At 38.5% G+C, this 948,885-nt stretch overlaps 8 protein-coding genes and 5 long non-coding RNA genes across 28 annotated transcripts; 6 read left to right on the top strand and 7 right to left on the bottom strand.

The window, feature by feature from the left end:
- Positions 1-331: 331 nt before the first annotated feature.
- Positions 332-4,158, bottom strand: Pop2 (CCR4-NOT transcription complex subunit Pop2). Of its 2 annotated transcripts, none has more exons than XM_072004551.1 (7): positions 3,978-4,158; positions 3,481-3,575; positions 2,220-2,405; positions 1,987-2,146; positions 1,641-1,917; positions 1,429-1,569; positions 332-1,346 (listed from the first exon to the last, which is right to left on the bottom strand). In XM_072004551.1, the coding sequence occupies exons 2-7, from the start codon at positions 3,494-3,496 to the stop codon at positions 1,218-1,220; spliced, it is 909 nt and encodes a 302-aa protein (XP_071860652.1). In that variant the 5' UTR covers positions 3,497-3,575; positions 3,978-4,158; the 3' UTR covers positions 332-1,217. The 2 variants fall into 2 exon arrangements, with proteins under 2 accessions (XP_071860652.1, XP_071860660.1); XM_072004559.1 differs by lacking the exon at positions 3,978-4,158 and adding an exon at positions 3,063-3,233.
- Positions 4,159-5,743: 1,585 nt separating this feature from the next.
- On the bottom strand, positions 5,744-7,049 carry LOC141445961 (kunitz-type serine protease inhibitor Bt-KTI-like). Of its 2 annotated transcripts, XM_074112215.1 has the most exons (3): positions 6,905-7,049; positions 6,484-6,646; positions 5,744-6,345 (listed from the first exon to the last, which is right to left on the bottom strand). In XM_074112215.1, coding segments are annotated over exons 1-3 (249 nt in total). In that variant the 5' UTR covers positions 6,990-7,049; the 3' UTR covers positions 5,744-6,344. The 2 variants fall into 2 exon arrangements, with proteins under 2 accessions (XP_073968316.1, XP_073968317.1); XM_074112216.1 differs by lacking the exon at positions 5,744-6,345 and having other exon boundaries at positions 6,483-6,646.
- Positions 7,050-82,557: 75,508 nt separating this feature from the next.
- LOC139989754 (uncharacterized) lies at positions 82,558-84,004 on the bottom strand. Its single transcript, XR_011800401.1, has 3 exons — positions 83,864-84,004; positions 83,488-83,790; positions 82,558-83,366 (listed from the first exon to the last, which is right to left on the bottom strand). It is a non-coding gene; the product is annotated as an uncharacterized lncRNA (long non-coding RNA).
- Positions 84,005-116,386: 32,382 nt separating this feature from the next.
- LOC139986638 (uncharacterized) lies at positions 116,387-118,014 on the bottom strand. The gene is made up of 3 exons (XR_011799693.1): positions 117,867-118,014; positions 117,651-117,783; positions 116,387-116,646 (listed from the first exon to the last, which is right to left on the bottom strand). It is a non-coding gene; the product is annotated as an uncharacterized lncRNA (long non-coding RNA).
- A 5,102-nt stretch (positions 118,015-123,116) lies between these two features.
- LOC141445960 (uncharacterized) lies at positions 123,117-123,814 on the top strand. The gene is made up of 2 exons (XR_012453425.1): positions 123,117-123,715; positions 123,774-123,814. It is a non-coding gene; the product is annotated as an uncharacterized lncRNA (long non-coding RNA).
- An 88-nt stretch (positions 123,815-123,902) lies between these two features.
- On the top strand, positions 123,903-125,608 carry LOC139985969 (uncharacterized). Its single transcript, XM_072000903.2, has 4 exons — positions 123,903-123,919; positions 123,981-124,186; positions 124,405-124,446; positions 124,542-125,608. Exons 1-4 carry the CDS (start codon positions 123,903-123,905, stop codon positions 125,009-125,011), a joined length of 735 nt encoding a protein of 244 aa, XP_071857004.2. The 3' UTR covers positions 125,012-125,608.
- Positions 125,609-161,260: 35,652 nt separating this feature from the next.
- Positions 161,261-658,187, top strand: Kug (FAT atypical cadherin kugelei). Of its 7 annotated transcripts, none has more exons than XM_072005734.1 (25): positions 161,261-161,667; positions 319,015-319,934; positions 320,873-323,586; positions 591,066-591,172; positions 592,657-592,861; positions 605,774-605,835; positions 629,538-629,693; positions 632,649-632,759; positions 635,748-635,900; positions 636,535-636,748; positions 637,743-639,303; positions 639,696-640,266; positions 640,529-640,700; positions 640,778-641,002; positions 642,192-642,215; positions 644,518-644,754; positions 646,181-647,233; positions 647,425-648,071; positions 648,310-649,707; positions 649,952-650,089; positions 650,185-652,887; positions 653,136-653,469; positions 653,847-653,987; positions 654,328-654,453; positions 654,865-658,187. In XM_072005734.1, the coding sequence occupies exons 2-25, from the start codon at positions 319,135-319,137 to the stop codon at positions 655,413-655,415; spliced, it is 14,403 nt and encodes a 4,800-aa protein (XP_071861835.1). In that variant the 5' UTR covers positions 161,261-161,667; positions 319,015-319,134; the 3' UTR covers positions 655,416-658,187. The 7 variants fall into 7 exon arrangements, with proteins under 7 accessions (XP_071861835.1, XP_071861830.1, XP_071861852.1 ...); XM_072005729.1 differs by having other exon boundaries at positions 654,307-654,453; XM_072005751.1 differs by lacking the exon at positions 632,649-632,759 and having other exon boundaries at positions 654,307-654,453.
- LOC139988535 (uncharacterized) lies at positions 348,501-349,901 on the top strand. Its single transcript, XR_011800158.1, has 3 exons — positions 348,501-348,584; positions 348,942-349,611; positions 349,672-349,901. It is a non-coding gene; the product is annotated as an uncharacterized lncRNA (long non-coding RNA).
- Positions 429,401-504,121, bottom strand: LOC139988537 (uncharacterized). The gene is made up of 2 exons (XR_011800159.1): positions 503,436-504,121; positions 429,401-431,815 (listed from the first exon to the last, which is right to left on the bottom strand). It is a non-coding gene; the product is annotated as an uncharacterized lncRNA (long non-coding RNA).
- A 306-nt stretch (positions 658,188-658,493) lies between the features above and the next one.
- Trap1 (TNF receptor associated protein 1) lies at positions 658,494-661,747 on the bottom strand. 2 transcript variants are annotated; one of them, XM_072005971.1, is made up of 13 exons: positions 661,598-661,747; positions 661,332-661,427; positions 661,189-661,271; positions 660,859-661,086; positions 660,572-660,738; positions 660,355-660,464; positions 660,210-660,283; positions 659,789-660,135; positions 659,552-659,699; positions 659,303-659,430; positions 659,054-659,235; positions 658,685-658,983; positions 658,494-658,605 (listed from the first exon to the last, which is right to left on the bottom strand). In XM_072005971.1, the coding sequence occupies exons 1-13, from the start codon at positions 661,710-661,712 to the stop codon at positions 658,504-658,506; spliced, it is 2,079 nt and encodes a 692-aa protein (XP_071862072.1). In that variant the 5' UTR covers positions 661,713-661,747; the 3' UTR covers positions 658,494-658,503. The 2 variants fall into 2 exon arrangements, with proteins under 2 accessions (XP_071862072.1, XP_071862082.1); XM_072005981.1 differs by having other exon boundaries at positions 659,060-659,235.
- Positions 661,748-662,724: 977 nt separating this feature from the next.
- Positions 662,725-912,600, bottom strand: Mam (neurogenic protein mastermind). Of its 6 annotated transcripts, none has more exons than XM_072004426.1 (8): positions 911,463-912,600; positions 845,274-845,390; positions 746,666-748,372; positions 682,669-683,007; positions 677,486-677,663; positions 674,797-675,102; positions 673,858-674,112; positions 662,725-673,015 (listed from the first exon to the last, which is right to left on the bottom strand). In XM_072004426.1, exons 1-8 carry the CDS (start codon positions 911,952-911,954, stop codon positions 672,774-672,776), a joined length of 3,636 nt encoding a protein of 1,211 aa, XP_071860527.1. In that variant the 5' UTR covers positions 911,955-912,600; the 3' UTR covers positions 662,725-672,773. The 6 variants fall into 6 exon arrangements, with proteins under 6 accessions (XP_071860527.1, XP_071860538.1, XP_071860549.1 ...); XM_072004437.1 differs by having other exon boundaries at positions 746,666-748,369; XM_072004448.1 differs by lacking the exon at positions 845,274-845,390.
- A 2,162-nt stretch (positions 912,601-914,762) lies between these two features.
- Elp4 (Elongator complex protein 4) lies at positions 914,763-916,848 on the top strand. Of its 2 annotated transcripts, none has more exons than XM_072004510.1 (6): positions 914,763-915,022; positions 915,124-915,261; positions 915,339-915,374; positions 915,441-916,060; positions 916,143-916,355; positions 916,428-916,848. In XM_072004510.1, exons 2-6 carry the CDS (start codon positions 915,144-915,146, stop codon positions 916,533-916,535), a joined length of 1,095 nt encoding a protein of 364 aa, XP_071860611.1. In that variant the 5' UTR covers positions 914,763-915,022; positions 915,124-915,143; the 3' UTR covers positions 916,536-916,848. The 2 variants fall into 2 exon arrangements, with proteins under 2 accessions (XP_071860611.1, XP_071860619.1); XM_072004518.1 differs by lacking the exon at positions 914,763-915,022 and adding an exon at positions 915,045-915,062.
- Positions 916,849-916,997: 149 nt separating this feature from the next.
- On the top strand, positions 916,998-924,103 carry LOC139987812 (CD151 antigen). Its single transcript, XM_072004531.1, has 6 exons — positions 916,998-917,627; positions 917,816-918,034; positions 919,795-919,977; positions 920,661-920,873; positions 921,924-922,131; positions 922,202-924,103. The coding sequence occupies exons 1-6, from the start codon at positions 917,565-917,567 to the stop codon at positions 922,258-922,260; spliced, it is 945 nt and encodes a 314-aa protein (XP_071860632.1). The 5' UTR covers positions 916,998-917,564; the 3' UTR covers positions 922,261-924,103.
- Positions 924,104-948,885: the final 24,782 nt, after the last annotated feature.

Raw genomic sequence — 948,885 nt, 5'->3', positions numbered from 1 at the left:
ACTTAAATAATTAAAACTGTCAGGGGAAAGAAGCACTCTCGTATCTTCAAGGATCCTACCTTCGTTTCACCGATCTTCGGTGAGTATCTTCTTAACTGGTCAAGTTTTAATGGACTCCTCGAGTCTCTGATGCACTCGGATTCGGAAATTTCGAAGGCCTTAAATTTACAATATTTAAACCTACGCACCTGAGAGGTGAAGCCGCGGAACTTTTAGAAAATGTTCCAATTTCAGGTTTCACGGGTTTTTTATTATATTATTTGCCGAGTAACTCGGAATGTTCTTTTTTTTCTTGTTTTGGTTATGTAGTTGATATTAAAAATCACAAAGCTTTTATTTAAGATGTTTATTGTATTTTTGGAACGATGTGTTATTTACAAAAGAAATGTATTTTACGATATTCATTTTTGAAGTGTGGCAAAAGATCTTCCTAGTCACGTTACTAATTCGTTTCACAATAAAAAGTACGTGTAAGAGAAATACTACCTGAAAAATAATGTAAAAAAATGAATAGGAAATTACTTGCTGATTGTATCTACAAAATAGGATAACAGAATTATAGAATATGTTTCTCAAATACTACGCAACAATATTTTATTCTGTTGATCTAAAATTGCACAAAGCGTAATTTTGATGAATATTTATTAAAACACTAATTATACGGAATTATCAGGCATAAAAAGTAGTAATCTATAAATGCATTGCATGATAAATGTACATATGAACACTGATAAATGTACTTAAACAATGCAATCTTGCACTTGTTTTTCTTAATTTTTTTGTTTTTTGCATTATTCTTAGCCAAACTTCTATATCCCAATAGAGATTTTGCAAAACACTTAAAAGTAGATTTGTTTCCGTTTTTTCTTTTGTACTGCAATTGTATCTTGTATACCAATATTGTCACAAACGCTTGTAAGGAAACTATATTACATATTTTATGTTGCACAGTATTGTAAATGTTCTCGATTAATAGCACGTATCACAGAAGAAACCTACGAAAGACTCAAATTGAAGGATACAAAAAATGCACAAATATGGAAAAATGTTCCTATAGTTTCATTTTCAAGTAGTAATATTTTTTAATCTACAGCAGTGATTTGAATGTAATATTGTGGATATGAACTATACGCTTGACCATTAAGTGAAACATTATTTATAACATTTTATTTGTAATGAAATAATCTGTTGCGACTGAGATGTGGTAGTTTTTAACATTACGAAGACGAAGAATTATCTCCATTACTGTCTAGGTATCCTCCTGAACCGTTTACGACAAATGATGTTCCCAAGCCATATAAATGGCCACAATATTTCGCATCATCAATATTATCTTCAAAAAACATCTAAAACAACATATATAATTATAAAAATAAAACAATATACAACTTGTTGGTTAATATAGTTTTATTCGAAATATTTGTTTACCTCTCGCATTTTAAAGAAAACCATTCCCGTAAGTAACGAATCAGAACCAGCCTGATGTTGGGGACCAACTCTTTGAATTTCCAATTGCTCTGCTACCTCTTGTAGGCCTCCTTTCAAATTTTTGCAAGATTTCATTAAATACTGTGAACAAAATGTCACATATTAGAGATAGAAATAGTTTTTATTACAACAGATGTCTATACAAAACATACTTTTACATCATATATTGTTGGAAAATATATCCTAAGAAGTTCAAAGAATTCACTTTCTTCTTGGGGTAAATTTTGATCTGTAAGAAGTTTTAATAGATAGCCAAAATCGTAACCAGAATGAAAGGATAGCCATTTTATGTCGTCAACAAGAACAATTCCCGATGTCATTAATAATTCGGCAAAATCTAACGGATCAATACCCTCTTCTTCGTGTTTTTTAAACTGTATACCACTGTTTTGCAGCATATCTATACTATCTTGCGCATACATATCCTCTCTAAAAAATTGTTCAACATTAGTATTGTTATATTTTATATTGTTCTATATCGAATTATGTATAACTTACTGTAAATTGAATTTGAAATTAAATTGCCATGTCGTATAACTACCACCAGGTGTATTTCCCGATTCGTCGAGAAATGTAAGACCAAGTTGGATTATCCGCAAGAGATCTACATTACATCGTAATAACTGATATTGATAATCGGCGCTAGTCCTGAATTCGCCTATAATAAAGTATCATATTTTACTTCACAAATAATTATTGTACAACTAAATTATAATTTTATTATATTATACCAATGGGTCTAGCAACTACTCCTGGAAATTCAGTGTCCATTGCGATATATTGATACTGCTGCACGACTTGCCGAATTGTTCGAAATTCTTCTTCGAGATTATGTCCCCAAACATCTCGGATCCCGCATTCTTCATTACTGGGCATAGTCGCCCCACCCTTCTGTTGCCCTATGGGGTTATTTCCTCCTGTGAAAATGTGTAAAGATATAAGTATTATTTTACATGAAACAAAAAGAAAAGAACTGACAATGACCATTATCAGTATTTCATTGGTCCGATACTAATAATAAACCGATACATTATATGTGTAACTTTTCATGTAGTGTTTTTCTTTCGCTATTTGAATAGTTAACGTTAGGTAAATTATACTTTATAGTGTAATTAATTGTATCATTACGATAGCAGGAAAAACCATTTTTGGTTGGTACTGTTTGAATATCCATATCCACTCTTTTTAACTGCCTTGAGTAAGCATTAGTTCTTGAATAATATAAAAATAATTTGATAGTATTACATATAGGTTCAGACCAACCATAAATGAAGATCTTAAACTGTGCAATATATAATCATATCTTAATATAAAAATTGAATTCTATTGTTATATCTTAATCAATGGTCATATACCTTATGTTATATTGACATATAAACTTGTTACATAAAGATTATTTAAACATGTTTCTGTACCAAATTATATGAAATTATAACAGATACTATGCAGTAGTTCGTAGTATTTTTTTATAAATTAAAAATTTTATTATTTATCTTACAGAGCCTATATAATGGCTCTATAACTGCACCTTCTAGGATTTGTGCATTCTTCTGAAATTCTCTGAAAGCGCACACCTTTTCTTGCAGCAACAGCGACTGAATATTTCTTGGGAACTTCATTGCATGTTTTAATCTATTCTACTACTTTTAAAGAGGACTTCTATTATGCAGTTCTTCTGGAAGTATGTTTCACGTAATATCATCCACACAAATCCAAAGTACTTTATTTATTTTGCTTCACAGTTCCTGCAATACGTATGTGCCACATTGATTATATAAAGGTCATATATTGGTATTACACCTTTGGTATTCATTATACGATCAATTATCATTTAATTTCAACAAATATATGTCAAGTCCAATACTTCTCAAGGCTTACTTTGATAAATTTTACTATAATAAAGCTGAGGAGTTAATATAAAAATTATTTGCAGAACAGTACCTTTGTAAAAGAGATAAATAATTATATATTTAAAAGCTGTTTAATACATACCGGTAGCTGAGGGCATAAGGTTAAATATTCTTGTCGTCACCGGGGTTATTTTTATGTTTAATTCCCACTGTCACAGCTTTACCTTCTTCATATCACTGTAAATATACACATAACTATTATAACTTGTTAAATCAGTTTTACTACATAATATGCAAATTTAATATCAGAGATATTGTTTATGTATATTACAAACATGGAAAATTAAAGAACAATAAATAAATTTGAATTCTGTATAAATAAATAACATTTCTGTTTACAGGTTAGAAATCCGCGCAAACAAGTATTATTCTCTTATAATGATTGTATGCTAAAGAGAAATTCAGAAATGTAATATTAATGCAAAATATGATAATAAAATGTTATTAAACAATAAGAAATTGTCTTAGCACACGTTACTTTATAAATAAATTTATAGGTGAAAACATAGGTTATGTATTTCAGATAAACAAAAGCGATTTGTTCACGCGAATATGAAAGAAATAAATGTTACAATGTACCTCTTGGTATGGTCGTTTTTCCACACGATGTTTTCTTACGTACTAAGCGAAATAAAGCTTTATAAAACACTTATCGCGCTTTTAAATCTTCTGTCACACTACAAACAGGTTAAACGAGTGTCCAAACTTAAAGCAATTCCCTCTATACATATACATACTAACACTGTCTGAAGTTAGGGCGCCAAAATCGCTACAGCGGGCATTTTTGTTCGTGGCGTTGTTAACATGCTAACCTAACAACAAAACCATCGATGAGATATAGTCAATTGCTAGGCAATTTAAAGCAGTATGTATAGAAATTATATTTATTTCAACTAGCAAAACTGATTAAATCAATAGAGATAAAAATTTGCTACATTCCTATATAAACATCACATATATTATGTACCACAAATAAAGTATAAAATAGATGTGACACTCAATGCATTTTTAATACCATGCCATTGACTAAATACAAAATAGTTACGACATACATTTTTTATGTTTCATATTTTGGTGATCATCTGACCTCCTTATCATCATCGTGTCACATGCGACGTTATCGATTCAGTGTAGCAATGATATTAACTAAATGCAGAATAGACGTGACATTAAATAGGTCTTTGTGTCTCAGGTTCTGAAATACCGACCTAGAAAAAATCTCAGTGTTTCTTACGCCCTCTACAATTTGCTACAGCGAATATAGGAAATATTACAGACGACTTGTTTGTAATTATATTCAACTCGTTTCATTTCTATTTCTACAACGTTCAATTACCCACTATGGGTTAACAATAAATATTGTTTATGTGTGTTATTATTTATTAATTATTTATGGAGACAAAGGATTAAAGAAAACATTAATCTTCTAAACTTGAAAATTTTGTGGGATTTAAAGAGTAGGTAGATATAATGTTTAATCTACGATTTTACTTACAAAACGTCGCGCAGGATGGTTTATGTCTTCAAATGTCATAATATTCTTCTCTACGACTTCTACGAGATAAGCGCTACTACCTATGCATCGTTCGATTTAAGGATCCCTGTGTACCCCGTTGCTTAGGCTGATCTACTTTCGCTCGTGTAAGGAGGTTTGCTCGCGCACAGGGATATTTCGGCTAATTTTTAATTGTTAATAACTAAAAAGCAAAGCCAAAAGCGCAATTTTTTAATTTTTGATTTTCATCTTATTTTAGCTTAAAGAATTACCCTTAAATTTATTTGCACCTGTAGCCAAATATCCTGTATATACGAAAGATAAGTGTGAGAATGTGAAGATTTATTTTGTATGAACCATCCTGTTAAATTTCGGTAAAGATTAAAAGTTTGCGATATCCCAGTACCCGTACTGGCATCTGTTGTTATGATTTATAGTAAATAAACTGGATTAAGTGCAAAAGTATCGTTGAGTATAATCAATAACTGCCATATTATGTCAGATAAGGATAATCTTTTTTAAACAACACAAATTTAAACAAATAAGCAGTAAATAATGATCAATTGATAAATAATGATGATTAATGTATTATTTTTGAACAAATGAGCGGTAAATAAAATAGACCACAACATGTTTATTGATACGAAGTTAGTAAATACTTTTAATTTTCTCTTCATAATTTTTTTGTAAAATCACTATATAATACAGAGTTAGTCGTCGAATTGGAAATGAACGATGTATACACAATAATTCAATGTTACTTAATACATAATCCTACTGGTTCACCCTCATTAGTCCTTACATGTTTCGCATACCATGTGACAGTGCATTTCTCTAATTTTATTGGAAAATGCTGTATCCCGTTGCGCTGAGACGTAATGTCATTGGTATCAACATTAATTGTATTTGACATACATCAATTATACATAATATTATACATACATGATGTTCGAATGTGTAAGAATGTCTATAGTCTGCTCAACGAGTCGAGATAACAGCTATAAGCATCTGTACGTGATAGTATTTAAACGAGACAGGTACATAGTTCTTATAGTACTTTCTCTGCGAACAGACTAAGAACTTTAGAGTTTGACAATTCTATCCCTGATGTAAATAAACAGGCTTTAATAGAATTGATATCAGAAGTAGTGTCTTCAACTTTTACGTAGAACTACGTATTTTCAATGTAACATGTGATTAGTGTGTGTAATCGAATAGGTAGAAGACGTCGTAGTTTAGAGAGTAATCCATTGTATCAAATTGTGTCGAATGCATCTTCGATGTCAAGAAATAATGCTGAACAATATTTCTTTTCTTCTGATCAGAGAATTTGTTGAACCATACGAAGATTTTCCTCAATGGTATCGTATTTTTTTTGAAGGCCGAATTGATGGTTTGGTATTATGCCCTTGTTGTTGACAATAGCAGAGATTCTTTCGTGTATAACTTTTTCTACAAGGTTGTAAAGTTGGAAGAAGGTTAAAATTTGTTAAGCAGTGATAGTTAACTAATTTTGCTTGGTACTGTATGCGCAGCTCTCTCCTAATCCGTTTTTTCAAATGCTATAGACTAAAAACAAACAGGACTTACTAAACTAAGCATGACTGCTGACAGTCTTGCATAGTTTCGAAATTGTTCGCGTTTCCTTCGCAACCTCCATATACAAAATATACGCATTGACCCATATCTACATTGTATCCGACTCTCGTGAAATGACCTCTGCACGTGCCCGTTATCAATGGTAAAGTACAATCTGTTAATGATCGAAAAATCCTTGTTATTAAAAGCGAATATTACAATTATAAGACTAGTGTAGAGAATATAATCTTTAAGTTTATATGAATTATTTTATAATATTGACAATACACTATTTCACGAGTAAGAAATTCGTTTCTAAAATAATTTGAAAACCTGCTGAACTGGTCATTCATATCTAACAAATTTTTTAAACAAGAAATTTAAATACAAATTATGGCATATAAGTACGAAATATAACAATAAAGTTCCTTACGTGATGGTACTTCGGCTGACACTTGATGCACCGTAAGAGCGCAGCAAAGGACGACCAAAAGTAATGTTATGAATTTACCATTCATTGCTACTTGTTGATTAACCAGCGCAACTTCTAATGACTGTGTCTGCTAATTCTGATGTGGAATATATATATACGTGCCGATAACATTTTTATCGCTACAAACCTTTTTATATAATATGTATTGATGACACATGCGGAAAAAGTGAAGCACTCGAAAGATTAAATATTGTTTGTGGGAACTCATCTCTGCTAGTGATAAAGATAAGTACTTCTGGTAATTTAGAATTTCCGAGGCAAAATATGTAAATCTTTTTAAACAGATCCTAATGGATAAACAGCTAGAGAAAGACTGACAATGTATGTATACAAGAATGATAAAGAGAAAGTACCTATGTATATATATATATCTGTAATTGTATTATTACGCAGTATATGGAAGTTTGTTTCTTTGATTCACTTTAGCGTATGATAGCCTGTCAATATCGGAAACGTATAGCATTCATATGCGTATGCATGACTGACATTTCCTGACTATTCAAAATAACAATTTCTTTGCTACAATCGAATGTTGGAAAGTCCCGAATCGTGATCGAGGAACGGTCACAAATGCGTGTCGTGTAATATCGTCCGAGTGTTATGTGTGTTCTATTTGTTGAACCGGAACCGTACGTGTCGCTGGTGATACCAGCTTCCACTCATGTTTAAAATTATCCAATTTTTCTATTATCGTCGCAAGCATGGTACGTGCGTGCCACGGGAATGCTTATTATTTGCCACACCTTAGCCGAAGAAAATACTTTAACGATCGCATACTGGCTACTATACCCGCTATTTGTTTATAACTCGTATAATAGATCATGCATCATCGTTTCACCGACATTTTAAACCATTTACATGATATTACATTGTTTCATTGTGTGACACGTTAACGGTCCGACGATCATTTCCACGACTTTTCTTTAATGAACACTTAATGTTCTGACGTGTTAACAAGAAACGTTAGCCATGTTATTGGTTTCGTGGGAGTAATCGTGTCAATATTGCACTTGGACTTTGCACGTGTACTTTGCGCCAAGAAGGAAAGCGCCAGATTGCAGTGTTGGAGAAATTTGTTTATCGAGATATTAAGGGAAAAAATTATTCAGTAATAAGAGATTAAACTCTTTTACATTATTCATATAGTTTTGTTAATGTTATATTCTTCGATCTAGCTATGTATGCAGTTACTTATTATACAGTATATTACGTTATGAAAAGAAGGGTAAAAAAACTATCCGCAAATCTTGCCAATATGAAGTTTCAGGTAAAAGATACGCTGGCTGATCTCTGATTAGAGATAGGTTGTGCTCTCGTTGTTTCACATTCGGTGTTCCAGGTCGCGATAATCTTACACACATTATGAATTGAATGCATGATCGAACAGAATGTTCTCGTGGCGTATAACGTCACAACGATTCACTTTTAACGATCTTATCGAGCTACTGCACCACACCGCACCGGCTGTAACACGTTCCACTCGTTTCCCGGTATTTTATTGACACTCTGTTTACGCTTTTATCGCTTGCTTTCAGATTTTTCGCGAAAAATGTAGAAACTACGAAGAAAAACAAGATGCCAAATAAAGTCTTTCTAGAAAATCTTTATTTCTGAGAGGTTTGAAATTTATGATCTGGAACTTAATTCAAGATTTCAAAGATACTGTTCATCGTTCCCTTTCCAACTGATTGACGTTTTGTGTAATCTTGTATTTCTATATCTCAACTAAATATGTAATTAAACGATAAAAATATCAGAGCATTCTTTTCTCAAATACTTTTTCAGATTTTGCTATTTTCTCAACACGTGTCCCTAAAATAGGCATAGTGCGAAAAATTTGGTAAAATATAATCTATTTTGGAGCCATGACGACGTAGCAAACTACCTTAAACAATCTATCTCCGTCAGGGACGGTGATTTACATACAACAAGGCACCGCAATGATTGCCTTCAGAATACATTAACTCGCATGCTCTGGATACAAGGGAACAAGCAAACAAAGTACAACCGAACTCGGACTCTATACTAGCCGAAGACATATCGAAGGAGTAACAATCGAATTCAAATCGTCGCGCGGCTCAATTGCGGTGTGCTTGAAAACAGCACAAGGCTTTCAGGATCAGTTTCTTGCACAATGTTTTACTAGAAAACAACATCGCACACGCATGCTATACAGAGATAGATAAATTTCCTCTTTCAAGTTGTAACCGTTGATTTCCCTCCAATTTGTTGAAATTCAAATTTACTTTGCCTGACCGTGGAACATCGGAATTTTCATTAGGACATTATAGCATATACGAATAGAAGTATCGTAAATCCACTTATTCACGACATTTTTCGTTCTTGTATTGAATAATATCGTTGATCGTCCGAGTCTTCGTCTCAAGATCTATCTATCGTCCCACAAATCGGAACGTGTACCCACTTTTAAGCACAAACCTCACTTGCAAATTTAAACCTACTTTATACTTGCTCATAAAATTTTTCTTAATTTGAATGCCATTCTTTATAACAACGTTAATCCAATTGTTCAACAAACTGAAATAAAAATTTTGTTCGAAACGGGTCAAGGAAATACCATCTATTTCTATGCAAATTTCTGGACGGTTAATTGAAAAACCGGGTACCCACGTATCGTAACGTAGTATCCACCATCTACCTTCTAAATATAATTCCATTCTACGTAACATTGCAACGCAACATGTAAGTACATAGATAGGTATGTACGCGTGACTAAGTTTCCGTGGCCGTAGATTAAGTCGCGAACGAGCTCAGCCTATCGCGGGCCCCCCTATTAGAATTACTTTCAAGCACCCATTGTGATCTGCTGGTTTCCATAGATCGCTGACACAAAAGAAATATAGCGTAGGACACGCCGATAGTGCCTTCGGCTATTGCCACACACGTGGCTGATAACCCGTACGATCTTTCCGGAGCAAAGACGCTGTAATTGCATGAGTTCCGCATTTTTCCACCGACATAGAGAGAGACCTGTCCTTCTCTATCTCCGTCCGTTCTTCTTCTCGAGCTTCGTGCTTCCATGCTCGCTGTCTATAACACGCTCTCCTCTCAAACACCCGTTCGCCATTGCTATTGCCCCTCGTACTACTTATCGGTACCAGCTTGAGGCGTCTGACCGAACCTAGAATCGACTTGCGGTTCATTCATTCTTCCAGTCTTTATTGTTCGTGTCAGAATGTCACGAATTTTCTGTGTATCGTAGTCTTATGCTCAAGATATCGGCTAGATATTCCTCGTTGTTTCATCGGCAGTGAGTATTAATTAATTTTAGTATACATAAAATAATATTTCAAGCGTTCAGAAACTACGTATATTGGCCTATTTCATATATCGAAAAGTAGAGAAGAATAATGATGTCACAAGTATTATTTTTTACTTTAATTTGCTTTAGTATTCGTTACTACTTATGCCATCTTCTTCCGATAAATGAACTTATGGAAATAAGACATTTGTTCGTTGACAACTGAACATTAATTATTTATCAGTGTTATGAAATTGGGAAAGTTAGAAAATGCAGAGTTAGTCAGTTTGACTTCTGAAATGTTCATCCAATGTATTGTATTTTGGATCAACTTGAAGACTTTCTCTTTGTAATTTGTAGCTTAAAATAGTAATCGTAAAGGGAAAAGTGACGAAGTAGATCTACCTACCTCTATCTTGAATTTACTTTTGTTCCAAACAAAGACTTTAAATATACCAAGGATACAAAAACGGTAGTCCAATATTGAAGTGGTCACCACTTCTAACAAAACTCTACGTCTGGTCTTTTTAGTTTTCTCAAGCACTGAAGCCATCGACAGCGTATAGACAAAAGACAGGGATGAAGGCAGACCATAAACAGTAGACAGGCGACGATGGCTTCAGGGTTTTCAGTCATAGGGTAACACTACTAGCGTGTGGATCTGGACCAGCTTAAATTATATTCCTACTTGTATTTACATTTCTGTGTTAAAATATATTTTCTACTTTACAATTTATCCACACGTTCACACATCTAATAACTTCAACATCCAGTATCAAAAATCTTGCGCTAAAATTCACACAATATTCGAAAGCCTAGAACTGTTTGTCCGTTAACTTTTGATGGTTGATAAATTGCTGTAACAGCTGAGGAGACAGTGAGGTCCGCGTCCTCCTGCAAGATTCACGAAGCGATATTAACGATAAAGCCGTTGGTGAAATTTACGAGTCACGAAAAGTATAAAACAGCGTGTCACTATAAAACCGGAGGCACTATTACCGATAAAACGACGACGTCAACCGATGGGGCCAGGCCGAATCGTGAGCGAATCGTGGGTAATCCAAGCAATTTTGTCGTCTAAACGGATACAAATAGAACAGCGATAATGCAGTGACACGGTTTTGTATCGGCTGTTCTGTATCTTCATGATTTAATGGACGTCGAAGTCGGCGCTGCACAGGTAACGGGTGTTTTACGGTAATATTATACAGAGCCATGCACTCCCATAGACGCAACGGCATTGTGCCCGAATCTGTGAAAATAGGCTTCCTGACTCTGCTCTGGAACCATTTTCGAACGTAAACAACGAACGTTAGGCTGATTATTCATTCTCGAATACAAATGTTCATCCGCTCCATGACTGTTGTTAATTTACTGTTCTTTGAAAGCAGTTAGGATTACTTTTAATTACGGTCAGTTTTTGATTTGTGAATTTGGATTTCCTTTAGGACAGCAAAATAACTTCTTACTATGCTTCTTGCGAGAAAAGTAAAATAACAGAGAAGTGAAAAATTTGAGATTCTCATTTTACAAACAGCATCGTTATTCGAATAACAATGAAAAAATATTCAGTTGTTAAATATCAAGATTTGATAAAAGTCGCAAAATAATTTCACTCGAGACGAACCGAAATTGGTTCCCGACTGTTTTCTATACAGAATTATCGCGTGACTAAAGTTAAGTTAGTTTCACTAAATCTCACGAGTTCGTATTAGGTTCCTAGTTATCTTGGCGAATTGAGAAAGTATTCGCAACTATTGGCAATTTTCCTTATTAAGCGTTACGCTCGTTGGCACGTAGAAAAGTTATTGGGACAGGACGAGGACAAAAAGAAGGCTGCGCAAAGTTCCTGTAACGCGTTAAAAGCGGTAGCCTGTAATCCGAGTTTCGGGGATCGTTCAGAAGAGTAAAACGACACACGCGTGTACTCCGACGGAATTTCCATAATTAGTGGGTGGCAAAGGTACAACTATTAGCACGCGAAAGTTGGCAAGTTGCTAACTGATTTGCATCGAAACGTGGGCCACATCGTATCAACATGGGCTCGTTCTACTTTCGTTATTACTTCATCAAAGCGTGCTTTTCTTGGCTGCGTCGAATGGACGAGAAATTAATTCGTGTCGGGGGAACGCGTTTTCGAGAACCAATCGGGCAAGAAAAGTTCCGCCGCCACTGCTGGAGGACACGCGTAATCGTCCGATTTATGGGACAATTTGTGGTACCAGAGAAGGAGATCAAAAATAATGATCAATATATAAATTTGCCTCTTGTCGAATATATCCTTTATTGGAGCGCTATATCCATTTTCTGCAATTTATATGGACTAATTTAGTTCGGTTAACGATCCCAAAGCACGAGAAATCGCCCGAGATTGGGGACATATGGCCCACTCATCAGCCTCACGCTATTTTGTCCTCTTAATGGCGTTTGGATCATATATAAAATTCTTTATATTAATGAAACGCGTCCAATATTTTATCGCTAAAGTATCCGTTTGTAGAATGTTTTATGTTTACGAAGTTAATGTAACGAGATTGTCAATGTTATAAACCATAGATTTGGAAGAAAAATAGGCGAGTAGATTTTTGTTTGTTATTTAAAAGTTATTCTGAAAATGTAAGATACGTTTCACGTTAGTGTTCGAATTAAACGACATACATTTGCATAAGGAAGTGTTTAATTAAAATCGAGTATCTTGTTACGATACCATGAACATTTTTTTGTATCTTTTCAATATCATATTCCAAACTTTGAAAAAGGCAACAAATTGGTAATTTTTTGGTAGATCATCGATAATTTGAAACGAAACGCGATTGCAAAGTTTGCATAGTTATCATTCGGTTGCACCAATCGCTGTTAAGCGTCTCTCATTTGACGGTCGACTAGTTACTGCGTTTATGGAATATGATTTACGGTAGGAACGCCCAAGGAAATTATGGCGTCTTGGGTTTCCATAATGCCGAGATTTGCCACTCCTGGAGCCACCTAATCCAGCTGCATGCAAGAAGATCCTCTTATCTTGAGGACACGTTCCCTAGCCGAGTAAGACGATTATCTTCGAAACCTTGCGTGAAGAGATACCCGGCCTCCCGATGAAATTCAAAGAACCACGCGATGTTATTTGTACCTGCCGTTATTTTGCTCTGATGGAAATTTTTAATTACTTTTAAGTCAGGTATCTCGATGATCGCTGACACGATTGAGAAAGGAATGGTTACTCGAACAGGACGAATGAAAATCTAGGATTGAATTCTAGACACGTTCTAGTCAGAGTGTCGAACAAGATCGATTTACCAGCGAGAAATTATATTTTCCGACATGGTGGGACTGGTATCGATCTGCGGATTTAATTGCACAGGAGCAAGCTATCTTACGGTTTACACCAGTAGGTTAGATCCTGATCCTCCATAAGCTCTCTTCAAACTGGTAACCTGAGATGCTTCGGTATTACGGGAGAGATTTCTTGGACATTGGAGAACCCTTTCAAATCTACGTTTGTTTACTTATACAAGTATCTTACGGACTATGATATCGATTCCAATGATCAGCATGCCAAAAGCAAAACTATGCACACGAAATATAGTTCACTAACGAAAATAAAATATTGATTCTACTTTTCGCTACCATTGATCCTATCATTTTTTAAACTCTTCGATACAGAACTTTTTCAAGCTGATCGTTTTATTTTCCATTGAAATTTTGCTGAAATTAGTCGTTCATTTGGAAAATCAACAAGAATGTACTTATCAGGATCTTATCTGTGATTTTCAAATACCAACAATTCAGGATTTTGTGAGTACCAACATGATGGCTAAACACAAACGCGTGCATCTATGCGGGTCGGACTCATCCGATGACAGGGCCAAGGCTTTGACCTCGAAACTCCACTAAAGATGCCCTTATATCACACAACATAGACCACGATGCGCATAAATGTTTACTGGTGTTTAGTCTTCAGAGACGTGTCATTTGATTTACAACATTCTCTCGCATTGATTCAGCAGCTGTAGCAGTAGCAACGATGTCAGGTGTAGGAATTGTGGAACAACAGCAGGCGTCTCCTCCTAGTTGCGCACAGAATTGTGCTGAGTTCGTGCTGGCAAGGCGACGTACGAGTGATTTGCATCGAACTCGCAACCCACGGGAGGAGCGAGAATAACGGGCCGGTTAGCCACTCGACGCCGTTTCGTGTCTGCCACTTGGTCACCGGTAATTAACAGGCTCTGTGAAGCACTGTATGAATCGAGTGGCGGCGCGCGACATGCTTCTGAGGCCGTGTCAAGATGCTCCCCGGCCGAGACGCGTCGGCTTTCCTTGTGCCCTCTGCTACCTGCCATCTCACCGACGATTAATTGCCACGGAAACGCTGTTGTTTCAATGGAACCAAGCCCCTCGACCTTCTTTGGGCATCTATATAGTATATAGTATATCGGTTTTTCTAGGTTTCTTTGGAATTTCTGGCTCTACACGTTTGGAGAACTTTTTGGATCGAATTTTATGGTCATCCGAATTCACATCGTGGTCGTCGATGATCGTCTGTTAACTTTATGAGTCCGAGGAATGAGCGAGTGTTGATTCTTATTAGAAAATCGAACATTAGGATAGAACATTGTTACGAGTACGTAGATCTTTGTGGGATTCCAATATAATAATTGTTTGATTCTTACATCGGTACTGATTAAGTATAGAAATTAAGTATGGAACTCCGTAATACAACCTATCGAGAAAGGTATTATCGAATTTATGAGTGAAATGCTTAATATCGGGATTACTGATAGTTTTCTATTATATCGTAATATTTTTCAATCTACGATTAAGCGTTTGTCGATGTACTCGTATATCGTCAAAGAACCTCTTGAACGTCTGTTCGCTTCTCTTTCATCAAGAACGCACAATGCGATCCATCGAGTCGTCGCGCCTTTAAACACTGTATCATTCCGCTGAATCAGGTTGAATAAGTGTGGAGAAGTTGCCGGCGGGCTGTTTACTCGAGAGGCTTATAAATTGACTTGACGGTCGAGAGAAGGCATGCATTTCCAATTTCAAAGAGTGTGTCTGATTGTATAGAGGCGACGTGTTTGCTAGAGAAGCTGAAACAGAAGGCGATTCTAGTTGCTAGAGAACAGAGTCGCCCGTGAAGAGGATTCCACCTGATACTCGGCTATCTTCTCGCGCCACCCAGTATTGTGTTCCTGCCGTGAAACCCATTTGCTTTCTGTTAGAGGGCCGTGTAACGGTGGAGGCGGAGAGGACGACGTAGCAGCCTCGGCTACTATCACGAGGACGAGAAGAAGAGTGAGAGAAGAGCCGGCTTCGAGAGCGACGACGGTGTTCTATTTAATTAAGTTTGCATTGTATCGAAGTGCATGCTACAGGAAAAGATCGTTATCGAACTTTCGCGAGATATGACGTTCACTGGCCCACCACACTTATCAGAGCCGATCTTCCGGAGCAAATGAACGGCCGCGTTCGAACGCTCACTCCTAACGAGATCGAGAGCTTCCTTCGTCGGCTTTCTTCTTCTTCTTCTTGACGTCGTCATGTAGCGTGCTCGTTTCAGAAGTCTAACGTGACTTCTCTACGCTTCCACATGCAGAAATACCTCTGTTCGAAGGGGAGTACTTACTTGACTCGCGGTGCAGCGACGACATCTGTATTGCGGAGGCGCGCGGGTACAATTAACATCCTGCAACGTCCGACGTTGTGCTAGGGAATCTCGTTTTCTGGAACAAATGTGCCTCGACGGGTGTTTCGACGTAGATATACTGCGCTGAAAACGATACATAGGAAACGGCGACGATGAAACCGGCCGAGTTACTGACAATTGTGAATATTGACGTCGAGAATGGAAAGGATGCTGGACAAAGCAGTTGAATCGTCCGTGTAATCTCGTTACACGAACAATTGATGTTGGCTGGCGAACGTTTGAAAATCACAAGATACGAGTGTTAGGGAATATATTAATCTTTACTTTTAAAACTGGCGTGGAGATGGCGACATTGATTTATAGAAGTCATCAACTACTTATGATCTTTCTCGAAGTTCATATTTATTATTCAGCTCAGCGTGTCTTCGATGCTTCAAAATGTCTTTTAATAACATTTACAGCAATAAAGAGGTAGCTTCGATGTTTGAGTTCTATTTATTACGTTGAATTAAGTTTGAGTTTGATTATCAGTCGAGTTTTGCTGGTTTACTCAAATTACTAATAGAAAGTGGAGCCGCTTCCTTACTGCAACAGTAGAGTATTTCGAATTCGAATTTTCAATTTCTTTCAATATCAATTCAATTCTTTTCTTTCTATTTGGAAAAAAAAATTCGACAGACAGGTTCTGAAACAAGCATCAAAGGGCATGGCATACATCAAAGCCAAATTTTTCGAAACGATTTTAACATTCGGGGAACGTGCTGATTCAAAATGCGGCCTGATCACGTACATTATATTAAAAAGGGTTTCGTATACGTGTAGCCTTTTCAGCGGCGCGTATTATTGCGAGTTATTAGCCCGATGCATCACGTGTGTCGCGTTAAACACGCGGGCAGATTATTTGCATTCATGAGTACGCCGTGTGTCAGTAAAAAAGTAAACTGTTTTCACGATGGAATCGTGACAAAATATTCCAGGAATGCAACTGTTCGTCATACATCGTGATCACGTCCCGTTTGAAAAATTTCTATACGGATAATTAAAATCGGCCGAGTGTACGCGACATAATGAAACGCATGAACGCGTGCCCTGGACGTGTTCGAATTTCTGTATCACGACTAATTGAAACAAGAACAACCGCTTTGTTGGAAGCTGCAGATAATAAAAGTTTTTCGCAAGTCGCTTTTAATAATCCCGAACTATTATGAAGTAAACTTTTGCGAAGAATAATATTTCAAGTATAAATCTCGGGAAGTTTCGCGTGTTTTAAAGATACCAGATGCTTGGAAAAGTTTTATCGTTACTAGATGCAAGACAGAAATTCAAGCTTTTAAGACAATTTATTTAACGTCAATTTAATGTGTTATATACGTACAAGTTTGTGGCAGATTCGTGGCTCCTGTAAACTGATAAAAAATTAAAAATATAGTTTTAGATGTACTTGTATAAATCATGATAGATACTTTTATAGTAGTTGTTCTCGAAAGCCTGGAACTGTACAACAATTTTCACAAATGCTTTCATAGTTCAAAAGTCATTCAATTATATATAAAAAATGAAAAGAAAAGACAAAAATGTTATTTATGGTTATAAAAGTATGTACATAAAGTATAAATAAAAATAAGTAAAAAGTGCTCAACTATAATTTTATATACTCAATTTGCTGTATTTAATATAATATACTCAATTTTTATCTGCTAATGAATAATGGCTATTATTTAAAAAAAGCTATAATATAATAAACTACAATGTTTTTCATTGTTGATATTTAGTCTGTTTTATTAAATGGTTTGAAATATAGTTATCAAATATTTATTTGTAACGTTCCCAATATTATTGTCAAAGATAAAACCATCGTTCAATATCCAGTCGGAAAATTTGCAAATTGATAATGTCAATGTTTATTACTTTCGGACGCTGTGTGTATATAAGGTTAATTTATCGTAATATGCACATCAGTTTGCTGTCAAAATCATTCTACCGAATATATATCGAACCAGAAACTAAGGCGTGACGTTACTTTCATGCAGAATTGCAATTTTCCTATTGTAATATTTATGAGTTGCATTCATTTTGTATCGGCCATTGTAAAATTCCTTTATTATGCATAGCGTTGTTTCTGAAATCGCGGCAAACGAACAAAATTTTAATGCGGACGCTGTTTCCAATCAATACGATACCGTTAACATAAATTACGACATAAAAAGAATAACGAAATCTCATTTTATTTAGTCCTTTTTGTATGTTAAACTTCGCACAACAAATATAAAATTCCAAATTCGGAGCGATGGAATTGAAAGAGACGAAACATGAAATTTTGAATAAATTTTGAAAAATTTCTGTAACGATTTGGTTATTCAGATTTCACCTGACTGACGTTTAGAAATTGTATATTTCCTGCCCACAAGATACAATGACAATAATTTACAGATTAGACGAGTCACGGTTATTATCGATCATGTTAAATCCGGATTACAATGATATTTGGGTTATCAGAGCAAGCATAAATGATCCGTCTTATTATAATTAAATTACAGATGGAAGTTGGTGATAATATTCAGGAAGTATCTAAATAATCAATGAAACCAGAAAGCAAACAAACATAGTTGATCGATATAGCGATTAGATCACAAATATAATATTCAAACTTAGATCTGAAGCAAAATCATGCTCAACATATAAGATTTAAATCAGCACTTAATTTTTATATTTTCTGATTGAAAATTTCATTTTCTTCGTTTCACATGCTTATTACCATTTCTGGTGTTTTGTGTCTTTTGCTTACAACCTGATCAACGTGTATTACAATGATTTGCCAGCTCATTCGATAATGATGCTCTCCACACAATAAAACGCGTCACTCGTTTAGACAGGGTTATTGAACAAGAGTTAGTCGAGTTGTAGTTATGCAACAAATTTAATAGCAACGAACACAAACGTGGCCTGTTTCGTTCAGAGTAATGCAGTAGCTTGCGAAGATCATCTCCTGTCGTCATAACTGCACGGTTAAATGCCTTTTCATGGCAGTAATGAATTTCTCGAAAGATTAATTCGAAAATCTTCATGCGTCACGCAATTTAACGAGGGCCCGCGACATGTGTTTCAGTTTCGGCTGTGCACACGCGCCCCGTATGCGTGCTTCATGCACCGACATGTACTTTATCTACCACTCGAATCGTAAAAAATACGCTCTAATGAGCCGGCCAGCATCGTTAAAGTAGCCCTTTAAAGATTCAGTGATGATAAATCATTGTGATTACCTGTCAAGATATCAGGTCCTCTTTCCTTCCGGCAATCGCCGATAGGTACAAATTAAAAGGACATCATCTCTCTGTCGCGGCGTCATTAATTAGGATATTTACGCCATTAGTGAAATTCTACGTTTTTTTTTTAATTTTCTTCGCGATAATCTTACTGTTTGTTTCGTTCGAAATTTTTAATTTGCAAGTATATTAGGTCATAAATGTGCTTAATATAGACAATGATGATTGTTAAATTAGGTAAAACAGATTGTGATGAAACTAATATAATTGTTGTGATTAATCTTACACATATATTCTAGTGCCTCCAGATGCTGTAGTATCAGGAGTCAAGAATAATAGGTAACATTGAACAGAAGGATGAAGAATATTTATTTGTAAATCGAAGAAAATTGGAACAATTTTTCTAAAAATTTTACAACCCACATTAATTCTGAAGCCAATACTAAATTATTTCCTCGATAACAAGATTCAGGTTTTATTAAACCGGTGCTTTATTCAAGCTAATGGCTCTGTTAAAGTCAACAAGAAAAAGAGTTTCTCGCTCTAGAATGTCCTTAGAAAGTTGCCGTATAGTCGTAAAATTGGCACGTTCCGACTTATATCGTCAACGAATTATCCGGTCGTGGTAAGTTGCGAATCTCGTAGGAAATTGATGCAGCCTAGTCGTCGCAATGCTCTTTCCGGCTTAACGCGGATCTAACGCGTAAATACGCAAACCAACGTCGTCCTGGCGAAACGTATCACGAACCGGTCTACACGCCACTTAAAATGTATGTCTGAACGAAACGAAAGGGAAGGACGCTTAAGATTACGTTTCAACTGTGGAACACTTAATTGTATTTATGTTATGTCACGAGTCCTGTAAATTTCATCGAAGTAGCTTGTTATAATTACCGTAGAATTCAACGACATTAACGCGACAGTATTAAAGTTAGCCGCCGATCAACGTTAATCGCGTGCTCATCTCCGGTTCATTAGCTGCTACTGACAGAGTTAAAGAAGAAAAGGCTAGTTTCTAAGTCGCTTCTAAGTCTAGAGGCTTCGGGAAGATCTGGACAAGGAGCGGGAGAAATTGGCTTGGAAGATTGGTTAGATTCGTTGAATATCGAATTTATGGTAATTATTGGGTTGTGGGGTATAAAACGTCTGCCTGATGAAGGCTTTAACGATGAATACGAAGTTAGAATCTCAACGAATGCAGTAAATAGACAGGAGGTTCGGGTTACTCTTTCGTATAAAATTTGACTCTACTATATACTATTTTATATACCCTGTATATAATATGAATTTGACAAGTGGAAATTGGATTATCAAATTATGTTATTAAAAGGCTTGAAAATGTGAGAGAGAAGTTTGCGAGAGAAACGAGCAATACAATAAAGCGATAAAAGATTTATATTAATCAAGAAAATTAGATATTGTATCGCTTTATTCAGTGACCTGCTGGCTTCGTTTACCATATATTTATATCTTGTTCCACCATCGTAAAATCCGATACACCTATTACAAGTTAATGATACGTAATCAAGAAAAAGGGTTTACTTCAACTCTCTTCAACGCAAGAGAAAAATAGTTACCTGTGTCTCATAAATTCACAAACCCGCAGCCTAACCATGAAACGAAAAGATTTGTTTTCCAAGATTCAGGGAACGATCACGAGACACGCTATCCCTCGAACAAATTTCCCGAAGAGTCCCTAATCAAAAACCTGTAACGATTCGTCTTCCCTCTATCCAAAGTCGCTGGCATTCTACAACTTTTGCAACTCGTTCGCGAAAGTGTCTCGGCTTAAACGTTGTATACCTTGATTAATAGAGCCGCTCAGTTAAGAAGACAAAGTGTTCAAGCTATTCCACCGTGCGCTAAACTTCCTCGGCTCAAACGAGGCAGTCTTTACGATGGCGGCACGTCGCGTCGTATGGAGGTGGCATCGATCCGGGTTACTGGTCCACGTCGGAAGAACAGTCTAGGTTCCCGGTTGAACAGAGGTTGGGCCCTATCTCACCGGGGTTAAGTAATTTGTCGTTGCCGATGGGTTAATGTTATCCATCACTAAGCGGGAATTTACGATGTAATAAGGCCACAGACCGACTTCCACGATCTATCTCGGGAACGTCTCTTCTCGATCCTCGATTCTGTGGCTCGTGCTGTTTCCTTCGGTTCTTGTCGCAGTTTCCATCGTATTCTGTGTAATTTTCCTTGCCCCGAGGAGTGTCACTGCTCCATCCAGAACTGGATTTCTTGCCGTGATTTAACTGGTGTTCCGTTACCTATTAATTAATATGATCGAGACATGGATGACGGACAATAAGAAAATATCGTGGCACCTCATAGCTCTCATGTACGCGACTGTCAGAGATGCTTGTGATTCCATAAGCTGCAGAAAACTTTAGAATCCCCAGAATCCGGAGGATTCTAAATATTTGGAAAACCTCGAAGAAGGTAATTTAGTACAATTAAAACTTCTATGTATGTTAGTAATTAGTATTCGGAATTCCTTAATGATCAAATCGATATCGAATGAAGTACAACAAAATTATCGTATCCTCTATCGTTCCTCCAGATTCTAAAATAGGAGTTTGGATGAAAATATCGACGAAGTCGAGTGTCTGAAAAATGAGTGGAATTGTCGGTTTGCTGAAAGTTTCTCGAAAAGGAAACGACGATGCTTCTTCACTGTGGCAAAGGAACACAACTAAAACGACGGTTTCTTCCTCTACGAAAGTTTATCGAATTGCGGAGTCTCGAGTCGGACTCCCTTAAGTATCGTCAAGCGTCGAATCGAAAACATGACGAATGCACTTCTGTCCGGGCTGTCGCGTGGGAGAAAAAAAAAGTGCAAGTTAATTTCAACCGAATGGAAGGAGGAGGAAGACACCCGACGGAATAAAGTACTCTGACGGTTTATGCAATGAGATTTATTCTCGATCCGGGACTAGCGACGAATAGTACTGTGACTGTGGTGCTCGAAAAGCATTCGACTTCCGTGTTGATCATTTTTACCGAGAAATGTACGATAGGCACGCAAGTTTTATCGTAAATCCTACGCGTCCCGCGGCGAGGCGGAAATAAACGCGACGCCGAAGATAAGTTGGACGATCGTCTCGTTATAACGCGTCGTGGCAATTAAAAAATGACAAACGGGAAAGTTATGAGGTGTCGCTACAAATTCAGATTATCCGATAAGCGTATTATTATTTAATGAATCGTGACTAGAAATGTCGTTACACGTAATATAGCTTTTTTTCGTTGGACCGCGCGTTTTGTATATTTTGCGTCATTCTACGAGTGTAATATTTAAACTTTCGCCATAATCGTATACCAATCTTCTTGGCTGATAATGATATAAGATATACTGCAAGAAGATATGCGACGACATATTCGATACACATTCGATACTTCTACAACATAATGTAGAAAAATATTGTAGAAAATTAATCGTATTAAATCCACGGTAAATTGCGATTCAAAGGTGAAATAAGTATTAAGCGAATCACAGTATTCTACGAATTGAAAATGATAGATTGACAACAGTACATATAATATATGTTAGTAATATCGATTAAAAGGACACGATTATAAAATTTGTATTTATCGGTCCAATGTGGAATGAAATTTATTATTGCGATGGCTACTTTCTACAACATTAACTCGACAATTCATGAAAATGTTCTTGATTATTTTCCATCATTTCTCATCCGATAGTAGACTATCAATTTACAAATAATGAACAAATTCATTAGAAAACCATAATTATAATACGAAAATTTTTCTTTATGAAATTACACACTACCTTATTAGCGAAATTGCTGCAATAGACTTAATGAAGTAAAAATTTTAATAGATACATTCTAAAACCTCATAAAATCACACTTACTATACATGTATGGCGTATAATCAGCGTCATTCCAATTCATGAATTCTGCTTTCAATTAGTAGTATTCGCTGAAAAAACGTGCACTATCAGGATCAACGGCCACGTTGATCGTAAAGACCAATGAAAATTGCGCGAAGGAATTGCGTTTCGCTTTGAAATTGAATAAAAAGGAGTCGCGACACACGTTGCGTCGTTGGTGAATACCGAATGTTCTCTCGAGATTGCTTTTAATCCGCGAACGATCAGGTCAACTCTCGTTAAGTACGATGTCGTAGTTTCAGCTCATGGAGTTGGCTTACACGCGTCGTGTACACGCGTGCAGGCGTGCTCATATAACGCGGTTGCGTGATGATACCAAAATTAATTGGAGCCTTCAAGAGAGAAGGAAAGGAGAAAGGAAGGCAAGTCGGCGTTTGTAGCAGAGATTACGGCGTGTGTGCGAGCACCTTACGAGGGCGATGCCTCGTTAGTCCTATTCCATGTGCCACGTGATACGGAAAACGCGCGCGCGGTCAGAGTGGTCGAAATAAAAGAAAATCGTGAGATGACGCGCAATCCTGGTGGTCACGTGTGACCGGATACTTGGACGCGAAACACGACCAACATGGCAGAAGGCTCGCTTTTTCTTGTTCGAGCTGTGAGCTCGAGTTTCAGATTTGGGGCCTTCAAAAAGAAACGTACGTCGCGTGAGAGAGACATATTAGTTTGGAGGAACGTGTTTGCGACATTAAAAATAATCATAAGGATTTTAGAGTTTGTAGTTGTTGATATATCGAATTGAGAGAGCATACATAGTTGGCTTAAGTTTGTTGGGCAACTTGTGTTTCGTGGTATTTGATAATTTCTTGGTTTCACGATATACTTGACTTTTCGTCGAATTTTTTGTAGTTTTTTGTTTTTTATATAACATATTAAAATTCGAATTTATGCAAAAATATTAATATTCGTAATTGAATATTTATAACATATTTAACATATAAATCACCGACGATTACTATTTCATAACATATTTGCAAATTTATTTTACTTAAATATTTTTTACTCACACCTACTGGTTAATTTAAAGCATATAATGCTTGTTCTTAAAAATCAAGTTCAGAATTGAAGTCTCCAAGAATAAGGGAGATATTAAGATATTGGAAGAAGAAAAGAATCTTAATTTGAACAGTCCACGCTAAAACCAAACTTTCGTTTAAAAACCAATATGAATACTTTTTACGAGCAACTGCAGTACGGAGAGGTACCCGAAGGAGGCAACCGACCCGATCATGTCGCGCTACGTGAACGCCGTATTAATTGACATTTAGTATCGATGTAAAACAATTTGAAATCATTGCTCGAAACGTCAAAGTTACGGTTATTGCTAGTGGTACACATGTCGTTACCCTCCGGCCCGGCTGTAGGGGTGACTTTATGAGCGCATCTACTGACGTGTTGCCTCGTTATCTGGCACACGTAAAAGCAGTAATTGATAATAGACACGGTGGCTAAAGGTACAGCATCATACCTGGTTATTAACTCTATTTGATGTCCAACGTGTATCCGACGCAGATAAATGCCTTAAATCGGTAATACTCGTTTATGAACATTTTCTCTCTGCTAGTACGTCAAAGACATGCAACGTATTATCTTTTATCTTGTTAGAGAAAATCAAAACAAAATCGTCAAATGCGTAACATCCTTTACTTCAATAACTCATTTTAACATTTCTATCTTTTAAATCTTGAATTTTCTGTAGAGTACTCACACTGTGTGACAAGCGTATCAGATTAACAGATTAAGCAAAGCCTTCAAACAAATAACGTCCATTATTTCAATAATTAATTGTTAACATTTCTCTCTTTTAAATCTTAAATCTTAAATTTTCGTGCCTACTAACACTTAATTATATAATATGTTAATATGATATGCACAGAGAAGAGATGACTAAATAAAGAAATGCTAATCTGATTGATTATTTCTGGTACACTCAACGATTGAGTAATAATATGCAATACTTTATTTATCTCTGTTCCGCTAATCGTCTTCCTAGCTCTGCAATATATATTTATAGACATAGTACGCGCATGTGACAAAATTGAACAGTTAATCTCGCGAATACGTCGAATACCGATAAGAGATATATCAATACTTGCAGTTAAAGATTGGATAAAACTCTTCGAACGTATAGTAATAAAACGTACAGCATAACGATTTACAAGAGAAGCAATTCAAGGTGCATGATACTGCGAGACCTCGCGAAGAAATGCTTCCATCACATTCGTGAAACACCGGTTACGACGTGTAAATAACCAGATAAGATACCATTTACGTTCAACTATTCGAACAACATCGTACATCCCCGCATTTCTCAACGCCAGATATCTAGGTACATGGATATTTTCCAAGTAATGTACGTGCATCGTTTCCATTTCTAGAATAATCAATTCTTTAAATCCGTGGTTAATGAACCGGAGTGAGGACGTCGCTGTTCACGGTACGTGTAAACGTGATTCGCGTTGCTTTCACGATTCGATCGACCCGTTAGAATCGGGTAGAGGTGCGAGCCAGGAACCGATGAGTTCCTGCAACTTGAACCCTTGTTGGCCGTGATTCCCGCCTTCCTGACCATTCAACTGTCATTAGAGTTATTTATCGGCTCTGAAATGAATTACAGTCGGTGTAAATTCTAGGCTGACCTACCTGACCAATGGTATTACCGGATGAGGCGCCATGAAATCTTAATAATGACGACAGCGCGTCTATCCAATCGTTGCCGCTGTCTATTCCGGACTTGTTCTCTCTATTTCAAACGAAGTGCTCAAAGAAGAGCGTCAATCCACTTTGTAATAGAAAGAAAAAACGGGACTACTTGAGAGAGAATAATATGAAGATGTAAAATCATCGTATGCTAAAGGACGAAGAGTGAAATGAGAATGGGACAATCTAGTGAAAGAACGTTGTGTAATTTATTAATTTTGATACTGTTAGATCGAATACGACAGTAATTTTCTTACTTTTCATATAGAATAAAAATCAAAGATTAATGTGAATAGTACCCCTTTTTTTGAAGAAAAAAGATTTTTTTTTAAATGGAATAAAATTTCTACTACATTGGAATCATATAAAAAACAAGAGAGTAAGTTTACAAGAACTATATGTACTTTATCACATTAGAATGTTTGCTGTATAAGAAATTCATAGCAATTACATAAAGAGACTCGAATTTGTACAATCATCACGAGTGCACGGTACGGACCATGTTCTGAGCAGAAACCTATGAGACCTAATGTCTTTTAATATAATAAATTAAAGGCCGAACTCAAGCTATTGATACTCTCACGTAGAAAAATTAAAAAGACAATGACCTCAAGTAGATTCGTGCTTGCAGTGAAAGCTGAGATCTAAAAACAAAGAAGATTGAAGAAACTAAGCTGTAATCGTATCGTTAAACCGCAATTGTAACCTTTGATCGTACCATCGCTTCTCAAACGTTTCTTTATCCTCTTTAAAAATTGAAAGATTTCAAGAGATTACGAATAGCTAGATGCAATCTCTCGAGTTAACGATAGAATCTAGTGCGCGTAATTTAATGATGATATTTGTACGTCGATTAATGACGTTTGATGAATTTCCACTATTTGAATCATTCTGTCGATCATGCGACCGGCCAAATGGATTATTATTTCGCTTCTATGAATTACCATCGACAACGTCAACTGTTCGGCGCATGAAGCCATTCTCGTTCATTTGGCTGCTACACGAATGTGTCGCCTATATTTGAAACTGATTGGATACTTCAACAGCCAGAATGTATGTTTCTCTCGTTATTTACCGACGTTCCAATATTTTGTTCGTTTTTCGTGAGAGCTAGCTGCAATTAACATGCAGCAAATGCGGGTACTTCGTAAACAGAAAAAATACGCTTAACCCTGGCGATATCAATTACGGTTATTTTGTGGAAATTTGTGTCGAGAGTTTCTTTTTGAAATATTCATTTCTTGAAAATTGTTTAAATACAATTTGGAAAAATGTTGTCATTATGTAAACGCATAAATATTGGCTGATGAAACTTTTTAATACGAAGACCAGGGGTTAATCAAATATTAATAATTTACGAAGAAATACCATTTATTTAGAATATGACGACATTCTTTAAAATAATGCAACGTGCTGAAATAAATTTTATACTATTAGTGTACGTTGAGTTGCTCTCGTAATTCTCTACGAATCTCATCATTCTCTGTGAATTGTGAATGTGTTTTTCATTGATCATAAAGTCAGAGAGAACTGTTCGCCGAAATAGGATTCCACGTAATTGAAGGTAGACAGAAAACTGGAGTTTGGTGTTATCTACCGGTAATAGAATACAAAATTCCATTTTATACGGATAGCCCAGTTGAAAAAGGATTATGCAAACGCAGTCTCGCGTTACGTCCTAATATTTGTACGCAACAGAAATTATACTTATTCAAATTTATTCATAAGGTTTTTCTATCTCACGGACATAATTGATACCTACCGGTGCAGCGTAGAGTCTCCGAGTCTAGAATGAAATTTATCGATACGAGGAATGGGCGAAATTTTCTTGGTAGACAGAGGAAAAGAGAGAAAAGGAGATTGCGTGTCAAAATAAGAAACAAGTGCAACAAAAAATGAGAAGAAAAATGAGAACGAAAACAAAAAAAAAAAAAAGACGGGAATGAGAAGGAACGAAGAAAGAAACAAGAAACGAAACGAACGAGTTACCGTAATTTTCGCTCAACTTCTCCACGGTGCTCGGCCAGCGTGCGTCCTTTTCGTTTCATTATGTTTCAACTTTCGTTAAAGGGGGAAACGAAAGTAACGCTCTCGTAAATGAAAAGGGAACGGAACGAATATTTCTGCGGTATAATGAAAACTTCAACGCGCTGGCTCATTAGCCGCGATATTACGTGACTGTTTTAACGTGACCGCGACAAAATCGTTCCTCTTTTTATTTTTCTTTCTCTTTTTATCGTTTTCTTTCTTTGTAACCAATACGTACGTATTACAACATGTGTATGATGGAGTGCAGGAACGTGCCGAAATATGTACAATGACAGGAATTAACGGCGGAACAAAAATGCACGCGCCGATACTTCTGAAACTGAAGTGCCGTAAAACGCACCAATTTAATTAAAAAATGTTAGCACGCGTTAACGTTGATTCCCCGTTACAATAATATTGAGAATATTGAATACACGACGAACTCTCGAATGCTCTGTTTTTCTTCTGTAATTTATTGTTTGTATTGCTGTAATAATAAAGTTTAAATAGAGAATTTAGGATATAATCAATTTCATTGGATATTGAATATTCCAATATCTATCGAAACACGTGTAGAGCAAAACGAAATGTTCCTGTTTCTTTGGCCTTTTAAAAACATATAGGCGTTTCGTTTTCAGAAAATAGATCGACGTGAACCATGTGTCAATCGCCCAATTCAATACAACCAGAAAGTAATTTAAGTTTGTTCAATTTATTGGAGGATGTTGGCTGTTCTTAATTCTCGTTACAGCGATTTCCAAGTTTCCCAACAATGCTAGCTCTTACAACAGTTTAATTGAAATCCGGAAATAATCGGCGAACGTGCGTGGAGTTCGAGCTATTCGCCGTTCCAATTGCCCCGTTTTTACAATTTATTGAATTTGTTCAAGCTGGAAGAAGCACTGACTGTTTGGTTTTCAAGAGATTTGTCCTTTCTTCGTTCTTTAAATAAACAATCATTTTTTCATATATATCGCTTGAAGGGGAAATATCTGCCGATAGTTTGAATAGATTGATTAATTGAAAGTTTTTCGATAAATGAAAGATTTATTTTAAAATCATAACTCGACAATCCGATTAGTCATTTCTAAATATTATTATATATGTTTTATTTATTATTATTTCGATTCATATGGTTAATTTACATATATGTATATCCTGTTGATACAATTTCGTAATGTTTGTAAAAACATTATTGTCGAGATCCACCCTTGTGTGTACATGCATATATGTTTTGCTTTCTTCTAAAGATATAACACTAAAATACTTTTCGTGGCAGTCGTACCTATGTAGTTATTTGATACAATTATTCCAATTTTCCTTGATTTAAGTCGATCTGCTGTTTGAATAGTGATAAAAGAATTATTAGAAATATTACAAAAAGAAAAAAACGATGATTTTATACTAAAGTAATTTTATGACGAATTAATAACTATAAATTTTTGAATGTTATTTTCTGAGAGAAAACGGTGGCCTTGATTTTATTTTCCGTGAAAGTTCTTTATTAAATTTATTAGTATACTCTTTTTTTTTGTTATTGTTTCATTTCAATCTTGACAAGAGAAGGAGAAAAAGAGAAATAACCGGATTATTGCGCGAAATTACGTTCCTCCGATTGGAGCCAGCCTGATATTAGGTTTGAATCGATGTCGACGACGCACTTCTATGTGCTCGCCAATTGTCAGCTAGGATACAATCGTGATATCTGCATGTGCCAATCCGTCAAATTCTGGCTGATTTGCCCACTTGCTATGATTACTCTGCCAATCTGCGTCGCGACGATACGTTAATTTGCTGATCGTGCGTCAGGAATATCGAAGCAACATTCTCGAAATGTTGTGCACGTAGTACATAACAGTTTTTCCTGCTAATTGCACTTTCTTTCATAAAAATATGCACGTGAACGAAAAAGGTTTGATAACAGGTTTCGATAAATTTTCTGAGTACTTTGAAACAGGCATAGTCATTAATACTTTCTAAGGAACTTCTTGACACGTTTCTTAAGGAACAACCTCTTGTCATTAATGGCGGTTTTCTGAGAATATAACTGGTAAGTGTTAATGATCCTGTTTACGGAGAGCTATAGTTCCTAGGCGAAACATGTAGAATACAGCCTTAGAACAGATAAATTGGTTGTAAGAAAACTTGTTTGAAGGCAGTAAAATGTGTACCCTGTCAAAAGTGAAATTCCCCTATTTTTACTAAAAAATCGAAATTTATTAGTTTCTAAATCCATTGTCATATTTTTGTGGGGGAAACAAGATCTAATAATTAGTGATGTGTATTTGCATCTATGTGTATTTATTTCTAAGCTGTCGATTCAAACAGAACATATATTATTGGTAAGTTTGAACATTTTATATTTGCTTGCTCTATTGATTAAATTTACCATCGATTGTTTCTTTCCAACAAAGTGAAGTTTTCAAATTTATAACATTCCTCTGAAACATTCCAAGAGCAAGGAGAAAAGGATTCCTTTCTAACAAGCATAAAAAGCACTTCTTAAACGTACAAGATTTAAACTTTCAATAACTTTGAAATACAACCAAAAAATGTATAAAAGTCGAACTTTTAATCGTTAAATCATAAAATCCGCGAGTACTTTTTGACCGGATCATCGTATGAACTTTCACAATTTTAATCACAGAACTGAACATCTCGTGTATTAAACAGTCATATTCCGACTTTTCGCGTGAGGTTATACAAACGTAGTTGTTACGTACTTATTACACGTGTTTGAACAGAATGTACAAGAATAGATATTCATGACGAATAAAAAACTGGAATTACGTTCACCATCCGATATTGCATACGCCATGAGAGACACGTTATCCGAATGTGCACCGACCCTTTTCCTCGCGGTTGAATCGTTCCTGTCTCTCTTATAGAGTTGGCCACAACGTTCAAAATTATTGCTCTCCACCTACGAACAACTGGAATTCGTGCATTCTCTCATGGAGAACAAAGCTAGGACCACGATCTGCAGAAACACGTTACGCTGGTAGCAACAGCACCTTTGTGATGGAGAAGATGAACCAGCGGTATCATACAAAGCTAGTGTATTCTTAAAACGTTTTATATTTCCTGGCAGTTCGCGGCTGCTTAGTTTACGTGAATAATTAGGAACTCTCAGAAAGCTCTATTCCTACGATCGAGCTGGTGTAGCTGTATTCTTCTTTGTCATGACTTGGTACCAGTGTAGTAAATCAAAAATTCGTGTAGTTCGCATTCTTGGATATCATAAATTACATTTCATTCTTCTTACGGCGCATTGTAAAATCCCAGAAAGCTCGTAAGCGCTGATTAATTAAACCAGCACTGGAACATTGGTTAACCGCGGCTGGGATACACTGAAAGTGAAATCTAGCCCGTGGCGACAAAACATTAATAAGACGAGTAATTTGCTTCGAATTATCGAAAAAGGTATAATACCGTTGCTGTTACAAAGTCGTTTTTTTAATGTAAAAATTGGTGCGTTTGAAGGCACTAAGCTTCGATATTTGATTTTTCAATATACAATTTTTGTAGAATTTCGACCTAGTAAGACAAATAATATTGTACGTTTTGGGTGAAACGTCTACGAACACCACGGAATTTGAATTTTCCGTATTATTTTGCATAAAATGACATTCTAAATAGAAAGGAAGCCTAAGGTTATGGAAAAAATATCTAAATCTCCCCATCAGAAAAGTTTGACTTAAATGTATAATCTTCTTTGGATTCATAAACAAAAAGAAAATATCCAAATAAAGGAAGATCAAATATACGTAAAATTAAAAAATGACAGGGTATCAGTCTATTATTTCATACTGAAGTTTAAGTTACTAAATATCAGATCTCGCTTCGCGGCATTTTAAGTATTCACCCGCGCTACAGTGAGTCCGGGATCAAAGTGGCTCTGTTTCATTAAATTGCAAAGCATTTCACATTGTAGTCAAACTTATGCGCCGTGAACATATCAAATTTATTATACGAATTATACGTGAAATTGGATTCAGTCACATAGCTCTTGACGTAACAAGTGTTCGAGAATCACAGAAGCGGTACACAGGGACACCGGTGATCCTTGAAAGGAGAGAAGCAGATAGAAAATAAATAGAAAGAGTAAGAGGAACGTGTGCATGCAACAGAGAGGACGTACAGTCTCGGTCATCTTATTTTTTGATCGTTTTTGACGACTCTCCTCTCGATGGGTCGACGTGGCCGTTAATTAGACCGGCTGGCGACTTGCCCTCGGCTGCACTTGGCAATTGCAACAGCGGCTTAAGAATTCAAGGTGGCGTAATCTCTCTCCCATGCGAGTACGGACTGGAAGAGGCGTGCGCAGGTTAAAATAATTCAGCGTATTACATGCATAGTTTAGCACGCGAGCCGACGTCTGGCGTCGTAACCACCGACCTTCTTCACCGTCCCTTCTTCTGTTTCCCCATTCCTTCTTCTCTCGATTTATATTTCCCCTTTCTCTCCCATCCTTTAGTTCTCTCATTTATTTCTTCTTTTACCTTTCTTGAACTTTCCCTACAAACACTGCACTCTGAACCACGACTTTAGTCCACCATGAAAATGGTAAGCAAACTTTCAAAGCTCTGACTGAAGTGCTAGATTTTACGTTGCTGGTTACCATCAACTACTGGCAAGTATCAGCTTCGTGTATAGTTTAAATAAAAACGAACTGTTCATGCCATGTGGACCATAGGTGAGATACGGTAATCAGCGGAATACAAATTTTCATTAAATGAATAAGTACTCGTTCAGATAATAATGTATGTAAACGAAGATCAGTGTTAAGAATATAGCGTATTTTCTCTTCATTGCTTAATTATATAGGATATTTATTCCGACACAGGTTTTTTACTACAACTTAAAATACCTTACAAAACCTTTAGCTTTCTCTTTAATTGTTAGTCGTGTTTCTCCTCCAGTCAATAGATACGCATCTTCGATAGAATTAGTGAATTTACAACGTCCTTGTTTCACGAGATTGAAAACAGCGCTTTTTCCTGATACGGTTTTCAATAACATTAATTTTATCGAAGTTGTAACTGAATTTGATGGAAAGACGAGGAGGAGGAGGAGTAACTGGAAATTCTATTTATTTTCATGTATGTACTACCATAATTTTTATACAGAAATTGGAACTGAAACAAACGTTAAAATCATTACAGATATTTCACAGGTATACCGTGACCCATAACGGAATATTTAGGACCACTGCTTCCACAGGTTAATACGGAACATCATCGAGCCGATCGATCGAACCCATAAATTCTGCGACCGAATTCCCCATGACACACCGTGCCGCTACTTCGGTTCGGTCCGTTGTGTAATTCCGGCAAAGACACGATTACAAAGTCACGTGATCGCAAATGGTCGGCCCAAGTCCGCGTTGATACAGGCGCAGACGCGCGAGTATTTAATAATGTGCATTAAAAAATAATTACGCATTCCGTAGAAAGGAGGCTTTTAAGCCGCGACATACATTACGAGTACGGCCTGCCCAGTCGGATTCACAAAGGGTCCCGCCACATGGAATTTTTCATGAAGGTTAAACCCCTCTGAAATTACTTATTCGCTCCGGCTGTTCCACTCGAATAAATATGCTTTGAAGTGATACTCTGACCGCGTCGCTTTATTGCGAACACCAGTGCCTGTTGACGTGAAGCGCCACGGAGATATATACGTATGCACCATCAGAAACAACGAAATCTAGGACTATTGCGAAGGCTGTTTCCAGATAGACGAAATGAGAAACACGTATCGTAGAGTCAAACTTTAGATCTCTTTACTTGAGTTTGTCGTATTTTGTTGATTGTTTGTGGATATAGTCCATGTTTTATATATAATACATTATCGGTCATAAGTATTGAGACAGCTGCTGATACTTAGTACAGGTTGAATGTTTTTCACTGCTTTCATTTCCTAATTATTTTATTATAAATCTGTTCATTCGTGTAATACGAGGCTTATAATATAAAATATTAAACGACTTTGTTAACATTTCTCAATCATTGTAAAAAACAGAAAGCGATATTCATTTATTTGTTAGCTATTTCTTGTATAGTAGATAAATGTAGTTTCAAGACATCTTTACACATAAGTAAAATGGAATTCTCTATTTATTTCAAATCGTCATCATCCATGGTTACGTAAAACCGCGTAATTGACCGAGTAACAGAGAGTATATATATCGTTGAATCAATAATTATCGTGCACCTCTGAAAGCAAATTTAAAATGATGGCCTCATTTTTTTTCCGTAATAATCCGCAATATCGTTTGCGAATCGTTCGTCACACACGACAAACGTTTTTATCATTATCACCTGATGTTATTCCTTTTTGTTTTTTCTTTCGCGAACTTACCCGGAGCTTTATACAATATCATTTTTACGCCGCGGTTTAAAAAAAATACACCAGCGAGAGAGGTCGATACTCAATACAGCGAGCAACGTTTCGCCGTGCGAAAAAGAAAAATTGTCACGCAGCGAAATTGACGCGAATCGAATCCAATGGAAAGAGAGGATCGCGACCGCAATGCAACGAGGCCGATGTCCCTGCAAGACGAGATCCCCGTGAGAATACGAATGGACCATTCGGTATAATATCCGCGGCCCTGTGGCTTCGTCGAGCATTATTATCCCCCTCGAAACGCCCTTCGCGCGCTTCTACGGCCACAATCTAAATCTTACTTGTTAGTTACGACTTAGCAACAACCAACGATTATGGTTTTGCGGTAATTATAATGACGGACAACGTAACAGCCCCTTTGACAATCTCGCCAACCCTATTGCAGCAACCATGACCCGTGCACTTTGATATCCGACCCGTCTTGTTTCGCGGCACAAGAAAAGACCGGTCCTCGTCTCGAAGGCGAGCCAGTCTCAAGGCGCGCTTTGTATGAATTTGTATATACGATAACGTGCTCGGATACTTATTGCATCCTCTCGATAAAGTGTGGATGAAGAGAATGATCAAGCGAATGAATCTTTGAGAGGATTGCTTTTTTGTACACTTCTTTTTGCTTGGTGCTGCAGTAGAAATTTATCGAAGAAGTATTTCTTGAGCAATCGTGGATTTAAAGGGTGAAAGTCGATGTATGGACATGAAGTTTGAGATATTAGCTGTTAATGGACTGATATTGTTGCGAGAAGTAGCTATAAATATACTTTATTTTGTCTTGGAATCGTGTTCGGCCGTAGAGTGTTTTACATTATGAAACAGGTAGATTGAGTGTTCAAATGATCGGTTAATGAGTAGTTGGATACTCACTCGACGTTACATAATGACTTATGCAGTAAGTGTTAAAGTTCCTTTCGATTAAATAATTGTCGTTAGATGTAGGTTAAACATATTAAAGAAAATGTTAGAGATCTGCGAATATATTGTTGTAACAGATTCGATGATAAAGGTGTATTTATACCATTCTCCGTTGCTTAGGTCAGATTTAAAGTAATAAAAGTTGTTTATATAACATAAGACGTCTCTAAAAATTGAATAATGAATCGCTTAAATAAGAACCGCGTTTGACCTACAAATGAAATCCCAGTCCACGAATATATCACGAAGTAACTTTATTCCCTAGAAACCATCCTTCCATTCTTCCGTGGCACCATTGACTGCAACGTTACCCATGACCGCAAAACACGACAGTATTTCATAATATCGAAAGAACTACATCTGCCGGTAAGAACTTGGAAGAGTCAACGGAATTGGCAAACTTTCGGATCGGGACAACACGTATCGAAGGAATATTCCTCCAAAAACGAAACATAGGAGCGTTTCATTTTTCTCATTATCTTCCTACGACGTAAGAGCTCTTGAAACTCGTCGCTGAGCGGTGTTCTTTCGGCCGCATCGAGAAATTAATAATCCCATAGCGGAGCAACTTTTGGACGTTATCGCAGAACTGTCGCCACCAGCTCGGTATCGAAGAATTCCCGATAGCGTGTCGGTTAATTTGGATCCTTGCGGAAGGCAGAGTAAGAAATAAATATAAAAAAAGGAGAGAGAAAAAATCGGGAGAGGCCTTCAACGCCGCTAACGATACACAACGTCCGTTTGAAAAATAACCGTGCCGTAATGGCAACTGGCTAAGTACCTCCAGCCGCGTCGCTGACTGTTCGTCATAATCTGTTCACGTTCTCTGGTGTGCTCGGATAGTTCAAGCTTGCAACAATGTCAAGGTGGGTCGCCGTGGGTCAATTGAACAAATCTGGAGCAGAATTTTTGAAGTCTCTGTTTCAAAGAAAGTTCCCTTGACGTTTGACGAACGAGACCAATCCCTGGTTTCTCGCGAGCTCGAGTCGATGCCTGTGAAAAATCGTATCTTCGTGAATGGGGGTTAAATACGTAATTAATGTTCCAGCGAGAAAAGCTGTATCATTAGCGGCAGCTTTATTTCGAACGCTGAACAGTGTTTGGTTTTAATTATTTTCAATGGCGCTGCTTTGCGAAGTCGCTATCCATATTTTATCCCTGTCCAAGAGTGTAATATCGACCAATTCATATTGTATCCACGCTTTTGCGGTCTTTTTATATTTGAGTATTCCATTGTCCTATTTGTGAGATCGCCCGTTGAAACTGATTGTTATATAAAGTGCGACCGTGAGTATTTAAATGACTACTGATAGTGTGGTTAGTTCCTATAGTGGATCAATTATTTGATATTGATATCAGAACATTTTAATATTTGAGGAGGTTTTCAAATTCCTGTATAGAAATATTTTCTTTTTCAGCGAATGATTTTTAAAAGTTCTCGATACTTGCAAATTTCTATATACGTGTATGAAAATTACATATCTAGGATTTAACAGAATATTTCCATGTGCGTTGATCCGAACGAGTGTTCTAGTATTTTACTCAAAGACGAAGAAAAACCGCAATGTTAATAACTTCACTTTCTTGCAAGGTTTGTATTTTACAAGCAAAGATCGCACAAGTTTAAGAGACGACAATGTTTATGGCTTATTTTACTAAAGAAGTTTAGAATGCTCGTCAATCATTTTTAGTAAAATTTATACCTTACCTGTCTATATACATAAATATTTACGAGGAAAAGAAATACTTCGCTCGTATTAACATTTACACACGCTATACGATTTGTCAAATAGTCGACAAAAAATATCGCCGTGTACGTTCTAAATACATTAAGCGTCTACGATATTACACTTTTTTCCGTATGATACGCACAGCTCCTATTATGGTTCTCAGTAATAATATTCGTAGATTTACGATCACGTAAGTTCCACACCGAAATACACAAGTGCATGTGTATTACGAGCAAAAAAGCATCGTTTGCTTGCAGTAAAAACTAATGAAGTTGTAAATAGTTCCAGCTTTAATATTAATATCGGATTAAGAAGAGAAACGTTTTACGATTTATTACTCGCATCTTTTACGTTCGACACACTTAAACCGTGTCAGTTTCCGCTTAAGGAAAGCAAATATGCGTAGAAGGAGGATCCCGTAAATTGCTCCTGAACGACATCCGTTTTTTCGCCATTTCCGCCTCGATCCATTTCGTTCGTAAAACCTAGGAAACCACTGTCAAGACTCATTTGCGATAGTCAGTTGCTTCGTTCAAGAATGATAAGAAAATCTAATTAGAACACTTTTTAATATTTAAACGAGTACACATGGATTAATGAAATACGTATTCAGTAATTTGCGCAAAACTTATTATAATCAATTCCATCATTTTCTGTTGCTGTAACGCAGGATAAATTTTCGCTGTGTCGATGATCGGCACGCGTTAATGGTAGCGATTAAACATTATTGATTCGTCGTTAGCGCGTTAACAGGTGCCATGCCCGGGGAAAATTAAGCGTTCTGGCAGAATTTCAAAATAGAGAGAAAAGGTGAGATGGAAAAGTTACACAGAATTATTTAAAGTCCCGATATACTAATCCTACTTTTTTCGTACGTACATCTTTTACTTACTCATCATTTTATTTAAGTAACGTTTATAAGAAAAATCTATCTTTACTTAGTAAATCCTATTTCTATTAATTATCACGAGTTATTGCGATACGAAAAATATTAGATTTGATTTCAATTTTGATTGTTAGACACCTCCTTTATCGATTGATATCAATTTCATTGCATATCTCACGCGTGACCGATTGTTCTGGTTAGATATTGCACTATGAAACGCATATATGACGTCGTTGCCATATGGCTGGAACATGTTAAGATCTACCCTTCGCGACCAATGTTACGACAGAACGTGCGACAAGTGAACCGTAAAATAACGATGGCGTTAATATTTATTTCTCACGCTTTTGTACTAAGCGTAGCACCCACCCATCGAGTACAATTTTATTCGTTGCCTTGCCCTGATTCAGCGTCGACGCCCTCTTTTAAAGACTGTTTTCGTACCTCCAGTTTAACGTTATAATGAATGCCGTTTCCGCAAAGCTGGATGAATTTAATCTCCTCGTTCATGTTATTCGACTCCACTAATTTCTGCCGAGCCTGGCGTTTCTATTTTCCCCTACTTTCCTTTTCTCTTCGCTCATCTTTGCTTTTTGTGACTGGGCCACGAAAGCTTGAATAGAAGCCGGATGAGACGTCGAAAAAGAAAAATTCCCGCTAAAAAACGACGTGCAGGCGATTAACGAAATACGAATAAACTACATAAATTAATAGATATATTTTTTTACGGAAATGTAAGGTATGAGTGAGCTTGAATTTTGAAGCAACTCAAAGACATGGATACTTAAAATACTTGAAATGAAGATTTTCACGTTTCAGCGAATAGTTTCAGGGAATATTTTCAACCGTACAAAAACTCTTTTTTTGCGTTAACGTTACTGTTTTAAAATAACAAGACAGAAAAACATTTTATTATTAAAAAAAAAAAAAAAAATGATAGAAATGGTTATCGATCGTGTTAACGCAGTAAAATAGACCGAAAGCTTGGTCAAGAATCGTCCGTTTCCAAATATTTTCCGTTCGTTTCGGTGTTTTCTCTGCTCAAGCACGATTATTATTGATTCGAGTATCAGCGATCGTTTAGCATAACCAACTGTAGCACACGCGCTGTTCAAAATGCAGCGGAAACGACCCGAATACATGCACGAATATATTAACGCGGATTCCGTGCTCTTTCGTCGATGGAATTTCTCGCATGCACGCCGACGAACGTCACGAACGATAGAGACGTACAAAGGGTCTTATTTTTCAATTTCTTCGAGTTCGAATCGACTTTGAAATTGCTTTTCTTCTTTCTTCCATTTTTCGTATTGCTGTCTTTATCCCTTCTCTTGGAAGGGTTCTAGACACGCGACGATAAATGCCGCTTTATCGAATATTAGACCGGCATTGTTCAATAAAAATAAAAGTACATTGTAAATCCCAATACGTTTGAGTTCTTTGATTATAAATTCTCAAGGTATTTTTATTTCATGGAAGTTTGGTGATTTTTATAAATTTTTATCTTGCCTTTTTCTAAAAACAGTAGTTGATAATTTTTTAAAAAGTCGTGACTTTGTAATTATCTTTTACGTATTACATATTAAAATTATCGTACCTTGCAATATTTTCAAAATATATTAACTGAGAAAAGATATATTTCATATTATTTCGTTATTAACTTATTCGATAGAATTTCTACTGTTAGTTACAGATGACCCATTGTTTAATAATAGATTTCTCGACAAATTCTCAACAAGGAATGTCAAGTCCATTGCAATTGTATTTTTACACTTCTTACAAATACTTTCAGGAAAGTACCAAGATTCTTGAAGCAATCGGAGTTTTTGTGGAACGCAGTGAATTTAATTTTAATTTTGTGGTGTGCTTTGCGGAGCGGCATCAATTAAACATTCTTTGCCGAAATTTTGCAGACGGCCCGCAATTTTCGGGGTAACGAAGCGAAAGGAAAACCGCTTGTAATGAGGGAACCGACGTTTCGTGTTGCGAACTACATGAATTTGTGGTCGTTCTCGCTCGTGTATACAACATTTCTACTAGGTTGAGCTTGTAGTTTCTTCCGCCGCGAAAGAAACATTTCCGTCGTGTAGAACGTCGAAATATGGAAGAGAATTGCTTTACTTGCAACATATTGAAAGACAGCAGGAAACAGAATAGAAATAATAGCTACTTATATCATGGAATTTCTACGGAATTTCAATGAAATTTCAATGAAATTTTCTACGAATAGAACGTAATATGTGCTGTGTGTTCGTGTATGTGAATGAATAAAACATGAATGGTGTTTGTAGCTAAAGTGTTACTTTCGTTCTTTTTAATTAGAAAAATTATAAAATCGTGCTTATACGTGTGCTAATTACACATTGAATGTTTTTGAAATTATTAATTAAGTTCAAGCTGTTAGCTTGCCTTAATCAGAAACTATTGTGAGATTAAAAATTCATTAATTTCAAACTCCAAGAATAGACTTTTGCTACTAAGACAATAGATAATTAATAATCTCTAGATAAATAAATTACTATGTTCAAAAGATATCGAAGAAAACGTCTTCAACTCAACGGTACGAATTCTCCGCAAGCAAAGTCCAACGTACCCTGCACTCTTTGTATAGTTTAGCCATAATTTGGGCGAATTTCGCGAATGCAATTTTGCTCCAAAATTCGTGTGTAAGGTGGAATATCTTCCTATTAATTTCTGTTTGATCTACATTCTAAAATCAATTTAAACAGATGCATTTAAGCTCAGTACTTGTGGTTTAAGTTCAAACGGCGGACAAACGAGTGTATAAATCAAGATCTTTTTTCTCATTAATTCGCCAATTAAAATCCCATCGATGATTAATGATCCATAACACTAACATGAATACTCGAAGCGAAAGACAACCATAAAGCGCACATCAACCTTAACGAGCCGTTAAATTACAAGCGAAGATGCAACCATGGTATTAAACATGTTTCCGTTTCCAAACACAAATATCTTCATCGTCAACAACTTGATGCCCAAACAAACGTTCTTAAAAAGTTCTTAAATCAATGCATTTAATATCTTTAAATTATTTTCAATCCTCAAACGAAATATTTAGGACGTAGTTTGTCCATAATAGTTATATTTGCTTAGTCTTGCTTAAATCAATCATCAATAAATTACATCACACATAGAACACGAGTGAAGATTAAATACTGTAAAAATATAATGTAGTGGAAAACTTGAACCTAAACTACCTATCAAATATTATAACGATTACTGCACATTGGATATTTTATATATTTTTATATTTCTTCATTTTTGTACCTTTAAATTCCTCATAAATAAAAAAAGTCCGTGGTCCATCTCTATTCAATCTAAAGTTATATCAAGAGGAATAACTGTTTAGTGACCGTACTAATTCATACACTATCGATCGCAACAGATGTCTCCTCTGAGCGGTTTAATTATTTTATCATCGGAGGAGAGAAGTTCAGCTGCTACTCCGTAGATCTGGTTCGAGGCAAAAGAGAAAAGAAGCGGATACAATTAGACGTGACGTTCCTTGAAGATCGTAGCGCAGCTCGTCTATGCCGGACAGTTATTCTTCCACTGACGTATCCATCAATCACGGTTGCCGTGCCACGTTGTTTCTTCGTCCATGCGACGTAAGAACTTTATTGTTTTAATTAACCCGCCTTTCTTTCTTCTACCAGTGCGCGTTTTCTTCGCCGTAACCGCGAGCAGTCGCGCACGACTGGCTCCCTTATTATCGCACGGCAATGATCGTTTCGACGAAGATCATCACGATCCGAAAACACACGGCATTCCTCGCGTCCGTGGATGGAGCAAATGACTGTCTGCAAGCCCCGATACCAGGTCGAGTCGTGCTCGTTTACGGAACATACGGTTCCTCCGTTTCTACTTTACTTCGTCTCCAACTCGTAGACTCATAGCGGACCACAATTGTTAGAATCTCTCCACACGAAATTTTTGGAACGTTTTAAGTGTTGCTTCTTGTAGATTATTTTACTATTTCGTTTAGTAATTTGTTTGTCATAGTTTGTTATGAATATATGGTTTGTAAAAGTTTACGATGATCAGCTATTTTTTTGGATAGTTATTTCTTGATTCTTGGTTCCCCATTGGTATCATTTCGAAGATATTGTTAAATATTTCTTTGACAGATTATATTACATTTTACATCGGTATAAACTGATCGGTATCAACTGGGTATAAACTATAACGGTATCTTTCTTTTTATTTTTATTGATCACGTATTGACATGTATTTCTTCCAAAAAATTTGCATCCTAAAAAAACCGTGCTACATGGTTCCACGCAATATCAGAGTTTTCGATTACTTTTTCAACTTTGTATATTGCACTATACTTCCGTCCACTGGCATTCACTGGCGCGATACAACGACGAGCCCAACAAACGCAGAGAAAGTAACGCCGGCGGACAGCGTTCCCTGAAATTTAACGACCGCTAAAACGCGACCGCTCTGCTCCACGAGGATACCAATTACAGAGGGATACGGCGTCGAAAGCGTGAAATAATGCCGCAAAGAGAAGTTAACGGGCGACATTTACGGTACGCTAAACTTTCGTGACGATCGAGTCGCAGATACAGGCCAGAATCATTTTCGCTACTTAGCCCCGTAACTATTCACGAGCATCGTCCGTGCATCGGTTAGAAAATGTCACTGGTCGTTCACGATTTGTCACGTTTCAAACGAAATCAACGATGTTCGTAACATCGCTCGACTACTATTCTGCGTCGTTTGGTATTTATTGGTCCCCTAGTAGAACGTCTCTATTTGCATCGGTGCCAGTGAATAAACGTTCTTTTAGGCGCAAAAGATGCAGGATGTGTCGGGCCGAGAGTAAGAACTTTGATAAATTGCTCGAGAGATTGTTTCAAGCAAAACGATTCGTATGAATTGCAGTTTTAAACGTGTTTGCAGCTAAGAGTGTTTAAAGTACGATCATGATTATGACGGAAGGTGGTATGCTTGAGCTTTTAATTGTTTAAATATTAATTATATAAATTGTATAAACGTCGTCGCGTTATACTCGATGTAGTGTTTATTAATGATATAAATCAAATAAAAACATGAAAATTCACGTTTTCCGCTATTTTGAACGGTTACGCGCTTCTTCCTGAAGATTAATACTTAACAAAACATCATTGCAGACTCTCTCTCGGTAGCTTGTAGACGACTTCTCTATTCATAATCATAATTATCATACCATGAAAATAAATAATACAACCAATAATACTTAGGCGGCAAGCTAATATCGAATTAGGGAAATAAATCGTCCGAAATGATTAACGAGCGTCCACAGACCGGTATGTCTGTGCGGTTAATAGCTTTCCTCTTGATTGCCTCGAAAACGAAGAAATTAGACCGTGCTTTTATAGAGTTAATAAATTAACACCGTTCGGAAGGATCGGCGGTGAAGATGTGCTCGCTAATTGCTATTCACCGCCGCAGTCGGTTGGCAAAATCGTATGCCAGAAAACAGACGATCGTGATAAACTTGCCATTACGCGTCGTTATTTTCTCGCGTTTCAATCTCGTGGCATCGTGTGCACGTTCGTTGCGCGATTCCCTGCCGGATGAACGGCGTGTCTTTTTCACGACTCTCCTTTTAATGGACGGCAAATATAACGGTGGACGGTCCCTTTAAGTAGACTGCGCACTTCTAGAGATGAGGTATTAAATTAAATTACTGCTCTTCCGTCTGTGTTTTCACGGCCTCTTTAACGACTAGCACTCATTAAAATTCGCGGTACGCCCTTTACGAAGACGACTTATAGAAGAAGAAGACATCTTTTACGAAAGCGTAACCGGAAATTATTTGGTGTACGGGATTTTCCTACTGTATCTCAATTTTTCACCGCGTCATTCAAGAGGACTTCTTGCCTGTTTCTCTGTAGGAGAATACAAGAATCGCAGGTAGCGAAGCATGGGGAGCTTGTTCGTGACAGAATAGAATCGAGCAACAATAGATTTTAGGATATATCGTGATCCAGGATTTTAATAACATCTTTTGCTTGATAAAGAAAGGCGTGAATTAAAAGATATTAATGAGAAATCTTTAATAACGCGCACGGCAATTAATGAATGTACAGTGCTTCTTCGAGTGACGATAAATTTCGTGCATATTGCGCGCTGCTGACACGAATGATAGTAGAAATAATAATGATAATAATGATAATAATAACGGTAACGATAACAATAGCAATATCAGAAATATTGTACTGCGACAGGTTACGCTCGACACACATTCGAGACGTAAACACCTTAATAACTTAAAGGTAAAGACCTTAATAACTTTTTGTCAAAATTGCCTGCTCAAGATTTGTATTATCATAATTTGTTTCAGATTATGTGAAATAACATTGATTTTTTAGTTTTTGAAAAGTTCTTTCGAATAATTCTTTATTTCCACTTCCTTTTCCTTTCTTATCTTTTTCGTCTTAGGAATATTTTATTCCATATCTTGCATACTTTAATACTCTATATATTTTATTTAATTTCAGATATTTTTAAACAGCAATTTAATCAATGAACATTGTAACAATCGTGATAATGACCATTGTAAACGTTGCAATCCATCGTTTCGACGGCGACGCAACATTTTTTAATGTTACTGAACGATTATGCACGTTGATTATACAGAACTCTGAAATTAAGAAAGATATTTAAAAAACGAAGGAACACCTTAGAGGATCAAAATGATCGGCGATCAAAGGCTCGAATTAAGACATGATTTAATAGGTAGTAAAATGTAATGGCGACACGAGCGTTTTATATCCTTCGTGAAACAAGACATCAATAACAATAAATTTATTTCAAACTTCACTAATATAATCATGGTCATCGAGTCCCATAATAATGCTAATGAAATTTCAAGTTTCGTACACATAACACAGATAATTCAGCCATAAAAGGTGTCTACAATTATTCGAATATTTTCGCCAATCTGTGTACATGTATGTACACTGTACAGTGACTACCAAAAATGTTGACATACCGTTGCATTTATTACAGCATTTACATACCAATTAATTAAGTTTAAGTATATTAAATTTCGTATCATTTGGTACTCTCGTATGACTACAAAAATTATGACAATATATATTAAGTATAACAATGAAATATAGAACCTGTTCAAAAAATCGTTTCACCGACAAATAAGAGTGCGCGCCAATACTTTTTAACACCACCGTACAACCCTTAGGAGCGAAGTAAATCGTGCATGCTGTACGTTAAAACGTGGTCGTGTTCACCGAAATTCCTCTAACTGTTTCCAATAGCGACAAGCGTGGAAATAAGGAGACTCGTGGCCGAGGCGACGCGCAGGCTAATTTATCGCGTCTGTCCGTTCCATGTAGCCGATGTTTCGAGTTTTCGAACGTGTCCGACGCCGACTATTACCGCGAGGGGCGGGCGCGAAGAATGCGACAAGTGGCACACTATAAACGTACACACAGAAACATTTCCATCTATTCGTATAGTTCTTCGTCCTTTGCATCCTCGTCGTCTTCGCCATACACGCACGTCGTCGTAAATCTCGTTACGGGCTTATAATTTCGTTCTAGGGAAATTAGGCGCAACGCCGCGCCATAGAGTGCGCGGCGCAAATTGAATTTGCATAACATATCCACCGATCACCGGTAGACGAGGCTTGTGCAACGTTCGACGCGCATCCGTGCCTCTGTCACGCAGTTCAAAATAGGTCGTCAGACGGATCCTGCTGCATCAGCCGATGCGATCGCCCGAATCGTTATCTTCGCGTTCAGGATCCGTTATATAGTGGGACGGTGGAAAATTTTGCGAGATATTTAGAATTGATTTGCATTTTGAGTCGGTGAACGGAGATCCTGCTTCTCTGGGTCTTTCACGGGGTTTAGACAAGAGGATGGTAACTGTTTGGCTTATGAAATTCAGAGAAAGATATGTATTAATAGATGGAATTATAGAATAGAATGGCTATTTGTTTAATTTAATAGAATTAAAATTATCATTAAAAGAATGAAAGATAAAGTAATATTCTCGGTATATTTTTCCTGATTATTTATTTTTTAATAATGGTACTTTGCCTTCAAGTTATTTAAAGTTTTAGTTTGTTAAAAATTTTGTGACACGATATTTACATTATTTAATAACGTATAAGTTAAGTATTATGTCACGATATATTTGTAGTAATTTTGCGTTAGTATTATGTAGTAATTAGTGTTTTAAGCTACATTGATTTAGGGAGAGCTTTCACTGAATAATAACTGATGAATTGAGTTGAGAGAGAAATACACTCGTTTCATAAAACTCGCGCGTGTTAAATTTTAGATTAAGTTTCAGTTCGCAGCTCACAATTCTTTATTGTGATCATAATAGATAAATATTGATACTATTTCATTCGGTCTTATTTTTTTAACGTAATGTATATTCTATTATAAATTGATATTTGAGAAGCAATAAAACGATTAGTTGAATCGCAATATTCTTAATAAATTATTGTTCTCTAATTGTATATCATGTTTCGTAACAACATAAATACAACCACGTGGGAAAATCAAGTTGTAATAAAAGAGTCGATAAACAAGGAGCTTTGGCAAAATGGCGAGTGAGAGGAAGGAAAAGGTAATTGAAGAAATGTTGAGTACGTTGAGCTGTAAAAAATATTCAGAGAATATTAATTATTCGTGGTGATAAGATAATTATTCCATTTTTAAAGCTGAAATTACACAGTGCTGGGACGGAGAGTTCAAAGTACAACGTGTACGACATTTTACGATCAATTGGTTGCAACATTTTCTCCTTTTATCGTGAAAATTTATGAAAAGAAGACAAATTCCTTCCGAGTAATTACACTTCGTTAAGGTTAACAAATTACCTACATTAATTCAAGAGGAACAGCCGTAAAAGGTAAACCGAAAGTATGCAAATTCATAATTTCTAAGTAAATTATTGAAATAATATTCGAGTTTCTTCTTTAATGATAGTACTTGAACTGATAGCCTTGATCGTTTCTACTTTAATTATTACATATTTATACGTAATTATAGGATATAGATAAAACATATATATATATATACGTATAATATGGATAACAAAAAGTTGATATGCATATGAATGCATAAAATGAATTGCGAAAATCTTTCTACCTTACAAACCTAAAGAATTCCATTCTACTACAAAAAATATTCTAATAGTTTATTGCTATAAATATAATCATTAAAGCAATACCACTTTATTAGATTCAAATTTCGATTAATACACCATTTTCTATCAAGAAAAATGTTTCTAAATTTTCCAATTCAGTTCCGAAATGTTACCGTCATTATTCTATTATTGCTGTATCCCGTTTATATGTTCTTTCCGCGAGTATAATAATATCGATAGTCATTGATAAGACAAATCGATAAGACGAGGCACGATTTTCTTTATTTCAACTTCGATGCGGATAATCTCGGTCATTACACGCGTCTTTAAAGTTTCGCGAAGTATTTATTCAGAAGTCGCCTTATCAACTGGAAGGCTCTAGCGCTTGTAAAAGGATACGAGCCAGCCTGTTTGGAATGTCAAGTATATATCCGATATAGTTCACGGTTCAACTAGTTCCCCTCTTTTCTCTTCGAATCCCTGGACCGTTCGAAACTTTTGAGACTTTCATTCTCCGCCTTTCGGAAAATGTAGTTGCAGGTGCACTCTTATTCGAAGCAGAAGTTCATGGAGTAGACAGCGAGATTTACTATCCGGATCGTCAGCGTTCCGCCGCGAATGAAGATTACGGGAACGTCATCCGCAGCGGTATCGCCCGCGCGCTGATTAATTATTCAATTAATCCGCAGCTATTTTGCTCAGTCGTTGCCTGGAGAAGTCGTCGTCTCGTTTAGAATTTTACTGTCTAGCAACGGCGCGGCGGTCGATTACGCGATTAGATTCGAGCTGAGGGATTACGCATATTAATCAATTAATTTAAAATAATTGGTTGAAATCAAATGTAATGGTCTTTCGTCATTTGCTATCCATAAGTACGTTTTTAAAATAGTCAGGAGATTAAATGGACACTTATTACTTGTCTAAATTACAAGTGAAACTAAATTATAATGTATTTCCAAAATTTTACCAAAATGTTATCTCGCAAGACGATGTTACTGAAAATTTATTTCATAAAATTAATAATAAATAATGTGATAAATGTTTGATGACCTACGACAAATACACATATGTGAATTATGTTATTTGATATATTTCAAAGAAACGTTGACTACGAGATTCTCGATATAAATCCATTTACCTGTACATCATGTTCTCCGTGAACAGTTCCCATGAATATCTACGATAATATGATCGTATAACCTTTTTAGTATGAAGTTAAAATTATTTTTAGCACTCTATTCGTAAAAACTACACGGGCGACACACACACACACACACACACAGATACATACTTTCTCGATGGGAAGAGACGAAGCAAGTTCAAAATTTGTTCTCTACAAATAAGGACATTATCCAGTTAACGCTGGATACAACTTATTACGATGGTAACTGTGGTTATCTCCTTTTAATGTAGCTTTGCCAAACACGACGACGTTAGAGGGGATTAAGAGTCGCGGTTCCACGACGGGAATGGATGAAACTGGTAACAGCTAATGTGAACATAACGTAATGTGACACTACAGATATCCTACGTCCCCGAGACCCGTTTGAACACGTAGCTGTATACTGTAGGAAACTCTCCAGCACTCTTGGGAGTCGACGTAGAAGAAAGGAGGGAAAGAAAGGACGAGCCTCTCCTCGTTCTTTAACGGCAGTCAACCTCTAGACGCCTATTAGAACCAATTATCCATTGCTCCGTAACATAGAGAGAAAATATCGCCCTGCCTCCGGTCAGCCATCTTCCATCGTTAATGTCCATCATATGGGTCAGCCGAACGAGGAACTAGTTCTTCGCGTCTGCGTGCCTATAAGCGGAAACGAGCGCCAAGTGGTTAGATTTCGACCTTCCTTTCAATCGAAATATCTGTGCCACAGTGTCTATTAATATTCCTGACGTTGGCCTGCATCTGTCGATACGCTACGATGACGATTTAATAATGAATCGACAGAACCAGCAAGAAGCGCGAACAGCCATTTCTCAATATTGTTCGGGAAATTGACGATAGCGTGCATAGAGAGAAAGAGAGACACTCTATTAGACTTTGGATATTTTTATCGTTCCTGATTTTAGGAGAAAATGGATGGTTAGAGTTTGATGATATCAAGGCAGATATTATGAACGTGAAAATGTGCTCCTCCTCTTTGGCAAAAATGAGAAAAAGGAAATGACACTTTTTGTATAGTAAGGTAGAGTTATTTGAATTAGCTGAGTTCCAGTATCTTCAAATTCAATCTTGTATTTTACACAGAATAATGGAATTTGTTATATTATGAGAATTATGAGGATATTAACATTGGCCGAGCACATTTTTCTTTCAACGAGTAGAAGTTATATTCTCGTTGAAAACTATGGTTTTCCAGGTGTTAAAATAAGTGCACGATATATTTAATTATTTGTAACGAGTTAAATAGTCTCTCTGCTCTCAAATAATTTAGATAATCTAATTTGGCGAATTATAAGGTAAATTACTTGAAATTACTTAACTTATCTCAAATATCCTAACTCAAATAACTTTCCTTAGCCGGCTCGAAGGAGAAATAAGAAAGTTGAATATTTCAAACAACCAATGTGTTATCTTGATCGTTACGGTAGAAACTTTGTAAGAAAGAGTCGATGGTTAAAAGTTACATATAAACTGTAAGCTTTTTGGTTATCGAACTGTGGAAACTCGCGAGAACAGCGGTTACCAGAGAAACGCAACTTCTCTAAAACTTGTCGTTTGAAACGCGTTCCGCTGCAAACGTATACGCGTATAAGGCATAACATAGTTTTCTTACCCTTTACTTATGCATAGTTGCTGCTTTCGTATGTATTCATTCGCAAACAACGCGCTGTCTTACTTTTAGCCGGGTAAACAAGTTTATCCAGTCGCGACGACGAGTTCCACGAAAACTCTGCCTCTACTTTTACATTATAAATTCTCGGTTCGTGCTCGTATTAAAATATGAGCGATGCAGAGGTCGGAACAGGCCTGTAACCGCGAACGTTTAAGTTTCCTGGGTATCGATACGAGAAACTGCGGGTAACGGTATCAGATCGACTGAGGAAAGATCAATCGATTATACTATCCAGATAGATAATTCCTAAGAAATCTTCAGTAATTTTTAATTGAGAAAATTTTTTAATCTTCCTTCTATTTGTTAGATATTTAAATATTTTTTATGAACACAGGTGCATAAATTTTTGTGGAAAATATTTCTATAAATTCTATGTATAATTTGTTTCTATATTTCTGTCTTGACAAGTTATATTTTATCTTCTATATATTGGTCTTAGTATACGTATATTCAAACAGGAAAGAGCAATAGAGAAAGTAATACAAATTAGAAAATAAAATATCTATGTAAAGATACATTAAACAAGAGATAGTAAAATATGACTTATGATATAAATGAATAGAATGAAGAATTATTGCAATCTAGTGAACTAATTCTACTAAGAGTAATTTAATTGACCAATCCGTGTGAGGATTATTTGTGTTGCGACTCGAACTAAAAAATATAAAAATATATATATAGAATTTTTTAAAGTGAGATACCTTCTATACCTTTATATCCGACTGTCCAACTTATTCTAAATGTCAAGCTTTACACGTGATCGGAAATAATCACATTACCGTCGTTTTCGAAAGCAGCGCGAGAAGGAAGAATCTGTCGATAACCTGGATAATTCTGTTCATAGAACGCTCGTCAACGATCGATTCTTCTCCTTCACAGACAAAGGGCAAAAGCAATCTCGAAGAGAGCTCGATGTTCCCGATCTTTCTGTTTCATGAAATGGGACACGTGTCGAAATAATACGGATAAATACGTGGCTTGCCAGTAGCATTCTCTTTGTAAATCCCGTTAATCAATCTCGTTCACCATTGGTTTGCGGCCACCACATGGAAGCCGATGAGAGGCATTTCTAATTGGAAGTCCTTGATCCTTGATTACTTCCACGACCTCTTGTCCACGGTGTGTAGATACGATATTGTCCGGTTTTAATGGAGTTTACGAGGCCGATGCAAACGATTCACGTTACATCCCCTTTTGCGTTTTTCTCGCGCCATCAATGAAATCGATTAAGCCAGATTACGCGTTCTGTTTCCTTTGCATAGCTTTCTCGGCTTGCGATGAACTTCCTTGTATTAGATTAGTCGAAAGACAAACTTGTTTCATCAAGAGATTGACTTGACTGAGTGGTACGAAGAGGATTGTGCTGTTAATAAGACGAATGAATTTCCAAACTTGAAATAAGTAATGTAGGTATATTGGTATATGTATTATGTATCTATTAGAAGATAATTAGAGACAAAATTGAAAATTGAATTAACAGATTATGATAGGAATATTATTGTTAAGCAAATTTAGTAGTTTCGGTTTATCATAACAGATAATGTACGATGATAGGAGACTGTGGAAATTTGTATTTGTTTCTAGCTAGGATATTCAGTTAACGAGAATCATTAATAATAAATTATGCTGAACGAAATTAATGCTTGACGTTCTACACACTATGATATATAATCTATTTCAAAGTCCATTAATCCTGCCTTCAGCTTGGTACTTAGCTTGACCGCATTTTAAAGCTACGTTTATCCAAAACGAATAATTATGTACAGAACTTTTGATTTGCACATTCCAGTTACCTTCTCCCAGAAGAACCGCCCTACTTTTTCCTTGTTCCATCATTTTTAACCCATCCTCCGTGAACAAGAATCAAACATTCAAGGCAACACACCTCCTGCATTCGAACTAATACCATTTTTCAAAAACTCCACTGCATCTCGTATAAATCAAGAAGCACCGAGCTTACGCGAATAGTTCTTTCACGATCGATGGATCCTCCATTTTCATGATTTTATAAAAAAGAGTACAGAGAAAACGAACGATTCCAATATGTATGTTATTGGAGAATTTGCAAGTCCTACACAACAAAAATTCTATCGTTCTACGTGATTTGTCGTTTCAACTGAACTTTTCCAAGTATTCTCTCCATATTCCTATATTATATATTCTTGGTTACAGCAATTCTCTGCATCCTGATAATGTCTTTCCTGAAATTACAATTTTTGTACTGATAGATCGTTGTTGAAAGTAAGACGCGATATGTTTGGTGATTTATGTAACATGCTTTTATTCATCAGCAAGGTTATTCATGTAAATTTTATTTTATTTTCAGAAAACAACAAATTTTAGATAAAGATAGTTATTCTCACTTCAGAGGTATCGATTAATTGTCTTCCTTCCTCAACTGGAACTCAGACATTTCCGTGACCATTCTATGCTCAAAATCAATTATCCGATTCAGGTCATCTCTTAGACTTTGAATGACAATCTAAATAAAGCATTCATTCACGTAGCTTCTATATAGAATACACCATATATTTCGAATAAAGAAGTAGATATAAAATATTGATAATTATCTTACGTATAATCATATTTTTTAGAATATTTAAATGTTTAATTACGCTATAAAATTAGAAAATAAAAGCCTAGATCTCACGCACCAAACAAGCTCGTAATTCATGAAAGGACTAATTAATTCGTGTGATAGTGGACCATGCACGGCTACCTTACCAACCGCGTCCAATAAATCGAATTCGTCGATCGAATCCACGGGAGTTCACCGTTTCACTTTAGCTGGTTCGGAATGTTTCCAGTTTAGGAGCGTTCCACACAGGAGGCAATCACGGAATTGAAAATTTATCGGAGCGCCGAGACAAACTGTTCCCCCCTTTTCTTCTTCTTCCTCTTTCTTCGTCGTGGGTGTCATATTTTCTTGCCTTTGTTAGTCACCAGACGAACAAGGTTCGAATGCCCTGCAGAAAACTTTTGTTCGACTTCGAAAAGGTTTTTTTCTACTGCCAACTGTCGTCTCACAGCGAACACTTGCTGTTACGTTTCTTGTGGGTAAGATCGTAAGATCGCTAAATTGTTCGACGACCGGACACGTACGAAAATGTCTCCGAAAAGGATAGCTTCCTCCAGGCGAAAGCTTTGAGTAGTAAAGTAAAGTGATCAAGCTATTACAAACACGGAGGCCTTAAGGTTTAACGAGATAAATGTTAACAAAGGAAGAATCCGAAGAAAGTATCGAAAGTATGTGTTATAATACTGTTTGGATTTTGTTCAATTAAAAAATTTTCCCATTGAATCTTCTTGTGGAAATATATTGTATAAATTGAACAAACGATACAAATAATTATCGATAGTGTATCATGATAATTTATAAAGTTATCAACCATCATATAATCGATTTACATTCCCATTTATATAAGAAATATCTCAATTGTGTAATACTGGGCTTATTCGACAAATAAAACATTAGTTCAATAAAATATAGTCTTTATGGTGTCTTCATGTCGCACATATTTATTCTAATTTTTCTATTATTTATATGAAAACCTGTAAAATACCGTATCTATAATGTCTATAATGTGTAGTGATACTTTCAGAGATTCTACATGATTCTGAATATTGCACATTGATATCCCATTAAAGGAACGTTTCCATGTTCGAATACATTTAATAATATTGAAATTAATTTCTCCCATAAAAGACTGTCTTCTCTAGAAACAATCCATAGGAAACAAGGAACGAAACGAGCTCTTCCTTCCCGACCTTGGCGACGTTCATGAAACTATCGAATAATGAAACATTACAGTATAGAGAATCGAGAATAGAAGGTAAACGATTGACGGACATAATCATACGTTTCACTCGTTATCGGTCCATTAATCGATTTAGTGATCGGTCCATTAATCGAATTACTAGAGCATGGAGCCCAATGAATAACAGCAAGATTCGCCATACACAAGTATCTACACACGTTCGAGATAGCATCTTTTCGAACGTTGAAATTTACATTGGAGCTTTTTCGAACAGCCATAAAAGAACGCGTGCTGTTATTACTTGGAAATTCATTTATTACATTTTTTCCTGGTTGCACGATATCTATCACACGTTATCCGACCCTCAATTTCCAGGCTCGACTCTCGGCGATCATTTATTTCGCCGCGTTTATTGCATCATAATCACGTAGAAACCTTCACTCATATTTTAAGTCAAGTGGCATCACGTAATCGCGGCAGCTATCGATCTTCCTAACTCGGCTGTCTGCCGCAACTATCCGTCCAGTAAAATGCAACCTCGATAAATTTTATTCATTGGAATATTACTCCTCTAACCTCTTGCAGTAATCATATCGTAGAAGATGTCGGTGAACCTTTCAATCTCCAGTCTTTGGTGACATTAATCGAGGGAAAAATCGGGAGAAATAATTAGTATTACGTTTATGCTTAATCACGCACCACCAATCGCTCGTCTCTGAGAAGATCTGACTTTTTATTTCGTTATTATAATCTAGAGAGGAATTTTATTTTAGTCAATGGCTGCAGATTCAGTTTACGATATAATTTATATCTGGCTGTACTAATTATAGCTAACATTGTATGCGTGACCTTCGATGAAAGATAAAAGATTAAAGCTTAAATAAAGAATTAATGCTGCAGAAATAAATCAGATCAAGGAAAATCTCTATAACTATCTAATCATGGTACGCAGGAAACCAAATAAAACCAAACAAAAGGTAGGATGTCTAATAAACATGTGTTTACAAGGACAATGTGGTCACAATTATAAAAAAAGAAATTATCGAGAGAAGACAGTATTATTCGACCAATCGCGTGGGGAAAGTACGTACTACGTGTGGAGAGAGTATTCCTTGAAAGCGCTGTAGATGGTAAAGAAGAAGGAAAGAAAGCTGCAAATGTGAGAGAGAACGTCGAGGAGGAGTGCCACACAGTTCTCATTATCCCAGATCGTTTTAATCTTCGCCGGTGGCGGCGAGAGTTATAAACAGAGAAAACCAGTGAACTTGCATTACGCGACCGGCCAGAGAAATGAAATGAAAGAATAAATTATTTGCCAGGACTGTTTGCACCCGATCTCCTAGCTTTATTTCTGTATCGTGCTTATTCGTATGTAATTAGCATGCTATAGGTATTGGGAATTATTCAGGTACGCGACGTGATATCTCGCGAAGATTTCAACGGGTCACGCATCGTCGACAGCCAATGGCTCCTCTTTCCTTGCTTCTCATCACCCCCGTGACGAGACGTGCCATCCTGTTTTCCATTTTTAATTACGATTTCCGCGACGATAACTCTCCAACTAACGCGACCTCTATCGTTGAATAATGCGATGAAGGTGATGCGATGCGTCTGTCTCGAAATATATGAGCAACCACAAATGGTCGATATATCTATCGGTATCTTCGCCATTTTTCTTTAGACTTTTGGACCTGTTGACGTCACATTTGGTGGTAATTCTTATAAATTTAGAGTAACAGTCGTAAATTGTTGCCTTCGTGAATTGCAAAGAATTTTGCGATTTATAGAACGTAGTTTTCTTTTGCGGTAATAGCAAGCTAATCTAGCTAACATTATCTTCATTAACACAAAATTTCACAATCAGGAGACTCTCTGTCTAAGAAGCGAGCCAAGCTAACAATTCGAAGTCTCGGACATTTTTATATAACTGTACAATTTCAATAATTTTATCATTTCATAACTTCTCGGAATTTTTCATCATTTTAATTAAATCCAATTTATTCCAGTTCTAACTTTCTACTTTAATTATTCGATTCCAATATCTTTTATCTGCAATTTCATCAACTGAATGGTCGCATCGCCTCCGTACCTTTGATCTGAATTCGCACGGCAAACGTAAAAAAGCGAAAGAAAGAAACGATTATTATTGCCATTATTTAAGAATGGTTCTCGTTAACAAACGCAATATCGATTAACAATGTAACCAACGTGGGTCGGATACCGGTGTGTCCACTTTCACCCTCGTCAGTTTAATATCTCGGGCGGAAGTTTTTGGTTTGCCCAACTGGAAATATAATGGCGTGTTATCGATAACCCGGGGACAAGCTTCGAATTTCGATTCGACATTCTGCACGATTTCGACGCTTTGATGTATTCCGCCTCTCTTGTTAACGCGAGCAACCGATCGAAATAGTTGGCTACCGAACGAAAAGCAAAAAGAGGGCAACACGTAACACCGTATTAGTTCCACTTGCGTCACGTTCACCCCTTTCTCGATTCCTTTTTCGTTCTGTAAGGGATTTCTAGTTCGCTGTACGATGACGCGTGTCTGCCTCCAATCGGGTTAAGAGCGACAGCTTATGATACTTTTCACGCGAGCTCGAAAGATCGTAACGCATATTTATACAGATATAAAATGATCGTGGAATTATATTCGTTTAATTCCGTTGGTCGTGCACATGACAATGGTTGATTCCAATGATTCCGATAATTAATTAATTTACAGAGCCGCCATTAATTAATTATCAATTAATTAATTAATTAATTTCCTCGTAGCTGCTTTACGTTCGCAATGGGACATATTAACGTTATCGTTGTATTTTATTTTATATCCTGAATTCTTCTTTCCAAATCTATTATTTTGTTCGTCTGTTTGTACTTCACGTTAAAATATTATTAAATAAAACAGTTAGTCTCTTGGTACATTATTATCGTAAAGATGGAAATATGAATACTTCTCCTGTAATACATCTAATTTATGATGACTACAAAGAGTATCAAAAAGCAGATTTCTGGCTGAATATTGAAATACTTCGGATATATCGACTATCCAGGGAATTTTGTGAACATTTGAATTAATCTTGATTTATATGAAATAACAGATTTAATGTATTAAATGAAAAATGACGACAATATTTCTTTTGGTCAAAAATACCATCGATAATACTAACATATTTTACCCTTTCCCGTATTTATTCGTAAAACGCGTGCTTGCGTCCAGGATTGGAAGCGAATACGTTTCTCGAAGGAGAATTAGCGCGTGTTTGCATCAGAAATGTTCGTAAAAAAAGGCGGACAGCTTCGATGGAAATCCTTCAGGTATAATAAAAATTTATACCCCCGCTGTAACTGTATTTCATCTTAGGCAGATTCCGTATTCTCCTGCTGTGCCACAAGGAAAACAATTTATCCGAGGACGAGCAACTTGAACGCAAACTTGCTTGACGTGTCGAAAAACAAAGAGGAGGAAGAAAAAAATAAGGAAGACACCAAAAGAAAAGGGAAGGAAAGGGAAGAACTTTAAGAAGACTGGACCAGGACGCGTTCGCATTTTTTCATACTCCAAATTGATATCTGCGGTGAGCCATGTATGCTTACTTCTATCAAAGCGATACGGTGCTATAAAAGTATAACCTTCTGTCATGTTACAGCTGACAGTTACGATGGACATTATAGCGAAGCACTTTTAATAATGCACTCTCGTAACAAATGTGTTGCCTTAAAATATTCCGTCTTTTTTTTTTCTTGTCTCCACGCCCGATATTTGCATAAGCAAATACGAGTATACCTTGCCTTGGTGACAGTAAAACAACGAAAATACATAATACAGCAGAGGCGCGTTAATTAAACTTGAACCGTTGAATTAACGAGTCCCTGGTGAATTTCTCTCCCAAGGATTGTTAGGGCTTGGGAAGATACCAATGGAAAATGCATCCAAGGGAAAACACAAATATCCCGACTATTGTAGAGGATGGACGATAAAGGAACAATAGAATCAAGAGAGAGAGAGAGAGTCAAAGAAGAGTTTTTTAATTTTTTGGTAAGGAAAATAGAAACACTCGTTATATTGCGATTAATCTACAGAGATTGATATTATAGATATAGTATCATACTATACATAAATACTGTGGGTAGACAAATATAATATCCACTTTAATTAGATTCTTTAGTTAATTTGTTTCTAATGCTTGCAGAAACGAAATCCAGATGATTCGATTATTCAAGTGACGCGTTTATGTAATTAAAAAATCAACTATCACCTAGGATTTACGTGGGAATCAGTTAGCGATATACTATTAGAAACGTTATTATTAGAAATAGAGTTACTAAATTTTAATGTTATTCAAGTTTTAAACTGAGTCGAAAAAGCCACATTATTTTAATTTCCATTAAATAAGCAAATATGTTTAGTATGTATACATTTAATGCAGCTGTAGAGTACACCGCGTAAAATTAAATTTAAAATTTAACTGATAGTGCAGGCACCTGCTACGTAGTCTATACCACGTAAATCCTCGGGAATAGAGACGCTTTCGTCGAATTTCGCGCGTTTTAAGCTGCTTGTCGAAGAAAGCTCGCGCGGATTTGGTACGAAGAAATAGAACGTTCATCGTGATAAGAAGAAAATTGCGGCTGAAACGTGACGTGTAACAAACGAACGCAATTCTTAACGTCAAAAGGTGGCTAGCAAGGAAATAATGTCCGAGTTGTTCACATTCTAAAGAGCGTACAATAACAATCGCTTCAATCATCGATCCCCGTAACGTTGCAACTTCAGTCAAAGACTGTAATTTGTTTCATGATACTGGTCACGCGAGTCACAAAATTGTTTAATCATTTCACGACTATGAACCGACATATGGTTTTAAACGGTACAACCCTACGGTTCAAAGACCTATATTATTTTTTCTTCCAAAAAGTTATTAACGATTCGTTGGACGAAAGATTGTTCTAAAATATTCTTGAAAAATTTCATATTAAAATTCATTAAAACAACGAGATTGTGGCATTTTATTTTGAAAATTTGAACTGCAGGAGATATTCGATATGCTTCAAAATTGTCCTCTATACATTTTGTAAACCACAAACTTCATGGATTTACCTGGTGGTTCCTGCGCGTTGCATCAACCAAGTTTTTAATTAGATTTGCATATTTGTGACATATCATGTTCCTCTCGTTTTCATTAGATCTATCAAGAGATAATAACTCAGCGAACGCTAGATTAAAATGTATTTCGCTAACTTTGAAATTAGATGAGCTCTCTGATTTAATTTCATTAGACTTGCGTTGTATTCGTTCATACTGAAGGCAACAGCATAACGATTACATCGATGTTTTAATTTACGTTGAAAGCTTTCAATTAACGTAATCAATTTTCGCAAATACTCGATCGTTAAGATAAATTACATTATTTATTTAGTCATTTCTTAATATTATTTATTGTTCATATACTCAACAATCATTATAATAATAGAGGAAATAATAAAAACTCGTTATTCGCACGATATTGAAGCTTTTGATGTCCTCAGGTTTAACAACGTATATTACGGTCGGAGCATATGACTTTTTCTTCATTTAGTGGAGCAAGGACGATAAAGGGATCCATTCGATTTTGCAAGCAGATCGTTCGAAGAAAATGTAGACATTCTTATATGAGTGTCAGGGAATAGTAACGTTATCATGATGTACAGATCAGTGGCTAATTGCTTAGTATGTTACAGCAAAAAGTGGGGTACGCGAAGTTTCATGGTAAGCGCGTACCATATGGTGAGAACTTGTATCATGATCGAGGTAATCGAGCCGATTGTTACCTTGATTGACAAGGGTAATAAAGATGTATGTATGAGCAATGTGACGAACGCTATTATTAATATAATTACACGAGTTACATAGTGCTACTGTATAATAGGTAGTTGCTAAATTGTTCCAAGAAAATTACCGTTCGACGCAAAATTAAAGTGTATCACATCAGAAACGATTTCGTAGAACGTTGTCGGATAACGCGATCAGTTCACGTCGGTCTATAAAATAAATATAAAAATTAATTAACAGCGCCACGTGATTCGTTAAGGCGCCCAACCTGTAGGTTTATATTTCACAAGTATTTTGATAAGTAATAATTACAGGCTTAATCGACGTTAATCTTATCAACGGTGAATCAACCGTTTCAATTGTCCCTTTCCTTTCAATAACACAGCCTTTTCTTCTCTTTCTTTCCTTTCTTTTTATATTTTATCATTTTTTCTTTTCTACTTTTTAACCGCGTTAATGATATATTGCACGAAGAAGGTGTATATTACAGCTAAACGACGGAGCAGGCGTTAATTAAAAGCAGACGTCTTGGAATTTTGAGTGCGTCCCAGATGTTGAACCTCGATAGGCAGAAAATTAATAATAACTTTAGCGAAGTCCCGGAATTCTTCGTGAGGCGAACACGATATCGCGTGGCACAAGAGAATGTGGCTCGTAACGAGTTAGAAAGCGATAATTATTGGATTGGACAAAACTTTTTTATTGGGCTTTCGTGAAATTACGACAAGACGAGGGAATGGTTAAACCTAATTTGTGCTCGTTAATACATTCGTTGGAGATAATTACCTACAGCGAGTAATATCCGCGAATAAATGGAGGGATAAATTTTCGAGAAGTCGGTGGGGGTGAAAGAAACCAGATTTTGATTAACGAGTCGATCGATGCGTCGCATTTTTCCCGATCTCGATAGCCTACGAGCGTGGACTGTTTCTTCGAGAACTATAAATAAAGCTGACTTTTACAGCTCCCGCCGGATTCATTTGTTAATTTACCCTAATGCGTTCCACCGTGTTCGGTTACACGGGGACCATTATTAATTAAATTATTGAATGCACTACGATTCAATATCCGCTCGCCTACTGTCTACTGTTGTTTCCTTATCGATATCCATTATGGTGCTTGTTGTTTATCGGTATCGATTAACAGAAATTACGAGCGTCTTTGCCCATTTATCGTTAAAGTTTGCAGTTAATTATGTTGGATTTTTTTTTTATTTTCTTCAATACGAGTAGTAAATACACGTTATAAATATGATAGTATGAGAAAATTAGCTTTATTATACTTTTCGAACTTTTTACCTAAATATATTGTCATTTGATGTGCGTATGTGTTTTCTATAATATATAATTTTGTGTTTGCGTTCATTACTGTTTCCCTTGTTTGTATATTTGTGTTATCTAATACCATAATACTATATCAACAGTGAATATAATAGTCTGTATTATCGGTATTTCGGATACACACGTAATAGATATTGATCTATGGCAAACACTAGTTAATGTTCATTGTCAATACGAAGTCTATTTACTTCGACGAAACAAATGAATATGACATCGATCATTATCGATAAACAAAATTGAGAATACTAGAGGATATTTAATAGTTTAGTTAATCAATTCCAATCTACACTTCTACGTAAACCTAATGATTGAAACAAATGTGAAGCTTTTCATGTTTACCTACGAGACAGATGAAACTTTATTTAGGTGATACGACAAGAAGGATGATCTAACAGGAAAGATTCTTCTCGGTGTCATGCTCGAAGTATGTTCAACCCCCTAAACACGACGTCACTGTGGATGCACTGATTTTTCTTCTTTTCAACGGAGCGTGAAGCACTCGCGAGTGGAGACAGACGGAAAAGGAAGGAAACGAGGAAACAAAATTTTGTTGGACAGCAGAAAATGTGGTGTAACGCGAGTACATGCATTCAGCGGAGAGTTACGTCATTGGAGAACACAAGGACGCACACCCCGACGAAAACAACGTGTTGCTGGTCAACAAAACTTTCCTACTTTGCTGGAGACACTGACCAAATATTAATCTTCATCTAATGGTAGAGTTAAAATTCCCATGAACTCGTTTTCCTGATATTAGTTGGATAATAAACGTTGGATAATAAAGTCTTTTAGGTAATATCCTTTGTGAGATTTAAAAACTTAGACAGTTTTAAAGTAGAAGAAATAAATTTGAGAAAAGTGTCGCTATGTACCTTAAAATTATATTCTAATTCTTTGATAATTATGTTATTTTGCACAGGTACGTTTGCATTTATGTTATAAATATTTTAAATTATCTGTTCATTATCTAGTACAAAAATACATGCACTTTTTATGCAATAATGCAACTGTATTATCGTTTTCGAATCGAAACATCGACATTTTTTATTATTACAGAATCGACAGGGTATAGTTCATTTTCGTCTATCTGAAACTTGTTTTTTTTTTTTTTCGAACTTTGATTCAAATTTAGGAGTTATTTTATGCAAATTACTTAAGTTATGTTGTCAAAACATGATTATCGCAAACAGGTGTAATAATACTGGCTCAATCATTTACATACACAGACAATAACAGACAGAGCATCATATCATACTGTGAAGTTAATTAAACGCGAGGTACGCTAGCAGAATACAAATCGCGTAAATTTACAGGCGATGAAACGGTGTTGGTCTTTCAACTATTCGAGTTTCGCCACGATACGTACGTATACCTGGTATAATAGAGGATCGAGGAAGCGTCTCTTAATTTGAGATACTCGCTTCGTGAACGGTGAGTTTGCAAAATTACACGCTACTTTATCAAACGAACCTTGAACCGGCCAGTATGGAACAAGATCTTTTCCTATTTTTGATAAAATGCCCATAAGAAGATTATACTCTCTGTTCTTATATTTTAATACTCGTCAAATCTTTTCTAGAAATTTCATCGAGCTTCAACTAAGTTTATAAGTTAAGACCTTGTTACATTAAATTGTGATGTTTGTAAAAGAACCGAGTTAATCAGTTTGACATATGCGCGAATCAAATATCAAAGCTCTTGTATTCTTTATGTTTTCCTAAATTCTCTGCTAACAAGTAAGTAACCGAATCGAATTAATAAATCTTTCCTCTAATGCAATTTTGTTCTATTGCAAAATAAACTTCTCGACGATCACAGTGCATGCTTTTATTTTTATTAGAAACCTACATCCCACAGAAGAATGATAATGAAACCTGAAGCAATACTACTAAATGATATTAGTCGAGTATGACAACAGTTAATGCAATTTCAAGGAATATCGTTTTTAACTGGTCTTTCAACGCTATTATTCTTTCCATAGAGAAGGTATCTGGTTTCTGTGCGACGTTAACGGATATTTATTCTCTTATAGCGGTACTTTAGATTTTCAGCCATGAAGATGATTCACTGGTAGAAGAAAGACAGAAGGAGGACGTGTATCGGCCGTATTTATGCGCATGGAGGTAATTAATAATTGTTGTCACCGACATACGCTGTAACGTCCATAAATTAGCACCCTTCCTCTCCCATTTTCTTTTCATTCACCCTCTGCCACCACCCTTCGTTCAACGATGTTAGCATTGAATCTATTGCCCATTCTTTACGTACCTAGATGACAAACTCGTACCTTTATTATTAATTGACTCATAAATATTCTGCAATGCGCTTTGTCTTAGGGCTGTGTCTGTTATACCTTCTTCATTAAAGAAAATTCTTCTTCATTGAACTACATAGACCAGTTATACCCCATCTTCTTTTCATAATTGAATATTTTTAATATGGATATAATTAATATTTTCTAAACTTACTCTTTCTATATTTTAGAAATTTAATAGAAATTAATCCACTAAGAAATATGTTCTTCTATCGTATAATTTGATATCAAAATAGGAAATTTAATACATCCGTAAAAATCCAAAAGATTTTAAATTTGATTTTTATTCTTACCAATGAAGAACAGAATATCTGCAATAGTTTTATTTATTAATTCAATTAAAGTGGATTCTTTTGGTCATAAGATATAATATCGTGTTATAAACACGTTATCCGAAACAGTGTCTCATAAACTATTGAACCCGTATTGTAAAGATAAAGTTCTGTGGCTATTATCATGTTATCTATCTATGACACCAGCTGCTATCAATGCCACGTAAATGTCGGCGAAATCAATGATATCATTAAACGACGTTCCAGATAAGATTTGGTAGCTTTATGGAATAATACGATGAACTCATTATTCATTATTTTTCCTTTTATTTTATCCACATATTTTTCCTGGAAAAACGCGAGATAATTGTAAATTGGTTAATCACGCCAACAAAAATAATTTATTCCGATTCCATCTGAAAACACGATATTCATTAAAGAATATTTTCGAAAATAATTATCACGAAAAGATAAGCAAACGGATAAATAAACGAATGAATCGTATATAGAAAGAAATTTATAAACAAAATTGGATCGGCATATGTTTTTAATATGGACAATAAATCGAGTGGCTCTGCTTATGTTCGAAATTAACTCAGAAGCTATTATATCACATGAATTCCATTATATTAAATGTCATTAGTTCCGACAATTTTAACCTGAATCGAAACGCAACGAAATCTCGATTGATTGTCCCGCCATCCGTTTAAAATATCGAACGCCTGCCGGGAGCCGCGTTTGTGTGTAATAAAAATTCGTTCCCTCGTATATTTGAAAAGCCAGGATTACCCGCAGATCCCCCGGGGAGCAGCAACAATGTTCCATATCGATACCGTAAGATTAAAAGAGACTCGTATCGTGCTACAATTTTTCAATATTGCCAACGGACAAATTCCTCCCAAGTTTACACGTCGTGAACACTTTCTAACTTTATTCGACGACTAATGACGGTTAATTAAAAGTCTCATCAAATGATCAACCGCAACAAACGATTACAACGCGATTAATCGTGAAAACGCTCGTTGTTAGGGACAGGGTGAAAGTTTAACGCGAAATTCATTCTGCTCCCTAAACCGGCAGCTCCTATTAGTTTGTATCATGTAGTTCTAATAATCGATGTTGTAAATAATACCTCGTGAAAGCGCACCTTTCGCTCCTGGTTATGCTCGTTAAGTATATACAGTGTATTCGATATGCGTTGATCACCCTCAAGGATCACCCTTGCAGTCAGACAGGAATACCGAGAAAACTTATTGCTGTAAGGAAATTGGTTTAATGGAACAAACGTGTAGATTCACCGTAAATAATCCGGTGTATCGTGTTTGTGATTTATAGTCGTGTTATTATGTGTGCATTTGCACTTGATGATATTTAATTCGAAGCAAAGTTGCGGTTCGGTTTAATGATCAAACATGTTAGAACTGCTTGAGATGCATTGGTGATAATGATATACGTAGTTAATAGAATTTTTGTAATAGATTTTCTGCCATGCATATTTTAGTGCAGTATATATGTTTATATACGAACATCAATTCCCTGTACGTAACCAATATAGATAATTTTCGAGAATAAAAATACTTTTGTACCAATACATGAAGTTTTCTACTTGAAATACGTATATCGAAGAAATTAATATACAATCGTGATTAACTTGAACCTGTCTTTCCAGTATTCAGAGAAATCGAATCAGGTAACTCAAATAAAAATAACACAACATACTCATTGCATTCGCTCTATATGTTCTATACATTTCTTCACATTAGTTCCACCATATCCATCATGCGTCTTTGCTGTTCAAAATCATGTAACCAAAGAATATCAGTAAATCCTTTATAAAATTCATTTTATCAAGTGACAAATCAGAATAATAAAAATAAAATAGGATCGATGGACCACGAATAAACACACAAATATAATGGCATAAATTATAATGGCATAAAGCCATTTTCGATTTCGACCTTGAAGACGTATAAACGATGGGCAGGAAGATACGTGCGATGGAAAATCGCGAAACGAGGCGATGAATGTGCGAAGTTCGCCAGCTCAGTTCGTACTTATTGTCTGGGAGAATTTTTCCGTTTCAATTTTATTGACTCATCGGGACTTTATATCGGTAAAACGGGAACGAACGACGCGGGGAGGAAAACAGGTTCGAAGCGGGCACGAATACGAAATTACGAGCGGGAAACGAGTCCCACGGCTGTTCTCCGACTTCCGTTGATGGCGCTTTTCGAGTGGTTCGTAGCGACGCAATATCCTTAGGGTGCCGAAAGTCACATCATCCTCGCGACGGTAAACGTTTCGTCGAACTTCCGTTTGCCGCGCACGCCCATCTAGATCCCGTGATTTTGTCCTCCACTCTTACCGCGCCAAATGCTTTCTTCCGTTTGCTACAAGTCCAAGTGGCACGCGCATGAAAACGAACGATTTTTGCAAGCTGGCATTTTCATAAGATTCAATGGAGAAGAAAGTGAGGTAGTTTTATGTTTCTATTTAGATACTCATAGGTATCGTCATCTTTAGAACAGTGTCTTAATAATGGTTGTTGTAGTTAAGTGTTAAGTAGAATTTGAGTCTTGTAATTTCTACAATTTGAAACTCGTTTTGCTGGAAGTTAATGAGCCAAATATAATTTTAATCTGCTTGAATTCATAATAATATAGCTTAATAATATAATTTAATTACAAAAAAATAGAAGTTAAATTTGTACCTATAGAAAATGTTTCATTTATATTAGTCAGTGATATTGTTCGTGATATGGAGTATGTAATTCCCATTGTTCATAAGAGAAATGTAATTTTTTGGAACGTCCGAAAAGGAAGAAGTTGTAAAGCACAAACAAATGGTCCGCTTTTACAGAGTAAAGAACACTAATGGCCATAGGAAGTCGAGTATTTAAATTCACGTGTGTAGCATTTTCAAGATTAATAATCTGACGCGTATTTTAAAATCTTAAAAGCGTTACACCTTCCGGATCGTGTTTCACGAAATATTAATATAATCGCGATGTCTCATTAACATTCTCGAACGGGTAAAACGATACACGGAAGTATTCAGCTCGTGCAAAACTAACAACCGATTCAACGTATTAACCGATCATTGCTTTAACCATCCTTTGCAAACTTTGATCATAAATTCTGCTTTTTTTTTCTCCCGTCATCGTATCTTTTAATGCAAATAAATGTAGTGAACGTCCCCAAGTGGCTGTGTACTTGGAGCCAACGAGCATAAGTTTCATTTCCATTTGCACATTTTATCGACGTTTACTAACGAAATTTGAATCCGTGATGTGCCTTTTGCGTTAGGTAAAAATGTAAATGTATGCCAAATTATAGGCAATGTGCTTTGTTTGCTATTTTATTTGATGTAATGTAATAGAGTAAGTTTGATCGTGTTTCGAAATATTGGTGCTGTATTGCATTCGCAAATTTTATTGTTACGAATTTTCGAATAGTTATACGTGCGCCGATTGAACACGTAATGCAAGCAAATTAGAAAGAATATAGTTGGACTAACAAATATGAAATTGTTTTAAACGTAATAACATAATAAATAATGAATGAAAATATTAGATAATACTAATAGCAATTATATACATATATTATTAAATCTCGGTCTGTTATTGGGTATTTCAAACAGTAACAAATTTACACGAATATTGACTACAAAATTCTATGTTACGCTGTTTACGATGAATATTCATTTACTGTAATTAGTTGAACACGTCATAACGATACATCTTTGAGAATATTATTACGTATCATTATAAACAATTCATATATTAATACCGCAATGCTGATTTATTGTAATCAAGATAAATATCGCGAAGCAAATGAGATTGAAGAAAATCGATTGGAATTCATTCAGCCGAATGTAGTCATCCGTAGAATTCAATGTAGACGATGTTGTAATTATAAAAACCATCGCAGACGATTTTCAATTAGCTGAATTCGAAGCGGATTATAGCGGATCAATGAAATATATTACAAACATGAATACATATGCATAAAACTCTCACAAATCGAGTCGTATCTATAAATCTTAACAAAAATAATGCAAAAACAAATGTTTCATTTTGATATAAGATGGTTTAGTGTCCACTGTAAACTGTCTAGTATTTTATGTCATACGCCTATTATTCATTGCTCCATGTTCAGTATTCAATATTTATTATTCATTGCCAAGCGTCTACTACCCATTTTCCAACTCCAGTACCTTCTGTCCAGAATCCGGCGTCCAGGGAGCAGTATATAGATTGTAAAGTGCAAAGTTCAGAGCTTCCTGAGTCTCAAGATGATCCCTGCATATGACAGAATTACGATTGCGTTAACGGTCTTCTAAAAGTTCACCGATTTTATATCTCACATATTTCAAGCGACTTAATAGTTTAAAAATTATCAGCACTACTCGTGAAATATTGCTTCATCCATGAAAAATTACACACACTTTCCTAGTTTTTATTAAATTCCTATTAAACAAATGTCCGTTTCCCGATATCCTAAAAAACGTAAAACTCAGTGAGAAACATTTTCAATCATGTTCGACGAATCTCATAAAAAGAAGACAAATACATCCTTCTGGATGGAACTCCATTAATAATTGGAACAAAGTTGCAAACACGTGTAACGGCAATTAAAATATGAAAAATATTCATCAAACGAAAACAGGTTGGCAAACACGCGCCACTCGAATCATATTTTACACGATCGTATCATTACGCGTCATTGCGTGTACTACAATTAAAGTCCGGTCGCTTGGAAAGTTTCGCCAACGTACCACGATGTACAACAGCTGCAAACAGTGTGAACACTGCCTAAAACACGAGCTTTGGAACCGAAGACAAGAAGTTACAAGCCGCGCATCGTTATCCGTGACCCTGTACGCATTTACCATACGCCCTGTGCAAAAGGTTTCTTCAGGGTTAAACGCGGGTATTTGTAGGTACGGTAATTTACGAAACGACAACCTTGGGAGGTTGTAACGATCCACGGGAGGCGCTATCCACCGCGGAGAGCGTCTCCTGTTTGTTTTAGAGGCCGTTATGAGGAACGCGTAAGAATCACCGACTCCGCTTTAATGGCTCATCCGCCGATTTATCGCGAACCTTCAGACGCATACCTTTATGGATCGTAAAGAATCCAAGTTTCGACGGCAGCCCAATTACTTCGACGATAACTTTGAATCGCGGTCACATTGTTGCACGCATTTACTCTCTTTCGCTTCTTAGAAAAGCGTAAGCCGCACTTTTCGCTTAATGAGTATGTAGGTATGTACCCAGAATCTGTTCCTGTCACTTTGGAAAGTATAAGTTTTAGCTGTTTCTGTTTAGCTTTTAAGGTAGACGTTCTTTGCTTCGATGAAACTCCACTTACTTGAACCTGTTGAGGGACAAACAGTTCATGATTCTCCTTGCTATCTACAATTGGATATATATGGGGTTTTATCGTTTCATAATTTATCTACTGGTTAGATATACAGAGTCGGTGAATTGGTGGCGCGATGGTAAAGATGAAAACGGTACAGATCTCGGGGATGGAAACATGCGTGCTATATAAATATTTTCGAGTGGCAGAGCGGCCAGATTGAATGCAATTTATTATGCACCATTACATAAAGGCTGTGGTTCGCCCGGCACGAGCCCTCATATTTTATGATAAATAACAGGTTGACCCCTCGACACACTGGATATATGGTGAATTAATGGTCCCCGTTTGGGTAAAAGTACATACGTCCGGTAGATTAAAATTATTAGCGGTGGTCGCGAGTCGAATAACTCAATGCACGGAATGTTTCCTTTTTTCGCTTCTTTTTCTCCCCAACCACGACAGGGGTTCTCAAAATTTCGTATTCTTCAGGGAGAATCTCCTTTTTACTAGTTCCGTGCGATTCTCCTGCAAAAGGAATATTTATTTCTTCTTTTCCTTTTACCCTCGGACCAACGACTGATTCTCTATGGCTCGTAAATCATTCCGGGTGGCTCGTCGATAAGCAACTCCCGACTCGAACGTTCCCCTCGCGATGTTTGAAATTAAGAAACAAACCACGGGACGTGTGACGAGGAATGCTCTCGAAACGTAAATACGTACATGTATGCATGTCACGTTCGCGCGATAAATCACGCGGACCTTCCGGAATTCCTGACTAACAATTAGATCACGAGGAAGGACGACGATTCGTCGCTAGAGTTCTAGATTTTCCACGGGTAGTCAGAGCGAGAACGAGGTCGAAGAGAAATTTTGTAATTGATTAAGACACGCGAAAGTATAATAAACGACGAGATCACGAGAACCGGAAAAAGTAGGTATGGAAAATTTAATGGAAAAAGTAAGTGGAATAGAAATGACATTTGTATTTGAAAATATGCATATTTTATACAACAAAAGAAGGAATATATTGAGAGAAAGGAAGCTAGAGAAAAGATGAAGCGTTAAAGAGAGGTGATAATGAGAAGGAGAGAAAAGCACTGACGAAAAAGATAAGAAAAAGAAACTAATTTGTGTATGCCCTTTCAAACATCCGCCGGGTATACCATCAATAACTAAATCCAAGAAGAAAAAGGATCGAGCAATCAGTTTACTGGACCGACACTCGAACCCGAATCATTCGTTTGATGGACGATTGCTCTGATCAATTGAGCTGTCCGGCCGGTCGAAGGATTCTTTCTTCGCTAAGAATAATACTTCAAAGTGGCCACTGCCTATTAAAATCAATCAGTTTTTCGATTACGGTCTTTATTAGCAAGTATCACTTTGCACAATTAGCGATTTGCGAATGACTTGACTGTTCGCCGAGAGTATCCATCGAATTCTTAAGGTAATGCTGATTCATTCGGTCGGTAAATAAAGGAAATTATAATTTCTTTATTCATTAATAATTTAATAATTTATTATGATCTTTATAATTTCATCCAATGAAATACGTGTAAAACTACTTGTGTATATTTTAATTAATAGAGACAATTTTTAATAAAGATAATTGTAATACAGATATTTGGATTCAACTGATAGTTATGTATCCAAACAGAAGGAAATTTTGTATACTCGTTAGATTCTTTAACCAACTTCGGCTGACATCATTACGATACTCTTTGCGAATGAAAATTGAACTCTAAAGCCTTAATTTGTTTCTCTGCGCACTGAAGTTTTGGCTTTCTAAGCGAATTATCGTCATAAATTAAATATCGATAAATCTTCGTTTCAACTTATAAGGAAAAAATGGAAAAGGTAATAAAGGGAGAAGGGAAACGATCCCAGGGAGAGGTAAGGATATAAAGTGGAAGATGATCGAAAAGACAGAGAAGATACGAGACCGAATCAGGAAGAAGAACCGAAAGATGGAAAAAAGTGTTAAGAAAATATATACATTGATAGGAATGAAGGCGTAGAAGTAGAAGAATCATAGAAGTATATGCAATGAATAATTACACGCGGACTTGGTGGTGCAAATAACGAATGATTGATCGTCCGTTGCTGCGGGCGGGGAAATGTGAATTCGAAATTCCCTAAGGTTCTAACAAAAATAACATTCCGCTTCTCCAGAAATTTCCACCGACATATATGCACATATAAATATATCTATATTCATACATACAGACCCAAGTATTTATGATAGCGTACACGAGCGGCAGGAATAGGCGCTCAAGAATAACTGTACATAATGTGTACCGAAGCGCAGGAACGCGAAAGATAACGCGAATGAATGATTGTCTGAATTCGTGTCAGACCGTTGAATAGCTTACGATAAACGATCGTAGGAACTGTACTGAATATCGAGTCTAATCGTCGAAGAGGCTGAGGAAACGTTAACACGGTGCTTCGGCGTGTCGCGTGATTCGTGATGAAACCTAACCGAGTACTCGAACGATCCTACAGTGGATCATCATGGCTTGCGATTATGGCGAGGATCATGTTGCAAACTTTCATGAGATTTCTGCTAAAATTTGCTTGAAGTATCTATGTATATAATTAATTGGATAGCGAAGAGTTTTTGTAACAGAGAATTGTGTTAATCTATGGATTCTTAATGATGTTAACGGTTGATGCTATCTACGTTGGTCAATTCGATCCACGAATATGATCGGTTATTTGAAAGGAGGGAAAAGTCTTTCCAGAATTCTAACGACAAAGAAGAATAATCAAATTTATACAGATATAGATTCAAATCTTGATTGATGCCACAGCAATATGTCCACAATGACATTTTGACACATTGAGGGTAAAAAGCAGAGTGTTATAAACATTCACATATTAATCTTCTATAATGCCATATAGCTTGGAAGTTACCGTGTACCTATATTTTATACGTATTATCTTGTTTGCTTATCACTGTTACTAGTATGTATGTTTTATGGCTGTACTACTGTGCTGTCACGAAGCAATTAATTTGGAATTATTCTACCATCAGAAAGAAAAACTCCAACCCAGCTCAATTTCGTTTCTGATAAGGAAACGAAAAGTCCACTTACGAGCATTAGAGTATATAATTCACTTAATAACTTTTTTGTAACAATTGCAAATTAATCTGGTATCAACGTCATCCAACGACACAATGTGCTTGATTTTGCTCTGTTAGATCTAGAAGCCTCAAACCTTTACGAAGCTGAACGAAGACTTCTTGATCGCTCGTGTCGAAGCGCACTCCGACAGCGAGCTACCTTCATTCCAATCTCAGTCACGTTTTCCGATCGAAGTTTCTGCCGCTTTTATATATGATATTATGGCAATCATTAAGGAAGAGGAAGACAGCTTTCGCCCGAAGTGGATCACTTTGAATTTTAATCAATTCCCAACGTCTTTAATACGTCCATGGGGCCGCGATTACGAAAAAAAGAATCGCGACACGTCCTGCGACGAAACGCGGCGCCTCTGGCTGACATGGAAAATTCGTTGCACACCTCGACCTGCGGCCATTCATGCTCCTGGCTATCTAACTCTCCATCTCCAGATTATGGGAGATCGATATTTCTATCATAAGCTATTCGATTCTCCGCGTACACCAAGTGCAATTAACCCTTTGATTCCTAAACTTCACTATAGTGCTCTTTTATCAAGTGTTAATATTTGTTAGGAACGAAATATTCTCGTAGTGACGATGTCGTAAAGAATTTTTCAGAATGAAGGAATACATATTTTTGCCTTATACTTTTTATTACAAGCTACTACTAGAGTGAAATGTCTTAGAAATTTTTAAATCTAAAAATTAACTCAAAACGTGGACTATTTTCTAGGATAGCAGTGTCTTTATTTTAGTGCTTAATAAGAAGAATGTGACACACGGCAAACCGATATCTTTTTATTGTTAAGATTAAACTTGAATTTTAACCATTTAGAATTATTTCTTGCACGACCATGAATAGACAATAGATTTCCACCTTCTTGAACATCACATCTTGCGTGATTTCTGAGAAATATGATGGCGTAAACTCAACATGTGTAATTGAAAGAAGAATCATTAGCAATTAAGGATAAAGATAGGTGTTGTAAATGGGACATAGCGGGATTTAAACTCGGAGATGTAAGAAGTAGGTACATCGACTTGGTAGCTTCGGGCTTCGTTTTCAAGAAAATCGAGTTTGGAACTTAGTTAGATAGATGGCTATTTAAGTATTAATAAGAAAATTATTTTTGTTATTTGCCGAGATTTTATGTGAAGTAAAGGGGACACACCTAACGTAATAAACAACCTCGTGATACTACATTTTTGAAATATAAATTACACTTTCAAGTATAAATTAAACTATACTGGCTTTCCAAGACCTTGTTCAGGACTACCTGAAGAAATATTTTCCTCACAATTACTAAGTGTCCAGTGACTTACGGATGAACATACATGAGAAATTCTACGTAGAGACACTAATACCCTAAGCTGATTATCTAGTCATAAAACCCTGCTATTTGTTTGCAGTGAGCGAACTTCAAGTGGCATTGAAAAATGATCAACTAGCCACAATCATAAATCGTATTCCGGAGAAAAGAACCGGTGACTTTGGCGACTGTAAAATTCATAAAAATCTAAGAAGTACATTACACGTCACGTGGCTCTCCTTAACAATCTGCTGCTGACGCTCGTCAAATGAAGTGTTGCTTTTTATTGAACCTCTCTATTATTATTCGCCGTTATACCGGTCCTCGTTAATGTTACAGCAATGAGAGAGTTCTCCAGAATGGTATACGATGTTTGAAATGCAAGGGTTTTCAGGATGCCTACTTATGTGCATTCGAAAGACCAAGTGACCTGCCTGCAACACTGATTACACGGCATACAAATGAATATTTAAAGGCGAATGAAACGAAGAAGAGTTTAGAGAGTTTTTAAAAAAGGATCTTTATAGCGTAAAAACAAAATTTACATAGCGATTTAATGCTACCCTGAAAAGAGAAAACTCAGTCTTGAATTGATTATGAGGCAAAGTATAATTGATAAGGAAATAAATGTGTTCGCTTATAATACGTTGGCCTCCTGGTCGGTCCTCGATCAGAAAAACTCTGATTTGAACGACGAGGCAAACAGGCAAAAGATTTATCAGTTTCAACACGGCTTAGTGTTGCTTTCACTTCGAAAGAGATGTTCGATGCGAATGCCGTTAACTTCAATGCATTCCTCAATGGTATAAACGTATAACTATGTTGCACTTTCAACTGTTCCTCGAGTGATATACACTTCATAATCCGGAGCTACGAAACGGTATTTTTTATTGTCTAACATTTACATATATCAATTTCTCGGATTAACCTTCACCGAGATATCAACGCTTTCTAATCTAAAATTTCTTCTTCTTATTTTTGAAAGACACAGTAGTAAATAATATGTAATCACCTAATCACTGGACAGAACGTCACAAATTTCCTAATTCAAAAGTAATTCATAAAAAATACAAATTCTCAGTCACTTAATTCGTGTCTCAATTACGATCTTCTGCCCAGAACAATATCATCTTACTCGTTTCAAACAAACGAACAAACCGTACGAACCATTTGGAGCAACGTTCGCGAGAGTTTCAAGAACATCGTTTCTTGAATTCTTTTAACGTGACAATTTACGACACAAGGATACTTACAAGCATAGTACGCGACAAAGGCAATTTCTCGCCAACAAAGATACAGACTCGGTATTCAAGCATTTCATACGAGGCTAATAAATGAACAGTATTTCGAACTTTGCCACTAATGACGTTAATTTCGCGCCGTCTCTTTCTCGTTTGAACTTCCGCGAGAAAATCAGATTTATCACGATCTCTCGCTAGAGAGAGAGTAAGAACTCGTGAAATTATATCCGCGTAAATAGCGGCGCGGAAAGCTCGTGTACCACCAGTATCCGCGTATTTCATGCGTGGTCGTCGCACTGGGCGCTAATTTTTCCTCTCCCTTTAAACGTACCGCGATCTCGTACGACCGCAACAACTTCGATGCTTCGACTTCGTTAATAAAAAGAAAACGGACAAGCTAATTACCGTTATCGCAACTTACGTAAGCGTACTAGTACCTACGTATCCGCAACAGGTAAATTGTATTGCGATTTACTGGTAGGGTCAACATCGTTAAGAGCTTGAGGAGGCACGTTATTTTCACGAAGGCTCGCGAAACGCGTCGGAAGAAGAAGGATATACCGATTGGTACATGCTTGACGATTTTCCCAATTCTCCACATCTTTTCAAACCGACGTCTGTGGTTACTACGACAAATTCAGTTGCGTATAGGGCCGCGATTATTATCGAGACACGAGCTTTTTCCCTAGGTCAGAATGGAACATCGATTAAACAGACATTTTGCGGTCCGTAAAACGAAATTACGTTTCGAGATGGTTTCTTAGAAATCTATTGGAAACGTTTACGACAAGACGCGTTCACGGCTGAAATTTATTTTCTAAATCATTTTTTGCTAGGAAACGTTGTAATAGCGCGACCGTTATGAGGTCATTATGCGTGCGGAATCGCGAGAGGAGGTAACGCGGTGTAAATCACCGATTTTAACGAGCTTTTGCACGGCGATGGAGCTTGAAACGGTGGAGCTAATGATATTGTAATTTTAGGGGCCGACAGTTAATAGTTTAGTAGATATTTAATGTACGAGTTTCTAGAGCTCTTTAAATGTCGTAATAGATGCAACGATGATTAACTGAGTAAGTATCCATTGTTTTTACGTGGAGATTCTATTTGCATCCTGTGATCATATTTAGCGAAACAGTTACATTTTAGTACAGCGTGTAATTACAGAAGTTAATTTATTTGTATGAGAATGTTGCCAGTTTAATATTAACTTACACTGCACACACAATATAGGCTATAAAACATTCCTGTTAATATTTTTTGATACTTCTGTAAGCAGAACTAATTTTCCAAGCATTAGTTTTTATTACATTTATAATGTTAGCATAAAAGTAGACTTTTACACAAATAATATTATTTCCTTCGTAAAATTTCTAAACGCACTCTTTTGTATAATTAGGATATTTATACTAGAAGATTTTACTCTATATACAATGTTAACGGACAATATTGTTACGATTATTACACAAAGTTTTTTATAACTTATAAATTGATGAAATCTGCATTGGAAATACAGGACCTGTTTAAATGGCCCTGGATACAGCATCTATAATAGATACCGTTTCGAGGATCAAGGTGGCAAATCTATCCTTTTATATACAGCCTCCTACAACATGACTGGCATTTAGAGGGTCGTTATTAAGTCTTTTAAACGCCTGCTAAAAATGAAATCACGATCAAATTCTTGGCAAACGTCGTAATTCATACATCTAGACGTTAGGAAGTCTTGAGACACGGGGATAAATGAGCGTTTCATGAACATCGTCCGGCCCGTCGTGCTTCTTAACGATCGTAATAACGACGTCCGATCTATATTTTTCGCGTGGCATTACATTTCCCGCGGGGGAATGTAAATTTCACTAGAACGGGATAGAGCTTGCGGAATTCAAGAAGACAGCCGGCGCTGTATCGCGGGTAGAACTGTATAATTTATGTGGTATCGCGTATCATTACCGTTTCAACTTGGAGCACCAATCGCGGTCTATTTAAACGATGCGCGGAATCGATCATATAGATATTTATGCGTTCGTGTGTCGGCATATCACGTCCGGTTAACCCCCGAAACACGATGGTTATGGTATTATTTTGAAACGTGTATACAACCGTGTATAAATATATCAACCGATGGGAATTCCCTTGGAACTCGAAATCATGCTATGAAAATATACATAAATTTCTGCAAATTGTGGTTCTAGGAGCTACGTTGCTCGCGGTAATCCCGCGAGGCAGTCGCTTTAAAATTAATGGAAGCTAAAAGCTAATACCACGCGTGGCTTCGCGAGTGGTTTCGCTGTTTCTTTGCGGATCAGACCGAGATCTTGAGAAGTTAAGCGGAAGAACAGGCTAGAATTTAATAAAGAGGAGAGAACGTATATAGATTTCCGTTACGTTCTCTCGTTATTTTATTTTTTCTGTTGTCCGTGGTGAAAAGCAGGATATCCTTTGACGTGGCGGATTCTCGTCGCTGCATTGCCCGAGGGTTTAACCGATATTAATTAACATATTATAAAGACGAAGGGGGCGTATCTGGAATTATCATAATTCCTCAATTACCTCTTAATTGCAATTACCTCTTGGTCGATATCTTAATTACGAATCTATTTACCGCCCATTTCCTTCACTATCAATAAGCCGTGGTGCGTGATTTAGCTGGTCTCGAAGCGTCGTCGGTGAGCTCGCTGACGCGCGCCGCGACGTTGAACCACTTACCGGTCGAAGTAAAGTAGTGCAGCGACCGGAAAACTTATAAGAGCTAAATAAATTCAATTACGGACCCCAACGTTTCCCGTAAGAAGCTGTATCTGCCGCCGATCTTCTTTCTACCCACTGATATATCTGCTGTAGCTTCTAGAAAAGAATAAGAGAAAGTCAAACCGAACCAACAGTCGGAAGAAATGTAAATTTGCAAGAAACGCTGCGCTCGTAATGTTACGTTGCAGCCGGTATTTGCGAACGGGCGAATAGTCGTTCGTAGCATTGTAAACCCGGGGCTGGAACGTGGGAACCAGCTACGTGCGATTTCCGTCCGATTCGTTCCGCGAAATCGCCAGACGCTCGCCGATTTCGAATATTAGACCCATGGTGAAAGAATCCCTGTTCGTTGTTGATTCGGATCGTTCAATCGACTGAATAGTCATTGGAAGAACGAGAAATGCAAGTCTAACAATCGACTCGATTGCCCGATTTCTTCACCTTTCCTATAATTTTCACGAAAGGCAGATTCGATTTGCATTAGAAATTTTGATAATCGTTCCTGGGAATGCTTGGTTTTACTAGGGTGTAATTATTTATAATTTGAACAGGTGTTCTGGTAAAAGTGAAATACTACTTTTCAATTTGATGTAATTCAGTCGAATAATTATATGGATAGTTAACATCGTTGATTCCTTGATGGAGTGATTTCACCAAGAAATTTTACAGAAAATCAATTTAAAATAGACATTATATCATTGCTGTCTTAGTAAATATTTCACTGTTAATTTGTTACAAACATCTGAAGATTGACTCGCCGAAGAATGGTGTCATTGAATAGTTAAATTGATTTGAACCGATGATAAGAAACTTTCGTAAATTGGAACCGGAAATTGGAAGCAATTACCAATGATATAAAAGATAACGGTACCATAATCTAAATACGTCTCTAACCAGTCTATAATTATTTTATGTGAAAGATATACTTTAAACGTATTATTTATTTTAAGTAATCTATTTCACATCCTTTCCAATTATCGTCCATTATAATGATCATCAACGTGTACCAGTCGCTCGATCCATCATTTAACTTGGCAACAATCGTTTCAAACAATCAAACTTTCCTATCAAATGAAACCGCTCTATGCAGTTGAAAAATTCGAATATTTGAAAATTTCTCTATTCAATGCCTTGATCGATCGATTCTTTTCATTCTGACGAAATCAATCTTGACGTGAACCTCGGAGCTGCGCTTTCAGACGCCCACATCATGTTATTTTCACACACGGACACGACAGAATATCACGACTCAAGGAGGTACGATATATATTTAACCAAGAGAAATTGACCTTTTCTTCCGATCGAACAGAAACGTCGACGTTTCCGCGAGCGTTTGCCACAAATTCGCGGACCTCGCCAATAATAAGCGTGAACTTCCAGTTGCGTATCTCTGCGCTTCGTCAAAGAACGAACAATCGACCGACGAGGAACTTTCTAATAATCACGGGCCCGTGCCGCTTTCACGATCGTGGCGAGTGTACGTGCCAATGCGTTTCATTAAACGATCCGATGGTTTTCGTCCGATCGGCTACGAGGAAATTATAGATCCGCAGATGGGACGGCCCTATCGATATCGGTAATCAGAAAATACTCACAATGCCCGTTCTCTGAAAGATTCTTCCTATCTAAAGCCAGATTCACACATTTGTTAAACACGAATATTGGACATTCATTATGATCCACTGACCAATGCTCGTTGTATGATTTGTTGTATGCAGTATCGATGATTTCTATCTAGATACATATATCTATTCGTTGAAATATCAATGCTTAAAATTCCAAATTCCATGCAATGGAGTTATTGACAAAACGCCATGTTAGAAGATTTTAATATATCTGAGAATAAACCAACAATATGGAATCATATTTATTTTCTAGAAAAATGGAAGCAACGCAAAGATTGATAGAGAATATACAAAAATAACATATAATGCGTACTTTTAAAGCCAAAGAAAGGATAAAAAATTTTCGGGAAATTGATCAGCTTGGCTCCTGAATATTCAAATGTTTGTCGAAACGTATATATTATACGTTTCTACTTATTACGTTCCTATTTTAAATTCGTTAAACATCAATGTGTGAATCCGGCTTAAATGTAATGTTCACCCTTAATGATACACCAGGCTATACATACAAGATATTCTCGTTTCGCTGTTATTCACAGTGTTTACTTTGTACCATGAATATCCGTGGAATGGTAATAGAAACATCGGCGGAAGAAATTTAAAATGTGTACACAAAGTACGTCCGAAGTTTGCGCTTATCCTACATGTACAAAGAACGGTATGGGTGAGAAAGAAAGAAGAATATTGCTGAATCCCTTCAATTTGTTATTTTTCAACGAGTCTCCGAGCTTTTTCCTTGTCGGAACTGCAGTTTGCATGGACGTTGTCGGTCACGAATGTACGAAACACGTTTAATATCGAATGGTGATACTGGTTTTTGCGATTCGAAGCAGACGAGTCTGTCTTTGTTCTATAATAACGCGATTGGTGCGCATCATTGCATCCTACGTAGCATTTCGAAACACATCTATGAAGAATCGGAAATATCTAATTGCTTCAAGAGCAATTCATTTGGGACTTTCAGGAATTTCTAAGTCGGCGATATTATTTAGCTCGTCTACTTAATCTACTTTCCGCGCGTATTCTTTTTTCATATAAAATATGTTTTATATCGCTCGAGAAAGGTATAAGAGAGTAGAACTATTGACATTTTCTTACACCATGTTAAGGATTTATTTTTTTTGAAAATTTTGAAGTTTTTTTTAAAAACAAGAGCAGGAAGCTGTTATCAAAGTTAGCATCATTCGGTGAGTTTGAATCGCGATGGATAAGCTTTCAAAACTTTCTTGCGATTGAAATTATTGTAGAACCGTATTTGAGATAACGCGCAAATTAATCGAAACTTCTTAAGATGTATGGTACGAATCTCAAGGGACAAGAGGAAGTCCGCGGGTCAGTCGCAACTACATTTGTTACGAGACCATGTTCCTTTCTTCGGCTCGTAAAAGGACTTTACGACCGTTATGGATTATGCAGGTTCCTTTTGTGAACGGCGAACTGTAGTCCAGACTACGTTCTCCACTAACCCGACTGCGTCTTCGGGTGTTAAATCCCTCGATTCTTAATTCGTGACGCGGTGTGAAAGTTCATCAACGTATTCTTGGCCAGAAAGCATTTCTGTAAAAACACAGTTCCGAATGAAGGTTTAAGTACGTGATTCTTTTTTATTCGGTAGTGAAAGATGCTGAGAATCACAATGATATTGAAGAAATCGAATTATGGAAAATACTTGATGGGAATATCTATCGAGTTATTCTGTGAATTTGAATACGAAAAGGAGCAAAATAATTTCAAATATACTCTCCTCGTAAGGAAATGGTTGGCGACGTTTCGATATTGTAATTATTCTTATATTATGTACATACTATATTCGTCCGATGTCAGTAGCTTGGACTAATGTTGCTAACGTTAATTCGATGGCAATTGGACGAAAGTGGCGTTCGAATGAATTATGCGAAGAAATAGTTTAGCCTTAGGACTTCTGTGCGTCTACCGTATTTTTATTGCGAAGTATTACATTTTATCTATTATAATGTAATTAAGCGGCAAATAATTTATCAGCGACTATCAAAATGTTACTTTAAGTACTTTTAAAAGATAAGAGATAAGATATCGATAGATAATAAGACGAATGTAACTGTATCACCATTCAAATTTTCGATGTGTTGAGCGAACGAACGACCACGGTTAGTTTCGCTAATTGTTCGTTTCTTGCATACGACATGACGTCTTCGTTTACCATGAATGAAACGCGCCGTTTATTCTCGTTTTCCCGTTAAACAATTTAATTAGCGACGTGTCGCGAAAGAACTTCCGGCCTCGAAGCCAGTCTCGCGACTTGACGAAACTTCTAATTGCCTTCGCGAGACCGCGTTAACAAGCAGAGGCATCCCTGCAGAAAACGCTGATGGATGCGGTGCGCCGGCATTGTTGCGCGATCAGGCCGCGTGAATGCGGCTTTCGAAGTGACCTGCCCATCAAATACGATCATTAAGCTTTTATGTTACTGTTCTAATGACGTGAAGTATGAAGATGAATAAAGCAAAGATACAAGTTGCGTCTCTATTGTGTTTAATATATACCGAAACAAAGATAATTAACCGAGGAATTAACGAAATTTAAATTAAGCATACAGGAAGTTAAAAGATTTAACACAAAAGTAAATAATATTCATGGAACAAGATAAATCGAATTTGATTAATATTTTCTACGTTTTAACTTATGAAGTTTGTTCACGACATTTTTATTGCGAATAGATTCTGTTGCTTTCTTACCACGCTGTGTTGGCTGTTTTTGCATAGTGTTGATCTTAGTAATAATTTCCAACAATATGTATGTATGTTTGTAGTTTCAAAAGTAAAATTGGAGTGTATGAAATCTGGCGCCAGTGAAGTTTCACCGCGTCTTCGGCTTCCTGTTTAATTGAACTGTTGGCAAACTCATTAGCAGACTCTAGACAGTGCAGTTCAGCCGAGCTTTAATCTAGTTTTAGTTCAGTTCTACTTATAGTTGTGCTGCTAGGTTTTAGATAGTTCAATTATCTTGTAAAATTTTGTACATTCTAATAATTGCTTGCAACTAAAATTCTCTAGAGAACTAAACACGTAATGGAAGAGTAAATTGCTTCTTCATAGGTATACTCCAGTTTATGTTCTTGCAATATACAAATTTCATACTAGCGCATAAATATAGAAATATCGCGCTGAAATAATCAGAAAGTTTTTTAACCTAAGACTTTCCAATGAATTTTTAATATACTTTCAGCGATGTATGTCATATTTTCAAAGTTTATAAAAATATTATTTTAATCTTGCCGACGATCGAAGGATTTTACATAAAGAAGGAAGAGCGAAATTTGATGCGATATAGATTTCATGAACCTTCAATTTCATCATGCGTCGCAAACTGGAACGATGTTATGCGTACAGTTTGTTACCGATGCTATTTCCACGGAAGCATGTAGCCGGAAGCATAGTACGTGATAACAGACATTGTCGTTTTCGTTGCATGTAGTTTGATGTTGCCATAACGGAACTCGAGAACTACTCTCGATATTAGTGGGTGGAATGCGTCTTTCTAGCATAGTAGATTAAATTCTCACCAATGTTACCGGTACGCCAAACGATATTTTGCACTAGTTCAGTACTTAGGTATTTTAAAATATCTGACATTTTTTATCAATCATATTCTATCGAAATAATCATTTTCTACCCCTATAAACGAAAAGTATCCTTCCATTTTTCGTGTCTCTCCCAATTCCGAATATTCTCATATCTCTCTAACATCTCCTGTTTAAATTTTTCTAAAATTCTCGCGTAATCATTCCATGCATACAAATACATCATCCAACTTAATCATCATCGTCCATGTATCCAACAATAAGTGCACACAACGAATGAAATACATTCAGCTCTTCTTTCTCATCCTCTCTCTTCCCTCCGTTTCTATCCATCCGATTTAAACCAATAATTTCATTGACTAATAATATGCAGGTGTTCCGAAAAACATTCAATATCGGAATACAATTTTATACTCTCATATACACTGTGTGGATCTACAAACGTTCAAAGATCAGTATTCATGATCCGATTCAATCGCGACAGATATAACAACGGTATCGGTGTTCAACGCGAAAATTGAAATAATCCGCTGAATCTTTTCTCCTGCGATCAGCAAGCATTCGAGGCAATTCGTACAGCGCACAAAAGGGATCTCTGCAGCGGCGTGATCGCGCGTCAGTGGCAATATTGAAAGGATGAAATCCCCATTTACGCTTTCAGCGATCGTCGTTGATACATCATTCCGTGGACTAGCGACAGAGTTTCATGGACCGTACCGGACCAGACAACAATGGTTGATCCGGGCGAATGGTATTTTTATAGTTTCAGGGCCTCGCGACGTTGTCCGGATGGACGAGTAGAGTCCAGACGCGTTCGCGCGCTTATTCGTTTCGGCAACAACAAAAGCTCGGCAGATTGATGCGCGATTGCTCTGAGGCAAGAGCTTGAAACTTTTCAGACAGCAAAATGGTTTTTTCATAAAAATACGGCGCAATTCGTATCGTCGCTCACGTTTGTACGCGTACGGTTGGAAATTTGTTGTTCCTCGAAATAAAAAAGAGAACAGAGAAAAATAAATGAGGAGGTAACACATAATCGATAAAATAGAACTGTTAATGTACACTTACAAAGATCGAACAAAGAAGATCCATACGAGTACTATCGCGTAACAAATTCTATAAAAGAAAATACAGAAAACGAAAGAAGAAAACAACACCGGAAGCGAGTCAAGTACAACTAACAAATGACATCCGCAGTAGATGCTCCTAAAGAAGAAATAAGAAGAAAATAAGGGATGAAGTAAAAGAAGGAGGAAGGTAAGAGAAGAAAAAGACAAAACACTTGTCGTTGATCAAGGTGAATCGATGAACGTGTAAGAGCACATACGTAGTTGGACACCGGTTTAGTTGGGTTCGATCGGAATCGAAGGGGGTGACGCGTGTATCGGCCTTAAACGGCTGCTCGTTTACGACATCGTGGGGCCAACACAGTAGCTACATCAGGCGGTACAGGCTTGGTGTAAGTGGCAAGAGTTGCCAGTGAGCCGGAGAAACCCTTTTTAGGTTAATGCAGAATGGTATAGTGCACTCGAGCGCGCAAGAGTGTCCCAGCGGCACTTAAATTACACCGATGCGCCTGTAAAAGCCTGGTCCCATGCAGGATGAATGCAACTAGAAGTAACGTTGCCGGCTACAATAACAAGGTCAACGTTTTTTATTCCGTCTATAAATTTTCCCTGGCTAACATATAGGGCTGCAATTACGCATTGGCGTTTGTTGCAAAAATTGCATTTCGCTTATGCTTACGCTGTTGCAATCTCGTTGTAGGAACGATATTCGGGAACGGTGCACTAAATATTCCAGCGAATTGCGCTAACTTCTGACGATTTCTTCGATTAACGCATTCGTACATTTCGCCTTTAAAATCTCTCTCTAAAAAAAAAAAGAAAGAACAAAACTATAGGTACATATTTTTCTTGAATGTTGTTCCACTTAGAGCATGCTAATTTCTCTTAGAGTTTCCTCTGTATTTAAGAAGGAAACTTGGAATAAGGAAGAGAGGATGCAAGAAGCAGCTGGAATTATTTAAAAATCGACAACAACATCAAGTAGATGTTTTTGTTGAGGAAGTTTTGTTTGAAATCAGACAAGTGTAGAACAAGATTAAATCGGAGTGTCAGACTTCAATGGGATAATTGATTATATCTGCCATAATATTTTATGAATGATGGAATAGTTAATGTAAATGATTCGTTTATTGAATAAGTATATTCTCAATGACGTAATCTATTTTTCGAGATCCTCTTAACATTTCCTATCCCGTGTACTTGTCACTAACTTTAGTATTCTTGCGCACAAGGATCACTGTTTGTGCAAGTTACTTACAACTAGTCATTTGTCATTCGCTATCTTAAAGTAACTTCTACATAAATCAAGCGTCATCGTTTAATATCTGATTCTCTGTACAAAAAACCATAATCCAATGCTGCTTCACTCGTTTATTAGAATCATATTCGTCGAGTTTCATAATTTCTATATCTACAATATATTTATATATATTTCCATGTTAATTAAATCCGAATATTTTTTATTTTAACTTCCATTGTTCAATTTCATGGCAAGAGTAAACATTTTAATGAAATCTGAAACGCTATTAAAATATTTAATTAGAGGGAACAAGCGTTTGCGCTAAATTCTTGGAATTCTCATATCCCTTTACTCTCACTCTGCTTAAACAGAATAATAAATAATATTTTTGGATTTTACATTTTCGTTAATTATTTTAATAAATATATTTTCGCCTAACACTATTTGAGTACTTTTATACAAATTTTATAGCAAACTTTTATCACTTGTAAATAAAATTTGAAAATCATTTCTTCGCGTACTATTTTTATGATTCACAATGCGAATGGATCGGACTTAAATGATTGTTCTTAACCGATGCCCCGGGTCCGTTCATCGACTCAAAACGTCGTAGTCAACGTTGGTGGCAACTGGTGATGGTGAAAAACGGGTTTAGTCCGGACATCGTTAGCTGGTTTATTACCGATTAAAGACTGAACGAAAGACACACGCGGAATTGGCGTATTTGGGAACTGATTGCGACACGGAACGATAATTATAAATTACGCGGTTCTTACGCTTTACTGCGGTGGGTTACGGTTCTCTTCTCCTTCGACTCGTAATGAAAATCATTAATTCAACCATTGTGCGTGATCGTATAACTCACGTGTTTGCCGGTCAAGGTCCGGGAACAGCTATTTTCAACCACGACGAATACAAAGACGATTGTTCGTTCGAAGCGTAGATCATCGACAACATCTGTTTGAGAAATGGCAATGCCTGTTTGCTCATTGACTTAAGATCGTGGAGTACGTTTACGAAATAATGAAACTTTATTTTCAATAGTTTGAGCGAGATAAAGGGAAAACGATTAAAGGATTTTAACTGGTGCGGTGCAGGAGTCATTGATTAGATTCTCTAGTGGTGTTATGAAACTTTCTACTTTAACTTTATAAATTCGAATAATCGAGTGTCCGCGCTTCTATAAACCAAATGAAATTCGAATCTCGCGTGCTTGAATGTTTCAAATATTTGGAGATCGTATACTTCATAAACTCGGGAAAATTCCATATTATTCAATGTAATTATGAAACAAGTATTTTATTAAAATGCGAAGTTCTTCTTAATCATAGATCCTCGTAGAACGCGTAGTTGCCTTTAACATCTTACAGAACCTTAGATTCCCTTCGATATTCCTCCATACGAATCTCAACGTTATTAGAAAAATGAATGCACTGAAACTAATTTATTCTACTATGTCATTAAGAATCTATGCAAAAGCCATCTCTAAAAAAATAAATTCAAACCTCCGAATGTCTCAAGAATTAATCCAAACCGCATTTCGTTAGAAATAACCCCCAAGCTATGAGTATATCAAATAAATGTACATACTCATCTTCCAATAGAACGTCTAAGCGAAGGAACGAACCAGTTCCTATGCCATACACCGACTATAATTTCACCGTTTCAGAGACGTTGGAGTCGAATTCTGGGAAATTCCGGCTATTGTCGATTCCCGTACATTCCCGTATATTTCTCTCGAACCGTTTCGCGAAGAACGTGTTTGCCAAGAAGAAGACGGCGACAATCCCGACGTTCGTATTTCGATATCGAGAAGCATCCTTATTCACTGTTCACCATCGGATTTATGCGACGACTACAGATATGCGCGTGTCGTAGCTAACGGCGGATTTATCCAACTTAATTCGAGCGAAACTCCCTCGAGTTTCGTCGCAACATCGCGTCGCGCGCGACGCCTCGACTACGTCGTTATCCGCGCGACGACGCTCGAACGAGCCTCGCTATTATTTAATGGATGCAATAATCCGTAGCTTTTTCCCTCGTCGACCCTCGTTCTTCTCTCTTTCTCGCTTCTTTCCTCGTCTGGTCGGCCAACTTCCACGTTGCTGTCCGTTATCATCGGCGAAGAACGTGGCGCAAGTTAATTAATTTCCCTGTCGCGTCGTCTCTCGCCGCGAAACGTGTGTTCCGCCGTTGCGTAACGCGACGAAAAGACGCGACGGGATTACCAGAGCTGCAACTTTTAGGATTACGCAACGACGTTAATTAATTTCGTGAGAACGATTCGATCGATGAGAAACGCGCGGCGAGAAACGACGACGAATTACGAAGTTCCTTCGATGCCATGTGGTTCACGGATTTATGAGCGAGTTAATCCTTCCTGAGAGCTAGAGATGGATGTATCTACGATCACGCGGTTGGCAGGGGTCATTTTGATACGTACTGGAAACATTTTCGCCCGTGTTCAAGGAGCAATGCTATATTAATCTTATATAGGATGTTGTCACAGTGATGAGCGAAATTTTTGATACAGATCAAGTTTCCTGGCAAAGCCTTGTATAAACTTTTGAGGATTTTTAATTCAATTCTTGTTTGTAATTATTGTGTCATATATATACTAGTATTCTTCATGTGTATAATTGCGACCTTTTGTTGCATTTTATTTTAATCTATGGATTGTAACAGCATTTTGCTTTTTATTGTTCGGAATATATATGTTTAAAGGTATTATAATATCAGGAGTAGTGTAAATCATAAAGGTTAAAACCCGATTTCTTCGAAACAACCGCTTAACTGCCTGTCGGAGATAAAACCATTATACCTCACATATATTCTGCGTTTTACTATCTCGTTATTTAAGTCGTAACGAGAAACAAATATAGGTATAATTATTTTCCAGAACATAAACTTTATTATATTAAATAATACAAATCAACAGCTACATTCCCATTTACATTTCAATTTGTCATCAACCAGAATCACCCGAATAATTATGTTTTATCGTAGCGACAAAATTTGCAACACATCCATCAAGCTAGACTTAAACCAGACTTTGCTGACCACGTTTTACCGTGGATAGGAAGTGACACTGTTTTAATGCATAATTTAAAAGTGTACTCTTTATCTCCGCGAACCGTTCTTTCCTCCACCCGGCGACTTCTTATCGTTCCGTTATCGCCGTCACGCTCGGAACAAGAATATTTCGCTAATGAACCTCCTCGTCTGGGAATCTGGTCGTGCGATCTAAATCGTAATTTTCTGTGTGCGTAATTTCGCGGTCTTGACGTCGTCAGACGGAAAGAGAAAGAGGAAGGGAAAAAGCGGAGAGATCTCGGACGAGTAGAACGCAATTGCGTGACTGAAACGATCATTCGTCGGCCTTTTCATTCGAAAAGCGGAGTTCGAAAAGAGATTCGAGGGCAAAACGACGAGTCAAAGCGCGAAGGATCCTCTTGAAACGACGCGTTCGCTGTTCATTGAAACGCGGACCTCCAGCTCCTTTCTTAGACTCTCTTTTTCACCGTTTCCCCACCTTCTGCATAATACTCGATCAGCACGCGAAATGAAACACGTCGCGTGTCCCGCTACAGGGTAGAAAAATAGAGGAGAGGTGTATATGCACAAAGAAAGAAAGAGAAGAACGACGATGGAGCGCGATAACCGGCGTCGAAACGCGTCTATAAATCTTGGCGATGTGTTTGGCTGGTGGCGCGCGCGCACAGCGACATAATTACCGCCCCCATTCGCCACCCCGCGAGATATATCGCGGCTCTTTCGTCGGTAGGCAATCACGTTTGTTTGTACTTGGCGTTCTCGCTTTCTTATTTACGACAACCGCGATCATTCATAATAAATATCTTCGCGGCAACGATATAATGAATGACTTCCCCGATCTCGGATCGGTGGAGAAGAAACGAGGGGCAGCGGTCGAGGACACGCGAAACCGAGAGAAGGTATAGCATAGGTACGTACTCGATGTGCGTACAACGATAAAACGAGAGAAAAAGTCCGGTTTCCTCGAGGGGCAGGGGGCAAGGTAAAAGAGGAAAGGAGCGAGTCTACGAGCATAGACGTATACAGGTATTAAAGCGAAAGAGGGAGCAAACGGTGAGAAAAGAGGAGGGGAAAAAACGCGAGGCGGAGATCGCCGGAGGCATCGCGCGGGTAGGTACGCCGTTTTTACGTGATTTATATAGAGGCGGTGGAGCGAGTAAAGTTGCTAGAACATAGATATTCTAGTTAAGAACCGGCTGAGTCGATCTTCGAGGAAAATTGCCCGCGAGTTTCGAAGTTAAGTTAGGACGAGCGACACGAAAACCGTACGAGCCCTCTACGTTCGTAGATGATGGATGGTCGCAGTGACATAGATCAACCAAGAGTCGAAATTTATAACAGCGGACGGGATCGGAGATCGTTTCTGTATTTGCTAGATATGTGGTCGTTTTGGTTTATGCGTTGCTATTGGAAGGTTAATAATTCTTCGTTATTAATTTTGGCGATTACTTGCTGTTTGTATCGGGGTTGGATAAAACGACGGGATTCTGAAATGAATAACTCTGTCGATTGTAAACGATCAAAGGAATAAAGAAGATAAATGTGAAAATGAATCGAATTCTCTGTTTTCATCAAAGCATGATGTATTGCCGATAGCGTTGAATGAAAGTAACCTACAAGCAAAGGATCTAGATTTGAAGTCGACATCAGTAAATCATACGGTGCGGTTCTTTTTCTCTTGCGGTGATACGGCCTTTTCACCGAGTTATTTTGTTATTACACGCGTATAACAAGATTTTCTAATATAAGGTTTCGGAGTAGTTCGAAGAATGAATCTGTCGATAGCCTAGATATCTTAACTGGTCAGTGTGACAAGCTGTAAATAAGAGGTTCGGTGTCCCATTTAAATAAATTGTGCAACTCAGTCTTATTCTTTTATTTTTTAATCTGGATTTTTAACATTTTCTTCTCTCGATTGCAGATAATATCAGTGTAAAATGCAGATTCTGTATTTAGCATTATTATCTTGACTCTAAACGTTTTGTTACCATAGAAATTAGTTTCTTTTCTATTTAAAGTGTATGGCAACTTTTCGAAGCACATAACGCAAAAGATTCGTGTACTTTTCTCTAAAAAGTTTCTTGCAATAAAATAAAACTTACCGTCTAACAAACTTTAGATACTGAAGAGGAGTTTGAAATCTTTCTTACGAGTCAAGAGTATTTAAAGAAACGTCACCGTTCTGTGTTTGTGACAATAAATCTTCTTCACCCTTCTCTACACGAGAGTCTCTTTACAATCAACTATGCTCGAAGTGTCTGTAACTCTTTTATACTTTATTTTGTAACAGTCTCCATGCTTCGAAACAAGAAAACGAAATCTTGGCGCGATTTAACAGAACGCCGCTGAATTTCTTTCTAGTAAATTGTCAGAATTTATCCAAGAAACGTAAATACCAAGCTCTACGCGACAATAAAGGAAACTTCGCTCCTTCGCGACATGAAACACAATGGAGTTCGAAAGCGACTCAACGATTTTCTTACGCGAAGTATTTGTTGCAAATGCCAATTTCCAACTATAGGTTTATCAATGTCGGTATTTATCGAGCAATATTGGTAATCTCGCACCCGTTTCAAAATACAGAAAGGCTTTCAATGTTTTAAAAATCACTAAGTTAACGATAACAATAAACGATTTTAACTTTAGTCTTTAATTTATCCTATTTCGTTTTATTTCTTTTTTATTTCTTCTCACCCGGTCGATTTTCTTTTCATGCAACACTCGTATCAAAGCTACGTGTCACCGGTCCCCAGTGTCTGCTGAAAATTTACCGCTTCCTCGAGACGAGCGTAACCGTAGACGTCGCGTTTCCGCCGTTAATTCGCACAGCCGTTCTGCGGGTCGCAGTGTTCACGGGCCACGGAGTGGTCGTGATTCAAGTGACGCGAACATAATAAGTAGCGTCGACTCATGGCAATTCATCGCACATGGATATTTAGAGAAACAAGTCAGACACGTGAAATGAGGTACGTTAGTCTCAAACACACTATGCCGAGCTTCTAAATTAAATCGGCAACTAGCAGCGCCAATCACAGTGATGTAAGTCAGTCAGTTAAAATTTGTAGAAATCAACGCTTTGCGTTTATTATTCTAAAATCTGATAATTTATTGAAACGTGTTTTAGAGAAGAAATTATCTGCTGTGGAAAAGAAATTTGATATGAAACTAAACGAAGCTAAATCGTAAAAATAAATTAACCTAAACAAACGACTTTTGGGAGTTCAAAGACACGCTTAACTTAGACTCGTACTTAAAACATTGATTTACACTACTGTAGTTCTCGTTTCGATAATTATGTAGGGACATTAACGATAAAGACAGTGGTTTACGTTTTTTCGATTGGAATAAAAACAAGACTGAAATATAATACGAGTCTTCTTTTTTCCACGTTTCTTTCGATTTACTCGTCCAGGCGCTCCTACCTTTACATTTTGTCGGTTGACCGATTCTACGAACTCGCTGTAGTAATGGCGGAAATTGCTACTCGATACCGCCGTGGATAAGGTGTTGCGGTCGTTTCGTAATATTTAATCGTTGATGGTAATCACATACAGCAACCGGCAAAAACGTCTCTAATCGATTTCCCATAATTATCGCGACGCCTGCACCCTGATCAATGATATCTCGTCGACGGTAATAACGCTCTCTAATCCGCGTGTCGAATTTCATTCGATCGACCGCAACACTATTGCCGCTATCTAATTATGCATGGTACTGCTCGCCGGAATTGCACTCACAGTCGTCCGGCATGTAGACGCGATTCGTCGCGACGCGTTACAACATGCGTAATCGAGATCGGTGAACGTAGATAATGTCTGTTCTACATATTATGGTTTTCAGATCACTGTGGAAAAGCATTTGGCCGTGATGTAGTACGAAGATATAGAATTATGCAAATGTCTATCTCATTTGTATAATAAATAATAAACTTCCTTTTCCAAGATATCATGCTAGTTTTACTATTCCCTTTGCTAGAATCTTTCAGGATTCCCTATCTTTCTTCTTCTTCTTTCTTTTCTATTTGAACTTTGATGTTCCCTCGTCCTTTCTTCTACATTATCTCCTTCCGCTCCTTTCCATTTCCATTTTATCTCTTTCTTTCTCTAAAGCTTTCCAGTACCAAGTATTATTATAAAAGATTCTAATGAAATTAAATCCCTTTTATTACTCAAGTAACGCAATTAAAACAAACCACCCCGTTTCAAACAAAAAATTAACATTTTTAGGGAAAAATTGCACTTTTCTTTCCTCGTCTATCCCTTCTTCGATCTCCTTTCGTTTTCGACTCCTTCGTTATCCTTTCATGAAAAGAGGCAATCATCGTTGTAGAACTATCGATAGACGGAAGGGTGCGCTGGACGTAAATTAGCCCCGAACTGGTTTAGCTGAATGTGTTAATTGCATCACTCTCTCGGTCTTGATTCGCAGACCGGCGATTATACGGTCGATTCGAGGCTATACAGCCAGCAACAATTACCTCACGAGTTAGTCGAAGCTTCTATCTATCTACGTGTGCTTCGCGCAGACCAAAGGACCTATCCTCGTCTCTATTGCAGGCTTCGTAGGTAGGTGCATGTACTCTGATGGAGAGGATGAGCCGCGAGAATTGGACCCGATCGAACAACGCGTTCTGATATTACTTTCCGTTGCTCACGAGATGCTCGTCGTCTCGCGTGTCTTAACCCTCCATTAAGCTAAGTACCTTGGGTATAACGATTGGCCGATTCCCCATTGGAAAATAAAGAAAACATCGAAAGAAAAAGACCAGACACTAAGAGGAGAGTATACGCAAGTACGCCAGGCTGGAAACGCTGCCACGAAGAGATTCCTTTCCTCGATTTCTTCGTCGTTTATCGATAAAGTCGGCAGAGGGAAAGAACTTCATTATATGGAGTAATAAAAGATCGTCAGCTCGTCCCTCTGGGCTACGAAGACAATCGAGCGAGAACCTTGGATTATTACGTAAATGTTGCCCCTGATAGCGAAATGATGTTCTCCGGCTTCGGCTAAACGAACGAGGAAAAGTACGACCGAGACTAATCGTAAGATTTAATTACTCGGGTGCCTCCAAGCCCGACGATAGTACTGACTTTTTAGTTATCTGATTCGAGGCAGCCGTGGTTCGTCGCGATTGCGAGATTATTACGTAAATAACGTTACTTTCTGCGGTGTTGCGAAAAGGGAACGACGGAAAGATCGCGTACATCGATGCAAAAGCGCAAAGACAAAGAATATTGTTTGACGTAATAACTACTTGCTGGAGGAGGTACATGAAATTGTACAGCTGGCTTTAAAGCGTATGAAGCTCGCAAGGAATCGCAAGATACGAGAAATCGCATTTGCCTTACAACGTAGCGAAGTGTAATGCTACCGTTGATATCACTCTGTGGAATACTCTGTTTCGAAAGAGCTGCTGGATTCAGTAAAATGGGTAAGGAAAATGATAGCGACGATTATCTGGAACGGAGATACGAACAGTGTGTAACCATAGCTCGAGATGAATATAGTCGAGGCATCAAAAGGGGAAAGCATCGAGAATGATAGATCATAGATATTAATAACGTTAAGCTCGCGGCGGTTTCACGCAATTTTCAACAATTTCATTTTAATTTCTGTTATAATAGGCCCGTAATTACGGCCTACTTGCTATCAAGATGTATTTAATTTACACTGAAACGTACGATACTTTACGTTGAACTCAATTCAGGAAAATACAGAATCTAGAATGTAGCGAATTAACAATGTAAGAGAGTAGAACTAGTTGTAACCCGATATATTTAATGAAAAAGGAACTTTAAATAAAAGATACAGTTGTCAGAAAATTGATCGAAAAGACTTTAGACCATCGATAGATGAGATCGATAGATACTCTATCTACGCTATCCCACTTCCTTTTCACAAATCTTTCTACTAAAAACGCTTCTATACATCAGACTCAGGTATACCTTAACAAGTGCAATTAGTCGTTACATTCCTATATAAAGATCTTCAAGCTGAAGAAGCTAATTATTTTAATACGATTAAATCTGAAGGATTGAAACAAATTTCTCTGAATTTTATTTCTATTGATCTCGCGAAGCTTTTTATTATTAGGTTTTTCAATAGGTTAGCGTTAAATTAATTCGTAACATAGAACGATCGACATCATCCTCAATAATCTTAAATTGAAAAGACAGATCAAATATCTTTCTACGATCTGTAAGCGGTAGCATATTTAGAATAAAACAATCAAAAATAAAAAATTAAAAGAATATTTACGATACCATCATCCCTAACGGAAACACGTGCGTGCATGAATGATTTCTTGAAGGAGATTCCAGGCGCAGAAACAAGTCGATGTCCGGCGCCATTTCGTTTCTGTGGTAATTAAAAAGGAAACGGGCCAAGGCGCGGTCATCATTCCGTTCACTCGTGCCAGACAATATATGTAATACACGCTTTCGTCCGTGTCACGTACAACCGCGTCAACTTTTTCCAATGGATCTCGTCGACTCGAGCCCGAGGCAATTTCGGGATTTCGCAATTTATATCGCTACGTTAACGAGAACACGATGGCAAGGAAGATAATTCCCTCTTCGAGTTCCCCCGATAATGCACAGGTCGAAATCAACCAGTGATCATCGGAAATAAATTCGCTAATTGATGCTTCCGTATAAAATGTATTATATGCATCGATTATACAGCTGCGAGAGTAATTTGCAAATAATTCCTTCGCGAGCAGCGATTGCAGGAGTTTTCCAGCTGAGTTATAAAACGTAGAATATTGTGATGCAACATAAAAGAAAAAATAAATATTATACCGTATGAGCGAAGAGTGAGAAGACTATACAGGGCGCAGTTAGCTTACTTGTTATTACTTTTAATATCTGATTTCTGTCCATTTTACTCTTTGGCGGATTCTTTGTGAGTTACAAGTGATTTTGGAACACTTCGATACGCGCGATCATGTGCGTTTTTCATGGTTACATGATGTTGTAAAAACAAGAAGTTTAGATGTTTGTATCGATTTCTTTTCGCAAGAAAGTTATGCATATGAGATTAAGAAAGCGTGTTGGCCGTGAAAGGACTTAAAAATGATACAAAATATAATAGATTCTACATGTAATTAATATAACCTTACCTCGTTCTGCAGAACATGAAAATATTCAAACATAAACATTATGCAGCATCTGAAAAATAAAAGCGATACAACAATAATGATAAACAACAACGTAGTTTGTTAAAAGTTTCCTCTGTTAGTTGAAAGCTACGATTTGTCACAACTCTGTTACAACTTTGTTACGACTTTTTCTCATAAATAGGAACGTGTTACGACAATGAAAAGATCGGTTACAACAAGCAGTCAAACGACGAAATTCCTGCGTTTCCAGGATCAATTAGATTATTCGAGACAGACGACGAGTTGAGAAAGACACACCATGACAGTACGCCTGTATTCGCAGTGAAGAAAACTCCATCTCCCAACCGCTGTTCATCATTGTCGAAACGACAATGTTCTTAAGTATATTACGACAAAGAAGGGAGTTCAATTTACTGCTACAAGACACGAACCATTTTAATGGCGTCTTTTAGGAAGCCACCGGCGTGATTCGAGACGACAAAATATTAAATTAGCCGACGAGCGAGAAGGATGCTGTCTGGTTCCTTCGAAATTTATACTCCATGCCGAAAACTATGCCGAAGCGTCGCGCATCGTTCGTGATAAATCGCCTGCTTGGAACTTGCTGTTGCGCGACGCGAATCGACGAGCAACCAGCAAGAAATTATCAGGGGACGTATCTCGTACGAGCATACTTAATATCTAGGGGGAAATTGGGTCGTCTAATGTTTAAAGCAGAGTTGAGAACTCTATTTCAAGGCTACTTAAGGAAACGCAAATGGAAATTTAATGGAAAATATACTTGAAATTTATGAATACATTGCAAAATATTAATAATATCGTGCAAAAGGAAAATGATAATTATGTGTTTATTATAATGAAAGTTAATGTTATGTTAATCTTGTGAAAAAAGTTTGGATACTTTTATGTACTAACTGGAGGAAAAAGATTTGAAACACGGTATTTTGACAAAGGATAAACCGTAGGAGTCGTACCATATCATCACGAAACAATTAACTCTTTCATAATTCTAATATCTATAGCATCTTAAAACTTAAAACATAGAGTTTAGTTTCACAGTCTTTAAATGGTTTGAAACAACACCTGCGGCTCTATAATTTTCTAGAAAACGATGCCACAATACTTTAAAATTGAAAACCCCTCGACTCGGCGGTTACTAACAATAAGTAGGACGGTATTTATTTTTTAGATCATCCAGAACTAATTTTATGTCCTCGTGGCGATGCACGCGAGGCTTCGTGACCTCGATATTGTACTAAGTGAGTCTTGCGGCTCTAAGGTTATAAAAATTGAAGTCATAATGCTCTGAGACGGTTCTAAATAACTTGCATAGCTTTTTGCTTGTTCCAGATAATTCATGTGAACTCGAGATATCGTCGTATAATTCGAGATAGTTCAAAATGAATCCTACGTTCTCCATAAAACTAACAAACACGAACATTTTTCTATAAAGAATTTTCTCTCTAACAACAAAATATTATGGTACTTTAGCCTATTTCTCAAAATATTGACACTCAATATCCTCGTCAAACTTTTTTGATCAATTAAGGTCTGTCTCATCGATCTATTAATTCATTCTCACAAATTATCACTCGTAATCCTATAAGCCAATCGGATTAAAGGCTCTGAATCGTACACGAACTAATTTCTCGGAAAAGATGAAGGGCTAGCGTTCAATCTTATCCACGTCAATGTGTAATAGAGAGAAATGACATCGTCAGGTCGAAGGTACCCACGGTTTCCAGTGAATTTTTGTTTCGCAAGCGTCCGGCACAGTTTCCGAACTTCCTATCTGACACAATTATATTGAGAGAAGTTTAGATAGTTCTGGTTGGTGAATCGGGAAATTGCAGCGTTCTGGTTTCGCTTACAATATAAGGAAATGTCGGACGTACCGGCGACAATGCCGCTTGGATTTCATTATAACCCGAGAAAACGTTTCTTTGTCGTCGTGCGTATTGAAGGGAACATCGATTGTGCCCGAGAAATATTGTCACGAAACAATGAAACGTACTTGTTCTTTCAATAACGAAATTTCATCTCAGGGTTGATTTAACATTTTCTTCGTGACTGTAGAATTTCTATCAAATTTTAACCCTAACGCGTTCTACAACCTTTACGATCGCTCGTCGACTGATTACATCCAGTTCGTTACTACATTGTTGAAAAGATTCAGAATTATGTATCTTGAAATGAAAGCTACGACTCATTGCTGATACAGTGGTGCATGTTAGAAGGGACATAGGAAGACTATAAACTGATTCTAGAAGTTCGTTCATTAATGCATCTGTTCGCTCTAACGTATGAAGACTGAAATATGTAAATGTATTTAGGGATAATCCGTTCATACTAAGTTCATACTTTAAAGGAAAGTTATCATCCGATAAAAATAATATGAAATGAATTTATTCAACTCCTATACACCGCATATGGTAGCCATATCGAACCGTGAACAAATTTTTTTAATCAAAAGCATAAACAACTTTATACATATGATCGTTGTAGTACCTTGATTTTATTGGCAAAAATAATACAATCTAACATACTGTATCTTAACGAAGTAGCAGAAATAACATTGCCAATGATCAATGTTACGCACATTACATCGGCCGTTCAATTAAGCTCCCGACATATTTAAACATCCGCAACAATTCTCGCAGCTTCGAACATTCCCTTACTGTTCTCCCTTAACGAACCTGATAACTTCTATTCGCCTACGATAAACGAGAAAAAAGGTAGAAAAATCATTCGTGCAACAAGATTGAGATAGACCCGGAAATTGACGTTCATCGAGCGCATCGCAAGTCGATTTCACGGTAGCTAGTATGTAAACCTGCCAGAAACTTTGAGCAAGAATTTTTTTGTTGCAACCGTATGCGGTTATTAGGTATGTTTCGTTTCAATCGGCGGTTTTATTAATTTTTATTTAGCCAAGTAATTAAAGGTTTCCGCGTTTCGCGGCTCACGTACGATATTGCCTGTCTAGTCTGAAGCCGGGCCGGAAGGATGGCCACAAAAGATTTATCAAACCAGTTTGCCGCGGCGATTATCAGCCGGAATGAGTTACGATCGGCTGCTTCCAATCTCTTTAAATCTCGTCCGCTCATCACGCGTTATCTCCGGCCAATACGTTTTCCACTTTCAAAACTGTTTACATCTATTTGCTCGCAATAATTTAATGATTCGGTGTTCCGGGGGAACGATCAATGCCGACGACGCGATAAAACGCAGTCGCAGGATCAGCGAATAAATTAGAACGCGTGTATAATGCTGGCATAAATTATCCTGGTCGAGATACACGACCGCGACATTCTGTTACATTATTATATTATTAATAAGCGTAATTTGTACGGGAAAATTAATATTTCGTCGCGAGGCGCGACGACCGCAGTTCGGAACATCATCGAATTCTATCACAGCGACGCGCCATAAAATATTCCTTCCGGAGGACGAATCCGTCGAAGGCTAGATCCTGTAAGATGAATGTGCGCCTTACTTTGTTTTGCGTGCACCAATCGATTGTCCTTATTCCTTAAGAGATGTGTATGTAGACGCAAGATTATGATTTCAATGGTCTACTTAATTTCATCCATCCACACTCGCTGGTTGTTTGTTCTTCTTTTATATTTATATTACATTTCGTTGTTTAATCGATAGGTTGTAACGAAAACATTTACTGTTATTGTTTGGTACTAATGATTAACAACATTCGGTAGAGTAGATATATTAGTCAGATATATTAGTCAAAAATATTTTGATTAAGTTGATCATATCTTTTCCGTGGTTTACATTAATTATTTATATTGATTCGATATAATGAGAAAACGCACTTAACAAGACCCAAAACCTTTTGAGAAGATTTTAATCGCTTTACAAGGATAATGCTTCTCTCGATAGACACAAACAATCAAGTAATTTCAAATAGAAAATAGAAACTATATCGTTATATCACAAAGATCGTGACAATGCTTCAATCAGTTCGCGCCCCTTTTAATCCGTTAGAATGGCAATTCAGCCTAAACTGGCAAGCGACGCTTTTCACCGGGTTAGGGAACAACAAACTTTCGGCGAACAATTCCAACAAACTCCGTGAGAGAGGCAGCCCTTTGGCCTTTCTGTTTCTCTGGCTCGCGAACGCGGTCAGATTTCAGACTTCCGGTTACCTCGATCCTGCCTCCATCCTCCTTTCGCACAGACCATTGCCGCTGTGTGCCGTTTACCACGAAGGGAGAAGTCTCGGCTCTTCTTATATCGAAGCTAAAAGCTCGTCCCGTCGACTTCCAGAGCTGTTTAAAGAAAGTCCCTTGTTGCAGGATAACGCCGGAGGACAGAGAGGACTCTTGTAGCAACACGACAACGGACAGTCCAAGAACTAGTAATTTTTTTCTTCTCTCGCGCGTGAACCGATTTTATCCACTGAAAACGTCGCTCGTTAAATCCGTCCCTCGACCGCTGTTCTATTCCGCTTACTGAAGGAAGTAGCTTGATTTTTTGCGGAAAGGGAATGATGTTCTTTTGAGACGTGTTGTTGCATTCGTGGACTTTTATATCGTTAACACACGGAACTGAATTATTCTACTTTAAATAATACCGTGTTCATAAAAATATACATAAGTACACGAAGATTCTTATGTTTTACTTCAGTTATATTAATTATCGTTTGTTATTTTATACAATTTACTTCTCATTAGTCATTAACATTTCCTATAAGAAGGTATACGAACTCGTACGTAGAGATAATGAGCAAGAGGAACGAGTGCATATTATACATATATATCTGATGCTAATGCAAATAAATTAATCGATATTTCCTGTAGCAAGAACCGACAGCTTCCTGTTCTTAAACAGGGGCAAGTATTCGGCGAAATCCACCGTGTAATCGCAACGATATTAATGTGAAACGTAATCGACTCAACGTAATATGTACCCATTTACTATAAAATTCCTCTTTCGTTTCGGAATTTTTATCCTTAATCGAAATCGTCGCAGTTTAAAATTCGAGACATTGTACGGCGATAACTTAAAAACTTCCTTTCAGTTTAGTCGAGAACAGCTTTTGCGAGCCAACGAAAATCATGCTTTATACGCGTCCCAATCTTCCATTTACGCTTTTACAGCGTTATTCGCGAAATGATCATGTCCAAGTTGAAATTCATTTAATTGCACATTGTAAAGCGATATTGGCCGTAAAGGTATTCGGATAATCACGTTAGATACCCTGATCACGGGCGAGGTTCGACGAGAAAAGATAAGCGATACTCCTCCAAAATTGAAGCTATGGCGTCTGACTTTACGATCCCGTTGTTCTTTTCCGTCTATAAACCGGTTTCACGTATCAGATCGAGAAAGAGAGAGAAACTGAAGCGGACCTGCCTCCGCTACGAGTACAAAGACCATTGCACGGGATGCAAAGGTGCATCTCTCTTTTCTCGGTAGAGGAATAAAATGATGCGTATCGAAGCAAAAATTTATGTACCCCGACCACGTTCCCCCCGAGATCCACCATAAAAATGATGACGCTATATTATCTCTCAATTGATAGATGAAGTATTTGTTACATAACTGATAGGGCATACGAGATTCCATTACGACATAAAGTAGAGGCGAAATGCAAAAATAGAATGCTACCTGAACGATTGTTTCCGAAGTTCTCACTATCGAATCAGATTTCGAAGAATTTTTCAAGTAAAATTTTGATACATATTCTAACTAGATCAACGCTAAAACTATCCGAATAATAAAAATAGCCAATTTCTAAGTCTTCGTAGAAATTTTATAGATTTTATAGATGCATTTCTAGGACTTTCTATGATTGTACTATGTAAGGAGAATAAAGGCTTGTATTCCTTTGCATTATGTCTTAACATAGGAACCGTTTCGTGGTAGAATCCATTCGCGATAAACTGTTCGTTTACAATGCAATTAACCAACTTTACAATTATCATAGATCTCGATGAAGCTACGCTTTTAACGTTTCAACAGACTCCGATAAAAGCTACATTTACTCAATCCTTTCTACTAGACATCCTCGCGGCTAAATGTTCGATTCAAGCGGCAATGGCGAACAAGCCGCGTTTCCGTTAAACGTAACGCAATTATTCACGAATCGTTATTAGACAACCAAAGTTGACTTTCTCCACGATTTATATGCTACTTGTGCTCGTTCGACCGCGTTTCGAATGGCGTCTTGTGCACCGCGACCCGCGCAAACTCCACTCGAGACTTGAATACGCTGGATCACGAGAAATCGAAGAACGCGTATACGACGAATCGAGAGAGAACGAATCGAAACTGGCCGAGAGAAAGCCAGAGCAGGTTTAAGGGATCAAACGAGCATCGATATTTTATATTAGGAGCTTAAACCTACGTCTGACAAGGAAATCTGATTTCACGAACCGGGTAATGCCGCGTAATTGCCCGCTCTTATTACGACGCCTGCCTGGCTGTTACTTTAACGACGCGTAATCCGGAACGGAATCGACCAGCGATATCTGACCACGCGGCAAATTCTGTTTTCCGTTTCGATCGGCGCTCGTATTACGCTGCCACGCCGATGCTTCTCGATTGAATAGCTAACCAGCCAGAAAATAGGATGATCGATTCTTTCAGAGATCGCCCTTGCCTCGCTTTTTTCTTCTCTCCTCTCTTCTTCTTTTTCGAGGACGAGCAATTGCACATTATCGATGACTTAAAGCGGCGCGAAAGTATATAAAAGTGTGCACTGGAGATCTGTGAGGTTGGTAGATAAACGGAGGTTACTCGATTGGAAATCAGCGTTTCAAGTGTTTGAAGTTTATTACGTGGATTACTAGCTTCGAGTATTTATATTCGATATTTCGTTGAGGTAGCGCAAGGAAGTTTTATAAAATACAAGAAAATTGAATCTCTCTTGAAAGTAAATTGAATCTCTTCGATTGCCACATTTCTACGAATATAAACGCTAATGAGTGTTCTGGTTTGCTATAGGAATTCTAAATTAATAACGATCTGTATTCAAAGTATAGTAAAGCTTCTCAGGGATTTATGTAATAAGAGCTCCCCCACTATTATCTTTCATTAAATAATAGGAATTCACGTTCAGATACATAGATATAACCGGTCGGAGTTCATTCCATCAAACAATAGCTAAAATTTCGTTTAATTAAATGGAATCTTATTAATACATACTGCAGTAAAATTACGTTGATATCAAGAAAAGTGCATCGCCGCTAATAAATAATCCTCAAAAAAATATACGTAGACTCATCCTCAATTTATTCACTCACGTATAACTCTGCACTATAAATCGCTATAACACCGTTCACTTTCGAGTTTTTCTACCAGTGTCGATTTCATCCGTGAGAGCTATTCGACTGAACAGTGTAAAGTCTAACTAATAGATAGGTGGGAAACTTTTCATGGTTGAACGCATGGTGACATCGGCGCGGCGCGACGCGATATTCTTCGCTAACCTAATTTCAGTAAAGGATGATATTTTAGCCGAAGACGTGTCTCGAGGTTAGAGAGTTAATGGGTGCCTTAATAGGCACCTTCGACTCGAAGAAGATAGGGGGTACCATTTACCAGTCGACCGAGCGCTGAGCGCCACTGAAAACAATTCAACGTAACGGAATAAGACGAGGGCGCACCTGTACGGAACGATTGTTCTCTATTCACTACGTCTGCTCGATACTATCTCCCACGGCATCTGCCTCGTAATCATTTCTCTCGATACGCGAACCAGGCAACAGCTGCATCACTCGGCATTTGCGAAAACATTTCTCAAGATGACAGTCGATTAGCCCGATGAGCTTTCCATCGACGATTCTCCCCGCCACTTTCCAATCTACTCTGCACATTTTTTCACGAAGACTTTCTCGTTGCGTCAACGTTCGGTCGTGGTTTGCCTAACGACGCGAGGAATCCCCGTCTGTTTGCTCATATTTTACCTCGTAATGTTTTACGATGCGTCGGCATAGGAAAATGGAATGAGTGGTTTTTTGTTAAATATTATCGTAACGCGCCTCCGTATCGTTGAAACCATGCTAAACATCCTTTGAATCTCAAGTTCTTCGGCCATTCGGATGTTTTTCTTACGCGCATCGTGACTCTGATTTGTTTGCTTAAAGAATGTCATATGTTTTGTTAACGGCGTTCTATGATACAGAAGCGGCTGGAGTGTTCTAGAGAGGAATTTTTGAAAAATATAGTTGCGAGGAAGGTTTCCCTTGAAGATTTAACCAGCCAGATAGCCAGTTACGTCAAAAGTGGAAAGTTACAAATCGTTTATAATTTGTTCCAATAACAACGAAGCTATTTATTTAATAGTTGAAAATTCCATAACCCGATAGTTCAACAATCCTATTACGTAATTCATTTTTTTTTCTTTCTTCAAACTTCTATCTGCAGCATCTGCAACTATAAAAAGACGTCCAATTTCTAAAATTAATCGAGCAGTAATCATGTACCTATATAATTAAAGAAGCAACTGCAGTAACTAAAGAGATAATTCTGAATAACCTGATTATTTCCTATCGCCGCTTATTTAAAACGAGATAGAAACGAGCGTATCGAAATTACAGAGAAAGCAAGGGAAATCTGTTAGTGGAAGCTTTAGAAGAAGGAGAAGAAGAATCACGAGAGAATATTTTATTGTATCAATTGTTTTTTACGGATGGCGAGGTCTGAGAATGTTCGTACCGTGAAAAGCGGTGCGGCGAAAACGAAGGATCTCGTGGTAACTCAATCGAAGAATCATCGAATGTGCTCGACCGGGCCCGGCAGTCTGTTTGCATGAGGAACGTCCTCCATGGCTGAATACCGCAGAAGTATCACTCCGAAATCTACAGGCGCGCTTCAGAACATTTGAGAACGGCACTGTACTTCGTTAGTATAACCGCAGAAGTGGAACGTGATCCAATCGTTCCTCTCTTGTTGCCGTGACTGTGGACGATGCGGTGCAATGCCCGTTGCACTTCGAAACACAATATCAGCAAGCACGTATGATACGCGGCCGCGCGTATACACGTCGAATAGTACCAAACAGAATAATTGACGTTCCTCGTCACGGGAGTCATCGAAAGGTCGACCGTGAAATCTCACGAAGATGCAGTAATTTTTGTTCTCATTTTTCTTTCTTTCTCTAATCAATCGTGAATAGGATGCTGCGCTACGAAGGCGGTAAAAGGAAGTGCTTCGTAAGCTATTAAGATTTCTTTTTGTTTCTCAAGCATTTAACGTATCTTATTGTTAGTGTTATTTTACTAAAAATATAACACATAGTATGAAAAAGTGGCTGATTGGTTATCAGTTTCATTGGGTATCCAAATTTTGATTAGAAATTGATCATTAGAAAAGAAGTTGATATCTAGTTAGACATAAACTCTATAGCTTCGTTAATTAGGAATAATATAAATTCATTTATTTATCGTAAAATTTGTGGAAACGGCGAAGTTTTTATCGGATTTGAATTGAGCATTTTTGTGCACAAATACAAGATATTTTGTCGATTGTATCAAAAGAGATTTGAGAATTTCAAATTACAAAGGAAGTTTTTGTTCTTCCTTTGTGATTTCCGCAAACACTCAGTCACGCGAAAGGAGGCAACAATACATAAAACATAACTCGTCCATGTTGGTTATGATATCGTTTCATTTCGAAATATGGCAGAATACACAATATGCGTCAGTACAGTTTCTCGTTTAAATACCGTTGCACGCGCGTCTATCTAGTCCCTTTTCTCTAGCTACTTATTAAATGTAGGTTGTCACTCTTAATAGCATCGTGCACCGTTCTCTGGCAGAATTAGCGATGCATCCGGATCTAATTCATGCAATAAAACGAGAAAGAAAGCGGAGTAAAATTATACAACTAGCTACAAGTAACAAGAGAAAACCTACCGATAAATTAATTTGATTACTCTTTCTTTTAAAGTTCAAGGATATTTTGTAGTTTTGGTTTTCTAAAATTACAACTATGTTTAACCATTAAGAACATGTTTAAATAAATATTACGTCAAAAACATTTTTTATTGCGATTTAAATAACGTAACACGTATTTTTATATACGAGATATGTTGTTTAAGCATGTCTGTATGAAACCATTTTAAAAAATTGTGTATAAGAAGTCACATATTCTTCCGACATCGGTTAAAAATGTTTATCTTCCTCGTACAGCACTTGCTTATCACTTCTAGCTACTATTATTCATTTTATACCATGGAATTACGTAAATTCAATTACGATCATCTCCATAAATAAAACACGATATACCAAAACGGTTCCTAGCAACAGATGTTTATCTTTATAACGATCGAATTAATACATTCTAGAAATCATTGAATTCCAGCAATCAAGGATCGGCACTTACACGAATGAGACGTTCACTACATTCATTACAATTATCGTCTCAATATGTCTCCTTATCTATCCCACACATGCTACAGATCATATATTTTTATCTCTTTCCTCCGAACTAGTTCATCAACAAATGCAAAAAAGCAGACTGTAAACCAGAAAATATTACCAATTTCGTATCTCATATTCACCGCAAAATTCCAACGAAATTTTTATAAGATGCAGAAAAACCAACTCGCCCATTCCACAGCTCCTACCCAGCACATTGCACGATGCACCCTATGCACGTCGCGACGGTTCCTCCGTTTGGCATCAGCTGAAAAATCAATTTCGCGTGGTCGAGAAAGCACATCCATCGCGTGCTTAAAATTTCTTCGTGAAGACGGAATTCAGGGTCGACGATGGTACGGCCACTGGCAAAAACGAGGAGGCGTTTCCATGGTGGAGCGCGGCCTCATGAGAAATCGTATACGGAGTTATCGTTGAAATTTCAGCCAGGTCCATTTATCAGCTGGCTCCGCGGCCTCCTTAGTCCTGGAGTCCGTGGTGTGTATCGTGGTGAACCGACCTCAAAGGAGCAGAAAGAGAAAGAGAGAGAGAATAAGAAAAGGAGCGGGGGGAGAGGGAAGAGAGCGATGAGAGAGCGTCCGGTCCGGTGGAGAAACGTTACGTGGTCGGTACCGTCGGGCGCGGACGTTGCCCGGCCGATAACGATCTCTCGCGGGGAATTCTCAGTAACATTATAACTTCTCTGCTTTGAATAGCATGGGCATTTTATAGATTCCGTGAACGGCGGACTCGTGCTACTCCGGGAGCTGTCGACGCGAGCCCCTCTCGAGTTTCGTACGCGTCAGCGAAAATATCAAAAGGATAAAAGGCGGGACCGTGTCCCGTTGTCCTTCGCGGATCCGCTCTCGCCACTTCCGACGGAGATTCCTCGAGTTCCTCGATGTTCACCGCGCAAGCGAGATACGGCCGCGATTTATAAAGCCAACCGCTTGGTAATTGTCGGCGTCTTAATTACCGCGGCAAAGAAATGTCCGTAGACTTCGTAAATGTCGTGTTTGCGATTTCAGGTGATCACCGGCCATCTGTCATCTGCGTCAACGGCGCCCTGCTACCGGCCGCGTCTCCGCTTTTAAACGTGAGTTTGTGGCATGTGGTGATGAGAGTTTCAGGTAAATATTGGAAAATATGGGAAACGTGTTGCGAGAAAGAATATAATAGCCTTCACTTTGTAATATCGAATGGAGGGCTAAGAATCATAGCGATGTAAATTAATCTACCAATATTTTTCATTACTTTTGTGTTCACCACTACTCTATTTTATTTATAGTATTTTTCATAATTTTTATATTTATGATAGCATAAATCCTATACTTAATAAAGGTAATTTTATGCTGCACTAAGATAAAATTTAGGAAAAAAATTAATCGATTAGTATTTTTTACATGTAACTATTCTTGAAACTATTTGAAGCAATATAATTTGCTTTTACACAGTTTTGCGAATCATTAACCATTCATCCATTCGTCACAGGTACAGCTTCTATAAACATTAATGCTGCGGCCTTCGTCAGAACTGCTTCCAGTGTTTCCATGTTGCAGCGATGTTCACCAGTTATATCAACAGATAACAATTCGCCGTACCTGTTGGCAGTCTGATAAATAAATTGTTTCGTTAGCTTTAGAGATTTCAGAATATTGAAATTGAAAATCTCTGTCAGCAATTTGTAACAGCTGCACCGTGCAATAACAGCAATATGGTTTTCTTCAATACTTCATTTCATGTAAACGTTGATTGAATTTCAACGAAACATGTTTTGTTTTTGAACGTTCATTTGTAACTAACGATGATTTTCGGAATTTTATGATAGAAATGTTTTGCTTTTGAAGACCAAATCTATGGAACGTTACAATCCACATATTTTGTGTTCTTTCACAGAAGAACAATTTAAAAATTTAATACATATTCAGTCAATCCCATATCACCAACATTGTCCTTTCATGCAATTTAAAAATATATTTTAGATTTAAAGATATATTTTATCAAAACTATTAGTCATAGCCTATTTTTTAAATGATTATTCTTCAACCTAACGAATTAATCTTCTTTTCGACAAATATGTCATATTAAAGCATACTTTTTTCCCCAGAAAATCAACAAAAACGAAACTAACTGATGGTTTTTCCTCCATAGTCTTCATATAGTACGATCGACTCAATCAAACTGTCTACGATCATTTTTTCAATCGGCGGAAAAGTGATTGAAGACCGATTGATTAAACGCCTTCATAGGAAAACCACGCGATTAATCTTAAGAATCCCGGAATGATCGATGGTAAGACTACAAACAGAAGCTAGTTACCCGGGACATCTCACCATTCGTCACACCTACAGCCCAGTAAATCACAGCCTCCCTTCACGAAGATCGCGTTCGATGTGCCATCGACTTATCGAAGGGCGACCACTTAATGAAGCGTACCGCGATAATTTAACAAGTCTGTCCGGCAGATTGGCCACGTTCCACGGCGCAATAACATTAATTAGCTCGGCAAATGTTTCGAGTGTCGAATGGTCGAAGGATAGGCGCGAGGCACAATAACTCAAACTCCGCCCCGATCGACGAAGACCGAGCCGGCTTTTGCGCTCGATCAGCTTCAAAGAAGCGCATTATCCGCTCACGGTGGATCTAACCTGCGATTTACGCGTTGCTGGTGCTGAAATTGGCTAAATATTTTGCCGGTTGCAAGCTACTTCACTTCAACATCGCGAGTAAGATGCGCTGAATCTTTTTTATTGTATTTTATTTCACTGGTATAAACAGAATATTCGAACGATGCGATCGCACGAATTTCGTAACATGAATTGTAGCGCTATTAAAAATAATTTGAGCAATGGAAAGAATTGATTCAGACTCAGGTATCTTGATTAACACGATAAATTAAATTCTATATACATGCAAACTCATCGACCTGAAAAGAAACTACGTTTAATGAGTGTCTTTTATTAAAAGAAAGTCGGAGAGAAAAAAAAAACAGTTATCGCTGCACCGATGTATTGCCTGTACAACTGATGACGTAAAACAATGTCGATTATCTTAATTATCTCGTCTCATAGACGATTAAGGAAAGAATGTTTGTCGTACGCGTACACGTAGATTGTAATTATTCGCAAGTGTGAAGTATATTTTATGGAAATATAATTGCCTTCGAGGTACGTTCGGAGAATAAACACACGTAGATTGAATACGAAGCATCGTTAAAAATGCTATATGGAAACAACGGTTAACGATCCAGGTGTACGTATCTACAAACATTTCGAAAATATAATGAAAAATTGATATGTATCTATTAAAAGCTTCAAATTTTGTATTTATTCACTCGTACTGTTTGATTGTACTCTTATTTACTTTCTTCCTTATTTCTTAATTTATTTTTGCTGCGTACACCTGCTTTAAAAAAGGCATGTTTAAAACGATCTTTATAATTACATTTCCAAAATGATTACTTGGCGAACGTTTGCTCGTAAATATAGAAAGCGATTTCGTTTGAAAGTAACCGAATCGAACTGATCTCTGCTGTCTGTCGTAATTACTTTATATAATTTTTTATTAATCAAACTTTTTTAATTGCTCGAACGAAAACTCGTTGCCAACGTATAAATTTCGCAGTCCTCTCAATGTTTTGCCAGAAATTGAATTTCGAGATTAATGCACTCGTTTCATTTTACTCGAAGATTTATCAAAATTGTAGTTTCGAACCTGCTCGACCACGTAACTCCGACTTCAGACATCTCATTGTTCGTTTTCCATAAAAGAGAAACTAAGTAACATTACTGAGGAATCGAAACGCCGATCTGACGTGACACGTGTGGTATTTTAAGGTGAGAATTTCAGGAAGTTGAGTATGAGTCTCTTAAGATGAATCATTTCTGACTACATATATGCCTGTGTTCAATGGCGATATACTGAGAATTTCTACTTTCTTAGTCATCACCGCCCAAAATATTAATTTTATCAATCGTTAATAGATAGTAGAAACTCGACGGTTTGATTATAATCGTAATCTTCTAGAATCTAGAATCTTGGAAATCCATAGTCACTAAATCAAAATTTCTAAATGTATAATGCCATAAATCCTCTGAATGTGGCCACCGGTATACCATCAAGTTCAGCTAGTTTTTGCGAAATCTTTCCTTAAATAGATCTTCCGTGGTAAATAAGGATTCCCATCTATAATTCGCTGGACACATTTTACGAAGATAAATACTCAAGGAAATTCTGGATAACATAAATTCCTTTGCGAGATAAACTAAAAGAAAACGTACATATAAATTCCACGCTAAAACAAATTGAAATAAAAATCCGTAACTATAACGATTCCATTCTTCCTTGAAATTTATCAACCGTCCGATCCCGGTGTATATTTATAAACCGCTAGAAATTCACATACTTCCGTGGTTCGTCGCTCCATCACGAAGAACATTTCATAGGAACTTTTCCGCGATTCGACACGCGTTACCGTGAACGCTACAACAGCCGCGACTAACGAACTTTTTGATCCAAGTAATTGGCCGACGATCGTCCAACTTCTCGAAGAACGGTACGCGGTGATTCGACTTGACGAGCGTCCGTAAAACCCGACGGCGAGAGTCCGGAAACGTTCCGCAGCGTCATAGGGCGGTAATTAATTCAATTCGCCGGCGTTGGTGATCGTTACACGATCTCGACGATTGCTATTAATCACAAGCTGGTAAGAACGTCGAACCGATGACCGACGAAAAACCGGAAGCCGAGTTCGAATCTGCCTACGCACCCCGCAAATATTAGTCAGCCAAGTTCGATCGCTATTTTGGTATCGGTTCCTCGCACGTCACGCGATCGATTTCACAACTAGCCACGCTAACGAGAACGCGTTCACCATCTTTGAATGCTCCTCTACGATAGCGCGGTAAATAAATATAATTTATGTGCTGTCGACGCAGATTGGCATTAATTTCGCTTCGTTCGGTTGCGCAACGTTGGTTGTTTGCTTGGTTCGTCGAGTACTAGGATATTTCGCAAAGAAAACGGAGGATGCCGATAAAATCTGCTCACCGTCGGCCCGCTCTAGAACCGACGTCGACGAAGACTCTGTCATTGGAAGAGTTCTTCCTCGGAGCACAGCTGCGCCACGGGATAAAATGTTTACGAGCGAATCACCGCCACACGGAACACATATCAGCCGTGCGACACGTGTTTGCGTAACTTCACGAATATTGCCGGAGTTGAGATCGCTCGCGCGAGAATACGTAACGATATCTGAGCAATGATCTTCGCGTGGACGCCCCGGCAGCGAGCGTAAAGAACAATTTACGCTGGCGCAGAGTCAGTCGGTTGCAGAGGGTACGTACGCTCATGAGCCTGAAAAGGCCGGCTTGCCTCGTAAATGTTACATTGCGTGTAATCGAACCGTGATAAACAGTCTTGTACTGTTTGATAATTTATTTGCTCCTGCAAGAACCGACGTGAGATCTATGAAAGACTTGCCTAGTTTCTCGTACTACCGAAGATCGCAGATCGCGATGATGATAATGTGTAGGTAATTGAATGTTCGACAGCGATATTCGCAATTCTGTGGAAGAATTGTTTGCAGGAGGTGGTTTGGGCAATTTGTTACTATGGTATAGAAATTTGTTTGGATGGAATTGAGATAGTCTTTTGCCGTTCTTTAAATACCATTGGCTATGCTGGAAATTTTAATACGTAGAATTCAGTGGAAAACGAGATACGTACGAATGAGTAGTAGAGGCGTGGCTTGCTAGTGCGTTCCGTATCTACTTGACGCTCGCGCAACCGATAACGCGGCATGTATTACTTTGTTTAGCGAACAAAAACTGGTAACTGATAACACTGTACTATTCTATAAATTAATACTAGCGACTGAGATACGAGCTACACGAAATTTTTCCGCTTGTTCTATTAATTTTGACTAAATGGGAAGAAAGGTAGGTGTAAGGAGACAGAGATAATGGAATGGGCTGAATGATGCATCTGTCTGCAAAGGAAAGGTAAATATAAACATCATTAGCGTAAATTAATCTTTTTGTTTGTTAATTTAAAACTTTTAATACTTTGCCTACTTTGCAAGAATGATCATCCTCTGAGTTCTAGCTAAATATACAGTTTGTAGAACTTCAAGTAAACAAATTATGTTTCATAATGATACAAGGATACTTCAGACTATTCTACCATGAATAATATCTACCCAGCAGACAAACTTCAATTTTGTATTACGCGAAGCTCGTACTCGATAAAATTTACAAAACTACTTCTAGTTTTAAACTTCGCTACAAATCACGCAAACACATGAATTGTCTAAGTCGAGTGTAATTCACGTGGAGTTTAAAACCGGAATGGTTTGCAACTTTCAATTTTAATCGTTAAAATGATCCAATATAAGCAGCTCAAGAATCGCTCGAACGCGACGAAGGAGCATGCTCAAGTATTTTGCAATCTCGTGTTCTCGTACTCTCGAAACTCGAATCTCGAGTAACAAGCGTCCCTTTCGCGCGGATCTTGATTCAAAACGCACAACTAGGAGAATTGTAAACTCGCGCATCAGTTGATGAGCATTTGAATATGTTAACGAGCATTTGTGACGAATATGTGTCGCGTATTTCAGCTTTGAAATGTTAATATAATAAAAACGTTTGTAATTACACGAGCACGAAATTATATCCAGAAAGAAGAGCCGCTGTAATTATCTCTTATTCTTAAGAATTAAAAGCTGGTAGAAAAAAAGGAAAAAAAGTTTTCTTAAGAGCTGTACGGCAATTGCTTGATAATATAATACGTTGTCTTTAATGGAAAAATGTCTGCTACTTACGTTCAGAAGAAAATTACGATTTAACGCGTATCCATCCACATCCACTATCCAAGCAACAATTATTCGCCGACGTTCGTGAACCACTTGCTCCACCGACAGATAAAAGTACTGAAGAATCAGCACGATCAACGCGACGAAACATTAGAATCACGAGCAATTTCAATTACGAAAACCAGGGACAAGCGAATCGTGAGATTGCCAGACGGTAAAGGAGTGGTTCTTCTCGGACGAGGATGGATCGTTTTACGAGTGGTTGTCGCGGCTCGTTCCGCAGAAAGCGCGAGGCAGCCTTGCAGTCCCCGTAAAGCTAGGATATTAGAGACGTTACCTGGATCCACCGGTGTAATGACTATTTAAGTAATCCAGAAACCAGCTACTTCGAGTTAATCTAATTGACATAACTGCCCGTTAACGGATCTATTACGAAAGCCGCACTTAAGCGTCGGTTTAACCGGACCGAGCTTCATTCTGCAGCAATTTTGAAATTTCTGCTGTACCAAGAAACGTGTGCACGTATATACATCTCAGTCTCAATGACGAAATGTCTTATCTAGCAGATATCGATTCTCAGACCACGACAAACAAAGGCCTCCTCTTTATCGAGCGACTTAATTTCCTACTACAATGTAGAGTGCCTGTTTGAAAGTTCGTTTTACCGAGTTAACAGAATTGAAGTGGTCTCTTTTTAATCTTTCTTCTTCTTTTCTTTTCGGTTGCTGATTGAAATCGCGAAAGCGACAGTACGTGACTGTTATTCATCGTGATAAGCGAGTCGAGAGTTTCACCGATGATCGCAAAGTTCTCAGGAGTGGACCGCGTATTGACCGAGAATGCGACAAAAGCCGAATTGAACCAGGAGGACACTTTCGGATTGAACAGAGTATAACATAATTAAGGGGAAAAATGAAACTTTCAAAATTAGCGCCGCACATAATGACCGGCCCCGTATTAAACACAGCGACACATGTTCTTTATACGCGTGTACGAGCCGACGTTAATTACGTGTCGCACTTGCGATATCAACAACAGCCGCACCGCGTTTTATTTATCGCTGCGAGCGCGTGATATTCGTATACGCGCGCCATTTCGAACACAGTAGTTAGCCTGCCGTGCTCGATGAAAATTACACGCGCGTAATTTCTCTCCGGCACAATCCTACTTTGACGCGAGAAGAAGCTGCTCTCTCTTTTCGTTACTGACAATTTACGACTTAAATTCGCAGCGAACGCGCGACTCAGTATACAGGTGTTGCGCTGCCTTTAAAAAATGACGATGGTCATTGGGGCTTGCTGCAATTTTCAGGTTGCAATTCGAATGTTGTAAATTTCGAAATGTTCTCTTGGTAGTCTTTTTAAATATTCTGAATAAATCCTTACCTTTTTTAAAGAAAGACTAAAGAGTTCTGAAATATTTCTTATAATATATACCGTGCAAGAGCTCGCAACGTTGTACATAGAGGTCATTCGTAAAATTTATTAAATTTCTTCATTTTTTTTTCCGCGATTCTGCAAGTTACGAATAAAACACCGGAAGCTAATAACGAAACGGAAAGATTCTGAGCAAAGTGAATATTCTTAAGAATCATATACTAATTGATAAAAGAAATTAATTCATCGATTCTATCTTAGAATTACAAGAAGCTCAGATTGATAGCATCTACCGGACTCCCAGTGAACACAACTACGAGCAAATATTAGCACGATATTAAATCCACAGACGTAACAACACGCGTTATTATGATTTGCAAACCACCGGCTGTATCTTCTTTTTCATGCAGGCTGAATGCATTCATCTCAAACGATCCACTCTCTTTCATTAACACTCTCACCTCTGGGTCGGTCCAATTGGCCGCTCGTCACATAATAATTACCTTTACGATTAATGGAAGTGCAGGGTGTCTCGGCGGCGTGGCGGACAGAAGGCCGATGAGAAGCAGGAAACTTATAATAGTCGGAGACCTCTTTTAAATTCCGCCCACGAGGTTGCAGTTGGCGCGATGGCCACCAAGGGCCGAAACCGTCTCTTGGCAATCTGCCGGACGAACGTAGCGTCCTTCTACGTTTTATCGTCACCCTTTTTGCTCTTTCTTCCTCTTCCTCTCCCTCTCGTTACTATGAAACATCTTTCTAACAAGGACGGAAATCCACTCGTTATACATCTTAGAACGTGATGTCCAGAAGAAAGAGATACGAGTACATGGAACGAGCCTGGATTTTCCGGCCGTATCTGTATTACTCGACTCTGTGACGGAATTAAGCTAGGTTCTACCTATGTTAGTAAGTGGATTAGCGACCTTAAAATACGCAGCGTGTTATATTTCATGTTGTGATCCGCCGGTGTCGTGGTAATCCGTCTCTGGGTTGTCGAGTCAGACATGGTTGTAACGCGGTTCACCAGGGAAACAGATGATTTCGTGTTTGTCGAGATAATTTAATATTATGAATTCGAATGTCTTAGTCTTTGTACCAGAGTGTGTTTACCTTGAAGATTTAGGAAGACGACGGCAATTCACGAATTGTCTTTGAAATAATGTTTACGTAGACAAAGTATGTACATACCCATTTAGAACGAAGAATTAAAGAAACTTTTTCGTCGAACTTGCATTTATGCGAAGGTAGAATATTTTATACAAAAACAAATCTGTGACATCTGCTAGTATATTAGGAAAATTACATCGTATTTTTCTAACTTTGAAAAAGAACGAGATTTATACGGACTCGTTTAAAATAACACGACAAGAAATGTTATATTACTCTTAATAACTTCGCAGCAGACCTATATTTCAACGTAAGCTTCGAAGCCTATAGTTCGATGACAGAATGCAATTGATACACACTAAATCGAATCATCGTAAATCTCGTGATCGTGAATATTGGTTAGGCCTACACTGGCGATAGATCGTCGCCGTTATTGCGACCAATTAGTCATGCCGTTACGATATAGGTCGAGACACATTCTCACACATATTTTCAGACACGAGAATCGTGTAGGAAGGAACGATGTGCCGAGTTTGCTAATCGAGAAACGATGCAGGTAACTGTACACGCAGTCAACGTTTAATCGAATTGAATGGCACATTGCATTTACTTAGAATAAGGTTTAACGAACTTTGGAAATCAAATGTTTCTAATAATACACTTACAAAACATAGGAAGCTCGCATTTCTCGAATTTATTTAGAATTGTACAGTGCAATGTTTCAGAAATGAATAACAACGAGTGCTAAAAAATTGTATCTCACACTCCACACATCGTATTTTCATTTTCCATTTCAAAGTTTACCCAATTTCATATTCAATCAATAAAGTTTATGAATACAGAAACTTTCGAAATAAGATAAATTGAAATGAAAAATTAATCTTCGCGCAAACGAATTTCATATAAGCCTTGTACAATATTTTATAAAAAAATCCGCGATTTCTACGAGAACTTTCTATCAAGGATTGCTATATCTTGTACGAAGAATCTATGAATTCTCTGTTCTCTATTCCCTCAATCACGGTGTTCGTTTACATTTTACCTCTTTGTTTCGAGCACCGTCAAAAAACATCACCATGATTGAAAACACGTGCATACGCTCGTATCCGTTGTCTAAACACACGCACACGGTGACTAACTTGGCTGTTCTGGCTTACACGCATGATTGATACGAGAATGGCGATCCGGTAATTTAACAGGATCCCGGTTATCCTTATACATAAATTCGTCGGTGACGTTGAAAAGCATCATTTAAAACTAATGCGTCGCGATATCATAATTCATGGTGCGCGTACCGCGCGGTGCTATATATTTTGAAACCGGTATGCGCGCAGTGCGAGCGTGCGCGGTGCAAATTTAACGTTGATTTAATCGTTGAATTCTGAATAACGGAGGCCGCGTTTAAAATAAATGAAATACACAGGGAACTACTAAATTTCGCATTTCGATACTGTCGTCGCAATCAATTATGCTCTCCTCCATGGTTTTTGGCTTGTTTTCTCGCGAAAGCCCGCGAGTATCGCAACATAATATACGCACCCTAATCGCGTGCGTTTATCGCATAATTTGCAGTGGCTTTACGCGACGGCAATATCGTTAAGAGGAATTGATCGAAGGTGTGAGAAATTAAATTTCGGCTCGGTCAATTGGAATTCCTTGTAAACCTGTGTTGAATATTTGCATAAATTTGTACGAGGGGTGGCAAGAAATGGGTGCGATAACGTTGGTTAATTATTAAGGCGACCTATCTAAATATTTCACATTTTCGATCACTTTATTTCCAGTCATTTATTAGTCGCATCGCGAAATAACGTGTAGGCTATCACGTGGTTTTTGGTGCGTTTCTACGTTCACTATTGTAGGTTCAGCAATTTTTAGTACTTAATATTTTCCGTATTTTGTTAAATAAGATAATGTTTATTCATTTTGCTATTTCTTTAGTAATATTTTCTCTAAATATCTGACAAATTGAGAAACAGCTAACATTACAAAGAGCTAAATTTCCTTCTCGCCACTCCCTCGCTTTTTCCTTCGTTTCTTTCAGTTCGCTTTAATAACTTCTTAAAAAAAAAAAAACATTAGAATTGTTGATATACATACTGTATAATATTATATTATGTTTGCTCCATCGTGTTGTGTAAGAACATCATAAATCTTCTCGAAGTAAAAGTTGACAAGATCCTCTAATGTCGGCGTCAGGGAAGCAGACTCTCATCTTACAGTTGTTGTATTATGACAAATGTCGCGTACATTTTCTTGTTTCTTATTACAATCGTTTTAAAAATAAAACTTTTCTTGACTCGACACGGAGTTTTCTTCTGCTGTCCTGCAAACAAACGAAACATTTATTTGTAGGAACAAGAAAGCGAATCGCTCCATTTTCGCTTGTCAAGACTTCCATTTAACGTAATAAATCTGATGAATTAACCTGCAGTGAAAAGAGTTACTCTGACACTATATCACTAGATAATTAATCAAGTATCAGTCTAGATGATGAACTGTTTTCATCAAGTACGATTGTTCCATCAACTATTTCGATTTAGCTTACGTCCATAAAAGAAAAGAAGATAAAAAAAAAATTGTAAAATGTAGTTTTTCTATAGAAATATAGACAAGCGTTGCTCGTGTGTTTCACGACAATGCGATTAACTTCTTCACAAATACAATATTGTAGTATGTCTATTATTTTGGACCCAAATTATAAAATTTACCGCGGCAAGCCTTCTAATGGCTCAACAGGAGAATGGGATCGATCGTTCTCGTAAAGAGCACTCTAAAATAAATCAGGTTTATGAGAGATTCCGAGGAAATAGTTGCTTAATAAAACTACGCGATGAGTTAAATCCACAGGATGATGTAATGCTTAAATTACTGTTAAGAGCACAAAAGCGAATAATATTTCATTTTACTATTGGCTTACTATTTCTCAGAGCAATATTTACTACATCTGTGAACCTGTATTTGTGAAATCGAAATAACTATTCTTTTTAAAGAAATTGCAGCAAGTAACACTGATAAGTTTGTTAATTTAACGAAAGAATCTTCGTAGTGTTTCAAAATTAACAAAGTAAATCGTTATCCACGTTGTTCGTACGATGAAAGTATGCCTGGTCTTCCAAAATTACACGGAAAATTTGTTCTTCCATTTACACTTGCACTTCGATAAACTTGGTACAAGCTGGTACAATTCCAGCAAAGGAAACTTTCCAAAACTCCTTTAATCAAACACCACAGATTCCGAGCTACGTTTAAATATCGCAACCTGCTTATTCGAATCCCATGGAATATTTACAATGCAGCAATTAACTACTAAATCCACATCGATTACACCTGATATGCACGTACAATCCCAAGATAGTCCACGTATTTCTATCTCTGTACCACGATGGATAACTGCAAACAAGAAGCGCAGCTACAGATCTGCCAAACGTGTCCGAAGGTAGCTACATCCTGTCAAGCACCGCTATAAAAGGCACAGCTATATATTATTCCTCGAGTTGTAGGTCGAGGCTGAAGCGGAACAGTGCTTTTCTTAAATCACTGCACCTTGCAAAGGCCGGTGATCGATGGCCGGACGACGAGGAACAACGCGACACGTCTCTGTAAGCTCCTCTGGAACACCGTCACGATCGTTGGGACATCGTGTAATAAAGCGAATACTATTCGTGCCTACGCATAGATCCAGCCCGGAAGCGTCTTTTAAAGTAACCCCTCTCTCGGCTGAAAAGGTATCCTTAGACTAATTATACATGCTCGTGGCGATTACACGTTGCTCGTAGATGCAGATGTAATAGCCGCATACATTAGCCCTATGCACCAGTATGAATATTTCAACCGCGTCGAGGACACGACATATCGACGATGGAAAACGCAAATTATTCGCCAACTTTCGTAAATATTGATCGCGTCGTCGGTTCGGTAACAAATCGAAGGCCACTCGAGTCGAGTCTGGGCTCCCGTAGAACTGTTTGTTAACAAATTGTAATAATTCGAGAACTTCTTGACTCCGGGCAAAGCGTTCGACTTCGCGACTCTTAACAACGAAATTATTTCAGAACCAGTTTACGCGAAACGTTAATCGTCGACGAAATAATTTTCCGATGTCAATTTCATGTAGCTTACTTGTTTAACGTTGCAAATCGTTAGCAAACTGTTAATTGCGACAGGAAATTATGAAACTTTGGTTAAAAATGTGGCGTAAAGTAAAACGAGATGGTAAGAAGGGAGGAACATAGAGACGTGTAAAAGTTGAATTTACGGTCGTTCGTTAGGAATCAGTTTCAATAATTCTCGAGGCGGTGCTTCCCAACTGGAGTTTGCCGTAATTGCCAGTTCTGAGTTCGCGATGCCGCCAGAGAAAATTTTTGGATCTTGATAGCGTATAAGTAAGGAGCCGCGATAGAATCTTTATGTCGCGCCCTAAAAACGCGCCATATTGCTTGTTTTATACGACAAAAAGAACATTTTATCGCGAGATCGTCTGCTCGATATGCGACATCTTCTGCGAGCGTGTCGGGAATGAAAAAACGCTAAGAGAAAAAATAACCCTCGTATGTGGTTACTTGAATCCATCCAGAAATTTATTACTAAACTATACCTCTCTACCGTGGCTGGTTATACGTAAAGTATGAAAGTTTGGAATATTTTACGATGGCTAATTTTATTTCTTAAACTTCGGATATGTAGAATTTCCATAAAAAGAAATCGATATCGTGTCCACGAAATAGGTTACAGTAAGTAAACGCTTCATAAAAACAAACGATGAATTTTTTACTCTTTTACTTAGAGTTATTTAGCCACAAAGTTCCCTTCCTGCTTACAAAATAATCCTAAATCAATTACGTTTTATATTATCGTCTCGTATGTCATCTACGTTCTACAGAATTAATGAAAATAATTGTAAACGATACGCATTCGTCACTGTAACTGCTCAGCTTTATGTTGTTCCAAGTGTGTAACAAATGTTTCTGCGACACTTTATCAGACACGTTTCTGTACACGCATGCCATCGATTGTAAACCAGTCATCCATCATTTGAAATTCATTTGCGTCAAAAGTGGTGTTTTCGTCGGAAATGAATTTTCTTCGCGTTAAACTTTCGCTCTCTTATTTATGTTATACGCGTATCACGTCACTTATACGTCCATACGTGTATATATTTTGCATTGATGATATATACTTGATGATTCAGGTCTTTTTTATTCAGCAGCTCACATCACTTGCACTCTTCCAAAATATGTACATAAAAGATACCGCACGTTCGATAAAATGGTGACGTATACGGTCGATATAAATCCAAACGATGCGACATAAATATCTCAGCGACACTCGAAGACCTTCGGGTTGTCTTTCGTGAAAGTAGACACGGTGCAGTTATTTACCACGACCATACGTCTCAATCTCCATCTAATCTCGCGGAACACCCTCGATCGATCGATACCATACCTGCTTCTTGCATTACTCTTCTATCTTCAACCTTCTACACTTTTTATTTTCATTCTGCCTCCTTTATTTCCCTCCTTAACTCTCCTTCTTTCTAATTTGAAATGAAAATATATGCAAATCGACGAAGAAGAATTTTTTCTGGCCTTCTCACTTAGTTTATCGACACCGCTAACCGTATTAATTTTCACGGAAGAACTTGAACGCACCACTTAACATACGAATCGTCGCCGGTTAGCGAGAAATATCGTCGACGGGAATTCCTTTATGCATAATATGTACCATACAGCGAACTATTCCTCTCTCGAACGCAAATATCACGATGTTCTAATTACTTTTATCTCGACTGCGACGACTGCTTCTTCCCAGGAAACTGCTGCAGAGATGTCTTGAAGATCGAACTAGCCTCACCGTGCTAACGATGGAAGGAAGATTTTGTGGTTGATCGTGTCCCAACGAATTCCAATAATCTTATGAAAATACACAACGCGTGAACTTGTTGCTTCTTCCTTCTTCCTTTTTTTCTTTCTCATCGGTGTCAAGTATAAGTAATATTTTCAAAATTATTAACACAATTAGTTATACAATGATCTGGTCTGATATTTATAATTATCCTGTAATAATTTATACAAATATATAATTAATATATGTATAGAAGAATATATAAAATTTAGTCGAAACGTTATATTCTATAGAAATGGTTACTGACTGTAAGGACTACAAATATTAACTGTGTCGAACATAAATTCTTGTACGATGAAACGCAATTAATTTGATAAATAGCTTTGTTTAATGATTTCAAGGTAGTGTACGAATATCCAAATATTTGTACGATAATTTATACTTTTATTCGCTTGTATACATATGTGTACAAGAATCCAAGCTGGAATTTCGACTGCTTTAATTAAATTTATCTTCGCAAATGCAACAAAAATAACTAAAAAGATAAAATGTTAATGAAACAGAACATATAGAACAGACGTAAAAGGAGGATAAATACGTTTCTCCTCGCAAAAGCGTAACAAATCATCAACGATGTTTTACAAATTTAATATCACCTCATCAATGAAAAATTGGAAAAACCAACAGATCTAACAGATAACGTATTATTTTTTACGCTAGCGAAACATCTCCCGACATTTACACTGAGCAATTACGGATTTTATTTTGATTAATACGAATTCCTAGAAAAACTGCTTTCCCTATATTGGATTGCCCGGAACAATAAAAAGTCCTACGGAAAAAAGGAGCAAGATATTATTCTTTCATTGAATAACCACGCTCAAAGCGGAAACGGGGAACGACTTCGTTGAACCTGCCTTTCATTCGTATAATAAAATACGGCTAAAACCGATTAATCGAAATGTCTCTCAAAAATTCATATCCGCACCCGTATGCAAATGTGTGGCAATCCGAGTCGACATTACACGCTATAATTTACGAGTTTGAGGGCTCTGTCCGTAACTTGAAATATAATTGGTCGCGGTAACGAAATAACGTGTATGTCAGTGCGGAGAAGACGAGACTCCAGAGACAAACGTTTCAGTGGAATTCCTCCGGACGATAAATTCACCATTGTGGAACGAGACTTCGGGCTCTGTAAACGTTAATGATGCATTGACTCAGGCTCGTGGATCGATATTAAGATGATTCACGCTGTTCTAACGGTTGGCCGTGTTGAATAACGAGGACTATATCGATGAGAAAGCGAACATGGTGCGAAGCGATCGATGTTTCTACGTGACTTGAACAGTACCTTCTCGAAATCGAGTTAGTATTACCACGATCGATGCGACGTTTAATACGATTAATAATCGTACGCCGCGACGGTTCAACGACCCAAAGTCATTCGTTTCGTCAATTAGTAACGATTATTGGCTCGTTTGACCACAGAGAACTCACCGGAGAAAGTATTTGTGAGTCTTCGCTCGTCGCTCACCCTTCGGAACATCCCCGGTAATACCTTGAAACGACTCAATCGGCTTCCCTGGCAAAGATTATTTACTCGTTAGGAAATTAGTTGCTTTATTATCGAGCGGTATCGACTGATTCTATCTACGGCATCGCTCGCAATTTCGCTACGTCGCGTCGTAACCGATCGCCAGCTATTACGCGCCCTGCTGTAGCTTTCATCGTAGCTTTTTATCCCCTCTCCCGTACCGTTCACCGTGACGAAGTAAAAGCCGGTGAAGCAACCTGTTCGAAAACTAATTTTTACCTCGTATCGGCTGGTTGCCATTAAATTACCGATCCGATCGATCCCCCTTGGTGCGGCCAACGAACGAGCAGAAACATTGCACCGAAAGGAAAAACCGGCACTTTCGGGTTAATGCGATAGCCGTACGTTTCCGCGGAAGCTTTTGCTGAAATTTTATTTCCACCGGTATCGTTTAGTAAACACATTAGATCTGATTTAACCGGCTATCTGGTCAAAAAATATTTCTCCGCATCGGTACACTCCCACGAATTCTCGCTATCCCGACGAAGCTGTTCCCTTTATGGAAGAACGTTTCATTTTCGACGCGGAGAAATTGTCACGGACCTGAACGAACGGGAATGAAATCAAACGTGAGACGAATATTGTCGAATCGCGTTCGTTTCGGCTAAATTTTAAGAATTTTTCCTTCGATATATACCTTCGGTGCATGATGGGTACGACGACGACGACCAGGGACGAACAAAGTTCCTTGATCGTCGCACATAACGAAACAAGCTTCTTTTCCATCCGCCTGGCGTTCCTCGTATACACTAGGTACACTCACTTTCCAAGAGTGAAGAAACGACGAGACAGGAAAAGAACAGAAAGACTGAAAAAAGAAAGAAAGAATGCCGCTTCATCCAGTGCAGCCGAGCGGAAAATAGCTAATATTCTAAGACATGGGCGACATCGTGCTGGAGATGAGCTTTGGCTGGTAGTCTGTGTATTTTGGAGAACAACCACCCCTTCCGAACTATTTATTCCGACAGAGAACGAAATTCGCCAGCAATGAAAGGCAACTCTGCCACGCTCTGTACGTTTTTAATTTTAACGTTATCATTTGATTCCACGATAATATTCAAAAAGCTTCGCATCAACAATCTTATTCAAAATGTATATTAAATATTTATATAATACCCACAGCATACGTATGCCATCTTTCTGCAAACATAATTTGCAAATATTTCAAAATTGTATAATAGACGTTACATCATTCGGTTAACATGAAAAACATGAAACAATACTGACAAGCTTTACGAAAGACGAAATCATATTGAACGGTATAATATAGTAACATTGATTCTAAAAGAAACACGTAAAGTTTCGTTTATCAGTTTGAAGCAAATTGAAATATTCTTTATATCGTTATATTATAAAGTTTAATCGGGAATTTGCAGGAATACAATTGAAACAATTGTAATATGAAATATGTTATATAAAATACACGATAAATTGGGTTGGACGTAAAAGAATTCTTTTTAATACAGGATACATAATACGATTTTGATCATCGGCGAATATTTGAAATAATCTTTATTGCACATTTAAAAATAAATATAACAACAGAATTCTTGCATTTTCGCAATCCATTCCAATTAATCATGACATAAATGCATAAACGTCTGTAAAAATATTATATTTCATGCCCAATTACCTAAAAGCAACATGTCCTCGGATTCGATGTGTTGGAAATCGATCTGCGCCAATGAATACGATAAGCACATTAAACACTGTTATCTTGCCAGAGATGCAAGTTTCCGGAAGCCATAATTTACACCCTCGCTATTATATTCTGTGTATTAAGGTGTTTTTGCAACTGTGAAACGGAGTATATAATCGAGTAACTGGTCCGTAACCATCAGTAGTCGAGACCTGGCGTAACATGAAAGTGTCAACGATACTACTGGTGTATTTTGCCTCGTGGGTACAGGCCCATCCAGGTCTTCCGCTCTCGGAAAAAGTCGAGATCCATTCGGTATGTAATACAGTTAACATATTTTATAGCGTTTTACTAAATTCTATATAAATTATAGTTATGTTAATTTTACGAATTAGAAAAATTGTTATCCATTCAGGAAGAAGAAATAGCAGAGAAGCAAGAGAAGGTGAATGGATTAATTGGAAATTTATTATCATTGAAGGATAAATTTGTACCACTGGAAATGTTTGAAAATGGAAAGTTAGGAGAATTGGAGACACTTAATATAGCACAGCAGAGTATCGGTAATGTAGTACAAAAGATTAAACTTAAAATTAGACAAATTGATAATATTTGTGTTGTTTAATTACGCAGAGAAATATGGAGTTCCTCCGTCACCGATAGCGTTCTTTTTTGATACGGACAATTTCATCATTTCGGCGATATTAAAGGTGATTGGAACAGCCACAGAAGTGATTGGAACAGCCAAAGAAGTGGTGCAAACAATCAAAAACAATGTTCAGAAAGGTAAATCGATTCGTATATAGAAACACAAACATTTAAGTGCAAAATATTTCTTTGCAAAGTACACGTAGACTTCGATATTTGAAAACAAATAAAACGATTCTGTAACGCGAACAAACAACTAATTCCCAATCAAATGGGGCTGAAAAAAAGGAAATTCGATAAAAATACGGGAACAATACAAGGGTAAAATTAATGAAGATGCAATTTATATTTTTCAGTGATAAAGTTTCCTTTCATCAAGTACGAAGAAAAGACACCAGGTAATGTAGAAAGCCTACCTCCAACGTTACATTGAAAAAGTTTACTTTTAAAGGAGCAGACAAATAAAGAAACAACTACATATTACTTTTTAAAGGAGCCAGTCTGGGCTTCGATAAAATTGATTCTGCTCGGTTGAAAGGGCATGAATCAAGTGGTAAAGACGATTCTCGACTATCGACAGGAATTGAAAGAATCGATATAAACGAAGTGAAAGAAGGTTACAGCAATGGTTATCGGAAATCAACAGAAGGTGACGCAAAAGAAATTGCTAGTGAAGAACAGGTTATTCACTCTGCTGATTCTCCGGTATCGTCGAAAGGGAATGCAAAAACAGATACCAGCGAGGGAAAACACTCGGAAGGGTCTCAGATATCAACGAAACTGGAAGAAAAATCAGCTAGCACAAAAAAGCAGAGTCATTCCGCCGAAAAAGCTGAGAAAAAGTCGTTAACTAGCGCGAAAGAAGAGACTTCTCAAGGTCCGATGAATGTTACGGAAAAAGTAGCTGTCGACGAGAAAAAAGACAATTCGAAGAAGAGTAGAAGAAGCGTAGTAGCATATTGACCATCGATCGATCGAACAGAGAAGTAAATGCATTAGATAAGAATAACACGATTGTTCGTTTTTGTCAAAGTTAAGAAAAAATTTTCCGGAAAGTAACAAGGAAAGCGAGATAACCGGATGATAAAAATTGATCAAGAAACGTTTATCGTTGAAAGAGAAAATAAGAATGCTTCGCATCTATCTGGAAAAATTGCTAAAAATTTCAAGAAAAGACATAGAAAACGCTGACACAACGACATCTGTCGAAAATAATATAATCACGCAGAGAATGCTCGAACATAAAAGGATGAACTCCATCGAGTGAGAAAATTGATGAAAAATCATCCGCTGTCATGTAACGATCGATCGGCTGGAAAAACAACTACGACCAGAAAAAGGCGACAATCTTTACAGACTATTTCAAGACATCAACAGAAATTGATGAATAAGCAGTAATCGAGGAGGAAAAAGACGGCCGCTAGCGGAATTTTATATCATCAACTGGAATTTCTAAGCAAGAAAACTAGAAAAAGACGGTCACTGGAGTACCTCTAGTGAATCGACTAAACGTGTCATGCAAAACATAACTTTCAGAAGAAAATAGTTTTAAAGTATCAATCGATGTCGTCGGAGATGGAACCGAGAGCATGGAAGAAAACGAACGCGTCAGGATTTCTTGCGTATTACCTAGAATTGATGAGTAAGCAATTGTGGACAGCATTGATGTCGTGATAGAACGATTGTGAAGGACTTTAAAGAATAAACGTCAAGTGCATAAGGAGGAATACTAACTAAGGCTATTCAGAAGAATGAATAATTATAAAATCATTTGCAAATATCAAAATGTCATATGTTTGAAATATTAACAAATGCATCTATAATCGCCATTGTATAAAGTTGTGAATAGTATAGTTAATATTGTATGAGCTAATGGACAAATTATTTCAAACGTTATGGTCACAACTTGTAATTTACAAGTATATGTATTAGTAGCCTGGAAATCTTAATTATTTAATTATATAATCTACGTTACATGTATGGATGTTTCTTTATTTTTATGTATCTTGAAGGTAATACATATCTTGTGTAGGCATTACCTGCTTGTATTTAATTCGTCTATTCACCTTGTTTTGTTAATTTAACGCTAGTTATTAATGTGAATATCTAATATTAATTTACCGCGAAAGTTACATACTGTATAATTTATATGATAATTAAATATAATCCAATAGAGATAATGGTTTCTGTATTTCGGCAAAAGGGAATATATTTAGGTTCGATATATTTTCAATGATTAAATTCTCTAAAATTTCTAAACTCACCTGTCTATATAGAAAAACAGCACGACAATAATTAACTGTAAGCTTCACTTTGGCTAGTTTCTTCGTATTTATCGAGTTGCATTTATGTGATATCGCAAGTGTGACAATGCGACTGTTACTAGCTGCAATTGCGGATGATCTATATCGAATGTGAACGTTACGCAGCATGTAGGAAGTTCTACGGCGGCGACCAATTACGCGTCTCCGGATATAAATCATCGGAAATATGAAGCCTACTGACGCAACCCGTCCATTGATACATTGTTACCATTGTGAGAAAGTAGCGGTGCATCTTTAAAAATGTACGCCTCTAAAATGTCAACTAGTACTACGAAACGCATTGCACAATATTCAGAATCCTTTCTCTCGATTCTAACGGAAGAAAGTTTTCCTTCCGTCAGAGTTTCGTAAAGAAAACGATAAACTAATCGTTTTACGAATTCAAATTTGAAACGAAAATATTTTACAACTAACACATAATATAACGTTTGAAATGTTTCATGGTGTCGTGTTCCAATTCTAACATTTCAAAACATTAGATTTATTAATCACATACTGACCTTTCAAAGACTACAGCAGACAATAATATATACTAACGCTAGAATGTTAGAACTCTTTCGTTCGAACATACTTCCTGTTGACCGACGGATACAATGTAATGTACAATTTATTTCAAAAAAGGGTTACGAACATCTACGAAAATGACATTAACTGGTTTATCCAAGTTTAACATAGGTCAGATAGAAAGTCGCTTACAATAGACATAGTAATTTCTTGAAACGTTAATCTCGTTCAAAGCTTCGACAGAATCGGAACAATAATCTACCAGGAAACCCAATTCGTCTCGAAGCTTCTACTAACTAGGAGAGTGCAAGCTTTTCGCGTCACCAACTTCACTGAAAGTTTGCGCGCGAGTAGATTCTATTTTTACAAAGATTACTACAGACTATATTCTAGGATTAAATATACGAGATTTTATGAAACATTTGTTACCGAAGGTTTTCTGGATTAAAGTACAGTTACATTATAATTCTAACAAAAGAATAAAACGAATACATTAAAAACTCTTTCACATATACTATATCAAATCGTTAAAAATATTTAAAGCTTCTATCTAGCTTATAGGGAAAACGGCACAGAAGTCGACGCTGTTTCACAGGAACGCAAAACAGACAGTTTATAGGCGTTCGATTTTCTGGAGGTTAATAGGCGATCGATAGTCAGTAACTAGCAGCGACGCAACGCCAGTGGCGTTTTTCCCGCGTTTATCTGGTGTCGATTGGTTTAAATCGCGATCCATCTCGCGGTGGGCCGCTGTTAACGCTCGGCCCGGCGTGAATCGCGCGCTCCGCTGGCGGCCCGCAAATTACAGACTTCGTTAGAATCCCCGTTATCTCGATACCTCATCTCTTCCCCGGGAATTATAAAAACAATTCAGATTTATACCTTACGGCTTATCACGCGGGAGAAAGTTATCTACGTGCGCGGGCCTGGTTAGTATGTTGCGCAGACAGCGGTCGATAAATCTCCACGAGGGAAAGGTTTTGTTTCCAGTAAAGATTACAGCCGTTCGATAAAAAGTCATTGTACTTGGTCAGGCAGCGAGCAAGAGAAACTCGGAAGGAAAGAAGGAGACGCAACATGTTCGCTCGGAGCCAGGAATTAGAGTAATTTGAGTAAAGATGGATCAGAAGAGACAGGCCAATTAAATTCGTATTTCTCAATCTATTTGTCAGATACGTAATTCGTTGATACTGGCTGTTACAGTAATTGCAATCGATCTTGTAACAATAATGAACTGCATGTAATAAAAATTGAGGTAGACTTTGACATCTCACATGCATTACTAACTTGCATTAATTGTATCAACAAAATGATAAATACAATGCTTAGTACTTTAAAAATATTTCAATTCGAGACGTGTTTTAAAAATGAAGTCCACCTCCTTCTTGTTCTGCCCTACGATGTAACCATAGAAAAATGATGGAAATATCTGCCAAATTGTTAGGCCATGGGAAACCTCGATTTCCAATCGTCCGTTCATCAGACACACCGTGTGTGGTGAACGTGCGAAGGAATGTATGTATCCTGGCGCCCTTCGCACGGCAGCAAATTTCGCCAGACTCTCCGTCTCGGGAAGCCATTCTGCCTTCAGGAGAGGATACGGGCGCGCGAGATGGGACGCGTACATTCGAATTAATAAACCTTTCATAACGAGGCAAACGTTACCGTATAACTAGCTGCGCGTACACGGGACCCTGTCGCGGTCGCAAAAATACAACCGTGTACGAAATTTACGCGCGTCGTGCCGCATAAACTGGCGGTGGCCGCGTGCCTTCCCCTTCGTGAATCGGGACCAGCGCGAGTACAAGGTGGTGCGACAAAGATACGCTTCCTCGTTACCAAATGGAGATCGAAGCTCTGCTCTCTATGCCCCCACGTGCTCGCGAATCGAGAATCGTAGTCGGCCCATGCACGAGATTTATACCGGTGCACACGCATTATGGCGTTGTTAATATGCAAGCCAGCGAGCTAAGTGTACGTGTGTATGGCGCGCGAAATGGAGAAGGTAGAATGCGAGCGGCACACGAGTCAGCGACCAGAAAGAGAAGAAAGAGGGAGAGAAAAGACACAGCTGAGCCCGCGTACTTTAGTAATTTATTTAGCTGCCGTGCCGTAATCCGAGATATTCATCCGGGTAATGGGTAATCGTAGACGCACTCGCAACCGTGCCTCGGAATCGCGGCAATTATAACTGTATACACCGACACATCGGTGATACACTCGCGTACGGGTTGCGGCTACGAGAACACGCGAACGCACCACGCTCGATCTTGCACCACAAATCCAACGATTCTGTCTCTTCTATTGCTCGACGATGTCTGTTTAACGATCGGTTGAGCCGCAATTTTGCGTTCTCGGCTAACGTGCACTCTTAACGTGGATACTTTCAACCGTTCTATTGTCAGATATAGAGTGTTTGGAAAGTTCAAAAGTTCAAGTAATTTGTAAGGGTATTTTATATTTTGAAGTAGGATGTCAATTGAATTTATAAGGGCGTTCTAATGGACATGAGTTGAGCAATCTTGTGTTTTATTTGACAGACTCGTGTGCAAAAAAGAAGGACAGAGAATGAGAACAACTAAGTGGTATGAAATCTGACCTTATGAATTTAGAATTTTAAATTAGCCCGAGTTAGGGTTAATCTAATGCTAATATCGAGCAAAATAGCTCGGTGAACTGTATTAGTTATATCAAACAGGACTTAATGGCAGGTGATTTCATAGAAGACATTTATAGCAGTCTCTCCTGGAAGCCACACGTGCGTTGTTATACATAATACTGTATATATGTGTGAACCGTCACATGCATTCTAACACGCCCGCCTGATTCCAATTGAGTTGCGCGCATTGATCAAGCATTTTTGCAATTCTTGTAATGTTCGTATCACGCCAAAAATCGATATCACGATATCTCTGCCATTCTATCTGCTTCTAGTTGTATAATATGTCTGCAAATTATTCAACAGCTCTTTCGAAACATTTCTTATGGTAAACTTACCAATCAGAGGATGAGGTTCATGAGATGAATAAATGTCGAAGACGATCGTTTCTAGATACTCGTAAGAAATTAATGTTCATTGTTTTGTTGTTTGACGAAGGAAAAGTTGCTTCGTCGAAAGTTAACGTAAGTCGACTGAGATTTATACCGGTAATCCGGTAAGCCATTTCGAGCAATGAACAGCGAAGCACTCCGGCGACGAAGCACCGTGGCGAGATTTAGCTCGAGATTAAAATTTTAAGTGCCACGGAAAAGCCGATGAAACGCTCGCGTTTCAACGTGATTCACTACCGTATCGTGTTTAGTTGCATTTGCGACGAATATGGAGGTTTCTTAGAATTTCTATACGCGAAACGTAGAGCCAACTAAATAAATGATTGCGAAAATACTCGCGATTCAAAAAGAAATACGTAGGTTGTAACGTATCCACGACTACGAATTTTTAATATCGAACATAGAGTATCCACAGGCTCGACCTGTTTCTCTTCTCCTCATCGTTCGATCAATTTTTATCATCAAACTGAACGTAGTCCGAAGGAGACCCGTAGGGTAGGCGAAGGTTAAAAAAGTCATGGAAAGGTCGCCTTATCGAAACACGTGGGAACCATTGATCTAGGTAATACGTACATACAGGCGAAGTTGGAAACATTGTTGAGGTTGATCCATCGGGGAAAAGGAAGGAGGAAAAGAAAAGGGGAGGAGGAAGAAGACGACCCACGCGCCTCAATAACGATCACGATGCGGTCGTGGCACTAGCCCGAAGCGGGCAACGAAGACAATAGCCGTAAATACTGGACACGAGATGCTCGTCATCGTACAGGGAAGCAAGGCATAATTCACAATGGGTATATCTCTTTAAATCGCGCGAAAGCGTAAAAGCTCGTCGCGCGTTCGCCCAGCGAGACCGTGGCTGCACCGGCTATGATATATTATCGCGGCTGAACTTTGCACGTTTCACCGGCTGCGATCGAACGTGACTTTTCCGCGGGCAATTGAACGCCGTTTCGCGCGAAAAGACGCTACAGGGATCAAATACGTACGAATGATCCTTGACACTGCAACCTGCGACAGGAGAGCAACGAAGGTTGATAAATTAATCTCGTGCCTAGTTAACGTCAGGTTCTCCATTCTTCGGCCTTCGGAAAACGTGATACGTGTACGTGAGCCTTTTATATATCTCTAACGTATCGCGACGTGCGTTAAAAAAGAGTCTGATCAATAATACCATGTGCCAGAACGGCGATTATTTTGCAACATTTAGGATCGTTTTAATAGAAACGAATATCCTAGGTGATAACAACATTTCGATATTCATGTACAATATCTTCTGTGTTACATTGCAATTTATTATTAATTAAATATTCATAAAATACATTAATTAAAAGTGAACATAATAATAGCGTTTCAATGCAACAAACGATAGAGTCTGTTTTCACACATATAGGAATCGTGTACCATATTTTGCATAGAAATTTCTAGAGCATCGGGTAGTTAAATGGACAACGATATAATGGAACAGACCGCAAAATAATACATTTGAAGCGTTATTGACACGGCCATTAATTTAGGCGTAACAAAGGATAGAAAGTACGTGTTTGTTATAACTAATGAACTGAACGTCAAATCGCGATTCTATATCGCGGCCGCGGCATTGTTTTTACGGGTTCGTTTGAATACCGACGTGGCGCACCGCGAGACGAGTCGAGCGAAGTTTCCTGTGGAATGGAAAACAGATAGCCGGCGAGTTCAATAGCTTCAGCAAACGTGACTTTCGACAATGTCGGCATTCAGCCGGTCGACTACACTTGTCCCTCCAACTGCGACCAACGTCGATTCAGTCGCTGCGTCGTTTTCAACATGATAATCGTTTCCCGCCGAAACGTGCATTCGTCTGTCACCGTCCGCCAAATGAACACGGTCTTTCAAGCCGGTCTGAATCGCGGCGCTGCCTTGAAAACTACATCGAGCAAAAACACAGTCATTTAATCAAAACCACCAAGCTCCCCGTGAATACGCCACCCTCTTTCGCTCTATCTCGCCGTCACTTTTTCTTTCTTCTCTTTATTCGCCATATCGCATGTTGCGAAGCACCGAATTCAACTGAATTCGCTGGAACGCCAGATTTTCGTCGTTAAAATACAATCCGACTGTAAACTCTGCCGTTGACAACGCGCTCGCGTGATTTTACCATTTCTCGCGACACGTCTAATTAATTGAGATGATAAACGTATCCGATTCTCGAGCCAGTTGGCGCGGTGTGTACGTCGTTTCGAGGCGATCACTCACCGAGACTGGACAAAGATGCGATTTCCGTTAGCCACGCCGCCATTGAAACTCTGCCTGCCGCAGCTCGATTATAAGTCGAGGCTTAAGAAGACATCAAGCGGTATTCGCGGCTATCGCCTCGTATGTCATCTACCATTCAATTCATTCGTCATTCCTCGTAGGCATAATACCACGCGTATACAGAGACAAACGGCGCCATCAGTTCAATTAAAATTGACGACGACTCAAGTTCCAGACGTAACACCGTGAATTGTACGTTGTGTATAGGGAGAGAAGGATGTCAAGGAATAAAATAAATTCTGCGACGCTTTCATTGTAAGGTATTTACGTTGAAAGCATAAATTTGCTGAAATTATCGAACAGATAATATGTCAGGATACAATGAACTATGAACAGGTTCGATCGTAAAAAAAAAAATAGAACTGTCAAAGAACGTTGAATTTAAAAATATGCTTAATAAAATGAATCGTTTGATGCTTCGAACGATTGATAAGGAAAGTTCGCGAACGACGAGTGATAGTGGTGGATAATAGGTGATAGAGAAAACTAACCACCTCAACGTATAATTTTCCTATTCGTTCGTTTGCAATTTACTGTCAGGTGTTACGACGTCTTAGAAAATTGCTCAGGAGCGCCGATCGCGGCTACGTAACTGAATATATTTAATATTTCTTCCGTTCCAGGATAATTTAAAGACGAGCCGCGTTATTTCGTAGCTATCGAGCCTCGAAACTAATTGCCGCGGAACAAACGCGACTGACAAGTGAAAGTGTTCGAGGAAATTATGCGAGACTAAATTGAACTTTATTAAACTTCGATACGCGTTAAGAGGGAACGTTGGAGGAGGATCGGGCCGGGCATTTAGTCGCTTTCACGTCGAACGTTATTGAAAACCGCATGGAAAGCAATCGAGAGAAAACAAATACGTTGCAATTTACGTTAAGAAAAAAGGAAGAATAAGAGAAAAAGAGAGCAGAACGAATCGACAGAAAGTGGAGAAGAAAAGGGGTTAACTGCAAATCGAACAAGCGTGATTCGTCGAGCAAAATAGTCGACCCGATCGAGGATTTTTCCCCATGAAACGCGACTTTGCAATATCCGTCATTCGTTGTTCATAATTCATCATTGCGACGTGTATCATGACAAGAAAGTATATTGAAGCGTGAGCATAAAACACCAGCAGCGCTGAACGATTCATGCATTATAAATGTCGCCAATCAAGCAAGTCGAAACGACGTGAAAAGACCGAGACGAAGGAAAACTTGTCTAATCGACGTGCATTCGTCGCGATAAAAGATGCAACGGGATGGTTGTACCGTAACTGGAAGGGAGCTGTCGTCGATCCTAGACACGACGCTATCGTCTGTGAAAGACTAACGACTATCTGGGAATAAGCAGCTGCGGCGTAATGTGTTTCGTTGTACACGCTGTTTGACATTCGCGAATCGTTTTCAGCGTCCGATCACTTTTCACCTGGCAGTTAACTATACGAGGTATCGTGGTAAATGTTAATAATAACTTTCGACCAAAAATTTGCCGTAAAACGACATATAAATTTGTATTTAGTATTCTCTTAGAAAATTCTATGCACGCGGTTTATTATCATCCGTATAAGAGGTAAAAGTAATCATAGAGAATTTTTTTTCCTTGTCTCCGTGTCCTCTTCAGATTGATTAGGAACCGAGAATTACTAAGCAACAAGGAAGATGACCGTGCACTATCGAAGTTCCCACTAACAAACCGTGTTGCAGTAAATGACGCGTACAGATGTGCGAGTTTATAAATTATGTAACCATAATTTAGAGGATAGACGGAGCTACATATTGTCAATCGAATTCAAAAGAATCCTAACACACGTCTGAGAGCCAATCTTTTTAAAAACATTGAATTTTATAGAAATCAGTAAGACTACGATACAAGCGTACACGTAATCGCGCGCTCATTGTCGGTGCTCGCCCATTCGATCTGTTATCATCGTAATCTAAATAGCGATTCGTATCTTCCGCATCCATAGAAATAAAATTTTATTCGACAAAATCGAACGATTCTACGAACTACAGGGCGTTACCAGACTTTAAAGAAAGTATCCGCTACGTGCAGTACGCGCACGTGTGCATTTATTGTTTTCGTTGTGGCGGACAGTCATTAGGTGGGTTGCGAGCTCGACTCAATCCCTCGCGCCAGCGAATCGTTCGTACGGCCGTTTTAATACTCTCCGCCGGTAAACTGGGAATTTCTCCTGCGGGCCGGCGTGGCTAACGGTAAATTAACAACGAGCAACGAGCGAACAGCGCCCAACCAGGATCGAAAGGCTCTCTCCGTGTTTCAGAGGAGAGACTTGCGGCCGAAACGCGCGCATCGGCGCCGTCTCATCCTCTTCCCCTGGAACAATGCGAGACCCGCTTACCACCCAGAAGTAATTTCGCGAACGCGTAAAAACTTTTTTACGATACTTTAATCGTCCTCTTTGCCCCCGCTTTCTCCACGCTGCGCCAACGACGAAGATGACGACGACCGGTCGTTTCACCGCACGTTTTCAACCGTGGCCGAACGATTCTGCAACGTCCTACCACATTTACCGTGGACAAGTGTAACAGCACGTAATTGATGATGAAATACGCGATATTGTAAAGATTTAACGTTTCTATGCTGGTTCGGGGTCTCCACGGATGGAAGTTCATTGTGTTTTTAATTTTATTATAATTCTGGATTACTGGAAGCTGGATTAATTTCTCGTAAAATTGCGACAGCGTTGTGAATCGTGGTTTGAAAGTGGAAATGAAATGTTAAATCCTGTATTATGGAAGAATCTGGCCCTATTTAACGTTCTGCTCACAAAAGCTAGGGATTCGTATAATTCCTGCGGACTGTTTGGTGAGATTCAAATATTTAGGTACGAAGTTACGACGTACGCGTGATTGAGTATGCACATCTGTGTGTACGATGTGAAAATCGGGTTAACGAGTATAATATGAAAACAGGGTAAAGGTTAGCTTGGAATGGAATTAAATACTGTATAAGCCATAAAGAAGAGAGATAATTGTGAGGAATTTTTATCTTGTATTTTTTAAAATTGTATTTTTTTAGCTGTGTTCCCAAAAAATTCAGAGAAAGAACTCCTATTTAACAAAATTTATTCTACTGAAGTCATAAATATTCGATGCATTTGTACAGATTATTCATTTAACTGCAGTATTTGGAGCACCGATTGTGACTAACTGTGTAGAAACTTGTGACACATCTTTTAAGATATTTTAGATTAGAATTGATATACACTATTTACGTTGATACTATTCGGATTTTTCGTGTACGTATAATACACAAACATGTTAATTTCTGGAAATTTCTGGAAATTTCTGCAAAATTTTCAAACTTGACGAATCAGCGAACTTTTCTTCTTAGCATTTGCTCGAAACTTTTGCTGTTGAATTTGAAGTTTTTCTTTCAGCACGAATGAAGTCGGAAGTCAAGCATATAGAAATTTTTCTAAAGAAGATTGCAGTACATTTGTGATAATTTCTCTGTTCGTTAAAAGACATCGCAAGGAAGTAAATGTCTAAAAGAACGAAAGGACAATTTCTGTCAAAAAAGAAATTGTTCTGGGGACATGTCTGGAGATTTAGATACATCTTGTTTCTTTTCTTGATTAGAAATATTAAAATATTTAATGCATTCTCAAATATTTGCATAACTATTATTTTGTATTTAATTTATATTCTATTTAAATTATTACTGAAATTTTAACTTCTGTAATCGTCGATCACTTTAATCATTTCATAATGTAACGGAATAACAGGATATACGACGTGAACGTTCCTTATCAACAAAATTTCTCTTGCTCGCGGCATCAGATATAAATAATACACGTCACGTATGACATATTATTAGAATTTAACTACTTACCGATCTCTAGATGCATTATAAAAGGATTAAGCGGTGTATATACGGATATACACAGGTCCATATAAGAAGAGCAATGATCTCGGATCGATCTAATTTATTCTCTGTCGTTCACTTGCAACCCATTGGTCAAACTCTCTACAAAAGAATGACGAACATCTCGGTTGATTAAACGTTAACCCGTTTCAACCAATATCCGTACACTTACTTTACGCGGGGAAACGGAAAAGGAAAGGAAATCACATGTACACAACGCGTGGCACTGTACCAGCCTTCTTGTACAACGTGAGCACCATCGGCGAGAGTTGTCGGACGTTCGAGCAGCTCGGGACCAAAGGTAAGGAGACGGTCCTCGAATCGTTTCGTTTATCTCGAGCAACGTCGTTTCGCGATGAATAAACAGCAGCGGAGCTTCTTCGAAACAATTTAATCTACATAAGCTAACAGCTACCTGTCTGGCCTCGTGGCCAATGGGGAGATTTGAAGCACTGGCCGGAATATAGCCCGGAGCATCGTCTACAGCAAGTCTTGGGCCTGTATGTACGTTCGGAAGGACACGATAGCCACGATATCGTGACTCGAAACACGAGAAGAATCATGTAGACGGAGGAAAGTGCGTGGACAAAGAGAAAAGCACAAAGGGAAGAGCGTTTCTGAAATCTATGAGGCCACAAATAAGAGATAAAGCTGGCCTGGCACTTCCTATCTCGGATCTGGCCGTTGGTATCACCGAGAATCCAGGGATAAGATGGAAGACCTCCCAGCGGAGCGTACACCTTAGATTGAATTATCGAATCGATCGATTCCAAATTTAACCTTGCACCGTTTTCTCGTATGTCGGCAACGTGCTTGCAATGTGCTTGCAACGTACTGGCAGTGTGTCGCGTTGTCGTCTATCGGCGTTACATAGTTCGGCGAAGTTCAAACGAAGGAACGTCGTTGAACAAGCAACAATTAATCGTTCGTATACGAAGTCACGGTACGCCGAGTTCGACTCGAACAACAAGTCACGCGCAAGATATTAAAACATATTACGCGCGGTATTAAACGGTAGGTTGTGGGGCCCGCACGATCTTCGAGAATGTTATTCGGCTGTGAAATATCAAGCAAACGAGCCGCCCGCGGCGCACTTTCGAACGGGCTAATTGAAATAACAAGTGCAAACGAACGATTTCCACGGGGGCATTAATCTTTTAGCGCGATTAATTAGGGGTGGAGCGTAAAGCTCTTTGATAATGAAAACGTCGAAGCTCGTTAGTAGTGTTCAACGATCATTAGTCACACATTCGTGCGGCGTTCGTCGCGGAATGAAACGAATTTAAATGATAAAAATTACGGTGAAACCAGTCGCCGGTGTTTCGCCCGAATATTGATCATCCTTCATTAACGGATTCATTAAAATTTGACAGACATATATTTTCAATAGGCTCGAGTTATTCTTTCGCTTGCTAGTGATTAAACATACTCTTCTCGATTACGACAGTGTGATCGTTGAAAGGTAACTGAGAACGTTGAAACTCGAACAAACCTACGAATATGTGTATGTATACGTAATCTTACAACCGAAACGTGACTGTATCTCTTTGCAAAAATTAATTATCAAGAATTACCGATGTGCAATATGTACCTAGATGCACTATAGATACATAGACTATTATAATTGAAGCGTATAAAAGTCAATATTAGCTTTGTGAAAGGTGCGTGTACGTACATTTCCAATAATTGCAAAACCAAAATATCTTATACTCGTCGCTTTAACGTTGAAACACTTGTAAACAATTACATTTGTCGGATAAAATCTCCATATGCATCGGACGAGGACAAACGACGTCGATATCCTTCTCTTCGTGTTCGGAATTGGCAGATTGACGGTTAATCCTCACGTTGTATCGATAATGTTCGTCGAAGTAGCAAAAACCGGCCAGAAGTAACGTTATCCAGTCGACGAGGGAACAAAGGCGTTGAAGTTATCTTCTCGATCCGTGTCAACTTGTCTCGACTCGTCACGACCCACACCGAAAATGTCTGAACTCATCATAATCCGGCTGAAATCGTTTTCAGCATACGCTGACTCGTCGCAACCGGTTCTGGCCCGTGTGCGTCCGTCCTAACCCATCTCGACCCGTCCAGATTCGTGGCTCGTTAAACTCGTTTAAACCTTCCCAGACACAGTTCGCCTCGCGTCACCCTGTTTGGATACGTTTACTTTTGCCGTTTAAATTGACCTGGACCTTCTTCTTTAACGTTTCAGATCACGTGGATCAACGTGGATTTGTCTACATTAGCTTGGATTGTTTTCTCGTCGCTATTATTCGCATCAGACGTAATCCCTCGCGTCGATCTTATCCTGACGATGTACGTATTCCGAAATTTCTGCATTCAATGACTGATGGTCTCCTTGATCGATTCGATACAGTGGTTTCGTGAGATATTTTTATGTTTATTATTATACATATAGAAGCAGATAGCGCGATATTTGCAAATTTTCGATTCGTTCCGCAAACGTAGAATATACATACGAAATAAATTTGGAAATTGCAGGAGAATGGTTTGAGATTGCAATATTCTATTTTATTCAAGTATATTAATTCAAGTAATTTTTCTAGCAAGTAAAATTTGTATCAGAAAAATAACAACAACAACAACGATATTAATATTAATAAATTTTACTTCTGTAATGGAAGTATTATTATCGTCTCGCTGCTCTACATACTTAACATAAGCTATTATGCTGATTCGAATTCTTTATAATAAGAAAAACCGGGTAGATAAATCAGAAAATAGATCCATATGAACAAAAGCTTTTGATCTTCTATTTCGGTAGCCAGCAGGAATTCATAAATTCATAAAATTTATCTCCAATTCAACTCGGCTCGCTAATAAAATTTAATTGGAATCGGATTCCCATTGAGCGGAGCGCGCGATGCTCCTAATAGTTAAGCAAAGGACAAGAATTTCGTAGCTGGACGTGTAGTAACAGAGAGAGAATACCGAGGAACGTAATATACGCACGGACGTACAGTAAGCGAGAGAACCGCCCGTTTTTCTCCGTTTCCCGCAGCAAGGTTTCAGGGTGGTTCGAACAGCCAGCAGGGGTCTTTAATTAGCGGACTATTTAGCTTTTATCTTATCGCAGCAGAGGATCGGATAAGTTACGTGTGGCCACGTGTAGCTTTCTATCTGGATAGCACGTCGACGGAGGAAAGAAGAAGAAAACTGTTCGTTGGACGACCTTTTAACTCCACCGTTGAGGAATATGTTGGTGAAAGAGGACGACAAAAGTGGGAAGAGGAACCAAACGGTAGGATGCAACCGCGAGGCACTTACCTTAACAACTCGACAGATTTGTGAAGCCCGCCTTGATAAAAACACACAATTACCGGGACCGTCCCGGCACATACGTTCACCGTAGCCCGAGCCTTTAAGCATTTTTACCGAGTCATTGCTTTATGCGCGATGGCCGACATTATTTCGAGTTTCCTGCGGCGCCGTAAACGTCTCCCCCTTTTGCTTTTAAAAAGAAATCACCGTATTCATAGGTCGCGGAGAGAACGAGCGCGCGTTTTTGCATAGACCGTGTCGCAAACCTGCGACTCTGATTCGTCAAAACGTAGTGAAAATTAACATTTTTGCGTCGCGTGCGCGATACGAATAATCGACCGTGCGTTTAGTAAATTAAACGAAAGTTCATCCGACGAGTCGAGTCGGTGCAAATAAAGAAAAGATTCGCGTGAAAACACGCGACTAGTTGCGGTATCCTCCGCTATGCCAGCAAATATTGCTCTTGAATTTATATCATTATAAAGAAATATTAATTGCTTTAAATTTGTTATTTACGTTCATGTCGATAGCGATTAATTTCACTATATGTACTATGAATATATTAAGATTCAAAAAAATAGCTCTTTATTTCATGGTGCGTGTAGAATATTATTATAACGTGTAACACATCACAGGAATTTCCTCAAAGTTATTAACTGGACTCGTTAAACAAATTATACGCATTAAAACACACCGCTATTTGCGGTTAATTATGTACTTGTTTTTGACCATCGATCGTGTGGTAGATAGTAACGATGGTCTGAAAATGAGCAAGATTTTTCTCCAACCGGGTAAACGACAACGATCGGTAATTAAAGTCCGTTAATGGATTCTAAACTGTAAATTACGAGTTTTTAGCATTCGTTCACGCACGATATCGCCTTTACCTACAAGGTTTTCATAGCGCATAAAGATCGCGGAACATGGAAACTCGTCCGTTTGCAGCGCGTAACTTGTAGTTAGCATCCCACGTAATTCGTTAGTCGAGCGAGACAAGCTCGTAGAAAAGCTGTACCTTAGCCGGAAAAACTGGGACTACATCGAACGACGACTATACTTCACCTGGGATCGACATTTACTCAGAGTTCTTATCTGGGTGCGACAAAAACGGTCCTTTTTAACGAGCTTTAACGCTGTTCTAGCTTTATCGTGGATATTTTTCGCGTTTCTGCGAGATTTTCATCGATGTTGAAATTGCTCGGATCGTAAATATTAATGGAGCGTGCCAGGTACTGCGCGGCGGTGTGTTCTCGCGTTCGATTTGCGTAATTTGTCGATGTTCGATCCAGCAATAATTATTGACAGCGGACGACAAATTAAATCGTCGCGTGTATCTCGATCGAAGCCATTCAAGATCCGATTAAATACGCGGATGATAAGCATTAGATCGAATTCAGGTCTCTGTTGGCCATTGAAATGAGACGTGGCGCGCAGTTTTCCATACGATACAGCTACGTATAGCCGGCAATTTCGTCCGCAATCATAGAGACAAATGAGAATTGCCGAGTGACATTAGCACTGATTACGAACAGGATTGCTAATCTATTTATAATTGTCCCGGCTGCATCGTGTCCCTAAATGCGATGCCAATTAACCGTTGGAATCGTTTGTGCGCGCATCAAGAATAGTCTATAGACACAGGATGCGCCAAATGGTGAAACTTGCACCAAAAATGGGACCACGTTTACATGATCGAGCATGTAATTATCAATCGACGTTTATACGAATCGTTTATTTGATCGTTAATGTGTAAGTAAACGTAAACTATGTATAACGTAAATTAGGTTGAGTCTTAGGAATGTAAGTGGAATAAACATACCTGAAATTCATCTTTCTAATTTACTTCTTGTTTTTTTAGAATTTTGTACTCTTAATCGCCATCCCTTTAAACTTTAGATTACACAACTTAGTACCGCAAAACACTTTCTGTATAGTTAAGGATTTATAGTAGAAAAATCCAGAATAAGGTCTTAGTAAGCGCATTTCACGTAAAAAATACAACAAATGTTGATTAGAAAATGAATTTTACAATGTATCTTAACTGAAACTCAAAGAGATATTTATATTTTAAAGACAATATCGTATAAAGATTTATGGCGTATAGAAAACGCTTAGACAGTTCAAAGGCAACTCTAACGCGGTTATTAAACGTGTAGGTACTAAAGACGTAAGACTAACTGACAGTGAAATAGCAATAATTTGCTATCATTAAACGAACGCTAAATAATCACATTAAACGTAGCCAGGGTTTCACTATCGCTCGTACAATCTTATTGTCTTTCTTTCCCATATAAAGTAACAATGCATTCAAGTAGTCCCGTGCCTCTAAATGATTGTGCACGCCCACTAACAATAAAACATGACTTGTTGTTGTGCATACATAGATTATCAAACAATTTAATGAGACATCGAATTAGAAAATTGTTTGCACGATTGACAACTTTACACGCGAGGTTCTAACATACTTAATTTGAAAAAAAGTAAAATAGATATAATTCAAAACAAAGTTCCAAATAAATTTCATCCAAAAAAGTCCTCTGATTTTGTTAAACATCAAAGCAATAATTTTTTATCAATCCACCCAGTACACGATTTGCCTAACGTTTACTTAACATCTTCGGTCAGTTAGCCAGGGCAAGCATTTGCTATCCGTGTTTGAAGTTGTTGCTTCAGGCAATTATCGAACAGTTGCGAAGTTTAATGAATGCGACTTCGCGACAGGATTTCTCGATTTTAGATCGAAATCCGTCGGACCTCGGGACCGCGTCATTAATTCCCTGTTCGTTTCTTGTAGGGCAAACTTGAACGAGATTTCTCTACGAAATTAGCACAACGCTGTTTGCTGGTGTCACCGCAAAAAAGGATTCCATCCAGAAGAAATTGTTGCGCTCGGAGGCTGCGCTCGGTCGGATAGTTACCAGTGAGATTGCAGCTTTGTCCTCATGACACGCTATATGCCGAGAAAGCAATTTTCTGAATTCGTTTCTTTTTTTTTCGTTGGAGTTTTGCATAGTTCGAATAACGAGCGACGATAACGCGAAAAACGACACAATTATTTTGAACGAAGTCTACGAGGCGAAGGGAGGCAAAGAAGGCGCTCGTGAACGACATAAATGGAAATTATATTGCTTTTGTCCGCGTTTACTACCAGAGAACCGAACTAATTTTCTATAAGCATCCTCGCGATAATAACTTTGCAATTACCATTTTCAAGAACAATATGAAATTCTTGCGCGGTGTTACACGCGAGTTAAACACTGTTTAAAGGTCGTTTTTGTCCCACGACCGATCTGTTCGATCGTTCGGCTTTTCAAACTGTGTTTAAACCGCTGTTATATCTAACCTGCTTGTAAAGCATGTTAACTTTTAGAAACATACAATTTTGTGTTTCCCTGCGTGTATAGAATCCGATAGAAGAATTTTTCCAGCCTTTTTCTAAGATATTACCGACATGAAAATATATATATAGTTTCTTTTAAACCGTACTATCTCATAATAGATAGTATTAATGAAACAGATTGTAACTGTAACGTAACCAATACGTACTCGATAAGTCGCTCTACCAGCACGCCCATAAAAAAGAGATAATTGCAAGATTCGTTAGTAGATCGTGTGGATACTGTCAGGAAGATGGTACACGATATCGTTGAATTGTGTGAGAGCCAACTTGTTAACCGTACAACGGATCGTGAGTGTTCTTTCAGTGGAAGGACCGATGTAGTACGTTATGTTCGCAACAGTAAGAAATCGAGACTAATAATTTTGATTTAATAGCCAAGGAATGAAATAACTTTAGCCATGATGACTCGTAACAATTAAAACTTGCCGCGTTATCCTCTACGACTTACCTTCCATCTTAGACTAAGGGGCACTATCCGCACTGGCAAACTTTGTATCATGATCCACGGTTATAGCGACGTTTTCATGGGATTACGATGGTACTACTCTTTCTCATTTCGTCGACCAACCAGGAGGATACCTTATTGAATCTCGATAGAAACCCACTTCTTCTCTCATGTATTGAAGCAACCATTTTTAGTGATGATACATATTTATAGCCGTATGAGGTAAAGTGCAGTTCATCTGGGATCATGTGCCGTGTAAGAACGACAGACTGGTCGTGTTGGCGCTTTAATAATGCTTGCTACTGAAATATTAACTTTTTTAACGTAATGACTGATATTCATCGCCCAGTTTTTTAAAGCAATAAAGTTATTATTATTTATTTATGTATCATAATGCACATTTGCGTATAACACGCTCTCTAATTTTGAGTGAATTAAAGCACAAACAAAATCGAATAACGACTAATGAACAGAGGAAAGAGTTTCCATTTTGATTAATTAATTTTTGTCCGCCTTTGATTTTAAAAGGCTATTGTGCACTTTAGCTTCATAAAATGATAGTTACGAAAGCGTGATAAAATTATATCAGCCTTAGGATAAAAATTTCTCAAATTTTTTTCATTTCGTAAGTGTTCAATCACGAACGGTATACTAAATAAAAGAATTAATTTCATTTGAAGAAAAACCTGTTGCTATACATTTACCGCTATTGACACCTAATGACCAGATGTTTGATCGCTGAATCGTTGGAAGCAAACGATGAATCAGAAATTCTGCTGACTCAAACAAACATTCTTTGCCCGATAGAATCCTTCCTCTCAGCCACTTGACACCGACACTTCGTCGGCTCAAATGAAACAGTAAATATCCGTTTAGTTCATTCATTCATTCAACGACAAAGGTTGTACGTTGTACTATACTGTGCGAACAAGTATCCAATCCATCCAGATAAACGAATCGCATTAACCTACACGTTGCCTATCGTTTAAAACATTGTTCGTCAAAACGCTATACAAGACAATGAATAAGGTCGCTTACACGGCCCAAGACAACTAATAAATTTGTATTAAGCTTTGTGAAAGTACAGACAAGGCGGTATCGTATTTCGTTGCAGCACGCACCAGTAGTTTCATTGCTCACGCTTTCGCGATAGTAAATACGTTTCGGGCCTCTCCTTCCCTTTCAAAACCTGCGTACCTCGTAAACCGGATTTTATTCGAAACACTTATCTCATCAACGATATCGAGTGCAAAAGTCTCGCGTTCGCGCGAATTCATCGTAAATCGTTGCCCGGTCGTTCGTTAAGCGACCAAGAACTCACGGACAGTACGTATGACGCTCAATTAAGCGTATTTCGTGCTGTGCTTCTATGCGTTTAATATTAAACGAGTTACACGCAACACGAGAAGCACATGGAATTCGGATAACGTGCAACTAAAAGTCGTGCGATGATTGTTTCCCGGTAAATAGTTAAAACTTTAATCGATTACGGTGAAATATGGTCTGTTTCGAATAGCGAAAACGATTATCGCGTTTCACATTGGATAACATACTCAACGCGTTTATTCGATAGACTCTTCTCATTCGTTTACACCCGTAAATCACCACGTACATGTATTTTACAGTGTTATCGTTTGGAGATTAAAAGTTTGTGCTATGAAATTGCAGATATAAAAGGTTGAAATAAAATTTCGTTTTCGAGAGAAATTAATCCAATATGTTGCAAATATAATTAACGTTTGTCGGGATTGGACTAAAATCTGTACCGTGAGTGCTATGTAATTATTAAAAACGATTAAAAACGTTTTAGAGATTTACTAGATAAATCAGAGAGAGAACCGAGACTCCGGATCTCCTAAATAAAAAGATATCTATCAAACGAACATTGTGTTACGCGCAGAATGTCGTTCTTGGAAGTTTTCATGAGTTCTTGCCAGATTTTCTCTCACTAACGCTAAGCTTCTTTTGAGTCTTAAAGTCCGGAGATAAAGTTCTTCCTAGTCATTATAGAAGAATTTAACAAACAAGATGACATACCGGGTACTTAAACAATCCAGCTCTTGACGATTAGGGGGGTTGCTCAGGTTAACTGTTCCGAGCACGTGCGAGACGACGTGAAATTACGGTTTAAACTACAGACGAAGCTGATGAATAAAACAGACATGTCGCGGACTGAAAAGTCTCGGCCTCTCGAACCGTTCTAAGATGGACTTGCATTTCAATGCAAATTTATTATACAAATGTCGATATTAACGACAGAGAAAGAAAACGTAAGAAAGAAACTGAAATACGACTTTGTATGCGATTTCTTTAAAACATGGTGAAATTAATTCTACAAATTGATTGAGCTAAAATAGGCTAAATTTCTTTAACGCTATGTGAAATTAACAAGTTGTCAAACGAAATATTTGACAATTATTTGAACGTTTTAATACATAAAAAATTTTCTATTGGTCCAAATATAAATTTCTACGATACCACTGTAGAGTTATTGTTTTATAACATTCTTTTATAACGTTCTTTATTATACGCGTCGTGGAAACAGATTATTCTCTTTCTCTACGAAAAAGAAGAAAGCTTCAGTGTTGACATTATCGTAAAAGCTTCTATGAAACTGAACCGCGTCAGATCTTTCAGCAAAATTTGCACCTTTAACTAAACGTGCGTCCGAGTTGCGCCGTGACCAGTGTGGGCGTAACCTGATATCAGAATACCATGCGCGGAAGTAGAACGTAAAGGCAGCTCGTTTAGTACGAACGTTGCATCACAAGAACGATAGCACCGCATAATACTATGGATGAGAATAGTTTGTGAGCGTAACGTAGAAATTCGCCTAGCTTCGTCTGTTATTTCGAGGTATTTTATTAGCCGGACTGACCGCTTCAAACGTAAAACTCACCCTCATTCGCGGTCGTCTAATAAAAAGCCTTGTAATTCCTTGCGCCGTTTTAACCTTCAATTATATGCATTACGCTCTACAGATGAGTCGAACAACGCGGCACGATAACAGCACACAAACAACGATCTATGGGACGATCTATGTTCCGAAGGGTTTTATGATTTGAACGTCTGAAACATGAAAACGTTAGCATAGACGTTCAAAGTCTGTCTAACAATTTTAGAAGATTTAAAAATTGTATTCTTTCATTAGAGACATTGTCATCGATTGCAAAGCGCGTTTTCACAAAATAATAATAATAACTAGATTAAGAAAAAAAATCTAGCTAGTCACACCATGGACAATTCAGAGTAGAAATGCTAAAACTTTATCTCCCCCAAACCTTCAATTCGTACATCATTCCCTCGTTTTATGAACGATGTCCTTGAACTCTTTATCAGAGCTTGTACTTTCGCAGCCACTTTCTCGCGTTCATCTAATTACATGCATCTAGGTGATCAACCCTCTCGTCGACAGCGTAGATGTTTCACGGTCCACGTCCAGAGTTGGCACAATGCGATTTGCTTAGCTATGGACGGAAGTAGGATGTCGTTTAACACAAGCGCTGCGTCGTAGCTATGATAGCGCCACGTAATACTACGGATGAGACTATCTGCAGAGCGTAATGCAGCAGTAGGAGGGCTCGGGGGAGTCAGGAGCATGGGAAGTCGAATGAGTGGGGTGCGAATATAGGATGATTATGTCACGGTATGATGTATGTGGGTTGGCAAGCAGCCACGCGGTCACCCAGCCGCAGCATAACGCTCTCTTCTCGTGTCTTCGTTCCACCATCGTCTTCCTTACAACGCGCCACTACCTTCGCCGTTTATCCGAGCATCTTCCTTCGAGCACACTCGCGCGGAAGTTCAAATCTGATTTGGATTCGTCAGACTCTTCTGTGCCGTAATGAGAAGTTATTATCGACGAACGTTATCGGATACGAATTTTAACGAGGATATCGACAGAACAAATCGATATCCTCTTTGTTAGCGTGTATGTACTAGTGTATACCGCGAAGATGCGACATAGACAGAGACCTTAATGTCGTGTATAAGTACGAAGCAGATGATGCACGATACAAAACCGATGTGCGAAAAATTTACACGTACGCGTAAGAATTCAATTTGGTATTATTTGCATCGGTGGGCAGGGAAACTCGCTTTGCGTGTCTTCCGGAAGCTTTGGAAACGTTAAGGAATTCGTAATTTAATATCATCACGAGAAACCACTTTGAAACTACGTAATTTGAAAGCTGCGTGTGTTTTAGGGCCGCAGCACCACCGTTACGACATCGTATTAGGCTTATGGCAGGTGATCACACCTCGGTGAATTGCAAGCAGCCGTTCTTCAGGGACGATTCTGATATGCTATTATACCGTTTTAATATACCCACGCGAGATTCGGCTTACGAAACTTATATGTACAGGCTTGATTCCTACGTAAATGTTACAAACAGGTTCATTCGAACGGAGACGGGGATAATGTCGCTGCGGCCGCAACACGATAGCGCACGTGAAACCAATTTCTCGTAGGAACCAAGGCTTTCCGAACATTGTCGCCATCTGTTCTGGAATTAATCGTTCGTTCGCGTATTATGACAACGTTGTATATGGAATTTATGGAAATTTAAACGGACCAAAAGTTCAACCTATACAGTACGGCACGCTAGTTGTATTAATGCTCACCCACTTTCCTGCGCGACTAACCCAATTAATACAAACACTACAAATAAATTTCGATACACGAACCGCTATACCCTGTTTACTGTTTCATCTGTACAAATCATTTTCGTTAATGGTCGACATTATTTTCTCAAATACTTGACTCAACCACGAACTAAAATGATTTTATGGCATTTCACAGAGTAAACTGATTAAACAGAAGAAATCGTTAATTTAATTAATTTGCGGATCGCTAAGCGATTTCGGAAATTCGCCAGTGTTTCTTGGAAAGTATCGTGGCCAGTGCCTCCGCGAAGAGGTCGATCGGTGCGTCCCGTGAGTCATTCATTCTCACAAAGGGGGCAAAAGTGGCGCCAAGTAGGAACACCTTACGAGGTTTACGCATCCAGATAAGACATACACACACGCGTCTGTTAGCGAAGGAATCGCTACTTTCCCCTTTCCCCTTTTCTTTATCTCTTCCTTCATTTTTGAATTTATCACACGCGCGTCCCAGCTGCATTCAATTTAATCGAACCGATGTTCCGTTACCTGCTAAAATACTGTACGCTCTTTTGAATTCATTTGAGTCGAGAGGGGCGCGCATCAGCGTCGCCTCCGTGTTCCGCGCTCGTATTTATGAGCCGTGGTTCGAGTTATACGCGTGCATAAACGCGTGTACGAATCAGACGCGAAGCAAGCAAGGGGAGAAAAGAAGAGAGAAAAAGAAATGGAAAGGAAAGAAGAGAGTATGGTGGAGGCGGGAGAGGGTTTCGTAAAGCAACAACACCGGCTCTGTTGGACAGTTAGAGTTCTTATGCCGGTGCTGTGCATTTATTACATAATGCTTACAAGCGTACATAAACGCTCGTTCGTGACTACATGTTATTACACAGACCGTACAAGCCTTCAGATTGGACTATTCAAAGAGCCTCGTGATAAGCTTGAATTGCTCCGTTGACAAGTAATTCGGATAATTTAATTGCGCCCGCCACGCTGTTGCGTCCTCGGCATTTGTGGAAGAAAAGAAAACCACACTCACTTCTTTTACCGTGTCGATCCGTGTAATGAGAGCGACGAACCAGAGCTAATTTTAATCCTGGTCAGGTGGAAACTGTGGCTCGTCTTTTATTGATGGTTATTATTTCGTCGTCGTATTGCGCTCACCTCGAATTACGAGCATTTGCAGATTGCTTTTTATTACAGTGTAAAACGGATGGCGGTTTTGGCTGGAGACACGTAGAGGCTAAGATTTCAGCGACGATAATTTAGAGTGGAATAAAATGTCGTGGATGTTTAAACGTCCGTGGTGACAGGCTGCTCGGTGTGCTCGAGGTGTCACGTTTACAGTACGACGGGCAATTTGGCCAGGTCTACCTGTGTACATATACACATATATATTTACAATATCGACAATGCCTTATTTCTTTGACTCGTTTGAAGGCGTTGAATATAATCTCGATATTTCCTTGACTCTTTTATTTCCCGTTAACATTGTTATCGAAAAAGAGATACAAAGATTGGCCATCTTTTCGCGAATGTTGACATCTTCGCTCAACGAAACGATATACATAACACGTACAAAATTCATTTATAAATCTAGACGTAAAAGCACAAAACACTTATACATCATGAACCACGTAACAAAAGTTATACACCATATTTCCATGTAACAGAAGTTATCTCGATTCCACAGACGATTGCACGAGCAAAACCGTGTCGTTAGACAGCAAGGGAACTTGTTGCGCGATTCTGTCTCCGCTAATGGCTTTCCTAGTAACGATGATCGAAGAAACAGTCCCTATGTCGCGCCGCAAGGATTCGCTGAACTATGCGTCTCGCTGCGAATCCCTGGTCAATGACGAATTCCTGCGGAAGGAATTAAAAAAGGAAAGAAAAAGGGGAAAAACGGGATCGCCGTCGGTGCCTGTTAAAGTTCACGAGCGGCGCGGCGGCATAAATTCCCGCAAACGATCACGGATCCTAGGAATTCCTGTCCCACGATCGTGAGATCGGGGAAAAACGGGCCACAGACGGGTAGGGTCTTGACGGGACTTCGCGGTTTGGAATCGCGGTAGTCGAGGTGACACCTTCTACCCCGAAGGCCGAAAGGAGTCCAGCGGGATGACTCAACCGGTCGTGCAGCGTGCCGCAACCGGTCTGCATAGAAACCTGTAGCATGCTCAGCACCGAGTATCTGATTACGCTCCGAATTTGGTAGTCTTTTGTGCGTAGGAGCCAATTAACGTCCGAAATCGGTGGACGAACACGGAAAATCCCTGGGATGCTATTACACGCAAGCTTCTACCGGTTGATGCTTGTACACGTTTACGACGAAGGAAAACGATAAAAAGACCTCAACGGATGTACTATAACGTATTGTCGAACTGTTGTAAATATGGGCTCGTCCGCTCGTCCGAGAGTCGGTCGAAACCAAGCATAGCCACGGTAATCGCGAGCGCTCGCACGAAAGAGCTCGAAGTTGGCGCGAGATAAGTGGCGAATTCTTGGCGTCGTGTCGTACACGAAATATGCATTTATGTTGACCTACGTATCGTTGCCTCCGCGCTGGGAATCACGGTCGACTTTTGCGTTAACTCGGAACCTTCTGCTGAACGACCAACACAAATATATACCACCAGGAAATTAACTTAATATTTCGCGATTGTGGCCATTGAACGCTATAAATCTGGTAAAACGAACTTGAGATTGGAACGAAAAATTCGTCGCGAAATAAATCGAATCGAGAAGGTAAACGCTGGTTCGTCGGCTTCTCATGACAGCACCGTTTAGCTTTCTCTTTTTCAGAAGCTGCCGGCGGCGTCGTTCGATAATAATCCGATACCTCAGGAGTACACGTATTTCACAGCGTCCAACCATCAAACGAAACGTACACCGGCGAATATTGCTCGAATTCGCACGGTGATGGTAGGCGCGGGATACAAATGAACGATTGAAACAAGCGAGCAGTTGCATTTACACGGACGTACGTATCGGTTACATTAATTAAATAAAGTCTGGCCCCTGGTATCAGGCGCAGCGTCAGTGGTCGAGCATGTATACCATGACTCTGGTATACGTTACAACATTTATTGCACGGCATGCGATTCGCGAGGGCTCGCTATAAGTCTGGCCACACTATCGGGGGTTCCGATCACGTAGGCCCATCCACTCCTGCACTCGAATACTTCGCTTCTGAATACTATTGGTCGTGGCCCGATATGTGTGCCGACTTACACTACACGGAACCGTGTGTACGCGCAAACATGATCGTGAACCGTGTATCCGTTTTCTGCCTTAAACCACCGTAATCCCCGGACGAGGATCGTCCTCGTGTCCCGATGCACCGAAGTGGCCGCTCGCTTGCACGCTTTACGAGCTGGACCAGACGATCGACCTCCTTCGATTAAGCACCACCTCGTCGCCGTGCGTGTAATTAACACGTCGATCGCGAACCGGCCACCTGATCCCCTTTGCGCTTCAGGGCTGCTTCCACGTACATTCCTTGGTTCGCGGAACTCAGAGAAACCATCGTATGCAACCGTATATACCTACATACGTGTATGTATGTAAATACATTTACTAGGTCGATCTCATGAGGCCTGTCGGCAGAGAGCACCGCATGAAACAACCGCTTTCAAAAATGGCCGACCTTGTCACGGCATACCTCGTCATGGAAACTGCTATTTGCTTTGCAAATACATGTTGATTATCGATAGTCGATCGCGTACCGCTACGCCAAACAAATAAAAGGAACATGTTCATATATCGGTCAGAGAAACGTTGAAAGACGAAAAACAGCGGGCAAAAGAAGAATAAGAAGAAGAAGGCAGTTCGTTCGATTGGAACAGACTTTCAGTTAGTTCGCAGGTTGATATAAACACTTGGCGTTTCCGCAGGATACGAACCGCAACTTGAACATAACCGTTATAGGGTATAACCGGCTGGTATCGAGCAACGTTCAATTTGAGCGTCCCAATGGTGAAGTAATGGTACCCCACGGGTGCGTCTACGAGACCCGAAGAATCTCGCGGTGCATCGTCATTTTCGAATACCGGTGTCTAATTACGCGTTAAGAAACACTGGCTCGCGAATTGACGCTCTCCGCGCGAAAGAAGTGCAAAATCGTCGCGCGAACTGTTTTATACGCGGAACCGGCGAACGTACACGTGTAAGTACGCGTCGAGAGAAGCAACGAGGAGACAGACTTAATCACACGTTTCGCGGCATTATTAAAATTTTCAAGATTTACACGGACGATAATAACCTATAACCGTACTATTAACTACGTTAAAGGGAATTTTTACGACGCATTAAACAGATAGACTCCGCGCGGCTCATAGCTACCGGTAATTATTCTTTATCGCGGAGTATTATCGGTCGAGAGACGCCGTTGCAAAGTGGAAAACGAACTAGATTAAAGTGGACGTGTACACTGGTCTCGACAAGTCCACCGGTTAATAGGAGAGGTGTAACAGATCATCGTGGAAGAGGCGCGTGAAATTTCTTTTCAAGCACCGGTCGCGTTCTCTCTCTCTCTCTCTTTCTCTCTTCCTTTTTTCCTTGCGTCAAGATGGCGTCAGTGATAGCGATGGCGATGGCGGAGAGCATGATTTTTATTACGATCGTTCGAAACGCCGTTAAAAATTAAGGCATCGATGCGCCCGGCTATGCCATGTTGAAAAATAATTCAATTCGTCGACGGCAGTATCAAAGAGCGTTTAAGACCGCTTAATTCGCTTTGCTTCGAAGCGGTACCGGCACCTGGTGCAGCAGGTTGAGCGGGAGACGTTGACAACCCCTTACTAATGTCCGTAATTCCTTATTCTCTGGGGATCATTTATAAAATGCCACTGGCTGCGTGTCCGTCGAGATCCAGGGATAATTTGTTTGAAATTTGGTCCGTGGATCACAGAAAGTGTAACACCTTGATTAATATTGTAACTAACTTCGAGAGTTGAGACCAAGCTGGATTACCAAGTAAAACGTTACCTGAACACGTTTGATTTGTTCATTTCTTTGCTTTCACCTCTGCTTCGCATTGTCCCCTCTGTTGCAACACTGACGCGAGCGTCGATTACCTCATCCAGGCTTTCGCTCTTGCGTTTGAAAATGTTTCCTATCTTGAATAAATCTTCTTAGACAGGATTGTCGTTGAATGACACAAGAGGGGAAATTTTACTATATATATTTAATGGTAACCGTAACTGACAATTTTAATTTAATTTCGCCATAACAACTGGAAACCTCGTTAAATCCCGACCGATTACTATTCTTCGTAAGTACTTATTACATGCCGCTGCAACGTCCGGCACAATTATTTCTTTATTAAATAAAAAAGTTCTAGATGTTATAGTGTATTAAAACATCATAATTGCAGGCTAGCTAAGTATTAAAGCTAAAATCTCCTTTATTTACGATACAAGAACGAATATAAAGTAACGTGACCGATGACAGACGCGGTCGATTAGATACCATTCGCCGCATGTAATAACTTTAAAACGATTATATATTGCTTTGCCTTGTTGTTTTATGACATTTTCTAACTTAGAATAAATGTTACGATTCAATTATTTATGCGTATATCAACATGCTATAATACGAGGATAAAATATATTCAGTTACTGTACATATATACAATTCTGCGGTACTTTCAATATCGTAATTACTGTTACGTCTTCTCGATGCAAATCTTATTCTTTTTTTTTCTATTTTCTAATTTCAAAATTAAAAAATTAACGGAAATCGTTGGTCGCTAAAGCACATTCCTTTATCGAGTCGATGTAACAGCAGTAGTAAATTACAAGGAAGGAAACCACTGAAAATTAGTCACGCTTTCGCGGTTCTTTGTAAGTGAACTCCGCGATATCGAATTAAAGAATCCTCTCAAGGCAAAACCATCGCTTCGAGTACCTGTAGGAAGGGTGAAATCCTCCTGGAGCGAGTCCCCTTTGAATGGAGATTGAGCGAGAAACTATAGGGCGTCGCGTGACTCGACGAGCTTAGAATAATTTCGAACGCGAAAGCGATCATTCTCCGTTCTTTTGTCGCGACGAGTATTCCGCGAAGCTTTGAACGAAAGTCTTTCACGAGCGATCGATCACACTGAACGAGACTCGCCTTGATTTGTACCCCGATCATTCGCTCGCCTTTAGATTCCTCTTGGTAAAAGGGACGCAAAACGCGAGGGGGATGAGGAACGATGGTGCGTTCGCGATAGGAATGTACGCCGTGGCAAATGCTTGATATATGATGGAAATGATACGAGAGGGAGTAGAAGACTGGATGGGCAAGGTCGTCCCATGAGCCACTATCCCGGCGTGTATTGAAATATTTGCAATGGAATTCCTGTAAAAGGTAGCTAGAATACGAGTGAATGAATGGACGTACGACCGGTTTACACTCACACCTACAACCTTTGCACCATTGGGATTCATAATTCTTTCAAGAAACTTTTTATCGGTATTTTCCACCTGTACGCACCCTGAGACATAGGGTTTCGTCTTCGGAATATCTTACGGAGGTCGAATCTTTTTCACTGGCGTCTTTTCTCCTCGGTTACTTATCTCGCTTGAAAGTGTTCGCGTCAGACGAAAACGTCAAAGCAAATCTACGGTGCTTTATTTTTGTGATCCGCTAGTCATTTACAATGCAAAGGATACAGTCCTGTTACGATCGTGATACACGTGACAAAGTACGAACAGTGAGGTAGTAATTTTCGTATTCCTATATAAACAAAGAGAACCTGTCTCGTTTTGCCACACGATGAACGTACTTGTAGGTTCGAATAAATCTGAATAATTAAACCGTACACAAATTATCGTTCAAAATAATGAGATCACAACAAGAACATCGACGGACAGAGCGTGTAATTACGTCAGATTCGTTTCCAATGAACAGCATTCCATGTAACATTTATTTCCACTCTTGAATCTACGACCAATCCAACAGTGGAATACAGTCAAATCCAACTAACTTCTTTCGAATGTGCGATTGTCGATAAACTTTTAAGTTATCCACGTTCAATCGCAACTACGAACCACAACCGCCATCGGTTTATTTTACCTGGCCATCAGAGACAGAAAGACGTCTCGGCTTCTATCAAATCCTGTGGTTGACAACAATAATTACAGTTTTAATCGACATTCTACTCAATTCGTTTTGTTAGTAGTCATTGAAACGTTACGTGATCGCCGTATATACGAATTCCAGAATACGACAATCGATTACTATAATCGCATCGAGCGTTTACAAACGAACCGACGATTAACAAAAATTAATTCAATCCGAAATCAAAAGATTGGCAAATTAGATACGTGGGGAAAAATAGCGAACGCGCTCGGTCGCCTACGATCGTTAAACGAGAGAGCCGATCGACTCCGGAAAATGGGTAATAATGTAATCAAGTATGCGTTGAACGAGATACTCGAAATAGCCTAGAACGTATATTGCTTTTAGCGAGGATGAAAAACTTGTTACACTAAGGAAAGTGATATAGAAATTGCCGTATGTACATTATATATACATTACGTCTGTCTATAAGTTAGCTAAAAAGCTTGTTCTTAGAAGATGCTTGAATATCTCGTTCGTATAAATGCATTTCAAATTCGTAACATTAGTTAGCGGCTAAGTAGAAGTAAAAGCTTCGATAAAATGAAAATGCAGTCAAAGGCTTACCAAATTTCCATCTGATGATAGTAATAATCGATAACTTGCTCGTTAGAAAGTTTTGTGTATGCACGACATCGAGGACAGCATAGAAGATAACACAAGCTTCGGAACAAAATACGTCGGTAGAATTTTGAACATCATGGTTGTTGAGTTGGACTCCAAGCTCCGAAAATCACTAAGCCGTAAGGCTCACTCCGGATCATCGTAATTCCGTGAAACCACGAAATCCATTACTTCTTCGCTGAAAGAGCAACTGCGGGAAACCAAAGGTCAGTGCCACTTCAAAATCCATGAGACGCCACACGACTACTACAAGGCCGAACTCAATGATCCTGGAATGGAGGAGTTGCAACGCAAATTCCAAGGCTCGTGTAACTGAAACCCCAACACTTCAGCTCCATAAGAAACAACATGGAAATCACACGGTCTTCGGAACGAAGATTTTCATTATTCTCAGTTCGCAAGTTTTGTTCTTTATTATTTTCGATTTGGATTATTTTGGATTTAAAACGGGGCTCACTTCCAAATCCTGGATCGAAACTTCAAGTTGTAACTTTGAGATCACAGGCTCCAACACCGAGACGTCAGAATACCAAAATCTAAATCTAAAACCTTGGGCCTCAAACCCATGATTTTAGATTGCAGACCTCCATTTAAAACTCCAAATTTAAGATTCCAGGCTGGTCAGGAATCTAAAATCGTAAACTTGGAATTTTGGCACTGGCTACTAAGATACTCATTTCGTTTAAATTAAATAAATAATGTAATCGTGTCATTAGATAATCTTATAAATGAACAATTGTATATTCTATAATATATATATTCAATTATGTATACTACTGTGTATGTATATTCAAAATATATATATTCTGATGAATATACATAAATTAAAATTTTTATAAACTATGAATTACAGATGTAAAGATCCAATGTAACTTAGTCAAATGCGGCATAACTATTTCCTACTGCTATTTTTATCCCATGGTGAAGATGAAAATCTTAATGCGTGTAATGTTAACGTTGATTACACTGCCGCCCATTTTAATCAGTTACGGTATTCAAATATCTAATCAACGATAAATTAATCAGTCTTCATCATTTTCTATACAAGCGCAACAACATACCTGTAGCAAAGGTTAGTTAAGAGTAATAAAGATATTACTTCATTTATACCGAAAAATCATCGGACGGCGCTTAATGTTGAGGTTTGATTTTTTTTTTTTTTTGTTTCGTCGTTGTAAGAATGTACATCGCGTGTTCGAATTCGACCTGAATGATTACGAGCGGAGTCACTACAGCTTTCCCGAAATGTACGTATTTACCTTTACACAGAAATCGAATCGATAGTCTTAATGGGGTAATCTTTCGGGACTTTGTACAATCTTAGCTGGAACCGACAAGGAGACTGTTTCGTATGCTTTCGTGGCGAATATTCTCTTATACACCGACGAGTAATTCTCTCATCACGCAAGCTTGCGATGTAATTTCGCCGAATGATTTATGACGGCTATAATGACCCAACGAAGGTCACGATCCCGACGAGATCTTCTGGAATCGATCGAAGATCGAGCCATACCGAGCGAGCCGCACTGTTGTACACAAACCAGAAAACTCTATTTAGTATTGCTTTTCGTAGTTGATTTTGTAGCTGATTTGCTTTCAACAAGATCATTTATGAAGAAGCTGTATAAATTACCTTACTCTTTCTTCATGAAAATGTTAAAGTACATCGACGCAAATGCGTAACCTTGAACCTACTTTTCTTCCACTTATTAAGCTACTAGACATTTCATATAAAAGAATATTCTTCTGCCTATAAAAGCGTTATACATATATGTATACTTGTAGCTTTTTATAATATATATCGTTTAAGCAATAGAAACACAGAAAGAGGCTTGTTCTCGACTCAGAGACGAATCTGGATCCAGCCTATATCCTAGTATATTTTGTTCCCACCGCTTGACCGGACTAGTTTTTACGATCGGGCATGACTCATTGTGCGCGAGAGATGAACCTGTTAGCGCCACCCTCTGCGTCGAACCGATGTATCTTACCACCATCTTAGCCAACCGTTCATTAAAAAAAAAAAGAAAAAAAATCCAACAGGTCCAACGAAAAATGACCGTTCCTCAACATTCTCTGAAGTTATAGCCATGTATAATACAGGTAAAAGCGATGGTCGTGATCATATCGACTGTGGATGCTGAAATGATCGATCAGAGCGATCAATTTCCAATGAACGAACCAAACAATTTAATGGGTCCATTAAGACAGGTCCTCGTCGAATTAATAATACGCACTCGCTGAACGTGGACGTATCTGTATACTCAAATGACGCGCATTCGGCGAACGCGATAAAAATTCTTGCAATGCAATCAGTCGGCTTGCTTAGGACCGCAAAATTGCGGGCACCGAGGGTAAAATGCCAGGGAATGGGTATGACCCTTCGGACGTGTATATGCGGACAAGGGTCGCACACATTGACAGCGCAGTAGTTAATGGAAGCTTAGAGGTTGATAACCTTGAGTATGTACCGCGGCTGGTCGTGCCATGGCCGACCGATTCTTGGACTCTCTCTTGGGCTCGTCCGACTTGACCGCTCTTTACCTCTAGAAATCCAGCCGCTTCTCTCACCCTCCTGCCAGCTGTCCATCCCATTCCATCCCTATTTCTGCGGCTCGCTCCTTTTCCAGGCCATCTCACTGCTTCCCTACTCCGGATGTGTTGCTGCTACAGGAACGCCAGCCGGCATTCCACGTAAACAGCGAGAAGGTTTTCGCTTGCCAAATTGGTCGGATAACGAGTCGACCGCTAGAGGGATAGAAGATGTATGGAAAGCCACGCAGGATCCCACGCCGTTGTCCTAATAACCATTCTACAATGTTTCCCGCCTAAGGGAATATTATTATGTATTAGCTTCCTGTAATTCCATAATTATCATACTAATTTACAACTTTACAGCATTTTGTGTATGTCAACAATTAGATCGTTAACCTTGAACCGTGATCATCATAAGATTTCATATCTTTCACCGGGGCAAAATTAACGGAAATTCGCTTTAAGAAACACTTACGGGAATGCGTCCAGGAAAACTTGGCTGTGACCGAGCAAGCAACGCTATCCCAACACAATTTCAAAGCAATGAGCGAGGATACTTGAGAACCAGAAGCAAGAGGGAACGAGAGAAATATATAGGGGTCTTTGATCTGTACACCCTTCCTGCAAGTTCCTGGTACATGGCCGGTCCGTTACTCTAGTCACTACCAACTACTGGAGTAAATAGTATCGTGGTCACGTGTTTGTTCAGATCCGGACGCAATTTACCATCGTTCGCGGTGTCTATAACTAGTGTTCACGATAGGTGTTACGGTGACCAGTATAAAGGACACCGTAAATGAGACATTTGGAAACTCGAGATTACGTTCGTGAATGTATCTTCCTGTTGTACAAGATATAGTTAGTTAATTCGCCCATTTATAGTGGCTCGTGTGTCATTCAAAATTATTTATCAACTACACACACCAGGATAACGAGGATTTATCGAAATCAAATTTTACGCACATTAACGAGATACGAAATCGAACAATAGGTATTATGGTACGGTAAAATATAAACGGTATTCGTTTTTCAAATGACAAATAACAAATATTAATGCAACAGTTGGAACGAGCAGAGAGTGAGCTTATTTTAACTACTATAAATATCGTATTCCTTCTTTGAAATGGATATCATTGAAATTCCAAATCTGTTCGTCCGAGGCGCATAAAGATATCATCTTTGCTATAGAATTTTCTAAGAATTGGCTTCGCATATAAATTACCCAAAAACATAAATCTTTATTGGTGAAAGAATTTAAATAGTATTAAAGCTTTAATCAAAGCAATATTCTACATTATCAATTTCAAAGTATTAACGAAATCAACGACAATTGTCGGCTATTCGAACTTTATATTGCGAACAATATATTGGTCGATGAATCGCGTGACCATTGTTAATACGATAAGTTGGTTGCAAGGCAGTTCTAACGAGGCAGTAAATAAAAGAAAACTAAGGAAACACAGGACAGTAATAAAAAGAAAATTGAGGTTATAAATAATGGTTATGATTAAGTGAGGAAGAGAGAGGCAGACTGGTTGATTCTGAAGATTCTTTCGCTTACAAATTGGCTGTCCAAAAAACAAGCATAGAGTTTAAAACCAATCCTAGAGGTTCTACTGGTTCTGAAATGCCCAAGGGTAAGAGACAGTCGAAAAACTTTCTTAGTCATGCAAGATATAGGTCGCAAAATTTCTGAAGGTGATTTCAGGAACACAAAATTTATTTAAAATGTCTCGAAACAGAAACTCTTATTGTTACCTCGCTTCCAATTTAAATTAGCTTAGGATACATTATTCGATCAGACTATCGTCTCGATACGTGTAAGTCGTATTATGCAAATGTTTTTTGTTTCAATTTTTCCTTTACTGAATGACAGAACTTACGTAAAAGTTGCTCGGTAAATCACAGCACGAGATAAAATAATTTCCTAACATGTAAATTTGACAGTAACGATTCAAACATCTGGTCGATCGACAAAGGAACTGTTTAATATCGCTCGCAGATGTTAACGTTAGCCATCGATGATTTCTCGAAACGTCAAGATATTGTAATCGTAAGTACACTGATACGCAGCGGTACGATACAAAGAACTCCTTTCTGGCGCCATATCGACAGCCACGGGATTCTTAAAAATTATGTCATAATACCTCTATAAATATCGTGTTGCGACGGTACGATGTTGTCACTTTGGAAAAAATGGTATGTCGACATGATATAAACCATACTAAATTTCATCGATGATGAAACGATCTCACGACAGCTTCATATTCAGACTTGTTTTCTTCTTTCAAACGACACGCAATCGAATAAACCAAACGAAATTTATATTCTTATTTCATTCTTTATGAGCAATCATTGCCCTTTCAGTGATAGAACAGTTCATGAGAGTACATTTTATACTAACGTACATCATAGGAATTGATTTTAATTCGGAGATAAAAATTTTTGGCGAATGAAACTATACGATACAGTGTATCAAATTTATAGAAAAATTACATGGAAGACTAAATTATTTCGAACCAAATTATTTTACCCGTACGGACACTGGTACAAAACTGAACAATCGAAAAACAGACTTTAACACGTTCCTAACTAGAATTCGTGCTACCTACCCGTTCGTCTCACTCTAGCGTCATGAATCATGTTATATGGAGCAACTTATATTCTCCATATCCACACAGAGGCCATCCATTCATCAAAACTCCGAATATCAGGTCGATCGGCGTTGGTGAGATCCGCGTACACCAGAGAGAGTATCGTTCCCGATGTTGCGTGCACTGTGTGCAGTGGTGCATAACGTGGCCGAGGTTCTCCCAAGTGGGGAGAACGAAAGAGCACGGTACACACGCTGGATGTGGATATTCGTGCCGGACTAGAGGGACTCGGCTGGAAAAGGGATCGGGTTGGTTGGTCTGTGTAAAAGATCGTTCGTGGAGAAGGGATCGTCGTCGGCTGTGGAACACGGTGCAAAGAGGAAGGGATTGCGCGTGAAGGGGAACTCTGGGTCCGTAGAGGGGAGGAGGACACCGCGTAGACAGAGAGAAACGGTGCGACGGTGGGAAAGAGAAACGAGGGTGCTAGAAAGGAAGAGAGAGAAGGAGAGTTGCCGCTCGAGAGAGATGGGAGAAAGGCCTGCTAGGCTCGCCTTCGTTGACTGCCGCGCGGCGCGCTAGTTTCGGCTTGCCGCTCCGACGTGACGGACGCTCTTTTCCAGTGGTCGCCGGCTTACACGTGGAGACGGCCTTCTCCGGTGTGTCGTAGTTTTCTTTGTTTTGATCGCGTGTGATATCGGGTGCACGGCCTCGACGTACAGTGAAAATTCGGTGTAATAGTGAAAACAAACGAATTACATGCGGTAATTTCGTTTTTTGACCGCGTGTACGCAACTCGAGTGAGTTCAGTGAGCACAATACGACGCGTTGAAACACGCGTTTGTGAGACTCGGACGGTGCGTTTTATTCGAGTCTGATCGCCACCAACTACCTCGATTTGGATTACCTGAATCTGAAGCATCGGAACGTGACGAGAACCGTGAGGGAGAGAGCAGCCAGAGCGAAACTCGACATTCAAAAAGGTGCGTCTCGCATTCATACAAGTGTCTTGAAATGTTCGAACGTAAAAACAGTCAAGGATATACATATCACCTCAACCCACTTGTCGGGGGATCATTAGTAAAAATATTCTGTGTAAAGTGTCTGGATTACGTGATCGGTACTTGATTTCGATGTGCGCAGTTCTAATCGTCGGTGATCTCTAACTGTTTTGGTAGAATGTTTATTTTGAAATGCTCTTGGAGCTCAGTTTATCGATCAAATATTCGATCGCGTATATGCCACAAAATGGCGTCGTCGATCCACTATGCCATAGTCCTATGGCGCGGGAAAGAAAATTAACAATTTCAAAACGTTTTGTAGTAAAACTTCTTTCGGTGCAAAGCTTTCGTGAAATTTACGCTTTTCTTATTTCGTGCACTCCGAAACTTGTTACAGAGAAGCCAAGAGTATTGATGGTAGATTTTTCGATAATGAAATCGCGACAACCGATTTTCGTTATGATCAACGGCAAACTCGAGTGACCAATCAAAAACTGTGACGTATGTGTATCCTCGACTGAATGTCAGATCGTTAAATTACGAGAACTCCGATTCGTTGAATTTATTCGATATCTTGATCCAGTATCAAATGTAAACATATGTATACGTTTTGTTTGGCGGTGAATTCTTTTTAATCTTAAAATTAACCTGGGGCGTATTTTGTAACAACAAACATTGTTCCATTTTGCGCCGCAGATGGTGTCTGGCGATTCTGGGAATTTTAGATTTAGGGGAACACCTGAACCATTTGTTTGGCTTGACGAACCTTAGCAATGACATGTTTTTACTAAGGGCATCGAGAATGTGCTCGTCTCGTATACAGTGTCAACAAACTCGGTCGTTCGTTTACTTCGCTCGTTGCTTTGTGCTGCTCGTAAAAGTATTCATAAAAAGAAAGAGAACGTAAAAGAAAGTAAAGTTACATGAAATTTTTAATAATGCTTTTTCTGAAATTCGAGTAAAAAAATACAAGGGCGTAGATAAAAATATAACATTGACGCAGTCGGAAGAATTTTAAACGAATATGCACAGGAACTCCCGAGGGTTAGAGTGTTATTTTACGATGCTTGTGCTGTTTTATCATCAAGAATGTTATTTTTTCATTCGTGAGAATCAAAAAGAAAGAGAGGAGTCGCGGAGGAAAGAAAATGATAGATGCGATATTTATTCGCATTAAATTAACGGACGACGAGACCGATCCGTGTTAAGGCTTAACGAATGTGTACCTTTCCATGGACGTTGAAATCCTTCAGGGCCACTCTATTATGTCGGAACGAGTTTCTTAGTTTCAAAAACCAGTTCTCGAAAAAAACATTTTTTTTTTACCGTGTAACGCGTCGTGCAGGCAAGAAACATTGGAATTCGTCAGGCGATGAGCAAACTTTTCTTTCGCCAGCAACGACGGAACCACGACGTTTTAAAGCGGATAGATCGTAGCTATAAAAGAATGTCTATATTTCATTATCCTTTAAACGCGAATTGTACGCACGTTTAAAAATCACCATTCGAGCATATTATCGTAGCTACATAGATCGTACCATTGAATATGTATGTATTTAGATAAATTGTATTCGTGTTTCGACGTTCAGAGAAAATAATTTTGTTACAACTTCAAATGGGTAAATATATTCTAAAGTCACATGTAGATGGAGAGATATTGCAAAATTTTATTTTTAGGATCGTTTACCATTTTTGTATACGTGATAAACGCAAAATGGTCCAATGGTTTCAAGTGTTATAAAAAATATATCTAGCAGTTCGTTTTTCAAAAAATTGGCATGGAATCGGAAAAAAGGTTTCCGAAAGTGGTTTTAGTTCTTTGCTTTATGGTTAAGGTTGGGTAGGAAAATAGATCGTTTTAATTATGGAAAGGCAATAGTTTAAACGTTGGACGTGAGTAATATTCTTTGATTTGATTCTCTTTATTCCCTGTATCTCATAAACTTATTATTATCCGATATTTTTCCTGTAATTATCATTTCGTTGGCCGAAACAGCTAAATCATATTTTTGAATAATTTAAAAGAACGCATTAAATGTCAAGAATAAAAAAATCAACGTGTTCAATTTTCTGATTTATACGTAATACAGTAGATCATTTGATGTTTCAATTGCTTTATTACACAATTGTCCAATTACTTTCGAGCAATATGCTTCAATAAAGAGTATAATTCTCCGTTTGCAACCAATTCCTGATAAGCTCGGCAAGTTTGTATATTTTAACAGTAACATTGAGCTAGAATAGCAATTTATGTATCTGATCAGGAATTTATGTATCGCTGTTTTTTAAAACTGAATAGATGTGATAACGCGTGCAAGCCACTTTACGAACCACTAGAGAATATTATAAAATTCAACACAGCAGAATATTTACATAGACTGTATATAAAAATAGAAACATAATTTTAAAATGCAATATACTGTCATCCTATTCTATTTATTATCAAATAACTTATACTTTTACTTAAATATTAATATTAATATAATATTATATATATTAAAATAATATTATTATTTTGAAGTGAAGTATATATATTTTCTTTGTCCTTTTGAAAGGACCTTTCTTTGATCAGTTGTCATAACATCTTTGAACCTAACAAGCTTTCGACTGTATCATATTAAACTACTTCCATTCAAAATCAGAAAACCAAGAGAAATGGAGTTGTCATGTATTCGTCCACAGCTGTCTTCATCCGATATTGTTCTTCGTAAACTGACTGATATGTTTGCGTGCAAACAGGCACCACCTAAATTTGTCCAACGATAAGATTCACCGTAGAGAAATCATATAGGAATCGAGGATAGTGGTATATACTTCGAAATTGTATCGTCGGTTATTTCGTCTATTGGTAGGGATCCACGTTGTTAAAAGCTACGTACGTAGTTTCCACGGGTGCTTTGACCTCTTGTCTTAGTCCGCATGTTAACGAGGCTTCGTTAATTACACCTCGTGGGATTACGACAGGGACAGGTGGCCGACGATTATCCATTATCCGTCCTAGAAACGTTGCTCAAATGGACACAACCAAGCATCGGAGATAACCGCTGATTAATACAGTCCATTCGTGACGACGGAATCGATGTCCAATTGACCTGGTCGGTTTAACAGTCGAATCTATAGAAATGAAAAAGTGGTAGGACAGGTATTTTACGATTCCGCTGTTTTATCGTGACATTTCTCGGAGCTGCTTGCCTAGATAAAAATTAACTTCGTCAAATGAAAGAGAAGAGAGAAGGAAAAATTGTACCTATAGATCGAATTTCAGAGAATTGAAAAGTAGGTGAAAGCGTTAGTTAGGATTCGTAAAAAAACACCGATGCCAATAGGAAAGCGAAGAGAAGGTATCGTAAACTCGACCAAGACAATAAATAAATGGTCGAGTAGAAGCTCGGCTGGTATATAAAGACGACAACGATGGGTCGGCTCTAATACACGGGAACAGCTGGCACGGTCTTAGATTCAGCCTCTCGAGAGTGCTGATCCGAAAGTGACAAAGGCTAATTTTACGAAGGGAAGAAACACGAGTGGTAAACGCTCTGCTCGAATTCGTACTGGCTATTCCATTCTTTTCGTGTCTTAATCGATCGAGATTCTGATTTTTATTGAAGTAATATATATTCTTTCACGACGCGGACAGGGGTATTGATTGTCGTTGTTATCGTCACCTTATTTTTGCTTTGTTACAGTTCTCCATTGGTTCTTTCTTTTATACGTCCTTTGAAATTGATATGTTCTTTTTCAAATGGAGCTACAGCTCAATTGTATTTTCATATGTAAAATTGCTTCCTTTTATGCGTCCTTTGAAGTTGATATGTTCTTTCTCAAACGGAGCTGCAGTTCAATTGTATTTTCATACATACAGTTGCTACGATAAATAATTTCAAATCAGACGTTGTTATAGTTTGTACTACGTTCTCGAACGATCTCGTATCGCGCTTTTAAACGCTTGTAAGAGGCCGGTGCAATCTGAAGTAAACTCGCCTCCACTCGTATCGTAACCAGAGCATGAAAAAGGCGAGGACCAAACAGCGACACGTGCATCGGTGGAAAAAAGATGGATTTTTGAAATGCATGCTCGAAGCATAGAGAAATGTCTGACGCACGAGCAACGTGGTCTAACCCAGCCTCGAGTTCCATGGATTGTTCGACGTTCATTGAATATCCTGTAACGAAGTTTTCGGCTCGATTAAGAACGCCGTCGAGATCGATATTTTGCACGCTTTTATGGTTCAACGGCGTCGGTCGCGCAACCTTCCGTTTAATATTCTAACGAACTTCCATTCCTTCGCGCCTTATTTTCGCGTAACTTGGTCAATCACGGATTTTACTTTCGTTGCTGGTTTTTACATCTTACAAATTTAGTTGTTTGATAGTATATGAAGACACTTGGGTTACGATCCTTAATATTTTTAAAGAAACGAAATATAGGAGTGTTGAAATAATTTTGTAAATTTATGCGAGATTATATTTATAGTAGATTGCACGTACAATAAAAACAAATGTCAGATGATAATATATGTAGGTAACATATTTATTTGTTATCCTCCTAATATTTTCAAGATTTAATCGGCAAACTTTAAATATAACATGGCAAAAAGCAATTCTCCAAATATCGCTAAAAATTTAATGAATACATTTTTTCAGCGAATAATTTTACTGGAATTAATTCGATCTATCCGCGAGACAGTATAGTTATTACCATCGAGGTGGTATTGCTATCCAGAGAATTAGAATGCGTTATAAAAATTCGCGAGTAATGTTCGAACGTAATACATGGTGTCCTCTTTATACGGGAAGAAATAATAAATACTTGAGCGTCATACGTTTGACCGTAATCGAGGAAACTGCCGGAAATGAAATATTACTTGGCGTATTTACTGACATTAATGGCATCGCGGAAAACGTGGAAATTCATGGTGTGCGATATAACGATTACGTGCATGGTTTCGCTGGGAGAAAACTGCCACCTTACATTCTCGTTAACATTTATAAACTACGTCAGATTAGCAGGAATTTTTCTGGTCTCGGCAATCTCGTATACCCGCCGTTTCTTTGTCTCTTATTTGTCTTTATTTTTTTCTTTTTTCTTTTTTTTTAAATATCTGCCTGTAACGTACAGTAGCTCACGAAAATATTCGAACACATTTATGAATGTATAATCTCATTTATATTTTTCCGAAAAAATGTGACCGATAATCATAATGAGAAATTTCGGAGAAATCTCAAAGGTAGACGTGATTCGATTCGAGCCGTCATTGCTTTTCCTTTTTATTTAAACTCATTTACCGCGAAGAATGGGAGACGGTTTCGGTTGAATAGGGTAACGTAGCGTTGTGCTCAGTTTTGCAACAGGTATACAAAGTATTCAATACGAGATACAGCCACGGACAATGCGTTTGCTAGGTGTACGCATTTTTCTTTTTCGGGAAAAAATTGATCGAAAATCGGAACGTAAAATGCCTATAGACGTGACTGAAATATGAAATCGTTTTGCTGCCTTTTTCGTAAGAAACTGGTACAAATTGAAGATACGAGATGGAATATTTTCCATGAAACGTGCATTTCACGAGCTCTTATGCATTATATGCTACCGAGCTATACTTGGAGCTCCTAAAAGATATTCTAATGTGGAAGATAGATTCTTCTCTGTAAGATGCACTTGTATTGTTTCTAACTCTTCTTATTCTTGCCGTCGCCGTTGTGCGTGGAATGTTAACGAAGAAGATACATTCTTCCTTGATTTTTATATTCATAGCTATTAATTTCTAATATAGCATAGAAATAGTTTGACGTTGAATAAACAGCGTCGGAAGGTTTTTCTTCGATTGAAATGTGACAGGGTATTTCGTCAAGTTTAATTAACTTCGATATACATAATTCGCGATAATGCCCTGAAGAACGTATCATCCAATAACATGTACTAATTGAACGTCATTTGCTGTAATGTATACAAAATTAATGACATATAATTAAACATGAATTGTGTTAATTAATTTGTCATTCGTAATACGTTAGTTAATTGAGATATATGTTAAACAAATTAACCGTGGTTTCATCCATTCTCACGTTGTTTATTTAATTATGTTCTTTGACTTGTAACGACCTATTTCACATGCGCTTCGATCTGTTTAATATAAAGAGAGAAAAGTCACTGAGTTACGAAAGCTATAATCCTCAATCCTTCCATAAATACTTGATTTAGTAAACGTCTGTTATGTCTACTTCCCCCTGGATCTAATCTTGTTTCTTACAATTGGTTACAGAGCCGGTAGATCGTTTTCCATTATTGTTAAAGAACGTTATTGTTTCGAGATTATACATATACGAACATTACTGTTATTCGAGACAGTTGCTAGTATCCGAGAAACGCCAGTTTTTTTTCGTTTTTCTCGGTATTTCCGTGCCGGTAGCCGCACGAGTCAGCACGAGATATATCGTACCTTGTAAGACGTGTAGTTAATAAAGTATTATATATAACCCAACTCTGCAATTTTCTTACCTATGCAACAATTATCAACTAATTCCACCGCTATTCTCGGAGTCGAGCCACTCCCGGCATGAATATTTCGTAAAAGTACGTTTCAGATAAATGTTGAAGCACTTAAAGTAATCTGGGCTTAGCACGGTATTGCGATTATTAAGCTAAGTCCACGGGATGTGCGACGAAACGATCGCAAATGGGAATGCGCTAGAACTCCTGAGCTGATTAATAACCTGGAAATTACGTAGACCCGTCTCTGTCTCCGCTTCCCATCTTCTATTATCTATCGCTTCCTGCTTCTCTATATTCCTTTCGTTCTTCTTTCTTTCAATTTTCTATCTTCGCCTCGCTCCTTTTTGCTTCTCATTCGTTTCACGTTTTGTTCCTCTTATCGTTCGCAACAAAATCAGATCGTTGAAAATTGGTCTGCGATGAAGGTGAAGCAAGAAGTGCGAATACAGTTCGCTGGATGGACCAATTCAGTCGCAGACGCGAAGACGCCGGTAATCGTGTCGTAAAAAAAAAAGATAATAGCTCGACCAGTTTTGCGCCGAGTACGCCTTATTACGAGGCGCTCGTGAGATCGCTCTCCTCGTAATGAACAGAGATGCCGTTTCTTTCACTCAGCCGATGATCGTTGCCACGAGGAATATTTAAAACCCACTGTTCCATAAATAAATTTTCGGTTACTCAAATACCTTTTATTGTCGTTCGAGCGGTACATGAAATCCGTATTCTTTCAGCGTTTCCTAATTTTTGTAGTTAATTTACGCAGGGATAGCTTAGTTATATTACCGACGTGGAAACAGTGCGCTTGAGTTGAAACATGTAATTGCATATTTAATTAAGTATTGGAAAAAGTGACGTTTGTCAGGTTCTGTTCTTCCCATACCACTTCTTGCGTGTGACTGACAACGTATATCTGTTAGAATGTTTCTCACTTGAGGTTTTGTATATAAGATAAAATATTCATTGAAATTTGTAAAGAGAATTTGCTTCTTCTTAACCTTTTAAATTACTTGTATTTGTAAAATCATTGACATTTTCTGTCGTCTAAAAGAAAGAATCAGTTTCAAACATCAATGCATTAAAATCTTACTAAATTATCTTAAATGAACAAACTATCTATACTGTAACATTGTGTAAGGAAATGATTCAGATACCTTGATACCACATTTCCTTTTCCCAGTTCACACCAAATATCCTACGTCGTATAAACGTCTTCCTTACTTGTTCCTACAATTCCCTCGGCTTTGCGTTTAAACCGACACAAATCGCTTAGATCACTATCCCGACCATCAAGGCGCGATATATAACACCAACTGAGACGGCCGTTACCCATATAAAAGAAGCTGTGAAGCAAGTGCTTTACGATTCATTCTCTTGTGTCTGATTCTTCGTGTCGTAGACGTCTGCCACGCGAAGCCGTGTTGCCAAAGTCGAGGGAATCGGCGACAGAGTCGTTGACCGCCACTCCGAGGAAGCCTACGCGTATTCTGCACGCATAGCTGACCCTATATAACCCACGTAACCTCGTTCCTCGCAACGAACGAGGAAACGAATGAATGAACCGAGCTAGTCACCCGTTCACCTAGCGTACACGAACGACTTAACACGGTGGCGTCTAGTTTCTACTCGGCGCGACAGGAAATCGTTGCTTTAAATTAGAAACAATAACCATGTCTCGTTGTAGACAGAGAAAGAGAGAGAGAGAGAGAGAGAGAGAGAGAGACGCATAGCTGGCTCTGGCGCTTTGTTATACAGTTATCTATAGTCGTGGAAAGTGCGGCCGGATTATAGAGTGCACAGCTACAGCCACGGTAATAAGCTCCTCTAATTCGGTACATGCCGCTGGAGTAGGTATGCGCCATGGTACGAATGTCGCTAATCTTCGCCGCTACCTTCGCTCGTTTTTATACCAGTGAAACGCCTTACGTAAACGATCCGCATCTCGAAACCGTCTTCGGTGTTTCTTGGTTAAACGAGCGCCGCTCGACAGACCGGTCAGCTTTTTTCGTTGCCACCGTTTTTTGTCACGCTTTCGAGACGCGTACATGCTTCTCTATGTAGGTACCTACCGGACCGAAGCAGCTTACGATCGTTTACGATTCGTTTTACGACCAGCGTTTTGCGAGTAAATCACGGAACGATGATGTACATACTTAGTACGCGAGGTATCTGGATAGTGTGTTTCGTTATATGTATGTACACGTAGTTGGGTGATGATTGCTGGAGCGAAGGGGAAAGAATTTGTCGGTAGGTTGGACGACTCAATTCGTCGTTGGTCGGGCTAAGCTGTTGGGCTTAGGGATCTTCCCCCATTTTGTCTCTATTATCGCAGGTCGAAAGCAGTGGGTGATGCCATGAGCGTGTTGGCGAATACAATGGATTCTTCGGAGAATCGTTGGGTTTATATAAACTTGTAGTAGCATGTAGGAGATATGTGATTGTTTTTTTTGTTGTGGACGGTATCGGTACATAGGTCGGAGGATGTAATTGAGGGAGAGATGGAATAAGCGTCCTTTGTAGGGAATTTATGGTGCTTTTTATGATCTCCTTTCGCATTTATGGATGCATTGCTATGTTATACTTTTATCGTCCAAGTTTTTACACGCTCGAACAAATTCTATATCGAATAACAAAATAGTGTAGCATTTTTATGAAGAATATTTTATTTTCATTTCTAAACGATTTCTCCTGGTAAAATTTTAGATAGTACCCTCCGTTTATATGAATTTTATTTATTTGAACGAGCTCATACGTATAATGTCGAATTAAATGAACGAAAAATTGTAAATAGACGATGGAAAGAATATGTGGCCCTTTATTATATATCACAAACTACTTGTCGACCGACAAGTTCATATAGATGGAGTTTACTGTGTACGCACTTTTCATACAAAAATTTTAATCGTGATCAGATTAGTTTCTACTTATCAATACAGATTCAATTTCGATTCATCAACACAATCCAATAATTCCTAATCTTCGCAATAGAAAAATCTTCACGCGCGCTTTCAGACGATGATTCCTGACACGACGATCCTAAGAAATCGACAATGGACGACCACAGGGGAAATCTACTTTATTGGTTTCTTTGAGACGCTCACCTCGTCATGCCCGCTTTTGTTTGTTGAGTCGGCTTGCGAATTTTATCGTCGGCCATAAAGCGCCGGTATAAAAGCAAAGGATACGAGAGTAACGATACGAGGGAACGAAAGAGCTGAGCTACCTTGCTTCTCTGGCACGCACACGCATGTGCGTTCTTCGTACTTACACGCGAGGTACTCGCCGGATACACCGGCCTAGTACCGTCAGACTCGTCGGCATTGTTCCCTACTAGTCGAGTTACGTGTTCCGCGAAGAAGTTTCGCGTTATTTCTATAATACACGCGATACGGCGTCCCGTGTATGGAAGCACGACTCGCGCGATACCACTTCGCGTGCTCTTTAGGCCAGCTTACACGCACGAAGCCGACCGAGAGACACCGTGAATTCTACGTCAAATCTCGGTTTCGTGCGTGATGGAACTTCGTTACAATTTAATTGCATAATCGTGAAATTAAACGGCGCTTTTTTCGGACTAATAACGGAACCGATTTTATCTTGGATGAATTTTGGGCAAATCGTTCGGTAATTTTGCAGTTTTAACTTTTTTGGTGTGTTATACAGGATGTAATAAAAATAAGCGTGGAATTGTATATGATTGTGTATTAATGAAATTATAGTGATTACGGAAATTGGTGGAGTTTTTGGAAAGATTAAACGGAGATGGTTTTACCTCTGATGAGTTCTAGATGAATCGCTGTATGATACTGGTGATTTATTTTAAAGTAATTTATTTTTGCAGATGATGAAAAAGTAAGGAAATAAGTTTGTATAAATAGATGTTCTATAGGTACGACTTGTTTTTGTGTTACGGAAATTTATTGAATTTTATTAATTCTCGAGTGGTGCACGAATGGAATAATTTTTCATATTTGTTTTAGAAATAAAGAACTATGAAAGTGCTACGTAAATTTATATGAAAGGTTCTCTGTAACTTGATAACAAGGTGAAACAGAACACACGTCCGTGCAAATCTTTTTTATTATCTTTGAGTTTAGAGAACGATTCTTATCTCATATTCATAGTATAGTTAGATTCGATACAGAAAATTGAACAACCGTATTGAATTAATAGACGTTGACTCAGATTCAATCTACAAGAGGAAACAGATTATAAAGCAAGCACTAGGATCGTGAATATCGCAGTGGCTGGAAACTACCAGTCATCGTTTCGATTATTTTAAATTCATTGCGTATCGTTCGTAGCCTGTAATAGAGTATTAGTCATTAGTCTGTGCAGTATGCAGAGCAGGTTTCAAATGTTCATGGAAGAAAATACATTTATATCCAGATACGTACTGTGGAGGTCATACGGTTTAGATAGCTGGATCGTTTTTTCTAATTCGTCACACTAGTAAACCACAACTTGGACACATACACGTACAACTTTACTTTTATTATTCCGTATACACCTCTCAAGCGTTAACATATGTTTAAACAAGCATTTTACAACTTTACACCATTACAGACGCAACCATACGATCGACGTACGAACGTGCATAGCCATACAGTTGCATTTTATTGCACACGTTCCTCGAAGCAGTATCTTGATATTACATTGTCAATAACCATTCCCTGAAATAGCATTCTGTGTATTCCTCGATGCTCGTTGTCATTTTTCACCAGCCAGGTATTAACTATTTTTTGTATTCCTTTTTTCCCCTTAGATTTATCAAAGATAATGAGTCTCTGTTTCTACGCTTTCTCTCCTTCGTTTGCTATCCTGCTTTTTGTTCTTTTTTCCAACGTCTCTCTCGTTTTCCATCGCGACGTTGCCTGTTTGATCTTCAGGTTTTCTTATCGGGCATCGCGACGTCTCCACTCGAAAGTTCATCAATATCGACCTAAGATGCTGCCCACTCCACGCTTTGCTTGTCCCATTACCGCTTCTACTTCTGAAACAATTTCTTTGATAATCTTTACACGGATCCGTCGATCTCTTCCGCTGACGAAGACGCTCCGCCGGCATTGGTAATTGGTTCGAGGGGAAAGGACTATTCACGATCGGCTCGCAGCGCCAATTATTCATGTTCGTGTTGCTGTCCGATTATGATTAATGATTCACGAACATTCCTATCCTTCGATTATGCGCTTGTCCCCTATCCTTCCGCCGGCTCCAAAGCCATTTTCACTGTTTCATACAAAATGATATCAACGATATCGCTTTTTGTATCGATAATACAAAGTTTCGAAGTCTAAAAAAGAGAAAATTTCACCTAGGATCACGAACTTCTAGATGCGTTTGAAGAATGATTTTTAGATTATTATTTAACTTAGGTACAATCTGACTTGTTAGAGGTATTGATATTCTCGATAATTAATGAAATGTATGCAAAATAAAAGACAGTCATTGTTGATCGTATGTACAGTATTTAAATGCAAATTGTTCACTTATAGGAGTGTATCCGGAATCGTGAGTATCTCTCTTGCTTGAAATATTACACAATTTCTACGGTGAGATACCTAACGATGATAATATCAATGTGACTTGTCCCAAATAGAATTTGGGTAGCCGAAATCACAGTAATTCCTGTTACCGATCATATGTCAGTGTCACGCGCTTTCGAAATCGTAGTCCACGAACGGAATGCCCGATGCTATTCAAAACTTGATATTCATATACATGTTTCTAACTGTTAATTCAATTTTCAATCGAAGCAGGAGCAGATAGCCATCGAGTCGTTTTTTGTTAAAGCCAGATGTAGAAGGGAATAGCCTCTTTTACAACAGTATATATATCAATGTTTCTCGCTATCGAGGATTTAAATAAATATCAAGAAAACTAAAACGAATTTCTCCAACTCCAAACGAATTTCATTTGTCTGATAGACAAATCATATAACAGAAGTTCGTTGATTCTCTCCATTACTTGCGACTTTTCCTTTGTACATTGGTTCGTATCTAGATAAGTGAATTCCATTGTCTTTTCTTTAATCCAATTTTGTTAGAGATAGAAAAATCGAAGTTTTAATCAATTACCTGTTTAGAATCCGCGTTCGTAACATTCTGTATAACGTGTTAAAAATTCGGGCCAGTTTTGTCGAAAATAAATCAAGTTGAAGGCTTACTCGACCACTGATTACATAGAGTTTCGTTCCAATAAACGAAGTTTCACTGTTAATTTAGTAAAACGGTACTACAGTATCGAGCAAGTTCTTTTCTGGTCGTAATCTATAAAGGAAGCATATCTCATTGCCAAGGTTCCGCTAATATACACATTCATCGATACGATATAATAGCGTTGCTCCGTAGATGCTCATGGAGGCCGGTAAGTCGTGACAACGACAACGTGAAATCCGGCGAGTTGACCGTTCGCTTGTTCCGACTGCAATCTAGCGTCATTACCGACATCACAGAGAGCTCGTTAGTCTCATTTATATTCACGTTGCTGGAGTACAACTTATGTTGCGAAGGAGATGAGGAAGTTGGCCTGGACTCTCCTGCGCTATCGTTGCGCCGAGAGTAGACTATGTTGCTTTTGTTGCTCTAGAGCGAGCAGCTGACAAAGTGCTGGCCGGTTCCGGCCTTCCGTATGTTCTTCACGTTCCGTATAAACTTTCCAACCGGGTGGTAATGCTGCTTTTAACGAAACAACCACGTTCTCATGACCCGTTGTCGTTGGCGTCGTCCCGTTCGTCGAGATTGTTTCGGAAACGTCTTAATTGTACGAGGGCTGTATTACTCCACCGTGTACCACTTGTGCTCTCTTGAAATTCAATTTAAGACACAAGTTACAGACAGACCCCATTGAAGAATCCCGTTTCACTTCCGCGTATCGATACTCCGATTATACCGCTTCTCAGATAAAATTGGCTAGCTAAGACTCATCGCTTTTATTTGATTCTGAAGTTACACATGTATTTTCAAATCTTTTCAAACTATCGAAGCTGTTAAAATATTTCTCGTTTTATTTTTAAAGAACCTATCTTTGGACCAAATAAGTTATTTTCATTTTCAACAATGTGATACCAGAGTTGTCTTGCTTAATCAGAAAACCGATAAAAAGTTATTTATGTCTTCCTTCCATGATCTTTATTTTCTTATTATCGCTAATCTTTCCATTTTATTCGCTTGCAATCTCGTCGCTCGACCTCTTGCTACATACCAGCTCACCGTTTGTTTTTTTTTTTTTTTTTTTTGTAAACTTCAGATACGAGTATATACCGATATTTTTGCGTTAAACCCTGTTCCAATCGCGACACAGATCACGATAAAGCTGCACCCGATGGTACACACGCACTTTGATTATATCACACGATTATACACGCGTCCCAATCGCTCTCTTCGTTCTTGTCCGCTTGGATTTCCCCGGGGCCTGATGCGACTGTAATTAGTAGAACGTGCCTGGATAGCGATTTCAGCGAACACTTCGGCAAGGTAGCGCGCAAACACGGTGAAATTAGTAAGCCTACAAAATTTTCGGTCCGTTTCCCCCAGATTATTCGGCTCGATGGCGTTTACGCGTGCTTAAATTAGATGATATTTTAACCCCTTGGCGACAACGTCAGGGTGATGGAAAGAAACCCCATCGTGCCGCTGTTAAGGCATGCACGGGCGACTAGGTTGTTGTGTTTAGATTAAGCTTATGTTTGCGTCGTTATGTTTGGGCAGGTTGTTTGGAAACTGTTAAGTTTGGGTGGTTTTATATATAACATATTATACAAGGTACAAAGTAAGTTTTCCTATGTTTTTTTCAACCTGCCTTGTTATATAGAACACTCGTAATCTAATATCTCTTTTGGAATCAGACTATATATACTTACACGAACCAAGTTCACGAAGAATAACGAGCACGTTAATAACGAGATCGCAGTACAAGAGTTTCCAGAAAAATTAACATTTAATCTGCACTTTCAAAGGAAAATTCCAGAATTGGCGAAAGCTCTTTCCCTATTTTGTTGAGTGCAAACATTTATTCTAGCACACCGTTTTAAAACCAGAAATCGCAAGTTAACCATCGGCGAACTTTCCTCCTCCATTGTGCGTAATAACTCCAAAATTTCTCCTCTAACAAGAAATAATATGTACGTACTACATATTCTAAAACTAGCTACGGAATTACCTCAGAACTGATTCGCGTGAACTTACCACGAGTCAAATCGAATGAACAGTCACATTTAGAAAATTCTCACTCCTAATACCAATAACTCTAACAAACGAAAAGTACGAAATAGCGTAAGGAATAGCTAGGCGGTCATGAGCATATTAACGGCGAGTGTATTTCTGCATGAAGATAAACGCCAACTGATTCTCTATGTAGTCTTGTTACCGCGTGATTTCGTGGCGCTATCGTGTAAGCAATTTAATCGTTGTGAGAGTCCGGTGACGGAGGTGCATGCTTGCTTCTCGTGCAAACGATACAAGACACAATTAAGCGGTACGGGTGAATCTCGTTTGTTTCGCTAAGATTCCACGTTACGACGCAGTTTGTCAACACCCGAGTTACGAAAATCCCCTTGTAACTATCGCGAGTTATAGAGCCACCCCTGAAACGAGGGCGGTTTTCGCGCGTTCCTTTATTGTTCCCGAATGTGCCGGACCTCGTACTGTTTATCATCGTGTGCTCCCTTTTCGAAACGATGTACGTATCTTGTTAAGGGAGCCCGACCCCCGGGATGATGATTCACTCGTGCATCTCCATCCCTTCCAGAAGGGTGGGTGGGAGAGACTACGTTTAGGAATATGCATGGTAGTAAGCCTCGCCCTTGGATACAAAACGAAAGGAAATTGCCATTGCCGCGAAACTTCCCCTCGGTACCCTTCTTCGTTCGGCTCGTGCCTGATCTTCTCTTGACCCTCCGCTTTTTGTTTCGCTTATACTGGTCCCTTCTCTCGTGAAGGCTCAGGATATTAAGTCACATGGGGAGCTTGGGTGGCCGAATCATTCGTTTGCTTGTGAATTGATATCCTTCGTAGAGTTGGGATGCTGTTACGTTTAGATTATCGTACTGCAGAATTAGTAAAATAAATTTTTGTTGGTATTAGGTTTGAGGGTGATTTTATTTTGAAATTTATTTATTTATTATTTTTCGTACTCAATATGAATCCAATATTAGAAGGTCTAAAAAATCGAAAATCAAATTGATCAATTCCATTTTCTATTAATTTCTTAATTTCATTATATAAATATAGGATTGATATTTAATTTTCAAAAGTCAAATGACTTTGTTTCATAGGTTCGTTCATCGCAAGACATAGCATAAATTATAGTAGATTCTAAGATGAATTTACGAAATGGTGTTTGTAACGTCATCATTTATGGACTCCATCAGTGTTGCTTCTGAATGGCTCATAATTGCATACCGACTCGTATTTGAAATAAATAATTCTTCGATCCGGCGCATTGCAAGACAGCATGAGACGTGGCGTATGCTGCAATGTGAATGGCACATGGTTTCCGCTTTATATACATCGCGATTGTAAACGGCCTTTGCACCCTTTCCTTTCCTTACATTTTTCTCTTACATTTCTCTCTTTCTCTCGTATTCTACACGCACTACATCGCGTTGTCCGGCTTTGTTTGTCGTTGCGACAAAAGCGTTTTGTTCAAACCACGCGCAAGCCCCTGCGTCAACATTATTATAAAATGCCGCACGCATTCCTTTCTTCTTTTTCGCTGCTTTCCAAGAGACGACAGATGCGTCTGAGAGAAATAAAGCCACCAATTCGCGATTCGCGATGAAGATTTACGTAGCGACCGCTGTTTTCAATCTCCCGCGGGAAACCATCAGTAAACGGAGTAGGAGGGGCAGTCCAGAATCAGGTTTAATTAGACTTAATCAGACTCTGAGTTCGTTCGAGGTTCTTTGGAGAATTAGAGTTGGAGTTGGATATTGATTTTTGAATGCTTGAGAATGGAGAGTTGAAGGGGTAAAACGCGCCTCGAAGGGGTTGAGATGACTACCGTGGTCTAATGTTGTATTTTTCGAAAGTTAAGCTCAACGTATAATAGTCGATTACTGTAGAGACAAATTAAAAAATTTACAATATTAAAATATGTAATTTTAAATTTAAAGTAAAAGAGCAGAATATAGTAAGAACAAATGAAATACGATGTCTTATATTTATTTTGTGCATCGGATAAAGTTTCGTATCAAAGATATTATCAAACGAATGAATAATAATTTGTATATTAAAATACCTACCAGTAACTGTGTTTAGAAGCTACTTCATTGTAGAAAATCAAATATTTCACAAGCCATTTACGCTCTGTTTAAACAGTCGCGTAAAGATTTAACGTTTCGATCCGATATTCATTGTTCACAGTTATATAGAACTTAATACATTTTCCTATTTCACGTTATCATATATATAAATCGGAGCTGAAGAAACTGATAGAGATTCGATGGAAAGCGAATATTATTAGAAACGCCATTTCGAATTCTTAGTACTCATTAACATAGTGGACCTATAAAACGGTGTGCAGTGACACTTTCTGTGACACGTGCACTCGTAAAAACATACATACGTTACTCAAATACAGTATATCAAAGTAACTAAAACTAGTACCATTCTTTCTTCACGATAATACGTATTCAAGAGGAAGAGGCATCCTCGGCAATATCTGAGACTGTATGTCGGACAGAATTGGCTGGATGCCAGCCAAGAGCCCGGAAATGTGGTCAAATTAATTGATATCGACGTGCCAGAATTGCGCGAAGATAGCGCCATTGCTTCCGATCACATCGTGTAATGCTTTCAACTCCGCTCCTTTGCATAAGGACAGCTTATTTGCTACCGAATAATCGCAGTTCGTATCTTTTTCGATTTAATGGCAATGTTCGACGAATAATCGATTAGAAGTGTCGAATAACTTCTATTAGCGATGGAAAGAGAGGATGAACGATTCTAGTCGTTAAAAATGGCTATGAAGTACGTCCGAAATCTTTTTATAACATCCTGATGTTATCACAGTTTATATCTGGGATCCATCGATCCACGATGAGTTTACAATGTGCATTGAGAGACGCCATACGATAAATATGACGTACGCGATTCTTATCATTGATTATTCGTGTTTTGTCTCTCTCTTTCTCTCTTTTATTGGATATTGTATACATTACGAGGTATGGTTCATTAAGCAAACGCAAGCTGCGTTTCTACGAAGCGATATGATACTCGTATCGAGACCGTCTTGTCTGTTGCAGTATAAGTACTATCGGTCGCTGATTTATTGTGACACCAAGCAATAAAAATGAAATCGTAATCGTGACCGTGTTAGTCAGCGATCACGATAATGGCCGTTATTTTGTCTCTTCTCGTTTATGATATCTGTTGCATCCACGACGTAATTAAATAGCGCGTAGCCAGGTCGGTTTCACATTCCGCTACTTTGCCGAGCAGCGTTCAACGTTATGTCATAAATCAACTCCTCTAACCACTTAACCACTCGACTAGTTGTCAACGCATGATCTCCATATTTGAAATTTCGCCACCTAATCAGGCGATAGATTGCTAAATTAGCAATTATGCGTGTCTTTCTTCATCGTCGTTTTCAGTCAAAAGATGCAAACGTGAACAAAAGGCAAGAAAAACAGAAGGATTATCTCGATCATTAATTACATATTAAATACAGATTATACGCATTGTTTATTACTTTTTGTTTTACTATCTATTTTATGCGACTAAGTCAATGTTTCGAAATGAACGATATTTTACGAGACACGTTAATGCTTCACTGACTATCGTCAGTCATAATACAATCAATCAAATGTAATCACAATTGAAACCGACGTTGCCACTATAACTAATGTCGTAACACGCACCTAAGTATCGGGAAATCATTGTAAGTTGCATTACGACCTTAATCTCGAATATGCTATTTGATTTGTTGAAACAGTAAACTATTAGCACGCAAAATGCGTGATATAATATGTTATGATACTAACATATAGGCGAAGGTAACAATATTAATGTTGAACACGAATATTATCACTCTAACTAATTAGACAAATATTTCTAAAGACATAAATTCTAACATAGGTAGCGTGTTAATTTTAGTTACACTATACGCTTTGCCTGGAGTACCAATAATTCTTCTCGCCCATGACATCCAACGATATCGTAGCCATGAAAAAAAGACTTGAAATATAATTAAGACGGAGCACTTGGATCTCGTGTAGATCTTAACTAGCTTTCTCGAGGGTGAGCGTGCAATTTCCAGCGACGAATGGCATGACTTTGATTCTTGAGGGCTGAAACTCTGGCGCATCGATTGTTTCTTTGCAGCGGGCGTTTATCATCGGTTGGCCGTTGACATCCAGCTCTTCGTGCTCGGAACACGCCTATTCGCCGGTGACTCGCAACTTTTCTAAGATCCCACCCACAGATGCTGCTTGCCTTACCCTTCCTTTCGTGAGTGGTAATCCGAAAACTTCTGACGATTTGATAAAGCCACGGGCTGCCTTAGATTGCACCGTGAGAGCAACGTGGAAAAAGTAAGAGAAGTAATCGTTTCGCGAGATTTACTGTAGCACTTAGGAAGTTGTTTCGTGTGTACGAACGCTTTCGTCGCTGACGAAAGACGAAACCGCCGTACCGCCCCTCAACTTTTACCGACGCTCGTGTTCCGAATTTCTCAGATTTTGTCGCGTCAGAGCCTCGAGTGAACTTTTGATAAGGGGAATACTACTCGGCATTAGCGTTATCGCGTTACGACGAGAGACAGACTTCTCGGCGAATTCAAGCGTGTGCCAATCCCTCGGGAGAGTAACGAGGTTGATCGTATCGATCGTACGCGATGCTCCAGATATCGTTATTTCGGTGGTTACCTGGAGTGTAACGAGAAGTAACGTTATTCTCGTATAACCTTCGACTTACGAATAATTCGGACAAATTTTCTTGGCTCTATTGTGCTCTCTCACGGTATGCGGGTCGTTGGCAAAAATCTGAGTACTATCAACCAGACGCTGTTGCATTGGTTAAATTATGTACATATTTTGCATGCAATTCTTAGGATATTATTTGAAAAATAATTGTATGTAGGATGATTTCGATTTTCCAACGGCGTTGCCAGGGAGTTAATTATGCAATGCAGACGATTCAAACGAAGCGATACAACAAAGCGATAGAAGGATGTATAATTTACGATCGACATTGTACGAATTTGTATCGACATTGTATCGACAAGTACGAATCTACTTTTAATTATAAGTCCCGTTTCACAATTTTAGTACCTAACATAATTAAATGTTTCAATAGAAGCGTAATCACAGAGTTGGTTATTCTCGATCGGCGTAATGAATTTTAAAAAGTAATCTTCCCCTCACGAACTTTTTATATGAATTTTAATCACCCTTTTAACGTACCGATCTCACGTTATCAATTTGTTTCAAGATAAAGTTAAATAAAAATATGCCTCTTTAATGGAATGATCTCGTAGAAATAAACGTAATCGCGAATAAAATAAAGAAAAAAAGAAAAGGCACGTGAAATGTACCGGTGTCACGCACGAGACCTCGCACGATCTCCAAAGGTGATAGCATAAATTCTTTCGAACCGGATCTGCTCGCTAAATACCTTGAATCGAATTAATTAAGTATCACCACTGGCGGTGATAATTTTGCTTAACCGTGGGATCAAACGACTGTTGTGCATTAACGATCCCTTCGGTGGTCTGCCGTTTTATAGAAAATTCAGCTATTTGTGGCGGATGTACCGGAGTATTTACAGAAGGAAATACGTGCCGTGCCAATTGAATAGCGATTAATATTAAACGTCCGACCGCAACATGACCTGTGAATTCGGCAAAGCAACGCTCTGCTATCGAAACGGTATCTCTCTCACCCTCTTTCCTTTTCCCCGCTTTCTCTTCATTTTCCGTCTCTCTTTCGCTTGTTGCGGTGCGCGCACTACGGTTCACTGATTTGCTATTTGCGAATTTACGCAATTTTGGTTTTAAATTAGACCAATCGACACGTACCGCTGCATACGATATAATTAACAAATATTTATCTAAGAAATTATCGCGCGCACACTTTTGCATATTGCGCGCCAATGTTTTATTTATCATTACCATAAAATATGCAGTTCTAATAAACGTGTTCGCCTAAGAGGACCATCGATATATAAATATCGCATGCGATAATCTGAGTGCGATATTTATAAACGCGATTAATAATATCTTTAGTAATATTGGTCTTCGACGAAGTTCTATTCACAATCGTGAAATCTATTTTCTAATCTCTACATTATCAGATTGCCACTTTGTGGCCAAATATAATATGGTCAAATATATATAATATAATAATATTATTTCGTATGTAGGCGGCACATGAGTCAGCGGAAGATTTGAATCGGAAGAGACTCATATTATTGTACCTCGAAATATCAACGTTGTTTTGGTTTGCTAGGTTCAAAGGTAAATGAACTCTGGACAAAATATTATTGCCGTTATTTGTAATCGTCAACCGGAGTTACTTTCTTTAATAACACCGATACAAATAGACGAACGTGTACTCTAGGACAGGCAGTACAGCGAGTGAATATAGCGAGTTATACAGTCGAATAGCAAGCGTATAGTTGAACAGTAGCATTGAGCGAGCGACGATTACGACCGGCATACAATATTTCTAAATTTGTGAATTAAAGTGATTTTAATATACACTGACTATTACAATTTTATCACTCGTCTCCTTAATAAACTAACCAACACGTATAATAATCCACCTCATGTACGAATTAGAATTATCATTATCAGATCGTAGAATCTTAGTTACCATTTCAGCTAGTTCGCAATTCAGTGACGAAATCCGACCACAACGGGCGGAGAATGTGGTCCAATGGTACTTTGACCAACTCTCTTTAAACATGATTTCGCAAAGCAGAATCAGCGAACGAGCGCTACATTAAAAAATTCTGCGTGGACAGTGCCAAATACGAGCATGCGCTCGTAACCAGGATTTAGACGGAATGTAGGGGAGCAAACATTAAGAGAACAAAGTGGAACTCTAGGAAATATGCTTCCGCGAGAAGTCGTTCGAAACGAAAACGCGCGTAGTAACCTTAGGAATTGTGTTGCAGTGTAACTGTTTTTAAAGGAGGGGAGCGCAGAAATATTATGTGTAGTTTTGGTCCGTACTATTCTACTGGGAATTTTTGGTACAATGTGAATAATACAGTACACGGACGTGAAAGTAAGATATTTTCGTAGAAATGGTATTTTACTAATCTTTTTTATGGTTTTATATTATTTTCATATTAATAAAATTTCTCTAAAATTCGAATCGTATCGTTAATCCATCGAAAAGTAAACGCAGATTTAATTATGCTGATTTAATTATGTGGCTTATAAAAAGTTCAGTGATCTAAAATCTCCAATTATGTGCCTTGTAAAAATATAAATCTTAATAAAAGTATCTTACTTTCTTAGCAATTTATTTATACCAAATGTAAATCGATAATAGCATTATAAAACTTCAATGAGGCATAATGTACTTACGCGATATTTATTAAAAAATGATGCTTTCAAAATAGTATATTCTATCTAGTAAGTATATCTATTTACGTCTTGCTAATAAGGTCGTCCGGTCGTTCGACATCGTCTCGCATACTCGCCGGGGAAATTAGTGGAGTACAGTCTCGGAAAAAACACCGGTGGAATGGCGAACGGAGTATTGTTAGCTAGCCAGACACCGATTTAATGTTTGGTTGAACTACCACGGCCTCATTAAACCTCGGCCTCGTACGTATTTTCCGTCTCCGAGATAAGAAAGTAGGAAAAGGAGACGGAAAAACGTTTCTTGCGAGAGCGCGTCATTGCGTACTTTCGTTCTTCGGGTACAGGAAACAGGGGTAGTAATCATGCTCGTTGTTTTCACTGATCTCTTCTCCTTTAACGACGAAAAGCACTCGATGCTGTTTCAGAAGATATTCATCGTAAGGTGTTCCGTTCGTCCCCTTTAATAATAGTTTCTGTTGTTGGGAGTAAATAAAAGTCTCATTCTACTTTAGCGAAGAATCTCCGTAATCGTACTCGCAAGAAAATTAATGTCGCTTAAGTAGATAAGATTTGCGACAGAACGGAATTTCTTCCGGTATCTCAGTCTCTGCTTCTTTCGCACGTAATTAAAGCCATCTGAACGTTGAATATACTTGAAACGTAGTTCCTGTTCTCTCCTTTCGCTTATTTGACGGAGAATTACCGAAATTCGCATAAATATGAATAAATACTCAAGATTCCTTTCTTACGCTGATTTTTACTCGTTTTGCGTTCCCTCGTCGTAAATACATCGCAACGACTTATCGTTTGATCTTCCTCGGCTACGTTTAAGTCGCGATTAGTACCGGCAGAGCGGCAGCCGTTCACTTTAACAATGACGAATGTTAGGTATTACGTGTACGAAGGAAGATTTGCATTGCAAAGGCTGTTCGGTACAGGGCGCAATTGGCAACGTTTGCCACGAAGTGGCACACACGGTGTATCTACTTGCGTCGGGTATACTTGACCGGCAAATAATTGCGGAAAATTTGTATTCGTAATTTTTGTTCTCTCAATTTCAAACGTTTTTCTACGAACCTCGTAGAACGTACCTGGAAGAACGTGGAAAAGTAACGAACGAATTGCGTTTGATTAATAAAGAGAACAGGTTATACTCGCGGTGTTCTCGTTTATTAAAGTACGAAGGGGATAATGATAACGAAGAATAAAAAAATTCAAGATTAACTGTCTATTAAAAATAGGTTGAGATTTTAAGATTAATAACGACACGAAGTTCATTCAGATCATAGTATGTTATTTGGTCTGGCAGTAAATTCTGCATAGTCGTAAGAAACTCGAACGAACGACAAAATAAAATAAGATTCGTACGAAACGAATTTCATTAAAAAATATTCTATTCGAACCAAACATGAAATATATTTCTGAATTTAACACTTCTAATGAACATTGTCAACTGTCTCCAGAATAGTACACACAGCGGATGGACCTTTTATAGAGCAGAACGGTTAAATCGATTATCAGAACAATTCTCAACGTATCGATGTCTCCACTCGGCATTGTGGTTGCGAGCAATCTTGCGCATATTGATCCAAGGAATTATAGAGACACCGCAAGTGCAAACGTTCTGATTTACGTTGATTAATTACGCGATGTTTGACCTAATTGAACGTCTTGCCGCGCGATTCGATAATTCCGTCTTAACGATCCAACACAACCTGCATGTACTGTACACATATCGTGCTTGCTCGATGATGGTCGCTATTAAAATTGAAAAGCCAGGGGAACACCGGGTCGTCGAGAACTGCGCGGAGAATTAAAAATCGTGGCGCAACGGGTCGTTTTCGCGAGAAAGAAATTGCGCGGCACACTTTTTCCCACCGCCCTTTTATATTTCGCGAGTTACGTCATACGCGTTTAAATCAAGCGCGAGCGGCCTGTTTGCACACACTGGCATTTTTCTCAAGCAGGAGACTCTACCTTGGCTTGAGGTTGGTTATATTACATGTTAAAACGGGCGAATTATGTTGCTCGTTGTTCTACGAACGGAATTTGCAATAGTTGTAGCCAGTGTAGGTCATTTTTCCCTGTGTAGTCGCGAACTTTTTCAAAACGAAGTTTACTTCCAAAGTTGCTATACTTTATCATCCAGTGAGCCACTCCTGCGAAACAAATTTTATTCCGCCGATTTATTTCTGCCTCCGTTTTCCTGCTTTTTCTCTCGCCTGTTCTTCCTGGCGTTTCACTCGTAACGAGTTGAGAAAAATTAAACTGTGATCTCGATTCGTAACGCACCGTGAAAATATTTTTTCATCGATCGATATATCGGACAGATTGCGATCGTTTTTGCTATGAGACGCATGACGTGTCACAAAGTTGGCATGCGGAAGGAATGTTCGATAGATCCACCTGTCACAGGATCATAAGGCACACTAATTTTTGTTCGTGACCAAAACTGTCGTATCTCGAATCGAATGATAGAGCATCGTATGACAAAGAGAATGAACGAGATACATCTATCAATTCAGAGGAATAAACAATTTCGAAGTATTGGAACTACTACAAACATAAACTCTGAATCCTAACCATTAATATACCATAAAAACTGTGAACACACGTGATCTATCTTTGTATATCATCTTATTCCATCAAGAACCTAACAGGTTTGGGTCTTTCGAAGTATCAAGTTTCTCGTACCTGTCATTTTATTAACCATCTTCTCGTTTCTATTCCTTCAAACTTGTCACTCCTTCAAAATCAAAATTCATACGATCTATCATAAATTTGTTGTCCAGAACTAATTACGCAGGATGAAATTCTGACCAACGTTTTTATCGTTTGCCTGTGAAAAACAGACTCAAAATTGTAACATCATTGATACGGTTCGTTAAGTCACGTTTTTGTTAGCGACGCATTTTCGGGCTCTGAATAGTCGCTGCGAAGCTCGTATAATCCGTATGTTTAAAATGATACCCAATTATTGGACCAATTACTCGGCCAGATTCCGCGTTGCAGCATTTGCCTTCATAAAAGATACAGAATCGGCGCGCTCTGATAGCGGTGTTAATTAAACGAGAGGTTGAAGGGCACGCGAATTCCACTGCGAACTCGCCGGGAATTCCCATGGAAACATCACCATCGGTTCGCGTTAATAACGTCCTCGATCGATCTTTATGTACAAATGACTTGCAAACGATGATACGCGTATGGATACTTACTATAGACTTACTGTTGCCACCAACGAGTAATAAACGGGCTTAACGCTCGATGGTTGATGTTTGTTGACGGAATCTGACTATGATTCTATCGATGGAATATAGGAACTGGTATTTTATTGCAACCAACCGGAGTTGGATCAAGAGAAGCAGCTTGTAGTTGCGAATGGTTTTCCGCATGGCGTGAATTCAGGCAAAGATTGATTTTTTGGAAATCGTGATCGTTTCTAGAGGATTAGAAATAGAATTTAAGTTTGCACGTACATTTGCTGAATATCAACTGTTTAACATCTGGTATAGATTATGAAAACTCGAGGATATCTTGCTACGTACCTGAAATTAGTAAACGTAATGTATAAAGTCATAAAGAATGGCATACGCTTCGTTCCACATTGGTTTAATACAAAAAGACCCGTCACAAAGGTTGTTTAGCAAACTTGATTTACTGATAGATTGTTAATAATTTACTTTATTTTCATACGACACTCGAAGGACAAAAGTGAATCACGTGCTTTACTCAAACAGTATATCTTCTAAATCAACGTTAACTGAACGTATTTTGTATAATTTAGCAGAGATGCCCGTAAATGAATTTTCTTCGTAACGTACCGTATTACATGACTGGAATACAAGCTTCCGTTCACTTCAGATACTCCAATTGCAAGTATGTATATATTTGAAAATTCACGAAGCGTAACATCCAACAACCCACAATTAGCATCAATCTGCTCAATCATACTGCCTTAAGATCTGTCTCATACTGTTTGCAAGAATATTACCATCTCGAGACACTTAGAGAATAGCGCTATTTGGGTTTCGCAAGCGTTTGCTAGCTCCAACCACAGGTCTCAGGTTACGTTTGTTACGCCAACTTATATATGTCCGCACGCAGCGAACATTCGTGCGAGCAGGTGGAATGTGCGCGAGTCGCATACTTAGGAGCCAGATATCTGACTGCTCGTTAAATAGTGGGTAGATGTTAGACTACCCGAACACGCCGTGACCTATGTGTGTTACGTATTACAGTTCTAGGCTGTTGTAATGTTCCGATATTCTTCTTCGTGGACAATCCCGCGTGCAGCGTGTGCATGCATGCTCCACCAGGTCACCGATAGAATAGAGGCTGACGTGAGCAGATCTGCAGGGGTTCTCTGACCTTCCCCTTCGTAGGGTCGCATGTCGAAGCTGGCCGACTATGTTCTGGAAGCTTTATGTGGTGCACTGTTGTGCTGTTCTCTCGTGACCCTATTGGAGCCATTATCAAACCGTGCATTTTCTCTTTTCTCCTCATGTGCTTTTTTCTCATAAGTCAATGTTGTTTCTTGGTTCCTTGTCTTAACGGCTCGGCTCAAACTTCACGGGTGTTTAGACATTACGTCAAATATTTGAACTGGACTCTAGCTTTGATTTATCCAGACTCCATCAGCGGGTAATCTGAAACCCCTTGATCCCGTATAGACCGCCCTGGGTTCCTCTCATATCCTTCCAGCCTGAATTAGTTCCGACCCGCCTGTGAACCTGGCCGCCCTCGATCAGTTTCGCCTTGTTTGGATCCACCGTCTTCACGGATGGATTCTTCGACCTAGCAACAGTTAGGGAGGGTCAAGAAAGGCCTGGCTAGGTAGAGGAGAATAATGGAAGGAAGTTGCGGAGGGTTCACCTGCGAGGGTATTCGTAAAGTACCTCATAATCGGTTTATGGCAGTCCCATTGAAAATATTCTTTAGTCCGTGTTATAGAATTTTCAAGAAGATGAATTACACTTCTCCCTTTTTTCTTTTTTGAGATTTGATATTTAGCTTTAGAAAGTAAGCCGATGTAACGCTGTATAAATTACCTTGTTCTCTTCTTAAGGAAACAAGGAATTAGGTGCTACATGTAACATCTGTTAGAGGAAACCAGAATCAACCCAAGCGAACTACGTATTAAGTCACGTGACACGTGATTTCCTGGTGGTAAGGATCCTTCGATAGAGGCGCCCGGTTTAATCTAATGGTGTATAATACACGGAGCTTTTGACATTCAGGTGTGGTACCGTTTTAGCTTTAGGATCTTGGGTTTACCTTTGAGGTATGTAGCGGTTTTAGTCACGAACTAATTAAGTCGCGCTTCATCGTAACGCTTGGCGATAACTGTTTGAATTTCTTACTTACAGAATATCATTTAAATATTGAACTCGACATTTAATTTCTCGTTCATATCCATAACTCCTTCCTTTTTTTATTAATTTCTAACCTTCTGCCTCTACCATACCAGCAACATGTATACTGAAAGTTGACATCAATGCTATACCAAATTAAACATAATAACAACCTATTAGCCCAACATCTTTTCCAAAAACATCAACGTACCTCGTAAAGGTTCTCGTATCCGTATATGTAAAAGAATTTCTCCGAAGAATTCAATCCGCCTCTTCCCAATTAAACATCGTAAAAGTCGAGATTCTCCTCCAAAATTCCACGCTTCGTAGTAAGAATACCACGCGTGCAACGGTTCGTCGGTTTTTCTTAGCAGGTATGCATCAACAGTCGTTTCCTATGAAAAGGGGGGCCTGCGACTACTTTTTAACGGGGGCTCGGTTGTAAGCGTTAGAGAACAAAGGTGGTTTGGACATGCAGCCTTACATAGTGGCAAAAGGGTAGATAGATAGATCGGCGGTTCCGTTGCTTGTTACGTGGTATGTCTGGGACAATATATGCGTGCACACACGAACCGTACTCGCTCCGTACTTATACGGCATTACCATTGCAGGTAATCCGGACGATAACGTACCGTATCTTGCGCTCTACGACTCGTTGTTCGGCATTATGAGCGGAGATACTAATACGGACGGTCGCGAAGATATTGCGCTCCCAGAAACACACTATAGAAATCCAAATCTCCGCGCAGATGGCAGATATTTCATAAATAATTCGCGTAGTGTAACTCTGGGCGCGTGAGAACCACCAGGGGACGCTTCCTGCTCGGGGAACGTTGCTTTCAATAGGGTTCGCTTTTCCTTTCGCTCGTTATCCTCGTTGTTCAAGGGTGATTTTTCGATCGTAACCTCGATAGCAAGCGATCAAATGTTAAGTATCGGCGGATGTGTTATTGAGGTATTTATGAATGTTCGTGAAACGTTATCGAATTATTTTCTCTATACACATGACGTTCACTGTGTAGGAAATTGTCATACATTGAGAAACTTGGAATAACGGAACTGGGATACTGTTTTCACGTTAGAATAAATTAGAATTTACTCTCAAATGTGTGTAGTACTTCATGTCGTATGTACGCGTAGACCGGCCGCGAGATTTCCTGTGGTAAAACATTAATGTTGCGCTGCGCTGTTTAAATCGTAGTCGATATTTTAGTTTCAACACGTGGACACTTTATCGTTTGTACACTATGTTTTCGGGGATATTTGCATTCGTATTGTGTGTTTTATGTACTACATTTACATTGAGAATGAATATAGTGACGTAGTGGATTTTAATTTTACTTTCCTGTTTCTCAATTAGTAACAACAGTTATATTTATGCGATCCAGTTAGACCGGAAAATGTAGCTCCTATAAGATAGCTGATTTTATTGTCTACGTTTAGTATACGGAAGAAAACTGATCGCGCAGAGATTTGGAATTTTTCCTTCTTGGAATTTCGTCATTTGGACGCGCGCTCGTGATTGGCGTCGCTGCACAATCAGTGACCGTTGAACAGTCCAGACGGTTACGCTCGACCGAGCGAAGAAATGCACGCGCCCCATTGATTTATTTATTGTCGAACGCATGAACCGCCCCACGAGCCTCTTATTCCAAGTATTTTAATTGCCTGAATAAAACGCACGAGTGTATCGACCACGTGATACAAGAAAAACGTAGTACGAGTAGTTTGGAATGCGCTATGGTCTTTCTTCTGCACTTTCCTTCATGTTTCGTGTTTACTTGGTATTTTCTTAGTTTGACATTGAGATTATTATATTATTATATCGTAATATATTTTTTTTACATATATCTTTCTTTCTAATATATCTGGTATAAGTTTTGTGGTTTAGTTGTCGGCAGTTCCATTAGTCGGTAGTTAAATTATGAGTTTGCCTGAAATTTCATGGGGATACCCTATGGGATACTTTAAAATTAGACTCTTAGCTAAATAAGTACGTTTTTTAGTCTAATGGATGCGTGGTGCCAGTTATCAGTTGGTTCTTTACTAGTTACGTATTACAAAAAAACGTCCCACTTTCTTGCGTAAGTGCTATGACTAAGTGATAAGAATAAATGTGGGTTGAAAGATATGAAATAATTTCAGGAAATAAAAATTCCAAAGTATTTTAAGAAGTAGTAGTTGTTCAACGTAATAACGTATCATGTTAGAAAGTATAGTTAACAAAGAATGTCTATAGTAGATTAAATCGTTATGCAAATCGAATGTAGCAGTTGTAACGAGAATAAGGCAGTAGAATTACAATGAGAGAATTCCGTTCGAATACGTATCGTTATGAATATAGATAAAAAGGTATATTGAACCCGAGCGAACATGACTTATTAATATCGAGAATAAAAATAGGTGGTGAAAAAATAGAAATTATATCAACAAGAAAATTACTTGTGTACGCTACGAGGCCATTGACTTATCAGGTCCGATATTTATAATTGCAAGTTGAAGTTCAATAGTTTCGATAAAAAATTTTTCATTAATTCAGTAGTTTTTCAGGAATAAAATTATTCGCACTAATAATTATTGATACACCGAACTCGGAATTTAAAAATTTTGGTTGAGAATAGTTATCTACAATAACCTTCCGAGCATCACATGATTCAAGAATTATTCGTAAAATAAGATTAATTTTTGATCGCTATTTAAGTCAGCGCCATCCAAACTTTTTTCCCGAGAGACAAATGTCATCCCAATTATAATCTTAACGAAAACATCGCACTTTCCATTTGTTAGGCTGCTTAGACGTTTTAGACCACGAAATCGTGGGTCTCTCATGGTTGACCTCTTAGCATCGTGCGGTTTCTTTGATGGCGAACGAACACGTTGAGTAAAACAACGGGTGGGAAAGTATCTCCTCGTTTGCATATATCCGACTACTAATTAAAGACAGTATTAATAATGAAACGCACGGAGCAACACGGTGAATTCTATTGCGCGAAGATTATTCAGCAACGGATGGCGAAACATGGTAAAACCTGGCTACGTCCACAAACAGGAAGAAATTTATTGCTAATTGATTGCACCAATTAACGTGGCCGATACTTTCTAATTACGCTATCCGTCCGTTTTTCCGCTTGTCCGTCCGTATGACAGACGAGAAACGTTTTTGCAAGTCAAAACAGCTGTTTTTATAGAGCAACCTGGAGTGATAATTGCGCGAAGCAATCGGCGCGGCGCGACGTTCAATTTCAACGAATTGCCGTGTGAATGCGTGATAAAGGCGAACAGTTATTTGAATATTTTACCGGGTGCTCATTAATTATGCAACGGTTGCCGTGTTACGAGTCGGAGCAAAGCTCAATTGTGGTAATCGCTCGACCTTAATCGCGCCGTCGATCGATCTTTGTCGATCATTGCGAAATCGATTAATGGTGAGGAGAGCAGAACGACGAATCTGAAATTTATTCCTATTTTCACTTTTAAGGCTATGATTACACTGCTTCGAATAACTGTCGTTCTAGGCGATGAAATAGCTGGAAAACGATATTATGCGCGTATCTATTCTCATAAGGATCCATGTATGAAGATCGCTGGGACAATAGTTCATCAGAAAACGCATTCTGTGCAACCATAGCTTTAGTAGCGATGGTGACAAATTTCTGGAAAGTACGTGATAGTGATCAAAGTCAGAAGCTTGACAGAATCTACACGAATGCCTGCAGGCTAATGCAGTCTAATAATTGTCCAACGTGGACGTTGAACATATATCTTTGCTTGCAGCATGGATGCATTAGAGATATCACGTATCGACCCGATTGCAGCGGCGGAATTGGAAATGTTGAAGCGTGGCGATGCATGATTTTGCAAATTCAAGTGAAAGTGAAATTACGTGAATTAGGCTTCGACGCAATGAAAGATCCATTCTATGTCGGTATCGGTATATGACAAAGTTGAATTTGTCTGTATGAAGAAATTTGCTGGTTTAATATGATGAATTATCCTAACCATGCATAGATAGCAATGTCGCTTTCTCCCTGAATGGCTGTAAAAAATTTCAACAAAAAAACACTTGGCACGTTATCTTTGTTCATCAGCGCGCGTTTTTGTACTATTGATTTTCATCGAAAGTTTAACGAACCACAATATTGGTGGCGTGTTTTACTAAATATTAGTTTGCTCATTGAATTCATTTCGGGATACTTTTCCATCAAAATAAATGATACTATGTTTAAGTAGACTTCTTTTATTAAAAAATAATTCTTCTAATATCGTTAGGTCATCTATCATCCATCGAAACGTATTGGAACAGTAATTATGAAAATAAATTTTGCTTCCAATCTACAGGCAACGATGAATCGACGACGGATTTAAAGCAGAACGCGTTGTAGCTCTGTCGTTTATATCTCGTCCCCTTGACATTGCCATTGCATTTTGTAACGCGTCACAGTGCTTGTTTCGCGCGTGTTCGCCAGTCTGCCGCCAGTTTACGCATGCTCGCGTGATGTTACGGTTAAGAGAGTGCTCACGATCCACGATATTCTATTTCTGATCCGTCACGCTGGACGCGAAGATTTGTCGGACACTTTCCACTCGAGATTGCGAATGTACAGATGTCCCGTGCTCTTACTGCGCGTCACAGAACGTAATTTTCGTTGTATGACTTGTTCCGCTCAGAATTTCCATAATTAAACTAACTAGGGAAAGATGGATGACTTGTTAAGATAGAATTATTGCACTTTGTCCAGTTTTCTGACACAAATTGGCTAAATTCTAGGGAAATTGAAATTTTAGAACAATTGAAAAATTATTCATATATATAACCAACATGATCGATGTGAAGTAAAAGTTTTTGAATCAGAAAATTTTAACAATTAGTTATATCGTAAGTTAAGATTTCTGGGTATTCGTGTAAAAGAAACGATATCGTTGTTTGTATCAAAATCCACGAATGAAGACCTTTAAAATTTACAAATGCTTTAGTCCTTTACCTTTACTACATTTATTAAGAAAAAGATTGAATTTTTAAGCCTCTTCTATTACTTTACCCATCGTCTTTTTCCACTTGTTAGCTAAAAAGTTATGAATGAAAAACGATTCATCATTTGTATCCGAAGTGAAGAATGAAGCGATCCAAATAATAGAGAACTTCGTTGATTAATAATGCACTAGCAAAGGAACGGAAAACACGTTTCAGAGTAAGCGAGAGGTGAACTTTCTGATTTAGTTGACGGGAAAAATTGTCAGCAAAAATGTTTACATATCATTGCCTGTAGCAGCGCAATATATCTGGGATGAAATAGAGTTGGAGAATTGTTCGCGGATCCCATTTCCCTTTTCTCGCACGAGCAGAAGTTTTCCGGTAGTTGAAGATTGCCTCGAACTGGAAAAGAGCTACATAATGCGGCTGGCTGAAGAAGAATGAACAAGATGGTACTTTCGATCGCGATTGTAACGCAAGACGATCCATTTATTAAACCTTCTGCTCCTTTCTATTCTATTTTTCTCGAACGTTCTCTCGTTTCGATAAACTTCACAGCGAATTCCAATTGAGTTTCGATCGAAAGGAAACGAATATAGCGGAACACGACGCATTATGTAATACTTTCTTAAGAAATAAAAGAAGAAGATTCACATCTTTCGAACTCTGTGCAAAGCGCGTTTCTTTTTCCAACGAACGTTTTTATTTTCGCTCAAATAATTCTTTGAAGATAATACGCTGTTAGAAACGATTCAAACACATTTATACGCATTTGTGAGCATACAAACACCGGTGAGAACATCTCGAGCGTTTTCAGTAGAAAAATGTCAAATGCAGAACGGCTTGGTCGTGTCACCCGCCAGACACAGCTTCGAGATTTTGGCTGCTATGAAAAACACTGCTGTTGTCAATATCATTTTCTCGCGTGAACTGAAAGGAAACGAAAAAAGCTACTCGTAACTTGGTCACTTTGAAAAAGTTGAAGTATTATTTATCTGTTTTTCCAATAATGATATAAGTATCTGTAGGAAATTATCACACAACATAAAAGATTTTAAGAATGCGAACGCGTTAGTGATACGACACGTTTGTCTTCTGGTGATTCTTACAATAATCTAAATTATATTCTTTGTATTCCTATATATATATATATATGGAGCATCTGAAATATTTGATTCACAGCACACCGCTAGATAACATTGAGGCACTCCTATAACGTATTGAGGCAGGTTGCCAGTGAATTCGAGCAATACTTGACAGTTTCGAACGAAAGAGATCTACGATAAAACGTTTAAAAGCTTATATTCGAGTCTGGAATGTGATCACTGGAAAAGGTTTCTATAAGACATGTAAACAAGTGGTACAAACACGGGGATATATAGAACATCTATTTATATGTGAACTATTCATTTATATGTTAAACTCTTCTATCTGTAGTCTACAGTTTTATTAATATATATATTTATTTCTATTTTGCACGGATACACACTCTCATACACAAGCGAAGTCGGTGAATTTGATTACTTAGACGGAACGTAGAGTTGATATGATGCCCGATTGTCGTACGAACAGTTGACTTGACTGTCGCGAGGGCTTGAAGAGCCAAAGGAACCCGGGAGATGTGTGGCACAGACTGGCCTAGACTCGACTCTCAGTTCGTTCTTTCGCCATCTCAGGAGTAGGAGACTTTCTACCGTCTTAGATAGTGGATGATATTGTTTTTTGGGATGAAGTCCCTTTTTTCTTTGTATACACATCCGCTCTTTCCGTATGGCAGATACCTGTTTTATCCGTGATTGTTACCAGCACGTAATAAATTCCAGGTAGTGGTGAATAGCCCGCTGCAAACGTAAAGTACTTTTTGGGACTCTACGTCCCGTAATTTTAATGCAGACCGATTGACCCATTAATATACGTTAGACATTATTTATTATTATTTATTTATTTTGAAACATATTATACTTATTATTACCTCAAATCGATAGAAATCCACGGAACATCGCAATAATTACAGCGTTTCGATCGAAACCAAAGTATCCGAACGATACGCGCGGTATAAGGAAACAATACTCCCAGAATCCATAAAGTATGAGTCCATTGTGTACTAGAACGATAGTTATTCCGGAAAGAAGCATTATCGGTCAACATTGATTCGGAACTATACATCGTACATTATCCTTTCCATAAACGAGTATCGACGCGGTCACGTCATCATCGATAATAATCGTATTAATCGTAAAATATGGTGTTGCTCGATAGAATTTCTCGCATCTATACGATCTCTCTGGGTTTCACGCGTCGAACGGTAAAACACCGTACTCTCGTGCGTATCGCCGGCAATATCTCGGGTTTGCTTCATTTCGAGACGCAAACACGGTCTTGTGTGCTCATCCCTTTCTCCTCTAATTGCGTACCGAGTACGAGGCAGACGTTCGGTTCAATTTTCTGGCCAAGGAGTCGGACGGGGATTGTCAGGATATGATAAATACCGTGTCTCGGTTTCACGGTGCGTGAGACAGCCTTATCGTCGGCATCGATCGTAGATTTATCGGCCGTTGTTCGTTCGACTCTTCAGAAAATCAATTCCACACGCGCGAACCAGGGACTCCATCTCGATTTCTCGAGCGGAGAGACCGACTTTAATACGGTCGTGAGTAGTGGACCGTCCGTAATCGCAACGAGGTCATTAATCTGGAGAGCATCGGCCACATCGTGGCTCTTCTGTCTCCTCGGAGCACCTACTGCTCGATATTGATCCCTTGGACCGTCTTGGATCTCCAACACCAACTTGACTTTCCGTGGCTACTGTCTTCGTTACACGTCGTTTTCCTTAACTTCGTCGTGTCCTCGTCGTTGTTTTGAAGAGGACACGTAGGTATAATCAAACGCACGATGGAATAGCCATTCGGTAACTGTCGTGCCAATGTAAGGCAGCAGAAATGTAAAGAGAGAGAGAGAGAGTGAGCGAGGGAGGGAGAGAGAGGGAGGTCACCGACTGCAGGGCAATCTTGCTTGAACGTCGGTCCCCGCGGTACTCGAGATTGGATCAGCGATTTGAATGGGGAATGAGAAGAACACGGTCGTCTCGTCGAAAGGAACAAGCGTACGCGCATTGGAAGAAAAGATATCGCGGGTACAAACGATCGAATCGTAATTTCGGTAATTATCTTGACAGCGATAAGGTCGGATGACCGTTACGACGGGCAGATTATCTATTCCTTCTACAAGACGACGGTTGTTATTGAATTTCTTCGTGTTCCATTAAACGACCTTACCACGAGCACAAATGGAATACGGGTGGGAGGACGGTGCCACGACCGGTCAGCTAGAGCTAAAACGAGTTTCGAGTTATTGGGTAACCCGATAAAACTCGGCCCAGACATGGAATTACTAAAATTTATATTTCGCAAGTTTCGTCTTACGATAACGTGCAACGGCCTGGAATCCTTTCTCACATGCCGTTTTCTCATCCAACTCGCTCTCTCCGTTTTCGTTTTCGTTTTCCATTTTTCCCTCTTCTATTAACACGGGCTATTCGAACGGGCGCGCGCGTGTTACGCTTCGCGTGGCCAGCGATAAACCGTTTCGGCTAATCGCGCCTGATATCTACCACTTCTCGCGTATACCGACGGAACTTTACACCAGATTTCCAACATGTGTAATGGAGTTAGGATAGCGGGACGATAATCCAGGGGAAATACTCGGCCAGGTAAAGTTTCGCAATTGCAGCTGAAAAGTTCAGCCGCGATCTTTGTTTCATCGAACGATGGCTCGATGGCTAGCAACGCCATAGCACCTTGATCACAAGGAAACCCTTTCAATTCGTATTACGCGCTGTTCCTGGTTAATTAGAAAATGAATATTGTTTCATTGGAAATTGAAATAATATATTTTCGAAACTAAATGAAATATGTGGTGTATATACTACTCCCTATGGGATCTCACTCGTTTGGAATTCTGATATTTTCAAATTTGCATTGAGATGTCTAATTACTTCAAAATGAGAGGTGCTTTGAGGAATTCCCTAACACAGGAACATTTAGGTCTTCCAGAAGCCATCTAATAGCAAAGGTGTTAATTCTTTTACAACGAATAGTAATTAACATAACGATAAATATTTGTTCACAAATACCATGTGCTTATACCGCTATAATTATCCAAGAAATTATATGAAATTCGTGAATTGTTTATGACAGCTCCGCAGTTTCCACATAATGTGACATTCTTTTAAAGTTCAAACATGACGTTCCATAAGTAAGGTACCGTTGCGTTTGCGCGACAAAATTTCGCCTCTCGGCAACACAGCGCTTGCATACTTTGCTCGATTATCCGGAAACGAACGACGAATGAAATTCTGCTTTGATTTGACCCTCGATCACCGAGGCCAACGGAGCATAAAGTGTAACGAGCCATTCGCGGTTACAACACGCGTGTACGCGAACGTGTGTACACGTATGCGTGAGTTTGCGTACGGTAATAACGCGTTCACTTTGACGAGACGTGTGTAATAATCAATGGTTCCCCCCTTTTTTCTTCTGTTACAGGTGAGACTGACAAAGGGCTCATTGAAATTAACGAAACGTCCGGTAGTTATTGTGCCTGGGTACAAAAGGACCCCACTTCACACGCAGGTAGACGATCTTGTCCGTTTTCTCTCGCGCCTCTTTTGTGCTTTTTAAACGTTCCTCGTGCATTGTACGAAAACGCATCGGATCTCGTATGCTCGAAGAACGACGCGTACTTACACGATCCCTCGGGTTAATCGAAGCATCGACCGGTCGATCGAGGAGCTATAATTATCATTGGCTCGGCGCGTGATCGTTGAAGAGGAGAATCGAATATACCGGACGCGGAGAAATTTAACTAAATACAAATTCACCGCCGAATCTCTTCGATACGTAGCCCGGTTTGCGCAGGTCGTTCACCTAGGGATGTTTCAAACTCGCGTTCCGCCGGAATACCTCGGATTAGCACGTGTTTGGAAGATTTCGAATTTGCACATGCCCGGAGATTCCATTGTCGCGCGTTTACTCAAGATAGCGTCTACCTGCTGACGGCTCATATTGGAATATTTCAGATGCGATCGCTCAGAGATAATATTGGTGTAATCGCTAAAGTATTCACCAAGTTTCACGAAGTAACTATCTTATAAACGAAGTATATAAACGCGTAAACTGTTGATTAAAAATTCCGCGCGAGTTATAATTGTCGTAATTAACGGAAGAATTAACAAAGACTTCTATTAATAGCAGTATTCTTTTCTCATCGTTCTAAATATAGTAACAAATAAGAACACGTTGTCACTATTTACTTACTCAAAATAGTTGCATCTGACTAAAACCTTCGTCTATAATAGCGTACCTTTCCCATCATTCTAAACCTAATAACAAATCGAACTACACTGTCATAATTTAATTACACGTTCGTCTCATAAACACACTGATGCGGACATAGGAAAATCATTCGTTTCGTTGCTTATCTGAATGATCTGCCTACGTCAGAAATCAGCATACAATGCCGCGAACATCGACGGTTTCCGTGGACATTTACCGGTGCCGTACCCACGCGGCGAGGACCATCTGTTCTTCGCAACGCTGATGGAGGTTTCACCAGGGGGAAAACGAACGCATCTCAAAAATCAGCATAGTCGTTTGCGTGCGGGGGAACGGTCGGTCGACGTCTGTCAAAGTGATCTATGTTAATGCGAACGCGTATTCTAATCTACATTTTATGCGAGACCGTCGGATTTGTGATTATAATCCTGGAGTATATAGCCGGAGGCGCAACCTTGCCGCGATTTCTTGGTCCGTTTCTGCCCTGTTCCGCGCGAACCGTCGATCGCGCACGAATCAGGAATATAATGTCTCTCCTCTCTCATTTGCGATTCCAGCCGCGACGGAAGGCCGCGAGAGATGGGAACGGAAAAGTGACTAAGCCGTGTTCGCAGAAAACATTGAATTTACCGGGTATTCGACATTCCGGAATCGATTAACGCTCGAACCGTGTCCTCTGTGACGAGCGACGCGACTGCTTCTTGTACTCGGCCGGGGTTGACGCTCGAACGTGCGCGGAATCCTGTCGCCGGTCCTTTTCCAATCGAATCGGCCTATTTGCGAATCCTCGCAACTGCCTAATGAATGCGAAACGATAGAAATTGGGATTTGTTCCATTTGATCGATCCAAGCCTGTTACTACGTCTAGGTCATGTAAAAACAGAAAATTTTCTCGGTTTTGTTTTATTGTCAATTCATATTTCGCATAAATTCGTATCGAAGAAAGGAGACTTACTTTTTGCGAAAGAACTCGCGTTTAACCCATCGAATGTTTATTAAAATAACCAAATATGGTGGAAGGAGAAGAGAACTTTTTTTACATCTTGAATTTCAATACGTGTGTTTCAGTATATTTTAATCTTCCTCTTTTGTTACTTTTTTGTTAATTTTTAAATCTTTTAACAATTTTTAATGATTCCCTTTTATTGCATTTGATCTATGGACTATGCATTCAAAGGGTTAAGAAAGTTTGCTTTATGACATTGTCAGATGAGCATAATGAAGTTTATTTTTACATCTCATGTCATCTGTCCTCGTAAGATAGTATTCTTTAGAAATCTCGAGATATACGAGTGTAACTCACGCGACTGGGAATGTGTCAGGATATCGCGATGTGTATCTGCTACTGATTAAAACTCGTACCACGTCTCGTTACCTTGAACGGATTAATATCTAGAAGTATTACCTACGGCGCAACGCCAGATGCGGCTATAAATATTGAGATTAAGATTTCTCGGTGTTACCTGATATTAATATTCCTTAATGATAGGACGGAATCTAAAAACGGATGAATGAAAATGAATAACTATATCGACTGGGACAACTTTCATCCTTTCTGCGTATTCTTTTTTCATACAAAATCGTATTTCATGGGTTTTACAAGCGACTTTTAACTCAAGGTGTTCTTTCTTTCTTTTAAGTTGTTAGCGCCAGACTATTCCTGGAACTTTCACATTCTCCGCATTCTAAACCATCTTACGCTTACTCTTTTCAGAAGAAAAAGCTGTTCCTTTTCTCAATTTATGAGATGTTCCCGTTTAAAATGCGCATTAAGGAATCTTGTAAAAATTTTGTGTTATACGTTTCTGCTTATCTTTCAACTCGAGAACGTATTAACCCATTTAGGATCGAGCGATATTCATCGTAATGTTTGTAAATACGTTGATTTCTTTAAGTTCCATAAAATTGTAAAATCTAGTAGATAGTAGAAACAGTGACGTAAAAGATGTCGAACCAATCCTTGGAATTCTTTTTCATAGCTACAACGTTAACAAACAGGATGTCGTAATGTAAATTGATTGAAAAAAGTTTCGAATGAAACGTTGCGTTGAAGCAACGTTGGCCCTCTATGGGTTAATGCATTATCCTACATGAGGTTAAAAATATAATTCTGCTGGATAAGTTATTATAATAAAGGGAAGATTTCGTAATATTCGAGTGGTATTAACATAGTTTGCATTATTCGGTTTATTTCCCTTTACCTCGATCGTTTTCTCAATATCCTGCAAGTTTCTCAAAGATTGTAATAACGCGGTAATCTGCCATGTCAGATTCCTAATTAACAGTGAAACGTAAACGTAAATATTACTCGAAATTTGATATTCGTCCGATGTTCTTTAATTGATTCTCGTTTTCATATCGACCAAAGACGCAACGTTTTTACAAGCAACTGGTATTTCAAGATTTGTAGCGTTGATTTGCGTTAATATTGGTGCTATCTAAAGACGTCGTCTAAATTATCATAGTTGATAACTGGTTTGCATGCGACGTTTGAAGAAACATAGAGAAAATTCGTCTTTGACACTTTGCTGGAATAATTGTCTTGTAACGTAGCGCATATTTATCGCCGTACGACTGGTAAATTAATAAAACGAACGAAAAGAATGAGTTTTTAATTATTTCAAGTAACGTTCTTTTATTTTTTGTTCGCATATTTACAAGTTCATATCTATAAATAAATATTTGATTAAGGGTGTATAAATAGTCACTCCACATAGTTGAGACTTGTGCATATTGGAATTACATGTGTAGTTTAAATATTGACTCGATAATCGATCAATGTTACGAAGACTGAACTTATTGGATTGGTCGATGTCGTCTGAGATCGACGGTCGAAATATCATATGTTAAACGTCTTCTCTACATGGATTGTGTATTTGCGCGTATTTTTATATATCGTTAACTTCTCTACGAATTTACCATTTAAACATTTAAGATCTATTTGAATGAAAGAGCAGAACAGTTTCTTTGCGAACAAGTTGCGTAATCTGATTCAAATATCCGACATTAAGCTCCTAAGACAAGCTACGAGTTTCTTTCGATTCTGGGATTCACAGGCAGCATTAGAAGCACCGACTAAAACGCTGAAACTATTCCAGGAGCATGGCCTTAATTGCCGTTTCCCTCGCGAGTTACGCGCTTGCCATTCAACGGAGGCTAGCGGGTGACCGTTAAGTCAGTTCAGCAATTATGACTTCTCGTTATTCTTCTTGCCTCTCCATGCGCGGCGAACGTTGACAATCCCACCAGCCCGATAGAATGCAAACGATCTCTCTCTTTCCTTTGTAATGAACGCGCCAGCTATTTACACCTTTCCTCTCTCTGCTAAGCTCTCGAGCTACTAATACTCTTTTCCCTTGATCCGCGCGTTTAACGTCGATTACAATGGGCCGTATTTCTTTCGAAGCGCGGGCCAGACCTTTGTGTGCAAAGTCGTTCGCGCGCGTTATTTGCAGTCGCCAGTTTCCAGATTTATCTCGTTGCGCCGCTTCTGCTTATACCAGCTGCTCCGCTGTTTACCTGCAATATCTGCTCCCGGCCGACCCTCATTACGGAATGTCGTGGTCGCGTATACACTTAAATTTCTCACACTTAAATTTCTTTCGTCAGATTCCACCGCCCTTTTTCGCGCTGCCCTCGTAGTCAGGCTGCCCTAGCTGGGCTCCTCCTGCGCGCACATGAATCTGCAGCATGGATCGTTTGTCTTGTCGCGACAATGCTTCAGGTAACACATCCTGGTTAGGTCTGTGGCAGCCGACACGATGTTGGTTGCAGGTGTCACGATGTGGTTTTACATGATTTTCTGTTCTGTCCATGGCTCCCTCTCGTTCTCGTCGTCGTACTTTCTCCCTCTGTCTTTGTCGCTCTCGCGTGAAATTCACCTCGGTGCTCGTGACACCAGCCGTGTAGGCGTGAAGCGAGCGATATTAATGCATTTATTCATGGGAGTAATTAAAATTAGCGCGAGACAGGGAGAACAACGTTCATATACAACACGAACGCGACGCGATCATTATCGCAATCAGGATGAAGTATTATCACGCTTGCCATTAGTTCGTACAACAGCCTCGGCCGCGAAGATGCCCAGGATACCGAGTAACATCGAAGCGAATCGGCTTGTTCCACCGGCAATATCGTGTGTGGCTTTGCGATTTTGGTCTTTTTATGCGCGCGTTTGGGAGGATGCGTGGGCTCGTCGGGGAAAAAATATGCGTCGTCACAGGTGTACGCCGTTAGCAGAATCAAGTCCAGCCGAGGCTTTTATGCAACGAAAGCAATGTCAGGAAATGGTAACGAGCGACATATTTTATTGGCAGCTAGATGAAAATATAATATTTGACCGATCGTACGTATCACGTGCGATTTGTGGAATTTGCTAACGTACTGTGATCGAAACGAACCGTGTCAACGTACAGATATCGAAAAACCTATTGCTTCGATTAAACAACCGCTTTATTGAACAAATACCATGAATGATTATCCACGAGTCAAGCATTTGTTGCGCAGTTCTCGTTATTTAATGTCAACCGCCTTCAACAGCGCGATATAACGCCGTCTGTGTAATAACGTCGGTGATTTTAGCAACGGGGTTTGAAATTTAATGAAACAAAGCGGATGGGATTCACAATGGATAACATTAACGTTCTTTTTTGGTTCCTGCCTGTTGTATTGATTCCCCGGAATAAATATCTCTGCTAGTAATTGTTACAATAATTTGTCAACCATTAAACGTGAAATATCGATGTCGCGTATAACAAAGAGCATAACAGGCGAAACAGGATGCTCAGTTGGTTCGTAATTATAATAGAAACTGAAATTGTCACAGCCTGACCAAAGAATAAAAGTTGTATGCGAAAGATCACAGTATAGAGAAAGTTTTTGGTTATCTCTACCTTTTCTCACGCCGTGTTTCCTGAGACTGACTTGTCTGAGACAGGAGCTCGAAGATTGCCTCGTCACAAAACTTTTAATGAAAGTTCGCCTAACCCCCGCCATCAAATCTTACCAGCTAATTCACGGTATAGTTCCGCGTTTATCTGGTTGCCAGAGACCACAGGGAAGCCGCTTTTCTACGTGGTTTCACAGGACAAGACGCAACATGCATGACAAGCTTTAGGAAATATTAATTTCCTAGAAGCTTCTACGTTGTGACTTCATTATCGTCTAATGCACGTTGCATTTGGTAGTGGTACGACGAAGTATAATCCATGTAACGTGGTAGAAGTGGTTCGAGTAAAAAATTTTATGAACTTTTTATAGAATAATTGATATAAATTCTGATAAATTCAATATTTATCTTTCTTTTCCTTTTTTCCTTCACTCTCTTCAGTTTTTTTCTTTCTTCGGTTAATTGTCTTGATACTTGTTGAAAGTCATGATTGTGTTACATTAAGGTTATTTCAGTAGATAACATAATCAGTTGATTAAATGGTGTCTGCGTGTCAAGATTATCTCAACGTTTATGGCTTATGATATCATTCGGGCGATAGTTGTGACTTTATCTATAGCGGTTTTATTGTTTCTTAATTTGTCAGAGGAATTGAAGCTTATCAGCTCTACTTTTCATTCGTATTGCTCAAATATACTATGCAAATTCAGAAATCATGATATTAGTTTGTCATTAGTTGCATCGATACTTAAATTCAAGAGAGTAAAACACTGATTTTCGACAGAGTGGAGCCACGTTCTTAATTTTCATATAGCATTCCTAATCAAGCCGGTGAATGAAACCAGCTACAATTGTACATTTTCACGCGTGACCTTTTATTGGAATTAAAAAGTCAACGTACTGAATACAAAGAATCTAATTTCATAGTAATCGTGCGAGACAAATCAAGTTCTAATTTTTCCTTTATTTCGTAACAAATAATACGATCCGATTGTTCTTTAAACTATTTAATCACATGGAAATTGTTTGCATTTTACCTTTTTCTTAGACATGGCAATTAACGGGACGAAAACCGTGAATTGGCACGCGCGTGCTAATTTTCTGAGTTAATTGAACGATAACAAAGGCTGTAACTTGTCACGAGTTTTGTCGAGTACCGACGAAATGCGTTTTAATGGAATAGAAATGCGATGGACGTGGTCCAATGCAAACATCGAAGAGAACAAAAGTCAGTTGAAAAATTACATACGAGACTCGTCAACTAGACAACGCAATTTCTACGTATTTCCGTTGCTTGTATACGCCAACTTTCCTTCGCCTGCAAATGTTTGACGATGTATCGGTTTCGCGTCGAAGAAACGTCACGGATGTTTTATTGAAATTGCTCGTTTGAACAGCTTAACTTCTTCTTCCCCGTGTTGTTTCGCCGATTACGAAAATAGTCGTGGGAAAGCTGCGGCTGGGATAAAAATCACACGCAATGTGCCTGTTAAAATTTTAATTACACAATATTCTTCTTTACTTTGTAGATCTATCGATTTTTATTACATATATCATTATTATTAGGATAGATAGAATTATTACTATTATGATATTGTTGAAACTTTTCTATATTCTTTTTCTGATTTTTATCGTAATATTTTCATTAGAAATCTTGAATCAAAAGTCAATCAAAGCTTCAATTTCTAATCAATCTTGTTTCTAAATCACAAAACAAATTAGATCACGTATTTCCACTTTTTTTCAATTAGTCTCAATTAGTTGAATCGTAGGTAGACCTTTTGCAGTAAGTTACACCACCTCGACGTGACCGAAGCAGCTTATTAGCGAGCTGCTTTCTCCTGTTCGACTTTGCGTTGGATTATACGTGTTCGTGTGATCCCATTGATTCAACGCCACCATTAAAATCTGTCAATTAACACGACGCGACGGTTCGAATATACCACGAAATCAATAACATGTTGAAAATACCATCTTGAAATTTGTTTTACGCAAAGTTTCGTGTTACAGAATGATTAAATATTAGGCACTGATCCTAGAATCAGATTCTGTTAAATCTGTTAAACAACATGTAGGTTACGCGTATGTATTTTTAGTCGATCATCTAACCACTCGTCCATCTTATCAACAAGTTTTCTTATTACGAACGCTTTCGAAAAACCTTGTAAAAATATTTGAGATGATTCACGTTATGCTGACTCGGTATAAAATTACAACTGGAACTGATATCAATCGCGCAACAAGAACCATTAATCTTTCAGTCGGCACATTTTTTGATTACAGACGCTTTTCGACCGAGTATTAAATCGTATCTCTCCACTCCATTTATAGCACACGTGATTCTTAATGCGATGCCTACCATAGACGTATCAATGTTAAAAATAAAGACATTCGTTGACTAATGATAAAATAACTTATTCAAAAAAGGAAGTATATTTTCAAGTAACAGGTCAACTCGTCTTCGCCAGTTAAAATATAAACTTCTGGCACATCATACATCTTGTACTTTTCCAACTTTAACATATACATCCACTTTGTAGCAAGTTATGACATAACTTTGTAGCAACTATGTTGCATTAACTTGCAGTACAGATGGCGTACGAGTTTTCATCATCATGATGTACTTTACTATACATGATATTACCATTGAAGCCACTCGTAACTTATCGACACGCAACAATATATTTAATTTCATTAAAAACCTCATTGAAACCTTCGTTGAAGCCTTTTAATAACTATAAGTCTTGCTATCGATCACCGCAATGCAAATACGCGATAGAAGGAAACCAACGTGGCAAGGGTCCTAATTTAATAAGATGGTTCTCCGTGTACGCGTTGAAAGCAGAGAAATAAAATAGCCCGTACAAAGTATGAGTTACGCTTATACTTATTTCATGAAAGAGCTTTCGTCGTAATAACGTATAAAGTAGCTAACACCCGAGCAGGTCGAGTTTATCCGCGTTGACGAAGTTTTACGAGACACTACTTAAACGCGGACACGTAGCTTGCAATATTATTTGTGTATCGTCACCGCTATCCTTGTTGCACTTTTAACCTTATTATCGTCTCTTAACCGAGGTTAACCATCTATTAAGGTTAACTCAAATATTACTGCCAACGACGAAGATACCAGAAACGCCAATCTTAGATCTTGCGCCACGGGAAGAGTTCAATTGTCGTTTCTTGGATACTGCGAACGAAATGAAATTATTGCAAAGATTATTCGATCTTCAGAATTTACACATATACATATGCGAAAATTGTTTGGAAATTTTGGTTTTAAATATATTGGAATTAACTGAATACTACAATATATGATACTAAATATTAGATTGTCTCGTTCAATTTTTACTGTTGTATAACAATTATGAATTTCTAGTAATGTTTCCTTTTTCCGTATCATTAATTTTTTGTCACGCCATTAATAATATCGGAAATAATATCAAACACGACGTATAAATTCAAATGATGAAATTCAAGTCGATCGCTATCAATTTTTGATAACTCTTTGGAACTTACCGCACCATATAAACCAAACATACAACTTCCTGTCACTATCTCATGACTATCTTTTCAACGATGCTATACAGTACAACCTAGCAAACTTTCCAAAATCTTTGTTCCACGACCAGTAGAGTTACGCGAACTTTCTCCGTAAATATGCAAAACACGTTAAAACAAGCATGAAATGCAGGGACACGAGCCAGCTGGAAGGCAACACGTGCGAAAGCCAGCCAATAAAGCGAGAAATTTGTTCGCGCGTGGTGATAAACCGGTCGACCAGACGAGAGTATCGATGATCTTGATTTTGACAGGGAAACACACGGCGTGGATGGGTCTTGCTACCAATAAAGCCATTATCGAACAGCGGTGTGGCGCTATTAGCGGTGACACTCGCATGCACGAACGGTGCGGTACAACTAGCAATGCAAAATAGCGGCGCGGAGCGAGTCTCTCTCTCGCAGATATATCGAGGTCCGTGTGCCGTTTCATCGTCGTCGTTCAACGCCGTAAGTTTCACCAGCCACGGTTGCCGGTAGCCCTGCGACACCCGAGAAAATCTACTCTCTGACCGGGACGCGATTAGGTGTATCGTGGTGTGTGCGCCTGTGGACAGGGAGAATCGTCGCCGGTCCGTCGCATAAATCCTTTGTAAACGGAATAGACGTCCGCTGCATCGAATTAGCATCGGATTAGCCGAGTTAGTGCTCGTGCCGGTCGGTATCCACGGTCTAGAGCCTAGAGTCTAGAGACTGGATAGTCCCTAAGCCGGCAATGGGACGATGCGAGATCGTGAATTTATGCGGCGCACGTATCACTCGTTTCGGTGCTGCCGCTTGCAAAACCCGCGGACAAAAATCACGCCGCTTTGATACGTCGTTGCTTCTGCTACCACTACCGAGCGCCGCCGTTCCTCCTAGTACTTTTAATTAGCATACGATCGATCCCCCAACGTCGACGCTGCCTCTACTTCACTGTTTCGCAACGGTACACGTCGTCCGTGCCCCTGACTAGCGCGTTTCGACCTGGTTCTTCTCTCGATTTTCAGTGAGTGCGTGTATTGCAACGAGCAAATGGAAATTTCATAGATTGTAGAAAAGACACGATCCTTGGTCGTATATTCACAAATTTTATGACAAAAATTCGGCGTATCTTATAGGTAGTCGGTGCGTGTTTTTTAATATCCATATGATAGTTTGACTCTAAACACATGTTTTAAATTAATTGGTAAATATATTCGTGCATTACGAAACACCGTGTGCCTTTCTCGTATATCTATTAGATGTCCATCGATTGTAACCTTTGATTGCTTTCTGGAGTCAGTAGTCATTCATGCGATTCTGACTACGAACACACGCACAGAGTACAACCGGGGATAATTAAAGGTGCATCGAGTAGATTTACGAAAGTACTCTCGCAAACGCCGCCTGTTCGAGTATCGGGGTTACGTCATCGCGTTGAAATGTCGATACGGTTCGACCGTTTATCGGGACACCCACGGAACGCGATGTAAGCGCACTTTTTTCCTACAGTCGAAATACACCTTTAACAGATTTTCTAGGTACGTACACCGGCTCATGGAGGTACTCGAACATTTATCATAAAAAATTCTTATAGATATATTGTATGCGTTATGCGAAATTTTTTAAAATTTCATTGCAGTGTAATAAGACACGACTATCGTGATTATAGTGGCAAAATATGAAACCAATTCGAAAATGTACTTGGAAGTTGCAAGGTGTTTTCGTAAATATATATGATACTAAAAAATTAGAATACAGTACGAATAGGCATCTTGCTGTTAAAAACTGTTAAAGATGATCTCACTGAATATCAAGACTTATTAGTATAATAGATAACTGACTGACTACATAACTATTTAAATATTTTTGTGATCTTGTACTTGCAATTTTTAGATTCGTTTCAAATTTTACCAGTGTTACCATGATTGTCGTGTCTATACATAAAAGATGTCTATAAATATTCAAATATTTTCGTGTATCATCGTACACGGCACAGAAAAGTACTGGTCGGATATAAACAGCAAAGCTAAAACGAACATGGAAAGGTTCTGCAGCGTATCTTTCGAAAAATTTCACCAAAGGTAGGTGAAACGTTGCGATAACGTTACACAAGCTAGATGACAATATTTACCGATATTCGTGTCGACCATTCTCATGGATTTACCTTCAAAGGTTGAAAAAGATTTTTATCGCATGTTCATATATATACTATGATGGAAATCACTTACGACTCCACAACGTTCCCACTTTTCTCTTCGATTATTTTTCGAGTTCGTGCTCTCGTTTGTTTGTTTTGGTGCCGGCGTACCTGCCTTATTCGTCGATTGCCTATGTGTAATTTAGGCAGCTTGGATCTTGCTCATGGCGTAAAGTTTTAATTAGTGCTACGAGAGTTATTGATATTTTCAAGTATTTTCATTAATAGTACGCTGCCGCACTGGTGACAGTGATCGATGGCATACCGCACGTTTTACTATTTTAAAAAATTTTAATTTTTGACAACATGTTTGATTCAATTCGACGAAATAAAATGCACTTCAGAGAAAAGAATGCGACATATATAAAGTAAGAACAAGAATTACTAAAAATTTATTTAAAAGAATTATGCGAACTTTCTCACACGACCAACATACTCTCTATCCCTTCCAACTTTTAATTATAACTATTTAATACCAACAAACTTGAACCAATGACCACCATCGTTGCAAAACGAAAAAGAAAAAAGAAGAAGAAAAACGCACGCACAGTGCTAATCATGCAGTTGTTACAACAGTGAATTAGATCTCTGGCGTTTCAATTGGTCGTATCCTGGCTACGAGATAGGTTCTTGACTGCAAGCTTTCGCGAGCGTAGCAGCAGTAATGAAGTCTTTGACGAATCTGGTTGCACGCGATCGGCCGGTCAATAGAATTGGCATCGATTATCAGGAAACACAAAGGGGAACGAAACCGGCGAGGTCAGCGATACCCCTTCAAGCTAGCTACGCGTTTTGTTTCGATTTCCTGAATAGTGTAACCGGTAGATCCAACGCGAACGGGTCGATTGCGGATGTAAAATGTTACCGTCCAAGCGTCCGAGAAACAGGTGTGCGGACTATATGCAGTCAGTCGATTAGACGGGTGTCCAGAGCGCATGTCGCCTAGTGGTGGAATTGTACGGTCATCGTGTGCGTACCGTGACACACGAGTCCTCTGGTACATACCGCGGTCCACAATACCATAGCGCGGTATGCTCTCCTCTGTAAGATCAGCAACACGTATATCCATGTACTTACACATAGACACGTGTGTATGTGGCGTGGTCGTGCGTAGAAATAGGAGGTAGCAAGTACGAGGAAGCTGAGAGCGGAGAAGCATGGGATTGAGCATAACCAGTTTCTGTTACTCGTCGACCGACCGTGTGGCGTAACGTGGTCAATTGGTCAATCAGCTCGCTCCAATATACACAGCCATACCGCTCGATTTTCTCGAGAAATGCACCGCGCTCTCTGCGAACGTTTCAACCTCTTGCAATAAAAGGTAGAAGAAGATTCCGAAGCTCGCCGGGACAATCATTTCACGCCGCGTAATTGCATGGCCAATTACCGACGCCACCCAGTTGATCCACGCTGATCCGACCGGGATCACGGTTATTGCTTCTACTGAAAAAAGTCGAACCGCTTCTACGAAATTTGCGGACTGCCAGGAAACTACCCTGATAAGATACCTGCTGCGATTAGCCTTTTTGTTTCTTTTTAGTTCTTATCGGCTGACTGACTCTTTTATTCTGACAACTTTTGTTGATTTTTCTCATGGTTGCTGGTTTCTTGCTGGTTTTCTTTCTCTGATTTTTGAATAACTACGAATAGCATGATAGAAATCCTTACAGTACAGAAGATGCGTGTACTGTGTTAGGTTTGGTTCAGTGTCAAGTGTTCTTTCAAAAAAAGTGAAAAAAATTTTTTTTTTAATCAATTGTTGATAACAGAAACACATTTTTCTGATGTTTCCGTCGGAAAAACATCATACACAGATTTTGTGAGGAGCGAATGCGTTTGTTGTTTTGATAGTTAATACGTTGTTAAAGTAGAATATTGTGTGGATATACGGAATGTGGAAGAATTAATAATAATAGGTACCTATATTTTTCAACGTAATTGTTCCAGTTTAATATATTAAATGATATACTTAACGGTGCAAAGTGTATTTCGCAGCATTTAAAAATTTATTACGTTCGTTATGCGGAATCCACGGTAATTCCTTAACTACGCTATACGAGGGCTCGCTATAATAGAAGATACAGTGCGCGTTATCTTGACATGATTTAAATTGCTCGGGATCATTGTATATGAGTATGTTTAGTTGAAATTTAGTTGGTAATTGTCGGATGCGAGGCGCGAGTACATTGATTGTCACGTGGGTAATCAGCGTCCAATGATACTTACCAGGTACGGAACTTTCATTGTACGGGCGAACATATTTCGGATTTCGATAGTCGAGTAAAGTAGAGATAAAACGTGGTTATGAATTATTTAACGTAATTTCTACTTTCCTATAATTAAATGCTCCGTTTCTATCGGAAACCGCAAATTTTAATTATCTTACGATGTAACGGTTAACGCGCGATTGTATGCGTTACATACATGGAAATATTTTAAACTAGGGAGTATGAAATTATGTATCGTAGTTCATACTCTTTAAATAACTGTTAAACGCGATTCTTTCTTTTATCTCTGTTTGTTAAGAAGGGAAAAACTCGTTGAAGATTGCTATAATAACTTTGACCTCGTAGAAAGAAGATTTTAAAACACCTATATCTTCAACGTATAGGAAATTTACCTGTTAAAGGGACAAAGCAAACTCTTATCTATCTATATCTAAAAAGAATCTTTATTTAAAAAATGAAAATAATCTACACCGTAACTTTACGTATAATCACTTACTAATTTATCTTTCTTAATGACAGTACTCGAAGAATAAAACGATAGATACTCATCATTCACTCGTAACGTGTTAATTAGCAAAGTAAACAATTATCGCCTCTTCTCTAACGATTTAAACGACCTACTCATCTGACTACGTTTCAGTCGTCGTTATTCGTCCATTGAAGTTCACCTGTTAATCTTTTATCTCGGCACGAATTGGTCGGGACACGGGAATCGGCTTGTACCTCCTGTGTTTTCGGTGTCGCGTCGATAAGTCTGACAGGGCCGACGAAGCGCATAGCACGCTCGGTTGAGCTATGGGTGGTAGGTGTTTTCCATACCTGGATCCAAATGGCTTATCTGGCCTGAAACGTCATGCTGCCAAGGCTAATGTACCTATGTACGTATATCTCGACTCGTTGGAACTGAAATAACACGAACGATGATGTCATAGTTGCGCCGCGTGTTCTCGCGCGCGCCTTTATACGCCAGACTCGGCAATGAAATACACTGTTTGCCTATGTTAAAGCGTGCTGCATCGCGATAGCGGTAATCTAGTCGCTTAATGAATCTCTTCATCCTTCCACGTCGTTCCGCCGATATTCCGGCTTTTCAAGACGCCACATCTTACGTCATTTCTCGCGAATGCCTCCTCACGGCGCACAGGTGCGCCTTTATGCGGCTAAAACCGTCGTCCATTTGCATGCGAATGAGCATCCTCGCGTCCCCATGCCTCTTTCGTGAGTTCCCTGAATTTCACGATCGTTACAGAAATCATGGCCCTATCCGGTGCTCGTCGTCGACAGCCACGAGTATATGGCAAATGGGGAAACTGCGGCGAATACTTGTTGCTTTCCCGGTTCGCTCGCCACCGGGTGTATTCAGGCGTGGATGATGTTTTTAGCGAGGACTTCGAGTTTAGCGAACATGTTACTATCGATGAAATTTTCAGAAGAACTCGGAGGGTGTTATTCGATGAAACGGCGAACGTTAGAGGGAAAGCGGCACGTGATGTAAATTGGCAAGAAGGCGTTAGTAGAATCTGTGCGGCTTTGATCGCTCGATGAGAAATGGTTTTGTAGGATATTACGGTGTTATCTCCGCAGTGAAATATCTGGAATAAAAGCGAGGTGTGTTATAGGGGACTCGTGGTCGCAAAATGGAACAGCGTGAAGAAGAGAGGAAAGGGTGAGGCGCGTGTAATCTCGCGTGTCCAGGGGATACCGTGGCGTTCGCTATGAAATGAAATTGTCGTTCTTCCCACCTCGCTCGGGATTGTACTGGTAATAATGCCAAACTGCGCTTTACGTTGATCATTTTTGGCGAGGGAGATTTAGAGGTTCGTTCATGTTGGGGGTAGGTAATCTTTAACTGGAATTATTCTTTAATCCCTTGATAAATTAACACGATGGTGAATATTCAGACGAATATTCAGGTCTTACTGTGTTTAAAGAAACAAGAAGCGATGGGCTCCTTTTCTCGACTATATTTTATAAAATAGTTCTGCAGTTGTTTTCTCTTATCTGCATCCATGAAACAATGCTATTTCAGGCTGACACAAATAGAATGCAATATGCTCGGTCTATCATCAGCGCAGTTAAAGCACCAGCCACTCGCTAGAAACAAAACCAGGTTCTCAAACGTGGAAAAACGGTACGCGGGACACACGATAGACGTGATATACGATTTTGTTTTTTTACACCCCTCTCGATTTCCACTCAGACGTTCAACGCGTCACAATAACGTACGGTCGGACAATTAGAACGCATGGGAGTGCTAGCCAGTGACCAGTTTAATTCTCCGGCAATCGCGTAGCCATCCGGCGTATCGCGAATTCACCGAGTTATCAGAGGTTATAAAGGGAGTCTGTCAGGAGATCTGTGTAGATTCAGAAAGCATGAAATCCGCGGTTTGAGGAGCATTCCATCGTTTTAAATCCATTCGTGCATCTGCACAAGCTGAATAGATCTAGGGGCAACTCTCTCGAATTTTGCACTCGCACCTTGCGGCATTTCCTAGTTCCACTACACTCTACGGCATGGACATTTATTCGAACGCGACCAATACAATTCATTTAGCGGGATTTCTGTGTGGTACCGAGAAACTGCATTTCTCCCACTTTCTTTTGGTGTGCTCTCGTTGCTGCTCGAGTTTATAGATCATCGTCGGGGACGGCTTTGTCGTATTATGTTCGAAACGCGCGCAAGTTTGTCTGTACGACTCGCCAGCCTTGCATAATAAAGTTAATCTTTGTAATATTGTTGGGCTGTCTATGTAAATAGGTATCGATCGCGATACCTATTGTTGCTTCCTAGTGAATTTGTTCGTTGCGAACTTGATTCGAAATACAATTCTACGGGTGGGTGAAAAGACTTGCATTAGAAAGTTCCGTCGTGCAAGTTTGTTCGCGTATAATACGGACGTTGACCAGTCACGTTTGATGTTTATAATTTTATTCAGATTTGAATAACGAGTATATAACTTGACGCTTTCCTGTCTACTTATGCAGATCTGCCCGGGAACAGATAATTTGTATGATTGAGTCATCTTGCAGAATTATAGTACTATCATTAGCGAAATTTTACAAGTCACTCGTGAATTTATTATTATTATTAGTTGGTAAATCATATGGAAGAGCGCTCACGAGTTCATCGATTCTCCACGTTACCTATGATTTATCTTTCAATTAAATATACGGAATATCGTCCAATTAAATTTCCTACATGCAGAATGTTCATATAACTAGTACCTAATGTACCACAAAGAAGAGCTAAAAACGGAAATATCTTAATATCATATTCGAACAAGTTATTTAAATCGCTTAAGAAGATCACAATGGAATATCTTTAATTCTCGTCGAACAAACTCGGCCACGAATACACTAAATATGGTCTAAATACGCACAATGGAATTTCGGTTCGTTACCGTTAAAACTAGTAGTTTTTTAACTTGAGTTTGTATTACGGGGCTTTGAATTGTACAAAAGAGGGATATGCCAGTACCGTAATGTTTCGTGGATGCACGCGTGTATTGTTATTGCCTTCAAATTTGATTGAGCGCGGTATCCCCGGCGTTGCGATGCACTTGTCTCGGGTTTTAACCGTGAAAATATCAATAGCAGGATCAACCATTGCCCGGCAAATGGGCACTGAATTGCGGTTTTATACGTACTTGGAGCTGGAAACACTGGCGTGTGCTGCATTCGCACTCCTGGATTCTGTCAATCTATTTATTAGAAAGAAAAACACGTTGCGCAAAAATAGAATACGCGCTGGTGAAAATCCGGTCGGCAACGAGCACCCTTTACTGGAACAAATTCGCACGGATAATCCCGGGACCTGTTTTTCACGCATTTACATCTGCTCGCCACCTCTCCCCCCCTCTCTCTCTTTCTCTATCTCTTTCGCCCTCTGTCCCATCATAAAGAGAGAACCATCGTGAACAATGATTTGGCTACCATTTGATGCGCTGGATTTATTTCCGTCGGTTTGCGATTCTATAAAAATACATACATATCGGATCTTTTTGATTTGGCTGGCTTTTACGCCTCCCTTTTTTTCCCTGTCAATGCAGACAGTCGGTATTTCATTTGCCCGTGAAATTCAAACTAACGAATGTATGTATACGTGTGTACGTGATTTTTCGAGAATGTTTCTTTCCTCGTTAAAATTGCTCGCTGAATGTCGAGTTTTTAACACTTGGCTTTGCGTGATTTCGCTGCTTGAAGATTCAAGAGTTGTTAAGATGAGAGGCGGGGTTTCAGTTTCTTGTAAGAGGTCTTGTCGTTTTGTGTTACGCGCCCAGCGATTTTTATTGTATCATGTAGGTTAGTCATGTTTGACGAGAGATCGCGCTCCTGATATCTGAATTCATTAAAATAAGCGTCGATGATAGTACGCTCGAAGGTTGCTCAAGATTTTAAGATTAAATTTTTCAAGTTAAAATTGAATGCAAAGTAGAATGATATTTATGCAAAGATGGTTATTCAAATTATAATTGCTTCTGATAGAAATGCATAGATTGGAAAAGCGCTGTGTAATTTAAAAACGTTCTTTCCTATTTAAGACATGGCTGGCGAAACCATTTCAGGTCGTGAAAGTCATTTTTCCCAACTTCCTTCGTTGAATCTGAATTTGAATCGCCATTAAATATCGTCTTGGCAGGCCAATAAAGGAAAGGGGAAGCGAGCAAAAGCGGTATGCGTTTCATCCGAAGCGTGTTAATAGACTCGCCAGTAAGGCCATCTAGCATTGTCCTGGACACAGGGATAATCGACATTAGGACATCGGAGCTATATCAGTTCCATTCTTGGTTAGCTTGGGAAGCAAATTACTTCTCCCCCTCTGTCTCCGTCACTGTGCCATAGAAACGGTGTGCTTGACACGGCATTACACGTATGAGAAATGTATACTCCCCACTGTGTTTCCAGCAAAATCTATTGCTTTTAATAACGGTACATGGTGGAAGTCAAAGCAGCAAGAGAAATCAAATATCAGTGATCTAAGAAATAAATATCAATGGAAAAATTTATGAAAAAATAACTATAAGATATGTCAAGAATAAAAAAAAAAGGTCGTAATATAAATTCACTTTGTGCATAGTTTGAGAATAAATATTTCTATAATAAATAAATATGTGCGAGGGATGTCATATTTTAATGCAATACATGTACAATTTCCTCAAATTTTTTAAAAGCATAAATCGTTAAGAAAATCTGACTTGGACATAAACGATCCAATTGTTTATGGAAAGTTGACAATCAAGTAAATATCATAAACGCACCGAACCGACTTTTCTAATCTCTCTCATATATTTCATCCTATAGTAAATGTTCGTATAAAAATCGCTATGGTCTCGCGATCCACGGAAGTATACTTTCGCATTCCCTTTGGTTTCCTGTTTTGCTGTTCGTGGCCGATGACGAAACAAAAGGGGAAGCAGCAACAGTGAGGCGGATTCCGGTGGTAGAACGGAAAAGGGAGCAATTCGCGGGCAACATTACCTAAAAGCAATCTTCGTGCTAAAGTAAATCGCTTTCGTTTTTGAGGCGGCCTGACTGCTTGCCGCATTTCATATACTTCCCATATACATACGCGCGTATGTACGAGTCTTCTCACGTGGGTTACACGTAAATGTGCTTTACATACAAGCTCGCGAATGTATTCGAACATTTGCAGGCAACTTGTACGCATGAATATATTATGTGTGTTATGCGATACATTTAAAAGTTTCATTAGCATTTTAATGACACCATAATCATAATTAGAAGGTGTGAAATTTGGAACGCGTTCGAAAATACCTAAGATGGCTCTGTTCATGCTATATTCTTACTAACTTCTTACTAAATACAGGCTTGCAATAAATATCTTGTAATTTCTACATAGTGAATTTTTATATAATTGGTTTAAAATTTGGCCAATGTAATCATGATACACAATATTAATGAAATTTCAAAATTTTTTATACAACATAATGCGAACATCAGAGCTTTCTATCGTAAGTGTTCAAATACTTTCATGTGTCACGTATACGCGCGTGTTTCTGTTACACATGTATGTACACGTGTGCGCAGGTTACAGGCACATGTATAAGAGTGTAGGTTGTTGCAAATAGGTAAGCAACGCAAGAAGATTGTTAGCAGTCAAGCCAGCCTTCTGGCTCTCGTCCAGAATCGATAAACCGTCGCGTCGACTGATGAATGAATAAACAAAAAAGAAAAAAATGCGAAGAAACGGCGGTCGCGCTCCCGCGTAACCGCACAGCATGGTTTAACATCGGCGTCGACGTCGCTCGTTGCTCCACGGCTTGGTTAATCCGTGAGATCAGCTTAAAGTAACCACACACGGTCGCCTCGGCCTTGTGTAAGCGCGAACGTTAGACCGACGTCGTTTTAATCTTACGGCGTCGATGAAAACACAACGTATTCCGTGTGTGCCCGGTATATCGGCTGATTCTCTACTGTGGCTGGCAAACATAATTTGCGGGCGGAAAAATGGCGAGAACGAGCGGATTTCGAGGAATTTCAGTGAATTTCGCGTGGAACGTACACGGGGTTTATAGCGGCTGGACGAGACGATTAGCGAATTCGTGTTTAGTAATGCTTACTGTTATTTATCAAGCCGCTAATACAGGATCTGACCACGATAACGAATGCGAATTTGATGATTCATTGTATGAACATGGATGTACCATATGTAAAGCGCCATTCGGAAAATTAGAGCTTTGCAGGAAGAAAAATTTGTTGAAAGAAAATGGTCTCATAGAAAAATATTTAGTAGGTATAATAGAAGATTGGGTATGAATTTTAAAATATCTAGTTGTAATATTCCTGTGTAAACTTTAGATGAAGATTACGGAGATATAAGGGCTCAACATGAAATCTTATTTTAATTACGATTTCTGGGCTATAGTTTATACACTGTATTCGTGATATTCTATATCTACATGATTTGTACGTTTGCAGTTTGAATCAGAGTAATATTTCTTGCTTATAAACGCAGAATTTAAACTGTCCTTTCATCTCTCGAAGATGATTCATGGTGTATATGGCGATAATTAATAGGTAGCCTGTGTTTGCTCGAGGCGTTACTTTATCACGATTCGCCGTCGCTATGAGACTTGAATATGATTTAATACTCTATATTCCATACACTTTTGTAACACGAGGTTAAATACCGTCAATCTTCAGCATATAATTCTATGCATTGCGCATACAGCGTCAATTACGGTTCTTTGATTAGTATTGAAAGGCCGTTTTACGCATTTTCCTTATCGTTTAAGATCATTTACCTTCATATGTTATCAATCTCTATAATACAGGAACTGGGGAATTCTATTCCTTTATTTATCGTTTTTATATTGTAAAGTTCGATTAATTACCAGTCACGACGAAAGATAAGTCTCTGAATCAAAGTCAATCACGATGAAACGAACGAGACAAAAGATTATGAAGATTCACAGAGTTTTAAAAAATTCTGCCTTACCTTCTAATAATCGTGAAGAGATTTCGATCAAACGAACGGTCCTCGTTAAATTGCGTTACATTTCTGCGTTAAGTAGTCTTACATTTATCCCCTTCCCTTCCTCTCCGTAGATAAAATCAAATAAAAGTTTCTCGTTAATTGAATTACATTTCTGCGTTAAGTACTTTTACATTTGTCTCTATCTCTCTCTTTCCCCGGATAAAATACCAAGGCAATTTGCAAATCTTGCTCTCTGACTTTCCAATCGATTAATCATTTTTTTATCCCGTACTATCGATGTGATAAATTACTTGCACTATACAATGTTACACGCATATTCATTATCACGTCGTCCTTCGGTTTTTTGCAAATCGAAAATGGACGTGACGCGCGACCGGTTTAGTTCTGAAACTTTCGATGCGTTAATTTTATCGCAGTTATGGCGTTATATCATTCAATGCCTCAGGGTTCTATCGTATAATTACGTGATTTCAACGGCGATGCGCTTTCTGATAATTGCTAGGATTTGTCTGTCCTCTTCCTCTCCCTGCCGGAGTTGTCTGTGTTTATGCGTGCACTTCGAACGCATTTATTTCGAACAAGCGGAACCATGGGTATGTTTTATCCACGCGATGTGTTAATTGGTAATCAGTCTGCTGCAATTAATAAGGCCGGTTACCGTGTTGCGTTGCCGCCGATATCGCGGAATACGCATCGATGATTCTGCTACGACTATCAGAATGTTATCGCGGCCAAATGAGTTTAAAAGGCATTCAACTGTTATCCACCGTGTTACTTCTTCTGTCGATTTCGGTTGTCAATTATAAGAGCGTTATCTATAAAAAAACATTGCCTGCTTTTAATCTACCCCTTGCTTTCTTAATCTTCTCATCTCTTGTAAGATATTGTTTGACCAGTATTTTATATTCGAAAATTCGAGCAATTCGAACAAGTATCAGTTACAGTTAAAGATCAATATTCATGGACAAGAAAAAGATGTTGCGAAACGTGCAACATTAGATACCAGACATAATTGGAATAAGCGTTTTTAGAAGTGAATGTTACGTTCGGTATTCCGTGTTTTTTTTTTTTTTTACACCTTCAACTTTTTAATCGTCGGTATCGCACGTTCCACTTTCCTCACGATGTGAGAGAAGTATCCCTTTGAGCTTATCGACGAAACAACGTGCATGCTTCGCTGACGCAGATTTAGAAGTCTGATAGGGTGAAACGAATCTCGATGATGTACTCGTGTGCTTATTAAGTATCACTTGCCGTACAATTAGGCCAGCAACAGAGGCTCAGTTATATTACATAATAGAGCTGAATAAGAGAGATTCGCCGAGACAGGAAATTGATTAAAACGAAATTTTGTTTCGTTCCTTTTGCATTTTTATTCTTTCTGAATGGTTTCATATCAGAAACATTTAAGCCCAAACATACAAAGTTGCAGAATAGAAAACAATTTAAATTATATAGTAGTCTCTTTTGTGTCTTTCTTTCCAAATTTTTTAAAGATCGGAATCTATGATAATAATTTACCAAATTTTGCAATGTAACTGAAACTGTTCAATCTATTGCCTAATATAATCAGATATTTATGATTATCCTAGTGACCAATTTATCTGATTTCTATTCATCTTGACGAAGAACAGAAACGCAGAAGACGTTAGACGAGTAAATCCTAATCAGGAAATATTCGCACACAAATTCTAAAGAAAAGCGATGTTATGGCCAGAGTAAAGTTCATTTAATGTATGCTACTAATTAGTTCGAATATCTGTAGTATGTCGTCGAGGGGTTTACAAAGCTGACATTAAGGGCAGAGAGCGCAATGGCTCGGGACATGTAATTAACCGACGTTGATTCGTAAATATTTGCACGCTCTCGAGGTTAAAGTTACAAAGCTATGACACGCGTTAGTACATACTATATGGGCCTTGACTTGAGTTGTACCTAATATTCCGGCTAACTATCGTCAGGTTGCTGCTCTTTATCGACGTCAGAGAACAAGGGGATCAGTTACAGAGGTGAAAGTTACGAGAGGAATTTGACAGTAATGCGATTATTAGTTAAGATGTTAGTGATAATATTATATCATTTGTAATTCAACGTTCGTCGTTGTCATTGATAAGATAAAGTGTGATTATCCGAGTATTCGCAATCGTGATTAATACGCTTCTTCTGGTTTGGCAGTGATGGATCATTGGTGTTTATCCAGAGAACAGTAAAGTTTTCGGTAGTTGCTTTTTGTTTGTTCCCTATGCAATCCATTTTCATTGGAGTGGCTGTTGACTACAAGCTTGCTAATAAACAAAGAATTACTAATAAAGAAGCTTTATCATCGTGTTGATATTTAATCATTCATAGACGAACAATCGAGATCTCAGTCTTGGAAAAAATTCTTAGTTTCATTGGAAAAGTTCGTACGATTATTCTATTACGTAAATTTGTCTCCGCGATATCCAAGTGTAAAAGTAACGATTCTCTTCAAATTCTTGCATTATACCTAAAGTTTAATAGCGAGTCGTGTCTCTTCACGATTATTCTTCGTAGCAGTGAAAAATAGTAACCAACTCCGAAACAAAGCGCTTTAACACAAAAGATCCACGACCAACATGTAAATTAATTACTATATCCATCCTGATTTCTCGCTGTCGCTGGTGAATTGTACTTTCTGAACTTTAAGTAAACGTAACCTATGCTCTCTGAAGAAACGTGCAAAGAAAAGGACACGACCGAACGAACGCGTTTGAAGAATATTCTCGTCGAGCCAGCAAGATTTTACCATGACGCGATCGTGTAAACGGTGAACGTAACCGCGGGAACATCGGACGTCTCGTTTCTCGGTCGGCTAAAGCGAACCGTTCGCTTTAGCGAGACATTACTCGCGCCGTAGTCCAAGATTGCGTACGGATTGTAGGATGCACTCGTTATACGCTCGATGCACCTTTATGGCCGCATCAATTCGAACGTAACGTTCTAGAATAATAACGCGGAACTTAACGTATGTGTACTTGAACGCGTCGTTCGTACGAAATGATTCGTTTCCTTTGTTTACCTCCAACTTCAAAAACAGAATGCATACGATTTTTAGAAGAATAGTCAATCACTGAACAGAAGCATGTTCTTTATTAGAACCGTGTTCTTTCATTTTTCTTTTATTTCCTCGTAATGTAGTCATTATTGATGCTGTAAATATGTACAGAAATAATCTGTAGAATATGCTTAACGCGTCAAAGTGCGATAAATAAATTATTTCCACAAGTAGATATGAGCTACTTGTGAAACAGTAACTGGATCTTAAAATAATTGACGTATTTATAAGTAAGTTTTGTATAATATTTGGTAAATTTTAAATTTTCTCTAATTTTTTAAATATCATTCTCACAGTATCTAACTGTTATATCTAATGATATTTCTAATAATTTATTTCTAGTAAAACTTTTAAGAATTCCCCACTTTGCTAAAAATTCTTCGAGATGAATGATTGTCATAGTTTCTCCATGTAACAATAGAGGCTTCGATGTAAATGGAACAAATGAATTCCTCTGTATACCTCAGACGCGACTGTTGGGACACATTTGTCTAGAAGTGTCATAAATACAATCGCTTACGCGTCGTGTCTATCTCCTAGCGGTTGCTGTAACCTATCCATCTTGTCGATGCATGCTCGACACTGAGAGGGTATCAAAGTGACCGCGAGCACGTCGAATAGACGCGAGCGAGTGCTTTGCTTGATGTACGATCGCGAACGCAGCGTGTCGCATTGCTCTTGCCCTTTGACGTGCAATAACACTGCTCGATCGCTACAACAAAATGCGTGTAATACCGTAGTCTCGTTAACTGCCCCGATTTAATGGCAAAATCTCCATACCCTTTTTATTTGAGTACTATTATGAGTACTATATATATAATAATAATACGATGCATTAGGCTTTCGTGCATCTATACATTTTGTTTATTGTGAAATGAATTTATCGTTTCTCTTATTGAAAATTTATTATTTCGAACGATTCAACGATGACGCGTGGAAACTATAGCGCGATGTTTATTATATTTTTTATTCTCACACAAAAGTGGTACAGAATTCTAAAGTGCGAATCCAAGTCGAAGAATACTCGAAATACTTTTCTTATAAATTTGTATTGTTCTAAGAACGAAATAAGAAATTACTAAAAAGACAGTGAAATCTTCAGTGTATAATAGCAAGCGAAATCATTCATCATCGTGAAAAAACATTCCGAAGTTGTAAAATATGTAACAATGTATAGAAATGTCTACAAATCATTTCAGAGTAAAGTAAGTAACGTAAGTGGTACGCGGTTAAGTCATTTGCAGCGGCGGTCGTTGTAGGATAGTTTAAACGTTTTGGCAAAGTTTGTAGATAGACTGAATATTGTATATCAGCAACACACCAGTCTCTGGTGGCTTCATCGCGATCCTGAGGACGCTAGTGTCCGATGCAGGTGACTTAATGCACTTTTAACTTTTGGCTTTAGCACGAGGTAGCTTGAATACTCGGTACATATTAAGAATTGCGATTTATTATAACAACATCGTACTACCGCGCAGCTCTTCTACTTGTTCGAGACGTTTAACGAGTCTGGAATAAACAGAATAATCTACAAATATTTTGTATAAATCATATGAAATAGAACAGATATTTATGCGAATTATTTTCATTATTTTTAAGAATTGAATTCTTCTTTAATTTGGGTCGTATATTTAACACACAATAATCTGTAATTTGATATAGATAATAGTGAAACTCCACAAATACAGTGAAAATCAACATTTTCCGAAAAATTTTCTACATAACCGTCTCTGTTCGAATAAAACAAAGTCGTCGCCCAATTAGGACGAGAATCCTCTCAAACGTAATACGAGAACCTAGTATTCTCATGAGCTACAATTTAATATCTGCCGCAAGCAATTTGCGAGATCCTGTGTTTGTGGGTTCGTTATAACAGCCCGGATAATACCGGCAAGCAAATCTGTTCTCCTTTCCGGCCGTGACTTCAGCGTAGTTCGAAAGCTCCCGCGACAGCTAACGAAGAAACGTCCCTCGACGGCTCGACAGGACGCCTCGACGGATCGCGAACTTGAAGGAAGTCGTAAATTAACCGTCGTCCGCTATACTCGCGTTTGTTGGCGCGCTACCGAGCGTAAGACGCGGCAATGTCTCGACGAAATTGCACCGGTACGGCCAAAGCATCGCCAAACAATGCGCTCGGATGTCCAAAGATGGATAGTTGCGAGCTGAATGGTCCTCGACGAGTCTTTGGATGTATACGCTACACGTGGAACGCGGGAAACGCGAAGGATAATTCCCCTGCTACGGTGGATACGAGGTTCCTTGCGAATTTCTAGGCGCACGTGAGACCAACGATATTTTTGAGAATAGCAAGCGTAAGATTTTTCGTATTTCGAAGCACACGCGAGTGAAAGGAAATTTTTCAAATAGGTGGATATGAGATTTCCCGAGTTTGAAAGTATACAGAGCAGACGTAGTGTATGAAAGTAGCGAGTATAAGATTTTTCATATTCCAAGGCACACTCGAGACAATGGAAACTTTTGGAAACAGAATGGACGTTGAATTTGTTGAACATTGAAACGCATAGTGGAGAAGTCGAGAAGCATTGAAAATTTTCAAAGGAGTGGCTATGAAAGACCTTTCGCTACTCTCATTCTTAGACACTTACGCTTATTAGGATTAAAAAAATTTTTTAAGTAAAATTCTCAGTGGTGTTTTATCGGGATTATATCTTGTTCTTTAGGAAGAATTTTAATAACGCGCTAATAATACGATATTGCGTAATGAATATCTCTGAACCAGAAGTATCAGCACGTTCTTTGAGACCTTACGAAGTAACAGAAATGGATTAGCTTTATAACTTTAAGAGATCTACGAAATTCGAGAATTTTGAAAGCTTCGTAAATACAGATTTTATAGTTAACCCTTTGGAACTTTCGAGTCTCGAGATCTCCGGTCTTTGAAGTTGTATCATAGTTTATTGTGTTTGCGAAAGGCAGCGTTACCAATCTTGCCTTGCCAATCTACAAGTGTAAATGTATATATATTTACCGCAAAGTCTTTTTATACAGATGATGCATACACTTGAACCCCTTAACTCCAGTCCGTGTCTTACTGCAGTTGTAATTGATATGCTTTTACCAGCGATTTATTTATTGCAGCAGTTGGAGTAACCAATGTTTATGATACATTGAGATAGTGGATCTGTGCCTTGCAATTAGACTGCCCACACTTCTCATTGAATACATACATCGCTATATAAAAAACAGCTGCAACATTCGCATTCCAAGTTGCATTTCTTACGGATCAATGTGATACAATTATTGACATTTGTATACCGTTAGAAAATCTTTATTTTAAAGAAACTTGTTTTTCGTATTTATAAAAGGACTGTCACCTCTTATTTGCTATTTTATGTTGCGTTTCCTTAAATTGTTAAAAAGGTTGCATCGAAAAGTTCGATGATTTTTAGGTTGAAAGAAGCACGAACGTATTAAGAGTCACAAAGCTTAACGGTGCTGGTAATTTTTGCTCGCATATAAAGACTTCCGGAAGTAATGACTTAATATAACGTTCAATTGGAGAATGTCCGTGAAACCTTAAAGTGATAATAAAAATGGGTAAAATAGTATATGTACCGTTTCCGCCAACAGGTTATAGTGATCTTCCAGGCAATAAGGAAGAATCTCGAGTTTGGTGCCGGACGGAAATTTATTGCTGGCAATAGCCAATAAACATGAACAAGTAATTTAACCGTTTGCACGTAACTGTGCTTAACATACACACCCGTAGTAGTCGCATAAAAATAAAACGATTCATCATGCTGCAATAAAAAGTACGTGTATTTCATTTCGAAGCAGTAAACGTGGGAAATAATGATTTAAAAAGCTTTATACGTTCATACGAAATAATTTTCTTTCGCCATTGTTCGATCTCACTTAAATACCGTATTTCCTATCGTGGCGCACAACGACCACCGATAAATATTAATTTAATATTCATAAATGAACTGCATCCGCCGACCCACAATTAATAAACCATTTTGGTATTTCCTGTTGACGCTGCTTTCACCATCGATCAGTTGCTTATTTTTCAATTAATCTTCCACCAATTCTCAATACTTTGCGCTCGATATGCATTCATTTATTTAATCCATCGATGATTCTTCTAAAAAGGAACGTCACAGGGTGTTATTTCCCTCGATGCATTCATTACATTACCTCGTTGATCTATAGAAGCGCTTATTAATTTGCACGAACGGAGGAAATAAAAGGTCCGGTGTAAATGAATGGGATTTGAGAGAGACGATATTAATATGGATGTGGAAACCTTTTATATTTTTCAAACATTTGAAAAATACTCGTCCTGTACTAAACTTGATATTCAATAATTATTTTAATATTCCTCATCATCATTTTATTTCGTATTTAACCTGCGTCACAACCGCAAGAACCTTTGATTCCTACGAACACCAAATCACTAATTCTAGATTTCTCGTCTTGGTCGACCTGAAAAGTTGAAAAGTCCAAGTTCTTGAACAATTCACTGATGAATTACGTTACACACAACACAACGGAATGTCTTCGCGGCAGCGCTTCATTGTTTTAGCTGACGGAAGTCGATTGAACTCGCGCGTCGAAAGGAAGAGCTTTGTCGCCTAGACAAATAATGGGAATCCGTGGGTGTCTCACACCGGCACATGTATTCCATGGTGAACACTGGCGAAGTTGTCGCGTTACGGACGACCCAGTCGCCTGTTCTCATAATTAAATTCCGTTCGAATCCACGGTGGCCCCGGGCTGACGCGTTTTGCTTATGGTTTAAAATCAAAGATACCACCAGCCATCGAATACGGTCTCGCCGGAGACAATAAACCAGAAACTCGAGCAAAACGTCCTCGCTTTAACTGCTCCGTGCAGACAATACACCCGGGAAAACCAAGACGACCGTGAAACGCGAAGTATGTACATTTTCGTGTCTTCCTTCTTTCCCAGATCATGGTCCACAGGATTTACGTACTGATTCGTCGTTGCAGAAAATATTATTCCCTTTATTGACGTAAACGTTAATAAAACGTATAACGAGTGATGGATTTCACGTGTTTTAACATTTTTGCGGAATAATAAACGTTTATTCGTTTTGTACGTAGGCGAGATTAATATTTTGATTTCAATAGAAGTAAAATGCATACGTAGTAGGAAATATTAATCGGTTATTTATCGTTATGGATTTACGTATTTCGTAATATTCATTGCATAAATGCAAAGGCAAATTGGAAAGACCTGTTGATATCGACACACGAAGTTAAGAAAAATAGGACTAACGATATGGCAATGAGAAGTAATTAAAATTATTAAAAATTCTTACAAAATCAGCGATACGATATTCTTTTAATATTGCTACGCTAGAAAAGAATTAACAAGCGTCCTGAAACTTTGAACGTTAATGTAGATTGTAAACGGAGTAGAGCGAGCGGTTGGAGAACGATCAGCGCGCAAGAGCGCTACGTTTACGAATTCTTTGTTCAGGAATACGGCTACGCCTGGGGCGCATAAATTCCCAGAGGAATTCGCGAGGGTCGACGTATTGGAAAGCAGCACGAAAAGTAATATTGAAAGAAGAAGATATCTCGTTTGAGTTATAGCCATGCGGAATCGGGGCTACGCTTCGCGACGACTATCGTTTTAATAAAACGCAGTTTCGCGATCCGGTCGGCATGTTCGTCGGTTCTTTAAAGGGGATGAAACGAAAGGAAAAAGGTTGCGCCGCGGGGGATGGCGGGGTAAAGAATGAAAGAGCAAAGGAGTGGAAGAGAGACAGAAAGTAGAAAAAAGACCGTGTAACCGCGGGCCACGCGGACAAAAAAGAAAGGAAGCAAATAAGGAGAAACGGACTGGAGAAAAGTTAGAAAGAGGAAAAAAGACAGTGGAACGGGCAGAGAAAACGGGCGAGTAGGATGAAAGAGGCCAGGCCAAGCTCGCTAACTTGAACAATATCTCTCAAGATGCCGTGCCGCCCGGAGATCTAGGCTCGAAACTTCCTGGGTACGCGCATCTCGCTGCCAGCCAGCGAGAGACCGAGTTTTCTACGTCGGAGAGAAACTTTCACATATTCCATTCACGAGCAGCGTTTTAGATCGGTGCTTAAAGAGAAAAACCGCCGACGGGGGGTAAAACGAAGCTAGAAGAGAGAAAGAGAAAGAGAAAGATAGAGACAGGAAGATTTCCGAGAGAGGCAGCCGTGACTATCTGCCTGTCCGCTTTTCAAACTTCCCGTTTCTCTGACCCATTCAAAGCGGTGGTAAACGATCCAAGAGATGCCGAAACGACTGGAACTCGTAAATAAATTACGGTGGAACGCGCGAAACCTCTCTGTTGACGGCCTTTCAATTCTTCATTCGATTCCCTTGGCCCCGAAGGAACGCTCCGAATTCTCTTCAAGGGGATGAAATTACTACCCCTGCCGTGCGGCTACGACTCTCTTTCGGGCTGTTTCGCGTTCGACGCGAGAATCGCCCGCTTTCACGGTGATTTCGCGCACCGCGTAAAGTCCAAAAGGTAATCCTCCTTGTTGTTCGTAAAAGTTTTATTTCAACGTCGTCGAGTACCCCGTGCGCAGATTCTAACTCCCTCACAAACAGCGAGCTTTATTTAACGCGTCAAACGACCGCTACCGGTCGTAAACTTGGCGAACGATCGACATATGCTACACTGGCAAACCATCGACGCGCTTTTTGGTCCGTAGACTCCGCGACACGATACATGCGAACGTGAACGACGCTCTGTTATGTCTGTCGCGGCACTTTTTCGTTGCTTTCTGAACCAGCATAGAGTGGAATGGCCTTATTCTTCTACTGGAATCCAGGCAAGAGGTTATTTCCGGGTTTAAAAGCATGATTCTTTAAGCTGTTGTAAGATGTTTGAAGTTTGAACAAATACATAAGAATGGCCCTTAACTTTCTTGTACTGCATGAACAAAGTAGACTTTGAATGAGTTTTGATATTGAGCAATTATTTCGAGTAACGTTGAAAATGTTTGCGCTCGATATCTTTTTGCATTTTTTTATTTAGTCAACCATATATGAAATGTACTTCAACTCTTATTTTGTGGTTTCTTTTCTATTACCATTCGCAAATATCTATCGCAAACAATGATATCACGTTAAGCTAATTTAAGATGTTTATACTGGTATACCTACAATTTGTCGATGCTCTCTGGTAACTTGTACAATTATCGTCCAAACTTCAAGAGTTCTTAATTTATGCTGTCAATATTGATGTACGGTATCTACTAACGTTACGAAACAGTTTCAAATGTACCTTTTTCTTTACACCCACTCGAAAGATTCGAAGGAATTTACGTTTGTTTTTAGCCGAGTATTGCGGATTCGAAGGTGTAGGCCACGGTCTATTTGTACTTTTCAAATTGAGATCCCGTTACGGTCGAAAAGTTTCCTGCTTGAAAAGTACGAAAGTCCCTTTATTACCTTTCTGCTTTGCCTCGACATCCCCCTGTGCCATCTTTCTTGCATCGCATCAGACTACTTGACTCGAAGACGCCCCACACAGTCGTCAGAGTTTCGTATTACTATTCGCATCGTTTTTCTCGTGTATTCGTAGAAGCTCCCATCTCTGGAACGCGCAAATCCAGTGAATAAATTGCGCAATCATGTCGTCGGCCGAGACAAAAAACTGCTTCAGGAATCGTTTTCATCTCTGCCGTTTTCATATTCTCTCCAATTTTTGTCTCAGAGGGATTTTCTTTTATAATTTACGTAATACTTATATTACCTCTGATATATAATATCTGAAATATCGTTACCTGTAACGTAACGTGACATTAATAATTTTCTGTTGTAATTATCAACTATTTAATCGATGTTATAGAAAATGTATCGATTAATTTAATTTAGTTGTATAATTCCAGTAATTGTAAAATATTTTAACATACGTAGCATACTTTAATACTAACATACGATTGAAGATTACAGAGGAAAAGCATAATAAGTACGTCTTTGTGTTTTGTTAAAATTGTTTTCCTGTACAAAATGAAAAACGTGACTTGTCATGTACTTTTGTGTATCTGCAACTGTTAAACATAATGTAAGTGATTTTTATATGCATAGCGATATGAATATTTTAGTGCAACTAATAATTAGCACACAATTCAAGAACAATTCCATTGCTTCCGATTTTTAAAATTCCATAAACTTTTTAATTACGAGGAAACGTTGCAGACTTAAGTTTAGTTGAGAAAGGAACTTCCAATCTCCATTGTCAAGCACAGAGTGTCTATCGCAAGTGTAACGCGTTCGAATAACGCTAACGAGGGACACCGGCCGAATTCAATTGGCTGTGAAACTTTCGTCGTTTCCGCGTAGAGTTTCGACCCCTGGTGTATTTAAAGGAATCGGATTTATAATCCATTATACGGCTAGTGACAAAAGTGGCGTCGCGGAACGAAGTTTCCGAGGAAACTGCTCGATTCATAACCGGTCGACGCGAATACGCGGCGAGCGTCCGCGCCACTTCCAGCCCCGAAGTTCAGGGTGAAGTTAAGCGGGCGTAGCTTTATTGAAATTTCATCTCGGTGGCTGACACGAACCCCCGACTCTTCTCGTTCTCGGTCTCAGCCCGCGGGCTAGTTGCAAATAGTCTCGTTTCATCTGCATTAGTTCATCCGGTTCTGTGTCTCTGAATCATCTGAAATCTGAAATCAGTGTCACGTTGAGCGCTACTACTTTCATCCTAGAGGCTGTCGTAAGATTAGTTACGCGATGATGTACTATGTTTCGAAAGCTTTTACATGTACTTGGATATAATATTCATTTTATTTGGTTACTTTCTCTATCATAAAGAAACTGTAAAATCTACTCTTTTATAATTTCTGTATTTTAACTAGTTTTTGATGCAACATACAATACAGTATAGCGTTTCTAACCAGCTTTGCAACGAAAAAGTGAGTTTACTTTGAAGCGCTTAAACGATATGTAATGTAAGAAATGAAAAATTTCACAGAGGATTTATTACGTAAAATTGTTATTCAGCCTTGTGTTCGGTAAGTCATAAAAAAGCTTATTAAACGGAACACTTTTTGTGTAAATTTACTATTGACAAATATTCCAAGATATTCAAAAAAGAGGGATACCCAAAGAGATGCAAACATGAAAAAGTAAAAAAGAAAAAGACAGCAGGGTTGAGCTATAAAAAGATTCTTAAGAAATTATTAATATAAGAATTCGTAGATTACTTTTGAAATCGAACAACAATCAAATTGACGAAAGAAGAGCATACCGAACGATAACAAAGTATCTAACCAGTATCGCGGAATCTACAGCTAAACGATCTTGATCGATCAATTGATTTCAACTCGTTTATAGCTCGAAGCGCCACGTCTGGATCGAGAAGTCCGGTTCGTGCTGGAATTCGATGAACTAGACTCGTCCGTGTGACAACGCGCGTTGGATCGCGCGCGTGGATCACCCACGCTTCTCGCGCATAAGGGCAGAGCGACGGGTGTAAAACGGGCATCACGTCGGTCCGTTCGTTCTCGAGATCGTTAAGCCTGACCCCCCGGCGAGCGAACGTTAGCTACGGAGAAAGAGAAACGAGCCTCGACTACCGGACGTGCAGGTCGGGCGACGTCGTTAGCGATCCACCGCTTGCACACCGACCAGATATCGAGGCTTCCCGCGAGATCGCCGTCTCACCGTATTCGAGTGTGACCGCTTTCGCTTTCCAGAAAGAAAACCTTTCGTTTTTACGTAACAGATGTTGTTGCCTTATTAATGACCGCTTTTCTAGAACGAATCCGTGGGAGGATAGTATCTTCCTCTTATTAACAGATTCTGTGAGCCACTTGTTACTCGCGATATGCATCAAAGGATGATTTGTCTAGACGAAAGGATAGGTTACTCGATCTGTTGTTCGAGATCGATATTTTTAGTATAACTATATAGTATTCACTGAACCATGCATCTTTCTCCTCTTGACTTCGTTCCTTGACGATCATTCGTTTCTACCTTCTGACGTATCTAAGTTGCAAACAATCGCTGATACAAATACCAACCCAAAACCGAGGAGGTACTGGCCCCCATAAAGAAGCCAAACAATCTATGTGTATCAATAAATCTAAAATAAAGATATTGAAATATACGTCACACTTTGAGAAGAATTAATTTGTCTCGTTCACGTTAAACTTGGTCCATCAATTCCATCGAATATCCAAGTCGATCCTTTGCAGTGCAAACGCGTGGCATGCATCTTGCGACCATCTTCGCATACGGTGGAACGCTTTAAAAGATAACGCCCCGCGAGCGAAACAGCCAAGAGCCGTTAGAAACGGAATACATTAGCCGTAACAAAAGGTTATTGGCGAAGAGCGGCACGAGGGTGAGCGCGAACGTTGCCAGCACAATCAATGCGGCCGTTGTGACAGAAGGAAACATTATGCACGCCTGTCGAGCCTTGCACTTCGCCGTAACCCCTTCGACTGCTCCAGACGTGTATTTACGGGCAAACTTTGCTCATTGGCCGCGCTTGAAAGGTATACTCTCTTGTCGGCAGAATAAATACTGCGCAATGACGCCATGACGCCTGGTTTCGTTCGGCTCGCCCGTGTTCGCGCGCCTGTATATTCGATTCTGGCGTGCAGTATTTATCCAACAGCGCGGCTAATATCAGTAAACACAATATACGAGTTTATCGTTTCCCGTTCGAATCGATAAAGCGCTATTGCTTTTGCATAATGAGAGGGGCAGAGGTTAACGTAAATACGTTTCTCTAATCTGTACTTATTAAAAGGAAATCTATCCTTGTCTACGTTTATCTGCTCGTGCGACGACCTTTTCAGATAATAATCGATACACGAGGCCTACGATCCAGGATAAAACGGGGCTTGAAATAAGAGCGAAACAGTTTGGCAATGTTTTCATAGTTACCTTAGTGCACCTGGATTGTAGTATTTGATTGGAATATATGGGATACATATGTGTATGACGGGATTGATGGATTATATGGAACATAGGTTAAGAACACGAAATTAAATCTTCTTTACACGAGATCCTTTAATTTGTCGAGTAATAATTTGTATAGGATACAAGAACGATATTTTTATCAGTTTATTACTTCACGAAATAATCAAATGAATGAAATTCTTCAAATGATTAACGCGAACAGATATGGTAGACGAGTTTAATGAATCAAAATACTCATCATTTACCAAGTGAAAATGAAGAGTGAAAGGAAATAAAATGAATGATGCAACTTTAGAACAGAACGAACGCTGATTCGACTGCTGGAATTCGATCATTCACCACTTATACCTACTAGCTCGCCTCCACTATTATCGCTATAAATTATGACTACGTACAAAATGCCGTACACTATGTACACGATCCTCTGTGTAATCAATCTACTACACTTCAACATTTACAATCTGAAATGAAACTGCAGACTGACTATCCTCCAATTTCGATGATTTTTGGATATCTTGTGAGACTCAACATTTCGAACTTCTTCCTACATATAAATATATATGCCGAGATATTCACGAAAAACTGCCGGTACGAAACATTGAACTCTGGCTATATTTATGCGTCTGTGTCAGCGTATGCCAGTATTGGTTGCCAGGCGCCGTGAAGCGGCCGGATAAAATAACACCTAACTCACGCCTCATTCTTATCTTTTGTTTATACTTTATATAAGTTTGGGTTGGGTGTCATTTTATCCGGCCGCCTCACGGCGCCTGGCAACCAAACTGACGCATAAGCTGCGATAGACGCACAACTATAGGCGGAATTCATCGTGTGATGCTGGCAATTTATCGCGAATATCTCGAAAACTAAGGGAGTCCAGTCCTTATGTGTATAGGAAAAAACTGTTCGTCATATCGATTTCTATAATATCGTTATCCAAAAGTCACCGAACTCGCAGGCTAGTTTTTCTACGGTTTCACTCAATCTCGTTATATCTTATCCAACTAGGTAACCAACTAAGTGAATTGCCACTGTATATGCTAATTTACTACATAGGTTAACATAAGTTAACAAAGGAGAAAACTTGATGTCGTATCGAAATATAGTTTTCCTCACGTTCTACCACACTCGAATTAGATATTTTTACACGATCCAGTGAATTTCCGCAAGGCAGCGTTTCGATAGTTACGGTATTCGACGACACGGTTGGAAGCGGTGAGAACGAAGAGAAGCGAACTTACGACCAGACGCGATGATGTAGTGGGTTAGCACGAGCATCGCAGCACGCGATAAGATAGACTAAATAAATAATTGAACGTCCGGCTGTTAGCCAGCCGCGGGTTAAGGCGTTGATAACCCCAGGGTGAGACGACTCGGTTCTGGGAGTTTATCTCGGATCTGTCCAAGTTGGACGACTAGGGATACGTCCCAGTTTATAGTCGTCGCGCCGCAGTCGCAGACGACAGTCACTTCGTGTGTCCAAAAATTAGAGCCATCTTCTTCAAACGGATGATTATGAACGATGAAGACGAATAGCTTGTTGCTACTATTCTGAGAATAATAATCGGCAATGTGGAACGCGTTGAAATCCAATGGAAGGGAGAGAAATCTGTTAGCCTAGTGACTTATCGTGACATTTTTTTAGGATTGTCATTGTATCCGAGAGTATTGTAATTTTAAGAAACTGTAATATTTTTGTCAAACTTGTTGTTCGAGTTGAAAGATAACTTTGAAACATGTTTGCGATGTGAAATGTAATTAGAAGATAGAACCTCCTATTCAACTTGGGATTAAAAATTAATAAACAGAACTTCGCTTCTGCCGTTGAAAATGCGAATACGGTATAACGTATTTTTAATAGGAACATAAGCGAGTAATAAAAGAGTCTCAAATCTCTAAATCGATAAATCATTACGTCCAAAAGACGTAAATCACTTAATCTGAGAGTAAAATGTGGGTCAAGACTTTCTTTTAATCGTCTTTCGTTTGAAACAAGGATTTTCAGAGTATCTCGCAAATAATAAGAACGAAAGAGAAGTTAAAACGAAGAGAATATTGAATATTGAAAACAACCAGTAATATCGATTCGTACCGCTGCAATCACGCGTATATGCAAAAGCAGAAACTTCGAGTGCACAGCATCACGAGAAACAAAGTTATTAACCGGAACCGAGGTCGTTCAACAACGGTACGCGATACTTCGGGGTCTTCGAACTTTCGAGATGCAGTTTTAGAAATCAACGTGAATTGCCATACGATAATAGACAGATAGTGCCATTTCCGTGGTGTTGCCGTGTTTTTCAGCCTAAATCTTGGGGGATCGATAGCGCGAGCTACTTCTGCATGGCAATTGCAGCGGATCGAGTTTATGCAAAAGTTTTCGAGGTGGCGAACGATACTTACATGGTCGACGGCGACTGGCGTGCAATTTCGTTATACGATTGTTAAGAGTTTACGACGTTCCTTGGAAAGAATATATCTAGGAAAGAATAGATGATTTTTCCAGGAATAAAATAAGCTAAGGGACTCTTCTACGACTTTAACACCGAAATTATCAACCTGCAATATAATAAATATTATAGTTGAATCGTTCAGACGCTGGTCAACTTCATAAATTGTGGAGGACCAGATATTACAAATTTTAGTTATTAAGATCTACCTTGAAATGTACGATTAAAATCTACCTTGAAATTTGCGATTTAAATTTACCTTGAAATTTACACCCCTTCTGAGTCGCGAGTAATCTCACAGAAATAAGATATTTACTTTCTGAGAAGTTGGACGCAAATCATATAACTAGAAAGTGGAATTGAAAAGTGTATAAAAAGTGAAAATCAACATCAATTTTGCTAAAATCGTCTGCATGATTTCTGGTACTTGTAAAAATAAAAATTGAAAATTCCGATATTTTGATGGATTTGATCGTTTTAGTGTTACTCACATTTAGATCATTTTCTACGGTTCATTCAGGATGAGAGAGATCTCGGTTCGATTTCACCTTCATCACGTTAGACGGTTAACGCAAGACGGGAAAGTCGTTTTGATCGACTAGACACGTTACGATATCGTTTCATTTTACGGCCAAGCGATATATCGCCAGATTATAATTATTAGATGTCAATATGTGAAATGTCAGCCGTTAGACAGTTTTGCAACATTTATGTATTATAAAATGTAATTAGATATAGTGTTTGGTTACTCTGTTTCTCTTTATCTGACTTTTATCGGCACGGTTTCTGTTCCTGACGTAGAACTAACCGGCATTTATGAAAGAAGCCGATCTTATCGGTTTCCTTGGAAATACTCGACCCTGCCTTTAGTAGCATGGTAAGGAGACAAGTATCGATCGATCATCGTCCCACTCACACGGAATTTTTACTGCTACCGTTTTCACAAATTATTTGTATCCATACTTCTTCTTTCCAAGTGTCTTGCTTAAAATAATGAGCAACTGTCAGCTGTCACTAGAAACATCCTACATTTTCTTATGTGCATTAATTTGCCTTCGTGATGTTTCAATATTTGTAGAAAGTTTCATATTCAAACCTCTCAGCGCCAAACTAAGCAACTCCACTTTTTATTAACTCCTTAATTTCATTACGTAATTACATACACGATTAATATTCCATTCCGAAGATACAAATGACGTACTTTCATAAATTTCGTTCATCGAAAGAAGATAATATAAATAATGGTAAATTTGATCATTCGTCATTTTCATATTTAAATTCGATTCCAGAAATATCTTCCGCATATCTATTGATACTCCGTATATACATAGTACTGTATCGTATAATAAATATATAACGATTATATAAAAATCGTTAACTTAGAAAGAAAGTGTCCTTTGAAACGGTGATCGCAAAGAGTTCACTCATCGCTAATGGGCTTCAATCGGATCCGCAAGATTTCTATCCAGGCACGATAACATAGATTAGCACGCGCGGCCCTTGTGTGGATACACATACCGGATATATATACATACATATGATGCACGTGCGAACTCTCGACGCGGTTGTTCGTAAATCGATTTCGATCGGCGTGTAATGCTAGTGCAATTCGTATCAGCGATAACCGGCGCTCGGCACTCCTAGCATTAAGATTAATTACGGTGTACACGGATCCTCGCGTGTCGATGGAAATGCGCGTTTGATAAACCCGCCGCCGTGTGAAAATTAATTTCGACCGACTATCGAGGAAGTAATCGCAATTACGGTAGGCTGATACGTAGCGTCGCTGAGATTGCGAACAGATACCAAAAATGACGTACAACGCGTACACGTTTGATTAAACGGATGAACAGGCAGACGATACATACTCGCGTAATCAGAGAGGACGACAACCCCCTAGCGTTTCACCATCGTCATTCGTTTCGTCGTAGTTCAACCGATGTCTAGTCTGTAGAGGACATTAGCAGTTGTTATCGGTTTTATTTAAATAAGCATCGATAGAGCCTCTCGAAACACGATACCGTGGATATCGAAGTACAATCAGGAATCCCTTGTGTACACTGGATGTTATGTCGGTTTATACATATGGTTGATCTTAATCTTCAGTATACACTGGTCGTGATGAATAACTATGCGCGTAGTATTAATTATAAGGACTGCGTGGTTGGAGAAGATGCAGCCTCCTGCAGAAGTTGGTACACTATTTGTTACGGATAAGTCTCGCAGATGGAAATGGAGCTGTGAACCTTGTGTTTGAGACACTAAAATTTGCCATGAATTCTATAGTTTGTGGATAGTACTAAACGAGCAGAATTTAAGTTGTGAAAATTTTTAGGTTAAAAGTTACTTCTATTTCAAGAGTTATAACGAAGTTGGAGGGAAAAAATTACGAGCAATATACAATTTTACCAGATTCACGTTGCACGAGCATATGGAAATTAATCAAAACTTGATGCAACGATGCTGCATCGTTCTCACGGAGCAACGAAATATGTTGTATATTTTTCGACCTTTCGCGCTTCTTCCGCTGTAATCGATCATAATCGAGCCACTGCGACCAGCGTTCAAAATTAATTTAGCGCGGTCGCGTGAATTCTCGCGTGTCAATTGAAATGCGGCTCGCTTCGTTCCCTGTCGTATAGCGAGAATTAATTCGGAACAGATGCGGGATAATCGTGGGCGTGCACGTCGCTGGATAATTGCGATTATGACTTGTAATCGATCTCCGGACCGTCATCGATCATGTTCGTGCTTGTGCACGCGTGATCGCGTCGATCGAAACTCGTGCAATCATAAGACTAGTCATACGTGTAATTTCCAGTAGGACGATTTTAATTTGAATGCCCGGCTGTTATTTCCTGGGCCATGATTTCTTAGTTAAACTTTAAAGTTTCTTCGACTGATTGGAACCGGAATGCAAATACGTACGATATCACGTGATATCGAGAGGAATATTAAAATGTAATCGAGCACTTTTGTAGGATGAAAGAAAATTTTATTTAGATGTGTAGTTTCTCGTAGTTTTAACCTTAATCCCAAACTAAATCTAGACTCTGGGCTCTAGACCCAGAACCTAGAGACTTCTAGACTTTCGAGAGACTTAAACCTCAAAATCCAGATGTCGAACTCCGAATCCGAGGATTCTATATTCGGTTGATCTTGGTGATTACCGCGAGGTAAAGCTGAACCTCAACATTGTACGCTCATAGCGTGGCTCGTGATAGGTTCCGCAATTTTAGATTCGAGTTTCGTGGTCTTGTGGCCTAGGAATGGTTCCCAAGATAGGTTCTATATCTCTAGATTATGGTTTTCGAGTTTCAACTATCTTATAACTATTCTAGACTTGAAGATATCTTATCACCTTTAGCTTGCAGACCTTCTACAACTTCGTGATTTGAAGTTAATCGCGTATCTTAAAAGCACAAGGTTAATAATCTTCATAATTATCACGAATCTAATATGTATACTTTTACGCAAGCAAGAATTATACCGGTCTTTTAAAATAATATTCCAATTTTCACTAATTATAATTTCGTTTCTTCGTTAATATACCGCCTAAGCCTTTACTTTCTCGGTTCTCTAATTCCACGTTCATTTTCATTATGTTCACAGGTATGTACGAATTAACGAAAATTGAATTGGACAGCATTGCTACAGGGTGGAAACTGACCATAGTCACGCGCGACCGTCAGTTTCGAGCGGAAGAGCGGCGGGCCAGCGATGAACGATAAGTAAGGATAAACGTAAATCACACAGATTGACTGTACGTCGCGCACAGGTTGGTTCGGTCGGTATCGATGCGCGCGGTGTTATTCAAATGTATATGACGTGCATATGCCACGAGTAGGTCGTACTCGTGCACGTGGCCACGCATGCACGCGTTCGCCACGGAAGTGCATCGTAATGGATGCGGTGCGCGATACATGGCTCGCGTGTCCCGTTCGATCTTTGCCTATTTCGCTTCATAAATTTCGGCAACGAGAATTTGTTGTAAAACGCTTGGAATTAGATTATCCTGAAACGTCCTTCGACTTTATCGCGTTGGTTGCGTATCGGTACGCGTTACGGTACTTGGCGTTGTTTAAAACGCGCGTTTAATTGTACCCTATTGTGTTCGCGTAGTTGGCTCGCGACGATTATGGCGCGTGACGTTCTTTAAGCGTTCGCTTAATTGCGTCTCATTCGCCACTATCTCGGTGTGGCAGGATCGATCAGTAACGTTCGGCCCTCGTTTCGATTCGTTCTGCTCTACTGCCACAGTGAACCTTGAGATACAAAAGCGATTGCCGCTTTTTCGAGTGTGAAACTTCTGCTGAAAATGATGTGTATATATTTAAACTTAAAAGAGCGAATCGCTCCGTCATTTTAAAGTAAAGCGTGAGGGTATCGATGTCTGTATCGTCAATGTTGGTAATACATTTTTGGGGGGAATGAAAGAGCTTAAAAGGGAAAGTAAATGAGGTGGGAAGAGAAGAAGAGGAAGGAAAGAAAGAAAGGAAGCATGGATGTAAGAGGAAGAGAAAAAGTGAAAAAAAGTAGGTCGAAGGAGAATGTAGAGAAGCAAAACAAAATTAAAGGGGTTGAAGAGAAGAAGAATAGAAAAAGGAAAGAAAGAATAAGCAAGGGAGAAAAGTGGAAAAATGGCAGATAGAAAGAAGAAAGGAGTATGTAAAAAGCAAGGGTAGGTTATGAATAATTGAGAAAGTAGTACTCTGTTAGGTCATCCGAGTTTTCCATGAATGTCTATTTATTAAAACACCGTAAATTTTAACTAATTGCCAATTTTTTTCTGTATTAAAATTGTTATAAATTCTTCCAGTATTTTCATCGTATTTCCAGTTTCTCTTCTAAACGACTGCCTACCATTTCTCCTGATACACGGAAATCGTTCGAACAAACTCACGGTCAGTGATTCCTCGTTATCACGACGTATTCAACGACATTGATCCGGATGCAACGCACGGCGAGATATCGCGTTACGGCTGGCGAAAAGGTGTATCGCGCAATGTCCTCTACTTTTCCCGACACTTCTGTTTTCCATGCTCCGGAATTCAAATTCCAGATGAAATTCTATCGCGACACACTCGTTAACCGATGGAGTTAGATCGTGATGATCGATCGAGCAATTTTTCGCGATTTATTTGCGCGAGATGTGCGATTCAAGGAAAAAGAGCGGGGCTGTGATTCGCGGCAGTGATAAATTTCGATCGTTAAAATTGTTCAACGAGATATTTCTACGCGTATACATGATATATTATTAGAGAAATATTGGTTAAAACTTTCGACGTGGATCCCGTTGGTTATAGAAAGAAAAAAGAATCGTATTGGTAATGTTAGTCGTAAGATTTAAGAATCTTTAAGAAACAGAACTTACATGATTTCCTTTTATTGATTATTTCATACAACGGGTTGTTCATGTGTGATAAGAAATTATAAATTTTATCGTTAATAGTATTTTTCGTTTCGAAAAATCAAATTGAATGAATTCTTATAGAATAATAAAATAAAGTTTGTGCAGAAATTAAGTATAAAATGACGATTTCTCCGTAATTTTTTCTTAGTGATATATATTTGAAAATAGTTTTGTTCCAAGTTATAATTATATACTTACAACTTTTGCTTCAAATTTTGCACCTTCATATATAACAAAACTTTAAACCAACACTTTCGATACACCCTGTACACCGACCTAGCCACACGCGGTACAAGGAAAGATATTTTATATGTTATTAAAATTCTTCGGTTTATTATAGTGTTTCGATAGGATCGACGTGAATTTACAGTTCAATATAACGTTATACGTGTCAGACAGAGAACCATAAAATGGCGTTTTGAAAGGAGGTACTGTAACGTGTAGCAAGATCACAGATGGAGGAAATAGGGTCGATAATTCGAGTTGAATAACCATGATTCGAGATTAAATTGCGTCATACTTGTATCGTAATTACGATCTTTTCCACGGTAACGCTTTCGCCTTTTGCCCGTTTCATAATCGACCATTTACAGAAGCTTATGTCGATTCAGTTCGAACAAAATACAGTCTTTTAGAGAGCTATAGAGCTGGAAACTGTGAGATACGCCGAACGAGCGTTGTGTCAGAAATAAAAAGAACAAGCGTGATATTTTTAGAATGTTGAGATTTCTGTAATGCGGGAATAATGTTCGATAAACGTTGAATGAGAGTCAAATATAACACACCAGGGTCACGTTCTATATAAAGAGCTGTATTTATATGAAGCGAATGTAGTACTAATCTGAGACGTATCGGAGAATAATAGCTCTTTCTTGCTGTACGAACGTCTCAATACGTGAGATTTGTTAACGTTAAAATGCATGCCGTGTTTATTCTTCTTTGAAAAGACTAGATCTACGGTGACGTCTGTAGAAAAAAGGTGACAGTGCGTAGGTGGACAATTTCTAAAATCATAGTTGTCAAAAAGGAATTTGTGTATTCATAATCGTTCGCTTCGTGCGTCTGTTGATGTACGATTTTATTATAAATCAAGGAAGAGAAAAAAGAAGGAAAAAGAAAAGTTTTCGACAACGATCGTAGACGTATGGTTGGCAGGTTGAAAATTTGATGGGCTTTTTCGTAGAACCGGAGATTGGTTTTTGTCCACATTAGAATGGAGAATTGAGAATCGTAAACTCTAGATTGGTACAGCATACAGAACTGCGTAAATTTCAGGTAGGAGAAAAGTTGCAAAGAATTTCTCCCTTGCAAAAAATGTAAATTCGGGATTCCAGGAATCTACCATTTAACGCTTGAATTCCAGTTATGTACTCCACCATTGAAAAAACATCTCGTTTCTGTGGCAATCCAATTAACGAAATTTTGTTTACTATTACAAAGTTTAAGGAAACCACAGAAAATTCTACTTGTATATGAAAATTGCTTTTCCACGAATGTAGCTAAGATTCTCCTTTCAAGCTTCAAAAAATAAAAAAGAAAATAGGGCAAATTCGAAACGATAAATACGAAACAATACTATAAATATATTACTTAAATCCATTCAACGGAAGAGCAGTACAAAAATGAATTTGATCGATTCGAAAAATTCGTACTATCGAATCGATAAATTTCGTGTTTGCTTGCAGCCAAAAAAAAAAAAAAAGAAAGAAAAGCGAAAAAAATACGCATTTAAATTGAAATCTCTCGTGAGTCAATATAAATATATACATACATAAATAAAATCGCTAACGAACTCGACTCCTTCGTAGCATATCTTCTCTCTCGCTTTCTATCAGGTTTTTCCACTCTCTTTTGCTACTCATCTTTGAGGTGAGTCGCTGACGCGCAAGAGGGTAGTCGGCCGCACGGTTTACCGATTACTCGGTTGGCGGATAGAGTTCTGGCCTTTAGGCGCGAGAGGGAAGCGTCGTTCCTTGCGAAACTAAGGGGTGAAAAGCACGTGCACTCGTTCTACTCTGTCGAGCGCTTAAATATGAATTCAGGTCAACGGCGGAGGCTGCGTTGCAAAATAATGCGCGAAAACAAGGGCTCTGCAATTGCTATTCCCATCAATTATCTTTGACTCATAATCGTAAACAGTGATTTACAATGAATTCTGTTTGTGAAATTAAATCGCAAGGGACGCAAAAGATTCCTATGACGATGCAAGTGCGTTTGTTTTTATCTTTGCTAGTATTCGATATCGTTTTGACTTTGTGATTTTAATTGGGACTGCTATAAACAGACACAAATTATCTTCTTGTCATTTTCGTATTGCGGGGATTGTTTGTGTACAGTATAGGATATTTAAAAATATTTCCATCAAACTTTAAAATGGTGTTCTAGAAAATAAATAAAAATATTTACAAGATGAACTCCAAATATTACTTTTTCATGGGCGTGGAATGAGTATGCGTGTTTGTTTAGCAAGAATATGAAAACAAAAGGACTACATTTTTTCTATTATTTATTATACTGACGTAAATATACATATGATAATACAGCGTATACTTATATTAGTAACATCGAATAATATTACGAGGAAACAAAAGGTAACTATGGTATACACTTCGTAACTTATGACAATAGAATATTCACAGTTTATAGCAGTACGCAAATGAAAACAATGAAATCCAACACAACGAGATAAACTTGACAGTACTGAAACGAGAGATGGATATTTCGAATAAATATTTCATTAAACGTAATAATCGCGTCTTGTCACTTGGAAATAAATGGTTCTCGTACGCACTTTCTCTTTATTATTACAAACGTTGTATGCCTTTCTAATTTAATACAACCTCTTTTAAATCTAAAAAACCATCTTCTTCCGATCAAATCAGATCTCATATTTTCTTTGAAGATTTATCGTACTTCTATTATCTCAAGCGTAATAGATTTTCCAAATCGTCCGATACGCACGCGCGTCCTGATTACACGAATACATACTTATTTGTAGACATTAGCATCCAAGGGATAACATTTTGCGTTGAAATATGTACGGAGCATGTCTAACGGTAAGAGATTAAATTCCGTTTGTTTCAATGTACGACTTCGTAGATGAAACAAGGCGCCAATCCGCGTTTCTGTCATGACGATAATTTTCTCGCTCGAGCGATCTTGCTATCTATGCTTCTGCTTAAAATATTTCTTCGTACCTTACTAGGTATACATAGATAGACCCATAAAAATACCCGCGCACTTATCACAGGAAATTTTTATCGATATATTATTACGAGTATATTACATATAAATACTTGCATTACACATCTTGTAATTTCTATACATACATATGTATGCATGCTTTTTCAGATTTGTTTAAATCACAGTCAAGTCGCGTAACGGCGCTAATGAAATTCCAAAATGTTTCGTAGATATAATCTACATGACATATTCATAAAACTTTTCACAAGCGTTCGAATACCCTCGCGAGCCCGTGTATATTCAAGAGCCTCCAAGCAGAACATACTCTTTCCGATCTATTTTCTCATTCGATTTCTTTTTTATTTTTTTTTTTTTTTTTTATCTCGACGATCGTATGCATTTGTACGAATAGCACACGTATGTTTATGTTTGTGTTTGCGTTTGCTTTCGTGTATCTGAAACTAGAATCGATGAGAGTATCTGGCTGCAAGGGCATCTAACGGGTTCCTCGAGGCTCGTATCAATACGGTCGGTTGGCACGCTCCGCTTGGAATTTCCTGTCCACGACTGGTGTGTAACAACTTTCAGTATTTCTTCCCTCCGTGACACGGGGATGTGACGCCGGCAACCGCGTTTTTTCGCGATAAATCGTCGCGTAGAAACGATGTCTCGTGGCTGGCGAAAAAAGCCGCGCGGCTAACGCGAATTAAAACGAAGCCCGCTTCGTGAACGAGCCTCGCGAAATCCTGATAAATAGCTGGATAATATTGTGCAAACAGCGTGCAGTATCCCCGCCATACGTCTTCGGGTGGACGCGGCGGAAATAGCTTTGATACGCTCGCGTACTGTCCGCTCGAGCCTTCCGCAAATTATGCTCGAACGCGCGCCGTAAGTGAATTTAATCGGCTGTAACCTCTTCGGCCGACTGCGCTCATGACATTACCTGTTCATACAGGACGATCATGAAAGTATACTGAAATATATTTAACCATCGTCAATTCGTTTCGTTACTGTGGTGGTGGATACGTGGGTGCTCGAATCGTGCAATTCGTAAAGTAGAACTTATGAGTAGATTAACTTCGAGATATAAAGTTTTCGTTCTTTTTTCAACACCTATGTATAAAACAGTATTTGATCTTTTACGAAGACTTTTTTTTCATCAGTCAATTGGAGATCTTAGAGACATCTCATATATTTCTATGGTCTGGTATAATGAGTACAATAAAGTATAGTATTTTGTTGATGCAAAAGTTACAATATCAAGAACTTTTAAGTGGTTAGTTTTAAAATTGGTACTGAACTGAAACGTTCATTTACGAATCGAGGAATACATCAGTAATTTAAGTCGATGAAGTTAAAAATGTTTAGTAATATTCTCCTAGGTGTATGAGCATATTATATCACCGTTAAAGCCAAACTTAATTTAATTTTGCTGTTTCAGTATCTCCCGAGCGATAGTAAAATGAAAGTTTTCATAGCGCTATGCACCCATAATGTTATAAATATTAGGTCAGCGAACTTTTATGTGGAGGGTAATTTCGATGTCAGTGAGTTGACGGTCAGCTACTTTTAACTTCCGTTCTCTTAAGGATCATCGGCCACCATCGCCCGATATAACCTCGTAAAGATCTCGTTTTCCGTTCCCGAAACGCTGGCTCGTCTCGTGATAGCGCAGCCTTTCATCTTCTCACCTTTTCATCCTAGATGTTGGTCATGTAAAACTACTCGGTTTCATTAAAGCTCGCGTGTTCAACTTTTGACGTGATACGCGATTAATCAACGCGGCGTTAATCACCAGAAGAGAAATACTTGCAGCCTCCCCTGGTATCTCGTGCTTGATACTACTCGTCCACGTGTCCTTTTTCTTAAATTATGTTATACAACATATATGAAATTTCAAAATATTCCGTGTATCGTACATATTATCTTAATAAAAGAGAAGATAAGATACGCACGATACATATATAAAGGATGCATTTAATTTTCATTAAACTTTTGCTGTTTTTGAAAACTCAAGTTGCTATCATTATCAATCATGCAATCATTATTACAGTGAAAATAGGATTTAGAGCATGCATATTCACGATAATTGATTGTAAACCGATGGATGGAGTACATATACGAGATAATGGTTCATTACATAGAAAAGTAGTTAGTGTTTTGTAGATTTAATTATGTCAGTAAATCTATAACGGGCATGATCGCCATCGCTATAAAGAATATATAAAATACTTTCGGAGTAATTGTTCATTTCCTAGGAGAGAGGGAGTATTTGAAGAGTACTTGCACCGTAAGTTTCTGAAGCACCATTGTCGGGTAGCTTTTATGACTTTCGGGACAATAAGATTGAGAGTTTACGAGCGAGCATAAACATCCTCGAGACCGTTTTATCACAGTGTTAGAGAATATCGACCATATTCTCCTCATATCTATCAATTAGATACGTATAAATCAGGAAATAATCAATGGGATCGTAAATTCTTCTAGTCACACTAGGTTGCCTTGAACTTTCCATGTTTCACTAGTTTCCCTTTCCACGGAATATTATCGTCCTTATCACACGTGGAATACGCTTCCATGGTGAATAGAAAGAAATTAAAAATTAGAAACTTGATTAGAAATCTTTGTAGTAGTAGTGGGAGCTTCTACGTACATATTCAAATTTGTTTGAAATTTTCCCAAATAAACAGGATAGTCGTGTTTCGTTACAGCGGTAATAAATATACATAAATATATATAAATTTACAACGCTAATAAATATATTCATAAAACTTTATATAAATGCCCAAATATTTTTGTAAGGCATTGTACACACGATAGCCAAAAGATGACGACGCATCGTGATAAAATCCATCATGCCCCTACCTCCACCATGTTCCACGGAGATTGCATGACATTGTAAAATTTTTTAACCATTGCGTCTGGCGATTCTCTCTCTCTCTTTTTTTTGTACGGATTCTCGACTGGTTTTCAGAGCTTTTTTTCTTTGTTCGAGGCGGCGGTTTCGCCGCCTGGTTTCGAGGATCGTTGATGTAAAGACCTCGAAAGCCTGGAAACTCTTCCTCTGTGTACTACAGGCTGAATTAAAGCAGCTGTGCGCGAACTTTCACGTGGGTCTGGCTACCATTGCCGTGCATCGGTCTTTCGCGGACCAGCCTTAATATTCGCCGCGTAACAATGGTCCACTAACCCAGATGCTGGCACACCGGTCGTGATTTACAGTTTTCTTTCTGGCCAGTTCCGTCGTTTGTGTGGTCACGTGACTTTGTCTTCGCTTTTTCGAGGCCAAACCGTGTGTACTCGCAACTCCGCCCTCGCACGGGTCAAGAATGTTTCCATAGAATCTTGTAAAAGGCCCGGAAGATTTCTTTCAGAGATAATATCAATGAGAACGTCTTTCATGTTTTCTCCTAAAGGGGCAGCTACCTTCACGTGGATAGAGGAACGACTGAGCATCGCCTTCATGTTATAATCAGGAACGTGTTTAAATGTTCGCATGTAAAAGTGAGACTGTTGGGAGAAGCGGAGGCCTCAATAATTGAGGTTAAAAGTAATGATTAGAGCAAAATTAGATGGACCGAGCTAAAATTAATAGTACATTAATCATTAGAGAGCGGTGACCCAGGCGGTGAGTCACCAGACTGACACTAAAGGTTGGGGGCTCATTGTCCGGGTCATTTGTAAAGATTTATGTTACTAGCCAATTTTCGGATTGCAACTGAACAAGGTCGTTGAGTTAGAGAAAAGAATCGCGAAATGAAGAGTCAGGAGCATAAAATAGATGGCTTTAAACTTAGGTAGGAAATGAATATTCTACTCAGCTACTGGGCAGAGCCCCGTTAGTATATGCCGGTCACATATGTGTTAAGATCGTCGAACTTGGCTTCTGGATAAAGTCATTATCTTATCAATTTCCAGGTTTAATATTTATTCTTTCGTATCCTTGTTCGTTCACAAAATATCTCGCATGTTTGTACTTTTATATTTCACTATATTTTTATATATCTACGGTAATAATCGGATAGATAGTCAAGCGTGTGTACATTGGTAAGATAACGAGGCGACAGTTGCGCGTGGAATGTTAAAAAGTTGCATTCTAATTGAACGGCATGCACAATGACGGAGTGTCAGCGCGAGGGTTGAAACTTTTCTGCTCGCTAACGCGCGTTTACCTGTTTGCCAGCGGAGAATAGCGCCGGCCCCCTCGGGGCTAGGCTCCGTTGAAGCTAGACAATCTGCTCTTTCGACTCTGTTTATGAGGAAACTTCGCGACGAGTCGCGGCGAAGAATAACTTGAACGAACACCGGACGGTCCTTTTGTTCGTTTAATTGCGTTTACAGTTGTACGTGTTGGTTGTTGCGACGTCTGGTAATTAGACAGACTTCTCCGTTGAAATAGGTTCAAAATAGTTTTATTCATTGTCACTATTTCATATTTCTTTTATTTCATAAATAGGTTACGATGATTAAAAATATTTCATAGATTTAATTAGATCAAACATTACGTTTCCTAATAATAAATTGTTCGTTTAGAGACTTTCGAAAATCATTGAAATATCTTACGTGACAGTCCGGATTTTTAAAAAGTTTGTTACGAGTAAAATTTTTATTTGTCGTGGACAAACTGTAGTGGACTACCACTACTATCTTTGCCAGTAGTGTGTCTGAATATTATAAAGCAAAGGATTAAAACTGTATTCAGTCTAAGTGGAAGAGTATGTTTCTGAAAAGTAGCCTGACAAAAGGACGCTTCAATTTTTAAAAGACTGTCTTGTATTATTCGCGACAGCCTTCAAGTTTCCAGGTGTCACGAGTCACGACGCCAGGTCTCTCGCTTCATGACGTATTCTTTGTTCGAATGTATTCTGCGTTTGTCTCGCGGACGGATCAATATGTTTGTCGTTGGGGGAACATATTTTTCCACAAAGAACTAGAGACCGCCATGAATTTGTATTTGCAAAGTAGCGCGAGAACGAACGGCATTAAAATTGATAATACCCATTGAGATGCAAAGACTGTATTTTAACGACGCTTTCACGTGGAAACGATCCTTTTTGAGTTGCATCTGGTTTGTCGATAATTTTGCGATACATTCCACGATTCTGGATTTTCATGTTGGAATGTTGCGTAAAGCAACCTTCAATGTAAAACAGCTTTTCCGTTGAAAATATCATTTGTAAATATATATTTCTTATATTACAATGTAACCACAATCTTGCACAAGCTTTAGAGGCTCTTAAATGTCAGACTGAAATAGATCTGGATAGCAAATTGATTTCTATGAATTATAGTGCTTTTACATTTAAAGTTACAGATATTTCTGCATTTTTACTGTCATGATATTAAAACACCATGTGCTTGTAATCATAAGAAAGAAACAAGATCGGTGAGTTATTAAAAATTATGAATTTTTCCCACTAGTTGATTAATCTTCCTTTCACAATTGCCTGACATATTGATGATTGATCTTCTTTCAGTGCTCGCCATTGTATGGTATATCGACGATTCAGACGTTGCTACGTCACTCTTCTTCAAAAGCAATATTTGTCAACTTTTTGAAACTAATGATTTATAATAAACCCGTTACAAGATAGTAATAGTTGCTTTCAATGATTTTCTAAATATTTAACAATCTTCATCAGCACGCATAATCCCACCATATAAAACCTGTTCAAATCTTTCCTAATATTCTATGCCAATCGATTCATAAAATCAAACCAGAACAACAAATTACGTGTCATTTAGCGTTCGAAATCCGTCAAGAAGCAATTACGCGATCTCGTAGTATTGTTCGAAACAAAAGCTTGGCCAGTCACGGTTGCCTACGAAGCAAGAAGAAATAGAACGAGCTGTAACGCGTCGGAATGCACGCAACAATGCATCTTGGTTGGTTGATTAGATACGAGTGGAACGATAACGGTCGTCGGGCAACCAGTCACAATTTGCTGTCAGGCAAACGCTGTTGGGACTCGACGCCACAACTACAGTGGCTGAGGAATGATGGCGCCTTCGGCCACGAAGATGCGCGCAGACAACGTTGCAAATTCGTGGCCATGGTGCACGCGAGCTGACTAATGCACGCGTTCCACATTAGGAAGTGAACCTCTTGCAAAATGTAACACGGCTGAGTCTATTAATTTCTACCGATCTTCGACTTCTGGATCTTCGATTATTATTCTTGATCGCGTGAAACAAATATCACTTCGATCTATCCTTCACATATGAAACTGGGCGAGAAGAGAATGAATCGGCCGGGGAAGCTGAATATTCGTTCACGAGTGAATGATAAATAAATATAAAGCTCAAGTTACAATTATGGTTATCGTTAGGAGCTAAGTATTACCTATTATGCGAGTATAAGATACATATTTAAGAATCGTGTTATACTTTCCGCGTTGCATTTATCGCAACGCACAATGTGAAAAAATTGTATGATCTAAAAATCCGTTGCATCCAGTCATTGTATTTATTGTAATTCAAGATGAAACGTTGTTACGTAGAGTTTAGGTGAGTGATAGCTCAGTCCGTGTTTATTGCAGTAGGTAACATTTCTACGAGTCTTCTTCGAAATGAATTGCATATAAACTCCTTGTACATCGTATACAGAAAAACTTACTTATCATTCAACGGCAATCTCTCATTGTAGAGAAATTCTAGACAAAAATTCCAACTTTCAAAATCTAATTTCTTCACAGTATTATAGAGCTCTTTCAAATGAACATAAAATCAATTTTGAACGTTCAAATTTTGAATGTTTTGAAACATTCGAAGCGATATAATGTTATAGAACAATTTTTCTGTTAACCAGATACTTAACAATTTCTCAAATACACCGTGATACAATAACGAAACTCTATTATACCTCAGTTTTATTCCTTGGTCGATCATTAAGCAGAACGCTCGTGTGTCGTGTATTTTGTTTTTGCGGGGCGTGCAAATCGTTCAACGGGGGATTTAGCTAAAATCATCCACGAACGTCAGCGATCTTTGACCTTTTGTGTCTCCGGTCCGTTGATCCCGTCGGCGTTTCGTCGAGGTGGTCTCGAGCAGCGAACTTTCTCCGATGCTCACGAATTACACGCTTCGAGGTGTTTCTGACATTCGAGCACGTGCGTCACGCTGATATACGCGCGTCGAGTTCTAGATTCTAAGCGCGCGACGCTCGCGGCACGATACCAACCAGCCTAGCCGAGGCCTCGTCGTTAACCTTTAACGAGCGCTCTTCGTGTATTTGGAAATCTATTAAACGCGCTACGCTGATCTTTCGCCTAGCTCGAGCTCGCGCGATCTAGCCCGAGTGCTTAACTGTTTTCACGATCTGCTCGACGTTGATTAGAAATAAGATCTTTGAAAAGATTATCACAGGGTGTTTCTTAGAATATAAATAATTATAAGGTTTAATTAAATTATTATAGGCTATAATTACATAAATAGAAACATAAATAATTGTAAGGCTTGAGTTAGTCTGTCGAATTTTTGATACTTCTCTAAAAATAGCCTTCTTGAATAAAACTCGATTTGTATTTTTCTTGTTTAAACAAGTTTTAAGATACAGATGTGAAATATCGTCTTCCAGTTTTATGGGATTTTCCTCCCAACAGAACTGAAATAATTTAGATATAATTTACAATTTTCAATTGGAGTAGACGACAAAGATTTTTAGAGGCTACCCTACCTTCCACTTCCCATATCTCTGTGTGAGGGATAATACGTTAACAGGAAGAAAACGCAATGGACAAAATATAGAAACAGAAAATTTCCACTAGGATACAGCGTTAGAAGAAAAGGAACGAAACTTCGTGTCCAGCTACATTGTTAGAGATTTGAACCATTTGTATATAATACACGAACTACGAGTCAAAGCACGTGATGTGACTGTAAACGTGGTCCACATACTCGATCAGAGTTACACTTCAGGGAATAGCTCCGAGCGATTAAAATCTTTGATTGTAATCGTCACGCTCTACAGATTTTGTCCCTTTAAGTATGTTATCATTGCCATTATTGCAAATCAAACTAAACACCGGATTCCAAAGCATCTAATACAGAATATCTTAGCAATGTATCTAGTGGCGCTAGATAAACATCGAGTCGTTCTTTCAAAAGCTGGCATACTCGATTCTCTGCTACTGTATAATCACAAAACCGTGAGTTGTAAAAGCACCGAAGAATAGAACACGGTTCATTTGTCAAACTGAACGAACGATCAAGATAGGAACAAGTATGTACTTCTTCCGCTTTGCGGTTTTTATACTTCGTTGAACAAATGTGTCGTTATCGATGATGATAAATAGTACATTTATTTAGTATTATAAAATACCAAAGATATTAGAAACACAACGCGGAAAATATCAAAAATACCAAAAGTATAATGCACAAAGTGTCAAGAATATCGGAAGCATAGCGGAGAAAATATCAAAAAAGGAAAGATAAATATAAATTACACATATAGCGAGGAAAATATGAAAATTACCAGGCGCCAAATATGTCCATCTTTACCTACGATATCGCAGCAAAAATAAATCCATTAATTAATTCACACCTTTAATCTTCGCTTTGGAAAACAATCTAAGCAATACTTGACATAGCAGTGCCAGTCGTTTCCATAATTGCAACTCGTGTTCAATTTTCCAGTGGTTGTAAATCACCTGGACGTCGTTGGGCTTGCGGGCACGTATCTCGTCGGGGGGATCGACGTTGCTTCAATTGATATCGCGACCGGTCGCGCTCGATTCTTTAAAGCGTGATTAACGCGCGACTAATAGGCGTCATTAACTTTCGCCGCGGCACGATAATCAGCGACGACCGGGTTCAGGCTCGTGTGTTACCTTAGCGACGCGTGTGAAAGGTGGCTCGACGACGTTCAGAGGAAGAGAGGATGACTGTCGAGGAGGAGGACGGGGCTAATGAAAGATAGATGCGTTCGTAATTATCGGTTCCACGCTGGGAAAATGCTGTTGGTTCGATGCGTCGCGGTTTTTCACGGATAGAGACGCGGCCACGGCGGAATTTATCAAAGCGGAGAAAACGAATAGTCATCGTGGTAGCTATTTACAGGATACTATTTTGCAACGTTTCCTGGCATCTAATAGCGTCTGCCATTCGAGAAAGGTGACTGTGGATCGGCTACAGAAGATGCTAATGATCGAGACAGTGGGTTTTTTTTTTTTTTTTTTTTGTAAGTGTGATTGAAACTAAGAATTTTCTTCTTGCGAGTTTGTAAACACTTTATTGGCTGTACATATTGCGTTTTATCAGTGGTAAATTCGTTGGTCATTGCATATCGATACTTGCAATGTGATTACGATGTCATTTATGATTGCGTATTATTATGAACTTGGTTGAATGGCAGAAGTAAAATAATTTTTTCGAGAAGCAAATAAAAGAGGACTAGATTAATTCTTTCTTACTTTGTTGTTGATTTATCGATACACAAAAGTATTTAATAAATAAAACAAATTTCAGATTAAATACTATTTTTTTAGCTGCGTCCATGAAAATATGAATTTGCATGAAAATCCGCTGTCAATTAACTCATCGTCGTTATTCGCAATAATAGAAATTCCTACTCACAAACAAAAAGAGATAATAGGAATATTTAATCGACTTTTATACGGATCGAATGGCAACGAACGATTAAGCGTAATCGTTCCTGTTTCGTGTTCAAAGCGAGTCGAGCTTTGAACACCGTTGAAGTGTAACCTTTACTATCCTACGTGGCATTCTATCCTTTGTATTTCTGCACGCCCGTTTACTCCACCCTGTTATTTGTTTTAAGGATAGAAATTGTTAACCTGCAGGTACTCTTTCTTCTCACGCGTATTGAAAAGCGAGACGCGTAGTCGGATTACAAAGAGTAATTTCTGATTACGGCAATGCTGCTTTAGCGATGTGGCGAAAATGATCCTGAGAAACTAGTTTATTTTTAGATTGTTACCCGTGGAAACTAATCAAGCTATAATATAGTGGTGGACTTGTTCTAAAATTGCTTACAGAGTCGATGTGCTACCCATACAAAAACTTGCTCGTATCAAGCTGAATATCTCGTCCTGTCATTTGCACGGTTGCTGGAGCTTTTACACGAAATGACATTTAACCAGTGTTGTAAATCCTTGCAACGAGATTCATTGATCCTCGTGAAAGTAGAAAATTGAATAAACGTCGCTTGATCGTCTAACTCGATCGTATGAAAATGATCTTCATCTTGATGATTTCTCTGCTTTTCGGAGAGACAAACAAATAACTTAGGAAAGTAAATAGATTGAAAATTCCAATCAAGAAATTTTTACCAATTTACAAATTGCAACAAGGGAAGGAAAACACAGACCGAAGGTTTCATAAATTGCCTAAGCTTCTTATTAGATACCATCTAAGGATCCCATTAAATCTACCCCATAAATATCCGCTGGATGTTCATTTAGGAAAATATCCATGACGTTCCTCTCGGAATTACAGAGCTTCGGATCATTCCACGACTTCGGGCAAAAAACTTAGTCATTTCTAAAAACTTCAACTCGCGGGGGCAATTACAAAAATCAACGCAATCAACGTTCCTTTGGACGATCAAGTAAAACCGAAAAACAGCAAAACCGATTCGCATCCTGGGAAAAAAGTCGTGGTCGTGGTTAATGTTAACACAGTGACGTGACAGGGGCTCGATATCATTGAGTAAACACGGCCGAAAGCGAACACGAAGGCATGAGTCGGACTTTTAAAAAAACCTGTTCGCGACAGCTATATCTCGCATGGTCGACGACACCAGTGTCCGTGAATGGCGATGGTAATATTTGTAACAATGATGGCTGATCCCCGGCGTCGATGAGAGGCTCTGCTCGCTTCTACCTGGACGTACAGGCGTAGAATCTTTGTAGTCGATAGTAGCGTGTAGTGGTCGAGGCAACACCGACGGTGGATTCGAGCAAGGAAGGAGACTCGTAGAAGGGCGAGAGAGACTCGAGGTAAACGCGAGACGTCCTACCGAGTAACTGGACGAGAGTGGAGGCCGCTACTCGTCAAACCAGTTTTATCGGCTACTTCCTTCGGGATGAGCAGGTAGAACGATATTCAGCTCGAAGCCACGGCACCCACCTTGCGCCGCTCGTTTTCGTCGACTACAATGTAAACGGGCCACGGTGGTTTCTTTTATGAGGAAAAAGAAATTACCGTGCTCCGACTGGATGTAGGAAATTCCACATCGAACCACCAAATTCTCTTGTTCGTTCTTCGATCCCCTTTTTCATCGAACGCTCTTTTTCCTACATCGTGGAATCGCGTTGTCAGGATTCAGCTGAAAAATCCCTGAACATTGTGTCGAGTGTCGGAGTTTGGGGCAGATTTCGTGATCCGTGCGACATGGGTTCGCGTCTAGCTCCATTGAAATTCATTCGGTGGAAGCTGGAACGATCGTGTTGGAACTGGTAGTCGGATGGCGACAAAGAGGCCGTCTACGCGCAACGACCCATCTCCCAGAGAGTCATCGAGAGTTGCGTATATGTACGTATCCTTGGAAACTGCAGGATTTTTCTTTCATCGAGTTCTCCGTCTGGAGGCCGAGTCAAAAGGTCAAGAACGTCCACGGTTTTGCTCGAGGCTCGAAGTTCGCTGTGCCAGACGACTAATTAACGCGTGGATCGAAGCGTAAATAGAAATTACGGTAACCGGATAGATAAGCCTTGACGAGAACTCGGGAGTGTCGAATAAGCGTTCCGCGCGCGGCGAGCTCGAACGCCACGGGGATTATCAATTATGAGCTACTGTGTCGAAACGTGATATACGTGCACGTTCATGCGTCTCGGTACGTGGCCGCATTTATGCGCGCGGATTATACGCGTGCACGCGCCAATTGAAGCGGGCCTGTGTCGGTACGCGCACCCGCTCGCCTATGAATGATTATTTGGCACGCACTGTTACGCGGAGCTGATTGAATAAGTAAACTGATGGACCGCGGTAATAATCGATACACGCCGCTCGTTACGAGTGAACGTGTCTCGGTCTAGACATTGCGGACTTTCAATTGGCGCCCCGTGTCTGACGAGAGCAGCCTTAGGCACGCCGCTTGATAGAGGCGTTGTATTTTTTTGTCTCGCGCGGAACATGCACTGGGAAAATTGGGTGAGTTATAATACTCGATAGTGTTGGTAGTACGAGCTTGTGTGTGAGACGAAGCAAAGGAGCAATGTCATTTCTGTTGGTTAAGGGAACACGAGTCGAACGAACTTTGATATCTTTTATTCAATGGTGTTTTGATGTGATTCGAAGTTGTCAGGCGTGGTTTATGATCCTTTGGAAAAGATATCTGACGCGAATGTTTAAAGATGTATGAATGAAGTACGGTTACGAAAGATTTTGATATTAGGATTATGGCGTTGCTTTCACGTTTTAGTTTGTAACATATATTATACATTTTATATGAGAAATATTAGAACGTATCTATGGTAAAAATATAATTGACACATATATAGGAGTATAGTTGCTATATTCAAAAAGTATTTGTCGGAAATATTTCACGGAAATCCAACAATTCCTTTTCTTATTCAAGATACGCGACACCTGTCGCATTCGCCACACCAGACTCCTCTACATCAATTCTCTCTCCATCTGAAACCTCTTATTCTAACCTCTCACTTTATCGTCGTATAGACTCTCCTTCTAACGTCCCTGGTATAACGCCGGTATCTCTAGGACACTGATCGCTAACAGACCTTTACCATTCTACCCATCTTTTTCTCCTCTCCTCTCCGATCTCTCCATCAAATTCTACGATCGTCGAATTATTCGCGATCATCGTCCATCAAGTTCTCTGATTCACTGATCGTTCAACCGTAACAACACCGAAATAGTCGGAACATTCTTGAAACATTTCCTGTAGCCTTTTTCTCGCTTGAAAATCACGGCGACAATTTGCATTGCATCGCGACATTGCGTCATGACGATTCTCTTCTCGCTGTAACCGCTTGCTTTCTGTGTTTCAAAGACGTTCCGACGAATTGTCTTCGAAGGAAAACGAAAACTCCGAAGGACGTAACGTTGATTTCGCTACTTTCGTACGCCGCCTGTTCTTTGCCTTGAAATTCACTCCGGTCGTTCCGTGTACCGTTTCGAGAGTGGTTTCGCGATATTACAAGCTCCGAACCTGTTCCCGACGCGAGCGGGATATGAAACGAGCCCTTGCTCGCGACACACGCATCGTCTTCTCTATCTCCGATCCGCGGAATGTACAATTGCTCAAGAAGACGGTGAGGATCGCTGGATGTCTGCGCGATGACTCATTGTTGGTGAGCAACACCGAGATCCAGAGACCGGTTTCTCGCGACTCGCAGGCCTTACGATCAAGGTCAAAAATGTGGAACATTTTTAAGGGATCGATCGAAGACAATAAAGCGATCGAGCAATAAAGCGAACGATCGAAGCCAGAGAATTGCTCGATCGTCGATGATTGCCGTGCCGATGCTGCAAGAGGAAGTATCGTCGTGTTGGAAGGATTTCTTCTCGGTATGCTGGATTTACGATATAATGTGCAATGGATGGTCATGTTTCGAGGGAAAGATTGAGAATTTGTACGTATGATCTGGGAAGTTTGACGAAGTTTGAAAAATTAAATAGATTAGAGAGCTCCAGGTTGTTTGATCTTATAGCGTTTGGTTTGATAAAATGGAATTCTTTTGGAAACGTGAATTATGAAATACTTTAACAGGTATTTCGGCTGTAACACATATTTTAAGAAAGCAGATTGCCAACTTTCGCAAGTTACACAAAATTCTCTTTATAATAAAAAGAATATTTATCGAAAATTCGATATGTTTGAAACGATCGAGTAAATATTTAAAGAACGGGTAAACAGCGAGTGAAAAGGAAGAATCGTTTTCAATAAAATGTTCCAAATTTTAAGTCGCACAGATAAATTTGCATTCTACATGAACAATGTTTATTATTGTCTTATGTTTCACGAAACAACGACAAATGTTCGAAGCAAACGATCGATGTTTCTTCGAGAAATGCAGCCAGAGTTAAACGTTAGGATTGAAAACAAGGAAGATAATTGGTATTACCATGGAAGCAAAAAACGATCATAAATTGGACGCACGCAAATAAGCGCAAGTAAAGTCCGCGTATGGATCGGTGCAACGATTGACACGATTGTCGCGTTGACTTCGCCTACGTTCCCAATTAACGAAACAGAGAGGTGTAGCGCAATTCCCAAGGATGTTGATCGAATCGTTGTGTGTTTAGCTTGCAATTAAGCTTTTACGGCAGGAATATACAAGCTATTGACGACATACTGCGAACCGTACTACTAGTATATTTAAACAACCAGGACACGATACCGTTCAGGGAGGTTTCAGCACTAATCGAACGACTGTTTGCCATCTAATTGACGTTTGTTCGCTCCAGAAAGAGCTCAGCTCGCCTTGTAATATCTTGAGTTTCACTTCCAGGCCGGCTACTATTTGAATTCTGGCTGTTTCTACTTGGTTAGCTTGCTGAACGAAGGAATTTGATCGATGAACGGTAGAACGTGTCGATCGATCGCCAACGGTTGACGTTTCACTGAATGCGCTTTTTGTCGATGTCTGTGCAACTCTCTAGGAATGCAAGTGGCAAAGATTTATGTGCGGGAAGTGGCCTGAGCGCGACGGTCAACGAATGGTCAGAGGAGGATTTAAGATTGACGTATCGTTCGAGTTTTCTAATCGATGCTAGCGACATATCCGGTGCGCGTTGTCTCTGAAAGTTGTTTGGAAAAGTAGCACGAATAGCGCATATGTATATACGATAGGACGACCATTCATCGTTGGCTGACGGACAATGAGAGATAACTTGTTTGGATAAATTGGAATCGATGTATCGGTTATCGATTGTCTGAACCAAGCTTCTACATAAAGGGAAAGATATTAAACGCAACTTTACTAGTTCGGGAAATAGGAAACTTCTGTTAATGTATTTATCGCTAAAGGATTAAGGTTTTTTTAGAGAGAAACGATTAAGACTATCTATCATACCGCTTCTCTTCATACTTATACGCGGTGCTTATATATTTCTGTAGAAAGAATTGTTCCAACTGTAATTCGTTGGCAAAGAATTTATGATAAACGGAAAGTTCGCAGGTGAAATTGGGATCTTTTCCCAGTCGAAGACACGGTGCAGTTTTGTGTGGTAATTTATGGTTATCCACAGCAATTTCCCTGCTCGCTGATCAAACAGCCGCGTAATAAATTTAACCCGGCGCCGTGGAAGCTTGTAAATAGTGCGCGAGGGCTAAAATGCCAGTACCCGGCCGAGGTGGAACTTCGTCGAGCCTCGTCTCTTTGACCTCGGCAACGGCTTAACTTTCTAATTAAAATATAAACTTGCCTAGAACTTGGTCTGCTTACACGCTTAAACAAGAAAAAAAAAAAAAAGAAAAAAAAAGGAAAAATAGCGAACAAAAATCACTTCTGTCTAGGCCTCGCAACCACGTTCCTGCATTACGTACTCGAACATATTGTACACGTTAATCTGCAACAAACAGGAAGGCGGAAAAGGGTGTAACTCGAGTTCTATCCTGTAAATTCCTAATCTTGATCTGCTCGTTATCTCATGTCGCTATTAACGTTGCTTGTTCGCGAATTTATCGAAAGTCCGATAACTAGCTGATTTTTCCTCCTCGTTCGACCTTTTCTCTCCGCGACACGCGCCTTACTTTTCGTTTTCCTCTTCCTTTCTTCTCGCAAGATAGATCCCGCTTCTATTTCGCCTCCATTCCTTTCGATCCGCGGTCTTTCTTCCTTCGAAACTATCCGAAACTCCATCAGTCGTTAATCTACGATTGCAATCGAATGCGTTATCAAAGGGGAACTTGCGGTCGTTATACTCGACCACGTTTCTATCTATTCGGCTATTAATCTGCGCGAATCGTTCGCCTTGCTTTCCCGCGACCATACCTCTGCATAGCTTCTTTTATCCGTGGCTGTATCCTGTGTCGATAACTTTTTCTTTGCTTTTTAATTTTCTTTTATAGTCTAGCCGTTGCTGGTTGGTTTTATTCGAGTGAAAGTAAAATATTGTTTTAAGAGAGGCGGAGAGTGGGAGCAAGTGGTTGGCCTGGATATTGTACTGTCGCCGAGCAATTAAACCGATGAGAGAGAATTTCGGAAATTTCTCTGTGATTTTACACTGGCTTTTAATTTCCTCGGTAGAGATTTGCAGATAGTAGTCAGAGAGAGTTTTTGTAAATGTCCGTTTCATATGAATTTGATGTGCAAAAAATTATGATGGTGAAGATAGAAATTCCTTTAATCGTAAAAAGTCATAATTTAAATCCTTGGCTTCCTGTGGCTGTCAAGATTTGCGAAAGTCTTACGTACTTTATGATCATTTAGTTTGAATTTTCGTATCTCCTTTGTGATCATACTTTTTACATTACCTCAGCGTTACTTTACGTTTCTTTCACTCCAATATGCATAGAATTGACACGCCCCGTTCGAGTCATCGCTATCTACAATATCATTAGAAAACAAAGCGATATTGAATTGCCCTGGATAATCGTTCACAGGTATATTATACCTAGCGTGTAATCATTCAAGAAATTTCTATTACAAACCATCATAAACGCTAATAAATGTTATTTGCATGTACTTATATCTGACATATATCCACGTCTAAAATATATTTACTCGAGCGAAACAGAATGAAGTCACGTTCTTATATATAATATTCTACATTTATTCTCATAACTGTTTTCCGTGCACGAAGGCTGAATCAATTTTACAAATTTCCTCCTACTGTTCATGCTAACAGACGTACAAACGTTATTTTTTAAGATCTATGTATAAAAGCATTTAGTAACTACAAGATTATCTTAGCACTTGTTTTCCAGACTTAACACAAATCTGAAACCTTGACGATACTTTTAGATAATACTTGTTAGGATGACGCGTTTAAAAAGAAGTCGCATAGAATGCGCACATCGATCGTGATCAACTTCTTAGACGAATGAATAATCCCAATCCCTCTTTCATCTTCAGATTTCACACTTAAATTATTTACAACGATAATGCAACTCATTAATTATTCTCATATTGACCTTTCCCAAACCTAAATCGATCAAAATTCCATAACTTTGTTAAATCGCTGTATCACATGTCTGCTTAAATCACGTATAGTGTCTTTATTATAGACACAGATAGTTGCACAACGTTAAAATTGCGACAATAACCGTGATCGTTAAATCACCTTCGCACGACTCACCGATACATCAGTTTCGTTCAATCTCATTTTGCTCGATCCGGCTTTCCCAATTTGTTGCAGCGACGTAAGAATTACGGCTAGGTCTCGTTACCGAGCGCGTTGAAGTTACAAATGTAAGCTAGTCAGGGCAGAAATAGATCGCGTACTCTCCCGTGGCTCGCAAAGATAAATCATCCACGATCTCGATGAATTTCTCGGCCGACACTTTGACACTGTCAGTCACTGCTTATTAGTTTAAGAGTCGCTCGTTCCCCAGTCACTAATTTAACTTAACGAGCCTTTCATACCGTTGCCAGACATTTCGTAGGAATCCTGGCTAATAAGGCGTGTTCCCGCTGGTTCAATTATCATTTCGTCGGGGTATCGCGTGCTTATTCTCGACAATTCGTTCGTTTGTTCGTTACCACGTTGAGCACCATCGGCTGAAATTGCCAAGATGAATTGCGATCGCGTGTTTTGCCAAATTTCATATAATTATCTTCGTTTGATTACACTTTTTTTCACGTTACTCGAAGCTCGAGAGTGTGAAAAGAATTTCTTTATGGCGGTGTCCTAGCGTTAAATTTGAATTTAAGTGTAGGTTGTTATGATAAATGAAACGCTATCTAAAAGAATTTGCAGCGAAGAAACGTTTCAGGTTATAATAGTTAAAGATTGATCCGATGAAATTTTCAATTTTAACGTTCAATCTGATCCTATTTAACCCTTGATCGTTGGTTCATAGCTGATCGGAGTTACATAACTTTAGAATATTTAACTTTATCTTATAGGAGAAACTATCAATCACATTTATGTCAGATTCGGAATTGAGTAATTTCTACCAATTTCAGATTAAAAACGGCCAATCTTGATTAATAAAAACCTTGTTATGTCACAGTTTACAATGTAATCTGTCAAAATTCACCATCTGTTCGATCAAACCGATGTAAAATCGCTCACGAAAAGGATTACCGGGAACAGGTTCAAACGGGGGATTGTCAATGATTACACAGTCGACGACGCCAACTTATTTACGTAATCATTCTCGTTTACTTGAGAATTTTTCAGTGCGATGTTCCGTTGCCATGAGCGTACGGTTACGTAACAGCTAATATTTGGTTAGTTTATTATCTACAAACGCTTTTTCTTGTTTGAGAGCACGATGGCTCGTTACGTCGGATGCCAGACGTTAAGTCCGTGAACCTTGCATTAATCCGACGAAGTGCCAGACGTTTGTTACGCTCATGCTTCGTCATAGACAACCACGATAAATCTTATCGGTTTTAAGCGCCAACAAATTGATGAGCTTTTCTATGTTCCATTCGAAGAAATGGACAACCAACTAAACGACGACTATCCAATAAATCCACGAATATAATAATTGTAATCGCTCAGAAATTATAGCGAATCGTTAAAGTGTCACGTATGATCGTCTAATTTTTCAGAAGTAGAAACCGGACGCTTAAGAGGTTGATGTTTTAAGAAATACTATAATAGCTATAAGTATGTACTTAAGACGGGAAATCACGCGACGAATGCACATTGGAAACGATTCTTCCTAACGTGCCTCGAACTTACGAAATCTATCAAACGATAAAGAGACAGAATTCGATCTAAATCGAACGATTCAAACAATATAGATGGATTAAAGAAACCAATTACTCCACCTCTTTTCCAAAACCACTTTACTCTCTTCAAACTTCATCGCTTGCGGAATCGAAACGATGTTTCTGAAAAGCGTTTCGCACGCACGCACGCGCACACACATATGTATATTTATCGCGTGCGTTCAAGGAGGATCGTGCTCCGCGCGGAAACGTAGCGGAACTCGATTACGCTCGGAAGCAGGATGACATTCGCGGGTAGGCGTAATAACATTCATGGTAACGTGTCGGTGGTAGCGCGTGGCAAGGGATACGAGGGAAAATTCAATCGCGCCGCGGTCGTAATAAAGCGATATGTAAATCCGTGAGCGCGCGAGCCCCGCCGTTGAATTTGACATTGTTCGCATTCGCGGTGTAGCTCGGTCGCTTCCTCTTTGCCGCACGACCTACCCCTAAAGAGCTTTAATTGGAAGCCTGTCGCTTCAAATTACTGTCACTAGAGACGCTCCAGTTACTCCTTTCGACGCTTCGTTCCCAGCAGCAGCTTTTCCAGCTGCACCGCGGCGAAGAGGGCCGACATTATTTCAACAGGAAGTAGGTTTATAGGTCGTACCTCTCTCGCGGGGACAACGCGTTTACCTTCTCTTCCGTGGCGCACCGACCGCGTCGAAAGCTCTCGTTTTGGATTCCACTTGTACCTTCGTTATTTTTCCTCGTTTCTTTCCTTGGCCTTGGCGCTACGCTAACCGGGGAAAATCGCTTTAACGTGATATCGACTCCCGACGACCTGTCGGCTTTCTTTCTCTCGCCATCGTGTTCCGCGGAGATTTCAGAGAGTCGAGGGACGTTTCTGCGAGGAGGTTGTTTGAAGCCGAGGTTCCTTTGTGTCGAGTTAGAGGATGGTCGAGGTAGCCTGGTTAACGAGCACCGGATTTTCAGGATTGCGTAATGAAATGATTTCTAGGTCGATCGTATTGATCAGAGTTTATCCACAATAGGGTTTTTAGTCGAATTTAACGAGACAATTTCTTTCACGTTAAATTGATCGCTGATCTCAATTGATATGGGCGAAATTCTGCTAGAATTTTGTTACATTTAATAGACTAGAACTAGGTGTCATTAATTTAAGTTATTAATACGGGGGTACAGTTTACGACTTTTTGCCTTTCACTATATATGTCAAGGAAGAATAATGGCTGACAGCCTATGGTCAGCCATTATTCTCATTTATCACGACTATTTGTTATGTGAAATGTAGGAGTTATTTTACGCAACAGTGGTCCCTGTTATCTTTTATAAAAGCAATCGTACCCTTTGATTTGCCTTGATAATTACGGAAATTGTAGTGTGCATTTTTGTAAAGGTACAACGATAATACGTACGTATAGCAAATATTTCATGTTTGTAATACAGTAGTTGGTTTTGATAAGTGTGAAGTTTGATTATTTACGACAAATTTTCGCCCTGACGTTAGAAAATCGCCGCGAATTGAAATTTTTATTATTAACATGGCATTGCACGTTCGGTGCGCCTTCCTCATGTGCTTTATTTATGCTCGTTATTGTTAATAACGACATGCATACGTGCACGAGTACCAAACAATAATTCTACGCAGCAACTAAATTATTTTGTAGCCAACTGTTACCGACATAATTAATGAAAACAACTTAAATTAAGCACGGTATCCCGCGGAAATAATAACCTGCACCAACAGTTGAAACTCTGTTTATGCTTTGCATCATTGTCATGAATATAAAACTACAATGTTCGCAACTTTCTGGGTAGTTCATTAATATTCCTATGTTATATGTTTGTGTACAAATAGAAGTAATTTTCACTTCCCTGACCATGAATTATTATACAAAACAATGAAAATAAATTTTATCAATTTTTCTACTTCTGCAATTTCTGCTATTACCTGTTAAATTACTCTTTACTACGTTCGCGCGAGATCAATGTTCTGTTGAAGAGGTCGTGTTCAATTGTTCGTTCGTTTATCATTTCATTCGTTCCATTCATACTTCCATCGCAGTCTGCGTTGTTGCAAATTACCCGAAGCAGGATTTACAATCTCACGAAGTCCTGAATCAGGATTTTATGTACTCGTTGTTACAAATAGTGGCGATTTTAATTTCTCACAATTGTACAAAACAAAGCAGAAGGAATATACAGAAGGAAGTGTTATTAGACTTTTGAAACGCGTAAAATGACATGTTCTGATAAACATCCAACTACAACTCCTTTCAAGTTATGAGATAACTCATGCTTGAAAATTGACGCGAATGACATTTGGTTCGAGTTTCCGATACAATCAGCGACACGACAGATCGATTTGAATCTCTCTGTCTTACATATTTCTAGTATCTCGTAGTTATATTTCGCTTTATGTATTACAATTTCCGTGACAGACAACATTCTTATCTATAAGCCACTAAATACGTACTTGCTAATTTTCAACGTAATGTTTACCGTGATAGATAATAGTTAGATTTTAGTAACAAGATATAATTCCTGTTTTACTGAACAATTTTCTACAGACTTACACCGGATAGCGTGCGTGTCTAAACTTTACTTAAAAATTCACCCTCTATATATCTATCAAATCATGTAGCGCTTAGTAACACTATCCGAAAATGAAATAAATGTCACAATTTATCGTTCTATCTATCCTTTAAACTCCCCCTAAAATCCCAAGAAGCCATTTGACACTCAAGAAACTACCTTAAAATAGAAAAAGTCACGTTCCACCGAGATGTCGCGTCGCGTCATTTCGCTCACCCCAACCTATAAACTACAAACTCTCCATCAACCTTGCGCGCAAACACACCAACGTCATCTTACAATCACCACAGTTCCTCCCCTGTGAGCAGCATCTAATCCTCAAAAAAACTAGTCGAAAATAAAAGAGGTGACACTCCATCAGTACATGGTTCGAGGGAGTGTTCGAGCCAAATTGCCCGAACACGATCACCGCGCGTGTAATTCGAGCGTTTTGCGTGTCGAGCGTCAGAAAAATGCACAGCAGAGACTGCAGCAGCAGCAGCTGCCGCCGCGTTTTTCGTCGCGATGCGGCCGCATCGACGCGCCCTTTTAAACGCCGCGCTAGGACGCGAATAGAAGCGTTTTTATCGAGCTCGTTGAGCGTTAGTTTTATTCTGGGACGACGATTCGAACGCATGACTTTGGCCGGTAGTTTTCGTCGAGTGCGCGCAAACGACGTTCACCACGTTGTCCTCGTCATCGTGGTCGCATCTCGCTGCGAGACACACACACACCGGTGACTCGTTAAAGCGACATTCACGACACACGATTCCATGGGAGAGCTTTTTGCCCGACGTCGTTTGTCATGCTTTTGCTCTCAGAGGCTGTTGTTTCACGGAGATAGGACGTAGCTCCTTATGAAGCGCGCCGAAACTCCGGAAATTCAATTTTATACTTTTGCTGCCGGAACACGATGTATCCGGCCCACGCCTCTTTCGCGATTCGCCGTATCTTTCTATCTGGATCTCCTTGCGATTCTTTCTCTGTTAGATCGCTATCCAACGATGTTATGGAAATTTTGTTTGACGCTATGTGTCGTAAATTAGGCGGACGACTGTGCTTTCTTCGTCCTTCTTCGAGTAGCGACACGATTCGGTGAACAGTTATTGAGAGGAAAATTGCGAATGTCGTACTATAGTAGATTTTTTGACAGAGAATATCGCGTAATTTAATTTAGTTTTCCAAGACTTTCAAACATTCATACGCGAACATCTTTTTCCAGAGTGGAAGAATTTAGATACTTTGTTTACGACTCTTCTAGAATTTTCTAATTTCTTTTATTGCGTCGATGGTAATATTCTTTTACCTGTTTCTTGTCAAGAAACGTACCTTTATATGGCCAATTTTAATAATCACGTATAGAACAATGTCAAACACACATTTGACTCGTTCTTCGAGACTACGAGGGAGCAGAAGTTCAGATGTCAGAATATTACCTATCTGCAAGAGAGAACTTATCAAAGAGACAGGAGGAAAACCGTACAGAGAATCTCGAGTTGAAACAGTATTGCGGATGGTTCGTGTCTGTCGCGTATCAATTTTCTCCCGAGCGAAGCGTGATTCACGCCTTTCCCTCTCGATGTCTCTCACCTTTCCTTTACGTTTACACTGTTTGATTAGGTCGGATAAGCTTGTACGTGTATCTAGCATTCCGGCCAAGGTTTATCTGGCTGAATTAGAGATAAACTCGAAACACGGTCCTACGTTTAGGTGGAACGTCTCAACGTCGAAGTTTGTCGACGCGATAACGACCAGGTGAAAACGTATTCCGACGCGATGAATGTGGAAATCTTGTAACGCTTGTATGCGATCTGGAAAACGAGTAGATTCGTTTCAATCCGATCGTTGGCTAGCTGCTGTGTTTCTGGCTGCTCTCTTCTGGCTCTCTCGACCGCCCACCGTCTCATTGATTTACTGTCCCGCGTCACGATCCAATCGGTCGATAAAATTAATCATAATTGCGCTTAGCACACGGAATGCCGCGGCTTGTGCAATGCTCTCCGCTGAGAGTCTCGACCGAGTCTCGGCTTATAGATAGAGCTAGTGATATTAATTAGTCGTTAATAACATGTTGCGCGAACGGCTCCGTGTTTCCTTGGTTTTCCAGGAACTGCGTGATTGTCCGGTTGGATATGTTTCTCTTCTCTTTCTCGATCCTGAACGTGATCTTGTTACGAAATAACGAAGAACGATTTCGAAAGTGAAATTGGATGAATTCCTTCTCTGGTGGAATTTCTGAATGAAGTTCTGTATTGAACGTTTGGCATGAATGGAGTTACACATGGGGGATTTAGATTGATGCGAGTGACGAGACATTGAGATTATGTCGAAGGGATTAAGTTAATCTGTTTAGATGCGATGAAATGGAAATTGGTATTTTGCGTTCACTTGTTCTTGTCATGTATTGTCTTTCTTACTCGTTTATTTCTTTTTTTTTATGTACGGTATTTTTCTTACCCCTCCTGACATATTCAAATGATTAATATAATATATTTATATCGGAGCAGATGGTATTGATTAGGAAAGACGTAGACAGTAGGCTAATTCCTAAAAAATGTACTCCGTTGTTTCATATATTTAATTAAAATGTCAAATAATTTCACTATCTTTTTATTGATGAAATAATGCACGTTTATATAACACGTGATTAATTTATATTTCTAAATGTCGAAGACAACCTAGTAACAAATAAGATATAAAAGTATATGTAAACTAGAACTTAGAGGTTGACAGAGAATAGTAACATAGAATCAATATCTGTTCCCCATTTCGTTAAGTTCCATGTAAATTTCTGCTACAAACATAAGGACGGTTATAAATTACAACATGCATCTTCCTTCTAGAATCCGAAAGAAAGAGCTTTCTTAATACAGAGATAAAATGGCCAGATTTATCCCGATTCAAGTTAAGTAGAGTCTTCTTCATAATCCAATTAGTATCCTTCCCAGAGTTACATCGGTGATAATTTTTCCGTAAGGGAAGCAAATTTCTCGTTTGCAAAGAGGGATCCACGACAAACACGACGAAATAAGACGATGGAACGAAAACAGGCTGAGCGTGCAAATTTATCGCATCGCTTTTGGATTACTGTAGGAGCGTAATTGAGAAACGATCCAAGTTTCGCGGGCTCCTCGACGATCGTTTAATTGAATGGGTCGAGGTTTGCAGACTGTTCCACCAGCACGTTCCCGTAACGGAACGGTTGCGATAAATTTTCATACGACTCCGTTAATGCAATTATATCCAGCGATGAATTGTCGTGACGAGCGCTTTGATAAAGCTAATGCCTGTTTAGGCTCTTGCTCTCCCCGTTTTCAAGGATATAACTGTGCTTAGGAAAAGGACGATGCTTTGGCTCGGGAGAGTTTCAAAGAGATCAGGATCATTGTGAGGTCCCACTTTGAAATTAATTCTTCTACCTTGTGAAGTATCGTAATGCTAGAGTTGCGAAATTTTCTGAAAATTGAGTTGGCTAATTCGACTTTCACGTGCGAAGCTCACAGGGAAAATTATAATAAGTCAAATTATCGAAGAATAAGAAATTTTTATTTCGTCTAGAGAGCGCATATTACGATAAAACGTTTAAGAAATAATTCTTTTTTTCGATATAAATTCCTTCCTACAAAATGAAGTTACTATTACTTATTACAATGAGATTCAAATATCTCTTCTAATAGAAATATAAAAGGCTTACTAAGGATTAAACTACTCAATGAAAACTATTATCTCGAGAATCAAAGAAATTTCAACGAAATTACACGAAATCAAGGTACATTCGATACACCATAACTTAAACGCGCGGCAATTGACGCGAGGATCGATGACTTCGCAAATCTATCGACGTGGCCGCCAGTGGAAGCCGGTTTGCACGCGATCGTGTGGGTGTCGCCGCTATGCAGAAGAGAAAGTAGTGTGCCGTTAATTTATGTAATGCTGATTTATGTCCATCCAGGATGATCTTTTTTAATCGACCGACCGTTGACGCGTACAGCCTTTGTGCAGGGCCATCGTCGCGCTCGAATTACGTTCATCGTCGTTCTTCAAGAACGACCTAAATCGACTTAAATCGAAGATTTGTCGACGGAAGTGTGACAATGTAACGATGCTCCCTATTTTTCATATATACTTTAATCGTCGCGTTCCCTAAATACCTTTATCACTAATTCTATATTATCTGATTAATCAATTTCTCAATATTTGTTAATATAAGAATTTACATAAAGTTAGATGGACAAAAGAAATAACAATGAATGTACATGTTCTAAATTAAGTTTTGAAGCTGGTCATTTGACCAGGTCTGGTAACATTGGTATTAATGTTGATTGATTTCTGATATAAATAGATTAGTACATTTTATTCGATGATAATATGATGTGGTGATATAAGAGAGATTAATCGCGCAAGAGAATTAAATGAAATATGCAAGGAATAGTAGATTTTAATAAAATATTTAGTAAAATTGGAATATCGAAGTTCGATTCAAATGATTTATGGAAATGAAAAGTTGGACAGGAAATTGCGAGGATAACGATTGGCAGACGAATAAATTCTATTCTTCGTAATGAGTGTGGGAGGTGTCACTGTAACTGGAATAGTCGCCTTACTTTCACTGTAGGTTAGTCACTCGCTCAGAGCACTGTTAGAAGGTGAGCTCATATCGAAGTCCTATGTGGGTTCTTACGTTGCGAGTTCCGAGTATAGGAGAGTATGTATGTAGCATTCTTTTTGCTTCCGTCCCATCGCGTTTCATTATACTACGTGTCCGTTGAACGTATATTACAGATGATTTTTAAGAGGTAGTCGAGATATAGAACGTAGATGAGAATAATCGAGATATAGATTAAATAGGTTTTAAAGAACACGAACCAAAGAATGGAATTGTTAAAACAGCCTCTGTAGAATAAGACATATCTTGCCTAATAACGTCCAATTACGATGTCACGGAGATTCAATATACATTGAAGAAACTTGGGGGGATCAAAGTTATAAAGATAGCTACCAGCATCCAGAAAGTGACACACGAGGATCATGAGGGTTGTGCATTGTGTATCCTTCTTAGTCTTCCTTCTTTACAATAGCAACTTTACTATTCAATTTTCCATCATTGTCTTCACAAAAGCAACGGAGAATGCTATATCTGGTCCTTAAGGGAACGCTGCTCGTACCGAAGAGCGTTCATAGCGAAGAACTTAAATAGAGGATACGAGGACCAATACCGGAAAGTTTAAATATCACGATCCTCCAGGCAATCTAAGGTTACCGAGGTGAGATCAAGTGCGATCGAGAGAGAGGCAATTTTCGGCGAACGAGGAGGAAGTCGGAGCGGGATAAGAAAATCCATACTCCTCCTGCCTCTGACGCGGCTCGAAATCCGGCCGTAAGTCGATGATCCAGCCGCAATTATGGGAATCCACATCCTCATAACGTTGCATCCCCTCGCGGTTTGCCCGTTGCACCTGCCGCTCCAGCCAGGCTGGTTCTCCTCCAGCCACTCCACCATTCTTCTTCTTCTTGTTTATCTCTTGCCATCCTGTGCTGCGCGCCCTTCCTCTCTCGTGGCTCTTTCTCCCTTCCTGTGCCGGTTCGCTCGTTCGTTTTTGCCTATCGTCCTCTCGTTCCGCGTCTTCCTTTCGCCCGTTGCCCTTGCCGTGTTGCACCGACTGCTCCTCGGAAAGAACCTTTTCCTCTCTTCTCCTCTCGTTCTTCTTGCCTCCGAGGCAATGCACCTCCGAAGAACGTTGACCTCGCCTCCATGGCTTCACGGCTCCGCTGGTTCGGTCTGTGTTCCTCGCCGAGAGTAGGCCCTACTCTTCTCTGTGCCTCTTGCTGGCTGCTGCTGTTGCTTACTTGCTCGCTGTTTGCTTCTTCTTCTTCGCCCCTACTTCGTCTTCACTCTCGTCTACTTCTATTTTCTTGAGCTTCGCGTTCAGTGCCGCTGCCGCCGCGCCGCCAGGAATAAACCAAGCTCGACGCGAAGCAACGGCTCTCGCTCCGGGCCATCGGCGAAGAATCTCGATAAGCCGCGTGGAGAAATTAATTGGCTGGCCTCGAAAACGAGCCTACCTTCCCCCGAATCGCCGCGGATCGTTTCGCTTCGTCTTGAGAATCGCTGAATCTCCTCTCCTGGTTCTCTTAGAGGCGGTACCCATAGGGAACGTCGGATATAAGTAAATTGGTACCGATCGCTCGAGCTTCGATGCCAAATTGGATGCCGTTGTTTCTTCTTCTTTGCGTCGATATCCCCGCGCTTTTGGGATTCCAGTTATGCAAGAATCAATTGCGCTTGATTTTTTTTATTCTAATATAATTGATATCATAAGTGAAATTTAGTTGCGTACGTAGAAACAGATACCTAAATAGATTTCGATAATTTATTAATTACTCTTTCATGGTATTTCATATTTCGATTACAAAACTACAATTTAACGAGTTGGAGCAAGTAGTATTTAACCCCTTCTGCTAACAAGAACCTAGATATCGCGGTGATTGTGTAATTAAAGAAAGCTCGTCTTTTCCCTAATAAAATGACCTCTTTTGCTAATAGACATCCGAGTACCGAGGTTATTAGTTAATTACAAGAGACACGAGGTCTTGATTCATAATACGTCTTTTCCAGCTAGATAATTTTCTTTTTAAATCTATTCCGCACGATACCCGTTATCGTTAACGCTTTAACCATCCAACACGAAATCTCTGAATACTTTTCACGATTTCTCCAATCGCATACAGCTTCCTAAGATATACGACGAACATCGAACTCTCTGGCTTTAAGATTTGAACCGAACGTGGCCCAGATGAGTGGGCTAATTGCAATTAAGGACGCTGGGACAGAGGTAGGAGGGAGAAACAGACAGAAGGTGGAGAGGAAGGACAATCCGTAATTGTCATTCGCGCGCTCATTATCCTGAAATCCGTGGAATCGGCTGAAGGTGCATTAGGAAGAGGCCGCAAGGAGAATTATCCGAACGGGCAGATATGACGTTAAAGTCTCTATTGTTCTCCGTGTCGCGTTTAAGGCGCGAAGACGAAATTGGGTCAAATAGCGATTAACCTCATCCAGAGTACGTGAGCAGTTGAACAGAGCGAACTTGTTGAAAGGACAGGCACCAAACCAGACAGAAGGGGAATCCGTCTTTGAGACGTCGATCGTCGAACGAAGGAAAGGCTAGTGAGTCGATGATAGCGCTCTTCAGACACCAACCACACGATGTTCGTGATATCGGAATAAGAATCTGTGGACGTGAACTCGGCTCTCAATGAAATTGCGAAACCTGGAACGCTTTTATGTTGATTAAAACCCTTAAAAGAACAGTGAATTGTTGTTTACGCTCCGCATGGTAATGGTTTTTTTAATATAAAAGGTGGAACGACAATTCGAGAAGTTAGATTGGAAAATTAACAGGGGGATCTGGGATTTTGTAGAGTCACAGTAGAGTAGCTGAGAGGAGAGTATGCTTAATTTAAATTCTTACAATATTTTATGTGGATACTTATATGATATTGATTATTTACTGCTCGAATATCATGGTAGATAAAAATATTGAGAGACTGTGTGCACAATCTATGCTCTGCGATCCTTCCAGAAGAACTGTAAGTAGAGTTTTTTACAGATACAACTCGCTTTTGTCGAAGTAAAATTATAATTCGTGTTACAAGTACTCGATATCGTAAGAGATATTTGTTTTCTATGAATAGATTTGTGTCAGATAACACGTTATCTCTGGTTTTATTATCAGCATATAGTTCTTGTTAGGAGACGACTCTGAATAAGCTCTTGGTGCTTTACATCTTAGTACGTGTTGCATCAATATTATCTCATTTACGAGTTCGGTAAATGCGGTTGTAGAGCAAGGTTAATTAATACCGCGAATACAATTAATATTGTCCATGTAAATTTAATTCTATATATTTAACCTAACAAAATTTAATTATAATATAACCGAGTATATATTTTCCAAAAGACTAAGCTACTTAGCTCACCAGGAAGATAATTCTACTTTTTTCTGAAGATCCAATCTAAACCATAAATCTACAAAGTGACTTACCATTTATTTGACTGGAACAATTTATTACAAAATGTGAACGAGCAATTCCACCTTTCCAGCGAGTAACTTTTATTTCAACGTAACTGAAACTTCAATTACATTTGGACATCTGTTTCCACGCGGCGACAGGTCCTCCAGAGCGGGTTTCCGAGATCGCGGTAACCTCCGGCATAGCAGCAACGTCGTCGATCAAGCGGATCATCAATCGCGAATGATGCTTCTCGGAGGGTCCTCGACGGGTTCCGTTTACACGTCAGGAACATTGAAGGAGTGTCTGCTCTTCACGTCCATCAGTAACTTGACAGATTCCATCGGATCAAAGGACAGACCAACACACACGTGATACCGTTCCATGGATTCAGTTTGTTCTGGAATCGAACGATCTCTCCCTTTCGCTCCGAAATTCCAAGAGCCACCAGCTACTCTGGCATTCCCCTTTGATTGGCTACGCACACGATAAGATGACTCGATATACGTCAAGGGTGAAATAAAGAAGAAATCCAAAGATCGGCGTTTACGATTCTCCGATTCCATTGATTCGAATTGCTTCCATTGCGGAGTAGATTTTGCAGAACTGACACAATTACGATCTACGCGTTCAAGTATTCACTCGTTCGGAATTTATGCGCTCGGTATCTACGCGCAGAATTTACATGCGCAGAATTCACAAGCGCAGGATCCACGATCACGCGGTTAAAATTCACGTACGCAACAGCATCCATATGTTCAGAATTTGTGTAAGCAAAATTCGCTTGCGTAGAATCTATGCATGCGGAATCCGTGCTTTTAAAATCCACGTGTGCAGAATTTGCGCGTGCAAAGGTCGATTATCGCGAGAGTACGCGTCATCGAAATTCGTAACACCTCTATTATCGGTAAAGTATTCTCTAATTCGCGATAAATAATCGTAATTGGAACGAAATGGCCGAGCACTCGAATAACGTAGATAACTCGTGCTCGGAGAAATATGAATTTACTTCCTTAACTAGGTAATCTGCGTGGTTGCGGCGCGGCGTTTGTTTGTCTCGATGACACGCAGTTTGATTTGATACGCGCAGCAACAGGTTACAGACCTAATCGGCTCGTTCGATTATGTCGAATATAGCAGGATATGTTTACTGGGGGATGATCTTCGTCATCGTTGATCATTTTGCAAAAATTGGGGAGTATTTGCGAACGTTCTTCTTCGAATTTACTTTTCTCGATTTGAATTATTCCGTGACACGTTTTTCGAACGTTGTTTCGCACATGGTTTGATAAATAAATGAAAATGATAATTTAATCGAAATACCAATTTTACATTGGGATATTAAATCAGTTGATTAACGAGTGTTTGGTAAAGGATAAAAGATAATTTATATGCACCGAATTCAACGATAATTTAAGCAGCAACACGAATTGTTGAAATATTTCGTAAGTCTTACTAAAATACATAACGTTCATATCAATGGAATTATTCGGATTGTCTTGTTTTGAAAAATCAACGTTATTCCGTTTAATCTTCGAATATTTTATACGTCGCAAATATCAGGATGCGTTTCAACTGGTTTCAGAAATAATTACGAACCGCAAGGAACGGTTACATCAAATACAACGTATAGAATGGTGCACAACGGGAGAGAAAATTAAAACGGAACAGCAATCAACGTTCATCCAATCAACAGACTCTCAAGTCACGAGCAAACGGTACACGTATATACCCGGAGCCGGCATTGCAATGACTCATTAACTTTTGCCGTGACCCGTTTCGCGGTTTTCGGTTCCTACTTCGTACAATAATTATCCATTTTCACGACGTCTCGTTATCTTCCCTCTGTGACACGATTACCAGTATGCCATTCAGTTGCAGTGTTTCTATTCGACAGAAGCGAAACGCGACCCGAATATTCGCGCCAAAGTAAGAGTGGGCAAGGAGAGAAAATGAAAGGGAAGGAAAAAAAAGCGAAAGAAAGAAAGAAAGAAAGAAAGAATGAATGAATGATAGGGAAGAGAATGAACGAAGGTAAACGGGGAAATAAATTACGCGGCTGGGAAAAGCGTTCAAACAATCGACACACACGGTGGCTTAACTGCACGCGCACCGGTGTCTTTTCAATTCTCCGACTCGGCCCTTTGATCACCGCTCGTCCGTCATTCGCGCGGAATTTTCATTGCGGACAGAGTTGTACCGCGTTACGCGGATCGCAGCCGTGTCATAACAAATAGAGAACAATGCAGCCAGCGCGCGGATGGATAATCTTTCACAGTTTTGCGTACAATAGCGTCACGTTCTAGCGCGGCGATGTGTCCCTCGGCCCTTTTTCCAGCCGGAGCTTCGCATGCCACTGCCACCCGCGTGATCTACGGCCGTGGAAAGTCAACGCGTGTTACTCTGTTTTATGGAGAAACGAGATTTCAAAAAGAGAAAACAGCCGGAGCTCTGCTCTTTTTTCCTCGTGTAGCGTGCACGGTCTTGCTTTAATGCCGCGTAATTAGTGGTTTGGGAATAGCGTGCCTATACCTATACCAATTATTTCTAAGAAATTTGAATGTGTAAAGATATAAAAGATACACGTTCGACACCTTGTTAAACATTTTCCTCGGTTCTATCAACGTGTTCAGAATCTTCAAACTTTATCGAATTCTGCGGCAGGTCACGAAAATATTGGAACATTTATAGAAATTCTTTGAATATATTAATTATGCACGTTATAAAAAACATTAACACACAGGTTCCAAAGTTCTTATAAGCATCTTAATGCTTTTTACAAGCCTGTGTCTGTTTACGTTCATGCATTTTACACTTGTACGCTAATGGAACTTTATTCTGTATATAAAATAAATGAATAAATAACGCGAGGGAATATAGAAGACGTCCATTATGAAGTATAATATTTAATGGGTTACGTGAATCTTTATTTGGTTTCCACTAGCCCTTGAAATATGTACACAAAAATGACGTAGACAGTGGAAGGTAAGAATGTTCTATACAACTGGCCTTCGAAAGAGGAAAGAATACTTGGAAGAAAATGGAGCCATGCATTTGAATAAATATTCATAACAAATAATATTCGTACGTACCATCCTGAACTTTTGCCATATCCACACGCGCGCATCGAAAATGTACGGTGAGCGGATGTCCTGGCTTTGCATCACGTATGAAAAATTTACGAATATTTTAGATAGCAAAACGTGATCTTGCACTTTTGAACGACAGCGTATTTCTCTGAAATTCCGGCGGTCTGCTGTATCACGAACCATTTCGGGTACGATCTGTAAGGGGCGAAAGAATGTTGGGAGAAACGTCGGAAATTTTCGCCGGAAGACGTGAAAAATTCCAATATTCATTAATTATATCTCTTACATGGAATGTAATGTCGATATTTCTATATTAGCGCGATAAAAGCCAGTTTGAACCGACGTGATTCTCTGCCACGAATTATATTTTTATCAGGTTGTGTAATCTATCGTTTTTTATATAATAATATAAAAATATTCCCCAGAAAAAATGGTGTCGAATATTTACATGTCGACTTATCCACAAATCTGTGAGTGTTAATCCTTCGGGACCGAATTTAATTCAATACCGAGTTTTAAAACAATTGTCATACTTTTTAAGCCGCTGATGCTCAAATAAATCTTTATCGTTAAAAAAATGTTTTCTCCGAGATAACTTTATTATTGAAAAATTCCACATACGGAGCTTAACTTCTCAGCCTGCATTTTGCTTTTCACATGATAATACTTTTATATTTCTATTTTCACGCTGTAGCTTTTAATTTACAATGTTCTAGGACAAATTGCTAAATACACAGCAATTTAAACCACGGGAACTTATTATCTTCACAAATATTTTATAACCCAAAACCATTTAGACTATTCAGTCAGCAATGCTACCATCGCTACGAGCACAATAAATAATATATTTATTATTCTAAATTAATGAATCATTTCGGATGTCAAGCCCTTTAAGAAATTAATTTCTAACCTTCAAATCCTTCAATACTCGCCATATATCTTCAAACATGACACAATAAAATGAATGTAGTCAACCTTACGAAACGTAACCGATCAAAAAATTCAAAGCTTTAAAGTTAATCGCATATTTACGTTCTACGTCGAAACGATGCTCGGTCGAGGGTCGTAACATCCACCTGCGGACGTATCCGAACCTTGATCGATTCCCAGAAGAGGCGTTCTTGCACGTTCCAACCGAGGCGAAATTAAAATCTTTCGTAGAAAGCGGGCAAGAACACAAAGCCGAAGAAACCGAGAGAGAACAAGACGACCGAGGGATTCAGCTTATCCACGGTAATCGCGACCACGTTTTTGGGCTCCATAAATCTCATTATCGTGACAGTTTTTGCCCCACGGCGCTACGTTACTGTTGCACTTCCCTCACTCTCGTTTTTCTCCGCCTCGTCCTCACCCTTACTCGGACATTTGCAAGGTGAAGCTCCTCTTCGTTCCAAACGACCTCTTTTCTTTTCTGTCGCGTAAAGCACGCGGCGAGAAGCCGCTGAAAACGACTCGCAAATTCGTCTTTCTCCCGCCGCGTAGCTATCGCATTATCTTCCCGCGTCTTTCGGGACCTCTTGGGACTTCTCGCGAGTTCGTTTCACAGGCGGCACCGCACAAAGGTGCTTGGTTTCGCGGCTGGTAATTACCAAGCGGCCGAATATCCTCTTTCTTGGATGCGGCCATAATCGCAGCTACCAGAAACACACGCGTGGCCGCGAGCATACGAGCAACGCAAAAACCGTTCCTGTTTTTAAATCCGTCCCATATGACCGTGTAATCAGGCCGACTCTTTTCGCGTAATGGAGTGGAATTGAGAAAAGTACCGAGAATTCAACACGAGTACAGGTGCGAGCTGGTTTTAAGCTCCGCGCGAATCGAAATGGCTCCATTCGTTTCCAGAACGACTTTTCAGACCCTTTGCGGTTTGTCCTGTTGGGTAATTGCCGAGATACAGCTGCAGTTGGTTGATGTTTTCTTATATGCCACTTTGCTACAGTATGAGGGACCAATGGATTCTCGATCGGAAATAAAAAGATTTGCTGATGTATTTAAATTCTAAACATTCTTTATCTATGATCAACTACAATTGAAAATTCTAATTAAGCTTCAATCTCGAATCTCATTCAAATTATTAATCTATCATCGCGTTAAAGTACCACTTTAAAATCACTCAGGATTCTTAATTACATTCCTTCACTTTCTCCATAAGAGATTATCTATAGGATAAATGGCCAGACTTGAAGATGCTTCAAAATACCTACGTAATATCATACTCTAAACACCACACTTCCACGTTTCCCGTATCTCGTGGTACGCGCAAGATAGCATCGGTACACCTATATCTGTTTGCTAATAACCGACATGACTCGCGTCCGAATGAATGATTATTTCATCAGACAACGTAGCTGCGCGCAGATGATATCGTGTCGCATCACGCGGAGCGTTGCCAGTCGCTAGTTTCGCGACGAGGTTTAATCGTTTTTCTTGCGGATAACGGTGCCACGTCTACGCAACGGATCCATTGTTTGCGCTAGTGGGGCGCGCAATAATTCATCGAACGTACGATCCCGTATAAAACTCTATTCGGAGCCATCCAATAGTTTAGTGAAGCTGTCCCAGCTTAGTCGAGCAGTTTAGTGAACTGGTTTGTCCACGCGGATTATACAGCTTGGTCGAGTGATTTAGTCCAGTTAGAATCGCCGTCCTTACGAGTTTCAGGAAAAGTGCTTGTTTACGATGGAAGTTGTTACTGTATCCTGGTTGAGATTTTATATCTGTAATCCTCCGTCAGACGTTTCTTTTATTAAATTGTTCGTTTTATTTCTTCGTTCGGTATCTTTAATAGCGCTTTAATCCTGGAATACTTAATTTTTAACACTGGCCATTTTGATTCAATGCTATTGCAAAAGTTAGATGATATTTTCTATTCGATTCTTATTGCTCTAATATGTATCGTTCGAAGATATGTTTTAAAAAGGTAATTACTAGTTTTCTCCTAGTTACAAGAAGAAGAATGAATGAAACACCCAAATAAACTCAAACCATTGTAAGAAGGATCCTTTATCTGTCATAAATTAATCCTTCGTTGAACCTACTCGACAAGCAGAAGCAATCTATGTACATACACCTATTAAACTTACTGGTTCTACTAATTTAGTCGAAGCTTCGTTTGAAAGCTACTTGTCTGTCAAGCAGACAATGTTTCGACTAAACTGGTAGAAATGTCTAAAGCTGTCTCTCGACGAGTAGAAGGCAAAGAGCGTGATCAGGCAAGAGTTAGCGTGGCATTTGCTTCGACGGCGAAAAGATCAATTGACATTTCAGCGCACGAGAGGCGTCGAGTATTGATTTCATCGATTGCACAAACAACACGGCTGACTCGTGACTGAACGTTGCAAGGGGTGCGAAAATATTTCACCACGATTTCGATCCGAGGCGATACCGATCCTCTTTTCTCGCGCAATGTTTCCCAGCATCGAACGTTGAGCAATCTGTACATCCCAGCAAGTGTTTAACAGTTCTCGATGGGAAAGTTCTACGTAGAAGCTCGCGTTTCTGAAGTTAATTAATCCGAGCGTCTACGGTTTCCAATAAGGTTTGGTTCTCTGGTTGGAAAACCGAGAATCTACCAAACGCTCGAAATATTCCGGAGTATCGTCGATGCTATTCCAGCTTAGACGGATACCAAACGTTGATTTTATGATAATTGCACGTCAGACTGAACGCGGCCGCGGGACGTGGCGAGCATTTGAAAGGCAAGGCCAATAGCGTTAGCCTTCGACGAGGAACGCGCTCTTTATGATTTATGCTGGCAATGAAAAGTGCCAGGTATTATGGAGGAAAAGGTGAAATAGCGCTAGAGTTGTCGCTTGCACGGTGAATAGTGGAGGGTGGGTCGTTTGGAACGAATTTCTGACGCGGTTGATTAGTGTTCATGCAGGATGTGTATTCCAGATGATGTTATTTGAAACTGATGGTTTCTCTTGTAGATGTTACGTAAATTTGTGTATGTGAATTTAATAGATAGAAGTGATTAATTCGATCAAACTGTGAAATGTCACGTCAGCTATACCTGACAGTTTTTGACGAGCACTTTATCGGCATTCACGATTATTTTATTCAATAATGTAATAGTTTAATTTTCAATCTAATCTTGTGATCTTTGTGTGTTGCACATTTTCAGAATGTTTCGTGACATAACTTTTATGCGTCTCACGTTTGGAATTAACTTAACAATTTTAAATTTCAATTTCAAATCGGAATTCAGATATTAACTACACACATACTATGCGGCGTCGGAAGAAAATTACATATCAGAACCAAAAGCAGAATCGCAATGACGAAGAATCCACATCAATCATTCCTTCCCACTAATTCCAGTACTATTCACCTCGTACCAAGATATCTGATACCCTCTATCAAGAATTTCGAATCATCCTAGTACCTTCAACACGTTAACACGCCGTTACACCATACACCATTTTCAATCTTAGAAGGTGATTTTCAAGCGAAAGGTACATCGTCCAACGTTCGCGATTTCTGCCATTAATGTTCACGATTTCAACCGATGGACAATACTCGCGCAGGTGAAGTCAAATCGCGTGGCTGTGGTTAACTATGGTGAAACGTCAATGGACGCATCGAGAATAACCAGATCGTATATCAAAACGGTTTACGCGTCCCGGATCTCCGATCTTGCTCCGCGAGCCCTTTCACCTCGTGACCAAGGTTGCGGGCCAACGTTACGAGACTCGTTGATTTGTGCACCGACTTCGCGGTCTTCCCTTCAACTGGCCTTTCGGTCGTTCAAAGATCCGACTCTCGATGCTTACCGCATCTACATTCGAAGATCTTCTCTGTACGTTGTGAATCCGTAGCCTGGCTGATTCGAAACTTAAGCTGCCTTATTGAACGATGGATAACGCGAACCGCATTTCACGCCAAATTGCAATTGACTGCTCATCGATTTCGATTTTAGCCTTTGAATTTGGTATTCGAAGATTCAGATTGATTTCTGAGTGGAGTATGATGAGCACGTCTTGCCCGTTAGGGAGATTTTCAAGGTGGTTGTGCGTGGAATTCCTTTAGGAGTTCTCGTTTACCGAGTAATCGAAGAATGGCGCTTCGTGAGAGGGGTTTCTCGCAAGGGCCGTTTTAATTTTACTGTTAATTTAACAGGTGTTTCCATTTACTTTTCATTTGGAAACAGGCGTGTGAATAAACACTAAATAAATACTGGTGTTATTTTGTTTTCGCTGGTGTCCATTTATTTGGTATTTTTTCATCAAACTGCGAGAGCTTTTTGAAATCGAAGGATTTTGATGAACAGCGTAACAAGTTTACTCGTGTTGTATGATATTTTAATATGAGACAAATAAAGTGCAAAAGTAACAAGGTTTTAGTTACGAGAAAATATCGATAAATTGTCGTGTATCAAACAAGAAGTTCATATTCGAAGCTAACAATGCCTATGCATTTCTTCACTGAGAAGAAATTTTCTCTAGACTGTAAAATAATACCAAAAAAAAAGAATTCCAAAAATACATATTCTCCAACATGTAAACGAAGATGTTCATGATCGAACAAAACAGCCGCCATAATTTATGAAAACCGTTCGACGTTAAAAGCTGTTGACGACAGGAATACCGGTCTTTTTTCAAGTCGTGAAAGAAATCCCAGGCCGGACAGCAGTTTCCATTCCATCGTTCATCCCCGCAAAGCGTCTTACCACTGCGAACGTTTCCTAGTGCCCTGTCTCGTGGAAAATTCCGTCTTTCCGACTGCCAGCGTGGAAGCCCTCCGGCTTTACTCCCGGAGTCATAGTTTTTTCCGAGCTTTGATCAGAAGTCCCAATCAGGATTCATTGCTCAAGATGAAACGGAATCTATTTCGCGTCGGACGAGATTACGGGGTAACGCGGGCCAGGTTGAATGTTAAATCACCGACCGTCATTGGGTTGACGTGTCCCAGAAAGGCCGAGAAATGCTAACGAGCTGCCGATGCGGCGGCACAGCAATCGCCTTCAAAGCTTCTAAATCCACGATTCCACCACGTGTCCGTCTTGCTTTGCTTCTTCTGCTTTTCGCTTTCTCCTCGTTCGAATGAATTCTCCTCAATTTCTGCCATTCGTTCGCCTGAAATTTCGCCGAGTCTTCGCTTCAGCTGGCAACTAAGCTGGTTACGACGAGTCCGAACATCTCGTGGATTCGATGAATCTGCCCCGTTAAACTATCGGACCAAAGTGGAACAAAGGACCGGCGCTCAGCACCTTCTCCCGTTTTCTCTCTCTCTCTCTCTTTCTCTCTCTTGCACATACGCTGTCCTTCTCTTTCGCTTTAGTCTGAAAATGAGATCCAAAGATATCCAGCGAACAACAGCGTCTAGAGTTAACCGAGAGTTGGCAGAGACCGGGGGAAGTCAAATTTCGAGCATCTCCGCTTTTCCAGCGCGCCGTATCGAAAGTTTCGAGTAATTGCGCCACCGAACCACGTTCCATATATCCGGATACTTGTTGCTCGGCCACATAACGATCTAATTTCGCATTTTTACCGAGGCACGCTTGTTACCGAGCGCCAACTGCGTTGTCGAACCAAGTCGAGGGAAAATCGCTGGTGGAAGTCCTCGGAAAGCGAGCACGAGGGGACACATGGAGGAAATTTATCGAGCGTGGAACTCGGAACTTGTCTCGAACCATCGTAAATAACCGATAATCCGGGTGTAATTCATATTTTACGAGGAAGTGGGGCTGCTTCGTTCTTCGCGGGTAATCGAATGTAGTAAACGTTACTGCGTACGGATTGCATCGATTGATCTATGTATCCGTGGCTCTACATGATGACTTACGTGGTCCGTTCAGCTCGAGTTGGAGGATGTATGTTGAATTATGTGAGGTAAAGTGGTACATATAAGTCAAAATCGAAATAATTGTTTCATATACAATGAATACACAAAGTGCTTGCACAATGTTGTATTTAATGCAGTGTATAGTTAAATCCAAATATATTGAATTTCGTATCATTTAGTAGTGGATACTTTTATGTGACTAAAAATTTCGATGGTCCTTAAATGAAATGTAGGATCTGATAAACAACGCATCATTGAAAACTAATGGTGTGCGCAAGTATTTCTGCAGCCACTGTATTTTTTAGATTGGAAAAATGAAAAATGTTGCAGCTAATAATATGTTCTTGAAGTTATTACCACTAGAGCAAGATTCTTTTAAGCAAAATAATGAGTTCCAGGTTTTTTTCCAAAATTAATGCTAGCTGTTATTAAAATGGAAGCTTTATATACGTCCTTTTTTTTATGATATTGCTTTAATTATGATCATTCGTGTATGGAGATACATACATACACATATGTATATATGATCTTGCACAGCAATAAAGATATGGAGGTCGTAAACAGCTTTATGGGTGAAACAAAATGAATGAAACGGTGAAATAAACATGTATTTTTAATGGGAAGAAAATAGTGGCGAGGCTTTTTCGTTTAAAAATAGAATTTCTCTACCGAGCAGACTAAAATAAACTCGAAAAATTTGGACGTGGGTTTGATTTGATACAAAACAGAATGCATACGTGCGTGTGGTTATTGCGAATGAAAATTTTTGCGTAGGAGGTAACTTGAAACTTTGGAATTGCGACAGCTGTGTCAATAGTGGACAATTTCTCAGGCTATTAGAGGATCGAATTACGCGCAATTCTATGAGTTGATACGAAATACAAGCAGTGTCAATCACGCGAGTAACTGATGAAACTTCATAACTGTCCGCCATACAAATAATTCCAGTTGAAGCTCGGCTTGATTGAAATTACCCACAGTTTGTTACGCGTGTCGTTTCAATATTGTTTGCACGCTTATGGAGCTTGTGTTACACCTGTATGGATCATTGTAATTTAATTCGCAACACGAACATGTTAGAAAATCTGTTTGATTTTATTCTGATCATTCTCAGTTCGGTCATATTCAATTATTAATCATCTTTCTAGCATTCCAATGAAAGTTCATAAATTTCCTTAACGTTCTTTTTATATTGTAGAATACAGTTTATAATTCTGTTCATGAATACAGAACTAAATTGCAAATATTTTGGAAATAAGTCACAGACGATCTCTTCGTTATTCTGCAAGCTATTTAAACAACCGAAAGTTCCATCGCATCAGGAAAGAATTAGAGAATTTCTACTGTAATATTTCACCAGTTTCATAAAATGACAATTTTTATAAAATGCCCCATCGTGATTTACGAAATGCTATAACAAACGATATATATAATAAATATCATACTATACCGTTTTACCACAGTCAAAAAACAGGAAATAGTTGAGAAAATAAATAGTCAGGGGACATATCGAATATGTCGTGAATTTGGTAACCACCGAAGAGTTTAACGAGTGTATGACCGACTCGATAGAACTGGCACATCCCGGGATTCGTCGACTCGTCACCCCCGCCTCGATCCGGTCAATCGAACCCGGAAACTAATTCGAAGCCCCGATTCGAGCACCCGGCTTCCGTGAAAAACCGTGCTCCTGGGTGTTCTGTATTATTCGAGCTATCTCGACGATAAATATCGGCGTGCACGCGGTGGCAAGCTCGTGGCGAAGTGCATGTACCCGCCACTACCGGCCGGGGCACAGGAATATTTACACGGCCGTTCGATTTATCGCATGCTCCGACCGCACCCTTCCCTCCGGCACTCCGCCTTTCTTTCCCCTGTCCCGATCGCGCGAAAATTGAAATATATTTCTGGCGAAGCCTGGCCGATTTTATTGCCCAATTCGATCCAGCTTCAGCCTCAGCGATTGTTCGTTGCTGTCGCGTCGCGACGCATCGCGAGGCCCAATGTGGACGAGATGTTATCGTGATTTTGTAATGGTGATGTTGGATGATTTGGCAGCTTTGTGTTTTTTATATCGAAGGATTGTACGCTATTGTGCGCTGTGTTTGGTCAAAAAGTTTCGTGATATATTCGTAAAATATGGAGAAATTGTTGTTGGAGAGAGATTTGATAGTTACTAGGGGACTTTAGTATTTTTATTGCGAATGGAGCATATTTTGTCGTGCTAGTTTTCCTTATTAGGTATAATGGAGATGGACGACGACGCAACGTTGCAATTTCACAGCGGCGATGCAGTGTAGAATTCGCTATTTCTACATTTTGAATAGCAAGGTCGTCGCATGTTCGTGCATCGCGTCACGTTTGCGCCTGAAGAAATCACAGATGAATAAATCAAGGATTTGGAAGAAGTTACAAGCGAATGCAACAGCGACAGGATGATACAGGTTTATCTCGACTCTGTAAAACGATTCGGCCGGATTTCCTTCCGGTTTGGTTCCTTTCCTTAGCCCAGTCGCGTCTCGACGTCTTTGCCAACGTTTTCTTAGCGTCACCAAGCAAATGTGTAAAACGCGACTTGAAGGAAAGTTCGAGGCTGGATAAATTCCAGCTACCGTAGGCTCCTTTGACGGTAGTTTGTTTTATCGGGATCGATGCTGCTTCTATCGGAGAATTTTGGATGACGTTAAGTCGAGTAACGCGGAGACTTAGCACAGTGTAGAATAACGATATTTTTATGGTGGTAGTTTAGTAAATTTGTAATTTTCCTGGTTGGAAATTTTAACCTAGTATTGTATTTTTATAGATTTCTTTTTTGTGAAATATTAATTTCTAGATATACTGATTGATTTTTTTGCACAGGTATATGAAATATTGAATTTAAGTTTAATTGGATTTTTTGCTGGCTTTATTCTAAGCTGAAATCGATATCAAATTTTAATAGAAGTAGATATCTTATATTGAAGATCGAAAAGAAGACTAGACTGAAATTGTGCAATTCACTTATTCAATTTACCTAGTTAACTCGTTAAAGATGGAGCAATAATTTGTGACAGTGTTACAAACACCGCAATTTCTTAAATTTCATAAAATCTAAGTGCTAGGCATCCATTCAAGTGAAAGAAATAGCGATGAAAAAAATATTACGCGAATTTCTGTCCAAATAGTCCTAAAAATTGTCATGCTTCAACTTCGAACGTAAGTAACATTTTCTATCGCTGGAGTCAAACATTCGTCGCATTTTTAACGGTAGTTATTTGCCGGACGTCGATCAAGCGTCTGGCGACACGACGTGTACTCGAAATACCGGGCGCGCGAGTGGGCGTAACGATTAATTGTCTCGACGTTCAGGGATGGCGTCGATTACGAGAGTTCCGGACGCACGTGCGTCGACATGCAAGCCGCTCGTAACCGCTCGACGATGTGAATGAGCTGCCGTCACGTCGTCGAGTGCCTCGAACAAGAAAAGACCGCCGTTCTCCACGAAAGAGGCGTCGCGACGCCGACGAAACGCTACGTTCGCTACGGCGTTTTTAACGCCTATCGTCGACGCTCTATAAGCTGTACATTCAGTGATCAATGGATACGCCTCGACAACACTCGTCCTTGTGCCATTGAATCGCGCGTGCTGAGTTTTCTAAAGCCTCTGTTGGAATATATACGACAGACCGTAAAGTGAATTTGCGCGAATGAACGTCGGGAAGCTGTGTCAGCGATGAGACGGATGAAGTATTATGGAAAATAAACATTTAGAAACAAACGAGACATGAACAGCGACAGGAGTTGTACAGTTGATAAGTGAGACGGTTGTACCGAACTTGTCATCGGCCGATCGTTATGATTTTATCAATGATCGAGTTTGGAATGAAGAGATCAATCGAAGCAGTAAGGGATGCAGACATTGTTTATGAATCGTTTATGGAAAGCAATCTCAGTTATTATCGTCAGGAACTGAAATATCGCGAGAAATTATAATATTAGATAAATATCGTGATAGGTACTTAATGAGAAGAGAATGATCTCGTGATATCATCGTGGTTGCAACATTTGATTTGATGTGATTGGTAGGTACGTTCTAAAAATATTCTGTATTACGATATCATCGAGTTCTCAATGAATAATGCATTATGATTCTCTGTAAGCGCCATCATAGATAGTTCTCGACAATTGCTGACGCCTTTCTAATGGTAGTTATAGTTAATGGTAGGTTTTCTTAACGATCGTATTTTACGGTACACTGAGTAAATATTGCATATTGTATGATAAAATGATTATGACGAACTGCTAGAAATGTATTAATCTTGCAAGTATTTGCATTTTGTTTCTATATCGTTCGAGCATGTATTTGATCTACTGACGACGCAAATATTCGAAGAAACATCGATAAAAGATCAAAACCTTCGCACCGATAAATCCAAACATTTCCTTTGTTACTGAACTACGTTTCAGCGAAATAATCAGATTTAAATCCATTAGAATGCAGAATATAAAATATATTCACCCAACGGTACGTAGTTATAATCTCAAACGCGATTATTGAGGATTAAATTCTCTGCTAATGATTCGTATCTCTTCTCGAGACGGTTTTAGCTCCCACAGTTTCAAACGAACGCCGTTCTAAAACGTTTCGAAGCGGTCGGAGTCGCGTGTGCACGTGCGAATAATGCAGGGACCCGGTGCACGCACGTCACTGCGAGACAAAACGCATCGCCGTCGACTAGCTACAACGCGATGCGACGGTGAAACGTGCACCGCGGTTTCTATCCTGGAAGCCCGTCGCGGATTATGAGCGTCTGTACCCGATGAATCGGCAAACAATAAGTGCGACGGCTCCCTGTGCACTAACGCAGAAACAAAGGTATATTCACAGAAAGGAACGCGGTGATTTTGTCTTACACGTCGCTGAAAATAGTCTAAATGGATAAACGTGAACCACATACCAGTCATGGAGAATAGAACGTGCTGAATCAGTTTGAAATTCGATTGTCGAATTTATTGGAAATAAAACTATGATATATAGGAAATTTTCTAATTTAAAAGTTTGGTTGAGTGAAGAGGAGTTTTACGATTGGAGTTAGATTAAACGTACACATCTGGACGAACTGTGAAATCAAGTCAATAGTTTTAATTATTTTTGTCTAGTAACTATCTAATAACACGTCTCTCACAGAAGAATTTGCATAGGTAATTAAATTTAATAAATAACAATAAAAGATTGTTTTGGATATATTATTGTATGTATTAAATATATTCATGTACCTCTGAGTACTTATCGATATAAAAACATTTAACTATTGTAATATAATTTAAAAAACGTTTAATCCACATTTACGACATATTGTATCTACGCGAGTGTAACGATATTAAAATATTTGAATAAAAAATGTATGAAAAATTATAGTAACAATCCTACGAAGCCATTAGATAGAAAGTATAAAGGACTTCACGTTTCTATACAAGTTTCACAATTTTTCCAATAACAAGTTCACACTGTCATGCGACGAAACGATCTTTGCAACTCGTAATACTTCCCATTTCAGAAACACGTACACGAACGAACACAGCTATTCCGCAGTTCCTATGCGGAAACGAACCCTCTCCATGGAGAACTACACCCGATGAATGGTTGGGCGGGACAAAAAGCCGCGCGCGTGGTACGAAAGTGAAAATAATTTAATTCGAAAGCACGTCGTTCCGTTTCCTTTGCACCGGCCGATTGTCCCGTTGAATGTCGCCTTCCATGACATCGGTATAAAACGGCCGACATTCAGAGAAGAAACACGGCAGAGGGATATTGATGGCGTGGAAACAGAGAGACCGACGTGCATCGCGTATTGTTCCAACCGACGAACAAAAGGGCCCACGATAAACAATTCCTGTTACACCGGCACGCGAACGCGCGCGTTCTCCACGTTCCAAGATAACTTCTGCTGTTCGTTCCGGCATAGTTGACAACAAGGCGTGGAGCTAGTAGCGTCCGTGTATCTATTCAGATTTTCTCATGTCACGACGTGGGTTTTCGCGTTTTAACGCTATAATAAGCGGTGACGCCACGGTGGCAACACGCGAGGCCCAACCGTTAGTTAAAACCATATTGGTATCACGTAGGTGTTTCATTGCTAATGTGTAATTTCTATTACTGAATTTTGTCAAGTTTACTTATACGTTTCTATTGGTATTAAAAGATATTGTACTTTTCTACAAACATAAAAAGCCCACCATTGTGTGAAGCGAATGTCCATGTTTATGTTATGTTTCGAAGGGATTAGGTTTACGCGGCTTTAGGTTGTTCTCTACGCGTGAAACGTGAATTTCACGGTAATTCTTACTTTGAATAAGAGATCGTTGAGTTGGAGGGAAGATGTAAAATGTTTAGGGTTAGATCAATGGTTAGGGAAGGGGTACTTTAAAGCATTTGACATTAGGGAGTTAAAGGAAGAGTAGAAAAACAATTTAAGCGTACATATTTGGAGTTTACGTTCGGATAAGTAGATTCAGTCGGCAACAGTTCATTTGGTCAGACGCTGAGCAAGATGTTCCAATACATAAAGTTCTATCGTAGAAATGTACAGAAATGTACCTTCTTATACATCGTAACGTAGCTTTATGAACTTTAATGTACTTTTATTCTCATTTTCCAAACATACGATATTTCATTACACTACTTATCAATATACTGTTACATTTTCAATGTATTTTGGAAAAAATAATCGTTCATTAAATAATAGGAATATTTCTTCCAAATCAAACCTTTTCGACTAAAATACAATCTTGAACCAGAGTAATCACCAGTTCGATTTTCTTGTCTGTTACAGGTACACTGACTAAATTACAAGCTCTCCTGTCAACAGCTTCATCAAAGAGAAACATTTGGATTGGTCGACCTGGCCTTGCTTTAGCTTGAAAGGTAGTCCCTTCAGTTTGATTGTACACGATACCCGTCTTGAATCTCTGGATTTCCTCTGAAGGAACGTTTTGATTTTGCCAGTGGGAATTTCGATCGCAATCTCCTCGTAACGAATATGTTTATTCGACCGGGTTTGCGCGTAGTAACGCAAATCGATTTACTTAAGAAACGCAATGAGGATGGTTGACCTCAGTAACTTTGATTTAGCTTGTGTAAACGTTTGTACCTCGTAGCGTTAGTCTTCGTGAATAATCGTTGAATCGAACGAATAGTCGTTGTCGCAAATATATTTGTCCAGTGCGTAAATGTAAATTATGATAGAAATTGTGAAAAAGACAATGCATCGGTTATTGGAATGAAATTTTAATTCAGAAAAAATTTATGCCATTTTAGTTGTACTGTTCTGTATAAATGTTACTAACGGAATTCTATTTGGGTAAAAAAGAAAATGTTTAGAGTGTCTCTGTTGCCATGCTATATGGATATCGACTAGATATTATTTGTAACGAATTTAACGGACAATCGATTGTTCCCAACAGTCGTCTTAGTGGTCTATCTATAGGCAGCTTTAAATTAATCGTCTCTATCTTCAATTCACTTTGACATTCTCTAAGTGCTTTTCTTATAATTCGAGGAACTCACGATATCTGATTTATGCATGACATCAGCGTGCTAAAACAGTATTCGAACTTAAATGTTTTGTCTATTCGATCACTGTTCTCAAATCGAAACTGATAAATTCTCTTCCTTGAAACTATGTCAAATCTTAAATCTATTATTATTTTTCACAAGCAAAAGTTCCATTTTTAAATTAAAAACTGCATTAGATAGTACCAAGAAGAATAATGATCGCTAGTTAATTCCCCCATTTTTATGAAATGTATAATTACACTACGTCAATCCAATATGTAAATGTTAGAATTTTACTGCAAAATTACCGATGAACGTACCAAACCAAATATTACCTTTTCATAAATCTCTCGAGAATGAATTCTTCGTTGATTATTAGCTAATATACGTTTCAAGTTTCCATCGAGTGTCTCAGTTTATACCAAACGTTTATTGGATCAATCGACGAACTACGTGAAGTTCGTTCGCTCGATCGATCATAAGCCGCTCAAGTATCTTAATGGATTCATCGGATTAAGCGAATTCGCAAAGTTGTAATTACTAGGTTCTGGGAATTTTTGGTGACTTTCAGCGAAGCTTCTTGAGAACGAACATTAGTCTAACTCCTCGGTGGTTCGGGAACTTTGCTTTTAGTCGAAGTTGACTTTCATCGGGAGCACACTCGGAGAAAACTCGAAACAGTTTCTTGATAAGTGGTCGTAGTTCTATCTGGACGAATTTGTTAATCAGAGGGGCCAAAAGTAAACTAATAAATAGAGCGCAGCTTTTCTCTCGAGGATACCGTATCGTTGAAAGTGGTGCTTGTATCAAAAAACAAAGACTATTCTGTATCGAATGTTTGTGCTTTTCGAAAATTGTGAAAACGCTACAGGGGGCAAATAAGTAAAACAAACAAGCGGACAGAAAAAAGAAGAAGAATATCGATGGAACATTCAAACTCTTCTCACACGAAACTTTTTCGCATTTTTAATTTAATTGCCCGTGCGAATAATTTGAGTAGATTGAATAGACGTGTGTTTCAAATTGAAATCAACGTATTTTTCCATAAAATATTGCTTTTTATATTTTGTGCTGATACTTAACAATTGGAAAATCTAGTCGCCCAATGTCATGTAACTGGATATAAAAAGTTTTTTGTCTCTTTTTTCATTGAGTGGAATTACCGATTCGAGTGTAGCGGAATATTTTCTCTGCGATGGGGTATTGTGTACAATCGATAAATAAACCCTGTCGGCGAAACACTGTTTCGTTTCCATTGTTACGTAACGAATTTTTCTCGAGCGTTTATATCCCGGGTCGAAAACTATAAACTATTCAAGGAGCGACCTGTTCCCACTGCGTTAAAGCGTAACCTTCCTAAGTCGAGCAAGCATTTCATGCAAATCTATCTATTCTCAAAATGGATTGAACGAGTTAGGATAACGGTTCAAAGTAAGAAATGAAATTTGTATAAAATTGAGAAATAAAAAAGAGATAATAATTTACTTTGCAACTATCTATAATACAGTAGATCAATTAAATCAATTTCTTAAAATACTAAACACAGAATTATAGAGAAAATACGAATAGGAAAACAAATTTACTCGCGAAAATGGACACATAATTTGTCATCCTGCAATTTGTAGTTCTAACACTTTCGAGGTACTACGAATGTTTTTACTTGGCAGGCAATAATTTTTCCACTATCAGTTACACCAAGTAGATAGTAGTTTCTTCTAATACGATCGCAGACCGCTTGTCACAGTTTTAATCTCATTATCTCCATTAGCGTGAAGAGTAATAAAAGACTCTACTTGCTTCTACTCAGAGAGTGTTCACCTTTTAGCGCTAGTTAAATGAACAAAAGAGTTCCATTGCGATGCAAAAGGATCACGAGTACAAGCCCGTTCCAGTAATTACCTGACTATTGTAATTAATTCACGAAGCAGTTCGTTCCACGCGACTGCATCGAAATCTCTCGCTTCCACCAGCCAAACTCAACTATTCACATTTACAATTTTTATGACCTGTTACAATGAAATCCTTTTATTCTCCAATCCCACGGTCGCGTCATCCATACAGAAAGAAAATTTCGAATAAACTGCAAACAATATTATAAAGTATACTTTACATCTTAATAGACATATTGTAAATAGGAAATTCCCAAATGAAATATATTTCTAAGGATTTTTTCGAGTTTAGTTTCGTTTAAGCAAAAATAACCAATTATGCCTGCATTAATTAATTTTTTGAAATAATATTAGATACACAATCCATCAAACGTCATTCTCTTAATGAGAAATTAACGCTGAAAACTCGCGATTCTTACTCGTTCACCTTTAATTAAATACCCCTTTAACGTGAAAATTAGTATCTGTGTAAAAGAGAAAAAGACAATTTCTCGTTAATGGTTATTTCTCCATTTCGTAGTGCATTCACTGAGAGAAATTTTAAATTATCACCATTCCATATTATTCTCCATATTATTCCGTATTGTTTTTGAAATAGTCGCTTACTTATTCATCTCGAGTCAGTTTCCATGAGGATATTTTCATCATGGCTGCATTATATAAGACAAGATAATTTCCTCTCGTCCTGCGACCGGTGCAAAATCAAAAATTTTCTTCGAAATAACGCGACGGGAAAAGTCGTAGGAATTTCTACTAGAAGGATTTATCGAGGCTGAAATCTTCGACTGGAATTTACATAAGGAAGCGGTTGATCGCCCCCTATCGAGACACCGAACTGTTTGGGTGCGCATCACTGAATATTAATTTATGATGAAATTGATACCTCTGCTTCACGCCTCTCATCTTTTTGAGTTACAATCTTCTTTAACCAATAATTTTGATGTATAGAGTATACCGTTCAATTTGCGTGGGTTGAAGATATTCGTCGATAATGTACGAAATATTGATTAAAGGTTACATTTTTTTAAAGGTCTTCAAAAGAGAATAACTTTATTTTTGTGTAGTCTATTTTTATTCTTCGCTTGTAGTTCTATGTAAGCCGTAGTTATTCCATAGCTTGCGTCAGCTGCTGATTTCTTTTCAGTTTCGCAATTCTACAAAAATGTCATACTATAAAAGTGAAGGGTAGAAGCTCATAAAAAAATGCGTTATTGAAGAATGAAGGTCATCTGTAACTATTATATTACAAATTCTAATAATATAGTAAGTTGATTCATTGAGATTCGAGCAATGTTGTAATAGAAATATGATTACAGTCGCGTTATTGTCAAGTTTTCGATAATTTCGCAACATATAACTAAAGAAAAATGTCCCTTTCATTTCATGGCTCTAATTTCAATTTTCCTCCCTACTAATCATCGAACATTTTCGATCTATATTCACACATTTCGCATGAAACGCGATAGAGAAACGAAGTTTCGGGAAAAAGTAAAAGGGGATATGGTCGATTAAATATGGACCCCGTCTAACCCAATTCGATGGTCACAGGGGCCAAACCAATAGTAGTAGACCTTCCCCCATTTAACGCGATTCGTGCATTGTGCAGGGGCCTTAACGGGCTTAAATATTCAAGGCACGCGCAGCTGCTGCCATTCGTGTGCCGCACGTATGTCGTTCGTCTTGGCCGTAGTCCCCAAAAACAACTCGTCTCCGATATAATGCACGCGAGAGTATTCACGCGGGTACTCTCCCACACACTTGCGTGAAAATTCTTTGCTGTCACGTCGATGTACGACCGAAATTGTATCCAAATTTATGCTAAACCGTTGGAGAGTTGGAGGACCGAGCGGTCATCGTGTGGTCAGACCACGAATTTGTTGCGAACCGAGTTTGATCGAAGGGTAGTTGATATATGGCAGCTAAGTCGAGCTGGATCTTGTCGTCGCGTCGCTGCGGCTAAACGGCAGGGACACGTTTATGGTAATCGATGCGAGTACTTTAATTCCTTGGAGCTTAGTTTCCTATTAGAGATTGCAGTTTGGGAGAAGAAGCTAATAGGATTGGTGGTTTCGATAGTGGACGTTGATGATTTCAGGTATGTTGATCCTTGATCCTTTTAGAATTTGGTCGGAGATTTCGGTGGAGATGTGGTTTAGTTAAGTGAACATAATAAATAGAATGAGAATGTTTATGCAAATTTATTTTTATGAATATAACCGAGGAAATATTGGAACTTACGCAAAAATTTGTTTCACGCAGTGAATATTATAATAAAGTATTAAACATAGGCCTAACTTTTTTTAATTTGATTGGACAGCCAGCATTTCTTGATTTTTGAGAAGGAAACTCTGCAGTTTCTAATGTCGAATCGATATTTTTAAGTACAATTACAGTTATGTGATTGACATTCACAAAGTAAAAGACAATGAATTATTTCGACGAAAACTAATCAAGAACCGCTGATGTATAAAGACAATCAGTCACGACCGAAGTCATCCTCGATATACACAACAATTATAATCATTCAGTAACGAAACAGTTAACACAATGGGGACAGTGAACAACTAGAACGTTCGATACTCTCAACGAAGGAAATCCGTAACTGTATAGCAGCGGAGGCCAGTCTTAAAAGTCTATTGTAGGGATTTTTAAACTGGTTTTCAGGGGTTACACAACAAGGAGTTCGTAAGGTTTCCACGACGTGATCATTCGACGCTCAATATATACACACGATTTAAAAAGAATACTAGCGCTTTTGAACGCTTATGCGCAATTGAAACAACGGTAACAAAATTATTGTTGAGGTTATTAGATGTATGTGAATACAAAGGAAAATGTGGATAAATTCTAAGGTAGAAAATATATTTTTTAAATACTGAAGTGTAAATATAAATTGGAATATAATTGAGCTGATCCAGATCCGCACGCTAGCAGTGTTACCCTATGACTGAGAACCTTGAAGCCAACGTCGCCTATCTACTGGTTATGGTTACGCAGTCTTTTGTCTATACGCTGTCGATGGCTTCAGTGCTTGAGAAAACTAAAGACCAGACGTAGAGTTCCCTTAGAAGTGATTACCACTTTTACAATTATAATGAATAATTTAAAATTAAAAAATTGCAAAATTCGAAAGCTCGTGTACCTACTTAATTACTTAAAGATATCGTAAAAGAAAATTTCAACAATTTCCTGTAGTACACTAGTACAGAGAGTACAGTGATTCTTGCGAGGTTTGAAGCAAATTTAAAACAATGAAAAGAAAACATATAAGAATGAATTCTGAAGGCGAAGCGACGCAGCGTGCATGCTTGTTTGACAAAGCAGAAACACGTAGGCTGTTCGATTCGGTGTGTGCAGTTCGTGCAACACCTGGCCATCGAAACGCAGAGAAATAAAAGCTGCTTCATCGAGTAACCGCTTCGAAAGTGTTAAACTTTCTTCGGCATTCCAATGAAGTGTTTTCAGCCGTTTTGGTCAGAATGTAAAAGCACTTCGTAACCAGTATCGTTATAGAATCAGCAGGGTAGTTCGAAAGTGTTCGCAAACCAATGCAGACGTGCAATCGGAAAAGAAACCTCGTTTTTCTTCCTGTAATTGTTCCGTTGGATTTTTCATCTCGCGTCAGATTCTAGCATTTAATTATTTGACAATTACATCCTTATTGAAATATAAATTTCGAATACACAAGTTAGTTTATCGAAACATCGGATTTGAATTTTACATTTATATCATTTATCACATTTATTAATCATCGCAGACGGTTATCTTTTTTCTCGATTTTAACGTCTGGCATCATAGATAATTAAAAAGAGGAACAAGGAATAATTGGAAAGGTATCATCTAGAGGGTATTTGCATTTTTACATAATTTTACGCTTCGAACAGCTGACATCTTTCCAGCATGCAAAGATTTATTAGAATATTTAAATGCTAATGGATGTTCGAAAAATTTCAATTCGAATGCTTCGAAAAGCTTGAAAATTCAATATTATCTGAATCAGTCCAAACAGACTTGTTCTTTATGAAGCAACAGATAACAAGTTTGACAAACTAGCACAACTCGACTCATCGACGCCCGATAATCGATACAATATACTTAATGCACATTGAATTAACCATTCCATTTACGCGTAAATATTGCGCGTCCACCCCATTCGTAAATAATTTTCATATACGCCATTAAAGAAACGGTGTCGTAAACCTTTCAGAAAGCTCCATTTCCTATGTTCTTAATAACATCGTGAGACGATCATCTCGTTACATAACTACATTTTCTCATTCATAGGTGAACGGGTTTAGGCGGTCGATGAGGAGTCGATTAACATAACAAGCTGGCCGTTTGTTCGCGTCCTAACGGGGTACGGGTATTATCGGGGTCATCGTGATGAAGCTCGAAGCTACTTGTTGTCGGGGTGGAAGTATCGGTTTCCTCTCTGTTGCCAACTTAACTAACAATAAGATACGAACCCATCGTAGAAAGTAGGGAACAACGAACGAAAACTCTAATCTTGCTCCACTGTGCTCGTATACACGGAAGAAGACACTCTGTACAGTTAATCGACTTGGAGGCCGCATTGCCGATAATGAAGTACGATGTTGCTGCCCCGAGCCAGCGATCCTCGAAAGGTTCGTTTGCGTGGCGTTTGTTGATTTTTCAAATGGCCGCATCTTTAGTTCGCGGACGCGCAATCACTTTGACTTGGCTGCAGAAGTTTCATTGGCTGTATGGGATGGAAAACAAACGAAACGGAACCGCGAAACCCCATGTGCCCGATATTTCGTTAAAAATGAAAGATACACCGTCGTAGTTACGCGAAACGAACTGTTCGAAAAACAAGAACGATCAATGCTGTAAATTGGAAAGCAAAGAAGAGCGAGGATATCGCGAACGTTCTTTCTTAAGAATTGACGAAATTTACACAAAAAGATAAAGTTGATCAATTGAATTTCAAAGAGGTACAAATTCATTTCTTTTTCGCTTCTGCATTGCATCTCGGTGATTCTGAAAAATAAACGTTTCCGTTAAGACGGCAAACAATAAAATACGCGTCTTACGAACTGTTACGTGGTTACACTATACCGTAGGAGAATACTCATTCGTAATCCTCTTTCGATTCTCCAAGGGTGTTACAGGTAAACCACATTGTAGAAACATGGTATTTATTCGTGTTAGCAGCATCTACTAATTAATTACTCGTCTATATGAAATCATACACGCGAAGAGCTACAATTTAACTCAACGATGATTAACAGTAAAAAAAATTACTGTCCTCGATACTTCATTCTCTCTCTCTCTCTCTTTCTATTTCATAATACCACGGCGCGTTATACGCGCGCAGCGTTCAACGTTTAAAATGCTAATAACGAGGCTGTTAGCGTAATGGCACGGCGTAATCCGGACGCTTTCGAGCGGCGAAATCTCGCGTGTATTTAGCCTGGACTTGGAGGTAGACGACAAAAGCCAGTCAGCCGCGACAAAAACGTTTAATATACGTAATTACTCGGCCGGATGCAATGACCGTTCTCGGAAACTATCGATCTGCGCGCGAAATTATGGAAAACAAGGATGGAAATCGGCTGGAAAAATGTCACCTGATCGTCGCTGTCGTAGAGAGGCGAGAAACACGGGGGCATGTTTTCCACGGGGGTTTATATATCGGCGCAGCTGGTCGAAACGCTCGTTTTTATGTCAGTCAGAACGGTGGCTCCACAGGACGAAATGTGAAACGAATACGTGGCTACCGTACTCTTCGATGCCAGCCACGCTTTTGTCATCGTCGATTAAATCCGCTTCATCGAAGAATAATTACGATCGAGAATATCGGTCGTGTTGGATCATCGATGGCGAAATGCGTCAATCTTTCGACCTATTTATTCCACAGAAAATAGTTCGACACCGCCTCATTTCGATAACGCATCCTTCCCGATAGATTTTCAGTCAGGCTTTTTCTCTTGATAATACGCATCCGTCCTCCGCGCGTTGCCATTTGTACGTGTATCGTAGTTTACGAATGATTGTTTGTGAACTTGTTTTTAGGTCTCTGAAAGGTGCAATAAAGACGCTGTGCTTTTTTATAAATAAAATAATAGTAATAATACGTACTTGTTTCGTGATTTTATCAGAAAAAATAGTATGCAAAAGTATTCGCGCTTCTTTCCTGTGTCGTAGAAGTAATCTTGTTCCTGCTCTATTACTATGTTCAATGATATTGCTGCCTAGTGGTTCTTCGACTGATGCCTGTTGTTACGTCTGAATCACGTTCGTATCATCTGTCGTATCTGTTTCCCAGATTCTGGATGCGATTTCTCAATCCTTCTATCAATGTTTCGATGTCGCAGCTGATCGGCTCGGTGTTCAATCTATATTTCCTATTATATATAAAACTACGTCTTTAGAAATCGTTTGGACATTCCATTATATAATACAGCAAGAAATATACTATAAAGGAAGCTATAGAATATCTGTTCTTTATCTAAATATTATCCTTATAAACGATCGATTATTATATAACTGTTCGCAATACGGTTAATCAAGTTTTCATATTTTTTAGTTTCATGTTACAATCGATTCGAAGAACCATCGAATGCAACTTCCACCAAATTACCAGGCTTCTTAAACGTGCAGTAAACGTAACCACATACTGCCGCTAAAATGTAACCACAGAACGACTTGGGCCAAGTTGCATTAAGCCATCTTGATGTATTAGCGGGGTACCACCACTACCCAGTTTGATTCTGATCGGCCATTAAATTGAAACTCGGCAGAAATAATACTCATCGTTCCTAATTCAGCGCGTACCTCTACATATGGACAAGAAATTAAGCGCTGCAACCGGCTAATGCATGTAATTGTAACGTTATAAGTGGACCTGAACCGAAAGTAACGACGGCTTTGTTAATCGTCCTTTTCTCCATCAGTTTGCGTCTTTCTTCGAAATAGCTTTGACCTGTACCTCTCTTCCTCTTTTTCCTTCTCCCGATTGAAAGTGCAATGAAACGCGTCAGCGGCGTACACTTTAATTTCAAGCGGAAAGTCGAGGAATAACTGTGGTTTCAGCATTTTTTTTTTTTTTTTTCGTTTTAACTTAAAGCAAGGTTTAGTGGATTTTTTGTCAAGAAAGGAACAGGAACGATATCGAACGGTGTAATTTAGCGCTAGAACCATCGATGCAGACGAAATAAACGATTTCTAGTTTTTAATAGAAATTTTATAAGTTTTCTAGGAAATTGAGAAACGATTTATTTTTGATAGATCTGAAATATATTTTTTTACAAAATATATACATGAGAGCCTCTATTTCTTTTTGTATTATAATATAACATTTCATTTTGATTTATTTGGTACGAGTCCTATAGTTGATTCGTCGGTAGCTCTACTGTTAATACTTCGCGATTCAATCGCGCCCACGGGCATCTTCGTGTGTTCGCAGCGCGAACACGACGTGTCTTGGAAGTGATATTAAAATTTAGATTAGTGGTGCTACGAGTGTAATGAATGATACCGGTTGAACGAGAGCAATTCACGAGAGTAAAGGCGAGGGCGAGATCGAAAAGTATTAAAATGTAATTTTATATTCATGCCGCGATTCGTTTGGTTATCTTTCAAGTTCTCGCTCGAGGTTTGTAAACGACTTTCATGGCTGTCGTACTCTTTCTGATTTATGCTAGGGTTTGCCCTATTTATCTTACGTTTATCTGTGACATTTTATATTATTACAACTCTCTGATTCTGTGGAGGATATAATTAATAATCCGGAATGGATCACTTAATGAATTCTTTATTATACAATTGTTATGATTAATTGATACTTGCGGTTTACAATCCAAGTCAATCCAATCTTCTGTTATTCTTGAAGAGAAACAACTTTCCATCTAAATTCTACTGTGTATACATGTAAAGATATTTTTACGTGGCTATACATATCTAGGACCCAGGGTGTGTCGTACTCGGTTATTCGTTTCATAAATGTCAATAAAAAAGAAACTTTCAGTAAAGACACCAATAAGACGCCGAACATACCGAAGACCTATAAATCAACAAGTATCATCCCACTTGGCTATCCTGGGACCGCGTGTATTCCCGCAAAAATGCGAGCGCACGCCTCGAATTACGTCGAATACTATCCTGTCGAAACGCGAATTGAAAAATGATAGACACGCTCTCTCGGCGAGCGGAAACTATGACCACAGGAATTTAATATCCCCGTTGAGCTCTCCGTATACAGGTTGCTGTATACATTCCCAAAGAACACGCATCGTTGTCGTCGTCGATGTCGTCATCAAATTTATATTTCACCGGCTGGCGGAGGACCAGCAGGTGCCCATAGTGGTCTGTCCGTTATACTCGTTCGAATCGACATGGTATACGTGTGTCTGTGCCGTAGGCGCGCGCAAAAGATGGCAATCATTATAAATAACTTAGCCGACAGCGACGTCACTATAGTACAATGGGGGCTGCGCTCGCGGGGGAAACGGCCGCGATAAATAACTGGGTAATAATAAAAAGCCGCGCGAAAGGGGCCAGAGATCGGTCGTTCGGTAAAGGAGCGTTATTTCCGACGAACGGGAACGAATCGGGTAATGTACAGGGGCCACGGACAATGCGTTGCACACCGAGGGAGAACCAGAGAGAGAAAGAGAGAGAGAGAGAGAGAAATCGAACCGCGCGTGTCCCACGGAATCCAAGTCCCGATATTAAACGCTGCGGCGAGCAACCCGTTCGGAAAATCGTGAACGAGACCTGTGGACCGTGGAACCAATGACTCAACTCCCCTCTTCCGCAACCAATTGGATCCGAGTCGAACGATGCGGGAATCTTGGTACTCGCCGTGTTCCTTGTGACGTTTATAGCTCGAGCCAAAGATTTAGGCCGCTCAAGGTCGCTAGTCCCCACCACTCGGACCACTGGAAACGATCGCCAGTTTTATGATCTCGTTAGGTCTTTTCCTGCTTGTTACTAGCGTTATGAGTGTAGGTAAATGATTTTCTTCCCAGTTTTATTTGTCTCTTTATCGTTTTACTTGCCTCTTTCATGATATGATGATATAGGTGTTTATGTTAAAAGAATAAAGAAAATTGAATTTCTTTTTGTGCGGTGAACGTTGGTTATTGGGCACAGCGAATTTAGGATAAATTTAACGTTAAACGTCCCCGAAGAAACCTTAAGAATAAATTAAGCCTCGTTATAGGATTCTTTCTGAAAATTCACGTTCGCTATTGAAGGTTTAAACCGACTTCAGAATCTGAAAAGGTGCTTTCCAAGCGTTTCAATATAATCCATTGAACGGAACATGTTCTCGAGGAAACTTTCGTTCGGCAAACTTGAAATTTAAACTCGAAAATTACTCAAAGTTCCGGAGGTAGGTAGAGTCTATCGTCGAACGACGAGGCGACAATCAGTTCTGTGGAGAAGTCTGCCAACAGGTAAATACCTTTTCAACCCGTAACCCGCTATGTTTGTTCCAGATATTGGGTTTATTTTAGCGTCTGTTAACTATTCGCGAGCTATCGAGTATTCCCGGCTTCCGACGCATTGCGCGCAGAATTCGTGGCTGAATTGAATTATTTCGAAGACGAGGCTAATGAACTCACCAAGGGATTAATTGACTCGACGTTTAAACCGTATAACGGAGTGCGGTGGAAAAAAGTTGAATGGTAACTCGTCAGAATATAATTGCCGCTCGCGCATACTTGCGAGTTATATTCAGAATCGAAACGGGGCCGTCTCGAAGGTAACGAGTCTGTTTTAAGTTCATTAGCGCCCCGTTTCTGATTACATCCACCGGCAAGGAATTGAATATGCATCGACGATGTTTCCGTTTCTAATTAAGTAAATCTGATCGCTGACTCTAGCTACAGGCACGTTCTTTCCAGTTGATTTTACCTTTGCTATTTGCCGTTAGGCGGTTCGAAGGATGTTGATACACGATATAAAATCTTGAATGTGCCAACTTGCAAGCTGAAATTAGACCAGAATATATATATATATATATATATATATATATATATATATACTGATAGCGTTCTTTTACCGTACGTAATCTTTGTTTGTATTTATCGTGTACGTTTCTAGTTTATTAATGGAAGAGGAAATATCATGGACCGACAGTATCAGGCAATCTTACTCGACATAATTAAACTGTGAGATTTAATTTTTTAGAATACGTAAGTAGATATACGACTTGTACAGGGTAGAATAGTGACGGATTACAAAGATATTTAGATCATAGTTTTCTCAATTATGTAATTAGTTTCTTAATATGAAGTACTTTTGCGTTAAAGACAGAATAAATGGTTGCAAGTTGAGCTTAAATTAAATCACCTTTAGATTAATTCTTTTTAATATTCACTATGTAATTAGTGAAAGCTTACAGGAAATGTTGGTATATTTTCGTGCTATCTTTCACTAAACTGAAGACAAATTTTAATAATTTCGAAATAAATTCGTCGTGGATATGACGTGATTCGAATAACAGAAAAATCTTAGTTTGTTTGAAAAATGAACTTAAGCGCCAGATAGCTTTTATTTTTGGATTTACGCGGAACAAATTTTTAATTAAAATTAATTTACTGTTAGTACGTATAAAAGTATAAAGTGACGCTGTAAATTGTAATTTTACCTACTTTTTAAAGCAGTGAACAACAGTAAATATTGCGTGACAACTGTGTATAAAGTATGGTAGAAATGTGCAGTGAAAGCTTCCGCTAACAACTGTTTTGTGTTCCTTGCCGCGCGGTTTTGAGGATACCAGTGAGAACACAAAAAGAATTAATGCTCAGGAGGCGAATCCATTTTCAACGCTTTCCCCGTAGCTTTAATCATTAACGCTCGGTGTTTCTAACTTGAAATAAAATATTAAGCCGACGTGGTGCGGCATCGCGGAAAAATAAACCGATAAGAAAAAACAGCTTAATTTATTACACGGCGTTCTCTTACGAAAATAAACACTCGAAGACAATTATTTCGTCGAACGATAAATCAGACGTGCAATTTAAAAAGTCGCATATTTTACGGTGATATATTCGCATTACCATAACTATCTACAATATTTATCATATCATTTCTACAAGACTACGACCGAAGTTAATGATATCAAAGTTAAACCATATAACAGTCATGCAACGATGTAAATTTCATACGTAAAATATTTTTCCTTTCATTTGACGGAAAGAAAATATCAGCTGGACTTTTATTCACTTGCTGTTGGTTTATTATAAAATGCATATTATATTTTTTATTCTCGCGTAAGAGATAGCGCATGGATCCTAACACTTGCAGATGTTAAAAAAAAGAATAGGTCGTACAAACCGCAGCTCATTTCCATCACTTCTTCCAGCTAACTTTCACCGGGCTCAGTATTTTATCCAACTTCCTCGATCGAACCGCGTATCCTTCTTACCCTCGGCATAAAGTGGCGCGATCGGTACTTCGTAAACGAGCTCGTTTTCGATCCAACCCCGGATGAGATAGCAATTGAAGTAACCAGACTCCTTTGCCGCACGTCCTGAAATCCTAATATCTTTCGTAGAAAACGACGAAGTTAGAAGAAAAGATAGACGAGACTTCGATCTTTCGAAGGGCGGTGTTTTCGATTTTCGAAATGGAAGGGCGCCGTTTTTCAATTCCAATTCGATCTGCTTCGAATGACGCGGACGACCAGCTACTAGGGAAATACGCGTCGATTTACGTGCAAATTACAGCTCGTTGTTCGTGGCCGAGGCTTTCCAATCGCGCGCACGCCGAGAACAGCTTCGCGGCCGAAACCTCGTTCCGGAAATTGCAATGTATCCGGTCGGCGAAGTTGCCGGCCGTGTGTGTGCGCTTTGCGCGAAAGTAATTAAAGCTTTCATGCTTCCGGTCCATTGCCGCGCAAATTTGTTGCGTCAGAACTGACCTACTCGCTATCGAGGTAACCGTGCGCGATAGAACCAACAGTTTCGATCACCATGTCAAGGAACGAATCGCTTTGTTTCCTTATCGAGTCGAGCGTACCGTGAAGCGAGTGAATTTTCGGGTACTTTTTTCTTTTTCGTTCTGTCAAATCTGGGATATTGTAATGCAGTACACTACGTTCCTAATTTATAAAAATAAATATAAATAGTTTCTTTCAAAGATTATATTCTGGTTAAAATATAAATTAAAACACAGTAGAATTCCTTTTATATGAACTGAACATTTTTATAATCAGAGTTTATAGGATAGGAGTCTACTAATTGTAATTATGATTTTTCGTTAGTATAATAGTAGTTCACGTTCAGATAACCATTGTAGATTCAATCCAGAGAACTTCGTTTAATGGAGTAGATTTCGTTGAAATAAGTGGAGTTCGTGTAAACGAAATTCTACCGAAGCATAAATTATTAGAGAAAATATTTCATTACACTACATTTTTGTCAGATATATATACTGTTACCTTCATATTTCAAAGAATTATTAATATTCTCTAATTAAATTGTAAACTAATATATTCGTCATCGAATTACAAATTCAGAAACAAACATTAAATTACAAATTCAAAGATGTATCTGTTCGAATCTGTTTTCGAAAAAACGATCTCTATTCCGCGTTGTCTCTTTTGACGTGACTCGAACAAGGTAACAATTTTCATGCCACGATTGCTAGACCGATCGGCCGAGTCGGATCGCGGAAAAAGAACGAGTTTGCAGAGGAACGAGAAGGGAGAGTTGCGCGTGGAATTTTTTCGCACACTTGCTTTATTGAATTCGATATTGCATTTCAAAGTAATCCTCTACCTATGTGGTGCATGCTATCGACCAAAACATTTTATATCATGTTTAGTCTATGAAACGTTCTTTGAACGTTTACGACAGTTTACAGTAATTTACTCCATGATGTTGAAAAATCGGTATAAAGTATATAGAATCCTTAGTACATGGACTAAGAATCGTGGTTGGATCGTTTCGAATGTTAAATAAAAAACCAATTTTCCAGGAAAGGACAATGTGAATATTCGTGTATCGATCTTTCGGAAGTATCGTCTCACGTGGTACCTACTCTTTCTAGTATTTCGGAGCGATTCTGCGTGTATGTAATTCAAATATTGGATCAATGTAATTGCACGGAGTGTCGGCGACAGAGATAAAATTTTGTTCGACCGATGAAATAGTTTCATTTTGGAAGCATAAACCTATCTACCATTTGCCTACCTACAAAGTCCAAACTCACCGCTGCAACTTCTTAATTTCCTTTTTCCTTACTCTTTCTGTTCGCTTTTCACTAGCGTAGTCTAGAATTATTTGAATTTATTTATCTTAAAATTTCAATTTTAACTCACGTTCTTTCATATGGATATTCCATTTTCACCAAGTTCTTGAATTCTTACGTTTAAATTCAAGAATTTGCTGGCGATCTATGTATGTACGATACAATATCCTGAACATAAAAGTAACGAAATATTCGGCAAATTATGTAAAGTTCGCGTTTCAAAATTATGAATTTCCATCGCGAAACTCTTCTCGTGAAAAATCGACTCTGTTTGAGTTACACGGCTTGTTAGCATAATTGTCACTCGCTGAGCTGTCACTTTTCGCCGATTTAGTGTCGCGGCGTCTCAACTTGGAAGCTGAAGGAACAGGAGATATCGATTTAACGAGTTGGGAAGCGTAGACGCGAAGCCAGACACGTCTACTCACCCCCTTCCCGGGTATCGTTTAAACTGGAGCGAAGCCCCTTTGCGATGTCTTAACCGGAATTTGGTCGCGGCGAAGAAGGCGAACAACCTCGAGGCCGCTTCATTTATATCTACTGTACGTGTTCCACGTCCCGTGACTCGTTTGAGGGATTTGTCTGTACCGGGGAAACAAAATAAAGGTTGACAAACATCCCCTTAGTCCTAGCTCTCGAGATTCAAGAGAACGAGAGTCGAGGATAGATTGGCTCGTGGATTGCTTTACGACCTCGAAAATAAAAGGATATTTTCGTACGGCTCGCTTCGTGCTTTTAACGTGGAACGTGTTACGGACCGAGCGTGGGATTGCTCGTGTGGATTATGGGGGATAAAACATTTGGGTAGGAGAAATTTCGGATCAGCCACTCGGAAAATAAACTGATCAACTCTATTTTCCGGAAGAGTTTCTTAATTTTAAATATAACCATACGTAATTCAAGTTTAATTCTTCGAAAATCAAAGTGTTAATTTCGATATAGTTAATATAGTTTGATTTCTATATGGCTCGTTTGTCCAAGTAATTTTCCGAGAATTTATTTCAGTGGATATTCGATGGTTATTCTATTGATTAATTTATTTTTGCAACCCGAGAAGGAAAGGGAATATTTTGAGAAACAAAATAGAGGTTCATATATATTTTACAATGTATTCAAGTATTATTTCGCGTTTGTATAGTTTACATAGTTTACGCAACATTCTAATAAAAGGCGCATCGAGTCCGTTTCAACTTCTCAAAGCATAGTAATTGAATCAGTTCCTCGGGATACCCTTCGTTGTCTATTTTCTTAGTAAATTAAGTTGCTTTCGGATTCTAGTTTCATACCGAGGGAAAGAATATCAGAATCCTCCAGATGGATATTGTGTTCAGAGGATCATAATACGCAATCGAAAGTATCTTAGAAAACTCGAACGAAAGGTAAAATATCATCATACTATTCTGGGTATTATTGCTTTAATTTACATAAGTTTGCGCTATGTCGTAAACGTTGGTATAATCTCTTGTGGAAAATTAGTTTTCGGAGTAACGTCATATCCAGAGGCATCCTGAAAAGCGTCGTTTCATTTCGAACCGAATTACGCCAGACAAAAAGCACCACTGAGTCTAAGCAGCGACCGTCGAGAAATTATTCCTATTAATCGTCCGCTTCCTGCTTCGATGCTCCTATTCATCGTCACCATACGATGTCCATTGGTTGTAATACAGTTATATTTTAAATCATATTAAACCATATTAGGACAGATAGAAACGAAATAGAATTGATTAATCATGACGTAACCATTACTGATGTACCATGTTTAATAACATGTCCATTTGATCTATTGTATTATATCTACAATATTTACATATATATGTATCATAGTCTTCCTTTTTATGTCACATTAGAACAGCTTCAAATAAGGGTTGAGACACATTTGATAATGTTGAATGAAGTCCAAAGACAAATATACACTGAGTTGACCATTATTATTCTTGTCGGTTCATACACATTCTCAAGAAAAAGTCAATTAAGTCACTATCCTCCTTGATCAATCTACTCGAAACTTAATTTTCAAGTCCCTTGAACACCCAAGGGAATGAAAATCGTTTCGTTATTTTCGTCGTCCAAATACCTCAGCTTCGGTCTCAACGCGTGCGTTTAAAACAAGAAGTTAAATCGAATATCCGTGGGTGTATTAAATAAAAATAGTTTTATAGAGGTCGTTTGTTGCTCTGTTATGCGTTCGGTGCGACATGCAATTAAATCTCAAGGGAGTCGGTCATTTTGTTGATTAACGTCTCTGGCCGATTTGAACGCCCACTGTCTCGATAATTACCGACAACAAAATTCAAGGCGAATCTCGTTGGACGTTTTATCACCGGACTTGAAGCACGCAAAAGGAGAGAGGCCTGACCATCGAGAAGAGTTTGGAATCCCATTTGGAACAGATGCAGTCGAAGCTGAATTTATCGTCGAACCAAAGGAGCACGAAGTCCTTCGAGCAGTTTTTCCTTTCGGTGACGATTAACACAAAGAACGAACTGGCTCGAGCTTGCTTTAGTATAATTACCAGCCTCAAAGAAGGTATAACCGGTTAATCGGCGGAATTGATCGTTGAAGCGCTAAAATCGTCATCGGAGGTATGGAAGGAACGTTTGCGGTGGCAAAAGCAATTTAAACGAGCGAATGGCTGTCGATCGTTCGACCGTGCGTTGCTAGTTAATAGATCCTGCTCCTTTTCAGTGAACGCTTGGTGAAAAGTAGACGAGACGTGGATACAACGCGTCCAAAATCAATTGCACGTTGAAGGTCGTCTCGTCCTTCTTCTTTTTCTGTCTCACCGTCTCCAACACGTTTTCACTGTTATCTGATACATTTTAAATTGAGAATGCGTGTCTAAATTTCTCGTCGTTAAAACGAGTTATGTGAGAGAAGTGCAGAGAAAAAGGAGGTAAAATCGGGATTAAAGTTGTTGATTGGTACCGTGAGATTTATTCCGTGGTACATCGTGGCGTGCACGCTCATAAAATGAGTATTATATCGAAAATATGTTCGATCTTTTATTGAATGGAATCGTAACTCTATCTGGTACAGTAAAACAGGTTCTACTGGAAAGTTATTTCTCACGTGCGAGTACATCGCTAAATTCTAAATAAAGTTCGTGCGCTTATTTTTATATATTTTTACAGATTAGTAAAATCTTTCGAAAGTATAGCATAGAATTATTAAATACCCATATAATTTAATAAGATATTCACGTTTATTTATAAAAATATTCTCTTTCGTCGTAATTGCCAATTAAATCTTAAAGCATCGGCTTATTTTAAATTTCATTCCTTAGGAAAATTGTTTATTAATTGTTAAATAAAACATTCTAATTTCTCTACCAAATGAACGGATGCATGTAGAGAGACAGGGCGTATCTTCTAGATTGATTTAATCGTCAGCGGCTGTTTGTCAAGGGTGACGTCCAAATGCGGGTGGCCTGTCACCCCTTGCTCTCTGTCCTTCCTGCGGAACGCGCTCTTCTCTCCCTGGGGAGCCGGCGACTCGATTAGGCTACTTATAGCTCGTTTGTCAACGCAATCGCTTTGCACCGACTCTCCACGGATCCTTCCTACTGGTATCCTTAACTTTAACGAATCCACTCGAGTTTTGAAGCCAAGAAGTTGTCGCTTTAAAGCTGTTTTCTAGAAAAGTTTGGGAAAGTTCGAGAAAGAGGAGCTTGTTTAAACGGAATTTGATTAGATCTTCCGTGCATCGAGAGGCTTCTAAGTTATGTATTGGAATCTTTCCCTTGGTGCAAAGTTTCTGAATGTTTTTGCGAGAGAAAAGACACGACGCAACAATGTTTCTTGATTATATCTAATTCATATGAATTTCTTCTTGATATAGTCGGAAGCTTTTCAGAGAATTACGTCATCAGTCTTTCTACTATTGATAAACGCAGACATGTAACACTCTACGCGTGTTCATAACTATGCAATGATGACGTACTTTGAACCCATTGGAAGTAATTTTATTCTGCTTCGTTCCACCATTTTCCATATCTTGTAAATTCTTTAACGAGCTATAACTACGATTATTTGAAATTGAACGAACAATTTGCTCATTCGTAAAAAATCTTTCGAATTTGTCCTGCTTAATTATTTCTGCGAGTTATTTTGAAGGCAATAATCCAATTGAGATTACATCGTGATTACATCGTGCCATATATCAAGACACTGCATCATCAAGATGTTACTATCTCTACGACTTCATTATTCTCGCTCACCTCATTTTTGCACCTTCCATCTTTTATCATTATCGCGATACGGATTGCCACCTGGAGGCTATACCGTTTCGAACTAATAAATCAATCATCCTTTCCACCCGTCCGTCCAGATCGTCGACAAATTCATCCTCCGGCTCCTATCTCCGTTATATAGTTCGCTTTATGAATGAAACATTATCATCCGTAAACGATAGCAGCTCGATTCAACGCGGGCCAAAATGCCGCGCCCTATCGACCACGGCCTCGACACCTGCCAACTGCACGGAGTCGATAGTAAGACACGTTAATCGAGCCGAGTATCTGCAAAGGTCGAACGTGGAAGTCGATTCGATGGCGTGGGAACGGGCCAGAACTGGATCGTTCGTGAGAGACGTTACGTTGTCATCTTTGAGAGCTTTGGTTGCTGATCTAGTAGTGGTACTAGCGTTTCCAACGTCTGGACACGTTGCTTTCCAGAACAACTGAGGAAAGTTTGTAGTAGAGACGATTATTTGAGCTACGAGTTATATACCTTGGCACAGAATTACCTGTGAGTAGACTGCAGATTTTTATACATTTAAAGTTAATGCACTCTTTATAACAGCTTATAGATAAAATAAATTTCTGGTTAAGAGGTCTAGTTCTCCATGTTCATAAATATATGACATTGCATGAATGTCTGTAGTTTCTTTATAAAAGTACAACTTTTTATTTTCTTTATGTTGTTACACTGTTGCGAAAACCACGAATCGTATGCTTTATTTTTCCAGTAGTTTTGAACTGTACGTACTGTATGTACTCGTTCGTTTGGTTTTCATATAGCTAACTGTCCAATCCTTTAATTCTTCGCGATCATATTATCTGTTCCAAGTTTCAATCCATTCTCTGTTAAACGTGAACGAGTTGCATAAATTCCGAACGACATAAATCATCGCGATCGGGCAATAGTATACATAGAATCTGACCAAACACCGTGAGAAGTTACATAAACAGAGTTTCTTCTACGGCTCCCCAGGAAGCAGACACATGCTTACACCAGGGCTCACTCTTGAAAAGACACGATAGTTGGAAGTATAGCGACCCAGTCGTGGTCTGGTGATAGTGAGAATTTGATAAAATGCAGCCATGACAACTAGCGGAGAAAAACCATAAAGAGCACTCACGCGTGGCGGAAATCCGTGCACATGGAAGTTAGTCAAACACCAGTTCAGACAGATGGTAAAATAATGGCTTTTCCGGCTGGGTGGGCGACCGGGACTGCCGCGAGGTCAAAATAAAAGCAGCCCCGGTGCCGCTTTGATAGAAACCGCCAGCCGCGTTAGGATTATCAAATACTGAGAACGCGTGCGCGAGTTCACAAGCTTCTTGGCCAACGGGAAAAATAAGCGCGAGCCTCTGAACGATCTCTTGCGGGTGTTCTTGCGACTCGAGGGTCTAAGGCTGGCTGCTTTTTTACTCGTCTCTCCTATTTGCCGATCGCAAAATGGAAGAAAAGATACTTGATACACGGAGAGTTCTTTTGGGACTCGAACGTGTGATCCTTTTGTAACAACTGTCTTTTTAAGAAAAACGACAGCGAAAACGTTGGCAGGTGCGATTCTTTTTCAATTTCAGTTAGGATTTCAATGATTTCAAGTTTAAACTTACGCCAGGAATTATCTTGATTGCATATAATTTTCTTGATTCTATGCATATTTTTAGCGAGATTTATTGTTTCGTCGTACCTGATTATCAAATGATATTCGACAATTTGTTAGCCGATGAATTCTTTATTTTTTATTGGAACGAGATAATGTATCGTCGTATAATTTACAAAAATTAATCTGTTTGTTTCATTTAAAATTCTGTACATGTCGGAGAATATTAAATTACAAAGAAATAATGATTTTAATCTATTGCAAAGACTTTATGTTGAAAGTTGTTGGCTTTAGAATTTGAAAGTACAGCTGAAAGGCGAGATAAATGTTGCGGTTCTACGTTTCTTATGCTATTAAAATTCAACAAGCATTCCATAATATTCCTTATCGGTTCAAACAAATGCTAGCTTTCAATGTAGCGGAGAATGATCAACGAAGATGACATGGGAAAAATAAACAAGGAATTAAGACATTGGTTACAGAACGTATCGAAACAAGCTTCTGCTGCCTCAATATCGTGCTTCTAGTATCACTGAAAACGTTGTCGTATTAATCTGACAGCGTCATCGTTCGCATCGACAACTAGATATACAAGCGTCCACCTGTTAATCGGATTTATTCCGAGTCATACGCGTGGCTCTCGCGAAATACCGACAGAACGGTTAGTTTCCTCTTTTATTTTTACACCGCACCGTGCACGTTGCAGAGAAACGGTCGGTGGCGGATGGACGACGTTTGCCGAAGCTCAAAGAAATTAATTCCACGCTCTGTCTGATTCCTCCACCGGTCGTTCCGTTAACGAATGCGGTCGCACGTATCGTACGGCCAAAATACCGACCGTGGTCCGGTTTACCATTGTTTTCATTCGTCCTCTGCCGATTCTTTGATCGCAGTTGGAAATCACCTGAAACTTTGCCACTTTTTCTCTTTGGCCTTCGCCTTAACATAAATTTACGTTAGCTCCAGTTAAAACGTTTTATTTAAATTTAATTTCTTAATTTATTCATTTCTCCAGATATGTTGAAATATTTAGAGTCCTCGTGTTCCTTATTTTTCAATGCAGCGTTTTACAAAATAATTACTAAATAGTTTTGATTGGCCAAAGGAAAACATAGACGATGCAAAGATGTTAAAAGCTTTGATTTTCTTAGATTTTGATATAGTAAATAGAATATTTTAACTAATGTCTGTTGCAAGTATATTTCTTGATACAGAAAGTTCTTTTCTAAGAATTATCTAATTCTTAAATCGTACAGCGTCGTCAACGTTGCAAAATTATATATCATCTGCACTGTATCTAATATTTTCATCAGCAGAATCACACGATCGCTCGTGTTGCATCATTAGAAGTATAAACTTGCTGAATGGCAGAACATCACCGCTGTCATATCGCAACGACATGGCATTTCTCGTCGGCGCTAAGCTCGGTTTGAAACATGAATTCACTTCCCGGCAGACTTAGCTTGCCGTTGATGTATCGGGATCAGTTGCGCGTCTCCGTTTCTTTTCAGCGACGTGACGCGAAAATTTATTTTGCCAGCTGACATCCCGCGGGACCAGTCTCGTTTTCGTCGCCTTGGTAAAAGCATTGTCTCATCGGAACTCTTATCGTGCCTCCTCACCTCGTTCACGAGGCCACCTTACGAATTGGAACACGCCAACACGAAGAAAATGTTCCTCCTGATAAATGGTTCAAGGTAAATCACTGGAGGGTGGATGAACTCCTCTGGCGTTCGGTGGAGTGAAGGCCGTTTAAAATGGCGTTAAAGTGTTTCGTCGGAACCCAAGGTATGAGGTATTTCATTTAATACCTGTTTTCAAACGTGCCATATTACGTGTGCGATGCATTTCTTGGGAGATAGAAAGATGCTGCTACAGTTCTTGGGAGATGTTCGGTTAAAGTATATTAGACTTCTTTTTAGTATGCGAGCCAAGTTGTTCCTATTTTCTTCTTGAATTTTTATCTTCTGCAATATTGTACGATTGTGTCTTGTATTCGTATTTTCCTCTCTTCTTTCGTCTAGCATTTTCCGTCTTTTATGAGATTAATTTTTGCAAATTGGCTTCTGGGTTTAGACATGAAAAAATTAGTACCTTTAGAAATAAAACAATATGTTCCATCGGATAATAAACGTAAATTAAAGAATACAAATTCGATATAAAAAAAAACTACAAGACGTTTTGACTATCTTCGTTCGTTGTTTAGATCGACTGAATGTAAAACGAAATTTGGCTATCAAATTCTTATTGAAATACTAAATACGATATTAGGTATATCGATTTTTTTTTAAATTATAAATTTCTAAGATTTATTTCTTACAGTAAAAATGCACATACCATTATTCAGAGCTATGAAACGAGAGAAAGAAGATGTTTTGACATTCCCATGTTCAATAGTTTCACCGTAACGCTCGTCTCAGCAATATACAAGAGTCAAGCAAAGCTCATAATAAATCCCATAGGTGTTTTGCAACTATCTGTGTATACCACGCCCTCCGTCATCGGATCCTGCAGCAACTTAACACGTCGCTCGCCGAACATTTCGTATCGCTAGCACGTACGATGCCGCTTTGACGAATCGAAATGAACGATGCGAAAAGTTGGTTCTTGGTACAGGCCATTCTCATAAGCAGGTGTGGAAAACGGGCGAGCAAGGTTGTCTCGGAAGGTTGGTTCAAGGTTGGTTGGTCGTCTTGCCGAGAACGAAACGTGAATGGCTGAGCGGCGCCAACCTGGCGCGCTCGCTATTCTCCGCTCTCGCCTTGTAACGTGGAAATCTCGAGAATGCCTAAAAATATACACCGTCGTTTTGGCGATTTTTATCTGAAACAACTCGAATCATGGACTGTTTGTGCTGGTGGACAGGTTCGTTTCCTCTTTGGAAAGTGCGAGGAGTAAAGCGAATATGTCTCTGCGGGAGTTTAGCGAGCTCGTTTACTGAATCTAAAGTCACCTATCCACTGGTCGAACAAGCAATTCGCGACCGTTTCTTGCAATGTAGATAGATACGACTACAGCTACGAACACGCAAACGTTTAAAGTTGTCTGAACTTATCTCACGTGTAATTCAATCGTTTTCAAGTATCTAAGTGTTTGCGACTGGTATTAGAATTTTTTAAATTTGAGTTCATTTGAATTACCTGTCCGTATATTTCTGCGAATAATTTCCCTGTTCGTTGTTTAACGTGTAAATATATGCGTTTACCTAGCGTACTTGACTGCATAAATATGTATAAAATGGTATATTTCGGCGAATATATATAATGCCGAATATTTTCTTCGTATTTTACAATTGTCGAAGTACGAAACTGGTTTTATTTTTATTCCCACACATACTACAATAATAATACTACTAATAATAATAATAATAAGACGTACGCTGCAGGATTCGGCTTTATCCACTTGTCATTAAAATTTATTTTCTCTCGCCGTGAGCATCGACGATAAAATACACACACGCACACACATATGTATGTATTTTTAATATAGAAAATACACACAAGAAGTCAGATATTAAAGAATCTTTTTTCTCTCTAAATTGATAGATGCTTTTCAAGAATAAGTGACAAAATTAATTATACACTGTGAAAGTTAATTTATTAAACTAACTTTGTGCGTCGTTACATGTAAATTTATCCAGATGTTGGCGAATGATTTTAAACATTCTAGACAATCAGCGGTTACGCTGCTTATGAGTAGCGGCGTGCGCCGTAGCACGATGCTGTTTATTGTAGTAACTGTACTGATAATCTCGTCGATTTTACACCGTGTAAGAAACCTGGCGAGCGGCGTGGAAACGCACCGCGATAATTAGCCGGTTTGTCTCGAACGTTTTTCCTCGACGAGGCTAAACGCACCGTTAGCAGGTCCGACTTTTATGTTCTGTAGAGGAAAACGTTGGTTAGAGCCTGTCCGGAGATTTAGCAAAGAAACAAGATGAAAGGGGGAAAAAAGATTCCAGTGTACGGCGTCTTACCAGCGTCTTTTAGTTGTCTAGGCGCGCGCTTTGAAGTTGAAAACTGCTCTTGGTTATACTGCGATCGCGTATTAACCGGTTGCTCTTTGCGATTATACGGAAATAAAGGCTTGTGTTAATTTGAAGAACAGAGAAGAGGTTTAGAGAGTGGAAGATACGCCGGGTTTCTGACGAGAGTCTCCTTCGAGACACAATATAGAAGCAAGTTACATGGAAATGTAAAAAAATTATTATCACTGTTTGGAAAAGTAGCGACGAAGAGTTATCGTTCATTTATTCACTATAAGGGAATCATCGAAGTTCGAAAACTGCAAATTTCAATGTTCTAGAAAGTTAGAATATTTAAATGTTTGAAATTTCAAACATTCGAAAATTCGAAAGTTAAAAAAATTCACAACTCGAGAATTCGAGAGCTTGAAAATTTAAAAGGCAAAATGTCATACTTGGAAACGTTCCGCAATAGTCGGAGAGAAGCCTGTGCTTCATCGTCGTTTCCAAAAAATTCGTACACCAATCAATACGAATGAAGTAAATAGTCGGCAACACGAGAGCCTACTTCATTTGTTTATATTCGAAACGGAACGCATTTCACTGCTTTTTCACCAATCGATGTATCGATATCGTATTTCCGGAGCTTCGCCGTAGCCGAATATATCGATCAGTTGGATCGTCGCTGCTGGATACGTTGCGTGCCAGAGAGAAACTACAGATTGAAGAGTGCGAGCGCCGATCGAGAGCTTGGTCGTGGAGCGTTCGAAGATAGGTAAAATCGCGGCGCCTGTTATCGGATCCGACGTTTTGCATTGTTATCAAACTCGACTACTGAAACTGTCACGGTCGAAATATTCGCCGGCCCGGCTAGAATTCGGATGAAAATGTTTGTGCAATAGTATGACACTTCACTGAAATTTGCCGACTCTGTAAGAGCGTAATTGTGATGTACAAGTGCGATCAATTAATCTCAAAATGGAAAGTCGTAGATTGGATGGGGAAAAAGAAAAATTTAGTCACAAAAGTTTAGATCTTGATTTGTATTGCTTTTATAAATATAGAAGAGAGAACTGAAAAGTTTCCTAATTTAAATCCAACCACATTATTGTCTCGTTTGTAACTATTGTTGTCAATTATTAAAATGAGGGAAGTTGCTAATCAAATATGAATTGAATGACATTCAATTTAAGACAGGATTAAAGTGGGACAAGAAACAGTGAAATTATTATGCTTCGTTGTCTAGAACGACCAATTATGAATTAACAAGAACAGAGATATCTTTAGTGTTTCTATTCTATTTCAAGTGATTCTATTGAAACTCAGTAAAACTTTAAAGGCATTAAAAGATAGATATGAAAGTTTTGTTATTAAAATATACATGTAGTTTTACCAATTCAATTATTCCTCTATAACCCAGAAAAACAATTAAACGTATTAAACGACGTTAAAAGATATTTATAATCTTAAAATGGCGCGTATGTATCTTGTCCACCTAAAAGCAAACGTACGAGCTCTATAAAAGTGAAAAGCAAATAGCAAAAAAGAAAAAAAAAATATAATACGCGAATTAAGTTGACGATAGATCGTTTGTGCGTAATTGAACGCAGCGGCGTCGGTTGTGCATCAGATTTACTTTTCATCGCGCTTAATAGCCGCGGATATCGCTCGAAATTGAGCGTTATTTTCCACGCTTTTAACAATCCTCGTTTCTGGATACGCGTTTCCAATTGATGTCAATTATCGTCCGACTATTGAATTCCGGCTCCGGTTACGCATGCTTCCAAAAAATTATCGCATGGCAAAATCAAAGCTCGATAAATTCATTAAGCGAAACGACAAATCGATAGTCGTGACAAGTCCGCCACGAACGCATTATATCGTGCTCTCACCGAACATTAATCGAACTCACGTATCGAACTGGTATTAATCCTAGAACTAAATTTACAATTAGAATTTCCAATGAATCGTTTACGTTGTCTGCCATCGTTTGCATTCCCGTGAAACAACTTGTCTGTTACACCCTCGGGCGGATCGATTCTGTCACATTTGTAGGGAAGTCAATCGTACCAAGTATTTAGTTAACAGAACCTCTTATATCTTGTCAGATGGTTGGTTAAACCGCGATCTTCACTTTCTATGTCTGGTGATACCTCGAAAGGATTCAGTTTATCTTCATAGAGATTGCTTCGAAAAATATTTTGAAATTTATTATTATTACTCCTTTAATCTAATCTACAGTACAATTAAAGTGGAAGATAATAGTCGTTAATTTGTCATGAGATACCTGTACTTACACGTAAAAGTTCCATTTGGCTACATTACAAGATTCGTTGTTCCGCAACGCGTGCATCGATCGAGCCGCTCAAACCCCATCACAAACGATATAAACTCTTACCCTTCGCTGTCAATAGCCCTTTCCTTAACCCCTTCGGGTAAACCATCTACTCATCATGCTCGATCGAGCGGAAGCCAATAGCTGTCGTCAAGGATAACCCGGATTTAGCGCAGCGACTGCCACTTCATCCGAGCTTTTCTCTCGAATCGATCCCCTGGTTTGGTTCGGCTAAAGGCGAACGACGTAAAGGACGTCCCCGATTTTAACCACCATATTATTTTCTGTTCACAGGTTCGGCCAGTTCAACAAGGACGGAAAGCTCAGACCACGGAGCCACGGTTCCCTCGTCCAGCCAGGGAAACGACGGATTTCACTGGCAAAAACCGCTGACGATGAGCTAGCGACACGACGATGAGGAGGATGAAGCAGCGCGTGCTGCTCGCCTGGCCATGGTTGTGGCTGTGGCTGTTCGCGGCCACAGCGGGTTCCCCGTCTTCCGACCCTTTCGCGTCGACCACGTTTTCATCGTCAGCCAGTAGCAGCAGCAGCATCAGTAGCTCGAACGCCAGATCGTTCTCTCCGACGCTACCAACATCCACGTCCGCGTCGTTCACCGAAGACTTTCCCTTCCCTCCAGGTCACAAGTTCCGCTTCACTCTGCCATTGTACAATGTGTCGATTCCGGAAAATTCGATCGGCAAGACGTACGTGGTGCCCGAGGAAAGAATGGGCATCAAACTCGCGTCGCCCGACTCCAATCTCGACATTCGTTTCCGCATAATGAGCGGCGACCGCGACAAGTTCTTCAAGGCCGAAGAACGCACCGTCGGTGATTTTTGTTTCCTGTTGATTCGGACTCGAACCGGTAACGTTGACGTGTTGAATCGCGAACGAAAAGACCGTTACGTGCTCGAGGTGCGCGCCACCTTGAATAAAGGCGACGGAAAAAATCGGGTGACTATCATGGAGGCGGATACCACGGTCGTAGTGACCATCTTGGACACGAACGACCTAAACCCGCTGTTCTATCCGACCGAGTACGAGGCAACCATCACAGAGGACACGCCTCTGCATCGCAGCATACTCAGGGTAATAGCCGAGGACGCCGATCTCGGCAGGAACGGCGAGATTTATTATAGCTTCGCCGAGGAGACCGATCAGTTCGCCGTTCACCCGGTCAGTGGGGTAATAACGCTCACCAGGCCGCTCAGGTAGGTCCGCGTAATAGAATTCTCGTGTTTCGTTTGATGAGCTTGAGGATCGTCGGTCCACGCCTCGAGATACTCGTTTGCCTGATCGTTTACGATGCCTTGCGATGCTTTAGGCGGATCTTGTCATGTACTTGGACGGGCTCTTATTTTTCCTTCTTTTTCTTTTGATACAATGTTATGCCGAATGCGTAAGGAGAATGTGAACACACTAACGAACAAATCATTTTTCTAATTTTTGCATGATCTTGATTGATACTCGAACTTCTTGCTTACGACGGGATATTATTTTTCAAGGGTGAATATTGAATCATGAAGTATACAGGAAATGCCTCTGAAATAAGCGATCGCAGTTCGGAAGCGTGTCAGCTTTGAAGTTGAAAAATTGACTTTTATATAAAACCTTGCAACAGAATTATTTCAGAATCAATGGTACACGGCATCCGTATAAATTTATTTCTACGATAATACTCCATTTATCTGACCTCTAATTGGCGGAACATTTTTCTCATTGCCTAATTTACTGAATTTCTGAATTCGAGCTATGTAAATCCAAATGGCTTCAATTATGTAAGATTTTGCAATTCTACTCATATTACGAATCAAGGTATATTTGAATTCAGTTATTCCAATGCAAACTCTGGTTATTTGAACGAAAAGCTATGGGCAAGGGAAATTAACGAACTGCTATTACGCAAACTTCAAACTATCCAGTTATTTGAACTATTTTATCTTCAAATGTAATGAAATAAATGGAGTTGGATCGTAATTGCTCAATTATCTATAGATTGGTCATACTAAACCATAAAACATAACCAAAGAGAATTACCGCTATACTAAAAACTTCTATTAATCGAACAGTCAAAGAATTCAAATCAAATCCCCAACAAACTGATGCTCAACTCTTCGAATGTAATTTATTATTATGTATTTTCACCCAGATACTCGGAGCGAGCACTTCACGAATTGGTGGTGTTAGCAAAGGACCGTGGAGCCCTTTACCGCAGCGGAGGGACCAGAAGAGCCAGCACAGCCAAGGTGACCATTAGAGTTCGTCAAGTCAATTTACATTCACCCGAAATCTACGTGCACCACCTGCCAGATATCGTAGAACAATCGAACGCCGACATCTACGCGATCGTTCGGGTGGTCGACAACGACGAAGGTATTCACGGTCAGATCGCGAGTCTGGACATCGTGGGCGGTGACCCAGCCGGTCACTTTAGGGTACGGCCAGCCGGTGGACCACATTCGGGCGAATACAATATCGAGGTGCTACATTTGCTGGATCGCGAGACAGCGGTTCAGGGTTACAATTTGACACTCCGTGCAACAGATCGGGGCGTTCCGCAACGTTACAGCTACAAATTTGTGCCCGTCCATCTGGCCGATCTGAACGACAACGCGCCAGTGTTCAGTCGAGAAATCTACGAGGTGAAGGTGCCCGAGACTGCTCCTATCAACACGCCGGTGATCAGACTGAAGGTGACGGATGCTGACGAGGGGAAGAACGCGTTGGTGTTCCTGGAGATCGTGGGTGGTAACGAAGGTGGAGAATTCTACGTGAACGCGGAGACGGGAATGCTGTACACCGCGGTGAACTTGGACGCGGAGAAGAAGGCGTTTTATACGTTGACAGTGTCCGCGGTGGATCAAGGGAACGCCGGAACGAGGAAACAGTCGTCCGCCAAGGTTAAGATCAACGTGGTCGACACGAACGACAACGATCCGACGTTCGAGCAGTCGGAGATGGAGGTGTGGATCGACGAGAACGAGCCAGCCGGCACATCGGTCGTGAAGATCACCGCGAAGGATCGTGACTCCGGCGAGAACGCCTACATCTCGTACAGCATCGACAATATCCAGAAGGTGCCGTTCGAGATTGACCATTTCTCCGGCATCGTGAAGACCAAGCAGGTGCTTGACTACGAGACCATGAAGAGGGAGTACTTGTTGCATGTGCGGGTGAGCGACTGGGGCTTGCCATACCGGCGACAGGCAGAGATGCAGCTGCACGTGAAGGTGCGCGACGTGAACGATAACAGACCGCAGTTCGAGCGAATCGACTGTACCGGCCACGTGCCTCGATACGTGCCCATCGGCTCCGAAATCATCACCGTCTCGGCCATCGACTTCGACGCCGGCAACATCATCAGTTATCGCATTGTCTCTGGCAACGAGGACGGCTGCTTCGCCCTGGACTCGGCCAGCGGCGTACTATCCGTGGCTTGCGACTTGTCCGACGTCAAGGTTACCGAGCGAATGGTCAACGTCACGGCCACGGATGGATCACACTTCGCGGACGTGAATCCCGTACACATGCATCTGGTAAATGCAAAGCGGAACCTAGGCTCGCAGGGAAGAATTTTAACGGATCAGAGCGGCGCCTTCGAGTGTCGTGACACGGGAGTCGCTCGAAGATTAACGGAAGCCATCGCTGCCGCAGAAAGAAACAACATGCCTTCCAAAGACGACGAATATGCTTTGACACCAAGCAGATACGGCGAGAATATTCACGCGCCCGAGTTCGTCGATTTCCCTAGCGAAATAAAAGCCAACGAATCGGTAAAGATAGGAACGACTCTCGTCAAGATACGTGCCAGAGACAGAGACTTGGATTACAATGGGAAATTAGTGTTTTGCATATCCAGCGGTGATCGCGACTCGGTATTCGGTATCGATCCTGACACGGGCGATTTGAACGTCATAGGCTACCTGGACAGAGAACGCGAGAGCGAGTATTTTCTGAACATCAGCGTGTACGATCTGGGCAAGCCACAGAAGTCTGCGTCGAAGATGCTCCCAGTCACAATTCTCGACGTGAACGACAACGCTCCGAAATTCGAGAAGTCCCTGGCAAGCTTCAGGATTTCAGAGACTGCACTGAATGGAACGAACGTGTGGCGGGCGAACGCGACTGACGCGGATCTCGGGGAGAACGCGCGCGTCACTTATTCCCTGGTGACCGAGACGAACGATTTCCGTGTAGACCCGGTGACGGGCGTGCTGACCGTTTTCGGCAGATTGGACAGGGAACGACAGGAGATCTACGAGCTAAGAATACGAGCGCAGGATAACGGTGGCAAAGGGACCGACTCGCCGCCATTGTACTCGGACGCTTTGGTCAGGGTGACGGTCGACGACGTGAACGACAATGCACCCAGTTTCGCGTTGTCCACGTACACTGTGAAAATTCGAGAAGACGTACCGATATGGACGGTTGTGGCGGTCGTGGACGCGACCGATCCCGACGAGGCATCCGGTGGCGATATCGAATACTTCCTGTCTGACGCCATGGAGAGCGAAGGCTACTTCAAAGTCGATAAAATGTCCGGCACTATTAGGACCACCCAGAGCTTAGACTTCGAGGAGCGCCAAGTGCATACGTTGACGATTGTAGCGAAGGACAGAGGTGAACCATCCTTATCCTCCGAGACAATGGTTATCATAGAAGTGGTCGACGTAAACGAGAATCTACACGCGCCGGTGTTCGATGATTTCGTCGTGTCCGCGAGTGTATTTGAAAATCAACCAATCGGGACTTTAGTGACCACTGTGCGCGCTAAGGACGCGGATCCGCTAGGAGGAGACTCCAGGATTGGATACACCATTAGGGGCGGCGACGGCATTGGGATCTTCTCCATCGACAACGAAGGTAAGTACTTTGATTCATTTATTAATTTACGTAGGATAGGTTTATAAGTTCGATCGTTTTGATTAATTCTGTTATTTTCGGAAATGTAGAAAATATGAAATATATAATATGAGGAAGGTCAGATTTTTTAAGGATTTCGAGATCAGTTCTTTTAAAGTAATGTGGTATTTATTTTATCCCGAGGTTAATGAATATTTGCATAATTTCAATGGGCTGTTAAAATCAATATCCATACACAATAACCGTAATTCTGGCATTAATTCATTGAAATGAATTCGATCAAGATAACACGTGTAGCTTTCTCTGCATTCGTTAAACATCCTGACCTCTCGTTGTTCCGCATTATTTCCACAACGATTTTCCCGACATGAAAAGGAAAGTTGCAAATCCACTGCTCTGACACGCGACCTGCTAAAAGTGCTAAACGCGAAAATTAAGCAGGAGGAGGAATATTAACGGCCGGTAGCGTGGTACGACAATATTTAACTTTTTCATCCGATTAACTCCAATCCCGCGCGATAACGCAAATATATTGGCATGGAAAAGTTGCTGTTGAACAAGAACCGACAGCGTTCAGCAACCGGGTTCTTCGTATACCCATAAATTAATTGTACTCGATTTAAATTCGATATTCATCAGCTTTTTGTAAAGCAGCTTCTATAGAATAATTTCACATTCCGCTTCCCTATATTGCGTATATGGTGTTCCAATTTCTTTCACCATACGTTTCTATAATCATAGAATATTCTGACATAGTTTGTCCCTTTGAAATTGAGAAACATTGTTTGAGAAATGCAATGAGACAAGTGAATTTCACTTTGTGATGTTTGTGTCGTTTTTTATTATCGGTGTTTAATGTTTTAATTCCAAATTTCGTATACATCCGCTAGTCATTGCAACAAAGGTTTCTCAGCTACCGTTTATTTCGCTAAAACAAACGGCTGCTCTTTTACGAGATGTTCGTTAATAGAAAATTTGAATTTTAAACGAGGAACAGAAAATCAATCGGCGTGTCGACGTAAACGTTTATTTAAATTTTCACTCGCCTTTTGACGAGCACCCGCCGCATTAAACCATCCGGCTGTCGAACCTGTCGTTTGCATATTAACCTTTTTTTTTTTTTTTTTTCACCGGCAACTTTTCCCCCAGGCGTTTCCGTCGCACCAACGGCCAATTTAAATTCATTTCTTCCCGACTTTGAAATTTCACGCGCGAAATTCTTCTCATGTACCGTTGGAAATGGTCGATAGTTCCCCGTTCGAACGCTCCATGAAAATGTTACTCAAGTTCTCGCATGCTTTTAGGCGACAACTTTTGTGTAATGCGTTCAATTCGGTTAGTTCCCAAGTTTCTTCGTTCGGAATTTGACAGTTTCACGATTGTACGAACTTCGTGAATGCGTCTTAGGGAAAAGAAACTTGTAACAACGATTCTTTGTATTCCTTCACTCCTACGGGTGTAATGTTGCAGATTATCTTTTTCCTTTTAATATAAAATTTCTGATATACGACAGTACCTATCGAGCAGTTAAATTTGAATTTCATTCTTTCAAACTATTCTTACAATTTTTTCACTCTCCCGTTAACAAGATTAACTTACTTAGAACCATGCAATAAAATAGTCTAAGTAAGAGCTGCGTAAATGCAGCTTCCTCTGATAGTCTGAAATTCTAAGAGTTCTAAGAGTAATTTAAAAACAAATACAGAAAATTACGAAATTTTTTAAATCACCAAATTGAACTACAACTTAATAGTATCCCCTATTTCTCTGCTACACTACATTCTATTACTCACCAGAAAAAAATTAATTCGACTAATTCGCAACAGGTCAATGGGAAGGTTGGATCTCGTATCCAGCGAGAAATCGAGTCGAACGAATCGTGTTTTCGCCTCAGAGGGTTCGTGTTTTCGTAGATGGGGATTCCGTTCGATGCCCGGAAGTAGATTCGAGAGCAACAATAGTTTACTTTAAAGTCGGGCTGTGGAGTTTGTCACAACCGTGTTCCAATTTATTCTTCGAAACGGACGAGCCGTACGCCGTACACCGTACGCCGTACGTCCGCGGGACATGTCTCTTTTCCGCTTTGCTTGGTTCGTCTATTTTGTTCCTTTCCTGCTTGCTCTGTGCCGCTATTGATCGATCAAAAGAAACGAAAGAAGAGCACGAAGAAAATGAACGAAGAAACGAAGGGGAAGAAGAAGGAAGAAGAGAGAAAAACGAGTGAGAGAGAGAGAGAGAGAGAGAGAGAGAGAGAGAGAGAGGAGAAAAATACGAACGAAGGGGAATACACGCCCGTTGTGCAGCGCTTTTACATCGGACAGGCGAAAGCCGATGTTCCGTGGCACCAGTCCAAAACGAAGTTACAGCGTCGCGGCCCATTAAATACCGACGCAGTGGGTTTAATTGAATTATGGGAGTCGCAACGGGTCCCTTTTTTCCCGGGCCAAGCCTGGTCGCGCATTAAATTCCTACCGCGGTCTCCTTTCACCGCGAAAACTGACTCGAGAAATAGCACGTCATCCTGTTTAATAGTTGATCCCTCTCGATTGGACCGCGTTCTTCGGCCACTTAACTCTGCAACAAGCTTCTCGCGGTCCTTTTTCAGACCGATTGCGACTAATTTTATAAAAGGACGATATGGAATTAAAGTAACGTGTGCGTTCCGTGTCTTTAGGTACCGTTAAAAGAGCATCTTTGTTTATGAAACTGTTTTATGAGTTAACAGATTTGATAAACAGCTTTTAAATAAAAGAGAACAAGGGCTTGTGTATCCAGCTTAAGCTTTTAAATTCTGTATTTTCACTCGCATTTTGGTCTACGGTTGTGTTAAACTAGTAAACATTAAATAGGAGCTGTAGTTTATTTGCTCTCGTTGAGTGTACAGACGGCGATATAAACGTGACTGAAATTCGAGAGACATTTAAGAAAGAAGAGTTTGCTTATGCTTTGCTTAAACATTATGTATTTAGTTTTCTTATTCTCCTTTACTCTTTAACAATGGCAACCTGATTCTTAATTTCAGTTCCAAGTTAGAGAAAGAAAACAGAACGGAGTTCTTTTCTTTCGTATTCATAAATAGAAGCTTATATTTATAAAATACAAACAGACGTACAACTTTAATCTCATCCTAAAAGGCCTAAAACAATTCTATATTTTAAGAACGATTACACCGGAGTGCTTGAAAAACCTTCTTGGACGGAATCTGTCCTTCGCGTTGTTTTCTGCAAGACAGTCGCTAGACGTCTAATCCGAGATTGCTCGTCGGATCTTCTTATTTTTCATTTGCAGTTTAATCGTGCCATTTTCTGGAACGAGCCCCAGGAAAGGTTGAGACCAGTCCGGATTACTTGAAGCGCAGCCGGCTGAAAATATCTACTAAAATCTCGTCGTGTCAACTCATCCCTTTCACCCTTCTTCCTATCTTTCTGTCAGGGAAGGAGTCTAATTGATATAAACGCGATGCAAACGACACGGAGCGCTGATCACTATCGCAAGCAAGCCCGCTTACTTTTTTCTTCCCTTCTTTTCTCCTTTTTTTCTTTAGTCGCGATTTATTTGCTAATGACTAGTCGGCGGTTAGATTCACGGAGAACGACTGTCGGTCGGTGCACAACCATAAATCGAGTCGTGACGTTTCGATTCCAGTTGTACATTTCGCGCGATAAAATACACCGGTAGGAGGTTGAAAAAAATACAGTGGCCATCGTCCACGTTTTAGTCACGATCGACGAGTTTCCATCGTTCACCGGAACAGAATGCGGTCGTGCGCGCAGCGCTCTCTCGCTCTGCACCCCGTGGCCTCGGTGCTCTCTTTGCGAATAAGCTTATACACGGTGAGCTCGTTCGAATGTTCCGTGACGATTTTACGTCAATATCGTTATCGTCCGGGACCGATATGCCACGAGAATATCTGCGTGATATTGAAACGGGAGGAAGAACACGTAGAGAAATTTTTTGGAAATGTTTTGTCTCCAATTCTTGCGAAGTAATTTGTACGAGAACAGAATCGAAATATAAATGTTATCGCAGTAAAATTAATCTCGTGGAAAAATTTATCACAAATCGAATTGTCATAATAAAATTTGCGAAATAGTTCAATTTTACCTTCAAGGTTTCAAAGTACCTACTCTTATAAAACTTCAAATCCATTTTTTCACTTCTAAAATAGCACAATTTTTATACAATAAATCTTCTCAACAAAAATACCAATAAAATCGACAAAAATCGTCGAGCCAAATTTAATGCAGCAGAATCGGAAAAATAGTTGGTGACTTTAAAACGCCTCTCTATAAAATTCTAATTCACGCTGTCTCCTTTAAAATTACACGATTTTATACCGCCCAACTCGTCAAGAACCGCTGATTTTAACAAGAGGCATCAAATCGAATGAGTTCACCCCGTATACGTGACCAGGTAACCCGCCTACTTACGTAGTTCTCTATTGCGCGACTGTATCAAATGGCGGGAGTCGGTGCGCGGTCGAATGTGTGCCGCGCGGGGGTTGTATCGATCCCCCGTCGAGCAAAAATAATACATTGTCAGTGGTATGCATATTCAACCGGTGTAAATATTCATAAGTTGTGCTGGTGTATTGCCTTCGTGTTTGAAACACGACCGATCGTAACGTCGTTCGCGGTATTGGTGCAGTTCCTCGACTGACAAATCTCGCGACTGTAGCTCGCGTTCTCGTGGGCCGCAATGGAGGATATTCGTTGTGGCAAGATCATTAGAATCGTTCGCGAGTTTAACAAGAACCGTTCGCCGAGCAATCGTAGCGTTCTTTTCACCGGAGAGTGATTGCCTCCTGTCGTGTTTGATTACGAATCTATCACATGTTTCCCAATGTGTACGCAAGTTTGTTTTCTAGTCTTTGGCGATGAAATTCACGTGGGATTGGCTGTTAATCAAGTTATGATATCGTTTGTATTACTTTTTAATTGTAGCCTTTCGAAACTGAATTAGAACGTGACATTTACGTTGTATGATTTATTGACGAGGGAATTTATAAAGATAGAGAGTGAAAGAGTTGGTGTAAGAGTAAAGTGGGTAAATAAGGCACAGTAATAAGAAGATGAGTTTACTACTGCACTCGTGCGTACACAATTTTAATACTTTATTGCCTTCTGTCGTATATTAGTCCAACATATTACGATTTAAAAATCGTAAAAATGTTCTGTTATGCACACGATTATTATAGTTCACAGTCCTTTGTTCGCATACATTCTACATTACTATTTATCCTAAAGTGAACTTTGGTCACAAACCTACGAACCTACCTCTTCTATTTGCAACCACGTTAACAAACAAATAACAAATAAAAGGATAAAAGGCAACGATCATACACGATCATACAATCTTCCAATATAACAATATCAATCATCAAATTTCGGAAACCATTCAAAAGCCTATACCCACCAGATATCTTCACGCGCATGGTTAAATCAAACCTAAATCAGGTTTGTCACGAGCGGCCGTTGATTTCACAGATACGGAAGATTACATCGATGAAATTGGAGCGGCGCGTAGATCCCGCACACCCGTATGAACACGGTCGTTAGTCGACTGCGGATTCACTCGTCCGTTAGACGGTTCGTTGCGAGCGAGCGACGTCGCCGGACGATAGACTAAATTTGCCATGACGCGGTTTACCCGGTCGCCACCGCGAGGAAAATGCAGTTAAACTCCGATCACCATAGAAAACTGGCGCACCTAGTTTGCGCGGAATGGAGCGGAGAGACGCGCGTTTTCCAGTAAACGAGCTAACGCATTATTCCGCACGCCGCTGTCCACTTTGTCGCCCGCGGCTCTGGCGGCGTTAGTCCATTAATAAAGCGTCCTATACACGTGCACCTGTGCATACGCGCCCATATTACTCTCGTTGTTCGGACTACATCAACTATATGCGACTCAAAGCTCGATCTTGGAATATCGTGACTCTGTCTCTCTCTTTCTCTCTCCCTCTCTCTTCCTTTCTCTCGACTTTCTAAGGAACGTAACTTGAAAAATTCGAACGAGTGAATTGTTTTATTTTTTTGTATTTCGATCGTTTAATGTGTGGTAATAAGTATAGATTGTGGGTGTTTACGCATTTTAGAGAATATGAATATACGCGCAAAAGATTTAATCATTGAAACAATTCTCACGTTTGATTCCATTTCTGTTATTGATTGGATTTATAATAATATGAATTTGCATGAACATGGTTTAATAATAATACTGTGAATGTTTATGTAGAACTGCGCTGAATGCGCATATGATATGCAAAAATGTGTGAAATGTCTAAAGATTAGGTTTCAGTTTTCTAGTTACGTATGCAAGGATATAAATTTGCATAAACATCCGCAATAATAGTCAATGTAGTGGAATAACATTACGCGCCTCTGTGACATACATCCACCTTTTAAACGAAGAAAGAATTTTCGCACGTGTCCTTCGAGTGATGTCTACAGAATAAGTAGATTAGGCAAATGCGTTTCTGACTCGTAGACGTGGAATAATACGTTACACAGTCTACTGATCAGACAAGATTGATATCAAAGATATACCATACAAGCGAATATGGAAGTACATAATACATTATGAAGATTTGTAGACTCAAATTATGATCGAAGACTGTGGACTTTTATCGTGATTGAACACTTGGTGACTTATATTATGATCGAAAAATGTACGGTGGAATACGATGTTGCTCAATCTACTGATTTTATATTCTAGCATATAGAAATACACTTTATAATTGTGTTTTATATGTTATAGTATTCTTTTCTAATTAAACCACATTTTCTGTTTATCATACATTTTCATACAGAAAAGTGTAACAATACACGTATATTACATTTTCGTAAAATTTCAATTATCGCCAACTCTCTATATTTGACTCCGAAACGCGTTCAGGTCTGCCTTTTACGAGCACGATGTCTCGTAAGGCAAAGGGAAACGTTGTCGCGCGGTCAGACCGCGTAATTTCAAGCAGATGAATCGGTATCCGGAAACGGTTGACCTCACCACCTTTTCCCCGGTTGGGTAGCTGGGACGTGTTCTCTTTTTCTCAAGCTGTGGCGAGTTACTGTCTCAGAGGCAAAAGGTCCGCCACGATTTGCAGCACTCACCACGATAAGACCGGTGATCCATTACGACGGGCATTCGAAGAATTCCGCGGACAACCGACATCGGAATGTAATCCTCAGTTCCCCTTTTACAAGAAAGAGCTCAATACGAAATATTCTCGTTGCAAATTAATGAGAACTGCACGTCGCGCGCGTTTCTCCCTCCCATCGAGACTCGAGCAAATTAATTAAATCATTCGAGCAGGTCGCTGAAGATCGTGGATTGAAATTTCGCGAGTAGAACAATTTATAGATTTTCTACAAGTTTAAAAAATGTTCAATATATTTTCTTTTTATACCTTGTCAAATTAATCTCGTTCCGCTTATCCCTATTGCTTCGCTCTCTGATTGCTTGCTCTGATCTCTCCATTTTCCAGTCTTTAATCTAAACTATTAAAAACCTCCACGAAATCGTGTCTCTTTATTTCCGCTTACACTGTAGGTTTTCTTTTCCAATTTTCGTAAACTGAAAATGAAGTTGACGTATTAAATTCAACTCTGATAAAGTAGCCTCGTCATCGTTGCAAAGGAATGGATCAAGGACTAGCTCGATAAATACTAAGCTACTCGTCGGATAAACGAATTAAACGATTCATCTGATCGAACATCTCATTAGTAACGCCGGCGTTATAAAGTAATTATCGGTGGCGATACGTCGACGGGACGATGTCGATGGAACGAGAGAGTTCCGGTGACGTGAACGCGCGAGGAATTGGACAGGGAAGGAGGCCTCTCTCATCCCCATCGACGCGGCAAAAATCCAATTTAGCCGACGAGTGGTGCACAAGGCTGGGTATATTCGTAGCAGCTCGTGAATTATACCGAGCATAACGATCGTGCGCGCACCCGCCCTAAATTACCTCTATCGACAAACGCGATGTTTTTATTCCCCTCGAAAGTCGTTTCGTTCGACTACGTTCCGCGCTCACCGCCGTTCCACGTCCGCGTTTTGCAATATTGGACGATCTATCGATCCCACTCGAAGGAAACGAAAGGCCACACGCAATCGATGATATTTTATTTACGTTCTGCTTTCGTATTAATTCAAAGCTTTTACGATTTAAAATGGCGAGCAGCAGCGGAATTAAAGAAAATAGTACAAGCCCCTGAAAGGGATGGTTCTGAAATTTTGCAATTTTTAATCGACGCAGAGTTTAAACGTATTATTTTAATGATTACCTGAATTGGAGGAATTAGATTAGATGTTTGCTTTCCAAGTATTTTTGGAGTTACAAAGTTTTTGAATTTGAAAGATTAAGTGCACCGTAGATTTCTCCCTTTTATCTACATTGCACAAGTTATTAGATTATTGGAAATGAACTTCCAATAAAATGATCTGTAAAGATTCTACCAAGAGAGGTAGAATTGAATTATGTAAGATGTTAATACTATTTGTGAATTGACTTTTTTTATTAGAGTACCTTCGATATCGATCGACATGCTTGACCTGAATTTATTTTACGTAACTCTGCCACTTTGCAATGGTGAATTCCACCTTTCGCCACATATTCTATTAACGCAACTAATTACGCTATAAATACTCATTCATAAATAGATATTCGTTATCTAATGTTTATGCATTCATAGGATATTTAATGATCTAAGAAATGTACATAATGTAGGTACTATTCAAAAATATATAAAATATCAGAAATAAAACGTTTATTTTGATATGCGACGAGTGCAAGAAATTTCTACTCAGATTTCGTTTCTTTAATCGCATTCGTAAAAACACGAAATTGCATAAAGATTAACGTTCTAATAATTAGTGTCGTTATCTACTAAATCACTCATTTATCGAACCAAACATTAAATAATTCCAAGACCCCGGACATTCCTTTTATATCGTAATGAAGACATTCCATTTTCTCAGAGCAGAAAAATCACGGAAGTCAGATAGAGCGTCATCGATGGTGGTCAAACGATTCTAAGCTGTCGTTGGTTCTTGTCGTTCCTTGAACGAGCAACCCGGCATTCGGCGCATTGTGTCGTCGGAATTTCTAGCATTGTTAGCGGTGTTTTGCTGCTTTTTTTTCCAGCCCTCTGCCAGGTGGGAAGAACAATCGAGGCGACATCGTGGTCGGGACAGTTCCCTTTGCCTCCTTGCGCGCCTCTTTTCTTCACGGGCAACGTGCACTTACTTACGCGTCTGTCTCTCGCGACGAACACGCTGCGTAAGCCGTACAAAGGCTCGAGAAACGCGAGTACCGTTTTTGTAGTTTGAACAAGACGCGCTGGTGAACATCGTTACGATCCCAAGAAGAAACCCGCGATTGGAAAAACACGGTTTTGTACAGAGCTACTTTGTTTTAGTTTAGAATAAAAAGCAGCTTGTTTTAAAATAGCTGCGCTGGTATTTAATTAGAATATATATATATAAAGTATAGGATTTTAAAATTACTTTCATACGAAAAAATAAAAATATGGATTATCTTGGTTTTTCCGCGTCTTTGATTTATTCTGTCATTGGAAATCTGTAGAAGTTCCTCATTTTAGTGGACGAACGTGATAGGTAGATAAAAATTCTGATGTTTGATGTATTAACCCTTCACAAACTAAATATTGGTCTTAATTCAATAAAAAAGTAGATGAATATTTTTTTGGAAAATATACTTTTGGACCATGTTAGTATTTTCGTGAATTTTTTGAAGGACATAGAACTTTAATATACTTTCCTAGAATACGAAATTAAATTTTTTGTTCAGTTACTAGAAATTCCTACGATATTAAATCCATTCTTATTTTACCATAATAAAAAATGTCGAGCAAGCCACATACGTTTGAAAAATTCAAGGCATTTCATTATATGATCGTACTATAGCTCTATCTTGCAGGATGGACCAGGCAGCATCGTGACGAGAGAAAACATCGCAGTATGCAGAATGAAATTTTGTTTGTACATTCGTTTCGCGTGAGCTCCGACGAGCGGTACACGATAGAAATGTTACTTTTTAATTTCCCTTTGAAACTTTAATAATCGTTTAATGGATATCCTTTTGACGCACAACGAACTTCCCGAAAAGTACAAATTAACATTCTTTTAGCGCGAAACTGGACAAGATTCGCTCGGCTGATGTATGTCCGGCCACGAAGCTCTACTTAAATATTGTGCTAGAATTAACAGGGCCGTGTCGAGCTGCAACGAAGCGCAGAAAACAAACGAGCACAACTGGAATAACGTATACTTACGCTCGACGATATGTTCGCGCCTCGAAAGACTGACCACGGTTTGTAACTGTCTTGGTATTTCTTTAATACGCTGTCGTTATTATCACGTGGTCGAAAGATGGGCGGTTTAATGCTCTCGGTGCTCCTCGCGTGTAAATTTAATCTTCCGTTTGTTAATTTTAACGAGCTAATTATTGTCTCTGTTTTTGATGCAATGATATCTATCATTACTTGAAATTATGGAGAGAAATGTGATAAAATTAGGACTAATTACTCTTTTGTGCGTCAACTTCATTTTATTTAGGATATTTCTTCAATTTTCTTTTTCTATATAGCGATCAGAATATTGAATTACACGCAGAACTTTTTTTAAGACAACTATTTCAACCTCGTTTAGGTATATCGCTTTGGCGAAGAATATTTAACATTTTGTCAAAGTAGCTTCGTCGAAGGTCTCTAGATTTGTTCTGATATTTTTGGTTTTCAGTTGCAGGGGATGAGAGATGATCTTATAATAGGAAGCCGAGTATTAGTGACTAATTGAGAATTAGCTATTTGGTTTGAGTGAAATACCATTGAAACGATGGAATACCATTTTAAAATAAAATTACTTACATCCAAAACCATGAAGTAGAATTTAATTAGACTCGCGAACAGTTCAATTAATTACCGAGAGGACTAATTAAAATTGAATTCGCTTCTACGAAATTATCTCTATATATAAATCCGATCTTCTTTAAGGCGCGAAGGAACGTATTCTCTGTATTAATTCCAGATTACAAAATGATTTAATATATCGAACTTAATCTTCTACAGTAGTATAGAATTTATGACCCCTTTAAAGCATCTCGAACACGCGGTTCGCAAGTAATGTTTCATATTCGGGAGTGAAAGTATACCTCAAAACTGATCGTATTAAGTATTCAATGTGGTTCGGCAAAGTAAATCAACGTCGGAATACGAACGTCCTTTTACCGATGAACCCTCAATCGACAAACAATAAAATCAAACTCCCATTAACCTTATATCCCTTCAAGTAATAAATATGCAAATACGAATTTTGCCACATAGTAGAATCCGAATGTAGAAGAAAATTCGTCGCGCGCGAAATATGATTTAAACGCCACATTAAATTCCGGACGATGTTCCGCCACGTTATCGATATTATTTATCTTCGATGAATCGAGATTTCGTGTATCGGATACTGACGATACGAGAACAATATCTTGTCACCATCAGATGTCTTTTTTCTTTACAATTTTATAATTTTTGCGTCAAATGAAATAATCAGATAATGTATAATTTGTAAGATTTCATTTATTTCATTATCAAACCTTTTTATGTTAAACAAGGGTATTTATTAATACCCGTAACTTGTAACTTGTGGTTTATAAAATTTTGTTAATATTAATTGCGCGAGTTGTCTAGGCAAGCTTTAAAATAATTGAAATCACGTATATCGATTACGTTTGTCTCTTTCTAGGTGTTTCGAGTATTCTGTAAAAGTAAACTATAAAAGCAAATTGTAAAAGCGAAATTTTTAACCTTTGATGGTATCGAATAGCACGTAAAAGCGTTATCGGCAAGAAACGGGAATCGTTGAATCGAACGTAACTACAAAGGACATCTTTTTCAAGTCCATAAACTTAATTATTTACAAAAAGGCTCTGTGCACACAGCCTGCAACACGGAGGAATTGGAAAAGTAAATAGTTGAAATGCGCTTGTTTAGTTTTTTTTTTTTTTCTGTGTTCTCTGAACATCAAAGCGCAAGACAAATTATTTGTTCCAGCTGTTTTTAGTTCGGTAAAGCTACATATTGCTCCCTGTTTCGTTAAATACTAGAATATCATGACTTTTCTATTTTCGTGACCGAGCTACACGAATGCAAGCGTTATTTCTGTCACTTTCAAAACGAGATAGTCCGATACTCGTTGTTTACGGTGTTTTTCGATGATGTATATAATTCGATCTAGTCATAAAAAGATTTGGGTAGAGCGAATAATGTCGATACTGTTTGATTTGAAGTTTGCTTCAGTTATCGCACCTGGCGAAGCTTTTTTTCAGATTTCTGTGCTAGTTTTCGATATTGATATATTATTGGCATATTTCTTGTGACGTGTAACATGAACCTATTTGTTCATTTACGTGTTTCTATTATCTCTCGCATATCGACGTTTACCTTACGATACGATCATTGTAGTCTATCTCTGATAACTTTATTAAAATACAAGTTGATGTTCTGTTTCGATGTATATCGAACATTTATCACGGAAATTTAATATCTAGGCTGAATGTTTGTAAAACAATTTCCATTCGAAATTCTACATAGAACGGACATAATTGTCGTTAAAACCACAAGTGAGACTGATGATAAGTGTCACGTTTGATGTATAATGTATTAAATGTATAACGTCAAGGTTCCGGCCGACGAATGTAACGTTGTAAAACACATTTTCGACGGGCGGTCGTGCGTGACGCGCGTACGAATTTTCATCTGAACTTCTTATACGCGAAGGTGTCATCAAACTCGTGTCATTAAGTCCACGTATCTTCGTAAATTGCTCGCTGCGTTTAGCCAGCCTCGAATAGAAGTAAAGTCGGTCGACGAAGGTTGGGCCACCTGTGTCCCAGCGAAAGAGGCTTTAAATCAGCGTCGCTGTAATGCACGGTGATTTTCACGTAAATTTCGGAAGGAGAATTCCAGAAAGCGAAATAATCATTATGGCGAGCAATAAAATGTTCGCGATAAAATTGAGCGATAAAAGTTGGTGCGGCTGTACGGATAATTAGATTTCATTGGTATCGGTTGGTCGATCTTGGTGCACGATCAATTAAGTCGTAAATGATGGTAGAATTCCAAGACCAAGTGTATTGCTTGAGAACAGAGTCTGGTAAAACGTGAAAAAATCTTGATCCTTTAGTATCAGGAGACTCCTGTAGCACCAGACTGTGATTTTTTATCATTTCTTCTCGCGTTGCTTCATTTTTAATATGTTGCTCAAGAGCCCTGCAATAAAAAGTAATTCACCTGTATGTATATTTAACATTTTTTTAGAATGAAGAAAGTGGTAATAGAAGAGTATGACGAAATTGCTATGACACGTGTCATGTTAAACGTTATTAAGACAACATCATTACGAAATAACCATACTTATATTTCTCTAGTTATACGCTACGTTAGCGCAGATTTTATGGAGGCAGTTAAATATCTAGTATTGCAAGCTATTAAACACGGCTCGTTACATTTTGAAAATCTATTAGCATTCTTAACAAGTTTATGATCGGGCGGAATAAATCTTGGGTATACATATGTATTGAATAATTGAATGCCACTTAAATATTAAATACATTTTGATAATGCAGTGTTATATAGTATACTATAATTGTTCCGTAACCAATTTACATTATATTATTTGTTGTAACTCCTATGACGTAGAATGGTGAATGGGCACGCGCGCACGTCGGTATATTATCTGTCATAAATTAACGCTACAGCACAATATCGCAAAGAGCCGAATATGTTAAGTCAGCTTTATTGTCACGTATGATTATCCGGGTTTTAAAGCAAACAAGCAAATGGATAGAGAAATTATGCAAGCGGAACAGTTTATATTTCATAGGGTTGTATTGTTACAAAATGACGAGGATGTTGATGAATCTAATCTACGCTGTTTGTAACCCCTGTTATTGCGAGGGATGATTACAACCTGTGTGTCATAGAGCGGCAATAATTTAATATTCCGTAAAATAGGTATCCTGTTATAAAATCTTACGAAATTTTACGTACTTCATTGTACATAGAAGAAATATAAAAATACAATTTCTGAAAAAGAAATCATCGAGAAATGTCAAGAATTAAAACGAAGTTATAATATTTTTGTCTCCGCTGTTATTCGGAAACATCTACACGACGCCGGCGAAGTAACGACCGAGGCGTGAAATAATAATAATAATTATTATTATAATAATAACATAGCCTTTTAAGTTCTCAAGTGTATGTTTAATCTAAACTTGCACATCATTTGCGTCCGTGGCATTGATACAAAGCGATGCTTGCATATTTCGACGGGAACGAGTTCGCTAACGAGCTTGCTGAAAGCATTAAGGGGTACGAACACGAGCCGTGTCTTCGAACGAAAAAGGAAACAAAAGAAAACAAAACGTTAAGCGGGACACAATGTGTCAGTAATTACGAAGTCGTCGCGTACTGGTTGCGTGCGAAGCCGTCTTCGAATCCGTCACTCGGTTTCTTTACACCAAATAGTTTCCGTTTTACCTATGTGCAGCATGCATACGTGCATGTACTTGGGAAAACGTCAGCTTTTCGTCGTTTATAATAGACGACGTCGAAAATGAAACGGTCGTAAGTCACTGACAGTGACTCAATTTGGAAGTTATTATTGCTATACCTGGCTGAACGGGCCGAACGACCTGAATATTTAATTCCAGCCGTAGCTACCAGACAAGCCAATTGTCTGTTAACTGCAGCTTCCTTTGTCCGCCGTTTTCCGCGTCGAGTATTTTAAACGATGAAGTGCAATTTGCCCGGTGAATATAATAGAAGGAACGCCTCTTACCTCTGTTCCTCTGGAAGCGTTATTCGCCTCGGTTTTCATTTGGTTTCCATTGTAAAATACCGTTTGTCGTTGAAATTGATTGTGTTACGCACTGTCTCTTCGCGAGCTGTCCATCAGACAGACATCGTACGCTATGCCATCGTCTAACGACTCTCTCTAGTCGCATTCTGACTTGTGTTAAAACCGTAACTTTTCTTTCATCCTCCCGTCTGTCGCTCTCACCCCTACTTCTTTTCTAGATTTCCTTTCTTCTTTTTTCTTCTTTTTTTTCTCCTTTCATCTCTCGACTAATGTTCTTCCCGACTATTTCCTCTTCGCGCTAGCCAACATAGCGTCCGTCAGGAGGAGGAAGAGACCGACGAAACTTTTTTAATAAGTCCACCGGCAATGAAGTTAGAATCGGCGCCCCATAAACCGGTGCACGTTTCAACGTGCAAATTTCATAACCGATTAAACATCTCGTCGAGACTATTCCGCGTACGCGAATCAGCCAAGACGGACAAAGAGCTCCGGGGATAGACGGAATAAAGGCGAACGAAAGGCGCGTCGCTCTTTGACGAAAGATTGAGAAGAATGTAACCTGCGCGCGGATAAAACGCGCTCGTAATTGACTGTCTTCTGAAAACGAGAGAAAGACAGGTATATATATATATATATATATATATATATATATATATATATATATATACCTGAGCATAGCCAAAAGAAAGGATTGTTTAGAGCGGAGCAGTTCCCGAACCAACAGCGAACTCTCTGTGTATTAAATAGAATCCAAACTCGGGTGCGTTTGGAAGATTTCGACGTCAACCCTCTAGAAGACTCGCCGAGCTAAAAGCTGGCGCGAGTAGCTTTTGGAGAATGCTCGCGGTGAAGATGGCGGAAGGGTAGGAAAAGAGGAGAGAGAGAAGAGGAAGCCAGGATGGGTCATTGTCTCGAGACTGTGCAGGCCGCGATATACGCGTGGCCCCTATGTGACGTCACTTCCGCCGCCCCCAGCCTCTGCCTCCTCGAAAACCGGTATAGAGAGAAAGCGTGGTTCGCGAGAAAATCTCGATGCAGCTCGGCTCTGGCGTGGGCGGTGTTTCACCGCTTCGGGGATTAGATTCACGAAGAAGCGCATACCGGTCATGCTCTCCTCACCCTTATCCGTTGCATTACGAGCACGTAAGTGCTGAGCTCTCGTTTCCTAGAACATGTACCGGCGGCTGAACGCGCTGAAAAGACCAACGATTTACCCCTATACACGTGTGCCTCTAAGTATATCGGAATCGCGCCGCGGCCGGTTATAGAGCGGTTCTTTTCACGGGATCATCGAGTTTTTTGCCTATTTACCCGATGTGTGTGTGCTTGTTTGCCTTGTACGTATTCCGGTCGCGTCGAGGCTTCCATCGTCGAGTTTCAACGTTTCTGAGAGTTTGGTCTTTCTCGCTTTCGACTCGTAGATCCAAGATCACGGTGTTGGGCCAACGTGTGAATACACGCGTTTAAATTGGTTTATGTAAACGGAGATACGGTGTCTCGTCGCGGGTTAATCCGAGCAAACCGATAAATTACAGCCGGCGTTCGAGTCTTTCGGGCAATTAATGGTATCGTGGCATCGATGCATTACGCGCGCGTTACGTCGATACCCGTACACTGATAAACGGTGCGCGCGTGTTATAAATCTCGCGATGTCCGACCTCGTCGCAGGGGATGGCTATGGCAGTGCAAAAAAGGGCCAGGATATCGAGGATATCGTGGTCTTCTTAGAGTCGTATCCTTGTGTGAATATGTATGAACATTTTCTTTTATTATGTATAGTCCATTTTATTCCAATAGAACAATAAGGAGAATAGAACAGTAATTCAATGGAATAATATGAAACAAAAAATGTTGTGCATCTACTATCTCCTTGTAAAACGAAAGAAACTTTTGGGACAAGCTGATATTAACCATATATCCATCTTGCATGCAGTTTGAAATTCTGTAATCTACCTGAACCAACAAATTGCTTCAGCAAATTCCTATTTCCCTTACCTTGAAGATATTCTTATATATATTATCAAAAATATTCTTCACAGCACATGCGATTTCTATCTCTCGTATAGAAACATTTCTTTCGAATTTCTTCCGACCTTTCCGTTAGTCGCAAATCCATCTTTTACATCCTACGAATCGACATCACGTGAATTGTTCGCGAGGTAAAGGAACGCGCGGTGCGAATTCGCGAAGGAGAACGGCACGAACTTTCGCCGCGCCCATCGATATACATATATCGTAAGGTGCGGTGGGTGCGTGGACGTGGCGCATACATCGACTACGCGGGGATCGGCTACGTGGAAATGCACGGTTGGATGAAAATTATACGGTCCGCTGGCCACGGGCCGGCGGCGGTATCCTATGCCCTTCATTGCTTATCACTTCGGCTCGATAACCGGCGAACCGTGGAAAAATCTTCCTGTCCGATTTGGAACCATCAATTTTCACTTGGCGTGCGCCCGTATGCGCGCTGATATTGGCAGCTCCGTGCAAAAAGCTCAGCCTGACTCCAGCCGATACGCCTAGATAGATTCTATGATGGTTCGTACTATTAGTAATCATCAGATGTTGACTTCAAATATGATCGATGCTTGGATACATTTTGAGTTGATAACTTGGTGACTCGATATTCATGGATTCATTTTATTTCGTCGATTCGGAAGCAATTCTCCATGAGAGTTCTCCTTTCGAAACACTTCTTATCGTCCGCATACCAAAGAAATCCTATTTAAGAGACTTTATCGAAGTTAACCACTTTCTTTAATCTTCTGAAACCAATTTGTAAGTATTTGATTTCCCACTTCTGTTACCAGATAGCGAGATATTCTATAGTTCTACGATATTTTAGAGTGTAATAGGGAATCGTATAGGAGATACCATTTTGGGGCTAATGGTCGAAAAACCTTTGAGTGTTGCGTAACAGGATGAAAATAAGTAAATTCCATCAAACTAACTCTTTTATTCAGCGTGGAGAATCTTTTATATAATTGTTAATGATTAACGTACTACTCAACCAAGCGTTTTCGAAGCTAGTATTAGTTGTCGAATAAATTAAGATCTCGATAAACTTTTTCTTCGAACTCTAGAAATATGCATTTCCAACTTGTTTACTACGTCCGTAAGGAACTGGTGACCAGAATTCCCGATATATGTACGCTTGAAATAAAAAAGTAAATCTGCGCTCTAAATCGTTCGAAATGGTACTAAATTGTATCTTTCATATCTGGTCAATTATCGTAAATAAACTTCTCACCCGACGGCGATTAAAAACGAATAATTAAAACGAGCGCTCGTTCCTCACGTGCAAATTCTGCATTGAAACCTTTCGAAATCTCCTGGCCAGAAGCCATTACGATGCTGGTTTTTAGGCTGTCTCATAAATCGGCGTCAATGTGCCGTCAGTTATACCATAAAATTTTACACGATCGTTCGCGACACGATCGTTGCATCTAGCCATCGTAATTGAAGCAGAAACTCGTAAAGATTAAAAATTTCATAGGCCATCTGTTAATATTATACTTTGGATGTTAGGAAAACTTTGTTATATAACCGCGAATGTTATTCAATCGTTCGAGGTATCTTCCATCAAAATCTTTTGTAGAATTTTTTTTTTAATGTTCCATTACACGCAGCAATTAGTCAGTCTTCGCCTACAATATGTTTTTAACATGTTTCGTGCTACGCGACTCGTTCGTCATTCGCGATAACCATCAAGTGTAAAATTTTCATTAGACGGATAAAGATGTCCTTTGATTCGGTGTTCAAGCAAAACTCGTATGAAGCATTAAAGTACCCAACGTTGGAATTCAATATTATTGTTGCTTCTCTGTAATCAATTCTATCCTTTAAATGCTATCATATCGTCTTCGTCATCTATTCCTCATTCAATTTCCTACGATTTCACGCGAATGCGATTAATCTTCGTGCATAAGTATCTTTGTTATTAAATGGTAAAAACCATCGTAATTATCAAAACATCGTTGCCTCGCGTGTCTGCTCATATTACCGTAGACATTTTTCTTGGCAGCTTGGATAAATGAATTGCAAAAAACTAATACAGTTATGTATTAAAAATTCCGTTGCTTCATACGTTTACTCGTATCACGGTACTACATTTTCTAAGTAAACTTTCCTGCCTGATGGTACTCGAGGTTAGGATAAAGATAAACGATCCATAGGGAGGCAACGATCGATGGTGCCCCGTCATTTCCATTGGAGCAGGGTGAATCGTTGTACGAGCACGCTTTACGAGCCCTTCCCCAAGCTCGTGCAAATGGTATACATCTAACGATTAGTCGGCAGAACGATTAACCTAAATTCGCTGCGGGCGCACCTGCACGCGTTGCACGGTTAAGCCGGTCTTTTGTGGTTAATGATACACGCTGTCTTGCAGGCTACGTAACTGCCGCGCGTTCACTTGTTAACATTCACCGACTTTAGGCGAAGGCAAGCGAATCCAGCTAGAACGGAAAATTTGGTTACCTCAGATGAGGTGTGTGCCGTCGTCGTGTTCCGTGTCTCTCATTTCTCAGCCAACATCGGGTTAAGCTGCGCATTATTCCGTCTTATTATCAATTCCAGAATTAATCTCGACGAATATTTCGTAGGACTTTACTAACTTCGCTATTGTTTGGAGATTTCGAAGTGCGTGGAATGGAAAACGTATCACTTTGGATGGAAGAGGTCACGTTGCAGAAATTTCAGCAAGTATTCACAGAGCTAAACGGAATTTACTAACGGTGTTTTATCAAAACAGTGTTTCCAAAGTATCGTATTATGCAAAGCTTGCTCAATTTTCTGGCCTTCTTATATCAGAGTCGTATTCCCAAAGTACCACGCCGTATAAAAGTTAGGCGCGTTTTAAATTAAAAGTGTTTTATGCTTTTTACTTAACAGAACCGTTTCGTTACGTCCGAAGCATGTAATAAATTGTTATATCGTTCTTTTTTTCTTTTTCTACTGACAAATAATCAAACGAACTCTTATCCTTCAAAGTCATATAATAATAATTTGAATTATCTTGCTAAAATTCTCGCCACTTTAATTTATGTATTTGAAACACGTTCCACGAAATATTCTTCTTATATATCCAAGGTATGTGTCGGAAAAATTCATCGTGTTCAACTATCTAAACTGGCGAAACGTCTCGATAAGATATTTCCTCGGTAACAAACTTCATCTCAGACTCGACAATTGTATCTCGATTCGTTAGAAATTCGCGACACTACAATACAAGACGTATTCATCCAGTTTGAAGACCTATTCTTATTTCTCAAAAGCGGCGCCGGAATGTCGCAACGTTAACTTCCGCCATAAATTTATCTGGAGTCTCGTTAGTCTCGCTTTTATAAGCTTCCCAACGTAAGCGAGCAGTGACGCTGCAATGTGAAAACAATGTGAAATTGTTAGTATCAAAAGACTTATTTCGGAGACCGTACCGAATATTCATTATCAAGACTGACTTTCAATCGCTTGTGGTAACCTACACATTCTCAAGTTCCACAGAAGTGAAAAAATTGACGTTCCGTGCATATTTTTTGATTCGAATTGAGTTGAAAGATTTATTCTCTTTTTCCTGAATTTATGAACGGTTCGATGTATTCTAAGCATCGAGTTCGATAACGTTACGAAAAGCTACAACGATCGATGAGCGAACTTGGCGAGGAAACCGTTTGTTAAAATATCAATAGAACGGTATTTTACAAACTTCGTGTATTCGTAGATAACTGGTAACATTGTTTCGACTATGTGAAGCTCGTAACTTTTTTCGCGCGCGCTAGGTAAAGAACGTTAGTCTGGCGCGAAACGTTTCTTTCTGCGCAGACAGTAAATCCTGTTTTGATTATGACTATTACATCATAGACACGGAATGGACAACAACACGCGATGCTGGGGAAAGTTTTACAACTCAAGACCGTCTCTCGTTCTTTTCGAATTCCCCTTAAAAAGCTTGGAAACTGTCGCTCCGTAGTTTATTTCGGTGGTCGCCTTGGCTCAGCCTCGCGACGCTAAACTTCCCTTTAACTGTCGTCGTTTCAGCGAGCTTTTATGCCACGTTCTTCGCGTTAGCTCTTGTGGATCTGATGTTTTCTACCGTTCCATTTACGAGGCTGTTATGAGAGACGTGTCCCTAGTCTCTGCAAATTGTTTTTCGTATTTTTAAACGACCCCGACTCATTTTAAGGGGTTACGTTACATATACGCTTTTACGCTTATAATTAAAACCAATGGTAGTTTTGTATTTCGTTACAAATACGTATACATGTATACGTATAATTTCAAAGTATAATTTTGTCGGAAGTTTTATGAATTTTAATTCGTAACTGGTGCAATGTTCTTTTTACTTACGAAATTCGGTATGAAGAATTTTATAAGGATCAAACGAACGCTATTTTTTAAATATAATGCACTCTATGTGTATCAGTAATCCACGAAGTTCTGTAATAATATTGCGATAATTTATATTTACAAAATGTTCAACAGGACGCTTCCGACAATATTTAATCCTAAAACATAATTTTAAAATGACTTCATCAGTTTCTAGATTTCAGATCAAAATAAAAGAGTCGTAATCCATAGCAATTCTATTCTCGAAATTCGAGTTATGGAGGGTTTGGAACGAGATAGAGTTGACTGATCCGTGTCGGGTAATGTCACGTACGGGCAGAGGCGAACGAAACTAATGCTTACGATAAAACCGGGTGTCGAGTGCCGCACCGCGCACGTTTCCAACTTACAGAGCCTCGAAAAATACGTGATACATGCCGACGATCAGTCTCGTGATGGATGGCGTTTCGTGGTAACCGTGTGCCAGCCTGTACACCGTAGAAACTTCCGCTTCCCTTCGCGCACGATCCTCGCCAAGTTTCCGCGAAATCGTTTCGACGGCGGCGAAATTTCCTTAATTCCCTCTCATAAGCCCCGTGAACTCCCTTCCTGAGGAAAACCGACGTTACGAGAAAGATGCTAATAAATACTAAAATGGGCAGGGTTATTCGGCTTAGAGTTGCTTTATAATTGAAAGTTTTAAAGTAACACAAGCATGTTTGACGAAATAATAGCTCGTTTTAACGAGTGATCTTTCTCTGGCAGTGCTGAATTTCGAAAGTTGGAAATCCTGTTTAAGCGAGGGTGATTTAAAGAGAGACGGTATAAGAATACTTCTAAGAAAAGTTCAGAAAAGATAGTGAAAAAGTGTATCGAATTAGCAATGATTGTTAAGAAAATCGATTGTTCTTTGGAATTTGCGTTAATTGGTCAAGTAAAACTTGTTGAGCTCTTCCAGCTTATAATTAGCCTCAGAAACAAAGCTGAAGTGTAAATTTTGATAATTTAGACGAAGAAAAACATTTAACACGTTCAAAGTTCTACTCTGGCCATTCGCTATTAAACTGATAGATTGCGGTTTAATAGAAGATTTTTATATAACCTCGTGTACTTTTAACTCTGAAAAAACATACAATGTTTCCAACGGTTCAACGATTCAGACTAATATTACGCATTCTTAATATCGTCAAATACAGAACGATTATCCCATTCCAACTTAGCTTCCTAAACTATAATCTTAAACCTAACTCTGCAAGTCTACACCTTTATCCCTTTATATCTTCTAAATCGCTAAATTTTACGTGCGAAATATAATTCCAACTAATTCAGCGCGAAAACACCACCTTCGGTATGTACCACGCGGACATTCGGAAGTTTCCTCGAGAGACTATCGACAGGAGTTGGACAGAGAGGCGATAACGCGATGATGCATGTTCGTGGCCCTGCCTACGACGCGCCTAACGCCTAAAATATGGCGTAGGTAAGGCGCGAGTCCGGTCCGGCCCACATCCGCACATCTCGTTCGCGGGTCGCGGAAGTCGCTGCTTGCAACTGCAACCGGCGGCGGCAGGAAAGAAGCTCGGCTGGCCCGGTGTCGGTGAAGTTCGCACGGAGGAAACAGACTGTGGAGAAGGAAGAGAGAAACGTGCACGTCGAGCTGGGAAGACGAAGAAGAAGGCGGAGATGGAGTCGTGTGGGTACCCGGATCCGATGGCGCATGCGGTTCGCAGAACCGATCGGGAGAACCGGTTTTAGGACGTGTTTCGCGCCGTATATGCACGCCGGATCGTCGATAATGGACGGAAGAGCTGTCCGCCGACGGTGCCTCTCGTCTCTTTTTTTGCAGCTGAAACGCAAGCGGGAGACTCGTAATAATCCGCAGATGCGACTAGAATTCGATCTCCCGTGAGCATCGAGCCCCTGTCTCGGCCACGTCTTGTCCACCGGGACGAAGAGGAAAGATCGTTTCTTTGGATGGCTGGCTGGTCGCGACGACGACGATGACTCATCCCGTAGACCCATTTCTCGTGTTTACGGTGCGTAGGTTCGACGCGTTCCTTCGGTTCTTTCATCTTGGCGTTCGTGAAATGATAAGTATTGTTGGGTGTACTGCTTTTTCTATACATGTAATAAGTAGCTGGTTAGTTTCGCATGTTAACTATTTTTTGGTTCTAAAGATTAAATATACGATTTCTTATAGGTTTTAAGATTGAAGGGGTTGCTGCAATAGGAAGATAGAAACATCTTCCTGTACTTTGAGTAATTCAATGAAAACCAATTGATTAATTTACCTTTCTTTCATTCGAGTTTATAGTTTTATAATGGTAATGATAGTCATTAATGGGGCGAAACGTGTGAAATTTGTTCGATGCTTAAAATAAAATCGTGGAATGTATAGATCGATCGTCCCTCGGAGATAAATTCGAATGATTAGAAATATGTATATGATTAATTGTCGATATATCTCTAGCTTGGTAGAAATCACTCGTTACGTTAACTGATCCTAATAGATCGATTGATCAACCTGACAAATAACCACATAGCCCGAACGCGGTTTATTGATTGAAAACTAACTATAATTGCTCGCCGCTTAATTAACTAGAAAACCTTGAGCGTTTCTTGATTAATCCATTCGTTTGTAATATTAACTACAATCACCCATCATTAAGCTTATATTAGCTGCAAACGTATTATTATAAAGAATGCTACTTTCACCGTAACAAAAACTACGATATATACGTTCTCGAATTATAAAGTAACTTATCCAGAGGATTATAGTTACACGAAAATCGAAGAATCGATTGGTTACTGACTAAATTCATTAGATAATTGGTTTGTTAGACAACATCCTAATTTGTAACAGCATCTCGAGAAGAAACTTCGGCAACAACGTAATGGCATTTACTGTAAGATCTTTGATCCACCACAGCATTTATGTAGAACCGTCGTAGCTAATCTCAACGTTAGCTTCTAAATGAACCGCATCTTTGCCTTGCTATAAATACAGTGGCTACGAAGACTATTGGCACGCGGCTTTATTTCTCAATGAAATATTTTTTCTTTAAGTTCTACATTTCATCTTCAATCGCCAGTTCACACAAGTATTCAGACATTACTGAAATTTTTAATTGTGTCGTATAATGCATACAATATATGCATATGTATATAGACAATTTTTTTATAATCAAATTTTTAGAAATTTTGGATGAAAGAATTATTAAATGATGCGGAGTTTAATATACATGGATCTGATTGATTAGTATGTAAATGTTATGATGGATATAAAGATATGGCAATATTTTTGTAACAATTGTAGGAAATGGAAATTGTAAAAACGCTATGAATAATAAATTTCGATTTCCACCGGAACGTTAGGTCGATGATAAGTTTTGAAAAATGTCGTCGTTGCATATCCGTGAATTTTGCGTACTTTTCAATGTGGTATCTCTTACCTGCGTTTTCGGGAACCACTGCAAGTGGCTGCTTTGATTTATATCGGCGTTCCCGTCTGCACGAAGGAAAATGGGTCAGATAAAAGTTACATAGTTTTAAAAAGGACGCGAAATAGATGAAATAAAATCTTCCTCGGTAGAAGCTCATGGTTTGCGTCTTTTTTTTTTTACAAGATCCTCTGGATAATATAAGGGTAGATAGAGAGAAATTTTGAGTAAGAGATGCAAAGTAAAACATAATAATGTGGGAAATTGGATAGTGAAACATTGATTTATACATTAGTTACGTGAAATCTCCTATTGGAAGTGAAAGATAATTTTATCTTTCGATGGAACGTTGAAAACTTTGTAAGTAAACCTTCATAGCGATGTATAACAGACGCGGTACATTAGAAAACATATATTTTAAAAATGAGCTTTTACATCATTGAAGAAGCTTTCAAAGCATATCGTCCGACCTATTTTAAAAGATTCATTTTCTTTTTGAAATCATATCCTCTTCTTTCGAATTAAGGCTTGGTACTTTTATAAAAATCGTTAATTAATTGAAATTACTTTTCTGCAATTGAAATTCAGGTTAGAATTATGCAATTAATAATGTATCGCGAAGCTTCTCCGTAATAAATCTCCTCGTTTGGTTAAGGATCGTAAAAGAAGATTAAGCCCGCTTCTAATTTCATGATATAAACCCAGCTTGCAATTTAGTTTGAGATATACATCCACCGTAATCCGTTAAAAGATATAATAATCGATGCAGCGCATATTTTCAAGCTTTCTTAATAATTTTTAAAATGACAAAAATTGCCGAGGAATGGAATCGCAGAGCGAACGTTAGCAGCCGGATAACATGACCGAGCTCGTGCTACACGAGAGAAAAATTAATATCCAACGAGATAAGCGGCAGGAAAATATAGAACGGCGATAAAACTGTGGCAAACGTTCTTTGGCACTTAATGTCCGGCGTGTAATTTACCACGAGTTCGAGGTAGTTAACTTCCACTTTGAAGTACGCTGGCCCGGGAAATTAGCTATAAACTCGAGTTTATCTGTAAACTTTTCTAGTGGTAAAACCTACCACTAAGGCGAATAATAAATACATTCTCCCGGTAATTATTATTTTTAATTAAGCGTCGCGACGCTACGGCGAAGCGGCGACGAGTGAGAAAATTTCGTCGAAGACTATAATTAAACACAGAAAAAAAAGCATTTTTGCTTAAGGTGAATTAAGGAAGATTGGATATTTTATCAACATTGCGAAAGTTAAACAATCTATCAATTAAAATTTTTAATTTCAAAGTAAATATATTTTTAGCTTGTGCATTTAGTAGTTGCATCGAATTATCGGATTATGTTGTTCATATTTTATTCTGCTTAGGTAAATATCTTCTTCTCTCGGAATTTTTAAAGATATATATTCGTAGAATATTATTTCCAGATACACCAAACGACGTCTGACTGACGTTCAAAATCTACTTTAAGCGCACTGTTGTCCAGTTAACAACAATCATATTTTCGGACACGGAATCTTATTCGTGGTATGGATTATGGATCAAATACGACAAAAGCAGACTATTTATATCAAAGTATGATCTTAACTTTATATGTATGTGCTACTTGAGAATAGTGTTCAAGCAGCAAATCAGTACTTCCAAGAGAAGATTCGCCATAAAAATGGTTAGAATGACACGTGAAATTGCCAGACGAAGCTAAATAACTTACGAATCGACTACGAGTTAAGAGCATTCGTAGATTTTTCTTTTTCTGCCGTTTCTCATCCGCAAGAACACGTATCCTGGTTACGGTACTATCCTCTCGCGAAAACTGCTAACACGTATATAGTCGAAGGAAACGTGGACGCGCGGCTCGCATATGAAACTGTCGAGACACGTGGAACACTAATTCAACGCACGTGTCACCTCCTGACATCGCGGCACGTGCAAGTTCTTCCGTGACCACTGTATGTGAACATTGTGAAGCAACTTGCCGACACGCGATAAATTTCGTCGTTTGCAACATCCTCGCGAATTGTCCCGTGCCAATGACACGCTACAACGCTGAATATTGCGCTAGCCGGAGGAAACTAGAACTCTATTTGATCATATATGTTCCCTTAATCGTGACATTAATCAAAATTGAATTATGGTGTTATTGTTGATCTTGACAATTATTATTTTATGGTTGATGAAAACTCGAACATGCAAGAAAAATTCATCAACTGCATCAACTATTGTACATATTAGATTTTTAAGAAATGAAACACTAATCGTATATATTATTATTAAAAGTGAGAAACTTTTAGAAAATAGGATCCATATTTCGATTTTTAAAATGATCAAGGTCATCGGAACGTCAACTTTGCTTTCGCTATAATTACAGCTCGTGTATTTTACTCATGGACATCAATCGTTATAATCGCGCGAGTTCTCCAATTTCGAAACTGTTAAGGTTTTTTCATGCACTCGAACTTGGCTCGATCGGCTTCACGGCCAAAATCATTCAAAGTCTCGAAAGGCCTCGCATGTGTCGTCTGTGCTCTCGAAAGCCGTGTAATTATGCCAAATGAACGGCCACGCGGAAATTGAGACAGGAAAAAAATCGATAAGTACGTAATGACGCGTTGCAAACTGCGTACCGTCAATTATCAGTAATACATTTGCGTATCGATACGTCACGTGAAACTATTTTTGTCTCCGCGGTTGTTTTCGACATACGAAGGCCGCCTTCCCTCTTACTTTTACCTCGAAATTAAACCAAGATGCATTATATCCTGTAATATTAAACTGTCCGTGGTTAATCTGGAGGAAAGGAAATTGTGTCCAGAAGGAGCAAATCGATAGAAAAATATTGAATTTGGTCTCGGCTCGGTGAACCTTGGTTTGGGTTCTACTCGTTTTGCCGCATGAACGCGTGAGAAAATTCTGCGACATTCAGAAATCGTCGGGAATTATACATCATCCGCGAATGATAGCGCCGTGCCATGAAAGTTATTCGTTTCAATGCGTACATTCATTGCCGTGGCTGAAAGCACCGACATATTCCGCCTGCTTTTTCAACGCGATCTCTGTCTATACCGAACGAACTATACTTACGAATTTTCTGTAATTTATGTTACGGTAAACAGAAATCAATAAACAAAATATATATCGAAGAATTAGAATTTGCATCGTGCTTTATTTTTATTGTGGTGTAAAAAAGAATATATAATATTCGATATATAATAATAATATGTTCGATATGTCCAATATATTCGATAGAATTCGATATACTCTCTTTTTATCGAATTTTTATCGAATATTATATTATTTAAAATACTTGAACATTGTAACAGAAATAAACACGATTCTTAAAATTACATTTTTCCTCATCTCGAAAAGAATAGATATTAATGTGGCAACTTTCTCATTTCTTTCGACGGATTTTATGTCCACTGAGACTTCTTCATATCTCTTTTATGAAATGTTCCTATCTTGCGAACAGCTTTCATTCAGATCCGGTGGATTCTTGCTCACAAGAATTTTCGCTTTCCTCCGCAACTATCAATGGTGAATAACTTTAATGGAAGTTGTTCATCATCGCACGATACGCCTCATCGTGGCAAGATCGCTCGTGATCGGATACCTAATCGAAAGTCACGGCACGTTTTCCAGCCAGATCGGCATCAAGCTATTTCGATCGCGATCATCGAACCGCATACGGTCAACAATGACCCTGTTGAGGTTTTCTGTCCATGAAACGAAACGTTTCACGTTCTTCGCGTAAAAGGAGGACGTTCATACTCGTTGAGACTTTCTTTTACGGACATAACGTTTTAAAAGTCGAAAGTGAATAAATATAGCGGAAATTTGTTAATTTTTAGATATCAAAATTATTTTTAAACGTAATAACTTATCTGAATTATTTCTTTTTTTTTGTCAATGTAAAAATTAAAAATTTTAGAAGTACCTTAATGATTATAAACCGAGATCTCCGAGTATTTAACTTAATTAAAATGGGATAAGAAATAAGAATAATTATATTTCAACGATATAGGCGAATCAGAGAACATTGTAGCTTATAAACAATTTCACGACGCTCGTCGTAATTAAAACGAAAATATAAACGTGATTGAATTAAGACTGAAGCAAATCGCGAAACGCTTTTCGTCGTCTCGTTGTCGTCGTCGTCGTCGTCGACGACAACGTAGCTTCTAAATAATTTCAGTTGCCTCGCGCGAGCAGTAGTTGCGTTTCATTCGCCTTTGTCGTGTTTAATTCTCGACGAGCCTGAAGAAATCACGGAATCCCATCAGCGCTTGCCAGGGCGAAATTCAATTCGCTGAAAGAACTTTCATTAAGACAGAAATTAAAACGAATCCAATAAAACCCGATTAAGTATTAATTGTTTCATTCGACTATTTGCCGACGGCCGGCAAGAATTCTTCACGGCCACGCTCGACAGTTAATTTTGTCTGCTGCTGCTTCCAGCAGATGCGACCATGACTTTTTAATGTTTCCTTCGGAACGCTAATTGGAAGTGAATTTACAACACGAATGAAGCGTTTGTCGTTTTTGAGACGTTGAGCGTCAAAACTTGAATACTTTATTCAGTTATCATTTATATATAATATAAAGGTTTTGAAAGTTACAAGTAAACGCTACATAATCGCAGCGTACATTTTTAACAACGATAAATATTGTAATAAATATAAATTTAATATTTAAATGGAAATATTTACGTTTACCTTAAGCTTTAGGTAGATAGAAAAATTCCAAGAGAAAAGAAAGATAGAATTTTTCTATAAAGCCCAATTTCAAATTTCATGGTTATTTTAGTTTACTGAATCTTTCGAAGCATGTAGACGTTGATCAATTTGAATCGATTTTCGATCTGATGCAACTCTTCACAAATATGTTCGTGCACATGCTGATCCACTAGGATTACTCGTATCCCGAAGTTTGTATTTGTATTACAACGTACTCTTGATACTCGCATTCGTTCGGTATTTATTCATATTTCCAACGCAATGCAATCATATTTGATCCATATTTTCGTGCGTACCATCAATAATGGATTGGTAGATAAGACGATTAAGATGGTCGCTGTAAATTACGGCTTTGATTTTACGTGAATGAGGTGCGATTTCACGACGTGAACGATGAAGCAAATATTTGTTTCTCCGCAAGCTCTTTCCGCTTATGAACAATTGAAAAATATCGTAATTCTTTATGGAAATTTTGGGGTTTTCAAAAACAGAATTAAATAAATTTAATAGGATTAAATATATAATTTTTAAAATACCTATATGTAAATTAATTTTTTCCAATTGTCTAATAGATGATATCATAGAACGTACACGTCCGCTTGTTATCGTGTCCAGCGATATCCTCCAATAAATAACGTAACTCGTTCACTAAGTTTTCTTAATTAACTGGATTTTTCAAAGAAACTGCGTCGTTTGCTTGTGAACAGGTTCTAGAAGGCGCGAGCAACTTTGTAAACAGAATTCTGCCAACTACTTGTTAAACGGTTGATGAAACACACGCAAAAGAAGTGCAATTGCAGTTTTCTCTTATTGCCTTTCCTCTTTCTGTTTCTTTCGTTTTTCATTCGCATCGTTAGAAAACTTCCAGCGATTCAATTCCTTCATAAAACCTCGAGTATTCGAGTGTCTTCCCCGCAAGAAACGGCTCATTTTTTGATAAATGTAGCACATTTCTCGTATCTTACGAGATTATGAACTTCCCCAAATTTTTACTAGTCTCATGAAACGGATCTTGACTGTTCTCCAATTAAATTTAACAATACTACAGAGAAATTAGAATTTGTTTGTATAATTTGCTGTTATAAATATGGAAAATTAGTATAATACTGTTTTATGCATGAATGAACACATTTCATTAACCTTCTGTAACTAGCATTTCGTTTTCATACGAGGGGAACAGGTTATAGTTCGTTACAATTCGTTCGTTTAATTAAAAATTTAATATTAACTATGCAAGTAGCAATTGTCGCAAATAAATGATTTCAAATGTTCAAGTACAGTATTGTATTAATAAAATATATAATAGCACAACGGTAACCAAATAAAATGACATTAAAGAATAATTAGCACACAGTTATACAATTTCTGTATCACATAACGTTATAATCTTTCAATTAATGTTTAAGATATACTTTAATCGCCAGCCATTTAATATTGCTCCAATTAAAAAATATACAAATATAAAAATAACCTCCCATAAGCATTGTTTACGTAACATAATGTATAACGTGAGAAATTGAATAAAGTATCAAATAATCAAACCACAGATTTACAGTATATATTCACCTCTTATTTCAAACCCTTCAACAGCACACTCTGACCCAAATACAAACGAAACTCAGTACGCTGTAAGCTCGATTCGTCGAATCCGTAGAAGTTCCTGATTTATTCGGTACGGTTCGCAGCTTCCGTGTCAACAGAAATCAGCAAGCCTGAAGTTTTTATCGGATTCGAGCTATCGTTGCGGGTTAGGTCGACAGGGATAGCCTATATTCTAGTTACTGTAAAATCGAGAAACCGACTGGGAATCGCGTTGCGGCGGCACATCGAGACATCACTCAGAACAGTGTTAATTAACGAGGTTCTAGGTCGTTTTGCGCGAAAGCATCGCCTGTCTGTCGGATGTGCTCGGGGAACAATCACAGTTGCCAAAGTTCAAGCTAATCAAGTTGCACAGTTTACAGGTCGGTGATGAAGCGACAGCATGGACTTTGACTAATTCATCAACGTACATTGAAATACTTGGCTCGTGGACTGTTCGAACCGTTTCGATTATCGTGAATGTTCTTTCCTCTCTTGGCAAATGATACATAATTCGTTCTAGAAAATATGTATATGCACAACGAAGGTAGTAAAACTTCAGTGAAGTCGAAGACGAAGTTCGAGTGGATCGTGCGTGACTAGAGTTCGTTAGCTAGAAACTTTACAATCCGAAGTCGATGGAGCACGTACCTTTTCTTTACACTGACAGCAATAACGAGTTGGATGGTTTAGTGTCACGAAACGGTGTATTCATCGGATCAGATGACACGTTGCTCGTAAAAATTAAGATTTATTTTTCGGTTGTGCATTGTTTTAGGTGCTTGTACATTTTTATAGCGTTTACGAAGTATTCGATAACTTTGATTTATAGACATTATCTTGTCGAAATCTTCTTTCGATTACATATAAATTAATGCAGATGTAAATGACTGTACAACGCATTGTCTCGGAAAGTCAGAAATTAACGCAACACTGTTGTATAACTTCGGAAGTTATTCAAAGATACGTATTTTAATTGACATCAGAAGGCACTATTTTAAAGACACTAGGAGTTTCAACATTGAATTCGTTTTAAAGAAAACTCTTTCTATTTCGTAATCTGTCATTTCACCTGTCGCGCTTCTACTCAACAATTTCAGGGACGATGCAACACTTATAGGTTATCTTCTGAATAAATTTAGCAACAGAAAAGTGTCCTTCTTTTACGAACACGTCTTTTACAACAACGCATCTTTATACAAACTTGAAACCTAATCTGTGATCTTTATTTTGATAGAACAAAATGGATCATACGTAATTCGATAAAATAATATAAAACGGAAAATGTCGTGCATCCATTATTTCCTTATAAAACGAAGGAAACTTTTCGGACGACCTAATACAAGCAATCCCGTTGCATTGCTTGGAATTGCCATAAACATTTTCTCTTAGTCACGTCACTGCAACTCGTATTTAATTGGTTTCTCGGCAGGATCGTGAATTTTTTCGGTCATTCGATAATCAGCGAATTTTTCGAGCGGGGAAAACAACGAATAGTACGGTTGGCTAATAATTAATTAGGAAGCGGCCGATGCTCGATGATTGGGTCGGTGATCGCGTTATGGGTATAGCGGCGTAATCATCCGAAAGCATTAGGAGCATGCGAATAAGCACGGTATTATCCAGGCTAATGGGAATAAAATTATTGTTCCTGTGAGTCGATCGACCGTTCCAGCTAACGTCGCTGGTTTGTTGTTTGGCCTCGTTTGCGATGGTCGATTTCAGCCTTCGACGATCGCCGCTGATAACCGAATGATCTTCATGGTGTGTGATTTTCAACTCGCCTTTGGGTTTTTAACATCGAATTACCATTTTTGATGGTCCGCGATAGACTTTATGGTCGTTTTTGCGGTTTTAATGAATCTGTAAATCGGTGTTCCTGTTTCATATCGAAATTATAGGTTCTCTTGTACGGGAAACTATTAGTATTATCACAGTAGGTTATTATAATCCGGGTTCATACTGGATGTTGTACGAGTATTATCAAATTTCCTTTTTCTCTTATCTTCCGAGAACATTGTAACAAATTTTTAACATTGCCAGGAAACTTCTTCGTAAGATAAAAACCTTTTCGTTCTTAGAAATACATTATTCGTAAATTTATTATTTTCTATTTTTTTAACTACATGTTTTCGTTATACTTTGTCTTTCAATTACGACTCATCGATACACACATACATATTTCCACTTATTGCAATGCATCGTGACCAGAGTACATTAAATTTCTCACTTCCTGATGAGCCCAAAACGGATTAAAATCGGCTAGTACTCAGTCAACTACTCGAATTATGAATTATTTCCTTCATTCGTTAAATCGCGAACCGCAGTTAATTTCACGGCGGGTCGACATATCCGACATACATTATCGAATTAAAGTTACTCTTTTTCTAGCATCCAGCAGCCACGAATTGTTTCTCCATTAAATTAATGTTTCTCCGTACACTAATCCAAAGCGATCGATGATCGAGTAAGATAAGCCTGCACACGGAATATCGTGCGTTACCAACCTGAATCGACTATGTTTTTTCGCGTTTTCCATTTAACAAACTGAAACACGAGGAGCCGCGATGCTATTCGCCAGATAGAGGAGGCGAAGCTCGGTATATCATTGAAATAGCGCCAAGACAGAAACGGTAGGAAAAGGATTTCCAGATAAAAATTCAATTAAAACGAAACCCTTGGCCAGCAGTTGTTCTTGAAACGTGGCAAATAAAAATTCGACTGCATCGTGTTATTAGGATGCATTTAGAAGGCTCGGCGAGAAAATAGCTTGTGCGTATCTTTTTCTAAGAACAACATAAACACATACGGGAAACGATACATAGGTCTTGTATTTATCTAGAGAAAATTTTTACAAATGTTTCTTTATGATATTAACGACATTTAATTTCTTAATATTTAGAAACGTAAAATTTCATTAACTTTTCTCACAATTCCTTCAACTTAATGATCTTATCTTAATAATAATAAAAGATTGGTATCATAAACCGATTGTCTCGAGTATATCATCGAACAATAAGCAGTTTGAACGTATCATCAATTTTAATAGAACAGCCTACACAGACGGAAATCATATTCTATCGGTGTCGCATCGTACTGTATCCTCCTCTCTAGTTTCTCGGCTTTTATTCATTTGTCTCGCATAATTGCCACAAGACAATCGATGTATCAATCTAATAATAAATTCAGTCGCTTCAATGGCGTAAAATGATGGTGAAAAAATGCAGTAGATTGAAAATATATTTACAGTTACGGAAACGATCTTCGTAACTTGGTCGACTGCTTTTACAAGAGGAAAAGTCGACGAGGACGGTGAAGGAGGACGAAATTGGAATTCAATCGAGACACCGGTGAAATCCTCACAATTGAAAAGTACATCGGGAAATATAATACTAATTGGATTGTTACCGGGATTGTATTGCGCAAACACAGTCGTTGCCAATAAAATCAATCTAAAAGCAGTTACGATTTTCGTCGCTTAATAACGTCGATTGATTTTACTTTTATACCTATTTTTTCTGTTTTCTCTGTTGAAGTTTAGCGGAACTGGTATTCGACCGCACTCTGACGAGGCAATAAACGTAACATACGCTCGGAAAGCTATTTGTTTAAAGGTTTGATTCTTTGTTAAATTTTATACAAGTCACACTTATTTTATCTGATATTTCTGATAATAATGCGGCATCGACGAGATATGAGATATTACTCATCCAAACGAAGAAATTGATAGAGGATAAGATGACGATTGATTCGTGATCACAATTAAAATAAAGCTGGTTAATTGAACTATTGGTACGGCTAGTCGATGTATAAACTGATTTCGACGTTCCAATGAACGAAGTAATGTACGAATAACGTCGATACTTGTAAAAATAATACACTGAGAAAATAATATCCAGATGAATCAATTAGTAAAATTACTTGTAGAAATACAAGATTTGCTGAAATATTGCATATTCCATTCGTTCACGATATTTCAAAGAATAATTCTTTATGCAGATTATGCAATAATTCTTCTGCAGGCTAATATTACCTTAAAGCAATATTTTATTTGCAATTTGTTTTATCAATTTACATTACCGAATGCTGCCTTTTAACATTACTGTTATAAAAGGGAATTCTAGAAAACCATCATTATTCCCACTACTTAGATTTTACAATTTCATGAAATTTAAAAGACCTAAAATATGTATAATATTACGACAAGCCATTGTTTGATCGTTAACGGATTAATCTTCTTTTTCCTATCTTCCATAGTAGCAAAAATAATTTAGTTATACAATTTAAGCGAGACTCCCTTCAGGGAGACATTCGCTTGTAGAACGAGAGCATCATCTTGTTCGAAACAAAGGTGTAAAACAGAAGATAGAAGTATTCGAAGAAGATAGAAGCTTGACCGAAGTATCTGTGAAGGCATCCTTTCGCGTGTAAATCTCACAGGCGCTGGAGCAGGCGAGTTTGCGCGTCACAAAGCTCGAACTTTTACGTTTATTTCCCATCGGCGAAGTAGCCGTTTCCTTTGCCTTGTAACCGAAGGCTAGCAGCCGAGAAAATTGTTTCTCCGATTGCTGGCGTCGAATTCGACTTTGTCAGCCACTCGAATAGTCTACATAAGCTGGCAGCCGAGCAAAAGGATAGTCGGGCTTGGATGCCTTCGACGTGAAACTTCTCCGACGCCAAAGAGGAATTCGCGACGTTCCTTTGCGCGTATTCGATATAGATACCTCTTTTCCTCCTTATTACCATCGCCATTCACCATCTCCCTCTCGAACGTGTATTTATCAGAATGGAAGATCCGAGACTGTTTTATCGCGTGTATCAGTGTCGCTGTGCATCGAATTGAAATTCAATTAGCGCCCGGTTTTCCCCTCGTTTGCACTGGAAACGAGATCCAGATGGGCGCGATCGGTCGTGTTAATTCCGTATTAACGTGTTGGCGCGAAAATACGGGTCGTACTGGCTGGTTTTTCGTTTCGATTAGCGTAGGTGCACCTTTGCCCTCTGTCTCGCGAAGGATCACGTGAAATGAAAGATTAGGGAGATTAGTTATATTTGGAATGAGAGAGTTAGATACGAACCACTTCGAAACCATGCTTCTCTATAAATTCAAATGAATAGAATAAACACAATTGTAAAAAACATTGTTTCTAAAAATGTTCCTTTAAAATTTGGAAAATCAGACTTACAAAATATCATTAGCGAAATTTTACAAGTCGCTTATAATACGCCGAGTAACAGTGCTAATAATGTTTCTTGTATAACAGTAATAATTTTGATAATAAATCAAATGAAATTTTGCTATCAAATATTACGGACCGCGAATTGTCTGATTATCTTATTCGATATAAAATTGTAAAATTATAAAAAGAAAGTGTATAACTCGTACTCTGCAAGTTATCAATTTACCACTATTATTAGTTGGTAAATTATTGTATTAGCGCTGAACATCTACATGCAAAGAATTAACAGACAAAGCAATGATTGAGTGAATTGCGATAGAATAAAGAAAGATTCGTTTCCTCAGTCAATAACGATAGACGATGGAATCCCGACCTTTCCCTGTTGTTTCGCTTGGTAATTGAATTTTTCCCGCTGCAAAGAGAGACGTAAGGCAGTACACGCTAACGTTACGTAACATCGGACACAATGTGTATACAGTGAGTTTGAGCGTTGCAGACTGACCGAATCGGCAAACCAATAATTTCAGTTGGTGTAAATGTTTACGGACGTGGATAGGTAAGCTGCATTAAATCGTACTAGTCCAATGTGGTAACCCGCGAGTGTGACGTCACATCCGGACCAGGATAATTCGTAGCTGGAATGTTGAGCGGTACAGATCACCCGAAGATCAACAGTGTACAGAATTACGATGTTAGCGTGCTTGAGTAATATCGAAATCGAAACGTTTGTTTAACGTTTTCTATTTGTTCAGATTTATTACAGCAAATAATATTTTAATATTATCAATATTTTAATAGCACGGCGAGCGATATTTAAAAAGATTTGTTTAAATATGAAAGAAGAAACACATATTTAGCTCCAAAATCAAATAAAAAGACAATTTTGGTAACACGGGACAAATTGATAACATACTATATTTTAAAACTGCTTCTCTCTAAATGATACGTTATAAGTCTGAAATAGACAATTATAGTTATAGATACCTCATCAGCATAAGAAGCCGTAATATTTTTACGGTCAATATTTCTTTAATATCATAAATATATATATAAAAAAAAAAACGAGAATGAAAATTCTGACTTCATTTTCCTATAAAACCAAAGTCTTATCTCCCACTTCTCGGGGAAACGGGGTTGATTAGTGTAAAAAAGATGGTAGGATCGATAAGAGAGTTCGATCTCGAAACGCGTAGCGAAACGTTGGTCTGCGTCATGGAGGAAACAAATTGAGGACGATAGATAGAAGCGGCGGACCACTGTCAGGATGGATAGTCACTTAAATAAAAACAGCGAAAGGAATCGAGGCAAAACGAGTAGGAACGCTGACCCGCGTTGCGTCAGGTGTTAGGAGATTCATGGCCGTCCGTTCGCTCACAAATGACGTCGTTACATAAGTACACCCTTGGCCGGGGCCACTTCCGACGATGAAAGACACCCTTCAGCGTAGAGGTAATGGAAGTAATCATTCTATAAAGTCATTTGAATTTTTATCCCCTGGGAAATCGCCGGTCGGTTTATCTTCCTTGATACGCTGAGACACCGGTTACTTCACTCTAAATGGAGAACGCGTTCTACGTGCCTGAAAATAATATATCCTTGGCGAGTTAACCACGGTTGAAAAATCCCCGAACGATTAAATTACTTCCTCGATTACGTTTTTCCCTCTCCCGTCGATCAATCGCCTCAGAATTTATAATGGAAATTTATTTTCTACTTGGTGAAAGGTAGACCGAGTTGTGCACTGTGTTTAATTTAGAAAAAACCAAAGGAATATGTTTAATTAGGGATTGGTAATAAGCAGCTGTCGAATCTTCGATGAAATTAAAACGATTAACTAATTCTGTGTATATCCGTCCTGATATTATCAATTATTCCATGTAGTATCGTATCGGGGCTCGGTATGCGACGATGAAAAAGATTCGATATATCGTAGACTTCATCTTTGGAGACCATTCGTTTTATTTCTATCGCGTCGAATGACTCGTTTCGCGTGGAGGTATCGCTCGTTGAAAGCAAGAACAACATCCTCGGATACTCCGCGACACGTACCTCGAGCCGATGAAGGCTCGAAGGCAACCGCTACTCAGCGGGATCGAAAGTAATTCCAGCTATTTGGCTTGCACGTTACTGTACGGTTGATCGACGTTTTGTCTGGCGGATAAGGTGATGCTCCGATGAACCGTTTGATCAATAATTGTTCCTCTTCTAAGATAATGGTTACAGTGGCTGGATGTGTTCGAATGAACTACTCTGACGAATACATACGTCACAGCAATTAAATGTGTATATAGATTCTTACGATTGTATGCATCTCGATCTTCAAACGTTTCGTTCGTCGACATTTATATAACGAAAATGTTTACAAAATTCATGAAATTAATGTATATGATATTGCAACGAATACATCACAATGTGGAGAATTAATAAAGATTAATACAAGAACAAAGATATCAAACAGAGGTAACCAGATTTGTCTAGAGCACCGTAAACACCCTCGTAAATGTTCTCAGATCATTTTTCCTTGCTCCAAGACACGACATCGTTCCTTCTAAATTTCTTCCCGTTTTTGCGTTCGAGTAATAAGCAAGAGAGTGCTCTCTACCGTGCTACGTATCAGGATGCAGCGAAATCGTTTTTCTGGCAACCTTCTGTCCGAGGGAACTTTGAAATATCTGGCATGCTAGTGCCTGAGATGAACGGTCTCTCGTAATTAAGCGACGCCAGCGGGGGGGCAGCGACGGCGCGAGTACTAGCGAGGCGATTGCTCTTCCGGAACGAGTCGCCGCCGGAAGGAACGTCGATCTTTCTCGCGTGATTTTATTCCTTCTCTTCGTCTCAATCTCCGGTGCCCTTCCTCTTTTTTCCACCGATCGAGAGACGCAAGAGCGAAAAAAGAGCGTAAAAAGGATGAAAACAAGAAGCAGGATCAGTTGGAAAACATTTTCATGAAAATAAATTTGTTTTTGCTATTTTTCCACGGATTGAAAAGTCTTTTGGGACGAGGAGAGGGGCAGAAGCCTCTCGGACCGTGAATTGGATCCCGACCAACTTTGATCCTTTCAGACTCGTCCCAAACTCCCTTCCTTCGGAAATCATGCCTGCCATGAAAAGAAACGCCCAGTCGACCACTCCTTCCTCTTCGAATTCATTTATTAATCCCCTTCCAACGACTTCTATTTACCTTGTTTCCTCTCCTTCTTGTTTGTTCTAACTGATAGCTGTTTGTTTCTCTACCGAGTTCTTTGTCACTTGCGTTAATTTAGTCAATATGCACGACGGGGAATTTTATTCTTCGTCGTACTTGATAATAAATTATGATAGCGCAGAATCATCTAGGTGTTCCTTTTACGAAACTGCAAAGTTATTCTTAATATTTCTTTTATAATGGATGATGATGGATCTTGGAAGCTTTTGAGCTGAACGTTAAATGCGAAACTCTTTTTGCCACTTAACTCTAGTGCAAGCAACCATTTCTATATATTTTTTTAACAATCTTTTTATTCCTCATGCTGATCCTCTAGGTATTTTTATGTTGAACTTTGCTGCAAAGGTTTTAAATATTAAACTCGGTAATCTGCAGCATTGAGGTTGCCTACTTAAGGGTCAATGGAGAATTCTGAATTACCTTTAATATCTGACGTATTTCCATTGAAATTTTATTGTAGAAGCTTCATTGTGTTCTCCTTTGTTTTTGTACGTAATGAAATATTTATCAAAAACCCTTCAGAAAAACTCGCCCGACGACACGTATATTTAACAGAATCTGATACTTCCATTTTTACGAAACGTTCAAGCACTTAGATTTATGGATTCTATAATGGAGCCGGGAACGCTTAGGTGACAATTTTGATTGCCTTACAGTTAAGTTGTTTGCTCACGTCGTGGAAAGAGTTACCCACAAAGTTGCCTAATCAAAGAGAGCGGCTGAAGATCGACAAACTCCGTTTTACGCTGTGTATGATGTGTATATAAGGAGAAAATTTCAAGCAAGAAGCAGTAGTAGACTTTCTTGGTTTTTTTGTCAACTGTTAGAAGGCCCTCTTTCGTGATTGGAAATCTTCGGAAGCTAACTAGAAGTCACCGAAGTTCGTCTTCGTATCGAGTTGAACTGCTCGTAATTTCGAGAACTTCCTTGTCGATGGAAGATGAAAGAGAACGAAATTTTTCATAAGATGCATAAATACGTAAAAATATAAGAAGGAAGACTTCGATTTTCTGGGAAAGAAATCAAAATCTGTTTACGTACATTTTATATTTTACGTATCGACTAGTTTTAATCCGAGCTTTACACGTTACTATTTTTATACAATTTTTATTAATACTACGATTATTGAATTATCTTCTATAAAATACTTTCATTTGCGAAAGATATCCTCTACTGAAAGAATTTATGATAATTGGATTCGATCTGCGCAACTTTCTACAAAAGTGTAATTTACTCTTTTCTTAGAAAAATTCTTCATAAGAAAAAAGAACACGTAGGGAAATGTAAAGGAAACGAAGAATTTTCCAGTACGATGTTCTTGGTGCTTTTCATGCTTCTCCGCGCGATTGTTCTTGATACCTTTAACGTTTATTCAGTTTCAAACTCGATTCAAAGTTTTGCCTCGTGCGGAACATGTTGGTCAGTTTGCAATTCGAAAAATAATATCCTAGGCAAACCGGCGGGATATAACTGCGGACATCAAGTTTGTCAGCTTGTCGAAGAAAGTTCGGTCTCTGGAGCATCTCTGGTAACCGGATCCGCTGACTTCTATAAATAATTCTTATTTGGATTTATGGATGTAACGTACGTTCCAACTTTGGAAATCGACTTCTCGCAGGGCCGGCCGTGCTCGTGCGAGGACTCGCCAACTTCTTAACGAGATACCGATGTTTTTCTGAAACGTATAGTACGTGCTTGAAATGTGGTCGAATATGGTTATTACGTGTTACCTCTTCCCATTCGTAGAAAAATATTTACAGAATTATGGAAACATTGAAATGTAGAATTTATCGTAGATATTAATGGAATAAATTATTCCTTTTTATGTATTTTATTCCTTATTTATTCTATACATTTCAGACCGCTTAGGACGTCTCCTATAGTATTCAGTGTAGCTTATGAATTTCAAATTGCATTTACGTTTTGATGAAGACGATGGTATATTTGTAGCCTATACGTATGTTTTCTTCATCCTATAAATATTATTTTTTAATGGCCTTACTATGTACTTAATGTGTCCAATTTTGAAGCTAGTATAGATAATATCCGGAAACTTTTGAACAGGAATGTATGTAGAATGTAAAAGACACTTCCTTAGGCTTTCGTATAACGTAAAAAGGCTTTTCGTGTAACGTGAAAAGACGTATAACGAGTTTCGTAAAACCCGTATTTTTCGCGTTTAACCTGTAAACCTTACCACGAATCTCGCGACAAAGGATTAAAGGGACAAATTTTCATGTCGCTGTAATCGCGAGAAATCCTCAGCGTACAAGGAACGTAGCTTGAACGCGTCGCATTAAGAAGAGCAAAAAGGCATAGACGGAATATAAGAGGATAATAACTTGTTTCGTTCGTTCCACTTGACGAAGTGGCAAAATTCTAACGTGAACACGGGCGAGCGAGCATTTTTTTGAAGAAAGACGGCTACGATGCTATGAGACGAACCTTTCGAGGAAAAATCAAGGTAGCCGAGTTGAAAACGAGTAGCCCGGAAGATTGAATCATACTCGGTCAGGCGATGCTGTCCTGCATTATCCTCGACGTTTTTCCGCGCGGAAATAAAGCTGACAAGGACCGCGAAAGAAAGGTTGAGTAAGTGGAGGAGGATCGAGGGACGAAAAGAGTTGGAAAACCTCGAACGAAAGTCGTGAAGGTGGTAAACGAAGTGTACCGAAAGAAAGCCTCCTCCTACCATCTTTTCTTCGTTAAGAGATTCGTCGGAATTAAAGCGACGTTTCGTTCTCTGCTTACGAGGATCGGCCACCACCGCCGAATTCTCAGAACCAACCAGGAAATCTTTTAACAAAGAATCAACGGAACTGGTATCGCGAGTCTCGTAGACTGTTTCCACGAACTTTTCAACGTTGGGATCACAACCGCTCAGCAAGACGACTACTACGCTGGCTATAGTCCGTCTGAAATCAATTGGTCGCTCCAGGCCATTCATGGCTCTACTCTAGCCCCACGTTATCGTGTCTTGACTGTAACTAGGGATCGCGATTTTCACGAGTACCTCTCGAACGGAATTGCACTTAATCTTGAAAGTTAATGGCCGGAAATAAGTTTTCGAATATTTTTGTCTGTTTCTCGATTTAACGGTGCGCGAACTTCGTATATAATAATAGGATACGTGAGAGTTGAAAGAGATTGGACGAATAACGTGCAGGTTATTTTACGATGAACATTACGAGCTATAGAATTGGAAATGTCGAACCGTTAATTTTATTAAGTAAAACGAAGAGATGTTTGGGAAGGACAGATGCTTAAGAATTTGTCGTTGAAACAGAACTGTACAAGTAATTACTACCTTGGAGAGCTATTTTAATTGCTCGATTATATCCTTCCTACTACAAACCACTGAAATGTAATATCGTTTCAAGATATCGATCAGAAAATGGCTTTAAACAGCGAACCATAATCTTGGAAATCACAGTGTTTGGGTCTTCGACGGTCGATGGTGTGTAGCTCTTCCGGTCCGTTCTCCTCCCGGAGCCAAAGCGATAGCAAACAGGCTTTCCCTGGCGAAATTCCATCTAATTAATTTCCTCGGCTCGGCGTAGCCAATTCGAGTTGACGACGAACGGGCGTGGTCGTTCTAGTCGCAACTGTTTTCCGGATTTCCGTCGTCTGGAACGTGAGAAGAGAAATGGTAGAGAACTATGGGAGGAACATGAAAGCGAGAAAGCGAAAGGGTATCCCAGAACATAGAGAGAGTCGACTGTGTCGGTGTTTGTCCCGGGCTAACCTGTGTACACACGTGCTTCCTCTCTTTCGGCGGCCATTTAAATTCAATGTTAAACCAGCGTGTTTCCTCTTCTTCCATTCGTTGGTCGTCTATCGCGCTACTACGAAGGACAACGAATGGATCGTCGTCTTTGTCGTTAGGAAATCCTTCGAAAGAGAGTGTCTGCTCCCTCGAATGTATCCAGCAAGAAGTATGTCGACTATCACGAAAGGTGGCAGACATCGTCTTCGTTCGACCGGAGAGAAAGAGAGAGAGGGAGGTCGAGTATGCAAATGAACAGCCCGGGAAGGTGCATTGATATGCAGGTGAGGCGCCATCGACGGGCGTCGAGGTGGCTGTGAATGCTCGTTGCATTTCGCAAGAGAATGAGAACCATTAACGCGCTTCCTGGCTCTCGTCTCCGTTGCTCTCCGCCTCTTCTACTACTCCTACCGGCCGTCGCGCATTACGTCTACGTGTCGTGCCGCGCTTTGATTGACTAATAGCTGTTTCCTCCGAATTGCTGTCGCTCGCCTTAGTCCGTGTCACCAGTATACGCGTTCATCCTAGGTGCATTCGAAATGTCGACGCCCATTCGTTCGCTATTCCGAATGAGAGATTCCTTTATCATATCACCGTAGATGCCGTTTTCCAAGTTCGTTATCTACCTATCGCTGATGTATCCTCATTCTACCGTGCCAATCGTAGTTTGTTTAAAATTTATGTTCAATCGTTGCGTAGTAAATATTCACGATTGGTGCAAATTACATTGTTTTAAATTCCAGAAATATAATTCTACCTCCAAATATTCCTCTCTTCCTCCAAGAAATACGTATTTCTTCTATCATTTTATGCGACCTTCGACAAATATGCCCAGTGCCTTATCTATATTGCAACCTTATCTACTTCAAAAACACCATTCTCTGTCAGTGATTACAAAGGAATCAAATATGCATCAGTTTATCGCGACTATTATTCTTCTCCCTTCACGAGAAGTAGAATTAGAATGTGGCGCATTGTTTGCCACGAGATCGTTTCGCGTTGTACAATAAGATCTTGTTCGAAATCCAGAATTCTTGGCTGGCTCGCGGTCTCCGAAGAACGAACGATCCTCCGGCAAAGGGAACGTAAGAACCAGCTTCGCCGTTATTGGCCGCCATCGCGATTTATCACGAGCTCGGGGGTACGAACGGGGAAACGAATCGTTCCCTGGAGCACTCAGCCAATAGGAGTTCCGTATCTCGTTCCGTCGACACTTACCGCAAAGCGCATTGGTATCCACGCGCAAAAACCATGCAAAAACAATTTCACGAATGCCAATCGCGGCTCCTTTTTCTCTCGATTTTCCTTTACCGTCTCTATCCACTTGCTCCCCACCCTGATCGCTTCGCGAACACGCTATTAACGTGACTGCACAGGAAAGCCAACCAAAAACTCTCGGATACCGAATTTTTAGGAATTGAAAGATGATCCGATTTGTGCTCGAAGATTGATGCTTTGGTTGATGGCTCTTGGATGGTATATTATGTAGAGTTTCACTCGATCTTTTCTTCGGAAACTTCATGGCAAATTCTCCATATTTTAGAGCTTTCAGATATGTCTTCTTATAATGTAGCGAGTATATTACCCTTTGTGAATTGATATTTACTCTGTTCACTCGTGTTACTCTATCCGAAGATTTGATAAATTTGAAGAATTTGTCCTGCTTTCTAGCGATTAGTTTCTTAGCGCTATACGATAAAATTATATAATTATGGATATATCTCTTATGGAAGGTAGAATATTATACGATATAAATATGGTAATATTATTAAATATGAACATATGGAAATTTAAGCTGTAAATTACCACTAAAAGCATCGTGATTATAGACGGAGATTCCATTTCACACGAGGATTAAAGCAGAACTGTAGAAACCAATAAGTTGTATCAGATACGGAAAATAATAATCATATTTTAATCTTTCGTTAGTTCTGCAACAATCTTCTTTGAAAAGTATATTAACAAGTATTGCCAATTAACTGATATTTACCGCAGATCACCAGTAACCAACCTACATGTCGTAACCTATGCATAATGAAATCTTGCACAACAGTTATTCTTTGAGCGTAACAAACGTCTCTTGCTTCCAGTCACTGTGATAATAATGCAGCGTTAGTACATAAATGTAATTTGACCGTAACGAAATGCTTAATAATTACATTTCTCACGCCCAATCTTCTAACATCCGTCCGCCTATAAATGTCTGTTTCTACTAGGCGTTGGAAACCTGTCATCGAACGTGTTTGTATATGATTCACGACGATGACGTACGATCTATAAATACACATACGTATACGTATACCTCGTATTTCATTCATCTAGCTCTTGTAATACCGTTCGCAAGAGCTTATTTCGAGACTTTGGAAAAATGTATTTTAATCATGAACGGATAGGCATATCTTTGCAACTTCACGTATGCGAATACACGTTTTCCTATCTACAGATTGTAATAAACAAAGATGGATAGAATTATTGTAGCATAGGTATTTAATAGTCCAAAATTAAACGACAACTCGAAACATCTCTTTTATCCATTCACATACTACTCAAACGATCCTATCCACAAGAACATAAACAACTAAATACAATATTCTATCCCAGATATACTAAACTAAACAACATTCTACGCGAAATCCAAAATTGAAGCAGCTGCCGCAATAAGAAGGCAGTTCCACTTTTCATTGATTTGAGAAAACTAACGATATCCATCTCAAAATCTATCAAAGTCAGACCACTTTTTGAAACATAATCGATTAACGCTTGTAGCAATAAAGTTATACACTTTTGAACATGAAACCTGTACCTTTCTTTCTCTTCCAATAACTACAATTTAAACGTTGGAGCAGCCACATTTTTCTGCGAATCTTTCAGTTCTTCTTCACCTGTTCGTCCAAATTGACATTCCTTGCCAAACTCTATCCAACCGACAGCTAACCAAACCGAACATATCCACATTTCTCACCCATAATTGCTTCCTAAATCAACACGCAACCAATACTCGACCGAGAGCGCATCAATAACGTTCCCGGGTAACCGATCTTCCTCAGGAACTAGACACGACACACGGTTCGCGCGCGGAAACAATTTCGTGGCGATATCCTAACGTAGTCATCTATCGATCGCGAGCCAGCTCTGTAATTTGAATACAAAGGTTCCGAAGCGGTAACGATACGATCGATGCTAGGAGAATTCTCGATTTCTAACGTTCCATTGAGAATAGCGCGAGCGCGGAATTCGAGGTGTAACGGAGGTTTGCTGGCGGAGCGACGGAACTGTGTCAGAATTCGAGCAAAATTTCCAGGATAAATCTCATCGTGTGTTTGTCGATCCATAGCATGGATCGTAACGTTCCGTGAAAAAGAGGCAGACGTAGACGAGGTTCAGCCGTAGATCAACCGGTTTTCGATCGCGTTTTGAAATATGTAATCAACGGCCGTGATTTATCCTCGCGTCCTGATTACTATCCTCGGCTGATCGGCCGGCGCTGATGCGCACCGCAGTTCGCGATATCGCTTGTTTACCGGAAACGAGTCGTGATCCGCTGTTTCGTTTCTGTGCTCGGTCTGGATGGTCGTGTTATGGGTCATTGGACAGAGATCGTCGAGTTTTTGACGCACACGTAGCGTTCTTGAACGTGGTTAAGGTTTAGCCAAGGTGGAATCGCTTAAAGAGTCTGTTATATCACAAGTTGAGCGGAGAGCTTAAGTATATTCATAATAGCCACGAGTAAACTATGAATTTTTGTGAAAATTCATATTTTTATGAATAGAGATTCCGTTCACTCTCTAAATATTATAATGTAAGAAGTTTATTTGGATAATTTTATATAATTTGTAGGATTAGGTATGTAAAGTAAAATTACTCATGGAGTGGCTTGATAACTGGAAAATTCGATTTAGAGCGATTGTAATTGGTAACCTATCCATTACGTTCTCAATAACATAATCAGAATATCAATGTTTCTATTAGGATTCATCTAACCCGTAACAATGGGTTACGAATAGCAAGAATAGCATTCGATTCACATACAGCCTGATGGAATTTTGAGGAAGCCACGGTTGAAAATTACATCGCGCTTATTCCCATTGAGTGGTTGTAATAGCGTTGCTCTGTACCGCGTTGGAGATCGTAATTAAACAGACTCGCGGCATAAATGCACGTCTGATTAAGCGGTTGTCGCCTGAATCGGTTCGTTAATTTGACATTCGGCGAATGCGGAGTCGCGAGCGGTGCGATTCTCTCTACGGCGACGTTTGTTATTTCCGAGCAGCTGTGTCCCGGATCGGACACGTTAATTACATCATTGCAATCGATAATAATCGAAATATTATCAAAAAATTCTATTTCGCGTTAATTCGAACATCTTCCCGCTAAAAGTCTTTAAGCTTATTTTTTGTTCGCTGAGCCATCCTAGGATAACCATAAATTATTAGCCATCTACTTGCATAATCAGATATTTATTTCAGTTTCAGAAACTTTACGATTATGTAAGGACTCATCAGATAATCAACGTTACATCATGAAATCTATCCTTGATAGTCTCACACGAGACACTCCTATGACTTACATTATTTAACACGTGCACTGTGCTATGTAACACGCTGACATGTCACACCTCATCTGACCTACTGCGCCTGCCGACATACCGCGTTACATTATGGTATATCTTACTTTGTATTCTAATGTAACAATGACATGTTTCACTTTATATTCTATGTCTTACATCAGCTAATAGAACAATTTATTGTGACTATTACACGGCGTGTAGAATCTATTTCATTGTATCTCATTTTCGTGATTTGAGGATTGCTTTTACTTCGATTGAAGAAATCCCGAGATAAATTTATCATTTTGTTTACTATCGCACGTAGAGAGAAAAATAGAAATTGCAGGAATTGTATCCAATGTTAATATTATATAAGGTTGAACATAGTTCCCGTCATTCTATCTTCCTGGCGATTTTTCCGCAACCAACATCACCGTGTTCCAACCACAACGCTGCATTGCATTCTAACGAGACGTTTGTTCGTCGATTAATCGGCCTTGATCCGGATCCAGCAACGGCAAACAGTTTGCACGCAACGTAAAACGACGACCAATCACGTCCCGGAATAATAGAACAGTCAAATGTCACGACGAGCCGGATGACGCCACTCTTCCGTTCGGCCACTTTACGAATTCGCCGCGCAATTCCGTCCTCGCGCCGATGATATAAGAGGCGTCGTTGTTTCCCGCACACGAAATGGCCATTTGGAGCTATCAAATACGAACAATCAACCGTTTTATTTTCCTCTTTTCTGTCTTCTCCCACTCTCCTTTTTTTCCTGTTTTTTTTTTTTTTTTTTCGTTTTTCAATTTGGTCGTCGACGATTCTATGGTGACGATTGATTATACGGAAACAGCAAGACATCAAGCAAACGCAAGCTCGTTCTTGGTTTACAGTAAACTGTACGCGTTATTACCACGCAATAATGTGGTGATTAATTAAACGTTGGTTTATATCGGTACTACGTTGCAAAGGAGACTAATTCACACGTAACGAGTTCGTCCGTGTATCGATAAATTTTCGAGTGGTTAATTAAAAAGTAATTACGAACGAAAAATAATTTCATCGGTGGTGATTTTCATGGGGCCGCTGCTCCACTGCTTCTTTAACGAGACGCACGCGTTGCGTATTGACACGTTATAAAAGTGTTATAAAGGCCTCACCGTAATGCTAGTTAATTTTCGAATGACATTTAAAATATGTTATAAAGTGTATTTAAACATGCATGATAATCGTGTAGAAAGTGATCACATATTTATAGATAAACGCACACGTATATACAAAGTATTACGTAAGTATCTTCTTTGTCAGAGAAGTTCGAATCCTCACGGCTGATCGTATCTCTCAAAGCTGTCTCCTCGCTCGGAGAAGAACCGAATCCACCACAGGGAATTCGAAATTTGTTTCTTATCGAATTCACTCTGTCACATACCGAGCAGGCGTGCATACACGAGAAACAGTACGAGAATCGAGACACGTAAAGCACTGTTGCAGAGGCTAGCCGGGTATTCCGTCTTTCTATCCTTCTCTCAAAGTGGCAACTCGAGTTTCATTCGAAAATTGCAACTCCGTTGAAGAGTTTTTGGACTCCAGACATTTTGGAGGGACCAGAATTTTTCAGAATCGATAGTTTTCCAATAATGAAAGTGCTCCAACCGGTTTGAAATATTTGATGCATAGCAGAAATAGAAATTAGAAATATCTTTCATATTTGAAGATGCTCAAACGAGACATAAATCTCTTCTTCTGCTTCTCTGTAAAATCTACAGGATTCCGTTTCGGATCTAGCGTTTACAGAACTAAGAATTTGCCGCGATTAAGAAATACAAAGAGAAGGCAATCAAAGGGTGAGTCGTGATTGTCAATGACGATATTCGATTCATACGTGATAAATAAATTGGAAAACAGAGCACTTTCGGGGTCGAATTGTTCATTCTACGACGATGTTTGAACGCCAAACATACGCGGCACAATTCCACAATGGATATCATCATATCGAGTACCATTATCGATTTGGCGTCAATAAACAAATGGCGTTTGTTTTTTAACGAGCCAGCTCCAAGGAGGCGAGTTACGTCATCGATTTGCTCGATCAAACGTGCGAAATAATCGAAAATCACAATTAGTTGAAAGAACAAGTTTTTGAAACTACATGAGCTATTGCTTCTTTAGACTTCACAATGGTAACGAGTAATTGCAAAATACTGAAACCAGAATTCATTCGTTCCTTTTCAGTGGTACAAGTAATTTTCATAGCAAAATTTATTCTAATATCTCTCTATCCCAGTAACCCAACGATTTTCTCAACTGTTTTCTGTAACACGAGAAAGATTCAGATAAAACATTAGACGTAGCATTATAAATTTCACATCTTAAATGTCATCATAACGCAATGATTATTAATATTTAGGGCGTACAAGAATTTGAAAAAGTATGCATTTCGTACAATAAATCTTAAGCATAGAGAAACAATTATTTTCCAAGTTTTTCATCCTGAATTTATCGTCATTTTCATTATACTATCAGAGGGTCGAAGCTTCCAAGAATCAACTGTCAAGACACAAAATCAATCTTAACACTTTCCCAAGAATTCCCGTATATCTACCATCATTCACGTCCAAACTATTTCTCGCTATCTACAAACAAGACGCTCAACAGAGTGGCAAATCATATAGACGTTCCTCGAACACGTCGAAACACAACGATCCGCGTGAAATCGCGCGGCGCTTCGAGCGACGATAAAAGACACCGCTGTTCTCCGTTTCTCTCCAGAGAGAGCGGCTTTTCATCGCTTGCAAAACCGCGTGTTTGACATGCCAGATTTAAGGTATCCGTCGTCGACAACCGCAGAATAATAATGTTCCCGTGGAAGTGAGCTACGAAGTAGACGTGTCTGCTCACGGTGCTTGGTGTAGATCTGCCACGTACGATCGCGCACCTCGACATGGCTGGCACATATTGAAAGCCCTCGCTAGGGGCTTCGCCACGATTTGCGGATATTCTCGTCCGATTTCTCCAAGAAAATACGTCGAATGTCTAAGTTCTCCTGCTTTCTAGTCGCATTCGGATCGAGCCGATCGGCAGACGATCATTGATGATCGCCAGCGATGATTCGCGCAGAAGGTAATCTCTGAGAGAACGTGAATTGGTGGACTGGTGTTTTTTACTGAATTTCGAAAAGTATTATTACTATACTATATATACTATAATTTTGAATTTCGCAATCGTAGAAGTTTTTGGTGAAGAGAAGTGATCTAGTTAAGAAGTTAATTATAGAAATACTCATTTGTTAAAGGGAAATAGGAAATCTGTATAATAATATTATAATTGTAACAAAACTATTGACTTTTCGTGGACCACTTTACTTGTATGTACGAGTATAGTGCGTCAAGTTTGAAAAAATTAAAAGTTCGGGTGCAAAAATTAAAAGCGTTCATTGAGAATTCCGATGAATTTGCAGGAAGTTTTAATTGTGACCAAATATGGGTTTCCATATTCCCTCGTACAATAATTTAATAATTAATAAATATTCGAAAAATTGGGAACTTTTCAATCGAATTAGTTCAAATATTTCTGACAAACGTAAATCTCATCGTTCTTGTGACATTTAAGTGAAACAAAGCATCGACCTACCAAATAGTCAAGTCTCTCTCGCTCGACCTAGCTCCGTCGCAGGAAGTCAAATAAAAAAGTCGCTGTACGAGGTTGTAGTTGGTGAAGTATGGGTTGGAGTATATTCAAGCGAACTGAATTCTTGTTTCAACGACCGGCTGAAAGAAGTTCGAGAGTAAAGGATCCGTTCTCGAGAGAGAGAGAGAGAGAGCAGAGAGAGAGAAAGCACGCGCGAGGTGAAATTCAGGCCCTTCGCGGCTCGAAAAGGTCAAGAGTATCCTGTGCGTTTGCAGGCGAAACGACGTGCAAGGTCGTAGCGCGAAATTCAAACGTTGCGAGCCCTTGTCCCGTGAAGGAGCTTGCTCTTGTACCCGGTGACCGAGTTTCCGAGTGCCGCGATTATCGAAACCGTGTCTATCGTTTTTGTCGCTCGTCTTGGTTTCCTTTGCACCGCTGAATCGACCCAGCTGTAGCTCATTAGGCCTACCAACGGAAAAAAGAACGAAAATCTCCGCAGCATAAAGGCTGCGTCGTTTAATTTAAACGATCAACGAAGAATATTCTCGCGGATATTCGTGACCGATTTTCCCCCAAGAATGCGAGAGTGAGAAAATGAACTTGTAACGACGTGTTCGAGCGATGATAATATGTAGTTTAATCGAATGTTAAAAATTCCACATGTTGTGAATTTGTTATTCTGTATTAATACACAATCAATGATAGTTCTTTTGAATATGTTATATTGCTAGAACGATTCTCTACAATATGTTAAATACTATTAATTATTTATGAGTAAAAGTTTGGTTACCTTGGCATATTCTAAATAAGAATAGATTGGCAAAGTAAGAATGTAATGATTGGAGTTATAAATTGTACGTTCCAACTCGGAATAATTCGCATAATAAATATCGCGTCAATAACAATGCTGCTCACAATGAAAAAAGGTAGGTTAAAACGCGCGAACACGGCGGAACGAAATTGAAACAAAAGAACCGCTCTTTTCCGCCGATTTACAGTTTTCTCTTTTTTATTCGGTCGATGGTATATAATTAGTGGAGTTCTTGTGAGTACTCGACAATGGCGGATCGAAGCGAAAGAACGACTAATTAAAGGGCGGGCTAGGAAATCACATGATCGGATAACCGAACAGATGCTCGTCGTCGACTTATCTCTATACGATGAGTTCAAGAAGCGTTCCTGCTCGGAAACTGGCCTTTCCCTTTCTGGTTCTTTGATCCGGAGAAGCAAAGCGCCAGCTGACGATAAGCGTTAACGTGAGAGGTTGTCGGATAAACGGGGGCCGGAAGCGTTATTTCGGATTGAAATAGTTTCCGTCAGAAGCGGCGCCAAGGTTTCCGGTATCATGGGTTTCAATTAAAACGTCGGTGAAACGGAAAAATGTTGATACCTTGCATCGTTTTACTCGATGGCAATTACGCGGAAACGGTCGACGGAGTGAAGAGACGAGGGGCCAATGGGAGAAATAAAAACGTGTTTCCCGTGACGGGTTCCCTGCGTTCTCAGTCGAGCAGAAAATTATATTTTGTCGTAGTTGGTTGTTTGCTCGAGTCTCGTTAAAAATTACAATTTAGTTTATGAAACGACAGACATATTGACTGACTCTTTCTAACTCGCGCCTTTTTTGCTTGACGATTTGCGAACAGAGAGAAATTTTTAGGTAAATACATAATGCGTTACAGATGATTTTACTTCGCGCTTGTGGTTCTGTGGAATATGCTACAATTATATTAGAAAAATTGAGGTGAAGCGGTATTATTGCCGAAATTGACTCACAGCAAATTGTTCTCTCTTCACACATCCTTCGTGCTACCATATTTCATAAAACAGCAAGTTTAAAAAAATCTACTACAATAACAACAGTCGCAAGATCTTATTCTCCTTTGAATTTTCTCTACTTTTAATTCTTCCACATGACACAAACTATTAACTATCAGCCTCGTAACCTCCAAAACAACGTTATTCCTTCACGAATCTCCCATCTTATTAAATTAAAGTACCATTAGCATTCCTTGGCTACGACACACCCCCCGGCTTGCATGAATCTCCATTGCCGTGGTCGTACGTATTCGTAATAGCGTCTTTCTCCTGTCCTCTCTTCTCCGTTCGCGTTAGTCGCGCAGCTGGTTCGGAAAGAAGCCGCGGGCGTACACGGTCGCGGCGCATGCTTGACCTCTCGTACGCGCCCGTATACGCGGCTGGATAATTTGTAACGCGGTTTTGCCGGTCGGCCTCGGTAAAAAGCAACCCCGAGAGAGGTGTGCACCTTTTTCCTACGTTCGACTGGCTCCACCGCTACGGAAACCAGCGGCAGGTTACCTCCACACCGAGCTTGCTTGCTCGTGCACAAGCTGCGGCTTTATCGCAGTTCACATCAGTCTTGCAGCTGTCTGTTTATCGTTGGCTCGTAACAACGCAGCAACTCTACGTCGAATTTTCATCGTTTCGAGAATCAATCCTGTCTTTACGTAGCTTTTGTTTCCTTTTAACTTTCTGTTATAAGAATAGGAGAGTTACAGGACGAATCGGTAGCTTTTATATTATTTTCTTGCGTGATTGATATTTAATTCAGAAGAAGATAGATAATTAAAAGGTTTGCAGCAATAAGAAGCTCCAATATTATTTCATTTCTTCTCTGTGTTAATTCTCGTGAAACAAATAAATTTGATATGCTTCGATCCAATACTATGTAGAAAATATACCACTTTCTAGTACGTTTTCGATTTTTCCAATAAAATAAGGTCGTAATTATTCCGTAGCTATTAGCAGTATTTGTATTTTGCCTCGCAAACCGATGCACACGAATTCTTATAACGAAGAAACCACTTCTTATTACGTAGATTGTAGATACTGGTCTGTTTTGCGATTCGGCGTTGAATTCGAATTCCAGCAGCGTATGGACCAATATTTGCATATTCTACTCTCAGGTGCATTTCTCCGGAAAATATTCCGATTCTACGGATCATTTTCCGCATCTAGGACAAAATCTAAATTTATTGTATCTCGTCTCTATTGGACCTTTCCTTATATTTTGTTTCTCTTCCTTTTCTTTTGATTCTATTATTTTTTTTTTTTTTTTTTTTTTATTGAGGATTAAAGTTTAGATTTATTGAAAGAAAAGACTAAAAACGTAAAATACTAAATGTTAAAAATTACAGAAATTTCTTTCGTACATAAATCTAATAAAATGCAGGTGACAAGCGTTCAGAATTTCAATATAAAAAATTAGGCATCAGTTGATCGTATAAAAGCTTTCCGAGGCTTTAATCCGACTCCGTGTTCACAATAGCGGCAAGCATAAAAAATACCGACAACGGCACAACGAAGAAAATTTCCTGTGGTCTGTGTTACGACAAAAGGAAGCGTTCCCTGGGTGGGCCATAAGCAAGAAGATATGTGAAGGAACCAATTTACTGCTCAACCTGCCCTCTGAAACCACAATCCAGTTCCGAGTATATCTCACTTTCATGAAAAGTGAATTTAGCGCTAGATTATATCAATTTCTTCTCAATCTTGTTTGCTTTGATTGCATTTTATCGATTCCTCTGAATCCCATTAACGAAACGTTCGAAACGGTGCATTCGACATTTTAAATACGAAAATACATGTCGAGGTGAATGTTGTGGACAGATCCCGGAATTCGTTCGCTTTCTTCGCGTGTCGCCTTAACAAGGATTTCGATTTCCTCGAAATTTTATTTTCGAAGTTTACCAGGATGCTCCATTTCCGCCGTGACACGCGAACTTTCGCACGCCTTCGTCATGCAACGCGCTCGTTCAGCCCTTCTTCCAGAACATATTCACGTGACCTCGCTCCTCAGAGACCGTCCGCGAATATCGTTTCGAGGGAGCATGACTCTACCTCCTAATTTGAAGACTTGAAAACGTGACTTTCTTCGAATTCCAAGCAAATGCGTTTGAATTTCAGTCGTGGAATTCGTTGTAATTCATCCAACTTAATCGAACTTATCTTTTTATTCTATTCTTCACAGGATTATTTTTGCTCGAACTCTTGAATTTTTTTTTTTCTTGTTTTAAATATCAATTTGTTGAAATTAAGATAAAATTTCTATCTACAGTAGGAAATTTTATATACACGCGTGAAGTTGAATAATATAAGTTGCATTTAAATATTAAAATACAAGGCATACCGTGTAGGTATCTTGCATATTCAATACGGTTGGTAAAAGTAGAATACAAAGTACGCGCGGAATTGGTGCAAATAAAGAGATTATAGATTTAGAGCTGATAGCTATGTAAGTAATAATTTTTGCAACATAGTTGTGAAGTAGCTGTCGTTAAATCTATATCAATGATTTAGTGTCGAATAACGAAAAAAGGCTTCTTACCGAAATAAATTAGAGTTTAACGAGCAGAATTTTGTAAAAACTTAGCCTAATCTATTTTCGATAGCATGTAAACGCGTTACAAATCCATCTAGGTTCTAGAAAGTAACGCATAGATTAGTTAAGGAGATTAGATTGCAAGTAAATGGCTCGCTGAGCTAAATGTCTCGGTGTTCTAGTAATTACAGTGTTGTTCGATAAGCCGTTTAATTAATGAACTTTAATTAAGAGTCTATCAATTGTCAACGCAAGACATTTAAGTCTTCGAAGAGTTAGCTGATGTTGTAAAACTAGTTACTTACTTGGATCTGAACTAGTTATTGATCAAGCAATGTCAATTAAAGTAAAAGGAAATTGGCTCCTACTAAGTTAAAGTCAAACCATGAAAACTAAACTTCCATAATTAATAATTTTGCTTCTTGTTCGTTTCAGGTAATGGCAACTCAACGTTTAATCAATTTCGGGTCTTCGGTAAGCTTCAAACAGTACGTCAAAAATGAATATTTTTGACAAAATTAACAGAAGTTTCAAGAAGTAAGTCGATCTTTTACATATAAGTTTTATCTACAAAAATCATTACAAATGCAGGACTACGAATTCACAGTTAGTATTACTAAATTATCTCATCTTGTCGTCATATTTTCGTCCATATAAAACTAAATCCAAATCGTTAGAAAATTAATTACACAACAGTACAGAAAATTCAATTTCACTGCAAAGAATTTTACAAAGCAAATAGCCATACAAACACACCTACATAAACATTTTCCAAGCTGAATTACCAGCAAAATTCTCCGAAATCAGCGCATAACTCTTTCTTCGTTGTAATCATCCAACGATTCGAGGAAACGAGTTACTCGAGCCGACGAAAAATTAACTCGAACCCTCTTTCCTCCAAGCAAAGCTAGTCGCGACTGGTCTTCCTCGTGACTGAACGCTTTCTCTGGTTTGACCGCGGGACGATATTGAAATTATGCGCGCAATGCCCGAAGCGGCACGGCACAAAAGGGCCCGGCTGCTCGGGCATAAATTGGCCGGTCGAAATTCCTCGAGGCCGTGCCGACCGATACACGCCTCGAGTCGTGGAAATCTTCGGAGGATCGCAGCTTCCATCGAGTGGTTTTCAAAGAAGCTTCGAACGAAACGAGATTACGAATATATGAGAGGAGGCCTATTAGGCTTTTGTTTCTTCGGTTTCGAATCAACGAATAGTTTAAGCTTCCACGGTGCCATTTGGCGAAACAGCTGCCGAAGATTCCGTTCGACATCTGTTAACCGCCCGCTCCGAAAAGATAAATGCAGCCACCCTTTGCCGATTGTAATTCTTCTCCCGACTGACCTAATGGCAGAGAAAATTAGGACCCTTGAGCGGTGAATGGTACTGTTTCGTGTGCAACGCGCGAGCGCCGTATCGCACCTATACTTGACACCCATTGTGCCGCGGCCGGTTGATGGATGTCTATCCGTAATTTCGTTCGACGCACCCGCCTGTTTTGACGAAACACCCGTGTGTTTGATGACTCGTGATGTGACAATGCTTTTATACAGTTCATTACCGGGTTCTTTGTGTCCTTCTGTTTCTTTTATGCAACTCGGCAAATCGAGCTTTCGGTGAGAGTTGTAACACGTTCGTGTGCGTGCATCCTATTAAGAAGGTGTTTACTGATGACTCTATTGGCGAAAGTAATACGAAGTGTTACTGTGGCATATGTGAGGTTTTGCTGATTACTACGTAACTTGGTACACACCATGTTTTGATCTTGCGAATCATATATCATCACCTTTTTCATCATCATGTGGAGGTATAAATTTGATACGTTTTATTCAATTCTAATGTATATTTATTTAATTAGTATTAAATCTTACAACTAATACTGAAAGAGCTTTAATTGATCGTAAACATATTCATAAAGAGAACACTGCCACTTTTAATCGCCTTTTAGCTGTTAAAATTTTCCAAATTCGTATACGTTCGTTCCCGTTGCGATCGTAACTCGAAAATCGGAAGTAATCAAATTGATTCTCGGCGAGGCGGTAACTTTTGCTGATTTTACTCGCGTCGAATTTACGAGTGGGCTTCGATCCCATCCAGGTTCTATTTACGCGCTGTCCACGACGAATATTTCCAAGTGGTATCTACCGGTGGAGCGATAGTCCGTGAACAATTACCCCGGTTAGCGTTCGCAGCCGCGATAAGTCGCGGAGAGTAAATGCGCTCGATATAAAGTGAAATAAGACTGGGAGATTTTGATAGACTATCTCGTTGGCCGGTGATTTATAAACGTGCGCCTCTGGTTCACGGCTGAAATTAGTTATTCCCACTCTCTCCCGCGCGGCTCCCCGCCGTCGGTGAAATATGAACAGAAAATGAAGCCGGTTTTAGTGAACATTATGTCGTATATCCGGCGCCGATACGTAATCACATGAATCGATCAACGCGATTTCGAACGGTTCCGGACAATTTGTGCTTGAGGTTTTAGCGAGATTGTTCTATTTAATAGGAAATTTCGGGTGATTGAGGAAGGTAATGCAGTAGTAAACTGCGGCGATGGAGATCGTAATTAAATGGAAAAGTATATGTGCGGCCGAGGTCTAAACTCTAATCATGAATTTTTTATTTATATTAAATTAGGTGCAAATTTCGTTCTTTGATGTTTGAGTTTGATGAGCAAATATTACCAGTTAAATTTTATCCTATTACATAATTTTGTCAATTATTAAATAGCTACTTCAAAGAACAATAATTTGTGATAAATTATGTAGATAAATTCTGTATACATATTAGAACATTTGTAATAAAAATATCAAGATTCATGGCGCATGTGGCATATATATTTCTTATGATAAAATTGATAAAATGAATACCGTATATAGATATTAAATTTGCCCCTATGAACAGTAGATTCAAGAAGAAGAAATCAGTTCCGTCAATTTTCTATCAGCCTTCTGTTGATGATTTCTTACAAAAATTATGCTTGTATCGGACATCGTGACTCTCGATCATTAACAACGTCAGATAGATATACATACTTGTTCAACATGATATTACGAAGGCAGTGTTTCGAATTGTATCAAATGCTGCGTATTTATACGTGCAAACTCTACAGATATGTGATACAGCGGATATAGATGGATCATAAATGTCCACTCGTACATATTCTCCCAAGCACAGTGCGGTATTTGTAAATTATTAATGACTATCAAGGCAAACTAGTCGTGTCGTTTTTGGTCGGTAATTTGACGTGAATCGGAGCTAAATATTCCAAAGAGCACTGGCATATCCGCGATATCGTAATTGTATCTATTAAACGATATCGATTTATTCTCCGTCGTTCATATATTCTCCTAACAATTATCTCCAAATTTTCAATCTAAATGTACTTTTAACGAAACGAAATCAAAGATTCCAATTTATGTACGAGCAATAAATAAATAAATAAGTCAATAAGAAATAGATCTAAGTAAAGACGAACAGAGAAGGAAAATTACATATTTTGTAGCAAAATTGTAATTCATAACTATACTCCAGCATCTTCTTTCTACACCGTCGATATTCATCCGATTACATCACCTTGTCAGTCGCTTTATATTGGAAACCTTCCCTCCGATCGATTCGATCGGTCCAGTCGAGAATACTGGTGGTTCTGAGCATTACACGAAGCCCAGGCTGTCGAAGGAAAGCCGAGTGAAACCTTAGACTGCTACGTCACCGGAGAACAGAATCCATATTGAAATGGAAGGAAGCCGGGCCGGCTCGTGTCCGCGTTCAAGATAGAGTTACTCCGCAGACGACGTAACAGTGTGACGATAATAAAGCGGCATGAATAATTCATAATTTTCACAGCATGTCCAACAGGAAAGCTCTCGTGGTCGGCTACGAACCGATGGATCGCCTTCAAAAATTCATAAACCTGTCTCTCGATAGTTCCCTAGAAATCTATTCTCGATCTCACGGAACGCTGACATAGTCTCGACGAACAATGGTATCTGAATTTTACAAGATCTTTAGGAGACAACGTTCTTGAAAACTATGAATTCACTAGTCTACACAAGAAGATGTAGCAAACGCTATTTTGAATAATATTTTAGATTAAAACCAATATAGTATTCTGTATTTATAAATCAGTTAGTGTTTTATATTCAAACATCGCTCGATTGAAAGACACTATAATGCTGTTTAACAGTCCAAGCGCTGTAGATTGTCCAAGTTAGATCATCTCGCAAGTAACGCGATTTTCTAATAAGTTGAGTTCAAGTCAATCACTTAATGGTACTCATCGTTGATTAATTTTACCAAAATTCTTTATCTTCGTTTGATATACGTACCCGAATGAATCGAATTACTTAAAGAATGACCCAATAAAATAGCAAGCTTAACCCACAAGAACCGTGACATAAGCAGAATCGTGCCCTCTCGTAGCGCAAATACTCGCCTGTAGAACAATACGAGAATCTTTTCCTGCGAGCGCAATCGGCATGTTTCTCGTATCATTCGTATCATCGAGATTCGATAGTTGGCGAATGGACGGATATGTTCGACTCGATCGCTGCTTACTCACGTGGTTACACGCCGCCGCTGTCACGAAGATTCCCGTCTGTTTGCTTTATCCATGACCCTGGTGGCAGGCTAACAAGACCCCGGGGCCGGCGTACAAGACATCGACGATTCTGTGGACTTCGATTCGCCCAGTCATTACAACTATTACAACGGGACCTTTAATTCGACCCCTTGAGCGGATTAACGACTTCATCTTGCCTGACGGGAGAACACTCTGTCGCCGTGGCACGTCGCGCAGTCTCGCGTCCATCACCGACGATTGTTCCTTCGTTTCGTGGTTTTCTCCTGTCACGTGAACCTTGGTGCTCTCGCGTAGAGGAATTCGCGCACGGATGAAACCTGACAGGATTTATCGAGCTGCGTGATTTATTTTAAACTACGTCTCCACCGTGGAGATGTATGTCGAACGAGTTTTGTTACTGTCGAGTAGGCGGAGAGTAACTCAAGTTTTTCTAGAATACGCGATGCAATAAATTGTCGAAGAGGTATGACTTGGTCTTCAAAACGCTCGGAAATTATGGCGTCGAAGGTGAGCGTATTTGCGTTCAGGATGCAAGACACGCGCTCGTTCTTCGTATTAGGATTACTGCATCTTGTATTTGTTATTGGCTTGTGTAACTGGGGATTTGGATATCAGTGAAAAATGTATAGTCCTGTAATATTGAAAAATATGGAGGAAATGGGAAAGCGTTAAACGTATTGATTTTCAGTCGTGTCCTTCTCAATGGTGATTACCATATAGTAAAACTAGGCGATTGTCGAATTTCGTAAATACGTGAATGAGGAAATTACGATCGAACTGTTGAATGAAGCGTGTGGAACATGCGTATGGCTTACCTACGAGGGTGCCTATTCTTGGTCAGGGTGATTCATAAATGGAGTTTGTGTGATTTAGGGGAGTGTGAATAACCCCATATTCCCTATCGTCGTCAATGATTCAGAATGTTTAAAAAATTATTATTAGAAACTGATATGCACGAATATGAAAAGCACATTATCTATAAATCTTTATTAATAATTACGTGCAATTTGAATTTATTTTAAAATTATACCAGCATGACTGAAGATCACGGGAATCTTGTTTACCGAATATGTTCGTATTAAACGAAGAAAAAAGCTATCATAACCTACTTCGTACTTACTAATCAAGTAATTCACATTTTTCGATATAAATACATACTTCGGTTAATTGCAGGAGATGGTAGCTTACCAAAGAATGGATGAGCGAGCATCGAAACGGTACTCGGCAAGTACGTATCGCTCGAGCGGTAAGAAGAAAAACAGAGAAGGGAAATAAACTCAAAGATAAATAAAAAGAAGTAAGCCACATCGTATCCGTTGCAGTATCTCGAACTAATAAATCATGGTTTTCGATATAAATGTTACGTGGTCGAGTTACCCCGAGGAGACGTAACTCGAGTTCACGCTGAAAAATTACCCGCTCTTAATTCCCGCCGACATTTAAAGGAACGCACTTAATTTTTCGTAATGGCCAATCATGGTTATTTATATGCGCATTTATGTATGAACCATCCAACGATGGAGAAGTCATAAATGAGCGTCGTCGGGCGTTCGAACACCAAATTTTCCTTTCTTTCACCCTTTCATCCCGCTGTTCTCCCCTGCTGATCAATAGTTAATGTAAACGTGGCGTAACGAATAAAACTGGCCTGTCTGCGGGGGGTAAAACGCTTGATCGTCGTCGTATAATTAAGCATTTTGGCGTGGGCTCGATAAGACACGCTACAGAGGTAATTAAACGTCGGCGTGTTTTCAAGAAGCGTTGTCTGACGTCTCGACGCATCGTTCCGTGTGGCCAATGTTAAGTTAAAATTGAGGACGAGTTTATTGGGCGGTATAATTTTCTGATTAAATTTGATGATGGGGGCAGAATGATTTTAGTACTAGAGTTATCATAGCGAGAATTGAAAGATGGATAGTAAATATTTAAATTTGATAAGGGTCGAATATAAGACGATAAGAAAAAGCAGAATATCGTAGGTATAAAGTAGTATGTAATGTTATTAAGAAGAATTTGATAATTTATGTTATACGTGGGCTATTTAAGGTTATTGGTGCATAATGGAGTACCTATATACAATACACATTTTGTCTCGTAATTTTCCAAAGTACATCCTCAAGTTTCCAGCACCTCTCTTGTGTTATATCTCTATACTATACCCTCTGGATTATTCTATTATTTTATCATAAGCTCGTAAGATGGACCCGCGTAATAAATCATGAAATTCCTTCTAAGGATATTACTATTGTATAAAATATGAAGTTAAGTAGATACCACTCTGCGAAAGAATATGTTCTTCTATTATTATACGATATTATATTGTACAATATTAATTTAGCAACCTAAAACATATCGATTAACTTCGTTACAGAACTTCCGTCTATGTACTTGTACAATCTGTGATAGAGGTTTTAAATATTGAATACAAACAATAACACACACCTTATCCAAAATTACGATTACAATTCCAGAATAACATTTTTCCAAAATTTGGAGCCAGAGGTATGGGAAATATAAAATTTCAGAAAAATATTCATATATGTACATTTCAAAGGGAAATTCGACTACTTTGCAATTTTATTCGCTACTTCTGTACTAATCCAGCAATTGAATGTACCGTTACTTTCCGTTTCTGTTCGATTTCCACTTTTCGCGTGTCGTTGTACAGTTCACGGGCCATCAGAGGAAAGAAGAAGATGCCGCGTGCGGTAAAAGGCAAGATTCGATATCGAAAGCGCTGTTTGGTAATCAAGGAACGGTACTCCGGCGTGGGTTCAAGGGTCAACGGTAAGTGGCATTGCGCCAGGCCAGAAAAACGGGACGAATGTGTAATTATCGGGATCGAGGGAACATAGTCGGATAATGAATGTCGACCAGATCGCGCGGTACCTTGGGCGCAGCTTTCGCGGTTTGTCACGCGATCGAAATTTTCAACGGTATGCAAAACACGGTATACCACTTTCGTCTGTTGCTAATGGGACGAGCGTACACGCTCGAGAAGACGTAACTCGGGTTCACACTGAGAAATTACACCGCCAACCATTCTTTCTCTGTGTTTACTTTGATTTTTTTGCTGTTTCTTTTTAATTGTTTTTGTCGACTATTTTTTTTTATTTTTTATTTTTTTTATTTTTTTTTTATTTAAAAAAACGAAACGAGATAGTCGATTTTGTATAAATTGTTGAATAGAATCGTAAAGGCAGAACATTCAGGGTTTTCAAGCTTGGATAGAAATAGATTGAAATCCATAGAAAAGTACTCCAATCTGTAGTATAATCAATGCACTGAATAGAAACGAGTATTTGCTTGCGTATACTCCATATGAGTATGTTATTTGCTACCATGCAACTGACCAGAATATACATCGCGCGAATAAATCTTTCAGTTGGAAAATAATAGTTTTTCATCAGTATCATTCTTCTTCGTTCGTCGAGAGCCATTACAGTCACTAGATACATCTCAAATAAACAATCACGAAATTTTTAGAAAACCATCTTTTTTTTTTTTTCTTTTTACACGTAGTACACACACGTAATATACGTACAGTTTTACAGATATTTTTTATACAGAAACAGATCTTGCATGGAAAATCGCAGAGCATAAGTCATAGAAATTCGATGAACAGTGAACGCATTGATCTAGCATGATCCGTTCTTTCAAAATACACACTTTGTATCGAGAAATCCCTGGTAAACGAGTTATCATGGTTTGCATAGGAAATAGTCGTTGATCCTACTGATCTTCGCTGATGCGCCTACAGGGAAGAAAGTTTCGATCGAGCAGATTCACCGGTAGAAACGAAACTATCGCGTGTAACGTCAATCGTCCGGTCTTCTTTAGGTTTTTATCCGGCGATGATATCTCTCAGTGGGGCATAATTTCGCGCGGACAGGATCGGCTAAAACAAACACGCGGGGCCCATTTAAAATTTCTACTCGTGACGTCTTCATTTCGCGTGCCACGCCGCCACAGAAATAAATTGTTCGCCCGTGGCCTGTCGAGATCGAGTCGCGTGTTCATCGATTACCATCGACTTTGCATGGGAACATTACGGCCACGGAGAAAGTCGTTCGTAGGCGTTCATGCTCCCCTCGTAACAATTTCTAAAATCCGCTGTTGCGAGACCTCTTTCGAAGCTGTTTACCTTTTTAAACGGTAATTGCAGGCCTGCGTCTGGTAATTGTCCCTCTTACGGAAGGGACACTCTGTTATTTTTCCCCTTGAAATCTTTCGTCGTTGGTTTTTTACGAGGTAAGAAACGAGGGAAATAATAATAGCGTATTTTTCGAACGGTAAGTAGATCGTGTCAGAAGAGCCAAACATCGCCGAGAGCATGCCTTGCACGGCGTTCTCTTTGTATGATCTTTTTGCATTCTTGTCAATCATAATAATCGGACGATGTAACGAGGCGTGATGCAACCAGGGAGAGAGGACAAACTTTGGACGCGTAACTTCGCTCCACGTATCGATAAGAGCCTTTGTATTTTAAGACTTGTCTGAATGAATGATCTGATGGTATTGCTTTTGTCTTATATAATTGCACGTTTAAAAGCTGCATTAATTTGAGAGGTTTATTTTAAAGAAGAAGTAAAATATGAAGGAACTCTTACAATATCTCTAGCCTGCACAAATTGTTCATTACTTTATCAATTTTAAATATCTTGATTTAAATTACCGTTTAATCTACGATATCATAAAAAATAAATCGAATTTTTACAAACGACTCTTTACCAACTCTTTCCCTTGTTTACACACTTAATGAAAAACATGGTGCCAAAAGTGTTCATCAAATAGGAAGAGACAAGACGAATACCTTGACCAGCATTAAACGACCGCGCAAGTATATAAACCAAATAAAAAATTCTGAGAATAATTGTCTCTTAAGTTGGCCGACAGCCTAGATGTTGAGATATTCCCACCGGTGTGGTTTCCGGTCCCGCGGCCAATTATTATCTACCCCGGGCCGGATGCCAGGCGAAAGAAAACCACTTACGTGACACGCTAATAATAGGTCCTCGTACACCGGATTACGCGGAGCTTTTGTTCATTAGCGTACCATTTCGGTTTAATTGACACCTCTGACCCCGTCGGCGTCGGCTCATAGGCAAATAATGGATATCCTCGTCACTTTGTGGACGCCGGCACCGGTGGTCCACGCCAAAACCGATCAACCGGATGTGATTTTCCTTCGTAAGCCACGAATACATACTCCGCTTCTCTCGGCTTGCTGGTCAATCTTTTACCTTCTTTTTTTTTAGTTTTTTTCCTTCTCTGGTTTTCACAGAGTAAACGTCAAAGGATAGAGTGGCTCGTTTGGTAGCGATTAGAAGTCGTCGTTAGCGATAAAAGTGGATTGGTCGGGGTGTATGGCTTTGATCTTTGATTGGTACGAACTAGTGCTTGTTACGTAGTTAATTGCGATCACTGGAATCACTGGTCGAATTAATAGTAGATAATTTATTGCTTCGAGTTACGTCTTGTATTATATTTAATATGCTATCTTTTCTTTTATTAAAGAGACTAGAATATTAAATGGATAATAAGAATATATTGTTATCTATGAATCGTATTTTTTTCGAAAAACGGCTCAAAGTTAAATTATTAAATCCGTTTGTTTATCGACATACATTTTTAAAACGTACCATTTTAAATCAATATCAAATGAAGATCTCATTTTCAGCCCGCTGTGAAAAACAAGTCTCTCGGATTAATGACCAGCCGCACGAAATACAAGGTATAAAACTTCCGATAATGTTCCAGATAAAGTAAATGGAGCGGTGAAAAAAGCGGCAGGCTGGCGACCAGAGCCAATCAAACGCGATGTCCTAAAGTAACAGTGTAAATCATTTTAACACCAGCCCCATTAACCGACGTCCAATTAAATAATAAAAATAATTAACGAAAAATCGCTGCTGCGATGCTCGTCAGCGACAACCGGGTTGATCAACGAGAAAAAAAAGAAGGACAAGAAAAATCGAGATCAAAGAGGAACACCGTGTGTATCGAGAAAATGTCTCTCGAGAATCTTGTTTCGACACTCCGGAGCCGGTCCATTAACGAATTAATACAGGGAGAAACTTGGTAATATATTCATGACCGGTAGTCGATTTTCTCGTCATCGACTGGCCCCTTTTGTACGCACCTTTCAGCCAGAGATCACACACCACTCCGGTTAATCACCGTACTCGCCTCGCGGGATTATTAACCCTCGTTCGGTCGAGAAAGAGGCGCATTACCGGCGTGTTCGAGTAAAAAAACAGTGCAGCTTTCTCGTCCAGCGTTTCATCGATACGTGTACCGGTACAGAAATCGATCGATTCCTTCGGCCCTTGCACGCGAAACCGATTGTATCGGTGATTTCGTCAGACACAGCCTGGTGCACGTGTATCTCCATATTTTCTTCCCTCCTCTCCTCTTCTTCTTGCTCTTTTATTTCTTCTCTTTTTTAGTTTCCTTTCATTGTTTTTTCTTTTCTCTTTGACCATTCTCTCGATGGAAAAAAATAATGAGGCAATTTTTGTTCGGTCGCGTGTGTTGACGCAATGGACCCGCTTCTCTTAGGCAGAATTTTAAGCGCTTTCACTCTTGTTCGATCTCGTCCCAGTTTTTTCTCCTCGGCGAAAGTCTCCAGAGGGAAATAATAACCGAGAGAAAAGGTACATAAAATCGGCGAATCCTTTTAACGAGATCGCGAAGCGATTGTGTAGCGATGATGTGTTGCGAGTTCGTCTTGTGTAATGGAGGAATGGGATAATCGAGTATTGAACATTTACAAGTACAAAATTGAGAAGTAGGAAATTGAGAAGTCGCCTGTGTTATTGTGCTGGCAGATTATTCTTGTGAGTTTTAAGTAAATTAGTTTTTGATTGTATTTATTGTTTCATATTCAATTATTCTTGAAAATCTAATATTCTTCTCGCATCAAGATATCTTCTTACGGGAATAAACATTCATTTTAGGAATCTTAGGTGATATAGTAAAAAACTATATGCATTTTTTAATATTCGTGTCCTGCATCGTATCACATTAAAAAACCACAATCATAGGTGTATATATTTTCTAATAAAAAGATAATTATCCTCGAGATCTCAAAGTCACATTGGTATCATAAATCCTAGCAAGAACATCAATAAGTCAAAACATACTATGTAACACTCATATTTTCGCACTACTTTCTACCTATTGCCTGAAAGAAAATCCACCGAAAATATATCAAAATAGATCAACTCGATACAATACTGGTCTAATAACAATAATTTTTACCAACCCGTCGAAGCTTCGTTCAAACCTCCTGAACGAAGTTTCCACGCATAAATTGAAATAATATCTCCGCTGGAAAAACAACGGCAACTAAAAAGTGGTACTCCATAAAAGCTTAAGCTTCTCTAATATACCACGAGACAAAAAGATTAAATGACAAAACGGGTAATCAAGGATTCGAATGAACTGAACGCGATTCGTGAATTGTCTGGCGAGCTGCTCACGCGATATGACCCGGCGGAACAGGACAAACGGGAATTGGGATAACTTGCCATTATTACCATGACGAGGCGACGATTCTTTTGTTTCGTCCGAAATTGCTTTCACGTATATGCGCAACGTAATTCCAGTTGCAGACCGAAGAGACACGGGGCGATTCGTCTTCGAGTTGATGAGAAAACGTCCTTTCCCGTGGACGAGCTTATCTCGCCGCTGCCAGAACCACTTTCGAGAAATGAAATAACATGGTAACCGTGTCCCTTCAACTGCTGGAAGTTGTGCGACGACATCGCGACGTCCTATTCGATGAACGTGTAAGTAGCAGCGACAGCAGCAGCTTCGGCCTCTCGAGTGTCAATCCTCTTTGCATATCGGACGAGGATCACCGAAGGAGCTACCGGTGATATCGTGTTTATGCATAGAATATTTCTATTTAACGTCCACGAGAACAGAATAACTCAATTAACGCGATTGTCGCTAAGAGAGCACATCTAATAGACGATGTCTGCCGTTGAAAGGGCTTTCGTTTCTGGATTTACCTTGCCAAAGAATGTTTCGGTATATTAATTTTACTTCGTCTAGTTCGTTCTTTTCGATTGTTCCTTAGAGGAGTTTGTTTCGGAAGAAAAAAGATTCCACGACTTCTATTACATTTTTTACGTTGCTGTCGATTCTTACATTGAAAGGGGAATGAATTTTATTTTTCATTAGATTAACATCGAATTTCGTGCAGCGAATATAATTACTTTATAAGTCTACTAGATCTTTGGTGTGAAACTTATGCATGTGACAAAACATAAAAATACGATTTACTTCATTTTGTTCGTCCTATTTTCACGAATATTAATCGAAGCATCCAACACCAACGCTAATCATAAATTAAACATACGCTTTGGAACTGACTCGTTCTAAACGTTACGCGGATACCAAACGTCAAAGTATCAGGAAGGTGAGACTTTCACGTTCTGTCAAAGATTCGCACTCTCGATGATCGTTGGTAGTTGAAGTTAGCATTCCCAAAACCGTCTATTACAAATTCCTCGTATTTACATAAAGGCGATTAGTATGTACATAGTCAGCGGGCCAATTGACGTGACCGTAGCAAGCAGAACACTAATAAATAACCAAACTTGATCTAATTATCCTGCCGTGCGGCAGCGTATTGACATGTGCATCGAAACGCACGTGCTGATTTCAATTCTCCACCCCGACGCGTAATTGCATCTATTTGCTTATGCTCGATTGGCCCCGGCGTTACTCGTCGCAGTTCGTTTCGTCTGTCCATCACCGGACAACGCTGTGCCAATCGTCGCCCCCGTCGTCGATCATAAATACATTTCCATTTGCGAGACACTTTTTTTTTTCTCGCCATATTTTCAATCGTCGGGGTATCGATTGACCACGTACAAATGTTTGATAAAATATCGCGAAAATATTGAGTCAGGACGATTCATGTTTGGATAGTTTCAATTTAACAAAATTTCAGAGATCGCGATACCAGGGCCGATAGATTTCCACGAGGGAAGCCGACCGTCCCGTGTATTTTTACGGCCAGCTTTATACGATAAACGTCGTTTTAATAATTCCCTGTACGGGGCCGCGCCCCGATTTATTTCCGTGCCATTCCACAGCCACGGAAAACCGCGCCGATACAACACGCTCGATAATGATCGTAAATATTTGAAAGCAAACATTTCGTTGCCAAATATTTAATATGTTTTCGCTGGGGATTGTGTTAAGCGGTGTCGTTCGATCGTTAGAAAATAATTATCGCTAAAACAACAGAGTTATTGCCGATTGTTAGCGAATATTATTCCCCTTTGCCGATATTTATCTACGTATCAAGCGAGATTCTTTCGTCGAACGTAGCAGATTTTTTTTTTATGTTTGATAAACTGGAAAAAGAAAAATCGTCCCACAAAAAGATTTCCTTGTTCGGGGATGAAAAACAACGAACAAAGTAGCCTTTGAGACTTCAAAAATCGCCGCTCCTATATCCTACGAAGGAGAATCCACGTGAAATCTTAATAAATCCGGTAGAGATCTCGCGAAAAGATTGGACACAAATAACACTCCTTTTTTCCTTATATCAGATGAGAAACGCTGCGTCATGCTCGTGACTGACCGCGAACTCCATTCACGAAAACTAGGTTACGTTCTTCGAAGTAACGATAACAGTGACGAGTTATCGTCTGGTTCGACTCGTTCTTCAAAGACGCGAACAACGATAACGACGCGACGAGCGAGAGCATCGCGTCTTGTTGGCGGCCTTTATGTATCACCCCGTAACCGCGCCCCTAAGAGGCCCATTCTCGGTTGCATTACTTTTTGAAAGTGCGCCATTCTTGCCGCGACTCGTAGTGAAAAGCTCGTTCCATGCTCCTCCGGCGAGATACTATCGTTGTGTACGACCTACCCTTATTATCGGACTGCTTTATCGGCTCCATACTTACGAGTATAAGAGCGTGAAGTCCGCTGCACTGTTGTTACTATGGTTTGTAGAGGGTTAATGCGAGCGTCGCTAACGATTTGATGGACTCGTGTGTTTTGTGCAGCGTGTTTAAAGTGGAATGCTGCGACGTTTAGATCATGATGAACGATCGTTTGATTTTGATGTTCGTAAAGTCAGTTGTTTGAACATTCTTGTAATCTGACCGTGATTTAGGCTACCTGTTATATTTAGTAGCATTTAGAGTTATAACTGTATTTCTCGAAGTTCGTTTTGACACTTGAGGATAACGGAGATTTAAAAATATAAAAAGAAATTTTGTTTAATTTAATCCTTGCACATTTCAATGCGGTATAATTTACTTTTGTCGTTCCAAGTGACAAATTATCTCGCTTTCCACGGTCGATAGGTTAAACAACAACGCATCACCGGCGATTAGCGAGTCGCGACCTTCGTCGCATTCCCAGTGCGACTCCGACAGTTATTCTCGCGGTGAGGATGAGATTGGGCGACTCACGGACGCGTAACGACATTAATTATCAATCCTCGAGGAAACGCAATCAGCATTTATTGTCACGTGTGCTCGGCGTGGACGCTGGCAGGTGCCAAAACAAACGAACCACCGACGCATCGTTTCGGACATGCACGCGCGGTTAAATTGGCGGCATAATCTGGCTAAATCGGATAAGCAATTAGAACGATTCACTTGATACGCTCGTTATGCGAGGAAATAAGAGCCTCGTAAAAGTAGCTCGTAAAACGGTCGATGCGACCGACTGGGAAACACGGTCTTTTCCCCCTTCTTTTCTTCTTTTTTTCTCTTCCTTTTCGCTCTCTATTTTTTTGCTGTCGTCCTACCCCCTCGTTCTATTCGTAGTTTGCGGAGTGGAGTCGACGTACGCGACAGAGGGATTTATTTACTACGTGCGGGGTAAATTCAGACTTTGACGAGCAGCAATATTTACCAAGTCTCGCACCAGGGATAAACTGCGACAAACTATTGGATTAAAACTGTGAAATCGAACGTATGAATTCTACATCGCGATGGAAGATAGGATTTCCTTCGGTTGGTTAAACGTATGGCGCATCTTTCCGATTGATTTATCTTTTGTAAAATGCTCTATGTACTTCTGACTGGTTTTTAATTGTCACTTGGGACTTTTAAGGGCTAAGGATCATTCTGTTCCATTATTTTTATATGTCGATTTGAACATTTCAGAAGCTCGACGGATAATGCAGGAAGAAATAGACGTCGAACAAGACAGATCAGGTGATTATCTAGTCGATATTTCATCCAATTTATTCTTCATCGCGTAAGACACTTTTCACTAGGTCAAGCTCTTCTTTAATTCCTTTTCCATCGATCGATTTTACACACACACACCTGAGAAATAGTATTTTAACATCATTGAACAATAAGAATCATTCTATTTCGTTTCGACGTGTTTAGGACTGTACGTGGAATCGTAATCGAACTCTATGCATTTGCAAATGCGATTACGTGTATACATATTTACACGCGATATTTTTATTTGTTCGTCGAAAAGTCTGTAGGTCCATTGTAAGTTGAAACTTGATTACGAGGCTACACAGAAGATATCGATAAAAAGCACAGAACCACTCGTGGCTAGTCGTTGGGTCCATGAAAGCAACCACGTACATTGAAACTCTGCCACGAAAATATACGACGGTCTGGCTGGACTAAATGGACTAAGTGAAAGAAGATTTAATTGAAACGAGCTGGCCAACGTTGAAACTTTGCTTGGTCGGAGATGGATATATCGACGAAGAAACATCTCATAGAAGTGCGATATAGTTTCCCTTTCAGAGACTGTAAGAGAGTAAATCTTATTAGTTCTCAAAAATTTTTTTTTTATTAAGATACACATCTTTCAATAAGAGCTTAAGTCACTCAGTCCATGAGGGAAGGTATTGCAAAACGTTCTCACAGAATAATTTGTCAACTAGTAAAATCGGTAAATTAAAGATCAAGACAAGTTATAAATTTTAGTTAGACTTGTCTTTCATAACTTTTCAATTCTGCGTGGAATAGAATATTCAAATAACCTCTAACTTGCAAAGATTGACGCTTGTACAATCATCTTGCGCTTGTGAAATTATATTCACTAACTTCGTCCTTATATTGTAAAACAGCCAACTAACTTCTGTAATTAATTTTCTTTTGCACAAACGACGAACGAGCTATCTCTTCTTCCGCTATTGTTTTCCCTATGTTTCGCGACGATGTTCGTGAGCTTACGAATCCTCAACCAGTCACGTCCGATATAATTACCGGCTAATCGAGCGGCGCGTAACGCGGCACAATCACGACGCGACTGCTCCATTCGATTCTATGAGATAATTTAGCGACGTGACATCGACGAAACATCGTTAGTAATTAAATTCGTTCGTGTGTTTCGCGTTAGTTAAACCCTCTAACCATCGTTGACTCTACGTTTATTTCATCGATTAATTATAGATCATCTTATTTTCTTGCGAATTGTCGGAAGATACATCCTCGATTGATATTATAGGAATTATTATATTAACAAGGTCGCTATTATCATCAACTGTATTATTACAATTTGCAAGCATCTTCAGCATTTTTCACCTATCAAGGTTGAACGTTGCCATAGCGTAACATTCCATTTATAGTCAGATACAATACCAAATCCTAATCTGAGTATCCATGATCAGCTTACTTATAATCTCACCAGCTACCCGTATGAGAACACGAGCGAATCTTCTTCTTTCAATTCGCGTTGGTTTAGTTTCGTTTTACCCCTCGCACGGTCCGATACGCTTGACCAGGCCGGTTTTCCCGTACTTTAGCCGCTCGCAGAGCGGAAAAAGCGCCGCCGGATTTGTCTTCTCACCCCATGGTGGCTAGTGGTTCTCGCGAGCTCGTAAACATTGCCGGCAACGTAGTTTTTCACAACGTAGAACGTTACGGAGGGCTGATAAGGCGAGAAAGATAGAGTGAACAGGCGTCGTTGGTAATACACGATCGATCGAGTCGTGTGGACGTTGATAAATCCTTCGTTCGATAAACGATGTACACGAGGCCTCTCGTGTTATGACTAACTCTATAAATAAATCCTGGTTGAGATGATCGCGATGTGGAAATTAGCGGTGTTTAGCTTTATAAGCTCTCACTTAACGCAGCGAACAGTTTTGGAAAAATATACGTGTCTGACGCGAGGATATTATTAATATTAATAGAGTACTAAATTTTAATAACCTAATATCTTGTAGTAGGATTATGACATATACATACATATGTATAGTGTAATAACTAAGGAGATGGTAGTGTAATATTAGCTTTTCAGGTAAGATACGAACGACCTTTTTGTTTTCAAGTATCTCAGATTCTTCCTGACTGTTTCAACAGCTTTGAATATTAACGAAGCCATCGGTAATGAAAGAAGATTTCAAGCTTCCTTCCTAAACTTCTATAAATTATGCATTAGTTGCTCTTAACGTTTGTACTACGAAATTTACGATTCCTGATAGAATCTTAAAAAAAAAAAAAAACTAGGACTACGCTACGAAACTATATTACAATATTTATGTGCTAGAAAGATGTATTTTAATGTAATATCTTCAAACATAATTTCTCGAATTTTTTATAATTTGCATTTCGATTCGGATCCGAAAGAGTAATATCCACATTTAAGAATATGTCCAATTACGATAACGGGACAAATTAAAATTCATTGGTTTAATACAATTTTTAATCTCTTAATCTCCATTAAATTTCTTAATCTCCAATTAAACGAGTGACCCACATACACGACTCTAGAGATACCAAGAGTTAGACTTAAATTTCAGGAAAATAAAAAGAAAGGATTGCTTCCATCTCCTTAACGTTACGCATACGCTCTTACGAATTTCCATCTTATCCGTCCGAATTCCACTCCATCCTATTTGCATCCCAGGATACTGAGAACGCGTTCCTACACAAATGCAGCGATCTCTACGTAAATTTTATCCATCCGATGAGAAGTGACGCGATGCAGTTTCCATAGGAAAACTCGAACGTGTATCGCGGCGAATTTTACGATTTACGAAACTTTTTGACGCCTTCAGTCACCGCTTGACTGACGAGTCTATCTAAACTCTGCTGTCGGGATACTGGAAATGTTACCAAGCGTAGACGATAAGCGTATCCGTTGCTGAAGTTCTGATTGATTCGTGTGCTCAGAATCGATAGAAATAGTTTGGAGTACAAACTTCGCATGGCGATGTCGAATTTTGAATATTTTGATTTTTAATGTAACATTTTGGGATGAATTCAGACGTAAGGAGTGAATTGGTAGTCGTCTGGAATTGTTAACTTTAGGTGAAATTAATATTCGTGCAATTAGTCGAAATGCCTTTTTGTAGAAATTTATATTAAATAAAGATATTCTTTATAACGTGACAGTGGTTTAAAAAAAGATCTAAGAATCAATCTAAAAATCAGAATGTTCAAAGGAAAATATGCTATCAGAATTCCTTCCAAAATTATTATTCAAAAATCTCCGGTAACATTGGAAATAGTCGTTTTTCTCTCGTTTTTAATTTTCCGCTCGTTAATCGATCGTTCCACGCTCTAAACCAAAATTTTAACGCGATATATCAATTTCCGAATCTATTTGAAAATCTATTTTTTGTTACAGCGATAAAGGGGCGGGAGCAGCGCGAGAAAATCGTCGAGGTTTTTGAGTGAAATCGAGTGAATTTCATGTTGCAGGGAATGCATTAAACTCGAATGACACCGCGTCCAGGCTGCAGCGCACGGAATAAAAGAGCAATTGCTGTAACGGGTTCGGTATTCATTTCCATTGAAACGCGACGTTCGTAAATGTTTTAAAATGAAAGACAGAGAGAAGCGATACCCACGATTCAGGGGATCGAGAAAATGCCGCTCTAAGCTTCGTATGATTCGTTTTACGTATCATGCATGCATACATTTCGATCATGTAAAAATACATTTGGACCAGGTGTTCGGTTCCCAAAAATTATTCCGTTTGGTTGCTGCAGGCGATACAATTTCGTGTATTATTGCATTACGGATCTTGATTCCATTGTAAAATATCGGTTAGGAGAATGCCTCGTTGTTTCTTCCATTTATTCTATTTGAATAGACTTTAACATTTTAAAATTTTGGAACATGTCGTGAAGCTTGCGAGGAAAATAAATGGGTACACTTAAAGATATTAATCTACCTTTTAATGATTTTCATTGTAGATAATTCCCAGAAATGGAGTACGTAAATAATAAACGGAAGCGTAAACGTAACAAAGCGTAATAGCCTGTTCATCAAAATCCGATATTCAAACATTCAAACATATACCGATATTTCGATATGTAGCAGCAGCTTGCCCCGCTTCAAAATTAATTACTCCAAAAGGAATATTCCATTAATACAATATTTCAAATTGTTATCGACGAATATTTAGTTTGTAATGCAAATATTTCTGTATTATCCGAGAAGATTTTCTGTCGATCATTCTATAAGACAAACTGTAAAAAGAAAGTTTTGTAACATACATATGTACCAAGGAAGTAATCGCGCAAAAGAACGCTCGTAGAGTGAAGCACTTTTGCATCGGGTCGACACGTGACACGAAACGAAACGAAACTAATGTATATACAGCTAAGAACGAGAATGGATATATAGCAGAGAGGAAAAAGCCATCGGGTGTCGTCTTTCGTCCGTTATGGATCATTCTTGGTCCGCTGATTTTCCACGACATAATAGCGGCTTTAGAAGGTACGCGAGCAGGATACGCGCGCCATGATTGAATGCCAGCGACGAAAAATAAACCAGGTCGACGAGCATGAAACTGTGCAACGTGACGCCATTGTCCGGCGAATAGAGTGAAGCGTCCCCGGCGTAGCCACACGGTGTCGTCCTGTTGAAAAATGCGTCCCGTTGACGCAAATAAACTTCCTCAACGTGTAATGGATATACCCCTGCGCACCGTTTCTGCCACTGTCGACCCAGATAATAACCCCTTCGTCCTGCCTGAAACCGTTCCTTCCACCCCACCCATCGTCTTTTCTTCTTTTGCTACTTTTTCTTCCTCTTCGTCCTTTTTCTTCTTCCTCGTCTTCGACCTACTGCTTCGCGCATCTATCGCGGCGACGCGTGCGACGGGACACGTCGTTTCTTATTAATGGTCGAAGACGCATTCGTGGCTCGAACCATCTCCCCTAGCCGTGTTTTACGGCTTTTAATCATCCGCAACGGTAATGGAGAACTTCTAAGGTCGACGTCCGTGATACGTTCCTATGCGAGACACCCCGTGTGTAATTAGATGTTGTTAGGTGCTTCGCGTGAATCTCGAGTACGCACGCTCGTGTCGTCAATTTTTGGATCTTGCGCGGCTTTTTGGTAGAGGGATAGTGATTTGAAGCTTTAGGGTTCTTCTCTTTTGTATTTGGAAGATGTTTGGTCAGTTTGGAGTTAAGTTTGAGTAAGATAATTATTGGATTTAGATTAGTTAAGATTTTATTGTATACTTGCGAGGTGTTCTGTTAATTACAGCATTTAATCATGGTTAGTAGGATATATTTCGTTGCAATGATCTCTTTCTCTTTATTTACGACTTACTGTCGTAATATTTAATTTCTCCCATCATTACATCGGAGAAAAGCCATTCCTATGGAAATTTTGGTATTTTGATACCGACTACGTAAGGATTATTTATGAATGAAATAAAACTTATTTATAACCGTAGAATTAGCTTTTGACCAGCCGTTTACCCATTCTAGTTCCCATAATTTTAGTTGCATAGAAATGAGAAGGTTAGATGGAAAAGCGAAATAAAGTTTATGTGAGATGATAAATATTATTAGATGATTATAGACTAAATGTTCATGGTTCGTTTCACTCTCTGACCTCTTTAAAGAGTCTTCGAAGAAAAACTTGAGTCTTGTATACTTAAGCAAGGGGTCAAGTATGACAAATCGGTCAGGCCTGACCACAGTCACGTATACCCGATCATAAACTTCCGTTTTATGAAGGTATAGAGCTTGCCATTAGATTTATGGGGAGGCATTCATTTGTTAAGAACTCTGATTTCTGTCCGTTTAACACGTTTAACATAACGTGACTCACCAGTAGGTCACGACGTCTTGAAATTTCTGTAACAATCAAAAATACTTGTTAGAAATAATACCGTCATATCATTAGATATATCTATGTATGCGTGCAAATAATCTACAGTTTAAACGTGTTGATCTAACATTTTATATGTATTTATAACTTTCTTCATGGTGAAAAATTGTCAAATTTACTAATACTAACTTCTATTTCCTTTGTATAATATCTGTCCCATTTTCTGGAGTTTGATTTTCTTCAATATATATCATACACAGAAAAGCGAAGTGGTTTTCTTCGCTTTCATCGAAATTCAGCGAACGTCGCACAATTGTCCGCATTGTGGAATTTTACCATGATTCAGACAGGAACGCGTCGATCCTTGTTTCCCTTCTTATAGAATATCATGGACAAATCACCTGCCCAGGAAAATCACTCATTCGCCAATATCTCGTATCCCTGATCTCCCTTTCTAAAGTCGACCGCCGCGTTCTACTGGCGTCCAATAAACTTGCCGAGAAACCTACGCGATCGAGACTATAAGAAGCAATCGACCCAATCAATCTTTGCTCTACTGTGCATTAACCCTTTCATCAGTGCTTAATAAAATGGCGAAAGTCGAAAGCGTCATTTTTTGAAGCATTTAGATTACTTCTTGTTGATACGAATAATGTATGTTTTACGTATACATCAGTGTACCATAGTTTACAGTCATTGTATTATCTTCTATTTTTCTAGCGAATTTCTTTTCTGAATAACAGATAACAAATTCTATTGTTTCTAGTTAAATAGTTGATCAGGTTGTAGAATCATCGTCATCAAAAATCTTCATATTTTCCCATTGTATTTATAATAATGTTCATTCAATGCAATATTATTTATTATGGATCATATAGCGATATAAAATACAGTAAATTATTTTTCTATCGTTGGATTAAATTCGCCAAGTATTCTTACAAAAGTTTCAATCAATCCTTGACAACGCTCAATAAGTACTTAACGAAAAATTATGCATCTACAAGTGAAAACAGCTCGGCAACTCTTCTATTATTTTTCCAAAGCACGCTTATTTCAAGACTTCAAGTACTATTACTCTCTGGACTTCACCTTCCAATAAGAATTTCATGCAAGATATTCAAGCTCTTTCTCGCGCGTACAGAACTCGTATCGATACTTTCGCGCGTTAAACTTTAAAGTTGGTGAGCAGAATGGAACCGTTCGAGCGTGCTGTGAAATATTCGTGCCGGCTAATAACGCGGCAGATACGATCGTTTCTGGCTTACACTCACCAGGAATAACGGTTCCTGTATCCATGGAATAGAGCTGAAACGCTTCCGATATTCCTCTCCTGATACATGCTTAACAGTAACTTAGTAGTGTCGTAAAACATGATCGAATTTGCATCGTTCGGAGAAGAATGACGTAATCGGCAACCGGCTCGATATCGATCCCCGATCTATCGTTAACAAAACTTAGCTTTGTGTTACGATACGAGTAGAGAATAATTTTTTTGATTTATTTTACGTGTTGATATCTGCGTATAAACATACATAAAATTTGGGTTCTATAGAAAATTGTTATATTAAATTAACTGTGTACATTAAAGTGAATAAAATGGTTAGTTAGTGGATAATTTAGTAGTAACTTCAAGCAGATGTATAATTGAATAATTGACTATTGTATGAATATATTTAGTTTAGTTAAGTAGGGATTAAAGAGAGTTCCGTTGATTAAATTGTGCGCTGAAAATTTTCCTATTCGTCCCAGCAGAATGATAAATTTAGTTAATAAATTTAGTTCGTGCAGCATGATAAATTTAGACGAGGTTAAAGAGGTTGGTTAATTACAGTCCGAAATAATTTTTTTAAAACTTGGCTCCGTTCAAAGTATCTCTCTTTATAAGATTATATTTAAAAAGTAATATTCCAGAATCTTCTAATATCGTAGAATAGTAAGATTGAAGTTTAAATTTAACTAAAGCCTTCAAAATATAAAATTTAATTAACCAACGTTTGAAGATTGAAAGAATTATTACTTAATACATAAAAGTTACGAAGCCAAGATTAATTACTATCAAAGGGCACCGATTAAAAGATGAAAGGGAAGAATAAATCAGTATATAAGAATTATCGCTTAAAGATGAAATAATACAGCGCGATTTTCATCCATTGTATCAGGGCTTAAATTAAGATTCATTACTTTTCCTGTATTATAGAGGATTCCAGTATTTAACCTACCTATTCTTTGTCCTTACACAATCTATTCTCTGTACCCTTAATATTGTTAAATGAAGCGCCTTAATTTTCTCACCTACAAAATATATCTACCGTTTCTTTAAAAAGAAAAGCGAAAGAAATAACACGAGTAAAATTGTTAAACAACATTTCCCTTACTTTAAAAGTAAAAAACATAAAACTCATCTATTATGAAATCGATAATATTTCACAGGTCAGATAAGCTATCGATCTATAAAGGATCGATACCATTGTAGCGTTGATTTGGCATAGTCGAAGGAATTGATTTATGAGGCGATTTGCAGTGTTGCAACTCGGTCGCCTTACAAATTCCAAACCATATATTGCAATGCAGGGGAGAACATTATTCAAGTATCAAGAATAGAACATCGCAAGAAATTTCGCGAACTCGTATTGTCGAGCGCGTTTGCGTGGAACATGCGGTACGATATATCACGTGGCAAGTGGACGAGGATTCGGACGGAAATTAGTCGACGCTGTTTTTCAGAGACAACAAAATAGGTGTGCAGGGACAGGTAGATACGAGGCTGGACGCGGTTAAAAAGAAGAAGAAGGGCGGAAACGAGGGGAAGAAAGAGAAAGAGAAAAAGAAGAAGACGTTTGCCGGGTGAAGTTCTCGGCACCGTTAAACGAACTTGGGACTGGTCGTATTTTTTCTCCAGCTCATTTTTCCTTTTACCCCGGCAACTGCTATCCTTCGCGCTACCCGGCTGGGATTCATTGTCGCTGCCGGAAAAACAGGAAAAAGAATGGACAGACGAAAAGCGACGAGCAAAGGCGTCGCTTTGCACGCTTTATTTACCGCCGAATCTTGGACTCCGTTGTAAATCAAAATCAATTGTTTGATCCATTTTGAACGATTAGATTAATGTTACTAGCTACATTTTACAAGTCACGAATATTGTATCGTGAGATTCAATTTATAGAGTTGACAGAACCTTTTAAAAGGCTCGTATAAATATCGAGCGTATTTTCCATTAGTCAAATAATTGAATTATTATGAAATTATAATTTATTTTGTACATATAAAAAGAAGAAAGCTGTTTAACAATCGTAACAGTTATCGATTCACGAACATATATAATATCAAGAAAGTAAAACTAAAATTTTCAAACTTTCCAATTTCCCCAACTTCCTATTTTGTCTTACGTACCTTTCTTCCAGAAAACTTTTCAATAGTAAAACTTGTTGAATCGTAAATCTTGTCAAACTCTTGCCATTATTAAATTCCTCGTTCAGTAGATATATGATAATACCGATATAATGATAAATTGTCAATAAATTGAAGGAAATCTTGCAAAACGTACTACGAGTATATTCCACTTGTAGAAACGAATTGCGATTCGTTGCACGCTAGAAGACGCTGAGGGGTACTCCTAATTCTCCGACAGAGCTTCCTTGACGATTGTTTAGCCATGAAGAAAATTACATGTTTCCACGAGGACGATTCGCTTTTCTCGAAACGTAGCGAGCACACGGCCAACCATCAGATTTTTCAGTAGGAAAAGAACCAAGTCCGGCATCAGGCAGCTGCCTGTATACGTTCGAATCGTTTTAAACTGGAGGCAGATATTTCGATTTTTAAACGGGGAAACACGTATCGCTGCTTTAAGTCTAAGGGGTTAAAGATCAGATAACCGTAAACGCTGCGGCCTACGTGTTGCTCTTTCCATGGAAATGTTATCCGCGAATGATTTCCGTTCGTTTCCGTCGATTGGTGAAATTGATATGCCAGGATATCTCTGTATAGCGGCGGAGAGGCGATGAATTCATGGATTGATCGTTGCGCAATGCTACGTGGCCTTAGGCTCCTATTGCTTTTTCTGTTTTATTCTCGGATATAAATAGCAGTGTAAAAAACGTGTTCTTTCTAGTTTCAATGCAGTCGATGTATTACATAAGCTTTTAAGCATGCTGACTTTTTCTATTCAAACAATTTTTCTTCGGAATAAAGACTTGGTAATCTGTTCTGCTGTTATCTTCCAACATAGTTTAAATACAGAGTATAATTTTCTTCTTCAAAGAATCTAATTCTTTTAAAAAAACTTGATAATATATAATGTAAGTTCTTTGTACAATATATTACTGAATTTTTGTGGGAATTTAACTTGGAATGGAACGTTAGTCTGAGCGGTAACTTTCAGCAGCCACTGCATATGTATCCCAGCCATACTTTCAAAAATCTCTTTAACGTCACTTTGAAAAGAAACTAAAAGAAAAAAAAAAAAAAAGAAAGAAAGAGAACCGCATCACTAAATCCCGGTTACTCTAGCTCAAAGTTCCGTTAAAAGAACTTGTTTTCGCGGCTCATTCACTCCGGCGCGAGACCAATCAGCTAACCCGTGCACCGAGACAGCTTCTTACACAACACAGTCATTCATGGGCGCAATTACCGTTTTCGTTCATGTTCCGGCTCGCGTATTACACCTAATAAAACGCGCGCAAACGAAGGACATTCACGTTAAACCAGGCAGAAACCGCACAATCGTAACGTGGTTGACCATCGAACAAAGCGAAACAAATTCTGACACGGGCCGGTCCAGGCGATGAACAATAACGGATCTTCGTTGAAGCACGCGTCTTCGACAGCTGACGCGAAGGATTAAAGAGCAGAGAGCGAACGAAAACGGTTGTGCAACGAGGGAAGAGCGTAGAGAACTCATTGAACAAACGGCGCGCCAGTGTGAATGACCTTGCCGCTTATTGCTCACCAGTCGAACGGGTTGACAGCGGATATGCAAATCCCGCTCATGGCCTGTCAGAGGCTGTCCTTCCGTCCTGCTTCCTCTCCCTCTATTTTCTTGCGCGCTGCCAGACGCTCGAAACTCGTTCCGCGCGGAACTGGGACTCGCACAATGCCCGGAGAAACCGAATCGCATTCTCTACCTTGTGTATTGTGACTGCGTTTATCTGCACGGGACATCTCGGCTGAGAGCATCGAATCGAAACGCGACGCCAATTCGGTTTTGCGAAACAGGAAGCAGCGGCTGCGAATGCCGAGGGCGTGTTTCTGTTGAAGTCTGGAATGTCGCACCGAGATGGTTTTATCGTGGTGGTTCCGCGAATCTTCGTCGGAGAATAGCTCACCGACCATTTGTAGAGGTTCTTCTGAGGAAGATGGCGATGAGGTTTTTGTACGATTGTTTCGTGTACTTAGTTCTCTGTATGTACATAGTTTCTTGTAGTATTCTATCTCTTGTAGGTTCTTTGAAATTGCTGTCTTTGATATTACGGAACTCGTTTCTTTTTATGTATTCAAAAAGATAATGGAGAATTTTATTTGTCGTTTCTATTATCTGTATTTTATTTTCTATTTATCTTGTGGTTATTCGTCGTTTAATGGATTCGTAATCTTTAAAATTGAAAAACTTACGAACAGTTCTTATTGTTTGTATCGTACTTTCTCTTTATCTTGTGGTTATTTATTGTTTGGCGAATTTATAATCTTTAAAATTGAAAATTTTCGCAAGAATCAGTAATTAGTCGCATTTTGTATTATCAAGATAAACTATTTCTAAAGAAATAATTCAATGGATGCACAATCTCACAACCACTGCTTCCCTTTAGAAACAACTTACCTCTCGATACAAAAAAGTCTACGATCTCAAAGAAGAAACTTCTCGATGAAGTCGACGCATTCCATTATTCCTTTCGCGGACTCGAAATCGAAAGCGAGCGGGAGAGGCTGGCGAATACATACATAAGTATACTTGTTCGCTGCACGTTCGAGCAGCCGTAACACACGTGCACACGCACGTTCTCGGACCGGACCTACGCAGGCGCGTTTTCATTCACGCGCGTTGCCACTCGTGAATGGTACGGGAAACCGTGGGCGGACGTCCGTGGCTCGAGCGTGCACACAACCCGAGACTCTCAGCTTCTCTCTGGTCGGCTTCTTTTTCCATGAATGAATTTACACTGAGTACGTCGCTTCTTCCTCCGCCCGTTCGTTTCTCAACCCTCGTCGTCATTGCCCGTTATACCTTTATCTCCGACGACCCGTTCCGCTTCTCTCGTTTTCTTCTTTCTCCCTTTAGCGACTCGTTCTACTCGTATGTGCTGTGTACGAGTGCAGCATCAATGTCGTTTCGTGTTTCACGAGCGAAAAAGATTACACAGATTTGGCTGATAAAATGTGGAAGATTTGGTTAATATCATTGTTTACTTATGGACATTTATACTCGAAGAATGAAATGTAAATAGAAACGGCAGAATTTTTACAATTACACGTGTAATAAAGCTAATGATTACGGCGCGTATAGTAAAGTTCGAAGTGCGAAGTAGAGTTTCATACTTAATCATTTATGCGAATTGTTGTACCACTGCATTGCGGAAGAGTAAACTAAACCATTAACACAGATATTATGTACCTTTGCAGAAAGATAACCGCGAGAGAATTTTTCTTTCTATTTTACCATTTTCCTTCTGCTTGAACAGTTGAAATAATAAATGAATAATAAACAACGGGAGAAAATGTAATCAAATATATCGAATTAAAATTGCAAATGAAGGACGCAATTATTTTGACAAATATGAAGAACAATATTTTTATATCGGAGATGTGCAAATACCAACTCGATGCAAACATGCAAAAATTTAATGAACATATCCGATATAAATTCCAAATAAAGAATGAAATCATTTCGAAAAAGATCAAAGAATAAAAGTTTGCATATGTATATGTATACAAAGAGTACCACCTCCCTGCAAACAGAGTTGAAAAATACATTTGCTTGGACTTCGAAACATCCTGTGATTTCGAGCCAGCAGGGCAGAGATCGGGATTGGATTCTTCTCCCGAGGGGTCGCGAGATACGTTTTACCAGCGTAGCGAAACTTGCCGCCGATTTACGGCGCTTTATGGAAAATCCGAAGCGGAAGAGATGCCTGTTGTTCGCCGCGTCCGTAAACAATCCGCCTATGATGTATCTATCGCGGAAGTTTCAATGGAAATGCCGCGAAACTTCTATCCAATTTCGTCCACGTTGGCTCGCCATATCCATTTATGCATTGCGTCGATACGAGGCCAAAGTTTCACCGTCACGCAGTGTCATCGATCATTTGTTCAGCACTGGTTAACTTGTCGAGACTTTAATGGAAGGAACGGCGGTATCCCCCCGAGGAATAAGAAGCGAATGAATAGAAGTAACGACGCCGGAAACTGTCCGGAAGTTATGCACTCTGACTTTTACTTAAATTTTTCGTTATGGCTCGACTATCGGAATTTTGGTCGTTCGAGCACGTCAAAATACTTCCATTAATTTTCTGTATCGACCTTTATATTGTAAAGCGTATGAATATATTTGAACATAGTATTGATTTTTCTTATGGCTATGTTGATTTTTTCACAGTTAGAGGTTCTTTGGAAATTGAAGGTGTTCGTTTTGCACCTTTTTGGATTTCAAGGTAGTAGGATGATATATTAATTCGTTTCGATTACATTTTATGATTTAATTATCTTTTGTGTGGTTGAAAATTTTTAACGATTATATTCTACGTTCTAATATAATATCGATCTTTCTTACAGTCAGATTAGAAGCTTCTAACATACAAGTTTGTTCGTCTATATTTTTACTGATTTTAGAGATCGAACTAGCAGGATAGTCTTCTACTTCGTTCAACTTTGGTTTTATGGTTCAGAACATCTTTTACTACAATTGTACTCCAAATTCGCCAAATAAAGATACTGATATCACCACACGTAACAACAATCAGAATCATCCTTTTAATTCCAAAACTCAGCTCTTCATTTCCTTCCATCTTCCAGTCATTGATACGTATCGAAACTAGGCAACGAGGTCAGATATTTCTCCACTCTTATCTTCTTATACCTTTATTTCACACTTATTCGACTATCTTGCTCTCTCTCCACCCCGACGTTTTTGCGAATGATCCGGATGATCCGATCCCACAGGGAAAGCATCGAGCTTCCCTTTCGAGGGGTTGGCTTATAGACTTTACGTAACGTCCCTGACGACGAGTAATGACGAACAGCTCCATTGAGAGATACTTTAGCCGGAAGATCAACGCGTTCCTCGTCTGCTTTGCACACTTCCAGGGGGTGGTTAAAGACGCCACTCACGTGTCTAGAGAGAGGTTGTCGCTTCGAAAGGCTGTCTGCTCGGTCACTATGTCCCTCGTTAAAGTAGTCAGGCCTGCATCATCGTTGTACAGTGTCCTGTTTGCTTTGGCAAACCTGCCATATAATGAAACCTCATGAGACGAAGTTGAAGAGAAGAGAGAGATAAACAGTTAGGGAACAGCAGCGTAACGCAACCGTGGAATTAAAGACGGAGAGTAGCTCTGTCACGGAACAAGTGTCAAAGCAAATAATTGCAATTTGCAGTTTAGCTCGGCACACTACCAGACTTTAGTAATTAAGGCTAGCTCGGACAGCGTGGAGACGTTACCGTTGAAATAAATCGTTCCGCAGCGGCAAGGGACGACGAAGATGCGTTCAATCCTCGACCAAGCTAAGCGTGTAATGAAAACTGTGGACTCCTCGTTCAGCGAGTCACGACGAAGAATTTTACTGGTTAGATGGAAAGCACGGGTATTGAAGTTTTTTCTTTTTCGCGGATTTTCGTCGGACAATTTGAGTAGATTAAAAATGCTAGCGGTGAAATTGTAGAAAACTTTTGACAATTTTAATTAACTACTAGTTTTGCGAAGATTATTATGTTAGGTAAGGTATAATGGAAAATAAAATATTATAGGAAAAAATTACATGAAGAATTCAAGTGCAATGATAATGAAAGAATAGTATAGTTTGGGGTAAAATATAATATATATAATATTATGTTGAAATATGACACGAAATAGAAATACGTAAATTCTAAATTGCTATCAAAATCCGAAAAGTTTGTCAGGATTAAACTTCGTCTACGTAGACGTCTTCCCTTAAAGTACGTAGGTAAATTTTCCATAAGTCTTACGTTCGTACTTCGAACTGCCATGTCTAAATACTTTATAGTCTCCTTTTGGACATCATCCACGTGTTTCGAAAAGGAATTTACCCGAAATATCCCAATTTCAATTCTCACGCGCTGATCTTTCTTTCAGATACTTTTAACATTTTTTTATTACAATAAACGGTCAAAACAATAGATATTAAACAAAAAATAGACACGTGAATTTACATTTCCATATATCGTTCAAACATAAAAGTTGGAAAGGAAACCTATCCATATTCGATGGGATCAACTTCGTCTCTCAATTTACCGACGGAATATTCGGTAAACAGATAATCGAAACGCAATATGTTTCTCTGTATACGATTCCCGTGGCATTGTCAAAACGTTTACTCGATGGAGAGCACATCAGCGTGAACGATATGGTTCGAACCTGCGACCGAATAGAGAAGACTATCGCGATTTCGTTCGCCGGAAGCGGAGAATTCGAATGGACCGACGATGCTTGACAGTTTGAATTCCGTGTCGATACGAGCTTGCGTTGGAATTTGCGTTCGCTAAATATTCGCTCGGATGAAACGGTAAAATAGAAACGCGTCGCGGTAAGCGGGTTAGTGTCAAAACGTCTTTCACGATTGAAAAGATGAGACGGGAACGATCGATAATTTCCTTGTAATCGGTGTATTCGCGAGGAAACTATCGACGGTAACGTGTGAAACCGGAAGATAAAAGAAGATTAAACGAGGTAATTAAAGGGAATAGACAGAGGTTGGAAAGAATCGACGTGATATGTGAATCTTTAACTCTACTTACTTTGACTATCGTTTGTACAGTAGGATAAGTACGTGTAGGTACAGCAATATCGACAAGAGTTGCTGCGGAATGTGCTTTGCAAGTGTTGTGTGTGTGTGTGTGTGTGAGTGAGTGTAGTTATTACGAGAGGATGAGAGATTGATTCATGGGAAATTTTCTGGATGGCAATTCGTATCTTGGTAAAAACGTAGGTATGGATACCTATATTCACGTAGATATATTGCTATTGGGTCGTGTATTACGTAATTTCAAATTTTCTAAGGAATAACTATTGACTGAATGTACGATCAATAACTCTGCTTAATTTTTTTTATTTAATATTTAATTATTGCAGTATTTTTTAATTTAATATTGTGTACTCTTTATGACGAGTAAAATATTCAAATATTTATTACGTAAAATGTAAAAATGTCTTTCTCCACATGCAATCTGCTGAATAGCATTATCAAACAAAATTCATTAAAAATCTACTTATTCATCGAATTATTCTAAAATAAACATTCTGTATGAACGTCAATTCAAACAATCAATATGACGATGTTTTCTAACAAGAGAACTTTGATCGATTAATTTCTCCGAAAAAATAAACAAAAAATGAAATGAAACTGTACAAATGTTCCGAAATTCCATGCCTTCTGCAGCGTGGGTTGGCAGCGTTTTCTCTGTGGAATCGTGCGCTCCTCGGTGAATAGAATCTCATCGAGAGGCTGTCGTTGGTGAATATAAAAACCGAAAAAAGGCAAGAGGGACGAATGGAGCAACCGCGGTAAACAGTCGACGAAATAGCTGTTCGTCACTCGGTTGACCGCAGACTGCATGCTGAACGTAGTTTCCCTTCACAGCGACCTCGTCAGAAGTGCACGCCGACCTGCCATTTTTCTAGATGATAAGGATGATGCCATGGGTCGCCGTCGAGGATCAGTGGAAACGAAATTGTCGGGAAAATTATGGGAACCGTGTCCGTGAAGCTGGTTGCGGTTGCAGGTTACATCTTTGAATGTTCTGGGTGCTTGTAGGAATTTTGACTCGAGAATACACGATCTTTCTTGTAGTTCTAGTGGACGAAGATCGAGAGATAGTTAGAAATACCTAGATACTTAGATCTACTCGTAAACGATGAAGCTTCGACGTGGTAATTTTGTACAAATAAATTTTTAATAATTCTGTCACTCTTAAAAGTAATTAAATATTGTTATTGTAAATTAAATTACCTTCTATCTACTTTAAAAACATTTTTAGATGAATTTTTTTGAGTTGGAAAGTTCCTATTTGTTACTCCGTTTAAATTTTGCATCGCTGAATGTCAAACCAACTGGGTAAAATCGTTTCATACACTTTTTATAGCCACAACGGTGCCTGTGACGAATGACTAGAGCCGCACATATTTAGGAGAAAATTTAAAGCAAATACAGCGATATAAAAAATATAAATCTAGTGCTCTAACTCGTACATCGTGAAAAAAAGATTTTCAGTGGAGGTATTAATCAAATATTTATTGTTGCTTTATTGTACCTTTGCGTACCTTTAATGTACCTTTGCACCGTACATCACGTTTTGTGAAAGTGTCGCCGTGCATATTTGGCGAAATATCATGCATCACTATTTTTAATTTTGTATCATTTCTATTTTTGTCCTTACTGTTTAAATATAGGTTTTTCCGCTGCAATTGCAAATATACCTCGAAACCCTGAACACTTTGCAAATTGCATGCATCGAGATAAAATTGCACATTGTATATATAGATTACTAAATATAAATATATTCATACTCTATATAGATAGAGATAGAGATTTTTATAGGTATTAGTTCGTAGTTTGATTTAAAATATGGACAAAGAGTATCACAAATAAAAACAGTTTACTCACTGCCTATAACCTTCTTTATAGACTTTACCTTCTTTTACTTATTTTTATTATAGATAGCTATTGCACCAACCCGAGTTGCAATCAATTTTTCACGTCATCGAATCTAATTATCGGAACTTCCATCCTACAGGCAGGTCGTAAACGTGACGTTAACATGCAGCAGACGTGTAGAACTGCACTTTCTCGTGCCATTCACCTTGTTCTACGCTCACCTGCTACCAACTGTGTTCTCAACTTGATTGTCAATGCCCCTAAATCAACGTAGTTTCCTGCTTCTCGAATTAGCCATCAGGCATCGTGATGAGACGACCGCTTTAAACATCTATCTCCTCCTCTTTCGTACCCTCTTCCTCTCATCCTTGGTTTTGCTGTCAATTCGACGTAGTCTCAATCAGACGTCGAAAAGCATCGGAAAAAGCGGCTTCTCGGGAATTAGTGTCTCTTAAATTGCACCGAATTTAGTAGACGCTGTTCAAAGGCTGTTCGTACGTACATTTGCTTTGTTCCACTCAATTCGGACAAACGACTTGGATTTGAGATTTGTGTGTTTAACGAGATCTTGATGAATAAAAACTTTTTGTAAGTTTCTCAATTTTATTATCTGGTTAGAACTACTCAAAGAGCTTCGTAAGTATATTTCTCACAAAAAAAAATCACATAAATATGAGGAAATTCTAAGGAAATTTTTAAAAACGTTGGTTACATTCAACATATTATTTTTTATTTTCCAATTTATGGTGTTCGTCATCAATTCCGCGCGATCATACCTTGGGCAGTTCAAATAAAATTTCTATTGTTTCATCTAAAGTTTCATGATGGCTCACTGCACAATCCAACACTCCTACAGTTTCAGCTCTCCTTTTTACTTTTCCCCTGCTCGCTTCTATTCGATCCAACTTCTGTTAAATACACGAATTCGTCAAGCGTGTAATTAAAGCGGCACTATTGTATACCTTAACGTTGTAGCAGTTGCGACGGAGTTACAAAGCGAAATAACGAAGCAGAGTAAAAGTAATGAGGATATCATTTAGTATATACCGTTGCTACTAAACATCTTTATTCGCTAACGATATAGTTCGAAATTTCTCTTTCTTTGGCGTTTAACAATCGACGTTACGATATTCAATTTGAGATGATAGAACAGATGATAGATGATGTTACAGATGATAGAAAATTTAGCCCGGAACAAGCAATTTCTAATCCACTCTACGTTATACATTCACGAAATTACGATGGAGCTAGAGATAAGAGCATCGTCCAGTCAGGGGTTCGTTTATCTTGCAACGATCGCCCGAAATTCAAAGAAATTAAACAAAAGCTTGATTTATAAGACGTAGGTAAAACGTTTCTACCGTTCTTTAAAAAACGAGCACTCGATTCCTCCTCTTTTTAACGAAAACTCAAACATAAAAACTTTATAGTACATTTTCTATTTATATTTATATGAGCCACTTAGTTTACTAAATAAATTAATTCTACAAAACTGAAAGTACGGAAAATTGATGAAACTAGCATTTTATTTTATTAGATAAGCATCAATCAATCGTGCGTTGACGCTAAATCGTGAAAAATTTCAAAAATTTTAAACGACCACTTTATCCTGTAAACGGCTCATAGATGTAGATGTATTCCTTTCGCAAGAAATCGACTCTTCCTCGGTTACATCACAATTTCTTTTCACGATTTTATTGTCGATAGTCATCGATCTTGCAGACGTTTGAGATAGGCGTAATAAAGTACGCGAAGTTATGCAGGCGCACGGCCACTTCACGGCGGATATGCACTTTAGCCCGGGTGAAATTAAGGGCATCATCGTTTTAATTAAAATCCTCCGGTCGCGAACCGCCATCAGTTTATGTAAATCTCGCTGATAAATGGCCCACCGTGATATACGATGAAGTTTGGCCGGTTATCTCGATCCTCGTAACTAGCTCGGTCACACTTTTAAACGCCTTCACATTTTACAACTCACTCCTGTTTCATCGTACCGTGCGCCACGTTACCACGCTTCTATTTATGGGGGTGGCTACATCCCTGTTGCCTCCGTGTTTACATTCACCGAAAGAGAGAAAAAAAAAAAAACAGCGCCCCACCCTAGCTCTGACTTTCTCGCTGCATTTCATCGAAAAATCGCTTTTTTCTTCGCCGTTGCGAAATAGGAGTTAGAAATATATTACATGGGAATGGAACATTAATTACTCGAGATCGTTTCGCAAAACGTGGCGGTTGTTCGAGTAAATTTTAGTCGATGAAAGGCAATATAAATGGCGTGTTAAAGTGGGGAAAAATGGGGAATGTTATATAATTGGTGTTTGAGATATTATTGACGTTAAAAGTTGCATTTGTGGAAGATGTATGAGGAGAAAGGGAAAACTTTGGGCTTTTACGTAATTTCGCGTCTGGTAGTGTTTCGTGTTTCGAGTGAGAGATGAAGTTACCGCGGAGTAATACGTTGGTAGAAAGTTAGCTTAGTCTGGTCTCGTTTATGTTTTCATAAATTGGTTTGGCTTATCATTTCTGGGAATATTGTAGCAACTAATGAAAGAAAATTGTAGTGTAGTAAAACATTATCTTTTCTGTTACATGAAATAATTATATTAAAGCTAATTGTATTAAAAGAGTATAATAAAGCATATTAAGTACGTATTAATCATCTCTGCAACAGTTACGGTTTCCCATGGTGTTTCCTGCTTCTGGGTTACTGTCTCTACATCATTGTCTCGCCAAAATTCCTAGGATAAAATATACAAACACTTACGTAATAAATTACAATAATTCCAACGGAATAATACGCAGAATAATACGTTCGATATCTTGTAATAGGAATTACAATAAAAATATTTTTCTTGGTACAAATAACTTCAACTATCCTTATTAAAAAGTGCCTCTTGCACTCGTACGTTATTAACTGAATTATTAACGCGATCAATATTCTAATTATAGTCAAATATTTATCAAATACTACGTTACATATTATATCAATATTGTAGCAAATTAGTATACCCTCATAATTTCATCTTCATAATCAAAATCTAAAATATACATAGTATAATAATTGAGGCAAACAGGTATATCAATGAAACATTTTCTACCATAAATTGAGTCGCATACAGTAGATCATTAAGTCCACAAGATCGCTTATTCGGAGGCGACATTTTATTAAACCCAGCAACTTCATTTCTCTTTTTCCCCATTTCGCATTTCATTCCGTGCACCGCTAATACTCCGGCCAAAAACGCGGCCGTTAAAACAATATACAATCCCGTGGCGCAGCTTCTAATAAAAACAATCGCGCGGCAAGAACGCAAGGTAAGCATCGAGCGTAATAAACGAGGCGCCAAAAACTCTGAGCCGCTTTCGCCTCGTCACTTTACCAGAATACGTGAGCCAAACCTTTCCATTTCTCGGGGATGGAAAAAACAACGAACTCGCCGCGCCACCCGATAACGTAAATGCAAAGACTAAAAGCGCGTGTTCCTGTTGACGTGTATGCGAGCATAAGTTTCTGATAGGCCTATCGTGTTGACTGCGCAGTCGGTTCCGGTTCACAGTTTGCGTACGTCCGCGACGTCATCGTGGTATGCAGATCTCGTGTTCGAACTTGGCTTTAAGTGCCGCGTAATTCAGTCCACAAGCGGCGACCCTTTGCCTGCACCGTTCCTCTCTTCTCTTCGTGTATTTTCCACTTTCTTCATTTTCCTCCGTATAATATGATTTTCGACATCACAATTTTGGAGAGATAAATAAACTGAATTATAACACGTCGGATCTTACAGGTGGTGTTATTTATTAATCGTCGCGAAAAATTTTATCAATGAAGTTAGCTAACCACCAAATCCATACAAGTTTCAGATGAAAATATGTTATCCTATAGATTTAATTAATTTTTTGTAAAGAATCTGTATTGAAAGTTACATTTCGCTTTTCACTTGGCTTTCGCGATTAATTTGAACTTCGCGAGGACTAAAGCAAAACATCGACGTCCCGGATCATCGCGATCGAGCGTAACGAAACTTACAGCATCGTAAAATTGAATACACGGAATCTCGGTTCTTTCGGTACGTGTTCCTTTCTGTGAAAAACAGACGACCGCTTGGCGTAACCATTAAAATGGCCACAGGACTTTCAAGAAGGCACAGTTTGTCTCGTATGAAATATTTTTTTTCCAAGGCCCGATCGTCCGACAGATAAACGGGCAAGATTCGCTCTGAACCAGATCCAGCACCGCATGCAGAATGATTTATCGCAGAGACGTGCCACTTAAATCGTTTCTTTTCGAGAGAAGACAAACGCTACAACATAGTCGATTACTGCCCTCGTATCGGTGCAATTTAGTTTCCGGTGCAACTTTTGGTACACGGTTAAATGAATTCCGTGAGTTATGGACGGCGGTTGATGGAAGAATTGGTTTCACGATTGTAGGCTCAATGCCGGTGTTTTATAAGTCGTTCGAATTTTTGTTTTCAAGAATTTTGTATTCGTGATGGTACTCTAAGATTTAAGATTCGCGCGAACAGAACGCGTTGATCGAAACTTCTGAACATCGTGTATATACGTTACAGCGATAGGAATTCGGATAAAAATTTCCCACTCAATTAAATTGAATATAATATCCTCGAATGCGTAAAAAATTCTAAGATTTACTAGCACGACTAACGATTAACGAAAGTGTTAATTAAAGTTGACCTGGTAGCTCGATCGGATCAAGATTTATTAAACAAGCCTATCGACAAGATTATTGCCTACCGATAATTTATTGTCGTCGAAAAAGATCCCTGGAAGCGAATCTCGAGCAATGATCTGAGAAAAAAAAAAGGAACCATGCAAAATTCTCAACAGAACTACTCTCCGTCCAGATATTGATTTATTATCTGTTTATATCTAGCTTTATCGGCGAGTGATATCAATTCGCGTTAGGCGTAACTCGATGACAAGTGTGCATATGTGCTTGGTACCGTGAGTCTCGCGAGAAGGGGTTCGATTTTTCGAAAAAATCGGCCGGATTCTGGTGTGTAATTTAAAATGCAAAGCGCACATTGAAAAAACTGGTTCGCCGGGTCGAACCACGCGGTTGCGCTTATAATTACACGCATGATATATCGCGCGTCCAGGGTAGCAGGGTAAGACTCGTTATATCGACGTGTCCAACTTACTCGATTCTCGATAATCGTGATACGCTTTCGTAATTTCTCGTTCGACGTCTTTTTTCATATTTCTTCTTTTTAATCTTTCTTCCATTTTTAATTCTCCTTTCGAGTCAAACTTTTTTGCCCTCTGTTCACGATTTTAGACGAATTACGAGCAGACTGCCAGATAGATTTCGTTCGGTATTATCAATCATTGCCTATTAAGCTTCACCGTCGTAAAGACCACTGCGGTTTATTATTAAAAAAGCAATCTCGTTCTTCATCTCAAGCCGCTTAAGACGCGGCGACCGTTCAGATGCAAAAAGGACACTCATGCCCTGGTCGGGTGGTTTTTGAATTATTCATAGGTTTTAATACGAAGTGCACGCCTTCGTTTCGTCGATTTCCATTAAATTGCGATACTTTCATTTCGTTTCATTAACCGAGCCGTTTTCCCGGCACGTTCGTTCGTTCGTTCGCGGGGCTACCGGTTTTCTTGGGTTGTCGTTCGTCCCAGTTACGTCTCCTAGCTTCCTGTAATTGAGAAATTTCTTATTGCACCGGATATGAACGACGTCCGTTTCGATTTCAACAGCCATTGCAAGAATTAAAACCATCTCGAAATCTATAATTCCACGTTTCTCCGGTATCGTGTCTTTTGCATATTCAGAGACGAAGCAGCTATTAGGAAAAATTTGACCGAATTTTGTTTTCAGTATAGAAAGATATATGGTATTTTATTGTAGAAATCGCAAGGGAGAAAGTTAGAAATCGTAGAAATTTCTCGGTGAATCAAAGAAAATTGTCAAAGAAACGATCGAGCAGTTTGAATATCAATAGATTCGTTTAGGTTGCTATTCGAAATAAGATTTCCGTTCATTAGAACAACTGAAAATTGACGAAGATGAAATGAGTGTGGATATCGGAAATGAAAAGATATTCAGGTCTGTCAGTGGTTACCAGACGGATCGAAAATCGATAGGGAGAACAGAGGGAATTGGTGGAATGCGAATTGCTCAGTTGGGAAATTCCGTGTAGAAGGGAGGTGTAGAATTTGTAATAACAGAATGTAGAACTTGGAGAATTTAGCGTAATGGTTTACTGATTGCAAAGTGCACTTTGGAAATAGAGAGACAGAAAAGATTCTTACTTATCTTTGATAAGAAACTATTTCATTACAAATTCATTATAGCAGTTGCATATTGCCAGAAGTTTTGCCTCAACTTTTTCCTATAATGTATATTTTCCGATATCTTTTAGAATTTACCAATATAATCGTAGTAACTATGTATCATTACAATACTAATGTTTCAAAATGTTTCAATGTACAACACGCATAATATTATGAAAGATATCTACGAGTTTTCTTATAGAAGTTGTACACTACAAGAGTCAAAACATATATAACATTTTTCTCTCATGACTTCTCATCGTAATACGACGTACGTATTACGTAACATCGTAATACAAGAGCAGTTGCCAATCTATGGAAAATATGGGACTTTTGCGCGCGGAACATCGCGTTAACCAATGCGCGCATTAATCCTTAATTTACGTTTCAAAGACGAATATCTGGTGTATCTTGCGTGTAATTTGTAAAGCGAGCACTGAAAGAGCATCCGATTAAGAGTAGCAAGCTACGATCGGAGACTGCGATACTTCACGACGCAGGATATGGGATGTGGTGTCAAGCATCCTCCTGTCTCGGATTAACGATCGACTGACAAATTAAATTTATTGCGAGATTTCGTTCGCGTGATGCTTAAAGTGGCTAAACAAGCGTGAAAAGGACGCTATTTGCTTGCACGATTTCTACGATGCACATAAATTAAAAAATCTAGCCGTTTGCGCGAATGATCGAGAACTCGGATCTAATACTTAACATTTAAATCTAGCGGGAGCCGAGAATGATTTGCACTTTGAAAAGATCGTCTTGGATATAAGTTCTATATTCGAGTCGTTCACAAGCCACGTTGATCAACTTTATCGATTGAAATTATTTTTAAAGCTTATCTTGGAATTTGCTGCTATTTATGTCATCAGTCTTTTAATAAATGAACTTATGGAACTAAGTACATATTTAATTTGGTTTCTGAGGGGCTGATTTATTGAAACGTGTTGCAAATCTTCCGTATATATATATAATGGCTTTGATCGATCAAGGCTGATGGTAGAAATGAAATTATCGTATCAAAAATTTCGTTTCGCGGAGTCTACGTAACGAGAAAATTCCGTGGTCGTTGATACGTTGTGCAAGTAAACGTGCACGCTAAAAATCCAAAATTCAACACAGCGCGAAGAAAAACAGACAGAGAGAAACGGAACAAAGCGCGTATCAAAAATTTTCATGCATTCGCTACGTTCAGAGGTAGACTATGATAAAAATTTTACACCGGCCATGACTACGCGTTCAAATTTCGTCCACGAGACACGCGATGCACGCGGGCTTTATCGTACACCCAATGTTTCGCGGGATGTACACGAACCACACTACAGAATTAAAATACAACAAAAACACAGCGTACCTATTTTTGCCCTTTGTATTTTTCTTACTTTTATTTTGTTTTCCATTTCCTTTTTGTTCGCGCGTTTTGCCTCGCGTAACCTGCGGGAAAAAGCTTTTTCATCCACGATATCGTGGTGGGATCGCAATTATCGATGCATCGCTTATCGGAATTTCCCATTATACGAAAATCTGTTAGTCGAAGTATCGATAATCCGAAACAACGAGCGGTCCATGGAGTTTCGCGTGCAAAATATCGGCCGCGTCGGCTATTAAGGCTTCATCGATAGGCTAACGAATGCAGTTTTACGCGAAATTCGTCCTCTTTTCATGAACTCTCGACGAACGACAATGAGAGAACCGAACAATGATGCCATGAAGATTAACTCGAAACCATCTCACCGCCGATACCGATATACGCGTGTCGCGATTTTTTTCGAGATAAACAACGAAACTACTGATCACTGATAATGTTTATTTATGCAAGCAAATTTTGCTTTTTAACAGCGTTTTTTTTTTTTTTTGTCGGAAAATTGTAACGTTTGTTCGAAAGGGTAATTTTACGGAATGGTAAGTTCGTTAGTGAATTTGATGATTTGTTGGAAATAAACGACTGTATTATCGAACACCAAGTGCTGGTAAATTGACTGTAAGTGGAATTGTGTGCAAGCGATTCGTATTAAATACTTGTTCGAATTAGGGTTTAATTGGTGTAGAATAATATGATAAAGGTGCGACAAATTATTCACGTTTCTTTTACGTAGAATACGTTTTTCATTATGAATAATAATAATGAAATATAATAATAATAATAATAAATAAAGAATAATAATTTTTGTTCGACAGAAACAATTTAGGCTGTAAAGACAGCATCTTTACGAAATTGCAATTTACCATAGTAACGCAACATAGTATTTTCATTTCCTTCAGACAGCGTAAGTCACAAAGAACTTTATAAATAATTCTACGAACGACAAATATTAGTCACTGCGATAAAATATTGTATAATTGACTGAAGCAGCCATTCTTCCGTATTTATTCTTCCGAAGAACACGATGCTCGACTTTCAACAACGTCGACATTCTCGAGAAAAAAAATTCATAGAGCAGTAGCATAATCCGCGATCAGCGCGTAGCAAAGGTACACATAACGTTTCTCGCGAGCATCACATTCTCCGTTCGCATTGTTCGACATTGCATTCTCCGTGCTAGCGCACGGCTTCTTTTCAAGACCAGGTCAACTCCTTGCTACATCGAAGCAGAAAGAAAGAGTGGCTTTATCTCCTGAAAGGCATGGTTGGATAAAGCCACGGTTGGATAAAGCCTTTCACGACGCGTCGAACTGGCTGTTACGCGACGCGATAATGCAAAAGCTTAGAATTTGATGCGTCGATCCTTTACAAATAGCCATCGAAAAGCAAGCATCCTCAAGGATCGTGCAAATCAGCTCACCATGGAACGAGTTAATCATGATTGATATGGATTTGCTTATCATCTGTCCAATCTCTATTATTCTGTCTCTTTTTCGTCACACAACCTCTTTTCACGCTTTCTTATACTTTCTGTTCCTCGTTCTTCCTCTTCAGATTAGTTTCTCTCTATTGTTGCTGTATTTTCTTTTGTTGTCTTGTACCTTTACTTTTCACCAAGGTTCTTCGCTTGAGGTAAATTAAATTTTCAGAAGATTCGATAAAAGTCTAAGAAGAAGTATTGTGATTTATTATTAGTATCGTGAGTTATTTTTAACGATGGATAATAACGATTTACCTATAGCATGGCACGTTGCTCGAGGTAGATGTGCATGCAAGCTTGATATATGTGGAAATCGTTCAATAGTCTTTGCTTCTTTTTACTGGAATTAGCGGCAGGATAGGAATGAAGCACGTGAAAACATAAGAAACAGATGTAGAAAGGATTTGGATTGAACTACCTACGCAAAAATCAAAGCAATACGCTTTGTATTAGTGTCATGATTCGATAAAATGATTCTCAGACATTACGCGTTCTTCTCTTGTTTCACACCGATTCGAACATTCTCCTAAAACGCAACGCACAAAAGATTAAAAAATTATAAGCACTAACCGGTCAACTAGCACGTCACGACAAGATGTCGTTCGACGAGATCGCAAACGGGGAAACGGAACGTTCGCCATTCCGCGAACTCTACATCACCGTAAAGCTTCTCAGTTATATTCCGCACTATGAAGCCGCGTAGATAGCAGCAGCTTCGTTGTCGTTTAGATGCTAGAAAAAGGCCGCGAAGCCCTTTCTTCGCCGGATAACGTGGAGGGTGAAAAAGAGATTAATTCCATCTGCTTGTGTATCGCAAGCAAACGTGGCTAAAAGGGGTTGCCTGCCCTCTTTCTCTTGCTCTCGCTTTGCTCGCCTAAAGAATTGCTAATTAGCCGAGACTTGCTCTTTTTTGCCGGTCGGTGTTACACGCGCGTGTTTTCCCTTCAACGTTCCAGCCTCTTGCATCAATTTCGCATCTCTTTCGCCTCTGCCATATCTTTGCGAACATCTTTTGCGTCCATCTTACCGGACATGACTTTTTTGGACGACGGTTCTTAGGAAGCCGGACGGTAAACAGTTTTCGGAACGTGTTCACGGGACCCAGACCGGGCTGAAGCTTTTGGAAGGAAAAAGGTTTAGGAAAAGGTTGTTACGTACTTCGAATGATGTGAAATAGGAAAGGGACGTTTGTTTGGATTGCGTAAAATGTGTTTGGAAAACGCTTATTGCATAAGGGATAAAGAACGAATTTTACAGTTACTGGTGGACCTGATATTTGTGCATTTATGGGAAATTTAAGGGTAAAAAAAAAATGTACAGACTACGTATGGAGATCACAAGATCGAAGACGTAATAATTTCTTGCTAATTTCCTGATGTTAACGATATCTTTTCTTAACTACGATCGACTGCGCATATGCAGGGACTTGATTAAATAGCGCTCAACTAATCGTCGAGAATCTCATTCCTCGCACTTTCACTGAGATAATATCGACGATTTCACCGGTAGCTAGTTACTTCGTGAATAGGCGTGGATCGATCTTTTGTGTTCTTTCTTTCTCTCGTTCGCTCAAGAAGACAGGCCTTTGTTTTGATATTTGCGATGTTGAAGACAGGCAAAATAGTTACATTAAGAGATTGCATAAAGATGAGAGGAAAGGTTGGCAAGTTTATGATTCTCTGAAAAGAGATTCCCACGAGGGAATCAGACAGGCGTAGTTTCATGTTAAATGAAAGTGATTTGTTCGTAGATATTTTTATGTTCCTTCGAGAGAGATGTTTAACATTTGATATTTGAGAAGATGCATATTGTTACGAGCGTTTGAACGCGTGGAAGGAACGCAAAGAGCAGCGGCGGAAGATGCATATAAAATATTTGGCTGAAAGTAAACTTCGCTTAGATATTCTTAGATATTCTAAGTAAAGACTATGTCGACCCAGAATCCTCGAGTTACCGTGGACGATTCCGTGAGCTGTCAAACGCGACGCAAACACTAGACAACTGTACAGGCAGCACATGACATCCAATACTGATAATTCGGGATCCGTAGAAATTGATATAGCTCTGCTTCGTGCCGTTAAATCCGATACAGATATTGCTAGGGTCATAGAATTCGATATAGATCACGTAAAGTCTAGGAACTGGATATGTACTAAACCCAAACCTGCGGGATCTCATCTAGACTCCGTCAAACACGCGAGAGCAGATGTAAATGATTATTAACCCAGGAGATGTTGACGGAAGCAAACGGATTCGTATAACCTAGCTCCGACATCAGAGGATTGGGCAGACCAGATAGAGACGTTACCAGATCCATAGAAACTATCATATGAAAGACGTTCCACCTACGAAATATAATATGTGAAATATATGCGTATAATATAAGCGACCTTTGGTACGCAAGATACAATATAGAGGATTTAAAATTGGTAAAATTACACATGTTACTAGATCTATCTATGAAATTTAGACGTCTCCAAAATTGTGCTGTTACGTAATTAAACGACGGATTTTTATGTATTTGTTGGAAACTTGAAAGATCTAATAAAATACACATAGTATGGAGAAATTTGTAAAATATCCAAAGTATAGTCTTTTCTATGATACTTGACGGTTAAAACAATTTTCTACCGAGGTTCTATGCTTTTTAATTATATTCTCGGAAATATGAATTTGTATAAAAATCCGTACTCTATCTGTTAAATTCTATATTATAGTCACTTGTTCTATTCTCCGATTCCAGTTCCATCTCAATTCTCTTTCGATAAACCCATTATCATTAAGTCGATAGATTCTATCGACACATGTAAGTCTAAATCGTCGGTCAATGGACAGTTTGCAACAAGATCTGTACGTTCAGAGTCATCTGTATCCTATTGTATAAACGTGACATCTGTATCGATTCTCATGAATTCGAGGACGTTTGTGATGTGTCCCAGGAGTACATATCGTCTGGTCTAGTAATCCACTACTTACACGTGTCGACTTTCGTTGATACATAATGTACCGTTGTTGTCTTACCTTATATGTCCGAAAACATTCGTTGTGCTTATAACTGTAGCTTTTAGTGTGTACAGTTCCAAGTCTTGCAGCAAATACCACTGCGTACTGGCGTTAATTATTCTTTCAGCTTTTTGGTTGAAGTTTAACAAACATGTAATGTAAATTGTAAGTCCAACACAAACTTGAAAACGTAGAAACGCACTACGAAGAAAATCATGTACATATTGTCAGAAACATGTAAGAAATTAATTAATATCGTAGATTAATACTCGTACGTTTTACCTAAAATTTAACTCGGGTCTAAGCAACCGGGAATCCATTTCTGTACTTCTTTTAAGAACTCTTTTATCTCTAGAAACTTTAAAATATTAAAAAAACTTATTTTTACGCTAACTGAATAATCATAGGGTTTCGTTGCTTACATAAATTTCAGATCTAAATAAAATACATTACAATGCACAAAGCTCTAAGAATATTTTTACGACAGAAAAAGGAAAGAAATGGCAGTAACAACGATGGAAAAATTTCATAGGCTCTTTTGGAAAATGTAAAGGCAAAGTTTCGGTGACTTATAGACCATAACTGGTTGCCTAAGTTAAACGACTGGAGTTTTGCACCGGATAGTGACACGATGGATTAACGATTCTCCACGACAGCAGAAAGAAACTTTTAATTTATACCGAAACGGGCCGTCCCGTACAGAAGAGCCTTTCCTTCGCGATATCTTCGTCCACCCATCTTCCACCGTGACCATCTGGATATGGGACTTTTATTTTCCGACCAGTGTCCGCGTTCTCCTTTATATCTTACCAGCAAACGTCAAACGATGTGGAAACTAAGATATCCTTCCTATCGGACGTTTCTTCTTATTCTCTCACCCAGCCGAATATCATCGATTGCGACTTCCCTTCAGGTTTCGAGGAGTTTCTACGATTTCTCCACCAGACTTCTCGCGATGCTATATTGCCTAGTTTTTTAAAGCCTCGAAAGGAGTAGTTGAAACGTGAACTTTCGTTCGAATGGATCAAGCCTCTTGGTTATTGAGAAATATCTTTAAAGATGGTCAGTCTTCTAAGTACTTTCTTAGCTCGTTTTTTTACTGTGATTATCCTTCGGCGTGGAAATACAGAAAAAGGAGAATTGATTAACGAAGAAGAACTTGCTTATTCTGAAAGATATTCGGAAGTTAGACTATGTATCAATAAAGAATATATATCAAGACTATATTAAGATTCTATCCGGATGAATGAGAAAAGATAGATTTCTGACAACACGAAAGCTTTAGAAAATTAATTATTTAATTAAAATCAGATTGAGCTGTCGGAGAAATAAGAAATTTCAAGAGTAGGTAGTACAATTTTCCTTACGAAGACCGAGTGCCGTTGACAATCTAACAATAAGTGAAATCTCTCTTTTCTTTCGAATTTTCGATTTAACGAACGATTATGTTATATAATGCGAGAGATACGTCGATAAATATTTCAGAATCTTTTTTTAGATTTCTGCAAACTTATGCCAAAAATTTGTTTACCCTTGAAACATTATATAAAATATAAATTCTTTTTAAATAATTTTTCTATAAACTGCAAATCAGTACAATATTATTTAATATTTTCTGTGATATATTGCAAATGCCACTGCGAATTTCCATCAGTCTATTTCACTCAGTTATCAACTATTAACTATCCACCGCAAATTACTTCGTTAATGTTAGCATTGGATTCTCGTGATGGTTTCTTTGACTAAGATCTTGCTACACTATTCGCACTGAGAGAATTTCTGTTGTGAAACGCTAGTTTCCACAAGTTTCGAGTTAACAATCAATCACTTCGCGTGGATCAGTTGCCTGAACGCCAGGCACAGTTGCATTTAAAGCACGAGCTTTAGCTAGTAGGCGGCTTACTGGCACAAACAACCATTTGCTCCATTCTCCGTCATCGTTCCGATATATCCCATCGTTATCATTTCGTTAGAAGTCATTAGTTTCTACCTGGATTCTTCACGCTAAGTGAAACCAAAATTTGTACCATCATATGTTAATTAATATGTTAATTTCTATGATTTTTTCAAGTACAAAAATTTCATCAGTTTTTCATAGTTAAATAGATTTTATAGAATAAAGTAAAGTGAGTCATAGAAATCTCGTTGAGAAATTAATTCCTATACAAGACTGAAATGTTCTACAATTATTGCTTTAGTGTGAGATTAAATAGAAAGGTTTGTGATGCAGTGAATTTAGGTCAATGTAATTCTCGTTTGATCGTACTCCCAGTACACAACGTAATATCGAAAAGGGTGAAATATATGAGATCAAGTGTCTGCACCTTTCTCTTGCTACGTTGAGAAAACAATCTACGTTTTCTTAGATTAATAATTTAATACAATAATTATTTATTTAATTATAGTAATTTAATAAAATAATTTATTACAATCTTCTCTCATGAAACCTCAAATCCGGCGGTATTAAGTCTTCATAATCATATAATAACAGATTAGAATATTCCAAAAATCCATTCATCCTTACTTCTAATCTCCCTGAATCGCACGACACAACAATCAACCCTCTTTCACAATCCCACAAACGACATAACCAATTGCTAACTCCAATTCACGTGGCAGTCACGTCAAACAGTTATAACCCGTTTCGTTAACAATAGATAAGCCCGTCGTTCACATCGATGAAACAATTATTAAAATTCTTCTTACCTGACATTTTCCACGGCGAACACTAGGAACGTTTGCGATTCAACCCGCTGCGACCCTTGCAGTCGTAATGTATTCGCGTCGTACCAGAGCGAGCAATATTTCAGCAGAGACTGAGATAGCGTCAATATGGCGGCTACCGGGCCCGACACCCATTGACCCCGCATCCCACTCGTTCGATCTTAAACGGTTCATTCATAAACGGACGGTGGGCGTAAATGAATCGTATTCCGGCGTTGTTAATATCGTAACTCGGTGGCGTGGGCGTGGTCGCGGGGTTTGTTAATCGAGCGTCGTATCTACGGACGCGGAGAAAATGTATTACTTAGCCAGTCGGAAGGGCGTATCATAAATTTCCCAGTGCCACAGCCGAGATTTATATGAGACACGGTCGAACGCAGCGTCGCTCTACCACCATCTAATCGCTTGCCCTTCTTATTACATTTTCTTACGACCTCTCTTACCCCCTGTTTCTTCGCCGTGTTCTTCACCACGAATTTGTCCCTTGGAGAATAATCGTTTATCCAAGAAAACGATTTGGCGCGGGTCTGAATGATCGACGAGGAAACGTTAAAGATGGTTACACTTGTTTTAAGAAGTTTTTGAAATCTCTAGAAATTTGGATGTCCGTCGTTGTTGGATGTAAATAAGTTTGGTTCAGGGTACCTTGGTAGTGATTCTTTCTGTTCTTACTTGGTGGAGTTTCAGTTGATAGTAGAAGGTTTCAGACACTTTAACTCGAATTAGTGATTTTCAAATGAAAGGAGGAATACGTACTACGAATCATAATTTGCATCATAATCGCATATTACACTGATTTGTACCCTAGTTCTGTCTAAATAAAAAGTTACCACACAAATTGTTAAACTATAATTACCGGCTGCTTAAGCAACTAATTTCTGCCACATTCAATTTTGTAACAGTATCGTAGAAAATTAATAATAATTAGAAAGCTGAAAAGAATCGCGACAGGGATACTCTAGCTTGATTAAGCTATTACGACAATCAGTAGAAATCTTCTTCCTAGTAGTTTAATTGAGTTTAACTAACTGCCATTTACAATTCTACGAAATCAAAGGTCGCTGTTTGTTGCTTGGAAAAGACAGGTTGTAATTTGTAAATCATCTTGAAACGATATGACAAAGGGGTTATACATCTGCTAGTAGGTTGATAGATTTACTTCGGTTGAATGAAGATATATCGATTGAACTAATGCGTATAGATCTCGCTTGATCTGATAACCTGAATTCAGTCCTACGATGATCAAAGTTGTGTTAGCTTCTTAAGATCTATTGTCGCGAAACGCTATAAATCCCGACTCTAGACCAGGCTCTTGACGTTCTATTGTGCAGTGCTAAACAGAATTTCCAGTTCGATGGTTCACAAATATTTTACTTAAAGGCAGTGATATGGATCTTATCTATTGCAGAAAAGCATTAAATCGGACTATTCTTTCCTTCTTCCTTTACTACAAAGGTATGAAAATTCTAAATTTTATTCAATGAATTTTCTGCACGTTCACACAATTCCGCTCCATTTTCCTAATTTTCTTTGCTTAAATACCAAATTTCACGACAGGCTAAATGCCACATAGTAAATCACAAACCAGAGGGTTCTTGAATAATAATTTACCAACTAATAATACCAGTAAACTGATAAATTACAAATTGTAGATTACAGACTTTTTTTTACATGACACGAGTTGATCAAATAATTTGCAAAATTTATTGGTAATATTTTATCAATCCTATCAAACTCGTTACTCTGTTAAGATAGAGAATTTCCCAATATGTGTTTATATAAATCGTAGTTTATGACTTGTGTAAAGTTTCATTAATAATACTAATTCTATATACTAATTATATACTTAGTTATATAACGCTAATTGTGCAAGAGGATCCAGAACTTGCACAAAAGAATTACTTAAAAATGGAAGCTTGTTCTAAAAATAGAACTCTAAATATAGAAGACTAACCATTATACACATACATTCGTGGCAGTTGTTGCGGCAGGTAGTCAGTTGAACGAATCAGGCTTTTCCCCGGTGCTACGGAGATAAAGTCACTGGGACACATCGGGTAGGTAAGACAAATAGAGGACAGCTCTGTCGGGCCTCCCGGTAAAGCCGACCAAACACTAATGAACCCGACGAGTCCCTTGGAATGGTATCGGTCTGGGGACTCGACCACGCTCTGGGTGATTAGTCGTTAATGCTTATCATTAACCCCCGGGGTTAATTCCCGCATTAATTACTCGGCCGTGTCGCCTGTTGGAAACTATCTCAACTCGGTGCACGCGTGCACACGCTGCCACACAGGTGCTTCTGGTTTCGCGTGGTTCGTGTGCGCTGCCACCGTGAAAACCAGACCCAACCTCCTGTTCACGAGAACCAGAGATCGTTCGTCTTCGAACGAATTACTTCGCCAACGATTTATTTTCCTTCTGATAATTGTAATTTGAAATTACCCCGTTAAATTCTACTTTTAATTGAAACATTATTTGTCCCTATGTTTGTTCCTTTTTATTGAAATTTCCTTTTTGAAATCTAGAAGCTAATTTGTTTATTTACTAATATTATTAATCGGTAAATTATTACGTAAGAGATTTCAGCAAAAGATAAAATTTGTGTACCGTTTCTATGTAATAGATCTACAATATCGATCATCATATTTGTTGAAGATCATTTCCAAAACGCGTTCACGAAAAGGTATTTTGAGCAATTATGTTACATAATGCGCCAGTCACAACTCACAAAAGGAAGGAGTGAACTTTACGACATACAGATATCATCGGTCATTATATCACACTGATAATTAAGGCATCGCGATGGTCAGCCAGTACGTATTAAGAGACCTGGCGTTTAGATCGACCAGAGCAGTTTAAGTTCAGCGAATCGCGTGTCGAGAAAATATTACGACTGGCCGAGTTGGCCGGAAATCCGCTTCTTTATGCCAACGCGATACAGGTCCCCCACGAGGATCCTTTAATTCTCCAGAAACCTAGATAATACTAACAAACAAAACAACTATATAACAACCGCAAACGACACTCTCCAAATAATGTACTCATTAAAATGTATAAAACTCTTTTTAAATCCTCCCTGAAAGCTCTTGGTCACACGTACATTAGTCTGAAAATTTTCCCTGCCACACAAAGTATGCATTTCTAACTTGCGCTTTGCTCGAAAATTTTCATTGCCCTATCATTTCGTCGCGTGCGTTAATTTGTTAAAAAAACCATCGTGAGTCACTCGGATGTTTTCAACGACGAAGCAATTAATTTGATCACTTAGTCACCGGCCGATCTAATTCCTATCGAACCCTTTGTTGAGTAGAATTCAATTTGTCTCGAGAACAATTTATTACTCTTTTAGGGCTATAATTCAATTTGTCTCTGAAGCAATTTATTCTCGTAAAAAGAACGACGGAATGGTTCGAACGAAAAGCTAATTACGTCGTGAAATTTGATAATGCGCCATGAATAAGGAATTTGCTTTCCGTTTGACGAAAAATCGCGGATGTACTCCGGTGACGTAACGCCAGTGCGACGTATCGGATATCCGGCGTAATAACTTCGGCTCGCGGGACAAGTTTACGAGGGAACTGTCATGCAATAAAGATGTACAGTTCGGTAAATAGCATTTGGAATTCAATGCAATGTGTGCCGAAGGCATAATACACTTGTAACCGTCATACAGAGCCAATAAAATTTCTCCTGCGATCTTCGCCCTCCCGAGTGAAGATGTCTGCTGTGAATAATCGTGCCACGAAGTCGAATCAATCGTGCGAACGCGGCTTAAATTCTGAAAGAAGTAGCAGTTTGTTGACCCTGAAAAATACGAACGTCGTTTACAGCTCGAATTCGGACTGGTTGCAGATCACTTGTTTAAACCAGAATTTTTTTCAAGATCTCCGTCTGTTTTGAATTGCAAATGAATGAATTTATAACGATTTCATTTTACCTTGATGTAGCAAGAATATTAAATTTAAAAGAAACCTTCGTCAATGTTTTATTTTTTAAAAATTTTTACAGTAACACGAACGCCACGAATATAATAATAGAATATTTAGAAGAATTGATTTATAAATGTAGCCTTCATAATCAGCAGTTTTGCCGTAATATTTTATGCATTCTATTTAAATGTTCTTCATCAAGAATTTTCCTTGTAGGTTCTTTTACCCAAGCACCTTGGCGACTTCTCACTGTGAATCAGGTTTACCGTTAATCGCACAAACAACCCGTCTGGCCTCCAGATTTTTTCTTCGTACGTTCCTCAATGTTCAACCATCACACGTTCCTGAAACATTCAACCAAGAAGATATCCAACATATTCTTTCGAAATTATTTGAATTACACTTCACATGTTTTTCACATGCTGTACACTTTTTAGACTGTTGTTCATTTTATTTACTATTATTATTGCTTCCTATTCTTCTATTTACATCATATTGCAAACCTGTAATCAGCTTGAATAAAGCTCTTAAAGTAATACGATCAATATCGTTGGTAAGCAAATTACATTCCAGCAATAGAAAAGTAAAACGATTCGAACAAAACAAACAAGACGATACTAAAAACGCAGGTGTTTTTTTAAGAAAGGTGTGGCAACGGTATCTTTGATCATTTGCAAAAATAGGCAGGCCGCGTCCGCTGTAACTTTTCTTGAGTAGAGATTTAATCGTCCGCAGCTGACCGAAAATATATATCGCCTAGACGGGTGGTGTACGGAGCTGAAAATTTCCTTAATTTCCCCGACGAAATTGCGCCGACCTCGATGAAACCGGCCTCGCCGGTGCCTCGCGCCGTATATATCCGAGCATGAGACCGGTCTTTCCACCCTCGAACGAGGGTGATGGCTGGATAGACGTTGCCAAGCCAGTCGGGGTAACTTGAAGTATGCACTTGTCGCATGCAACCTCAACTACGCCGTGTATTTTCGAGCAGACGCGGAAGCCTATCCTTCTTTTCTCCTTTCCGGAATCCTTACCTTCCTTTCATTTTTCTCCCTCAATTATTTAACCCGCTGCCGTCTATGAAATGTTTGGTGTAATTTCGACTTCCTTGCTTTTTGTATATCAAAGAAATTCGAGATCTTTTATTGTATTTCGTAGAAACTAAAATTAATAGGAAAATTTTAAGTAAAATTTACTTTAGTCGTGTTTTGGAATAGAAATTCTAGGCAATTGAATTGACGGATACATAGTGAATGATATTATTAAAAAACGTATCGATCGAAAGTAAATATTTTCAAATTTATGACCAATAGTTTTCGGTATTTTGTTGATGGACAGTAAATAGTCGCATAAAAAATGACTAAAGTTCGTGGATTTCTCTGTGTTAAATACGAAGAAAGTTCAAGTACTAAACCTGAATTGTGAAAGATTCTGTCTCTGAGATACAATTACTTTGAAAATCGTTCCCTTGTTGTTGAACTTGCAATCTTGTCTTATAGTTGATCACTTTGAGATCGCTTTGTGTTACTTAAAGCGGTTTGGACACGTAGTTGCTCTGTACTCTAGTAATCCGTAAGTACTGTGACGAGAAGTTTCCTCACGGGTAGATAGATTGCAATGGACCAGTTACACGGTCTTCCTTTGGAATTGTAGTATATTTTGCTCCAATACAAACGCCTCAAGAATACAGAAGTGCATAAAAGGGACTATGTTCCAACTAGAATTGTTTTATGTTTCTACGTCTTACAACTTTAATTCTCAAACACCATTGTAAGATTTGACATGATATAAAATAGTAGTTAAAAGTACGAAATATACGAATTTCTATAGTGTGCGGAAATAAAATATTCGTTAGGCGAACAAATATATTCCTTAAGTACACTGTTCGTGTAGATGTAGGAGAAGATGAAAGTATCAAAAATTCCTCTTCCTCTTCCTCTAATCCTTTGACATACAATTAAATAACAAAATATTCTACATAAATAATACTGAATTTCATCGAATTCTCCATAGAAAAAGATGACCAAAACGAAAGAATTTGTATCATTTTAGAATTCAATAAAAAGTCGATGTTCTTATAGTACGAATAAAAATATTTAACTTGTTGGCTGTTGTTTGATTTAAATATTTCAACTTAAAGTTCTTCATTCCGACACCTGCTGCTGTCTGGTCACGAAAAGTGTTAAACCACGTGATTCGTTCAAACTTATCCAAAGTTTGAAAGTGGTGTTTCGCCCTCCGGTCCTTTGGTTCGCTATCGGTTCTCTCCCTTGGAGACACGTGTATCTGTCGACGCTCCGGAAGTTCTTTTCATCTTTCTTCTCCTCTGCCTCCCCTCGAACGACACCTCGAGAAAAAGTTACGCCTTGGCCAACTTGTTCCCCGAGTTTCTTGTGTCAACCAGCCTCTGTACATGGCTTCCAGCGGCAGTTTGGCGATTGTCAAGGCGGTTTGCAGTTGGTTTCGTTGTCGTGCTAGGGGACTCTCGTAACAGTGTCGAATTAATTGGCCGTCGTCCCGTCAATATCCAGTTTCGCGCGCGTGTTAATTGATACACGAGATTTACGAGGCGAAAGCGCGAAAAAAACCAGATATAATATCGCGCCGTGGTGGTTCTGAATAATGAGTCCGATATCCATAATTGTCTATCAAAACTCGTTCGCGCTCGCGTGCACCTTGATCGCCGATTAACCGTGGCGCAGCGAATCGTTTCTTCTCGATCCTTCGCTCGCTTTAAAATAAAAAGGAGAGGCTAGAGACTTCCAGATTTGTGAAAAAAAGAAAGAATTATGCGGGAGTTACGTACTCAGTGTGGGTCAATCCAGTAGGCGTTTAGTCGCGAAAAATCCTACAGGTTTTGTTTAGCTTGTTGGTGAAAGTTTCGTCAGGTTTGTAAGTGACCCGATATCGATGAATAAATTAGTCATTCTCGAGTTATATGAATTTCATTGATACCATATCCTTTTATTCTACTTAGAATATAGGAAGAAAAATGTTGGTCCGTTATGTGTACGAGATCTCGATCTCTCACAATTTTTTAGAATTTTATTTCTTTCCATGTTGTAAAGTGTATCGCCTACTTCACATCGTAGGAAATATTTATTGTTCTCCAATTTACTCACAATGTTAGAACATTCTTGGTACTATTTCTATATCAGAATTTCGATATAAATACCTCCTTCGTAAATTCATAACTTGAAATATTATTTCTCTCAAAGACCAAAAACCAAATGGCCATCGGCCGCAGTCACGGTATCCGACACGTTGCAAGTTCAATCTCCCATTCAAGAATCAACCGCACTCGCGATTTTGTCGTTATTACACGTCGTTGTAAACGAACCAACGGGACCACCAACGTGTCAAAAATTTCCGCGTATTCCGGCAAACGCTACATACGTACTTCGCCTGCGGCGTAGCTCTGTCCGAAAACGAGTGAAACAAACAGCGTTATAGACTCGCGACGATCACCGGCGGTGAGCTCGTAAAACGTCTGGAAACTTGTGTGGGAGGAAACGTCAAAGTTAGTGAATGGTCCATTCAATGCACTGTCGCGTCCGGTCAAACCGGTCCACGATCTCTCGCTGTGTTTATTTGGTAAGCTCGCTATCCTCGCGCGGACGAGACTGCGACGTGGAGACCGGAGGAAACAGAGAGGCCGTGAACGACAAGAAAACGAGACACGGAAACACTATAGAGGAAAAACCGACGGAAACGTATAAGGGACAGCGGAGAATGAGCGTTCGAGCACGTTTATCGCGAACCGAGCACGAGAACTTTCTTCGTTTCCAAGTGTTATCGATTCGTCTCGACAGGAAAGGAACACTATCGAAGGACAGGAAGTCCTGCTGTCAGCTGGAATCAGAACGACGGCAGCCAAGTTCCTTAGCAACACTCTTACTGTTCGAAGACAATGGCTCGTGACTATGGCGCGTCTTCGAGGACCACCGCAGAATATTGTCTTCGTCGCTTGAAGCACAACTCGAATCGATTGGCTCGCGAGAGTTGTCGAGCACCGGATGATTCACCGCGTCGTTAGCATCCTTGACGCGACATGGATCGATTCGCAGCTGGTCGTGGGAAAAAGACAAATTTCATAGGAGCACGAAAATGGGCCAGGGATGATGAATGTGCATTTCGAGGCTCTCTTCCCTGTCGCGTTCCACCGATCTTTCTTCCGATAAAAAATAACGTCGCGTCCGTGAACACGTTTTTCGGACCGCGCACATGAATCTTTGCGATTTGTTCTCTTTTTTCTTTCTCTTTTCATTTAACTTATTTGGAATTTGTCGAAATTGTCCCTGGAAATCCTCCCTTTTGATAAGTTCGATAAGAAACGTTGCATACGTTTCATACTTTTTAATACTTTATATTGTCGTGATCATGTCGAGTCATATCCATTTATATCGCCCATATTTACATTTATACGCAATAACCAGCATTACCTTTTAATTTGGATATTTCGAAAGTGAACGTTATGAGTTCATCCGTTCCGCGTATCAACCAAAGGAACAAAACGAGTCGTTTAAAGCAAACATTTCTTAATCCAGTGTCGCGTTTGCTTATTCGATCGACTTACAATGACCATCATTTTTTCTGTTCCAGGTAAGCCTATGGCAAAACGTTTTTCATTCGCTCGATCAAATTCAACATAAGCCGTGAGTATTTGACGATGAATAGAAGTAAAAGCGTTGGAGCAGAACCTTCAGCATGTGTTCATAAACAGCGGTTCTCATCCGATTTTCAGTCTACAAGTTTGCTATGTTGTACACAAAGTAGAAAAGAATCAATCGATTTAAAATATTTGACCAAAAATTAAATCGTGTCTTTTTAAAATTACAAAAAATCGTAGAATCGTGAAATTCAAATTTTTTCTTGATAAAGATACGAGTATATAAAATGTCGCGACGTGTGAAGTCATACCGGTTTATACCGTTCTTGTCCGACAGGACTATGCACTCGCGATCGTTCCGAGTCGAAATGGTATCGAGACGTTGTCCGTCTTGTTTCAAACTGCAAGCTTATCCAATCGAACTCGAGTCGAACGTGCTGAGGGCAATTGTTATTCTCGTATAACTTAATGCCTTAATCAACAATTCAAATCAGACCTCGCATAAAATGCACCAACGACAGCCGCTATCTCTGGGGTTGGATATTTCTTGCAGCTGTAAAATTGCCTTCTTGCTGACTATTGTTTATTTACGGAACTACTGCGTAATCATCAATTATGGATGAAGCTACGAACCGAAGGAGAGGAAAGAATATGACCTACTGAGAGGAATGTTTTGTTGGAATTGAAATTGAAAGGATCGTAGTATGTATTTCAATGAGAAACGTTTTTAAAATTCTTCCAATTTTTACGTTGCGAATTGGAAAATGATAATTTTAAGACGTGATCCATCAAACGATTCCAAATTTTTTATATGGGAATCTTAAAGTAACATCTTAACGTAGGATCTTAGAATTTAGCGTTCTCCTGTTCTCAAAAGTTTGTCTAAAATTCAAAGTAGAAATTATAATTATTTTCCTGAATGTTAGAAGACACGTAATATTAAAAGTTTCTTTCTTAAATTTATGTCAAAAATTTCTACAGTCAAGAATTATCTTACCCAAACTGCACCAATATTACATCAAGTAGTTAGTGTCAGTCATTAGTCAGACAGAAAGACAAAAAGAACAATCATGCACTAGTACCTTTTTCCACATACGTAATATAAATTGTGCGTAATTTAGATCGACGAAAGACACTATAACTATACGAAATAAACCCAGAAAATTTCTCGAATCGAACGAATAATAACTTTCGAAATGAGCATTTTTGTTACAAATGACAGACGTACGAGGAGAAAGTCAAAATAAATTCAACAATACGAGAGACCAATCATTGTCAAGATCACAAAGAAGAAAGACCGCGTCATAATACCATACAGACATATGTATTCGTCGCAATATACTTTCTAATTCCTCAACACCAACACACAGTCCAAAGAATCGGTGTGTAATACCCTTTGACAGATTCCTTTCGTCATTGCTAAGATCATACACCGTCCTCATTATCGTCGCTGTAAAAGGAATAATAATTTGCCGATCGTTGACTGATACAATTACGAAACTTGGACGAGGACGTTGATCCTTGAACGTAGGCGGAAACATGGTTCTGGAAAGAACGCGTTTCTGGCTTCTGGCAAGCAGAGGAGGGCCGAAAGGCGGTTACACGACTGGACTCGCGCGTGTTACTAGACCAGCGGCGATCTAGTATGCGGATACAGACATTAGCCGTACACGGGGACCGATAAAACGCTATGCGTGTCGCGTTTATTATGCACGTTGTTGGCTTGTCGTGGAATCAGAGCCCGCGTCGTCCTCGGAATCTCGTTCCTCTCTCTCTCTTTCGATGCAATTCCCCACGGCGTGTTCCGGTTTTACGTAGCTCGCGTGCCCGCCCGCGAATCGCGTGCGGAAAATCGCTTGCCGGCACGCCCGTTAACGAGCGTAATTAACTTACAATCGGTATCACTTGCCAGATTGCGAGGTTCGTGTCACTGAATACGATATCATCGATGCTCTTCTTGGAGATTGATTTGAGATATGAAGAGATTCCTCAAATTAATTTGAGATTGAAGGAGATTCTCAGGGAGAAAGCTAGCGGGTGTTTGAGTTTTAGCTGATCTTTTTCTTGCGTGATAGAAAAGTACAGATACGTGATATTTTCTATATTGAATTGTTTTGCAGTGATTTTGTAAGTGAGTGCTTTGTTTTGTTTGTTTCTTTGTGCGAGGATATTAATTGTAATGGTTAGTGACGTAATAAGACGGGGCGCTAAAATATTCGATGAACTGTTAGATAGGAAAGTTTGGAAAAAAGCAACTGTTCAGTAATTTTTTTAATAGCTTGATTGATTAAAGTGGTTACTAAACAAGAGGAAGTTCCGAGTCGCGATTCTGATACCATAATCCAGTCACTGATTACTTGAATTCATAGAATTTTACAATTTTTTATTTCGCTTTTCGATATACACTCTTACTGAAGTATTGCTACAAAGAATGCAAATATTTTTCAAAGATAAGTATCGACACGAATCTCCACTTTCGAAGACAATCGCACTACATTCTGCTCCAGGTACGAACTACCACTGTTCTACTGCATACCGCAACCAACATTTCCCACAAGAAAAGCCAACAAACTTCCACGTGCACCGTTGTAACAAATCTCACTAAAACTATTCACCATAAACGTTCTCTCGTTACAAATCCTGTTCACGGCAATGTCTGTCACGCGATAAACTTTTGCACTCGATCAACCAGCAAGCGATCGAGCGAATAGGCACATAATGTTGCGTTCACACTGAGAACAGAAACACACAAGTGATAAAAACTTGGTGATTTGGACATTCTCGCTGCGAATTCGTTAGCGAATAGCTAACGCTTTTTGTCAAGGAGGCGGTATATTATGATAAGTTTGCTTTTAAGTTGTTTGCAAGCTCCGTAATGCTACTATTCAAAATACATTAGCACTGCATTTATCTTAAACCATTAAAGAACGAATAATTCGTGTAATAAATATTTACTGATTCGGATAGCTGAATCTAAGCGGCAGGATTATCAAGTTTTAAACTAAAATTTTGTTGCAATAAGTAAAGTTGAGTAAATAGAGTTCCACTGTAGAACACGTTTACTTTGTGTAGTGAATCCACAACTCAGTCATCTACATATCGGAGCAGCAGCAAACGTAGCATATCCCTTACTCCTAATATAGTGAACTTAGTTCTAGTATAGTAATCTTACTCCAAGTATGGTACAGTAAACTTCAAACCAGTAAATTTCCATCCACGTATGGTACGTCGGTCTTCGATTTGTAATTAAATCGAAGTCGGTAGTTGATATGAGATTGATGATGATAAATATTGTTGCGAAAGTAACGAAGGTTGGGAAATAATTTTTTGATGAAGGACACAGAAGAGATGGAATTACATAGCGCAAATGAGCAGTCGTAAAATTTAACATTTCTAAATTACTGAATCATTGAAAAAACCATTGTGTTGTCAATTCGTTAATATACGTTATCGATTTGTAAAGCACTGAATATTTTTCATTTGCTGTTGAGTATTTTTAATTCGAATAATATTTTTAAAACGAAAAGTACCTACTTTCGATCACGACCACCGTGAAACAAACGATACTCGAACAGTTCCGATCAATGTGAACGCTGCATAACGCCATCTCCTCGTCACAAGGTCCGAAAAAAATCGGTTGGATGCAGCAGCCACGGCGTTTAAGCTTCGATAATTGAATTCGTCAATATTAAGCCGTATATTTCGTATTAAAAATTCAGGCTTGCCCACGCGTAGCTCGGTTCCGCGTGGGCGATTTGTGCGAGCTTGGAGCCTCTTTATCTCGAAACCGCCTCGACCCTGGGATCGAACGACATTCGAGGGATCGTTACAACTCAGATAGCATCGAGAGAGAGAGTCGCGTTATTACTGCGACGGGATGACACTCGTGTCACGCATTTTATGCACGCGATGCCAGCCGTGAAGCGGAAAGTTGACATTCAAAAAGGGTCGACGGGCGTCGAAGCGATTTTCGTTCCAGGTGTTTAAAAGGAATCGGACATCGGTTGTGACATGGCATACTGGCTACTGTGCTGATCGTAACGGGGACTGGTATTAAGTTCCAATTGACGTTGAACATTTTCTGACAAAGATGCAAAAATTTAGAGAATGCGAAATTTCATGATATGCAAAAATATAGAAAATATCGTAAGTGCACGGCTATTATAACAAAGACAATGAAATGACGAAGATGAAACGAATCTCTGTTTAGATTCTATTTTTCTAATTTTATAAAAATATCTTTTTATAATAGTAGAAATTTCTGAGGAAAATCTTGCGCGCTATAATTATAGTGAACAGAATTTTTTCTATAATAACGATATGCTATTATAAAATAGAGATTTTTATGAAATCTGATTGCACAAATCAACGATGTTAACAAAGCAAAAACTCTCATTTCACGAATGTATTGTTTGCTATGCCACGTCATATTCAATCTTGGACGCAATATGTCACAATCAATCGTGAACGCGTTACCAAAGAACGGCAATCAACCGACAGAAACGTATCGAATCGTGACAGTTCATTCGCTCATCGTTGGGCAAACGTTTTTGGCATTTCACGTACGCGTAGTATATAGAGTTATTACAACTGCCACGAGTCGCAATGATTTTGAAACAAGATTTATCGGCACTATATTCCATGCATGTTTGCACGAGAGAAAAAGCTTAATTTTTGTCAACCGCTATTTTTTGCTTGATGAAGGCATAGTTCTGAAACGTTCTCGTGTCAAACAGCAAATGAAAGTTTGAAAAACATTAATCTTTTTCTTCTCTATACGCGCTTAAAAAAGCTATAAGTTAAAAACTGCTAATGAATTATTAATACGTATGTATATTCATTTTTTAACAATACAATACGATGCAACGTAAATCATCACTGGTAGCAAAAAAAGGAAATGGAAATGACAGTCAAAAAGAAGAATCGATATCTCCCGTAGTTGTCTTAATATTTCGTAGCTCGTTTTCGAGTCATCTCGACGAAGAGCGTCAACGTTTCCTTGTCGTTTTTACCTCGTACGAAAGTCACACACTTTATCCAGTTTCGCTGTACGAATCATAATTAATTTCGATGGGAACGAATCAAGAGATTTCACGGACGTCTCGTTCGCTGGCGAGAGATGCGGCGCGCGAAAAAATAATTTACCGCGTGGCTCGATCGGACCGGATCGGGGCAATTTACGAACGGGTGAAAGTCATCGATTAATTTAATGACTGACGGCGTCGACTTCGTGTTCCTCACCGGCGTGTCTCGGCCAGGTTCGTTCGTTCTTAAAGGCGACAAATAATTCTCGGCCGAAAGTAGAGTGTGCGTTGCACGCAAGAACATGTGGTGAAACTCTTTTCTCTCGCGGCGTTCTTTCGTACGGTAAATTAACGAGGCGCTTCCCCCCATCCAGGCGACCAGTAAAATCGCGTAAAATGCCGGCGTCCGATTCGTAAATAAATTATTTATACCGCACGCCCGGGGTAAATTACAAACGCTGCCAAGTAAAACGGATTACGCGCATCGTCTACGTTCAACCGTAATTAAATCATAAATTTCTCGGTCGTAAGAATCCATTGGATTACCTGATACATCTCTTTATCGTTTCGACCGACCGACTCGTTAAGACGTGTAATTAAATTTTGTACAAATCGACGGGTAATTGTTCATTATCCGGCTGTTTTAAAACGAACCGCATAACGCTCGATCTTGCGTCCGTCGCTACTCATCGTTCGTTTGCTCATAACAGAAGGTGCGAATGTTCTCTGTACAAATCGTATACACCGTGTTTTATCGTTGCGATTAAAAGCATACTTAAGTGTCAAATTTATCTGCATTATATTTAAGATCAAATCAAAAACTTATCAAGTATGAGCCATATTGCCGATTTTATAGTAGCGTTACGATAATATAAATTTAACTTTAGGATGGTTTTATAATTATGAAACACGATGCAGTTACAATTAACGGTGTATAGATACTTATAAATTTAACTCGACATATCTAATAAATTATTTCAAAAAACACTGTGCTGTTTCCGTAAGTCGTAAGTTGTTGAGTCCGTGTGTATTTACATCCAGATATTAACATACAATTTTCTTGACGTAAAATATTAAACGTCCAGCTCATTTATTGTCACTCCTTCTACGTTAATAATTTCACCTCTTTCACGTTTTACGATGAAATAATATGAATATGGGATAGAAAGCGAGATGCAAACAGGGAGAAAAATTAAGGGAGCGGTAAAAAGAAGAAGAGTTGGCCTGCAAAGAGAGACGTTTTTGCTGTTTATGAGAATTATCCGATTGCACGAAATGTCATCTCGTCTGGACATTGTCATGTCGTTTCGCTCGATGGCACCGTTTAATCCGTGCAACGACGTATCGCGATCGTTTTCCCGATACTTATTCGTCGTCCGGTTTTATTGTAGCCTCCTCTTCTTTACATGTTGAAATTAATTAGAACACCGATATGGCTGGATTAACGACGTTCCGCTTGACAGGCCACTGAGATAGCCAATTTCTTCTTCGTTTTCTTTCAGATCTCTCAGTTTGTTTCGACGTTTTTTTCTATTTATAATTATCACGGAGAGTTCAATGAGAAGTAATTAAGCGTTATGATAATTTCTTTTCTTTGAGACGATCGTCTTTATGTTTTTTATTCTATCACGAAGATCTTGAGTGATAGAGTAGAGCTTCTTTTTTTACAGATATGATATTTCACAAATTTTTCCAATTTTTAAACGTAATTTATCATTTCCTTTATCCCGCTATCTTGTACGTGTTTTATTTGCCATTAAGACATTCAACGTTGATATAAGAACCAATTTTTAATTATGCATTGGATTTCCCGTTGAAAAATGCCGTATGATATTTCTTCTTAACGTAGTTCATTTTCCCTCAACTCCTCGCGTATGTTTCTTCCATAAATAGATAAAAACGTCCGGATATTTCAGTAACTGAAAAACAAATAAATCCGAAACCCATCGTTTTAACAAGGAATGCAAATTTTCCTTACACCGGAGACTATATTTGCACATATTTATAATATCAGGCTAAACCCCTGTTTCCTCCAATAACAAAAACGTCCAAGTCTAACTACCAAAACTTTTATATCGACGTAACAACGCCATAAAAAATACCACTTGCCCGGCCATTCAGTCGACCATGCTCCCTAAAGATCCTCAACGAATTCGATATCCCCTCGACTGAAAATCGGCCGATTCGCCCAACGAGGGGAGAACACTGAATGAATCGATAAGAGCGAGTAGCGCGTGGGTCGAAATCGCCGGCAACGTACTACACGCCCGTCTCATTTCCCGTCCTTTTCTCTTTATTATCCGGTTTTTACCCATCTGTATTTGGAATTCCGCGTAGAACCAGTTTACCTTATGTTCCTTCCCCTCTATTTCACTCTGATTCTCTTTCTTTTTCTCTATTCGTTCTGTAACACAAATAAAATCCTCGATTACCAACGACGGAATAATTTCTCGATAATGCGCGCTGAGTAAATGTGGAAAATATCCCAGCAATGTTTACGTCTTAGGTTTTTAGAAAACGTATTTCAATAAATTTCAAACCTGTAATATACTAGACAGGTATAATACTAGGCTATTTTGCACGGCTTTTATTCGGATGGCACACTGGCGCTTATATGCACGCTCACATGCTTACATGCTCAAAAGGCACGTCGTTAACCGCCAATTACTTGGAACCAAATCTAGATTCACGATGACCTAAATGACTTAACAATTTCAAGAGTGGTCGATTTATCCGTGACGCATCCTATCCTAACTTTACGTTCCGAGCTTTCCTTTAACTGTTTCAGCTGCATAGCACTTCTAACGTACAAACACACGTAGCTATCTCTAAATACCATACACAAATAAATTACCAGAATTACGAACATTAATGGTTGGTATTTAGGTTTAATTGTCGCAATATAATTAACCAACGGTCTAAGTTCCGTAGAATCTCTGCTACTTCCTTAGACAAAAAATTCATACTCTAAGAAGCAATTTTTCTGTTGTCCACTAGAAGGAGTGGCAATTACCGGTAGTTTAATCGTGCTGGTTGATTTATGATCGATATAATTATTCGATTACGCCGGGCTCGAACGTCGAGCCGGTTTTATTACGTCTCGAGCGATGCTCCAGCCTCAGCCTCGATACGCGTAATTAGGCTAGAGACGATAGCGATTTTAATTGGCTTAGGACACACGGCGAGTGACGAACGATTCAAACGGACGGGGAACAGTCGGACGAGATGCTCGTGTTCTCGTAACGAGATTAGGCGAAATAAAGCGCTGCAGGCGACCATGACGCGTTAACGACGCGTCGAGAGGATATTTCGGCCGCGATGATTGCCGTTTTATTCTTACACGGACCTTTGTCGTTGCTTGTCGACGTTAGGCTCGATGCGTATGTTTCTGCGTCTCTTTATCTCTTTCTCTTTGTTCCATCCCAATTAGCAGCGAGTTTGTCGCGATCTCCCCACTTGTTAATCTCTTGAGAACGATGACGTGTATCGTGTTGGATTCAAAATGATGGATCTTGCTGCGGTTAATAGCGATTCTTAGGTAATTTAATCGAATTGGATTTTTATGGATCGATGATGAGATTAGATAGATATTAGCCAAGTGGTAAGTAAGGCTGATTTCAGAGAGGAAATTTAGAATCGATATCTTTGATCGTGATTGCATTATTAGTCTGTAAAGTAGAGCTGAGGTTTACGATGGTATAAAAATACGGTGCGCGGAGATGAAAGACATGTATGAGTTTATAGCGTGACTTTAATACTGGTATTTCAAGGTGTATCTACAGAAAGGATGATATAATATTGAAAAATTTTCAAAGAATGTTGAAAAAGCTCTCGAGCGAACTAATTAATTCAATTTAGAAATTCGTTCAGAACTGAGAAGTCCAGAAATTCTCTTATTGGCTAGTTGTATGTATTATAGGTTTCGTGTGATTCTTATATGAAATGAAAGATTACTTGTTTATCAATTGGAGGATTTAACGAAGGATTTAAAGTAAAGATATATGTATCGCTTTAATTATTGCAAATTCGCCTCTCCAGTATTTATGAACTGTAAGCATTACTGAACGAAATATCTCCGACGGAAGAAATAATATAGTATTAAAAATACGTTTATTACTATTTATTATCCAACGAGCATTCTCATTGAAAATCTTAAATCTCACTATTGTCTGAGTTTCAATTCGACAGTGCAATCTCTTCCATAATTAAACTTATCTTTGTATCTTGATATTTCATTAATATTTAATACCCTCGTTTGTATAAAATTTCAATTTTTAATCCGTAGTCGCAAACAATTGCTTTTGTCATACAAATGACGATGTAAACGAGTATTCGCTATAAACAACCATTTTGGGCACTTAATTAAGGTGAGAAAGAATTTTGAAATAACCTTAATAACGCGATTTAAAAATCGATTGCCTGCCAAAATTTCTCTTTTCAATCGCAATCTATTGGCCTAACCATTTACATTTAAGTGCACTGCTTAACCAAAAAAGGCGAATATAACATTTTCAACGCGCGATGCTCCAGCCTTTTGTATACCAAAGTACAATAGATAAATAGGAAAAAGAAATTAGTACGTCTATCCCTTCGCTATTATATACTTCTTCATGTTCCATCAGATATTTATTTTCAGTCAAATTTTATTTGCTTCTCCTCGGTAATATAACCAGCTTCATATTACAATTGATCAATGGATAATTAAAAATATCTCATATTGTCATTGGTATCGTGAGCATTTTTCCCAGTAACACGCAACAAAATCATCGGTGAACAGTGGACATTGTGATTTCTTTACGACTGTTGCGTGTGATTTTTCAGAAGAAACAGTGTGACTCAGCACTTAGAAATTTCTTATCTTTTAACTCCTCTCACAAACTTCTCCTTTTCTCGGTTTAAAAATATATATCACGTTTCAATTTTGCATTCAACTGCGTCGCTTAGTCCAAAGTGCTCCGGAATGCGTCACGAACAACAACGGCGATAAGAAAATCGTGAAAAATCTTCTCTGTTGAATTTTTCACGATGCTTAATGGAGCCGCGTGTGGTAGGAAAAGAACACAATTTCGTTGTGTAACGTAACAGAGATACTGTAGGAATGGCGAGTCGGCAGAAGAGCCTGTGTTTATAAGAAAAGGGAATCGGTACGAATGTCGTCCCACAGGAACGCCCACCACGGGACGAGCTTTGCCGGGCGGACACGTCAGACAGCCTTGCCTTATACGTCGCTCGGCTGCATTTCCACGCTTGTAACCTGCGACACGGCCCTTTGCATCTGTTCGCGTCTCCGCGGTTTTAATGGGACCACCTCTGCGCGTTCTGTCGCGACACGCACACTGACAATACGCGGCTACGTTGAGAAAAAAAAAAAAGGAGCGCGCTTATCTTCTATAACCAAGGTGAGAACAGAGAGACTAGAAAAGGTAATCACAATGGTTTTCTGTCGTCTCTCACCGAGTCTTGCGCTGCTGGATGAGCTGAAATGACACTGATACGTTTGTAATTTCTATGCTTTTTCAGTTTTAATATCTATGTCTCTCAACATTACGCAGTACAGTTGGTTGTTTTCCCGGTGCATAGGCGATGAATAATTCTACTATGTCTATTTTATTCTGTTTCTAGTTTATATACAGTGGCGGGCAAAAGAGGGTTTAAAATTCATACTTGCGTATAATAACTACACTACATTGATAGTAACATTGCAGTACTAAATATTTTCTACCATGTTGATGACATCGGCGACAGTAATTTATATTTGTTCGCCATTTAATTGTTTTTATTAATTATAACTCCATTTTCCAAAATTGTGCCGTTTTCGTGCTTACCCTTTGAACTTTCTCCTTTCTTCCACTGTGTATTGTCATTCTTACTCAATAGAGTTTGCTGTATGAATGTTGGTAAAATATTCACAATCTAGACTTCACATACAGAGAAAATGATTGTGTGTGGAAAAACAAATGAAGCTTGGTTTACGCTAGCCCAGCCGCTGAATCCAACGACTGCGTTCCAGTGCTTTGACTACAAATCGATCTACATTATTTCAATCATTTTTAAACTGTTGATGGTGATATTATTACTGTAATAGTAATGAATTCACGCAAAAAGCGGTAAAACAATACATATACGCTTCAGCTAGCACTGGATATTAAGTCGTCTAGACGATTCCAGTAACGTTGAGACGTATCCTCGATGGCGGAGGTAAGTACGCTGGATTAAAATGTACGATCCAGCCATTGACTCATTCTTTCGATCTAGTCGTTGAATTGGATTGCTTTCTGGAATGACAAATACTGGAAGGAAAATGCTGTTCACATTATTGCAGTTACGATCCAGCGCTGCGATTTCATTGAACTGGAATGCTATTGGAACTCTTAAATCCAGCTTAATGAAAAAGATGAGGTGTTAAAACAAATCACGAAAATAATGGAAAAGAGGCTAGATTAATATATCAGAATCCAAGTTGAATCCTTCGATCCGATCATCGAAGATTCGATTCGATTCGAGAAGAAAGACCTCAAAGAGATGAGATGTAAATTAAAGGAGGCACTGGATTAACGGTTGAACGGTATGGATGCATTGTAATCGTGTATGTGCGCGCATGTACGTCGGTGTGAGACCAGGCACCCAAGGGAGTCACGTTGATCTTACGGATGTCACGTAGACGCTACGGGATCAAAAGGTCAATCTGTTCCTCTTTCTTCTCTTCCATTTCGATCCATGGCACATCAATTTCCTCGCCGCTGTCATAGAAGCACGTAACTTCGGTGTTAGTCCTCGCACTTATCGCCGGATCGAAACCCTCGTGGAACTTGGAACTTTTCATTTGCGTTGCGGCGCTTCTCTATCGAGCAAATACGAGTGACATTCGATCTCTTCTCTTTCAACACGGTAACAGTGTTCAGTTGAAACTCATCGCGAATTCTCGACGATTTATCGTCTTTCTCTTACAGATATTCGCAAACGGATTGAATCAAGCGACGAATATATACTTGACAGTTGCACGGAAGAAAGAATTATCTTTCTACGCTCTTGCAGCAGCAAGGAAATTGTCTTCACGGTTGTTAAATCAGCTTAAAAGCCTTGGACCTTTTAGATAGGTTTGGCTAACTCGTTTTACATAGGATATCTATTGGAATTCCTAATTTTTCAAATTACAAGATAGAATAATTGAGAGGTTCTCTTGGAAAAGAATCCATAAGAGGAAATTGTGAATCGAGCAAATTACTTTGGAAGTTTTAGTTCTAGCTTTTAAATATTAGATACGTTTGAATTGATAATTGTAATAGCTTCAAAAGAAAAACATCCTTTTTACACGATAGAAACTTTTACAGCTTGATAATAATTCTATGTATTTGTCATATTCCTTTCTTTCAAAAGTACAATGAAAAGATTGTCTTGTTTTCTCAATAAAAATTGATATATATGTTTCTTCTGTTTGATCCTCCCACGAATAACGAATATCCAATAAATAATTTAAATCAATATCTCGAGTATAAAAACTGTTCGTTTAAAACCAAAGTAATATATAGTTAACGTTTATTTGTAATATAAAACTTTGTCGCAGTTCTCCTTTCCGCGCTTGTAATGAAACAGAATATTAAGCTTAATTTTCAGCGAATTTTCTAACGACCAGAACTTTTTACGTTTTCGAGGAACAAACAAGGCAATGTTTTCTTTCCACCCTGTTCTTTGCCATTCGAGCTAACCCGAAATAATTTAGCGCCGCTCGAAACAATGCTCGAGCAACCCGATGAGAGTATTTCATGCGATTACACGCATTGTGGTAAAACACTGCTCCCATTTCCGTTTTAACCTGATTGTATCCAATTACCGGGAGTTTGTTACCAATTGAACGGTAAGTTGTGCAACATTCTTACCATACACAATGCCAGATCGCTGACATTCAACAAGCCAACCTAGTAAGCAACGTGTTTATTAGTAATTCACAAATCGTATAACCGATACTGTACTGTAAATGACGTTATATTTTATTACACGTGTATGCATATGTAAAGAGTATTGCATATTTAACAATGTCACGGAGAGGCAAATGGCGAAGCTTCGTTACGTTCGCAGCGTTGCGTTGCGTTAAACTTTAGGATGATCGCTACGCGTGCATAGAATATTATATTTGATAGTATCATTAATTGGTATCACGTGCTCTCAACTCCTGACACGTTTAGAATTTAATTGGATGCAGCGAAACAAGTTACACCAAACGAATACCATTTCGATAGCGTATTTCTTTTATATAGGGAAAATATGTATTTCCCTTATGGAAATAGATGTTATAGGAAAATTCTATATTGAAATTTATTGCGCAGAAAAGATTTCGCGGAAAAGTGACGAACGAACCGAAAAATGTAATCACATATCGTTCGTTTGGAAAAATGTATTTCAAGCTCTTTAGAGATTAAAAATATTTTTGACGAAATAATTGTATACACTGTTGCTTTGTGCGCTTTGATATCTTTTCATATCGTTCCATTCCCATATTTTTCCGCCTTTCGTTCGTAAAATATAAAACCCATTAAAATCCATAATTTTTGTTATGTAATTTAACATAGATATATTCTCAGTGAAATAAAATTCACAATTAATTAAGAAACAAATTCCGTGATATCTCGACAATTTATCTCGACAATTAAAACTACATTTTTTAATAAACAAAATTCTCTTGTCGCACGATGTAACATTCTTTGATGGAAATTGTGTAATTCTCTATTTCTTAGATAATACCCATCGTATACGTGACGATAACTCGCCACAAATTGCTAATCGACGCTCGAGAGAGGAAAGTTATCGATAGAAGCTGGCGATATTAAAGTCACGGAACAACGGTGCCGGTCGACGATGCGGAGGACGATACAAATATCGAACACGTCACCGGCCATTAATCTAATGTCCTGTAGCTTTATCGTGCCGTCTAATAGCGGCTATCGGCGCCGTGTCCGGCCGCCGATGTCTTCCTCTCTCTGTCGATCAACGCAGCTTATTCGCCACCTGCCGCTGCACCTGAGTGCTTGAAAATCGTTAGCCTCCGACGTGGATTTTCTCTATTATGCTATCGTGCAACATTAGGCCCGTTTATCGCGAATACTATGACAGTTTGTAAAACGACGATCATCGAAATGGAGTACCATTTTCATCGTTACAGTATTGGTTTCTGCTTGATTAGGCAGACCATTTGTTCACATTTCGCTAATTAAAATTTTAACGTAGAAATTTGTGCAAAGTTTCGAAAATTTAAAGGTTTGAAAATTTAGAAATTTGAATGTTTGGTGATTTGAAAGTTGGAACATTTGAAAACTCGAAAATCTTGGAAGTTAAAAAAATTTATGAATTTGAATTTTTGTTTCCAAGTGTTGCAATCTTTCATATAGCATTACCGATTGCCAGATGATTATCGAAATCTGTTCTCGTTATCGATTTAGCTCTTGTACTATTTGAAACATATAACCGTATTCGAGTCAGGCATCATTGATCAACGAGTCATACGCGATACCCAGCTTCTGTATTTTTTTTTTTTTTTATATTTCTTCATCCCTATTGTTATCTATTTTGTTTATCCACCCTTCACGGTGCTGAGATATGTCTGTTATATTTTTTAAACTGCATTCTCATATTTCTCTTCATGCTTCTACATTTTTCCACGAAATTTCCAGAAAAAATTCCACAACGGGTTTCGTTGTTTTGGGATAACGAAAATAATTTTAATATCGCCTCCTTTTTTTTATGTAGAAATAAAGTTTTAATATAACAGGTAATAAAAGAAACGGTGAAATTAATAGCAGCCAGCCATTTGAAAATTTAAAAGATGACCAGCCATTGTGGAATCGTATTCAGCGAGTTAATTTTTCGAGAATGTTATATCAGCAGAATTGATAACGTTGAAATTCGAAATTTATGAATGAATGCAAAGCGAATTGCGATTCGATTTGGACGATAGTAAAAAGTAGCCGTTAGTCAGGCATGGAAATGGCACGGGTAATAGTTGATAATGGCTTGTAATATCGAAGCAAGGAATACGTATTGCGCGTGGAAATGGAAGGCCAAAAAGTATTATATGACATAATACTGCCGAATAGTCAAACCAGACCATGCAATAATAATCTGACTGCGCTTTGGTACGGATACTAGCTACTCGTTGGAATTTTATTATCGTAGCCACATATCGGATTGTTTTTCGATCGTATGTTATTATTCCCCTCCTACGTGTACTAATATTCTCGATTCACCGAATGAAAACTGTCAAAAAGAATGATAAGGAGTATTTCATATTATTTAAAGTCGTCGTAAAAAAAAGTAAGATTGATATAGACACGGACTTATAAATGTTCGTTTTCGAATTATAAGATTTCTATGATGACTTTTATATACAGAATATTTCATTTGTATGCTCTGTGATAATCGAAATGGACTTGCGATGTGAAATTTTAATTAACAAGATTTTAATAGAATATTCTTTTTCATTACAATTGGAGTTTGTACAAGAACCGCATTTATATAATTAGCAACAGAGCATAGTGATACAAGTACAAAACTAAAGTTGGAACTTTTATCCTATATATAATTCTCATCAGTATGCATCTATACTTCCTTGAAGTTTATGACTAATACAATTAAAATAAGTTGAAAGGGATGACTCAGATAAAAGCTCAGCAAGATGTTGGTGATTCAAGGAAGTGTATTACAATTCAAGAAAATCTACGGCGTGCAATTATCCCTCGAACTATATTTATTATTCGTAAAAATGTTTCGAACAGCGATAGATGAGGCGAGGAAGGTTCATCGATAGACGCCTCCATAGGTTACTCAACTAAAATATTACGAGAGACGGGTGCACGTCGTTTTGTTCCGATCGAACGCGTCGTTCCGTAGGCACGCACGGCCAGCTGCATGAATACGCCAAGATTTATGATATTCTTTCCGCGTCGAGGCAGGACGAGAGGCTTTGCAATAAATAACATTTCACCTCGAGGACACGCATACGAGCCACGGCGTTATCGATGCAAATGCACCTTGCCGCACCTACTCACGATGGAAATAAACAGGGTCGAACGATTTTCGGAGAAGCTCGGCGACACACGCGATAATTTATCTGGGAAAATTTTCCAAGATCGAACTTACGTTTCACCCAGATGTGTACGAATGCTAGCTTTTCGATACCGTAGTTATTAACGATGTGCGCGGTTTAAAATGACGGCGCCAAGCCGTTTCAAGCGTGTGCTACTCGATTCTCGATGAATTTTCACGAATTCATTTCTCGCCTCTTTCACTTATTTTTTGTTTGATTTTTTCAATTTATTTCTGTTTTTCTTTCTTATTATTTTCGTTTGCGCTGCAGGATATTGAAACAAACGCGTCGTACATTATTGTATCGATCACGATGCTTTTTTTATCGTTTCACATAGAACGAATTATTTTGATGACGAAGCGATGAAATTTCAAGGTAGATGGTATGAAATGTTTTTTTCATCAGTCTACTGGATGCATGAAAACCGTTAAAACAGTACAACTCGTACGATCTATACAAAATTTGAATAATGTACATTCGTACACTTTATACAAATTGTTACAATTTTAATTGCATAAAAGGAAACTGCACATTTAAAAGAAATTTATATCAAAGCCTGTAAAAAAGTCTTAAAATATCTTCAACGAGTGTAGCCGGATCATTTCGAAATAACTGCACGGTATCTTCCTCTGACCAGTTGGTTTAATCGGCAAAGACCATGACCACGCTTTTACAGCCCTTCTGAATATCTCCACAAAGAGCGATTAAGTGAGATGACCGTGGTCGAGGACCGGTATATCGACGCTTCTAATTGTCCGGTCGTCCCTTTTAATTTTTCCACCGCGAGACAATACCAAGTGACGTAAGTCCCCGTTGAAACGTCGTCCGGGCAACCGCCCACAGCAATCATAATTCCGCCTAATTGCCTCGTTTATTAGCTCCTCCAGGCATCCGGCTATTTATAGGGAGCTAGAAAGCCTGTGCCTCGCATCTACATTATATCACGGTATAGTCGACTGTTTTTTCCATTTGCCTGGCCATGTCTACTCGACGAAAAATCATTTCGAATGCTCATCCACCTTCGAGCGTCCCTTCTCTTCCTCCCCCTTTCCCCTGAGCAGTGATCGATTAACTTCTAATTGACTCTTTTCACAGACTGGTCGAGCTTTCGAAGCTGGCAGACTCCTTGTTTCACCGCGTTCTGGCCGGTCCATTCCAACGAAATCTAGTTAGACCGTGTCCGATTGGTTCTGTACCGGCCAGCCCCCCCCCCCCTCGATGCCGCCCTTCTCTAATTGGATTCTTTTCCCTTCGTGTTCTCTTTTTCTCATCCGCCAGCCGATTCTTTGGCTACTTGTCCTTTGTCTCTATTGCGAAACGGTCTGGTTTAACGCTGGCGCCCTGCTCCGTCTTTTATTTATCGTTTGTGAAGTTACTCGAACGTAACAAACGTATAGATATTATGGTCAGTGTAACAAAATGTTGGAAACATTGACTGGTCGAGATTATGGGGAGAAAACATGGCGATAGAATTTGAGCTCAAATTCGGATAGATGATAGGTGTAAATATACTGTAGTATTATGTTAGGCTTAATATCGTCGAATCGAGATTTTTATTTCGATCGATTCCAACGATACCTGGTGTTTTGAGCAATGAATCTGATACGTGTTGGCAAATAGCGGAGATTCGCCTCCTCAAGAATACAACACTATTTGTAGCACGCTAGCAACGCTACAGAAACATGGTTGGTTAACTTTTGCGGTTAAAACCCTATCAGAGGCCACAAACGGTTTATCTTCTAACTCTGTAATAGTCGAAGGCATTTCCATTTCGAAAACAAACGACCGCCTAGCCAAACGACGTTTCGTTTTGTTACCATTAGAACATCGCAAACCTAACCAGCTCGAATCGTTCGAGTTTCGTCGATCGTAGAATCGTCTCTTAATCGTGGCATCCGATCGCAATTGTACGCAAACGGGAATTTATGGTCGCTCGATTCCCGTGAAATAACATTCGCGCGGTGCAGCCTGTCCGCGTCGTTAAACCGGAAACTGCTTTCTCTCTTCCTCGTGTGTTTATCGAGTCAATAAACCCGACCCCTGTGAATTTTCCACGGTTACGGCTGGATCCTCGCCGGAAATTATTCTCGTCGGTCGGCTTTATCCTCGCGACATAATCGACCATCGGCTCGACGACCTTCGAATTTTCACTGGGACCATCTTCGCCGCGTGCTCGGGACAAAAACCATTCCGTTGCCAGACGATAGCGATGACCGCGCGGTTCGTTGAACGTCGAGCGTTGGTAATACGAGCGAGTTTTCACCGAACGTCTCGCGGAGCGTGCACCGATTCAACAAGAAAGTTGGCTAGTGTCCAGATACCGGCAGACGCCGCCGGTAGTTTTCGGTGTTTAGCGCGATCGCCACGATTGCGCGCGTAATCTCGCGTGCCAAATGCCTGCTGCCCTTTCAGCACCGCCTCCGTTGTTCCACCGTTCCCGATTAGTACTCTGCTCTACGAAATATGCAGCCTCGTTCCCTGGAATCGATATTGCGTCTCTGCAGTTTCGCCTGATTCGCTTCCGGTGAATAGACAATGGATCGTCTATGGAGGATCTTGTAATTTATACGCCTGTACCTCTGCGTGATTCACAAGTTACAGGGCACAGGGGCGGCAGTCGTATTGTTAGGAGTAATTAAGGTTTTGTCGGGTTTATGATACGAACGTGGTTCCTCTGATATTTCTGACATTGCAACTTTACTATCCGTTCTTTATTTTTGTTTGTTAATTTCTCTACGATTAACAGAAAATTCAAGGTTCTTGTATCGCTGCATAGCAATTGACGTATCATGAACGTAATAGAGTCTGCAGTTCTATCGTTGCAGACGACTAGTAGATACTATCACTCTGGGTTTTTCCTAGCTTGAGTAACTTTAATATTCCGAAGACGATCAATACTTGAGAATTTTACTAATTTCTTATTGATCAATGCCTAATGCCAAATATCTGAATAAGAATATTAGAAATAAAAATTTCGTATATCGTGTACTCTTATAAAGGAGAGGAATACGTGTAATGGTGGTCCTACAACGCTATAAACCAATTAGATTTGCATTCCTTTCACAGATCAACTTTCCAGCCACGAACATAACACTACGTAGTTAGGCTACGTGCTTCTTATTACGTGGTCGATGTCGATGAGCGAGGTTCGAAGCGGAAGTTCGATTCATTGTGTACGCCAGAGAGTTGGATGAATGAAATGTGAATGAAGAGTATCTATTTGAAAAGTTGGCTATGAAGCAGAAAAGTGATAAATAGTTGCGTGACATGGTGAAAGAATTATGTTTGATGTACGTGACCGAATGATTTTTAGAAATGTACGAGAAAAGATTTAAAAGAGTATAAATATGCGTGAAGCATAGAGGACTGCAGGAAAGACACGAAAGAAGTGACAAGACAAAGTGTCGGGAATCAGAGTCTCAGTTAAGGAATTCTAGAGCATCGTGGGAAAAGACACGAAGCTTTTTTGCAAGTCTAAGAACTCGGCAACTAGGACTTGTATGAGTATAAGGAGACTGAACGATTTTTGTTGGAATTTACATAAATTCCAAACAAGTATAATAACGTTATCATAATTTAGAAAAAAGACGACGCGTGTATAATATTATATTTCCGTGTTCTGTAATTGTTCTGGTATAATAAAACGGAGGAATTCATAAATTAGAATCAATTAGCGTTTGCTAATTTGTACTTGGATCAATACGAGAGACGCGTATTAGAAAAATTATTTAGAAAAAGTTACATAGTTTGTCATAGTGCTTTAAATTCTTCAAACTTGAGTACTGCAATTACTTCGAAAGTTCATAAAATTGTAAAATCTCGTTGGGAGGATAATAACGAAATTGGGGAAATTCCTGGGATTCCTCTTCATAATCATAGTATGAATTTGAGAGAGCTTAATCGTGTGAATGGACTACATCGCAAGTATCTGAAAAATGTTCATGAACCGTTAGAACGAGCACCTTGTGTATACGCTTTGTGAAATCGTGCATCGTCGAGACGAAGGCGGACTTAGCCCTTGGCAGTGAAAGTAGCGGTAATTTTATCATCGCATCGTCAGGATAGTTTGTCCTACGATCAGGTACTACGAGTTAGTAGAGAATTGCTTCTCCAACAAACTTAACACAACGAAGGAAAGTTTCCCTTGAAATTTACACAGTTTTTCGATAAAAAGAATATTCTGCAAGCGTTGTTTTCGAAAATCCTCCCCAGGGTAGTCAGATTCCTTTCGAAACGCGAATCTTACTAGAAGCAAAGAGCCGTAAATTTTGCCATCCTCTCATCTGAATTTCCAAAGCGATGTTGGCAACGCGATACATGTTGCTTGGTTCGGTTCGATGCGGCGGAAAGCGAGACATCGGTTTTTGCTCCCTTTTCCCGGTGGAGAACTTTTCGAACACGTGCGGACGTACGGAAATGTGACAAGTTACGTTTCGGTGACGCGAGAGACACTCGTTATCTCGAAACTTAACGCTTCGACTGGAGCTACGTGCTTGACGGACGCGTATAAATATCCGATGATAATGATCTTCGTTTAAAAACTGTCGACCCTCTTCTTCTCTGTCCTTGGTTAGCACGAACCGACTCGAAAAATCTTCCGGCCTCTCTGTACTTTTACCCGCAAATGTCTTTTTTATAATTATATAAATATAATTGTAAATCGTAAATGTAATTGCAAAATGTTCTAAGTATAATAATATAAATATTCTCATCCTTCGATTCTTCTGTCAAGCCTAATCTTTAAGATCAATTATTAAAATTCCGATGGCATAGAAAACTAAGAAGTGGCGCCAAACAAAACCCATATTCCAACGCTTTCGTTTTCCTTAAAAGCGGTGCGTGCACCCTCTTGATTCGGCGTTCCAGAGCTCGAACAACCGGTCGTTTCACGAGTGATTTAACTTTGCGGACGAGAGAGCGTTTCCCTGGGAAAACTGGGCTTTTCCTAGATATTTCATTGGGTATGTGCGGGACTTTTTAATGCGAGCGTCGAGGGCCCGTTCGAAAGACGGCCTCATTAGGGAAATTGGGACGACACGCGACAATGAGCCGACGAACGGACCGTGACGAAAGCCACAGCGATCCCGAAAAGATATTCCCGTTGCTGAAATGCATCAACCTCGTCCGAGACGTGCTCGTTTGTAGCGATAAACGTGACCACGACCCGGAAATTCGACCTCAACGAATTCACTGGTCCTTTCCGTTGACTTCAGATCTCTTTGGGTTTCGAAGATAGAGGTGGATGGATTTCAGAGCGAATGACGTGGCAAGCGCATGGTTCGAAGTATACGAAGAAGCTTTCTGGCGAGACTGACGATGAATGATTGGCGTGTATGAGTTTCGATGGGTGAGCTGGCGCAAGAACGAAGGTGAGTGAAGACGCGATAGCTGTGGTTATGGCAATGGCGAAGAGAAGCAAGTTCGATGTAAGAAAATGTTCCTGTGAATTTCTGTTTGATTGATATCTTTCTGTTCGAAAGCTACAGACGAAGAACGTTATAAGATATATTTATTACATTTTAGAGAAAAGTAGTTGTCAAATTCGATACATTTTTAGTGAATAATAAAAATATATGGATATAATGGATATGGATATAATATGTCAGGAGTAAATATTTGTCTATTTCTTCTTTCTTGTGTCACAATTCAAATATAACTTATTTTATTTAAAAATACAGACTAAAATTCTTGAACGTTGGCGGAAGGAAAGTACCACTTTTCATCGCATAGGTGATACTTCATTTTAGTAAATTTTGATCTCCGATATTTTTCGAGAACTTTAAATTACTAACTCCGACAACGTAGAATTCCATGAAAATGGGAAAAATCTTCTCCTATATTTAATGACAAATAAGTATATAAAAATATATTACCAACTGGCTACTATTCTTCAAATTATCCCTGTCTATAAAATGCTTGGTTCTCTGGCGGACGAGAGTCAAGTTCAAAAAAACCTTATCTTTCGTTGAATTTATTTTAGCGAAGATAATTTACGAGGCGTGAAATTTTCATGGTAACGTACGCGACGAAAGTGAAGTTATGAATATTCATTCCACCGACTGTTACACGATTCAGAAAAAAAAATCTATCTCCTCCAGCTGTAAATATTCCGAATCGATATTCCTCTCTGGTTATAAACGTGCTTTTCTTTCTGGCGCGCAAGACGCTCACCAACACCGTCTATTGTTGCGGAACCTGAATAAAAATAAGAAAAGACGCGGCGAACGAGCTTCGAATACGCTTTCACGCCTCGGGAATCGACTAACGAATAACGCTTTTCGCGAACGTTTGAAGACGGACCGAATAAAAATTGTCGCGACGCGACGCTTTAATGTGACGTAAAACTGGCGGGAACCCGTCCGAGCGTTTCCGCGTTCAACCCAGATCCATCTAGGCTGCTCTTTATACACCGACGAAGAAGCACCTGCAACGAACGATACGCTGAATAAATCATAACGAGGCAAACACGGAGGTTGCGACCGCGTTGCCCTCCTATAACAGTTAATGTCAGTTGGACAATTTTGTCATATCCTCGAAGAAAACGTTAGAGCCTTTGCGAGGATTATCAAAGAGACCGAATCGAGAACGCGGTGTATATTCATCGCTAGTGGTCGCTGTTTTTAGATTCGGTGTTTGCATTTTAATTCGCTACGACGGCAGTACTACGTGATTCTTTTTCGGACTTATCGTAGGTTAACGTAACAGTGAAACACGTGCTCGTGTGTTCTGTGAATTTATGTCGATTCACCGTTCAGATACTTGTTTCGTCTTTGGAATCTTTCCGCTTTGGAAGTTCAGAGAAATGGCGGATTTTTAGAAGGTACAATGTAATTGTGTCTAATTTCGTGAACGTTACAGAATCAATGGTACTGCGAGAGAAAGTAAATACTATTTGGTAAATGAATATTCGATTTGTTTGAATATAAAACGATTTGTATTTTATAGCATATGCATTTTCTAGCATTTTCATTTCTGAAGGAAGAAATTCGAGAGTAACAGGGAAAAATAAAAATAAAATAGTAATCTGTAAATTATAAGTGGAGAATGAGAAGTGGACAGATCATGAATAGCGAATATTATAGATTCAAATACGTAAATGGTACACGCGTTAAATTCCAGTTCGATAGCGTCACAGCTATATTTCCCTCTAAATCGAACGATTTTTATTTAACCGGTTCTTCCTGACAATTTTCAATCAATTTCCGGAAAAATTTCACTTCGATCTTGTTCTCGTTTGCATATTGATTGTATATTATCTTCGTAACTGCTGTTTTTATTCATCCACAGAAACGATCCTTATAAAAGTTACTGAAAACGTTTTTTCCTCTAATTCGTGCATTAATGTGCCATTAAATTTGGTTGCTACGAGAAAAAAATAAACGACATAAAATTCGGATACGTACAGGTACTCGAAGCACGCGAGCTGCGCAATTGAACGTGGATCACACTTAAAACTCAATAAAATAGCTTTGTTTTACGCTGGCTGAAAATGTACCGCGGCAAGTTTTAAAGTGTTCGACCTTTCGGCTCTCTGGCATCGCGGTACTTTGTTAAAGGGAGACTCTCGAGATCCTGGCAATGCAACGAACACCGTTACCGTGAGAACTCTGCAGCCTCCACCAACTTCGTTAAGTTATAGACCTTCTTATGCGTTACTACGTTAAAACCATACCCTAGCCCGTGGCCGCAATAAAATTTTCAAACTTGCTGCCGCTCCTAACGCTTTCGTCACGTTCTTTCCTTTCACAACTTCGTTGTTTCTTTTACAATTATTTGTCCGCGGTTTGTTCCCTGTTTCGGCACATGAATTTCGTATCGTTTAACTTCCCTTCGTTTTCCTGTTTCAGTTTAAGTAGGTCTTCTCTAACGGTTCTTTGAATTTTTCTCTGCCTTAGCTGGAAAACACAATAAGAAGAAGATTTCGTTAAACGGGAAATCTTCGAGTTTAAACTAGAAGGTTCGAGGTTTTTTAATTATTTTTTTAATCATTTTAAGGATTTTCTAATAGCACCATCTATTTTATATAACTCCAATCTTGAACTCCAATTATATGACCTCAACAACCTGCACGTGACCTAATATGAATCATTAAGTGACCGTGTTGAATCCTAATTATATGACCACATAGAATCTTCAAAGCAACTGCCACTCAAAGTTTAATAAAACACCAGATCGTAGTACGAAAAATCAGCATTAACTCTACAATTTTCAATCGTCGATATCGTCATCCAATAAAAAGCTTTAAGAAAACTCATTTCTTAGTGGGGAAGGTGGCGAGGCTGGTTTCCCAGACCCAATTTGCCGGGAGTCCTTTGAAACTGTAACGCGTGCAGATCCCTCGTCTCTGTCAGGGGGCGCGCTCGAAGACGATAACATTTATCATTCAGTTCTCGCCGGGGGATGGTCACGTCGCTGCCTATTACTCGATTGTTGCCTCGACTTCGCCCCGATCGAGTCGTTCTTTTTTCAATTCCCTCTCTTCGAACTCACGTTCGATTCCCCGCTCACAAAAGAGACGAGAGCGAGATTCTGACACGGCACCGGGAACGAGTTTCGATCGCCGGCATCCCCACCCTTTCGCTTTTTGTCGTTTCGCTTTGCATTCGCGAGGTCCATTTTCCTTCTTTCTATCCATACCGTACAGAAGGGGGAACGGTGAAAGAGGCGAAACTCTGTTCTTCCGCTCAAGTACCGAAGAAGGAGCTTTTATTGTGGGTCGATGAACGCGGAAATAAACGATATATACGCGCGAACGTGAACGTTAAGGCAACCCTTTGCCCTCGCCCCTCTGCTGCCACCTACGCCGCACCCAACTCTCCATGAATGCATTTCGCCTCTCTGCGTAACAACAATTTTTCCGCGAAATCGCTCTTACCTGGAATTCTATCCGAGCATCTTTTTCTCTCATCGCTTTTTTATCTCACAGGAGATGTGGATGATATCATAGCATCATAGGGGATGTGAATGAGTTCATAACGCCCGAGGATGGGATGTTTTCCAGTACCGTGTTGATATTCAGCTGACGTGGAAATGCTGGTTAGTATGCGGTATTATCTAAAGAAAACGCGTGTCGGAGGGGTGCGATCGTTTCTCTGGAAGAAAGATCGAGTCTGCGAGTTTAAGTGGCAATAATCTATTTTATATTATACCCATGCAAATTTAGGTGGATGGATGGTGATAGTATACTTTGTACGATGGTACATGCTTTGTTTTTTTTTTTTTTTTTTTTTATCACTTCTATCGGAAATATACAAGTAGGCAAGTAGAGCTTTTTTTACATTCCATGAGCAAACTAGCTAGCTTTTATTCAAACGAAATTTTTTTCAGGGAGAAATCTAAAAAATTCTGGAATACTTCACAACGTTCCGTAACCACGTTAGGTACGCCATAGTTCGCGAAGTCAAATAGCTGGAACTTTTTTCAATTAAAATGAAAACTTTTCGTTGAAATTTAAGGATGAAATTTCGCCAGTTTGCCTATGAAAAATTCATTATACGGAATTTTTTTCTTCCACTATTTTTTGTTTCAGCTGTTAAGATTATAATTATCTTGCTTGATCTCCCACGATGAAAAATAAGAACTTCAAGATAATAAAATTATTAGAGAGTCGTACACTGCCAATCGTACTTCTTGTAACAAGCTAATTTTTCCTATTCGTTCTGTGGCTAGCGGTGTTTTTCGACATTAATTTTGGCGCACGTTTTGAACGCGAGTAATTTTAATTCAATCTGGCCGACCTCAAAAGCAAATTGACGTTCACGACGGTAGTAGAGCCATGTAAATACCGCTCGGTACATATTCATGTTCTCGGCACGGAGCTTAACATGACTATTTAATTCTGTATAATACCGGGAGGGACTTCAAACACGACCTGCATAGCAAATAAATTGTTAAAATCCGTGGTAAGCCATAGTGAAAATAGCGAGAGTTCGCGACGATGGTGCTCCCATGAGGAACAGAGAAAAAGAAACACTTTTCCTGGCAAACAGTAGCCGCGTTACGATTCTCAAACTACGGATAAAAATACACATACACCGTTAACGAATAGAATCTCGTTAAAAATTCACTTTTTAGTTTCAAAAATACCCTTTTGTGTATTATCTGGTTGCGATACAATGTGTCTCTAATCCTACATCTAAAATTCTCTTCAATTGTCTTTTCTTTATTCCCTAAATATTTACATGGCTGATGATCATATTCTATGATTATGTGATAAATTAAATTTACCTGTCTATTTTATAACTTCGATGTTTATTATTAGCACGAGAGGAAGAAATCGCGTATCTCAATGGATATTGACGTTAATTAAAATTATCAACATGAATAATACTCTCTCTTGTAATATTTCACATTTAAGAACCGGAAGTCAGTGCTATTAATAGTGTTTTGTCATGCGTCGTCGTTTTACTACTTGTACGCCATATCTCTTACATTTAGTGATATCAAGCTAAAAGTTTATGCTTGAGAGAACTTTATCCAAGACGAGTGGAAATAAATGTGTTATAATTATCAATGTATGTTATGCTATCATCGGTACTCGCGCTTCATTCACTGATACGTTCATTCACCTCTCGTTGCAAAAAATACACCATACTGGGTGGTCGTCGAGTTGATCTCATCCATGGCAATTAGATCGTCGGCAAAAATACATAGCAGCAACTTGTGCGACCTATTGATCCACGCTTATATATTATCTAGTAAACTCGATAAAATTAGATCAGCAGTCAATACGATAATTTCATTTGTTTTAGAATAGCGAAATAACATCCTGGTAATGGATTGCACAAGTTTAAACTAATAAATATCGTACAAATCGCAAAAATAAGAGGCGAGATTAAACAATTTTATACGTCAAACAATTTAATTTGAGATTTTCAAACGTAGAAGTCATTTATTTAGTTTTTTACGCTGTAGCCACGATGCAGGACTCGCGTAGTTCTGAAACCACTTGGCCATGAATTCACTAAACTCTAATCCCTAGAAAGATCTAAGGATTTATCATGCACCAGGATGCACCGAAATTAAAAGAATTCTGAGCCAAACAGATCGCAGATCGAGTAGTCCTTAGGATCAATGATATCTTGACGACCTTGCCACTCTCAGCATCAAGTGGTTCCTCTATCTAAATGGATCCTTGAACCGTCAAGTATCCCAAAAGTCTGAGTCATTCCTGAACTTGAGTAAGGCCAATACAAACATTTCTTATAGACTACTCAAACGCCCCAACAAATTATACGACATTGGAACCTCTGATATCAAACTATCTCAACATCACGAACACAGAAGTCTACATTTCTACAGTGAATGTTAAAAAAATTGTGAACGAATGGAATCGAAGCGATGAAAACGCGGCTTATAGTTGCGAATGTTCGACGTTAACGCCCGAGGGTGGCTCGTTATCAAATTTCTTCAATTTCATCTCCAGCAGGAGGGTGGATGGTTAACGTGGAATTACCGGCTGAAATTACTGAAACCCTCTCTCAAAGAACGATCGACGTCGTAGATCTGCTTTCACTTGCCGCGAAATTTCTCTTCCCTTGTGAAACATTCCCCGCGTCGCATCGTCGATGTAACGAAGCCCGCGATTAAATTCCATTAAGATAATCTCCTTGCCACGCTGATCGTCGTTATCAGGGACAAGCGGCGAGCGCCGATGGCACGATTAAATCGCTGTCGGGTTATTACATTTCACGAGCTCTCCCTCTCTTCTTCTTCTTCTTCTCACATCCCTTGTGGTTCTCCCTTTCTTCGTTCGCGATTATTATTCCTGCCGTAGTCGATTTTTCGCGGGCCAAACGAGACGCGTTGCCGATCGAGAAGGGGGTTAGACCGAAAAACAGAGGTAGGCTCGCCAACGGAGAAAACGGGAACACCGCCTCCGGCTGTTCGAGCCGGTCGGAATAATTGTTTGTAAATTATCGTGTGGTGGTGGTGGTGGGAGAGCCGGTCCTCAGACGCAGCTGCCACCCGTCGAGTAGCCCGCAACTCGAGAGGCTTTTAGCCCCGAGTGAATACAGAAACTTCGTCGAAATATCAGACTCTGTCTCGGTTTTCTCATAATTTCGTACCCCCTTTACCGTTCCGTCTGGATGTTCTCTATTCGGCTCGTCTCTGTCGCCTTACTGCTGTTTATATTTACGCGGCGAACGACAATTTTGCATACTTCGTTGTACGCTTGGTTTTCGGAGAAACTGGAATTTGGTGCCGTGATGAGGTAGAGTAATTTTGATGAAGTTGCTGTACATAGTGATTGATTGAATGTATGCATGGCATGTTGTTGCTTTAATATATTATCCCTGTGATTCTTGTTGTAGGCATGTATTTATTGTTTCAGCGCAAAATTATGTTCAATGAACCATAGTCTTAACTTCTTCAACTCTTGTTAAATTAATAGTTCACTTTAACTTCGTTGTATGATATTTGATTGACTCACGACTCGAATATGAGTCGATATCGTACAGCTAGGAGTTAGGTCGACGATTAAGTGATCTGAAAGTATGTATTCTTCCCCTGAAATTTATAATGAAATATTCTTACCATAAGAGGATTTAATGTTATCTTTGACATCGATATCTTGATTTTATTTTGTATTTTGGGGTACAAACGAAATTTAAAACGTTAATTTAAGAAACATATTGTTTATTCCTCACAACTAGGTAGTGATCTTGTTATAACTTTCCTAAATATTTAAAAATCTATAGATATAACAAATAGGTATCTGTGGGTGTCTAAATTCTATATGAATCTAGAATAAAACTTTCTAAACGTATTCGTTTTAACCTGAATTTTCAATTGCGAATGAAAAAAATGTTATCGGTGTTTAAATCATAAATAAGTGACAAAGATTGATCAGTTGAGGGGTGAGTTCGATTTTTTCGATGGGTAAACCGGGGAGAAGTGCGCACTTCGTCCAGGGAAAGAACAGGGCCGTTGATTTTCTATCGCAATCGGATAATTTCTTTCCGGTTGGTACGCGGGATTCTGCTCGGAAGATCCTAATTAGACACGATTCGTTGATTGTCTTCAGAGAGCGATGTTACGGTACCAATGGCTTTCGCGCAACCCCTACAAACGTTTTAAGAAACAAACATTTTCCTGCCTGTTTAATTGAAATTCCTTTATTCAACTTTTTATTTCTTAAGACTTTTCCTCCTCTTTTCTTATTCTTTTTCGTCCCTCCCGAAATACTTAACTATCGCTAGTATGGGGAAATTGAGAGAATCTACAACGATCGGAAGGTAGTTTATGTTTCATCATTGGTCGATCTGATAATATTAATTTTCAATAAATGAATTTAGATTCGACATAGTTCGTATTAAATTTATGTTTTTAGAAAGATACTTTTCTTTTTCTTTCGTCTAATTGACGAAGATTTTGTGCCGGACGCGAAAGAGATCGTAATGCTTCCCACGACAGGATACGGAAACTTGTTTGGAAGTTGGAATCGTTGCCATTTTACATCGCGTCCACAAAGTTGCCTCCTTTCAGGAAAAATTTTTCTCCTTCGGCTGTTTGCCTCTTAGCTTCCTTCTATCTGTCTCGTCGTCAAGGTTTCTCGATCCCCGGATATCATCGGGAGACGAGCACGATAATTAATCCTTTTACCGGAAGTCCGTGTAAACAACCGACAGGGAAGGGGATGGTGTGTACGCCAAGTTGCCAGGGACTAGTCTGACTTTCGAAGATAAACAGTTCTGCCGACACGGATATCTCTGACAGTAAAATCGTGTCCTGTCTAAAAGGCTGCCAACTGCCGCAGCGTTCGAGTTGTCAAAGTCACATAGCACTAAAATGATTAGGGATTATCCGTGAGTGTTAGCGCGGGACGTCGCGCCATAAACAACCATTGCGTTTCACTTGAAATTGTATTGATAATTATTACGATCGTTTATGAAATTATCTTCGTTCGAATTGATCGGAAAGATTGATCACGTTGACATATGTAAACTGTGACGATTCGTTTAAGAGGATTTTTTGTTTCAATCTTTAGATATTAAAACTAATCTCAAGATATGGGTTTTCATATTAAATTTGTGATTATTCGAGGTAGACTTTTCTCTTTTATTCTTTAATCCTTCGAAGTAAGAGCACTTTTACGAGGACTAAGCTTTTATGTTCGTTTTACATTGTATCTACAAATGAAATTTCTAAGAGATCTACTTAAAGGGTGGAATGTAAAACGAGCAGATGCACAGATGAATAAAAGATTACATATAAATACAGAAAAACTGTACGTGGTGCTTTGATATTTTCTTTATTAAAGTTTCATACCTTTGCGTATCAAACAATCAAAAAGCAAGTTATAAAAGGTGATAATATAGATAAAAAAAAAAAAAAAAACACCTCTGACGCATGTTACAAATATATGAAAAGAAAAATCTTGGTAATTTACGATGGTGCCTCCAGCTTTACGTAAATATGAAGGGAAAAACGAAGGACGTTCTACAAATCGTCCTTCTAAATCATCGTGTAACGTGATATCGGGTGGAATATTACGTGAAATAACGAGCCGGTGTTGGTTGAATCGATATTAATTACGATATTACCGATTACCATTCGGTTTGCGAAACCTAACCAGCACAGCGGTTATATAATATTATACGATCAAAGCGTTGGTTAATGCAATTGGTTATTACCTCGTGTGCACTTGGTGCGAGGTGAGGATCGAGGAAGCGTGCAGAATACGCAAAGGATGCTAATATCTTTAGAGAAACGCAATTGAGAATTTATACAAGATTATGATAATTATCAGGACGAACGATTACGTTTGTCATCAGCGAGTCGCGACGTTACAGAGTTATCCGAACTGATCGACTGTATGTTATTTAATCGCGTTTAATAGAAGTATTAATATTTGCCAATATGTAGGTATAGGATACGGTTATAATGATAACGTATTGTATTTGCGATAATCGCGATTATTATTATCATGGCTCGTAGTTTACCTTGCGAATAAACTTTGTAATTACACCTCATCGGGTAATTAATATTTTATACCGTTCGTGTAATCGATATTATATGAATATAGATGTTGTGTAATATCAGTTCGTTCTTTTAAAGTTAATTGATGTAAAAACAAAGTAAAGGTGTGAAAGTTATTTTTTAATAAGCTTATGATAATTAACTGTTTATTGCATATAAATTTCCATTCGATATTCAGTTATGATTAAAATGTTACCAATACAAAATATTCTATAATACATGCAATGTATTCTATCGAAAATACGAAATGTAAACTTGCTGATACTGCAATCTAGCTGAAAGAATCCATTCCGTACGTGCAACGTGCGCAAAAAATGTTTACACATACCTTCTGTTGGTAGTTGAATCCTGCATTTTTAACATTTTTATTTCGGAACACTTTTAGTTCATGGAAAATTCAATTCCTCTTACCGCTTCCTACAATGAAAAATCATCGCTGTTAGACCCTACAAATCAAAGTTAAATCATTCTAACATTTACATAAGCTTCTTCAACCGCTAAATCCATACCTTCAGCAACTTTTACAGTGCATTTCCCAAGTTTAAACTCATAAAAAAGTTACGCGAATATCCGGATGATTCATGCCGTTAAACAATGAGGTTCCCAAGAATTGTATTACAGTACTTCTTAAAATTCAATACAAGTGTAATATACATAGTAAATTTCTTTTTTTTTTTTTCTTTTGCTACTGTTTCTGACAGAAATTGTATATCGATCAAAATTCAGGACATCGTATTGTCGACGTTAACTTCAAACTTTGAGAAAATAATGCTACGAATTAATCCATCATCCTATTCACTTGCAAAAAAATCTGAATAGATAAACAGGCAGTCGAAATAATCGATCGTTCGAGAATAGAAAAACAAGGAAAGGAGATGTTTAACGAAGAGTACGTCGAACAAGAAGCACGAAACGAAGGCAAATGGAAGAAGTTACATCGCGACGAAACGCTAATGCAGACGTCGGATCAACGTTATATAAATAACGATTACCAAGGAACGAAGAGAGAAAGCAGGCACGTTCGCCACCGGCAAAATGCTTGGATCTCACGCGTTTTACCGCCGCCGCTCTTATGCTGATTTATCGCGGCTGATAAAACGCGACCGCGAATATTACGCCGCGAAAATTTATCCGAGACACGAGGTAAGAAGAAGCGCCGACTCGAGTGCTGCCTTTCAGCCAGCCTTCCACAGCCTGGAAATACGGCTGATCTTTATTGTTTCAAACAATCGGTCCACGATGCCGTTGGAAATACCGCCGCCATTTTGGAGAAGCACGGAAATTTAATTTCACTATGAGTTTACCCGCAACTCTTATAACTTCGTTAATATTGCGAATTTTCTGATAGAATTACGTATACTGTACGTCCTAAACATTATTTACTTTAGGTAATCTTTTTCACTTCCCGTATCTATCGTCGTCATTTTGGAAATCTATAGGAATTTAATTTCGGTCTGAATTTATTTGAAAACTGTAAGTTTGTTACTATGTACTGCGATGGAATTACATAGATGTTCTGTACATCCCAAACATTATATCATTGTATTTATTGTACTGCTCGAGCATTTCGTTACAACAGTTCTAAGCTGTTTATTTTATAAAAAAAAAACTTGCGGATCTTCAAGCCAGACATCGGTTTCAGAGTATAGTCTTCGGTAAAATAAAAATCTTCTGCATTCTTGCCTTTCTCAAAAAATGTCTCTCGAACAGTAATTTCAATAGAAAATGTTCCCAGACGCGAAGGATCAAATACTTGAATTTAAAGTTCGCGGTTTAAAAATTGCAACTTTCGTTGCAATTTTCTCTATGACACGAAACTCGTTAAAGGTTCTCGGTAAAGACAAGACATTTCACTCGACGATAATTAATTTTGCTGGTCGGTGGGTTTGCGTCGTTTTTAACGTCTCCTTCGGCGACAGAAAACGATTTAACTGCGGTCGACTTTTAATTCGAAACCGGACAAACGTTACGCGGGCTGTTGATTGCGCGCGGTTAACGAGTCTTTGTCTTTAATTGCACGTGTTCAGCCCAGCGGAAAGATGGTTAGCAAATGAAAGTCGTTATAAAGTATTCTATAGCGTACTCTCAGTTATGGAATTTTTTCGCTATTGACTGTTTGCCTCCAAGTTTATGTATCTATGTTGTCACCGATTTTTGTCGTTTTCGCGTTCGAACGTAACAGCAGAGAAAACCTGTTCGCGTTCAACAGTCAGTTTTGCGAACTCGATGACCGAGGGTTTGATCGTTTGAAGATTGGAACGTGGCGTTTGATGGGCGTGAAATTCGTCGACGTGACATTTGTCAAAGAGTAACGATTGTAAAACATCAACGCTGTCTCTCTTTGCGTTTCCAGGGGCGAGAAAACATCGCGTGTTCCTCGAACTGCAAATGGTGAATTCTTGGAATCAGGTGTTTCGAGCTTGGTGTACAAGAGTATCGATCTACCGCTTTGTACACAGTATATTGAATATCTCGAGCTAGTATTAAATGACGCTTTGTTCTAGAATATTGCAAAGTCGAAATTATTTCAGACTACCTCTAACTTTTACGAGAATATCGAGGATAAAGTTGTGGTAAAGAAGCGCGGCGGTTTTAACGTCACGTCTATTTGCGATTTAACAAGAGCAATTAACAAGAGTTTCCATGGAAATTAATGGCTTCATCGGAACTTTAAAACAAAATCAAAAAATGGGTTCTTTAATGACAAAAACATGAGAAGTTTGCAAAATTTGTTTTACTTGTCTCGTATTTTATCTCTGATGATTGATGTTAATATAGAACATAGAACATAATATTTGCCTTTGAAATACATTATTATTATTTGCATACATATATTGCTTATTTGAGTTGTATTTAGTAACAAATATACATATATATATATATATTAATAATAATTTTAAATAAATTCAATATTGCAGTTCCATTACATACCGTTATAAAAGCAAGTCTAGAACCAGAAATATCAATACCTATTTGTGAACCAAATAATGGTAACGTTTAGTATAGGTCAGTTAAGTAAGTATACGTTTAATATAGATCACTAAGTACCTATACATAGATCACTATTCTTGGCAAATCAGAATCATTCAATTTGTCGACACGAATGCTCCTAACAACGTCGTCAACTAAAGCTTGAGGGACACAGGAATATTTTTTAACCGTTTTTTAACACCTAACTGGTCTCACAAAGCAATGGCACGCGAAAGAACTTTGATAACGCTTCTTTTCATCTTGCGCAGTCGAGCATAGCTGACATATGGCGGCCCGTGTCGCATTTGTCACGAACCGTATCTGTTAAATCAACGTCAATTGAAACTCCTACATCTCAATACCGTTCCCCACTCTTCGATTACGCATGCATTTCATCATATTAGGTGTGAAGGAATCGTTACAACAATGGTAACAAGACAATCGGTACTTCAAACCGCGAATAATCGGACTGTCTGCCTCCTGACAAAAGCCACAGATACGAATACATTGTTCTCTCGTTGCGTCGTTGAACGCTTGGAAATTCGCTAAGATGCATTATGATCCAATAAATATTAATTATTTTCAAAAGATTTATTATCAGACTTGTTACAGTGGTACGAAGATAATTATTAATATCCGTTGGTAACGTGTAATTCGTAATTTGTAAAATTTCACTAATAATATTAACTGCATTGCGCAAGGTGGCTCTGGTTTGCTTGACTCTCGGATTTGTGTCTATGCCGCCTTTGATAAATCAACGCGGTTAGAAATTTTGTGGCCCAGTCGTCGGAGGAATCGACGAGTAAAAGGATCCGGAGATGAAACTCGCTTGGTCGGTCAGAAATCTCGTTTCCGAAAGTCGATATCGTGACTTCCGCCGGAACACGGCCGGGAACTGTCGTAACCCGCAGCCGTGAACCTAGTGGCTGTAAAGGCGCGTGCAGTGAAAAGAGTAGGGCGTAACTTAAATTTTTAGAAATGATGATTGTACGAACGGTACATAGAATATTAGGCCGAGTGGAAGAAAAATGTAAAGTATCAAAATATCTGTTAGTACTTATTCAGGATGTATCGTATTTAAATTAAGTTAATGTTTTTTACATTTTAAGATCATTTTAAGAAAAAAGTTCTTTTTATCGTAAAACGTAGAGAAGGGCATTTAGAAGGATGTATCGTCTAACAGTAAGATCTGGTTCTATAATATTTCAATTACCCTTTTTTTCCTTAGATATTCTTTCATATCAATAAAAATAATTAAAATACTGTTGAATCTAATCTTAAAATCAAATCTATATTAAAAATTTACTTTTCTCAAACTTAGAGAATACAAAACATTGAGAAAGGAAGAATAGTACGATTAATTAGGAAAAGATTCGGAACCGTAATCAAATATAGGGTTAAACGCAGGATCGAATACATTTTACCATGCATTTGCGTAGACGAGAGATGAACGTCGGTGCAACGTAACAATTCACGCATCTCTTGTTGCGGGAACGCTGGTTGAAGCTCTGTTGAACCGGGAATCTGCAAGCGAAACGTCCGTCCAGCTTGCGTTAGCCGCGTACGAGTAGACGCGTTACCGCGCTGGCGAAAGATAGAGAGCGGCGTGACCGCGTGTCCTGCCGAGCGTTTGGTTTATGGCAGGTAAACGTATTTGCATGTAAACTCGTTTGCATGGAGCGGGGACGAACGCGGGATTCCAATTCCAGAGGACCACGGGAGTGCTCGTCTTGATGCGCTATCGGCCTGGGATAATTCCCGTGATACACCGCAGAAGGTACTTCATAATACCGTGTGCGATAATGACACGTTGCTTTTGAGTCTTGTTCTCCTTTCTCTTCGACACGTTTCAACTAATTACGCCACCCGTTCGACGTATAGAGATGTTACGTATTCGCTAATGTGGAAGAAAGATCATTTTGTCATTGGGATATATTAAATATCGTCGAATGGAACGAATGAACTTGTGGACGCTGGACTTGAAGACTTTTAGATGCTCATTGTTATTACGTTATTATCGATAGGTAGATTGGTTATCAGTGGTAGAAGAGAAGCGATGTATTGAATTATAATGAAGATATTTGTGTATATTTTGACTTAAGATTTGTATTTTAATATAGAAGAGTAAATATCGGAATCTTTTAGCACAGTTTTGGATATTTTCGTATGCGACGTTAAATTATTCTACGAGTCTTGTAATTTAATTAGTAATTTAATCGCATTTATTCGATAAATATACGTGAAGAGTTCACGGGAAAAAAAGAGAATTTTGGCATTTCTCACGAAATGAAAATTTATTTTTCAGTATATAATATCAAAATTTCCTATTTTCTCGCAGATACTATATCAAAATAAAACATTTTATTCTCCATTCTATTTTCCATCATTTACAATTTTTGTGTACAACTGTAAATAATATATAACACATTAAAACGTAAAAAAGTGAAAAGTACGTTGTATACTTCAATTTCTTATAAGTTCTATAAAATTCAGACAATTGTAATTCAAATTAATACGACATAGCCGCTAATAAATAGCAGATACAGGATCATACGAATGAATATTAGTCAAAATTTGTTAAAAACGACATTGCCTTTTTTCCCCGTTCATATACAATAAACCTGATAAATATAATATGACTAACAGTTAAATATGACCCGTTCGTATCGATCAGGTCTAAAAATCAGAAAGTAGAGCATGTTAAGTGGTTCAGTATTTTTACGAATTTTTAATAAAATTTTGAGACGATGGTGTGGAAATCCTACATAAATCAAAGATAATTCTGTGCTTGGGAACAGATCAAAGGCGCCTTATAAATTGATTTATCGAGTCAACTTTCATGAGTATTTGAAGACTTAGATAGATGATAGGTGAATAAACGTAAAGATTGCTATTTATTTGTATAGAAAAAAGGCTTGACGAAATACTTAATGCGTCTACGTGGTATCGTACGCTAGAATTCACTTCCATTGGTACATTTGATCCACTGTTCGTAGGCAACGATAAAAACAGTTGATTGCGGCAGCAATTTATTGTAAATTAAGATGTGATCACAGCGTACCTGTCATCAATCACCCCGGATTATGTTAGTGTGTGACGTATACATCTCTGTAATGTACGTGCGTAACATATAATGAGTTCAAAATCGTAATACGAGATAAAAATCACCTTGTCGGTGTAATTTAGATCGCATTTCAAGAAACAACCGATGTCTACGAGAAATGATATTTATGATATTTATTTCTGTGACGTTTATATTCTTCTCTCGTGTTTATCTAAATTCAAGAAACTTCATTTATTTAAAAAAACGTTCTACATATCTTGTATTCCGCCTTATTGTATAATTTCTGATAGTATCGTAATATTCGGTCCACATTCTACTTAATTATACATTTTCCAATCTTATTAAAAATATCTCACACTCTATCCTACGAATCGCGGTAATTCCCGAGCATTTGTTGGAGCAGTTTAGATAATCCTCGCTCCCGCGATCGTTCATTTTTAGAGGAGGAATAATTATACATCCGGTCGGAAGCGAGAGAATCGGCACAGTTTCGAACCTATCTCATATTAGAGATCAGAACGATAATTTTAATCGACTATAGCACGTTAGACCTGTCCATTGGGGAACGTTCGCTGTAATGGGCCAATTCAACATTCCATTTTTGGTATCGATATCGTGCCAAAAATTCCACGGTATCGTCACCGTAATATCCCACCATTGCCTATATCGAATACAAATCAAACGACCGCGATCAAATTCATTGGCAAACTTTTGCAGTAAGATGTTTTAGTCTCCCAAGGAAATCGGAATTCCCGGTATCAGGGATCTCTTCTCGACTCTCCGACAGTTCGTTCTTCGAGTTTCTTTAAGCGTTCCCGATTACCATAGATGCTTATCGATCGAACAAAGCGATATCTTGTGGAAACACGATCTCCTGATACGCTCGCCTCCCTCTGAAACCACGGCTTCGCTGTTCACTGATCAAATATGGCCTCGTTCTTCCGAACAGCCGGCTTGTTCGATGAGAACCACCGATCCCAGGGGTGACTCGTCCGTCCACGAGGGGACAGTACGTTTCAATCGAATCGAGGAGATATTGTTCGCACCGGAGGATTGAAATTCGATGAAAAGGGGGAAAACGGGGCAAAAAGGTAGGAAAAAAGATGGCTCGTTCTGAGCTTCGTTTCGGACACTGGCTCTTGATTGTTACGAAGACGCACAAAGGCGCGATGTCCATTAGGACGAAATGGCCTAGGATCGCGATGAGTGCGTCGTTTGCTGCCGACAATTCTCCAAGCTACCGTTGCACCGCAAATAATTCTCCTTTCACCCTCTTCGCAAATAATTCTCCCCCGTTCGTAGTTCGAGTATTCGAGGGTCGAGTATTTGCTTCTTCATCCGCCTAGGGGAATTCGGTGTTACTTCAAGGTGACTGTGCAACATCTAGGAAGCCACGTCTTTGATTTAACTACGTCTTTGTGGTTCGGTCGTGGACAAATAGCCGCGAGCGCGATAGGTGTCTTCCCGGGAAATCTCATTAAGATCCGCTTCGTGGCGGTCAGATAGCGGATTCTGCACAAGAACGCATTGATGATGGGCGTGTTCCAAAACGAGGAAAGTTATTCGCACGTAAAACGAAAGCTGATTTATATGCTAATCGCTGACTGTTTAAATCGAACGGATTGGATGGTTTATGGGTCGCGCATGGCTTTCTAAATTCTATTCTGAAGGGATGCGTTTGACGAATTTTGCCGATTTCCCTTTGAACATGATAAATTATATTATTACAAGTTTTGATTGATGTGGTTATTCGAACGTAAAAGGTTCAACGATTGTTCAACATGGGAAATGCTGGATAATACCAGGGAGAGAGAATGGTAGAATACGCGATCATCTTCCAATAAAAGCGTAAATGGCAGCCAGAATGGAATTCGGTTCGATTATAAATTATCGTTCGACACTTTTATCCCGTAAATAATTATTTTATACCAATACGATATCTTCGCTTGAATTCCTGATATTCCAGGAACAATGTTCCGATTTTCATCATTTTCGAACGATGCAGATCGCATTTTTCCTCGATTTCGTAAATATCGAAGTACTTCAATATCGAATATTTGAATATTTCAAATAGCACGTAAATAGAAAATTGATTGATCGCTCAAATTCACACGTGTTTTAATAAAAATATATCTACGTCGCGAAACTTCAAAATAAACACGAACTTCGAGTATTTAACTTCACAGTCTTTTTGTCTCGTCGTTCGTCGACCTTTCGTTGAATGGTCACCAGCAAATTCTTATGAATTTTTTTCCGGATGATAACGATCGCAGCGTGAGTCGAACGAAAGAAGGAGAAGTAGAACGCGGGACGAAACAATGCGGTCGGTAGCGTTAACTTCGCCGAGAGTTCAGTGACGCGACTTGAAGCAGCCGAGGAGTTACGTGACGCGGCCATAATCGCGTGCAGTTTCGCAAACTTCGGAACAAAAGGGGGTCTGGCATAGAGGAGGCAGCGCGCAACTCGACAAGCAAAATAGAGGTTCGCGATCAACAGCTTAGCTTCGTTGAGAGCCAGAACGTCAGCCGATTTCTGCCAGTCTAGCGTCTCGTTGCTGATATCTCGCTAATACGCGTCCCATAATTTCGAACTCGCGCATCCTACTTGGACGAGTTTAATAAGTTGGAGATAGAGGAAGTTGTTCTAGAATGATGTATTCCAAGATAAGAAAGTAATATGGGGAAAATAGTAGTAGAATTGAATTTTGTTTATTTGTAACCGTTTAGTTCTTTGCCTAGTTGTTTCGATGAATTTAATTCAATAAACAATTTTTTAATGTCTGTGAGATATTTTTTCGGCTTTCGAAAGGTTTCTCGCTTTTCTCATCGACGTGAGATTTTTCTATAGCATATTTAAATTGAGTTACATTTATACTATATAGTATAATAACAATTTCAATCCGGTACCCGACCATTAATAACGCATATCTTCGTTTTTCCATCTCGTGCTATATTTCATATTTCGTGTTGTGCTATAGCAATTTATTTAGACACGAAAGGTATTAGCAGATTGATCAGGACTCGAGACGTAATCCTCCGTTTGCGAGAGGAAAAATCTTCCAGTTGCTAATAACAATACCTATCCATCGTATTAAAATACGAGCGCGGTTTCGGGCTTTTGTTTGAATTCCCCGCGCTACCGAGAATAATGATGATAGTAATTCGACGCGATTAATGTTAACGCTGGCGACGGTTACGTCGGTAACGTTCCCAACAACGGCCGAAACGTTGATTCTTGTCAGCCGAATTGGCCTGCGGTCGACCGAATAATCGCCATCCTCGTAATTTTCCGGCTATCAAATCTCCCGCGCTTTGCCGCGCGCGAAATGCGCGACGGTCGTGTTGCTTCTAAATTTGTTGTGACATGGTCGTGAAAGGTTAGGGGAAAATTGGAATGCCAGCGATATTCTATAAATATATAGTAATTTTTGGAAGAAGATAGAATAACATAATGACGTGGGTACGAGACGTAGGTAAATTTTCTGCTCCTGTATTTAATATTCTGCGATTTATAAATTTCGCGCATGCAGGTTAGCGAAATTTAATATCACGAAAATGCGATAAACGCGATCAAAATTAATCGCACAATCGATTTGATTATCGAAAAGTAAAAAGTAAAAATTCGTAAACTTCGAGTATAAAGTAAAACAAGTTCCTTGTCTTACGGTGATCTCACGTTCGTACACGCATTTCTCACATTTACTCAAATAAACTTCTGTGCGTTCCATCGATCGCGGCGTTATTTTTGTATTATTGAATTGTTCCAATTCCATTGGAGGAAGAACCATTAAGATATCGAAGATAAAACGGAATGTTCCTCGCAGACTCTGTTCCCAGAAAGACTCTTCCTGAGAAATGTTTTCAAATATCACAATTCTGTCGCCGCCATTGCAAGAGATTTATCTTAGAACGTACCTTCGGTTTTTACCACCCCCGGTTCTAGGTGCTTTTCACCAGATGAATCCTATTCGTCTCCCCAATCGATGACCCATTCTTCCCTACCGCGACTTCCAGATCAAATCCATTTTTCCACCGCGATTAATGTCCGAGAAATCCGGTCGGAACGCGAGTGGACGATTAATGTCGTCCAAGATGACCAATCGGTGGTGCGCGCGGTGTATCCAGCAGAACCAGAAAGCGGACACCATATTCTTTCTCCATTGTACTCCCACCTTTTCCTTGGTCGGACAACAAAAGCCTCTCCTTAAGATGACGTCCACGGATGTGTCTCCGATGGCACGCCTAACGGTTCCGTGTCGCGGAACACGGGCCCAAGCTCGAGCGCGTACGGTGCCATTATTTCAATTTCATGGGTGACCCGCGGTGGATTCATCTTGATACACGCCTAATGAGTGTTGGGATTGTCCCTGATGCGGCAGGGATGAACAAAGAGCGGTTCAGCCTCGGCACGCACGAGCTGCTCATTAGAGGAAGCCCTCCCTGGAACGAACACGCCCCTACCGTTCTCACGACTCTTTGGTAATCGTGAATCGGTGCAAAATTGACCGTTTCCATTTACCTTTTTCTCGGCCCACGTACATCTTGCCAGGTGATGCTCGTGCACGGTTAATGCGTTGGTACGTTGGTCGCGACATTATGAAGCGGAGGAGAGTCTTTGGAAGGAGAGTCGTCGTTCTTACTGGATCGTCGTACCTTCTTTCGAGATATTATCGAAGAGAGAAGAGGAAGAAGAGGATTCTTGAGCGAAGGAACGAGACGTGTTCGAGCGGAACTCGGTCGAGTTCGAATTATGTCTCGGCATGAGAATGTAAGACGCCTCTCTCACGAAATGGATATCGAAGTCGCATTTAACACGCTTGTCATTGGTCCGCGGCGAGATGGCGTTTCGAATGAGCCGTTCCGTAAGGGTCAGCCGCGTTATTGATGGCCTTGCGTTGCTCCCGTGGCGAATCTTAAATGGCAGCGAACTCGCCTGGAATATTGAAGGTTTATTGGGATTACGAATCGCGAATGAGGTTGTAAAAGTACGCTTCGTGAAACGGTCCATCGGTGCATTGACGCGAGATGCGGCCAGACATAGTTGCTGCGTGAGGTATGTTTGGTGAAATTTTCATGGTAAACAAAGAATTAGAAGCTCTTTAATCTGTATTATTTTTCTACTTACATAACTTTAGATTATGTATTTTATCATATATTATTCAATTTGTCGAAGGTAAGAGAATTAATTGTATAATAATAGTAATTGATTCATGGAAATATCATTTTTTTTACGTTTCGCTATTTTCTTAACCAATCATTTTTCTCATCAACACTTTTAAACACAAGATGATTCGATGACAATGCAATTCTTCTTAAAAGAGAAAAGGTAACAACGAGTCTTAAAACATCGTTTCGCAAATATTTGATCACGATTCCTTTCATTTCCAACATTAAAAATAAAACTACCTATCAGAGATCATTTGATTTTCGAATAAAACATCTGACGAAAGAAACGATCATTCCTCCACGGTGTTTTTATTAAAATCAATCGACGGTAGAGCATTAAATAACATTGGTTCTGGGAATGGCAATGGTGATCGCCTTCGGCGAAACGTTGCGAAGTGTTGTATCGATTTACCGAACAATAGAGACAGGACGGTAGAAAATCGTGAACGCTAATTCGCATCATCGCAATCGTTCAGATTTTCTCACGGATCATCGATTACGCGCATGTTGCGTGTCAGCCGTGTCGCGTGTCAACGACCGCCACCGCTCTTAATATTGTCCAATTCGAAGCCAACCGCGTCATCGTCTGTTCTCAGTAAACGACCACACGATTCGCGCGAACCGTCGATCACTCTGTGCTCCCGTTACATAATTCTCCTTATTTTGAAATTGCCACGACCGCTCTAATACGGGTACCTCCTTGAAAAATTTCAGTATTGTCAGAAATTAATGCACACGTGATAAGACATGATACTCGTATAATAATTACTAAGATTTTATAAGTCAAAATACTTGAAAAATTTTATACGACGCCTATTATATTTAAGGAACACGAGCAGAACATCATATTGAAGACCATAAAGTGACGATGCAACGATTACCTTATATTGGTGATATTATTGAACCACCTAACGATACGCAGACGGTCAAAAGCGGAACAAGGCGAAGCGTGACGAAAGCAATCGAAAATCCGCTACGAATCATAAAAGGAGTCATTAAATGGCCCCTGCTAGTCGTTCATCTCGCCCACGCGTCTCACCTGCAACGAAACACTGGACGGTGGAATTGCTCGTTTAGCCAGATAACGTCGTTGACTCGTCCTCTATTCTGTCCCTTCTCCCTATCTTTCTCTCTCTCTCTCTCTCTCTCTCTCTCTCTCTCTCTCTCTGCCTGTTCCCCTGTGCATCTCTTTAATGCCACGCTCGCATAAACGGCGCGCTGTCTTGCGGACTGTGACGCGGCAATTTAGGCATTTGACCCGAAGGGTCCTCGCTGGGTTCAGCCGTTTAACCTCGATGCAATGTCTCTGTCTGCGGCCGTGTCGGCCGCAGCGTGCCTTGCTCCTCGCGAACGCGCCCACACGATCTCCCCTTGTGCATTCTTCCTCGGCATTCCTCCGCTTGTCTTCCTCCCCGCGCTGACCGACCTTCCCGAACCCAAGCGTCGACTGCTTCGTGGTTTGACCGCCTCCACCTCATCCTCCTTCCCCTACGATCAAGTTGCATAGCGTCTCGTTAATCCTTTCGCGACAGAAACGCTACTGCTTCACCAGAGGATGTTTGTAGAGCAACGATAGACTCCTTTTTCGCGCAAAGTTACCGAAATTTGTGAGATAGATCGGCTGACATCGTTAGAAATATCGATTTATCGAAATGCGTGAAATCTTTTTGCAACTGAACGCGAAACATTCAAAATGAGAATTTCACGTTTAAATAATAACAACACGTGCGTGAATTTCAGCTATATGTGCGAATATTCCAAATATTCTGGCGGATGATCTTTAAACGCATCACTGTCCGAGTGAAGAAAGAACGGCATCTCGCGAGCAGCGAGACTTTAAACGCGTTTCTCGCCACCTTCAGAACGAAATGGCTTTCGAAAAAAGTGCGCATACTCCGAGGCTACATAACTGGGTCTTCGTAATTTGCCGCTCCCCAAAAATATCCTTAATTCTCCGGTCTGGTAATAAAGCACCGCTCCATGCTGTAGCTCTACTCCCTTTTACCATTTTTTCTCCTTCTCCCTCTTCTGTCCGAGTTTTCCTTTTTTTTTTCTTTCTAATATTATCCTGTAATTTTTGTTGGCGTTCTTTTAAACTCATTACAAACTGAAACTGCAGCCGGTGCTTTTGCGTGCTTCGAAGAAAATTAGGCGTCTAGATTGTCCCGAAAAATATACGCTTGCTCTTGCGGAGTAACTGATGTGGTCCAAGGATGACGCTTGTTCGAAGTTTACGACTTTTGTCATTTGGAGCGGAGCTTGTTCGAGGATGCGCAAGTAACCCATTAAGAATCGATAAACTTTTTGCGTTTCCGAGTAACTTGTTCGTCTGATACGCTGTTAGGTATGATAAAGATTCTATTATGTAACAGTGTTGTTTTATACTTCACATCTAGATTCTTTACGAGTGCAGTATTATCAAAGTTTTACTCAAACTTTCAATTTTTTATTCGCTGTGATATTCCAAAGATACTTAGATGCGAAATATATGCAGTAAACGTATTCATATATTTAATAGCAGCTTATGAAAGAAGAAAATAAAGAAGAAATTACTATTTGCTGAATTACTAACAATTATGATTTTTAATAAGATATTTCGCAACAGCAGAGAAATTTCATAAAAGGCAATCAGGGAGGAATCTCGGTAGAAAGTTCAAACGTATCTTCTCAACACGAGTCATTACTCAACGAAAGCAATTATAATGATTCAAAGAACTCTACCTCCAACAAGACTTCTTTTCTTTTTCCCATAAACTTCATATATCGCGAACGTTTGACGGACTTAATTTTCTGTAAGAACAGACTGAACACGGTCGTACAATGCATCTTATTGTATTGGTCGAAATGCAGTAAACTGCATAACTGCGCAACACGCGTTCATCAGCATCGCGAAAGGATTGACGTGACGCTCGCATTGGCACAGACCATTCATCAACGCTGACCGACGGTGCATTTCGAAGCCGGATCATTCGTTTGTCGAACGACAGGTTCGACCAATTGAGCTATCCAGACTGCCGGTAGATCTCCTCCTTCCCCTCGTAATGCTCCAAACGAGCACCACCTACACGACTCTAGACAGGATTCCTCGACTAGCGATAATTTGCATAACCGCGTCTATCCGTCGAATATTAATACCAACGCCGCATTGCCGCTGTTGGAAATATAAAGCTGTGGAAATGTGCAGTATTTGAAAAGATTTAAAAAATCTCCGGAAATTGCAACAATGTTACATCATTCGTTTATACTCGAGCTTGGTGGACGTTCTTTTACGACCACAGATTCGAGCGAAAATACAATTTCGCTAATCGCTATCGTATCATAACTCTATCGCCACAAAATGTTCGCTATCGCTAAGAATATTTTGCCCTACTTTCGGAGATCCTTAAAATGGGTTCAGCATCCACGGGTTAATCGCGTTTAATGATACTTTCAGCTACAAGCTGCGGCAAGAAAAATTTCCACGAATGTGGAAGCAGAGCGTTATTAGTAAGAACGAGGGTAGATATAGCCATAAATCGTAAGAAAAATTTCCAAGTAATCGCCGCGAATTTTTCCTGGTTTCCCCCTTCTTTTTCCTTGTTCTATCTTTTTTTCTCTCTTCTTTTTTTCTCGGTTTGCTTTCGTAACGCGCTCGTGCATCATCCCCAACGGCCTTCCAAAAGTGCAGCCGAGCAGAGCAGCAACCTTCAGGGGACGGTTAACCGCTGCTCCGTGAAACGGTTTGGCGCACCGTGAGTGCCTCGTTAACCCGTAAATCGAGTGTCTTCTCAAACCGAAGAGAGTGCACTTCGGTGTACTTAATGTCGTCGGCGAAAAACGTCGAGCTTGCCGATAAGCTATCAACGATTAGCGCCTTCCTCTTCTGGTGAAACGTCTTCCTGGTCAAGCGCGTTAACACGCTGAGAAGGTTCGAGCATCTCTCGAGGAAATTTATCTGCTGATGCGAGCAAGATTTTCGTAATCATACTCGAAAGGTTAACGAACGATATATGAAATCGTGGAGCTATTGTTAGTGTTTATTTTAAACACAATATGTTAACCGAAGCAGACTTATAATAATATCTTCGGATTTTCTTAGTGTCATGATCAAATGATAGCGTAGGTCAGCAAAATCTATGCAAAGATTTCCATAAACCTTCGTAATTCATATTTCTATGCTTTCTTCCTCAGATTTCTATTTCTATATTATTTACTGGGATGTTCACAGTTCTATTTCAATCTCGGTCTCGTTTCAACAAACGACAAGAATTTCGATAATTCGAAAAAGTTCGTAGCGCAAAATTGCAAGGAGAAATCAAGCTTATCAAAAACGATTTAAAAGAATCTTTGAATAGAAAATAATCCAAGAAACACGGTGGGATTAAATATCTAAACTTCCATCTAATTTCATCCGTCAGGACGAATCAAAACACGTATCTCCTGAGAAAGCGGAATGTACTTACATCCTACATACGCATTACGCTTAATCTCTCTACAATCGCTGAACCGTGACTGAACTCAAGCTCCAAAAGTAGAATCTTCGGCATCTAGTGTGCTCTAATGCTGGCACAAAGGTGTCACATTGTGAAAATCAGGAAACTGGAAAGGACAACGGAGGTCCTCCGCCTAGTCTGGTAATCCTCCTTGCATAATCCTCTTGCGAATTTCGACAGTGTTCTACTTTGCCCCGTGTTCTGTGCATGGAACAACATAGAAACGATACGAGTTACATTCTAGAATTTAAACTCCGTGTTATATTCTCTGGATTCCGGATTTTGATAATTCGAATAATTATACACGTCTCGGTTAGCACATTCCAAGCAGTGGAAGCTGGTTCGCGAGGAGAAAATGATCGTGGAAAGTGTGTAGATGGATACGTTTCTCCGTGGGAGACAAATTCTGTGTCCAAGAGGGCATGCGTGGGTGGGATTACATCAGCTTAAATGTCGTTTGGATGTCTTCGTGTATGTCTGATGGATAGATAATGCTCGTGTTCATTACATTAGTCGTGTATGAATATTAACTCGTTTAGGTAGAAGGACGTGTCTCATTTGCCTCGTGACTATAATAACGAGAATTACATCTATCGTACGGGTCGAAGATATTATGCCTCTTCCGTCTATCAGGATTTATTCTGAGGATTTATCAAAGGTTAATCGTTTATTTCGAAACACCTGGTATACCATAAAAATTAGATAACGTTTTCAAAGTTCTATAGCTCTTGTAACAAATTTTTCTTTTTGTTATTGGAACGGTTTAAATCCGGGTTTAAATTAATGGGTTAATAACTTTGCCGAGGCAAATAGTTAATCATTCCATCACGGGCCAATCCGACACGACGAACTTCTTCTATTTTCCGCCACGTCGTACGTAATTAGCAAAAAGCTACTTATCGTCTTCCTTAACGTTGTGTCCAACACAGGTCCAACTTTTAATGGAACCGTGGTTAATTATGTACAATAGCGATTTTCACTAAATGCACAAATTTACGGAATAATGCAAACGAACGTGGCGGTATTGAGAATTTAAGATTCTTTTACACGCAGACTGACACTATCAAATAGGCTTCGATCGAATCCCATTAAACAATGTTACCAATAACAAAACAACATACCTATGCGCAGTAATTATCGTAATTTCGTTTCCTATGAAAGATCGTTTGTCCAAGTTGTACGGTCGATCTGTTCCCCTTGTTTTTCCTTGGGTTTCAGAGTCAAATATCGCGCAAAGTCAGGCGAGGCATAGACGGGTTAAAGTTAAAATTATCCATCGACGAGGTCCCTACGCGGCGAGTGGCGCTTTAACAACCGTCTGGAGTAGCAAGTAGTGCTAATGACGAGTCTGAAAACTGTGAAGATGCTAGAAGGGTGCAGTGAAAAGAAGGCTCTTGAAGCGGAACGTCGGCGTGGTTGCACGTGATGCATGAAGATCGCGTGCCATCGCTGCTCGTGAAAAGGAAAGAATAACGTTGCGTAGAAAACCGAACTGATTACACACTTAGACAATGACGTCTGGGGAACACGAGGCACTCTCGAGGTCGTGAGACGACGCTAAGTCCCTTGAAACGCGACGTTTTGTCGTTCCCTTCGCAGAAAAGACGCTAATTTCCATATTGCGTTTAAATTCTTCAGATGATCGTAGACTCGACCGTATAAAACCCGAGCTCCATTGAGGAATTACCCTGTTGTGTGTTATTACAGGCCTACGGAGAACCTTGGTTACGTGCAAATTGTAATGACGGTACGCATAGCGTAAATTACGCTTTCTTTAGCCTTTTGGATTTCTTTCGTTCATTAGCGCAATAGGGAGTTTCCTTTCTTTCGAAGTTATTTTAACAAGCCGTGTACGTTCGTCATATCTTTTTTGATGCGAGAATTTATGGTCTTTCGTAAGATTTACTATAGTAAAAAATCATTTCTTTGGATACAATATCCGTTGAAGAAACACACTGAAAAAATCAAATAAAGAATTTTTTCTCGTTTATAGATATTCTGATAATCCATTGCATTTCATAAACCTTTCTGCTAGAAAAAGAATCTCCTGTCAAATTTCACATGTCGCACAACAATGTCAAACAAATTTCACAAAAATGTCGCTGCCATGGAATACACGCTAAAATTGAACAAAAACATAATTTACTTTTGATTATTTAGAATTCATTGAAAGATTTGCCACGTAGCAGTTTCATGCACGCGCGTCCAGTCAACGAGGAAGAACGTTCTTTCGTATATCGAAGAATCGAGGTCGCGTCGCAAGCCAATTGCGCGAGCCATGCTTTTTAAATGGTTTTCCATGCGAAAACGTCCGGTTGACGAGCGTTCTCCGCGCTCCGACGACCGGCAATCATATATTCAAACTGCGCACTACCATTTACATAAAGAGTCACGGAAGAATGATTCCTAGATTTCGAGCGTTCGCCTTCACAACGTTGCCTACGGTTCAGGAACGCTTATTCGACGTAGCATAAAGCAGAATTATATGGCGGCCTTGGTTACGAATTGATTCTTACGTTCTTCTTACGATTCCTCGACTCGATAGATTCTTATTACTCTACGCAAATCTGCGATTCGTGATATTTTCTTTTCGCCACTTGGTATTTTCTTTGTCGTTTTCTAGATTATATCGTAGAGTGGCTGAAAAGTTAAATAAATTGGCTTGCGAATAGTAATTATATACCTACTTGTGGTGGTATTTGGAATGTCTGAGAGTATTAATGTTTCTAATTGTAAAAGGATATACTTTGTGTAATTTTATCATTTAATTTTATTCAATTAGATAATTTTATGGGATTCTGCATTCCATGAGATTAAGCTGCAGCTGTTAAAAATATTTCACCGTATTATACGGCAAGCCGAGACAGCCTGCCTTTTTCCTTTGATAAAATGAAAATTGCGCTTCACCCCCGAGGGATATTATATAATTAAAGTGGGAAAACATATTTTCAAATGTTGAAAATAAGAGAGATATTGCACGTAATAAAATTGGTGTATCCAGTAGAAAATAACATCTGATGTAACACCTGACATGTTCGTGAATAGATATAAAAGTCTGCTGTACTCGTATGCACTTTATAAAAACGAAGAATCCTATCTGTTAAATTGACTCGTATTTCATTACGTTTCCATTCACTATCATTCTATCATTGTATCGTATATCTAAATAATTACCAAGAAAAACCGTAACCTTTACAACAATACTCCAGTCAGAAACATTGACCTTTTCACCTCCATGTCTACCATGTATATACGATCCATGTAAATCAACGCCAGTGTAAAACACCGTCATTAATGTTGATTTAACGTAGCGTTCTCTCGCTGCAATACTCAGCTACGAATCGAACGTGTGGCGCACCTATTGCGTCAGCTCTTCCTATTTACGCGTTCGAACGCCAATAAAATCGGTCTAATAACGATCATCTACGATTCTTTAATGTCGTAGCATCTACCGTGGGATCGGCGCGTAACTTCCACTGGTAACTGGATGCTTCTTTATGAACACGATCGCGGTTTGCACTCGGGGGATAAAAAAAAAAAAAAAAAAAGAAAGGGAAAGAAATACAGGGGAGACTGCATCGGAAGCGAACGCAAGGTTATATTATGCTTCATTAGCCGAAGAAGAGAGAGGCCGCGGGAGCGTCTCGAGTACAAAACGAACGCGATCGAAAATTTACGGGGGATGTCGAACCGTCGAGAATATGGAAACGGAAGCCTGCACGATCCAAGTTAATGGCCGCTAGGATCGCGAACGCGAAATGAGCAGCCTTCCCATCGGCTTGCTGCGCCCGCTTGCCTTTGGTCTCATACTCGCTTTCAAATGTCACTGTGCGGTCTTTAACGCGGGCGTAACATGCGAACTTTGCACACCGATAACGAGGCGAATCTTAGCGGTATACCTGCTCTTCGTCGTTTAATCTAATGATATTAGAATGAGCAGGGTAGTCAATGTGATCAATACGTAATTTACTATTGAAATTTCAGAGATCAAAAACGATTTGGGATTAAATTACGTTCTTGAAGATTTTGTATAGTTTTTTGTAAAATATATTTTCATGTAGCTTTCATTTATTTTTCAATTTGGTTCTTTCTGTAAAATTCAAAACGAATACGAAAGTAGCGCCCTACGTTTTTCCGTCTTTCATAGTTTCACAAAGTTAAAATATCTATTAAACTAATATTTTCGACGTAAGTAGGTTAGTAATTTTTGATAGAGAATTTCGAACTGTATTAATTAATGTATTAAAAAATACATGATTCTATCAAAAAAAGTAAACTTGTCCTTCACGTGAGCCTTAAGCACACACTTGCAGAAAAATTAATATAATCAGAGTATGTCCCCTTTGAAGTCATTCAACTTTTGTACGAATCATTGATCGATATAATTAATAATATCGAAAATATTTCAGCTTAAACTCTTAAGTAACTCACCCTGTATATTAGTCATGTGTCGTTGAGTTTGAAAGTCTTGGAGTTCTATGTGAATATGTTTGGTTTGCTTTCTATTTTTTTTTCTTTTTTTTTTTTTTTGAAAAGTGGAAATGGTTTGCAAACTATATATGTGAAATATAAATGGAGATTTAAAAAGAGCAGAGGTGGTAGCGGAATAAAAAATTTTATGAAAATATTTGCGTGAAATATTCGGTGGTAAAAATAACATTCTTGTTTGCTCTGATTGATCTTTTTTAACCTTGCATGATTTTTGAAAATGTTTCGCTAGAGAGAATTTTTGGTTTAGTACGTTCGTTTGAAAACGAAATAGCAACTTGATGAGATAAACGAATGTTCTGCTTCGGACATTTTGCTCTCGAATGTAAAAAAAGAAAAAAAAAACGTACGCATGATACGCGGGTTTTCAATTACACATGCATTAAATTGCGTTCTCAGTTAAAATTGCATTAATTCAAAAATATTAAATTGAAGGTACACTTTGCTAGAATAAAATATTTATAAAATCTACGTGTTTATATTGAAATATATTTTACACGATTTATTGTTCAAATAATAATATTAATCCTTCGTTCCGACACTATCTGCATCGGAAAAATTCGAGAAAATATTTAATGCAGTCGAAAGATGGAAATACGTAGGATATTTCGTAAGTCTCGCGTATCTTGTCATATAAAATGTATCTTTTTGCTTCTCAGAACTCTGTAAACTTTGCGCGTTTGTTAAACAACTTCCTACACGATGTCACAAGTTTACGGCATATCAATCATGATCGGATGCTACGATGCAACATGGAGCTTTATGAAGCAACTTCTAGAATCTCTCCTTTTTCGACTATAAATATCAATCACTTTGAGTCGCTTTTACTTTTACTTTTATACTCCTTCAAAATTCTAATTTGGTATCCTTCCACGCATTCGTCGTTAAACCTTACATAAAAGAAAGATCAAGAAATAGAGAGATAGAGTGACTACATCGTTTTCTAGATTACAGTTTCATTATATGGTTGCAGTACACAGGAGTAGCTACACTATCTCGCAGCAATCGTGAGAGGCTAATTGATTTTAGGCGCAGCACGCTGTATGTAGTCCGTGGAAGAGGTATAAAATAGATCGTAAATTCGAGCAGGCGTCAAACTATAACATGTTTCAATTACCGGTTCCTCTCGAGACAAGGACTCAGAATCGTATATATTACATTCCATTTCCTTGTTAAGCACGTAGTGATACGCCTTTGTAATGCAGCTAATAGCAAAGACTGAGAACCAAAACATTAAATTCTATTCCTAACTTTACCCTTTCTAACATTATACCTTTCATGAATATTATGCACGTTGTACGAAACATTCTTAACTTTCATTATTTCATTTTATCATACAAGCAAAGTTTGAAATAAATCTGAAAATACATAGAAGCTACAATTTATTCTTAGAAATTTACAATTATTTTTATATTAAATGTCTAAACACATTTAACGTCTGAATACAACTTTTACCCTCCATTCGAAAACACGCATTAAATTCCAAATCTTAATACGGCCGGCACCGCTCTAATAAACTTCCTCCATATAAACCCGCTTCCAAACAATTCTCTTAATAATTACATTGCCAGTACCAAACGAGAAAACGCAATTAGAGACAACACGCTGGAACTCTCGTCGATTTCCTAACCAAACACTCCCAACAACCACCAACGATACTTAGGTGCGCGCATCCTTGCTTTTACCCATCCTTCCATCCCAATTAGTCTTCGAACCACTTTTACCGCGGCGCAAGAAGAGTCGCGGAGGAACTGCATACCTGCAGTAGTTTCGAATAAATTTCTCGGCGTCACGTCGCAGCCAAGTTGCGGTTTCGTACGCAGTGAACTTTCTGGGAAAGATGTATGTATATTGTATACCTCCCTCTGGTGGAATCCGTCGACGGGACCGAAGTAATGGAAATAGCGAGGCGGCAGTGGTCTGCACCGTAGATACGTGCAGGAGATGGCGGTATCTGACGAGACGCAGCCTCGGGTCTCAAGCGTGAGGCTTAACCATGGCGGAAGTGCCGCGAGATTCTCTCCGAGGAAAAAGAAAACGTCGACTTACGCACACGATATCGGGTTCCTAGCACGCTCCATGTATTTTTGAATCGACCTGGCTACGTGATCCAACACGATCTATCGTTCCGCCCTATCAACCATTTGCTTCGAGAATACCAGCATTCCACCGATTACTTGCTGATGGTGATCGTGTATTTCTTTTTTTTTTTTTTTTTTTTTTTGACAATCAACCACCGGTCTGATTTGTTGTGGCCACGGACAGCCAAGAAATTCACTTTTCGACCTCGGTATTTAGATACGGCTCTGTGGTAACCCGTGTCTGCTCGTTTGGTTACATTGGAGAAGCTTGACGGTTATGGTCTTGTAGGAGGAATATGAGATGTGCAAAGGGCGAAGGAAATGTTACAAGCGAATGGTATTCTTGCTGGTGCTTGGAAATTATGATCCGTTTTATGATAAGCTGTTTAAGCAAGGGTTATTGAGCTATCAATAGTGTGCTTTAAATTTTGGTGAAGATTTCGGTTGTTTGTAACGGAACGAAAGCACCTTCCAAATAATTCCTAGAAATATTAATTCTCTGTGATGTCAGATACATCAGTGTACATTCGCTTGAATCTACATAGCTCCGGCTATATTTTAATGTCTAGAAACGTATCAAGCAGCAATATAGATATTCTAGATACTAAAACTGGAACAACTACGAAATATGTCGAGTTCAATTGAACACAGAATGTCAGGATTTTAAAAATACTCCGAGTCGGACTACGACTTTTAACCTCTTGGGAGATATTCGAACGCGTGTGCATTTAGTTCTTCTTTAACTCAAGCATAATTTAGGAAGCTACAAAAATACAACAACTATGTATCTTCCCCTGGAATTTTAAATATTCATAAAGTTAAACATCATCAGTATCTTCGTACCGGTCACGACGTTTCAAAGCGAATAAGTATCTTCTAACTTCAATAACCATAAAATAAATCATGAACTGAGGCGTTAATAAAGCTACAATCTCTACTTGCAGCGCCATTCTAAACACCTGCAATCACCAATGAATATCTAACCTAGAAATCCAGCGAGAACCAGAAAGAAATAGAGAAAGTTCGAACCGCGATGCATCGAAGTTCGCCAGACGATGAAACCGGACGTCAGGGCACGAGTGTCGATCGCCATTGTGGGAACGAAGTTGCAACACGCCGCTTCCATCAAACCACGAATCTCTTTCTTTCTCTGGTTCTCTATGCCTGGTATGTTTCGTCAGCGGGGCTCAGGCCGTCGATGTCAGTCGGATACGAAAGCGCCCTGGTGTTTCAGAGAGGCAAGATGACTGCCGGAAAAAATTAGAATACAGCCGGGCGTGTCCGGTAATACTTCCAGCTGAACTACAATGAACCGATGTACCCTGGAAAGCGATTGCTACACGGAAATAAGCGTATATGCTGGTTGTACCGGCTACACGTATGATAAATAAGGGGAGAGGAACCATTCCTCGGCCTTCTTTCTTTATTTGCTCCGCTCTTTACCGCTCCCTCCACCTTCTGGAACATCGCGCGGATCGTTCCTGCGATTGTTCCTACGAGAGAAACTCGCTGCTTGCCGTAACAACCGCTGGTCAACGATTGTGCAACCGCGATCTATCGTTTCTTCGTGAAATATGCGCAGGATGCTTGTATAGTTTTCGTATCGATTATCCCAAATTGAACGAATAAAATAATTTCTATTGTTCTATTATTTTTGTTTGTGTATTTTTTTATGCCTCTGTATCGTTATATTTTATTATTGAAAAAATTTGTGAAATGGTTGTGCAATCGTTGAGTATCGTTTCACAGTGGTTTTATTATATGTTATCGGAAATTACAGTTAAAAATTATTTCTCGTTTCGCTTCTACATTCGTGCCACTTCTACTGTACAGCATTCTGATTTTTTAATAATCAAGAGTCGCAATTATAGCTTCCGAGTAGCGCCAAACTTCTTATCATTCTTTGGATGTCATTTCTGAGACCAAGCCGTTTAAGCAGGACAAATTATAATTCAGAAAGTTGAGAATCTCGTTTCATCTATTATCGACTTTGTTGATTCTCCAGGGAAAACATTAATTTCTCTCCAGCATAACTTATATTGCGTTCAACACAATTTTATTATCAATAGCTAAGAGCCGATTTCAACTTGTAGATATTTCATTAATTTTCTTATAGCAAGCTACTATCACTTATATATGTAGCAATCATTTAATCATAATATTTTCACAAAATGAATTCCAATAAGCTTTGCAAAATTTCAAACATGAAACTGGTCTAAGAAAGACTACAATTTAGAAGACTAGTAACTACTCAGTGTAGACGTAACACTTTGACAATATTTTTAACATCTTTTTAAAACTCCTGGAAACCACAATTGTACCTCGTTTCTCACCAAGAAGAGATCTGCTCTGTAAATGTTTGCCTTGTCTAGTCCCGAGATGAAATCGATTAAGTCTTTTTCTATCGATTCGAGAACAGGGTTTCGTCCAAACATCTGGGTTAAGATATTCTTTTATCTTTTCTTTATACTTTCTCCGAAATTTTTAATAGGTACACAGACCGCGTGAATGTCAATTTTGTCAGAAACCGTGCGGCCACGATGCTACTTTCTTCAGGGTACTTCATTCTCCACTTTATTTTGTTATTCTTTTCTCCATCAGTCTCCGTTGAATAATACATGGCCGGAAGGTCCGACCGAGTTGTAATTCATTTATCAAAGTAATAAATCAAAATATGGTTTCCGAATTATTAATAGCTTCCACATTTCTGGTATAAGTACGATTCGCCAGAACGCGGATAAAATGCGAAGAACGACTTTCTCGCGCTTCCTCGAAACGCTTTTCGTTTCTTGACATCTTGAACGTGACTCAATTATACAAAATTTATGATCTTTCGCTTATGAGCAGACGCGAGAAAAAAATATGTTTGTAGCAATTATTGATCGTAATTAATTTAATTAGTCATCGTATAATAAAGTTGGAAATGCTTCCACTCATTAAGGATCTAGAAATAACTTTCCATACTTATTTAAATTTCATAAAGTTGTAAAATCAAAACAAAAGAAAAATGGTGACGAAAAAGCATTAAACAAATGCTTGAGATTAACTTTTAGATAGTTTGTAACTCTTAGATAGCGTTAGAAAATAGAATTCTATGATGTGTATTTTTCTTTATTTCTTTCTTCTCTTTTTTCCTTATTCTTCCCTTTCTTTTTCCTCCATTCAATCCTTTATTCCATACCCTTTTTTTCAATTTTCCCTCCTTTATCTTTCATTCTTTTTCATTTGTCTTGTCTACTTTTTCAATACTGCTTCTGTAGAATTTCTTCGTGAAAAATTTCTTCGCGTAAAATTTCATAAAAAAATGAATATCTTCGAACAACGATCAGGCCAATATTGCGTCTGTTCCAGCAAACCCGTTACTGTATCCTTATTTAATGCAGCGTTCGGTGTCGGTTCCCCGTGTACGAGTTTTCCCTTGGAAATTGCACGCAAACGGCGCGCGAGGAGGGCGTGTGATCAATAATTTTCACGTATACCGACGTTTTTATCTGCGGGAATAATTCAAACGTGCGCGTCGACAACTCTGTGTATTAAACGCGTGCACCACACACGAGCGTCGAATGCGACGTTACCAAGAAAAATGAACCTTTAAGCGGGCCGCAATCGTACCCGTTTTTATTCCCGTTTATCAACGTTGCGCGATACGTCACACGTTGACATTGTAGTTGCTCGCTTATCGCGTTGTTGCGATTCAACTTCTCGTTTTGCAGTTCCATTTCGCGTTATTTTCTGGCACCGCGTGTGCGTTGCCGGGTATCGATGGGTCAATTGTGTTAACGTAAAACTGCATCGCAACAACCTAGTATACCGATGATAGTTGCTGGCATGATGTTTATCTCTTCGTTCGTATCGAAGTGACACAAAGGCATGAAAGAGAGGCTGCAAATATCGATGAACGTTATGATAAAATCCCACTAATAGAACGAATCCACGTTTTTATTTATTTTTCGGTTATAGAAGATTAGTTTAACCGCGACACGGTACGTATTAGAACGTTATGCTTTCTGTCGTAAAAATCCATTTAATGAATTTTCATCACGAAATTTCGGAATACAAATATCTTGTAACAAAGATTATCAAACAATTATTAAATAATTTATTAGCTATTAAGAAGAAAGAGATAACAAATTCTATTTAAATATTACAGAATCATCCTTTGACCCAACGTCTGCTAACCACAGATACATATTAACCACGTTAAAATAATAAAAGAAGTTTCTTCAAAGCTATTCCAGCATCCCCGCAGTGTTCCAACAGACCCCACGCAGTCAATTAATTTTGAATCCCGAGCATAACCGTAAAATTCGCCTGGCGACTGCCCATCAAGATCCCTCGCGTCCCCTTGGAGGGTGCGATATCCCGCATTATCGCTTCGTTAGTCGTTGAATGAATCATTAAACGAAATGGTCCGCGGGTAGGCCGCCTCTGAGACTACTTTCGATCGATCCGATAAACAAAGCGTTCGCCACGCGTCCTTTGTGCGTCGGGCGTCGTGATTAAGCCCCAGCCAGCCCCGTGATGAAAAGGGCGACGGAATTTTTCACGCCGCGAAAACGAGAGAGGGCCGTTCTCGCGTTCTTTCGGCCAGTCCCAGTGAGCCCCATCGAGTTCTACTCTTCACCTGGTACACCTCTTTAAGACGTTCTCTTCCCGTGGCCTGTAGGCGCGTCATCAATAACGTCCTTTCCATTCTCTCGCTAGCTCGAGGGCGAGAGAAGCACCGACGTAAGTAGGAGAGGCTAGTTCGAACCAAGAGAAAGGCACGACAGAGAAAGGGATAAAAAAAGAAGAAAAGAACGGAGAAGTCTGGCGTGGCGCTGGTTTTTCGTAGGGAAGAAAGGGTGGGCTTGATCGCCGGGCATTATCTTCCTAAATTGCCCTGGCGCACCAATATCCGCATAAAGGCTGCACCAACCAACCCCAACGTCTCCGGGTTCAATCTCTTGTGTACCGAGGCAAGAGTGTCGAACCGGCTGGCGCGCTCTTCGAGAACGAGCTTCTCGCACCCTCCCCGTTATTATTATTATTATTAACGCTACTTCTCATCTGCGTTCCGTGGACGTTCCTGAGGCGCGTTACAGTGCTCAATTCAACCCCTGGTGAAGTTGTCTGGTCTTGGACCTCCAACTAGACCTTATGTTTTCCTTATGTTCGTTGTACCGTGACGAGCACATGGTATTTGATATTGATAATTTGGAACTTGAAATCATTTGGGAATTAAAGATGTGCGTTGCGTATGTGGCCTAGCGAATGGAAGATTGGAACTTCAAAGTTTTATTGCAATTAAGTTCTTAATAGCATTCTTAATAGCACGTATGGATGCAAATACATATGATTTATCTATTCGTGTCACTTTGTGAATAAGTGGTTAATGTTCACATCAACGTTACACTTAATTTAAAATACGCAACAATTTGAAAAAAGTAGTGGAAAATTTCTTCGAAAATGACCAATTGATAAAGTGTGTATATAAATATGATTGGATTAATGATTAACAAAGTCGACTATTTTTAGAATCTCGTTTCGCAAGTTGTTCGTTAGCGAGACGCCACGTGTGCTTTTACCGATCAACTCGCGCGTATGCGCGTGCAACCAGTCGATCCAATCTAATGCAAGTAGTTTTTTCCGCTTCGCTGTTCGCTCGGCAAGTCACGCGCGGAAGTACACCATTAACCTGTCGGTGACTTATGGACAGATCACACATAATAGCGCGTTGATACACAGGGGTCACGTGGTGTAATAATACGGAGAAAGGCCCGCAGGCATGCATTAAAATAGTCTAATCTGGCGTCGATGCACGCATGCCCTGTTACGAGCCGGTAATTATTGTATTCCGAGAAGGTCTTCGCAAAGTGGATAATGACTGGTAAACTTCATTGGCTCCTCGAACCTCTTAAACGCCGTCTGAGAAAATCGTTTTCTCGCTTAACAAGAATTTTCGCTCTTATCTAGCAGTGAGCGGCTCTTTCGATAAGACCATGGAAAAGAAAAACGTTATCTTGATTTTATATCTTATATCTTGGTGGAAATTTAATTAAATGTAAAACAAAGGAAAATGTAATTTTCTACCGTACGTATCTGGAATATTATATGCGTTATCTAACGATGAAGTTATTTTAAATTTGTACTGAATTCAAGTCATGTTACAGTGTTGAGATTCAATATGCCGTTCAGCAAAATCATCGTTTCGTGTTTCAACGTTTAATATGTCGAAACAAATATTTTATCAATATTTAATATTACAAGTTTTTAGTTTAACTTATTAAGGTCGCACTTAATATCACGAAGCACTTTGCTTGGAAACATTTTGCCTCTTGATGTAGAAATATCTCACTGTAGCTTATTCCTTGCTTAGTAGATTATGCTAACTAGTATTTTAAAGCAGGTCCAAAAAACTACACGTGTGTTTGTACAAAATATGCATACGAAGAATAGGGTTTAAGATTAAGTATGTTAAAGAAAACTCTGCTTTGTTAATATAACAAAATAAACTTCAATATTTTACCATTGAATTATGAATTCAGTTTATACATATTCATTGAATTAATAAAATAAATCGTTCAACGTTACTACCTTCGTATAAGCTAATATTAAATATAAAAAATATTAAAACTAGACCTTAATATCTTCCCATGTATTTTTCATGTTATAAACGTAATTAATATTCATTGAATTAACAAAACAAGCTTTTCAACGTAGCTATTTTCATCTTACATATAGCAATATTTCACGCTTCCCGCAACAAATCAATTTGCTAATTACACTTTTCTTTCTCTGCTTACAGGTAAGAATTAGCAACCCTATATCAATACCAACGACTCGTAGTCACAGGAAAAGCGAAGAGCACATGGTGAGTACAGGCTCACTCGATCATCCGAACGATGATGTATAACCGGACGGTTCGTCAGCGATTATGAGGATCTATTCTTAACGAACGGTACTCACGACCACCTTGTCAGCGTTTTTCCGTGATCCCATTCCCGCGACGTGACTCTACTCGTTTAATATTCGCGTCTCGCGGTGAAGAGTTTTCCGGTCAGCCGAAGAAAGAGAGGAGGAAGCGTGAAATTCTATGAATTCGCAAAATTCTTCGCAGACACCGTAGCAAATGCTCGAAATTCGTTTCTGATAGATGGTGCACGGTGTACAGCGTGTATTTCATTTCCTGTATTCAATGGAAATTCATGTGCCCTCGCTATATCATCCACGTGTTAGTCGCAGTAATATCTTTCTGCTTAAATGATATATTCCTGGCGGACCATTTGAGACCAACGCGATCGAATCGACATGATTCGGAACATAGCTTCCGTGGTTTTCATTAATTGAAACGTTAATTTTCATTTGGTTGGAAGTTTCCTTTCGATCTGTTTCGTGTACTTATGAATTTGTTAGAGCGAAGTATTTTACGCGTATTTCGTTTTACACGATAGTATAGTCATTTATGATTCTTTGTTTTTATCGTAAAAAAAGTACATTAATGTTCGCATGTCAAATACGACCTATATATCGTAGCACGTCCGTTCAGTATGCAGTTTAGTAACCCCACCCCATTATTTTCTTACCTCTTTACTACATAATAAGAAGCCATTATGGAAGTATTTATATGCTAACCGATAGGGAGTTATAGCGCTGACAACATTCATTACTTCCCATCTCGAGCCCCTTCGTGTGTGCTATTTTTAATTCCATTACACGCTCATTATATTCAATGTTAATTACATTTCTCTTTTTACGCTACACGTAATACGTCGTCTCCGGTCTTCCCCCCCCCCCTCTCGCTCATCAACTCTATAAATATTCTCATTTTTCCACCCTTCCCACCTGGCTTTATCCCGCTTCGAACGATCGAAGAAAACTTACATCGACGAATAAAGCCTCATTTTCGTGTTCCGTTCGATCGTTATCCTCGTAGGGACGTCGTTACAAGCGATTCAATTCGTTTTATCCGCGGATCTGGAGTCGTGTTCAAACCATCGACTTCTCGTCGTTTCAGAAATTGAATGCACGATAAATGCGAACGGGAGAACGGGAATATGGAATTTCAGGGAATACTCGCGACGTTCTGTAATGGCGCGCGAAACGTCGATCCCTCGGTCGTGCGACTCCGGTGAACGATAATAATTAAGGTAAAAACGGGACGGTTTACTGGCTGTTGGTGAGGGCTAACCACGCGGCTGATTACTATAGTTAGAAGGACATCAAGAGCGGCGGTTTTCATGCGAGGGAACAACGTAAATAACGCTAAGTCGGTCTCCATCGACGGTTTCTTTCCTGCGGGAGCCAGGCGCGAAAGCTGTCGAGGATAGTAAACACCGGTACGTATACATAAAACGAAAAACAAAAGCAGCCGTTTCGAGAAACTACTTTGTTTAAGAGCTGTACTTTCATGGTCACGCGAACCTTTCAGCTACCACGGCTGTCCTTTCCTTTCTCTAGACTCGAGTTTAAATTGTTCTACTGGCTCTTTCAAAATCGTCTGTGGTTCTGTGCTATTGGTTAACAGAAGTTGGTAGAAATAGAATAGTATTAATCCTCTACACGACTGTCATCAGTGAGCGATACTAAGATTTGAATCGACTTTCAGATATGGAAATTTTATCGATAATTCTATTTCATAATTACTTTTCCTATACGAATAATTCAATAAAGGTTCGTGTTTATGGTACACTTCTACGGCATGCCTAAAGGGTTCATCCATCAAGTAGTAAAATACCATGTAAAGCTTTTGTTTTCATAAGTAACTTCGAAACACAATGAATGGATTTGTATTTTCAACGAGGAAAATGATCGTTTTGTAATAAACTGTTCCTAGCTAAAACGCGTATGAACCTCGTTAGTGTTTGTTAGAAGATAAGATTTATACGTTAATAAGTTAATAAATTCGTTATAAATACTTCCCGTTAGAAATTCAAGGAATTTATGGAAACGTAGGGCTACAGGTGTGGTAAACGTCTTACAATTAGCATATTCGTTTTTTGTTCAGCTTGTCGTTTGGGTTGTAGAGTTATAAAATTTCTTGCATTATTTATACTGCCGGGTACTTGGTATAGTGCTTAGCTTGGCTATAATGCATAGAACTAAATTATAGTGCGCCGAGTAATTAATCGCCAGATGAAGTAACTTTATTGCTCCGCATGATGTTACAACCTACGTGGCGATTTAACACTTGTAACAGGATGAATATAAAATCAGGCTGGTAGAATGCGAGAACAGTTAGCTTCTAGGTGATGAAGAGCACGTGTTACTATTCTGTTCGAGTGAATACGGGAAATTTTCAATGAGGATCGGTAATTTTCCATTTATTGTACGATGCAAATGAATCTGAATGAAGGATGATCAAACGCTCGTGTAAGCAAGTTTGTTCGTAATAAAAGAGATTTATTAATGTTCTAAGAATACCCAGCTTGATAGCGGATTGCTTAATCTTAATCGAGAACTGCATATCGAAATGCTGCTTACGCTGCGCAAACGACTTTGTGTCGAGAATAACATAGAGAGACTCGTTTATTTTATATTCCCACGTTTCGTTCCGATTATTATTAGTACAATATCAGCGTACCAAGAAATCGAATGTTAAAGAGAAAGAAGTTAGACATAAAATTTATGTAATATTTCTTTCTTGACATTTATATCAACCATGTACATAGAATCTAGCACGGAAATATTTTCAAAACATTATTCTAATTAGTTTCGTTATCGATCTTGTAGACACATATATGCGAGAACAATCGAAAGCATCATCGTAAATAGCAATTTTGAACGTACGATGCGAAAGTTACATGGATTGCAGTTTTGCAGGCTGTCGAGGCGGAAATAGCGGGTGCAGGTGCACGCGGCGTCGTATCCGAGAATCGTCGAAAGGTGAACAATGTTTGGAAGTTAGAATGTTACGAGGAAGAAGGTATATGTACAAAAGAGTGTTGCGATAGAAGCAGGAGGAGGCAGAGGGGAGAGATATATAAAACGCTAAGGGAAGTTGGAAATAGGTACGAAAAGTGACGAAGAAATGTGCGAGAAGGGAAGGTAGAGAGCAAGAAAAAAGCAAGGAAATTTAGAAGAGGACTAAAGGGGAACAAATGATGGGGATGGGGAGGGCAAGAGAAGAGAAAAAGAGAAGGAACGAGGAAAAGAAAAGCGAACGGAAACAGAGGGATGAAAGAAAGGGATTTCAAGTGGGGAAAAGGAAAGAAATAGGAAAAGAGCAGGACAAAAGGATGAAAGGGGGAATAGAGAGAACTTTGTCGACAACTATCGCTGGCTCGGAGCCCTGCAGGCACTGGGGAAATATGCGCTGTGATCGGAACGTGTATTGTATATCAGCGTAAAAATCGCACGACAGAGATGCCGAATCGATTCCCGCGGAACAAATCACGCTCTCTCCCAGGTTCGTTTCTTGCTCTTGCACGGAGGTGTCTCGCGAAAGGGAGAATTGATTTCACCCCGGTCGTGTCACTCGATATTCGCGATAAACGCCGCGAGAATACTTTATCTAACGAGCGCTGTGATCCTTTTCGATCGAAAGAAAAAGAGAAAAGTAAGAGGAAAACTTTGTACGTAGTCGGTGTATAACGTGGTTCGGATTATTCGAGTTACTTAAATTCGAGTTTGCGTTCGAATAAATGGAGTTACATGACTTGAAATCGTTTGAATTCAGATAATTTCACTTTAAGTGGATAGTTATTGTTAGTGGAAAATGGATATCTGAAATAGCCTGTGGTTAAACTCGATTTGGTTTAGAGAACTAATATTTGGGCGAGCACGAAACTGGAAATAGTAGGGAGAACTTAGGCCTCGCTCGAAACTTGAAAGAATATTTCAAGCGAAATAAAATAACAGGTTCACGAGTTGTTTAACTTTGTATCATTTGGATTCGAGTAACTTGACTAATTTGTATGAAGTGTAACCGGTAACGAATCACAACGTTTTAATAGAGAATAATAATAAATTGTACATCCGCGTTAGAGAATGTATAAAGGTTAGCGTCTGAATTATGCAATATACCTGGTAAATACACCTGGCTTATTAACGTCTCGTATCCTCTATTATATCGTACACGATGGAACATTTGAATGGCGAATACTTGAAATCCTTATTCGAAGAGCATTCCGGAAATTGCAAGGGTCCTATCGATCTTCCTTCTTCTCTTTCTAAAACAGCACGATCGATGTAATTGTTTCTTCAGCCACGACTCGTGAGAGGAAAAAGTACCAGCGAAAACGTACGGTACGCGCGAACACGTAGCCGACCGGCAAACTCATTAAGACCTTAAGTGCCGGATTAAACAAACCTTCCCGAAGAAAGCAAGCAGATTACAGGCTTGCGACGATGTAAACGAGTTGTTTCACGAGGTGTATATGTATACATAACTTCACGTAAGATACGTAATTGCGAATTAGTTTTCTTCAACGAATTCCTCGGTTGGCCGCTCGATAATCCTCGTTTACACGCATGATAACTATTATTAATTTCCTGTAGCCTAGTTGGTCGATACGGCGCCGGATCAGCACGAACCCTAACCGAAGCGAGAAGTACTACATATGTACATCCCGCTGGCAAGCTCTGTACGTAGACATAGCTGTATTTGATATGAAACGAAACGCCTATAAAGAAACTGGCTTCCATTAAACCACGCGTATTCGACACCGATAGCATTTTCGTGTTCAATTTCCTGGTCGATCCACTTTTTTCTCGTCTTTCGGTCTCCGAACGAGCACCAACATAGCGAAAAATACGCCGAGGCCATTCGATGAGTTTTTTAAGCTCTAGACATAGCTATATCTCCGGAGGACCTGCTGCGCGAAATTGATATTGTAGGAGTGGTTGGTTGAGCTGCCGGTATGCGAATAGTCTTTTGGTTTTCCGGTTATAAATTATAATAAAATTTCTCTGACTGACTGAAGATCGAGAATAAAGATATCGTGGCGCATTGGTATCTTAAGGGAAATATGATAGAAGTTATTTTAGAATCACATGTTACGGGTTCTACGATGTTATTGCAAACATATAAAAACTTTTCCCTATGGTAATTCCTTGAGTGGCATCGTATAATAAAAATCTAACAAACATGGAAACATGGAACTCAAGTTTCATAAAAGAAATTTTCAAAAAATATATTATTATTTTCTATTACGTCAATCAAAATACATATACCTTCAGAGTTGAAATAAATCTATCCTATCGACAAAATAGAGAAATGAAATATCAACGAAATTGTAAAATTTATTACTTGACTTTAAAGCGAGCATTTTAGCACAAGTTTCGAGAATCATTGCAAGAGACTCGAGCGTTTTTCCGCCGCAATGGCGATAGTCGAACTTTCTTTTTACGTACGAGTATCGTGAGTCGAGGATATCGTCCGCGACACTTATTATCAGAATCATTGAAAGTTCCCAAAAGTCGTAACCCAACGGGCGTATTTCATCCGTCATGGCCAACCGCGGACCGTTATACCTTAACGATCCTATAAATGGACCAAACAGCGAGACCGCGGAAGCGGAACACTTCTAACGAGTTTCATTGAAATTCACGAGAATCCTGGCTGACCCCTCCATAGTACGATGCCCGGCGGAACTTTCGAATAAAATTACCTTGGACGCACAGTGAATCGCGAGTGTGGCAAAAGGATGAGAGCAGAGCGTGTTCGTATCGGTATTTCGAGAGCGTAGAGAAATTCATCGGTGGAAATTCATCGATCGTCGTTCATCGATCATCATCCACCAATGACGCGATGACAATTGGTGCCAATCGAAGCTCTAGAGCTGCATATGGTCGCCCAAGAAAGTCTCCTAATGAAAGATGGCGTGCTAACACCGCGAACAGCAGAAGGATGTTGCACGAGTAACAGAAAATAAACGAAATTTCGTTTCGAGCTGAAATCCGTTGTGTCAGCAGTATTTGAATAGAGATATCTCGGGTGATAAACGTGTGGATAAGAATCTCTGTTGAGTAGTGACTTATTAAACTTTTTTATTTGAAAATTCCTGAAATTCTCAAGATATTTATATCGAAATTTTAATATCTTATATTTGGAATAAAACGTCAATATTTGCTTAGGATTACATTTAAAGTTTAAACATGATGAATGGAAAAATAAAATCAGGAATTACGCAAGCCACGCCTAAGATTAAAAGTATCTCACAGCACCTTGCTATCTAACTCTATGAATACGTATGACGCATTCTATCTTTGTACATGTATAAATTTATTAGAAATGTGATTACTCATATTCAAATGTTACTTGCGCAGCATTTTACCAGAAGTATTTTATTTCGTAACATAGTGGCACGTACTTATATACTTATAAATTATAGACGAGTATTGATAAATAGAAGTATTAAAGTATATTCATATCGCTTGCAACTTTGTTCCGCCACATTCTCGATAACCCCATGGAGAGAGTCGTTAGATCTGATAACCGATAAACATAATATGCGTGTTACACGATAATGCCACAGGGGGTCATGGTCTTCTTTGAAAAACGGCGCCAGAGTTGCACAGCGAGATACTGTTGCAGAGCTTAGGCCCTCATTCTCATACGTGCTATATGTGACGTATAAATATACCCGCATAAATTCCCATCCTCTTTTCCAATTGCACGTAAGTACGAGATTTTGATTCGAAACAACGTGCATTCCATTCTTTGAGCGTTTCAAGCTGTACGTTACACTTCTAGAAACATGCCTTAAAGGTAAATTTTTCGTAGCCTTAGACCGCATTCTTACACGTACGAACCGTTACTCTGTTTTCTAACTGCACGCACGTAAGAATATAATTTTGACACAGAACAAGAGTCCCACTTTGCACGTTACGTGTACAGAAACACGCCTTAAGGAAACGTTCTTTCATTCTTCTTAACCTAAACGATTCTCGGAATTCCGTTATTTCAGAGTTTACATCAAACTACTGTATTTTGATTTACAATTCCGAGTATCGTACAACACTTAAAAAAGATAAGCTTTCAACGTGTGATTTACTTTAAAAAATAAAGCTTAACTAAAGCTAAAAATAGGGATTAGCATTCAACACTCACCAAAAGTCTAATCATGTTGAACGTTGTATTCTTTCACATTGCGTGTAGCGTCAAAATTGATGTCTATAGAAAGGTTCGACCTTGTTTATCGTCCAAACATTACAGCGATGGAAATTCGGCTTTTTCAGTCACGTAGTGGCTCCGGTTCTACCCGAGGCCCAACAACACTTTCACAGTTCGGTATTCTCCCATAGCGCAACTGTATAACGCGATAATCGCATCATGCTCGACACACAATGGCGGATTAGTTGCCGATTCTCCCCACGGCGTACAGCCAGTTAGTTGAAACGGTTGCACAAGCAAATTGATGCGTGATCGTCACATTGTTCCCGGAACTAGTCCTCGGAGACAAATACGGCAAGATTTCGCGATGCCGTTACATCACAATCCTATGCACAGATCCGACAAAAATTTCTTAATTTATCTGCTAAACTGTAAGGTGCTTCAATCGTTAAGTATAAGTTGTGTATGTCAGATGTGTACAACTACATATACGTTGTTTATTGTTGTGCGGACGCAGCGCTCTATGACTAGCGTTCGTTTTGTAAAACACACCTTATAACAGTAAGAATCTTATTCCCACCATAATAGTGTTGGATCCGTATAATTAAGTACGAATACGTGCGTTGCAATCGAATGTCGACTAATCTTTTCAGGGAAATATCGTATTTACTTGGTCGTTCGAAAGACGATACTGGACATCGCGCGACCGCTGGTGATATTTCATCTCTTAATGTTCCTCGATCGAGCAACGGAAGATTAACCGTCGAATATGGCTGCTGCATAGATATTTCAATACGTATAATGGTTTGATGGAGTACACACAGACGTTAGTAAGAGGATTACTGAAATACACGGAATGGAAATGAGGTTAGGTGAGAAATGTTATCTCGTAAGATAAGCCGCCAAATGTTACCGTATTTTTCCTGCGTGGTTATATACCATAGTCTGTATCTTTTAATTTCTTCCGCCATTTTCTTTTCTAAGACGTTCTCTCACTGACATCTACCGTGTCCTCTCGCAAACATTTATTGCATATAAACTTTAAGTACCGTATTCCATTTTGAAATCCGCTCAAACAGTGTCTGTGAATTCCATAGAAATTATTCCGGTAAGAAACATCCTTCGAAACTAGTGCTCGCGAGTGCAAGCCTCCCGGCAATTCATAAGTCGATTTAACGAGATTAAGTGGCAGGGGACGGCGTGATTCGTACATACCGTGAGTGACGAGACGCATGGCGTCGAGAACGGTGTCATTCGATCCGACGTGGCTCGTTGATTTGTTCGATAAATGAAATTTACGAGGTACATATAATGTGCGCGGAAAGTGGTGACGAGCACCGAAACAGCGGATCAAGCGATTTTTCCGAGTAGCATCGTCTAACCTCTTCCGAACGACACGACGACGACGATGACGATGTTGACGAGAAGAACGGTGTCAATGGACGAAAACGCGAAAGGCGAGAGAGAAGAGGGAGGAAGGAGAAAGATGGGCAGCGTGTACCAGGTAATGTATTAATGGGATGCAGAAGCAGCCGAGTTACCCAAGTAAGTGTCATTAATCTTTCGCTGGCGCCTCGCGCGCAAAGTGTCAGCTTGTATGGGTTGGTTCGTGGTGCGCGTCCATAGGTGTCGGCTGCATCGACCGGAAGTCGAGACAGTCCGACAAAAGTGTTCCCCTCCTTCAGATCGGAACTTTTTGCTGGTAATTAATGACAGGTCATGAAACAACGGCGCATGCAAAGAGATCCGTTAAGTGTGTACTAAACGCAGCTTTGTGAGCTGCTCGAACGGTCGAGCATCGAAGTGACGTTGCACCGAGAATAGAATGTGGGCGTTTTGCAAGAATGTGAGGATCCCTTGGACGAAGGGAGTGTATAAGGTGTTGAATTATTTTAGGTAAATAACGATACATTATTTTAGATGTGAAGGTGAGGGGATGCGAATGTGTATAGGGATTTATGTTGTTACTTGAAATACTGAAGTAGAAAGTAGGTTCTTGTAGTACGTAGTATGTTGGTCTACATTGATAAATCGGGTGATTAAGCGTTGCTTAAATATGGAAAGCATTTAAAATTAGAAATTTACATCAAAGCGAGTAAGGATCAGCCTTGATGTATTGATATTTGTACAGAAACAAATTCAAACAATTTTGTCAATATTACTAGTAAATTTTAAGAGAACACTTCGTAATTGTATATTTTCTATTGTACAAAAGTCGAATAAAATATAGCATCAATTTTCAATAAAATTTTCCATATATGTGAAATCATCACAGATCCAACGCATATATATGTTAGCCAATAATATTGAAACTTTTATAGCTGAATCAAAATCCAAATAGGTCGTAGAAATTCCTCTTGAAAGTTCTACAACCTAGGCCATAAAGATCTCTCGAATAGCTTCTGCAGCTGGATGTTGATCGTTGGAATTTTCAATCATAAAAAATAGATGCATCGAAAGCTGGATAAACTCAAAGTATGGCATTATAAGGAAAGGACAAAGAAAGAGATCCTCTTTACACGTCGATGATAATATGTATCGAGAAATTCTCGATAAAGTTAACATTGGTCGGCCGACACATAGCAGTTACATATTACATTCGTGCATTTACAGACAGATTCGATACGGTTATCTTTCATTCTGACGCAGATCGCTCGAATTGATAGCGTATGATCCCAAGGAGAAAGTATGCCGCCATCTGTGGTTTTATCCTTCGAAACAAGGCTCGTTAAATATGAGCCTGACATCCTGGCGAACTTTCGCCATTTCGTCGGTCCTTCAAGATTTAATAAAAGCGTTTAGTTGTCTTTGCAAACCGCCATCTCGTTCCAATCACTTTATGAAGTCGCGTTAATCCTGTAATATTTGCCAATTTTTATATCTTATAAAAAAGCGTAACTTTTAGAATATGAAGGGGTTTGATAACTTTTTCGCAAAAACGAATTTTTATTATAAATATCGGGATGTGATTCATATTATTAACGAACAGGGTTTATAATATAACCAATTTTAACATCTTACAGTTTTTAAAGGTGTTGCGTAGGTTAAACAAAAGTTTCCAGATTCGAAGAATATGATGTCGAAATGATTATCAACAAAAATTTATGAGAAAGATTTACATATCTCAGAAGTTAGTGTCTACACTTTTTATACTTTTTGAGATTGAAATTGCATTTAGAGTTAACCCTTTTAGTGCGATCGAAAGAATTGTACCTAAGCGAAGAATATCGAACCAGTTTGATGTAATTTGGTAAGGTTTGAGAAAATTATTATCCAAATTTGTGGAATATCTCACACAGGGCTTCTGAAGAGAAATTCAACCAATTATATCGTTTTATAAATTTATTTTGAGATAAAGTTCTCTCGCGATGCAAATTGTAAGACGCCATCGCATACGTAATGATGTATCGTTATTGGCACATTTCGCAAGTGTTGCTAACAACGATATATCGTTGTTCAACGCTAAAAGAATTAAACAAGAAAGTATTATACGATTAATGGGTTTTAAAATTATTTAAGTAACTCGTACTATCGAAAGTAAATTACTTACATATAAATTCCACGTAGATACATATATTCTATCGGTAAATAAACTCCTGAAATACAGTTTTAATTATAAATTTTTTCCATGATATTGCAAGATATTTGCCATTTTTAGGATTCAAAAAGTTCATTCACGCACAACATTTATATGCAAAGCATATTTTCAACGTCTTTTCCCTTTTCTTGAAATTTCGATTTTCAAATGATATTCTTGGCGAACGAGGAGTGGCAACTGAGGATCACAAGTGTAAATAATGATTTGATCGCGAGGAAGAGGAAGGGAAAGATGGCATATTCGCGACATGGTGCAACGCCTATCGCTTTTTATGCTTCCGGTGGAACTTCTTTGGATATAGGAAGGATAACACGCGGTATAAAAGTGCGTTCTCGTAAAAGTCAATATTGTAGCGCACCGTGTGTGTCTGTGTATCACTTCTTTATGCTGTAGATGCACTTTTTTGTAGCGTTTCAATAAAATCACTTTATTTAATCCGGATTACTTCTACAATATCCCACGAGCTACCAAATTTTTTGGAGGCAAGGGTCTGTCTAAAATATTATGTCAGATCAAGTTTCTATCGCGATTTGCAAATTCTAATTTATACTCACCTCCGACTATAGTAAAAAAAAAGGACCTATTAAGTTTGAGTCTCCCGATTTCCAGACGTTTCATGTTACGGTGTACCTTGAAACTTTTCGGCAGGGTTACTGACAGATCCGACTACCAAATTTCAACCAAGCTTCTGAAAGTTGTTTTTGAATGCAAAATTGTTAGCGTTCGCTGGATATAACGCGTGAATATAAAGAAGAATTAAGGTTGCATATTTTATATGGCGAAATTAAGTATTTTGCAGTGAATAAACATTCTCTTATGCTAAGCACCTTTATAATATAATATCCGCTCAATGAGCTTTATTTAGAGCTTTATTTACAAAGTACATACATATTTTATACATAAAAGATAGTTATACGTTACTACTATATCATATATTATTGAATAATTCATACAGTTGATCGTAATTACAATTTTTCTTGAAACAGGAAACCTCAACCAAAATCACTGAACATTTAAACGATCGTCTTACGTTCACCCGAATTTCTTCCAAGACTTCGCAACATATATACATCCACGATCCGCTGCAACCATAAAAGGTCTAAAAGTTAAAGTCCTAAGAGGATTATACAACGGGAGGATCTGTCGCTTGGAGCAAATTTAAATCGCACATTCGATCCACGAATGGCGCGTTTAATTATCTTCAGCCATCTAAATGTGACAGCGTGCATGGCAACGTAATAAACTAGCCTCGATGTGTTACGCCGATGCATTCGGTGCGGTTTTATTTGCCCAAGGAAATCTCGAAAACCGGCTCGGGTATAGCCGGTTGGAGGCCGCTCCAATTCCGTAATAAGATCTGAAATTCCCGGGAGACTCCGACCCAATTTCCGTCTCGGCACAACGCGGTTTCATGCCTTCAACCGCGAGCGGATCGTTTAATTCGCTTCCTTCGACCGCGGGATTATCGCGTTATTGCTCCAGTTATTTCGCTATTCATGACCCAGAGGCAAACTTGTCTGTGTCGAAGGTCTTCTCGATTGCTGTCCTGTAAGTTCCCCGTGTACTTTTTTCCGATTGATTCTTTTATGCTCATCCATTTCAAGTTGGTCGAATGTTACTGTGGTCCTTGATTCGTAGACTATTGATGAAAGTTGGATGGAAATGTGTTGCTGCGTTCCTTTTTTGCAATTGATTCGATGTTAATGTAATGGCAGAGGGAAGATAAAGGTTGATTGAATGTAATGGATGAGGCGTGGACTTGCTGAGGAGAGGTATTGTGTGTTCAGGTTGATGAAGGTCTGAAAGTAAATGGAGAATACAAAGCAGTATTAGGCTTCATGGTGTTGATTAAGAATATTTGAGGTATATTCTTATAGTAATCGTTGAGGTTGGGAGTTATTTTTGGTAGGTGGTTAAATATTAGATTTCTGAAATTTACCTTTTAAACTTTTGAAACTTGATCTTTGTATAGTATTGGGATTTATATATTTTATATTAGGTTGTCCTAAAAGTTTCTTTAGAAGAAAATAATATATGGACAACATTTTTTGTTTTAATGCAAACGAAACGTGTCCTACGATAGCTAGAAGACGATCGAAGATAAAGACCACAACATTTGACAAATTAGGTTTCATGTTTGTATCAACATAGCCAGATAAAGCAGCTGCCTACAGATAGACATTTTTGGGACAACAATATAAATATTTATTTATGCATAGTATTGATTACTAATTCGTATCTGTATGAATCCAAATATTTATTTAAAGACGATGCCTCTTTCTCAGGGAACATTCTCAGATATATGAACCTACAAACTCACACACTTTGCACACAAAAAGCATTTAAAAATTTTCTGTCCGTATCTTGCGATTATCTTCAATAGACTTTCTCAATTAGAAATAGCTATATTCACTGGTTTACCACCACGATACCATAAACCATGTATCGAGTATACCTGACAACATCCTCGTTACTTCGTACCCGATTTTCTTCTCGTTTCTCCAGGAGCGTGAAGCAAAGGCGGTGATTTTAGTTGGAACGTTGCTGCAAGGTTGAGAAGTATTCCCCAAGTACAAGGATACTCCTTTCACTTTAACAGCAGGAGCTTTGAAACTCTAACCTAGCAAGACGCGTTCGCTTTATAAATACCAGGGTATCGGGTTCGCTGGTGAATTTATAGCCGAGAATTTTGCGGACTAGAGATTACCTGGAAGCTACGGCTTCATTCGATCCGTTTCTGAGGTAGAGACCTTTAGTGAACCTATAGCAGATGTTCTTAGTAGATTTTTGGAAATTTTAAAGTTGAAAGTAGCTGAGACTTTTTACATTTTTCTGTCTATCTCTATCTCATGGTATTTTTAACGTATTAAAATTTAATATTTTTCTTTAATTTTTCTTTTTTGAACGTACTGTGAGTTCTTTCAAAATTCTTCTTTTTGGATCGATTAGAATTGTTTCTAAGAATTTCTTGCTGGTTGAAATTTAGATGTTACTGACTTTTATTGTTCAAGTAATTATATTTTATTTATAGTCTCGTTACTAGAGACGAAAATTACTACAATAAAAACACCTAATGAGGTCAGTTGATTGCCAAAGCAAACAACTAGACGCGCCGCAATCGTGACCAATTCAGACACAGAATAATTTCAAAGGGATATTCATTAAGAATGGAAATCAGTTCACTAAACTGTACGAAATGAAAGAGCCTACATACATAATGCACATCGAGCTTTATCCAAGATTGCTTCTATGGGAAACACTGTTAATTTAGTCCATGAAATTAACTTTATGAAACTTCAGAGTTCTAAATTCACATCTACAGGCCCTACCATGAAATCACATTAAAAATTCTGAATTAGAAAATCCTCTTTAATTATTACGCAAATTCTTAAATCAAGGGAAGCAAACAAAAAGAAAGACGCAGAGAGGGAGCAAATAGGGAGAATTTTGATAAATATTCTAGAGAATACAGGAAGGATAGATACTGCAAACTTCCGTAATCGTCGGTTCGTTCGTTTTCCATGGATAAAAGAGGAACGACAACGTTCCCGTTGAACCAGTTTCAGAATTGTAATATCCAGGACGGGCTAATATTTACCGAGCTGATGCAGCACGCGATATATGCTCCCTTTCGGTTACGATTTTCCAGAGTAGAAACGGGCCACTCTTAAACAATACGACCACCGGTAACCACGTTCGTTCGCCGCGTTTATTGTGATTGCAGTCCTCCGTGAAGTCGTTTCGCGACGTCGCTAACTTATGCGAATATATTAGCCTGACGGTAATAGTAAAAATTAATTTCGTGTCTCTCGTTCCGTGACCGACCTCCTCCCTCTCTCCCAAGACTTCCTTCCAAGGATGATAATCACGTCGTTCTCCTGCAAAAATGCTCGTCCATCTTCACTCCGTTGCCGATGACAATGTCGGTTAACCGACGGCATTCCCCAGAGACGTGGATACAACGTTGAATTACCTTTCAATGTAGCTGCTACAGAACGAGAACGTTTTCAGTGGTGGAATCGTTTCGACGTAATTTGTTGCTTTTCAGGACGTGGTCTAAAGGTTCAAAGGTTAAACGATTTTGTAGGATTGTTAAATGCCAGAGGGAGATTTGATTATCGTACAGGAGAACGACGAGGCTGAAAATTTAGGTTTAATGTACGGGTAATACGTCGCTCTGAGAGGTTTTGTGATATTCCTGGCGCTTTCACTTTGGTCTAATTAGATAATGAACGCAACGATCCTCATTTATGACTCTTCTTAGCTAACAAATTTATTGAAAATGATGAACTGTAGCTCTGATCTACAGTGACTACAGAAAGTATTTACACGCATCCCTATTTTTCAATGAAGTATTATTTCATCAGATTCTATGTATTTCGTTTTTATAGTCATTTCGAAGTATTAAATAATACAAAATTTAATATACTTGGATCTAATTAATCGGCGTGTATATTCTATAATAGATGCAATGGTGACACAATACATTTTTTAGCCAGATTAATTTCTGTAAAATACGTATAGCTTTGTGTACTCAGATTTTGAATTTTAAAGCGAGAATTTTAAGAAAAGATACAAAGTGAGAAATATTATTATTCATATTAGAAAATCTGTAAAATCAAATCAAGGAAAGATCATAGATCATACTTTATCACTGCTGTTCACTCTGCACTCTATCGCTTAACTATTACACATGTTCATCGTATTCCCCTTTAATTTCCAATTCTTCCTTTGCAAGTTTCAACGAAATGTACATACATTTAATCCTTCACCCATGAGATTCCCGCGAATTTTATGCATAATGCGTGCGTACAAAGCCTGGTCGCGGTCGTTTAATTAAACGCGTAACGATCGCGGCGACGCCGATGGATCACGCGCGACGCGAGTCAGGGTCCAGCGTGACCCCCCGGGGCGGCCTGTTCCGCTTTCTCCCTTCCGGCGTGTCACGTTCCTACGTTCGGTTCACCGGCGGTCAACGAGTTCCTTTAACTCCGGTTTCGCCTTTGTTTCGCGGTCTGAAGCACGTGCTCCGTGACTTAGCGTCATAGTTTCCCTTCGGTTGAAGAGGAAAAAGGTAGAACGCGAAAGTTCATTAAATAGTCCTTCAATATACGCTTCCGAATCGAATGAGAATTTCAAAGAGAGCCGCCACCGTCGACGACCACCGAAATTCCTTCGTTTATTGCGTTGGAACGTTACGGCTCGTGACGCGCTCGAAACTTTATAGGTGGTCCTCTACGGCCTTCAATTTGGATCTATGTAGGTATACCGAGCTGTACAGGGTGTCTTATTGTATGTAGGACCCACTTCAGGAATTGTATAGCCGAAAAGAATCCACTACGGTCAATTCATTTATTTGGAAAGATTTTATTTAAAAATTACTTACAAATTTCGGAGAACACAAGAATGCATTACAAAAGTCCGGACCAATGATAAGAAGTCTATGATCTTATCTTTAAATATAATGTATGCAATTATTTTGAGCATCATCTGTAAAGATAATCAGATAACAGATGAAGAGACAGAAGACTCGTATTTCAACAAATAGAACGTATATATGTATGTATGAATCTTTTTCACTGTGTGTTCAGATGTCTAATTATATAATTTCTGAAGTAGAACCCACACATTGCAGGACACCCTGTATATGTAGATATCCTTTGACAGAGGAGAAAAACGAGAATCTTCATTTTTCGACGTCCCTTTATCTATCTCGTTCCTCTTCTCGTTTATCCGAACTGATGATTCAGATTGGCGAGACTTTGCTTTATGGCGGAAATGCCACTTCGAACAATGTTCCAAGGGGATGGCATCTCGAACCGCGATGTTTGTCGAGTTACATTCGGATTACGGTTTGTCCGTGGCGTGTCGTCCACTCGAGTGGAAACCAAGCAGTAAACTAACGTTTGCGGTGCCATTGGGTTTGTTACACGACGCTTTCGTGTTTGCCTTGCCCTGAGGAGACTCGACGATATTTCTCTCAGTTTAGATTCGAGCATTTTACCTGCTGCGCCGTTTTGCTTTGGTTAGATGTTTCGTCAATAAGAAAATTAATGATATTTTTAGATATAGATACAGAAGATGACATTTCAAAATATCTATATGGAACACAAGTGTCGTAGCAAATTAGTACATACATAGGTAATTGGAACTGAAGTTAATCAATTTACGAGCTTTTTTCATATTTGCATTCAGTCTTGAACATCAATGCGTGTATATGAAATTCCACGAACAACTAGAGTTAAATGGCGGAAATCAAAACGAAACTGCATGGTTACAATTCAATTTAACTCAGGAAAAGAGTTATTCTCTGTATTTTTGGTGAATTCAGTGAAGATTAATTTGAAAAAATTTAGAGAACCTCGGTGATATTTCATTCATAACTTCGAACGATTTTGAAAAATCGGTTTACAAATAACCCTTTGCTTTCAATGAAATAAATTCAAAATTGAAATAAAGGCAGAAGGACAGAGATAAAATTAGCTAAAAACGATGAACCTATGGAAAATCAAGTTCGTACAATTGCGTGTATCAATTGCTAAACATCTTTCTGACGCTCTCTGGCTACCCGTACCGTGTAAATAAATTAATACCACTTAATCGATCGTAAACGCCGTCGACGATAAAGGGGACATTTGCGAAAATTCATTTCAGTCGATGGCACGCCGTGTTCGCGTTTAGAGTGAAAAAAGAAAGATGTAGAGGCGTAACGTTGCAAACACTATATTTCGAGGGGTCCAACAATATTGGTAATCAACGTTATGTATCACACTGTTAGCGCGTTGCAACCGAAACTGCGTTTTCCAATTAAAACTGAAAAAAGAATGGTAAGAAAAATGAGGCCCATTCACTGTAAATGAAAATATGTCGACCGTCAAAAGGTAATGGTTTATATATGTACGTATCTAGGTATAACTTTGTCTTTCGTTATGATGCACGTGAAAGAATCATTTAAAGAATATTTACGCTCCAAAGCAATATTCAAAACTAAAATTTAGACATATTAATCAGGAAGTCAACATTTCGTTAAGGTAGATTTACTTGAAAGTGGAAAGTAATGTGAAATTAGCTAAATCTGTTAACCTTGTTTGTTCCTTAATCAACAAATTTCATATATAGTCGTAAAATGAAAAATTAATAAGAACAAATTAATTAGAATTTAAACAGTTCTTATAAATACGAACATATATAATACATATGGTAATTTATTTTTAATAGAAATGAAAAGAAAATTCCTAAGAAATTATTATATTCAAAAGAGTAATAGTCTGCTTCAAATATGAAATTAAAAGGCTCTACCTTCTAACCAGAGATCCTCAGAGATCTAGAGATCTAGATCCTAGGCAAGAAATTCAAATCGAAAACGCAAAACGTAAATCGTACAGTGGATGCATGCAATTAGTTGAAACTTGCTAAAACAATTTCTGGAATTAACGGGCGGTAGAACCATCCATCCGGTGACGAGAATTCCAGAAACGTTCGTTTGTGTTTAAACTGTTTAAAGTATCAAAGCGACCGCGTAACGTGGATTATTAACTTGGCGTGCCAGCCGATTACAGACTGTGTAATAGTATCGCGGGTAGCTGAGCAATTTTTTTTCGCGGTGGAATGTAACACGCTCAAATGGCGGAAATTAAATTAATCAATAACATTACACACTCTTTGATATTTTACTTGCAATAATGGCCGGCCATAGGGATGATTCGTTTCGTTCACGGACTATTTGAATTCCAATTCTCTTTTATATAGTCATGTGACAAGTTTACTACGTTATGATCGTACTGAATGTATAGAAAATACGAAATATAATCATTTAATTTAACTGTTATGAGAAAAAGGAATTGAAATACTATATTTTCTTTGAGAAATTTGTGGAGATTTTTCGTTTGGAAATATGTTTTGTGCAGTTATATTCGGAGATTTAAATGTTTGAAGTGCACGTATGCATTTGAGTTGTAATAATAAATTTGGAGGCCAGTGGCCTGGAAAGCTTCCGAAATAACGCTCGTTTAGAATGCTAATTCGCGTGTGTTTGACAGATCCCAGAATCGCGTGCATTGGAAAGATTCCAGAATCCTGTATGTTTGACGTAGGTATTTGGAATTTGCGCGAGTTCGGTAACTTCAAAGTTTCATATGGATTAACGTTAAGTCTTAGCTGAATTTTCATGAATTTTAATGAATCTTAATCGAGCTTAAATATGATGGATCTCTCTCTGATTGACGAATCACCAGATTTAGAGTTGGCCAGAATTCCAAAGTATTTGCAATATTAACAAATATGCTTAATATAAATTTAATACAAACATATGTCACGTAATATCCAGTGACGTATAACTGTAATAATAATATAGGATAAAATCATCATTGATATCTATTCATATATTTGTAATACTGTAATTGCATTACCTATATCCTGTCACGATATGTAACATTCAGTTAATTAATACTATTGTAATCAAACATGCCATCAAAATGATGTTCCGAATTTCATGGTACACAAATATTAATGTAATAGTATCCTAAATAAATGTTCGGGCTCTTTCGAACAACCTTATAAATGTTGAACAAATTCTTTTAATAAGTTTTCCAGATTAAATGCGAAAGTTTTCTCCGTAATAGCTTGTCTTCTTAGTTAGCATACATTGGCGAGCTTTCGTGCTCTAAAAAGTTCTGAAAGCTTTCACTGAGATACCATTGACTGGATCGTCCAACGATCTTTGTTGGCTCTCGTTGTGTTGCGTTGTCTTAAAGCTATCGTAACTTCAGCAGTTTCGCGGTTGTTTAAGGAAAGATTTTAACGTAATCATGCTTCTCAGTTTCTTCTCTGTCTGGCTATTCTCAAGTGTATTTTCTTTGCGATCTGCACACAAGCTCGGTCCACTGGCGTGGCATCTCCATAATTTTTTCCCACTCACAGGCGCGCACACACATTCCTCGCGACTGTTCGTCGCCGTGATCCCGAAAGTTATCTTCTAAAATTGCCTTTCCGCTTACACGACGCGAAACTTTTTTCCTTTCCTGCCTTTTTCGGACTTGCCTCTTCTTCCCTTTTCTTCCGACCGACGATCAAATTAAACTCTCGTCCGGACCGTTTGAAGTTACATATAGCAACCAACCCTCGTCCATTATATGTAAAAATTAGGATTCAAATGATCGTGTCCGAGACGTTTCCGTGCTTCAACGAAACTTTCCTCGTTTACGTTCGCGTATATCCTCCCTTAGATATTTACCTCTTTTTACTGCCAACCTTGTTGAAACTTTTTTACTTTTCTCCATTCCGTCGCATGGATTGTATGGTAGGTCACTGCGATTGCATAAGTGAAACGCAATATGACATTTCGATTATGGAATTGGAATTTTTTGGACCCAGGTAGTTTTCAAATATGTTTTTTATAACTACCGTACAGTAGATTTTCATCAAAATTTATTGTTAGATTGCTATATTCTTTTCTTTCAAAATAAATCATTCCAGTGACAGTTGAAAATCGTTTAGAAGCATTTTCTTACAATATATTTCAATAAAATATATAACATTGTTAGGAAATCTTTAAGTGCGAACGCTGTGAAAAGCGTCTAACAATAAGTAGATGTAGACGTTTGACGTTTATTGCAAATCCCATTTTGACAGATATTTGATACATACTTAAATTAATACTCTACATTCGTCAGTGACACAAATTGTATTCAAAATGAAAACCAAATTCTATATAGATCATTTTGAAGATCATTCATGATCGTTGGGTGTTATGAAGGGCGGTGCGAAATTGTTCACGGTAATTGAATATTTTTTTTCGCACGAAATCCTTTCGACGTGGTCAGTCAAGCGACGATGCACGCGCAGTAGCGGCAGTCACTAACGATCACAGCTTTTAATCAAACAAAACGTCCGGTTTGACGGACGTGTAAACATAGGGCTGTGAATAAATCGTGGAAAAATAAACGGGTCGGCATCCGAAATGCAGGCACCGCCTGGTTCGTCTATTCTATACCACGATCTCTCTCGTCTTTCTTTTTTCTTTCTATTTTTTTACGTCCATTATTTTGTTGTGTTGTTTTCTTCCGTTTATCAGCATTTTTTCTTTCGTGTTTTCGATAAAAAAAATTTCATCGATTACCGAACAATATTTTATCAGCGGGGCATTATGAAGAGAACGCATTCTCGCGTGTTTCATTCACTGAGGAAATGGAAAACTCCCGCGGATGATTGGCGAGAATTTAATTAATTTTTCCGTTTCTTCGGCATTTAACCCTCCATGGAAAAAGCTCATAGGGATGTTTTCACGGCCGATAAGGAAGCTCTTAAAGCGAACACGCATTCCACCACATTTTCTATCGTCTCGATGGCTGCTTTCGATGTGCTTCGCCGCATTTAACGTGCCTCGCGTCCAACGATCGTTGAGGGCGAATTTGACGAACAAATCGAAGTTTGGAATGCTGGGTGGATTATTGAAGCAACTCGTACAGCGTAGAAATAATTTAGCACCGTGGTTTCGCGGTGATTAATCTGTTAAATTGTTGAATTGACGTTAATGGGCATCGAGTGCTTAGCGCTGAGCGAGGCAATTAATCAATCTTCGAAACGGTTCAGAAATATCTTGCCGAGTTAGAGAAGCTCAAGGAGAATGAATTGTCTTTCTCTTTTGTCGAATATCTGCCACTTGCAATCTCTGAAAATATACAATGATATTATTATTAGTGTCAATCTTTTTATTTATATTTATATTATAATATTAGAAATTTATATTATTAGAATTAGTTGACTGATCAGGATTCGAGGAGTATTCAGAGGAATAAAACTAAGAGGAAGTGACATCAGAGAAAAATATCCGAATACATTCTGCATTCTTCAACTTAATCATTCTACTTATTTTCATTTTCTTCAACTCATATTCACGTTCTTACATCACCAGTCATTACATCTCGACGCTTTTTCGTAATAAAATTATTATTTTAAACGCAATGATCAAACATGTTTGTAACTCAATAAACTCTTCGAAAAAAAAAAAAGAAAAAAGAAAAAAACAGACCAACACAAGAAGCACAAAAATGAAAAGAACGGGTTCTCGCAAGATCTACCATGAACGATCATCGAATGGAACAATTTCAATTCGTATCAAAGCCACGTCGTCTCTCGAAGGATCCATCGGCTCAGTTTGGTCCCGTTAGCGTAAAAACCGCTAGAAGTAGCAGCGTGTCGAAACGGCGGATAGGTCACGGCAATAATCGTAAACAAGCATAGAGGTTGGAAAGAAGGAAAAACGATGCGGCGAAATCGCGGGCCATGGCGCGGTCATTCGTTTTAATTCGGTGTGGACCGCTCGATTGCAGGGAATTTTACAATCTGTCGGCCGCAAGAACGCAGCGAAAAAACGCGGCAGAACGAAAGGGAGAGGGCTTCTCGTTCGTGGGAACGTCGCGGCGAGAGTTTGCCTCCGTTCGAAACAAAGAACGACCGCGAAACTTAACACCGGTCGCGGAATTCAGACAGAGAAATGGAGCTCCGGCGTAAAACACGGCTCTGGACGTGAAAAATAGAACAGAAGGGTGGAGGGTCTTGCGAAGCATCTGGAGGTCGAAGAGTAGGAAGTTAGGTGGAGGTGGTTGCTAGGTGGTTTGAAATAGTGTGAATGAATTGGAATCTAGATCCTGGTCAGATTCTTTGGCCAAGTACTTTGAGAATTTTAGTACTGTGCAGTAGGACTCCAGTGTCTGAATTAATAGGGATACATTTACAGGCTAATTGAAAAGGTATCTATTCTTCTTTCTAATAATTATTTTGTACTTTATAAAGTATAATTCCAGTAAGGAAGGAATAAAATGACGAGGTGATGTAAATTTAATATTATTTGAACGTGTTATAAGTCCAATATTTTTCTTGCTGTTAAATCATCTAAGTTTTGAATACAATTGAGTAATTGGAACAAGATAATACGCATAATGTGCCTAGAGCTATAATACAATATAATACACGGATATTACTTTCTTAAATTTGCTACAATCCTCTGAACGTCCTCACTTAAAATTGCACCGGTGTATGTACTCGTGTAAAAATCCAAAACTAAAAGCCATTGTAAAGCTGCGGATGCAATCGAGAACTGTTTTAAATAAAATATCGGATTTCCTATTCATTCGTAATAACATTCGGCCAATCATTGCTCCCGAAGGGGACGAGTAAACGACGAACAGGGAACGTTTCACGGACAGTTGGTTCGCAGACACAGGCGGTCAGTTTAAACGCGAGCACACAGTTAGAATACGTTCTTCGTGTCTGACAATCACCGATGTAAAAAAAAAAGTAGGAAAGGTTTAAAAAAAGGAGACAACTAGAGATATAGAGAAAGAAAGAGACAAAAAAAGAAATGAAAGAGCGAACCAACTCGAATGAAATAACCGAACAATCGAACCTCGCGGAATCGTCGTGGAACCTTCAGCGATGCAGAAAATTGTTTACAACGTATTTTTTGTTTTTTTTTTTTTTGTGTTGTTGTTTTGAATTTTTTATATTTTTACACACGCGATACAAGCCAATTAGAGATGGGACGCGCTCATCGAGGGAAAATAATTATATTTGATGAGCACCAGCTGCACGTTTCGCGTACTTTCCAGTTGGATGTCGTTGTTTCCGCCCCCCATCGAAGCAGTTGATGCCTCCCTTTATGAGTTACCGTAAAAAGGGACACGTTCATTCACTCGCCGCGGAATCTTTTTTACGCCTCTCTTTAATTTTACTACTACTCGTACGATCGCACGCTGTAAAACGATTCACGACATTCGAAATCGAACAGCGAGAGTGGTCTTCCATTGAAAACAGGCCGTTTCTGTACGATGATCGCTGCTTCTGTACTTCGAAACTCGAAAGCAGTAAAAGAGATTTAGTGGGAACGAATGGATGATTTTAGATGGCATGTGAAATTTATTTCAATCGTGAATTAAGTGTTTGATATACACATTTTACGACGTGATGGAATTTTGTTACGTAATTTGATAGAATCGACGAGTAAACGTACATACATAAAAATATCGCGTAGAGTTTATTCATGTTTCTGCTCTATTTTTTTGCGTTATCGTTGCAATTTTATTTATGTTCGCTATGGTTATTTTTCCGTAATTATTGTTTTACGCAAATATTACAGTCTACGTATATTTTGAAATTTTTTTATCTAAATGTTTATATCGAAACTGTACTACTAAACTTTTTTACTACTTACTACTTTGAAAATGCAGTTTGAATAAAAGAATAAGAAAAATAAGAATAACATAGGATGATAAAGGGTTGTTAAGACTGAACAACAAACATTTAATTTTAATTTTCATCTTCATTCATGTTCCATTTGCCATTCAAATAATTTATTCATACTTATAATATTCTTTATTGTATTACTACTAAATCATATTCTTAAACCACAATCTTACATTGTTGAGATTATTAGATGTACGTGAATACAAAGAAACGCATAGATAAATTGTAAGGTAGAAAATATATATTTTAAATACTAAAGTGTAAATACAAGTCGGAATATAATGTGAGCTGATGCAGATCCACACGCTAGCAGCTTTACCCTATGACTGAAAACCCTGAAGCCATCGTCGCCTGTCTATTGTTTATGGTTTGCCTTCGACGCAGTCTTTTGTCTATACGCTGTCGATGGCTTTAGTGCTTGAAAAAACTAAAAGATCAGATGTATAGTTTTCTTAGAAGTGATGACCACTTCAACGTATATCAACCAATCTATCTATCTATTCAATATATAATACTAGCCAGTAAAGTTTTATCTGCAAAACACGGCCGATTATATTTTATTCAAATCACCTATAAATAAAACTACTAAACCTTGTTCATCGAAGTTTTGATCCAACTAAATTTCATATACGTTTAATAATCGAACGAATCCCATCGAACGTAATAATTTCCAAATATCCAAACCGCGAACGTCCTGGTCGAAATAAAATTCAACACTGATAAATCACTTTTTACCAGTGTATCAGTCTCTGAGCGGTTGTTGGTGGCTTAATCTCTAGAGAATCGCGTATTACATCGCGATAGCGAGCTTGTGAAATCAAACACGTCAGAACATACCAAGGATCACACACGAGATCGTTATAATTATCAAGCTTGTCGCTAATTGGCGTGTTTAATTAAAAATCGGTTAATTTTTAACCGCAGGTAATACGATTAAAATACGGATGGTAGCCTTCGAAACGCGAAATCGACCTTCTTTTCCTTGGATTTTCATGGCTCAGATTATTACATTACATGGGGAATTTTGTTCATTCTGTATCTCTATTGTTAAATGTTTCGAGACTTTATTTCGATACTGTACAATCTTTATCCTGAAACTATAAATCTTCTCATTATTGTAGCCAATGGTAGGAAAATTTAAATCGATAAAAAAGAGAAGTGAACGAATTGTTTGAGATACGTTTTCTAAATAATTGCACTGTTCCTTTAATTATATGTTTAATTTAGATGTCCATTCTTTCGGAGAATACGTACGTTGAGAAATAAGAAAATAAAACCAGATATCTTGAAGAATGTAATCGTTAAAATATTTTAGAATCCACTACTATATAAATTTGCTTAGATTATGAAATAATAAAAAATCTTGCCTGTAAATATCTATGAGAATCGGAGAATTAATGCATCGCTGAGAACGGAGTCGTAATTTAACGTGGATAACGTCGTACGTATTTACATTTTGCAAAAAAAAGATGGAATAGACGCGCATCAGTTTGCATAGGATCGGCAAATATATTCGCCACGAACAATTCCGCGGCAAAAAATCGACGGAGATCCGTGCGCCTGATGGAAACCGCCCTCGCGACCGGGGCAATAATTTCTTCATCAAAATTCGACGACATAATTCGCGACCGTGTGCCCGCTCGCACAACAATTGGCCCCCTTCAAAAGCAGAACGCCACTGCGACCGACCAGCGACCATTTCCATGTTCCATCATCCGCGCGTACCCGTGATTCGTTCTACGTTGGGAAATCGCTATCGAGGACCCACTAAAATCGAAGCCCCTTGTTGGGCGAACGTGTTTGAATCAACTTCGAATCGTCGAAAAAGAAGGGTTTACAGGGACGGCGAAATTTTCTTGTGAAATTGAACATTTGCGATTTGGAAGAATTTGATTGATCCATTGAAAATCAATGTAGACATTTTGGAAAAATTTAAATATTGTTTTGCCGAAATATAATAAGTTCAGTAAAGTAAAATAAAAGTCAGGGATACGAGAAAGATGTCTATGATTTGGAAAAAGGAATATTAAACCAAGAAGATTAAAAAGTAGAGTTCGGTAATGTAGATTAATGAGAAAAATTACTTATGAAATGTTGTGTAAATACAGCGTAAATTCTCGATGGGATAAAATCAGTGGTGCTTTTTTGTTATTAAATATAATTCTAGCATAGACCCCTTTACGCTATCTATATATCGTATATTTATGGTAACAATTTTTCCGTTCTAAATTCTCAAAGTGCACAATTTGTTTGAAACTATATTAAAGTACTTAACCAACAACCTCGAATAATAAACTACCTAATAAACTACCTTGGGCAACGGTTAGACGGTCGAGAGTAAGGAAATTACGAAAGTACAAGCTTCGTGCTCTGTCGCAATATTTTCGTTTATATAAAAAGATGAATTTTATAGCCGAGATTAGCGAATAATAATAAACACGGTCGAATATATCGAATAGATAATTGTAATTATTAAACGAGATCTTATGAAATGAAAAGTTTAATCAATAATTATGTACAAATATTTCATATACCTCTAGTATAGTATATACTTTCCATCAGGAAAATAGATTACGAATTTGGAACGAGTTAAAAATAGCCTCGATTTAGAATAGTATTGAACAAACGAATGAAACGTTTTTACACGTTCTCGATACTTAATCTACGTTAAATCATGTGCATACATTGCATATAAATTAACGATAAAAACTGTGGTAATCAATCGATTGCCGTAATTAACAAGCTCAAGTCCGGAGTAGAAAAGCTGATAACGGAGGAAATTACAGTGTAATCGCGGCACATGTCAGAGGTTAATAAACTTCGAAAGCCGTGGATTGGAAAAATTTATGTTCAACACGTTCGGGTAACGTGAAATATTTCGTGCACCTGAGGATCGTTACGAGGAAATCTATGCAACAGTCGCGACACCGTTAACGAGTTATAAAGAGTAATTAGGGTACTGGACTTCTTAGAAACTCTACGGTTGTAGACATAATAAATTACAACGCTCTAATGTCATTATACTCTTGCGGAAGACCGAAACCTGTAAGATGTAAAAACTTTGTAAAAAAAATACCATTTTTACTTCTGGACAGTGCAAAGAAAACAAAGTCAGGATACTCATCGATAGAGCCTCAGAAATTCTAGTTGACTCTCTCCCTCCACGCCAATTAGAATAAATTACTTCTCACAACGATAGCAAGGAGAGAAGCGCGATATACCGGGTAGGAAATCCGGATTGCTTGGTTCCCTTTGTTTCCCTGAATATTCATCAGTGTTCGATTCGTTCTGCGGGATTTAAATGGACTGCCGAACGAAAGAGAGGACGTGATCGCCGGAAGTTCAGCCGAATTCGATCGATCGTCGTATCGGGCGGCCACAGCTGCGCGATACCAACGGCAAAGATCGATAGATCACGCGTTATTCGACGCGTACTGACCCGCTAAAAGTGGATAGCGCACAGTTGTTAAACTCGGGAGAGCATAAAGGCATAGTATGTGCGCGCAGACACCGAGGAATCGTTCACGGTGGTTGAACGCTTAGACTAACAAGCTTACTGGTTAACTGGATCCCGATTGAGCGAAGTCGCGCGCATCTCGTGTCACGAATTCGCGAATTTTGATTGCTCTGAAAACACCCATACAGGCAACCTGTTACAAGCGTGTTGGTAGGCTGGGCTACTATGTTATCTTATTTAAATTTAGAAGATGTCGAATAGGAAATATTCGCAAAATTTAAATTAATCAACCCCACTTTTTATTAATTTTTTAATTTTACTATATAGACTACAAAATTTAGTATTCAGTGCCCAAGAAATGAGTTAGTTCAGAGGATCAGTCGTCGCAACAGGATGATAAAAATAATGGTAAATTCGAAGGTAAATTTTAAAAACGATGATGCTTGTAACATTATCGCTTGTCTCTACCTTTTAATTCGTAGAATCGATAAACAGAAAATAGTTCAATTATAGTTAAATTTTTCTTAACTTTCCCTAGAATTCTTAATTTTCCAAACAACCTAATATTTTGGTATTAACTAAACTTCTACAACAGAGTGAAAAACATAAAAGACACATCGCGCATATTCGTAGTAAATTTATCATGTTCACTGGAAATCAGAAGATCAATCTCGAACAGCGCACATATATGGAGCCTCCTGATTCCCACATTTTGAGTTGGCGTACGAGCTTCAACTTTGGAACGGTATTCGACGACTTGTTTGGCAGTTTCCACCATGCAGTATTACTTTAAAGCGTGTCGCATGGTTGGTTCTCCCATCAGTTCCGGCAAAATGTCAGAGCCAAGAAACCTGTCAGCGTCGACAGATGCGTTGCGTATCCGCAGCGTCATATTGAGCGTGCTCGTTTCAACGGTGCTCGCGCGCGTACTCGGGGTTTCCGCGGTGAAATCTGAATACCAGTCGCCCTACTGAAGGTAACGGTGCAAAATTTCCGGCCGTGTGCTGCTAACCGGGTCCAAATTAATTTCTGTAACTGCCACAAACTCGCGGACCTTTGCTACCCGCTGTCTTAACCCTTTCATGACTAAGAAGTTCCATGTTGTCGTGTTCATGCTGATATGCGAATGGTGTACACGATACTTACGTCGCTATGAGTCAGATTCGTAGAGGAAGCTGAGAAGATAAAGGGATTTCTAAACATAATATGTGTAGATATTTGGTATAATTAAAATATTATAGCTTCGCGAAAAGTTTTCTTTTTCCAATATTTTTTGTAGACTGCTCGTGTTTCGTTGTAACTAAAATGCGAAATAATATTTGGCTACCTTTTTAAAAGTAAATAGTTAAAGAATGTAGTTTAAAATATATTAACGAATAGGCAGGTAATTTTCCTAAAAAATATTATATATTCACTCAATATATGAACAGAGATAAATATAGATCGCTAGTATTTTAATCTCGACAACTAAAAACTGTCCAACAACTAATATTTAATCATATCGTTTTAATTGCGAATTACATCGAATAAAAACAATTAAAATAGCGTGACAGATAAAAAAAAGTACAAAATTCGAGAAAGTAGTAAACATAGCAAAAGACAGGAAATAACAAAGGAATATACAGACAAGAAACGTACCGCGATTGCCTGTACGTGTATCGTCTAATTTCGCGGTGGCTAGTTTTATGAGAACGAGTTTTGTAGCAGCCCTTGCGCGTGTTACCCGCTTCTGCTCGTTCGCTAGGCTGGCGCGCGAGTCTTGATTACGTCGCTGAGTCACCGACAGTGTTGGAAATTTATGGCGCAGCGAACGATCAAATTTTTTTTCGTCCCTTTCTTCCCCCGCTCCCAACCCCCTAGAGTCGGATAAACGGGTCACTTCTGTCCATTAATCCGTTTTCGCGGCGTGCGCGTTCCACTTTTATCGGCGTTGCGAGATTTACAACGCATTCAATTGTCCATTGAAGGCAGGGGAACCCCGCGACGCGTATTGAAAGGCCGAGAATCGGCTTTTATGCGTTCCCCAGCCCCGCGAGGGCACTAGATAACGCTCAGGAAGAGTTGATAGTTATTAGACAACCATCTGCTGAATGAAATACGCGCTGAAATGATAAAAGGAAGGAGAAAGTTAGGGTAAATTTTGGCGGTTTCCTACATTAGAAATATTAGTGTAGTTTTTTGGTAGTAGATATACCTAAACTTAAAAATGTTCATTGAAGAATAATCTATTATTATTTTAAACAAGATATCGAGGAACGTTTATCTTCCTTTGAGCATGAAAAGCTTGCAAGTAATTACAAGTTATTAATCGAAGTTAATGCATCTTGGAAAGTTCGATGATTTCAGAACCCTATACGTGTGTAGTGTTGGTTGCAAAAGTATTCGTTCACATACTGTTGGATTTTTTCAACACACTATGATAGCTCATTCAAGTTTTCGACGTTGTATAACAATTGTGAATTTTTAGAAATATTCTTCAAGCACAGAAAGTATTTGATTAATAAACTCTACAATTTCTTCCTCCATAGGGGTTGAATTCTTCCTGCGAACCATCTTAGATCTTTTTATTTCACGCGACTAAAGAAAAGGATAGCCACCGGGAAAGAAATACGACGCTTTAAATCGCGTTTAGAATAATTTTTGCAATTTCGTTCGCCTTTATTTGCCTCGTAATTGCCACGAGTACACGGTGTTCGCCAGCGGGCTCGCGAGGAACGGCTCATAATACTTTTAAATCAGCCATTTCCAGCACACTTGCACTCCCTTCCCGTCCAGTTATGTTGAAAAACTCTCTCTTAGCGCGCGACGATTTATTCGATCCCCAGCTTGAAATTATCACCCACGGAAGCAGTTGACCGAACGTGTCAGCACACCCTTTAACATCGAGTTCATCGTGGTTTGTTATACGATCAGCGGGCATAATTTCATGATTAACCGATACACGGCCGCAGATTAAGCGGCAACGTGTCGTAAATCGCTTAGAAAAGCCACAATGTGAATCTAAACCGTGCTGTTAAAACGCGACCCTTCGATTTCGATAGTTTCCACAACATCGTATATTTACCGTGTTACTAAACTGCTGTAATTCTCAAACGAATCGATGTTTGGTATGTTTCTTCGCTGTTTTACTTGCCGAAACGTGAATCACACTGAAAATCACTAGAGTGAAATCTAGTTCTACCAGAGGGTATCGACTGCGTATGTAGAGCTTTCCTTAATATAGAGCCTGTTCGAATAATAAATATCACGCAGCCATTTGGGAAATCGATGGAACTAAAAACGAATCGTGTATGTACGTAGTTTACAAATCCGAAGACTGGAATGCGTTTTCATGGAACATATTGCTATTCGGGGAATGCAAGTATTGAGAAACCTTGTAAATTGTCGTCGTTTTCTTTGAAATTAATTGTCCTATTTATTTGAAATATATATTTATTATACATAATTTATTTTTCTATCGAATCCTTCATAGAATAACAATCATACTGTTGTCAAATTTATATTATTACTATATTAGAATTATAACTGTGACAACCTTACAATCAAGTCCACTTCCATCATCTTCGGTTCTATCGTAAATGAACATAAATAGTATATAATACAAACTCCCAAACGCTTCTCAAGATCTTCCAACCTATCTTCAATCGTTCTTCTGCAATCTTCTTTCCCTTACCTATAACCAATCTCGATAATCCCTCAAGCAGTACCCGACTCTTCAAAAACCTATTACATCTCGATGATAAAGGAACGAAAAAGAAATCGCGGGTATATTATTTATTACCATAGCAGCAGTTTTGTCACTTATCCGGTCCATGTCTGAGGGTAAGCCATCGTGAAGAGGGATCACGAACGCGATAACATTCGTCTTGTCGATGGTTAGCATGGCGGTGTATCGGTAGGCGTTTCCCTGGTAAGATTATTTGCATGGAAAGAGCTTGTTACCGAGCGTGTAATTTCGCGAAAGTTTTATCGGGGGCTGGGTCGTTCTGGAGGCCGGCCACGGGGATGAAGCCACGCGCACGTAGACCAAAGCTTAACCCTTCTCTCTGCTTTTGCTCGGTAATAATGTTGGCAGCATATGACAGTCACGACGTAATTAAAGAGTGGCGGAGCGCGGGCGCACGTTCTCTCTCTGCTTGCTGTCCACGACGCGGCCATTAAACGTTTTCTTTTTCGCCAGCTGACGCTCCTTCCTTGCAGGATACGTCCTCCGGATGGTTACGTGGCACGGTCACCACTTTGACTCGCCCACTCCGTGGTCGAGCAAGCGACAAAGCTTTCGCGCCGCGCACCACATTTATTTTTCTCCTTTTCTTTTATTTTTTTTGCTCTTTGTCTTGCTCTGCCTTTTCGTCCGTCCTTTTTCTTTACCTTTTCCACGCTAAGAACATAGGGTTTAGAGTTAATTTTTGCTAATACCGGGAAAAACGCAAGTTATTTAAGTCGACTGCAGATGGTAGAGTCGCTAGTTTTAACTTGTTTCCAGCAGTGAGGATATAAATCGCCGAGATTTCTCAGAGATGCTTCGTTCGTTGCGCGGCGTTGCTTTTCGTTTGAATAAAAGAATCAGATAAGTTTGCTGGAATTTGATAATTAGTATCGTTTACTTGTTTAAATTTGAATTTGTCTGCATTTGTCCGGACCATTGAGTATCTGCAAGCATAAACCAGGAATTCGAAAAGTCTCCGAGAATTTTTTAATTGTACCCCCCCCCCCGACCTCTCTAAAACCACTACCTCGATCATACAATAAAATCAGCCAACTTTTCGCTTTCTTAAAATCCATTACAGAACGGCGCAACTTCGGAATCGACGTGCCTCGAAACGGCGGCACAAAGCTAACGATCTAATAACCGTGACATACGGTTATAGCGATGCGAATTCGCCATTCGTAAATTCGCGAACCTCATCCCCGATATCGAAGGAAACGACCAATAAGCGTGATAGGAATGATCTTTATTGGCACGATTCGCGTCGCAATAAACACATAGGGTAAACGTTGTGCCACGATAATTCGAGCCGTTTCGAATCCGCCGGTCGAAGAAAAGAAAATAGGAAAAAAGAAAAGAAAAATATCGTTTATCGGTTGTAGCAGGATATTTCGATTGGTTTAACGGAGTATATGCCGGAAACGGTCGATGGCGAAATTAAAATTCAATTTGTACAGGTTTAGCCAGATCGTATCGAGTCGAAGAAACTGGAAAAAATCGGTCTCCCCCTTCGAATTTACATATCTTTGTTTCTGGAACATGGTTACGGTAATGGGCACCCTCGATCGCCGCGAACGATACGCAGTCAACGATCCTTTCGCTCGCGAATCACGAGATGGAATAAGCGCGTCGATTATTTCGGAGATAATTGAAACCTGATATTTCCCGGCTAGAAATTTATAGCCCACCTGGTTTTTACGTTTCTTACGAAGAATGCGTTTTTACATTTACTAAGTCGACTAGGCTCCTTTCATTCGTGTGGAACACGTTCTTATAATCGGAGAGAGGAAAAAAGATTTTCTTTTCTCTCTCTTCCGGTACCTCATTCTACTTCCCTCTTATATAGTTCATTAATCACTTGGTGCGTCTCTCGTCCGCGTTATCCGAGCAGATCTTCGCTTTACTGCTCTTGCACTTCCGCTCATCTTCGAGTTTATTCAATCGTTTCATCTCTCATTTACGTTTTTAATTCGGTTCTTCTCGCGCCTGTGCTCGCAGAGTCGCTTCCCAGGCTGTGTAATTTCATTAAGATTGTTTCTCCAAAGTAATTTCCGCAAGGGTAATCAACCTTGGATTTTGCTCTATTTATGCGTTTCTCCCAGGGCAAACTGTTCTTAATCTCTTTGATAGCTATGGTAATTCGATACACTAGTCTACAAGAGTCGCAAGAAATTACCCTTTATCTTTTTTGGCAAAGTGTAGCTTCTAAACTTTCGATGTACGTATAGAGTTTCGAAATTATATACTGAGGGCGGTGAAACAGGCAATACTTTAGATCTAGAAATAAATGACAGGAACTAAGATAGAAAATTTGACCTAAATATCAATGTGAAAATTGATTAACTGGTCGAATTTACTGAGAAGCGTGTCGAGCATAGGGAGAATAATATCTGATTTTGTCGCACATAATCTATGAAACTTGTATTATAACATTGAACGTGCGATATATTCTTCCCTTGTCATACAGGTTCATTCAGATCAATATTCGAAAAGGAATATAGGTTCTTATAGTTGCTCATAAATATTTCAATATCCATGAACAGAGCCGTATATCGGCATCAAAGGATTAATCCTTCTATCTAAACCGAAATGATATTCTCCATAAATCTTATCCTTTATATTAAAACGATTCGATATCGACCACTATGATGACCCAATCAATTCGAATCGAACACAGGTCTGCCTCATTATCGCGCAAGTTGGTTCTAGCGAGCGAGTTGGCGCGTAAGATTTAATTAGAAAGCGGATCGTTTAGCGCGTACTCGCGAGCTTTTCACCGTTAATCAAATCCTGGAGCAATGGTAAGTAATGCCTGGAACGAGCGAGTCGCCGCAGGAATTGGACCGATCCCAATACAAACGGCAGGTGCCGCTAGTTACGCTTAGGTAAACGAGTTCCTCGAGGCTGATCGACCAAAGCCTTCTTTTTCGTGGCTGCTATCTGCGAATTCCATTTCTGCTTGGTGGAAGCTGCCGATAAACCGCTAGACACAGTCTTCTGGCCCTGTTTTCCTTCCATCCTTTCCCTCTGAAAGTCTGAAATCCTTTGTCGCTACTTGTCGCCGCTTTTTCACGACCCTCTAACTCGTCCGCTCGAAAAACAAGGAATTCCGGGAAAACGGATGTTCCAACGACGAAAACAATTTTGTAGCCAGCGAGTCTATCGAAAAGGTAGCGATGGAAGAGTCTATCGATTAGACGTTGAATAATGTAGCTTCGATTACTGACTCTTTTCCCGTCCCTTTAAAAAAGAAGAATAGAATCGATGCGCGCCGACGTTTCTTCTCTCTATCGTATTTACTGAATCGACCTAAAGTTCAAACGAGCCAAGCTCTCTTGTCTCTTCTCCTCGCTTCTCGCTATCTCTTTACGAAGAAACTTCATTTATTTCGCGTGAATGGGAGAGGCTGATCCTTGCGAGCGATTCTCTGGGAATCGCGAGGATCCCCGTGGCATTAGTCAAACGAACTTTCGAACGTACCAAACCGTTTTACGCCGTTCAAACGACGCGAGCTCCTTTAATCTTTGACTCGATCGCCTCTGCTGGATCGAGAACTCCACGCTGAAAGGGGAACGAGACTCGACCCTGTCTGCTTAAGCGGTATATTTCCAGCTCGCGCCTAGAAGAGGGTGAAACTCGGCCACGTTGGGTTCTAAGATAGAAAACAAGTCTCGCAAGACGGTTTCGAAACCTTTTTACGATCCCCCGTCTTTCGCTGATAATTTTCACGCTCTACCCGGAAAATCTTCGATAATCCACAACCCCGCTTCGTCCTACTTTCTTTTGAACCTTTCCATCATCGTCGTCCATCGCGTCTTTCAACCTCTTTCTCCCTTCGTTTCTCCAATGGTTTATTAATCAGAGGAACCAAACGGCTCTGTAACCGTGTCGAACAAGAAACTTCAAAAGCCTACGGTTTCATTTACTCAAGACTTGCCACGTTGATACGTCAAAGACATATTAAGGATGCGTAAGAAGCTCCTTTCAAATTCGGCAAGGAGTAAACTCTAAACAGATAACTGGAATGGCTAGATTCTTTGAGAAATACGCTGATAAACGAGATGCAATCTTGGTAGAATATTATATAGACATCAAAGTATGTTATACGAAACATTTTACACTATTATGAAATATACAATATGAACATAGAAGCTTTTCCACCATGATGAGTATTTAATAAATAAGTTCATCAGCCACTGTATTTGTTACAAAAAATACCAAAATGGAAGATATTTAAAGAATTATTAAAGATCACTGTTTTAAGATTAAAGAGCTTCGCTTTGTCAAAAGTCGTGGATATCACGACGCGATTTCTTGCTCCAGGTTTTGATAGAAGTGCTGTTTATAAAGGATGAAGCGCTGACTCCTGTTTTCCACGCCGGTGGAACAATGTGCCACGTCAAAGCTCGTAATGAAATATGATAATTTTATGCCGCTCTTTGTACTCCGAACTCGCTCTGTTTAAAACGCGCCTTCTTATTGATAGCATTGTTGCAGCGGATGTAATCCATAAAATTTTCGCGAAATGAACTCTCCTCTTATTCTCCTTGATATCTACAAAGTAATAAATAGCTAGTTGAAATGTTTCTAGAATTACTTCTTTTATTATGTCGAATCACTCGGTGTATTTTAAATATTCATACTTAGTTCTTAACTGTTAGATTCCACATGGAATTATAAATTTATTTAGGCGATCCAAGATTTCAATAGTTCCAATTGCTATCATTTAAAATTATTTTTATGGAAACACATTAAAAATGTTTTTACATGTCCCCGTTCTTGACATCTAAGGAGTAACTTTCTCTAAAATACATCTTCCAAATTTGGAAAAAAACGACTTGGTTCGGAAAGGATTCGTCGAAATTTTTACCAGGTATCGATCAAAACAGGTGTCTACAAATTATCAATTACTCATCTCACGTATTACCGTACGAAACTCATTTAATCTTAAATAACAATACTTCGATAATTTTTCGAATCGAGGTAATCAAAACAACAATCTCGATTTACAACCCTAAAGAATTTACCTCTTTCCAAATGCCAAAAATCTTAAATCAGACTCAAAGAAATATCTCTCTAAGCTTTTAAACCAGCTGACAGTAACATGTTCTAAAATCAAATATTTCTCACTTGTGCAATTTGCGTGGCACGTTAATAAAACAAATTGGGGAAACGGGAAGCGGAAGTTTCCGGGTCTGAATGGCTACGGCCGTGGAAGGAGAAGCGGCGCTCGTAACGAGAAAGACGTGCAACTTCTCAAAAGCCGGTCGTCCCTTATTCCACGGGTATCTCGAACGAAGACACCGAGCGACAGCCCAACGGAATAATTAATTGGCCCATTTGAAGCGGCTCGGACCCGCTGTGAATTCCATCCTTCCGGTTAGAACGAGAAACTGTTTGGTCGCGTGAAAGAGAGAGAAAGACGGATGAAAGAACCGGTGGATCGGAAGGTCTGTGATGAAAAACGGTGAATTCGGGGTTGGTTCCGCGTCTAATGAAAACTTTTTGCATAAGACGGACACCACGGAGACGCGTAATCAGCCTTAATTCGAAAGGACGTCGCTAATTTGTTCGACAGTAGAATTGGAAGTTGAGTCCCCCGAAAAAATTTGTCGAAAAAGGACGTGAAAGAAATTTGTTCAAAATTGTTTTATCGCTTGGGAGATTCGCGCGAAGAACTATGAACACATCAGGAAATTCAGAATATTCGATACGAAGATCGCAAAAACAGAAATAAGTCACATCCTTCACCTCTTGGAGGGACAATTTTAAAATTCAATATGTTGTCCATGAATTTTGTATTTACCAATCTTTTTATATGATTCTATTATTAAATGTATCTTTGCTACTTTCTTGAATATTTCAGAAATGTTAATTGGTATAAAATTATACTACATTGCTAGCAATGAAATTTCATTTATCGGCTAAATCTTAAGAAAGATCATTCTCTATACCATCGACATTCCCTATCAAATGTGGAAGCTTCGAAGATCGAATCTACCTCCTGTTTCCACTTGCCATTCAACCGCCAATCGAATGGAGCTCTTATCAGTCGCTTAGAAATTCCGTTATTTCTTTCCTTATCGTATCGCGCTCTGCCCTAGAAACTTACATCCTGTATCGTTTAAAACTTTTCTCCGGTGCAAACAAGAAGAGCAACGGAAAGGAGGGAGAGAAAAAAAGGCGACGCGGCATATCAAACAGGGTGACGTCTCAAAGGGAGCAAACGAAAGAGAATAAGAGAGAAAAAGAGAGAGAGAAAGAGAGAGAGAGGAGCGAGCAGAAAGCGGGACAGAAGTCGTGGCGAGCGTAACGAGCTTGTCACAGCGTTGCTTAAGAGTTTCGTGTGGACATATCGGAGTGGAAAGAAGCGTGAAAAATGAGCATGCGAGCGCGCATAAAGCGTAGGATATCGCTGAGCGCACAAAACGTATGATCGATGAGCGAGCTCTCCGGACCAGAGAGAAGGTCGGTCCCTTGGAAATTCGGTCTCCGCCAAGCAAACCTACGAATAAGAGCTTACGGGCTTCTGCGTCCTAGCTTGCCCTTTGACTCGTAACTTTCTCCTCGTATCTTACCGGAATCTCGATTCGGTACCTGAAGTTGTTCAGTTTCTTCCTGGCTATGCTAACAAAACAAAAACAGAAGACAAAAGAAAAAGAATAAAGACAAGAAAATAAAGAAGAAACAAAGAAGAAGTTCCTTTGAAAATATTTAGAAGATATCGTCGTGGCACGCACAATCGAACGATAAATCACGATGCACTAACGGACAAAGGTCCAAAGAGACCAATAACGAAAACAATTTCATTTCTTCGATTTTCTACGAACGACTTCTGCCTGATCTTCTTCTTACCAACGACGACCTCTTTGTAATCGTGGTTTTCCTCTTTCTCTCTATCGATGGTTCGCTTGACATTTTGCTCGGTGGAGCACCGGTACCACTTCCGTATCCGTTAGACACAAGGGAAAGGCAAACCGATTGCGGAAATCAAATTTAGACATCGCGAAAAGAACTGCCGCGTAACTTTAATTTCGTCGTCTTCGAATGACGAGAGAGACTCCCTTTTGATCGTCGATTCTTGACTGGTCGCGAAACGACAGCGGAAGAAAACCATCTTCAGGTTCGCTCGTGTTCAAAAGCTCAGACTTCGTTCGTCCCTTTATCGAGTCCCTCGAAAGCAAATTCGATTAGCGGACGACAGATTGAGCCTTATTGAATCACACCGTTCGCAGGGTGGTCTTTGTTATCACGATTTCTCTCAGGATAAGTATATGTTTTATACATGTATGTATGCATGCGTGTATAGTATAGGAAGGTCGTATTCGCGATCACGAGCAAACGTCCACGAGCGAGGATCGGTAATAACGATTCAGATGATCGATCGCGATAAAAACATCTTTATGTCGGATTGGATTTCTTTCTTCTCCGACTGACTGCGTTTTTCTTTATTCTTTTACCACGACGATCAAGAGATTAAGGGATCGCAGAAAGGCGACCTGTCTAAGTTTACGTCTAAGCGGTGTGAGGTTGATTTTGGAAGATCGTTCTTAGGAATAACCAAGGTTTTAACGCTAGATTTACGATATGGACATGATTTCTCTGATATTTTCGAGTTTTAAATTTTCAGTAATATTTTCAGCAATTTATCTAAGAAGAATAAAAGTCGAAATGAGAAATTCGTAGCTTAGCGAAGTTTGGATTAATCCCTGTGTGTTGTTTGGATCATTCACCACAGAATCGTATTTTTTTATCGTTATAAAATTTCTCATCTTCTTTTGTTCCAGGATTTAAACGAACCAATATTAAGAACAAGTTTCGTAGGTACTTTGAACGCGCTGACTGGCGGATTGTTGAATAATGAACGTGGAAGGAGATAAATGTAGTAGATTCCGGATAATTTGATTTGATTGCATATGGTATGTGTTTATATGGGTGGTTAGGTGTGGGCGTGAAAATTGCTTCGCGTTTTACGCTCGTTTTCTAGTTCGTTTGCCAGAAAATAGGTCTCGCTTGCGTGCGTTGGTTAGTGGGTTGTTTAATGGTACGAGAATTTGATGATTGGTGAATTAAAGTTGTGTAAACTTTTACGATTATAGTTCTTGCAGTTTTGATAGTAGGCCAGTTTTCTCAATGCAGATGCAAGTTCATATTATACTACTATGTGATTTGCTAATTCATAGCTTCTGTTGATCTGGAGATTATGCCAGTGATTTGAAATCTACTTATATAGGGATATAAAACAGCGAGCGAATTACTATGAAAATGTTGATTTATATCGAAAATGTATTTAAAATATCTCTCTGCTTCTAGTTCGAATAAGTATTTTATTTTAATTCTATTGAAATTCAACGTGCGTTTAACATATATAAAAGCACATTTAAAATGAATTCAAAGATTAACATAAGAATTTTATCGTCATATTTCGATCGTCAGACGAAATTTGCCCAAATGAAATGCTTACTCTCCGCATCACATCGCATCAAGGATATCACACCAACAGACATAACAATTGAGAAATTCCTCAGATAAAACAATTTATCATCGTCTCTTTAACACACGAAGCTCGTATCAATTATACAAATCTCATTTTCCAAACGTCTAGACCATGGAAACCAGCCAGCGTTCTATCAGAAGCATCAACTACCGTGTAACTGCTCGGATACGTATCCTGCGCATCAAGCTATCAAAAAATCTCCATTAGTCCGAAATCACGCAGTTAACGAATCGTGTAAGCAGGCAAAGAACGAGGTATTCCCCGTGGTCCACAGGAGTCTCATCAAAAACACGTCTCCAAGGCCGATTCGTCACGGTGCACGGGTTGGAACTGGCGTAGTCAAAGCGACTAATTCTGATTAGCTCCCAAGCGATCCGAGTATATCCAATTACGGTGTCGCTCGCACGTCGCTCCGTTGGCCCGCCTTAATCCCGCGGAATAATTCGCCCCTGTACCACGGTGGCCTGTCATGTGTCGTAACCGACAGTGAAATAGAGGTAGTCGTCGGAACTATCGTACGTTCGCGTGTCTCTTCCTTGTACGGCGTTGTAAATTCGGCAGTACACCGACGAATCAATTAAACCCCGAGCCAGTCAGCCGATCGAACGCTTTCGCTGCAATTAATTCGGTCGACTTTGGTTTGATCACTACCTTTTACACTCTGTACGTTCTCTTCGTCCTTTTTTCTTGTCTTTTTTCGTCCTGTTTCGAATTTTTGGCTGTCCTGTTTACTCTCGAACCGATGAAGCGATAAAACTTGTTAAGCGGATCTCGCGTCTGCGTGTCTATGGATGGCAATTGGATCGACTACATTATCAAAAAGATATTAATATATTCTGTGAGGTTGTTTAGATGGAGAGGAGATTGGATAGGTTTTGGAGTGTTTTTTTTTTAGACAGTGGACAGTTTTTAATGAGATGAATATTAATTGTTGGTAGGCAAACTAGGTCGTTGATGACTCGAGCGAAATTTTAATTGATTTAACGTATAATAATCGAACGTGTAGTTGGCTCTACTCTTGTAACAATATCTAATAAAATACAGCCTTCAACGTTCCTATCAGTTCTCTGTCAACGATAACATAAATTGCTTGCTCGAGAAAAGTACCTATATTAATTACATCCAACTTGCTTCGGACCGATTAAAATGTTTCGCTTAGTCAAAAACACGCAAAGATATCGCCGGTATCTATCGAGATAACAAGACTCAAGGAGAAAGGACCGCTCTATATAATATACCTAAATGTCGAAGGCAATCAGGCGAATCTCGTCATCCTACTCCATTTCCCCCTCTACTGAATCCATCTCGCAGACTCTTTCTACAAATTAAACATCGACTTGGTTGTTAGCAGAGCCGTTGGCTGGTAACTAGCCGTGTTTTATCGTCGCGGCCGTTAACACGGTAACACATGAAGCACACGCTAACGAACGACGCCGTTCAATAATTCGCGACTAACGCGAGGTCAACTTGAAGATCGTAGCATGACGCGAATTCGTCGTAAAAATCACAGAAATTGCACGACCTATGTCCTTCCTACCGGCGATTTATTATTACCATTATTGTCCCTGACTTCTCGACGCGTTCCGCCCAGTTGCCGCTTTCTAATCCGCCTTCGAAATCGATTCCACGCGCAGATAACGACGATCGACGTGTCCGCTATCGATCGACCGTCAACCAAACGGTTTCCAAGCGTTGGTCACGCCGAACACGGCCACAAAGGGGGATCATCCTTCTCTCTAGCTCTCTGGCCGCGGGACTATCCTACGGGATAGACAGACGTTGACAGTTTGTTCGCACGGTTCGACTCTCCACGTCGTTTATCGGTATTGTCGCGCGTTCGAAGGCCCGTGGCCTGTGATCGGCCAGAGAGGCGAAAAAGACTGCTTCGACTGTCGATGAACGCAACTTCGGACAATAGCTTCACCACTTGAAAGGATTGACTTTTAATCTCGGGACCGACTGCGTGCCTCCCCGACGCCATTTTGCGCACCGTTGACCAGCCGGCGTCGAACAAATGGACTGGAAAGTCTCGCGTTCGCTGCGTGCTCCCGCTTTTCTAGATCCGCCGATGCGAAACAAGGGTTTCTCCAGATTTTCACCTGGCGCGGAAGTCTCCTGTCGTTTGATCGATGGGTGGTCTCGGGTGCTCTTGTTTGGGTGCAAGGGTCCAGTATTGTTGTATAAGAGTGTTTTGCGTTAGCTCGGTTTTTGAGATATTTCTTTCTGTCAGAATCCGGCGATTGGAATGAGAACTCTTCACTTTCACGACTTTAAAGCGTAGGATTTTTATTATTATCAGTATGGAAGAATTAGTATTTTTATAATATAGTGAGAAATTAGTAATAGTGCGATAGCGCATCTATGTAGAAGTCTGTTAACGTTAAGATCTGAGTATTCGAATCATAAAAATCTTGAAATTAACGTAACAACCACTTTGATTTAATGAAGGTAAAATATCTAATGAAAGACAATAAGAAATAACAAGATATCGAATTAATCTGCATTAGTAGTACGTTTATCCACACGTGGTCTATTTTTAATTCTGTTGAAAGAAATTTTATTTTAAAGCAGTTCCATCTTCAGTTTCGAAATCGTTAGCTTATCCTTCATGGTACATCGTGTATTTTTTATTCAGATAAACCTTCTAAATTACTTTACCAAGCGTGAATGATGTACTTTGATGCGCATAAGGTAGATTCTCGACAAATCGGCTACCCTGACGAGAAGGCCTGAATCTTTAAAAGCACTCCTTCACTTTTAGAGTAGGTTCTCGCAAGTGCATTGGTACAGAAAACGTCTCGCTGCTCGAGTGTTCTTTCGCACGCTTTGAACTTACTCCTTTAGATTTTCAATTTGTTCATTCCGATACAATGAAGGACAACAAAACAGAAATACTTTTCTACGTTCTATTTATTTCTCATCAAGAATTAAAACTAATTCGAAAACTAATTTTGTAGTTTATTTTTTAGAATCGATCGCTTCTTATATGTTTTACTAATCTTGATGTTTATATGTATTTCGAGATGCGATCGTACATGTGTGACCGAATGAAATTACGACTTTGCGTGGCAGACAAATTTTAAAGTATTTTTGAGATAACGTTCTCAGTTCAAGAAAACTTGCAACGCAGAAAGTTCGTGAAGTTTCTTCGTCTCGACGATATTTCCATATTTCGTAGAATCGTAAAACAAAGTTGACGAAACGTTTAAAATAAAGCACGGAACAAGGAAGCCAATAAAGATACGTTTATCTCATAAATCACAAGATATGATTCCAAAATAGAAGACTCGGACACAACTATAAAACACGTATCTCGTACAACGTAAAATTATAAATACCGTTTCGAATCAAAGTAAAAACAAACACACCGTCCAACCACAAAGCCGTTACCCGGTACAAATACATACGTAATTGCTTCACGTCCTATTAAAGGGCGTTGTGTCGTCGCAGAAACACAAACTGTAGCAACGTGTTGCGTTCGAATTAATCGGAAAGAGTCGACAAGGCGCCGATCGTAAACTTGCCTGCCAGTGCGATTCGTTACGTGTCCCGACGAACATCGTATTTCCATCCATTCGAGGATCATTGCTCTTTATTTCCTGTTTTATAAATCGAACGCTGTCGATCGGTTTTCGCTAATTAGAAGAAACCAATCGACGTTATCAACAGGAACAACAAAAACACGAAATATTCCTCCGTTCGCGACCACGGAGATCTCCACGTTGGAAACCAGGTGATTTCTTTTCTCTTTGAATAATCGTTCGTAATAAAAGTCACGCGATTGCTTGCAAAATACTCGTATCAGCATTAGTTTAATTAACTAGCCTCGTGTTTCCTGTGTTTACTTATAATTAAGTATAGAATTTTTCGTGTTCTCTCTCTTTGTTTGGTTTTTCCTCTCTTCGATTCCGCAGGTAACAACGACTTATACGTAAATTTAATCGCGTATCACATGAACGAGATAGAGACTGCGCGTGAACGAAACGAAAAAACGCGATTGCGAAACATCGGAATGCCCGATTGCGTTTCCTCGCGGAGGCGCGTTCGAAAGGACAGAAATTATAGGGCAATTTCGCGGCAGAGCCTACGTTTCTCATGGCGCCGCCGGATTCCTTTGTAATTTCGAGCGCGCACTTTGTCCGCCGCTTTCGACAATCGTCGTTTTCAGCCGAGTTTACGACGAACGTTTTTAAAACCTATATGTGTATGTATGTGTGTGTGTGTGTGTGTGTGAGAGAGAGAGAGAGAGGGGGGGCACGAAGTAAATGTTGTTGCAGTTTGGGTCGATGTGAAATTTGGTAAGAGAAAATTATGTAAAATGTTCATATTGTAAATTCTTACTTCGATTAATTTTCGTAACGCTAATTATGAGATGCTGTCTACTATCCTCGTTCATTTTTTGTTTTATTTATTTCTAAAAGATATTAGCACTCTGTCGTTTATACTTTTTGGTATTTTTTTTAATACCGAAATATTTAAACTATTTAATTCTGTGTTAAAACTTTCAACTTTGAAGGTGACTATATCCCATTTCGATAAAGTTAGGCTTCCTGAAAATTGAATCGTGCATGAATAATATAGTACATAACGTATCATCAAAATTTCAAAGAAATTGTAAGAAAGTCGATCCACGCTACAAATACTTTAAACTCTATTTGCATTTATTTTTGTTTGAAGTTATTTCTATGCATATGATATATATTATTTAATAATATATCTTAATATACTTAATACCGATATTTGATTTTTGATATTTATTAATAAGTATTAATTGTGCGTATCAGTAAATGAATTAGAATATCAAATAGCGGATTGTGTTGTACGTGTAGAAATAGAGATTATATTTAAAATATTACAAGATGAATTGAAGAAAATGGTTAATACGCTACTAGTCGTGTTTGCATAAATGTATCTGACCATTTCATCTTTTTATCACTCTAAGTAGTTGTACGGCAATTAATTTCAACATATACGTATAACATACCGCTCCGTTAATGGCAAATGTGATGTTAGTTGTTATCAGATTACGAACACAGCGTGCAGGGTATATCGCATGCACTTCCATCCACCCCTTTTACCTTTCATTTATTAATTCAGTGCGATATCATTTTCCATTTCGCATCTAATATTATTAACATACAATTAAGAATCATTTTATAACATCTAACCTCGTAAAGAACAAATATTGAAACGTTAAGTGCTACATATAAAATTAAAAATCTAGAATTCATGAATTCTTAGGAATATGGGCGTTTCTCAAAAAATGTCCTTCCTCCTTTTGTTGTACGTTTAGAATATACAGACGTGACTGTATATGCCAACCAACTACCAACCTCTTATCGCAATAATTGGATACGAGAAACGTAAAAAGGGCGTTTCTATAGAAATGTCCTTTTTCCCATTTAACGGCTTGTTAATTATGACCTGTTCCTTTTGAAGTAAATCATGAAGCATTTTCCATTTATAATTGGAAAGATACATTCACAATTATTAGATTTTCCATATTCTATATAAACATTGTTAAAAGAATTCTTGTAATTTTTCGTTACAACGTGCGTTTTTGTGTTTAAAACATGACATTATATACATACATCTTCTTTCAATACTTTCCGTCAGGAGGAAAGCCGATAAAAAAGCGAATGAATTTCCTATTATTCCGTCGTTTGTTATTCAGATTAAAATTAACATATATTTTGTCATCCTTTCATTCCTCGCTAACGATAAACCTTATTCAACGTTGTTTTAAAAAGTATTCTATTTGTATTACTGTTTTTGTTAATGCTGTAAAGCTTTGAAATCGGAATATTTGCCAGAAACGCCCTTATTTCTTAGAACCCTTCGTAATTCATCTCATATAAAAAGCTTGATAAATCGGGCAGCTATTCTCGTTATCTCAATATATTTCGCAATTTTCTAAATCCAGGACCAATCCTATTCACGAAGAGCAATAAATATAGAGGAAAGAATAGGAAAGAACGAAATTGATCCTTTCGAAGCGAAACCTTAGCTGCTTTCCTCGAAACTAGTTTGCATTCGAAAGCCTCGTTAATTCGCAGCAATGTGACCAAATGGAGGGAAGATTGGCACGAAAAAGCGCCGTTAGCGGCGAGCTAAACGCGCCTTCAACAGGGTTGCCTACTACGTGAATCCAATACATCGCCTCATATGCACGGGAAACGGAAAAAAGAAGAGGAGAAATTGCAAAAAGAATTGTTGCGTTCGTATGTAAAGCACGATTCCTTCCGACGATGGGCGTATACGGAGCATGCTCTGGAGGCCTGCAACTATCGGCAAATCTATAATTTTCTGCAGTATCTCCGATAACTACTTCCGAAACTACTTATATACTTTGGCAGATCCTCGAAACGCGATACCTGGGTAGAAACGAGGTAGAACCATACAGAAATAAGGGATACTCTTAGGGCATCGAGCACGGATCCAGGATTACCATATTGTTCGCTGAATAGAGGGAGAAAGTGATCCTACACGATAAAACGAATAGCGTGGAAGAACCAATGGGCTCTTTGCGGCAAATTTCAATCAAATTTCACGCATTACGCGGTAGGCTTTTCTTTTCTGTCATTTCTAGTAATTTTATTATCATAATATGTGAATCATGCTTAGGCTTGAACAATGACGATACATTTGTAACAGATTTAGTTTAACAATTTAGAAATTTCGTTTGCTGGAATTGGTCTGGATAAAGAAGATCTTTCGTTAAGTATTAACCTTAGTTGGTATCTCTTGGAGAGCTTGGAAATCCTTGGAGTCTAAGGACTCTAAGGGTTCCGAGTCTGAATCCGCTAAGCTGTGGTTCGTTAGAAAAACAGTGTATTCTGTTTAAGGTTTAAGATTACACTCCGTCGTGAAAATAAGGATTAAGCTTCCCTAGCGCAGGAATAAAAGTTACAATGTTCTACAATACAATATTTATGCGTCTTACAATACTCTTTAATCGATAAAAATTACGAAATGTATTTAAGTAGGTACAAAACTTTTAAATCAGATTAGTAATATTCTTGTCAACAGCAACGAGATATTTTTACAACAAAGATTTTAGCGAAATTTGTCGTTTGCAAGAGTAGATAAACCATCGAGAGTTTTCGTTCTATGAAACTGGAAACATTAGTACGGTACCGTGAATCAAGGATTTTTTCGTTTCGCTCTTATTCTTTTTTCGTGCCTGTTATAATATAACGCGTTCCGTGCATTCACAAGCCACGACGTTTCGTGATTCCATACACACCGAGATACAATTTCGTTTAATCCGAAAATTAAAATAATAGCGGGTTGTAGTTTATCTCGTGCTGGACGTTTTTATGTGTGTAATTACGACTTAGCAAGATCGAGGTTTACGATGGACAAGGCCTTAATGTAATTATTTTTTCACACGGGTACACTGCCTCTGTATATGTGTTCTGCTACTTTTCTTCGAGAATGTAATTTAATGATTATCAATCGTTAAATTTTATCATCTCGCGAGAATGTAACTCGATGCATAAATTTTAGTAAAATCGATCTTAAAATTGTATATTTCACTTACGAATAAAAGCGATAATTGAAAGTCTGGACTTCAGTACCGAAAATTTCAGGGTGGATATTTCGTGTAAACACATTGACCGTGGTAAATGTAGAGTATGGATCGAGAACAGTTCTGTAACAAGCAGCGAAGAGCAGGTTTGATGCTTCCCAACGTAAAAGTTCTGCTTTATGTACAATTTAAGCGTGCCTGAAGTAATTTGACATATTCCTTCGAGATCATATCATCGTTATAAAATTCTATCTTTTTTATAACATCCTTAAGAGCTTCCTTGCTTTTAGGAAAATATGTTTATTTACGTACAAACCTTGAATAAAATCCTATTACATATTTCTTTCGCTAAAAAATCTGTAATACCAAGATGTGACACACATCCTCAAGATAGCACATTTCTTAGATAGAACATTGTAATACTTTCATCTTAAATAGACTACATATATATATAGCGTCATATATGAATGCTTATATCAACGCGTTTTCGCCAAGATACATCGCCCGATTTACCAGAGGAAATGCACACGCACAGAGTGGGCTAATACGTTTTTAATTAAACGTTGAATTAATTAAAACAATTTAATTAAACGCGAGCCATCATCATCCTAAAATTCTTCCAACAGAAAATGCACCACTGTAGAATGCGTCCATGTAACATAACACTCTTCACTATTTTAGTTAGGAAATATTCACAAGTTTAGATCATGTTCCTGTTTCCTCGATCGAGCGAAAGTCAGAAATATTTTGAACGCATTTGCTAATAATTCGACGTGGAGTTAGGTCGTTTAATAGTTTTTCCTACGGATTGGTGTCTCTAGATACTTAGCGATCATCGACACGATTTTTAGTTCACGTAGACGTCTGAAAATTATTGCGATAGGTATCTTAAACCTAGGCGCGTCGCAAATTTGAATTTGCCTTCTGCCTGTTCTCTCTCTCTCTCTCTCTCTCTCTCTCTCTCTCTCTATCTATCTATTTATCTGTCTATCTATCTATCTATCTATCTATTTATTTATCTGTCTATCTATCTATCTATCTATCTCGCGTCGTCGTGTGTTTCGAGCAAATGATAATTAACTAAAATTTCGGATCAACAGAGGACAATAAAATCGCTGGTTAAACATGAGAGGGTTTATCGAGTCGAACTAATGGAAATCGAGGTCACGACTTGGCTTTTACCATCAGCCAATTAAGTGGTTTCTCAGTGGGTTGTGAAGGGTACAGTGACGCTCGTGAGTGATAAAAAGCGTTCGCAAAAGTTGGGTTAGAGTTAAGATGGGCTCTTTGAGCGTGTGTTATGTACTTGAGCGCCATTGTTTACTACGAGTGGAGTTCTGCTGAACCGGAACTTCATTGATCCACGTGAATAGAGAAAAAGAGTTATTTGTAATTGTCGTTTGAGTTTCGAAAACTTCTGTTACGTTTTACAAATAATTTTTCCTCTTTCTTAGACTCAAAGTTTCATGCTTCCGTTATCGAATAAGTATTTTTGACTTATGCTGCAGAAAATATCAATAGTATAATGGAGATGGACCGAGGCATTGTACAAAGAACAGAATCGCATTTGCAAAGAAACGTAGTTGCAATCAATTGTAATCAACCGAACATCCATACGCGAATTCCGCTTTTCTTACATTGACGGACGGCACAAAGAAACGCCACTATCGGAATACATTTTCCTTATAATCTATTTTATGCGGTACATTACACGATATCTTTCGTTTCCTTGTTTCTAGGAAGGACGATCTATAAAGTTCCCCTTACATCATGATTCCTTTACTATCATTCGAATTACTTTATTATTGATACGAGATATATAAAAGTGGAAATATATATTTATTTGATCGATTCACAAATCGTTAAATTTTTCAGCGTTTTGGAATTTTGTACCGCGATGTGTATAATTCGAAAATATAAATTCAGTCAGTTTTATAACTACAGATTTTCTTAAGAAGCAAAAATTCCTTTTCTTCATCGGAGCACAAAGATTCGAAGACCGTAACGAAGTTAAAAACAGTCTTGGCCCTATGTGATTTAGCAGAATCTGATAAATTCGAAACGGCGCAAGAAACGAACCGGGATTGAGTCTTTTTTTTTGCCAGGCCACGGTTGTCCAGCTCTCGATTGCTCTTCCCACAGGATACGCGTGTCGTAATTGATCGAGAAACGCAACGACCCGGACGATACGCGAGCAAGTCACGCGGCGGAAGTCGATAAATGCAAACGAGATCAAGTTCGGTCAGCGGTTCTTATCGTTCCTAATGAAGAAAAATTGCCCCGTTCACGTGGAAGCACGCAACTATACGGACAGTAAATAATAGTCGGTGTTCGATCGCGTGGAACATCAAGGGATGGACGAGGGAAGAAGCGTTTACACACGCGAGTCCGCAACAGGATCAAGACGAAACGGGCCGCGTAATTGAGACGCGACGTGTACCGAAGACTTCCTTATAGACTGTGTTTCCGGTGGCGGTGTTCGAGTTGCGTACAGTAAGCGTCTCCGATTGATCCTCGTGGTTGTTAAAGTCAGAATCGGAATAATCGAAATCCACGAGATTTCCCCTCAATGTTTCTATTTGTTAAACCATCGATAAGCAACGAGAGCGTCTCTGTTTCTCGTTTGGACGCGATGACGTTTGACCTCGGGAATCGAAGTGATCGTCCACGGTGCCGACGACTGCTTGATTACCGTTATCCTTCGATGAAAAATCTTCCACTTCGTACCGTTAGATTGATAATGCCTGGCGATGTGTAAACATGTGATTTATTAGGTCATCCTTTGTGTAAGATGATGCGCGACCGAAGTTTGCCAGAACATGTTTCATTGTCGTCTTATAAATCAGATACGATGGACATTTGTTTAATGTTTGATGTATACCGAGTGTTTATTAAAAAATACAAATAATAATAATCGGAATAAATACAACATTTCGTAATAGTTTAAATTCATCAAAGCAATTTACCAAGCAATTAAAAACTGACTTGTAAAAATGTGCTACTGCGAACGGAGCTTTGCGCTAATGATACTTGGCTCGTGTTACAAGTTCGTTTAATCGATCTTGCTTCTATAGTTTGCAATATGTTTCAGCAAACTCGTCTCTAAAATATTATTCCATCTTTGTTAGATTTCACTGATAAATCTTTTTTATCTATCTTACATTCTATATACTTATACATCAATTGTATAATTACGTACTTTACGATTATTCATTTCTACACTAGAAAACCCTTAGCAAGAATGAACATCTCCAATCTCCGTACTCGTGTTCTGCACTCGACCAATGAAATAACTCGTCTCAAGAGACGTGGTTTCATCGTGTCTAACTACACGAACAATTTAAAAACCTTTCGTTCTCCTATAATTCTTCGAACAATCGTTTCTAATTAACGTAGCAACACATAATAGGAAAATAGTCCATTCTAAACGTACCGCGTAACGTGACGTTTACCTGTAATAACAAGAACGTTTTACGATTCGTATTTTCCTACACAAGACCATAGGATTGGCATTGTATGTGGAAAGGTTTCGATTTCATTTCGTACCGCAATGCTACAATTTTTCGTTCGTCTCTATCGGGAAAAAAAAAAAAAGAACCGCTAAAAAAGGAGAAGAGAAAGCAAGAAGAAAAATGTGCATTATTCCCGACATTTAATCGAGGCATTCAGACTCACCACTACGGAACAATTCTCCTTTTCAATTGCAGGTACGCGAGAAGGAAACTGTATCTGTGCCCATATTTACCTCGGTTCTCCCCGTATGGATCGTACTTTGTAACGACGTCATGGGGGAATCGAATACAAAAGAGGCCCATTCACCCATTCCAGTTTTTTATCGTTAATATTAGAGGGTTCTGGCTTTCATAGTTGCGTAATGCAATCACAGAGAAAAGAATTCGCCTATGGCTTATAACAGTGGTATTTCCTGCACTTGCTGTCGATGGGGTTTTCATCGATTCTTGTTTGCCCGAGTACCCATAAGTGGCCACCATTTTGATTTGCCAACTACCGAAAGGGGACTGGCAACTCCTGAATTTTAATGGCGGGATAAATGAAGGATTCCAATTGGTATTACGGTGGAACGACTTTTTGTTTTAATGACTTTCGAAAGTGGGATTATCCTTTTATGATACATTGATTTGAGAACTGGATGGTAGCAATTCCTGATTATGAAATAGCGAAATTATCAGTAATTACCAGTTGGTTTCGTTTTATTTTATTTCATTTTGTGTATTAATAGTCGGCTGATACTTTGACCGAAGTTAGAAAAATTCAAAACTGAAAAATAATAATTTCTGGTAACATAAACATCTTCGATGATTGGATTTAATTTAGAAAAATTCGAACTTCGAGTTTCAAATAACAAGATTTTTCTATATTGTTTAACGATTGGCTAGAAAGTAGGTTTCTAATGGATTGACAATGTTTAAGGTTTTATAGAAGAATGAAGAATCGTTTCCCTCGAATCTGTTAATAAGTTTATCGATCAGCCCACGTGGCGATCTAACGCGCTAAGCATTCGACGTTGAATAAAGCATCTGCAATGTAGGAATCAATGGCCAGGAATTGATTTACCGAGAAGCTCTCAACGTGTGAGGGTTACTGACACAGATCCTTTGTCCCAGCATCACATGCCTGAAGTACGAGTCCGCTTGATTTACCTAGTCCTAGGTTTACCTAGGAAGCTTCAGAGACATACCGATATTTGGATGTTGATCAATTGCGCAAGAGTTTAATTAATATCTACCAAAATTATCTTTGAATAAAATTATCTTATCTGCCGCCACAGAATCTTCGAGCATAACTGACATTTCTGACCCATTTCTATATTTTTTAATATTATCTACTCAATGAATAATAACCAAAGATATAAATCTTAGTTTAGAAAATTACCGGTATTATAGTTTTTCAAATGTTATACTGCACTCATTATACATAGAAGTATACATTACAGAAAAGTAGTGTAAATTACAGCATTGAGCTTATGGGTAAATAGATCTTCACTTTCGGTTAGATTTTGGCAAGCTTATATGAAGTTTGGGTTAGCGTCCGAGTTTAGATTGCGGTTGAATCTAATTTCAGGTTATATATATATACAAGTTGCCCAAACTCAAAACTGGAAATTTCTTCTCATCGACTATTATTAGAAAATGTAATAGTTGTCTAACCAGCAATCTTTAGCGGCTTAGAAGAAAATTCAATCGCTGTTAATAACATAATATACACTCCATCTAACCAACAGCGATAATTAACGTCCAGAAAGCCAATAAAACTACACAGCATCCTCTCCATCTCTTAAATCTAAGACAATAGAATCGACCGATAAACCGAACAACTTAATTGCTTAAAGAACCATTCCAGCAAAAAAGACTCTCGATTCCCACTTTGTTCCAGCACTCGAGACCGATCCTTGCATTCTTCTCTTGAACAAAGAGAAGAAAAAGCGGAATCAGTTCTGGTCGGGATAAGAAATTCCACGAACGGGGTTGTTGCTTCTTGCGTAAACGAACCGCCATAGTTTCGAGGCAAGGAAATGATATTACGCGTTCGCACATGAGCAACCGCCAGCAAAGGGCCTACCTAATTTCATTACAGCGTTTGATGTTTACTGCGCCCGGGAGACCGCAAACGAACTTGCTCCGCCTCCTCTTTCCTCTCACGTGCCACCGTTCCGTTTCCGCTATTATCGCGAGTCCTCGTGGCACTCCAATAACATCGTGACCCGTGGAATTCGGAACGACCGAGCTTTCCTAATTCGTCGAACGTTACGAGTCACGAATATTCACGTAATCGGGTTAATTCGTATGCGTCTCTGTCCCGCAGAGATTTGGCGTCTCTTCGATCACGTGGCTTATATTACCATGCTTGTAAGCGAGTAAGTATGAGATATTCTCAGAACATATTTGAACACGTGTACTTGAAACCTGGAGCAACCAATGACTAACACAACCAGCTCCTTTGCTCATAACTGAGACATAGTAATATTATTAATAATTATCATAATTTCTAAACATTGTAATTTACTGTAAACTTGTAATTCACTTGAATTCATATTTTAATTTTAGTTATTTATGTTTATTGCTATAAGGTGGTACGTACTCGGTAGTGCATGGAATATGTGTTTCCTTTGGATTATGTAACTGGTATCTGAACCATGTTTCAAAGTAGGGATTTTTATTAGATTTTTTAACGCATAAATAAAATCTATTTAATCTTGCACAAAGGATAGAATATTTTGAAACGAGCAAGGCCACGCGTATATATTCCAATCTTTCACGATTTCTCACGACATTTTCCGCACGTTAACTTTTTGCGTTCTACGTAATATTTCGCATTTCCCTACGAGTCATCCATATTAATTCAGCACAGATATTCGACGTTGAATATGCGATAAGCCCCCGTGGTCGCGATAAGCCTCGTCCAATGAATAATGCATCCTCTGTGCACGTCTAATTTTTACTAAATCTCACCTTACGATCGATTCAAACAAGCCTAACGAAGACCACCGAATAAAACTATCTTCGATACAATTCATCACCCTATACACACACATGTATATTCAATTCAATTCTATAATAATATCTTGATGTCCGTCACTCGACCGAACACCGTCAGACTTTTCGTTTCTCATCGATTCGAACGATCGTTACGGGGTCATCGAGCAGGTTCGCTTCATTGGGATGTGTCGCAATTGTCATGGAAGATGTATGCCAATTGATCGTATGTCATCAATCTCCCGAGTAGCCGTGAGAACTGCGGATCCAACGGCGCACATGACAGTCTTAACTGCGAGCTAGCAACGAATTTCTATACCCATTGTCTTTCCATGGCTGGTGGCTCGCGATCGAACGACCATTGTACGTCCTACGTGTACCTTCACGGAGCTCTATAATTGGAGGAGGAGACACAATCAGGTCGAAAATCGGCCAGGAGCTAACGTTAAAATCTGTTGGACTTGAAACAAGTATTCAGCTTAAGATATTTTTTGGGATATAAAAATTCGCTGCTCTAGAAACGTAAAGTTTGAAATACTCATATTTAATCAAAGGGCATGAAGGTTCTTACACTGACACTTGTCATTCTTTGATGCCATATCGTATTTTTGGCTAAGTTTCTCATTGATTTAATTGATTTCATCTATAAAAGTGTCACGGTACGATAGGGCGATCGACAGTTGCAAATAAAATTCCTCTGTGTTCCAATTAACCACAACTTTTATCAAAATCTTCATTTTTCTCTATCAAGCTCATAGAGTCTCTTTTAATTAATTGCGAACAACTGCGTTACCAATAAAGTAGTTTTTATCGACTAAAAATTAATACAGGCTGAATATCCTGTAGTTTTCATAAAATATTCTAGATTTAACAATAAACTTTTGTAGCCAGAGATTCAAAGAAATTCTATACGACACGTCTAATCTAGATCGACACCTCACAAATTCCCACTTACGACGTTACTATATCGATTTCTCTAACTATACCACGGAAGCAGAATCGACGCGAGGAAGAATCATAGAGTTAGGTGTCCGTGTAGATCAATGCATAATTTGCCGAAAAAAACTTTAGTCGGATAATTAACGAGGACGATCTGTTGTTCGAATATCGGCGAACTGACCGTTCTTGTTCGCTCGAAGCATTGCTTCGGTTCGAATCCGAAGTCGAAATGCGTGTACACTGGTAGAAAACGAAACGAAAGGAATCCGATAGCTAAGCATGCAGTTGGAAACTGAAATCCGGCTTGAAAACAAGAGAGGGAGGACAGTCAGGTAACAGGGAGTTTCGAACGAACCCGATATTCGTGCATTGAGCTTTCGTTATACGATCTGGCTGAAGTTTGTAATCGGATAAATAAGACGCATTTGCGAGCAGAGTGGGTGACGTTTTATTTGACGATCTCGTTCATCCTTTTTTGGCAAGTTCTTAGCGATGTTATTTTTAAACATCTTTCCCCGTGTCTCTTATTGGAAATTGACGATGTTTCTCAATAAAAACGCTTCCGTAAAGTAGGTCTTGTAGAAAAGAAAGATCGTAACTGTTATGAAATGAAGATGTTTAAAATAAAAATGATGCAGTATGTTAGTATACTGTAGATACAAAATTATTTATTAGATAAATTATATTGGAAATTTTACGTTGGATTGTTGTTTACAGGAAGAATTTCTTTTACGTTGCAGAATAACGTGATCTATTGCTAATTTAGCGTTGCGGGGTTCGCAAGTTGGACGATCTCCTTTGTCAAGCTTTTTAATTTATTTAATACTCTGAGAAATGCGGGAGAAGCGAAAGTTATAACTTAAACCAATAACTCGAGACTCATCCATCGAATATACTTTAATTAAACTTTGAGGCTATTCCGAAATTAATATTTGTAATACTTCAAAATTTTCGCAAAAAATGAGCAAAGAAAAATAATATACTTAAACTGGGTAAGAGCTAAAGAGAATACTTTTCGCTTTTCTCTTCGAAACAAGCAACATCCTGGATATAACAGTTTGCGGAGAGATCGTGAATTTTTTCGATGCTTTCTAGATGTTCCTTTTCGCTGGTAACGTCGACGAAGGCACGTATCCCTCAGCATGATTATAGGGATAGAATGTACCCCGTAAAGGAAACGCGAGCTATCTAGCAACGACCAATTAAGAAGCTCAATGGAACGTGGTAAATAAGTTGGCGCGAAGAAATTCCAGTACTCACGGTGGCGTTCGAAGATCTGGACTTTTTGGAATGTCTCCTGTAATTTCCGACATTTCCCCAAGATGGTTGGAATTTATGGAATAACGCGGTCTATTAGATTCCGCATGAATCTATCTTTCGCCCCAGAGTTAATGAATTTCACACTGAAATATCTTCTTTGTCATCGAATATCGTTAACATTCTCGTCGTTATTCATATCACTGGCAATATTATGATCCATTGAGATTTATCTGTGTCGTGAAACTTTCAATATTAATTACGCGTCGATAAATTTCACTACTTAATCACTTATGCCTCGAGATAAAAGAACTTAATACAACATAGTCTATTTTAGTAGCTCGTATCGATATTAATGCGATTCATCTGGATTGTGCTTCTGCTTCTATTTATCGTGATCCTTATTTATTATGATTGTTAATGATAGCTCTAACATATGTATCGGCGATAAATTTCGTTCGCTTCATGAGTATAACGCGAGTTACAGTTCAATGTATATGTTAATCCGCGGCAATAAATTATCGTTTAATTGAAATAAACGTTCGAGTTCTAGCAGCATCGTTTGATGTATCTTTGATCTTATACATACGTTATGGTTAGTGCAAGTTAACGTCTTCGTTCGTATTCGTGTTTTGTAATTTATACGAAGAGGAGCGTGCATTCTAAAAGATCATTCGATTCCGTGAAAGGTAAGCTTCTCCTTAATCTCTGCTTAACACGTTGCGGGGGTGTGACTAGTGATTTCATTACAGTTCAGTTCATTCGTATCTCCGGAGTAATTTAGAATTCTGCATATTGCACGTTCATTACGAATTATATTCTTTTTTTTTTCTAAGTTGGATGTCTGATCAATGAACGCTTCAATTGTAGTAATTGTTTCACAAATTTGAAGAATACAATTTTGCTATACACTCGTCGTAATTGATTGATATTCGAACGCTATTTGATATTAGATAATTAAAAATAATATTTAAAATTATTTTATTTACTATTAGCAAAATATTAACTAAATATCAGCTAAAATGCCACCGTGTAAATGTCATTCTGTCACCATGGAACACAAGAAATCGACGTGGTACCAAATTAAGCGTTCTTCAACCGCAAAGGTCAATGGTTGCTCGCGGCAATGGCGACCCGTGGACGCGGGAAAGGAACGAAAGCTTCCGAACGAAGGCAATATCCCTCTTTACAATTGCACGAGCATGAAATTGATTCGTAATTCTCGGAAGACGGCAAAGGTGAAACTAATAGTAGGCATTTGCGAGCGTGGATCTAACATAGAGAGATTCCCAGGAATTCTTCGCGCCGACCCTATTGCGTTAAGCCATTAAGTTCATTACGTCGCGAGTAGAAACTTTCCTTCTCTCGACCTCCTTGACTCGAAACCAAGCTTGTACGCGGTGCAACGACGATAAGCTCGGTGGATCGCGTGCAACTCGCGAGTGCACGGTTGCGCTCCCGTTCCTTCGTCCGCCATTATTCGCCTTCGTCCCTGTTCCGGCGAATCGGTTTCCTTAACCACACTGGCCGGACAACCACCTTCGACATCGGATCGTTTATTAATTATGGATGAAGCGCAGGTAGTAGAGGGCGAGGCAGTGACTGATTTAACCGTCGATCGACGCCCCAAAGAGAATGTGCCACGGTAGTTAATGAAAATAAAGGTGAAACGGCCGAGAGAGGTAGCAACGAAAATTGAGTCGATTGGCAGAGGCACGAAAGTAGCTTGCACGCTTTTAGAAACTCTGGCTGCTTGGGAAATTAGCTAGAAATGGGTAGTTTGAGAGTTTATGTTCTAGAGGCCTGTGTATCGGATCGGGAGAAGAAGATGAAGTTTGAAATGAACTGCTTAACGGCGTTTTAAGTGTTAGTTGGATAGGTAATGCGTAGATTCTGCGATATCTTGAATTAGGTAATAAATTACTAACGAGTCTCGCACATAAAATGCTTTAGTATATTATCTACATTTACTGTATGCATACATAAAGCTGTATTAGTATGCATACATTTAGTATATGTATGTAAAACTCTGTTATATATGTAAATATATAAAAATATGTGAAGCTCTTCTATTAAACAACTACACCAATCCCAATAAAACATCATAAATTTTCACAAATTTAAAACTCAGCCAAACTACCTGCTAACTCCTACATCGAAGTGACTACACCTGTCGCGAACAGCTTTGATCTGTAATAGAATTTACAATTTAAAACCAATCTCCTTTGGCAAATAAACTTCTCGTGCTGCTGGCAAGCTTCAAAGAACATCCATAGCCAATTCCGGTTTCTCGAATCGACTCGTATATTTCCACTTCTGAGCCGATATATCAACTTGACCGCAAAGAAACTTCTTGGCCGGATGAGAGCCGATCGGCATGCATCGCGTAATCCCGCAAGCCCATGCGGCTAATATTAACACCGAGCCATAGAGCGTTGGAACCGTTTCGAAGCCAGATCGTCCATAGATCGCGATCGTGCGCATATGGATCACGAAACGCGTGCGGTCAACGTTCCTCTCGAGCCTAAAACACCTGGGTTGCGTTTAGGTGGGCGTGTTCCGGCCGCCACGCTGTAGAAACACTTATGCACGCTCGGTTCATTAGAGGCCTGTGGAAATGCGGCCCGTATAATCCCCCACGGAGGTTCTGCAATTGTTTCCCGCTTAATTGCCTTATCGAGCCGGCCTCTGCGGTACCGAATTGCTCTCTCTGCCCCGCGTCGCGTTACAACCAGCCGTAAAAGTCCAACGCCGAAGCCGTTCGATTTCTTCCTTCCCAAAGACGTCGAGAATATGCCAGGATAGCATAAAGGAGAATGAAAAGGAGAGAGAGGAAACCTAACCCTCTTTGAACTACCAACGACAAAGTTGTACCTATGATAACGAAGAAAAATGCATTCGCGATGATTGGTATTCACGTTCGATATCGTAAGAAGTTTTCAGAGTTATTTATCGAAAGGAGACAGTGGCTCTATAGATTGTCGATGACGAACTGACGTTTTTCATTGCCTCTAATTAAAATGGTCGTTATAGTTGAAGTCGTAAAATTGATCAGTAATTGCTCAGAGTTACGCGGACAAATTTTTAACATAGGGATAATGCACTTTATTTAAATTAAAATTTATCTAGCCTATATGTTAGACTTATCGAAAAGATACTGAGCTTGACAGACGGTTTTCATGAATAATGTGCTTTTTTTCAGCAATTCGTCGTATGCATTGAACCTGGAAGATTTTTCAGTGGTTGCGAGACGAGTGCGGAGGATAGTTTATTACGTTTTTACTACCGCGAACAGAATTTATGATGCGCGTCTGGATGGTGAGAGACTTTTATTCGAGAGGTTGTCACGTTGATCACCAGACAGGTTTTATGAGCTCTAGGGGTTGTGCGAAGCATGCAGGTGTTAAGTAATTATTAGTTTATTATTCATTTGCTTTAGGGCAGATAATTCAAGTGCTTGTTATCGATACACGTCAAACTATTTGTCTAGAAACAATCGTATCGTAGCTATTATCGTAGAAAAATAGTAAGAAGTTTTGGTCTTTTAATTAAAATCCATTGATCCCTTGTGGTAAAAAGTGTTTCCTTAATGAAGAGAATAGAATCCTACAGAAGAGGATGAGCAGTACATAAATATTTTAGGTTTTATTGACTCGAAATACATAGTTTGTTACTACAATTGTCAAATCAAAATCTCTATTAACTGCAATTATGGAACGTCGTGAAAAATATATAAAGATTAATTACCGATTCTGATGGAAACGAACACACTTGGAGAGTAACGCTTCTAGTTTACACGATTTTGTAATATCTACGAAATCAACAAAATGTACATAAAATTTACACGGCACGTAGGACTTACACGAAACGTGTCAAAGCGCTAAAAATCGTAGTAAAAGACGAGAAAATTCAATTTCTCTGCAAAACTACCCTTATCCTTACGTAACCCCCCAAAAAATGTCAATCTTCTACAAAACCACTATCAAACGCCGCACCGAAGGAAACCAATGCTCTCTACAAGAACACCACTTTTATTCTTGAAAAGAATCCCCAGGTCTCTAGGTGTGCACATCTATTTCAACGTTCTATTGGTACCGGTCAGCGCTGGTTTAGAAACCCAGGACGTTTCTTGAGTTCGATCACACGGTACAAGCTTGCCACCGGCTGGACATAATCTGACATAATCTTCAGCGCGTAATATAGGAGGGTAAGGAGCGCCAGATGGTGGTCAGACTCGCATAATCGAGAGCTCGCCGGGTCTATACAGGATCGTGCCGAATTCTGGCCACAGAAGTTGTACGGGAACATATCTACACGAGCACTGGCACCGGGCCATTTTGTGGCCGGCTTTTGCTTTCGACCGCAGTGACCGGTCACGATGATTTACGCGCTTCCGGTGGCCGGGTTACCGCGAGACTCCGCGATAATCAAAAGCCGCGTGACTACGAAACAACCCCGGATTGCTTTCCGCAGTTTTCCAACGATGGAACAGGAATTGGACTAGTAGAGATACGCAGGCTGACGCGTATCGCTGCCACGGGAAATCTGCTCAACGATGCCTCTCGTTTCCATGTCAATCGAAAAATTGAATTATTTTGCGTTTGTTGGATTTTTCTTTTTTTCTTTTTTCTTCTTTTTTGCGAATTTTTTTGGAGAACGTGGAAAATCTTTGATATCGATAAATTCTTTTCGTCAGCGAATTGCAAGCGTGTTCGATGTTCGTTTGTTGGAAGTTGGACCATGTGTGATTTATAGCTTCGGTGATGGCGCCAAGTAAAGCGTGATTTATTTAGTCGCTTAAGGTAGATAGTAGTTTCTATTTTTCAGGAAGATAATTTTGTAGGGTACGAAATAGTTTGTTAGTTGTATGTTATTAATGTTTGTTTAAAAAATCGCATTCTTGCATGGATTACTTCCAGTCATTCGACTATTATAGAACATAATATTCATACTCGTATTTAATATTGGAAAAAGTTCCTTGAACTTACGATACTATTGGAAATTCTTAGTTGTTGAGTTTAACAACTCAAACAGTTACAACTTTGGTAGCCTCTCCTAGTAACAAGTTTGATTTATTTTGTTATTTTTCCAATTAAGTCTTCGGAACGAACAATGGTTCCTTTCTTAAGAAGTTCTTCCTCTAAAGGAAAGAAAAGAACAATCAAAGGCAACAGATTTATTCGCAAAAATACGCAACTGGCAATCTTGTATAAACAGCAGGGGATCGTTCACCAGAGAAATAAAAAGCATCGGCGCTTTAAACGGATAAATCGTCCTGATTGATTTTGTACGTGTTCTCGAGCTTCTTCTTTATCTCATGCTCGCTCAGTCCAAATACCTTTTAAGGGTTCATTGATTTCAGATGATCTACAAGTGAGCGACGCTCCTGAGAATCTTTCGACGCGAATTGACAGATCGACCCCCCTTCTCTCGTGCAGCTCGTTCCTGATGTCGGGTCTTAACTATCGTCGAACGTATTTCTTCTTAAAGCCATCTTAAATTACGACCCCGTTTTCGCTTCGAGCTAGAATCAAGGGATTCTTAGTTTCCCGAAAGAATAAGGCTCGCTACCTAAAATCTCGCTCTTTATTTCCCTCTCACATCGTTCGTGGATCGTCGTGAAGCAACGAAATCGGGTTAAACGCGGCCGAAGAACAATCGACATCCTTCTACCTTCCCCCTAAGGCGTTAACTGCTGGCAAGTTACTTTAAGAAAAGAAGGAATAAAAAAGAAATCTTGTCCACCTTCTCTCCGCGCTAAACTCGTTAACAATAATTATCCCCTTTTACGCGGCCGTTTAAGGAAAGGACGAAACGTTTTGAAGAGCGCATTGGTCACGATTTTCAAGCAATACTTACGGTTTCCCTTTTATTCTCTCGCGTTCCTTCCTTTTTAACAATTTAACGTCCGCGACTTTTATCTTTCCTCCGCCCGTTACTCTTTGTTCCCTTTGCCAGATAGTTTCCTCTCTTTTCTTCGCCTTTCTTCTTCCATTCCTCGAAAGATCTCCGTGTGTTCATCCGCTCTTTATCTTCCTCCTCTTCATTCCTCGGCTCCATCCCTTCGCCCTTATCTTTCTATTTCACGGTTTTCTCGATTTCTTAGCTTATTTCTGCCCGATCAGCGTGGAACTTATTTCTGGTGGCCGAATTGCCAACGATTTTGTCCCGTTTTATCTCGTTACTCTCGTCGAGCACGCTCTCCAGCTCGTCGTTCCTCCTTGTCGAAAAAGTAATCTCAGATAAACGAAAATGCGAGATAACGCGAGCTTCGAATGGGCGGCCACTCACGCGCGTGTTCCCGGTCATCAGTGGCGAACACCGCTTCCGGTGGTCTTTTGTCAGCGCTCCAATTAGATGGAAGCGCGGCAACGACATCGACGTCGCGATAGAAACCGGCCAATGCATCGTCGGAACTCTCGTCGTTCGCGTTTCCTTTCCTCGCCCCACGATCCTGACCGCCGCTTTTTGCGCCTCTCTTCTTCTTCCTGCTTCCGGTCACATTGTACTAAGTTCGAGTCGACGGATGTCCTCGGAAGTTCATCTTTCAGCGGCAAAATGGATTTCCTCGAGGTGGAAATTGAGTTCGGCCAGGACTCGGCTTATCGGAATTACGTCGATTTTAGAGGTAATATTTCGTGTTGATGGACGACGTGTACGTTTCCACGCGTACCGCGTTCCGCAACGAGATCGATTCGTCCCGTAGATTGTGTCCCGTGGGCTACGATGATTATTTTTGGAACGATCTATTCGCTCAAAGGCAAGACGTAGACGTTGAGATAAAGGAAGTTTGGTGTAAGAGGAAACGATAGCTTGTTAATCAAAATTATGACCGATTAAGATTTGAAATTGTTCTGCTACTATTTTTCTTCTTTTTAGTCACTAACTTTTAGCCAGCAGAGATAAAAATATCAACAAAAATGGACTAATTATATTTTGGTTTGATTGAGCCACGTTTTCACGTCGTTTTCGTATCGTAGTCAATCCTGTAAGGTGACTATTGTTACTAACAATTTAACGAATAATTATAATTAACTTAAGAAGTTAATAAATATTTGTATCGTGAAATATTCTTTCATATAACTTACTTAGTACAGAAATTACATTGTTATCTTGTTCCAAATTCTGGTACCTTAATTACTCGTATAAATTTTAGAGAATAGAGAATAGGCAACTCCTTCCAATAGCCATATAGCACACTACTTGGCACGATATCGCGCAATAGTATACCTACGTTAATCCGACTTTTACAAGAAAATGCAGGAAATTATGTTCACACGGGCCAAAAGCCGCTGCGCTTATTTAATACCGTGCACGGGAAATGTCGACTCGATAACGGTTGGCGAAAGAAACATAATTCACCCTCTTGCGACCAATTAGGCGAGCCGCATCAGTGAGTCCGTTATTTTATATTCGTGTTTGTTCTGTGTCGATGTTTATTCGTCTCACAGCAATGATTCACGAGCAATTAAGTCGACAAGCATAACGCAGCGTGTAAATCATCGTTGAAATTTTGTTGGACGGAGCCACCGGTGTTGACTGGATTGTAACGATATAACGAACCTTTTTTGACGTTGAATAGTCATACATAGGAACAAGATAAAGCTCACAGTAAGACGTGTTCTATTCGTTTAGGTATTGCTGCCAAAAAATCCGCTGAGTGTTTTCCACCGTCGCGACCATATACAGAATTGTCAGATATTCGAATTATTTTAATATTCAAATTTTCAAACATTCAAAATTTTTATACGAATTTTCGAATCATGTCGTTCTTATCTCTTTATCCTCGGAAAGCAAAATAAATGAAACAAGTGCAAGTACTTAGTTACTGTTACCTATTAGTAAAACGCTATATCATAAAGTGGAATTCTTAATCATGGTAAATTGGTTTCCAAGGAGCCGAGAACAATTTGGAAAGGAAAGTAAAACTTTCACCTTTACGTAGAACGTATACCATAATCGGACACACCCAGCACAAACACATTTACCGGTCATCGATCAGCAACCCGTCCATTCACAATATACGAACGGTCGTTAATGAGAGAAAACTTATATATACTAATATTAAGCGTGTTATAAAGTAAGACAGTACCGATCGATCATTTTAATTATAATATTTTGTGTCAGTCGACTGGTTAATTATTTGAGAGTTTTGTGACAGATGAAGAATTTATATTTATATATTATATTTTGTGTCGGCCGACTGGTTGATTATTTGAGGGTTTCATGACAAACGAAGAACTTATATTTATATACAACATTGTGTTCCATTGAAATCTAAATATAACAGAGTTTCCGTTTCGAGGCATAATTTCTATTTGTTACATTTGAACTGCAATTTGCCTCACGTATTATACATAATTCGATATTTCATATTATTCACAGTGCACAAATTCCATTGTTATAATGATTCAAGTTTGTATAAATTAAATTATTCGGCTCAACAGAATCTAAAAATATACAGAACATTAACCCGAGTCAATTAATTATATCATTCCTTAATTGGGATCTGCTATAATCAGAAAATCAATGTTAATAAAGACACATTAATTTGAGTTAGATTGTCTTAGTTATTGCAGAAAAGAAATGATATAATTTATTCTTAATAAAGATAAAACAAAGTAATTTTAAAAATCGTATATTTATATTTCTAAGTGAAGAAATTATAATTGAAATTATCAAGCGATAAGTTAAATATCTCAACCGCTAATCTCGCGTTCAATAGATTTACGATGTCATCCAAAACTGAATCATTTATAAGGAGAAAGAAAGCATGGATGTGTATAAATCACTTTAGAACAGCACCAGATACAAATTGTAACACGCGTAAAATGTTACAAAATCCTATTACAATTTACCAGAACGAACCTTCGTTCTTGAGATATTTATGTTTAAGGTTTTGTAAGTGTCTAGTAATACATTTGCATAAAACTCATTCCTGTCAGCATCCAATCTCTTCAAATCCGTAACCACAACCACATCACTGTACTCGTACAACAAAATCGATCTTCGATACATAAGGACACACGTAGGTCTCGAGCTCGATTCATTCTCCACAAAATTTTGCGTTGTAAAGTCTCGGTTTAAGGTTTGCTTAAGGCGCGCCTAGTTAAGGTAACGCCATTATCGATTCATAGAGACGGAGTTACGTAAGCCACGTAACAGTACGAGGCAAGAGGGCGAGAGATGCGAAGGGAGGGAGGGAAACCGCCAGATCGGTGCTCCTTACGTAACCGGAAATTCTGCGCGCGATAATCGCTGCTTCGGTTTGTAATTTGGACGGAGCCGTGCAATTTCGCGCGATAAATCAGTCGAGACTGCTTCGACACGCGCGCGCGCGCGTCCGCGCGTTTCGGTCGGCGAAAAGATCACTGAGAAAGAAATAATTACGTCGAAGGGGAACCAACCTCGATCATTATCGATCCTTGCCAAACGATACCAAACTGGTAATAACTTCTTTTGTCTGCTCGTTGCGTCTTCGCCTTGTGTATCTTTATATATCGTTACTTTTGTGAGTACATAATATTGTGAAGTTTATTATATTGAATTGATTAGTTGTGATTTGATCATGGATGTTTATGCATTTATGGAGATTTACGTTTATGGTAAAGTGGTCCCCGTAGGAGAATATATTTCATTATAGATACAAAACGGCTGACAATTATAAGGGATAGTTGTTTTGATATTTATAGCTATAAATATAAGTAAAACTAGTAAGAATATATTAAATATTCAATACAAATTTTATTTCTCCCATTATGTTGTTAAAGATATGAATTTTTGTAAATATCGACAGTTTACCAGTTAACTGTCCATATTCTATATGTAAATTAATAGCCAAACTTTTTCTGTTGCAGGTAGGCAAATTGGTAGATTTTCTACTTCTCGACCCAAACGACGTGGATTTCTGAGTGAGTCGAAACTTAATCATTTTATAATCGCGAAACTGTAGTCTAATTATGGATTATTAGTGGCATCGAATTATGGCAAATTAAATTTGTGCGAGTAATCGACAAGTATGTAAAATATTGCTACGTATATTGGACTGTATGGGATAAATATTATGGGATTTGCAAGTTGTTGTCATTTCGGTATTTTACTTCGATGTAGGAAATTCTACTTTCGTCGATCGAATGGAAATCTGTTTGGTTCCTCGCAAACTAAAGAAGTGAAAGGAGAAAGGGAGAAAGGAAGAAAAAAACGTAGGTTGCTCGCTTTGTATACGCCAAACTGGTTAAATTGAATTGATCTGCCGTTGCTTTGGATGCTCCTACTGATGTTTTGCGTGTAAAATGAGAGATTTGTTAGAAGAATGATTCGTTCCTTTAACTCGGTGAAATTGGGTATCTTTTGAGAGTAGCCTGGAACGTTTTTATATTTTTCATTTACTTTGTTTCGCATTGCACTCCGATTTCGAAGAACCGCTGTCCTATGGAAGTTTTACTAGATGAAAGCAATGCCTCAAATTGAATTGATTCTGTGCATTTTGTTAAAAGGCAATAAGAAATTGAAATCAAAAGAGAAGAAACGTAAACGACAGTATCAAATCTGAACTTGGGGAAACAAGTTCAAAGATTGAATTTCTCTAACTAATACCCTACCTTTCCATAAACTCGCAGCGCTTAAGATTTTACAGCACATTTAAAATATATGTTTTTGACCACCTCGAGACCAAACGATAGCAAACAGTGCTGGAATGTCGACCAAGAGAATCTCAAAGACGCAGCCACCGTGTCAGCATAAACTTCTCGATCGTTCCCGAAAATTTACGACCCAGGACTTTATTACCATTTCCTCTCCTAAATTTATTATGTGTATCTTGAATTTCATCCCAAGACTAGAAGATACGAAAAAAAAGAGGCTACTAAGGTCGAAATCATTACACACGCTAAAACGTGAAATCCATTATCATTTTACGGTCCATTCTATGGTTGCCCAGATGGGCTCATTGGAATAACTTCCAATTTTTCACCTTGTATAGCCTCGTCCCGGTGTAAAACCTATTCGAAACGTCCTTGCGAACAGGATGGCAGCGCTGGGTGGCATTTTATTCTCGTCGGCAGAGAATCAACTCCGCACAAAGTTTCTTTATCGTCCACGAATTCCAACCATTTTATCGAGAATCCGGTAGTAAAGTTTCGTAGAAACCCGGTCACGAGGATCCGCTCGAAACACACTACGCTCTCCTTGATCGTTAAATCTGAAATGAGTTCTTGACCCGGGATGCACCTTGTCCGTTGATAGTCGTAGGCAACTTTTCTATTTTCCTTCCTTCTACGATCTTCCACCAACCGTCCCTTCCACAAGACCAAGTAATTTCATTTTTAGTACGCAGCCACCATCAGTTGCACGTGCCCGGCACTTCGATATCATCTTCTTTCAAAGGGAAAAAAAACTTCGTTCGTCTCGTCCTTTCTTTCCCGCGCGTCGACTAATTGCCAAACTTCAAGTATTGTATATCGTTAAATTCGCCAAGTGGAAGTTCCCTCGGATGGTTATTTGTATTCATGGATGAAAATTATTCCGAAAAGGGGTGGATATTTTTATAGGCATCGTGTTTTGGTGGGAGAATTAAATTACGGATTGATAAGTTTAATTCGTTAGGTTCGAATAATGTAGTTCAAACTAGAGTTACTATTATCGATTAGGAGTATTGGAACTCATAATTCTGTTAGAATATTGGATGCAGGTGGATCCAAAACGTGACGCGCTATTGTTAATTAACCCTCATCCAGTCGCTGTCGTCTCGCAAATTATATCTCTGATTCAACAAAGGTGGATTATGTTTAGCTTCGATGTCGGTTTCAATTCTTCGAACTAATAAGAACCAAGCACAAGTTATGTAGAATATTTCGACGTTATGTTATCTAACACGATATTGCAAAGTAATGATCGTACGTCTAACGAAGAAAATCATCACGGTGTAAAAGTTGGCGTAAGAAGCGTGATGTTAATCGAGGACAATGATCACGGAAGCTGACATAGGAAAAGCAAGAAAAAGTAGCAATCTGGAGTTTTCCAGGCTGGAACTTACAGTTTCATAAATTAGAATTTAAAGAAACTTGGAATCCTAAGCCCTCTCACTTTCTCCCCTCTCCTCTCTCTCTTTCTCGACGCGTTCCTTTTACGAGGGAGATTCTGTTGGCGGATTTCTAACAATCTGTTAAGTTTAATGCTCTTTAGCCGGACCGGGAAAGGAGAGGAAAAAAACTGGCGGCCAACTCGTTCAAGTCGGGAAATTTACAATTTTAGGTTTCCCAGGGAGAGAAGTTTTCTCGTTGCCGCCCCGTAATCTTGCCGTTATTGATTCACGGGGGTAAAACCGCGCTTCAAGAAACTGAAACTGAATCTAGATCCTAATTTTTTCTTCTCGCGGGCAACTTTTATTTTAATACCCACTAGCTTGGAGCAAGCAAGAAACTTGACGACTATGGCGCGTAAAACTTTCCCTCTGGTATAGCTGGGATTTTACGTTTAATTAACCCCAGTGTTCGATGTTTTCTCCTTTCGATGGCCGGATGGACAAAGTGAGCGAAAAATGAGAAAACAAGTGTGCAAAAATAAATACGGTGTCCGTCGCGTTTGCCTAGTATGATTAATGGCTCGCCAGAAAGCAATACAGGTAAAGTTTTTCAATTTCATCGTTGCGTGTCACGACTTTGCTAGACCTGGCCAACGTTTAGTAAAGGATCTCGTTAAACGTCCTCGCAAAGTGCATTTTGATACGTAAACTCTTGTTCCACTAGTCGGTTTTATCAGAAATTCGATTTTCTTTATATTCTTTTGTAATTTGTATTTTTCTCCATTTTTTAAATTCAACTGTATACATTGGACGAATATTTTTACCTATCTACGATTGTTATTTTATAATATTTATACTATGATCTATCTGCTCTGTCAAACGGAGTTTTACTTTTTTAATTCCAGAATATGAATTTCAGAACGATGAATTTGTAATTGAACGAATCGCCGTCTAATTGATTACAATGTATCAGACCAACAGACTTCTGCACCATTATATATTCATGAAAATTCATGTATCTTTGAATGCAATTAAAAAATTGAAAGAAAATTGAGACAGAAACTATTATTGTAAATGTTATAAAAAGTACTTATACCACTATATTCTATATATTTTTACATCTGCATTCACTCCATTATGTTTTTCACCTTGAAATCCCACAAAGACATTCGTGATCTACTGTCTGAAAGCGAAGAGGAGAACGTCACATGATCAACCCTCGTATCCATCAAATTCCCAATTTCAATCTCAAATCCAAAGCTCCAAGAAAAGAAAAAAAAGGAAAAAGCACAAATGTAATTTAACGGTCAGAGAACACGGAACGCTTAAAAAAAATCTAAAATACGTATTTATCTTCTTCGAATCTATTCCCTAATCATATAGATTTACAGTGCGTATTGACGAGTTACGAATTCACATGATACAATATTGGCAGACGTGGTTCGCATCGTATCGTTGTGTAAGGTTGGAGGCCGGTCCACGGAGCCGTGCAATATTGAATTTCTTTCAAATAAGAAAATCGTATTTAGATAAGTACTTCAACGGCGTCGCGTGATCCTATCTTATCCCGTTCCCGACTAGCGGGACGTGAAGAGAAATAGCGGGAATCAGGGGATGAGAAAGGGCGAGAGACAGCGAGGGAAGGAGAAACGAGAGATTTATTCGTTGCACGCACACGCGAGACACTCGTATACGTGAAGCATCTGGTTGGCATGACGGTGTCAACGGAGTCAGGAGAATTCTAGTTTCTTTTCCCTTTGCCAGGAACCCGCGAAACACACTTCAACCGCCACCGGTCCCCGTGAAACTGATTCACATGAATAAATTTCTGTGCTCTGCCGCTGACGCTCTTCTCTGTTTCTGCCCGCGCCAGCGTCTTCCAAACTGATCGAGGTTTCCTCTTCGACTTTTCTTTCAAAGTTGTTTTAGCCTGTTAACCGGGTCATCTCGTAACCATAAACTTTTGTAATTATCGAAGCAAAATATTAACAGAAATGGATCAGGTTTAGTAAAACGTTTGATTGTATATAGATACGGGACTGTAAGTTTAACAAATAAAAAAGAACAAGTCACGAGTATGTTTCTTAAGCTATAACATAAATGTACATAATTTACAGTCTCTTAGAGAAGAGTAAACATAAAAACACGCTGTAACATTTGTGACTATAGTAACAAATCTCTATCGATGTTTCAAACGATTAATAAACAAGATGTTTAATTAAGTCGATCTCATATAGTTGCAATTTGGTAGAATTTATATTATCTTATCATGTAGATCAAATAGAATTTTACACGCACATTAGACTTCAACAATTAGTCTTCATACGATAAAGTTCATTAATTTGTCTCATTCATATTATTTTTTATTCACAATGTATAATAGGACTTCAAGTTAAGATAAGTAGGTTTAACCAGTAGGAGTTCAGACAAGAAGATAGCTAACAAGAATTCAGATAAGTAGATTCAACCAGGAAGAGTTCAGACAAGTAGATTGAATCGACAAGAATTGGTATAAGTAGATTCAACCAGCAAGAGTCAGAGAATCGGGTATCAGAATTTCGTTCCAATAAATGGAGTTCTACCGTAATATAAGTAACACGAGTATTATCGTGAACAATCCATTCGTAAGTACAATCCATATTATGATGTCAGGTGTATGAAAATATAATCGAGACTCCAGGTGCTATACACTGAGCTATTTTCTTTATCGATTTTTAGATTGCAGTAAATGCATGGTCCATTGCACCTTAGGTTCCAGCATATAGCGTTGATTTGCCTGATTCGATAATTCCTGCGTAAATTGTAATAGGAATATTGCATAATGTATAATGCGGTACAAGCACTGTCACATGTCAACATTTGTTTGAAACTGTATAGAAATCATGAGTTCGTACGAAGCGTTATGATAATCCAGGTATATAACATTTCGTGAACTTGATATATATATATGATATGAATGAAAATTGAAATTTCTTTTTATTAATATTCCAATAATTCCAAAATTTCAGAAAATATTTTCTCGTTATATAAAAAGGGTAATGGTAGAAATGCATTTATTCTGTTTTGAATAAACCTATATTACATTCGTATTATTTTAACTTTGTATTAATTTATATAAAATCAATTGATTATTATTATTATTATTATATTTTATTACACGAGAAATGAAATTTAAAAAAAATAGAGAAATTACAGAGTTATACATCGAGAAGTTGATGAAAGTAATATGGAAAATGCATGGAAATATATTATATCGAACACACAATCCGAAAAATAATTTCTTCCATTAATGCGCTGCTACCGTTACGTGTAATTACTATACGTTATATAGAGTTACACAATGCCTATGTATAACGTATCATGTAATACGTTTAATTGACCTATTTAAGACATTTTACACGTGCAAAAGCGAAATTGCCCAGCATATTGCGTGAAATTGCTGCAACAAAGTATGCTTTGCAACGGTTAATTTTCTACAATTCGTTTACCAGTAAAACCACATGCAATAAACAATGTTATTCGCCAATTAATGGGAAAAACTTTCAGATAATATTATTCGTAATAATTATATAATTCGAAAATCGTAAAATCGTGCTATTTTACCAACCACCGTTCTCTGCACTGTGGCCAGTCCCAATCATCTATCACGTTGAATGTATCCAAACCGACGATTTCTCACGTTTTCGACGAGTCTATGGCGAAGAAACGTGGCATTTCGGTGGCGCGATTCGGTTTCTGTTTCCTGTGACATAAAAAAGCCGCACACCAGTTTTTATTCGCTGGCGCGGTTATCGATTCGATTGAAAAATTCTCGACGAACTTTCGTCGGCACGGAAATGTATACGCGTGTACCTGGCATGTTCTATTCGACGAGCTTTGCCAGAGTTCCCCGTGAAGTTCGAGGAAATGTTGCACACCGAGGAAAATTCTATCGCGAGGAAGAATTCGACGAGGATACTTCTACAAGAAGTTCTACCTAAAGAACCGTTTCCTCCAATTTTTCCTCTACTTTATTTTCCGTGTAATTTCGAATACAATTTCCACAAACGTCGAAGAGAAAATAAAGGAGAATATCTCTCACCTACCAATCCATTTCATTTTCATGTGACAATTTAGTATTCTATACAGAATGGGGAAATTTTAAACATTCGAGTAATCGATTTATTGATAAAGTTATAATTTAAATACTCCGACTAGATGTTTGGAAAATAGTATTAATTCCTGTAATCATCATATTAGGTTGTCCGAAAAGTTTCTTTCGTTTCATAAAGTGATAATAGATGAACAACAATTTCTGTTTTATATTATTTTATTAAATTAGGTATGATCCATTTCGTTATATTTCTATTATTATGTTTGTGCATAATTCAATAAATTAATATGAAACAAAAAACATCGTGCGTCTGTTATTTTCTTATAAAACGAAAGAAACTTTTCGGACAACCTAATACATATTATCCAGAATCTTTATTACTTTAATTTTATTCTACCAGATGTACTTCCTTCTATCACAAATTAACAGTAGGAGCAAATGCTATTACAACAAGAATTCTCTACTTATGTCGTCGAGTGCTCCTCGTATAATTTTCTGAAATTTTCACAAACGTTGAAGGGGTATTAGAAAATATCTTTCATCTTTGCTTTAGAACCCATTCCATCCCTTTTTTCACCCCACACGATCTTTTACGATCCTGTATTTTATTTCGTCCCTTTTTTGAGCTGAAAAACGCTATTCGTCTCCTTTACAGTGAAAGATGACCAGAGAAACATCGTTTCACAAACCTTGTGAATAGGCAAGGACAAAGAGCTCTGTCTACCCTTCTTCTTCACGCAAATCCGAAGGACGTGTCATCGTGCGACCGCCCGACTGATTTCACAGGATAAATTTCCCTCGGAGACTTTCGAAATCCGCAGGCTAGCTAAGGGATTCGATTCCATTCTTCTTATTTGCCGTATGTTTGGGTTGCTGGTCGTCTTATCCCGGTTTTCGGTAGTCACTTCATCGCTCACATTAATCTCGAATTGAAAATGATCGCTGGAAAAAGAGGGTTGAAAGGAAGTTTCTTATCGGCGGAAGAAGATTATTACGTTACTCTTTTTATTTCTTTCTTATGGACAAAAGAAGTAGCTGACAGAAAATTTAGAAACGAAGTTCGATCGTCTGCCTTCCATTTATTTGGACAGAGTTTTCCTCGATGATTAATTTACTAAACTTTCTCTAAACCGGTGAGCTTGCTCTATACTTCAGAATATATCGAAAATCGGATATTTTAATAATCTAAATTTAGTATTGTGGAATGTTCTATACTATAAAGGTATCAGATAATTTATTTATCTCATCACTTTAAAACTTTTTATCGTCGCATAAAAAATTCTAAGAAATTTACCTATGTTCGAGTGAACAGAGCTCTGTTATAGTTAAATCTGCAAAGTTATCAGTCTCTTTTCTAGTGTGCTCTCGCAATTAATCCGAAGCTTTCGATCTGTTTGCAATACGCGTGATCGATTCTCTGTCACGGTAAATATCGCGTCACTTTTGTAATGGAAATTACGCGGTTACGCCAGACGGAAGAATCATCGAATGGCTAGATGTGATGCTTTTGACGGTGAGTTTCACACATGCGGTTCCAGTCGAATTTTATAATGGACAGCAATTAATAGACGGTTCAACTATTCGACATATCAACGTCTTCCGTCTCGTTCTACGAACAGTTGCTGAAAATATTACTTTATTCGCCTGTGATGTTTAACGATACGTAAAAAACTTCCTCGTACGTAGAACCTCGATACACGACTGCTGTATACGAACTTTTAGGAATTTTCCAATAGTTATTCTCTTTTAATAACAGATTTTTTTACGTCTGGTTAAAATTTTGTAATATAGCCAATAGCATCATCTATATTTCATAGTTTAAATTTTTATCTACTTTTTATCGTTTACATATTTTTGTTTCCAAGCATTTATTCATAAAATTAAATTCATTAAATGGATTAATTATTTTTCAACAGTACGATTTATATCAGCAGTGTGCATGTTTTCATCAAGGTTCCTCGTTCTTTCGTATAATTTTTATTTGTACGGTAGCACAATACATTCGTAAGGTTCTCCAATCGACCGCGATTCGGCTGTGCAAATATTCGAAGAGGAAGAGAAAGGAGGCGATGCATCGTTGAAAGGCTGGACGAGCCCACTTTAAAGGGCCACCCAAGAAATAGGAGTGGTCGGAACAGTAGCTTCTTAACCGAACACGATCCTCTTCACGTGTCAGCTTAACCACCTTTCATGTTGCATCTTCTTATACGCGATACCCTGACTGAATCCAGGACTGAATCCTCGTAAACGGCGCACGCGGTTAACATTGGCGAATTATACGACTAAAAGAAGTGCCATCGCTTCCAAGTCGTTGCATATCGTTTCGCAAACTTCTTCAGAAAACATGCATCTGACGTGTATTAGCTTTCTTCGTTTCAGGTTGGTTCCTCGAAGTTTCGCTATTTTGCATGGATTTCCGGTTTCTGTTGTTTGTCAGTATGATCGAATTTATAAAGCTGCAACATTAAAGATTGCAGTTCATTTGTAACAATCAAACGATGGACGTTTATATTAATTGAAATGTTTGTCAAATTCGAAGATTGATACTATTTGTTAAACGAATTTACTGTTCTAAATACAAGAATGTGAGACATTTTCAAAATACTATTATAGAATTAAATTATTTATATTATTTCTGTTCTTTCATATTATTTTTTTTTTAACGACCTTTGCTACCATGTTACTACCATTAAATCAGAATGTGAAATATGAGATTCGCGAAAGTCAGTTGCAGCTTTGCTACTTGTTCTAATAATACCACAAAGTGGCATTTTCAATCGCGCGTATCTACTAGAAACAGTTAGCGATTAACGCTGCTTTCGAGCATCAATCATTTACGTTCTCTTTATACGTAATTACAAGGGATCATTACTCACTACTAATCAGACCATGATCTTAAAACATCAACGAGCTCGCCGACCAACGGAACTTCTCGAATCAAAATTAATTTCGTATATTAATTACATTAATTAACGAGCACGAACTTCGTCCATTTAAAGGTCTTGCAATCAGATTGCAACAAGAAATGTAAAAATATCAGTATGTAGTGCCGCGCGTTACGCTTGCCGCTCGCGTTACACTTTTTCCTGGTTAATTGGGTCGAAGTCAGCGAAACGACTTTTCCTAATTAGCGAATCAAACAAGCGACTCGGTAGAAAGAGTTCGACACGCGGAACGTTGAAACTCGGCCATTGATATATGAAAACGTAAGCTTTAAACATGTATAAAATTATTTGCTATTTATTCTTCTTTTGAATCGCGCTGGAGAATCAAGTCAAACTGTCCAAATTCGTACAAATTGAAAAGTTCAGCAAAAATCTTTTGCAGAGGTCAAGCACTGTTCTGGCCCGAAAATTGGAAAATTCGTGAAAAGTGAGGTCGATTGGTTCAGCTTTTCCATAGAGTTTTATTTCTTCCGATGCTTTGGACTTTGCAGGAAGTAATAAAAGGAGTGAAAAAAGAAAAGAAGTGTAACTACCAATCTTGTAATCTTCTGCATACACTTTAATCAAAATTTTGTTTGCTTGCGAGGAAAGGATTATGATCGATTACTGTTTCTTATCGTAATCTGAGATCTAGAAACTACTAGTTCTTTACTGTTAAACAGGAACTTGGTTTACTTATGTGAAAAGAATTATGATTGATTACTTCCTTTTACCATAATCTAAAATCTAAGAAGTATAATTGATCTAAATAGATCGTTTAGCAACAAATTTAGAAAAATGTAGAAAATACTTTCGAATAAACGAAATGTCGAATATTACTCAATAATTTTTCTACAAAAGTAAATTAACTTTTGATATAGATAATAGCGTATATGATATAAATTAACTTTATAAGCAGAAGGAAAGAATTCTTTGATATTTCGTTCACATCGACACATTTTCGCTCCAAGTGCCATCTGCTCGATGTGATTTTTTTTTTGTTAAGGTTTCTGTACGGAACTTCGACGATTTCTGAAAGTTTCCCTCGCTACTTCGTTTTCCCTCCTACGCAAGCTCCTCCTTTTCGCCGGTCTTCTTCCATCGTTTCGTCTCTGTTCGACGAACCGTCACGATGGTATGTGCGTTTGAAAGGAAGAAAGAACGACACGGTCAGTCGACGAGCGTGAATGCCTGGAAAATTGGAAGGTAGTCCGTTCGAAAATCGAACGACCTTCTCCCTTGTATCTCTCTTCTCCCTTGCTACTCTTCTACGAGCCGTTAATGGCTCTATTTGCGACTATTTTTTTCGATCCGTCTCGACGGGAAAATCGATTATCGGGAAAGGCAAAAAAAAAAAAAAGAAAAAAGAAGAAAAGGAAAGGCGGAAACGATATGAACGCGAAAAGGAATTATCGCCTTTTGAAATAAACGTTGTTTTTATCCCCCTTCCGTAGCGACTGCAGACGATATCATTCACTTTTATCGACAACTCGATTGAATTTGTAATATTGTTATTTTATACGCGTTTAAGAATTGGAAAACGGTCTTATTTTCTTTTATCGAGTTTATCAGGTGCTTTAAAACAAATTAACGAGGTAACTCGATGTTGACACTCACAGTTTTCTACTCTGAATACTACTGAAAAGTTTAAAGTGAATTAGACAAGAAAGTCCACGAAATTTGGCTTCCTTGCAATTTAATATCTCAAATGAAATAATAATTTTCATAAATTTTGGTAACTTTCTAATAACTTTTTAACTTTCTTATATTCTCATAAATGTCCTGATCCGTATGAGCGTGGTTGTATACAACATCTAACTCACATGACATTCTATAGAGCTAACATTTACATTCTGCTTGTTGGTTGAAAATTCACAAAGCTGTTCGAGGTTCAACTATCACCAACTCCGTGTCCCTGTACTACAATTACATAAGTTTTCCGCGACAACCGAGGAACCAGTCTCGGCCAAGTTGTTGACGATATGATCTCTGTCGGTTCCGTGTCGTAGTTGCGCGCTTCCTCTCGGCCCTTTTGATTCCCTTTTCTTCAGAGCTCCCGAGACAATTGGCCGCGTCCGGCGAAATTACACGAGAGGCTGTCGGCCACGGTTTCGACCGGTTTCTCGACTGCAAAAGCGGTACGTGTAGCACGTGTCACGTGAGACGGGCGCTATCAATCACACGCAAGGAACATGTTTCTCGGAAGCCCGACATGCTCTCGTGTCGTCTGTTTGCGGCCTGGAATCTTCCGCAACGTGCATGCACGCGATACGGAAGGGCATTGCGAACTGTCGAACACCCGTTGACATCTTAATGGCGGTTAATGTGTAACCAGCGACGCGTTATTGGATTTTCAATGGGGTATTCGATGGGACTAGGGTGTGCAGGGTGAATATGGGATGATCGGTTCCGTGTATTAATGGTAGAGTTGCAGAATTACACTTGCTTTGTCGGTTTACAGCGTTTTTTACTTACCTTGGTATTTCGTTCCGTGGTTGTGGTTATGTATTTTTTGAACCTAAGGTTTGCATTTCCTGTGGATTGTTAGTATTATTACGGGCAAATATCGGGTGATTGGTTCTGTGTATTAATGGTAGACATTTCTTTTGTCAACTTGTAACATTTCTTATTAGCGTTGGTTTCTTCTCTTGAGATTGTGGCTTGTATTTTCTGTTTGGATCGTTAGTATCGTTACGGATGAACGTCAGAGGTAATTCGTTCCGCGAATTATTGATGAAGTTAAAAAGATGCGTTTCTTTTGTCGACTTGCAGTATTTCTTATTTGCGTTTTCTTCTTTCCGACTATTATTATTTATTCATACAAATAGATATAGCAACGATTAACGCTGTTTTACAAATTGCATGCGCAGTGCACGTTCCACGAAAGATCTGTTTAAATAAATCAGCTTGCTGGCCAGGGCCGACGTTATTCCATTTCTTCTCGAACGAAGTTAGTTTTTATGGAACACCAGCAGCGTGTAATTTGAATCATGAAGGTGTATAGCATTTATTTATTGCATTATTTTCCAAAAGAACCGTCTGGGAACTTTCTTCTGATGTCGGTGATATTTGAAATTACACATGGCGCGATGTCGTTTCGGACTTTTCTATTATTCCATGAAAAATTGACAGTTCGCATTGAAAAAAGCCGGCATTCAGAAAAGTCTTTCGCGACCTTTCACATTGTAACACCAGCAATGTCGATCAAACGGACGTAAAATGTCGAATAGCTTCCGAATCGTGGCGAAGTAAAATCGGTTCGACCGATTCACTGTTCTGGTGGCTGTACGTGCTTCCTTTGTTCTGTCCTCGTGGTCTGCAACGAGCCGCACTAGTCGCTTTCCATGCGATGGTTTTCCACCTTTACGACACGTTCGATTACTACTTCTGCCAGCAGTATTTTTACGTATTCCGACTGAGCATAAAACTTGCCCTCTTCCGTAAAGAACACCTCTGCATCCGGATGTTCCGCGTCACGTGATTGCATGCATAACGAGTTTTCTTCAGCACCGTGCTCCCGAATACTTGTAAAACCTCGTATCCCACGATTTTCGCCTCTTTTTCGAACCTGATATGAATGTATCGCATGAAATCGTCGGAACTTTTCGCTATTTTCTGGCTTCCGTCAAGGTGCAGAAAATGTTCAGCCATCGCTGTGTTCGTATTTTCGTTTCTATTTTTGTTGCACAATCTACAGATGTATTTTATCGCTTGAAAATTGTATTTGGTAATATGGAATTTTTAGTTATTTCTATTACGATGATAAATCAATTATGTGTCATTTTCGTTTTGATAAATTTATAGTAATTATCATTAATATATATAATATATGTACATTGTAGTTCTAGTGCTAACAATCTACATATTGTACTTGTATTTATTAATAAATAAGTCCCTATACGCGGAAGATTACAAATTAGAATTACAAGGTTACATTTCATAAAATAAAACAAGAAAAAATATCCAAAACACTGTTGAAGAAATATGTAAGGATGATAATTCAATTATTTAAAATATCTCGCAACTGCACATAAAAATTACTCTCCGCTTGGTCTGTGGAGGCAGAAAACGAGGGTACGAGATAGGAAAAATTGCTTGGTCGTAAAACGGGAAGAAAATTTCGGCGACGGGAGTAAAAAGCACTCGGAGGACAGCGTAATTGTAGCTTGATGAACGCCGTTACCCGAGCATAGCTATCCACCGGACGACTTTTAACAAGGAGAGGGAGAGAAATGCTTTTCGCCCCGTAATCAGACAATTTTCTCTCTGTTCCTGTACTCTTACGTAAGTACATTGGCCTGGCCTGGGTGTTATTGACACCCTTATTTCTTCCTTTCCTCTCTCGAGGACCCTCGTGAGTATCGCGGCACCTCAATTACCTGAACGCCTATTATACGGAAGGATTGATCAACCGGACGCCTTTATTCTCCAAACGCGTTTCCCCCGAGTGAAACTCTATTAATCCTATTTCGTTCGCGCGAACCAGCAACGCTCTTCATCCAGTTCTTCCATTTATCTTCGATTCGATCAATGGAGCGCAGATATAACGTATGGATAGCTATCGATTTATCGGCTATTATCGACAAGACCATGGCGATAAGAAGCTTTTAATACGATCCTTTTATTGTAACGTTTACATTGGCCGAGTTTAAGATGGCAGAATACTAACGCGTGTGTCATAGCCGTTTACGAAGGGAACGAGGTAGTAGTAAGTGCTTGTAATAACGATCCGTGCATTACAAGTCTTGCAATCTTGTAATTTTCTTAATTCTGTGCGAACGAGTTTCTCAATCTTCGTCCATGACGTTGCCGGTACCTGGTTAACGCGAAGAAAGATTTGTAAAAATGGAGAAAGATTCGGGGCAGAAATAGAAAGTCAAGAAGTTTGTAGATGCTTGAACGACGTTTATTATGATTTCTTCGGATTTTTCTAAATACTCCTTAATTTTATCAATGAATTTGTAGAAGAATATTCACCACAGATATATAAACTCTTGATCGATGTATCAACCAAACGAGCAGGAAGATCTTCGTATCTGTGCTCAATTGTAAAATTCAGCATCTGCGCATCGTGGACCGACAAAGTCAGATATACAATATCAAGAATATCAATTGAAAAACTAAGTTTCAGAGGAAAAATTGGACGGTCTCGTTTCGAAGAAAGAGATAGAATGAAAAAAACAATAGATTATTCGATTTTGATGGAAAATTAACCGTCTTGTCGTAAAAGGTAACGTTTTACAAGACTGGTAGGAGGGAGGCGAAGAGAAATACGGAAGATCGAAAGGGTATTGGCTTCTGAACGACGAAGGAACAAAGAAGATGAGAAATACACGACGAAGGCGGATCTCGTGGCACCCTATAGACGACGATAATTCACGGTAACCGACTTTGTCGTCGACAGAAAAGCTTTCTCGTATTAAAAGGAAATAACGACCTCCTTGGGAATGATTCTGATAGTTATTTTCATAGCATAGCGTTCGTTTTCCTTTCGTTACTCTGGAAACTCTTCGAACGTGATCGGAAATATCGCTTGCCAAGACTCTCTCTCTGCTCCTCGTCGATCGCTACTCGTTACACCGTTTCCATTAAATTAAATATATTTTTCCTCGTTTTACGACCAATTTAAGTATCGCCTTAGCAACACATAACACGATTGATAACCCAAAGACCAACTACGATGAATCTTGTTTCGTTTGATAAAAAGAAAAAAGCTACAGCGTTATATATAACTACAGGGATGAATTCAAATGTAAAGAGGTGTTTATGGATCTAGAATAAGCAAGAGAAGTTTGTATAAATTGGAGCACTTTTGTTTTTATCAGTTTCAACTGGTGCTCTTCTATTTGGAACAACACTAATTCTTTAGAATCCACATTTCCAGTTTCAAATCATTCAATCCGCCTGGTCTGAATTCGATCACTCTTAATTCGCGTTGTTGCACTCGGATCGCCTTCCAAACTGATCAGTTTGTTTAGAACATCCGCCGTTCGCGTAATCCCGCTTCGATCAACTTCAGCTTGACTCTGAACCTACCTCCGATTTATGTTGTTTTATGGTTGGAATTTTTGAACAGAATTGTATTCTAAAGATTCTAATAATTTTAAAACGTAGAATTTAATGGTTTCTTTTCTACCTTTTACTATTAAAAAATGATATTATTTTATAAACGGTCGAACGAACAACCAGGAGACCGTCGATGATTTATATTTCAGTAGTTCAAGCGTTCATTCGATCTAATTAAAGGGCGAACGAGGAAACGAAGGATTTTTATGAGAATCGTGGCTCTTTTCTCGGTCGGTTTGCAACGGCCTCGGCACGAAGTAATTTAGGTTTAACGAAGAAAGGTCGAATGTACTTCCAATGAGATAGCAGACCTTATTTCGCCAGCTGTTAATTTTACTTCCGTTAATTCGTTCATAGCCATCCCGTTTACGTAGCCATGCCGTTCCCGCCATAAAACCGTGATGCTACTAGAAATTGTATAATTATTCAGATAATAATGGAAATTGCCTAATAAATTGTTTTCACCGCCAGGATCTCCCTCGTAATTCAATCAGATAAGCAATATATTCTCACATTCAAAGATCCATATTTTCACATTTTTAAGTTATACTTTTATTTAGAGATTTTCTATGATACCGTAATCGCGTCGTTATATATCTATATGTTAATTTCAAATACAGAACTTTCCATTATTCACATTGAAACTCGCCTTTCGCAAAAAAAAGAAAAAATAATAAGAAAACGAAGAAAAGGAATTTACTTCGTTATTCCAACTTTTTATCTCTTATACATACCAACGAAGTACAAAGTCTTCCAGTAAAACTCGAGCAAAACTTACATTGCCGTTTAAAAACTGAGACACAAAAGATCCTGCGGAATCAAACGAACTCGACGCGTTCTTCGATGGAACTTCGATGACGTTCGAGGGCATCGTGGCTGTCGAGTTATTTGCGTTCGCGCGACTGTAATGGCCCACGACGTAAAACCGGGAATATAATGAGTTTACGTACACCGATGAAAATAATGGTCACGACGGGTACGTGTACAGGCTCGTTAAATGAAAACTTTCGCGAGTCGTTCCTCGTGAACTGCTGTGCATAACAGTAGACAAAGGAGATCGTGTCACAATGATGAACTCGTGATTTTTTCTTCTTGCCTCTACTTTTCCTTTTTCTTTTTTTTTTTTCCTTTTACGTTTGCTTCAGGGAAGTTCTCGTCTATTTCGTCTATAATTCCAATATAAAAGGAAGGAAATTGCTGACGCGGGAATTTCACGATTCGTGAGATATTCGAACGACCGATGATCGCTGAAAGAGTCCTACTACTCGAGAAATTCCGAAAGAGAAGCCGGCATTGATTATATTCTCAAGAATGCGCGTACTCGACGGGGTCGTTAAACCCGATTTACATGGCGCGACGGAAGAAAGGTATACGAGACGGAAACGCGTGCAATTCCATCGTGTTTTCCATCCAGATTTATTCGACCGAATACGAATGCTCGACTAATTACTCGTGAAAACAGCAATATCGTTGTGAAACGCTTTGGCGAAGCCTGACACAAACAGTTTTAACAACGTTGATTATATGGTATTCATGCAAATTGTAAACGAAGGAGTTGTTTAGGAATTTCCAAGCTTTTATTCAAATACTGAACGAAATAAATGAAGGATGTCTGATTGATATAGGTATTTCTAATTAACTACACATCTTGAAATGAGTATGTACAAATATTTTACTTTTATAACCTAGGATATCTTGTTTCCATATTTTGCTTGTTTAATGACTGAGCGTTTTATCTAATCGAATCAAGTTTCAAATTTAAATTATGGATTTTGACTTGTACTGATTGAATAAATTAATCGAATTGACTTCTCTTGATACAATGTTTACATTAAATTTATCATTATAAATATTCAATTTATATTTTAGTTAATATTTATGGAGAAAGAAGCCAAATTCTATAATTTCCAAGAATTTGGTATGACTATGCCTATTAATTATAAAAAGTAACAACGAATCGACTTCTATAGATGTACTAAAAAACGAAACACAAGGCTCGCGACTAAATTTGGTTCGAAACCTCGTACAAACGAACTAATTAGAAGAACGTGTATTAATTTCTACGTTATTAATTGCCATAGACCGGAAACATTATCGGGATTCGATAAAAGTCGTTTAAAGTAAAATACCAACGTTGCCGTTGACCGAAATAAAAAAGTTCTCCGCTAAAAAAATTTTTTTACTCGAAATATTACAGCGAGCGATACCGAAGTTTCGTAAAAGTTTGTCAAGTAAAAACTACGACTATGCCGTAGTTTCACAGAGTGTAAAATAAGTTTTTGTCCATGAAAAAAGACTGTGCTGAAAACACAGCGATCACTTTATTTGACGCTAATTGGCCACCGTCGAATCTTCTGTGCGAACAATTTGCACGCGAATTCGATTAACGTTGTTCTCTTCGGAACGATGAACGAGAAATATTTGGAAACGTGGAAACGCTCGCAATGCATGGCGATCGGCGACGTCATTGCAAAGGTAATATTCTGACAATTGGTTTACGCTATATGAGAAAAAGAACAGGAAGATAAACGAGATATTTGCGTACGAAATGTCAATTGTCGATTACCTTCGGCTTCTTTTTCATCATCCAATGGAAACAAATTTAGATCGATTTTAATTTAATTGCTGATACATTGGGCGAGCAACATGTACATTTTAAGTCAAAACAGAACGGCGAAATTGTGCAATATTATCGAACAAACAATTTGAAACAAGACCACTACACCACAGAGAGACACAGCAAATATTTCCTCATGATTTAAAAAATGATAGTTTGTGAATAAATCGTAGCATCTATTTGGGAAAAAGGAAGAACGAAGAAAAAAATGTTAAACAAATCCATAGTATTTTCTTTTATGCCTACGATGTTAAAAAACGAAAAATAAAATTACAATAATATAAAATAATAAAAAATAAATGCACATGAAATGTTGCGTTATCGCTTGGTCCATAATGGTTTCGAAAAATATAGAGCATCCGATTATCTGTCCATGGACCATAATGGGATACATATTTCTATAAACAAAATGACAAATACCATCACTGTTCGAAGTTTGAATTAAATCGATGACCTGTGATAAACGTCTTATACTTTTCTTGTTAGTCGCAACAGCGTCCTAACGCATCGTGTTTGCAATGACTCCTGAATGGTAATAGCGCGATCGTAAAGTCTTTGTCGGGTCGACGTTTTAGTCGTTAAAAGCTTTTCGTGAAAACGCGTTTTCGATTGAACCCCAGAACAATTTGCCTGTGGTGATTTGGATCTGGAACGCATGGAAGAATTTGCACGAGCCGACGCGACACCGCGTCTCGTCTGTTTCGTTGCACCACTGATGCTTCTATCTCGGAACGATTTGCCATCCTCGTGTTCTTTTCCCTCCATTTCACGCTGTCGAATTTCCGCCTGGCATTAAGTCGTAAATAACGCCGCGAATGAACGGATCCAGATTCAGAGAAATCGCGTACCGCATTATTTACTTGCGAGCAATTGAGAATCAGCGTTCGGGCTTTCACGCGGTGTGTTGCCACGAGAAGTTAAGAGGAAACCGCCTGTGAATGGTTATAATGGCCGTGTGTCTGATTTCCCTCTGGTATTTTTGGTTTATGAGGAGGCTACCGTGTTCACGGTTTCGCATGACCGCGCGAATTGAACGTGATTTGGAAAAATTATGTAGAAAATTGTACGATTAGGTCTACAATTAGCGTTGAACTGTGTTATTCATGGATCATGACTGTAACATTACATTATACCATCTATTCGCCTGATCTCATTTGAAGATACTACTTCTCGTGAATAAGAAAATACACTTCTATTAGGTCGTCCGAAAAGTTTCTTTCGTTTTATATTATTTTATCGAATTACGTATGATCCATGTTGTTCTATCAAAATAAAGACCACAACATTCGACAGATTAGGTTTCATGTTTATGTAAAGATGCATCGTTGTAAAAGACGTGTTTGTAAAAGAAAGACAACCTAATATTTATATATCTTTGTATACTTGTCAGTATATTGCTCAATTTATTTCAACATTCCTTGGGTATACCTTTAATAGCATAGTTTTCCCATAGTACTTCCATTTCTCTAACATGTCTATCTAATTACTACTACAACTTTATCTCTATGCTAAGATTGTGGCCATATTTGTCTGCTATATTAGCAAATATTCTCTTAGAGTTTCCACAATAGCCTGTAGTCTTTCGCAAATTAACATTATTGCTCGAAGTAAAAAGCACTTTCACGGAGTCGGCCGCGACTTTCTTCACGGACTATAATCATAAATTCCTTCCAGAAATATAGGAAGCATAGAGGGGTACTTTTGTAACGTTCCATCGTCCATCTTAGACGTAAATTCCGCGGCTAGGGTGTAACGAGTTCGCGCGAGAACAGAAATTACGCACGTACGTTATTACGTTCCGCGTGTAACGTATTCCAAACATGCACAGAATGCTCGATAACGTTCTCCTTATTGAGTACGAGGCCGCCTCCGTGGAAATACCTCAACGACAATAGAGCAAAGGTTATTAGACTGTTTTATATCATTCTTCTCCTCTCTGGCTGGCCTATATTATTTTATTTTAATCTTGTTACTGGCTTCGAACTTTTCTCGATACAATTACACTCTCAGTTCTATTGTGTCGTTGGAAAGAAACGCGTGAAAGAAAAGGACAAGAGAAGAGAGCTGTGTTTTGTCTGCCTTCTAATATATTTACTCACTAGTACACTGCAGATATTTGTACAGATTTATATATTTCTTCCTTTCTTCTGTTTTTGGATAGGCAAACAAGTGAAACTTAGAGATTTGTTTCGTCTACCAAATATTATAACGCTACTTTGGATGTTCTATTGTATCTTTGAATATTATGTACAGTCTGTATATTTTTACATCTTGAAATTTCTAAATGAATTCTGGCCATCATTTTATAGTACACCTTAGACACAAAGACAGCGGAGTCAGTTTTCTTATGAAACTTGATAATTAAATAATAAGATACGTTATCTCTATTTTTCTGGTTGTTTATACAAAGAAATTAAACGATTTTCTAGCAGATGAACGAAAAATTGTGTACTAGAGATTAATAAAAGGATTAAATATATCTATCCTTCTGCTCTGCGCCTTATCTTCACTCGCCAAGGAGAAACCTTCTTACGTTTAATTTTCCTCATTGTAGTTTAATCAACGCGGCCACCGCGCGGGAAACCAATCGCCTTATCGTGCGTAAGAGGCTTTCGCCGACCCTCGCTTCCGGCGCGCAAATGGGCTTGCATTCGGGAAATCGCTTCTTAGAAACGGTCGAAAGGTGTTTCCAGGCTATTAAGCAGAGCTTTAGAACGAACATCTCCGCGTAGTATGCTACCCTTTTCTTTCCATATCATCATGAAAAAAAGGGGATCAAAAGGGGTGGAAAAACATTATCGTATCCCCGTGGCCATATGACATGGATATATTATGTGAGAAAGGGAGAACGCGGATATATTGCCTGTCGAATAAACGTTAAACAAGCGACAGGGATAAGTTGAATACACATTTCCTTTCTTTGTGTGGCAATATCAGAGACAGAAGTCCTTGCGGGCTGATGCAAGTAATAATCGAACCGTATAGAAATGACTTTGGGGGTAAATGGAATGGCTGGAGAAAATTTTGTTTATGGTGATTGGTAATCGAAGTGTATTTTAAACGTGAAAATATTTGTGGAAGAATTTTGCAAATTTGATTGGAATTTACATTGGAAGAAATTGACGTTCATTGTCGGGTTCTATTATAATATTATAATACGGTTGCAGAGGATGTTACTTCTTATTTCGCGGTATAGGGATGTTAAGTATGTGTTTTCATACGACGTAGGAAACCAGTAACTACTTGCTGAAATTACCTTTCGACTCGAGTTGCGTTCACAAAGTTACATTTAAAGTAACAACGAACAATGTAGGGTAAAAGGGTATCGTTTAAAGTATCATATAATGCTTAATATTCAAGCTCTCTATACCAAATCTTACACATCAGTTAGAAACAATGATTGACACATTGAAAGCACGGGAAGGATAATTTCATCCAGCAAAATCTCACATATAGAACCAATATTCCAAATATATTTAACGGAATAAATCTTATCTCTCCAAGTAAGATATATTTACTCTCTTTCTCTCTCCCCCCCTATCTTCCCCTTTCTTTCTATTCATTGGTCTCAATTAATTCCTGTATTATAAAACATCTCAAGAGTCGCAGCAACTTTTTATCAGATAATTAAACTCGCCCATTTCTGAACAGAAACTTCTCGATGACAATGGCGGATCCATATTTATTCTGGAAGTTTCCGTGCCAGTTTCAACGAATCTATCTATCGACTACTAAACGTAAAGATCGATCACCGGAGAAGCTTCTTAGTTTCTCGATGTCCGTGGAGGAGTGTCGCGATCAAGACGTATACATTCGCGGGCTATTGGCGAAGCGTCTAAAGTGTCGCCGTTTCGAATCTGGGTTAACGATCGGCCATAGTTCCCCCGCGGTAGATCGAGAGTCGAGAGAAATGTCAGAAAGAAAATGAGGTGGATGGAGACAGATGGAATTCGATAAAAGAATGAAAGAAGGACAAGAAGCTGGTTCACGGGGGTTGGAGGTCGCGAGGATAGTTCGGCGATGGCAGGTCCGACTATAAAATTGCGCGTTTTCCGTTCGAAGGCTCATCGATCGGTTCGCTGCACGTTTCCGGCGAGCAGAGGCATCGTTACTCGGACAAAAGCTCAAAGCCCTCGCGAAAACGAATTCTGTAACTCTTCCGTGAAGCTCTTACGGATCCCGGACGCCAAATGGTATCAGCCGTTTATGAAATGGGATAGGTCGGCCCTGGCTGAAATTACCGAGAAGAGATTTTTACGATTCCTCTAAACATCGTTCTCTCTTCCCCTTTTCCTCGGGCTCTCCTCCCTTTCAAGATTTCGAAGATTCTTAACGCCTTCCAAGTTGTTGCCCTCCCTCTCGCTCTTCACGAAATTGGCACACGATCTGGAAGATGCGGAGGATGAAAGGAACTGATAATAGAAAGTAGGAATTATGTCGCGCTTTTATGAAGATAATTTTGACTCTCTCGTTAGAAAATTATTTAGGGTACACGAATGTTTGTAATGTAATTTCTCTGTTACATTTTTCTTATTAGTTTGTTGTTTATCACTGACTTTAGAATGCTACAATGTCTTTTTCGGATTACCAAACGTTACGTTGGAAGTTTTTCAGGTTTGGCGTGATTCTCACACGTTTCATATAAAATTCGTATGTTAAAACAAGCTTGGCTATATATGATAAATTGAATGATAAAAGGAAAAATAAAGTGCGTTCGATTTACTTTAATTAGAATTTTTTCGTGTTGATATTCGATTCGTGATAGTTGTTCGAGTTCCTAGAGATTTTATTTCGCCGGTTTCGTGAAGTTGTAAAAGTTCATGGTTAGTTTGGAGTATATACGTTACCAATTGAATATCAGACGAGAACATTAGCCGTGTTTTCCACATCTTACGGAACTAACTCTCCTCATTCCCGCAGCAATACTTGCATCCGTGGCTTGTAGTTAGATATTTTTCTTTAACGTTACTGCTTTAAGTAAATGCTCAGTGTTCGATTCGGTTTCTATGTTGTTCTAGCTTTTCCTTCTTGAAGCAATGACTAGAAATGCAGTCTTTCAAACTGCTTTTGTTTTGTTGTTGGAAAAACTTAGAAACGAAGAGATATCGTATTTCTTTATTTAATGCTTCATAAATTAATGTATATTCTGTAGAGACAATGAAACACGATAGGTCGTGCATTTTCAGTTAATTTTCTTAAAAATCTACTTGTTATACTTGATGAGATTTCTTTGTCAGCGTTACCCCTATTATCCCTGGTACCTTAATGAGCTTTCCTCGCTTTATTTTCATTATGACGATAAGAAAGGTTGATCGATGTTTGCAAAAGAAAAGGTCATTAAATATTCTGAAACAATTATTAATTTCCATCACTATAATCGTGACAGTCGTGTATCGTTACAGAGTTAAAGAAATTTCGTTATTTCACATAATTGACACGATATACGTGTATACGTAAAAAGCTTATATGGTAAATACTTTCTAATACTTTCAACTACTTTCGTCAGCGACTGTAATTACACTTCATCATATATACAGCTAAAATCTATTAATTTCAGAAACCACTCAAGAAACTCTTCTCGGTACCACTCTTCGAAATCCTTTCCACATCGACTTTCGACAGCGATTGCAAATGCCTCAAACAACCTACCAATCATCCGAAATATTATAGATCGTAGCAATTCGTTTTTATTTGGTTCAATCAACCATAAGATCACTAAAGAAGTTATCGATGTACAACGTGGTTGGCCAACTTATTAAATATTTGCCACGCTTCACGGTATTCTACTCGACGCTCGAGTATCCGCAAGGATTATGCTTTCGATGGCCGATTCTGTAACAAACACGCGTGCCTTTGATCGCGAGTCGATGATGAAACGTTGGAACAGCGTCACGTCGCGAATGCTTTAACACAAGCTCGTCGAATTCCCTCGCCGGCTCGTTAGAAATGCGTCGCGGCACCAAATTGGTCGAAACGAATCCTGATATTCTTCTTGACGTAATAACTGTGCCTTCGTCAAGGTGTCGGCTGCTGGGGAAATCGAACCGTCAGCTTGATCTCTAGAACTCAAGTGCTTCCTATTACTTATCGCAACAAGTTGCTTTACGACCGATGAATTTAATGACCAACAAGTCGTCAAACTTCGTGTCTCGCCACTATGGTATTAGTACGAATGGTATAGCTGGTGGAAATTGTTTCTCTTTCTGCTTGTCGCAGGTAGAATACTTTTGTTAGTTTTGAGAATAGCACGAGGTGTTTAAGGGAATGTTTCGTCGTAAATTTTAATTCGAAATTCATCGATGAGACTTTTCTGAATGATATTGTGGTTAAGAAAATTGTATTGATAAAGTGTGATTGGGAAAAGGAATTGTTGGAATGTGTACATCATTGCACAATAATTCATCAACCTACGTTTAATGTCAGTGAATTGACAAGTTAGAGGCTTGCAAATATGTAAAGGCACATCCAATAGTTAAATTATATTTATTGGAATAAAAGGGAAGATGTAGGTTTGATATTCAAAAGTGTCAAAGTTTATTATTATTGAATATGAGTTGACTATGTATTTATTGCAGGTTTGAACAAAAATTTGATTTATAGTTAGTATTTGTTGATTTACTTAAATTATTGAAAAGTGATGCTGCTTCCTTATTGCAGTAGCCATTTCGATCTATAAATTGTAGATCACAGACTTCTCTTTTATAATGTTACTTTAAATAATATTGTTACATGACGTGTAATTTGTAAAAATTACTTCTAAAATTGTATCTGTTTTATTATCAAACCTGTTATCATTACAGAAGAAAATATATTAATATCGATAATTTGTAATTTGTGAAACGTAACTTTGAAACATAAATAGATCCGATGGCAGAATCGTGTTATGGAAATCGTGGAATTGAATTTCTGAATCTCCAAATGGCGTTATTTGACATAATACGCGAAATAATATATCACTGACTGGCATCGATGTATTAATTGCGAACGATTTCGATCGCTATTAAACTTTCTAAATGGACGATGATTTGAAACGTTTGAGAACTCGAAGAGGTTAATTCGTGTGATCGAAGTGATTTATTGTTTATTGCTGGCAAATCGAATTGCTGGACAAGATTCAGGCTCTTTCATATCTGTCATTTGCCGGGTGAATGCTCCGACCGATTAAACTGTTCGAATTGCCTACAAATCCTTTTTCTGTAGGTTTGATATTGACAGCGGTTATCTGTACATCGATATACTTAATAAATTCGCAGTTCAACATAAAACAAGGTATATCATTGAAAAATTTTAACAAATTCCAAAAAAAAAAAAAAGAGGAAAAAAGACACGAAACATGTAGTAAATAAAAAATGGCTTTTTCCATGATTCACTATTCAAAAATATAACATTGACACTTATTTAAATTCTTAAAATTCTTTACGATTGTATGACGCACATAAAATGTAAGAAATGTGAAAAATGCAGTGAAAAAATATCAACGAAATAATACAGAAATGTATTCTCTCAGAATTTTGTAAATTTCTTAAATTTACTTACCAGTCCTTCTATTTCTATTTGCATCCGAGTATGCTTCACGAAAATTGAAGAGCGAGATAAAACCAGCGGGAAACAAGAATTCCAAGATTTCAAAAGATCGTACATCCGATAGCAACCCAAAATCAAAACCGTCGTTTCTTCTGTTCCCAAATCGATAAATTCCATTTTCCCTCTACCTAGTAACGAGCACGATTCGCAATAATATTACGGAGGGACGTCTCTTCTGATCTGGAATTTCGCTGGATTCCCTCTATCATTACGTAATAAAGTGAGCAGCAAGTTATTCGAAATCCTACCCGTCGTCGATTATAATTATTAGAATCATCGATGTTCCCGAGGAACAGAGAGTGCAGAAAGGGGCGAGCCGGCAACTTGGAAATTGCATGCTCCAGATGAACTTTGTACGACGAGAAACTCGATCTAACATTGATTATTCGAAAGTTGCTAATTCGTAGTGGTTGAAATGCTTCGATTTATTCGGTGGAAGCAGCGAATACCGCGGAATGCAGCGAAATAGTAGAACGAAGTTGACATTGCAATTACATAGACGTCGATAGGGTTGCAAAATTAATTTAGCGACGAGCTAAAACGCGTTCTCCCCCTCTCTCTCCCTCTCTCTCTCTTTCTCTCTGTTTTCTACCGCTCGCCGATGATTCTGTACGGTAAAGCACCGGGTAAACTCGTTTTCGCGAGAATGATTTAATTCTAATCCTAGATTGACCACTTTGATCGAACATAATTCGTGCACTCTCGTTTTTTCTCTATTGCCGCGAGATCTTGTAGAATTAGAATACTATTTGAAAGTTTTATTATACACTTTATTCTCTAAATGTTCTGTTATTGTATATTATCTTCGTTAACTCTTTTGACGTTTCTAGAAGAATAATTTTTAAGGTAACTTTTAAAAAGAATACTGAATTGTTATAGTTTCCATAGCATCACTGATCTCTATGGAGGCTATGTATCTCATTAAAAATATTTGTTTCCGAATTTTGATTATATCGTAGTATTGTATTTTATGTTAGTATCGTCGGTTATCGGATTCGTTAAAAATAACTTCCTTAGACAGTGCGAAGAAAAGGAAACGGAGAATCCAGGATTTAGAAGTTAGAGTCACAAAGGAATTGTAAATAATTTGGCGCTAATTAAGAGAACAAAAATTATCATTTTTTATTTTTAGTTAACGGCATAAGCAATTAAAAATTACTAAAATTACAATTAATTATTATAAGATAAAATAAGTATTTCTTTGTCCGAAAATTACTTCGTTCAACCAGTCGTATTCTCCAATTATATCCTCGAACGTACGTTCAGACGAATTCATTTCGTGTTACAAAGAAAATCTTTCTGTCTTTAACTTTTTCCATTAGCCACCACCACCTTCGCATCTCTCTTCTCGTTTCATCCTTCTCTAGCTTTTTGCTCTATCCCTGTCTAAAAAGTTCCGTGGAGCGTGTCTTTTGACACGGAAGAAAGATAGTTTCTTGTCACGAGAGAAAGCGACCGCCGCCCTGTTACAATCCGGAAAGAAATTAAGTCCGTAATGTTGTTTAGACAAAAAACTGGGGCATGAAAAGCGAGCATCGCATTCGAATTCGTAGGATATAGTCGTATCTGCTTCTCTTTCTGTCTCGTTCGCTCCACCATTATACGATGGCATAAACTGCTTGTACAAGCTGCGTTCACGGTAGCGAATTTAATTTATTCTCCCCTTCCACGGATCACTATTAAACGTGCAGCACGTGTCTGCGTCACCGAACCCCTTCTATGCTTGAACGAGCCACGAAAACACGTGTAACGCGTGCTCTGCGGCTACGAAACAATCGCGGAGAGTGTAGAGTCAATGAGACGTTTCTTTCCAATTAATCAAAGTTTCCTTGGACTTTTGAATTACTGTGAATATCAGAGATTAGAGTGTCAAATTTTTGAAAACTTCTCGATATAACCAATGTACAGTGCAAGCAAACATTTGTTTCTTTAATTTTGGAGATTAGGTCTATGTTTGAGCCGTTTAGAGGCCACATTGATCAAACGTGTAAATTTAAAAGCAGAGAGTGATGATGAGAGATGATGTTACGAAGACCATTTTTTATTATATGTATTTTCTATATTCATCTTGGAATTTGTTATTATTTGTCATTTTGTTGAAATAAACGAACTCATAGGCGCAAGTTATTTGTTTTCGAAGAATTGGAAATTAAAACATGTATTTATCTAACGCGATTGAGAAATTAATAGAAAGTTGAGCTAATGAGTTTAGCTTCTGAGAAAATCATTCTTGATTTATATCGGGTGGATTGGAAGTTCTAAAAAAATAGTATGGTATAATATACTCAATATATTAATGCAAACCAGCATTCCAACAGTCCTGGAAATACCAGTCATTGAACGCAAGGAATCCAATAATTTCCGTCGACCGAGTAAATTTTTCTATCTGAATACCGGATTATATACATATATCGAAGAATAAATTAACCATTGATATCTCAGGCGCCGCGCTATCCTCCAATTACATGTGTAGCCATCGTTTTTCTTCGTCCGAGGAAATCGTGAAGTCGTGAGCGCGGATCACGATTCCACGGCCGTGAATTTTACGGGAACGAGGCCATAAATAATCGAGGACACCGACGTGTATCTGGCTCCCGCTGGGCTGAATTTCGCCTCGGCTCCGATAATTAATCGATATCGTGGAATTACGAGCTCGATATTATACCGATACTGTTGGGCACGCATACAATGTACAACGATCGAGGAAGTGGTGGGTCGAGCCACGCGAAAGATCGGGATTAATGAAGATGCTGCAGCGAAATCTGAAGATGCAATTACTGACAGAACAAATCGGGGATAATCTTGATTACGATCTACATCTGCTCTCGTACGTAACATCACGGATTGCTAATTAATCGAGGTCTCCACCTCTCTCTCGCTCCCTCTCTTTGCTGCCTCGATATCTGTTAGCCTTTTGCCCGTTCTTGGACCACTGGTCGCCAGGTATCGAGACGTTATCGTTTTAATACCGTAATAAACCAAGCGTGTGTTCATTGATGGCGTGTATCGCGGTGCAAGAACCGACCGTAAGCACTGGAATGTCGCAAAAACGATCGAAGACACGCGGAACAACGTGCTCGACGTGTTAACAACAGGAATGCAGTCCAATTTTTGCACTGACGCGCGCGAGAGAGCGCGCGCGGGTGCACGCTTGGCAAGTCGCCATCTACGTGCACGTCATTTCATATCGGTCCTTGTTGCTAGCTATCTGGCAAGACGGTAATAACGTCTCTCTCCTTATCTTTCCTGCCCTGTCTTCCTCTTCCTCCCTTCTTTCCTTTTCCCACCTTTCTTTTTTCTTTCCTATTTTTCGCGCATAGAACGACCTGTTCCTACTCAGCTCGCGTCCTCTCATGGTGATATCAAAGAGGTGAAAATGTTTCGCGATACCGTGGCTATTTTCAGCTATTCCGTTTGCATGATTAGTTACGCGATGAGACGTTTCGATCGAGCATAACTTGATTTTTTTTTTAATTATTGACGATCGAGAAATGTTCTGGAATCGCTGTACGCCAGCGAATATTCCGTTACATTAGATTTGTTTTATTTTCTCTTTCTTTCTTTTTATTTCTAATAAAATGTGTTTTGGCGTTCCAGGTAACATCAAGACGAAGGTTATGTTGGATGTGGAGTCGAAGAGAGGATACTGGCTGACGGTGTACGCGCAGGATCACGGAGTGGTTCCTCTGAGCTCGAGTTTGCAGGTTTGTGCAATGCGGAAGATAAATTACATGTTTAATGTATTATACTGTCCCGAGAAATATCTTCGTGTTCCGAAATTTTTGATTGTCCACACTCAGACAATGAAAATAGGAACAGGCAGAGAATACATTGCCACAACAATTAACGTGGATATATTTCCCAAATGATATTGGGTTTTTGGATAAGTCTTAATGGAAAAGAAAGAAGAAGAAATAACTGATCTTTGAAAAATATTTTTTGGGACACCATAATACTAAAACTTCGGGAGAAATAGTAGAATTTACTTAAATATTTTGTATTTTGAGAATATTATAGCAAACGTACAGTAAAACTTTGGGCGTTTATGAATTTTTCAATTTAATACAATTTGTTGTTAATTCCTCGGTAAAAAATCTGTGTTCCGATCAATGATCAAGGAATTATTGAAAAATTAGTGCTTATGACGTCGTTTACGTTAAACTATAAACACTGCCATTACATTTTTGTCATTATATTGGAAAAGTATCACGAACCACTATTTATTTCGTACTTTCTATGTGCATAAGCTTCTAGTAGCGAAACGATGGCTAGTCAAAGAACCAATTTTCTCTATCGACTGCTACAAATTTTTCGTATCACTTATCTCTCACCATAATATTGCAACATACATTACACTATTGGAAAATGGTTTTCTGTTACCGACGCGACGCAAAGAGTTTAATTTACGACACTTTTATAATTGCGTATATAGATAGAAATTTCACTAGTGTTTTAACATGACCAGCTAAAATCTCATCGTAGACACTGCAATGCACTATAATCAATACTGTGAATTTTTATTATATATGCCGCAACTGATATTGTAGAAAATAATCAAGATAAGGAAATGAGAATTCAGTAATGATACTGCCCAACGTTGCGAAATAAGATTATTACCGAATTGTTTAAAAATACGCTCTCTAATAATATGTATTCACTTTAAACTACGATTTTAGTCTTATATGTAGTATTTATAGAAGATTAATACAGGAAGTGATACATTAATTACTATAATTTAAACTTCAAATATTCCTGCTCTTTTCGCTTCATTTCACATTAAAATCAATTTCCTCGATTACATTCTTCGGCGAATAAAATAGAAGTTCACGAATGTACATTTCATAACTTACACATTCAACGATAGAAAGAATAAATTATTCCAGGAATCTTTCAAACGATACCTTTTAACAATTATTTGTTCCAAACGAATTGCGTCAATAATTTTGTACCGATTAAAATTCAAAACCGATCATTTTCGAACAGAATTCATCTTAATCTCTACTGCTTTGCACGTGTGATACAATATAATCCTCGTTTCTCAAAGTTCTGCTATACTCGGCGCTAAAAAATTCGCCCACAACTCTAGTTTACAAAAATATGGCAATTTTTTTTTCCATTTTTTGGCAAACGCACAAGAGCGAGGATTTATCTATCTCTCGTAAATAATTCACAGCCGATTTTCGTGCAGGTGTACGTGGAGGTGCTGGACAGGAACGACAACACCCCGTTGACTGAAGTTCCAGTCTATTATCCATCGGTCCTGGAGAACTCTCCGGCAGGTGTGAGCGTTCTTCAAATCCAGGCGTTCGATCGCGACGTCTCGCCCCAACAATTCACTTTTTCCATCACCAGCGGCAATCCGGAAGGTTATTTTCTCATCAACTCCACCACCGGTAAGTTCCACATGGTCAGTCAGAAAAGAGCCAATATCTTGTCGCAGAATCGAAATAGATTGGCTACAACGTTCCTTGGTTGTAACGAGAACAATTTGCCCTTCTATGAATGAAAGTTTTAATAACGACGATTCGAAAATAAATCAGAGCAAGAAAATAAGTTCGAGCTTTTTGAAATTTCAATCAAGAAATGTGGATTGAAGAAGATGGGAAGATATTAACACCAGAATTATCGCATTGGTCAAAATTCATGATACTTGCGAATGATTTTATAGATTTAAAATGCTACATTTTAGAAGATCTGAATAATTTTTCGCAAAATATATTTTCTTACTGCGTTATGTGTCTTTTCATGATAGCAACTTCTGTATTTTAATCGTCGATAGTTCTAGTACTAACGTAAAACACTTCCTCTGTTGATACATTCGTATTTGAATTTATCGAGAAAGAAATTTTAATAAATGTTTGACTTGGACGATAGCTCCGATTAAACGTAATGGGTGGTAGTTTCGCCCTCAATCTATTTAATAATGGCGTTCTGTCACACAGATTGACCCCTGTCAGTTCTCGCGATGAATTAAAGAGATAGGAGCTAGTTGAAGCGAATGCATATCGTAACGATGAATTGGCATAAAGACACAAGGCATGGTTTAAACTGCAGCGAACGATAATAAAATTGCACATTACCTTCGCTTAATTTTTATCACTGAGCTCGAAAGTTTCAATTTGCTTTCACTTCTGAATATCACAATAGTCTGGTTTTATAGCTCTTCGTGAACAATAAATTTTAATTATAGCCCATAAGTTATTTATATTTGACGGCTGGCGCGAGACTCTCTCTCTCTCTTTCTCGTTACATCATGAAACGATATTTTAATGAACGTACAGTCTATTTTCCAATGCTTTCTGACTATTAATACTTTAATTCCACTTCACATAAAATTTTCCATCGAAAAAAGATCTCGATATTTGAAACATCTTTATCTCTTCATTCGTGTCCTTTTAACAGCTCTGTCTTTGCACTCGCGGAATACATATGTAATTTCGATTGCAAACCTGCCATTACGAGCTCTCCTAATTAAAGAGCTTAAATATCAAAGATGAAGAGTCAGGCAGGAAGTTATCGACGCTGCAGGCGCGCGCCAATTTTAACGCTTCGAGCATGAAGCTCTCCATAATATTCCAATAAACAAGATTTATTCGCTGCGATTCGATATTTCCATATCGCTTAACGGTAAATTGACGATTAGAAGAAAGATTCGATTTAATGAAGATAGCAATAACCGGGGCCACTTGTACGAAGCCGACGCTCAAATTAAAAGTCCAATTTCACCCCTCTGGGTTCATTTGAAAGTCTGATTTAATCGGTCGCTGGCCCGCCAAGATTGTTCACCGAGGGTCGAATCGAATTTGTATCGCAAATTGTCCCGCATTAAAATTGATTCTCACTCTTCTGGTGTACGCGTGCCTATTTACGCGCAGTATCATCGCCCTTTCATCTCCAGTTCCACTTTTCCACACCCCCTGATCAGTAATATAACCGCGTCCCGCTACCTTCTTCTTCTTTTTCTTTCAATAACGAGTTTCTGACTTTTCATCGTTTCGTAATTTCGCGGGCTAACACGACCGTTCCACCAGAAACGATGAATAATGAATGGCGCGGCTTGATCGGGCAAATTTGCATACGTTATCGCGTAAGTCGAAAACAATGACTCCGGCGCTTCCGCTTCTATGACGCGAGTCACTTTCCCGGAACATAGAAGACCAGAGAAAAGGGGAAACTGCTAATAAATAATGATTGACGGTTTATTAATGGAGCGAAATTATAGGGAGATAACGAGGTAGGATAATTCTGAACGCGCAGTGATATTAAATCCATTTTAATACTTCGATAATGTAAAAAAATAACGAATAACTCGGAAAATAATTGTTTCCTTATGTTTATAATTGTGTCTGTATTTCTGATCTCGCATACGAAACACACGTACCATTAATATTTTATAGTAAATAAATGTCGATAGTTGCATTACCTATGATGATGTTTAAGACTGATATTTATAGCTTTTACAGTTTAGCTTGATAATAACCTTCGAACGAATAAATCTTGGAGATGAAAATCGAGAGATCGTTTCATTCGTTTTCTTCGTCATCCCAATTTTCTACAAAAAATTCGCAATGGTTAATTACAAAACGGGCAGACGCGGAACGAAAGTCTCTGCAAATCGGAATTACACATCATTCATTCAACCGGTGTACGTTCACCTCGCAGCGGCATCGCCTTTCCTCCAGAAGTTTCGTAAGCGGTCATTTATTCCCAGTCATCTCGAAGATCGATGGGAGGCGGTGCGGAAAATTGCTTACACCGGTAGAAGACGGCTTGTAATTAAAAAGTCGACCGTCCGCTGATTCGTATTCATCAGTCTTCCCGAGCCACGGGAAACTTTCCACGGTTCTTGGATTGTCGGTCCAGAAATTACGAAAAGACACCTCTACCTTTTTCCTTCTCTTTCTTTTTTTTGCGTTCGATAAGGGGAGAAAAATGTACACGTCGAGGACGAACTGGCTGACCGAAGGAAACTGTAGAACGAAACGAAAAACGGGCTAGAAAAGTCGCCATTCGATGCTCGTACAAGTGGAACGTCGGTCAATAAAAAATGAGTCGTATCTCGTCGAGTGTCGTTGGGTTATCGAACAATGATTCCGCGTTGGTCCGCGAGAAATGGTTCTTCATCGTCGATTTCTATAGCGCATTCACACTGTGATAAGAAGCCTACGGATTTTTGTGTCATTTCGTGTCTCTATGAACTAGAGAAATCGAACCTGTAGGTACAGATCTGTTCCATTTGTTTTTTAATAATATAAATCGAGAGGGTAACAATCTGTCTAAAAAGAATTTCTCTGTTAAGACCAGTACGAATTGCGATCTATGGTAAATTATTGATAACGTCAGGAACGATTCAGAAAATCATGTGATATATAAAAGTATCATATAATTAAAGAGAAAACAGAGTTTCGTGTGAATCGTTGAAAAATACAGACAGTACTGCAGTCCAGTTATCTAGAAAATATTTTGAAAATTATTATTATATACGTATGAGATATAGCTTTTTTTTAATTTAATAAGCAAAATTCTACCTGCAATTCTATACATTTTCGTACCTAGATGTCCCATAGATTTCATAAACATTCGCAATCTCTACCTATAATTACCGATCGTTTCGATTTTCATATTTTCTAATTTATTTCTTTGCTTTCGATAGAATTTGATGTAGGTATCGTTGCCACGTTGAAAAGTCACTGATCCCGCTTTTGTTTCATGGAATGAACGATGTTTCGGTTGGCCGAATGGTTTGAAAATAAATCGTACTTCATGATTCACAAAGTTTCTTGCACGTTCGCTGTATCGCGCGTTTCGATGCACGTACCGACGATTCCAAGAGGTTGTTCGCTGGCCGGGATTGAAGTAGATGAAGAGAGTCGGCTTTTTGCTAGGTGAATACCTCGATGCGTGAAGTGGATCTCGGATTGGGGTGAGGTTATGATCCTTATTTATGTGAAATCATGATGAGATTGAAACGATGAAGATGTTGAGAATCGTGTGCTTGCTGGAGATCGAATTTAAAAGCAAATCTTTTGAATTTATACTTTCGCTTCTTTACTCTTTATATTCACCAGACTAGTCACAGCTGACCTACATTTTTTAATGAAATTTGTGAGAAATTAGAAATTCGATTTTTTGATCCTTTAACCTGGGAATATACAGAATCCTGGCTTTTTTATTTTTTCGTCGAGTCAAACATTAAATAATATTTTATACTAACTTCATAATTCACTATTTTTTTTTTTTTTTTTTTTTTGTATTTTTTTAATGATTAGTATTCTCACGATTTAATATTTTTTTAAGGGTTGGTTATATAATCAGTCGTTCTATCTATAATATTCAAAAGCTGGAATAATTAAAATGCTTGATTCAAAATTCCATGCATAGCGAATTGGTATTAAATGATATAAAGAAACTAAAGATTTTCAGTAATTACAAAAATAATTTATTCCGATAAAATGTATTTTTACAATTTTCTTTTAGCTCGTCAGAAAACAGTACAATATAGTCACAGCCACAATACATTAATATTTCCAATTGATTTTTCTCGTATCAAAATTTCCTCTATAACAAAAAGAGTTTTTAAGATTCTGCGTCATTTACACTGCTTTTCTTCTGATTCTCGCAATTACTGTCACGAGTCAAAAGATTAGTGTAATACGACCTCGGCATATTCCTTTCATCAACAATGCACGAAACCATTTGCACAGCGCGTGTATACGCGACTTAACCTAATACAGTGATTAAGTGAAACGCGAACGCATTCGGTTGCTTCTTTTTCTCTAAGCTGTTTATCCGGTGGATCGTCTGTGACAAAGCGTAATAATCTCGGATAAATATGTAGGAGACTACAGGGTTGCGTAAAACGTTGCGTGGTTTAACGCGGTCGTCGAGTCCGTTAAGCCGATTTCGCGATCTCCAGCGGGAATTCGATGCGTCGAGCACGCTAGATCAAATGGTAGCTGGAAGTTAAGCGCTTTTAGGCTTCCGCGATTCAACCGGGATATATCCGCGGGATCGTCGGAAATGAATTTCGATCTCACAGAGCTGACGGTTCTACGGCTGCTGAGCGACAAATTGATGGAGCTCCGTGATGCTCGAATCTTGATGGAATAAGGAGCAGGAAGATATAGGATCTTGGAATTGCTTCGAAATTTTGCCGTTCTCTAACGTTACGTTTTATTATCTATCAATTATGCGAATAATCTTTCCACACGTTCTATCAATTTATTTCAACGAACACGTTGACTATCAAGATCGTTGATGGCCCCTGCGATTAAATTTTTTAAAGTAATTAAGATAAGGTAAATTTTATGAAGTAAAAATTTGTTAATGATGTGACTGATTTAGACAACATTGTCAGAAAAGAAGTTTGTCAATATAACGTAATATTTTGCAAAAATTAAATATTATAGCGTAGCATATTTCAATCTATTACAGCTTCCAGGGAAAAATATATAAAATCGGCGTGGCGGTCAACGCGTTAATTAATAAATTTAACATCAATCTACAACAAATAATTGAAAATGAGCGATCAAAATTGTAATCAAAACTACGTAGTATATTGTACGATGCGAGAGTAGAACATATCTAACATTAGAGTAGTCGACAAGTGCGCGTCGAAAATACTTATCAGAATATCCGACTGATCATGAAGGTTTACGTGGATTCTGCTTAGTCGGCGAATACGCAGATTTAGAAACAAGCCGGAGAGATTCGAAATAAGCCTACAGATCGCCATGGTAACTACGATGATCGTGCGTGAAGAACAGATAGGTCGTTTAGCCGGGAATTTCACCCTGGCCATTTTGCAAGGTATAAACGTATGCTTATACGCGTACTTTCTCTTCGTCTAGCGAACGCGAAATTGATCGCCGCGATTAGGAACTACGCACGCGTGCGTACTGTAATCGCTCGGCGATTTGTGAACCGATGCAATCGCCGGCCTTTGTGGGAATCGAAAGACGCAAGATGGTAGCGATGCTTGATTGTATGAATTATCGTTGAGGGAATGGAGAGTTGGCCGGAGGTAATCGTAAATGTTTCTGATAGGAAGAAAGATGAACGCGAGGTACCAAGATGAATTATCTGCTCGTTAATAAGTATTTAATGTATTGATTGATGCTGATGGTGGTAATGATAAAACAACTAGAATTTATGTCTATTTCATTCAGTGTTACTATTGAACCAAGAATTGCGTCGAGTTTGAAAATTGGAAACATAAACTCTGAATCTTCGCCCTGATTATCAATGGATATTTTACTATAGGAATTTTTGTAAATTTGAAAGGAGACGAATGTTAATGATATGAGAACAGAATATTTGTCAGAGCATTAATTAGAATGAAATTCTTCCCCTGATAATAATATTTATGAATTTTTATGAGATGCCACCGATCTGTAAATTTATTAATACTCTGTTTTCAAACTTTGCTACTATCTCATGTACTCGATTACAAATGGAAATTCTTTTGCACAGAGATAAGCTTGCGATTAACTGCGCGTAGCATTCTCAAATTTCTAACAAATTAGAACTGTTTCTTCGCTACGTCTCTGACATTCGCGTGTAAGAACGAAAGAAAGAACTGTTGGCCGATAGGATCCAGTAAAAAGAAAAGACACTGCACAATGAACTGCAGCACGATTCCGGCCATAAAACATCCCAACAATCAACTCGAAAAGAAGGTCAGAAATCGCATGTACATTGTACAGCATAACTCCCTCAGGTTCGTTATCGCAATTACGCGCACGTAACGAAACACTTCTCCATTTCCTTTCTTTAACCGTTGCCGATTCGAACGAAAAGCAGAACAAACGAGTTCGCGGAAACCAAAAGAACAAATCGCGAAGCCTAACATAATTCGTAATTACGTGACGTAAAAGTAAATCGTTGGACCAAAAATGGGCACATGGATGACTTCAGTTTAGACGATCACAAGTTGTCCGAAGGTTTCCACTTGATTGAAATTTGGTTTACACGGAAAACTTTCAACTGAGTTCCAATGATTCGAGACCGATCGATTGTGGTCAATCGAGCAAAAGTTGCCTAACGTAAACGCTGCTTAAAGAGCCGACTACTACGGACGAGATTGCGTAAGTTACAGCGCGAGAGTCACCGCGAAGCGATCTAATTTCGTGCGGTTGTTACGTTTACGGTTCACCAGCTGCATTGTTTTTATTTAAAGAAACGCAGGAAATAATAACAGATAATCACGACGTTTTGGAAATGCTATTGCGGGGATTAGATCAGATACCGCGGCTCTCTCGGCTGTGTAATACGCTGCAGCCCGGGGAAAGCTGTGTGTACACATGCGCCAGTGAAACAGGTTAGTCGTATCCGGTGAACATCGCGTTTTATCACGAAAAGGTTTTTTTATGTCTGCTGCAATCGAGTATTCGAACAGGCGAACAACGATAGGGATATTATTTTGATTATTCGTCCGATTGAAAAGATACTTGAAGCGAAATTTTATATTTATGCAAAATTATGGATCATTAGTACATTTTTAATACTGTCAATGTATTAATATATTTTCAATCCGTTTTGAAAGATATTCACGTTTCAATGTTCAGCTTTTAATTATGTACTCCTCGTTTTATCCTTCGTTGAATCCGACTAAATTTTACTATACTTTTATCTGAAATCGCGATACTTTAATATCTATTATACAAAGTTACGTAACAATATGATGACCTGTGACGTGACGCTATCGTCACACGAGTATTAATTACTAGTTTTCAATATACATATTTATTTATCTGTTTATACGTTTCTCTGGTCATTTATTGTTTCTATCTTTATGCTTTTGAAATATACGAAGATTCTGAAATTTCCTGCAAACATGACATGAAAGCTATATTTTATTCGCATATCCTTAACTTAACGAATATAAAACTCGGTAAATCTACTTTTTCTTCCACCAAACTCTCGTCACACATTTCGAATGCGAAATTCAGTCGCAACCAGGGTGTTCAGTCCAGCTCATTCAACCCTGCGATTTCGCTCTTTTATTTTTATCCCGTTCGCTCGTTCCTTCGTTTAACACCTGTTCACGTGGAAACTCAATACGAAAGTCCTATGTCGTCGATTGAGAGCTTCTAGAATCGCGTTCGCCAGTTTATCCAAGTTTATTCGACGATCGAAACCGATGGAATAAGGTCGATAGCTCGACATGACCGAAAAACACCAGCCGATCCGGCACGAATTTTAAGATCCCGCGACGCATTTGCAATTCAAAGCGATACGTACACGTCGATAGGTAGCAATTGTTTCGATTCTTCATACGCGATCAATGGCGGCTCCTGATTGTACCGGCGCTCGTTAAATTTCCAAGCGTCCTGATTTCGTGCCTTCAACTCACCGGAGTTTCACCTTTACCGATCTATGGAGCAAGATGCGTAATTTGCATACCTAAATAACACGTGACCGCGATAAATCTCCCGATTCTCGAGTTCTGCCTTGATTTCGATCACGTGCTAATTCTATGAAAATGAATTATGCTTGATGAACCACTTTTCATCAGGACGCTACAATAATATTACAACTTGTGTTACTTGTGCTGCATTTCGTTTTAGCATCGGATTAATTTGTTGTAGAATGTATGTTATTGAATATTACACGATATTTTAAAGTTTAAGCTCGGTTACGACCAGTGTTCGCGAAACTAACACATAATATGCGACTATTTAACCCGTTAAAAAAGACTTCGATCATCACGCAATTGGAAATTAATAAAGACACATCCGTATCATTTCGATTCGTTTCACTTAGGCTTAGTTGTACCAAACGTAAATATAGTGTATAATTAATTTTTAACATAAATCAAACTTGACCAATAACACAATATATACAATTCTAACTTCTAAGGTGTCACTAACATTCCTCTGACCCCCAAAAGCCCTTTTCAAACTTCGATTCACAATTTTTCCCCGCTCAAACACACAGCCTATATACGCAACACTGTTCGTTCAGTCGCGATATTTTCACGCGGCGAGGATGTTCCTCGAATGCACGTGAAAAGAACCTTTGCGACACTCTTCACCGGAAATCACGCTCGACGACGCGACGTGAACTGTGCAGAGAAAAAAATTTCTCCGGGGAAGCTGGCTGGTCCCACGGTTTACCACGGAATATTTTTTAGCCGTCGTCATAGAGTAACCTGCCGGCGGGCTTCGAGATCTCGGGGATGAACATCGTCGGTTGTGCTCCGGGGAGACGAAAAATAAATCCGTTCTGATCTGATGATAGCGGCACATCTTGGTATACCGGCAGAACCAGATAGTACTGTCGATAATATCGCGAATAGTTTTGATTTCCGATAACGAATTTCCCGCGGAGAAAGCTGTCTACGTGTGACGAACCGCGCGTTCATCCGGGTGAGTCAGTCGAGACGACGATGTCTCGATGTGATGAGACCGAGGGACCAAAACGAAAAGCAATTATTTAAATGCGTTCTATGTCGCGAACTTTTCTATTCGTCGTCGAGTTTTTACCAGTATCAGGCTTTCCTTTTCTTTTCCACTTCGTCTTGTTCACTTTATTTTTCGACAATCTCTCGTTCCTCGTGATCATTCTTTTCTTATGTGGATTGAGTCTAGAGGGTGACGCGAATGAATCAGGGGAGTAGAAGTATTGTACCTTGTTTTGTAAGAGTTTTGGATCGTTTTTGAACCGGAAGAGCGCCATTAAACGTATTAAATTACGTACATTGTGTTAAAATGTTATTTAAATTGGTATGCATACAATGTAGTTTAGTGTAAATCTTTTGTTTTCCATTTTAGCTTTTGTTACATATTTTTTCAATAAAAAAAGGACTTACTTATTAAAAAAGGAATGTAGGAGTTAAACGTAGATCCCAGTAAGATCCAATAATTAATAAATATAAAAGAATCGTAGAGAGTATGTGTTATTATAAATTATTTAAATACCTAGAAAGAATAGAGCATTTTCAAAACTATCTTAGTCTTCATATTACGTAACTATAGAAAAATCAACAAAACATCAATTCATTCTTTCACTCTGTTATTCGAAAGTTTCTCTAAATTCCATATAAAAATCAACTGTGTATCAATGACCACACGAAAATCATCTCCAGTTGGACGCTGCAATGCGAACCGAAAAGGACTCGACTCTATCGTGGTTCCATTTTATCGTTTACATATCTTAGCTTTGACACGCGTGTATCACCCTCGTAAATTTTCCAACAGCCTTTCAGACTCACCCTGTACATTCGTCACGTCATCTCACCCTTCTAACCTTCCCCTTTTTCTCGTTTCACCAGTGATTCCAACGAGAAAAGCGCGCGCTGCCAGAACGTCGACCTTTATTACCACGTCGAATCTTTTGGCCAGAAAAGTGTACGTCGTACCAGCGTCGCATTCGAGCAACGACATTGCATTTGACGGCCGTACTGTCGTTTCTTGTCAATTTTTTATATTGACTCGTGATTGTGATCTGGGCTCGATTCGATCAAATGACGCGATATCGTCATTTTGTATTGATGGCGCTGTGTGATCCGACAGCTTTGTGTTTCTTATTATATAATACACACAAGCACGAGCTTTTGTTATTAGTAAACTGCGCATTTTTATGTAATTTACAGAAAATTTAGGGGTGCAAGCAACTATTGAATATTAGTTGAAATGCGCTTTAAATGAAATGTTTGGTTTCGTTATAAAAAGTAAATTATATTATGCTGATGTTGTTCAACAGTAACCAAACTGAATTATACAGTTGAAGAATATTGAAACGGTCGAACTTTGTTAGCATCTATTGGAATTTTAATGTATACAAATCTTCATTTGCCTACTGAAAATTTCATTTGCAATTGTAATTGATTCTTTACCATAGCTAATTGAGTATTCATGCTCGTTTCGTCAATTATGTTCAATATTGTAATTAATTTCTTTCTTTTACAGCCACGCTATGTAATTTAAATTTATATATAGATATTATTGGACGAATGTATCTGTAAATTGTTTTTTATCTCTGAAAGAAGTAGACAAAAGGTACGTTAACAGAAGAAGAAAATATTTGAAAATAAATTGCGATTGAATTACAGAAATTTAATCAGCAATTCACTTTTTACGCAATTTTTGATAATATTCCCTATTGAGTAAATCAGACCTCAAGGAGCTAAATAAAGCTTTCTAATTAGCGCATGCATTTGGTCGATAATTAGCTTCGTGAACACATTCGTGAACACAATTCGTGAACACAGCTGCGTTCAATATATTTCGCATCCACGAAATTCAAACGTTCCCCACTCAAAGTGTAATGGAAATGCACAGAATCAGAGGTTTGGTAAATTTCGCGCACGCGTGGCAAACATCTCGCTTCTTCGCGAAATAGAAACATGCGGCTTCTTAACCTGATTAGTATTTCCGGTTGAAATATAAAATCTGTGTCGTTTGCTACGGATGCCGGAAGCCGGAGAAACCGTGCAGAACGGAAAAAAAAAGGAATGCGACCGCGGGACAATGTACTCTGGAAATATTTTCAGGGGCTTCGTTTTTGTTCTGCAATGTTGCTTTTAGAAACGTTCTCAGAGTCCGGAAACTGTCTGCATCCGGTTAAATCTTCTGTCATCCTGTCAAAAAGTTGCTCTGGTAGATGCTACATACTGAAATATAGTTAAAATTATTACGTTGTAGGTGTAGCTTAACGAAATGGAAAATTCTTTCTAACTTTCGAAAGAAGTCATTACAAAAATCATTGCACGAGTCAATAATACTAAATAGTACAGTTCGGATTAATTTTTATTTCGAACAAGAAAACTTTCGTCCTTCACTTTCTTCGTCAAAATTGTTGCATTTAACCATCAACGAAGAATTTACATTTAACTCTTCAAATATATTTTTAATTTTACTCATCGACGGGAAAATTTTAATTTAACCCATTTAAACGGTAATATCAACGCTTCAGTCTCATTTCGATTATCCATTCTTCTTATAAATGATTAATCTTCTCTCTCATCTGTGCAACATCAAATCAATCGTAAGAAACGTTTCCCCTTTTCAGTCTTTCTCCGGATCGAATTTCTTTCGTTTCTGGCGACGAACATCGGCGGAAAAACGAGAAGGGACGCGTCGCGGAGAACAATTTGCTGCGAAATTGTTACGGTCTCCGAATAGAGGGCCGAAACCCAATTACCACGTCGACGTTTCTCGATCGCCAACGTTCGAAGCTCGGCTACAGACAATGCCAGACCCGAAACTCTCATTTTTTTCCCCTTCCCTCAATTATTTTTCGACGACACTCGTCGAAGGCAGACGGATGCGCGAAATGCTCGGTGTCCGCGAGGCATTCGAGCCTTTTCGATTCCACGCTGTGACGGAAAACCGTTCGTTCTTCGCTGCGAATTGAACGAACGGAACGGCATATCTATCGTCGGTCATCGTTAGTCCTCGAATTTTCGTCAAGTGAAACCACAAACGAATCCCTGAATGTCGTGCATTGAATCGTGGGTGTAAAATAAAATATACTGTATGTGCGTAAATATACAGTGACACTCGAGAGTATTTAAACACACGTGGAATCTCTTTATGAATATATTGTAATATTATGTGTGCTACAAGAAACACTTTGAAATTTCACTAGCACTGTAATGAAATGTGGCTATCATAATTACGTTCGCAAAGTTTGAAACGAATTTGAAAATGTATCGAGAAGATACGGATATTTTGTGCAAAAAAAGTCAATAAAGTATTTGTACGGTCATTTATACATTATAGAAAGATATAATATTTAACGAGGCCATGTTTAGCACTAATTATATATTTAAGACCTCTATCCGTGTCATATTAGCTTTTTACTAAATTTATATATACTTGCAATATATACTTTGTTACCAATATATTTCAGAAGTTTCAGAAAATCTTGTACAACGCACATAATATATTCATACAAATTTTCTACGATAAATGCACGAATACATTCGGTAGCTACAGTATGTATATCTATACGTAATTGCATAGAAAATGAAAAAGAGACGAGAGGGAAGAGGTGAAGGGAGAAAATGTGAACAACGAGGGAAAGAATAGAGAGACGAGTTCGACGGGATCCCGGTGAAATCTGAACGCTATAATTTCGTGGAAACCGTGGGCATCGAGCTAATCTTTGTCCCGCTAATTGAGGCCTTTTCATTTCACCGTAAATTGCCACGGAGAATTGTCCTCCGGTTTGCTCGGTGGCGTCGGTTTACCGGTCGGTACTCGACGATAAAACGTCAGCCCAGAAACCTTAATTGAAACACCGTTTAATCGGGATTTATTAAGGTTGCTGATCTAATTCTCTATTTAATTATGTTTCAGGTTTGATCACGACCAGTGGCCGGAAACTCGATCGAGAAAACCAAGCGGAACATGTTCTCGAGGTGAGTTTGCATACAAATTATTGTTCGTAAACGGAGAAAAAGAAAATTTATACATTGAAATTTGATTCGAGATCATGAATCAGCCGTTATTTGCGAGAGTCCTGGATTTTTTAGGTGACGCGTCGTTGTCTTACGATTAATCGAACGGGTCATGTTACATTGAATACGGAATGATACATAAATTGCAGGTTGATGGCATTCCACGTATTTAACCTGTATACAAACTTGTTATTTGAAATTAATTTTTGTCAGGATTTGTTTTTTGGAAATAAATCCGAACGTATATATAATCGTATCCACGTAATATGCAAACGATATCAAAATGCAAATTTACATCTTCATTGCATTCCGCTAAATTTCCTCCGTGACATGTACGTATTTTCAATTAAACATATTTTTCATAATTTCTCTAAATTTTTTCTGCTTCTGTATATGCATCCAACATCTAGAAAATTCAATCGTGTATAATTCCTTGATACTCAATTTTATTTAATTCCTATATGAAAATCTAAATTATACTTCGCTAAACACATGAACTAGATTTATTTGGATCCAATAGCTACAAAATTCATTAATTTCCAATCGTATAATAGAAATTCATCGTCACGTAGTAAGCAACCCTTATTTAATTTCTGTCTGAAATTCTAAGCCGTGCTTCACAAAATTCATAAATTACGCTTTCAAAATTACAATCAGGTCCTTTTCACGGTGCATTCGTATGCAACACAAGTTCTGTATCCCCTTAATCGTTTATTTTCTGACGCGATTACTAGCAGATCCCGGAAAGTTTTGACGCGATACTGTACCCGGCTTAATACTAGTTGTCCGACTCCCAAGTAGCTTCAGCAAAATAATCACCTTACGCTAAGTATAATCATGCGTCGATGTGTACGTGGTCGCGTAGTTGGCTCTTTGCATACGAACCGTGGTCGGGTTAAGCCGGATTCGCGCGAGTCAGGCCATGACGAGGCGACGCCGAATTTCTCAGGTCGCGATGAAACGCCATAATGCAGATTCTAAATCCTTTTTGCTCGGGCTTAGAGGTTCTTCGCTAATTGCTCCAACCAAACTACTTTTTTCATTCCTTTCTAATAATTCCTGGGTGTTAATCGAAATGGCGGAAGAGGAAGCTAATAGAACTGAAATATAGCTTAATGTGAGGAAGTGGATTTACTAATGTACAAGTTTGATTTACCATAGTGAATCTGCGAATATTTGGAAAGTATAATTGAAATGATTATATGCTATGTGTAGAATGTTGATATTTCAATTACGACTAGAAAATACTATTTAAAGGGCAAAATGTTTAATTAAAGTATCGTACATGGCTTCTTGTAATGTGCTTTGAGTACATTATTAGGAGACTATTCGCATATTTTCATAATTTAGTAATTTACTGCAGGACGTAGCGACTAATTGCTTTTAATCCCTTTCACCATTTGACAACATAAAACGTAATATATTCATGAGCGTATACTGCGAGGCTGGAAAACGTATTCTATAACACCCAGTATAACTACAAATAGTGCTACATATTTTCGTATGCTAATTGTTATGCAGACTTCTGGGATACCTGAGATAGAAAATTCTCAAACTTTCTTTGGTACGCTTACAATGAAAATAAAGAAAAATGTTCACAAAGCAAAAGTTCTGTATAAAACGGTATAAAAGGCTAGATTTCCTCCATTCTATTAAGCAATATCACTTTCCATAATGTAACAGCTAAGCATGGAAAACTCATCGAATCCTTATCCAAAACACGATAGCGACTCATTTCATCCCCCGAGTTTAAAACGTTCTCGCATTCTCAAATAACCTCTGGTGAAGCAGCGTTCTACGCACCCAAATGAAATCGCTAAGAAAGATACAAAACATTAAAAAACATAGTCCAGATGTTTAAAGTCATTCAGGAGGAGGAATCTTGAAAGTGTTGAATGGTAGCAAGTCATTAAGGTAAATCGAATTTCCTAACGGTGTGCTAACGCAAACAGGTGATAGGTCGATTACCGATGCACCCTTTCTATCTCTTTAGTTTCACCCTCTTCACCTCCTAGCGAATCTCTCAAACCGTTCCACCCTTCGATCTTACCCCCTCTTTGGTACCCATTCGCTCGCTTCATCCCCTAATATTGTCAGACTGGAAATGAGGAAGAAAATCGCATCCTCCCGAAGATTGAAAAGTAAAATGAGGAGAGAATCTCCTGTCTCGCACGGTGAAAGCGAGAGGACCAGCTTTAAGGGTGTCATTCCCTCGGAGAAACACCGAAAGAGAGCTTCTCTCCTCTCGGAGGGATGAATGGGAGAGATTGTGTTAGAAAAGGGAGGAAAAAGGAAGTGATACTAAAATAGACGGATGAAGGAAAGAAAAGCAAACTGTCGGCCAGTGAGTGGATAGAAAATCAAGGACGGGACAAGGTGAGGCATTTCTCTGCGGCTCTCTCGTCATCCGGGGCTCTCAGGGATTTCTGTTCGCGTTCGGATTAAAGGAAGAGCACCGGCCTGGTTCCCCTGCCGTGTGTCTTTCTATAAGACTTCGTGTGTTTGTATGTGTGTGCATCTGTGTGTCGTGAAACACCGGAATTTCGTTACAATGGAAAGAGCAAAGGAGTGGTATAGCAATCTTGGAAAAAGCTTTCCCGGCCGCACCGAGGACTACAGATAAATGGACGCTGCTAGAGACGACGAATGCTTTCCAGCCCCGATAACGAGTTTTTACGTGTCAATAGATCGGGATTGCGTGGACAACCACGTCGGTTTCCGATACAGCAGATCTTCAAGAGAGGATAGAATTTATTAAGTCACGCGGTTACGATATGTTCGATTTACGCGTATCGGAATTGAGTTGGTGGGACGCGCTGTTTACATATCAGCCTATTTGAGATTTTTATTTTATTAATTTGTAGTAATTCATCACGTTGGAGAGTGAATCGAGCGACTGACGGTATTGTACGAATTGTGGAATTTAAGGATTTAGTTTTGATGTTTGATATTGCGCGAAGATATTTAACAAGTGGGTTATTTTTTAAAAATACTCGCGTCTCTACCAGATGTTGATGCTGTCGCTAACAAAACATAGAAACTCCTTGTAATCTTCGTCTATGCTTTATTGCCTCGACAATAACCAACTCTAAGCTGGTCTTCAAACATTTCACCTTTAAATATTCTTCCTGATGTCAGCATAGAAATTATTTGAGAAATGTTGAACGAATGCTTATACAGCCATGTTTTATACAGTGTCAGCGTAAATGTTACGATACTTGATTATACGTTGTCTAGCAAAAGAAACATCAACTAGAAACTTGCTCGATGAAATTTGTTTAGTCTGTCGTCGTCGATCCAAGGTTGAAGTTCCGCCTCTCGAAACTGGCTATCTGTTAGTGTCATCGTCTCGTGGGTGCATAGATATTTCAAGATCGTACGTTCGTAATAGAATTGAGATTGAACAGCTCGTACAAAGAGGATAAGTCTTTAGCTTCCAGGTCTACTTTAATCAGAAAATTTTCTTTCACCGTGATACAAGTTATTTTTCTGTTGAACGGAACGATCAAAGGTGGCATGATACGTAGCGAGTATCGATCGATAAGAAAGTCGAAGCTGAAATGGGTTTGCAGCGACATGGTAAATGCATGTTTTTGGAAGTAGTTTTGAAAATGATGTTTGTGAAAGAAATTCAAAGTGGCTGGTATCATCGTGTATGCATAGTTTTGGCAGCATGGAATTAATTATTGAATGTTAAAATTGAACTTGCCTGTTGCCTTCGTATGATATTCATTAAAAAATTTGAATAAATTAAACCACTTCTTGCTTGTATTCCCTAAATGAAATTCAGATTCAAACACCCTCTAGATACTTTCAAAAGCGGTCTGAAATATCTACGGTCCATAGGATCTCTCAAACTTCTGCTCTATGAAGCATTTCCTCTAAAACCACTGTTACCACTACTGTAACCACTTGGTGGGCACATGTACATATAATAGTATGCGCATATTCAGTGTGACTTGTGAACTTTTTCATACCAAAACTTTCTAAATTTGAAATATACAGCTTTTTTTTCGTTAACATCATGCTGGAAATATTTTCTCAAGTAGATAAATACGTATGATAAATAAATATGTATGTAACAGGCAGAGATATACAATATATTGAAATGTGCATGTTTATCTAATTGTATTCATAAAAATATAAATTTGCATAATAATAATGGCTATAATAAACAATAATATCTATATATTAAAATCAACATTAGAAACGAAAAGGGTTTAGAACAAAGAAGTTGCGTGTTCGCCAACGATTATAGCAATATATCAAAGATTCAATCAAATGCACATAAAACTACAAGTACTTAGCGTCAACGAAGTTTTCACGTAAAACTTTCCGGACGATCTAATAAATTACGATTATCAAATTTTACTATCGTGTTAAAACCCTGTGAAACGAATAATTACAGCTTAAGGGGACACGCGGTCGCCACACCGAAATCACATTAATTTAGTGGAAATGGGATATCCAGTGGAGAACGTCATCGAGATTCGTTCGAGTTACATTTCATATTGCGCGGAACTTTGCAATGCAAATAGACCGGTCTCTTCCTGAATATATCCGAGATTAATCTGCCACGCGAAATAATGATCCAGAACGATATTTAATATTTGAAATACAAATTTGTATTAGCATCGTTAGTTGATCGTAATGGCCGACGTTAATAAATCGCGCGAAGAAAATCAGGGAGAAAAAGAGGAGAAAAGGGAGAGAAAGAACGAGCGATTCTCGTTGAAGCAATAATTAATTATCGTACAGGTGACTCGGCGTTATTCGTATAAAATTAACCCAATTATCGTCGCAGTCTATGTTTTCCATAAGCGACCCGTGATAATTAATCGAACATGCTGCAGGAAGAGACACCACGGGTCTTCTTAATTGAATTACTATAATAGGAGGATATTAATTGTCACTGAAGTGATATATCTCGATATCTTTGCAACTGGACCGGTATCGATGATTACAAAGGTTAAATAGTTGAAGTAACATTTTATATTAATAAGTAATTGTTTATACAATTCAAATTGTCGTAAATAAGTTAAGAAAGAAAATCGCTTATGGGTTGACTTAATATTTTGGTTTCGTCCCTATTCTGCTTCACCTCTGAAATTCGTTTATTCGACCAGAATACATGGTAGTCGTACGTAGATTCGTGCGTTGCTGCATTTTCGCAGAAACGTCGGCGAAGTTCGTGCCTTTTTTCATAATTCCGCTTCATAATTTACGAGCCTCGACTACCGCATTCGTAGGCATGCAGGAAACTAGAAACCGCTTTTCCTCCGCAACGGAAGCTCGACTCGTGCTGTCCGCTGCTTTTTAAACACGATAAATCCTGGAACCGTTCGCCGTTTCACAAAAATCGGCATGATTCGATTCCAAAATGTCGATATTATTCATAGATTTATTTATTACTTTATTTATATTTCGAAGAAAAGGAAAAAGAAGTGAAATGTATTTACAGGCAATCGTATCAATGGTATCAAATTTTATCTATATACTTATCTATGCAAATAATCGGCATGTTCAATATATAACAACATGGAATTATTTCGATCGTGCATATTTAATTACAGATTTATAATATATGAAGATATGTGATTTAAATGGAATCTCTTATAATGATATCATTCGAAAGGTTTAATTAACAAATATTCACTTTTGATGTTGAGTGGTGATGTTTGATGTTTGACTGGTTGATTAATAAATCAAACACACTATTGAACCATAAATCGCCCATCGTTCAATTTTCTAATCTAATAATAACATTTCATCGGTTGATATTCAAAAGCAGGAATTATTCCCACTAATTTTTTATTTTAAACTGTACATTCATATAATTTCTGATTTGCTCATCTAATGACTACGAATTAAGGTTACTCGTCGACCTAGGGAACAAATGTACACTTCCAAAACTTGCACCGGTAATATTAAATTATGGCAACGGCAATTAGTTCACGTCGAAAATTTGTCGAGTCACGGTTACACGATTCAAGTTAATATTCGCTTCTTGCTCCCAAAGTCTATTAGGGTAATCATTGATAATAGTAATCGCAATAACTGCATTCTATTTCGCAAATGCAATTGTCGTTTCATCATTGAATAAAACATACATTAACTGACGTTAATCCTCGAATTACTTCGATTGTCGCAAGGAAATTTAAATTTTAAAAGGATAACTTGAAACTGTGTTAAAATTCGTTAAATTCTTTAGCAAGGGCACGATAATACAGCGATTCGAAGAAAGTACTTCGCGAGTTGCTTTGAAAGATAACAGAAGGAATACCAGGACCAGTGTGCAAAGACCTAAGAAAAATTGTACTTCTAAGGAGATTGAAGAATTAAAAGGATTATTTTTTGAACAGATCATATATATCATTTTAGAATTAAATCACATTCATTCATACCGTCGGTTAATGATATCGCTTCTACATGATAGCAAACGAATCAAAATTACCTACTACACGAGAAACGAACAGACACCCTTAGGTCACCATTGGAATTACCCGTGCATTACAGTAATCTTTTTCCATTGAAAATTTAAATATAAACATGCCCGTAACCGAATAAAAATATGTCAAGGGAAATCTCGTCGCGTTTTATTCAAAGCGCGACTAAAGCCCCGTGCAACCACCTTTTCTTTCAAAAGGGCCGAATCCGTTTTAAAATACGGTTCCTAGCCGAAAGAACTGTTTATTCCCGGTTCTAAATCCTGCAATTTTGCATGGAGGTTAAAGCGCCACATTTTTAACCAACGTACAGTCGCAAAGGATTTCTAGAATTTGACTTGCACAACGTTGGTGTGCAAGAGGGGTGAGAGAATCTCATCAGTTTCTATTCTAGCAACTTCTTGCTCAGTCATCTTATTATAGTAGGCTACTCGAAGAACTAGATTCTTCATCTTGGCATTAAACGTACTACAACTTGCCGTTACAGCGATAAGAGACTATGAACTCCTGTAAATACCTCTTCTATTGAAAATTAGGTCGTTCGAAAGCTTTGTTGCACGGTTATTGCCTAGAACAATAAGGGAACTATGATCCTGAATACCTCTGCGCTAGGAGTTTACTGCTTACAGGCAATTAACATTAAGGGATCATATGAAAGTTTCCCTTTAAACCATACTCAGGTCATTTATGAATTGATATAGTTGAGAAACTTCTAATAAAATCGAAAAAATCAAATATATAATATCGTGCGCTTTTTATCTAGAGATTAAAAAGTCAAAAATCTCTTTGAAGCAGGGAATAAATTTCATTTTATAAAGCTTTTCAAAGGTTCCTTTGATAACAAGGAAAGGAGATTGATAGTTATTCGTCCCATTTCGTAATTAAAACTGTTGGAGATTAAAATCCCGGAAACGAAATTCTCTTATTTTTAATATTCTTCTAAGTCGCTTAATAATTTAAAAATAAGCTTCATTGAAGAAATATTTTAATTCGTGATTATCTTTCTTAGAACGATTCGTTTTCTATTTATTTCGATTAATTTTCAAAAACAACTAACATATATCATGTTTCACTCTGTTGAAATTTTCATCCGAATCTATGAACACGAGATCTCATATTTTAACAAGAATACAAGCAAATCATCCAGGAAATAAAGAATCGCTATAGAGAACTATTCCATGTAATTACATCCTATTCATCGATATCGCAACCTTCGTCAATTTTCACCTTGTCCGTTTCATTCATTTCTTTTTCCCATCGAAGTTCCCATATTTCGAGCTCGAACATTAACGAAATAACGCGGAAAGAAAATGAAGGACGAATCGCGAATTCTGGCAGCAAAGTTTCCGGTTTCCGTAGATCGAAGAAAGGCTCGCAGAGTTTCGATGGCTCCAGGTTTTCGGGGGCCGGTTCAGTGATCTTATTCACGAGGCACGCTTCTAGATACTCGACCGACGGTATTCGAAGTAGGCTTGAAACTTGCTTACCAACGGCACAGGACGCCAAGTGTCTGCTGGATACAGTTTCGAGCATCTACTCACGTTATAGACTGTTGAAATTTATGATCGACGGATGGGGTTAAACTCTCCCATTGCAGATTCTTCGTTAATTGAACGAATATCAGGCATCCCGCGCTCTCTATTTATCTATCTATCTCTCTCTCCAACTTTGTGCACTGATATCATATATTGCCGCGTATTTCGTGGGGAATTTCATCGATGCAACGACGTCCCCACCGCGATGTACTTCGATCGAGAACGCATTACGCGTAATATCCACCTGCTGTCAGGGAAAATATTTAAACGTTGTAATATCGCCAGCACAGTACACGCAAGATACCATAAAGCCCTTCCCTTTCGTCGATAAATTGAAGTTGGTGACGATTATTGAAACGGATAATGAACAGCCACTGACAGACGTTTGTCGCTGTTTTGGTATCGCGCCGATAGGAATTGGACGGCGTAAACGCTGATTGTTCTCGCGGAATTAATTGGCAAATTGTGATTTATCCATAGAGACTTTTTGCAGACTTTCATTCCGGGATGTCGAGGAGATAGACAAATATTTACAGAATTTTGTTTTTCCCGTGTACACAGACTGTTATTGCGAGATTTTACAGCAAAAATTGGAAATCATAGAGGAACGGAGTAAACAGAGTGTTTTGCGTCTGTGACAGGTTGGTGAATTGCATTGAGATGCTGATATTCTCAGGATGTATGACGTCATAAAATAATCTTTTATACATGTTCATATAGTGAACGACAGTCTCTCTTTAAATTTAAATATTAAAATTAGAGTCAAAATAAAACTTTGATACAAAGACGTAAAAGCTGAATTTGTTGAATCTTTTAAACCACATCATGCATTCAAAATTCTAAGGCCAATGGCTAAAAGACCAGAAAGAATCTACAAAACTACATATATCGCAAACCTACATATATTTACATACACGTAGCCAATGTAAAACCGTGGATTCTGTTCAATCAGACGATCTCGAAAACAAATCTCCGTCGTATATTTCATACGAAACGTTTTCATCGACGTAACGTATTTCGAGTGTACCACGAAAACACATTTTTCCTTTGCGGGGAAACTCGTAGAACCAATCAGTCGGGTACCTTTGAAAACTGAGTTCTATCTTTATGGATACCACGAGATACAGAAAAGCACGATCTTCTTGATAAATAAATACTCCTAACAAAGAAGATTTACGTCTCGACAAAACGGATGCATCTCACCGGAAAATTACTTGTAGCACAACAGCCAACATCCGAGTTATTGCATCGTAGGAACGCATAACTGTGAAAGCTATCCAGCTTAGCTCCGGCGTGCAACTCGGCCGAGCACGCGGAAAGCTTTTTGCCACGGCTTTATTAATAGCCCCGATTTTTCATGCTTTTTCCTCATCTCATTCCGTCCCGTCCCCGCCTCGCTGACAGTTTCTCGCGCGAGTCGCGCGACACGCGCTAAAATATTTCAGCGCCGTTGCAGCTGAACCTTTCCGACGTGTAGCAAGTGCATTAATAAGGACGCTCACCGCCTAGCCAGTTCTGCTATCCTTCGCCTGTGTTTTTACACCCGGTTTTGCGCGTTACGTCCTCCACCTGTAAACTCAATTAGCGACATAATTAACGATACAAGCGCCGAACGTTCTTCGAGATTGCCTCCAGCATGATAAAATTCCTGTCGATTACGTGACGTTTGTGGCTAATTGTCATTGAAACTAAGATCATATGTTTATAGAAGGTATTATTACTGTGGTTATTTGCATATGTGAAAAAACGTGCAATCAGTTTTTCACTGCTAAAGATGCTGAGAAGTATACCTGTACAAATATAAATTTTTATGAGGGAAGGAATAGTATAAAGGAAGAAGAAGGATGATATGGAAGAGAGAAAAGTATACAAGCAGGAAGATTTAGAGTAAAGAAAGAAGGGGGGATAGGAAGGCAAGCAAACCGGAAAACGCATTTAGGAATTATTGAAAACTTGTTCAGAAGCAAAGATAGTAATGTACGATACGTTTCAAATTCATGAAACTTCTTTCACTGTCTTAAATCCAGAAACGCTACGCGCGTCTGACCAATAGCTTCCTACACTACTTATTCAAGAGCGTTATCTGGACATCGGCGAAGAAAACGCCTTCCAGTGTACCATACTCAACGGCTTGGTAGCAATGACATCTGACAAGGTATTCGCGTAAACCGACCAAGAAGCCCCATTTGCAGCTTTCTCTCGTTACCACGATTCCTTGTGTCTCGTATAGCGTACGATCGCTTTCAGCTGCTTAGATGGAGCCCGCCAATTTCCGGTCGCAGGGTACTGCTGCACCATGGCGGAAAAATATCGCGCGTATTCAGCGTCTTTCTAAGGTGGTTAACCAAAAGGAGGGTCACGTATTACGACGACAGGCAAAAAGAGGAACGGAGGAAAAAAAAAAGGGAAAGAACCGATCGTAGAGCGCGGCGAAAAAGGCTCGTTCAGCAACGGCGAATTCCTTTTTCCCCCACCCCTATTTTTCATCGACTTCTTTTTCTTCCGTCTTTCTTCTTTCAAGGCACTCAACTTCTCGAAGAACCCTTACGCGCTATGAACACTCGAACTGGCCGGTAAAGTCGCTTAATTGACATTCTTCTTTTCCCCTTTGCACACCGGTTATGACGACACCCGGCTATATTTCTGAACTCCTCTCGCATTGTAATGAAAAGCTCCGCTTTCGTGCACATGACGGTTTGAAGAAGAGAAGAGGAAGCTGCGAAAGAAGAAGGATACACGGGCGGAGAACACTCAGACGATTTTTAAGGGAGTACTGAACACACAGGGGTCTCGAATGTGCTTGGTCTTTATTCGGCTTTGAGTCGCGACAGGTCGGAATCTTTTGAAATGGCGACTGATGAACGGGAACGCGTGAAACACGGTTCTTAATTGAAGAATACACGGGTAAAGGATTGAAGTACGCGGAGGAAAATGGACGTGTAAAAAGATTCTGTCTTTAAGTAATTCTATGGTTTAGTATTTACGTATTCTTGTTTGAACTTGTATAATAAATGGTATTCAGACTGTAATTGTTAAAACAGTATATTTGTATGAGTTCTCTAGGTTTTACTATTGACTCTCTTGTAGTTAATACTGAATTCTTGCTAGATTTTATTTTTAACCAGTCAATGCAAATTTGTTATTTTACTAAAAAAAATATACTCGGTGGCAACTGATTTCTGCTGCTTGCATTGTCGAAGTAGAAATAAAATGAAATACTGCAACGCCTCATCTGCTTTACGACCTCACTATTTTTGTTTCATCAGGAGTACACAAAAAAGACATCTTTTTTTTTTTAAGAAAAAAATTCTGCGTTTCAAAATTCTACGAGCGATGATACACTGATATCATCGCGCTGACGAAGAAAGCTACGAAAGTGTTTCGCTCTAACGAAACGTCAATTATGTCGCGTGCATATGAACGTCTTTAAATTGTTTCCGCGGAAAGTACGTTTATCTTTTCGACGATAAAGTGTAAAGTGAAATTACGAGAACGCTTTCTTTTACGTTACGTTAGTGTTCTTTTCCGTGACAACGAACCATGGGCCTAGATATTGAACTGTCTACCTAGGTATTTTTTCGTGAAACCACTCGGTCGTTTAGTCATCACGAACGACGTACGAGCTTCGTCGCCAGAGGATATAATATATGTACGTGTACATATATACGGCTCGCTTGATTTTCGTCTCGTTACACGTTTCTCTTTTGCTCGAGCTTCGAAATAAGAGACGGAAGAAAGCGCTTCTTTCTCGAGAAGCTTGCACAGTGGCGGTGTAAATTGATGTTCTGACAATACGTTTGTTATTCTGTTCTTTTCTCTTCTCTCTTTTCTGTTCTCTGTTATGACTCGCCGTGAAAGGGTTTCTTTTCTTTTTTCTGCTGGAAAGTAACTTTTGACGGTGGAAAAGAAAAAGGAGATGAAATGATAGGAACTGAATTTTGTAGACAAATTTTATTGCTTGAGTTACCCAAGTAAGTTAGAAGGTTTGGTATAAGAGAAGAATGGATAAACTAATGAAATCGAAGATATTAAAATAGAGAATGAGTAGTGTACCTAGAAAAATAAGTGGAAAGAAGGTACTTAAAAACAAAATGGAAATAATGGTGCGTAAAAAGATCTCTAAATAATCGAAAGATTTGGAAGTTACGTGAAAAAGTATAAAATTAAAAGCTTGCAAGAGTTTAAAATCAACAGCGCAAGGGCAATGTTTAGAAGAATACTAACAACAACAGTAGAAAGTAGAAAAAAATAGAAAGTATCGCTGATAAAAGAAGCTCCTAAACAAGAATCACAGAATGTCTAAAAAAATATAATACCAGAGCGTTATAGGAATGAGAAAGCGCGGAGGAAAAACAGAGAACCATAAAGGTTGACATAAAGTAGCACAGATAGTAGAATACGCGTAATACGGACATCGAGAAAAATCGAAAAATAGAGAAAGACCAACGCGAGAGTGAAAAATAGCAGACTACAAGCACGAAGAATCATAATGATGAAGAAACATAGGTACGGCAATAAACTGTAGCAAAAACAGAAGAATAGCTGGCAACGGTTTCCAAAAATGAAGGAGCACAGACGGTTAAGCGGTGATAGGGAAGAAATAGCGTATCAGAGGAAAAGTTGGGAAAGGCAAGGAAGCGAGGAGGATAAGGGGAGGAACTAATCAGAATGGTTATTCAAAAATCTTGACGATGGAAAACGCCTGGCCGTGAGCGTTCTGCGTGGTACGGTCGAACGATCATCGGGAGAAAATGCGAAACAGCCGCGAAAAAAAAAATCCGACACAAAGAGAATACGGGAATGCGTGAACCCACCCGCTTCAACGTACCATTGTCTCGAATTCTAAAGCGGCTATGTATCCGCGATTTTCATGGCTGCCTTGATTTCCACGGAACCTATTCGGCGATGATTTGACCTCGTGCCCATTCACTCTCTTGTATCGCCATATGTACAACACGTATCACTCGTTAAACTACTCGCCTTTCTTTTTTGTACAGCAGCGCTTTTGAATATAAATTTTTGTTCGATTAAATATTTCAGTATGATTGCTGTATTTCTTTCATCCTTCGCATGCAATACATTTGTATGTTTTATATTTTATAAAGGCTGTTCGATTGCCTGATATAAATATCTTCCTTCGTGTTTGTATTCAAGGATTACATATATACGTGGAGTGAGAGAATCGGTTCTAATTTAGATTGTAGTTTGTATCGCTGAATCATAATGACATCACACAGTCTATAACAATTTAGGTTAAATTACTGTTAATTTTAGAGTCTTTAATATTACTTGGTATTTTATATTTCACGCGGCAAACATTATCGATCTATAGAACTTAAAATTAGATAAATAATTTTGATTACCTGCGAGTTCTAATGACACGAACTGAAAGCATCGAACATCAACCCTCATTTTATCAATCACGTGATTCTGAATCCTAATATAGAATCCTTTATCCAAACTAAAACGCAAGCGGTGCAATATAAAGCGCATAAAAATCCAATTTCACCCGTACGAAGAATGTATTCCCTCGGTAAAAATCCGAGTTATTTGCCATGATATCGCACGGGTACACTGAGGAGGTAAGAATTTCCAGACAGAAATCGAAAGGCTGATATCTTGGAATCTGACTATATACTTTATTGCCAGAAACGTCAAAAATAGCCGGCAGATATAGGAATTCCAGCTCGACTTTGGTATTTCAGGCAGAAAACGGGAGTCTGCTCGAGGCTAGTCGGCTCGCCGACGGTTTCACTGAAACTTCATCAACGTTGTCCCATTTAAAAGCGTCTTCGCGGCCAAGCAAACCGAGGAAGGAAGAGAGATATCGGGATCCGCGTACCTCGATAAATCGTTCCGCAGAACGCAAACTTGGCGGCGGTCAATCTCGTAAGAGCCATGGTTCTCGAACACCGCCTTCGGGGCTATGGTTATTAATTACACGATCTGGCTGCTCGTTAATTGAAGACAAACTTCCTCCGCGGGCAAAAACAAGTAGACAATTAAGAGAAATACCGGAGCGTCGGCGACGGTCGTAGTCAGCGGATCTTCGATACCGTCTGCCCTCTCGAGCCAGTTCTAATTATTAACGACCGCAATTACTACGGTGTTTCCTGTGATAATATCTTTCAACCCTGTTGTAACTTCGTACGCGAGGAGATAGGGAGCTATCACGTATCAAGAGACAATGGAAGTATGTATCTAGGAAAGGTAATATGGTTCGTCGAGTGACGATATGGCGGTCATTTTGGTGACTTTGGCTATAGAGACGTTGATATACTTGGAACAATGTATTGGTAATGATGGATAAAAGATTTTTATATTTAGAGTAATGGCTTTTAAAAGTAAAACAATTCTTTAAATATTTAAGGATACCAAGCATTGTATATGTACAATTTTAGATCTCAATTGATGTCATTGATATAGTACAGAAGTTTAGATTCCATTGCTTAATTCTTTCTGAATTTCTTTATAACGAGGTAAAAATAATGTTGAGAAAGTTAATCTGATGTTCGGTTATTGTTGTCAAAATATACCGAGCGTAATGTGTTGTTTTTCCAACTGACTGTGTAAATGCATGTCGTTTTAGTTTGCCTGGTATCAAAGTGCAGAACTCGGGGAAGTTTCAACAAGCCTTTTATATGCTTTTTTGCGCAGCTTTATTTTCTAGGTTATATGAGGTGTAAATAAGTTGCAGCTATAAAGTTTATGATGATATATCAGGAGTTAGATGAGATTCAATCTTGATACGTGCTATCAAGAGTCTCAGCTAAAGCAAGCCAGAGTATATTTCTTGCAGATGTTCTTATCAGTTTTTATCGCGCTCGATTCTAAAGATGTGAACTAAAAAGAAACTATGTTAAGCTAACAAGGAAATAAAACGACTGTCAACTTGCAAATTACATGGATATCTCAAAGACCATTTTCATCAAAAATATCTTTCTTACTTCTAACAAATTTTATTTAACCTTTAAGTTAGTTGTTTATCATCTATTTGCCCTATTCTACTGCACGACTATAAATTCTACCAAGGATGTTAATCTCAAAAACTATTAAACTAAAAGTTTTTGCACTCGTTTTATAAATTGTCTCAGCAACGCTTAAAAGCTACACGAGCTTTTCTTGAAATAGCGAACAGAGATATCGCGATTTTAAGGAAACTTTCCTTCAGAAGAGAACAAACATCTACGTAAGAATGGCTTCTTATTGGATGAAACCGAAGAATCGTAGAACAGCAGAATTTCGCTATCGCATCCATAAAATATCGTATTAGACGCGCACATTTTCAAACGTCCCACGCAGAAGCTCGGTTTTATTTCGAAACCAAAGACACGTTGCCCGAAAGGATAACGTTTATCTAGCCACTTAACCGTCTTGTGTGGGACCTTAAGCGTTTTCCAATGCATAGCTGCGAGCTAAACGAGACGTATCCTTCCAATCCTTTAACCCTATTTCGATCCACGCCCGCAAAAAGTCTGTCGATGATCGAATCGGAGCGACCGTCGATCCTCCATTTGTCTTCCACTAAACATATTCTCGTGTTTCATTAGCATAATAAAACAAAAAATTGATGAAAATTAATAGACCACAGCGGTTGATCGAATTGAGCGCGTATTCTATCGAGAGACGCGTTTTCTTACACCTTTGTTGGCATTTTTTAATAAAACGTCGTTTGTACATATTTTTGAAATCATGCTCTTTTGAAAAACTCTGCTCTACTTTTCCAAAGTTGTATAATAGGATACCCCTTTAAAATAGTGATTTTCGCTGATTCGAGTTCGTAACGCTAATAAGATGAAAAGATTCTAATGAAATTATGATGGGAAGCCATGAGTGATAGAAAACAAGTGGACGAACAGGCTCGAATTATACTTCGAATTTTAACGGTGCACCGTGAAATTTTGCATTCGTGGACAGCCACTTTCCGATGCTCTTTCTCGAGCTTCCGCCGGTGAAAATAATTCATCGTGACCCGGTACCCTTGCTCGAATGTAATGGAATAAAAATACGATATCTTGTCGTATAAAAGCGAGAGAGAATTTTTCAACCGCTTTCCTACAGTTGCCAAAAAGAATAACAAATAAGTTGGTCAGAGGGAAAATAACAGAAAAGGATTAATTAAATTGAAGTTTGAAAACGAATCGTTCATTAATCACCTTGGAACTCCACTTAACATAGTTCCAAGTTAGAACTACGTGCTTTACCTTTGCTTCTTACGCGAAGAATTATTTTCGTATAAGAGTTTGTCGTTCATCGGAAATGGGTTTATTCAACGAAGAATATAACGAATAAACGTGACAGTGAACGGTTCCGAAATTATGTATATTTTTCTACCGAAACAAACAAGCGATACCGTACTAATGATTTATCAGTGTAGGTGAAACGAAAACAAAAACAGCAACATGATCTAAATGAAACGTTTCGTTAAATAAAACAGGAAAACTTGGACCAACGATTTTCCGACACTTTGGTCTTTTACGAATCTAAACACTTCTCTGTTCCAATAAAATGTTTTATGCTATCTATAGTTTATGGAAAAACATAAACTTCCTAGTGTAAAATCAACAAAAAACGTTTTTTTTTTTTATTAAAGTTTAAACTTTCCAACTTTGTGCCGAATTTTATAAACATATGTTTTATTAATCAAGATAAAATTGGAAATTATATTTTTATATTTTACATCATCCAAAATTATTTAAGCTCGAAACGTGGGAATAAAATAACGATAATATTGATTGAAGAAACGTTTGGAAATGTTTTATTTCTGAAAGGAATAAAAATCGTAATAAAAAATTTTACTTCTAAGTTACACAAAGGCAAATGATATAGCAGGAATGTCCATGATGGAATATGTTCACGATTAGTTATCCGGAATTTTCCGCCGAGTTTCACAAAGCTTTGTGGCATTGGAATTTTCCACAAATAAATGAAGCAAGTGAAGCATTCTAAAACGTACAGTCAGATAAAATTCTGATAGACTTGCCGGGACAATTTCCATGAATTCGAGAAAATGAAACTGTGCATAAACTTCCTATGAAATTTAAATTCAAAAATTAAATCTGCCGGGTAAAATCTACCTGTTATGAACTACAACGAGCATTAACGCGATGAAATAGAGAAATGTTTAAAAGAAATAACAGCAATATCTATGACGTATCGACGTATAAAAGGCGAATATAAGACTTACAAAGGGAAAAGCGAGAGAAATAGAAACACGGTAAAATTTTGTTTATCTTGAGAGAAATTTCTAGAAGTAGAATCAATGGTAACGGTAATTGCATTCGGGAAACCTCTTAAATAAACTGGTTCTTGCGGTGGTATCGCGTCGCTTTTGTGCCCATTGATAAGTTAGAAAGTTTGTAAGGAAGTCTTTGCAAAGCATGCTGTCTGTAACAGAAATTCATCGAGGCAGTTCCTTTCAAAATTCACTACAATTCTATCGCAAATTCCAAACGCAAGAAAATTGCGCGAGTTACGGAAAATTAAAAGCTATTGACTTTATTCCGATGACTAATGCGTGCATAAAGAAACTTTCTCAATCTCCTTCCTCTTTAATTTGCTTATTTCAATTTTATTCCTAATTACCTGATATTTATTTTCAATATACACTAAATTTTATCTTAAAGTTTAGTTTTTATCTTAAAGTTCTTTAGTTAACGTTAGTTAGTTAAAGTTATCATATTCGCTTAAAAATTGGAAAATGTTACAAACCTATTATATCGTAGTAGGTCATTTAATTTGATACCTTATATTATACGTTAACAATTTTGTTAAAAATGGATGTAGATTAAATTTGTGATTTACCACCAAAATTCTCAAAATTTTTAAATTATTATAATTTGAAATGAAAAATGGCATGTGCCCTGAAATTTTTCAGCAGGGATGTATTTCTAATTTAGATTTTGAATATTCTGTACCATGATTCATATCGATGATCTATTGTGACTAAAACATGATCATCTGCTTCAAGCCGATTCGAGTTCGATAGAAGCCTGGCTCTTGTTTCCACAATAAAAATGAAGATTTTCCTGTCTCTACGTTGCAGTAACTTCGGCATCAGCTATACAGCGATACGAGTGTATTCCTCCTCTATAAAAAGGGCCGTAAAAGTACGGACAGCGGTTCACCGAGCAAGACAATTTCGAAAAGCGCAGGTAATGGCGCCTACCGGGCGCCATTGACGATTTACACAGTCCTTGAAGCAGGTTTTGCCGCCCTAGAGTGCCGCTTTCTTTCGTCCGCAGAAATCTCGACATCTTTCTCGGACAGGTCGCTGCGTCTTTCAACGTGGCTTCAAAAGAAATCTTATCTGCGCTGAGTTCTGCGACAGTATCTGGCAACATTATAGAGTGGTATATCGGTCGGATTTGCGCAAGGTTGAGACGCAAAGTGCATGGGGAAATTAAGGGAACGATACGAGACGGGCTAGCGATAAGCTTGTAAAGGACGATGGAAATTTTATGGGCTCTCTTATTTGTCTTCTGATTATTTCTTAAAATATATTTTATATATACGTACGTAATAAAGTACGATAAGCTGTTTGATCCATTTAATTTGTTTCTAAGTGCTCTGCAATGTTAAAGAAAATGATAAGTTCAAGTAATAATACACTCAAAGATGATGGACATCTCTTATATTTTTATTTATGTAATGAATATCACAGAACATATATATGCGGATAATTCAAGAAAGTCCAATTGTCTGGATAAATATTATTTTTACTTTATATCGCGTATTTAATAAGTAGAAGGAGTGCTTGACCTTGAAAAGAAAGAACTGATTCTGAATTTGGAATAATCGCAGCCTGAAGGAAATATTACGTGGATCTCTGCTTTTCTAGAAACTAGAGCTACAAACTCTCGCGTAATTACCTAATTTCCATCAAACGTTCTCCACAATTAACAAAGAAAGCCCATCAAAGTTTTAGTTACATTTACCTTCCGAATTCGTTCCACTATGGCCCGTGTCTATTTATTTTAACCAAAAACAAAACGACACAGAGGTTGCCTCTTCCATTAAAGAAAATGATAGAAAACGTTTCGTTGACGAACATGTAGAGATCCACATAGGTAAAAGGTTAGCTGCAAACACGGCCGTGCAGTAAATTGCGGCCGCAATTGCGCGTTCTCGTTTCGTCTATATTTCATCAGATTCGAGAATCGTTTCAGCTTGGAGAAACCAAGAACAACGTCGATTGCGTGTCTCAGATGAACGACATTCCTGGAATCGAACTTTATCATCGCGATATTTTACTTGCCGATTTTGCTATCAACGTGATCTTAACATTAAATAGAATTAAATGATGATTTGAAATGAAATGTTCTAGCTCCTAAGCCAGCAATATCGATTGATTACACTTCGTAACAAAGATAATTTTCATCATATGAAATACAGAATACTAAATAAGATTTATGTGTCCCGAAGTTAGGTACATTGGTCGAAATTTGTACGTACCTAACTATATCAATTGAGCATTAAATCCGATGAAATCATTAGAAGCTATTCTCGTAATTGCTAGAAGGATACTAAATCAAAGGGAGAAGACGCTGAAGAGTGCACAATCACTGCTGCGTTGTTACCGGTAATCGTGGGGAAGACAGAGGCCCTTCAAACAGGACACGTCCTCGAAGATGGAATCGAGCGAGTTTGGAACAAGAGGTTTTGTTCCATTGTGCTTGCGTTCGCGGAGTTAAATTGTTTGTGACTTGTAATTCGTACAGAAATTGGTTGATAGTTTTAACAAAACGTTATTTATTAATTGGATATATATTAGAAACTACCAGACGAAACTGACCAATTCGTAATTTTTCATAGAAAGTTTACGGATGTACAACGATGAATTCTTAGCAATTAAATCAATTTTTCATGAAGTGCATGAAAAGAAATTTGTTTTTCTCGTTTCATAACATATTTTTTTTTTTATAAATCTTCCACTTTTATCTTTTTTTGGCGCACACTTCGCGTTTCAGTCGTCAGTATTTCCAATGTTAAATATTCCGCCAATTAATTCATCTCTACATCGCCAAAAGTATCCCAGCCATAGCGTCGAATTAACATCACTATCACGAGCTACTTAAATCGTATATTCAAATTTAGAGGAGGATTCGTTCCAATTTACACTTAACTACCCTCGTCACGCACGCCAACGATGTATACACGCGTTACGTTACCACATATAGCAACGTTAAAACTATACCTAGCTACTACAGCCAATGGAACATCGTTTCTCGTTGGTTAGAGTTTCCTGGACACACGAAACTCTCGAATCCACTGTATCGTGGTGAGGGAGACATTGTAACCACCGAACCTATCCTCTGTTCGCTGGATAAAACAAGAGTTTCGTAGTGCTAATTTAGTGCAGGTGTTACCAAACGGATGTGACGCGTAGCCTTCGCGAAGTGTCCATCGGGACGGCGGATTTACGCTGGAAATGGCTGCTCGATCATCCGTCTATCCACGGAAATTACATTCCCGGGTATCTGATCATTTTTGCGTTGAACGATAAGGTTCCGTTGTTTATTCATTGTTGCAGAGTACCGTAAAGCTCGCTTTTAGTCGGCTTATATTTCGTTGAAGGCAAACCAGTAGGGACCATTGAAAACTTTCACTCAGTGAATAAGAATAAATAGAATAATGATGCAAGTTTCACAAATGTGCAACTAATCTAAAATATTTCACAAAATAAAGGAGAAAAGCATGATAAAATGAGAGAAGATGAACTATAATGAAATTGAGACTATAAATAGAAAATTAAATTTAATTCATAATAAAATTTAACGATGCAACATAATACACAGAAAGGTTTCAAGAAAATCATAATTTTCGAGACAGTTCTATCTTTCTGTTAAACTCGCTTCCTTCTTAACAGGTTAGCTGGCAGAGACATTTCGAAAGACTTGATGCTTTAATTAAGACTCAATAACTCCTGTACTTGGAAGAAACCGAGTGGACATTCGCGATACTCAGCCAATTTACTCGTTTTCTCAAAACGACCCTGTCTTTCCGAGCTAAATTAATGAAAATTGTTGTGTCGCCTCGCCCGTCGTGGGAAACGTTCTAATTCCACAATCGTTATTTGAGGGATTTTTCGAGGCTTCCGCGTCGAATTAAGTGAACTTGTCCGAGAGATTCTCTGACCAATTTACGCTTAGAAAGACCTGTCCCTTTATTTCGAAGAGTAACAATCGCGCCCGTCTTAAAAATCCTATTTAGAACGAACCACAGCGACATCTCTCGTTATGTATTTTCCTTTTTTCTTTCTTTTTTAAGCAAGATACCGAGATAGCAGTTTCTCTGGTTTAGAAAAGTTACTTTTCGCGTTATCGAAGAGGTCGAGGGAGGAATGGAAGAGTAATCGAATGGAACGCGAGGATTCTAGATGTCTCGAATTCGAGCTTACAAGCATCGAGCATCGTTGGCTTTGTGCATTCCTGACCGGTGGATGTGATTAAATATCGATCGGCTGCTATGTCAGGAGAATAAGACTGGCCGTGTAAATAATTTCGCTGAAAGTGCTTCATATTGCAGGCATAATTGAAACGCGTCCAGCTACGGTAGAGAATAAATGGAAAATAAAAAGCAGAAAACAAAAGGGAAGAATAAAAAGGGACGTAATCAAAGTAACGAGGAAAGAGAAATATATTACCATGGACCGTGAAAAAATTCACATCAACACCATGAACGAACATAATGATAAATGAATACGTTCTTTAAGTTTCGATATCGCGAATTTCTTTTCGATCAATATACGCTAAGAATAATTGATAACTCGATATCGGTTAATCAATACCAGGGACGATGCTCACCGTAGCTGATACACAGTCTGTGGAACGATCGACTCCCCGTTGATATATTGCACACCGGCTATTTTTTACAGAGACACGCCAACATGTAAAATCGTACCGTTGCATAAGGCAAAACAGTCACGTTTCCACGGCGAACGAAACAACCGGTCCAAAGTAATTAAACTGTATCCTCGATCGTCGCCGCTCTGGCTATGACAGCTTCCGATTGAGCATTTTGCTAAATTCAATAAAACTTTTGCTTCTTCGTGCACACGGAATCAATTCTATTGATACGCGTTCGTTTTCTTCCTGTCTCAACCTCGTACTCCCTTTTGCGCTCGTTCGGATCGTTCTCGCACCAGCTTTCAATAACGCGACGATAAAACCGTTCTGGTTCCCGTGAAAATCGCTGCGATAGCACGGAGGCACGCAGGAAGGTGTGCGACGAATTTTTCTCAAGGTTTTGGAAGGCGCATATACAACTTTGATTCAAGGAATTTAATGGAGATTGAAGACGGCAATTTTAATTTTCGAGCGGATTGTCACAGAAACATAAAATGTTTTTGACGTGACGTGATTTCAGTGTGGTAAATAAAGAAATTTTTATTTTTGAAACAGACCTCTTTGAGTTTTACTAAAATTCTATATATTCAAAGTTATATCGATAAATGATAAAAATGACCGCATTATCGGTACAGTAATTTCTACTTCCATGAAATTTCAGACCATTGAACGAAATGAAAATGTGACCATAATTAAATAGCACTTCGAAGAATTACATGAAAGTATTTAGTACAGAAAGAATTTCTTTACTCGCGAAGGACAATTATAGAAAATTGTTCCTACCGAGAATTCACTTCTGAAATAAAATGTCTAATCGATTCTATACGCAAGTACGTTCGGTTAGATAGAAACTGCGGAGGATCTTATCTTCGCAGGAACCTTTCTATGTCGAAGAAATAAGTTTTCCTTTTGCTCACCACGAGATTTCGTCGGCCTTTTACATTTACGATTGTGGGACGGAACCGGTCAGCCGTGCCGATTGTGCAGATCGTAGCACCCGATATTCACGAATGAAAAGTCGGGATTCCGCGGTACCACAGCGAAGGAAGTAGAAAGTGGGCGGGATAAGGGTAACGACAGCGATAAGTGGGATAAAAGAAAAAGGAAATTCCTGATAGACTGTACGGGGAAACTAATCCTGGCGGCAAACATTTTGAGATATTACATTGGAATGGTCGCTTTCGTGTTTCATCTTACGATTAACTTAAATTGGAGGCGTTTAATTAATTAACATTATAATCGTAATTTCAATGCTATCTCGATGACATAGATGTTAAATTAACAAAGTTCTTATTTCAACCTTTTGATGAAAAGAATAGTTAAAAAAATTAAATTTATCAAATATACATAAAATTATATGTTTTTTTCAAAATGATGATGATATACCTCTTTTCTTTTTTATTTACATAAAATGATTATTACAGAGGAAACTTACAGCATCAACGATAAACACGTTAAGACAGATCGAGATTATACATGGACGTTAAACCGTGTTTAATATATGCAAATGCACGTTACCGTAACTTGTCCGTATCTAGGAATTAGTAGAATTTAGTTTGAGCGAACTTCCTGAATACTGATTGGCAATGGTTGAGTTGTAAAGACCGACCTATATTCCCAAAGATTGACCTTTATTCCCATCTATTTCGAGAGACCCGATAGAGCATCCGTCTACAACTTTCGTACAAAAATGTATCATAATTCTTATAAATTCAGATATTTCTGACAATATTGTTAACTTCGACTGATGTATGAAATAACTTTGTACGTAAAATACATAGAGTACACGATTACAATCGATACTCTCTTATTAAAACTACGATTCTCTGTTTTAGGTGACAGTCAGGGACGATGGAAGACCATCTTTGTCCTCGACGACCCGCGTCGTGATCGCGGTGGCAGACATAAACGACCATGGTCCAGAATTCGAGCAAAAGTTCTACACCGTTCAGATCCCAGCATCACCATCTACCGACAAACCACTGTTCCAGGTAAGCCACCACCTCCGGAAGTACCCTAAAATCGATCTTCGTAATTCTGTCCGACCTTCTAGTTGAGAATTAGGAACTGGCATCGCACCATTTTCTTCGAGTCTCGATGTAACCGAAGAAACAGACGGTCGTCTGTATTCTGTCCCGTTTCGTTTTTCTCTTTGTCTCTTTGTACACCAAGTAGAAGTAATCCCCCGTATCTTGTTGTATATACATATTATCCGTTCGCTCGTGAAGAATCATCCCCCGTCCCGCGACAGGAATACCACTCGTCCAAATGTACGTATGCCAAACCAAAGGGAGCCGCGAGAGTTGGAATGGACAATTAAAAAGTTGCAAAGGATTCGAGGATTTTCAGTAAATTCGAAAATTTTGATTCCAATTCGAGGAACTGTTCTCTCTTGGAACTCCAAGTTTCGACTCACGTGCTTCCCTTGAGTCGAGCGCAAGCTGATCGGAAGTGAACGTTACCGAGTGAAATTTAACACAAGCTAATCTTTTAATAGTATCGACAAATCTATTGGCTTGAGAGTATGGATTCTAGTTTGATAGTTATCGAAGTTTGATAGTGCGTAGTGTGATGTTAAAGTTTGTTGAACGTAAGATATCTATTATTGGCTATGCTTCTCTTACCTAAAAGAACTATTATTGTACTTTTTATAATTATTGAACATTGTTTCTAGAGAACACTATTTCTATTTCTAGAATTATTAAAATTAGACCACTCGAGAATTATGTTACTGAAAATTAAAAGTATTCATTCCTTCAATAACATTAATTTACGATTAAAATTACTACCCTGCAAATCAGTAGCGTTCACTTCGAACAGGCCAGTTTCGCTGTCGACTTTGGTTACCCAATCAAACTGTCTGAAAATAGTGTCAGAACCTCACGCTTTTCTGTAATGAAAGCCAAAATCTTCCAACAGAACCAACTGTATCGATACCGAAACGTCGCTTCCCAAACCCACCTATTTGTTGGCGATTGCTTGGAATCTGTCTTAATTTTGTACGCATATATCGCACGACGTACTCAACACGATACCGAAATGTAGAAAAAATCTGATATAAAGCTCATAAGAAAATAGGAAGAGGGAATGAAGAATGGGTCGGTCGCTCGTTATCGAACGTGTTCTTTCTTGGAGACTTGTTTTCGATGTGATCAAAGCAACCCACCGGTGACTATCATAGCGTGAAAGGGTTGAGAGATTTAGCACACGGACACCTTCGCACTGAATTCTCCCGCAGACTTGTCGTTCTTCGAATTTACGGCGAGAAGATACTCCTGGTTACGCGGTGGCGCGTTTCACGCGTCGGCAACTTTGGGATCCTGAGGACGGAAATCGCGGTTAACGAGTTCCCTTTGTGACGACCTTTGGTCCACCGGTGTCCTGAGAACTAGCGATCGATCCTGGCCTCGACTGCCCTCAATTTTGCGCGTTACTATTTGTTTAAAAACATATAGAATGGACGTTGGTCGATTTATCGAGCCGTAAATAATACGTCACGTTCAGTTTTATGTCTTTAATCGTTTCAATGGTTATATGTTTGTGTCGAATAAAGTTTCAATCAGACATTTATTGAATAGTAAAATTGAAGTAACTAAAATTGTATTTGGGTCACATTAGGATTGAAGGAGATTAAGTTTGTACAGAAATTAAGCGGGCTGTAGTTGCATAAATTATTATTATTTAGTTTATTTTGCAGGGAAGATGCGAAATGTTTCAGTTTAGAATTATCAACATATTTGAGAGAAATCTGTCGCCGTGTGCAGTACAGTATTATTCTAACCTTTTTAACGTGGCTATTACGAAACATTCCATGAGCTGCGAGAATTTAGCAACAGTATTTTGCAATGTTAAAAAATGTTCTCTGGCCTTTTGCAGCATGCTACAAGTTCCTGACGTTTTATAATAATGTTAAATGTAATTGTGAAATATTCCATGTTATTCAGGGGATTTTACTACAATGTTTGCATAGTATTGTAATGCATTTCATAAGAGTTTAAAGTTTTCAGAATGTAAATTTCGACAACATTCTTACGTTAGACACCGCATACGTCGCATTAAAATCGAAATATTTCACGTTGTTTTTAATCATTTTCAAACAAGCGTAATTCGCTTCGTTCACGTAGAGACGTTATTAATTGCTGATAGTATTACGTTACTACGTATCGTTCGAAGCTTGTTAAATATTTGCGTAATTCGAAATTTCGCTAGGGGAAATAAGATAATAAATGCTGTTATCGAAGGCAGTAGAGGGAGGAACCTGATTAATCCGATGTCAACAGTGACAATAGCTTTCACAATATACCAGGAATATTCAATATAGTTTTCCACCAACGTCGAATTTTGTCGAGGCCAGATTCGATTTCGACGGATATAAAGTTACGATTGCTCGTTTTCGTAATTTCGGTCGGTCACCGTATATTACGATCGAGTTTCAACTTCTACCCGGGAAAACGCGTTTTACATGCCGCATACGTTATGCCTATTCTCGTTACAAGATATACGATTAATTAAATTAAAATTCTGCCAACAAAGAGAAGATCTGCATTTGATATAAATTTTATGCGTATGCAATAATTTAGAAATGCTCCACTTTTGTACTTGAATCGTCAAAAAATCGCATCATTGAAGAAAGAGGATTTAAAGCGTAGGTCATGGATCAAATAAAAATACCATCTATTTCACTCGAGTCGTTTAAAACATCGTTAACCGCAATTTCGATAAATTGTCTTTCGCATTTACTGAAGAAAATATTCTCCACCGTATTCGCCCATAGTACGTTTCGAGCGGTTTAGTGATTGGAAAAAGATCAACTGGTCAAAGCCAGCAACTACTTTCGATCGACGAGGCAGGGGAAAAAAAAGAAAGACACGCGGAGGAGAGGGATGAAAGCGAATTAGCGGAGATAATGCGAAAGTTAAAAGGCTTCCTTCTCTCGTTCTCGACAGAAATCGAGGAACCGCTCGCGGGAGTTCGACCTTTCGATCGATACGTTACTAGAGAATGGAACTTGGGAGACATTTAGCCCCGACAGCTTGTCAGGAGATCCTATCTTCAGGGTAAGGACACCGTTGGCACGTAAAAAAAAAAAAAAAGAAACTAAAAACGCCGTCTCGTGGCACGGGAGCATAAATAATTTCTGCGTAAAAACGTGAAATTGGTCTCGGGTAGTTTACACGAGCTCTTGTGCATTGATTTATGACCCGCTTTTATGTATATATATATATATATATTTTATACATATATTATATGTATATCGACTGTAACGTTCGTTCTAATTATGATACTGCATTTTCATGCAACCCCGCTCTGTGCCCGTTTTTTTTTATAAATAGGAGCCGCCATGCATTTCGTCTACTACTTGATCGATCGTCTTTTGTCCTTTTTGCCCGATGCAACCCTTCTTTTTGTACACACGAAGAGTCTCTTGAATCTCGCGCATCATGCGACTCTGAGCGAAACTTTGAACGTAGAACCGAAAGATATCGGTGTGGCGGGGGAGAAAAAGTTGATTTTCAATGAACGCAAACCACTGCTGCTGCTACTTCGTACGCTGAACCCCGGGTAATTGAGGCTCATTCGTAGCTGTCCGGGGATTTGGGTCGAGAGTGGAATTTATCTCCCCGAGTTATTAAGTATCAAGTGCCCACCGGCTTCTTAATTGCATTCAGAGTTCATTGCTCTCTCTTACTCAGGGGGGAGACTAAAAGAATTCGATATGCCTTCGGTATTTCTAATGCGTTCGAAGGAAAACTCGAGGACTTAATTATACCTCGAGTACCTTTTAACTGAACCGTTGTTCCGGGTGTAAAACTTCAACTTGATTTTTTTTTCATTTACAAATTAACGCGGTTCTTTAAATGCGTTTATCGTTACGATGTTAATCGTAAAAAATACTCGAAATAGCTTTAAACGACTTGCGCTAATTTCGAAAATTAATTTAAAAATCCATAGGAATCTTAAAGGATATATTTAATACAATTACCATTTCAGTAACACGTCAAAACTTGTCAAAATGTCTTTTTAATTCTCTGTCAATTCAAATTCTAAACGTTGTCCCGAGATATTATTTAAAATGAGGTCTTTTATGAATATGAAACGAGACGTTCGCTCAGAATCGCATCATGCGTGGCCCCTTTCTCCATCAACTCCAGTGTATGCGTCCATCTCGAACTCTTCGTCGCGTCTTGCCCGTTTTGCTCGTTTCTTTGTATGTATATATATATACGTATGTATATTATGTTCTTGAATTTTTGCATTTGTCTGTACGAGGCTGTCGCCTGATCATTTTTCCGTCTGTTCTTTCTTCTTCTTTTTTTTTTTTCTTTTTGTCGTAATTAATAAAAATCACGGCATCGGGGCAAGCCGCTAAGTACGAACGCATGACGCGGAAATGAAAAAGAATGGAATGAAAGGGAATGCTCGTAGCAGACCCGTTTTCTTTCCCACGTATTGAACGGTGTTACTTCGAGAATGAAAATTGCTTTAGGTCATTGCAGCTATATTAATTACTGGGAAACTATACAGAATGTCTTGTTAGATGTCGTAGCTCGAGCTTTTTTAAAGTGCATCGTTGCTTCTAACCTATTAACTAACAAATTTAAACTAGGAATGTTAATACGGCATACGAATTACCAATATCTTGCACCTATTTCTTTATTATTTGTTTTATTTCCATGACTAGAAGTTTCAAGCATTCTTTACGGTATTCACTCAGATCTTCTATTACAATGCTATTTATTTTTGCAATTGAATAATTGAATGCCATTCGTGTCATCCAAACTCGTTATCGCCTCAGAAACAGTGCCAAAACTCCATCGAAAAAAGTAAATTCTCTTGTTTTAAATTTTCAACTAAATAATTTAATTTTTAATTCGATCTATCAATCGGAAAGGTCAATCTGCTTACCGAATGACCTATAAAAATCCTTTGATGAAATCGAACGTCAGACGAGAGCCGCCATCAAAGGGAGGCCTCGCGGATCAACAGGAAAAAATCGTGGGTTAGAAAACCGGCAGCCGATAATGAGCTCTGGCACACGGGGGAAACATGTTCGTTGCGGAAGAAAAGACGCAACCCCGGCATGAAGACTCAGCCCGCCATTTAATGAACCGGCGACGATACATTTTTCCGCGCGGTTCCGCGTGCATCAGCTCGTAGCATCAGCTCAAAACATCGCGTTCGATCCGCGCCTGCCCGCGGAAAGAGCGCGTGGCCTGTGTTTTAATACGCTTTAATGCAGATCGATATTTGGCAATCTGGGGAGGCGGAGGTTTCCGGTGTCTCCGTCTGTTCCTCCTCCCCTGTGTTCTATCTTTCTGTATGTTTTATTTCTCCCCGCTCTTCTTTTTTTTTTTTTTTTTTTTTCTTTATTCATTTCGTGTACCGCATGCTGTCGACTGTGTGAATGCTACGCTTCGAGGTCACGAGCGCAATGTTTCACGATGGATCCAAAGGGAGCAAGATTGAATGAACGAAGGAAAGAGAAAATAAGAGTATGAGAGAGGGTGTGAGGAAGGCGAATTGAAAGATTTTAGAGCGTGAACGAAATGTTTTAGACAGAATGAGTTGTTTTCTTATTTTAAAATTCTTCTTTTCTTTCTCGTGCTAGATTTACGTATCTACTTACATACGTAGATTTCATTCGTCGACGAATGCAGACGCGTTCCGCTTTTTCTCTTTCATTTTTTTTCTGACGTTCACACTCGACGTTTGCACCCTGTGTGTGTGTATGTGTGTGTCTGTCTGTTTGTCTGTTTACGAACGCGAGTATGGAGATGTGTAATTGTACACACACAGGGTATATCGAGGCTTTTCTTTCCGGACAATTTGCGGCCGCATTTCCGGAATAGCATTATGAATTAGAAGCAGCTTGATACTTGCGAATCGTTCGAGATTCCTTTTCTCTTTCTTTTGATACAGCCAATGACCGATACTAATGTTCTCTTTTATGTCGTGTACAGCTATGTTAGTAGAGAATGAGAAAACGAAGGAAGCAAGTTTGAAAAGGTTGGTTCTCATTTTTCGTTTGTGTTCCTGTACGATAGGTACTCGCGAACGATAAAGACATTGGTGATAACGGGAAAATCCAGTACAGTATCAAAGGTGGTCGCGGTAAGGGCAAGTTCAAAATACATCCAACTACGGGAATGGTATATTCGCAACGTGGATTCGAAGCTGGACAGGAGTACGAGATGATGGTAAGTGGAATGATAGAGAAAATTACATATTTATTTATTTATTATTATTATACATAGAAATATTCGTGCCTTTTCAAATAATTAATATTGTGAAATATACTAATTAAATATGGATAGACTCGGGAAAAATTAAACGTTAACTTTAAACGGAAAAATAAATAAAATATGACAATATACGAATATATATAATCTACATGAATAAAGAAAATAAATAGAAACCCATCAATTTATTCTTCGTTTGTTTGGATTACTATAAATAATTTCAATCCTTAATGAATCTTAATACTTGCTACAAAATTTACTCTAATTTTTCGTCAGTTTTCTGTTAACTAAAATACCAGCATTTAAAATGATCGATTTATAATTTCCAAAATCGGTCAAAACGTTCTTAAGGGACAATGAATCGCGTAGAATAATTGAACAATACTTAGCCAAAGAATTAAACAGAAACATTAACTCTACGATGTAGAACCGTTTCGCCGCAAAGGGTTTCGAGCGTATTTCGAACGAAGCACCCTGTAAATCCAACGCGGTCGGTTCAGAAGTCATAATTCATGGTCGATCGGGAAGCAACGTTCCCTTAATACAATTTAAGTTTGAGCTTAACTTGGCCGCGCACGCTTCTGTTTGCCAGATAAGGGCCGCCGATAGCGGGGAACCGCAGCGCAGTCATCAAACACGGGTATCCGTGCAAGTTGTCGAGGTTCCGAAGGAATCCGAGAATCCGCCAGTCTTCAAGACGAACAATCAGACCGTCGAGGTTACAGAGAGCGACGAAGTGGGCTTCCTCGTGGCGCTGGTTCAAGCCGCGGACAAAGATGGTGACTCCCTGTGGTATGATATTGTTGGTGAGTTTTACTATTTTACGTTATTGTTGAGAAGAATAATTATTTCATATTCTATTCATGGAATTAAATTGGATGGAATAAAATAATAGCAGTAGAGCGTATTGGTGGTTATAAGTTTCAGTCGATCATGAAATTTTATTTTTTTATCGTTGTTTGGTTTTTTTGTAGTCAGAATATTTTTCTAAATAAATATATTTAATATCTCTATGTTGACAAGAATTAAGTTAGAAAAGGAAGTAATTTACAATTGAATGAATTTTTTAAATCTATCTCCCTGAACGATAAAAGAATAATCTATTCTTGATATGTATTTTATGACTGATAGCAATTTTATTTTCTCGTATCGCTGGGTAATTAATTTGAGTGCTGTATCCGTGTTAGCGGAGTTTGAAAACTCGTTAGAATTCAGTCGGTCACGATATCTTGTTAATTGGCGAAATATCGAGTGATTTCGTTGGAATACATTCGAGTGGTCGGAATAGCTCGGGGCCTGAATAACATTTTCAAAGTTGGGAGGATCGAAGTTGGAAAGTTGCACAGCTGGATCGCATAGGTAACAGTTAAACTTCGCGCCACCAAATGGCTAAACTAGTTGGAGACACATCTACGTCACATTAAAATTATAAGACACTTAGAGATCTATTAAGATCCTAAAATAGAAACAATAAAACAATTTGTTGCCTTTCTTTGTATTTTATCCTTCTTATAATATCTACATTTAGCATAGCTATATTTCAAAATTCACACGTATTTGTGTAGCGTGTGTAACGTTATCGTAACAATGTATCTTCTGAATCTGAATTTTATCCAGTTTTACTCTAATATAAAAAATAAAATAAATGTGATAAAAATACTTTTTAACACAACTCTACAGAAATTCATGTAATCATCATCGAATGATGGCTGACACAATGAATAGAGTCTTAAGTAATATTCCTTCGCCTAAACGTGAAAGCAAAAGTAACGAACGAGAGAACCACGAATTTACTTGCAGACGGTGACAAACGAGATGAATTCTTCATCGGTCGGGACAACGGAAACGTGCTGCTAGCGAAGAAGCTCGATTGGGAAACACAGAACTTCTACAACCTGACAATCCGTGTTACGGATAGCGTGCACACTGCTGAGACTCAACTGCTGGTCACGGTGATCGACATCAATGATCACCGACCGGAATTTACCGAGAACATTTATCACGTAGACATTTCAGAAAACGTTGAAAAAGGCGAGAAGATTCTACAGCTGCATGCAACCGACGAAGACGAAGACAAGAAAGTATTCTACAGCCTTCACGCTGCCCAGAATCAAGCTTCCTTGGAAATCTTCCACGTAGATTCCGTGACGGGAGCCGTTACATTGAACGAAGTCCTGGATCGGGAGACCATCGAAGAACACGTACTTACCGTGATGGTAAAAGACCAAGGAACGCCCGCAAAACGAAACTACGCCAGGGTTATAATAACGGTACACGATCACAATGATCATGCTCCAGAATTCATCAGCGAGATCATCCAAGGAAAAGTCTACGAAACTTCTCCGATTGGCGCTGCCGTGGTACAAGTTTATGCTATAGACAGGGACAGAGGAGATAACGCAAAAATAACTTACTCGATTACTTCTGGCAACGTAGGTAACATGTTCGCGATAGATCCAGATCTAGGTGTTATTCGCGTGGCTCGAGAGCTAGATCTAAGCGTCTCCTCTGAATATATATTATTGGTGAAGGCTACGGATCACGGTTCTCCAGCTTTGTCCAACACGGTGCCTGTACACGTGATGGTCACCATGGCTGACAACGCTCCGCCTAGGTTCATTCAGAAAGAATTATCCGCCGAGATCTATGAGAACCAACAACTGGGTACATACGTGAAACACGTGGAAGCTAGAAGCACGTCCTCGTTGCAGTTCGAGATTGTTCAAGGCAATAAAGACGACACGTTCTTCATGAACCCCAGTACAGGCATCATCGTGATTAAGAACGAGCTAGACTATGAAAAGACCAAGTTTTATAACTTGACGGTGGCGGCGACTAACATGGCCAGCGCAAAGGCACACTGTAACGTAATTGTCCACGTTTTGGATCGAAACGATAACGCGCCAAGGTTCCTGCAAGCTACATACAACGGAGAAATAAGCGAAGGCGCTAGCATTGGTTCCTTAGTACTCACTAATTCTAGCACCCCACTGGTCATAAAAGCGGAGGACGCTGACTCTGAATTGAACGCTCTTTTGAACTACGACATAGTCGAAGATTTACCTCGAAAGTACTTCCACATAGATTCGAGCACAGGTGCCATTAGGACCGTAATGGTTTTAGATCACGAAAGCATTCCAAAGTTCACCTTCCATGTGAAGGTTTCCGATCTAGGGAAACCGAAATTGTCTTCCGAGACCACGGCCAAGGTCATGATCGTAGTGACTGATGTAAACGATTGTCCACCCAAGTTCCTCGAAAACGACTATAACGCCACTGTACTGCTACCCACGTATAAGAACGTCGCTGTGATCCAAGTGAGGGCCGTAGATCCGGACAGTTCCGAGGGTGTCCCACTCAGGTACGTATAACGCCATTAAAACGTGCGTGCCTCTGTATTTACGGCCACTTTAAAAGGCTGATTCATATTTATGCAGACTGCGTCGTGGCTTCGTTAGCATTCATTTACTATTATAATTGTTGCATGAAATTTGTATGATCGCCCTCTGATACACGGCCGTTTTTCCTGCGCGCAGAAAGAAAATTACTTACTGCCCACTTGTGTATACCGTTGGTGAAGGGACCAACCTTCCAATTTGCATAGAGGTGCTTGCGTCACTGTTCTTTCTTTTCTCTCTTCTTTTTTTCGTCGGCGCTAAAACGGAAGGTTTAACGATCCTTTGCACCTTTACCGAGGTAGAACATCGTGTGTTGTCGAAGTAGCAACGACCTTTTCTTTTTGTTCCGGTTCAGGTACGACATCATCGATGGAAACAAAGCGCATACATTCGACATAGACCCCCAGACCGGTGTGATCACAATTTATAATCCGGAACGTATGAAGAAAAGCTATTTGCTAAGGGTCCGTGTCTCCGATGGGAAGTATTCGAACGTTTGCCAGGTGAACGTGATGGTGGAGAACTCGGAGAACTCCGGGCTGATGTTCCAGAAGGACGTCTACGAGGGTACGATCCCGGAGAATTCGACGAGGATCACGACGGTCGCGGTTGTGAACGTTTTGGGCAGCGCGCTCAACGAGCACATCGTCTTCAGCATTCTAAACCCCACCGACATGTTCGTAATTGGACCGACATCCGGCGCGATCCGGACCACCGGAATTAGATTCGACCGGGAGGTTTGCGAACATTACGAACTGATAGTAGAAGCGAAGAGTCAGATGCCGGGCAAAGAGAAGCCAAGAGTGGCGCACGTGATCGTGAATGTCACTATATTAGACATTAACGACAACTGTCCTATGTTTGTTAACTTGCCCTATTACGCCGTTGTGTCCGTAGACGCGCAGAAGGGCGACGTTATTACCAAGGCAAGTGGATTACGGTTGTTTTTTACTTTACAATCTAAAATGTTGGACGTAGAATAGAGGCGAAATAACTGGGGCTTGACTAGCTTAATATAATCTTCTTGGTATTGTTTCCACTATCCTTTCCGTTATTCGTTTTATAAAATTATATTATTATTTTAATTCCCTTTTACTATGGTGGTACAAGATATTCTTATTTCGAAATTTAAGTTATTTTCTTCTTCTAACGCAAAATTATAAATAGAGCATTCCACTTGGCTTGCAGGTACATGCAGTAGATATGGACAGCGGTGACAATGGAGAAGTCAGGTACGAACTGAAGAAAGGTCACGGAGAGCTATTCAAGGTATGCCGGAAAACGGGCGAGATATCCCTGAAACAGAATCTGGAGGGTCACAATCGCGAATATCAGCTCACCATTGCCGCATATGACGGAGGTAAACTCGCTATTTACAGCATCTACATTTTAATTGGCGTTTAAATAGTTTTCGACAAGGTTTCGACTTTATTTCAGGCATAACACCGTGCTCTATCGAGGTGCCAGTGAACGTGAAGGTGATAGATCGGTCGATGCCAGTGTTTGACAAGCAATTCTATACGGACAGCGTGCTGGAAAGTATCGAGATACATTCGCCCCTATCTTTGTCTATACAAGCTGAGTCACCGTTGAATCGCAAGCTCATATATAGTATAACTAAAGGCAACGATTTCGAGGAATTCGCTCTGGATTTCAACACAGGTGAGCGAACGTTCGTTGGTCGCACGGCGAAACAGTTTTTCAAAACCGTGGATGAACGATGAAGCGAAGATTGAATTAAACGCGTAGCGCCCATGCACGGAACGATGAAGTTGCAACTCGAACAATGTAGCTTTCAACAACACACGACGATAAGATTTAAAAAAAACTGCCACGTTTTCGGTCCTGTCGATTCTGCTCTTTCACGTATATATTTTTATTTCTTGCATCATCGTTCCATGCGAAACATGATACGGTCAAATGGTAGTGTATATAGGTATATGTCCTACGAATGAGATTTTTCTTTTCGCCCCATACTTTCCTCTTTCTTTCTTTTTTTTTTTTTTTCTCTTTTTTTTTACGACGAAAGTTTCATCCAATAGCATCACGACAGCGGCGAACGTGTGTTACATTCGAAATTATAAACGCGCGATCGGCAATAGTTGCGCCCTAAATCCAGTCCCAAATAAAACATCTCCCAAGGATTGTCATTCCAATTCGGCTGTGGGACTTCTAATAACTTTTGACCTTTTCATTACTGAAAACGTTCGCTTCATGCTTTATGAAACGTGTTTCTAATTTTCATAGTTAGAGTAATAATCGTTGCAGTGGATGAAATAACTTCTTTATTTCGTGTATTTCGTGACATTAAATCGTTCATCGCAGTAAATTGAACAGTTTCTTATTATTTTATGTATTTATTTATTAACGTTATAAGGTATGACGAACGAATTTATGCATTTCCAAATAGAAACAGTAATGAAGAGGTTGAATATAATATAAATGGTTACCTCGATAATCTCGTACTCAACAACCGCGCTTTCTACTTTAACGAACGACGTGTTGGTTCCGTTATACATGGTATCCGGTGACTAAATTCTAATCAAGTCACGGTGTAGTGGTGAAACAGTAGCAAATTGGGGATGTTGGAATGTATCGCACGTAACACAAGCTGCAGTTATAATCGTATGATTAATTTATTCGTATATAATTAATCATAAATAATTATATATACTTCTCGAGTTAATTCTATTCGACGTTGAAACACGTACGTTCGCCATTACATTTTATCGTAGTATTTTTTTAAATTAATTCTCCTTTCTTTACCCGTCTCTCCTATAATATATTCTTTACGAATGCTTATTTGATTAAATTAGAAATTAAAGTGTTATTGTATCTCCCTGTTTCGCAGCCCCCGACAGTAACAATGGTCCTTGTGAGTATAAAAAAATACTAGTTCTATCGGTCTGCTGTGTTGCACTATACCATGCTACCGCACTGCTCTCTATCTTTCTTCATTCTAAGATTTTCATGCACGACTCAAACAGTAACAATGAGTTTCTTTCGGCCGCCAGTTTCTCGCGTCGATCTTCGAACGATAAATCCCCACCCTGTCGCTATGCACTGGATTAATACCAACTTCATGACCGGCATACGACGTCATGCAGTAAGTTAGAATAACGGCGAACACCGATCGGGATTTCATACGAGGTATCGATCGTAATTCAAGCGGATGTCGCGATGGTGGAGTCGTTACGACATAGAAAATTGCAAATTATAGTCTAATTATAGTCTATACCTATATCTTGCAATCGTATCGATTCACTGAATTTTAAGAAACAATAATTTTTAGGACCACCTGGGAAACTTTTTAAATACAAATTTTTGGAAGACTCGCTTTCGGACGTATCCAATATAAATCTTCTTTTATATATGTTTTATTATCTATCATTTTTGCACTATCTTTTTTTTTTTTAAATTGTTGCAAAAAAGATATCAAAAACACAAGGACCTCGAAGAAACCATTACGCTCGAGTATACACGTGGAACGGTTAAGTGTCAAGAACTGAAAATACCGGAAACTCCGAATCCCAACTCAAACACGCCGGAACCCATATCATCGGACGGCCGAAACTTCCGCTTGCCATACACAGCTTCTATGATTGCACGTCACTTACACAATATCCGGCATCCTTCGCAATTTCTAACCGCTTGTCAATCGATGCACGACATTCTCAAAAGTAAAAAAAAGCCATCGCGAAGAAGCGAGACTCAGCAACGATGCAACAATTTAACGGCATGTTGATCCTCTTGTCCGACGTAGAGAACGCTTCTGCTCTGCACTTCTGCTCTCACTTTTACTCATCGTTTTCAACCCAACCGGTCCCATTATCTCATGCAGAAGCAACGAAGCTGCGTGAAAAACGGGTTTGGAGCACAATGTTGCTTTTAAACGCGATACGTGGTTACATCGAGGCCGCAATTCGCCCGGTGATATATCTCGAAACCGCGTTTCAACGCTGCCTTATCGTCGACACACCATTTTTTTTTTCTCTATTTTCTCCCCCCTTTCCCCTCGTTCTCGTTTAATTCTCCCCCCGCCCCCCTGTAATTCTCTTACGGCTTTCACTCTGTTCTTCGCATGGCGTGTCTGCACCTTACGTCGCGTGCGAATTGGGAAAGATACCGTGCTTGTACCTTAAACGAGCTACAATGCGTGGAAATAGCAAGAAAGGGAACAAGGCAGCTCGTTTGTAACAGGTTGACTACGATACGTGACACTTTTCGCTTGTTCGCTTCTTGAGATCGATCGCAAAACAACGAGAATAGAACGACGTGTAGAGAAATTGCTTTCCATTTTGTATAACATATTCTTATTCTTCCTTCGATCTATTTTAATCGAGCAAGTGAGAATTCTTGCAAATTTTATGGATGCAAATGTTCCGATTGAGATCAAAGGATTAAAGACTGGTAGAAGAATTGGCTAAAGTAAAAAATACGTTGGAGAATACTTGAGATATTTTGAATATTTTTAAAAGTGCATACTCCTTTATTATAATGAAATAAAGAATATCGTCCAGTTACTTTTTTATTCGACAATGTCCAGAGTTGTCAGAAAATTTATAAAGATCTCAAGAAGCAGTCACGTAATATCGCAACTCTCAAGAGTGTATATGTCCATTATAACATTCCAAGGCTCGGTAAACGCTCGTGAGAGAAAAATCGAAAACGTCGAGTTGAATGGAGTCAACCTGTTAAGTTGCACAACGCGCCGTCGTGTTCGAAGGTGCAGACATTCTGGTAGCATCCGCAAATTCATTCACGGTATCCGAGCGTCTTGTATAAACGTGTTTACCACGTGACTTGCATTCACCAATGTTCTCTTCTTGGTGTCCGCGAAACCGAGCAACTCCTTGAATTACCCAGTCACCATCATATAGACGAATAATTAAACCACGTTTCGACACCTCTACATAAAATTTGCATAAGTTCCGCATTAAGTACAAGCACATCGATAAACTATGCTGCTTCTCAAGATGCTCCTTGGTAAAATATCGTATAAAATGGCACACACACACGCGCGCACATTTACAAAAAAAAAAAAAAACAGAAAATACACACAAGAATGTCGGGCTATTAGTCAGCATCACGAATAAAAAGGAAAAGTTTCTCGGCTTTGTGGACGCTACGCTGCATAGACTGCTTTTGGGTCTACAATCTTCTCTTCGATAAATCAGGTGTAATCTACGTGGTGGACGAGCTGGATTACGAGCAAAAGAAACAGTACGAGCTAACCGTCCGCGCGACGGACAGCGTATCAGGCGTCTACGCGGAGGTACTCGTTAGCATCCTGGTACTCGACGTGAACGATTGCCCGCCCGAATTCACTCAAGACTCGTACAACATCTCGGTCTCCGAGGCTGCGCCGTTCGGCACTTCCGTGTTGAGAGTCAGCTCCAGAGATAACGACACCGGTAAGCGGTTATTAAATTCAGCTATGCATATTGCTGTCCATATAATCATGCGCAAGAAGTGGAATGTTCTTAGTTCTTCTATCTACCAATGTTTGAGTTTGCATAATATTTGCATATTGTGTAATACACTTGCGTTTACTTTGGTATATTCATTGGACATTATAATTTTATGAAACAATTTTTATCTTGTCTCAATAATTTTGGTCGGTTGTAATATTGCAGAAACGAATACCTTAATTATAAATATGGTTTTACGATACGTATTACGAGCAGATTAATTTAATATTAAAATTATAAATTCCTCCTGATATTTTATACATTTCTAAATCCATTTCTTAATTTGGAAAATATTGACAGCCTCTAACAATATTATTGTATATTCGACTATATAACTTTACTCGAAAATTTGCGAAATCCGTAATTTTTACCAACAAGATTACACTTATGGACAGTAGTGTATATCGCAAGATACGCATTGAAAGATCGGATTGGCTTCGTGAAGCTTGAAGGCCCGGCTAAATTTGCAATTAATGTCGAGGTAACGGAAATTCGCTCCCTCTGTCTGTGTATGTCTCATAAATAACGCGAGGCAGTCCTGTTGGAGCAAGATTAATGTTATTGTAATTATTGTGAAGGATGCTCTTAGTGGGTACCGAGGCTGGATTATCGCGATGAAATATACCCCGAGTTGTTACATGATTGTACGAGAATGAGACGAGAAAAAGACGAGAAAAGGATAAATAGAAGCTGATGTTTCTCGTTGAGAGATTTTGTCCAGTGATTTATTTGGAAATTCGCTCATGGTAACTCAGAACTATGTCAGAAGTTGAAACGAAGCTTTAATTGGTTGAACTGATAAAGGAGAAATATTAAAGTCATAAAATCCTGAACTGTTTCATGTTTGTTACTTGTAACTTTCGTTTATTATCTTAATCACCGTAGTTTATCAATTTGAGTTCTTAAAACATTCTTCGTACAAAATGTTTTTCTACCATAGTAAAACAGTTGTTCATAAATGATATCAACAGGAAATGTTAATTAAGCTTCGTTTTCGTGTACATGGCATAAATAATTTTCCAGCCATGATATTATTGGAAACTTTATAACATTCATGTAATTTGTAACAACATAAATACATTAATACTTATTTTAGAAATCTTCGCTAACGTAGTATGCTCCATTTATATAATTATATGTACACAAATACACATAGATAAAATACTAAGAATTCGAGATTTTTAAAAATCAGATCACCGATATACCAGGAGATGAGCTCAAAAAATGAATACACTCTAAGAACACATATTCTTTACGTATTACGTTCACATGTGACACGTGTCTCCTATCTTGTATTATACCCATCCATTCCTATGTAAACATCACCAAATACCATAAACGGTAATACCATGAACTTTTTTGTGTTCAGACATAAACCAACAGGTTCGCTATGCAATTCAAAACGACACGGAAAACAGCACTGACCTGTTCCATATCGACCCGGAGGAGGGTGTAATCTTCCTGAAGAGATCTTTGGATCACGAGACCCACGAATCGCACCACTTTACGGTGATCGCGATCGATCGCGGTGTACCCAGTCTCTCGAGCACAGCCCACGTATGGGTGACGGTGATCGACATGAATGACAACCCACCCAAGTTTGAACAACCCTCGTACACTTGCTCGTTGTCGGAACACGCGGAAAGGGGTCAGTTCGTGACGGTGGTATCTGCCAGTGACCCGGACTACGTAGACGACAAACTCACGTACACGATAGTCGGTGGTAACGAGCAACAAACGTATAACATCGACCAATCTACCGGCATCATTTCGCTGATCAATATGCAAAACTTTGGCGAGAAGAAACTCAGCATGCTGAACGTCTCCGTCACGGACAACGTGTACACCAGCTTCGCCAGAGTCAAGATCGAGATATTGCCTGCTAATAGACACAATCCTACGTTCCCAAACCCTATAGTAGAAGTGACAGTTTTTGAGAATCAATTGCCTGGCAGATTGGTGACGAGTGTGATAGCCACCGACGAGGATTTCGGGGAATATGGCACGGTGATCTACACGATAGCTTCGGATCTGATGAAGGAGATATTTGACATAAATAGACAAACTGGCGAGATCGTAACTAGAAAGAAGTTGAATCGAGAAGAGCAGAAGTTATATGAAATACCTGTGATGGCTACTGATGGAGGTGGCAGATCAGGTTTCGTGATTGTTAGGGTGAAAGTTGGAGATGAGAATGACAATTCGCCCGTGTTTCTGCTGAGAGAATACAAAGCCAGCATTCATGGAAATTTGACTACTAATACGCCGTTCCTGAAGGTGAAAGCTCAGGATGCTGACGAGGATGATGCTGCGAGGATTGTTTATTCGATATACGAACTGCAGACTTCGGAAGCGAAAGCGTTATTTGGGATTCATCCTGATACTGGAGCGTTGTTCCTTCAGAAGAGTGCTATGCCATGGGGTAAGTTCTGCGCTATATTCTGTTGCTCGTTTTATTTTCATTGGCGTACTATGTGATATATTTCTTCATTTTTAATATTGTACCGAACGTAAGAAATTTTTTTGTAATTAAAATTTCTGGTCGAACCATAAAAGAATTCTTCGATAATGATCACCGCAACATGTTGAATTATTATCTATCTAATATTTTAGAAAATCAACTATTTGAGCTCTTCATTCGGGCGGAAGACAAGGGCGGAGCAACGACACATCACGCTGACGTTCCCCTCAGCATTTACATAATGGGACCGCAAGATATTCCACCTCTGTTTGAACGAAAAGAGGACAAATTCTTCATATCAGAAGCGTCTCCTATTGGAACGCCTATAACAAGGCTAAAAACCGTGACCAACACTACAGTCACATACAGAATAGTTTCTGGAGATGAAGATTCTCCACTTTTTATGATCGATGCTCATGGACAAATTACTTTAGTTAAACCTTTGGATCGAGAACTGAAGGATAATCATTTGATCGGAGTCCTCGCTGAAACGGACTCGAGTCCTCCATTGACAGCTCTAGCTGAAATTTCGCTCCAGGTGTTGGATGAAAATGATCATGCTCCTAAATTCGAAAGTAATCCTTATGGTATCAGTCTGGCGGAGAATATAGAGGAAGGAACATCAATTTTGAAAATTATCGCGCACGATGAAGATCTGGGTAGCAACGGAGAGGTTCGATATTCCTTTGGCTCAGATATTGGCGAACTGGCAAATGTCTTCACTGTAGATACGTACACCGGATGGATATCGACACTGGTTCTACTTGATAAGGAAAAGCAACCGGAATATAAGTTTCAAGTACGTTTAATTAAAAATTAAAAGTTTGTCATAGACAGTTTTTATTATTTTCTATAGAGAATTTGGTAGGTCAATTATTTAATAAAAAGAATAGTCTGAACATGATGAGAATCTCTTTTCCTTTTATAATTTTCAAAATAAAATTAAATTAAAAATTTAAATTAAAATTTTTCAGAATTAAAATATAAAAGGAAAGAAATTTATTATAATATTCAATATATATTTTTGTCGTGTTTAGGTGGTCGCTACCGATAATGGAAATCCAAAGCACTTCGCAAGGACTTCTGTGCACGTAAAGCTAAAGGATTACAACGACAATCCTCCCGCGTTCGTAGACGATCGTTACGAAGCAGCGGTGAACGAAGACGCTCTACCAGGAACGGTCGTGGTCAAGTTAATCACTATGGACAAAGATTCGGACATAAATACACCCATAGAATTCTACATAACGTCCGGCGATTCGAGATCTCAGTTCCAGATTAGATCAACTGGCGAAGTATACGTGGCAAAGGCTCTGGACCGGGAAACGATCGATCGTTATGAGCTCGAAATAGTCGGCACCGACGGCAAATACGTCTTCAAGACGCGTGTAACGGTACAAATACTCGACGTGAACGATAATCCACCATATTGCCTGAGGTATCGTTATCGAGAGATCCTGTCTGAGGGATCGCATCCTGGCACGTACGTGCTCACTGTTCTGGCCACTGATTACGACGACGAACCGAATGCCAAGTTGCGCTTCTATTTAACCGGCGACAATAACGACAAATTCTCATTGGACAAAGAGACAGGCGTATTAAAGACGGTCGGTCAACTGGACCGGGAAACTCAAGCGAAATATTCGCTCACAGCGCATGTACAGGATAGAGACAAACCATCTTGGGAATGCTCCTCTCAGCTAGAAATTCTGGTCTCAGATTTGAACGATAACGCACCGAAATTTACTATGCAGACGTATAGCGCTACACTGCCTGAAGACGTCGAGGTCGGTACCTTAGTAACCAAAGTACACGCCACGGACAATGACATCGGCATTAATCGTAAGATCAGATATGAATTCATCGATTCTGCCGATGGTCACTTCCTCATCGCAGCGGACAGCGGCATCGTTACGCTTGGGAAGCCGCTGGACAGAGAAACGAAGGCCATGTACAACGTGACTATACAGGCAGTTGATCAGGGCACCCCTCAATTGATGAGTGTGACTTCGTTAATTGTCAACGTGCAGGATATTAATGATAATCCACCAGAATTCGCGTCGAAGGTCTATTTCTCAAAAGTTCCTGAGATCTATGCAGTTGGAACGGAAGTAGCTCGAGTTCTTGCAACGTCTAAGGATACTGGAGTCAATGCTGATGTTTACTATTCGATCGTTGGCGGAAATGAACATAAGAAGTTCCAGATAGATGCCCGTAGTGGCGTGATTACCATTGCGGAGCAATTAGATTTCGAACGTGCCAGAGATTACTTTTTGACCATCCAGGCTATAGATGGAGGCATTCCGCCTTTGAGTAATCACGCTACGGTGAATATTACCGTGATCGATAGCAATGACAACGCGCCGATATTCAGCGAAGTTTCATACAGAGCCTCTATACGGGAAGACGCAAAGATTGGAGAAAAAGTTACGCAGGTAAGCCTTATATATATATATACAGCTTATGTATAAGAAACAATTGATTGAATAATTGCTTTTATTGTACAGTTTTTACATATAACAAAATAAACAGAAATTTTAATAAACAAATATTTTTAGAAATAAATTTTAAAATAAAAAGAAATCGAGTAAGAAATCGAGATGAGTCTCGAATAACTTAAATATTGTCTTAACTATACGCTAACTGTAAACTAATTATATAATATAATTAATGTATCAGGTATTCGCAAACGACTTGGATAGCGAGGAGAACGGGAACGTGTCTTATTACATCGAACGAGGTGACAGGCAGAAGCAATTCTCGATCGATGAGAAAACAGGACAAATTACTGTCGCCGCACCATTGGATCGCGAAGAAGTCAGTATAAATCATACGCACCATTCATTATATATCTTAATGCGGTTGTAAGACATTTCGAATGCAATCTACAACGCGATATTTCATGTTTCCAGATCGGTAATTACGTGTTGGAGGTTCACGCCCGTGACAGCGGCATACCTAGGCTATCCAGCTTCGTGATGGTAAACATCGAGATTCTAGATGCAAATGACAACCCGCCGCTGTTCTCCCTCTCAAATTATACCGCGGTAGTGCAAGAAGACAAGCCCCTTGGCCACACCGTATTACAATTCGTGGTCACAGATGCAGATATTGAACCGAACGCCGCTCCATACACCTTCGACTTCCGATCCGGGAACGAGGGTGACGCGTTCAGATTAGAGCAGGACGGCACACTACGAACTGCTACCAAATTCAACAACAGGGTCAAAGATAAATACGAGTTGCACATACGCGTCTTTGACAACGGAAGCCCACCTCTCTATTCCGACGCATGGGTCGTGATCAAAGTGATCGAGGAATCCCAGTATCCTCCGGTAATTACGCCTCTAGAGGTGGTTATTAATTCCTACATGGACGAGTATCCTGGTGGAATCATCGGAAGGGTTCACGCAACGGATCAAGATCAATATGACACGCTTTCGTACAGTTTGGTTCCATCATCTCCTATTCCAAACGACCTATTCAAAATTGACAAAATTGATGGCACTTTGGTTGCCCTTCCGCGTCTCGATGTTGGCGAATACAGAATAAACGTCAGCGTAACGGATGGAAAATATCATTCGCATTCTATCGTTAAAGTAAATGTTGATTTGGTAACGGAAAAGATGTTGGAGAATTCTGTAATTGTAAGATTCAGAGAAGTCAGTCCGGAAGATTTTATACTAAGTCATCGTAAGGGATTCATTAGAACCGTGCGCAACGCGATGAACTGTAGATTAAAGGATATCGTTATTATCAGCGTCCAACCTTCTACAGACGAAGTGAATCTAATTAAATCTCGCACTATTCGCCAAACCGTTCACAACGATCTGGACCTCCTATTCGCGGTGAAGAAGAGCTCCACACCTTTGGGATCACCGACCTTTTATGGATCTGAAAATATACGAGAGGCGTTAAATCAGCGTATCGAAGAACTCGAAGAATCGACGAAATTAGTCGTGGAAGAAATTGTTAGATTTAAATGTAACAAAGAATACTGCGTTTATGGAGATTGTCAAGACAAAATTGTTCTCGACATCACACAAATAACACCTGTAGCTACCGACGTGATGAGTTTCGTGTCGCCGCGACACAGACACAAGATGGAATGCAGTTGCAAAGAAGGATATGCCGGAAATCATTGCGAGGTAGTCGTCAACGAATGCGCCAGAGATCCTTGTCCCCTGTTTAAAGTCTGCATTCCCGATTCTTCGGTCCAAGGGTACTCGTGTCAATGCCCTGAAGGTTTCGCCGGGCAAACCTGCGATATTGACATCTCCAAGTGCCATGACGAGTCTTGCTACATTCCACGAAACCCCATATCGTTTAGTGGCAAGAGCTATGCTCGTTATAGGATCGATAAAGCCCTCATCAAACAGACTATCGAGGATCGTCTCAGTTTATCTTTGAGGATCAGAACAGTGCAATTGACCGGAAACTTGATGTATGCAGCTGGCAAGATCGATTACAATATACTAGAAGTCGTGAATGGAGTTGTTCAATACAAGTTCGATCTGGGCAGCGGAGAAGGATTGGTCCGCGTGAGCAGTGTATACGTGAGCGATGGGCAGTGGCACGAGATCCAACTAGAACGAGAAAGCAACAGCGCCAAGTTGACCGTTGATGGAAAGCACGTAGCTCATGGATCTGCACCTGGTATCAACGATATCCTGAACCTTCAATCTGATGATCTTTACTTGGGTGCTGAAGTTAGACAACATCCATCAGTTTTGGGCTTTGAGGATGTTCAACGTGGTTTCATAGGATGTATGGATGATGTCAGAATCGCCAGAGTATCGGTACCGTTACATATGAGTGGCGCTAGCAGTGTCGCTGTCTTAAAACGCTTTGCAAATGTGGAATTCAGCTGCGACGCTGCAACGGTTTTAGTGCCCCCAGGTATCTGTGGTTCGCAGCCCTGTCAGAATGGCGGAACATGTAAAGATTCTGGTGGCGACAACTACGAGTGTCAATGTCACAGCAGATTTGCAGGGCTCGCTTGTGAAATTGATACCGATCCTTGCGCCTCTTCACCCTGTCTCTATGGTGGTCGTTGCAAAGTCGTACCAGAGGGAGGTGACTTCACTTGCGAATGTGTTGGACCAAGTCTGAGTGGGAAACGCTGCGAATTCGGAAGATATTGCAGTCCAAACCCGTGCATTCACGGTGGAGTTTGCGAGGAAGGCAATAATGGTCCGATATGCAAATGCCAAGGATTCATGGGAGAACGTTGCGAAACAGACGTTAATGAATGCGATACCAATCCTTGCACAAATGGAGGAACCTGCGTGAACGAAATAGGAACCTATAGATGTATATGTCCTCCTAATATGACCGGACTAAACTGTGGAAATCCGGCGTATTCCACACCAATTATATCGAGCCACTTTAAAATCACATGGGAGCAGCTAATGTGGATTGGCGTTGCAGTAATAGTGAACATATTCCTGATCATCATATTCCTCGCCTTCCGACGGATCAGGATGAAACGCACGAGAGCACGGGCGAATAACATCAACAATGAGACCAGGAAGCAAATTGTTTTAAATTCAGCGCGACCTCATGAGCACGAGTTCAAACGGAGCTCAAAATTGAGCAACCTGGAAGTGATACAGGTATCGTATCTAAATCAGAGAAATAAATATACTTGTTTGATTTGTCAGCACTTAAGAGAGAAGACCGCATGCTTTTAATCATACCTCGATCGTACGCCAATGATAGATGATTTTTCTTTTTTTATTTTTGTCTTTTTTTTTTCTAATGGCGTTCTTTTTCTTGATTTGCGATCATCAGCCGACATTCCCTCTCCTGCGAGTGATGCGTGCATTGAGTTTAAGGTTTTTCGTGTGATTCTTTTTTGCAGAGAGAACCTCCCCAATGCCCTCCTAGACCCGCTTCCTATACTCCCAGCTCGAACAACGAGCCAGCCGCGTACGGTAACTCGGCAGCGGTGGCACTAAATAATCTAGACACACTGCGAAGTTATGGCAGCGCCGGTGACGAGCTGGAGAATTTCCCGCCAGATTATTTGAGAAACCTAAATCGCAGCACACCTGTGCCCCCTCCGTCCTTAACCCTCGCTAACCCAGTCGGCGGAAACGCTACAGGCAGCGACACGGATAGCCTTCATAAGCCGAGCTGGCAAGAGCAGATGCAACTAGCTTCCTTCATCACGGATACGACAAAGATAAAAAATGGTGAGTAGTATGCGTCGCTGATTCCCCCGATTCATCGTAGCTTCTTACTTTTGTTTTCGCTTGTCGCATGCATTCGTGGGTGGAATTTATAGCTTGATCCATTGACTCGATCTCTTTTACTTATCCTATTCTCTGTGGTTCCTACTTATTTCTATCTCTCCCTCGTTTCTCTCGTTTAATCATTTCGTCGGACTTTCTCACCTTCCTTTATCGCCATTTTACGCCTTTGTCACTATCTTACATTCTACTTCTCGTTCTTCTGTCTGTTTCTCTTGATCGTTTCCTTCTTCTTAATACGAATGTCCGGAAACGTATGCTGACTTGGGCGTGTAGCGAATCGAATTAACATTGGTGTATCGTATTGTGTGCGCTAACAGACCTGAAACGAGCGAGCCCAGTGGTACCGGAGCTGACCACTGGAGGACTTCTACTAAATCCTTCTCGACGCGTGCCTCATGGAGGTGGGACCTCCGTTGCCTCCATGACGTCCATCGAGGATGATCCTCGTATAGTCGGTGGTAAGTCGAGATAGTAATGCCTGAAAGAACAGCCGAATACCTAAGGATACACATTTTGATATTTGGGTCGCTTCGCTTGTCGCTATCTCTTCCCTATCGGCTAGATTCTACTTTTTTTTTTTTTTTTTTTTTACCCTTTATATAATACCAGGCAGACACTCCGCTTCCTTCTCTCTCTCTCTCTCTCTCTCTCTTTCTCTCTTACTCTCACTCTCTCACTTTCTTCTTTTCTCTTTTTCTCACTTTCGACTCCGTATCGCGACGTCAAATCGTCGCATGTAGCGTGTCGGAGTACAGTTGTTGTCTGCAATGCTTTTAGGGTATCACTGGGATTGTTCAGACTGGGTCAGGCCAAGCCAAAACCCCTTGCCTAATATCACGGAGGTGCCTGGAAGCGAAGTACCAGACTCGTCCAGCTTCCACAGCAATGAGAGTAACGAATCAAACACTCATCAGTTACCGTCAGGTGAGTACGCGACTGCATGTTTCGCAGTACAATTGCTTCCACTCGCGGCTAGTTGGAACAATTTTAGTTCATTATGTCTGTAGACATATCATATGTAAGATAATTTTAGGCGAGGCTATCGAATCTTTTGTTTCCTTTAAACGATTTGTCGTCTTAAATGGACAGTAGCTGCAGAAAGGGATGCATGTGACATAGCACTAAGGTAGACTTGGTGGTTTGCCTTTTTAACCTTCGATTGGTAGGGTGTAATATTTGTAATAAATTTTTATAATATCCAATGAAATTGATCTGCGACGTCAATTGTTCCCCTCTCTTTTTTTTTTTTTTTCTCAGAGAGCTGCTTAGTATTTAATTTAATTGTCAATTATGAATGAATCGCGTTATTAAAATAACGAAATGTATTCATTTTAGTGCACGGCTCTGTAGATCCAGCGAGGGACATCGAGACGTTGAACGAAGATCAAGAATCAGAGTACGTCGGGGACTCGGAATGCGGGACTGAATTTTCTGAGCAGTATCAGTGCGCGGAAACGCAACGTTTAAATCCCTTGGATAGCGGCGGTGAGGGAGAATACAAATATAAAGGTTCCGAAAGTTATCTCCGTCATCCGAACTCTTATCTACCGCATTACAACATCCACACGGACACGGAGAACGAAACAAATCCTTTGAATGGACGTCTTAGTACTTTAGAATCCGACGAGGAGGAAGACGATGTAGTGCCTTATGGTTTCCCAAGCACCCGACGCAACCGATGCCACAAGGGAGACGAGGTCGACGAGATCGGTTCGGTAATCACCACGCTCGAAGAGAGAAATTCATTATTGGGCGGTGCAACCAGCAACAGCGACTTATCAACCAACTTATGCGAAATTGACGATTCCGAATACGAGATCGCCGATCAAAAGAGCAATGGCCGCTTGTGGTTGTCGGGGAATGGTATCACGCAGACCTCGGTGTGACAAACAGTGGTGCCACGACTTGAGAACAGACTGAACGTGATCGTGTTTTTCTGTGCTTCTTGAACAAAGACAGTGCGAATGTTATGTGAATATACGATGAAAAAATATTGTACATACGTATTATCGAATCAGAGGTAGAGAGAAAGATAAGAGGTGTGTACAGAGGCAGCTATGAATATAAGGAAATTGATGAATACGAGCTAATTAAAGAACGGTATGGAAATAATCACATACTGAGCCAACGGTGTGCGCCGTTCGCGCATCGTACCTCAAATCTCCTATGTAGGTAGAGCTTAGGTACTCTAACGTACTTAATTCAGCGATCCTCGAAACAATTCTATTGAGCCGCAAGTATGAAAATGAACGTACACGTATCTGGGAACAATTCTTGTTTTCATACGACACTTACGTTGTATATTTCATGGTAATTAAAATAGGGCCATTTAAAGAATTGGTAAGGAGTTGGTTACAAAACATTACATATTCTATCGAAGACGCATTCATTTGATAGAAAAGTTACATTCTGACGATTTTACGATATATGGACCATTAGGATTTTTGTTTAACGGTAAAATATCTTTTCAATTCTACCAGAGGGGATGAGGTTTAGTAAAAAAAAAAAAAATATATAATATACATATGTATATGTATACAATATGAAAAATATATGTATACATATATATCGTGACAACTATACGCAACTATTACGAGTAAGAAATTATCTTGATTAAGGATAAAATTTGTTACTTGAGAGAAGTAAATTTAATCACGACCGCGTTGTCAGACCAATGACTATTATTTAATGACCTATCGTTTAAATTTAAAACTTATCCACAACTATAATTCCACTGCAAAAAAATACATAGGTACATTTATGTATTTTTACTATTTGCTAACCGACTTTATTTTGGTTACGTACGAAATAAACAGAAGGACTACTTAATAATATAGATATAAGTACAGCATAGTCTAGTGAGTAAATGAATTGACTCTAGTGAAAAAAACAGTGCTCTGCTTCTAGGGCGAATATATGTGCATGTCTGCTGGCGTTTACTGCAGCAAAGCACAATAGTTAAAGAGATATGAAATATTTTTACTGTGATGATAATAATGTTTATACAATGATCAAATACTATGACTTGTATGATAATGATTGTAATATTAACTATCCAACGTTTTTTAAAAGAAAAGAAATTAAGGAATCGCGGAAGATAGTATTCCATTTCCGCGCGTACGTATTGCTAAGTCAATGTTCTATTCGTTTAACTGCATCTATTTTATTTTCCCTTTCTTCTTTTCTCATTTCTTATCTCGAACTTTTCCTTCCATTAGTCACCATCAGTTCAACAGACATAACTGCATATATGGTGCTACTACTTACATCACGCTTTAACATTTTTATCTACTCGATAAGACTGCTCAGCAATGTGGATCGTACGCAATTCATCGACACTCTTATCATGAATTACATAGTTCTCACGCTGTTATTTTTCATCATGAAAATCTGTCCAAGTAACGATAATGAAACATTTTTTGAACTGCCAACTTAATAATAAATGCCGTACGAACAAAGGTATTTCCCTTGATTAATTTGTGTAGTTAAGCGTGACACACAAAGAGTCAAGAAACTGTTATTTCTGTGCCTAATGTCTTTTAAATACCGTGTACTTCCATGCAAGATACGTTTTCTTTCCGTTGGACAAATATTTTAGCGGCAGCTTAATTGGGAGAGGTGTACACGTTCTTTTTATACATATAGAATTCTACCTGGCAAATTTATTGTTTATGTTCCTGTTCTGTAAAGAATGCTAGCCATCTTATTCTACATTTAGTGGGATAAATCAGTAAACCACGTTAATAATAATGTGAAACAGGGTGACATATTCTTTTTTTGTTTCGACCAAGAGGAAAAGAAAATTGTCTTCTTCTTATATAAGTTTGAAACAGCTGTGCCTCTCCTTTCTGAAATTTCAATGCAATTACTTACACGGATACAATTGAACATAGACAATTTATTCTATATTAGAATGAAATATATAAGAATACTGTACAGTTTTAACTTAACAAATTGTATCAGAATAAACATCAACACGCAATGAAAATTTCAGTTTGCGTCGAAGCACAGCGAGGTTCGTAACTGTTAAGATTAGTTTTATATTTTACGGATTAACAGTGAAGACATATTGGTTAAAGACTGTAAACTGATGCGGATGAAACGAGATCATCCATTTATAAATATTGTACCAATCAGTTTGTAATCACGTGGACGTTACAAAATATTTGGTTGTAAAGATAAAAATGAGGAAGCGCAATATTTTATAGAAGTTCTGACCGACTAGCGATATTAAGGTTTGGACAAAACGTTTTCGTAAAGTAGGATTTAATAATTTCGCACTATTAATGGTTTAAGCAATCGGAATTGATCGAAACGAATATATTTCATTTGTGTGCGTTTACTTTTTTTATTTTTCGAACTACTTATTATGGATTTTTATACTTGATTATAACTTATAAAATAATAAATAGTTCCACTTATTTCTTATTTTATTGTAACTTGCCATAATTATACGACGATGAAGAATGTAGGAAATTAAACACGAAAAAGATATGGGTACAACTTCCAAATTTACCGCAACTTAGCCCTGCTAATAGGATACATATCGATATCATGAAATCCTTCAAACAATGAGGAACTTGACTTGTTATAATTAGAAGGCTATAATTAATTTGTACAAGATCAACCTATTGTAATAAATAATACAATCTTGCCTACGTTTTCTCTTATTATATTAGTTCCAAAAGCATTACCACACAAGGTATAAAAGTATAGAAATTACTATGCTATTACCTGTCTCAAATGTTTCCTTTCCATGTCTCAGTTTATTAATTTATTAATTTCCTAGATTTATTTATTTATTTATTATGTAATAAAATACATAAAATAATTTATTCTATAAAAGTGATAAATATAAATAATAATACAATGAATCTTTTCCCTTATTACAAAATAGATTTTAATCGCAGAAAACTATACAATGGCCAATTGTTTTATTTGAAATATTTATTTATGATAATTAATTAATGTAAATTAATGTTTCTCTAATGCTGCAGTCAGCAATTTATTCAGAGACAGTAATAACATACGTGGGTTATTAATTAAACCAGCTTCTACCATACTGTTCATGAATAACTGGAACAGATTAAGGAGAGATTTAGAACACAAAATCTAAGGCTATAAAAAAATAACATAATAGATCATAACATAATACCTGTTCTATGAGAAGATCTGCCAATTTTGTATTGGTGTTCATTAATTCGCAAAGCTTTCTAATGAGGAAATGATTAGGATTTATTTCCAAACATGGCTGAAGCACGGAGTAAAACATTTCATCTCCTAATTGATGTGTTTGTATGCGGATAAAGTGTCTCGCACTTGCCATATCTGCAACTGTAACAACACACGGATGTGACTCAAGTCGAGTCGTTGTTTTAATGTTATGAGCCTTCCTGCTCAAAACTTTCTTCATGTATGTTATAAGATTGTTAATTTCGCCTTGATTAATAATACCTAAACAAGAAGAAATATTAAAATAGAACAATTTATACAAATTCGAAAGTCATTCAGACATATCACGTACCAGGACTATCAGATTTTGAATCTGATTCACGTAACTCTTCTTCAACAGAAGTTAAGTTATAAGATTTAAACTGTTTTAAGTGTAAGAAAATCACATCGTCATACGCATCATAGCAAAATAGTACTTCAATATTCTGTTTCTTTAGAGATTCATAATATGGTGATTGTTCAGCTAAGTTTTGGCTAAAATTAAGAAATAAATACAAATACTGCCATAATAACTTATAGTAGGGAAAAGTAATTAACTTACCTTGGTGCTAATAGGTAATAGATCTTATTTTGATCATGAGGCATTCGTTTGCAGTAATCTTCTAGACTTGTTGATTCCCCTGGTGGCATTGTAGATGATTGGAATCGTAAAAGTTGAGCGATGTCTTCCTAATAAACAATAACACAAGAACCAAACAAAGATATATATAATAAAAACTATTGCAGAAGCGATGAAAGTAATATCTACATGTATTAGTAAAAAAGATATATATATATATATATATATTACCTTTTCTTTTTGAATATCAGTGCTTATAATACCTTCTTTTAAAAAGATATTGTAATCTTTATAAAATTTGTCGTAATCCTTAGGATATTTCTGAGATGTTTCACTCAAAAATTTTAAGATTCGCGTGGTTAAAACACGACGTAAATTCCTACATTAAAAGTTAAAATAAATAAATCAAGTTAAAATGATTACAACCATTCATATAACATTACATATTTTAATCAACTTTTGTCTTACCCAATTAAAGTACTATTCTGCAATAATTCACGACTTAAATTAAGAGGAATATCTTCAGAATCAATTACTCCTTTAATGAAACGCATCCATTTTGGCAACACATTTTCGATTTTATTTTTAATTAAAACTTTGCGGCTATATAGCGAAACCCCACTTGTTTCACCTTGCGTGAAATCAAGTAATGGTGGTTTTTGTTCTGGGAAATATAATAACGCCCTTATATTAAGTGGAACGTCGGTCGAGTAATGTAACGTGAATCGCGGAGAATCGAAACAGTTCCCAATATACCTATAGAACTCTTTATGTTGTAATGGTGTAATATCTTTTGGATTAAGCATCCACAATGGCTAAAACAAATACATATAGTTACACAATTCAATATGAAATATCCTGGGAAATGTAAGCATTTCTTCTATCATACCTGCAGGGTATTAACTCTTTTGCCATTAACATAAATAGGACTACTGATGAAGTTGCTGTACTTCATGATGAGACCTTTGAAATATTAATGGATTAATTAATAATCTAAAAATAAATAATCGCATGAAAATGTTTAAACCACATACTATTAATTGTGTTCTCATCACTATACTGCCGGCACTCTGGATTCAAGTGTATAACAATTTTAGTTCCTGGTTGAACTCCCTCAGCCTTTGAGATTTTAAATGTATCAGAACTGAATAAGAATTTATATTTTAATAATATATACATATACCTTACCATATTTCATAAAAGTAAAAATTTCTAATTATTAAATTAATTATTAAAAAGTACTCTTTTTACCCATCAGAAACCCAGCAAAAACCTTCAGCATCTGGTACATATGATTTTGTAAACACCTCTACTTTATCAGCAACCATAAAAGCACTATAGAAGCCAACTCCAAATTGCCCAATAATTTGTGACATATCGCCGGCATCTTGTTTCTCTTTTAATTTATCTATGAAAGCCTATATTAAAGAAAAATTTACGTGATAAAATAAAAAGTTTCTGTGTAATATGGCTAAAATTGTAAAATATATGTAGTATATAATTAATTCATTTTAATTGGTATTGTTAATTATACTTACTCTAGAACCAGATCTAGCTATAGTTCCTAGATTTAATACAAGTTCTTCTTGAGTCATACCAATTCCTGTATCCTGAATTATAAGTATTCTATTTTGTTTATCAGTACCAATATGAATTTCCAAATTTCTATCACCAATAATATCTGCAGTGTTAGAATCACTTAAGCGCAAATATCTTATTTTTTCAAGTGCATCACTTGCATTAGAAATTAATTCACGTAGAAATACCTTTAAATCAAAGTAAAAAAGGAAAGCAGTTTTTAATTAAATGTTTATTTCCTAGAAATTAAGTAACATTAAGATAATAGCATAAGATAAGGGCAATGTTACCTCGTTATTTGAATACAAGGACTTTGCAACAATTTGTAAAAGCATCTGTGTTTCTGATTGGAATTTATGTTTGACTCCTTCCTCTAAAAAAATTAAAAGATGTTATATAAAAGATATATTTTGAATATTACACGTGCAAATACCTGTAGGTTTTTCTACATCTTTTATAATATTATGAGTTTCTGTGGTTTGTGTCGCTGCCTGAGAAGAATAGCTTCGTGCGAGAGTGCCAGCTATACCTATACATTCAAAAGTCAATTATTTTGTGCATACAGAAGGTAATTATATAAATATTATATTAAATTCATTTTATACGATTAAGGAAAGCATGTTCACATAACCTTAAAATGTACGTAATTAAAAAAATAATATAGAAATGAAAATTATATGACGTGAAAAATATACAAACCTGAAAACCGCTGACATTGTTTTCTTAAAATTCGTCTTTCACAGCTCAAACTTAACGGTCTTGTAAGGTATTTCCCGAATTTAATCGAGAACTTCAATCTATGAACGGTAAACATAACTATGCTTTCGAAATAACTAGAACGCCACTAACATTGACGTCGCACGGAATTGATCCAAAGCCAGACGCTTAGCGGCGATTCGAAAAAGAGCGGTAAAACATTGTATGGTACCATGAGCATATACATATAAGATTTTGATCATCATTTCCACACGATATCGATAGAACATAATAGCATAGGAGGTGACGCGACCTCGGCCATTGGAAATAACATCATGCGATTTTATATCAGGAAATCATAATAGCATAGGAGGTGGCGCGACCTCGGCTATTGGAAATAACATCATGCGATTTTATATCAGGAAATCATGATAACATAGGAGATGGCACTATTTCAATAAATGTTAGGATTTGACGTCATTTCTCAGAATATTCGAAAACTTCCTTTTTCTATATGATTCCTTTTTAAATCTCGCATGTTTTTAACTATTTCCTCGGTTCACCTTTTGATTTTCTATGGGACTGTATAGTGAAAAGAATACTAAATAATAGGATTGTAAGGTGCTGTTAAACTATCCTTTATATATTATAAACTATTATATACTATTATACTACTATAAAAAGATGATCATACAGAAGCTGGCACATTCTATTATAACTGTAAGATATTCTATTTATTTTGTAATGTGGTTTATTAATTTAAATATTACAATATGAATTTCATTAGAATGAAAATTACTAAATGTAAAAATGAATGATCATGATTAGGCTGTAAACTTTGATATGCAGTCGTATTTTTGAGAACATGTGTAAGTAAAGTAGTAAAGAAGCAAAATATCGGTAGAAAATTGGCTTACCTATCAGGTATTAGGTCAGATGACTCATTTCTGTTCTGTTGATCTCAGAAATCGTCTCTCATGCAAAATTTTTATAACATTGAAGCAAAACTTAACTTTCTGCATTACGTATTCGAACTGTTGAGTAATTGAATTTAAAAACTTTGGTTTTCTTTTTAGTTCTAAAAAAATTACTTAAATACTGGGATGAAATTGAAGTAAATTAAACACAGGTTATGGCATATAAATTTGTTTATTATTATTATCTGTATAATATATTTGAAACAATATCATTCTACAACATTGCATAAAAATATACAAAGACATGACAAAATGTCTTGACTCTCGTTTGATAAAACATGTTTATGAATAATTTGATCAGCGTTGCACCGCTATCAGATTTAACTAAATTCATTCATTTAATAGGTCACTTTCGAATTACATTATATTAAACCGCTATTTATTTTTTTCCTTTTTTTTCTTTTTCTTTCTCTTAATGTCCTCACTTAAAGGATTCGTCGACGAATCTAGGGCAAAACCAAATAACCTTCCGTGTTTTATTTAGAATTGCTGTTCGCACGTAACATACAGCGAAACAGAATAAAAATTAGAGTTCACGACTTTTAAGTGGGCATATTTCTCATCTGATAAACACTTATAAAATAACTCGATATAAACGGGACTTATAGCGATATAAACGATTATTTATCCTGTTTATGTTCTTTCTTATGCAATGAAAGAATGTATGGCCCAATAAAAAAAAGGAACGTTCATTCTCTGATCACGCGTCTATTTATCGTGTGATTAAAGCCAAGAGAAGTCTAAGTGATCCGAGATAAATCGAAACGGAGGAAAGAATTCAAAAACCGCGCGCGTTCATTAACTTTTAGAATGCACGCGTCGTATTAGAAGTGTAACGAAATTTACTAGAACCGGAAACGAAGCGCAACCGTAGACGAAGAATTCGCTTCGAGTGCGTCATAAACATGTTTAGAGAGTACATAGGCCAGAAATAAAAGTAAAAGGAAGGAAGGAACGAACGAATGAACGAAAAAAAGGAAATAATTAAAAGTCGACAAAAAGAAAACACGAGAGATGAAGAAGTAGAATCGGTGTCTTGAATGTATGAACGAAAACGGTGATCCTTTTCCCACTGTGGCCTTTGATGAAAATTGAAATCGGCTCAGATTTAGCAACACTCTCATCCGAACACAATTATTATTTTTCTTTTGAGATCATTGGCCGAAGGATAACAATGGTAATTATAATATTAATAATGATAATAGTAATAAGTAATAATAATAATTAATAATAATAATAATAAAATAATAATATGACAATAATAATATGATAATAATAATAGTTACTTAGAAATAATAATAATAATAATAATAATAATAATAATAATAATAATAATAGTAATAAAAATAACTATCCGTAAACTATCCTTTACCAAGGGAGATATTACCCATTAGCTTATGTACATAATCTGTGTATATGATTTCTCATTTCTCTTCCTCCGTTCTCCGTCTTAAATTACGAATTATTACAATAATTCACTATCGAATTCGCTTCGATCAGCAACATAAATAACTATAACGCAACACTGTCTTCTTCCTTTCATCTTTCTTTTCTGTTTTGTTCGTTTATTTACAGGCATTGTTTCCCTCGCGTCTCCATCCAATCAACGCGTGTCCACTCACTCTCTATTTCTAACTCTTCCTTTATCTCTTACTGTTTCGCTCTGTTTTTCCCTCGTTTGTTTCACTACTGTTTTATTGCTACCTCGTCTCGTCTCTCTCTCTCTCTCTCTCTCTCTCTCTCTCTCGGTAAATCGATCTGCTTTCACGTGTTCGCGAACGGAAAGAAACGGCGAAGCGTAAGTTTCACGGCACGGATCATCGAAAACTATATCGGCGAACACTCGCGAAGAATCTGCTTCATTCGAGTCCCCGGGATGATCGCTTGCTGCGCCCTCTTTTTGACTAAAACTTCCGCGCGACGAACAATGCGCCCTCTATATGTACGCGCATCTAGTTATCGTTACAGCATTAACAATATAATATATCACAATCTCGTTAAGAACAATAGCATGAAGAAAGAGTATTGATTCTGCGTCGATTGATCTGCGGCGAAAGCGCTAGCACGTTCATCCCGTTTCGCGATTCTTCTTTACCCTTCCTATCGTATTATTTTCCTTAATTCACAATTGTAATTAAAGAATTTAGAATTTCAATCAACAGAATTTTAATCAACATCGATATTATTCGCTTCTTGCTCTACGTTATCTTTCTCCCGTTCTTTTTTTTTTTCTTCTTCTTCTAGTTTTATATCGATTCATCCTATCCATTCATAAAATAGTGACTTTCAATAATTAATTTTTTAAATTTTCTCAATCATTAATTATTTCGTTTCGTTTTATTTCGCAAGATTGTCACTGTGCACGCCCGTTACGTACCGTCACGGACCGTATCCTATGACCTGTTCGAAGCGATTTCTCGCCGAGAAGGGAGAGAAACGGCTTTCGTTTGCATTCTCGATCCCCTCTCGCGCGCAATTCGGTCGAAGAAGAAAACATCAAGACTCTGTGGCGCGGCAGTGTTCGCCGATTATCCGTCAGCCGCAAAAATTACAGTCACGTGCTTCGCTCGCTTTCTCTTTGTCTCTACCTAGCTCCCACCAACCGCATACTGACTTACTACACGCTATTTACAATATACGACGAAGGAAAAAAGAAACCGATACGTCGCTATGCTTCTGTCGCCGTGATTCTGAGTCGTCGTCGTAGCCATCGTTGTTGGTCAAATATTATTTTATCGCATTTATCGAAACCTCCTCGCGTATTATAAATACTGATCCCTCAAGCATTATTCTGAATTCTATTCATTTACCGTGAGATATATATAATCAATTGGTTCATTCGAAGGAATTGTCGAGAAAAAGATATCTATACATATATATAGATATGTGTGTGTGTGTGTGTGTGTGTGTGTGTGTATATATATATAGCTATGTACTATATGTATAATTATTATATTCTCAAACTCGTTGAGTCACCCTCTGCTTTTTCTCGTCTCTTCCTCTCGTTGAATCGATTTCGTTGTTGCAAAGAACAGTCTCTTCGAATTGAAAATTCGCTATAGTTCAATAACCTCGACAAACTGAGAGTTTTAATAATTAATTCGGTATTCACGTTTAAACTTGAATATAGTTTCTAACATAAGAAATAGGAACACGTAAAACCGATCGTTCATTAAAATGCAAATTGAAATAAAATTTTCGAGGATATACAGGTGTTCGTCGTAGGGACTGTCCTTGGAAAAAACGAAATTCCCTGTATGACGGTGTATGAGCGAGGTGTATGAAAAAGAGGTTTCGATGTTTGCGACAACCTCGACGACTGTTTTTCATATTCTTGTGAAGAGAGGATCAGTAGAAAATCATCTAGTCGACGCTCTACACAAAAGGCAAGCGAGTATAAAATAAACTGGATACAAGAACCACGAGTTGGTTTTATATAACCTTGAAATATAGGTATACCGTCCAATTTTTCACATTTTTATACTTCATTCTTTTCTTTTTTTTTTTTTTCTTTTTTTTTGTTCTCTCACAATAGAGTGAAATTATATGTGTATGTTTTTATTGTTACTGTTTATTCTGTGTCAAGAACAAGAACTTAGAAAATATCTCGATACTTTTACTCTCGCTGACTTTTACGACGAAGGATGATCAACGTTTCAGATTTGTCGCCGTTTTAGGGAAAAAACGACTGTGAGTTAACAAACACGTTCCTTCTAGTCAAAATATTTACGTTACGTTGAAAATTAAAAAATCATATCTTCTCGTCTGTTTCAACAGATAATTCGCGAGATATTTCCGGAAGTTTGTTATGCTCTACTGTACTTGGACTCGAGATTTTTACGCGATCCAAACGTCTTCAGTGTTTACGTAATTTGTAGTTGCTAGAATGTGCAACTTCGAAACGAGAATTTGTCCTAATCCAGAATAGTTACGTGAACTCTGCCTTTCTCTATCGCAAAGGTCAGTTAATTGATAGTTTCACCACAGATTTTTCATGAGCCATTCGGTGTTGTGTATATAGTGGAGCGTTGCGTGCTCTGTCGATGTCGACCAGTGGATCGTCATTGCACTTACATGTTCTATCAATGAAATTTGCAAACTATTACAAACCGAATATATTATTCTATTTCACTTTTGTCGTTTATCTTTAGTAATACTTATTTCTTACTTTCATCTCAAATAGTTATAATCTACTGGAAATGAAAGTAATGGAAAGTAAGATTGCCCTAACAAATTCACTTTCTTATATCGTTCATTATATACAACATCTAATGAACTAATTCTCAAAATCATGGACTTTGGTGAAAAACGATTGGCCCACTCGAATTTGTATGAAAGAAATGACTTATTAATCACAGTACAACTTGCACAATATGCACATTGGTATATAGGACGACACTTAACCAAGGATATAGTTATCAATACGATCAGATTATAAATCAATCCCTTGTTCACCTTGGCATACTTATTATACGATTGGGAATCTAAGATCGACGACTTTATTCAAATACTAATACTATTTGGATTTTAAATAATATTTAATAATTACAAAAGCTTGGATAAACTTTGGTTGACAAATCTTAACGAGATTCTAAATAGATTGAAGATTCTCGAGCGAATTTCAAAATACTAAATCTCAATAGATAGAATGACACAGTTAATTCTCCAAAAATCAATTTCGGAATCTATCTAAAAGAAAATTTAATAAATGAATGAATCAAAACAAAACTTCGAATTAACGGGATACTCTAATAAAACAGAAACTAAAAATACGATTCTATGATGACACGATTTACATGAACATAATTCTACGAACAACCCAAATTGATCAACGAAACACGATACAAAAACAAATTGCTATGAATCTTCTACATTCGTATGATCCTCCGTGACCTAAAACTCAACTGAATCTACTGGAGTTACTGCTCACAAGAATCATAATCCGATGCCACCGAAATATTTCTCTATCACCATAGACATCTGCTCTATCCGAGGGAAATTCTCCCGTAAAACCGTAAAACCGTAAGAGTCCGTTTAGAGCTCTACCCTTATGCCACGATAGTAATTTCACGAGGAGCCAAGGCCGGCGAATTGACATTTTCGGGTTGGCTTCCCTCCTCTTTCCTTTTCTCTCTCCTCTTGTAATCCTTATCCCTCATCGCTGCTCCTACACTCGCTCCTATTTTCAGTCTGGTCTCTCCCTAACCGTGATATTGATCCTCCGCCCCTTTCCGCCCCCGCGTTCGTCGCGACCGTACGCGTTAGGCCGCCGCCGTTCGACCTAGTGTCGGAACGTCGAGGTGCAGATGAAAACGTCGTCTTCGTAGAAACAATGAATTCTATGAGTTAACCGGTTCACCTACGAGATAACAACCAAAGTGGTTGCTCCCTTCACGGAGAGTAATACCGTAATATTTGTTAATATAGAAATGTTCGATGAGGAACGAGGATTAACACGGAACGCGAGGAATCCGCTTAGCAACAACAGCCTCGAAGGAATCGATAATGAGCGAAGTTTTGTTAGGATTATCGCGCAAACAGCGTGGATACGCTTCGCGTGCGCCACCACCGGATCAGTCAGGATTCGCTATTTTCATTTGGTTTCTCTGTCTCTTTTTCACCGTGTCGATCGATGAGCGCTATCGTGAATTTTTCAGCGATCGCCGGCAGTGTCCTCGAGCAGAAACGCATCCGCCTCCGATTCTCTCCGGAGAGAATCGATAAAAAGGTGAGCACTTCGAGAAATGGCCCAATCAGAGGGAAAATCTGTGTAGGCATGAAACGATCCCCGAAACGTTTAGTTCGATTGCACGAGAAACGTGTGAACATTGGAAGTACGTATAATACCGTGAAATGAATGGAAGATGCGAAATGGTTAGGATCGCGGACAGATCGATGAGACTCTGGTTGGTCCTGCTCTGTGTCGCTTTCTGGCTGTTGTTCTATGTAGGAACTGTGTTTCGATTATATTCTTCGCGTGTAAATAACCGACATTGAAACGCGTTAAACAGTCCGATGGATCGCGGGTTTAACACGAGTCGACAATTAGCGAAGTTACGGGGAACCCGGCAAACAGTACCGTTTTATCGACATTTATAGCGCGTCCTGCACGCGTTGTTTATCATTGGGAACGAAATTTCATCGAGTTACACGGTCGATTTCTCCCGTTTTAATCTTTGGTTTCTCCGTTTGTTGCTGTTGTGTTGGAAAATGGAAAATCGATTTGGAAATATACGACTCGTCGTGAGATGAGACGATAATATTATCCAGAAGCGAAGTAAAGAAACGATTGTAGGAACTCAACGGTTTTTATTAATAACAGTTCGAAATTCAACATGAACTTTATTCTATGCGAAATGCCCGTGTATCATATAAAGTTATAAATATTATAAATAATTAGGTATATATTTATCCGGCACGAGACTCCTCGATGAACTGACACATACCCGGGAGCCTTTCTTTTATTTTGTCCGCTTCGGCTGAAACGTCGTCTAACCAACATTGACTGTCGACAGTGCAAGAGAAAACAGCTCGATCTTTGTTACCTTTTTTTCATTGATCTTATTTCAATCTTTATGTCCATTTTTCTCTTTCATTTTTTTCCCCCTAAAACGTGGAAGATCGAGTGGCATACTCACGAGGACCGGAAACACATTTTGTATGCATCGCGTAAAGATTTTCGTGAAAATAATAGAGATTAGAACTGTTAGTCCGGTAATTCTGTCACGAAATAATTCGAGGCACTGATGTCTCACTTTCTCCATTGTTCTCTCTCGTTTTGTCGTGTGTATAAAAAGGAAAAACGATCCACCGCGACAATCGACACCACTGCACGCTTTTTTACTCTCTTTTTGGTTGGTCCCTAATGCTCTCTTTCTCTCTCGCATTCTCGCATTCTCTCGCTTTCGTTCGTCCACGAAAAAACGTATGTATATTCATTACTTCTATTAAAAATCATGGAAAAAAGCAAAGAGAACAGAACAACCACGTGTGGCGACTTCGTTACTGTCATCACCATGCTTGATTCTCTCCGTTTACATCATACGTCCTCATTAAATCAACGTGACACGATCAGAGCACCTGTCTCCTTCGTTCCCCCTCCCCATTTTTTTAATTATTATTCTTTCTCCACATTTTTCGCTTTTTTTTATGTCGTTTTTTTTCATTCTTTAGATTATGTTTCATGGCCCCAATATTTTACAAGACAATAAATGACGTCGTTTCGTCCAATTCAAGAAAATTTCTTCCTTTATTTATTTATTTTACGTTAAAAAAAAAAAAAAAAAAAAAACGCGCAGCGCGCGTACTGTCTTCTTTTTGCTAATTTGCGCATGATACGAACATACTCGAAATCGGAGACGCGATCTCCATCCGAGCGCTGAATATAACTGCGAGTGACGAGCGAAACTCCAATCGGAAAGTATTCGTGCACGCTTTTCGGCGAACGGTAGAGGATTATTTTACTTTTCGTTACTTTCCTGCACTCTCGTTTCTCTGCTGTCTTTCTTTTCTACTTTCTACCGGGTGTCCCGTATATTCACTCGGTGTTCTTGAATTCTACTGCGTCTATCTTATCTCGATGGTTTCCTCGTAAACTTCGTTTTTTCATCTATTTCGACCTCTCTTTCTCTCTCTCTCTCTTTTTTTTTTTTTTTAGAAACGATAGTTTTGATTAGACGAACCGTGAATCTCTAACTCCATTTTCATTTTCTATGGAATGTATTTACTATTTGGAAGATTAGTCGCGAACCCGCCATCTGGTGACGATGAACTGTAGCTCGATACATTTCATAAATCACCGTATCAATCGAACGTTTCGCATGAATTCTGACTGAAAATGGATCAAACGATAAGTACTAATGCTATCCTGTTACAACAATTCTTGGTATTTGGAAAGAGCCGAAAAGAACCGAAATATCCGCGAGAAGAGCATTCGGTTCATCGTACCAAGAACGATGTTCGCAGCTGACCGTAATTATTTCATGTGCAACCTGTCGAATTCGGCGACAGAGCACATTCTATGGAACTAAAACTCAATAAATACGCTCGGATCGAGGAAATGTGCTTTATCGCCGCGCGAAACACACATACACAATCACGCGCTGTCTCATTCTCTCTCACCGATTCATTCGTTTCACTTTTTCGCACCAATTATATTCTTTTTTCCCATATTCTCAAATATTCTATCTCTTTCTATTTTCATCCGTATCACTATTTCTCGCCATTCGCTCTTGAATCGTGCGTTATCATCGATTACTATTATCATTATATATATATATTTATTTATTTATATATATATATATGTATAATATTCACCTATATCGTAGGGCTCTTAAATTTTAATCGGCTAAAGTTTGCGAACTTGTCGTCTTGAATTTTCTTCTAACTCGTATGTGTACGTGTATGTGTATGTGTGTGTGTTTATGTAATCGTGTATTTTTATGTACAGTCAAGATTGTAATTTATCCCGTAGCAACACTAACACTGCGTTCTTAGGAAGGGTTTCTTCATTCTCTCCCACTCTTACTCGCTCCGTCTCTTTCTCTCCTCATCATCAAACGCGACGCGAACCCTGCGAGACGTGGACCGATCGATCGGGCCGAAACACTGGCCCGTCGTCGCAGGCCACGATGTAATTCATCGGGAATCGAATAATATATCTCATAATTGACTTTCTGTTAATTGTAGAATACGCGATCGTTCGCGGCATCGTTTAAATACGCTATTAACTCTAGCAATTGTCATTATCGTAATAATGTAATTAGCTGTAAATCGAAGTTCAGCGACGGTCGAATGTCGACTTGTTCAAAAAAATCGACGATTCAATGTTCTTTCGCTCGATCGTCGACCGAAAGGATAAATGGAACGTCATTGTAACAAAAACGACGACACGATCGATCGTGAACCGACTATTATTAGGACGATATTTTCTTTTGTTCGCCTGTCTGCTGACGATTCTCGATCGTGGATCATCGCGTGAAAAATCAAGAGAGAGAATTCTACCGTTGGTCGTTTTGTGGAGTGCGCGTCGAAGTCACCGCGCAGTGTCGTCGACGCGTGCACTCGAGAGAGAAAGATCGATCGATCCTCACTCCGGTGCGACCGTCACTGTGATAACTTGAGAACATGGGGAGCAGCGAAAGAAAAAGGATTCGAACATGCCACTTACATGGCGATTAAACGTCACTATATATATTATTATATGTGTATATGTAATATAAAACGTTTGCGGAGCAACGAACGACGGGACGAATTTTTACGCGTGCCTCTTGATTTCCCACGCTGTCGACCGTCCGCTGGTTCTATTTCGATTTATTTACCTCTCTTTTTCTTACTCTCTTGTTTCTGCTGCTTCTTTGATCGTTTATCGTTTAAGAAATTAAATTTTACTAAAAGGTGATTGCCTAGAAGAATAGTCGCCAGCCGAAGGATAGCTGCCGAAAATGCACTACGACCGGTTTCCATGCACGCGAGACGTCGAACCGGATGCCCTCTGACGAACGAATTTTTCAACTCGCGCACCCTCTATCGTCCGCAAGCCGAACATCGAACGACCTGAGGAAACCTACTATACGTATGGATCTATCATATACACGTGTCGCGATACCGACCGTCATTTACTTCTGGTTCGACCGGATCAAACACCCCGACCGCGCGTTTTCAAATTAGATTAATCGATGAACATATTTGATCATTGGAGGACGCGCGTTACAGATAACCGTGATCGTCGCGGTTCGACGAGTGGTCGTCACAACACGGAAATCAATAATCTTATGTCTCCTCGTCCCCTTTCACTCGTTTCGTTTACTTTCGACTCCGTTCACAGTCCATTCACCGCTACAGATTTGCCATATTACCATCAAGACTAACAAATGGGTACGATCACGGTCCACGAACCCAGTAAACCTGTTAACTTTTACCAACTAATTTTCTCTCGTCGCGACGATTACGTCTCGCCGTCATTCATCGATCTCGAAGGAACTGTTAAACGAATTATCAGCGCAGCACGCGACGAAGAATGCTGCGTGTGCAGTCAAAGCGAATCTACTTATGGACGTAAGCGTTTTTTCAGGGGGTGATCGATCCTAGCGCGTGTACGTATCATCGTTACTTTTTCACATTTTCACTTTTCTTTGCGTTTTGAACCGGTCTTTCAGTGAATTAAAATCCGATTTTCCGAATAGACCGCGATAGGCGTGGTCTTACAGAATATCGAGGTTGAAGCCCGCCGTAGAGTCGAGGGAATTCAGCAGTTCCTGAGCGCTGAAGTTCGACGTGTCTCCAGTCGGAAGGTTCTCCAGAAATTCGAGGCTAAAGTCCGCTGCGGCTACGGAAGGGTCCGTAGTGGTGGCCGGCGGTTGCGCATGTTGCTGTTGCTGTTGAGACAGGCTGCGCACTCCTGGACTACCAGCACCGTATTGTTGATGCGGGTGCAGGGGAGAACCTGCAAGGGAATCGTTCGAACGTGATTGATGACGAGCAAATAATTTTATGATAATGTATAAGGAGGATGAATACACTAATGAGCATTAGCACAAATGATTTGATAGCGTAATAATATGGTCAAGGATAGAGCGAGTTAAAGTATTTGTATATTTTCGTATTAAGCACGAAAAAATGTAATTTTAGCTGTTTCCCGTATAAATCAATTTTAATAGCATCGCTGCGTGTGTTATGATACTATTATTAATTTTTAAAAATAATAAATATATCTTTGGTTTCGTTTTTATGATACAACAATTCCTTAAGATAATCTTGTATGTAAAAAGGGAGAACTTGAACTTTATTGACTGCTCTTGATCAATTACAATGGATACTTCATTAAGAAATAATAACATGAATAACTTAAATACGCATATAACAATCGTAAAACATGTTTCAATATCCTATTACTTTTCTAACAGAAACCCGATTTATCATACTAATATAACAAAAATAAAAACTTAACTGTTGAAAACATCGTTAACACGATTAATTATTTCGTTATACGTTTTGGTGGCGAACAAATCATCACATGACTATTATTTATTACTATTCTATTTAATATATCATACGAAACTGTAATCTTTCACGGTAAACACGCGTAATCGGAAGAAATCTATTTGAATAAATCATAAGTTTCATTGAATCAATCATAAAATTAACAGGTCACGAAAATTGATCAGAATCGACCATTTATAGGACGATTAATCACGTCGAAATCATTTTTCTTATTTAACGCAAGATCTCGTTCGATCAATATTCTCCGCGGTTTGGAATCAGGAATGGTCATCGTCCAAGACTCACCGGTTCCGGTAGTGCTGACAGAGTTGACTGATGAGGACTGCGACATTTGCATCTGCAGTGACATTTGATTATTACTCTGCTGCATGGCTAATGTTTGCTGCTGGTGTTGCTGCGACAGTAACTGCTGCATCTGAGTGCTGTTGGCCATACCGGAGCCAGCGATACCTCCACTCTGTGAGCGGATCAACTGTTGATGCTGTTGCATCTGTGCGGCGTTCATCTGCATTCCACCTGTGCCACCCATACCGAATCCACCTGGAAAATGAGGATAAGTGAAACGGTTTAACACGATTTACATTTCGTTGTGATAACTGGTGTTTACTGTCTACAGAAACGCAATGATTTAATTCATCATTTATCACGTATGAAGATGTAGCCTTAATGGTTTGACTCTTCGTGTTACAATATGAAGTGGATCATGAACTAACGTGACAAATGTACGTTACTGCAACCATACAGCTTAATTTTTTCATTGTAAAATATAGAACTACGAATGTAAGAATTGTACAAAATATCTTTTTGTTACAATGGATTAATTGATAGACACTAATACAAGACCAAATCTATTATTATCTTGCTATCTGCATTACGAGTAAAAGAATAATTTCCAATTTTCAAATTCCACATTCCTGTCTCTAGCAAAAATATAGGATTATAAAATCCCATTTCTACTACTCCACATTATAATATAAGATTTAATTAGAGACGTATATAACATCAATTCTTAATATTTATAATATCTCTTAATATTCTATTTTTTGCGAAGAAATTAATTCTTAAAACCGAAGATAGTTTTCAGAGTTATAGCTGTAACCGGTTAACCGAACAGAAAAGTTATTTGTTAATTCGATATCGTTGGAAACGGCGATTACTCGTACGAATCGCCTACTGCGCGCAGGATTACAAGCATGATAATGGATGTCCCAGGGAGACACTTACCTTGGTGACCTTGTTGGTTAAATTGCGATCGCAAAGCCTGCGCCTGAAAGCCTTGCTGCTGCATGAGAACGTGTCGCCACTCCTGCTGGGCGCCGCGGCCCGCGATACTATTTCCAAGGCCATCAGGCGGACCCACGCTAACGTTAGGCGGCCGTTGATTGTTAGTCCTAGGATATCCAAGACGCTGATGCATCTGATGCATTCCGCCGATGGCGGCCATACCGCCACCGCCCATGTACATGTTGCCACCGGCAGCGTGCAACGCCTGCTGCTGCTGCTGCGCAATTTGCGGCCTCATCATCGGACCTACGACAAAACAAGGACAAACGGATAGGTGATTGTTAGTGAACATTGCCATTTTTCAGGGTTTTTATGGAGCTTTGTAAAAGATTGTATAAAAATACGGCTAAGAATATATTAAGGTTTCTTCTTTAAGGTTTAGATGCATTTTCTTTCATGTTGATAGAGGAGATGAAATTTCAGACGTTAAGAATTTATTCTATTAGTAAATCGTCGCTTTCAAAGAAATTATATATGGCTTTCATTTACCTTTTTCTTTATAATGATACATATTATGTTTCTCAAAATAATTTAAACCTTGCCATTGAGAATTATGCCATTGTTGCTTAGTTGTAAATTTATTATTAAATAAATATATGTAAATTGGATCTGGCCGTTTTTTAAAATTAACAACAAGGCAGACAAATATAAAGAAACTCTACTAGAAAAAGGAAGGATATTTTTAAAGCTTCATCTTTCAAAACTTCCAGCACATTTGCCATCAATGATATATTTTCTATACAATTAAGTCGTAGAAAATCTTCGTCGTATCAAACAGGAAATCTCTTATCAAACCAGAAGAAGGATTTTTTTGTTACAAATTATATACGAAAATATCTTAGGTAAGATTTACGACGACCGAAACAGACGATTGAATCGCAGAGGATGGTGATCGATCGCGGGGAAGCGTTTCTTCATTCTGGCTAGCCAGATACGTAAAGAAGATACGTATTACGAAGGAAACGTAGAACCTTAATGCTCTGTGGATTTTCGTTTGGATAGAATCTTATGAAAGTAGCTCCGAGCAGATCGATAGAGGAGCCTCGTACGAGCTACGATGTATAAGAATATTTACGATCCCCTTTCCACCACCAATCCACCCTCTCCTGCTCCTACACCTACATCTCGTTCTCGTTCGTTCTTTCTAGCCTCGAGCGGATTCAGCAAGAGATCGGGCTCATTTCCCTCGAATACTTATTTAACTGATCGCGATGGTTAAAAAGTGTATAAACATTATTCAAATGAATGCTTGGCGTCCGGTCAAATATTTTTTCTCTATTATTCACAGTTTACTCTTTACGTCTTTACATCTGCTCATTTCGATTTACGTAGCTCTATGTAATCGGAATAGTCCAATAATCAAGACCGCTTACCAAAAAATATTTCCGAGAGAAATACATCTATTACGTTTTATTTAACTTTTAGTACAAAAACTGTGCATAATCCTGTCAAACGAGACAAGGTAACCCTTGTCTGAATTATGATAGGATTGTTTGAGAAACTTAATGGAAGAAGTAGTATAAGTGTATCGACATAATATCCATATAGAGAACATACAAATCTTCTGAAGTACGTGTAGTGATGTGTTTTAATGTTTAGAAATATACAAACAAGTTTAGCTACAATTTCGTTGAATTACAAATTTTACCACATATATTCTTCTTCTTCTGAACTTCTCATTTAAGACTCGAATTTTAAATATTGTTTTGTAAGGATAGCGAACAAGAGTGAACGAAATGGAGAAATGCATCTTTAACTAGGTTTCGAAGAAAGGTCTGATGGTTGTAATCTTTTCCTCGAGTACAGTTCTTTTATCTATGTTTTCAGAATCTCGTAGTTCTACAATTTTCATTACACGGTATAGTTTGTATATTTCTGTAATTCCCATAATTTTGTAATTTTCGTTATTCCGTAGTGTTCGTAAATAATGTAGCAGAGATAATAAATCACAAAGATTCGAGAACAGAAGAACGGGGAAATCAAAACTGCTGTACAGTGGTTGAACGCGTCGTTTCGACGAAAGACGGAGGAATCGATAGCAGCACCCAGCTTCTCATTACCCTAAGTGCCTTCCAACTCCGACCAGTGCATATGAAAGTGACGTAACCGTCGCCACTGTCAGCGTAAAAAGCGAAACAGAGGATTGGATCGTGCCGACGTGGTTGATTTCCACTTTTACAAACGCATACATATTTGCTCCCTCGTTTTCGTACACGAGTATACAAGATCGACGAGCTTGAAAATGTATGTGTTACTTTTTCTTTCATCTTTTCCCCTGTTTATTTCTTTAAAGTGTACTCGTATTTAAAATTAAATCCCTGATCCAACAAATAACGAAATTATACACCAAATAATATAAAAATAAGCAAAATTAGACAGTAACACATTTTAACTGTAGAGCTTTGAAAGATTAAGAAACGAATTATACTAAACTTATCTTTTTCATTTCATTAATTACATAATTAAACTGTGCATAGTGGAGAAGTACACAATTATCCTTAATAATTAACTTAATCGGTATAAACGAAACATAGAAACAACACTGACATACATATATGTATGAAGGAATTCTAGTTAGCCAAACGAAGAGTCATACATTCATTAGTCGTGGACAGTACGATGTACTCACCTGAAGGTGGCATAGGTTGTTGTGTAACCCTACGCATAGGCCCGGTATTGGGAAACCTAGGCTGCTGACCCATACCGATACTGGCGTGCATCATTTGGGCCTGAGCCGCCGCTTTGTATTCGGGAGGCGGTGGTCTCACGCCACCCATTCCTCCGGCCATGTGCTGTTGTTGCATCACCTGAAAGAACAAGTAAATAATGGATTTCAATTACATGAAATTACGTGCCTCGGATACTTTGACTTCGCGATTCGAAGCCCAGTGCGTACAACACTACTGTTGTATTAGGTTGTCCGAAAAGTTTCTTTCGTTTCGTAAGGTGATAATAGATGAACAAGAATTTCTGTTTTATATTATTTTATTGAATTAGGTATGATCCGTTTCGTTATATTTCCATTATTACGTTCGTGTATAATTCAATAAACAAATATAAAACAAAAAACATTGTGCGTTTATTATTTCCTTATAAAACGAAAGAAACAACGAACAACTGTACCATTGAACTACTAATAATATGCTACTATTTGTGTATAACTAAATTTACTCAAATACCACTCTGGCCCAATAAAAAAATATTGTAATATATCTTTTCATTCGAACTTGAAGTTCTGCTAAAAACACCTGCTAGCTGCTGCGGTAACGTCATAAATGCGCGATACTAAAACGGAATCGCGGATGAAGAACACGATATAAGGTTCGACTGACGAGTCTTGAACAGCGATAAGGTACGAGTTAGAAAGCCAACCGACGGATTCCACGGGGAATAATTGCAACTCAGCTCACGGTACGCATCGATGACTCGTTAGGAGTCGCATTGTCGTCGAACTGGTGAGCACGGAAGTTCCGAGCATCGGTGTCGTTGCACAAGACCCCTTGGATTGCATTTCCACTTCCTGGTGTTACGCGGCCGTCGACGAAAGTCCGCGTATACGATGACGACAATGAAGACGGAAAGGCAACCAGAAACAGTAGCCGCATGTTTTCCTCATTACCAAACGAGATACGCATTCACCATGTTTCTTCACCATTTTTTCTGCATCTTTCTTCCTAAATCTTCTACGGTTTTTTCTACACCCTTCTGTATTTTTTCTGACACATAGTGGGTTACACAATTGTTTGTACTACTTTAATACTACTTTTATTACGTAGGTAAAATATTTAGCACAATTTTTTGTTTGCCACTTGTGAATTTTTATTTTTTGGTAATATTCATATGGATATAATATTATGGAACAAAATTGTATTTTCTCAATTTCACAAGATATCTGTACATTAAATGTAAGACCTGGAACCAATCATGAACTTATATTAAGAGAATCTTTTATTTAACTGCGATTAAACTTCTTAACTTGCCCTGTTTTGTTACATTTTTTTAGAACATGCATATAAATCTTAAATAACGTAGTTATCACGTGATTGGTGCACTGTTCCAAACTTTCTATCTACGTATAAAAATTTGAACGTGTAAAATCGGAGCACTCTCGCCAGCAAACATAAGTATTTTTTCCGTTGTTGAACGTGCAACAACCAACGATTAAACGAGCACCGCCCTGTTGCTCTCACAACGAGCTTCTGGTGAACGGAGGAAGCGCTCTTAAAATCAGCATGTAGCAATTTCACGCGCGTTCTTCCACTGATTCGTAGTTGAGAAGAAGGAAATGAATGGTTCTCTACAGATTAACTCTTGACTGGATCACTTAAAATTATTAGTTTGTTTAACAATCTGCTTTAATATTTGTAATTTTGGCGACGTAAGTAATTTTGATATAAGGGAGACTATCCAAGAAAATAAAAACGAACATAGTTTAAAAATAGAGAAAATAATTATAATAATATAATTTAAAATCGATACAATATCTAAATTAATCCCAATTCCTAAAGAAAGAGAAGAAAAGATATTCGTCGATACTATATCATACCAATCGATATAATCGATTATCAATCGTTAAAAAATCTGATTTAAGAGAACCGCATATTACAGATCGATCATTTCGCCGAAGAATCAACAAATCTTCGTTATTCTTCGAAAATCGAGGAAACTTCGCCGACGTTCTCACGGCAATTAGGGACGCGATTGCACTTCACGGTAGCTCAATTACATAGAAAGTGACCCAGAGCTCGACCCATGCAATCTTGAAAAATCTTCCTTCATTTTGTAACACGATTCCAAGCGATTCTACCTAACATCAAGAACAAGCAATTATCAAACGATCTGGTGTTTAACTCTTCAACCTGTACAGCCTACGTTTGTTTTATTCTATTATAACGAACGTACGAAAAACAAAAAAAAAAAGAAAAAGGAAGAAAACGTGATCGAAGCAAATATAGAGAAAGAAGAAAAGAAAGATCCGCACTGATGAAGAATGACTAACCAATTGCGTGAGACCTACAATTAGTAATTGGAGCACGATCAGAGAGTTGCCTTCGATACTCTAACATCGTTAAAGTAATGCTTGGTATTACAACTGAGTCATTCGTTAATAAATCGTGCAGCGTGTCCGCAAGCGGGAACGTGACCGCGCCGCAGAGAACCCGTTACGATTTATAAATCGTTAATAATTTTACTTTGCTCATCGAACAGCTTTCGATTTTCTTCCAGTAGGTTTTTCTTGAAAGGATGTTGATAAATTATCGTGATTCGTTATTTCTTGATATTTACGTTCTTCTAGATTTATTCTCGATAGGTTTGGAATAAACAGAATTATTAATATACTTTGACAAATAAATCACACATGAGATATGTTTTTTAAACATTTGTTACGTTAACTGTCATACGAATTTTTATATAATTTGTTCTGAGAACCGCAATAGATTGAGATATGCTATACCATGATATTTAATCTTTGCAAAATATTATGTTGTATTTGGACACTTTCTTTCGACGATATTATTTAAGTCTTTGTCGAAATTTACCTTATTTTGATCGTTCTAACAGGTCTAGTAAAACGTGGCTGATCGATGACCACGATAGTTGTCGACGTATTAGGCACACATTTTATGAACATTCCTGTTGAAGGAATATCGAATAACGTTCGTGTTATAGAATTAGATCGGCAGGTGATAGGGTGAATTTATGCAAATGTGATTTCGATGACTCGACGTGTAATTTGATATTCAATGTTTTAGCAATTTTTCAATAGCCGAGCGAAGGAGCAAGTGTTCGAGGGGATAATTCGTGGAAGAAGACGATTCAGTGACAGTAATTGAGCTCGTGGACACAGTTTCTTCCGATGCAAATTGGAAATGCATAAAAGATGAAGAACACGGCGCTGGACAAGATGTAAATGACTGCATGCAAATGTTGTCTGATTGCAAAGTTGCCGGCGTTACATTATACCTTGAGTAACTAGAACAACAGGCTCGATACAGGCGCACGTCTTTCGTCTCGTCTTTTTCTGTTTTCCTTTTCCTCTTTTGTTCGTGTCGGTACAAAGAACAATATGGACCGATAAACTCTACAAGTTCTAAATGGCTTTAATGCGACGTAATTCGTAAAGATGTAAAACTAACGCGTTCACCTGCAATTTAAAACTCTAATGAGCTGAATACACACGCCGATATGTATAAGTGCTGTTTATGGAATGAAAAGCAGAGAAGACCAAATTTGCATACGTAACGTCGTAATATCTTCACGACGGTCACTTTTTCATCGCTTATTAGCAATTCACCGTGTTTATTGTCGTCACAGTGTTTGTTAGTGCGTGTTTTTTTTATTATTTGTTATGCGACAGAAAGAAGTACTTAAACTGGATAATATAATTTTATCAAAATTCAAACATTGGATATAACAACTTCGTTTTTGTGATTTTTTATATTAATTTTTATCCTCATAATTGACAATTAAAACTGTAGATAATGATACAATATGAAACATACGAAAAAACAAATTAAAGTCCATCTTAGAATATTTTCTGAAGTCGTAAATATCGTCGTGTCTGATACATAAGAAGTCTAACAACGAAGGCAACCATATTGGAGCAATAACAAAGTATTACAAAGTATTAAAATTATGGACTTTTATTAAAAGATTAAAAAATTCATACGTTATTCTCTTTATCTAAATTAATTTCCATTTGTTAGACAATATTTTTCATGCTGTTAGATTTTTTACAACGTAAGAATTGTAAGAATTTTAAAAATTTCGTATATTCACAAAATAAACCATAACACGAAGTCACAGTCAATTGCATATGAATAATAGCACATAGTAAAATAAACATTTAATTTAGCAACGAAAATACATAAATAACAGGAACAAAAAATGGTGAATAACAAACCGCAATAATTTCACTCGATCGAACGCCTTCAAGCATGGCAAACCGCATTCGTAAACATCGTAAAAAAGGCAAGATCTTGTTTAGTCGCGATAACACCAGACATTACGTTCTCTCCAGGAAGTGCACGCGAACTCAGATTTCCCGGTTACAGAAAAAGTTTCCATTCATTGTTCAGCGGCTTCCAAGACGCTTGTCCTATTTGCGTCGTTTCTTTCAACGCGATGGAACCGAGAAGTTGCAAAGGAGCCGCGATACCTGTTGCTCGCCATCGCCGGATACCAACTTAATGTTTCGAATAACGCGCGTCGCGACGACTCCGCGAATCCTCAATTTCTTTCTATTCTATTCGCAGAATTTGAAAAAAATTTCACTTCTCTCAAGATTCTTAACATTTTTAAATGTTAAGTATTTTGTAAAGGCTACTTTCCCTCGCTACTATAGCTATCGTAATCTCTACTATCACTTTATCCGTTGAATTAATTATTACAAAACCTAATTCTCCGGCGAACCCCTCTGTTATCTCCCCGATCAAAATTTAATAACTAATTACAATCTTACAAATTTTCCTTCGCATAATCACGATTATTTGCAATCGCGATGAGAGTATAAAATACCGCGACGTTCCTCGCAACCTCCAACCAACCTTATTCCAAGAACAACACCCCTATTCCTTTATCGAAATTAAAATTCCCCCGATCAACCGCAGATTAAACCAAACCCATCACGAATCAAGTTTCCTCACCCCTTTACTCGCGAAACACCATTTCTATTACCATAGATAAACATCGCTCGCGGTACCATTAGGTAATTAAACCATAAACCAGTCCCCTGGCTCACACCCTCGTGGCTCGGGTACACGACAAGACATTCTAGAAAACTTTCGATCGATTATGGAATAAGACACGTACCTGCTGAGCGCGCATCAGCTGCTGCTGCTGAAGAATCTTCGCGTGTTGATGTTGATCCACTTGATTCGGGGGCACTTGCTGGGGATGGTTGCGTGCAGCTGCAGCCCCAGCGGGTTGGGAAACGCCACCCGCGGCTGCAGCCGCAGCTCTCTGTCTCAGACTTTGCTGCGTGAAGTTGATCGTTTGAGACTGAGAAACCGAACAATACGTGTCCGTCTGCCCGGCCGGTCCTGACTGACTTTGGTTCTGTTGCTGATTGAAATACATGCCCTGTTGCGCCGCCACTGATACGCCTGGCTTCAGGTCGCCTGTTAGCTGCATATGCTGACCCGCGGACACCTAGAAACAAAAGATTCCATAATTAGTAATGTTCTGATTTGATTGGAAGATACTTGTATTTTCGTCCAGTCGCGGGGAGACAGTCGCGTTATAGCGCGTCAACGGGAGTCGTAAATTCCCGTTACGATTATACGAATCCACACCACGAACAGGACGATCCCCTTATTTCTTGTGGGAGAATAAGGGGTGATTGGGTTGGAATATAACTGGACTTCACAGTTATATTATATATGTATTTATTTATACTGGATTACACTACTAGATGTGAACAGACCGTGTTTGGAAAGCGTGTTGATGAACCCGAAGGTTGCTAGACGTGGTAGTTAGAGAGGCAAGAACTATGACTGATATGGTAGAACTTGAAGTTGACTGTCCGAGGACTAGTAGAACAGTGGACTTGACTGTCCAAGGGATCTTAGAGCAATGGACTTGACTGTCTGAGGGCTAGTAGAACAGTGATTGACCCGTCTCGTACTATTTAGGAAGAAAGCTCGTCGTGGGTGTATCCTTGATGAACTAAGAACGCGGATTCGTAGTTCACACTTTTCGGTAGAAAAGTGAGGGTAACGATCCGCAATGCCCATTGGGTATTCCCAATGTTAATGAATTAAATACGAGGGCACAGTCCTCGGCAAATATGAATCACGTTTGTTTCTGTCCTTGGGAAAAACCTACTACCTCGCTGGGCAAACCTTCGCTTTCTCCGTAATGAGTACGAGCGTGCAATAAACCTAAGGACCCATTTAAGGGACCACTCATAAACCGATAATGTGCAAAGGATGCAATGTTATTGTTAACAGATGTGGGCTATGGTGGTTCCTTGGGTTTATTGCAGGTCAGTGTTACGATGTGCAGGCCCCGGCGGCCTGACCATGAGGGACGTCGCAGGTACCGACTCACGCGACGTAACAATACTGATTGATATTAAACAGTAAATTATTTCGTATTTCAACTTAAGTATGTGAGAATATTTTCTTTTATGAAAATTTGGTAATTGGTAATATATGTATATTCTGAGGTTTAAGTAAACGGTATTGATATATAAGTGAAATAGCAAATTGTTTCATCCGTCAGCTTGGATTTGTGCAAATACTATTTTAGAAAGATTTCATAATCAATCACATTCTAGTTTGACTAAAAATATTGGTATCAAATTATTATTCACTCGGGTCTATGCAAATAGACATTTATATTGTTACGAAGTTTAGGAAGAAACACTGTGTCTTAAGTAATAAAACAATCCGAATCGTAAATGTAGAAAATATTTAAATTTCCCTCTCGGTGCAACAGATTTGCTTCTTCAAACAAAAAATCGTAAAATTCTGGTAAAGTTATTTACCATACCGTTATGAATTCTGAAATTCTACATTCTTCCAACATACTGCGTTACCAAATTTATTGCCACTAATTTGCCTTCTAACTCTACTGTAATACTCACTTACGAAATATACCCTAATTCTATCGAAGTATCTCAATCGTTTTTTAATCCTTTTACCACGAAAAAACGGTTACAAAGGGTTCTACAAAGGCGAATTTTATTGCATTTCGATTGTTCCCGGACGGTAGTGATCGCGTACGCGTTCGGTATGATTTGGCGCTAAAGGTATGATCCACGGTCGAACGTAGATCAGATCGACCCGGTGCTTTTCATCCAGAGCTACAGAGGCGAACAACGGATCGCCACAGGCGGGCTGGAATTTGGTTTCTAGCAAAAAAGCGGTGGACAAGTGGCGACTATTGTCCTGTCGTCGCTCGTTGCCCGGTCAATGATACAAAATGGCTACCGTTCTTCAATATCTCATCCACCGGCTGGCGAAGGGAAAAAGGACGGAGAGGGAAGTAGAAGGCACGAGCGTAGTTCCTTGTATGGCTTCGATGACTTTTGACCCCGACAATCGAGTCGTGGTAATCTAGTCCGACTTTAAACCTCCCTTAATTTTTTGTTTTGTGCCATCCAATGGACATCGTACGCTTAATTGTAATCCTCTAACGAAACTATCGTTTTGGGAAATTATTTAATTATTTAAATTATTTAATACTTCTATAACTCGAAGAATAAGTCTCGACCAACATTTTTGCATGTTGATTTTGGCGTTTGTTTCCATGTTTAACAGCAATCTTCCTGCCTCCACGTGTTTCTTAATAACTTATATTTGAGGTTTAAATGTTTGCCAACTGGACTTGACATTTTAATTCATTCGATTTTTCTTTTCGATAATCCAAAGATACTGCACGCGCAGTAAGGACGTATGGAAATAAATAATAATCTCAAACATGAAAGCAACGTGTATGTACCGATAAATAATTCTTGTTCTATGGTACGTGTATCTGTGTGCATTATACGCTGTATCCTACATTATTCCAAGTTACCAAGATGAACGAATCGAAATTAGAATCAGATTATCAAACGACCATCATATCCTGCGAATTAAATTCGTTCTTTGTGAATTTCTAACGCGAAGCATCGCATAATGAGAACACACGGCGTTCCTCTTTGGCCTCGGGCCACTTATTGGCTGTCTCCACCAATCCTTTGTTCGTACGCACCATATGGAAATTGCTCCGATCCGGTACCTCGTCAGTACTTTATTACAGCGAACGACTTATGACCGACGTACCTAAGTGTCACAAGGTCTTGGGCGCGTGCACCGGCCACGCATAATCGAGCCAAGCCTCAATCGTCTTCTATATATATTAAATTTTCAATTCTACGAGCTTCTAAATATATCTTATACGATGGAATATCGGAACACGCCTTCTTCAACGCCTTCGTATCACTCTTTTCTTCTTCTCTTTTCTTCTCTTGCTTATACGCAATCCACGCACATGATCAACTATTACAAAAGTACAAAAAGGTTTTCATTTTAATTTTTCTAGTAAATCTTGCATCCCGTTCTAAAATGATTGGATATATCAACATGCAATCAGTTTCAATATTGGATCGTTCGCGATTGTTGAAAGTGGAATCACCTATGAGAGATAAGATGCGTTTCCTTGGTCCCGTCGGTATCTTGAAAACTATAATCATTGTATGGAACAAACAAAAGAGCATAGTCTTCGATACTGATACACAATTATCTCATATGATTGCTATATAATGAACAGGCGATTTTTAGGAGTTGTGATAACATAGTAATTTACGATGAATACGCCGACTAGATCGACTTATACGCAATTATTATTATCACATATTGTTCTTGAAAAGAACGTTTGTTAAATATTCCTTAGGCTTCCGAAGTAGAACATTTCACTTCGGTTCCAAAATTTCGAGTTAGTTTTAAATTAAATAAATACAGCTTCTTAGCGTAATTTCATTCTAGGAAAATCAACGCTTAAAAACCGTGACATTAGAAACGGCAAAAGCTCTTTCAAAATCCTTCTAAACACACGCAACGAATACCGCGTATTTTAGTAATTCAGTCTGCAGAGGGTAAAATATTTGAATATCAAAAGATGGTCGATTATTCTAGAGAATTTCTGCATGGTCACGCGTCCATTTCACCGAGACAGCGACGCACCCTTTTGCGCGGACCATGCCGCGAATAATCTTCATTACGGTAATTAGAGACTCGACGGTTGCGGACCTCCTGTTTCGACGCCACTCGTTCTACTGCTGGTAACTACCATTATGTCAGGTGCTGCGGAAAGTAAATAATTCTCTCCCGTGGAGTTTGTCTGACTGAGCGTAGTTGTTTTGCTTTTTTATGTTGTATCAGGCAATTTTTGTCATTAAAACCCTTAGCATGTCTGAAGAAAAAGTTAAAAGATTTGTAGAGGACTGGTGGAGGATCGGTAGTTAGACTAACGAGAACTTGCTGTTGCAACCCGTCAAATATATTTAAATTATATAAATAAATATAAATATAAATAATGTCATTGAGACACTCGTACAAACGTATTCGCTAAGACAGTGTATAATTGCTGATTAGATCGCTGATAGATACTCGATAAAAACTCGTAGACAACACATTTAACTCTAGATAACTGATTTGCTTGCGATCGTGTCCGTTTATTTGTACTGGTCGAGGGAGAGCCGGAAAATTCAAATTCGACTTCGTTCGACGGTTGCACATTACAGCGACATTGTTTTGCCCGGAGTTTATTAATACATTACGTGTATCCTAACAATCTTGATACTCCGAAGCAAAACAACAATATGATTTGAATTGTCCTCTAACTCATGTGCCGCTACAGATTCAAGGTTCAAGCTTATCCGGGGGAGTGCTTTTGGATTCATTTTGCATTCCTAAAATCTAGAAAAAAATTTCTTACTAAATATTATAACCAGCCCTATCTTGAATATTTTATATATTCTTGCACATTAAAATCTGTGCGTTTCTGCATCCTTTCTCCCACAAATTTATAAAGATCCGCAGTACTCATAAATCTGACCTAACCGCTTTCCATTCCCCCGTTGCCAACCAATCTCCTTGCAACAATTATTAATCCAAATTTCTCTTTTCAACCTCCGTAATCCTTAATTCCTTTCGCATAACGGCAAGAAAAAGCCAGTAGTACAAGGGTAAATTGCAGGAGACCATCACGTAATCCGCATCGTCTCACGAAAACGAGCAACCGTGTAAGATGGGAGGGGGCGGAAACACCGTAGGCTTTTAGTTATGAGGCTGTAGGAGAAAGCTCGTACCTTGGTCGGGTCGCGCATAATTAGCCTAAATCACGACGGGATGTCCCGGTGGGAGCTGCTGGCCGCGACATCTGCATAGCACGTGTCTTGTTATCCGCTGCTTACAGAGAAGGAGTTTTGGTGAAACTGCTGGAGCTTCCGCGGACAAGGACGAGCTCTGAACCGACCATTCAGTCGGGAATACTAATATGGAGAATGGGTCTGGGACAAGAGACGCCTTCTACGGGCCATAGGACACTTTAACGCTGCTTTGGCCTAATCGAGATTCAGACACGGTTGATGGTCGCTTCGTTCCTCTGGTTATTGTTGTTTGTGTGAGAATAAAGGCTTAAACGCGTTCACAGCGAGTCATGATCGCCAGTCAAACTGCGTGGATTAGTTCCTTCGCGGGATTGCACCGTCAACGTTTAACCAAAATGAGGCAAATCTTGTGATTCGCGTGTCCTGGATATTGTATATCACGTCAATCTAAACTGGTTTCAGCGAATGGTAAATTGATATCGCGATTCTTGACGAACGGATTTTCTTATACGAAAAGAAGAATCCTGCGCATTTTTGCATTATTCAATTTTACAGAATAACATTACCAGGATTAATGGATCTTGTAACGTAATAGATGTTTGAGTGTTCAGTGTGAATTGTCGAATTTTTATTCTAATATCTGTTATGGTAAATCCATTTCTTTCGTGGTAAAATGTGTATGGTAATTGATTTCTAGATGTGATCTCTCTCTATGTACTTGTAGCTCACATTTTTTAGAGAAATTGTTCAAAATGTTTCATTTTAAGCATTTCAAAATTCCTTCAGATCTTCTAGCATTACATGTACCATTACGGACCACATTTTATTTCATCCATAGTTTATTGTACATAATATTTTTCGAAAACTTCTTGTTCTATCGAAGAATAAAAGAATTCAAAGCTTTTTGTCACAGAGAATAAACCATTACTGCCAGCAACACATTAACGTTCTCAGTTTTGACATATAAAATAGCCTCCTTTTTTCACGAACGTGTCATAAAGTTTCCAATGGAAATCCTCGCGTGTGGGATTCTGTACCACCGGATGAAATACAGTGTTCGATGCATTCACCAGTGGAAGTAAATCGAGAGAGATCGAAAGAGAGTTTAATGGTGTTGAAACAGGCTGATGAATGTAGCGTGAAATTGATGAGATGAAGTAGTGATGAGGAAGGTTTGATTTAGAATGCTTGATTGGTGGGGATATTTAGTTGCTGACGAAATAATTAGTTTGAATAATTGGGGGAGAAAGATAATTGAAAGATTGATCTGAATTAGGTCTATAGAAAGGAAGTGTTTATTTTCTTAACTCTCTATGGTACGTTTAATGGAACAAAAAGAAAAAGAGTTTACTAAAAAAAAAAAAACAAGAAACCTACAAAAAGCCAAAATTTCATAGAGAAATTCTTTAACTAATGTAATTTTAATTTATGAATGTAAATTTAATTTATCATTTTCTCCGCTTATCTTGTTTTTAAAAAAAAAGTGCATTTGTACTACTTTCTCATTAACAATAAATTCTACAAATAATAAATCATACTACTTTGCTGCAGGTATCGTAACAATAAGAATTAACTTCCAACTTAATATATCCCTATAAAAAAAAACCCAAAACTCAAAAGTAAGGAAAATCAACACATTCTTCGTTCGAGCCCTACAATCAAAATCCTATCAACCCTTTTTCCCTTCCATTCTCCTCCATCTTTTTCAACCTTCTCTGAAAATTTCTCGCGTGCTCCCATTTTCTCCATCATAATATTCCTCGATCGGGCATTATCCTTTTCTTTTTTTTTTTTTTTTTCATGTACGTGGGTGAAACGCGGACAGTATACGGGAGCGAGAATATTCACGCGCGAACGAGCATGTAGAGAACACGAACAAAAAGAGGGAACACTTTCCGAGATTTTCGCGGATCGAGTATATTTCCAGGGTATTTCCAATCGCGAACGCTGTGCAATCGAGCATCGTTAATGACGAACGGCAGCCATTAACGATCGACGCGTGTTCCTCGAACGATTCTGTACTTCGTGCATACCTTCACGTGAACACAGAGGCTTATCGATCGATGACTCGTGTCCGGGCGCAGCCATAAGCGCGGTTGCACCCGTTGCACCCGTGATACGCGTGTGTTTCGCATAATCGCCATCTTTGCTATTATGTGGCTTGTGTGCAGGAGGGTCAATTGGCGAACACGAGGCAGACAGGTTGACAAACTTGTTACGGATGATATTTGGCCGCAGGTATTGCAGGTATTCGAAATTAGAGGCTGCCTTGACTATCAGTTATTAATTACACGAACGGTTAGCGCCGTCTCGTGTAATTAATAATATCCATTCGAGCCGGTGATTGCGACTGACTAAGCGCCACGTTATCGATCTCAGGAATATTCTACACCTGTGCTGGTGTCTCGTCTCGTGTTGTAACCAGAAGCGAAATAGATGAATTTTAGATGAGTTGCTTAGTAACTTATATAACGTTTGTTTTCTTTTTTCTCTTTTACTATGGTAATTTTGATCAGTCAACCGATCTTAAATTATTAGAAATCGTCCATGTAAATTAAATTTCGATTTAGCGGGAACGATTACCGATCGCTCAACTTGAAGATGATTCGATATTTATCTGTTTCTACTCGGTTAATCTGATGTCGACTGTAAGTAATTGTGTTAAGTTAAATACTGTAAAATCATAGATGACAAGCAATTGAGACAATAAATGCATCGCTCTATTCATTCAGTACGTTAGTCATCTCGCACAGTAAAAATATCAGACCTTCGTTCTTTTAGCTTTATAATAATTTGTAACGAAACGCGTGCATAAGCTTTTACGACGTAAATATGAATTTTCTACGAGAATTATTTCCAAGCATACAACATGGAGAAACAAAAGCCAATTGTATCAACAAGAAACGCATTAATCAATTCAAATAGAATTCCCTTAATCTCAATTATTCGAAACGATCCTATAAGATTGCACATCTCAAGTTCTCCAAAGTCTACCAAACACCTGATAGACACTAATCGATGTTAGATAAGATCGTTGAGATAATCGATCGCTATTATTAATCGATGTCACGCTGGAATGCAAATTATAAGCGGAAGTAACACCAGTCGCAGCAGCTTTATCACGACTGGAAACGTCAAGTTACACGCTTGAATGCGCTTATAAGTCCGTCGTCGTCAACATGTTGCACAGCAACCTGATTCACGAGCAGAAATCTCGCGAGAATCGCGTCGCGACTAATATCACGATGCAGTAATCGCTAATCATAGCGCTCGTGATTTGCATGACGATCTACGAATATATTCTTGCTGAAGGATATACCGGGGGACGACAAATTGGTAGGTCTTTCAGCTTCTGATTTTCGATCGCAGTTGGGTTATAATGGCGAGGAGAGGATGGAGATGTCGCTATGAAGTTGAAATGTAGGTGTTGCTTTTATAAAATCTACAGAGGTGAAGTTGATGACATGGGAAGTGAAATTGAACGTGGAATTTCAGAAGTTGTTGAAAGTAGCTTCTATCATTCTAAGTCGTTCTATAAATAAGTCTTTCTGCTAGATGCTTTGTTAAATAGTTTGACTATATGTGAATATATTTACGGTTGTGTGTCTATGAGATTGAATTTTAAGAAATGAAATTTTAGAAATAAATACAATTTTTCTCTGAGAGGAAGTACGATAGAGATAAAATTGTTGCTAAAATTGTTCTTTCTCTTTTAATAACTTTCAAATTATCTTGGCGTAATTTTGACGATCTCCTAAATAACATTTAATATAAAATCTGAACAAACCTTAGATCGAATATTTTACGATTGTTTTATTTTAAATAAACAGATATATTCATATATGCAACAATATCTATCCATTTTCTGTTATCTTCGTTCAAAATGATACTCTAACATAAAAAAAACCTCGATATAACTCAACTTAACGAAGCTTTATGTCATCTATTTGCACAAAATCACAACATTCAGCAATTTCCCCTTCCAAACAAAATGTATAATAAGGAAGTTGATTTACAATCGATGAGATTTCCAAACAACCAAACAGTAAGACGATCTACAGGAAAACATGACGTTGTCGATCGTCACCGGAAACCAAACATCCCGCCGCGAGCAAACAGTCGGCGAACGTACAAAGCAGTTAGTTCATAGGAATCCGAGGCTGCTTAATGATCCACAAATAAGTATCGCTGCCTAATGATCCACAAAACCATAATGGAGTTATGTAGAGGGAGCGCAACATCGCGCTGCAGGAGAACGACTATCGAGATATTGAAATAAGTTGAAAACGAATAAAATCGTACGCACTTGTGCGTATCGGAACTCTGCTATTCTCGTCGCCACCAGTGAATGCTACGAACATAATTTTCTATTCTTTCATTTTCCATTTCTTTCTATTTCTTCATATGTTTCTCTACATCGAACCTTCTGCTAAGTTTGTTATTAATTGGAAATTAATTTTACACATATCAATAATAATTCCACTTACCTTCTATTACTATTTCGCCTAACTTTTAGCATTGAATGACTGGTAAGATCAAGATAAGTTCACTGATAAACCCATTAGTAGATTCTCAACGAAACCACCACAAAGTCACAAACACTTTTCTCCAAGTAAAAAATGAGGAGAAATGTACATTAATGTTCCATGATACGTTGCATATCGTACAAAGAAATATTTTATTCGCTGAAACATTTTTGCACACAGACGTCGCTCCGAATCAGGTCGACCTTTAAATGGGCATTTTCTGACGGAGGATCCAGTCTGTTTGCAACGAGAAATCCGGATTGTACTCGAGAGAAGTAATCCTCTGCTTACATCATTGGACGCACGTGTTGCGTTGTTCAAGGTAAACGAAGAAAAGAAGATTCTGTACATAGGTGAATTGCACGAGTCTCTTCAGACGGTGACCTCCGTCTTCGCTTCCACGCGGTGTGATGCTGACCTCCACGATATACACATTCAGCATGGTAATTCTACTATCGTATAGCAAACAGTGGAGGATTCCGTTGGATGGATATAGTAATGAAGAGCGAAATTGAGAATTTTACAAATTGAAGATTTGTACCTGGAGGATTTGAGAGATGCAATTCAAGGATAGATCGTGAGGCAAAAATAGATGTTGAATTTAAATGGAAATGTGGATACTGATTCGAAGATATGTAGTAGCGCAGATTGTGGGCGTAAATGATCAATGTTTCAGAATGTAAATTGCTGCTATCGCAGAATATTTGAGATTGACCGCATATTTGAAATATACGCGGAAATTTTGACGACCTTTTCGTTCTGAGTGTAGGAAGGAAATATCGGAGTTCAGTTAGGTTACTATGTGTAGGTGTGACTTTCTCTTGTTACAAATCACTGAGCAGATTTCGATCCTGCCGAAAGTTTATTAAAGGCTAAAAGATATTTACGTTATTTTAAATAACGCTCGCGAAAATGTCACTGCACACACAGGAGGAAAATCAATTATCCCGCGTAATAAAACCTGAAATTATAATCACGCAATCAACCGGTTTCAGATTGTTACATGTCCCATAGAATTCCGGAATTGAAGAAAAATAATCAACTACCACGTTTCTTAGCTTGTAGAACTTCTAAAAAACAAATCTAGTGAAATAAACGAAACTGTTATTGATATCTGTACAATTAGTTTCCAATTAATAGCAAACTTGGCAGAATGTTCAGTGTTAACATCTAACAACGAAGGTTAAGCAACCCGAAAGTTATAAAAGTTACGAAATTTTGCCTACAAATAAAATATCTCATACGTAACACAATCCGATTTTTCGTTGGTGCAATAATTCGATTTCAGGGGATGAAGTCACCGTCTGAAAAAAATGCAGTATTTTTTTCATGAAATATCTCAAGAACGAAGGAAAAAATTTTTCTATTATATTAAAAATAAATGTAATTCTTTATGTTTAATAACAATCACGGGAATATTTCTAGTTCACTGTCAAACAACATCGATTCATGGACCAAATGTTGGGTTATTGCAATACACAGATGGAGAGGGTTCTCGTGAAATTACCGAGGGTCGAACGCTGGCTTCGCGATTCGCTTTTTATCGGGTCGCGACATCTCACGAACGTAGGTGAAATAATTAATCCGAGGGATTAAGGCGGAACCGAATACTCGAGCAAATTGAAACGGGAGCAAAGCGTGCATTTGCAATTTGCGGTTCGATTCGTGAAAACCTGCTCGCCGCCACGGTTTTCCACCAGCGACGGATTAAAGTGGAATCGATTTAACTGATTAGGCGTCATTTGAGTTTGTTAGGTTTCTATTAAGCGACACAGAACGTGTACACGATTACATGGTTTCCAGCATATAATAACTAATATAAAATAACTAGGTTCGTTTCTCAAAGACGAACTTCCCTCTTCATTCGAACTGACGTTTAAATAAACTCAAACTTCAGCTAAATTTACCTGCAGTAAAGGGTTCACCACTAATACGCAGACTAATTTACACGTATAGCATAAATAAAAGATATATGTACGAATAAGAAAAGAAAATCTGAAATCATTGACTTTGTTTAAAAGATCTTATAAACAGTATCGTTATCCTTAAAAGTAACGAAACAGCAGTGGTCAAAATGGCCGTTGGCTAACGAACAGGAAGCTGTGAACATTGCAGCGGAATAATCCGGTCGAAAAGTTAACACCGTGGAACAATGGCGTACTTGGTGCTTGCGCTGCTGCATCATGTAATCCCTCTCACAGAGAAAGAAACGAGAAACTGCGACGAGAGAATCCTTGATACTTGCTACGGCCGAGAGAATTGTAGCTGGACTACGCAAGATGAATTATACAACCTTCCCTTTTCTAATGCGCTTCCGTTGATCCTTTTAACTGTACAAATATGAGCATCGCGTGATTATCTTAGCGGGAACGATCTTCGAAATGAAGACCTTCATCGTGGACGTTGAAACCAGAAATCTTGGGTCTTGTTCTCGAAGGGATTTAATTCTCACATTTTTCCTGATTGTGTGGAAGTAATTGCTCCTATCAGCATTTTGTGTTCTCTTCATTTGCGAAGTCAAATGTTTGCTTTGAGATTGAGGTTGAGAAAGCGGTTTGATAAGCATTCAAGATAAAAACTAATCGAGATTAAAAATTAAAACTAATATATATATAAGTATATTAAAGATAATCTGAAGGTGTTGATTTAAAAAGCCAGAGATAGCGTTCTCGATAAGAAAATTTACGTACTTCAATATCATTACTACGATGGTAATAAACGTAAAATAATGAGGGCATTTTTTCTTGAATAATTATAATATATATGTTCTAACCCTTTGAACAAATATAGAAGATTGTTACGGAGAGATAATTAGCGGAGAAGTACCAAAGTAGATATTTTTTGACATTAACTGCTTGAATAAACTTTCGATACTTTGACCTATAGGTGGCCTATAAATAGCAGTGCTCCAACTTATTAACTTTTTTAACAAATTGCTTAAAATCTGCCACAGTTTCGGAACAGTTATGATAGTGAATATATTCAGTAAATTAACATCTATTAGAATAACAAATATTTTTAATTTCATGAATTGCTATCTACGTGAACCAAGGGCGGAAACTAAACAATCCTGGTGCTACCTCGAAAGCAAAAAGGTATCGTTGGTGTCCAACCACGAAACTACGAGAACCGTGCCCTACTGGCAAATAATCCAATTTGAAAAGTTAACCGAACAGCACAGCGATACAGTCGAGGATACGTGATAATTCCTTTTCCCATAGGAAATAAGGGAAGAAAGGGGAACGAGAAAATCGCTAGATACTTCATCCGATCTGGTAATATTTGAAATAATATATATACACCAACAGATATATTTTTCCCTTTTCTATATTTAATTTTCTACACACTCGTATCAAGTATTCGTAAATCATGTCTCAAACAAATACAATGTTTGCACGAAAGTTTATGGTTACAAAGTATATATTTTGTATTAATACAAAAATATTAATTTTCTGTGCTTTATTAAAATATTACCGGTGTAGTGTGTGTCTTTTGTATCATATTTTGACATAATAATTTTGTTGACCTAATAATTGAAGTAGAATATATATTTTTTGAAAGAGTTGTATGACTATGATGGTAGGATAAATTAGGATTTCATGAAGTAGAATAGCGTGCATTTTAGGTCACGTAGTGTTAAGACTGAAACGTTTTAAGACTGAAATATAGATCGTTGGAGTTATTCACCTAGTTTCGAAGTTCCATCGAGCTATACCCTTTGGCGTACACTTTCCAGGATGTGTAAAATATGAAAATTATGCAAATGGATGGTAGGTACTTGCATTTAAATAAATTATTCGGAAAATTTAAAAATTCACAGGATTTTCTTTTTAACACAAATACGATAACTTTAAAATTCTTCGAAGAACTAATCGAGTTAAAAAAAATAAAATGGTAGATATCACTGAATAATATTATTTAAATTAAACAAAAAAAAAATGTTAGTATTAACATTAAATATGATAAGAAGAATTTCATCGAATTCCAATGAAAATCAGGAAAAAAGAAACTCTGTTGAACAAGCTGTGCAGCCAGCTATCAAAGACGAGTGTGCGCTATATTGTCGAGAATAATCGCGGGAATAAAACGAGGGAAAAGAAACTGGACGGAGGAACGCAAACGCGGAGAACTGCAGCTCGTCCAAGAACCATGGAATCGTTATTTCTCGCGCCTAACCGGTCATCCACATTCTACTTGGAGCATTCACACGTGCATCCCAACAGCTTCAACTCGCTATGGAGAAATTCATGAGCGCATCTCTTTCGTTACCAGTCAGACACATGCTTTTCATACAAATTTTCCTTCAAAGCGTTCTTCTAAATTTTTTACATTATAAAGCGTAATCAATATAGATATAATTTATATTATTCATAATATCTTTATCCATCAATCAAATTATAAATTTCATTTTCAAAATTTCATCCTTGTATAACCATTATCTTCAAAAATTTCTTCCATTTCCTATCTTATTATACCCACTTCCTTTTCATTATCTTCATTGTTGCACGTTTCCGTTTCGTTAATCTCTATGCACGAAACTTTCGTCCTTTTAAATTGAATTTATAATTTTTGTCTCACGCGAGGCGATCTTTTTACTATTCACGCTAACGTGTAACTTCCCTCCTCGAAAATTTTCATCGTCTAAATTTAACCATTTAAATGAGAACAAATTTACTAAGAAGTATTAATAATTCAACAATATATATCAATCCAATATTACTTCACTTAAATATGTAAATTATTCTTCTACCTTTCTGTATTCACGCAAAATATTTAAGTTTAGCAGTCCTACATAAATTCATTTACTATAAAAATAGCAAATATTTCGTCTTACTAAATCTTTTATAAATATTACACGCATATTAATCTTCTCGTTGTTAACATTTTAATACATTCGTCATCCCTTCCAAACTCTGCCTTATGCATTAAAAGCGCATCGTTTTTGCTGAAGATCGACGCACCAGTACGTCACGCAAGATATCTCGCAAATCGAAAAATGTTGCCCCACGGCTGGCCATTGCATCGTCGTTTCAAGAAAATAAAATCTCGATACACACGACAGAATTCTCGGTGTCTCGCTTTCTTCGCATCTCTTTGCCTCGTTTCCGTGTTCCGATCTTTAAATCGCTCTTCGAGGCAACTCGGAGTACAGATCGCGGCAGTGGAGTAGCCCGACACGAGAGAAGCAGCTTTTCAGTAGTACAGCCGTACCTATTGTCGGACACGACAGCCTTTCTCCTAACCGAGCTACTCGATAAGCTTCGATCGGATCTGTTCGGCTAACCGATCAGGTTCGCGAACGAAACGGTTCCTCTTTATTCTCCATTTACAAACTAAAATGGTGCTTAACCTGTACGCCATTCATAGCGATTGTAGATGATTATATTATAAGGTTCTTCTTTATTCTACATCGTTGGAAATAATCGGAGGATCATGTTTTGCGTTATTTTGGATTTATATTTCAATGTTTATATATTTTCTATGTTCGAATATTTTTACATACTCGAGAATGTTGATATTTATATATTTTCCATTCTACGTTTCTGTATTCTTTAAATTTTCCATAGTTTCTATAACTTCTATATTTTATTTATCACTTCTTTTTCCAACAATTTTTCTATTTTCTAGCAAAGAATATCACAAAATTCTTCCCCATTTCAATTCTTTCAATATTTTTACACCGAAATTTATGCAAAGCTGCAATCTTATACGGACATCCTTGCAATAATACAAATGTCCACTGCTTACTATCTACTTAAATACCTTCCAAATTACTGTCAAATCGATCGGTCCAATCAAAGACACGCGTCCTTAAAACCGCACCTTCGAATGAAGGCGTGCCCTTAGGAACACAGAAATTGAAATGATCGTTTTCTAAACGTTTATATAATAGGTGTGTCTCGCTCAGAGAAACAATTCCTAATTTCCTTTCTTCTGTTTAGCTACTCCCACGAGCAATACCAACAAACCACCGATCAAAAACTAATAAAATTTGTCGATACGCAAGCGCAGAAGATGTTGTCATCGCGCAAATATATCTTCGTATTCGCGTAAGGAGTAAGGAATGGATGAAAATAACGGTAACAACAGCTGCAAACATGAAACGGGGTGAACGTTAAAAGGTGAAATACAGAGGGTATTTTCCGGCACACGCGAGGGTGTGGTCACGTGACTGTGACGGTGACAGGGCCGGATAAAACGAAGAGGGTAGCGAGCCAAGTTCCGTGAAGAATTCGAAGGCCACACGCGACCAGCGCCTATAGCGTCTTCGTCTCTATCGTAACTTAAACATTTTTTTCTATCTCTTTTCTTCGTCCCCTATCGTTACCCGTTTTCCATTGCTATACTATTCACGAAGCTACCTCTTCCTGTTTTAGCATCTTTCTCTCTTTAGCACCCTCCTCTTCCCTCTCTTACTTCGTCGTGACTACATTTCCTTCGTTCGAGTGGCGACGAGTACACGTTCCGATTGCACGGTCGATTCGAGGAACCCGCCGTGTAGTAGAACTCTCGTGTAAGTGGCGAGAGAACCAACAGGCGAACGCATCGACGTTCCCAATATAACCTCTTGAACACGTCGGGGAAATCACTGGGACGCTGATAAATTTATGTACCGCGAGATAGCGAGCCGACTCTTGCGAGCTAATGCAAATTATAGGATCTTCTAATAATTAGAACTCCAACGATCTCGCGTATGGGCTACCTCTGAATACGAGTGCCAATACATTTGGATGCGTTATGATTCATTGTTTCTACGGTTCTGATTTGCCAAATGGTTTTTCGTTCGATTGCACGACGAATTTTCGTGTTGTTTTCCGTACACGACTCGTACATCTTTGAGCTTATAATAGGAGCGAAGAAGAAGCTAAATTGATTAGCTCAAAGAACAAATAGCTGGGAATAATAAGAAAAATTGTACGTTCCAAGGTAAGATTTAATTTCTACAATGTTCGGTAATATCGTCATTATTCTCTCACTTTTCCACTTATGGAGTTGATGACTGTGTGGCTTCTGAGCAGTACATATGTAGACGTCTCTGACGAGAAAAACGTTTATACATCAATTTATGCTTCACGCATAAACTAAAAGAATTCCAGAAAGATTCTCTAGTATGCAACAGTAGGAATAACAGAACGTACTTTTCTAAATGGACATCAATAAAGGAATGGAATAAATGAAATTAAGCTAGCACATGAAATACTATGTTTTAAATATTATTATAATGAAAGGCTCGAATCTGATTTAATCGTTGCGTTGCGTTAGAACGTTAGTCACGATTTTATTTACAATGATCCTATAATTGAAACATCTCTGTCATGAATATTTCCATCGTACCGAACAACCGCTTTCAACGTGCAATATTCTAACATCAATAACTAAAAGCATCCATTTAACGTTGAATGAAAATACAAAATTCTATAAAATTGATACACTTTGGATAAAAATAAAAAATTCAAAAGAGCAGCCGTTCTGACATTGTACATATCCTTCGTATTCACCAGCACGTTCGCATTTTCGAGTCGATTCTGTCACTGACAATTTTCGTGGGGCGCTCGTTATCGCGTATGCAGCTTTGCGTCAGTGCGAACACCCGTAGCGACGAAAACGCCTCACGCCGCGTTGCAGTCGCGATAATTTTAATTTCACTGCACTCGATCCCTAGCTGCATCTGCGCATCTCGCGTCACGGATGGAAACGAGCAACGAACACAACAGGAGGAAAGGGGATGGAGAGGAAAAAGGGACAGGAAGGGAGAAGAACGCATTACGCGTTTATCGTGGCTGCAAGAATGCGATTCATCGAGCGGCCTCGCGTCGGCGCCACCCCGCGGGACAGGCGGCGAGAAACCCACGTTTTAAGTAGCTAATTATCGCGCGGGGCCGCCACGCTCTCTGAAAAACAACGGCGCAAAATCGACAACCATTGGCCGGATGACTATGTACGTGGAGATGTGCGATATTTCCTACTATATGCGTGGAAAGATCGCGAGTAATTATTTAGTTTCTCTTTCTTTTTTATTTTTTAATGAATGGTAGTTTCGTTTTTGAGAAAGTAGAATATAGAATGTTGAACGTATACGTTGTTAGGTCACAGTACTAATTTTGTTGGTACAGGATCTGTGTACACGTTTGTTCATTGTAACGATTTTTGGTCAAATGTAATTAGAAAATTCACGAAGACAAGTATATTCTGCTTTTTCGACGAGAAATAGCGTTTTTAAAATATATAAACGATGCTTAAGTTATTATTTTGATAATAATTATGTAGGTCAATTAACAATTCGATTTTCCCCTATTTTATCATACTGAAAATAACCGTAGACTAGAATTCGCAATTTGCAACTAATTCCGAACAACAATTATACACGATTCTCATTGAATGTTATGTACATACGTTAGACAGCTCGTATCCTCTAGTTGCACTAAAAATTCAATGAAAACTCTTCAGTCAGAATTCGTCGATTCTCTCAAGGAGAATTCCTTCGTATTCTCTCGCACGAAGGAAGGTAAAATACAATAAAACGGCGCGGCGCAGCGGATTAAACAGAACCAGTCGAATGGTTGAAACGTTTGAAAGATTAACACGCACGCGCTCGCGCCAGCATCCAGCACTTGTTCTATTATTATGATTCACACTGCGCACGATCGCCGGTGTTAAATGGCCACGCTCGTGAACCCTTACAGCGGTCAATTAGTCGCCATGCATTAACCGGCTCACGTTGTCCGGGACTTTCGAGCGGAAGGTAATTAAGCTGATTACCAGCAGGAATCTTTCGCGTATGCCCGTCGCTCTCAGCGTTCCATCATCATCGTGTACGAGGGCCCCGTGCCGCTTCCTGTATGCGGTCTCGAAACAAGCGCAATATTTCTGGACCTATACACGCGCACAGACTCTTGGCTACGTCCACAGTGAATCGAGCAGTTTTGACTCGAGGCGTGGAAGGAAGTTGATCGAGTTGATTGATTAAGGTGGGAAGATGTGCTACGAACATTTAAGTTTCATGGTATTTTCTGATGTCTCATTGCTTGTCTTTTACATCAGAATACATATATGTTAAGTTTGTACAAGTAATGTATTTTTTTATGCATTTTTTAGAGAGCTGCGAATTCTTGTTGGAAAGTGGATCGATCAATGCATTAAAAAGTATATGATTTTATTTTAGTTCGATAAATTTCATTCGAAATCATTGAATCAACGTTTGAAACATGTTTTGACATTGCCAGCGGTTGATGCAGAGAAGAAGAGGAGAAAAAGTTTAAATATTTTTGCGAGAATTCGTAGAAAAGAATAGAAAAAGCGATTGATTTAAAAACGGACAAACCCGTGGTCGAATGTCGATGCTCGATTTTATAAATCGATAAACGTTGGTTGATTTTTACTTATCGTTATCGTCCCAAGCGATTCTTTTAATTAACCCTTCAAACTAAAATGTAAATTTAATAGAGTACGAAACTCGCAGATCGTACAACCTGAAAATGCCACATACACAGCATACCAACGTAATAACACGGTATATTAATCAACTAGAAACTTTAAACATTCACGAGATCTTGCTAAGCGATAAAGTAATAAAGGCACAACAAATCATCTCGACAACACCGAGCAGCTTATTAAAACAACTCCGAACGTACCAGCTCGATATTGCACCAACCAAAATTAGAATCAAAAGAACAATCCGGTGGATAAGTCTTATGTGACGAGAAATACCACCATTAACAGATACTTAAGTATGTTTTTATGGGAAACTCAAATATTTAAAAATATATAGCAAACACAAAACATCCAGAAATTTACAAAATAACCAAAATAAAATATTTGTTACAATATTTACTAAGTCAAACAATCTCACAAAGAAACGAGTTCCGTTTCTTTGCGTACGCCCACAGAGATAGAAAATAAATTCGCGTAAACATTTATAGTTCATTAATTAACAGCATCTCAAAAACACAGAGATTGAAATAAACAGTTATCTTTCGATTTTAGAAAATGTTTGTTCGAATTTATATGTTTCGTTTAAGAAAATATTTTCTTTTAAAAAATGAAGAATTTTCATAGAAAGAGATATTATCCTTAGGAATTTCTTTAAATTGCGTTGTATTTCCAATAGAACAAACTCGATTATCTATAATTTAGTAAAATAATATAAAACAAAAGATGTTGTGCATCTATTGTTTTCTTAGACAACGAAAGAAATTTTTAGAACAACCTAATATAATAGAAGTTCCAAACAAGTTATTTTATAACGTGTGTTAAAAAAGATTTCATAAGATAAATAAAAGTACCAAACTATTAGGTACTAGTTTCAAAGGTATGAAAATCATAACATGACATTGACAGTTTTATAAGAAGTATCGCGTAGAAAAAAGAGCTTGCCAAGCATAATACAATAACATTTTTTTACAATTTACATGAACTAAAATACATAGAAATTCTATAATACGACATATAGACAGTGTATAATACGTAATATATTTCTATAACAGGATATATGAATATACGTCTACGTATTATTATACTAGTGAATTATTTCTATTCAGCGTGATAGTATTCAGTAACAGCGTTAACTTCCTCACTGTCCATTTCAAAGAGAAACACGGACAAGCTTGGAACTATGAATTATCTACGTAAATATTACAAATAATATGATATACTCGGAATGTCAATTTCACTGTAATAAATACTTAATTTATGTAATTAGTTTATGTAATAAGTACATTATTGTAGTACTATTCATTGAATAGTATTCAACAGTTACGACGATAATTGAGAAGTTTTTTTAATATTGATGAATAAAATATCTGTTTCTACTATAGAAAAATTTTTATCTGTATAATTTATAAGTTCTATTCAAAGCAAAACTTTTATTTTCAAGAACTCCTCTTTATCTGATCTCGTCGGAACTTATAATGTAAGAACGTTCTCTAAAACTAAAAGAAGTTTCACGGTTCATGTGTTAATAAATGCAAGAGTTAATTAAAGAGTTCCATAACTCTTTAGATCCCTGAAAAAAACATTCTTACCCCTCCCCATCCCTCTATCCAACATATTTACGTATTTACGCATCGTAGTGAGGATGAAAAAGGTAGTATGCAAACGAAAGCAGGGAGAGAATCGATTTGCTGAGAGTCACGATGGCGGTCAACAAGCTCTTCGAGGGGGTGGTGACAAATTTTCGGGCCGGAATGGTTCGAGAGCGTGTCCGCGTGTCGCTGCCAGGTAGAGGAGAGGGCGCTACAATTTAACGCGTGGTTAATGACTCGTGGAAAGGGGTGAGCAAGAATGTAGTGAACCGAAGAGGTCGGGTAACGCCGTGAAAGGGAAACGCTTGAATACGGTTCACGCGGGGGATTGCACGCCGTAAGCGATCCTCGTCGATGAGAACTTGAGTGAACTGGGCCTGCTTGTTGGTCACTGGCGTAATATTCTCGGACGTAGGGACACTTTCCGCGTAGAGTCGTCGTTGCACACATGGCTTCCTGGTCGATAGACATCGTATTCAGGCTACACGCCGGTGCAGATATCGCGTAACTCGATGATTTGCTACCTCCACGACGACGACGTGGCAAAGGGCCCCGTGTATGTCCGATGCTTCTGACCCCGGTTGGATAGACGATGAACCGTGCGATCGCGCGCGCGCACATCCATCGGATCGATCGGTGCCTCTTCGTGTACCCTTTAAATTTCGCAGTGACGCCTCGCGCGACTAATTGGTCGACGGGTCGATCCTCAGCCGCCGGCTTGATAAGGAGGTATCGTGGGTTATGGTGTGTAATAGCCACGCTCTGCCAGCTCCGGCTGTAATTTCTAACGTTTATCGGCGCTGTCTCAGGGTTGCAGGTGTTACTGGGGGTGGGTCCGAGTAAGGTTTCGGATCGTAGATTATCACGGGTTTGGATTTGTTTAACTCTGAATTAGTGTGATGAGGGTTAATTTGTTATGGTTATCTTTGCATGAGAATTATAATTGACGAGATATATAATTTCTCAGAATACTTCGTTTTTGATTAATACGAGAGGTTTGGAAAAAGGAAAAGAGGACTGCTACATTCGTAGCAGTGACTATTACATGGCTTGGTAAAAAGATTTAGAAAGATAAATCAAACAGCAAGTTATGAAAATACACGTTATTTGCATTAGTTAAACGTATATTTGTGCATATACTTGAAGAAGAGGGTAGCATGCTCTTGCACAGGAATAACAATGTGTTGCGTAAAAAATTGCGTAAAAGTATGATTCACTTATATCGAGTATGTTGAATATGTTTCAGTCATAGGAATCTTTTAAAAAATATAATTTCAAGTACAAAAAACTCAGTTTGAATGATGAAATTGAAACAAATGTTGCTAATTCGAAGTTTCTGGTAACGCCTCGAAAGCTCTCTCTCTCTCCACAACGCAAAGTCAGTTACGAAATTAATGTATCCCAATTTTAGCCGTAAAGAGGAAGCCCGTTTAATCGAATTTAGTCGCGCAAGGATACATAAATAACCGTCGCGAAAACTTCTCCGCTTTCTGTCACGCGAAGCATAAATTGCATGCTTCAAAGGAAGGCGTTGATCGGTGAAGTGCTTTGAGGCAACATTAGTCCAGCGAATCGAGTCCCAGCGTTGGACGTAACGGAATGGACACGCACGAGACGTGATCGACACCTCTCTTCCTGCTTTCGAACAAACGGATATTAACCGGAGAATACGCTGCCGGTAAAACTTGCACGCGGAAAATCTGCTCGAGGACAACTTTCAGCCGCGTTGTTTCGTTTTCAAACGCTTCGATCGATGAAATTTCTGCTCCATCTTTTTCGTCTTCTAACAATAAACGTAAAAACAGTGGAGTTCCGTTTTGAGAGACAAAACGAATATGGTATTATTTTTGTACCATTTTTATTTCGCAATTGTACAATAATTAGATGCAAATGAAAATTATAGACTTGTGTGTACGAGTAAGTATTTAATAATTTCTTTATGTATACATAACTGATCATATGTGCGTAAATAATAAAAATTCCATGTATATTTTTCTTTTTTATCTTATTTATAATTCACAAGTAATATTTGGAATATGTATATTTTTGGACTAAAAGACCAGTTATTTATGTAACTATATAATATTTGATTTAATAGAAGTTAAAGGGTAAGTTAAAAGGGTATGTACTCGTATATGTAGTAACGGTTAATTAGTGAATTTCTTTTCCTGTGGATTCACATTAATTTCATTCGTCCCGATAGTAATTTAGTTTTTAAATTCAACGGCGATCCACGAAAGTTGCGGCTTTTTAATTAGAACCGTGCGTTTTCATGCGATGGACATTTAAATTTCCGCGCGGCGCGTATCTATTTGCGCTCCCCACTCCCCTGTCGTCGCTAAAGAGTTAATTAAATTTAATTATGCCATCTACGGAATATGTGCGCGTAGGGGTTGAAGTATATCGGAAACGCGGAAGCGTTCTTTTGCCGGAAACTGCGGGGAAAATGAACGTTTAAAGAATATCGATCGATCTATAAAGTACACCTTCTCTTCTATAATATCGTTCACGTCTAAAAATAAAATATTTATGAAATGAAACCCTCATCTCATATCGATGAATATTTTAATTTTATTATATTGTAGGATGCAATATATGACAAATATTGTAAATCTGTTCCGCGAACTGGTTGTTTGATTTAAATTTCGACTGTTTCCACACGAACTACGTTTGTAGATTTGCATCTTCTATCATTAAAACTAACAGCGGAGTAGAACAAGAAAGAACAAGCAAACACGAGAATGACAAATCGGTTGAACGACTGGTAGGAGACTGATTTTTGTCTCTTTAATTCGTCAATTTTACTTAACACACTATAACATGTATTACACCATAAATGTTACTCGTTAATTTGCAACACCACGAACATTTAACTACAAGAAAAAAATATCTGACAAATAACATTATTTCGAGAAACGTCGCATAAAAATTCAAGCATATCTGATTTAAAATTAATAAGTACATATCCTGTAATTTATAAACGAGAGTGTAACTCGTATACGCATACGTCGTGCAGAAATGCGAAAGGGTTAAGCGATGAAACCCAGAGCTATCGCTCAACGACGAGTTCCTCGAGGCACTCACCCCGTAAAGTGCGTGCGATCGCCGACGAATTAAAAGCGTGGCTCGCCAGGCCGCGTCTCAAAGCGTGTTACATCGCGTTACGTCGTTTAATGTAACAAGAGAACGTCTGTCTGCTATTTTCTCTGTGATTTCCAGCTTTCATCCCCGCCCCAACGTCCCTTTTCTTCCACCTTTCTCGAATTTCGTTCTCGTGCAGCCACCGCACCCTTCCTTCGCTGCGTTCTCCTTTCCTCTTTACCTCCGACGAGCTCTTCTTCATACGCACACGCGAAAATGAGCGTTTACGACGGACACAGAGGATAATTGCGTGCGTTGATCGGTATAGTTTACCAGTATCGTGCAGCAAATTATCGGATAATGCGCGCGCGTGATTCTGCTAAATGAGCGAGTAAGTTGGCATAGTGTTCTAAAGGATTTCTAGGATTTCTAAAAGAGCAAGCGGGAGAATACCTGGCGAGTAACGTTAAGATGAATATCGTATCCGAATTAGGAAATTTATTTGAAAACAATGTAGTTGTAACTATATCTTATTTGAAATCGTAGAGACATGGCTAAATAAAATTTCTAAGATCATTCGTGGATTCGTAGTTGAAGAATTAAAGAAGATATTCGTAACCAAAAGCGAAACTAAAAAGGAAAGACACCTATACTTTATTTACTCGTATACCTTAGTCGAATAACCGTAAACATTAGATTTATACCTGAGTTTTTAATAATTTCGAAGTTATTTCGATGAAATCGATCATATTTTGCCAACCAATGGCAAGTTTCCGAATACAAAAAACGTTATTTAAAAAATATCTACGTGTACCGCGTAATATCGATCAATTTCAACGAAGCCCTGTTATATTTGGCCCTGTAACAGGAACACCGATTTAGCCGAACGAGCTTACAATTCGTCATAAATGACACCCAACATCCCGAAAACACCCCTATCGCGCCAGAACGTTCCCTGCTCGTTCGTTCACGAGCAATATCGTCAATTATAATATTTCACAGAGGTGTGATCGAACGAGCGTTCTCCAACCGAGTGTTCCGACGATAACGTTCCTCGTTATCGAACGTTCGATCAATATGCTCGGTCGAAGTGCAGGTAACGTTTATCTCTCTTTCTTCGTTGATGAAAGATTCTCAGAAAAAAGAGAAACAAGATAAATGTTGCTAAGATAACGTAGTTTTAAATTACAGGACCGAAAAAATTTGAACGTCAGACGTTTTTATAATATCTACTTTAACATATGTATGGACGTTGAATTAAAAATCTTGCTACATTTGTTCAAGGTACTTGATACAAAGTGCAAAATTCTCGTTCGCTATAGTATTGACGAATACTACCTCAAACATGTGCATATGTGTCACTGAATAGATTAAAGCTTGACGCAGGTCTAGTCTTAAATAAATATTCATACTACGTATCATTATTTTAACTAATCGTTAATCCCCTTAATTCTCCCTCTATGGGAATATATTCTGTTGATTTTACGCTTCAAGTTTGTACTCGTATTCACACCTTTACTTTAAAGAAGTGGGAGCTAAACAAAAAACTTGATGTTACGAAAATGAAACGTAGAATCTGATAAAAATAATTGGAAAATTATTCTTCATTGGAAAATAATGCAAATAACGTGCTGTATGTGCAAATATCTTTTATAGCCAGTACATCACCCTAGCGTTACTTGCAAAACTCTAGCTTCAAGCTTCAACAAAAGCAAGTTCAAAAGACAACTTCCGTACGCAACAAGCATCCTCAAAGAATTTCGAATGGAGTTACGAGAATGAAACCGAGCGACTCTCCCCCGAACCGCCGGCTGATTTCAACCCTTTGAAAAATTCCAGCCGACTCGAGAAACGAGCGCGAGCCGTCAGGAGCAACGGCAGGATCTAATGAAATTGCAAGAATCGAAAAAAGGGGAGACGACGAAAAGAAAAAGAGGAAGTGGTGGTTAGAGCAACGGAGGTAGGTGGAAGAAAAAGTGAAAGAAGGGTTTCGATAGGACATAGAGAGAGGTAGAGAGGTAAAGAGAGAGAGAGAGAGAGAGAGAGAAAGAGTGAGGGAGGGCGGAAGGGAGGGAATGGGGTACGAAGAGTGGCTGCTGCCTGTGGCTCCCCGATATCGATTTCCGATAGCGGCATTTAGTGCTCTGTATATTCTGTCTACTCCCATACGTGTCTGATATGGGGACGCAGAGGCCATCACAGGTACCAGTGATGAGCGCTACTACGAAAGGGTGCGCCGATGGGGTTGCACGCCTCTGCCCGCTATCGCCTCACGCAAAGAGAGGATACGTCGAGACGCCTCAAACGAAGTTTGACATTTTGGTACTTTGATCCGGGAAGCGTTCTTTGCACCGCGACGGAAGTGATGAGTGGAAAGGTAAATGCTGTACGATGGACCATCGGTGACAGCGACTAGGTGGATTTGAGTGAATGGAGAAAATAATTGCAGAGGGGTGGTTTAGATGAAGATGGTTTGGATCAGTAAGTATGTTGGTACATGAATAACTATGAAGATTTAACACTAGATATATCATATGATTGACTAGTGGTAACTATGGTGGGATGGATTTGACTGGATATAGGAAACAGAATCAATGAAAGTTATAGATTTAATGAAGATGATTTAGATCAGAAATTACATACTGTGATAAATGTTTAACATTATGTTTTAAAAAGACTCTAGAACACTAGATATACCATATAATTGACTATTGGTAACTATGGTGGGATGAATTTGACTGGATATAGAAAACAGAATCAATGAAAGTTATAGATTTAATGAAGATGATTTAGATCAGAAATTACATACTGTGATAAACGTTTAACATTATGTTTTCAAAGGACTCTGGGGTATATTCAACAAATTTTAATTATCCATGTTGGACTAATTCCTCGATCTAACTCGGAAAATTCTCACCTCTATTTTTCTGCTCGACTTAACTACACGGCAGACTTTAAACTGTTACGGTGTCAGTCACCTGAGAACACTGTTCTGAAAACCAAAAACACTGTTCATCCCGGCCTCATTGTCACGCTGCAAGCGACAGGCGTCAAAACTAGAACAGTTTACCCTTCCATCGAGTCTGCAGTCGTCAGAGGATGATAGTAACATAGTCTAAACGCTAAAGGCTCTAAGGAAGCATCGTAGGCTCACGGCATTTTCTGATTCATAATACGAAGAACTTCTATATACTCTCGAATGATCCAAAAATCGATGTTTGCTCACGATCTTTCACTTAGACGTTGAAGATTTGATTTTTCGAAGAAAGTGAGGTAGTGTTGTACGTCCAGTGAACAAAGACAGCAACGCCTACACGATAATTAATATGCGGTGGAAGATGGCCAAGGTGCTCTCGTGTAAACCGAGCGTGTGATTAATGACGAGTTTACCGGCTTCTTCGCCATTGTGCCGGCTAATTATGCCCTGGTCGCACGGCAAACCTATTCGACGATGCCTTCTCGGTGTGGAAGCTCTCGGATGGAAGTAAACTCTGAGATACAACGCCAAGAAGAAACGGTTAACGTTTAGCGCCTCGTTGGTTTGTTTGTTGAAATTCGCTGAGATTCTATCGGTGGGATATAGTGTTGAGATTAGGAGAAGGGATTTTAGAATGATCGTTCGGAAAACAGTGAATACTAAAATAATAAAAGGATAATGACAATGAGTTTAGAGTATGAATGGAATTCCTGTTATGTTTGTGAAAGCAAGTTTATATTATCACTAAAATCTGCATGAAACATGATACATAAAATAACGCTAAAGCCAACATTAACCCTTTGTCGATCATAAATTCGGCGACTTTCCAACCTTCCCTTCCAAACCCAGACTATCGGCTCGAGAAGCCAAGAGCATTGGCCAGCCAACTTACGTAACCGGAATCCTAAATTTTTCGTTTGTCGGACGAGCCGTGTAATCAATTGAATCACCCCCTGTCCACGTACTCTATCCTCCTATTTCCAACCCAGAAATGCCATCTACAAGACACGTATTACGTAACTGTAGGAGATCGATCGGCTAAAAATTGTCTTTCCTCTTGTTCTCCAAACCACTTCGCGTGATTACATACACGTAACGATATTCAAATATTCGAAACTATTCCTAAAATCACCTACAATACTCGCGATATTCCATCTTCCTTTCGATCGTTATTATTAACAAGTTGAGAAATTATCTACGAAAGCACGAGTTAGCCCAATAGTTGTTATGCTATCGATAAGAACGGACTTTGCACTAAGAAGGACTAAGGAGCAAGGAAATTGAGGGCCGCATTATTGGCGGCCGAGGTCTTCGAATATGGCAGAGAAATTGAAGGGGGAACGAGGAAACGCGGTGCATCGACACGGCAGGAGACGGGCGAAGGGGAAAGGTGGTCGGTAATCGATGCTCAGCACCAATTAGTAAAACCACCCTGCGTCGAACTGCTTTAAACCGGTTCACGGAGCAACGCACGGTAGAGAGAATGGAGGCCCGATCGATTTTCTGAAACTCCTTCGCGCCGCGAGAGAGACGATCCTCACGTGATCTTCGCACGAACGTCCTGCTCCGCGATCGTGATTGAGAATTAGGAATGCTGTGTCGTTGTGATTTTAAAATGGTAACGCAGAGTATCAAGATATGGTAGATTTATATTTATATTTTTCATAAGACTCGTAACTTTAATCATTGGAGTACTCGAGATTTTTCATTACATAAGTTTCAAATTAGATAATAATTCTAGTTTTATAATGATCTCTGAGGATAACCTTCTTATGTGCGTCTTAATACATACAAATGGAAATGTATGCACAATGCATATCTAGAAAGTTCAACAGTAAGAAGAATACGAAATTGTAAAAAAGAAACACGTACAAATTCTGACATTCTGTTTCTTTATTTTCTTTTTACGCTCGCCATTATTTTCAAAAACCACCCAACAAATGATAAACCTGATCAAAGAGCAGGTAGAGTCGCTTTCAACCTAACAATACATGCTTTACAGGAGCCAGAGCCAGCATCCTGAAACGATATATCATAAATTACACATCACTGAATCAACCCATGTAAATATACAAATTAATTAATTGTGTTATATCGCATAGCCAAGTACCAGCAATTGGATTCATTGGAAAAGGTGGAGCAGCAACGCGATTAAACATCGCCGCGATTTTAATTTACCCGTTAAGCATACAAGGGCCGTACCACGGTTCCGCGAGATTTCATCGCAAACGGAAACGACGGTGAGTTTTTGCACGACTGTAGCATGGAAAAATCCGCTGCATTTTCCCTCTGGCCGATCTAGCTCGCGGCGAGTATCCTTCTTCGTTGTCCTACTTTGGGGAACACACCGCGTTATACCATTACAAACATATATGGATACATATGGAAATATATACCATCGTTTTGACAGGAGCGATAGCAGAAAGAACATTTGGCTTCTTTCAGAATTTAACCAATAATCCTCTGAAGTTTCTAACTATTAGAAAAAAATAATGCAGTTTTCGTAAATTGTAAGATTTTTCTTATTAACACGTTAGCTGAATAAATTCAGTTATCGTACTTGGATTCGACGTAATGTTACTAATGCAGCTATTGTTCCCAAGTTTGTGCATTTCAAGTTCGAAGAGGAGAAGGAAAACATCGAGTATTGCATTGAAACAAAATCTTATCACCTAAAACAAAGACCTTTCTGATGAGAAAGCTTTACTATTTAACACTTTGCTATTAATTTCTTCTGAAACATCTTAAAATTACTGATCTTTTAACATACCTTATGACTCCTAACGATCTAATGATATGGATGGCGTGAATGCGCGCGCAGTACACGGGATACGTGTGGAAAGTGTATCTTGGGAAGTTTCGTCGTCTCCTGGTCAACGTTCTTCCATCGGCGAGAGAGTTGGATATCGACCGGTATCCCGGAGGATGAGACGCGATTTAATCCTACGAGAGAAGAGCGAGCACGGAAGGGAGCAAGCCTGTCTAAGCGAACGGGCCGCTATCGGTTCGCGCGAAAGCGGATTGCCTCGTGAAATAGTCAGGCGACGGATGAAAAAGCCGGCAGAGCCCGACTCGCTTTTAAGCAAATAGACGGATTCATTTTTGAAAAGGCACGATCAACGGTGCAAACCCTCTCTTTGCCATCCCCTACCTTCTCCCGTCTTTTCGTGCGACTGTTTTCGTTGGAAAAATAAAGGATTCTTCGGTACTGATACTTTTGTAAATAAAATAATATGTAAATATTAATATATATAAATTAAGATATATAAAGCATCCGAAGTAACACGAAACAGATCACTATTTACGTTCTATTTGTTTAATCGAATTTGCATAAGCGTACATGATTTGATGACAAGGGAATCGTAATGGTAGTAAGTGACGATAAAAGATCTTTAACATAATTCTTTTCTACTGAATTTCTATTATTTGTGATATATATGGTGACAGCATTTCTACATTAGAAAAAAGTTTGCACGAATATTTGCAAGAGTAACTTCGAAAGTTTCATGATTTCTAATTTATGTCCTATATCCAAGTTGAAATCACAGGAGGAATGGAACATTCTTTTTCATCACGGTGAAAGTGTTAATACGCTCGGGTATAGGAAGAGGGAAGTTTGATGCGAAACGATAATCGGTCTGACTGGTTTACTCTTATAAATTTTTATTAGAAATCAACGATTACTTCATCCCCAAGGAAATTCCGGAATTTAGAAAACGCGTTTAATGTGTTGACAAGAATTTAAAATCAACAGGAACGATTTCATTTCACCCGAATATATGAAATAATTTTCATTCTTGCAATTACACGGATCAGTTTTGTAATAATTTCTTCAAACGTGGAACTGAAATAAGCTTCGCAATATTATCGTTCAGAAAAGAGAAGTGCATTTCATAGATTTATACTAAGATTTCCGGTTTGTTATTTTGAGGATAAAAGGATGGAAATTTCATAGGATTAGTTCGCGTTAACGATTTTCCGAAAATACTTATCGATCCGTACCTTACCTAATTCTAAAGTTACCATCATGTTTGATTATACTACTAGCCGTATAGAGAATTAGTGACTAGGGTCTAATCAAAACCAATTGTCCTCTCGAGACTCGAGTAATTCATAATTTTCCAACAACTTTGCCTTGTATCTGCAAATCAAATTTCGTCTAAGGCTTAATAATTAATCAAAGTTATCATTTAATTTCCACCTTTTACGAAACACTGAGAAACCTAATCTTGGATTTCCAAACCTTCCCAAACTTTTCCAAATTTCAAAAATCAAAATCATCGTCCTCCGCTTCAAAAAACACACGCATTTCCACCAACACACCAATTATCTTTTAGCTAATTATTAATTATTCTGTCAAACTAAAATGATCACGCACACGCGCCTATACACACATACACACGTACAGAAACATAACTGAACAATCTCGAGACGTCAAGAACCAAACTTATTGCTCTTTGCACCAAAAAACGTACACGTACTATCTCTCTCCTTCCTCATCCAACTCTTAACTCCGTCAAATCCCCATGACTCTGCCCCAGCCCGCAGTTGCATAGACTCGTCGTTTAGCGAGACCTCGTCTCTCGGTTCGCCGCGAAATAATCCTCTCAGGAATATTTCTAGCGGCTGGTAGCCGTAGTCGGCGTCGTCGTTATCGCGGTACGGTAACGATCGTTGGCGTTAAAGTTGCTGGAATGAGAAGGATAGGGAAAGCGAGCAAAAGCAGGAAAGAGATGGTAGGAGCACAGAGCGGCGAGAGTCGAGAGAACGCCTCTGTGTAGGCTGATCGCGTTTGGGTGAAAGAGACGGGTATATGCGGTCCAAGAGAAACGGCACACGAGGGCAAAAGGGGTTAGAGGTAGGGGAGGGAGCAACGGTAGCCGTGGCAGAACGAGGAGAAAGGGCGCTTTCCTCTCTCGCGTATAGGTGTGTCTACCAGAGACCTCTTCCGCAAGGGAATGTTAATTAATTAGCGTTGCGGCATTGATCACGGCGTTACTTTGCACCGGTGTGTGCGCCCTACGCTCGACGCTGGCTGCATCGTCCTCGCCGTCGACACCGGTGCCGCCTTCATTACACGAGAGGTAGCGCGGTAATGGCTGGCTATGTTCAACTCGGCACTACCTGCAAGTACTCGTCGCAAAACCACTACTCGTCTTCGAGGACTCTACTTCCACTCCTCTCTTCATCCTCGTCCTGTTTCACTCACCCATGGTCTTGGCTCGCTTCACGCAGCGCGCACCGTGTCACTCGTATCGACGAAACTGGTGCGCGTACACGTGGTTTCCGCACTCAGGCTGAAGAATGGAGAACCTTGTGCGTTTTGTAGAACGAGGGTTTGTTAAAAACGGGGCACAATACAATTGTTGACAACGCAGGCGGCGTAGGATATTTTTAGTGTGAAAAGGGTTGAATCCTGGAGGTTGGGAAGAGAGGGTGCAGTGTAGATTATTTTTGATAACGTGAATGGTTACAGATCCGATGTATGTGTAGTTTCTACGCACAGACTAAATAACGAAGAACATTGTACATTTTGGAAAACGAGCGCTTGTGAACAAAGTTGAATCCAAGAACTTAAGAGGATGTGTAGTTGCGGTCCTAATGGATGTTTTAATTTGATTAGCACAGAAAGGAAGTTATCATTGAGAGACAGATTGAGTCCGTTAGATATTTTATAGAATATCGATTAACTATGTTGAGAATAGACAGCGGATTAGTTCTCGATTATTCGCTTATGTATGCTGTATAAAGCTTCACTGAAATCGCTGCCCGATATCTTGTATAATGTTCCTAATAGAAAGATTAATGTTGAAAATAAATCAAGGCTAACTCTAGTATAGGAGGAGTCTCCTACTCATAATCCATAAACTATTCTACAAAAATTAACATACAATGATAATATTATCATCTTACACATACTCTAAATCAACAATTTCAGCGATTCCGCTCGCAAGTTCTTCTACCTCACCGTCTATAATTATTCACTTACTTAATGCCTTACTTCATCTCGCGAGATTAAACCCAAAAAAAACTTCTCGAATTTGATACTATACAAACGTGATCATTCGCGATTCGTAAGGATGCACGTGATCGATTTATGAAGAGGTATACCTGTTTGGAAGATTGAACGTGGAGCACTGTTACCTTCGAGAAGTAGGTAGGTAACTTGTTTAACGACCACCCTTAACGGTAATCGATAAGCAACGCTATCGGGACTACGGATCCCAGGTCATACAGAAGCCTCGGAGACGATCGATCCTCCCTCTTCCTCTTCCTTTCTCACTCTCTCTCTCTCTCTCTCGCTCTCTCTCTCTCTCTCTTCTTCGTTCCGTTAATGGCAAAAGGAATACACCGATAATCTCGAAGGTGCATAACGAACGAGGACGCAGGCAACTTATCGATTCTGCAGCTACGGGGCGGCATCGATGGATTCTGTGACCGTCGAACGGTATCGAAGTTTCGAACGGTCTGTTAGGTTAGAATTCTAAATATGCCGTACGAACGAAATAATTGGCGGATTTCCTGCACAAACGACTTTGTAGATTGGATAACCTGATCAGTATCTTCCTCAGACTCGCAACTAGTCTCCGCGGGTTAAGTGATTAGGAACGATGTTGCGGTAACCCTGGATGAGATCATTTTGGTAAGTAGCTTTTCGGCTGATAATACGTAAGTAAGATGAAGCATAAACTTTCCGGAAGAATGAATTTATATCAGTTCTTGAAATTTCTATATATTAACGCGGTTTATATATGATGGATTATTATTAGCTTTAAACTACCGTTATGTTAATTAGCAACAAACCTCCTAGCAAATTATACTTAATCCGTTTATATTGCATTTTCTTTCTGTCGCCTTTCTTCGTTCTATACTTAACGAATAGAAAATTCATTCAGCCCTCGCACTGTTCTTTTCTTTTAAAAAATTCTAATCGTTATTGTTTACTAGGAACTTTATCACAAGAGTCTTATCGATCTCGATCCTCTCTCAGAACGTCCATTCTAGCTACTTAACATGATTATATCTCTTCTACCAATTTGTTTGCAGTTCGGTGCTTGCTGTCGTCTTTCTCGTAGCATCACGATCAAACAAGATATAGATAAGTCCTTACTTCGTTATAATTCGTAATATGTCGAATCAGTTTCGATTAAACCCCAAGGTAAAAGTACACCCCCGCATATAAAATATTTTACAAATATCTCCACTGATTGAACTTGCAATAAAATTTCTCGTAAACGCCCATAGATATCCATAAACACCTAAAAACCTGAAAGCACCGTACGTTCGTCTTTCGAACGCCTTCCAAGGACCTTGTCTCAGCGATAGCCAAGACACGGAGGAGTTCTAAGGTCAATCAGAGCAAGAGAGAACATCCTACACGGAGGAACGAGGGTGAGATATTAGTCCTTCGAGTCCCTCGAAATTACAGGCGAGAAGACCGCGTCCAGAATAGGTCGGGCCGACCAGAAGAATCGTTTTTTCCCGCGGAGATTTGTGTCAGCCGGCAGCCAGTAGCGAGTTTCCACCACGCTGGTATCTGGGGCTCGGAACCACCCACACTCTGATACCCACGTCTTATCCTATCCACCTACACGTGAAACACTCCCTTGTCGTATCTGCGTTTTCAAATCCTGTTCTGGCAAACCACCTAAAGTAACTCGTAGAAATATTCGGACACGTGCCGAAGAAAATTTTCAAGAACATATATATGTTATACGAAACCGATAACTGTCATGAAAGTCAACTATGGTTATCATATGGATAAAATTCGAAACCAATCTGAAAACGCATGTAAAAGCTGCAAGGTATTTATTAGAAATATATATTCAATAAAATATTAGTATACAGCATAAATAGTGATTTTAAACGTATAATGAGCGTTATAATATTTGATAGGAGAGATACATCTTTATATGGATTCCATTTCATTAGTCAGTTCCTGAATTAGACCCTTAGTTAATGAATGTAAGTGGTAAATGGTGCCAATGAAATATTTTATATAATGTATTCATACGTGAAAAGTTTCTCTAAATGTTTAGGTACCTTCATGAGCCACTGTATCTTTCAAACGAAGTTGTTCGGTTACAAGAGAGTAGACGGAGTCTTTTCTCACCGAGAGGCCCCGTGCTATCACCAACCCTAAGAAAAATCAACAGCTTCGAGGCGAAATCGCACCTTTCTCTATCGTCTACGACTTCTATCCTGTTTTCCTACCCTGTCTTACTGAACATGACAGATTCGTCTTTCCAATCTACAGGGATTCGCGGTAACGAATAAAAATTCAGATTAAAGACCTATTTCAACGGAAGCGAGTCTGGATATTTAATGGCCGGTGAATGTTTTATTCACGAAGATTGGCGGCGTTTAACGCTCCATGGGATTGTGCTTAACCCCGTGGCTTGATTCGATGTAAGCGAATACGGTTCGCGGCGAGGAGGGTGATTAGTCAAATTGGAGGTCTGAATTTGCTGTAATTGGGTCAAGGGACATACACGATTGTGGTTTTTGGGAAATTTCCTTGTTGTAAACGCGTATAGAGCGAAGATAAAGAAAATCAAGTTGGAAGTAGTAGTGCTTATTAGGTTTTGTGATATGGTTGAGTTAATTCTAGTTTGGAAACTGACGTTGAAAATGATATAGCTGGAAATTAAAGATATAAATATGTAGAATCTTTTATTGCTCCTAGACGTTGGCTATAGATACGTTGCTTGATTTATGGAGTATATAAAGTGCTGTGAAATAGTTTAATGCGAATCAGAAATTTTTCGAACCATCCTGTAGAATTTATATGAATTTAAAAGTGAACAGAGAAGCAGAGAAGATCCTGCTCTCGAAATAGAGAAACTGGAATATCTCTCGTAGAATTGTAGATTTGAAATACATGTATATATTTTGATCTATCATTTTGATCTATGTCTAATGGAGTTATTTATATTGTAAACTCATGGTACAACTTTTCTGATACTTTATTATATGTTTCTTAACCAATCTCTGCTGCAAAATTTATAGGGTCTTCTACGTGAGAAACAACCTGTAACATTCTACGCTAACAAGTAGCTCGAACCCAATCCCTGTATTTCGATATCGAAATACGAGTTCGAACACCGCGTCCCCCAGGATCAATATTTGAGGAAACTCGAACGCATCTAGCTTCGGTAATAACATTACCAGATAATGAGATTAGAAATTAGAGCCCGGCAATATCGACGTGCTCGACATCATCGGGCCGAAGAATATCACGATTTAACATTACCGCACGAAATTAAATCGACCTGTTCTGCCCTCGCATTCTTGATCGACATTCCTGATCCGATATCTTAACCGTATAACTTCATTCAAAAATTGATTTCTGTTCTACTCTTTTAATTTATCTTTGCGTAAATAATCGCTCTCCCTCTTCCCACTTCCCTCTTCTACGATTTTCACGTCCTTACGACTTGTTATTACATAATCGAAAGTCACAGAAGATCACAACCCCATTCGCGGCAACCTTATAAAAATTCAGATTTTTCCATCATTCGCTTACACCCTCAACGGCACCCTAAATTTGCCAGTCTCTCAAAGGACCAACGATCCAACTTTCTGTTCGATACTTTGCCCGTGTGAGGTCACCTTTGACCCAGATGAGAAAAACTCGAGAAACCGACGCACAGCTAACGTAAACCGCGGTGATATTCTAAATTATGCGCGTTGGTTGCGGCTGGTTTATTAACGGCGCGGCTTGCGGTGCTTCATGATTGGTGAACGATTCGCAGGGACAGCAACGAGGGTGGTAGCGGACGGGTGAACCGTCGAGGCCGTCTTTTTCTCTCGTTTCTCAGCCCCCGGCTGAACCATAAGTCCGCTCGTATCGCGTCATGTTGCATTAGAGAGGCGACGAGGTGGCACGCCGCGCCGTCGTCCTCGGGGCTTCTTCCATTTCACGTCCTGCCGTCCCTCGACGACCCGTTTTCCAACCCCCGCAACGTCAGCCTTCGAATCGCCGCCTTTCTGCTCTCACTCACCCTCTGCCGCCCTCTACTTCCTTCATCCGTCTCCACCCTTGACACCCTCCTCGTCCCTTACTCGATATGCATGTCCTTCGTTCTACTTCTGTAACCGCGTTTCGCTCTGGTTCGTTCGAAGGCCTCTCTCTCTCTCTCTCTCTCTCTCTCCCTCCTCTCTCTCTCTCTCTCTCTCTCTCTCTCTCTCTCTCTCTCTCTCTCTCTCTCTCTCTCGCACGGACCAACCCGCACCCGTTTTCATCCTTAAACCGTCCGTTCGGTATTTCCGGCCCGATCGATTCTCCCTCCCCTGCGTTTATTCTCGGATTTCGTCCGGCTGATATTTGCCGGCTTTTCCCTTTCTTTTTTCCTTTCCGTGTTCGTTTTGCGCCAGTTTCATGGAGGATGGTTCTCGGAGGTTGGAATTAACGGGGTCGTTTAATTCTGAGATTGAAAAGACAAAGACAAGGGCGAGATGAAGGAAGATGAGGAGTTACGCAAGCTTCCGGTTTTGCGTGGGTTTCGGTGATTTCTTTTTCTTCTAATTTTTGGAGTAGAGTAAGAATTTAGGATTTGTTAGGCATATGCTGTTTAAGCAACAGATACTACTTCTTGATTCGTTAAAGATAAATATACCGTCACGCTGCAACATAAATTTTCTTTAAGCTTTACCGTAATCGCTATATATTTTTATAAAAAGGAAATGCTATATGCACACCTTCTAAACGATATCGTATCTACGACCCAATGATACCACGTATCACTTAGAAGAAAACCCCATCTCGAATTAAACCCAAACCGCAATCTATACTCTGTTACGAAAGAATCCAGCCAATCGCTGTTCCCTTACCGTCCCCATATTTTGAGAAATAATTCATTAGCCTTCGCCAAGTAACGTTCCTACAATAAACTATGTCGTTGCACCAATCCCAAAAAAATCGTTGAAACTGGCCACTAACCTTAAATCACACGCGATAAACGCAGTATTCGCGAGAGAAAGGGCAGTGCAGTGTGTCGCCTTTCAGGCGGATGAGGAAAACGCGAGAGGATAAACCGAGAACCTTAACGCTCGGTCTGGAGGGTGTCGGTGATCACGAGGATGGCTAGGTATGGTGTTGCTGGTTGTGCCTCTGGTTATATTGCGAACCCGGAGAGATCGTGCATCCTCCGGGTGAAGGACGCGGCGGGACGGAAGAGCAAAGAATTATACTACGTGCCTGGAGTGTCAAGTCGTGGGGGTGGTTTATGGTGGAACCGTAGATGCGAACCAAGCCGTTCGAGGCTATACACTAGCGTGCAGTAGTGTGCAGCGTGCAGTAGTGTGCAGCGTGCAGTAGTGTGCAGCGTGCAGTAGTGTGCAGTGTGCATCCGCCAACGCAGCCTGTTCTCTCGCCTTCGAGCCTGTTAATGGTCGCTACCCTTTTGAATACTTTGCCGAATCGCTTGAAGCGTTAGTTTCAAACATTTGAACGGGTTTCTTTCTGATTTTCTGTTAAGTTTCCTCGCGCTTCTTTTTTTATCTTTTTTTTACACGGAGTGTTTCGAAGAACTGATTCGGTAAGAATTTTTGAAGGTTTCTTCTTCTTCATGAAGTTTTGTATTCGATAGTTGGTGATGTAACGTTGCTTTTATTCCTATATCTGAGTCCAAATTGTACCGTGTTCCTCTTTTGTGTCGAGAAATATTCCGAGGATATTTAATGGATTATTTTACTGAGATTTCGTATTAAAGTTAGTTTGATAATTTCCGGAGCACTGTGCTTCGAATAACGGCAACTATGACGATTACTGATGTATTTGAACGTTTTCTACGTGCAAGTATGCAGTAATCTAATCTCAAATGACCTTCGATCAGCAAAAAATGTTCTTCGAACGACTTCTAAACCTTTCCACTTGAAATTCGCGAATTTTCCACACAGATTGTTTCTGTAGAAAGATGAAAAGTACAAGGCGATAGCTGCTCGTTTGGTAATTGAAAATCAATCCCGTGTTATTCGAGTATTTTTTACCAAAGGAAGACAAGCCAAAAGTAGCTACGTATCTATAACGATGTTAACGTTGTCACATGTTTCATTTTGCACGGAAAGTACAAAAATATCGTGCCCTGGCGAGAAAAACAATGAGTGGGATAGGAGCGAGCGAACCTTAGTAAAAGGTAAACTAAAAACCAAACTTGACAAGCTATTGCCTGTATAGTTTGTGCTTCTCAAAGACAGCTTTAGGATCGGTGTCAAGTACTGGGACAAATATTTGCAGGATACGCTTGGCCTAATCTTTGAACCTTTTAAATCGTCGGCAAAGGACGTCGTCTTATAAGAGAACAAAGATTCCTTGACACGAACCAACACAACACTCAACTTTTGTTTGAACCATCCGGAAACGCGCGAATGTGGATCGATAAGAGCTTTTAAAGATTTTATTTTATAGAAAAATTTCCTCACACCAATATTTTAATATGTTCGATACTAATGATTATTATCTTGAGATAAGTAACATGATATAAGTAACCATTTGAGAGTAGTATTTAATTTTGAACTTTATTCTTTGCATTTATAGTGACGATACTTCCATTATCAGCTGTCTAAGAATATTTTATAGCCTGAAAATCCCCATACAGCTTTTATTCCTCAAATTGAGTTCACGATGATATTTACAAATTCTGCGCAAAGATACTTCTGTCATATAATCTGCTTACAAGAATATTTTAAATTACCAAATGATCTTCGCGTTTAAACTAAATTCACGATAAAGTCTTCAAATGCTGATTAAACGTCTCTTCGTACTTTTAGACAATATGCAGTCTACGCGAATCCTCATTGATATTCCCTACATCTCGAACCTTCATCGAGAGATTACGCCTAGACAGTGATTACCTAATTAGCAAAAAGCGATCTCCGCGCGTAAATTAAGCAGACTATCGCGATGGTGATTCCGTAAAATGTACCCTCTGCTGGGTCAGACCGTCATCGTCGTTTGATCGAAACGTTCCGTACAATGTCGATTCGCGGAACGGAACCATTCTATTTTCAGTAAAACAGGAATCGTAAGCAAAGAGAGTGCTCTCGCGTACAACAAACGTTGGAACAATGGAGGAAGAATAGGCGCCGGCGTGAGAGAGAGAGAGGCCGATGGAAATGGATGGCAAATTTTTTTGACAAGCGCACGTGAAACACACGTTGACGGTATGTGGCGTGTTTAAAAGCGTGTTTCTATTAGACGGCGAGACCCCCGACTCGCGTTTTGTACACAGCGTTCGCGAAAGTAATGGAAAATTCCATGAAAGCATAGGCAGCTCTTCTTACGAGATAAAATGACAGGGAAAAATGGGGAATTTTGACAAACGCGCGCAGATTTTATTTTGCATCTGTCTCTCGTCTAAACTAATGAATCGAATTTACGTCGGAGATTTTACGTTCGTCTCATTATGATTTCAAAAAACCTTTAATTGTTCGTTTTTAATTGACAATGAAGTAGTATTGAAACGATTGGTTCGAAGTAGTTCGAACAGTTCGGCATTCTATGCTATTCTATTCGGAGCTTGTCTCGTCAAATTTTGCTAAATAGTAATAAAACAATACGATTTTTCTGTCTTTTATTTCTTCGATCGAATCGACACGAAGAAACGATGAAAACAGATCTCCATAAAATGCACTATGGCCATCTGCACAGAGCTGTAAAATTTATCTTTAGTGACAGCACGATCTTACTTAAAACCACGATTCATTTACTTCTCATCGTTCGCGCCACTCTTAAAATCCCTAATCGAAAGTTCCAACTTGGAATCGGTCTAATTTCACACCCAATCCTCTTTCGTCTACGAGAATATCCCTCATCTTCGCCAACTTGCGCCGTTTCCCCGAAATAAATTCCAAGTTTCGGTATAAAATCTCGTAACGACGAGTGCAGAGCCGCGGCCCATTTCCAACGATCGAACCAGAGTCCTTCTTCGCCCGCCAAAAAATTTAACGACGTGACGTCGACAAACTTGCGTTCGGAACTTTTCGTGTCGCAAATTTGCTAATCTACGCGAATATGGTTCATACTTGATTTGACTTCTACGTATTTTAATTATTCGCTCGTACTTTAATTCTTTCCGAACGTATCGGTAAACGATGAGATCCTATCGTGATTAATCTGATAGATCGCTGATATTTAAGCAAATTTATCCTTTCAGGAACAAAACCGGATAAATAGAAATTTTAAAATTCTAATCGCACATGTGCCGACGTTTGCTGGACTACACGGTCTCGTGAAAGTTAATGGAGAAATGGAAAGGAGTGACGAGATCGGCGTAATGCAATGTAGAATCTGCAACGACTCGATATTCGCGGCGACGATGCCTCGACTCGATTAAACTTTTATCACCAAAGGCAAGGACCACGCGAGAATTCCGATCGTGCAAGCCCACTTCGACAGTGCATTCTCATTTAGTTTAATGCTCCCGAGATCGCGCGAATTACCTTTTGATAGATTCACGATCGTCCTACGGGACCGGACCCCAGTTTGCATCGTAGATTCCGTTTGAATCAGACGACCCTATGAATATAACCTGTATGTCTTTCGCTCAGTTTTATCGAGATTTAGTTCAAAAGTAGCGTACCAATGGTGTGAGAAAGTTAGTTCTGAAATTTAAGAATGTGGTAGAAGAAACGATGCGTTCATTTGAGCCTATTTAATTGGATTACTCTATGGTGTAGTCCTGTTTTCTTTCCAAGCGTGTTTTGAACGATATTCGAATCTTTGACATTTTGAATTTTTGTAATTCCAACTTGTAGACTACTGAACTTAATGGATAATTTCGAATATTTTCCATTTTGTTATACTTTTTGTTATTCTAGCGTCGATTCTAAAGCCACGCGCGCATTAACGACAAAATTTTCGCTTTAATAGTTACATGTAGCGTTATTGTAATGAGAAATTGAAACTACAGGCAGCATAACATCATAAATAGCTACTAAAGTGACAATCATCTTGCTAGTGCCCACGTGGCTTAGTATAGCATGTATAATACGCGAGTACCGATTAATTTAGGGTAAAAGAATTAAAGAATAGCGAATTGGAGGCTAACGCGTGAATGTCGATTCCCATGTGGAAAGCCGGGACTCCCGCGAGCGTTATTTTTCGGATCAAATCAACCGAGTGTGTTATATTCATGAAATCGCGTGGAAAAAATGATATCAATGCTCAAACGGTTGTTCGCAGATGACAGTGTCGATATATCTGTCTTCAAGTTTCACACCAATCTCGATGATTGGATATGATGTTTATTTTCGTGACAAATGAAAAATATTCGAATTCATCTGCTGCAATTTCCATGAGAAGGTTTCGACTGTCGACTAACCACTCTCAGTCAATCAAAAGTCAGCCGAGGAAAAAAAGCACGTATAACCGGAACCAAATTTTCTAAAGCCATCCAATCGTTCAAGAACATCAACCGCATCCTAAATTTTTCTAAACTTCATTGTACCCGTTAACGAATTCCTCATAATTGACAAACTGCGATCTACCTTACCCTGGACATTCCACAAACAACATCTTTCTTCCCAAAACCAAAAGCGAAACCAAAGGAATAAAGACAAAGAGCAAGCTGCAGAGTACAAAGGAAGAGAGCAAAGCAGAGGAGAATCTCACGTCGCACGGGTCACCAATGAAAAAAAGGCAGGCAAAAAGAACGTGGACAATATTTGAGGGTGGTAATAAAAAGCGGCAGGGGAACAGTGGCTCTGGCTTTGGATATGGCATCGGTATTGGAGGGTTGAGAGAGAACCAACGCTGGTGATGGTAGTTGGCGCTGCTAAAAAGGACGCGGCGATGAAGACGGAAAAGCGGATAAACGCGTGGCGACGTTAGTTCGCGTGGGCCGGCACGTTGTGCACATAACGCGCGCGACGCCGACGCCGACGCCGACGCCGACTGCTGCAATGCGGTGATGTCGGCATTTTAATTGAAAACGCCGGCTCGCTCTAGCGATACCACCACACCACCAATCTCCTCTCTTTTTCTCTCTCTCTCTCTCTCTCTCTCTTTCACGCTCTCACGGCTGCTGCCAACCAACCACTTCTCGCTTCTTCGCTCATCCATTCGTGGTTTATTAATGAACGTTAATGTCGTAGGTGCGCGGCTCGTTCCTTTTAATTGCGTCCCTAAATTATTCACCGTGGACGCTGTAACCGTCGTTGTGCCGCCACTGTGACGGGTCCACTTCATGGATCCTTTCTGTTTGCTGTTCCTCCGCGAGATCCAACACGGGGGCAACGAACTAAAAGTTCGCGCGGACATCGAGGGAATAAGTCGGTTGGTTCGTACGCTTTTGTAGCTGTTTGGTAATTTATGATAAACGTTAAGTTTCTGATCTGTTATTGTCATTATCTGATGGTCAAACACCTTGGACGTAAATATCAATCCTCTCTGTCTCCAATTGTTGCTCTCAGACGAAGAAAATATTTTTTAGGTATAGTTATGCTTCAGATTCCAGACAATTTTTAAATTATTGAAAAAATATGTTTCATTTACACAACTATTTACGCTACCTATCTCTACCTAAAAATTACACGTAGAATACATACTAGTAATCTAGCAGTTAATTATGCACATCGCTTGAAGCATATAATACACGTGATCTGCCTCTTCCTCAGCCAATCTATTCATAAAATACACAAATTACTTAAAAACTGCAAATTACCCCAACTTCATCCTAAATTCCACCAAAACTTCCAAAATTACAGCACGCAACATCTCTTGTTCCTAATCGATTATGTATTCACAGAAGCTTGCATCAAAGTTATCCTAAAATCCCGTTTTTTTCAGGCTCTGTATCAGAGCTTGCTTTTGGGAATGGTAACGGAGAGCTCGGTGAATCGGCCAGACGAAATGGAATGGCGTCAGCGGACTGACAAGCGAGGAGAAAGGGGGATGAGAGAGAGAGAGAGAGAGAGAGAGAGAGAGGCCGGACGCAAAGGGAGACGCATTGTTTACAGTAATGAAGGCGTAAATAAGTGATGAACCGCGCGACGCATCGATCTCGGCCGGGCTATGCCTATGTTTGATACGGCACTGCTCTCGGGGTGGTCACCCCCACTGTCAGCCACCCTCCAACTGCACGCAGATGTCGACCGGTTCTTTTCCCGCCTGCTACCTCTTTCTTTCTCGCTTTACACTTCTCTCGTCTGACGGATTATCGAGACGTTAATTATCAATTAAAAATTTCGTAAATCTACCAGTTTCTTTTCACTTCTTTTTTTCTTCCTTTGTCCTTTCCCTTTTTTAGTTCACCGTTCATTTTTATCTTCAGCAATGGAGGTTAGCGTGACGACGGGTCAATTAAAGGGACGAAACGGTTCTACGGGTTTATGGAGTATGATTTTACAGTTACGTAGCTTTATAGGAACCCTGCTTGTGCTTGCGTTTAAATGTGCTTAAGAGTGGTTTTATTTTCTCTTGGAATATTTGTTTTTATGTTTACGATAGATACACTCTAGTTTAATTATTCGTGTACGTTGACTGTCAGAGAAATTTTGTATACACGTCTATAGTAATAGCGTTCTGTTCGCGTATTTCAGCACGATGCGATGCAACCTAATACACATTCACGTATAATACATATTTTATTAAAAAAATCAAATTATCCGAACATTTTAACACTGCATTTAGTACAGTCACATTGTGACTATAACGTTAAAAAGTATTGGAAATTTTGTAAATTTTAGATCACCGCTGATACTAGTGGACGTATTAAATGATAAAATATTGAATTCTATTATCACTTTGGTTGTTTAGCATTTGCTTTTGAAAATAATTCCATTTTACGATAACATGTATTTTTCTATCATATTTCCGCGGAAATTCTCACGAAACTAAGACCGTCCTTGCAAGTCGATGTTAAACACGGCACAGTAATCTCGGAATATGATAATTCAGCGACTAGTCGTCTTCCGTTTTCCTTCCTAAGATGCATATTAATAGGAAATGTTTATTATGTATTTATTATACTAGTGTCCAGCGTGTCATGTTTTCCAGCAATTCAATTCGTATCGCCTCATATTCTATTCAAATGAACTGACGTGTAAAGAATAAGTCTAGGAGGAATTTTATAATCGCGAACTTAAGAATTAGTCATTTGTATTTGCATGAATTCCCCTTGATCGATTCGAAATCGAATTAATGCGAAGCAACGAGAAAATTTCACGACGATAAGGCAGAAGCGCGAAGCATATTATGCAATATCAACGCAACTATAGCGAGCTAACGTGCGATCGACCTTGTCCATACGTTTCAGAAACCGGCGACAAACAGCGTGTCGGGTTTCGCGTTAGGCTGCTAGACGAGTAACCTAATTATTCAAGAAGTGGACTAATTTGAATGGTGCCGCGGACGTGGATTAATTTCTGCGGCGCGAACAAGGAAGAGCGCAATTATGAATCGCGTTCCAACGTCGGGAGGACGTAACACGTTTGTGTAGCGGAGCGTTTCGCGTTACTAGAAGAACACGTTGAAATTTGGGTTAGAGGAACAATAATGATATTAATAATATTATGTAGAATATATATACATAAATTAACATTTTTAATCCTGTTACCAGAAAAATTTGAAAAATTTTCTTCCGTTACAGAAACTTATGCTCGCAACAATTAGAAATTTATCTTTCGAGCAATTGGCGATAACTCAGTGGGGTTATTCATTGGCCGGTTCGGTAACTTTCGTAAAATTTGGATATTTTTAATGTCATAGAGCGAAGAGATGTAACTAGATTTCAGTTTTACCAAGGAAACGACAGATTAAAGAACCGGCGAAACCAAATTAAATGCATCGATTGCAACGTGCAGTTCAACGTTAGTTTATAAGATTTTCCGAAATTTAGATGCACTCAATTATATTTAAAGACACTCCAAGCTAGAAATTTTGATTTCTAGAACATATAAACATACATTTTTTAATTTAATTGTAATTTGAATGTAATTTTCTTGATTGCAAATTATAATATCGAGTGTAACCATAGTAAATGCAACAAATTTGAATCTATTAAATGTTAAAAAATTCCTATTCGAGAAAAGAGGTAGTAACAGAAATAGCTTTGAACAATGAAAAGTATAATAAAGACGCGATTAAAAATTTCCTTAAAATATCTGGTTCATATTTCCTTTATTGTAATAGATCATCTGCGACATTTCCGCTGCCATTCAACAAAATAGTGTGCAAAAGGCAATAGAAGAACTCCTTTGAAAACAATAATTGGCGAGTCATTATTATTAGAAAAAGGTATGTTTCTATCCTGAACGATATATGCGTTTCACGCCACGATCATGCGCTTATCATACATTCTATGTGTGCACATTTAGAATCGTGACATCTTGCGATTCCCTGAATTCGACTTAAGCTAATTTCACTGTATTGTGTTTCATAAGATTTTTAGTTGTTAAAGTCCCCTCGATCGAATTAAAAATATAAAAAGCAAAGCAATGACGAAACATACTGCACAGGGTCGTGTTTAAAGTTTCGTAATAAATGGATTAAAAACTCCGCTCATTATATTACTTGGTTACAGCACATGATACATGTACTCCAAAACATACAATATATTTTTCATGTCTGTTTAATTAACGGAATTACGCGGAAGTAATACACGTTTCTATTGAATAATATCATTGAAGAAAGTATTATTAAGTTTAATATTATAACTAAAGACAATCTAAGATATGCAACATTCGTTTTCCTTCGTTTCTGCATATTATTGTTAAATTTAACAGATTTTCACGTGTTATGCGGCAGAAGATTAAGAGAATGTAATGTGTACTTCGTTCGTTTATAATTAGATTGTTGATTCATTAACATGTTGTGACATTACAATGCATAAACTTCAAGTATAATAATAAAACAGTAAATAATGCTGACTCATGATATTGGTTTAATTTAGGGAGGAACAGCATGTTGATTATTATTCAACTAAATTTATCGCAATATCGATTCCACACTGGAACGTTCACAAAGTTATGCAATTTTTTTCTCGACAGTTGAAGCCGTTCTTTTGCAGTAAGAATATTTGCCACTTATTCTGTTTGAAATTCTGCATGCATTTGCAACATCCATTCGAACACAAATTTTTTCCACTATTCTAAACACTTGTCAGTCAACTCAAATACACAAACGGTCATTCTCTTTTACATCAAATAGTACCATTTGTTGTTTGTTTTCTGCAATTCCCTACCTTTATATTTCATTCGACATGAAACATAAATTAAGACACAATTTATAAGATAAAAATAATTGTTCGATCATATTTATTACCCTAATTTGACACTAATTTTTCACGATCAGATTAAGTTTAAAAGAAACTTGTATTAACGCGTAATAAATATTTATTCATTTTTCTTATTATTCATTTATATATTTTTGCTTTGTGTTATACTAAGTCTAAGACTACTATCATAGAAACATTTTCTTCGTGTTTCATATTTTTGTCCTAATATTCTAATAAACCTTGAAATTTGAATTTTAATAAAGCTTCCTTTACATGACACTGTCCCATTGCTTTCAAATTAAATCCTATTAATTCACACGAAAATCTATGAGACATTCTGTATAATATCTTGTTTAAACGATGTATTTATGCAACAACGTAACTTATAGAAGTTGTACGCAGCCACCCCTTTTACGATTCCATTCTATAATCGCCATGCAATAAATCATAAGTCGACCAACTCGAACAAGAGCAACACCGAACTACGCTTATGCAATTCTTCATACGGGAAGACGTTCTTCGATATCATTGAGAGCATCTCGCCGTCATTTGCCGCGCCTAATTATCATCCCCCTAGATACAGTCAACGAACACTGTTAATAAGCATCGTGGAACGATCATACTCGATAATACAAGTCCTTCTTTCAATGTAACTTCTTTGTCTTGCGTTATCGCTCCAACTTCGTCCATTTATTAAAAAATTGCTCCCGAATGTTGTTGATATATGATTTTATAAATTGGTACCTCTTATTGTTAGAAAATCGAATCAAGGGATGATTATGAAATTAGTAGAGTAACCAAAATGATCAGCATAAAATTTTTGAAATTTTTCATACTATTTTATTAGTATTCATTTACAAGAATTTACTTTTAAGGACTTGACTTATTTTCTCGTCGAATTATATATTTTCTATATATTTTCCTATTCACAAATCGCCTCGATTTATCAAAATGTTACCAATCGCTGGAAAACGACTAAAAAAGGCGAGAGAATTGTAACAAAAAAATGACACTGTGCTAAATTCGTGATTTACAAGTGGAACGGAAGTGGCTATCGCACAAAGCCGTGCACGCGGACCTAATGTACTCGTAAACGAATTTTATTGTCGCGTGGTTGCGCAAACAAGTAGCCAGAGGCTGACTGCGGGGAAAATAGAGTGGTGTGTATCGTATCGTCGATAGCGAGAGCAATAACGATCGTCTGGAGCTGGAACCTCTTGTTTCCTTACGACGTGATTAAACAATGTTACACGGTGATTACGTGGCTCGATGGAAAATTTGAATCTTTGTACCAACTCCTGTGTATTACACGAATACACTTTATTTGAAAAATCACCGTTTCCTTTGTATTTTATTTCGTTTAGTAAATGTTTGGATTGTGTACCAATATAGGCTATAGATTGATTATTGAGCGATTAACTGATGGAATATTTTTAATAATTAAAATAAGAATTAAAACGAAAAAGCAAATATGTATTAAAATATTCGATAGTCACCGAAATATTTTGATATACTGTCGAAATTTTAACGATTAAAATAAAAGTAATGAAAAAATATCGAAAGAGTTAGACCGTGACGTTTCAATTAAACGATGGATAAGATTTCCTTAGAAAAACATTTCTTCAGGTTCAGTGTTAAGATTAATCATATTGTGTGTTAAGAGAAAGTAGAGTATCGTCACATGAAAAATGTCAACGTTCCTTCCGTTCCAAATCGAACGATAGGATTTCTGTGGGCAAGCAAGTAGAAAGAGCAGCTTCCGTTCGATTCGAGAAGCGTGTTTACAACTTCGTGCATCCCACGTCGCGTCGGCCAGAAACCGAGTTATTTGCAGTTACGCGATTGCACCCGGATCACGGTCTGTTTTTGCGCCAAACAGCAGAGGTGGAGAGCGATCAAAAGCATTAAGCAGCACGTTAAGGATCAGATTATCGCATATTTATCTACATTTTATAACTTTACGTTCAATTATCGCATATTTATCTATACTACCGATGAACACCGTCCTAAGAACATTAGTTTACGAAAGCTTGGCGTGCAAAGAAATTCGTAGCATTCTTTAATTATTAAGCACATTTATCGTGGATTTCGTGAGACTAGAAAGTTCCGTAGGAACATAGCTTCCTTGATGTTTACCATTCAAACTTTTAAGTTTGAAATTTTTAAATGTATTTATTTAGATCATTGACAAATTTCTTTTATATAAATCCAGGACAAATAATAATCTTCAAATATTAAAATTGACGATCTATCATTTTTACCTTATTATGCAAGTTCATAATTATCCTTAAATGAAAGAAAGCAGTACACAAGCAAAAAGATCCTCCTTAAATCCAAGATTTCAAGTAATTTCTCTTAAAGAACCAACTAATCCGATTTTCTCCAGCCCTTACATTCCCCGCAACAAATATCTCCCAAAATCAATCTTCTATCATCAAGAGCTTTTATCACTTCACTTACAAAAATAAACTCGATAAACTTGCTCCGAGTTAAGCGCTACCAGGAAAAGAACACTTTCTTCCCTTTTAAGAATCCCGGGACCACCACTACTCGTCAGTTTCATCGGTGAAATTTTTCCTACCCCGAAGTGGAGCCGCGAAGGATACGAAACGTCCCGAAGAAGAGCCTTTTACAAGCCAAAAATACTCAGCCGCCAGTCGGTTTATCGATAATGGCGGCATAATACGAAACGCGTGTAGAACAACCGCCTCTATCTTTAGAGGCGAGCCATCTCGGCTCTGTGGAAAGAAACGTACGAGAGATCGAACGAGCAGATGAGAGATCTCTCGAGCGCATGAACACGCCTGCAACTCACGAGCAGCGTTAACCTAAGAACACACATGGCGGTTTTTCGCTTGTGGTTTATACTTGTCGATTGAGAAAGACGTTGCCGGACGTTAATGAATTTTCATAGAATGGCGAAACTCCACTTTTCGCGAATTTCTTGACTTTGTTATTCGACTATAAATTAGATTAAGAGTGAAATATTGGCTCGCTTTTATACTTACATTAACACGTCAAAAAAAAAAAGATAGCATACGTAATTGTAAGTTTTTTAAAATGTTTGTAACATATTTCTTTATTTATTCCTTAATTTCCAGATACGGAATCTTCTAAATTTTGACAAAGGAACATAACATTAGCAACATTTCTCTTTTATCCTTTTTTATTTTATGAAGTCGATCGCTATAGTTCCTGACCGCTTCACTATGAATATATTAATATCGATGATTTTAATTAAGTACATTTATAACGAATATGTCAATATCGATACTTTTCATCGGGCATTCAAAAGAATTACATTAGATGTGTGAAAAAGAAACAATCGTCACGTCTGTAACGCTATCGTTAAGCTAAGATTCAGCAAAAACTGGAGAAAAATTAACGAATTGATTCAATGATTCAGAATCAATATACTGCTTTATAGCATCCGGCGAAGACTTAACAAAGACAACGTGTTGAAAAGCATTTCGTGAATTCCTACTCCTACATCGTGTTGAACCCGTTCTCTCATTCGCGAGTTCTCGATGATGACTCCACTCGTTGGCTCGTCAAAAAGGCGAAAAAAGATGCGACAGACGCTCTTAGAAAGATGTATCGAGTTGGTGAACGCGGCATGGGCACACGGTTACTATTTTCGAGAGCAATGTTTATCTGGCCCGGATCAAATATATAGTTATGAGTTCCAGAAGGCGGTCGATAGTTCCTCGAACCGGTCATTATTAGCAGGGCTTACGCGGAGGACCGACCAAAAATACGCGTGGTCGCGCGGTTCGCTCTTGTCTTCTGAAGAACGTTCGGATTTGCGAGTTTCGGCGACACGCCAAACTTTTGCGTGAATCTTTGATCGTTAAATCATGAATGTAGATGTCATGAGCGTAAACCTATAGTTGAAAATGGAGCGATAGCTTAAAATGGCATAAAATAATCGATACATTCATTACTACCGAGCCATATGTTGCACCGATTCAATTACTTCATTCATTGTTAGATTCTAATTAATTTCTATCGTCTAGTCTATTGGCATCTTCGTTTTTCATTTTGTGCCTTTTGTTCCAGTAGAATAATCTACAATGCTATACTAAAAGGCCTGCCATACTGTTACGATACCACACGATTTCTGCCGCGTCAACAAACTTAATTAACTTCGAAATGATTGCATTTAACGTAGATCAATACGAATAAAGTATCGCGCATAATATTTACAAATTTAGTTTGGAAATCTGGAGAAAGAAGATTGAATTGAAAACAGTCGACGATGGCAACTGCAGACGCATAAATATGAATTGTAAAATCTCTTAAGAGAAAATTATGTAACAGGCTCGCATTTGTCAATGCAGTTTTTCTTCGTTGATTCGGTCGGTAAGGCAACGGTAATACGTATGAAGCAATTGGAAAGACAAATTACTTTGCATTCGAAAGGTTGTATTTACCAGTCATAAACGGTAGTTAAAGGATTATCATAAACGTTACTATGTAGCTGCCTCGCTTACCTAATACCGCGCACGGATAATCAAATCAATTCGAAAACTTGTTTTTTTGCCTTTCAACATTCCACAACTTACTTTACTTAAGCAATACTTGGTTTGTTGGATCTCTTGAGAGATCTCAGATCGCAGAAAAACTTGCGTTTGTACTTATTTTTTAACGCAATATGTAACAATCATAACATATGTAATATCAGTATTCGAAATTGTTCATATCTATCTTTCTTTTTGTACACTTTCCTGACCGAATACTTTTGACACGACCAATGTATTATTATCCGCTAGACTGCGGATGTTTACACACTTATGGTAAAACTGAATGTGCAAAACGACAAAATACACGCGAAAAAGGTACCAAATATCCAAAGTAAATATTATATTTACAAGGTAAATCCGATCTCTATTTAAGTACCATTTCTCTATGCAGAAATATGAATTTGCATAATCACCCTCAATTTATTTCTACGAAAAAATTTTTTAGAGAATGGCAGGAAACATTGCGATTATTTCTATAAAATCGTTGTGTTTTTTCAATTAATCGATACATCGCTATATACTTGCCACGTATATACTTCCTAGAATAGCGTATATATTTCTGCACATTTGCGAGAACCAAAGAGCTTTCAACGTTTACGCGTTGCAATATAATTATTTCACATAGCCAATTGGTGTTCCTGGTAGATAATATTAAATGGTCGATAAAGTGTTAATAGTCTCTAATATCGTTTAAAAAATTGCCAACACTTTCAACTTTGACAATTACAAATTGCGATACACCTCGTCGATTCTAACTATAATAATTTTTTCTTTTTATGATGACGCACTTATACGCTTTTAAATTCTCATCTACTATCTCAAGGCCTGCATGAAACGTTTTAAATCAAAATACTAAAAATCAGAATTAACGACACTTCCGCGTATCCGATCCCTACAGACATTTACAGAAAATTATGATTAGCGTCATTGAAATAATGAATATTATATGAAGTTTGCTGGCGTTTTATGACTTCCTGTACAGTACCAAACGAGATAATAATTCTTAAAGATTTTAATCATTTCCTACTAATTTGTTACGTATTTCTTTCCTGCAAATGTTATAATATATGTACATATATAAATATTTAAAGGAAATGTGCTAGGTCAAATCAAATTAAATCATATTGAAAAATTGATATGTTTCTAAACTCTAAAATACATTACTGTATAGACTTAGCTATTTAGAAATTTCTAACATGGCACTTCAAAGAAACACTGACGATAATATTCCACGAGCACCCGTTGTAATTTCTCTACGTTCTCCACATTCTAATCGAACCAACTAAACCGAATAATTTCTTCTAGTTTTATTAACCCCTTCAAACACGTTTTCTCTTGGCGTGTCTCTAAAAATTACAAATACCATGGCACTTACATCTCCAACCCAAACATAATTGCACAGAAAATACTATATCTCGTGCCGTGTCTAAACACGAGCAATACCTCTATAAATTCACAACCGCAAAACTGGACGTCAAATCGTAGAAAATGCTCAATGACTTGATGATGGGGCGCGCGCGGCACGAGAAAATCAGCGGTGAACGAAATCGAGCGATAATTTTCGCGAGAGCGCGGTTTGAAAATTCGTGCGAGCACCATGGAAACGTGAGCCGGAAAAATGAGCAGGTTAAAGGGCTGATATTTGTTGCGTGTCGAGCGCGTCGCACGGCCCAACAATATCCCATCGCTGGCTGCGTTTGTTTGTATCGCCTCGATTAATTACGATTGTCAGCCGTCTGCGCACTTTCGCGTTCCAATTACATTTCGCCGAGTCTCGCCTACCAATTTCTCCGTTCTCGCCGCCAAAGTCCGCGCCGGGCACATTAACCTGCGTTACATCGTGATAATTAACCGACGTTTTAATTAACCCCTTCGCGTTAACAAACCGAGTCTCCCTTTTTTCTCTTTTTCTTCCTTTTGTTATTCGTTCATATTCTGGAAACGAATACCGCGGGACAATCGTACGAGAAAACTGCACAGGCTCGTGGTCGTATTCGCGCGATGTCACGGTCGAGTTAAAATTAGCAAGTCAACCGGATTCTGACGGCAGATAGCGAGGTGTGCAACCGTAGCGAATACAACATCGATGAAACTATCTGCGTCGCCTAGTTCCTCGGCCATTGTTTTCCTTCGGGTATCGATGAGATGGAACTGCGGGAACTGGGTGAGTGTCTTCTGCCACAAAGTTCTGATTGCGGAGTTTGATAAACGGGTGATGTGTCTGGGGAGTCGGACTTTGTTCGTGAAATCGGTGATATTGCGATGGTTTTTGCGTTTTTAATTATTCCTCGTTTTGTGATAAAACGATAAACAATTCGGAATCTACAAGATTATTGTTCTCAATTATCTCAGATACTCAGAGGTACCTAAGATACTCTAGTTCGATAGTTTTAAGGATCAAATATGTTTTTCTCATAAAAATTATGTGAGAGTTCCTTCCCGAAATTTGAGAATCTAATTATTCGACTGGATAGACGATTCTTTATATATTTGTTCAAATACATAATACAACATAAAGTACGTCTTTCACTATCTTGCTACGAAAAAATGGTTAAGAAATAACATTTCTAAGCCAGTTCGTGTGATCCGTATGCTACGCCGTTAGAGAATAATAACTACAATAGCCAAGAATAACAACTCGTCATTGAAAAATCACTCCTAAATCGTCCCAGCTACAAGATTTTTAGAAACTCTCGATAAAATAAAAAGCTTACTTCGCTCGCTGCTAATATTTATGCGTTATACTGTCGTGTACCACATGCGAGTATATCTGGCGAGTGCGTACGAGAGTGTGGGATTGGAGAGAAAGAAGCGGAAAAAAAAACTGGTGTCATTGCGCGGCGCGTAAAAATTAAAGTGGCCCATGCGTGATTTATATTGTATCGTATAAAACTGGTAATGAATGGCGGATGGTGTACACGCGTACATACAATGCGCGCGAAAACTCGCGTAATCGATACGAGCTTTAAGTTCGTGGACCGCGCGTCGACGACCGCGCGCAAACAAAATGAGTTTAAACGATTCATTGTTAAAATATAACAGTGGGGTCATTGTACGTTCGATAATCCGAAAAAAGAAGAATCGAACACGTTAGTCCAATTTCATTGTACGGTATAAAGACGAAGTTCGTGTTCAGTTGTCATGATTCAATCAGAAATTAAAAAATTATTCGATTGTTACAGAAGAAGTGGCTGTTTTTGCGAATGCGTAAAATCTTTCGAAATTTAGTGCATATACGTGTTAAATGGAATTTATTATACCGGACTGTAGCACAAACAACTTTGGTCAAATAATGAAGAATAGTAAGTTTAATCGAATTTATTTATATTACAAGCCAATGTATCGATTTCAAGCTCCGAGATAATTGACAACAAGCAGACCCATGTTTTATTAAGTTTATTATGAAGCGACGAATTGGGCTATCGAAGCGAGCACCGAATTCAACGATGATTACTTTTCCACAAGTTTATTTTCAAGAGGCTATAGCAAAATAATAAATAACCTGACGTTACTGTGATGAATATAGATTGAAAAATTATGAATATGAAGAATCATTTTTCTCGAAACAACGAAGAAAAGAAACAAGTATCATTTAGTAAGAAATTTAGTGCTTTAAACTATTCAAAAGTTCCTTGTATCGATTCTCATCGAGAAATCGGTACTCTTGATACCAATCTTGTATTCATTCAGAATACTAATCACCCCCATCACTTTTTACTTTCCATTCAAGCGTCCACAAACACGAACCTCCACAACCCGCATGAGAACGCCATTCTTTCCAAATACACAAAGCTTCTAGCTAAAACCCAAAATTCCTGTCCACATCGACCACACTAACACCGCGGTAGATCCAAAAACTGGCAAAAACCCATGAAAGCACCTGACAACGCTGGTCCATTTGCTAAACAACGAACGTCGATTGAAAAACAGAGCCAACAAACGAGCGAGCGAACGAGCGAGAGAGAGAGAGAGAGAGAGAGAGAGAGAGAACGGTCCTTGCTACATCGTGAAAAATAAAAGAGAAAAAAGGGAAAAAGAGTAAGAACCGCGAACCCAAAATCCAGCAGTTGGAAAATGGTATCGCAACCGCGCAGCGCAACGGTCTCGAAATTGGAAGTGGCGAGAGGACAAATCGAATTCGCTGGTCTCATCCGCGCCACTGCAGCACTGATAGCGGCCGATTTGGAAGAATGGACGGGAGACAATGCGTTTTGCTGGCGACTGTACGAGCCTCGACACACCACCACGATGTAGGTTACGAACGGAGAGACGCGGGTATCGATTTCAGCGCGGTATGCGGCACCGTTGTGGAATGCACACCTTCTGACGTTGTGTCGCGTCCCGCGTACCTGTAACCGCGAACGCGACTTCTGGAGAACACGCCTCGTGGACGTTGCATCAGGTTCTCGCGGGATTAGCGGAAGAAACCGCGAGATTAGAGGATGAAGCCGCAAGATACGTCGTGCTCCCTGGCGAAAGATTATGTTTTTTGTAGCTGGACGCTGTGAGTTGAAGATATCTTTTCGCGGAGAACAGTAGCAATGTACGCATTCCCTATGGATAATACTACTATAGATAATACATAGATATTAAGACAGATAAGAAGATACAAATTGAATGTTTATCATTTGCTTTCGTTTTCTAGTTATTTTATTATAAACCTATAATTTCATTGATCGTAATAGAGTAAAATTTCTTAATTTTCCAATACACGCAAAGAATTTACAGTTATTTATTCCTCTTGCAATAAATAAGTTTATGGAACCAAGTCTAATAGTTCTCCTAAAGAAATTAAACATTAGTAAATTAGTAATTAACAACGTGAAAGTTAAAATCGATATGCCTTCTTATGGGAGACCTCGAGTGGTTTTGAAAATTGATAGGATTGCTGGTTTCTTTTGTTACAGATAGAGATTTAACGTCTAGTAGACGTGTTTCGAAATATTGAATAGCGATATGGTGCACATTGCGCGTAAAGTGAAAGTTGCAATGACTTTTCTTACGTTATTACGCAAAGTAAATGAACGTCACAGAATCTTTAATTTACTTCGTAGTATGTATATTACAAAATCACATCCTTTATCTTCACATTTTCATTAGCGTGCGAAACAACACGGTACTTCATCATCCTGATCGACCAATTCCTTGCAAACACGCGGGTACAACGACGCCAGTAATTAATCGAAAACACTATGAAGCTTCTCGTGTGCTATGGAGAGGCTGTCGTGGACACACACGTTAATATCTGGACCACACACCGCGACTCTCCAACAACACGAAACAGTTCTCTCTACCGCTCGAAAGTCAGTTCGACGAGTACTGTCCCATTATCAAATCGCGCTTCAAGTGGTGTACATCCGACGTAGAAGCGAAGAATTAAACATAAAATTATGAATCGCATTGATAATACGCGTTGATAATACACGTTCACGAACAAAGAGCTGGAATTTTTCTAGTTGGTTGAAACAAATTTCAGAGTTACGTTGACGATTGTAATTGGGTTTAATTAACTTTTAATATATAACTTGATAAGGCTCTGTGTGTAACTCTCGCAACAAAAATGTCGACTTCGAGAAATTAATTTTGAGATAGATATCGCTACGTTTTACGAGTATTATTCATTGTAATATATTTGATTAACATAACAATGCATTATGTTTTGTATATGAATTTTTATATGAGAATTTCTATATAAAACTTCATTTATACATAAAAGCTTAATATGAGTATTTTCCAATCTCAATTTCTAACATTTCGTAACCACGGTCATTCAAATCAAACTCTGTTAAAATTATGAAAATACGATTAAAGATTTATTTTTTAACTGTCCTCGGCGTTTAAAATATAACACTTAAAATAAACACGGTCTTACAATATAACCACACCAAAATTCCTCCGCCAAAGACCAGGTAGTCGTTCAAAGGTCATGCTCTTTCAGATCAAGCTTCCTGTTAGTTCCACAGAACAATAATAATTCCGAGCGATTTATATTTAACGCAAGACCGCGTGCCGACGTGGACCTGCTTGCTGGGGTCAAGATGAAGGTCAGTGGAAAAGGAAACGCGTCCTTGTTGCCCGCTATTACAAATATGCAGATTGACGTTACGGGTCGATCGATAACTCTTCAATGTCAAACGCACCTCAACAAACGATAACAAAAGCGGCTGTGCATATCTTAAACAAATATCATGATACCAACCAACGTAGCGAAGCAGGAAGAAGAACACGAAAAAAAAAAAAAGAAAAAATAAAGAAAAAATGAAGGAAGACCAAGAAGAAGAAGGTTATGTTGGAAAAAGCTCAGTGACGCGCTGTCATTATCATTTGAATGCGCGTTCAGAGCTCCTGACGATTTGAATATTTCGTCAATTAAACGGTGACTCGATTTGCATAGGTGAGACAGGGTCGCCAACAGACGCCGACGATTTATTTCCATGCATGGAACGCGGCGACCGATCGATACCGATTCTACGCCCAGGGAGAGAGGAGATACCATCTGGATAGAAACCATCCACCCTTCTCTTTTCCTCTCCTTCTCTTCTACTCCTCTCCATTTTGCTTTTTTCCGTTAACCTCGATTTTTCGACCGCGGAAATTGCTCCGAGGCCGAAAGAAAACGGGAGAACCGTAGAAATTCGAGGGGTAGGGGGCGGGCATCCCCTCAGGCCGAGATTCTCCGCGTACCTAGTGACACGAATAAAATTTCAACGGACTCCTGTGAACGGAGTTCCTACGCTTCGAGAACAGGTAAGTTGGTTCGTCAATGAATAATTCGCGATCCTATTCTTCGTATTTAAGTTGCTAGATCGTCGGCTATCGCGTCCAAAAATTCGGTTCTTATTGGGCTTCGGATTGGACTAGCACGTGGCTGAAGAGTCAGCCAGTAAGTTCGTTGTGAACGGAAGAAAAGATGAATTTTGAATATTTCTCTGTGGTATTATGCATGAGTTTTGCTAGATTATATGTATATTCTTAAGAAATCATGCAGGTTTCAGCTTGGATTCTCAAGAATAAAAATTCTCAACAATAAAAATGTTTAGTGGTAGGTCTACTTATGACTACGTTTCGCAGATCGACTAGTGTCTCCGCGATAAAAAAAAGTTTTCTACAGTAACATTTTCATAAATTTTCTTCCATAACGAAATAGAATACCGAAATATTATTATTTATAAACGACTAGCAGCGTATTTGTAACGTTAATAGCGGAACATTCAGTGGCCTAAATCTGCTTATGTAATTACAACGTTTAATACGAACGCAATACGTATTATATCTCAGCGTAACGTTGTGATTGATACCTTAACATGTGAGTGAGATGTGGCGCGAAAGCCCTTGATTATGAAACATTTATCATTCGAATCGACATTAATGTTCGATATTCGTGATTTGAAATAGATTAACGTTCGGTTTCTGAACGTACAAGCAGCAGTATTCATTTTGGAAATTCGTCGTACTGTTCGATTAGATCAAACAGATCTTTGACAAATTATTCTGTGATATTTCATTTGCAAGTCCGTTTCCAAGCATTGATTAACGTCTTTTTTACAAACCATAAGTTTTACAAATTTGGAGAATATTAATTAGAATAAATTAGAACAAACAATCGCGAGCTCCTTCGTCTAATTTATTTTTATCATACTTGAATGTAACGAAACCTTGTGAATTTTCTTCGGCCGAAGTTTCTTCATAAGTTCGAGGTCGAATTCAAATGTTATGTACGCAATATATATATATATATATATGAATACGTAATTATTGATTAAGACTACAGTCGTAACGCGAGAGTGGCATAAATGGACAACTTTTAAAGAATATCAAGGAAACCAACCGCGGTATTAAAAATTATATGTATACAGTGAACATTATCGAGTGAGCTATTGGTTTAGAAGAGGCGACATCTATCACAGTGCGATGGTCTGCGATACTTAAAGCAGTTGATTTATGAACTGACTTATAGTGGCTGGCGAACTTGCAGATTCCAGACTTTTAGGACAGCCATATATTCGAACATAACAAGTATAAAACAAGAAAGAGAATTTTTTATTATGTTAAATTTCTTCGTAAAAAAATTCCTCTTGCATTTTAAACGAGAGAGACACAACAGAGACGTGTTAAGAATAAAAATAAAATCGAAGGAAGATATCGTAATTCTAAATATAGTATCAATGACACTGCATGCGTTCGCGTGCATTCGAAATGCGTACGATCGAAGGTTTACGTAACCTTTGAACCCGAACGGGAGGCGCTTGCGCGTACGCTCAATTTCCGGTAATAGGCGAGTGTCCGCTTATTAACGCGACCGACGAGGAAAACACTCGTACTCGGATATTCCGACGCGGCGACACGCGCAGCGGTTGGAAACGCTCCAAAATACGATCGAATCGTAAGCAGGGGAAACGTCCAACATGACCTCTTCTTATTTCGTAACACTCGTTTCATTGTTCATGAATAAAATACTAATTACCCGTCAAATTCTAATCGTATAAATTTCGTATGTAAAATTACCATTTATACATGCTAATATTAATATTTGATTATTAGGTTACGTAATAATTTACGCGTGTAAAGCGCGGTATACTTTGTTCAAATTATATTGTATCGATGTTGTATATAATTATACCGTTGCGTGTTCCATCGTAGATTTAGGTATTAATTCTTTTATAGTATCTAGTATAGTAGTATAGTATAGTCTAGTATAGTATCTGTAAAAGTAAAACTAATTTATTTTAATATTTAACGAAATGGTACCATTAAACGACCGCATTACGAATCATAGGAATTAATTTCGTTTTAAGTCTTACTTTTCATTTACGATAAGTACGTGCGATTTACTTCATCGATTTCTTATTAAATGCAAAAGGGAAACGTGCATAGTATGAAACATATATTTAGCAGATAAACAATGGTCTAATACAATTACTTAGGTTATTTTGGAAGTAGAATTAATATTCTCTGTTATAAACGAGAACAAAACATTTTACAAAACAAGTATTATACATACGTGAAGAGTCTACAGATCAATCAGAAATTCATTCTAACAAGGAATGTAATCCTAAAATTAGATGTTCTGACATTAAACGTTCCACATATGAATATTTAACACGATTCTACTATTCATATGTAATTTTCTTTGACATTCAACTAAATCCTTCTCACTTTCGCAAATCGTATCATTTTCACGTAGAGTTGCATACAAATACGAGCGGAACTCCAATAGCAACCCAAATTAAATCATTTAAATTCTGCGTTAAGAGCGATAACATTTCCTTGTGACTGCATTTACATAATTTTCGTCTTATCATAAACACCTTATAGACCATGTTCGAAAACGATGTCTGATCATTAGAATGCTGATATTTACGCAAACATTATGTTTTTTGAATACCACTGAAGAAAGAATATGTTAATAGAGTTCTTTGTATATTTTGTATTTTATTTTAATAAAAATGATCCCATTCTCTAGGGTTTTTGCGCATTTAAATTCTCCATAAATTCATAGATATTTGTAATTTAGTGATCACTATAATGTCAATGAAGCAATGAACACGAAGGAGGAACGACAATATACTTCGTTTTGGCATCTTTTCTAACTTCCGCCATGATAAACGATTGACCGATGCAAAAGTGGCCCGATTGATACGAGAAGCCGGAAAGCAGTGTGGGAAAATGGCTCGTTTCTGGTGTCGCAAAGAACGATATGCAAATTGACCGACAGATAACATTCTTCGACTGGCGATATTGTTGTTTTGAAATTTTCAACGCGTCTCGCCGAGCGGACGCGTGCGGGCGGCGTAACTAGCGCATGCAAATTGCCTTTCTCGTGCTTCTGATACGAAATCATGAGATTGGAAGGAAAGTTTTTTTAAACGGGTTTGCTTACAAAATTCACCGACTTTTTATACCATTTTCTTCAGTCGCTTTGAATATTAGTCATTTTCTTTCTACGGTTTAATTATTGGAAATTATTTATGGAATTTTTCAAAGATATTTTTGTAGCGAAAATCCTTTTCAGAGATCATGGTTAAAATGAATACAAAGGCAATGATGCCTAATATTTTTAAACAGCCCATCTAGTACTTTTATCTAAAAATTTATGGAATTAAGGATAGTTTTCCTGTGACCAGTGATCGAAATTATCAAGAAAAATGGACAACAAAAAATTCGCAACAGATTTTGCCGAGTTTCGGAACTATCCACATTTCTGACGATACAATAAATCGCCAAGCAATAACGTTTCTCGAGGAAATGCTTAAATCTGCTTGACGAGAAGAAAACAGGAGGATAAAACCGCGGCGCAGTCAGGAGACGAAAGTACATAGCTATAACAATAAAAGGACGCAGTGGAAAGAGAAGAAACGCATAAGAGGTAGGTGAGATCGAATCGTGGTAGAGAAAAACGCGGAAGGCAGGAATAAAGAAACGTTGGGGGAGGAGGCGTCGTTCGCCTGGACGCATTGAGATGCAAATAAGCGCGGTAGCTGGCGTGATTTACGAGAGACAGACGTGTCCATACGCGATTGGGTCCAAGAGAAGAACATTTCACCAGCGCGTTCGAAGACGTTCGAGGGACGAACAGATAAGATCTCTTCGAAACATCCACAATGGAAGTAGCATTTTGTACGATCGAGCATTCGTTTCAGGTAGCTATATGATTTCTTCTATGAAACGTGTCTTTTCTAATACTTAACAATATCAACGTGATATTTCTAATATTTCTCTGCTTTTCATAGAGAGTTAATCGATTTTATTGTGCAATGTTATACACCGTAGTTAGATTAATCGCTAAGAAATAGATCTCATTACTCGTTCATTTTATATTTGGTTATCTCTATACGATGGAAAGCTAAGAATATTTAGGTAGCAGGTTTGAAGTCGTTTGAAATGGTTGTTATCTACGTTGCAAAGTTTTGTTCAAACTCACGAAATCATATCATTTACAACGACAGCTGTTTAGTGTTCTAAAATCTTCTTACAATTTCCAACGCTTGCGAATTACTTTGATCGTTGCTTCAAGTGTCTACAAGTAGATCGATAAAATAAATCTATTAGCGCGTAAAAAGGATCTAGGACCACCTGCAGAGGTTAGGCTATCCAGAACCGTAACAGAACTGCGAATGTTCTGGCTTAAGTGAATGAAAGCAAGATTGTCGAGCAAGATTTATACAGGCAGTACGTACTACTCTTTTTCATGTTGTAGCAATAAACCAGAATAACGAGGACTTTAGATCCCCACAAATATTTCTCAACTACATTAGACTAGCCTGCCATTTCAGTGAGGTGAAGTCATAATTTATGGTCTTTTTAGCGATTTCGTTACTCGTTTGTTGCCTGCTAATGTAGAAGAATGGAAAGTATTTAAAACATCAAACGTAAATGTTCGAAGTTGAAGACTTCGACAAATCGAGAACGGTTCCTCCATTTTCTTCGTACGACTTCTATGTACGTATTTTATGATAATAAATTTGGAATTATTATTTACTGAAACTAATTATTTCAAATATTATATTATATCGTTCGCGGTTTCTTCGTGAACTATACACGGCGTCTCGTAATTGTGATTCTAAAAAAATAAACATAGTAACTCGAAAAACTAAATGTCAGACTTCTTCACGGTTAAAAAAACATTTTAACATGTACATAGTAAAGTCGTTCTCGAACGACGCTCGAAAGGTAATCTTACCAGATGAATGAAGCGAGCTCGCTGGTCGCGTGCAGGTTGTCGCGAATGCAACCTCGCGACTACCGTTCGGAGCGTATTGACGCGTATTGCAGGCGCAGGTTAAATCGAGCAGACGGTGGTGGCGTCGCGACGCCGGCTGCGCACGGCCACGCAACCCTCTCGACTCTCCCCTCCATCACCCACACACGGATCGAGGGTAGGGGCAAATAGCAAGAGGGAAAATTTATAAAGAGCGAATTGGAGGGGGAAGACTACTTGTTGCGCGTTGAGGCGCCCTCGTGACGCCAACATACCCCCTTCGTTTTCTCGACTACTACTACTACTACTACTACTACTACTACTATTACTACCGACAGTACCGCTGGTGCAGATAGTACGTCCCTTCGCTAGCGACGCCACCGACGACGACGTCGCTACCACTACCAGCGTCGTCGCCACCACGAACGTCGAGTCGTGATGCCGCCCGACAAAAATAGACGCGTCGTCGCGACGCAACAGATATCATTCGGCCTCCACTAACTCACACGCGATATTTCCTGACTTTTCTATTTATCATTTATCATGTCTATTTAAAAATCTTTGGTTTTCTTTTTATGTTCTTTTATTCTAATGATTGTAGAAGATTGTTATTTTTCTTGTGAATTAGATAATTTTTTAAGATTTAATCAATCCTCGTCTATTCTACTTTACTTTTCAAGTACGCTAAAATTTCTTGTTATTCACAGTTTTGAAGTTTGAGATATATTTAACATTTTTGTAAACAGTCATTTAAGTTACATAACAAATTAATTTGTTATGTATAATACAGTGAATAATTATATTAATTACGTTACACTTTAAAAACTGCTAAACTTTCTCTATGAAACCAAAATAAATTTCGTAAAATCTAACATGTTTAATCTTCGACAAACAACCGAATCAAGCAAACTGAACCAAAGAGACAAAAAGGAAAAAGTATATCCACTGACCTGAATCTGATGTCCGGGGTTGTTAATGTGTAGCTGCTGTGCCTGGTTAATTTGTAGAGTGGATGTGCCAGGTCCTGAGGGAGGTCTAGGCGGTGTGGAGCTACTGAAGGGTCCTTGGGATCCGGTTTGATTGGGTCCACCGCCTTGGGAGCCTCTTGGTGGAAGCGGATATCCAGGGCTGCCGTGATTCGGCATTGATCCTGGGCTACCGTATGGCGAATACTGCTGCTTATATCCTCCGCTTGGTCCAAGCATGGTCGGTTTACCACCGGTGGCAGGCTGCGGTCTCTTCATGTCAGCGAGGCCCGTGGCGAATTGTGTTTGCGAGCTGACAAACATGTCATTCGTCTGTTGACTCTGGAATCCGGACGTACCGTTGTTCTTGTGATACGATCCAGTGCCCGAGGTCGCTTGAGATTGTCCACCGGGTGGACCAGCGCTACCAGGGCTACCCAGATAGTCGGACGTGCCACCAAATTGAGGAAATTCCGCGTAGGGTGAACGAGCGGTTGGTCCTCTGGCAGCGGCTGCGGCTGCGGCTCCGGGATTGAATCCACCAAGACCCAACTGTTGACTTTTGTGTTGATGCTGCTCAGCCATTTGCTTCAACGTCTGAGCGGCGGGACTCATCTCGGATTTGAAGTCCAGACCGGAATAAGGTAGCCTGGCTGGAGAATACTGGGCAGAGCCAAGACCACCAGGACTCGAATTAGCTGGCACGTTGGCATTTCCATTATTCGTACTTGTACCGTTGTTTACACTATTGCTGTTCACGTTCCCGTGTTGCTGGTGTATCGAGTCCTTGTCATCCTCGATCTTGATCTGTCCGTTGTTCGTCCCGATACTGTTATTGTTATTGTTATTATTTGCTGCCGCGGCAGCAGCCGCAGCTACCACCGCGTTGTTCGCCAACGCCTCCACCGGGATCTTCTCCTCGAAATCAAAGTCTTTCATGAACTCGGGATGTAAGTCGGAAATCTCCGAGATGAGATCCTTGAACGCGTCCGAGGTGATGATCTCGTCGCCCGTGTCATCGCCCATGAAGTCGGAAAAGCCAGGGAACCCGGCGCCGTTTGCTGCCGCGTCTTTCTCCAGTGCAGCTGCGCACTGTTCTAAATCGACGAACTCGTTGTCCGGTTCCTGTTTGCATTCGACCAGGTTACCGATATCCACGCAGCCGATTCCACCGGGAGTTGGTGCTCCGGTACCAGCGTTCCCGGTGCCTGGCCCTCCTCCAGCACCGTTTCCAGTCTGAGGCCTAGACGTCGCGGATGCTGGCGTATCCGGACCTGATTTCGGCGATGACGACGCGTTCAGAAGATCACTCTTCACCGACGCGTTCGTCAACGCCTTCACAGTCACGTTCGTGGAGATCTGTTGAGCCTGAGAGTTAGCCGCAGACGTAGTGAATTCCAGTTGTTGCACAATTTCAACGGAGAATTTGGTCAGTCCCTCATTTCCACCACCGCCGCCGCCACCTCCACCGCCGCCATGCGTCGGACCCGTGGAGTTCGCGCCGTTCCCAGCCGGATGCTGGCCGTGGCCATGATGGGGACCGCCACCACCACCACCACCGGGACCCTGTTGATGTTGATGCTGTGCCTGCGTGCATTGCAGCTTCACGGGGGGCTCGCCGAAGCCACCGTCTCCGCTACCACCACCGGCTGGCTCCAACTCCTCGGCCGTCCTCTTCACGAATTTTTGCTGCTGAAACGAGAAAGAGAAAACGTCGATTAGTTTGGTTACGGCGGTTTGCTGAGAGTAAAGTGCGGTAATGTTTCTCAGTACTGACAGCGGAACTCATGGTTGAGTAAATGCATTTGAACTTATTGCTATTTTAACATATTTTCATTACATTAACAGATACATTCAACAAAAGGAATATTTTATGTGGTTCCATGAAATGACAGTGTCATAATTTAAAGAAAGAGGAAAGATGAAAAGAACCTTCTGATATAACGGTCAAAGAAGGCTATAAAAGTAGACATTCCTTTCCATTCCTAGCGAAGAAATGACTTGAAGCAATCAAGACCTGCCATCACACGAAGAAAACCCGCGAAGATTTATCAGCTGTCACTTCTCCTGTCGAAGTCATCAAGTATCGACTTTGTTTCACGGCACTCTACTATCTTTAAAATGTTCGTGCCACTTGTTAATAAATTCCATCGATTTCTTTATTTTCTAACTCCATAGACAGGAATTTTAATTTTTTAATTTTAGCTTTAGATATCAACACAGGAAAACTGATTTTTCGACGAAGTGTCACTAAATTTTTCGATCTAAATCATTGTGCTGTACCACCCACGTAGATAAGATATAAGAAAATCACGCTAATCGAGAGAATGGAGCGCGAGGAAGCCCAACAACTTTTAAATCCCCGTAGTGGTTCGCGTTCCCCATTAAAAGCAGCCAACTGGTCGAACGAAGAAACAATGGAAAAAGGGAAAAGAAAAACAGGGTAGGGAGAAGCTGGCAGCGGCGTTCTGCTCGTAGGTCAAGGCAAAACGCGCGACGAGTGCTCTAAACTCGCCAGTTTTTCTTCGATCCCGACTCACTGGTAACCGGTACCGCAGGATATTTAACTCGCCGGTGCCTGGATGCCTCGTTCTGCTCACCCGTTTCTTTCGCAATTAACCCGGCAATTTCTCACTGTACCTGTCGATACTGCTAACGCTTTTTCCCATTTCGTCTCTGTACGAGATGCCGCAGTCCACGTTTCGATACAACGCGTTGACCGGTCTGTTTTATCGCCCGTGGATGTTGGTGTGAGCCAACTTGCAATTAGAGTATAGATTTTGATACACGAAACGCGATTTGATTCCTGACACGTGGGTCTATGCGTCTGAGTATGGTTGGCAATCGCTGGCTTTCATTCGAGTATCTTACTCATTAATAAATTTCTTAATCCTTCTTTGCGTCCGCTTACTCTTCTAATTAACTAAACAATAAATATATTTTTCTATGAAACTGGTCTCTATTATACTTAAATAACTAACTGAACAATAAATGTATCTCTCTGTAAAACTGGTCTGAAATTCTCGTAATTCTTCTTCCTTTTTATGCGACACGCACGTCACGATCCCTCTATATCATGGATTTTCGGTAGATTAAAGAGTGCTTCGCGTATCATGAAAAAATTCACCAATAATCGTAGACAATTTAAAAAAAAAAGCATTCATCCACAGAATAGTTTCGCGATATCACGAATCAAACAAAGGTTCGTGCTCGAACGCGTAAAGGGTTGATGTTCGTGTATAGCCATGAGAGTATCCTAATCCACGAGGCAGTTGCCGTTGCGCGCTGCTACGAAGAAAAAAAGACTGGGAAAAGTTTTTCCAGGGTGCGGCCGAACTAGTACATACACACGTGCATGTATAAGCTAGCAGACAACCGGGCCACACACGGTAGTATACATTTGTCATGATTTGAACCGGGATAACCTGCGCCTCGTTCTAAAATCGATAATACGTATTACCCTCTAATAGGGGTCGCTCGTCCTACGTACGTTTCCGCGAATATCCCCCTCTGCGTGTTCCTCTTTTAGATGGCTCTAGCTTGAACGAATCCACATCTTCAGTAGATGCAACGACATATTTCGTTAAATCCGCATTTAATTGTAATGGAAGAAAAAATAATGTTTTTCTTAGAGAAGAGTAGGATTATTTAAGATTTTATTTGTATCATACTGTATTGTTGATATTATTAATATTGTGTACAGAGTATTAACTAATGTTGAAGTAATTAGATTTTCATACTTTCAATCTCAGTGTCTCAGTAGAAAATTCTGCGACTTTTCAAATACGAGTGTTGGTTGATTATATTAGGTCGCTCGAAAAATTCGTTCGATTTACATTTCCATCCAATATACATTTATTGAATTATTATAGGTGCCATTTTGTTCCACAAGCTTTCTTCATCTTTCGTGCAACTTGAATATTCCATCCTTCCAGAACCTCTCAGGCTTCTCGGCGAAAAACTTTTCAATATGATTCTTTACGTCGACCAACTTCCTTCAAAATCGGAACGAACAAACCGAGCGATCCAATATTTCGCTTTGTCGATAATTACTAACGTATTTGTTTATAGTCTTGTTTACTTAAAAACGATTCTTGTATTAAAAGATCTCAAAAATATCAAACATCGAACATATTTTTACTTCTCACTCGCGAGAGATGGCAACAAAATAAAATACAATACGCTATAGCTTCACGTTATTCCATAAAAAAGCTTCTAATTACTGATGCATCGACAATTACTTTGGTAAGATTCATACATTGTTACCACAGATTAACCAAAGTACCCGTATACTTACGAGCGATGCTGTACATACCGTAGAGTCCAAGAACACCGAAACCAAGAAGGAGCGAAAGAAGAGCAGAAATGAAAACTGCATCCAAAAATCATCGCCGAGTTTATTAGGTAAATACCGAAAGCTAAAGGAGACCGCAACGCGAAATACAAGGAAGAAGGAATATCGATACGGGTCGGCCTGTTATCTGACGAGGGCCGTGCACTTTTCGCCCCTCGAAATTGCTCCGGTGAAGGCGGCGCACCGGCGAAAACTACTCCCAAGGATCCCGTCTCTCGCGTCTATTACAGGGCCACCATCGTGCACACAATCCAGCCCCAGCTTTCTCGTTTTCCCTGGGCGAAAAATACGGGCGTTCCGGTTCCGCTAGGCGACGGAAATGTCTGCATTACCGTGCGCTTTCTCCGCAATTTCCTCGCGGCTCACCAGAGACGTTTGGGACCACACCGTCTTGCGTCGGCCAGAGACCGCGTTACGCCGAGATTTATCGCGTTCGCTCGCGTCCCGCGATACGCTCGAACTCGCCTCCATGCGGAACCACCTTTCCGTTTGTCGAATTCTCCACCGTTTACCACGAGAATTCTCACTGCTTTCGCGAAGATGAATCGATTTCTTGATCGAAATCGTTCAATGGACGTTGGGAAATGTGGCGTTTGGCGAAAACTGTCGTGAAGATTTTTTAGAATCTGGTGGAATAGAACGGAAGCTTAGAATCGTCGTCTTTTATAATATTTGCTGTCTTATCTTTGGAGGAGTTTATATAATAGAAGCGCTTTGATTCTCGCCATTATCTGCGATTTTTCGTTCATATAATAGGAGTCTATGTTCAGATAAATGAATTCAATTGCGAAGAGTTCGTTTAATCGGACAATAGCTAGAATTTTCTAAATAAATGGAATTCGCGTAAAAAAAGTCGCAGTGTAATTAGAATCCTCCATTGGTGGATGTGTGAAATGCGTAATACATACTCGTTACAAATGATATTAATTTTTCTCTCTTCTTTAATAAATTATTGTATTCCAAGTTTCTTACAACAACCTCGTAATCCAATGAAACTAAATATATTGTACGAGAAATCTTTCTCGCCCGGTCCAATTGCTTCGTTATTCAGAATTTCAAAACTTAGGTTATTTTCAAGTTTCTATTTCAACCTTTCCACGCTCACAAATCATTTAAGATACACAAAGGAAGTCGATAAAAAACAGCGCCATAGATGGATTAGAAAAATTCAGAAGTCCGTTATCGGTCTCCTTATATTAGATGTAGCGTACGTTCAGTCTGTAAGTTTCCAAAGCTGACTGGTACGGGAAATGGACTAGGAAGTTTCAACCGTCGTTTCAAACTTCGTAGAAAGCGATTCTTTAAGCCGTGTACAAAGAATTCGTAGAATCTGTGCACAGGAGCGATCGATCTTTCCGCGTCTGCCTCTTCCACGGACTTCCACAACTGTTTCTAATTAATCGGTCGTTTTTAACGAGACGTCACTCGTTGATTCAACAAACTCGATAAATTTCATTGGAATATCTTGGATCTCCTCTAATTAATTTTTTCCTCAACTTTCAGCAACGATGCGATTCACGCATTTTCCTACGATATTATTAAAATTGGAAACGTTCTGTTACTTTTGAAACGAAAGATGTTTTTAATATTTCATTACTATCTTATTATAATTAATTTTTGGCTTGCCAAAACATTGGTCAAAATTTCAATCAATCCCTTTTATCTTCGTACTAAAATTTCTTCATGCAACAATATAGAATTTTCTATGTTATTCATAGAAACACGTGGAAGAATAAGAGCGAGATTTCCAAGTGCAAACCTCCTAAACATTGAACATTTCGAAAGAAAGTGCACTTTTATAACATTTGATACATTACATCCAACAACCATGGTAAATTACTCAACGATGTAGGCAACTATAACTCCTTCAAAGGCGTAAACAACAATTGTCTCACGTACAACACGCAAAATTGCTTGCTTTCACGCATTCATCTCGCGAGAAGAACGTCTGTCAGAAACGCTGGAAACACCTTCTACGCACCTTTCAACGCGGTCAATACGTGAAAGTAAACTCGCGGCGCTGTAGGGTGCACCGATTTTCCTCGGGCACCGCGAGAAACACAATCGAGACTGTCGACAGCGATATCCCGCGAACGACGACGCAGTTATTAACGCGGACATAAATCTTCGCAGACTTTCATTCCCGTCTGTTCGGTTTCATCAACCTGTCTCTTCCAACGCATTCGCTCCTCTGTTTCTTCCTCTGTCACGCACCTTCGTTGCTTTACCCCTAAATGCCACCTCGTACAGACGAATTTTTAAGCATTTTCAAGTATTCGTGGCAATAAAGTCGGAAATAAATCATAGAAATATAATATTTAACTTTCGATGGACATATCGTGAAACGTTACCGTAGAATCCTTGACAATTTCTTTCGTTACGAAAGTAAAATCGATCTGGGGCGAACTATCACGAAATTCAATACAATTCGTTAAAATTCACTGCAATAAATATTTTCACTATTAACATGTAGATCCATTATACAATTTACTTACAGTAATATAGTTTCTCAATATAAATTTCGTTAAAGGAATAGTTAGAAAATATCCAATTGCAAAATAGCGATTGTGCTCCTGAGAATTAATTTCCCATAGGTAAATAAATTTTACCCCTTCGAATACGCCTCGTGCGAATTTTTATTTTACCACAGAATAGTTCTAAAATTAATTATTTATATAAAAAAAATTCGATTATGTAAATTTAATATACAATATCAATTGTAAAGTTAAACATAGATGAAGCTTATAACATATGGATTTTGATCTTCGTTTCGTGATCTTTCACCACTGTATAAAGTAGTTCGTTCTTTATTACGCTCGAAGAATTCATACGAGCGATTACTTTGGTGGCTTAGAAATCGCGAATTAATAGTGAGTACTATACATGTACGTATAAACGATGTTGGTTAACCGAGAACGCTCCAGCAACTGATTTAACCCCCGAAATCGGTTAACGGCTGCATCAACGAGTTTACCGAACTTGGATCCAACGTTATGCCACTTCAGCCGGAAGTAACAGTTCACCACTCGCTCATGCCCACGCATTGAACCATAATTATCTACTTCGAGTGGCGTAAATGATATTTTTCCAGCGTATCGCCAAACTTGATAAAATAATAATTAATTTCTGACTCTTCTTGTGACTGGTCGTCTAAGCGCAGAGTATATCAAAGATTCGTGCATTAGGCTGGTTTTTAGATAAAATTGTTTTGCGAAACAGTTTTCAGAATTGATGATTAATGAACACTACCTTCTGAAACAAAAAAGCGATGGTACATGACGCTTCTATTAGGTTGTACGAGGCCGGTCTCGTGCAACGCAGAGAATTAATTAGCGCGCGGCGTTTAAATAAGTATGAGTTTGAATAATGAATATTTACTACTAAAAAAATATTAAAACGTTTACACTGAATCGATCATTTTTCTGCTAGCATAATAGATATATCTCGATTAAAATTTCATTTGTAACACAGTTTTATATGTCGGAGATGAAAGGACACCGGGGCCTTTCTTTCCGAATTTTTGGGAAGATCCCCAATACTTTAATCCAGACTTTTTATTATAGCCGAACTTAAACAATAAAACTGGGAAATAGCTGTTTATGAGTTAAGTCAACTATGATTATCCGAGATTTATGACAGTGGGCTTGGGCACGAAGTGACATAACGGGTCACTGAACGTAGCCACGGTCACGGGAGGGACGTGTACCTAACAGAGGTATAAAGTAATTAAATAACTCTCCTTAAAAAGAGAGATTCACCTGAGAAATACAGAGAGATACGGAGAGGAATATATAAGTTCCACTTGGACTGTCTCTAAATTCGACTAGCCCAGCGAACACGTACATCGAGTTCCTAATCGCAATCGTCATCCCGTTGACCGTGTATTCGTTATCGAACCTAAATTCATCGTCACCGACATCTCAATTATTCACTCGCCGATATCACTTGTTAACCTTTGCAGTACATTCGCTTCGATAAATATCATCTGGTATACAACAACGATGGACAACTCGCAGAAAGATTCATTACACGTGCCGACTTACAACGTTACCCCGACATATATGGTATTTATCCATACTTAATGCAGACAAAACTTAAACCACTATACTTCGTTTCAGCTTCCTCTCTCCAATCTAAATAAACTATATCAGTTCCTTTATAAGATATTCCCTTGCGCTTAGCTCATCTCCTATGGTTGATCATTCATAAAACGGAAGAAAGGGGGGGAACAATCGAAGAAAACTTCACGAGCAAAGAGAATCGAAACATGACTCGGCACCAATCGTGCAAACGACCCTTATATTCCTGTTGCAACGCAATCACGGGAAGTGAACTTACAAATAGTCTCATTTATCTTTGAATACTCGCGTCGACCTCGAGCCACGCGCAACTTCACGGTTTAGAACGAGCATATTTTCTCCGGCGATATTTCCCAGTGACGACATATCAATAATAGAAACAACCGTTCGACAGCGTGAAATCGGGCAATCTGTTGAATCTCGACAACGTGTTCTGGCGATACACGAAAAGATAAGAAGCGTGTCAGTGAGTAACCTTGAGGCGCACGAGTTCCCTTGCTGCGTGGGAGGATACACCGCATCTATTCAGCGTTACACGTTTCGTTAACGACGCTACTAGTTCTCCGCTAGTGAACTGTTAATGTACGACCTAAATATCAGACGAGCCATTCACTGTCTGTCGTGAATAATTCGATCATAGTCGAAATACGAAGATTGTACGTGGGACGTAACGGTTTTTGTTAGAAAACGTGTGCCGAAATATTTTATTCGAGCTTATTTTAGTTTGGCAATTTTTAGAAAGAATCTGTGTTTCTTGAATAGTTTGATCGTTGTCGAGATATGGAGATATTAACTTCTGGATGTAGAAAACGTGTGTTTAAATAGCTATCGTAATTAAAGTTACATCCTTATCCGTACGATAAATGGTACTACAGATGGCAAGTAATAGGATAACAGTAATGGAAAATTAGTATAAACTGGTAGTATTAAGACAGTATCGGAGCCTTACGTAGACTGGTATTGTCGAGTATTAGCTTGTTTTCGGTGAAGAGCGTATCTGTGACTCGAGAGAGTGCGGTGAGCCCTTGTTACCTGTCATGACTGGGCGACTTCACGAGAAATCCAGTCGTTTGTGTACGATATACTTCGTGTTGAAGGAGCAATTACTTTATAGAGAGAAAGGTCAAAGATATAATGTTTTCTTGTGCAATGAAAAATTTCTCATTTCATCATTCAAATAGAAAAATATTTAATTCGTCATAGTAATTGTAAGTTTTGAGCTTTGAATAATTCTAACGATTCTGAATGTAATTAAAAAAAAAAAACTGCCGCATTAGAATACTAAATTAAACGAAATTATGTATATTAATAGTGACTAGTGTACTTGATATCACAGACATGAATGAAGCATTCGGTCTTTGTGTATAATGACCATCGTCATCGCTCACAATGGTAATGAAACTAAAAGTGGTTAAGTACGCACTTTCCAGTCTTTATGAGGGCATACGTCCTTATGAAGATTACTCGTAATAAACATCGACAATAAAACATTCTTCTCTTAGAAAGTGCTGGTTATATCCAAAACGAAAGTTACTCATTTCTAAAGCAAAAGAAAGCTTCCATAGATGACTTTCTTTGTGTAATCTACAAAAATCTAGCTTATTGTTAAGCGATAATCGGACCAACAATTACTATATCAAGCCTTTTTATGATTATATAAAACCATTCTGTGTATTCTATGCTTTGTATTTTATTCGTTAGTCTATTCCACGATTTAGTTCTATTATTTTTAGGCTGTGGCTATTTATGCAAATTCATATTTTTATAAATAGAATTAGAAGCTAAGTAGAAATTCGTTCTAACTATTAAATATTCTAGCGATCACTGTACATTTATGTTCCCATTAAACTTGACGAGGAATACGAATATACAGATATAACGAAAATTTTATCTTCTATAATCGTCGTAATAGAAATCTTGCATCCTCTATGCGAACTGATTTCGATATGCTAAGAATTGCGTGTCGATATTAATATAATTCTCAGTTTGCAAGAAGAGTTAAGAGAAAACAACACTTTACAGCCTTCAAATCGAGACGGGTTCGATGAAAATAGCCATCCCCGTTTACAATTCAAATTTCCTCCCATGATATTAACGTAACTCTTCTGTTTATTCACTAAACTTAACATTCCAGACGTTTATACATATTCAACTAGAAATTGCAAATTCCTGGCGAGACACGTAGGGATCGTAATCTTCTTAACCGGCGATCGCTCCTCGCGCAAGGACGCATTTACGTTATCCTTTTTATCAGGATAATCCAATTTTTGCTGATAATCTATTCGATTATCCACCTCGCATATGTCATCCGTATCTTTTTACCGATTTAAGACCTAATTAATCTAAATATGATTTATAATTTCTCAAATTATATCTTCTTTATATTTTTCAAACAATGCTCGTTCTATGCGAATGATATTCAATGGTGTGAAAAATAAATGTAAAAATTACAAAATGTAATATTATCTTTCGATAATCCTTTTGCGTGATACATCGTATCGATCGAGATTCATTGAGATTCACACATTTGATAGAGGATATTTTCCAATATGAATGAATTACCAAAGCAAAAATTGCTGGATTCCAGCGAAGTTATAGGTCAAAATTTGCGAACGCAGCACATGGAAAGTGGCGAAATACTGGAATTTTGGTGGCAACGAAAGAGGTCGTCGCTTCGAAGGGTAAACAGTAAATAATAAACAAGCGTATGAAGTGCATCTCATGTGGTCGCACGTGTCGCGATGCCACACGCTATTTGCGGCCCGGGTATTTATAAGCCGTTCTAATTCGGTCGCAGATGTATAAATATCAATTTAGCGTGTGGTCGGTGTGCGCGATTACGTTACAATTAACCGTTAAAACGCTTCTAACCAAACCGATCGATTCTCCTGTTAATTCGTTCTCATCGGCGTTGGATCAAAATTGTTACTATTCTCTTTCTTTGCAAACAGACTTCTTTTTTTTCTTTCTTTGGAACAGTTGGTGATTATCGAGATGAGAGAAAAAGTTTGAAACGTAGAAGTAATTGTTTTCCTGTTTTTGATTTAAAGCAATTAATCTAAGTGAAATCATTTGGAAATTAGACTTAATTCTTCTGAAATGAAATAAGAATAAGAAAAGAATCATAGCGATGAAACGAAGGAGTTGTCCCATGAAGAGTGGAATTTTCAGGAAGCTGCAAAGAGGTACAAGGTAGTGAACAGTAGTTGGATATTGGTTGACGAAGCATGTTTAACACATATAGATTTCCAATACGTAAGAAACTAACAGAAAATTTACAAATACATTCGTTATTCACACGGTGGGTCGTGTTATTCAAATTCGACATGGCGTTGCATCATCCATCGATAAACAGTACGTAAATTCCAAACCTGAAAACATCCTGAAATAGTGGCAACTGCACAAATAACACGAATACCCAAACCGACAGAATATTTCGTGTATTTCAATCAATTTTTGTCAGCAAGGTGCAATGGAAATCAGATTTATCCACGATTTTTAATCCAATCCGTCAAAACTTCGATTCACAATACCGTCATTTAACAAAATACATTATTTACCGTGATTTTCAGAATCAGCCGCGATTTACATTACAATAAATGTTGAATAACGATCAGAATAATTCATAAAACAAACACATCGGTCTTTAGTACCACAATTCTATGAAAGTTATGGAATCCTTAATGATATTTGTATCGGTGATGAATAGACAATTAAAACGACGATTAACGACACAAATATTCAAAATCACGGTTCCACGAAAAGCAACATAATTAATCATTATTGCGCTAATTAACGATGCAAACTCGATTAATTTTCGTAACCGCGAATTCGACGAAAATCGTCGATGATTTCTATCCTCGGTGGCGATCAACGAACATCGTTCACTCCCATTAGACTATTAGGCTAATAAATGATCGTTGATTGATCAAACAAATGCTATTCTCAGAACCGCCAGTATGTGAGATGATAATTATTATTGGAGTAGTCCAGTACGATAATAATTAACAAAGAATCTTGCTGCGACTTTCTTCGTTTAGCCTAAATGAATATAGGGGATGCGATGAGGAAACAATTATTTATTTAAGTTTATATTAATCTCCGTTTTAGGTACAAATGGGAAAGACTGTTATTGGCAATAACTGTGAATATTTATAATAATAAATTATGTGTAATATTGAAAAGTTAAAAAATTCGTAATCCAAGACCTATTTCAAAACCACCAGGTTTTAATAAAACTACCTATCTACCTACTAACCTATAGTTCATTGATCCGTACATAAGTTACTTTACGCTAGATATGTTACACTTCTTGCGTTTACTTGAATCTCTACATTGAAATTTCGTTACGAAACTAGTCACATCTATTGAACGAATCTCTTCAAAGGAAAAGATACCGAAATATGAAAGTCCACGAAATCAGGAATATTCTCGGTGACGTTCAATCTGATAATTAACAAAAGACCTTGTTATGCAGGTTTCTCGGTTTAAACACGAGTGAACAAGGATGAAGAGTACAACGGAGCATCTACTATCTATGTAAGTTTATTATCAGTGCCTAGTAATATCGTGTCAAGCCACGAGTGTACGAAGGCGTGCTGTAATTGCGGTGGAAGCGATGCGGTTAATAGGGTGTGGCAGCCCCTGCTTCCGAAGTTATTACGCCCCTGTATTATTGATACAACTCCATTACGAAAGTCCTTGGAGAGTTCGCGTATAGGACACGTCGTGTCGAGGCTACTGTTTTCGAGACAATCAGCCTTTCCGCGATCTCGAAACTTTTCGATCACCTGTGAACACCTCGGGATACCATCACCACTTCGAATCCTACAGTTTGCTCTTCTTCGAGTATTTTGTTTGCTTGTTTTGGAGAAACTTGAAATCGCGTGTTCTATATTCTTCAAGTCAAATGATGTGCGATATTATATATAGTTCTTAATACATAAATTTTTTGGAAGCGAAATTGATCATCGCTTTTGGTTAATTTTTTGATCTCTTACGTCTAATTGTCTGGAAACAAATGACTTGCTTCCATATGTTTCTTTTACTGCAATTTTTCAATCAAATGCATCGCGACGAATTTTGAAGTCCGTAGAATCGTAGACTAATTTCAAGAAAAAAGATCTTAACGTTTAGCAAGTTAATAAAACTCGAAGAATAATAGAAAATCTTGTATTTATACAACAAACAAGTATATGCAATTTTCACGTAAGTCAGAATCGCGTGTGTATGTAATATAACTTTTGCAAAAGTTTTCATCGGAAATAACAAATTCCAAAACGTAACAGCACGATCACGATATTCGAAACTTTCGAGCGTCATCTCTTATCTGTCGTTGAGACTTCAACAGCTTATCCGCCATAAATCTACGCTTTCTACTTGCATCACCTCGCCAGCATCGAGCGATCTCTTACCAGTGACTTTCGAAAAATCGACGTCCCTAGTAGCATCGTCGCGATCAGAACGCCCATAGTCGAAGATTTCGTGCACTTACGACGGGAAGAATCAACGCCCCTGTCCACATTCGGATCCGAAGCGGGCAACGAACCATAGCTGGCCGTTTTCCGCGGGGATAACGCGAGAAGGAAGGGCGCAAGTCTCGTCCAATTGGCAGAAACGCGTCTTTCGTTGCGAAACTGGGCCTCCAACTTTCTGACCCAATTTTTTCCACCTCTGAATTACAGACTCGGCGATATCCAAAGAGATTTCTCTGTTTGCGAGTAACAGGATTGGGGGATGAAATTGTAAACTGAGCCAATATTACAAGTAGAATAAGGTAAGAGGTGATTGTGTTTTGTATAGCGTATTTCCGTATAAAGAGATTAATTTATATGGAAAAAGAATATATTAATAGGAGAATATAGATATTTTGTCGTGCGAAGCTTTGTATGAACTGTATCGAAAGACAGTTACACGTGTTTCAAACGTGGGAGAGTTTTAATTTTCATTAACTCGCACACTTTTAACCTAATTACTTTGGGACAAAAATACTTCCTTGTACGGGATTAAGAACATTACACATCAATTAAGACATAAAAGACACATGGTTTCATGCAAAAAAAAATAAACTAGAATTAAACCTGAGTATCTTAATTTTCGAAGAAGCTTCATACACGATGTGTTACTGAAAATCAATCATTTCAAATCTACGATCGCGCTCATCATCAGTTACACGAAATACATTGAACAAGCAGACTCGTAATCTCCACTTGCACGTAATTTACATTCAGACAACATACGAGTTGAAATTAATTTCCAAATATCGTATGCTAAACTATCCAACTCGGATAATCTCCAAATTGTATTCAACATCTAACCGAGTCTATAAAGATAAGAATGATAAGACATGAAATTCGGAGAAAAACTATAAAAACTAGAAAATTCACCGCCCATAAAAATTCTTTGCTTATGGTGACTTCACTGGTTCCTTCGAGAGTTGAATCGTTCCTTTTCAAGGTAAGGCAATGAATTTGAAAGAAGAGAGATCGAACAGAGAGGGAGCAGGGCTCGAACAGCGTTCACAAAGGCCAACGTACACGCAAATCCATATTTAGACTGGATATCGGTTCGGTTACTTTTAGACTAGTGGATGGTGCTCGGTGTAGGCGTACGCTTAATGCTTACCCATCGAAAATTCCGCTTGTTGGGTAGCGATGATCATTGTGCCAGCGAACGATCGTCTGTTTCTCGCTAGTCTGGTCAATAAAAAGTCAAGGCGTTCCTTGGACAAGCACGAAAATTTGTGAATAAAAACCAACGAGGAAACAGTGTCATCGCGTTGACGGTTTTCTTGTTTTCGCAACGATCAACGACTCGGTTTAAGAATCTAATTCGAATTCCGATCTTTCGCGACCGAAACCTGTTTCATTCCAACGTGTTTGTAAATTTCATTCAGTATAGAAAATATATCTTGTATAAAGAACATGGAATATTTTACGACAATTCTATATTGAGGTTCGATTTCTGTTGATGATATTTCCACGATCTGATGGTAAATGTACGATTTACGAGTCTGTACGAAATCAAAAACAAGCGAAGATTTTGTTATCATGCTATAGTACTTTCTACTTAAATAAACTTTTGAAAATAAGGTGGAGATCATTCGAGAAACCAATTCCTACCTATATATATATATATATAGTCATAATTAACTTGTGACAAAATTCACATGAAATTTAAAAAGAGAGCTTTACAGATTACAAGTTATCTAAGTGGACGTAGAGCTATAGGATTTTAAAAGAAAAGTCTATATAATTCGCGGCTTTTAACTTGTCCTTTCATTAATGCTATTAACTAATTAATCGTTATACCAGAGATCTTCATAGTTTCATATGCAATAAGAAATGTTTAACTCTTTTCCCTGGTGGATTTCGAGCACGGGATGGTTTTCGTGCAACTCCGTTTGATGATATCGCGCGTCAACTATTACGGCGCACGATAGATCCGCGTGTCACGATACAAAGCACAAGCCCGGCCGTAGACTTTCGTCGCTTGATATGCAGATTCCAGTAATTACAATAACAAATCGCGCGCAGGCAGGCATAATGGAATCACGTGATTGTAACGTGCGTAACCGGCACATACGCGATACGCGAACCAACCAACGCAGCGCACCGATTCGCCACCTCTCTTTCTCTTTCTCTCTTCATCGTTCTCTTTCTCTGTTCCTTTCTGACTCTACTCGTGTACCGAGGAGATTCTCGTGAATTTATATCATACAGAAGCTCGGTACCTTCTTGTGGCTTTAAACAATTTTTTAACGTAGCGAATTATAATTATTTCTAGTCATATTGTGTAAAAAATTTTGTTTTTACATTGTGATGTGTTTAATATTTTATGAAAGAGCTTGTTGTGAAATTTTATGTGACATGTAGAAGAATACACTTGTGACAAAGATACACTTTTTGGTACATTCATGGGCAATTTAAAAGTGTAGGAATGTACAGAATAACAGCTAATATATAAATAAAATATACTAAGTTAATATATAAATAGATATGTAAAATATACAACGTAAAAGCACGTAATAATACCGAATAGATGTAACAAAGCACCAATTGGATTCCATTCCTTTAACTTTATTCATAAAAGTATAAAATTGCATAAACATCCGCAATCTAATTATTGTTGACAGTAGAACTAGTAATCTATAATGTGTTCTATCCTATTGAAATCCTATTTCAATAAGATTCGCCATTAATTTCGTAAAATGTCCTGGAGAACATATTGAATATCCTTTCCGAATATCCATTCGGATATTCTCCTGTTTCCTTCGTTTCCCCGTTCTATATGGGGCGTCCGTCGAAAAGAATAGAACGCAAGAAGATAAGTTGGTCCCCTATCTATCAAGAGAATTTTGCGTTTACCTCTCTTTTTCTTTTTTTTTTTTTTTTGGTCATCGATGCACGAGTGTCACCTTCGACTGGCCGTGAACGAAAAAGAACGTTGAGAATTATGCAATTTCGTTCTCAAAGTCGCCAACAATTGCTTATTTATTGTATTATTATTGGCATTGATTCGTCCCTCGATCGTCGAAAATGCAACCATTTCAATTCGATTCGCCGAACGTTTGAATATTTAAAAGGGCATAATTAGAAGATAATAGAAAAATAACGGGTGTCTGAAGCGTTTCTGGGAAGTTCGAGGGATTGGCGAATATTCACATGCGTGTACGTTAATGCTATGGGGGTCGAAGAGGGAAGCGAAGTTGAATTCATGGAAAAAAGTTTCCCATATGTACGTTTCTTTTAGAAGGTGCTATTAAAACCCTTTGCAATTGAATGATTCTGCATTATTTAAAAAATCCTACCTATATCTGTTTCACTATATTTTGTGCTACATACCAAGTGCAACAAAATATCACTGAAGTATCGTGGAAATTCAACGTTCATCCCGCAGATCTATTCGCGATTAACGAGAAAAACCACAACTGCGATCGGTGTTGAAAAAAAAAAAAAAAAACTAACGAACGGGTGTTTATTCAGAGCGCGACGTCGACACTCGATAATACTCGCGCATTAATTTCACGTCGGCCAATCGCTATCGCGTAGTGTCCGGCGTGCAACACACTGATGCTTCTGTATAATTCACGATGATACTCGTGAAATTATTCACTATAAGCGTGGGAGATTCCATTTGCGGGACGGAGGTACACGCGACAACTTGCAACCCTTTACACGCTGCGTCGTTGATACATATTCTGTATGCGCGAGCGCGCGTATTTGCGCGTGTGCGTACGCGAAAAACTTTCCTCGCAACGTTTCTTCTCTCCAGCGATATCGCGGCCGTTGATTAACCCCACGCAACGAAATTACGCGTATCTCTCCCTTCTTTTCGGACAATATTAATTAACGATCGTACACACTACACACGTGTCGTAATATTGTAATTCCAATTCTGTCACCTAAATTACCTGTAAATTGTTATTTCTTTGTTATCTCCCTCGAACTGCCGGATCAAATTAGCTTCCGGCGTAGCTTTCATCATAAAAAATTAACAAAATATGTTTTATATAATATATTTCATATAGCTTTTGTTAATGATATTTTTTCACGTAAGTAATTGTTAAAATGGTATTTCTGCACGAAATGAGTTAGAATTATAGTTTATTTACGGCCAATTAAAGTATGAATAATAACGTATAGAAAACGTTTCCATGATATTCGATACGTTTAATGAATGACGAAATTTGATGAAACACATTCAGCGCAAAATATCAATCGACCCAGTCGCCTGGTAATTAAATATGAAAAGACCCTTATAAATCTCGATCAACGATTTTAACAGAAGATTTTAATGGAAGATTATGTTAATAATACCGATTGCGTTTTACGTCGATCTCCGTCTAAAGAGATATTTGTGAGAATACTAATCAGTTTGCACATATTTATGCACATAATGAATATTTAAAGCTACAGAAATATACAGAATGTACATAATGTAGAAAACATTTTTACAATTTATTCTAGTAGCTCTGTTCATAAATATACGAATTTGCATAAAATTGTACAATCTAGCGATCCAGACAAGAATCATTGCACGTGTCTATCAACCAAGTAACTAGAGAGTCAGACAGATGTCTAGAATTTTCACATTTCTAACGCTCTCCTCATATTCGACAACTTTATACGTACGTTGCTAATGATGCAACGCGTATGAGCATTTTGAGCTTTACGCTAGTGTAATTAATTTCCTCAACTACTTCTGAAAAGTATTAATTCGAGCAAAGAACAAAAATTCTTTGATATTTAATTCGTGGCTTTTTAATTATCATATAGATATATCTCACAGAGAGGGGGAAAGAAATTTTTACGTCACGTGAGCTAAACCTGAAAAAACTGTAGGCGAAGTATATAGGCGACTATAGCCATAACGTAAAGGTTAATAACAGAATCGCACGCTCGTGTGCGTTGCACCATTAATCATTAGAAATACTAAGTTTGCGAATCACACACATCGTCACTGCTACGAATTCTCAATGTTGCATTGCTCCATTACACCTATAGCCATTACTTCGGTTCCGACTAATTACCGTACATAAATGAATTCTTGTAGATATAATGCACGTGTATTGTTCATTGGATATAACAGGTGCAATAGCGAAATCGCACAATTGTATTGTATGAGGTATATGTGTATGCAAGAGATATGTATAAACCTGTCGAATTGCACACTATAATTGACGCAAAATCTCAACGAAGTTGAATGACTCATTTGTAATTTGTCTTACTCGCAACGGAAGCGTTCTCCAATGATGAATTAACTCATCACTCTTAGTTAATACTAGAATTACTAGAATGAGTGAGGCAAAATGATCTCTTACAATGTAATTTTTCACAGAAATCATTCAGGTCTGGGAACAGTGCATTTTTGCGGATTTGAATTATTCGTTGTAAGAGCTTTTCTTCTTGTATCATATATTTTTCCATGAATCTTTCATTTTGATTTTTTTGGTACAAGTTTTATATCTTAACTCTTTATACGTTAACTTATTTCCAGCGTTAAACCTTTTATCGAATGTGTTTAATCTGCTTGTTTTCAACAAAATAAACCCGTTTCGTTCTTTAGTTTTCAGAAACCAATCAAACTAATTGAGACGTTAAAACTCCAAATTTTCTATACCAAAAACTAAAGTTAAAACATATTCCTTGGTCACTGTACGTAAAAGAGTTAACGAACTACTCGAGGTATTTACACCACTGATATGAAACGCTTTGAAATTTCACCGTATCGGTAGTATACACGTTGTGCGATATAAAATTATAGGTATATGCAAAATCATACGCGATTTTGCTGCTGAGACGTTTAGTGGATCCATGGTAATGGAATATTATGGGCGGCTGCCTTGACCTCGAGCACGCTGAACGAGAAACAAAACGTGGAAAAAGGAAAATATACGATGCACGCGGCGCGCAATATATCGACTGGCTCTCGTATTACAATGCGTATGCAAATTTTGATATTAGGTAGCCGACGTCCCGTACGCTTCACAATGTTCGCTGCGATGAAGCGTGAATACCGGAAAGTAAAGAACGACACCCGTAAAGAACTAACAAGCTGAAGAATTCCTAGGGCGAAAACTAAAGGTGACATCGCTCGAAGATGCTCGACTTAAGGAAATAAACGTGAAATGATGTCATGCCTTAAATATTGTGTAACAAAATACTACTACTCTTGGAATGCAGCTACCTAAACAATCAGATCCAAATTGTAGGATTTACTAGAAATTTCGATTATTTTGAACCAGGAAAACCAACTCATTTATTTCTACAACTCTTAAGAAATTACAACAGAACACACGCGATAAATTTATGTATTATGCATTTCCTACGACGTAATAACAACGTTTGCAAAATTTCCATAAAAAATTATCAGAAAGACTTACAGTTTCGAAATTGATAATAAAAAAGGAACATTTATTTTCGTCAACTGCGGATCCCTATTATTCCAAATAAAATTCAATTTTTGAAACAAAAAGTTCGCGCACTCCTAACATCGTAACACGAACCTTACAAAATTTCCATAAAAATCATTCACAAAACTGACAATAACCAAAAAAAAAAAAGGAATAATCATTTGTAGATCAACTTTACACATCTATGAAACTTAATTTCCAAACTAAAACAGTTACCTTTTCCTAACACTAATCAAATTACCAGAAAAACCATTACAAGTATTTTCCACAAAATGACAAAAAAATGCAATTCGTTAGTTGTAGGTCCCCGTAACGTAACAGAAAGGAACGCGTCGAGGAGGAAAGGCAGAGCGGAGAGAAAGCTTGCGGATCGATCGCGGGCCGGTGCAGCGGCGCTCGAGCTGCGGCAGGCTGGGCCGCTTTTCGCTGTGGCGATAAATTCTGACGAGAGTTCTCTCGTTCGCAAGCTCTCTCGTCGGAGAGAAGCAAGTGCTGCGCCCGCTCTGCCTGGCTTTCCTCTGCAAAATATTTCAGTATCTTGGCACGACTCCCATCGGGGCGTCGAATTGATTATTGAACAAACAGCGTGATACCTGACTTACGTCCACGTCGTCGCCGCGACTGTTCTCCCCCTCGTGAAAAGGAAAGATCGTCCGTGCCTATATTGGCTAAGACCCCGTTGAGCGTTCAACGCAGATAGAGCTACAAGGAAGGAAGAGAACGTCCACCACGAAAATTTATAACTCTGGCCATGATAGAGTCTTCCAAGCTCCGACAAGCATGTAACTTGCGATTTACAGCTCGCCTTATTACGTGGATACGCGAGCTGGTTTTGCGGCTTCAGATGATATGACGCTTCTTGATACATATATTAGGTGTAGGATGGAGTAAAGTTCCGTGAGAATGACGAGAATTTGGAATAAAGTTACATATTCCTTTGAATCAGTCTCCTTCTCCATTGTTTTTTCTGTTGATTAACGATACAGCTATTACGTCTACCAAGTATCTAATCAAAGTTACCAGTTAAGTACCAACAATAATTTACCACAGAAATTTAAACCGTGTCATCGCACTTTTATCCAGTTACCAAAAAGTCGGAAAAGAAAAAATTCGAAAATACTCCGATGATAACGATTTAACATTAGGAACGTTGCCAACGTCGAATAAATATTCATTAGAACTTGTAGGTTACACACGCGCCGCGATTATTCCTACTTATCATTTATTCATCTATGTTATGAGAGACTGGCGTGTAGAGGACATTTAATTAAAAAAGATACCGCGTGAGCCGGTGGTGCGAATTTCTTCGCGCACGGACACACGGGAAACGGGGCTAATTTAACGCGCAACGCGGCTCAACCACGCTGTGCGCCCGCTCGAAAGGAACATTATTATTCCAGCTACCGAACTACGCTAATTCACTGGCAGCTAGGTCACCGTTCGAACTTCTCGCTACGCTGACTATCTTATCTCGTAACGGAGGGAATTTCATTCTGCGGCCCGTTATATTTAATTAGTCGTCCCCTGTCGATGAGGATCGTTGTTTTTATTCGACGGGGACAGTTTGTCGACGAGGAAACGGCCAGAAAAAGAAATTCGTCGGTGAGTTTCCCTAGAGTTTTCCACGAGGACTTAACACAGCGCTCTTTTTCTCTTCTTACGATTATTTGATCCGATTAAACGTGACGTTGTACTGTGTCTTTTTAGATTACTTAATTAATTATAGTGTAATTTATATAATTTTCATTTAAAGATTAAGTCTTATATGGGTAACTAAAATATAACGATTATTTGACAAATATATAAATAATTCGATGCTTTATATTGAACAATTGTATATAAATTTCAAATACAAAGAAAGTATACAAAGAATTATGATTCGAAGAAGATTTATAATATTCTCATTAAAAAGTGAAAGTAGAAAAATAATCTAAAAAATGCAAAAATGTTTTGCTCGCAACAGACTTCAGAATCTATTTATAATTATCGTGGTAATATTCTTTTTCAATCATTTCCAAATGCTATAAGCAATTCACCCTTAATATTACACTATTTATATTAATTCTATTCGGCGAACACAATCTATCAATGAAAAAATGATGGAAAAAAGAGAGGTTAATCGTTGACTTTTCACAGAATTTTTAAGAAATATTGAACATGGGTGTTTTGCTTTCGTTATTCATTTGATCCGGTTGAATGAGAAGTTACGCGACCTGTCCTTAATATTCCACCACATCTGACACTGTGAAATAGTATTATGGCAGGGAAAAACAACTTGCAGGAAGTTCGTCGAGGCAGAACTTCCGAGGTTGAAACGAAACTAAATACGAGGAGAGTAAGATGTCGAGGTTGCTTCGACGTGGTCTCCTCTGAGAGAACGAAAGGCCACTGCGAAAATTTATGCACCTGTATCCCTTCCGACCTATGTATCTTGGAACTTCGACAAATGGTAGTCTCGAATTTTGAGAAGGATATAGGGTAGCTCCGGATGTTTCAACGGATAAATTTCCTAGGGGTAGTTCAGTGCGATTCCTCGTAAATCTGTTTGGCAGAAATGTGTTTATTTAATTCTTTACCAAGTGTATTGGTTTGCTTTAAAATACGGCTGTTTCGAAAAATCGTACGAACAAAAATTTTTATATTACGTATTTCTCTTAAAATCTTACTTCAAATCTGCAATTACAAAGAAGATTAAGATATAAAAATTTCCAAAATCTTAAGTCATTTCGTACATTATACAACCGTGTAAACAAAAAAAAAGAAATAAATATTTCTCCGAATCATCGCTATTTTCGAATATCGAGAATTAGTACAGCACGCGTGATTGAGAATTCACGACGCGGCGAACAAATTGAAAGAACGGAAGCAACCGGAAGTCGAGGTTTTCAGAACCCCATCGTCCCAACGAGGGTTAAACGGTTAGACCAGCAGAACGATTTTCACGACGTGCCGCCAGATATCGATTTCTCTTCGACCTCTTTCACCATCCAGTCACCGCTGAACGGCGTTCACGCTCGCACGTTGCCTTTACAAGAAGCATAGCTTTGCATCACAGTCACATACGAAAAAAAAATATAAAGAGAACCGAAGCTTAGCCGTCAACAAGCATGAACATCATAAAAATAAAAAATATAAACCTGTCATATTTTACCCATATACTCTTCAAGTGTAATACACAAACTATTGTATTTAGAGAATGATGAACTGTTCCAAAAGTGCATCTGTCCCTCTACCTTTGACTCCTTTTTCCACGACTTTCGTGTAGTTTTTTGCATGTGCAAGTGGCGCACAGTGGAAAGTGGGAAAAGATTCAGGTACGCGCGGGAGGGTAGAAGTGGTGACACGGTCTCGTGAACTTCAGCCAGAAGAGCCGACTTCCGGACGGCGACTGCTCTTTAAGTCGTCGTGGAAAGTTGCTCGACTAGCGAGATCAACCGTGGAAAGAAAATACCTTCGTTCACTCTCGTGTCTTTGCGCAAAAATGAGAGAAATTTCCGCGATCACGATCCAGTTACACAAAATGAACACCGTCACACGTTATGCGTTACTGTGGAGTAACCGTTGATTATCGCGATTTTCATTATGCCTGAAATCGATTTACAATAATACGGGGCAATTAACGCTTTAACGAACATAAATCTATTAGGCTATTTTCGCGTTAACGCTGGTATGACACTGCGAATTACCATCAAAACGAACACTTGTTCGATAAGCAGTATGTTAAAAGTTGCTACTCATGCAAATGGTTCTTTGTTTTTGCGCATTTTAACAGAAAGAGCAGCGAAATAAGCAAAATCGTTTAATGACGTTAAAACAAACGTTTAGTTAAATTAAGTATATCTCTGATACAAAAGCTAGTGCTGCTTTTAGGGAGAAATTTTAGAGGCAACGAATGCGTTAATGAAGGTATTGCTTTGAATTTAAAATAATAGGTAATTTCCTGTTGTAGCGGCATTTGGCCTCAAAGAACAATTCTCTTTCCAACGGTTTCGTCGGTATACAGTATACCATCGACGAAAGACTGTTTATGAAAGACCGACGGAACATAAGCAAGGCCACGATAAAGCCTAAGTGTCGACAGGCCTAATGGGCCATCGATATGCCTACGGTCCTTCAGCCAAATACTTGGAACAAGGCGTACGTGACCACGACCGTGTCACGTAAAATCACAAGTCACAACTCAGATTATAAAAAATACAAAAAGATTGAGCCGACACAACTATTAACTTTCTTTTTTATTGCTCTTTATTATGCACTTGTTGTTGTTGTTGTTGATGTTGACTGTTCGAAAGTTGGAAAATCAGTGAAGTTTAGTGACGATGTTGTGGCGAAGGAAAGCTAGTGATTAGTGAGTCTAAGGACACGAAAAGAGCTGATTTGTTAAGGATAAGTTTTCATTAGGAGAGTGAGGGAAATAGACTTCGCTGTCAATTGGCCGATTTTCTAGGTTGGTGGGTAAGGAAGGATGCTAACCGCCCTTGAGAGAAAGTTGCTAACGGCAGATACCGAACGTGAGAAAACTAACTTTCCCGTATCTTCCTGTAGTAGGCAAAAATATAAAGAAAGCTTGTTTTTGGCCTGAAGGACCTTAACTATGAAAATGGTTCCTTAAAAATATTGAGGGTACGCGGCAAGGATGTATAGACATCTTGCCCTCGGCGTGCGGCTTAGCCCCTGATGTGTTTGACGTTACAATCGCGGACGTCTAACGGACACAAAAGATGACAGAAGGGAAGGAAGGAAATTATGAAATCAGTCGTAAGAGAGAGTCGTAAGTGGAAAGTTGTAAAGAAGCCGCTAGTTGGATTAATAAACGCACTGTTAAATAAAACACCGAGTATTCTTTTGCCACCCTACACATCCTATCACCTCACTGTATTTAATTAAATATAAATTACAGTAAAACGCGCGTGTTAATGTAACATTAAAAATATAATTAAATACACCGAAGCATCTTCTTATCCAGTTTTAGCATTTTTCCGAATCCTCTTCGGAAACTTTTATAAACTATAAAATATGTAAGAAAGAAAAAAAAAAAGATCCTAAATAAAAATGCTTCGTGTTGAATAAGAGCGATTAGGTAGGTTCTTGGGAATATTTGTAAATAATCAGGCGTAGGAGAGTTGAATTGCTGTAATTGCTCGTTAATTGTGCGTTCTACTATGTAGGCAACAATATGTTGTAATTTCCTCTTCGGTTCGTTTGAAAAGTTCAATGTAATTTGAAGCTCCACTGGACGGAATAAAAGACGCTTGAACTCGTCATTGAATATATCTGGCCGATTACGTTCACGAGAATCACGCTACCATTATACGTATGTTCACGGTATTTTAATAGACAAGTGCAATTTATCTTAATGCAAACACTAGAAATTTGATAAGATTCGAGGGACACGCGTTTCATCGGGTTCTTACAACAAATTCGTTCTTTGATAGAAACGGAGATCAAGATGTTGACAAAGTGTGATCATCGAACTACACTTTTTTGCGATAAGATCGATGTGACTGATCTTTCTATTTGAGTGTGACCACCTAAATTTGTAGAGAGAAGGAAGAAAATCATGGGATCTACATGAAACGATGGAGCAGAAGGAAATTACTATATTTTAATAGAAACACGTGATTCGCACAGTATGAAATAAATTATCAGAAAATTCAAAAGATCCTAGTAAGTTTCTTTCATTCACATACATCGTATCATACATTATTATTAAGAAACAACCTAGGTAAGCTCGATTTAATTAAAATCCGACGCCAATAAAATCACAACCAAGCTCCACCATGGAACTCTGTCACAGATGAAGAAACAGCAAGTGGATTGCAAAGGAGGGAAGCAAGGGAAAAAAATTGTAGCAGTTTTAATAATGATTGGTCGTTAACGCAGTTTCCAGCTCGTCCTCTCGAATTTCTTAGCTGTCGGAAGGGCTCACGAACGAGGAAGGCACGCCGAGAGGTTTGGTATGAAGTTGCCCCACCAAGCTTTATTAACCGTTTGTGATTTACAACGACCCTCGCGGCTGATATGTTTCCCTTCAAAATGAGCTCGCGAGCGCCCGCGCGATTTAATTGCAAAAGAGTATGCCGGGTGATTTACGGTTGTTCCGTTATGGCGTCGTTCCCGATACGGCTCGTTACAAATCCTCAGTTACCGTTCTCAATGTACTCGAAACGTAACGCGATTCGCGAGAGACCCGTACGATCGAAAGCGAGGATAAATCGAGTGGACTCGCTCTTCCGCGTTTCCGTTTCACGCTTCTTCCGTCTATGCGCTTTCTTCGTCTTTTCTCTTCTTTCTTTTTTTTTTTTTTTTTTTTTTTTTTCTTTGCGTTGTACTATCGATAGCCCTTGATAGATTCTAAGGATCGAACTTGAACCGTTAGCCAAAAAGTATATTTTTTAATTTACCGAATCGTTTCGTAGTATTTTTATCTGATAACTGGTCCGTGGATATTACTGCATTTATGGGATGTTGAAATTTTAAGCTGCGAAAATTTTCAGAATACACGTAATATGAAAAGATGTACAAAATATTTGGAATAAAGTACATATTACAATATTTAGTAGGATGGATGTTCTATTCTTTTAATTATTTCGCTGAGGATACGAATTTATATAAACATCTGCAGTCTACTCGCAAGAAGTATATTAACAATTTTATAGAAAAACAAATGGTGGTTTCTTGTTAGTTATAAGACAACCACTGTGAAATCTTACGTAAGATTCATATCTCGCAATAAACATTTCAATGTAACTTCGCTTACGACCTTTCGTAAAAACAAAATCTTTAATTTTCATGCGGCACAAACAGAATTAAACATATTCTCCAAACGAAGCAACAAAAGACTGGTTAAATAATTCAGAGAGGTAAAAAGATCGATGCTATACGAGCTTACAACGATACGGCGCTAATTAATGCGATACACGGTTGATCGTTGATTGTAATCTCGCAAACCGTGAGTTCCTAGGCGCAAGTCGAGAATCGATATACAATTGGTGCTGCTTTATTGATTTCGAGTCCGGCGAATTTTTTAGAGAACATTGAATTTCACGAAGTCGATTTAACTTTTGTATCGTAATTCTTATCATTCAGATACCGCTGAAAATAAACTACGGGTATGATAATTAAAATACTCGTAGTATTTGATTGGCCGATGAAAATTATATACCGAACGTGTTCCTACTGTAGTATTCTAAAATATATACAGGAAATTAAAAGTGTCTCATATTACAAGTTAAATTCTACTTGGCGTTAGTAACTAATAACGCCAGTGAATAAAAAATTTTACTTTACGACTTCACACTCTTACATATCTTTATAAGCATAGAAAGGAAGGAAAATCGAAATAAATAATTTCCGCGAAAGAAATTTTTAATTACAAGTTAGAAAAGTTACATGAAAGAGTTAGACAGGTAGATTTTACGACTGCAAAGATAGAAAGTAGCTTTTTTAAATTCATGTATTAACACGGTATGAAAAGAAAAAGATGAATTATTTCAAAGATTAATATCAAAACGACGAAAAGTTGAACGATTCCAAAAGTTTGTATTACTTTCGTTCTTATCTACTACCTATGTACATTAATTTCATTTATGCTATAATTTCATTGTTAATAAAATTATCGGCTACTTAATAAAGTCCTACGTTCGTTACGAGAACAAAGAGCAATCGAGGTTACGATCGAATTAACTACGAACTCATCCTGTTACGATATTAATTAATCTGAATTACTGATTAGTGGTGATTCCTGCGTTAGCAATTAAACCGTCGGTTAGCAATTAGTTAATCAGTAATTAGCTATTAACTAGATCTAATTTTACAGAGCGTCTTTCTCTCGAAATAATCAGCCCGGTTACGTTCCGCGTACGAATAACGAAGTTGTATTACACATCGGTTCGCGCTGAATCTGCGCATTGCTTCGGGAGAATCCTCTTGGCTGTTTTACGGTCGTTACGTCGCGTCGCCTTTATTCGATATCTTTCAAATGCTCGCGACTTCGTTCTGCGTCCCTCGAATAATATCTGTTTCTCCACATCCACAATGGAGACACTTCGTTTTCGCGATGAAAATAACTTTTTGGATTTCGTTTGTATTCGAACTAATTTTTACTTTCGATACTTTCGTTGTCCAAGTTTTGTATATTTTACTTTCGAATTCTTTCATGTAACTTCTTGTTAATTTCTAATTAAAAATCTTTTTTCGTACTGCAAATTATTTTTTACTTTTATCTTTCTCCTTCTCACATACACGTGAAAATAACAGTTGTTAATTAATTATATAGCCACCGTGAACTAAAAATCAAGACGAATATCTGCATCTTGTCAAACCGTGACCATGCCAGGACTTAACATTTTACGTTAACGTTTTTAAGATAAAGTAAAAGATACGTAAACTCGAAGACTCGCTAAAGTTTTCCAATCGCCCAACATGTTAATCGAGAACGTGCCATATAATGAAAACAAGGGAAAACGAAACCGTAAAACCGGATACACAACACCGTATAACTGCGCTTGTTTTACCATTTTATTTCTGATAACCCTTCATAAATATACATTTACTGTCATATTTATCTCTTTACCGATATATCACTATCCCTTCGCGTTTCCTGTATCCACGCGTACAAACTCGTTCATACGCACACAAATGCGAGAAAACATGCGGCACAACTATATTACCGGTTCAAGCTTCGTACGGCGCAAGCCAATATTTTGTCGGTCGCGCGACGCCGCTAATTAAAGATACTCGTCGCGATATATCCGACAGGTCGTGTTCTATGCACGTATGTATATGGCTTCCGTAATACTTGATCGATAACGCTGCATTTGTAACGACGAGAGAGCACGCCTCGCGCCACGTGCTCCTCACTTCTTTTTTTTTTTTTTTTTTTTTTTGTGCAAAGTTTTCTTCGAAGATACGAATATGGTAATTCGTTGAAAGGAAACCAATTTGATAGTTCTTTGCTAAAAGGAAATTGATATGATAATTCTTCGCCCGAAAGCAACTGCATAATAATATTCTGTCAAGTTTAGAGTTTTATGTAAAGAGCATCAGAAACTAAATCGTAAAGTATTCAGTGGTTATATAAAGGGCATAAGAAATATACGTACGTTCTTTAATAGAAGATTTTCCCTTGTGTTTCGTGTTGTATGTTTTATTTGAATCGAAATATTCGTAGTTCCATGATACGATATTAAACATTGGATTAAGGAAATCGATATGTTTAAATAAACACCGAGACACGCAAACGCTTACGAAAATGCGTTTTTTATTTTCTACGAGCTGATTATTCAATAATATATCAGTAATAGAAGAAAGAGCGTATTCTGGAAAATTTTCAATTGAAGATTACTCGAACTATCATATATAGATACTTTATAACTGATTTACTTCAAATTAGTGAGAATTATTGAAAAACTTATATTTTCAGTCAATTTCAAACTAAATGCGTGTTTTCTCAAATTACATACTATAATCTACCGCATGCAAAAGAATTTAAATAGCCAATTTCCTATTGTACCTATATAAAACACAACAAAACTTCAGAAATACACACGTTTCGTATTTTTGCATAGTCTACGAAACTTTTCCACTACGTCATCAATAATTTCCCTACTGAGAATATTCATGTAAGTAACGAGCTTGCTTAAAAGGTCAACATTGACAAGATCGCTATCAGATAGATCGTCATCGTCCCGTTTACCACGTTTTTTTCTTCACGCGAATAAATTAGCCACGGTCGAACACGAGCTAACGAGTGAATAGTCGCGCGCGCGTACACAGATTAAAAGTGTACGGTGCGCGTCGCCGCGAGGCCAGATAAACGCGCGCCGATTATTTCGTCGACGTCGGCAATGAAAACATTAAAGATACCCGACGGCCGACACGGAGAGCTCGTTCTCCGCCGATATTAGCGCCAGAATTCCCACAACACGTTTTGTCACCGATAAACCGCTTGACTCCTCGTCACCCCTGCCCGAGATAACGTTATTCCAATAAAATCACTTTCAGCCGCGCTTTCGCTCGAACAGATACCACCGCATAAGTAAAAATCAGCTGCGAACGCTCATGTTTCAGTGCGTAAGTGATTTCTCACACGATTTCATTTCAATTAATCCTTTGATAAGGAGCAGTAATCCTCGATACTTAATAGGTTAATGCTTCTAGTGGTATCTAATTTTTGCAGATTGAAAAGTAAGTATTGACTTAGTAAGATGAGATTTTTTTTTTATCAATGTTGTGTAGTTGATTAGATGATTTATATATCATTATTAACATTAAATTGTTTTGGTTACTGGTCGCTGGTTCGCAGTGATAAAGCAGTAATAAAAAAGTGGAGCGTTAGGTCAATTGTTTCGTCTAAATCGTGTTTAACATTTTATTGTTACTGGTTCGCTATCCAAATCTAGCCCAACGTGCTTAATGCTTTACATATCAAACAACGTCAGTGAATAGATTTCATGCCATGTACTACAGTTTTTCTACGAATTTATAATTGTTATTGACAAGTGGTGAGTGACGTGACAAGTGACGCAAAGATAACTTTTTCTCGATACTTTTCATCGGGTCTCAATGGGTTATAGCGAACGCGTGATTTATAGTTCTCCTACTAATACAATATCTATTTGAAATAGCTGGTTCGATTCTCAAAAGGAGCTATTCTGTATATTACGTGGAATTGTATCGTGGTAATCAACGAAATATTTATGTGGTTTGAGCTGTTTCATTTTCAAGATTACCTAGTTGTTATCCTCGTGGAGAATATATCATTTATCTGTGTTTGTTAAATTGATTTTATTACAACATTATATTTACGACTTTGCTTTTATGATACGTGTATAAAATAAACGAATAAAATTATATTGTTTGGAGGAATTAAAGAATCGTTTAATTAACCACTACAAAAGAATGACATAAATGATATCACTTTCTTATTCTTTTGTATTAATGATTTCACTAAATACATATCTAGTATATATAGCCACGTTACTTTAAAAAAGAAATTAAATCTCTGCTTGAATAAGATATCCTATATTCTCGAGCATATTGAAGAAAAATCAAAACATTCAAAATAAATAAGTTAATAAATAACATAATCGAACTTGAACCCCAAATTTCAAAGCTATAACTCAATACCAACGCCATCCCTAATCTCAGCACATAACAACCACATGTTTCCGCCAATATTCACTATCCAATCGTTTTACACCCAATCGTTTCCACACAGTCCTCCCCACAAACGAAACCAGTTAAGAGCATCAACCCTTGGACATCATACATCGAGCATAATCACGGTCGATCAAACAGCGATATCGCGAGAATTTTGCGACCAATACAGTCGAACATAGGATGAAAGGCCAGTTGACGGCATTTAGCGTGGCAGAGTTGAATTTTCCAGGTGGCTTTCGACCGATTCCTCGTGGTCGGTGCGCGCGACACGAGGAGCGAGCACGGCAAAGGTTGGCTACGTAATCGCGAGTTCGAGCCAAAGTCTAACAGACACGACACACCTCCGACCTTCCCTATCGATCTGTGGCCGGAGGTTTTACGCGTCCTCCGCCCTCCGCAACCTCGTCGACCCTTTCTCCTTTTCCACCCTGCTCTCTACGCTCGAGTCCTCGCGAGAAGGAAAGCTAAGCGGGTAGGAGCTTTCGTGCGAACGTTTCTCGGCCACCTCTACTCGGCTCTTCACCCCTATCAGCCGTTCACCCTTCGTCCTCTGTCTTTTACCCCTTACCGTCTGTGCTCCGTTTACCCCTTCGAGAGAAAACCAAGGAACCAATAAACCGTCTTTACGACACTGAGATACCTACGCGACGTTTCGTGCGATAGTATGATTGAAAACGCGTGATTCTGGCTCTGAAAGTGATATTAGTATTTGGTTCGGTTACTGGGCTGGCACTGGAATGGTTTGAGAGAGTTTGGGGGATGAGTGCGAAGGAGAATTGGATCAAGATAATAAGTGAAATGATAAGCGAAAGTTAATTCGTTTAGTAGTTGAAATTTTGTGGTGGATTGTTGTAATGAGTTGTGTAATTGGAAAATTACTGTAGTATTTCAGGTCAACACGTTCGCTGTTTACTGGATCTTCGTTATCTAAATAACTGTATTGTATCGTAATCAATAACTTTCATGTAGAATTTTCTCCTATATTGTAAAACCTTGTGTATACTTTACATGGAATATTAGGAAAGTAAAATTGTAAAATTTTCTGTGATCTTTTTTACGCATTGATTCAGGACCAACAGGAATCCAGTTAACGTGTTAAACCATTTCGGTACCGATTGTAACAATAGAAGGATATGTACCACATAATAAGCTATCATATAATAAAAATTTATTTATCGGAATTCATAAGGCCCACTTAATGTTATGAGCACCCTTACATTCAAGAAATTTCAAAGAACCATCAAGTTCGGCTTTCTTCTTAGTAAAGCGCCGATCTTGGACTCTGACGTGTCTAAACTTAAGATACAAGTCTTTATCTCTGATCCACGTCGTTCTTCGAATCGTCTAATCCGTATGTTAAGAATATTCTTTAAAAACATCACGAAGAAGGATGGAGAAAGAAATCACTGCAATCGCAGGTCGCGATATTTCTGGGCTGGTTAAGATTCATGGCCGGAACGACTTTTCGTCACAGTGAAAATTAGCTGAGGAACACGGTAGTTTATCGGGTCATAAAACGTGCGACCGCGTCGCGAGGAGCGGCGCGCGCAAACACTCGACCGGACGACGACGACGTTCGTCGCGGAAATCGGAGTAGAGGAGCGGGGAAACCAAGTGACCAACAAGAGAAAACACTTTGAATGACGCCAGCGCAAGTTACGGTGCGTCCCGGACGCGTGCACCGCGAAGAATGTCTGCGGCTGGCGCGATACATACGGATCAGTATCATTTGATTAAAGTTATTTCTGACATATGATCTTGGATTTCTAGATGTGACCTCGGAGATTTTTATTTTTTATGAGATTTTTATTACAGAATATTTCAGAAAGATTGAGCAGAGGTGAGGATATAAATTTTATGTGTCTTTTCAAAGCACACGGTATTTATGTATGTCCTGTCTAGCACTTTTCTTATTTCTCAACATACGTTGAAATATTTATTATAAAGTTAGTTTTTAAATAAAATTATAATATACAGACTGTCACGAAATATCGATACGATATTCTAAATTACACGAAAAAAGGCAAAGATAGCAAAAAGGAAATCGATAAAATTCTAGTCTTCTCCAACTTCGAAATAACAGATGGGATATTTTAAATACCGACGAATTAATTAAACAATATAATAAAGGGAAGGGTTCGAAGACTCAAGTACATTCTGGATATGATTATTTTATAGCAATTCACGCTGAATGATGTAGAAAAAAGAAATATCTCTCTAACCTTCAGTTTCGATCAAAAGAAAGAGGCCAGAAAGTCTCGGTGACCTAGATCGTTCTTTCATGTTATCATGATATCGTTGGACAGCTTAAAAGCGAAGAAAACAAAGTTTTCTTTTACCGAATACAACAAAAAAGAAGCATGATTATGACCTTGTAAACGTTCCATCAGAATCTCATCGGGTTACTCTAAAACGTTCTATAGCAAATAGACATCTCAGGAAACGTTATCCGAAGATAAATTGTAATTATAGAACGGATCGGACGAAAGAATGTATCACCGGATAAATGGTATGTACCAGCTTGGAAAATTCCATGGATCTGCAATGGGAGTATCGAAGCTACAAAAATATACAATGAGATGCCAATAATTCATAAATGTAGAACTCGACTTTCCTAGAATGTTGAAAGAGCTAAAAACAATCAGATGCTTTCAATGATAAAAAGCCTTAGTTGCATGATTCAATGTCACATATTCTAAATAATATACATATATTTATAGATACACTTTATCGTCATATAGATAGGTACACACGTTTTTCTTGTTAATACATGTACGGGCAATATATAACATTGACGATTTTTGTAGAATACTAAGAATATTTCAAACCCGAATGTCAAAAATTATTATATTAGCAAATATTCTGCATTTGTTCGCGCGAGTACGTGTATTTGCAAAAGCCGATTCTAACGCTGTCTATCGCCTTTTCAGTGAGATTCGCCCCTCTGCATCGTCGATCCGCGATACCCTGCTACGAAGCTAAATATATCGGCACAGACACCGGAGCTATCGACAGAACAGCAAGACGCTGAAATCTCGTTTAAAGCGTAGCCTAATAACGCGGCAAGGTCAACCGGGCGTATTTCGGTGCTTCGAATCGAGAATTACGGGACTCCGCGCGTACCAAGAGAATTAATAGTCCTCGAGTAGCTACCGATCTTGTTACGACGTATTTGTAGAAAATACACAGGAAATATGCATCTGATTCACCCGAATCTTGTACACGAAGGTACGATTCGAGAAATTTAACAGAAATTATGTCACGTGAGTCACAAGTGGCACACATACGTATGATTAATTTTATTAGGTAATTCCTCTTGGATGAATAAGAGCATGGTTTGGCATATTATTCACGTAAGATCGGCATGAAGAACCTACGAATACTTGGCACGATTCATATTTTTCTACATCTAACCATTTCGATATAATTTCTTGACCTAGTTCCAAGGTTCTAAGGAAACCTTGATCTTCATATAACAGAGAAACAGTTATGTAATTATATAAATATCATCGATGTAAAAATATAAACGTAAACTGGCTCTATTTTTTGTCATTGTTAAACCACAAAGAATAAAGTAAGTAAAATATGATACAGAATAGAATGAAACGAACCAGCCGAGAAGAAAGGAACCAATAAATTATCAAGGATACCGCCAGACATGTTATCAACTTCTTCACGATTCGACCGAATAAATTCGTTCTCTCCCGATGACCACCCACGTATTTCTAAAATAAATTACACCGCGGCCGGCAAACAGGTTTATTACTGGTCGTGCATTCGCGAACTGGAGCGTCCGAAACGCGACCCTCCTGTGTCCATAAATATTAAAATGTCCTTAAAACTTTATTTAGGCGATAGCGTTTCCGTGTGAGCGCACGCGTTTCACTTTCGCGCCTTCATGCAGTCGATTACAATATGAGATACTGCTAATACTTCGCAAGAAACTTTTCACAAAGTATATCTACATTCAAGAAAAAACGTTACTCGCCAAATTGAACAATATCGTGGAAATTAATGTCCAGAATTCTCTATACTATAAAAATCGATAAATGGAAGAATATAGGGGGAAAAGCGCACGAGACAATTCAACCGTAAAAAGCAGTCTCTTTTCCGTCGTCCCTTATTTCTTTCATTCCCGATGTACGTCGTCCTCGTTATCGTCTGTTCGATATCGCGAAGGAGAGCAAAGTATGTCGGATTCCTCGCATCGATGCCCGATAGAACGATGCGTGCGCGATAGAACGGCAAGCGTGGCTCGCATAGAGTCTCCGAGCGAGCTTTCGGTCGTTTCCGTCGTCTGTTCGGCGCGGCTCGTCGCAACGCGTGTAATCAAGCGGTATAAATAATTCCGTGGCGCAGCCATGAGCCGGCCACCCGAGCGGAGAGCTCATTCCCCTGTTATGACACGCCGGAATCGGGACGCGCCTGGCCGCGCGGGCGACAACGTCCCACCGTGCAACCCCTTCGCCAAACAGAACACGCGACCGTCGTTTTTGCGGATTGGCTAATCGCCATTCGCTTTACACCGCATATGAAAATGATTTTCTTTTCGAATGCTTTACATTTCAAGCGTAATAAAAGCACGGCTTATTGTTAGATATTTAGATTATTCACATTTTGAGAATATATCTATAGAAGTTGATTTGAATATCAGAAGCCATTTTACGGGTCACAGATATTTAAATGTGTACATTGTCTTAGTTACTCTAATGTTAGTATATTATGTATATTTATATATTAATACTTTGTACGCTATACGAAAGTATAGTAACATAAATGTATTGTAAGATATAAAAGAAATATTAAATATTACAATATCAAAGAACAACTTCTGGCTATAACGCATTAACAAGTATTTAAATGTTAATCGTCAGACATTAATTATGGTGATTTTAATTTGTTGGGTTAGTTTCCATGCTTTGGAAACAGTATTAAAAATATATAAAAATTATTTAAAAGGTAAAATCAATACTTTGAGAAAGAAAATTCGTATAATATAGTCGTATACGTGAATCTGCCTTTCGTCCGTTGAGAACCAACGAACGGCTTTCAAGAACCGTGGAAAACCGTATCGTCCGGGATGGGCCGATTCCCGACTAACGCCCCGGATCGCGAACCAGTCATTAGTGCAACGGAACCGGTGCGCCTGGGACAGAGAAACGCGGAATGTCCGCAGAGCGCTCGCACTGGATGCCCCTATTATCGGTCGTCCGACCGCTAGAATGCCGTTAGACGACAGTCGATCTATTGTTCTACGTGTGTGCATGTGCATGCGATCTTGACGCTTCTCGGGCGGAGGGCGAAGCCAACGGCCTAACTACAACTAAATCAATAGCCACTGCATCTCTTTCTCTCTTGCTTCCCAGATTTTTACTTTGATTTTCAATACGAGAAACGTCATATTTTTAAATTTCTTTTGCCTAAAATTTGGATCGTTATATTTGTGAATGATTTCAAGTGCATTTTGATATGTATCGCGATTTTTACAAAATTTTTTTTAGCAGTCTAAAAAGCTTGACAAGTAAAGTTTTGCAAAGAAAAGTAATTATTATATAAATAATATATATTATATAAATAAATGATAATTATATATAATATAATGAAATAAGGTTCTTAAAGCTTCCAAGGTACTAAAATTCTTTGAAATCCTCCACCATAGTCCCTATATATTATATTTGTATTCGATCATCGACGAGTACCGGTGTACAAAGTCACGGTATAATAAATACGTCCGTGTTATGCTCGAAGAGACACGCACCGCAATTTCAATACAAACAACTGGTGTACGTGGTGCAATACAGTTATGGCTGTCAGACGTTTCCGGTTTCTTTGAATCTTCTAGAGTGCCTATCGCGTGGGTAAGACTTGTAATAGATTTCAACCAGTGTCGTTTCAAGAGAAAAAGGATCGAATGTATGGATGATCGCAGATACACCAGCGTCGTTTCGGTGAGACGAACGCAACTTTCTGTCGATTTTTCGGAGTTGAATCATTTTTATCGTCCCGGAACTTCCGTTATCTGGTGACATTTCGTGCGCGCTCCAAGTTGCGGACACGGTTGGAGATAAACAAAAAAATTCACGAATCGATATCTTTTATCTACGTTGCTATTGGAAGCGAGCAGAAAAACTTGCTCGTGGGACGTTATTTTTCGCCAAACTTGAACCCCTTGAATACCGATCCCTTTATTCTAAACTATATATTAAATTATGAACGATTCTGACAGTTAAATTCAATTAACTCTTCCCTCTCAGAATTAGAAATTCAACTTGTGCATTCACTGTGCACTACAAATTGCTAATATGCTCGTTATTTTTATCATCAATTATTATCAATAAAATAAATATTAACGATCAATTGTTAAAATTGCAAATGTTTCTAACCTCACATTAAAAAAGAAAAAAAAAGAGAAACAAAAAGAAAAACAAAAACAGATTTAGAAACAGAAAATTATAGTAGTTAAAACCTTTCAAAACAATGACTGAACATTAATCATTCAATCGCGTAAAAGGCTGTTAAAAAGGTAATATTTAGATTTGTCAGCAAACACACGAAATACAAGAGAGTAGGTAATAGTCCGATTGAATACAGTTAATGAGTCACGCTAGACTCAAAACAAACGATGACACACGCGCGCCACGTAGTGACGATAGATAAGAAATATTATTTTCAAATAGACATACCATCATTCCAGGCAATGTAATGAAGCACGAACGGCTCGATAGCGAGAGATTTCCTTGTTACAGGGGGGCCACCCGGGCCTGTGGCCCTGGTTGGTGGGTGCCCACCATGCCCCTCCTCCGATGGCTTCTTCTTGTTACTAGAATATCTGCACTAATACACTATCGTTAATCAGCGAATATGTCCTTTTTTTCACACGATGATGATACGCGTTAACAGTTGTCGTCGTTACAAATACATCTTCCTTCTCTCTGTTCGAATTATGGAAGATTCTCAGCGGAACTTGAAGGTCATTTTCTGGAACGCGCCAACGCAAACGCTGTACTTTCGCTTTCGTCGTGTCTTCCGCGCTTTTCCGGAGACGCTTGAACCACCACCAGCGCGCCACCACCGACAACAACTTTCTTTCGCGCGTAACCAAACCGAACTTGCAAGTCCCGTAACGGCGCATACACAACAAATAGGTGGCGAAAAAGTCACTAGTATGCTCAGATATTTCTTTCACAACGATATAATTCGATCAGCGCGACACAAGCATTTCTTGTTGAATGACAACGATTCTTTCACCTTTGTTGCGTTATTAATCGTACGTTGTTCTAGAAAAGATATACATGTACGATATATCTCTAGTTTCTTTTTCTTACTTTACAGCTTAACACTTTACAATGAAGCCTCTGACTCTTACTACGTTATTTCTATTGTACACAATGTAACTGCTCCGATGCCCGTATAATAAACGTAATGCCCTTCCGATCACTTTGACTAGCTATCACACCAGCAGCGAAGTAGAGGTTAGCGCGCGCGCGCGCTCGAGAACGTCACCGCGTACGGTTTATAATACTCTGTTCCTCGCCGCCAGTCGAACGTCACGCAACCGGCGAGAAAAAGACGCCGGGAATAGAATCGACGTTCCCGTGTCCCTCGACCAGCATATCACCACTGTTTCACGTCGCTATTGGCGTCCGGACGACGCGAGCGCGCCGCTTGGATCCGCGGGCCGAAATTCTCAGCTCGTCGAAACGAGTTTGCGTGCCGCATATCGTCCAACGGTTCCGTGACCTCCGAACTCCGTCGAGTCTCTTTCTTTCCTTCCCCCTCTTCCTCTTCCTCTTTTTCTCTGTCACTCCACTGATGCGAGCGACAGATAAGACGTATACTAACAACGTCTCGATAACATTCACTCCGAAAAACACTCGGCGCGCCGCACCGCCACCAAAAGTTTCACCAGTCGCATATTCGATTTCCTTTCAATGACTAAATACTTGTAAAGCACGCCACCAATTTTTTGCACGTTAATGTTTTTCAACCGGTAATACACACGTCCGTGCGAAAGATTTCACACTGTTCCCGCGAAATGTTATCGAACACATGATAACAACGATTTCTGTAATATACCGATCTTCAGTGGTTCTTGTATTTACTAACACAATGACTGACAAGAAGGGAAGTTACTTAGACGGTTTTTGTGCCATGTCACGATGATACCACTGAATCAACTATTACGAATAAACTCTTGAATGAATAATGAGAATCAAGCTGTCCACGTTACTTCCAACAACAGCACGACTGTTAAATTAAGTCGAAACAGACCGTGTCGATTTTCCCTCGTAAATCGTCAACAGGTAGTTCGGGAACATTGACTCGAAACACGCATATGAAGACGAGAAGCGTGATGGTCGTCGCAATCGAAGTTCGATCTATCGAATTTCGACCAATATCGTATCAAAAATTTACAACGGACGACAATCGATCAAACGGGAGAGAAGCACGGTGCACGTCGCGGCTTCGAACAGCTGATCGCACGCGCATCACACTCTCTGTCACCGCTGGCACTACAGGGAACGGGAGGAATGCCAAATCTTACTCTCGTCAGGAATAAAATTCTTCTTTTCTTTTTTTTTTCTTCCGTCTTGTTCGCTCCACGCACGATTCGGGCCCTAATTTATCTCCGTTTTATTTTCGCTCGTGACGAATCTCGTCTCGTGTTTATCTCGAAAGTAGTTTGCTCTCGCTCTTACTCACTGTCCAATGCGTCATCAGCACACCGAAAGTTGCACTCACTACAGCCGCTCATATTATACGTGGTCTCCTTACGTTGATAACGTGCAAGTTGCACGTGTGCGTGTGTATATTACGATAACTCCGATATTCCTATTCTTTCCTCTGGCATTACTATCTCCCTTCTCTTTTGGTTCGCTGGCTATCTCTCCTCCACCGCGGGGACTGAACTATTTTTGTTGCGTTGGAAGTAACAGCGGTAGTAGCACGCGTCAGCCCCCCACTCTTTATTTTTCTCGTCCGCTTTCCTTCCTCCTTCTTACGTTTTTCCCTTCCCACGTTCTTCTCCTCGTCGTTGTCGCCGTCCTCGTTCCTCGTCTTCCTCGTCGTCGTCTTCGTCGTCGTTAGTATCGCCGTTGGCCCTTTGTTCTTTATACAGCGATCGACCGACACGTTGCCCCCCTGCCAGCAGGCGAACGCCGGAAAGAAGAAGAGGAAGAGGTGGAAGAGGACGACTGGGTTTTTTCATACGCAAACATCGGCCGGCAGCTCTTCGCGGACGGTTAACCCTTTTTTTTGCCCCTGTGTGTTACGATCACGTCTACCGAGCCGATCGTGAAAATTCACTGTGAACTTTGAATGCCAGGCTTCCGACTACTGAAAGGTACTCGCGTTTCTCGTTCGACGACCACGCGGTGTCCCGAGGCGCGCCACGCAACGTGTTGTTCGCTCTGCTGTCTTCTCTAAGTGCGCCTATGCCCCTTTTTACTCGAATCAGTCACACTCGGTGCTATGCAACAGTTGTGAAACTGCGTCGCGATATATTCCGAAATTTCTCGATCTCGAAATCCGTCCAAACTTTCGTTTCTAAGATATAGAAGAAACGGAAGGAATCACGAAACGAAAGGAAGAAGCGGACCGATAGAAAGAAAACAGAGCCAGGAGAAGATCGAGAACGCGGAAAGCACACGAGATCGCAGTGACACGAGGCGCGAAGAACGCGCTCGGACAGAGAGGCGTTCTAAGAGAGGAAGAGCAAGGACCTCTATGGTGCTCGTCCTATCGAAGTCCGCGAGCGATTGACTCCCGCGCGTCCCGGTCTCGAAACCGTGGCACGCGTGAGGGGCGCACGGGAGGGGATTCCCGCGGGAGGAGAAGAGGCACCGAGGAACGAGGGGAGATCGAGCGGGTATGTCGGGTAGTCGGACGAGGGGAGGGGGATTGCGGGAGGGAAAGGGGAGGGAAGAATCGGTGGCGGTGGCGGTGGCGGCGACGGCTGCGGTAGAACCAGGAGGTAACGCCAAAGAGGGACTGCGGCGTGAGAGGGGCCGGCGGAGTGCGGCGCTGCCGCGCGGTGAGGGGAACGGAACGTCCACAGCAGCGGAGGGGGTGGATATGGCGCGTGCCACTACACGCTAGCAGGTGGAGTGCGCGTGCCCAGAAATCTTCTCTCTCTTCGCTCCCTTCCCTTGCTCTAACAGATCGTTCTTTCCTTCCTTCGTTCTCGTTCTGCCAAACTCGTTTCTTCTCTTGTTCTTTCTTCCTCTTTCTTTCTTGCGTCCCCTCTATCTTTATTCGTGACTCCTCTTCGTTCTATTCTATGTCGTGTCACGATCGTGTCACTTCCTCTCTCCGTTCCTCTTCTATCTCACCGCAGTGGTTATCTACGTCTATGTTCAGTCGCTTTACAAATAAGAGAACACCTTCCTCCACCTCCTTCCGTCTGTTTCTTCTTCTTCTTCTTCTCTCGTTTCCTCGTTCTTCCGGCCACAGTCGTTATTATTCCGTTTCTTGTCGCAAACGTACCTGTTCCGCAACTAATTTACCCGCCTTGCATTCTTACCTTACCACGGTCCACTCACTTTGTACGTTGCCGACTCAATCACGCACCGATTTAGTTACTTTCGCTCGTTTAATTTCTTGTTAACTTTAGTTTTACTTAGTTCTTAGATTGGAAGGAAGTATAGGTGGAAATTCGTGGAAGTTTGAGTTTCAAGAAATTCGAAGAATTTCACTCGTCCTTGGCGACACTTCTATCCGAATGTACTTCGAGATTCGCAACGTTTGGGTCCCGATTAGCAGGGATCGCAATTTTAACTCGCAACACGATTTGAGGATTCCTGCATTCATAATATTTGCGCTGTGCGGTCAGGTTATTCTCGTAAGCACGATAAGAGTTGCTAACGAAAGTCTCAGCTGCGATAACCGTCGAGGGCACGTAGCCAAGTCTTCGTGACAAATTTTAATTTATAATATCGACGAATCTCTAGAGATAGTTTAAAACGTGTTCTTGCGATTTATTGGTGCTACTCGTAATCGTTGGAGCAACACTTTATTCGTATTAATACCAAAGAGAAATTCCACATTGAATCCGATAGTTTAAACATCGCCTATCTGCAACATGCATTATCGCTCGTGGCTCGCGCGATACCACTTTTAAAATTTCAACTTTAGCTTCACGATAAGTATACAAAAAGTGTGTATTATAACTATAAACGATTTACACTTTCGAGTTTCAGTCCTCTTCGAGCAACGTTCCCTTAAAAACTTAATTTTCGACTAAAAGTATCTCCAGTTCCTTCGGAAATGTCAAGCAGTTCGATCACAATAAACGAAATGCCGTGTCGTACTGTAGCTCCGTATATTCTGAACGTCCGTTAGAACGGAGCTGTCACGGAGCTGCGCACGTGGTTTGCAAGGAGCGCGAAAGAACAACAAACCCCACACAACACAAACCTGACGCCCCGAGGAGTCGCCAGCCACTGACTCTCCTTCCGATTCGACTCGACTCGACTTGACTCGGCTCCGTTCGACTGGCCTCGCCCCGCTTCGCCTCGTTTCCCTCGCCACGCGCCGTCCCGCTCCGTCTCGTATCGTCTCGCCTCGTCTCGTCTCGTATCCTCTTGTGTCGTCTCGCTCGTCCCGTCCCGCTACGGCACGTCGCACCGCGCCGCGTCGTCGTGGTAAAGCGCGCACGTAGGCACGCGTTCGGCTATGCTCGTCCCAAACCCGAGGCGACCCGAGCCGACCCGAGGCAACTCGTCACGATTCCGACTACAACTTCGACTCCGATTCGCGCTCGTTTCGATCGTACTGTTGCCTCTTTGCCTGTTTTACACCGCCCGTATGATGCCATCGACTGCTGCAAAGAGGTTCACGGATTCAGAACCTCCAACCACTTGAACGGTAGGTAAATGTACCGCAACGCGTCTATCATGTATAGTTACCATAGTCCTACACACGCTGTCAGTGCAGCGGCGGCCGAAGGAAGCCGAGTCGATATGATGCACCGTGAACTGTGAGAACAGTAAGGCAACGTGAGTGACGGATCGACGGGTATTGTTACGCGCTATGACCATGTGTAGTATTCTTTAAATTCTCGCCGTGACGAGGAAAGCTTTAAAAGAAATAACTTGTCGATAATGATATTTCCATGATCGATACAAGCGATTTTAGATCCGTGTCAATAACGCGAACATTAATTGTTATTATCAATCCAATCTTTCAAAATGTAAATTGATCATTTAATTTAATTTCATAAATACGCGATTAATGATATCAGATTCTGAAGAATCAAAGGTGGTATAAATAATAATAAATTCTAAGATCGATTTAAAGAACGCTGTATCTAATATTATCACTTTTCTGTACTTAGTTGTCAATTTATGAAGTTGACCGATGTATTTCCTGTGCGATACTATTATTAACAATATTTTCACTTTTCTCGGAGTGATATGTAATGTGGAACAAATTCAAACTTATTTATAACGATTTGTATGCACTTGTATTATATATATATATATAATATATATAAATTGCATATCTAGCAAAATACAAAGTTAATGACTCGAGAAAAATACAAATGATAGGAGCCATTCGCACCCTTGATGATGGGTCGCGAACGCGACTTAAGCGGCTGCCGTGCAGCTGGCAGCGAAGCTTTTACACAGACGCATTCGCGACACGTCGCCCGCACTCCCAACCTCCACCAACACTTGGCCGTTGCGTCATCACGGTTTCACGGTGCGCTGGGATTCGACGGGAGGAGAAGGCGCGCGAGCGCGCAAACGGGACCACTGCGAGAGCGACGCATCTGTATCGCTCCGCTTGCACTTATTACAAATCCGCCAGTGATACTCAACCTAATTTAAACTTCACGCGAGCGTGACGTGTCGACGCAACGGTATGGCTCCGAGTTAAACGTAGATTGGTATCTCTACGATAAATTTCTTATTTTTTTTTTCTTTTCTCTTTACATATGACATTTGTCTGAAATCGAATGTTTGTATATAGGTTAACAATATTAAAGCAGATCGGTTTATCGTAATTGGATATGTTAAGTTAAATTATATAGATCAAATACTATTATTCTAAACTGCATATCAATTTAAACGGCTTAATATTGAATCGCGGTTATGTTTCATATTGCCAATATAATTCACGGAATAACGTTTGAACGTAATAGCAAATTAGTATATACCAACATATTTTAAACATGAATAGACTAAATAAATTCTAAAGAATATCTGTAGCAATCAGATTATAGCAGATCAATTGAAAAACTTGTTTACGGTAGACATTTTTAATTACTGCATAGAAAAAGAAAATAACAGATCAAAGTGATCGTTGGTTTATTAATTGTATATCTAAACTTGAAAATAGAGTCAGCCATGTTTTACTTCTCATTACGGTTAGATACATTAAGATCAGGTGTTCCAACGTTCCACATCCTCGAAAGCGATAATTCGCGCTTAACTTCGACCCACGTATAAAGTAATTATCGCGGTTAGATCGAATACGAGCCAAGCGCGATGATTAAGGATCGAAGATTCATTGGAGCATTTGTCCACTAATGTTAGTCGGTGATATGCATCTTCGAAATGAGAGGCAATATTAACAACGCGGATGTCGCGTGCAGATATTGTACGAATATCACGACAAGCTAGAATGGCGAGGTGGCATTTGTAATTAAATGTCCGACACGGTATCATAAAGACGGGCCTCATATCACGACATCACCCGCGCAATTGATGCTCGTCCGCTGCATTCTTTGCATGCTAGATTCCGCGTGTTGCATTTCAATTAATACGAATGCCGGACCAGACAATTTTAACGATACTTTGGTGACTTAAGTCTCTGAATATGAACTGGTGTATTTATTCTCGTTTTATCAAGAAAATTAATACCCCATAAGCAAGCTAATCCGTTCATGGTTCGAGTGAAATTTCTCTATGTATTTCATTTCTTTCAAAAGAATTTTCATCGTGGTCTTGGTTAAAAAATTGTTCCAAATATTTGATTTATAGAATGGAAGATAGTAGACGTTTAGAGCAATGGAACATTTGAAAGAGGCATTTGTTTTTCCTAAAAATTCTTTTCCCAAAATTAGAGTTCTATCTTAGCAGACAATTACAATTTGCATACTTACTGATACCAATTTAGAATCCATTTAACGTTTTTAATTGGAGAAATAAATTTTACGAGCTGAACCATATCTACCCTTTCAAGTAAATGATATAAGCGATGAGTTTTCGTTGAATCAAGAGGTAATCAGGATTGCTCTTGGAAGTAATGCGGGCTTCGATTAGTGGAGAAACTGTGAACATTTTAGTTCACAATGTATTACTCTGGTATCGAAATGGTGGATATTCTCGTCAACGATGGGGGAACATAGAGAAAAATACGGACCGATTTAGGGATATAATACAGATAAGGGGAGATTAGAACGCGAGAAAACCAAAGACAAGGGGAAGAAACTCGGATGCGGTGACGAAGCGATAACGATATGTGTCTCACTATTCCTATGAAACATATAAGTTACAAGATGAAATAATATGCTAATGGTACAAGGAATTTGACATATACAAAATTTTAGTAATATCATACTGATTATAAAGTAACTTCTTAATTTCTTAAAATCTGTTTTTTAATAGCAATCATTGAAATAAGACCTTGTAATTCTTTCAAATTAGACGCTGATTGTTTTAACGCTGACAGTTTCTCTGTGATTATTCGTTTTAACATAGAGAAGATTCTTTTTAACGTATAAGATATTTTAGTATAAGTGTTTATAAGTGTATGGGTCTACCGAAACGAATACATGAACTGAATTTTTGTTTTTAAAAAATCCCAGAATAATATGGGTAATTGAACAAAGCCGGTTAAAACACAGAAAAATTTGATTATCCAATTAAGCACAATTTGATTATTCATTTTTTAGATAAACGTCTGTTCGTAATTTATGTGTTAATACATTGATTGGACAATTAAATAACATTGTTGTTAATAAATAATAAATATTTTTTTATAGTATATGCATTGATGCACCAAGAATATAACGTTCTAAATTCAATGGTATTATTATAGCAATAGCCGAAACAAATTAAAAATAGACCGGTTCATAAGGACCACAGTGGCTTTGTAATCAAAAAATATCAGCCAAACATAAGACCGACAAACTAGCCAACTGAAGTTTTAAATTATTAATTTTTTCCTATTGGAACGTAATCGTTATTCGAAAAAAGTATCAACCGTTCGATGAATAGATATGTCGTCCAATTAATTCCGGATAACCGAAGACCTGCCACTTTGTGGTGTAACTTTTTCAAACATCGAATAACATTTCGCTTTCCCTTTATATTTATTTGCTTGAATTCATATCTAATATGTAACATTTAATAAATATGTCCAGCGAAAAGAATTTTGGCTGGAAGTATACGTGAAATGATTACAAATTTTTATGTTTGAAAGTTGTAAGAACAAGAGTTAATAATATATTTTTAACAAAGGAAACTTTTAAAACATTATTGCAACCGAAGCTAAAAATCGACAGAAGACAATTATACCATACGGCCCGATTCTCATATGCACAGCTTGTCGTTTCATTCTTTGATTTCGATTAATTCGATTCATCCCCAGTGAGACAAGAGCCTCAGTTATCGATAAATCCAATTAACGACACCCGTCTTCCCCTTTCGTGACGGTGAATTATTAAAAGTTGTCAGTCATCGATAATCCTATACAGTCCACGTATCGAGATAGTCCGGCGAATCTCGAACTGCGACTTCTCTACGGGCGAACGAAAGAGTTTCTCTCCATCAGCCGCCACGCCTCCAGTACTCGCATATTTTTAGGTTAGACTATTTTCGAAAGTGCATGGAAGACAGGAGAGAGGCGCAGAATGAAAGAAGAGAGACGGGAAGAGGGGAAAAAATAAGGGAGAAGGATAGAGCGGGCGAGAATACCGATCGCGCTTCCTTTTTTTTCTTCAGCGGTATCTGCTGGCTCGTTTTCGCCCACAGTCACGTAAAAGAAGCCAGCACCGGTATTATCCGCACAATGCACACACAAAAGAAAGGACTCTCGCGAGTGGAACAAGCAGAGGAAGGTGGAAAAAGAACGGGCGAAGAAGAACGTAGTTGGAGTAACAAAGATGGCGGAAGAAGAGGTCGATGCCGCCTTCCTACTGATTTGCGAGATCACTCTCTCCTTCTTTTTTCCTTTCTTTCCCTTCGTTCTATCCCTATCCTCGTCTTTTTCCTTTGCGATCTACCTTTTCTCTCGCTTTCTTCCTCTCCCTCCTCGCGACTTGTCACCCTGCCAGTCCCTCCTGTTTCTAGGTTTGCTGTTCATCGGAATGCAAGAGTACTTGTTCCCTCTTTCTCTATCGACCTCCTTCGCGACACGGCTGCAGCCAGAACCGACTGATTTTCTGTTCCATTGCTTCAGCCCGTGCAGCCACGCGCCTATTTATCGCAACAATTATTGCTCGGGACGCCTTTTCATCCTCCGTCAATGCAACGGATTCTTATTGTTTGCGTGCTTCGGGTTAATCTTCCACACGCGCGTGACTTGTATGTTATGTACGTGTAGATTTTTCAGTCGTATTCTGTTTGTTTGTCATTGTACTCTTGTTACCATTGTTACTAGACATATCATTTGCGATAATTATTAATCTCTTTTGATATAATTGAAGGAGAATGATATCGACAATTTGACAAAAGTTATCACTTTCTTTGATGTAAACATGATTCTTCGCTACTTCTCAATTTCTGAAATTGTGTATATGTAAGTTTCGGATATATACAGAGCACGTAAATATAAATTTCTAACCAGTCTCCTATCTCCCAGTTTCTACTAGATTGTTAATTCAAGAGATTAATAGAGATCTACAGTTAGAATTGATCTGACTTTTAGTTTGAACTGGATCTGTATTAGAATTTAAATTTGGATTAAGATTAAGACGCGGTGTAGACTCGAGAGAGGTTGAGCTTGAGTTTGTATTAAGTGTTTAGGTGAACCACGTTATAAGTTACGAGTACACCTCCTTCTCTGCATCAACATAGACATTCCTCTTCTTAATTCCAGTCATACTCGTGACACAGATAATGGTTCCGATTCAACAAACACAGATTCTATTCGTAATTAAATTTTTCAACTCTAAATTTCTTTTTTAACTCTAATTCTGAAGTAACATTTCACCATTGAATACCCTGAAAGTGTTTCAATTTCATTTTAAATTCATCGAACCTAGTAAAAGTAGATTAATAGAGTAAAATCTTCGTTAAAATGGAATATTTTCAATAAATAATACATATTTTGTACCGTTCCTCGTCATTACTTTTCAATTTGAACTAACAAAAAGATGCCTTCCGTGATATTCAGCGAAGATCAAACGCGACCCGCGTGTCTCGCGAATTTACGCGAGGTCGTTCCACGCGAAAACCGGCACGCCCTGCAAAGGGTTAAATAAACGAGTCTCAAAAAGGAAGCACCGAAGAGGAACTGAAATAACGCGGAACATTTTTACATTCTTCCCCTCTCTAGCCTTTCCCCTGGGCCGCGCTAACGAGCCAACCGTTCCATACGGTTCGTGGCAAAAAGCCTCTTAAGGTTGACAAATTTCAATTACGCGCGCTCACTCGGCAGCGCGCCGATTTATCTCGAGGCGTGCGCGATTCCAGCGAAACCTGTCGTCAGCGAATTCCTTCGGCGAACAAAGAGCCTCCACTTGGTCGGCCAGACCGAGATTTGCTCGCGACTAACCGGCGCATAACTGAAAAGTAAAAGCGTCAAAGGATCCAGACCCGCCGATGTCTTCGCTTCGCGTACGCGACCAGCCAACGTTCCTCTCTTAAAGTCACGTTTATTTAAACGAACGCGAGGTATAGAGCGCGTGCGCGATGGAACAAAACCACGCGCGTAACGGAGAGAACGAGCGGGACAAGAAACATGGCGTGAAGATTACGCGTGCATAGTGATATCTACAGTGACGCGATAGAGAAACGTTTCATCCAGGTTGCGCTTTTTAAAGCGTTCTAACCTGCTCGTTGCGAGCGACGTTTTAACAGATCTACTGCCGATTGAATTTTTATTGTATACAGTAGCTCATGAAAGTATAATATTTGAATAGTTTCTTTACTTTTATGTATATATCATGTGTGTTATGTAAAGCATTTTGAAATTTCATTAGCACCAATATGAGAACCGAGCTTCTTCACCACGTACATTGGCAGATATTTGAAACAAATCTGAAAATGTATATCGCAATTACAAGACGCTTACTGCGAACATACGTTTATTAAAAAATTATGAATAGCCATTTTCATAATAGCGTTAATGTAACTTCAAAATATTTCGTATAAGAAACATAATATATTTACAAAAGTTGTCTACAAGTATCTGTGCACCTGCATATGCTACACAGATAATAAACAATATTACAAAGTTTTCTTCCACAAGAATCCAGCTCTTCCACAAAAGCCCGGACAGAAAGAACAGCAGAAATATTCTCAATAATTCAAGAACACTTCTCTCCAGACATATAACGGTTCGTGAAACGACATTCGAAATCACGTCGCGGAGATCGAATCTAAAAGGCGTTTGCATGCCAGACAATTTAAAGTATCTGGCTTGGCGCGAGACCGTTCCCATTGGCCACAGTTACGAGAGCATTTATTTATTTCGTAACTCAACCAGACCTGGGATTATAACAATTTCCACGGATGCCTGGTAACAACGTTCTCCATTCTAATTGCCAGCTTCTCGGGCGATCCTGGCTCACAAACGCATCACAGTTACGCCGAACGATCGACTGTGTCCTTCCAACTGTGTGTTACCAGGAGAGAAGAGGATCGGTTAATTACACTGCTCGGTCCGGCTATTAATGAGAATCACTGCCGTGGAATGACATCTACTACCTACTTGTTTTCATTAGAGCCTTAGAAGTGAGCACGAACCGATGGCGTGTTTGTACAACTATGCCTCCTCTCGAGCAGAGCTCGGTATCGCACATCCACGTAATTGAATCACGCTCGTCGCCCCGGCTAAACAGATCCGTTCTCGGTAAATGGGATTCCATGGAAATAAGCGGCTAGGATTGACCATGAATGAGAAACGAACCAGTTGATAGAAAAGCGCGAGACATACAAAGAAGACAAAGATTCGATAGATCGCAAATAGAGAGTTTGTAGAAATAAGGTGGTAGGTGGCTGTAATATTTAAATTGTATTTATTCGAAGAAAAAACCATGCAGGCTTTACATTTAAAAAATGCAAAATATCATTAGTATGAATTATCAGTTGACTATGAATTTATATTATGTTTAAAAGAGCGTTTTGGTTCTGATTGATTTTAAGTTGATCTTTGCTGGTTTTTACAAATTATTGAGACTCAGAACTGTCTCCTTATTGCAGTAATCCTTTTGATAATTATAAAATAAGATTTTGTCTTACCCACGAATCTGCGTTGTTTAGATGGAGAAATAAAAATTCTGCCAGACCACTTACCTGGAACAAAGAGGAAGGTTTGATTATTAGTTTATTCGTATGGTATGAACAGGAATGCAAAATCACAGTATTTAAAACTAATTAGAGGATGTATGCTATGAACGAAGTTCTATTGCATCAATCAAGAGTATAATAACGTAGTTCTATACATAAGTGTGATAGATTGATGTGCCAGTATGATAATGCGAGAAACATCGATGTTTCTCTGAAATTGAAAGTTCTACGATTCTGTGCATTCAATATTAGTCATATTAAGAATAATTTGACGATTAGCGAAATGGGACTACCTTGTATTCTATTACAATGAACGAAACTAAGAGAAGTAGATGCCCATGAAAAAATTCGGTTTTAAATTATCGTAACTGAATCTATAATTTTATAAATTACGAAGAAAATTGTTAAAAGTACGAAGCATATACTGATATACATCATTATTATTAAAAACGCGCTTTCTTCTTTTATTAATAAAAATTAATATCATTAAAGTATCTTACGTGATACTAAATCGCAACATAGCGATATCTTAATCTTTTTAATTTCTTTATCTTCTCCGTTCTTTTTTTTTTCTGCTCTACCTCTCACAGAATCGATATGGAATCGATATTTCTTGGAATAATTATACAGTTTTATATCTTCATAATTTACATTGGCTCAGAGATAATTCATTCGAAGTCAAATCAGAAACTTAATTCCTATCGCGATGTTTTTACATTCTATTCGTACAATAATAATCCTATATCTTAACACTGTAATATGCGATAAACTTCATAATAAAATTAATATAAATGTAAAATAAACCGCCGAAAAATTCACTAACGAATGGACAAACAATTTAATCAAAGATGACCAAGTATGTTCGAATAACCAGATAATTCGGGTTTGACATCTAAAATGGTTCAAACGTCAAAAGAATTAATCAACGAAATAAGAGAAATGAATTTAGACCGATTCAAAACGTTCTCTAAATAACACATTGGTAAAGAACGTAACTATGTACGAGTTGCTCTGACCCAACAATAGCACGACGAATCTCTAGTATTCTCTCGTTATCGAAGCTTTTTATGCCAACCTGATAACGAAACTGCAGAACACTTACGTCAGCGCAGTGCACGGCCAACAAGCCACCGCCGCGCTGACGAACTTGCTTGATACAAAGTCGATATCTTGTTCAAGTGCAATGTCACCATGGAATATCGCTCTCATCGACGCGAATACGTCCTCGACCAAAATCTTAGAATAACCATTATTTTCGATTTGCCAAGTTTCATATAAATCAAAGGCCATCTAGACGTTTCTTTCAAGATCTTATAAAATTCTTTTCTTTCCTCGAGGCTGTCAAGATAACAGATTTTTTCCCCGTGTAAGTGGATGTTTCTTAAAATTGAAACACGTTTGTAACTGCAAACGTTCTTAAAAAAATAAAATTAAACGTGATAATGACTTGTATCAAGGTCACAGGCTTCGGTGACGGTCGAAGACAACCTGTGAATACAAACATGTTTACCATCGCGCGACAGATATCAAATAATTCGTCAGCACATTGATAAACTCACAGAGTGCGGCTCGGAGGAAGAGGAAAGTAACATAACTTTTTATGAAGAGGAATTTCTCTCACTTTCTTTAGTTATTCGTCACGATTCCTATATGCAAAAATTCAAAGAGCTCGTTCCTTTGACAAAGATTAACGAATAAGAGGGAATCCGCAATTTTCAGTTGACCAATTCTAACACGTGAAACAATTACGCAAAATAATCGTAATTTCCTCTTAATGTTTTTAAAAAAACAAGCTATTAATCTCTTTGCATTCGTTCCATCCCTCATTACGCTGTTACTTCGTTCCTAATAAATCATCCATGAACGAATTACAATAGTTGCTTAAATTCCGAATATTAGCAATTCCTCTTCTTCAATTAAAGAATCTCTGCTTTAACGAAGAGGGTAGAGTCCAGATCGGAGAAGCAATTACACAAAAGTCATTGCAAAAGTCGAGCTCTTCCACTTAATTACAATACACAACCACGATGTTTCGTTTCGCTTTGGCATAAAGCTCTTTCATCCGAAATACTTTCTTTCACCGATGCTGCCCTTTCAGCGACTAAAAGCAGAGATAGCCTGAGCCAGGCGGAGGAAAACCATCGAGAAAAGGGAAGATGACGAAAGACGATGCTCGAGAGAGGATAGCAAGGAAGATTCAAGCAAGCAACAGTGTTTACACACGTCAGCCGAGGAGAACACCTTCCATGATCCCAAGAAACCAGGCCACCGGTGTATCCAACGCCTCCTCCACTTTTCTTCTTCAACATCCACGCGACTATACATACGCTCGACTTTGAAATATCGAAACGCATTGGTGGACCTTATGGCCACAACGTGAATGCTAATTAATTTCGCTGAGTAAATGGTACGAACGAGAACAGAAAACGAATTAAATATTGTAAGACTATTTTTCCAAACGATTGCAAATCGTTTGATACGGTGTTTCCGTTGGTTGCCAGGTATTGCAATACATTCCCGTTCTATCGTATGAAGTTATTGTTCTTTGCAATCATGGATTTTTGCTTTGGTGAAAAATTGCCACGTAATTATGTAATGAAGTTCGTATTGTTATGAAAATGAATTACAGAGCAAGGGAAGCATGCTACGATTGCAGTCGAGCAAACTGTGGCCCCTTTGTTCGTATTCCGATTTGTTTGTTCTTATTGTAAGATTTACTCCAAGATGGAAGAAAGATCGGAGAAAGAAGAGAATTTTTGATTTGCATAAGATGGAAATGGGACTTAGATCCCATTTGCTGAAAGTACATGTACGATTAGCGATTATCTAGGATAAGATACGAGGAAATATTTCGATACCGTGAAACTTTATTTAAAAACTTTTAAGGCAAGGCGAGGTAAAGTCAAATCAAGGACAGCAAAGTAAAGCAAAGATCAATTTACAATTTTATTACATCTTGCTCCGTACAATGTCGTTTATATCTTACATCCCGCGAAACACCGACTTCGAAAAATCGCGAGATCACGACGCCCCTTCCAGGCATCTGTTCGACTTTCTCCACGTGTCGATCCCTTGGAATCGACTTGGAGATTCGTTCCTTCGTCAAACGTACGATTCGTTCGGTGGTTCGATTTATCGACGGTCGAAGGGATGAATCCGAGCGTTTTGGGGGGGGTAGGGGGTAGCGCGTACAAACGGGCAGGAGGGCGACGCTTGCATAAAGTGGTGGAAAATTCGGGTTGAAACCTGTGAAAGCGGGGAAAGAAGATCAATAAAGTGGTATGCCATACTGTCGGTGCCGCTGGTGTGCTGTTGTAGTAGCGGCTGGCTGGCTGGTGTGTATTATTAAGCGGAGGTGTGGAGCTAGAGACTGCGAGGAAAAGAGAGAGGAGAGACGTGGAAGAGACTAGAGAGAGAGAGAGAGAGTGAAGATAAAGAGGGACGAATGGAGTGACGATAGACGGGAGAGGAACAGTCCGCACACCAGGAGAACGTTGGTCAGGGATGAACAGAGATAAAGCGTTGGTGCACGGGGGCGAAACGTGGAGCGAGAGAACGAATCGAAGGAGAAGAGGGAGAAGGTGAGAGAAGCAGTCGAAAAGGGATAAGGTAAGATCGAAAGGGGGCGAGCAGAGAATATGGAACAAGCGTAGATAATAAAATCTCACACGAGCTGGAGAAGACTAGCGTGAGATGTCTCAAGGAATCGGTCGTGGATCGTGAATGTTAGCGGAACATTGAATATTGTTAATATTGCAAGCTATTTTTCAAAATATCAATGTGACATCAGAAGATTTGGTGCCAGCAATGACTGGTATCGATGATCGTCTATTGCAAGATGGTATCATTTAAAATAAAATATTCTTATGAACCCATAACCTTCTTCGTGAATAGGATTTAGAAATCGTGGTGTATTAAATGATATACATATACATTATTATATTAAATCGCTTAAAAATGTATTGTATTTCTTTGTTATAATGAGAAATTCACATTGATGCAGAATTGTTCTATTCTTTCTATTCCTTCCATCTTTGTCTTTCTTCTTTCCCATTATTACCAAAATTACGATTTCGTGTAAATACTTATACTATGGAAGTATTAAAAAAACAGGTTTGTTTTATAAATTATGAATTATTTCGAGATATTAAGAGCTCGATAAGCGAACAACGGATTAGAGGAACGAAATGCGTGTAATGGGCGATTTAGTGGAGCGGGAAGACGAAAAGTGAGCATCATGTGCCATACCCGCCTCGGTTACAACACGGTCTAGTTAGCAGAGCACAGTTTTCTGCATGGTTTACACGTGGAATGGACGGTGCAACGGGAAGAGGTGAATTAGAAATTTGTTCTACATACTTATGCCGGTGTGAAGCCGGTGTTCTACGGGAGGCTGACCTCTCACCGCTTCAATTCGCCTAATTCTGTGTCTAGTAAATATCTAATCTAAAAAGAAATTCAAGTAAACCATCGAATACCTGATTGAAAAAGAAATGTAAATAAATCATCAAATACCTAATTTAAAAAGGAACATACATAAACTATCACAGAATTGTATATCAGAAATTTATTTAAGATTTTAGAGATAACTTTTGATGCCTATAAAAACCATCGATCTTTATACACAAAATATCTTGTAAATTTTTTCGAGAACGTGTCGTCTCTATAGAGAATTTTCGATCCTTGCACGTGAAAGATCATTCAACATAGAAAATCTAACGATAATTTACGTAACAAACAATATTTTACTTCTCACATCTTCTTATCTTCACTACAAAATAATCACGAAAGATCCTTCTTATCTAAAACACGAGCTTTTCTTCGCAATTTGCTCTAAAATTTTTCAAATTGTGGCGACAAAGAGCGACATCGAGTTTAAACAGGTTAATTTCACAAGATTTTGCTAAAAGATGGTCGGAAAACGCGTACAGCTACGGATTGCTCGATATTTGAGTTTCCCCTTTAAGCCTGACTCATAGTCCCGCGATATGTGACCTCGCGATTGCTTTTCCATTCTGAAATTCGTCGTTACTACTCCATTTACATTTAATTCTTCGAATTTTTTACCTCGTTACAACTAATTATCATCGAATTAAACTCTGACAATTCCAGTCGATCGAATGATATTAATTCGGTCATCGTAAAAATCGGTGTCAATTCGTTCTTTGTAAAGTGGACGATGCGCGTGATTACAATTTGAGATTAATAGTCAGTAAAATTCGTTACACTACGCGTATATTTGAATGAATGAAGTTTTTATTCGTATTGGTAGAACTTTTGATTTAGACTTTCAGAATTTCGCATTTTAAAATTAATTGCAGTTCCGCACGTTCGTATGAAAATTGCTATGAGTTTAATGAGGAGACCTGAAAAAATAGTCATCTTTGCTTTACTGCCTAATATTATATCTTTGTCTAAATCAAATTCGAACAAATATATAATAAATATAGGATCTTCTAGAACATACAAACAAATTCACTGCGATGGTGTTCTAGCTTTTGCTTTTATATTCGTGTAAAAATTGAAACGCTTTTGGCTGAAGGTGTTAAGGGTAAGCGTAACTGTCCAAAAACAAATGCAATGAAAAAGGGCATAGATTCTGCCCGTGGTTTCCATTTGACGAACAACTGTTTCGTCAATTCAGCTAGTATATTACAAATAAATCTTTCTCCTTTTTTTGTGGCTAAGATAAAAATTTTCAAAACCATTGCGACTTAATCATTATTGATCATGAATGAATGTTTCTGAAGTTCAAAAACATTAAAGAATTGACTCCTACGAAATTAAAGAGATCGAATTAACACTTCAAATAAAACTTTGTTCTTTTTAATTATCGAACAATTATTCAATTACAAATACCATGTCCAAACAGTATCAATCATAGATACAATTATATCTGTTAATATGATAAATCTTAATTTTGCTATGTGCTTTGGATAATCTTCGATTCAGTCGTATTTTTCTATCTATAAAATTACATTTTCAAGCAATCTCTTAATATACGTGATTTCTCGTTTATTCTAATGAGTCCTTTCACAGGTTGAAAGTGTTTAACGAAGCACTCATCGTTACGAGGTGATTCGAACGTTGAAAACCAACCATCTATTACCAGAAAATCTCAAAAACCTGAAAATCAAAACAACACGTTCCTCTCACATACATATTTCACTCTCGTCATTCCCTGCATCGCATCAAGAATCGCAATAGAAAAACGAGCGAGTCCCCAGCGACGACGTACGCGATCGACTTTGCGTCTTCCTTCGCCCTCTTGAACGTTCGAGGATTCGAGCTGCTCGGCTTCACCTTCGCGCAGCCCCATCCGCCATCTCTTTTCCCTCTGTGGTTGCTGGAACCCGCTTTCGAGCATCTTCCATCGGTCTCGCGCGCGTTTTGCTTCTATTTTTTTCTCCTCTTTCCTGTATATTTTCCTTGCTTCTCCCCCACGATCCACGATCCGATCCCTCCTCTCGTCGAACGATTTTCTACGAGAACTTTAATGTTACGCAAGGATTTATCAGCGTAACACGTAGCTTAAAATAAGGTTACCTTGCTTGTATCGTTTATTTACAGGTTAATAAGATTTGAGCGATGAGTAGGAAATATTGCGACGCGAAGAGAATTTTAGTTCAGTTTAATAATCTATTTTCATCGAAGAAATGTTTATGGTAACGTGCGGTTTAGAAACGTTTCGCTTACAGATATTTTCTTCATTTATCGAAATTGCACAATGTCAAGGTTCTTCGCAATTAGCTTTTTGATTACCTCTTAATTCTTCTTTCTATATGTATTTATTCTCTGCGTGTTGAATCCAAATTCTGATAAACTTTGATAGTTTAATTGTACCATGGTGTCGATTTAAATTAGCATTGCTCTTTTTTTTTTTTTTTTTTTTTGCAAAACCTATCCGTTTCCTATTGCCGATCATCAGTTTCCCGATTTACTTCCCGATTGCCGATCTCCCTGGTGATCCGTTCCGGGATGTGAAAAATGCCGTGGTCAGACGTTTATCTGGCAACCGAGAATACTCGGATTAATCGCGCCATCGTGAAACATGTAACATCGTTGGGATTCTGTTCTACGATGGATCAGGGCTGTCACATGAAAATTTGCTCGCTAGACTTTACCGTACAATATAAAACAGCGGCTTCTTAAATTAATTAAACGGCAATCACTTGATCACTGACATAAAAATCTTCTTATCTATCTCGATTTTTCATTTCTCAACACCTCAACTATCGACTTCGATCATCTCCTTACTTTACCTAATTTTAAAGTCTTCTTAAACCGTGCTCGAAAGTCAGCTCGCCAAAAGACATTCTCACCCCCGGAAGATTCTTTTTAGACGGCGCGTAGCAAAAAAATAAAAAGGAAGCACCGCGAGACAGTAAGAGCATCATCGCGTTACTCTTTGGCGGAGAAACTTCAAGGCGAAACCGGTCTCTTTCTGCCGATCACGTTTCCGCGTGAAGATCAACCACCCTCGGCAACCTTTAGCAGTTACCACTCGACGACGAAATACCCCCACCATCGACGGGATTTCCAGCAGATTCTCCTCTTTCACAAAAGCACGACCCTCGCGAGAAGCCGCGACCATCAAACCAACGAGTCGAAGAAAAGGGAAGGTAAGGGAACACATCCCGAAAGCAGCTTTTCGCTTTTTTCCTTCGACACCAACCGACTCGTTTCCGGTCTGCTCCCAACGTCCCGTTAGAGATCCATGGCCTTCCGCATTTCTCTGGGGGAATGCGTTTTCCCAATTCGGTTAATAGCCGTGTCTGATTTATCGACAACCACTCTATCGTGTTAAATCAAAACGGCGTATCTGCAACTTTCGTCTAGATCAAGCCATTGCTACCAGGTAGCACGATAATAGCTTATCTATATCTAATATCAAATAAGACAATCGTATCTGCATTGAAACTGACGATATAATAGTTTATATCTCGATGGACGTGTGCGAGGTGATCGATGTCTGGTTGTTAAATACTAAAATTCATTTTTCTCAAAACCATATTTTTGACCAGATACGTCCATTTAAATTAACACGGCAGCGTTATACTCGCTTTCTCTTCTTCTACCGATTCTAGTCTATATAGAATCGAAGTACTACGATTATTTTCTTTCGAAGAGTTTCTTGAGAATTGAGTTTAATTCGATGGATCAGTTTCTAGATTCAAATCTCAAAAAAAAAACTAGAAATCTCTGTCAAGCTGTTGCCAAACGTCTCGAATCTTGAACCTCCATAAAATCCTAAGATCTGGGACACATTGAAATACTTGGTGCGTTTAAAAGAATCGATCAGTCGTAAAATAAGCGCATAAACTTATAATATACACGACCTAACCCTGATCCTAACTCGAGCCAGCTTGAAATTTTTCCAGACCTCCACCCTCAATAACATGTTTTAACCAATATGAAATAAAAAATTTATTCAAATATTCATGAGTACTAAAATTTGTTTACAAAACTGGCTATTAGTTTTCAAACTTCTTCTAAAAAACCACATACTTCCACAAACGTTCATAAAACCTTCAAAATTACAACGAATCAAGCTTCAAATTAGTATACCTCAGAGTCCTTCAAAAGATTTTGCCACAACTACGCGTACAAAGCCACCGTAAAATCACCCCTAACTACTCCAAACAACAGATACTCCTAAAGTCCTCTATTCCGACCGAAAACTTCAACTTTCCATCCCTCGATGCATCTCTCTTCCTCTTTTTAAAATTCCATTCAAAAATACCAATACTACGTTCAAAATTCACATCTCACCATTAACCTATACCTTCCTTATACAGAAAAACTTGCTCTCCATACTTGAAAACATTTACAAAGTAGTAAATCTGTCCTTTCTTGATTACCAAAAATTTCTAAAAACGTAGCGAACCTATTTTCTGCTCTAATTCCTAAAGAAATAAACCACGAATTTTCTTTAAAAAACAAAACTGTACCAATAGTATCATAACGTTCCTCCAGCCTCCATACACCATAGTTGGAAGTATTTTTTAAAAAGTAAGTATAACAGATCTGTCTCTTTCCCCAATTATTTAATGTACAAGACTCGAGGAACGAACTTGCTTCAACCATCAACATCGAAAAAGCGTTTCTTGGCCTGCGTATCTGAAACGCATACGCAGAGTTTCGGTATCTCGAAAGCGTCGCGCCTACTTCGAACGCAGAGGGTTAGTAACGTTCTTCGGGTACGGTCGTCCTTTCGTCCCCCGCTGGCAAGCAGGCGACGCCGGTGGAGGCAGAGAGTAGGCGGCGGGTGAAGGCAGTAGGTGCCTCCATGTTATGCAACCCCACCACCGGCTCTATCCTGACCAACCGGCTGTTTACTGTTTGGCCTCCCGGGATATCGATCCCAGTAGCGTAAGAACCGGCAGCCTAGGGCCACCGAGAGATCGGCACACCGAGAGCTTTTCGTCGTGTCGACGGTTGCCAACCGAGCCACCGTCGAATCCACGCGACGCCTCCAACCCCCTTTTTAGTCTATCGTTACAGTGGGATGCGTGTTCTGAGAAACTATCGTTCTTAACAACTCAATACGAAGTAATCGTACATAAAAAGACGTCAATAGACGTTACCTACAGACGTATTTTCATCAGAATTATTCTGCTCAATTTTTACAATTGCTTCTTTGCAGCAGGCGTTCGTGCGTATCTCTAACCCCCTCTGTTTATTTCATTCATACTCGGTGGTCCGTACTTTCGTCTTCCAGTTAGTTGGTTGTAAGTATCAGGATACTTATATATTTGTTTTATTTATTGGGGAATTTAAACAAATTTTACGTTTTCTGTTACTACGTTTTATATTATAAAACACATGTGATACGAAATAATAGATTAATAGTGAAATAATTAGGAAATAGAAACAGTGTAGAGAGCATGCAATTTATAGCAAATATCGTTAAGTGTCCTAATACTTATAACCGACAGTGTATTTAAAAGATGAGTTGACTGACGAGAGATTACAGCTAGAAATTTCTAGGACGTACCTCCCCTCGAATGTTTCATTCGTCTGAATACGCGCACATCGTAACCACAGAATTTCACATTGCAATCCGCAAACGACGTCGACCACTGTCCGACCAAAGAATTGACTTCCACCAACGAAATCTGCCGCCCCTGTCCTTAATTGGAGATACCGTTAGCCTCGCGACCAAGAAGAAGGCCACTTGACCCCGCGAATCGATTCGCGACTGAGTTACGGATTTTTTCTACTGGTAGACGAGACAGGCTGAGATTATGGTAACCGTATCGTAAGGTGAACAGCGAGGAGGCGACGAGGATGTACCAGATGGCCTGTGGCCATCGGGATGAACCAAGAGCTTGCACTGGGAAATTAGATACCTTCGCAGACCAGCGAACCTGTTTTCGGACGATACGTAAAGAGATCGAATCGAGTGGATGGCTCGAAAGTTGGGTAGCTCTGCGTTGGAGGTAATCGTTTATGAGAGTGGTGAAACGATGTGGGGTATATATGTTGCAAGGTTGAAGTTAGACGTCTACTGGGTAGTTTAAAAATTGTTTGTTTCAAGAAGATTGTTATTTGTAATGTAGTTTTTTTTCTTGGGAAGGCATGTGGGAATATTTTTATTGGGAGGTGATATTTTTATTTGGGTTTCGTGACGCTACGATAACTAATCGTGTGGTTACGTTTGTGTGACGTAGGTAGTGTGTGATAAATGTGTTAGAGTAGATAAAGAATATGGTAGAAATTTAAATTCAGATTTCCAACTTCAAGCTATCAATTTTACATCGTATGTATAAAGTCAAATACGAACTCCAACTTTTGAATTTAGATTCAAACAGAAATGCATAGAAATTTCAACGTGTATTCGTTCGAACTCTAACGCGATTAGAGGTATCATTATTACTGATTATCTCAAATTCACAAATTACCATATTACGCAACTACTTTACAACTTTCAGCTTTCAGAACAACGATTTCAAATCTCTAAAACGCTCCATCACATGATATTCTATACGATATACATATGCAATCTGTACATAAGAACAGAAACCCACAGTTTTCAAACGAGTAACTAAACATTTCGAGTCACCTCTTGGAAAGGAGGCTAAGAGAGACGATGGTGGTTCGCGTACGAGCCACCAGCTCGTTAATTAAACCATGTAATCAGAGGGGTAGGGGCAAAGGCTCGCAGACAGAGGGTAGGGATAGGAAGAAGCGTCCATTTATCGAGAGGATCGCGCAACGGTGGATGATATGTTGAGAAACGGAAGCTGGAACGGCCATTGTTGTGCCAAGAGGGTCGAAGAATGAATCTTGCCACGAATGGATTTCGGCTGGGATTAAGCCGTTCCACTTTCGATTCCATTCGATGCCATCGTCGCTGCCGCGACTTATTATGCCCGCCACTTCGAATAACCTTCGCTGCCAGGCCTCGCAATTTCCGGACATGCAAATTTTCGAATATCAACGGGCAGGCGCCGCGCACGATTCCATATTTCGCCGTTTAAACGAACTTTTCTACGCCGATCCGAGTCGAGTCGCGATATCTCGACATGGTTCCACCACTCGTCGCGACAAAGGAAGACCTACATTTCAAGGAAGTGGAATAAAAACGGAGCGTTCGTCTTGATCTTTCATTGTCCTCGCTATTGTTTCGACAGGTTTCTAATCGGTCGTTTTTTATTGGAGAAAAGAATTGGATGTAAAGAAAGTATTTGTATAGAGTGGACTTAAGCGTAAGAAGAATATTAAATTGAGATTCGAAAGGAAATGAAATTTTTTTAGTAGAAGAGAATTTTAATAATCACGTGTCTTTATATATTCTTCTTTTAAATTATTGGTAAGTTTCCCTGTTCGTAAAGCTCAAGACTTTTTAATTAGTGAAAATCTCATGGATATTCTGAACGTTTTGATTCGTTTCTCGTTTGTAATCTTTATTTTCTTTCCTTTCATTATCTTTGACTACGATGTCAAGTTTCTACAAAGCCTGTCCTTGTACAATTATTATACTTTCGATATCTTTTTATTATTAGACGAATAATCTCACTGAATCTCTTTCTCCTGCTGTTTTACGCAATTACACGCGTCTGCTCTCAAGTGATATTGAAAATTCAATCTAAACTTCATCTTCTTATATAAGAAAAATCTGCTGTTTAAATTCAATGAAGCTTAAAAAATTCAATACATGTCTAGATCTTTTCTTTAACAAAAGACATAGTATTACATGCTTACCGAAAGATAATTTGCAAAATGAATCGATTATATTCATATATAGAGATGTTGTTTCACGTCGAACGAAAAGTTGGCAACTCGAATGATTTTGCAAGATTCTGTGCAGCGTGGCGCATGCTCGAGATACCCTATGCGGATGTATGCGCTTCGACTTGCATCGGTACACGTGTTCCGCAGCGTGTCGAACACGCGGTATCGGCGATGCAATCTTTCGACCCTCCGCGTCCGCGCCCAATTCTCTTCGCCACTCGCCTCGTGTTCCCTAACGCGTCGATGCGTCGACTATGATACGTGATTATCATTTCACGTGGACAAGTTTCAAACTGGGCCGACATTGCATAATCAGCGTCTGATTGTCTGGTTAATGACTGACGACTGAAATTCTGTTTGTCGTTACGTAACGTAGTAAAAAGGAAACCGTATCTCGTTTTTAGAAGAATACGACTAATTATAAGTGAAGTCGTCGAATTGCAAGAGCGTATAATTTTTAATTAAATATTACTTTTCACTAAAATTCATTGGTTCGTATTTTGCAGGTACAATGCAGATAAAATAAAAGGGCAAATAAGAAGTTATCAAAATCGATAAATGTTTACATATTATTCGAATAAACGAACAATAGTGAAAATGTTCTTCAAATTATTAGAACTGTTACTTCAATGCTTTTTAACGTTATTCTAACAGTAATAAAGTAAACATTCTAACAAAAATAAAATGATCGAATTGTATTACCGGAATCGCGACTGATACGAAAATTGGAGAAGCCCGTGTCCTCGGTGTTCTCCAAAAACGTTGGTCATCGAACCGCGAAACTGGGTCAGTCGACCATCAAACGTCGCGGCTGGTTAATTCAACGCGAAAAAGTGCCGTGTTCACAAAGGGGATCTGTTTTCGTTGGTCTTTTAAAACTAACTAAATTAGTTCGATCGATTATAAGATAAAAGTGTTTGATCCTAAGTATTATAGTTATAAACTTGAACGCATTAGAATATACAAGAATCTTGCACGTATTTTATCACATATACTTCTTCTACTATGATTAAGCTTTCGTATCAACATACCAATTTCACCTCTAACTGCGAATCCCACTAATCGGTAAAATCTACTTACGGGTCACATACCTCCTGACCCTAACCTCAAACCACCCATTCGTCCAGTCGCATAGTCACATACAGTAGTGGCAAGTTAACTGGCCGAGACTTTGCCTCTTGGAACGTGCCTCTCATATTGTATATATAAAATTTACAAATTTGCATTCGCTCATTTCAATAGAAAACTGAGATTCTTGGCATTTTCCAGAAATATAATATATAACACGTCTGATGTACGACGCACATATTGACTATTACTACTTTTCCAATCTTCGTTCATTTCCTTTCCTCCTTTAACATCTACGTTTCATTGCACGATGAGTTTAATTCTCAATTCTAAAAACGTTTCGAAGTTTTATTATCGAATCTGGCTCGCGCCAGTTACAATTTACCATACACAAAACATTTAACGCAAAACTCTTATCTTCCAGGAAATAATTCCGTATGTCACGATTCTGAAGATAAAGATCTCGCGATTTTCTCGCTATGAACGCGTTAGCGGCCTTATTAAAATATTCTCGATGACGATTCAACGAGGAAGAGGAATATAAAAAGAGACAAAGAGGGAGTATTATTAGACACGAAGTTGCGATGCGACTCCTAAGAAGAAGAGAACCAACCTCTCTGCTATCGGCCCTCTTCTCTCTCCTCAGGAAGGAAAGGATCGAAGGAAGCCGTGTCGGGTTAGGAGAAGAAGCCTCTATTACGCAGTACAGGGACGGGGCAGGCAATCTGTCGGCTAAGCCGTTTCTTATTACTTTGCCATCATAAACGACTACCGGCGAAATCGGCGTGAAAACGTATACCTTCGTATACTATGCAAACGCGCACTATCTCGCGGTTCTCTAGCTTCTAACCCGTTTCTTCTCGCACGAATTATGCAGAGGCGAGCGTGTGCGTGCGTAAAGGATACCTAGAACGTTTTATGCGACGCGTATCACCGTGACTGCATTCGCATTGTACGCTGCAACGTCCTATGCCACCCACGAGCCAGCTCGTGACTTTACTCTTCGCAAGTACGCGACGCGTAGAGCCTCCGTGCGCGTCTGTTCGCGCAGGTGCACGCGCACATCTCCGATTTACGAGCCAACTACGACTCCGTGTCTCGTTTCGCGAGCCGATTTGCGTCGCGACGCAATTGATCGCTGGTTTAGATGATAGTTTTAACGAGCTGGTGAGTTGTCGTCGGGCGTTTACGTGCGTTTAATTGGATCGACGGTTTACGAAGGAGAATTCAAGATACGGTAGCGAATCTTGTTAGTTAGTTGGATTACGTTAGGTTAACGCGAATTATTATCAGCATCGGTTGTACCGATTCGTTTTATCACGATTTGTTATTTTCGATTTTGGCTTGAAGGTATTTGGAAATGTTATAGGAATGGCATAGAAATACGTTTTCTTCTTTTGTTCTCTGAATCGATTTCAATAGTTGCAAGTTAACAGATAAATTAATTAATTTGGTAGATTAATTTGATATAGAATTAGTTGATTTGTGTTATAGTTTATAAGAAAAATCGGGGAAAGAAGGAAGATGAGACGAGAATAACGAAAGTACAGAGTCAAAAGTTTTGAATAAGTGAAATTCGTCGACCACACGGAAAGTCTAGCTCATAGTCGAAATCGCGGAACAGCTCGCATCTATGCGAATGTAAGAACATCCGGTGTCTCTAGTCGATGAAGACTGGCCGCTTTCACCACGCAAAATTTTCATTGTTTCGTCGAGCCTGACAAACGCACGAGAATAATTGTAATCATTGGCACATGAAACAACAGTTTAACAGTTTCCGGTTTCCGTGTATGAAAGGACACTTCGCTCAGACTTTCTCTTGTAAACCGAACGAAAATTGTATGTACACTTGCTTTTTACACTATCCTATAGAAGTATTCTTCACGATGTAGAAATAATTATAATTCGTATGACACGTTTAAGAATAGAGAAAAATGGAAGAGATATTTAACTATCATACAAAAATATATCTATCTATATCGTGAAATATCAATTTATTAGCATACAGTTTTCTACAATTTATTTTTTATCAATTAGGCTCGAAAGATTCTATTCTCCAAGGACCACAAAAACCTACAAAAATAAAGTCAAACTTTAGTACGTATTTCACAGATGGAATCTATTGCTCATTATCTTCATATTACACCTGCTTTATTTGTTTCATCCAAAATTGACTGCATCACAAACAAAACTAATTACCATCTTCACCCTCTTCTGTTTACCCTTCATTTTCTCGACAAATTTTGAGTAAAATTAGAAAAATGACAAAAAACCGGTCACAATGAATTCGCTGCGCAATGGCAGGCTCTAAAATCTCACGAAGGCAACGCTGGTCAGTAAAGCAGTCAAACGTGACAACCGAGAAATCGTATGAGCACGACCGAACGAACCGTGTCGCGCGAGAAGAATCGATTTTCCCGGTGACTCGAATTCATCAAAGTGAGAACGAAAGAAAGAACGAAAAAGAGAAAGAGAAGGCGAATAGAGAGAGAAACTAACAATCAACGACGATAAGTCGATTATAACGCGGTTCAATATTATCGAGCGCACGACGGAACTTGGATGGATTAATAGGAACATAAGTAGGCCAATGGTTGCTACAAAACGCTTGGATTTCTGATCGTTTCCTCCACTCGTTGCTGGTTAAGTTTCGTGCGATCGTCATGGTCAGTCGAGTAGCTGGTTGACGTCTGACAAACGAGAATTCCACGCCGAGATCACTGATAGCGCCTCTGTTGCGACTCCCTTGACCGGTTTCCGGGTACAAGAGAAAAGGAATCCTTCTTTTCTTTGTTTCTTCATGCGTCTAACGTGGATTCCACGCGGTTCGAACCTCGAGATGCGGAAGTAAACATTCTTTTTTTGTGACCACGACGACAGTCGTTTCGTTGGAAAATGTATCTGTTTCGTAAAACTATGTTGTTTTACTTGGATTGTAGGAGTATCAGAGATTCATAGTATCATGTTTGAAAATTGTTTTTCTTCGAAATGTACAATTAGTAAGACTGACGTAAGAATAAAGGGGATTTATAAAACAGAAAAATATGTGTCGGAAATGAAAGGGACACCGGAGCCTTTCCTTTGGAATTCTTGAGAAAATCCCCAATACTTTATAATTCATTTCTTTATAATTCAACCCGATTATAATTGTCCGAGATTTGTGATAATAAGCTTGGACTTGAAGTGACTAGTCGCTGAACGTAGCCGCGGTCACGAGATGAACGTTGTTACCTAATAGAGGTATAGAGTAATTGTATAGCTCTCTTTAAAAGAAACAGGCACTCGACAGTAAACATTCCAACGGTTTCTGCCCCGTAGCTCGTCACACATAGACCCTTTTTTTCGGGCAAGATGATTACCAGATGTCCATTCATCTCCACAGTACATGTTTAGCTAGCCTGAGGACCCGCTATAGATCTTGGGATTTAGTTAACTAAGGTCCTTCAAACGGACAAACAGTCTTTATCCTAACAGTCTCTAAATCTATCACCTACTACAGGAAGATACGGGAAATCTATTTTTCTCACGAACGACGCTTCCCACTGGCAACTTCCTCTCAAGGGCAGCTAGCATCTTTCTTTAACCACCAACATAGAAATTAACCAATTAACAGCAACGTCCATTTCTCTCACTTTCCGAACGAGGGTTTTCTTCGACGAATCCGATGATCTTGAGCCCTGAGACACACCCCATCATAGTTTTCCTCCGCAGCATCACCGCGACGGAGAGGAACACTCTCGTGCAATCTCACCAGCGAGTATAACTGATCTTTACGATCAGTGAATATTTCACGTTTTTAACAAAGAGTCCGACTTAGACTTTGGAGGAAAGTACATTTGCTATCCCGTTGACCACGGATTCGTTATTGAACCTAAATCATTGTCATTAGCATCTCGTGTATCTAATTACCACGGTTACTTATCAAATTCTGTAATAATCATATTTGTACTAGTATATCTTCTCTATTGCATAATAACAATGTCTAATCCAAATGAAGATTCGTTACACGCCCGTTAAACGTTTATGTCATTAGTTGGCAAATTACTGCGATAATTAAACTAGGGATCTTCGAGCATTTATAGGTGTTCGGGATTTGGGGTGGCCGTCCGCTTATGATTCGGACAGCATCTCTCCCTATTTTGGAAAATTCCAAATTGCCCGTTTTTCCGAGAGGGAAACCTGATGACGTAGGGTTTAGGGAAAACCCTGACAATACCGGAGGGTATGCACCGTCGAGAGTACAGGTAAACCTGGAAAAACCCAGGGATGGAAAGGCACGACGTACGGAGGAAACTCAGCGGCTAGAGAGAGTATCAACAACATACTGGGACAGCCTTTATCGGATCGTTGTACCGCGTGGATGAAAAACTACATCTTCTTCAGTCTCAACAAGATCTTACAACCGTTGTGATCAGAACATCAAACTCTGCTTGTACACAACAAATGCAAATAAAGTGCCAAACTATACTAACACTCGATATATTACATCTCCTCCACCTTAAGCGTTAAATAATTCAAAATTCGCGTTATTAAAAAATATATAAAATGCACGAAGTACGATGGTTTTGTAACACTCGGTAGTTGAAACAATTTTCTATCGGAGTTTTACTTTCTTAATTATATCGTCGAAAATATTAATTTGCATAAGAATCCGCAGTATGCTGATAACGAATCGAATCGCGGCGACGAAATGAAAACGTTAGCCGGAAAGTATTCGCGGAGGAAAAGCCATAGGCACGCGGCGGAATCGATCGGAGGTCGATGTACTTATACCTGTTCCCAAGCGTGTCTATCTATCTGCGAATCTGGTGCTGTGGCGGACCACTCTTCGTGGCGTTGTCGATAAATCACCGTGGTCGTTATTAAAGGACCTCGGAAATCGGCGACGGACAAAGAGGAACGGCAAAAGAGGTGGACGTTCCACCAGCACGAGTCCACGACGACGACGACGACGACGATGACGACGACGACGCCCAACGACGAGCACAACGCGATAGCGAACAAGAATCGTAGATTGGACAATGGCCACCGGGCAACATGATTTTCCATTTAATCCGGGCTAGAATATTTATCGACGTTGGCAGTTGGACGTAATTTTTTAATCGAGACTGCTGTCGAATTCCCGCGCCAAACGCTGCTTTTGTCTCGAATAATGGTACCCTACGTGGAAAAAAAAGGGCGAGAAAATTCCTCGCAAAAATGATCGCGTGAGTTTTTTGTATGTTCGATGAAATGTTGCGTGGTTCGAATGATTCTGTCTGTTTGTCGGTTATGATGACTTTTCGACAGGGTAATGTGGAGAGATGATCGAAGATTTTGGAAGAGAATAGCGTGGTTTACGAGGAAATGAAGCAATGTACAGATATTGCGTGAAAACACGTGCTTTGGAAACTTGCGTTTAAGGAGGCTTTAATTTTTCATATGTTCTCTAATTATATGTCCAATTTCAAAGTTTACAATACTTTTAAATATGTCCAAGTAAATTGTATAAACCGCAGTCTTTCCGAAGCTTGTACCAACTGCAGGTATTCGTAAGTTTAACCGTTTTAACAATATCGTTTAGTTTCTACTAAATTAGACAAAATACTTGAAGTTCAAACTGTAGCAGCTTATATGTACATGAATTCACAGAAGTTTATTCTGCCTTAATGTCTAATTTACCCAGGTAATTTTATCATTGGTAGCTCTAAACCATTATTATATTACAACTACCTGTTGCTATTATCTTATTTCATCGCATAATCTGTACTTTAGCATTCGAATAATTTCAAGCATCTAAAGCGCAAGAAGAAATCTTGCGAAACACGAAAGTAGAATTTCTCTAAGGAAACAATTTGTATTTCACAGGACGCGTATATGTTGATTCCACGAAAAAATACATACGTACTTCTTTCGATCGTTCGCTTGCAATTAATCGATATCCATATTTTAGTAACATTCGTGTATTCGTAATATAAATCAACCGAATTGTCCGCGTATTTCTGACCGTGCAGTGTACATGTAACAAAGGGGTAATTCCTTACGCAAAGAGAATCGCAGCCACGAAATGGAAACGTTTATTAACGCGACTGGCGGACGATCTCGTCCGATATCCCGGGGTGATCCGATCGAAACAAGACGAAGCGACCACGAAATCGTTCTCTTTGACGGAAGTAAAGGCAGAAATTGCACGGTGAAAGGAGCAAGGGGTCGACGCTTCGTGTTGTCGGTTACCGAGGCTACAGTCGAGCTTTGTTAGCTTTATGTTGCTGATGAGAGATCGTATCATCGCGCCAAACTATCGCGGGCTCGTCTCTTCTTCTTGCCTCTACCCTGCCGTTCCATCTTTCTCGTACTTTCGTAGTCGTTTCCGTTCTTTCCTCCGAGTCACAAAGACGATATGGTGTATCCCTGACCCCTGTGAGAGGCGAAAGCTCTCATTTTCTTGCTTCTGATAAGCATCGCCATCGTACCATGGAAAAAGTTTATCCACGGTTTCGCAGAGTTTCGCGAATATCGCTCGCTTCAATTCTAATATCGTCCGTGTTAATCTCGTTATTTCTCTTGCTAATCTTTCGGAGATTGATTGAAGTGGTTTCGGTTCTTTTACGGCTGAATTGATAAACTAATTTATCTCTGTTTTAGATATTTCCAAGAGAGTACTTGGTTATTTTTTGATCATCTTCTGACATAAACAGATCGACAGTATTCAATAATACGTTTGAACTTGTTTATAGATAAAATTACGTTTCTAAATTCTACTTTCATTTATTTTACGTACTTCAAGCATATAGCTTATGAATCGTTGTATTTGTTAGCGAACACAAGAATTTTTGCCGATTTATTTCATAATAAAGTCATTCCATAAATAGCATGGCTTGTTGTCATACACCAGACGAAGATAGAAAAACCATTTTAATATTTCACTACCTAACTTATACGATAGAAATAATTATAGTTATATATACACACGCGAAATACGTATAATATTACTTAGAAGAACTGCATTACTTACGATGGGAAGATCTAACATTAATTGGACAAAATGAACAGGCTGGTCCTTCTACCGTTAACGACGAGATAATCCAAGCTGACACGCAACAGTGACCCAGAATGTTCGCGAATGATCGGTGATCCCGATTAATCGACGCGGTTAAACACGAAGACAGACGGTTTCGGCCCTTTCTTCCGGAGAAATCGCGGTTAATTCTGGTACATGGTCGAGTCATTGGTCCCAGAAAAGACAAAGAGGTCGGGCAACGGGGAGGAAAAGAACGTGGCGGATGATTCATCCGCGGTGTGTTCCTTTCCAGCCGCGCAATTGTCATCAATTTCGGGCCTGGCCGTTAGGTGTGGTGTAACAATAAACGACGCTCGTGCAACGAATACATAAAACATTCTCTTCTCTCTCTCGTTGTTCTTTTCCCGCTCGTAAACTCACCGTGCATGACCATCCACGGTGAGAGAAGGCTACTGTCGGTCCCGTCGTATGACACGCCATGTGAACCATCGCGATTTTCTTGGAACCTCGCGATTAACTCTTGTCTCGCAATTTTGTACTTAGTTTGATCTCGCTCGTGCACGAGTCTTTGACGATTTAATTCAGATACGCCCGAAGACTTTAACATAATGTAATTTTCCATTTATCCAAGATCTACGTTTAACGTATTAATTAATTCTGTTGCGGTTCTTGAGTTTCTTCATATGTCGCGATTCTATGATACTTCGCGCCAACAACGCAACATCTCGTTTACCAAGTAAATAAAAATTTCTGAGGCCTCGCTGACATCACCCTACCAATTACAGATTAAGAAATTTCTTTAACGACAAAACGCTGTTGGTTAGTTTCTCAAAAATGATCATTTAATCCGTAAAATATCGGACAACCCGAACAGTGTTATAAAAATATAACAAAATTACCGATAATTAAATTTATTCCCGATTACCAATGGAACAAAAGGTTCCTTAACACTTCTGATCGTAAGTGTACACAATATGATTTCGATTTTCGTCATTGCAATATCGTTATTGCATAATGTGAAAAAAAAATGAAATTTTATTCGTTCGAGTATCTGTTATCTGCGCGGGATATAACCCGTGACACAGTTTCAATTACTAATTACGATATTCAACAAGTTTCGGAATTCTGAAATTGTACTGATCTTAAAACCCATCGTCATTCGTGGCACAAAAACGAATCGAACAATCGTTTATCAATGCGAAATACATGAAATTTATTTCCCTTTAACCTACAAAACGTCGGCGGAACGTTTGAAAACGATTTAATAGCGTCGTCCCTCGCTCTTTGTCGCGTTGTAATTGTGGTTACACGTAAAATTCGCGGGCTATGCGCGAACTTCCGATCCCCCTTGGCAGGCATTAGCCTGATTACACGAAACGACACGATGGTGGCACTTCGCCCCGGAAAACGATTATTGGCCGCTGCACGCCGCCACTTTGTATGCATGGTCCGTTTCGAGAGGGAAAGTTACGTTATTTTCGTACGGCGTCTCTCGTAGTCACCTGGCACACGTTTCGCACGAAAGCCTTCGCAACGCTTTGATGCTTTGTCGAAGTTTACTTGTTACGGCTCAAGATACACAGCGTCTACGTACACAGCGTTTGGCAATGATACGTCGCTGTGATTAGACGATGTTTAGTTTGAAGCGAGGGAAATTCTACATTAGAACTATTGTGGACACTTTTATAATGAAAATTAGCACTGATGAATTGATAAGTTTCGCCTATTATATATTGTGTATAGTGGTTCATGAATATATTTGAACAATTGTAGAAGCTTTTGCTACATATATACCACACGTGTTATGCAAAAGGTTATACGTCTATATGACACGATGTGACATTGTATGGGCTATAATTGGGTACATTATATGTACACGTTTGTGAAGCTTAAAATACATCTGCAGATATATATAAAAGTTACGAGATACATATTTATTGCAATCATATATCTCGTAAAAATCATGAAATTATTCGTCATACCGTATTCATCGTATCATAATTTCAAACATTATTCACGAAACAAGAAGCGCTCAAAAGAAGAGGAGAGGAATGTGGTTTTCGAAATCTTCCACATGATCTCTATATTCATAGCAAAAGCAACAAAGGTATCGTCGTTTGGAGTTAACCTGAGTTTTTCGTGGTTGATCTGTCGCGTCGATAAGAGGTCGAAAACGATGGAGTCTGCGGTGTAGACGCTATACAGTACACAGAGCACAGTATGGTTGTAATGTCGTTGGTTTATTGGTGGCGCGTGGAGAACGCTGGAAGGAAGGTTCGCGTGCTTGTATCTACACCCACGCGGCCTAGGTGACGACAACGTTTCCGATATATCGAAGCAGAGACGTATCTTCATATTAGTCGCCCACGCGAGAAATCGTTTCCATTGTTTGGCAGAGTATCGCATTAATTCGCGAACCGTATAGAATAATTGATCTACCCACGATGGATCGACTTGATCCTCTCCTCCACTTAATTACACGACCGGCCATGCTGATCCGCTCTCGTCCATGTTCCGTATTCCTTGTTACACTCTGATCTCTTCACCAAGCTCCTCGATCAAGGAAGACATTATGAGTTTGAATTGCCGTTTACTCCTCTTTCGCTTCTTTTTTCGCTCCTACGCCTTTCTTTGGCAATTATCGGATCAACAGTTCGCTTGTTTCTTCCCAAAATACAAACAAGTTGGAAACCATTCTTACTGAATGACTATCGACCAAATGTACATCAAAAAAATGTACATCGAGACTTCGTTTGAAGGCTTATCGTATAAAATTTTTAGGGATACGTTATGTATTTCGTAGAATATATTTTGAAAATTCATTAGCATTGAAATATTTATAAAAGCTTTTTTTTATCGCGAACATACACACGGTAAAATATTATTATAACATACAGTGTGAATAGTTGGTTAGATATACGTCTACATACATGTACATATGATATAAGGAAATTAGCGGCATCGCTTTAAATATTGAATTTTATCAATATAACTGATAATTAATTTGTCGCCTCGTAAGAGATTATATGAAATTTTGTTATGACCTTTCATTGAAGTTACACTTTTTCGGTACGGTTGAACGTGTAAGATTTCAAAGTTAGAATGGTTAATAAAAAAAAGAAATTTTTACTGTTTTCCTATATGGAATAGAATTTTGCCAATGCATAGACAATAACTCCGTTATTAAAAATGTGGTATACTGGAAAACGTTATACCTTCATGTTTCCATTTCAACAGTAGAATAAACCCAATCTCTACAGACCACAGCGTTACAAAGTAATTACAGAACGAAGACCTTTTTCCATTTGTTTACCACGTGTTTGAAACGCAACGTTGAAAAACTTTTTACTATGAAAGACCCGAAGAAATAATATTCAAAGCACTCCACGTTAATAACAAAGTTACAAACGCGTATCGAAACCATAAGAACATTATATTTTCATCGCTGAAAGCCCCGAGCTTTTCCACAGAACCTCGACGCACGGATTCAAGTTACTACATAAATTACATAAAAATGTACACGTTGCGCCGTTTTCGCTGTTACAATGTTCCACACGACGCATTGTACGCGGTCGAGAAAAAAAGAGAACAAAAATGAAATTAAAAAAAAAAAAAAAAAAGGGAAGAACAAAATATACACGTTGGCAGGAAGAGGCTCTGAAGGATCCCAAAAGAGAAAAACGAGCGTTTGAACTTTCATGAAAATCCAGCGTGTCCTGACCATATGGTCGGCGTATCCATCAACCGCAAAAGGCAAGCGAAAAATTAACGGGGTCGTTTCGCTGGGACCGAGGATACCGCAAAAGAATATAAAAAACAAAATCTGTCGCCCTGTGAATAGCAATTTTCGCGCGTCACACAAAATTTTAGTACATACGATGTTTGCACCTAACGTTTGATATCGACCGCGTCCAGTTCCCACGAAATATTCCAGAACGATCAAACAGATGAGTTCTTATGGTTGTTTTCGTGTATCGCGTGTATTATTCAGGTAGAATAGAAATTCAGCGGGAAATTGGTTGGTTGTTGAAACGATTTTAATTTGTTGTTTGAATTCGCGGGAATTGTTATGGATATTGAAATGTTCGCAGGTTTATTTGAATTTTGAATACTTAGTTTTCCGGATCCCGGTATGTACGATGGTACACTGAAAAACAGTGATTCGTTGGGTTCTATCATTTAAAACATTTTTTTTAAGGTAGAGACTGGAGGATTTTATAATTGAAAAAAATTACGAAGCAAGCTGCAGGTATCTATTTTGGTTATAAAATATCTTAATAGCTTGTCAGAGTACACATTTAATATACTTCTACAAATATATAGTGAAGTATGAGAGTATCATAGAGAATTGTACAAATCAAAGATGAAAAATTCATATGATTAAAGGTTCTTTTACACCATTAGATATATCAGTAGATAGATTTGACATAGTATTTTACGAGGTTTCTTGGTACTTTTGTTTGGGCTATACATTACAGAAAGTAATATTTTCTGTTAATGGTTCTTGTACGATGAAAACAGGTTTAGTAACTCTTGGTACATTATCAGTGATTCATTTACTTTATCTGATCGAATGCGTTGGACATGTAATGGTACCAGTCGAAGATATCAAAACTCTTTCTGTCTTAAAATATGTTTCCAAACAATTGAAATGTATAACGGGATCGATAAAAATGGAACGGTTGATTCATTTTAGGAAAACAATGGTTATTTGCTGTTCCAAGAAAGTAACATCTTTATTCATGAAATTAATTATTATTGCTAGGTAAACGTTTCCTGTGACGAAAATCATAAACGCATTTCCGTTTCGATTAAAGCCAGAAATTTCAGAACCAAAGTGCTCTTTCGAAACGAAGAATCGATCTTGCAAAAATTACTTGTAGATTCTTAGTAATTAAAAAGGCAAACGATCAGAAATCCGTTATTTTCACAAAATTAGTAGATTCCCTTTTAAGAATAAGACACTCTATAAGAACAGCTATACTTTTTTTTTTATCAGACTTGCATAACAGCTCGTCAAGTACAGTTACGTTTTATAACACCAAGCTTCGATCACGTAGGTCTACCGGTCTCTCAAAATTCTTCTTCGAGTCTTTCCCTGAATAAACCACGTAGAGGACAGCAAGCAGATACGTATCGAACGGAAGACTCGTTCTCATCTCGACCACAAGCGCAGTACATATACATGCTCGTGTGGGACGCAGAAGGAGTCATTACTCTGGGACACAGCGATCCCAGCGTGTGTGGGTGGAGATTTAATAATCCGGTAATTACCCATCCCCGACCGTCTAAAACCCTAATCACGGCGTCTTACGATCAATTCGATTTTTCAACGAGACCTGAACCGAACCGTAGCCAAGGAAGCCGCCAATAATCTTAATAACAGTAATAACAATACATGAATTATGCATCTGCCGTATCGATGAAACGCGCGTAAACGGCGAGCGTGTTCCACAAGCGCGAGCGTCATGGAACATGGAACAGAGGAGTCGAGTTGTTGTTGGTTGCTCGGTTGCGTCAGGTCTGAGAGTAACGATTAGTCGCGATTAACCGACGCTAAATTAGCGGAGTCCGCCGTTGCTGTGTTTCACAATGGGCTTCTCTCAGTCTCGTGTCTCATCGGGAACACGCTAGTCTAACACGTTGGATTATCGTAGGTGTGGTTCAACTTCTTAAGCGGACAAAGAATTTTCACACTGTATCGTATATGTCGTTCGTGCGATATTTTATTTAGTCGTTCGCTATATACAGTTCTCTGTTCTACGAGGAAGCGATACTATACTGTACGATGGTGTAAAAGATTTTTTAATATTCTTGTCCTATTTTAGAGTAGCCTCTGTACACCATACACAATGTAAAATCTACTATAGAAAATCATTTTAATTCGATACAAGAATTCTTTTAATATATGTATAGCATCTGTAACTGTAAATTTGTATTCTCTCGCGTCACTAACGATCCGTGCAAGAGGTCGATACGATCATAAAGAGCGGAAGAAGAAGGAGAAAAATTGAGTTACTTTGAAAAGGTAATGGAAAAACCTTTATCCGTATGTTTGAGGAAAAATCATTAACTGCGAATCAAGGAAAAATGCTGGTTATAATATCAAGCGTATAAGACAAATCACCACTTCCATTTCTTTAATTGTCTTTATAGAAAACATAAATCTATCATAAGAATCCGCAGTCTGGTCATTAAAATCACCAAAGATGCACCGTTGCAATTAATTACAATTCTTTCGGTAAGTTCCACGTCGTTTATAACGAGCAATTCCGGTAGTTCTATTATTAAATCACGTAACAAGTCGATTGTGCGTTTCGTCTGAAGGTGACGACGACGTCGGTAAAGCTTCTGATTTACACAACTAGCATTTACTGTAGGCCGATTGCGAGGCAAACGGATCGACCTCGTCAGGCTTTCCAGGTTGTATTCAGCCGTTTCTTGCAGCGGGTTGACATTGCGTAAGCGGTGACATCGAGCCTGAACTCATCGACATCGTTTACCGCTGTTTCAACGTTATTCTAACACCTCGATCGGCAAGTATAATAGCCGTGAGCGGCGCGCTGCGCAGGCCGGTGCATGTTTATTGAACAAACGGCTGTTCCGTATCACGCGCGATTCTCTTTTCGCCCTGCGGATGCCGCGATTACACGCGTTACATTGTGCAGAAGTCGCGTGGCGCGCCATTGCCCGCCTTTGTGCGGCCCCCATGCCTGCATTGAAATTTCCCGCGCTACCGATCAACTTTCTACGCACAGCGATGACAAACTACCGATCTCGGTGCATTTATGACGAATTTAAGTAAGGATGTTTTTTTTTCAATCGAATTATATGGTTTTTTTTTCTCTAATTGAATGTACTGTAACCTATTACGTTACGTATTTAAGTTGATTATTGATTTATGGTACGTCGGTCTTTCGAGATAATTTATTGTCGTTTAATATTTATTTTTACGGTTATTGAAATATCATACATAATTTTTCATCAGACATGCCAGTAATAAAATTCACTTTGGTAATAGTGTGCGTACTAATTATACGCAATTTAATTGGACAAAATGTGAAATTTTTTGGAGATAGAAATAAAAAATGTCCATATAATATGTCTGAATAATGATGATTATCAACAGGTTCGAATAATTATGTACAATAGCGTACGTGCTAATTACGCACAGTTTAATTACACAAACTTTTTAAGGATAATGATGATAAAAGATTAATAAATAGTGATGATTATCGACTGACTCGAATAACTATGAGCAATAGCGTACATATAATGTAATTATGCACAACCTTATTCGACAAACTCTGAAACCTTTTGCAGATAAAAATAAAGAAAAGTCTATAAATAATTATAATTACCAACTGGTTCGAATAATGATGAACGTACATGATAATTACACGCAACTTAATTACACAAATTGTAAAGCTTCTTCGAGATGATAAAAAGAAGCATAAATAACCATGATCATTAAATCGTTCGAATAATTATAGGCGATAGTGTACTTGCATACGATCAAGCAGGAAGGTACGATACTAATCCCCATCTCGTTTCTAGAGGATCATGAAACGGTGTGCATTATCCCGACGCGAAAGAACGTACAGATCGGTCGGAAGCTTGTACATTCGATAATGTTCAGCCGAGTTCAATTAAGTTCCGTCCCAGTTCGGCACCCGCCGTAAAAGCTCGAGCCACGCAGAGGGGGAGAGAAAGAGAGAGAGAGAGAGAGAGAGAGAGAGAGAGAGAGAGAGAGAGAGAGAGCTTTGCCAGCCAGGGCGTCTATATGCGCTTGCTACATCGGCAAGATTACCGCAGACCACACAGTCTACGTACTATGATACGAGCGTGAATATTTCAGAGTGCGAGGATCGATTTATCTCGACCTAGCATTACTCCAGTCACCAAATATAATCGCCGCGAAAATCGACGCAGAAGTCGCCACTGTTTCGTCCTTCCGCGACATTTCGTGTCAAACTTCTGTCATGCTTTTCTACGAGCACTTTGATTTTCTTCGTGCGATACGTCTTTCGATTGAGAATTGTTCTCGAGTACTTTATTTTTTAAATTTTACCATTAGAAGTATTCACTTCCGAGAGGATTAGCTTTCAGATAATGAAAGTTGCAGTTCCATGATACTATGCAAATTATTTGTTCCCTTCAATGTTCACCAACGTGTTTAACCAGTATATTAGAGTTTCCGAAATTTCACAAATCCAATGAACTTAAAGATTCGAATATTTAAAAATTCAAATGTATACTTATCATCGAGTCACATAGAAACTTGTATCCATTCGAGTTAGAAATTTTTGCTGATGCGTCGAACAATCTTTTACCAAAGTAAAATGACAGAAGTTTATTTATCGGAGAAAAAGATATGATTCGAGTATGACTCGTCCATTCGGATATTAAATATAGTCGAACGATTGTTGAAGTCAATTCGAAGAAGTAAAAAAGTAACTTTCGTGGAACTAACATAACGATATTATATATATATATATATATATATATATATATATATATATATATATATATATATTTATTTCATCCCCCTGGTGTTATCAATTCATGCTATTCTATAGGGTTTTTTGCGGTGGATAGCTTCCGATGCTTGACGTTTCGAAGCCTACGCCAATGGTTGACACGTTCGCACGGAGGATATGAAAATATCGGCAGATACCATCCGCCATTTCTGAAATGGATTTCGTGAACGGTCTAGTCTAACTCATCGATTGAGGGTCCATGCAACCCCCTCGTGTGACTCGCCTGCTTCGAAACGCATGGGCTCTCGTCTCTCGTTGCTTTCCTATCCAGTTATTCGTCGACAGATTCCTGTCACAGAAACTGGAAATTTTCAGTTCCACTTAATATCGACAGTAACGAATTCTTTCGCATTTTAATTGCGAATATATTCTAGACAAAAGACTGGTAACCTTGTAGTAAATTATATGCGATAAATTAAGGGAAAAATTGGATTTTTTCAGAAGAAATTGTCTTATTACGGAGTAATAATATTCAATTGTTAACAATGAATTAATTCATTGGAAAGATCAATGAAATGCAATTGCAAACAGTAAACGATTAAATACAAACAGTAACTGAAATGAAGTATCGACGAGCAATGAAACATTATGAAACAATTGCAACAAATCGACAAATTATAATTTATCATCCTTAACAATTACTTGACAATATGTATACAGACGTTCGTTAATCGAATCGTTTTTTATTTTATTGCCATATCCCTAATTTATTCGATACACTTTTTAGATTAATGTGTAATAAAATGCTTACCCACCAAATCCAACACAATTACAACACGGTCTGTTAAAACGATTTCGATCAGTTGGATGGTTATCTTCTGCTTTTCGAGGGCATACCGTTCGCCATTGTAGGTCGTCCGCGTCCCATTGTCGGCGCGGCTCTTTTTCACGCTGCTTTATTTCGTCTCGCCGCAGAAACGGCATTTCACTTTCTCCGGGGCACGAATTCCAAATGGAATTCCAGGGAAAAGGGTGCGGACCGTGAACGCCCTCCTGCGACACGCTCGAATCTCTGCGCGACCAACCGATCAACACCGCCGTGCAAATCCGTGTCCCGTTTTGTTCGTGGAATGTTTATTGCTCGGTTTGTAACGTATGTACTGCCTTTTACAAGTGTCGCGGTATTTACGTTTATCGATATAATTGAACCACAGCAAATAGAGTAAGTTGATATCGATAAAAATTCAACGATTCTAAGATACAAATTTCCAAATTCTGAAGTATTGAAAGATTCAGAAATTCAGAGATTCTAGGATGCAAATTTTTAAATTCTAAAACATTCAAGGATTCGGAAATTTAAAGATTCGAAAATTCAAACATTCAAATATTCAAACATTCAAAAGTTGAAAATGTAAAGTTTAAATATTAAAATTGCAGATGGTTCTCTTCAAATTCAGAATAATTTCGACATAGTCTCACGCAACTTTTCGTCAGTGGGCTGATTCATTTACAGCTGAATCATCGATGTGAATTATTAACAATCGCCGGCTGACTTATTTTCGTGGAATCGATTTTAAGATACGGTGGAAAACAGTTCCACGATACTTAACATATTTCAATATGGTCAATATATATGTCTATATTTCACACCTACCACGTCGCCATTAAAAGCTGTCGCAGGTGACCGATGCATTACGCGTGAAAATCCAATTGTTCCTGTTTCGATCCTAAAACAAGATAAACGCGCGAATGCGAATGCGGAATTTGAAAACACGTATGTGATCCGTGCGTCAAGCTAACATAAAACACTGTTTTTGAATTAAGCCATCTAGGTGTGAGTTGTACTTTTAGTGAATTCAGCAGGTTGGATTTTAAACTGAAATTTTAAACTGTTCGCCGGAGGCAGTTGCTCTCCCTATTTAATTATATAATCTACTATTTTTTTTACCGATTAGCTACCTCTAGTTAATTACCGATTGGAAACTTGGATCAAGAAAGCACCGAGTAATTAAGAGTTTACTTAATCAATCAATATCATTTATTTTATAAAGTTGTTTTATCCAAAATCCTATCAGTCAGGGAAATATTAAACTATTACGCGGGAGAAAGGGATTACTTTATTTTAAAATATTCGGAAATATGCAAGATTTTCGAATGTTTTTCTGATGAAATTCTATTTGAATTTTAATTTAATGAAATGAATGAAATTTAATGAAATTCATTCTATTAATTCTTCGTTCCCAGATTCGATTAACGAATACATTACACAGACGTAAATATTAGCTTGCCCGAAAAGTGTCTTTCTTTTTACAACGACGCTTCTTCGTACAAACATGAAACGTAATCAATCCAACGTTGTGATCTTAATTTTGATAGAACAAAATGGATCATACGCAATTCCACAAAAATAATATAAAACGGAAAATGTTGTGCATTCATTATTTTCTCATAAAACGAAAGAAACTTTTCGGACGACCTAATATAATAAATATAAATACAAACTTCAAGGCACCGATATTTTTCCTATCTACTCTCAGGAATATTTTCGAAATATGCGAGATATTAAATATGCGTTGGTATTAAAAACACAAATATTTTTGACACGTCACCGCAAGCGGATGATAAACATAGGTAGAACAAATAACACGAGCTAACGTACGATTTCGATTCGTCAACTACGTCTCCAGGAATCACGAGTTTTTCCTCTCCTTTCAAGCAATCACACATAATGCTTCCATCCATCTCCCGCATAGAAACGATCGCGTCGAATCGCGCTGGCCGTATCGTACATCGGCTCGACTTTGCCACGGCTCTAACAAATGGTTAGTATTTATCAACAACAGACCGACTCATTGTGGCCACGAACCACGATCCACCGTGCTCAGAGATGATTTCGAACAAAAACACGTTACTAGTATCGAGCTATGCGAGCAAAATAAAAGACGAGAACTAGAGGAATCTCATGAACAATAGAGAAAGCCAAGGATGGACAAAGGACAGTTACCAAGAATCACTGACGGCCACTGTTAGTCACTAACGATCAAAAGGTTGCTCTTTGAAGTTTCTACTCGCCAATTATGTTTTGTCGAGGAATACTTGCAAGCTTTGTATCTTATACGTTTCAGCTAAGTCGATTCTCAATTAGAGAAGATTCACAGAAGATTCATGGACCCTATGTTTGAGAAGCTTCATGGAAGATATATAAATTTTAGGATAGGAAAGGTTGATACGAGATTTATAAATTTTGAGTTAGAAAAGATTCACAGAAGATTCGGATAGATTGAAGTTTAAAAAAGATATACAGAAGATCATATAGAGATTATATGGATACACAGAGCTTGGAGATTAGAAACGTTCCAGATATCTCAGTGCAAAGTCAGCGGTGAAAATCTACTTTCAACGCGAACCTTCGTTGAAAAATATTTGTTTCTTTGATTCAAAAGAGCAAAAATCGCTACCTTTTATTCTTCCTTCTGTGTGTATATATTTATACGCTTTTGATCGCATTTACAGTGCATCAGAAAGGGAAGAAAAATGGCATCATTTTCGATCTTATTGTCAAACCAAATTATCAAAGTTTCGTGTCAAAAGAGTAAGTGAATAATCGAGAAGTTTTCTTCGAAACCTTTCGACGATCCCGCCTTCCAGATCGAGATCTCCGATAACAAAGACCTTGGAATAAAACTTCGCGAACTTCCAAGGAAAATCTTCCTTCGAATAAGATTTAAAAAAAAAAAGAAAAGAGGTGGTCGAATAAAAGGAAGTTCACAATCAAAAATCTTTTCCTATCGAGTAAGAAGCTCAAAGAAGTTTCCTTGATTTTCAGTGATCGTCGTTTCGTTTGTTCCCGACTGATTTTATAGGAAGGCTCGCGTCAACGTCGTCGTGTCGCTTTCTTTCGTCGCGGCCGGAAGTGAAAGATTGCCGCGTCACGCTCAAAGAAAGGCGTTCCTTTATTTCTACGATAACCCGTCTCTTTGTCGATAACGAATCACTGGAGAAAGTAAGATTCCTCGTGATCCACTATCGTTTACTTCTTCGTTTCTCTCGAACGCGCTCCTGAAGCTTTGTCGAATCCACCTGAAACCTGTTTTCGATTCGAAACCAGCACTATGCTCGCTACTATGCAAGATACACCTGCTGTATTTGTCTGCCGAGTGATTTTACGACGATTACGCGGTATTAATCGGCTATCGGTTGCGTTTCGCGATCCCTGCTCATGTATGTAGGCGGAAGGAACAGTGATTGGAGCGGAAAGCGAGAGGGTGAAAGTGTTTCGAGAGGTAAGAGAAACGATTGGCGAAGGATGAGATTCGCTACGGCGATCGTAACAATCTCCGCTCGGTCATTATCGGTACAGATGATCAGGTTGATTTGGTTGATCGCTGTTTCTTAGAAAGATTGATAGCAGTAGATACGACGGAGAGGAAATGAGATACAGTTTAGACGTTTATACAGTAATATGTTATTTGTCACAATAGAATCTCTTTTATTTGAACAATTGCAGCTATACAGTTTGTGCAACTAGAGCCCACGTAAAATGGAACTTTGTTGATTCTCTCCTATGATCCTTTGTTCATACGTGGAATAGGAGTTTACGTCCGGATGAGTAGATTGAACCGGCAGAAGCTTTTTAACCGCTTCGCAAAACGTGGACGAGATATCTCGCGACACAATTTCGTTCGTATGATCGTCACGGGGTCTCTCGCGATTTCTTTTTCCGCAATTACAACTTTTGCCCTAATAAACAGACACGCGGGATAACTAGTACGAATGATATTGTGTCACGAGATATCTCATCTCGTGGCTGCGAGGCGATTAATTAAAGAATAAAATTTGGTATAAAAATAAATATACAAATGAGTGAACTCTTACGATGCTAATGGTACAATGCGTCCTACGATAATTTTTATGAAAATGATTGGATTGTTATAATTACTCTGACACCACTGAGACCTACTGGGATATGAAATTAACATATTATTTCCATTATAAATGTTTTCATAATTTTTTCAAATTTGAGTATAGTATAGTCTGCACTATAATGTTATTATCGAGTGTATTCAATCGAAGTCATTCGAATAATTACAATACGATAATTCACGTGCTAATTACATCTATCCTTCTTAGACAGCTGCTTGGATATGATAACGATCGAACAAGAAATTAAACGATCATAAACAATTTACGAAATTTATTTATTAGATGTGAAACTATTGCTTTGCATCTAAATCGCGACGAAATACGACTCTGCGTACGGTTTCTAAGACAACGCGCGTATTGCACGAGACATTTTTGCAACAGCGTAGCGGGGATTGGAAATGCGTGACGAGGCCCAAAGTGCAGCTACGCAACGGTGACACAAGGCACAAGAACCGCTCGCAGACGGAGATCAAAAGCTGCGTGCAACGGCACACGCCTCTCACTATTGCGAAAGTTTGCTCGGCGCACCAGCAATTCGCAGATATATGAAACGCTCTGTCGAAGCAGATGATTTACCGTGTAGAAACGCATCGTCCGCTTCCTTTCTTGCACCGCTCGATACACCGCGCTTCGATGCTCGTGACAGTTTAATCGGCGCGTTCAATTTATTACGATAAACGGCCGAAAATTAGCCTTCCTTTAATGGCTCGCAATGACACACTTACGCGCGCAAACTAAACGATCGCAACGTATTGTTTGACGTATGTAATTAGACAGGTAGACAGTTTTGATGATTTTATTGCAAATGAGGAGAGATCGTGGGCGTTGATTGGCTACTTGAGAAACATCGTTTCTTTGAAAGTAAGCAGGATCGAAGAGATGATTGTCGTGATTAAAGAAAATCAATTATCAATCTGACGATCAATTAAGAAGCTAGATTTTGCGAGATTCGTGCAGTTAATTGATCGTTACATGGTAGATGGCTACTTCGATTAAATAATTTGTTTAGATTTATCGATAAATTCTTCGTTACGCGTGGTTGATACTTGCGATTTGATTAAAGTAAGAATAGTTATGAGGTTGAAATAAGAGAAAAATTTTAGTTGGAAATTTGTTAGATGAACTTACCAATAAATCTGCATAATTGTAGTTCTTGTAGTATATATTTGAAGTACTTACCTGAAACAGAAATAGATAGTTTCGATTAGATTTACGCGCTTAAAGAATATAAATACTTATATACAAATAAACTGCATTCGTTACCATAGTCGAGTAATCTTTCCAATCTCACGAGTCGTCGACCAATACGCGGAACACAATAAAGGAGATATTTCCTGTAAGCGTCAGACGTGTGCGTCTGAATGCTTTCGCTTAGACATAACGTTCAGGCGCAAAAAGTTTCCTATCAGAATTAGATACTTCATTTACGATGCATTGAAGTCTATATATTACTATATCACATTGCCACTTGAAAGAAGGCGTCAGGAAGAAATACGAGTCCGACCGATCGTAATATGTAGATTAAACCTTAATCTCATACGCGTTCTCGGCTGTAGCGTACAGTAGAATTCTACTTATTTCAATTTATCTAGGACAAACGCTACTGCAGATTTTTCTTTCATACAATAGGAATTCGGATAAGCATAACCATCGAGCAAGAATTTATTTAATTACTGACTAAAATTTCATTTCTATAAATCGAGGATATTATGTACTTTTATATACACAATATAATAGAACATCATTTATTTGTCCAAATTGGATACACAAGTTCAGATATACAATGCAATAGAATTTCACTCGTTTTAAAGCCCATTTATAGCAACGTAATTTTATTCAGTGCTCGAAATAATCACCTCCATATCGCCTGATGAGTACTCCTCCTGTCCCCTGTACTGTCCTTCTACTCGTCAATCTACTTCTGCACGGTACTGACGCATCTGATGCTTATAGAAAATCTCGCCTTAAGAAAACTACTATGATTCCATACTACAAAACTACAAATCGAGACGATTCCTCCGAGGCGACTAGCTTCTCCAACATAAAACTTTCTCTCGGGAAAGGACAGGACGAGGTCTAGTCCACCTGAGCTGGTCGAGCCGAGGAAATTATATCTTCGCGATCGATCGAGAGGGCCAAGCTAGCTAGCCATCGTTGGTCCCTTGCAACCAGCCGGCTGTTCAAACGGTTGGAACACGTTCTTTTCTCCCTTGTTCCGGGGTGATGTAATCCGGGCACGGTATTACCTTTGCGAAGTGTGCGCTCTAATCGACTTATCGTCTTAGCGTAATCGATCCACGCGAACCCGATGTACAAGTCAAAGAAGGAAGAACAGAGCTTGAACGTTTGCTAAACGCGAATAGAGGTGCCCATCTGCAGTTGATCGTGTCGGCTCTGTAATGTAATCGTTTAATCGATGCTAAGCAAGCGGGCACAGGCGAACGAGGAAGCTGACGAAACTCATGGAAATGAGAAACCTGTCCGCCTTGCGAACAATACCGTCTGTCGAGTTGCCATCCTGGCTGACCGAACCGAAATCAAGATCGAAGCTCCCCTTTCCAGCCCCCTCGTACCGTTACGAGGCAACCATGCGCAGAATCCTCCAACGATTGATCGCGCTTGCTCAGAGATCGTTTCTTCGCAAGTTTGGAGTTTCTTTTTTGGAGGCTTTGGTGGTCGGAATTTTTCTATTTTTGATCTTATGATAATAGGACGAATGTGACGGAATGAGGGAAACGTTTAGAGTCACAGAGCTTTAGTGACATAGCGAGATCGTAAAGCTGGCTAGATCAAAGTTAACTTTCGCCTACTGGAGGCTGGATCGTTGTCACGAGCGTCGAATATTTTACTTTACAACGATAAAACGAAGAATCAATTGCAAAGGATTTGTATCCCAATGTGATGAGAAAGTTTATCATACTTAACTGATAATACCGTAAAGTCGTAAAATACTCTGTTAAAACAATAATACGTAAATGTAACTTGGGATTGTATAATATATACTTCAGCTATAATTATTAGAGCAAGCTTCCTCTGACACAGTTCGGAGACGAGTCCCAGACAAAAATTGCAAATTTAGATAAGTCGAAAAATTCCAAATCTGTTTTAAGCTAAGTATAGAATTATCTTGTACTGTTTCATTGCCAAATTTCAATGGAATTCTCATAATGAAGAAGAACAACCGAACAAATCCCTGTCTAGATTACTGCTCTTCCATATAACAGGTAGAATGCAGATGCGAGCGTAGATGTCACTGCATCAATCAGTAACGCTAGGTGATTTAAGGGTCCAATTTAAGGTTTGATTATATCGTAGGCTATACGCTTATGTTACTCTGACACAGAATCGCGCAGCCAGTTTCTAGGCGACCCGGAGATGCAGAGGCTTGCTCTGGCTGGCTGGCTGGCTGGCTGGCTGCGTTTCTAGCGTCTATCGATCCTATCGGCGAGGCTTCGGCGACGGCACACACCGAATACATTTTCACGCTGACTGCTAGCGAAAATGTCTGTACATACGGCGTAAAATCGACGCTCTGCCTTCACGTTTACGAAATAGCAAGATCCACCGGACGTTTCTGTCGGTTAGTAAAAACTGGGGTTTCACTTGGTTGGTTGATTAATCTGGTACGAGGATATTTGGTCCGGCAGATCTTTGGTTTTTCCAAAAACTCGATTAGCCTCGATCATTCTCGTGGATTATATTTTTGGCCTTATATCTTACATGGAGGGATGTTTGATAGATGAAATAAAAAATGAATGTTTTTTATACACATAATGAACAGCACAATGATAACTAAATATAAAAAATATAAAATTTAATTTCTTTGTTTATCATTTTTTGGTAACAGCTTGTATTAAAATTAGCCATTTTCCATACTGCATTGAACGAAGAATATTGAAATGTTACGCATAACGAGTATTTGATAGTCTTGCATTTCACATGTTAAAATTGAAATCAGGATTAAAATTAAATTTGATCACGAATACAGATTTATTCGTTACGTCTGGATGGTAATCGCCAACACGAGCGTGATTCAATGTTACAAAGTAAAAGTACAGTACCTTAAATAAATTTGATTAAAACCCGAAATCTGCGTCACTGGTCCTCGCCAAAAAGAAATACAGCGTCATCACGATGATCGTGTCAATTATTTCAAAATAAGAAGAAACTATGCCTGGTATTGTTAACTCGCAGCGAACAAACGGACGATTGTTGCCCGTTTGAAGATATAATTCTACTGGCGATCGAATGGTGCGCGGCGCGTGTAAGAAACATCCGCGGCATCCGATAGTATGCGGGCAAGAATGCCGGCGCGATGGGATACAATCGTGATCTAGAATGCGGAAGCGCTGAATTACATACTGGCAACCAATTAATTAACGGGCTAAGTACGTCAATCGAAATTCCCTGCTTAATCCATGCCGACTGCTGAATCTCGTGCTTCGCGTTGTCTCTCGTTTCTTGTCGAACTTTCTAGCACGACGAGTCACCGACGTAACCGTGTCATTCTTCCGTGTTAGATACACGAATGATACTTGGATACGTCTAGTCAGCGAGCAACACGAATACATTTGGAGAAAATGAGAAAAATTTATTTCAGGATGAGAAAAATGAGTTTGAGGATTGGAATGTTTGGAATTTTAAGAAAACTTGTAGAATACGACGAAGTTTGATTATTAAATTTGAGAATTATGAGGAGGAAGATTGACCAAGATTATGAGATTTATTATTTTTTTTTTTTTTATTAATCGATTTGCTTTAATGTAAGTGATTTTTTCTCTTAGTTTGGATTGAATGAATGTATTCTGTTTCCAATTTTACAGGCATTTGCGTCATTAAAAATACATACGCAACGAAAGCTGGTTTGCTTTTATTTTTTAAATAAATACGCTACTTCACAAACGAAGAATAAACAGATAAAATATCAAAAATATTTTACAGTACAACGCTCGTATGCACAACTGGCAAATGAACCAAATCTTTACATTAGCCAAATCTATATATTACGTAATGCTTGTATTATTTTATTTTTGTACTTTAACTTTTAATCTTTATCATGCTTTCATCGGTTTCTTCATTGTAATTAGCTTACTAATTCGAATGAATTTATCTTCAATTTAGCATCTAACGTTCTCTGTACCAACAATTTCCTGCAATTTATTTATATAAAACAAATTGAACAATTTAATTGAAATAAAACAGACTGGATTTCCCTCACATTTATTTATAAGAAATTCCTTTCTATGCAATTCGAAACCTCGAATAATTATTAATAGCAATAATATTAATAATTATTCATAATAATTCAGAATAATAGTAATAATATTAATAAATTATTCAACAATCTGAATAATATTCCTCTGCAAGGATTCGATATCACACAAGAAAAGCCCAAACTCTTTACTCTCATATTTCCCAAAGTTTCACCTGGTACACGTTCAATCGTGATACTAGTATCGCTATTCTCATCCCTTAGATTTTCATCCAGCGTTTCCACGAACCAACGTTCCACGTTCTGATTCACCATTTACTCCTCAACTTCATTTTCTTCACCTCGCGTGTAATCATCTCCAATCACTTCTTCAAATCCACTTACGTAAGCAGTAAGTACTTCTTGCCTTTCCTCGACATCTAACCCCGAAGCTAATCCAAACCAAACAGAATGAGAAACAAATAAAACACAAACCAATGGAAAGGGAAGGATCAGAACCAAAATCAAAAGCATAATCATTTCCTAAAATACCGACGCGAAAACAAGGTTTTATCGTCGATCGAAGAATTCGTTGCGGAGGAACCTCGCAGAGGAACGAAGAAAATCGCGATCATGTTAAAAAAATAAAAAAAGAAAAAGAAAAAATGCGTGGCGGTCTCTGGCAGGTTGGCTGGCTGTCGTGGTATTATTTCGTGCGAGCGGGAAATTACCATGACAAAGCCGAAATTGGCTGCGCTGAAGCGAGCAGCCCTAAGCAGCACAGCATGTACCAGTGAAACACAGGTCTCCAGCTTCATGCGCGCGCGCACATACTGCCACGTTGTTGTACGGCGACCGTCCGCCTAATTGCAGGTGACGGCCGCTGCAAATTTGCCCTTTGGATCGGCCCGTATGTCTCCCTCTCACCCTTTCTTTTACTCTCTCTCCTCCTTCTCTCTCTCTCTCTCTCTCTCTCTCTCTCTCGCTCTCTTTCTCTCTTACTTTGCTAAATCGAGCCTTCGAACCGAGAATTGCTACGTTGTTGCCGAGAATACAATCTACCTATTACCGCTCCGTTACAAACAACCTTCGTCGTGAATACCTTGTGTCACGGAGGCGAAAGAAGTAATGCAGCCTCTTTTGTGATGTCCATGGAGGAAATTTTGCGTTCTTGAAATTGTTAAGAAATAGAGGAATTCGGGAAACGATGATCGAAGAAGCAGAGAATTGGAAGCGAATCTGTTTAGGAAATTTGTAATAGGGAAATCTTTTTTTCGGTATCTTCTATACGAGCCATATACAATAGAAGTCAATTCGATTAATTTAATCAAGATTAAGCTGTTGATATTTGAAGAATTAAAAAGCGAAACACGCGATCGAGGGTGAATTTGTTTGGCGTAATATGACGACAAATTGAATAACGTTATACGATTGTTATTATTAAACAGAGTTTTTATCAGTCCGTTGCAACACCGATAAAATCCAATCGGTGCAATAAAAAGAAAACAAAATAAGAGTAAAAAAAAAAAAAGGATGTAAAGAGCATACCAGGTATGCAACATTTCAAGCTACGGAGAGTTGCAAAATGTTAATTTAAAATACACTTTTTCGATTGTACCATTAATTACGCGGTACACTGTACATGTCGAATTTATCACACCACATGAAAAAAAAGGGTCCTTAATTTTAACGATTAGTCTCCAACGTAATTAAGAAGATGGTGAATGGGCGCGGTTCCCCTTTAATTTAGATGCCGTAATAGGTTATAAAGGATTATATGCTTATAATAGGTTATAAAACTTAATTGTAACAGGGGAACCACTTAACTCAAATCTACTTAATTAAAAACAAACTCAAATCTATTCGAACTGCTAAAAACAAACGAGAAAAAAAAAATTATGCGCGGAAGATTAATTTATCTACGTTATAAAAATTTTTAGATATAAAATAAAATTGTTTACATGAATATTAAACATGTTTGCCAATATATATAAGTTAATACCGTGAGGTAATGATTCGAAAAGCTTATTAATTATGTAAATTATTTCACAAACAAAGCATCGATAGGGGGGAAAAAACGGAAGTACACGAACAGGTTCGACGTTCCGGATGGTTCTAATTCGACCCGAGGTTTCGCTTTGGCGTAATTTGCTCTCGACTTTCACGGAGATCAGCGAAGAAAGTGCATCGAAGAAATGGGAGCGCAAAAGGCGTCGCCTGAGAGGATCTAAGTGCCAAGTTTCTCGAATAATCGAGAACCTTTCGAAGTTGCTCTCTCGCTGTTGATTCATTCCACCGTGTGGAATGTTCTTAAACATTAACCAACAAAAAAAGACCAGTCACCTTTTCTGGTGCCAATCATACGAATGTATTACATCTATCTCGCGTCTTTATAAAGTTTTAGAACGAGTAGAAGACCGAAACTGATACGAATTAAATGCTAAGAAATTAAACTATGTTCGTGTTTGTAACTTAAATATAAAGGAAAAAAAAACAAAAACTAACCACGATCATGATGCAAAAATATGTAACGTGTAATAAGATGTTAAACTTCTTTCGACAAAAAGTGATAAATAATGAGTGCTTGAAATTTTATTGGAAATTATTTCTTTTTACGAAGCTGCTACTGGCTCTGTTACTAACTTAAATAAAATTAAAATAAAATACAATCGCTATGCATAAATACATGTCAAAATTTTGTAGTCATTTTTGATAGAAACTAAAAATTGTCCGTAAATGGTAAATGACGAAAATATTTTATTTTATTCCATATATAGTTTACTAATTCCGCTTGTAATTTAAATGAAATTAGGAAATTAAGACCGATGATCACACAAAAATAAATCATACGCACCAGCTATCGGAACTGACGTCGATTAAAATGTGTAATGATACTTATTTCAACGGATATCCATTATGAGTAAATATCGGTTACGCTTTAATATTAAGCACTCACTGAATGAATATTAATCATAATGAATGTGGATAAACAAATGGCTTATGCGACTACGTATAATCGTATGAACTGAAGAAACACAAGGAAATCGTAACTTGTTATCTTTGATTCTACATAAATCGTTTCATTTCCGTCTTTTATATGTTATCATAAAAATTACAATAAATCAATTTATCCAATACATTACACGCGCTACACTCTCTAATTTTATGAATTCTATAAACATCGTCAAAATTTTTATACCACGTTATACAGATCTCTACAATATACAAAGGACCTTATAAATGTACATATATATCTAACCTAAATATTACTTTATTTTTCTATTATCTTCTATCATATCCAACTTTTTATAGCAAAATGACTATATAGTATAAATACAATATATCATTCTATGTAATATACTACAAAAGAGATGTAGCATCTTTGTTCCATTTCCAACACATTCATTTGCAAAAAACGACATTTCACCTAAACTATATACATGTTTACGTGTTCACATGATTTAAGATTAACATTTCTCCATCTCCATCTGCATCCCTATTTCATCTCCTTTCTTTTTACCCACTCGAAAACCCACTTAGCTCTCAATCAAAAATGGAACAGAAAGTAAAATATCCCTTATTCTTGCACTTTGCAACAATTTCATGGACGAGTTGAAAACGGAATCGAAATACGCTGGAATGTCTGCTGAAAATTCCCCCGGTACGTGGTAGGCACGACCGACACGGGCCAGAAACAAATCGCGGTAATGAAAATTGAACGGCGGATTACACCGAATCGGCGGGACAAACAGGCGAGCGAGGAGCTTCGTAACAATTCGCCGGTGAAATTGGCCACGTTCCCTTCTTTCTATCTTTTTCTCTTCCTCTTTTTTTTTTTACGTTCGTTGCTTTTCGCAGACGCGTACCACCTCCATTCTTCTCTTCCGAGCTTCACGGTTGAAACTGTTCTCTTTTTTTCCCCAATTTTATTTTTTTCCTTTCCCTCCTCCCCTCGTACGCCGGTTTCGCTACTCCCCTACTTTGCTCTCTTCGGTAGAGAGCAGCGGCAAGCTGCTGCTGGTCGATGCTCTTTTTTCCTGCAAACAAGCACCGAGAGAGCGCAAGCTCGCGAATTTGCGTGCCACCTTTCTGCCCACGCTCGTTCAGAAACACACCGGCCGGAAATGTTAACACTTTGTCGACCGCGGAGAGGTTCCTCGTGAGCTCGCCTCTGATGACTACCGTATGCGAGTTTTATGGGACACATGTGCGGTAGTAGCGCGACTTGCTTTCTTCATGTAGAGATCGCATGTTCCTTTCGTAACCATGTTGCGTTCTTTGGATCGTTTTCAATAGGCAAAAGAATCCGAGTTTGATCAAGTATTCCTGATAGATTCAATTCGATTACAAAGATAAGCAAGCGTATTAGCCGAAAGTGTCACGTTTATAAACAAGACCAATGCCAAGAGAGATTTATTAAAAACAAGATACCGCGTTATCAAGTTTCGTATCTTGCAACCTTACACGTTGCTGTACAGTGGATTAATTCATTATGAGTTCATAGAAATAATGAGAGGTGTGTAGTAAAAGCTGCATAATTTGGTGATTATCTTAAGGCTTTAGCTATTACGAGCGTGATCGTTCGCCACGATATGCTCTTCGTATACTTCGATATTACTACACTTACTTACTTACGTACGATGGAAGGATTCTAAGAGACTTTGAAAACTGATAATAGATACTCGCCAAGAACTATAACACAGAAATCTAGTTATGCAGCACTGAAATATAGTAGATCTTTAACACGTTAAAGAATCAAATTCCAACAATGTTACCATAAAGTTGGCTATCTTTCTGTCAAACGTATAGTGATCGAATTTGATTTAAGAAGAGCAACGTTATAGCGATAACTTTGTCGAAATTTCTCGATCTTGCGTCGACGATTCGTACGACGATATTCGAACGATGGTCGTTTTGGTATTAAATTGACGCGACCAACGCGTTTAATTTTCACGTTTCGCTCAATTTAGATTATTTTTCGAATAACAACCACGAAAATTCGATCGGTATTTTTCGAGAATCGTGTGCACTGTAGCGCTTGTTGCCTAAAGTTGCCGGTATTCTCAAGGGATATGACGAAGTAACAGGAACGTCCCTGGACTTAGTGGAGGAAGTTGAGAGCACCGAGATAGTCAAACTGAGTAGCGGAGGTTATCCTTCGTCAGCCTTGACTAACCAAAACTTGTAAACTTCACTGTAGGCGATCTTATTTTCGATGTTGGTAACCGAATATCCGACTTTTCAACGATATATTGGCAACTGGACGTTTCTTCCTCGTGTTCCTTTCATGCGAATAACGAAGGCAATGAAACGGAATATTTAGTGAAACGTATGGTAAATCTAATGACGCTTGTATTGCAGAATTGTTCGAGCTTTGATGTAGGTTAAATTTAAGAGAAGTTTTCAATACTCTCTAGAGAAATTTTGTTAACGATAGAAATAATGAGTTTCTGAAAGATTCGTTTCTGAGATTGATGCGTTTGGGATTTCACTGTTAGGATTCTATGATTTGTAGGATTCGAATAAAGGATGTTGAAGGTGATTTACTTCGCAAAACTATGTGTCGGTAGTCATAAATTCTACGCATGAATTAAAAGATATTCGGTACAAAAGATGGAGGAAAGTCGATTGATTGACGTATAGAAAGTGGAACGTTAGAATGGAAATTTTATCGTTTATCTACATGCATCGACGAAACACGCTTATAAATTATTCATATATATGATAATTTGCGCAATTTTTAACAACGTAAACGTTCATTTTAAAAAATCCAATTCCAATAAAATCCTGTACAATTCTTCTATTTACTTTTGACCTTCGACAAAAACATGTAAACAGCTTCTTCAAATGTCACTCTATCGTTAATAATTCCAACTGGCAATATTGTATCCTACACCATCGCAATAAAACCATTAAAATAATTCCATCCAACGTTGCTCTTTAAATGTCAAAAAATATACGTCGAACGACTCGATAATCTTTTCGACGAGTCTCAAAGCATCATCGACCGAATCAAACCCGCCTAACATTTCAAATCAATTTGCCACTAAATTTTACGAAACTTCGTATCTCCGAGACCGCCTCCTTCGATCCATGTCCCAAGGAAAAATAAATATATAAGATTAAAAAAAGAAAAGAAAAGAAAAAAAGGAAAAGAGAAGGTAAAGGAAGCGGTGCTTCTTAACGATCGTAATTTACGAACGTTTTCGCAGCGTCGATGAACGCCGGAGGTATACATATTCAGCGCTGGTGGTGCGTGCAGCCGTCTCATTATCAACATCCCGGAAATCTAGCTCGCTATAAACGGGATTTTATGGATGCATGTAGACTGGCAAGTCGTCACCGAAACGCGGGGTGAGAGTAGCAAGGTTTAAAGGTCAACCAAACGATACGTATCCTCGGTCCACCTGCCGATGCACCTTAATTGCATCGTTAGAAACTCTCGTTAGCGCTGACCAAAGGTGCACGCGCGAGGTTTGCAGCTGAACAGCGGAACTCACGGTAAGAATCTTTCAGTGCATAGCATCGCTGACGAGAATTCACAGGAGAAAGAATTGCTTTGGATTAGATTTCTTTAGAAAGAAATGTTTCGCTGTTTTCTATTTTTCTATTGCTCGATAATATTTTAGATGAAAAATACCAAAAAATAAAATTCGACGATAATATCAATTGACTGAAAAAGAACGTAATAACGAGATATTGCATTAACACAATCTGGGCTTCTAACGGGTTAAGTACATCGTCCGATTGACTTTACGACATCAAAATAACTACCACGAAGGCTATCATTGTAACGTTATATGAAAGACGACCGTGGGAGTCGTCGCGACGCGAGATCAACAAGTCGAAGAACGTCCGCGGGTGTTTCGACGAGGGCAGCGGTTCGACACGGCTCGTTCTCCGAATAATTGCCATGGGGACGACGTTAAAGTCTGTGAAAGCGGCTTGATAAGTAATGAATCGACGCTAATGTGTGTCACTCGCAATAATTTCTCTATATTGATATCGTCACCAATGTCGACTCGTTGCACCTGCATTATCAGATTACACGTGCAGCTGCATCCGAGTGGGAATCGCGCCGCCACACTTTACGAGCAGTTTATGCGCAACGCACCGTGCCGACGTGCCTCTACTAAATTATTCTAGGACGATAAGAAAACTTCGATCCATATCGTAACGCAGTTGCTTTGCACCGGCCGAATCTACTGACAGCGATTAGAGTTCTATGTATAATCGGTGGAAGAGATATGTTACACATAACTTGACGGAAGAAAAGTAAGAAAATTGTACACCACAACCCTATTGTTCTGTTATCAATAACGTTATTGATAAGATAGAAACGTAATCGATATTTCGATATATTAATGATATCGTTAAGTATCAATAAGATATCAGATAAACTGTGACTTTTGTTTCTCTTCGTAGTAGAATTTCACAAAATTTGATTTTGTGACATATAATTTGAAGAGTAGATTATTAGAGTAACATAATTTGTTACTTTGCACACGAAGCATATCCATTATGTACGAATTTTGAATATCTATTAACCAACGTAAATTTACTCCAAAATTTGCCGCAACATACGTAACTCCACAAAACAATGGCAGAAAACCACTCGACCCGATCGAAATTCCATTGCAATTAACTTCTCCTTTCTCCTTCTAATTTTCCTAATCACATCCAACGAGCGAGCCTCGAACTATTTCACCTCGACGTTCAGCTGAATACACGACAAGAAAACAGGACAGAATTTATCCCCGTGAAAGTACAATCAACAACGAGGCTCGGGTAGAAAAATGCAACGACGCGAACCTTTTTGGGTCACGGAAGCTGCAGCGAGAAATTCACGCTTACAAAGTGCACCGGCCAACTGAAAAACCGCGGTCGGTACCATAAAATATCCAGCGAATGGTGCATCGTAGCGACTCTCTTTCCTTCTTTCTTGCCCTTGGTGGCGAGACTGCTGGAGAACCGCATTATGAAAATGCATCCGTCAAGCCTGATATTTCATGAACGATGCCCGTGCGAGGTCGAGCGGGTTCCTGCGACTTACGAGCAGCCATAAACCGACCACCCACCAGCTACTTGTACTTCCAGGTACTTTTCTGAAAAGACGAGACACGTCTACTATCTGTCGATCGATTACTATTTTTAAAACCTTTCCTAATCATGGGCTCAATGATCGAACTATTGTCTATTTGATGCAATGTACCAGTAAATCGTTTTAACTTTCAACGAAGAATTTTTCTTCGTCAACAAAAAAGTGTTACCTCACGAGTTATTAATAACAGGAACACATTTTCTCTGATATTTTTGCAGAGACGTAGCGTGCTAAAATTTGATAGTAATATTTTATCAAGAATCAATACATTTACTGTTTAGTTAGTTAACAACTTGCTGAAATTCATTTCAAAATCATTTTCATACGATATTTATTTGTTCTAATCACGACATTTTTCCTTACAGATGTCAACGAACTCCTTCGAAACAATCGTAATAAATAATACGTTCATTTTTACAAATATTTTAATCTCCGTAAGACATTGAAAGAATCAATACAGCGCTTTTCGACTCTTTTTTTTAAACTAACGTTTCACGCTGTAATTTGTGCAAAAACCAATCCAGCGGCTCTTAATCACTGTCGCGTGGCAAGATTTAACGGAGGAGAATCCTCGTTGACACGTTCTCGGATAAATGTCGAGGAAGGGAAGAAAAGCAGCATACCGGAGTATTTCCAAATCCCCCGACGTCCTCTAGCCGAGTATCGACAGGAGAGCGATGCCGATGATAGGGCCTGGCCGTAGGTGTAGCGCGAATTTCGTGACCTGGATAGCGACCGAGCTGAAATGGAGGAAACCTTCTACCATAGCTTGCTTTAACTATTCGTTTCAATCGAAAATTTCTCCATTTTCTTTCCTCTTTTACCTCTCTTTATCGTTCGATGCATTTTACCATGTTGGCTATCGGATAAATTTTCTTTCTGTTTGTTATTTATGGTTTCAATACTTTTTTCACGATATAACTATATGTATAGCTTTTAAATTTTGCTTAAAATAGAATAATACAATTCAGAAAAAAATAAATACGCAGGGCGTTCGTTCTAATATTCCGCATGATTTGATTAGTTTTAGTAAAAAATTTAATTTCTTATTTTATTTTTCCGGTAACGTAATAAAAAGCTTGTTATTAAGAAATGTTCGTCTGTGTCGAATAAGAATAAGAAAATACATTTTTCTTCGTATTAAAGTGAAGATTAAGTTTTATCAGCGGTGATCAAATAACCATCTTTAGATCAACTTTCATAGCACTCTACAAATTCGAGAGTTATTGGGCAACAAAATTTTATCGACGTTTATTTCGTAATTCGCGAATAATCGAGCGATATATCAATGATAATATTAGGTTATAGTAGCGGGACTCGGCAAGATTAACTGGAAATTATGAGAATATATTCGCGCGGCGAACGGCTTCGTAAATTAATTTGCATCTAACTCGACGTTACCGATGCAATAAAATACGACATCGCCACGCGAACAACTCCGGGGAGTCGTTAAAATGGACATGGATAATGCGAAATTTCGGTTAATTGGAATAGGTTCAATGGGAAATTAAGGTACTATAACTGGAATCAAAGATACTAGTGATTTGAGAACGATAAAGTTCTTTCTCCATATTAGTGAACCTACCAGTAGTTTCTTAACAAAACAAACTGAGCAAACATTTATTATTCGTTGCTATCTAAATACTACATAAACATAATACTAAATACCAAAAAAACATTGTGATCTTTTAGTATATGCAAAATTATTACAGGAAATTGTGGCAAAAGTATCCTTAAGGTTAAAAATCACCATATAGACAACCAGATTATAGTTCAGTAGCAGAGTACAGAATCAGCGAAAGCATCAAGGATAAAATTACGTTTGGACCATATTCTCATCCGCCATCGCAAATAAGAACGATCAGCCTCGAAAGCAGACAAAATCGCCGGTGTAGCACGATGTTGCGTGCGAGCAACATTCCATCGTTGCTCCACAATGGCCAGGATATTACGACAAAATGGGTAAGTCGAGGTTTCTTTCTCAAGCGTCTTTTCACCGTGTCGCCAGTTGCAAAGGAGGTCAATGTTTACCGCGACGAACATCCGAGAGTGGAGGCGCTGTAAAACCGCTATATGCGTTTTTTCGTATTCCGAAAGATACAAACGGAAAAAGAACGCTCGATGAACACGAAAACGACGACAATGATCGGCTAAGAAAAATCATGAGAACAATCGTCGAGAGGGAATCAATACTTATTATTATTATTATTTTTGAAATTGATTATAACGGATCAGTAGCTACTCGTTGTCGATTCAAGTCATAAGCTGATCTTCATCATATTTAGAAGAGACGAATAAGCATTTTACTTCAGTATTAAGTATCTGAAGTATATGTAGGATACGCTCTCATTATACCGTATCTCGTAATATTAACAAATATATTGTAATAATAACAAATTTTCGTAATCTGAATACGTCTAAATATACTGTTAATACGAATAGATTCTGTAAAACTTACATCAGATATTTGATAACAACAACGCTCTACTATACACGTGCAACAACATTCTTTCCTTTTCGCTAGCCTCCCTCGAACATTTTTACGCATATTTCAAATTTTGTTTCAAAATCATCATCATTATTATTATTATTATTACTTTATTTTTTGTAAGAAATACCGTTTGTATACGATAGAGAAAATAAAATAGAATTATGTGAACACAGAAACAAAAGAAAAGTACAACATACTGAGACTACTAATCCGTTCACCTAACCTGATTCATAACGCGTTACAAGCCAATTCCAATTGATCTTGGAAGCGGAAGCTCGGCAGAATCCGGGTTATCTTGCGCGTCAAGTAGAAACCTCGACGATTGTTCAGCCGGCGACAACCGTTGCTCGTTCAAACGCGCGCGCGCGCCATCAAGATCGCCACAAATCTGCGACAGATCGCATTTCAAACCTCGACTATTCGTATATTCGATCTGGTTTCCGTGAGACGCAGCTGGCTCGCGACGAAAAAATAAAATAATTGCGGCTCTCTCGAGGTTGGCTTCGACGAATGGCTCGAGGACCAACTCTATCTCTCGTTTCCATCCATTCTCGTTGCCTCTCTTTCCTCTCGTTTTGTCTCTTTCTCTGTCTCCGTCCCATTTGTTCGGAGAGAACAGTGCAGAGTACAACGAAAACCCACAACGCTGGTACAACTCGAGCATGGAACAACAGGGGAGGTAGATGGTGGATGATGGACTCTCTCTCTCTATACGCGTATTCGCCATTTCTAATATGTCTGAACATATCTGGACGTCGTGGCAGTACTATGGAAACCTAAATCGTTAGTGGAACTCGATTTGGAATCCTCTTATTACGAGTGGAAAGGAAAATGCATTTGGATACATGAAAAGAGATTGGTGCATCGAACATTACTGAATCGAAACATTTTGGGGGTTTTGAAAGGAAAAACTGAATTATTAAAATTGGATATTTTATATGATCATTTTATACGGATTTTTAAGATTAAGGAATATATTTCTCGGCATAATTCTTCTTCACAATTGAGTAATATATTTCGTCTATGACAGTCATGAGACAACACCGTACTAATATATCGTGTCTAATAAATTGAACTGATATTATAATTGTACCGCAGATATGATTTATAGATGTTAAGGTTATTTGATGTATGTGAAATCAAAGAAACGCGTGGGTAAATTGTAAGGTATTGTAAGTATATATATATTGTGAATATTAAAGTACAAAGTGTGGAATACAATGTAAGCTGGTGCAGATCCGCACGTTAGTAATGTTACCCTGAGACTAAAAGAAGCCCGAAGCCAACGTCGCACATGTACCGCTTATGGTCTGTCATCGACGCATTCTTTTGTCTATGCGCTATCGATGGCCTCAGCGCTTGAGAAAACCGAAGACCAGATGTAGAGTTTTCTTAGAAGTGGCGATCACTTCAACAATAGATATAAATTATGTACTTCCTTCATAGCTAAAATGTGATCGAGATTAAGTGAATTTTCTTGAATGCTTAAATTATGCGCATATTATTAAAATAGATAAAACTTTGTTTTAAACATTATCTACTTGCAATATAATTTATAATGGAAAATATATTAGAAAGAACGATAAATATCTATACCGCAGCAAGGTGAATTATCGACAAGTTTGATAAACCGGTTTGGTGAACAGTATCGCGTTAATTGCGCTAAAATGATCGATCCTTAAATATCAGCGGCCAATTGGCGAACGGCGCATACGCTATTATGTGCACAGCGTGAAAATGGCAGTTTGTAAAATAGGTAAAGCATAAATATTCGCCATTGACCCTAGCGGAGGTAAAACAACGTTATTGGGCACACTCCCAATAGCCAGATATCAGACTATAATTAAGCCCTATTCTTTATGTGTGCGAGAATTAACTCCCACCACCAGTGAAAATTCGCAAATATCGTGAAACAACGTTCGCCATTGAAAAAGTAGTATAAAAAAAGGAAAGGAGAAGATAGAATCATAATCATAAAAATAGATCATTTCTGTTACATATTGAACTTATATTATTACATTCCGAAGGTTAAAAATGAAATCAAACACTTATAAAAAGCCATCGAATTTTTCCTACATTGATTTTTGAAAGAACAAGAACCTATAACGTGATATCTTTAATATTATATTCTTCATCTAACAAGAAAATTCCATTCGTTCTTTACATTACTTTTCAACTTCGCGTACCAAGATCGGGTAAAGTATGATGGCGCATGCGCGTGCCCAGTCCAGAAAGTCTTCGACAATTTCGCGCGGTCCATTCGAATACTCCATTCAGAATCGATACCCCACCCCACGAGTTTAACAATTCGTTGCTCGATTATACATACGCGAAACTTCCAAATCCCCTTGATAAAACGGTAGAAGCTCGAGGAAAATTCGCGACGATGGTTTTGCATGGAGTTGAACGACGTAGCCGAAGCGCAGCATGCTCGCCATACCGAAAATATCAATATGCACGGAATGACTCGACCAGTGATACAGGAAGCTGACTCACACGCGAGCGTCGCGTGCATACAGCCTCACACAGGCGAGTCGTGCCGCGTTCTAACAGTATTGCACACGCATTTACACGTTTTCGAGTTCCCCCTCGTTTCCAGCTACCAATTCCCCCACTATTATCCACTCCAACCCTCGCTGTTACTCCTACCAACTCGCAACGCAACCCCTCTCTAACGCTGCAACCCCCACCATCGAGTTACCATCCCTCCAACACCCGTCGTTTCCCCGCTATCGCCACTCCACTCCACTCCTACCTTCTACGTTTCTCTCCCTTCCACAACGTTGGTTTCACTCTCTCGACGGTCCCACCTGCGGTGAACAACACCGAGTCCTTGTCTATGAACTCGTGAGTTCGTCGACAGGAAAGGACCTAGGGAGGGGAAGAGAGGTGGCGAGGCAGACGAAGGGCGAGGATGAAGGAAAAAGGAGCGAGAAGAGTGGACGTGGTAGGGGAGAAGCAAGCGCAGGATATGCAGAGCTCGACGTGTGTTAGAGAATCTACCGCTACCTTTCCGCATATCCTTTCTCCGTGAAGGCAGCGTGCGCGCGTACAGTCCGCGCCGATTTACCGGGGAGGAAAGGCGGCCGCGGCCTATCTTGTAGAGTACCTACCACTCTCGACTCGCGGCCGCTGTACTAATCGCGTTGTTACGCCGCGAGCTGCCGGCAACACACACGGAAAGCGCAAGCGTGTGTGCTGTACCGTCCTAAGCAAAAGCCTCGGGCATTCCTCGACTTGGCCTCGCTTTGCTTGACTCTAGCAGTGGCGTGGCGTGGCGTGGCGTGGCTTCGATCGTTCGCCACTGTTCCAAAGGCACGCTGCGCCGAGTACCGTGGAAAATGTAGACAAAATTCATCGAGCTTATGGGGTAATCGTTTTCGGCTTCTTGCGATTCTATGCTATTAATTTTATCGAACTATGGACAATCTGTGTAATATTTGATCTCTACCTTCAATTTTAATTTCTTTTCTCTGTTTCTATACTGTTTTTAGTTAATATACTTGTTTTCGCTTTAATCTTGATCAAATTCAGGACGTAGCTCCTCGGAAATATTTCTATTACACGCTCTCTTCGCTTTCAAGTTTTTCTATTCATATGAAAATGATAGAAAATTCAATATAGAGAATTTGAACCTGCATATTTAATTAATACACACATGGCATAGTAATTATTCAAGGAAAAGATAGTATGATATGCGAGGTCACTTGCTGTATATTTTTGATGCTCTAAAATACCGAGTTTGGTAGGCATCATTTTTTATAGAGATAGATGTTGAGCGTTCGATCAGCTCGAGGTAGAGTATACGATTAAAAGATAATTGGATCACCGGCGGGTAGGAGGATTCGATTTTTTACCCCTTTCATTTTAATTGGACGCGATATAATAGAAGGTGGGAGCGTGCCAAAACACGCTCGTGAAAATATTCCGCGTTCCGTTGGCAATCGGTCCTGTAGTCCGCTGGCTCGCGATCAATCTGCTTCGTCGTAGAGGTTCGTCGAATTTTCCACCGAGATTTCACTTTTTATCGACTGGTTAGCATGTTATCTCATTGAACTAGTCATATCCGAATTCTTCGCCGATATTGCGACAGGCAGACGACGTACACAAGCTCGCGAACGTATTCCAACACTTAGAGACAGCTTTTGTGACTCGACTATCAGGATTACGTCGCTAAAGTTTGAAACCGATCTAAAAATATATGCAGAAGCAACAAATTATATATAAAAATTATACAAATTATAAAAATAATACAAAATACATAATTTTGTAGTCTTTCTACGGAAAGAAAATAATCCGAATATCGAAGAAAATAAAATTTGAATCTTCAATCAATTTCTATGATACGAGTCGTAGGAACGAAAAACTCTGCCGACGATGAATAGGCAATTAACGCGAGTCTTCTACATTTAGTAAAAATACGGTAAAAATGTTTTGATAAGACGAGTCTGGAGCAAGATCTTACGACAGTATCACCTCTGGGAGATTTTAATGAAATTTTTCAAGATGAATCTAAAAGTTGCATAACGATATTCTAAGGAATATTTCATTTTCTTCGTATTTACAAAGCAAAAGTCCTGCTAAACAAATCTTAGTTGGTCAGAATAAACTTCGTTAATCCTCTTCTTTTACTATAGCTGCATAATTTATAATGTCTTCCTTTCGATGATCTTGAAACTTTGATTTTCTATCTTTTTCATTTTTATTGCGTCCTTCGATCGTAATATTATGTTTTATAGATTACTTGGAAAAGATTTTAATAATAAAAATTCTTCTGCATATATTCAGGTAAAAGCGTATTGTGCACTAATAAAATCCTCAGGCTATGAATTTATGCAAAAGAAAAATTTGATTACGTTTTAACTTGGGAACCGAAAGGAAACTTGCACGTTCAACAGATAATAAAGGAACTCTTTGAACACGAACACCCTTCATCTATAAAATTTTACTAAGAGAGTGATGAAAACTTTTCAAACAAATATAGAAATGAATCATGAATATACTGTTTTTCAAACCTAACCGAGATGTAAGTTAAGTTTCTTGGTTGGTTTGATGCGAAGGAAAAAATTCCCAATTACGAAGGACCATCTTATAAAGTTCATTGCAAATGAATTTTCTTCAACCTGTTTCATTCTAGTTTGGTTTTTTCTCCAACTCAAGCATCACTCCAGTAAATACAAATATAATATACAATGACCACCGGTACAAAAATATAAAATACTCAACACATTTTCTATTATTAGATATTATCTGTTTTGACTAATTCTATGTCTGAATCGCTATTCGTATTGCTGCATAAAATCAAACAATGCCTGAAGACACGAGTACAAAGAATTAAACTCCAATTTCTCAGTCAAATATGTTCTCCAACATCCTCTGAACACTCCTTATTCTTTACCAACACGGTATTATTCACTTGGCACGTTGCGTGGCTCGCAGCATTGACTCAAACAACGAGTATACACAAGAATCTTCGTCGACTCGTGGTTGCTCGCGAATGAGAGCCTTGCGGCATCACGGATACGCTCATTTTTCGTTCATCGAGTCCACGAGAGCGTGCTTCTCGGATCCTCTACTCGATCATTACGCTATTTACATAAAAGTTGGTGCAATTGTCGGGAGCAGTGATTAGTCGAGATTACAGAAATCAGAAATGGAGAGGCGCAAGGGGGACACAGGTGAGAAACTGGGTGAACCTTGATATTATCTGCCCCAGCATTTTTCCATTTCTTCTCGCGATGGCAAAAACAACGTTTACTAAACGATACGTGCTATCGAGCACCGTTAAAATATAGTCTAGGTCCAAACGAGAGAACAACGATAGCCCCTTATCCTAATTGGAAAGAAAAGACCGTACATCGAACACGTATTATCAGTGCCATTGCTCAGCCAGGAAAAGCTAACGATTATAACCACGGAAAAAATATCAGAGTAACGCAGTGAAATTTACGGATTTGTGAAAAACGATTACAGTGAGGCAAGTTTATATGAAATGCGGTTAAGTTTGTGGTATGTATATGAACTAACCGATTGCTCGTGCAAAACACGATAGAATTGTAGATCAAGTTTGTTTCTTGCTGGCTTCTTAAGCTTCTTAAAAAAGAAAATTTTGTTGGATTTGTATATTCTTAGCGTTTGCCTGACTATGAAGTCATTTTACTTGTGTTTATAATGATGCTTCCGCCTTTGTATGAAAAGGCATTTTTAGCAGAGAAAGAAGACTAGACAAGGATATCAATAATGTTAGTAAATAATTAAAATAATGTGATAAGCTTAATACGTAAGCTTCTCAGAAGCCAAATTGATCAAAATTGTGCTTTTTCATATTTTTTTAAATCATCTATCATTGTATACCTTAAATTAGTATTAAACTACCACCGGCAATTGGTGTTACGGTTCATAGCAAAATATGTACAATATACAGAAATAAATATCTAAGGAAATTTTCTATAAACAATAAATCCAATTAAAAATAAACGCAGCCACTCGCCAAAAAGCGCTTAGCAACTTCATTGGTGGTCGCGATCTATATTCTGAGATTAAACATAATTTGCAACAATCTACAAGGCCGCAGTAAGTCGATTTTTATCGAGGCATGTGACAAGTTAACATGGATGCGTGAAGGTGCAAGGAGACTTTCACTTTGAAATGCAACTTCGCGACAGTGGTTTCAGGTTTTTATCGAAGGTCGGAGGTGTGACAAGTTTGACTTGGATTAGCTGCTTTAGATGGTAATAGAATAGTTTCAGTAAAAGACGAGAATGCACTTTCCAATAATAGTTTTAAACAAACTCTCCAACAACGTAATAAGATTCATTCGAATTTTCTATAGACTTAGCAAATTTTTTAAGAATAACAATGACGCAATTGGGTCGTAAATTATCTAAATAATGCGGTAAAGTTAAACAGCGAAACATTGACAAAGATTTGTTGAAAAAGGAAAAAAAAACACCGAAAGAGATACTTGAGAGGCGAGAAACAGACGATGGTACTACAAAATTTAACTGATAAATCTTCGAATCGTAGACAGTCGGTATTCGTTATCGGAAGGACGCGGTTGCCCAAGAATATGCGCCAGTGTCCCTGAGTCGCATTTGCAACGGACAGAGAGATTATCATCTAGTGGTCGTTGCCAGCCTGTCCTTGATCGATAAAACTCGTATAATTAGCCAGGAGCCCAAGGGATGCTGTGTTCCGCCAGAAGCTCGCGAATTTTACACGCTTGAAAAACGTTTCCAATTTCTAGAACGTCGCTGCATATATGCATTCCAACACAATGATGTTATATACACGTATTATAAGCTCTAATAGAACCACTAGCGATATTGAAAATTAACCAACTCTGTTTACGAAAATTTCTTTGCTTTAGTATTAGAGCACCTTAACTTGATTAGTGTTTAATTCTTCAGAAACCAAACGATCAACCTCGCGTTTATGCCTTAGCAAGAAATTGATGTTAGTCGATACTAGAATAATTAAGAAAATAAATAGACAAGGATTTAATGAAAAATTAAAATTGATAATTAGTAATCTAATTTGTCTGGATTTCGTGCAAATGAATGAAAAGCTCTCTGTAAACTTCTGAATTTCTTTCTTTCAGTGACTTGCATCAATTTATCTCGCGTACTTTTATGCAATCTTTTCACTCGATTTTAGAGTTCTACTGGTCGGTTCTACTGCTCTCAGAGCAAAGAGAATGTGTTAAACGTAATCATGAATGTTGGAAGAGAAGGTGGGTGGCTGCACAGGAGAGAAGGTCGATTCATCGTTATTACGTGACACCGTTACGCAACGCACGTGCTGGCGACGATCGAAAATGCTGGATTTCGTCTATCGGCATGGTAACAGAGAGGCCGTGATCACCGTTCGTATCTCATACTGTCGCTGCTACGAATCGCGAGAAATTTGCCTTGGAAACACGCTGGCGAGTGACTGGCGGAGTCGCTGCACGACTTTTCAACGATCATTCCTCCGATTATGTTCGGCTAGATATATGCCACTAACTTCAGTCATACGACAGTACTAAGGTTTCTAGAAGCTTAATATATTTAACGATTATTACAGCTTCAACAGTGAGTTTGGTTATACAGTGGGTCAATAAAATGTTATCTAGAGTTATTTGTTTGTTTACTTGAACCATGAGCAATGCGGGTCGCCATACCCTCATCGAGCCGTAAAAATACTCATGAATTTCTACGAAAGGAATTTCTATTTCTCCTGAAAATTCTTTCAAACGTTGGATTTTAAACCCGATTGTATTACATAATGTAATTTAGTAGAGAGTTTGATAAGCATCTTAAAACTTGTTTAGATTTTTCAAAAGTCTAAAATAGTAAGAAGATCAGATGTGGAGGGATCAGATTTTCAAGTATACTTTTTCAAGTAAACTAGAATAGTCATACCTAAATATTAATACAATAAATATTACATACGTAGCATGATATTTGAATTTGTATAATATTTCGTATCTAATATACTGTACTAAATATACTTTGATATTAGAATCGCATTTTTCTTTGTACATAAAATTAAATAACGATAAAAAGATTAGATAAAAGAATCTCTTTAACCGAAACAAAACAAAACAAAATCATTTACCAAAACATACATTTTTTACCAAAACAAAATCATAATAACACTACCCTGCTAATATCAATGTCCATTTTGACTACCAATAACATAAAGGAAATATAGCAAATAAATCTAAATAATCCCCTATCTCCATCGTTCCAATTAATTTCCTATCAAACATTCGCAATCCAACAACGACAGAAACAATCCTCAATATCCAATCACAATTCGATGCATAACCATAACCATTCAAATTGCTGGTATTTCTTCCTGAATGTCCAAAGCAGATAGGGACGCATGCAGGGAAACAAGACGAGGGCGAGACACGGCGAAAGTCGGTGTCAGTAGAAAGGGTCGCAAGGAGCCAGACAAAGAGATGTAGTAAGCAACGAGGCAAGGCGTCGCATCGTGGGAGGGGTAGAGACTATCGGAAATACAAGTCGCAAGGCGAGAGGGGGAGGAAATAATAGAAGGAGGGCGCGGCGGTCGGTCACTTGTTGCGATCCTGTTAGTTCACCTCTTCGCAGCCGTCTCAACGTCGCGTCGCGTTGTTGTCTTCTTTCGTGTTCCCATGGTGTTCGTTTGCGCTACGAAGGGACACGCTAGAAACGAAAACGCCGCGCCGCCAGACGGGGTCAAGCAGAATGGAATAAGGGAAACTTATTCGTAGAGAATTCTTTATTCCTTCGAAAGTATAATTACGACTACTGAAACTAAATAATTGCGTATCTCAAATGAAATAATCCGAAAATTACGGTTTTTTGTAAATGTTCAGCTATCATTAACCCTCCATAAGCAATACGGGTCGTTTATACCATCATCGAACTGTGAGAATATTCATGAATTTCTCCGAAAGAAATTTGTATTTTTCTTGAAAATTCTTTTAAACGTTTGATTTTAAAACCGATCGCGTTATATTATGTAATGCAATGTAATGTATGTATGAATAGTAAGAAAATCAGACGTGATGGAATGAAATTGAAAATTGAAAATAAAATACGATTATCAGAATTAAAATAAAACAAAAATAGGTGAATGCATTGAAGTGGTTGTCGATGTGAATCATCTAAGGTCTAACAAAATTCATCGACTTCATTTACATCGACCTACGGTACTAACATTAAGGAAGCTACCGAACCAACATATATTGCACAATTTCGCTATATGAAGTGTACGTACTCGCTATAATCGGCTAGCAGAGATAGGCGGCAGCAATGGTGTACCGTTACGTTTAGACTTACCTGAAACAAAAAGGAATGCGTGCATTAGAAACGGGCCTCTCTATACTAAAAAATCTCGTACCGTTCCAAGATGAGGGAAGAACAGATCGAGATTTTACATTTAGCGAAGCAGAATATATTTTAACGGTACAATTATACGTCGTCAAACAATAATAAATGTGATAAAATTAAATATATATAATCAATTACCGTTACTAATACCATAGGTATTATAGATATATATATACAGGTATCTACAAATATTTATATTTGATTGTTGCTCCGAATCGACAATATCATTTCCTATAAAATGCTAATAAAATTTTTTAATATTTCATTTCAATAATTTTACTGCAATTTAAAACTCATTTCATCTATTTTACAACAATAATATAATTGCTGTACAGGGCTGGAATTATTTTGGGACACAATACAAATAAAAGAATAATTCACAAAGCATTGCGAATCAAAGCAGTAGTATTTTTCGGTTTATCATAATCTAAAAACATATTTTATAAATGCAAAGTGTAAAATGGTAATTTCTAAACATGGAATAATAAAATTTGTCAATCTTTGGATAAAATGAATATTATATAAATCGACTATATAATTCGAATTAACTACGTGTAGTTAACAGTTACCTTAAGAAATAACGCTTAATACAAATGTTTCTCGCTTATCATACGATGTAGTCAGTACGCGAGATCGAAATATAAATTCATCAATAATCATTTGCTCGTCCAGCCGCACAATTAAGAAGTTTCATTAAGAGCAACGAAAAGGCTAATACGCGTGTCGCAGTTTACATGCACACGTAAGTACTGGTCGTAACCAGCGCGTGATTATCGCTGTTCTAAATTCTAAACGAAGACAAGAACGAAGACCTTGCTGCAATATCGCGTTTGTGTTCCAAGCAGCTGATAACGATGTACCACCTGCCGACACCCGAGATTACCGACAATCGAAAGAGGAACAAAGTTACACCTGATAGAAGAGATTGCTGGAAGGGACCTGCGCATTCTCTCCTCGCGAAATTATTTCTCGAATTTCCTCTCTATATTTAACGTGTCTGCAGATAGAGATTTATTTCTGTGAAACTAATCAAAATCGTTTTATCTACCTACTCGTGTTCCTTGGAATATTCTCGATTTCTGCGTCTGTGAGCAATTTTCATATTCTGGTCACACATTTTTTACGTATTCGTAAAATTTTTGTGTAAAAATTAATATCATAGTATTGATTAAAGTTATTGTATTCTTCAGACTTGTAATTACTCAATTCAGACTTGTATAGCCTTGATATTATACTATAAGAATTACAATTTCAACTGTTGTATCTGTCAAAGAATACAGACAGATACTTAGTAAGTTGGTCACTTGGTATATAAAAATCTAGAATATTCTCTTTACGATGTATTTGATACTTTCATCTCGTAAGTATCATTTCGTTCCAAAAAGTATCTTTCATTCATCCAACTTACGAAACATCTCACACAACGTAAGTAAGCGCTGAAAGAGTTAAGCTCTGTGACGATCCTGTGACGAGCGTAAAGCCCATCATACGCCAGCGTTCACGATATTGTCACTCGTCTCTTCAGCGTTACAACCATAGTTATTAACGACGGACGCGTAATGTATCTTACAGCGGAGATTCGGCGCGTATAGTCAGTCAACGTCGTTGCGCATCGAGAACGACCGAACGCGACCAAGCGGCCTCTCTCGTTTTCCGTTCGTCTACACCAACACTCAAGCACACGTATTTATCCAACCAAACGAACGACGAGAACGTTTCCCGCTCGCAAAGCTTCGCTACTGATCGCGGAACTATAGGCGTATCGGATACGTTTGATGGCAGCATACGCGATGCAACAACATGGTCAATAAATTCACGACCAAACGTGACTATGAACTATTGACACGACCTACCAGAATTATTATTGGCCCGGATAGTTCGCGTCTACGCGTAGTAAATGTGGACAACTGATTTGCTGCGTGGGAGGTAGTGGCCTCGCGAGCAGCGCTGGTAGTCGGGGATCTAATGTAGGCCGTATAATTATTGCGTAATTAGCAAATTTGAGCACCACGGCTGGATCGATAATCGTAAATTATTGGGATTGGTCAGCCGGAGCTGATGCATTGCTCACGGCGATGCACGCTCTACGCCAACCGCGATATTGTTGCTGGAACCTGTGCGCGCACATATGCATCGTACACCCCTGTTCAAAAGTATCAGGACGCTTAGACTATGGTTACGGTAGATGTTCGTATTTCTTCCTTTTTGGTGGGATGACTGAGCGTATTTCGTATAGAGAAATTAAGTTATTGAATTAGTTGCTTTTGTTTCTGTATTGTGATTGAGTAAAAGATATACATATTTAGGAAGTATGAATGTAGGAATTTTGGCGAATGAAACACCTTGAGAACATTTATTATATTCATAATGACAGTTCATCTATTGTAACTGCAGCCTTAGGTATCATTTTTTATGGCAATTTCGTCTTTAAGTCTGAATTATCGGCATTCAAGGATCGTGTAGGAATTACTTGTAAGAATTAGGAACTGGAGTTTTGGTATAGAAATAATGGAATGACTACCCTAATCTTTCGATTTAAAACGTACAGTAAAAAAGCTTTGGTGGTATTATAGGCAAAAATATATTCCAAAATTATACGTGAAAATATTACACGTAATACAACAAACAAATGAATATCCAGAATATTCAAAATTGTGAACGCCTTTGCCAAACAATTTTAAATTTTAAATGTATGTACTCCGAATTTACGATTTTACACCGTGGCGTGCGTAAGTATCATAGCCATGAATATTCTCCGGTTATGGATACCGATAATGTAACGAAAGTTTCAAAAGCTTTTGAATTTTTCCAGAAATATTCCATTCGGAATATATCAAACTGCAGGAGGGAAATAATAGACATGTTTATGCTAATGTCGATAATATTATCATACATACATGGCATGTGAAATTGCGCGCAATTATACGCATCGAAAATATTTGATTTATGTTCGGTTTATTACCATAGACATTTGATATTCAGTGAATATTAGAGGATTGTATTTTAAGTATTAAAAAATAAAATACAACTATGTTCTCTGAAGGAAGACAACAATCTGGTAGTAATAATCAAAGATCCGCAATCAAGTATTCCTTGTGCCAAGTATTACCAAGAGCTATCATTTCCTTTGAAAATCATTTCTAACGTTGAACACGCTCTATTCTTACACATTAAATAGAAAAATTTTAATAGCAGTTGCGCTGCTGCACAGCCCATTTGTTAATTACACGGTTGAAAGATAATAAAAGATTGCATGAACACTGAACGTACAATTTTTGCTTGGTAACTAACGAGGAAACTTGTACGAGAAGTACCTTATACCGATATTTGACTTAATCTGGTATTACCAATCATACGATTTCCCTTTCTTTATCGAGACCGATTATCTTCCATTACTGTCCGCCATGACTCTTCTTTCGTTCGAAACGATAAAATTACGAAACAAGTCAACAAACACAACTATAAATAACTAACATTTGCTTCGACACATTATAATTCCAAAAGATATTGCTAAAAGAACATCGTTCCTTACTACCTTCTTGAAATCCATCCCTTAAAACAACATGCAATCAACCATCACTTAAACCTCCTTAAAATACAACCAACGAATAACCCGGATCACCGTGATTTGTAAACGTATCATCACGATTCACTTTATCGAATTACAACATCGTTGAGTGAAAATATTGCGTGTACGCATTGAACATTTTTCGGAACGAATTAAAAAGATGATATATACATACTATTACTTGATATTTGACATAATAATGAAACTAGAATACGTGCATCGATATGTCGGAAAATTTCTTTACATAATCTGTGTTTCACAGTGAATCTGTATGTACAAACGAAATTAAATCGAAAACAGAATTCATTCGAAACTCTTCGTAAAAGTGATGTAGTCCCGACCTTGAACATACAACAAATCGAGCAATCATCGTTGAAGCTCCCTTCACAAAGGCCAAACGAAGACCAAACGAGCACCAAACTAACAAGCCTCGCCAAAAAAAGAACAAACTCGTGAAAGGAAAAGCAAATATATATAAAAAAAAAAAAAAAAGAAAAATAGGGTGGGAAGCAGACAACAAGCGGCAGTGACGGGAACGCGAAATTATTGTGAACCGAGTCAGTGACACGCGGCGCAACACGCTCGATATCACGCGGCGGGGGCGGATGACGATGTTCTCCGCCAGCGAGGGCGAATTTTTATCGGCGAGACAAGTGAATTCGGGTTTTGCCAATTCGCTGACCACGGATGGCTACGCGGCACGGGGCAATGATTCCGCGACCAGTTAATATCCACGATCGAAAGGTACGCCTGGCCATCGACGTACCAAACACACACATACATATATGCACACGTGTTATACACGTCTATATATGTATCTATACATACGCGTAGATATGCGCGTGCACAACGGGAATCCGTAAACGCGAACAACCGGAGGCTCGAGTAGCTCCGCGGATAATAATTATTTTCGTCATTTCCTGGCATTCCACGTGGCAAGCCCATCAATCCGAAAATCGTATAAACCAACTGTCACATTCACGCCCAAATTCAAAACAGGAAGGGGAGAAGGAAGCGGGACGAAAGAGAGGGAGGAGGTAGCCCCCCGCCCCTGGTCGCGCGTATCCCCGTGCCTCGTGAAATACCATTTAATCCCCCGTGAAATCCGGTTTAATTTCACCCGACACAATACACCCGCAACTTCGCTCGTGTTGAGCTTCGTCGTATTCGAGACCGATCGAAATTCCCTCCTACGAAGCGATTCGGTGATCGAGTCCGAGGGAACAGCTGATTAGTCGAGCAACTTACGATGGGCAACTTCCAGATACTGTTCTTAGGGGACGGATTTTATTCGCAACGATTTCAAGAACGATGGTGGGAGTAATTTAGGTTTGGGAATGAGTTATTGTTTGTTTTAACTTGCGCTCTTGTTTATTTGAGAATAATTGGAGGAAGTGGTGGGATTGAGGGATTATTTAAAAATTTACATTGAAGATGCAGGGAAGTTTCGTCGTTGGTTGTAGGTATTGTGGAAAATATTCGGGGAAGAAGTGATCTTTCCATTGCGATATTTTGATGTAAAAATATTATTCAAGTATTGGATACCTGATTAACAAAAAAACAAAAATTATTGTCATTCTTAATAAATACTAGTCAAATTTAGAATTAATAATTAAATGTAAAGAACATCCACGAATTTTTGAATACATTTTTTCGCTATAAACGTCAATAACAAATGGTTCTATATAAAAAAAAGCAAGTGTTTTAAAGAATTATCATGGAATTAACAATTCAAGAAGTGCAAATATTTCTGTGACCTAGTCCATATTCCATATCTCGCATAATGTGCAAAATATAAAGTGTATAAACAGTTACATAAATATTGTTTAAATAGTTACGAAGCTAAGCGTAACGTTGACAAATTGTCGAGAGATTAATGTTCCCTCCTGATACGATACAATTTGCATGCAGTTGAAAAGCGCGCTCGTGCTACTTCTATTTCCTGCGGATTTGCTGTATGCAATGCTTGTTTGATTTTTCCTATTCCGCGTTTAACCATATTTGTTCCAACAAATATTGAATCATTTCTATCATTTAATAGCTTTGGTAGCCTTTGATTATTAATTTCAAAAATCATACATAATATTTATGACGAAAAATACAAGCTGTAAATAAAAATAAACTCTGAAATTATGATTCAATCAGTTGATGATTAATTATTTGACATCTGTGACGCCATAATTTGTCCAAACAAAATATATACTCGCTTTAGATTATTATCTAAATTGTTCAATCTAACTTTGAAACCATTTAGGTACTCTGAAACTAAATAAGATAAGCCAAACTTTTATGAGTCACCTACGAACCAACAATGCCGATCGAGCATCGATGGAAAAAAGAAAGAGAAGTAAAATTCAAAATTTATTCTTTTGAAGCACTTATTGCAAGGTACAAAAAAAAAAAAAAACTATTGAAAAAGGGGACCTTTTGTTGAAGGCAGTCATTGCTCGAGCCAGCACTCGCCCTTCCATTCTTCTACTTTTCGATAGGCCGACAATTTATCCACACGGGGTTACTATTCGACCCCCCTGTGTTTGCTTATGCTAACATCCAACAAGCAGTGATATTAAGCCGCGAGCTGAATCCCGCTGAATCGAACTGTATTGCATGCCAGGGCTCGCCGGATCGGTCTCTCGGCTTGATATTGGAAATTCACCATGAGAACGTCCTCTGGACATGGCATCTCAACGTGACCACTAAATAGAGATGGATCAGAACTGCGGCAAGTTTTATTTTTGTTTATATACCTGTCGGTTCTCAATTAAAGGTACGTCAATTAAATGTGACGGGGATAAAAATGAAAAATATCGTCGAACAATCTTGGTTATTTTCTTGTTCGTTATTTTTACACTCATCTTTCTATAAGCTTTTTTCGCATTTGGAAGGTTAGGGAAAATACGATAAGCATTCGAGAGATTTAGGAAGGGTTATATGATATTTTAATTTTAAATTTATAAACATTTGATAGCACATTCGCTAAAATAAATTTTGAAAGTTAAGGGAAGTTCTTTTTTCTAATTTAACACGGTTCTAGGAGTGCATAGCTATAAATATATAGAAATATAATAAATAATTTTGATCAAAAGGGTAACTAAGTACAGGGTAGATAAGAATTTAATTAAAAGGAACGATCATCGTGGAGATGATCGAAAATGTCACAGACATTCATCCTTCCATGATTTTGCTCGCTTTACACGTTAAAATTACCAAATACCTTGACCGTCGACTTGCCTTAAACAGAGGAGCGTATTTTTGTAATGTGCACTTCTTCGTGCAAGCTATTTATACAGAAACTGTTCGTGTTCGGAGTTAAAAGATACAAGACACGAAACGGTGATATCGACAATGAGATTCTGGAGTTGTAATTATATTCAGTGACCGACTCCGATAAGGATAGAAATACTAGAAAAACAAGTAAGTGCGGTATTCTTCCGGCCTGTAGCGAATTGATAAAAAATAGTTCGATAAAAATCTCAGTAGAACGACGTGAATTTGATAAAATATGTTTCATTACATATGTAAATTATATAATATATATATTAAAAAATTGTAATATGCAAATTACTGGAATGAAAATATTATACGAGCGATAATGGCAAAACTGAATGGTAAGTTTCAAGTTATCTTAATAGCTATGAATATATATACAAGATTTCTCAACATCCTCGGGTAAATACAAGTGGTTTATAGAGTGATAGTGACTAAATTGTATGAAATATTCTGATCCGAGAGTTTTGAGTCAAATTCACCCCCTGTGTGATAAGATTCGGTTATCCACTCGACGCTACTTGTAGACGACGATAGTATTACACGTCCAAATCCTGATATAACTCGTGTCCATGAACTGTATCATATAAAGAAGTAAATGCATCCACGCCCAAATATTTTCATAAGAGCTAGTTCACATTTAAATCATAAAATCTAAAATCTTGAAACAAAGTAAGCAGAAGAAGAAGCAAGATATTAAAAAAGTAATATGTGAAGCAAGGTTATTTAAATATCAACGATAAAATACCGCCATGAAGGTTTATCAGTGGAAAATTTGATTATACTTGGCAGTTTGTAAGCCGCGTTTGAAGAAAACACGTTTAATCTGCTTCTTAAGTTAGTGCGTGACCTCACATCGCAAACGAAGGTGGCGACGACAGTGGACTGCCGCGCGTTTGCAATGGCGCGACAGTATTGCGCACAGCTACGCCGGCTAGTGCACGTATCGCGTAACGAAGACAGACAGATCAAGTAAACGAACGAGCGCGAGGAAGAGAGTTAGACGGAACCACGGGAGTGGAGGAGTAAGCAGCAAACCGGGAGGGGGAGAAGCGTGGATTTGCGACGTTGCCGGCATCGCGCATACTGGTGGCGACAGGTCAATCCCGTGTAATCGTAATCGTAATTGCAATTGTATTCATACTCGAGTTCGCGCTGCTGGAGCAAATATGAGGACACAGGATCTTTGATGGACTTGTAACCGAAGTAGGGTTCTACAACTTGAAATAGAAATAGAAAGAGATATGAGAAGGTACGAGGAAAGACGAACGAAAGAAAAGGGTGGGGTGAAGTGGGTGCTCTTGCGAAGATTGAGAGAAAGGCAATGGAGGGCAGAGGGTGCTGGTGTGCGGTACGTTACACCTGCACGAATGCAGTTGCCACTATATTGGATCGTGTGGGCGCGGTGGTGTCATCTCTCGGCGATCTCTCGAGTGACCTCCCTCCTCGTTCTATCTCTTTCTCGCTCTTTAGACCAGTTCCGTTCTTCTACAGCGGCACTGTCTAACCTAAACTAACCTAACCTAACCTAACCTCGTCTCTGCGTATGCCCCTTCCCCTTTCTTTTCCCATCGGCATATACCCACTGACTACGGTACCACGAACTTCCCCTCTGTATCACATCAGCCCCACCATTGGTTTCACCTAGTGTCCACTTCGCTCACAGTGAGAACTATGGGTGGGGTAGGCATGGGGAAACACAACGTGGTATAGGGAGGAGGCAGAGGGCGAGGACAGAGATACTGCTCCACAACGCTGTCTTGCTTTCCTGCCTCTTCGTTCACGGTCACACCCGCAGTGGTTCTCAATCACTGACCAACGGACCGATTCAGAGAGTCACGCGAATCTAATTACCACTACAGATATACAAACGCAACGTGACCTTAATGATGCGTGAATTTCTCAGTACGATTAACATCTTTGTTACGTAGCTACGATATATGAATTCGCAACAAAATGCGAGTTAATCGCCTATGTGAAGTGCGAATTAATTGTTAAATTAATTGTTAAATTGATTTCGTAACGGTCGCTTGGAACTCTATGATGAGAGTAGTAATTATAAGATACCGCATTATCTATAATTACAATTATAACTCTTATCTTTCTTCTGATACGTCTACAATTAAAAAGCGTTCGAGAAACTTTAATTTTAGATAGCGAATTGTTATCATGTTATTCGTATAAACAAATTTAACTGTATAATTACAATCACCCATAAAGAGCAAAAAATACTGTCCAAATATGTTACGATAAAAATGCAGTCGTACCTTATCTTCATTCCATAGATCTCTAAATTTTTTCCTACACGTTACTCAATAACTGACGTTCCGATAGAACGCCGCGCCGCAAAATGAGAACCACTGAGGGTACAGTATCAGACCGGCTCCACCTAGCATAGGGTGAACGGGTCGGAGGCCGTTGGTTCCTCATAGAGTTGCTCTCTTCTTATTATTATTACACGAACGCTCGCGCACCAGCGCACACGGCCAGCGCTCGCACGCACGCATCCGGCACACGCATGCGCGAGCACGGTGCTTTACCGGGAGGGGGAGACCGCCTGGTGGGAATGAAAATACAACGAAGGGGAAGTAGTCCATCGCGGCACGTGGTGGGGTGGAAAACAGGTTGAATCGCGGGCGAGGCATCATGCTGACCGAACCTGCCCAGAGGAAGTGGCAGGGGGAGATGTTGTAGTCGCGTGGTAGGGGAAAATCACAACGTCGAGTGGTGGGGAGAAATATTCCGTAGAGGGGAGAACGCGACAAGCGTACGAGGGGTGACTAGGAGGTTGCCGCACTTACTCGTCTTACCACGGATTACCATTATCATTATTCCTACTTGTCGGGCGCCACTGACAGCTACGTGTCAGAGCGACCGTTATGATCGGGATATTATGTACATGGCTGTTGTTATCGTCGTTTTTCGTCTATCTACGCAAATCATATATCATAACTCTTCTTTGTCCTTCTTGGAACGTGATACGATTTTTTTCCCGCGTTTTTTCTATTGTTCCTAATGTTTGTTGACGTGACTAAGTGCTATACATTTTGTTGAAATGAATATTTATTTCTTTTTTCGTAAGAGATTAAGTGTGATATCTTAAAGGTTGTTTCACATTTAACTCTCGTAATTTAAGAGCTTCCATTTTTTTTTTTTTTTTTTTTTTAATAAATTTTATAATGTTTCTGTAGGTATTTTTATGCCCTCTATTGCTATAATTATCGAGATTTTTCTTTGATCAATGTGTTCACAGCATACTTCATCTGCCAAGCTGAGCGATCAGGGGAAGCACTTCCTCCTGTTGGATTATATGTTGTAACTTTTCTTGAACTTTCGTTCTTCCTTTTCTGAGCATTATCCCGCTACTTTTTCCACATTTATAAATGCACTAGCGTATCTGACTTGGTGTATCGTTTTAAACTTATTAGTTATTGATTTAATAACTCGAAGAATTTCTAACAAACCAATCAATTCTATTTTTATTAATTTTGATTGAAAGTCAAAGGAGTTATCGAATTGTATCATGATTTATAAATTTTATCTAAGCCTTCATTTGTTACGAGATTAACACAATAAAAGGGTGTATCAGAAAATTTTCTTAATCTTCGAATTCAGGATCAATGAGTTCCGTCCCAATTACCACTTTCTTATTGCCACATATTTTTCTATTAATAGTCAATCAAATTATAACGATAGCTATAATGATCTTTGATCTATTTTCAATAAATTAACCAGAAATAAATATTTATTATTGCACTACGATACAATAATTATTTATACATTATTTCACTTGTATTTACGTACTGTAGAATATTTCTGCTCTACACGTTTTCTTTCATACGAAATATTCACGAACTGCTACATCCATAATGCGTGTTCGTGAACCCCCATTCATAGGAAAGTACTCACTTCTTTTCCTTTAAAGGGGCTTCTATTTCTATACGACATAATGATCTTCGTGAATAGCTCGCCAACACAGAAGATTACGCAAAAGGTCGCGATATCTATGTAAAACGGAAATATGGGAAGTAGCAAATTGAAAGGGAATAGATGCGAAATATTGAAGATAGTCGAAGTACAACCACCGATGAAACTATACTTGATTGGATTGCATTCTCAAAGCAGATGTAGCTATCAATTCAACTCAGGATAGTATCAAATGCTATCAGTTACTGCTGCAAGTTAGATCACGGTGAATACGTGTAAGTAATTCTTTGTACACGCAATACGCGTTAAATCAGCCTTAGGGAAATCTTCGACCGCGGTTCTAGTTCTAATTGAAAGATTGTTTCTGACCTGAAATAAATTGAAACTCTTGCACCGATGAGGATAAAGAATAAGTTCGTCGTATTTTAACTTCACTTGCTTAACTTTAATATTACTGTGCAATATTTTACGCTTTGTTCCTTGAGCTCTGTTGAAACAATTTACCTCGATTATTTTACTAGTCAAAGTACTTTATGTCGTAATAAGATACAAAGACGAATAAAAGTATTTAAAATTTTATCAAAACTATGAAAGATTTCCACATACATATTATCAAAGTTAAATACGACAGAAATTAATTATAAACATCATACTGGATAATATTCTGGTTTCTTTTAATTCATAAACGACGGCGATCCTCATTTCTAGTTCACACTACACATGGCAAGATTTGAAGTTCCTTCGATTTATTAATTTTCTAAAAGTACCAACCTCATTAAAGCTAGTCATAGTTAGAATTACTACCAACGTAAGTACTGTATCGAATACTTCATCCGATAAAACATATAAGCTCGTAAACACGGTTATTTACGTCGGTAGTGGACGCGTGATAGCGCGAGCGAATACACTTTGCAGAAGGTATCGCTCGCCGGTCGCTAAAGAGGAACCCAATCTCATGAATCAACCGGCTCGTTCGTGGCTAATTCAACAAATATACGCATAATACGCTCGCTCGCAAAAATCGCAACCATTAAGCGCGTGGCTGTGCGCGCAAGGTCCGATCGCACACCCTGTGAGCGCGCTAAGGGATTTTATTGCCGCGGCCTACGCGCGTGCGCGCGGTAACTTGGCGACTTTAAATAAGGATCGTAAGTCAGCCGTCCGCCTCGTAAGTCAGAGCGCCGCGTCCCGACGTGCCACTCCGAACAAAGTGGATTTACGCAGTTGGGCTGTATTTATCGACTGGTCCTCAATGGCCACGGCTCGTACCATTAGTATTAGCCGGTGGTCGATTATGTTCCTCGCGTTTCTTTCTTTTTCCTCCGGAGGGAACGTGACAAAAACAGAAAGAGAAAAAGAGGGAGAAAGATGGAACGGTGAGTTTCGCGGCACGAACGTCTACCGATAGGAAGGCCGGACGCCATATTCGTTAAATCATTCCCAGCTCGGTCATATAGAACGAGGCGAATGCAAGCGCGCAATTATCGTCCATTCTGAACGAGACCCCGCTGTTGAATATCTTTCTCCGTTTCTCTCTTTCTCTTCTTGCACTTTCTGCCTCTCGTTTCGTGTTCTCCTTAGTCTCCTGATACCTCTGCCCGACAGTGGCGCGTATACCTTCGAGAGACGCTACTTGCTCGACCTTCGAAGAATTCGACCTTGAGCCGGCAAACGTAGGTAGGTCCGAGTGGAGAACTCTGATCGTGCCCTCTGACCGAACGTGTTCGACTAGGCCAACATTCAATTAGGTTTGGTCTAATTGTCGTTGGTGGACTATCAATTTGTTCGTCATTGTATTGGTTTTGCTGATTTAATAATACTAGTTGCATGAACGCATCTCCTCTATAATATCAAGCAATTAGATTTATATTAAATAATAATTATTGCCAGCTTTAAAATAATTCGTTTATTGATTTTAAACACTGTAGAAAAAAGTAAATTTTTAATAAGATTTTAATAATCTTACGAATTTCAATATACAAATCTCTGCAACAATCTTTTTTTAATATGTATTTTGTTTTTTTTTTTTTCTTTTCCTTACGACGTGATAGAGTTTATTCTTCGATGCTCTTAAACAATTATTATACGCGGGCTCTACTCTAATTGATCAGGGATAACGAAACAACTTGGATCGTTACATAGTGCTGCACACATCAAAGTGATTCGATACTCTCTTGCGTCAGCAACGTAGACTCGTTGCTCAATATTACTAGGCGAGAGAAACACGAATATTTTTCAAGAATTTAAATGTCCTTATAAATAGTTCACGTTCGTAGTCAAGTTTCGAATGGTAAAAACAAAGTTGGTTATATAACAGATCCAACATCTACAGGAATTTTTATCAGATACGAAATTTTATACATGTTTTTTACGTCTAGTGACGACGTCAAGTCATGGACTTCGTTTCTTCAGGCTTAAACTGTTACAGTATCTATTACAACGCTTTAACGAAACATGCCGAGTTCTACGAAATCACATGATTGTTTCTATTATCTGTGGGCGAGAGGACTAGGTAATCGATCTACATCATTAATCGTGTCAATCGTAGAGAGGGAAATCTTTGAACATGCAACGAGAAAGTTTAAGTAGTCCAATTGATACATGATACGTATTACTAAATTCGAAGAGAATTTCAACATGAACGTACGTACAGATTTTATTCTAACTGAATTAGAAATTCCAAATTCCAAAAATTTAATTATGCCTGAATTGGAAACTTCGTCGTCCCTTCTTCAATAAAAAAAAAAAAAATGTTCAAATTCTTATTCATCTCTTCATTCATCGACTTCTTATCATTCTGTCAATTTAACACCAAAGGTACGAAAGTTATTAAAGATATAATCTGGTGTCAAATAAAGTTGGAAGAACGAGGGAAAGAGAGTTGAAAGAACTGTTCGCTAGAATCTAATACCAAACAAACCCAAGAGATCTTCTTCTCTGTATTTAATTCATTTATGTAACAATTGGCGCGAATAAGGAACCCGGAATTTTAGAATTCAAGCGTACGTACTAAATTACGTTAAACGAGCCGATTAAGAAGCAAGCAACGAAGAAATTTCGGACCCGAGGCGAAGTTTGCGCAACAGATGATAAACAGGGTAATGAGATTGACGTAAGGCAGGCCAGGCCGCGAAAGCGGAAGGATTAATAAAGTTAATTGGAGCAGATCGGAGAGAAGTCCCAGCGACAAACGGCACTCGTGCTGCTCTCGTAACGCTTAGATTATCCCTTGTATACGAACCGCGACCTGTCATGTCGAAGTGCATCCGGTGCTCGCCTTAATGGACATGTCGCGCATGCGACACATGTACGTATAACGCGACGTAATAACGCGACACGATTTTCCATCTGAGGGACGACCAATAGCGTGGTTACACAGTGTTGTATAGGAATTTTGACCGATTAGGACCATTACATGGTCGAGAAGGAAGATTTATATTTTCTTTCGGTAAATTCCTAACGCCGTTGATTTCATAAAATCACGCGATGCTCAGTGTTGCAAAGTGTTGCCAAATTTGTAACGCTACTAACTTCATAAATTATGAATTATGAATAACCAACCACTATTACCTTTGAATCAGGAAGAGAGATCGATGATAAGAAGTTCTGCTAAATGTGTTGTTTATAACGATAAGAAAGAAAATATTGGAAAATATTTACTCCAAAACTTTCTCTAGTTAGTCATCTGAATGCTGTGGGTAGTGAAAAACAAAGGTGAATCATCAGATGATTTACTCGGGTTGAGTAATACATTGGTAATAACTATGTTTCGCGGTATCACATGTTGCAATTCTTTCTAACATATTTAATTATTTCCAACATATTTTCTTAAATATTCTCATTTTTAATAACAAATTATAATAACATCGAATCTCGTAAAACATTATAAAAGAAAAATGTTACTAATTTATTAATTAAAACACACCACATGAGTCATAACAAACGACGAATAACGACTAACGAGCAAATGAAAAATCATCAAAATTTGATCCAATACGTTTCTTTTTATAACATATTATTATATACTGTTTATACCGCAGAATATTTGCTGAGACTGGAGGATAGCAAAGTCACCCGTTAACTGAGTCGAATCTTCACTAAGTTTGAAAACTATAGTTAACCAGCTCCTTGATTATGCTCGTCGACTATCTCAATGATCTTTTTTTTTTAACTTGGCGTATCAAATTAGGGAACGTTACTTGTACAATATAACATACCCGGGAGCGTAGAATCCTAAGTGATTTAGAAAATAGGGGTTAATTTCACCTCGATCGCTATTCTAGAAACGATTCTGAGTAACCAAAACTCGTTAACTTTATAATATAGCATACTATAATGTAACTCAACTATAGTGGACCGAACCAATCAATGTAGTTCACTTCGCAGTCTCAGTGTTCTTTTTCTCAATTTCGTGTATCAAGTTGAATAACGTTTCTGGTATACTTCATCATACTTCTACAAGATAATATATATTCAACGTATCGTTCGATCAAAATTCGAACGACCGAGGTTCTCTTTGTTAACCGAAAGATTTTATGAGATAAATAAAAATTTCATGGAATACGGAATCCAGTGCAGGTTAATAGATTTTAGGAAAAGTATTACGAAATACTGTCACTTTTTCATTGAAAAATTGCGAGAAACGTATGGAAATTATTGGACGAGTTGATGCAGGTAGCTATCTCTTGGTAACTTGTCTTTGTGTAACTTACAGTTTCAAAATTCACTATCCTGCACTTGACTTGTTTTGTCTTAAAGTTAAAAATTTGTTTACAATCTTGAAATCTCTTCCAACAATTTCTTTGACTAATTTATAACAAAACTTTCATTGATGAACGATAAGAGATCATATCTCAATAATGAAAAGATTACAAAATTTACATAACCATTATCCATCCCAACAACATGTAATAACAAATCTTCGCCATCTACCTCTTTCATACTCTACATAAAGTAACTTAAATTACACATACACATAATAACATAGATACGCAAACATAAAAAGTTTGTTCGCAAAAACTCGATAATGGTCGTTCGTATAATTTTTATTGACTGTAATACCGTCGTTAAACCATCGAAGCGGTCAAAGAGGATAAAACGACCCATGGAACTAAGTAGCCAAGCGTACAAGTGTGAACCCTCCTTTACCATGGAGAAGCAAGCACGATCGATTCTTCGAACGCGTTACTCGCGATCACCGCGTGCAGGCACCTACGTCCACCTAGCTTCTGCACGCGCAGCATTCCACTCGGCCGGTACTTTCGGTGCACACGTGGAATTAACCACCATTAACGCCGGGGCCACGGGATCGTTCGGTGTGTCTCTACGATTACCTAGAACGCGGCAAAAGCTCGCTGCGTTACCAACAGGTAAAACGCTCCACAGCCCGTTTTACCGTGCCTCGCCAACCGGGAACACGCGGATAATTGCCACTTAACCGCGGATTGTGTATAAGACACGATAAAGGAAAAAAAGACGACTCTCGGTTGAACAACTCTCGCTACGGACGACGATGAGTCATTTAACCGGCTGCTCGTGTTCGACTTCGCGCGAATTGTTTCTTCGAAGGCATGCGCTAGGGATATTTCCTAGGGGGAAAATACAATTGTAAATAGTTGTAAGAAGAGACAGAAGAGGCAGATTTGTTTTTGGTAGTACAGAGGTGTGATTTTTGGTGTAGGAATTATAGGAAAAAGGTTACTGAAAAGATAATGTATGCGTAAACAAGGATCCGAATGATGTAAGAGTGTTATAAGAAGACGATAACGAGATGCAACGCCAATAGTATAGATTATTTTTAGATACTTGGTTTTATAACTGTTAAAGTATCACTCTCACTAACTTTGTATTATGGGATTGCAATTTTTAAGCGTTTCCACATATCTAGTTCTGTGTATTATAAGTACTGTGTTACATCTAGCCAATCCATTGCGCCTTATACTCGAATACTGAACATCAAGAGATATGTATAATAACATGAAAAGGTATGGAAAGGTAAGGTATTAACAACATGGAAATATGTATCTAATAATTCTATCGGCCTTCTAAATTTCTGGAAATTCCATCTCGATCAAATAAATAACTTTTTAAAATCCTTAAACGTTCCATCCTAACGAATTCTCTGCACACACAATGCTCCGAAACCTTTTCATTCTCCCTCAAATTTCCAACAACCATCAATGATCCCCCTCCAAAAATTACTGGACCCCCGATTGAACCTAGTATCGATTGAATCACCGTCAGTAACAACCATTCAGGATCCGTTACACTCCTCCCAAGCTATCGGCAACCGATCTGGTCGTCGTCGATCGCGGAAATAAATTCGCGTTAAAAACATCGTGTACACAGAATCACCCGATCGCCACACCCACAGTTTCTGTGCGGGAGATCGCGTACCTTTTAGCTGTCATCCGCGAGTAATAATCTCGTAAAGGTACGTTGCATCGTGGATAGGTTATGCGAGCAGGGAGGAAGGCTCCGTGGAAGAAGAGAAAGAACAAGAAGAAGAAGAAAGAAGCTAAGAAAGACAAAGAGGACGATAGCAAAGAGGAAGAAGAAGAAGAAGTAGAAGAAGAAGAAGTAGAAGAAGAAGAAGAAGAAGAGGTGGAGGGTACGGAGGAAGAAGAAAGAGAAGAAGAAAGGATCAACAACCTGCGGGCACTCCTCTGCATCGAAGGTGGAATCTTCCTCCGGCGAAACCAATGAACTATGCTGACAACGGCAGATCTATCCGCGCCTGGTCGTCGCTGGTGCACGGTATAGAGCTGCACCGCACGTACTATCTCCACCGAGGAGAGCTTCCATACCTAACGGTCGCAAGAAACTTCAACCATTATTGCGGTGATTGCCTGGTACCTGTTAACGCGTAGCCACGCAGATATTCACCGGACACGGAGGATCGCCAAGGTCAATGCCACCGAGACACACCACGGTTCGAACCAGCTCGAATCCTAGTTATCGGCCACACCCGATTTCTACGAGTTGCAACCACAAGAGATTGGCTGCTCCTATTTCCATGTCCTTTGTAACAACTTGGCTTTGCGCGGCAACACAAGAATGTTTTGTAAACTGGCAAAGGTACAGGGTGATTTGTTATGTGAAAAGTGTTTGATTAGAAAAGAGATTAGGATTTAGGAAAATTAGGGAAAGGTTTGGAATTTCGTGGTGCGAATAGATCTTCCTTCTCGAGTGAAAGTTTAGAAGACGTTTCGAGATTAATTTGAATTCTCTTCTTCAAATTAGTTAACGCAGTTTTTTAATCATATTAGATGATATTTGGTAGGGTAAAGTCGATAGTATAAAATCGCAAATTTGGTTAGAAGATGACATTAAGATAGATTAGAGAAAAATATTTATTCGATCCTGAAATCTTATCTGGAAAAGCTACTTTTTAAAATTATATCCCTAATCGTGCCTGATATATGCAATCGTTTCCAGGTAATTCTAGAAGTATAAAACACGAATCCTTTCTGATGGTTTTATTTTAGAAACACAAGACTTCGAAGTCAAATTAATTCTTACTACGACTTTAGGGAAAGTTTTTCTTTCGAAAATTAGGTTAAACATATCGTTGATACGCGTTGGATTGCAGCTGCTACTAAAAGTTTGAAGTAAAACGTAATTAAATATCGAACAGGATACGGATATAGATCGATATAAAAAAGGAGAACGAGCGTGACGTAAGAGATTCTTGAGATACCAAATGGTCGAGTTTTTAACGTTAATTAATTTCCAGGAATTAATTCTTAGAAAACCAAGCTTACACCGTTAAGCATGCAGCGTGTGATCGAGCAACAAGAGGAAAATTTTTTCTCCATCGACCTTAGTTTTCTTTTGTTCGTACGAGTCGCGAAACCAAAGTATTATTCACCGACTAATATTAGAATCACGATGTTCACCGTGAAAGTCGGTTCTGCGGAGTACGAGCCTTTGAAGAAATGGAGCAACGCATTTCAACTGGATTGCGTTACTCGCAATGCCGCGCATTAATTAACGGTGCAATCTTTCGTCTCTTTATCTGGCCTACTTTTCGTATGAACAACGTGCCTCGATTGAAAGATGGATTAAAACAAATAACAGAGATACTGAAATCGTGCAACATACTGCTTATATGATATTTCCTAAGCACCCTTTGTTTATCTCTTCTTTTTAATTGGATGTAAATGATGAGAAATCGCGGGTAGAATTATAAGAAACTTCTGTTCAACTATAACTTCTAATTCGTTCTTCTGTTCTAATTTAACGTTGATATTACAAATTCAAGCACTGTATAAACATATATAAATATACCAATAAGATTAAATAGTATCGAATTATTGATAATTGAATAAATATGTCTTCAAAGTTGCATTATGTTTTTAAATTTATAATAAATTTACTTTTTAATATCCATCCATTAACTTTCTTTAACGTCTTTGATCCAATACCAAAACTAAAACTATAAAATGTCAAGTCTACGATATTCTTTTTACTTTCCCTAATTCGATATCTATAAAAATTGAAGCGCGGTAAATAAAATGCACGCTATCTACAAAATCTTGTAAAACAGAACATATATATAAAACGTGCATAGAATCTAAGAATAGAAATACAGCATACGAATGATCGGCCATGATATCCCATTTAAAATTCAATATCAAAATTGAGAACCCCTGCGAAGGGTGCATAACTTCGCCACGGTATTACACGCTATGCCCGCACGAGTCTGTTATACCAAGACTTGTCTCCACGGGACCAGCCCAGCTGTTTCGTGTCTTTCTCTCTCGGTCGTTCAGCCGACTTTCATCCCTTGCCATCAATCTGTTCCCTTCTATTTCATCTCGCTTACCATCGACCCTTCCTGCAGTCCTACTATAACTGTTCCCTTCGCTGGCTCTTCCGCTTTTCGAATACGAAAATCTTAACACTCTAAATTCAAGGCTTGTGTTTAAGTTACTGTAACGCCGAATTCGTAACTGTCCATCGAATGATCGCATTTGAAATAAAGGTGATTCTTCTTGGACTTTATCATGTTGAATGTATGCTAGAATATTTGAATTTCTAGAAAGATCTTGAGACGATTATAAAATGAGAATAATTGTCTTAAGGCCTTTCTATTTTTATTCTATAACTTCTAAAGGTTAAATATTTGTATTGTTTTGACGAATATTGGGAACGAATTTTTGAATTCTCGAGACGTATATGTGAAAAAAAAATATTTATGAAAATGTAAAAGTTAAAACTATTTCGGTTCTGAATTACAATCGTGCACTTCCTTGAGATGCGATACAGAAATTGATTATTAAATTCCTTAAAGCCGGATGTATATAATTTCAGGTTAATTCGCTAAAGCTTTATGAATGCGCCGTAACACGAAGCCATATCGATTCTATTAAAATTTCGCCGCGCTCTTGGTATACCTGTTGCTTGCTACGGAATCAATTCATTTATTTCAACTCGTATATATACTCAATCTAAAAAAAAAAAAAAAAAAAAAAAATACAAAACACAAGTTTCGTCACCTACAGTATATTATTTTTGAAATCGTTCAATAATTCTCTTATCCTATACTTTGAAATATTTATCAGAAAACATTCGTTATTGCTTTCCTTTCAAAAGAACTACTACAATGAAACAAACCCCTAAAAATTTTATTTTTTGAACATATGAATATTTTACGCATTAAAGACCATCTAAGAAATTTATCCTACGTGAAATAAAAAAAATTATATATAAACGATGTATTCCTAAATTAAATGATCGTTATTCAAATTTAACCTAACTCAAACTATCACGGTCAGCTACGATCCATCGATTCCAGACGAGAGTTAAATTCTTTCGCGTCATTTTCAAATTATGCTCTGAAAGCAGCGTGTTGCACGCATAGGCTTCTCAAAGGAAAGAAGAAGAATCCCTGTAATGCCAGTTTTGCTTTGCGCGCATATACGCTCTGTTCACCGTACGATGCGATCTACCTGCGAACATGTAATTCACTTAATAGCGTTCTCTCTTTCTGCCACTCCTCGCTCTTTTTTCCCTTGCCTCGGCGTGCAGCGCTCCGCGCAAGAACTAATTACCTGTTACACACTCCGCAGAGTAGAAAATGTCAGTTTCTAATTCTCGCGCGCACGCAGCAAACGGAAGCTCGCGGGGCAGCCGCATCAAAAAGCTGAACTGCGATACGCGCGTCATTGTCGCTTGCAACGATTAAATCGTTTGAAAAACATTTAAGCTTCTCGCGATGGACGCGCGTGTCTTCTTCAAGAAGGAGATTATGTATTATGTTTTTAAACCAGTATTTGTTAATATTATTTAACTGCTAGTACTAATAACTAATGTACCGTAGAATGTATTATGTTTTAATGTTCTTGTAAATCTACATTTATGAATAAAGTTATACGTATTACTATATTATAACGATAAGGACAATTTGACGATATGTAACACGAAATACGAGCGTAAATTACAAGTTTGGAGTATTATAGTAAGGATATAATTAAAAAGAAATTTTGAGAAAGTTTTATTATTATCGATATAGGAAGGCGCATTTAAAAAAGTAACCTGGATCTTCTTTACACTTAACCTTCTTTCTCCGACCTAATATAATTCTCTTCAATTTACTCAGGTAAAACTATAGAATATCGATCGAAAGTTTGCGTTATCGAAAGAGCGAAATTCAATAAATGAGCGAAGTTTTATAAAGTACAATTCTTCAGAAGTTATACGATATTATTATAAACACAGGACAAATTAGGATATAAACAAGAATACGAACTTTTTTAAAAAATAAAATTAGTCTTAAATAAAAATGATTCTCAATAACACTCTGTATTCGATTCACGAAATTCAACTCTCCTTATTGATACAATCCTATTGCTCAAGATTTTACACCTTTTCATCTAAATTTATACAAACCATGAGAGTTCCAAATTATATCTGTTAGAAACCCTGTTAATTAATCCATCCAATCTATCACCTACATTTCTATGATAACCTAACCTAATCTAATGTCGCAAAATTATTATCCAACCTCTATCATTTCTTCGCAAATAGTTTCAAAATATTTCTACAAGAATCTATATTTACCATCCATGATATATGTATACATCGCCGCAAGTTGAACACCACTGCGCACAGGAAACGTTTGTAGTGTGATTAGTACGGAGAGGCGTGTACTACCTCGATCGCGTACGTTTGCTGTCAGCTGTCGGTGAAGAGGGTCCAGAGCATCGGCGAGCGACCGGCGACCTTGTCGGCCAGTTGTCTTCGCTCGAATCGACTAATTAATGCCGTAACGCTGGCCGCGCTATGTTACGGCAATGGTGCCGATAATCTTTGTGACCGAAACGTTCCGCGAGAGAAATGAAACGCGCGCGCACGATCACGGTGTAACGCGGCGTTTTCGTATTCCTTTTCTCCCACTCCTTTCAAACGCTTCTCGTGTACGGTCGACTCTCGGCTTACACAAATGCAATTACGACCCGAGATTCGCTTAATCGAGTCCATGTAATTTAATCAATGTAATCTAAAGTAATTTCGTTTAATTGCCCCGGTATTTAATTGTTCTTTCAATTTGATTGCGGCAACGATTGGAGCAGCGGAACGTTGTGTTTTGAAGAGAGGAGCGGTGTGTTTGAATTTATAGGTTAGCTGGGTCGCTTCGCGCATGCGCTGGCGAATATTCAAGTTCTTGGTGAATGATCGAATATAATTGTCGGATGAATATAATCCCGACTAATATTCTTTTTCTTTTTTATAATTTGTTAACGCAACATGATATTTATGTAATACAGATAGCATTAAATCTTTCGATTCCACACATTTCGATAACTTTTTTCCCCATGCTTCATTCGTAGATCGAAATTTTCGGTTATAAACGACAACATTACTCGAAAGTTACATCATGCAGAAACGCAACACGACATTCACAGTTCGTTTTTTAATTAAATTCCGCAGATCGAGTACGCAACTATATACGTGTTTTTACCACTTAGCGTACATATCGCTAATGCGACTTACGTTACCGGTTTCGTGTACTATATCGATTACCGAGAAACATTCTGTCGCGTATCTGTCATTACCGACATCGGTCTTCTATTTTCTTCACATTCCCACTTATCTTTGCATGTATCAATCATTTATACGTATCCATATAAGTGGTTAAGAATTTTCAAGATTTACACGTTATGTTATATTAAGTTCTACTTGCATATAGGATATCTATACAACAAAAAGCCAGATACGTGTGTATTTTTAATTTTTAAATTTTAATACCTGCGAAATTTCTTTTTCAACTAAAAATTAGCCAATTCCACATTGAAATCTCTCACTGGAGTACACAAATACGACGAATACATAAATCGACTTATCTTCTAAAATATAAAAAAGAGCTGTACAGTTTCGATTGTAAATTCGCAGTGTGTCTGGAAACGGATGAAATAGGAAGTGGGAGAAGGAGACAGAGTCGAGTAATCAACAGACGAACACCTAATTTCAGGCAGCTTCAAGGATAACTATGTCTTCATTGACTGTCCGTCACCTTGAATTAGCCGTCTCGACGAGTAACCAACACTGCCGCCGGCTCGTTCGTAGGAACGAAAAAGTTCGAAGATGGGAGGAAGGGAGGGAGAATCGAGAGAGAACAAAACGAGAAAGGAGAAGAGCATCGAGTATATATAATGTATATGTATATCCGTCTGAATCGACGACGAGACGATTCATGATAACACGACAGTAAAAAGAAGATTGAACGCAAACGATGGCGAACACTTGACGAGAAACTTGAAGAAGTTTGCGTAAAAAGACCGCAATGATGTAAGGCGTTAACAATGCAGCCGTGAAGTCTGAAATATGCGGACGGACGAAGTGGAAAGAACTTCTTCCTTCAATCGCGCAATTCCAGCCAATTGAAATCAATGCCAGACGTTCACCGATTTCTACGTGACCTCGTAGCATTATTAAGCTTCTAGAGAATTTAACCCTTTAGTTGGCGAAGTATTTTAGTTTGTGTTTTTTTTTTTCTACTAATTTTGTCTCATCATTCGCTATGATTCCAAAGATTAAGAATATATAGGGAAATTTACGGTGTTGTTCTAGTATTAATTGTTTCTTACAGCACAGACAAGAGTTAATATCTCTGTATTTCAAACGTCTGGATTCAATTATACAGTAAAACGAATATTATTCGAGAAATTTGACGAATCGGAGGATATAAGTTATGAAATAAATGCTTCGATATAGAAAGAGCAAAAGTGGTAAAAAAAAGAGAAAAATTGATGTATGTTAAATGGTGATATGAGAAAGCAAGGCACACGAGCTGCTCCTCGTGATAACACCTGGGGACAAGAGACCGGGTCACTCACGATCTCCGGGTGAAATTGATGTTTCCTGTCCTCTCCTCGTGGACAACCGACACTTTCACCGTAGACTGTGAAAATAGTCCACTAATGGTTACAATGAACGCGGAAGGATCGCTTTTAGCGGTTCTGTGAATGAGGACGTGAATACACACTAGGCGACGCTCAAGCGATCAGACAAAAGTGAAAAAGCTTCAATATGTGACACGATCTTTACGCAAATATCTAAATTTGAAATTAATTTGTCAAGTTCGAATAAATAGAAATACGAGATAGTAGTTCGAATAGATAGTAGTAATAGGAATTAGTAGTTGGAATAAAAAATACATGATAAGTAACTTCTGCTACCTCATCTTCAACTCGATTAAAGACGATGGAAACAAAATTCGCGGAGTCACCGACAGGTTTCCACCTAATCCACCGGTGCTGCATATTAATACGAGAGAACTGGCGTTACGCAATTCGTAGGTTACTCGACTACTTTCTACCTGATCAACAGCTCTCCCTCTCTTTCGAGTCTCGATCGGTGGTTCGTACCAACACAAGGTTACAAGAAGTCTGCTCGTCGATCGCATCGTTTCGCCAACGACGATGCTCTCACCGACGACGATGGCAATTGCTGCACCTGTGATTCGATAACTGCCGACCAATGTTGTTGTCTACCTCCGTCGAGAGGATGAAGGTCTACACGAGGCTAATTCACGCCTATAAACCTGGTCCCCGATCGATCTTTCAATAAAGACGCGGTTATTTTCATCGTTCGCTTGGCGAGGGCTGTAAGTATTTTCCTGGGGAAGGGAGAAATACAAGGTGAAGAGCAACCCTCGTATGCGTGACGAAGGAAACACAAGAACTTACTACGAGTGCTGTATTTCTTGGAAGTTTCTAAAATATGAATTAAACGATTATCAGGACCATCGAAGGATAACGAAGTTACTTACGCTTCCTAATCCCCATTTTATTTACTCATCGGTGTATTTGAAATACATATCATTGTTTTAGTATTAAACAATCTATTTATAGCAAGCGTTAATCTGTAAGTCTCTTCGATCAGTTTCTGTTTTCGAATAAGACAACAAAATTCCTCTTAGAAAGTCATTTCACGATCAATAACCAAACACATTACTCACAGCAGACGAAATCCTTTTCTATTTCTAAAAATTTCGATCGTATTTAACGTTTCAAGTTCGGCGCTAATTTCGGAACTCATTCCTCGCATTCTACAAATTCAACTCTAGAAGCAAATTATCTCCGCAAACTGGACTAAGCGATAATACTTGCCGGCTGTGTATCGACAACGCGTTATTCCGATCGACGCGACGTTTCATCGGCGCGCCGCCGTACGATCATCCGGCCGATAAGTGCTGCCATGGATAAATTAAAAAACTTTTCCGGAAGTTCGAAAAACGTACAACTCCGTGGACCACTCTGCAGCACCGATTGGAAAAAAGGTTCCATTGCCGTGCGGCAGGAAGTGTAGGTGCAGGTAGTTTATAGGTTTAGATGCAAGCAGCACGACCAGAGAGACGGAGAGCGAAAAAGAGCAAGAAAAAGGAGAGGCAAGAGAAGGAGAGAGAGAAGAGAGGCCCACCGGCGCGGCGTGCCGCTGCTCGAGTCTACACTGTCGTCCTGCAATAACCGTTCGCTCTTTGTCCGCTCAGCTGCCTCCTGCTCGACAGTGGTTCTCCATCACAGATTTGTTGTCGATTACTTTACTCTAAACTGTGTTCCGGCACAGGAGGCCTTTCCAATGCAACCTACATTGACGTTATCGATAAAGGAGTGGATCGATCTTTAAGAAGAAATGGCTCGTATTAATAGAAATTTTGCAACGATGGTTGTCGCAAACTTGAATAATTCATGCTTTACGATATTTTTAGTAATTTTGCTCAAAGTCCTTGTAATGAATTAATAATTATCAAACTAAATATTAAATGTATTTTTATAACCAGTTTGATTTTCAATGCTTAATTATGAGTTGGTTATTCGCTGTGGTAGAAGCATGTCTGACGGGAAATGTTCAAAGTTTCATACGAGATATAAAGGGGTAGAAGAATGAAATATCGATGTGATGAGTGGTCTCTGCATAGAGAAATAGAATTACATTTGCAGCTGACGAAATTACTATTTCTTACATTACGCATAAGCATAGAATTTGAAAGGCGAAGAAAAAGAATAACTCGTAGAAGAGACGTATAACGAGGATAGAATTTTTCAGCCAGTCTCTATTTTCGGATACGATCGAATACGATTCTCAAAGTGGAAACTTCTCAGCAAGAGAAACATCAAAGTTACAAAATTTCAAAATGAAACATTGTCGCGATAAATTCTCTAATCGATGAGATTAAAACGAACAATTTTCCCGTACTATTATCTAAACCAATATGTTAATAATAAAGAAAATAAACAGAAAGTGCAAACAAGTACTAATTACTAATAATGAGAGAAGTGCAAGAAGAACATGAAAGCAAACCCGTTTCAGATATTTTCACTGCAATCTTCTCGGAAATCATGGGACAAGGAGAGACTCGCCCACGAAAAGTAACACAAAACGAGAGAAAAAAATGGAAAGAAGGCGCGACATGACGCGAGGAATAACGTAGAGATGGAGACGGAGACTACGACGAGGACAGGAACGGACAGAGAGACACTCCTCGTAGGTGTGAGGTGGTCAGTATCGAGCGACCTGCTCCGATGCAACATCCCTTGGCTCTTTTCCCGACTCCTCAACCCTCTTCCACCTTCTCATCAACGTTATAATCCCACCGAGCGCCTTATAATTACTCTTAACCGTCAATCGCCGTTATTAGCGGTATTGCGAAACATAATTACAAGAATGACTGATTATACGCAAATATAATTAACGCAAAAAGAAAAAAAGCTGCGAAAAGGACGATTGTTCGCCTAATTATCCACAGTTGGACGTTATAATCCAATCGTCGTGTATATGGCAGTCAAAGTTGTGCATCGTAGTCAGTCTAAAGTTTAACCTTCCTAGTAATGAGAATGGTAGATCGGAAAATCGATTCGAGGAATTGAGATCAGTATGCTTTGCTCGAATTACGTAGCACTGCAAGGATAATCTTTGCATTTAATTTCACATATCAAACCCAGTGTAGAATATCAATTTCCGAGGCAAGGGAAGATTTATTTTGCGACTCGCTTTAGGTTTACGCCTGACCTATGTTGATTAATATACGCAATTACAACGTGGAAAGTAGAACTCATTAACATAACATCGAAATGAGCCTAGGATTAAAACGAATGAAACTGACATCGACCACGATCGAGTCGTAATAATATGTATCAACGAGTGTGATTATTGTAATACAAGTTCAATCGTGTGGGTATAGAATGTATTTTAAATATCATCCCTGTTTTCATAATATATACTTGAGTACTAATTAAATCCAACTATCAACTAAGTTTTCTATTGTTCAACGATATTTTCACTATGGAAAAGCAAAACTTTAAAATCAATTATCGAACGTTTCAATCGTAAACTGAAGTATTGGCAAGTACTTTTTGTATCCACCATAAATCAATAAACGATGCACTATTATATTCAATGCTAATATTAAATTTCGAGAACATAATACCACGACATGCTAGCCAGACAAATGATAAAGACCGTAACACAGCACGAAGCGATAAATCGTGACTACTTTCAGCACACGTCGATTCCTTATTACGTCCGACAAATCGCACAGGCGCTAATTATTCCCGAGTGACGCGCGCGTACTGAAAATAGCAGCTGCCAAAACGCAGAGCTCGCTCTTCGGTTGGGATTCGCAACGCTATACAGGACGATGTTATCCCCGTGTGCGTTCCGTTTCCATAAACAAGGCGGGACACGTCCCAGCTAATTATCCCCAGCCATTGATAATTATTCCGGCTAAGGTGAGTGGAGACATTGTACCGCCTTCGGCCAATAAATAATCCGGTTGCTGCTAATTAGCACATAAATCAACCGTAGGTAGCGGAACTGACAGAAATTCAAGCTCGCGATTATCATGATATAATTTGCACGATAATTCGTACTTGTACGATGAATACCAAAGGGAAACTCGAACGCACTAAAACAAGTATAGAACAAACGCAAGTTACCATCGAGCTAATCGTAGCGTGACAGAATCTTCCTGTTGTATCCTCCATTTAATTCAATATCTCGTGTCCATCCTGTCGATCCAGACGATGTTAGCACGTTCCTTCTTCTATTTGCACTGTTAATAATCGGTATGAAATAACGATCCAATCAGAAGAATCTTTCTATGCCTGGAAGTTACGATGACACGTGTCTCTCTAACTCTCATGGACACGCGTTCAAAACCAGTTTCCAATGTGTGATCCAATTATAGACAAATATAAATTGATTATTTATTAGCTGTTTATCACTCTACCGAGGAACAATGGTTTATTATGTTGAAACAGTTGATCCTGCTCGATGGAGGAAGTTCACTGTCTATGAGCAAGAGGTCGATATAAAGACGCGACGTATGACTGACTAAATCCGGCACTAATTCCTCTCTCTTTCTCTCCCTCTCTCTCTCTCTCCCTCGCTCTGTACGAAGGTAGACCCATAAACCATTTCTATACAGAATTCATATTTCCATAAACATAGGTACTTGAAGGGACCGTAACGGACACTATTCTTTTGTATTTGAAGAAACAATTTAGTACACAAATAGAAAACACAGAGAGGACCAAGTAACGTTCGTAAACGTTCAGTTATCCCTATAACGGGATATTTTCCTATTACACTCAAAGAAAATGAAATTTTCTTCAATTGCTTCTTTGTCCACGTTTTATAATCGTCGTAAAGAGAATAATCGGTAGAAACTTAGGGAAATAACTGTAGTTTTGCTCCTCGTTCAATACGTAGACCGAAAATTCTTGTTAAGAGGGACCATAAACCAGGTATGGAAGACGTTCGCGGGGAACGAGAGCGAGTAGAAATGGGAAAACTGACGACCAGCAAACAAGCAGAACGCTCGACTGAGCGAAATTTGAAAGCATTGTTAACACGTGTCGCAGCTACTACTGCTGACCTAGAAAATTTGCTAGAAACGAAACTTCCGCTGGACGATGATATTCTCCAAGGTTTAATAATATAAAAGTAACAGGAAGAAAATAAAGGTATGAAGAATTCAACGGAACGCTGGTTTCTCTATCTTTCTAAACTTAAGGGACTTTATTGAACGCATCGGAAGTAGTAAAATCCTGCTGCTTCCGTAATTAAATTTCTACGAGTTTCTCCTTCTTTCTAATTAACTTATTAAGGTCGAGCAATAAAAAGATGCGTGAAAATTGCGTAAAAATAACGTTATTGCGAAATATAAACAAAGAAATTTACGTATTACCTGACGAAACTACAGAAACTGCAGGGGAAAATAAATAGTGACCAAGAAATTATGTTTTCTTGAACACAATGGAATAATGTAAACTGACTGAGAAAAGTTGCAAATGAGATATTGCGTTAATTCTTAATGAAATTAGTTTCTACTTTTTTCGATCTAAATGAAGGATACAAACGATTAATTGTTAAAAGTTAAAATTATGAATCAATCAGAACAAATTTAAAAACAATCAGGTAGATAGATTGTTTTCTCTCTACGGACTTGTTGGAGTAATCATCCTAGCCACCTTCAACCCTATCGTCTCTCCTAGCAAGCCAACCCTCCGGCCGGTTCTAGAGTTACATCACAGTACCTAACTATAGGCATACTGCTACCATTGAATCAATAAATACCTACCTGGCCATGTTGAGGACACTTGGCAGCTGTATTCGGTCCTTCGATGCTCAAAGGTGCACCGCACAACGAGATTTTTGAAAGTTCTACCTATAAAGCAAGACACCTGCCTGACTGTACACACTTTTGAAATGGCGATCAGTTAACTAGTATGACTCTCGGTAACAAAAATTATTTCGTTAAACCATACGAAAAATTTTTAGAAAATACCTACAAATTTCTATAATTTAAACATATTTATTTGTATATGTGTTATATGAAATAATTATCTCTTAAAATTGCATTAAAGGATTTAAAAATGTTTAATGATTAGAAATAGTAGTTTAACGAGAGATTACGCCACATGCATCAAATTTGTCTTCGATCGATATTCCTGCCATTTCTACTAAATGGGATTGTTTCGTTCCATCAATATATTTTACCGTTTTATTCCTCTGTATGTTCCTCCAATTCTACATTCTCAACAAAATTTTATAAACTTTCCTTCTTTATTATCTTCTAATTTAATAAACGACTGTTTCATCTACTAAAAGAATTAATTTAACGTCATAACATGATCTGTATGATATAAGCACAAGTTGTTTTAATTGCATTGCAGCAAATTATATTTTAATATTATAAATTATCTTTTGATTATTATAAAACACAAAAAAAGAGCAATGCAGCGTACACTATATATAGTATCCTTCCCTAATTTCTTCTTCTATTCTTAAACGTGTAAAACGAGAAAAATCCAGCTCGAAACATCGTACAACACCGGGTTCATTGACACCATTAAATGCTAATATTTATGTTAAGCGAAGAATTTGAGGATCGCTGTTCGTTATTCACTTCTCCTGCATCGAAACATCGTCACCACTCTCTCCGGCCATCCCCTCGTTTACTACCTTTTCCATAGACAGGATGCTATCGCTAGGGGTCGAAGCGACGTGCTCGCTACCATGTGGACCATACGTATCGCAGTGCAACCCTTCCCGGGTATAAAACATTGCCACAGACACCATATGGTTATGAACGTAGCTTTCTACGGTAGCTTAACCTCGTTTCACCGGTGTAACATCGCCGGTGAACTTAATTCTACCACACAACTCGATATTTCGCGAATCAATGGAAACACGCTTACTATTTGATCATAAATGTTTTCATGCTCTATAAGAGCATCTTTGCCTTATGAAAACAAAAAGTTATGCTTATTTATAGTTCCTTGCTCTATTACAAGATTCAGCAATTAATTTCATTTCAATAGGAGAAATACTAATTGCTAGATTTTATGCATTTGTGCGATATTAAAGAAGCGAAAATGCATACGACGTGCGATAATATATAAAATATTTAAAACAGAGTACTCATTATAACATATAATAACTAAAGTTTTATCTTATGCAAATTAAATCTCTACTTGAAGTCTATTTCTTTAGTTATATTCCTTATATTAGTTATATCAATTCCTATAAATAAAAATGACATAGTGCGCAATAGCTACCTATATAGAATAGAGTAGCACTACTATAAAGAAACTAAAGTTGCCTCATAAAATACAGATATAGATACAAGGATATAGCATACGGCGTTATAGAGGTTAGATTAATTCCAACCTAGACGCGTATATTCTCAATTCTGTCTTTCGTCTCTTACGCCAGGGAAAGGAATGAACGGTGAATTAAAATCGAATAGCGAATCGCTACTAAAATACTAGCGCTTTTTTCTGTCAAAGAAATGCAATCGCAAACTCTATTCCGAGTTCCGCAATCTTTTTTTCAACGCGTTTCTCACAGCAACGTAATGTAACAACAAACGCAGAAAGAGAAAGAAAGAGACGGTTACGCAACTGGTTACTGGATCATGTAAATCGTACGTACAATAAAGAAACATTGTGAAATCATTCATTACGCTTTTCAGTGGCGGACCTCGACCGAGCAAATCTCTTCCATTGTCGCAATACACCGTGCTGACCACTTTTTACCTGCCCCTACAGTCTTAAAAAACGTTTACATCGAGATACATAGAAGATTTATTATCGATAACTTTTCCTCTATTCTTTACTTCAATTCAATTTCTACCTTCTATACGAGATATTTGTGAATTCTGTTTAGAATTGAATAAATAGTTCTGCAATAGAATCCCATTTATCGAAATGAAATTTGATTTAGCATCTGAGTAAATGAATTCCTATCCATTGAATCTGAATAATCCAGATCGTTTTGCGCAATTTAACTAATATTACTAATAGAATTTTACAAGCTACAAGTTACAAATTATTAGTGTTAATAAATAACCTTATATAATATTTAAAAATGTTTAGTTATAAGACAAATGAAGTTATACAAGAACATTTTATAAATTACAAGTGATTTGTTCATCCTATTTGACATTTCTCGCTATTTAAACAAAAAATCATCGTCAGCGAAAGAAAAATCAATGGACTGCTACTATATAAATTGTTTATTCTCTGACATCGATAAAACTCCACTTTGCCATTCATAACTCCACCCCCCCCCCTCTCAGCAACGGCAAAATAAGACACTTACAAACACAAGACATATAAGTCTTACTTATTAAAAACCTTATATTCCCTAAAAGCTCATAACCTATTCACTTGGTAATGTGCTTCGATCCAAACGTTTCTTACACGATAGAGTGGTTCAGAAGCTGAATTAAAATCGGCAATTGAAAGCAGAGGCCCGGTCGCAACGAAATCCTTCCTCTCTAGAGCTAAAGGAAGGAAACCGGCCTGTAACGTGGCTCTCGCGCGGTTCTATGTTCCGTAGTGATTTGAAGACGCACGGAAGATGGTTGAGCACCACTGGGGAACGCTCAGCTGGAGCTCCGACGCGGAGAACAGAAGGTGAGGAGAAGAGAGACGAAGAGGTGGCAACAGCGCGGCGCTCGACGGACGGGTGGCACTGGTTCGTACATAGGCGCAAGCGCGCGTCTTCCGACAGAAAAAGAGAGGAAGAACAAGACGTTCGTTCGACGGAGAACGCGGGAGAAAGACGGACGAAAGCGCACAGCTCGACGATATCGCGACGAACGTGCGTAGCTTGCATGCGTTCGGGCTGTGTGCATCGCGTGAAATGCACCGCGCTCTCGGCGTGGTACCACGCGTGCAACTAGAATCTAGACGAATGTAACCACGTGATCACCGATCTTCCCCCATCTCTACGTAGCTGACTGTGTATTACGCGCATGCAACCGACTCTGTACCAATTGGTAAGCCGTCCAACGACACCTACGACTGGCATCTGGATACCGAGATCGTGCCGCTTTTAAGGTTGCTACACATGGCTCAGTTTGTCAGTTTTATCGTCGAACAGATCGTTCAAACTGTTTGCGGTTGTGAGCAGTAAGAATAAAATAGTCGACGATTTAAGTACAGAGATTTATTATCAGATTTGCCGTCGGATCTACAGATGAGTTTAGAGATACGTTTTACTGTGTGTGAGATTCTTTATGATCTTTATGATCCACCCCAGTCTCTCGCGGCGCATGCAGAAGCGTGCGTCCACTGGCATTGAATCGACGCCTCTATCGGACCGATTCGAAAGCTACGACGAAGAATGGCGCTGATTAATCGGTATGGCATAAGGAGACTTGTTGTAGTCGAAATTATTTTGGGTTAGGTTAGGGTCAAGTTAAGTCATTTGCTAAGGTGTACTTTTGAAACTGAAAGTATTCCTGATGCATAGATTAAGGGAATTTTCATTAACACGAGGATAGTATGCGTATAAACGTCGAAATATTTTGTACAATGAATTAAGATGTAATGTATGTAAATGAGTTTACAAATTACAATGTGCTGTGGAGGATGGAAAATGGCGTCAGCTTTAGATACTATCAGGTGATGTTTTTGGTAATTGGTGATTAAAGAAATGTTTCATGTATATTTTAATAATTCAAAACAAAACTATTTGAGTATTTGAATTTGTATCTTGAGTTGAAATTTATATGAAAAGAAAAAAAAAAGAAAGTACTCGCACGCGCGTGGAATTACGTGTATGCAAAGACTTTGAGGCTGTGGTACATGCAACCAAATTGTATCGAATGGAGAAAGTTTCTCGAGCGTGTCATACTGAAACTAGTGGGAGTCTAAAGACGTCGCGCGCATATCTGTGTATAAACGGCACGCGTTGGGCAATATCCGTTTCGTCGTTCGTCCATTGTAAAGGGAAAGGTAATCGTGACTAAAGATTTTACTCAACGTCGTGCTGATAACGTACACGATCATTGTTTGAAATTTTACTTGTTAATGCTGCCGCTGTGGCAGCATTACTACTTTTCAGCTGATATTCCTTTAGAATACATTAAAATTATTTTATAATATCTAAAACAATTCCGATAACGTATTACATATTACTTACAATAAACTCCAAATATTTAAAGATATAAAACTTCTTATACAATAAAATATGTACTCTTTACATTTGGATTCAGCAATAATTCAAGCCACAATCTTCTTTAAGTAAAACTCCTTTTCACGTAATACTTTAAATAAGCACGTAGGATGTTGCTTATCTTCTTACATATTTTAGATTCCGTTATATTCTTACTCTATCCACCAATTTTAATCCAAAGCTTTCTTTAAAACTCTGCTGTGACACTCCAATATTTTTTGTCTTAATCTCGCTTTTATTTCAACCAAGAAAAAGATTTTTAATACCTTAAAAAAATCTTTAGCATAAACTTAAGACAATTATCGATAACGTTATTCCTAAATCGTCATATAAATAACGATTTTTTCATGTTTTCTTTAAAATTAAGAAATTTTATAACGATAGAAGAAAATGACGCGGTCGGAAATAACTTGGTGTGCGCGAGGGTTGACTTCCACTACGAAAGCTTAAGCGGAGATCAATTCAAACCAAAGGAAGTTGGGGATGTTTTTCAGGAAAAGGGCGAGAAAAAGTAACACCCAGAAACGGTAATAAAATCCGTTGCTTTCATCAGTTAGCCCTCTCGTTTTCACGCAATTAATCATAATGTTACACGAGATTACTCGAGCATGATTAAGATGACAGTAAGATCGATGATTTATCCGCGTGCGCGTCGATTAATCCGGAACGGAAGTGAACGCGCGCACGGGGTCGTTCAATAGTGAATTATTTGAAGACGCGAGAGTGTCCTCTGTATACCAATAAGCGAAATGGAGGACCTTATTTATTATTCAACCAGTAGGTTTGTAGCCCGTGGTGTATTCGTCTATCTCTCGACACGCATGCGAAATTATTAACATCGTTGATAAATGTTCGACGCGTGTACGTGAGCCGTGTTGTCGAGCGACGACAACAATTTTCATGTAGACAGCGATGCCCTGACGATCAGAGGCAACGTCTAAATAGGAATAAATAGCCCATTGTCGTAATGAACGTATTCTGCGTTACGTCAATACGCCGGAATATATTATGCTCGATATGTACAAACAAGATGGCGGCTGGTGCATTAAGTCGAGCTAAAGATACTCAACACTTTGTTCACTCGAAACGTACAATCTCCGTCCGTTTCTGATTGAATTTCTGAATAGGTAACGAGTTTCTTCGTCTTTAATCATATCACACGTACTTTGTAATATCGTGTAAGATTATTAGAAATCAAGCATAAAATTAATGAATTTGTTATTGGGTTTTTTTACGGTTATGATTCTGGTACTGTCGGATTTTATAAAATCATTCATTCTGAATTTATAGAAATTACATATAATACAAGTAACGAATAGCGCATCGTATTCTTAATAAAAATTGAAATACTTTTACAAGACTAACACGTACAAATATAAATGTTGCGTACAACATTTACTTATGCGTCATGTATTAAAAATCATAGCGCATTGGAACTACGCAATTCACTATGCATATAAGATCAAGTTTCGAGCAACAAGCTTCTAAATGAGAAATAAAATTTTGCATTATACGATGGTGTATTAAGGGCGTAATGGACGTACAACGACACGCGGTAAGGCTTGCAGTTTATAAATGACGGACGAGGGAAGAATGTATTCGGCATTCAGTACGACAATTGCATTATTATTCCGACAGTAGCCCCTACAATGGCGATACTCTTCCTTCCTTTCTTCGATTCTGCCACGGGTTCACCGTTGCCACGCACGACAAAGAAACCATGCGGAGCGACTCGACTTTGAGGGAACGCTTTTTCACGTTCATTAATGCTACTTTTCACCGTAGAATGAAAATTAATGGATAGTGAGCCTAATTTCGATCAACGTGCCTGATTAGCTGTTTTATCCTCTACGTTTAATCGTTTTGAACGTTTGAAATATTTCACTGAGAACAGATTTCTTTCGAAAATAAATTATCATTACAAAAGAACATTTTTAATATGTCTTTTTTAAATAAATAAATATATATATATAATATATAATTTTCAGAATTTTTATACCGCAATAAATTCTGCCTCTCTCGTAGGGATAATGAAAGCCAGATAAACACTTTCACTTTTGAAAACGAAATTTATTAGTCTCGAAAGAAGTACGCAACAAGAAACTAGTATTCAATGTAATGCCGCTGTCCAATCAATCTGTTTAAACATATCATTTACCAGGTTCTTACGTCCCTTTCAAAAGGAACGTTTCTCATATTCTTTCTTTATTTTATCACACCTAAAACTTTCTACTACTTAAAAACATTTTATACAGATGGACAAAAACTAGTAATTATAATCTGCTTTGAAAGTGTATTCCACTTCAACAATAAAATATAAGTACTCGTATTTCACATTTTCCCTAATGAAACCTAGCTGCATCTATAATACGATTATTAAGCTTCAAACTTCCGGATGTAAATTGGCGAGATAACTTACGTTTCCAAGTAATTTCAATAAAGCAACAAAGACCAATGGAAAATCCGTTCTCTCGTGCATTGCAGGATTAAAAGTGTAGATCTCCGAAATTACGTAACGCTGGAAATTTCAATTTACGGAATTCCAAAAGCGTTCTATTGTTCTGTTGAACCGGACCTTGCTCTCTCAACTTGCATTCTCGTCTACGAAATCAGCTCGAAGCTTCTTATCGACGGTGTTTCCGGTCGAGCAATCGGCCGATCCATTAACGGAACCGCGGCCGGAGTATTATCATTGTACGATCTCGATGGCGACACGCAACCACGGGGCCAAGAGAAGCCAGTGGAATCCTCCACGAGTCCGTATATAATTCAAACAATAAGCGAGCGAGAAGTAAGTTTTCCGGGGATAGCGTATTCACCGGCGCGCGGCCCATCTAAGTGAAACGTGACCGGCGACTAAAATGCCTCTCATTACATACGGACTCCAAAAGCGAGTCATACGTGTCCATGAGCGGCACTAGGTAGCAAGAAACCACGATGAGATCTGCTTGGATTCGAGAAACGGACGAGAGCGAGCCTCGTCGTCGTTCAAGGAAACCAGAGAGAAGAAAGGAGCTCTGCTCCGCTGATGGTAATCGGTCGACCACTTTCACGGGCACGATATCTTTCCGAGTTGTGTGCTCGACATTAAAAACTCGAGCCTGCTCTCGTTCATGCCGCGTCAACGACACGACTATGGCCCGAAACGCCACCAATTCTTACGTGGTGACAACGTCGGCATTATTTCAAAATTTTATCGGAGCTACATGAGGAGAGATCGTTTTTGATAATTATAATGTATGGTTATGATAATACTTTTTTCAAGATTTTAGTGAGAAGCATGGTTGGGGAGTTATGTGTGTAAATTTATAGAGAGACGAGAATTTGAGGTGAAGAAACTTTGTAAAAAAGTTCGCCGAATTCCTTTATGTTTAGCTGAGTAGTAGAATTTTTAATTGAAAAAAAAGAACAATGCAATCATGAGACACGTTGGTATTAAAAATAGAAGACCTCTTTGACCCATTTTCCGAGTGTTAATTCGATTATAAAGCTATCATTCGCTTGAAAGCAATCGTCATAAATATTAATTATCTATTAATACTCGTGGTTCTTCTGGAATCAAAGAATCCAAAATATTATCAATGAAAATACAAATTCTTGCTAATTTGTTAAAAAAAACATTCTAATTTGATTGATACTTCCAGTGCTAGTTCCGCTATTAAGTAACCATTCGCGTAGCGCGAAAACAAGTAGCAGGTTCCCCAAAGCGTTCACGTTAGTCTCGTTCGGCTCTCAATGCACAATGCAAACGTAAAGACCTCGAGTGGCTAGGGAAAAGAAATCGTAGCGTCCACAGCATGCGTCATACGTCCGGAATGTAACACCCTGTGTCTCGTCAGAGTGTAACCGCAAAGGGGACAACGTCTGGAGCATTTTCGAGTCGAGACTGGACAGTGCACCGCGATATGCAAGAGAAGAACCATTCGACAGAGTTACACCATCCTTTCCATAACTTTTCGACGTTTATTGCGCAGCTGAGAAGAAGCTATCGCGACGAAGGACGTTTGTTTTTACTGACAATGAAAACCAATAGATCTAACAGCCAGTAACCTGATATCTTTTAGTGTTTGGGAATAGAAAGAGGGTTTTAGAAGAGGTTCTTGAAACTATCTGCTGTCTATGATCTGTGCCTTTTACGAGTGATCCCTCTATATGGATTTTCTGAGCAACCATTCTTTTCTGTTTGATAATATAATTTGAAATTAAAGATTAATAGCATTGTTGATAGTAAATGGAGATTTTTATTAGGACGATAAAGATATTCGTTGATTTATTGCAGATATAGAGGATTCCTGACCATTTCAAGATATAGAATCAAGAAAGGTTTAGAATTACAATCATAATCTTCATGTATTTAAATAAATTTGATATTGTTTCATAGCTTTCTTTCAAAGTTCCGAGTCTTCCCTCTCATGCTGTATAGAATATTGAATTCGACAATCCTCGATGTATATCTTCTAACAAATCTCTCTTTAATTACATTACCAAAATTACTAAATGTAAATCAATCTATACAAGTCCATACAATCGGTCGCTGCGATACTGTCCATGCTTTATCAACCACCAAAATAAAAGCGATTATTTATTGACATTATCCAGATATATTTGGTTAAAATCATAGTTTACTGCGCACGTAGTTTACAAATACATTAATCTTACAAACAGAAACTTCAACTAAATTCTATCTAATCTTTAACACGTAAATGTTGCGTGGAAAGTAAAATGAAATGTCTGCGCGTATCAAAATCGACCCATCTCTGCACCATACACGAGTTAACCTCCTAAAACCATCCCAGACTTGCACCTCGCAACCTGCTAATCGTTCTCAGCTTCGAAAATCTGGATCCTAACCGCGTCCTTGGTCTCTTGTCGGAAGACGCGTATACACGCAGCCGCGTTTATTATACGCTGTCGAAGCGGGCTGGCCAGCAGCAACGCGAAGGTCGCTGCTCGAAAACGCACGAAATCGGGCCGACACTCACCCACATACGCTTGCTATGGGCGCGGGCAGGCGCGCGCGCGCACACCAGCACCCACGAGTCACACGCACCGGGCCAGACGCACGTTCTACCAACGACCGGCCAAACGACCGTTTATTGGGATCTCGAGAAACGACCACGACTGCCACGGGGAGATGGACGATTCTTGGAACGGTGGCTGCATCTCCAGCCTTTTGTTGCCGCATTTAGCAATATGTGTTCGAATCTCAACTTCGAAGCGACTCCAAATTTTTCGACGCTATTGCGGTTCGAATCATTTCAATTCGAAGCTTATATAGAACTCTTGAATGTTTTGATAAGTAGGATGTTTGGTCTTGAGTCTTTAATCTCGCTATTCTCTTTAATTCTCGTTCACGTTTGTATCCCCTTGAATATTTTCTTCCTTTAGAATATTTTATTTGTAAATATGATTTTACCTATATTGTAAATATAATTAAATATAGATTTAATTAAGGCATCGGTTAGAGCGCTAAAGCCAAATTGTACAGAATATTGATCGTGTGTTTATGTAGTGAAATTAAGAAATTAATAAAAACTGGGATTGATTAGTTTGGCTTCTGAGAGGTTCATATATATATCTTTCAGATGCCATCACTAGCTACGTTCGAAACGATAAAAAAATCGAAATCAAAGAGCAAGCGTAGGGAGTCCAGAAAAAAAGAGAAAGAGATCGTCTTGACGACTTTCGAGGATCATATAAACGTCCTTCGACAGCCAAGGGCCGAGGACGAGCAGGCCCTCTTCTCTCTCTTCCTCTCTCTTCCTCTCTCTTCCTCTCTCTCTCTCTCTCTCCCTCTCTCTCTCTCCCTCTCTCTCTCTCTCCCTCTCTCTCTCTCCCTCTCTCTCTCTTTCTCTCTCTCTCTGGATGTGTGTATTCAAAAGTTTTGTCCGACGATACTAAATCTTCTGACTAGACATGCATGGTTTTACACCTACGATGAGTTACCGCGTAGGGTGTTTAATTTTGGCGAGTGAAAGCGTCCTTTGATTACGTATTGATATTTTTGGAAGATGTAATGGATCGTAGGAGGTATAGATACTTGATGAATGTAGACTGTGGAAGTCTGGTTCGTTGAAAAATCAAGTATAATGATTAGTGACGTCAATGCGAGAATTGTGAAAGGAGTACGAAGATTAATGTAGACGGTTGATGTGAAAAATAAACCGCATTCCAATTTGGAGTAAACAAAATATAATTTGCTCCAATTGAATGAAATATAACGAAATTTGGAAATGAAGATTTGTAGCAAGAATGACAAACGCTTCAATTACAACTCTGCAAGTATCATAAATTACCTATTTTCCATGGTTTTATAGCTTCAATGATAGCAAATAAAAGATAGAAGAGAATTTTACAGAGCAATAAAGCTATCAATACATGATACTACATAAATCTTCACCATGTTTCTTTCACTATTCACAGTACGAAGAACCGACACACGCTATTCAAACATCTTTCATTCCAATATAAACACAGTAAATCGAGTGATATCATTCCAACATCAACCACGTCAACAAATAACAATCATTTTCAAAATCATAATATGTCCTTTCACGGACAGTCAAACAGAACCAAAACACTGATAAGTATCAAAGTAAACCTACAGCCTATTTCCCCCCCAATTCTTCGCGCATTAAAAAACAAACGCAAGCCTCCCACGCTTTCATAACACACGATATATACGTACTTCTTTCTTCTTCCTTTCGTTCAGATTTACTCGCATCAAACATATCAATACGGCAGTATGACAGAGATGCGTGGCTTTCGGCAAGATCCGCACAGAAAATATTACAGATGGTAGTGTTACGCATATTTTGGTTAAGAATACGATAGACCTTTATAACCTAATGAACAATTCATTTAACTAAAGTTTGCTAATTTTTCTCTCTATCTATTATTTGTCGTTCATGCAATAGGAGTTATAAGTGGATTCACTAAACATAGATTCCATTAATCAATCAAACTTAACAAACATCTACATCGGAATGAAATTTTAGGTAATGTCCAATTGAATGAATTTCTGCCTGGAAAATCAATTATTTAACGTGACAATGAAGAAAAACGAGTTAGCTCGTCACTCAGATTTCCAATCTCATAGACACAATTTCTGATACATCCTATAATTTTATTCGATTGTAAATAAATTTTAAACATTTTCTCTGGGATAAACATATGTACGTAATTTCTATTGCAAGTCATACATAGTTAACGCAATTCCTATTGTAATTTATTAATAAATTGTAAATTAATAACAAATTATAAATTAAGAAATAAATCCCAATTATAAACGTTAAGTCACATACATCTAGAGGACTGCCATCTAGTTCCTGTGTGAAACTTGCTTTACGCGTTCAATTATAGTTAAGCCGCACCAAATCGGGACATTGTATCACCGTTATCATTTTCGCATCCACCGCGCGCATCGTTCCGTCGATAAACTTTATCATAAATGCACTCGTGAACGGCTCGTAAACATAATCGAGGTAGAAAAAGCATGCAACGATTTAAGCGAACCGGCAACCCGTACGAAAACGTATAACGTAAAGTCGGGTTCGAAGGCTCCGCTGCTCTCTCTCGAGAAGGAAGAAGGTGAAGAGAGCACTCTCTTGCAGCTCTCCTTGGGTGGCCAGGACATAGCAAATTCCAACCCTTCGGAATTCCGAGAAGGACCGTTACATATATTGCCACGTCAATACTCGTTTAATGTCTTCTCGCCACTTTTGCTCCCAAAATCCAATGGTCACGCTTTGCTTTTCGAACATCGAACGTTTACAGATACGATCTAAAGCTACCGATGATGAACGTTGGCTAGGGTGAAAATAGATTGGTTTGGTTTCGGACTTCGATAAGGGAAGCCTCGAGTTTGGGAATCGATAAGCGAGGGTTACGTGTATTACGTAGTTTAGCGTGTGATTTATCGGTAAGGGAACGAGTATTTGTTTCTTGAAACGTTTCTAATTTTAGTAACTAATTTTGATTTAAAATTTAGAAATTTGGAAATCTTTTAGATGTATATAAGTTTGTCGTTTAGTTGAGTTGTTATATTGATATTAATAGAACGGACTTGATCGTCATTTACTCACGACTAAACCAAGATTGATGTTAGTCGTTGGATATATCTTTTTATAGATAAATGTCAGAAGGTAATTAAACACATGTAAAGCATAGTATTCAATAAAGCCTCCAATAACGCAACTTACTGAGAGGAGAGAGTCGAAGCAGAAAAAGATCTTCCTGAATTTAGCTTTCTCGGGACCGAATTCTCTTGCGGTTAAGAGAAACTTTTCCTTAAATCAATTATAAATAATAGCTTTTACAAAGAAGATACAATGCATTAAAGTGTAGAATCAGTTATACCAAAAACAAATATTTTTATCGTTTAATTGGTACTTATTATAATTCCATAGATTATAATCGAGTGTTAATTTCTTCAAGTTATCAGGAATATTATAGCTTTCAAGGATAATAACTATAGCCACGATTTTACAAATGTCTTTCACGAAACGACTCACGCACAAAGTGCCTGTAACGGACGTAGAGGTTACTACGCGATAAAATTCACATAGAGCTTCTGAAATAGACGTAATTTTCGTTTACATCCAGCATGACACGATCGTGTCAACAAATACTCGGTGTCCTGAAATTATCTTTAGCCACGCCGTTATGACAGCATTACAACGCGTGTACAGGTCGAAACGGCTCTCACAAGCATCACGCCGGCCGATACAGCCTTGAGATTCTGCGAATCGAACACAAGGCAATCTGCATTTCACGAAGATAACACCTTTGAACGGTCGCGTATATTGTTGCTATTGGAACAGCGCTGGAGCGCAGATATTTCGATCGTTTACATCTACGAGTTACTATCTTTTCGTCTTTTTCTGTCCACGATATCTCAACCAAATTGAGCAAGATTATGGGAATTTTAGAATTTATAATCCTTTTAAGCAATCGGTTTGTAATCTAATTTTTTTTAATAGCAAACATTGCCCGGAGAGATGTTTAATAATGTTCGGGTTTTAAAACACGACGATCAAGATACCTACACGCTGTTGCAATTGCGATTTCGTGTTGGTTCTGTTCGTAAGCTGTGTATCACGAGTGTAAATCATAAATACGTTAGAAAGCAAAGAGGCTACAAGATAATTCTGGCGTCGAAAAGAAAGTATGTAGTCATGATATTGCAAATGAAATTGGAATCTTTTAAGAAATTTCCAACCCGATTCGAAAGTCAAGGATCAAGGATTCGAAGGTCAGTCGTAGTGATATTTCGTAAGCTTATTCCAAAATTTCGAGTTACCTTGACATGAAAAGGATTGCTTAAGAACAAATATTAATAATTAATCTGTACGGTGTTCTTTCGTCGAAAGTATCAAATATTTACGTGTGCCATTTCATAAAAATTATATAACCAGATGCCATCATCTTCGACGTATCATCAAGATCTACCAAACCTATGATCGTCACGAACAGGACATTTCTGTAAATTCCTGTTTTTATGAATACGATTAAAAAAATTGGAGATAAATAGAAATTTGTTTTGCGCTTTAAATATAACGACAACTTTAATTTTGATATTCTATATACCTTTGCATACGATCTGCATTTTATACACATCTCTTCACATTTCAAGTTTTCATAAATGCGAAAAAAATCATAAAAGAAGAAATTACTGTAAATACATTTCCAGACCCCAAGTATCGACATCTAGATGAAACACATACTTATGAGAGAAATATACGAAAGAAAACGTGACGTTGGAATTGTCGAATCGGTACGCATGAGAACCACCGTTCCTATCCGGCCAATCGGTGAACCTGGTGCGTGACACGTGATGCAAATCATGCACATAGAAAGACGCGTCAACCTCCGCCTCCCTCCTGTGGTCCAGTATCCTTCTGTACCTTTCCTCTCGGTGTCCTGTCAACTTGTCGTCCAAGGTGAGTAGACCTATTTGGCGGAGGTGCTTCAGTCACGACCAGACCAGACCAGACCAGACCAGACGACGACGACTACGACGGCGACCAGGTTGCAAGATCGTAGGTGGAGCAGAACCCAGTCTGGTCTCCTTCTCCCCTCTCATCCTTTCGCTTCTACCGTTTCTTCTTCATTGTTACCCGTCACACCGACGCGCGGAGAGCACGAGACTCATTTTCAAGTCATTCTTTCTCTCCAGGGAACAGAGTCGATCGTCTCTCATTGGTAGAATTGAACCAGCCCATCAATGAGGCTTTTCAGATAATTTACGATCTCTCAAGATCGCGCTTTGATTTGCGCGTACAGGTTAAACGAGAATTAACAAGACAGAGGAGGCAATTAGGCTAAAATGTGATAGTTTGGGAATATTTTTAGGTTGAAAAATTGAGGAGAGTCTGCGTGAGAATCATTAGGATGATCGACTCTTTCTTAGAACTCGTTTCTTGTCTAGAAATTGGAAGGAAATAACAAAATTTTATGTGGTTAAGTTGTCTATCTTACATGCGGTCATTCCGTGTTCTTATTATCATAAACGCGTGATAAGGGTATTTTTAACAAAATAATCTTTCCTCGAATTTTACTGCAAAATTAATGCCTCGTATATCTTGAAGAGCAATTTTACAAAGTTACTTGCAACAATGTTACCAAGAAGATATTAACGTGATCCATGGTTTGAAATAGTCCATAAACACAATTTAATTTCTTCTTATTTATTCGGATATTTCTCTAAAGTAATACGTTTTGTTATAAAAGTTGTTATTGGTTAATTATAAATATTCTAGTATAACGTTGACGAAAATACAATTTATTTGAACAAAACTGACTCTTTTTTCTTTATTCCGATATATTTCTCAAAGACAACATAATGTACGTCTGATAACATCCAATAATATGAATCGTACAAGCCAAAGTTTTCTACAAGATCTGATTTCTCTGATTTCCTACTTGTAAATTCACTAGTGTTATTAGTAAAGTACAAGAGACTAGAAAATCCATTTATCCAGAAATTCAGAGAAGAACGGCGATGCTTAAAGATCGATGCTCATGGTTTGATTATGTTTGCAATGAAGGGAAAGGAATTGGAGGAACGATGCAGACGGCTGACACGATGCTCCTAAATTGTCAGTGGGCGTTTGACTAATAGATTGCAATAAGAGTTGTCGAGCCAGTGTAATGACAACACCGTAACGAATGTTGAGTTCTCGATCGCTTACGAAGAAAGGAGAGGCTTGAAACCGCGGTGGCAAAAAATCATTAACTTCTGTCTTTCTTTTAACCGATTGTGTCACATTATTTTTCGAGTATTTTTTTGTTATTCCTTCTTAGGATGATGTATTTGTGTGTTTGCTTTTTAGATAAATAAAATTTAAACATTGTTAAAAAAGTAAAATCTTTAAAAGATATTCATAAATTTACGATCTTTTCAAAACTTTTCATCGCATAAGTCAAACACAGCTTCATTTATTCATTTATAAGAACGAAATTTTCTACTAAGTTCCTGTTACTCCTTTTCTTCCCCGTTCCATTTCATTTAGTTAATGAATTTAATGTCACTTGTTACATTTTTTTATTATATAATTTTATCATCGTCCGTTAATCACATTTGTATTGAAATTATACTTCGCTATACTATATTATTATTATCATTCTTATTATATCCGTTCGCTCACACCAAGAACTGTGTACATAATAGATACAGAAGGATTGATAGTAAATACACTTCGACATTGTACGCGTATAATGACAGGACGATAACAATTTACAGCAAAAGTCGTTTCGATCGCTGTTTGAAATAGTCGCTGGAAAACGAAATTTATTTCAGCATTCCAACTTATTAAAAACAATTTTGAAAATAAAGCAATAGGATGAGCAATCATAAAAAGTTTCTTCTAATAAAATATTTTAATCACGCTCAATTGAGTTATTATTATTACCAAATTCCTAAATTTTATCATACTACACTATTAGCAAAATTCTTCATCCTATTGTACACACTGTCATTTGCAATATAAAGTATTATAGGCAAAATTCTGGAAAAATATTAAAGTAACAGGACTCTTTATCCGGTCCTACAAGAAAAGGGTTAAGAAAGGGAAACAAGAATCCACAAAAACAGAACAACATCGTTAGATGGATGAAGGAAATCGTAATTTGACAAAAAGGAGCTCGAATCCGACGACCGCGTGCGCAAAATGTGCGTGAATCGAGTACCACTGTGTCTGATCCCGTCAGTCTCGGCCGTTCAGCACGTGAGTCACTGGCGAGGTAGAGTCGGATAACAACGAACTCGAACAAATAACCTCGAATCCTTTTCGCATTACCGACTCGCCGAGGACGCGTAATACCGGCTAACTACTTACATATGAACATGAATGTGGTAGAGGAACGCTGCCATCGATCCTACCAAACTCATTTCTCGGGATGAGAACATGCCATTCCTGTCGTTAGATGAGCTTGAATAAAGATGAACGCGGACAAATAATGGCAAAGTGATGCCAACGGTACGGTGTAAACACGGGAAAGACTACCGTTGCTGGTGAAGAAACGGATTAATTCCATAGTTTTTCTTTTGTTTCTTTTACTTCTAGATGTTCCGTTGAATATTAGTTGTTGATGATTTGTTATGTTTGCTAGAAAGATAAATTCCTGGTAAAGAAGACTATTTTGAAGGTACGTTGGACGATATTTGAAAGACAATGAATATTTGAAAGAAGCAAAAAATAAACTTCTTGACGTATTCACCCGATTAAATATTTAACATAATTTAAAATTTGCCAGAGTTAAGGATTTCGTGACTCTTATTAACATTTCTACACAGTGCTACTTTACATCGACAAGAATCTAGATATTTATGAGCGGTAACGTAAATCGATATTTTATTACCCGATAATTATACAAAACACGTCAACGTTAATTAATAATTCACTAAACAAATAAATCATTTAGTTTCCAATAAAAACAAGTACAATCGCGTATAATTATTTCAGAGAACTTTTTTTCCTTCGTGCTCATTATCCCAATTAATAACCGCATTTATCAAAATCTTCTTAAACCTGACTTATATTCTTCTTTATTTCATACTGAATATAATGTTATGAAATCATTAAACATTATTGGGTAATTAGACTGCAGCAACTTACAATGCTTTAACTTCATTACCAATAATCAATTCCCTATTACATCTCAATTTAAATGCGTTAACCTATCCAAACGTAACGTTTGTCTTAATGTAACTTCTTTTCTCTGAATGAGACGCGTTACTTCAATTTGACTCGTAATTCGCCACTTTCACGCAAGTGTATTGCAACGTCCAAATTCGTCAAGCAAATCGGAAACACGTGGCACCGTGGGTAAAAGAAGAACGACGGAAAGGGAACGCTGAAAAGGACGACGAAGACTCGCGAAGAATCTGGTTCACCGCAGTCAACTTCCAACGGAAATCGCGATTCCCACAGCTTTCCCCGCGTTGCGGTCTGCGAGTATGGGCCGCTCATGCTACTTCATTGTTAGCCAGTGTAATACAGCCGCGACGCCATTATTATGAATGAGCGAAACAACCGCGTCGCTATATAATCTGGCAAGAAACGTACGCGACTGCAAAAGCGTGTAGGTCAATTTATACAATGCCGATTCTAAATCAAGGGATGCTTAATGGATTTAGAGTTAGGTAAAGCGAGAACAAATAAATTAAGGAGTTTCAATAAGGAGTTAACAATAAGTTAAGGAGATTGAAAAAGGACCTATAGGTTTCTGGTAAATATATATATAAATGCATATTGATTAATAAAATATAGTAGTAGTAATACAAACTATCGAAGCGTGATTAGGTAAATCGTGATAACAATTACCCAGCCTATATCTTCAAACTACTACTTTCCATTCTATTCACTTCATATTTTCTATCGCCACTAAAGAGATAATATGTTTGCCACGCCGCAGTACACGAAACTGTTCTTAAACTTTCTACTTCCCTCATTATCGTTACATAATAGAATTATGTAAAGAATTCAAGAATCATCAACGATGACCAAGAATCAGTCTGATACTCGATAATAATAATTTTTTAATTGCTAAGAAAATTGAATTACAAAAAGGATGTATCTAGAAAATTATTATTATACTACCAGAATTAATTCACAGTAGGACGTGTGAGTAGACTTTTATCCTATCTCTTTCTATCAAGGTTAAACCAGGCTCCATTCCAAGAATAAAAAATCATAAATATCATGCTACCTCTGTATATCGAAAATCGCCAGAAAAAGAAGTAGCATATTGAACCTTCGGAACGTTATTAACAGCTTGTACGACTCTTCGATAGAAGATAAGGTAGACGAGGACTCGGTGAAAGTAGCATATGTGTATTAATAAAATCAAAAGTTGTGTGAAAAGGCAGACATGGATCTGCGCAATAATGTAACGCAGATAAAAGGAACGATTAATTTCAGTTGAAAATTGTGCGACCTGATAACAATAAAGAGAGACCCATCGTAATCTACGTCGCGCGTCGTGACGAATTATCAACATCCGATGGCGGACGTATATCGTTAGAGTACTCAAAAATATGAAAACATCGCATTGATGCAACCTGTGCAAACAATAATAGCGGATTTGGTGGAATAAGAATTTCAATTTCAATGTATAATTTAGATGTTTTAGTAACCTACAAATTCTACGCCAATTTCATGCATTTATGTCCCATTAAATCCGGAAGCGAAGTGAAAAGAAGAGACCAAAGCTCAATTAATAATATAATAAGTAGCGTGCTGGGTTTCTGACTTATAATCTTCACACATCATAATTTCCTTTCAGTTTTGAATATCCTAAAATCGAAGATTTGTTATACACTGAAAAACAAGTAATTTGTAATATAAGCGCTTGTTATTAATAAAGATACTTAATTTGCCTCTATTTTCCATCTTATTTTATTAGGGGATTTCCTTTCATGTAAATATTTTATCTCAAACTTTCCTATTATGTAATTTAGAAACGATAGACAAAATATATTTATTTTAATCTTAAATGTGTAATCTTAAGTGTTTCACTTAACTGTAAATTTTCCCATATAATATTTTATCCAGATTTAAAAAGTCGTACACGTCGCTGAGTTGGTAAACCTCTTTTATTTATCCTGCTATAAATAATAGTTTGCTTTCACGTTTTACGGGACGAGGTTCGTTTAATTAACGAACAACGCGTACACACACACACTGAATGTTTTGAACTTTCACAAGTCGATATACAGTTCCTCTCTTACCTTTCTGCATACCCCTCTCTCTTTTAATTTAGTCTATCATCCAGCTAATCGACCAATTAAACACGAAGCTAATAAAAGTTTCGTGCGACGACTATTTTAACCGTCAGCTTTTCCCTCGATACAATCGGTTCGGGCGTGAGGACGCTTGTCACGTAATACGTGCATAGTGCATACACAAGCGATAACCGACCGATCTATTCTGGAAACATGGATTTGCATTCGTGTTTTTGCATGCTGTGCAAATTTTTCTCGTTCTAAACCTACGTTGGAATCGTTGATTCATTATTGGTGATCGCTAGATTGCGGATGTTTATGGATAGGTATAATTAACGATAGAATCATTGACAACTATAGAACTTGAAATAAATGAATCAAAATGAACGATATATATGAAAGGAATGCAAGAAAAACAAAGGTTTTACTTATACGTATTACAAAGAATGTTTGAAATATTCAAGAAACGCACCGCTGTGAATTTATAAAATTTCTATGGAGAAATTACGAATTGGTTATTCTAACTATTTTGGTATATAGTTTTAGTGGTAAAGAAATAGAAATTTTCAAGCGGAAAATTAAAATGAAATATTGTAAAATTAAAAGCAACTTAATCTCAACTTATTATGGATTTATAAACTAACTTTATCAATTAAGGGTTAAACGCTTTCTTTCATCCTAACGCGAATAACCTTGACTTGAAAACGATTGTCAGAAACTAATTGTAAAACGACGAAGAAATTTCACGAACAAAGATCAGTTCTTTTCACGTGGATAAGAAATAACATTGCGTCAATGCGCATTTGTATAAACGGTTGATACACTTATCGTCGCTTATCGTCTCTGTAAATAGCGTGCCGATGTATTTTTGGTTTCGCTTTAATTTAGATGCGATCAAACGTTTTGTATTTCGACGGTTCAGTTTAAAGAATATTCTCTTATTCCGAGTTAATTAATTTCTTACACCGATAACTGGATTGCGTGTAAAAAATCCTTTAGATAATAATGCGAATTAGAAAATCTTGAACTGATTTTATTAGACAGATCGTATAAACACTTGAGCAATACTAATACTTGAGAATCGATAGAGTATATTTTATCAAATAGACTCGAGTATACGATTACTCGATTATTACTTTTATTAACTTGGTAACCTGAGACGAGTTCGAAGAAATGTAAAATTACTTTATGGATTGATATTGAATACATTCGTGATTTTTATGTTGCAGTAAAATCAATTAATGGAGTCTATTATTGAAATACAATCCTATAGATTTATATTGGTTATTCGATTAAACAAATATATCTCACGCCAAATAAATGAACTTAATCTTTGCAATAAAATCGATTAATAAAGAATATGAAAGAAGTAAGAAACGAAATATTCATTGATACAAAACTCCAAAAAATCATGATTCGTTAACTAGTATTAGTTTCACGTGTTTAATAAATAAATTATAAGAGAATCAGTGGAACGAAGTACTCTCTGAAATAAAATTTTGTGAATTTATATTGAATATCGATCGATACATTAAACAAATTATTTTGTCGAATCAGTTAAGAAAATAAAGGAACTAATGAAATAAATATTTCCAAATCTGTATCAAATAATTGAATCTACACTCGATGGATATTTGATTGATTGCAATTAAATTTTCGTATTGGAATCAAATACGGAAACAAAGTATCAAGGAGATCTCGAAAGAAAATTCTACGAATTTGTATTTAACTTATCACAGATGTTGAATATAACACATAGAAAGATTATAGTATTTATATCTAAGTTGTAAGAGTTGTACTCGAGACTGATTGAAATTCAAAATGTATTTACTCGAAACTAGAACACACAAATCTCATGGGCAAGATAACCAAATTAGAGAAGATTTATAACCAACATCCTATCTATCCAACTAACGAGATGTTACCACTAACATTAATATGAGATCAACCATCAGATAATGATAATGAATTGTCAGTGTTCAAATGCTCATCATACCTTGGCATACCTTTACAAAGCACAGACAACTGAAAACTTGAATTCAATCTTCCAATTTATATAACCAAATGAAATATCCTAATAAATTGATACTATATGTGTGTAGCTATTCGATTATTAATTTACTTAAAACTTTGTTGAGATTGAAATTGACGTTTTACAAGTAAATCAATATTTGTTTACTTAAGCAATATGTACAGTGTTTGATAACTACTAAACGAACCAAAACTTTTCGTTCTTCATTTTCTCCGATTAATTCTTGGAAAATTGAGCAAGATGAGTTGACGATTCAAAAATGTTGCAATTAATAAATCACGCTTACCGCGATACACATCCCAACCTTCACAAAATTATAATTCTTTATACTATAGTCTCGTTTCCATTGAAATCAAATATTAGCAATATATACATAATAAAACCTAGAACTACAGCATAATTTTATAATTAGAAAGATACGTTATAAGCGCATACTTCATTTCCTACTTCTTACTTCCTAACAGAATAATATCAAAGGTGATAAAGGAAGAGAGTAGGTGTAAACATTGCGAATTAAAAAAAGGACAGAGAAAACAAAAAATGTAGAAAGAACATTTGCACCTCGTTGTAGGAAAGGTTGTCAGCAAGCTCTGTGAAGGTCGGAATAAACGCATCGCGTATAAGTTCGTGACAATGACGTTATACGTACCGGCGTAGAACGCCCCTGCATTGACGTAAATCCAAGGTTAATATGGGACGTCTCGAATCGAACGCCTACAGGTAAGCGACGTAGGTAGAGAGCCCACGATTTAACGATACTTTGTGCACATCCACCTGTTTCGAATCGCTTTTTAGACGACACAAACGACCGATATTATCGGGGAAATAAAGGGCGCCTGATAGATAAATATTTTTCCGTGGAAAATATGACGAACTAGCAATTTAAAATATTCATTCGTACAGTAAATATTTATATATTTAAGAATTGTATTATGGTGTATATAATTAAACCTCTGAGAATGTGATGTGATTATAAGAAATGGGGATTTACCTACGTGTTAATAAACGAGGAAATAAGCTTTTCAATATTAGCTAAATTTTCCTAATTTAAAAATAGTTTGGTATAACCTTTCGTAAATTAAATAACTGTAGCAAGTAACTGCAAGAAACTGATATCTGTTACGTCAATCATACGGAAATAGAACACAATTTAACGGTTCATAATAAAAAAGTTATTCTACTGTTTAAAGATTACTTTGAAAAAAATATGTATTCGTTGTTAACCCACGCAACGTTGGAAAAAGCAGTTAAAGTAAGGTCAGGTTTTATCGATACGGGATAGCAACATTTTAGTTGCACTTCATAAAGCAAAGCTTGTAAGATTTATCTTCTTTTTTGTTAGATATTCATGAAATAACTACGCCATTTTCGAAACATATTTCTCGCGATAAACGATTCGGAAAATAAACCGATATTTTTCTAAACTTGTTAAATATTCGAGCTTTAAAAAATATCGGACTTTAACGCTTGTTGACTCGCAAGCGTTGTATTGAACTTCGCAAGATGTTTGCAAGATTTATCTTTTATCAGATATTTCCCGGACTTATTGACTTATACTTTCGAAATGATTAAGTGTTAAAAATAATATTAAAAAAGGAAGAAACAGTCTAAGTTCATGAGTCGATGATACTGCGAGTGGAAAGTTACGATACTTTTCGAACTTTTCCTTGTTTTTCTAAGTTAGTAGATTTATTAAGAATTATACATAGAAAAAGAAATTTCAAGCTATATGAATTTGTACAATTTGTACTAGGGTTTACCTGTTATAAATTGGAAAAATATATTGGAAAATTATACAGTTATGTATACTGAATGAAACAGAGGATAGATTTTGGATTATTCACAAGAATGAATTGAATTTTATGTACGAGTGGCATTTGCATATGATTGTATGTGCTACACGTAATTGCTAAATTATGCGTTTAATTGCATGACTCGTGTGTTCGAAACCTAATATAGAACAGCAGCGGCAATCAACAGTTTGAATGTTTTCTAACACGAGTGTATTCGAAAATCAACTTCTACTTGTATATTAACGGATATTATAATGTAGAATCTAGTTATTAAAAACTTTATTACGAAAGAAAAAATAAAAGACTTGTAAATAAAACAATATCCTCAATTATAATCGCCAATAAAAAATTACGCGACCTTAAGAGACTCTAAAGTGTCCGAAATATTTGTCAAATTGCCAGGTAATATTCCGAAAATTCGGTGAGCAAAACATTGCAAATATTATCAGTGCGCGGCAACAGTTCATCGAGTGCTTTGTAAATGAAACTTGGTAGGATAGGTGTAAAGAGCATGGTATTTCATTACGCCCGCGCTTCGATTCCAAACCTGTGTAGTAGAATCTTGACCCGGCAAGTTGCCGAGTGCCGCTTACTCGCTATATACATACTACACAGTTTAGATGTTCTCAATCGCGTGACCCTCGACGATTGCGTTTCTGGATCGTGCACGCGCGCGCGCGCCTACATATTTGCACGATACACATCGTAACTGTGAAGAAAGAGGAACGCTCCTCGATCGTAAATGTTCGAGCCTGCTTCATTCTCGACAAGAAAATTTGTAACGTATATCATCGATAATTTACGATGATCGTTAACAGCCGATTATCGCGATGTTTGGAGTGGAACTCAAATCGTTCCGGATGAGTAAACACAATAGCACCGACGATACAATCCGTCGTCCTCGTCATCGTGTACGCGAAGCGTCATTAATCTTGCCCGTCGGTAGACGGAAGCGAATGCACGAAATAACAAGGTCACGCGCGCGAAAGAGAAGAACATGCGATAAGAAGTTTGGAAGAAGAGGAAGGTTGACGACCGGCATGTACTTATGAGAGCGCGCGCGCACGCTTGCACCAGCGCGAGCACCTACGCTAGAACTCTGTAAGCGCGCGCGACGAGGAACTCGAACGGGAGACAGACGAAAGCCAACAAGTAGAGTAAATGACTCACCACGTGAACACTGGAGAGACCGACCGGCTCGCTTTGCTTCTTGTCCGTTTTCTTTGCTTGTCGTTTCGCCTTACTCTCGAGGAAACGTTGTTTCAGCACCAGTGTGTCCTGAATATTCTGCTCGCACAAACCGTTAAAGCTTTGATCGAATCTCGGTATACAATCGGTCTGTCTACGCCGATAACTTTCGATCCTACGTCTGAGACGATCCACAACCGCCTGTCTCTTGGGGGTGAGTACTTCACCCATGCCAGGTGCTTGACCCATTTGTTGCTGCAACTGCAGCTGTTGACTTGTTATATTCAACTGACCGGCCGCGTTCAAATCGTGAATCCCGGCTGATTGGGCTAAAACGGTGTTCTGCAGGTTGTTTACGTTGTTGGCGTTATTGGTATTGGTATTAGCCTGGCCCACGCAGACCGAGATTGGGCCAGGCGCAGTGCCGGGGGGGCCTTGCGGGGGCTGGCGGGGCAGGAGCCCCCCGGCCTCCATACAGCCCCCTAAATCCACTGCAGGGTAAGCCAGCTCAGTGAGAACCTCTGCTACCGAAGCGCCTGACGCACGCTACTGCTACTGCTGCGACCTCGTCTCCCGCCGTTGCCCTCCAGCCGGGCATCCTCTGCCACCCTGCCAATGTGACGATCCTCAACTTCCGGTCAAGACGCATTTGGAATATGTCGTCGCGTCGTTCGCGCCTCGACACCGCTGCACCGCGCGCTTAACTTCGTCCTGTCTTGTATAAACAACAACGCCGGTTATACTTTTGAACGATGTACCAAGCTTCGCGTCGATTGTCCGATCGTTTCACAGTTTCACTCAATTCGATATGTTCGATAGTATATAGCGTATAGCACGCACGTCTCATACACATAAGACACACGATATTATTCAATGTATAAATCTTCGTTGATATTGTCGTTCGATACGCACTCACGGTCCTTCGACAATTTGTTTTTCCATCAAACGATTAATCGCGAAGCTGAATAATAAAGCAACACACTATAAACAAAGTTCATCACGTTTCACCTTCCATGTGAAAGAAGTTTTCGAACTGTCACTGTTGACGAGACGCGCGCGAAGATTCGACAGTAGGACGGAACGTTCACCGCGCGCGACTAAGTTCAGGGCCTGGGAAGTCCGTGTATACAAGAGGCGCCCAAATTGCCACGCCATCTGATAGTGATCTTTACAACTAAGCGTAGTTGGCGCCACGTATGAAATTCATACTTTCTTAGATTCTGTTCAATACAAACTACGAGCGTTTATCGGTTACGAAATTGTGCTGTTTTGTTTTTATATAATGTTTTCTTCGATGATAAATGTATTTTAACAAGAAAATACTACAAATTTATTGAAATTAGAGTATGAGGTCCCGTGATATATATTTACAATTAATATACTGTTATATACATATATGTTTATTTATATTATCCGACTTAAAATTTATTCACGGAGGAATATGAAGTATTCTAGTTACTGAATTCTGTCTAGAAAATTGAAATAGAATGTTAACGAAAACATCTAATTATTTCATGAATCTAATTAGTAATAAACAAATATATTCCGAGCTTTTTTAGAAATAAGTAACGGAGTGATTTCTCAACTTCTCAATGTCAAATGGATACGTATCATTTACAAGTTAGTTAATCAATTTGCACAACCTTTTCAAATAAAAAGGAACAGATAAGATATAAATTACCTCGTTTCATAATCTACACAAAAACATATCCAAACTCACAGAAAATGGAACTGCTCTACGATTTACTGAAATCGTAATCGATATAACACAACGTGTGAAGCAGCAGGAAAGTCGACATGTATTGTTCCTTGTATACATTCAGAAATATGTCTCCAATGCCCTCTTTAGTTGCTAAAGTCTAACTACAATCTTTCAATAAGAAGCTCTCTCTAACCGTTTTTCCTCTCTTTTCGTTCCTTGTCTCTTTCACTCTCTCTTTCTCATAGCGTCGCGCGTCTACGCGAGAGACGGGAAGCAAGATCGTAGTGGGAGTATGGGACAAGCCTTTCGCGGGGTAATATCAGCTCTGGTTCGCGGATCAGACACACGCTTTACCAACGAAAGACTTTCTTGCACGCGGAGACCGGTGTGCGAGCGTTCTACTGTCTCTACCGACCATGAGGGACGGTATATACGGTATTACACGGAAAACAGCAGCGTATGCCGCGTGCGCTGAATCTCTCGATTGTCCCGGTGCGTCGAGTGCACGTTGGACGTCACAACAGGTAGTTGAGCGAGGGCAGCGTGCTACGGCCTCTGTAGGAAGAAAGGAAAAGACTGGGAGAGCGAGCGAGAGACCGATAGGTCGGCACGAGTGTGCTGGAAAAAGAAAACACGCCAATGGAAGGGGAAATGGTAGGAGAAGTAGGAGGAAGACGGCCGAGTGGGATATGCTAGAAAGAGAGAAAGATGGGATAGTAACAGAGAGGGGTTTTTCACTGTTGGTCGGATACCTCCGCACCGTGCCTGTGCACAACTGCCCGTGCCACAGCGCCACAGCTTTGAATCTACAATCTACATGCACGAGACGGGTTACTCACGCGTTCCCTTTGCTCCATCTCTGTCTTCTTCCTAGACTATGTCCTTCTCCCTTTCTCCTACACTTACGTATTCCATTCCCCCGCTATGGACTGCTCCCCTCTAACTCTAATATAGGGACGCGTTTCCATAGTTTGTCCTTTTAAGTGTTCGAAAAGTGATGCATAACGTCTAAAAATTATTTTGTATAATTCAAAAGTGTTTGAGGAATGTTTGTGATATTTTTACCTTTATGTTTTATTAGCATTTTTAAATGTATTTTTTTGATAATTTCTATCATTTTTTTAGTTATTTATGTCAATACGCATAGCATGCTTGATTATTAACAAATCAAATAAATTGGTTTTATTGATGTAGACATTATATGGGAGATAAGTAATGCATGTTAGAACTTAAAATCGCACACATAATTAATTAGATTACGTAAATGTTTCAAAGATTTTTAATGAAGTTATGTATACATTAAAATATAGATATATAATTTAAACAACAGAAACAATCAGCTTTTTATGAAAAGAATTATGTGTAATAAATGTAACCGACTTTGTAATCAAAATTATAGTTTATTAATTAAAATTACTGATATGACTGCATTCTAGCCGAAGAATTACTAACTATGAAAGGCGTCAGCTACCGACTGTAAATCAGCTGTATGTATTGCCATCTTTTGTCTACTTACCGTATTACAACCTCTTTTGTCTACTTACCGTATTACCTCTATTGATAAACAACTCATTTTTATAAATTTTTGATTTTTTACAATTTACTCGCACACGTTTCGATAATTCTATTATTCAATATATGTTATATGTTATATTTTAATAATATATGGAATATATTATATGATGCGTATAAACATAACCTCCAAATGTAGACGAAGTTGTTGCGACACGTAAATCAAAATTATCGTAAACAGTTACTTTTTTTACTAAAGGTTTTATCTTAAATAGTATTGATTTCGTATTGTTATTTTGTGTATGTAATATTTATTGTTACGCGTTAAGTGACTGTTTTTTATGAAAAGAATTAATATTGTTAATAAGGTACAGATAATAATAAATATCTATTTAACTGTATAGAATAAACTGTATCGTTATTTTTTAGCTTGGAAATAGTTTTGAAAAATGGATCTAACTACAGGAAAAGGTAGCAGAATTCCCTTTATACCGGGGACTAAACCCTCAATAAAAAACTCACAACTACTTGTTTCAACTGGAATTCCTTCCTTAGATCATATAATAGGTTTGAATTTATTTGCAATAATACAATTTTTATTATGATTCTCTATCATATTAATGCATTTCAATCTATTCTTTTAGGTGGAGGATTACCTGTTGGTTCTTTGTTTCTTATTGGTATGTAATAAGTATGCTTTTTTTATGAAAAGTGAATAACATGAACAAAATGACTTCAATTTTTAGAGGAAGATCGATATGGCACATATGCAAAAGTCATGTTAAAATATTTTATGGCTGAAGGCATAGTTACAGCTCAACCATTATTAATTGGATCTAAAGATGTTGAAACATCACAGTTTGTGTCAGAAATACCAGCTGTTGTAACAGACACCACATCGATTGATCAATCATCCAATTCTGATGAACAAATGAAGATTGCTTGGAGGTATCAAAATATGAAAATAATTGATACTTCCCCAACTGGAGGACAAGCTTTTGGTCATTTCTATGACCTTACAAAAAGAATGGAAAAAGAAGTAATCGAAAAAGCAGATATAACACAGTGGTACGATGATAATTGTCCTAAAGAAGACAATGCCTTTAACAATATGACATATTCAAACTTATTAAAACGTATTCAAGATACTCTGAAGAAGGGAGGGCACTCAATTTCAGAGACACCTACAAAAAGACAAGTTCTAAGAATTGCAATTCATTCCTTAGGATCTAGATTATGGTGCAGTGATTCTGTAAATGATTCACATCAAGATTTATTCAAATTTTTGTATTACTTTAGAGCTCTTTTAAGATATTCTTATGCAGTTGGAGTGATAACAGTGCCTACAGAATGTTTTGAAAATTCAGTACGTTTCATATTTATGTACTTTATTTATTAAACCTTTTATGTAAATATATATTTATTTATTCATTGTTATTAATTTTTAGGATGCTACTGCACAACGGATTGAACACTTGTCGGATGTTGCAATTAAATTGGAATCATTTGCAGGCTCACAAAAAGAAACAAACCCATTATTTAAGGATTATCATGGCTTATTGCATCTACAGAAGATGCTGGCTTTAAATACTATAGCACCTCATAATCCAGAATCACGAGATCTTGTATTTAAATTACGTCGAAAGAAATTTGTCATCGAGGTAAACTGACTTTATATATAGAACAAAATTAGAGTTTAGCTATGTGTATGTATCTTCACCGTTTTATTTTAGGTTTTACACCTACCACCTGAATTAGGAGATACTACTCAACGAGAACAAGATGAAACGATATCCCAGTTCGGATGTTCTAGTTTACCACATAAGAGCTTAGATTTTTAAGAAAGTATAATGTTGTACATTTAAAACAATTCTGCCTTTGTATAAAGAATTATTTTCCTGCCCTCTCGACTTTTGCTTGTAAAAGCTTTTTGCGTATAAATAACTACAGACGAGTATAATACGTAATATTTGAGTCAGAAGTACATAGTACGCCGCGTGAATTAATGTAGACGGGAGGAGATAGGCTTCGTGAACACACAATAATACGCATGACACGCCTACTTACTCTATGGTATCATATCAAAAGTAAATTTTACCATAAATATTACAAATATTAATATTATAATTGTTGATAAAAATCATTTTTGCATGACTAGAGTCTCACTCAATTTCAACAAAAATATTTAGGAAGTGAATTGAATTATGCTCCAATCGCATCAATTATTCATGAAATTATAATATCATAGTTAAATGTTCATTATCGTAGTTAATTATCACTAGTTTGCATTTTCGAATATCATTTTTCACGAATCGAACATACGAATAAAATTTTCACGAATGTGAACGGAAATAAACTAGTCGAGTGTTACTCATCCGTAACGATTACACCGATTAGCTGTAACTCCCCCTGTGTGAAGTTGGCCCGTACACCAGTTATATCTGTAACGATCACATAAGTACATGCATATGGACATTTCACCCCCTCCTGCGTGTCTTTTTTTGTTTCGTGCCTTTCTATTTCCTTCCGGTTCCATCCGGTCGGTCGCGCATGAGGACGCGTAACGCAAGCGCACCTACAGATGCCAGTATTTGTACGGCACTGTGGAACCATCTATCACGCGGCGGCATTTCAGTCTTCAAGTTAATGCGAGCAAGTGCGCTTCGAAACTGATAAGGGAAAAAAAGAAAATATCGTCGGTGATAGGATCGTCAAAAAAGGAATTAAAATGAATTTTATCCCGCGCGTTAATGTTCTTATTTATCGCGACTATTAATGAAGTGTCATCGTGGGGGATTGACGTGACGAGTTGTCATTCTTTCGTTGCTGTCGCATACGCGTTCATATAGAAAAGGATTTAATGAATTAAAATGGAAAGGAAGAACTTTGGTGTGTCGCGAATTTTCGTGTGTTGCACAAATGTCATTTTCCTGGTGAGTTGTGGAAAAATAAATGAATTCATTTTTTGGATTACTATTATAAGATGAATAAATTATTCAGTTTTTCCTACTTTTCTTTAATTGCAAGAGTAAACGAATATTTTTTTCAAATTAAAAATTATTAAAGCTTTATTTTAAAGATGACGATTATTGCAATTTAAGGATGCTGCCTTCGTTTCCAGATATCAGGTTTCGCGTTGATGTCATTAGGAGCATTGTTATTAGCCGATGATGAACGTATTCTCCTATCACGTTTATTGGGACCAGGGGATATACATCCTGATCAACCACTTTTTTATTACATGGCATTTGCAGTCGTTGGACTTGGATTTCTGATCACGCTCACGGGTCTGCTAGGATGCTGGGCAACTTGTCTCTATAATCGATGCGTTACAGTTTCAGTAAGAATCCATAAATTTCCCTTGTATACGTAACAGTAGACCAGATGGTTTCCAAGTGTCATCATCAAGGATCGATTGCGATTTTTATATTATTTCTCAATGTACTTTAAAAAATCTAATACACCTAAATTGAATGTTAAAATTAGAATACTAAATAGAAAATAGATTTAAAAAATGAAAAATTCACATGCTATATGAAGTCTAAAAAGTATTAAGCATTATATGCAGAAGCATTATTTTCCATTCAAATATCAGCAACATATCTACGCAAAAACATATTACAATGATACTTCTCTGACATCCTGTATTAACTTTCATATCCGATTTCACATCCTCAAAATCGATATCCACAATAAAATTCCAAATTTACGAGGGATCTATGGCTATTTCTATGTTATTGGTATTTTGTATTATGCCGCGTTACAGTCTGAACACGCTTCTAAAGTAGTCGCGCATTTTAATCGTGCAAAAGTCAAGGTCTTCACGCGCTTCTTCGTCGGGGAGCTCGCTCGACAGACCAAACTGAAACCAGATTTCCCGCTTTGCTGGACTATGGTCACGCGTCGTTGCCCGGAAACGGATCTACATAAATCCAGGCACGCGTGCTCATATAAGGAGGGCGCATTCGCGTATCGCATAAAAACAGCAATTATTTTTCAGTGTGTGGCTTATTAGACGAGCGAACGCGTGATAACATGTGAAAATACAATATGTTCGTAGGCTATTGAACGTTTTTGTCAGGATGTAAAATTCAGATAAGTGACGATGTGAAAGTTATGGATAGTCAATTAGCTGCGAATACACGGAGATCCAACTTTTTATTAGTAACAGTCTGGTAACAAGATGCAGGTAGAAGGTGTGACCGTCTGAGTCAACGAACGAGACATGCTTCTCGTGTTTCACTTGTAAATGGTGTTGATGAGAGATACACATGCATTCTTATTTTTAACAGTATTTTCTTGTTACATATGATTTGCAAATTCATAATATGACGATAGGGTAGGACGTGTATGATTTGAAAAATTATTTAATTTAATTCAATTAAAAATTATAGTTATTTAATTTGAAATTATAAAATATGGTTTCATTTCCATTTTTATGTGATTACGAGATTGACACATTCGAATTTGAATTTGCTTTCATACAGCTTTAATTCCAACGAATAGAATCAATTCGTAGAACAGAAACAATATAGACATTATCAGTGGCATTTTTCTGACAAACGTTTCCTTTTCTCCTTAAAGGATTAAAGTAGGTGAAATGCATTAGAGTAAATTATCTAGCAACTGTACCGTTTCAAGCGATTAAGAGAGCATTGCTTGGAAATTGAAATAAATAAGCATAGTACTCCCAAAAAATACAACGTAACAACTATACTAAATTACTTTCTCATATAACATATTACAGAATTTAACTTGATCATTTAACAATTATAAATAATTATAACAGTTGATCATATAAATATGTATAATACATTATTATCACCAGTCAATTAACTTCATGTACTTAATATATGAATACATATACGTTTGTATCAAGTGGTAGCATGGAATAATAAAAATTACATTGTTTCATACACCGCGAAAATACAACTAAACGATTCCAACATTAAATATTCAATAACCAGCTAACCACCCAAGTACTATCTCTTAATTATATCACTCGTTACTTTACATTTTTACCTTTCATTCGTACTGTTTGCTTCTTGCTACTGCTTCTTAATTACTTCACTCATTACATTTTACTCTGTATTTTTTCAGTATCTTATCACGATAATCCTGCTATTACTTGGCGAATGCACTGTGTGCGTTCTAGTAGTATTCTGGCCTCACGTTCTGGGCATCGATGTTCGACCAGCACGATTGATACGAGCTTTGCAACGTAGTTACGCCGTTCCTGGTCGAGAGCAATTCACAGCAGCTCTTGATCTCGCGCAAACAGCGGTACGTTCCTATATACAGTGATTCATTTTTATGTATATATTGTACGTCTTACATAGAACATTCTGAAATTTTGATCCGAAGATGTACATAGTCAGATGTACATGTTACAAGATTTTTATTGCAAACATATATTTAGTAATAAATTAGCTTGAATTTGCCATCGTAAGCATATAGTAAGCGTTAAACATGGTCTCATTAATATTAGATAGTCAAAGAAATTTATGTCATTTTACTCAGTAGAGACATACCTAGAAACGGCGCTATATACCTAGAAATTTGCTTAGTTACCTGATATAAACTATTATTTAAATTTGATTAACTCAATTATAAATACTATTTTTTGAAAACGTACTTGATCAATTTGACTTACGAGAGGCTCGTACAATTATGACAAACGAGTCTTATTACAGCGTTAGTGAAATTTCAAAATATTTCGTATGAGACACGTAATACATTTGCAAGAGCTTCTTGCATGTGATCGAATATCGTTCGCGAGCCCTTGAGGTAAAGCGATTTGTAACGAGTTAACAAAGATAGCCCCGATGCACATGATCGACTATCGATCCAATCTCATGAGTGTTTACTTCGATTCTCCGAAACTGGTCATCGCTCGATTAATCGACTGGCAAAATGCAGTCACACAGTACACACCTTCCGATGTGAAACTGCGCGGGTCTTTTCAGTTTGCTTGCTGCGGCATAAACGGAAGTAGCAATTACGGTACCTCGTGGTGGCGACTACAGGAAGTCGGTCGACGAGAATTAGTGGTGCCTCTCAGCTGTTGCACCCTGAACAACGTAAACCAGACCGATTCTTTCCTCAACCCTGAACCTGCCAATCTTACTCTCTGCCAGGCTTTGAACCCTGCCGAACATCAATACGCCCGCCATACCACGGTACGTATCGTTAATCAGGATGTTGTTGATTATGCGAATGGAATTGGGAGTAAACTCGGCAAACAGTGCGATAAGCGACAGGTTTATTGATATGACAATGCAGAATTGTAATTGTTAGAAGTTGTGAGTCGATGGTTGGAAGGATATAAGAGTTGAATGTTTAGTTAAGTAAAAATGTTTATGATAAGTGTTTATGGTAGGTGTGTTGTTAAAATCTATGTCATAAAAAAATATTTGTTTTATGTCCAGTCACGGCGCCTCAAATATTTATCTTCCTCTCTAGTAAAAAAATGAAATTTTTAATCTTTCTGGTTATAATATGCCATTGTCATTTTCCCCATAAATTTTCACGATAACTTTGTCGCTTCGACGAATGGAAAATCGAGGCGAAATGAAAACAACCGTCGTTGTTCTTTGTGTCGCACACGCACACGTTTAATAATGACCCGCATGCAAATATCACAGTTTAAGGGAAATTCAGTCGGATACGGGTTGCGTAAAAGCGGCGTTGATGTATCGTGTAATCTGTATCGTATCTGGGTACAGACGCATCCGTCGGTAAAACTCGATGGAAAAAGCAAAGTTGACGCATTGTGCGAGAAAGTTTCCTTATCTCTCTTCCTCGCTGAGTATTAAATATCGCGGGACTGCGCAGAAACTGAATACAGATTGAAATGTCAACGCGCGTTGACGCTACTGTTATACAAATGGCATTATATCCATATACAGACCATATTTATAAAAGGCTACACATCTTAATTTACAAGTGAACTCATTTTGGACGTCGAAATGTAAAGAAATATGTCACATATATAGTAATTACAAAATACTTCAAGATAGTTTAGAACAGAGGAAATGATCTTAAAGAATTTTCAATATTCTTTCTACTTTAATATTTTATTTATTCTTTTTTGACCTACTCAATTATTTTTTGTCAAATATTCGTGACAAGTTATTAACTCTTGTATTGCCAAAATTATTCTTTTCATATTTTACATTTTCAAAAGGAACAAAAACATATTTATAAGCGAGCGTGTATTATTTTTATAGGGCTGTTTAGAGATGTTGGAGAAATGGACCCAAGACCAGGCATTAATACTGCTCACGATAGGACTCGCGGTGATTTTCGTGGAAGTAGGTGCACTTCTAAGCACATTCTTCGTCTGTTCAAAGGGCACTAGAAGAACCAAATCTCAAGCATCGACGTTTACATCCACGCAAACGCTTAGTCCGTTTAGCGAAAGTGACCACGACTTTGGTAAGAGATTCTTTCGTCTTTAATCTTCGTTTTTGTTTGCGAAATAGAATTTATTGTTAATCGTTCACAGGATTGGGAATCGAGAATCGAATGCATGCAGCCGGAACGACGTTTGGCACTAAATCATGAAGGTGGCTAGAGGGCAGTGAGGGTAAATCATTAAGTGACATTAAGAATACAAAAATTGCGTCAAGTTTGTCTAGACTTAACGACGTGAGGAGATTTAGCAAAAGTATAATCGAAGAATGGAAAAACCCGCCCAAATTTGAAGATGGCGTGTTACGAAGCGATCAACTGTACGAGGAACGCGCGATAGATGTTGTGCCAGATTATTTCCATAAAACTTGCTCGAAAGAGATGAACGATCTCGAAAAAGATCGGCACGATAAAAGAGAAGCGGGGAAATCACAATCACATAATAGTAGCGGGACTGTCAGGAGTATTCCAATAAAAAATTATCAGGCCTCGATAGCGCATAATATTGGGACACTTAGGCGATCAGAGGCGCCTCAACTTCAATTTGAATCTTCGATGTCCGAGCCTGATAAAAATTTCAACGTAACAAAATACAGAACTCTGTCTTCTCCACAAAACGAAATTGAATCTCAAAGTCGACGATCAATCACAGCTTCGAAACGCCGGGAAACCTTGAATCCTGTCAGGAGATCCTGTCACTCTTGCGATTACCAGCGCGAAATTCAAAGCGGGCACCGTAAGATTAATTCGAAGTTAAAGACGTTAGACAGAAGGATAACCAAAAGCGAACATAACGTTTCCGTGCAAAAAGATGATCAAGATTTCAGCGATTTTGGTGAGTGTTTTTACAAATCTTCGTCTCAAAAGTATAATACTACTCGTCGAAGATCGAAAGATACAAAGATGAAAGGACAATCTAACAAGGAAACCGTGGAAACCGAAGGTTCCAAGCATTTGAGGAATGAGAAATCACGGGTTAGAAGCAAATGGGGCACCATTAATCTAGAACGTGGACACGTTGGTCAAAAGATATCGGCATATGAGGAAAATGCTAAACGCGGTAGTCGCAACAGGGAGACTTTCGATACGTATCAGGTATTTCCTGAAATAAAAAAGCATCGAGCTATTGGCGTGCCATTGGTAGGCATGCATAATGCATGTGGTTTGCCTGTAGTTGCTTCCTGGCACGATCATGAGCTACTAGAACCTTTGAGAGTCAAAGGTAGAGTTTTAGGGACGTTGAGACCGATTTTCAAAGGGTCACGTTCCTCCATAAATTTCCGCCATCGAACTCATCCTAAAAGAAAAACACCAACGAATCAGAGCATGTCTAGAAAGAATCGACCGTCAGATTTGAAAGAGTCCGATAAAAAAATCGATTATCCATCGATAAAATCGTTAGTTTCTTTGAGAGCAGACACGGGAGAAGTTCGGAAAAGGAGGAGACGTAGACCATCGTTTAAAACGAAGAAAAGTGGTACTACATTTTCGTCTAAAAGTACTATGAAAAGAAGGCGAAGATCGGATGGAAGAAAAGATAAAGAAAATACTCTAACTGGTAGTCTTCGTAGGAATTCGTACGAAGCTGGCAGCAAAAGACAAACTTTATACGCGAGGGATGATGGAGAGGACGCTGTACAAGTTCTCAAAAGTTTATGTTTAAATCCATTAGCTCGAACGAAACCTGAAACAGACATGATATGGTAAAATCAATGAAACAAATATATTTGATTGAACAACCATGAAAAATCAGAAATATCATTCAAGTTGATACAATAATAACGAAAACCGTGTAGTACAATCGTTTAATTAGGATTATCTTAATCTTTTATTTACAATAAATGCTATATGTTACTGTATCGATTAAAAAATAATTGTAATTTGATTCGTACGAATAGAATATTATTAGTATATTCATTATATGCTTTGTAAATATGCCTCATTAATTGTATTGTATCCTTGGATGTTATAATAAAACAAAACCCTTGCTACCCTCGCTGGAAGTATTCGAGTATGTTAATGAGAGTCTTTAAAAACTATTCTTTTAAATATTTTAAATATATATGTAAGATTATATTAATCAATATGTTACGTCGCGTGAGATGGTCCGTGCGACGTCTCTCATGGTCTGGCCGCCAAGGCCTACACATCGTTACACTGACCCGCAATAAACCTAAGGAACTACCATAAACCGAACCTTTTTAGCCTAATTTCTATTCATATAAGTATTTTCGGTTTATGGATGGTCCTTAAAATAGTCCTTATGTTTATTGCATGCTCTTACAAATTACGGAAAAAGCGGATGTTCGTTTAGCGAAATAGCAGGTTTTTCCCATGAACATCTGCAGGAGACTTTCTCCTCATATTTTTATTTATTAACGTTGGCTATAACCAATGGGCATCGCGGATTCGTTGTTCACACTTTTCGGTAGAAAAGTAAGGGTTCTTAGTTCCAAAAGGCACACCCACACCGAGCTTTCCTCCTTAACAGTACGAGACGGGTCTACCTTTTTTTTTTTTTTTTTTCGTGGGGAAATCCTCATGGACGCCTGGCCGCCCTCTGGGGGGCGGCGGGTAGTGTCGGATTCTTACCGACTAAAACCCCACGGTGGTCTTCATGACGCTTGTCCGGAGTGTCCCGGTTCCTTTCTTTAGATTTGCTACCGCAACACTCCTTCGTCGTCGTCTCCCTTTGTTGTTGTGGGAAGCATCCTGGTTGAACGAGACGGGTCTACTACTGTTCTTCCAATCTTCGTATAGTTAATTCAACGGTCGTATCCTTAGAGCAGTCATCTACTGTTTTTTTTCCATCTCAGTGCAGTCATCTACTATTGCTACACATTTAGATCAATCAAATCTATTGTTCTTTCATTCTCGACGTAGTCATCTCATGAAGTCAGTCAACTCCAGATCCAATAACAGGATATCATCCTCACTACGGTTTACGCGACATCAAGTTAATATATTATATACTTAGACGACGCAATATTAAGGGTAATAAGTTATTGAAAATATATATATTATAGAAATGTTGATTACAGTTTTATTACGCAACAAAACACCCCTATTGTCCCACAAGAAATAAGGGGATCGACCTGTTCGCGGTGTCGATTGTTATAATCGTAACGAGAATTTACGACTCCCGTTGACGCGTTTCATCGCGATCGTGTCTCTCCGCGACTGGACGAGAAAACAATACTTAGAGAACAAATATCTTTATATATTTTGCCTCATTATACTTCAATTATGTTTTAATGATAAAATATCCATTAAAATTGAATAAATCTTGCTGAATAAATTAAATTTCTATAGCCCAGAAGAAGCTGCAAAACTTGGAATATGTTATATACGTATATTGGAATAATATGTAACTTCTTTTCCCTTTGGGAAGAGCACTATAGCAACTTTGTTGTGTACACTTTAATTGTGTGCACTTGTAGGGTCTTCCGCTGGAGGGTGGCGGTGGGCGTATGGCCCAGGGTGGCGTTAGGAGATGTGGTCTCTCATAATGCCCGAATTAGATATTAGAAATGACTCTCTTGGAAAGGGAGAAGACGCAGGAGTGCTCCAGCATTAATTCAAAAGAGGCCCAAGAGCACCCCTATTAAGTGTTATAAACGCCACCATGGGGTTTTAGTCGGTAAGAGTCCGACACTACCCCACAGGGGCAAAAGACCTACACTAGAGAAACGTCCTGGGACGCCTAACGGACTAACGTTCTTTGATTTCGTATTTTACTACTTCGTGTCTGATTATAATAACTCTAGTTTATTAATTTAATAAATCACAACAAAATTTTAATATTGCAAAAATGTAGAATTAATTGAAAAAGACTAAGATAATGATTGTCCAACGATGCCCCACGGTATCCCATGTTGCAGTCCAGTCTAGATCATCCAAAATGCTTTTCGCGACTTTTGGTGACCCAAACTGGACTGTAGCGTAGTTCTTGGCTTGGTATCGTCCAAAGATTAATCAACTGATTAATTTTTGGAAAACGATGCCAATTACCAGGTCTCACCACGAGGAGGTGACTACGCACGAGACCCGCCCATGAGTTACTCAACATTACACAAATATGTCGACATTCAAGCTGTTAACAAGAATATCGAGTTCTGATTCTACTTCATGGGCCTGCGTAAAGAGATAAATATTTCGTAGCCTATCTGCGAAACACCTGTCTCCTACGCAGCGAGTACATGAATCTTAACAGAATTGAAACAAGGCATACATCGCGCAACATCTCTCTCTCATACACAATTTAGACGAATCTTTACAAACGTAAAACAAAACATAGACAACACAACATCTCCCTCCCATACACAGTTTAGACGAATTTTTACAAACGTAAAACAAAACATAGACAACAAAACATAGACAACGCAACATCTCTTTCCTATACACAGTTTAGACAAATCTTTACAAACATAAAACAAAGCATAGACAACGCAACATCTATCTCCTACATAACGAGTACATCGATCAGTACAAACATTGACCAATAATACACAACCCTATTGGCAGCATTTGGTATCAAAGACACATTTGCCTAACTTGGAACCAGAGAAGGAAGATGAAACTACTGATACTCCATATACAATTTAGAGTCTCGCAAAAGGAACATACGACTTGTTGTAATAAACTTCTGAAGATATCGAAAGCTATAAACTCTGACGTGACCGCAATATGCTTCTCTTAAAAATGGGAAGAACAAGAAGAAGCCTGAACAATCAGACAATGAAAGAAAAATCATTCGGCCTCTAGCATATATATTAAATATGCTATGTTCAATTATGTAACTGAAATGTATTTTCTGTAAATTGATGAATCTGAAACAAACTCATTTACTGCATTTGGTATAAAAGAAACAGGCATCCCTAAAACGAGAACATTTTATACATGAAATATAAACTACCAATAATGGTCAATTATAGATCAAATTACTATTGATTAAATTTTAACAAAAATAGAGAATTGTTTGTATCCTTTTAATCGAAATTAGGGTTACGTTGAAAACAAGAATTTTAAGTAATTGAATTTAAACTGAATTAAAAATTGAAAAGTTCATTTGAAATAACTAAGATGAGAGAAAACCCGATTATTATAAAATCACTTGCTTTGTTTTTTAACTTTTAACAGTACCTATTATTTCCTACAACAACATAGTGACTTGTAACATAGTGAACCGAAAGATATGCACATAAATCATTTTGTGCAGAATTTTTGTTACAAACGAACGATGATCGCGAATGAACTTTTGTTTCATGCAAATGAAATTCGAATATTTATAAAAATTCTACATTACTGTTAAAAGATTGAAAATAGCGCGGTTGAAAAAAGTCTGGAAGTTATGGTTCTAAGAACGAACAATCACTAGCATTAATTCTAATAGCAATGAATTAAATTTTAAAAAATATTTCAAGCCTTCATAGTAACATTAAGATATTTCATTATAATACTTTGTTACGCATGAAATCGCTCACAATTCCATACATGTATATATATACATTATATATTCGTAATAAAGTTCTGTATTTTAGCAGTTATGGTAACGTTAACACTGATAAAGGAATATGTCTTATAGCAGTATTTTCAGTAATAAACGTAGTAATAAGGGGCGTATTAATAAGGGGCGCTGAAAAAGAAACAAAGCAGTAGCCAGAAGGGCTACTAAAATTCGATCATGTTCCACTCTATATAAACCCGATCAACAAACCGTGAGTGGAACGAAATATTCTTATTTCGCAACGCTAATTTACTACTAATATTTATGAAGCAGAAAATTCTCAAAATAAAACGCGACGAGTGCTTCGTTATATTAATTAATCTATCATTAAAAAAAAAAAAGAAAAATCTGAAAATTCCCGAAATTCGATACGCAACGCTAATAAATATAAATCTATGCACTCATATTTAAGCAATACGCAACACTAATAGCGAGAGGTCGAGGTGCAACCATTTAAGAGGTTGCTGATGAATGATCACATTTGCACAGCTCTTGTAGCTGTATCGTGTGATCCAGGAACAGTGTCCGACAAATTCAGTCGGAGGGTATTTGGGTATTTCGTAAACGCAACTCTACTTAACAAAACGCGATCATTCATTATCGCAACGCTAACAGGAAAAATTAGTAGAACTCGCGATGGGTCAATATCGCAACGCTAATTTTTACAATGAATTTAATGAAAGTTAGTATTTACTATATGAAAAAAACTATTTCAAATATTCTAGTATTGCTACTTGCAATACTATAAAGATTAATTGAAAACTAACATTTTTATAATCTAATTTTAGATAATAGAAAACAGGATAAATTCTAAAAATTCATAATATAAATGGCAAAAGACAATCGCGATATCGTAATTCGCAACTCTAAAGCACACGCGATTATCATTTTATCGCAACTTTAATTCAAACCGTAACTATTCTCTCGCGACACTAATAGAAAGCCGCGATGTTATTTTGCAACTCTAATTCAACCCGTAATTAATCTGTCGCGACACTAATAAGAAAAATCGCGAGTGGAGGGTCGATATATCGTAGTACAACCATTTAGGAGGTTGTCCACGAACGATCACACTTGCACAGCTCTTGTAGCTGTATCGTGTGATCCAGGAACAATGTCCGACAAATGCAGTCGGAGGGTTTGGGCATTTCGTAAACGCAACTCTACTTAATAAAACGCGATCATTCATTATCGCAACGCTAAAGGGAAAAATTAACAGAAATCGCGATGGAATAATATCGCAACGCTAATTTTTACAATGAATTCAATACTATATGATGCAATACTATAAAATTAATTAAAAACTAACATTTTTATAATTTTATTTTAAACAATAGAAAAGAGGATAAATTCTGATACGTATAATTCTATAAGAAATTCTAAAAATTAATAATAAAAATTGCAAAAGACAATCACGATATCGTAATTCGCAACTCTAAAGCAAACGCGATTATCATTTTATCGCAACTCTAATTCAAACCGTAATCATTTTCTCGCCACACTAATGCAAAGACGCGATGTTATTTCGCAACTCTAATACAATCCGTAACTAATCTCTCGCGACACTAGTAAGAAAAATCGCGATTTGGCCAGTGGGACGATGGACCGATATATATATCGGCCAAAAAAACAAAAACTACTACTACTACTACAAATACTAAAAGCGAGCATAGTGACAAAGTAGTAACAATAATGACTTCCCATGCTCTGGATGACCCAGAAGATGGTGAGCCATTAGTAGTTGCCCTCTTGAGTGACAGTTTGTCGGGCCTCTTCGGCTTATAGCCTCTTCTTTCTTCGGGCGCAATGCCCGCTGAAACTTAAATCTAAGCTCGAGTCTTCTAAATCGCAAACAAAAGAAAACTTGAAAATAAAAATATAAACCGCGGAAGCTGATTGGAGTGCACATGGACTGATCAACGATCACAGTAGTGATCGTTGCCCACTCGCATGTGCGTGCTCGAGCAATAAACGTTCGTTTCGAGCCCATTCGCGACCGCGACCGCGAAATTCGAAAAATCGACAGGCAAAACCAGAGACGAGAGCATGCTCTACTCGTGCCAGTTTCACCGTCGATTTTTCAAATCAATTTCCAGAAACAGGTTGGTCACACGAAAATGTGCCTACCCGACCAGAGACTGTGACAACCTGCCCGGCCCTACCTACTTATAATTAACAGACACACCAGAAAGTATACTACCTATCCTACCTAGCGCTATATTTAAAAATGGCAAAACATGCACACCAACACACTCACTCCACGGTTCTCACACAAACGCCCGGGCGCAAAGGACCTACACTAGAGAGGACGTCCCGGGACGCCTCCGACACCCGAGCTTAGCAAACATACACACTCTAAGGTACGTACCTTTTCCTGAAATCGACTGACGAAGGCTAGTGATCATTGCGTACAACGTGATAAAACACGTCTACATAAATTATATTTTTTAAATGAATATAAGTAAACTTGGAATTATAATAATAATTGATAGCAATATTATGAGTGCATATACACTTGATCGCGTGGATGACATTATCACAAAATGTGATTGTATCGAGACGTAAATTGAATCGATATATGTCTCGATATTTTTAATATTTGAAGTTTTAACGAATGAAAAAAAGCGACGCAATTCCACGGCCTAATAACACACATACACAATGTGAAAATTACGTCGTGCACGATACACTAACACATCGTCAGTCGCTGAGAAATTATTACTTAATTCTAGATCATCATGCCCAATGTCTTTCTCCCATTCAAGTAGCACCTGGGCACGTGAATGAGGTCCTGACAATGGGCACGGAAAGGGTTAAATCTGAAAATCCTGATCTAAAAAGATGATTAGTTTGTGTAATTTTTATTTAACGGACTAACGTTCTTTGATTGTATATTTTACTATTTCATTTTTTATTAACTCTACTTTATTAATCTAATAGTAACTAAGTAACTCTACTTTATTAATTTAATAAATCAGAACAAAATTTTAATATTGCGAAAAGGTAGCGCTAATTAAAAAAGATTGTGACTCAATCAAATAGAACAATGACTCTAAATATATTACTAAGAAAGAAATAATTTCAGGCGATCTCTTTATCAAAGCACATACTCGAAAATGCAGTAGCAGTGTTCAAAATTATTGCTTTGATTCAAAAATCTGCCTGTCGCGAAGTGTCTTCTTGCACGTAAAATTTCACACATTCTTGTACGGAAAAATATGAATTTTATTTAATATTGAGTTGTCTAAAGAACGTGACTTATTGTCACGATCAATTCATTGCTTAAGATCAAGTATATTTATGTCATACAGGTATATTCGTGTAGATATTTGTCATTTGCGAATATTCATATGGAATATTAACATGCATATTTATAAATAACACGAATATATTCGGAAATGTATATGTTTAACCTAACTATTAAAAAACTAATTATTATAATCGCGATATGCAAGAAGACCTATCCTAAACTAATAAATTTGAAAAAAGAATGTTACTACTCACGGGTACAAAAAATACCCGTGGTCACTATGCTCGCAAGAAATTCTACGTAATACAACCGGTCACCCGTGCCGATTCGGACCTTTCATCCTACGACATGATTGAGTGACCGGAGGAACAGAAATGCATGCGACTCACCGTTCGATGCGGAGGAACAGAGGACGTTACCCTGGATGCTGTGGTACCCCAGCGAATGTCATCAGGGAGACTAACATCAGGCAGGAATCGTTGAATGGCCAATGGTAGGAATGGGAGTTGCGAAAAATCTGTTACAAAAGAAAACATGATGAGTGATTGCTGACTATTTGAAAAGTTGGAGATAATGAAAAATGAAGGTTTCTTAACTTTAATAATTTTAGTAATAATAAAGATTGAAATTCTAATAAACTTTGATTAGTATAAAAACTGAAACTCTAATATGAAAGTTCAAAATCTAAAAATTAAGAATCTAATGATTTCTGAAATATGTTAGTCATTTGTTTCATAATTCGGTATGAAGACTTTAACACTTATTTTATTTTAATGAAAGAATAACCTCAGAAAATGCTAACCTCCTTAAGTTTCAATCAAATTGTATTTCTTAATTGATAGTGATCAATGAAAAATATACAGAATAGACATAATTGAAGTACGATATGGAAAAATACTTACATTATTGGCTTTTGAGCCACTGTTAAAACATTCCCAAATGAAGACGAAGAAGTTGAAGCAGTGATATGTCTATAACAAAACATAAGATATCATTAATATCGTTAATATATAATAACAAACTTGAAACTTTAGCAATAATAAAGAGTAACGTCTAATAAATATGTAAATTGGAACTCTAATATAAAAGTTTTGAAAACAAAACACTCAGTGATTTTTTATGCGTATCAGACAGTTTTATTGTACTTTAATGTTAAAACTTGAAGACTTTATTTCAATTAAAAAGGACATTTACAGCTATCTAAATTATCAATCATTTTTATTTTATAATTAACAATATTTCAAACAAAATATAATAAATAGAACAAATTAAAATACATTATATTAAACTACTTACATTCTTGAGCTCCTGGAGAGGCTTTATCCTCTTGAGGGAGGCACTGACTCTAATACCGGAAACGAATATTCAAAAGAATAAATATATAAAAAAAGAAAAATAAAAGACTACGTTACCGCGACCGCTTACATTATGATCGGCGAACAAGAACTCTAATATCGCGTACAAATTTGATTGATAAAATTTCATTACTTTCGCGTATGATTATTCGATCGAATTTGATCAAAATTATCGTGATTTTAAAATATTGAAAAGAAACTATTGCGTAGCAAACACTGACTCTACAACCGCATTGCGCGCGGTCACAAATATTCCCTGAAAATAAAGCTGTTTAGTAGCGTGGGCTGTGGGGGGGGGGAGGGGCGGGGGTGGAAAAGAAGCGAAACGTTGTTTCGACAATTTTTTCTTTTCCCTATCGAACATTTATTTAGGAAATACTGCTATTGTTTTATACTTAAAAATTATTATTAAGAAATTGGAACAAATATGAAAAATATTATTTAGTTGAAAATTGTGAGATATTTCTCGATAGCGAACAAATGCTTACAAATATCGTGAATGAAATGCAAATGTTTGCAAGAATTATACTGTTCGCTATTAGAATACATACTGTGAATTTTCGTTATTAGAATACGAAATATACATTCCACTAATACACTATAGTCGCGTGTTATAAATATTGGAAAATATTTGCAAGAATTCAAAAGTTGGTCACTAAATATACTTAAAGAATACTGCACAAACACGCGCGAAACCTTGCTTCGAGGTATTTGAATCTAACTGTTACTAAGTTCCAAGTTTATGACGTTAACTATAGTAAATTCACCTAATATAGGAAAGAAATTGAATTCGATAAGTGAATTGTTTTTATATAACTCAATTTGAAACAATAGATAATTCATTAATAATAATAGAACAAGATAATTCGTTAAAAATTCGTTTGAAATAAGAGAATTATTTCATACATCGGTAATAGAAAAATAATTTATTTAATCGTCTTTACTTTCATCTTAGTATTTCAAATAATTAAGAAATGATCTATTATGAAATATGTACCAAATACATTTTAAAATAAATATAAATTGTATATCGAACGTTACCCATGTTCGAATAAAAAGACTACAGAATTGTTCATGCAAAGCTGTCTCAGTTAAAATAAATTCATTGGATTGATCATTAAATTGACCATAAAAATTCATCGGATTGATCATTAAATTGATCATAAAAATTCATCGGATTGATCATGAATCGTTTTTGCGTTAATATGTTAATATTCCTGTTACTTTTATATTATTCCTGCTATCGATAAATAACTTGCACAAAAAATAACGAGAATTTAAAACAGATGTATAAAATAATTAAATGAAATCGCAGTCAAACTTAAATTTTATTATAAGAGCTTACGAAAGAAGCTAATATTAGAAACTAATAACAGTATCATTTAGTAAATAAACGATTGAAGAAAAATTAAAAGAAGAAGTTTTAGAAAACCACTTAATTTCATTATCTTAATGTCTAGTGAATCCTGAAATAAATGTTTATTAATTAAATGATATTAATATCGAGATATAAACGATAGTAAAAAATATAGCAATGAATAGTACGAAAAATATACTAATGATAGTAATGAAGAACCGACGCCACCAATAGATTGGAATACGTTACAAATCTGACGCAATACGATCCACGTTATTCGTACGACAGGAGACGACTGAATGACACCTTGTGCCTTTGTGTTTCTGAGCAACTTCCAAAGCGTTGAGGGAAGGGAGGGGGAACGCACGAGCCAGCGGTACAAGCAGGTACACAGTTAACGATTACATACAGTTACAGATTAACGATCTATACAAAAAAAACGTATACAACTACAGAAACATTCATCTTCTACGCAACGCTTACACAAATCTTTCAGAATTGGCTCACAATGCACTTAACATATGGATCTATCTTATGAATAATTAATGTTAAAACGCACGCATACCACGCTGTCCAACGGTGTCCCACGCTGTCCAACGGTGTCCCACGGTATCCCACGGCGTCCAACGTTGTCCCACGGTGTCCAACGTTGTCCTACGGTGTCCAACGGTGTCTCACGGTGTCTAACGGTGTCTAACGGTGTCTAACGGTGTCCCACGGTGTCCAACGATGTCCCACGATGTAGCCCAGTAGTCTGGATCATCCAAAATTCTGTTCGCGGCATTTGGAGATCCAAACTGGACCAACGTATCCCACGGTGTTCAACGTTGTCCCACGGTGTCCAACGTTGTCCCACGGTGTCTAACGTTGCCCACGGTGTCTAACGTTGCCCACGGTGTCTAACGTTGCCCACGGTGTCCAACGTTGTCCCACGGTGTCCAACGTTGTCCTACGGTGTCCAACGGTGTCTCACGGTGTCTAACGGTGTCTAACGGTGTCTAACGGTGTCCCACGGTGTCCAACGATGTCCGACGGTGTAGCCCAGTAGTCTGGATCATCCAAAATTCTGTTCGCGGCATTTGGAGATCCAAACTGGACCAACGTATCCCACGGTGTTCAACGTTGTCCCACGGTGTCCAACGTTGTCCCACGGTGTCTAACGTTGCCCACGGTGTCTAACGTTGCCCACGGTGTCTAACGTTGCCCACGGTGTCTAACGTTGTTCCACGGTGTCCAACGCTGCCCCACGGTGTCCCACGGTGTCCAACGTTGTCCAACGGTGTCCAACGCTGTCCAACGCTGTCCCACGGTGTCCAACGATATCCGACGGTGCAGCCCAGTCTGGATCATCCAAAATTCTGTTCGCGGCATTTGGAGAACCAAATTGGTCCAACGTATCCCACGGCGTCCCACGTTGTCCCAGGATGTCCAACGTTGTCCCACGGTATCCCACGGCGTCCCACGTTGTCCAACGTTGTTCCACGGTGTCCAACGTTGTCCCACGGTGTCCAACGGTGTCCCACGGTGTCCAACTGTGTCCCACGGTGTCCAACGATGTCCCACGATGTCCAACGGTGTCCAACGCTGTCCAACGGTGTCCAACGCTGTCCCACGATGTCCAACGGTGTCCAACGGTGTCCAACGGTGTCCAACGGTGTCCCACGGTGCAGCCCAGTCTAGATCATCCAAAATTCTGTTCTCGGCTTTTGGTGACCCAAACTGGACTGGTGCGTAGTTCTTAGCTTGATATCGTTTTCCAAAGTTTAATCAACTGATTAATTTTTGGAAAACGATGCCAATTACCAGGTCTCACCACGAGGAGGTGACTACGCACGAGACCCGCCCATGAGTTATTTAGCATTATGCATCGGTCTCGACATTCAACCTATTGGCAAGAATGTCGAGTTCTGACTCTACTCGATCATGGGCCTGCGTAAAGAGATAGTTATTTCGTAGCCTAACCGCGAAACACCTATCTCCTACGCAGCAATTACACGAATCTTTACAAACGTAAAACAAAGCTTACACGACGCAATATCTATCTCCCACACAACGCAACATTATCTCACTCACACGATTACATCGATCGGTACAAACATCGTACAATAATTTGCAACCCTATCGGCATCATTCCGTATCAAGGATACATTTATCTAACTTGGAATGAATGCAAAGAAATGGGGCTACTATGGAAAAGGAGCCCCAACAATCAGACGATGAAGAAAAACCGCGGCTCGCCCGGAACGAACGTAATCGCGATCTCTCGAAAGAACTAACAAACCTACGTGACGTACCCCCGTGCACCAGATAACTTAAAGATTCAGTGGAAGCGCAAGCATTGACCTTCGCTCGATTCCTGTCACGTCGTTTGGATCTTATCACGGTCGATGCCACTTACCGATGATACCAGTGTCCAGCAAATGGGCCTGCAATTTAACACACTCCAACTGAACAGTTGAACCCGGGAAGGGACCGCTGAACAGGATTACAAAGGCAAGGCCCCAACTGAACAGTGGGGTCCACCCCCGCGAGTTCGAACAGAATTACGGAGGACATTAAATGCAGGTCCCCTGTCCAAGTACCAAAGTACCAATCGGACAGTATTGCAGAACTGCGACTCAATCGTCAACAGATTCACAGGTATCACCAGCGTGATGACAACGCCCGCGATTCGAGGCAAACGACGAGCAGTCGTCGAGTAGTCACCAAGACAAGAGGTGTCCTTGGGCGACCGTCGAATCCACAGAGTTGTCCAGTGCACGTTGACCCGCACGTACCCGGAATACGCGCGAGCGAGTACGCCACGCGCCAGTTTGAAAGAACTGAGCGATCGTGAAACGATAAATCGCGGGAACAATTTTTCTAATGTGGTAAACGAGGTGATCGAGAGAGACGAGATTTATATTTTTCGTTCCAAGATGGATAAGTATCTTTGTACGAAATGAGCTTACAATGCACATAACATAGCTAACTATCTTATGATTAATTAAAGCTAAAACGCACGCATCCCACGGTGTCCCACGGGGTCCCACGATGTCCCACGGTGTCCAACGTTGCCCCCGCGGGGGGGTCTTAGTCCAGTCTAGATCACCAAAATTATTTTGGATGATCAAGACCAGACTATATTCAAGTAGTTTTTAGCTTGATATCGTTTTTCAAATAATAATACTAATATTCAAAATAGTACTTGGTGTATTATTATTTGGAAAACGATACCAATTACCGGGACCCACCACGAGGAGGTAACTACACTCGGGTCCCATTTACATAAACAGTTTTTAAGCATTGGAAGCAGAGATGAAAAATTATTTTATAACAAAGAAGTAGCGTGCATTGAAATTTATTAATTAGAATGGCTGTAGTACATGGATCTGCATAATCATACTTGAATATTGAACTTACCATCGAAGAAACGAAACCATTCAAGGTACCAATTGTATTGCGTATGGATGAATGGTGAGTTGTCGCTACCTTCGATTAAATTGCACTTGCTTCCTTCATTCTACGAATACGGTACTGTTTCCTTGGTTTTGAGCAGACATGGAAAATTACATTCCATCCATAGACACTGAATAGGTACACTCTGCGTTACTACTGGTTTTATATGAAATAGTGAAATGAGAAATTAAATACTTTAGTATTTAAAATTAAAAAATACTACTATATAGAAATACAATAGCACTTCAGGGACTTGAAAGATTTCGTAAATATTAAATAAAACAAATTAAATCATTAATTTACTCACAACGAATTGATGGTATTCATTTAAATCAATGAATCAGAGTTGCTTCCAATTAATGATACAACTGTTATAAATTAAGAGCATAATTACTTTGAATTAATAGGAAGATACGGTTATAAATTATTGATATAATTGTTAAGAATCAGTGGAGTAATTGTTTTAGATTAATGGCTTAAATTTTATAAATTAATGGCTTAGATGATATAAATTAATAGCTTAAATGTTATAAATTAATAGCTTATGTGTTGTAAATTAATAGTTTAAATGTTGTAAATTAATAGCTTAAATGTATAAAATAACAGTTTAAACGTTGCAAATTAATAGCCTAAATGTTGTAAATTAATAGCTTAAATGTTATAAATTAATAGTTTAAATGTTGTAAATTAATAGCTTAAATGTTATAAATTAATAGCTTAAATGTTATAAATTAATGGCTTACATCTTATAAATTAATAGTTTAAATGTTATAAATTAATGGTTTAAATGTATAAAATAAAAGTTTATATGCTACAAATTAATAGTTTAAATGTTGTAAATTAATAGTTTAATTGTTTGTATTAATAGGTTAAATGTCGTCAATTAATAGTTTAAATGTTATGTATTAAGAGGTTGAATGTTGTTAATTAATAGTTTAATTGTTATGTATTAATAGTTTAAATGTTGTTAATTAATAGTTTAATTGTTTGTATTAATAGGTTAAATGTTATTAACTAATAGTTTAAATGTTGTTAATTAATAGTTTAATTGTTATAAATTGTCGTTTAAATGTTATAAATTAGTGATTTAAATGTTGTTAGTAAATAGTTAAAATGTTATAGCTTAATAGTTTAAATGGTTTATGTTGATAATTTGATTCGCAACAGTTCTTTTTCGATGTTCACAGTTCAAGGGGTATAGGACAAATGAGCTCGCGCGCGAGTAGCGCGTTTCTTATATACCATTGGAATGCACTTGACAATGTACTGTAAGGTCAACAGAACGGTAACGGCTTTTTAATATCTTAAAAGTTGGTTTTTTCATTATCATACAATCGAATTTAATAATTTTTTAATTTTTACTGTAAATTGTCGCCTTCAACAATCTATTATAATAATTATTTCTATAATTTTTATATTTTTTATCGGCTAAAACTAAATGTACATTTCTATGGTACTACTTTTTGATGTAAAACTGTTTTAATCTATATTCTATATTAGTTTATGACAAACATAATTTTATTATAATAGCCAAAACTGAAGTTGACTAGTGGTCAAGAGTCCCAAAGAGAAAAAATCTAAATAATATTTCAATTTGTATTAATTATTGATTTTTCGATATTCTTTTACAAACATTTTCTACTTTGATGATCCATTATAATATTTTATAACTATTTACCAATTTTCATAACTTAATTCTAAGCATATAACATTGTTCAACAATTAATTATTAAATATATAAATCTAATATGTTCTTACATGCACAAGTTTGTTTTAGTTCCTAATATAAGATCATGTTAAAATAATAAAAATTTTAGAATTTATACATCAATTAATAGCAAAAGTAAATAATGATAATAAATTATTTTCAATTAAAGAAATTTCTCTTTCCATGATAGTTCCGCTATTAATCCTCAAAAGTCCATTCTAAATTGCTAACATTTTTGTCACGTTTTTCTATTTATTACAATGTTTGAATTATTGAAATATATTAACTAATAATTGTATGAATAATTAAGTAATATAGTAATATACTAATACTATATTTTGTTTAAGAGTAGCAGCTACAATCGTGTAATATAAAAGCTTTAAGAACATAATTTTATTCGTAATTTTTACTGAACATTGTTTAAATATATTTTCTATTCCTCAATTTCATCAATTTAACTCTTCGAATACACTAAATATGCGCGAGCTCATGTATACGAAAATCGAACGCTTTTCTTTTTTCCAATTTTTTTCCAATTTTTTCCGATTAGCGTTGCGTTGACGAATGCTCGCGTTCTTATACATAGTGTTGCGTCTATGAAATGCCCAAACTTCTTCCACTGGAATTGTGGAAATCTGTTCCTGTTCCTGAATCACCTAATGCAACTAAGACAGTTGCAAAGAGGTGACCGAGCATCAGCAGCTTCGAATGTAACTGCATTACGACATTTCGATATTGGCGTTGCGTATGTCGAAGATTGAGTACACAGATTAGTATTTATTTAGTGTTGCGTGAGTGATTAATAATTAAAACACCCTAGTGCAGTGTATGCTTCCGTGAATTTTTCATTTTTCCTTATTTTTTTTTCTTTTTGTCAATAGCAAGTTAAATAGTGATGGAAATATTATATTATATTATATCGCGATTTATTTTGAGAAATTTCTGTTTTATAATTATAGATTTAATAAATTAGCGTTGCGAAATAGAAAAATGTTCCACTCGCGGTTTGTTTGGGATTTTATCGAGTGGATCGCCCTTTTTGGCTATTGGATTTTTTCTTTTTCAGCATCCCTCTGCGCGTTTATTAATGGAAATACTGTTGAACAATATATCAGTTCGATACTGATGAATATTTTTAATTTGAGATTGCATTACTTAAAATTATTATACATAATTTTATTTTAAAAATTACAAAACGTACAAAACATACAAAACATGTGTATTGCATTTCAAAAAAGGTGAAAGGTGATATATCAATATATTTGAATTATAATAAGATATAAAAATTTTCTACTAAATGGAAAGAAAATGGGGAATAACGATAACGAAGTTAATAATATTTTGTAGTCTATTAATTCATTTGAAATATATCATTATATCATTAAGATCTTACTTCATTATTTTATGGTATTAACAGTGACCGTTTGTTATTAGAGTTATAATTTTCTCGTTCATAGTACTTTCGATTAATTAAGCACAAAGTAATTTTCTAAATGTTTAAATTTACTGTGCATAAATCAAAGTTCCTTCGCGATCATCGTTTATATTCAAGAATCTTGCACAGAAAACATTGTGCGAATGTAATTCGATGTAAGTTCGACTCTTCGCGTTGACAACAAAGATCATTTGGCCTTTCCAAAAAGCTAAAAGAGGAGTTCCAACTTAAAATAACATGTAGTAGATTTCGAGTTATTAAAAGGTATCTGTTACGCCGTATGAAGCGGCCAACAAGTCAGCCCTTGTTACCTGACTGTCAACGGCCCTCATACCGTTATTCCGACCTTCTACAGACCCAAGGACCCACCATATACTCTAACGATAGTTTAATGTCTAACGTATATAGATGGGTCAATCGGTTTGCACTAAAATTACGGGACGTAGAGTCCCAAAAAGTACTTTACGTTTACAGCGGGCTATTCACCACTACCTGGAATTTATTACGTGCTGGTAACAATCACGAATAAAACAGTATCTGCCATACGGAAAGAGTGGATGTGTATACAAAGAAAAAAGGGACTTCATCCCAAAAAACAATATCATCCACTACCTAAGATGGTAGAAAGTCTCCTACTCCTGAGATGGCGAAAGAATGAACTGTGAGTCGAGTCTAGGCCAGTCTGTGCCACACATCTCCCGGGTTCCTTTGGCTCTTCAAGCCCTCGCGACAGTCAAGTCAACTGTTCGTACGACAATCGGGCAATCATATTGACTCTACGTTCCGTCTTAATAATCAAATTCATCGACTTCGCTTGTGTGTGAGAGTGTGTATCATTATAAAATTGAAATAAATATACACATTAATAAAACTGTACACTACAGTTTTATTCCAACTGAATTACCCCTATTATCCCAAAAGAAATACGGGGATCGACCTGCTCGTGGTGTCGATTGATACAATCGTAACGGGAATTTACGACTCCCGTTGACGCGCCTCCTCGCGAACGCGTCTCCCCGCGACTGGCCGAATTTACAGTATCTTTCTCGGTAATTTGTGGAAAAATTATATAATGAAATAGAGATTATACGGAAAACGTCATATCTGTGACCAATTGAAACTGCACACACATACAATCATTGAGATGAAAAAAAAGCGAACACATTTTTAATGCAACGATCAAAAGTTAAACTCATTTTATGAAAAGAAAGTATAGATGTATTATTAAATAATTCGACAAAGCAAATTGTGATTTTAATCGATTGTTTTTTCATCTTCATATTTAAAATAAATTTTCCAATTTCGATAAAGTTTAAATTGGAATATTTAATTTCAAACTCAAATTTAAGTTGCTTTAAACTTGCACAATTCTGATTAATATGATAAAATGGTGGATATATAAGAAAATACTGTGATTTATTTTTAGAATTTAATCGCTTTTTATGTCTAGAACTTTCCCTCTTCATCTTTCACCTTTTTTCTATCATATGTACTAATAAAATAAATAAGTTTGTTATAAATCTATCAACCTCTAGGAACTACACTTATATACATAAACAACATTTCAAATTATAAGTATTACGTCAAAAATTCAAGAATGGACAGTGGAATTTGGAGTATGGATTAAAAAGTATAAATGAATTATGAATTGAAGAGATACGTTTAAATGAGAAAAGCTAAAAATCACGAAGCAGCTTTACATCCTTACCTGCTGTGAATTATAGCTGTAAAATTCTTGTAAAATTCTACTAAACCTTATGGGATTTGAGATTGTTTCAGATACCATCGGAGAACCAACGAAGGACATATCCTCGTGATTCAAACGGATGATTTCAAATGAGCTTATAATTACGATTAAGAGGGTGCAAAAGAACACTCTGATCTTTTTCGAGGTCGGTATTTCAGAACGTGAGACTCGGAGTCTTTTTTAATATTTCATTTATCCTGTTTTTAGTCAACTGTAGAATTCTATTTCAGTCTGTATCGGTAATATCGGAAATGATACTGAAATGTTAATCTCTTTCTATACGGAGTCGATAATGTCGTATACGAAATCAAGAGAATCATTTTATCCGCAGTTAGTGTATTACAACGAAATGTATTTCATTTCGAAAAGTAATTTTCACATAATACTAGTGCATGTATAGTAAATTCGCAAAAAACAGATATTTCCATCACATAATACATACATAAATATGTATATTAAAAAGAATAATTACCTTCATTTTTATTCTTCATTCTTTATAGAGTTTCGAGTATAATTACATATTATCGATATTACCAATTGTGCTCCCTAGATGTCTGCACCATTGAGATTTATTGCTTGAAATTCATTTTGAACCAAACGTCATCAACTATATTTCAACCATAATTTCACACCATCACATAGGATAAACAATATTCAACACAATTATCCATTAATTATATACTATATATTCTATAATCTCTCTCTTCCTCAACAATATAAAGAAATAGTATAACCGCCTTACCTCTTATGTACTTACATCACGTGCTCCTACCTATCTTTATCTACTACCCTAAAAATCAATTCTTACACAACATAAGAATTCCCATAAATACATTCGCCTGTCAGCCATGCCGCTTTGCATAATCGTCGAAAACGCGGTCCATATAAATACAACTTACGTAAACTCGATTATATAAATTCGTTCGGCGCTCGTAAGTAGAGCGAGAGAAAAAGGGTCGAGGGATGTTCTATATATATGCAGGATGGATCCACGAAGAGAAGCTGGGACGAAACGATGCAGGGGCTCGAGTTATCTATGATAATGACTTCCATTCAACGACAGGCTCCGCCGACGCGTTATCATACGTATGCTATTATTAATACAGGACTGGAGTATATGATGTTTCTCCGGGGTTTGATTCACGCGCTTCCGCCTGATTTTTTCCCCGTTATTACATTACATTAACGATTATCGCGCGGCAGGGGAGAAAATCATCGAGCATACGATAATCGAGTCAGTCTAGCAATCCGATAATTAAACGCTCTCGCCAGGCAGCCCGACGTTTCAATCGTGAATTTTACCGTGAACCATCACCGAATCGTCGGCGCGCGACGATACAAATAATTCCATCACGGGTCGTATAACCGGTGTAAATTTGATCCGTTGATTCTCACTGACGATTCAGAGGAAGAGAAGAAGAGTGAAACGATGAAGCGAACGAAGCGTCACGAGTCTTTTCTCGATGCTTCTTCTTTATTAATAGACGCGAAAAAAAAAAAGTTTCGCCTACCCTTCTGCGAAGTTTGTTCGACGAAACAGTTCGACGCGGCGAACCCCGAGTACACGGATGGACGACTTTGTACACGCGATACAGACCCTAAAAATACACGCAACGACTAAAAATACTACTTCATCGCTGCTAAATACGATTCGTTTCGAAGAAGCTTCGGCGCAAGGGAAGAATTGCATCCGCTTATATGCAGCCGTATTGGTAACTGAAAATGATAAAAGCAGCGATAATTGACATTATTGCAAGCTTAATTTAGAAACGACAGAAATTCTGAAGCAAACAAGCAGATCAATTACGAATAAAGTCATTTGATTAGTATTATATGTACTTACATATATATTACATATATTAATAATATTATATATATTTATGTTGTACATACTACAGCTTACTTAATTCAAGTGATAGAAATATGTGTGTATTGTACGTAAAACCTAAATGAGAAACTTGAGTGTGTATACCTTTAAACATTAAAATACATTATTATACGTATGTCTAAAAATTTGAGAATTGTAATGGAATTTCCTAAATATAAAAGCGACTATTACGTATTGTTTCTAATATAGTGTAAAAAATATACTTTTATTACTTTTCTACCGACTGCCTTAAATTCTAAAATGAAGAATAGACAAAGAACACGATTTGAACCTCAAGAATTTAATATTACATTTTACTTACGATAATTGATACAGCATAAGTACGTCACATAGCATGCTACGTTAAACATTCGCATCCATATCTATGTCTAACGAATGCCTCTTTTTCGAGTCCTTAATATTTCTCCGACCAAAAGTAACAACATATCGTTCGTAAATAAGTCAAACGTATCCGTACTCCATTCTTGTTACTACATTCGCATTTACTGTCTTCGAACATCATAGGATCTGCCTCGCTAAGCAATTCATCTTTTCTATCATCACCATTAAACGGCACAATTTTTCCTCTTATTTAACCCAGACCACCGCTTCCGATCGAACTTTCCAGGAAACGCGAAAGCAATCTTCTCTTCCAGATCCACGGTGCACGCACAGGGCGACGAGGGGTAGCCGAGGGTGGGGGCGACGCAATTAGGAGAGAACATAAATCCCGCAGTTTAGCACACTTCCTCGTAGCGCCGGTAGATCGGAGAATACAAATCAATCGGCGTAACGGCCGACTGCGCATTTAATTTCCATTCGGCTTCTGATCCATGCAGACAGGGGTGGGCTACGGGGTAGCAGAGGGGACAAATAGGACAAACAGGATGACGGAGGATAGGAGAAATTGTACGGATACAAATGGGAGAAAGAAGAGATAGGAGAAAAGGATAGTATGGTAATAGAGGAGCAGGAAGAAGAGGAAAACGGTGAAAAGTGGGTTAAGGGGAAAGGATGAGAGAGTAATTTGCGAACATCGACGCAAAGAAGATTTAGGACATGGAGGATGGACGATTGGATGGTTCGGAAAGGGACAGGAGGGAAGACAGAGACAAAATGTGGACGTATTAGATTGAACGTGGCAGGAGGAAGAATTGAGGGAGAAAAGGGTGACGCGAAAAGAGAATAGAGAATGAGCGAGATAAGGAAGAAGTACGAGGTGTAATAGAATATATTCATAAAAGTGGATTCTAATTAGTGCTTTATTTTGAAAGCTTTTAAAATGTAAAATGATAAAACGATTGAAAATTGGCTAGTACGGTGGGTGGAAATAAAAATTCTAAGGCATTATTTGAAAGCTGTTACGTTAAATTGATTTTTTCCCTGTAGTTCTTGGGTAATTTATAATTTACTTATCGATTACTTTAATTTAATTATCGAATAACGATCAATACCAATTAGATACACGCCGCATTTACTATTTTGATTTATCAACCGCATTATAACAACGGTTCTAACAAACTCTTAATCGAAGAGATAAATCCTATACGTTTAAGAAATGATCGCTTTCTTATCTTACTTCCTTTCGTAAATGAATGTTGGATAAATAAAGAATGTTTGAAAAGGAAAAAAAAAATCAATTTTAACGATGAAAAGTCATCTATAAAAAAAGACACATAGAGAGGTACGTACGTAATAAATTCGCACGTTTACTAACAAAGGAACGTACGCTAAAAGAGAAATGGAATAACAAAAAACGGGGACACGAATGGAAAAGAAAATTCTCTAAAACGTGGAAGATTTTCTCCTGTCTGTCTAGCGTAGGCGTTTCCTGGTTATAAACGGATCCTGGAATCGATGAATGACACCGGCGTAAAAAGGATTTACCGTGTTCCGCGACGAATCGACGGTGATCCGATTCACATTAAGCCCGCGACGTGAACGCCGGATCGAATTTGTACGCGTCGTTACGCGCTCGCGCTACCTCCTCCTGGAAAATGAGCACATTCCGATAATTGCGCTTTCCATACATTGTTTCCCCGCACAATAACAATCGTCGCGACTCTTTCTTCCATTCGCGTTCCCGCTAATAAGCTTTGTAACCGTTGTTGTTCGATCGCGAAACGTCGGGACTCGCGCGCAAATGCGCTCCTATCCCCGTAACACGATTATTCATCGCGTTTCTAAATATTATACATACGAATGTTTCCTTTCTTTGCCGAAGAATTCTGTGCTTTTATAAACAAGAATTTTTGAAAAGCATTTCAGCCTTTTCCTAATTTGCATATCTCGAAATCCATTTTTAATTAAGATTAATTGAGAATCTCTCTGAAAATTCAAGAATTAGAAGAAGATATGTCAGCTTAGAAACCTGTTACTTTAGAAGCAAGAGATCAAGAGATCTCAATACTATTAATTTCAAATTTAATGACACAATTACCCTCGAAGATCCACTATAATGTCTATATTACAAGCGGAAAAGTGATTCCAAACTTTCGATTAGTAATTTGTTATAATCTGATAGGATATCCTTGCATGTGAGCCGACCAAAGAACAGTCAAGAAGCTTATAGAAAATCGCACCGTCGCAAACTACAAGCGCGACACCCAGTAACTATTTCATTGCTGAACAAACATTGGGCTGAACGGATTTTTGCGCGAAGAAACAAGAATCTTCGGAGCGCCTGGCCGGAGTAATGGTGCTCGACGGGACGTAGGTTAGCGAGGAGCAATAGATCGACGGCACTTTCGTCGGTGGCGCAACCTGGGGGACACGATTATTGCCTCCGCAGGATCCCCAACTACTTCCACCTCCCGATAAGGTTCTTTCGAGCCACGAGATTTCCCTTCTTTCTTTCTCACTCTTGCTGCTGCGTTCGCTTTACTCTCTCATCGTTACCAGAGTGGCCGTAGTATCCAGGCTTCGGCTAGAGCTTACCCAACTTGGTCGACGGCGAGCCGCGCTCCCGTCATTGCCAAGCAAGTTTATGGCCCAGACCGACGCCCATAAACTGTACAAATGGTAAATCTACCGTAAGATCATCCCAGCCGAAAATGATGTATCGTAGGTTCCGTACACGCGAGAAATCGGCGAACCCACCAACTTGACCCATACCCGACCCCCGTCCCTCTGCCCCGCGACCAAGTTATCTATGACAGAAAGAATTGACGAAGAGCGACCATGGTGAAGATGGGTCCGGAGCTTGGACATTTTCGGATTTCGTTTCGACAAACTGGATCCCTTGTCGTGTTTCTTAGACCAGATACGACATTGTTCGTAAGTTGTAGGATATTCGATACGTTTGGAATAGACGTAAGTGGATATTTTGCAACACTAAAATAAAATTGATAGTAATTAATCTAGTGTATTATAAAGATAGCTGTATTATATGTATTATGTTATAGTGCAGTATTTTGGAGATTTCATTATAAATTTATTTTAATAAAGTTTGTGTTTAAGATTAATAAGTGTCCCGGGATTTACTATTTGTTCTATTCTATTCTATTCGGCGATTTTTGGTAGCAATACTTATAACTGTTGCACAGGTTCAATTTAATTCCACTATTGAATTTTAATTTTTATTGATCTGCATAAAGTCACGTAAAAAGTCAGCAACCAAACAATTTTGAAAAACAGCATAAAATAGAAATTGACTCATGTTTGAGGTTTTTACAGGGATTTTAATTCGAAAAGAATCGGGAAATGCAAGAAAAAGATACGAGGTACAATGTGACGATTATACCGAAAGATTCGCAGCTTGAGTAAGCTTTTAGCTGAGGTGTCGTTGGCAAAAATCCTTTGAAATGCGCGCGAGATGCTTCGCAGAGCATGAAGCACACAGAAGGGATCAATGTACACAACGATTGGCCGCGGGAATATAGACTGCAGCTTTTAGGAGCTTATCCTTGTTACATCGTGGTGCCGCTATGTAATACTGTCTTAACCGAGGAGAGCCATTGTGATCTTATTTCCGCCCGACTCGGTCTGCCGAGCTGTATAACATCTTCAACTTCGATTGTGCAACAACTCTTACGTATACTGCCTTCGCTTGCATCAAACATTTTTGTCGATCGAAAGTTCAAAATACTATTATTCTAATCTTGTTTTTATTATACTTTAACGTAATCCTTCAAATTTTTTATTGCATTGAAATTTTACCGTCGTATAGATATTTCAGAATACGAGGATACATCTTTCGCTAGATTTTTCAAAAGACTTTTTAACGTAATTAACGTTGAACAGTAAACATTTTGTACATTTTGTAAGATAAACAAATAATTCTAGTGCCTTTCCTCAACGAAGTTTTTAAAAATTAAAAATTAAGTTTGGATAAGTAGAAGCACTCTTTTTTTCCTTCCATGATTCTCGTCGATGCAAACAAATACAATTAGCAGGGATTAAAATAACTTTTAAGGGAAATAACGAATGCAAGAAAACACGTGATTTTCAGAAAAGTAAGTTCTGGGTTAAATGCAAGGATTTAGAATACATGGAAATAGATTCTGAGGTAGATGCGGGATTTGATGGCGACACGTTTCGTTCGCACAAATATATCGTCCCATTTTCCTTTGTTTCGAAGTTAGTTCTACGTTCTGCGTTTCCAGTTGTATTTACGTTCCGACAACTGGGTAAATCGATGTTTAGGAACTATATATAGATGAACGAAATTAATTTAGTTGCTTATCTATTGATCTCTTTTTCAATTCTCAAATTTCTTATCTTCTAAACATTCTTCCTATAGCATTAAAGTATCGATGAATTTCGTGGATGAATTTTTAAGCACAAAGTTTCCTATAGCACAAAGTATAATTCCTATTAGTTTTTCAAATAGAAAATTACAAGTAGATGATGAGCAAAAGTTCACATTTAGAGACCCGTTACAGGCAATTCTATATAAACTCATTAGAAATCAAGCAATACGCTCTACCTTAAATACTAAATACCGTAATACTGTTCTGTGCAAAGTTTGCTATCAGTTCTGTCAGTTGTATCTAAATTGAATCTTCCGCTAATTTTACCATATTCCGTTATAAATTCGATATTTAATGCTACAAATATCAATATATGTTTCATGGTAAAATGGTCTCTGTAGATAGAAACTTTCGAACTTAAAGA

The sequence above is a fragment of the Bombus fervidus genome, chromosome 1, assembly GCF_041682495.2.
Source record: "Bombus fervidus isolate BK054 chromosome 1, iyBomFerv1, whole genome shotgun sequence".
Taxonomy (NCBI): domain Eukaryota; kingdom Metazoa; phylum Arthropoda; class Insecta; order Hymenoptera; family Apidae; genus Bombus; species Bombus fervidus.
Note: the sequence above shows the minus strand (reverse complement) of the source record. Positions and strands in the feature narration are given on the sequence as shown.

Bases quoted from the DNA above. Each gene is read 5' to 3' on its own strand.
- Kug (XM_072005729.1), top strand. From the start codon at position 319,135: ATGAGGAGGATGAAGCAGCGCGTGCTGCTCGCCTGGCCATGGTTGTGG. The intron at 644,755-646,180 runs GTAAGCGGTTAT...TTTTGTGTTCAG, and splicing joins CTCCAGAGATAACGACACCG to ACATAAACCAACAGGTTCGC. The intron at 649,708-649,951 runs GTAAGCCTTATA...TTAATGTATCAG, and splicing joins TTGGAGAAAAAGTTACGCAG to GTATTCGCAAACGACTTGGA.
- Pop2 (XM_072004551.1), bottom strand. The intron at 2,147-2,219 runs GTATAATATAAT...ACTTTATTATAG, and splicing joins AGTAGTTGCTAGACCCATTG to GCGAATTCAGGACTAGCGCC. The intron at 1,570-1,640 runs GTATGTTTTGTA...TTTTGTTCACAG, and splicing joins CAACAATATATGATGTAAAA to TATTTAATGAAATCTTGCAA.
- Mam (XM_072004426.1), bottom strand. From the start codon at position 911,954: ATGGAGGCCGGGGGGCTCCTGCCCCGCCAGCCCCCGCAAGGCCCCCCC. The intron at 748,373-845,273 runs GTATGCTGCTTT...TTCTCGTTTCAG, and splicing joins GGGGATTTGGAAATACTCCG to CAGCAAAAATTCGTGAAGAG. The intron at 675,103-677,485 runs GTGAGTACATCG...GTTTTGTCGTAG, and splicing joins ACAACCTATGCCACCTTCAG to GTCCGATGATGAGGCCGCAA.
- Trap1 (XM_072005971.1), bottom strand. From the start codon at position 661,712: ATGTTTACCGTTCATAGATTGAAGTTCTCGATTAAATTCGGGAAATAC. The intron at 661,428-661,597 runs GTTTGTATATTT...TTGAATGTATAG, and splicing joins ACAATGTCAGCGGTTTTCAG to GTATAGCTGGCACTCTCGCA. The intron at 660,739-660,858 runs GTAAGTATAATT...TCTTTAATATAG, and splicing joins TAGCTAGATCTGGTTCTAGA to GCTTTCATAGATAAATTAAA.
- LOC141445961 (XM_074112215.1), bottom strand. From the start codon at position 6,989: ATGAATGGTAAATTCATAACATTACTTTTGGTCGTCCTTTGCTGCGCT. The intron at 6,647-6,904 runs GTAAGGAACTTT...GATCATTAACAG, and splicing joins GTCAGCCGAAGTACCATCAC to ATTGTACTTTACCATTGATA.
- LOC139987812 (XM_072004531.1), top strand. From the start codon at position 917,565: ATGGAAAGGAAGAACTTTGGTGTGTCGCGAATTTTCGTGTGTTGCACA. The intron at 917,628-917,815 runs GTGAGTTGTGGA...CTTCGTTTCCAG, and splicing joins GCACAAATGTCATTTTCCTG to ATATCAGGTTTCGCGTTGAT. The intron at 919,978-920,660 runs GTACGTTCCTAT...GGGTCTTTTCAG, and splicing joins TTGATCTCGCGCAAACAGCG to TTTGCTTGCTGCGGCATAAA.
- Elp4 (XM_072004510.1), top strand. From the start codon at position 915,144: ATGGATCTAACTACAGGAAAAGGTAGCAGAATTCCCTTTATACCGGGG. The intron at 916,061-916,142 runs GTACGTTTCATA...ATTAATTTTTAG, and splicing joins CAGAATGTTTTGAAAATTCA to GATGCTACTGCACAACGGAT. The intron at 916,356-916,427 runs GTAAACTGACTT...GTTTTATTTTAG, and splicing joins GAAAGAAATTTGTCATCGAG to GTTTTACACCTACCACCTGA.
- LOC139985969 (XM_072000903.2), top strand. The intron at 124,187-124,404 runs GTAAATCGATTC...TATATTTTTCAG, and splicing joins CAAAAACAATGTTCAGAAAG to TGATAAAGTTTCCTTTCATC. The intron at 124,447-124,541 runs GTAATGTAGAAA...TACTTTTTAAAG, and splicing joins GTACGAAGAAAAGACACCAG to GAGCCAGTCTGGGCTTCGAT.